Raw genomic sequence first — 1,153,433 nt, 5'->3', positions numbered from 1 at the left:
GACCTAGTTTTGTCCAATGGGACCTAAGGTAAGTCCAGTGGAAGTTTCCAGAGAAGGCTTTCCCTCCCTGACAAGAGAGTGAGGCGTGTAGGGAGAGTTCCTGCAATCTTCCACCTCAGACACATGTGTATGAAGTGTGTCTTAAGCAGCCATTCTGAGATCTTGAGGGGAGACAGGGCTGACACAGTGAAGATGGTAGAAAGAGGCAAAGAGCTTGGGTCTTTGATGATATCACTGACCTGCTAAACCAACCCTGAGGCTGCCTCTCTAGACCTTTGTTGTTGTGAGATTATAAAACAGGCCTACTGTGGAATCTACTAATAAGCAAAGCTGGTACTTGCAACTGAAAGCATGCCCACTGAGTTAGCTGCCAAGATCCCTTCACCTCTGGTGATACATCTACACACACTGGCAATCCCCGTGGCTGATTTAGACTTTAGGGAAGGTGTCCACCCTTGTCTGGCTAATGACAGGTGAAAGGACACATCCTGAGGCCTCCTGGGGAAAGTATCTTTGCCTACATGTGATACTGGGACTGGTGACTGCTCTGGTCTGAGAAAAATGCCACCACCACCATGACCCCCCCCCCCCCGCCGCCGAGTCTAGCCACCGTGCCTGGACCCTGCTGGACCCCTAGACATCCTGGCATTGTGACAATAAATTTTCTGATTGTTAAAGCACATTTGAACTAGGTTTTCTGTCACCTATAATCAAAGCATCTTAGCTGAAAACGTGGGGAAACCTTTGTGTGGTCCCTTCTGAACCCCTGGGTTGAAAATTGTAAAGATGAAAAATTCCCACCTATCTAGAGCTTGCCCTGGGGTAGGCATCACTGAACACTGCATATTTGACACAGGGGTTAAAGCTACTAAAAAAAAAGGTTGACAGTTCGAACCTACCAGCTGCTCCATGGGAGAAAGATGTGGCAGTCTGCTTCTACAAAGATTTACAGCCTTGGAAACCCTATGGGACAATTCTCGGTCCTACAGGGTCACAGGTTGGAATCCACTGGACAGCAGAAGGCCATATTTGTTATCACTCATCTTTGCAACAGCCCTGTGAGGTCGGATGAATCAAGCCCACTTTTCAGCTGTGGACACTAAGATCAGGCAGGGTGAGTGACTTGCCTGGGGTCCCACAGTTGGTGAGTGGCTGACTCTAGAAGCCACACTCATAACCACAAGCCTTGCCCTTGGGGAGCTGCCAACCTTGCAAGAGAGACCAGGCCACATGGCAGGATGGAGGGGCTGGAGGAGGTGCCAGGGAGAAGGCAGGGGTGTGTCATAGCCCTGGACCCCAAGGCGACGGGCTTTCTACTGGCTTACTGTGTGACCTCACGCAGGGGGCAGTGCCTCTCTGCTAGAGGGTTTCCTGTTGGGTGCGATGGAGATAATGGTGCCTCCTGGGTAGGTAAGTCAGATGAGAAGCAGCAGGTAGAGGCAGTCTGCAAACTGTAGAACACTGTGTACAGGTTAGTAGGGCCTGCCATGAGAGCATAAGGGACCTAATTGTTGGGTGCAAAGAAGAAAGGGGGGGAAAAGGGAGGAGAATGCTAAGGAGAGATGTGGGTTCTTCTTAGTTTTGTCAATTTTCACAAGAGCTTAGCAACTCCACCCCCAGCTCAATTGGTTTTATTATCATCAATATTTTAAGCATTCCCCAAAGAAGAGAGAATTCTATAATGAACGCTCACACACTCGACTCCCGGGTCTACCAGAGGTCAGCCTTTGCCATAATTGTTTCAGATACACTTTTAAAGCAATAAAACGTTCTTATACAGATGGAGCCTGCTGGTTCCTCTTCCCCGACTCCGTTCCCTCCCTCCCGCCCTCCCCAGTGGTAACCAGTGCCCTGAAGTTACCATGTAAAGCCCCTTCCAGCTGTTTAGTACCTTCACTGGCTTGAGTGTAGCCATACAGGATTACAGCATAGTTTCACGTGCTTTAAAACTTTACGTAAAGGGTGTACCATTGTGATTATTTCATAATTGTATTCCCGTTCGTTACCTGTTTTTGCATGAAGCCGGGTTGATAAGCACAGGACGAGTTCATTCATTTTGACTGTCATATTGTGTTCTGTTAGCAGAACAAGCCACAATTCAGTTATCCTGTCACCTATTGAGGGACACGTGGCTTGTGTTCAATTTTTTCCGATGACAAACAAGCCCACGATGGAAACCCTTGTGCATGCTCCTTCAGGTACTAGGTCAAGTTCTCTAGAACCCAGTCCCTCCCTTTTGTAGGAAATGCTTGTCATGTCTCTTCTACTATCCTGAAACAAATGCCACACATGACTGACAGGGGCTACCTACACATAAACTGTTATGGGTTGACTTGTGTTCCCAAAAATCCATGTTGAAGTCCTAGCCCTGGGAATGCGTCAGGGTGAACTTGCTTGGAAATAGAGTCTCTGATGATGTTGTCAGTGAAGTTACTGTGAGGTCATTCTGGAGTACGCTGGGTCCTAATCCAATCTCAGTGATGTGCTTACAAAAGAGGAGGAGAGGCAGAGAAAGGACGGCTACGTGAGGTGGGCGGAGATGCGGACACCAGACACTGGAAGAGACAAGAAAGGATCTTCTCTGACACCCCAAATTCTGCCTCTTAGCCTCCAGAACCATGAGACAATAATTTTCTGTTCTTATAAGCCACCGGTCTGTAGTACTTTGTTATGGTAGTCCTAGAGAATGAATTAAAAAAACAACCAAACTAGTTGTTGTCAGTTGATTCCAACTCATGGAGACCCCACGTGTTTGAGCATAGAGCTACGTTCGTTCCACAGGGTTTTCAATGGCGTGATCTTTTGGAAGTAGATCACCAGGCTTTTCTTCCAAGGCACCTCTGGGTGGATCTGAACCACCAGCCTTTTGGTTAATAGCTGATGTTTAACCATTTGCGCCACCCAGGGACTCCAGGGAATTAATACAACATGGCCTTAGCAAAATACACGTACACCCAATGCTCTATTTGAAACATCAAAGAAAGTAACTTGTAATAAAATAATACACTTGTATAAGCAAACGCTCAATTACAATTATTCCCGAAGACACAACAGAGCAGTCAGATGTTGGTACCTGTATGTGGAATCACCATGAACACCACGGGTAAGCTCTGTGGTGTTGGGTACACGGGGATGTGATTTTCCGAAGAGGCACCCAGCTCTTGGTGCAGCTCTGAACACAACAGAGTGCACTATCCCCTTGATTCAAACACTTTCTATTCCTGGAAAATGCAGTGCACACCTAAAAAAAGGCTAAAAACACTTCGGTTTATTTGTATAAGAGTTAGATTTTAGATTCAGTCCATTATAAACAAGATTTTCACCCAAAAAAAATGACAAGCGAAGATGTGAAAACCAAGTAGGATTCGGGTCCATTCTTTAGGGGACCGCCCCAGAGCCACGGGAAGTTGCGCAGCCCTAGCGCCCATCCACTAAAACCTACAGTGCCCCCCCACCTAGTTATTGTGAAAGCCAAATGTCCCACAAATTTCCCACACGCCCACACTGAGGAAGGAGGCATGCACAGCCTAGAGTGTAATTGCTGACTTGTGGCTTGGAAGTCATTAAATCACCCAACTCTAGGCTTAAAGGGCAAAGACAAGGAGCTGCTCTTGCGGGTTGCGCCCTAGGATCCGTGATGCTCCTCCAGACCTGGAGGAAAGGACAGTGTCCATGACAATGGCCTTGGGCTCTGTCTTTCTCTAGAAACTCTACCATCCCACGAAACACCACACCCTCAGGGCGCTGGGTACCTGGACCCCATCTCACAGAGCAGAGCGGTTTTCAAGGGTCATCTGCTTGTGTATGGAGAACTGCCCTGTGAAATTCAAATGAGCTGGCAGAAGGGCACCTGTGGGAGTCTTTTTTTTTTTTAATAGAAGTGGCCTATGTACAGAAAAATGGACAACTCTTAGTCACAGCTTGATGAGTTTTTACATGTGTATATACCTGTGTGACGCAGCCTTCTCAATTATTTCATATGCATGCAAACCTGGACAATGAGAAAGGAAGACAGAAGAAGAACTGATGTGTTTGAACTGTGGTTCAAACTGTGAACTGTTGGCAAAGAAAACAGACTGCCAAAGAATAAACCAATTGGTCTTGGAGGGGAGTACAGCCAGAGTGCTCCTTAGAATCAAGTGAAGACAGTGAGACTTTGGCTCACTTAGTTTGGACACTTCAAGAAAAACCAGTTGCTAAAAGGGGATATCATGTTTGGTAAAGTAGAGGACCAACAAAGGCAAGGGAAACCTTCAATGAGATGGACTAACACAGTGGCCACAACAATGGACTCAAACATACTAACAATCATAAAGATGGCGCAGGACCTGACAACAGAGCAACTTTTTATTTCTCTCCAACCAACTTGGAGCAATGGCTCTCCAACTTGGGTGAACACCAGAGTCCTCTGGAAGGCCGTGAAATGCAGATTCCCAGGCCCCACCCCCCGGAGTATCTGATTCAGTGGGTCTGAGGTTGTTATTGTTGTTAGGTGCCATCAAGTCGGTTCCAACTCATAGCGACCCTATACACAACAGAACGAAACACTGCCAGGTCCTGTGCCATCCTCACAATTGTTGTTATGCTTAAGCCCATTGCTGCAGCCACTGTGTCAATCCATCTCATGGAGGGTCTTCCTCTTTCTCACTGACCCTCTACTTTACCAAGCAGGATGTCCTTCTCCAGGGACTGGTCCCTCCTGACAACACGTCCAAGGTATGTGAGATGTAGTCTCACCATCCTTGCCTCTAAGGAGCATTCAGGCTGTACTTCCAAGACAGATTTGTTCATTCTTTTGGCAGTCCGTGGTATAGTCAATATTCTTCTCCAATACCATAACTCAAAGGCGTCAATTCTTCATCGGTCTTCTTTATTCATCATCCAGCTTTCACAGGCATAGGGTCTGGGGTGGGGCTTGAGAATTTGCATTTCTAACAAGCTCCCAGGTGATGCTGAATCTGCTAGTCCAGGGACCAGGGCTTCAAACTGGTTCATTCAGGTTCAAAGCCCTGCTGAGAATTTGCCTTTCTAACAAGCTCCCAAGCGATGCTCATGCTGCTAGTTAGGGTCCAGTTCTGAGAACCTCTAGCAGCGCAGTGGGTCTCAAACTTTATTATACATAAGAATCACCTGGTGATCTTAGTAAAATACAGATTCTGAGTCAGTATATCCAGGGTGGAAATGCAAACTCTCAGCAGGGGTTCCAAACAGAATGAATGGTTTGAAGCCCTGCCAGGGACCCCACTCTGAGACCCATCAGTCTGTCATATAAAAATTAGCCTCAGGGGTCTCAGCCCTGACGGTATATTAGAATCACCGCGGGGGTGGGGTGTTACACATACTGGATGCTGCCTGGGCACCAGCCCCAAAGATTTTGATTCTGTGGTTTAGGGGTGAGGCCAGTTCCCCCAGGAGATTTTAATAAACAGCCAGGGTGAGAACCCCAGCATCAGCCTGAAGAAACCTCAAACTGTGTTTCTGGAATTCTTACGGGTCACATCTCTGAACCATTAGCAAAGAGAGCAAGCCAAGAAATGTCATCAGATTGAGTCCTCGTTCCAGGGGCTGTCTCTGCAGTCACAGGTGTTGGGTATACTTATAAAAAGCCTTTTGAAGATCACTTTATAAAGTAACAAAGTAAGTGGTTACTTGGTGAAGCTCATCAATAATATATGCCCCACCAAACAAATGAAACAACCAATGTCCTAATTTATGCAAAAGGATGTTTCTTACCTGGGATAAAATTTCCAGTGGCTGCGTCATAGGTAGGTTAAAAAAATGCCGTCTCTGGCATAAATGTGATACAAACCATAACTAACAATACCCAAACACCAGAAGATAAGCTAGATAACTGGAGTCTTCTAAAAATTAAACACGCTCATCAAAAGATTCACCAAAAGAGTCAAAAGAGAACCTACAGACTGGGAAAAAAATTTGAGCTTTGACAAATCCAACAAAGTTCTAATCTCTAAAATCTACAGAAAAATCCAACACCGATACAACAAAAAGACAAATAATCCAGGTAAAAAAATGGGCAAAGGATATCAACAGACACGCCACCCAAGAAGACATTCAGGCAGCTAACAGACTCATGAGGAAATGCTCGCAATCATGCAAATCAAAACCACAATGAGATGCCATCTCACCCCAACATTACTGGCACGAATTAAAAAAAAAAGAAAATAACAAATGTTGGAAAGGCTGCACGGAGATTGGAACTCTTGTGCACTGCTGATGGGAATGTAAAATGGTACAACTATTTTGGAAAATGATACGGTGCTTCCTTAGAAAGCTAGAAATAGTAACACCATATGATCCAGCAATTCCACTCCTAGGAATATATCCTGGAAAAATAAGAGTCGTCACACAAATAGACATATGCACACCCATGTTCTTTGCAGCATCGTTCACAAGAGCAAAAAATGGAAACAACCTAGGTGCGCATCAACTGATGAGTGGATAAACAAACTATGGTACACACACATGATGCAGTACTACGCAACAGTAAAGAACAATAATGACTCCGCGAAGCATCTCACAACATGGCTGAATCTGGAGGGCATTATGCTGAGTGAAATAAGTCAATCAAAAAAGGACAAATACTGTATGAGGCCACTGTAATAAAAACTCATGAGAAGGTTTACACACAGAGACAATCTTTGATGGTTACTAGGGAGGGTCACTATGAGTTGGAATTGACTCAAAGGCAATGAGCTTAAGGAGGGGAGGATGGGGTGGGAAAAACAGTTAATAGACAATAGATAAGTGGTCACTTTGGTGAAGGGTAAGACAGTACACAATGCTGGGGAAGCCAGCATGACTCGTACAAGGCAAGGTCATGGAAGCTTCATAGACACATCCAAACTCCCTGAGGGACCGAATTACTGGGCTGAGGGCTGGGGACCATGGTCTCAGGGGACATCTAGCTCAATTGGCATAACGTAATTTATAAAGAAAATGTTCTACATCCTACTTTTGCGAGTAGTATCTGGGGTCTTAAAAGCTTGTGAGTGGCTATCTTTGTCATCTAGTGCTGCTATAACAGAAATATCATGAGCAGATGGCTCTAACAAAGAGAAATTTATTCTCTCACAGTCTAGCAAGCTACAAGTCCATATTCAGAGTGTCAGCTCCAGGGGAAGGCTTTCTCTCTCTGTCAGTTCTGGAGGAAGGTCCTTGTCAACAATCTTCCCTGGGTCAAGGAGCTTCTCCGTGCAGGAAACTCAGGTCCAAAGGACACACTCTGCCCCCAGAGCTGCTTTCTTGGTGGTATGAAGTCCCCTTGTCTCTCTGCTCACTTCTCTCTTTTATATCTTAGGAGAGATTGGCTTAAAACAAAATCTAATCTTGAAGATTGAACCCTGCCTCATTAACATAATGACCACTAATTCCATCTCATTAACATCATAGAGATAGGATTTACAACACATAAGAAAATCACATCTGGTGACAAAATGGTGGACAATCACACAATACTGGGAATCATGGCCTAGCCAAACTGATGCACATATTTTTGGGGGACACAATTCTATTTGTAACAGTGGCCTCTAAGATACTCCATTGGTCTCAACCCGTCTGGGGCAAGGGAGAATGCAGAAAACCAAAGACCCACAGGAAAGATTAGTCCAAAGGACTAATGGACTATAACTACCACAGCCTCCACCAGACTGTGTCCAGCACAACCAGATGGTGCCCGGCTATCACCACTGACTGCTCTGACAGGGATCACAACAGAGGTTCCTGCACAGAGCTGGAGAAAAATGTAGAACAGCATTCTAACACACAAAAGAGGACCAGACTTACTGGTCTGACAGAGACTAGAGAAATCTCCAGAGTATGGCCCCCTGACACCCTTTTAACTCAGTACTGAAGTAACTCCTGAGGTTCACCCTTCAGCCAAAGATCAGAGAGGCCCATAAAACAAAATGAGACTAAATGGACACACCAGACCAGGGGCAAGGAGGAGAAGGCAGGAGGGGGCAGGAAAGCTGGTAATGGGGAACCCAAGGTCCAGAAGAAGAGAATGTTGACATGTCATGGGGATGGTAACCAATGTCGAAAATCAATATGTATATTAATTGTTTAATGAGAAACTACTCTGTAAACCTTCACCTAAAGTACAATACAAATGAAAAAAAAAAAAAATGCCATGTCTCCAAAGTTCTAGACATAAGAGAAACAGATGGGATCAACCCAACTCTGATGAGTCAAGACACGAATGTCAGAGATGGGGGTGTTGAGGGGAAGGAGAGTCTGAAGAGCATTATTTCATGAATGCAGGCATGGAACAAAAAGGAATACTTCTTAACAGACTATTACTTATGTAACATGTGACTTTAAATAGGCTTAAACAGGTCTAGGAGTCTCTGGGTGGCCTAGACGGTGAAGTGCTTGACTACCAACAGAAAGGTTGGTGTTCACACCCACCCAGAGGGACCTCGGAAGAAAGGCCTGGTGATCTGCTTCAGAACGGTCACAGCTATGAAAACCCTAGGGAGCACAGCTCTGCTCTGCAGCACATGGGATCACTATGAGTCAGAACCGACTTGGCAGCAACTGGTTAAACAGACACATAAAACTCTTACTGCTATCGGTGCACAAATAGGTAAACATCTATTTCATTTACACCCCCAAATTTTATATTTAAGTTTATCAGAAAGTAATTGGGGGAGGTACCTTCTTCTTGATAAAATGGGGAGTTGCCTTATATTTGGGCATATATTGCATTTTGGAAGCCAAGATCATATTAGAGGGAGAAACACAATAGACAAATAAGTATAACAGTATGGCAAGTGTTACCATGAAAAACAAAGCAATACGGAGGAGAAAGAACGACAGGCAGAGGTGCTACCACAATTAAACAGAGACCAGACTAAAGTGGGGGACTGAACCTTGTGAATATCTTGGGAAACTGAATAACCTGCATGGAAGCAGCAAGTGCAAAGGCCCTGGGGTGGGCACAAGTTTCTAATATTCAAGCAACAGCCAGGAAGCCCCTGGGGCCAGGGTATAGTGAGAGGGTGCAGGAGGTAAAGGCAGGTCAGGAGGGGCCCTGCAGATGGTAGAGGGAGATGGATTTTACGCAGCCTCACGAATGCAGGAGGGCCTGGCTCCTTTTGGGCTGGGCAGGAGGTGGCCTCTCATCATCCTAGACCTGGAATCTCTGTTCACAGCAGGTCTTCGACTGGCTCATTCAGGTTCAAACCCCTGCTGAGAATTTGCATTTCCACCCAGATACTACTGAAGCACAGTCTGGCTGTGTGTGGTTCCACTCTTCAGCCAAGGAGCAGACAGGTCTACAGGGCCAACAATAACACACATGAGGGACGTGCTTCATAGTTCAACCATGTACACGAGACCGATGGGCACACCAGTCCAAAATCAAAGATGAAAAGGCAGGAAGGGACAGGAAAACTGAACGAATGGAAATGGGGAACCCGGAGTGGAGAGGGAGAGAATGTTGACACATCGCAGGGTTGGCAACCATTGTCATAACACAATTTGTATATTAACTGTTAATGAGAAACTAATATGCTCTGTAAACTTTCACCTAAATCACAATTAAAAACAAAAAGAATCTACAGTTTACCAAGATGCACAGGTAATTCTTATGTACAATAAACTTTGAGAACCACTGCTCTACTAGTGGTTCCCAGAACTGGTCCCTAACCAGCAGTATTAGCATCGCCTGGGAACTTGTTAGAAATGCAAATTCTCAGCAACGGTTTGAGCCCAAAAAGGAACTGGTTGGCAGCCCTGGTTCACAGCTGGGTCCAGAATGTCCCTCCAGCGTTCTCAGGGCCTCAGGGATGAAAGAGCTCACGCTTCCTCCCCTCCTCCATCCCCTTCTCTGATGGAGCAGCAGCAAACCTCAGAGGGTGAGGATGGGCTGTGTCTCCTAGCTCAATCTGCATAATGCAACTCAACTCTGAAGATGAGCACTTATTAAGCACTTCTTGGGTGCAAGACACTGACCTCGGCTTGCACCAGACACAGCCAGGCACTCAGCAACACCTGCTTGTTGAGGCCAAAGCTACGAGCTGCCACAAAACACCCTTTCCTTTTTTTTTTATGGTTCTTGAGAGCTGCCCTTTGCTCTCATTCCAGGCCTGTGTCCCCTGGGAGACAGGAAGACAGAATTGAATCATACCCACCTGGCAGATTAGAAAAACGACAGGCCCTCAGTTTGCAGGGAGAGGGAAGAGGCCAAGGTCCCAAAATCCAGGTCTCCAGATTCCCGTTTGGTCTCTGGTCACTTGGGAGGTGCAAGAATACAGCCACATCTAGAGTATGGGCAGGGCTTTCTACTCCCTACTGTGAGCTCCTATGGTGAGCTCCTACAGTGTGCTCCCACTGTGAGCTCCCACTGTATGTTCCCACTGTGTGCTCTACTGTATGCTCCATTGTGTGCTTCCACTGTGAGTTCCCACTGTATGCTCTACTGTGAGCTCCACTATGCTCCACTGTGTGCTTCTACTGTGTGTTCCCACTGTGTGCTCCACTGTGTGCTCCCCCTGTGAGCTCCCACTATGCTCCACTGTGTGCACTCACTGTGAGCTCCCACTGCGTACTTCTCCTGAGTTCCCACTGCAAGTTCCTGTTCTGTTCTCCCACTGTATGCCCCTATTGGGCACTCCCACTTTGAGTCCCTACTGTGTGCTCCCGCTGTGCACTCCTGCCATACATAGGCCTGTTCAGAAGGGCAGCACATTTGGTTTAATGCTCTGTGGTCACCATCTTGAAATTCTTAATCATTTGGGCCCTATTTTCATTTCATAACCAGCCCTGGATGAGGACCCCACTGTGGGTGCATACACAGGGTCCCCAGCAGCCAGCAGGAATCTGAGATGTACCCTCAACTCAGGGACTCCTCTGGGTGAAATCTGTGCCTTGAACTGTTTTGCACAGATCACACAGCTTTGTAGTTGGTTATCCACGAGCATGCCCCCTCTCCAAGACAGGCTCTGCAGGGCAAGGTCCGTGCCTCATTCACTCATCCTTCCAGAAACCCGTTCCTGGGTGCCTCCTGTGTGCCTGTGCCTGGCACTGGCTGCTGCAGGGACACAGGCAACCTTCGGGTCCCTAACACTAGGGAAAAGGCCTGCCCTGGGCAGAGGTCCTCGAACTATTTGCTGAATCAGTGAATGAATACACGAACAAATGAAACTATAGCTTAGGCTTACTTTATACCTACTATGTGCCAGGAGTCCCTGGGTGGTACAAGCAGTTAAGTGCTCAGCTACTAACTAAAAGGTTGGGCAGTTCGAACTGACCCAGGGACACCTCAGAAGAAAGGCCTGGCGATCTACTTCTGAAAGATCACATCCATGAAAACTCTCTAGAGCTCAGTTCTACTTTCCAACCCATGGGGTCACCACGAATAGGAATTAACTCAACAGCAACTATTTATTATTACTGTTATTATTATTATGGGCGAGGCCCTGCTTTAATAGATTCACACACATTTCCTCATTTCACTCGCACAACAGCCCTGAGTTCCAAACCCGAAAACCAAACCCACTGTCACTGAGCCGAGTCCAGCTCACAGAGACCCGACAGGACAGAGTAGAACTGCCCCACAGGGTTTCCAAGGCTGCAAATCTTTACAGAAGATGGCGATGTCTTTCTCCCATGAAGTGGCTGGTGGCTTTGACCCACCAAACTTGTGGTTAGCAGCTGAGCACTTTAACCACTGTGCCACCAGGGCTCTTAACCCTGCGTTAGGTGCTACTATTATCCCCATTTTACAGAGGGGGAGATTGAGGCAGTCAGTAAAAACACCTTCCTTAGAGGGCTTACATTGTGGACATAGATACATACATACATGTGGACATATATAATGTACACACACACATACACGTGTCAGGAAGCTAAGAACTAGCAGGTTTGCAGGCAGGCAGAGTTTGGAGCCAAATTAGCAAAATATCTTGAAATAGTGTTTATTTCCTCTCTAGTTCTTGAGTTCTAATGACTGTTTATTCTTATAAACATCTAATTTGTGTGCTCAGCCTCCTAGTTAGAGAGCAGTGCCAAGTGGCTCGGGTGTTTGCTCTTTGGTGGGGTATCACCTCCTCTCCTGTTTTTTTTTTTTTCCTTAATTTTTATTGTGCTTTAAGTGAAAGTTTACAAAGCAAGTCAGTCTCATACAAAAACTTTTATACACCTTGATAGATACTCCTAGTTGCTCTCCCTCTAATGAGAGCACACTCCTTCCCTCCACTCTCTATTTTCGTGTCCATTCAGCCATTCCTGTTTTCTTTTTTAATAAAATAAGACTCCTCAGAGCCCGGGTATCTCGCTGGCATTTCACAGATGGGACACCTTGTCGTCTGCAGCTTCTGACACCTCATCAGGCCAGCCAGAGGCAGAGGGATGGCTGTTAGTGCTGCCTGCAAAGATGGCCACCAACAATTCCTCCCCTCCCTGCACGTGCCTGAGGCTCCTCCCACCAAGAGGCGGAGTCTGTTTCCCCGCCCCTTGACTGTGGGCGGGCTCCGTGAATGTTCTGACCCACTGAACGCAGCAGAAGGGATTCCAATGCCAGTTTGGACTAAGCCTTAAGAGACCTGGTAGGTTCTGCCTTCCTTCTCCTGGAACAGGCTGCCATTAAAAGCTCAGGCCAGATTCCAGAATGGTGAGAGACCACATGGGCAGAGGGCAGCCTGGGGAGATGACAGACTACAAATGGAGACAGAGGGGCCCGGTCAGTCCAGCTTACATTTGTTGAGCACACACTATGTGCCAGGCATGGTGGGTGGAGCCAGCCTGAATCATCCAGCCCCAGGTGAGCTGCCCCAGGTCACCCTGTGGAGTGGGGACAAGCCAACCTGCTGGGTCTGGCCCGAATTACAGAATCACGAGCCAATACATTTTGTTTTTAGTCTCAGAGTTTTGGGGTGGTTTGTTAGCAGCAATAGGGATGTGGCCAGGTAACCCCAGATGTCAGGACATGAGGTATGGGGACTGTCCTTGCTTCTGCCCTAGCCTTAAGTCAGCGATGTTGAGGAGGCTTGGGGGGATATGAAAACTCCCAGAGAAGCCTTGAAGCCACAGAGACGACCCTAACTGAGGTTAACTCAGGATCCCATAGGATACCAGTTAGAGCAGACATAGAAGTAGAGAAGATTCCCAACACCGAGCCCACGTGGACCTACACAATCTCCACTGCTGGGCCTCAGAGTTGGTGCTCAGTGTCCCGGCAGCCAGAGTAGAAGGGAGACGTGGTCCATGCTCACCCCCAGAGAGGAGGAAACATGCCGTCTGGGTGCAGGCCGGGGAGTTTAGGAAGGACAGCACCTTCAGAGTGTGAGGCTCCCTGCCTGCAGCATGTGAACGGAGCCATGGAGAAGGATCACTGGTAAACAGAAAAACTGGCCTTACTTGGCCGCCTTTTATGGGTCGAGTTCAGCTTCAAGTGGGAGGGGAAGGACATGGGAGCACTCTGGGGCATCAGCCCTACAAATGGCATCCCTGTGTACCTCACTCATCCTCACCCTCCTGGAAGCAGGCCTGCTGATTTTCGCAGCAGGTGTTAAAATAACGACCTTCGGGCTGAAGAGGAAGCTGTGTGCACACGTGATAAAAGGGTCTGGCTGATAAACCCGGAAGGAGGAGGGGGAGGAGGGGGAGGAGGGCAGGGGCAGAGGTGTGGAGAACCAAAAAACCAGTTGCCTGGAGTCAATTCAGAGGTGCAGTAGGGAGTTGGTAAATTTCTGGGGGGCCTTCAAATGGACTGGGGGGCAGAGCTTTCTCCCCCCTGCCCCAGAATTCCACCTCAGTCTTTTCTTCATGAGTAAGACTGGCAGGAAATGCGGGCCTGGGGCCATTAGTCTGCTCCTGCCACAGGGCCTTTGCACTTGTGGCTGTTCTCACTGCCTGGGATTGAGCTCTGGCCTAGTCACCTCCTAGTTCAACAACAGCTATCGTGGTGCCCTGGGTAACGCAAATGGTTAAGGTCTTAACTACTGGCTGAAAGGTTGACAGTTCAAATCCACCCTGTGGCATCTCGGGAGGCAGGCCTGGCAAACTGCTGCCAAAAGATTACAGCCTTGAAAACTCTGTGAAGCAATTCTACTCTGTACGCATGGTGTTGCCAGGAGTCAGAACTGACTCAACAGCAATGAACAACAAAGCTGAAACTAAAGAGACAAGAGCTGTTGCTCCTGTCTTCAAAATACGCCCCAAACCTGCCCCTTCCACCAGCTACACAGGGACTACCCTGGTCTGAGCCTCCACCTTCCGCTGCCTGGAATACTGCAGTCACTTTCTCATTGGGTTCCCAGTGTCCTTCTGCCCACCACCCCCACCACCTATAGGTATCTTTTTAAAACCTACATCAGGCCTGCCACCATCCCCGAAAGGTTTCCCATCTTGCTGTGAATGAAGTCATTCCTTTCTGTGAAGAAAGAATGCCCCCAGGATCTTGTCTCCACCAGTCCCCTCTTAGCCACTTCGTTTCAATCCGCTGTCCTTCTCAACGTTCCTCAAACACCAGAAACTCCCCACCCTGGGGCCTCTGCACATGCCACTCCCTCCGCCTGGAACCCTCTTCCCCACATAATCTAGATGTCTCTGGCTCTCTCTTTGCTCACATCTTTGTTCAAATGTCACCTCCCCAGAGAGGCTGCTCCTGGTTACCCTCAGTAAAGTGGCTAAGGCCCCCCACTCCCCATCCCCTCACACCATCTCTCTCTACCCCCCCTTTGGGAAGATCTCTTCCATGCAGAGTTTATATTAAAACCCAGACTCCCCATGCAGGCGCTCTGAAGCAACTGTCCCATGTCTAGGCAGTGGTTCTGTGGAGATGCCGGCACAGAGCCCAGAACATGTGTGGACAGGGACGTGCAGGTCCCGGCTGGGCTGCTCACGGGGAGGAACACCTGGAAACAACGAGGCCCACACTGTCACTAGGGGGCTGTCATGTCAGTTGCTTAGTGACTAGGGCTGCTCTAACAAAATGCCACAACCCAGGGGGCTTATTGTATTGTTGTCATTAGGTTCTGTGGAGTCGATTCTGACTCACAGCAACCCCGTATGACGGAGCATAACTGCTCCGCAGGGTTTTCTAGGTTGCAGTAGTTACGGGAGCAGATCATCAGGTCTTTCTCCCAAGCAGCCACTGGGTGGGTTCAAATTGCCAGGCGGTTTCACATCCGCCGTTGGCAGTTGGCCCTCAGCAGTGGCTGTAACTGAGTCGCCTTGGTGGGTGGAAGTCCATGTTGCTGGGCCTGTGCACAGCCTCCATCCCTGCCACCACGGCCACTTTGTTCATGAACCCACTGGGCAATGATGGGAGTAGCTGGGAAAGAGGATGAGTGGTTTCCACAGAGTGCGTCATCCTAGTCACTTGGTGGTTAAAATCCTCCTCTGCTGAGGTCACCCTTTGGTGAGCAATCACATGAGACACAAATATCTTCACCTCTTTGGCCCATTCAGAGAGGTCTATCCACATACCTCTTCCCCATACCTCCTTGTCTCCAATTTTCCAATCATGTTCCTTCCAAATCCCTGGCCATCCAGCCAAACCACTAGCCACAGCTCACGGATCCGTATACAGTCACACATCAGGCCACTTCTCCTTCCGAGTGAAGCGAACGACCAGGTGCAGTGCTCAAAGTTCTGCGCGTTGGGAGGATTTCCTTTCACTGCTGTCCTTCCGGGAGTCCCAGAAAGGGGCTGTAGTGCAGCCACCGTCCACTTTCGAGTGGTGCCTGCGTATTGTGCAGAACCATCTGTAAACCAGGCACGAGTTTTCTCTTCTTCAGTCAGCTGGTCATAAGGAACTCCCCATGAGGCCATCGGTGCAGGCTGAGATGGCAGGTAATGTGACAGGAGTGGAGACCATGGGCATTTGGGCCACTTCCTCATGTAATTTACTTGTGCCTTCAGGTCCTGCTCAGGCCCAGTCTTGCCTATACCACTTCCATATAATGATGGAGTACTACTGTGCATGTCTGACTTTATGGCTCTGTGGGCTAGACAACACCCAGTTCAGGATGGGCAGCTCAGGCCTCATGGTGACTTGCTGTCCCACAGTTAAGCATTCAGTCTCTGATAAGGCCCAGTAACAGGCCAAAAGCTGTTTCTCAAAAGGAGAGTAGTTATCTGCAGAGGATGGCAGGGCTTTGCTCCAAAATCCCAAGGGTCTGAGCTGCGATTCATCAACAGGGGCCTGCCAATCACACTCACATGAGGGCTATGTTCCCTCCAAAATCCAAAAGGGCCCACTGGGCGTTGTGCCTCCTTTTTTAGTTACGGGGCGGGGGGCAGATGTGTGACAGCTTTACTGGGGAGGGTGGCTTAGCACACAAAGGTGGAGTCATCTCTTCAGATGGGAGTGAGGGGGCTGGTTCTGTTGGCAGCGGGGATTCAACAGAATCTAGGGCTCAGCATCCCCAGCTTCCCGATTATCTGCCTATACGTCCCCATCCCAAGTTTCAGGATCCCATTTTTTCCCAATTGGTGCCCTCACTTTAACTTCAGACACCACTCGAGGTTGGAAATTGAGTTGGCATTGTAATTCAGCCATTCTGACAGTAAGACGCTGGGTTTGGCATTCGGCAGTATCAGCTCTGTTACTACAAGAAATAAAGTTTTCTTCCAAAGCACAAGTGGAAACTTCTAGGTCGTTTATGCAGCACTTGCGCTTTGACTTTGAAGTCCTGAACTCATCTCTTTCTTTCACCAGTTTGTCCAGCGGAAGTAGGACGAACCAATCAGCTTCCTTATACTTCTCATTATGACAAAATTGTAGAAAGGTATCACACACGCAGTCACCCAGAGCCTTGCCTTTCACCAATACCTAATCTGTTGGTGGTGATAGCTGGCATATTTCTATTGCAACCTCACACCATGGATTAGCAGTGGCCTCTTTAGTACTGGGAGCAGAGTCATTAGCGTCTTTAAGGCCAACCAGACTTGAGAACCAACTTAGAAAACTCATCCTTACAATTTTGTTTCTCTAGAACCACTCGTGGTACCAAATGTCTTAGGCTGGGTTCTTCAGACAAGCAAAACCAGTAAAGTGTATAAATATCTGTATATAGAGATTTATATCAAGGAAATGGCTCATGCGGTTGTAGAGACTAGAACAACCCAAGTCCATGGATCAGGCTGGAGGCTTCTCTTGATTCACATAGCCACAGGGGCTGGCGAATCCAAGATTGGCAGATCAGACAGCAGAGTTCTTACTCACAGGCTGCGAAAACCAACAAAATGCCAAGATCGGCGGGCAAGATGGCAGGTAAGCTGCTAGCTCAATTCCCAAGAACCGGAGGTCAGACAAACAGGAGCCAGCTGCAGGATTCAGCGTAAGCAAAAGCCCTCAAGCCTTGCCAGGAAGTCCACCTATACTGGATGCAGGCCACATCCCCGATGAAACTCCCTTTCAACTGATTGGCCACTCACAGCAGATCCCATCATGGAGGCGATCATATTATATCAAATCTCATCATAGACGTGATCACATCACCATACAACTGCCAAACTACGTCGTAACTGTCAAACCACTGAGAATGATGCCCCAGCCAAGGTGACACACAACCTTAATGATCACAGATGTCAACATATATTTTGGGGGGACACAGTTCAATCCAATCAGTTACCAAGTATCCAGACGATGGAATACTGCCCAGCAGTCACAAGGGATGAGGCTGCCCCACAGCAGGTACACAGCCGTCTCCAAGGTCTAGGTTTTGTGTGTCATGTCTGTTTCTGTCTTTCTTAACTGACGGATAACATATACAGTAAAAAGGGCATGAAGTTCGCTAAGCTGTCTTTGGTGTACAGCTCAATGGATTTTTAAAAAATATGTCCTTTTTTAAAAAAATTAACTTTATATTTTAGAACAGTTTTAGATTTACAGAAAAATTGAGAAGCCAGTACTGAGAGTTCCCATATACCCCACACCCAGTTTTTCGTTATTAACATCTTACGCTGTTGTAGTTGTTGTGTGCCATCCAGTCAATTTCCACTCATATGACCCCATGTGACAGAGTAGAACATCCCCATAGGATTTTCTGAGTTGTAATCTTTTTTTAAATTGTGCTTTAAGTGAAAGTTTACGGCTCAAGTTAATTTCTCATACAAAAATTTATACACATTGTTATGTGACCCTAGTTGCTATCCCTATGACAGCACACTCCTCCTTTCCACCCTGGATTTCCTATGTCCATTCAACCGGCTCCTGTCGCTTTCTGCCTTCTCATCTCACCTCCAGACAGGAGCTGCCCATTTAGTCTTGTGTATCTACTCAAACTAAGAAGCATACTCCTCACAAGTATCATTTTATGTCTTATAGTCCAGTCTAAACTCTATGGGGCAGTTCTACTCCGTCCTATAGGGTCGCTATGAGTCGGAATAGACTTGAGGGCACTGGGTTGGTGAGTTAGTCCAGTCTAATCTTTGTCTGAAGAGTTGGCTTTGGAAATGGTTTTAGTTCTGGGTTAATAGACAGTCTGGGGGCCATGTCTTCTGGGGTTCCTCCAGTCAAACCATTAAGCCTGGTCTTTTTACTAGAATTTGAGTTCTGCACCCCACTTTTCCCCTGCTCCGTCAGGGGCTCTCTGTTGTGTTCCCTCTCAGGGCAGTCATTGGTGGTAGCTGGAAACCATTTAGTTCTTCTGGTCCCCGGCTGATGGAGTCTCTGGTTTATGTGGCCCTTTCTGTCTCCTGGGCTAATATTTTCCTTGTGTCTTTGGTGTTCTTCATTTTCCTTTGCTCCAGGTGGGTTGGGACTAATTGATGCATCTTAGATGGCCATTCACAAGCTTTTAAGACCCCAGATGCCATTCACCAAAGTGGGACGCAGAATATTTTCTTAATAAGCTCTGTTATGCCAATTGACCTAGATGTCCCCTAAAACCATGGTCCCCAGGCCCCCACCCCTGCTACTCTGTCCCCTGAAGTGTTTGGTCGTATTCAGAAAACTTCTTAACTTTTGGTTTCTAAGCTGTAATCTTTATGGTAGCAGATCAACAGGTCTTTCTCCCACAAAGCTGCTGGGTGGATCTGAACCACCAACCTTTCAGTTAGCAGCCCAACACTTAATCGTTGTGCCACTAGGGCTTCTTACATCTGTGTGGTACATGTGTCACAATTAATGAACCAACATTGATATGTTATCCCTAACTAAAGTCCATCCTTTATCCCGATTCCCTCCGTTTTCTCCTGATGTCCTTTTTCTGTCCCAGGATCCCACGTGACAGTTAGTCATCATGCCTCCTTGGCTCCTCTTGGCTGTGTTGTGACAATTTCTCAGACTGTCCCTGTTTTTGATGGCCTGGACAGCTGGGGGGAGTAACTGGGCAGGCGTTTTATACGATGCCCCTCTGCTGGGATCTGTCTGCTGTTTTTCTCATGGTTGGACTAGAGTTCTGAACTCACCGAATTTGCTCCAGCTATATTGTCACGGGGAGAAAGCCGGGTGGGTGCAGGAGGACGGGGAGGGTTTGCTCCCCTGGCGTTTGAGGAACGTGTTTTTAGTTAAACACATACGTTTCTGCTTGTGTGTCTGCAGGCTGTCTCTGGAAGGACACACAGAGACTGGTGACTGCGGATACTTCCAGATGCTTCTGAGCATGAGCTGGGAGAGAAGCAGGCTTTTCACTGTGCAGCCTATTGGTACTATCCGGGCATTTTTTAAACCATGTGTATATACAACTAAAAAAAAACACGGTAAAATGAATAAAACAGAAGATGCTCAGGGCCTGGGCCCTCCTCTGCCACTTGACGGAGGTCCAGGGGGAAGCAAGATGCAGGAAACAGGTTGGCCCAGTCAGCTGGCTGCAACGTCAAAGGAGGAGAGGAGATGATAAGGGGCCACATGGGGGCCAAAGTCACCCCACCTCTGAGCTCCTTCAGTCCAGGTGTGTAGGTGTACGGGGAAGGGGAGGCATTGTCGGCCTAGGGGCAGCCTCAGGGTATCCGAGGAACAGGGATGTGTCAGGCACAGTCACTGTGAGTGCCTGGGCAAGTGGCTACACCTCTCTGTGCCTCGATTCACTCATCTGTGAACTGGGGATGTTGACAATGCTGAGTCCTAGGTCTGTTATGAGGACTGGGTGTGATTACAAACTCAAAGGCCCAGCTCATGGCTGGACTTACGATATGTGCTCTTCACAATGAGAATAAGAATCATATTCCCCTCCCCCTTACCTCCGAGGTCTGTCATGATCAGCCCTTGCCCACCTGTCAGACCCCCATCAGCCGCCCCCTGCCCTCACCCACCCAGCTCCAGCCACAGTGGCCTCTGAGCTGTTCCCACCTCAGGGCCTTTGCACTTGCTGTCATCTCCATCCGGAATATGTTTCCCCCAGATACCCACAAGGCTCCCTCTCACCAGGTGGGGTTCCCAGAGGTCCCCACTGCATAGCCCAGGCTTGAGGGGGTGGGGACTCTTTTATCTATAGGAGTTTCACAACCTGGGAGTATATCAGAATCTCCCAGAGAATTTTGTAGGATGCCCGAGCCCCATTCCCAGCAACTCTGATTCAGGGTGAGAACAGAAAGATAGTACCTCTTTTAAACCTCCCTCAAGGACTCTGATGAACATGCCCAGTTAAGAACCACTGCTCTGTCCTTACCCAGAAGGCACTAGCCCAAGGACAGAAAACCCACAGCAGTATCCACATTCTCTCTCCCCCTACTCATGGCAGACATCATTAATCAATCACGATCCTCCTTCCCACTGAACCTAGACCCAGTCTCAGAACCATTTCCAGATCAGGGCTCCAGGGAGCTGTTACCAGGGGCCTCCAGGGGGCCTGTAAGTGGAGGAGTTATCCTGTTACTGATCACTTAATGCACATTTATTTAACGAGACCTGGCAGGTTTGTGTCTTACTCATGAGCTTCCAACCCACATTCCTTGGCAAGCTCCCTGCCTTAGCTTTCTTAAAAAACCAAAACCGATAACGACAATATAGTAACAGCTGACATTTACTGCCTGGTTACTGTGTGCCAGGCACCAGGCCAAGCACTTCATACACACTGTATCATGTAACCCCCACAATAATTCTATGACAGAGTAAGCATATCTTGTCCTGAGTTTACAGACGAGGAAACTGAGGCACAGGGCGGTTAGAGAACTTGCCCCAGGTCGGCCTCCCAGTGAGCAGCAAAGCCAAGATTTGAACCCTCGGGTCCTTCCTGCAATTCCCACCCCCGTGGAGGGCCTGGGGGTCTTGTGACCCCTTCCCCGTCTGAGTCCCATAATCCTGATTCATCTGTACTCATGCTATCTGGAACTATCCAATCAGAACTTTCCATGCCCTTGGTCTCAGTGATTGGCTCAGAGATAAGCGTGTGACCCAATCTCAGCCAATGAGAGTCACCTGTGGGCTTTTGCTGGAAAAACGTGGATAAAGGAGCTCCCCACCTGTTAGGAGTGCTGATGTGGGAAAAAGTCAGCCAAGTGCTGCTGGTGGCCACCTTTATTGCCATAGAAGAGAAGCCACCTCAGAGGAAAGCCAAGCTGAGAGACAGAGAGAGGCTGAGTCTGACTACATCACTTGAGCCCCTGGATCCCACCATGCCTGAAGTCCCATGCCCTGGACATTTCACTTATGAGAGCTAATAAATCCTCTAGGCAAACTGGGGTTTCTGTTACTTGCAGCCAAGAGTCCTAACTAAAACACAGGTGACAGGTAGCACTAATTTTTACAAAGACAGAAATGCTGAAGCCTGGCAATAAATGTGTTTATCAGGACATAGAGGGGTAATCCGCCAATAAGTTGATGGTAGAAGTGAGCATGCTCAAAGGGGAGAGTGAGAGGACGGGCCTGTTGTTTTGTAGCTCCCTGGATTTTTGCTGAAACAGCTTTTCTGAATGGCTGCCTCCTTGCTATGCAGAGATGTCCTCGGCACAGCTAGAGGACTGCAGGTTAGAAGGTGGAAGTGGGTGCTGGGCTGGGGCAGAGGGGGACAGCAGCCTCCTGTTTCACAAATACAGTAAATGAGCCTCGAACAGGGGATGGAGGGGGAAGGGGGGGCTGTGACACACAGTAACCAAAAAAAAAAAAAACACCCAAACCCATTGCCTTGCCGTCAAGTTGATTCTGACTCATAGTGACCCTATAGGACAAGGTTTCCAAGGCTGTAATCTTTACGAAAGCAGGCTGCCACATCTTCCTCCTGCAGAGCCACTGGTGGGTTTGAATCATGGACCTTTCAGTTAGCCACCGTTTGCTTTAACTGCGGCGCCACCAGGGCGCCTTTGACACACAGCAGGTGCCCCATATTGGGTCACTCCCTTCCCCCACAACGTTCTTTTAGGTCTTCTCCCCACCGTGTGTTTGAAAGGTTGCTCCACAACACCGAAGGGCTGGGGGTTTGGCCAAGCTTAAGGCTGGACTTGGAGGAAGCAGAGGAAGCCTTTTCTCTGGAGTTGTATTCTGAATCAAGGGCCAGGGAGTACAGAAGGGGACAGGGCCACAGGGGCAGATCAACAGTAATGTAGCCCCTTACTGAGTGGCTGCGGAGTGCCTGGTGTTCCACAAAGGACGCATTCAAATGGTGAGCCGGGCTTGCCACCGCCTTGCTTAAATCGGTTGGGTGGGCTTCCCTTTAAACCTAGACTGCTCATTGCAGCCTTGAGGCCCTGTGTGATCAGCCTCTGCCCTCCTCTTGGGCCTCACTGCCTCCTCCCTCTCCCTCACACTCTATTCCTGAGGCAGCAGACTTCTTGGCCCTTGAACATGCTGAGCCCATTCCTGCCCTAGGGCCTTTGCACGTGCAGTTCCCCTGCCTGGAATGCCTGTTTCCCAGCTTCTCCTGTGACTTCCTCCACAGAAAGGCCTTCTCTGACCACGTCCTCTCCCCTCTCCCCGGCACTCCTTATCACATCGCCCTGGTTTCACAGCTGCCCACAGATGAGATGCTCCTGTCCATTCTTTTGTTGACAAGGAGGACAGGGACCTTGCCTCTGGTTCCCTGCTCTCACCCCAGGGCCTGACATTTAGTAGGGCTCATGAAGTCCGTGGGTGGCATGGGCGGTTAAGCGCTTGACTATTAGCCGAAAGGTTGGAGGTTCAAACCCACCCAGAGGCGCCTCAGAAGACAGGCCAGGTGATCTGCTTCTGAAGTCATAGCCTTGAAAACCCTGTGGAGTTCTACTCTGCACGCATACGGCCACCGTGAGTTGGAATCAACTGACGACAACTAACAACAAGTACTGCTGGTTGAATGGATAAGTAAACTGCTGAAACACAGTTCCAAGGGAGGTATTCACATCTACAGTTTTCTCAAATAAAGAAACTGAGGTTCAAGATCACATGCTTGTCAACAGAAGCACCAGGACTCAAAGCCATGTCAGCCTGCCCTGTCCTGTCCCCGGAGCTCCCCAGGGAACAGGGGGTATGCTCTGAAAGAGGCCTGGTGCGCCCCCACAATGCGCCCTTGGGAGAAGAGGCTAGCAGAAGGCGCCAGGCAGCTGGCCTCCCCGGGGGGCACAGAGCCTGCGGAATCTGGCTCACGCCAGCAGAATCAGTCTGCCCTTGGGCTGCGCTGGCTCCAGTCCCGGAGAGGTGGTGACTGTCACTCTCATACAAGAGGGCGCCTCTCGCCATGGCAACAGGGACGTCACCGGGGATGTGAGCACAAAAGTGGGTGTCAGGAAACACCCACACGCTGGCAGCAGGAACACAGTGCCATGGCCCTGTCCCCGCCTGGGGACAGTTGCTGGGAAGGGGCCGAGCCTCTCTGGGCAGCCAAGGCCTTGCCCAGCCCCTGTGCTCACCCTCCCAAAGTCTGCGGCTGTTTTTTATTCTTTCCTGCAGTGGGGAAGGAAGGACGCATCTGCTCTGTGCCCTGCACAGTACTCACCACTTTCATGTCCCTTGGAATCACACCCATTGCACAAATTGAGAAAACCGAGGCAAAGAGAGGCAAGGAGGTTTGCCTGAGACCTGGGAAGCCTCTTACGGTGTGGGGTTACCAGTGGCGCTTTGGAGGCAGGACTGGCCTGGGTTTGAATTCCTGTTTTCCCACTCAACCATCTCCATGTCTTCAGGCAAGTTGTTTTAGTCTCTGAGCCTCAGTGTTCTCATCTGTAAAATGGGGAGAGTAATAGTTTCTAGGGTAGCCACTCGCTTTTTTTTTTTTAACGTGTACAAGGTGGTTCGACCAGCACCCCTATCTGATTCCAGAACTTTTTAATCACCCCACACACACCATTAGTAGTTACTTTTTCCCTCCTTCCCCCAGCCCCTGGCAACCACCAATCTGCTTTGTGTATCTACAAATTTGACTTTTCTGGACATTTCATCTAAGTAGAATCATCCGATATGCGCCCTTTCGTAACTGGCCTCTTTCAGTTGTTTCCAAGGTCCACCCACGTTGCAGCATGGATCAGTACTTCACTTCTCTGTATGGCTGAATGTTCTTCTACTGCCTAGACATGGCTGTGAGGCAGAATCGGTTCGATGGCACTGGGCTTTTTTGGTTCAGGTGTGGATACATCATATTTTGTTTACTCATTCATCAGCTGATAGACATTTGGGTTGTTTCTACTCTTTGGTAATTATAAATATGCTGCTGTGAACATTTCGGTACCAGTTTTTGTGTGGATGATGTTTTCAGTTCCGTTGGGTCCGACACCTAGGAGTGGAATTTCTGGGTCACATGGCAACTCCAGGAGCCCCGGTGGTGCAGCAGTTAAGCACTCGGCTGCTAACCAACAAGTTGGCGGTTTGAGCCCACCAACAGCTCCTCGGGAGGAAAGACCTGATGATCTGCTCCTGTGAAGATTAAACCTGCAGCTATTGAGTCTATCTCACCTCATAGCAACTCTAGGAAACCCTGTGAGGCAGTTCTACTCTGTCATATAGGGTCGCTATGAGTCAGAATCGATTCGACTTCATACAACAACAACATGGTAACTCTGCGCTTAATTTCTGAGGAACCGCCGAACTGTTTTCTACAGCAGCTGTACCGTAAAGCATGAGAGCTCCAAGTTCTCCCCAGTGTTGCCAACACTTGTTATTTTCTGCTTGTTTGTTTTTAATTGCATCCATCCTAGTGGGGGTGAAGAGGTCCCTGGGTGGCGTAAACGGTTTGTGCTCAACTACTAACTGAAAGGTTGGCCGTTCAAACCCACCCAGTGGCACTGCTGAAGAAAGGCCTGGCCATTTGCTTCCATAAAAGATCACAGCCAAGAAAACCCTATGGAGCTCAGATCTACTCTGTAACATGTGGGGTCGCCATGAGTCGGAATTGGCTCAATGGCAATGGATAGTTGGGGTGAAGTGGTATCTCACTGTGGTTTTGATTTACAGTCAGAACTGACTCAAAGGCAACGGATTTGGTTTTTTTTTTCTTTTGATAATGACTAATGGGAGCCCTGGTGGTGCAGTGGTTAAGAGTTTGGCTGCTACCCAAAAAAGTCGGCGATTTGAATCCACCAGCCACTCCTTGAAAACCCTATGGGTCAATTCTATTCTGTCCTATAGGGTTGCTATGAGTCAACATTGGCTGGACAGCAACAGGTTTTTTTTTTTTCTTTTGGTAATGACTAATAATATTGAGCATTGATTTATAATTGAATCCTACAAGGTAGATGTTACTATTTGCCACCACCACTAGTTTTCCAGATGAGGAAACAGGCTCAGAGAGGTTACGTAATTTGCAAGGGCACACTGTCAGTAAGTGGTAGAGCTAGAATTTGAACGTGGGTGTGCTGACTCCTGAGAGTTTTCTTCTATCCCACCCTGCCCTCGGGGCTACTGGAGCTGGGAAGTGGTGCCGGGAGATGAAGCTGGTTCAAGAGTTATAGCGATGGTGCTGTGTGACCTGTGCCAGGTGACTAACCTCTCTGAACTTTGCTTTCCTCCCTGTATGTAAGTGAGGGTCATTGGAGGTTTATAAGCTGGGGTAGTGGCAGGGGGCAGACGTGTAGAGGAGGGGCGCCCAGACTCACAGCCACATAGTCCCTTGAGCAGACGCTTACTGGATGTTCCCTGTGGGGCCGCAGGGGAGTACCAGACACTCAACAAACACTAAGCCAGGGCCTTCTGCATGCCAGGCACTGTTCTAGGGCTGTAGGTATGGCATGAACGAGAGGCGGGCTTCCTGCCTTCAGGCTGCGGACATCCTAGCAGGGCAGACAGACAATAACCTGACAAACTGAATACATACATAACATCCTCTCCAGTGCTAGAGAGAGAAGAGCAGAGCAGTAGCTAAGCGTTAACCCCGATGGCACAGTGGTTAAGAGCTTGGCTGCTAACTGAAAGGTTGGCAGTTCTAACCCACCAGCCATTTGGCGGGAGAAAGATGTGTCAGTCTGCCTCCATAAAGATTACAGCCTTGGAAACCTTATGGAGCAGTTCTATTCTGTCCTACAGGGTCGCTATGGATTGGAACTGACTCAACGGCAATGGGTTTGGTTTGGTTTTCTGGTGCTGGAAGGAGGAGAGAGGGCTGGGCTAGAGTAAGGAGAGTGAGGCACTGGCCTGAGGCACAAAACTCAGTCACCAAGATAAGTGATATTTAAATATAAGATTTTAATGCACGCAAAATGAGACCAGAAGAACTAGATGGTGCCCAGCTACTGCTGATGATGACTCTGACAGGGAACACAATAGAGAACCCCTCCCTGAGGGAGCAGGAGAGCAGTGGGATGCAGGCCTTAAATTCTCGTAAAAAGACCAGACTTAATGGTCTGACTGAGACTAGAAGGGCCCCGGATGTCATGGTCCCCAAACCTTCTGTTAGCCCAAGATAGGTACCATTCCCAAAGCCAACTCTTCAGACAGGGATTGGACTGGACTATGGGATAGAAAATGATACTGGTGAAGAGTGAGCTTCTTGGATCAAGTAGACACGTGAGACTATGTGGGCAGCTCCTGTCTGGAGAAGAGATGACGGGGCAGAGGGGGTCAGAAGCTGACCAAATGAACACGAAAAATAGAGTGGAGGGAAGGAATGTGCTGTCTCATTAGAGGGAGAGCAACTAGGAGTATATAAAAATAGCAAGGTGTATATAAGTTTTTTGTATGAGAGACTGATTGGTTTGTAAACTTTCGCTTAAAGCTCAATAAAAATTTTTAAAAATGCATGCAAAATAAATGCATGGTGATGAAGATGTCAAGATCTTAAATAAACACAGATCCATGGATACAGCAGGGTGAGGGGAGGTAGGGTGTTAGAGGAAGGGGCTTATTTCAGACGGGGGTAAAGGAAGCTTTTCAGAGGAGGTAATGTCTAAGCAGAGACCTGAACACAGGGAGGCGAGGGCATTACGCTATCTGAAGGAGGAGCATTCCAGGCTGCGGGAGCAGCAGGTGCAAAGGCCCTGGGGCAGGAGTGGGCTTGGGCGATGAGATGACGAGCCAGGAGGCAAGAGCGGTAGACGGAGAGTGGAGGAAGATGTGGTCAGACTGTTCAGGGTCTCGTGGGCCAGGAAAGGGCTTGGCTCTTTCTGTGAATGAGATGGACGAAGGGGCCCTCTGAGCAGGGGAAGACCCCTCTGGTTGCTGTGATGAGAACCGGCTGGAGGAGGAACAGGGGTGGAAGCCAGGGATCCAGGCTGGCGGCTGCAGCCATGATGCCAGCAAGTACTGGCTGTGCATTAGAATGGGATGTTAGCGGAAGCCTGGGGTGAGTGTGGGGAGGGGTGATGACTAAAGAATACAGGGTTTCTTTTGGGAGTGGCAAAAATGTTCTAAAGTTGGCTGTGGCGATGGTTGCACAGCCTTGTGACTATACTAAAAAGCCCTGAATTGTACATTTCAAATGGATGAGTTGTATGATGTATGTGAACTACATCTCAACAAAGCTATTTAAAAGAAAGAAGAAGAAAGTATGGAGAACAGTAGTTGGATTCTGGGTAAAACCTGAATGGGGCTGTCTTAGTTATCTAGTGCTGCTATAACAGAAATACCACAAGCGGATGGCTTTAACGAATAGAAATTTATTCTCTCACACCATAGGAGTCTAAAGTCTGAATTCAGGGTGCCAGCTCCAGGGGAAGGCTTTCTGTCTGTCGGCTCTGGGGCAAGGTCCTTGTCCTCAATCTTCCTCTGGTCTAGGAGCTTCACAGCACAGGGACCTGGAGTCCAAAGGATGCACTCTGCTCATGGCTCTTCTTGCTTGGTGGTAATGAGGTCCTCTTTCCTCTGCTCGCTTCTCTATTTTATATCTCAAAGAGATTGACTCAAGATACAACTTAACCCTGTAGATTGAGTCCTGCCTTATTAACATAACTGCCTCTAATCCTACCTCATTAACATCATAGAGGTAAGATTTATGACACATAGAAAAATCACATCAGATCACAAAATGGTGGATAACTGCACAATACTGGGAATCATGGCCTAGCCAAGTTGATACACATTTTGGAGGGACACAATTCAGTCCATAACAGTGGTAATGAGGTCCCTTTCCTCTCTGCTCAGTTCTCTCTTATATCTCAAAAGAGACTGACTCAAAATACAACTTAATCTACAGATTGAGTCCTACCTCATCAACATAACTGCCTCTAATCCTGCCTCATTAGCATCACAGAGGTGTCAGGATTCATAACACACAGGACAATCACATCAGATCACAAAATGGAAGACAAGCATACGATACTGGAAATCCTGGCCTAGCCAAGTTGACACATGTTTTTGGGGGACACTATTCAATCCATGACCGGGGTGTTCCGCTATTTTCAAGTTGCTCATGGGCTGGTGAGCCAAGAGTAGCAGGTACAAACCTCACCCCCAAACGCAATATGCAAGAAACACAGCATCCTCTACTTTCTCCTCGAGTTAACTGGTTTTGGTTTTAAGCCCCCAGTCTACCATGTCAGAGGAACTAAATTCAATCCCTTGGGGCCTGGGGGAGCCTGGGGTGACCCTCTGACCCATTTCCCGCTGCTGAGATGTAACAGAAGTCTGCCGGAGGGTTCTGGGAGAGGCCTCACTAATAAAATGAGGAAGACACAGGCGGAGGGGCTGCTTCCCTTTTGTTCCCACCCCCACCTTGCTTCATGCCTTTGGATGTTGTGTGAGGATGTGATGTTTGCAGCTGCGGCAGCCATCTTGCCACCACAAGGGGAAGGCCAAGAAAAGTGCAAATCGTGGTATTGAGGAACTCCTGCACCCACCTAGGCACCGCCTACTTCCTGATGTCCTCCTAAGTTATCAATGAACGGTCTTATGACTGAAGACGTCATTGGCCCAGTTTTCTCTCACTTGCAGCCAAGTGCATTCCTAATTAATACAACATACTTCTGCTTCTACAGACCTCGTGATACAGGGTTTGGGACAAGAGGCTTTGTGTCCACTATACCTGGGCTTGTATCGCACCTCCACCCTGGCCAGCTGTGTGACCTCAGGTAAACTGCTCCACCTCTCTAGGCCTCAGGTTTTCCAGCTGCCCAGTGGAGATAAAAATGCTGTGTGCTTTGTAAGAAACATGGTGTGAGGCTGCATCGAAGGTGTCCACATGTGGCCTGGTCCTCAGTGGGGGATTAATCGGTGCTGTTCCAAGGGAAGTGGGATGAACCCTTCGCCCTGGGCACAACACACAATGGCCACCTGCAGGGCTTCACCTGAGTGGAGCAGGCTGTCCCTGGCCCAGCAGCTGAGACATCTTTTCTGGCTGACTGATCTGTGGAAGTTGCAGAGGCCATGGGCTGCTGTCGGGGGAAGAGACATTGATCTGATGTTGATTTGGGTTTTGCTTTCCCTGCCTCCTTAGTGAAAGCGCTGAGCATTTACTTAGAGCAAGCTCATAAATTTCCAGCCACTGTGCAGCCTTCCAACTGGAACTGAGTCATTAGCTCTTCTTTGCTGAGTTCAAGGTTGGCCCCTCTGCTCAGCAGGCGCTGGATCCCCTGGAATAAACTCAAGTGCAGCACTACAGAGGTGCCAAAGCTGGCAGGAGCCACGTTGGCCCTTCCAGAAGGGACTCGTGGAGGCTGGGAGATGGGCAAGGTCACCTGCAGAGGCCCCCAGGGCCCTGAGAAGCTTAAGATCACACAGATAAGAGAACCTTGCAAGTGGCCACTACCTAGGGTGGGGTGCCGCAGGTGATCCGGCTTAGTGCCTTCTATTTTATTAACAAGGCTGAGTTAACCTCCCGATCCACCACGACTGGAAGCTGGGTTACTAATCTTATGTCCATTCCCCAGATGCTTCAACTGAGGCCCAGGGAGGTCTTAGGGGTCCTTGGAGGCGGTGGCAGCAACCCAGGGAAGTGGAAGTTCCATGAAGCCGTAACAGGTCAGTGCAAGTTGGTCCCTGGTGAGACAGCAGCACGCCTGGGCTCACGTGCTGTGGTGCATCCCTTCATTCAGCCCTGTCTTGCTCAAGCTCCTCGGTCCCCCCTCCAGGCCATTCTGTGCTGTCCCCTCTTCTGACAAGCCTCTAAGCCCAGCTGCCCTTCTACCTCCACCCTCAAGGAAGTGATTCCATACTGGGGCGGGGGGTGCGGGGGGAAGCTTGTTGCTGCTTCTCCTTTTTAAAATTGCACTAAAAGTCATATCACATACAATTAACCATTTTAAATGAACAATTCAGCGGTATTTAGTGCACCACGGTGTTGTACAGCTACCACCTCTATCTAGTTCCAGAACATTCTTACCACCCCAGAAGCAAACCTCACACCCATTAGCAGTCACTCCCCATCCCCCACTCCCCAAGCCCCTGGAGACCACCAGTCTACTTTCTGTCTCTATGACTTTGTCTGTGACTTACTGCTTCTTGTTGAAAAACAATTAATTAGCTAAATAAAGTCAGCTCCTAATGCAGACAGACCCAAAGGCCTGGGGCTGCCACCTTGGATGAGGGGGAAACTGACCTGTAGCAAACAGTTAACGTACTTGGCTACTACCTGAAAGTTTGGGGGTTTGAGTCTACCCAGAGGCACCTCAAAAGAAAGGCCTGGAAATCCACGTCTAAAAAATCAGCCACTGAAAACCCTGGGGAGCACGGTTCTACGCTGACACAGATGGGGTCATCAGGAGTCGGAATCCAGGGCAACTGGTACTGGTAGGGGTGAGGACTCCACAAACGAGATCTGACCACAATGCACTGCCCTCAGGGGAAGGAAATGCTGAAATGCTCAGGCAGCTGCTGCTGACCTCCTGACCCCTCCAGGACCACCCCTGCTGCTTCCTCAACTCACCTGGCACCCCACACCTCTCAGCACTTCCCTCCTCTCTGCAGTACCTGCCTCGGATTCAAGCTCCAGCTCAAACGCTTCTGGGGGCAGCCCCCACACAGCGCTGTCCCACCCACCCCCACCGTGCCCAGCTGAATTAGTGTCTCCTTCTCATTATGTTGGAAACCGTGGTGGTGTAGTGCTACGGCTGCTAACCAAAGGGTCAACAGTTCGAATCCACCAGGCGCTCCTTGAAAACTCTATAGGGCAGTTCTGCTCTGACCTACAGGGTCACTATGAGTCGATTCCTACTCAACGGCACTGGGTTCTCATTATGTTGTTTCATTCACCCGATAAATATTGACAGTCCCTGCAAATGACTGACAGGCCCAGCTGCTAACAGAAGGATCGAAGGTTCGAGTCCACCCAGAGACACCTCAGAAGACAGTCCTAGCAATCTACTTCTGAAAACTCAACCATTGAAAACTCTATGGAGCACAGTTCTACTCTGACGCACACGGGGTCACCATGAGTCAGAATCGACTCTATGGCAATGGGTTTGGTTTGATTTTCTCCACCCATCAGGCAGAGAACAGTGAACTCCTGACTTCAGGAAGCCGAGTCTGGGGTTCCCATGATGTTTTTTAATAAAATACACTCATTTTTAAGTGTACAAGTTCAAAACTTTTGATGAATGTGTACTGTGGATGAATGGGCACCATCCCATCAACGTGCCAAAGTTTCCTTGTGTCCCCTCCCATTCCCCACCCAGGCAGGCACCGACCTGCTTTATGTCACTAGAGAGGGGTCTTTTCTAGAATCTAATAAAGGAGCCCTGGTGGTGCAATGGTTAAGCACTCCGCTGCTAACCCACCAGCAGCTCCAAGGGAGAAAGACCTGGTGATCTGCTCCTGTAAAGATTACAGCCTAGAAAACCCCACAGGGCAGTTCTACTATGTAACACATGGGGTTGCTATGAGTCAGAATTGACTCCACAGCACACAACGACAACAGAGTCTAATACAGGCATTGGTGGTTCAGTAGTAGCATTCTCGCCTTTCATGCAGGAGACCTGGGTTCAATTCCCAGCCAAGGCACCTCATGTGCAGTGACATCTAAGAGTTGGCGAACTACAGCTTGGAAGCCAAATCCAGTCCCTGCCTGTTTCGAGGACTATAGTTAAGAATGGTTTTTACATTTTTTAGGTCAAAAAAAATCAAAAGAAGAAGAAGATTTCAAAAAAGAACAGAATTTCATGACACAGGAGAATCATATGAAGTTCAAATTTCAGCGTCCCTAAATAAAGTTTTATTGGAACACGGTCATGCCCATTCCTTTCTTTACATGTTGTCTGTGGCTGCTTTCCCGCTACAACGGCACAGCTGAGTAGTTAGGGCAGAGACAGTGTATCCTGCAGAGCCAAAAATATTACTATCTGCCCCTTTACAGAAAAGTTTGCTGACCCCTGACTTAGCCTGGAGCCCTGGTGGTGCAGTGGTTAAGAGCTATGGCTGCTAACCAAAAGGTCAGCAGTTTGAACCCACCAGCTGCTTCTTGCAAGCCCTATGGGCCATTTCTATGCTGTCATATAGGGTCTCTATGAATTGGAATCAACTTGACGGCAACGGGTTTAGTTTTTGACTTAGCATAATGATTTTGAGACTCACTCACATCGTTGAGGACATCAAAAATTCATTCTTTTTTATTGCTGAGTAGTATTACATTGTATGGACAGACTACAATTCATTTATCCATTCACTAGGCGATGGACACTTGGCTTGTTTCCAGTTTGAGCTATTATCAGTAAAGCTGCTATGAACATTTGTGTACAAGCTATGCGGGGCATATACTTCCATTTCTCTCGGGTAAATACCTCGGAGCAGAAGTTCTGGGTCATAGTATATTACTTTGTAGTCTATCATATTTCCATGTTGCGGGGTAACATTGCTAACCAACGTCCTTTTTATCCCAGTAATTCCTTCTTTGCTCCTTGCCCTTCTGTCTTCATGCTAGACCAAGAGGGATTCATTGCTTCAGGGGAGGAAAAATAGAATGGAAAAGCATAAAAAAATTTTTTCAGTTTCAGAAGCCAAAGCTTTTGAATTGCAAAAGCAGGGCTTTTGAGCTTCAAAATCTCAGCCAAGAAGAGCTCCAGACACACACCAGACACAATAGATTTGGGGGGAAATGTTGTCGGTGGTGGTGGTGCCTTTGAGTAGTTTTCGACTCATGGTGACCCCGTGTGACACAGCAGAACCGCCCCACAGGGTTTTCTAGGCTGGGTGGTGTAGTGGTTAAGTGCTACGGCTGCTAACCAAAAGGTCAGCAGTTCAAATCTGCCAGGCGCTCCTTGGAGACTCTAGGGGCAGTTCTACTCTGTCCTATAGGGTCGCTATGAGTCGGAATCGACTCGACGGCACTGGGTGTGGTGTGTAATCTTTATGGAAGCAGATCAGTAGGTATTTCTCCCAAGGAGCCACTGGGCGGATTCAAACTGCACCTTGTGGTTAGCAAGCGCTTAACCATTGCACCACCAGAGCTCCTTGGGAAAAATATATGTACTGATGGGAAAAAAAAAACCCATGCCAGCAGCCCAGGAGGGGATGATAGCTTCCTGGGCTGGGAGCACAAGGTTAGAGGGTAGGCAGAGACCACAGGCTCCATTAGAATCCACAGTCAGACGGCATTTCCCAGCCTCCCTTGCAGTTAGCAGTGGTCACGTGACCGAGTTCTGGCCAAGGGAAGGCAAGTTAAGAGACGTGCCATCCTGACCCTGGAAACCTCCCCTGTAAGATCCTCAATAACTTTCTTTCTCCGCCACCTGGAACCTGATCCGTGATGAAGCTCTGGGACATGATGGAACCACGAGATGGAGGAAACTGAGTTGTGAGTGACTGTGAGGCAGGAGAGCCCCCTTCATCATATAAACGCCCACCCAGAACTGTTGTGTCTGGGAGAACTCTGTTGTGCTATGCCACTAGGGGCAGCCTTTCTAAATCAAAAGACCAAACCAAAAACCCATTGACATGGAGTCAATTCAGACTCGTAGCAACTCAGAGGACAGAGTAGAACTGCCCCATAGGGTTTCCAAGGCTGTAACCTTTACAGAAGCAGACTGCCACATCTTTCTGCCGCAGAGCGGCTGGTGGGTTCAAACTGCCAACCTTTTGGTTAGCAGCCAAGCGCTTAATGACTGTGCCACCAGGGCTCCTGATATCAAGAGAACCAAACCCATATGCTTACTGGGCCAGATGGGTAATGTAATCGAGAGAAGCACACTGGGTGTACGATAGGGAGTGGTGGGGACTGTGGCAAAATGTTGCCCACATCCAATCTGGAGGGGGCAGACACAATTTCACCTCCAAAAACTGCTGCAACATGGATCCAGTGGGGGCAGAACTTCCCCATTTTTCTAGAGAAGTTGGAAATTTAAATGTATGTAAAATGCCCTCATCACCAAATGGTGGCAACTCATTCAAGTTTTATAAAAAATATTGTGCTGGCTCGATTCAACATGGTTAGGGCTAGATTTGGCCTATCAGCCACCAGTATGCAACCTATGTCCATTCATTTAATTATTAAACATTTATTGAGCACCTGCTGTACACCAAGCACAATTTTAAGCCCTGGACAGAAAAGATAGGACAGAGCCTAGGAAAAGGGTGGCTGTTGTTGTTGTTAGCTGGGGTCGTCATGCCGACTCCCACTCATGGTGACCTTATGTGTAACGGTCCTGTACCAACTTCACGATCGTTGGTGTGCTTGAGTCCACTGTGGATACTGTGTCAATCCATCTCATAGACTGCTTCCCTCATTGTCACTGGCCCTCTACTTTACCAAATAGGATGTCCTTTTCTAGTGACTGGTCTTTCTCGATGATGTGTCTGGAGTGAGTCAAAGTCTCGCCATCCTCACTTCTAAGGAACATTCTGGCTGTATTTCTTCTAAGACTGATGTGTTCACTCCTCTATGGAGAGGAGGATAATTCCCCGGTAGAGGCCCAGAGGGATGGGGGCTGTGACGGCGGTCTGGGCTGTTGGGAGCCCAGAGTTGGGGCTGGCCTTCTGTCCTCACCCAGCCTGTCTGCACCATACAAAGCCCCCTCTCCTGGGACTGCGGGGCTGCAGGGGCGGACCAGCAGCCTCCAGGCCTTTCCAAAGGTCTACCAGGGAAAACTTGCCCTAGCTATTGCCCAGAATCATTAAACTCCCAGCCGGTTGCTAATTATTGTGCCCTTGAGCAAAAACGTTAACCTAAAACACATAAAATTATAATGACGTATTTGACATAATTGGAACAAACAAGAGGAGCAGACAGGCAGCAAGCAACAATGCCCCACATCAGCCCCCGCTTCACTGCCCAGGGCAGGCAAGGGCCCACCTGGGCAGGAGGTGGGTGTGGCAGGGCTGGTTGGGGCCGGGTGGGGCCCTGGTGGGGGAGATTTATGGGCCATGTGCCCTTCCTCTTGGGACTGGCTGAACCTGTCTTTTGGTTTTTGGCTTCTGGCTCCAACTGAGCACTCCTCTAAATCAGAATTCCCGTTGAATCCCTGCTTCCTGCTGGGTGTGAGACGATAGGGAGTGGTGGGGACTATGGCAAAATGTGTGTCCCGGAGGCAGTGCCTGCCCCTCTGTCACTCCTTTCCTCACCTGTGATCTGGGCTAGTAAGAGTGTCTGCCTCCCTCTTCCAGGCCGTGGTGGTTCAGTGGCAGAATTCTCATCTGCCACCTGGTAGACCCAGGTTCACATTCCTGGCCAATACGCCCCATGCATAGCCACCACCTGTCTGTTAATGGAAACATAAGTGTTGCTATGACGCTGAATAGGTTTTGGCAGAGCTTTCAGACTAAGACAAACTAGGAAAAATAGCCCAGTGATCTATTTCCAAGAATCAGCCAAGGAAAACCCTACGGATCACAACGGTCTGATCCGCAACCGATGATGGACGTGCAAGCGTTTCCTTGTTGTGCGTGGGGTCACCTTGAATCAGGGGCCAACTAATAACAATGTCACATGTTTGTAAATCCTGAGAACGGTGCTCAACACACAGCTAGCATTCAGAGAATTATTAGCGTTACCTTTTTTTTTTTTAACGTAAGGTCCCTGGATGGTGCAAACCTAAAGGGTGACGGTTCAAACCCACCCAGCAGCACCACGAAAGAAAAGCCTGGTGACCTGCTTCTATAATGATTACAGCCGAGAAAACCGTGTGGAGCAGTTTTACTCTGCGGCATGGGGTCACTGTAAGTCAGAATCGACTTGATGGCGACAGGTTTGGTTTTCCCTTTGACACGTGATGAAAGCTCCCTGCTGTGCCTAGGCTAGCACAAAGCCCTCACTTTATAAGTGGGGACACTGAGACCCAGTAACAGGAAGGATCCAGAATTTACATCTCCTGATGCCCAGTGTGGAGTCCCTGGGTGGTGAAAGTGGTTAACGTGCTCGGCTGCTAACCAAAAGTTTGGTAGTTCATGTCCACCCAGAGGTGCCTTGGAAGAAAGACCTGGTGATCTACTTCCAAAAAAGCAGCCACTGAAAAACCTCGAGAGCACAGTTCTACGCTGACACATGTGCGGTCGCCGTGAGCCGGAGTCAACTTGAAGGCAAGTGGTTTTTAAACTTCCAGTCTAGAGTCCACATTCCTCAAGGCCAAAGGGATAGCTGAGGAGCCCAAGCCAAAAAATCCAAAAAACCAAACCCACTGCCATCGAGTCGATTCCGACTCATAGCGACCCTGTAGGACAGAGTAGAACTGCCCCGTAGAGTTTCCAAGGAGCGCCTGGTGCATTCGAACTGCTGACCTTTTGCTTAGCAGCCGTAGCACTTAACCACCATGCCACCAGGGTGTCCAGCTGAGGAACAGAGCTCGCCAAATGTTCCTTCCAAGAATCACCGCAATCAAACCAACGAAGGCCAAAAGGAGTGAGTATGAGCTGCAATAGGTGAAAACTCAGCCGGGTGTGAGGGAAAAACTCGTGACACCAAGCGCTGCTAGACATTCAGAAACGTGGCTGAGGAAAAATTTCCAGAGCACCTTTCTCGGCAGAACTTCAAATAGTCCTGGAAAAAAAAAAAGGCCTGGTTAGGCACCCAGCTGCCTGGGGGGGGGCTCCTGTAGAGCGTGGGCGTGTTACCCATTTGTTGTCAGCAAGTGGCTGCTGGGCATCAACTATACACCAGGCAGAAATCCGTCCAGTGATCAACAAGCAAAAACAGCTAGCATCTGTATGTATATTTGTATCAGTTAGAGATCTTTGGCCACAAACAACAGAAACCAAGCTCAAAACTCAAGCACAAAGGGAGTCTGGGGAAGGCTACGGGGTGGCTCACAGGATTAGCAGAAGAGCTGGGGCGCCAGGCTCAGCAAGGGAGAACACAGGCACGGGCTGGCCTGGGCACCGCTGGCGTGAATCATCGCCCAGCGATTTCTGCGCTCCCCTGAAGACTGCAAGCCTGCAAGGAGAGAGGCTGGCTGGCTCGCTGGGTCATCTCCTGGGCAGGAGAAGGTGGGGCACTGTGAGTGCCAGTCTCTTTGTTTTGGCCTGGATTACTGGAAAACAGAGTCTGAGGCAAAGCAGACTTGCTTTAAGCCTATTCCACTGGGATGCCGCCTCAGGAGAGCAAGGAGGAGGAAAAGGGATGGGCAAGGTGATGGCCCGCTGAGCTGGCCATGGCTCCACAGGCAAACACAGCTGGCCGATCAGTCCTTTGTGAGTACCTGCCAGCCTCTATCCACCTCTGCCCCTTGTTGGTCAGAGCAGCTGGAAGGCTAGATCCTGCAGTCCCCGCACAGAGCTTCACCTAGCTGCCGACGTGCAGGCCAGGTCTCTACGGTCGGGTTGCGTCAGGCCTAGGAGCTAGAGATTTGTGACTCTCCAAGGCAGGTGTATTATCTACCGCTGCGTAACAAAATACCCTCAAACGTACTGGCTTAAAACAACAACAAATATTTACTATCTCACACAGTTTCTATGGGTCAGGGGTTTGGGAGCAGCTTAGCTCGGTGGTTCTGATTCCAGGTCTCTCGTGAGGTCGTATCTAACACACTGGCCCGGGCTGCCATCATCTGAAGGCTTGACTGAGGCTGGAGGATCCATGTCCAAGATGGCACAGTCAGAAGGCTGATGGCTGGAGGCCTCAGTTACCCGACATATGAGCTTCTCCACAGGGCTGCTTGAGTGTTCTCCCAACATGGCAGCTTGCTCCTTCCAGAGTGAGTGATCCCGCAACGAGAAAGGAGGGAGCCGCAGTGTCTTTTATGAGCTAACCTCAGGAGTCTCTGTCTGTCCTTTCCACAGTATCCTACTGGTTACACAGACCAGTTACGCAGATCAGGTCAGGGTGGGAGGGAACTAACTACACGTGGGTGTGAACACCAGCAGGCAGGATCCTCGGGGGCTATCTCAGAGGCCGGTCCCTGCAGCAGGATGATAGAGGCCAGGCCAGGGTGTGGCCCTCACCAAAGGGGAGACTGAGCAGCCAGTGGTGTTAGATGAGGTGATGGTGGCAGTGACCAGGGCTCTCCAATGAGCAATGGCTGTTCTGGAGCAGAAGGGTGGAGACACACAAATATGAGGTGTGTATCCACTGGGACTCATATCCACACCAAGACTGCACACCACGGGGGAGAGAGCTCCCCACAGAGAAAAGAGGAGATGAGGCAAAGGATGCTGGGTGGTCAGGCACAACTTTTACCCACTAGAATCAGAGAGCAGTTTATATTGTGCCCTCAAAGCCCCGTTCCTAACCAAAGAGTTCATAAAACTATGATTCAGAATCCATATTGGGCCCGCTAACATTGCTGGTGGGAATATAAGATGATTCGGCCAGTGGGAAACAGTGTGGTGGTTCCTCACAAAGTTAGACACAGAATTACCATAAGCGCCAACCCCAGTGCCATCGATTCAATTCTGACTCATAGCCTCCCTACAGGACAGATATATGACCCAGCAATTCCATCCTAGGTATATACCCAAAAAAACCAAAAATAGGTGTTCGAATACTTGTATATATATGTCCCCAGCAACACTATTCACGACAGCCAAAAGGTGGAAGCAATCCAAGTGTTCATCAGCTGATGAATGGAGAGACAAAATGTGGCATAGCCACACAGTGGAATATTAGGCTGCCATAAAAAGGAATGACGTACTGATACATGCTACAACATGGGTGAACACTGGAAACATGCTGAGTGAAAGAATCCAGACACAAAAGGTCACGTGCTATGTGACTGCATTTCTGTGACATCTACAGCACAGATGAATCCAGAAAGACAAAAAGTAGACTGGTGGGTGCCGGGCGGGGAGGGGGAGCCGAGAGTGACTGCTAATGGGCACAGGCCTTCCTTCTGGGCTGATGAAGGTGCTTTTGAACGAGACAGAGGTGATTACTGCAGAACACTGTGAATGTACTAAATGCTATTGAATTGTATGCTTCAAAAATGGTTAAAATGGTGAATTTTATGTTACGTGTATTTTATCACAATAATAATAATGATAAAGTATCCACCTCAGGGGCTCTGAGATCATGTCCTGGCTCTGCACTAACGTAGGTTGCTCTTGGGGAAGTTCCTTTCCCCCTCTGGCCTCCGTTTCTCTCCTTCCACCCTCTGGTCTCCTACTGCAGCCTCATGTTGGCCAGACCCACAGAGGTTGCCTCCCAGGGCAGGCGCAAGTGGAGACTGGCCACCTGCTCCCATGGAAGCACAGGTAGGGAGCCGGCGCCTTCCCAGGCTTGGACAAGCTTGTCTCAGTGTAAAGGGCTGTCCCTCCATCTTACTTCTAGGGCTGCCATGACAGAAGGACCACCAGTGGGTGGCTTTGAAGAACAGGAATTTCTTTTCTCAAAGCTCTGGAGGCTAAAACGTCCACATCAAGGTCTTGGCTGTGTCAGTTCCATCTGCAGGCCTCTCCCCTAGTTTCTGGTGGCTGCTGCAATCCTTGGCATTCCTTGGCTTGTACACAGGTCCTCACATGGTGTCTGTCTCCCCCCTACCACCACCCCCCGTGTGTGTCTGTGTGTCTGTTCTGCTCTTTTTGTAAGACACCACTCAGAAGTGATTAGGTTTAGGACCTACCTGACTCTGGTACAACCTCACTAACGTAACAAAAGAAAACCTAGAGCCCAGAGTCAGTCAGCAGTTCACTCACCAAACGCTCACACTCCAGTGTGCCCAAGAGCCAGGGGTGCCAAGGTGAAAGCAGGGAGGTCCCGTCTTTGAGGAGCTGCTGGTTCTGTGGGTGGAACAGACACGCAAACGCCCCATCCCAAGGCGGAGTGACGATAGCTACAGATAATTAGCGTCTGTAGTCCTTGCATACCCCTTGTGTTCAGCCACTGCACAAACTCTTTACACACACTCACTCACTTGGGAGAGGTGCTATTGTCACCCCCGTCTTATGGATGAGAAAACTGAGGCACAGAGAGGCTAAGTAACCTGCCCAAAGTCATATTACGAAGACATGGCAGCACCACAATCCAATGCTGCCACGGTGATTCCCAGTGAGGGGGGGAAACGCCCAGCAGGTTGGCAAAACATCAGAAAGTCTGACAACACCAAGTGCTGGCGACGATGTGGGGCAACGGAAGCCCTCGTTTACACGGGTTGTGCATAAACTGGTACCACCACTCTGGAAATCAGCGCAGTGTTAACCTCCAAACGGAAGCCATTCGTATCCCAGCAATCCTACTCCTTGGTGTATGTTCCCAAGAGAAATGAAAACACACGTCCACAGGGAAATGAATGCTCCTGACAGCTGTATTCCTAGTAGCCGGAAACAGGAGAAGGCAGACGTGGTCTCTGCCCTCATGGAGTGCACAGACAGGTGGGAGAGGCGGATGTTCTCAACACATAAGTAACCACGCCACGACTATAGTTCCATTACAGCAGCCCTAAGTCACTGTCATGGAGCCCTGATGGCACAGGGGTTAAGCACTCAGCTGCTAATCAAAAGGTTAGTGGTCTGAACCCACCAGCTACCCCACAGGAGAAAGATGTGTCAGTCTGCCTCCATACAGATTACAGCCTCAGAACCCTATGGGGCAGTTCTATTCTGTCCGATAGAGTCAGTATGAGTTGGAATCGGCTCAACGGCAATGGGTTAATGGTTTGAAGTCAATAAGAGAGAATGAGTCAGTTCTCATAATAGGGAGGCCTGTTTGAGGGGATCAAACTATAATAGTAGCCAACGCATATTTCTTAACCACTGTACCTAAGCATAGTTTTATGTGTTTTACTTAATTCCCTTATTCAATCTTTTCTAGACCCATTTCACAGATGATAAAACTGAGGCACAGAAAGTTTAAGCAGCTTACCCCAGGTTACCCAGTTCAAGTGGCAGGGCTGGAATTAGAACCCAGGTGGTCTGCCTCCAAAAGCCCTCCTGCCTGGCTCCGGGGGCCCCCCAGAGGAAGTGGCTTTTAGGGGAGGCTGGAAGATGAGTTTGGGTGGGAAGATTAGTAGGGATAAGCTAGGCCAGGAAAGCAAGGAACAGCATTTTCCAAAGGGCGTGGGAGGGGCCAAAGGAAGCAGAGTATGGCCGAGTGTAGACCGTGGGGCTGCCCTTGAACCCAGCTCCACCGCAGGTGATTTCCTCACTCTCTGCTGGATGTAATGAGTGCTGGGTGCTGCAAGGACTACCGGAATCATATTTACACCAAGTGCCTTACCCCTTCCCATCCCAGACCAAAGAGACAGCCTCCAACCATAGAGGCGCGAGAAACATTGCAATAATCTGACCAAAGAGGTCGGAGACGTCCCACCGCACAGAGACAGGTTAGATGCACCCAGCCCTTCCTGTTACATTGCACTTGGTGTTTCCACTGTCTCCAGAGCACGGACGCAGCCTCGCCAGGTCCCACAGAAGGTGCTGGAAACCTCATCACCAGGCCTGGCCCTGCTTCCTGGGAATTGGGGTCTCGGTCTGGCCCACAGCAGCTGCACTGCCTGCCTGTGCAGGGAGCAGCGAATTCCTGTTCACACTCAGAACCACATACGCCCTGATTAGACACTGAGTCTCCATGAGCACGCGGAGTGGTGGGCGCTGGTACTTGATCAGTGAAAGTGTCACTTCATCTCTCGCTCCCTCTGCTTCTGAAACTCGGGGTGGTGACAGAGATCGGAAAAAGAAGACGCCCACAGAAGCACATGCCTGGAGTGAGACGCTATGGGTGGGCGTGAGAAGCTGCAAGCGTGAGTACATGTGCACTCACACATACACACTCCAGAGACACACACACATACTCAGTCGCTCACAGACACTCACACTCCACACACACACAGAGACACACCCACACACTCACACACACAAAGACACACAGATACTCAGACACACTCATACACCACACACACACACTCACAGAGACACACACAGTCACTCACTCACAGACACTCATACACCACACATACGCACACAGACACACAGATACACTCACACAGACACAGATACTCAGTCACACTCACACATACTCACACACAGACACGCACACAGAGACACACACAAGCACATACACACAGTGACTCACACACAATCACATACACGCAGAGACACACACACTCCACTCACACAGACACACACACGCATACATGTGCACATGGGCCATGTACTCACATGGCTGGGCTCCCAACACAGACCTGCTCTGCCCCAGTATAGTGGTGGAGAGTTGGGGCTTGGAGCCGGATGGCCCTGGGTTCAAATCCTGGCTTTGCCCTTTGTTAGCCAAGTGTCCTGAAGCAAGAAACTTGACCCCTCTGAGCCTTCACTTCCTCAACCTTAAAATAGGGTTAATCACTTATAAACATCTCACTCTTTTCTGCCTTGCTCCGGATCCCCTCAGGCTGACTCTCTGGGGGTTGGGACTGGGGGGAGCACCAGCAGTGGAGCAGAGGGTGGATGAGAACAAGGCGGGGTATTCATCCCGCGGCTCCGCCCTGCAGGGTTGAGGGTCTGCGGGGTGCTGCCGCGTCCCCCTCCTGCAGGCCACAGCTCTGGTGGGCAGCCCTTTCCTAGCACTACCTGTGGCTGCCGCGTCCCCCTCCTGCAGGCCACAGCTCTGGTGGGCAGCCCTTTCCTAGCACTACCTGTGGCTGCCGCGTCCCCCTCCTGCAGGCCACAGCTCTGGTGGGCAGCCCTTTCCTAGCACTACCTGTGGCTGCCGCGTCCCCCTCCTGCAGGCCACAGCCCTGGTGGGCAGCCCTTTCCTAGCACTACCTGTGGCTGCCGCGTCCCCCTCCTGCAGGCCACAGCTCTGGTGGGCAGCCCTTTCCTAGCACTACCTGTGGCTGCCGCGTCCCCCTCCTGCAGGCCACAGCCCTGGTGGGCAGCCCTTTCCTAGCACTACCTGTGGCTGCCGCGTCCCCCTCCTGCAGGCCACAGCTCTGGTGGGCAGCCCTTTCCTAGCACTACCTGTGGCTGCCGCGTCCCCCTCCTGCAGGCCACAGCTCTGGTGGGCAGCCCTTTCCTAGCACTACCTGTGGCTGCCGCGTCCCCCTCCTGCAGGCCACAGCTCTGGTGGGCAGCCCTCTCCTAGCACTGTCTGTGGCTGCTGTAACAAATCACCACAATCTGGCTGCCCCAACAACAGAGTCACCCCCTTGCAGTTCTGGAGGCCAGAAGGTCCCCACAAGGTCCACTGGGCTAAAACCAAGGTGTGGGCAGGGCTGCTTCCCCTGGAGGCTCCAGGGGACTCTGTTCCTTGTCTTCTGCAGTTCCTGAGGCCCCCACGTTCATCCCTTGTCCTGTGACCCCTTTCCTGCATCACTCTGATGTCTGTCTCCCTTGTCACATCACCCACCTCCTCTTCTGTAGCCAAATCTCCCCCTGACTCTAACCCCCTTCTCCCTCATGATCACACGGGGCCCGCCCGGATAATCCAGGACAGTCTCCCCATCTCAAGAGCCTCAACTGAATCCCATGTCCACAGTGGCCTGTCAGGTCCCACTCACAGGTTCCAGGGATGAGGTCGCAAACATCCCATTACTCAGCCAATTGCACGCACACCTGCAGCCCTGCCTTGTGCCTTTCTGCCCTCCACGTTTGCTCTGTCTTCCTGAGCCCGCGCATGCGGACAGGATTTGCTCTTTTTAACCTGACAGGAACTTTCGCTCGACAGCCTGTGAAAGCAGAGGCCCAAGGTGTGTACAGGGTGATGAGTCTGAGCGCCGGCTGACCTCACACCATGTCGCCTGGAGCTGAGAGAGGAACTGGTGAGTCCCTGTTGCCCAGCAGATGCTGTGAACAAGCTCTGGAAAGGACAGCATACTTTCCAGGCCATAAACCTCCCCTGGGGCACCTCCAAGTCCCTGGGTCCCCCAGCCACAGACGTCTGGAACAATGTGTAAAATGACACCAGAGCTGGCATCTGGGGACAAAGGTGTCAGGGAAACGGAGGCCAGTCTGCACAGGGAAAAGGGAGTGACTGTCCTTATTTTCAGACCATGGCCATATATTGGCCTGCTGTGAAGTTAACTGTTGTCATTAGTGCCACTGAGTCGGCTCCAACTCAGGGAGTTACCACGTAGGACAGAACAAAACATTGCCCTGTCCTGTACCATCTTCACCATCGTTGGTACTCTCGACTCCACTGCTGTGGCCACGTGTAGGTGAGTGCCTTCAAACCTAGGAGGCTCATTTTTCAGCACTATAGCCGTTGCCATCAAGTTGATTCCGACTCACAGCGACCCTACAGGACAGAGTAGAACTGGCCCATAGAGTTTCCAAGGAGCACCTGGTGGATTCAAGCTGCTGACCTTTTGGTTAGCAGCCGTAGCTCTTAACCACTACACCACCAGGGTTTCCTTCAGCACTATATCAGACACTATTCTGCATGAGCCATAGGGTTTTCACTGCCTGATTTTCAAAAGCAGATCACCAGGCCTTCCTTCCTAGTCTTAGTCTGGAAGCTGAATGTCCTTAAGCGAGGAACTTGACCCCACTGAACCTCCACTTCCTCAACCGCAAAATAAGGTTGAGGAAAACTGCCTATCATGGGTGACCCTGCTGGTATTTGAAATACCAGTGGCATAGCTTCCAGCATCATAGCAACACACAAGCCACCACAGTATGACAAACTGACAGATGGGTGGAAAGACTCCATTAAAAAAACAAAAACCCATTGCCGTTAGTTGATTCTGACTCTTAGCAACCCTATAGGACAGAGTAGAACTGCCCCATAGGGTTCCCAAGTCTGCAGTCTTTACAAAAGCAGGCTGCCACATCTTTCTCTGGTAGAACAGCTTGTGGGTTTGAACCACCAAGCTTTCAATTAACAGCCAAAAGCCTAACCACTGCACCACCAGGCTCCAAGACTCCATTGCTAGTGCTAAATTGGACCTGGAAGCCGGGAGGAGGCCTAAGGGCTGCTGGCGACTCAGAAGATTGTTGGGTGGAAAATATATCTGAAAATCTTGGTACAGGCAGGTGCATAATAAGAGCTCAACCAACAGAAGTCTTATTGCCAATATTGCCTGGACCCAGGTTCCCCCGGTATATTCTGCAGAGCACAAGAAGCCTCTCAAAAAAAAAAAAAAAACGGATTCTAAGATCAACAGGATTGTGAAAGATCTCCTACAGACCCATGAGGAGTATCTGCACATTAAAGGCCCTGATAAGTCCTGCATGTTCTCATTTAATCTTACATTTCTCAAATTGATTTGGACACTGAGCCCCCTACTCACATTTCCCCAGAGACACTCCAGGAAACCCAGATCTAGCCCTGTTTATCCCATTGCCACTGAGTGGTAGTGACTCTATAGGACAGAGTAGAACTGCCCCACAGGGCTTCCAGGGAGCAGCTGGTGGATCTGTACTGCCGACCTCTGGCTAGCAGCCACAGCACTTAGCCACTGCACCACCTGGGCCCCTGATCTAGGCCAGCACTTACCAAACAGTACTGTGTATACAACTCACCTGGGGATTGTGGTAAAGGGCAAGTTTTGATCCAGCTGCTTTGGGGTGGGGCCTGATTCTGCCTTTCTAATAAGCTCACAGGTGAGCCTGATGCTGCTGGCCCTGGCACCCCACTTTCAGAAGCAAGGGACAATAAACTTTTTGATAGCAGGACTTCATTTTACTCACCTTCTCAGGTAGCACAGGTGTCACAGGGATGTGATGGGTATGAGCCTGGCCAAGTTGGTTCAAATTCTGGCCTCATCTCTTAGAGCTGTGGCACTCTGAGGAAGTCGCTTTTCCTCTCCGAGCCTCCGTTTTCACGTGGCAATGCTGAGGAGGATAGAACAACAGTGACAGAATGAGCCAAGTGTGGAGAGTGTCAGCTAAGCCCGCCCTTAGGTACAGGAGGAAGCAGGCCCAGAGAGGCTAGGCAACTTGCCCCAGGGCACACAGCCAGGAGGTGGCAGAGCCAGCTCAGATATGCTGCCTTGGTTTCTCAGCAGAGGGTTGTGTGTAATAAGGCCAGGATCCTGGGTTGGTGTTAGGAACTGGCACCCACTGTCGTTTTTCTGCCATCAGCCCCCCAGAGGGTCTTCTCCGCCTCCTTGGCTATGGATTGACCTCCAGTCTGAGGCCCAGTGCCCTACCTGCCCAGGTCACTGGGGTCACCGGTCACTGCTCTGTGTCTGGACAAGGCGTGAAATACCCTCTTCCTCCTGCAGCTGCGTTAGCCCAGGAAGGCCTCCTCCCCCTCTGCTGGTGAAGTCACCTCATGAGAAGCCTGGCCGAGAAATGAGGTCATTCTGGAGCGAGCCAGCCTGCCTGCCCCCGCGGCTGGCAGGATCCACACTTACCACACCGGACACAGGGCAGAGGGCTGGAGCCCAGGCACTGATGGCCACCTTCTGGGCTTTGTTCAGAATGGCCTGCCCCTCCCTGCCCCAGACCTGGAGAAGGGTGACTGTCCCAGGAACCCCTCCGTTCAGAGCAAACGGGGTGGCTGGCCTCCCTACATGGGTGCTGATTTTCTCCTCTGTTCCTCCTGCTTGGACAAGGCCTGTCCATGTCCTGCTGCTGGGGTGCTGTGAGGGGTGGAGTGGGAAACGGGTGTGCGCCTTGTTGCTGGGCGCCCTGGGCAGGCTGCTTAGCTCCCCAGCCTCAGGGGCTTCTCCTGCGGAGGGAGGGGTAAGGATGCTGCACAGGCAGCTGTGGGGAGGCCTGGAGGAGGCAGGCGCTGTATGGGCCTTAGCAATCTGCTGGAGTGCTTTTACAAATAATAACACACAAAGGAGACTTTGTTTACAGGGAAAGCGAGTCCTGGGAAACTTGTGCAAGCGGAGGAGGCCTGGAGGAATGGGGCAGTGGCTGCCAGCCTGCTGTCTCCAGCCAGTACGGAGATTATTACCCCCACTTTATAGAAGAGGAAACTGAGGCTCTGGGAGCAGCTAGAGAGGGGTAGATCCCTCCTCTCCCTTGGGAACAGCTCTCCTTTGCAAAAAAAAAAAAAAATCCTTTGCAGATAGGGAGCCCAAAGTGCAGGGGAAGGGACCCAGGTCTCTGACCCTCAGGCCTGGGCTCATCCAGAGCCCCCCAAGCCCTCAATGCTGGGGAGACAGGACTATCCCTATTCTGCCTGGTACTGCCCCAGCTCCAGTGGTGACCCCAGGCCCAGATGTCCTTACCAGTGACTCAACCTTGAGGGTGGCAGCCACAGTTTACTCCTTGTCATGGACCGAATTGTGTCCCCAAAAAATACATGTCAACCTGGCTAGACCACAATTCCCAGTATTGTGTGGTCATCCTCCATTTTGTGGTGTGTTGTAAAACCTAACCTCTGCCTGTGGTTAATGAGGCAGGATTAGGCTATGTTAAAGAAGATTAGTTTATGTTTGTTATGTTAATGAGGCAGGATTAGGGTGGGAAGTATCCTGAGTCACTGCCCTGTAAGAGAGAAGAAAGCAGACAAGAGGGACCTACTACCACTAAGATAGAAGAGACAGGACTGGAGTGCATCCTTTGAACCCAGGGTCCCTGCACTGAGAATCTCCTAGACCAGGAGAAGATTGCTGAGGACCTTCCCCCAGAACTGACAGAGAAAGCCTTCCCTCAAAGCCGGCACCCTGAATTCGGACTTACAGCCTCCTAAACTTTGAGAGAATAAAGTCATTTGTTAAATCCATCCACTTGTGGTATTTATGTTATAGCAGCACTAGGTAACTAAGGCAACCTCCATAAAATGGGGTAACTGGTTCCCTAGAGGCAATGAAGGGAAGTTTCAATGCCAGCCTACGGCACCTGCTGAGCCACCAGGCTCCACGGCAGCAGCAGGATCAGAGTCCTGATGGTTGCAGAGGCTCTGGGTACCGTAGGTGACTCCAGCTCTGTCCCACAGATGGCTACTGCTCCACTCACCCCACTCTGGGATGGGGCCTCCTCAATGCCCGGCAGCCCCCACTCTGCTCACAGCATCCTGGGTTACAAATGCCCACTCATCTGCCGGCCTGGCCCACTGGTCCCTGTCCCCAGCATGGCAGGGCTGGGCTGAAGCACCTGGCAGCTTCGGGCCTCAGCAGGCAAGCACAGGCCGCTGAACCAAAGAACCCTCACGTCCCACCCCCACTCTAGACCAGAGCCACAGCTGAGACTGTTGGTTCTCATAGCGTTGCCCCAGGACCCCTGGGGGTCTCCAAGACCTTTTTATGGAGGGGGGGTTCCGCAAGGTCCTCCCTTTTCAACCACCTTTCTGTACTTTAACCAAATCAGCACAACACCACAGTTTGAATGCAGAAGCAGGGTCGAGGGCCCGCCCTCTTCAAAGGAACCAGGCTTGAAACAGATTTGTAAAAACATAAAACAATGCTAGTCTCCTCATTAAATTATTTTTTGCTTTGCAAAATATAGCTATTTTTCATAAAAATGTTATTTACATTGGCATGTAATGAGCGTGCTACTGTCCCTCTTAAATGATTTAATACGCGTACATTTTTTAGTGGTCTCAGTTTTAATCTCTAGTGCACTAAATATCACTAGCTATAACCCACATAAACAAGAGCTTTTTGGGGTCCTCAATCATTTCTGAGTTACAAGAGTCCTGAGACCAAAAAGTTTGAGAACTGCTACCTTAAACCAATCCAGACCAAAGCAGTTCCTGCTGAGTCAACCTCGACTCACAGAGACACCAAGCATGTCAGAGCAGAACTGTGCTCTATAGGGTTTTTGACTGCTGATTTTCTGGCAGTAGATTGCCAGACCTTTTTTCCGAGGCACCTCTGGTGGACTTGAACCTCCAACCTTTCAGTTAGCAGCTAAGCACTTAACCATTTGCACCTTACACAGTAGTTCTTAAATTAGAGTGCCTAACAGTCACCTTGGATCAAAAGGCAATCATTCGAACAGAACAAAAGGATACCGAGTGGTTTAAAACGTGTACAGCAGGGTTCTATCCCCTCACTTTACTCATTCAATCTGTGTGCTGAACAGATAGTCCGAGAAGCTGGACTATAGAAAGATGAACGCAACAATAGGGTTGGAGGAAGACTCATGAATCTGCAATATGCAGATGACACAACCTCGCTTGCTGAAAGTGAAGAGGGCTTGAAGCACTTACTGATGAAGGTAAAAGACTACAGCCTTCGGTACAGATTACACCTCAACATAAAGAAAATGAAAATCCTTACAAGTGGACCAATAAACAACATCATGATAAATGGCAAAGAAATTGAAATTGTTAAGGATTTCATTCTTCTTGGATCAACAATCAATGCCCATGGAAGCAGCAGCCAAGAAATCAAACAATGTATTGCACTGGGCAAATCTCCTGCAAAAGATCTCTTTAAAGCATTAAAAAGCGAAGATGTCACCTTGATGTCTAAGGTGTGCCTGACCCAATCCATGGTATTTTCATTCGCCCCACATGCATGCAAAAACTGAACAATGAACAAGGCAGACCAAAGAAGAATTGATGCACTTGGATCACGGCGTTGGCAAAGAACACTGAATATACCATGGACTTCCAGAAGCACAAACAAATCTGTTTTGGAGAAAGTATAGCCAGAATGCTCCTTAGAAGCCAAGATGGTGAGACTTCGCCTCACTTACTTTAGACACCGTATCAGCAGGGCCCAATCCCTGGAGAAGGACATCATGCTTGGTAAAGTAGAGGGTCAGCAGAAAAAAGGGAGACCCTCCATGAGATGGACTGACACAGTGGCTGCAACAGTGGGCTCAAACATTGCAACAGTTGCGAGGATGCTGTAGGACCAGGCAACGTTTCATTCTGTTAATACGTCAGGTTGCTGTGAGTTGGAGCAGATGAGATGGCACCTAGTAACAACAGTTTTACCTAGCACTTTCTATGTGCCAGACATTTGTCTAAACATTTTGCATCGATGTTAACACAGATGTTCATTAAATTGCCCAACAACCCTCTGAGATGGGTCCTGTTTACCCCCCTTTCACAGATGGGGAAATTCAGGCTGTAATAGGTGATGGCACTTGTCCAAGTTGAGGGTCGGTCTGCGGTGGAGGGGATTGGAACCCAGGCAGCTGGAGCCTGAACCACTGGGCTCACTACCTCTGGGGAAGCTACACCCAAAGTTTGGGCTGGGAGAACCTGGGAATCAGGATCGAACCATCTGGGGTCGTCAAGAGTGGGGCCCTACTCTGGAAATTCCTGGGGTTCACTGGCTGGACTACCCGGATCCTGAGCAGAAATAGGGCTCCAGCTGGGGTAACCCACACCCCTGTGTGTCTAGGTTACCTGTCCCAAAGGAGGATGGTCACCGCTCACTCACTCCCTCCAGCCATGCTGGCCTTCCTGCCCCTCCTCAGATACCCCAAGTGGATGCCACCCTCAGGGCCTTTGCACTGGCTCTCCCTCCCACTGGAATGCCCGCCCTCCACCTCGGGGCCACTGTGTCTAATTCAGCAGTCTTTCCTGGCCCCTTCCAGCACACCTGCCAACCCCCATCTCTCTCCACGCTCTTTCCTGCTACAGGTTTCTTTGCGACGCTTATCACTAGCTGACATTCTATTATATGCCCACTGGGTTAGGGGTGTAGCCTCGGTCTCCCCTGCAAGAATCTAAACCCCGTGAAGGCCTGGGCACAGCACGAGGTCCCCACATGAATGCATGAACAATCAAAGGAATGACTGGAGCAGAAAGGCTGTGACAGTCTGAAGGGAAGGCCACCCGCCCCCTCCCCAGGTCTGCCAGACCTTAGGGTCACAGGCCTGACCCTAGGTCACAGGGCTGACCAGATCTTTCAATTTTCAAAAGAAGCTGAAAAATACAGATTTTTAGATAAAATTTCCTGCTCCTCATTTATCTTTAATCACTGGCAATTCAAACTAGCAAAAAGGAAAGAAACAACTCTGTGTGCCAAATCTTATAAACTAAGTCAAGGTTGGCAAAGTGGACGCCCCTTCTAAGGGGAGCAGACATTTGAACGAGGCCGGGATGCACTGATAGTGGAATGTCAGGCAGAGGCCAAGCAGTGGGGAGGGACCAGGGACGGTGCCAGGCAGGCGGGTTGGGGCGGGGGAACTTGAGCTGTCCCCACCCCTGAGCCCATCACCCTCCCCCATCGCTTCAGAAGCCCCCACCCACACACCTCCAGCTCCAGGATCCCAAGTGCCAGCTGGCAGTGGGCCAATACACTGGAAGCACATGCGAGGGGTGTTTTGAGAAACGGAACACACAATACACAGCAAAAAAGGCTGCTCCTCCGTCTGGCTCGGACGCCGCCCCACACTCCACCAGATGGTCCCCTTCCGCCTCCCCAGCTGAGGCTGGGTCTTTGTGCGGCTCCGCTCTGCGCTGGAGGCTGCCGTCAGGCCCGAGACAGGCACTGGGAAGCTCCCTCCCCGGCCGGCGGGGAGGCTTTTTCTTGGCCCACAGACAGGAAGGCTGATTCAGCTGGGAACCTTCTGGATTTATAACCCCCACTGCTCCGTCCCCCATGACCTGGAGCCCCAGCGTGCTGGCGTTTATTGCTAATTGTTTTCAGACAGATGGCGTGGCCCAGGTCTAATTCCCCAGGCTAGGGGGCGGGGGACACCAGGGCAGGAGCCATGACCTTGACCGCTAGCATTCTAGAGGAAGGTGTTCAGCCTAGGCTGGGTGTGCAGGGCGGTGGGCAGTGAGGATAGAGAGGGGTTTGCAAACTGGAAGCTTCAAGGCTTTGGGATGAGAACAGGAAGTGGGAGGAGGCTTTGAAATGGGGAAGCCAACCAGGAACCAGGGTGGGGGCTAAAAGCTGGGTGGAGAATGCCCAGGCAGACTGAAGCCTGTGAGGCAGGGAGAATTCCTCCTTCAGGGTTGCATTTGGGGATGGTGGGCTTAGGGGGCTGGTGGGGAGTGTGGGAGACCCACTTACAACCTACTAGGCAGCCCTCACTTGATAGTCTCAGTTCAAGATCATTCGATGGTGTACAGAGCCTCATCACTTCACGGGGTCCCCATGGGTCTTCTGACATGAATGAAGAACTCAAATTACAGATGAGAGGAAGGAGGTGGCCTCAGAGAGTAAGTGACTTGCCTGGGGTCATGCAGTCCGGCCCCAAGGATTAACTGAGCTCCTACTGTGTGCCCGCTGGGAACACAATACTCAGTCTAGAAGACCTACAAGGTCCCTGTCCTCACAGAGTTTGTAGGTTTGTGAGAGGAGGCCAACATTAATTTGAAAATAAATAAGCTCAAAAACAGTTAAGACAGAGCAATGGGACAGGCAGGGATCTCAGGGGTGGTCAGGGAGGAACTCTTGGAGGAGGTGACATTTGAGCTAGGCCTTGTAGATTGAGTAGGAAGCAGACATGCTAAGTTCTCAGTGGAGAATGTTCCAGACAGAGGGAACAACAACTGCAAAGGTCCTGAGGTAGAGATGAGCTGCGTGCAAGAAACTGAAAGAATCGCCAGTGTGGCCACAGAAGGGTAAAAGTCATAGGAGCTGAGGTATGGGACCTGAGGCCACTGTGGGTCTTATTCTGAGTGCTGAGATTAAGAAGCCCACTTCCCAACATTATCCCACCAAACGCCCCAGGGCTAGATGAAATCGGTGCACCTGCAGCCATTACTCTGTGTTCCAGATGATGAAACCTGGGTCCCCTCTGGGTGGGTGGGTGACTGTCCCAAGTTCACACAGCTGACCCGCAAGAGAACTGAGATTTGAAGCAAGTGGGAGAGTGTCTCCTAACTCCCACCCAGTACAGTGCTCTCAGTACTAAGCCTCAAGGCAGACTGTCAGCCTGGGATCTGTGGGAGGTTCTGCAAAGCCTCTGAAATGTGTATGACAGGTCAGATAATAGATGGAAATCCCTTGGACCAGTGTCAGGACTCTGGGTGACAAAGGACAGAAAAACACCCTGGTGGAAAGAGAGAATGGGACTGGGTCATGTAACAGGAAAGTTTCAGGAAGAGCCTGCCTTCAGGAATGGCTGGATCTAGGGGCTTGAGCGAAGCTGCCAGGAATCACTGTCTTCACATCTGCAAAGACCCTATTTCCAAACAAGGTCACGTTCACAGGTTCCCAGTTGGCATAAATTTTGAGAGATGGGACACTATTCAACCCAGGACACCATCTCACAGGGTTGTGGTGAGGATTAAATGAGATCATATGTGTCAGGGGCCTGGAGCACGGGCTCAGTGATGGGTGTTGATGCTGTTCTGCGGTTCTTTGTCTGCTGGGCACCCCTGCAAGACTAGAACTGGGGGAGGGAGCACCTCTGATACCCGCTGCTGCCCGGGGCTAGGAAGCTGGTCCAGAAAGGGGAACTGGATGGGCACATGCGGAATGGACAGGCCTTTCTAACTCTGAGCATTGTGGACCCTGCATCCCCGCCCACGTGGCCCCTCCTCTCCCCCTCTGCCTGCAGGGCCTCCACTCATCCCCTCTCCAGCCCTCCCCCACCTCCCCAAACCACCCACGTGCAATTAAGCCAAACTTTTGATTTAAGCTATTTACAAAGGTACTAAGAATGTCCTCTAATATCAGCTTATATATTTTTAATCCACCATTAAAATGATTTAGAGCTGGGCTCCGATGGAGGAGCGTGGTGAAAATTAAAAGTCTCCATCACCTCTGTGCTGGCTGCTGCAGCAAGGACGCGAGGCCACCTCCAATCCGCTGAGTCCTGGGGAAACGTGAACCCGCTGGGGCTCCTTCTCCAGGCTGGGCCTTGAGGGGATGGGACGGGGACGGGTGTGATCAAGTAGTGAGCGCCAAGGGCGGCAGCAATGAACCAGAGGCGGGCTAATGCTTGGTGACATCTTTCAACCTATAATGAGCGAGCCGCTCCACGCCGTGCTGGGCCACAGGTCCGTGTCCTCTGTGCTCACAGGAGGAAAGAAAGACAGCCAGTGGGGGAGGCCTGCAGACGTGCAGAACGGTTTCCCTGCCTCCTTTTAGAAGCCGGAGAACGGAGCCCCCGTGTCCTCTGACTCATTCCGCGCGTTTCCTGGTGGGCGGACGAGCTCCAAGCCTACTCTGCACTGCTCAACCTTTTCTTCTCTCTTCTCTCCTACCAGCAGCGGCCTCTTCACACAAACGTCTGAAATAAATGAAGGCAGCCCAGGCGGAGGGAGCTCCCTCCCGGCAGGATGAAAAGCCGTGAATCAGCACCGCTCCATCTCTTTGAGGTCATAAATTCACTCATCCATAAATGCATGCTGTCCCCACGCTGCGCTGACAAGGCGCTGCCCTGGAAGGGCACTCCGCGCACTGGGAGGCAGATGGAGAGGTTCTGAGATCTCCTGGGACAAGGGCCGCTTCCTCCACGGGCTTCATCTTTGGGAGACTGAATCTCCACATGTCACCTTGGAAGACAGGGTTTCAGTGAGCTGGGGGCTCGATGCCAAAAAAAGCTTTGAAAGATCTCAGGTTACAGGTGATTGGCAGGGTCACAGGCATTTATTTAGCACTTATTGTATGTGAGCATACAGTTCCTGGGTGACACAAATTGTTAACTGTTCATCTGCTAACCAAAAGGCTGGCAGTTCAAATGGACCCAGAGCCACCTGGGAAGGCAGGCCTGGTAAGAAACCCTATGGAGCACCACTCTGCTCTGACGCATGGGGCCACCACGAGTCAGAGTCAACTCAACAGCAGCTGGTACTGGCACTGGTATGTGGGCACACATATTCCAGGGAAGACAGAGTAGGAAGAAAGGCCTGGTTATCCACTTCCAAAAATCAGCCAATGAAAACCGATGGATCCCAGAATATTGTCTGAGCCTTCAACTTGGTTACTTTGGACATGTCATCAGGAAAGACTGACCTACTGTACAAGGACATCATGGTCGGTAAAGTGAAGAGTTAGTGAAGGTGGAAGAAACCCTCAGCGGGACAGAACGACACAATGACCGCAACAATGGACTCCCAAATACCGAAATCATGGCCATGGCTCAGGACCCAGCAACGTCTCATTCTGTTGTGCACGGGGCACCATGAGTCAGAGTCAACTAACAACAACAGTGTGTGCAGGCACCTGCATCGGCGGTCACGCCAATCTTAGGAGGAAGGTGCTATCCAGGAATCCTACTTTACAGAGAGGGTGAGGACTGTCCCCAGTAGCACACAGCAAGGAGGTGGGATTGAGATTCAAATCCTGGCAGTCTGGCACCAAGGTCGATAAACTTGGCCACTGTGCTGTACAGAGGGGAAGCTGATGCTTGGCCCGGGGTGGACTGTGTGAGGTCACGTGGCTAGCTCGGCACGAGCTGACTTGGGGACTGGAGCCACTTCTGCACCACCACACCGTAACGCCTTACTTCCTCATCCAGGGAAAGCTCCTGGAGCCCCTACAATGTGCCAGCCCCCTCACTGGGCACTGTGGCATAGGGCCAACAAGGCACAGTCTCTGTCCTGGAGTCCAGCCTGCCTGCTGGGGGAGCTAAGACTCCCAATGGCATGGGAAGGTGATTGTCAGCAGTGATTTTCCTCTCCCAGGGAGGCCCAGGACACTCCTAGCAAGCCCACTGCAAGTCAGTGGCTGAGCTGAGGCCAAAACACCAGTCTTAGGTCCTGTGATAAACAAGTTACCCCTGGGGCACCCAGAGCTCAGCCCTTCTGGGGAACCTGAGGCAGTGTAGACAGTCCTCAGAGCCATCCACCTGAGGGGGAGAGAGCTGGGCTATTTACCCACCCAGTCCCCATCTGTCATGGGTTGAGGGTATTTAACGCGCCAGCCACCTGGTTTTCCCTCCACAAGCTGGGTGAGCACCCTGTGCCTTCCTGTCTTGGATGCTTGAGAGCTGTGGTGGCCATCTTGCGACCACCAGAGAAAGGTAAGGAAACTGTTGAGGCCTGACGTGGAGGCCCAGTTGCTGAGCCAACCCCAGCAGCCACCACCTTCCACCAGCCTTCCTTTCAGAGGAAAAAAACAAATGCCTGTTTGTTCAAGCCACTGACAGCAGAGCTTTCTCTGACTTGCTGCCTGCAAGCATCCCTAACTGATACTAAGGAGTGATGGAATGACCGGAGAGAAGGAAGTGTGTGGGGCGGGGGGCTCCGGCTGCCCAAACAGCAGATGTCCCTGTGACTGGGATGCCGGCTCAGGGGACATTGTTCTTTTTAAGATTGAGAGCCTTGAGGGCATCCACTGCCAGCAAGAAGGGTCTAGTTGGGAAGGAAACTAAATTCCACTGTGTAGCATTTCTGAGAGGGGCCAAGGGCTGGCCTTTGGGATGTGTGAGGGCTTCCCGTCCAGAGTAGCCTCCTTCTCACGTGGTGGGCCTGGGGAACCAGAGGCCGCTGACATGCTCCGTGGCTGCACTGGATTCAACCCTCCCAGCTGGACTGGCCTCCTGCAGGCGGGCCTCGGTCTAAACAAGGCCCGAGTGTGTTTTTCTAGGAGCCTTTGGCTGCCTGAGAGCCCGGATCAGACAGGCACTCTTTGAAGGCAGGATGAATTGAGCTCTGTGTCTCCATCCAGCTGGGGTGGCTGGGCGGGAAGGAGCAAGATTCCAGAAAGCCCCTGAGAGTCCTTCTTTGCTTTGCACATAAACGGGTGCTTAAAGCACACAGGGTGAGTGAATGAGGAAGTCCATGCTGGAATCCAAATTCCTTACCAGGACTGACAGCCCAACAGGACTGGGCCGCCCACCTCACTGACTCCCTAAACCCTTAGGCTATTTCTGGGACAGGCCACGCCCACCCCAGCCTCAGGGCCTTAAAGCACACAGGGTGAGTGAATGAGGAAGTCCATGCTGGAATCCAAATTCCTTACCAGGACGGACAGCCCAACAGGACTGGGCTGCCCACCTCACTGACTGCCCCTCCACTGTCTCCCTAAACCCTTAGGCTATTTCTGGGACAGGCCACACCCACCCCAGCCTCAGGGCCTTTGCACTACTGTGCCCTTTGCTGGGATGCTGTTCCCCTAGATACTGCTTGGACTAAATGGGGGTCAGGAGGAGGGGTTTAGCCTTGGGGCCCACAGCAAGGCTGTGGGCGCCCTCAGGTAACAATCCAACAAGCCCGGCACTGATGACCGCCACCTTTGCCAAAGCGTGGCCCAAGCACCCCCAAAACGATCGGATGTGGTTCCTGGACACACATTTAAAATTTTTAATAATTAAAAAATAAAATAATGTACTTGAAATGCACACTGGATAGGATACGATTAGCACGTCCACCAGTGACTTCACAGCCATCGCTGCTAAGTACAAGGTGACACTAACTGAAGTTAAAAAGGGGGCTACTGGAAGCCACCCAAATGTCCATCAGCAGGTGAATGGATAAATAAACTGTGGTACATCCATGCCATGGAAACTGACACAGCAAGGAAAAAACCAGAACCCGAACTGACCCACATGGCCATGGATCTGCAGATATGATGTGTGGCTGGCGACAGACACCTGTTCTTGAGATGGAAGGAGGGAGAGTCCCAGCCTCTCCTGGCCCAGGGCCGCAGCACAGGGCTGCACTGAGGGCATTGCCTGGCCTGGCACCCAGGCAGCCCATACACAGAGCCGACTGTTCCAAAAATGTCCCCTCTCATGGTTCTGACGACATCACTGAGCCAGGCCAGAGAACTGCTTTCTGCTGGTATCGGTGGAGCTGAACTGCAGTGGGCTCCCCCATTTCTCAGCCCCATTTGGCCCTCATCCTTCTAGGTCAGGTCCCACGGCACTGCCTGGTTCCCACTGAGCCCAGCTACCCGTGGCAGGGGGCCTCCGAGTGCCAGGAGATGGTGCTGAATATGAGCTGTCCCCGGCTATGTCTACACAGATCAAAGATAACCCAGATGGTGGAATCCTTTGAAGTTGTGCAGTGAAACGCTCCACTCTGGACCCAAAACACCAGCTGTACCCACCCCTCCAGAGTCCCGGGTGGTGCAAGCGTTTAACGTGCTTGGCTTCTGAAATGTCGGACGTTCAAGTCCACCCAGAGGCGCCTTGGGAGAAAGGCCTGGTGATTTACTTCCAAAACATCAGCCACTGAAAGTCTTATGAAACTCAGTTCCACTCTGACACACGTGGGGTCACCACAGGTTGGAGGTGACTTGACGGCAACGGGTTGCGTACCCCTCGGGCATCCTGCCCATCCTCCCAGCACCTATACCACATGCTGGAACAGACTCTGCCCTGTCTGTGCCTGATCTACGATTTGCTCGATTCTTAAAAAACAACCACTTGCCATCTTTTTACGTGACTAAATTTGTGGGAAATTGACTTAAAAGGACAGTTTAAGGTGACCGTGCAAATAAACACTATGAAAACAAAAGGTATCGCCAACCCCTGGTTTAGGTCTTGCTGGCTGACTAACGTCTCATCTCTCATGGTGACTGAAATTTCTTCTGCTTTGTTATAAAGGAAGTCGAGCAGCCTTAGAGAGGTGTTGAAGCCATCAGCACCCCATGGAGACTTTCTCCTTGAAGTTGGCAGAAGGGTGGAAAGATACAAAGGAAGGGCTTCCTTGCTGTTCAGTATTATTTAACGCCGCATCTGTGTCTGCCCCCGGTCCTGCCAACCATTTGGAAATCATAGCAAATTATGGTGACGTACATGTCCACACGCACATGCACACAGATACACACAGCCATAAATACACACACATGTACACACATATACCAGAATAAGCCTAACAACAACAACAAACCCGCTGATGTCAATTCCAACTCAGGGCAACTACATATACACACACACATAAATACATGCATACACACATATCAACATGAGCACACTCATTCACGATCCACATACATGCACGTTCTCACAAACACATGCACATATATGCAAGTATAAGTAACACACGTGCACACACTTGCACATACGGAGAGTTCAGGCCTCACCGAGCTTGTTCCCCTGCACAGACCTATGCCAATGGCTGGCCTCACACACGCACATACTTAGAGGTGTGTGCACACACACGTGAAAACCACCACGGACGTGCCCCTGCAGAGACACCCGTAGCATAAAATCTACAAGATGCCACTGGGACAGCACACACAGGCACACGTGATCACCTGTGTGTGTATCCAGGTACCCAGATAAGGCCCTTAAGTCTGGTGAGGGTACTAGACCGCCTCACCTCGTCCTGGAGCCCCCACCTGGCCCCTCAACCAGCAAAGAAGGTAACAGCACAACGTGGGCTGGTGGGGGCGGGGGGTTGCCTGCCCATCCAGCCTCCGGCTCGGCTAGATGGCTAGCCATCTGCAGGCCCCCTCCCCGCCACCCGGTGTGGCCATGCCCAGCACTGGCGGAGGCTCTTGGGCTGGCGGAGCGTGTTGGAGCCATGTGCTGCCAGCAGCCACAACAGCGCCGGGCAGGCAGGAGGCCGGGAGCTGCTCTGCAGAGAGGGCACCAAGTGTATAGACAGCTGAACAGTGGGCCTGCCACACTGGGCTGCCGCGGCCCTCTGTACTCCCCACCTCTCCCCCATAACAACATGATGGCTCTGTTTTGGAAGATTCTGGGGCTTTGGGGAGAGGACAGCCCTCAACCATCCATTCATGCAGTAAACACTAAGTGCCTACTAAGTGTCTCTTTGGAGACACAGCAAAGAACAAAACGAATGTTGACTGAGCACCTACTAAGTGCCAAGGACTCTTGTTGGCACTGGGGACACAGCAGTGAACAAATATTTATTAGACACCTACTATGCTTCCAGCACTAGACTGATGACAACAGCAATCAAACAACTGTTTACTGAACACCTACTATGTGCCAAGAGCTACTCTAGGCATTGGGGATACAGCAGTGAGCAAACTAATTCTTTGTTGAGCATCTACTACATGCCAGACATATTTCTAGGTCCTTCCTCAACCTTCACCACTCAACTCAAAGGTCACCTCCTGCATGAAGCCTTCCTGGATTTCTACTTGGCCAGCTGATCTCCACTATCCCCTCCCACAGCCCCGAGGTCCTGCCTCCTAGTGGCTGGACCCCTTTGCCTGGCATCTGAGAAATGATACCCTAAGCCCATAAAAGCTCGTTTTGTCCTCACACTGGCCCTGGGAGCTGGAGCCTACTATTATCCCATTTCTCAGATGAGAAAACTGAGGTCTGCATCTTGTGGGCATTTCTGAGAGGAGGCGCAGGAGGCAGACCCCCTTACCCCGCCCATAAGGGATTTCTGAGGGGCCACCAGGGCTGGCCGCATGCCCACTTATCTCTGACTTGTGATGAGCTCTGAAGGCAGTGTCCCCAGCCGACCCCTGTGCTGGTGCTTCGAAGCTGTCAGCCTTGATTCCCCACGGGCTTTAGTCACCCCATACAAGTGACATTTATTTATTCCCTCACACGGGAGCGTGGAGAGAATTAATTATTTAGCATCGAGGAAGCACTTTGAACATGAAAAGTGCTGAGGACTACCGTGACATTACTGAGAAAAACATTCCCTCCCTGTGCCCCAGCGCCTGCAGCTCCAGAGGGGGGTGCAAGCCCTCAGGTGGGGGAAGAGATGCTTTAGACTTAGAGTCGGTTTTCTGTAAAAGAAGGAGAGAAAAGAGGGAAGGAGTGAAGGGACAGGAAGGGAGGGAGGGAGGGAGGAAGGAGTGAGGGGAGGAAGGAAGAAAAGGGAGAGGGAGGGAGGGAGAAAGAGGGAGGGTGGGAAGAAAAGGGAGAGCGGGAGGGAGGGAGGGAGGAAAGAAGGAAGGAAGGAGCCCTACAAGGCATGTGTTGCTTGATCCGTTATTTTGTAAGATAAGGAAGCTGAGCCCCAGAGAGGTGAAGGCCCTCACTCAAGGCCCCCTGGGCAGAGAATGACTGAGCCAGGATTCAGACCTGTCCCCCACACCGGCCTCCCAACAGCCATATGGCTCAGAAAGGAGGGTGGGCGTTCCCTGGTGGGCGCTGGCCTTGGGGATGCCTCAGAATGTGGGAGCCTGGCCAGTGCCCCAGGCCTCGGGTAGCCCTGAGGTCCCCTGGCTTGCTGCCCTCACAGATCTTAACTAAGCTGTGGTGCTCTGAGCCAGAAGACTGCAGGTTGTAAATTCAGAGGCCGCCCTTGGCATGAGAACGCCGTGGCCACCTCGACTGCCCTCAGAAAGGGACGTGGGTGGAGGCCCCTACAGCTTCATGGACAGCTGAGAAGCGCCGGAGGCTGCTGCCATGGCAACAGGACCAGCTGCCCTGGACTCTGCGTGGGCCACATCCTGCCTCTCCCAAGCCCTGAGTGGGCTGCGGCTCAGCAGCAGCTTTTCCTTCCTCCTCCCCCAGAGGTCATCTGTGGGTCCCCAGAGCTCCCTGCTCACCCCCAAGCCCAGCAGGGCAAAGCCAGCTTGAAGATTTAAGCTCTCTTCATAATAACTTGAACAACTGACGTGCAGTGAACGCTTAGTCCTTTACGAGTATCAGCTTGCTTAGTTCTCATGATGGCCCATTCGGCAGATGAAGAGACTGAGGCCCAGAGGAGCAAAATTGCTTGCCAAGGGTCACACGACCAGTAAAGGGCAAAGCAAGGACTAGCCCCAGAGCTCACATTCCCCATTGCCCAGTAGGACATGGAGTCTGGAGCTGGACTAGCTGTGTGATCCTGGGCAAGCTACTCAACCTCTCTGGGCTTCAGTTTGCTCTTCTGCAAAACCAGATTATGGTACCCGCTTCATAGAGGACCTGTGAGGATTAAGTCCGCTAATAACATGTGCAAAGCACTTAGAAAGGAGCCCTGGTGGTGCAGGGGTTAAGCACTCAGGTGCTAATTGAAAGGTCAGGGGTTCGAACTCACCTAGTGGCTCCAAGGGAGAAAGACCTAGCGATCTGCTTCTGTAAAGATTACAGACAACAAAACCCTGTGGGGCAGTTCTGCTGTCACACAGGTGTGCTGCGAGTTGGAATCGACCTGACAGCACCCAACAACGACAACAAAGCACTAAAAACAAGAGCTGGCACAGAGTCAGTGAGGGTCTTCGCCTAGGTTTCCCCCAGCAGCAGATCCTGAGAGGAAGATTCTGGACAAGTGCTCAAGAGGGTTGGCACGGGAAACAAGGCTGGGGAGGAGAGGAAGCCAAGCATAGGTATGACTCCAGGTGCAGTCCCAGCCTCAGCCTGAGCCGCGCAGGGCTCGGGAGCATGACATACACCTGGGAGCTGCCCTGCTTCCACACGGTGGGCTGGCTCTCGCACTGTCAGGGGTGGTCGCAGGGCAGCCCAGGGAGATGAAGACCCTCAGGCAGCACAGGCCAAGGCAGTTCTAATAGCCGAGGAGTAGTCAGGGAGCGAGGCAAAAGCCTGGGCAGTTAGAAGCAGAGCGCACAGTCAGAGGGCGGTGCACAGAATGTTCAGAGAGATCCAGGGCTGTGGGCAGAGCCCTGGCCGGTTCCCCATGCCATACAGGGAGCTACTATGGTTCTAGAGTTTGCCTGCTACTCTGTGTAGGAGGGCACAGTCTGGTCCTCAGGAAGCTCAAACAGGTCTGACCAGTAGAGCTACCCTCACGTCACAAATGCAAAGTCAGAGAGGCTAGCGGTTTGGCCAAAGTCACACAGATTTAGGGCAGGAAGTCAATTCAGTGGCTTTTCACTGCATTATGTGGGCTGGCAGGAGGCGTGTGTTCATTTGGGCAGGGGAGGCTAGCGGCTCCAGGACCTGGGGTACCTGAAGGAGGTTGGATCAGTCAGGATACCTTAGACAGCAGATAAATGTCCCAATTCAAGCAGCTTTACCAATGAGGAAGATGCATTCTTCTCCACAGTAAGAAGTCCTGAGGTGAGGACACTCCGGGCCTGATTCAGCAGCTCCTGTTGCCATCAGGACCAGTTCTTTCCATCTCTCTCTTCTGCCCCCTTCAGCGTTGGGCACTCCCTCATGGTCCCAGGATGGCTGCAGGAGATCCGGTCATCACATCCCAACAGGATAGAGTATAACAGAAAATGAGGTAGCCATCTTGTCCTCGTGCTTTTCTCTCTCTGTTTTTTTCTTAAAAGTAAACATTCCCCAGAAATCCCCCAGCAGAGCTCCCCCCAGATCTCATTGCTAGAGCTGGGTCACATGAATACCTGGTAAGGGGAATGGGGTGACCATGATTGATTTGGACCAGGGGTCAGGAGACATAATCGGCCACAGTCCAAATCTGGCCCCCAGCTTGTTTTTGTAAATAAAGATTTATTGGAACACAGCCACATCCATTTGTTTACATATTGTCTGTGGCTACTTTCATACTATGATGGGAGAGTTGAGCAGTTGTGACTGAGACTGTATGTCCCACAAGGGCTAAAATAATTACTGTTTGGCCCTTTACAGAAGAAAAGCATGCTGACCCCTAGCTAGATTAATAGGGATTATCCTGAAATGGACTGAGCCATCTTCCCTGAGGGATGAACACTGAACAAAATCATAGTCTGTTGGCAAGCACAAGTGGGGGTGGTGGCTGAGTTGGGTAGCCCAGAGTTGTCCCCCAAATCTTGGCTACTCAGAGTGTGGTCCGGGGACCAGTGGCATTTGCTTCATGTGGGAGCTGGTTACAGTGCAGAGTCTCAGGCCCACCCCAGACCCACCAAACCAGAACCTGCATTTTAACGAGATTCCCAGGTGACTTGTGTGCACGTGAAGCCATAACAGCGCTGGCCCTGCAGAAGGCCTGCCAGCAAAAGCTGAGAGAGCCCGGGGTGGGAGGGAATGGGGCTGCACTGGATTTGCACCAAGGCTGGCATGAGTTCCAGTCCTGACTCTAACCCTGTCCAGCTGTATGGTGTGGGCACGTCGTTGCAGCCCTCAGGGACTGCAGGTGGCACCCCCACAGAGCACACATGGGTGACGGGTAACAAGGAGTGCAGGCAGTGAGACCTACATGTTCGCATTCGGGGGAGGCCAGGACTGCTGGAGAGGCGGCTACCAGCTAGCTGTGCTGATTTCTCAGACCCCTGAGCTGCCCTCCTGTGAAACAGCCTACTAGAAGCTTCCAGAATTTAGCTAGTCCCAGGTCGACTCAAACCCCTCAACCCCTGCCAGACTCGAGCTGCTTCCAGGGCCTACTGGGTCAGTGGTTACCAGACCCCTGAGAGTCCTCAGTGGGTCAGGGACTAGGGTGAGGCGAGTGAGGCACTCTGGCACATGTTTTAAGGAGGTGCCCACTCTCGGGCATAGCCTGTGCACTCGCACGGCCCTGAGAGTGAGCACCTCCTCAAATTTTGCATTGGTGCCTCCTTTGCCTTGTCTGTCTTACCACCAAGTCCAGCCCTGGCCTTCAATCCCGCCTCTCACCACCCAACCACCCCCGGGGGACATTGACAACACCCTGTGAGTGCGCCCTGGGCTCACAGCTGGTGCTTATGAGCGTAACAAGTGTGCTGAGTGAATGAGGAAGTCAATTCTGGAGACCAAACTCCTTACCCAGGGTCAAGGCCCAGCAGTGACTTGGCCCCATCCACCTCACTGACCTCAGCTGCCCCATGTCCCCCTAAACCATTAGGTTCCATGCACTGACTTCCTTGCTATTTTGAGAACATGCCATACCCACCCCAGCCTCAGGGCCTTTGCACTGGCTGTGCCCCCTACTAAAATGTTGTTCCCCCACATACACCCCAGGTTGGTTTCCTTATTTTATTCAGATTTCTGTGCAAACGTCACTTCCTCATAGGTGACCACACAATCAAAAGTGCCCCTCCCACCCAGTCACCCTTTAACCCATAAACTAATTTATCATCTTAAAAAAAAAAAAGAAAAGAAAAAAATCCCATTGCCTTCTAGTTGATTCCAGCCCATAGCGACAGAGTAGAGCTGCCCTATAGGACTTCCGACGAGTGGCTGGTGGATTTGAACTGCCGATCTTTTGGTTAGCAGCTGTGGCTCTTAACCACTGCGCCACCAGGGCCCCGTCGTCTTCAGAGAACACCCTGCACCAAAACCAAAGCGCACCAGTTGCCCTGGAGTCGATCCCGGCTCTTGGCGAGCCCGTGAGTCAGCACAGAGCTCCCCGGGGGGTTTTCCTGGCTGTGATCTTTATGGGAGCGGGACACCAGGACCTCCTTCTGCAGGGCCACGGGGTGGGTTCAAAGCACCGAACGCTTGTTTAGCAGCTGAACGCAAACCATTTGCGCCATCCGGGGACCTTCACGGAACGCCCAAGGGCCTGGAACGGTGGGACTCCTTTATCTGTGTGCCCCGTCCTCAGGGCGCACAGCAGGGCGGCACGGAGTAGCCTGCAGGAAGCACGTGTTGCCGGACTGAAGGAGCCCCCGCCCTGCCCAGCTCTTAGTGAACCCTTGGGAGTCCTGTCTCCTGCACCGTGTGCCAGGCACACCCCACCCTGCCACGGAATTTTCCTGGTGAAGCTGTTCCTTTGAGCGTCAACAGAGCGTTTAATCTCAGCTCACCGTGTGCTGGGCAGGAAGAAGCCTGCTGTGCTAAAGGCCTTCTCTCCCAGGGCCACAGGGAACACAAGACGGGCCCTCTCAGGAGGAGAGCCCATTTCCCCACTCCAGTAATGTCCTGCGGCCCCTTCTACCTTCTTGGGGTGGTCTGCCTGCCCACAGCCTGAAAGGGAGAGAGTCTGCACAGGCCTGAGCTGCCTGCCTGCTTTCGCACCCCAACCCACCCACCCCTCAAACTACATGATGGCCCCTGAGCGGGGTGTCAGTAGTCAAGGGTTCTTAAAAACTTCCTGCACGCTAACACTTTAAAAGGAGCCCTGGTGGCGTAGTGGTTAACAGGTTGGCTGATAAGCAAAAGATCAGCAGTTCAAATCCACCAGTCACTCCTCGGAAACCCTATGGGGCAGTTCTAACTGTGTCCTGTAGGATCTCTGTGAGTTAGAATCGACTCGATGGCACCTAACAACAACACTTTAAAAACAGCATTATGAATTTTCATTTTCTTCTTGTAAAAAATTTGCACAGGTAGCCAGCAATTCCACCCCTAAGTGCAGACCCCAAAGAACTAAAGGCAGGGGCTCAAACAGATACTTATACATCATTGTTCACTGCAATGACAGCCAATAACAGCAACAGCCAAAAGGTGGAAACAACCCAAATGTCCGTTAACAGATGAACTGGATAAACAAAATGTGGTCTATCCATGCCACGGATATTACTCGGCCACAAAGAGAAATGAAGTCCTGATACACGCCACAACATGGATGAAGCTTGAAAACGTTTGCTGAGCGAAGTAAGCCAATCACGAAAAGACAAACACTGTGCGGTCCCACTTAGGTGAATTACCCAGAACAGGTAGATACACAGAGACAGAAAGCAGATGAAGGTTATCACGGGTTGGGGGCAAGGAGAATGGGGCGTTCAGGCCTCATGGATACAGAGCGGCTGACTGGGGTGACAAAAACGTTTTAGAAATAAATAACGGTGACGGTTGCAAAAAATAGTAACAATAAAGACCAGAATTCTTTTAAAAACAATACACATGTAGTCCACAGATGCCGGTTGTGAAGTATTCCAAGAAGTCTAGAAGCAATGGAAGGAGGTCCTGGCCCTCCTGATTCCAGCCCCACCCGAGAGGTGACCACAGTTCACAGCGGTGGCTCCTTCTATGAGCTGTTATTTAACACATTCTTGAGTAGGACCCAAGGAGCTCTGGGGGCTCAGCGGTTAAGCACGTGGCTGCTAATCGAAAGGTTGGCGGTTGAACCCACCAAGCTGCTCCGCAGGAAGAAGATGTGGCAGTCTGCTTCCATAAAGATTTCAGCCTCGAAACCCTATGGGGTAGTTCTACTCTGTCCTGTAGGGTCATTATAAGTCAGAATTGACTCGATGGCAATGGGTTTGTATAAGACCCACAGCAACCCTCTGAGGGTCAGGACTTCAGAGGGTTATTCCCACTTTACAGACAGGAACACTGAGGCTCAGAGAGGAACAGAGGGAACAAATGGTGGACCAGGTTCAAACCAAACTCTGGCTCCTGATCCACCCCTTTGACCACTACGGCACACTGCTACTTAGCAGAACAGTTCTTGGTTTTGTTTTTAACGTATTTTTAAAACCTGTTTTCTGTGATTTGCTTTTGTCATTTAACATTCCATATCTGGGACATTATTCCAGCCAAGGACGCATCGGTCCACCTCATTCTCTTTAATGTCTGTGTGGTGTGCCAGCCCCTGACACACGGCACAGAGCTGTTATGATTGTTTGTGTCAAAACTGTCCATTTCCGAGCATCTTAAATTCTCAGGACGTAATTCATCCGACTGTGCGCTGCAGTTTATGTATGAGGCAGGGAGCACTTCGGGGGAAAATCAGCAAGGCCTGGGCTGGCTGGGCAGGAGAAAGTCCAGGGTGCCCTGTAACCCACAGACCCACGACTGAGTCTGAGATGATGTTGCTGGAGAAGGTAAATTCAGGTCCCAGCACAGGTCCAGAATGCTCCAGCGCCAGAGAGGCCACGAGGGGGACACATCCCTTTTGCCGGTCAGCTAGCTATATATCTAAGGACTCCAGAATGTCAGACCTTCAGAGCACTGTGACTCATTGCACAGTGCCTGGTAATTCACAAAGCAACCCTCAGCACCCCCCAGCTTGCCCAAATCTCCAAAGCAAGTCCCACTCAGAGTCCCCCCTCCTCCTCTGGGTCGGATCAGGAGAAACTGGAGGGAGGGGAGTGAGGAGGGCAAGGTGTGAGCTGCCACAAAGTCAAAATGAAACTGCCAAGAACACAGCTTTCCTTCTCCCAAGAGTGACTCACCCGGTGAAAACCAGAATGTTGTTTTGAGTGTCAGAATCTGCAGAACAGCCTCCAGGATTTGGGTTGTGTCCAGTTAAATGAGCCAAAACATTCCAGCACCTTCCTGAGGTAGCTGGAAAGGCATCTGTGAGTGGTGTAAGTCCCCTCCCCTTAGCCTTTGTTTTTGGAAGCTCAGAGAGGAGAGGAGGAGGTCAGAGACGGCAGCCCCGGCGTTTCCTTCCCTCAGACAGCGTGCCCACGGCTTCTAACTGCCTCTTGTTCTCCCCTCGGCCATGACCAAACCCACACTGGCGGCCCCTGGCCGCTCCAGGGCAGAGAGAACCAGGACCCTGGTGAGAGGCCGAGATCTCCTCCTTTGGAGAACCATCCACCCACTCGCACTGATAGGGCCAGGCAGGAAGGGTTCATCATTAGGAGCGAGTTAACTTCCAACAGGGGAGAGAAGCTTTGAGGGTAATTCTATTACCACTGGACTCCAGAATGCCTTTTACATTCTGTTCAGTCATTTTCTGTGGCTGACCCTCCATCAAGGAGGGAAACTGACTGGCTCGTAGATGAGCAAGCGGCTGAACCGGCTCTGTCTCTGGGCTTCATTTATGTGAGGGAATTTGCAAGGTCATCCTGGAACCCTACAGTTTGTCCTGGAATTGGCCTGGTCTCCATCAGTCATCCTACTGGGTATATCCTCAGGGCACATGCTTACTCACAATCAATCATATAAAAACCAGGACCGTTGAGCTAGGGAAGTTTTCAGCCGTTATGGGGACTGAGGGGGGACAGCAGAAATAAGAGCAGCAGCTAATGGCACTTTTTTTTAAATACCACCTATGGAGTCCCCGAGTGGTACAAACGGTTAACACACTCGACTGCTAACCAAAGGTTGCAAGTTTGAGTCTACCCTGAGGTGCCTTGGAAGAAAGGCCTGGCAATCTACTTCTAAAAAATTGGTCATTGAAACCCTATGGAGCACAGTTCCACTCTGACACACATGGGGTCACTCTGAGTCATAATCAACTTGATGGAAACTGCTTTTTTTTTTTTTAAATTGCACTTTCTCTGGGCTGGACACTATCCTAAGCACTTCGCATGTGTCAACACTTAACTTAGACAATGACCCAATGAGGTAGGTACCAATATGATCACCATTTTACACATAGGGAGACTGAGGTACAGACAGGTGGAGTCATCTATCCAAAATCACACAGCTAGAAAGTGGCTAAGCCAGAATTTGAACCCAGGTGGCCCAGCTCCACAGCTCACATTTTTAACTACTGCTCTCTATTGAGCACTGTGTGCTTGTACCAACTCCAAAGAAATTGGCCATGGGCAGGCTCTCTGTGGCAGACACTGTGGCTGACCTGGAGCCCATTTCCAGCTCTTCTGCTGTGCCTGTGTCCACCACCAGGTCCAGAGAAGCTAACTATTTACTACCTGTGGTGTCCATCTTGTCTGCCAGCCTGAAGATGAAGACAACAGAGAAGAAAGCAGGGGCAAGAGATGGAGAGATCAAATGTCGATGACATCGTATGAGTCCCTGGATCCAGCCATGCCTGAAGCTACCCCTAGAATTTTCCATTACAAAGCCAATTTACTCCTGAGCTACATTTGTGTTGGGTTTCTGGTAAATCTTTTTCCCTCCAGCTGAAGGTAAAGTGTGTCATGGGTCTGCAGGCACCAAACTCTTGTTTTTCTGACAGATGGTTCCCATCTCAAATGTCACTTCCTCCAAGAGGCCTTCTGTGATAATCTTCAGTAAAGTGCACCCTCCCAACCTGTGCCGGTCACTTTCTGTCCTGTGTGCCGCCACCCCCCCCCCCCCCGCCTCTGCAGCACTTGTCCCTGCCTGAGATGCAGCTGTTTACTTCCTGGTCATTACCCCTCTGCCCCCCAACTAGAATATACACTCCATGAAGGTCTGGGTTTTTGTCTATCTTGTCCACTACTCGATTTCGCAGTACCTGTGCAGTACCTGGCACACAGTAGGTGCTCAGTTAAACATATGTAAATATTGAATGACTAGATGAATGAGTGAATGGATGGATATTTGGCAATCCTGGAAATGGTCTAGGACATGAGGGAATTCTGAAGAACTAAGATACAGGCTGACCGTTCTCTCTCTAACACACATTCCTCCTCCAACTGCCTGCATCCAGGTTGTCCTCACTAAATCTTACTTGTGAAGACGCCAGACTGGGCCCTCTCTGGTTTGCTTCTCAAAGGGGCTTCTCTACCCCCATGCATGCCTCCTCCATCCTGTCCCTACCAGCTCCGTGAGGCCACCTGCTTAACAAAAATTACATGGAGTCACACACACCTGTCCAGATTCAGTACATATTTCCCAACTGTATGACCTTGGATGGGTCATTTCTCCATTCTGAGCCACAGTTTCCTCATCTGTAAAATGGGGCAAAGTGAGACCACCATATATAAAGAGCATGCCACCTCTACACACATGAGTATGGGGTTACTTTGGGTGTGGAGGGGCATTGGGCTTGCCTGGAATAAACTCCCCCTCTCAGCAGCCCACAGCAGCTCAAACACCCTTGAGTGTGACCCAGTGGTGGCCCTTCCTCCCCGTAGCTGCTCCTTGGAGAGTGTGAATGCTTGAACGCCAACACTTCCCTCCTGCTCAGCACAAAGGCTGATCATTGCAGGGCAGCCAGGAAGGGCTGTTAGCTTGACTGGGTTCTTCCGTCATCTCTACATCAGCTGTGGAGCAGCTCAGCTTATGGGAGAGGCGGCTTCTTCAATACCCGTGCTAGAGCGGGGCCTGGTGGAGTGTTAGCACGGATGTGGCCCCACTGCATACCACCTAGATAGGAAACTCGAAACACATCTCCTCCTGCTCAAAGACCAGTCAGAGACTCTCACTGCCGCCCCAGACAGTGAGTCCGAAGTGCTCCCTCCTCCATGCTGAAGGGTTTCCCCAACATGGCCCCACCCTCTCTCCTTCCAGGGCGCCATCTTCCATTCGGGTTGGAGAAGTTTTGTTCAAAGTCCTCCAGGTATGCTGGGGGTAGGGGAATGGTGTTAGCTACTTCTGCTTTCTAAGGGAGGTGGCATATTCATTTCATTGAGGATATAAATTCCTAGGGCATCCCCCTCTTAGTAGCAATAAATGTAATAATCCCCCCTTCATAGTAATAAATAATAAATACAAGCCAGGCATGGTTCTGAGTGTTTTCCATAAAGTCACTCAATTAATCCTCACTACAACCCTAAGAAAAAGGCATCATCCTTATTCTCATTTTAGATACCAAGGCACAGAGTGGTCAAGCAGCCTGCCCAAGGCCATACAGCTGGTGAATGGAGGGGCTGGAATTTGAACTTAGACCTTCTGGTACTCTTAGACTTTTCACAAAGAGCAAGGAAGAGGTGGACAGTGAAAAGCCAGTTCTTCTGTGAGGCCAAGGTGGGGGGACAGAGTGGATGGTCTCTCCTTAGCAGGACACAATGATGAGGGTTTGAAGATGTGGCAGGAATCCAAGCTTGGTATGGAGCCTCGGAAAGTTTGAGAAATAGAGTTTGCAGGGGCGTCTGAGAAATGAGAGGCTGGAAAGCATGAAAGACGGGAATCTTCAGTTAAAAAAAAAAAAGGAGGCTGGGCAGCTTGGTGCTGAAAAATCCCTTCACTGTCCCCAAAACTCAGCAAAGTCTGCTGCAGCCGGGGATGTGCTGGGCTGAAGAGTGGGAGGGTACAAGGGGAACCACAGAAGCAGGGCTGTGTTAGTCAGGACAACTGAGTAGGCAGAGACAGAAACCCAACTCTCAGAATGCATTGTTTCATGTAACTGAAGGGTCCAAGGGATTGAGTTCTGGCATGGCTGGATTCAGGGACTCAAATACTATCATCAGTCTCTCCGTATCTCTTAGTGCTACTTTTCTCGGGTTGAATTTTTTCTCAGGCAGGTTCAGTTACATCCTACCAGCTTAGCAACTCAGCGGAAGGAGAAAGTTTCTTTCCCAGTGGTTCCAGCGTAAGTCCCTGGGAAGGTTCTCATTGGCCCAGCTTCGGTGACCTGATTATTCCTGAACCAATCATTATGGTAATGGGACAGGCTCTGTTCCACCCAAATCACAAGGGTGAAGAAGAAGGGAGGGGTGATTCCCCTGTGGGACACAGGATGGGGGCAGATTTCCTCCCAGAAAGAGACAGCCTGGATAGACGGGTCCACAGACATCCAATGTGGGGTCCAAGCTCCCTGTCTGGGGCCATGAGTTGAGAAGAAGGGAGGAAAAAAAGTCATAGGACAGAATTTACCAGTGACCTTGGAAGGTTACAAGCCAGTGGGTACCCAGAGGGCAGCTAGGTATTCACAGGCACCCAAAAGGACTCAGCCTCTGGTGGAGCAGCCAACCTGAGGCAAACTAGAGAAGGAGCCGGGGAATAAACACCTCCACTTCTTTCTCCACCCACTGCTAATCTCCAGCTGGTGCCTCCCATTGGCTAAATTCATTTGAACACCAGAGGATCAAGGTGCCCAGGTGATGCAGCCCATACAAGTCAGCCTAGAGGGGGTAGAGTGGAGAGTAGACCTGGAGAGACCAACGGAAGATGTCCAGCAGAGACACAGCAAATATCGTGACATACAGGAGCAAAACTGAGTTTGGCAAACAGCAGTTTAAAGTAGGCAACTCACCCAGTTCATTCATTCCTTCAATTATTCATTGAACACCGACTGTGCACCAGGCACTGTACCAGGTGCCAGGGATTTAGAGCTGAATTAAGCATGATCCCTGCCCAGGGAGGATGCTGTGTGCTGGGGGCCAAGGCACTCTGGTGGGGGCCCCCCTCCCCACCAATCCCAGCCAGTCTCACTGTGCCTTCCACAGAGCTCATCTGCTTGTCACCCGTGAGAATTCTGCCGTGATTTAAGCTTTCATTAAAGTTTAACTACATTAAAGACTGCAGGAGAAATCACCTGCTCCGTCACAAATCACAATGTTATTATGTTCTGAAATAAGGGATGCGGGGCTGTGCTGGGGAGATTTGGCTGGGATTAAGGACAAAATGAATTTAAATCACAGGTGCCCGCATGCCCCCATGGCAATACCCTGTAAACCTTTATGCATATGGATTTACACTGGCGAACTGTTGATTATGGTTTCTTCCGGGCTGCAAACAAAACCCCAGCCTTCCCCTGGCTGCCACCTCAGCGTTACATAAAATGTCTGTCTCCACGCTCAATCGCCAATAACAAAAATGATGAAGAATCTGATGCAGACGCAGATAATTGCTCTGGCTTCCTCCTGTGAATTTAAATAGCTTTCTTGAATTACTGCTTTTGACGCGATCAATAAAATTGAGCTATTGCTGTATCAGGCCTTTCGGCAAATATACAGAGAGCTCGGCTCCCGGGACTGACAGTTTACCAGTGGCCTCAGCTCTCCTGGCAGGCAGGGCTAGGGGCTCCCGGACGGGGGCTGGGGAGAGGGCAGACGTGGGGTGAATCAGCCAACAAGCCAAAACAGAAAGAGCAGATGAACTTCAAGACTCTGCCTGCTGATGCAGAGAAACTGGGACCCTTACCCACTGCTGGTGGGAACGTAACCTGCTGCAGCCTCTGTGAAAAGCAGCTTGGTGGTTGAAGAAGTTAAACACAGCATGAGCCAGCAGTTCTGCTCCTGGATATACATATATATGTCTAAGAGAATTAAAAGCAGGAACACAAACAGATACTTGTACACCAATGTTCATTATGGCGTTATTCACAATCACTGAGGGATGAAACCAATCCAACGTCTATCAGCAGACGAATGGATCAACAAAATGTGGTGTATCCACACAACAGATTATTATCCAGCCATAAAAAGGAACGCAGTCCTGATCCTTGCCACAACGTGGCTGAACCCTGAAACGTTATGCTGAGTGAAATAACCTAGACACAAAAGGACAAATAAGCCCACTTATACGAAATACTCAGAACAGGTAAATGTGTGGAGACCAAAGTTTATTCGTGGCTACCACGGGAGGGGAGAAAGCGGTACTGAGCTTGTTGTTGTTAGCTGCCACTGAGTTGGCCCGGCAAACTCATGGTGACCCCGTGCACAACAGGATTGGGCCATTGTGATCCAATGGTTCTCACTGGCTGATTTTCAGAAGCAGATCACCAGGCCTTTCTTCCTAGTCTGTCTTAGTCTGGAAGCGCCACTGAAACCTGTTCAGCATCATAGCAACACACAAGCGTCCACTGACAGACAGCTGGTGGCTGCATACGAGGTGCCCTGGCCAAGAATCAAACCCTGACCTCCTGCACCGAAGGCGAGCATTCTGCCTCTGAACCACCAGCGCCCTCAAAAACAGCTCTGTTGTTATGTGCTGTCAAGTGGATTCTGATTCATAGTGACCCCATGGAGTTTTCTTGGCTGCAGTCTTTACGGGAACAGATTGTCAGTCTTTTCTCCTGCAGAGCTGCTAGTGATTGCAAACCGCTGACCTTTCCGTTAGCAGCTGAGTGCTTAACCATTGCACCACAGTTCTAGACATTTGCAATGTTTTGCTCATTTCAACCGGATCACACGGCAGCGGAAGAGTCAAGGAGAAGCTGGGATGATGCTACAGTCCACATTTTTAAGAGCAGTTTGGGTGCCCCTCTGGTGAGCTGGTGGAGAGGTAGCGGGAGAGTTGGGAACTCTGGAGAGGACAGATGCAACGAAGCTGCAGTGCCAAGGCATTTCCAGACCATGGAAGACGATTCCTACATCTTTCTTAGTCTGTAGTTTACACGATCGTTCAGGCTGAGGTGTTCCATGCAGCCAGGGCAGGTAACCACGTCCTTTGGCCCAGCTCCACCGTACATGCGTGCCAGGTGCAATCACTGCCCACATTCCCTTGGAAGTCTCCCGTTGCATAAATGTTATTGGAAATCTGGTCTCTGGCCGAGGGAGACACCAGTCTGAGCCACACAAGAGGCCCGAAAGCTCTCAGAAGACGGCTGGCTTGAATTTCTGAAGCCAAACCAAACACTGGCTCCAACGCGTTTTCTTCTTATCTCACTCCCCGACTATGAAACAATCACCCTGTTGAGGAGTCAGGAGTCCGACCAAGTTTTAAATTCAACCTCCTGAGTTTTCCCTCCGAGAGCAGATAAAATCTTTCCAGCTTATACTCTGAGGCAGGAATTTAGGGTGTGTGTGCATGTGCGTGTGTGTGTACATTTTTTCCCTAAAACTCATTTTCTTTTGTTGGGTTCCTTGAAGCGCTGTGCTAACATTTTACTTGGCGACATAATTATGGTACATTTGATAAATGTTGAAACATCCTTCCAGAAGGCACTGCTCCATGGCAGCCTCAGTTTGAGGCCCTTCTGAGGGAAAAGTGAGTCCCCTTTCCAAGAAGCCTGTCTCCCAGGAATGGCCCAGCAGGACTTAGCGGACATTCTTACAAGAGGTCTTCGTTTCCCTACCCAACTATTTACTCACTGGATGTCAGCCGCAGGCTCCCAAAACCTCCGTGTAAAAAGGCTCACGTTGCTGCTGGAAAGGAGAGAGGGAAAAGAGGGTTTGGTTCCTTGGCTGGTGCCAGAAAGGCCCAGGTTCTGCCCCAGGCCCCGCCCTGGGTGGCTGTGCAAACACTGGCCAACCCCTGCCTCTCTCAGCATCTCAGATTGCTCACCCCAGAGGAGGGAGCTCCTGCGGTGGAATTCCCATCAGCAAACCCATGGGAAGATGCTATTACTACACTGTCATTTAGTCATTCATCAAACATTTCCCAAGCACCTACTCTGTGCCAGATTCTGTTCTAGGCCCTGGAGGGACAGCAAGGAACAAGACAGGCAATATCCCTGCCCTCATGGAGCTGACGTGCTAGAAGATGGGAGACCCATCTCTTTCAGGCCCTAGGAGTAATTTCTGGTTTCATTTTGGAAGCTACACAGGGCTTCGCATGGTGCCTGGTACGTAGTAAGTGGTTCTAACAGGTTGAATTGTGTCCTAAGCCCCTGCACCTGTGACCGACCGTGACCGTATCTGGAACCTGGGTCTCTGCAGATGTCATCAGTTAAGTTAAAGATGACGCCACACCAGAGCAGCTGTTGTTAGTTGCCTTTGAGTCAATTCTGACGCCTGGGGATCCCACGTGTGCAGAGCAGAACTGCGCCACGTGGTTTTCAGGGGTGTGGTCTTTTGGAAGCTGATGGCCAGGCCTGTTTTCCGAGGTGCATCTGGGTGGATGGGTGAGCCCTAAATCCAGTGACTGGTGTCCTCACAAGAGGCCATGAGAGAGACACAGACACACACAGGGGCGACAGCCATGTGACGACAGGGGCAGAGACTAGTGTGACGCAGCTGCAAGCCCAGGATTGCCAGTAAGCACCAGAAGCTGGAAGAGACAAGGAAGGCTCCTCCCCTAGACCCTCCAGAGGGAACATGGCCCCCTGACACCCTAATTTGGACTTCTGGCCTCCAGAGATGTGAGAGAATACATGTCTGCTGTTTTAAGCCCCCCAGTTAGTGGGACTGTCTCACAGCAGCCCCAGGACACAAACAGTGGTAACTAATCTAGTTTTTAAATCAATGGGTGAATAACCAGAACCAAAGCGAAGAGCCTAGAGATAGTCTGGGCAGGTGGGTAGTCGGGGATCTGGATGCTGGAGGCTGTGGCACCTACGCCTCCTGGGTCCCATTAATACCCCCTTAAAGGGCCCTCAGTCCAGCTGACAGGGCTCTGACCACCCGCCCCGAGTCCAGTGAGCAAAGAGCCCCTCCTCCCAGGCATACCCTGAGCTCCTGCGGCCAGAGATGGAGCCAAGCTTAAAAGTCAAGGGCACACCCTGACAACATGGGGCGGGGAGGCTCAGCTGCTGACGTGCTCTATGTGGCCACTGAGGGCTTTTAGTATACCCTGGAATTTGTGGCCAACGCTTAAAGACAGGGCTGTTTCACACACAAATCCAGATGTCTGGCTTCTCTTGAGACATCAGGAGTTCCGCCATACTAGGCCGCCTGTCTGCCTGCCACGCTGGGCCAGGGACGAGCAGACTCAGACTATGCTCACCAGGTTCCCCGCTCCCCCAACCCCATCCTCTTGTTTATGTAACAGGTGGCCCCATAGGCAGCTGAGTTTTCAATTCTGCGTTAAATGGAGCAAGCGGGAGTTCTGACGAGGACTTCGGTGGAATTTTAAGAGGCTTCCTCTGCCCTGGTTGGTGCCAGCGTGGGTTGGTATGGAGGGAGTCCAGGTTCGAGAGCCAGGTAGGTGGTGGTTCAAATCCCGGCTCTGCCACTCACTGGCTGTGTGATCTGGGGAAGTGTACTTAGCCTCTCTGAACCTCAGTTTTCTCATCTTGAGAATGGAAAGATGTGTCCTCACAGGTTGTTGTAAGGACTGACTAAATGTAAAGGGCCTACTATGTTCCAGGGACACAAAGAAGGACAGACAAGGGCTTGAACATTCATATCCCTACAGGGATCAGGCAGGAAACACCAACAGGTGAAGGGGCCCAGGCGTGCCTCAATAGGGACTGGTGAGGAGTGGGGCAAAGTCAATTAGAGTGCTCCCACTCTGCTTAAAAGCCAATTTCAGCCAACTATTGTCAGGTAGGAATGAGGCCCCATTCTGACTTCCTCGAGACCACAAACCCGAATTTTTAATATGAAATCTCCTAAGCTTAAAATGATGGCAATTTTTTTTTTAATTGAAACTCTATGCAAGCTCAACTGAACACATTTGGGGGCCACCGGTGAACAACCTGTGGGTTAGACACACGGATCCCCGGCTCTCACAGACTCTGCAGTCTAGGGGAGCTGGGTGCTAGGAAGTCATTCCACAATTCTAGAGTCACCTGCGCGATGGAGTCTACAAAGGGGTCTGAGAGCTGGGAGAGCACACTCCAAGGAAGTGGGGAGGTTTCCCCAAAGGAGAGATGCTCCCTGTGAGACCTGAAGGCCAAGCTTGTGGGGTGAAAGGAACGGGAGAAGGCAGGAAGGGCATGCCAGCAGCGGGAAGGGCATATGCAAAGGCTTTGCCGTGGGACCGCCCTCTGCCCATCTGTGGCTCTGAAAGGCACTCATGCTGGCACAAACTTTGCCAATATGAGGGGTGATCATTACACCACTCACCCAGGTGTAAAATATGGGCAGCATCCTCTAGCTATCTCTGCTCTGTGCCCAGGAATCACCAACCAAAACGCTGGTGAGGGGAGGGTTAATCAGGCTGCTCAGGCTACCTCCTCCCCACCCCCACCCCAGACTGGCTGGAAATTGGGGTTGGGGGACCCCATGGGGCCTCTCTGTGCCTGACATCCTCCAACCCCCATCTGAGCATCCAGGCTCTGTCCCAACCCACTCTTTCCTGAAAGGGGGAACCTGGAAACACACTTCAGATTCCTCTGTGATTATGTGCTGTTTGGGGCGAGGCCTGGAACATTCCGGAACAAATGGAGTTAGCAGGCAGGGGCAGTGTAACCTCAGGAGGGAGGATGGGAAGGGGACATGAAACCTGCCTGCCTGTGTGACCCCTGCTCCCTCTCTTTTTCTCAGCCTGTTCCAGTCGCCATGAAACACTGGTTGCTGTTGTCACTTGCTGTCCAGTTAATTCTGACTCATGTGACTACATGTGTGCAAAGGAGAACTGCGCTCCGTAGGGTTTTCAAGGCTCTGACCTTTCAAAAACAGATCTTCTGAGGCACCTCTGAGTGGGTTCGAACCGCCAACCTTTCAGCTAGAAGTCGAGCACTTAACCATTTGCGCCACCAGGCCCTGTATGGGGTACTGGAGACGTGCTGTCTGTCAGCAGGAGATTCTTCAGGCTCAAACTCAGGGTCAAACTGATTTGCATTTGAATGCCTCTGTATGCCTGGCACCAACGACCAAGACAGCAAAGGGTCCACTGTGACTGGAGGTGAGTCCCTTTTCAGGCCAAGTGTGAGACGACCTTCAGTGTTCCCAAATATCTCCTCACAACAGCTGTCACAAAGAACCCCAGAACCCCTTCCACACACAGACTTTCCAGCAAGAATGTTAATATCCCTAAGACAGAACCAGAGCCAGGGCCAGAGAACCTGTCAACCCTTCCTGCCACTGACACTTGGTGCCAACTGGCCACCCAAGGTCACTTTATTTGGGGTTTGGCAGCTGCTTGTTGCCTGAGAGGATTGAGTGGAGAACATCCTAACCCTATCCTATCAAGAGAGCACAAAGGAAATGAGATGGTTGCCTGGCTCATTGGGAACTAGGTGGAGAGCAGTGGAAAAGGAAGCTGAGAGCAGAAAAGCCAACAGAGCGCACCAAGATGGGCATGTGGGTCCTAGGGTGTCCCTGGGGGTTCACCCACAATGGACTTGCCAAAACTCTTAGAGCCTGGAATAGGAAACTCCAGGAGGGCCCAAGCCTTCGCCTCAAAGAAATCAACTCACAGTGGTGGGTCCTGCAGACACCACAGGGTTGCTTGGTGACAATGCTGTGTGCAGCCCCTAGGCTGGGCTGGACCAGGACAAAGGAGATAGAAGGCACCATTCCCCCCATACTTTCAAACGACAGGTCCTCCAGGAAGCCCTCTAGGCTAGCTGGACCTCCCTCCTGTGATAGTATTGGCAGGCCTCTACTTCATGCCCTGCCCATTGCCTGGCAGCCCTCTTCCTATTCAGTCTGCTGGCTTTCTTTGCCAGCATCTATGACTTCTCTGGTGTAGGAGCGTGGGGAGTGGTCATCCCATGGGAGGGGGCTTGATGAAAAAACATGCCCTGGGGGTGTGGGGCAACTCTGAGACATTCCTACAGAGTCTTCCAGAGGCCCCAGCAGAAGTGAGCCCAGTTGCCCACAGTGGTGGCCTGCTTGCTAACATGCTGGTGTATCTTCCCTCCCTCGCCAGTCTCATTCTCCCACCCCTAGCTGCTTCCTGGGACATCTTCCCGAATACAGGGAAACCTGTGAGAGCTGGATCTCAACGCGACTGCCTTATTTTTCCAGTCTCATAAGTTTTCCGCCTTTGACGGGGGCATTCTTTCCACTATTCTACCACTCTCTATTAGTGGAAAATATTTGAGCTTTCATTCAAAGACAGGTTTCCATCTTATAAAGTTTCCAGCTTTCGCAAGCGTGAATGTACAAGTCTTGCAGGGTTTGTTCTCAGGGAACCCAAGCTAAGACACACTTCTCAACTCCTTGGTCATCGTTGCTCTGTTTCATCCCCCACAAGGTCGCAAATTCCTTATGGCAGACGGCGTGTCTTACTCATCCAGTGTCTTCAGTACTTAGCACAGGGCTGGGGCATACAGTTGGTGTTCAATAAATGCACACCAAAAGGAGGATTACATGAAGAGGGACAGAATGAGTCTGCTTTCTGAGATCACGCTCCCAGCCCCTCATAGCACATGGAACCTGTGGACTCTAAGCCAATCTATCTCCAAAGACTACTGGGAAGGAAAAATATTAATATGCTCAACCCTAATCAAATCTGGATAATTTCACTAGAAACCTTTCCATAATTTCATCAGCGTTAAAAGATTACAATAGCAACAAATTAAACCAACAGGCATGAATTTAGTTGCTCAAGAGGAAAATGTAGCTCGATTTAGAAACGGATGTTACAGTTTATTAACCAATCTAAATTAATTTGATTTTGAGCCACTGTTAAATATACATTAGCATGTATCACCCAATAGCATAGCTGGCAGGGGAGAGGAAAAAGAAAGAAGAGCAAGTGAGACAGACTTGAGCTCGGTGCCCACACACAAAATAGTGCATTAATTCTGGGGTACTGGGCTGGTGGTTCAAAATTGGAGAAGAGAGTACTAGTCAAGACTCCTGGTAGCAAGAACTACAAACTCAATTCAGTGTTTGATGAGTACCCACTCAAACGGGGATTTATAATCTCAGAATACGAAGAGTTTAGGACATAAACCAGCTTCAGGTATGGCTGGATCCAGGTGCTCAAGGTCATCAGGAGTTGGTCTCTCTATGTCTTAACTTGTTTTCTTCTGTGTAGACTTCACTCTCAAGCAGAGTCTTCTGACCTGGTGGCAAGTTTTTACTTTGTTGGCTTAGAAACCTTTTTACCACTGGGCCCACTCCAAATCCAAGTACAGTTCTCATTGCCTAGCCAAGATGCTGAACCCTACTGATGGGTAGGCACCTTTGTGCAGTGCACAACCTGTATTTTGTGCATGGCAGGGCTGCTACAGACCCCTCAGGGATACCAAAGACCCCTTGGCTGAAAGGGGGTTTTGGAGGGAACACTAGTGTAGTGCAGGCCATGAAGTTTCATCTCAGCACTTGGAGGCCAAGAGAAGCCCAGGTGCTCACCCTGCAAGGAGATACAGTCTGCCTTTACCCTCTGGGCTGTGTCCACATTGGCATCACGATATCTGAACGGAGACCTTATCCTCAGCAAACACCACTCTGCTTGGCCTGCAGTGGGTTTTCCAGAACATCGAATCAGTAAAGGATGTCCCTTACAAATGTGGATTTTAGCTTCTCTTGAAAACTCAGTTGGCCTGGCCTGGTCACGCAGGGCCTGTGTCCCCCATGTGGGCACAATCCAGTCACTCTCTCTGGACAAGCCTTGAGCATCCCAGTGTGCTACCATCTCCACCTGGCCCACCTCACTCCTCACCTGCTGGGCCCTGTTGGGCGCTGTTCCTGGGTGTCCCAGGTACTCGCTGTGTGACCCTGGCCCAGCCCCTGCCCCTCTCTGAGCCCTGTCCCGTTCCAGAAACCTCTCACGTTCGAGAACCCTCCAGGCTCTGAAGCTCTTCTGACAGCACTTTGGGAAGAAGGAGAGGAAGACAAAGAGTTCTGCTGATTAAGCTCTCCTTGCTGGGGAGCCAGGACTGGAGCAGCCTCCTCTGTTTCACTGCCTGCCTGCCCCTCCCCAGGCCAAGATCCCACAGCTGAATGCAGATGTGGGGGGGTCCTGGGTAGGGTACCAAGGGGACTGGAGAAGGATCCCTGGGAAGGGGGCAGGGTTGGGGCTAAGCCTCAGCACTCTGAGGTTCACTACACTTCGTAGCTGCACAGTCAGGGTTTCATTTGGCTTCATGTAACAGGTCCCTCAAAACAGCTGCTTAAACAAGAGGGGTTTCTGTTTCTCCAGTGTATTCATGGTAGAAGTGAATGCCCTGTAACGCTTGCCCTGTGCGAGGTCTACTCTAAGCATGTCACATGCTGGACACATAGTAACCCTGAGGTAGTGTATTTGTCACCTAGTGCCGCTGTAATGGCAGTACCATGAGTGCGCGGCCTTAACAGAAATTTATTTTCTCACAATTTAGGAGTCTGAATTCAGGGCGCTGGCTCTAGGGGAATGCTTTCTCTTGGCACTGGGGAAGGTCCTTGTCTCTTTTCAGTTTCTGTTCCTTGGCCAGCAACCCTGGTGGAGTAGTGGTTAAGAGCTACGGCTGCTAACCAAAAGGTCAGCAGTTCAAATCCACCAGGCACCCCTTGGAAACTCCATGGGGCAGTTCTACTCTGTCCTATAGGGTCGCTATGAGTCGGAATCGACTCGACGGGAACCAGTTTTAGGTTTGGTTTTGGTTTATTCCTTGGCTCTTTGGTGATATTCACGGAGAATGGCATCAATCTCCCCCATTTCTGCTTGCTTAATCTGCTCCTTCTATACCTCAAGAGATTGGCTCAAGACACACCCTACATTAACACTGTCTCATTAACAAAGAAAACCCATTTCCAAACGGGATTACAGCCACAGATACACGGTTTAGGGTTTAAGACCCATTATTTTTGGGGAACACAATTCAATCTATAACAGGTAGTTACTGTGATTATCCCCAATTTACAGATGGGAAAACTGAGGCACAGAGAGGGTAAATAAGAAGTGGGCAGTTGCACAGCTGATAAATGGCAGAGCTAGGATGTGAACCCAGGCCATTGGCTCCACCTCTGTGGCTTCCTGAGAGAGGGACCCATGTGTGCAGGGGAACACACCCTGTGAGAATAGACAGCCCAGGGGTTCCACACAGTCATCCATGGGGTGCCATGGCGGGAGTGGAAGCCATGGTGTGAGACAGAGAATCTGACATGAGTTCACATGAAAGTGCCTGTAAAGACATTACAAACGGGCCCGGGAAAACGTCTCCCTCGTAATCGCATTACCCAGCCCAGTTGGAGGAATAACCCGAGTTGATGGATGAGACGCTGGTGCCTGGGTCGGAGGAGACTCAGCAGGCCGGAGCCTTCCCCGATTGGATAATCCCCGACCAGCTTCACGTGGGAGGCCGGGCACAGGGGACATGTCCAGGTGATCAATCAGCATGGGCGATGGACAGATTTCAAACATGGAGTTGCAGGCCAAGAGCTGGGGCTTTTCTCTGCTTTCAGGGCCCTCTGAAACCAGCTCCACTGCCGCCCAGAGCCATCTAGGCCTTGATTTGCTCATCTGTGAAATGAGGCTCCCCTTCTTGCCCCTCTGCCCCTACCTCACAGGGCACTTGCTGTGGGCCAGGTCTTCAGGGCATCACCAAGTGTTTCAAAATTTCATCATCGACCCAGCAAGTCCACTCCTCGGCACAGACTCCAAAGGGCTGAAAACAGGGACTCCAGTAGGTGTCTACATGTGCTCAAGACAGCACCACTCACGGTGCCCAGGTGGAGATAGCCCAAGTTCCCTCAACAAAACGTGCTCTATCCATAGGACGGAGTATTATTCAGCCACAAACACAGATGAGGTTCTGATAACATGTCACAGTGTGCATCAGCCTGGAAAACGGCATGCTGAGTGAAAACACACACACACACACAAACGGAAGAGCACTTATCGCTTGATCCCACTTACATAAAATATCCGGAGTAGCAAATGCATAGAGAGAAAGTAGGCTGGTGGTCGCCAGGGGCTGGGTGAGCGAGGGATGGGGAATGACTGCTAATGGGTGTGGGGTTTCCTTTTGGGCTGATGAGAATGTTCTGGAACTAGATAAAGGTGGTGGATGGCCAACATTGCGATGCACCGAATGACACTGAATTATTCATTTAAAAATACTTAGTTTTGTGTTATGTGAATTTTACCTCAATAAGAGAAAAATCTAATTACCACATATTATCAGCATCTGCACTGGACATTCTCTGCCCCTGCGTCCATTCTCTGCCTAGCTCTGTGCACCAGGAGGCTGGTCCTACAAACTGCATCTCCCGGGCCCGCTCTGGCAAATCAAAACCACAGTGAGACACCACTTTACCCCCAGTAGGGTAGCCATAATTTTTAAAAAACAAAAACAAGTGTTGCAAGGATGTAGAGAAAGTGGAACCCTCGAACACGGCTAATGGCAATGTAAAATGACACAGTCACTGTGGGAAACAGTTTGGCAGTTTCTCCACCAATTCAGCATAGAATTACCACAGGACTCAGCAATTCCACTCCTAGGGATACACCATAAAGAACTGGAAACAAAGACTCAAACAGATACCTGTACACCAGTGCTCCAAGTGCCATTATTTACAATAGCTGGTGGACACAACCCAAGGGTCCGTCAATGAACGAACGAATAAAAAGTAGTCTATGCACACAAACTGCTAACCAAGGGGTCGGCAGTTCGAATCCGCCAGGCGCTCCTTGGAAACTCTATGGGGCAGTTCTACTCTGTCCTACAGGGTCGCTATGAGTCAGAGTCGACTCGACGGCACTGGGTTCTGGGATGCGTACAGTGAAACATCACTCATCCATAAAGAGAAATGAAATTCTGAAACATGTTACAACATAGCTGACTTCGAAAACATGAAGCTACGTGAAAGAAGCCAGTCACCAAAGGTCAAATACTGCATGGTTCCAATTATGTGCAATATCTAATGGGCACATTTGTGGAGACACGAGTAGGCCAGAACTACCAGGGGTCGGGGCTGGGGGCTGGGGGGTTATTGCTGAAGGCACACACAGTTTCTCTCTGGGGTGATGAGAATGTTCTGGAACTAGATAGTGGTGATGGTTATACAACATAGTGAGTGTCATTAATGCCGCTGAATTGTACAAAAATTTTAATCAATTTTATTGATGAAATTTGGGTTGTTTCCACCTTTGGCTAGAGGTGGTGGTTGCTCTTAAAAATGGTTAAAATGGCAAATTTCCTGTTATAGGTATTTTACCACAATAAAAAAAAAAGGGAGAAAAACAAATAGGAAGGGAGAAGGGGGGATGGGTGGGGAGGTGCAGTGGGTGTTCTTGGTGCCCACCAGGCACCTCAACTGCTGAGAGTGTCGGCTGTGGGTGACCAGAGGACCTGTCTTGGTCCAAACAGGCAGTGCCCCACTTGGGATGTGAGGGGCCAGCCATGCAATGAATGACTAACGAGGGGCCCAACCCCACTTGGCCTAAGATGGACCTAACCGTGGTACTGGTATCGCTCCAGAGCCGCCATGGGACCAGGTTCTACAAGATAAAGACCTGGAGATCTGCTCCCGTAAAGATTACAGCCTTGGAAACTCTGCAGGGCAATTCTACCCTGTCCTATAGGTTCCCTAGAGTTGGAATTGGTTCCAGGACAAGGTTTTTTGTTTTGTTTTTTGCCTGCTTCCCTCTTTTGCCCTCTACAAGCTGGCTTTCAGGCTCTCCTTCTGAGGAACTTGATTTCAAGTCAAGAGGGCTGCAGTGTAAAGTAAGTTCAGCTGAAACCTGAACACAAGTCCTGGTTATCGTTAGCTGCCACTGACCCAGCCTGTGACTCACGGTGACCTCATGAACAACAGAACGGAACACCGCCCGCCCGACTTTCAGAAGTAGATCTCCAGGCCTTTCTTCCTCGTCCATCTTGGTCTGGAAGATTCACTGAAATCTCTTCAGCATCACAGCAACACCCAAGCCTCCACTGACAAACAAGTGGTGGCTGCCCATGAGGTGCACTGGCCGGGAATTGAACCCGTGTCTCTCACATGGAAGGTAGGAATTCTACCCCGGGACACCACTGCCCCCTATGAGCTGAAGGCATCAGCAGTGTTGGAATCACTTGTTTCAAAGATGGACTGAGAGGCAGAGAAGTGACGTGCCTTGGCTGAAGTTATGCAGGCGAGGGCGCGAGGGCCATACGGGGACACAGGCGTGAGGGCCTGCCTCCTGTGCCTTTCTTTCTGCACGGCAGGCCTGACCTGGGGTTTAAGTGAAGAGGTGGCACATCGTTCCTTGCCCCCAGGCTGCCAAAAGTTCTTCGGGAGCCAGTGGAAAATCCAGTTTGAGAACTAATGGCCAGGAACCACCCGGAATAGCAGGCCCCAGAGACATTCCTGCCCCTCGCCTCTGCCCTGTGGGCCTCACTGCCCTGCAGTGAACCGTGTCTCATTGACTAGATCAGTCCTGCCTGCCTGGGGACTCTGGCCTCACGGAGCCGGCCACTTCGACCTTGGCCGGCACGCAGCCAGGGCCTACTGCCTGGAGGCCCCTGGGCGTGGGGCGCACAGGGGAGATGAGAGGGAATTAGAGGGCCAGCTTGGGGTGCGGCGTGGCGAGTGAGCAGAGGTGTGTCAGACACACACACCTCCAGGCTGAATGTTCCACCTGCTTCGCTGAAATAATCACTGTGTACAAACATGAAATATTGGCTCCCCAGACACTGCTAATTGTGTCTCCTTTCCAAAGGACTGGTGACAGGGATGCTGAGTTGAAATAATTATGGCTTTTGCATGTGGAAAGGGGTAGGAAGGGAGGAGGAAGATCTTATTTGATTATTTATAGTAAATAACAGGAGCTGAGCAGGATGAAGAGAAAAATCCAGTCTTTTTACAGCAGCGAAAGGCAGGCACCCTTGGCTGGTGCAGAGTGGCTTCACTGTCGGACCCAGGGTTCCTCATCACCTGCAGACAGAGTTCTCTGTCGGAGCAGAACGGGAGAGAGATCCTCAGGTCCCGCTGACCGAGGGCTGGCTGGTGGGTTTGGGGGTGCCTGTGGGCGGGCTGAAGGTTTTGACCGAGGACTGGCTGGTGGGTTTGGGGGTGCCTGTGGGCGGGCTGAAGGTTTTGACCGAGGACTGGCTGGTGGGTTTGGGGGTGCCTGTGGGCGGGCTGAAGGCTGCCGTTACTGTTCTTAGTTGCCGCCGAGCTGGTTCTGGCTCCTGGCGACCCCGTGTGCGCAGAGCAGAACTCATCCCTAGGGTTTTCGGGCTGTGACCTCTCAGAAGCAGATTGCCAGGACTTACTCCCAAGGTGCCTCTGGATGAGTTTGAGCAGCCAATCTTGGGCTAGCAGCAGATCACAGACTGCCTGGGTCACCCGGCTCCTCTGCTGTCATTCTCGTTACTGATGTTAGGTACCCTCGAGCTGGTTCTGACTCACAGCGACCCTCTGCACAACAGAATGAAACGCTGCCCGGTCCTGCGCCGTCTTCACAGTCCTTGCTACGTTTGAGTCCGTCGGTGCAGCCACTGTGTCAATTCATCTCACTGAGGGTCTTTCCTCTTTTTTGCTGACCCTCTACTTTACCAAGGATGATGTCCTTCTCCAGGGACTGGTCCCTCCTGATAACATGTCCAAAGGAAGTGAGGTTGCCATGAGTCAGAGCCAAAAGAGAAAGTCTAATGTCATTATATGGATGCAAATAATTGTGTAAAACAATTTGGTTAGTGGTCCAGCGCCTAACCATCTGCGGCACCCAGGGACTCCTGAAAGTTGCTACCCATTACCCTCAAGTGGATTCCAACACATAAAGTTGTTAAGAAGTCCCAGATACTGGCCTCTCTGACCTACTGCTACTGTGGTTGAGAGAGGAAGTGGGGAGAGGGACCACCTGTATACTGAGAACCTACAACATGCCAGGCACAGTGCTGGGTGCATTTGGGTGCCGTCTGGTTGTATGTTCAAATATTCAACAAATATGCCAACACCTGCTCTAACAAACCACCACAGAACCTCAGTGGCATAAAGCAGTGAGCATTCAGTTAGCTCAGGGGTCTGAGGGTTGGCCTGGGGTGGGCTGGTCTGGGCCGGCTTGCCTAGTGGACTCTGCTGACCTCAGGTGGACTCACCTGTGTAACTGCAGGTCGGCTGACGGGTCAGGCTCGGCCGGAGGCACTCAGTGAGGGCAGCTCGGCGCAGCGCACCTCTCCTCCTCATTCTGGGAGCAGTGGGCTACTCGGCATGTTGTTCACACAGTGATGGCACAGGAGCAAAGGAACAAGCAAAATCAAACAAGGTCCCTTGAGGCCTAACCTCAGAGCTGCCGCACGGTCACCTCTGCCTCATGCTATCGGCTTAAGCAAAAGTCAAGTAGCAGGGAAGTAAACGCCACCTCTTCAGCAGAAGGAACTAGAAAGGCTGTGTAAACAGAGAAGGGTGAAGAATGGAAGCTGATACTGTAACACAGCACACCCACCATTTGTAACTGGTTACTTCCAACCACCGGTTGCTGTTGAGTTGACTCTGACTCACGGAGGCCCCGTGTGGGTCAGGGCACAACTGTGCTCCGCAGGGAAGTCAACGGCTGAGATGTTCTGGAAGGTCACCAGGCCCTTCTTCTGAGGAGCCTCTGGGTGAACTCAAACCTCCAACCTTTCAGTGAACATCCAAGAGCGTTAACCATTTACGTCACCCAGGGACTCCATTGGCTTTCAGCAGCTGTCACTGATCAGACACCAAGTGTGGGCCCGTGGGTCACACACTCTACAAATACTACTGAGCACCTGCCCGTGCTGTGGGCCCAGTGCTGGAGAAAGGACTATGAACAAAGCCAGACACATCACCATCCTCGTGGACCTCACAGCTGGGCAGCGGGGGAAGGAGATGCAGCAACACATCACGCACATGAGTGTCACCCGTAGCAAGTGCGCTGAACAAAAAGTGCTTGCGCTAGGGGCACCCATGACTGGGGATCTTACCTAGTCTTGGGGCGTGGGGGACAGCTTCTCCCAGGAGATGATGACAGACCTGAAGTCTGAAAGATGCATGATTATGTTCTCCTGAAGAACAAAGGGAAAAGCATTCTGGGCAGAGGGCTCAGCAGGTACAAAGGCCCTTGTCTTAGGCTGGATTCTCTAGAGAAGCAAAAGCAGTAAAACATATATACATATGGAAACCCTGGTGGTGTACTGGTTAAGTGCTATGACTGCTAACCAAAAGGCCAGCAGTTCAAATCCACCAGGCGCTTCTTGGAAACTCTATGGGGCAGTTCTACTCTGTCCTATAAGGTTGCTATGAGTTGGCAACGGGTTTGGTTTTTTGGTATTATATGGGGAGAGAGAAAGATTTAACTCAAGGAAATGGCTCAGTGGCTCACATGGCTATAGAGGCTGGCAAGTCCCAAGTCCATGGGTCAGGCCTCAGGCTGAAGGCTTCTCCTGACTCACGTAGCTGCAGGGGCTGACGAACCCAACATTGGCAAGTCAGATGGCAGGCTGCTGGCTTACAGGCTGCAGAGGCTGACGAATCCTAAGATAGGCAGGCAATATGGCAGGTCACTGGCTCAAGGCAAGTCCTAAGAACTGGAGGTCAGATGATGACAAGCTGTATCAAAACTGAGCCAAAGCCAGAGAGCTCTGCCAGGACGTCCATATATATATTTGAGGCAGGTCACATCCTCAAGGAAACTCCCCTTACAACTGCTTGGCTGATTACATCAGATCACATCATGGAGGCGACTGTATCACAAAATGGAGAATAACCACATCATTACATAACCGCCAAACAACATCACTACATAACTGCCAAATTACATCATAACTGCCAAACCACTGAGAATCGTGGCCTAGCCAAGTTGACACACGACCTTAACCATTACAGCCCTGAAATGGGAGATGTGTGGAGGGAAAGAAGCTGTGAGACTGGGACTTCGAGAGCAAGAGGAGACCAGGCTGGGGAGACCCTGGTGTAGGTGAGATGCTGTGAGCACCAACCCCCAGGTCTTTGTAGCCGCCGACCCTATGGGCACAGCAATCAGAGACCTCCAGTGAGAGGGCTTGTGACAGTGTCTGAGACCTTAAACAGAGAATACATCATCTGCAAAATAGAAGACAATAAATGGCAAAGTTAAACTAATAGGTGTTGACTTGGATATTGAAAGAACCTAACACTACATCAACTAGTCAATTGTAATACACAGCAACTCTTAGATGTATTTGCTTTTAAAACAACAACGGCGGGACCTCAGCTTCTGGAAAGGTGTGGCAGAGGCACTTTTCCCTACTCCTCCTGATAAACCCAATTAAAATACATAACAATGGCAAACCCAGCAGCTCCTTGGGAGAAAGACCTGGCAATCTGCTCCCATAAAGAGTACAGCCTAGAAGACCTTATGAGGCTGTTCTACTCTGTCACACAGGGTTGCTGTGAGTCGGAATCAACTCAAAAGCACCCCCTGACAACGCTTACCTAGCCGTTGCCATGTACAGGCATAGCCGTAAGTGTTCTACAGAGCCCCATTGTATTAACCCTCACAGCAATCCCTCAGAGCAGGAAAATACCATGGCCATCCCATTCTACAGATGAGTAAACTGAGGCTCAGAAAGTCTGGGCAACTTGCCCAGCATCACACAGGTCTGTTATTGGGTGTGGGGCCAGGACCTGGACTCACCCTGGAGCCCAAGCTCTGAGCCCCTCTTCAGGCCCTCTCTCTGGCTCTTTGATTCCAGCCCTAGTCACATGAAGTCATAATGCTGTTGGCCTGTCTGCCTTCTTCCGACTCCATCATCAGACTGTACCTCAGGCTTGCTTTCTGCTGTGACCCCAGAGGCCTCACAGTGCCTGGCACACCATAAGAACACCAGTTGCCATCAAGTCGATTCCAACTCATGGCGAGCTCATGTGTGTCAGAGTAGAACTGTGCTCCATAGCGTTTTCAATGGCTGATTTTTTGGAAGTTTATCACCCGGCCTTTCTTCCAAGGTGCCTCTGGGTGGACTCAAACCTCCAATTTTTTGGTTAGCAGCTGAGCACATTAAGTTTGCATTACTCAGGGACTGGCACACAGTAGGTGCTTAACTCATGTTTGAATGCATGTATCTAGGAAATATTTAGCAAGCACCTACCATGTGCCAAGCACTGGGGATACAGCCGGAAACAAAACAGACAGAATGCCTGCCCACAAGGAAACCGGCATTTAGGTAGAAATACATACACCATGTCAGATACCGGTAAGCACTGAGGATGGAAGGTGAAACAGAGCAGAGCAGCGGACGCTGGGGGTGGGACTGTAAATAGTAACGCAGAAGAGACTTTGCAGAGAGGACACCATGTCACCTGGAAGAGGTAAGGGAGTGAGCGTGCAGTACTGGGCGAAGAGGGAACGGCCAGCGCAAAGGTCTGGAGGCTGGAACGTGCTGGCAAATGAGGAACAAGGAGGCCAGTGTGGCCAATGCTGTGAGCGAAGGGGTCCATGGTGAGAGATGAAGGCAGACAGGGGATGGGGGCCAGAACACCTGGGGCTTCAGGGCACAGTGAAAACTTTGGTTTTTATTCTGAGGAAGTTGGGAGCCATGGGAGCCTCTAAGCAGAGGAGGGACCTCCTTTGACTTGGGTTTTAGCAGGACTCCTTGGGCAGCTGTGTGGAGAGCAGGTGGAGCAGGGTGGAAGCTGGGAGACCAGGTGCGTGGTGATGGTGCTGGGATCTGGGGGCACTGTGGAGAGGGCAAAGACCCGTCAGATTCTGGATCTATTCTAAAGATTTAAAGCAAGAGAATTTTCTAATGCGTCGGGTGCAGGGCACCAGACAAAGCGGAGTCGGGGTGACCCGGAGGTTTCTGGCCTGCAGACTGGAAGGTGAGGCTGCCATTACAGAGAGGGAGACCGCGCACACGGGAGGAGCAGGTCTGAGGTCAACTGTAAATGCTTCAGGTCAAGATGCCCGGGAGCCATCATGGCCCAGCCAGCCTCCCCTCCGAGGATCCGCCAGCAGAAAATAAACTGCACTGTCTGCTTGGAGCTCAGCAAATCTTCCCTCCTCAGGCACGCTCTCCTCTGGGGACAAAGCAAACCAACCAGAGCCTTCTCTGCCGTCTCTCCTGAGCAGGGCGAGCCTCCAACTGGGTCGGCCTCAATTCGCAGGGAGGCTGGTGCCATCAATCACCCAGTAGTGATACCAAGGGCTCGAGGACATCTCCCAGTAGAGGCTCAGACAACAGAGGGATTCGGGTGAGCTCACACAGTGGTGGGCACATTACATTTGCCATAAATTATTACAAGGTAACAGGAAGTCACAGTGATCTCAGCGTAGCCACAGAAGGTACAAGGGGAGGACGATGGGGCCTCACAGCCTACACGTTCCAAACCATCACCCCACTGTGTGGCTGAGGTGGGGGGTGAGTGTGCATGAAACTGTGAGTATATGAGTGTGTGTGTGCATGTGTGTATGTGTGCGTTTGAACATGTATGTATATGTACGAGTGAGTGTGTTTGTGTGTATATGTGTTTACGTGTGTGCATGTGTGAGCGTATGTATGCATGACTTGCATGTCTGAGTGCCTAAGTTGTGTGTATGAGTGTGAGTGTAAATGTGTGTGTCTGTGCATGTGAGTATATATATGCGTGTGAGTGTGACAGTGTGCATGCATCCCAGAGTAGACTACAAAACACACCTGGCATGAATTAGAAATGGGAAGGTTGTAAGGCTATAGGGTGACTGCTTTGCTTAGCTGCTTAAAAGCTGTATGTCTTTGAGCAAGTCAGCTAACCTCTCTGGGCCTTGTTTTTCTTATCTGAAAAATGTGGGCAGTGATCATCCCTGCTTCATCACAGATCTGGTGATGGTGACAGTCGGGGATGTTGTTTCCCTGAACCTGATCGCTTCCCGATTCTCTTCCCCAGCACAGGTAGGACTGCAGCCCCCTCCCACAGAATTCAGGTGTGGCTGAGGAAATGCAGGTGGAAGCAATGTGTGCTGTGTGTTCCTTTCAGAGCGTGCGACTCACCTGCTTCCTTCCATTCACTTCACTTCAGGTGACAGCTGCTCTGAGCCAGAAACACATGACACCCCCTCCAGGCCTACTCACAACAGATAAGATGTGAACCGATGAGGGGTTGTTATTGCAGCAAAACCTAACCTCTCCTGACTGATGTAGGGTTAGTGAGTTGGGGTTGATTGTTATTGCAGCAAAGCCTAACCTAACCTCTCCTGACTGATGTAGGGTTAGTGAGTTGATGCACACGAAGTCCTCAGAACACTGCCTGGCACAAAGTAAGCCCCACAGAAGTGCTGACTTTATTACTTAGACAACCCCTGTTATGAGTATTTCTGCTTTGTATATGTGCATCAAATATTTTTGTTTTCTTCACTTATAAAATATAAGATGTAAACAGGGCTAGTGTGTTTTCGGTTGTACACATTAGTTTTATCATGTTAGGCACAAGTATCTTTGTAATTGTCTTTATTCAGAGATTATGTATGTTTTGGGGAGATGTGTACAGGTGCCAAGTTGACAGGAGGCAGACTATGATGGTCAAGATTGTTTGTCAACTTGGCTGGACCATGATTCTCAGTGTTTATATGTGATCGCACCCATGATGGGATCTACTGTGAGTAGCCAATCAGCTGCAAGGGAGTTTTCTGGGCATGTGGCCTATATCCGAATGTAAGTGGACATTCTGGCTTTTGTCTGCTTTCGATCCTACAGCTGCCTCCTGTTTGTCTGACCTCTGCTTCTTGCGACTTGAGCTAGCAGCTTACGTGCTGATCTTGGGATTTTTCAATCTTCACAGCCTGTGAGCAAGAGCCCTGCTCTCCGACCTGCCCATCTTGGGTTCACCAGCCCCTGCAGCTACATGAATCAGGGGAAGCCTTGTGGTCTTGCCTGCTCATCTTGGGATTTGTTGATCTTCACAGCCTGTGAACAAGAGCCCTGCTCTCTAATGTGCTGATCTTGGGTTTGCCAGCCCCTGCGGCTACGTGAATCACAAGAAGCCTCTGTCCTGATCCAAGGACTTCAGACATTCCATCCTCTACAATCATGTGAGCCATTTCCTTGATATAAATCTCTCTCCCTATATATGTTTATATGCTTTACTGGTTTTGCTTCTCTAGAAAACCCAGCCTAAGACAACCCCTAAAAGTAACTAAGCACACTGAGGGGCAGGCAGACTCCAGGGTGGCCCCAGGATCCCCACCTCCCTGTATCCACGCCCTGTGACACCCCTTCCCCCTTAAGGGCTCAGCAGGCAGTTTTCCTCTGAGCTGTTACTCAGGTACCCATCTTCACACGTGGCTCCCAGAGCCACCTTGGGGGTCATCTCCATTCCAGCTCATCAGCAGGGGAACAGCACAGAGGGTCACAGGAGAAGGCTTCAGGGTAGGAAACCTTTTTTGTGAAGGGCCACCACCCACCCACTGCCGTTGAGTCTATTCCAACTTACAGCAAGCAACCCTACAGGTCAGAGAACAGCCCCATAGGATTTCCAAGGCTGTATTTTTTTTTTTTAATAATATTTTATTGTGTTTTAGGTGAAAGTTTACACAGCAAATTAGGTTCACCTTTAACAATTTTTATACAGATTGTTCCATGCCTTTGGTTATAATTTTTACAATGTGTCATTCTCATTTCCATTGTTTGTTCTGTTTCCATTTATCAAGCTTCCCTTCTCCTCCTTGCCTCCTCATCTTTGCCTTTGGGTAACTGTTGACCATTTGGTCTCATACAGTTAATTGTTTAAGGGAGCACATTACTTACAGGTGATACTGTTTATTTTATAAGCCGATTTATTACTTGGCTGAAAGGCGATCTGCAGAAACAGCTTCGATTCCAAGTTCAAAGGCTATTGAGCTTGGAATTGAAGCTATTTAGTCTCAGGGGTTCCTCTAGTCTCTATCAGTCCAGCAGTTTTGGCCTTTTTTAGGAATCTGAATTTTGTTCTACATCTTTCTCCCACTCTACCCAGGACCTTCTATGGTGTCCCTGGTCAGAATGGTTGTTAGTGGTAGCTGGGCACCATCTAGTTCTTCCAGTCTCAGGTTAGAAGAGGAGGTTGTGGTTCGTGTGGGCTGATACCATGGACTAGTTTCTTCTTCGAGCCTTTGGTGTCCTTCATTCTCTTTTGCTCCCTATGAGTAGAAACCAGTAGTTGTATCTTAGATGGCTGCTCACAAGCTTTTAAGGCCTCAGATGCTGCTCACCAAACTCGGATGTAGAACATTATCTTTGTGAACTATGTAATGCCAGTTGACTAAGTTGTCCCCTGAAACAAGACTGCAATCTTTACAGAAGCAGACTCCCACATCTTTCTCCCTTGGAGTAGCTGGTAGGTTCAAACTACTGACCTTTCAGTCAGCAGCTAAGCACTTAACTACTGCGCCACCGGGGCTCCTTTGTAAAGGTCCAGATAGTTAATATTTTAGGCTTCTCAGGTCATACGGTTTCCGTCCTAAGTACTCAACTCTGCCGTTGCAACTGGAAAGCAGCCATAGGCAGTATGTAAACAAACGAGAATGTCCGTGTGCCAGTACAACTATATTTAAAAAAGCAGGTGGTGACAAATTTGACCTGCCGACTGTCATTTGCCAATCCCTGGCAAAGGCAATCACAGTGAGAAGGCTTGTTGTTGTTGCTAGTTGTCATCAAGTTGATTCTGACTCACGGCAACCCCGTGTGCGCAGAGTAGAACTACTCCATAGGGTCTTCAAGGCTGTGACCTTTCAGGAGCAGACCACCAGGCCATCTTCCAAGGCATCTCTGGGTGGGTTCAAACCACTAACCTTTTGGTTAGTAATCCCGCAGTAAACGATTCACGCCACCCAGGGGCTCCTAGGACCTGAAAATGGTGAGCAGACCATGAAAGTGACTCGTATCGGCAGGGGCTCGGAGGTTTTCCAAGATGCGCAGCCTCAGAGCTAATGCTGGCAAGAGGCAAACCTGGACGAGCTGGTCACCCTCACTCTGTCTCACATTCCGTTGGCTGGAGCTGGGTTGAATAGCCATATCTAAGAGCCAAGGAGGCTGGGAAAGGTGGCATATCTGTAAGATTGGAAGGAAGAGGAAATGAGATTTGGCGAACTTATAGAAAGAGGGACTATCTTGAGATTTTAGAGAGAATTGCCTATAGTATGAGTGAGGAAAATGCTGCCAACAGTAACACTGTCTTTGGGTAATAATAGAGGCCAGGGAATACCATGAGCCTGGCGCTGTTCTAAGTGGTTTGTCCAGATGCAATCGTTTAGTCACCATGACAAACCTAGAGGGAAGAAATGTTATCATTCCCATTTTCCAGATGACAAAACTGAGGCACAGAGAAGTGAAGTAGTACACCCAAAGTTAAACAGCTAAGAAGCGTCAGCACCAGAATTGACGCCCAGAGCCTTGTGCTCTTAGCCCCTACACTCCACTGCCTCTCTGAGGCTCGCCACAAGCCAGACGCTATGTATTATCTCCTTTCTTTCCCACCTGAGCCCCTTTTGCAGATGCAGAAACTGAGGCATGGGCAAAGTGATGCAGGTAACCCAGGATCATACAGCTAACAAGAAGCAGAGGTGATGTCCGTCTGACTCCAGAGCCAGGGTTCTAACCACCAGGCTCCCTGCCTCTTCCCCTGGGGTGTCTGACACCAGGCCAGAGGCAAACAATATTCATCTTCACTGTGCCACATCCACCACCTGCTGGAATGGGCACTAGGCAGTCCCGCCCTTCCCTGGCACTTCGTCTTGGCTCTGCAGAGAGAATGCTGACCCAAAGGATCAGAGGCAGAAGCTGGTTCGGTGCTCTCCCGTCTGCTGCTGGCTCAGCATTCTCGCTGAACTTTTAAAAATCCCTGAGAATGCCAGAAACAGAGCTGTAGCTTGCTTAAAATGAAAGAAAAAAAAAAGAAGAAGAAATGATAATGTCAGTAATCTTTCTTGCAAGCCAGTGCAAATCAAACTGGCTGAAGCAAAGAAGGACATCTACTGGCCCAGGTAACTAAAATTCCAGGAATCGGTTCAGCTTCAGGCATAGCTGGATCCAGGCCTTAAGACGACATCATCGGGCCTGGTTCCCTCTTCCTCTCTGTGCTCTGCCATCTTCTCCGTGCTGACTTCATTCACAGATGCCACATGGAGTTTCATGCTATATCCCTTAGGCCCAAGTCCAGCATGAAGGTGGCACCTCTTCAGGGTCCCACAGCAAAGGCTCCAGGATCCGCCCTGACAGCCCACCCTGAGCCAGTCACAGGGGCCCCGGGGCACGGTATGCTGATTGGCTTCAACCCAGATCACTGTCCCTGGAGTTGGGGTGTAAAAAAAAAAGAAAAAAGAAAAAAAAAATTTTTTTTTTTTTTACCTTTAGACTAGAGAGTCCTTGGTTGGTGCAAACAGTTGGTTGGAGGTTCAAGTCCACCCAGAAAAGCTACAGAAGAAAGGCCTGGTGACCTCCTTTGAAAAACCAGCCGCAGAAAACCCTAGGAAGCTCAGGTTTACTCTGACACACGTGTGGTTTCCATGAGTCAGAGTCCATTCGACAGCAGTTGATTTGGTTTGGTTTTGGGTTTAATTTTGGACTGAAAGTGGAGGGCTGGAGGCCCTGATGAAAATCAGGGCTGTTGTCAGAAGAGGAAACAAATGTTGTGAAGGCAGACACAGTGTTCACTACGTCAAGAAGCAAATCAGACCCCCATGTGCTGGTTGAAAACCCTGGTGGCATGGTGGTGAAGAGCTTGGCTGCTCACCAGAAGGTCAGCAGTTCAAATCTACCAGGCGCTCCTTGGGAGCCCTGTGGAGCAGTTCTGTTCTGTCCTATAGGGTTGCTATGAGTCAGAATCAACTGGACAGCGACGGATTTGGGTTTTTTTTTTGGGGGGGGGGGATGTGCTGGTAAAGGAGCCCTGGTGGCACAATGGTTAAGCACTTGGCTGCTAATCAAAAGGTCAGCAGTTTGAACCCACCCAGCGGCTCCACAAGCGAAAAGACCTGGCAATCTGCTCCATAAAGATTACACCAGGAGAAGCCCTAGGGGACAGTTCTACTCTGTCCCATGGGGTCACCAAGTTGAAATCAATTCCACATCACACAGCAACAGTGTGCACAGATATCTTCTCTTTGCCACAGACTAGTCTCTTCCCTCCTCCCCTGGCTCTCTGCCCAGGAGGCTGACGCACCTTGACCACATCAACAACCCGCTGCTCTCTGCCTCCCAGATGGTTTTGGACCATGGGAGCTCCTGGAGGAGAGTGAGGGCAAAGGCTCCATCAAGGGTTTCCTTCCACTGGAGGCACCTTCCTCGCTAGGCACCTGTATCCTCGCTCCTGCTGGGTTTCTGAACCCATCCTTCCCCCTGCCTTCCAGCCTAGGGGTGATAACAGGTCCTTCATCTCTAGTTCTGGGTTCCCTCATCCCTGCCCAACCTTGTAAACAGTCTCTTTATTAAGCCATCCTGCAATTATCCCTATGGAATTGCCTCCGTTTCCCAAAGTCTTGCTCCCAGGGAGATGCCACGGGAGAAACCCAGTTCATTCTGGAAGCCTGGCTTCTCCCCAACCCTCCAGCTCCACTCCCTGCCCTTCAGTGAGTCTTAAAAGCCAGCGACCCATCAACAGATGCTGGATAAACAAAATGTGGTACATCCATACAATGGAGCATTCATCAGCCCTAAAGAGAAACCAAGTTCTGAGACACGCTACGACTTGGATAAACCATGAAAACATTATGCTAAGTGAAATGAGTCAGATGCAAAAGGAGAGATACTGTATGATCTCACTTGCATGAAATATCTACAATAAGCAAGTGTATAGAGACCAAAGGAGATTCCCGGTTACCGGGGGCTGGGGGAATAAGGAGTTACTGCTGAAGGGGTACTCAGTTTCTGTTTTGGGCGATTAAAAAATTGCTGAAAATAGACAGTGGCAATGGTTACACAACACGGTGAATAAAATTAATGTCAAAAATAATCTTTTTTAAGGAGAGGGGTTTTCACTAATTAGTAGATAAGAGCTATTTTAGGTGAAGGGAAAGACTACACACAATACAGGGGAGGTCAGCACAACTGGACTAAACCAAAAGCAAAGAAGTTTCCTGAATAAACTGAACATTTCGAAGGCCAGCATAGCAGAGGCGGGGGTTTGGGGACCATGGTTTCAGGGGGCATCTAAGTCAATTGGCATAATAAAATCCATTAAGAAAACATTCTGCATCCCACTTTGGAGAGTGGCGTCTGGGGTCTTAAACGCTAGTAAGCAGCCATCTAAGATGCATCAATTGGTCTCAACCCACCTGGTGCAAAGGAGAATGAAGAACACCAAAAACACAAGGTAATTATGAGCCAGAGAGACAGAAAGGGCCACATAAACCAGAGACTATATCAGCCTGAGACCAGAAGAACTAGATGGTGCCTGGCTACAACCAATGACTGCTCCGACAGGGAACACAATAGAGAACCCGTGAGGGAGCAGGAGAGCAGTGGGATGCAGACCTCAAATTCTCATAAAAAGACCAGACTTAATGGTCTGACTGAGACTAGAAGGACTCCAGAGGTCATGGTCCCCAGACCTTCTGTTAGCCCAAGACAGGAACCATTCCCAAAGCCAACTCTTCAGACGGGGATTGGACTGGACCATGGGATAGAAAATGCTGAGGAATGAAAGTCCTGGATCAAGTAGACACATGAGACTATGTGGACAGCTCCTGTCTGGAGGGGAGAGGGGAGGGCAGAGGCGGTCAGAAGCTGGCCAAAGGGACATGGGGAATACAGGGTGGAGAGAAGGGGTGGGCTGTCTCTTTAGTGGGAGAGCAACTAGGAGTATATACCACTAACCACTGCCGTTGAGTCGATTCCGACTCAAAGCAGGGTATACATAAATTTTTGTATGAGAGACTGACTTGATTTGTAAACTTTCACTTAAAGCAAAATAAAAAATTTTTTAAATAATAATAATCTTTTTTTTTTTTTGAAACCCAGCGAGCGCAGGCCCTCCTGCAGTGGCGGCCCACTTCTGGTCGCTCCAACAACCCGGCCACACAGATTCCTGCTTGGAGGTCCTTGGTAAGAAGAGGTTCCCGTCCCAGTCAATGTCCCACAGATTCATTTTTCACGTGGAGAACAAGGACACAGACTGATTTCCTTCCGGTGGGTCTGAACTTCCGACGCCCAGGGCCTCGGGCTCAGAAATGAGGGAAACCATCTGGGCAGGGAGGAGGGCCTGGTCCCAGCCACAGCCCAGGGATCGTGCCTGGGGGCAGGGAGGGCAGGGTCCGGGACACCCAGTTCCTCTTTTCAACACAGGAGCTGAGTCACCCTGACACGCTGTGCCAAGAGCTTTGGCTCCAGCAGCTGGCGAGGCCCTGGTTTTGAGGTTGGGTACCCAGACTCTGCAAGTCGAGGGTGCTTCTGCCACTGGGAGAAACTGGGACAGAGGGCACATAGTACACCAGGTTCTGGAGGCTGAGGACAAAGACAGATGCCAAGCATATCAGGTGCCTGCCCTCGTGGTTGTAGCCAGGGGAATACATCACGAGCCACACATGGCACTTAAAATTTCTTAGCAGTCACATTAAAAAAAAAAAAAAAGAACGAAATGGAATTAATTTTAATAATTTAACCCAACTGCTCTGAAATATCATTTTAACATTTAATCAGCATAAAACAATCCATGAGATGTTGACATCCTTTTTTTTTACATGAAGGCTTTGAAATCCTCTGTGTATTTTGTACTTACGGTCCATCCCAATTCAGACACAAAATTAGCACCAGAAATGCGTGAGCTGTATTTAGAGTTCACAGAACCGACAGTTGAGAAGGTAGATTCACCTACCCAAGGGAGATTCACCTACCCAAGCTGTTCCACAAAAACTTGAATGTTTCCCAATAACTGAGTTGACTCTCAATCAATTTCCTTTCCTATTTGTATCCACATGGTGACAATCACTTCAGTTTTAGATTTTAAAACTTAAAATTAAATGAAGTTTCTAATTTAGTTCCTGAAACTCACTAGCCACATTTCAAGTGCTCGACACCTACATGTGACTAGTGGCTATTATTCTGCACAATGCAGGTCTGAGAGATAATTTAAAAATACATATAAATGGGATCACACAGCAGGTGCCAGTTTTCTTGTCTAGCTTCTTTTGCTCGGCATAATTATTCTGAGATTCGTCCACGTTGTTGTGTGTATCAACAGTTCACTCCTTTTTATTGCTGAAAAGTGTTTCATTGTGGAAGGAGCCTTGGTGGCACAACGGTTAAGCACTTGGCTGCTGATCAAAAGGTTGGCAGTTCAAACACACCCAGCAACTCCATGGGAGAAAGACCAGGTGATACGCTCCCATAAAGATAACAGCCTAGAAAACTCTATAGGGCAGTTCTGTCACATGGGGTCATTATGAGTTGGAACCGACTCAAGGGCACTTAACAGCATCTACTATGCGTACGTACATTGTCTATGCGTACACCTGTTAGTGGACAGTTGGTTCTTTTCCAGTTTTGGGCTATCACAAAGAAAGCTGCTATGAATATTGGTATACAAATTTTTATGTGGATACCAGCTTTCATTTCTCTTATGTAAATACCTAGCGACGCAACTATTGGGTCATACGGAAGATGTATGATTAACTTCTTAAGAAACTTCCAAACTCTCTTCCAAAGTGGATGCGCCATTTTACATCCCCACGGCTACGCTTGAGAGTTCTGGTGCCTCCACATCCTCACCAACACTTGATGCTGTCCGTCTCTTATCTTCAGCTGTTCTCCTTGGAATGCGGCGGTAGCTCATTGTGATTTTGGACTATGAGATCTTTGAGGTCTGGAATATTCATTCACGTGTTCAAACATTCACTGTGCACCCACAAAATGCCAGGCACAGCTATGAGCAAAAATAATTCATGGCTTCCCTTGTGGAGCATTCAGTTTTGTGTGTGAGACCGACATCTATCAGCTGTTGAACTACAGCGGAAAGGCCTGTGACGCTAGCAGGCCGTGAAGCAGGGAAGCATGATCCAGTTTGAGGCGGATGGAATCAGGGCAGGCTTCTCTGAGGAAGAAACTTTAAGCTGAGCTTTAAATAATGAGAACTAACTTGTTGTGGGGGAAGGAGGCAGAGAAGAGAAGTAAGAGGGAGGGGTTGTTCACATACAAATGTCTATGAATGATTTGGGATGCTTTTGGCTGCAAATAACAACTACGAGAAAATTTAATTATCCCAAATAACAGGAAGTCTGGAGAGGGGCAGTTTTAGGGTAATTCCAGCCCCACAACATCATAAAAAACCTAGCAGCTTCCTGACTTTCTGCTCCACCATCCTCAGTGGGTCAGCATGTTTTGTCTCATAGTCATAAAATGATTGCTGTGGCTCCAGGCAACACACCGTCACAAAACAGTGAACCAAGCAGGTAGGAAGGCTGAGACAACAAGAGGAGCTTTCTTCTCATGTGCCTCTCCTATTAAGGGGAAAATCTGACCCCAGCAGAGTTCTCCTAGTATTTTGTTGGCTAGAACTGGGTCTCATGCCTACCTCGGACCAGTGAAAAACTGGATTTCCTTAGCTTTCCCATGATTAATTCCCCGAGACAGGGTGGTTCACCACCAAATAACCCCCAGGCTCTGTTAGAAAGGTAGAAAGAGGAATCGTTGGTAACCACTAGGGCCTGGCTGGTTGGCAGATTAACTGAATTAGCAGCCCTTTTAGGAATGTCTAGGTTGCTAGCGTGAGAGAATTCACTTGAGGTGACATGGCAAAAGCTGAGGGACAGGCCAGGTGGCCTCCTCTCAAACACATTTGATATTTAGTTCTCAAATGTCCTTTCATTTTGATAAACGAAAGAAGCCAGACTCAAGCCAAGAGGGCCCAGTGGGGGCCACGGCTGAGAGAATGGGGAAGTTACATGAGCACTGTCTCCCCCCGCCCCAGGGTCCTGGGCCTCCTCTCCCCACACCCCACTGAGACATCTGGAGCTGAGCTGGGGGCTGAGTGGCAGCTCAAGTCCTCCTTGGCACCGGCCCCTGCTCAGGCGGCCTCTGGCATTAGTTCTCTCTCTCTCTTGCAAAACTCTTTGTTTTTTTCACTTCCCTGTGGGAAACATCTCAGCAATTCCAGGACATAGCTCTAAAGAGGAAGGTCAGCTTGCAACAGGAATAAGTGAAGGACAGCCCTACCCCTACCCCATCCCCTTGGCCCTCCAGGAAGAGCAGAGATAGGCTTGTGTGTGAGGGACGCTCTGTGTCTGCAGGTGAAGCGTGTGTTTGTGACTGCGCACTTGTGAGCATGGAGAGTGTGTGGGAGGCGTGTGCTGTGTAATCACCAAAGCTGACCAAGGGCTGACAATGTGCCTGGTGCTTCTCTGAGGTCCAAGAAAATAGCAGGGGGCAAGCTCCCCGCACTCATGGGACTTACATTCTCTTAGGAGAAGACAGGCAATAAGAAAACAAACAAACGGGTAGCTTTAGATAATGCTCAACTATGAGGAAAATAAAGCCCCAAGGCGTGTTTGATTCCTCTACCCAGGAGGCCAGAGGGGGCCCTTCTGTGTAACTGACTTTGGAGATGAAAACTGGGTAAGAAGGAGCCGGCTATATAGAAATCTTGGGGGAGGTGATTCAGGTAGCAGGAACTGCATGTGCAAAGGCCCTGAGGTGGGAAGGAGCCAGGCGGCTTCGAGGAACAGAAAGCAGGCTGTGTGGGCGCCCCTGCTGGGGTGTGCAAGCCGGAGTGGAGGGCTGAGTGGGCTCAGCTGTGTGTGTGTGTGGGGTTCAGTGGAGTCAGATCAGGAGGCATTGTCAGCAAATTCTGACTTCATCTGGAGGGCAACGGGAACCACGGGGGGGGTCTGGAGCAGAATGAGATGGCACGACCAGCTTTCATCTAAGAAGCATGCCACCAGCTGCTCTGTGGAGGATGGATTTTTCTGGAAGCCTGGAGGCAGGTAGAGCTCTGCAGTCTCGTTGAAGTATCAGAACCCTGTTTTATTTTGGGGTGGCAATGTGTGCAGCTGAAGGACTCCATTTCCTCAAGCCCCTTGCACAGGGAGGTGCCCAGTGAGTGACAAGCAATAACAAGCTGTGAGGCAAGGTTCCTTGGAAAGCATTCTTCTTAAAATCAGGTTTATGGAAGTATCATTTATATACTACAGTATTCAATAGTGTTCCCACCAAGTGCAAAATTTTCAGGAATTGTGTGAGCTGTTGGCATCTTAAAATTGGCTACAGTGGGAGTATTTGCATCATGGAACCCAGCAAACACTACAAAGCAGGACTTCCCCTGCTCCAGCCATTTAGAAGCATGCAATGGATACATTTTACCCTTTTAAGTGAACAGTTCTAGGACTCTTGACAAGTCAGAGCTGTGTGTCTACCACCACAATCAAGACACAGAATCGCTCTGTCACCCTGAAAAATTCCTCCATGGCCCTTTGTAGCCAGCCTCTCCCCCACTGACCGCTCACCTGTCTCCTGTCCCTGTAGCTTTGCCTTTCCAGAGTGTCACGTGAACAAAATCATACAGTACGTAGCCTTCTGAGGCTGGCTTCTTTCATTTAGCAAAACGCATTTGAGATTCATCAATGTCTAGTTTTGCCTTTCCCAGAATGTCATATAAATGGAATCATACAGTATAGCCTTTTCAGTCTGGCTTCTTTCACTTTGCAAAATGCATGAGACTTACCCACGGTATTCTGTGCACCTGTAGTTCATTCCTGTTTATTGATGAGTATTATTTCACCGAATGGATGTACCACAGTTTATGATTGATCCATTTACTCACTGAAGAATATCTGAGTTACTTCCCTTGGAAAGCCTTTCAAGGAGTCACTCTCAAGTGGAAAATGACTTTCTGCCCTTTCCCCTCCTTCCTGCCTGCATGCAGACATTATGGCTGGAGCTATAGCCACCATCTTGTAACCATGAGGCAAACTTAGAAGCCACACTAAGAACGGTAATGCAAAATGACAGGAGGGGCCTAGATTCCTGAAGACTGCTGCCCTCAGATGCCCACCTGCCTTCTGCCCTCAGATGCCCACCTGCCTTCTTATAGTAAGAGAAAAATAATTATTTAATCAGCTCTTAAATGAGCTCTTGCTCACAGACAAATCTAACCCTAACCGATACACAGAACAAACCATGGACTTCTTTCCTCTTCCCGTGGATTTCACCAGAAGCGAGGGGAGCCACTTTAGACAAAAAAGACCAGAGAGGAGCGGAGTTAGGATTAGATTTGGTTGTACATAAAGAAACTCTATTTAACGAGAAGAGCGGGAGACCTGCAGGGAATCCCTAGTGGCTGCCGCCTGTAAACAGAAGACACAGTCGCCCACAGAAAGCGATCTCAGTTTTGTAAATTAAGAAGCTTAAGTGCTCAGAGAGGTGAAATGACTTATTTAGGGTCACACAGCTAGTAAATGGCAGAGCCGGGGTTTGAACCACTTGATCTGATTTTCCGCCACTTGCAACCAATACAAAAAAAAAAAAAAAAATCCGTTGCCGTCACGTTGATTTCGACTCTTAGAGATGCTATAGGACAGAGCAGAACTGCCCCACGGGGTTTCCAAGGTTGTAATCTTCACGGAAGCAGGCTACCACGTTTCTCCCAAGGAGCAGGTGATGTGTTTTACCAGGCGACCTTTTGGTTAGCAGCCAAGCGCTTAGCAACTGTGCCACCAGGGATCCCCATAGGTCCTGAGTAATGTGCCCATCGACGCTCCCTGGCACCAGGCAGCAAGTCGCTCAAACTTCCGTGTACCTGTGTGTGTGCGCTGGGTGACAACACAAAACATATTTCTTACTGACTTGCGAAAGCAGTGCTCTAAGCCACTTGCAAGTCCAAGTGTGGTCTGTGGATCAGCAGTGTCAGGTGACCCCAGTGTCTGATGGATGAGCAGCCTGCGGGCCCCAACCCAGACCTACTGACCAGAATCTGCATGTGAGCTAGATCTCAGGTGAGTCCTTGTACGTGCTGTTTTTAAAACCCAGACCCAGGTAGATACCTAACAATACCCACAGCGCCTAGGCTCTCCAGAGGACCCTGGAGCCCCCCATCCCTCAATAATCGCTGGGGCTCCAGAGTGGAGACAGGGTATTAACTGCCTGGGGCCTTCACACCCCCCTTTGCTCTTTAACTCTTCCAGAGTCTGAGGCCCGCCCCTACCCAACGGGCCTCCCAAGACCATCACGAGGCGGGGCTTTCCAAAGTGGAAAACCCACTGCTGTTGAGTGGATTCCAACTCAAAGAGACCCTATAGGACAGAGTAGAACTGCCCCATAGGGTTTCCAAGGAGCGCCTGGCAAATTCGAACTGCCAACCTCTTGGTTAGCAGCCGTAACACTTAAGGAGGCGTGACTTAATTTAAAGAAACAGACCACGGAAAGGGTGGTGCCCAGCTCCTGCCCTCTCTGCAGTGATAGCGGCCACTGGAAGAGCTATGGCTGAACCCGAGGGGTGGAAGTTAGATGGCAGAGGGATACCAGGAGACACGCGCTGTGCACTGAGGCCCGCCGTACCGTTCTGACTCCTCTCTAACCCCGATCAAACTCGTTGGAGTCAAGTTGATTCTGACCCTATAAGGCACAGTAGATTTGCCCCACAGCGTTCCTAAGGAGTGGCTGGTGGATTCTAACTGCTGATCTTCTAGTTAACAGCCAAGCTCTTAACCACTGCACCACCAGGGCTCCGACCCATCTCTACCTAGCCCCAAAGCGACCACAGGCTCCTTGAGAATATCCAGTCCAGCCCAGTCCAGTCCAGTCCAGTCCAGTCCAGTCCAATCCAATCCATCCACCCACCCAGCACCAAAGGTGTGCTGAGGCCCTACTGAGTGTCTGGGAGTTATTCCAGGGGGTGGAGATGTAACAGTGAACACACATTCCATCACTAACCCACAGGGTGACATAGGAAGTCACCACGACTGCCTTGGGTCTCAGCTTCCCAACTGGTAAAATGTGGGTGTTACACAAGAGGCCTCCGAGGTCCCTCCTCGTTTTAATCTTTTCTTCCGATACAACAGCAGTAAGGCTGTCTGGCACACAGTAGGTGCTCAATGAATGCCTGGAATATGGAAGAATGCATGGAGGGAGGGAAGGCATGGTGTGGCCAACACTGCTGGCCATTCCCCTTCAGCTTTTATACAGGCAGCCTGAGTCAGACTCAACTTCATGGCTACCAGCAAGGGCACGTGCAACGCCAGGTCGGGTACCAGTCATGGCAATTCAGTCCCCCTCTGCCAGTGATTGGAGCTCCAGTGGCACAGTAGTTAAGAGCTAGAGCTACTAACCAAAAGGTTGGCAGTTCGAATTCACCAGTCTCCTTCCAAGCCCTATAGGGCAGCCCTACTCTGTATAGGGTCACCGTGGGTTGGAATCTACGCGACAGCAACAGGTTTGGTTTTGGTTGCCAGTGATTGGCCTAGATGTGGTCATGTGACCCACGTCTGGCCAATGAAACACAAAAAACAGCCTGTCGGGACCTCAGGGCAAGACTCCATGGCAGAAGAGAAGCACACAAAGATGATCTTCGCCCCTCCACCAGCCCCCTTCCTCCTGCTTGAGAAGTTGTTGTAAAGAAGTGATGCCTGGAGCAACTGCATTCATACTGGGAGCCTGAGGCAGGAAAGAAGGCAGAGCAGAGAGAATCAAATAGCCTAGTCTCCAATGACATCAGTGAGCTGCTGAGCACACCTGGAGCCCCCTACCTCTGGACTTCTTATTAATTAAATGGCTTTATCCCTTAAGCCACGGTTACTTGGGTTTTCTGTTATCCGAAGCTGATGCGTACCAACCAATCCAATTCGCCTCTTTAAAGTTCTTACCCATCTTCCAGGGCTCAGCTCAAATGGCTCTTTCCTGACCACCCCCCACCCGACACTCTCATATCCACAATTTTTCCTTCAGCACATTTACCACAATTGCGATTTAATTGCTAGGAGAGCTGGGGACAAATTCCTAACCTCTGAGTAAGACCACATGGAAGAAAATCACATCTTTCCGGCGCCCTCTTCTGAGTCAGAACCCAGGCTGGAGAAAGGCTGGGATCAGTGGTGCGTGTCCACGCTACTAATGACAGATTCCTGGCCACCTCAAGGTCAACAGTGACACCCCAGGAAACCAAATTGCATCACAGTTAGTAGCTAAGGCCACAGAGCCAGACAAGCCTTGTGTGTGAAATCCTTTGAGGGCCGGGAGAAGACCTTTTTTAATTTTGTATCAATACCTGGCACAGTGCCTGGCACACAGGAGGAGCGAGCAAATGTTTGTTGACTGAATAACAATTTGCCAATTGAACAACTGAAGAAACAGCCCGTTCCTTCCCTCACCAGTCATCACTGGAACAAAAGGGCAGAGGAAGGCTCAAAGTAATGTTTCAGACGCAAATCGCAGGCTGGTACATCCCCTCCGGGGTGGCAGCTTCCTCCGAGACGCCCTGAGAGTGACCCAGACAGAAGGCGCATGAAGGGCTGACCTTCGTGGGCAGCCGTGTCCTGAGCCGGCACTTCCAAATTAATCCCCGGTGGCAGCTGCAGCCTCCACTGGCTGATTTATCTGAGTCACTTCTGGGCAGGAAGCGCCTCACTCCTGGAGCATACTCACTGCACACCCAGAGAAGGCAGACTCCTCCTTACCCACCATGGCCCTGCGGGGAGGTTTTTCACAGGATGAGGGGAGAAGCTGGAGAGGGAAAAATCTTCCAGGAGGACCTACATGTCAGGTGCCTAGACCTGAGCTATCATTTTAATCAACAAAGTCCCTTGGTATGTGCTCCCATGACATGGCTGAGAAATGAGGTCCAAGGGGGCTTCCTCCCCCTGAGCTGCACCCACCTCCACCTGGACACAGCTGCCCGTTCCTTTCCTACTTCCCACTGAAGAGGCTGATTTATCCTGCGAACATCAAAGGGCAGGGCTTAGCTTTGCCAGATCCGTGAGGAGCCCTGCTCTCGGCTCTTCATGTGTTCAGGTGTAGCAAGAGTGCAGTCCTTTGCACATGCCGTTCCTTCTACCTGGAACACTGCTCCCTGCACCCCCTTAACTTTCTGTCTTCCACTGATGCTCAAAGACTGGGCTGAAACTCAGTAATAATTATACTTTATAATAATTTATGAAATTATTAATAAAAATAATAAGACTTATCCAGTTCTCAGAACATACCAGACTCTGTTCTGTTAACTACTGTAGGTATATATAATCTTACTTAATCTTCAACCAAAAACTACACGGTGGGGAAACCATGGCACAGCTAGTAAGTGGCAGAGTCAGGATTTGGAGCTGGACAGAGCAGTCTCTAGCAGCTGGGTGCTTAACCACTGAGTTATATACCAAGCTAGGGCTGGGGCTGGGGGTGGACCTGGTCCCTGCTACCCAAGGACTATGTTCTCGGGAAAGACTTTCCTGGACCCCTGACCTTTAGCCCAGCACTCCTGCTGTGCCTTCCAGCCCCATCAGACCCTGTGCTCCATGAGGATGGGAGCTGCCTCGCTCACCTGACCCTGGCCCCAGCCCAGTGCTCCAGGCATCCCTGCATGGACGTGTAAATGCATAAATAAATGAGTGTGCCACCCAGCCATGTGACCTTGGACACTTACCCTTTTTGTGCCTCAGTTTCTCATTTGTGAAATGGGGATAATAATGGTACCTACTTTGACAAGGGCATATCTGAGGCCCTCCTCTTGATGGGGACACTGATGAGGAATCTAAGAGCTGGTGGCGCGGGGGGAGGTGGTGAGGGGGGAGGGTCTCAAGCACATCTGCATGTCAGGAATCAGGGTCATGCTGCCACAGAGGCCCAGGCAGAGGTGACAACCCTGGGCAACCGTCCATCAGAACAAAAACTGGTCACAAAGCTCAGGACAGCGGTCCTGGTGGGAAACCAGGTAAGTATGGCCCCTGGCACCTGCTGGGGGCACAGCTCTGCCACCTGGTGCTCTGGGCCTCTGACAAGCCCACACCTGCTACTGTGGAAGGGCCAGGGTGACCCGCAGGAGCAGGAATGGTGCCCAAGGCGAGTGAGTCACGGGACCATCTGCAGATTACAGGGAGGGCAGCCAAACCTGGAGAAGACGGGGGAGGGAACACCTGCCACTCCCCAAACTCACAGAGGACCCTGATACCTGCCTGGCCCTTACCCAGCTGGTTTTGGCTCCTGGAGCTTGGGGTCTCCCCCTGGTGGGGCAGCACGTGAATGGACGGCTGGGGTTATTTAGAAGTCCAGGCTGCTGGAATGCTCCAAGCCTGGGGTTCCCCAGAGAGCTGGGCTCCTGACGAACTTCAGAGCACACATTTCTCTGCCTCTGCTTGACAAGTGTAAGCAAGATCCCAGGGTGGCTCCTGGCAGCTCTCTAATCCTAATGAGGCCAAATAAGGATCTCAGCAAATATCAGCTGGGGGTTCTCAGCAGGCCAGGGAGCAGTGTGCTTCTTTTGGTGGAGAAAAGACTTGCCTTTTGGGGGCAGGAAGCCTATCTACAAGCTGGCCCGGCAGGGAGCTGGTCCGGCTTACATGTCTCCAAGGATGGGGAGCTTACTCCTTATCAAGGGTGCTTGCCCCATGGCAAAGAGGCTCAGAGACATGGATTGAGATTGCCTACGCAGAGGGAACTCCGGCCATCCAGCCACCAGCTCTGCCTGCACAGCTGCAAGTCCAGCACCTCTGCCCTTTGTCAAGTTCACCGCAGATTCATGCCCTGCCCTGCAGCTGCTGAAATCAGCTCCCAAATGCCAGGAGACCCAGTCCCCGGACTTCCCCAGGGCCTTTCCCTTCATGGCGCTTATATTCTAGAGTGAGGACACAGATACCAAAACTAATAAAATGATCAATAATCTACCATTACATGCGGTAAATGCCCTGCAGAGAAATGTCAAGCAAAAGAGGCAGGGGCCACGTTTGAGTGTAAATCTTGTCACCAAAATATTATAATTTCTAGGGTATTTCCTGGGTGTGGGGGAATGAGGGTTTTGTTCCAGGAAAGAGGGACAGAGGGGAAGAGAGAAAATAAGAGAGAGAGGGAGAGAAAAACGGAAAGGAATGGAAAAATAAAGAATAAGGGGTATTTACACAGGAATGCAAGATCCTAACAGGAGAAACAGTGAGGAGAAGGAAGGGTGTATGTATGGGAAGCCTCTGTATGTTCTGCACAGTTTTCTATAAACTTAGAAGTGCTCCAAAAAAATAAGGTCTATTAAAAAAAAAAAAAAAAAGGAATGCTTAGTTTCCCTTACTATAATCTTCCAGGGGTCAGCAAACTGCGGTCCTGAGTCATATCCAGCCTGTGGCCTGTTTTAGGGAAGGCTGTGAGGTAAGAAGAATGCTTTTTACATTTTTAAAAGATTGGGGAGAAAACAATAAAGTTCATACATGACCGAGACCTTATGGCCCATAGCCTAAAACATTTACTACCTTGCTCTTCACCAAAAAAGTCTGCTGCCTCTGACTTCCACCAGTTTACCTCCCCAACTCTGTCCCCAGCCCAGCGCCAGCTGTGAGACGCAGAAAGAAAGGACAGAGTAGATAGAATTTTCCATTTCTGCCCACGAAGCCAAGCTCTGTCCATCATAAATCTGTAATCACGGAGGCCCAGAAGGTTAAGTGATTTTTGCTCCGGCTCAGTGAGGCGAGGTCAGGGCAGGCAAGACAATGAATGTCCCCACAGACCCAAGAGAAAGGAGTCATCGTGCACCCTCTCCGCTGATCCATTTCTCATCAGCCTTTTAGAAGGCAGGGGGATTAATTTTCCCTGTTCCACATGTGGGAGAGCAGGATTTCTGTTTCATGAAATGAGGGGCAAGGAAAGGTCTATTTATCAATCAGGGCTCTTGGGCTCTTGGTTACAAGTGATAAAAATCCCAATTTAAAGTGGGTGAAGCAACTAAGAAAATTTATCTGCTTATGTTTCTGAAAGATCTAGGAATTGGACCAGCTTCAGGAATAGCTGGATCCAGGGGCTCAAAAATGGCACCATAAGGACTCATCCTCTCCATTTCTTCTGCGCTGGTTTCATTCTCAGGCAGGCTGTCCCTCATGTGGTAAGACGGCCCCAGCAGCACAGGACCACATTTGTCTACTTAACAACCCCAGCAGAAAGAGGTTCTCTCTCTAATGGTTCCAATGAAACCCCCACTACATTTCATGGAACCCTGCCTGGACCACGTGCCCCACTCTAAACTAATGGCTGTGGCCAGAGGATGGGATTATCTGATTGGCCAGGCCTTGGTCATGTGCTCCCCTGGGAGCAGGGTAGGAGGGGTCAGCCCCATGTGAACCTTACCTGCTGAGAGAATTGTTTCCCCCGACAAGAAATCAGGGGGCAATTACCAGGAGAAGCAGATGCTGAGTGATCAAAAGTAACAGCTGTCCCCTACAGAGGCAAACTGATACTTCTCAGACCCCTTTTTCTAAGTATCACTACTACTCATTTTACAGCTGAGAAGACTGAGGTTGCTGGAAGTTAAGTCAGTCTCTCAAATTGCAAACTTAGTTCATGATGGAGGCTGCATTCCAATCTTAACCTGGGTCTGATTCATAATAACCCTGCTCCCCACACTGAGCAACATGCATCTCTCATCCTGTCCTCCAAGAGCCCAGGAACCCTGCATACAGTTGGTGTGCCATAAATGCCCATCAAATTGAGTTGTTGTTAAGGGTCTGCTCCCCACTCCTCATGTGGCAGAGGCCATGTATGTCTTGTTCACTATGCCTAACACACAGTAGGTGCTCCACAAACACGTGCTGAATGAGCACATCCTCAGTGCATAGTAGGTGCTCCACAAACCCTTGGTGAATGAATGAGCACATCCTCAGCGCATAGTAGGTGCTGCACAAACCCTTGGTGAATGAATGAGCACATCCTCAGCGCATAGTAGGTGCTGCACAAACACTTGGTGAATGAATGAGCACATCCTCAGCGCATAGTAGGTGCTGCACAAACACTTGGTGAATGAATGAGCACATCCTCAGCGCATAGTAGGTGCTGCACAAACACTTGGTGAATGAATGAGCACATCCTCAGCGCATAGTAGGTGCTGCACAAACACTTGGTGAATGAATGAGCACATCCTCAGCGCATAGTAGGTGCTGCACAAACACTTGGTGAATGAATGAGCACATCCTCAGCGCATAGTAGGTGCTGCACAAACCCTTGGTGAATGAATGAGCACATCCTCAGCGCAGAGTAGGTGCTGCACAAACCCTTGGTGAATGAATGAGCACATCCTCAGCGCATAGTAGGTGCTGCACAAACCCTTGGTGAATGAATGAGCACATCCTCAGCGCAGAGTAGGTGCTGCACAAACCCTTGGTGAATGAATGAGCACATCCTCAGCGCATAGTAGGTGCTGCACAAACCCTTGGTGAATGAATGAGCACATCCTCAGCGCATAGTAGGTGCTGCACAAACACTTGGTGAATGAATGAACACATCCTCAGCGCATAGTAGGTGCTGCACAAACCCTTGGTGAATGAATGAGCACATCCTCAGTGCATAGTAGGTGCTGCACAAACACTTGGTGAATGAATGAACATAGTCCTAGCACCTAGTGCATAGTAGGTACTCTGCAAATAGTTGGTAAACTAACAAACATATCCTCAGTGCGTACACATAGTATGTGCTCAACAAATACGTGGTGAATTAATGAATGGATCTCAATGGAAGCCAAACTGCCTGGCTGCTTGAACATCTCCAAATTGTCAACAATAAAGAGAGAGAGATACAGAGATAGAGGAACAGGTGGATGAATGAAGAACAGGGCCTGGAGCCTCAGAGCAGGATCCACAATTCTGGTGAAAGGTCTGAGCCTGTGGGAGCTTGGAGAGCAGAGACCTGTTCTGGCCCTTGAGAGCTGGGGAGGGGCTGGCCGCAGAGGCGGAGGCAGCCGGTCAGCCAGCCCGTGGAGGGCCACACAGCGGGAGCACTGTGCCCGCCCTGACCTTGCTCCTTGCACAACAGCACATCCATTGTAAGTGGGTAATTGGGTTCCGGTGCATCGTTTCCCGGCTGGGGGTGGAAGCACAGGGAAACACAATCTGTTTTCTATTTGTCATGGCTGCCAAGAATGCCACTCCCTCCCCCAACCCATCCCCAGCCCGCTGAGCCACAGACGCTGTGACATTCCTTGGCCTGGGCTGAACATGGATTGGAGCTGCTCGGCCAAGCTGGCTAAGCCGGGAGAGAGGACATTACAAGAAGCTAAAGACAGCCTAGCGGGGCCAACTCGCCTGGGTCCACATTCTCACTTATCCCAAAACCAAACCCACTGCCGTCGAGTCGATTCCGACTCATAGCAACCCTACAGGACAGAGTAGAACTGCCCCATAGAGTTTCCAAGGAGCGCCTGGTGGATTCGAACTGCCAACCCTTTGGTTAGCAGCCGTAGCACTTACCCACTACGCCACCAGGGTTTCCATTCTCACTTATTAAAAAAAAAAAATTTTTTTTTTTTTTTTTATAGAGGGCCATAAATACAGCCCTAGTTGGAGCCTCTCAACCCAATGGAGGGCTTCACCTTTTGGCTCCATCTCCTTTTAGCTCTATGACCTTGGGGCATTCAAGTGAACTCTCTGTGCCTCAGTTTCCTCACCTGTAAAATCGGTGTGATAATCCTAAGTGAGGTCATGGGGTTGTCTTGAATACTAGGGGTGCTGAGTACAGGGCAGTGTCTGGTAACTGCCAGCTGTCATTCCACGCATTGTTTTAGAGAGTTAGAGCTTCAGGTTTTAGAAGAGTTGGGCGCCTCTGCCCAGAAGACTTTGAGGCGGGGAGAAAAGGGTAGGTGCCGAGAGGGGTCCTCTGCGTGAGGGGCCGTCCCTTGGCTCTGCCCATTCACATCCAGGGGGTCTGCTGGCACCTCGTGCTGATCAGCGAGAGACAGGGAGATGCAACCAGGAAACCAGACCCATTGCTGTCAGGTCGAATTCTGACTCACAGCCACCCTACGGGACAGAGAACTGTCCCATAGTTTTCAAGGCCATAAATCTTCATGGAAGCACACTGCCACATGTTTCTCCCACGGAGTGCCTGGTGGGTTCAAACCGCTGACCTTTCAGCTAGCAGCCGGGCCTAACCACAGTGCCACCAAGGCTCCCCAGGGAGCTGAGGGGGGAACACAAAAAGAAGTGAAAGGTTTGGGCTCGGCTGGCAGAGGCTGACAGCCAGCGTGCTGAGACAGAAGGCAAACGGCCTGGTTCTGTAGGAGCTGAGGAGGGCTTCGTGGAGGAGGTGAGCCAGGTTTGAACCCTGTCTCTGCCGTGGATCATCACCTCTTTGGGCCAGAGTGAGGACATGCAGGGCAGAGCCCCCAGCCGACCCGCAGTGCACATAAGTGAGACCTGAACGTTGATTGTTTTCAGCCACTGAGATTTGGAGGTGTTTGTTACTGCAGCATAACAGCCTGTGCTGACAGACACATCTCCAGGTCACAGACGAGGGAACAAAGTCTCAGAGAGGTCACGTAGCTTGCCCAAAGCAAACACACAGCAGAGGTGCAGGCAAGACTCAAAGCCAGGTCTGCTCATTGCTGAGACCTCTCCAGGGGTGGGGGTGTCTTCCATTCTGAGCAAACCCAGCCAAGCCCCTCACTGCTAACCCCTTCAATTAAAGCCCATTTCAAGGTCTCCTGGTTTCTAAATGAACAACCCTGATCATGTTCGTCAAAGGCCCTGTCTGCTCAGGCTGCTCGTTTTATCAGGACCCGCCAACAAGATGAATGGCCCTGTAACTTATTGCTCCTCTGCAAAGCACCTCGCGGCGAGTGGCAGCACAGACGCCAGGAATAAATCACGTCCAATCTTCCGAGAGCCAGACAGAGCACCCACGGGAAACATCGGAGTAGGGGGAGGCCTGGAGCAGCCGTGGGCCCCCAGGGACCTCACCCAGGATCAAAGAGCTGTTGAAGGGTCTTCCTCAGGACCCCAGAGGCCAGGACTAAACATTGGCTGTCCTGTCTGCCCAGCACCTATTATCCCTTAAGGTTTGCTGTTGTTAGCTAATGTCAAGCTGGTCCCAACTCATGGTGGCCCCACGCACAACGGAACAGAACGCTGCCCGATCCTGCAGCATCCCTGTGATGGGTTGCACACTGGACCACTGTGATCCACAGGGTTCAACCGGCTGGTTTTTGGTAGCAGATCGCCAGGCCTTTCTTCCTAGGCTGTCTTCACCTGGAAGACTGGGGTTCAATTCCTGGCCAATACGCCTCACACAAAGCCACTGCCCATCTGACAGTGGAGGCTTGCGTATTGCTATGATGCTGAACAGGTTTCAGTAGAGCTTCCAGATAAAGATGAACTAGGAAGAAAAGCCTGGCAACCTACTTCCGAAAATCAGCCAGTGAAAACCCTATGGCTCACAACAGTCCAATCTGCAAAGGATCATGGGGATGGCACAGGACCAGGCAGTGTTCTGTTCCATTGTGCTTGGGGTCCCCATGAGTCAGGGGCCAACTGGACAGCAGCTAACAATAACCCTGGCCCTCAGACCTCCAGGGTAGGTGAAGGCTCATCTCTGTCCCCCTGATATAGAGCAGAGCCCAGCGTCGGGTCTGTGGATGAGAGTCATCATACCTGGGGGCCAGAACACCTGGCCTTGGTCCTCCCTCACATCCCAGTCAATTGGTCCTGGGGAGGCCCCCGACGAGGCAGCTCAGACCCACCCCCTGGGCTCAGGAAGTTGCAGGTGCGACTCCACAAGAGGCCCAGATCCCTCTGGGCAAGAAGGAAGTAGCCCAAAAGGCTGGTGCTGTTGGCCCCAGGGGCCTCAGCCCCTCCTCTCTGTGTGGTCTTTCTGGCGGCCTCCTTCCTGCCTCTTGAAACCAGCAAAGTCACGGAGCCCCCTGCACCCCCCTCTTCCCTGAGGGAGCTGCCCCTCCCCTCCTCGTCCATGTGGACGCAGCAGAGCAATTCCTCCCAGGGGCTGAGCTCTGCTGCCCAGGACACAGGAAACCTCTAGGGTCTGCCCCAGCTGCACACTTCAGCACAAAAATCTTCCGCTCTCCAGGCCCGGCCCCAAAGAACCAAACGTTCTTCTATCACGCAAGCTCGTTTCTCTCTTCCTGCAGGGAGGTAAGAGAGGCGGCGGCCTGGCGGGACAGCCCCTCAGTCAGGAGCTGAACATCCGTGCAGGAAGCCTTGCTCCACCGCCTGCGCTGAACACTGCCTTGCCACCCGGCCACCAGAGCGGGTGCTGCACCTCAGCTGGGCCGCGAACACTACCCCGACGGCCCCTGGGCTGTGCCCGACCGGGGATGCACTCTGGGAACACACGGTCAGAGATGGACAAACGTCCCTTCTAGTCACCAGTCTTAGTGCCCTAGGTGCCATAACAACACCACAAGAGGGTGGCTCTGAAGGACAGAAACGTATTGTCTCACAGATCTGGGGGCTAAGAGTCCAACTGCAGGGTGTCGGCAAGGCCAGGCTCCCTCCAAGGGCTCTAGGGGAAGACCCTTCCTTGTCCCTCCAGCTTCTGGCAGCCCCAGGCGTCTGGTGGCATTCCTTGCCTTGTAGCTGCATCTTCATGTGGTGTCTGCCTCGCCCCTGTGTCTGTGTGTCTGTACTCCTCTTTCATAAGCCCACTGAGGAGGGACTAGGACTCACCCTGCTCCCATATGACCTCATTTAACATTTGCCAAGGGAAAACCTATTTCCACATAAGGTAACATTCACAGGTATAAAGGTCAGGACTTCAACATACCTTTCTAGGGGACACAGTGAAACCCACAGCATCATCTTTTAGCCACAACATGCTCCCTCTTAGTGAAGTGGGGCAGTGTCAAAGGCACAGACCCTCGGACAAGCCCTCCGTGTAAAACAACACATGGCTCCTATTAAGCGAGTGCTTAGTACATGCCAGACCCTGTCTAAAAACCTTACTCATGTAAGCCTTATATTCTGTGAATAGATACTACTATTATTCCCTTTTTACAGAGAAGAAAACCAAGGCTCAGAGAGGGCAACTCAATGGAGAATACACAATTAGAAAGCAGCAGAGCTGGGATTCAAACCAAGCAGCCTGCCCCCAGAGCTTGCCCAGTTAACTGCTGCTCCATCGGATAGGTCCCTGCTGAGCTAAGCTAGACCATCATCTTCCCGTCACCATCACAGAACAGCTACACCGACAGCACTTTTCTGATGCTCAGTGGACTGGTGTAAGGACTGGATAACGGCTCATTAAACTCCCTGATAGGATGCAAAGATGGTCCCAAGTCTATACCCCACTCTGTGACCCCACACCTTTTGCTATATGACTTTGCAATCCTTCTCACTAAGGAGAAGTGTACTTCCCAACCCCTTGCATCTTAACTGGCTAATAAAATGCAACAGAAGTGACCATGTGCTAGTTCGGAGCCCCGGCCTTAAGAGGCCTCGCGTGTTTCTGCTTATCATATCGTCCGTCTGCCATCAGTACAGCTCCTGCCCAGGCGTGTCTGCTGGAGGGCCATGTGAGCAAAGCACAGTTGGCCCAGCAATCCCACATCAGCTAACAGCCAGCCACCCCACAGACACACCAGCAAGCCCAAGGGAGACAGAAGAGCCGCCCAGCCAACCACAGCCTGCATCACTGACCTACAGACTCATGGGCCAAATAAATGCTTGCCGTTTTAGGGTTACTGACGCTTGGGTTGATTTGTTACCTGGCCTCATTTTGCCAATACATAACTGATAACAAATGCAGATAAAAGGCCACCCTCCATTCACTCATTTACTCAACTGTTCACACATACACTTAGCGAGCATCTAGTGCGTGTCCAGGGAGAGAACTGCCGGCAAAGCCCTCATGGAGCCCACAGTCCAGGGGGGAGACACACAGGGATCTGCATGCTTACAAGTGTGGTAAGTACTGTAAAAGGCCTGCATGCACAGGCCATGGGAGAACCTGGGAAGGGTACCTACCCAAGGCTTAGGAGGTCAGGGAAGGCTGGGGTGTGTGTAGGCAGGAGCAAAGGAGGGTGCCAGATGGAAAGAACAAGTGAAAAGGGCCCGGCTGCTTCACTGAGCTCAAGGAGACTGAGAAAGTTCTCCTGAAGTCTAGTCCTGCAGAGCCCAGCATACCGTTTCAGAGCTGGGACTGTATCTTACGGCCTGGGGATTTCAGCCTAGAGTGCTCAGAGCGCACTTGGGAAAGATCACTCCGGGGCTGCATGCAGTTAAGCCGGGCGGGAAGGCTGCCTGGTGCAGAGGGGCCTGGGCCAGCCTGCAGTGCGGGCGGTCCCATCACTGGGAGCCATGGGGCTGGCTGTCCGAGCTGCCCTTGCGGATGCTGCAGCCTCCTGGGCAGCGAAGTGGAAATCCAGGTTGTCCAAGGGTACACCAGTCCATCATTAGCGTGGCTCCCCTGGGTCGGGAGCAGCAGCAGAAAGCAGGCCCTCTGCCAAACGTCTGCCCTCTTCCCACCTAATTGGAGGGGCCGCTGGTGGCTGCAGAAATCTCCCCACCCAATCGGAGGCCAGGACACCCTACGGGCCACCTTCAGCACATCAGTAGAGAGTCAGTGTGTGGATCTGGAGCCACTGCCCAGGGCGGCTGGCAGCCTCCTGCCAACCCCATCAAAGTGTCACCACCTGGCTGGGCAGCTGGCACCTGGACCCAGCTCGACCCCCTCCAGCGAGACCCGAAGTCCATCGGACGGAGCCGTCCTTGACACCTGTCACTGGGGGGGAGGTGGGGAGAAGAGGGATAAGACATTGCTGCGTCGTTGTGCCGGGATTGATGTCCCCGCTGTGAAAACAAACGTCGTGTCTTCCCGCCAACATTTATTTTTGATAAATGCTGTGACTTTGCCTTGACATTTCAGAAGCAGCAGGAGACCATTACCCGGTGACAATGTTCTATTCCACTGACATTATCTCTTAATTATAATACGCAAGTAATGCTGAAAAAAAAAAAAAAGGGCCCATAAATAGCTTGCTTGGCGCTGCCACATTCTGCCCTGTTGGGGAAGCGAGGCTGATTTCATTCAGCACTTGCAAACGAGGGGAGGCTAACAGCTCCGTGGGGGCCTGCGTGTGTCCTGCCTCCTCAATGACAAAGCTCCGTGGGGCAGGGAGGGGCAGGGAGGCCAGGACTGTGGGACACCAGCCGGGCTCCCGCCCCTTCGCCAGGCCCCCCACCTGCATCCCCGCCCCCAAAATCAGAGGCCTTATCACCCCATCACCTATTAACAGCCTGCCAGCTCAAGTCCTGCAAAATGGTTTAGTATTGAGTGCAGAGGGGACGGCTATTGATTTTTCTTTTTCAGGAAATTAATTCCGTTAAGGGGTAGGAAGGTCAAGTAAAATGCCGTCTGGAGGAAATTCCATTTTGCAACTCCCTGGAGTCCCTGGGTGGCACAAACCGTGAATATGCTCAGCTGCTAACTGAAAGGTTGGAGGTTCAAGTGCCACCCAGAGGCACCTTGGAAGAAAGGCCTGGAGACCTATTTCCAAAAGAATCAGCCATTGAAAACCTTACGGAGCACAGCTCTGCTCTGACACACGTGGGGCCGCCAGGGTTTGGGGTAGACTCGAAGGCACCTGGTTACTGGGCCCTTAAGAGTAGAAGCGAACTTTGACAACAACAAAAAGACAACCCAATCATAAAACAGGCAAAGGACCTGAACAGATATTTCACCAAAGAAGACATTCAAATGACCACCAAACACATGAAAAGATGCTCATTCAGCGTCATTAGCCATCCGAGAGATGGAAATCAAAACCACAATATCATTTTATTCCCACCAATGTGGCTAAGATTAGAAAAACAGAAAACAAGAAATGTTGGCAAGGATGTGGGGAAATGGAACCCTTATCCACTGCTGGTGGGAATCCAAAATGGTGCAGCCATTGTGGAAAACGGTCTGGCAGTTCCTCAAAAAACTAAAAATAGAACTACCATATGACCCAGTAATCATACTTTTTCATTCAGCACAATGCCCTACAGACTCACCCGTGTTGTGAGATGTTTCTCAGATTCATCATCGTCCTCTGTCGTTGCATGGTATCCCATCGTGTGTACGTACCACAGTTTGTTTATCCACCCATTTGCTGTCCATCGTGTGTATGTGCCAGTTTGTTTATCTGCCCATTTGCTGTCCATCGTGTGTATGTGCCAGTTTGTTTATCCGCCCATTTGCTGTCCATCGTGTGTACATGCCAGTTCATTTATCCACTCATTCACTGTCCATCGTGTGTACGTACCATAGTTTGTTTATCCACTCATTCGCTGCCCATTGTGTGTGTGTACCACAGTTTGTTTATCCATTCATCTGTTGATGGGCATCTAGATTGTTTCCATCTTTTTGCTATCATGAACAATGCTGCAATGAACATGGGTGTGCATATGTCTATTTATGTGACAGCTCTTATGTCTCTGGGATATATTCCCAGGAGTGGGATAGCTGGGTTATACGGTATTTCTATTTCCAGCTTTTTAAGGAAGTGCCATATCATTTTCCAAACTAGTTGTACCATTTGCATTCCACCAGCAGTGCCTAAGAGTTCCAAGCTCCCTGCAGCCTCTCAAACATTAGTCACTTTGTTTTTTTGATTCGTGCCAGTAATGTTGGGGTAAGATGGTACCTCGTTGTAGTTTTGATTTGCATTTCTCTAATGCCTAGTGATCTTGACTATTTCCTCACGTGTCTGTTAGCCACCTGAATGTCTTCTTTGGTGAAGTGCCTGTTGATATCCTTTGCCAATTTTTTTTTTTAATTGTGCTTTAGGTACAAGTTCCCTTTGCCCATTTTTTTAACTGGATTATTTGTCTTTTTGTTGTAGAGGTATTGGGATTTTCCTATAGATTTCAGAGATTAGACCTTTGTTGGATTTGTCATAGCCAAAAACTTTTTCCCAGTCTGTAGGTTCTGTTTTTACTCTTTTGGTGAAGTCTTTTATGAGCGTGTTTAATTTTTAAAAGATCCCAGTTATCTAGCTCATCTTCTGGTGTTTATGTGCTGTTAATTATGGCTTGTATGCTATTTATGCCATGTATTAGAGCCTCTAGCGTTGACCCTCTTTTTAATTCTATGATCTTTACAGTTTTTGGTTTTATAATTAGGGCTTTGATCCATTTTGAATTAGTTTCTGTGTATGGTGTGAGGTATGGGTCCTATTTTATTTTTTTACAGAGGGACATCCAGTTTTGCCAGCACCATTTGTTAAAAAGACTGTCTTCTCCCCATTTAATGGACTTTGGGCCTTTGCTGAAGATCAGGGGAAACACCTAATTTTTAAACACTGGCCACTAACTCAGCTATAGCAGCAGAACGCTGCCTGATACAGTGCCAGGAAACGAGCCCCCAGGTTGGAAGGCCCTCCCTCAAAATACAACTGAGAAAGAGCTGCCTCCTCAAAGTAGAGTCGAACTTAATGACAGGGATGGAGTAAAGCTTTTGGGACCTTCCTTTGCTGATGTGGCACGACTCAAAATGAGAAGAAACAGCTGCAAACATCCATTAATAATCAGAACATGGAGTGTACAAAATATGAATCTAGGAAAATTGGAAGTCATCAAAAATGAAATAGAACGCATAAAGATCGATATCCCAGGCCATCAGTGAGCTAAAATGGACTGGTATTGGCCATTTTGAATTTGATAATCATATGGTCTGCTATGCCAGTAATGTCAAATTAAAGAGGAATTACGTCACATTCATCGTCAAAAGGAACATTTCAAGACCTATCCTGAAGTACAGTGCTGTCAGTGATAGGATAATATCTACATGCCCACAAGGAAGACCAGTTAATACCACTACTATTCAAATTTACACACCAACCATTAATGCAAAAGACCAAGAAAGTGAAGATTTTTACCAACTTCTGCAGTCTGAAATTGATCACACATGCAATCAAGACGCATTGATAATTATTGGTGACTGGAATGTAAAAGCTGGAAACAGAAGGCTTGGTAGTTGGAAAATATGGCATTGGTGAGAGTTGGAAAATGACACTGGAGATGGCATAATAGAATTTTACAAGAACAAAGATTTATTTATTAGAAACACCTTTTTTCAGCAACATAAATGGCAACTATACACACGGACCTTGCCAGATGGAATACACGGGAATCAAATCGACTACGTCTGTGGAAAGAGAGGACGGAAAGGCTCAATATTACCGGTCAGAACAAGGCAACGGGCCAACTTTGGAACAGACCATCAATTGCTCATATACAAGTTCATGCAGAAACTGAAGAAAATTAAAATGAGTCCATGAGAGCCAAAGTATGGCCCTGAGTATATCCCACCCGAATTTACAGATAATCTCAAGAATAGATTTGACGCACTGAACACTAATGACGAAGGCCAGACGAGTTGTGGAATGACATCAAGGACATCGTACACGAAGAAATCAAAAGATCATTTAAAAGACAGGAAAGGAAGAAAAAGAAGAAAAACAGATGTCAGAAGAAGCTCTCAAACTTGCTCTTTAATGTAGAGCAGCTAAAGCAAATGGAAGAAATAATGAAGCAAAAGAGCTGAACAGAAGATTTCAAAGGGCAGCTTAAGAAGTATTACAACGAAACGCGCAAAGACCTGGAGTTAGAAAACCAACAGGGAAGAACACACTCAGCATTTCTCAAGCTGAAAGAACTGAAGGAAAAATTCAAGCCTTGAGTTGCAATACTGAAGGATTCTAGGGGCAAAATACGGTATGACGCACAAAGCATCAAAAGAAGACGGGAGGAATACAGAGTCACTGTATCAAAAGGAATTGGTTGACATTCAGCCATTTCAGGAGGCAGCATAAGATCAAGAACCAATGGTGCTGAAGGCAGAAGTCCAAGCAGCACTGAAGGCTCGGACGGAAAACAAGGCTCCAGGAACTGACAGGACACCAACCGAGACGTTTCAACCAACGGATGCAGCTCGGGAAGCACTCGCTAGTCCACGCCAAGAAATCTGGAAGACAGCTCCCTGCCAACCACTGGAAGAGATCCGTATTTGTGCCCATTCCAAAGAAAGGTGATGCAAAAGAATGTGGACATTATCAAACAATACCATTAATATCACATGCAAGTAAAATTTTGCTGAAGATAATTACAAACCAGTTGCACCACTACATCGATAGGAAACTGCCGGAAATTCAAGCTGGATTCAGAAGAGGACGAGAACAAGGGATATCACTGCTGATGTCAGATGGATCTTGGCTGAAAGCAGAAAATACCAAAAAGATGTTTAACACTGTGAAAAATGGGAATTCCAGAACTCTTAATTGTGCTTGTGAGGAGTCTGTACATGGATCAAGAGGCAGTCATTCAAACAGAACAAGGGGATCCTGCATGGTTTAAAGTCAGAAAAGGTGTGTGTCAAGGTTGGATCATTTTACCATATTTTTTTTTTTATTCAATCTGTATGCTGAGCAAATAATCTGAGAAACTGGACTATATGAAAAAGAATGGGGCATTAGGATTGGAGGAAGACTCATTAAAAACCTTCGATATGGAGATGACACAACCCTGCTTGATAAAAGTGAAGAGGACCTGAAGCACTTACTAATGAAGATCAAAGACTACAGTCTTCAGTACAGATTACACCTCAACATAAATCTAAACCCACTGCCATCAAGTTGATTCTGATCCATAGCGGCCCTATAGGACAGAGTAGAACTGTCCCCATAGGGTTTCCAAGGAGCGGCTGGTGGATTCGAACTGCGACAGACCTCCTTAAAGTGTTAAAAAGTAAAGACGTCACTCAAGTGCACCTGACCCAAGCCATGGTATTTTCAATTGCCTCATATGCAATGCAAAAGCTGGACAATGAATAAAGAAGACAGAAGAAGAACTGATGCCTTTGAATTGTGGTGTTGGCGAAGAATATTGCATATACCATGGACTGACCAAAAGAAGGAACACATGTCTTGGAAGACATACAGCCAGAATGTTTCTTCAAAGTGAGGACGGCGAGACTCCATCTCACATACTCTGGACATGTTATCAGGAAGGACCAGTCCCTGGAAAAGGATGTCATGCTTGGTAAACTAGAGGGTCAGCAAAAGAGAGGAAGACCCTCAGCAAGACGGACTGACACAGAGACTGCTCAGAAACAATGGGCTCAAACATAACAAAGATTGTGAGAACGACACAGGACTGACCTGTGTTTTGTTCTGTTGTATACAGGGTTGCTCTGAGTCAGAACCACCTCGAGGGCACCTAACAATAATTCAGATTTTTTTTTTTCTTTAAACACTGTGTGAGCCAAAGAAAATGCATTTGTAGGCCACTAGCTTGCACCCTCTGGCCTGGTCTGAGGCCATTTTTAATCCTGGGGGATGACCCCACAAAAGCCTGCATGACTCAAGTATACCCTGCTATGGGCTTATGGCCAAAGACACAGCATGGCGGCGCCCTGCCAACTGGCTCAAGGGAAAGGAGGGTCAGGGCACACTGACTCTTTACCTGCTCTGCCACCCTTTTTTGGTCCTACGGCTAAGCACCAAGTCAGTTTCACAAAGCTGGCCCACACCAGCTGGCCACCTGGCTATGTCACCACCTCTCTGAGCCTCTGTGGCTCATCTGTAAAATGGAGATAAGGATAGCAACCGCTTGTAGGGGTCACCGTAAGCAGGAAATGAGGCAGCACAGGTAGAGCACTTAGCCGGGCCTGCAGACAGTGAGCAGGTTCTCGGCAAACAGAGCAAAATAACCCAAACCACAGAGAAAAAATATTGTTTAGGCTGGGGTCTCCGCAGACTTGAGTGAGAAGGGAAAATGCCCAGAACTAAATCACTAACTTCTCTATATTTTTTCTCTTGGTCACCAGGATATCATGAGATCAACGCAGGGGACATACTCAAGATCTGGTGGCAGGTGACTTGGGTTTGAATCCCAGCTGCCTCACTACCTAGCTGTGCAGCCTTCAACAGCTCACTCAACTCCTCTGAGCCTCAGTTTCCTCATCGGTCAAGCGGGGCTAATTCCTCTTTGCAGAATTTTTGTAGGGATTGAAATACATACAGTAAGGCATAAAAAAAAGGTACTTGAAAAATGTCAGGCCCCTTCTAGAAATTCCCAGCGCACTCTTTTACCACAGTTCCTAGCTTCTGCATCAAGGTAGGTGGTGTCTGAACGAGAAACTTGCCACCTATTTACAGGTGTGTGGTGACTTCCTCCCCCACCTTCATGTAGATGTGTCTGGTACCAACTCCCTTCAAAAGACTCCGCAGGCAAGGTCGATATGGTCTCTGCCCAATATTCAGCTCAATTATTGATGGGCAGCCTGGGTTCACCTGGCCTGAGACGTTCATGATCCCACAATCCCCTGCAGAAGTGCCACCCTGCCATGTGCCCAGAGGTGAAAGTTACACAGCACTGATGACTAGGACATTGGTATTTATATTATCCCCATTGTCACAGAAGAGGAGGTGGAAGCTCAGAGAGGTTAAGTGACTTGGCCAAGGTCACACAGCTAGTAAATAGCAGAGCTGGAATTCATACCCAGTTCTGTCTGACTCTAAAGGCCTTAACCATTACCATATATAAACCCCAACGTGTAATCTGTTTAAAGGTCCCTGGGTGGAGCGTACAGTTGGTGCTAGGCTACGAACCTAGAGGTTGGTGGTTTGAACCCACCCAGTCGCACCACGGAGGAAAGGCCTGGTGATCTGCTTCCATAATGATTACAGCCAAGAAAATCCCATAGAACAATCCTACTCTGTCTAACACATGGGTTTGCCGTGAGTCAGACATGACCCAACAGCAACAGGTGACCAGTTTTACCCATTTGCACATAAGATAAACACATTCAGTGAGTTAGACTGATGAAGGACACCCACCCACACACGCCCGGAAAGGCGGGGGTTGATGTAGTCACAGACATGTGCACGATTTTAAATTATACAATCAGCAAGCAAAGGCAGACACTGCTCAAAACCCCGCAGACCAAGTCCTGTCCAAGACGTGTTTCGTTTGGCCCAGATAGTGTATTTTTAATTGGAATTCACTGCCAATAATTAAAACTCAAGAGGTTTCACGTTTTTTAAAAAAGACTGATTCCCATCTTTTCTCAAAAAAAAAATTGGAAGATGTGGCAGCACCAGCATGCACCACCCCCAGGCAGCAGTCAGCTGAGACCTTAAGCGCCAGGTGGGTTCTAAGACAAAGTAAAGGCCTGGACTGGAGGACGGAGGGGGTGACAATGGCAGAGAACCCAACACACAGGCCCAACTGTCTCACCGTAAAGCTTAAGGGTTATTATCACCACAGTCTTAACAATGCTGTCAATAGCGTGCCTTTAAAAAGGCTGAGAAGGTGCGCTTTGGGGAGGTGGAGCATCAGCTCCCCCAACCCCATTTGCTCTCTAGCCAGGCTTTACAGCAGGACAGACCCCTTCAACCCTGTGGCTTGTCACTCAAGCTACCCTTCCACTCGGTGAACAAACACTGGTCTGCTGGGCCTATTTACATTGCTTGCCTGGCTCTGTAGGCACTGAACTTGCCTCTGCTGATCCCACGTATTCCTCCTTTGAAGAAGCTAGTTTTTGGCAACATCAGGCTATCCATACAGTGACTCACACGTGTGAGAATGCCCATGCTGTGTTTGACAGCGGCACCTTCTGGTGACATATGGTATTACAAGTTAGCTTGATGTGGGCCATGGAGTTGACTCCAACACCAACTCATAGCGACCCTACAACTCCATAGGGTTTCCAAGGCTGTAATCTTTACGGAAGCAGACTGCCAGTCTTTCTTCTGCAGAGCAGCTGGTGAGTTTGGTTAGTAGCTGAGCACTTAACTACTGCACCACCAGACCTTGTAAATATTTAGATAAACTGAGTCCTGGATGTGAGGGTTTGTTACAAGAGTCCTTAATGAGACACTGGAAAGTATTTTCAAACTATTTTCAGCCTGAAGTGTATAAAATGTCTGTCTTCACAACCCTCATGAGGGCCCTGTGAAATAGATAGGCAGGGCAGAAGTCCTTTTGGACAGAGGTGGGCACAGGCACAGAGGGGTCAAACGACTTGCCTGAAGCGACACAGTAAATCCAGGCCTCTTCAGCACACAGCCCTAGCTACTAAACCCTGCTGCAGGCCTAGTCTCCAAGGCTGATAGCACGGGGGAAAAATGTCCTCCCTTCAAACAGCTGCTGCTGCCACAGCCAGAGAGACCACAGGGCTGAGCACATCATGCCGGAGGACCAGAGACGCTAACATCTAGTCTGGGAATTCCCACCCCGTGAGATGGAAGACATTCCTGCGGTGGTAGAGCAGATGGGGCGGGTCAGAAAAGCTGGGGGAAGATCTCAGAGACCAGAAGGGTGTTGTACAGTTCTGAGAAATTGCCACAGGCCTGGCCACCGATTTAATGCCTTCCACACCACGGCGTTCACATCCATCTGCTGGGATGTTTTCCCAGGGAACTGGAAGTCCCATTTTGTAACGCAAGTTGAGGAGGTAATGAGATCCAGTACGCAGAAATGCGCATCACGGCCAGTGTGGCTCAAACATCAGTTCCTTAGAGCAGAAAACAAACAGTTCCATCTCAAAGGCCCCCCTTCTGACGCAGCCCAAGACTTCTGAATGCTATCAGATTCACTGCGGCCGAGGCTTCATGACAAATGTGACAGGAAATCAGGAAATGCTCATGACTCCAGACTCCAAAGATACTGCCATCTGGCTGGGAGTCTCATCAACAGGAAAGACACCCTGGACCTGGCACCCAAGACCAAGGAGAGGAAAGTCAGGGAAGAGCCCCTAGGAAGCAGCGGGCTACATTCTTAACTCTGCCAAAGCTCCTGGGTGCTTCCTCCCAGCTCCCCAGCTCTCTCTTCTGGTTTTGTTGTGGGGTTTGAAGAGCCAAGCACTATTTTTAGAAATGTTTACTTTTATTCATCTCCTTCCCTCCCATTCTCGACCTCTCTGGAATGAGCCTGAATGTGTCCCCCTCCCGCCCCCCCCGCCGGGGGCCTTTCCGGAGCTGTGGGGCACAACATGCCTGGCATGCCTTAGCCACTGGCCAGGTGGAGCTAGGGTTTAGGTCTGGGAGAAATGAGCCTTGCAAGCTCCCTTCCTCTCCCAGGCTTCTCAGATTCTCCAGCATCAGGACCCATCTGTGCCGACTGGAAATGATGCCCCTTCACACTGGCTCCTAAGTGTGATTTCAGAAGGGATACGCAAAGGCAGGAGTCTGGCTGACAGCGACAGCAACGAGCGTGGTTAACTGAACAACTCGAAGACGTGCAGAGTAGTGGTTAAGTGTGCATGCCCCCGACCAGGTGGTCAAGGTTCAAATCCAGACTCTGACACCTACCAGCCATAAGACATCAGACAACTACTGCCCCTCTCTGTGCCTCTGTTTCCTCATCTGTAAAAGGAGGATGATGAGAACAACAGCACTTAACTGGGTTATCGTGAGGATGAAATGAGCACATGCCAAGGGTTTAATACAGTGTCTGGCACACAGAAAATGCTCAGCAGACATTAACAACAGTTCAAGAAAATGCCTTACAAGAGGGAGCCGCTGCCCTGGAGTGATGGACCCACAGTGCCCCCTGGTGGCCAAGGCCTGAGCTCCCGGCCTTTGGCAGGCCCTGGGCTGGGCTCTTAGACCTGAACCCAGGGGACACGACTTGGGGGTGCAAGGAGCAGCTGGACCTAGTTCTCTCCTTCTGCAAATCACACTCCCCACCCTGATCACTCCCAGAGCTTTCCTTCCTTTAGTCAACATAAATGTATGTGCAGACACATTAGGAGTGTGTGCCTGCCCCTAAGCTATTCTCCACACAGCAGAAATAAAGGTGCTTTTTTAAAGGATGTAGATCCCACCCACAAACACCCTCCTGAGGTTTCCCATAGTGCTTCAAATCCAAACTCCAGGCCTAGGAGGCCCTGTCTAACTCTCCAACCCCATCTCCTGCCCATCTCCTCGCCTCCCCCAGCTTACTATGCTCCACTCCACACTCAACTTCTGTTCTACATGTTGCAACCTCAGGGCCTTTGCACGTGCTGCTCCCTGTTCAGGAAAGGCTCTTTTCCTGGCTCTTTCAAATCCTTCAGGAATCAGTATAAATGGCACCTATTCAGGAAACTTCTAGAAATACTCTCATTTAAGTAGCGCCCCTCCCCCCCAGTCTCCTCGCCATCATGTCCCTTTGCTTTCTTTCCTGGCACCTGTCTCTGTGGAATAATCTCACTTATTCATTGTTCACTGTCTCTCCCTGCCTCCCCATGAGGGTAGGGACCTCTCCTGCAGTGTCCAGTGTATTTCTGAAGCAGGTAGTGTCGTGCTTTGCCCTGCCCCCAGATCCCAATCAATCTTTTTTTACTGGTTTTGCCTACCCCCCCCCCAACAAACTTGTCTGATTTCACACCCAGAGCCCAGCCCCTGCAGGCCTTCCTTAGACAGCTGTCCTGGGGCTGGCTGCTGGAGCCCAGCCTCCCTCCTGGGACAGCCCTCAGCCATCTGGTTGGGTGTGGGAGAGCCAACACCTTGGGTTCTGCTTGTGGGAGGAACATAGATTTTGGGGGGCCAAAGGGTAGAATGTTACGGATTGAATTGTGTCCCCAAAATGTGTTGTAAATCCTAGCCCCTGTAGTGGTTGGGGCAGTTCTACTCTGTCCTATAGGGTCGCTATGAGTCGGAATCGACTCGACAGCACTGGGCTTGGTTTGGTTTTTTGGCTGCAGTGGTTATGAAAACCCTGATAGCACAGTGGTTAAGAGTTTGGCTGCTAACCAAAAGGTTGACAGTTTGAACCCACCAGGTGCTCCCTGGAATCCCTATGGGTCAGTTCTACTCCATCCTATAGGGTTGCTATGAGTTGAAATCAACTGGATGGCAATGGGTTTGGTTTTCTGGTTTGGGTAGTGGTTATAATCCCATTTGGGAATGGGTTTTCATTGTTATGTTAATGAGACAGGATTAGCGTAAAATGTGATCTGAGTCAATCTCTTTTTAGAGAAGATTAAGCAAGGAAGAAAAGGAGCACAGTGGGGGGAAGAGAGATGAAGATCGTCAAGGAGCCAAGGAATGTAGGGCCTACAGATGCTGAAAAGAGACAAGGGCCTTTCCCCAGAGCCAATGGAGACAGACAGCCTTCTCCTAGAGCCAGCACCCTGAATTCGGACTTCTAGCCTCCCAGACCATGAGAGAATAAATTTGTTAAGTCACCCATTTGTGGTATTTCTGTTATAGCAGCACTAGATAATTAAGATAGGTGGCCAGTTTACACTGCAGTGTCCCCTGTGGGTCCGGTCAGGCCCGATCACCCCCCATTCCTCCTGGGAGCGCTTCCTTGAGAATCGCCGGCATAACCCAGGACAACTCCCAACAGACCTGCAGAGCCTGACACATGCCGGGCTAGCGGGCTCCCAACACTACCGGCTGAATGAATCAATGAATCAATGCGTGCATGCATCCACACAGCCATCTCAGAGGAGACTCCCTGTCAGTGTCCAGCAAGGGCTCTGCATACAGCAGGTATCTAAGGCACGCCTGCAGCAGCTGAGATCTTCAGAGAGGTCCCAGACTCCACAGGGAATGCCCACACACCCATTCTGCCTCAACATCACGGGGGTTCCTGGGGATTCGGGGACCAGGGATCTCGCTCCCACCTCATGGCAGGGAAACGTGGTTCCGGAACTATCCAAGGCCACCCCCCGACAGGAGCAGCATACGGATCAGCATGCAGGCAGCTTGCCCCCAAGGCCTGAGCCCGCGAAGGAAGAGCGAGGCTTGCAGGGGTTTTGTTTTGACTTGAATCCCCTCTACAGGGACTTGGAAAGGGTCACGGACCCCTGTGAAAGTCTGACGGCAATGTTTCCCAGAAACATAACGCCCAGACACACACATAAAAGACAACTTCTCGGGTTTACAGGTTCCCGAAGCCAAGAGGTGGAAGCCTGGTAACAGCCCCCAATTTAAAATCCATTCACAGAACAATGGGGTGATCCGGCAGCACCTCTTTGAACCCAGACTTCTCTGAACAATCGCATGCACAGCTCGCCCCCCACTGGCCGCTTCCGGAACTGCAGTCGGAGGAGGGGAGGGATTTTCCCAGCAGCCTTGGACAGGGGAGGGAGAGGCGCTTCATCCCTAGTTGAGCAAGAGCTGGACCTTGTGATAGATGTACATCTCAGGCCCTGCGTGGAGAATGGTCTGCACGGGCACGCGTGGGAGCTGGGAGACCACGGCTCAGTGTGTGACGTGGATAGCTCCAGGGCAGTGGGCTTGATCCTGGGGCACCCTCCCTGGAGCATGTCGCATGGAGCCACCAACCCTGCTGAGCTCCTGGTGACCCCGTAAGGCAGGTGTTAGATTGTTCCCATCTTTTCAAATGAGGAATACTGCCCTGGCAACCGTATTAACAATGAGCTTCAGACATCTCTTGCAGATACAACGTCCCAGAAATAGGTTTTAGTTCTCTGTGGAGGAGAAGGGGGAAGCTGGGGCTCAGGAGAGGCTACTGACTTGCCCTAGGTTCTGTGACTCATCCAGGGTCCCACAGCTGGTAAGTGGTGAACCGTAAAGCTGCCTGAGAGGACGGGCCAGATCTGTCTGGTCCACCCTTCTATCCCCAGTGCTGACTGAAAGAATGAAGATCTCAGTGAGCCAACGCAAGTAAGTAAACTTCTTGGTTGTGTTTATTCCAGCACTGGGGTTATGTTACATGCCCTTGGGGTTTCAGGCTGTAGCCAACTGGAGTTAGGACTTCTAGTATTCTAGAACATTCTAGGATCAACTGGGGTTCAGACATAGTGCTCCAGGAGTTCCAAGAGGAAGGAAAGCTGAACAAGCAGGAGTGATCAGGAGGGCTTCCTGGGGGAGGGGGCATGGCTGGAATCAAGCCTTTTGCCGACACCAGTGCTGAGGGAGACAGAGAAGGAAAGGCTGCCATGCAGGGGTGGCACTTATTCCACAGGGTCGGGGGAAGAGTGGGAGTGGCACACACAGCCGGACAGGGCAGAGCCCCCCGGGGTGCAGGGCAGTACTCATGGTACCTGGACGAACAGCTTTATTTTGGTATGTGTTTATTTTGATATTGCAAATGTATAACTTGTTCTTTGGACCCATAATTTCACAGACACAGCTCCTTCCTTTCAAAGCAAAATTCTTTAAGTAAAAAAGTGAGTCGATTTAAAGAAAAATACTAAGTAGCAGAGACACACTGCAGAGGGGTTAGGGTCTAAAGTGAGGGCATGAGAATAAGGTCTCACGGAGTCAAAGATACTCCTGAAAATTCCTCAGGATGAGGCCACGGTGGAGAGGGACGAGGCATCCCCCAGGGTGTTCACACAACCCTTCCATCCACATGGGGCAGATGGCAGATTTCTCCGGGAGCCGCAGATGAAGGAGTTGCCTGGGTTTAGGGACCAAGGTTGTATCAAAAAACAAATCGACTAAACTCTTAGAAGGATGCTCAGAGCAAGATGTTCACAGATGGGCCAAGTGGAGGGCAAAGCTCTCCGGTCTCCAGCTCCCCTGGGCCACACAGAATGGAACGCTCTATGGAGATGGTCTCTTTTCTTTTTTAAGAGCAAGTAGAGCAAGTAGAGCTGAAGGCAAAAGGTGACAGTGATGTGGCTCATACACTCGTTAAGTCAAACACCCTTGCCAAAACCCACTGCCATCAAGTCCAGCTCATAGCAACCCTATAGAAGAGTGTAGAACTAACCCATAGAGTTTCCAAGCCTGTGATCTTTATGGAGGAGCCCTCGTGGCACAGTGGTTAAGTGTTTGACTGTTAACCAAACGGTCAGCAGTTTGAATCCACCAGCAGCTCCTTGGAAACCCTATGGGGCAGTTCTAGTTTGTCCTATATGAGTCTGAACTGACTCGACAGCAACAGACTCAATTTGGTTTTAATGTTTATGGAAGCAGACTGCCACATCGTTCCCCCTCAGAGTGTCTGGTGGGTTCGAACCACTGACTTTTTGGTTAGCAGCCAATCACTTAACTACTGTGCCATCCATGCAGTAGTTATTAAGTAACTAAAGTTGGGGACCACTGGGCTCATCTTTCCAAGGGGAACAGGTACTGGGGGTATTAAGGGAACCATTTTCCAGGCCTCTGACTCAGGCAGGAGCATTTGGCCTTGGCATCTCCCCAAGAGGAGGCCCAAGTTGGAGGGGCTGCTTCCCCAGCCCCTTCATGAGGCCCTTCACCCACCCCGCAGCAGGCAGGCAAACCCCTCCACTCCCCCCAGCACCCACCAGAGAGAAATTCCCAAATATTGGTTTTGAGAACAAATCGAAAGACTGGGTAATAAGTACTTTTGCAAGTCAGGTAATTTATACTTCATTGTTTTCTAAGAATTTGAGGGCAGGTCAAATGGAGTTGTCAGCCGAGAGAGCATTAAAATACTTCTTGCTGACAGCTCACTGTGTGATTTCTGTCCATTACTCAGAAGGAGTTTAAAGAACTGAAGGACATTGCATCAGAGTATTCCTTCTACTCCCAGCTACTTACTTATGTCAACAAGGCTGCTCTGGGTTTATAGCTACGAAATAAGAATAGAATCGATGATTCTAGCAAAAAGTGACAGTCACCCATGGACACCTGGGGGTGGAAGGAAAGTCCCAGGCATCTCATTAAGAGATGCATTTCCATGCAAATTAAAACCACAGTGAGATACCACTATGTATCTTTCAGAATGACTAAAATTTTTTTTTAAAACTAAAAATACCAAGAAGCTGGCGAGTATGCAAAGCAAGTGAAACTCTCAAACACTGCCAGAGGAAAGCCAGAATGGTACAGCTTTGAAAAGAGTCTGGCAATTCCTCCAGAAAAGAAACATGGAGTTACCATGTGAATAAGCCATCCCACTCCTAGATACCTACCCAAGAGAAATGAAGCCTTATGTTCACAAAAACCTGCACATAGCTGTTGACAGCACCATTATTCATAACAGCCAAAGAGCGGAAACAATCCACATGCCCGCTGAACGATGGATAAAAAAGCCAAACCAAACCTACTGCCGTCAAGTCGATTCCAACTCACTGTGACTCTAGAAGACGGAGTGGAACTGTTCAATAAGGGATCCAAGGCTGTAAATCTTTACTAAAGCAGACTACCAGGTCTGTTCTCCCACGGAGCAGCTGGTAGGTTCAAATGACAGATCTTTGGGTTAGCAGTCAACCACTTAACCACTGCACCACCAGGGCTCGTTTTGAATGGGTGGCTAATCCAAATGTGATATATTCATGTAGTGGAATATTATTCGGTCATAAAAAGGAATGAAGTACCGATACACGCTATGACATGGATGAATCTCAAAGACACGATGAGTGAAAAGAAGCCAGTCTCAAAAGCTACATACAGTATGATTCCCTTTACATGCCATTCTAGAAAGGCAGAACTACAGGGAGCACGGACTGATTGATGGTTGCCAGAGGTGAGGTGTTGGGGGAGGCTTTCACTAGGAAGAGGAAGCATGAGGAAATTTGGGGGGATGATGGAAACTGCTCTGTATCCTGACTGTGGTGATGAGTGCTTGAACCTATATATGGGGTCAAACTCATATAACTGAACGTGCATGTAGGCACAGACATACAATCCCATTTTACTCCACGAAAATTAAAACATATATAAAAAATACATACAAAAAGGTGATGCATCCTAAGAAAAATTTGTTTCATACACACACACAAAAAACAAAACACTGATGTTTTCATCAATTAGATATCTATAGCTGAATGGTGATCCTCACCCCCCAAAATTTTAAACATGTACAGTCACAAGAAATAATAAAAATGTCTGCTTTGGCTTATATACATATTTATGTTGTAGATTACTACAATACGGTGATTAATACAAGACTTTAAAACATAACATGTATAACATTTAGATAAAATTCAAAGGAAGACGGAAATACAAGTTTAAGAGGGACAAAAGGCATAAGATATCTTATTATAGAGGCTGATCATGTATGTGGGTTTTTTTTTTTTTTTTTTAATGGAGAACGGTGGGTATCATCTCACCGTTTTATTTAGATCCCACTGGGTACATTTTAAGACGCTGGTGACACTTTTACTTTAAAACATCAACCGTGACAATAAGCGGGAAGTTTCGTCTCTAACAACTGCGCACTTGACCTCAGGATAAGTCGCTGCTGAGGACGCCACCTGCTGCGGGCGGGCAGGTGCGCGGCTTGGCGGCCCCTCGGGAGCAGGAGCAGCCGGCCGCGAAGGCGGGAAGGGCTCGCCGGTGAGGCGGCGGGAGCCCTGGACCCGCTGCCGGCCCGGCGGACCCGGAGCCCGCGCCTCGGCGCCCGGCGGAAACCAGCAGGCCCGCCCGGGCTGAGCGTTCCCGTCATCACGAGCCTCTTACCTCACCTCGGCGCCTCCTACGTCATCGCGGCGCCTCCAGGCCGTCCCCGCACCTCGAGGAACCACGGCGCCCCTAGGTTCTCAGCGCCTTTCTTGCGTCATCGCGGCGCCTCTGACGTCACCACGGCGCCTCTGACGTTGCCACGGCGCCTCGTGTGTCATCACGGCGCCTCTGACGTTACCACGGCGCCTGGTGTGTCATCACGGCGCCCCTGTCGTTACCACGGCGCCTCTGACGTTACCACGGCGCCTGGTGTGTCATCACGGCGCCCCTGACGATACCACGGCGCCTCGTGTGTCATCACGGCGCCTCTGACGTTACCATGGCGCCTGGTGTGTCACCACGGCGCCTCTGACGTTACCACGGCGCCTGGTGTGTCATCACGGCGCCCCTGACGTTACCACGGCGCCTCTGACGTTACCACGGTGCCTCGTGTGTCATCAAGGTGCCTCTGACGTTACCACGGCGCCTGTGACGTTACCACGACGCCTCGTGTGTCATCACGGCGCCTGTGACGTTACCACGGCGCCTCGTGTGTCATCACGGCGCCTCTGACGTCATCATGGCGCCTCGTGTGTCATCACAGCGTCTCTGAGCAGGGCCTTTTGGACCGCTCAGAAAATCCAATTTGAGCTCCTCCCCCGGAAAAGTGTGTTTTGCACCAAATTCCACAAGGCTAAGAACAGAGTCGTAAAGCGGGTGGAAGCGCCCAGAGGGAGTCTGGGCTCAGGCTGGGTCTCACGTGCCCCATAAGCCCACAGGCCGGGGCCATATCATATGTGATATTTACACAGCTGCATTCGTGTACACGTTGTATACAAAAACATTTTCTTTGACCTAAAAGTTCATTTTTTTCCCCTCTGATTTTAAAGCGTTTTTGTGGGTCCCTGAAAAGTATTATGGGGCCTGGGCTCTGTGGATAACTGGCCCTGGTTTAGACACACACACGCACACACACACGCGGGTGTGAGCACCGCCTCTACACATACACACGCAGCAAGCCGGAAAGCTGCACATGAGAACCTCAGGATGCCTGGGGAGGCAGCGTTTGGCAGTGTCCGTTAGGGCTGCAATAACCCGCACACCCAATGACCTAGTAATTCGCCCTCCCTTACCTTTCTCTAGGGAGAGAAACTCACCCTAGAAGGCCAGAGCAGGGAGGGTTAGGTCACCGCCATATCCCAGCCCCTGGAGCAGGGTCTGCACAGCGCAGGTGCTGGGCACTGCCCCAGGGGCTCAATATCCAGCGAATGAAGGAGGGAATGTTGGCTAAAGCTGTGTTTGCCATGGGGGAAAAGTCCAAGCAACTTGGGTGTCCACCAATAGGGGGCAGTGTAAATAAAGTGTGGTAAGTCCCAGTCCTCAGAATACTACGCAGCCGCTAGTTAAAAAGGGGTGGCTCACTAAATATGAACAGGGAACAATGTCCAAGACAACTTAGGTGGAAAAAAATCTAGTTGTGGGATGGTGAATCATTAACAATGATAGCGACAATACTAATGATGGCAAACATACAGCCTGTTCCATGGGCCAACTGCGTTGTGAGAGCATTTTGTGCACAAACTCATTGACTCCTCACAGTACCACGCTGAGAGGTCAGTACTAGGATCTTGATTTTAGAAGTGGTGAAACTGAGGCACAGAGTAGGCATGTGACTTGCACAAGTTCACAGAACTAATAAGAAGCAGAGCCCGGATGCAAACCCAGGCCAGCTGGCTCCAATCCATTCTCCTAACCGAGTCTCTCTTCTGTCAGTTGTGTAACAAGAAAAAAGAAAAAGCCCAGGCTGATGCTGTGTACCTCTGCCAGGAAGCAGATGTATACACAAACGCACAGAAAAAAGTCTGGCAGTTCCATACCAAAATGGCAACGGTACTTACCACGGCACCCAGAGATTGTGAGCAGTGGTCACAAAGGACCTGGGCCTACTCTTTGGAAACAAGCAGTGTCTTCATGCACGATTTACAAAAATGTTTCAATATATACACAGTTTGAAATTTATAACAAAAGAACAGCAAATCTGCAGCCTAGCCCTGTGAGAGACACTCGTGGCAGCCACCAGAAAGGAACTATTGACAAAAACAAAAAAAAGAACTTAAAACTTTCCCGGAAGCCCCTCACCGCCTACTCCACCAGCAAATAAGTTGTCACAGACTCGAGTGTTAGCTTTTTAAAAAGGTTTATTGTTTCAACCGTGATTTATTTTTAAAAGACAATAAAATTCATTTCTCTTCCAGTAGAAAAGAGACAGTGGCTTGCCCCAGAGATGAGAAGCACCAGGCGGAGGGGTCTCCCACCCTGTGGAGGCCCCCCAGGCCTCTCCACCTTTGCCCTGGCACCCAAAAGCCAAGGGACCCCGTGGCTAGGCATCTCAGGACAGAGCCTGCTGCTGCTCCGGCCTGGGTACAGCTGGCACAACATCCAGGATGGCATTAGTTTAGACTGGTGGAAAAGGGCCCCAGACACCAAAAACTGTGCCTGAGTCAACTTCGGGGAGATGAAAATTCCTGCTCGGGGGTAAGGAGACAATGGGACCAGGAGCGTGTGTTCAGTGTTTCAGTCCTGTGTTCAGTGTTTCCTGAGGCCTGTATGCAGGTTCTTCGCCCAGGTGGGCCTATAAACAGATACTCTTGACCCAGCGTGAGTGATGAGCCCACGGCCCTCTACCCACCCGTCCTTGACACAGGAACTCTGCACTCCCAGCCCCTGGATGTGAAGCTCCTGCAAGGCTGAGATCCCACGCAGGTGCTGCAGTGTTTCCTGCCTCAAGGGGAGGGGGTCTCGGGAAGGGTGGCGTGCGTCACCAGGAGTTGGGGCCCAATGGATGGATGGAACCTCCCAGGCTCACCCAAGGGAGGGCCGCAATCCCCACAGCAAGTGGTGACCACGGTCCGGGGGACAGAGGCCTGTAAGTCACTTGGAGAGAAGGTTCTGGAACAGTGCTGGTTGAGTCCCCTCTGCAGCAGCTCCATCCCTGAGTGTCTGCACACACCTGTGTATGTGTGTGTGCAGGTGTGTGCACACATGTGTGGAAACTAAGGTGCTCAGGCTTTGTGGCTGGTGAGCTGTCCGCTTCAAGACTCCTTTAGAAGTGGGGTGCAGGGGCTGGGGAGCTGGTCTGGCTGAGCCGCCAGGCTGGGCTGGCTCGTGGCATCTTTGCGGCCCTGTGGAGAAAGGGGACGCTGGGCCTCCGGACCGGCTCTCCAAGGCCCACCCTCATGCCTGGCCCACCCTGGTCCCTGCACCCACATCCACCCAGAGTGGAAACCTCCCCTTTCCCTCAATGTCAGCCAGAACCCATCTGTCAAGCTCAAGATGGCACAGGAAAGGCTGGAGTGACCTACAGACTCCTGGAAGATACATGTGGAAAAGGCCACCTTATCTTGGCAAACTGTACCTTGCCCTGGCCACCACCCCATTTTAGAGATGAGGAAACTGAGGCCCAGAGAGGCTTGCCTAATACAGGCAAGAGACAGAACAAGGAGTCCAGGGCTTATGTGCGATACCATTAACAGAAAAACTGGAAGCAGCCTGTCTGGCAATGGGAGACTGTATTTCAAAAATGTAGTCACGGAGTGCTATTTAATGTGGCACTTCTCACAAACAAACGAAGAGGGGCAGCCAGCTACAGAGTATGACCCCACTTAGATAAGAAAATTTTTAAGTTATCTATTGTTCATAGTCACATATATACAGATTTAGAAAAGAAGAAGAAAAAAAAAACACACACACCAAGTTCATGACTATGGTTCCTCTAGGGGGTGAGGAGGGGAAGGGGAGGGGGAGAGGAAGAGGGACCTAAGGAAGAAGGTGAGACAGGTATGGCAGGTATAATTAATTACTGGTTCTGGGTGAAGGAGAAGAATGCAGACATAACTTATCTAAAATTACATTTTTTTAAGCTCTCAAACTAAAATACAGTTAACAACAATCATAACGCTAGGGTACCTATTCATCCCCTCTAAGTCCTGTGTCCCTGCCCCCAAAGGAAAAGGGGCCTCCTTGCCCAGTGGCTCTAGTTGGAAAACCCCCAAAAGCTCCAGTCTTGTTCCCCACCCCCAGCAACCTGCTTCACTCTCTGGGCTCGGGGTACGGGCAGGCCAGCTCCTCTCTGTCTTTCCGGGATACACCCAAAGCCTCCTGGACTGAGCCAGATTCAAGCCCCGGTCCTCCCTACATATACCACTACACTGAGGCAGCTCGGGGCACCCAGGTGTGGCTGGAATGTCGGCAATTTGGCCCCAAGTCGCCATGAGTGAGGAAGTCTCACTCTATCACTCTAAAGTAAAAAGGCTGAGGAAGGACTCCTGGTCTCCCCAAGAATGTAATGTTTAACAAGCCCCAGGGAGCAAGAACAAAGAATCGGCTCTTCCTCTTCCTTTCCACTTCCCTTCCACTGAGGAAAGAGCACTTAGAATGGGAGAGAGATGAAATGAAAGGAGAGAAAGGCCCTGGGCAGTTCCTGGAAGGAAGGGCTGCCACGTACAGTTGTCCGGGCTGCTCACTGCACAAGGGTGCCCAGCAGAGGGGGCTGAAAACCAGTTGGCACCTTGTTTGCCAAATCTTCTGCCCTAGAGCAGGCCAGGTCTGCCCAGATGGGCCATCTTTTCTTATTCACATAAAAATACACTTCGGGGCTAGTGGAGACCTGTTTGATGACTTTTCTCAAGCAAGGCACCCTCTCTGGCCCAGGTGCCTCTGGACCACCCCCAGGTGCAGGGCAAGGTATAGGGATTCCCCCAGGGACCCAGGCCTGAGACTTAAAAGAATCTGACTCAGCTAGGTGGAGGCAGCCTGACGTGACCAACGGCCACTTCCCAGGGGCCTGGTCCCCAAGGACATTGCCTCCCCCAAAGACAGACAGCTGGGGCCGGGCAGGGGTGGGGGCCAAGCCGCTTCACAGAAGGCAGGAGAGGTGGGGGTGGGGGGATACTCCTTAAGTCAAATACTTCCCTAATAAGTTGAAAATTGGAGTCTGTTGGCAAAATAAAGAGGAACTCCCCTTTGAGCTTATTGGGAGGGGGTTGGCAGGACATCCTGGTTACGTCCTGAGAGGTGCACCTCCAGCTCTATCTGTGCTAAAAGCAACTCTGGCTTTTCTCAACTCCCCCCTTCCGCCCCATCTAACAGCTGAACAGATGAGGGATTCCCTGTTCTATGCCCAAAACCTCCCACCACTGTACCCCAAGAGTGCCAAGCAAGTGTCTGCCGAAGGGACTCATGGCTGGAAGGGAACGTGGTGCTCATGGGGCCAGATGGCGCACAAGGATATGGCACCCGGAGGAATTCTTGGGAGGCAGGAAGGAGGACACATCTCCAGCCAGGACACCCTGCTGCTGAAATGGGGCCACGTTCCCTTAGTGCTCAGCCCCCACGTGATGAGCCCCTGCCCCTCCCTCCCCGGTGTCTCCCCAGAGCCTGGTTGGGGAGCGGCTGCCCCCCTCCTGGTGGTGCCTGTCAATGCAAACACACCTCAGCCCACTACTTCTCATTTTCTTTTTGATTTCCCCTCCTGCCCTGGCAGTTGAAGCAAGCTGGCGGCAGCCAACTGGCCCTAAAATGCATGGCTGTTGCCTCACACCCGAACTCCACGGCTCCCAAGAAAACTGTTTACACCCAAGGTAGGCCTGGCTCATCAGGGCAGCACATTTTTCGGAAACCAAGATAACAGCTATTATTAGAGGCACAGTGGTAAAACGCCTCTCCCCAGCCCAAACCCAAATTGTAGGGCCTGTGGCTCTGCCTGTCACCTCCCCTGGGAGGACACTGCCCTGGCTGAGGCTCTCCTAAGACTTCAGATCTAAAGAAATGTGGGGGGCGGGGAAGGGAGCATCCCCAGCATCACCAGCCCTGGCACCAGCCCTGGCACCTACTTCTCCCTCAGGGAGGTTTGCCAGAGAAAACCAGGGCAACCAGTTAAATTCCAATTTCAGATAAACAAGGAATAACTTTTTAGTATAAGTATGTCCCATGCAATATTTGAAACATACTTATACTATAAATATGTATGGAATATACTTACTAATAAAAAATTATTTGTTGTAGCAGCCAAAAAAAAAAAAAAAAGGCTGCACTTGTTGATACTACTTAGGTAAAAAAAAAAAAAGAAGACAATTCACAGGAGTCCTGCCAGTGCAATGGTTAAGGGCTTGGCTGCTAGCTAAAAGGTCTTGGGTTTGAACCCAGCAGCTGTTCTTCGGGAGAAAAGACCTGGCAATCTGCTCCTATAAAGAATACAGTCTTGGAAACCCTATGGGCACTTCTACTTTGTCATATAGGGTCACTATGAGTTGGAATCGACTTGATGGCACTCAACAACAAATACTTCATGGGATTAGTTTTTTCAGTTCAAAGGTTTGGAGTCATGGCTTTGTGGGCCTAATGTTGTTTTTAAGAGTTTCTGTTCAACCTCCTAATTCAATGAGTAGCACTTGGGGTTTTAAAAGATTGCAAGCAGCCACCCAAGATACAATAACTGGTTTCCATTCGCCTGGAATAGCAGAGAAAGAAGGAGACTCAGGAATGGGAGAAGGAAATGGACTGCAGTTTTAATTGCCTCCATGAACTACTGCCTCCTCTGCCAAGAGACCAGAAGACATGGATGGTGCCCAGCAACCAGTACTGAATGTTTTGAGCAAGGATCCAACAGATGAGTCCTGAACAAAAGAGGAAAAGCATGGAACAGAACTTCAAACTCATATGGAAACCAGACTTACTGGATCCATTGAGACTGTGGACACCCCTGAATGTATTGCCTGGAAATAATCTTTAAACCTTGAACCAAAACTATTCCATGAACCCATCACTAAAGTAAACAACAGTTTAGCTCAATTAATTCAGAATGTTGCCTTGAGCATTCTGCTTTTATAAAGGGTTATCTATCTAAGTGCAAACTGCCAACAGTTAATCTAATGCACAGATGAGAATTTTAAAGGGCAGAGAGTCTAAATTAATGGTGATGAAACAATATGGGTAGAGATGGAAAGGTGACAAAATGTGAAGTATATAACCAATGTCACTGAACTGTTCATATAGAAATTGCAAACAGATGTATGTTTGGTTTTGTATATTGCCACCAAAAATAAACTTAAAAAAATTATCTGGTGTTTTGTCAAATTCAAATTTAATTCCGCATCCTTGTTTTTTGCTGTTTTTATTTTTTAACCAAATCTGGCAGCCTTACCCTCAGGCCAAGTCTTGGGTACACAGTTGGTGCCCAACTGATGTCTAAATTACTTTTTATTGGTCAGGTATCCCAGATTTAGACCAATGTTTCTCAAAAAGGGGGTCCCTGGGCTATCTACATTAGAATCCTCGAGGAGGTCCATTAAAATACAGATTCCTGGGCCCCAGCCACGATTCTATTCCAGGACTTCTAGAAGCCTGTCCAGGGATCTATATTTTTAGTAAACTTCCCCCAGAAGTCAATTGTATGAGAGGTTTGAGAAGCAGCTGGTCTAAACCCTACACATTGCCTTTCTAATATCTGCCGCTGTTGAGTTGATTTTGACTCATAGAGAGCCTATAGGACAGAATAAAACTGTCCCATAGGGTTTCCAAGGCTGTAATCTGTATGGAAGCAGACTGCCACATCTTTCTTCTGTGGTGCAGCTGATAGGTTCGAACCACCAACCTTTCGGTTAGCAGCCCAGCACTTAACTACTGCGCCATCAGGGCTCCTTCACCTTTCCAATCAAACCAAAAAAAACTCAAACCATTGCCAACAAGTCGATTTTGACTCATAGTGACCCTACAGGACACAGTAGAACTGCCCCACAGAGTTTCCAAAGAGCGCCTGGTAGATTCGAACTGCCAACCTTTTGGTTAGCAGCTGTAGCTCTTAACCACTAGGCCACCAGGGTTTCCAATTTTTCTAATACAACCCTGAGAAAAAGACACCAGCTGGCAGAACAGGGACCACCCTCCATCTCCTACCATGCCTGGGGTAAAATTCACTGACTATAAGAAGAGTAGTTTCTCCAAACGTAAAATAAACAAACGTGTGTTTTCAGTCTGTAGACACTCCAGGTAAAGTTGAGGCTGAAGAAATGTGTAGGATCCAAGGTGTTGCAAGTTGTCAGGGTTCTACCCACTACAGGAGAGGTGCGCCATTACCTGGTACCCACCTACAGCCTTGCTTCTTGCAGCACAGTCCCCTTGGGAGGTGAGGTCATCAGAGTTTCGGAATAGGCCTGAATGGCCTCCTTATCCTTTGAGCCCTTTTTACTACTACTCCAAAATAAATAGCATTTCTCCTAGAAGATAACCAAGCTAATTTATAGTTGAAGTTTTTACGCGGTTCTTCAATTTTCAAAGAGGAAAGGGAAGACCGGCAGGGCGTGGAATTTCAGAGTCCAGTGACTGATAGTGATTGGAGTCAGCTGAGATTTGGGGGTTTGCTACCCATCACCACCACACACGGAAATAAAGGTGCCTTCGGAAAACATGCTCAGAGAGATGGTCAAGTCAAGCTTAAAAGGGTCTGTCTGCCTGTAAAGGTAGGCTGTAGACAGGAGGTGAGGTGGGGAGCTGGACTATGCTGGGCAGGCGACAGGACGTGAGGTGGGGAGCTGGACTGTGCTGGGCGGGCTGGGCACTGAGCAGGTGGTGTTTTACATCGACCAGAAACAGAGATTTCTCTCTTAAAATATTTTTGATTTTTTTTTTTTTTTTAAGAATGGCTTGACTGGAAGAGAAATGAAAATATATGATGGAATTTATACGTGTGTGATTGTTTTTTCTTTTTAAATCAGGACAAATTAAAAAAAAAAAAAAAAACCACCAAGGGTTAACCCTATTAAGCCAAAGAACCTAGTGGGATAAATTTCCGTCATTTGGCCTCAGTGAAACTTGCAGGAAGGGGAGTGTCAACCACATTGTCAGTGGAAATAATAGTGTTCTGACTGGATTCAGGGTGGGACACTGATTTGGGGATGAGGCAGGAGAAGAGGACCCAAGCCAGGGTTCTCAGATTGTTTCCCCATGCTCCTTCCCTCCCCCGCCGAGGCTTTCTCTTGCTCTTGATGGAAGATTAAGAAAGAGACAGAGGCGGCCAGAGGACAAGGCTGTCTTGCCTCCCCCTATTCTGGCCCAGCCCCTGGACAGCCAGTCCCCAGAGGGCCCCTGTGGGTAGATGTGTGCATCTTCACCAGCGGAAACCCATGTTGATGCTATGCTCAGGGAGGCCCTTCCCTTCTGCCCTCCCACAGAATCCAGCCAAGAACTACAGGGAGCTCCCTCATGCCCACCAGCTCCACCCAGCTCTGTCCTGGCTCTCACTGGGGCAGCAGCAGAAGTGAGGTGTCCAGCCAGGTGGGTGGGCTGAACCTTCACGGAGCGGTGTGGGGGGAGGGGGCTCAAACACTAGAGCCAGCAACGTGACCAGAGCTATGGCTGGTGGGGCCCTGGCAACCTCACCTATTGGAAACTTCTCCCCCCAAAGAATGGGGGAATAAGAAGGGAAGTCTAGTTCAGGTTCTAGAAGTAGAGGTTAAAAGTCTAGAAAGGTTTGTTATTGCCCTAGCAAGCAAGCAAGCAAGCGAGTAAGCTTCTCCAAGAAAGAGCGAAAAGAGAAGAGGCTGGTCTGGCAAAGCTAAGCAAGAAAGAAGGTTTGAAGTTGGCCTGAAAACAAGCAGAGACCTGGCCAGCACTAAGGCCACCCCAGAAGGCATCGCCTGCTGCTCCAGGACATGCCGGTGGGGCCCTGCAATCACTTTCTGGTTCTTGCATTCGAAATCACCCTTCCCTGACTCCTGCCCCTGAGTGGCCATCCCCTGCCTAGTATGGTAGCCCCTGATCACAGCCTTTGTCATCGTGTGACTACAGTCATTTGCTTAAAGATCTATCTGCCCACTGGTCTCCAGACTTCATGTTCTAGTTACTTCTGTATCCCCAAAATTTTGCACAGTGCCTCACAAAAAATAAGCTGCCTGGTGAGCATTTGTCAGTGAATACCATGCATGAATGACCGCAAATCAAGAAGGGGGATTCGTTGTCTGCCCCTCTTGTTCCTGTCTCTGAGGGCTGGATGTCCTCCGGATCCATCGTCAGAGTTCTTCTCAAGCTACACCCCTCCCAACCCTGGACCTATTCTACACACAGCAGTCTAATCAGCCACTCTTCTCCTGAAAAGCTTCTAGTCACTCCTAGAACCAATTTCAAGCTCCTCACCCTGCATTACAGGACCTGGGGGGCCTTTCCCTCTCCCCTCTCAGACACCACCTCCTACCTCTCTCTCCCTTGTGCTCACTGCTCTCATGCCACTCTGGTTCTCTGTCTCATTCTCCAGTGTGCCACACCCACCCCTACCTCAGGGCCTTTGCACAGCCATACCCACTGCCTGGAGAATGCTTTTCCGTGGCTTCTGTCCTGAAGGTCTTCTTAGCAGTCACATCTAAGCTTAAACTTTACCTTTTCAGAGAAGCCTTTCCTGACACCCCTACTTGCCCCAATCCACTTGGCCACTGTGCTGTCCAGTACCATTGCTAAGGGTCCCATGTGGCTACTGAGCCCTTGGGACTGGGCTGGTCAGGACTGAGACACGTTGTAAGTGTAAAATACACACCAGATTTCAAAAACTTAATACCAAAATATGCAAAATGTCTCATTTATGCTTCTTATATTGATTCCATGTTGAAATGGCAATATTTTTGGATATATTGAATAAGATATGTGATTAGAATTGGGGCCCTAGTGGTGCACTGGTTAAGAGCTCAGCTGCTAACCAAAAGGTCAGCAATTCGAATCCACCAGCGGCTCCTTGGAAACGCTATGGGGCAGTTCTACTCTGTCCTAAAGGGTCGCTATGAGTCCGAATCGACTCGACGGCAAGGGGCTTGGTTTTTTACTTCGTTTAGTGTGGCTACCGGGAAACTCAAAATCACACAAGTGGCTCAGGTTCTACTTCTGTGGACAGCCCCGCTCTAGCCCACCATTATTGGTGAACTAATTGTTTCCGTTTACTTGTTTTTCGTCTTGACTCCCCACTAGCATGCCCCTACCCCCAGCAGGGACTTGTTCACAGGGACTGACATCCAGGAGATGCTGACTCCACGGACAAATGAGACAAGTACCAGGTGTCATTCCCCCAAACCTGCCTGCAGCCCCTCCAAGCGAGAGTCCCCAGGCCACCCAGAACAGGCAGAGAAGAGGCCATGCAAGATGCCAGAGAAGGCTTCCCGCCCCAAGCAGAGGCCGAGGGGCTGGAGCGCCCGGGGCTCTGCCGGCAGCCCCAGGGGGCTCCAGGCTGAGGGTGCCGAGCGCAGGAAGGCAGAGAAAGAAGGGGCGGCTGGGAGATCGAGTCCAGGCCCCTCCCCAGCAGGCAAGCTAAGGCGCCGGCCCAGGCCGCGCTCCAGCACCACCTACCTGGCTCCGGATCAGGTGGACGACCGGGATGAGCAGCAGGGCGCAGCCCAGGGCGAGGAGCACGTACTGGGCGTAGTGCAGCACTGCAGGCAGCAGCACCAGCTGCGTGTAGAAGGTTTGCAGGGCCTGGCCCTCCATCGTGCCGCTCTGGGGAGGTGGGATGGCCGACAGGTGGACTGGGGCCACGGGCTGGGGGCCACCCCTCCACCGGCCTCGGCCCCGCCCTCAGACCTTCCCCATCTCAAGTTCACGGGCAAAGCTGACGTTGGAGCCTGCCCGAGCCACCTTTGCCTCCAGGACAACCTGAGAGACTACATTTCCCAGATGCCCTTGCAGTGGGGTAGGGCCATGTGATCGCGCTCTGGCCAATGGGGTTTTAGCAGTGACACGTAAGCCCTCCAAGCCTGGCCCATGAAACCTTCCATCTGAGTGCAGATTGCGGGGCAGGGAGGGAGGGAACCTGAGGACCTCGCGGGTGGGGTCACAAGATGAGAAGGGCTTTGTGATGGGCGGGGCCTGCACCTCCCTGAATGACTGCATGGAGCAGAGCTCCGCCTCCCCACCAACCTACATCAGACTGTGATGCAAGCAGTAAGTAAATCTGAGATTTGGAAAGTCTGACCCTTTTCTCACCCCGACTTAAAAGGAGCTAGGCCAGGACGAAAACCCGAAAAGCTGGTAGAGAAGAAAGTTCAGACGAAAAGCTGACACCCTGAAAGCCAGCTCTCCTTCTCTCAGCAGAAGTGGTCACTGGCATTGACAAAACTACCTTATGCCCTGGGCCAGAGACTTCACCTTTTCATACATTCATGCAGCTCCTGTCTGCCCCAAACCGAGTGATCTTTTCAACTCAGTGGAACAACGGACAAAGTGCCGGGACAGTGTGAAAAGTTTCTAATATATTGCTCGATGTCACATTCCTGTCCGGCCTCATAATCCCCACTGGCTCCTCCACAGGTACCCAACACCTGCCCAAAGGTACCTGGTGAAGCAAGTAGGGAACGCCTTACCTCTCCAAACCAAAGCAGGGGCAGGACCACAGGACTGATGCTCCCCGTTTGTCTGGAAATAAGCAAGACAACAGACACTGAAGGTGAGAAGTCTCTTCACCATGTTCTAAGCCGGATAGCTTTGGATGTGTGCTTGTAATGGGGGTGGATTAACCAGTAAGCCAGGTACACACGGGCTTAATTGTATTTACTTAGTGATCTGTAGTGCACAATTTCACGTGGGTTTCACCGCATCTTTGTCTCCATCTCCTGGGTAAGCTCTGGGATCAGGCAGGGTTTGATTTTGCAGCTGCTTGATTGGTGAGGGCTTGGTAGGAGTCTCCCTTTGCAGGGAGCATTTCGACAGTGGGACAATATCTTTTTAAATCGAAGCTCACATCTTCTATATGGCAGAGACTGCCTACCTGCCTATATCCATTCTTCTCTTTTAGGAACAGAGCCCCGTTCTATGCAGGATGGCAATGCACCCAGTTAAAATACCATTTCTCAGCCTCCTTGCAGCAAGGGAAGGCTGTGCCATCAAGTTCTTAGTGACACATTTGCAGACATGTTCTGTAGGGCATCTGGGAAGGCTGCTTAACAGTGAGCTGGCACAGTGCGGAGGTGAAGTCATGTTCTTGAGTCTGCTTAAAGGATGGCTCAGCTGTGCATTGGGAAATGGAACTCACTTGGGGGCCAAATCGCGCTATCACGATTCTCTCCAGAATCTCTCAAGCACACACTGACAGAAATGAATTCACACAGCACCGCCTACAGGTGATAAAGGTTCAGAAGCGCCGTGGAAGGTGTCATTTACTTGGGCCTCTTTTCTCTGAAAGAGTTTGTAAGGACTGATGTAAATTAAATGCAAGCTTCAATGCAGCTCCCACTGTCTTTGCCTGGTGAGTAACACAGTACAAAAGTTCCTCTGAGGATCACAGTTCAACAGCTCCTGCTTCCAGATGGCTGTGCCTCTAGAGCTCTCCCACGCCATCCCTCATCACCCCAAGCCTGGGCCCTGGGAATGGCAATGCACGCCTGCTGTTGAGACCACCGCCCTTGAGACCACCAGAGGCCCACAGAGGCAAAAGTAGCAGCCCACAGAGGCAAAAGTAGCAGCCCACAGACACCAGGTTCACAAACAGGCAGAATCCAGCCATCCGTGTGAACTGTAGGCTTGCAAAGTGTTTATCAAGAATTTGAATTAGTGAGCAAGAGGCAGAATTAGTAGGGCCAAGATGGCAGAATAGTCAGATGCTTCCTGTGGTCCCTCTTACAACAAAGACCTGAAAAACAAGTGAATCAATTATATATGACAATCTAGGAGCCCTGAACATCAAAGACAAAGTTGAGGAGTCAGACCGTATGGCAGGGGGAGGGAGAGACAGTTCAGAAGCAGCAAGGGTTTGCCAGGCCTGGCCTGGTCAGCACCCTGCAGGCTGGATCAGCTGGCACGCACAGGCTGAGGCAAGCAGTAGCACTTGGGATGCGTTTTCCACATCAGGAGATACTGAGCGATGGAGAGTCTGCACAAGCCTCCGGAATCAAGGGAAAGTGGCGCTGGATCTGCGAAAGTTAAGTGTAAGGGTCTAACCTACCACTTGGGATCAAAATAATCCTTCCCCCTCTGGGAAGTACCTCTCTCCTCTTCACCCACACCCTCCCCACTCTGCTCTGGGCCTAGTCCAGATGCAGTAATTGCTGCACCCCCTGGGCTGGAAATGGACCCGTCAAATGCCCCAAGCCATTCTCCTGGCTTTGGAGAGGGAACAAATTAACAAACAAATAATAAACAGGAAAAAATAATATGCCAGCTTCCCTAAGCCAGGATCTCAGGGCAGGCACAGCCCCTTTGCTTAAGCACAGGCATAAGGGGTCCATGGACTTTGAATACCTTTCACTCCTGCCTAGACCTGTGTGGGCCCATCTCAACAGTGTAGGCCCTCATTAGCATGGTACAGCAGGGTATATACCTGAAGCCTGTTTTCAACTGCAACAGCTAAGAGAGAGCGGCAGATGCATGACATCTGACACCACCCTGTCCATTACACAGAGTCCTCACCTACCTACATCAGGGGCCTGAGGACTGGTGGCTCCACCCACTCCACCTAGCCACCCACGACAGGGGTCCAACAATAAGTGGTACCCCCCAGTCCTTAAAGCCAAGAACATTGGGTGCCCAAAGTCCAGCTGCAAAATCCACCCACCTACATGCTCTAGGGAGCAGTGACATGCCTTCCACACAGGCACTCAGAAACAGCTGTCAGCCCCCTACCCTGCTCAGCACATAACCCCCTACTGTGCCTGCTCCAATCACCACTACGTAACCCTACCCATCTAGGACTTAGGTGAGAGCCTGCACCACATACTCGGTGACTGATGACCTGGATACTTGAGCTGAATCCACACAAGAAAAGTAAACAGACTCCTGGGCTCACATACCTAGTAGCAGCTCTAACCACCTGGTGACAGGTCGTGAGAGCTTCAAAAATGCCAATAATTAAAGTAGCTCACATGACCACCCTATTTAGGCATATTAAAACAAAACAAAACAAGAAGCTAGGACACAGTAAGCAAACATAAAATAATAAATATGATAACTTTGTTGATGGCTCAGTGACAATATTCAATATTAAATCACACAGAGAGGCAGGCCACGATGGCTTCAGCAAGCAACCAAAACAAAGAACCAGTAAACTTCCCAGAGGAAGATAAATTCTTGGAATTACCAGAAGTAGAATACAAAAGATTTAATATACAGAGCTCTTCAAGAGATCAGGCAAAATTCAGACCAAGCCAAGGAACACAGAGACAAAGCAATAGAGGACTTTAAGAAGGTTATACAAGGGCAAAATGACCAATTTAACAGGCTGCAAAAATCCATACAAAGACAGCAAATAGATATCCAAAAGATTAACAATAAAATTTCAGAATTAGACAACTCAAGAGAAAGTCATAGAACAGAATTGAGGGAATGGAAGTCAGAATTAGTGAGACTGAAGATAAAGCACTTGACACCAGTTTATTTGAGGAAAAATCAGATAAAAGATTTTTTTTAAATGAAGAAACTCTAAGAATTATGTGGGACTCTATCAAGAGGAATAACCTCTGAGCGATTGGAATACCAGAACGGGGGGATAACAGAAAATACAGAGAGTTGTTGAAGATTCGTTGACAGAAAACGTCCCTGATATTGTGAAAGACAAGAGGTTATCTATCCAAGAAGCTCATCAAACCCCACACAGGGTAGATCCCAAAAGAAAGTCACTAAGACATATTATAATCAAACTTGCCAAAACCAAAGATAAAGAGAATTTTAAGAGCAGCTAGGGATAAATGGAAAGTCATCTACAAAGAAGTCAATAAGACTAAGCTCTGACTACTCAACAGAAACCACACAGGCAAGAAGGCAATGGACGACACATGTAAAGCCTTGAGGGAAAAAAATTGCCGGCCAAGAATCACATATCCAGCAAAACTGTCTCTCAAATATGATGGTGAATTTAGGGCATTTCCAGATAAACGGAAGTAAAGGGAATTTGTAAAAACCAAACCAAAATTACAAGAAATACTAAAGGGAATCCTCCAGTTAGAGAATCAATAATATCAGATAACAACACAAGACTAGAACACCTAGGTATCAACCCAGATAGGGAAGTCACAAAAAATAAGTGAAACCTAAAACACTGAAAATAGGGAAACAGAGACATCACTATGTAAAAGATGACAACATTAAAACAAGAAGAAGGACTAAATAATGTAGTCATAGAACTTCTATGTGGAGAGGAAATCAAGGCGATATCAAAAAATAAAAGATTGGTTTAAACTTAGAAAAATAGAGGTAAATTTTAAGGTAACCACAAAGGAAACTAACAATCCTACACATCAAAATAAAAAACAAGAAAAACATAAAGATTCAGCCAATACAAAAATCAACAACAATGAAAAAGATGAGAAGAAAATACATAAAGAAAAATGACTCAGCACAGAAAATTAAGTGGAACAAAGAAACTGTCAACAACACACACACAAAAATACATCAAAAGGACAGCACTAAACTCATATCTATCAATAATTACACTGAACGTAAATGGACTAAATGCACCAATAAGGAGACAGAGAGTGGCAGAATGGATTAAAAAAAACACGATCTCTCTATATGCTCCCTACAAGAGACACACCTTAGACTTAAAGACACAAACAAAAACTCAAAGGATGGAAAAAAATATATCAAGCAAACAACACTCCAAAAAGAGCAGGAGTGGCAATATTAATCTCTGACAAAATAGACTTTAAACAAAACCCACCACAAAGGATAAGGAAGAATACTATGTAAAGATTAAAGGGTCACTACGCCAGGAGGACATAACCATAATAAATATTTACGCACTCAATGACAGAGCTCCAAAATACATAAAACAAACTCTAACAGCATCGAAAAGAAAAATAAATAGTTCCACAATAATAGTAGGAGACTTTAACACACCACTTTCAGTAAAGGACAGAACTTCCAGAAAGAAGCTCAGTAAAGACACAGAAGATCTATATGCCACAATCAACCAGCTTGATCTCATAGACATATACAGAACACTTTACCCAAAAGCAGTCAAGAATACTTTCTTTTCCAATGCACATGGAACATTCTCCAGAATAGACCACATATTAGGCCTCAAAGCAAGCCTTAACAGAATCCAAAACATCGAAATATTACACAGCATCTTTTCTGACCATAAAGCCATAAAAGCAGAAATCAATAACAGAAAAAGTAAGGAAAAAAAAAAATCAACTACATGGAAATTGAACAACACCTTGCTCAAAAACTACTGGGTTATAGAAGAAATCAAGCATGGAATAAAGAAATTCATGGAATCAAATGAAAATAAAAACACATGCTACCAGATCCTTTGGGACACAGCAAAATCAGTGCTCAGAGGTCAATTGATGGCAATAAATGCATACATACAAAATAAAAAAAGGGCCAAAATCAAAACATTAACCCTACAACTCAAACAAATAGAAAGAGAGCAGCAAAAGAAGGCCTTAGGCACCAGAAGAAAGGAAATTATAAAAATCAGAGCAAAAATAAATGAAATAGAGAACAGAAAAACAATTGAAAGAGTTAACAAGACCAAAAGCTGTTCTCTGAAAAGATCAGAATCGATAAGCCACTGGCCAAACTGACAAAAGGAAAACAGGAGAGGAAGCAAATAACCTGAATAAGAAATGAGATGGGTGATATCACAACAGTCCCAACTGAAATTAAAATAATCATAACAGAATACTATGAAAAATTGTACTGCAACAAATTTGAAAACCTAGAGGAAATGTACACATTTCTAGAAACATACCACCTACCTAAACTAATACAAACTGAGGTAGAAAAACTAAATAAACCTATAACAAAAGAAGAGATTGAAGAAGTAATTTTAAAACTTCCGACAAAAAAAAAGTCCTGGCCCTAACGGCTTCACTGGAGAATTCTACCAAACTTTCAGAAAAGAGTTAACAGCAGTACTACTAAAGGTATTTCAGAACACAATGAAGGATGGAATACTCCGAAACTCATTCTATGAAGCCAGCATAACCCTTATACCAAAATCAGGTAAAGACACCAAAAAAAAAAAAAAAAAAGAAAATTACAGACGAATATCCCTCATGAACACAGATGCAAAAATCTTCAACAAAATTCTAGCCAATAGAATTCAACAACACAACAACATATCAAAAAAATAAGTCATCATGACCAAGCAAGATTCATACCAGTTATCCAGGGATGGTTCAACATTAGAAAAACAATCAATGTAACTCATCACACAAATAAAACAAAAGATAAGAACCATATAATCTTATTGATTGATGCAGAAAAGGCATTTAACAAAGTCCAATACCCATCCATGATAAGAACTCTCAGCAAAATAGGAATAGAAGGGAAACTCCTCAACACAATAAAGGGCATTTATACAAAGCCAATAGCCAATATCGTCCTAAATGGAGAAAGTCTGAAAGCATTCCCCTTTAGAACAGAAACCGACAAGGATGCCGTTTATCACCGCTCTTACTCAACATTGTGCTGAAGGTCCTAGCCAGAGCAATTGGGCTAGAAAAAAAATAAAGGGCATCCAAATCAATAAGGAAGAAGTAGAAGTATCTCTATGTATAGATGATATGATCTTATACACAGAAAACCCCAAAGAATCCACAAAAAAACTACTGGAACTAATAGAAGATGTCAGCCAAGTATCAAGTTACAAGATAAATATACAAAAATCAGTTGGATTCTCTACACCAACAAAGAAACCTTCAAAGAGGAAATCACCAAATCAATACCATTTACAATAGCACCCAAGAAGATAAAATACTTAGGAATAAATGTAACTAGAGATGTAAAAGACAAAGAAAACTACAGGCACTACTCTAAGAAACCAAAAGAGACCTACAAATGTGGAAAAACATACCTTGCTCATGAATAGGAAGACTCAACACCGTGAAAATGTCAATTCTACCCAAAGCAATCTACAGATACAGTGCAATCCTGATCCAAATTCCAATGGCATTTTTTAATGAGATGGAGAAACAAATCACCAACTTCATATGGAAAGGGAAGAAGCCCTTGATAAGTAAAAAATTGCCGAAGAAAAATAACAAAGTAGGAGGCCTCACACTACCTGATTTTAGAAACTATTATACTGCCATGGTTGCCAAAACTGCCTGGTACTGGTACAACGGATACACAGACCAATGAAACAGAATTGAGAATCCAGATGTAAATTTATCCACCTATGAGCAGCTGGCCTTTGACAAAGGCCCTAAGTCCATTAAACGAGAAAAAGGAAGTTTCTTTAACAAATGGTGCTGGCATAACTGGATATCTACATGCAAAAAAAATGAAACAAGACCCATACCTCATACCATGTACAAAAACTAACTCAAAATGGATCAAAGATCTAAATATAAAATCTAAAACTATAAAGATCATGGAAGAAAAAATAGGGACAACTTTAGGAGACATGACATAAACAGAATACAAACCATAACTAACAATGCAAAAACACCAGAAGAAAAACTAGATAACTGGGAGCTCCTAAAAATCAAACACTTATGCTCATCAAAAGACTTCACCAAAAGAGTAAAAAGACAACCTGCAGACTGGGGAAAATTTTTTGGCTACAATATATTTGATCAGGATCTAATCCCTAAAATCCACAAGGTACTGTAAAACCGCAATGACAAAAAGACAACCCAATTAAAAAATGGGCAAAGGATATGAACAGACACTTCAACAAAGAAGACATTCAGGCGGCTAACAGATACACGAGGAAATGGCCACTATCAGTAGCCATTAGAGAAATGCAAATCAAAACTATAATGAGATACCATCTCAGCCCAAAAAGGCTAGCACTAATCCAAAAAACACAAAATAATAAATGTTGGAGAGGTTGTGGAAAGACTGGAACACTTATTCACTGCTGGTGGGAATGTAAAATGGTACAACCACTTTGGAAATCGATTTGGCGCTTCCTTAAAAAGCTAGAAATAGAAGTACCATGTGATCCAGCAATCCCACTCCTTGGAATATATCCTAGAGAAATAAGCCATCACAGGCATAGATATATGCATACCCATGTTCATTGCAGCACTGTTCACAATAGCACAAAGATGGCAAATTAGATGCCCATCAGCAGATAAATGGATAAACAAATTATGGTATGTTCACACAATGGAATGCCATGCAATGATAAAGAACAATGATGAATTCCCAAAACATCTCACAACATGGATGAATCTGGAAGCCATTATGCTGAGTGAAATTAGCCAGTTACAGAAGGACAAATATTGTATGAGACCACTATTATAAGAACTCAAGAAAAGGTTTGAACACAGAAGAAAGCATTCTTTGATGGTTACAAAGGTGGGGAGAGAGGATGAAGGGAATTCACTAACTAGATAGTAGGTAAGAATTATCTTAGGTGAAGGGAAGGACAACACACAATACAGGGGAAGTCAGCACAACTGTACTAAACCAAAAGCTAAGAAGTTTCCTGAATACAACCAAACACTTCAAGGGACAGAGTAGCAGAGCCTGGGGCCTGGGGACCATGGTTTCAGGGGACATCTAAGTCAATTGGCATAACAAAGTTTATTAAGAAAATGTTCTGCATCCCACTTTGGTGAGTGGTGTCTGGGGTCTTAAAGGATTGCAAGCGGCCATCTAAGATACATCAATTAGTCCCAACCCACCTGGAGCAAAGGAAAATGAAGAACACCAAAGACACAGGAAAATATTAGCCCAAAAGACAAAAGGTCCACATAAATCAGACTCTGTCACCCTGAGACCAGAAGAACTAGATGGTGTCCAGCTACCACCAATGACCGCCCTGACAGGGAACACAACAGAGTCCCTGACGGAGCAGAAGAAAAGTGGGGTGCAGAACTCAAATTCTAGTAAAAAGACCAAACTTAATGGTCTGACTGAGACTAGAGGAACCCCAGAAGACATGGCCCCCGGACTTTCTGTTAACCCAGAATTAAAACCATTCAGACAAAGATTAAAATGGGCTATATAAAACATAAAATAATACTCATGAGGAGTGTGCCTCTTAGTTCAAGTAGATAAAAAACTAAATGGGCAGCTCCTGTCCGGAGGTGGGATAAGAAGGCAGAAAGGAACAGGAGCTGGTTGGATGGACACGGGAAATACAGGGTGGAGAGGAGGAGTGTGCTGTCACTTTATAGGGATTGCAGCTAGTGTCCCATAACAATGTGTGTATACATTTTGTGTGACAAACTGACTTGAGCTGTGAACTTTCACCTAAAGCACAACAACAACAACAACAACAAAGATACCACACAGCTAGTGAGTGGTGGCAGAGTTGGGGTTCAGAATGAAGTCTGTCTGATTATAAAACCCTACACTGGACTAACGGATTATAATTCACATAAGGGCTAAACAAAAAAAAAATTGAATTAGTGAGTTTATATAAACGGGAGGAACAACTCAGAGAAGGAGGGTGAGAATGGTTGGACAGCTGGAAGAATGTAATCAATGTCACTGAATTGTATGCGTAGGAACTGTTGAATTGGTGTATATTTTGCTGTTTATATTCTCAACAACAACAAAATAAATAATTTTTTTTTTTTTAATTTGAGTAGGCACCCCACAGAGAAGCAGGGGGACAGCTCATGTGAGCATCCAGGCTCCCAGCTCCTTTTGATAAACGCAGAGCACATGGCTACTCTGGGATGGTATTCCCACATGGCCACCGCTGGCAGATGCTGGGGAGGGTCAGCACCGTTGGCCTCATCCCCCAGCCCACCTGGTTCCCTTTCCTAAGTTACGTGACTTGCCCAGGTGGCATCTGAGTTGGCAGACCAGGTGCCAAGTGACCATGGGCACCAGAGTGAGAGCCTGGGCTGCAAACCCCTAGTCCCGCCTGGCGCCCTTCACTGCTCACTGATCCCTACTCCCTGGAACAGCCTCAAATGTAAAACAAAAGGCTCCGGTGGGAGGGAGGGAAAGAAGTTTGCAGTTCTCATCCCAGCCATTCTCTGACAAAAGCCGTATTCTTTCCAGCTGAGAGGCGTTATACAAAGCTGGGTAGACGCTCACATTCCTGCAGCCTGGGCATCTGTCTAGGGGAAGTGTTGTTTTTTTTAATGATAGTATTTCAAATAAGCTAACGAGTACAGATACTGACAACAAAGCAGTGTACCTCGACCTGCTCTATTAAAATACAATGCTATAACAAGTACTGGAGAAGATGTGGAGATGCTGGAACCCTCGTGCATTGCTGGTGGGAATGCAAAACGGTGCGTGCACTGTGGAAGACAGTCTGGAAGTTCCTCAAAAAGTTAAATGTGGAGTTACCACATGACCCGAAATTCCACTCCTAGGTACATACCCAAGAGAAATAAAAACAGATACTCAAACAAAAAGTTGTAGATGAATGTTCATGGCAGCACTATTCGCAATAGCCAAAAGGTGCAAACACCCCAAATGTCCATCGACTGATGAATGGATAGACAAAGTGTGGTCTGTCCGTACAAGGGAATATAATTCAGCCATGAAAAGGAATGAAGTCCTGATACATGCTACAACGTGGATGAACGCTGAAAATAAATGAAAGAAAATAAAGGGAGCTCATCACAAAAGGACACCTATTATAGGATTTCATTTATTAAAAATGTTCGGAATAGGAAAATCCAGAGAGACAGGAAGTAGATAAGTGGTTGCCAGGTGCTGGGGGCAGAGAGAATGAGGAGTGGCTGCTGACTGGCACAGAGTTTCTGTTGGGGGTGATGAGAATGTTCTGGAACTAGAGACTGGTGCTGGTGGTACAACATAGTCAATGTACTGAAAAACACTGAATTTTATAGTATATTAATTATATCTCAATTAAGCTCGGTTTTTTTATGATTTTTGTTGTGCTTTAAGTGAAAGTTCACAAATCAAGTCAGTCTCTCACACAAAAACCCATATACACCTTGCTACACACTCCCAATTACTCTCCCCTTAATGAGACAGCCTGCTCTCTCCCTCCACTCTCTTTTCACCAGCTTCTAACCCCCTCCACCCTCCCATCTCCCCTCCAGGCAGGAGATGCCAACCTAGTCTCAAGTGTCCATCTGATCCAAGAAGCTCACTCCTCACCAGCATCCCTCTCCAACCCATTGTCCAGTCCCTTCCATGTCTGAAGAGTTGGCTTCAGGAATGGTTCCTGTCCTGGGCCAACAGAAGGTCTGGGGGCCATGACCACCGGGGTCCTTCTAGTCTCAGTCAGACCATTAAGTCTGGTCTTACGAGAATTTGGGGTCTGCATCCCACTGATCTCCTGCTCCCTCAGGGGTTCTCTGTTGTGTTCCCTGCAGGGCAGTCATCGGTTGTAGCCAGGCACCATCTAGTTCTCCTGGTCTCAGGATGGTTCATGTGGCCCTTTCTGTCTCTTGGGCCTTGTGTCTAAGCTGGTTTTTTTTTAATGTTTTAATTAGTGCTTTAAAAATTACTCTTGTTAAGTGAAAAGCCACACTTAAGGATGCTGTTTGGTAAGATTCCATTTTCAAACACTTGGTTTGGTCAGACTTTAATTTTTGCTGCTCTGTTGAGTGGGGGACAGTTTGGGTTGAAGATTTTGGCTAGTTCTACGGAAATGTCAAGAGAGAAAAGGGGGTTCTGGGGCAGGGCCCTGAGGTAAGACACCCACTGGGGGAGCTGGGCAGGGTCCGGATTCATATCCACCTGACGGTATCCCCCATACGCTCATTCTTGGGGATCACGGAGTCTTGACTGTGAGAAGTTGCGAGTCCCTGAACTCTAAATGAGCACCACAGCCCCAGCTCCAAGATGCCACTCACCCGATGCCCTTGACGGCCTTGATGTAGAGGCTCAGCTGCAGCTTCACGGAGCAGTTCATGGGGATCCCAGTGACCTGCGGCAAAAGGCGGATGCAGTAAGGGATCTGGCCTTAGAGGTTCCCGCCGTTCCCTAAGTGGTAAGAGCACTCCCTGTGCCTAGACTGTGCAAACAATGTGGCTGGTGCTGGACACCTGCTTTCCTTCAGGTGGTCTGGAATTTGAGTACATGCCAGGCAGAAGGTGCCTATGTGACCAGCCCCAATAAATTCCTGGGTGCTGAGCCTCTAATGGGCTTCCCTGGTAGACAACATCTCACAAGTGTTATCATGTTCGTTGCTGGGGGACTTAAGGGTCTCCTGTGTGACTCCATGGACAGAGGACCCTGGAATCTTGCACCTGGTTTCCTCTGGACTTCCCATATGGCTTTTCCCTTTGCTGACTGTGCTTTGCGGCCTTTCTCTGTAATGAATCACAGCTGTGAGTATGACTCTATGCTGAGTCCTGGTGATTCATTGAGCCTGGGGGTGGCTCTTGGGGACTTCGACTCACACAGTAAGCAGTCAGTAAATGCCAGCTAGTAGTATGATTCCCAACTGCACAGGACAGAGGCCTTGCCGTTGGACTCTTTGCCTGGTTTCCCTGCACCTTGCCCCATCTGCTTTTTCCCTTTGCTGACTTTGCTGGGTGTCCTTTCTCTGTAACAAATCACAGCTGTGAGTATGCCTCTACACTGAGTCCAGGGAGTTCTCCCAGCAAATTGTCAATCCTGGGGGTGCTCTTGGGGACCCTATACAACCTGCTGCCCCTCCCCATCTCAAGAGCAGCACTGCCTGTTCTGGGGTCTTGGGCCACTTCCTTCCCCAGAAAGTTTGCTTCAGTCTCTCTCTGGCTCATTCCTCTAGCTGTCCTCAGGCCCCGCTTGGTGGACACAGCCCCACCTGTTCCACACGCTGCAGAGAACCAACCAAAAAAACCTGTTGCTGTCGAGTCAATTCCAACTCATAGTGACCCCATAGGGAAGAGTAGAACTGTCCCTATAGGGTTTCCAAGGAGCAGCTGGAGGATTCGAACTCCTGACCTTTTGGTTTGCAGCTATAGCCCTTAACTACTGTGCCATGTGACTCACCAACCTGTTGCCATAGAGTCCATTCTGACTCACAGCAACCCTACAGGATAGAGTAAAACTGCCCCATAGGCTTTCCAAGGAGCAGCTGGTGGATTCGAACTGCCGACCTTTTGATTAACAGCCAAGCTCTTAACCACTGCACCACTAGGGCTCCCCTCTCTGTCACCCTCCCCAGCTTCAGGTGCAGAAAAGCAGCCACCACACAGAAGCCGCTTCCAGCAGGCATTCCATTCTCACAGGTAGTGCCTGCCAGGTAGCCACTTGCTCCATAAAATCATCCTCCCCAAGCGCCCACATCCACAATAGAAAAACACCCATTTCCTCTCCCTGCCTGCGTGGAGCTGGCTTGAGAGCAGAGATGCAGGGGCGCCTGCTGATGATGCAGCCGCTAAGCAGCTGTCTGCATCCCTCCAGCCTCCAAAACAGAACAGTCTCCCGGCACCCGGGGACCAGGGAAAACCCATGCACTGGCCTAAGTCTCCAGTAAGAGCAGGGAGAAGACTGTGTTCCTGGTGGAATTCTCCAGGAGCCAGCAGAAAGTAGGTAAAAGAAATTAACTCAAAGGACAGAAGGTGGAGTGCTGGGTGCCGGGGGAGGGGAGGTCTGATCAATGCTAAGAAAGTCTGGGAGGACAAAGAGAATGGTGTGGGACAGCGTCAGGCTTTGGAACAGAATTGCTGGGCAGCCCAAGAGAGTCCACTTACCCAAAACAACCCCCTGCCGTCGAGTCGTTTCCAACTCATAGCAACCCTACAGGACAGAGTAGAACTGCCCCCATAGAGTTTCCAGTGAGTGCCTGGTGGATTCGAACTGCCGACCTTTTGGCTAGCAGCCATAGCTCTTAACCACTACGCCACCAGGGTTTCCTGAGAGTCCACTTAGAGAACAGAAACCCACGGAATATCTGACCAATGGTAGAACCCATGGAGTCAGACTGTCTGTTTCTACAGACAGGGAACATAGGTGTAGAGAGAAGAGGGGACTGGCCCAGGTCTGACCCCCTTGGTCCCTGCATGGAGATAGAACTTCACACAGGACAAATTCCCTTGAACAGATTTATCTACAGGACGCACTGGGCGCCAACTGATCTCTGAAGATCTTTCTGGTATCTTGGCACGGCCAGAAGGCTGTCCCTGGGTAATTAACAAGAGACACGCCAGGCTGATATTGTAATTCCTAATTGATTTACTGCCTTGTTGCCCTTTTATAGAGCCAATTCCCTTATAAAGCAATAATAAAACCCTTGAACTATGGAGTCAGGCTAAAGTAGGCACACTTAAGGGCTCAATGTTCTAGAAGCTACAATGTCAAAGAGAACTGGGCTTCCCACCACCCAGCCCTGGACTGGCTCTGTGCCTGGAGGAGAGGAGGGATCGGTGTGGGATAATCAGAAACCCCCCAACTCAGCGCCTGCCCAGCTGCAGGCCAGCACTCACCGGGTGAATGTCCAGGAACAAGGAATGCTCTTGGTGGTTAGGGTGGAGGCCGAGCACTGCCTCAGCCAAGACTGGGTCCGCGTTGTAGAAGTGAGGATGGGAGAGAAACAGGGGTGCACCTGGAAGCAGAGGAGCAAGAGAGGACATCAGACGGGGAGAGGGCATCGGCATGTTCAGAGGGGAGGCCCAGACAGTGAAACAGGGCCACTGGCTACACCAACAGCAAACACCAACAACACCAGCAGCCAAAACGGGGTAAGCCCCTTCCTCCATTCAGTAAAAATTTGCCGAGCATCCACAAGTCACCAATGCTGGGGACATGGCCGGGGCCAGGTTGGTGTTGTAGGAACAGTGAGGCAAGAGTCACTGGTTCTGGGAGCAGGTCAAGAAGATGGACTCTAAAGGCCCAGCAGAGGCGGTTAGGGGCAGTGTTCCAGGTAGAAGGGACGGCAGAAGCAAAGGCCGGGACGTGGGAAAAAGCACGCTGCAGATGGAGCAGAAGGGGCAGAAAGGATGAATTACAGGGGCTGGGGGAGGAAAGGTAAGCAGAGGCCGGATCTGAATGGGAAGGTGCAGGTGGCATCTTGAGCACCATGCCCAGCAGCCCGACGACGCAGCAAAACGAGATGCTTAGGTGTGTGCACCTGCGGGCAGGAGGGAACTGGACACACCTGCCTGGCTCCTTCTCACCCAGCAGCTGGATGCCAGCGTGTGGTCAGGAACTGACACCGGACCCTCTGAGTGAGAAATCTACCCGCAGAAATGTGAGGCTGAACCATCTCCATCATCCGGCCAAACAAAGCAAGGCCACGTCACCCTTGAGTGCTCAGGAACAGAGAATGACTGGCCCGAGCGCTGAGTTAGTGAGGAAGAGAAAGCCTGTCTCCAAAATCCCCCGAGGATGCGGAATACACAAGCCCACGGAGATAGAGCTCAGACTGGTGGTTGTCGGGGGCCGGGGGAGAAGGGAGTTTGGGGAACGACTGCTCATGGGTATGAGGTCTCCTTTTGGGGTGAAGAGTATGATCTGGGATTAGGTAATGAAGACGGTTGCACAACTCTGTGAATGTACTAATGTCCCTTAATTGTTCACTGAAACGTCGTTCATTTTATGTTAGGTGAATTTCACTTCAATTAAAAAAAAAGAACTATTGCCCTGAGCTACTCTTTAAACTTTGAATCAAAACTAGCCCCTGAGGTCACCTTTTAGCTGAACAACAGATTGGCTCACAAAATAAAGAAGATCGCTCATTCATACTGTGCTCCTTTAAAAAAAAAACAAAACAGGAAACCCTTGTGACATAGTGATTAAAAGCTACGGCTGCTAACCAAAAGGTCGACAGTTCAAATCCACCAGGCGCTCCTTGGAAATTCTATGGGGGCAGTTCTGCTCCGTCGTATGACTCTCTGTGAGTTGGCGTCAACTCGACGGCAACAGGTTTGGTTTTTTTTTTATATGAGACCAAATGGTCAACAATTACTTTAAAACGAACACAAGAAATAGAGGGGCCGGAAAACTAGATTAATGGGAATGGAACAACCAGAATGGACATGATGAGAACGTTCACCCACTGAAAGAACGTAACCGATGTCGCTGGACAATTGGTATAGAAATTGTTGAATGGAAACCTAAATTGCTGTGTAAACCTTCACCAAAAAATAAAGTATTATTAAAAGTAAAAAATGAACAAAAAACTCAAGAGGTCCCCTTCCGTTCCATCATGAGCCCCTCTTTGCTGCCAGCCAGGTGACAGACATTCACATTGACAGGCATCTGACAGCCTCAAGTGTCTGGATAGTTTTTCTGCTTTTCTTAGCCGAGCCAAGCATCGATTTGAAGGACAAGCTGGGATTTTATTGATATCTATTTCTCTCAGCATCCTTTTACACCCATCACCCTACTGTTTCTCAAATATCATTTATTTCCTCTTCAATTGGACCTCTTCAAAGTGGCCACATCTGAATACCCCCTGCACTATTATATAAAGTTCTTCTTTAAATCAACTCCATTGCTTTACTTAAATAACTCTATTTTAAAATGGACCTTTATATCACTGGAGTCCCTGGGTGGTGAAAACGGTTAACATGCTCAGCTGCTAACCAAAAGGCTGGTGGTTCGAGTCCACCCAGAGGTACCTCAGAAGAAAGGCCTGGCAATCTCCTGAAAAATCAGCCACTGAAAACCCTACGGGGCACAGTTCTACTCACGAGTTGGAGTTCACGCAACAGCAACCGGTTGGTTGATTATATCACTACCATAAGTGCAAACACTCGCCACAATTAGGAAGTAACCACGTGAATAAATATAATGAAAAGCAAAGAGCATTTTAAATTCTAGGTAGATACTGTTACTATGGGCCTGTCCAAGGCTCTGGCCCTGAGACCTGCTCCTCTCTGTTCAAAAAGGGAGACTGCCAAGTGTTAGAAAGGCATTCTGGCCTTCTCAGCAACAGTGGAGACTTTCTCCCGGAGATTGTCTGTATGGAAAGAGGCAGGAAAGGGAAGTTCTCGCTCTGCGTAAGGCAATGTGCTTTAAAGCCACATCCTAGGTCCCTCTGAGGTCATCCTTGGCACGTTCTGGAGGCAACATCCCACATCCTGGAAAACCCCGTGTCCCACCCTCCCACCTCCACTGTGAAAAGATACGACCAGGACAAGTGCAAGGGCCCCATTTTTACAAGTGACAGAATTCTGGAGAACCTCAGTAAAGGAAGCAGCCACCAAGCCAGGCTCCTGAAGGTGGAGAATCTCAAACAAGCCCCGCTGCGCCTCCAACCGCCAGAGCAGGATGAAGTGGGCCGGACCCGTTGGCCAACACCTGGCTTACTTCAGACGTTGAGCCTGCTTGGTGGTTTTTAACTGCACGCACATGTGCACGTGCCGCTTCTATTTTATTTTCAAACGGGCTGATAGAGACCTGCCCAGGCAATAAGCGGTAATTAGTTTATAGCCTTATGGCACGTCTAACCACAGATAGTTGCCGAGGATCACCACAAATTAGGATTGAGAGACTCTGTTGGGCAAGTCTGAGGTCGCCACGGAGCAGGGAAGTTTGATATGAGAAGGTTCTCTGGCCCAAGGAACTTTCAAGGCCCAGGAGGGGAAAGGTGTGGGTATTTCTTAACTTCAGATAAAACGCCACAGAAATGCAGGTGTATGTGCACCGAAAGACACGTACGAGGGTGTTCCTGTGACCCAGCGATTCCACTCCTAGGTACAGACCCAAGAATTCAAAGCAGGACTCCAACAGATGCACCAGGATTGACAGCAGCACTATTTGCAAGAGCCAAAAGGCGCAAACGGGCCAAGGTCCCATCAAGCCACGAATGGGTACACAAAATATGGTCTATCCACACAATGGAGTCTTGTTCATCCATAAAAAGGAACAAAGTCCAGACACATGCTACGACATGGGTGGACCCTGAAAACACGCTGAGTGAAAAAAGCAGGCACAAAAGGACCAAACTGTATGATCCCACTTATATGAAATATCTAGAACAGATAAATGCATAAAGACCAAAGTAGATTAGTGGTTGCCAGGGGTTGGGGAAGGGGGAGGTAAGCAGTTATTGCGGGGTGGGGGGATGTTCCCAGGAACACGAGGAAAATGGTCAAACACCGGAAACTCAGATGCCCATGAAGAATAGGTGGGGTGAGTAAACTGGTGTGTATTCACGGAATGGGATCTAGACACAACGAAGGGAACAAAGCACAACCGCCCCCAACAACACAATCTCACAAACATTAAGTAAAAGAAGCCAGAAAAGAAGGAAGATGTATGTACAATTTCATTCACATAAAGACCAAAAGCAGGCAAAGCTTTCTCTGTGGTGTTAGAAGTCAGGATCGTGGCTGGGAGGGGACATGAGGGGCTTGTCATGTTCTGTTTCTTGATCTGGGCACTGGTTACATTTTCACTTTGTGGAAATTCAAACTGCACATACAATTTGGGAACTTCTCTCTACATATGTGGTCTTAGTCACCTAGTGCTGCTATAACAGAAATATCACAAGTGGATGGCTTTAACAAACAGACATTTATTCTCTAACAGTCTAGGAGGCTAGAAGTCCGAATTCAGGGCACCAGCTCCACGGGAAGGCTCTCTCTCTGTCTGCTCTGGGGAAGATTCTTGTCACCAATCTTCCCTGGTCTAGGAGTTTCTCAGCTCAAGGACCCCAGGTCCAAAGGACACACTCCACTCCTAGCACTTCTTTCTTAGTGGTATGAGGTCCCACTCTTCTCTGCTCACTTCTCTCTTTTATATCTCAAAATGGATTGGTTTAAAACATAACCTAATCTTGTAGATTGAATCCTGCCTCATTAACATGACTGCCTCTAGTCCTGCCTCATTAACATCATAGAGGTTAGGATTTATAACACCTAGGATAATTACATCAGAGCACAAATGGTGGACAAAACCACAAAATACTGGGAATCCTGGCCTAGCCAAGTGGACACACATTTTTGGGGGACACAATTCAATCCATAACATATATTTACTTCAATTAAAAAAAAACTTCATTTGAATAAGTAATTTTAAAATCCCTTGCAAAGACTTTTGAAATTCATTTGTCAGCTATGCTAACCTAAGGAGGTGCAAACCTCCTCAAGTCCTCTGCAGTAGATGGACGTGTGTTGTTTCTATCTGCCCAGCCACCATCCCGCCCCCTTCTTTTGGTACCTACACTCTGATTTTGACCCTCTCTGACTCTCAGCCATGTGCTTTGGGTAGGGCTGGCCCCATCCATGGATCCAGGAGTTGAGCATGTAAAACAGCCTGGCCAATCTGCATACTCCATCCTCAGCTACAGTGATTGGTTCACAGTTGGGCATGTGATGCAAGGCAGACCAATCAGGGCAAGTCCTGGGACTTTTGCTGGCGTGAAGGGGATGGAGGTGAGCTGGACTCAGACTGTAAGGAGGTGAGCCTGGAGCCGCTCAGGAAGAGCTTGACTAACAGCAAAGCCAGCCGTGAGGAAAACTGAGCTGGCTATGGAAAAACTTCCAATGTCTGAGCTCTGATTCCAAGCATGATACAAATATCTACCCTGCACTTTTTAGTTACACAAACCAAAAAGGGCCTTTTGTAGGCCTAAAATCAAGTTGTGTGACATCGGCCACTTGCCACGGAAGTGGATCTAACACACGCCTACCAGGCTTCAGCACTGATCAGCCTCCCTGCAAGGAAAAATTCCTGTAGATGCCAGTGAAGGAAGACGAAATGATAGAGGACAACACGCAGGTGGGCAGAACCAGGTCCATCTTCAAAACCCCCCACCACAGAGTGCCTGTTCCACCTGAAACTGAGGAAGCTGTCCAGTCTGCTGACGTCCTTCCTCCCAACCCCATCCTACCAAATTGCCATCTCCAGCTAGAAGACGTGGCTTCAACCAAAGCAGCTTCCGAAAGGCAAACGGAGAGAGAGCAGACCCTTAATGGAAAGCCAGTCAGGTAGAAGGCCGGCTTCTGGTCCCACCAATGTGTGACCTCATTACGTCCCAGCTTGGGGCCTTGGTTCCTAAATACAGAACACTTCACACACCCATGTATTCAAATATTTGATGAGGCCCACAAAATGATGGGTCTAGCTCTAGAAGCTGAGGAGACAGCAAAGAAAAAGAGAAGGTAGTCCTGCCTTACTGAGTTACTGTCTAGTGGAGGGACCAAACGACAAACAAGTAAAATAAAATACACAGTGATCTCAGGCAGCGATGAGTGCCAAGAAGACTATGAAAAGATGATGTGAGAGAGAACAGCTGAGAGATAGTGGGGTCATTTTAGAAGGGAAAATCAGAGAAGTCTTCTTGGAGGAGGTAACATTTGAGCTGAGACCAAAAGAAGGTGAGGGGATGACCCACGTGGATCTCTGGGGAAAGAGATCTCCTGGCAGCGGGAACAGCTGGTACAAAGGGACCAAATTTGTTATATTCTAGAAACGGGTGACTCCTGCAATAGTGAAGAACAGTGAGTGGGGGAAGCATGCAACATGATGGTGTGGAGAGCAGCTGGCAGGCCTTGAGTCCAGGCTAAGAGGTTTGGGCTTCACCATAAACGTGGAGGATGTTGTTGGGTGCTGTCGAGTCAATTCTGACTCCTAGCCACCCTGTGGGACAGAGTAGAACTGCCCCATAGGGTTTCCAAGGAGCAGCTGGTGGATTCGAACTGCTGACCTTTTGGTTAGCTGCTGTAGCTCTTAACCACTTCACCACCAGGGCTCCAAACATGGAGGAAGTCATTAGAAATTTTAAGTCAAGGAGGGGGTGATAGTCTGCACTTTTGAGAGCTCCCTGGCCTACTGTCTGGAGCAGCATTGTCCAAGAGAACTTTCTGCAATGATGGAAATACTCCATATCTGTGCTCTCCAATTCGGGAACCACTAGGCGCCCATGGCTCTTGATCACTTAAAGTGTAGTCAGTGCAGCTGAGGAACTGCATTTTAAATTTACTTCATGAAGTCCAGTCCAGTGAAAGTAGCCACATGAGGCTAGTGGGAACCAAACTGGACAGTCCGGGGAAGGGGTTGTAGGGCAGCAACAATGCCACATGGAGGCCACCTGAGAAGGGACTAGAGTCACTGAGTAAGAGATGGTGGTGCCTTGGACCACGAGGCGGGAGTGAGGACAGGAGAGAGGAAGGATTCGGGGCTTATTCTGGAAGTAGAGCCCACTGGGCTTGCTGACATCCTGGATAAGGGGGCAGGGGCAAGGGAAGGGGAATCGAGCTGACACCCAAGTCTCCAAATGGAGCAGCTGCAGTGGGGCTGTCTTGGGAACCGGCACAACCAAAGCCCATCAAAGATGCCAGAGGAAGTTCTGCTGGTGGCATCTATGTCACGCCCAACGGTGACAAGTTCATACCACCAACCAAGAGGATTTATGTGACAATCTGACCATCATCAATTTCTTCTGTCCCCGGAAAGGGGAAAGACCCTCCACCTCAAGCCTCACCTCACTCTGGAGCACATATCAAGTTGTGGTCAGCAGAAGAATGGCCCCCGAAAGTTGACCTCGTCCTAACCCCCGGAACCCGTGAATATATTACCTTTCATGGCAAGTGGAGGGGGGATTAAGTAGCATATGGAATTAAGGTTCTAACCAGCTGACCTTAGAACAAGGCGAGTACCCAGGTGGGCCCAAAGTAATTACATGGGTTCTTAAAACTGGAAGAAGGAGGCAGGAATCAGAGAGATGCAAACTCACTGGCTTTCAAGATGGAGGAAGGGACCACAAGCCAAGGAACGTGGGGGCCTCTAGAAGCTGGAAAAGGCCAAGAAGCCCTTCGGAAGGAATACAGCCCTGCTGACACCTTGATTTTAACCCGGTGAGACCCATAGTGGACTTCTGACCTCCAGAACCATGAGATAATAAATTTGTGTTGTTTTAAGCCACCGTTTGTGGTAATTTATTGCCGCAGGCACTAATACACACAGCATTTTTTTTCTCTAATTATCTTTCTGCTGTTCTCCTTATCTCCAGCCTAATGGGATTATCAAGAGTTCAGAGGCCAGAGATGCAGCCGACAGGGACAGGCAGATAAGCCCTCACCATGACGGCCCTCTGCCCTCTGCCCTCTGCCCTCCGCTCTCCGCCCTCCGTGGGGTGGTACATACCAAAGCGGCAGGTGCTGACGTTCTGGATCCCAGACTCCAGGCATGGGCAGAAACCCTCATTGGGCGGGTAGACGGACCCGTTGGCAAATAAGGTAGGGGGGGCCACGAAGCGGTAGATGGGGATGCCTTCAAACACCCCCGCCTCCTGGTAGACCAGCTTCATGGACCTGTGGGGGGCAGAAAATGGGGGGTGACCCCCAGAACCAGGTGGCTGGAACCGCATCCTGTTTAATGCAGTCCCCATCCGTCCATTCCTCCCCACCTTCACGGCCACCTCCCAGGACACCCACCGTCACCTCTTGCCCTGGAAACTGTCTCCCTGCCTCAGCTCTGCCCCTCACCCCACCAATCAACTCCCCACATCAGCCAGGTCTTTTAGATAAGAAGACATCACGTCCCTGCTTAAACCTGCAATCACCTGCACTTGAGCTGGCGATAAGCTCCAGCACACTCACCACGGCCCACGAGGTCCTACGAGGTCTAGTCCCTGCCTCTCATGTCCTCGCCCACTTTCCTGCACCCCACAGGCCTCCTTGCTCTTCCTCAGACATGCTCATCTCTGCCTCAGGGACTTTGCACCTGCCGTTCCCTCTGCCTAGAATGTTCTTGCCTTGAATCCTCACATGTCAGACTTTGCTTTTTCAATAGGGTCTTAGTCCAGTTCTCACCTGCACAGGTAGCAGTATCACCTCAGCTCTTGCACTCGCCCTATTCATCCTCCGTCCATTCTCCCTGCTGTACTTTCTCAAAAGCACTCCCCAGTTTGAATATGGACTGTGGATTAGACCTGCGCTGTCGGATACAGTGACACATGTACCTAGCCCTTGAAATGGGGCTTGTCCAAATTGAGATGGGCTGTCAGTATATAAACCACCAGTAAAACCAGCTGCTGTCGAGTCAACTCTGAGTTTAGGCGACCACATGCGTGTCAGAGCAGAACTGTGCTCCACAGGGTTTTGGTGGCTGATTTTTTGGAAGTAGATTGCCAGGCCTTTCTTCCAAGGCACCTCTGGGTGGACTCAAACCGTCAAACATTCAGTTAGTAGCCGAGCGCGTTAACTCTTCGCACCACTCAGGGACTCCGTAAGTGTAAAGGACACTTCAAATTTCTAAGGCCCTTTGATAGTGTTTTGTATGGGTTACATGTAGAAATGAGAATATTTGGGACATACTAGGTCCAATAAACTATATTATTAAAACGATTTCCACCTGTTTCTTTTTACTTTTTGTTTTAATGTGGCTACTAGAAGATTTTTAAATTACACATGCAACTTGTACTATACTTTCATTGGTCACCACCTGATTAGACAGCCGTGTTCTATCAACCTTGAATTCCCCGATGTCAATAACTGTAATGCCGTTATGTTAGAAAGGTCCTGGTTGTTAGAGAACACACGCCCAAGTATTTAGGTGTAAGGGGACACAGTGTTTCCAGCTTACTCTCAAATGGCTCAAGAAAAAGGTACACAAAGTGGGGGGTATTCAGAGAGCAGAGAGGCAAACAAACAGTGGGTAGTTCTGGGTGAAGGGTATAGGGGAGGTGCTCGTGTTTTCAGGGAACTTCTAAGTCTGCAATTACATTGAAAACCTAGAACACACACAGAGCAGAAGCACTTCTGGTTTTTGACACCCTCTTGTTCACATATTTGCTGACCGCCCGATGGGACGTCAGGCCCCAGAGAACAGGGACTTTGCCCATCTTGTCCCTGCTGCATGCCCAGCACAGGGGAAAAACTCAGCTAGTTGAGGAAGGCAGACAAGCCAAGGTTCACGTTAGTTAATTCCCAGGTAAAGGATTTCCCCAGAAAGGAAGACAGGACACAGCAGCACCCAGAGGAGTGCTCCAGGGGACCCTCTCTGCTCTCAGTCCACAGGCTGTGACCACAGGGATTGTTCACCCCTCAAAGCACAACTGTTAACCCTTCAAGGCGTGAGAGCTGGAGACTGATGGGCTGCAGGATGGTTGAGCTGGATGTCTCAGCCCCAAAATGGTAATCAGGGCAGCCGGCCAGACGGTGTAGGAAGGGAGCCCCTCACGCCTTCATTGCTCAGCCCCTGATGCCTCGATCCTTTCCTGTCCCCTGCTCCACACACACCCCTGGCAGCAGCCGCTGTTTGGGCTTCTCGCAGAAGCTTCAGCGGTTGGAGCTTGGCTCTCCAAGGTGCAGCAAAAGAGAATTCAAGATGGCGCCAGAGGGCTGGTGAGCAACAAGCCCAACGCTCTTCAAACCAAAACCCACTGCCATCGAGTCAATTCCGACTCATAGCAACCCTATAGGACAGTAGAACTGCCCCATAGAGTTTCCAAGGAGCGGCTGGCAGATTTGAACTGCCGACCTCTTAGTTAGCAGCCATAGTACTTAACCTCTGAGCCACCAGGGTTTCCAAAGCTCTCCAAGTGCTACGAAAAAGGAGCTTTGGTGGCACAAACAGTTATGCTCTCAGCTCCTAGCTCTATTAGAAGGCGTGACGGTTCAAACCTACCTAGTGACTCCGCAGGAAAGCCACCTGGTGATCTGCTTCCATAAAGTCTACAGCCAAGAAAACCCTATGGGGAAGTTCTACTCTGTCGCGGAGTCACTATGAGTTGGGATTGACTCAATGGCACCCAACAACCACTTTTTAAGATCAAGTACTGCCGATCAGAAGTCACCTGCCAAGTGCCATGAAAACCAGGTGCTGTTGAGTCAGCTCTGACCCATGGCAACCCCACGTGAGTCAGAGTAGAACTGAGCTCCAGAGGGTTTTCAATGGCCACTTTTTTGGAAGTAGATTGCCAGGCCTTTCTTCCAAGGCACATGTGAGTGGACTCGAACCCCCAACCTTAACTGTTAACGTTTGTACCACCCAGGGCCTCCCCAAGTGCTATTCGCCATCCAGGGAGCAGATTCCTGCTGTAGGGGAGACCCAGAATGCTCAGGTTTGAGTGATTACCGGCAGGCATCAGGGCTGTAGAATTCCAGCGAGGATTCAGGAGTCATGAAGGGTGCCCACATTTGTCCAGAAGTTCCATTAATCATGTTGCACTGGTCAGAATGCCAGAAGCTGACCTGGGGGGAAGCATTGAGACGTGGCCCGTCAGGACAGCCACGGCCTCTGTGGCTCTCAAGTGTCCAACTCTTGATTTGGCGCTATGGCATCGCACACCACAGACCCTGGTGTGGACATTGCCTTCTCATTCCCAACACTGTCCTTCGACAGAAGCCAGTGCACTCGGGGACAAGGCCTGGCAGAGCGGGCGCAGAGCAGCTGTGTGGCCAGATAGACAGACACGGGGAGCGTCTGCTGCAGCTTCTCACTCCCTTCCCAACTTTGCTGGGACTCAGTTACTTCATCTGTAAAATGGGCGTATCCCCCACATCTCCAGACTGAACAGAGCAAGAACACAGCGGGCAGGTGAGGTGGGAGGTGGACCAGGGACATCCTCACCCTCCACAAAGGAAGTCAACCGGCACTCCTAAAAACAGATGAAGTTAAGAAATGGAGCAATAATAAGTAACACAAAATTATAATGGTGGCCGCCAGGAAAGCTCAAAACAGAGCCCATCCGAGTAGTTCCTTCAGGGCGAGACCTGGGCAGAACAAATCAGATTTTTCAGTTTTGATCCTTCGTACTGTTGTTAGGAGCCCTGGTGACACAGTGGTTAAAGTGCTCAGCTGCTAACTAAAAGGTCATCGGTTGGAACCCATTGGCCGCTCAGCGGGAGAAAGGTGTGGCAGTCTTCTTCTGTAAAGATTACAGCCTTGATGGAACAATTTGTATAAAAATTGTTAAATGGGAACCTAATCTGCTGTGTAAACTTTCACCTAAAACAATTAAAAAAAAAAAGATTACAGCTTTGGAAATCCTATGGGGCAGTTCTACTCTGAATTGGAATTGACTCAACAGCAGTGGCTTTGGTACTGCTATTGTGTGCCATTAAGTCAATCCCGACTCGTGGCGACCCCATGTGTTACAGAGTAGAACTGCCCTGTAGGGTTTTCTAGGCTGTAGTCATCACAGATGCAGGTCACCGGGCCTTTCTTCTGTGGACCCACCGGTGGGTTCGAACCGCTGACCTTTCCGTTAGCAGCCGAGCATTTAACCGTTTCCACCACCAGGGCTCCTTCCTTCTGCGCTACTGGGTTTTTTAAATCATGGACAGGTACATTCCTGTAGGCACCTCAACAACTTCTATATGCACAATGCAGTGGCACTTACTACGTTTTTCATGGTGTACAACCATTCCCGCTATCCTTTTCCAAATTATTCCACCACTGTTAACATAAACTCAATGCCCCCTAAGCAAAAAATTCCCCCCACCCCCAACCCCGGTACCCACCAATAATCTTTGGTTTCTATGAATTTGCTCATTTCCTTTAAGTGGGGTCATACAGCATTTGTCCTTTTCAGGCACACTTTTATATTTAAAAAATGAGCCAGAAAGAATGTGAACGGTAGTCATGAAGAATGGCTATTTCGGCTGCAGGTAGCGGCCTTGCCACTCTGGGGTCTTTGCAGACCTGAGCTGTGATTATCAAGGCCCATGTTTCATAGGCGGGAACACTGCCAGTCCCGGTCTTTTTCAAGCATGTTGAGGAAAGCCCACTAGGGTGGGAAAAGCTCGCTGCAAAATAACACAGTATGATCTGTTCAAAGAAGAAGAAAAAACCCCACATATTTCTATGTGCACATAAACGTGTGTGAGTGGATAAAAACAGACAAGAAAAACATACCCCAAACTGATCATTGGGAGTTTCCTCTGTGGTTGGGGTGGGGGTGTGGAGGAGGAGTGTGAGCTGGTATCAAGTGTGCTTTATATCTCTCTGCCTTGTTTCTTTTTTAATGTGAATGTCTTTCTGTGTTTCTAGCAGAACATTTTTAAAACATTTTTATAAATTCAGAACCAAAGGAAGAAAGAACTCAGTTCCTGGCACATACTGGGAGCTCAGTAAGCAGATACTGTTCTGTACCCAACCCACCCCTCAACAAAGATCAGCACTGAGGGGCCCTGGAAACCAAGGACTCATGGAGCTTTTAAAAAACAAAACCAGTTGTCGTTGAGTTGACTGCAACTCCCAGTGTGCCCATGTGTGCTCTGTGGGGTTTTCAGTGGCTGATTTTTCCAAAGTACATAGCCAAGCCTTTCTTCCACAGTGCCTCTGGGTGGACTCGAACCTTCAGCCTTTTAGTTAGCAGCTGAGGACTTAATCATTTGTGTCCCCCACAGGTAAAATCCTGAACTCCAGGAGTGTTCTTCCCCAAAGCCCCTGCTGCAGGGCAGATTTCACCCACCTTCCTGAGTTTTAGGAGAAAGCCAGAGTGAGGAGCAGCCAGCCCAGAGGCCCCTGCTTACCCCAGGTTCCTGTTCCACCCAGCCCTCTCCCTCACCTTGCTGAGCCCATTCCACTTGTTCACCAGGTGGATCCTGCTGAAGTCCTTGACCCCTGTGAACACGGTGAAGAGCCCAGAATGGGTGTTGTTGAGCTGTAGACAACAGCAGAGAACAGCATCGTTAAGGCCTCGGGGCCGGAAGCAAAGGGCCCAGGGCTGCCCTCCAGCCTGCCTGTTCAGTCCCAGGCTGTGCCTCCCCTCCTCTAGGGGGACAGGGACCTCGTCATCCTGTCCACTGCTGCAGCCCAGCACCCAGGCATCAAGAGAAAGAGGGCTTGGAGCTCCCTGGGAGTACCCCACCTTCCCTCCCAATTCAAGGAGAGTCAGGCTCTCCTCCCCGGTATACGGTAGGACCAACCTCCCCACCCCACCCCAACCTAAACCAAAGCTCAGCCATAGGACCTCGGTCAGCCAGCCTAGCAGCCACCTTGGACCACGAGGTCACCTCGAGTGTGGAAACCATCCCCTAAGGATGGCAGGGCAGAGCAGTAGGAGGGCCCTTCATCGTCATTGTTAGTTGCCGTCGAGTTAATTCTGACTCACGGCAACCCTGTGTGTGTCAGAGAACTGAGCTGCAAAGGTTTTCAAGTCTGTGGCCTTTCAGAAGATCGCCAGGTCTATCTTCCAAGGCACCTCTGGGCGAGTTCGAGCCTCTACACTTCTAGCTAGGAGTTGAGCCCTTAACCATGTGCACCACTCAGGGACTCTACGAAAGGAGGATTCTAGGTCCCTGAAGATGTGAAGTCACCACCAGCACTGAACGGCCTCCCTCTAGATGGTTATTCCGGGATTTCCAGCAGACGCAGTCAAACACAGACTGTGTTCCTGTGTGGTGCAAACACTTAAGCACTTGGCTGCTAACCAAAAGGTTGGAGGTTCGAGTTCTCCCAGAGGTGCCTTAGAAGAAAGTCCTGGCAATCTATGTCCAAAAAATCAGCCATTGAAAACCCTATGGAGCCCAGTTCTACTCTGACACATGAGGTCATCGTGAGTCAGAATCAGCTTGATGGCAACTGGTCTGTTTTTTTTTTTCTTTCTTTATGCTAGTGACTGGTGGCACAGTGGTTAAGAGCTTGGCTGGTAACCAAAAGGTCAGCAGTTTGAATCCACCAACCACTCCTCAGAAGCCCTCTGGGGCAGTTCTACTCTGTCCTATCGGGTTGCTATGAGCCGGAATCAACCCAATGGCAATGGGTTTGGTTTCCTGGCTTGGTTAGTGACTGTAATAACTTTCATTTGCAAAGCGCTTCAAAGTTTACAAAGTGCTTTCACAGAATCACATCACTTATCCCAAACTTGACAATTTACCTACAGACTCAGAACCTGTCGTCCTGGTCAAAAATGTTTTGAATTGCAGCTGCCCCCCACCACCCACCAACACTCTACACCAGATCAGCAGAGCTCAAAGAGAGGGTTGAGGCTGGAGCAACACAAAAGGCTCAGTAAAACCTGTGGTTGATGAAGTAGAACAAAGTCAAGGGTAAGAGGTCACGGATTAGACTACATGGCTCAGGAGCCTAATCACTGACCCTACCAGGTTACCAGGGGTCTGATCAGGGCAGGAATTTGTGACCTGCCTCCCCAGCCTCCATTTCCCCTTCTAGAAACAGCTTCCAATTTTCTAAGCCAAACCTATATCACATCAGCTGAGTGCTGGATCGAGCTGTACCTGAATCCATCCCTAGTTTTCAGTTCCCTATTTCGCTTGAGCCCATTTGGGTTAGGTTTTCTGCTATTCAGAATTCATAGCTGATGGATTCCTACCAACAGCCAGCTCCAAAGCAAGGTGGTAACCAGCTTGGCACGTTGAGTCAACAGTGAACAAGACATGGGCCGTACACGTACCTCCGAAAATAACCCGAACTTGCCATTGAAGGGGAGCAAGTTTGGAAAGTACTTATTGATGAAGTCCATGAGGGGGTCTTCGTAGCCCCACATGATCTCCCCAACAGTGCGGTTCATGAAGGCACGCTCCCCAAGGGTGCTGAATGCCAAGGACATGAGCACCTTCAGGCTCAAGGGCTGGTTCTCCACCAACATGGCGGCAGTCTGCAGAAGGAGGCCGACACACAGAGCAAGAAGTCAGGAAATGCCAGCTGTTCCTATGATTCTCGGCCCACACCCTGCCCCAAAAGCTGCAGGCCATGACATGGGCGTGCCGATCCAGCCCCCCATGTGGTGCCTTCCTTTTGGAGATTTCAGGTTTGTAGGTTGGAAAGGAAAAGAAAATGACATTGGCTAGTACTTCTGAAAGAGAGACAGGTGCGCCCACCAAGGAAACTCAGAATTCATGGGGTAGTGGACATAGCCTGGACAGAGATCCAACTCCTGAGAGCCACCCATTGGGCCTAAGGGCTGCCACATTCTGCCATCCAGGGGACTGTCCTGTGCCAGGAGCAGGCAAGAAGAGGCTGAGGGTGGGGATGTGGAGTGGCACGGCTGTGGGGGAGCCTCACCAGGACCAGGATGTTGGGCATGACGATGTAGTCACTCTCCAGGCCATAGGACTTGGCGGGCTGGAACTGGAAGGTCCGGTACTCCAGGAAGGACACTGTGTCATTGTCGTTGAAGGTGATGTTGCTCTTATGCCTGAACTCCCTGGGGGTGGGAGGCAGTGGTGGGTGGGCTGGTGTGCCGTGGGACCAACATCAGACTTCTGGGTAGAGCCCTTGAGTGTTGAGGACATCTCCACCCCAACACAGCCAAAGTGGGACTTGGCTGCCTCCCCCAGGTCTGCCTCTCCACTGCCCACCCAGCTGCTGCTGCTCTCCCCCACCCCCCACGTCCCTCTGTCCGGCTTAGAGCCCCCCAAAAGCATACGCTCCCTCTTCTCTACCCCAGCCATGTCAAGACCATCTGTCGCCGAGCTGGGGTGACTCCACCCGCCTCCTACCACATGTCGCTACTTTTTCACAGGGAGGAAGCGTAGTACAGTGGTTAGGACATGCACTCCAGAGCTGGAAGTCAGATGGCTGGGGGCTCAGGGCATGTCTCCAACACCATCTCTTATGAATTATATCCCCCCAAAAGAGAGTCCCAGGTCCCAGTTCCTGTGAACGTGACCTTGTTTGGACATAGGGTCTTTGCAGATGTAATTACCTCAGATGAGGTCATTAGGCTGGGCCCTGGCCTCTTCATGACAGGTATCCTTATAAGGGAGGAAGGGTGGCACAGATAGACGCACGGGGAGGACACCGCGTGAAGGCAAGGGAGGGACTGTAGTGATGCTGTCAAAAGCCGAGAAAAGCCAGGGGTCACCAGAAACTGGAAGCAGTCCCCCCTAGAGCCTTCCGAGGGAGCATGGCCCTACTGACATCTCGATTCCAGACTTCTGGCCTCCAGGACTGTGAGAGAGTACATTTCTGTGGCTTTTAGCCACCCAGTTTGTAGTACTGTTACAGGAGCCACAGGAAACTAATATACTCACTGTGCCTCAGTTTTCCCATCTGTAAAATGGGAGTAACAACAAGCCCTGCTTCGTGGGGCTGCTTTGAGGATTAAATGAGTTAATGCACATAAAGCAATTAAAACAGTTGCCCTATGCACAGAAAACACTATGTGAACATTAGCTGTTATTATTTCTTGCCTCTTCAATCCATTCTCCACAAAACATCCAGAAGAATTCTTTGAAAAATGGAAATCAGATCATGTCATTCTCTCACCCAAAATCCTTTGCATATAGGATATCAAACTCCTACATGTCCTCCAAGGCCCTCACCATCCGCCCCCCCGCCCCCCCCCCGCAACTGTCAGGCCTCATCTCTCCACTCTCCCCCTCTTGATATTACACTGGCAGTAATGGCCCCAGTGCCAGGGCTCTGTGCCCAAGGGGGATCTTAGCCTAGGCTGATGTCATGGATTGAACTGTGTCCCCCAAAAATATGTGTCACTGGTTCATCATTGCAGTTTTATTTCTCTTGAACACGTACGTTTGTTCTGGCCCTGCACCCTCAGTAGACAGCATGTCTGTCCACCCTCACATCCCTAATGCTTGGCACACAGCTGGCATCAAAAAATACTGACCTGACACAACAAAGTGCTCCTCCAAGACCACCTGTCCTCATTCCAGGCTCCTTCAGCCCCCCAGAGTGCTGCCCTTCATGAAGGGGCCCCGCCCATCTCCACCCTCATCCCCTGCCCTCTCCACCCAGCTCATCCCATCCAATCACGCTGGCCTCCCTGGTGCTCCACAAACACACCCGGCTCTTTCCAACCTCAGGCCCTTTGCATGTGCCGTGCCCTTTGCCTGGGACACCTTCCCCCATGACTCCTACCCTCGCACAAAAGGCCAAGGAGCCTTGCCAGACCACTCCACTAACTACAATGGACACATATGCAGACGCACTCATACGCACACACGAAGACGTAGACACACACATGCAAAGCTACGCCCTTACCCTGCTGGATTTCTCTCCCGAACACTTAATACTCACTACCTGACAAAGTGTCATCTGTGTATTTTCTGAGTTATCACCCGAATGTCAGCTCTGTGAGGCAGTGACCTTTGTCTGTCTTGTTCACTCACGTCTCCCTGCTGCCCAGAACAGTGGTTGGCACATAGCCACTGCTTATCTAGCACATTGAATAAATGAACGAATGACCAAGGCAGAGCTCAAAGACCAGACAAGAGTTGGGAGGAGGTTCAGCTTGCCTAGAGACCAGCCCTGGTTGTGTGTGTATATGTGTGTGTGTGTGTCTCTCTCTCTAACACACACCCGCCACCCAGAGCCACATCACTGCTGCCTCCCTGCTCCATAAAGGCCCCCTCCAGCCCTGCTGCTTTCCCTGCTGTGCCTGGCTGCTTCTGGAACAAACTCTGGGGCTCAGCCCAGCTGTACCACCTTCAGTCCTTGCCAGGGCTATCCACCTGGATTCCAGGCCCTGGTCTCAGCCAGCTTCACCTGTACACGTCCTCACCTGTACACGTAGGGCCCACGCTCCTGCACCTGCGGCTTCTCGCCCTTCAGGACGTTGTCGGGGTTGACCACGTGGAAGAAGTAGACAGAGAGGTAGAACGGGACAGGGATCTCCTTCCACATGTTGAAGGACAGGCTACTGGGGTCGATGCGCACATTCTGCAGGGACGACACAAGCAGCTCCATGGTGCACTGTGGGCGCCTGCCCCTCGCCGACCCACCACACACTCCCAGGCGGGTGCCGTGGGGACGGGAGCTGGAGCAATAGCCCTTCCCACGCGCTGCCCTGGTACACGGTTTCTATCATTAAAAGTAAAGTTAATAGGTAATGCGTTCACTCTGTTATTTTTTAAAATGCATTTTAACAATGACAGCTAACGCTGATCGGGGGACGTGGCAAATAAGGCAGGGCCCATGCCCCAACTAAAGGGGGTGACTGCTGAGCGGCTGCGGGAAGGCGGGCTCCTTGCAGCCAAACGTAGTCACTCACTCACTCACCCATTCATTCACTAATTCCTCCACTCACTCACTCGTTCTTTCACTTATTTGCTCATTCTTTCATTCGTTCACTTACTCAATCTTTGATTCACTCACTCAGTCATTCTTTCATTCACTCACTCATTCGCTCTTTCATTTGTTCACTCATTCACTCACTAACTCACTCACTCATTCACTCACTCAGTCAACAACTATTCACTCACTCAGTCAACAAGCACTTGTTGAGCACCTACTACCTGCCAGGCTCTGCTCCAAGAGCTGCAGGTAGGACAGTGAACAAACAGACCCGAATCCCCACTCTGTGGGGAGAAAGACAGACATCAAACAATGAAGGCAACAGCAGTGCGTGCTCTGTGACACAGGGTGGGAAAACAAAGCAGGAGAGGGAAGAGGACTTGGATTTTAAATAGGGTAGTCAGCTAGGTGAAAGGTGAGAAAATAAACAGCAACAAAATGAAACAGAAACTAAAGAGGGGAAGGGAGAGAACGACAGGGATTCCAGGAGAGGTGAGTCTCACGCAGCAGGAGTGGCCAGTGCAGAGGTCCTGGGCCAGGGGCTGCTTGAAGAAAGCTGGAGGGGCAGTGAGGAGGCCAGTATTGCTGGGCAGAGCATGTGGGGGTGTGCAGGAGAAGATGCAAAAACGGCAGTTTTCCACAAAGAGCCAGAAATAGGCATTTATGTGAAAGCTCCCGATTTATAAAGCTTGGCAATGACTTAATTTTCTTAAATGGCTGGCAGCCCACTCAGCCAGCATACCCATCAGAGACATCTGCATCTAATCTCAGCTTAGCTTTGCTCCTTGCAGTGCAATGCATCGCTTTTATATGACTGGGTGGGACTATGCAAATGAGGTGCTTGTGGCTCACCAAGGGGACTGGATAGCTTGCTACTAATGCAAATCAGGTCCATGGCACCCTTGTGGGGGTGAGACCATGCAAATAAGGTGTATAGAAGCTTAGTGAGGGATTGGTCAGTTTTGCCATTCCACTAGGCTTAAAATGAGCCATCCCAGAAACAGGAAGTGGGGGAACTCACTGCCACCAAGAAGAAGAGACAGGAGCAGAGCACATCCTTTGGACCTGTCATCCCAGTACTAAGAACCTCCTAGGCCCAGGAAACAGAGACAGTGCAAGGTGGCAAGAAGCGGTGGCAACAGAACCAGGAGACAGGCTCAAGAATGCAAGGTGGGCTTCCCGGCCAACAGAGCAAGGCGGTTACAGTGGGCGTGTGGACCCATGGAGTGAGAGAGCTGAGCACCTTCGGGCAGGAGGCTTCCTCATGGAGTGGGAAGACTCCAGGGACTTGTCAGGGGAGCTACACTTGCTGACCCACAAGACAGAGTTCAGCACCTTTGGGCAGAGGCTTACTGGCAGAGTGGGGTGCCCCCCTGGGCACTTATTGGCAGAACTAAAGAGCTTTGTAACACTTGCCCTAGCAGGGCAGAGGCCGGGCAAAAGGGCCAGAGGCGCTGAGGACTGAGGGACCGAGGGCCAGAGAGGGGCCTGCTGGCAGGCACGGCTGAGAAGAGGCTGCCCTGATGTAAGAACTGTCTCCTGAGTCATTCCTGATCCTGAGTTGTAACCTGTTACTTCCCTAACAAACTCCATAACTGTAATATGACCTGTGAGCTCTGTGTGGCTATTCCAAGGAATTACCAAACCCAGCAGAGGAGTGGAGAGTATGTCCGATCCACCTCATAGAAATCAGCTTTGAGCTGAGGCTGATGGAGATTCTCTCTCTCCCTCGTGAAGTTAGAGGAAGTCAGAGGCCCCCACCGTTCTGTTTATACACACCCCCGGCTTTGCCGTCCCTGTCCAGGGTCACAACAGCATCCTCCGCCCTGGCTCAGCTGCTTCACCAGCCCCCACTGCATTCACAGCCCCTTCTTTGCCCAGGCCGAGCCCCGGCCCCCAGCCCATCAGATAAATGCACGCAGGCTGATGTCACAAAGCGTCACCTTCCACCTTCTTTTGAACATGGCCTTCCAGGACAAGGACAGCCACCACCACTGTCCTCAAACAGCCAGAACCAACAGGCAGAGGCTTGGGAGGAAGCAGGGTTCAGGGCTGGCCAGGCAGGCCCAGCCCCCTGTCCCTGAGCAGATTTGGAGACTGCTGGACCCTGAGCATCCCCCACTGGGCCACTCGGGTCAGTAGTCAACTCTCTGAGCCTCACTTTCCCCATCTGTACAATGGGGAGAGTGACTCTGTACCGCACCTGTGTCTGGTTTGACCTACACGGCACTGAAATGAAGAAAAGCTGCAGTCATTATCGAGAACTAAAACTTGGGAGGTTTAATATAAAATGCAGACTTCAGGGTTCTCATGAACAAAATCAGGAGATCATAATTCTCGATTTCCATTCTGGAGACCGGGTTTGATTCCTGGCCGACGCTCATCTGTCAGTGCTGGTTTGCACATTGCTGTGATGCTGAATAGATTTTAGCAGAGTTTCCAGACTAAGACAGACTAGAAAGAAAGGCCCACTGACCTACTTCCAAAAATCAGACAAAGAAAACCCTATGGATCGCAACCATCTGATCCACAACAAATCGCGAGGACAAAGTAGAATTGGACAGCACTTCATTCCCTTGAGCCCGGGGTCACTATGAGCCAGGGACCCAATCAATGGCAGCTACCAACAACAACACGTAAAGCCAGAATCTGCACAAGACAGGATGCAGGAGCACAGTGCACCTCGTGGCTCAACAGCGAATAACGTATACCCAGAACAATAATATACTACACTTGTGCGCCGATTTAACTATTTTGAAAGGAAACGGTAAGAAGAAGTAATAGGTAGAGGATAGATAAACCCTCAAGTAACATAACAGAAAATCAATAGGAAGTATCTAACATTCACAAATCAAGAGACAGCAATTATAAGTCTATTACTTAGAAATATAGAGGTAAATACCAAAATAAACAGCAAAAAGCGTTGGAAAAAAAAGAAATCAGGAGACCAGAGACCTGACCCTTGGCCCCACAGGACACCTTCTCGGGGCTCCTCCAAGGTGAGGGGGCAGGGTGGAGTCAGCCCCACCCCGACTTGTGCAGAGGACAGCCATGGTCCTGTGCTCCTGGTCTTCCCAGCTGGGGAAACTGAGGCCCTTCGGGTGGAAGACTGCCCCAAGGCTCAGCACACAAACAGAATCCTCCTTCTAACAGCAGCTGACACTTACGTGGCACTGACCACGTGCCAGGCATGGATCTAAATGTTCACACAGGCTAGCTCATTCCACCCTCACAAAAAGGAGGTAAGTCCGTTGTTAGCCCCGTTTTGCAGATGGTGGAACTGAGCCACAAAAGGCTTATAAGTTGCCTGAAGTCACACAGCCAGTGAGTAGGGTTGCTGGGACTTGAACCCAGAAGACGAGCTCAGAGTCCATACTCTGAACCGTGAACTGTCCTACTGGCCACCAGGGTCTGGAGACCACACCCTTCCTGGCTCCTGTTCCTCCCCTGGGCAGGGAAGGACCTATCTGTCTTTTCTCCCCTGGCACCTGCACCATCATCATGACAGCGGGTGGGGTGCCCAAGGTTCGGGGGCCAGGCAGGTGGGGTGAGAGGAGGTCAGCGGAGAGCTGAAGAGGTCATGTTCCCACAAAGGCAGCAGCTATCACGGCTCTCTGGCCACCGGTGTCCTGAGGTTCTGTGGGTTGAGTTGTTCCGGACCCTTCCATGCTTCAAACGCTACCAGAAATCCGGATCTCTCTACACATCTCCTAATTGTTTAAACATTGGCAACTCGTTTTTCAAAATCTAACACACGCTGAAGCCAAGTCATATCATTGGCTACGGCCGCCGCTTTGCAGGATCTGCTGGAGCCCCTTAACAGCACCAGTGCATGGAAGGAGGGGGCTACAGGGAAGAAACTGAGGCCGGGCAAGGTGACTGGCTCCTTCCAGGCCCCTCCAGCTGGACTGACACCAGGAGTGAGACCGTCAGGCTCCGCAGGGCTGGGCCACCAGGAGCCAGACCTCATCCGAGGCTGCCAGGAGAGAAATCTTCGAAGTCTTTCACCCGCTGCAACACAGACAGGCCCATAGAAAGGAGGCTGGGAAGTGGCGACCCACCCTTCCCGCCAGCCTTTCACTGACAGAGAGACTCCGGAACGAGGCTCCCGCCCTTTGCTGGCGAAAACTCAGCATCAAAACCCAGGGTCCCCACATCTACCACAGCCTCTACCAGACTGAGTCCAGTATAACTAGACAGTGCCCGGCTACCACCACTGACTGCTTTGACAGAGATCACAGTAGAGGGTCCTGGACAGAGCTGGAGAAAAATGTAGAACAAAATTCTAACTCAAAAAGAAAGATCAGACTTGCTGGCCTGACCGAGACTGGGGAAACCCTGAGAGTATGGCCCCCGGACACCCTTTCAGCTCAGTAATGAGGTCACTCCTGAGGTTCACCCTTCAGCCAAATATTGAGCAGGCCCATGGAACAAAACAAAACTAAAGGGGCACACCAGCACTGGGGCAGGGACTGGAAGCCAGGAGGAAACAGGAAAGCCGGTAATAGGCAACCCAGGGTTGAGAAGGGAGAGTGTTGACATGTGGTGGGGTTGTTAACTAAGGTCATACAACAATGTTGTGTACTAACTGATGAGAAACTAGTTTGTTCTGTAAACATTCATCTAAAGTTCAATTAAAAAACCCCAAAAAAACAGTGTTCCGTCAGCAGAGGATGGATAAACAGATTGTAGTCCACCCGCACAATGGAATACTACTCAGCCATAAAGAGAAACGAAGCACAACACAGATGAACCTTTAAAGCGTGATGCTGAGGGGAAGAAGGGAGACACGAAGGGGCAAATATTGCATGAACACACTTCTCTGAAATACCCAGAATAGGCAAATGTACAGAGACCAAAGCTTATTAGTTGGTTACCGGGGGCTGGGGTGAGGCAATGGGGTGCCAAGCTTCCGTCAAGGGTGATGAAAGAATCATGGTGGTGCTGGCTGCACAGCACGGGGACTGTAGTTACTGCCACTGAATTGTACATGTAAACACGGTCGAGATGGCAGATGTTTTCTTCTATATATTTCAGCACAACAGAAAAATAAAAATGAAACCTGTTTCCCTTCCTGCTTCTCCCCGAGGCTGCGCTTCTCCGCAAAGACAGCTGGGCCGGGGAGGCCTCTGGAATCCCGGTGTGCCTTCCTCGCCCAATGTCCTGCTCACCCAGCTGCTGTGGAGAAGCTGTGGCCACACCAGCAAGTCACTGGATACAGCCACATGTCCATCTGTCCTCCCAACAGAAGGGGCCTCGGGGATCTGGGGTTCCCCTCACCTATTTAGCACTCCTAACCCACAGGGAATCTTTAGAGACCCAGCTCTGTGCCTTTCATCTGAGTGACTGTGGATGAGTTGCTAACCCTCTCTGGGCTTCAGTTTCCTCATCTATGAAATGGGTATAATGACAGCCCCCAACTTGTAGGGCCGTTGCGAGGTTTAAATGAGTCCATAGAGGTGAAGTGCTTAGAACAGGGCTGGGCAGATCCCGGGGCATCCAGAAGATCAGCTGGGCATGGAATGAGCCCTCCTCCTCCCCTGTCAGCCACCCCACTCCCACCCCTGGCTGGGGTGGGGGGGTGGACTTTGCACTGGTTTTGATCAGCAGGATAAGTTCCTTTCAGTCACGCTGGGCCAGAGGCATCTGGATCAGGCAGCTGATTAGATAACTGCAGTGGGCTAGCCAAGCTCACCGCCTTTTGTTTAACATGGCTGATTCTCCCCCCACTTCCCAAGGCCAAAGAACATGACCCTGGAACACAAAGATTGTGTGAGAGGGCCGAGGTGATCTCTTTCTGGACACCACTCCCTCTCATCCAGCCAAGCAGACCCTTCGAATCCATTCCTGCAGCAGTCAGGAAGGCTGCCTGGAAGAGGGGACATTTGAAGCTGTGTATTGAAAACAGAGAAAATATTGAAGTTGTCAGAGATTTCATTTTACTCAGATCCACAACCAACGCCCATGGAGGCAGCAGTCAGGAAATCAAACGATGTATTGCATTGGGCAAATCTGCTGCATGGTGTTTTCAATCACTTCCTATGCCTGCAAAAGCTAAACAATGAATAAGGAAGACCAAAGAAGAATTGATGCCTTCGAATTACAGTGTTGGCAAAGAATATTGAATATACAATGGGCTGCCAGAAGAAAAAAACAAATCTGTCTTGGAAGAAGTCCATCCAGAATGCACCTTAGAAGCAAGGATGGTGAGACTTCTCACATACTTTAGACATGATATCAGGAGAGACCAGTCCCTGGAGAAAGAGATCACACTTGGTAAAGCAGAGGGTCAGGTAGAAAGAGGAAGAACCTCAACAAGATAGATTGACACAGTGGCTGCAACAGTGGGCTCAAGCATAACAACGATTGTGAGGATGGTGCAGGACCGGGCAGTGTTTTGCTCTGCTGTACACAGATAAGGTCGTCGTGAGTCAGAACCATCTCGACGGTGCCTAACAACATTGAAAACTGAGCTGAGCTTTGCCGGGAAAAGAAGATGGGGAGGGCATTCCTGGCAGAGGCCACAGCCTGTTCAAACGTGAAGGGCCTTGAAGAGTACAACTCAACTAGATGCCCATCAAAAACTCTTTTTTTTTTTTTAAATAATGACATGGAAACAACCCAAATGTCAGACAAACTGCCCACACAGCGGCTCTACTACTTCCACCCACCCACGTGCTCTCCCCACTCCCAGAATGCCCCGACCTCCAAGTCTACAACCTCACTCAGCCAAGCCACCTCCTCCAGGAAGCCTTCAGGAACTACCTCGTCCCCAAATAAGCCTGCTCTGACCTCCTGTTAGGATTCCAGCTCATTCATTGGACCCTCTCACACCCTGTTCGAGAAGCTATGCTAGGAATTTAAAGATGCAAAGATGAACAAGACGGGGTCCCTGCACCAAGAAGCTTGGGGAGGGAGGAGCAGAATCATATCGCTCATCTATATACACCACTGCTCAGCCTACCAAACACTTCTACCTACTTCACCTCATTCAGTTCTCAACACACCCATGTCACAGATTGTGGACCCTGAGGTTTGGAGGCTGAGCACGGCTTCCGTATCCACATCTAGGCCCGTGTCCCCACACTTCTCTCCACCCTCCCCACTGTGATCAGGGCACACAGGAGCTTCACAAACAAATCACTGACTGACCAGGGCCTCGGATTGCAAAACCCAGCTCCTCCCCCGGGAATAACAGGAAATGGGTCAAGGAACCGTCTCTGACCAGATGAGCCAAGAGGTCAGCCGCTGCTCTAGGCCCAGCTCCCTGGGCAGGACAGGTCCTACCCACTCAGGACTGGGAGCAGTCACTCAGTACACCCTGAACCCTAGGGCTCTGGTGGCATCCGGGCACAGGAAGGAGAGTCGGCTAGCCCGCTCTGGGAATCTGGAACCCTGGAACCATGTCCTTGACTAATGTCTCAATTTTACTTTAAATGGCCAAGGTAAGAAGAGTAAAAGAAAGTCTTTCACAGGAAACCCAAGCATGTTGCCAAGCCAATGGTGTGTCATTTACACTAAGAAGTAGAGTCATTCTTAACCCCTCCATTTCCCTCCCACTAACACCCACCCAGATTTACAGCCTTGGAAACCCTATGGTGCATTTCTACTCTGTCCCATAGGGTCACCATGAGTTGGAATTGACTTGACGGCACACAATAACAACAACAGCACCCACCCAAGGAGCCCTGGTGGTGCAGTGGCTAAGCACTCAGCTTGAACCCACCAGCAGCTCCACGGGAGAAAGACCAGGCCACCTGCTTCAGCAAGGATCACAGCCTAGAAAACCCTACTCTGTCACATGTGGTTGCCATGAGTCAAATCGACTGGAGGACACCCAACAATAACACCCACCCACCGACAAATCTTGGTTGCTCTCCTTCCAAAACACTCCCCAGGTCCATCCACATCTCTCCGGCACCATGCTGGGGCCGCCATTGCACACCTGGACTGGAGCAGTAGCCTCCTTGCTGATTTCCCTACTTCTGCTCTTGCCCACTGGTCTATTCTCCCCAGGGGTTTGAGTCAGATCATGTCACCTCCTTGCTCAAAACCCTCCCATGGCTCCCTATTACCTTGGAATAAAATCCAAACTCCTAGCAGTGACGACATGGCTCCTTGGAGCCACTCCAATCCCATCTCCCTCTACGACCCACCTCTCTCCCTCTGTTTCAACCACACTGGCCTTGCTGTTCCTGAGCCTGGCAGGCAACTTTCTGCCACAGGGCCTTTGCAATGACCATTTGCTCCTCCTGGGGCACCCTCCCGCTGCCCAACGCCCACATAGGTGGCCCCTCTCTTTTCAGGTCTAAAGCTACCTGAACATTCTTCATTCCATCAGCAGTATTTACTGAGCATCCATCACATGCCAGGCTCTGTCTGAGGGCTGAGGACACAACAGTGAACAAAACGGACATAACGACCACCTTTTCTGGACCTGGCCTTCCCCCTCACATTCTATCACCACCCTGTACTATCTTCCTGCTATTACTGATATCTGAAATTTCCACATATGCGTTTAAAAGTCCCCCGGCCTGGCGACCATTTGGGTGTCCACCCAGCACACAAGCTGGAGCAGATTAGACACGGGGGGTCCAGGATGCCCTGGGAGGCCCAGCTGCTCTCTTTAACATCAGCCCTCAGGCCCAGGATGGCTCGGCCTACTCCCTGGTTTGAACAGGCTTCTATTTGCAGCCTGATCAGCCGTAAGAGATACGTGTCACAGGTGGCCCTGTATGAGGCAGGACACGCTCAGGGCAGAGCCTTTCAAGTGACCCAGCAGGGGGTCCTTTGTTCTACAACTGAGGGCCGGAAGGCAGGCCCCTCCTGGCTGTAAACACGCCTCGGATGTCTCCTGACCAGTTACACCAAAGAGAAACGTGGTTTGCCGCTTCATTCTCAGCCACAAAAGAAGGAAATGCCAGGAGCTTCCTGCGGAACTACACGCTCCTTGGAGATCTGAGGGCCCCGCGGGGGGCCATCTCCGTCTCCCCAGAGCATCAGAACTGGGTCTTACCAAAAGCAGGCATCAAAGCCCAGCAGGATCCTTGGATACCAGTGTTCACAGCAGCACTGTTCACAACAGCCAAAAGGCAGAACATTCCAAGTGTCCATCAACAGACGAATGGATAAACCAAATAAATCAGAAAAAAAGAAAAAACCAAACTCATTGCCGTCAAGTCAGTTCCAACTCATAGCGACCCTATAGGACAGAGTAGAGCTGCCCCATAGAGTTTCCAAGGAGCAGCTGGTGGATTTGAACTGCTGACCTTTCGGTTTCCAGCCAAGCTCTTAACCACTGAGTCACCTCCATAAAATGGAGTATTCCTCGCCTATACACAGACACGAAGTTCTGATCCATATTACAACATCGGCGAATCTTGAAAACATTATGCTGAGTGAAAGAAGCCAGTCAAGAAGGGCAAACACGGTGATCCCGCTTATATGAAATATCTAGAACAGAAAAATGCACAGAGACAAGAAGTAGATTAGGGGTTCCCAGGGACTAGGGAGAGCAGGGAGGAGGGAAGGAAGGACTTAGTGCTTACTGGATACAGGCCTTCTGTCTGGAGTGATGAAAAAGCTCTGCAAACAGTGGTGACAGCTGACAACATCGTGAGTGTAATTAATGTCACCAAATTGCATACTTAAAATGGCTAAAATGGCAAATTTCTTGCTATATATATATTCTACCACCAAAAAAAGAACACATAAAGCCAGTAGCTTCCCACAGGCAGACAGAAGAAAGTGGAGGCACCCAGGGGTCAGAGCAACTCAAGGACCCTAGGGTTCCTGAGAAGCATCCAGACTGAGGCAGGGCCAGGAAACAGACGTGCTGGTGCCTTTGCACTAACCATTTAGCTACAATCCCTCAGCCTCCCCAAAGGGACCTAACAGCAAGGGGCTGAGGGCCCAGACAGAAGCTTCCTGGGTGGTGGCTGTCGTTGGCTGCTGTTGAATCTATTTCAACTCATCCAAAACCAAAACCAAACCCATTACCAATTCTGACTCATAGTGAGCCCATGGGACAGAGTAGAACTGCCCCACAGGGTTTCCAAGGAGCGCCTGGTGGGTTCACACTGCCGACCTTTTGGTTAGCTGCCATAACTCTTTTTTTTTTATAATTTTTATTGTGCTTTAAGTGAAAGTTCACAAATCAAGTCAGTCTCTCACACAAAAACCCATATACACCTTGCTACACCCTCCCAATTACTCTCCCCCTAAAAAAAAAAAAAAATTTTTTTTTTTAATGAGACGGCCCTCTCTCTCCCTCCACTCTCTCTTTTTGTGTCCATTTCGCCAGCTTCTAACCCCCTCCACCCTCCCATCTCCCCTCCAGGCAGGAGACGCCAACATAGTCTCAAGTGTCCATCTGATCCAAGAAGCTCACTCCTCACCAGCATCCCTCTCCAACCCACTGTCCAGTCCAATCCCTGTCTGAAGAGTTGGCTTCGGGAATGATTCCTGTCCTGGGCCAACAGAAGGCCTGGGGGCCATGACCACCGGGGTCCTTCTAGTCTCAGTCAGACCATTAAGTCTGGTCTTATGAGAATTTGGGGTCTGCATCCCACTGCTCTCCTGCTCCCTCAGGGGTTCTCTGTTGTGTCCCCTGTCAGGGCAGTCATCGGTTGTAGCCAGGCACCATCCAGTTCTTCTGATCTCAGGATGATGTAGTCGCTGGTTCATGGGGCCCTTTCTGTCTCTTGGGCTTGTAATCACCTTGTGTCCTTGGTGTTCTTCATTCTCCTTTGATCCAGGTGGGTTAAGACCAATTGATGCATCTTATTTGGCTGCTTGCTAGCTTTTAAGACTCCAGGCGCCACTCCTCAAAGTGGGATGCAGAATGTTTTCTTAATAGATTTTGTTTTGCGAATTGACTTAGATGTCCCCTGAAACCATGGTCCCCAGACCCCTGCCCCTGCTACGCTGGCCTTCGAAGCATTCAGTTTATTCAGGAAACTTCTTTGCTTTTGGTTTAGTCCAGTTGTGCTGACCTCCCCTGTACTGTGTGCTGTCTTTCCCTTCACCTAAAGTAGTTGTTATCTACTATCTAATTAGTGAATGCCCCCTCCCACCCTCCCTCCCTCCCCCATCTCGTAACCACAAAAGAATGTTTTCTTCTCAGTTTAAACTATTTCTCAAGTTCTTAGAATAGTGGTCTTATACAATATTTGTCCTTTTGCAACTGACTAATTTCACTCAGCATAATGCCTTCCCGACTCTGGGGTGGCTCATCTTAAGCCTAGCGGGATGGCAAAACTGACCAATCCCCTAGTTAGGGTTCCATACACGTTATTTGCATGGCTTCACCCCCGCAGGGGTACCATGTGCCTTATTTGCATTATTAGCAAGCTGTCCAATCCCCTTGGTGGCCCCAAGCACCTTATTTGCATAGTCCCACCCAATCGCTTGGTGGTTGTTACAAGACCCTGGTGAGGAAGGCCATATAAAAGCAATCCATCTCACCGCACCAACTCCACACACTGTCAGCCCAGGGGTCAGATGTGGCTGGTGGATCCGTCTTAGATCATCTGGTATTTCCGAAAGGTTTGAATTTGCTGACAATACATTAAATTCCAGATTTCTGGCTTCTTTTGAAAAACTGGGAGGTGTGCCTGCACTGGGCCTGCATTCCCACACAGGCATAGCCTGCTGGAGCTGGGCAGCAGCTGCCCTCCTAGATGGGGTGCGCCCTCCAGCTTCCTCAAGCCCCACCGCTTCCTATCGCTCACCACAGGCTGCTTCGCTCATTTATGGTGCCTGCAAGGCTCTTATGGGCACCTGAGTTTGCAATCCCTGTCCTAGAGTAACACAGGATGAGAGTACAGCATTCATTCATTCATTCATTCCAACACTTCCTGAGCGTCTAATAAGCTCAAGGCTGGTGCTAAGTGCCGTGAGAGGCAAAATCAGTCAGATAGGACTCCTGCCCTCAGGGTGCTGACTGTGCAGTGGGGAAGAGGGCATGTTGTTTACAGTAACTCAGCTACACAACAGGAAGAGATCAGGGAGATCAGCTTTTATTGACATGCATTGGCAAGCAACCAACCACTCACACCCAGCTGGTGGGAGTGTCATCTGGCACAGCCACACTGGTAGACGGGACATATACACGCTCCGCAACCCAGTGATGCCATCCCTAGGTGTTACCCAAGAGAGGTAAAAACACATCCACACAAAGACTTGCACACAAATGTTCTTGGACCCTAATAGCCCCAGACAGGAAACAATGAGAAAGAACCAACACCTGCACACTGCAGTGAGCCAGAACAATCTACACCTGTACACAGCAGTGAGCCAGAACAACCTACACCTGTACACAGCAGTGAGCCAGAACGACCTACGCCTGTACACAGCAGTGAGCAAGAACAACCTATGCCTGTACACAGCAGTGAGCCAGAACAACCGACGCCTGTATACGGCAGTGAGCCAGAACAACCTACGCCTGTACACAGCAGTGAGCAAGAACAACCTACGCCTGTACACGGCAGTGAGCAAGAACAACCTACACCTGTACGCAGCAGTGAGCAAGAAGCTACACCTGTACATAGCAGTGAGCAAGAACAACCTACGCCTGTACACAGCGTGGATGACTCTCAAATGCTGAGTGAGAGAAGCCAGATACGAGGGTACCTGTGGTGGAATTCCATGTCTATAAAGTACAAAAACAGGTAAAACTATGTTACAATCTCTGTTGTAAGAAGTCAAGGTGATGATTAGCCTTGGGTGTAGTGACTGCCAGGACTCTGGGGAACTGTTGGTTCTTGATCTGGGTACTGGTTGCCAGGTCGGTTCTGTGCATCTGATAAGCAGTAGCCTAATGGCTGTGACGTCAGCATTTAGTGTGTGCTGACTGTTTGCCAGGCTGTACACTAAATAAGCATTTGACACACATGCGGCAGACACTGATGCCCACCCAAAAGCCATCTCTATTCTTCTGCCTCCCTGTCTCATCCCCCTACCCCCTCCACACTGCAGACAGAACCCTGACTTGGTTCTAGTATTGGACAGAAAGCCTTAAATCTCAGCAAAGGTGGCCATAGACTCTAGTCCAGCAGTAGGTCCATGACCCTGTTCTGGCCAGTGAGAAGGAAGGGGAAGTCTGTTGCAGGCTTCTGGGGAAAATTTCTCTTCCAATAAAAGAGGACAACTTGGGCAGATTCCTCCCATCGTTCCACCCCTCTCTTCTGGCTTTGAATGATGCTTTGTGACAGTACGGTGTCTAGTGCTTTGGCAGCCATCTTTCGGCCATGAGGGCAAGGCCAAGAGCATCACAGAGACATTAACCCAAAGCTCTGATGGTGCTGAACAAATCTAGAATCACCTGCTTCCTTCAGTCTCTTATTTAAGAGTAATAATAAACATTCGTAGCATAGAAGCCACTCTGAGGTAGTGTGATGGCTAATTTTGTGTGTCCACTTGGCTAGGCTATACCAAAAAATCCGTTGCCGTCAAGTCGATTCCAACACACAGTGATCCAATCGGACAGATGGTGCCCAGTTATTTGGTCAACGGGTGTGTTTTGGATCATGTAGTATTTTCAGAAGATTTGAATGTGTGGACAATATGTTAAAACCAGATGATAAATTCTGGATTTCTGGCTCCTTCTGAAGAACTAGGAGATATGGATGGTGTGGATGTTGCTATGAAGGTATTTACATGTGATTAACATTTATAGGCGCCCTGGTGGTGAAGCGGGGATTAACGTTTAACATTCAGTTGACTTTAAATAAAGCTGACTAGTCGGAATCAACTCGAGGGCACTGGGGTTTTTTTTTGGGTTTTACCCTCCACGATGTGGGTGGGTCTCACTCAATAGGTTGAAGGGTTTAAGAGCAAAAACTGAGGTTTCCCAAACCTTCCCACAGAAGGTTTCTACGTGACAGCCTCAAGACTGTAACACAGAAACCCTGCTGAGTTTCCAGCTTGCTGGCCTGCCCTACAAAGTCCACACTCAAGAGTACAATGTCACCTCTTATCTGAATTTCCAGACTGCTGGTCTGACTCGACGGCAATGGGTTTTGGGTCTGCCTTACAGATTTCAGACTTGCTGGCCCCTACAATGGCATGAGCCAATTCCAAAGAAGGGAGGGAGGGAAGAAGGAAATTGAGAGAGAGAAGGAAGAAAATTGAGAAAGAGAAGAGAGAGAGAGAAAGAAAGGAAGGAAGGAAGACAGAAATATATATCTATGTATACGTATATATATGTACATATATACACACACACACATATATTCTTTGTTTTGTTTCTCTGGAAAGCCCTGACTGATACAGGTAGGTTTTTTGTTACTTGCAGCCCAAAGCATTGCACCTGAAATTATGCTTTTTTTCATTTAAACCTGACAATTAATTGGTGAGGTAGGTCCTATTTTTAGCTCTGTTTTTCAGGTAAGGAAACTGAGGCCCAGATGATTAAACCACTTGCCCAAAGGCAAAAACCATGCAGTGGCAGAAGGCCTGGAGCTCGGATCTGACCCCAAAGCCCATCTTAGACCATTCTGAAGTTCAGAAAGAGCTGTCCCCTGCATGACACCCTGGTGCGTGGGGCCAGATCATGGCCATTAGGGGACGCTGCAAGGGCGCTCAAAAGGGCCAGACCCTCCGACCGTCTTTTTAACAAATGGTGCTGGCAAAACTGGATATCCATCTGTAAAAAAATGAAATAGAACCCATACCTCATACCATACACAGAAACTAATTCAAAATGGATCAAAGACCTAAATATAAAACCAAAAAATAAAAAGATCATGGAAGAAAAAGTAAGGTCAATGCTAGAGGCCCTAATAAAAAAAAACTAATAGACGGCATAAATAGGATACAAACTAAAACTAACAATACACAAACACCAGAAGATAAGCTAGATAACTAGGATCTTCTAAGAATTAAATACTTATGCTCATCAAAGACTTCACCAAAAGCGTAAAAGAAGAACCTACAGACTGGGAAAAAATTTCTGGCTATGACAAATCCAACAAAGGTCTAATCTCTAAAATTTATAAAAAATCCAACACTTCTACCACAAAAAGACAAACAATCCAATTAAAAAATGGGTAAAGGATATGAACAGACACTCCACCCAAGAAGACATTCAGGCAGCTAACAGACACATGAGGAAATGCTCACAATCACTAGCCATTAGAGAAAGGCAAATCAAAACTAAATGAGATACCATCTCACCCCGACATTACTGGCACTAATGGGAAAAAAGAAAATAACGAATGTTGGAGAAGCCAAGGGGAGGTTGAAACTCTTAGGCACTGCTGGTGGGAATGCAAAATGGTACCACTATTTTGGAAAATGATATGGTCCTTCCTTAAAAAGTTAAAAATAGAAATAGCATATGACCCAGCAATCCCACTCCTAGGAATATATCCTAGAGAAATAAGAGCCGTCACATAAATAGACATATGCACACCCATGTTCACTGCAGCATTGTCCACAATACCAAAAGACGGAAACAACCTAGATGCCCATCAACAGATGAGTGGATAAACAAACTATGGTACACACACACGACGGAGTACAATGCAGCGGTAAAGAACAGTGATGAATCTGCGAAGCATCTCACAACACAGATGAATCTGGACGGCACTATGCTGAGTGAAATAAGACAATCACAAAAGGACAAATATTGTATGCGATCACTATTATAAAAACTCATGAAAAGGTTTGCACACAGAAAGAAACAATCTTTGATGGTAACGAGGGAGGGGAGGGCTGGGGAGGGAAAACCACTAACTAGACAATAGAGAAGTGGTAACTTTGGTGAAGGGTAAGACAGTACACAATACTCTGGACGCCAGCACAACTTGTCCAAAGCAAGGTCATGGAAGCTCCATAGACACAATCAAAGTCCCTGAGGAACCAAATTACCGGGCTGAGGGCTGTGGGGACCATGGCCTCAGGGGACATCTAGCTCAATTGGCGTAACAGAGTTTATAATGAAAATGTTCTATATTCTACTTTAATAAGGAGCATCTGGGATCTTAAAAGCCTGTGAGCAGCCATCTAAGATCCTCCACTGGCCTCAGCCCTTCGGGAGGAAGGAAGAATGAAGATACAAGGGAAAGATTAGTTCAAAGGATTAATGCACCACATCTACCGAAACCTCCACCAGACTGACTCCAGCACAGCTAGATGGTGCCCAGCTACCACGACCGGCTGCTCTGACAGGGAATCACAACAGAGGGTCCCAGGCAGAGCGGGAGAAAAATGTAGAACAAAATTCTAACTCACAAAAAAAGACCAGACTTACTGGTCTGACGGAGACTAGAGAAACCCCAAGAGTACGGCCCCCAGACACCCTTTTAACTCAGGACCGAAGTCACTCCTGAGGTTCACCCTCAGCCAAAGATTAGACAGGCCGCTAAAACAAATAATAATGCACATAATTTAACCACGTATACAAGACTAAGCGGGCACACCAGCCCAGGGGAAGGGACGAGGAGGCAGGAGGAGACGGGAAAGCTGTTAACGGGGAACCCAAGGTAGAGAAGGGAGAGTGTTGACACATTGTGAGGTTGGCAGCCAATGTCATAAAACCATGTGTGTATTAATTGCTTCATGAGAACCCAAGCTGCCCTGTAAACCTTCACCTAAAGCACAATTAAAAAAAAAAATTTTTTTTTAATTTTAAATGGAAAAAATAAGTGCCAGAACCCCGGATTCTGCTCTCCCTTCCTCAGCTGCACCCCATCTCAGTCTCGCCATCTGCCAGAGGGACGCAGGAATACCTCCCGCTCCCACTCCCGCTCCCGCCCCCACCCGTGGCTGCGCAGAGAGAATCAGAGTCTAGAACAAGGCTGTTCTGAAGAAGGTTCCTGAGTGTGAACGAGTGGCAGAGGAGGACTGCTAAAGGAGCTGTCCTCCACTCCCACAGGCACAAGTTCCAGCTCACAGGCTGGAGCCTGCCAAGGTCTTGTCAAATGAGGCACCAGGGGTCAGGCCAAGGCTGAGTCTCCCCCAAAAGGCTCAGTGTGTGGTAACTACACCTCAGCCCCGGGGACTGGGGACCTTGCTGTCGTCCACAAATCAGCAGCCCAACCTGTGCCACCAGGAGGGGCCCTGACCCTCCTCACCATGACCTTGAGAACTGACCTGAGTCTCATCCCCTCCAGCTGCCCCCGGCGGCCTTCTCTCAACCTCTCCATCTTGCAAAAGTGTTCCAGGAACAGCCACCCACAACCAGCTCTCTCAGATCCCCCCTTTCCCACCTGCCTCACCCCCCAAGTCCACAGGCCCACAAGATCATGAGTCCATCCACCTCTCTGCATTTTGCTGCCCCACCCTGGTCTGAGCCATCATCCTCTCTTCCCTGGATGACTGTCCCCTGAGTCTCCCTGCCTCCAGCCTGGCCCCCAAAAACCCTTCCTCCCCACAGCAGCCAGAGGGTCCTTTAAGACCAAATCATGTCATGGCTTTCCCAGGAACTGAAAATGCAATCTAAACTCCTCACTGTGTTCCACAAACCCCACCCCTTCACCTCAAGCCACCCTCCCCAACCTCCCTCCCCAGACACTGTGCTTCTCCCAACTGCTTCCTCTTCCACGAAACAGCCAGCTCCTCCCTCCTCAGCCAGCTCCTCCCTCCTCACCTCCAGGCCTCAGCCTAGAATGCTGTTCCCATGCCTGACTCCTCCTTCCGTCAAATGACCCCTCCACGGAGAGGCCTTCCCCACAGCACCATCCAAAGAAGCTCTAACGGCCTCCATGAACTGACTCTGGACTTATACAAAAAAGGCTGGCATTAACAGCAACGATGTCCGTCCGACACAGGTCACCTCACCACCAGGCCACACCCATGCCACTCGTATCCACCAACAGCTCTGTGAGGCAAGGGCTGTTAGTGCTCTCATTCTAAACCAAAAACCAAATCTGTTCCCATCGAATCAATTCTGACTCATGGCGACCCCACGTATGTCACAGCGGAACTGTTTCTTGGCTGTAATCTTTATGGAAAAAGATTGCCAGGTCCTTCTTCCGTGGCACCACTGGGTGGGTTGGAACTGCCAATTTTTCTGTTCATCACCCAGGCCTGGAAACCCTTACAGCCATCATGATAAGCATGGATAAATTATGATGTCTTTGTGGAATATTACGCAGCCATGAAAATGAGGTCCAGCTTACTGCAACAACACGGATGAATTTCACAAGCAATGCAAAGCGAAAGCAGTAAGAGAGTTCCCTCAAAAAATGAAACAGAGTTAGCATGCAGCCAAGTAATTCTACTCCTAAATATATGCCCAAGAGACTTGAAAACAGGCTCCTAAACACCCATGTTCACAGACGCACTATTTACAATAAGCAAAATGTAGAAACAACCCAAGTGTCCGTCCACTGATGAATGGATATACGAAACATGCTGCGTCCACACAATGGAAGCCATGTAAAGCGATGAAGTCCTGCTACAGTGCATAGTCCTTACTATGACATGGATGCACCTTGAAAACATTATACTGAGTGAAATGAGCCAGGTGCAGAAGGACAAATACAGCGGGATCCCACTTACATGAAATACCTGCACAGGCAAATGCACGAAGACCAAAGTTTATTAATGGTTACCAGGGGCGGGTGAAGGGGCAAGGGGGAGTTACAGCTTACCAGGCACAGAGCTTCTGTTTGGGGTGATAAAACATTTTTGGAAATAGATAATGGGGATGGCTTCACAACACGGTGAATGTACTTAGTGTCACTGAACTGTACGCTTAAAAATGGCTAAAACGGCAAATTTTATATTTTTATAAAATGTATCTATATTTTATATATATTTTACCATAGTTAAAAAAATTGCTTAATGTAGCAAGACAGATAAACACAGTGTATGAGTACATTCAAGTAAAGTTCAAAAACAGACAAAACTAAGCCTCAGTGTTTAGGGATATATGTTGTTGTTAGGTGCAGTCGAGTCGGCTTGGACTCACAGCAACCCTGTGCACAACAGAATGAAACACTGCCCGCTCCTGTGCCATCCTCACAATCGTTGTTATTATGCTTGAGCCCATCGTTGCAGCCACTGTGTCAATCCATCTTGTTGAGGGTCTTCCTCTCTTTTATTGACCCTCTACTTTATCAAGTATATATATAAAAAAAAACACACACACAGTAAAACCTACGAAATCTGGAACCTGTGTAAAGTGGAAACCTGTCAGAGGAAGAAAACTCAAATATTTCCCACTGACAGAGAGCAAGAGAAAAATGGTAAGACTGCACCCTGTCAAAGGAGGAAAACTTGCGAGACTAGGAAAACACGGAAGTTCTGACTCTCACAGGTTTCACATCTACAATACATACTGTAAAAAGCAAGGCAAACTGGGAGCCTGGCATCCTCAGCTGAGGCTCCTGGGGGTGGGCGAGGTTCTGTTTCTTGATCCGGGTGATGGTCACAGGGCGGGGGTTCATGTCCTTGAAGTGTGTGGTATTTCGTAATAAAAAGACACGAAAGCTCTGAGCTCTGTGCCCCGTGAGGTGAGACTGCAGCAGGTGTAGCCCCAGGAGCCTGGAACCAGGCAGGAAAAGGAGATTCTCCTGAGGAGTGGGGGATCCCAAAGCGGCCCCAGCTGAGAGCCCAGTAAAACCGGCCTGACTTCCACGGCCCACAGGGCAGATGGGGCCATGTAGACCTGGCGTGGACTGACTGCAGGACCGGCGGGGGGGACCCAAAGAGAGCACCCCCACCTGCCACTCCTGAGTCCTGTCTCCTCCAGACAGGCCCCAGCACCTCAGTGTCCCAGAGGTCTCGGTAGAATGGGATCACAGACCCAGCACTGCAGTAATCCCAAGATGGGGCGGGGGGGCGCCCATGGTAGACAGAGGCTAGCCCAGAGCCCTGGACAGATCAGCAGGGTAGGGGCCCAGAGCCAGGAAATTAGGTGAAAGAGTGGCTTTGGGAGGCCACCAGAGGGACCTCCACTTCCTTCAGCCTGAGGCCCTGGCCCACTGTGCGTTGGGGGCTGCCACATTGGGGGGGTAGGGGGGTCTGAGGCCCATTCTGGCTCAGCCTGGACAGCACTCCTCTCCTCTGATAGCACAAGGAGGCTTTTGTGTCAGGGTCTGTCAAAAGAAAACATGAAATCACGAGGAAACCATTAGGCAAATCCAAATTGGGGGGCATTCTGCCAAACGACAGGCTCAGCCACGTCTCAAGTGCCAGCACTGCGAAAGACCCAATTAAGTAAGACAAAAGGCCGGAGAACAGGTCTAGATAAAGGCAGAGAAAGAGACAAGACAGCCAAACGCCGTATCTGATCCCAGATTTTAAAAACAAAACAAATATCGTGCAATCTCACTTATATGAAACATCTAAAATAAGCAAGTGTACAGAGACCAAAGATGATGAGCGGCTACCAGGCGAGGGCGGGAGGGAAGGAGAAAGCCTGACTCATTGCTTAGGGGACGCTAAGCTTCTGTTAAGGGTGATGGCAAAACCTGGAAATGGATAGTGGTGACGGTTGAACAACATGGTGGATGTAAATAATGTCACTGAATTAAACACGTAAAAAATGTTGAGACGTCAAATATTTTGTTATATATGTATTTATCACAATGAATTTGCTTAAAAAGAAAAATAAAGCTGCTACAAAGGGCTACATAGGGACACTGAGGGGTTGTGAATATAGACGGGGTGTTAGATCAAAGAACTGAAGCACCGCGAACTTCCCTGCATGGCCTTGGTCTGTTTACGGAGCAGAAGGTCCTTGTTCTTAGGACGTGCATGCTGAGCTATTCAGGGGTGAGATGTCAGGAAGCTGGGAAGTCACTGTCAAATGGCTCAGCAGCAAGAGAGAGAATGAGAGAGAGCGAGAGAAAGCAAATGCAGCAAGCTGTAAACAACGGGTGCACCCAGGTAAAGGCACATTGTTGTTGCATGTCATCAAGTCGATCCGGACTCACAGCGATGCCATGTGACAGAGCAGTACTGCCCCATAGGGTTTCCTAGGCTGTAATCTTTATGAAGGAGCCCTGGTGGTGCAGTGGTTAAGAGCTTAGCTGCTAACCAAAAGGTCACCAGTTCGAATCCACCAGCCACTCCTTGGAGACCCTATGAGGCAGTTCTACTCTGTCCTACAGGGACGCTCGACGGCAACAGGTTTTGGTTCACATTTATGGAAGCAGATCACCAGGTCTTTTCTCCTGCACAGTCTCTGGTGGGTTCAAAGCCTGACCTTTCGGATAGCAGCCAAGCACTTAACGAGTGCGCCACCAGGGCTCCTTGGTAGAGGTACGCAGGAGTTGGCTGTGCTGCTCTCACCATTTTTGCAAAACAAATTTTTTTCTAAATAAAAATGCAGAGTGAGAAAGAACTCCCTGGGCTGCCTTACAGATGGTTTTACAAGTGTGAAAGCTCCCTCATGGGAACTATGACCCCACTGAGGGGCATCCACACCTTCAGGTACTCACACCTCTTATTTAATCAGTTGGAGCTCCCAGGACACTGGGGAGGATTTTGACAAGAGCTGACAGAGTGAGGAAAGCAAGAGGAAGGGCAGTGTGCAGTGTGGTTACATTTGATAAAACGATTACAAAATAATCCTTGTCAATGTATCTATCCAAAGATTACACTAATAACCCCACCAAACACTTATGTAACACATTGGCCAAGCTGTCCTGAGCGTTTTACATACACCAGCTTCCCACATTCACAACTGCCCAAATAGGACATATTTTTAAAACCCTGTTTTACAAATGAGGAAATAAGGCACAGACAGGTTGAGTAATTTGCTATCATGGATTGAACTGTGTCCCCCAAAAATGTATATCAACTTGGCTGGACCACGATTCCCAGTATTGTGTGAGTGTCCACCATTTTTCATCTGATGTGATTTTCTTATGTGTCGTAAATCCTATTTCTATGCTGTTGATGAGATGGGATTAGTGGCAGTTATGTTACTGAGGCAGGACTCAATCTACAAGATTAGGTTGTGTCTTAAATCAATCTCTTTTGAGATATAAAACAGAGATGCAAGGGGAGGGAGGGAGGGTGGGTTTTTACTGATTAATTAGTAGATAAGAACTGCTTTAGGTGAAGGGAAGGACAATACTCAATACATGGAAGGTCAGCTCAACTGGACTGGACCAAAAGCAAAGAAGTTTCCAGAATAAACTGAATGCTTCAAAGGTCAGCGGAGCAAGGGTGGGGGTTTGGGGACCATGGTTTAAGGGGACTTCTAAGTCAATTGGGAAAATAATTCTATTATGAAAACATTCTGCATCCCACTTTGAAATGTGGTGTCTGGGGTCTTAAATGCTAACAAGCGGCCATCTAAGATGCATCAATTAGTCTCAACCCACCTGGATCAAAGGAGAATGAAGAACACCAAGGTCACACCACAACTAAGAGCCCAAGAGACAGAAAGAGCCACATGAACCAGAGACCTACATCATCCTGAGACCAGAAGAACTAGTTGGTGCCCGGCCACAATTGATGACTGCCCTGACAGGGAGCACAACAGAGAACCCCTGAGGGAGTAGGAGATCAGTGGGATGCAGACCCCAAATTCTCACAAAAAGACCATACTTAATGGTCTGACTGAGACTAGAGGAATCCTGGCGGTCATGGTCCCCAAACCTTCTGTTGGCCCAGGACAGGAACCATTCCCGAAGACAACTCATCAGACATGGAAGGGACTGGACAGTGGGTAGGAGAGAGATGCTGATGAAGAGTGAGCTAATTAGATCAGGTGGACACTTGAGAATGTGTTGGCATCTCCTGTCTGGAGGGGGGATGGGAGGATAGAGAGAGTTGGAAGCCGGCAAAATTGTCAGGAAAGGAGAGACTGGAAGGGCTGACTCATTAGGGGGAGAGCAAATGGGAGTACGGAGTAAGGTGTATATAAACTTATATGTGACAGTCTGACTTGATTTGTAAACGTTCACTTGAAGCTCAATAAAAGTTAATAAAAAAAAAAAAGAGAGAGATGCAAGCAAAGAGACATGAGGACCTCATATCATCAAGAAACAGGAGCTAGGAGAATAGGATGTCCTTTGGACCCACGGTCCCTGTGCTGAGAAGCTCCTTGACCGGGGAAGATTGATGACAAGGACCTTCCCCCAGAGCCGACAGAGAAAGCCTTCCCCTGGAGCACCCTGAATTAGGACTTGTAACCTCCTAGACTGTGAGAGAATAAATTTCTCTTTGCTAAAGCCATCTACTTTTGGTATTTCTGTTATAGCAGTGCTAGATGACTAAGACACAACACTAGATAACTAAGACACTTGCCCAAAGGCACACAGCTGGTAAGTGGCAGAGGCAGGATTCAAGCTGGGGCTGTATGCTCCAAAATCCATGAGCTTGGGTCCACTCAAGCTCTAGAAGCCAGGATTCTGCCAAGGTGCAGAGAGAAGCCTGGGAACTTGAACACTCAGGCCTGGCCTTTGATGGTGACACCCAGAGCCACACTTTTTGGCACCACCATCCAGGACCCCACAGCCTCTCACCCAGGTGGCAGGTGCCCACATGGGCACCAGGGCACTCTCTCAGCCAGACAGAGGTGCTCCCAGAGGGTTGTCCTGGCATGCCTGTCTCGGAGAGCGCCTCCCCACACACCTGGGGCAGGGGCTACAGCCTTCACATTGTTCCAGGTGAACAAGAGTTTGCCCTGGGCTGGGTGGCAAGAGCCAGAAGGATAGCAATGTTTTGTCCAGGGACTTGCTGAGATTCGTGCTGGGACACATTGCAGAATATACCTTCTGGCCATGATCCAGATGCACTCCTCTGCCTCCATGGTCTGACAGGGTCCAACTCACCCCTCCTGCCCCTGCCCGCCCAGCACACACCCGCAGAGCCTCCACCTGGGATGGACAAGGCCTGAACTGTGGCATACCCCAGCTGTGATACCTCCTCCCAGTCCTGCTGCCAGGACATGGGCAGGCAGGGGTGCACACAGGTCCCTGGGGACCTTCTGCCTGAAGGATACTAGTTAAGAGCTTCCCCTACACCTTCCCAGGCCCCTTCCAAGCTCTGCTCCCCATCCCTTCTGGCCTCTTCTGCCCACATCCCACTTCCCGAGGTAACCTGGAATAGTCTGTTCTGCCAACACTAACCAGCTCTAGCGCCTTGAGTAAATTCCGAACACCTCTAGCTTTTGATTTCCCCCAAAGAAAAATAAAACATGGAACTGAGTGATACTCAAGTTCTGGGTCTAATGTCAGAGGGCTTATGAAACCTTCTCTGATAAACACAATTAGCTGAAAAGGTACTACCTCCTCAAGAATCCTTGGCAACGTATCCAAACAAAATAATCTCTAATTCTGTAACAGAGTGAGAGGTGATGTGCGGATCAAGTGGGGAAGCTAGTTTAGGGCAAAGGGGCCTATCACTGTTTGGCTGCTTGTCACCCTTTCCTCCCTCTGCTAACAGCCTCTCAGCTTCCCTTTAGGTTGCCACCCCACCCCACCTTAGCCCTGGTAGTTTAGGGGGGAAAAGCCTCCCTCCTCAGCTTCAAGGATGGGCATGTGACCCAAGCCTGACCAATCAGAGGAGTCCATTTCTGGAGCTATAGTGATTAGCTCAGGGATGGGCATGTGACCCAAGCCCAGCCAATCAGAGCCAAGGATTGGTCCCCCCTAATTACCCTTAACTCCGGAAGAGCACTCAGCTCACCTCGCTCTCCTTGCAGGCCCATAGGAGGAGGCTGCGGTCCCAGGACACTCCCTGCCCTCTCCCACCCACCTCGACCACCTGGACCTGTGAACATCGCTGCCGTTTTGCTTTTATTAAGTGCGTGCAGGTAGGTAGGTGACTTTGCGTGAATTAAGTGCCCCGTCCTCTGCGCTGTCCTGAGTAAGATCACCAACAGGACGGACCTCCATCTCCCGACTCCAGCTTCACACGGCCTCCGCTGGTGACGACATGAAAATGAAGCACAAACGGTTGAACTTCACATGCCTGATGGAGGCCTAAATGCAGTAGGGGGCAAAGCCCCTCGCCCCATGCAGGGCCCCCAGCTAGGACTGAGACGCTGGCCTTAGGCTGCATCCCGAGGCAGAGGGAGGGGCCCAGACCCGGCCTTCGCACCCTCATCCCCACCCTGGGACAGGGCTGCTTGCTTTGCCCACAGGCAGCCCAGTGACATCTTTCTAAGCAGCCTCTCTCCCGACCACTTCACCTGCCTGCTGGGGCAGGGAGGGCCAGTCAGAAAGCGCCAACGCTCAGCTTGGGGAATCGCCCAGTACCGGAATCAGACAAGTCCCTGGAATCTACAATAGGGCTTATTAAGACTCAGGCCCTGAACCCATGAGCTAGGAAGTCAGATGCTCCTGTGGAACCCCAGAGGCCCAGACTCCTTCACGCTGTCTTGCATCAGGCACTGTACTGAGCGCTTTACACGTAAGACCTCATTTAACCCTCATTACCCCCATGGGAAACCCTGGTAGTATAGTGGTTAAGAGCTATTTCTGCTAACCAAAAGGTTGGCAGTTCAAATCTACCAGGCGCTCCTTGGAAATCCAATGGGGTAGCTCTACTCTGTCTTATAGGGTCACTATGAGTCAAAATCAACTCTACTGCAACGAGTTTGTTTCTTGTTTTTTTTTTTTTCTACTGTCCTATGAGGTCGGCAGGTCATCATCCCCATTTTACAAATGAGGAAACTTGCCCACATCATACAGACAAGGAGTAGAAGAGCCACTGCTTGAACCCAGGGAGTCTGACTCCAAAGTGGATGCTTTTGAAGACGCCCACTGGGATCCTCTCCCTGCCTCAGCCCAAGGTCCTACCCAAGCCAGGGCCTGGACGAGGGTCCCAAATATGGGAAACAGTCATGAAGAACATAGACAAGACACTTGTCCTTGTGGACAGCACAGTGAACAACAAGCAAGTAAACAAGGTCGTTGTGGTCAGGGGATAGCTTCTTCAAGAGGTCACATTTGGGCAGAAAAGTAAAAGCAGAACCAGGCATGAGAAGAGCCAGGGGAGAAAAGGCAGAAGGAACAGCACGTGCAAAGGCCCTGAGGCAGGAAAGAGCCCGGCACATAGGAGGAAAAGGAAGAACCATGAGCCTGGAGCAGGTGAGTGTGCTGAGAGTTAACAGAGGCATGGCTGATGGACAAAGGCCCTTACAGGCCAAGGCGCAGAGGGTTTTATGCTAAATACAGGAAGGTTTTAATCAGGTCTGTGAAATGATCCGATTTACATTTCTAAAGAGCATTCTGGTGTGGCACAGAGAGCTGACTGCAGAGTGGAACAAACAGACAGGAGCAGGGAGAGAAATTCCTGAAGCCGCTTAGGGAGAGACGGCAGTGGCCCGGCTGGGTGGATGGGAGCAGGCCTCCTTTGCATGCTCCAGGGCCACAACCTGCCGGTGGTCACAAACCACCCTGTGAAACAACCCGTCTTTTAAATATCCATTCAGTAAATACTCGAGAACCTACGATTGTGTGCTAGGGGTCGTTCAAGATGTCTGGGACGTTCCCTTTGGGAGAAACAGAAAAGGAACATGAAACGTGAAACATACGTCCACACAAAAATGTGTATGTGGATGTTCACAGCCTTTATTCCACCGAAAGGTAGAAAACAACCCAAATGTCCATCAAGGATGAATGGATAAACAAAATGTGATCTATACACACAATAAAAAAAAAAAAGCCAGACTCATTGCTGTCAAGTTGATCCTAACTCACAGCGACCCTATAGGACAATGTAGAACTACCCTATAGGGTTTCCAAGGAGCAGCTGGTGGATTCAGACTGCCGACCTTCTGATTAGTAGATGAACTCTTAATCACTACACCACCAGGGCTCCAGTGGAATAATATTTGGCCATAAAGAGGAATGAACCTTGAAAACATTATGTTGAGTGAAAGAAGCCCGTCACAAAAAACACATGTCCTATGATTCCCTTTATATGAAATGTCCAGAATGGGCAAATCTATAGAGACAGAAAGTAGATTGGTGGTTGCCAGGGGCTGGGGGCCGGGGGCAGCAGAGATGGGGAGTGACCACTGCTGGGTATGGGGTTTCTTTCTGAGGTGATGAAAATGTTCTACAATTGATTATGGTGATGGCTGCATACCCAGTGAATGTGCTCAAAACCACTGAACTGTATACCTTAAATGGGTCAGCTGTATGATATGTGAATGTCTCAATAAAGCTCTTACCAAAAAACAATAAACATGGTACACAAGTAAATTACATGGTATCTTAGAGGGTGAAAGGGCTACAGAAAAAACAGAGCAGGGTCAGGAGGGCTGGGAGCCTGGCAGGTGAAGAGGGTAGAGGCCATATTAAGAAGAGTGGACAGGGTGGGCCCCCTAAGCAGGTGAGATTTGAACAGAGCCCTGAAGGAAGAGGGAGGGTACCTTGCGCATGCATGTATCCAGGAGGAAAAGAGTTCTGGGCAGAGGGAACAGCTAACCTGGAATGGGCCTGGTATGCTTGCGGCATCTGGGAGGCCAGCGTGCAAGGTGGAGAGGGGATGAGGCCAGAAAGGCATCGGGGTGGGTGGTGCAGGCCTCACAGGCCAGGGTGAGGACTTGGCTGTAATGCTCAGGACAGGACTTTGAGCAAAGGAGACCATGCTTAGACTGCAGTGTTAATAGGATCTTCCCTTTGGAGGCTGTGGGAGCAGGCATGGAGGCAGGGGGCCGAAGAGGAGCTGGTGAGAGCTGAGGGCACCTGGACCAAGATGGTGGCAGCAGGCATGGCCAGGAGTGGTTGGATTCTGGGTGCATGCTGAACAAGAGGCCATATAGTCTCCTGATGGGTTCGATGGGGGATGGAGAGACAGAGAGGAGGAGCAAGTACGGCACCTGGGCCATGGGTGGATGGAGTGGCCACTGGCTGAGATGGGAAAATTTGGGGAGGAACAGGGAAATGTTGGCCAGGTTAAGTGGAACGGGTCTGAGAGCCTTCCAAACTGAGATACAGAGTTGGTCATTGGATGCTGAAAGCTGGAGTTCAGGAGAAAGATCTGGGCCTGGCACGCCAGCGTGGGAGTAGCCAGAACAAAGATGGCAGTGCTGGAAGCGTGATGGAATGCAATCACCCAGGGAGTGAGTGAGCTTGGAAACTAGATCCAAGGTCCGCGCCCTAGGACACTCCAACAGTAACAGGTCAGGGGGGTAAGGCGGGCCCAACAGATGGGGCCCAGTGCCGCCGCCAGTGAGGAGGGAGGAAAACCAAGAGACCAGACACTCAAGTAGTCTACAGGTCCCTTCTCAAGGCTCCCAGGGAAGGTGGAAGGAACTTCTTCCAAATGCCAGGAAGTGAACAAGGGTCAGGCCAAATGCCAGAAAGTGAACAAGGGTCAGGCCACTCCTGTTCCTTCCCTGGCCCAGCAGGAGGCAACCAGTGGACAAGACGAATCTCAGCGGATGAAAGGAGGTGGAAGGAGATGAGAAAATGCAGACAGCTATGCCTCTGGCCATGAGGTTCTGAGCAGACTGGCCTCAAATCTCACTCCAGGGATTATGATCGTCAACACCCCACCCCACCCCATCCCCCGCCCCGCAAGCGCACGTGCGCACACACATACGCCCAGTAAATCGTCAGTTCCTGGGCCCTGTAAGGATCCAAAGCAAGAATGAGCTTTTTTGTGTTGTTTTTGTTCCTTTTTGCATTTCAGCTTCAGCCAGTGGCGGCCAAGGTCACGTTTGATTGCAGGGGAGGGAAATGCGGTAAATAAGAGGGCTTCTCTCTCTCTGTCTTTGATTTTTGGCCAAGCCAGACCTTTCATTTCTCTGCAGAATAGCGGTGAGCATGGTGCTGAAACCATGAGACCCTCGTGAACAAGAAGGCTCAGGCGAAATGCTCCCTAACTAAATTGTCTCCTTAGCACATTGGGAACAGAAAACCCTTCCCACGGCACTCCCTGTGGCCGAAGCCTCTCTGGAACAACCCCAACCACCCCCAGCCTTGGGGGCAGGAGCTCATAACCCTAGGCTTTTCTCTCTTGTGGACCACGGACACTAATGATCCAAGCCCAGGACCCACAGACACCAAGAGCCAATGTGGACGCCTGTGCCAAATCTCCGCTGAGAGCAGGACTTGTCCAAGAAAGAAAGCCCTTTTATTCAGCAAGCCCTCCAGGCCACACAGCTGGATCTCCTGCCTAGAAACTGAAGACCAGGCTAAAGATTCCGGGTAGCTGAGCATGTCTGCTGAACCACGTTCCAGCTGATCCGGATTGGATCACAGCGTGGAGGCACAGCGAGTACTCGGTGTTCCGGAAGGGACGGTTCATGGAATGGGAAGAGCCCAGGGCCTTGGGGGAGCCAGGTGGTGGTGGGAACACGACACACACGTGTGCACATGCACGCACAAGCACACACACGTATGCACATTCATGAAGCCAGAAGCAGATCCACCCGGAGCAAAGAAGGAAACAAAAATCAACTAGACTCAGGGAAATTAAAAATAGACGCATGTTTTTAGCTGTCACCAAGGCATAAGTTGAAGTGGATCTTCTCACATGGCCAAAGGAATAGGAAGTGGGAAGGCAAGAAAGAGGAAGAAGGACAACACACCTGTGACATCCCCTGTCCCCCACGCTCTGAGAAGGGAGCCTCCCTCCCCCAGTCCCAGCCACTGACAAGGTCTGTGCCTGGTCCTGGGGCCCAGACTTGGAGGCTCTGGCGGGAAAAGCCAGGGGTCTGGTGTCAAGAGCTGGTCATTCCTTGAGGCTGGGACGCCCTCCAAGATTTGGCCCTGGGGCTTTCTTGATCCCCAGCATCAGGGGTCTTTCCAGGGCACAAGGCTGGCTGAGCAGACCCTGTAGGACAGGTGGGGAGCCCAGCCCCAGGGGTCACTGCGGCCCCCAGAAGAAGACCACCTACCCCAAGCATGGCAAGGCATCTGACTTTAGAACATGCCCCTGGGCCTATCAAAGGGCCCCAGAAAGGGAGGCATAGGAGGAAACGCTGCCAGCAATTTCTTGGGAGGTTATTATGAGAAGAAAGGCCACTGGCTATGTAGAGAAAAGGAAAGGCTATGCAAGTAGAGAATTTGGGAGCAGCCCCTGCCCTGCCTCCAAATACCAAGTACAGAGGCTCAGAAATGCCTTGAGCAGGAAGATATGGTCTCCAGTGGAGCCCAGCACAGCAGTCAAGAGCTGTGGAATCTGACTCCCTGGGTTGAAATCCTGGATCTGCCACTTCTGAGCTGTGTGACCTGGTGCAAGTTACTTAACCTCTCTGTGCTTGCCTTTCCCTCTGTAAAACAGAGGCACCAGTAGTGACTTAGATACTGAATTAAATGAGTTGATGTTTGTACCACACCTAGAACAGGGTCCGGCACATAATAATGCTCCTTAAACTGTCAACTATCATCAACCCCCACCTGTAACTCTTTAGCAAGGGATGGTACATACATATGTGTTTCTGCTACGTTTTCCGCCCCTGGAGGGTTACTGGCAGCATTTGAGCCACTTTAGTACGTTCTGGTGTCATGGCAGATATGGGTGCAACTGCCTGAAAAACAAGGAAGTTGGTCTGCACCACATTTGAGTGTTGAGAGTGATTCGTATGAGGGGATGCTTCCCAGAGGAGTGACTGTGTGAAACTTTTGTGTCTTTTGGCTTTTGTACATTGAGATAAGGCTTGCAAGTATGTTTACTATTTCCTCTGGGTTACTGGGAAGGTACAGTTACTGACATTCGGTAATATGCAAGTAAATGAGTTATTTTTGAGTGATAACAGCTTGTGATGCACTTCCTGGGCCACGGGACCGATATGTACTGCGTGTGTGATGTGCGTCATGGAACAGGGGACCGATATGGCCTACCTGCATTGGTCACCTCCCAGATGACATCTTTTATAAAGTGCTCGCCTCCCTGAAAACAGTTTGTGATGTACTTCCTGGGCCAAGGAACAGATACCTACAGTGTCTGTGATGTGCTTCACGGAACAGGGGACCGACATGCCCTGCTTGTAGCTGGCGCCCCTTTGTTTCAAATAATAATTTTAAAAAACTACCAACAAACAATGATTCAGCATCTATTCCATTAGTGAAAAAACATGTTATCACCAACAAAATAAAAAAAAAAAATTCACCCATGAAAGGGTTAACTGCCAGGTAAAGGAGACCTGCCAAGGGACACAGAGCAACTCAGAGAAGGGTGTGAAGTACCCAGGGACTAGGAGGCTCAGGTGAGGTGTTGGGGGGCGGGGGAAGCGTAAAGAAACAACCTGGTCTCAAAGTACTAACTGCCCAGTTCATTCCAGCAGATGAAAAAATATAACAAAAAATTGCCATTCTGACCTTTTTTTACATGTACAATTCAGTGACATTAATGACATTCATTGTGTTGTGCAACCATCATTATTCATTATTAATTATCAATTAAACACTGAATACATGAATACATTCCCATTGTTTAAAAAAAAAACAGAAGTGTGTCTTCTTGGCCCACACCCCTAGTCCCTCCCCTAGAGTGTGTTCTGCCTCCAGACTATAAATAGATATTTTAACAGAATTCCTTTATTCTTCCCTCTTCTTATCGCGTGACCTACTGATTTTGGGACACAAGACTGTAGAAATCTTCAGCCTCTTGACTGACCTATGGATTTTGAACTTGTCAGCCCCCCACAATTGCCTTAGCCAATTCCTTAAAAATGTATATATATTTTACTGGGTCTGTTTCTCTAGAGAACCCTGACTAAGACAGGCAGGGTTTGTCAAACCCCATCTTCAGTGGGTCATGAAATCAATTTAGAGGGTCTGCTTCTCAAATAGAAGTCCCTCCAAGGAGTGTTAAAAGCTTGTGAGTGGCCATCTAATATACTCCACTGGTCTCACCTACTCGAGAGCAAGGGAGAATGAAGAAAACTAAAGATACAAGAGAAAGATTAGTCCAAAGGACTAAAGAACCACAATTACCACAGTCTCCATCAGACTGAGTCCAGTACAACTAGATGGTGCATGGCTACTACCACTGACATCTCTGACAGGGACCACAATAGTGGGTCCTGGACAGAGCTGGAGAAAATTCTAGAACAAAATTCTAACTCACAAAAAAAGACCAGACTTACTGGTCTGACAGAGACTGGAGAAACCCCAAGAGTATGGCCCCTGGGACAACCTTTTAGCTCAGTAATGAAGTCACTCCTGAGCTTCACCCTTCAGCTGAAGATTAGATAGGCCCATTTAAAAAAATGAGACTAAAGGGGCACAGCAGCCCAGAGGCAAGGATGAGAAGGCAGGAGGGGACAGGAAAGCTGGTACTAAGGAACCCAAGGCTGAGAAGGGAGAGTGTTGACATGTTGTAGAGTTGGTAGCCAATATCACAAAACAGTATGTGTACTAACCATTTAATAAGACGCTAGCTTGTTCTGTAAATCTTCATCTAAAGTACAATAATACAAAATATTAACAATAATTTTTAAAAAACTAAGGTCTAGAGAGGGAGAGTGAATTACCTAAAATACACACACACACACACACACAAATCCCTCCAAGGATCTCCTTGGCCTACAGATAACCTTGCTGATCCCTGAGGTGAAGAAGAGGAGTTGCCCACCTAAAGCCTCAGCAACTTGTTTTGGTTTTTGTCTTTTGAAGACAGCTTTATTTAGATATAATCCATTGCCATACAACTCCCCCATTAATGTGTACAATTCAGTGGGTTTCAGTACATACAGAGTTGTGTAACCATCCCCACAAGCAATTTCAAAATATCTTCATCACCTCAAACAGAAACATGAAACTGTCCACATGAAAAAAATGTTGAACTGGCACGTGTTGTTTTATATATATATATATTACACACACAAAAGAAACACCATATGATGGTCTGACTGAGACTAGAAAGACCCCGGAGGTCATAGTCCCCAGACCTTCTGTTAGCCCAAGACTGGAACCATTTCCAAAGCCAGCTCTTCAGACGCGGCTTGGAGTGGACTATGAGATAATGATACTGGTGAGGAGTGGGCTTCTTGGATCAAGTAGACACATGAGACTGTGGGCAGCTCCTGTCTGGAGGGGAGATGACGAGGCAAGGGGGGACAGAAGCTGGCTGAATGGACATAGGGAATGCGGGGTAGAGAGAGGGGGTGTGCTCTCTCATTGGAGCAAGAGCAACTAGGAGTATACAGCAGGGCATGTATAAGTTTTTGTACGAGAGACTGACTTGATTTGTAAACTTTCACTTAAAGCACAATTTAAAAAAAAAAATGAAACACCATATCCTTCAGCTATCGTCCCTTTTTGCCCTTGCTTCCCCAGCCCCTGGTAACCGCTAATCTATTTTTTGTCACGACAGATTTTCCAATTCTGGACATTTCATATGAATAGAATCATATAATATGTGATCTTTTGTGACTGGTGTCTTTTACCCAGCATAATGTTTTCAAGGTCCCTTTATGTTGTAGCAGGTATCAGTACTTCATTCCTCTTGACCCTCTCCTTTACCAAGCATGATGTCCTTCTCCGGAGCCTGATCTTTCCTGACAACATGTCTGAAGTATGTAAGACACAGTCTCACCGTCCTTGCTTCTAAGGCGCATCCAACATCCTAGTGGGTGTGGTGTCTCACAGTGGTTTTGATTTGCATTTCCCTGATCCTGAATGACACTGAGCATCTTTTCCTGTGCTTGCTGGCCATTTGCATTTCTTCCTTGGAGAAACACCTTGTCTTAGTCATCTAGTGCTGCTATAACAGAAATACCACAAGTGGGTGGTTTTAACAAAGAGAAATTTTTTCTCACAGTCTAGGAGGCTAAAAGTCTGAATTCAGGGTGCTGGCTCCAGGGGAAGGTTTTTTCTCTCTGTCAGCTCTGGAGGAAGGTCTTTGTCATCAATCTTTCCCAGTTGAGGGGCATCTCAGCGCAGGGACCCCGGGTCCAGAGGATGCACTCTGCTCCCAGCGTGCCTTTCTTGGTGGTGTGAGCTCTCCCTGTCTCTCTGCTCCCTTCTCTCTTTTATATCTCCAAAGAGATTGATTTAAGACACAATCTAATCTTGTAGATTGAGTCCTGCCTCATGAATATAACTGCCACTCTTCTATTCAGATCCTTTGCCCATTTTAAAATTAGGTTATTTCCCTTATCAGACACATGGTTTGCATGTACTTTCTCCAATCCTGTGGGTTGTCGTTCACTTTCTTGATGGTGGCAACTAGTTTTATTTTTAGTGATGCCTCCCCCTAGCACATGTACCCTGGCCTAGCCCAAGGCCAGGGGAAAGAAGGAAAAAGAAGGAGAGGACCTCAACTGGGAAACTTCCCACTCCGCCTCCATGGAAGTAAGACCAAAAGCTTGAAAACACACACACACACACACAACGAGCACACGTGACGTCTTCTCTTTGCTGCTGCTCAGTTTGGCGGGCTGTGCTCAGAGAATAACCAGTACCGGTTGCTCCTTAGCTGACTCCAACTCACGGCGACCCCACGGGTGTCACTCACGGCGACCCCACGGGTGTCGCTCACGGCGACCCCACAGGTGTCAGAGTAGAGCTGTGCTCCACAGTGTTTCCAATGACTGCGTTTTCAGAAGGGCACTGCCAGGTCTTTCTTCTGAGGGGCCTCTGGGTGGACTTGAACCTCCAACCTTTCCGTTACCAGCTGAGCTCATTAACGATTTGCACCACCCAGGGACCCCGCTCAGAGAGTAAGAACAGCAGTTCCAGATGCAGGCTGCAAGCTCACGCTGGCCTCGCCACTGCCTCCCTGTGAGGCTTGAGGCCAGTGGTTCCACTTCCCCCTACTCTGGTTGTGAAAAGGGGGGTAACGATTTTAGCAGTGACCTTGTGGAGTGAGGGGAAAATCGGGGCAAAGTAACCCACTCAGTAGCCATCTTTTGTTGTTGTTGTTATTCTCGAGCAGATATATTGGGAAAGGAAGGCAAGCCAAGAGCCAGTGATCGGGATGCTTGCCCAGCACTGCCACAAACTGTGCCAATCTGGGCAAGTCTCTGACCTTTGCTATGCCTCAGTTTCCTTATCTGTAGGAATGAAAAATACTACCCCCTCACCTGTTTCACACAGCTGCTATCAGATTCAAATGAGAACCCAGGCTCACTCAGGATATTTCAAAATCCATGTCACCTCCTTTGTATCTCATCATCTCTCCAGGTGGCAGGCCAGATCTGACCCCCAGGCTGGAGCTGAAGAAAGAATCCCAGCTTGGAGAGGTGAAGTAGCTGGCCTGAGGTCCCAGCTACCCAACAGCACAGCCAGCCTAGAACCCTAATCTCCCAGACACTAACACAGGTTTCCAGATGTAGCGTGTCCTACTCGACCTCACCAGCAACCCGAGAAATGTAAATCAAACCCATCAGATTAACAAAAGAATAATAATTTTAAATCAACAATCCCCAGTGATGGCAAAGAAGCGAGGAAAATGGGTCCTTTCACACCCTGTTGGTGGAAGGATGAATGGTAGAGTTTTCAGAAGGGCAATTTGGCAGTATCTGTTAAAACATTTTCAATACCCTTGGCATAATACCCACTTTTTCTGCCTCTCAGGTTTCTTGGGACTCCGTGTGTCCCACTAAAAATATCTGCTGCTCTCCAGTGGGGGCTTGTGAAAAGCAAAAGAAACATTCATTGAAGCAAAATAGCTGAAGTATTAGGGCAAAAGTAGCAGTGCCCCGTATACTCAAATGGAAGGTGCCCTGCAATAAAGCCTCCACCCATGACTGGTGGGCCAGGTGGGCACCTCCAAATCAGGTACTTCCACATAATATTTCTCAAAATTCACATTACCAACCAAAAAATTAAACACGCTCAATAGCTCAGCATGCTTCCATAAATGAAAACAAATGGTATCAAACAAAACAATTCAAAGCAGAAAATAATAGGTCTTGAAAGAACTAAAATTCATTCTACTTGTATCAACAATCAACACCCATAGCAGCAGCGGTCAAGAGATCAAACGACATACTGAACTGGGCAAATCTGCTGCAAAAGACCTCTTCAATGTTTTAAAAAGCAAAGATGCCGCTTCGATGACAGAGATGTGCCTGACCCAAGCCGTGGTCTTTTCAATCACCTCACCACGAGAAAGCTGGACAAGGAAAAAGGAAGAGAGGAGAACTGATGCATTTGAATTATGCTGTTGGCGAGGGATACTGAATATACCATGACTGCCAGGAGAACAAACAAATCATTCTTAGGAGAAATACAAACAGAATGCTCCTTAGAAGGGAAGATGGGGAGGCTCTGGCTTGCTTACTTTGTACACGTCATCAGGAAAGACCAACTGGTAGAAAAGGACATCATGTTCAGTAAGGTCAGTGAAGAAGAGGGAAACCCTCCACGAGACGGGCTAACACAATAGCCGCAACAATGAACTGAGACACACCCGTGACTGGGAAGGCGGTGCAGGCCCGGGCAGCTTTTCGTTCTGTTACACAGAACGTTGGCTCACCAACAACTTACACCTGCAACGTTAAAATTCAAACTGAGAACAGGCCAATCTACAGAGGCAGAAGTCCAGTAGTGGTTGCCTAGGGCTTCAGGGTCGGGGATTGGAGAGCTGGGAGTGACAGCCAGAGGGTATGGGGTTTCTTTTTGGGGTGATGAAAATGTTCTAAAATTGATTGTGGTGGTGGTTGCATAACTCCGTGAATATATTAAAAAAAACACTGAAGGATGCACTTTAAATCAGTGAATGATATAGTATGTGATTTATGTCTCAATAAATTTGAGAGTACATTTCGATCTAGAGATTCCACTTCTAGAAATCTGCCCTATGGAACTATACACACATGCACACAGAGAGACATGTATCGGGATATCCCCTCACTGTTGTTTGTGACAAAAAATCATCCATCAATAGATAAATGAACAAGCATACATTTATCGCCAGGAATACCATACAGCTGTGAAAAAAAAAAGTGGAAGGTTCATATGTTTTGACACGGAAAAATTTTCAACCTCTATGGAGCCCTGGTGGTGCAGTGGTTAAGAGCTCGGCTCCTTAGAAACTTCATGGGACAGTTCTACTCTGTCCTACAGGGTTGCTCTGAGTCTGAATCAACTTGATGGCAACTTTTTTTTTTTATGACTGAATTGAAATGCACACTAAACGATATTAATACGTAGCAGAGTTCAATTTATGTAGCAATGTATATCAATGTGTATACGCAAGTGCTCATGATGTATAAAGAAAGAGCAAGAACTGTACACACACCAGACGCAAGGGAGAATGAAGAAAACTAAAGACACGAGGGAAAGATCAGTCCAAGGGACTAAGGGACCACAACTACCACAGCCTCCACCAGACTGAGCCCGGGACAACTAGATGGTGCCCCGGTACCACCACTGACTGCGCTGACAAGGATCACAACGGAGGGTCCTGGACGGAGTTGGAGAAAAATGCAGAACAAAATTCTAACTCACAAGAAAAGACCAGACTTGCTGGCCTGACAGAGACTGGAGAAACCCCGAGAGGTACTGAAGTCACTCCTGAGGTTCACCCTTCAGCCAGAGATTAGACAGGACCATAAGACAAAATGAGACTAAAGGGACACACCAGCCCAGGGGCAAGGACGAGAAGGCAGGAGGGGACAGGAAAGATGGTAACAGGGAACCCAAGATCACGAAGGGGAGAGTGTTGACATGTCGTGGGGTTGGTAACCAATGCCACAAAACAATGTGTATACTAACTGTTTAATGAAAAGCTAGTCCTGTAACTCTTGAACTGAAGTACAACAATAAAGAAAAAGAAGAACAATACACACTGATAGTGGTAACCACTGAGGAGGGGAATAAAATGGATAAAATGGGGGAATTTTCTCTTTTTATCCTCTATTTGAATTTTTTTTTAACAGTATTTGTGTCTTTTATATACAGACTTTTTTTAATTAAAAAAAAAAAAAAAGACAGCGCTAGAAAACAAAAATAAAATACAAGGCTGCCCATTCAAGTTGCCCATGGACATGTGCAGCCAAAAAAAACACGGGCAGGCATCCCCGCCTGGCCAGCGTCCCACCCAGCTCCGTGCCCTGAACACAGGCCGCCTTCTTACACGGGAAGGCACTTGGCCGAAGCTCCATCCTGGGCTGCCTGAGGAGCTACTGGCTGGGGCTGGGCTGTCTTGCCGCCCTCACACCACTTGGTCCCAAACCTAGCCACTTCTAGGGTATGAACCAAAGCTGCAAGGAGGTTCTTACTCAACCTCATACCCAGAGATCCTAGCTCCAGGACAACCGAGGACAATGTGGCTTTCCTCTTTGGAAGTGGCAGAGATTAAGCACCCTCCACACATACCCCCCCACCCCCCCATCCTTAACCTGATCAGCAGCCTTAGAAACAAAACACCCTAAAATACGCCCCAGAATTACTGGGCTGACAAGATTCTTCATCTAGTATAAACCCCACTCACTCCCATACCCCCAAAGCAAGAGGCAAGTAGGTCTTTGTACAGAGTCATAGCTAGCCATGCTTACACCCCCGAGTGACAGTCCCAGAGACAGCCTCCGGGGTGGGGTGAGAGGGTGTGCCAGCTGCGTGCACACAGCATGGTCTAGGCATCACAGAAACCACTGAGCCACAGGGAGTTCAGGAAAGATTTTCACTGACGCCAAGCTGTCGCCATTGTGGCTTCGAAAAGTGCCTCTGAGGGTTCCCCACACACGTGTCTGCAGCCATCATCAGAGAGGAAAACAAAACACCAAACTGCCAAGAGGGACACAGTGTGACCATCGATAAGCAGGCCCTGGCCTCCTGGCATCAGATTATAGGACTTAACGGGACAGAATTTGAAAAACCAGAGTCGAAGGAAGATACCATGAGGCCAAGATGACTCAGACAGCTGCTCCCCCAAAGACCTTGGAAAAGGCCAGATGTTTCCCCATCTTTAATGCCAGCCAGGTGCCAGGAAGTGGCAGCCGGGTCTAAGCGGAGGCACCCTTCAGTCATCCACTCACTTTTCACTCCCCAAGCCCCACTTGTGCCAAGCTCTCTGTCCGGCATGAGGACGGAGACATGAAATGCAGACAGTCCCTGCTCTTAAGAAACTCGGCCCAGTAGAGGGTCTAGGGGAAAAGCCAGCTTGCGTGACTATGTCCACATCTCCACTCCAGTTCTGTGGCTGTCCTGATAGGATCTTGGACACAGCCTAGCCTCAGTTTCCCCTCAAGGACACTGTGGTTGCTGGCTGGGTAGCCTCTGAAAGCTTTGAAAAAGCTCTGAAAAAGCTTTGAAAAGCTCTGAAAGACTTTTAGCTGCAGGATTTCTCTTTGCAATCTCCTTGTCCTTAAGTTACTCAAGGCTCCTTCCAGCAGGTCACCCAGCCCCATGGCAGTCTGCGAGCCTGAAGTCCAGCTGACAGCCTTAGTTTGTCTCCCTGGTTGAAAGGGCAGTGGAGAGCAAGGTTAGGCTCAGAGGAGATTCCTGAGCTACGTGCGCTCCCAGGGCCCTGCTGGCAGCCCTGAGAGCTGGAGCTCGCCTTGGAGGGAATCCGGGGGAGAAAAGCGGCTTATCAAATCCAGTCAACATCAGTGGGGGGAGGGGGGTGCAGGCAGAGAGCAGGTTCTGCCTCTGAGAGGGGTTTCTAAGGGAGATTCCAGCGGTGAAGGACGCTCTGCTGAGCACCTGCGTCTCGGTGCCAGGCGTCTACCTCGGTGCCCCCACCTCAGTGCCGGGCACCCGCGTGAGCCTCACGCATGAATGAGAGGTTCCTGCCCTCGACCGGACCCCAGCAAGCAATTTTACCGGCTTGGCTACAGGGCAAGCTCGCGCCTGGGCTCCTGGGCCAGCACTGCCGGGCACAGTGGCCACACTCCGGGCCCGTCCTGGGCCCAGACCCCTCACCAGTTGTGGAGGGCTCAGGCCCTGGGTGGTCCCTCACTCAGGCTTCCCCAACTCTGGTCCCCCGCAAAGCACCTGGGTGTCTCCGAGGCCCCCAGCCTCCGCGTGGCCCGGGAGGGTACTGGGGCGGTGGGAGCTGCCCCCGGCACCGTGCCCACCTTGAGGACCTGCTGCTCGATGAACGAGGGCACCAGGACGATCATGACAGCGCCCAGCACGACGCACAGCAGCCCGACGACACCCAGCGCCACGGCCGCCCGGCGCGCTCCGGTGCAGCTGCCCATATCTGCGCACACGGCGCCCGCCGGGCTCGGCGGCTCGGAGGACACAGGCGACGGCGGCGGCAAAGGCGGGGACTCCGGGCGGCGTGGAGAGCTCGGACGCAGGCGGCCACAGGAGCCGGCCGGCATGTGGCCAGCGGCTTTATGCGGCCTGGCCCGGCGTCCGCACCGCCCCCGGGGCCGCCTGGGCGCCTGGATTCGAGCCTGCGACGGGGGCGGGCCGGGGCGGAGCGCCGATCAGCCGGGCCCGGGGCGGGTGCAGCCGCCAGGACACGCCCCGGGCTCCGCCCCTTGCCCTGCGCCCTTCGCTCTCTGCGCCTGGATCCGGGCCCGGCCGTGGCTCCCTCCTTTCCTGGGGTTCGGCCCTGCCTCCTCCCCTGCCCTCCGCCCCTCCCCGCGCCTCCCCCTCCGTCTCCCCAGCTTTTTCTCCCTTTCCCCTCTGGTCCTCCTTCCTCCGCCTCCCCACCTCCTGGGTGCTGACGTGACTTTTAGGAGCTTCCCAGCTCATTCAGGAAAGCCAAGACCCTTAAGATGGACTAGTACCGCCCCACCCCTCTCCGCCTTAGCTCGTACACATACACACGTGCACACGCAATACACATACATGCACGTGCGTACACACACATACTCTCACCCACATGCACAAAATATATACACGTATACATATACACTCACCCACATACACACACATGCACACAGTATATACACGTATACATATACACTCACCCACATGCACACAATATATACATGTATACATATACACTCACCTACATACACACATACACACACCCATATGCGTACGTGCACACACAGTACACACACACATGCACACGCACACACACACGCATATGCACACGTGCACACACGATACACACACGTGCATACATACACACGCACATGCACATGCATACAGCCATATGCACACACGCACACACAGTATACACATATACACTCACCCACATACAGACATGTACACACAGTCATGCACCTACACACACACACACACACACACACACACACCCCTAGCAGGCTGTACCTCAGGTCTTTGAAGCCCTCCACTTGGAATTCCCTTTCCCGTCTCTGCCCTGCTCATACCTTCATGCTCTGTCCCAGCGTCTCCTTATCAGAAAGGCCCCCCCCAAGCCAACCTCTGTAAAACACTGCCCCATGCCCCCTATGCAGCCCTTATCTCAGCACCACCTGCCGTGTGACATACACTCTTGCTGGTCTGCTTTCTGTCCGTTTCCCCTGCCCACCAGGATGTCAGCCTCATGAGGCAGGCTCTGTCTCTCCTGCTGCCTGCACGTCCCAAGGCTAGAACATGGCCCAGCAGGTAATGCTTGCCTGGCAGTAAAACATTCTTAAATGAGTGAATGAGGATCTTCTACAAGCTGGGGCCTGTGCTAAGTGCTTTGCACATTATGGCTCCATTTTACAGTTAAGGAAACTGAGGCATAGAGCAGTTAAGTCAACAAAACTGCTTTCTCATGGAGAAGAAGACAGACAATGAGCAAATGAGCGAATCAACAGTGGAGTAATTGCAGAGAATAAATGCTCCAAGAAAACAAAGCGGGGTTCAGAACAGTGGGCTGGCACTGAGGGGCTTTGCCCTCTGATGCCACGTGCTCCCTGCAGCTCTCCGCAGCCCCCACCTGGCCTGCCTGACCCCAGACATCTGAGTTTGGGATCCCTGCTTTAGGCTACTCTCCTCATTTTTTAGATGGAGTTACTGAGAGAGCAAGGGACTCATCCTGGGTGACTCATCTAGGTCTTTCCATGGCTGACTCCTTCTCCTTTAGGTCTCAGCTCAAAGACCTTCCTCAGAGAAACCCTCACTATTCAGTCTGCAGAAACTGGTGTCCCCACCTGTTATGGATGGAATTTTGTCCCCAGAAAATATGTGTCAACTTGACTAGGCCAGGATTTTCAGTATTATGTCCTCCATTTCGTGATCTGATGTAATTATCCTGTGTGTTGTAAATCCTAAACTCTATAATGTTAATGAGGTAGGATTACAGGCAGTTATGTTGAGGGGGGAGACAATCCAAAGGATTAGGTTGTATCTTGAGCCAATCTCTTTTGAGATATAAAAGAGAGAAGCAAGCAGAGATGGAAGGGACCTCATACCACCAAGAAAGAAGAGCTGGGAGTGGAGTGCATCCTTTGGACCTGGGGTCCCTGCTCTGAGACGCTCCTAGACCATGGGAATATTGATGACAAGGACCTTCCCCCAGAGCTGCCAGAGAAAGAAAGCCTTCCCCTGAAGCAGCCACCCTGAATTTGAACTTCTAGCCTCCTAGACTGTGAAAGAATAAATTTCTGTTTGTTCAAGCCACCCACTTGTGGTATTTCTTTTACACCGGCACTAGATAGCTAAGACACTACCCACCAAGCACTCTCTATCAGATCATTGCTCCGTTTCATCTGAAGTTGTCTTATTCAGCCATCTGTTCACATGTTTGTCTCCCCAACTCCTGTGAGAGAGAAGCTCGTCTGTCTTTGCAAATCAATGCCTCCCCAGCACTTGAAACAATGCCTAGCTCCCAGCAGGTACTCCATAAAGACTATAAGTAAACAGCTAATAATTCATTCATAACTGTCAATCAACTCACCGATTAATTAACTAGTCAATTAATTTATAAAATCTCACTGAGCTCCTTGAGGCTTCCAACAGCCTTCAGCTATGGAGGTTATTTTATTTTCACTGACTTTTGTAGTTCTTGGAAATGAGCCTATTAACTGAGAACTGGGGTTGGCCCTGGCCTTGACGTCCGTCCTCTCTCCTCGAGGCCGCATTTACCTTGACTATCTCACCCGATCTAACTTTTATTCACTACCCAGTCTTCAAGGTCCAAGTATGCGTGGTATTTACCCAAGAAGCCCCAAGGCCGTGGCAGAGTGCCCTTGTGCCGCTCTACATTGTTACCTGACAAGAGAGAAAGGCGGAGATGAAAGGATGTCCCACGCATGTGCCCGACCTCGCTGAGCAGTCTTTCCGGGTGGCAAGGAGGATGACCTCCAAAGGGGGAGAAAGATTTCGTCACAGTACAGAGAGAGGCCTTGTCGGGGTGAGGAATGACAAAGGAGCAGAAGGAGAAAATGGTGAGCGATAACGAAGGGTCATCAGCCTGGGCATCAGGGCTCCTGAAAAAGCCACTTGGATCGTGTCCCCTCTCCATTCAGGCTCTCCCATGATCAAAACAAGCGGTCGTGAGGGTGTGGGACAATCGGAACCTCACCCATTGTTGGTGGAATGTAGAGGTACAGCTGCTTTCGAAAACACTCTGGCGTTGCCTCAAAAGGTAAGTGTAGAGTCACCATGTGCCCAGCAATTTACTCCTAGGAGGTGTGGTTTATACCAGCCCCACTCTTTTGGGTACCCAAAAGAATGGAAATGGAAAGCAGGTCCCCAGACAAAAGCTTGTACCAGCATGTTCACAACAATGCTATCCACCATAGCTAGAAGTTGAAGCCACCTAAATGTCCCTCAGCAGATGAATGGATAAGCAAAGTGTGGTCTACCCATACGATGAAATACTACTTGGCGTAAAAAAGAAACAACGTTCTGATACATGCTACGACATGGATGAACCTTGAAAACAATGCTAAGTGAAAGAAGCCAGACACAACAGTCCATGTCTTATGGGATTCCCGTTACATGAAACACCCAGAAGAGGCAAAACCACGGAGATGGACAGCAGATTAGTCATTTCCTAGAGCCAGGGAAGGGGGAGAAGGGAGAATGGGGAGCAACGGGTTCAGGGTTTCTTTTTGGGGTGAGGAAATGTTCTAAAATTCCTTGTGGTGTGAATATACTGAAAGCCGTTGAATTAGACACTGTTCAGTGGGTGAATCATATGGTGTGTGAATTATATCTCAATTGTTGGTTGCCTTCAAGTCAGTTCAGATTCATAGAGACCCCATGTTGCTAGAGTAGAACTGCTCTTTAGGGTTTTCAAGGCTGTGACCTTTTGGAGCAGATCACCAGGCCTGTCTTCCGAGGTGCCTATGGGAGAGTTCAAATCACCAACCTTTCAGCTAATAGTTGGTGGGTTAACTGTGTGCGCCACCGTAAAGCTGTTTTAAACAAGCAAACAAACCTCCCATAGCTTCCACCTTACCTGTAGTAAAAGTCAAAGTCCTCGCTGTGGCCCCCAAGTCCCCCATCATCCCCCTGACCTTATCTCCCCCTCTGCCCCTCTTGTCTGCTCTCTAGCCACACCTACCTCCTGGCTGTTCATCCAAAGTGCCCACCTTTTCTTAGCCTCAGGGCCTTTGCACTTACTGGTCTTCTTCTTGGAACTTCTGTTCCCAGACATCCGTGGGGCTCGGCCTCACTTCCTCCAAGTACTTACTCAAACCCTGTCTCCTCAGTGAGGGCTTCCTTCCTCCCCTCTTTGTAGACGACAAACTGTACCCCACAACATGCTCCCATCTCCCTTCCTGGCTTCATTTTTCTCCAAAGACTTATCACCATCCACCATACCACATCACGCATGTATTTGTGTGTTTTATTGCCTCCCTTCCCCTCTAGAATGAAACAGCTCACAGGGGCAGGAATCGTGGCCTGTTTTGTCCATTGCTGCATCCCCAGCTCCTAGGACAGCCCCGGCACACAGTCATCCTCGATCGGTATGTGCTGAGGTTGCACGAACAGCAGCTATCAGAGCCCAGCAGCCAGGCCACCCAGCTGCCCAGGGGGCAAGTTGCTTAACCCCTCTGTTCCCAGGCTCCTTTATTTGAATAGGGGTGGTATGAAGAGTACCTACCATGTAGGGCCGTCATGGAGATTAAAAGAGCTGATCATTGTTACATGCTTAGCAAGGCGTCTGGAGTAGGGTTAGATGCTCAGTAAATGTCCAGTGTGACCACCACTATATGCGGGCGGCCCAGGTACCCCAATCCAGGAGGTTGGAATTATGAGTGCCCTGAGATGTCATGGCATCCAAGCCAACAATTTGATTAAAGAGCTACAGCTAATTAGTGGCGGGGCAGGGACTTGAAACCAAGGCCACTTGGCTGCAGAGCCTGACCATGAATCACTGTTCTCTTTGCTGGGGAAAAGTAGAGGATGGGAAAGGAGGAAGAAAATGGAGAGGAGGAAAGAGAAGGCTGAGAGAAAGGACCAGGAGCAAAAGGAAAAGCCAAGGAGGAAGAGGTCACAACATCCTTTTGGCCACATCTGCCACCTGCGTGGTAGGGAAGGAGCCAGAGAGCACACTGGGCTTGCTTTATTTCTTCAACCAGCGCTGACTGAGTGCCTACTGTGTGCCAGGCACCGTGCTGGTGCTGGGGCCCAGCTGTGAAAGTACAAGTCCTGGCGGTCAGAGGAACCAAGGAAAGCCATGGTTGCTGGGGCACAGAAATGGGGAAGTCGGGTGGCGGTGGGAGAAGAGTACAGGAGGGGCGGGCAGGGGCCGCTGCTATGGGACCTGGTAGGTCAAGCTGAGGAGTTTGAATTTCATTGCCAGGATCCCCGCCATAACCTCTCTGACTGTGGGTATCCTATGCTGTTAACCCAGGTGGTGGCTGGAGCCAGGTGGGCCACCAATGCCTAATTCAATCAACTCCACTGCACAACTGTGTGTCCACCACCTGTACATGCCAGACACAACGCTGGGCATCGGGGGTCCAGCAGCTGACATCATGAAGATGCCTGCCCTTGTGGGTGTTGCATCCCAGTAGACAAACAATAGCAGTCAATAATAAACATGACCGCTGGTGAATTACGTGTCAGAGCTGAGCTGTGAGGGATAGTGGCCAACCAGCCGCGTGAGGCTGTCGAGCCCTTGAAATGGGGCTGGTCTTAACTGAGATGGGCTTTCGGTGTAAAATATGCGCTGGATTTCAAAGGCTTAAATACCTCGTAATCACTTTTCATATTGATTACATGTTGAAACAGTGATATTTTGGATCCAATGGGTTAAATAAAACGTATTATTAAAATCTCACCTGTTTCTTTTTATTTTTTTAAGTGTGGCCACTAGAAAATTTAACCGCTACTAGAAATGTGGCTTCCCTTGTGTTTCCGTTTGGCAGCGCTGTGTTAGGGGATTATGGTTAAGAGCTAAGGCTGCTAACCAAAAGGTTAGCAGTCCGAATCCACCAGTCAAACCTTGGAAACCCTGTGGGACAGTTCTACTCTGTCCTATAGTCACTATGAGTTGGGATCAACCGGAGAGCAATGGGTTGGATTAGGGACAAAAATCAGAAGAGAATAAGTAGCACCAGTGAGGAGGCAGACTGGATGAGCTGGTGGGGAAGCCCCTCGGAGAACTAAAGGAGGCACAGGAAGGAGCCATGCAGATATCCAGGGAAGGGCATTCCAGGTAGAGGGAAGAGCCAGGGCAGAGGCCCTGAGGCAGGAGTGTGCCTAGCTTGATTTTAATTAAGCTGCTGATTTCTTACGTTGATACAAATGACGCCTTTGAAGTTATTTTTCTTCAGTAAGTTAAAAATGCCCCTTCGATATTGTGGCTGTTAGGGGCGGTCCCAGAGCCCCCCAATGTCCCCAGTGGTGATCCTGCCCCGGCCCTTAGACGCCAGTCTCAGCCCCTGAGCCCCTGCAAACCTGACTTCCTGCAAGGCCATCTCCCGCCTTGCAAATTCCTGAAGTTCTGACTTTCCTCCAGGACCTTCCCTCTCTGACTCACGGCTGGCAATCACTGTCACCTTTGCCTCTGGCCCTTGGGACTTGAGCTATCACGTCTTTGTCAAGGACTAGCCCTTTGAACAGGAAAGCCTTCCAGGACAAAGGTACAAATGCTCCGTCTGCTCCTGTGGTGGAAACAGCTGGAGACATAAGGACTGTCCTGTCCCAGGACCCAGAAAGCTCCTCGGAGGTCACTTGGCCCTGCCCCGCCTGCCCAGGGAAGGGACGCGCACATTCATTGATTCATTGGTGTGGCAAACACGTGCTGAGTGTCCACTGTGTGCCAGGCCTACTGTGTGCTGGGTGCTGATGAGATGATGACTGAGGCAGACAGGCCCCCTATGTCCTGGCCTTATTTCTAGGGGGAGGAAGAGATTTTTTTTAATGCATAAGCTAATAATAAATAAGGATTTCAAATGATTCTTTGTGCCCATGAGGGGAACCAACAAAGTGATGTCACAGAGAGATGAAGGGGCAGGGGTGAGACCTGAAGGATGAGAACTGGGGGAAAGGCACTCCCAACAAAACAGCAGCAGATACAAAGTCCCTGTGGCTGGGAGTGGTCGGTTGTTCAGGGGTCAAATAAGCAGGGGGCACGAGCGGTTTGTAATTGGCAGCTAAGCAAAAGTTTGGCGGTTCAAACCCACCAAGCAGCTCTATGGAAGAAAAGGCCTGACAGTCTGCCTCCGTAAAGATTACAGGCAAGAAAACCCTATGGAGCAATTCTACTCTGTAACACATGGGACCGTCATGAGTTGGGGGTTGACTTCACCACACCTACCAACAAAGATGGACCCCTTAGATAGGACGGCCACCTCGGTGTATGCCTGTCGCCACGAGGTAATCATTCACAGCACCTCCTTGGCACTCCTGGTTTGGACATCCTTTTCTTAACCCATGATGAAGAATTCTGATTTTAGCCACGGAGGGCTTGAAGGACAGGAGTAACCTGGTCTGATTGAGGTTTGCCAAATATCTTTCAACTCTTGCAAGTTTTTTAAGAGGTGATAACAGCATTCATGGTTGTGCAAGGCAATGTCCATGTTTTTGGAGGTGAATACTGAAAACTGTAGGGAAGAAAGGCCACCATGACTGAAATTCGCTTCGAAATAATTCACTAAAACAGAAAGAGAGAAAAGGATGGATGAAGCAAGTATGGGGAAAAAAAAAAAAACCTGATAACTGTTGAATCTGGAAAACGGATTATCTGGTGGTTCATGGTTACTATGAAGTCCTGCGTGTTTCAGGCTTTTGTAGAATGAAAACACGACTCTCTGGCCACTGGGTAGGAGGAAAGAGCAAAAGCCAAGGCTCAGTAAGGATGAATTGTCGTGTTTGTCCTGGGCGACTGGGTTGTAGCGACTTGGGTTAGGAGGAACCAGGGAGAGCTGAGCGGATTTGAGATGTATTTTGGAAGCAGAACGTACATCCCTAGCAGATGGACTGGATCAGCAGGGTAAAGGGGAGAGGAAACTCAGGTTGGGTCATAGCAGGAAGGACTCACTCATTCAATATTTATGGAGCACCCAGGTGCTGTGCTGGGCACTGGGAATCCAATGGTGGGCAAAGCAGACATGGTCCCTGTCCTCTTGAGGATTATGCTCTAGAAGGAGAGACTGGCCATAAACAATCACAGAGGACTATAATTACAAATTGTACAAAGAAAAAAAAAAAGGAGTTCTAGAAGAGCACCCCCCCACACACCCCCGCCAAGAACTTTCCTCTACTCTCCACTCTATCCTCTGCCCCAGGAAGGTGGCCCTCAGGAATCATGTCCACAGGCTCCCTTGCCCTCTGGTTTCCAGTTGGATTTGGCCAATGGGAGATAGGAGATCCAAGGAAGACAAGAACGGGGAAATAAAATGTTTATTCCCCAGCCTCCTCCCTGTGGTATTTCCTTAGTGTGATAGATTAGACATGGCTGGTAATCCTTTGCCGTTTCTCCCATTGAGAGTATATTTCCCACTTCCTTTGAATCTGGGCTGACCTTGTGACCTGTTTCAGCCAATAGGATATGGCAGAAGTAACACTGTGTAGCATCCAAGAACAGACCTTAAGAGATCAGCGGCTTCTGCCTTTGCCTCTTAGAACACTCCTTCTTGAATTCAGCTGACATGTTGTGAGGAAGCCCAGGCAGCTGTGTGGAATGCCCACATGAAGGGGAGCCAAGCCCTCAGCCCAGCTGGGCTTCCACCTGGCAATCAGCACCATGAATGAAGTCATTTGGGACCCCTCAGACACCTCAGGGAGCCCCTGGGTGTTGTAGTAAGCACTCTCAGCTGCTAACTAAAGGGTTGGCAGTTCGAGACCATCCAGAGGCACCTCAAAAGAAAACCCTGGCGATCAACTTCAGAAAAATCAGCCACTGAAAACCCTATGGAGCACCGTTCTACCCTGACACACATGGGGTCACCATGAATTGGAGACAACATGTCGGCAACCGGTAGCCATCTCAGCATCCCAGCCACCACCACGTGAAACAGAAAAACTTGTTCAACCCACAAAATACTCAATTCTGAGAAAACTGGTGTTGTTTTAAGTCACTAAGTTTTGGGGTGGTTTGTAATACAGCAACAGATAACTGAAACGCAGTTCTAGGCAAGGCAGCCTGTCTATACACCTGTCTCCTTCCCAGCTCCAATCATAACTCCTTCCCCTCTTTCCTGGGTCCTAGGCATGGGAAAAGCTCCACTCTTTTGTTTTCCCTACACCTTTGTGTCCTCTATGAAACCCTCTTCAGCTTCTCCTATTTTCAGTGTTCTGCTTCCTGCTGAGATTCTGATGGATACAGGAACGGTTCTGTGATGGAGTGGGATGCAGGAGCCCCTAAAGGTAGGAAAGGAACTCATTAGAGAAGAGGAAGGGAGCCTTGGAGACAATGTTCCAGGTGAAAGGTGTAGCCAGGGCAAAGGCCTTTAGGTAATAAAGAGTAGTCGCTAAAAACACAAAACCTGGAGCCAGACAATGTGGGTTCAAGACCCAGCTCTCCCTTGGGCACATTACTTAACCTCTCTGTCATGGATTAAATTGTGTCCCCCAGAAATGTGTGTTGATTTGGCTAGGCCGTGATTCCCAGTATTGTGTGATTATCCATTTTGACATCTGACGTGATTTTCCTGTGTGTTGTAAATCTTATCTCTATGATGTTAATGAGGCAGGATTAGAGGGAGTTTTGTTAATGAGACAGGGCTTAATCTACAAGATTAGGTTGTGTCTTAGTCAATCTGTCTTGAGATATAAAAGAGAGAAGCAAGCAGAAAGACAGCGGACCTCATACCACCAAGAAAGCAATGCCAGGAGCAGGGCATGTTCTTTGGACCAGAGGTTCCTGCATTGAGGAGCTCCTAGACCAGGGGAAGACTGATGACAAGGACCTTTTCCCAGAGCCGACAGAGAGGAAAAGCCTTCCCATGGAGCTGGTGCTCTGAATTCTTAATTCTAGCCTCCTAGACTGTATGAGAATAAATTTCTGTTTGTTAAAGCCATCCACTTGTGGTATTTCTGTTATAGCAGCACTAGATGACTAAGACACTCTCTGTGCCTCCATTTCCCAATCTATAAAATGGGGCTAATAATACCTATTCAGAGGGTTGTGGGATGGATTAAACGAGTTCATCTCTATGTAGCTCTGAGATCAAGAACAAGGAAACAGAACAATAACAGGCTGGTAGGGGTCTGAGGAGAGGGAGATGGTGGGAACTGGGTACTCCCTGAGCTGGAGGGGGCTCTCAGGAGCTGCAGCAGAGTCAAGAGGTCAACTTCGGTCACTCTAGCCCTTGTCACAAGCCCTTTCTCCAAGCACAACTCTCTCACTCTTCAGGTTTCATACATCCCTGAAGCGTAATAAAGTACCAAAAAGCAGCTACAAATCCACAAAAGGACAAACACTGTGTTATCCCACTTACATGAAATATCTAGAAAAGGCAAACGTACCGTGGCCAAAGTAGGTTAGTGGTTACCAGGGCTGGGGGAAAGGGCAACAGGGAGATATTGTTTACGGGGTGCCGAGTTTTTGTTTGGGATGATGAGAACATCTCGGAAGCACATAGTGGTGATGGTTGCACAAGCAAGAACAATATTTACTGAGCACTTCCTATCTGCCAGGTGGGTTCTAAGGGCTTTGGATGTGCTGACCCACAGAATCCTCACGAGGCCCAGAGCGGTGTGCGTTTTGTCGTCGGCTCCATTCTACAGAGGGGAAAGCTGGCAGATACCCAGAGAAAAGCAGCCACGTCCTCAGGTGTAAGACCAGACCCTCACTCACTGTTGGGCTCTCAGCAGTAGAGACACCAAATACGGGAGGAGTGTTAGGAGCCCTGGCTTCAAAGGCCCGGGCCAGATGGAAGGATAGAAGAGGGGTCTCCACAAAGTGCACACTGCCCAGCGCTTCGAGGATCCTCTCAGGAGACGTGAGGGAAACCGGGCTATGAGGAAGCAAACTTGAGAGTCGGTCTTTGGACAAGAACTGGAGAGGCAGCAGATAAGAAGTGGGTGGGGAAGGCCTAGGGAGGAAAAGCAGGCCCAGGTCCCAAAGGGCCTTCTGAAGAGGGAAGGAAGGGGCCAGGAGACCTTGATGGAGGCCTGTGGGCCTACAAACTGTCCCCAAGCCCACCCTGGGACTTCCTCCCTCCCTGCCCCGGCCTAGGTTAGAGGGATAGCTGCTGGCAGGTGTGACTGGAGGAGCCCTTGTCAGGCCCCTTGAACAACACAGACTCAGACACCATCTGTCCCTGAGGGAGGCAGCCCTACACAGGGAGGCAGGAAGAAGAGAGGAAGTGAGCCATGCCAATGTCCAGGGCAGCCAGAGAAGGAGCCAGGGAGTCACCAAAGGACAAAAATTCTGGATTTCTCAGTAAGCTGCTGAACTCTGAGCCCTGGGTGTCTCTTCTGAGCAGCTCCAGGTGCCCCCCGCCCCCGAGCCCGAAGTGTCTCCCTAAGCCCCGGGTGTCCTCTCTGAGCCCCGGGTGTCCTCTCTAAGTGCTGGGTACCCTCTCCAAGTTCTGGGTACCCCCTTCAAGTCCCGGGTGCCCTTTTTTTTTTTAATTTCTCATTCAAAAATTTATACACATATTGTTTTGTGGCATTGGTTCCAATCCCCACAATGTGACAGTACACTCCCCCCTTCTACCCTGGGTTCCCAGTGTCCATGTGTCCAGTTCCAGACGCCATTCTGTGAACTGGGAATCAGAGAGGTGCCAAAGGCAGACTAATAGGAGTTGACCACTCATTGCAGGCAATAATGGGTGCTTGGTCTGTAGATTTTTAAACAATAATAAACCGAGTAAAAGTCAAGCTGCATTTTATTTTACCATGTGCCAGTAACTCTAAAAATGTCAGTGATAAAATACTTCCTCTGGCCATGGTCTTGGGGGACATCTAGTTCAATTGGCATAACATAGTTTATAAAGAAAACGTTCTACATTCTACTTTGGCGAGTAGCGTCTGGGGTCTTAGAAGCTTGTGAGCAGTCATCTAAAGATGCCTCACTGGTCCCATCCCATCTGGAGCAAGGAAGAAAGAAGAAAACCAGACACAAGGGAAAGATTAGTCCGAAGGACTAATGGACCACAACTACCACAGCCTCCACCAGAGTGAGTCTGGCATAACTAGATTGTACCCAAATACCACCACTAACTGCTCTGACATGGGTCACAACAGAGAGCCCCGGACACAGCTGGAGAAAGACAGAACAAAATTCTAAATCATAAAAAAAAAACAGACTCACTGGTCTGACAGAGACCGGAGAAACCCCGAGAGTATGGCCCCCAGACACTCTCATAGCTCAATACTGAAGTCACTCCTGAGGTTCTACCTTCATTCAAAGATTTGAAAGGCCCATAAGACAAAATGAGACTAAATGGGCATACCAGCCCGGGGGCAAGGACGAGAAGGCAGGAGGGGACAGAAAAGCTGGTAATGGGGAGCCCAAGGTCAAGAAAGAGAGGTGTTGACATGTTGTGGGGTTGGCAACCAACGTCACAAAACGGTATGTGTAGTAGCTGTTTAATGAGAAACTGATTTGCTCTGTAAACCTTTATCTAAAGTACAATTAAATAAAGGAAAAAAAATAATAAATAAAAAAATATAATAAAATACTCCCTCTGAAACAATCTTTCACTGGTCTAAGTACTAAACCAGGAGTTAGCAAACTACAGCCCACAGGTCAAATGTGGCCCACCACCTGTTTTTGTAAATAAAATGTCACGGGACACAGGCATGCCCACGGCTGCCTTTGCTACAAGAGCAGAGGTGGGTCATCGCCAGAGTCGTCTGTCCTGCAAAGCCTAAAATATTTGCTCTCTGGCCCTTTACAGAAAAACTGCACTATCCCCTGTCTAAACAATTTCTGGGATGGCTGCTGAGTTTTAACAGCACATACGTAAGCTTCAAACAAGCATATTTTTGTCTCGTATATTTTAATAACTATTGTATTCTACATAGAATTTGGTATGGAGAACGGCAGATCCACTTACACACAGACTCAGCCGCACACGTGAAATATTTTACTGAATTTGAATATCTTTAAAATAGAAATTTATTTCTCTTTTTTGTTTAAAATTAAAAAAGGAATCAAGAAAATAATTATTAGTTTTTTTTATTGGCTTAGGCGGAGCTCTGGTGGCCCAGTGGTTAAAGTGCTTGGCTGCTAACTGCAAGGTCAGCAGTTTGAACCCACCAGCCGCTCCGTGGGACAAAGATGTGCCAGTCTGCTTCCTTAAAGATTACAGCCTTGGAAACTATGCAGCTGTCCTCTGTCCTATAGGGTTGCTGTGTGTTGGAATCAACTCAGTGGCAGTGGGTTTTTTTTTTATTATTATTATTGGATTAGGCTGGGCTCTCTAGAGAAGCAAAACCAACCCCAGAAAACCAATAAAGCATATAAATATATATATAGAGAGATTTATATCAAGAAAATGGCTCATGCGGTTGTAGAGGCTGGAACGTCCCAAATCTGTGGGTCACGATAGAGGGCTCTCCTGATTCACATAGCCACAGGGGCTGATGAACCCAAGATCGGCAGGTCAGACTGCAGGGCTCTTTCTTACAAGGCTGCAAAGACTGACAAGTCCCAAGATCAGGAGGCAAGACCACAGGTAAACTGCTAGCTCGAGTCCCAAGAACCGGAGGTTAGACGAACAGGAGCCAGCTGCAGGATACAGAGCGAGGAAAAGCCCCCAAGCCTTACTAGAAAGTCTACTTATATTGGATCCAGGCCACACCCCCAAGGAAACTTCCACTGAACTGATTGGATACTCCCAGCAGATCCCATCATGGAGGTGATGACATTATACCCAATCTCATTATGGAAGTGTTCGCATCCTAATACGACTGCCAAACTACATCATAACTGACAACCCACTGAGGACCCGGCCCAGCCAAGCTGACACACAACGTTAAGGATCAAACCTATTATCACAATTATGAATGAAAATAATTGTTTACTGTGTTTTTAAAATTGCATTGAAAAAATTCTCCACCTGGGGGTCAAATACTAGCTACACTGCTGATGGGAACAGGTGATACTGCAAACGGTTTTTGTGAGGATGAAATTAAATAATGTGTGTGATGATGGACACCTCTGGTTACCTTCCCAAAAGTTTATTCTCTCTCACTCCCTTTGTGCTCCACAGTAGATTGTTTGCTTCCCTCCAGGAAGCCAAAAACTCTCAGAAAAAGGGCCTCTGTCACTCATCAGGAATAAATCCTGATTACCAGTCCTCTCACTGTGATTGGTTTAGGGGTTGTCATGTGACCAAATTGTGGCCAGTAAAACGTTAGGGGCAGTGTGCTGGAGGATATCTGGGAAAGGTGTCCTCACTGTCAAAAAGGGACATGAGGTGTGTCTTAGTCATTTAGTGCTGTTACAACAGAAATACCACAAGTGGATGGCTTTAACAAACAGAACCATATTCTCTCATAGTTTAGGAGGCTAGAAGTCCAAATTCAGGGTGCCAGCTCCAGGGGAAGGCTTTCTCTCTCTGTAGGCTCTGGGGAACGTCCTTGTCATGAATCTTCCTCAGTCAAGGAGCTTCTCAGCACAGGGACCCTGGGTCCAAAGGAGGCACTATTCTCCTGGGTCTTGTTTCTTGGTGGTATGAGGTCACCCTTGTCCTTCTGCTGGCTTCTCTCTTTTATATCTCAAAAGAGATTGATTTAAGGCATAACCTAATCTTGTAGATTGAATCCTGCCTCATTAACATAGCTGCCTCTAATCCTGCCTCATTAACATCATGGAGGCAGGGTTTACAACACACAGGAAAATCACATCAGATGACAAAATAGTGGACAGTCATATAATACTGGGAATCGTGGCTGAGCCAAGTTGACACATATGTTTTGGGGATACAGTTCAATCCATAACAAGCTGCTCCCTCCAGCTAACTTCTTCTGTTGAACATTGTCCCGTCTGGGTGAGACGCCTGGGTTGACAGTGGCCATCTTGCAATGTGGGAAGTGCTGGAACAGAGAACTGGAAAAAACCTGGGCCTTCAGTAATGTCCTTGACCACTGAAGCTAAGAACCCTGAAGCTGCCCCATCTAGGACTCCCCCAGCTGTGGAAATAATGTCTTCATTGTTAAAGCTCGGGTTGGCGCTTTATAGCAACTTCAGCCAAAAGCATCTCAATGGATTCAGATATGGAACCCACACCCCCGGCAAGTAGCCAGCAGCCACAATCAACAGCTTTATTGGTTTGTTCATTCAGTGAAGAGTTGCTGAGAGCCTTCTCTGTGTCAGGACAGTCTGGGCACCAGAGATCATGAGAGAGGTCCTTCTGTCGTAGAGGTAACTTCCAGGAGGCGGAGACAGGCACAAAGACATGTCCATGAATAAACAAACAAAACCATTTCAGATAACATTAAATGATGAGAAAGAAATAAAGTAGTGATTTGATAGAGACTGACTGAGGTGAATGGAGCCCGGTGGCACAGTGGTTAAGAGCTCAGCTGCCAACCAAAAGGTTGGCAGCCTGAATCCACCAGCTTCTCCTTGGAAACCCTATGGGTAGCTCTACTCTGTCCTACAGGGTCGCTATGAGTCGGAATCGACTCTACAGCAATGGGTTTGGGTTTTTTCTTGATGGAGGTGAGGCTTCTCTGGAAGGTGGCATTAGAGCAGAGAACTGAACAAAGAAGAGGCAGCCCTATCCAGGCAGAGAGAACAAACAGCAAGTGCAAAGGCCCTGAGGCACAAGTGAACTCTGTGTGTTGGAGGAATTTAAACGTGGAATGTGAGGGTGGTGTCATTATGGAAGCAGCGTTCAGGAGAACATCTGACAGTACACAAAAGGCCCACAGTCTGGATTTTTCTCCTCCCTCCCTCTCTCCGTCTTTCTTTCTTAGGGCTTTTGTTCCCAGGCCCAAAGTTTATAGGCTCTGGTTTGTGGGAATCTGGGCCGAGTTTCCAGGCCTCCCTTCCTAACTTCAGGGAATCACTTCACCTCTAACCGTGAGTTGGCCTGAAGCAAACAGAACTTTAAATGAGAGCCAAGGTTCCATACCTGAGCGTAAGTAAATAGCTCTATTCATAGCGAGCCCCTTCGGCTTTGTTATTTCACTTCCAGAGCAGCGTTTTCCATTCTGCCCAGAAAACTGCAGCTCTTATCACCAAACCCTCCTCCCTGAAGCCCCCATCCTCTGCCCAGGGCTGGTGGAGACCTGGGGACACCTTCAACAGGCTCACAGCACCGGGACACCGCTGCCCAGCCGGGCAGAAGGGACATTCTTTTTTTTTTTTTAATTGTGCTTTAAGTGAAAGTTACAAATCAAGTCAGTCTCTCATACAAAAACTTATATACACCTTGCTATATACTCCTAGTTGCTCTCCCTCTAATGAGACAGCATACTCCTTCCTTCCGCTCTCTATTTTCGTGTCCATTTGGCCAGTTTCTGGCCCCCTCTGCCCTCTCATCTCTTCTCCAGGCAGGAGCTGCCCACATAAGTCTCATGTGTCTACTTGATCCAAGAAGCTCACTCTTCACCAGTATCATTTTCTATCCCATAGTCCAGTCCAATGCCTGTCTGAAGAGTTGGCTTTGGGAATGGCTCTTGTCTTGGGCTAACAGAAGGTCTGGGGACCATGACTCCCGGGGTCCTTCTAGCCTCAGTCAGACCATTAAGTCTGGTCTTTTTACAAGAATTTGAGGTCTGCATCCCACTGCTCTCCTGCTCCCTCAGGGGCAGAAGAGACATTCTTGAGGCCAATGTGGGTACAAAGAACCCCTTAGATTAGGAAATGCTCTTGCCTCCTTTAAAGCTTTGCCCAACTGTACAACCACAAAGTTGCTGACTTCCCTCCTGAGGGAAAATCTGTTCCTGGACTCCAGGCCGAGGGGTGTGCCAGAAGTGGTTGGAGCCCAGGAAGAGGTGGGTTCCAAAAAAGATTCTTTGGAAAGGGATTGATGACAACACCTTCCTGGCCACAGCTGCCGGTGGCAGAAGCTTCTATTTGGGCAGGGATGGGGGGGAGAGGTGGGTCAAGGTATACAAGAAGGGGGACACAGGAGGAGGGAGGAGGACAGGAGGGAGTGGGGACACTGGACATTCACTCATCGAGAGTCGCTTGTTCAGTGGACATTTACTGAGCTTTCCTATGGGCAAGGGGGACACGGGGGTGCACTGTACGCAGCCCCACGCAGGCCATGGACCAGCAGCCTCACACAACAAGCCTACAACTACACCTGGGAAATACGCTCTCAGGGAAAGGAATAAGCTTCGGTGATGGTGTATTACAGAGGTCACAGAGTGGACCTTTTTCAAAGCAAACGGGATCATGTTACCCTCTGCTTAAACCTTCCCCTGGCCCCCATTTCACAGGTAAAAGGTCCAGGCGCCTCATGGTGCCCACAGACCCTGCGGATCTGACCCAGCCCACCTCTCCTAGGTCTCCCCTGGTCCCTGAGGTCCAGACACCCCAACCTGCTGTGGGTCTCCCAAGGCGTCACAGTGCACCCACCACAGGGCCTGGGCATGTGCCCTGCTCATAGCTCTACACTCTTCCCCAGGCCTTCAAGGTGTGGCTGCAAAGCTCCCTCCTCAGCCTTCTCTGACCAGCCCACCCAGGGGAGTGCTCTCTCGCACGTGGTCTTGTTTTAGTTCCGTGGCTGACCAGCCCACCTAGGGGAGTGCTCTCTCGCATGTGGTCCTGTTTTAGTTCCACGGCACCCTGACATCCTCCAGCGTGGCTGTTGTTATGAGCTGATTGTGTCCCCCAAAACAATGTGGTAAAGTCCTAACTCCCGGCAGCCCTCCAGCTCCTGCTCCTGGTGACAGGCCCTTGGGTGTCCTTGACACCATGCCTCCCCTGAAGGCCCCTGGGATCTGGAGCAGCTTCAGAGCTCTGGGTTCTTGGACCCTGAGTGGATTTTGGCTTTAGCTGGAGTGAGTGCGGTCCATTGCTCGCTGGACAGAGGGGAGGAGGGGCCCTTCTCCCCATACTCCTGCCTTCCCTCCCCAAAGCTGCCCCACAGGGAAGGGAAAAGGCAGCCAGCTGGGAAGGACACTATTTCAGAGGTGTGATTACCACTCCCAAAATATTAGGATAAAGTTCCTGAAATACTATCCTCAGGAACGCATTCAGAGTGGAAAAAGACACCAGTGCTACTCTGAGCTCTGTTATTTAAGCAATAGCTGGGCACTTGAGTTATTTTCCCCTGTATTCTACCTCCCCTCCCTCTCCCCTTCCCCATCTCATCATACGCTTCCCCTTGCTTTGACATTTCTAGAATCCCATCCCTCCTCTCCATCTCCGCCACCTTGGTTTGGCCCGGGGTTCTCAAACGGGAGCAAGCATCAGAAGCCCCTGGAGGCCTGGTGAGAACACAGGTTCCCAGGACCCACCTCCAGTGTCTGACTCCGTGGGTCCAGGGTGGAGCCCGAGAATCTGCATTTCTAATACATTCCCTGGGGGACTCTGATGCCGCTGGTCTGGGGAACCCCACTTTGGTCACCACTATCTCTTGGCTGGAAGGGAACCCCAAACTCCCAATAGTCTAAACCCTCTTCTCCTCTCCTCCGCCCCGCAGGCAGGTGGAGCTTTCTAAAACCACTGCTGAAACGGTCACTCCCAGTTTTAAAACCTGCAGTGGCTTCTACTTGTCACAGAGTGAAGTCCAAACCACTTCACCAGCTGACCACCTGGTCTCAGCTCTGGGCAGTCCACATGTACACCCCCATGCCGTGCCAAGTGATTCACAAATACAGGAAAAAAGGAGGAAAGAGAGCAAGAAATGTTTTCAAGAATTGTTTGCTGTCATTTACTTTTGAATAGATATTGATCATTGTCATGGATTGAATTGTGTCCCTCCAAAACATCTGTCAGTTGGCTAGGTCATGATTCCCTTGTATGACGGTCTACCATTTTATCATCGGCTGTGATTTCCCTGTGTTGTAAACCCTGTCACTATGATGTAACAAGATGGAGTAGCAGCAATTATATTGATGAGATCTATAAGATTAGGGTCGGCAGTTCAAATCCGCCAGGCGCTTCTGGGAAATTCTCTGGGGCAGTTCTACTCTGTCCTATAGGGTCGCTATGAGTCGGAATCGACTCGACGGCACAGGGTTTCGGGGTCATAAGATTAGACAGTGTCTTAAGCCAATCTCTTTTGAGATATAAAAGAAAAGTGAGCAGAGAGACAGGAAGACCTCATACCATCAAGAAAGCAACACTGGGAGCAGAGCGCATCCTTTGGACCAGAGGTTCCTGCACTGAGATGCTCCCAGACCAAGGGAAGACTGATGACAAGGACCTTCCTCCAGAGCCAACAGAGAGACAAAGCCTTCCCCTGGAGCCGGTGCCCTGAATTCGGACTTCTAGCCTACTGGACTCTGAGAGAATAAACTTCTCTTTGTTAAAGCCGCCCACTTGTGTTATTTCTGTTATAGCAGCACTAGATGACTAACACAATCATAAAAATAGTTAATATTTATAAAGCCCTGAATTAGTGCCAAAGAGCTCTGGGGGCACAACGATTAAGTGCTCAGCTGGTAACTGAAAGGTTGGTGGTTCGAACCCATTCAGTGACTCTGTGGGAGAAAGACCTGGATATCTGCTTCTGAAAAGATAACAGCCTAGGAAATTCTATGGGGAGTTCTACTGTCATATGGGGCCTCTGTGAGTCAGAATCGACTCAACACCACCAAACAACAACAAATTATTATCTAGTCTGTCTTAGTTTGGAAACTCCATTAAAACCTATCCACCATGGGTGACCTTGTTGGTATGTGAAATACCTGTGGCATAGCTTCCAGCAACACAGCAACATGCTAGTCGCCGCAGTACGACAAAGTGATAGATGGGTGGTGACTAAGACAGACTTAATACGGACAAGGTAGGAAGGTCTGGCGAGCTATTTCCCAAAACCAGTCAATGAGAATCCTAGGGATCATAGAGTATTGTCTGAGACTTCCACTTGCTTTTTTGGAGGGACTAATCACTGAGGACGGTGGGGTCACTAGGGTTGGTGTCACTCAGTGTGGTAACTCACAGTGTCACCCCCCACCATGGACCTTCACCCGTACGAGACCATACAGAACGCCTACTAATGTTTTTGTAGTGACGTTACTCATAAATCGTAATTCCCGTATATCACTCCTTCTTTTCCTTTAATTACTACATTCTCCAAAAAGTGATTGTGATAGGTTCGCTAATGCCAGTGACCACAGCGTTGTAGCTGAAACACCAGAAAATTTGACAAAATCGGCGACTGTATAAGCGCCATCAGGACCAAAACGACAGCGTGCTTGTGGCGCTTGCAGACGAGGCCACGGGATTCTAAGCGTCCCTGTAATTGGGTAACGATGGCAGCTCTGAGCAGCGCATTAGAGGGTTCAAAAAGTAAATTAGCATAGAGTTTTAGCCACGTAGATCTATTGATGCAGGTAAGCCGGGCTTACGAAAAATGTTTTTGTTGTTATAACTACAGGGTTTTTTCTAGACAGTAATTTGAGTGTCATCCCCCTCTGAGAGTGTCACCTGCATCCTCCTAGTGACACCACTGGCTGGAGAAGGACATCATGTTTGATAAAGTGGAGGGCCAGCAAAGGCAAGGAAAACCCTCACTGAGGTAGATTGACACAATGGCCGTAACGAAGGACTCAAACATACCAACCATCACGCAGATGGCGCAGGACCGGGCAATGTTTCCTTCTCATATATATAAAGTCGTCATGAGTCGGAGCCAACTCAAGGGCAACTAACAGCAACGAGTGAGTGCCAGGCACCAGTCTTAGCTCACTGAATCCTCACACCTGCCCTCTGAAGTCAGAACTAACCTTACTTTTCAGGTGAGGGAACGGAAGCACAGAGATGTGAAGTGGCTTGTCCAAGGTCACACAGCTAGGGAGTGAGGAGGACTGGATTTGAACTGGGTTCAGTTCCAGAGCCTGAGATCTACAAAATTCAGAGGGATATTTGGTGAAAAGTCAGTCCCCTTTCTCGCCTGTCCTCCCGGTCACCGGGTCCGCTCACGTGAGTTTTAGAGTGGACTTGGTATTTAATGTTCTAAAGCCGCATCCACGCAGTCGGCATGACATCATCAGTACACTTTACCTACGTCACCGCGTAGCTGTGGTGGCATTTTAAAGTTCAGAGAAAGCACCCTAATTTTTCAGACCTTAAAGTCTCTAAGGAAACCCTGGTGGCGTAGTGGTTAAGGGCTACAGCTGCTAACCGAGAGGTCAGCAGTTTGAATCTGCCAGGGGCTCTTTGGAAACTCTATGAGGCAGTTCTACTCTGTCCTATAGGGTCGCTATGAGTCGGAATTGACTTGAGGGCAGTGGGTTTGGTTTTTTGGTTTTAAAGTCTCTAAAAGCTCCACTCCAGACTTGCCTCTGGCAGCAGAGGCTCATCCAATAGACATCCTCTGCTCCCATCTTTTGGGCTCAGAGAATCCTGATTTTGTCTAGCCACCCGGTGTTTATACCAGGTAAAGCCAGACCCATTGCCAGGCCTCAGACCGGTACCCTTAAGATATCATAATGCCTTACAACAGATAACCATTATAATGTAAAGTTAAAAACAACTCAAGTAAAATATCTATTTTATGAATTGATAGAGATGTAACCAAACAATGTATATTAAAAAAAAAATTTAGGAGGACAGTGGGCTCAGGTGGGGAAAAAAGGGATGGGTGGTGGGGGATCCCAGCATCCTACCCAGGTCGTAAACAAAGCCTTAGTGTTTGCTTTGGGTGATGGGTTGTTGAAAAATGACCACGTGCTACAATGTGGATGAACTTCAAAAACATTACGCTGAGTGAAATAAGTCTGTCACAAAAGGACAGATACTGTGTGATTTCATTTATATGAAATAGACAAATCTATAGAGATGAAGGTTTATTAGGGGTTAGCACGGGTGCGAGGAAGGGGGGAAGGGGGAGTCTTTGCTCAGGGGGCACTGAGTTTCTGGTAATGGTGATGGGATAACTTGGAAATGGATAGTGGTAATGGTCCTACAGCGTGATGAACGTGATCAGTGTCACTGAAATGTGCACATAAAAACACTGAATTGGCGAATGTTTTATATATATATATATATACACACACACATATATGTGTCTACAAAACCACCATAAAACAATTAAAAAACAAATTTTTTAAGTAAGAACTTTGTTGGGGTATAATTCACATATCTTAAAATTCATGCTTTGAACATGACAACTAAGAGCCCAGGAGACAGAAAGGGCCACATGAACCAGAGACCTACATCATCCTGAGACCAGAAGAACTAGTTGGTGCCCGGCCACAATTGATGACTGCCCTGACAGGGAGCACAGCAGAGGACCCCTGAGGGAGCAGGAGATCAGTGGGATACAGACCCCAAATTCGCATAAAAAGACCATACTTAATGGTCTGACTGAGACTAGAGGAATCCTGGCGGTCACGGTCCCCAAACCTTCTGTTGGCCCAGGACAGGAACCATTCCCGAAGACAACTCATCATACATGGAAGGGACTGGACAGTGGGTAGGAGAGAGATGCTGATGAAGAGTGAGCTAATTAGATCAGGTGGACACTTGAGACTGTGTTGGCATCTCCTGTCTGGAGGGGGGATGGGAGGATAGAGAGAGTTGGAAGCTGGCAAAATTGTCACGAAAAGAGAGACTGGAAGGGCTGACTCATTAGGGGGAGAGCAAGTGGGAGTACGGAGTAAGGTGTATATAAACTCATATTTGACAGTCTGACTTGATTTGTAAACGTTCACTTGAGGCTCAATAAAAGTTAATAAAAAAAAAAGTTCATGCTTTCAAAGTATATGATTCCGTGGTTCACTGGTATATTACAAGGCTTTGCCACGACCACATCTGTCTAATTCCAGAATATTTTTATCACTCCACCCAAATGGAAACTCCATACCCATTAGCCATCACCCCCCATCCCGTCTCCCCCCTGCCCTGGTAAACTCCGGTCTGTTTTCTGTCTCTAGTGGGTAGTGGGTATGGCTTTCCTTATTCTGGACATTTCATATAAGTGGGATTCAATTAACTCTTAAAGCAATAAATACAAGTGAATCATGTATGGACCAAGTGATGAGATCAAGGTATGACCAAGGATTATGGTTAATTTGATTCTGTGCCCTGAGAACCAAAAGAAAAAAACAAAACTTGGATCCTTATGGTGAGGTCCAGAGGTTAAATAAACCCACGCTGGAGTAGCCCTGTGTTATCGGTTGAATTTTGTCCCTAAGAAACGTGTTGTAAATCCTAACGCCTATACCTGTGGATGTAATCCCATATGGGAACAGGGTTTTCTTCGTGACGTTAATGAGGCTGTATCAGTGTAGAGTGTGTCCTGAATCCAATCACTTCTGAGTGATGAAGACCAGCCTAGATGCAGAAGCCAGCAGGGACAAATGGGGGAAGACAGATGCCATGTGGAGATCTCCCAGCAACATTGAGAAGAAGGCTAGAGAAGGTGAAACCAGGATTCTTCCCCCAAGCAAACAGAGGGAGCCTTCCCTAGAGCTGGTGCCCTGAATTTGAACTTCTAGTCTCCTAAACTCTGAGAAATAGATTTCTGTTTGTTAAAGCCATCCACTTGCGGTGTTTCTGTTATAGCAGCACTAAGAAACAAGGCATCCTATTTCTGGCTCCTGAGTTTCTTCCTCACTGGACCGCTTGGGTTACACACCCATCCCTGGGAATGGAAGGTGCTGACCGCTGAAATCAAGCACGACCTGCTCTGGGCCTGGCTGGGGTTGGGGAAGATGCCCGAAGCACCCTGTAGTAGTTGAATATTGGCCCCCAAAAAGTGTGTTCAAGTCCTAGCCCCCTAAACCTATGACCTTATTTGAAAAAAGGGTCTTTGCAGATGTGATCAGGTTAAAGCTCTCGAGATGAGATCACCCTGAATTTTGGGTCGGCTCTAAGTCCAATTCTTAAATTTCTGGCAGTTCCCTGTCAGTGTACTGCTGCAACTGTTTTTGAATGATCTTCAGCAAAATTTCACTTGCACGTGATACAGATATTGTTCGATACTTTCCTCATTCCCTTGGATCACCTTTCTTTGGAATAGGCACAAATATGGATTTCTTCCAGTCAGTTGGCCAGGTAGCTCTCTTCCAAATTTCTTGGCATAGACTAGTGAGCACCTCCAGCACTGTATTCATTTGTTGAAACATCTTAATTGCTATTCCGTTAGTTCCTGAAGGCTTGTTTTTCACCAATGCCTTCAGTGCAGCTTGGGCTTCTTCCTTCAGTACCATCGGTTCTTGATCATACGCAACCTGCCAGAAATTCAAGCCAGATTCAGAAGAGGACGTGGAACGAGAGATATCACTGCTGATGTTAGATGGCTCTTGGCTGAAAGCACAGAATAACAGAAAGATATTTACCTGTGTTTTGATGACTATGCTAAGGCATTCAACTGTGTGAATCACAAAAAATGGAAAACATTGCAAAGAATGGGAATTTCAGAACACTTAATTGTGCTCATGCGGAACCTGTACAAAGACCAAGAGGCAGTCATCCAAAAAGAACAATGGAATACTGTGTGGTTTAAAATCAGGAAAGTTGTGTGTCAGAGTTTTATTCTTTCACCTTACTTATTCAGTCTATATGCCGAGCAAATAATCTGAGAAGCTGGACTATACAAAGAATAACATGACATCAGGATTGGGGAAAGACTCCTTAACAACGTGTGATATGCAGATGACACAACCTTGCTTGCCGAAAGTGAAGAGGAGTTGAAGCATTAACTGATGAAGATCAAAGACCACAGCTTTCAGGATGAATTACACTTCAACATAAAACAAAAATCCTCACAACTGGACCAGTAAGCAACGTCATGATTTCATTTTACTTGGATCCACAATCAACAGCCATGGAAGCAGTAGTCAAGAAATCAAACGACATCGCATTGGGCAAATGTGCTGCAAAAGATGGCTTTATAGTATTGAAAAGCAAAGATGTCACCTTGAAGACTAAGGTGCGCCTGACCCAAACTATGATATTTTCAATCGCCTCATAGGCATGGTAAAGCTAGACTATGAATAAAGAAGACCAAAGAAGAATTGGCACCTTTGAATTATGATGTTGGTGAAGAATATTGAATATGCTATAGACTGCCAGGAGAACGAATAAGTCTGTCTTGGAAGAAGTGCAGCCAGAATGCTCCTTGGAAGCTAGAATGGCAAGACTTCGTCTCATGTACTTTGGACATGTTATTAGGAGGGACCAGCCCCTGGAGAAGGACACCAACATAGAGGGTCAGCAAAAAAGAGGAAGACCCTCAATAAGATGGACTGACACAGTGACTGCAACAACAGGCTAAGCATAGCAATGATTCTGAGGATGGCACAGGACCGGGCAGTATTCTATTGTACATGGGGTTGCTGTGGGTCGGAGCCAACTGGACAGCACCTAACAACAACTAAATCCAATAACCAGTGTTCTCACAAGAAGAAGAGGACACACAGAGACAGAAAAGAAGCCATGTAAAGATGCAGGAAGAGACTGGAGTAAGAGGTCACAAACCAGGAACCCCTGGAATCACCAGACCACCAGGAGCTGGCAGACACAAGGAAGGATTCTCCCCCAGAGCCTTCAGAGGGAGTGTGGCCCAGCAGACACCTTGATTTTAGAATTCCAGCCTCCAGAACGGTGAGAGAATAAATTTCTATTGTAAGTTTGATGTTTTATCCTTTAAATATTTTATCATTATGATTGCTATTGTAAAGTGGATCTCTTGTTCCATTATAAGTGAAGCTGTATATTTAAAGCTGGGTCCAAAGCTTGATTCAGTAGGTTTGGGTTAAAACAACAACAACAAAAAAAACCAAACCCATTGCCATTGAGTCAATTCTGACTCATAGCGACCCTACTAAAACCCCAAGAAATCTGCATTGTCAATCCATGATCCAGCTAATTGTAGTGCACACTGAAGTCTGAGTACTGTTTTCATTCAACTGCTACTTGGGGGTAGGCACTGGAATATAATGGTGAATAACCAGGCACAGTTCTTGTTCTCATGGAATTCGTATTTCTGTAAAAACTGCTGTTGAAAAAAGTAAAAAATTGAGATTGCATAAGAAGGGGAAAGTCACCTATGTGAGTATCTAAATTAAGCTGCTGTAACAAAGAGACCCCAAAATACAGTGGCTCTAACAAGTTGGAGATTCATTTATCTCTCCCCTAACAGTAGGAGATTTGGCTCCACATGGTCATCCAGGGACCCAGCCTTCTGCTGTCTTGCTGCTCAGTCACCCCCAGGGTCAGAGCAGGGCCACCAGTACCATGTCTACATTCTAGCCCAACAGAAGCAGGGAAGAGAGAAAGGAGGACAGCTAGCCTAGGAGTGGCTCCCATCACTTACCCCTGTATCTTATAAGCCTCACATAACCTTGAGGTCACACCCAGCTTCAGTGGAGGCTGAAAGACATCTGGGCAGCCATATGCCCCTCTGAAACTCTAACCCATTACTGTGGGGTTGATTCCGACTCATAGCGACCCTGTAGGACAGAGTAGAATTGCCCCATAGCATTTCCAAGGAGTGGCCGGTGGATTCAAAATGCCGACCTTTTGGTTAGCAGCCTGAGCTCTTAACTACTGTGCCACCAGGGCTCTGCTAAAACTCTAGACATTCTTAAATTAAAATGAGGAACAATAACTAGGGAACAAGTAGGACTCTTCCCCATGCCATCCCACCTAGGCCTCACCTTCACCAAAAACTGAAAGCCCACGGGCAAGAATTTCAGATCAAATAAGAATCTTATGACAGGCAGCACTTGTGTGTTCTTTCTGTTGCCGTGTTTCACTTTCTCTTGAATTTCTGAGAAATAAAGAACTGAGATTAGTTTTTTCCAGCATATAGCCAACAAGAGGAAGCTGAGCTCTCAGTGGAATAAGTGAGGACTCTTGTAATCCTCTAGAACAGCAACCTAGACCCTGTTCACCGCACACTGCTCTCTCCTTTAAGAAGTAGCCGTTTAAGTCGTGTCAGAACCTCCAAAAACCAGTTTAAAAGGAGGCCGGTACTCATGTCCCCAGGAGTGCCTGGGAAAGTCCCGGTCCCCAGCATGTGGCCTGTGTCCATCTATGACAGAGCTGGACAGTAGGATCCTTAGGAATTATTCACTCCAACTCCCTTAGGTTACAAACAGGGAGGCTGAGACCCTGAGAGACCTGAGACAGCCAAGATCCATTTCTCGGTTCACTTTGCATAAGTAGTGACAAGCTCTGCACAATTTCTATGGAAACTTTACATCAGAAGGCCTCGTAGGAAACCTCTGGAAGGCTACACAAGCAACTGGTAACTGGGTTGCCTCTGGGGAGGGCAGTCAAAGTGGAGTGAGACTGACTTTTTGCCGGAAACTCTTTTATGCGTGCAGTGGCTGTAAAACATATCCGTGAATTCTTTGACATGTCTCCCACCAAAAGGTGGAGCCTAATTCTCTTGCTGCCCCATCATCCCCAGGGCCACAGCTATGGTGCCAGCACCATGCCCACATTCCAGACCAAAGGAAGTGAGAAAGTGAGTGAAAACTGAATGATTGAGAAGGAGCCCACTATGTAAATATCTGAGAGCAGAGTGTTTGGGGCAAGGTAGCAGCAGGCACAAAGGCATGGTGAGGTGTCATCCATTCTAGTTTGCTCAGGCTGCAGTAAGTGAGGTGAGGAAACATGATGAAGAAACAAAATCGGGGTCACATGTCTATTGACAGTGACCACATGGGAGAAACAGTGGATGGGAAAACCCTGAAGCCTCTTTGAGGAAATGACTGACGTGGACCTGAACGGCTGCAGGGGGAAGTGGGAGGTGAGGTTGGAAGGACAGGCATGGCTGATCCTACAGGGCCTTGTAGGCTATGGTAAAGAAGTCCTGGAGGGGTTTACATGGGGAAGGGCCAAGAATCCCTCATACGTTTTAAAGGAATCACTGGCTGTTTGTGGAGAGTGGGGGGTTTCAAATAAGAGCTGAAATCTTTTTAAGTTGAGAAGTTTTGCTCATCAAAATCAAAACAGAAGGAGGAGAAAACAGAGAAACAAAGTTACCACATGACCTAGCCAATTACATTCCCAGGTATGAGCCCAAAAGGACTGAAAACAGGGACTCAGACAAAAAGGTGTGCTCAAATGCTCAGAGCAGCGCTATTCACAAGAGCCAAAAGGTGGAAACAACCTAAATGTCCATCAACTGATGAATGCAGAAGATATGTGGTGTAACCATACAATGCAATATTATTAACCCAAAAAAGGAACGAAGTTCTGATATGTGTTACAACAAGGGTAAAGCTCAAAAACATTACGCTAAGTGAAAAAAGCCAGACACAGAAGGACACACATTACAGGACTGGATTTACATGAAACATCCAGAATAGACAAACGTTATAGAGACAGAAAGTAGCTTAGTGGTTGCCAGGGACGGGGGCCAAGGAGGGCAAATGGAGAGGGACTGCTAATAGGTACATTGTTTCTGTTGGGGGTTGTCATGTACTGAATTGTGTCCCCCCAAAATGAGTATCAACTTTGCTAGGCCATGATTCCCAGTATTGTGTGGTCCTCCTCCATTTTGTGATCTGATGTGATTATCCTGTGTTGTAAATCGTACCTCTATGATGTTAATGAGGCAGGGTTAGAGGAAGTAATGTTAATGGATCAGGACTCAATACACAGGGTTAGGTTATATCTTGAGTCAATCTTTTCTGAGATATAACAGAAAGAAGACAGCAGAGAGGAGAGGGACCTCACGCCACCAAGAAAGAAGCTCCAGGAGTAGAATACATCCTTTGGACCGAGGGTTTCTTTGCTGAGAAGCTCCTAGACCAGGGGAAGATTGATGACAAGGACCGTCCCCGTAGCTGACAGAGAAAGCTTTCCCCAGGAGCTGGCGCCATGAATTCCAACTTCTAGCCTACTAGGCTGTGAGGGGATAAATTTCTGTTTGTTAAAGCCATCCACTTATGGTATTTCTGTTATAGCAGCACTAGGTGACTAAGGCAGGAGTGATGAAAAAGTTTTGCAAGTAGACAGAGATGGTGAGTGCAGAGCTTTGTGAATGTAGTAAATTGCAACGAATTGTCACCTTAAAATGGTTAAAACATTACATTTTATGTTACGTATATTTTACCACAAAAAAAAAAAAAAGGAAGGAAGGAGGGGAAGGTGGGAGAGAGAAAGAGCGGAATGAAGTCTAATGGACCACAACTACCACGGGCTCCACCGGACTGAGTCCAGTACAACTACATGGTGCCTGGCTACCACCACTGACTGCTTTGACAGAGAACACAACAGAGGGTCCCCGAAAAAGCTGCAGAAAATGTGGAACAAAATTCTAACTCAGAAAGAAAGACCGGACTTGCAACTGGAGAAACCCTGAGAGTATGGCCCCCGGACACCCTTTCAGCTCAGTAACGAGGTCACTCCTGAGATTTACCATTCAGCCAAAGATTCAACAAGGCCAGGGAACAAAACAAGACTAAAGGGGCGCACCAGCCCTGGGGTAGGGACTGGAAGGCAGGAGGGAGCAGGAAAGCCGGTAATAGGGAAGCCAGGGTTGAGAAGGGAGAGTGTCGACATGTCTTAGGGTTGTTAACCAATGTCATACAAGAATGTTAGTACACACATAACTGGTGAGAAACTAGTTTGTTCTGTAAACCTTTATATAAAGTTCAATAAAAAGAAAAAAGAGAGAGAGAAAGAGAGGAATGAAGGGACAAAAAGGAGGCGTGGGCCCGTGAGTAAGCCTTGCTCTCCCGCACTTCTTTCCTGTGGTGATTTCAGATGGGTGTTTTGGGTTTAGTAGTGAACTGTCTCATCTCTGCCCCTTGTGGCTGGTGAAGTTTCCACAGCAGCCTTGGAGAGAAGTACGGTGCCAAGACACCCACGGGAGCGCAGCTCACAGATCAATGAAGTTTTCAAGTTAGGCTTTATAACTTTTCATCAGACCCCCTGTACAGTCCCCAACTCACTGTCCCATCCTGGAGCTCGTGGACACATATCTTCCTGACACTGTGGTCTGTCTTTTGGGCAACATTTAAAACACTTCCCAAACGGGAGACTCTACAAGTGTCTGTCGCCCACCCGCATCTCCCAAACACTTAGCCACGTCTCGCTACTGCGCACATTTTTTTTAATGCGGCATTTTATTTTTTTAATTGTGGTAGAAATATTATATAAGAAAACATTTCCAGATTCAACGATTTTTACAAGTGAAATTCAGTCACATTGATTACGTTCATTACGTGATGCAGCCATCACCACTATCCTCTTCTAAATTACCCACCACCACTAACAGAAACCTGGTGCCCCTGAGCAACCCCTCCCCGCTGCTCCTCCTCCCAGCCCTGGTAACCACGCATCAGCTTTGGTCTCTATACATTTTCCTATCTCATGCATGTGCCAAGCCAACGGTCCTCTGTCTCTGCTGCTCCATAAAGCTTGGAGTCCAAGAACTAATCGGTCAGTCACTGAGGGTGAAGGGGCAGGTAAATGAACAAGCTGTACTACCACTTGACAACTATCGAAGTGATCACTGGGAAACAACCTAAATTTTTTTAAAGAGGCAGCAGCCAGTCAGACATAAGGTTCGTCACAGCTTTTGGCATTTAATATCCAATTTTGCCTTTCGCTCTGGATGCAGCATAGGTAATAATTAGCAACGCCACAGTCCAAGTGACAGATGAGGCAATCCGTATCGACAACTAGATGCCCTTGTGGAGGGCAAAGTCCCCAGCCGGGATACAAAGGGGCTCCAGGAAAGTTCTTCATACTGGAGGTGATTTTCTCAAGTGGAACAATTACTGCGGTCCTTACTGTGTTTGGGGAAATTTAAAATAATTTTTTAAATTAAAACCATCCTGAGACATGGTTACCATTCCCTGTCAGATCAGCAAAGATTAAAGTGTGAGAATCCCCTGTGTGGGCTAGGCTGTGGGGAAACAGGCATCGTTGACTACTCTTGACAGGATTGTAAATTTGTATAACCTCTTTGGAGGGGAATTTGGCAACACCTGTCTAAATTTAAATGCATGCGCCCTTTGACCCAGCAAGTTCACTTCTAGAAACTCATCTTTCAGATATACACATATACGTGGGCAAAGATCTATGTGTAAGAATCGTCTTTGTTGTGCTGATTATAGTAGCAAAACATTGGAAGCTACCTAAATGTCCAATGGCTGGGCATAGCTCAACTAAATTATGGTCCATCTACACCGGTGCCATCCAAAAGAACTTTCTGCAACGATGGACAAGTTCTGTATTTGTGCTGTCCGGTACAGTAGCCCCTTGCCACATGTTTCTATTGAGCATATGAAATGTGGCTACTGAAACTGAGGAACTAATTTTAGTTAATTTACTTAAAAAAAAATTTTACTTAGCCACATGCAATTAGTGGATATGGTGTTGTACAGTGCGGATCTACACAACAGAATACTTTGCAACTGGGAACAAGAATAAGACAGATCTATACTTGCCTGGAGACCTGGTGGCATTGTGGTTAAGCGTTTGGCTGCTAATCAAAAGTTTGGCAGTTCAAATCCACCAGCCACTCCTTGGTAGCCGTATAGGGCAGTTCTACTCTGTCCTATAGGGTCACTATGAGTTGGAATCGACTTGATGGCAGTGAGTTTTTTTTATACATATTGATTATTCTCAAATTATAATCTTAAACAAGTAAGGCAGAAAGCATGTGTACAGTCTGCTGTCTTTCATGTATGGAAAAAGGACGTGTAAATAGTCTTCCAAATGTGCAGGATATCAGAAAGGACATGCGAGAAACCGGTCACCGTGGGGGAAAAGATCTGGGGGCTGGGGGTAAAAGGAAAATTTATTTTTTATTCTCTTCTATTTTTTATTTTTTACATGTATTACTTTCTAAAAATAGTTGCCTTAATTCTAATAACAGGAATTCTTTTAGTTGGGTTCAGCAAAGCACTGGCAGACTTTAGAAACAGTGTATGCTTAATAAACATTTTATCAGCCTTAGAAGACATACAACCAGGCTGCTCTTCAGAAGTGAGGATGCCAAGGCCTTGGCTCACTTACTTTGGACATGTCATCAGGAAAAACGAGTCTCTGGAAAAGGACATCATTGTTGTTAGAGGGTCAAGGAAAACGAGGGAAACCCTCAATGAGAAAGATTGACTCAATAGCCACAACAATGGGCCCAAACATACCAATGATCGTAAAGGTGGCGCAGGACCAGGTAACGCTTTGTCGTGTTATATCTTTTATATGAGGTTGCTCTGAGCCAGAATTGACTTGACGGCAATAGGTTGGGTTTGGTTATGACTTGGCAGCACCTAACAACAAAAAACATTTTCTACGTGCTTCCAACAACACTCACCACCTCCCAGACAAAACTATTTCTGTTAGTTGTCCCTAGACTCACTGGCCCAACCCAGAACTCACCTGTGCAGCTTGACAATGAACAGGCCACATGAAATGCTACTCACATGTGCCAGCTTGCTGGGGTCAGCTTGTATCCCCCACAGGCAGCTGTGTAAGGGCCCAGAGGCTCACAAAAAAAAGGAAAAAAGCTGCAGCTAACAGGCTCATCCCAGCCTCTGCTTCTTCCAGAATGCTTGTTGGCCGGCAACATTGTGTTCCCAGGAGAGGTTTGCTGTTGGCTTCTACAAATCAAACACCTGCCTGACCAAGCCAGTGATGCTCTGTAAAGCATCTAACCTTTTTGGAGTAAACTTTAACTAAAAAAAACAAAAAACAAAAAACCAAACCCGTTGCTGTCGAGTTGATTCTGAATCATAGTGACCCTATAGGACAGAGTAGAACTGCCCCGTAGAGTTTCCAAGGAGCACTCGGTGGGTTCGAACTGCTGGCCTTTTGGTCAGAAGCTGTAGCTCTTAACCACTACGCCAAAAGGGTTTCCAAACTTTAACTCAGGCACCCCACTGTACACAAAATCTTGGAAATACAGAAGCTGAGTTTGAAACACCGAAGACACAGTTTTTGGGAGAAAGATCAAATGTGCCCTGTCCACCACAGGAAGAAGCACACTGCTGGCCAATGTCCTATGAATAATTTCAAGAAATACCTCACCAACTGACTTCTAGGGAAGCTATACTATGATTCATTGGTGTATATTTTCTGCCACGATGGAAGTGTTTTCAATCCATGCTCTCCTGGACTGTAGCCCCTAGCCACGTGTTTCTCTTGAGCACTTGAAATATGGCCAGTGCAACTGAGGAATGAATTTTATTTAACTTTAATTACTTTTAATTTAAATAGCCCCATGTGGCTGGCTTCTTAGAGTCAAGCTTTGAGGCTGTGACCGACGACTTGGCCTCATCTTTCATTTTTCACACCTATCAAGTAGACCTAAGAATTCCCTGAGGCAGTGTGTGCTGCTTCTCCTAAATGTGGTATTTGGAAAACTATTCCTGATGCCTCTGGCTTGCTAAAATGAAATGGAACAAGGAGATAAAATGGTACTTCTTGGAGTTGGAGCCTGATTCAGACATTTTAGAGGCTCTGAGAGCTGAAGCTACAGTTGTAGCAGCGAAACCCACAACAAAAGAAGACCCAGTTCTCGTGGTGCTTAGTGGAGATCTGAGAGCACGAGGGTTAAGAGTATGGCTCTGGAGTTAATAGCCAGTGTGGCCTTGGGCAAGTCACTTTACCTCTCTTTGCCTCAGTTTCCACATAAATAAGAACTGAATGAGAACTGTGCCTTCGTCATAGAGTTATAAAGTTTCAAACTAAAGTGGTTAGAGCAGTACCTGGTCTGTTGTGAGTGCGAGATCGATGTTGGCTAATTATTCTAATGGATGGGAGAACTAACAATGTGCATGAATGCAACTTGTGAGAAAATTCCAGACAGTAATGAGTGCTATAAGGACATGTTGTCAGGTGCCGTGGAGTCAGTTCCGACTCATAGCGACCCTATGTACAACAGAATGAAACACTGCCTGGTCCTGTGCCATCCTCACAATCGTTTTGCTTAGGCCCATTGTTGCAGCCACTGTGTCAATCCATCTCGTTGAGGGTCTTCCTGTTTTTCCCTAACCCTGTACTTTACCAAGCACGATGTCCTTCTCCAGGGACTGGTCCTTCCTGATAACATGTCCAAAGTACATGAGATGAAGTCTTGCCATCCTTGCTTCTAAGGAGCACTCTGGCTGTACTTCTTCCAAGACAGATTTGTTCGTTCTTCTGGCAGTCTATGGTATATTCAGTATTCTTTGCCAACACCACAATTCAAAACATCATTTCTTCAGTCTTTGTTATTCATTGTCTAGGTTTCGCATGCATATGAGGCAACTGAAAATACCATGGCATGGGTCAGGCGCACCTTAGTCCTCAAAGTAACGTCTTTGCTTGTAAGAACATGAACCTGGATAATGGGATAAGACAGTGACTGCTGGGGGGTTAGATGGACTAGTTTAAAATGGTGACCAGGGAAAGGAGGTTTGAGCTGAAACCTGGAAGAGGAGAAGGAGTCTATGGTTTTGTGGATTAATTTGTGTCCCCCAAAAAGATATGTTGAATCTTAATCCCCGGTACCTGTCAATGTGACCTTATTTGGAAATAAGGTCTTTGCAGATGTTACCAGTTAACATGAGGTCATCCTGGAGTAGTGTGGGACCTAATCTAATATGACCAGTATCCTTATAAGAAGAGGAAACACAGACACATAAGGGAGAGTGCCATGTGAAGATGGAGGCAGAGACTGGAGTGAGGTGCCTACAAGCCAAGGAACGCCAAGGACTGCTGGCAGCCGCCAGAAGCTAGGAGAGAGGCAAGGAACAGATTCTCCCTCAGAGCCTCCAGAGAGAACCAACCTAGCCAACACCTTGAATTTGGACCTGTGGCCTCCAGAACTATGAATGAATCAATGTCTGTTGTTTCAAGCTACCCACTGTGGTGGCCCTAGTGAACGAATGCATGTAGGAAGATCTGGGTGGAGGGGAGGCATTCCAGGCAGAGGGAAATGCAAAGACAACGGCTCCAAGGCAGGAAAAAGCTTGGCATGTTCACGGAGCAGAACGAAACACAGTGTGGCTAAGGGAGTGAATTGGGGGGTGGATAGAATGGCAGGAGAAGAGCCCTGTTGGCCAAGGCCAAGGGCTGGGACTTTAAGTGGGGTGGTGGCTTCCGGGAAGCTTTAAGCAGGGGAGGGCTTCGTGTTTCCAGTAGCTAACTCAGAACTGGCAGAACAGCAAGCAGTGGAAGACTTAAGTGACATGTGGGCTGGTGGTGAGTGTGCCGGCAAACGGTTCCCCTCTGGTGGTCCCTCGGCTCAGCCCCTTATCTAGACCTTTCAGATCCCATGTACTTTGCTCTCCTGGTTGTTGTATTTGCAGAAAAAGGGAGTTGGGAAGGAAGAATGAGGGGTGTGGGCAGTCTAGAAATCTGCGTGTTCCCAGACAGCTGAGAGAAGAATGGACTGCCTAGAGCCCTGCTGGGAGCAGAGAGGGAAGTGAGGAGGTTAGTGTGGACAGTCAGCGAGAGAAAATGATGGCTCGGATGAGGGTGTTGGCAGGGGAAACTGAGAGGGATGAAGCTGGGTAAGTTTTGGGGGCAGTGTGGATGGAATTTGCTGGTGAACTGGACCAGAGAAGGGAGAGGAGCAGAGAGGTCAGGACTTTTGGCCTAAACATGAAAACATGGCAGAGATATTACCTGAGTGGGAAAAGACAAAGGGAGGGACAGGTGGAGAAGGGAGTGCAAATCAAGAGAAGATAAGCGCTTTCTACTGTATGTTATACCTTTCAAACTGACACACACCCACGAGGAAACAAGCAGAGAAATCCAGAATGTGGCATATTTCTTAAGGCAGCTGGTCTAGATCCTTCAAAACGCCAATGTCACGGGAAATAAAAAAGGCAGGGGATTACTCTAGATTAAGAGACAAAAGTGATAGAATAACTCAGACAAAGCATCAATCTTTATTGGATCCTGGCTCAAAAGATAAACCACCTACAACAGACATGCTTTAGATAAAATTATGGGATGAACTTTTATTAAATGTGGTAATAGCATTGTGGTGATACAAGATAATGTCCTTCTTAGGAGAGCCAAGCCGAAGTATTTAGGGGTAAAAACATTACTTATTACTATTAATTTACTATTCATGTAAAAGCCTCTTTACTATTCATTCAAAGCCTTGGATCATAAAACCCAGCCATTTTACTAATTGCCCCGACAGATGCAGAGTACCCATCGCAGGGTAGAACACAGTGTTTTGCTTCCGTCTTCTAGTTCTAGGCCTAATAGAAGAACACGGCTCTTAATCTAGCTTTGTTTTTTTTTTTTTCAAGCAAATTAGGAGGCTCAGTAGGAATCATTTAAAGATCCTACAGGGTTGCTATGAGTCAGAATCAACTCGACAGTAACGGGCTTTTTTTTTTTTTTTTTTCTTTTATAACTATCTTGTCTTGAGGACTACTAATGACAAGCCCATACAGGCTATATCCCACACTTAATAAATGCGGCTATGTGCCAGGGAAACAGCAGTGTCTCAAGTGATCTGTTGTCTAGTAATTCTTTTTCATCCCTTCCATCCAGAATTATCATGTGGATGCCACAGACAATTTATTCCCAAAAGTTTCAGATTTCTCTTTTGGCCAGAAAACGTTTGAAGAAAAAATTCCAATCTGTTTTAAAATACACTTTAAAAAGGAAAAAAAAAAAAGCAAGAGCAGGGCCATTTTAAGCCCTTTGTGGGCCCCAGACGTTCTTGCTTTGGCTGCCACAGCCAAATATTAAACCTTTCATATTATGTCATGTGGTAAAATGTATCCACCTTAAATATAATTCCCGAAATCAGAGTTGAGTTGGGTAGCACTTGACGAGTTACATTTTTATAAATTTTTAAATAGTTAAATTTAAGTCAATAATTTTCATGTATTGGGTAAAAAAAAATTTTAAGGTCTCAAACAAGAATTTTTTTTTAAACAAAAGCAGTTAACTTTGATTTAAAAAGTTATAACGTCTGTTTGAAAGTAGATGCTAAAAGACCAAGACAACGTGAGAGTGTCTTCATTGATTTTGGACAGGATCAAATAATAATAATATGTCAGGAGCTCAATGCAGGTTTGGTGCCCACCATCCAAAATGACAGCAACATTCCCACCTCCTGATAGTCACATAGTCGTGTGGTCTCTCCCACACTGAGCTGGGCTGGCCTGTGTAAGCAAATGGATAATGCAGAAATGTAGGTAAGTGACTTTCAAGGCTGGTCGTAAAAAACATAGCGTCTTCCACCTTGTGCTTGCTTAAATTACTCACTCTGGGCAAGCGAGCTGCCGTGTCTTGAGGTCACTCAAGCAGCACCATTGAGAGGTACCAACAGTCAGCATCATCTTGCCAGTCATGCAGGGGAGCCATCTTGGCAGCAGATCCTCCGGCCCCAGTCAAGCCTTCAGGTGAGACTGCAAGAGACCCAAGCCCAATCCACCCAGTTAAGCCACACTTGAATTCCAGACCCTCAAAATCTTTGTGCGTAAGGTGCTAAGTTTTGAGGTAATTTATTACACAGCATTATATAGCTAACACAACAGGTACTCACAGTAGGTAATAGCGAGCACAGGTGTAGGAGACACGGCTGGCTACCTACTCAGCAACTGTTCCACCTGTCCTCTCTTTCTTGAAGATTCTCAATTCTGCTTAACAATTCTCCTCATGTCTCTTTGACTCAGGGACGCTGATCCCACCCGCAAAAGACAAAACAGGTAGCCTTGGTCACTCATGGGTCCTCTCATTCCATCACGGGCAGATGGTTTAAAAATAAGCGTTTGCTGCTTGTCCGGAAGCTGTTATTTGAAAGCTTTCAGCCTTTTTTCTAACTTGTCACTGACGAAAGACAACTCTTCTTTGGGGAAAATACTTCAGTGAGTGTTTCGGCCCAAAGGAAAAGCCAAAATTGTATCCTGGAATGAAATGTGAAGTCCAAGAAGCTAACATTCCTGCAAACTCATGTCAGCTTTGTCTTCATTGTGGGTGGAATTCCGTGTCTGAGAGGGTATGATGCTGTCGTCTGGGTATGAGATCATTTTTTTCTTTACACTGGGACCCAGAGAAAGGCATGGGGTTTGACTCCGGCTGTGGAGGAGGTAGCCCAAAGTCCACCAGAGACAAGGAAGGATGCCAGGTCAGGGCCAGGGAGAGAAAGCCCACCAGGGTCTCCCAGGGAAGAAGCATTAACACCTGCAGCAACCTCTCTACGCTGCAATTTCCCTGGAGGACCCCTGTGCCTGGCTGAAAAAAAACCTCACAGCCTGGACTTGGCTGCAATTTGGGGAGCTGAGGAAAGAGCCTGGGCACCTGAGGCAACACAGAGAGAGTAGCAGCAGCCCAGGGAAGCCATGCACAGGACGGCAAGAGGTCCCTGGCAGAATCTCCTGGGGCAGGAGTGACAAGTGACTACTTGCACAGATTTGTGGGCGGTGAGAGCATTCCTCTGAAGCCCCCAACAATGCCGGGAGGGGAAACAGGTGAAAGGGTGGACTTCCTACAGGTATCACACCCAAGGCAGGACACTTGCTTGTGAGATGGGCTTTAATGGAAATGCTGACCTTTACACACTGGCCAACACAGATGCCCGAGCCGCGCCTCCCTGCACCCTCCTGCCCACATTCAAACTGGTCATTCCCCTGCCGCAGTCTATCCTAACCAGCTTCACCCTTTACTCCCTGGAGTTCGGGGTTTTCTACACATTTTAAGATCAATCTGACGGTTTATAAATATGTCCTGTTTTTCTATGACCATCTCTGAGGAAGAGAGGTGTGTGTCTGAATCTGTTCCCTGTCCTAAAACTTGTATTCTAAATACAAGAGGAAAAATAGCACTAAAAAAAAAGCTTATACAATTTCAACAACAAAAAATGGGCATGTGACCCAATTCTGGACAATGAAGACAAGTCTGCTCAAGGGGACTCCTGGGAAAGATTTTCTTGCTCCTAGTAAGAGTCACAGAGTCCCTGGGTGACACAAAAGGTAAAGTGTATGGCTACTAACTGAAAGGCTGGAGGTTTGAGTCCACCTAGAGGCAGCTCAGAAGAAATGCCTGGCCATCTACGTCCCAAAGATCTTAGCCATTGAAAACCCTATGGAGCACAGTTCTACTCTAAAACACATGGGGTCACCATGAGTTGGGATCAACTGGACAGCAGTTGGTTTGGTTTGGTTAATAAGAGTCACAAGAAAGAGATGTTACCTTTCATTTCCGTGGAACATGTGATGGCTGGAACTGCTGAGTTACCTTGCCTTCAACCTGAGAAAAAAAGGCCACACACCCAGAGAAGGTCAGAAATTAGGGAATCACAGAAAAGTGAAGGCAGAACCTGACCTAGCACTCGTTACCAAGAGAATCTATTTCCCTATTGCTTAGGCCAGTTGGGTTAAGTTTTCTTACTGAAGCTGGAAGCACCCTAACTGATATAGCAGGGATTCAGTAAAGCTTTAATTAAATGGGTAACTACACTTGCTAAAAATAAGATCCCAAATGGTAGCTGGTAGTGGTTAAATTTACTATTTTTTAATGTGTTTGAAGCAGGGCTTCGAACCGGTTCGTTCTGGTTTGAACTCTTGCTGAGAATTTGCATTTCCAACAAGTTCCCAGGCGAAGCTAATGCTGCTGGTTAGGGACCAATTCTGAGAACCACCAGTAGAGCAGTGGTTCTCAAAATTCCTCAAACATAAGAATTACCTGGGGATCTTGTTCAAATGTAGATTCTGATTCAGTATATCTGGGGTGGAAATGCAAATTCTCAGCAAGGGTTCTAACCAGGACGAAGTGGACCTGATTTAAACTGTGGTGGCGCAGCGGTTAAGAGCTACAGCTGTTAACCAAAAGGTCAGCAGTTCAAATCCACCACGCACATCTTGGAAACTCTATAGGGCAGTTTTACTCTTTTTTTTTTTTTTATAGGTCACTATCATTTTTTTTTTTTTTTTTGAGTTGGAATAGACTCAATGCCAGTGGGTTTGTTTTTTTGGTATTCCTTAGGACTATTCTTAGGCACTGGTTCATTTAAAAAGCATTTCACCCATTTAGTGACAATAACTCTGTAATAAAAACAGTGGTTTCCAATGCTGGTGGCAAATTAGATTCAGCAGAATTTTTTTTTAACGCTGATGCCTGGGCCCTACTCCAGACCAAGCATTCAGTATTTGCCGTAAGCCTTCCAGCCCCATCTCCCAGCCTGCTTACTACAATTTAGGCCATGCTGGTCTCCTTTCTCTCAAGTATGCCAAACTCTTTCCCAGGACCAGGGCTCCTGCACTATTTTCTGCTGCCCCACCTTTTCCAAAGCTACCTCCAGCTCACCTTTCAGGACTCGGCTTAAATAATCTCTCCTCAGAAAGGCCTCTCTTGACCATCTGATCACAAGTCGGGTCTCAAACCTCTCCCATTCAACCTGACAGTCTCAAATAGCTCCTGCTGAGGTGTGTAATTAGGGGTTATTGTGAAATAAAGGAACAGAGCTAAGTCATTCGAATAAAGAGCTTCAATACAAAATAGAAAGAGCTATGAGATTTCAGGGAAGACATGTATCTAGTTGGGATGGTTGTGGAAGGCTTTGTGGAATTTTTGAATTAGGTCCTGACCTCAGGTAGGACTTGATTTGTTGAGATGGGGGTGGTGGCATTTTAGAAAGCGGGAACAGCTTGAGTGAAGGAAGGAGGTGGCAAATGCCAGGGAGAACATGGGAAAAAGAAAGTGTTTGACCAGCAGCTGAGGAAAGCAGGGAAGAAAGCATTTGAAGGAGTATGACAAGATGAGGGTCTTCACTGAACAATTGTTACTTACAATAGGTTTTATGGAGTAATTCCAGCTGGGATGGAGAGAGGGCTGCCAGACTAGAAGAGCAGCTCATTCTACGCAAAAAAAGGAAGTAAAGGCGTTTGGGGGGACAGTAAACAACTTTTACTGATGAGTAAACCAGCCTTTAGAAGCAGAGATAAAAGCACGCTACAACCGCTTGGGGGCGCTGCAGGCTTCACGACTAAAACCAAAGTCTGTCCCGGTAGCCCCCTCTTCCTGCAGGTGGAAGCACTGCAGGCTAAGTTGGCTGGCCCACTCACTAATTGAAAGACGCCTGCCAATTTCTGAATAACATACCTGTGGAAGTTGCGTATTTATAATAGCTTTTTTTTTTTTTTTTGGTGAGGATTTTGTTGTGCCTTCAGAAAGAAAAATACGTAAAAGGAACACTGCTTTAAATAAATACAACGCACTTTTCTTCAGATTTATTTGACTCACACGACCACGCCTATGTTACTGAATCCTTACTTAGCACTCAAGTGTGAAACCAAACTTGGAGATGCCTTCAGATTTACCAACCACTCAGTGAGACTTAAAAAGTCCAGCATCTCTGTCCTCTGACTAGACCTTGATGGCAGAAACATGTTCTCACTCATCATCACATCACTATAGCGCCTGACACGTATTTACTGCTTGGGGGGGCCCCTAAATGTTCACTAGGAACTCTGTTGCCCTGATAGTTTTCTTTATCCTTGAGAAAATGACACAAAAGACCTTCTCCCTTTATACAAAATGAAAGGATGTTAAAGAACTGTTAAAACTATAGAAGATATAAAGTGAAGAAAGGAAGGCACAGGACAGACTGAACACACCAGTACCCTACTTTTGTGTGAAGGGTGTTAACATATATTAATATTGCTTGTATATGCATAGAGAAACTCTGAAAGTAAATACAAGCATGGGGAAACTGGGTAGGTGGGGGACAGAGATGGGCCACTTTTCATTATACACTGTTTAAAAAAACTTTTAAATGTTTGTAAATGAGTGAAAAGTATTACCTATTCAAAAAATTTAATTAGAAGAGACATGGAACAATAATCGTGAATTACAAAAATATTTTCTAAAATTGGCCGTTTTTAATTATCCCCAAATCTCATTGAAGAAAACCCTTGTATTTATGCTATCCTTTAAAAATCATTAAAGTATGTTCTTAAAAGGATTTTATAAAAAGATTTTGCATTTATTGTCAAGTTCCCCTTTAAAAACCCCACATTTTGCATTTTTAAAAGTCCAAATAAAACAGTATGATAGTGTGACTCCTGTAACTCAGCAGTTACAATTTTAGTAACCTACCCCTCAGAGTGTGGCTAGAAGAGTGTGCATGTAGTAGTATACAAAAAGTCGTATTAGTACGCAAAAGACAGTTGTATAAGTACTTTGCGGTAGTACTGTAATACCAAAAACCTGGAAACAAATGTTTGGTGGACAGGCTAAACTACTCGCACCATGCATACAACAGAATACTAGCAAGAATATTAAAGAAAAAAGACTGAAATAGGTCTATATGAACCGACATGCAAAGATGTCCATAACTGCCTGTCAGAAACAAAAAGCATGTTGAAAATGGCCCTATTTTTGCATGCGTTTATCGCACAGGGTAAAAGTCTGAAAGAATACAACCAATCTGTCAAAAGCAGTTCTCTCTTTTCTGGAAAGGGGAAACATGCAATTGGTTAGGAACTTCGGTGGATTACTATTACTTTTTGACTTTATAAACTTCTATGTATAATGATTAGGAACATTTAAGAGGTAAATACACTCCTATTTTTTCCTGTCAGTGAACTTGGAATTTTAACTTCCTGTATCAATACATGTATTAATGTGCTCGTATAGCCCCTATAATTGCTTCCCAGAAAATTTGTAGTTTGCAATAGCCAAGGGATGATCTTCAGTTTCCAGTAAGCATCCCCACCTGCAAACCCTACATCGCAGTCGGTAAGACTGATGCCCAGATGCTCCAGTACCAGGCTCAGCTCTCAGCAAGCATGGAAGATCCATATCATCTACGACGCACCCAGTTGGAACACTGAGATGACCCAGCATTACGAGGCACTGAAGCGCTTTACTCGATTTCTGGGTCTAATTTTGAACCCTTTTCAAGAGATACTCGCTAATCAGCACTTAGAAACTTGCAATACCTATACACTTAAAAGGCCTAGATTGAATGTTTTCTACCCTATGACAGTTTACATACTCCCCACAGAACAAGTCCCTACTGTAGCAATAGGGATTGATCACAGGTGGTGGAGCTCCTAGGGTTCTGGTCATGTTTCTTGCAATGTGCTGACTGCACAGGGTTCTTACAGAAATTCAGTGAGTAACTTTTGTCAAAAGTGATAAACTGCCACTTGTCAACACACATAGGATTAACGCATTTCACAAATGGCGCCCATTTTCCTGTAAACTGAGGCACAGGGTTTAGTATTTTCTTAGAATTCAACAGCACAAAATTCCCTATACCACAGAGATTATGGAGAGGGTGTGCTTTTTGTCAAAAACTTCCTTCAGGTCCTTCAACAGGCCTCTGGATGATTTTTGGAGTGCCCACTGCCTGGTGCCAGCTCTTTACTAAGCCAGCTTCCCTACAACTCTCAACTCCAGTTCTCAGTATGATAGACAGCTAATTCCTTACAAGCACCATCCCATGTTCAAATGTTGACTTGGTGGGGCAGATACCACTACCGTACATTTGCGCAGCCCAAAACCTAACTCCTTCACCCACCACCTTGTAATATTCCTAAATTATCAAAATAGTTAGACCCTTCACATGTAGTCTTCACACCATATCCTAAGTTCCATCTTGACGAGTTTATCCCAGCAGTAATTTAACTGAAAGTTTTCATTCTCGAATTACCCAATTCCTCTGAACTTTCTAACATGTTTAATCAGTATACTTTGTTGAATACACCCCACTTTAAATCTGACCAAATCATGACTTTTACAGCTCAGTGTGAATTTATGTAGAGCTGCCTTATGTATCAAAGCTGATTTTCTGTAGCTCCTTCCCACCACCATTCCTAGCCCATTTAAATACCTCTTTTTTGATCTTCCCATAACTTTCCCCATTCTCAGGTTCCCTGCATCACCCCCACACCACTGTTTTTTAAAGTCAACAGCTTGTAAGTAAATCTCCATGTTAGTGTACATATGGAAAAACCTCCCAATACACTAGTTTTTATTTCTAGCCATCCACTTAATTTATGTATTGAGGTCATGTTTCAAGGCCAACATCTCACCTCCTCAAGGTTCCCACTTGAACACTTCAAAAACCGTAAACCTTAATTCCCCAACCAAGCCCCAAAGGAACGTGACTTAGCACTAAAAATAAAGAACAGTATTTTGGAATGCAACAACTTTATTCAAAGAAAAGTGCAATGAAATTTCTTGAAAGCTTAAGAGAAAAGGGGGAACAACTTAAACACCTCCCCTCAAGCGCAGGACCAGATGCAGAGTGGACTCTTTCTGGATGTTGTAGTCAGACAGAGTACGTCCATCTTCCAGCTGTTTCCCGGCAAAGATCAACCTCTGCTGGTCAGGAGGGATGCCTTCCTTGTCTTGGATCTTTGCCTTGACATTCTCGATGGTGTCGCTGGGCTCTACCTCAAGGGTAATGGTCTTCCCAGTCAAGGTCTTCACGAAGATCTGCATTCCCCCTCTCAGACGGAGGACCAGGTGCAGAGTGGACTCTTTCTGGATGTTGTAGTCAGACAGAGTACGTCCATCTTCCAGCTGTTTCCCGGCAAAGATCAACCTCTGCTGGTCAGGAGGGATGCCTTCCTTGTCTTGGATCTTTGCCTTGACATTCTCAATGGTGTCGCTGGGCTCTACTTCAAGGGTGATTGTCTTACCAGTCAAGGTCTTCACAAAGATCTGCATTCCACCTCTGAGCCGAAGTACCAAGTGCAGAGTGGATTCCTTCTGGATGTTGTAGTCTGACAGGGTACGTCCATCTTCCAGCTGTTTCCCAGCAAAGATCAATCTCTGCTGGTCAGGAGGGATGCCTTCCTTGTCTTGGATCTTTGCCTTGACATTCTCAATGGTGTCGCTGGGCTCTACCTCAAGGGTGATGGTCTTCCCAGTCAAGGTCTTCACGAAGATCTGCATTCCCCCTCTCAGACGGAGGACCAGGTGCAGAGTGGACTCTTTCTGGATGTTGTAGTCAGACAGGGTACGTCCGTCTTCCAACTGTTTCCCGGCAAAGATCAGCCTCTGCTGGTCAGGAGGGATGCCTTCCTTGTCTTGGATCTTTGCCTTGACATTCTCGATGGTGTCACTGGGCTCTACCTCAAGGGTGATGGTCTTACCGGTCAAGGTCTTCACGAAGATCTGCATTCCCCCTCTCAGACGGAGAACCAGGTGCAGAGTAGACTCTTTCTGGATGTTGTAGTCAGACAAAGTACGTCCATCTTCCAGCTGTTTCCCAGCAAAAATCAGCCTCTGCTGGTCAGGAGGGATGCCTTCCTTGTCTTGGATCTTTGCCTTGACATTCTCAATGGTGTCGCTGGGCTCTACCTCAAGGGTGATGGTCTTCCCAGTCAAGGTCTTCACGAAGATCTGCATTCCCCCTCTCAGACGAAGGACCAGGTGCAGAGTGGACTCCTTCTGGATGTTGTAGTCAGACAGGGTACGTCCATCTTCCAGCTGTTTCCCGGCAAAGATCAACCTCTGCTGGTCAGGAGGGATGCCTTCCTTGTCTTGGATCTTTGCCTTGACATTCTCAATGGTGTCGCTGGGCTCTACTTCAAGGGTGATGGTCTTACCGGTCAAGGTCTTCACGAAGATCTGCATTCCCCCTCTCAGACGGAGAACCAGGTGCAGAGTGGACTCCTTCTGGATGTTGTAGTCAGACAGGGTACGTCCGTCTTCCAGCTGTTTCCCGGCAAAGATCAACCTCTGCTGGTCAGGAGGGATGCCTTCCTTGTCTTGGATCTTTGCCTTGACATTCTCAATGGTGTCGCTGGGCTCTACTTCAAGGGTGATGGTCTTACCGGTCAAGGTCTTCACGAAGATCTGCATTCCCCCTCTCAGACGGAGAACCAGGTGCAGAGTGGACTCCTTCTGGATGTTGTAGTCAGACAAAGTACGTCCATCTTCCAGCTGTTTCCCGGCAAAGATCAGCCTCTGCTGGTCAGGAGGAATGCCCTCCTTGTCTTGGATCTTTGCCTTGACATTCTCAATGGTGTCGCTGGGCTCTACTTCAAGGGTAATGGTCTTACCGGTCAAGGTCTTCACGAAGATCTGCATTCCCCCTCTCAGACGGAGAACCAGGTGCAGAGTGGACTCCTTCTGGATGTTGTAGTCAGACAGGGTACGTCCGTCTTCCAGCTGTTTCCCGGCAAAGATCAGCCTCTGCTGGTCAGGAGGGATGCCTTCCTTGTCTTGGATCTTTGCCTTGACATTCTCGATGGTGTCACTGGGCTCTACCTCAAGGGTGATGGTTTTACCCGTTAAGGTTTTCACAAAGATCTGCATTGTCTGACAACAGAAAGAAACAAAGAACCCAAAACTTTAGCAGGTAATTCAAACGTCACTACGTTCCTAACCCAAAAAACTAATAACGATTTTTTACTAGACCAAAAAAAACAAAACAATTCTCTCCCAAAAAACTTCACGATATAACCAGTGACAAGCCTAACAGATATGACAAATCACCTGAAACCCCAGATTTTAGCCCCTCACGAAGGCAGGCTGGCAGGCACCCTGACCGTAGAAACTCGGCAGCCTCCCCCGCCAGAACGTCTGTCCCCCGTCGATTCAGCAGGGGCTCCCCCAGGCCCACACTCTGCGTCGCCCCGTGACTGCCACAAAGCTCCCCCACACATTTACGGGCACGCGGCCCCACCCCAGACTGTGCGCCGAACAGAGCGGGTGACGTCACGCTCCAGCGCTGCGGCCGCGGGCTCCCTCTCCGGCGGGGGCCGAGGTGCAGAGCCGGCCACGGCGGCGCGCCTCACGGCGGCCGGCAACCCGGCTTTTACTCCCAGTCACTCCCCAAAACTCAGACGCCAACGTCAGGTTCCCCTGCCCAAGCCCGCCCGACAGAAGCCTAAGCTCACGCCCACCTGAGCTTCGCTCTCCCTCCGCTGAGCCCTGGGGGCGGCCTGGCGCTTCTCTCCCCTCACAATCTTCCCTCCCTCAGTTTCCTCTCTCCGACCTTTCAGTCAGAAGCGACCGCCATTTTGCGGCGTTCGTCCCCCTCACGGCCACCCTGCTGCAGGACCCAGGAGACTAAAAGCCCCGGCTGCCCTTCGCCCGCAACGAGCAGCACTGTCTGTCCCCCACCCCTCGCAGCCGGACGGCCCCGAGGCTCCCGGGCCAGCGTAGCAGGATCCTACTCACCAAGCGGCTGTGGAAACAGAGAACGCAAACAGAAAGGGAAACGAACACCGATCTCGACGGACGTCCCTGCACCACACCCGGCGCTTCTTTATATAGTCATAGCAGGCCTCCGCCCCAGGGAGATTCCTCCGCAGAAACGCCGAGAAGGAACTATTTTACCCAGCCCCTTTGGCAACCTAGAAAGAAAACTAGACCCCAAACTCATCCAAGTCCCCTCATAAAATGCTCTCCTGTCAAGACTGGGGCTTTCGGGCTGAGTCGGGTGGGCAGCGGATCACCGTCCCGAGGGGCCTGGCGGAGGAATCAGCGCGTACACAGTGCGCTGCGACCGAACGTGACCGCATCACGCCTTGGGGGAAGGGAGAGGGAGCGGGTGCCGGGTGGGGGCGGCTCGCGGCGGCGCGAAAACCCGGCGCGGAGCCGCCTGGGTGTCCGGAGCGGGTGGGCCTCCGTGGCCCGTAGCCCGACCCCGACGCCCCCCCTCCCCACAGCAACCGTCCCCGCCGTTGGCGACACCAGCTCTTGGCGGGCGACAGGTTCGGGCCGAGCGCCTCAGTCTGGGTCCGCCTCCCCTCTGGCGCGCCCCGCCCCCATCCGAAGCCAGGGGTCGTTATTTTGGTTCACATTTGAAATAATTATAGTGTTTGTTTCACTGTGTCCCCCCACCACCAAGGCCTGTCGTGAGGGTCCCCTGGGTTCCCAGCACCCCTGCTGAGGCGGCCCTGCCCACCCCCCACGGAGCTGGCACGGGGACAAGGCGAATGACTCGACAAATCTCAGATTTGCGGCCCAGCCTCTGGGCCAGGACAAAGGCCAAGGCCTAAATCCAGGCCTCAACTAAAGTCTGGTCCTAAGGACAGGAAATCTTCAAAAACAAACGAAACAGTTTTCCAATGGAGAAATGAATGTGCGTGCCTGGATTGAATTAGGAAAAAGAAAGGAAATCCCACAGTTTTTTTTTAATTATTTGCGCTGGAATTGAAAGCTGACACACAGAAATTTCTAGGCTGTTCTTTAGCTTCCTGTTTATTCGCTGGGGCCTTGGGTTTTTGTAAAGGTTGCACTTCACTGTAAACAAGAGGCGTTCGAAATTTCACTTCTGTTGATGTTCAGTTCAGCTCAGAAATCGAACGCAGTTAGGACTCATTTTAAAATTTGACACCAATTGAGTCTCAGCCTTGTATATTTTTGGGAAAAAAAATTTAAATATCCAGAGTATGAAATTTACTTCCACAGGCAAATTCCATTTTTATACAAGAGAAGAAAAACGATCACCAGCCCAGATTTTTATTTTTATGATCTCTATGTCACTTCTTCAGCTTATTTTTTAAGTGTTTTAAAATATATTAACACGGTGAGAATTCAGAACAGGTTTTTAGAAGTTCACAGTGAAATCTACCTCTTTCCCCTCAATTCTCTGGCCACCGTTCCATCTGGATTCTTCTAGAAATACTCCCTGCATCTACAAATGTGTGTATTTTAATTTCTAACCTTAAAAAAGTCAAGAAACAGAAGAGCCAGCTGACTGAAAAAATTTTTCTGCTATCAGGAATAGAATACATTCCTGTTTTAAGTTACAGACGTTATTTTTAAACACACTTAAAATTTTAATCAAACCAAAACAAATGCTATATATATTTTTTATGGTTGCCTGTATATGTATTTATGAAAACACAAAAGATCTGAGTGCTGTTCAAAATAGATTTTAACCTCTGTAATTTTAAGCATTTTTCCAAGACAATGAAGTAATGTGTTACTGGAAAATTAAAAATGAGTTATAAAGAATGGAATGCCATTTTCAATGCCTTCCAATACAGAGTTCTGTGAAGGTTATTTCTCTCTAAATTTCTGGAAAGAGACGTTAAAGAAACAAAAAGTTGAGGTTCGCTATGAGGTTATTTCTCTTTAAATTTCGGTTAAAGGAACGAAAAACAGATTCTTTCTAAGGTGACCAGGCCTTGCTTCAAACCACACCCTGTTTGCTTTTGGCTGTTGCAAGTCTTGTAATTCTTGTTGCTTAAAGGCTGAGTCACGAGCTATGTGACATGGTTATCTTCAGAGTCAAAAGGTACAGAGAAAAACATCCCTGATTTCAGAGGCAGGGGAGAGAGAAGAGGAGGAAGAGAAGGCAAAGAGGAAAAAAGAAAGAGGAGGAAAGGATTAGGCCAAGGGTTACCTCCACAAAGAAAATAAAGTTCCTGTTAGTTGGGAGGGTACTTATTGTCTCCAGCAGAAAAAATCTCTGAAACACCCCCGTATTCCCTAACTTTAAGTCCGAGAGTGGGTTATCGTTGAAACAAACAAGAAGTAAACATTTCCCTGAGGACCCTGAAGTTGGGGAGAAGGAGCTTAGGGGACAGCAATGGCCTCCCTAAAGAGGTGGGTGGTTTCCTAGAGCAGTAGGCCTCAGCCAGGAGCAATATTGTCCCCCACGGGGCATTTGACAATGTCTAGAGACATTTTTGATTGTCACAATTGTGGGTTATGGAATGCTACCAGCATCTAGTGGGGAGAGGCCAGGGATGTTGCTAAACATTCTAAAATGGACAGCCTCCCACAACATATAATTATCCAGCCCAAAATGTCAACAGGGCTGAGACTGACAATCGCTGCTCTACAGAAGGATTTGTTGTTACAACTGCTTTTCTACTTGCTGAGAAGGCCACCAAGGCCCAAAGTCTGAATGTCCCCCTTGGACTCTGGAGTCAGGTATCAAGTCACGTTCCTAAAACCTAAAACCCCTGACCTACAATGCAATGTACTAGAATGTGCGAGAAGCAGGATTAGTCATTGGATCTGTTTCCAGTTCTTTCCACCCACAGATCCATCCTTTGCAAGCATCCCAGAATAGATTGCTTCAGAGCTGGCACCAATGGAAAAGTGACAGGAGCCCAGCAACAGGGCAGGATTGGCTAGCAGATGTGCGCACGTGATGGGCTGAGCTCACAAAGGGCCAGGGTGTTTGGCTGCACCTGAAGGTGGGGGTGGGGAGCGGGCAGTTGGATTGGTGCCCGTTTGTCTGCTTTTCTTCCTTTCCCCCAAAGGTTTCAGATCCCCTGAAGGTCACAGCCCTGTATGTGACTTGATTCAACATCCTAAAACTGTCTGAGAACGCAACAGTCAGCAAACATTTTTCCCCCAAGAGAGAGGAGGAAATGTGAGAGCTAGATGGAGAAAGTTTGCCTTGCTTTGTCATTGGTTATATAACCAAAAAAGGTTGTCAAGGAGATCTGCAGGTTAGAACACTTGCAAAAAAATAAAATAAAGCCCATGGGATTTTGTCATTTTCCTGTTTACACAGGTACATTTGAATTGTGTGGCAGGCCACAAACTCTTTCAACTTAAAAATGACCAATTTTATCTCCCGCCCGTCAGAAAATCAGACTGAAATTTTAGTCTCCAAATTTGTCAAATAGTACCTTATGAACTTCAGGAAGTTATTGAACCTATTTGGGCTTTGCTTTTTAAAATGTAAGATAATATTTAACAGTTGAATAACTTCTTTTTCCTCAACGATTCAATAACTCTTCTAGAAAACTCCATTTCCTAACAAAACTTTACCACCACCAACTTCTTAGGGTATTTTTTTTTCCCCTTTCAGTTAACTATTAGAAACAGTTACGTACAAGATACAAAGTGAACCAGAAGCATATGATTAGTTTTGTGTTAGGCTTGATCGCCTTAGGAATCACCTCAATGTTTTGTTCCTTCAGAACTTTGACATTTAGGGAGAAATAACCTTTACTGAAGCTTGTTAGACACAAGCTGTCACCAATGCGCCACCACCTAACTGGTGAGTCATTTCATGAATTTCAGTTTCCTTATCTCAAAAATGAAGGCTTTGGGCTCAGGAACCTTCCAGATCTAAGTTTTGACATTTTTATGATTAACACTATGAGGTCAAGTCAAATTAGAGAATGGATGTGAAGAGGGGAGAAATTCATTATTACAGCAAAGAACTATTCCCATAGAATCCTTTCTTTCAATAAAAGTAACTCTTTTAATTTTAGTGCTAAAATATACCAGGTTTCAGATAGTGTACAAATATAAACAGTTTTTGCACTAAACCCACTAATTCATAATTTTCTCCCTCTGTTATGAATTGAATTGTGTCCCCCAAAAATGTGTGTCAACTTGGCTAGGCCATGATTCCCTGTATTGTGTGGTCGTCCTCCATTTTGTGATCTGACGTGATTATCCTGTATGAGTCAGAATCTCAAAGGCAGTGGATTTGGTTTTGCTTTTCGGTATGATGTTAATAAGGTAGGATTAGAGGCAGGTATGTTAATGAGACAAAACTCGGTCTATGGGGTTAGGCTGTATCTTCAGTCAATCTCTTTTGAGATATAAAAGAGAGAAGCACGTAGAGAGGAGGGGAACCTCGTGCTATGAAGAAAGAAGCACTGAGAGGGGCTCGCATCCTTTGGACCCAGGATTCCTGCTCTGAGAAGCTCCTCGACCAGAGAAAGATTGATGACAAGGACCTTACCCCAGGGTCAACAGAGAGAGAAAGCCTTCCTCAGGAGCTGGCACCCTGAACTCAGACTTCTAGCCTCCTAGATTGTGAGAGAATAAATTTGTGTTGGTTAAAGCCATCCACTTGTGGTATTTCTGTTACAGCAATACTAGATAACTAACCTATCCTCCAAAAACGGCTATTACTGAAAACACAAAAGGATATGGTCGGCAAAAAGGCTCAGACCTTGAAATGGCTTCCATGTTCGCACTCTGATGGCCAGAAATGAGTCAAGAGGACTTTTACAGCTGTCACAATGCCAGGAAACGTTTAGTAAAGTCCCCAGCTGATCATTCCACTCATTTTTGCGGTGCTTTCAACCATCAAATTACGTTATTGCCTTTTTTTTTTTTTTTGCCAACTACTCCTCTTTGCCTGCCTGTTCCAACTAATATACATTTGGAGTGTTAAAGATTTCGAAGTGGGAAAGTAATTTATGATAATGACGTCCATGGTGTTTTCAAGTTGAACTTCTGATAGAAAACCACAGATGGAAATAAAAGAAAAACCGCTGCAGATGCCGGGGATCGAACCCGGGGCCTCCTACATGCAAAGCATGCGCTCTACCACTGAGCTACACCCCCACCCACAACTACGGTTTTCTTGAAAATCTTTGCTATGCTCTCTTCTTGACCTGTTTTGTTTTTACCCCTGAATTAAATTTTTGTATATTTAATTGGATGTTGTTATTATTAGCTGCCGTTAAGACAAAAGCAAACCAAATTATATCATTTTATGTTTCCCAAACAAGTCAGTTCTTCATAGCCTTGCAGCTAAAATGCTGGTCAATACCAGAACCAAGGAGCAAACAAAACCAACCCATTCTTAAATTTGCACCTCCCATGACAGAAAAGGGGGAAAGGATAATGAGTTTCTTTCCAATAAATTGACTTTGCCCGGTTGCACTACCGCTTATAAATTTCTGGTTTCTCTTCCTTTAAAACCATTCAACTTTCAGGGACCTTGACGTTTGTACACCTGCTTGAAGACTTTTTCCCCGAAAGAAATGCTGCTAAATATAAGAATGGGCAAATTAAAAAGAAATAGATCCAATCTCCAGAACCATGGCTTAAATTCAGAGGAAGGAGGCGGTATTCTACCGAAAAAAGTCGTTATGAATTAGCATCTCCGCTTTTCAGAGGGAAACCCTGGTGGCCTTGTGGTTGGCTGCTGTTAGATTAGAGCTCGGCAGTTCGAATCCACCAGGCACTTCTTGGAGCCCTATGGGGCAGTTCTACTCTGTCCTATAGGGTTGCTATGCGTTGGAATGGCTGGACGGCAATGGGTTTGGGTACTTTGGCTTCCTCAAGAGAGCTTATTAAGCACACTAGAGAAGAGAGCAGAGAAGCCACAAGGTTTAGTGCCCTTCAAATCATCAAGGGGCCATTCAGAGGTGAAGGAGTGGATTAGAGACCTGGAGAGAGCAGAAAACAGAGTCTGCACCTCTTTTCACCAGGGCTGGAGATTTCCTGGCGGCACTGACTCCGTACAGGGCAGCTACGGTTCTGTTACTACTTAACTTTCCAGGCCTCAGTTTCCTCATCTGTAAAATGGAGTCATACGGTCCTTGTAAGAATTCAGTAAGTTAAAGATAAAACATTTAGAACAGTGCTTTGATACGTGAGTTATTATTATAATAAATATTGTTTGGTGGCGAAGCGGTTAAGCGCTAGGCTGCTAACCCGTAAAGGTCGGCAGTTGGAATTCACTACCCACTCGGTGGGAGAAAGACGTGGTGGTCTGCTTTTGTAAACATTATAGCTTTGGAGTCCCTCTGGGGCAGCTCTACCCTGTCCTATAGGATCGCTGTGAGTTGGGATCTACTCAACAGCAACAGTTTTTTTTTTTTTAAATTTATTTTTATGAAAGGGTGCTGCTACTCATATTCACCCCAGGGGTTAACTGATGCTTTGCTGACCCTATTCTGGTGAGCGGAATGCGGCTCCTGTGGAAGGCACCCTCTGTCCACTTCCTCCAAAAGAAGTTGGAGACCATGCGAAGGGTATCCTTCCCCACTCCCAGCGAAACAGAAGGATGGCGCCATAGGTGGTGTTATTATGAATATGACTTACGAGGAACCCAAGGGATGGCTCAGCAGGTGCCTCTGCTTCCTCTCTCTGCCCACCTGCACAGCAGCCAGAGTGATCTGCTTAAAACTCACCTGATTATGCATAAAACTCTTAGAATAAAATCCGCCCTCCTTACCGTGGTTTACAAGGCCCCCACGTGGCTGGCGCTGCTGACTTCTCCCACTTCCTCTCCTACCCCTCTCCCTTAGGGCATTCCAGAACCTACGGCCTCCTGGCCACGTTCCTCCCACCTAGGGCCTTTGCACTTGCTGTTCCCGCTGCTTGGGATGCTGCTCCTGAGATCTTCCTCTTCTCGTTGTCAAAGTACTGGCACAAATATCACCTCCTCAGAAAAACCTTCCTGGCCACCTCTCTGTGGGGGCCTACGAATCCCACTCTTTCCCTGTCAAACCCTCTGTTGTTGATTTTCTTCATAGCATTTATCACACAGTAAACCTACCTTTATACTACTTGCTTGTTTACTGCCTGTGTCCCTCACTAGATGCAAGCTCAGCAGGGCAAGGCCTTGTCTGTCTTGTCCCCTGCTATATTCTCAATGCCTACAACACGCCTGCCACATAATCCAGACAAACCCCAGAAAATATTTGTGGAATGAATGTGAAGAAATAAATGAACAAACAAAGGAAAGAATAGGAGCCTGGGAAGGATCATAGCTGTATTCAGGAAGTTGAGTCCGAAACTGAATTAAAGACAAGAAAACTTTTCAGCTTGGAGCCACCTCACCTCACCATCTCAAACCCATAAACATTTTCTGAGAGCCAGCATTGGGGCTAGACCAAAACATAAGATAAAACATTTGCAGCAGACTGATCAGTCCCTGACCTTAGAAGCTGACTATTTTATTCTGGGAAACCATTACAGAAACCAAAAAATTTATGGCAGAGCTGTGGGGTTACAAGGAATGGAAAAAAAACGCTTAAATGTGAGAATTTTGTCTTTTTTTTTTTTAACCGTGTAGCTAACCGTTGAGAAACTAGAGCGTGACTGAGACATGCAGAAAGTCAATAGAAAATCGCAAGACCGAATTTCGCTTGGTTGCTGGGTTTATTCTTCCAAGGAAAAATGATGAGTTTCTTTCTTTAAAAGTTAAGAAAATTAGTAAAACGCATCCCGCGGTCTCCCCGTCGGGGAATCGAACCCCGGTCTCCCGCGTGACAGGCGGGGATACTCACCACTATACTAACGAGGACGTGCCACGTCAAGAAGCTCTCAAGCCTTCCTTTTAAGGTATACATGTGGCCCAGACACATAACTATTGTACAAAACAACTAAAACACCGACTTAATATTATCTTAAGGCTTTTTTTTTTTTTTTTTTTTTAAGGAGTCAGTTTCCTGCTCAGCTCTTGATTTAGCCGTGAGAGTTTAGAGAACAGAAACTAATAAACGCAAAGCAAAAATTAATGAAGAATGTATGAAATAAAAGGAGCCAAGAAAAACTTGTCTTTGTTAAATTTTCCCCAAATGAGGAGTTGGGGAAAGTTTCCATCCTCTCTGGTTTCCCATGGATACTACTCGGGACTTTTTAAAATAAAATTAAATCCCTTTGTTAGTTGGAAAGAAACAGTTTCGTATATTTAAAGAAAAAAAAAAAAAGATTTTCTCTCGCGCAAAGGAAGGGGCAAGGAGGGGAAAGAAAAAGAAAAGGCAACCGCTTGCCGAAACCCGGGATCGAACCAGGGACCTTTAGATCTTCAGTCTAACGCTCTCCCAACTGAGCTATTTCGGCGACCGAGATCACTGTTGTCTTTTTTCTTCCTCCTCGTCGTTCCCGCGGCCCTTGCTATTGAGCCGGTTTGGGCTTGATATTGGTAGTCTGGAATGTGTCATCTACGTGCGACGGCCCTTCCTGCGAGAAACGTTCCCTGATCACGCCTCCCGACACGGTCAGAACCACTAATTATATATTGTTAGCTTATTTCCGGATTTCTTCGTCCATTATCTGCCTCCGCAGCTGGAATGACAGCCCCAAGAGAAGCAAGGAAATCGCCTGCTTTGGTCACTAGTGTATCCCTCAGTGCCTAGCACAGTGCCTGACCCATAGTAGGTGCTCAATAAATATCTGTTGAGTAAACGAACGACAAACGAATGACTGAATCGTTCCTGGCTCAGAGCTCACCTTCTCAAGCTTGCTTCTCTGCGCAAAAGAATAAGGTCACCTTTGGGTGCAGCTGCCGGAACAGCCTAAGGTGTGACAGGGATGCTGACCACACCAAGGCCTGTGGGAGGACACACCGACCAGAATGTGGCTTTCCTTGGGGCGCTAAGTGACTCACATCCGGCCTCCAAACATGGCCTCCACGCCTTTGGGCTCCTGCTCAGCTTTGAGGTATTAAGAAATCAACCAAAACAAAAACCAAACCCATTGCCATCGAGTCGATTCCAACTCAAAGCGACCCTACAGGACGGTCAATATCCGGCCTTGGCTCTCTGCTTCCCTTCCCTTTGGGAAGTAGGTGGCTGGATGCGGTGTTGTCTGGGACAGGATGAGGGAGTGGGAGGAGGGAGGTCCTTCCTTATTTGAAGTTATTCAATAAATACTTGCTGAGCACCTAACGACCGTCTGGCCATCAACAAATACCTTCACAAGATAGTGTGGTACAATAGCAAATGGTAAGAAGATAAATACATCGTGGTAATGAGATGGAATATCTGGGGTGGGGAAACAGTAAAAGGGGAGACCTGAGAAGTTCCTGTTAAGATGTGGAGGAAGGGCATTTTGGGCAGGGCGAACAGTTAGTGGAAAGACCCTGAGGCTGAAACAAGCTTGGCTTGTTGGAGGAACAGAAAGAAAATGAGGTTGGAAGAGGTACAGAGAGGGTGGAGGAGCAAGGGCAGCGAGGTGAGCAGTTTGCCTTCGCTTTGGAATATATGTTATGGATTGAACTATGTCTCCCAAAGTTGCGTGTCAACTTGGTTAGGCCATGATTCCCAGTATTGTGTGATTTTCCACCATTTTGTCAGCTGATGTGATTTTCTGATGTGTTGTAAATCCTGAGTCTATGATGTTAATGAGGCGGGATTAGCGGCAGTTATTTTAATGAGGCAGCACTCAATCTAAAAGATTCAGCTGTGTTTTTAAGTCTATCTCCTTTGAGATATAAAAGAGAGAAGGGAGCAGAGACATGGGGACCTCATACCACCAAGAAAGAAGTACCGGGGGCACAGCAAGTCCTTTCGACGCGGAGTCCCTGTGCTGAGAATCTCCTTGACTGGGGTTGATTGATGACAAGGACCTTCTCCTAGAGTCCACAGAGACAGGAAACCTTCCCCTGGAGTTGGTGCCCTGAATTCTGACTTCTAGCGTCCTAGACTGTGAGAGAATAAATTTTCCTTTGTGGAAGCCATCCATTTGTGGGATTTGTGTTATGGCAGCACTAGATAACCGAGACAATATATATACATTTTTAATCCACCCATAAATTATTTTCGCATACGGGAGATGAGCATCTAATTTTTTTTTTTTTTTTATGTAAAAGGAGAAAGGGCATTCCTTAACCCACCAGAGCCACAACACTGAGCTCCCACCTAGGTTTTTTCACTCATGAAACATGTTTGTTCCAGGCAAGGGGCAACGCCCTAATCTACTGTTAGAATAACAGCTGCGAGGTGTACATATTCTCCTATTTATTTATCGACGAGCCAGACACCTGCATTTTCGTTTGGACTGTCACACAAAATGTGCACTGGCCTCCCCGTCGGGGAATCGAACCCCGGTCTCCCGCGTGACAGGCGGGGATACTCACCACTATACTAACGAGGACTACCGTACCTGCTGCTGTGCAGATGGTCCCATATAGCGACTTTACGCTTGGGCTATCATTCAAGATCAGGCTCCTCACAAGGGCGGTGTCTCTGACAGTGGGCCGCCTCCCGGACCGCGGACATGCCCCCCCTGAGGGGGTGGAGGCGCAGAACATTCAGGAACGAGGAAATGTGCTTGGAACATACGTAAGCAGCGCGAAGGCCTGATTTCCTGTATCACCATTCATGGAAAGGGGTATTAGCGTCTGGGGATGTAGCTCAGTGGTAGAGCGCATGCTTTGCATGTATGAGGCCCCGGGTTCAATCCCCGGCATCTCCACTGCTTTTTTTTTTTTTTTTTTTCCCCCATCTTCACTTTCTCTTTAAACTGCAGCTCCGCGACAGGGAAGCAGGGAACCGGATCCGAGAGCCCCCATCAGCCGCCCTGTGCACGGGATACGGGAATAAGGAGCTGCGCTAGCAAACGCCCCTGGTCTTAATTACAGACGCCCGGGTCCCTCTCCTGGAGGTTTGGATCTAATGTTTGGCGGCAAGCCGGGAAATCTACATTTCTAAGACAAACACTCCGAGTTATTCTTATCAGGCAGATAAACGCCGGATTTCCAATGAGTGTTTTGGAATTGTCCATTCATTAAATAACTCCTGAGGGCTTAATGCCAGGTATTGTGCTTGCATCGAGCACCTACTGTGTGCCTAGGTAGAGTGTCAAGGACCCTAATAACCCTGCATAAGACAAGCGAGGTTTCTCAGCACTCATGGCATTTACTTTCTGGGCCAGATGAGTAGCAATAAGCAAGTAGGGGTAAGTTTTATAAAAACAACAAAAGTGAGGAGGTAGAGGCTGAAAAGGGGTCGGGGCTTGCTTTAGGTAAACTGTCAGGGGAGGCCTCTCTGAGATGACATTTCTAGTGTGCGGAAAGGACAGGGCAGACGAAAATGCAAGTGCCAGGGCCCTGGGGTTGAGGGGAGGGGAGAGACTGTATGTTGCTGGGACGGAAAGAAAGCCCTGAGCGTGGAGCTTAGGGGGTGAGAGTAGGAGAAGGGTTGAATTTGGTCTTCAAAGACTCTGGAAGCTTGAGGCAGCTTGAGGCTTGGTTCGATTTCGGTTTCAAAAGGCTCCCTCTGGCTGCCATGTGAAGAATAGACTTCGGGAAGGCAAGGGCCCCTGGAGGCTACAGCCATGACCCAGTGGGAGTTGGTGGAAGCTTGTCCTGGTTGGGGCAGTAGATGAGAGGATTCTGGATAAACTGTGGACATAGTACCAGCAGGACCTGCACGTGGCTTGGATGTGGGAAATGGGAGAGAGAGGGCTTGGGGAGGCTTCCTATTCTGGGGGCACCCTGGGGCTGGTGGAGGCAGGGCTGTGGGGAAAGTGAATCGCTTTGGGAATATTCTAACATGTCTTTGTTTCACTTATGCACTTATAGAATTTATGTGTTTATGTTATGGCACCAGCAGGAATTTAGGAGAAATACATAAGCAAGAGTGAGGGAAAACCAATATCCTATGCAACCTCACGGTGACGATCATTAACACTTTCGTGGGCATCTGACCAGACTAGTTTCCATACTTGTGTCTGAGCGGGTCTGTATCTGGAGGTCCCTATGTCTGGAGATTTGTTAGGACTCAGCAAGTAGCTGCACTCATGGTCACACAGCCAGATCAAAAGGGACAAACACCCAGGCAGGTCCGGAGGGGCCCACGGGAGGCTCCCTTCTGTTCTCCTTCCAGGAGGGTCACACCCAGCACACTCTCCCCCAGCACATGAGCAGCGCTTCTGCCCAGGGAAGCCCGCTAGAGACTTAGCAGTCAGCACTAGCCCCTAATTAGGTAGGTGATTTGAAAATATTTTCTCCCATTCTGTGAGCTATCTTTTCACTTTTTATACTGTCCTTTGAAGCACAAGTGTTAATTATGGTATAAACGTATCGCACAATACTTTGCATGCCTACCACGCTCCAACATTTCAGCTTGCTGGAAGTAAAGCAGGTGTTCAGGAACTGGTTTGCACTGAGCCACTCTAATCAGGAGTCAGAGGGAACCCTCCCTAAATCCAAGTTCCCAGCCCCCAGCCCCGGGCTCACCGTGCAAGCAGGCCTTTCTGGGAAAGCAGTCTCAGCCTGTTCTGTGCACTCTCTCCTGTATGGCATGTAACTATGCAGGACCATGCTGCTCAGTTTTGCCATGTGATTTCTCTTCACTAAGTGTACACGTCCTGAACACTCCTTCACGTTAACAATCGTGATCACGGTGGATGGCTGCAAAGCATTTTGGATATGCTTTGTATTAGTGTCCAGAATATGGACTCGCGGGCAATGGGTTTGGTTTTGGCTTATCCAGAATATATAAAGAACTCTTACAACTCAACACTAAAAAGACAAATAATCCAATTTTTAAAAAATGGGTAAAGGATTTGAATAGATATTTCTCCAGAGAAGACACACAAATGGCCAACAAGCACATGAGGATGCTGGTCATTAGGCACCAGGAAAATGCAAGTCGAAATGAGATACTGCCTCACACCCACTGAACCCAACCCTGTGCAGTGGAGTCGATTCTGACTCATAGCGACCCTACAGGACAGAGTAGAACTGCCCCATAGAGTTTCCAAGGAGCGCCTGGTGGATTCAAACTGCAGACACTTTGGTTAGCAGCCGTAGCACTTAACCACTACGCCACCAGGGTTTCCTCACACCCACTAGGATGGCTATTACCAAAAGGACAAATATAAGTGTTGGCAAGGATGTGGAGAACTGGGACGGCCCTCATACACTGCTAGTGGGAACGTAAAATAGTGGAGCTGCTGGAGAAACGTTTGGCAGTTCCTCAAAACGTTAAACATGGAGTTACCATATGACCAGCAATTCCACTCATAGGTATATACCCAAGAGAGCTGAAAAGTATGCTCACGCAAAAACTTGTACACAAATTTTCATAGCAGCACTACTTAACCAAAAAGTGGAAACAACCTAAATGTCTATCAACTGATGAACAGATAAACAAAACATGGTATATGCACACAGTGGAATATTATTCAGTCATAAAAGGCATGAAGTACTGATACATGCTACAACATGGATGCAAGTTCAATGAAAAACACACACAAAAGACCACATACTGCATGATCCCATTTATTTGAAATATTCACAATAGGCAAATCCATAGCAACAGAACATAGGTTAGTAGTTGCCTAGGGCTGGGGAAAAATAAGGGGGTGACTGCTAATGGGCACAGGTTTTCTTTTGGGGAATGATGAAAACATTCTGGAATTAAATAGTGATGATGTTTACACAACTCCAAAGACTCCAAAAAATCTCTTAATAAAAAAATAGTTCCCTGATCATATTTTCTTCCTTTGCCGTGGCGGCTGAGTGAAGGACAGGAGAAGCAGGGCAGGGAAGTCAGCTAGGAGGCTGCTTCGGTACCCAAGAGAGAAGGTGGTTGAGAGAATGGCTTCCACATATACTTTAGTGCGTGGTTGGAATTTTCTAGAAAAGCTGGCGATCAGGATTTTTGAGTGGGAAATAACCCAATTCTGGATGTTAGCAAGGAATTAAAGCTTTCCTCAATCACGGTGTGAGTGAAACAAAATGAGCCTGCAGGCTGCCCTGGGCTGTGGGCACCGCCTCTGAGGTAGCAGTAGCTGAGCTCCAGGGAGGGATGTGGTGTGAGAAGGCCTGGGTTGTGGGGGGAATGAGACCTGAGCACCTTGTCTAAGGGCAGGAGGGGAAGAGAGACCCTGCCAAGGACTCTGGGAGCCACCTAGGACGTAAGAAGCCCCGACAGCAAGTGTTGTGAGGCTGCCAGGCTGGCAGACAAGTTGAGCTCAGGGAGATGGCAAAGTGTCCACCTGGGTTTTTTCTGAGTCTGCTGGACAAAACCATCTGGGTGGAAGGAACATTGTCATGTCATAATTCTTTCTTCACCAAAGCTCCGCACCTATGGTGAGATGCTGACCTGGCGCTGGGCCCATCCTGGGTAGGAGCTGCATTCTGGGTGGGCCAGCCAGGCTCTCACCACGGAGGACTGGGGCCTTCTTATTCCTCATTCTCCCCCAGGGACCTCCTCTGCCCTCCACCTTCCTTCTCTGCCACCAGGGAAGGAAGCTCGGGCGGGAGCCTTTCTTTAGGCCCACAGAGCAGCTGCCATGCGTGGGCACCTACCCGGTACAAGCCCTGCCCTTGGCACATGGCCGAAGTGAACAAGGATGTACTGCATCAGGAAGAAGTGAACACGGACGTACCACGTGAGGAGCTGGCCATCTGGTCAGGGAGGACAGATGCCCCAGTCCTTGTGGCCACAGCACAGGAAAGGTCCAGTGGCCACTTGGCTGTTTTCACAGAAGGGTGTGGAGACTGGGGGAGGCCCTTGGCCAGGTCCCCAAGGTCAGAACAGAGCTATCCACTTGCCTCAGGCCAGTGCCAGGCACTGGGGTGACCCCCCCCCTCCCCACTGTGGGGACGGTGGCCCCACCTTCAGGGAAGAAACGCAGCCAGGATGCCGTGAACAGCACCTCTGGACAAGGGACAGACACTCTGCTGCTTCTGAACTTCCAGCCCTGTGACTAATGTGGTCTGAGAGCATTTAAACACGGTAACCAGCAGGTGAGATAAAACGGCTCATTGCATAACAAACAGTTACAAAGATGTCCCAGTTGGGGCAGTCTGCCTGGACACAGCAGGCTTTGTCCAGAAACCGGCTGAGATGAACAAGCATCTCCAGTGGCCTGACCTGCCTCCTGGGAGCAGGCTGGGGGCTGGAGTCACCATACTGGACACTGCCTCCTGCCAGCCCTCTGGTCTCCTGACCAGTCCTCGGTCCACAGCCAGGTGCCGATCAGCGGTCAGAGGTGGGAGGCCAGGCTTTCTCTACGTCGGGGTGCATGGCCTGAGGGAGCCACTCGCAGTACTCAGCCAGCAGGTCTGCGGGGTGAGGGGAGGACAGCGTGTTAGAGGTAGCTCTGAACTCAAGGGCCTTCCAGAGAAGGGTGGCAGAGGAGGCCAGCTGTCCACTGCAAGAGCCCAGGCCACAGCCGGATGTGGCAGTTCCTCCCACCAGCCCCAGCTGTCTCTGCACAGGGTACAGCCCCCTTCCTCAGAGGGCCCCGCCCGGTCCATCCCGCCCCCTTGGCATGGGGCACCCTTGGTCCAACGCACATTTGGGGTTTTTCTTCCAAGCTGCCAGCAAGGCGTCGCGGCAGTCTGCTTTCTCGGCAACCAGAGCTTTCAGGAGACTCTCTGTCCTGGGCTGCAGCCTGCCAAGCGGGGAGCAGGGTATGGGCCATCACTGCCAGGTAGAAGCCGGAAGCAGGGGCATGAGAGCAGGGTGGCAGCCCCACCGAACCAACTGTGCCAGGAGAGGAGTGAACCCTGCGGGTGGTCCAGGAGGGGCCCCATTCTCGGTTGTGCTGGGGGGGGGAATAGTCTAGACTTCCCCTTCTCCTGCCACCCCTCTTAGTCTCCTAGTGCTGCTTTAACAGAAAGACCACAGGTGGGTAGCTTAACAGAAATTTCTCACAGTTTAGGAGACTGGGAGTCTGAATTCAGGAGAAGGCTCTCTCTGTCTGCTCCAGGGAAAATCCTTGTCTCAGCTTCTCTAGTGTTCCTTGGAGATCTCCATGTGGCATCTATCTTGTCCCCACTCCTGCTTGCTGGCTTTTGCCCAGTCTGCTCATTTTATATCTCAAAAGGGATCGGCTTAAAACACACCCTACACGGATATACCCTCACTAACATAACAAAGAGAATCCTGTTCCCAAGTGGGATCACATCCACAGGTTACCAAAAACCCTTGCTGTCGTCGATTCCAACTCACAGCTACCCTACAGGACAGAGTAGAACTGCCCCATAAGTTTTCAATGAGCGGCTGGTGAACTTGAGCTGCCGACCTTTTGGTTAGCAGCCAAGCTCTCAATCACTGCACCACCAGGGCTCCCATATCCACAGGTTAGGGGTTAGGATTTACAACACAGACTTTTGGGGGATGCAATTCAATCCATAAAACACTTCTTTGTGCCCTCTGATCCAGCCATACTGCCCTTCCTTCAGGCGAGCAGGACACCTCCTGCTAACACTTGGTAGCTCTGTGGTAGGTTGGGTAGCATTTACGTCCACCAGGAACCTTGGAATGTGACCTGACTTGGAAATAAGCTCTTTGTAGATGTAATTAATTTAAGATGAAATCATACTGGAGTAGGGTAGGTCCTAAATCCAATGACTAGTGTTCTTCTAAGAGAAAAGAGGGAGGTTTCAGGGACACAGAAAAGAGACAGCCACGTGAAGACAGAGGCAGAGACTGGAGTGATGCCACCAAAAGTCAGCAGAAGCCAGAAGAGATAAGGAAGGATCCCCCCCCAGAGCCTTCGCGGAGGGAGCGTGGCCCTGCCGACACACTGACTTCAGACCCACAGCTTCCAGGACGGTGAGAGAATACGCGGCTGTTCTGTGAGCTGCCCACCCCGTGGTGACTTGTTATGGCAGCCCCTGGACACCCGTAAGCTCCCTCCCCACCCTGCCACCATGGTGCGCTCACAACTGGCTGTACCTGGCCCATGTTTTTAGCATCGTGCTGGGGCGGGACAGCAGACAGCCGTGGTACGAGGCCAGCTTGCAGAAGACCTAGAGAGACCATGGGAAGGGGTGGGAGACCGTTTATCTCCTGCCCACAGAACCTAAGAAAATGGCCGAAGGAAGCCACCTGGCCGCCTACCTGCCCTTCCAGTAGAAACCGGGCAAAGTGTTTGTAGCGGTCGATGCCCTCAGGAAAGTCCACCTGGACCTTGGGGAGCGGCCAGCCAACCCGATCTGCATGGCAGGAGCTGGTGAGCACAAGCCCAGGGAGGAACACCCCACCCGCCCCTTGACCGCCCTCTCAGTGCTGGCCCTAAACACCAGGCCCTGCCCATCAGAGGGAGGAGGCCTGGGGTGACCCTTCTGCAATGCACACCTCCTGGGGGCAGGGTGTGGGACAATGACCCCAGAGGCCCAGCTGGCAGTAAGGCCGTGCACTCAGGAAGGGGCCCACTCACAGAACACGCTGCCACGGTGGCACAGCACGCGCCCCATCTCAGGGCAGAACGCGGGGGGCGGCTCCTCTGCAGGTGGCCCGAACTGGCAGTAGGGAGGCAGGAGTACGGGGATCCACTGCACCTCCACGGCCGAGACACCTGGAGCACAGAGGGAGCCTGGGGTCACAGCAGGCCCACTGCCGGGGGACAAGAGCCTGGTCCTCCTCAGGGCCCACCAGGCGCCTTCCTGGCTGGGGGCCCGTGGACACCGCATGTATGAGCCCCGGGAAAGGCAGGCCAGGCCGGCCACGGCTTCGCACCTTTCATGTACATCTTGGTGGTTTCCACGATTTCCTGGTAGACCACAAACTCGGGGAGCTCTCTGAAGAGGACAGAACTGGGGTGGATGAAGACAGGGTCGTCGAGGAGGGGGGTCTGCGGACAGAGAGAGCGAGTGTGCAAGGGTCCGGGAGAAAGGCAATCGCTGGTGCCCTCCCTATGTGCTTCCTCCACATGAAGATTCAATCATACGCTCTCGGCCAAAAAAGCGAGTGTTATCAAAAAAAGTCGGGGGACAGGGAACACACAGAGAATCCCTGATGGAGCGGGAGAAAAGTGGCATGCAGACCTCAATTTCTAGTAAAAAGACCAGACCTGATGGTCTGACTGAGACTGGAGGGACCCCAGAGGTCATAGCCCTCTGACTCTCTGTTAGTCCAGAACTAAAGCCATTCCCAAAGCCAACTCTTCAGACAAAGATTAGACTGGACTATAAGATATAAATGATACTGGTGAGGAGTGTGCTTCTTAGCCCAAATAGACACATGAAACTATGTGGGCAGCTCCTGTCTGGAGGCAAGATGAGAAGGCAGGGAGGGACAGGAGCTGGTTGAATGGACACGGGAAATCCAGGGTGGAGAGAAGGTGTGTGCTGTCACATTGTAGGCAGAGCAACTAGGGTCACATAACAATGTATGTATAAGTTTTTGTATGGGAAACTGGAATTGTAAGCTTTCACTTAAAGCACAATTAAAAAGAAAAAAAAAAAGGTCGGGGGAAAAGAACCTAACTTGCAGAAGAATATGTGACTGGGCCAGGTGTGCCTAGATGCCAGGACTCAGACACAATCCTTGTCTCCCCCATCCCCGTGGGAATTTTCCCAGAGGCTGCAGGACAAGCGACTGAGGACACGCCCACCCAGGCCCCCAAGGGTCCCGTCAGCCTGCCCCTGGTTATGTGCTCAGAGCCACGTGTCCGGAGTACCCAGGCTGGCAGGACAACGGGCAGGGGTGGAGGGACAGCCCCAGGGCTCAGTGGCTGCCCCACTGTCCCCACCCCACCCCAAGTGGGTGCCCACCTTATAGGCATTCCTCCACTTGTCATCCAGCAGCTCCTCGCTCTGGACCCTGCGTGCCAGGTGGTCACCCAGGCCGGCTGTCACAATCTGTCGCAGGTAGGTTACCTGGCTCTCAGAGGGTGGCTGCATCTTGGGGTCCATGAAGAGCTGGGCCTCCGGGCACACGGCATTGACTGGGGGCGACCAGGCAGAGGTAAGGAGCAGCTGCATCGGCAGAGGCCTAGGGCCTGGGCCAGCTCTGCCGTGGACCTTTCAGAACCTCCCATGCCACAACTTGTGGTGACCCCACGTGCTACAGAGTAAACTGCTCCATAGGGTTTTTCTTAGCTGTCATCTTTATGGAAGCAGATTTCCAGGCCTTTCTTCCATGGTGTGGGTTCGAACCACCAACCTTTAGATTAGTATTCAAGCACAAACCATCTGTGCCACCTAAGGACGTAAATCCCTTAGCCCCAGTGAAAGCAACAGACCTGCTGAGCAGAGACCCAAGATACAGAGTCTCCTCTACAAGCAGGTGTGATGAGGGGAGAACGTTCCTTCCTCATGCCTTCCCGTGGGTGCTGCTGGTAGGGAAGTCATGTGTTGATGAGCCAGGTACAGAATCTGGGACAAGGGGCTTAGATAGAGGGAAGCGGCTCTGCCTGAGAGAAGGGAGAGAAACCTAAGTTTGGGGGGACATCCTGGAGGAAGGGAAGTGAGGCAGTGCTTTGGGGCCCTGCTGCTTCAAGGCAGAAGTGGCAGAAAGAAGAACGATGGGAGCAAGACCAAGGAGGGAGGTGGGTCAGAAATGGATTTGTTTTATACTGAGGTATGCAATGAAAATCCCTTCCTGCCTCCCCTACAAAACTGTTGGTAAGTTTTTTTTTTTCCCCCATTGGTAAATTTTTTAAAGAGACAGAAAAGCAAAGAATTGGGAAGCAAGCAAGCACATGCTAGGGATAGGACATGAACACAGAAGGCCTCAGGGACTCAGCCACCTGAGACCCAGCTCCCGACACATGCTGGAAGCTTCCAGCCCACACCACAGCCCAACATAGCTACAGACAGGTCCAGACACCCCCCTCTCATGCCAGGGACAAGCTCTGAAGGGATGCAAAGCCAGCTGCTCTCCAACTCTGACGATGAGCTAGCCCTCTGCATGGCTGGCCGTGGTACAGGAGGACAGGAGGGAAGCAAACCAGGCTGGGACCCACTTGGGATGCCCTACCTGCGGTGGTCAGCTGGCCTCGAAGGCGCCGGATCTCCATCATGGCCTTATACCGTAGCCCGTTGGCTTCACAGAACTGGGGTGAGCCACCAGCGAACTCCCAGGCTCCCACGGCAGCTGTAGGGTGATTGGGGAGCTGAGGGGTGCTTGTTTACAGCCTCCACCAGTCCTTCGCCCCTCTGCACACCTGACTAGCTACCCCCATCCCAGCCCCACCACCTGCACCCCCCACTGGCCACCCCTACTCCAGCCCCTCTGTCTACTCTCACCCCCCACCTGCCCCTCACCCACTGGCCACCCTCACCCTAACCCCTCCGCCTCCCTCCGCTGGCTACGCTGACCCCAACCCCTCCGTCCACCCTCACCCTCCATCTGCCCCGACTGGCCACCCCCATCCCAGTCCCTCACTCCTCCACCTGCCTCCCACCCTGGCCAGGCACGCACCCAGGAGCACCATGAGGTCTCCCAACAGCAGAGAGGCCCCCTGCCCCGCCCAGGTCCTCCTCATCTGGGCCACACGGGCCCGCTTGCCCCTCAGTGTTGCGAGCTCCTCGTCGCTGGAGGCTGGTCTGCAAACACATACACCACCGGGTTACCGCCTGGCCACCCTCAGGGCTCAGGGGCAGGAGACACACTCACCAACCTGGACGGGTCATAGAGAGGCCACAGCCCGATGGGTCCTTGATTAACACAAGTGAATTCTTAAGCTCAGCTCAAAATTCACCGCCACTGAGACAAGAAATGAGGACGTCATGGCATTCTCACATGGCACGTGTGGCTCAAGAGGCAGAGCTCTGTCCACGACGCCAAGTGCCCTCTCCAGGGGTGTTTGTAAGACATTCACGACATACAAGGGCCCGTCTTGGAGGAGTTGGAGGTGCCTTCAGAAGTGCTGGCAGAAAGGAACTTTTGTATGATCAAGCCGCAAAAGGCAAGCACACAAAGGAGGGTGTCTCTCGAAGCCATTGCGCCATTTCATTAGGAAAACATTAATACTTGCTCACTCTAGGAGCTAGCATGTAACCATAACTAACTATAATCTGAATCTCACTGTATCTACAAGACACTAAGTACATTTTTATAATTTTTGATACCATCCTTTCAACAGCAGTGTCTTTCCCTGGTGGCTGTTTTAAGTGGATTCACCGCAAGTGGCCTTTTTCTGACATCAAAGACTCTCCAGTTTTCAGGGACTCCCTGTGGCCTTTTTCTGACATCAAAGACTCTCCAGTTTTCAGGGACTCCCTGAGACCCAAGTCTCACCATCTCACTCAGTGTGAGATGGGGTTACCATCCCATTGTGAGGCTTAGTGCAGGGCTCAGAGAGGACGGAAGGCCTGCCCGAGGTACCCCTGTATTCTCATTAGGCCCGAACACGGCCCTCCACACTTCCCAGGCCCAGCCTCACACCTGTCCAGCTCCTCGAACAGCTCGCGCACCGTCATGGCGGCCACAATAGCGATGGCATAGGGCAGGCAGCCGTGCTGCTGGCTCAGCGCCAGCATCTTAGCATAGCGGGGTGCCACAGGAAACGTGGCCATGGTCCTGCCCAGCAGGGTGATGGGGCAGCTCACCCGGGACCTCTGCAGCTGCTTCACCCTGGAGGATGGAAGTGTGCAAGGGATTAGGCTCCCAGAGGAGATTCTAGAACCAGAGCCAAGAGGCCCTGGTGCTCAGTCAGCTCAGGTGTGTGTGTGCGTGCACGCATGTGGGCTGTGCGTGTGCGTGCACAGGCGCGAGTGGAGTGTGCGTGCGTGTGCGTGCGTGTGGAGTGCATGTGCGTTTGGAGGGGCCAAGGACAGGTAGAAACTGGGCCCCCACCCTGCCCACCCAGCCCCTACCTCTCTGTTTTCGGGGGCGTCTGCAGGGCCCCCAGTGAGATCAGCAGCTCCTCAGCGGCAATGAGGGCCTCTACAGAGGGAGGGGTCGGGAAGGGGAAGTTGATGACCTGGGGACATAGGAGACAGCAGGAGACAGGACTGAGGGCAGGGACACACGCCTGGGGACCGCCTCCCACGGGCCTCTGTGAAGGTGAGGTCACGCAGGGAGGGATCATGCAGCACCTCAGAGCCCAAAAAGCACTCTGCATCTTGCTCAAGAGGAAGGGAGGCCACTGAAGACAGTTCAGCAGAGAAGTCACCGGTATCACTTACTAAAAACCCAACCCACTGCTGCAGAGTCGGTTCTGATGCGTATCGACCCTGCGGGACAAGGTAGAACCGATCCACAGGGTTTCCAAGGCTCTCATCTATACAGCGGCAGACTGTCACATCTTCCTCCCTCGGAGCAGCTGGAGGGCTTGAGCTGCCAACCTTTTGGTAAGCAGCCAAGCACTTTAACCACTGTGGCACCAGGGCTCCTTAGGGAAAGGCATTAGAAATGGCTGCCTGTAAGACACAACTATTGGTCTCTATTCATCTGTAGCAAAGGAGAAAGGAGAAAACCAAAGACTCAAAGGAGAAACTAGCCTGTAGGACTAATAGTCTACATGAACCACAGCCTCATCTACGCTGAGATCAGAGGAACTAGATGGTGCCCAGCTACCGCTACTGACCGTTCTCATCAGGGCTACAATAGATGGACCCTGATAGAATGAGAGAAGAATGTGGAACAGAACCACAAATTCCTAAAAACAATACAAAAACAAAAAACCAGGCTTACTGGACTGGTTGAGACTGGAGGACTTGCTGAGACTATTGCCCTGAGATACTCTTTAAACCTTAAACAAAAACTATGCCTTGAGATCATCTTTTAGCTACATAACCGATTGGCTCACAAAAAAAGAGTATCATCTGTCAGTTCTGTGCTCCTACAAAAAATTATCTATGAAACTAAAAGGTCAACAATTATTTTAAAACAAAGATGAAAATGTAAGGGAGCAGGGAAACTAGGTTAATGGAAGCAGAACTACCAGGATGGAAATACTGAGAATGTTCACACATTGCGAAGAACGTAACCGGTATCACTGAACGATGTGTACAGAACTCGTTGAATGGGAACCTAAAACGCTGTGTAAACCTTTACTGAAAATGCGATAAAATACTGTGAAAGAAAAAAAAGGCTGCTCAGAGACAGACTGTCTGAGTTCAAACCCCTGCCCTGACACTTTCTAGCCCCATGACCCACAGCCAGCTACGTCTCAATGCCTCAGTTTCCCTGTCTGTATAATGGGGGCGGAAATACTAGTAACCAACAGCTCCTAGGGTAACATGGGGGAGTCCCTGGGTGGCACCAATGGTTAAGTGCTGAAGTATTAGCTGTAAGGTTGGCAGTTCAAACCCCCTACAGGTGTCCTGAAGGGCAGGCCTGGCGATCTTCTTCCAAAAGGTCATAGCCTTGAAAACTCTGTGGAGCACAGGTCTACTTTGCACACGTGGGGTCATCACGAGTCAAAATTGAGTCACCAGCAGGTAACAACAGCAGGATAACACAGAGGGGTGGTGAGCACATACTTGGCACCCGATACATCACGGCTGCTCCTACTTGTAGTAAGTGGAAAAAAAACAAGCCCAACAAAGCACGCAGAGCACCCCGATACTCAGAAAGCTGCAGCAGTAACGATGCACTAACTGTGGGGAATGCCACTGGGGAGATGGGCCGCAAATGGGGACAGCGGTTATCTCCAGGATGGGCTTCACCTTCTCTGTGCTGAAGTACCGAACAGCTGTGCCTTTGTAAGCATTACGTTTGCAATTGGAAAAACCAGTGAGCGTATGCTTTTCCTAAAAACAAGACAATTCCTGGTTCTGTCACTTGTTGGGTGTGTGTTCCTGGCACTTGTCTGCTAAATGGCGATCCAGGTGTCTACCTCATGGGGGGTGGGCCTGATCGAGATGCTGTGGGCAGCCCCCAGCAGGGCACAGGACACTCCCTAGAGCAGGAAGAGGGGGCAGCTCCTGGCTGGTGGGTATGCTAGGACATCCCTCTGTCCAGAGGAATGGGGCAGAGGGCTGCAACAGGTGATCCTGTGATCCCCAGGACATGGACAGACACTACGAGCAGGCACGGGACCTCACATCCCAAGTGGCCTAGCTCCAGGTGCTCAAGGGCGACGCAGCTCACAGGAGGTGGGAGGCCACAGGAGCATCCGCTGATGCAACGTCCTGCAAGAGGCTGCCCCCACTGGGTAAGCACTGCCAGGCTCAGCTCCTGGACTCCCTGTGCCATGGGGAGGCGGGAGCAGACCCACAGCACAGGGAACACCACGTGGACCGTACCGCTATGGGGGGCTGGGCCACCCTAGAGACCAGACTCGAAAACAGCAGCCTCTCCCAGCAGTGGGAAAGCCAGATGCAGCAGGGCGGTGGCAGGACCTGGGCCTTTGGCTGACCTTCTCAATGTTGAGAGCTTTCATCTGAAGGATCAAGTCTTCAACGGGCCTCCGGGTGATTTCAGGAGGAGGGAACTGCTCAAAGTCACCGAAAACAGCGGAGGAATACAACCTGTGGGACAGAGCACGGCCAGTAAGTGCAGCCTGAGAGCTCAGGTTGACACCAACGCTCAGTGCAGCATCATGGGTGGGAACAGTCTGAGTTATCCATGGCTGAATGGATAAACAAAATCTGGTTTACCCACACAACAGTGTATTACTGGGCCTTAAAAAGTAATGAAGTTCTGATTCATGCTACAACGTGGATGAACCTTGAAAACATTATGTTGAGTGAAAGAAGCCAGACACAGAAGACTGTGTTACAGGATTCCATTCATATGACAGGTCCAGAGTCGGAAAATATACAGAGACAGAAAATAGCTTAGTGGTTGCCAGGGGTTGGGGATTAAGGGAAACGGGGAGTGACCGCGGATGGGTATGAGGTTTCCCTTTGGGGTGATGGAAAGGTTCTAAAATCACAGTGGTAGTGGCACAGTGCTGTGAATATCCTAAAAATCACTGAACTGTGCCTCTAAAAGGGTGAATTGTGTGGTATGTGGATTTCCTCTCGATAAAGCCAGAAACAAAACAAGGAAACAGCAGCCAAGAAGGAGGCCTGACTTCCATAGCAGGATAAGGAAATAATGCAAGTATTTGTGAGCCAACAGGAAAAGGGCTTGTGGAGCCTCCCAAGGGCACAAGTCTCCAGAGGAATACAGGACTCCCTGCTGAGGGGAGGGGCAGAGAGTGGTAGGAACAGCTGGGATGTGCTCCCAAAGGCCCACCCTTCCTTGCTCCCCAGTGGACGGCATTTCAGGGACCAAGTCTGGGACAGAAGTCCCAGGTGCACACCTGTAGCAGTGGCCAGGCTCTGTTCGCCCGGCCCGGCCTGCCCGCTGATCAGCCGATGCCTGGGAGACCCATGTGACGCGGAAGGAGGACACGCTGGTGACACGGTCATAGTAACGCTTCTTGACCTTCCCGCAGTCCACCACGTACTTGATGCCGGGGATGGTAAGGGATGTCTCGGCCACATTGGTGGCCACAACACACAGCCGTGTCCCCTCTGGGGGTGGTGTGAAGACCTGGGATTGGGGAGGGGTGGCAAGAAGACAGCAGAATCAGGAAAGCATCCACAGGAGGGAGGCAGTAGTGGCTGAGGGGCGAAGCCAGGAATCTCTCTTCATCAGAGTGAGGTTAGTGAGGCTGGGTGAGGCCGGGGAGGGCACAGATCAACAAGTCTCCCCACTGGCCACAAGGACCCTGAGGCTAAAAACAAGGGAAGCTTTTGTAGTCTCCAAGGAGGAGATCTCAACACACATTCAGAAACCTGAGCTTAAAGTTTAAAAAGAACATTGCCCATGGGCATTTGCAAGAAAAGTGTGTCACTGTAAGTTGCAGTGCTCAAGAATCCCGAGATGTCCGGACAGACAGGTGACACACGCGGGGGGAGCTGGGGTCACGGGGAGCATGGCGTGTGGGTCACCCACCTGCCCAGCCTGGCCCAGCGCTGTTAGAGGGGCATGGGGCCACCGGAGCCAGATCTTTCCATTTCTCCCAAGAAAAACAAGAGATCGAGAATTTTACCGCAAGTCTCCTAATTCTCAAACGTTAGCAATGGGTCCAATTAAAAAAAAATACTTTGCGGATCCAACAAAAACTCCAGCTGAGGGTCACGATGTCCCACACAGCATCTGTGCTTAAAGGGCACCACAAACACGGGTCTCTCATGCTTTCGTACCATGAGTCGGGACTGACTTGTAGCGAGGTTTTTTTTTTTTTTAATATGTTTATACTAGTTACGCGTTTACACTAACAAGTCTGGAAGACTATGGTGATTTCCGGGTGAAACAGAGGTGTCTTTTACCTTGTAGTTTATATCTGCTGAGTGTTTTATAACAAGCACCAAAACCAGAAAAACAAAAAGTTAAGTGCACGGAAACTTCTGGGGAACTTAAATGTTGCCAAGCCAATACATAACGATGATAGCAAGGACAACGATAATGATGACAGCAGCTAACTAAGCTCCAGGCAGGATCACTAACCTCATTTCACAGAGTGTAAACTGAGGCATAGACAAGGATGGAACATGCCCGAGGGCACACAGCTAGGAGGAGGCAGAGCCTGGGGTGTGGCTCCAGAGCCCCTGCTCCTAACCGCCCCACCACGGCCCTGCCCCACCTCAATGCCCCTGAGAGCCGCCCCAGACCAGGTGAACACGCCCTGCCTGCCACGCCCAATGGGTCACCTGTGCTTGTTTCTCAGGGGCCAGCAGAGAGTACAGCGGGAGCACGTGGAGCGGGAGGGAGGCGTCCGGCTGCTCACCTGGGGAGAGAGTAGAGGCCTGCTGGGCACCACCCCCCGCCCACACTTCAGGCTGCCCTGCACTCCCAGCCCACTCCGCATAGGCCCATGCATCAGCCTCCATTCCCAGGAGCCCACCCCTTGGGACCAGCTCAGAGAGTGGGCAAAGCCACAGCAGACAGCTGCTGCTGAGAGGTGCTGGGAAGCTCTCCTTGTCCCACTGCCCCACACCCTGCTCCAGAATCTTCTCCACACACAGTAACTCAACCAACGGCCACTCTATAGCTTGCCTTGGCACTGCTCAGCCTGGGGCTCGACCCGGCCCCTGTATCCAGGCGGCTCTGCAGTGCACGCGTGGACTTAGTGTGCACTGGGTACCATACAGCAGTACGTACCGTGGCACCGCTCGAGCCCAGGGCAGCCACACACTGAGAGCAGGGCAGAGGTGCCCTGGGGCTGGCCCACATGGCCAGGCTAGACGTGGCAAGGAGCTGGCCCATCTACGTGAACACAGCCCCAGTGAGCACCTCAAGGGGGCAGTCCACCCAACTACCCCAGGGCCCATGTTACCCACGAAAGGGAGCCATGGGTGGCAGCCCCATTGCAAACAACACAACAAATACATGAGGGCTTACTCTGCACCAACGGGTACCTGAGTGGAGCAACAGTTAATATGCTTAGCTGCTAATCAAAAGGTTGGAGGTTTGAGAGGTGGAGCACCTTGGAAGAAAGGCCTGGCCATCTACTTCCAAAAAATTAGCAACTGAAAATCCTGTGGAGTAGAGTTCTACTCTGACACACGTGGGGCTGCCGGGAGTCAGAGCTGACTCGACAACTGGTACACTGCACGCCGGGCAGTGTTTCAGGAGCTCGGGAACCACCAGGTGACAAAGCAGACAGGAAGCTCAGCTCTCTCGGGGCTCAAAGGCTTGTAGGAACACAGGTGATCTCAACCTGACTATGATCTCTGTGAGGCAAGGTGGTCAGTTGTCACGGCTGTCTCCCCGGGGCCCAGGACAGGGTCTAGCACACTGAGGGGCTCAGCAAACCTTGCTGGTGAGTGAAGTGAGTGACCTGAAGACAGGAAGCTCTGCTGAGGTCTCACCTTCATCTGTCCCCTCGTCCCCCAAGTCCAGATCCAGGTCGGAGCCCAGGGCCTCCTCATCATCGTCCATCTCTGCCTCCCTGTCCTCATCACCTTCACCCGCTGGCAACACTGAGTAGTGATCCAAGTTAATCTGGGGCAACGCCTACAGTAAAAAAAGATACCAACGCCAAGGCTGCAGGTGACCCTGGGTGGAAACGTGTCACAGGCAGGGAAAATCAAATCCAGTTAAGTACAAAGCCCAGCTCCACTACTCACACGCCCTTAGGTGGGTGACTTAACTTCCTTCTGCCTCTGTTTCCTCATCTCAGAATTGGGGATAATCACAGAACTCTTCTCATAGGGAGGAGTCTATTAGTTTACACACGTAAAGAACTCAGAACACTGCCTGGCACATAGTAAGCACTACAGGAGGATAAGGAGCCCTGGTGGCACTGCAGTTAAGTGTTTAGCTGCTAACCAAAAGGCTGGCAGTTCAAATTCAGCACCTGCTCCTTGGAAACCCTACGGGCAGTTCTAATCTGTCCTATTGGGTCGCTATGAGTCGGAACTGATTTGATGGCAATGGGTTTGGTTTGGTTTTTTTATAGGAGGGTAAAGGAGTCCCTGGGTGGGGCAGACGGTTAAGCAGTTGACCACTAGTCAAAAGGTTGGCAGTTCGAACCCATTCAGAGGCACCTCGGAAGACAGGCCTGGCCATCTGCTTCCAGAAGGCCACAACCTTGAAAATCCGATGCAGCACACTTTTGTTCTGCACACATGGGGTCGCATGAGTTGAAATAGACTCCATGGCAACTAACAACATAGGAAAGTGAGTGACTTCCTAAGTAGTTTCAGTACCGTAAACGGATCCACGAGAACATCACATACAGATGGCCTGGGTGTGCGCACCCGTCACAGCCCAGCCTCCTCTCCTTCCGGAAATGGATGCCTCACCTCTGACGCTTCCATTTCAAGCACCTAGGGGTCCCCTGCTCTGCCTGCCCTCCCAGGCCCTACTCAGGCAACCAGGTCTTGGCCTTCCAGAAGCTTCCTCCCAGTCCACGGCACAGGGAACCTTGAATGTGTTTCAAACCACAGGCCGCCGTGCGGCCTCTACAGCGGTGCGGTCCAACAGAACTCTCTTCCACGACAGCAAGGTTCTGACGTGTGCTGGCCAATATGGCTGCCACCAGCCTCCTGTGGCCACAGACCACATAAAACGTGCCTAGTGCAACTGAGGAACTGAGTTTTTAATTTCACTTAAGTTTTAAAATTTTTTATTTTTAAAAAGAATTTTATTGTGGTAAAATACATGTAATAAAAAAAAAATGGCCATTTTAACCATTCTCAAGCGCACAACTCAGTGGCACTAACACGTTCATAACGTTGTGTAACCATCACCACCGTCTCGCTCTGAAACGTTTTCCATCACCCCAGACAGGAATGCTGTGCCCTTCAGCAATAGCGCCCCCTTCCCATTTCCCGTGGTAACCTTTAATCTACTTTCTATGCCTTTGCCTATTCTAGAAACTTCTAATTTATTTCATTTTAACTTATTTAAAATTAAATCTAAATAGCTACATGTGGCAACTGAGCACCTGAAATATGTCCAGTGTGACTGAAGAAATAAATTTTATTCAAACTTAAATCAAAATAGCCTCATGAGGCCAGTGGCCATGCCATTAGACGGTAGCAATCTCGAGTCTCAAGCAGCCCCAACAAATGCTCTACTTACCACGGCCTGAGCCTTCTTCGCCCTCGCCCGTGACTTCTTAAACTTCCGCATTTCTTCCACCGAATCTTTCTGTTCTTCCTTTTCTGGGGAAAGATGTGTGGATGAGGGAAAAAGACATCTTGTGGCCAGGTTACCAGGGACTTTGCTCTTCCTTGTCCAGAGCAAGGCCATCACTGCAATGACCATTTATTCCAGGCAGGGGGAGCAGGCAAAGGCTGTCACAGACTGATACAGGGCAGGCTCTGAGGCTGACGGTTGACTGCCACTCCCGCCAGGCATGGATGCTGTCCAGCGCGCCGCTCAGGGCTGAGGTCTCTGTCAGAGGTGGGGCTGCCAGGCTTACCTTGCGGTCCACGTCTGGTGCGGGGGAAGGTCTTCCTGAGTCTGTGGCACAGTGCATGCACCTCTGCCTGGCCCGTTAAGAACACCAGGATGCCACCTAAGGGGAGAATGGGGTGTTGTGGCTCCTCACACTCAGCCCACCAAGACCCACCCTGAGAGCAAGCAGGAGTGCCATATCCAGCCGGACAGCAGAGTGCTGTGGTGGGAGGATGACCTGTGACCATAAGGAGGGGGCCTCTAGCGGAACGTGAAGAAGGAGTGGGAACTAGCTGGGGCTGAGCAGAGGGCAGGGAGTGCTCCGACCAGAATGAACAGCAAGTGAAAGCCCTAGAAGTGAATCAAAGCAAGAGTATCCCTGGGAAACTGACTATGGCAACTCGAAAGGTTAGATGGGAACCTTAGAGAGCAATGAGTTTATGTTAATGGTGGAGGAACAACTCAGAAAAGGAGGGTGAGAATGGTTGCACAACTCAAAGGATGTAATCAATGTCACTGAATTGTACATGTAGACACTGCCCTGTCCCCATCATGACTTGGACAGGGGAAGGAAGCTTGGCTGTTCACCTGGCCGGGGCCTCACCTGCAGGCAGCATCCGGTGGATCTTGCAGACCTTCCGGAAGCACTCACTGGTGTAGTCTTCCAGTGGCGTCCGCTTGTTAAAATGCACTGTCACCGGGAACTGCCTGGATTCAACCTAGGAAAGACAACCGAGAAGCGGGGGGGCGGGTAGACGGAGGTGACAAGAGGTGTCGCCAGTCCAGGATCAGTCCCTTCCCTTTTCCTGATCTTCCTGGGTCAAGGCGAACACCTCAGTTTGGTGCTAATGGGTCTTTAATGCCTCTCTAACACTTTGCTGGCTTACCATAAGACAGAGCTACCGGGGGTCCTTGATCTGGCAAGGCGACAGAGCAGGCCATGCTTTAGTGGCCGCCTGGACTCTGGCCTGAGCCTCACCTTGATGACCGGGGGCGGCTTGGCGAAGAGCCGCTGGTTCTGGGTGAAGTCCTCCACCCGCAGCGTGGCCGACATGATGAGCAGCTTCAGTGGCAGGTGCTTCTGTGGATGGGAGATGCTTGGTGACCCACAACCGCCCAGTGGCCTGGCTAGGTTTGGAGGAAAACTGGGGGGGGTGGGCGGAGGTGCTTCTTCTGCCTTCCTGGAACCCCTCAAATCACCGCTTCGAACTACTTCTGATACAAAAGACCTCTTGGATAAAGTGAGCCAGTAGCAGTGGCTCTCCCAGACTGGTGGCTTGTTAAAGGGATGAAGCGTTAATGGTAGAATGTAAGGTAGGAGGGCTGAGAGCAGGGTCCAACAAATCCAAAGTGGTCACGGCTGCCGCTGGCTCTCACCCAACTCCTCTCCCCTCATGCTAGTTGTTTGCCCCCGAGGTTCAGGAAGGTACTGCCTGCATTCTCTGGGGTGGGATGGCGTGGGTACTCCCTGGTTACCAGCCCCCACGGCAGCACCTGATGGCCTCAGTAGGTGCTTCACAGTAAGTTCCCAAGCCTGCAGAACCAGCTGTCTTCGGTGGTAAACCCCAAACCCAAGAGCTACAGGATGCTCAGTGTCTTTGGTAAAAACAAAGCTAAGGTCAGAGACACAGCACAGGTCCAAGGCCCCCACCACACTCCCCATAATAGCCTCAGTCTGGACCCACCCACCCCCTATACCTCTCTGACCCCATCTCCTGGCTCTCCCCACCTCACTCCCTTTACTCCAGCCACTCTGGGCTCCGTGACACTCCTCATATGATGCCAGGCACACATCAAAACCACAATGAGATACCACTTTGCACCCACTAGGGCGGCTAGAATAAAAAAGACAGACAATAACAAGTGTTGGCGAGGATGCGGAGAAGTGGGAACCTTCGTGCACTGCTGGTGGGGATGTAAAATGGTGCCGCTGAAGTTCCTCCACACGCTAAACATAGTTACTTATGACCAGCTATTCCACTCCTAGGTATGCACCCAAGAGAACTGAAAACATGTTTTCACAGCAAAACTTGCCCATAACTGTTCACAAGAGCAATATTCATGATAGCCTAAAAGTAGAAACAAGTCAAATCCCCATCAACCAAGAAACCGATAAACAAAATTGTGGTGAATCCAGACAACAGAATACTATCCATCCATAAAAAGGCAAATCTATAGAGACAAAAACTAGATGAGTGGTTGCCTAGTGCTGGGGGTTGACAGCTAAAGGGAGCAGGATTTCATTCTGGAATGACGTAAACGTTCTACAATTGATGTGTGATGGCTGGACAACCCTGAGCACATGAAAGCCCACTGAACTGTACACTCTAAATGGGTGGATTATGTGGTATGTGAGCTGTATCTCAAAAAAACTATTAGAAAAGACATCAAAAAGTAATGAACATTGAGAGAGAGTAAAGGGGAGTATGTAGTAAGGTGTATATAAGCTTACATGTGACAGACTGACTTGATTTGTAAACTTTCACTTAAAGCACAATAAAAATTATTTAAAAAAAAAAAAAAGTAATGAATATCACCCATAACTGCTGTACTCCTTTTAAAAGATTATCTATATGAGACCAAATGGTCAGCAATTACTTTAAAACAAAAATAAGAAAGTAAAGGGGCAGGGAAACTGGATTAATGGAAGTGGACAACCAGAACGGAAACGAGACTGTTCACACACTGTGAAGAATGTAACCAATGTCACTGAACAACCTGTGTAGAAACTGCTGAAAAGAAACAAGTTGCTGTGTAAACCTTCACTGGAAACTCAATAAAATATTATTAAAAAAAAAAAAAGACCATGTGGACTCCTGCCTCATGGCCTTTGCACCTATTGTTTCTGCTGCTTGGAACTTCCTTCCCTGCTTGCTGCCTCACCTCCTTCAGCCCTCCGCTCAAATGCTGCCTTCTCAGTGAGGTCTGCCCTCGCCCCCCAGCCCTCTACCTTCTCCCTAGCAATCTCCCTCCCCTCCCAGCTCCATCCATCACCAGCTCACAGTGTTTGCTTATTGCCTGCTGCTCTCATTGAATAAGAAGCTCCACGATGGCAGGGACTGTTCGTCTTGTTCACTGGTGTTATTTCCAGTGCATGGACCAGGCCCCGGACCCAGCAGGTACCCAGTTGACATCTGTATGATGAATATTCTGCATTTGTCACCTTCTCAGCGAGCCTCAGGAGGGCCAGAACAATCCCAACCCTGGAGCTGCATCCCCTGACCCAGCTAGGCTCAGAGGCCTGCTTCTGCCTGTTTGAGGGGCGGGATGGGAGGGTGAAGGGAGGACATAGCCCTCCTGCTGCCAGCTCAGAGGAGGGTGAAGCTGGCATGGAGTCAGGCACCAGGCAGGCATCTCAGAGCTGGCCAGCAGCCCCGTACGTCATATGGATTCCTAAGACCCAGCGGTATTTTAAAGCTAGACTCCAGAGGGCTTGGCTGCAGCATTAGCTACTTGCCTGGTCCTCTCGTTTCGAATGGAGAAGAGGACAACTAGTTTATGAGGCTGGACCCAGGGGCCCAGGGGGAGCAGTGTGCAGAATCGCACAGCCATTTACACAGAGAGTCTCAGCCCTGGCATTGGGGGGGCCCATGTCCTTGGGGAACCCTCACACCAGCAGCCTGGGGAATGAATATGCATAGGCCAAGGGAGCCCAGGTGCCTGAAAGCAGTGGGAGTCCTGGCCTGGGGACTCCAGCTACCCGCCCCCAAGTCACCTTTGCCCGGAGGGTCACGATGCGGGACAGGAGGCCAATGAGGATGTCGGTGTACACGCTCCTCTCGTGGGCCTCATCGATGATCACCACCTTGTATTTCCGCAGCAAGAAGTCCTGGGAAGGAACCAGGGGGTCATCTCCTGCTAGAGCCCCCCAAGGAAGGTCAGCCCTGAACCTCCAGCTCCAGGAGCCACTTTGATGTCAATGGGAGCCCAGAGCCACTCAGCCAGGGGCCAGCCACTTCCTGCCCCTGTGACTTCAGGCAAGTTAGCCTACTACCCTGTGCCTCAGTCTCCTTATCTGTGAAATGAGATTAACATGCCCCACCTCACCAGGTCACGGTGAGAATTTGATGACAGCTGGTGGTACAGTGGTTAAGAGCTCGGCTGCTAACCAAAAGGTCGGCAGTTCAAATCCACCAGCCACTCCTTGGGAACCTTATTGGGCAGCTCTACTCTGTCCTATAGGCTCACTATGAATCAGAATTGACTCAACGACAACGGGTTTTATTTTTTCTAATACCTGTGAAGTACTTAGCAAGGACTTGGCGTGGAGTCTACAAAACAGCAAACTAGTATTCCTAAGGGTTGAGCTGACAAATGCAGGTGTCTGGGGTGTGAGGAAGGGGGAAAGAACAGAAATGAGTGGAACATGGAGTGGGGGTCTGGGCAAAGGACAGCACATGCCTTACACCCCATATTATGTTCATAGCCACCCTTTGGGTGCCCCAGCCAGCCCTGGAGGCAGAGGACCCAGGAGTCCCCACTGTCCACCTCAGCCCCGAGGGGACATCACCCAGCAGGAGGAGCTGCCCTCCAAGTCTTGTATGCACTTGGGAGACACTCACGCCACCCCTGTGGAACTGACTAGCCTAGGTTCCAGAATGTTCCAACTCCCTAGGAACCTCCCTGAGGCAGGCCAGAGCGCCTGGAGGAGGCAGCAGCTGTGTGTGCTGTTTCATGTACTGAATGCCCTTTGAACCCAGGTGTCCATGGTGGAGGAATGTACAAATCTACCACTGCTCAGGACCCGGAACCAGGGCTTCCTCCCTGATACGGCTGAACAGGGCTGAGCACCCATTCCCAACCTGGTGCTGCCCTTCACTGGACTGTATTCCCCCCACGGGACCAGGAAGTCCACAGAGGCAGAGCCGCCCTGTGTCTTAGTCCACCGCTCCGTCCAACACAAGGCAGCACCTACAGAGTGTTACAGCGTATGCGTTCGTACACATATGGCGGACGTACGAACTCTGAAACCCAGATCATAATACAAACACGGGCTCCCATTGGATGAGCATCTATTTGATGCTAGGCACTGTACAAAGCTGTCCTCAGGCTTCACACAATCTCTGCTTCAAAATGATTCCAGGAGAAAGGGCCAGCTTATAGGTCAAAAAACAGAGGCTCAGAGAGGTTATGTAACTTGCCCGAGGTCACACAGTGGCAGAGTGGCACTTAACATTTGCCAATAGTTGGCACAGTGCCTGCTCGTACCAGGGGTGATGTCCTCCCTGCTGGGCCCCATACTCTCTGGCCTGGCTTTAGAGACAACACGAGTAACCAACCTTCTGGATTTCTTTAAGCAGCACACCATCCGTCATGAACTTGATTCTCGTCTCTTCAGTCACGTTGCCTTCGTACCGGATCTGGTAGGAGACGACTCTGCGTGGACAGGCTCTGGCTCAGTGCATGCTGTTCCACAGAGCAGGGAGACCCATGTAGCCCCGTGACCACTTCAGGCGGTAGCAGAGGAGTCCTGCCCCACACTGGGCTGGCAGGGCTAAGGGCAGGGCCCACCAGCTTCCCTAACAAGGCCCGGCAGCCCCAGCCCTCTCTCCCACTCCAGAGCCCTGGTCTCCAATACGAAGGGGGAGGGGAGCCATTTAGGTGGCAAAGGACTTAAGGGCAGGTCAGCCAAACATGAGTGTAGACCTTGGTTACAGCCAGGTCTGTGACAATGAGCACATATGAACAGGGACCAAAGAGAATCGAGGAGTTATTATATGTTTGGTAGGTATGACAAAGGAGTTCCTGGTAACGCAAACAGTTAACGAGCTTGGCTACTGAACAAAAGGCTGGAGGTTTGAGTCCACCCAGAGGTGCCTTGGAAGAAAGGCTTAGCAATCCACTTCTAAAAAATCAGCCATTAAAAACCCCATGGAGCACAGTTCTACCCTGACACCCAAGGGGGCGCCATGAGTCGGACCTGACTCAATGACAAAACTTGTTTTTTACATGTTAATTAACAATTGAGTATTAATTACAAGACTTCCTGAGTTTGGCCACCTGCAGCTCTGCAATGCCCTCCTGTCCCTGTAAGGGCCATCCTGCATGCTGCAAGCCTGAGGGTGTGGCTGGTCCTCCGGTTCCACAACCCCCAGGATGGTCTAGCTGTCCCAGTGCAGGACGCCCCTGCAGGAAGGCCCTCGTACAAGGAAGCCATGCAGAGCTGACATGCAGCACTCTCCCCCAGGACCTCGGATGGACCAGGACCTGCCACACTGCCCACCTCCGTGCCTGCCACATGACCACCCTGCCCACCCCAGAAGGAGGAGCCCTCACCGTTGTGACAAGTTCATCTCCTTGGCCACTCGCTGGGACATGGTGATGGCGGCCACTCGGCGTGGCTCTGTGACCCCGATGATGCTGTCGTCACTGGGGGAGGGGAAGAAGACAAATACCAGATCAGCCTGCCCCATCCGTGGTGTCTGTCCCCAGGCACGTGGTGTGCACCCAGCCGACTCACACTCCCTCGGGGGCACCGTGGCACCCACACCGGGCTGTGCCCAGTAGCACTGCTTGCAACAGGAAAATGGAGCAGCCTGTGTGTCGATGCTGGAGACAGCAGGTGGTTTGGGAGTCGTGGCTCAATGGAGTACTGGCTGCTGATTTGGACAGGACCTGGGGGAGCCTGGCCTGACTCAGCCCAGTGCAAGACACAAGAACCCACCAAGGTGGATGGGCTGCTGGGCTCGAGACTGCACAGGGAAGAGTTAACTGAGCAGGTCTGAGACTGCCATCCCTGGAAAGACTTGCTTACAATGAATTTGGATAGGGAGGGTTCCCTGGTGGTGCAGTGGTTAGGTGCTCGGCTGCTAACTGAAAGGTCAGTGGTTCAAACCCACCAGCTGCTCTATAGGAAGAAGATGTGGCAGTCTGCTTCCGTAAATATTATAGCCCTGGAAACCCTACAGGCCAGTTCTACTCTGTCCTCTAGCGTTGCTATGAGTCAGAGTCAACTCGACAGCCACAGGTTTGGTTTTGGGTTTTTCCCCCCACAATCGTGATAAGTGTGGCTTACTGTGCCTAGACTGTTTGTACAAACCATGTGGCTTATACTGAACATCCTGGGAGTCTGGAATTCCGGTACATGCTAGTAAGAGGTGGGAGTCCCTGGTTGCTGCAAATGGTTAAGCGCTTGGCTGTTAACCAAAAGGTTGGCGGTTTGAACCCACCCAGAGGCACCTTGGAAGACAAGTCTGGTGATCTGCTTCTGAAAGGTCATGGCCTCGAAAACCCTATGGAGCAGTTCTACTCTGCACACATGCGGTTACCCTGAGTCAGAAATGACTCCATGGCAACTGGTCTGTGACTCCATGGAGAAAGGACTCTGGAAGCTTACACCTGGCTTCCCCAGACTTTGCCCCACTCGCCTTTCCTCTTTTGATGTTGCTTTGTGTCTTTTCGCTGTAATAAATACTGTATTTTTACGCAAATAACACGTGCCTTCTACATTTGTTTGCGGTGACACTAACAAAAATTGTGGGCGGGGGAGGGAGCGGTTGGCAAACAAACGTAGAAGGCACGCGTTATTTGCGTGGGAAAGCCTGAGTACAGCTACATGCTAAGTCCTGCTAGCGAGTCACTGAACCTGGGGGTGGTCTTGAGACCCTGGACACAGGGACCAAATGTACCAACGGGAGGCAACACGACAATGCTAGTCAACACACCGCGCTCTGTGCCAGGTACTGCTCCGAGCATTTTATATGAACTCACTCGTTTAATCCATATCTGTGAATTAGATGCTATCGTGAAGCGTATTTTACAGCTGAGGAAACTGAGGTACAGCGAGGTCAAGTAGCTTGCCCCAGGCCACACAGCATGTAAATGGCAGAGCCAGGGCTCCATCCTGGAAGTCTATGCTCTTAACGACTTTGGGGGATCACTTTCCAGTCACCCGAGGGACCTGTCTCCTTGCACCCTGGGTGGGGATGACTCCCCAGAACCCCAGGCCAGCCCTACCTGCTGTAGCCAGCTTCGTAGAGGAACTGGGGCACCTGCGTGGTCTTGCCGCTGCCGGTCTCGCCGCACACGATGATGATGGGGTTCTCAGCCACAGCCTCCATGATCACTTGCTCCTCGGCGAGAATTGGGAGCTTCAGCCGCTCTTCCTGGAGGGAGAGAGGAAATCAGTGCTCAGGGCACAGGGGAGGGTTCTCTGCAGAAAGGCGGAGGAGATAATCCCAGGGGACCGTCTCAGAAAAAGAAAGGCCGCATAGGGTGACGTCCACAACGTCACCAAAAACTCACGCCTACCCTGAGATGACACAGCCCGTGGCTGCTCCACCGAGGTTTCCCTGCATCAACCATAGGCTGCATACCTTACGCCCAAATCCTCTCACTGCCACGATAACCTACGGACACCCTCACTACCAGATAAGGAGACTGGGCAAGGAGTAGTGGAGCACCTTATATAGACTGAATGCCCCCATCTTACAGGCAAAGAAAACAAGGCTCTGGAACTGAGCTACAAAGTGGTGAAACCAGGTCTTGACTTCAGGTTAGCTGAGTCCACGGCCCAAACTCTTATCTGGATTAGACCTGGGCTAGGACCATAGTCAGGAGCTGGAGGTGATGATGACACACACTGCTATCAGGAGCCCTGATGATGAGCCTGGATCATTCTAAACCATCCTCACATGTATTTGCTCATCAGTCTCTAAACAGCCAGGTAGTACGCCTGGAGAAACCTAGTACTAGAGATGTAGAGTAAAACCTGTGAAAGCCGGAACCTGGGTAAGGTGGAAACCTGTCAGGGAAGAAAAACACAAATATTTTCCACTAAATAGAGAGCAACAGAAAAGTGATGACTGCACCCTGTTAAAGGCAGAACACTTGTGAGACCTGGAAAAACCAGGCAGTCCTGCCAAGTTCTCGCTCTCACAGGCTTCACTGTATGATTAGGTACAAGGAGGCAGGTATGGTCATTCTCTTCCAAGTAAGGAGAGAGAGACAGAGAGGGCCTGTAACCTCCCCCAAACCACCAGGCTGCCTCTCTCCACACCACCAGCCCCTCCCTCACCAGGAGACCCGGCCTTTAATCACAACCACTGGAGCAGCGAACCTGCATCTCAGGGGTGCGGTTCACAGGGACGAAGACGGCGGGCTTCGCCAGGGGCCTGGCTGGGGTCGGGGCAGCTGCTGGAGGGGCAGGAGCCTTGGCGGGAGTCCCAGCTGAAGTGGGCTGACAGCTGGGCACTGGGCTCTGGCCCCGGGCCTCTGGAGGGGCTGGTGGCAGACACACTGCGGCTGTTCCTGCACCAGCCTCCACCTGCCCAGCAGCCAGAGCCTCATCAGCCTCAGACGCCTCGGAGGACTCAGACTCCTCTTCTGACTGCCGGCGGCGGCGCTTCCGGTGGGCCCCACTGAGGCTGTTGATCTTCTCTGGGCCCTGGGGGGCTACCTCATCAGGTTTCCTGCAGGGAGAGGACAGCATCAGGCACTGAGGTCCTAGTGCTCACCAGGTGACATCTGAGGCAGCTCTGGTGACCACACGCTGATCTAAGGTCAGGACTCAAATGCCAAGGCCCTTCCCACCCCAGGGCCTTTGCATCTGCTACTCCCTGTGTGAAACACCCTTCTTGCAGGTAATTCTTCCCACTTCGCTCCAGTCTCTGCTCAAACGCCACCTTATCAAGGAGACCTTCCTAGACCAGGCAGTCTGCAACACCTACCCCCTCCCTCCTTCCTCCTTTCCCTTCTTCTGGGTACTTCTCAGCATAGATACACTACATATCTGAGTCATTACTACCCATCTCCCCACCACCAGAATTTAAGCTCCTTAAGGAAGAGACGTTTTTATGTGCACTGTTCTGTCTCCACAGCTCTGAGCAGTGCCTGGGACAGAGTTTGCACTCAGTAAGAGTCCATCACGTGAATGATGCTTACAGGGAGCAGGTCAGTGATACCATGAATGAACAAAGCAGGCCAAGTGTGGGACAGCAGAGAAGGGTGGGGGCTAGGCTGGAAGGAGCACCCAGGTTCCCTCTAAACGCTAGGAGCCCTCAGCTCCAGCCACCTGCCAACCTGCAGGACTGCGAGCCTGGGGTGGCCAGACCACCCGACTGCCCAAGGCCAGCTGGAAACCTGATTTGAAGTGAAATCTCCTAGTACTTATAAGTTGCCTGTGCTGGTTGAATAGTGTCTCCTCATCCCCCAAATCTATGTCCACTGGAACCTCAGAATGTGACTTTATTTGAAAATACGGTTTTTTGCAGATGTAATTTCTTAAAATGAGGTGATACTAGATTAGGGCTAAATCCATAGACTGTGTCCTTACAAAAAGGGAAAACAGAAACACAGACGCAGGGAGAAGGCTGAGTGATGACAGAGCAGAGACTGAGAAAACCACAGAGACAGAGACACAAGGAGAAGGCTGTGTGACGACGGAGCAGAGGCTGAGATAAAACAAGAGACACAGACACAGGGAGAAGGCTGTGTAATGATGGAGGCAGAGACTAAGAGAAAACCCAGACACGAACTCAGGGAAAAGGCCGCGTGACGACAGAGGCAGAGACTGGAGTGACGCTGCCACAAGCCAAGCAACCCCAAAGTCTGCCAGCAACGATCAGAAGCTACGAGAGGCTTGTGATAAATTTCTCCTCAGATACTCCAGAAGGAACCAACCCTGCTGACATCTTGATTTCAGATTTCTGGCTTCCAGAACTGTGAGAAAATAACTTCATTTTGTTTTGAGCCACGCTGTTTGTGGTCTTTTCTCCCAGTAGCCCCAGGAAACGAATCTGCTGGCAAACAATCCAAAAGCCTTAATAACACCACAGAAGCCCAACAAAACCTGATAACAGGCCAAATCGACCCTTGATCACGTGATGGCGGTTTCTGGCCTCATCACCATGTCAGAGCCCGGAGAACCTGAAAAGCAGGACTCAGTGTTGCAGGAAAACACAGAAATCACCAGAGAGCGTGAAACTCTGCTGCCCTGTGCACTATAGGGAGTTTAGGAGCACCTGCAGACTTTACCCTTGAGAGGCTCTTTAGCTCTAACGACCATCAACCCAAATGTATTTTCAATGTCAACCCATGTTGTGTGCTGTCCAGTCGATTCTGACTCAGGGTGATCTCATGTGACAAAGTAGAACTGCCTCATAGGGTTTTCTAGGCTATAATATTTACGGAAGCAGATCGCCAGGTCTTTCTCCCGCGAAATGGCTAGTAGGTTTGAATCTCCAATCTTCTATTAGCAGCTGAGCGCTTAACCATTGTGCCACCAGGGCTCCCTGTCAACCCATACACCAAAACCAAACGCACTGCTGTTTAGTCAATTTCGACTCATAAAGACCCCATGTGACAGAACAGTCCCATAGGCTTTCCAAGGCTGTAATCTTTACAGGGGCAAACTGCCATGTCCTTCTCCCACAGAGCAGCTGGCAGGTTTGAACCACTGACCTTGCAGTTAGCAGCTGAGCACTAACCAGAGCTCCTTTTCAACCCACAGGAGAGCCTGTGTCTTGTGAGCCCTTCCCCTGGGGACCCGGGCAGGAAGAAGGGCTCCAGAAAAGGACAGACAGACTCACTCTTTGGTGTGGTACATGCGGTCTCCCATGCCCAGCTTGGATGTGGTATAAAAGAGCTTCATCTCGGCGTCCGAAACCTGGACGTCACTCAATTTCTTCAGCATCTCTGCTCGCTGGGGGGGGAGGGGGGACGAGTACATTCAACTTTTCACATCATGACCTTCTCTTCAAAAAGGTGGTGAGGCTCTAAAAATAAGTGCAGTATCGCTAACACCTGAAGTCTTTTTAAATCAACGGTCAGGTTACAACTGCACTGCTGCACGTTGTTAACAGATGCAAGCTTTGGGTGGCTGGTCCAGTAGTGATGGTAACAGAACACCATGAATACACTAGAACCCACTGAACTGTACACGTTGAAGGGTGAAAATGTTGGATTTTATATTAAAGGACTGTTACTGTGAGTAAAATAAGGAAAGCAGTTCGAAATTCTCTAAAATTAAAAAATAAATAACACAAAATGACCTAAAAATAGTTTAACCCAGTGCCTAAAAAGTTTAAAAACAAAATAGCTTAGTTTAATTAAGAAAGAATGTCTGAGCATTGTGCTCTTTAAGAACCGCCGTGGGATCAAACTGACAACAGCCAATTCAAAAGACGAGAAGGGAACCTAAGGGGTCAGTGAGTTTATGTTCATAGGGGAGGAACAAGTTGGAAAAGGAGTGTGAGAACCGTGGTACAACCGAAGAGTATAATCAATGTCACTGAATTGTACATGTAGAAATCGTTGAATTGGTTTATGTTCTGCTGTGTATATTCTCAACAAGAATAACAAAAATTAAAAAAAAAAAAAAAGAGAGAGAGCATTGATCTACGTACTCCCCAGCTAACAAACTAACATCAGGGCCTCAGCGTACCTGGACACATGCTAGATTGACTGAGACCCAAGGAGCTCCCTGCCGGAAGAGTTTGAACACTCTAGAACTGTGTGTCCAGTACAGTAACTGCGGCCACATATAGCTATCCGAATTTAAATTTATTAAAATTAAATAAAATAAAAAATTTCAATTTCTCAGTCACACTGGCCACATTTCAAATACTCAGTAGCCACATGCAGCTACCTATGTGGCAGACATAGAACATTTCCTTTATTCTAGAATGTTCTACTGGATGGCACTGTGGGATGCAGACCCCACATCTCTCCCCACTCTCCAGCCCTAAGAGAGTGGGGCGTACCTGGCTCTTTTTTTCCTTCTGTTCTAAGATTTTCTGCAGCATTTTCTTCTCTTTCTTGGTCAGAGGTTTCTTCTCCTTCTTCGATAGGGGAGGGGCTTTGGTTTTCTTCTTCTTCTTCCCCAGAAGAACGAGTGCATTGCTTGCATCAATGCCTTTCAACGTCCCCTTATCTGAAAAGATATGCTTGGCTCATCCACAGCCCCGGAGGCCAGACACTTATGATGCACACATACCATGGTGTCACTGCCAGCTGCCCTCCTGCCCCATCTGTAAACCCCTGTACACACAGAACCAACAGGTGTAGGCCTGGGGCAGGAGGAAGCTCAGTGTGTCTCAGTTAACAGCAAGGATGCTGGTATAAGTGCAACAGACAGAAAGGGCGGGGGGGGAATAGGAATAGGAAAAACCAAAACCAGTTGCCACAGAGTTGACTCCAACTCATGGTGACCTCTCGTGTGTCAGAGTAGAACTGAGCTCCATAGGGTTTTCAGTGGCTGGTTTTTCAGAAGGAGATCACCAGGCCTTTCTTCCAAGGCACCTCTGGGTGGACTCGAACTGCCAACCTTTTAATTACTGGCCGAGCACTTAACCACTGCACCACCCCGGGGCTCCACGGGGACAGAGAAGGTCAAAGTGGAGCGGGGGCAGCAGGATCACATAGGGCTGGAGGCAGGATTTTATCCTATATGTGCAGAAATTCATTAGAAGGTTTTAAGCAGGAGTGCAATCTGACTTATGTTGCTGAAAGATCCCACTGGCCTTTGAGGAAGGCGAGGATAAACACAGATGTCTCATTTTGATGTTAGAAACAACTTCTCCCAAATCTTTTGAGTACAAGAGGCCTTAGCCCCTCTGCTCTGATCACCCAGTTAAAAATGTCACCCCGGTGTCTTCTGTCTTCTTGGTGGGACCCTCTCATGCTCTGAGCTGTTGCTGCTCCTACAGTGGTTGATGTCCGTCATGGGACATGCCACACCTCCACCTTCTTCCTTCACTTTTCAAAGCATTCTTACTTCAGCCATAAACATGTTTCCCCAGAATTCCAAAACTCTAAGAACAGGTAGGACAGCTATTACCATTGGTCATGTTTTACAGATAAAGAAACACAGGCACAGAGAGTCAATCGGCTTCAACTCCCAGCCGATCCGCGCCACTTCCAAGAAGGGAATTCAGGCCACTGGAATCCCACCCTGCTGTCTTTCTGGCGCCCTTGCTGCCACCCAGGTTGAACCAGAATGTGGAGCAGAGCACACACTGGTGGATTGAGGACAACAGGCTTCTCCAGCAGCCCTGGCTCCCCTTCCCTCCCTCCGTCTCCAGAATCTGGGCCCATTCTTTCCTAATGCCTAACCTGCCAGGAGGAGCCCTGGTGGTGCAGTGGTTAAAGCTCTTGGCTGCTAACCAAATGGTCAGCAGTTCAAACCCACCAGCTGCTCTGAGGCAGCCTGCTTCCATAAAGATTACATCCTTGGAAACCCTATGGGGCAATTGTACTCTGTCCTACAGGGTTGCTACAGAGATAACTCAATGGCAGCGGGTTACTCTGCCAGGCCCTTCAGGAGCTTACATTTAAGCTGCTAGATGAGTTCAATTTAGTACACGTGCAGTTTCAGGAGCCTGCAAGACGTCCTTGTCCTTGAACCCACTCCATCTAGCTTTGCCTCAACTCTCCTCTGAAACTGCTCCTGTCGAGGTCACCCCCCTGCCAAGTGATAAACCTTACGGTCCTTCTCTCCCTCCCTGACTCTGAGGGTGAGTCTCCTCCCTGGTCCCCAGGGCCACCAGGCTCTCCACCCTCCTCACAGGTGCTCCATCTCTGTTGCAGACTCTTCCTGTCCTCCAGTCCTGACAGCCCCAGGCCTCAAGTCAGTTGACCTCTTCCCTGCTTGGTCCACACTCACTCCCTGAGTGAGCCATCCCATCTTCCGACTTTAGATAGTACCTTCTAGATGAGGATGACTCCCAAACCGCTGTCTCTGCCTGGACCTGGCTCTCCTGAGCATCCGAATCACCAGCTGCCTGCCTGGATATCTAACGGGCATGCCAACCACTCACATACACAGCCATTCCCAGGCTACCCCCACCCCCAGCGTCCTCCAGAGACTGAGCCCAAGGCCTGGGAATCATTCCTAACTCCTCCTCTGTTCTCATACAGGCACCGAGTCAGTCGGAAAATCCTGTCAACTCCACCTTCAAAATACATCCTGAACCCAACCACTTCTCACCTCCTCCACCACTGACTCCTGTTCTGAATTAACGTGATAAACAGCTTCCTTGCCGATCACCCTTTTGTCCCCAAGGATTTCCCTCAACACAGCAACCCAAGGGATGCCGTTAAAACCTAAGTCTAACTTGATTTGTAAATTTCACTTAAAGCACAATAAAAATTAACAAAAAAAACCTAAGTCCAGGTTGTGTCCCTCATCTGCTCTAGACCCTCCCATGGCTCCCAGCTCCCTCAGAGTGAAAGCCAAAGTCTTCAGGATCCTACACGATCCGGCCGGTTCTTTCTGCCACTCTGTCTGGCCTCCTTCAGGTTTGACGCAAATAACACTTTCTGGGTGAGGCCTTACCCCCCTACCCCGCCTGGTCACCCTATGGAACACTGTAGCCCACCCCCACCCACCTCCTCTGTTTATATCCTTAGTATAGCCAGTTTTTTTTTTTTTTTTTTTTTTATAGCCAGGTAACATTTTATACAGCTTAGCGTTTATCTTTGCCTCTCTCCTCCCAGAAGCATGTAAACTCAGGAAAGCAGGATTCTTTAAAATCTGTTTTCTGCTATGTCTCCAGGCGAATCTACTAGAAAGGAGGCGTCCGACCAGAAATGTCGAGGTCCTGAAGCTGAGCTGACAGGTCTGAAAGTTAAGGGTCGCTGGCACGGAGATTATAATCGAAGGCGCCGGAATGGATGAAATTATCTCGTTTTCTTGCCCGAATTCTCATGCTTTTATACAGGGTCGGACCCTATGCGAGAGAAATCCAGGCAAGGCCCGCATTCACTGTTAAATCTAGGCTGTACTGCCCTCCTGCCTTAGGGTCATCTGAAATGGGGGCTCCTCTCTAGGACCCCGCCCCAGAGTAGGGAAGGTAGGGCACAGTCCGGAGGGTCCCTGGCTCCGGGTCCTGGCGGCGTTGCCCTAGGCGACCCATCTTGTGGCTCCCAGCCCTCTGTCCCGAGATCCCTTACCCTCGAGTTCCAGCTGCACTGGAGGCGGCTCGGGGGGTCCCTTCGAGGGGCCAGGGCCCGCCTGCTGGCGCCCCTTGATGTTGTACCGCCGGCGCAGCTTCCCCATGGCGCTCGGATTCCGTGGGCCGACTCGCAACACTGTCCGAAGCCCAACCCACGTGGGTTGCCAGACCACCCGTCTACCTCGTGAGACTTCCGGGTTGAGCTCTCGCGAGAACTACGACGGCCTGGGTCACTGAGGGGTGGGGCTGGAGGCGGGATTGTGCGGAAAGGGGCGGGCAGAGGGGTGGGGCCAGGTGCAGGGAGGGCGGAGCCAGAGGCAGAAGAAGGTATCTATTTAAAACAGGACAAAAAAAAAACCCTTAACGGGCCAGTCTATTCGAACTCACAGCGACCCTACTACAGGACAAAACGGAACTGCCCCACAAGGTTTCCAAGGCTGTAAATCCTTACGGAAGCAGACTGCCACATCTTTCTCCCCAAAGCGGCATCACCAGCGCTCCTCCAGGCACCTGTTAGAAACCTTTAAACTCTCTCATTACCACATTATACTGTAGTGTGCTCAGAAATAGTGTATTTTCTGAATCCTATAATTATTTTAGGAATAGGACAGTTACATCGTACTGTCTTTTTTTTTTTTAATAAGCATTATTTCGTTAAGGGCAAACATTTAAATTGACACACTCAAAAAGGTGAAGGCACTAGAAGTTATTTTAGAATTTTAGAAAGGATAAAGTTATCTTTTTTTAACTGCCCCAAGAAAAACACCTGCAGAACCTAGAACAACCTCTGGCTGCAGAGTAAAAAAAAAAAAAAAAAAAATTTAGGTAAGCAATAAATATTTGCTGAATGAAGGAATTAATGAGTGAAGAGTGTGATTGAATTTGGATAAGCTCCCTAAATCCTGCAAAGAAAAAAAAATCACAATAAACCAAAATCTACAAATAGTGCACCAGAGGATTTAGGTAGTCTACATATGAACATTTTTTAGTTATATTATAATTTCAATTGATTTTTGCAAAAAAAAGTTATAGAGATCTACCGTTTCTTCTTTAAATAGATTTACTTAAGTAAATAAAAAGTGCATCCATTCAAAAAACATTAAAAAAAAAATTAAGTAGGTAATAATATATTTTCCTGTATTTCTAAAATATTATTTACCAAAGAATTAGCCTCCAGAAGACGTAAAGAACATCCTATAAATCAAGAAGAAAAAAAGACATATACACAACATGGATGAATCTCATAAATATGATGTTGAACAAAAGAAGCTCCGTTTACATAAAGTTCAAAAACAAGCAAAATGAATCTCCTAAATTTGGGAGAGGGGGGACACAGTAAACGGGAAGGGATAAAGGGGGCTTTTCTGGGGCTGCTCACGCCCCCTTTCTGTATTTGAGCATTGGTTACCCTGTGTTCAGTTTGTGAAAATGCATTGTATTATGTATGTATGTAACATCTCAATAAAAAAGTTTACTTAGAAAAAAAGAAGGCAAATATTTAAAAAAAAAATGCTGTAAGGATATGAACAGAAACCTGGTGGTATAGTGGTTATGAGCTCGGCTGCAAACCAAAAGGTCGGCTAGCCGCTCCTCGGAAATCCTATGGGGGCAGCTCTACTCTGTCCTATAGGGTCGCTGTGAGTCGGAATTATGGCAATGGGTTTTGGTTGTCTGGGTTTTTTTCAAGGATACGAACAGCCAGTTCACATAGGAGCAAATCAAATGGCCAATACATTTAGGAAAACCTCATCGGGAACCCAGAAAACGTACATTCAAACATAAGACACGTTTTATTCTCAGGTTGGCAAAAATTAAGTTTCATTTCCCTAGCTGTCTCAAAAAAACCTCTTATTGGACTTGGTTTGCTTGATTTAGGATGGAAACCAGGTTTTCAAAATGCATTTGATTATTAGGTTCTTAACTCTACTAGGAGCCCTGGGAGCACAGTGGTTTTGAAATCAATACTCCTCTCCCTTTTGGGGCCATTTATTTGTAGAAGAAATGAGTCACTTGTCCTACAGATGCCACACATTTCGGACTTGGGTGATTGCTTCTGCTGCTTCGCATTTGTTCTCTGTCCCCCGTTTCCTGTAAACTGTCAGTTAGACCTAGAGGCCTCATCAGGTCGAGTCCATCACAGGTGGCCCCCGCTACCTCCTGACACTGCCATTGATGGGGGGCTCGGGTCAGGGCGAGCTGGTCGCTCCACTTTCACCCCCTCATCTTAGTCCCTTTCCGTGACCGTCGCCTGGATCCGTCGTTTCGTGAAGGGGTGTAGGACGATTTTCCAATTCTCACGTTCCCTCCTCATTTATTAGCTGATCTTTTCTAACCAGAACTTTTCCTCCTCAACTGTTTGGTGACCCCGACGTACAGTTCGTTCACGAAGGGCAGGAGAGACGTTTGAGACTTTTCCTTTTCTTTACAATTTTCAAAATGAAGAGCTGGTACCCTTGCCTTGAGCAATGGCGGCCGATTCTGGGGTGCCGTCACCAACGCAGGGATTTATTTCATGCTTCCAGTCAACTGCAGTCGTTATCCTTGTGGAGGCTGTTGCGAGTTTTACAGACACGGGCTGCTTTGTACTTTAAAGTTAAAAATTATTTTTTAAAAAAGCTGCAAATACTCCACCAGGTCAGAGAAGGGCGGTGGGGGCGGGGAGACAAAGAACTTGACCGTTGACCGCGCTCTCGGCGGGCGGGTCTGCGGTCCCCGGGCCCCGCGTTGAGGAACGAGGTGCCAATCTGGCTTTTGCGCGTGCGCGGCGGGGCGGGGCGGTGGGCGGGACCGTCGAGCCCTTGCGAGGCGGGGCGGGGTGGTGGGCGGGGCGGTTTGCGGTGGGCGGGGCCGTCGAGCCTTGAGCGCGGGGCGGGGCCGGGCGGCTGGAGCAACGCGGCGGCGGCGGCGGCGGCGGCGGGCGCGGGCAGAGCGCGGCACGCGGCCCTCGGAGCGCGCCGGCGTGGTCCCTGCCGGAGCTCGCGGTCCCTGCCTGCGGCCCGCACCCGGCACCTGACTCCCCGCGCCCCGCACCCCGCTGGCCGAGGATGGGCGCGCGCGCTTCCGGCGGGCCCCGGGCCCGGGCCGCGCTCACCGCGCAGAGGCTGCTGCTGCTCCTGCTGCTCGGGCAGCTGACCCCCGGCGCGCAGGCTGCGCGGGGCCGCAGCGGCGCCGAGAAGAACAGCTACCGCCGCACGGGGAACACCTTCTCGCAGAGCGTCAGCAGCCTGTTCGGCGAGGACAACGTGCGCGTCGCGCAGAAGGTGGGCGCCGGGCCCGCGCCCGCGGTCACCTTGTCCCGGCCGCCGCGCACCTGGCGCTCGGGGCGGCCTGGGCCTGGCGCGGCCTCCGGGGCGTGGGGAGGGATGCCAGGTCAGGCCCGGGAAGGTTGGGTCTGGGTGGCCAGTTATGGCGCGGGACCGGGGCCCAGGGCCTCGGGGCGCCCTCTGCTCGGCGCGGGACTTCTCCTTGGACCTTGTCCCTTGGGGCGACGCGGCCGGGCCTCTCCCGGGCGGCGCTGCCCTGACACCAGCGCGCCTCCCATTCATCCATTCATTCATTCATTCACGCGTTTGCTGCGTACCTACTATGAGCCAGGCACAGTGCCCGCGCCCGGGGACCTGCATGACCGCGCCCCCTCCCCACGCTGCTGCACCCTAACCAGTCAGCCCCTGTTCCTTTTAGCCTCGCCCCTCGACCCACTTCCCTGAGTATCTTAGGGCCTCCTCCTTCTGCTTTCAAGATATTTGGGCTAATTTTTCCTTCACAGGAACGGAAAGGAGCAAGCGGGCTGCTCTGTTGCTATGACAACCTGGCAGAGTAGCCCTTCTGAGTGCCGGGCCTTTTGCACAGAGCGCCTCGTTGACTTTGTGACTGACGCTCTGGATATGGTGCTAGGAGGGAGTTCTCCCGCTCGGTCCCGGTCCCGTAGAGCTGGGTGGGACAGGTGCGCCGTTCTCGGCCAAAGTTTGCCGAGTCGCTCCCCAGAAAGGGAAAGTAGCTGGGGTAATGCGGTTCCCTGCGAACAGCCCTTTCTAGTCCTTCTATTAATTCCTTTGTTCCACCCTAGCCCTCGGGTTTTGGAGTCGATGGAAGTTTAAGTTCGAGTCCTGGCCCTGTCATTTACAAGCTGGATTGCTTTAGGCAAGAGGCTTCAGTTCTTTGAGCCTGTTTCCGTATCTGTTCAATGGGATAGTTATTCTCCATTATGAAGTTATAATAATGAGTCATTAGTATATTGCTAATTATATTGTTTTAATTAACAATTATTATTGCTAATGTTATTTTCTGGCCACCAGGCTTCATTGCTTAGTCCAGCTGGCATGCTTTCAGGGTTAAAAAAAAAAGTGCTGGTCTCTGAGATGACGATGGGGCAGGTGGGAAGAAGGGGAAAGAACATTAAAACCACATTAGTTTGGTCGGTTATTCTTAGCAGATGAAACGGAAGATAGATTGGTTAGGGAAACTGCAGCTTCCAATGACTGATGTCCCTCTCCTATGAGTGGGCATGTAGGCGCCTCTCACGGAGGTTGTGGGTCTGCACCTTCATATTTGTAGGACAGAACTGTTCTTGGAGGGAGAACTCTGTAGGTGGCCAGGTGGGGAGGAAGGAGCATGGCTGAACTCCTGAATGCAAAACGGTTGCCCTCAAGTCCTTGGTGGTGTCAAGGGGGTGAGATCCTTTCTTATGCTGCCATTGTCCAAGCCATTTGGAGGCAGGAATAACTTACTTTAGAGCTTCATGAGGGGCAAGCGTAAGGAACCCCTTGTCTCAACTGAGAACATAAGTGAACCTTCAAAAGGTCGGTGGAGACAAAATACAGAAGGGAGGTTTAAGGGCTTAATTTTGGGGTTGGTATCAAGAAGAGATTTACATTCTGGCAAAGAATCTGAGAAACGGGGTCAGAACTCTTTCTGGGGTAAACCAGGGTTTTTGCCTGTCAGTAGAGATGATGATAGTATTTGCCTAAAATATGGTAAGTGCTTTTATAGATCTCGTAACTTGTGTAATCCTTACAACAACTCTTTGAGATAGGTATTGTTATTTCCATTTTACAGATGAGGAAACTGAGGCACAGAGAAGTAGAACCCAGGCTCATAACCCACACTTCCTACCTCATAGCACGTTGTTGTTGTGTGCCATCAAGTCAATTTCAGCTCATAGCAACCCTATATGACAGAGTAGAACTGCCCCAGGTTTCCTGGGCTGTAATTTTTATGGGACCGGATCACCAGGTCATTTCTTCCGTGGAACCACTGGTGGGTTCGAAACGGCCAAGCATCTCGTGTGAGGTTGCTTCAGTTTATTTCCTGCCAAATAGGCAGACTACCAGCGTTGGGGTAGATTATTTTGTTAATTTTAATGAAAGCAAAACCAGGTCTGGTAGCGGCTGTAAATTTCAGCACCTTTGAGTTTATTGTGATTAGGGCCAGACCTGCTCTGTGGCTTGAGGGTGCTTAAAGAAACAACCCATATCCTAATCTAGGATTGTCTAAAATAAACCCATGACCTTCTGGTTTGGAGCCTGGGCCTTGGTGTCCCACAGATATGGGTCTGATTTCCAGCTCTGCTTCTCACTAGCTTTGTGACCTTGGATCAGTTGCTTTCTCTCTGTGTGCCGCATTTGTACAACGGACATCATTGGAGGGATGAAGTACCGTTGGTTGGATTGCACAATACTGGGCACTGACTAAGCATTTGATAAGTGGTAGAAGACACGTGTAGAAGAACAGGACTAGTCTGGTAGGAGAACGATATACTCATTCATTCATTCAAAGGTTATTAATCGACTTGTACCCCAGTGTTCATAGTGGCACTATTCACAGTACTCAAAAGGTAGAAACAACCTAAATGCCCGTGGCTTGGTAAATGGGTAAACAAATTGTGGTCTATCTGTACAGTGGAATATTGGCCATAGAAAGAATGAACCTTTAAAACCTGATCAATGAAAGGAGCCGGTCACAAAAGACCCACACGCCCACTCATAAGGCTTGTATGATTCCATTTCTATGAAATGTCCAGAACAGGCAAATCGTAGAGACAGAAAGTAGGTCAGTTGTTGCCAGGGGCTGTGGGGAGGGGGAATAGGGAGCGATTGTTAATGGGCATGAGTTTTCTGTTTGGGCTGATGAAAAGCCTCTGGAATGGTTGTACAACACTGTGAATGTACTCCATGCCACTGAATTGTACACTGTATAATGGTTAAAATGGTAAAGTTTATGTTATAGGTATTTTACCACAATTAAAAAAACATGTAGCATGTACTATGTGAGGAGCAAGGAGCCCCGGTGGTGCAGTCATTAAGCGCTCAGCTGCTAACTGAAAGATTAGCAGTTTGAACCCACCAGTGGCTATGTGGGGGAAGAAACCCTGGCTCTCTGCTTCTGTAAAGACTTCAGCCTTGGACACCCTGTGGGACCATTCTACTCTGCCCTATAGGGTCACTGTGAGTCGGAACAGACTCAACAGCAGTGGGTTTGGATTTTATATGAGAAGCACCAGCCGGACAAAAATGTTCCCCCAGGGAGCTTTCAGGGTGGGGGAGGGGACTGACAATAAATAAGTAAAAAAAAATAAATGAAACAAGATTATTTCAGAGTGATAAGTGCTGTTAAGGAAGTAAAATAGGGATGTAATGACAGTAGTGGATAATTTTGCTTAAGTTTATTACATGCCTGCTTCTGTTCTAAGAGAGAGGTCCTTTTATTATCATCGCCGTTGTACAGATGAGGAAACTGAGGCCTAGAACCTCTTGCCCGCAGTTCAGCTAATTAGTGGTAGGGAGGTGGGAGCTCCCACGCTCATAACTTCTGTAGAATTGAAAATACCAGGGATAGAGTGGCCATGGAAGTGAGCTAGCCTGGAATGACAGCTGGAGCCAGCCGAGGGGACAGCATTCTAGGCAGAAGGAACAGAAAGAGCAAAGGCTCTGTGGTGGGAATGGGCTTGGTGTGCTTGACGGCAAAGAGAGGGTGGGGCTGAGGCTGGGCAGGGAGCGAAGGAGAGAGAGATGGCCAGATGTGGATATAACAGAATACATGATGACACAAGAAAGTCATTGCAGAGAACCACAAGACATGGGGCTGGAGGAAGAAAAGGAAGGGGTCCAGGTGTACTGCTTAGAGGAATTGGGGTGGGGGCATGGAGGAAGGGGCAGGAGTTGGGTCCAAGAAGATGGGTGAACAGGGAGGGAGAGAAGGGTTGGGTATTGGGGCGAGGTTTAGATGGGGCTGCATTGCAGTGTATCTGAACCTTGGGGGGAGTATCGGTGCACAGGGAAAGAAAAGCTGGCTTTTTTTTTTCCTTGCTCATTTCCTTTTAGCTTTTTTTTAATAGGTATTTTGTAATAAGGTTATGTTTGCATGGACTATAACTTCAAGTAGTCCAAAAGGTTAAAAAATAAGTCCACTTCCCATCCCTCATTTCTCTTCCCAAACCAAGCAGAGATTCTGGGTGTATGTAAGCATAAAGCTAGAATCTGTCCCTCCCTTCCTTGTTGATTTTTTGTTTGTTTTGCATTATACACGCTCCTGTATACTTTTCTTTTTTAAAATTAATGAGTTTTGGAGATTAGACCTTATCAGTGATAAAGCTTTGCTTCATTTTTGGGGAGGGCTGTGCAAAGCAGGGGAATGTAAAGATGCCTTATAATCTGTTCAACCCTTCCCTGACGGCTGAAAGACCAGTTGTTAGAAAGGGACATCATAATTGGTAAAGTAGGGGGTCAGCGAAAATTAGGCAAACCCTCCATGAGATGGATTGACACACCAGCCAAAACAATGGGCTCGAACATACCTGCAGTCATGAGGATGGCACGGAACCGGGCAGCCTTTCGTTCTGTGGTCTGTGAGGTCTCTGAGTCGGGGTCAACGCCATAGCACCTAACAACAGGTGCGGCTGGCGCTTTGTTAGCCTCCCGTCTTTTGCTGCTCCAAACACGGCTGCAATAAAGGTCTTCCTATACATGTGTTTTTGTGTACGTGCATGCGGACAAGTTCATGTAAATTCTTAAATGAAATTGCAAAGTCAAAGGGTCTGTTTTCTTTTGATTGTGATAAAAAATATATATCACCCAAAAATGGCTGTTTAAGCCTCTCGTAAGTGTACAATTCAGTGACGTTAATGACTTTGACGTGTCGCGCAACTGTCACCGCTGTCCGTCCCTAGGAGTTCTTTGTCCCCCACCCCTGAACAGAAACCCAGTGCCCGATAAGCAGGAACTTTCACTTCTCCTCTTCCCCCAGCCCCTGGTGACCACTGATAAAGTCTTGCTTCTGTGCACGTCCTGTCCTGGGTCGTTCACGTAAGTGGAATCACCCAGTGTTTGTCCTTTTGTGTCTGACTGACTTCGCTCGGCATATTTTCAAGGTTCGTCCATATTGTAGGACTTGGACCAGGACCTCACTCCCTTTACGGTTGAACGATAGATATTCTGTTGTATAGGCATGCCGCATTTTGTTGATCCACGCTCCCGTTCGTGGTCTGGGCATTTTTAGAATTTCTACTTGGACTATAAATTGTGCCCTTTCTGCATGTATATGTGCCAGCGTATTGGGGCACCTAGGTGTGCTCAGAGTTCACTTACGCTATCAGATTTTAGTTCCAGGAGACATTCTAACACCATGTCACTAGCATCAGGTCCAGAAATGGATCCTCCCAGCCCCCAGAAGCCCCTTAGAGTCCCTCATGCTCACTAATGTCCCCTTGCTTTCTTTGGAGGTGGGGAGGGGCGTTTATAAGTTATGACATGGACATTTTTTAAGAATTCAAGACCATTTGTCTCCCCCCGCACCCTTTTGGTAACAGCTTTGTTGAGATAAGTCACATACTATACAATTCACACATTTAAAGTGTATATATAATTCAGTGATTTTAGTATAATTAGAGAGTTGTGCAGACATCACCACGGTCAATTTTAGAACATTCGTCACTTCAAGAGTAAACTCCGTACTCATCAGCAGTCACTCTCCACCCCCACTTCCCCAGACCCTGGCAACCACTAATCTGCTTTCTGTCTCTATGGATTTGCCTATTCTGGACATGTCATATAAATGGAATCGTAAAATAGGTGGCCTTTGTGTCTGCTTCTTCCATTAGCACGATGCCTTCAAGGTTCACTCATGTTGTAGCATGTCTCGGGACTTCATTCCTTTTTATGGCTACATAACATTCCGTTGTGTGGATGTACCACATTGTGTTATCCACTCATCCACTGATGTCTACCTGGTCTTCAGATAGACAAGTTCCCTTAGTGCTTATAGCTCTGCAGTTTCCTTAGTCTAAAGGGATGCTGACCTCGCAGGGTCTTGGGGGTCAATGCTTCTGTTAGAGTATCAGGGTCAGTAGGGGTTTTGAACACTGGCCATGTGCTCAAAATGAAGGAGCATTTCATGTGAATTTGAAGATGTCACCTCGGAGACTAAGGTGCGCCTGATGAGAGCCATGGTGTTTTCAGTCGCTCATGTGCACGCGAAAGCTGGACAACGAATAAGGAAAGGCCAAGGAAGAATGGATGCATTTGAACTGTGGTGTTGGGAAAGAGTATTGGATATACCATGGACTGCCAGAAGAGTGAACAAATCTGTCTTAGAAGAAATACAACCAGAATGCTCCTTAGAAGCAAGGATGGTGCAACTATGTCTCACATACTTTGGACATGTCATCAGGAGGGACCACTCCCTGGAGAAGGACATCATGCCTGGTAAAGTCGGGGGTCAGCAAAAAAGAGGAAGAACCTCGACGAGATGGGATGACAGTGGCGCAACAATGAGCTCAAACACAGCAACAATTGTGAGGATGGCGCAGGACTAGGCAGTGTTATGTTGTACGTAGGGTCACTATGAGTCAGAACCAACTTGACTGCACCAACAACAACAACAAAGTGCTCACAACAACCACATGAGGTAGGTACCATTTTCCCCCGTTAGTTAGCTGAAGAAATAGAGCCCCCGGAGAGCTTGTTAGGTGCCATTGAGACATCTCCAACTCATAGCACCCTCTGTACAACAGAGTGAAACACTGCCTGGTCCTGTGCCATCCTTACAGTCGTTGTTATGCTTAAGCCCATTATTGCAGCTACTGCGTCAGTCCGGCTCGTTGAGAGTCTTCCTCTTTTGCACTGACCCTCTACCAAGCATGATGTCTTTCTCTGGCAATTGGTCTCTCCTGATGACATGTCCAAAGCAAGCGAGTTGAAGTCTTGCCATCCTCGCTTTTAAGGAGCTTTCTCTCTGTATTTCCTTCAAGACTGATTTATTTGTTCTTCTGGCTGTCCATGGTATATTCAGTATTCTTTGACAACACCACAATTAAGAATATAAAATGCCCAAGGCTGCCCAGCTAGTACGTGGCAGAGTTGGGATTTGAACCCAGGCAGTTGCACTCCTGGTCTTGCCCTTTCTAGCCAGTGCCAGCACAGCTGTTTTTGGCATCCCCTCGGCTCCTAGTTGCTGATTAAACTCTGCTCGTCCTTTCTCCTCTGTCCTGGAGGAACCATCTAGCCAGGATATCCCATTTAAGGTGGTGCCGCCCGTTCACCTCCAGGACCCTCCCCCATCCATAGCCAAATGGCAAGCTCAGGGATTTCCTTGCAGCGCTGGCCATAATAGCAAAAAAAAAAAAAAAAAAAAAAATCCGTTACTGTTTATTCGATTCTGACTCGTACCAACCCTATAGGACAGAGTAGGACTGCCCCATAGAGTTTCCAAGGCAGTAATCTTTATAGAAGCAGACTGTTACATCTTTCTCCCAAGGAGTGGCTGGTGGGCTCAAACTGCCAACTTTTCGGTTAGCAGCCAAGCACTTAGCCACTGCGTCACTCGGGCTCCTTGGGCTGTAACAGCAGAGTGTTGGAAACAACCTCCTTGCCCATCGGGAGGGGATTGACTAAAGAGCTGCAGGTACACCACCACTGTAGAATGAGGCAGGTCTGTACGGTCTCAGGTTCAGCCATCTCCCAGACAGCGTTAAATGGGGGAAGCCCCAGAACTGTACACATACACTGCCATTTGTGGGAAAAAACACGTAGGTGCCGCTTATGTGCACGGTGCATCTGAGGGGGGATACACCAGAGGGGGTTGCCCCCGGGAAGGGATGTGGTGGCTAGGGAATGAGCTGGGAAGCTCACTGAATACCCATTTGTGGCTTTTCAATTTTATACGGTGTTGTATTCGTTTCCTAGAGCTACCCTAACAAAGTACTACAAACTGGGTGGCTTATAAGAACAAATTTATTGTCTCACGGTTCTGTGAGCCAGGAGTCCAAATTCAGGGTGTTGGCAGGGCCTCTAAGGCTCTAGGAGAAGATCCTTTCTCTCCAGGCTTACGGCAGCAGTATTCCAGTCTCTACCAATATCATGATAGGGCTCTCTTCCCGTGTCTCTCTTATAAGGACACCACTCATATAGGATTGGGACCCACCCTACTCCAAAATGAACACACGTTAACCTAATTGCGAACACCTACAGAGACCCTGTTCCTAAACAAGGTCATGTTCACAGGTTAGGATGTCAACGTGTTTTTTTCAGGACACATGTTCGTATCATATCCAAAGAAATAAGATAAAATGAGGCTGTGCCGTGTATTTCCCTAGCACCGATCTACAAACCAATAGCCATAGAGTTGACTCCGACTCATGGTGACCCCGTGTGTCAGAGGAGATCTATGCTCCATATGGTTTTCAGTGGCTGGTTTTCCGGAAGTAGATTGCCAGGTCTTCCTTCTGAGGCTCCTCTGGGTGGATTAGAACCTCCATCGTTTTTACCAGTAGCCAAGTGCTTAACTGTTCTCACCACCAGGGGCTTTTTTCTCTAACACCGTGGTTCCCAAACTTTGCTGTGTCTCAGAATCACCTAGAGGGCTAATAGAGACCTCAGGAGCCAGTTTGTTAAAGCCGGCCACGGTGTTCCCAAGTTCCCGGGAGATCCTGATACTGCCTGTGTTTGTGAGATCCGCTGTTCTAACACTTCTGAGCTGTTCTCTTGTGAAGGCCGACCTCTAGGTGAAATAGGCTGGGGGCGGGAACTCCTACTCTTTCAAAAACAAGAAACTTGAAAGAGGAAAGCAGAGCACTCACAGAGCAGAAGGACCACAGGAGAGCCTGGAACTGGAACGAAGCAGCTCAGCAGGGAGCTGCCATCGCCCGCAGATACGAGGCCTGCAGGAGGGAGAATTCGTTTTAACAAATTTCTCTCCGTTCTCAGCCCAACATTAAGTAGTGCGCAGTGCAAGCCAGTCCCTTGTGCTGCCAGACCACTCCTGTATGGCATTCATCCTTGGCTTTTTTTTTTTTTTTTTGAGCAGTTTTAGGTTTACAGAACAATTGCAAAGAAAGTATAGAGTACCCACATACTCCCTTGCCCCCTGCACACAGTTTTTCCTGTTATTAACTAGTGGCTGTCAAGTTGATTCTGACTCATGCTGTCCACATCCATGTGTGCTAGAGTAGAACTGTGCTCTGTTGGGTTTTTGGTGGCTGATTTTTTGGAAGTAGACTGCCAGGCCTTTCTTCCGAGGTGCCTCTTGGTGGGCTCAAACTTGCGACATTTCATTTGGTAGCTGAGCACGTTAACCATTTATACTCCCCAGGGACACCTGTATACTCCCCAGGGACACCTGCCCCTATAGTTAATATCATGCCCTTGTGGGGTCCATTTGTTACAATTGATGCACCAACATTGATGCATTACTAACTGAAGTCCATAGTTTACGTTAGGGTTCACTGTTTACAGTCCCGATAGTTCTGACAAGTGCGCAGTGTTATGTGTCCACCATGACAAGCATCATGCAGAACAGTTTCACCGCCCTGAGTATGCCCTATGTGCCACCACCTCGGCTCCCTATTTTTTCCTGCTGAAGCATAAACTAAGGAGCCCGCGTCTCTGTGCCTGACTGTTCTAGGAGGACGGTGGATGCTGGCCCATCTGACAGTGACCATTTTCTTGTCTCTGCAGTTCTTGACCAGGCTGACCGAGAGGTTCGTGTTGGGAGTGGATATGTTTGTGGAAGCACTGTGGAAAGTTTGGACGGAGGTTTTGGATGTTCTTGGACTTGACGGTAGGTCTGTGGGGCATTCATGTAAGGTACTGTTTAAACAGTTGTTCTTAAAAGTATAGAAACTGCTTGTGGTGGGGGATACGGGAGGAGATTTAGAGGGGCAGTGAGTATACAGTGCGTATCTTTTGTTTTAATGGTTGCGTATAGAAATGGCATATCAAAGCTGAGATTTCACAGGTACTGTTTAGGATAAATGGAGCCCTCCTGGTGCAGTAGTTAAGCTCTCTACAGTTCGAACCTACCAGCTGCAGGAATAAGATAAAAAAAAAAAACCCACAAAACCCTACCGAGGCAGTTCTGTCCTGTGGGATCACTATGAGTTGGAATCAACTTGGCGGCAGTGAGGTTTTTTTTCCCCCAAACATAAATCCCTCATTTAAATTTTTATTTATTTTTTTAATTTTTATTATACTTTAGATGGTTTACAGAGCACATTAATTCCTCATTAAACAATTAATACACATATTGTTTTGTGACATTGGTCGCTAACCTCATGACATGTCGACACTCTCCCCTTTCTCAACCTTGGATTCCTCATTACCAGCTTTCCTCCTGCCTTCCTTTCCTTGCCCCCGGGCTGGTGTGCCCATTTAGTCTGGTTTTGTTTTATGGGCCTATCTAATCTGTGGCTGAAGGGTGGAGCTTTTTGGTTTTTTTTTTCTTAGGATAGGAAACCCTGGTGGTGCAGTGGTTAAGAGTTAAGAGCTAAAGCTGCTAACCAAAAGGTCAGCAGTTCAAATCCACCAGCTGCTCCTTGGAAACCCTATGGGGCAGTTCTACTCTGTTTGATAGGATCGCTACAAGTCGGATTCAACTTGACAGCAGTGAGTTTGGTTGGTTTTTATTTAGGATAAGGTGAAAGTAGGTACTGCTGACTTGTCTGTCCCAAGGCAAACCACATGGACCTGGTTTATTGGGATCCACTCTGGTTATTTAAGCAGAAAGGGATTTAATTCAGGGAAATAGACTCTCCCAGATTTTATCTAACAGACTGTCTTATGGTGTGCTGGAGCAGGCAGGACCCCCCACATCCTGGCCCCTCTACTCACTTCCATTATTGGGGTCAATACCACTCTACCCGCTTGGCCCCTTGCAGAATAAATCCCCAGGTGGTTACTCTGTTCCATGTCCACCACTTGGTCCAGGCTGCCGCCCCTCTTGCCAAGAAGTCTGCAGGAGTCCCAAGGTCACGCTCAGGTTCCATGACTCACTAGGACTCCCAGGGCTCAGCACCTGGTTATACTCACAGCTGTGATTTACAGTGAAAGGACACAAAACCAAATCAGCTGAGGGAAAAGCACTTGGGGGAGGTCTGGGGAAACCAAGCTCTCCTGGAAGTGTGTCACATGGGACACACTTAATTCCTGCAGCAACGAGTGTGACGACACGTGAAGGTTGTCTGCCAGGGAAGCCCATTCGAGACTCAGCACCCAGGGTTTTATTGGGGCTCGTCACGTAGGTACCCTCTGCCTGGCACGTACCAGCATTCCAGACTCCCTGAAGGAAGGGAGGTATCCAGCACCAACCACATTGTTTGCACAAAAAGTCTAGGCAGGGAAGCCACTCTTACCATTTAGGGGGTGGTGGAAACCCTCCCGAAATGCACATTCATAGACCTGGCCCAGGGCGCACCTCGGAAGCAGACGTTTCTGAGGATAGTCTCTTGACTACTGTGTTAACTCCTTCCTGCACAGCCCCAGCTGGGTTTCCTCTCTTGTCCCCAGCAGTCCCTTCTCAACAAATCAGCCAGAGTAATTTTTTAAAAACGTAGTATCGGTCATGTCATTCTCCTGTTCCAGTGACTTCCTGTTGCACTGGGAATGAATGCAGGGTCCACGCTGTAGATCATGAAGCCCTGAGGACGTGCCCCAGCTTCCCACCCTGACCTTGTCTCCCACTCTCCCCCACATCTCGCCAGCCCCCTGGGAAACAAGCTTAATCCACAGCATTGGCTAAGATGGTCCTGACCTCCTGTGTCAAGCTCCCTGTTCATCCTCACCCACCCTGTCGTTCTTTGCCTTTATGGCGCTTGTCATCAGCTGTGACGTCCCATTTGTTTCCTTTTTTGCCTCCCCTCTGGCTGGTCAGCTCCCTGCATGGGGGCCTTGCCTGTCTTCTCCAGACTGTGTCCTTGGCCCCAGCTCCAGACCAGGCACAAGAGGCCGTTTTTAAGTAAGAGTGGGACAACTGCTGGCTCCTCTGCATAGCCTCTGTTGTGGGTTAAAACTGCTTACCAAAAAGCTACGTCAACATCCCAACTCTGGTACCTGGGAACGTGACTTTATTTGGAAACAGGATCTTTGCAGATGTGATCTAGTTAAGATGACGGCACGCTGAGTAGTCAGGTACTGTCGGAATTGACTCCATGGCCATGTATGACACTAGAGCTACCCCACACGGTTTTCTACGCTGTAATCTTTATGGGAGCAGATTGCCAGGTCTTTGTCCCGCAGGGCAGCTGAGCGAGTTTGAACCACCAATCTTTCAGTTAGCAGCCGAGCACTCAACTGTTGTGCCACCAAGGCCCCTTCGCTGGAGTTGAGTGGGCCCTGAATCCAGTGACTGGTGTCTTTCTGAGAGGGAAATGTGGACACAGACACAAAGAGACACAGAGGACAAGGCCATGTGAAGATCGAGCAGAGAGTGGAGGGACGAAGCCACCAGCCAGAGAATGCCTGGAGCCACCAGGCACTGGAAGAGGCAAGGAAAGATTTCCCCTCGAGGCTTCAGAGGGAACACAGCCGTGCCAACATCTTGATTTTGGGCTCTGGCCTCTAGACGTGTGAGAGAAAGATGTCCGTTGTTTGAAGCCACCCAGTTAGTGGTGATTTAAGCAGTGGCCTCCCAACGTGCACAGTGCACTTCATTGCAGTAGCTCTCGGAATCCTGTCATTGTCCCTGTGACTTTAGCAGATTGAAGACCAGGACTCTGAGGCTGAGTTGCTCACCTCAGACCACATAGGCAGGGCACACGGATGCAGGCCTTCTGTTGACCACTTTGCTGCTCAGAACCTGTCTCCTGCCTAGAATCACGAAGTTCAACCTTCAAGAGGCTTTAGGCCAACTCTCGGGGCACCTCTGTGCTCAAGCGAATACGTGAGGCTGCAGCGAGGCTCTTGGAGCGAGGCTGTGTGGCCCGCCGTCTCCCAGGGACGCTGACAGTGCCCCTGGGACTCGCTGAGTCAATGCATAATCCAGACACAGCAATTTCATGCAATCTGCTCAGAATCTCTGTTTGCCGCCTACCCAGAGTATCCGTCTTAGTATTTCCATTCCTGACCAGCAAGCTTCGAAGGAACAAGCTGATTGCAGGAGGTTGGACGCAGCTTAGAGTGAAACACTAGGATGTGGGCGCAGCCCCCTAATCATACAGACAAGTGTGGGAATAGAGCTTTCGCTTAGCAGAGCTGGAGCCTGTGAATGCTCACACCCACCACGAGAACAGCTGGCACGACTGAGCCTGTAAGCACTCACACTCACCACGAGAACAGCTGGAACGTCTGAGCCTGTAAGTGCTCACACTCACCACGAGAACACCTGGAACGTCTGAGCCTGTGAGTGCTCACACCCACCACAAGAACAGCTGGCATGACTGAGCCCGTGAATGCTCACACTCACCACGAGAACAGCTGGCACGACTGAGCCTGTGAATGCTCACACCCACCACGAGAACAGCTGGAACCTCTGAGCCTGTGAATGCTCACACTCACCACAAGGAGAGCTGGCACCTCGGAGCCTGTGAATGCTCACACTCACCACGAGAACAGCTGGCACCTCTGAGCCTGTAAGTGCTCACACCCACCACAAGAACAGCTGGAACGACTGAGCCTGTGAATGCTCACACCCACCACGAGAACAGCTGGCACGACAGTCTGTGAATGCTCACACTCACCAAGAGAACAGCTGGAACATCTGAGCCTGTAAGTGCTCACACTCACCATGAGAAGAGCTGGCACGACTGAGCCTGTGAATGCTCACACCCACCACGAGAACAGCTGGCACGTCTGAGCCTGTGGATGCTCACACCCACCACGAGAACAGCTGGCACGTCTGAGCCTGTGAATGCTCACACCCACCACGAGAACAGCTGGAACCTCTGAGCCTGTGAATGCTCACACTCACTATGAGGAGAGCTGGCACCTCTGAGCCTGTGAATGCTCACACTCACCAAGAGAACAGCTGGCACCTCTGAGCCTGTAAGTGCTCACACCCACCACAAGAACAGCTGGAACGACTGAGCCTGTGAATGCTCACACCCACCACGAGAACAGCTGGCACGACAGTCTGTGAATGCTCACACTCACCACGAGAACAGCTGGAACATCTGAGCCTGTAAGTGCTCACACTCACCATGAGAAGAGCTGGCACGACTGAGCCTGTGAATGCTCACACCCATCACGAGAACAGCTGGCACGTCTGAGCCTGTGAATGCTCACACCCACCACGAGAACAGCTGGAACCTCTGAGCCTGTGAATGCTCACACTCACCACGAGAACAGCTGGCACGACTGAGCCTGTGAATGCTCACACCCATCACGAGAACAGCTGGCACGTCTGAGCCTGTGAATGCTCACACTCACCATGAGGAGAGCTGGCACCTCTGAGCCTGTGAATGCTCACACCCACCACGAGAACAGCTGGCACGACTGAGCCTGTGAATGCTCACACCCACCATGAGAACAGCTGGCATGTCTGAGCCTGTGAATGCACACACTCACCGCGAGAACAGCTGGCACGTCTGAGCCTGTGAATGCACACACCCACCACGAGAACAGCTGGCACGTCTGAGCCTGTGAATGCTCACACCCACCACGAGAACAGCTGGCACGACTGAGCCTGTGAATGCTCACACCCACCACGAGAACAGCTGGCACGACTGAGCCTGTGAATGCTCACACCCACCACGAGAACAGCTGGAACCTCTGAGCCTGTGAATGCTCACACTCACCATGAGGAGAGCTGGCACCTCTGAGCCTGTGAATGCTCACACCCACCACGAGAACAGCTGGCACGACTGAGCCTGTGAATGCTCACACCCACCACGAGAACAGCTGGCACAACTGAGCCTGTGAATGCTCACACCCACCACGAGAACAGCTGGAACCTCTGAGCCTGTGAATGCTCACACTCACCATGAGAAGAGCTGGCACGACTGAGCCTGTGAATGCTCACACCCACCACGAGAACAGCTGGCACGTCTGAGCCTGTGAATGCTCACACCCACCACGAGAACAGCTGGAACCTCTGAGCCTGTGAATGCTCACACTCACCATGAGGAGAGCTGGCACCTCTGAGCCTGTGAATGCTCACACCCACCACGAGAACAGCTGGCACGACTGAGCCTGTGAATGCTCACACCCACCACGAGAACAGCTGGCACGACTGAGCCTGTGAATGCTCACACCCACCACGAGAACAGCTGGCACGTCTGAGCCTGTGAATGCTCACACCCACCACGAGAACAGCTGGAACCTCTGAGCCTGTGAATGCTCACACTCACCATGAGGAGAGCTGGCACCTCTGAGCCTGTGAATGCTCACACCCACCACGAGAACAGCTGGAACCTCTGAGCCTGTGAATGCTCACACTCACCATGAGGAGAGCTGGCACCTCTGAGCCTGTGAATGCTCACACCCACCACGAGAACAGCTGGCACGACTGAGCCTGTGAATGCTCACACCCACCACGAGAACAGCTGGCACGTCTGAGCCTGTGAATGCTCACACCCACCACGAGAACAGCTGGCACGTCTGAGCCTGTGAATGCTCACACCCACCACGAGAACAGCTGGCACGTCTGAGCCTGTGAATGCTCACACCCACCACGAGAACAGCTGGCACGTCTGAGCCTGTGAATGCTCACACCCACCACGAGAACAGCTGGCACGTCTGAGCCTGTGAATGCTCACACCCACCATGAGAACCGCTGGCATGTCTGGAGGTGTAAAGAACTCACTTCCAGGTTGTGGCATTTCCCATTTTGTTTGATGCCATAGGTGTCAAAGTATCCAAAGACCTTTGGAATTTTCTTCTTATACTTAGAAGTTCTCGTGCGCAAAATACTTTTCAAGAAACTGCCTGCCAAAGTCGGGTATTCTGGTGTAAAATGTTTCTGTGAGCATGATCCTTGGATTTTCTTCAGAATTTTTCAGGGGGCTGTCATAATAGAGACTCTTCAGCCCAGTGCAGTCCACTAGAAATGCACTGTGAGCCACATAGCTCATTTAAAGGTTTCTAGTACCCGTCAGTTTGTCACACTGTGATGGCTTCCATGTTGATGTGGTACTGGAAGCTATGCCACCAGGGCCACCCAGTGGTGGACAGGTTTCGGCAGAGCTTCCAAACTAAGACAGACTAGAAAGAAAGGCCCAGCGATCTATATTCCAAAATTAAAAAGCAAAAAAACCAAACCGATTGCCATTGAGTTGATTCCGACTCATAGCAACCCTGTGGGACAGAGTGGAACTGCCCCATAGGGTTTCCAAGGAGTGCGCCTGGTGGATTTAAACTGCCAACCTTTGTCTGGTTAGCAGCCGTAGCTCTGAACCGCTATGCCACCAGGGTTTCCCTGTAGGGTTGCTGTGAGTCAGAATCGACTCAACGGCAAAGAATTCCAAAATTAGCCAATGAAAATCTTATGAATCACAACAGAACGTCTGACTCGCTTGCTTTGGACACACCATCAGGAGGAGGACATTATGTTTGGTGAAGTAGAGGGCCAGCGAGGGCAGGGGACACACTGGTGAACGTGTTCGAGTATGTTGGCAACTGTGAGGATGACCCAGGCCCGGGCAGCATTTCATTCTGTTGTACGTGACATTGCCATGAGTTGGGGTGGACTCCGTGCCAGTTATCTGCCTCTCTCTAGCAGCCACATTTTTAAAAGTAAAAAGCAACAGGTGAAATTAATTTTGATAATGTATTTTATTTATCCCAATTTATTCAAAATATTATCATCTCATCACGCAATCCATGTAAAAAATTAATGTGATAGGCTTCTCTTCTTTGGCTGGTAAGTCTTTGAAAGCTGGTGTGTTGTTTACACCAGTAGTGCCTTTCGCCGTGTTTCGAGTGCTTAGTAGCTCGTGGCTGCTGTATTAGAGTGACCTTAGCCCCACTCTAGAGCTCCTGAATCTGAAACGCTCTTCTGGGAAACAGAGCACTTGTCCAGGAGTCAGAGGCTGGAGTTCAGTCTTTGAACTTGATCAAGGTGCTTACTTTCCCTGAGGCCACATCTGACAAAGTGGGGCAGTGCGAGTCCTGTTGAACCAGTGCCCGTAGGGGTAGGCCCCTAACTGAGCAGAGGGGACTGGAATCCCAGCTCTGCCTTGTCCTGGTTATGGGGCCCTGGGCCTGCCACTCACCCTATCTGTGCCTCAGTGACCTCATCTGGGCAGTGCGTGGGGACTGAATGATAATGCCTGCGAAGTGCTCAGAGCAGCGCCTGGCCCACGGTCCATAATAAACTCTTGATGTCACATGAAGAGGTTCTACTCCAGAAAATAAATCATTGTTGCAATTCTGGGGCCTGTTTGATCTTGATTCTCTCCCCTAGAGGGCCACCTATGGCCAGCTGAGTCCAGAGCCAGCTTCCGCTACTCCGCCTGGGAGGACTTTACGAGACATGCAGTGACATAGATACTGTCCCGTGTGGAGAAGCAAGCTGGCTGGCAGTACACTGGCTTGGCTTGCTTCTTTTGCCTTTTTGTTGTTGTTAACTGCTATTTTTATTTGAGTGAAATTCAGATAACATAAAAGGGACTGTTTTAAAGCATACAATTTATTGGTATTAAGTACATTGACCATTGTGCAGCCATCACCTCTGTCTAGCTCCAGAACTTTCTCATCACCCCAGCGCCGTTCTTGGAAACCCTGGTGGCGCAGTGGTTAAGAGCTACTGCTGCTAACGGAAAGGTCGGTAGTTCAAATCCACCAGGCACTCATTGGAAACCAAAAGGGGTCACTATGAGCCAGAATTGACTCGATGGCAACAAGTTTGGCTTTGGTTTGGTTTAACGCTGTATCCATTAAGCAGTGCCTCCTGGTTCCGCTTTCCTTCCAGCCCCTGGCAACCACCAGTCTGCTTTCTGCCTCTATGGATTTGCCTGTTTTGGACATGGCTTCTTCTGTGTATTATGATGTTTTGGCGTCTTCTGTTTAGCATAATGTTTTTGAGGTTCATCCATGTTACAGCATATGTCAATAGTTCATTCCTTTTTTTTTGAAATTGTGGTAAAATATAACAAAACTTGTCATTTAGCCATTTTTAAGTGTACAATTTAATGACGTTAATTACACTCACTATGTGGTATGAACAACACCACTATTTCCAAAACTTTATCATCGCCCCAAACAGAAGCTCAGTGCCCATTAAGCAGAGACTCCCCACTCCCTCCTCCTCTAGCCCCTGGTAACCCCTAATAAGCTGTGGTCTCTGTGCCTTTGCCTGTTCTGTGTATTTCATACACATGGGATCATACAGTATTTGTCCTTTGTGTCTGACATATTTCACTCAGAAAAACGTTCTCAAGGTTCATCCACGTTGTAGCACACAGCAGACTTCATTCCTCTTTATGCTAAGTCATCGCGTTCATCCATTTACTCACAGGGGGACGCTGGGGCTAGTCCCACCTTTTGGCTATTGTGAACAGTGCCACGGCGAACACTGGTGTGCAGCTGAATTCCCTTTTATGGAGTTTTATTTAATGGCCATAAAAGGGAACGACATGCTAACATACATTTCAGTGGAGATGGACCTGCAAAGAAAGGTCTTTTACGCCCAGTGAGTAAGCTGAGTCTCCCGACTCCAGGGTGTGGACAGACCCCTGACCCGAGTAACCCGTCCCTGTTTCTCTTTCCCACCTGCAGTCTCAAACCTGTCGCAGTACTTCAGCCCCTCCTCGGTGGCCAGCAGCCCAGCCCGTGCCCTCCTGCTGGTCGGTGTCGTCCTCCTGGCCTACTGGTTCCTGTCCCTGACCCTGGGCTTCACCTTCAGCGTCCTGCACCTGCTGTTTGGCCGCTTCTTCTGGGCCGTGCGGGTGGTGCTGTTCTCCATGTCGTGCGTGTACGTCCTGCACAGGTACGAGGGCGAGCCAGAGAGCGCCGTGCTGCCCCTGTGCTTCGTGGTGGCCGTGTACTTCATGACTGGGCCCATGGGCTTTTACTGGCGCAGCAGCCCCAGCAACCCCAGTGTGGAGGAGAAGCTGGAGCACCTGGAGAGCCAGGTCAGACTGCTCAACATTCGCCTCAACAGGGTGCTGGAGAGCCTCGACCGCTCCAATGACAAATGACGGTTCCCCGGCGGCCGGCCGGGCCCCCTGTCACCAGCGCGCGCTCTTGGAAAAAGACAAAGAAGAAAGAAAGGAAAAAAGGACCCCAAACAATCTCAATAAACATTACCGAGCAACAGAGCGGCACTTTGTGAGGGTGTTTCCGACCTTGTGCCCGCTCCTGGGACACGTCCCGAGAAGCGTTAACAGATGATCTATGTAGAACTGCGCACCAAGTGTCATTAGCGGAGAGAGTATTTTTTAAACAAAAGATATAGTAACCATACTAGCTGTACAGCAAGAGAAGTTTATCTGTGCATAGAGCATAAAGTTAATTTTTTCAAGCATTTAAATACATCTTTTGTAAGGTTTTTTAATAAAGGCAGATGGAGTCAAGTTTATTAAAACTTTAAATCGAGGGGAAGGATACGCTGATAGGACATTTTAGGGAAGTGGAAATGCAAGCGTTTGATTTTGCAGCTTAGGGATCGGTGGGTGAGACCTGTGTGTGATCCCCCCCGTTCCAAAACTCTGAGTGTGGTTTTATTTTAGTTTGGTTTGTGTCAACTTAGTGAATGAGTGTAGTGACTTCTAACTGTGAATAGTCAAACTTGATGAAATTAAATCTCTTTTTGATCCCAGGGACTCCAGCAAAGCCCCCGTTGGTGAGAATTCCAAATGAAGAAATCACTCCGTATAGAAAACATGAGGTTTTTTTTCCCCTCTGTACTGAGTCGGGATTGACTCGATGGCAACAGGTTTGATTTGGTTTTGCTACTTTGCTGTATTTCTCCCCTCAACGTTTTATAAAGAGAAAATGCCAGGACTAGGCAAAGAGATGTCTTTGGGGCTTGATGACCAGGACACTGAAGATCTCCAGAATCTCCTTGATTCCCCAGTTTGACTAACTGAGCCGGCTGGGCCTATGTAGGAAGGAAGTACCGTTGCAGTGTTTTGTTTTGTTTTGTTTTGTTTAATTCATTTTGATTTTGGTTGACTCAGGACCGTAGAAGGAAAACAAACAGTCGCAGCTGATCGCATTTTTAAGTCTATCGTTGCTTTATAAAGCATTCTCAGGAACAGTAAGCAGAAATAAAAAAGCCCTCCAAAAGATCTGCATCTTTTCCCCTGAAGTTTTTACAGGGCACTCGGTAGGTGCTTTTGGTCTGAAGCCTGTTGCATCTTCCTTGCGGCTGGCCTCTCGGGGTAGGATGTGGACCATGCAAGGTGGGCAGCTGCGGGTTCCTGGGAAAGGAAGCTATGCAAGGCTTGGGTCGGGGGCTGATGGAAACCCCCAGCTCCCTCAGACCCCTGATTCCCCCTGGTCAGCGCCAGCAAAATACAGGGCAAGGAGAGGGAGTCTTGGCCTTGGCAGAAAGTGCCGAAGACTGTGATGGTCTCCGTGGTCCTTTTCTACCCACCCGAGTACCCTGGCAGTCCCCTCGTGGAGCATCTGCTCACACATCTGCAGAGACCCCCATCAGATCTGGTAGAGGCAGGACCTGGTCCAAGCGCCACTTTGGAGAAACTTAGATGCCTACCAACTGTCATGAGGCGTTTCTGTGACATTTGAATTGTGGTTGCAGATATCTGGAAAACAGAAGCAGATGTTTTTGAGGATTTGTGAAACTTCTTTTTCTAAGGTGCACATAATGGGATCCAAACTCCCCTGCATTTGTTTCGCTCGCTGAAACGCGTGTTCTCTCAGGTCTGCTGAGGCAGATCTTTACCTGCAGGCATTTCAGACGCGTGGTGTCTGGATGGCAACCGTCGGTTTTGTCATTTAGATCCGTGGAGACTCATCTATATTAGCACAGGGTATAAGTAATGCCGGGGGTGGAGAGGGAATAGTTATCTTTGTTCTCCTTTTTTTTTTAATTCTTATTTATTTTTTGTCCTTCTTTTTTATGACATGTTTGAATTGAAACCAGTTGCTGTTGAGCGGCTTCCGACTCGTGGTGCGACCCCATGTGCGTCAGAGCAGAGCTGTGCTCTATAGGGTTTTCAGTGGCTGATTTTTCCTTTCTTCCGAGGTACCTCTGGGTAGACTTGAACCTTCAGCTTTTCAGTTAGCCGAGCGTGTTAACGGTTTGCAGCACCCAGGGACTCCATACCATGTTGACAGGCGACACTGAGTTGATTCCGACTCATGTTGACCCCACGTGATAGAGTAGAACTGCTCCATACCATTTTCTTGGCTGTAATCTTTACAGGGGCAGATCGCCAGGTCTTTCTAGGTTCCCAAAACCCACTTTGCTTCCGTTGGCCAGGGCGAGAGTGGTATTCTCTGCTCAAAGCCAGCGGTTCTGGTCTCGGCCTTCTCTTGCCTTCTCTCCTGTGCATGACTGTCTGTGAGATGCCCATGTTTTAAGTCTTAAGTTGTCACTGGACTGAGTGTTATACCCACTTTATTCCTCCTCCCACCCCCATACATGAAACTCACAGGGCCCCGTGTAGTACTGAGATCTAGATAGGAAAACCGTTTAACTTCTAGTAAATTTGGGGGAAGCCCATGGATCTAAGCACTTACATGCTGGTGGATCAAAACCACAAACACCAGCTAAAATTTGCTGTCGAGAATATGCACCATGTGTTCCAAACTGGATAAATACAGGCGCTGACACCAGTTCTGTAGTTTGATATGCTCAAGTGCAAAGATGTCTTTATTTTTCATGAAAGAACGTACGCTTCATTGCGAGCATTGCCTCAGGGTAGACGATGATGATTACTTGAAATTTCAGAGAGAAATCCTAGATATTAGGCCTGATGGCATCTTGGTTTTTAATGCATACACTTGACTTTTGTTTTGGCCTATTCTTAACCCCAAATAGTTTGGGATTTTTTTCCTTTCTCCATTCCATGGAAGTTTGTAGGGTATTTGGCCTTTCCTTCACACCTATTTTTTGTTTTGTATGTGGAAAAATTGTATTTTTATACCATGTCTCATACCTTGAAGAGAAATCTTTTTTATATCTTCAGGTCTATAGAATATATTAGTGAGCGCTTCATTAAATGTGATGTGAGAACAATGAAGCAAACTACTGTGGATCTGTTCTAAGTCAGACTTCGGTTTTTAAAACGTCATCCTAAAGTCACTCAGTGTTAATTTCCCAGTGCTTCAGTATCACAGTGAATATTCTCTTTACAAAGAATAAATAACAACTGTCCACCAAAGGAGAAGAACCAGCTATCTCTAAATTGCTGAATTTGTGTGGATGTTTTGAGGTTGGTGCTTAGTTTTTTTCTTCCTTTGATACGCCAGCAGTAGCCACACAATGTTTTCTTCAGGCGTAAACCTTTCATAAGTATGCTTTCCCATGCCCCTCAGCAGCAACTGCCTTTGGGTTGGTTTTTTCCTTATTCGTTTCATTTCCACACTCCCTGCTACTTAAGATGCTCTTGACAAATGACACCTGCCTTACTGGTTGACACCTGATCACTTCTCCCTAATGGGTTTGGAATTGGCTGACTTAACCAAAATCCAGCTCTCTTCATCCCAACCAATTGCCATTGAGTTGACTCTGACTCATGGCAAAGCCATATGTGTCAGAGTAGAGCTGTGGTCCATTGGTCTGATCTTTCAGAAGTAGATTGCCAGGCCTTTCTTCCAAGGCACCTCTGAGTAGATTCTAACCACCATCCTTTGGTCAGTAACCAAGTGCTTGACTGTTTGCACCACCCTGGGTCTAACCTCTGGTCATCCAGTTAGTGTAAAAAGGAATTCCTAAAGCTCCTAAGGTGTCAACCTCCCCCAACACATTTTTTTTTTTTATTATATATCACCAATCTGTAGAGTTCTTGCTTCTGGCCATTTGAGTAGTTGGACTTTTGCCCCTCACTTGTGAATAATAGAATCGTATCTTTTTTCTGCAGGATGTGACATAGTACTCTTAAAATTAGTATTGGACAGCCATCAATAGGATGTACAGTGCTGGTATAAGCAAACTTTGTTCAGCACATTGAATTCTGTGTTTTGCTGTTCAGTGATTCCTCGTTCTATGGGAGATACCTCATACTAGTTCTCATCTTGTGGTGGCACAAAAACCTGGTTGTCATTTGCATCATCTACTGAAAACTTGCGGTAGCTAATGTCATTATTGACCATACGTTCTAATGTGTCCTCACAGACCTAAAGGTTTTACTGTGCTGTCAATATCTGCATGTGCGTTAAATCCCTGAATACCGTGTAATTAAACTGATTTCTTGCAATGGTGACGGTGATGACCTAACACTTAAAATCCAGCAGAGCAGTTATTTCCCTCGTAACTGGAAACCACATCTATCAGCTCTGGTACCCATTTTCAACACAGTTTTCATGATTCCATTCATAATTTGTGTATCTGGTTATAAATTTTATATAGCATTGAAGTTGACACGAGGCAGATCCAGTTGATTTGAACATAGTGCTGTGTGTGTGTGTGCCGTGTGTGTGTGCCATGTGTGTGCACCTTAATCCTGTGAGCCTTGGGAAACTGATTGTACAAATACCACATAATAGACATAAATGTATAAGACTTTTTTTTTTGGCAAAACAATATATACACTCCTTTAATTTATTAAATCAATGGCTTTGGTGTTATGTAGAGTTATTTGTAGACTGATTTCAGAAGAGAATTAAAATACTGTGAAAATTACAGCTTAATAAATGTTTATTGTAATTTTGTTGTATGGATTTCCTAAATATATTTCATCACTTCTGGTCAACTATTTGTGGAGTTTTCCCAATGTTGATATGTAACAGTGATTTTATTCCACAACCTGGGAAGTCATAATATCTTGAATTTAAAACGTGTTCAGATGCAGAGGCAGAGCCAAGATGGCGGAATAGACAGACGCTTCCGGCGAGCCCTCTTTATAACAAAGACCCAAAAAAACAAGTGAAATGAGTATATTTGTGACAAGCCGGGAGCCCTGAGCTTCAAAGAAAGCTTAGAAAATGAACCGAGGCGCAGGGGGGAGGGAGAGACTGTTCAGAAGCGGAGAGGAGTTACCGGACCTGAGTTGCGGGGAGCCCTCAGGCACCATTCCCGAGCGGCAGCGACGGGCTGGTACTACCGTTTGGCTGCAGTTTCCTCGGGAAGAAGCCCAGTCACACGGCCCACTGACACCTCTGGAACCTGACGAGAACAGCGCTCACGGCAAAAGCTGAGTACTTGTGTATATTTTAACGTGCTCCCCCACCCACAAACCGGCTTCAGCAGCTGAATTCCCTGAGCCTGAGATAGGCACTGTTGAGCACCTAGAGCCATCCTCCCAGCCTTGGGGAAGGAAATTTGCATTTGTGGGAAAAGATAATTTGCAAGCTCCACTAACCGGGGAGCTCAGGACAGAAGCAGCTGCTGTCCAGGCATAAACCGTCTGTGGAATTTGAGCACCTTCCCTTCTGCACGGACCTGTGTGGGCCTATTTCAGGAGAATAGGCCCTTGTTGGCAGACTCCAACCATTTCAGCTGTGCGGTGGAGAGGTGGGGGTTTGACGTTTGACATTGCTTTGCCTATTAAACAAGGTCCTCACCTACCCACATCAGGGACCTAAGGTCTGGTAGCTCCACTCAGGTCACCCAGCCACCAGGGACAGGGGTCCAAAGATAACTGGTACCTCCCAGTCCTTAACAACCAAAAACTTTGGGTGCCCATGTTCCGTCTGCAGAACCCACCCTCCTGCACGCTCTAGGGAACAGGGACACGCTTCCCTCAGAGACACTCAGGGGTCAGTTCTTAGCCCCCTGCCTTGTTCAGAGCATGACCCTCTGCTGCAATCAGATATCTGTATATACGCCAATCACCCCTGCCCCTCTAAGACTGTAGGACAGAGCCTGTACCACACACTTGATGATTAGCTACCTGGAAACCTGAGCTGAATTCATATAAGAAAAGTGAATGGACTCCTAGTCTGATATACCTGATAACAGCTCTAGCCATCTGGGGACAGGACGTCAGAGCTCCTAAGGCAAAAATAATCAAGCTAGCTCACTCAAGCAACCCATAGGGGTATACCAAAACAAAACAAAGCAAGCAGCTACGACACAGTAAGCAAGCATAAACTAATACAATAACTTATAGATGGCTCAGAGACAACAGTCAATATCAGGTCACATAAAGAAACAGGCCATGATGACCTCAACAGGCTCTCAAAACAAAGAATCCAGGGACCTTCTAAATGAAAGTGCACTCCTGGAATTACCAGATGCAGAATACAAAAGTTTAATATACAGAACCCTTCAAGACATCAGGAAGGAAATGCGGCAATACACAAAACAAGCCAAGTAACACACAGATAAAGCAACTGAAGAAATTAGAAAGGTTATTCAGGAACATAATGAAAAGTTTAATAAGCTGGAAAAATCCATAGACAGCAATCAGAAATTCAGAAGATTAACAATAAAATTACAGAATTAGATAATAGAAAGTAAGAGGAGCAGAATTGAGCAAGTAGAACCCAGAATTTCTGAACTTGAAGATAAATCACTTGGCACTAATATATTTGAAGAAAAATCAGATAAAACAATTTTTAAAAATGAAGAAACCTTAAGAATCATATGGGACTCTATCAAGAGAAATAACCTACCAATAATTGGAGTACCAGAACAAGGAGGGGTAACAGAAAATATAGACAGAATTGTTGAAGATTTGTTGGCAGAAAACTCCCCTGATACTGTGAAAGATGAGAAGATATCTATCCAAGATGCTTATTGAACTCCACATAAGGTAGATCTTAAAGTCACCAAGACATAATCAAACTTGCCAAAACCAAAGATAAAGAGAGAATTATAAGAGCAGCGAGGGATAAACGAAAAGTCACCTACAAAGGAGAGCCAATAAGAATAAGCTCAGACTACTCGGCAGAAACCATGCAGGCAAGAAGGCAATGGGATGACATCTTTAAAAAATGGAAGGAAAAAAATTGCCTGCCAAGAATCATATCCAGCAAAACTATCTTAAATATGAAGGTTAAAATAAGACATTTCCGGATAAACACAAGTTTAGGGAATTTGTAAAAACCAAACCAAAACTACAAGAAATACTAAAGGGAGTTCTTTGGTTAGAAAATCAATAATATCAGGTATCAACCCAAGACTAGAATACCAGGCAGAGCAACCAAAAGTCAACCCAGACAGGGAAATAAAAAAAAAAAAAGCAAGATTATAAAAAAAAAAAAAAAAAGCTCAAAACGGGTTAACAGTGATGTTATTATACAAGAAAAGACAACATTAGAATAATAAAGAGGGACTAAGAAATGTAATCATACACCTTCCATATGGAGAGGAAGATATGGCGATACACAGAAATAAAAGTTAGGTATAAATTTAGAAAAATAGGGGTAAATAATAAGGTAACCACAAAGGAGACAAACTATCCTACTCATCAAAATAAAATACGAGAAAAAAATAGAGACTCAGCAGAAGCAAAATCAAGAACAACAAATATGAGGAAAGGACAATATATAAAGATATCTACTCAGCACATAAAATTAAGTGGGAAAAAGAAACTCTCAACACACAAAAAAAGACATCAAAATGATAGCACTAAATTCGTACCTATCCATAATTACCCTGAATTTAAATGGACTAAATGCACCAATAGAGTGGCAGAATGGATTAAAAAACAAGATCTGTCTATACGCTGCCTACAAGAGACAAATCTTAGAGACACAAACAAACTAAAACTCAAAGGATGGAAAAAAACATCAACCAAACAACCAGCAATGGGTTTTTTCGTTTTAACAGGTAAGATGCCCTATGGGGCAGTTCTACTGTGTTACATGGGGTCGGTATGAGTCTGAATTGACTCCATAGCATCTAGCAACGACAGCTGGATTTATGGGAAGTGCAGGTGGAGAGGAGAGCCCTCGAGAGTGAGAGTGTTTGGGACCAAGAGACCTACAGGTTTACTACAAAGGTAGTGGCCAAGGGACGGCGGCTTATGCCCCTGTAAGGGACAATGGCAACGTTTGCAAACTAAGGGCCTTCTGTGTGTCTACCTCTACCCTCTTGCCAGGCTGTTGGGGGTACAGTCACTGCTAAGAAGGATTATCTCTGTAATACAAAGGAGAAAACCCAGGCTCACAGAAATTGAGAAACATGGCTCTAGGGCAAATGGTAAGTCCTCAGGGAACGTGGACCGGAGCCCTTGAGTTCACGCCTCCTCCCTTGAGACAGATACTCCTACACCCTTTAGTATCTTCCTCCTGAAGTTGTAGCTGTTGTTTTTTTGATCCTGTATAAAGGGAGGTATTAATTGGTGGCCCCGATGAAACAATGACAATGAAAAAGCTCGAATAACCACAGTCTTTTCAGAGGATGATGCCGCAGAGGGGTGGCTGGGAATAATGAAGAGGAGTATTTGTTGTTTTAGAGTTAACTAATTTTTGTTTCCCCATTTAATCCTGACAACAAGTTCCTGTTTTGTAGATGGGGCTCAGAGAGGTTGAGGGACTTGTATAAAGCGGCCCAGCTAATAAAGTATGGGTGTGGTAGCTAGGATTAAAACCCAGCAACTCCGACTCTAAATCCTATGTCTGCTGCAAGCTGAGGGGTACAGTGAAAAGTCTAGAGGGGTCCTTTGTATCATCAAAGAAAATTTACAAATAATTATCTTGTCTCCTAGCAGTTTGAGAATTTTAAAATCCATGTACAGTATCTGGTCATTTTCATCAGTTAAGCCAACCCTCAGGCATGCCGGGTAAACAAGAGCTCAATAGATGTGACCATTTTAGACCTCAGCTCGGATTGATCTTTTCTGGATGTTTTATTTTTGTCTTTCAGAGTCTCAGGTTGCCTGTTCAAAGAGGCTGTGCTTGAATTGTATTTAGGGTCTTGTAACAGCTAGGAAGAGCCCCGGTGGTGCAGTGGTTAAGCACTCAGCTGCAAACCAAAAGTTCGGGGGTTCGAACCCCCCAACCACTCTTTGGGAGAAAGATGTGGCAGTCTGCTTCCGTAAAGATTACAGCCTTGGAAACCCTATGGGGCAGTTCTACTCTGTCCTATATAGGGTGGCTATGCATCAGAATTAACTCAGTGGCAATGGATTTGTTTGTCTTGGTCAACAGGTATGATGAAATTGTTCTTGCTTATCACCTTGGGAATTAGGCAAAACCAGGGTACAAAGTGTACTGTCCTCAGCTTAGATCAACAAAAGATTATGCAAAATTCAACAGAGAACCCCTGAGGGAGCAGAAGAGTAGTGGGATGCAGGCCTCAAATTCTCATTAAAAAAAACAGACTTAATGGTCTGACTGAGACTCGAAAGACCCTGGAGGTCATGGTCCCCAGACCTCCTGTTAGTCCAAGACTGGAACCATTCCCAAAGCCAACTCTTCAGACAGGGATTGGACTGGACTATGGGAAAGAGAATGATACTGGTGAGGAGTGAGCTTCTTGGATCAAATAGACACATGAGACTATGTTGGCAGCTCCTGTCTGGAGTGGAGATGAGAAGGCAGAGGGGCTCAGAAGCTGGCTGAATGGACACGAAAATAGAGGGTGGAGAGAAGGAGTGTGCTGTCTAGGGGGAGAGCAACTAGGAGTATGTAGCAATGAAAAAACCAAAAAAACCAAAGCCATTGCCATCGAGTCCATTCCAACTCATAGCGACCCTATAGGACAGGGTAGAACTGCCCCATAGAGTTTCCAAGGAGCGCCTGGTGGATTGGAACTGCCGACCCTTTGGTTAGCAGCTGTAGCACTTAACCACTACGCCACCAGGGTTTCCACCTTTGTATATACCTGTATAAAAATATAAATATCTGTATAAAGCAGTAGCCAAATCCGTTGCCATTGAGTAGACTATGAATCATGGCAACCCCGTGTGCGTCAGAACTGTGCTCCATAAGGTTTTTCAATGGCTGTGATCTTCCAGAAGCAGATTGCCAGGCCTTTCTTCCCAGGCACCTCTGAGTGGGTTCAGATCACCAACCTTTCATTTTGTAGTCGAATGTTTAGCCATTTATATCACCCAGGGACTCCTAAATACGTATGTAAAACCAAAAAAACCAAGCCTGTTGCCGACGAGTCGATTACGGCTCATAGCGACACTATAGGACAGAGTAGAACTGCCCCATAGGGTTTCCTGGTGGATTCAAACTGCTGACCTTTTGATTAGCAGCCAAGCTCTTAACCACTGCACCACCAGGGATCCAAATATGTATACAGACATAGATATTTTGGAAAGTAGAACCAATAGGATATGCTACTGGGTTGGATGAGCAGTACTCAGAGTCCTAACTAAATGCAAAGAAATTCTAGCTTAATATTGATTTTTACCCAAGTCATAACCAAAAGAGAGTGGGACTAACATGAAAGGAGAGGAGTAGAATGGGCGAGACGCTGACATATTCCCTTTACAGCAGCTACAAACAGAGCAGACTCTATCACTCCACTCCAGAGGAAAGGTGGGGTTCCAAGCCAAGGCTCAGCCAAGTCCCAGAGTTCATCAGGCCAGAGAGTTACCTGAGCGTTGCTTTTTCTGGTCGCCATGGTTTGATTCCATCTACGCTCTGCATATGCCAAGGGGCTTTAGAAATCAGGGGGATGCTAGTTACCCAGGGCCAAATGTGCCTGAGTTGATGTCTCAGAGTTCAACCACACACCTCCACACCAACACTGCATGGGAAGCAGAGGAGAAAATGCATCCTCACAACCAAATGTCCCCAACGGGTAGTATAAACCAAAAAACCCAAGCCTATTGCCATTGAGTTGATTCCAACTCATAGTGACCCTATAGGACAGAATAGAACTGCCCCATAGGGTTTCCAAGGAGCGGCTGGTGGGTTCAAACTGCCAGCCTTTTGGTTAGCCACTGGGCTCTTAACCACCACGCCACCAGGGCTCCCCAACAGGAATAAACCCACCCAAACCAAACCCACTGCGTCGAGTCGATTCGGTCCCATTGCGACCCTATAGGACAGAGTAGAACTGCCCCATAGAGTTTCCAAGGAGCGCCTGGCAGATTTGAACTGCTGACCTCTTGGTTAGCAGCCGTAGCACTTAACCACTATGCCACCAGAGTTTCCTCCCAACAGGAATAGGGATAAATAAATGGTGGGATAGTCATCCCATGGAGACTACCAGTTGCCTTCAAGTTGAATCTGACTCGTGGTGCCCCAGGTACGTCAGAGTAGAACTGCCCTCCATAGGGTTTTCAGTGGGTGATTTTTCCAATGTGAATCACCAGGCCTTTCTTCGGAGATGCTTTGGGTGGACACAAACCTCCAAGCTTTCCAGTAGTATCCAAGCACTTAACTGTTCATGCCACCCAGGGACTCAATGGAATGTTGTTGTTGTTGTCGTTAGGTGCCGAGTGATTAAAATGAATGTCCTGTAGGTGTGCCAGCATGAGAAATCTCAAAAACATAATGTTGAGCAAAAAAAAGGAAGCCACAGAACTGTGTAAGCTGTGTTTCCTTTTACAAAAAGGCCCAAGGCAGGCAAAACTAAACATCTTATTTAGGAATACGTGTATGTTAGAAAAACGTAAAGAAAAGCACTGAAATGTTTAACAACGTTCAGGGCACTGGTTTCTGCTACAGGAAGTAAAGAAGCTGAACTTAGGCAGCTGTTTCCGAGAAACTGGTCATGTCCTACCAAGCTGGGTGGCAAGTACATGGTGTGGATTTTATATTCTTTAAACTGTGCATATACATTATATCCAGTCTTTTTATATGCTTCATACATTTTACAAGTTAAATTTAAATTAAAAAACTAAATGTAGGGCCCAAGCCTCAGTAGACCTGAAGACTAACAGTTTTACATCACTGTCTTAGTCATCTAGAGCTGCTATGACAGAAATACCACAAGTGGTTGGCTTTAACAAAGAGAAATTTATTTCTTCACAGTAAAGTAGGATAAAAGTCCAAATTCAGGGCTTCAGCTCCAGGGGGAGGCTTTCTCTCTCCATAGGCTTTCTCGTCACTCTTCCCCCAGACTAGGAGCTTCTCCACGTAGGGACCCTGGGTCCAAAGGACACGCTCTGCTGCTGGCACTGCTTTCTTGGTGGTATGAGGTCCCCCCGCTCTCTGCTTGCTTCCCTTTCCTTTTATCTCTGTGAGATAAAGCTGGTGCAGGCCACACCCCAGGGAAACTCCTTTTACATTGGATCAGGGTTGTGACCTTAGGAAGGATGATAGGATCCCATCCTAATCCTCTTTAACATAAAATTACAATCACAGAATGGAGGACAGCCACACAATACTGTCATACCTGGCCCAGCCAAATCGAAACACACATTTTGGGGGGGAATATAATTCAATCCATGACAATCACCAAGCCTGGGGTGAAAACTTGGAAGCAAACTAAAAAGTCCATCGGCCGGAGCCTGGCGAATAAAATGTGGTATACTTCTTACTGAGTGCTGCTACGTGCATCTGTTAAAAATAGTGAGATTGACATATAAATGTCATAGTTCTCAAAGACATGATTGAGAAGATAAAGCAAGGTGCGGAATGATATGTACAGGTGCAGAAAAAGACAGACAAGACCCATTTGTATTTAAAAAGTATTTTTTCTTTGGAGATTTATATGATATATATTTTCTACGTAACATAAACCAAAAAACCAAACCCGTTGCCGTGGAATCCACACAACCATAGGGTTTTGTAGCCTGTAACCTTTATGAAAGCAGATCGGCCGGACTTTCTTTCGTGGCACTGCTGGGTGAGTTCAAACCACCAGCCTCTATGTTAGTAGCAGAGCGCAAGCCATTTGCGTCACCCAGGGACCTCTACATGATAACATGTACGCTAACGGTGATTACCTCTGGGGAGGGAAAATGAGATCAGAATTGGGAGGTGGTCAAAGACCCTTGACTTTTGTCTGCTGTGCTTCAGTTTTTTATAAGGATAATGTATTCAGTTACTCCTTGTGTATTTAAAACATAATCTCTTTGTTTACCCGTTTATCATCAACTGTCCCTTAGAACGTCAGCTCCATATGAGCAGGGGTCTTTGTGTTGTTCCGCAAGACCCAAACAAGAACAGAACAGGACCAGTTCTCTGGCCCCCACCCCATCTCTCCTTATGCCTTCTTTCCTGGAGCCTGGAAAGAAAGACCTCAATGGCTCAATTCTGACATGGAACCTGTTCATCCAACAAATTGATTTTGACTGAGAATGGGTCAGGGGCTGTGAGAGTGAACAAGACAGGCACAGTCCACCCCCCATCACTACTAGAGCTTACAAACCAGGGACAGAGTATAAGGACATAAGAGCCAAATGACACTCAGGGTCCCCTGGCTGGATATTCCTGAATACACAGGATAAAAATGTCTTCATGAAGCATATTATAGTCAGGGAGGAAAATCACAAGTCTGTATTCTTTTTCAATGACTCTAATTCAAGAAGATTAAGCCATAAAAGAGATATCTGGTAAATTGGTTAAATGTGGCCGATCCTGCAAATTCTGTAAATCGATCGTTTGACAAATTGATTTTCGATGAATTGGACAAGTTCTGGTGGGACCACCTTACACAGACGTCTGTCATTCGTTCAGATGTCAGTGCCTTGATGAGGCCTTCCCCAGTCAGCCAACTATTTAAACATTCCTCCTATCGCTCTCCCCAGCGTTCTCTGCACCATCTCATTTTATTTCCTTCGCAGGGCAAGGTTAAATCATCCTGATTTTCTGTTTGTTTCCTTTTTTATTTTCTGTCTCCCCGCTTTAGACTGAAGCTCCATGAGAGCAGGGTCCTTTCTTCTTGTGTTAGCACATTGCAGGGACACAATAAGTATTTGTTACATGAATGCATTGTACCCTACAATTCACAGATAGCAGCCACTGTAGGCTCACCACAAATACTCAGAGGTCCCGGGAGACATTTTTTGTATACTTTCTCTGTATGATACCCAGCAAGTCAACATCACCAACAATTAGGTAGTAAACTATAAAAACCATTTAGGCATCCTAACCCTTAAGAGTTTAGTGCTAAGAGTGAAACAAACAGGTACCCTGCAAACAGAGGCCCCATTTAATCCTAAAGAGATTTAGATCAGTGGACAAACTGTCTGAAGCCTCCTGTGGCTTGCAACCATTTCCTCTTTTGCTTGTTTATAACAAGACAAGAACAGCTGACCAGAGGAGGTAACTGTTTATCCTCTGGCTTGATATGGCTTCTTTCTCCTCTTATGCAAGGTTCAAGTTCTGTCTTCAAGAGCCAGGCTTACAGAGAAAAAGATCATGAAAAATGCAGTTTCCCGTGTATTCAGTGGGCACATATGGTGAGGGAAGGGGATGGCGTAATAAGATGCAAAGAAACCTCTCTTTCTCTCTCCCATTTCTTTTTCTTTCTTTCTTTTTTTAAACTATCTCCTGTGCAAACAGTAAAAGGCCTCAAGAAGGTTTCCCTGTTTGGAAACCTTCCCCACTCCTTGTCACAGCGTTTGATTATAATTCAAAGTAGCTCCCAGATGCTCCAGCCATCACCCTTTTACCCATATGGCTTGTTACCACCTGAAATTAAGTGTTTCATGTGCCTCAACAGCAGGAGTTTCTATCTGGTATCTGATTGCCTTTTGCCCAGCACCTAGAACCAGGTCAGGCACAGAATAACAGTAAATGCTATGAGTGAGAATCGACTAGGTGGGACTGGGTGTACTGGGTATCTAAGGTCCTGAGGGCTAGTAAGAGCAATCTGGGTGTTTTTTTGGGGGGAGGGACATTTTGGGCAAAGTAAGTTTTTCTTTTATTTTTATTGTTGTCCTTACCTGTGGAGTCGATTCCAACTCACAGTGACGCTGTAGGACAGAGTAGAACTGCCCATAGTGTTTCCAAAGCTGTAATCTTTACAGAAACAGACTGCCACATCTTTCTCCCCCAGAGCGGCTGGTGGGTTCTGACCTGTCGGTTAGCAGCTGAGCACTTTGCCACTGCACCACCGGGGCTCCTTGTTGTTGTTCTTAGTGCCCGTCAAGTCAATTTCGACTCATGACCACCTCATGGAGTAGAACTGTGCCCTAGAGTTTTCTTGGGCATAATCTTTAGAGGCAGATCCCCAGGCCTTATCTTTTGCAGCACTTCAGTTGGGTTTGGCCTGTCAACCTTTTGGTTGGTAAAAAACCCAAGAAAACAAACCCATTGTCATTGAATTGATACCGACTCATTTTTTTCATAGCAACCCTGAAGGACAGAGCTGCCCCATAGGATTTCCAAGGCTGTAAATCTTTCAGGAAGCAGATTGCCACACCTTTCTTCACCAGAGCCGGTTGGTGGGTTCAAAGGGACGACCCTTCGTTAGCAGCCTAGCGCTTAACCACTGCGCAACCAGGGTCGCTATGGGTTGGAATTGACTCCATGGTGTGGGTTTGGAGGGTATTTGGTTGGTAACCCAGCGCAAACCCTTTGCACCACCCAGGGACTTTTTTATTTTCATTAGTGTTCTTTTATTTTATTTGCATTCATAATTCTTTTTGGTGTAGGTCTTTTTATTTTTTTATTTTTAATTTATTCTTTAAAATGTCACGCAAGTCTGAATTTGCTAGGGGACTCCAGCAGAAAGGAAACCCCCTCTGGGCAAAGCCACCCAGCTTTGCTTGTTTTGGTCAACTTTGCTCCACAAGCGCCCAGTCAGGCTCCTCCAAGCCCTCCCACCAACCTCGCCATTTTCCAACCCCGACCCCGGACAACCCGCCCGCTCTACCCGGCGATCCCCGCGGCGGCGGCGGGATCCCGCGCTCGCCCACGCGCCACAACCAGCTCGCGCGCTGATTGGCTGCCGAGTCTCTGGCTCCACATCAGCCGAGGGGCGCAGCGTATGGGGGGGAGGTGGCCTGAGCGCCAACCAATCCCAAGGCGTTCTGGTGAGGCCGCATTTCTTAACCAATCCGAAGGGGATCCCGAAGAAGGTGTGCCCAATCGGAGCTGGAAGGGGGCGGGGTCACCCTTGACCGAGAAGGACGGGCGCTGTCACCTTGACAACCCGGCGGGTCTGGGGTAGTCCAGATTCACCCGCGGATCCCCCCCAATCCCCAAATAGTTACCCTTGACCCCCAGTAGAGTCACGACCTAGAGCCTGATTCTTTGGGTGCAAAAGGGGAGATTTGCGTCTGAAGCGTATGGAGAATATTTATTGTTTCACTTATTTGTCGTTATTAGGTGATTCATGGCGACCACATGTGACAGAGTAGAGCTGCCCCATAGGGTTTCCTCGGCTGTAATCTTTTCAGATGTAGATCTCCAGGGCCTTCTCCCGCTGACCGGCTGTTGGGTTCCTACCAACGACCTTTCAGTTAGCTGGCCAGCGCTTAGGCACTGCTCCACCAGGGCTCCTTAAATAGTATACGGATATGATAAATAAACATAAAAGATAAAAATAAGACTGAATGGACTAACGTAGAATGAAGGAGGAAAAAACTGCCGATCATATAATTCTGCAAATAGAAAAGGTAATCTAACCTGTGCCTCTAGCTTCCACCTTTGTGTGGCTGCAAACTGACCCATTCCCAATTCTGTTATTTTTCTCCAGTTCTTCCTTTTAAACATTTTCTAAACACACAGATATGTGTATAATATTTATGTATAACTTACAAACGAATTTTCAGCTTTCTAAAATCTTTTCTTTTTTAATACTGGCATGATTTTCTAATCAATCCTGTAAATCAAAAACAAACCAACCCACTGCCATTGAGTCAATTCCAACTCATGGTGACCCTAGAGGACAGTAACTGCCCCACTGGATTTCCAAGGCACTGGGTACTGGGTAAATCTTTGCAGAAGCAGACTGCCACATCTTTCTCCCGTGGAGCAGCTGGTGGGTTCAAACCACCGACCTTGTGGTGACAGTGCTGGACTGCTTTAATTACGGAGCCACCAGGGCTCCTCGACCTTGTAAACAGAGACTTGCAAAAACATTCAACCGTTCAAAGGTTTGAAGAATTTTGACACAGAAAAAAATATATAAGAGGTAAGAATTTACTGTCATAGGAAGGGCAAATTGTAAACAATATTTATTCACAGGTGCTATTTTACCCCTAAGTCTGACAGGACTCAAACAGGGTGGGGAGGCAGTGAGGGAGAGAAAAGATGATCTTAGCATTGTCTGTGGTCTCTCTGCCCTGTCCCTAGACTTGGAATGGGTGTGATCATTGCATCTTTGCGTAAGGCTCCATTTCTTCCTCCAAAAGATGCTGACCTCACACTCTTTTATGAAATAACCTCCCTTTTGCTAATGATGTTAATTTTCAATTCCATGGACTATAATTTATATTTTTCCAATGCTTGTGTTTTATGACTCAAGCAACATCCAATTAGCAGCAGCCTTCTATTCGATGGCAGTGAGTTTTGGGTTCTTCTAACTCTGAAGTGGAGTATAGATTTAAGCATGAGAAAAAATTTAAATTCAGATTGGAAGCAATTAGCACTCTCTCTTTTTTTTTTTTTTTAGTGTCCGCAGTGGGGGTGGATGTCACAGCTGCCTAAGGGTGAGTGTTTTGAATATCAAACACGGGCAGTTGAGCAGACTTTTAAACTATATGATCTCTAATCCAAACGTGATCGATTCGTGTTCAGGATTTGCAGCTTTGACTGTTGCGAGGAAATAATCTTAAGAAAACATTTAGAGCCCTCAGTTATGGCTGAAACTGCCCAGTGTTCTGTAGGACAGGAAAATAGAGCCTTGGATTCTTTATATTTTTAATTGTGGTGAAATACAGATAACAAAACGTTTGCTGTTTCAGTCTTTTTACTTGTACAATTCACTGACATCCATTATGTTCAGCATGTTGTGTGAGCATCGCTACTCTCCGTTTCCAAGTGTTTCCATCACCCTGAACAGAAGCTCAGTGCCCCCTAAGCAATCACTCTCTTTCCTTCGCCCACACCCCCCTGGTAACTGCTAATAAACTTTGGTCTCTATACATTTGCCTATTCTAGATATTTCCTGTAAGTGAGATCATACATTATTTGTCCTTTTGTGTTTGGCTTTATTTCACTCAGCAGAATGCCTTCAAGGTTCATCCACGCCGTATGTAGCATGTGTCAAATTTTCATTCTTTTTTACGGCTGTATAATATTCCATTGTGTGGGAGACTACATTTTGCTTATCCATTCCTCTGATGGTGAACATTTGGGTTGTTCCCACCTTTTGGCTATTGTGAATAATGCTGCAGTGAACGCTGGTGTACAAGTATCTATTTGAGTCCGTGCTTTCAAGCCTTTTGAATATGAAACGTAGGAGTGGAATTGTGGGGTTATGTGATAATTCTATGGAAGGCCTGAATTCTTAACATACCTTTGAGATTCTGGAATAGACACTGAGCTGTGGATGTAGCTGCAGAGGCTCTGCCAGCATGTACACAGGCCTGAACGGCTCCGTACTGCAGAACACACAAAATCTTACCACCGTGAGCTTCACTCACCAATAGCCCCAATCCCCAGGCCTGAAGGCAGCAAAGCTTGCCTTAAAGACCCCTGGGGTTGAATACTATTGCTCATTCTTATTTCATTCTGGTATCTTCACTGCGTCACCACTGTCAAGCTAGACAGATGGAGTAAGTGAAGTGTTTAAAAAAAAAACCAGGCTCATCCAGTAGACTACTAAGGTAAACGCACGTTTGCATTCCATCGTCATAAAATCGGTTTCCAATTCTCCGCACTGATGGAAAGAGGGGTAAAATGAAATTAGCAGCCTAGTCCCTAAAAGACCAGAGGCAAAACTGAATGCTTATTAACGTTATATTGGCACTGAGAGGTCCAAATTAGACTTTACAAGTTACGTGATAATAATCGTGGAAACACAGTGGGAGCTTAAGGTAGAGAAGCCAACTCAGGAAGTGCAACTATTGATTTAAAAATATTCATAACAAATTTACCAACTTCCTTAACGTCCACCAACAAGGGAATGTTTAAATAAGTGATGACGGATCCATAAGATGGGAAACTGGGAAGCCATTCAAAGAATGGGGTGGCTGACTCTCTAAAATGTACATAAGAGACAAATAAAAAAGTCCAGGAAAGTGTATATGCGGTTATTTTAGAAGTATATATATGTGCTGCTTGCATGTGAAAGCCGGACAATGAATAAGGAAGACCAAAGAAGAGTTGACGCCTTTGAATTGTGGTGTTGGTGAAGAATATTGAATATACCATGGACTGCCAAAAGAACGAACAAATCTGTCTTAGAAGAAGTACAACCAGAATGCTCCTTAGAGGCAAGGATGGCGAGACTGCGTCTTACGTACTTTGGACGTGTTGTCAGGAGGGATCAGTCCCTGGAGAAGGACATCATGCTTGGCAGAGTACAGGGTCAGCGGGAAAGAGGAAGACCCTCAACGAGGTGGACTGACACAGTGGCTGCAACAATGGGCTCAAGCATAACAACAATTGTAAGGATGGCTCAGGACCGGGCAGTGTTTCGTTCTGTTGTGCATAGGGTCGCTATGAGTCGGAACCGACTGGATGGCACCTAACAACAACAACATATATGCTGCTACTTGAAAGTCTATAAAATATGTTGTTCTTTTCTAAAGATGGGTATGCTTGCGCGGTCACTGAATATTCCTGGCAGGGTTCCCAAGACCCTGAGAACAGGGTTGCCTTAGAGACAGAGAACATGGTGGTTGGGGGACTGGGCAGGAACGAGACTCAGTGTTCACTGAGCACCGTTCTGTATTTTGAATTGTGTACCATGTGATGAAGGTGCTCTGGTGGTGCAAGGGTTAAGCACTCTGCTGCTAACAGAAAGGTTGGGGGTTCAAACCCACCGCCTATTCTGCAGGTGCAAAGATTTGGCAACCTGCTTCTGAAAAGGTTACAGCCAAGAAAACTCTATGGGGTAGGTCTAGTCTGTCTGGTGGAGTCACTGTGAGTCAGAATCGATGGCACCTAACAACACCATGTGATGAATTGCCTTTGCTAGGGTACCTCAAACTTTTTGGGTTCCAGGTCTTCTGAGCACCCCAAAGAGCTTTTTTAAATTTCTCTCCTGTGGGTTATATCTACTGTCGCCTACCAAATTCAAAATAAAAACTAAGAAAACAAAAAAAAAGTTATTCTTTTAAAATAACAATGATAAATCCATGGCATGTTCCCATAAACCACATTTTTTTTTTAATCAATTTTTATTGTGCTTTAAGTGAAAGTTTACAAATCAGATCAGTCTCTCATACAAAAATTTATATACACCTTGCTATACACTCCTAATTGCTCTCCCTTTAATGAGATAGCACAGTACTTCCCTCCACTCTCTCTCCTCCTGTCCATTCGGGTAGCTTCTGGCCCCCTCTGCCCTCTCATCTCTGCTCTAGACAGGAGATGCGAACATAGTGTCATGTGTGTACTTGACCCAAGAAGCTCATTCTTTACCAGTATCATTTTCCATCCCATATTCCAGACCAATCCCTGTCTGCAGAGTTGGCTAAACCACATTTTTTATGAAAAGTAACTATATTTTGCAAAAACAAAATATTTCGATCAATCGAATACAGCTGGATTCTCACATCGGCTTCTGCCTTTAGTCTGTTACACTGTCACACACATTGCAGCTCTGGAAAACCCTACTGTACGTTCGTGAGAGACCAAGAGCAAAAAGGGAAGTGATTAATAATATTTTATGTAAGAAGGACCCCAGACTACACTTATATTCATTCATTCATTGCCTACTCAAAGGAATGAATGAATAAGCCTTTTAAAAAGTTGTAATGTATTTATGAGTAAATATTTCTAACCCTCCAAAGAATTCTCCATGAAGGGGAAAAAACCTGTGGGAATAACACTCAAAAAGATCTTATGCAGTTCACAAACGGTGTTGTAGGCAGTATCAAGAAAGGATCTTAAAACTAAGGGAGGCAATTTTGCATCATTTTTTTTTTTTTTTTTTGCTTTTGAACATACATTCTTTTTTTTTTAATTTTTATTGTGCTTTAAGTGAATGTTCACAAATCAAGTTGGTCTCTTATACAAAAATTTATATACACCTTGCTATATACCCCAGTGATGTAGTGGTTAAGAGCTAGGGCTACTAACCAAAAGGTCAACAGTTCAGATCCACCACGCGCTCCTTGGAAACTCTACGGGCCAGTTCTACCCTGTCCTACAGGGTCGCTATGAGTCGGAATCGGCTCGACGGCACTGGGCTTGTTTTTTTTTTGGTTTATACATCGTGCTTCGCTGCTAGCCGGAAGTTCTGCTTGCATAAAGATTACAGCCTTGGAAACCTGTGGGGCAGTTCTACTCGTCATTGTGAGTCAGAATCGACTCGATGGCAATGGGTTTTGGGTGGAGTTTACATACGTATGTGGAGTCCCTGGATAGTGCAAATGGTTAACGTGCTTGGCTGCTAGTCAAAATGTTGTTGGTTTAATTCCACCCGGAGATGCCTCAGAAGAAAGTTCTGGCAATGTACTTCAAAAAATCAGCCACTGAAAACCCTCGGAAGCACAGTTCTACCCTGACATACGTGGGGCTGCCGTGAGTTGGGAGCGACTCAGTGGCACAGACCTGCGGATAGACAGATGGTGGTCCTTCCGCTTGCACGTGGAAAGAGTCTACTTATCATCTCTACCTTTCCACTCCAAGCCGCCATGATACTCCACGTGAACTTCGCAATATCCCTCTAACAGCCCTCCCGGCTTGCTCTCCATCCCATCCCCAGATCCACCCCTACCCTATGGCCACAGAGCAGGCAGAACAGTCCTTTCAAAATATAAATCACCTCGCTCCTGTACTCAAAGCCTTTGGAACAGCTTGTCATCACACTCTGAATAAAATCCAAAGTCCTTAATCAAGTGGCTTCCTAAGGCTCTCTATAACCGTCACTGTTCTGACTGCGCCAAAGATGCCTCAGGGCCTTTACACATCCCTGTCCCTCTGCCTGGAAGGCTTTTCCCAAAGACGTGCATGGGGCTCAATGCTTCCCTTCACTGAGCTGTCAGCTCATATGTCACCTCATGGGAGAGGCCTTCCCTGGCCATATTCTAAAATGCCTGCCCCATGCTCTTGGCACACTCTCTCCCCTTACCTTTCTTTCTTTTTTAAGCGGAAATTTTATTATATCTATCTGTTGATTGAATTGGAATCCACTCGATGGCACTGGGTTTGGTGTTTTTTTTGGTTTTATCTGTTGATCGCCTGTCTCTCCACTTTAATGTAAACTTCATAAGAGCAAGAAATTTGCCACTGCGAGCCCTCGTGGCACAGTGGTTAAGAGCTCAGCTGCTAACCAGAAAGTTGGCAGCTCAAATCCACCAGCCACTCCTTGGAAACCCTATGGGCTACTCTGTCCTATACGGTCGCTATTAGTCAAAATCGACTTGATGTCAGTGGGTTCAGGTTTTTTGGGGGTTTTACACTTGAAGTACTAGAGCAGTGCCTGGCACATAGCTGGCACTCAATAAATAAATGTGTGTCGAACAAATGAATGAACCTATACTATAGTTGGCTTGAGACTTATGGAGGCTGAATTCGTGGGAAAACATGACAAAGAGTTTCCTTTTCACCGTCTCTCACTGTTTTAATTGAAACACATCTAATAAAATGTTAAGTGATGAAGCAACAAGGAGGGACTCTTGCCTGGGCTCCAGGACTGTCCAGGACATCCTCGCCTCTTCATTCAACTGGTGTGTGAAGTAACTCTCTAGTTGAGATTGTCTGTCACGCGCAAATTAGGCTCCTAAACCTGGTAACTCGTATGAAGACAGATTGAAAAGGAGTGTCAGGAAATGTCTAGCAGACATGTGGACTTGATGGGGATGGGGCCAAATGAAGGCTGCATCCTGGTTTCTAAGGAGTGGAAGCCACTTTTGAGCTCCAGACAATTGTTGCCATGTGGAAAAAGTTGCCTGATGTTGCCAGAACTTCTGAGTTTCCAAACAAAGCCAGAAGTCCAGATTTTAGAGTGAAATCTAATTTTTAAACATTAAGTCAGCATGCCATTAATTTTTTTTTTTTAAACAACGAGTGCCAAAGGAAACACCCTTGAGGCAGTAGTATCCACTGTCTTGTGAGCTTTAATATAAATGGCTACATTTTTAAATTTCTGGTTCCTGTTCATTTCCTCTCTCACCACTTGGCTTTGGGTGGTGGAGAAGCTTCTGTTCTTGACCTCAGTGTGCTTGGGGAAACCTGAGGCATAGGAGCTGTGATGGAGGGCCTGGCACACGGGTCTGACCCTGGAGAGTTATTACTGTTGGCTTCCTGTCTTCAGACAGGCTGCCTAGGCCATCCTACCCTCGTGATGGGTACCACAGTAAATAGAAGGACATCAGGGGATAGAAGGACATCAGGGGAAAAGGCACAGAGAACCGGCCTGTGTCGACTGCTTCTGGCAGCCAGTTATGACAACTCAACTCCCAGGGGTTTCAGAGATAAGGAGTTATTGTTTGTGGTCGGTGGTCACAGGCTTGCTCTGGTACACCCAGGACCCGGGCCTTTTCACCCTTCTTTGGGCTTTTTCAACCTCACTCACCAGGGAGGAAAATCTGTTTTCTAGGAGATTCTATTGCACTCCCTTTTGTTTCACTGTGAATCCCTGGGTTGTGCAAATGGTTAAGTGATCGGCTGCTAACCAAAAGGTTGGAAATTCAAGTCCACCCAGAGGCACCTCTGGAGAAAGACCTGGGGTCTACTTCCAAGAAATCAGCCATTGGAAATCGCCCATAGGACAAAGCAGTCTCCATGAGCCTGCGTCTACTCCGCCGCAACTGGTTTTGTTTCATTGGTCAGAACTTGGTCACATGCTCACCACCTGGCCAATCACCGGCAAAGAAGAAAAAAGAGCGTTCTGATTGGCTTAGATGGGGCTGGGGGGTCTTCAAATTGGCGTGCACACGCCTGAGGGGAACGCGAGGAGTTTCCTAGGAACTAGGGTGGACGGCTTTTTTTAATGGAGATATTTTACATATTGTCATTTTCACATGTACGTGTTTATAAAACTGCCAGAAAAAGTATCCATGTTCACAGTCGCCGTTCGTCCACTTATCAAGAGAAAATTTTACCCCAGAACTCATCCCAGGTCCCTGGTGCATCGCCCTGAGGTGTAAAAAAGTAACCCAAAACCTCTTTTAATGAGTAATCCAGCCTTTCTCTCATCTTTGTCTGTCAGACACTTCTCCTAAGGGTGCCATTTGGCTCCTGTTGAAGTGTTTTGATTTTACGACAACCAAAGCATTGAAATTTACTGACGCTGATTCTTTTAACTGTAACTGCAGCCTTTTCTGATATTTCTAAACTTCTCAAGATACATTGAATAATATCCCCCAAATTATTTTTTATGTTATTTCTTTCAGATCTGTTGTGCGTTACTTAAAAAGGTAGATGGAAATCTATTTTATTCAATCATGTCAGAGCATAGTTTTTCCAATTACAGCCAATCCTCATAATATTTCAGGTTATAAAATGTTCAATAATTTTTTAAGTCCACTTAAGCGGATGTTGGATATTCCTACAAGTCAAAGTTAGGATCCATCCCTTGAGTTCGGGCACAGTCCTCTTAACGAAATTGCAGAGTTGGGATTTCTGCTATCTATCGGGTGATTTTCTTTCTGGATATTTCCCTAAAAGCCCCCCAAAACCAAACCCGTTGCTGTGGAGCCGATTCCAACTCACAGAGACCTGGTAGGACAGAGTAGAACTGCCCCATAGGTTTACCAAGGAGCCGCTAGACAATTCAAACTGCCAGCCTTTTGGTTAGCAGCCGAGCTCTTAACCACTGTGCCTCCAGGGCTCTGGATATTCCTCTAAGACAGACATTTTAGGGTTTACCAGCTGCTTCTCAGCAGCATGGCTTTTGCTTCTAAATGCGCAAAGAAATATCATGCTTTGAGAACAGAGGGAAAAATGAGATTCACCTCTGGAGCACACGTCAACTGTGGGTGTGATCCCTCTTTCAAACCATCCAGTTTGGGCCTTTTTTTTTTTTTAAAAAAAAACTCTATGCTATTTCCAAATATCCATGCCTTTCACACGAAACTCCTTTCAACATACCCTGGAGAAATGAATATGCTTACATAATACACCGTATTGGTTATTAGGATCCTATGAAGAATAAGTCAAGGACTGTGCTCTTGTGGAATTAGCATTGCAGTGTTAAAGGAATTAACATAAATTTACAGGGCTCTCTCAAAGATGAATCCGGGTTGGAAGAGAGTCATCCATTCACAAAGAAGATAATTTGGAAACAAAAAGCTAGAGGTGGCTCCAGAATTTGGAGGTCAGGGGAGGAGGCTAGCCTGGGTCACATTTATATACCAAACAACCTGTTTTAAGTCAGAATCTATGTTTATCTGTGGTTACTGGGAGATGGACAGGAGCCCTGGTGGTACAGTGGTTAAGAATTTGGCAGCTAACTGAAGGGTCGATGGTTCAAACTCATCAGCCCTTAGAGGGAGAAAGATGCGGCAGTCTGTTTCCATAAAGACTACAGCCTTCGACACCCTATGGATCAGTTCTGCTCTGTCCTAGAGGGTTGCTCTGAGTTGGAATCAACTTAATGGTAGTGGGTGTGGCTTTTGGTTTTTGGGAGATGGACGCTGTTCAAAATTGAGTGGCGAGGTGGGAAGCTGCTTCATAAAACTCCAGCCCTGTAAAAAACTCTTGTTGGGGGAAGCTGATTGGGCTGCTGTGAGATAAATTAAGACAACGGATATGGGATTAAGTCAACTTCCAAATACATCCCAATCCCATTTCTCCTCTCCATTTCTATAAGTACCACCCTGATCCAGCCACTGTTATGTCTTGCAACATCATTGTCACATCTCTTGTTGCATCTCTTCCAACATCACCAAGACTAGTCTCCTGGCTTCTGCCTCTGCCCCCTGAAGACAATTCTCAACTTAGCAGGCAGAGGGATCCTAGTGCAAAGGCAGTCAAATCACATCCCTCTTCTGCTCAAAACTTTCCAGTGGTTCCATCTCCCCTACGGTAAAAGCCAAAGTCTTCAGATAGCCTACAGGACCTGTCTGAGATGCCACCCCTTTTCTTTCGCTGCCTTCATCTTCTTGTACCCCACCTCTCTCCAGTCCAAGACGTTGGCCTCCTTACAATGCTGTCTGACCATGTCTAACCCTCTCCTGCCTCAGGGCCTTAGCACTGGCTGGTGCCTCCACCTGGAACACTCTTCCCCAGATACTTCATCACCTCCTTCAAGCCATTAGACATCATCTCAAACGAGGCCTTGCCTGATAAAGCCCTATTTAAAACCCTCCTCCCATGCAAAGCTCCCTGCTTACTTTCCATAGCACTTACACCTTTTATTAGACAAATAATATTATATGTATTTAATACTATTTATCCTAAACATCATAATGGATAATGTTATACATAATGTAATATATAGCATAGTATACAATATGTCATATATAAATGATATTTGTATTACCGTATTTTCTATATTATTGGTGTACTAGGTGTATTACAGAATGTATTATACTATATATAACATTATTATATGGATACAATGTATTTATTTGTTACTTGTCAGTCTCCCCCGTGTTGTTGTTTTTAGGTGCCATCCAGTCAGTTCAGACTCCTAGCGGACCCAAGTACAACAGAACAAAACACTGCCCGTGTCTGTGCCATCCTCACAATCGTTGCTATGTCTGAGCCCATTGACGCCTTTGAATTATAGTGTCGGCGGAGAATACTGAATATAGTAGACCGCCAGAGGAGGGAACAAATCTGTCTCGGAAGCAGTACAGCCAGAATGCTCGAGACTTCTTGTCACATACTTTGGGCATGCTATCAGGAGGGGCAGTCCCTGGAAAAGGACATCATGCTTGGTAAAGTAGAGGGTCTGCGAAAAAGAGGAAGACCTCGATGAGATGGACTGACCCAGTGGCTGCACCAATGGGCCCCTCACGTAGACCTCGCTTTTTATTTCCTATGGACAGGAGGGCAAGAATTTTGCTGTTTTCGCTAAGCCCCACACGGTGCCTAGTACACAGCGGTCGCTCAGTAAAAAAATACCTGCAGGAAGAACAAACGCACAGGAAACGAGCGAATAAATAAACGAGCCGGGCTGCCGGCCTGTTTTGGCCCCTCGGAGCCCCCGTGGCGTCATGGAGCGCGGGCTAAACGCGCATGCGCACGGCGCCCCTCCCAGGCATGTGGGTCCGAGTGCGGCGGCCGCACTCCATTGGGAGGCGCGCTCTTGGCGGAGGGTTAACGCAGGCTGGGCGGGGCACCAGAGTAGGTGGGGCTCCGGTGGGCGGGGCTCCGATGGGCGGGGCCCGGGGCGGGCGCGGGAATGTCCCCGGGGCGGCGGCAGCCTCAGTCCGCGCCGGTCCTCCGCCCGGCGTCCTTGGCCCGCCGTCCCCGCCGCCGCGCCCGCTCCCCGGCCTCGCTCCCGCAGCGCCCCGCGGCGTCCGCGTGCCCTGAGGCGCAGCCATGTCCAAGGAGCGGCGCGGCCGGCGGGGGGAGATTATGGAGTGCCAGGTGATGTGGGAGCCGGACGGCAAGAAGGACACGCAGATGGACCGCTTCCGGGCGGCCGTGGGCGCCTCCTGCGGCCTGGCGCTGGGTGAGCGGCCGGGCCGAGGGGCCCTCCTGCCAGCCTCCGGGGTCTGGGGTCGCCCCGTCTGCGGGGCCCACCTCCTTTGCCTTCAGGGTGCGGGGCTCCCTCCTGACCCCGGTGTCTTCGCCAGCATGCGGGGCCGCCCTCTCCTGGGAGGGTTAGGCCGTGGGACCCGCGCCCCGTTGACCGAGTGAGCTCTGCCCTTTGCCTTCCTTGGGAGGTGCCTCCCTCCTTCCTGTGTCTTGGCCTCCAGTCTGCAGGGGCTTCCTCCTGTAGACAGGCCTTTTCTGACCCGTGGCTCTTCCCGTTTGTGGGGGTCACTTGCCAACCCACAGAACCTTGTGCTGTCCCCTCTGGCCCCCAGGCCCATCTCTGTAGGAGCTGAGCCAGATTTTCTTACACTTAGAAGGATGGTCAGGTAGGAGCCCTCCTTCGGGGCTGGGGTAGAGACCCTTCGATATGTATAAACTCCCGGCTCCAAACACAGCCTAGTGGAGGACCCTCCTTCAGCCCCCACCTTGGCCTTCAGAAACCAGGGGTTGGGTGTGGGTGGGCAGAGGAGGCCCCTTTGCTGGGCAGAAGCACCCCTAGGCGCTCCTTTCCAAGCTCTGTTTGGGCTGTCTCACTGCCTGCTGGACTCACCCTCCATATGGGTGTCCTCAGGGATTTTAAACTCCTTATGCTCTCTTCCCTTCTCACCACTGCAGGGACCCCCTTATTTCTCTTGGTGGCATCACCGTCTTTAGTCAGCCACTGGAAATGGAGACCTTAGTCATCAGGCTTGTCTGGGGTGTCCCCCGGTGTGATCGCTTCTTCCTATCCCCTGTTCCCTGCACACTGGTCTAGTCTTGTAACGGGATTTTCTGCTTCCAGCTTTCCTCCCTCTCCCTTTAGTGCATCCTGCTTGTCTTGCCATAGTAATCTCGAAGCACAGGTCTGACCTTGTCACTCCCTGGCTCAGAAGCTCTCAGTGGCTCCTTACTGACCACGGGGTTGCAAACAGTGCCACGTGGCAGCTTCCGAGGCCCTCCAGGGACTGGCAGGCATCGGAGCTTCACAGACATCCCACTCCTTTCCTCTCTCTCGCTAGAGTGTGAACACCTTGGGACAGGTTCTATGTCTTGTTACTCTTGGGAGCTCTTTAGTCCCTTGCCCAGGACCTTCCAGGTGGTAGCTGGGAAAGAAAACAATAAGTGTTTTGCATTTGGGGAGAACAGGCTTGAACCTCGGAAGAGTGAGGAGGCTGTGGAGTGGGGCTACCTTCTTCTGTGTTCTTGCTGCAGTCCCTTCTTGGTTTTCTCTGCCAGTGGTGACACTGATGTTTTGGTGCCCATCTAGCTGTGATGAAATGATTTCACTGAAGGGCAGCCCTTTGAGGCAGGTGACTCCTCCTTAGCCATGGGTGGTGGCCAAGAACAAGGGAGGTGTAACCTGACTACCTGGAATTTGAATATAGCTGCTAGGGCACAGGTTGAGAGGGCAGAGGTTGAGAGCCTGCTTCCTGCCCTCTCCTCCCCTCCCCCTCCCCCTCCCAGTTGGTCATACCCACCTGCTTCTGTCCTTTCCACATGCCTGGCCCCTGAGATGTTTGGACTCACATTCTTGCTTTAAAATCCTGCTCAAACCCTGCCCTCTCTTTCAATGTTTCCCTCTTTTTCCCCCAGGTGAATGAATGTCTCCTCTGCTCTCTGAGTGCATGTAATTTGGACTTTTCGTTTCTTTGTAAAGATTCTTTTTGCTTAAAAACAATGTCTGTGAACTTGTACCCTCTTACCCTAATGGTAGTTTGCACAGAGCATGTGTACAGTAATGGGCATCACTGTTGGCTGGATGTGGACATAGGGCAAGGCACGCATTGGCCTTGGGCCTTGCTCAGCCTGGAAGGAGGCGTGGAGACAGTGGCCTGCCCCAGCCTGGCCCTGTTCCCCAGGCCGCCTGGACGGGAGTTTCAGGAGGTGCAGGCAGGGCCTTGGTGGAGTTACATACTCTGTTTTCTACCAGCAGAGCTGTAGGCTGGTCTGTTCGTCTCATTGCTCCCGTCAGAACTAACCTGAGGACTCCCCGTGCACCCCGGGCCAGGGCTCTTCAGGATGCAGCCTTCCTCAGGTCCAGCGCCCAGCCCCCGTGCATGATTTTGGTTGACTTGAGGTCTCGTTCTTTCAGAAGGCTCTAGGGGAAATGCTGCAGGAACCAGCATCTGTCATTGGGGCGGGGAAGGGACTCCAGCTTCAAATGACGTGCCTTTTTTGAGGACTGTGCCAAGTGTCTTTATGTAAACCTCAAGCTGCAAGTCACCTGTAGGTGCACGCAGCAGGACGGAGTTTGCCAGTGGACCGAAGTCCAGTCCCTGTCCTCGAGTCACTAAGTGTAGGTCGGGGAGGAAGCCTGTGCAGAGATAGCAAGCGCCCCGAGTTAGCAAATGCTGTGCCAACCGCGTGGGGCAGGGAAGGGCTGGCATCCTGAGGACGTCACTGTGCGTTGGCCTTCTCTGGGGATGCGGTTTAAAGGGGCTGACGGCACCTTTAGCTGAGATTTGAAGGTGGTGGTGGGGTGGTAATTGCCTCGAACTCACGGAGGCCCCACGTACAACAGGCCGAAACGTTGTCTGGGCGCACAATCCCCGTGCTTGTCGGTATGTTTGAGTCCGTCGTTGTGTCACTTCTCCTGAAGAATATCTGTGCTCTTCTACTTAACCAAACACGACGCTGTTTTCCAAGCCAGTGATCTTTCCTGAGGACGTGTCCAAAGTAAGCTAGCCAAAATCTCGTCCTTCTCGCCTTTAAGGAACATTCTGGTTTTATTTCTTCTATGACTTTTTTGTTCTCCTGGCAGTCCACGGGATAGTCAATATTCAGGCTGGTCAAAATTCTCATAGATGCAGGCAAGAACAGTGCGCAAACCCAGAAACCTACAGGGACCAGGCAGGTGCCATAAATATTTGTAATAGTTAATATTTACGGAGAGCTTTCTTTGTACCAGGCCCCACTCTGGCACTTTACATGTGTTAACTCATTTAACCCTTAAAACAATTTTACAAAGTGGGTGCTAATTTTGTTCCCATTTCCCAGCTGAGGAGAGTGAGGCTCAAAGCCTCAGGTAAGGCTTCACAGCCGTAAGTGCGGAGCTGTAGCCTGGCTGCAGAGTCCATACGCTTAATGTCTATTTCTGTTGCCTCTTGCATTAGGATGAAGGGGCCAGGTGCGGCAGCGGTTTCCTGGCTTTAGCTGATTGTTGTCATGTGGCTTGGACAGCGCATTAGTTACCTCTTGCTGTGTAACAAATCACCCCAAAACATAGCTATCTCACAGTGGGTCAGGAATCTGGGAGTGGCTCAGCAGGGTGGTGTATGGCACTGGGTCTCTGATGACATTGCAGTCAAGCTGTCGGCTGGAGTGGCAGTCATCTGAAGGCTTGCCTGGGGCTGGAAGACCACTTCCAAGATGGCACACTCATGTGGCTGGTAAGTTAGTGCTGGTTTTGGGCAGGAGGCCTCACCTTCATGCCACACGGGACTGCTTGAGTGTCCTTACAACGTGGCCACTGGCACCCCTAGAACAGGTGAACCCAGAGCCGGGTAGAACCTGCAGCGTCTTTTTTATCGTGGTGAAAATATACACACCAAAACATTCGCCAACTAACAACTTCCACATTTACAATTCAGTGACATCGATTACAGTTTTCATGCCCTGGTGGCGCAATGGTTAAGTGCTCGGCTGCTAACTGAAAGGTCAGTGCTGTGAACCCATCAGCAGCTCTGTGGAGGAGAGATGTGGCAGCCTGCTTCTGTAAAGATTAAACCAAACCAAATCCAGTGCCGTCGAGTTGATGCCGACTCATGGTGACCCTATTGGATAGGACAGAACTGCCTTATAGGGTTTCTAAGGCTATAAATCTTTATGGCAACAAACTGCCACGTCTTCCTTCCACGGAACGGCTGTTGGATTCGAATCGCTGACCTTTTGATGAGCAGCGGAGTGCTTAACCACTGTACCAAAGATTACAGCCTTGGAAACTCTATGAGGCAGCTCTGCTCTATCCTGTAGGGTCGCTAGGAGTTGGAATTGACTCAGTGACAGTGCATTTGGTTTGGTTTTTTGCTACCAAAATACTCCACCACCACTAACATGAACTCAGTGCCCCGCAAAAGAAAAACGCCTCCTTTCCCCTCCTTCCCACCCCCGGTAACCATTAATAATCTTTGGTTTCTGTATACTTGCTTCTTTTATATATGCGAGATCATACAGTATTTGTCCTTTAGTGGCTTATTTCACTCAGCTTAATGTTTTCAAGGTTTATTCATGTTGTAGTGTGTATCAGAACTTCATTTCTCTTTATGGCTATATAATACTCCATTGTATGGGTGTACCACGTTTTGTTTATCCATTCATCTGTTGATGGACACCTGGGTTGTTTTCAACTTTTGGCTATTGTGAATAGCGTTGCAGGTTTCTGTTTGCATTCCTGCCTTCACTTCTTCTAGGTACATAGGATTGGGATTGCTGAGTCATATGGTTTAATGGATTGAATTGTGTCCCTTCTGCCCCCCTGCCACAAATATGTGTTGTAAATTCTAACCTGTGTGCCTGTGATTATAATCCCCTCTGGGAATGGGTTGTCTTTGTTATGTTAACGAGGCAAGACTAGTGTAGGGTATGTTTTGAGTTAATCTTTTAAGTCATAAAGGAGATTAAACAAGGAAGCGAAAGAAGCAGAGACGAGGGAAGAGAAATGTGAAGTCACGTGAAGATTGCTCAGGAGCAGAAGCTCAAAGAGACAAGGACCTTCCCCCAGAGCCAACAGAGAACACCTTCCCCTAAGGTCAGCACCCAGGATTTGGACTTCCAGCTTCCTAAACTGTGAGAAAATAAATTTCTGTTTGTGAAAGCCACCAATTTGTAGTATTTTCTGCTATATAACAGCACTAGGTAACTAAGACATATGGTATCTTATGTTCAAATTATGAGAAGCACTGCAGTATTTTTTAAGACCTGGCCTTGGAAATTACAGTCATTTCCATGGTATTTTATTGGTGACACAGATCATCTTTGCTCAGTGTGGGGAGGTCTGACCAGTGGTGTGAATGCCAGGAGGTGAGAATCACTGAGGACAGAGGAGGTGGACTATCGTGGAAGCTGGTGACCACAGCCAGATACTATGTTTTCTCAGGAAAGGCCAGAAATCCAGAATTTCATTTGAGAACAGTGTATTTTTGATATGGGCACCTAGTTCAGGTCCTTTATAAACATCATGCAGGCTGAACTAAACTTGCCTGTGGTCTTCAGGGCTTCTGGATTGCCACCTCTGGGTAGAGACCCCCTCGTGCCTAAAGGATCATCCCAGGTGGCCCTGCCAAGTTGTTGTCCACAGGGTGTTGCCCTCTAGAGCCCTTGAGCTGATAAGATGCTGCTGTAATGCCATTGCCCCAGATTCTAGGCCTGGTTCCGTCCACCCTCTCAACTGCTCTCTTGGTGAGCATGGTTCTGGGATGGGCTTTTGGGACCTGGATGTGAGACCTCTAGTTTATTTCATAACTCTATGGGGGTAGCTCTACTGCAGTTTGTGAGGACAAGGTGATTACAACAAAACAAGACAAACCTACGGTGGGAGAGTGGAGCAGTGGGGCCTGTCTGGCCAGTGTTGGCTCCCAGGAGCATATCTGAGCCTCCTCCCAGGGAACTGCCCTGAGGCTGTACTACTTCCTCCCTTAGTGAGATCCTGGCCCTTCCTGGTTGTTAACACTTCATGTACCTGTCTATGCATAATAGCTCAGCCTATACTATCAGGTGGCCCACGCTGCATGCTGTTCCTGCAAAGCAGATAGGGTGGTGATGACAGCTAACTCCTCTGAGCACTTTCTCTGTGCTGCACACTGTTCTCAGCACTGTATGTGTTTTTACTTATTCAGTCCTTACAGGAGGTCCCTGGGTGGCACATACAGTTTGTGGTTGGCTGCTAACCAAAAGGTTGGCAGTGTGAACCCACCTAGCAGGGCTGCACAAGAAAGGCCTGGCAGTCTGCTTCTGTAATGATTACAGTCAAGAAAACCCTAGGGAGCAGGTCTACTCCATAACACATGGGGTTGCCGTGAGTCAGAATCGACTTGATGATGACAGGTTTGGATTTTTTGGTCATCTTCACAGGGCTTCATTATCCAGGGAGAAATCTTGACTCTGCCCGTCACAAGCTGAGTATTCTCGGACAAGTCATTTTTCTTCTCTGTGCCAGTTAGTGAGGGGCAGACTCAGGATTGGGCCCAGCCGGTCGGACTCCCTAGCCCACGCTCCTTAAACGATATGCTGTGTTCGTCCTCGTAGCAACCTTCACAGGCGTCACTGTCATCACACCCAGTTTAGAGATGAGGATGTTGAGGCTCAGCTTGCCCATCATACTCTAAAAAGTGGTAAAAGCTGCAATTCCTATTGAGGCCATTCAGCGTGGCCCTGGAGCCTGGGGTTAACTACCCCAGTGTTGTGGGAGAAACTGCCATTGCGTTCAAGTGGGTGTGAAGGGTAATTGCCCATCTGAGGGAGTCTGGTTTTGGTTTGTATTTCTTCTGTACGTTTTTGCTGCTCTTGTGGTGTTTAAAACTACAGCTGTGCCTAGTTTGTTAGCAGAAAACTAGAAGTCGCCTAAATACCCTCAAACAGCATTCTGGTTAAATAAACTGTGTGTTTATGCAGTGGAGTACTATGGGGTTGTTAGGAAAGAATGAGGCAGCTTTTTACACACTGATGGGAAAGATTTCTAGTGAAAGAAGCAGGTTGTAGAATAGTGGGTGTGGTACGATGGATTTCTTTTATATGGCCTTCCTCTCCATGTTCTTTTAATTCCCATCAAATGATTGGGTGGGACTATGCAAATAATGTGCTTGTAGCCCATCAAGGGGATTGGACGGCTTGCTAATAATGCAAATAAGGTCCATGACAGCCTTGGGATGCAACCATGCAAATAAGGTGTATGGAATTCTAGTCAGGGTTGGTCAGTTTTGCCATCCAGCTAGGCTTAAAATGAGCCATCCCAGAGGTGGAAACGGAGGGGAGACCTCACTACGACCAAGAAAGAAGAGTCAGGAGTGGTTTGCATCCTTTGAACCCAGGGTCCCTGCTCTGAGAACCTCCCAGACCCAGGAGACAGACAGACAGCTGCAGTGCTGGACGTGGTGCAAGATAGCAAGAAGCGGTGGCAGAGAAACAGCGGCAGTAAAACCAGGAGACCGCTGCCATGAGCTGGAGCAGGGTGGCTGCAGTGGGCATGCTGAACCACTGAGCCAGAGAGCTGAGGGCCTTTGGTCAGGAAGCTCACTGGCTGCCAGTGGGGTGTCTCCAGGCACTTATTGGTGGCCAGGCCAAGGGCCAAGAGAGGAGTCCGTCCTGAGGGGGCGAGAGAGGAGTCTGTCCTGAGGGGGCGAGAGAGGAGCCTGGCCTGAGGGGGCGAGAGAGGACTCTGTCCTGAGGGGGCCGAGAGAGGAGCCTGCCCTGAGGGGGCCGAGAGAGGAGCCTGCCCTGAGGGGGCCGAGAGAGGACTCTGTTGTGAGGGGGCCGAGAGAGGAGCCTGCCCTGCGGGGGCTGAGAGAGGACTGTTGTGAGGGGGCCGAGAGAGGAGCCTGTCCTGAGGGGGCTGAGAGAGGACTGTTGTGAGGGGACCGAGAGAGGAGCCTGTCCTGAGGGGCCGAGAGGGGTCTGTCCTGAGGAGGCCAAGACAGGACTCTGTCTTTGGGGGGGCCAAGGGGGGCGTGCCCTTAAGGGGGCTGAGAGAGCTGTCTTGCACTGAAGGGAGACCACTTACCTGCTTCCTGTTCCTGATCCCGCGTTATAACCTGGTGTACAACCTGGTACTTCCCTAATAAACCCCATAATCATGGGTACAGTATTGTCTGTGAGTTCTGTGTAGCCATTGCAACAGATTACCAAACCCAGCAAAGAGGTCGAGTGCCATGAGAGGGACGGCATAGTGTCAGAATTGGTGAAAAGATTGGAGGGTAGAGGTAAGTTTGACCTCTACCTCATAGGAATCATTGGCCTTGGGCTGATGCTAATGAACGTGATTCTCCTCCCTGAAGTTAGAGGACCTCTGATGCCATCATGCCATTTTTTACAGTGGGTAAAGTAGGCTATTATTTGTGTAAAAAAGAAGAAAAACCCCCCAAAAGCAAAAAACCCTTTCTCCCTGAATATTTCCCTCTCTGGGAGAAGAGAAATAGCAACATTGAGTTGTTTCAGGGGAACCCAGTAGCTGGGGGACAGGTTGGTGGGGGGTTTTGCTAAAGAGCCTCCTGCCTCCTTTGAATTTGCATATGCATAAGGACTAAGGTGCACCTGACCCAAGCTATGGTGTTTTCAGTGGTCTCATATGCGTGCGAAAACTGGACGATGAGGAAGACTGAAGAAGAATTGACGCCTTTGAATTACGGTGTTGGCAAAGAATATTGACTATACCATGGACTGCCAGAAGAACAAACAAATGTGTCTTGGAGGAAGTACAGCTGGAACGCTCCTTAGAAGCGAGGATGCTGAGACTTTGTCTCACATACTTTGGACATGTTGTCAGGAGGGGCCAGTCCTTGGAGAAGGACGTCATACTTGGTAAAATAGAGGGTTAGCAAAAAAGAGGAAGACCCTTAACGAGATGGACTGACACAGTGACTGCAACAATGGGCTGAAACATAGCGATGATTATGAGAATGGCACAGGACTGAGCAGCGTTTTGTTCCACTGTGCATGGGGTTGCCATGAGTCGGGCCGACTCCGCAGCACCTAACAACAAGTTTTGTACCACGCTAATGTATTGGTTATTGAAGAATCAAACAAACAATCCCCAAAACACCATAACATTCGGCTGCCATGAGAAATACATCAGAAAGCTACCACTTTTGAACTTCTGGGTTTTTGAATCTATTGAATATAGGTTCCCTAGGTTTGGATGATATAATAATAACAAACTCTTAATATAAGACTGATTACGTACAAGGCTCTGTTCTAAGCACTTTGTACATGTGCTTGTTTAAATCCTAACAACAGCCCTGTCTTAGTTATCTAGTGCTGCTGTAACAGAAATACCACAAGTGGATGGCTTTAACAAAGAGAAATTCATTTCCTCACAGTCTAGTAGGGTGGAAGTCTGAATTCAGGGCATCAGCTCCAGGGGAAGGCTTTCTGTCTCTGTTGGTTCTGGGGGAAAGTTCTTGTCATCAATCTTCCCCGGTCTAGGAGTTTCTCAGTGCAGGGACCCAGGGTCCAAAGGGCACGTTCTTCTCCTGGCTCTTCTTTCTTGGTGGTAACAAGGGCCTTCTCCTCTCTGCTGACTTTTCTCTTTTATATTCCAAAAGAGATTGACTGAAAATACAGCCTAATCCTGTGGATTAGGCTCATTAACATAACTGTCTCTATTTCTGCCTCATTATCATAACCTGTTGCCATTGAGTCGATTCTCATAGTGACCCTATAGGACACAGTAGAACTGCCCCATAGGGTTTCCAAGGAGCACCTGGTAGATTTGAATGGCTGACCATTTCATTAGCAGCCAAGCACTTAACTACCTTGCCACCAGGGCCCCATCATAAAAAACCAAACCCATTGCTGTGATTCCGACTCATAATGACCCTGTAGAACAGAGTAGAACTGCCCCATAGAGTTTCCAAGGAGTGGCTGGTGGATTCGAACTGCCGACATTTTGGTTAGCAGCTATAACACTTAACCACTATGCCACCGGGGTTTCTGGGCCCCATCACAGAGGTTAGGATTTACAACAAAGGATAATCACATCAGATCACAAAATGGAGAACAACCACACAATACTGGGAATCATGGCTCAGCCAAATTGATACATGGTTTTGGGGGACACGATTCAATCCATAACAAGCCCTATGAAGAGGGTACTATTAACTATCCCCATTTTACAGATACGGGAACTGAGACACAGTGAGCTTAAGTAACTCACCTGAGGTTGCACAGTTAATAAATGGCTGAGCTGGATTTGAACCCAGACATGCTGGCTCCAGAGTCCATGTTCTTAGGCAGGGTGGCTAAGGGAAATCACTGCCTCGAGGCTTTTGTTCTTTTTGGGGAGTAGTGCTGATGGGTTTGCTTCAGTACAAGTTAGGTTAATCCCCTCCTTCTGAGACTACTTCTCACCCCTGGTCTTTGAACCACTCAGACACACCTGCAATTCCTTAGATGGGCTAACTTACTACCGAATGGCTAAAACTTGCCTTTTAAGGTTTATCTAGAGAGTCCTGGTGGAACAGTGGCTAAGCATTTGACTGCTAACTGGAAGGTTGGTGGTTTGAACCTACCCAGCAGCTCTGCAGGAGAAAGACCTGGCAATCTGCCCTCATAAAAATTATAGCCAAGAAGCAGGGAACCCAAGGTCGAGAAGGGGAGAGCGTTGACATGTTGTGGGGCTGGCAACCAGTGTCACAAAACAATATGTGTATTGATTGTTGAATGAGAAATGGATTTGCTCTGTAAACCTTTATCTAAAGTACAATTAAAAAAAACCTTCAAAAAAATGGAAGAAAAAAATAATTACAGCCAGGAAAACCCAATGGGGCAGTTCTCCTCTGTCACATGGGGTTGCTGTGAGTTGGAATCTACTTAACAGCACCCCGAAACAACAACAAAGGTTTATCTAAGCTCTGTGCCATTTCTTTTTTTTTTTTTTAATTTTTAGAAAATTACGGTGACTTGTATCATTGGTCAGTGAAGTCATATTCAGACTTCTGGGCAGAGTTCTGGAAATTTAGTGGAATTGTCTTCTCACGGATGTATGACGAGGTAAGTAGAAACTTTGCTAATGCGTCACCTTTTTAATGGTGTGTTTCAAAATAAAATGTTAATTTTTGGGAATCTTGAATCATATCTGCTTTAAAATCCTTACATCAGTAGGAAAAAAATCATTGCCCTAGAGAATTGGCATTAAACTGTGTTAGGGTCGGAAACCCTGTTACACACTCTATAATCTGTGGGCCTCTGATATGTGTGGACCCCAGGCCCAGTGCTAAGAACTGGACTATCCCTCAATAGTAGGTCATCGTTTTTGAAACTATAAGTAGTTTCACTTTTTTAACATGGATTTTAGAGAATTTTACAATTCCTTACACTAACAATCGTCAAGTATCTAGGGGAAGAAGAGTCCCTGGGTGACATGAACAGTTTAGTGCTTGGCTACTAACAGGAAGCCTGGAGATTTGAGTCCACCTAGAGGCGCCTCGGAAGAAGGATCTGGCATTGTGCATTCAAAAAATCAGCCATGAAAACCCAGTGGAGCACAGTTCCACTTGGGCACACATGAGGTCCTCATGAGTCACAATCAACTTGATGGCACATGTTTTTTTGTTTTGTTTTAATCTGGGGAAAGGAAATCCTGTTAATCAGAGTACTATTTATCTCACGTGTGCGATCTGGTTATGGGGTGACCATCTGAAAGTTTCACCTGTAGACGCTTTAAGAAGAAAATCAAGGCTCCAGAACCCTGAAGAAGTAGACTAAGAATCAAGCAGAAAATCATGATGGGAGGGGTGGGTACTGTCCGTCCTACAGCTGGCCATTCATCTGCATCTCCTAATTCTTCAGTCTCTTTGTCAGAGCCTTCGACACTGGACAGGAGCCACGTCTGCTTTATTTACTTTTATTTCTAGCATCTCTCATGGAGCAGGTGCTTAATAAACATTTGCCGAAAGGAAGTTAATGGTGATGATTGTCTTCTCTTGGCATGAACTTCTATCCCCAGTTCAAGCCATTGGGCTATTGTCAGAAATCAGTCTCTTGAACTAATGATTCAGTACTCTGTTGGGCCGATGAATTAGCTAGTTTTCTGGGAAGTGGCAGTGGTTATTTCTTTGTGACTTAGCCCTTGTGTTTGTGTCTTGGTTTGTGTTTCTTCATGACTTAGCCTTTGTGTGTGTGTCTTGGTTTGCTGTCCTTCTCTGCAGGTTGTGGACACTTCGAAAGGAATCACGGACGTGCCCGAGTGGTTCAGAGGCAGCCGTCTAAACTATGCGGAAAACCTCCTGCGGCACAAAGACAACGACCACGTCGCCCTGTACGTTGCAAGTGAGTCTTGACAACAATGCGGGTCTTCCGCTCGGGTTCTGGGTGCCTGTCACATGCAGTGCCACATGTTTGCGGAGGGCTGGGAGCACTCAGAGACTTCACTGTGTGGTATTCAGACAAGGTCTCGGCACGTTTCTGTTGTAATTAAGAGATTCACTGACTTAAAAAAAAAAAAAATGAGCGAACTTTCTCTTCCTGGCAGGAGACCCAGGATAGATTCCTGGCCACTGCACCTCATGCGTAACCACCACCTGTCTGTCAGTAGAGGCTTGTGTGTTCCTGTGACAGTGAGCAGGTTTCAGTGGGGCTTCCAGGCTAAGACAGGCTAGGAGGGAAGGCCTGGCAATCTACTTCTGACAACCAGCCAGTGAAAACCCTGTGGATCGCAATGGTCTGATCCCATTGTGCCTGGGATCCCCATGAGTCGGGGGCTGCCTCAGTGGCAGCCAACAACCACCACAATTTTTAGAGCAGTTTTAGGCTTACAGAAAAATGTAACAAGCAGGTATAGGGAGTTGCCATATACTTCCTCTCCCCAACCAACGGTTTTTCCCGTTATTAACATCTTGCATTGATGTGGTACATTTTCTAAATTGGTGAACCATTATCGATGCGTTATGGTTAAAGTTCATTTTTTACGTTAGGGGTCTCTCTTTGTGTTGTTCAGCCATATAAATGTTAAACACACGTCGTCAAGTCTACTACGACTCACAGCGACCCTATAGGACAGAGTAGAACTGCCCTGTAGAGTTTCCAAGGAGCGCCTGGTGGATTCAAACGGCCGACCTTTTGGTTAGCAGCCGTAGCACTTAACCACTATGCCACCAGGGAGGGTTTCTTCACACATTATAATCTTGTCATTTCGAGAATGTTTAATAAATGGAGTCGTATAGTACAGTAATAATAGTCATATACTATATGGCTCCATTTATTAAACATCCTTGAAATGACAAGGTTATAGAGCTGGAGAACAGGTCAGTGCTTCCCAGGGGATAGGGATGTTGGGGCAGTGGGCGTGAAGGGGTAGCAGGAGGAAGATCTTTGTGGTGGCAGCAGTGTTCTGTATGAACATGTTGTACCAGTGTCAATGTTCAGGCTTTTTTTTCCCAGTGTCCCGGCTTGGATATTGTATTAAGTTATGTAAGACATAACCAAGGAGCCCTGGTGGCACAACGGTTGAGTGCTTGGGTGCTAACTGAAAGGTCTGCCTTTCAAACCCACCAGGGGCTCCGTGGGAGAAAGACCTGGTGATCTGCTCCCGTAAAGATTACAGCCCAGGAAACCCTATGGGACGGTTCTGCTCTGTCACATGGGGTCACTGTAAGTCCAAGTCTGCTCGCAGGCACCCAACAATAAGATGTAACCACTGGGGTAAACTGGATGAAGGGTACAAGGGACCTCTCTGTACTATCTTTGCAACTTCCTGTGAATCTGTAATGATTTAAAAATAAGAAGTTCAAAATAGAAAAAGACAACAAAAAGCTATAGGATTCTTCACTTGGTACAAGCGTCCCTAATAGAAAGTATTTAAATGGTGAATTCTCTGAGTGCATTTCACCCAGCCTCTCTCTTTCATAAAATTGTCTTGTGTTCCCTGCGTTGGTATAATGTTTCCCCAGGCTTGTATTTCTCACCTGCATTTAAACAGGTGTGATTTTTTAGCCCAGTGTCTATGACTCTAGACCTTTCTTTGTCCTAACGGTCAAGAGTATGATCTGCCCTTTTTCTCTTCCCAGGGGAAGGCAGAGAGGAAATTGTGAAGGTGACCTTTAAAGAGTTGAGGCAGCAAGTGGCTTTGTTTGCAGCAGCAATGAGGAAAATGGGGGTAAAAGTGGGAGACCGTGTTGTTGGTAAGTAGTTTTGATGGTTGTGATGGCTCCAGGGGAAGGGGACCGAGGCAGAATGGCTTGGAAGATTGAGTCGACTTTTTGAATGAGATAGAATTGCATTATATTACATATAATCTCAGCGAAAAATAACCTAGAACATGGTTGAAGGAGGGCAGCCCATCAGGTGTTGATATGGTTGAGGAGCATGGACTTGGACAGTGAGCAGCCTGTCCTCTCTCTGCGTGTTACTAATTGGGGAAGCTGTTGAGCTGATAACTGCTGTACTGCTGTTAACGACAGTCCACCGCTCACGTTAGGGCTCAGTGCCTGTGCCCACTGTGACAGTATCAAGCAGCATAGTCTCCGTGCCCTAGAGATGCCCTGTGCTCCACCTGTTCATCCCACCCCCTCTCCGGGCTGATCTTTTCACTTAGCCATGTGTTTTTTATAAAACAGGTCCTTAAGCACAGCCAGATAGTTTATCTGGTGCTTGATTAAAGTAATGGTGATCCCTTCCAATGCTGGAGGGGGTGGGGTGGGGTGGGGTGAGGTGGGACCAGCCACAGGACTTCCTGAGAGGTGGTCCATCTGCTTCCAACTCGGCGCTTTCTGAGGGCATTTCCAAAGGTAAATTTCACTCTATAATTTTTTCCGTTTGTGCTGATACTATTTCAGTTTCCAATACTGAAAACCTAGGAGGGGAGTTTAATTAGCAGAGGGACTCACTTGGCCAATTTCCTGTTCCTCAAGGACCCCTGAGGACTAGAGCCCTGAGGAGCCTTAAAAGTCACCAGCCCCTTTGGTTCGCAGATGGGAGACCGAGGGCTACAGAGAAAAGTAAATTAGCCATTGAATTTTTTTTTTTTTTTTTTTACTTTTAAAAGGATTTCATTTAAAAGGAGTATTGATTTTGAAAACATCAACAATAAATGTGTTAATTGAAAATTTGTCTATATGGAAACACCCAGCTTCTGAAAATAATAATTAAAAAGTGCTACTTTTTAGCGAGGGATGAAATCTCATACCCAAAACACCTCATCACAAATTCACTAAGCAAAATGGATTCTTAGTGTTCATTGTTACAACAGTGACGTAACAGAAGTACCTGACGACGTTTTCTCAGCCGGCCAGCCACTGAGCCAGGACTAAGGCGCAGGTTCCCAGGCTCTCTGTCCAGGGCCTTCTCTGCCACATCACCTCTTTGAGATCACCACCACTTGTCCATCCTCGTATGCGTTTGTTTAGCAGTGATTGAGAGGTTGCAAGCTATAGGTGCAGCAGGGCCAGGCTTTACGTGTCATGAGACCTGATTCCAAACTCGATGCTGCCACCGACCAGCTCTGTGAGTTTGGACAAGTAACTTCCCCTCTCTGGGCAGCAAGCATCTTCATCTTAAACAGGGCAGGAGAGAGAGGCTGCGTGTCCAGATTCTTCTGGGCCCTACTCTCTGCTCTGCCGAGTTGTGTTTATCACTCAGCACCTGGAGCTCAGGGTGAAAATCAGGGCTCAGGCCTTCCCAAGTATGCGGGGCTGCCTCGGGGCAGAGAATGGTGTTTGTCTGCTCTGTCTGGCTGCATCCCCAGGCACCCAGAGCAGGGCCTCCACCTGGCCAGTGATGCTGGTGGTGATGGCACTGAATAGACAGTTTCCCGTCCCGGCCATGCTGATGTTGAGTGTGATTGTCATTTTCTCTCTGTTTTTTGCTGTTCTGCTGAGGTAGAGTTTAAACCATTTATCCCTGGGCTGAGAAATCAGATTTTACTCTTAAACTTAAGGATAGGGCTCTTGTCTTCTTTGGCCACTCAGTTTCACTCATGGACCAATAGCACTGGCGTAAGATTATGTCCGTCCCCTGCTTGGAAGCCATCAGTCACTTCTCGTCACTCCCCGGTGGAGATCTGAGTCCAGAACCACATGGAAAACCCTGTGCAATCCTTGCTCACTTTCTCACCTCCTCTCCCATCTCTCTTCTTGCTCTTACTTTCACTCCTCACTCCTTCCCTCTGAAGCGTCTCCAGGGCTGGTCCCTCTCTCTGCAGTGCCCCTTGGCCTTGGTGACCCCTCCTTATCACTTAGGTGAGGAGTTGCCAGGAACTTGTCAGAGGCCCCATTAGGGGTGGCTCTGGATGGAGCCGGGGTAGGAGTTTTCAGACAGGGAGTGGAAGGCTTGGCTCCCTCTACTTCCCTGACCCCACCCCCCTCAGCTCCCCTGGGCCCTGAGTCATGATGTCCTACTAAGATCCGCTGAGGTGGTTTTCTTGCAGCTTTCCCTTCACCTTGACTTCTGGAAAAGATTTCAAGGGTTGTAAATAGGCCTCTTCTTTGTCCCAAGGGAACTTAATTTATAAGTGGGCAGATGTGTACACAGGGATAAGCCAGTAAAGATAAAGTTAATTTATCTTTCATTGTGACCCTGGTGGTAAGAGCTCTTGACCTCCATCCTAGGTGCCACCTCCTGTGGTAATGAGGTGAGGCCACAAGACAGTGTTGGTTGCAGGAGAATCTTCTGGGCTTTGGAACCTTGGTGTTTGGCATGGGTGCGCCCCTCCTAAGGAACCTTATTACAAGTGTGTGCTTTCCGTGTGTTTGCAAAGCGGGAATGATTGCCAAGCTGAGGCACTGGGAAGGACCTTGTGTCTTCCTCTCAGATAACAGAACTGGCTGTGGAGTTAGTGCTTGTAAAAATGGTGTGGGGGCAGTATCTGACCTCTTTTAACTTCACAAGGGGAAGGAAACTCAAGATCAACTGTCCAAGGCTGATTTCTATGAGGCACAGGTCAGACATGTTTCCTCTCTTTGCCATCTTTACCAGTTCCGACACCAGCCATCCCTCCCGTGATACTCTACTTCTCTACTGGCTTCGATAATTCATTGGAATGGCCACACAGAACCCATAGACCATAATCACGACTACGGGGTTTATTAGGGAAGCAACAAGTTACAACTCAGGCTCAAGGATATAGTTTTTCCATCAGGACAGCTTCTTCCCAGCCGTGCCTGGATCTAGGGCTCTGCCCAAAGGCACTCAGCTCTCTCTCTTCATGGGCTGGGAAGCCCACTGTGCTGTCTCCTGCTGCCTGGTCTCTGTTGCTGATCTCTCCTTCCTTGGTGGTGGTGGGCTCTTCTCTTTCCGGTCTCTGGGGTGCCTTGTTTCAAACCCAGTGGGATGGCAAAACTGACCAATCCCTTTTGTAGGCCACAATTACCATATATGCACAGTCCTGCCCAGTCACCTGGGTGGGAGTTACAAGACCATGGCGAGAAAGGCCACACAGAAGCGGTCCATTGCACTGCAGTGCTCAACACATGTCTGTTGGTCAGAAACAAATCAAATAGAAAGGAACATGCCAAGTCTACCTCTTAGAATGTTCTCCCTGTACATGTACATGGGGTCCATGCTCTGGCCCATCAAGGCCTCTGCTCAGTGTCACAGGCTGGAGGCCTTTCCTTGTTAGGCAGTGGAAAGTTTTATCCCTCACCTGTCATCACTTTCTCTCTACCCTGCCTTATTTTTCTTTGTAGTGCTTATCACTCTCCTGAAATTTAACGATTGTGTGTTTGTGTATCTCTGCCAGTGCTAGAGGCTGGGACTTGGTCTTCTGTTCACTGCCGTGTCTCAGTATGTGAACAGTGCCTGGCACGTAGTAGGCATAGACTAAATATGCCCTGAAGGAGTGACTGGAGTTGGACTGATTATCAAAGCAGGTACTTTTTTTTTTCCAATATACACTTTTTTTTCAAAAATAATTTTTATTGTGCTTTAAGTGAAAGTTTACAGATCAAGTCAGTCTCTCACATATAAACTTATATACACTTTACTATATACTCCCATTTACTCTCCCCCTAATGAGTCAGCCCGCTCCCTCCTTCCAGCCTCTCCTTTCATGACCGTTTTGCCAGTTTCTAACCCCCTCTACCCTCCCATCTCCCCTCCAGACAGGAGATGCCAACACAGTCTCAAGTGTCCACCTGATACAAGTAGTTTCCTCCTCATCAGCATCTCTCTGCAACCCATTGTCCAGTCCCTTCCATGTCTGATGAGTTGGCTTCGGGAATGGTTCCTCTCCTGGGCCAACAGAAGGTTTGGGGACCATGACCGCTGGGATTCTTCTAGTCTCAGTCAGACCATTAAGTCTGGTCTTTTTATGAGAATTTGGGGTCTGCATCCCACTGTTCCCCTGCTCCCTCAGGGGTTCTCTGTTGTGTTCCCTGTCAGGGCAGTCATTGATTGTGGCCGGGCACCATCTAGTTCTTCTGGTCTCAGGATGATGTAGTCTCTAGTTCATGTGGCCCTTTCTGTCTCTTGGGCTCATAATTACCTTGTGACCTTGGTGTTCTTCATTCTCCTTTGATCCAGGTGTGTTGAGACCAATTGATGCATCTTAGATGGCCGCTCGTTAGTGTTTAAGACCTCAGACGCCACATTTCAAAGTGGGATGCAGAATGTTTTCTTAATAGAATTTATTTTGCCAGTTGACTTAGAAGTCCCCTGAAGCCATAGTCCCCAAACCCCCACCCTTGCTCTGCTGACCTTCGAAGTATTCAGTTTGTTCAGGAAACTTCTTTGCTTTTGGTCCAGTCCAGTTGTGCTGACCTCCCCTGTATTGAGTGTTGTCCTTCCCTTCACCTAAAGTAGTTCTTATCTACTATCTAATCAGTAAATAACCATCTCCCACCCTCCCTCCCTCTCCCCTCTCGTAACCACAAAAGAATACGTTCTTCTCAGTTTAAACTGTTTCTCAAGATCTTGTAATAGTGGTCTTATACAATATTTGTCCTTTTACGTCTGACTAATTTCGCTCAGCATAATGCCTTCCAGGTTCCTCCATGTTATGAAATGTTTCACAGATTCCTCACTGTTCTTTATTGATGCGTAGTATTCCATTGTGTGAATATACCACAATTTATTTATCCATTCATCTGTTGATGGACACCTTGGTTGCTTCCAGCTTTTTGCTATTGTAAACAGTGCTCAAAGCAGGTATTTTTGTGGCTGAAACCTCACTTTTCTTGGGTCCTTCTTGGTCCAGTTTAATCAGTACTCTTTTAGGGCCTAGAAAAGTAACGCAAAAATTTTTTTTGTGCTGTCCAATTTTTTTCTTCCTTCCCATTTAAATTTTTTAAAATTTCCTTTCGAAGCAAACTTTCCTGAGAGAAGGAGAAATCGCGAGTAGAGTATGTTGGGGAAACATGGCTGAGATTGCTTCTGACTGTGCTTTCTTTGGAGAGACTCTTGGCTTCGATGCCCCAGATTCTTCAAAATCAGGCTGATGCATTGTGACCCACCCTGTTCATGTGTTTAAGCTTGGCCCGGCCATCGTTATTAGGTCCAGGACTATGTGTTTTCCAGACGAGAACACCAGGGAATGAGTCCAGGGGAGGATTAAATGGGTAGATGCTGTGAGGGCTTCAAAAGCTGGAGTTAACTGTTCATGGCTTAGTTTCCTGTTGTCTGCAAAGTGGTCCCCAAGGTTGCCGTCTAATCTGCGTTGGGGGAAGGGCTGGCTCCAGGCCATTTCTCAGTCACCAGAAAGCCAGCTGCATCCCGAAGCCTCCCAGGGCTGTGACTCCTGCTCTGCCCATGGGTAGTGGCCCTGTGGAGAGTCTTCTGTTTATGCTCGCAGCCAGGGTTCATCCCCTTAGCTGACTCATTCAGCAAACATCCATGGGCCTGCCATATGCCAGGTGCTGGGCAGAACACGCGGGCTGAGCAGAAAACACAAGACCCGCCCCTTGGGGTGCTCTGGCCTGGTAGGGAGATGGATGTGAGCCCAAAGACACAAAGCACCAATTGCTGTGGTCCAGGCAGACATTTCAGAGGTAGGGCAGAGGGACAGAGCTGTCCAGGGAGCCTCGAGGGGCTTTGCGGTCACCTGGGGGCCACGTCATTGCTCGGGGGAAGCGCTGACCGTGTCCTCTGCTCCCTGGTGTCACTTGCCTGAGCCCTATCCTCTGATCATTTAGGAAGATGTTAAATTGATCAAAGTCTCTCTGGTGATAGAGATTATCTGCCTCTACTGGCATTAAAAGCCCTTCTTCCCATTAAATGGAGGGCCTGACTACCTCCTCTGCCCTGTATGGGTTTATAGATGCCTCTTGAATGTCCTCCTTATATTCTTCATCCCCTCTCCCTCCTATCTACCCACCCACCCACCCCTCTGTCCACCCACCCACCCCTCTGTCCACCCACCCACCCATCCATATGCCAGCCAGTACCTAAGGGCTTGAATGCACAGGGCATGGTAGAGCAGAGAATCAAACAGGCAAAGTCCCTGCCCTCACCTGAGAACCAGGTATTAAGCAGGTCATTACACAGGTGATTATATTTTTGCAGTTATGGTAAATTCTGTGAGGGAGAAATGCAGTGTGCTTTGAGGGTGAATAGCTGGTGGACCTGAGTTTGGGTGATAAGGGGGCAGGACGGCCTCAGAGAAGGCCTCTCGCAGGAAGTCTTGTTTGAGTTGAGAATTGATGGATGAGCCGCGCTGGCTGGGGAAGGCAGGTGTGCGTGGAAGGACGTTCAGCCAGTACAGACAACTTGTGCAGAGGCCTAAGGCCCTAAGGTAGGAGGAGCTCAGAGCAACCCAACAGCTGACCAGAGCCCAAGAGCGAGGGAGAGTGGAGGGAAGAAAGGCCAGTGAGGAGGGCAGGGCCGTGGAGGTCGCTCTGAGTGGGTTCTAGAGATGGTTAGAGGGGCGGAGTGGGAGTGGATAGGCCGGCGGAGGGCAACAAGGGATGTGAGGGCAGCTTGGATGGGTCAGGCTGGCTGTGCCCCTTGGGGCAGCTCAGGGCCAGTCCCCCTCCCCACTCCTGCCCTGGCTTTAACTCAGCCTGAACCACAGGCCTTCTACCTGTGTCCCTCCTGCAGGTTATTTACCCAATGGTGAGCACGCCGTGGAGGCAATGCTGGCGGCCGCGAGCATCGGTGCCATCTGGAGTTCCACGTCCCCAGACTTTGGTGTGAACGTAAGTGAGTGTACCCACTCTGCCCTGAGGGCCTGGGATGTTGTGATCTCTGCAGGGGAACCACCACCGGGAGTAGTCATGGCCCCCAGAGCTGGAATTCAGCCCCTGACTGAAGACTTATTAGACAGCAGAGTTCCTGTACTTGGTCTCAGGGGCTCAGGGACCTGCAGCCACAGGGTGGAGGGAGAGGATGGGACCATGGTGGATGTCTAGGTCACCCTTTCATACCTGGCATTGACATCCACAGGAGCGCCACTGACCCTAAGCCTGCTCCTCACGGCTGCTTCCGTCCAGTCTTGCTGGGTGTTCCAGGTCGCCACAGAAGCCACTCCTGGTAGACTTGAGTCCATCTGGATTTTGTGTGCCCCGAGCGCAGGGTGGGGTGTTCCTGGCTCCAGAGCGGTCCAGCCCTTTCTGGCGTCACAGCTGCTGAGGGAGCTGCTCTGGCTGGGGAAGTGCTCATGAGAGCTGTCACTAGATGGCAGTGTGGCTCCGGCCCCCTCTGCGCTAACCAGCTCTGGGCAGAGAGGCTGCGGGTGCTGGGTGCTGTGTCCACGTCCATAGAGGAGCTTTCCACTTGCTGCTCAGAAAAGACAGGGCCAAGCACCTTCCTACCAAGACGCTTCACTCTTCCTGTCTATCCCAGAAACGCTCCTCATTTTCTTGTGTCGTGGTACGGTGTAGTGACCCCTCTTCGTCCTGCAGGACAGCCTGGCACATGTGTGGTTGGCTGTGGTCATGGTTGAAGTGAGCTGAGCCAGTGGACAGCTGATTTGTCAGTGTGTGGAAGTGCAGGGTCCATGCAGGCCTGGGCGTGGCAGCAGGCTTGTCAGGTGCCTGGGGACCGGGCGGGTGAGATGGCCTGTTCATTCTGGTTTGAACTCCTGTTGAGAGTTTGAATTTCTAACAAGTTCCCTGCTGAGAATTTGCATTTCTAACAAGTTCCCCCAGAAGTTATACATAAAAATACCTGGGGATCTTGTTAAAATGTAGATTCTGATTCAGTATATCTGGGAGTGGAAATGCAAATTCTCAGCAGGGCTTCCAACCTGAGGGAACCACTTCAAAGCCCTGCTCTAACGATCTGAACCTGAGGATGGCTGGGAGGGGAACTGAAATAGAAGATCTGTCTCAGAACTTAAATCTGTTACCCTGGGGATGCTGCTCAGGCCCTACTAAGTGTGTTAAGAGGCTGCACTTGTCAGCTCACAGAAGTCTCAGGAACAAGGTAAATCTACCTGCATTGGAGATGTTCCTTCGTCTAGGAAAGGTGTGTGCTTGGCAGGAGGACCACATGCATGTGTGGGAGGCTGCTTCGAAGACAATGGTTTACTAGTGTGTACATTTGTAGGGTGATGCAATTGGTTGGCAAAAATGTACTGTTTGGAGGATTCAGGCTCTTCTTTAATTCAGGATTAAAAGGGAACTAAAGCATGGGGTCGAGCTGCGGAGTGTGAGTTGCCTTACTTTATACATGCCAGAGGAGCCGTGTCAAAAGGAGCCTTCAGTGAGTCTTTCTGCAGAGTAGGACGTCTTTTAGGTAACACAGTCACCCTATACTTTTCCTATTTCATAAACTTGGACTTTCCTGTTTTGGATATGTCTGTAAGTACTTCTGGTGTTTCTGTCACTGCTTTCCTTGGAATGGTGGTAACTTCTCAGATGCAAGTAACGTTTTGATTGACTGTCTTTATTGGCCACTGGTGGTGGGGACGTGGAAATGTGGCTCATGTGCTGGTAACGCATGTTTTTCTTTCCCTTGACATGAAGCAGTCCTGTTAACGGCTAAAGGCTTTTGCCTTTTGGTGATCTGTGTTGCCGTTTTCCTTCTGCTTCCAGGGTGTTCTGGACCGGTTTTCTCAAATCCAGCCAAAGCTCATTTTCTCCGTGGAGGCCGTTGTGTACAATGGCAAAGAGCACAACCACATGGACAAACTGCAGCAGGTCGTTAAAGGTGCGGGGCTCTTCCCTGGCTTTGGGGCGGCATGGGCGGACACGGGAGTGGTGTAGAGCTCAGGGGCCTTTCCAGGGGCATAGAAGGTCACTTGGTAGCTGCAAGCACTGCAGCAACCCTGAGTAACCTTGTCCCTGCAGTCGCTGGGTAGTGGAGACGGTTAATGTGCTCGGTTGCTAACCAGAAGGTTGGAGGTTTGAGTCTACCCAGAGGCACCTCAGAAGAAAGGCCTGGCGATCTACGTCTGAAAAGTCGACCATTGAAAATCCTGTGGAGCACAGTTTACTCTGACACACATGGGGTTGCCATGGGTTGGAGTTAACTCTGGCATCTGGTTTGATTTTTTGGTTTTGGGTTATATTACATTTTATAGTCTGCAATTAAGTACCTGGTGAGTGTGAGCCTGTGTTTGTTCCCCTTCTCTGTTCAGGACTGCCAGATTTGAAAAAAGTGGTGGTGATACCTTATGTTGCCCCCAGAGAGAAGGTAGATATTTCGAAGATTCCAAACAGGTAGGTCAGCCCTGTTGTACTCCCTGGGTTCCAAGTAGAACCCACTTGGAATCCCTCAGGAAGTTGACCCCCGTGAACCTTCAACTTGGATTTTTAGAGGTAGAGGGGGTTCAGTTACAATCATCATTTTGTAGATGGGGCACTTGAGGCTCCCAGAGTCATTCCTCCAATAATTCCTCTAAATTATTGGCAGAACAAGACAGGTCCCAGGAGTCCTTACTCTTCTAGTCAGGGCTCCTTTTTTTTAAAAAAAGTTTTATTGTGCTTTAAGTGAAAGTTTACAAATCGAGTCAGTCTATCATAAAAAAATTTATATACACCTTGCTATGCGCTCCTAATTGCTCTTCCCCTAATAAGACAGCACACTCCTTCCCTCCACTCTCTATTTTCATGTCCATTCGGCCAGCTTCTGACCCCCTCTGCCCTCTCATCTCCCGTCCAGACAGGAGATGCCAACATAGTTTCCTGTGTCTACTTGATCCAAGAAGCTCAGTCTTCAGCAGTATCATTTTCTATCCCATATTCTAGTCCAATCCCTGTCTGAAGAGTTGGCTTTGAGAAAATTTTTTGTCTTGGAGTAACAGAAGTTCTGGGGACCATGACCTCTGGGGTCCTTCTAGTCTCAGTCAGACCATTAAGCCTGGTCTTTTTATGAGCATTTGAGGTCTGCATCCCACTGCTCTCCTGCCCCCTCAGGGGTTCTCTGTTGCGTTCCCTGTCAGAGCAGTCATCAGTTGTGGCCGGGTACCATCTAGTTCTTCTGGTCTCACGCTGATATAGTCTCTGTTTTATGTGGTCCTTTCTGTCTCTTGGGCTCATAATTACTTTGTGTCTTTGGTGTTCTTCATTCTTCTTTGCTCCCGGTGAGTTGAGGCCCATTGATGCCTCTTAGATGGCTGCTTTCTAGCATTTAAGACCCCAGAAGTAGTCAGGGCTCCTTATGAGTAGTAGGTGTGGTGGGGGCCAGGCCCAGCTCTGGCATTGGCCACAGGGCTTCTTCATTGGCACTTATACGTGTATTTATGTGTGTGCGTGTGTGTGTGCGTGTGTGCTTATATGTATGTGTATATATAGTGTGTATAGTGTGTGCATGCGTGTGTATTAATGTGTCTATATATATATTTCTTATATTCTATTTTTTGTCCCCAGTACTAATGGCATCTTCCTTTGTTTTTCTGACATTTATAACCTGATAAGCTACATGATTAAGTACCAGGTACAATCGTGGTGCCTTCGTTTTAAATAGGAATTAAGGAAATGAATTACAATTTGGTCCAAACTGAGCCAGTCACAAAGTTCCTGGAGTTCTCTGCCTTCAGTGTTGCCTGAAGTTGGTTGTGGGGGAGAGCCCATGGCCAGGTGTGCTTCCCCTGGCACTCAAACCTTTATCTTCTACTTTCCCAACTTTAACATGTGATGATAACAGCACCCTTCTCCCGGGTGGCTGGGAGGATTACTAAGCTAGTGCTTAGCTAAGTGCACGCAGTAGCTCTTGATAAATCTTGCCTATTATGAGTGGGCTGGCGCTGCAGGCACATGGGCACTGTCCCTTGAAACCATTGGGTGGGCAGCAGGGGTTGGGATGGCAGGTCCTTAGAGGCAAGCCCAAGAGCTTGGACCTGCTCCTGTGGACGATGGAAACCCTGCTGACCTTGATGAATTACTGGCAGATGACGGAACCCTTGTAACATTTCATGTCACCGAGTACTACGCCCCTGTTTTCTTTGATGGGGACAGTGATTTAGAGGCTAGAAGAAAACCAGATGGGGCTGCCAGCCCCCCAGTGGCCTAGCTTTGGTTTTTGTAAATATGTTTATCAGTAATTAATATAGAGTGCAAGCATCCGGGAGACTCATGTTAGCCACTTCATTTGGCTTCATACAATGTCCAAGATTCCCTTCATCAAACCGTGAGAGTCAGGCTCCCATTGCTCTTCATCCTTGGTGGCTGGGCACGGGAGATAAACCAAGAACACAGACGGCCATGTGCCAAGGCCTGGAAGAGGGGGGATCGCCTTTTGGGCTTTCCGTTTTTAGGACAGCATCAAAAGTAATTGTTATTTACTGAGATTCATAGGCCCTTTGAAAGAAAAGGTGTTTCTCTGTGTGAAGTATCCACTTAGATTGGGCACTTCACCTAAATGGGACTGTATAGAAGGCGGAGGTAGAATGGGCGTTCACGGGCCATCAAGTTCCACAGCGAGTCATTTTCCTGACACTTGGAGCAGACTGTTTAGGTGGTTTACCGCTCAGAGCAGAATTCTTTTGTATGCCCTTTCTAAGCCACCACATTTCTCCCAGAGACATCGTCATCCTTAAGGAAGTCTTCACGTGCAACGCTGTCAAATGCTTCATTTTCAGATGTATGGCCTTGTGTCCCAGAGTGATCATCCTTGGCAAATTGCTGAAGGCTGAGTTTGACGGATTTTTACTCATGGGGCTGCCATGAGTCAGAATTGACTTGATGGCAACTTTTTTGTTAGAAAGGAAGTAGGGGCATTGGTGGTTCAGTGGCGGAACTCTCACCTTCCATGCGGGGGACCCAGGTTCGATTCCCAGCCAGTGTACCTCACGTGCAGCCACCACCTGTCAGCAGAGGCTCGTGTGTTGCTCTGACGCTGAACAGGTTTCAGCATGGCTCCCAGACTAAGATGACTCAGGAAGGCCTAGTCCTCTTACTTCTGAAAATCAGCCAATGAAAACCCTATGGATCCCAATGGTGTTATCTGTAACCAATCAGGGGATGCCGCAGGACCGGGTAATGTTCGTTCATTGGTATGTTGAGTTGCCGTGAGTCAGCCTCCAACTGACTTGAAGTTAGCTAACAACAATAAGGAAAAGTTGCATTTGTCCCATAACAGTAATTTTTCTTTTTCTGACCTCTTTTAAACTGGTGGAAGAATAGGGCTAGTGTTCTGGGACTGTTGTTTTTGCTGATACCAGAACAGAAAAACATGCCCCCAAAGTGGCTTTGGGCATCTCCTGCCTTGTTGCCAGCTCAGAAAATAAACCTCCTGTTCAGGTTGCCTCTTTTGGTGGTGTTTTAGCCACACAGAGGCTTTATATTGGCTTCAGGGGTAAGGCTGGGGGAGATTTCTTCTGTGAGAGTTAATGGTTGGGATTCATGCTGTTGGTTCTTGGACAGGTATTTGTACCTTGCTGTCACAAACCCCAGGGTGTAGAAAGTTAGTCATAACACATGGTACTGGCCTAAACCCAGTGCTGTCGAGTCGACTCCGACTCATAGCGACCCTATAGGACAGAGTGGAACTGCCCCGTAGAGTTTCCAGGGAGCGCCTGGCAGATTTGAACTGCCGGCCCTTGGGTTAGCAGCTGTAGCGCTTAACCACTACACCACCGGGGTTTCCGTGGTACTGGCCTAGCTACGGGTTTTTCTATTGTGAACTTGTGGCTCACATATATAACCCCACCTTCCTAGTGTGAGCTCCGTGAAGCTGGAAGAGCTCACTAACCCAGAACCTCCTTCCTTTCTTCACCTCACGGCGAAAGCATACTTCTGACCCATTTGGCTAACACTTCCCTTTGGGCAGCTGTTGGAAACAAGGTGTTTGCTAATCGAGGAAAAGTAGAATGGGTTCCCTCTCGATGTCACTATTTTGGAAACCTGCTCGGGCAGTGTTTGCATACAAACAGCAGATGTGCTAATTGTAAATGACCCGGCTTCACAGCCTTTATTAAAGCACTTAGCATCTCTTAAGAGATAGCCCTTGGCCCTGTCAGCAGTGTTAAAGCAACTTGAAATTTTCACTCTTTCAATTTGTTTTCCTTCCCTTAGTGTGAATTCCCGAGATGTGACTCCCCCCTCCCTCTCGAGAGGCTTCCACACAGGTTCAGTTTCCCCCAGAAATCCAGGCTCTCTGGTGGTAGAAGACGGGGGAGGTGAGCAGGCCCAGTCTAGGATGGAAGTGTCTTAGTGCTGCTGAAACGGAGATCTCCCAGGTGGGGGCTTTAAAGAACAGAACCATACTGTCTCACGGTTTAGGGGAGTTGAAGTCCGAATTCAGGGCGTGGCTGGAGGGGAAGGTCATTCCTCGTCTAGGTAAGCTTCTAGCAGCTGCTGGCAATCCCTGGTTCCTTAGCGGCTTTCGTCCCCCATGCGTCTCCCTATCTGTTGTGCTCTTTCTCTGAGTCACCACTCCAGTATGACCCTCTCACATAGATTCAGACAGAGGCATGGTCATAGGTACAGGGGTCAGGGGAACAGGATTCAGTCCATAAAGGGTGGCCCCCTGGGCCTGTGGCGTCCTTTGGTCAGCTCTAGCATAGAAGGGTTGGATGCTCACGTCTGTTCCCTGATCTCTGCCCACAGCGTGTTCCTAGATGACTTTCTTGCCACCGGGAAAGGAGAGCAGGCGCCGCAGCTGGAGTTTGAGCAGCTGCCCTTCAGCCATCCTCTCTTCATCATGTTCTCGTCGGGCACAACTGGCTCCCCCAAGTGCATGGTGCACTCAGCCGGGGTAGGTCTCCCAGTCAGGGCGCAGCGGCCCGTCCGTCTTTGTTCGTGTTCTGTGACGGGGCCTCCCAGGGGGTGTCAGTGGTGTCTGCATCATCAAAACACCCCCATCCCGGGGGTGCTGTTGCAGGACACGACTCCCCAGCTTGGGACCAAGTCCTGTATAGGTTCTTGGCTCCTACTGACCAGGAATGACCAGGAGAGGCTCAGAGGTTCCACATGAGTGAAAGTTTATTTGTGACAGAGGGAGGGACGGAGAGGGGCTTCTGCCTACGCTAGCCTCCAGTCTCTCCCTGAATGGAGGTTTTCTTGGAGTTTATAATGGGTTTTAGGCTGGAAGGATCTTATGTTTTATTCATTGCTTTCTGGGGAAAAAGGCGGGGCTTTCGGAGAAATAGAGGGGCTAAGAAATCAGGTGTGTGGGCATCTGGAACCCAGGGTGGAGTCAGTTTGGACAGTGTCACGTCAGCACTGCACAGTCTCAGTGGCCACTTGACAAGACTGTAAGGTCGCACCCATTCTCACTGCGCGTGTCCTGGGGATCGGCTGATTCTGCTCATCTTTGGAAAGCAGCTTGTAGGGAAGATAGGTGGAACTTAATGCATCAGAGTCCGGGATGTGGGTTATCTTGTAACACCACCCCTTATGGCAGGGTCCTGAAAAACAACTTGAGAGCGATATGTAAGACTTTGTGCATCACGGGCTGCATGTGTGGGTTGTCTTGTAACATCTCCCATGGGACAGAGTCCCAGATCAATGGGCCTATTATTCTGGCCTTGAGGCTCTCCAGTCTTCTGTCCTTGTCTCAGTTCCAGCGTGCAGCCCCCCATAAAGTAGAGGGCCGGAGTGGGGATCTCTAACTTAGGGCCACAGAGGGTGGCTGTGCCGAGGGCTGTGTGGCACCTGCCATCATTTGGGCAGGCTTAGAGGCTCCATTTCCATGGAGCCCAGAATCCACACATAGCCTGCAGTTCTGCCAGCGGCCAGGCGTGTGCTGGGAAGGCCAGGGATTTCCACACTGTGGGTGGGACACCTCAGTGGACTCAACGTATGGGGCTCGACCAGAGTGAGGTAGAACAGGCAAGACTAGAAAATATCAGCGTGTCTCAGTTTATAAGGGATGTGGCTATTGTTTCAGGAAACTTTGGTTATGTAAGTATATATATGGGTGTACGTGTGTTCTGGGTGGCATTGCGATGTACATCTGTGGGTTGTCGTCAGAAATTTGAAAGCCATTAGGTTCTGTTATAAAGTGTGATTGATTGAGGAAAAGCTTACTGTGCCTTCCACTCACCTTCTGATTTCGTCAAAAGCCTAACTTTACTAGAACACCTAAAATAATATTTTACTACTAAGCATTAAGTTTTATATTCATACAGGTAGGTCGGAAACTTTTAACTTTTCATTTTGGAAAACTTTCAAACCTCGAGAAAAGTGGCAAGAATAACACGCAGAGCCCCGTGATACCATTGGGCTAGATTCATCCACTGTCAGCGTTCTGCCACTGGGCTTTGTCTTCCTTCATGTACAATTACTATGTTCTGTTTTGCTGAGCCGTTGAGAGTGAGTTGCAGGTGTCATGACCCTTCTCCCCTCAGTGCTTGAGCAGGTATCTCCCGAGAACAAGCACGTTCTCTTACTTCACCTTAAAAATCATCAAACTCGGGAAAGTTAACATAGAAACAATATCATCACCTAACATACAGTCCATATTCAAATTTGGCCAGTTCCCCAATAACGTCCTTTGTGGCATTCAGGCTGGACTGTATTCAGCTGTCACGTATCTTCAGCATCCTATAATCCAGAAGGCTCCTCAGCCCTTCTTTGTCTTGCATGGTTTGGACAGTATTGAAGCACCCAGGCCAGGCGCTTTGCAGAAGGGCTCTTGGGTTTGTGTGATGCTTCCTCATGGTGAGATCCAGACCCGTGTCATCCTCGGTGCATCCTGTCAGGAGGCACACCGTGCCAGTTTACCTCATCTCTGAGACTTAACCAGGTCACCCTTCTGGCGGATCCTGCTCCGCCGCTGGTCTTGGCAAGATGCTTTTTTCTGACTCGTGAAGTGCTTACTTGGACTGGACCTCTCCTGGGCTGATCTGCGGGAACCACGAGCCTCGCAGGGTTCCGCATCTGTGGCTCTCGATCTCAGATTGCCACGGGCCCTCCAGCTCTCTCCGTATCTGACTTCCCGTTTCCTCTCAGTTGGCTTAGCAGGAGACAGGAAGTTTCCATGGGGATGAGAGGAATTGGAGTGCCTCAGTCATCCTGCTGTCACCTTTTCTCCGTCCATGCAGTAGAAGGGAATTATCCAAGTGGAGGAAGCCCATGTTCTCAGTCAGCTTCCCAGCTATTTCCTGATAAGATGGTGGGATCTGACAGTGAAACAGAGAATTTCTCTTATTCTGGCTCGTTTAGCTTTTACAGTCATTCTCTGTACTTAGAAGCAGTTTGAATCCTGCCCATCAAAAGGACACATTTCCTTGTGAATTATTTTGAAGGCTTACACAGCTTTCACAGAGTGTTCTCATCAGAGCAAAGAAAGGAGGAGTCTGGACGGCTTCATTATCACCTGGATTTGGATTCACGGAGGGTTGACGAAGGCTATAAAATATATCCGTAGAGTACAACACACCTGCTGAAACCCAGCAGTGTGGGGGCAGAAGAGACAAATCTCTGTGCAGAAAAATTCCAAATCATTTTTGTAGATACTCTGCCTGAAGGCAGGTGGAGCCTAACTCCCCACTCCTTATCTGTGAGCTTCCATGGTAACTTCCTCCCACGGAGCCACAGTCTGGGAAGGGCAGAGAATAACTTATAATAGAAAACCCTGATAGACATACCTCAGCCAGATAATCAAGGTCACGTGGGAAGTTTGCACCCATGATATCATGTGATGACAATGGCACTTGACCTCTGTGGTCTTCCTCCCGATAACCCATGACCCCAGCCTAATCATGAGAAAAACGTCAGACAGATCCCAACAGAGGGGCATCCTACCGTGCCTGCCCAGTACTCCCCACAACTGTCCAGGCCACCAGGAACAAGGACAGTCTGAGAACTGTCACAACACAGCCAAGGGAAGTCTAAGGAGACACGACAACTATATGTAGCGCAGGATTCTGCATGGGATCCTGGGATAGAAGGAGAGCATTAGGTAAAAACTAAGGAAATGTGAATAAAGTATGGACTTGAGGTGCTAAGGACGTATCAATGTCAGTCCATTAATTGTAACACATGTCCCATACTGTCTTAGTCACCTGGGGCTGCTGTAACAGAAATACCACAAGTGATTGGCTTTGGGGAAGAGAAACTTATTTCCTCACAGGAAAGTAGGCTAAAAGTCCAAATTCAGGGTGTCAGCTCCAGGGGAAGGCTTTCTCCCTCTCTCAGCTCCGGAGGAAGGTCCTTGTCCTCAATCTTTCGGGAGTTGAGGAGCTTCTAAGGCACAGGGGCCCAGGGTCCAAAGGACACAGTCTGCTACCGAGCTGCTTGCTTGCCTTCCCTTTTATCTCTTGAAGGATAAAAGCTGGTGCAGGCCACACCCCAGGGAAACTCCTTTTATCTTGGATCAGGAATGTGACCTGGGTAAGGGTGTTACAATCCCACCCTAATCCTCTTTAACATAAAATTACAATCACGAAATGGAGGACAACCACATAATACTGGCAATCCTGGCCCAGCCAAATTGATATACACATTTTTGGGGGGACATAATTCAATCCACAGCACATATTAGTGTCCAAACCCAAACAAAACCAAACCTGTTGGCGTCAAGTTGCTTCTGACTCATAGTGACCCTATAGGACAGAGTAGAACTGCCCTGTAGGGTTTCCAAGGAGTGGCTGGTGGATTTCAACTGCTGACTTTTTTGGTTAGCAGCCTAGCTCTTAACCACTGCGCCACCAGGGCTCCATACTAATGTCAGGTGTTCGTAAGTAATAGGGAAAACGGATTGTGGGGTATATGGGAACACTGTATGCTATTGTCCCAACTTTTCTGTAAATCTAAACCTGTTCTAAAAAATAAAGTTTACTTGGACACAACCACAAAGTTGGTGACTTCTGAACAAACTAGGATGGGAGCAGGGGGGTCCAAAGGCTTTATCCCTGCCTTGGAAGTAACACTGGCTAAAATCTAAGTTGCTTTTCTGTAGGAGTGAGATGTCCTTGTTGTCCACACCACCCCATTTTATTAAATCACGTCAGGGTGTGTTGATAGTCAAAGGTGCAATTCACTTCGGTGTTGCAACCCTCTTGTCCCTGGTGAGGGTCGGCCCTGGGCTGCCTTGCCAAAGGCCTGTTAACAAACCATAGAGATGAGAATTTTCAGAAACCTTGACAAGGGGAGGGGCTGGCAAACACAAGAGACATTTTAGGAAAAGCTGAAATGTATAACTGTTACTTTTATTTTTAGTGCTTTTTGCATAGTGAATGCCACTTTTTTTTTTTTTTTAGGAGAGGAGCATAAAAATGTATTAAACATTGTTTGCTCATAAAATCGTGCTGGTATATTTAGGGTGTGGAAAATTCCGGAAAGCATGTATTCTGTCTTCAGTGGGCTATAGCATTCCCCTTTTTCAAGAGTTAATCTTGACAGCAAGCTTGAAAACACAGAAGTGATGCCAGGCCAGAGAGGTCAGACTGTTTAAAATGTCTGTGGTTTATTGGGTGGGCTGTGTTCCTGGTTTGTTGATTTGTGGTTTCTAATATATGACCGGAAACCCTGGTGGCATAGTAGTTAAGTGCTAGGGCTGCTAACCAAAGAGTCGGCAGTTCAAATCCACCAGGCGCTCCTTGGAAACTCTATGGGGCAGTTCTACTCTGTCCTATAGGGTCGCTATGAGTCAAATCAACTCGATGGCACTGGTTTGGGTAATCTATGACCAGCCTCAGAAGTTTTTTTTTTTTTTTTTATGTTTAAAAAAAATCTCCTTGCCAGAGACACAGAACACTGTCCTGCTTCTACCTTCTTCCCTCAAGGATGGCATTCAGACTCAGCCATGAATATTTAAGAATTAAGTGAAAAACCATTGATGTGAATTGTCAAGAATCACACGGATAAATTCGTGAGAGAGAGGCAAAGCTCTGTTGCAAAGCCCCGTTTGTTTTACGCTATCGGAGAGCATGCGAATATTGAACTAATGAATGAAGGGGGTTTTTAGACACACCAGGCTCAAAGCTGACTGGGTGGATGAAGATACAGATTTAAATAAAATAGGAATTTTAAATAAAAAAGAAAACGGGAAGGGGGATTTGCCACAGGTTCCTATAACCAGAAAGCTTAGTTGAGAATTCACTTTGTAAATATTTAGCATTCGTTGAAAGAGGTCCTGAAGAGTTTATGCCCAAATGATTGCACACTCACTCCTAGTGAGAACTGTGCGTGTTCTGGGACGTCCATGGAAGCTTGTGACTGTGGGCTAAGGCCAGGCCGTCCCTCCCTCTGAACAATGTATTCTTGTTAAATTCAACCCTGGGGGCTCGGCTGTAATGGGCTGAAGGCAGCCCGATTGCGCAGTGGGCATTCTGTGAGCCCCCCACGTGTCTGGCGTTGGTTTTAGCTGCAAGCAGAGCCTGTGATATCCCCCCTCGGTATTGGGGCCCTGAGCTGGGATCCCAACCTGAGGATGACGAGCCGTGGGTGGCACCGCTTTGCTGTGTCCAGTGATTTGCTTGCTCTGCCACCTGCTGTCCTCCACTGGGATGGGCGCAGGTGGGTCTAACCCTTGTTCTAGAAGTATGTGTGGTCGCTTTGAGCCAGTTCTCTTGCCCCATCTCTGGTTTGGCCTCTCAGTAATTTCATTTCTCGTCTGCCTGTAGTGGGTGGCTTCCCTGGGCTGCCCTCCATCACCCAGGCACTGAAGGCTTGCAGACAGAGGGCAGAGCAGGGCAGAGCGTCCCTCTTGTTACCTGATTAGGGTCCGGGCCCTGGAGCAGTCGAGCCAATGAAACATACTCCAAGTCGGAAAGAGTGAGAACGTTTATTAAGGAGATGTATACATCACTGGGGACCCAGCAGCAACATAGGCTGTCTCTATAGGGTCCCAAAGAGCAATTTTACACAGTCCCCTGCCAGACACTTCTTTATTAGGCTAAAGATACTCACATCAGATACCTGGGCTCTGATTTTCCTGTGGGGGTTGTAAGCCACAGGTAGTCGGACAGAACAAAAGGTCACTTGCATCAGTTTAAAACAAAGAACAAAGTCATTGAGGCAGACAGGAAGGAGAAGAACTTATAGGTTCATCATGGCTTTAGCTATGTCAAGCTCTCAGTCACCCATTTTGAAAAAGGGGAAAACATGCTGGGGAGTATTGGGGTCACGCTCTCGAGGCTGCAGTGAGTCTCGGCTGTCTGGTGGCAGAGTGACTGGCAGCCTTGCCCGTCGGGGCCAGAGGGCTCGACGAGGTGAACCCCTCCAGGAAGGAGACAGGAGGTTCACTTCCTCTTCTCGCTCTGGCAGTGTGGGGAGGGACTGTCTGACACGTGTCCCCACCCCGCAGGGTACCCTCATCCAGCACCTGAAGGAACACATTCTGCACGGCAACATGGGCAGCAGCGACATCATCCTGTACTACACCACGGTAAGGGCGGGGCCGGGGCTGCGTGCGTGCGTCTCCATGGCGGCGGGGGCGGGGCCGGGGAATGCGTGCGTTGTTCTCCATGGCGGCGGGGGCGGGGCCGGGGCTGCGTGCGGTCGTCTTCATGGCGGCAAGGGCGGGGCAGGGGCTGCGTGAGTGCGTGCGTGCGTCTCCATGGTGGTAAGGGCGGGGCCGGGGTAGGGGCGGGGCCGGGGCAGCGTGAGTCTCTACGCTGGTAGGGGCGGGGCCGGGGCGGGGAAGGGGCGGGGCCGGGGCAGCGCGAGTCTCCACGGCGGTAGGGGCGGGGCCGGGGCAGCGTGAGTCTCCACGCTGGTAGGGGCGGGGCCGGGGCGGGGAAGGGGCGGGGCCGGGGCAGCGTGAGTCTCCACGCTGGTAGGGGCGGGGGCGGGGCGGGGCGGGGCGGGGCCGGGGCAGCGTGAGTCTCCACGCTGGTAGGGGCGGGGCCGGGGTTCCTTAGTCTCTTTGGCCATAAGGGCCGCGCCAGGGCTGCGTGCTCGCTAGTGGCACCGCTGTCCGTGCTATTACTCGTGTGTTTCAGTGCCGAAGCCTGTGTTTGTGTAGCAGCACAGCCACCCAGAAATGCTCCCTTTGGAGACGCGAATTGTCACCGTTGGTGGGTGTGTGCCTGCCTTTTTGGATTAAAAAAAAAAGCTCTACTTGTCTAGTATCTCAAGCAGCGCAAATAGGTTACAGGGTGAGAGGCTGGAGTCTTCCAGGGTCCATAGGTGACCTCATTAGCTCCCTTTTATACACATTCTGCAGGACAAGCCCATGCCTTTGCATGTCTTTGGGGGGGGTTGTGGTTTCACATATCCACCCTTTTTCCACAATAGGGCACACCACACGCTCTGCTGTGCTTGTTGTGCCACTTAACAGTGTCTTAGAGATTCTTTTTCATGGCTCCCCAGTGGCTAACTTGGAAGTGCTTGCTAGGTGTCAGATTCTGTTGTAAATGTTTTATGTGGGTCAGCTCATTAAGTGTGTAGTGCTCCATGGTATGTTTGCACGGCGTTCGGCCTAATCCTTCCCACGTTGATGGCATCGAATTGTTTTCAGTCTTTTGTTGTCACTACCGATGCGGCTGTAAAGCTCTTCCTTCACCGTGTCGTTGCACACACACACTGCAGGACAAATTCCTAGACGTGGCATTGCTACTTCCGAGCATCGAGCATTTGAAGCAGACAGCTGTTGCCAAATTTGGGCTCAGTTACAGGCGGTTTTCTAGGGGAATGCGAGGCCGAGCGATAGACTGCGCGGAGTGGCGGCCGTGCTCCCGATTTACACCGTGGCCCTTTCACTCATTGCAGGTCGGCTGGATGATGTGGAACTGGATGGTGTCCGCCCTGGCCACAGGCGCGTCCCTGGTCTTGTACGACGGCTCCCCGTTGTTCCCGACGCCCAACGTGCTCTGGGACCTGGTGGACAGGATAGGGTAGGTAACTAGGAGACCAAGGTGGCATCATCCAAAGTTCCTTTATGATCAGACACGAAAACCACAGCTCCCTCCAGCCTCCACCATGTGAAATCACAGTGCTGTCTTTGGGACGCTTTCCTGTTATGGCAATCCTGTCTAGGGGTGGGAGTGTGTGTGGCAGGGGCCGCGGGCAGATGTTGAAGTTGTCATGGGAAATGGGAACGGGGCGGGCACTGATAGGGACTGACTGAGAGACGAGGACTCTTCCACACAGAGCAATGAGGCAGCCCTGCAGGGTGAGCTCAGGAATCAGTAAGGCCTCAGAAAGGGAATGTGAAGTTATTTCTGGAAAGGAAGAACTGCCGGAGAAGTGCTAAAGGAGGAAAATTAAAAAAAAAAATTGTGTGTGATTGGTTTTCTTTTTTAAAGAGTTTTTTTGTTTTTGTTGTTGAAAATATACACAGCAGAATATATACCAATTCAACAATTTGTACATGTGCAGTTTAGTGACATTGATTATTCAAGTTGTGCAGTCATTCTCATCTTTTCCAAATTGTTCCTCCCCAGCTAACATGAGCTCATTGCAAAGTTTCTTCTCTAACCTTTCGAGTTACTCTTGTCAGTTTGATCCCATATAGATAGTTCTCTAAAAAAGCACAGGGCTCAAGGCAGACATTCATTACTAGTTAAACTAAACTATTGCTTGGTTTACAGAAGACTTCAGGGAATATTTTTGATTTAAGGTTTGAAGATTATCTTAGGACAATAGTTTCAGGGGTTCCTCCAGCCCCTATGGCTCCAGAAAGTCTGGATTCCATGAAAATTTGAAATCCTGTTTTTCCCGAGTAGTTTCTACGTGTACTGTTTAGTGACACTGATTACATTCTTTGAGTTGTAGAACTACTTTCATTCTCCTTTTCTGAGTTGTTCCTTCCCCATTAACACAGATTTCCTGTTCCCTAAAGTTCCTATCTAGTCTTTCGAGTTGCTCTTGTCACTGATGCTCTTAAATGAGCATAATGCTCAAGAAAAAAACCCCTGCCATCGAGTCGATCTGACTTAATTGTGACCCTATAGGACAGAGTAGAACTGTCCCATAGAGTTTCCAAGGAGTGCCTGGTGGATTTGAACTTACAACCTTTTGATTAGCAGCCATAGCTCTGAACCACTACGCCACATTTTTTACTAGTTACTAAGCTAAACTACTGTTCTGTTTTAAGAAGACTTTAGGGGGTATTTTTGGTTTAAGGTTTAAAGATCATCTCAGGGCAGTAGTTTCAGGGGTTCATCCAACCTTCATGGCTCCTGAAAGCTTACAGTCTGAGAATTTTAAACTCTGTTCTGCATTTTCCCACTTTTGCTCAGAGATTCTTCTATAGAATCTTTAATTGAAATGTTCAGTAGTGGTAGCCAGGTACCATTCAGTTCTTCTGGCCTCATGGCAAAGGAGGCAGTTGTTTATCTTCCAGAGAATGTTTAATCAAAATGTTCCATAATGATAGTCAGGCACCATCCAGTTCTTCTGGTCTCATGGCAAATGGAGGCAATTAGTCACACATTACATTTCTAAAAGGAGAAAAATTGAGGACCGGTGAAAGTACTATTCACACAGGGCTGATAAACTCAAGACCTAAAATAAAGGCTGAGCAAACAAGCGTCCTCAGGGAGCAGTGAGTGTGAGTTCATAAAGGGCTAGTGCGGAGTCCACCCCTAGGGAGGATTAGAAGCGCTTGGAGCATGAGGGCAAGGTCAGCCCCCAGCCGCCTTCAGCTGTTCCTGGTGATGAGTCTCACTGGCACTAATCAGGAAGGGACTTCTGAATGCATTCTGTGGCTTCCAAAGAAATCACCGCGTCCCTACAGCCTGCTGACTGTTCGTTCCTCGGCTGAACAGCAAGTGGGAGTTCCAGCTTGCAGGGGCAGAAGTCCGTGACCGGCACCGGGAGGAGGATCACGTGGGCCCAGTCACCCCTCCCCCCGTTGTTAGAAAATGCCAGAAGCATCTCCGTTAGGGCTTTCTTTACTGATGAGTTAATGACAGGGCCTTGGGGTTTGATCGCTGTGGTTGGTGAATCCTGGTCCCTGCAGTTCTTGGGTGCCCTTGGGTACCCTTGGCCTAGTAAGGGCTTTCGGAACTGAGAGTGTAGACGCCAGCGGAGATCCAGGAGCCTGAAGTCGACAGGCTCTGAAATGTCTAATGGCTTCACATTCGAATCTGCCCATGGTGGGGAAACAGAAGAAACCATGAATGTTTTTAAATCCCTGGCCATTAACATTTTAAATACAACTTTGCCTGGCCGGTGTCATATTTAAATCCTGACATTTGGCTCACGATATTTGATATTAGAAGGGAAGATTATTTCCTAATGAGATTGTCTCCAGGGAAAGGTCAATAAAATCCCTGAGAACTGAAATGGCTTGAAGAACTTTACCCTTAAATTCATTAAGCCAGCTCCAGGTGGAGACATGCTCTTTCTTTTTGTGGGGGAGCAGAGAAGACGGGCGGGGAGGAAAATGTACATCACTGGGACTTGGGTTAGTAAGGCTGAAGGACGAAGGGTCCCAGGGAAACCCAGCTGTGTGTGTATGTGTGAGGGTGCGTGTCTATGTTAGGGTGCTTTAGTGAGTATGTATCTGTGGTGGTGTATGTGTGAGGGTACATGTACATGCATGTGTGAGTGTGAGAGTGTGTGTATGCACACATGATAACCTATAAGTGTATGTGTGGTTGAATGTGTGTGAGTATGTGTGATTGTGTGTGTGAGTACATGTGTTCACAGCTCTGTGGTCAGGCTCCATGTAGGAAGCGTCTGAGTACCTGCTGTCCCTTGGGCTCTGGGCTGTTCTGTGCCAGAGGACCCGACTGCCATGTGGTCTGTGGCGCTGACAGTGAGGTCTGGGCTGGGGGGGGTCGGTGGTGGGACATCACAGCGCAGGCAGGGGCTCATGGGGAGGATCCTTAGATTGCAAGGCTCAAGTCCTTGCTGTGGCTGCCCAGGAAAATCGAAGGCATCAGTGGGTGCGGGCTCCCCATGCTGTGCCCGCTTTCAGAGTTAACCGAAATAAAGTAAATGCGGTCTCTGCAGTCCTGTGTCTGTGGCAAGAAGAGCGACCTCAGATCAGGGCAGGCAGAGTCCTCACAATACTACCTCTGTGCTTCTGATACTTAGAGGAGTGCTGGTCGATCTAGGAATGTAATTTTTATCATTATAGTATCAGCTCACGGATCTCTGAACACACTTGATAACTGAGCCTTTGATTCTTTGAAAAGACTCTTTTTCTCCTACTTTGAGGGTGGGTCACGGGCTCCAGGGGCCTGGCCAGGGAAATACTGTGGTGAGAGCTGGGCCTAGAACTCTGGGGCCTTTTCTCCAGGTTTAGCGTGTAGCTAGGAAGTGTCTGCATTGTCTTGTGTTCCACGTGGGCGTGTTGTAGTTGGATGGTTCTAGGTAGCAGGCTTCTGATGGGTGAGCAGACAGAAAGAGAATTGGGTGAAGAAAAATCAAGGAGGGAAATGGCATAATTAGATAATGCTCTCCCCTTGAAAACACAACAATTTGTATTTAGCACAGCATTCTCTGAGTGCAAATGCAGGGATAAGCGACTTAATTCTGAACGTTTGAAAAGAACCACAGTTTTCTAAGTTTCATTAAATGTGAGCTTATTTAAGAAGAGGAACTGGGCCGAGAAGTCGATGTTGAGCACCTACTTTTTTGTTTTTTAAAGAACAACCATTTTATTCTGCTCATAGATTTTGTAGGTCAGGAATTTGGGCAGGGCTTGGCTGGGCAGTCCCTTTGTTCCCTGTGGCTTTGACTGAGGTTGCTCAGTGGTACTCAGTTGGCTGGAAGGCTGGTCTGGAAGATCCAAGACAGTTTCCCTTGTGTGTCTGGAGCCTGGAATGGGATGACTCAGAGATCAGTACTGCCGACCAGTGCACCTACATGTGGCCTTTCCATGTGGCTTGGCCTTCTCTCAGCATAGCAGCTTCAGGGTGGTTAGGTGTCTTACATGGTGGCTCAGCGCTCCAAGCAGGAATGTTCCATTGGTCAAGGAAGAAACTACTTGACCTTTCATGATCTACTCTCAGAAGTCTCACAGCATCATTGCGGCCAAACTCTATTGGGTTTTGAGGCAGGCGAGTGTGGTAGTGGTGGGCCAAGACGAGACACGGTCACCAGGTCACCACAGGCAAGGAATGTTCTCCTTGGCCTGGGCTCAGCTCAGGAGCCCGAGCACCTGTTTATTAAAGACTCTACTTAATTGGAAAGTGGGCGCATGAGGTCAGAATGTGAGGGGCCTTACGTTTTTTAGAGCCTCCTTTGGGCCCCAAGATAAAATATTTGGTAGGTGGGAAGGCAGTTTCAGTAGAACGAGATGTTCAGGAGAGCCAGGCCCCGTGGAGTGGGAAGGAATGGAAGCCCTGCCACCATTGTTTCCCAGCGTCAGCGTGGCCCCGTGACTGGCTAGCAAGTCAATATGAAGTAGTAGTACTAATTCATCCCAGAAAACGAGGTGTCTTGGTTTTTGCAAAGTTGTCAGAAATAAATCACTAACTTTGGAAAGCTTTGGTGTGTCACCTGCAAGAGCCCTGTAAAGTTCTGGTTCTTTCCTTCCTGCCTGTGCCTTTGTGACCCTTAGCATCACCATCCTCGGAACCAGTGCCAAGTGGCTGTCTGTGCTCGAAGAGAAACACATGAAACCAGGTAAATATGCCCCCTTAAAGTACTTGTTGCTTGACTTGCAAGCCAAGGGAATGCAACCCATCGTGTTACGCATTTCCTGCGTGCAGTGGGGCTTAAGGCGTTGGATTTGGTTTTAATCCTTGGGCGATTCCGCCTTCCAGCGGAGACCCACAGTCTCCAGACGCTTCACATGATCCTATCCACCGGCTCCCCGCTGAAACCCCAGAGCTACGAGTACGTCTACAGGTGCGTCAAGAGCAGCGTGCTCCTCGGCTCCATCTCAGGTACGCCCAGCTCCGGGGGCTCACATGGTGGGAGGGGTTTTCCATGGAGACACATATGCTCCCCTTCACCATGTCTGCTGAAGCCGGGCTGGCACCCCTGAGCCCGGTCACCCACTGACTGGCAAGTCCACTCGCTTGAATTTATCCTAAGAAAACAGCCTGCAGGGGTGCAGGTATGTGGATAAGGACAGTTGACTGCAACATTGTTGATATCAGTGAAAAGCTGGGAACTAACCCCTGTGCCCAGCAGAAGGGGATGAATTGAATACCTTATAGTACATCCTTAATTCATGCAGACGTGAAAAATGACGTGATGGGGACATTTGATTAGATAGAAATCTATTTCTTGACATTGGAAGATGGTCATGATACACTGAGTGGGAAAAGCAGATTGCAAAAATGTAAGGCATGATTGTTTTATAAACGGGAAAAGGGACGCACGGGTGTGTGTGTGTACACACTCCTGTGGTGGTGTTTCCCAGCTGGCATTTCTGTCATACTCTTGGCTGTCCTCTTGCCGGCTGCCCGTTTGCCTGGCTCTGGCTCTGGCTCTGGCTTTGAGCAGCACAAGCTGCACCTCTGTCGTGGCCTGGCCTCCCTTATGTCTTGTGGGGGCTGTGTGCTGTCTTGGGGTCCGGGAACCGGGTGCCCTCCGAAGCTGGTTGGACCTTGGGGTTGCTGAGATGAATATGATTTTCTCAGCTTCCCAGCACTTACCAGGCTGTGACTTGAGGCAACGGGGGAAACTTTCCTGCCTCCCGAAGACAGGAAGGACATCACCTTTTGATTCTCTGCCTGAGAGAAGAAATAGAGTTGCCTTAGAGTTGAGGCCAAAATAAACTCTCTGGTTTTTGGAAGCATGGTCCTGTCCCAGTTAACATACACAGAGCATGAGTCAAGAAGAAACATTCTAAGTGATGACTCTAGTCTGTCAGGTACAAAATAGCACGGAGGGTGCTGCAGACACCAGTGTTCCAGTCACGGGGTGTAAGACGTGAAACGTTGCTCCTCGACGGTTAACTCCCTGGTGCCCCTCCCAGATGACGTCCCCTCTGCTTTGCTTCACATAGGGCCACCCGCCTACATGGGTGTTTACCATTTCTACACAAAGTGTGTTCAGGCCAGTCTTGTTTGCGTGTGTGTGTCTGTGTGGTATATGCCTGTGTGTGCATCCAGTGTGTGTGTGGTGTATGTGGTGTGTGTGTGTGTCTGGTATATGTCTTTGTTGGTATATGTGTGTGTGGTGTGTGTGTGGTGTGTGATGTATCTGTGCATATGCGTCTGATGTGTGTGTGGTGTATATGTGTGTATATATGTCTGGTGTGTATGTACACCTTTCTCTCTGAACCTTCACACGTGTGAGTCTGTGCTCAGAGAACGCATTACTATGTGATCATGTCTGCTTCTCACCTACAGAGGGTATCTGAGTGGGGACCATTGCTGGCAGCAGTGGCTTAGGCTCGGGGTTAATGCTGTCCCCTGCTTGGTGGCCTTGGAGCCTGACTCCGTTTCAAGCTCCTTCCTGAAATACAAGTGTTGCCCCCTGGCACATTCTCTCCTGTGAGACTGGGAGGGTTCCTGGTTTTCCAGTGGTGGTGTGAACGTCACCAAAGTGAATGAGCCTCCCGGGGGGCCTGCCCGGCAGTGCCTCGTGGCTGATACCGTGGCATCCATTTTCCACGACACCGCATCTTGAATTGCAGTGGGGCCGTGAGAGCTTTTTGGTTTCTCTTCTAGCTGGGAGACTCGATCAAAAAACAAATCACCCAGGCCCGAAGGGTCTTTGCCGTTCTTAAATCCCCTCCCCATTCTCCCTGAAAAGAAGCTCCAGCTGTTAGGGAATTTCCCTTGATCTGGAGGAAGGTTAGTAGGCCTTTCTCCTTTGTTTACTAAGAAAAAACATGCACTTGGTCTCAGCTGTCTGAGTTTTGAGTTTCATTTCTCTGCTATTGGCAGGTGGCACGGACATCATCTCCTGCTTCATGGGCCAGAATGCCTCTATCCCTGTGTATAAAGGCGAGATCCAGGCCCGGAACCTGGGCATGGCGGTGGAGGCCTGGGACGAGGAAGGTGATGGCTTCAGCACCATTTTGTTTTCTGACTCAGTGGGGTGACTGGGAAGTGCTTGGAATGTATAACCTTACTTAGTCACAATTCTCCAGAACTGTTGGAGAGGGGTGTCCCTCCACTTGCAGAGCAGTGCCCTGGGCTCCCTGCCTCCCCTCACCGTAGTCTGCTCCCCTGAGAAGTGGGGGGCATGGGCTGGAGCTCACGGGAGATTGTGTGCTCAGGAGGGGCAGGTGGGTGATTCCCTTGCGGTAGCCACACTGCCCTCCAGCCCCGTGCCCCAGCCTCGGCAAGGACCCTTTAGGGTTGGCTCCCTGCTGGTCTCCGCAGCCTACAGTGACCCTTCGCTATATGTCTGCTGAGCCTATGTGTGTTCCCAGCACCAAACGGCCTGGCTTCGTATGTCACTGTGTTTAAGTTCATGGACTTGAGCAGCCTGAGCTGCAGCCACCATTATCCCAGGCTTGGTGACTGGTGGTGCTTAGCTTTTTTCCTGTTCCTTCCACACCAGGAAAGGCAGTCTGGGGGGAGAGTGGGGAACTGGTGTGCACCAAGCCCATGCCCTGCCAGCCCACGCACTTCTGGAACGACGAGAACGGGAGCAAGTACAGGAAGGCGTATTTCTCCAAATTCCCAGGTAGGTTGGGGAAATGTGGCCGCAGCTGGCGGAATCCCGCCTTGGCTGAGCTTCATGTCTAACTCTATATGTTCCCATATCCTGCCCGCCGCCCTGCCCCAGCCCTGGCCTCTGCCCCCACCTGGCGGAGCTGCTCAGATCTCATTCTGCTGCTGGCAGCTGATAACGAGTTATGATCACTCCCTTGGTGTTTGAAGCTTGACGCTGTCACTGAAAACTGTAATCTGGGTTTAGTTTATTTCTATCCCCCTACTGTGCCAGGAGCCCCCTGGCCCTGAGCTCTGCTACTGGGAGCTGGCTTGACCCCGGTGTGTCCGCGCAGGGGCAGAGGCGCATTTCTGCCTGCTCATAGAGCGGCGTGGTGGCCGGAGGAGGGACTGGCTTGCGCACCGTTACCTGGTCATTACAGTGGTACGGGTGGAAGAGTGCTTTGCTGTGAAGTGATTTACAGCTGGGCACGCCACTCTTTCAGACTGACACCTTGCCCGTCCTCTGAGCGGGGCCCTGCCCCAGCGCAGGGAAGTCTGTATTTAAAGCTCAGGTTCCTGCCTCCTTTTTCTCTTATTTCATCAGCAACCTCAAGTCATCACTGCTCTGTAATTCATAATTTAGCAAGCCTTCTGTTCCGAGTTATTTATACTAAGTGCTTGCTTCCTGCAGTCTCTAGAAAGGTGATTTGATTTTATATCCACCACACGCAGAGGAGGGGGATGTTGAGAGTGCCTCTGGGTGGGCAGGGCTTTTCACAGTCACCCTGCTCTGCTCCCACCCTGGACGCCTGGATGACGGGCATGTACCACCTCCCTGGCCTTGTGCCTTCCCTGCAGGAGTGGCTGGAGGACCCCCGATGAGGGTGGGCCTCCCTGGGGTACCTGCTGCTCTGGGCCCTGCCAGTGTGTAGCTGTCAGGACAGACCCAGGCAGGATGGTGACAGAGACACAGAGCAGTGTCCCCATTAGAAGCTCAGAGGGAGGACCCTTCTAAGAAATGACATCTCTGTCTTCTGCGATACTGCTCTTGGAACACCTTGTCTCCTATACAGGTGTTCATGTGACAAACGTCTCCCAGTCTAGCCCCATGCTGCCGGCCACTACGTGGGTCTCCCTCAGGCATAGCCAGCTTAGGGCGGCGTGGCATCAGTGTCAGCTGGTTCTCTCCTCTTCCTCCGCCCTCCACATCCCTGGGCTTAGCTTGCCAGTTAGCTCTCTGCCCTGTGCTGTTCCTCAGTTCAGGCCGTGTTACTGGGACTGTTGCGGTAGCCTTCGGTCTCCTCCAGTCTCTCCTTTCCAGGACCTGGCCCAGCCCCTCCTCCGAGACCTGTCTCCACTCACAGCCTCCCCTACTCTCCCGCAGTAGCCCTCACGTCATCCCCTCCAGGGCTGGCTTTACCCACTCTGGTCCCCCATGTGTGCTGGTGCACATCAGAACTGGGTGTGCAATCCTCGCAGGTGGCGTGCCTCTCGGGGCGGGGGCCGTCTCATTTCCAGCACCTCTTTCCGCTAGCCCTCAGTCCCATACCGTACACGTTGCTGTCATCATGCCTGCCATATCTGTCCATCTGCCCAGGTGGCTGGCAGGAATGTCCCCATGGTGACTATGCCCCTCTGCCCCCTGCAGATGTCTGGGCGCACGGTGATTACTGCAGCATCAATCCCAAGACCGGGGGCATCGTCATGCTGGGCCGGAGGTGAGGAGGCTGCACGAGTGTGTGTGTGCTTTTGGCGTGAGCGTAGCCTTGCCCAAGCACCTGCCCTGCTCGGGGTTGGGTCCCTACCACCCCAGTGAAGCTGGGCTCTTTCTGGAGTCCAGACCCTTCCTTCCTCCCTCTTATCTTGTCCCCTGAGCTGACTGGCCCCTGTGCTTGCGTGCCCCCAGTCTTCCTACCCTGGGCCTCCGCAGGAGCCTGTTTATGACTGAGACCCTCTGAGGCAGTGCTCCCTGTCCCTGTTTGTTTGTCGTGTGGGCTGACCCCTTGGGCCCATCCTGTCACCTCTGGAGTGGGACGTCCCTGTGTACAGCTTCCTGGGGGTGGATCTTGCCCAATCCACATTGCTGTGCCTGCCATGGGGGTGGGGAAGGGGCGTTGAGCAAAGATGCGGCCAGTGCCCGTGGGCAGCCTTGCAGCCCTGCCAGGCCTGGGGACTAGGGTCCGGTGGTGGGAAAATGTGCATGGCCCAGCACATGGCCTCATACTGGGAGTGAGGGACATAGGTCAGGTGGAAGGGACAGTGAGGGGGCTGGCCTTCTCACAGGGGGGCCCCCTTGGTGTCTAGCTTTAAGTTTGGAGAGAGAAAGAAGGGGAATAGTAGGGAGGGGAGGAGCAGAGGGAAGGGACAGGTACCGGCCAGATGTGGAAGGGGGTGAATGCTCTAACATGGCCCCTCTGCTGGGTGATGGCAACCTCATCTCTTCCAGCGATGGCACACTCAACCCCAACGGAGTGCGGTTTGGCAGCTCAGAAATCTACAACATTGGTACGCCTTTTCCCTTTCTCCCAAATTATTCTTAGGTTATCCAGAAATGAAGGATGTCCCAGAGGCCTGATTTCCCAAGAGCCCCCTTTTGAGATAACTCGGGCTCATCTGTCCAAGGAGGGAGAGTGGACTTGAGTGAGCATCTTCTTTCCAGAACATCCCTTGTACACCCTTGCCACGGTTCACAAACCTCAGGACGGGACGGGGCTCTCAGGGTCACTTGGTGTGAACCCTTCCTCACAGTGAGCTCGGTTGATGGGTTCATGGTGTCCGCCTTTCATAGGTGAAGAAACAGAAGTACAGAGAGGTTGCATGATAGCAAAGGCCACACAGCCATACACACAGTGTAGCCCCCCAGGTACAGCTCAGACCAGGCCTCTCTGTGGAGGCGGGCACACCTTTGAGGCTAAGTGGGTGTCCCCAGGTAGCTCTGGTGTCAGCCAGGCTTGAGATTCCCCAATCAGCCTCTGTTCGTTCCACTGGTGGGGGCCCCGCCGTAGGGACTTGCTTCTTTTTTTATTATCAATTTGAAATTAAGTAAGTAACGCACACATGGGACCTCCTGGTAAAACAGGAAAAGGCCCCAGATAAAGATGATGGATGTGTTTCCCCCATTTGTTAAGTGGCTCTCTTGGAGTAGGTCTCTCTTCCTGGGTGGGCTGGGAGGAGAAGGGTCATCTATTGGACGGGCTGGGTGGCCAGCATTGTCCCCCACTCAGCCGGCTGCAGTGGTACCCGCTGTGACCATGCCCCTTCATCTGTCCCTGCAGTGGAGGCCTTTGAGGAGGTGATGGACAGCCTGTGTGTCCCCCAGTACAACCAGGACGGGGAGGAGCGGGTGATCCTCTTCCTGAAGATGGTTTCCGGGCACACCTTCAGGCCCGACTTGGTGCAGAGGATCCGTAACGCCATCCGCCTTGGCCTGTCTGCGCGGCACGTCCCCAGCCTCATCCTGGAGACCAAGGGGATCCCGGTATGGCAGCTGATGTTGGGCAGCGTCTCCTGCCACCTGGCAGTGAGACCACCGTCACCTCCTCACGGCCCGTGCGCCTTAGGAGACCTTGGCACGGGAGGCTTGCTCAGCTTTATATATAGTGGTCCAGGTTGCCTAGCGACTCCATCCTTCCTCCCTGCTGTCTCTTTCTGCCCTTCCTCCAACTGTGTTTAAAGCAACTTCCTAAATACCTCTGCTCAGAAGCTGAGCAGGCCCAGCACTGTGGCCCCCACCAGCTCTCTCAAATGCAGTTCTGGTGTGTTCTCAAATACCAAAAATGAGAAAATTAACTTTTTAAAGCGCTACCAAGATGCCGTTGCTCTTGCCTTTTAAGTTCTGTCTGTGGGAACAAGATGTGAATCTATTTAGAGGCACATCTTCAGGGAGCTCTTCCCTCCCTCATACTTTGTTTAGCTTCTAAGTGCGGGGCGGGTGCGGGGAGCTTCACCCAGATAGGAGCCCAGCTTTAACTCACATTGCTCACCAAGCGGGTGCTGCTGTGAGCCGAGAGAGTAAACTGCTGTGTGTGTGTGTGCACGTGTGTGTGTGTGTATACACAGAGCACTAGACACACACTCAGCAGCCTGCACTTTGAGCACGCTCGGGAGAAGGCTGCAGAAAACACTGACTGGGTTAGCAGGGGAAGCTGCCTACTGGGGCTGCCCAGTGGAGTCAGAGACAGGTTTTAGTCCAGGAAGTGCAGCTTCCTAGAAAATACTGACATAGGTTATGCTGTTGACTTTGAATCCCCAGAGCACACTTGAGATTGCTCTCTCTTGCCTTAAAAATTCTTTCAACATCTTCAGAGCTATTTATTCAGGAGTGGTGGGTAGTGCTTAACGGTGTGCCTACTGTGTGCAGGTGCCTGTGTGTGCTTGCTCTTTGCGGTGCCTGATCATCCCCGGAGGGTTGGTTTTTCACCCAGCCTCTGTTTCGTCTACTTTTTCCCACTACTTGGGACGCCAGCTTCTCTTCTCCCAGCCTGTGTCAGTTTCTCCCTTTTTTTTAGTGTCCGTACATTTCTTTTTCCTTGTGGTTGTGCGCGGGAAGAGCCTCAGAGCTCAGGAGTTCCCGGCTCTCTGCCTGCCTTGTTTGGGCGACTGGCTGGCTGTGGAGACATTGGCTCTCTCGGATCAGTGGCCCTTACCATCCTCCCCTTTCCTAAGAATGCTTCCGTTCTGTCTGCATCTGCATCGTTTTCGGGAACTAGAGTTAGATTTTGTTCTCTTTACTTTATTTTTTTAAGAAAGAACCTGCACCCTTTGCTGCCAAAAATGATTCTTCCCAGACTGTGTGTGATCATGAGAACAGAGGAGTGTTTATTAGATAGAGGAAGATACTCTTGTTTCTTTCTGTTCCCATCACACTCCCATTGGCTCACTGCTAGGGAACCGGCCCAGTGCCATGCTCCTTTCTCCCCAGATAGTGTCCTCTCCTGCATCTGACTGGTCTGTGAAGTCACTCAGAGGGTTACTTGGGGTTTCTCACGTCCCCTTATGTTTCAGACCCCCATGGTCCAATTACTGAGGTGCCAGGAGGAGGCATCACCCACACAGAGAGGGGAGCATGGCCTGCCCAGCCCAGTGTGGCTGTAACAAGCCCACCTCGTTGGGAACCAGACCTCCCTTAGCAATGCAGAAGGGAAAAGTGACAAGGACCTTCGCTGATGGCAGGAGGGCCCTCTGCAGTTGTGACCCCTTCCCTTGGTGTTTGCGTGGAGTGGACCAGCCCACTGTCCACCTTTACAGGGTCTGAGCTAAGATGCCCTCGCCAGCGTGACGAGTGCTGGTTGACATAGGGAGGCAGCCCGTCTCTGGGTGAGGGACAACCCCCTCTCTCACCTGGGGACCAGCCTATACTTACAGGCCTTGGGGAAGAGTCCTTGAGGCCCTAGGGAGTGTGCACAGGGAACGTGGGAACATGTCCAGCCCTGCCCCTTGGATCTGAACCAGATTCCTCCACTTCTGGGAAACAAGACAAGGTGTCCACCACCTGCCAGCCGCCGAGGACACAGTGAGGCTCAGCTGGGGAGAGAGGGCCGTTTAGAACAGGGAGGCTCTGGGCTGAGGCATGGCTGGCCTTCCCGTGGCAGCCCCTAAGGGTCTTCACGCACAGGACTCTCTCTCTCTGTGTCATGGTTCCCCTCTCGCTTGGGGGTGTGACCACGGGCAGCTAACTGAGCATCTCTGGGCCCCATTTCCTCATCTCAGAGATGGGGCTGGTAGCAGCACCCGTGTGGGGAGTGACGGTCACATGGCGCCGGGAACACACCCTAATGCTTTTGCCCCTATGCTGCCCCTGGAAATCAGCTTGTGTTCTGCAGTCTGTACAACGCACAAAGCCCTTTGCCCTCTGCTCACACGTCACCTCCTCCAACAGGGTTTCCCTGAACTTCCTGTTTAAAACAGGATCCTCTTGTATCTTCCTCTTGTCCCTTACTCTGCCTTATTTTCTTGGCAGCATTTGTCACTGACTGATGTTGAGCTGCTGTTTCATGTCTGCCTAGATGGTTAGCTCCTGGAGGGCAGGAACCTCGTGTGGGTGGCCCTTCCTCCCCAGAGCTCAGCCTGCTGCCTGGCAAACAGCAGGTGCTCACACATGTCTGGTGAACGATTTGTGAGTGAACAAATGAGTGAGCGAGCGGTTCCTCCTGATACCTGCTGAGGTGGGACGAGCCTGTCTGTTTTATTCCCATCTTACCGATAAGGAAACCTGAGAGGCAAGGGCTCCTGCCCAGGGAAAGGAGAAGTGGTAGCTTGAATGGGTTCCGCGTGAGTAAAGCCTTCCGGGCTCTGGGTTGGTCATGGCCGAGGGGAATGGGCTTTGGGCACTGGAGTGACCCCAGCCGACTCCAGAAGATCCCTGTCCCCAGTCAGACTGTCGGGATGTCCTGCCCCACTCCTGGCCAGCCCACATCTCCCCGAGGGATGGCAGGCACAGCAATGGAGGACACGGTGGCTTTTCCCTCCCACCAAGGGAAGTAGCCACAGGATTCCTTTTAAAACGATGCCTTGTTTATTTTGTCAGTCAACAGAAGATAGAAAAACCATTAGCTCCTGTGAGCTGCATTTGAAGCTTTTGTGTAAAGCTCAGAAGCTTGTACAGCACACGAGACGTTTGCATTTAAAGGCAAGAGAGGCCGATGGTGCCAAGTGAAATGACAGGTGGCCCCTTGGAAGCCTCCACTTAGATCCTTAATTAGCACACTCCTCACCTGAAGTTTTCAAGTGAATGAATTTTAATTACATCTCAGGTTTAAAAAAAAAAAGAGGCTAGTGCGAAGAGATCAGGGATCCAGCAGCTGTATTCGACTCTGTTCTAGAAATTTCCTAGCGCATAAGCACACCAATACCACCGACAGCCCGTATGGATAAAAGATGAAACACACATACCGTGCATTTTAGGAGGGGGCCTTGAAAGCCTGGAAAGAGTTGGGCTACCAGAAAAATGGAGGTGCCACTGCACTCGGGTGAGTGGTTCTGAGGAAGAATTTTGTGAGGATCGGAAGGCACTTGGATGAGGCTTGCTTTCCGAGTGCAGATCGGTGGCCACAGGATGCCGCTTCCTGTGAGATAACAGTAACAGCTGCTCTTATATCGACACGCACTTTAGAAAGCTTTGTGAGCGTTAACTTCCCTACCCACAGCCCCCTGGACAGGTGCTGTCACCCCCATACGCTTGAGGAAACAAACTCAGGTCGAGTAACTTGCCCAGAGCCACCCGGGGTGGTGGCAGGAATCACACCCACTCACCTCCACGGAACTGCCTTCCATAGGGTGCCTGTGGGACTTAGGGGGGAACTAGGGGGTTTCACCCAGGCCAGAAGGCCCAGACCTCTGGGAAGAGGAAACTTCACCGTCTTCCAGTTCAGGGAGGCCTCACGAGAGGCCGCATGGGAATAACTTGTGCAGGTGGGGGATTCCTCGGCCGGTAGAACGCGTTGCGTTAGAAACGTTAACGTGCCCAAGCTGGCGTCAGAGCAGCCATGAAATGGCAAGCTCTCTAGACGGCCATGCCAGGGGCAGCGTGGGAAGGTGAGGGAGAGGGTTAAGAGTCGGCTTTAAGTGCCGGACCTCGAAATTGCTTTTCAGCAGTGCCAGTTTCCTCCCAAATGGGGCGGGGACAGTTGTCTGTCAGGCACTTCAGCACGTTTTCAGACAAACTGGGAGTCGGCCGGGCTTGTCTCTGAGCAAAGAATCGTTTGCTTTCAGCACTGCAGTCAGGGTTGGTCCTTCGTGGGTTTGGATGTGCCTGACGTCAGAGCCGGGGATGTTTCCTTCTCGTTGAAGTGCCTTGGTTTTTCGCTCTTCCCTTGCAGTACACGCTTAATGGCAAGAAGGTGGAAGTGGCCGTGAAGCAGGTAATTGCGGGGAAGCCAGTGGAGCACCGCGGGGCTTTCTCCAACCCCGAGACCTTGGATCTGTACCGGAACATTCCTGAGCTCCAGGACTTCTGAGCGGACGGGCCCGCGGCTGCATGCGTCTGTGGCTTCTGTACGTCTGAGACATCACTTAGAACCTCTGGCTCTTTTCAAGGAAGTTTACAGCCAGGGCTCTGTGGGCTGGGGAAGAATGGCTTGTCTCCTAGGTATGTCTAGCAGGTGCCGGGTGTTCACTCGGGTGCGGCCTTGACCTGCAGAGGTACAGAGGGCATGTGGGCTATTTGGGTAGCACCGCTTTGTGGTGTGGGTGCTGCCTGGGTGGGCAGTCATGGCTCATGCCTGGCCAAGGGTGCGGCTGGTGGGTGCTCTGTGGAGGGGTCTGACTTTGAGCTTCGAGGTCCAGTCGTCGTTCCATTTTTACGTGTTCAGCTGCACATCTCTTTCTTTCCTCTACACTTTGGGCTGCCTGTTCCCTCGGAGCCCAGCCACCTATTGTTGAGCATAACTGTTAAAAGGACACAGTCCTACAACTGGTGGTTGGGATGCCGTGGGCTGCCCACCATGTTAAGTACACACAACAGTCGGAAGTCCCTTCCGCTAGACCCGTGTCACTCTTCCACTCAACAGTGTCTCACAAGCCAGCAGAAAGAACCAGTGGGGCTCCCTATTTAATAGGATCTTGTTATTTCTGGCTTTGGATGGTTTTTAAATTTTTGTTCGTGTTAATTAAATGCCTGGTCTGTGTAGGTGTTCTCAGAACTGGGTGTCCATCCTGGGGGCCGTGTTTCCTTGGGAATGGTGGGTGAGTGCGCCCTCAAACCGTGCACCCCCAAGCTGTGCGTCCGGCCAGCCCTCCCTTCAGGTCCTTCCCCAAGAGATGCCACGACAGCCCTACTGTCCCGTGTGTGCTGGTTCTTAGGGTGTTAACGGGAAGATTGTGTTATGAGTGTTCGTAAATCGAGCCCCGCATCTTGATGGGCGGTTTGTGTGTCCTTTTCAGTTCTGTATATTAACCAAGTTCTGGAACCCTAATGTTCATTTTTGTATTTTTTTAAAATGGAGTGCAACGAAATACTATTTTGAATCCTCTTTGTTCTGGGTTATAAAAATATAGGGGAAAAGTGCTCTGAGGAGTTTAATAAATGAACATACATACGTGTGTATGTGCACACACCTGTTCACATGCGTGTGCGTGTGTTTTCTGAGGCTTCATAGGCACAGAGGTGGCTGCACTGACTTGTCAGCTAAGAGCTGAGAACTTGCCCTGGAGGAGTTGTTGGTCTAATTGTTGGGGCCTTCCCTAGGTTCCTGGTCATGACAGCAGTTCCTGGGGACGGCTGGACAAAGCCTGCGCCGGCTCTGTCCCCACCGGCCTGTGACCCCCCTGGGTCTGCCCAGGCTCGTAGCTGTGGATTCTGGACTGTACCCTTTACCTCGTCATTGCAAGAGCTGTGTCTGGCCACACGTCCCAGAATCTAGGCTTACCCCAGCCTCAGGTTATTTTTCACATGTAACAGGAAGTAGAGAAGGCAGTGACTCCTCGATGCCCCGGCTCCTTTGTCTTCCTGTGCTCTGACATCCTCAGTGTGTGGCTTTTATCTTCTTGGCCACTGAGTGGTTGCCTGACCTCTAGCCTTTCACGCGTGTTCAGGCAGGAAGAAGGAGGAAGTGGCCAGAGGGCTGGAGAAAGCCAAACAGCTTGTGCCTCCTGAGTCCCTTCCTTTTTTAGCAAGGAAACAATGGCTGTCCTGTAAGCCCACCCAGTTCACATCTGCCTGTCTCATTGGCTAGATTAGATTACATGGCCACCCTGACTGCAAGGGAGTCTGGGGCTCTGAGTATGTTTTTTTTCCTCTGAAATTTCCTTTGGCTCTTGTAACCAATGACCATACACTTAGTAGCTTAAAACAGCACAAATTAATTAACTCTTGAGTTCTGGAGGTTAGCAGTCCTGAAATAGGTCTCACTGGGTTAAAGTCAAGGTGTCAGCACGGCTGGTTCCTTCTGGAGACTCCAGGGGAAAATCTGTTCCCTTATCTTTCCCTGCTTCTAAAGGCCACCTGCATTCCTTGGCTTGCAGCCCCACCCTCCATCTTCAAAGGCTGCAATGGCTGGTTGAGTCCTTCTTATATCACACCACGCTGACCATCCGGCCTACCTCTTTCACTTATGATGATTTTTGTGATTACACTGGGCCGTCCCAGATAATCCAGGACAATCTTACCATCTCAAGATCCTTAATTTAATCCCATCTGCAAGGTCCCTTTAGCCATGTGAGGGAACATACAGTTTCTGGGGATTATCCTGTGGACCACACTTTGGAAACAGTTGGAGTTCTGTTGGTGAGGATGAGGGGAGAATGGTTCCTGGGAAGGCAGCCAGCACTGAGCGCCGAGTGGGAAGACCTGAGCAGTCCGGGGGCCTTACTGTCCACTGCCCTGGGCTGGGCTCCTCCCCAGCCGCCACTGTGGGCCTGCCCTGCCTGGGTCCTGCTTCCCTCGCGCAGCCCAGGTCAGGCCAGGCACCTGCAAGACACTCCCTCCCCTCCACCGGGAGCTCGAAGACTGACTTCATACTGACTGCGATTGAGGAGTCATTGCAGCTTAATCACTGTGTCCTTTAGTTCCGCCAAGATGTCCCTAGCTGGCTTCCTTATTAATGAGCCACGCTGGGCCACTTTATTAACGAGCAGCAGATGGTCCGGAACAGCAGAAGCAGACACTGGCGCACACAGCATGGGTCGTGCTCGCCGGGCCTTGGCTGAGCATCATGCTTCACACCCACCACCCGCTGGCCACCACCATTGCTGGGGCAACCAACCACAAGTTGCTACTCTGCACCAGCTCTCCTGTCCTGCAGGTTCTCACGGCTCCCACCAAGCGCGCCCTGTTAGCAGGATCTGATGCTTGGCTTGGTGGCGGCTGCCAGGACTCTGGGCTCCTGCTTAGCTCCCACGGCAAGTCAGGCTCAGGCCCTTTCCTCCCACCTCCAAGAACCTTCTCGTACTGGGGCTTGGGGCCACCCTCACCGTGTTCACCCTGCCTGTGCAGCCTATTGCCTGGGTCACTGGATCCTTGGCCACCCTCCTGGCCCTCTTCTGTGTACCTGCTCTCTGCACTGCCTTGGTTTCTGTCACCCTCGCTGCATCCACAGCCTGAGGGCAGGGCCCAGGATCGCTCACTTCTCTGTGCCCCGAGCACCCACAAGATTGCCTGGGCTGTATCTCCACGTCACTTCCATAAAGACACCAGTCACTGGGGTTAGGGCCCACCCTTGTCCAACATGCCCTCATCTTAACTTGAGCACCTCTGCAAAGACCCTATTTCCAAATAAAGTCCCCTCACAGGTTCCAGGAGTTGGGACTTTAACATATCTTTTTGGAGGACACAAATCAACCCACAACAGAGGGCAAGGATCATGGGGAACAAAACTCCTTTTGAGGACCAAGCCTCGTTCCCCAAGCCTTCAGAGGTAACGTCACACAGATTTATGGGGGTAAATTTTAATCACTATGTATAGGCTAGGCTGCTACAACAGAAACCCCCATATCCAGCAGTTCAATCAGAAAGAAGTGGCCTTCTCTGCTGCAACAGCCCCGAGGTGAAGGGGCAGACTACAGTGGTAGGTGGCTTTGCTTTGCAAGGTCATCCAAAGACTCAGGTTTCTTCCGTCTGGTTGTTTCAACATCTCCTGGCATGGCGGCAGTGCCATGTGGCTGAGGATGGATTATCATATTCACATTCCAGCCCTGTGGGAAAGGGGCCCAGAGGAAGTGGCCCTTCCATCTGCTCATGTCCCATGGGCCAGAACTTCGTGGCATGGGAGGCTGGGAGACATCCTCTCCAGCTGGCTGGCTGTGCGGGTGGAGATGGGTCTGCTTCAAGGAAGAAGTGGAGCATGGAGATTGGGAGACCATTCATCCCTATTGGGGGTACAGAAGTCCCTGGGTAGCACAAACAGTTAAGCGCTTGGCTGCTAACCGAAAGGCTGGTGGTTGAAACCCACCCAGTGTCACAGGAATCAGGCCACCTCTTGTGACCAGGCCCACCTCCCCACCAAGCACCAACTGACGGGGCAGCCTTTCCTTCACACAAGTTTGGCTTGCTGGTTCCTGTTGGCCTGTGGTGGAGAACTGGCCTAGGACAGAGGGAGTGAGTGCATTAGAAGGTGATACTTGTATCTCTACATTTTGAAGGATGAACTGTGAGACAAACTCATTTTTTACAACACTTTGGCCTTGTGTGTGTGTGTTTCCTTAAAGTGGGAATTATATGCCTGTCAGACTTGGAAGAATGGAGCTTTGCACATGTCAGAACTGTTTTTGGTTTTACCCCAGGGTGAACAGTGAAAGCACAGAGCCCCCCACAGGCAGCTCAGCTGGGTTATTTCCCTGGCTTTGCAGAACCCTATCCAACAGTAGCTGCTCACGGCTACCATGACCTTAGCCTGCACCCCAGACAGTTTCTAGTGGCTGGGGACAATTCTTTCTGTGTCCACACCAAGTGTTCTGTAGAGCCAGGGGATCAGGTTCTGATTCATTGAACTGATACACCCTGCGTTTGTCACCGGGACCGGAGGTCACCAAGGCAGGTAAATCCTTGTCCTGTGCTGTGTAGTCTGGTTCAAGAGATGGTCAACAAGGACACAAGAGAACGTATGATGGAGAAGTGTTTTTTGCAGGATATAAGACAACGATGCTCCTTAGATGGAGTTATGTAGAAGGTCAGTGAAAACGAGGGAAACCCTCAATGAGATAGACTGACACGTTAGCCTCAACAATGGACAAAAACACACCAACAATCATGAAGACGGTGCAGGACCAGGCAACGTTTTGTTATACATAAGGTCGCTATGAGGGAGAGTTGACTTGATGGTGGCTAACAACAACTGGGTTTTGTTGAACTGTCCCCAAAAAGATATGTTGAAGTTGTAACCTGTGACTGGGACCTCATCTGGAAATAGATGAAGTTAGTTAACATATGGCATACCTGGTAGAAGGGGCCCTAATCCAGTATGACTGGTGTCTTTATGAGAAGAAAGAGACACAGAAACACACACAGAGGGAAAATGGCCATGTAAAGACGGAGGCAGAGGTTGGAGTGATGCCACCATAAGCCAAGAAAAGACGAAGAGGTAAGGAAAAACCCTCCCCTAGATCTTGCAGAGATAGTGGGCCCTGTTGACACCATGCTTTCAGACTTCTGGTCTCCAGAACTGTGAGATGATACGTTTCTGTTGTAAGCAGCCCAGTTCGTGGGACTTTGTCACAGCAGCCACAGGAAACAAATACAGATGGAGTGATCAGGAACGCCTCCCTTAGGCGGTGACCCTGAAGCCACAGCCACTCGAAGATGGGGAGGACAACCAGCCAGGCAGAGGAAAGAGCCTGAGCAAAGGTACTGGGAAAGGAAGGAGCTAACTTGGAGAGCAGACAGTAGTAGTAAGCACGGGGTTCTTTTCTGGGGATTGTATTCTAAGGGCTGCATTTAACGGTTGCCTTTTTTCTGTAGGGGCAGCCGGGATGGGACTGGGATCAGTGCTGGGTGGGTGGACGATGCCATGGATGTCAGCCTACCAGCTTTCTCCTTCCCGTCTCTCTCCTCTCACCATAACCCTGAGCACTGTTTGTATAGAAAATAGGAAGATAGTTCGAGTTCATCAAGCAAATAGGTGTTGAACACACAGCAAAGAGAATTCGGAGGCCTTCTGCTGGACTTGGGGTCCCTTCTTTCCGAGCCACGATGGCGTTTTACATTAGCACAAACTGGTCCTAAAAGCCTCTGCCACTTCATCCCCAAACTTCAAGACTGCCATAAGCAAATACTGGCCTGTTAAGAAGATATTTGGAATACGTCACGTGCTAAGGACGGGCTCCGTTGTCATGGTTTATCACGTCGGAGACCACTCTTGGCCATCCAACGGCAAATAGACGGTCTAATCGCTTCATTAGATGACAATCGGGAGAAACAGTTGTTAGTCAATTATGCTCTCAATCTCCAAACTTTTTCATCTTGGGCCTCCCTCCCCATTCTTACTCCTGCTTCTTTATTTCTCTGTCTCGAAGAGCTAAATCTCAAGTCAGGCTGGGTTGTCTGAGAAGGGAAAGGGGGTGGCTGTCCAGGGGCCCCCGCTTTGGAGCTGGGCAACCACAGTGGACTTGAACCCAGTTTACTTTCTCCAGAGTTCATGTTTATCAGCCTCACCCCTCCTGCTCACCACTTATCTGCTGGATGTGGCCTAATTCTGTCTGGCATCCATTTTTTCTCTTCAGACCAGGGCTTCACACCGGTTCCAAACCCTGCTGAGAATTTACATTTTCACCCCCAGATACACTGAAGCAGAATCTACAATTGAACAAGGTCCCCAGGTGATTCTTATGCATAATACATTTTGAGAACCACTGCTCTACTAGTGAAGGAGCCCTGGTGGTGCAGTGGTTAAGTGCTCGGCTGCTAACCGAAAGGTCAGTGGTTCAAAACCACCAGTCTCTCCGCAGGAGAAAGATGTGGCAATCAGCTCCCGTAAAGATTACAGCCTTGGAAACCCTATGGGGCAGTTTTACTCCGTCCTCTAAGGTCGGAACGGATTCAAGTGACAATGGGTTTGCTTTGGTTTGGCTTTGCTAGTGGTTCTCAGAATCGCTCCTAACCAGCAGCATTCGCACTACCCGGGAACTTGTTAGCAATACAAACTATCAGCAGGGGCTCCAGCCATAACAAACGGATTTGAAGCCCTGCTTCAGTCCTGACTTTTCTATCTGAGGTTGCTCCTGGGTCCCACAGCTCAGCACCCCTAGCAAAGAAACATGACTTGGCCCCTGAGTTCAGGTAAAAGGCCCGAGAGGAGTCATGTGTCCATCTCTGAGCCAATCATCGTGACCGGGGGGGAAAGGAAGGTCCTGATTGGCCGCCCTGGGTCGTGTGGCCCCCCCCCCGCTGTGGGAGCAAGGTGTCTGCAGACCCGGGGGTGGGAAGGTCCCTCTGAGGAGACTTGGGGTGCTGATGCTGACGGGGGGACACAGATGCCAGACAGGCAGAAGCAGCCTCACCGGCACAGTTCCTGAAAGGGACTAAATTCTAGGTCAGGAAAATCTACTGTGGCTGCATTTTTGAGCCCAGGTTACCGCCACCTCCTCAGCTTAACGTCCCATCCCTAACGAAGGCGAAGGGGACACAAATTTCTCAGAGAAGACCTTGTTTCAGGGCGACAGGAATTAAAGAACCACCCGGGTCTTGACTGGAAGAGCTCCCAAATAGGATTTTGGAGGGAAAAAAGTAAAGTTTTTCTGCTTCTGAATGTTCGCCATTAATGAAGTCAAAGGACACTTATATGTACAGGCAGCAAACCTAACAGTTGGATTTTGAGGACCGACCAGATTTAAATCGAGGTGGGCCACCTATTGAGGAGAAGCAGCCCCATGTGGCATGGTTCCTTCTTATAAAATTGTGGGTACTCTTGAGGGCTAGCATTTCCGCCGTGAGGTCGTACCTGGGGTGTGACAGTTAAAAAAAATGGCACCAAGTTTTTTGACCCTTATGGACGTGTGTCTATACCTCTTCCCCCCTTGAATCTGAGTGGCCTGGGGACTGGTTTGACCTGCGGAGTATGGCAGAGATGACGCCGTGTGACACACAAGGCTGAACCAGAAAAACTCTGCGGCTTGGAGACGTCTTGGGGATGCCACTCTGGGGAAGACAGCCACCATTTAAGAAATCTGACTACCAAGTGTAGAGACTCTGGTCACCAGTCCCAGCACAGCCCAAGCTTCCTGCCATCCCTGCTAAGGCTGGGTGTATGAGCCAAGCCATCTCTGACCCTCCAGACCAGCCACCTGCCTGGTGTCATTGAGTAACCTCGCTGGACACCACATGCAGCAGAAGAACCACCCAGTGGAGGCCTGACCCACAGAACCCATAAGATATAATCAATGATTTTCACTCTGTGTGACTGAGTGTGGGGGTTATGCATCAATAGTAGTTAGAATGAGGCTTTTTAAAACAGAACCAAGCTGGTGATGGAGATACAAGAAGGTCGAGCGTGCCCACAGGAAAACAGGGGCCTGCAGGGGACTGCTTGGTCTCAAGGCGGTCAGTGGCCATCCGTGGGAGGCACTGACTCCAGAAGGCTGGCTCTGGAGCCGACAGTCTGGGTTCAAGTCCTGGTTCAACCAGCTGGGTCACATTGGGCAAGTTTGTCAACCACTTGGGGCCTCACTTTTCCCATCTGTGAAGTGGGACTAACTATGAATTGGAAACTGTGCGATACGGCACAGAAGAATAAAACTGGTGGCTTGGGGTTCAAGTCCAGCCTGCGGGAGTATCATGCTCACCCCTTCAAGTTGTTTTATGATTCGGATCAGATGCTAATTTAGAAATGGGGAGATTTCACAGCTTCTCTTGAAAAAAAAAATTGGAAGATCAGGCAAGGCTGGGCCCCCATTCCTTGGGGCACTGATTACCTGGTCATTTTGGCTAGTATAGGATGACTGGATGACAACTGTCTGCCACAGGCTGGACCCTGGTCCAAGGGCTTTGTGTGCCTCGGGTCATCCGACCTCAGCTAGCCCTAAGAGGTCTGTGTCATCGTTATTCCAGGTCCTGATGTAAGTGACCTCTCTCGATGGATGACTGAGGACCAGAGTGTGGTGAAGCCACGTCCCCGTGGGTAGTCACGATGAGAGCATGTTCCCTCTGCCCCCTGCCTGGTTTTAGCCACCACCCTAGGGGAAGCCCTACGGGGCAGTTCTTGTCCTGTAGGGTCTCTATGAGTCGGAATCGACTCGACGCAAAGGGTTTTAAAGGGCTCTAGGTGTAGACAGGAAGCCCCACACTGCTGAGATTAACTTCGGCTACTTAGGAGAGTGGGGTTCGTAGAAGAAATTAATTTTGGTTGTAGAAAAACGTGAGTGTGTGAGGTGAGCTTGTAGAAGAAGCCCCTCAATGAGCCAAAACTCTTGAAGCTGTCAGAGCTCTGAAAACATCAACCCATTTAATGCCCACAGCTCTCCCATCAAGGAGAGGCTGTTGTTCTGTCGGTACTTACAGAATGGAAACCAGGGGCAGAAAAGTTAATTTGCCCGAGGTCATCGAACAAATGGCGGTACACTTGGGACTGGACCCCAGGCAGTCTGCTCGCTGGTTTCCACGCAGAATACAATACTGCCTATATAGCCTCACCAGCAGCCCTTTGCTGGCAGAATTCCCAGGGAAGCAGGGATGGTGCTTCTCTGTGGCTGTCCATGGTCCGGGGGGAAGGAAGCCCCAGGTGGCCTGCCACAAGCAATGCTGGGTGACTGCTGGAGGGAACTGGAAGGCAGGAAAGACGCTTGCAGGAGGGAGGCAGATGGTTGCCCATCTCCCATCCAGGCTGGGCTGCAGGAGCTGATGTTTGTCACCTGCATCACGCAGACAGGGGGCCTGCAGTTTTGGTAATGACTGCCCGGTCGCCTTGGTGCACTTACAGCAGAAGCCAGGTGCCTGTTGCCGAGGGCGACAGGCTTGTTTTCTGTGTCTTGTCTGTCCTGGTGGCCAAGGGCTGTGGCTCCCACTGGGTGGCCTGTCAAGCTGTCCTCTAACTGACAGCAGCTGGGACCACTGGCTTCAGGGGCTAGAGCTACATTGTTTGGGCCCTGGATTGGCTTCTGTCTCTCCTTCAGGGCTTAGCCGCATAGCACTAATAGTAGTTGTTGTTATGTGCCATCGAATTAAATCCAACTCATAGTGACCCTATAGGACAGACTAGAACTGCCCCAGGAGTTTCCTAGGCCGTAATCTTTACAGGGGGAGCCCTGGTGGTGCAGTAGTTAAGAGCTCAGCTGGTAACTAAAATGTTGGTAGTTCGAATCCACCAGCCGCTCCTTGGAAACCTTATGGGGAAGTTCTGTTCTGTCCCATAGGGTCGCTACAAGTTGGAATTGACTTGATGGCAACTTTTTTTTTTTACATCTTACTCGCACAGAGCTGCTGGTGGGTTCAAACTGTCCATCTTTGATTTAGCGGCAGAGTGCTTAACCACCGCGCCACCACCAAAAAAACCCATTACCATCAAGTCGATTCTGACTCGTAGCACACCTACAGGATAGAGTAGAACTGCCCCATAGAGTTTTCAAGGAACGGCTGGTGGATTTGAACTGCTGACCTTTTGGTTAGCAGCTGAGCTCTTAACCACTGCACCACCAGGGCTCCGCTGTGCCACCGGTGCTCATTAAGTAATAGCTAGCATTGCTATAAAACAAACGAAACAGTTGCTGTGGAATGGACTCTGACTCGCAGTGACCCTGTCTGTGTCAAAGCAGAGCTGGAATCCATAGAGTTTTCAGTGGCTGATTTTCTGGTAGGAGATCACCAGGCCTTTCTTCTGAGGCTCTGGGTGGACTCGAACCTCCAGCATTGATTAGCAGCCCAGTGCGTTAACTTTGCACTGTTCAGGGACTCCAAAATTGCTCCTGATACCCGTTGCTGTCGAGTAGGTTCCAACCCATAGTGACCCTATAGGACATAGTAGAACTGTCCCACAGGGTTTCCAAGGAGTGGCTGGCGTATTCGAACTGTCGACCTCTTGGTTAGCGGCCTTGCTCTTAACCACTGTGCCACCAGGGCTCCAGCACTTACTGTATGCTGGGCACTGATCTAAGTGTTCGATTATCACTACAGCCTTGGACAATTGTATGGTTGTTATTTTCATTTTGCAGATGGGGAAATTCAGGGAAATTGCCTGAGGTCACACAGCTGGATGGCTGGCTCCAGACTCTGGCCTCGACTTCTTACTGAACCTTTTGGGAAGAGCTCCCAAGAAGAGTGGAGAGAATTCCTCTTTGGCTAAATCTTGCTTTGTGGTCCTTTTTGGGTGGTTCCTAAATGTCTAGATTGATGGGGGGAAAAAAAAATCACACTCCAGTGAAAAAGATCAATTGCCGTGTAAGGTTTCCAAGGCACACTGATGCTGTCACAATCCCTCTCATTTGCTGGAGCCTCTAATTAGGTTTGGAGTGAGAATCAATTCATGTGTCATGAAATTTTAAAAGACAGCGTTCCATGAATGGTACTTCCCATTATTCTAGCTTGATTAAATTCGCGGGTTTTTTTTTTTTTTTTAAAGCTGCTATTTATACTCTTTAAAACAATAGAGCTTTCAAAAGGATTCTGACTCTTAAGTCTTCATATATGATTTCTAAGGAAGTGGAAATTTTCAAATTTTCATAATGAATGTGTTTTCGTGGCTTTCTTTTCTTTCTTTTTTTTAAAATAATCTCAGTCGGCAGTGTCTCTTTCCCCCTTGATGAGAACCTCAAGTTCTTGCCAAGGTATGTATCACATAATTGCTTTCATGTTCAGACTCGGTAAGACTGCTTTGTAAATGGCTGGGACACAGATGTGACAATTCTGTTAGGCCCAGGTTCTTGCACAGTTGACCTTGCAAATTGAATTTGGAGAGGTCAGCACTTCTGCCTGGCTGCTAGATTTCATGTTCACGATTTGGGGAGAGGCCAGGGGAAGTGTGGGCTGGGATCTCTGTGCATGGGTGAGGATAGCAGGGCAGCCTCCCGCATACCCCGTACTGCACTCCACCTGCTGGCATCTTCCTCAGCTCCAGACAGAATGCCGGCAGCCCATGATGGATGGGTTCCTGCCTGCCATGGTGTTATTAGCCACTCTGCCGAGGTGACAATGTGATTTTTAATATTTCATCTTCAGACCTGAGGTTTATTTTTAGGTTGGGAGTTATCCAGTCTTCCCCAAGATAGAACCACGAAAGGTCAGGGCATGATTCTCGACCCTGGCTGCAAGGCGGAACACCTGGGGAACTTTCAGCATACCCATGAGGGAACATTTTCAGGTGTGGGAAGTGTCACAGATTTTGATCCACACGTTGGTTACTTGAGTTTATATGTGTCTGAAAAATAGTTGTGCTGCACACATAATGTTAAGAAGCCCTGGTGGTGCGATGGCTAAGTGGTCAGCTGCTAACCAAAAGGTTGGTTTGAACCTACCCAGCGGCTCCACAGGAGAAAGACCTGGCTATCTGTTTCTGTAAAGATTACAGTCAAGAAAACCCTATGGGGCATTTCTACTCTGCACCCATGGGGTTGCTATGAATCGAAAATGACTCGATGACACTGAACAACGACAACACGTGAGATTTGTGCACTGGACTATATGTGTGTTGGACGTCAGTGGTAAAATTCTGATTTCCAGGCCCTAACCCTGAAGTTTTGAGTCTGAGGATGTAGAGGAAAGCCTGAGGGTTGGTATTTTTTTAAAACTTGCCATGGAGAAATCATGGTTTTGGGCATAGAGGCACAATTCAGGCATGGGAAACCCTCAAGAGTAAGATAGAACTGCAGAATCAAGGGTAAAGTCTGTAGAGAGGATAGTGTGTTGTGAGGCAGAATGACGTATATCATTTCAGGCTGGAGCATTTCAGTGCTTCTTTGGAGGTGTAAGACCCTCCAAAGCTCTGTCTTCCCTTTGGGGTTGTTTGAGAGCCTGGCCCTGAGTGATTAGGATGGACAGAGCCCCCTCCTTCCAACTTGCCATGGACATGTAGTGGGAGTGAGAAGTAAGCCTTGGTTGTTTGCTATGTATTTGTTACTGCAGCAGAACCTGACTGATACTTGTTCTTGCCTTGGGCCTTGAATAAAACTGTTGCCGTCGAGTTCATTCCAACTCATATCAACCCTATAGGACAGAGTAGAACTGCCCCATAGGGTTTCCAGGGAGTGGCTGATGATTTGAACTGCTGACCTTTTTGGTTAGCAGCTGAGCTCTTAACCACTGTGCCAATGATGCATAGAATTTCCGCCACCAGAGGAGGAGTGGTGGAAGCCGACTGGACAAAGGCTGGGAGATAGAAATGTGCATGGTATATACTGGAGACACAGAGAGCTTAGTCAGGTAGGGTCATGGAGTGGAGGATGACACTGGTTAGAGAGGAAATGACCTCAATACTTCAGGAAAGATTGTTGGGTGCTGGGATGATATTAGTGGTTAAATTAAGTGATTTTTTCCCCTTCATTTGTTTCCCTGTGTCTGCTTGGCTCTTCCCCTCTATCAGGCAGCTGGGCTGCTCTGTATACATTGCACCAGGGAAGATTTATGAGAACAGAAAAAAAAAGAGAGAGAAAGGAACTGTTTCATAGCGTTTCCTCTTAACAGCCTAGGCTTTTGGGGAACTGAAAGGACACAGAGCACAAACAACCTTGGGAAAAAAACATGATGAAGAGCAGGTGTCTCTGCACTGCTCCTTCTCGAGAGCGGACTAGAAGAAGATTCTGGAGACTGGGCAGAGGGAGAAGCAGACTTGGAGGAGAAGCCACGAGAGAGAAGACATTAGTGAGTCTGAGCAAGGGGTCCCAGTCCCTGGGCTGAGCCCCTGTAGGCAGCAAAGCCCTGGATTCCTTCTTGGATCTAAGAGCAAAGGGGCCCTGTTTTTTTTTTTTTTTGGTGGGGGTTAGGCCTAGGCAGGTAGCAAGTCATAGGAATGCTTTGGCTACAAGTAACAGTACCCAAATAGTAGAAAGTTAAAGAGTTCATAAGTAGGCTAACAACATCAGGCCTGTAGGGCACCATCTTTGTGAGTTTCTTGGCCTTATCCCCGTGGTCACAAGATGGCTGCTGCAGCTACGCCGTCACATCCTCACACATCTGTGTCAGTGGTGGGGTGTGTGTGTGTGTGTGTGCTGGGTGGGGGTCGGGGGAGCCAGTGCATTAGAAGTCTCTTTGTGGTCCTTATTTTACCAGGGAGCAGTGTTTACCCCAAAAGGATCTTCAGCAGCTTTCCCCTCCAGTTCATTGTCCGCAGCTGTCTCATGGCCACCCATAGCTACCAAGCGAAGCTGAGAAGCAGGTGTCTAGATTCTTTAAAAAAATTTTGTTTCTTTTGACATAATTTCAGACTTAAAGTTGCAAGAATAGCACAAAGAATTCCCAGATATCCTTCACCTGAATATTAACATTATGCGTTTGCTTTATCCTTTTCTCTCTGCATGCGTATGCGCGTACACACATACACGTACATGTATCTGTTAATATATATTTGTTCTTGTTAAAGCGTCAGTTGCTGATATGTCCATTTATCCCTAAATCCCTCATTGTGTATTTTCTGAAAACATGGACATTCACTTACATAACCACACAACAATTACCAAAATCCAGAATTTAACACTGAAACAATACAGTTATGCAATCTACCAACCTTTTTCAGATTTTGCCAATTGTCCCAGTAAAGTCCTTTATCGCAAAATAAAACCCGAGATCAGACGTTGCTTTCAGGCATCCCATCTCTTTAGTTTCCTTTAACCTGGAGCTCTTTCTGAGTCTTTCTTTGTCTTCGGTGACATTGGTATTTTAGAGAGGACAGGCCAGCTTTTTTGCAGCCTGCTCCATACTTTGGGTTTGTGTGTTGGTTCCTTTGTTCAGATTCAGTTAGGACCTTTGGGCAGGTCCACACGGAGGTGATGGGAGTCATTTTTCTGGTGCATGATATCGGGAGCCACATGCTGTTTATTAGTTACCATTACTGGTGATGCTAATTTTGATCACAGGGAGAAGGCGGTGTCTGCAGAGTTCTCCACCGTTAAAGTTATTATTTGTCATTGTTTTGTGCCATAAAGACAATTCTTACTCATTGCAACCCTATAGGACAGAGTAGAACTGCCCCATAGGGTTTCCAAGGCTGTAATCTTAATGGCAGCCGATCTCCAGGTCTTTTCTCCCGTGGAGCCGCTTGCTGGATTCGAACCGCCAACGTTTCTATTAGCAGCTGGAAGTTACCGTTTAGGTATTGGGATTGTTCACCATGGAAGTAAGAAGGCTTTTGGGTCCTGGCCCACAGAGTCCACCACAGCCTGGCACATCTGCGTTTGAGGGACTGTGGTTCTTGTCTCTCCACTTGTCATTAATTCTGAACTGAGGAGGAAGAAGGTCTTCGGGAAGAAACAGATTCAGTTCTCTTCTTTAGCTACACTTTCGAAGGACCTACTGTGTGCCAGGCCCCTGGGCAAGGTCTCATAGAATACACAGAATAAGGAATGAATGAATGCATCCCACCCTTGCTGAGCTTCCTGCCCAATGGGAGAGACCAACTGTCTTAGTTATCTAGTGCTGCTATAACAAACACACATGTGGATGGCTTTAACAAAGAGAAATTTATTTTCCCAGTTTAGGACTCTGGAAGTCTGAATTCAGGGCGCCAGCTGTAAGGGAACACTTTCTCTCTCTGTTGGCTGTAGGGGAAGGTCCTCGTCATCAATCTTCCCCTGGGTCTAGGAATTTCTCAGCAGAAGGACCATGGGTCAAAAGGATGCACCCCACTCCCGGCTCTTCATTCTTGGTGGTAGGAGGTCCCCCTCTCTCTTTGCTTGCTTCTCTCTTTTATATCTCAAAAGAGATTGACTCAAAATACAACCTAATCTTGTAGATTGACTCTAGCCTCATTAACATAACTGCCTCTAATCCAGCCTCATTAACGTCATAGGGGTTAGGATTTATAGCACATAGGATAATTACATCAGATCAAAAAATGGTGGACAAGCACTCAATGCTGGGAATCATAGCCTAGCCAAGCTGATGCACATTTTTGGGGGGCACAGTTCAATCCATAACACCAACCAAACCAAACCAATTGAGGTCAAGTAGACCCTGACTTATGGTGACCCATTGTGTGTCAGAGGAGAACTGTGTTCCATATGGTTTTCAGTGGCTGATTTTTCTGAAGTAGATCTCCAGGCTTTTCTTCTGAGATGTTCCAGGTGGACTCAAACCTCCAACCTCTCAGTTAGCAGCTGAGCGTGTTAATCTTTGCACCACCCAGGAATTCTGATAGGAGGGAAGAGAACTAATACTTCTTGTTCACCTACTTTGTGCCAGGCCTCAAGTTAGGCACTTCACATCCAGGATCTCACTCAACTCAGTAATCAGCCCTGTGATGTCAGAGCGGTCACTTGGATAATGATTTTGAGGGGACTTTGCTCATTTTGAACCAGAGAAACAACTCATAGCTTTCTCCAGCTTCTGAATCTGCCTAACCTCACTTGAGTACAGTTTTTTAAAAAGCATCTGAAATATCTTCCATATCAAGTATTTCAAGGACCTAATTATGAACTTCATTATAATTGGTCATTAGTTATATTTTGTTCAATTACTTTAACAAGTTGCCAAATGGAACACAAAGCCAGCAATTAGCATTATGTAACAAGAGACTCAAATTGGGCTATGGAATGTTGTCTCTGCTGGCGTATTTTTCTTTTGGAAGAAGACAAACTGAAGGTGGTAGCTGGCCCCTTGGTCAGCTCCCTGGCTCCACCTAAGGCACAGTGTCATGGACTGAATTATGTCCCCCCAGAAATGTGTGTATCAGTTTGGGTGGGCCATGATTCCTGGTATTGTGTGATTTTCCTGTATTTTGTAAATCCTGCCTCTATGATGTTAATGAGGGAGGATGCGTGGCAGTTGTGTTAGTGAGGCAGGACTCAATCTACAAAGTTGGAACGTGTCTTTAGGCAATCTCTTGGTATAGAAAGAAGTGAGCAGAGAGGAGTGGCGGGCCTCATACCAGCAAGAAAGCAGTGCCCGGAGCAGAGTGTGTCTTTTGGACCCGGAGTCCCTCCGCGGAGAAGCTCCTAGTCTAGGGGAAGATTGATGAGAAGGCTGACAGAGAGAGAAAGCCTTCCCCTGGAGTTGATGCCCTATAAATTTCTCTTTGTTAAAGCCATCCACTTGTGGTATTTCTGTTATAGCAGTACTAAATACACATGGAAAGCAGGCTTTTCTTTCCCACAAAGGTTCTTAGGAAAAATGGAAATATTTGAGGACTGTGCTAAAAATATTCTAGATAGTGAACATAGCTAACAGTTATACGTGGCAGGCACTGTTCTAGGCACAACAGCTCATTTGCTCTTTACATCAGCTCCCCGAGGTGGGAGCTATTACTTCCCCTTGTTTACAGATCAAGACACAAGGTTTGGGTGACTTGCCCCAGGTCACACAGCTAGGAAGCACTGGAGCCGGGCTCAAACCCAGGCGGGTTGACTCCAGAATCCATATTCCTGACTTAAATCACGCTGATTTATTGAGTCTCAGAGGAAAGATGTATTTAAAAAAAGACAAATATAATTACAGTACTCATTTTATCCAACAGGAGGCTATCGTTGAGGTAAACATGGCCTTGCTTTTGACGCATTTAATTGTTAATATCTGAATGTATCTTTTTTATTGTTGTAAATATGTAACAACAAAACTTTTGCCAATTCAGAAGTCTTGTACACTTCAGTGTCCATCATCTCCACTTAATTTTGTTGTTCCATCATCTCCATTCTTGAATTTTTCAATCGCCCTTAACAGAACTCAGTGTCTGATATCTGAATGTATTTTTTTTTAAAAAGTCAGTTGCCACCGACTTGGCTCATGGTGACCCCATGTGTGTCAGTAAGTAGAACTGCTCCACAGGGTTTTCAATAGCTGTGATCTTTTAGAGGTAGATTGACAGGCCTTTCTTCCAAGGTACCTCTGAGTGGATTTAAACCACAAGCCTTTTGGTTAGTAGTCAAGCACTTAATTGTTCGCACCACCCAGGGACTCCTGACTGTATTTTAGAGGCAGGAATATGAAGGCAACTTTCTAAAAGCTGACCTGGAACTAGATCACAGTGCTTTCTCGTGTGGCTGTCATCAACCCAGCCACGATGGCTGAGGGGATGAAGCACCCTGGGGACAGGCTGAGGTCCCCTGTCCAGAATATCTGATCTGTGGCACTGTTTTGACAGGATTCCATCAACTAAAATGTTCATTTGTGGAGCCCAAAGAGGCTGGCTTGACAAAGGATGTTAGTCAGCTTCTCTGGAGTGTAAGTGACAGAAACCTAACTTACCTGGCCTTAAGGAAAACAAAAGACTTTATTGGTGAAAGCATCTGGAAAGTCCAAGAGTGGATCTCTAACATGGATCCGGGACCTCACACAATGTCTTTAGTGCTCTCCTCCATCTCGCCGAGGGTTCTGCTTTCCTCTGTTTTGGCATCACCTTCTGGCCAGCTCTCCTCACACGTGGCAAGATGGCCGCTCCCATGGAGGTGGCTGCTTGGCTCTCCCTTCAAGGGAGAATTTGCCATTCCTCAGAGAGAGGAACCAGCCGAGGCCTCTCTGTGAAGCTCCTGCCTGTGTGTCCTCACATTTTCTGTCTCTCTGCTTCCCCATGCCTCGGGTCTCCCTGACTGTGTCCCTCTCTGCTTATCTTTTTCAGTCTCTGCCTTTATTTTCCTCTCACTCACTTTCTGTATCTCTGTCTCTTTCTTTCTTTCTCTCTTTCTTTCTGTCTCTCACTCTGTCTCTTTCAAGTATGTCTCTGTTTATCTCTGTCTCCCCCTCTCTATCTCTTTCTCTATGTCCTTTCTCTGTCTCTCTGCCTTTCTGTCTCACAGTCTTTGTCTCTCTCTTTCCCCCATTATCTTGCTATCTCTCTGTCTCTCTGTTTCATTTTTTCATTCATTCTGTTTGTCTCTCACCCTGTCTGTCTGTCTCTGGGTCTGTCTGTCTCTCTGTCTCTCCATATCTCCGTCTCTGTTTCTACTTTTCACTCATTCTGTCTTTCTCTCTCTTACTGCCTCTCTTGTTTCTCTTTTTTAATTCATTCATTATTTCTGTCTGTCTCACGCTGTCTGTCTGTCTCTCCCTCCAGCTCATCCCCACTCCCAGCTCTCCTCACAGCATCCATCTGGGCTCTGTGCTGTCAGTGTGAGCCCCTTCCAGATGGTGTGATGGATTTGGGTTGACAGCCTGGTGTGCTAATGACACAGAGCTGATTCTTAATAATGATGAAATGTGATAAAACTTCATTTGGAGCAGATTGAGGTACCTGGTCACAGCCACACGATCTGCCTGCAGTCCTGGCACCCGGACAGATGGGTTTATCTGGATCCCTCTATCTCTGAGAGGGATGCAGCAAAGGCCGGTGCCCTCTCAAAGCAGCTCAGGGCCCAAGGGGGCTTATAGTAAGTGCACCATTCCAGAGCTCAGCCTACAGACCCAGTGTGCGTCAAACAGGGTTGTGTTGTGTGCTGTCAAGTTGATTCCAACTCATAGTGACCCTGTATGACAGGGTAGAGCTGCCGCATAAGGTTTCCTAGGCTGTGATCTTTATGGGAGCAGATCTGGTCTTTTCTTCCACAAAGCAGCTGGTAGATTTGAACCTCCGATCTTTCGGTTAACAGCTGAGCTCTTAACCATTGCACAACTGGACAGAGCTGTCAGGGTACCTTTACGTGAGCAAAAAAGGATTGGCTCCAGATGATTTAAGCTGAAGTTGTTGTTGTAGTTGTTAGGTGCTGTTGAGTCGCTTCCAACTCATAGCGACCCCGTATACTAGAGAACAAAACACTGCCCGGTCCTGCGCCATGCTCACAATCATTCTAAGCTTGAGCCCATTGTTGCAGCCACTGTGTCAATCCATCTCGTTGAGGGTCTTCCTCTTTTCCACTGACCCTGTACTTTACCAAGCATGATGTCCTTCTGCAGGGACTGATCCTTCTTGATAACATGTCCGAAGTCTGTAAGATGTAGTCTCAGCATTCTTGCTTCTAAGGAGCGTTCTGGTGGTACTTCTTCTAAGACAGATTCGTTTGTTCTTTTGGCAGTCCATGGTATATTCGATATTCTTCGCCAGCACCACAATTCAAAGGCGTCGGTTCTTCTTCGGTCTTCCTTATTCATTGTCCAGCTTTCACATGCATAGGAGGAGATTGAAGATACCACGGCTTGGGGCAGGCGCCCCTTGGTCCTTTGCAGCAGATTTGCCCAGTCCAACACGTCTTTTGATTTCTTGACTGCTGCTTCCATGGGTGTTGATTGTGGATCCAAGTAAAATGAAATTCTTGACAACCTCAGTCTTTTCTCTCATTCTTCATGGTTGTTGCTTATTGGTCCAGTTGTCAGGATTTTTGTTTTCTTTATGTTGAGGTGTACTCCATACTGAAGGCTGTAGTCTTTGATCTTCATCAGTAAGTGCTTCAAGCCCTCTTCATTTTCAGCAAGGAAGGTTGTGTCATCTGCATAAGGCAGGTCGTTAATGAGTCTTCCTCCAATCCTGATGCCCCGTCCTTCTTCATACGGTCCAGCTTCTCGGATTATTTGCTTAGATACAGATTGAATAGGTATGGTGAGAGGATACAACCCTGATGCACACCTTTCCTAACTTTAAACCATGTAGTCTCCTTTCCCCTTGTTCTGTTTGATCTATGTACATGTTCCTCATGAGCACAGTTAAGTGTTCCAGAATTACCATTGTTCGCAATGTTATCCATAATTTGTTAGGATCCACACAGTCGAATACCTTTGCATAGTCAATAAAACACAGGTAAACATCTTTCTGATATTCTCTGCTTTCAGCCAGGATCCATCTGACATCAGTAATGATATCTCTGGTTCCATGTCCTATTCTGAATCCAGCCTGAATTTCTGGAAGTTCCCTGTTGATATACTGTTGCAGCCGCTTTTGAATGATCTTCAGCAAAATTTTACTTGCATGTGATGTTAATGGTATTGTTCAATAATTTCCACATTCAGTTGGATCACCTTTCTTGGGAATAGGTATAGATATGTATCTCTTCCAGTTAGTTGGCCAGGTACCTGATTTCTTGGCATAGGCAAGTGAGCACTTTCAGCGCTGCATCTGTTTGTTGAAACATCTCAATTGATATTCTGTCAATTTCTGGAGTCTTGTTTTTCACCAATGCCTTCAGTGCAGCTTGGACTTCTTCCTTCAGTACCATCGGTTCCTGATCATATGCTACCTCTTGGAATGGTTGAATGTGGATCAATTCTTTTTGGTATAATGACTGTGTATTCCTTCCATCTTCTTTTGATGCTTCCTGTGTTGTCTGGTATTTTCCCCATAGAATCCTTCAGTATTGCAACTTGAGGCTTGCATTTTTTCTTCAGTTCTTTCAACTTGAGAAATGCCAAGCATGTTCTTCCCTTTTGGTTTTCTATCTCCAGCTCTTTGCACATGTCATTATAATACTTTACATTGTCTTCTCGAGCTGCCCTTTGAAATCTTCTCTTCAGTTCTTTTACTTCATCATTTCTTCCTTTTGCTGTAGCTACTCCATGTTCTACAGCAAGTTTGAGTCTCTTCTGATATTCATTTTAGGCTTTTTCTTTTTTTCCTGTCTTTTTAATGACCTCTTGCTTTCTTCATGTATAATGTGCTTGATGTCATTCCACAACTCGTCTGGTCTTCAGTCATTAGTGTTCAACGTGTCAGATCTATTCTTGAGATGGTCTCTAAATTCAGGTGGGATATTCACAAGGCTGTATTTTGGCTCTTGTTCACTTGTTCTAATTTTCTTCAGTTTCAACTTGAACTTGCGTATAAGCAATTGATAGTCTGTTTTGCAGTCGGCCCCTGGCCTTGTTCTGACCGATGATATTGACCTTTTCCATCGTCTCTTTGCATAGAGGTAGTTGATTTGATTTCTGTGTATTCCATCTGGTGAGATCCATGTGTACAATCGCTGTTTAACTTGATGAAAAAAGATATTTGCAATGAAGAAGTCATTGGTCTTGCAAAATTCTATCATATGATCTCCGGCATTGTTTCTATCACCAGGCTGAAAGGGATTTGTTAAAACAATGCTGGGGAGCTTGAAGAGTTGCTGAGAAGCTGCAAAAATATATTAGAGAAATGGTTAAATGAGGATATCCAGACAGAGGGAATCTCAGCCAAAATCATGAAGTTGTCGCCGCCGCTGCTGCTGACCATGAACCCTGGTGGGCATCAGAGCCAAACGTCCCACTGCCCTGCTCCCCAGATGCTGCTGCTAGCATAGCTTCTCCCCGTCCCTGCGTCTTCAGGCCAGGAGCTCCCAATTCAGAGTCAGGAGGCACTGCTGACTGGCCCAGCTCTGTCCCATGATCACGCTCTCGTTGGAGGGCAGGTGGCTTAGTCTCCTAGGGCTGCTGTAACAAAGTACCACAAAGTTGTTGTTGTTAGGTGTCATCGAGTTGGTTCTGACTCACAGCAACCCTGTGCACAAAAGAATGAAACACTGCTGAGTCCTGTGCCATCCTCACGATCACTGTTACGCTTGAGCCCATTGTTGCAGCCATTGTGTCAATCCGTCTCATTGGGGGTCTTCCTCTTTTTCGCTGACCGTCTGCTTTACCAAGCATGATAGCCTTCTCCAGGGAATGGTCTTTCCTGATAACATGTACAAAGTACATGAGATGAAGTCACACCATCCTCACTTCTAAGGAGCATTCCATCCTGGCTGTACGTCTTCCAAGACAGATTTGTTCAGTTCTTTTGGCAGTCCATGGTATATTCGCCATTCTTCGCCAACATCATAACTCAAAGGCGTCAATTCTTCTTTGGTCTTCCTTATTCGTTGCTCAGCTTTATGCATTTGAGGCAATTGAAAACACCTTGGTTTGGATCAAGTGCACCTTAGTCCTTAAAGTGACATCTTTGCTCTTCAACACTTTAAAGAGGTCTTTTGTAATAGATTTGCCCCAGTGCAAAGCGTCATCTGATTTCATGACTGCTGCTTCCATGGGTGTTGATTGTGGATCCAAGTAAAATGGAATCCTTGGCAACTTCAAACTTTTCTCCATTTATCATGACGTGGCTTATGGGTCCAGTTGTGAGGATTTTTACTTTCTTTATGTTGAGGTGTAATCCCTGCTGAAGGCGGTGGTCTTTGATCATCATCAGTAAGTGCTTCAAGTCCTCTTCACTTTCAGCAAGCGAGGTTGTGTCTTCCTCTAATGAGTCTTCCTCTAATCCTTATGCCACATTCATTCTTCTTCATATAGCCCAGCTTCTGAGATTATTTGCTCAGCATACAGATTGAATAAATATATCGAAAGGATGCAACCCTGACGCACACATTGTTCTGTTCAAACAAGTGCTTCTTGATCTATGTACATATGCAAAGTTAAGTATTTTGGATTTCCCATTTTTTGCAATGTTATCTGTAATTTGTTAGGATCCACACAGTCAAATGCCTTAGCATAGTTCATAAAACACAGGTAAACACCTATCTGGTATTCTCTGTTTTCAGCCAGGCTCCGTCTGACATCAGCAATGATATCCCTGGTTCCACGTGTTCTTCTGATCATTCTTCTTGATCGTATGCTACCTCCTGAAATGACTGAACGTCAACCAATTCTTTTTGGTACAATGACTATATTTCTTCTATCTTTTTTCGATGCTTCCTGCATCATTCAGTATTTTGCCCATGGAATACTTCAATATTGCAACGTGAGGGTTGGATTTTTTCTTCAGTTTTTTCAGCTTGAGAAATGCTGAGCGTGTTCTTCTGTTTTGGTTTTCTAACTCCAGGTCTTTGCACATGCCATTATAATACTTCACTTTGTCTGCTCGAGCAGCCCTTTGAAATTTTCTGTTCAGCTCTTTTACAAAGTGAGCGGTCTTAAAGAAGAGAAATTTATTGTCTTTCGGCTCTGGAGGCCAGAAGTCAGAATTCAGGGTGTCAGCAGACATGCCCTCTCTGTCTGTGCTCAGGGAAGATCCTTCCTTGGAGTTTCTTGGCTTGTAGACAGATGCTCACGTGTTGTCTTCCCCCGTGGGTGATTTTTCTGCGTCTGTTCTCTCCTTTTATAAGACACCACTCAGTAGGGATTAGGATTAGGACTCACCTTAACCGATGCCAGAAGAAAAAATCGTATTTCCAAACAAGGTCACATTCACAGGTACAGGCATTAGAACTTCCTCGTATCTTTTGGGGGGGCACAATTCAACCCCTAAGAGGAGGCAAGGACTTTGAAGCCAGACTGCCTGGGTTCAAACCCAGGCTCTGCCATGTATTATTTGTGTGACCTTGGGCAATTTACCTAATTTCAGTTTACTCACCTGTAAAATGGGGTTAGTAATTGTGCCTGAAGGAGCTTTGGTGGTGCAGTGGTTAAGTGCTCAACTGCTAACTGAAAGGTTGGGAGTTTGAATCCACCAGCCGCTCCATGGAAGAAAGGTGTAGCAATCTGCTTCTGTAAAGATTACAACCTTGGAAACCCCATGGGGCAGTTCTACTCTGTCTTATAGGGTTGCTATGAGTTGGAATCGACTCGATGGCAACGAGTTTTTTTTTTTTAAATTGTGCCTGTGTGCTGCCTAGGGTTGTTGTGTGAATTATATGACGATATTTTTACAGGCGAAGCACGTCGCAGAGTGTTTGTAACTGAGTACGTGCATTCTAAGTTTTAGCTATCACTATTATCACTTTTAAGTAATCACTTGGCATCTCTTAGGGGAGCAGGTGCTATTTCTTATGAAGACCCATACAGTGGGGAATTCCCAGAATATAGGCAGGGTGGGGGGCTCACGGGACAGGTGTCTACCGCAGTAATGCCCTTGCCTTCTCTACCACTCAAATGGATTTTATTTTGAGCCCCTATCTCCCTGTGAAACTGCAGTCAACCTGGGGACACTTTGACCTGTGGCCCAGGATTGTATTAGGATTCCAGGGGGCTATGTGGAAGCCAGACGTCTGGAGCTTCTTGGACACTGAGTCCCCATCCACACAGGTATCACTGGTCCCGGGTTCCCAGGCCTTGTAGGTCCCATGGAGGCATGTCTCACTCCTAGCTTCTCGGGCCCCTCCAAGCCCAGAGACCCCCATGGCTACCTCTGGCCATTCCATGGGAGTGTGGAATACAGCGGTACTCTACCATTTTTCTGCCATAAAGGACCCTGGGAGTCTCTGCGAGGCAAGCTAGGGGATCTGTTGTGCCTGAAAGTTTCACATTAGATTCCATCTGGGGGTCCTGATGCCTTTCCAGAGCTCTGCCTAGCAAGCCGGCACAGAAGCCTCTCTTTGGGTCCCCCAGACTCATTTGGGGTTTGCCATCTGCCTTGACTCTGGTTAGATGGTTAACTTCCTATAGGGGTAAAAGAGGACCCTAAGGGGTCCAGAAGCAGCAGGTACAAAAAGTAGCTGGTGTCTCTGGGCTGCGGGAGAGTGGACAAGAACTACAGACCTGGAAGAGCCCCCACTGTGCCCCAAGGCTGAGATTCAGACTTTTTTTTTGAAGTGGGCAGAGCAACTGCACGAGCATGCAGCCCCAGCCCCTGGTAGTGAAGAAACTTGTTGCAGGTGAGGGCTGCTGGCTGCTGTTGCTGGAGGGGCTGAGGCCCAGAGCTGCTCTCTAGGCCTGGCGGCCTGATGTGCAACCAGAGCTGGCCTGTAAAGCTGCTGGCTGGGAGGGGAGAGCAGCCTGAGGGTGTGGCTGGAGGGACTGTATAAGTGGCCGCTGTGTGGGGAGAGTGTTGGAGGGTAGCCTGAGGTAGCGGCCAGAGTTATTCTGGAAATGGCTGTGAGTAGGGGGAGCGTGGCCTGAGAGTGTTGCCAGACTCCTGCTCTGGGTGAAAAAGGAGAACTGAACCCCAGGAGGGAAGCATTTTCCTGCCTCTGTAGCTGTGTGCTGTCAATCCAGTGCCCTCTGTTGTCAAAGCTGGCAAAGGAGCAGCATTTATAGGGTCCGGCTCCGGTATCACAAGCGTGGCAAAGAAGCATGGATTTGGAGCTGTCAATCAATTGACAATAGAGCAGGAAGAAAGGCATGGCAGACTGGGAGGAGAGATCTGGGAGAGTTTGGAGAAATGAGAGGAGATGTGATGTGTGAAGCAAGTGGATTGTGGAAGAAAGGAGAATTTTCAGAAATATTTCTGTGGAACGTGCATCTCCTTTTTTGTGTTCAAGGAATGTAAATAAGGGCTCTGAGTTACTCTGGAATTCCTTCTGGTTGACAGATAGCATTACTGTAACCACACGCTATTTTGACACTAGACCACTTGGCTCCAGGGATTCTAAATGGGTTTCAACAGTTGTCTCTTGGCCTGAAGCTATATATAAGGCAGGGGTTTACTCTGAAGGTTTTCTTTTTAGGTTCCACAGGGATCTTATTTTATATTATGGATCCTTGTCTTTCTATGCATTGGACCTGGAATTTGGAAGTCCAGGTTTTAGTTCTGAGTCTAAAGCTTCATCACAGCTGTGTGGTGCTTGGCAAATCACTTCCCTTTTCTGAGTCCCAGTCTTTTTATCTGACAAAGTGAGAATCAAAAGCATGCCCGTCCAAGCTCTCAGGAGGGTTTTGATGGCAGAGTGAGGTCATGGGTGTAAAACTGCTGTGGCAAAAGACAAACTTGTGTTCACTTATGTGGAGCTGTCTGGACCCACACAGCTGGTTTATCAATAAGAATTTTATTTTTTCTTGTAAATAACAGAAAATCTCGCTATCATGGCTTAATAAGGATTTATTTCTTTCATATATCAATAATTCTAGAGTTTGTTATCTATGGGTGATGGTAAAGCTGCTCAATGATGTAAAGCCCAAAATAAAATCTCTGTGATTTTTTTGGCCTTCTCTTGGTTACAGGATGACTGCTGCGACTCCAGCCATCACAACCACATCTCAAGCTGGAAGAAGGTATAGGGGCTGTTCCTTTTTTAGGTAGGCAAAGGCATTCCCAGATTGTCTCCCTCTTCCACATCATTGTATTGGCCTTCAGGAGAGCCTGGGAAAATGAGTATTCACTTTCCTGCCCCTTATAAAGTGAGGAGGCAAGGGAGAAAGAAGTTGGGAGTGGGTGTTGGATTAGAGAGCAAATAGTGCCTGGAATAACTGGCAAGTTCCAACTGGCAGAAATGGAGATTGTTCTGTGATGGAGGGGAAGCAGCCCCTGGAGGGTTTTGATTTCCACCCTTCTGACTGCAGCTTCGCGTTTATTTGAGCCCTTTCATGGGGCCTGGCTACATTTGAATAGTTAACACTTCACTTTGGAGGTGGAATTATATTAAAAATCAGATGCTTGTTATTATGCAAATGGCTGTCTTGCTTTGGCTTAGGATTTTTATTTTTCTGTGAATTATTCCTTTTTCACTGCCTTTTTTCCATCCTTGGAAGAAATAAAAACAACCGCTGACTGATCAGAGGAATTTTCCAATCATTCAGTCAACGGTTATTTATGAAGCGTCTACCACGTGCCAGGCTGCCACAGTACTGGAGCTTATAGTCTGGTGGAGGGGAGAAGCCACCAACAAGGAGATTAATACATCAAGTAATTTATGAGAATGATGCATGCTACAAAGTGACTAAAACGCAGTGGATAAACGGACAAACGTGTGGGAAGAGCTTCTTTGGATGGGTGGGAGCAAAGGTTTCTCTAAGGAGGTGACGTATGAGGAAAAACCTGAGAGATGAGAAGAAGCCGGCTTGTGACCATCTGGGGAAGGGCGTACAAGGCACAGGGAATAGCCAGTGCAAAGGCCCTGTGGTGGGAACAAACTGTGTTCGAGGAAGAGAAGGAAGACCAGGTGGCTACAGCGCAAGGAGTGAGAGAGACGGTGGTAGGAGATGAGGTCAGAAGGGGGCCAGACCAAATCACATGGGGCTTTGGAAGGTCATTTGGCTAGAAGTTCTGCCCATTGGGGTTGGTTTGCTGGCTTGGGCCTTGCTGGCTGGAGAAGTGGCCATCACAGCTCAGTCTGTGGTCCTGGCTGGCTCCTGGGGCCCGTCCTTCAGGGATCAGCATTACCTTTATCTGCTGTTACCTCGGTAATTTTTGTTTCGGTGACTGTTGTCTTTTCCCCTACATAAGCTGTATAGAGTCAGGGACCTTATTTGTCCTGCCTGTGGCTGTGACTCTTGCACCTAACAGGCCTAGCACATAGTAGGTACTCAACAGTATTTAATGAACATGTCTCAGTTTTCCATTGCTGCGTAACACATTCCCCCACACTTAAACAAACAAACAAAAAACCAAACCATTTGCCATCGAGTCGATTCCAACTCATAGCAACCCTATAGAACAGAGTAGAACTGCCCCATAGGGTTTCCAAGGAGAGGCTGGTGGATTCAAACTGCTGACCTTTCGGTTAGCAGCCATAGCTCTTAACCACTGCACCAACAGGTGTCTGGCCCACATAGAGGCTTAAAACGGCCCCCATTTGTTAGCTAACGGTTCTGTAGGTCGGAAGCTCAGCACGGCGGGGTTGGGTTCCCTGCTCAGGGTCTGACAAGGCCAAAATCAAGGCCAGGCTGCCTTCGCACCTAGAGCCCAGGGTCCTCTTTCAAGCTGTTGTCGTTGTGGCAGTACCCAGTTTCTGGGGAGGTGGGACTGACACCCCTGTTTCCTTTCTGGCTATCAGCCAGGGGCCACTCTTAGCTCCCAGAGGCCAACCACATTCCTTCTCATGCGACCTCCACCCCCAAAGCCAGCAATGAAGTATCTCTTGTTGAATCCTTCGTGTTTCGAATCTCACTTCAGAAAGAGCTCCTTCTCTTTTAAGGGCTTACAAACCCACTTTCATCAAGTTGATTCCGGTTCATAGCGACCCTATGGAACAGAGTAGAACTGCCCTATAGGGTTTCCAAGGCTGTAAATATTTATGGAAGCAGACTGCCACGTCTTTCTCCCACAGAGTGGCTGGTGGGTTTGAACTGCCTGTCTTTTGGTTAGCAGATAAGTGCTTTAACACAGCACCACCAGGGCTCCTATTAAGGGCTTGCCTAGGATAATCTCCATTAAGGTCCACTCTGCCCTATAACAGAACCTGATCACAGGCATGAAAGCCGTCATATCACAGCCCCATTCACACCAGGGGGTGTGAATCTTGTGGCCGTGTTGGACTTCTGCCTACCAAAGAATGAATGAATGAATGAATGAATCGTCTCTCATCCCATCCCTCACTCTTTTCCCCCATCAGAAGCTGTTTTCCTACCCCTGCCAGCCCAACCACATCTATTTGTTGGAAGCTACAGCTTTTGTTTTCTGGTTGCTGGGCCCTATCTTCTTCTGGCCACAGTGGCTGCAAACACCTGGCTCTGGGTCTCTGTGTGTGCCTTTTTAATGGTGGCAGGGTCCCACTTCAGGGCTTATACTTTCTGTTACACTGCCTGAAGGGTTTATTCTTCACCATGTTTAAGTCTTTGCTCAAATGTTACCTCTTCGGTGAAGGCTTTCTTGGGTCCCTCCCTTGTTAAAACATCCCCTTCCAGTCTAAAACACTTTCTTTGCTTGTTTTACTTCTTTTCTTTGCACTTATTTTCATCTGACCTGCCATATATATTTTCTCAGCTTTTAAAAATATTTTATTATGGTTTTATATAAATATATATAACAAAATTTTTTCTATTTTAACCGTTTTTTTTATTGTGCTTTAAGTGAAAGTTTACAAATCAAGTCAGTCTCTCATACAAAAATTTACATACGGCTTGCTATGTACTCCTTTTTTTTTATGTACCCCTAGTTGCTCTCCCCCTAACGAGACGGCACACTCCTTCTCTCCACTCTCTATTTTTGTGTCCATTCAGCCAGCTTCTGACCCCCTCTGCCCTCTCATGTCCCATCCAGACGAGAGCTGCCCACATAGTCTCATGTGTCTACTTGAGCCGAGAAGCTCACTCCTCACCACTATCATTTTCTATCCCATAGTCCAGGCCAATCCCTGTCTGAAGAGTTGGCTTTCGGAATGGTTCTTGTCTTGGGCTAACAGAAGGTCTGGGGACCTCCAGGGTCCTTCTAGTCTCAGTCAGACCATTAAGTCTGGTCTTTTTAGGAGAATTTGAGGTCTGCATCCCACTGCTCTCCTGTCCCCTCAGGGGTTCTCTGTTGTGTTCCCTGTCAGGGCAGTCATTGGTTGTAGCCGGGCACCATCTAGTTCTTCTGGTCTCAGGCTGATGTAGTCTCTGGTTTATGTGGCCCTTTCTGCCTGTTGGGCTCATAATTACCTTGTGTCTTTGATGTTCTTCATTCTCCTTTGCTCCCGGTGGGTTGGGACCAATTGATGCATCTTAGATGGCTGCTTGCTAGCATTTAAGACCCCAGATGCCACTCTCCAAAGTGGGATGCAGAATGTTTTCTTAATGGATTTTATTATGCCAATTGACTTAGATGTCCCCTGAAACCATGGTCCCCAGACCCCTGCCCCTGCTATGCTGGCCTTTGAAGTGTTCAGTTTATTCAGGAAACTTCTTTGCTTTTGGTTTAGTCCAGTTGAGTTTTAACCACTTTTAAGGGAACAACTCAGTAGCGGTAATTACATTCACCGTATCTTGCAACCGTCACCGCTACCCATCTCTGAAAGTTTCTCAACACCCCAAACTGACCTGCTGTACAGTTTACTTATTTTCTTTTGTTTATTGTGTATCTGCCCCACGAGCATGGCAGCTTCACCAGGGCAGAGAGCTTGTCTGTTGGATTCTTTGTCACATCCCGGTGACTACAACAGTGCCTGGCTCACAGTAGGGGCTCAGTAATAATCTGTCCAAGGAGTGAATGAATAGAATCGGAAGAGGACAGTGTTAACTTTCTTTATCCGTTTTTCATTTTTCTCATTTTTTTTTTTTGGAAAAACCTGAACAGGCACAAGTCTTCCGTCCCCAGGCAGCCTGGTTGTATAATCAGGACCTGCGTTCTGCAAGGAGCTGACAGCACCGCTTCAAGCGGTTATATTTAGTGTTTACAGCCTCTCCTTTTAGCTACATGAGCTTTCTCAAAGAGCCCTGGAAATTAGGCCTCGCTTCAACAGGGAGAGGGCTTCTAGCTCAGTCCAGGGTGGCCCCAGGGGATGGTGGGGCTCTTGTGGGTAGCAGTGGCCAAGGAGCTCTGACCTCAGGGTCAGCCCACGGCCAGCATTGTGCTAAACACCCACAGCTAGGGGTGTGTCTTAGTTATCTAACCCTATATAACTAAATACCACAAATGGGTGGCTTTGACAAACAGAAATGTATTCCCTCATAGTCCAGGAGGCTAGAAGTCCAGCTCCAGGGGAAGGCTCTCTCTCTGTTGGCTCTGGGGGAAGGCCCTTATGTCTTTAGCTTCTGCTTCCCGATTCCTTGGAGATCTCCACGTGTCTTGGCATCTCTCTTATTCCATCTCTCCTTCTGCTGGCTTGTTTAATCTCTTTTGAAACCCTGGTGGCATAGTGGTTAAGTGCTACGGCTGCTAACCAAAGGGTCGGCAGTTCAAATCCGCTAGGCCCTCCTTGGAAGCTCTATGGGGCAGTTCTACTCTGTCCTACAGGGTTGCTATGAGTCAGAATTGACTTGACAGCACTGGGTTTTGTTCTGTTTTTGGTATATCTCAAAAGAGATTGACTCAAGACACGGTCTACACTAATCCTGCCCCATTAACATAACAAAGGCAACCCATTCCCAAATGGGATTATAACCACAGATCTACCCCACTGCCGTCCAGTCAATTCCGACACATAGCGACCCTGTAGGATAGAGTAGAACTGCCTGATAGAGTTTCCAAGGAGCTCCTGGTGGATTCAAACTGCTGACCTCTTGGTTAGCAGCCGTAGTACTTAACCACTATGCCACCAGGGTTTCCAACCACAGGTCTAGAGGTTAGGATTTACAACACGTATTTTGGGGGGACATAATTCAATCCATAACAGGCTGGAAGGTGAGTTTTGTTCTGTCCATCCTAGTTAGGGGGAGCCTTTCTAGTTGGGAGTGGAAAGAGAGTGAGTGGAGTTTGAATCCTGACTCTGTCACATGTGAGCTGTGTGATCTCAAGCCAGTTACTTAACCTCTCTGGGCCTCCTTTTCCTCATTTGCAGAGTGGGGTGGGTCAGGCATACCTCCCTCATAGGTAGGACTAGGTGAAGTAATTCATAGGCAGCGCCTTGCACACGGTAGGGACTTCACAAAATGATGGTCATTTCAGTTATTTTCTAAGAGGCGCCTCGCTCATTCCTGGGGAATTGCATGTCCTTGAGTGCCCCCAAGTATCCCGATGTCTCTTGGGGATTCAGGGCACACAGGCATGTCCAACTCAGAGACTCACTGGTGTTCCTGGAATCTGCGTCAGACACAGTCTTGGTTGGAGGTCTCAACATGCCTTGGCAGCTCACGCATGAAGAGGGACAACCACTGGCCTCTCTGGGAGCCATCTTAGCCCTTGGCCTGGTCCTCAAATCCCAAAGAGTTACGTGTGTGAAGGCTCCTGCCGTAGCCAGTTTATTTGAGGTCTCCAAACTCAACCTTGTTTGTTTTATTTGTTCATTTTTCACATACACGCTCTGATTTATGCAATTAATAAAAGATTCCCACTTCAGGTTAGTTCATTATACATTATGAATTTGTAAATGTCAAGAAGATGATAGTAATGAAATTTAGATGGTGTGGTTCCAAGGATCCTATACCTAGGGGGACTTTAACTGCTGCATTTCATAAACTCGGTGCCCCCCTCCCCCGCCCCAGAACAGGTGTTAGGGCCACCCAGGGGCTGTCACAGAGCTCAACACTTTAGCATCTTTAACACACATGAATTTTCATGACGGCAATTCGAGTGCGTTCAGTGGCCCCTGTTTTCCCAGGCAATCAGATTCTGTGTCTGCAGTTCCAGGGCTGGTCCTAAGGTGGTGTTACGTCCTGTTCAAGTTCAATAAGGTGGAAGAAGTTAAACAGTTCCCGGTAGTTAACTATGGTATATCCACACCAGGGAGGCAGCTGGTTTGAGGGCAGAACTTTTTTTTTTAGTGAAAAAAAATTTTTTTTGTACTTTAGATGAAGATTTACAGAGCAAACTAGTTTCTCATTAAACAATTAGTACACATACTGTTTTATGACATTGGTTACCAACCCCATGACACATCAACAGTGTCCCTTCTCAGCCTTGGGTTCCCGATTACCAGCTTTCCTGTCCCCTCCTGCCTTCTAGTCCTTGCCCCTGGGCTGGTGTGCCCATTTAGTCTTGTTTTGTTTTTTGGGCCTGTCTAATCTTTGGCTGAAGGGTGAACCTCAGGAGTGACTTCATTACTGAGCTAAAAGGGTGTCCGGGGGCCATACTCTCAGGGTTTCTCCAGTCTCTGTCAGGCCAGTAAGTCTGGTCTTTTTTTGTGAGTTAGAATTTTGTTCTACGTTTTTCTCTAGCTCTGTCTGGGACCCTCTATTGTGATCCCTGTAAGAGCAGTCAGTGGTGGTAGCCAGACACTATCTACTTGTGCTGGACTCAAGTCTGGTGGAGGCTGTGGTAGTTGTGATCCATTAGTCCTTTGGACTAACTTTTCTGAGGGCAACTCTTGAGAGGTGGATGTGACAGAGGGAATGAGAGTGAGAGTGAGAGAGTTCTGTCCTTCTGGTAGGCAACTCTGGTCTTGACATCAGGAAGGGCTCTCTGAACAGATGGAGGATGAACGCTGTGGTGACTGAGAGGGGACTTGGGGGCAGCTAGGTCTCGGTTCACATTCCAACTCTGCCATTTGAATGACTTGGCCTCAACTGATTTAACCCCTCAGCCCAGTTTCCTCATCTGAAAAATTGGGGACAAAAACACCCCGCCCAATTTCACTGCAATGATTAAGTGGGTTGTCACATTGGAAGAGCTTAATAAACAGGAAGATGAGGATGGTCACATGCAATTTGTCAGATTGGAGCATCCACAGTTGGGGTGCTGGCTAATAGAATAATGGCTGGGTTTCCTCCTTTAGGAGTCTCTGGGTGGTGCAAATGACTGATGTGCTTGGTTGCTGAGAGGTTGGCGTTTCAGAAGAAAGGCTCGGCTGTCTACTTCCGAAAAATCAGCCCCTGAAAACTCTGGAGCACAGTTGTCCTCTGGCACACATGGGGCTGCCACGAGTCAGAGTCAGCTTGAAGGCAACAGGTTGGTTCTTCCTTGAAGGCAGGGAATCTTAGTGAGGACACTTGGAGCCGCCGAAAGAACCGATGGGCAGATTCATTACCGAATTTGCTTCGGTTTGTGCTTATCTCCAGCACTGCTGCTTGTGCGTTTAATCATAATCTCCTGCCTTTCTCAGAGGTGTCGACTGTGAAAAATGGGGGTAACCCATCTCTGGGGTCCTAGGTGCAGGACTTGCTCAATGTAGTCAAACTTAAGGCAATGCAACCACAGTTATTATTTTTTTAAAAAACAAAAGCGTAAGCATCACCTAGCTTCTGCACGCTGAATGAATTGGGAATGGGAGAGTTAGGAGGAAGTTCCCTTATCAGTGGAGCAGAGTTCTTCCCAGGTTTTCACATGGAGTCTGCATGTAGTGGGTGGACATCTGCCGCTTTTGATCCCCTGACCTTTATGTACCCATCTTCTGAAAACAACATCTTCATTCTCTTCAGGGGATCGACCCCTCTCCATTCTCAGGCCACCTGGTTTGGTTAGGGCTGACCCTCACCAGCTCCAGGGTTGGACACGTGACCCAGGTCTGACCAATCAGCATATTCAATCCTCTTGGCACAATGATTGGCCCGGGATCGGTCCATGTGACCTCACTCTGGCCAATGATATTCATTTCCTGCCATTCTGCTGTGATTGAGCCCCTAGAACCAGCCAAACCTGAAGCAGTGGTCACTTTGATTAAGTGAGCCAGTACATTTCTTTTATCCCTTAAGCCAATCAGACTTAGGTTTCTGTCATTATAAAATATAACACTGTTCTGAACCCCATGTCTCCAGGCAAGAAGAACAATCTCAGCCTTTTGTAGGCTAAATGTAGTGATTTGACATGTCAGTCAGCTCCATCTTGGGTCCCCCAAGAGAGGAATGTGTAGAACTATATCCACCAAGCCCTGGTCTCATTTCTCCATTGACATTTCCGTAATTCTGCTTGTTTGTGTTGTGTACGGAAGGGATCATTTCCTATACCTCCACGGAGCTGCAGTGCTTTGCAAGCTCTGAGAAGCTAATTAACATTAATTCTGGTGTGATAGTAGATACTCTTTAATTTTCCCACAGGAAGCTCCCCTAAACAAAGACTGAAGAATAAATATAATTTGAGAGAGAAATAAATATTTCAACACGTGTATAGGCATAAGTGGTCCAGTTGGGTGAAGCTCACCCACTTTCCCGGTAAACAGTTCAGTTCTGATCCCTCACATCTGGGCACACGTGCAGATTTAACAAAGGGGAGTGGGTTAAAAAAGCTCTGGTAACTAGCGAGGATAAAGAGGTGAGCAAATGGGACGTCCATACGCTCATAGGCATTTGACTCAGTCCAACTTTTCTGTAGGCATTCCATGTGAAAATCCCTAAACTGACGATTCATGTTTTAAGAATTTACCCCGAAGAACGAATGGTGCGTGTGTATCAAATACGGGAACAAGACTCTGGCTCTTTAATGGTGGCCTCCGTGCCCAGTGGTTAAGTGCTACGGCTGCTAACCAAAGAGCTGGCAGTTCGAATCTGCCGGGTGCTCCTTGGAAACTCTGTGGGGCAGTTCTACTCTGTCCTATAGGGTCGCTGTGAGTGGGAATCGACTCGACGGCACTGGGTTTGGTTTTTTTTTTTTGAGGTTTCCATGCTCAGCAATGGGAAAGTGGTTAAATAAATCACAGCGTTTCCAACGATAGGCTTCTACGCATCATTAGAATGGTGACAAAGACAAATATTTAAATGACATGGAGAGAAGTTTATAATACATAATTAAGTGAAAAGAGCAAGTGAAAACAGTACAGGACGTGAGTTTTTTTTTTTTTTTTTTTTAATGTTGGGTGTTTTTGTTCTCATTTGGGTTTCTTTAAAAAGTAATTTTTTTTTATTGTGGTAAATAAGGAGTCCTGGCACACAATAGTTAAGCGTTCGGCTGCTAACTGAAAGGTTGCTGGTGCAAACCCACCATCGGCTGCACGAGAGACACACCTGGCAGTAACGATTAAAGCCTAGAAAACCACATGGGGCTGTTCTCCTTTGTCACATGGGGTCGCTATGACTCAATTGACTTTATGGTACCTAACAACAATTGTGGTAAATATAAAAAAAACCCAAACCCATTGCCATTGAGTCGATTCCGATTCATAGCAACCCTCAAGGACAGAGTAGAACTGCCCCATAGGGTTTCCAAGGAGCACGTGGTGGCTTCAAACTGCTGACCTTTTGGTTCGCAGCCATAGCTCTTAACCACTACGCCACCAGGGTTTCCTGTGGTAAATGTAGACGTAACAAAACATTTGCCACTCTGCCAGTCTTCACATGTCCAGTTCAGTGACATTATGTTCATCATATTGTCCAACCATTGTCATTCCCTGTTCCCAGATTTTCCCATCACCCCTAACAGAAGCTCAGTGACCCCCTAAGCAGTGAGCCCCCCTCCCCGTCCCTGCCACCCTGATAACCACTAACAAGCTTTGGCCTCTACACACTTGCCCATTCTAGATATTTCATGTAAGTGGGAACATACAATATTTGTTCTTTTATAACTAATTCCACTCTGCATGTTTTTAAAGGGTAAACTCATTTTTAATAAATTGGCAACCTTATGTATAACAAAAAACATTGCCTGGTCCTGCACCATAACTATATTCAATAAATTATATATGTGTGTGTATATTTGTGTATATATATGTATATGTATACCCATCTATATATTTGTATGTATACAGAAGGGACTGGAAAATATTAGAAGTGGTCATCTCTGGGGGTGGGCTCAGACTTTTTCATTATTTGTGACTTTTCAGTTTCTACCAAGAACATATTTTGAAAAATAATTTAACACCCCCAAACTCAGTATAAAAGAAATCCTATTTTTGTACCACTTGACTTGGTTCTTTTTCTGAGCTGTTGTTTTGTTGTGTGTCAATGGGTGTCACAGTGTGTGTCTCCCAGAACCTAGCTTTTTCAGTGAGGCTGCATTTGGCTGTAAGTAATGGACGCCCAGGTGTTGATGTTGTTAGATTCTGACTCATAGCAGTGCTTAAACAAGACAGAGTTTACCATCTCAGAGAATAGAGAGTCTGGAGGCAGCACTTCTGGGGTTGTTGCAGGATGTTGCCATGAATTCTGTCCTTCCATTGCCACCTGTAACTGGTAGGTGTGTGGTCCCTCATGGTCGCAAGAAACTCCTCCTGCTCTTCACATCACATCCTCACCTGACAGGACATTGAGAAGGGCCCTTTGCTCTTTCCTGGTATCAGGAACCATGGTCCCAGACTTAATGGTCTGACTGAGACTAGACGGACCCTGGAGGTCATGGTCCCCAGACCTTCTGTTAGCCCAAGGCAGGAACCATTCCCAAAGCCAACTTCTCACACAGGGATTAGACTGGACTATGGGATAGAAGAAGAACGGGGCATCAGGATTGGAGGAAGACTCATTGACAACCTGCGTTATGCAGATGACACAACCTTGCTTGCTGAAAGTGAAGAGGACTTGAAGCACCTACTAATGAAGATCAAAGACCACAGCCTTCAGTATGGACTGCACCTCAACATAAAGAAAACAAAAATCCTCACAACTGGACCAACGAGCAACGTCATGATAAACGAAGAAAAGATTGAAGTTGTCAAGGATTTCATTTTACTTGGGTCCACAATCAACAGCCATGGAAGCAGCAGTCAAGAAATCAAAAGACGCATTGCACTGGGTAAATCTGCTGCAAAGGACCTCTTCAAAGTGTTGAAGAGCAAAGATGTCACCCTGAAGACTAAGGTGCGCCTGACCCAAGCCATGGTATTTTCAATCGCATCATATGCATGTGAAAGCTGGACAATGAATAAGGAAGACTGAAGAAGAGTTGACGCCTTTGAGTTGTGGTGTTGGCGAAGAATGTTGAATATACCATGGACTGCCAAAAGAACAAACAAATCTGTCTTAGAAGAAGTACAACCAGAATGCTCCTTAGAGGCAAGGATAGTGAGACTGCGTCTTACATACTCTGGACATGTTGTCAGGAGGGATGAGTCCCTGGAGAAGGACATCATGCTTGGCAGAGTACAGGGTCAGTGGAAAAGAGGAAGACCCTCAATGAGGTGGATTGACACAGTGGCTGCAACAATGAGCTCAAGCATAACAACGATTGTGAGGATGGCTCAGGACCGGGCAGTGTTCCGTTCTGTTGTGCATAGGGTCACTATGAGTCGGAACCAACTCAATGGCACCTAAGAACAACAACAACAACATGGGATACAAAATGATACTGGTGAGGAGTGAGCTTCTTGGATCAAGTAGACACATAAGACTATGTGGGCAGCTCCTGTCAGGAGAAGAGATGAGAGGGCAGAGGGGGCAGGAGCTGGCTGAATGGACATGAAAATAGAGAATGGAGGGAAGAAGTGTGCTGTCTCATTAGGGGGAGAGCAATTAGGAGTATATAGCAAGGTGTATATAAGTTTTTGTATGAGAGACTGACTTGATTTGTAAACTTTCACTTAAAGCACAATAAAAATTAAAAAAAAAAAGAACCATGGTCCCCCCCAAACTTCCCTTGCATCTCATTGGACAGAACTGGGCCCCCCCCCCAGGACAGTCCCTGCATGGGGAGTGGAAACAGCTTAGATCCATCAGAATATCCCCTCCTGCCTCAGCACCGTGAACGCTGCCACTCAAACCCTTTGGAAATTTGTTGGGATGGATCTAGTTTCTGGGGGTCTTGGGTGTGCTGAGGTGGGGAGGGAGGCATCACCATCCATGTGGGGGCTAACGACACAGAGCCTGCAGCCAGACCACTTGGGGTCAAGTCCCATCCTGCCGCTGGTTGGCTGGCAGTGTGACTGGGGCAGGGAGGGGGCACGGTGCTGAACCTCTCTGTGCCTCAGTTTCCTCATCCATAAAATGAATGAATGGTTGTGAGGATTTAATGAATTAAAACTTATAAGCCCCAAAGAACTAAAAACAGGTGCTCAATCAAAAACCTGTATGCCAATGTTCACAGCAGAGTACTACCACAACAGTCAAAGATGGAAACGACCCACATGTCCATCAGTGGATGAACGGATCCACAAAACGTGATCTGTCCACACAGTGGACTATTGCTCAGTCATAAAAAGGAATGAAGTTCTGATGCGTGCTACAACGTGGATGACCCCCCAAAACGTTATGCTGCGTTCTGCATCCCACTTTGAAGAGTGGCGTCTGGGGTCTTAAATGCTAGCAAGTGGCCATCTAAGATGCATCAATTGGTCTCAACCCACCTGGATCAAAGGAGAATGAAGAACACCAAGGACACAAGGTGATTACAAGCCCAAGAGACAAAAAGAGCCACGTGAACCAGCGACTACATCATCCTGAGACCAGAAGAACTAGATGGTGCCCGGCTACAACTGATGACTGCCCTGACGGGGAACACAACAGAGAACCCCTGAGGGAACAGGAGAGCAGTGGGATGCAGACCCCAAATTCTCATAAGACCAGGCTTAATGGTCTGACTGAGACTGGAAAGACCCCGGTAGTCATGGCCCCCAGACCTTCTGTTGCCCCAGGACGGGAAACATTCCCGAAGCCAACTCTTCAGACATGGATTGGACTGGACAATGGGTTGGAGAGGGATGCTGGTGAGGAATAAGCTTCTTGAATCAGGTGCACGCTTGAGACTATGTTGGCATCTCCTGCCTGGAGGGGAGATGAGAGGGTGGAGGGGGTTAGAAGCTGGTGAAATGGACAAGAAAAGTGAGAGTGGAAGGAGAGAGCAGGCTGTCTCATTAGGGGGGGAGTAATTGGGAGTGTGTAGCAAGGTGTATATGGGTTTTTGTGTGAGAGACTGACTTGATTTGTAAACTTTCACTTAAAGCACAATAAAAATTATTAAAAAAAAACATGTTATGCTGCGTTATCAAAGGCCACTATGATTCCATTCATATGAAATGTCCAAAATAGGCAAGTCCAGAGACAGAAAGCAAATTGGTGGTTGCCAGGGGCTGGGGGGAGTGGGGAGGGGGATCGGGAGTGACTGCTCAGTGGGCACCGGTTTCCCTTTGAAGCGAGGAGAATGCTCTGGAACTAGATAGTGGCGATGGTTGTATAATATGTGGGATGTACTAAATGGCTCAGAATTGTACACTCTAAAATGTTTAAACTGGTAAATTTTATCTTACGTGTATTTTACCAGGCGCGCACACACACACAAACGTGTAAGGCACTTAGAACAGTACCCCCCCCCCCCAAAAAAAAGTACCCGGCATGTATTAAAGGCTATGGGATTGCTCATTACTCGTCCGTGTTCTGCTCTAGCACATTTTAAACTTGTTCCCAAGGGCCCTGACCCCTTCACCCTGGCTGCTTTCTCCCGTCCCTCCCACCCCCACCCTCACCCCCTGCCACTCTTGGACACGAAGAAACATTCTGTTGAAGGTGTTTTCTGCGCAGAACCTCAGGCAGCCATTTATTCCCTGGGGTCTCCCCTCATTGGGGCGCTACCTGGAAAATGGACTCAAGTCCCTTCTGTCCTCAATTCTCACGGATTTATCAGGGCACCAGCCACTTCCCCAGGGCACAGCCCTGAATCTGTTGCCCAGCCCCAGGTTGATGCCATACATTCATTGAACCGATATTTGCTGGGTATTTCCCTTGCACCAAGCACTGGTCTTGCCACCAGCTATTTAGGGAACGAGACAGGAGCTGACTTTTAAGTCTCTCTCTCTGTATGTGATGCCAGGTAGCAACACACGCTTTGAAGAAAAATAAAGCAAGGGAAGGGGGCAGAGAGCGATATGGACCTGTTTGAGGTCCTGGGTCCCCAGGAAGGTGGCCAGAAAGGCCCCCCTTCCCTATGGTTTTTGTTATACCTTCCTGCCATCACTGGGTGTGTATCACTATTGATTTTATATAAGAGCGAGCGCGACTTCTATTTTGAGAAGCTCCCCTCCCCCTCCGTTTACCGGGTGGTGGAAATGTGATCTGAGTTCTGCGTTCCCTGGTAATACTGCGCGCTATGTTTCAGCTAAACATCAGTATTTACACTGGAAAACCGAGAGTCCCAGCCTTTGCAGAGTATATCTAATCTGGTGCGTCACGACGGGGGCCGCCGCCTGCGTGTTGGAAATTTGGCAGTAGGAGGCCTAAAGGGGTCTTTTAAAGGCGCTGCGGGTTGGGGGAGGCGGGGAGAGCTCTCTGCCTGGCCCTCTACGCGCCCTGCGCGCCCGCCCCGGCAGCAGGCGTCCTTTTGCAGCTCGGGCTAGGCGCGCAGTGCCGGCGACAGCCACGAGATGGCACTCTTGCTCTTCGCCCGCTACGCGGCGGCGCGTGGGCAGCACGGTAGTCGAGCGGGGGCGGGGAAGGGCGCGGGAGGGACGCGCGCTGCGGACAGCTGCTTGGGTGGGGGTGCGGGGGCGGCGCCGGGGGAGCCCAGCGCCCAGGAGAGAGCCTTGGGCTGGGGGCCCGGCCTGCCTTGGCGGATCAGCCTCCCTGTACCTACAGAGCCTGGGGCAGGACCATTCCTGGCCTCGGTTTCCCCGTCTGTACAGAGAAGTTGGGTCCCTTAATCCTTATGATCCTGCCCCAGGCTATGAGACCAACAGGCTGGGGGTGAGAGTCTGGGTTTGCCGGGTGCGGGGTGTGTGCGTGCGTGTGTGTGCGCGCGCTGAGGGAGGGAACGGGACGGGAATGAGAGGAGGGCCCTCCCCCCTCCCCCTCGGTCTTAGGTTACTGTGTCCAGTCCCTTCTGCCTTCCCTGACCCTTTCAGGTTCCTGCTTTTGTCCTGCTCAACATGCTGCCTGAAATACCCCCCACTGGAGATGTACACTGAGGGGCTTGGTTAACAGACAGAAATCCTCACCCCAGCTGTGAGGTCAGACCGAGGCAGAGCCGGGATGCCGGTCAGAGAGGGTTAGTGACTTGTCCAGAGTCACACGGCTGGGGTGTGGGAACACCACTCTCAAAAACAGATCCCTCTCCTCTGCCTCTGCTCAACCGCTACGCGCATTGCTCAGTCCCACAGGGAGCCTGTCATCTTGACCCGTGTAACCTGGATACTCAGTAGTCACACAGTGCCGGGGGGACGAGGGGTGTGTGTGAGGTCGTGGTCCTGGAAGGCTTCTCTGAGGAGGTGACAATGGAGCTGAGCTATGAAGGGGCAGGAGGCAGCTATGGGGAGGCCCGGGAAGGCGTGCAAGGCACAGGAAACGACAGGTGCAGAGGTGTCAGAGGTGCAGAGGGGTGGGGAGATGCGGGGCTGGGAGGCACAGCCAGGGCCCTGTGGTCCGAGTGCAGGGAGCAACGGAGCCAGGTGGGAGCTGAGGGTGCAGAGGAGGGCGACTGGCAGGTGAGTCTTTAATGAGGACTTCTGATGCCCATGGCCCCAGGCCCAACTCTTCCCTGGAGTAGTGGGGTGGCTGGGGTGTGTATGTGCTGGGTAGTCTGCTGTCACATGTGGCACTGTGTGACTCCCAGCTTGGGGACACTGTCAGGCTGGCAACATGTGTTTGTGTCCCTTTCCTTTTGTTATTTTCTGGACCCATCTCATTCCCCACCTACCATGTGCCCCACCAAGCCACAGGATGCTTTCTCATCCCATAAAATGGCTTCTTAGCCTTGGTCCCAGGCCCCCAGCCCTCACTGGCCTGCTTCCTGGTCAGCCACGTGGGTCACCTTGGTGTAGATGCCCCGGGGTCATTGCCTGATGAGTAGCTGTGCACCCACTTTCCTCCTTGGTGAGATGGAGGAGTCCCCAGGGGCCACACACCCTGCACAGGCCGGGCACACACTAGGTGCTCAGCTCAGCAAATAATAGTGAGTGAGTGAGCGGAAGAGCTGAGGTGCTGGGTGGCCAGGCAGGGAGCATCCCCAGAAAGGCCGGGCAGGTCATCCTCCCACCTGGGGACACTGTCACAGAAGGGACTGGGGGGCCTCTCACAAGCTCACCCCAGGCCCAAGAAGATCTGCACCCCATTGTCCAGCCAGTCCTGTGGCTCTCCATGTATGGCTTGGCCTGGGTGTGGGCCCCTTCAGAAGGTGCCCGTTAGCTACATGGGGTAAAATCCCTTTATGTCTCATAATTAACCTGGGCTACACGCTCACCACCTGCCCCCAGCTCTTTCTTCCTCCTTTTATCTGAGCAGAGCCGAGTGCTGCCTTTGCTAATGAGCTTGTCTGTACTAATGAAGCAGGTGCCCTCTCATCCCGCTTTGCCAGCCAGGAGGGGTGGAGGATTGTTCTGATGTGAGCTCTGGGTCCAGGGAGGAAAATCGGATCCAAAACAATAATGGCCGTAATGATGAGAATGGTAATGTGGATGGCGGGTGCCTTGAGCTGAGCTCTTCTTTATAGGTCAGAGGCTTTATGTGTGCTGGCTGGACACCAGGTTGGTACTGCAAGGGCTCCCATGTCCCAGATGGGGAAGCTGAGACTAGCCCCAGGTTGCACAGCCAGGGAGGGAGAGAGCTGGGGTGCTCAACCCAGACTCAGTGTCTCCAGAGTGTCCTCAGAATCTGCCTTTTTGTCACCCTGTGGCTTATTGACTGTTTCCAGAGTTTGACCCACTTTTTCATGGAAGACTGAGATGCTGGAGGTAGGCAGCTGGTACCAAGGGGTTTGGGGTGGAGCAAGGACCCCAACTTGGGTGGGTGAGCCACCCCCAACCCCCCTTCTTCCAGCTGGGTGGGGGGAACCCTTCAAGGCATATGAGGGCTGTGGGAGGTGCCCCCCACATGGGCGTGCATGATTCATTCCTTCTGCTGTGTCGCCGTTGCCCAGGGAGGGGATGGGGCACCCAAGAGGATCAGTGGTTTCTGGGTAACGGGTGTTGGGGTGTCACACCTGTGATCCTCCCTGTCCACTCTGGCTGAGGACCCATCCCTTGGCTGGAGGAATCTGACCACCCAGTACCTCCCTCTGCTATGCCCCTGCACGGCCACATCTGACCCTGCCTTGGGAACCTGTCCAGGGACAGCTCAGTGATCTGCCCTCTTTGGAAGACAGAAACCCTGACCTGCCGCCTCCGTGGGCTCCCAAGGCCTGGGAGCAATGGGGAGGCACGCCTTCCTGCTTGGGTAATTAAGAGCCCCCAGGTTGGCTCCACCCTTTAAACTGAGGACCCCTTAGGCCCTCCACCAGGTACCCCAGTGACAGTCCGACGGATACTCACCTTTTCCCAGAGACGCCCTCCACCGCTCTGGGAAACCCCGTAACCCTCCAGGCCCCCGCGCCCCTCCATCTCTTTGCGCCCCGGGACTTCTTGAGTTGGCCCTGTCTCTAACCGCGTAGACATCCTAAGACCCTTTGGTGTGTTTCAGGATCCCTGACCGCCAGCCCGCGCACCTCCTTCTCCGGTCCTAAGGCTTGGTAGACACTCCTCCTGTAGCCCTCGAACTCCGGGAGACCATCCCTGACCTTCCCTCCCCACGCAGGCCCTCTCGAGCTCTGTCCAATTTATCTCAACCCTCCCCAGACGTCGCTGCCCCAATCCAAGGACCCTCCCGTATTATTCTCCCTCACCCCCCGACCTTGGGAACCCCACCACTAAGCCCCTAAGACATCCCGATCAATCTGGGGACCCCTTCTGTGGACCCTGCCCGGCAGGTCACCCCTCCAGCAGTCTCCATGCCAGCAAACGCCCGCTCCCTCCCGCTCCCGTGGGTCTCCCCAGGCCTCCGCGACCAGGCGCCCTCCCCCGGGGACGCCAGGGAGTGGCACGTCCCACCGCCTGGCCGCTGGGCGGCCGCCTGGTGCCCTGCTCCCCGGCGGCGCCCCTCCCCCGGCCTCGCGGCCCCTCCCTCCCTCCCTCCGCCTCCCTCCCTCCTCCCTGCGCCGGCTCTCTCGCGCTCACTCGCTAGCTGGCTGGAGGGGCGGCCGGCAGCTGGCGCGGGCAGTGGCGACGGCGGCAGCGGCAGCGGCAGCGGCGGCGCGACCGGGATGGGACGGGCGCTGGGGCGCAGGAGCCGCGGCGGCGGCGGGGGCAGCGCAACTCGGGCCAAGTGCGGGGCAGCCGGAGAGGGCGCGGGGTGTTGATCCCCCGCGGCCCCCAGCTCCCCAGCCGCGCACGGCCGAGACCGGGAGGGCGCACAGAGGCGCAGCCGAGGAAGCGCCGGGCGCCTGCGTCTGGGAGGAGCGGCGCGCCGGGAGCGAGCCATGCCTGGCGGCCGGGCGTAGGCGCCGGGGGCTGCCCGGGAGCCGCGGGCCCGGCCCGGCGCGCGAGAGAAGCAGCCCCGCGCCGCGCCCACCGCGCGCCGAGGACCATGCCGCCCCCGGGCCGGGCGCCGCCGCTCGGGCTCCTGCTGGCGCTGACTGCGCTCCGGTGCCCAGGTAATGCGTCCCCGGACCCCAGCCCCCCGGCCGCCGCGCACAAAGTTGGCTCCCGCACGGGGCGGCCACCTCCTTCTCAAGTCCCTGGCATCTAGTCTCTCTCGGACTTGGACAGATCTGGGGAGACCCCGGAAGCCTAGGGACCCCTACCATATACCCCTTTGCCCAGCGCGAGCGCTGCCTGCCTTTCTCCTCAACGCCCCAGCACCCCCAGCCTCCCCTGCGGACCCTTTCAGGATGCACGGGGGCAACAGACCGGGTGCGCTCAGCGTCTCTGGGCGGGTGGGGCGCGCCTCCGGATCCTAACCCCTTCTTCTCTCCCACTTGGGGCAGCATCCTTCCATGTCCTGGTTCCTAAGGGGTTTCGCTGTGGGAGGGCGTTGGTAGATCTCTAATCCAGGTCCCCGGTTCCCCGCGGACGGACAGTTGTGCGCTCCCAGGACACTTGCGGGGGCCCCAGCCTTGAGGTCGTTTCCGCCGGCGCTGTCTGCCTTGTCCGCAGCCCCTCCCTACGCCCCGCGGCGTCCCCTTGCTTTTACATCCTTCCCCTAAGGCCTCCCCGCCTCAAAGTGGTCTCCTCCTGGCCAAGGCGCAGCCCCTCGCTCGCCTCCTGCAAACACCGGCAGCCCCAGCGCCCTGACCCCTAAGGCGGGCGGGAGAAGGTAGCAGCGGCCAATTTGCCTGGGCGCGCAGCGCTGCTTGGAACATGCTGATGCCCAGAGCCATTGCCTGGGTACCAGGGAGCCAGGCTCCCTGCCGACACCGGCACATCTGTCGCCAAAAAACCGGTGAGTGGGGAAGGCAAAACAGTTAGGTATTTTCTGCCTCAGCTGGAGTTTGGAGCTCTTTGAACCACCTAGATGTGGCTACATGTTGGCTCCGGAGGAAGCTTGTCCTGAAACGCCAATTCCCACCCCTCCCCCCAAGCAATGGAGAACATCCTAAAGGCTCAGATGAAAGGAGAACAGTCTCCAGCAACATTCATGTGCATTTGGAGAGCGCAGTTCTCCAAACCTTTTAAAACCAGGACCCAGGATTTGGGAGCAAGTGGCTTTCACTTTAGAAAATTTCTTGCCATTCCTTTAACAAACAGACCACAAAGGCATGCAACATGCAGTAGAAAAATACTACTCGAACTTTTTCAGCTCTAACTGTCTTGGTGAGGTTGCCAAACCTGGTACGTCAACTTGCTGTGTGATGTGTTTGCATGGAAAAAGTACATATTGTCTTCCTTTGAGATGCCCTTAAGTGACCCAAAATACTTAATAAAACCATCAACTGGGGCAAACCTTCTATGGGAGGTAGCATCGGTGTTGGGCTATGTACGGCTCAGTCTAGCTGAGGGTGGCGTCAGGCTCAATGTGGAGGAGCCTTCAATCTGCTCGGCCAATAAGCAGCTCTGGGAGCTGTTTTGCTTTGGCATTTCTCTTCAGTGCTTCAGAGGGGCTGCTGCTGGGGTCGAGGCTGTTTCCTCTAAGTGGAAGCCTTGGCACCTGTTTCCAAAAGTGCACAGTCCCTTGGACTTGAAAATTGCAGTTCTGTCTCTATTTTGCTTCTCTATGGGGGTCCGAGCTTGCCTGGATGTGCTTGCAAGTGAATATCGGCAATCTCTCTGAGAAGCTGCCTGCCTAATGTTTTGTAGGAGAACGTGGTGATCTGCACTCCCCGCTTCTCTCCCCCAGCTAGCGAAGGAGGGGAGCAGGTGCCTGGCTCTGGCAGGCCCGGGTTCTGGGAGAGAGACGTGCTGCCCTGAAACTTGCTGCTAGCCTGGATCTCCTGAATCTCGGTGGGGCTGCTTGTTAGCACAAATGCCATTAGGGCAGAGTCCCTGGTACCATCGCCGGGTCCTTGGAAGCACATTTAAACCTTTCACCAGTCCCCACCAGGGACATAAAGAAACGACAGTTTGATAACTCTATATTTAGCACCAGTTAGGAGAGCTGGAAAAACACAAGCTGAATTGCCTGAAAGAGACTTAGCTGCCTGTGCTTGGTTAAAAGGGTCCGAGGTTACGTTAGCCAGGGTGTCCTTCGGAGTTGGTTGGATTTCTGGATCACCTTGGGCATTATTTACCAACCACATTTGGCGGGGGCTCCGGGAGAGGGGTGGCAGAGTTCAGAGGTGAGGCGGGTCCTCGCTCTCCCGTTGCAGAGGGACTGCCTGCTTGGTGCCCCCCCCCGCGTGGGTAGCTGCCATGGTAGGGAGCGTGGTGGGTGTACTTTCAGCCTGGCAAGCACTTAAACATATGGAACCGCACTTGCTAAGAGTTGGCACAAATCCCCCAGCTTATCGGCTCAGGGGCCCCCATTATTCAAGCCACTTTTGTGCAGACTGTGGCTTTGCAAATCAGCAGCGCAGTTACAGCGCTGGCTGGGGAAAATGGATGGGCCTTGCTTCTTTGACCCATTGTGCTTGGGGTCTATTAAACCGGGGGTGGGTGGAGCGTGCCTGACAGAGAGGCTGTGTGAACGGCAGGGCCTGTGAGTTGGGGGCTTTGGTTTTCTAGGAGGGGGTCCCCGAGGCCCGCCTGGCACCCTGGCCTGGCATGTGGCATATTTCTTTCTCATTACAATAGTTATCTTGGGGGGAGGGGTTGCCTGTGTGTGGTGCTGCTTTTTAGACGGGTGGCATGGGGAAGTGACGGGTGAGCAGTATGCAAATGCCGTAGCTCCCCTGAGTGATTTAATGGTGGTACAGTGGAGATTCCCAGGGTAAATCATTTCCTCTCCCCATGGATGCCTAGAGCCCTGAGGTGTGGGCCTTCTGCATGAGCTGCCATGCTTCGAGGCAACAATGAGCTTGGAGGTTGCCACAATCCAAGGCAGGGAAGGAAACCCCTTGGCTGTTGGCATGGAGGCTGGGCGGGTGGTCTCTGGGCCAGCAAGGCCATTCTAGGGGGCTTGTTTCTGGGTGAGCCCCTGGGCTGTACATGGCTGGGTGGCTCCTTTCTTCTGTCCTGGATGTGCAGTTGAATGGATACAGAGAGGGCACATTTCCTTTGGAACTTTGGGACTTGGCAAATGTCTGGACTTCCATTCACCCTGGTGCCGTGGGTGGTGTTGTGGGTGACGGTGGTACCGCCACCCCTTCATTAGAGTCCACAACGAGCAAGGTTTTGACTTAGAACATTTCCTGCAGCAGCCTCTCTGCAGCTGGAGAAAGGGGACTGGGCCGTGAAGTGACTTGCCCAGGGCCACACAGGGGATTGGTGTCAGATCAGGGCTGGAGGCTAACACATACTTTTGCTCTCTCTTCCTCTGTCTAAACTCCTCACCTATGGCAGAGGCGCTTCCTTGGCGGAGTTCTACTGCATGATCCTTTGGGGGACTGCAATTCCATTTAAGGAGACCAAAGGCTGTTGCCCAAGGTCATGAAAATGACAGCTGCTGGGCATGGCCAGAGTAGCACATGTCAGCTCAGAAAGATGGGAGGAGAGTCATAGTAACGATAATCCCAAACCATAATGATAGTGGGGGGCAATGACAGAAGCCAGGGCTCTGGTGATTTGGTTTGCTGGAGGCACCATCCCTTCGCTTGTCTGGTCATGATTTAGTACTCATAACCCTGACAGGTGGGCACTCTGATGAGTACACATGAGGTTCAGAGATGTCAAGAAAGGTGCCTGAGGTCACACAGGGTTAGGGTTTCCACCCAGGCTCAGTCGGAGCCTTGCCCACCACTGTATACAGCCAGGCTCCTCCCTGGAGCCTCTCACAGGATGGCATGGACGGGCTCCTGGTCAAGGTGGAGGACTTTGTTGAGCTCCTTCGATGTCCCTTTGCTGGGGACTTTCACTTTCTTCTGCTTTCTCTCTGTGCAACAAATGAATCTGTTAATGCCAGCTGAGGTGTTAGAGCTGCAGGGCAAGCAGGAACACTTTAGAATTCTGGGCCCTCGGTGGATGGCTCGGTTAAAGGGCAAGACTTTGGTCTCATCCCCAGGTTCTGACATTCTACTTGGTGCGCCCCAGAATTAGTGGTCACACGGCAACCAGTCCTGGTCTAGAGCTCACGATGTCTTCTCAGCCCTTTGCAGATTTTATCTCATGGCTCCTCAACAGCCCTAACGGGGTAGGGACTTGTATTTGCCCCACTTTACAGATGAGGAAACTGAGGCCCAGAGAGTGCATGTGACTTGTGCATACAAAGTGGTGGAGCCACAAAGCCCCTAGAGCTTGGAGTGAACTCACAGTGTGTCTGTCTGAATCCAGGCTCTTAGCCTCTAGGTTCTCTGTTGATGAGCACTGAGCTACGTGGGGGAATTGATTGTGTTTCAAGATTAATTTCGGTCATGGGGGTTCAGGGATGTGTCTTGAGCTGAGGGCTGAGTTGAGTCTTTTGTGAGAAACCTGTTTTGGGAAGTTTTGTCCTCTCTAATGTTTTAATGTTAGCCTCCTCAGCTGAGAGCCCTGGCTTGCATTGTCAGGGAGGGCCTTGGCCTTTGAGAAATTGAGTGGACGTGGAAGGCCAGTGAGGGCTGGGTCTCCTCCCCAGATTCCTCTTGTTAAGTTGTCCTCATGTATAAGGCAGGAGAGGTCATATCACAACCCAGGCTTCTGGTCTTCTCCAGAAACTGGGAGATTTGGCAGCACTGGCCTAGCTTCTTGACCCCTCTGAGACTCAGTTTCCCCATCTGTGAAATGGGCCCTGAACTCCCCTCCCCTGGCGATCTCATCACAAGGCTGGGGACTCCAACAAGAAAGAGGTTTGTACCCCCGAGACTATGGCCTCCGGACACCCTGCTAACTCAGAACTGAAGCCACTCCTAAAGTCCACCTTTCAGCCCAAGACTAGACAGGCCTATAAAACAAACAGTAACACACGTGAGGAACGTGCTTCTTAGTTCGATCAAGTCTACCAGACCAAATGGGTGACACCTATCCAAAAGCGAAGATGAGAAGGCAGGAAGGGGTAGGAAAACTGGATGAAGGGACACAGGGAACCTGTGGGGTAGAAACGGGGAGAGTGCTGGCATATTGCGGGGATTGCAACCAATGTCAGGGAAACAATTTGTATATGATTTTTTAATGCAAAACTAATTTGCACTGTAAACTTTCACCTAAAACAAAACAAAACAAAACAAAACAAAACAAAACATAAGAAAGAGGTTTGTAAACCACAGCTGTGTGCAGATGGTGGGCGGGGCTGCTGGCATGGGCTGAGGGTCCCCTGGGCAGGAGAAGGGGCAAGAAGAGAGGGGCTGGCCGTGTGCTTTCCTGCAATCATCAGAGCCTTTAACAGAAGGGTCACAAAGCCTCCCTGTCTACCAAGCAGATTCCCACTTCAGGATTTCACTGGATTCTTGGGTGTCTGTGCATGGATAGGGGGTAGTTTGTGTCCCCAGATGGGAATACCAAGGCACAGAGGAACCCAGGGACCTGCTCAAGATAGTCCAGCCTGTGAATGGCCAGGGTGGCGTCTCCTCCCCAGGCCTCATGGCTCCTGTCTCTCCTGCCCCAGTGGTGCTTTGTCATGAAGTTTTGTTTCAGTTTCCCTGCCATTGGGCTTAACTGCCTGTGATCTGAGGGGCTTGTATTCTGGGGCGGACTGAAGGCAGACAAGAAGCCAACAGATATACAAGCAGGAAAATTCCAGGCAGTAACTTATGCTCCCTGTATTCAAATCCTGGAAGACTTCTTGGAGGCAGCAGCCATTTTCTGAGATGTAAATGACCAGAAAGAGCCAACCTGGAGAAGGGTATTTCCGGCAGAAGAAATGCTAGTCCCCACAAAGTCCTTTGCACAGTACCTGGGGCACAGCAAGTGCTCAAGAAATGCACACTTATTCATTCATCCGTTCATTTGTTCATTTGACAGACATATATTAATCAATGCTGAGTACTGGGGAAACAGCAGGGAACAAAGCAGACAAACCTCCTGCCCTCAAGGAGCTGTCATTCTGGTGGGGCAGTAGACAAAGACCTAACTTAATGTCAGGTGGTGGTGCAGTCGTTAAGAGCTTGGCTGCTAACTGAAAAGTCAGCAGTTGGAATCCACCAGCTGCTCCTTGGAAACCCTATGAGGCAGTTCTACTCTGTCCTATAGGGTCGCTATGAGTCGGAATCAACTTGACAGCAATGACTTTGTTTTTTTTTTGTCTGGTGGTAGGCATCATGGGAAGAAATACGCAGGGGCCTGGCTGTCATTTTTACCTTCCATCCGTGTGCCTAATTTTGCATTTTCCTTGTCAGGGCAGGGTGGGCGCCCAGTGTCCACTCTCTGCCAGGGAAGGAGAGGAAGAAATTCAGGCACTTTGGAGTGGACTTCCGGCACCTTCTCTTGTCCACGCTTCATGGTTCTGCAGTCAGGGCTGTTTGAACTCCATCCCAGGCACCTGACTCCTTGACTGATCAATGCCACCTCCTTATGTTTTGGCCCCAAAATAGTTACATAAAAAAAAAATCAATAGAGTCCAATGTGGTTTGCCATCTTTTATGACTGACAGTGATAGCGTGTCCAGAACAGCCCCGTGCTTCTAAGCGCGGCTGTCCTGCTGTTAACCTGGATTAACTCCTTGCTGGCCTAACTCATCGCAGCTGCACTTCGGAGGCCATTCAGTACCTAGAAAGGATGACTCCGTGTCAGCTTTATATTCCAAATGTCTCCCGCCAGACTCTTAAGGTTTCAGAGTAAATGGACACATAAAAATACTGCTGTGACTGCAGCCGCCTGGGCCGACTTCAACTTCTAAAGGGCCCAGCTTTGTCTCCAGAACTGGGGAGTGGCAGGCTGGCCCTCCCTGTCTCGCCTCTTGGAATCTGGACTCTTTGCCGGGACGTGTTTATATCTTCCACCAGTGATTGTCCCTCTGTAGTTGTGCCATCTGCTGCTGCAGGTGCTGGCTCCCTGGGGATGGGGTCTGTGGGGCACCTGGGCAGAGAGTAGGGGCTGTGGGGGGGTACCTGGGCAGAGGGGTGGGGAAGTTTGTTGTGACTGAAGGAGATGGGGGCGGTTGGCGGGTTTAAGCAGAGGAGAATGAGGCTGATCATGGGAGCAGAGTGGGAGACCCTGAGGAGGCTACTGCAGCACTCCAGGTGAGCGACGCTGGCGATGGCGATGGCGATGGCGGCTGGGAGCAGGCGGTGACTGTCAGGAGGGAGAAGTGTTTAGGTTCCGGTGCGTGTTGAAGGCGGAGCCACAGGATTGGATTCCCTGATGGATTGGATTCGATCAGTTCATATCTATCAGGTGCCTACTGTATGCCTGTCACCGTGCTTGGAATGGGGGCCTGTCATGGATTGAATTATGTCCCCCCAAAAATGTGTGTATCAGTGGGGCTGGGCCATGATTCCTGGTATTGTGTGATTTTTCTATATGTTGTAAACCCTGCCCCTTTGATGCTAATGAGGGAGGATGGGCAGTAGTTGTGTTGCTGAGGCAGGACTCAACCTACAAGATTGGATTGTGTCTTGAGGCCATCTCTTGAGATAGAAAAGAAAGAAGCGAGCAGAGAGACAGGGGACCTCACACCACCAAGAAAGCACTGCCAGGAGCAGAGTGTGTCTTTTGGACTCGGGGTCCCTGTGCGAAGAAGCTCTTAGTCCGGGGAACATCGATGAGAAGGCCAACAGAGAAAGAAAGCCTTCCTCTGGAGCTGACACCCTGAGTTTGGACTTTTAACCTACTTTACTGTGAGGAGATAAATTTCTCTTTGTTAAAGCCATCCACTTGTGGTATTTCTGTTAGAGCAACACTGGATAACCAAGACAGGTTAACCAAGACAATGTTTGTTAGTGATGAAATTAATACACAGAACTTATGTCTGTGAGCTGGGCATTTCATCTTTTGCACCATCTTCCCTGCAGCCCTGGGGAGAAGGGGGGCAGATGAGCCTGAATTTCTGCACCCATAATGTGGAGATGATAATACTTCACTGAGATTAGCATTAAAAGATGATAGATGCAGGGTGCTTAGCACAGTGCCTTACGTGTATAATAAATCCTTAGTAAACTTTGGCAATTATTCATGATGTTGTGACAGGCAAGGAAACAGAGGCTCCGTTACGCTGTGTGCCCCAGGGAACGGTTGGTAAGAGGTAGAGGCAGGATTTGAACCCTGGCCTACCCAACTCAGGTGGGTGCTTTTTTCCCCCTTGTGGATCCGCTGATATTAAAAGAAAACAAATCCCTGCTGTGTTCATGATGTGATAACTCTGGCAGAATTTATTGTTTCCAGCACAGGTGTACCAGCTTTATTCAGGAGGTGTGTAGGTGAAAAGTGGTGTGTCAATCAAATTCTGTTTTCTCCATCAACTTCCTTGACATTTTCCCACTGCCGTTGAGTCGATTCTGACTCATAATGACCCTATAGGACAGAGTTGAACTGCTCTGTAGGGTTTCCAGGGCTGTAAATCTTTACGGCTGATGGATTTGAACCACTGACCTTTTGGTTAGCTGCCGACTGCTTTAACCACTGTCCCACCGGGGCCCCTTCGATAACATTTTAGAGATGTACAAATTGCATCTGACTGTGTAATGGCTTTGGGTCTTGGCATATTGCCTTTTGTTTTCTGCACCCCTAAACCAGGGATTGGCAAACTATGGCCTAGGGGCCCAATGTGGCACTCCGCCTGCTTTTGTAAGTAAAGTTTTATTGGTACACAGCCACGCCTGTTTGTTTAAGTATTGTCTGTGGCTGCTTTCACCCAAAAATGGCAGAGTTGAGTATATGCGAAAGAGATCATATGATCTGCAAAGCCTAAACTACTTACTTTGTGGCCCTTTTACAGAAGAGATTTGCCTTAGGTGGTCAAGCTGGGAGTGTTCTATAAATGTATGTTTACGGCACTCTGGCTGTGGTCAAGAAAAAACCCATTGCTGTCAAGACACAGCTACCCTATAGAACAGAGTAGAACTGCCCCATAGGGTTTCCAAGGCTGTAATCTTTATAGAAGCAGACTGCCACACCTTTCTCTGGCGGAGCAGCTGGTGGGTTCGAACTGCAAACCTTTCGGTTAGCAGCTGAGTGCTTTAACTACTGCGCCAGCAGGGCTCCTTGGTCAAGAACAAGGACCCCTTTTTAATGTCTAAAAAATTATCTAGTTCATCTAAATGAGAAGAATTGTGGGTTTGGTATCTGTTGGTTGAAAAAGAAAAACATACTGATCACAAGTTGCCGTCAATTCAGTAAAGCTTTTGAATGAGCGGGTTTGGTAATTACGGTAGCATTTATGTAACATTTTAAAAATAGTAGCACATGTGTGTGCAAGATATTTTTCTCTCTGCAGGCAAAGCTCCATGGGCTCACAGTTATCAGAAGGCCCCTAGTTGGGAACTAGTATTAGAGGAGCCCACTGGTTAGTTATTTTAGACTCGGAAGGGCTCCAGTCAGTGCATCTTTTTGATGACCTTGTGTTTTTTATCGAGTTGTTTTAACAGTGAACATAGCCCCTCTGCGTCTGTTTGTGATGCCAGGTGATATTTTATGTTTCCAATGCTGAGTTTTTTGTTGTACTCGTGAAGGTGATGTACCAAAAGCAACGGTCTGCCACCGTATTAGTCTAGATTCTCTTGGTTTCAAGGGACAAAAATGGAAATTTACTGAGCCCTGGAGCTGGGAAGTTCAAGGCTGAAATGGCTTCAGGCATGGCTGAATCCAGGGGCTTAACACCGTCCTAATGAGGGCTTCTGCTCTTTTCCCCTGTGTGGACCTAATTCTCAGACAGGCTCTTACCACCTGATGGCAGAGATGGCCACAGTCAGCCCCAGGCTTTCCTCCGATCACCAAAAATCAGTCACCTCTTTTCTAATTGTTCTAGCAAGAGTCCCAGGACTGAGCTTTAAAGGAAATTTGTGGTAAAAATATATGTAGCAAAACATTTGCCATTTCAACATTTTTTTTATGTGTATAACGCCGTGCCCTTATTATGTTTACCATGTGTGTGACCATTATCACTCTGTGTTTCCAAATTTCTCGTATCACCTTTACGAGAAACTCAGTGCCCATTAAGCAATAACTCCCCATTTCCTCCTTCTACCTGTCCTGGGCAGCCGCTAACAAATTTTAGTCTGTATACATTTGCTTTTTTTTTTTGGATAAAAAATGTAAGACAAAAGATGTAAGTGGGATCATATAGTATTTGTCCTTTTATGTCCGGCTTATTTCACTCAGCGTGTTTACCAGGTTTATCCATGTTGTAGCACGTACCAGAACTTTGTTTGTCTTTATGACTGAATGATATTTCTTCATACGACTAGACCACATTTTGTTTAACCAGTCATCTGTTGACAGACACTTGGGTTGTTTCCACCTTCTGGCTATTGTGAATAGTTTTGAAATGAACATTTGCACACACGTATTGTACCAGGCCTGACTTTTATGGGACTGACTTGGTTCGTGTACTGGTCCCTCAACCAGAGACTGTGGCTGTGGGGATGGAATACTATCTACTGATTGGCCAGGACTCAGTCAGAAGCTCAATGGAACCTGAACCACCTTGAGAATAGGCTGGGAGTGATTGCCCAGGTGAAAATCTGGGTGCTTTTACCAGGGAGAAATCAGTTACCACTACAACCCACCAGTGAGGTGGGAAGGACTCCCCTGGGCCAGGAGGGCACTCAGATGTGGATGGATGGCTCTGACACCGCCAACACGCCAGACAATACTTCCCCTTCCACCCCAGCAAGTGCCCCTTTGGGCTGCTGCCCACAGCCCTAGGGCTTCTTCAGTGTGTGGGCCTTCTGAAAACTCCAGCCTGGTGATTTCACATGTTTATTTTGTTTTGGTTGAGAACGTGAAATATTTGGGATGCCGTCTGCCAATATCTGCTAACATAGCACCTGACTTTTGACCCGGCAATCTTGCTGCTGGGAAACCCGTATTGTCTAGCAATAAAAGAGCCACTATAAGGCTATGTGTTCGAGGATGTTTATAGCAGCATCTTTGGTGGAGGCAAAAGGCAAACAACCTGAGTGGCCATCTGTAAGGTAGAGTGCTTGGCTAAACTGCTATGTCCATGCTGTAGACTGTCATGTGACTAAAAAGAGAACTGTTTGTATCCATGTCCGTTGTCCTGGAGGAATGTCCATGACTTAATTGCCAAGTGAGAAAAGCAAGCTGCAGGGTAATTTTTATTTTGTTGTGCAATGCCATTTAAAAAACAAACACCAACCAAAAAGTTTCCTATGTGTATATAATAGCTCACATTTATATACCACTTACTGTGTGCCACTTATTGCTCCAAGTGCTTTATGTATATCAACTACCGTAATCCTTACAACAACCCCAGGAGGGGGTGGGCATTATTATTATCCTATTATCCTCATTTTAAAAGGAGGAAGTTGAGACATAGAGAAGTGGGGACTTAGGAAAGGTAGTTTTCCTTGGTGCTAGGAGGAAAATGAAAAACATTTGGTAAATGCGTAACGGTATGTCTGTCACAAATTTTAAAATGGTTTAAAAAATACTACAGATAGGACTGAAGTTCCTTTCGACTAATTTCCTATCTTCCCAGGATGTAATCACCATTACCAGCTCAGTGTATATCTTTTCCTATAGAAAATGCATAACAATGTTGTTTTATGTTTATTTTTATTCATACACATACTGTCTCTTCCCCAGTATTAATTTCCCCCATATTTCATGTACATATTGAATGACCTTATCCTTGTGAATTGCTGTGTAGCGTTCCATGGCATGAATATATCAAGATGTATTTAGTGATTTCTTTTGCCTCATAAGGTGGGAGATTCCCCAAACATGGAAAGGGGGTTCAGAAAGGTTTGCGTATCTGACCCCCCAGGAACACTGTGCAGAGGTCAGCACCATATCAGGACCTCCAGATGTTTGAGGAAAGCTGGGGTGTGACTAAATGATAGCAGATGGAAGAACTGACACCTGAGGAAGCAGAGTTAATAGAGAAATGTAGAGCCTGGTGCAGCTGGGAGGCGGGGAAAAGGGGATGATGGTGTCTTGTTCTTAGACTGGTGCCTCCTGCCTGAGAGTCGTAGCTCCTGAGGGCAGGAACCTTCCACTGCTCCTCAGTGTTCCCTGCCCAGGGGTTCTGGCTGTGAATGATTCCCAAAAGACTTGGAAGATCAGTCCCTCTACTCATGGCATGAATCCAGATTCTTGGAGCTCCAGTCTTGGAAAAGGAACACCTCTCCCTTCTATCCCATTCTGTGTATCTGCAGCACTTAACACAAACACATTGGTTTCTGATGGCAGAGGCTTTCTAGAAAGCACCATGAATTTATGATAGAATTCATATTTCCTTATGATTTTTTTTCTCCTTTCACCCACCACCCACACACCCATTTTAAGTGTTTTTCTCTTAAATTTATGGGCCGAGCTTTTAAGAGGGTCTGGGTATTTTGGGAGGAAAAGTGTTGGGGGAGGGAGGTGCCAGCCCCGCTGTTTGCACCGGCTTCATTTACCCAAGCTCTCAAGCGGCCCCATCTTCCTGCTTGATCAATTTTCCTGTCATTCGGATCATTTTAGAAGGCTGACTAAATTCCACTTCTCTCTCATGGAAATGCAGAGGACAGTAGGAAGGGGGAAGATGCTGGAATTTCTTCTTCACCTCTTCCCACCCTTCAGGGTTCCCTCACTCCTCTTGTTCCCTGTCTATCTCTGAGAAGTTTGTAATAGGTGTTTGAGAGAAGGAACGAACGTCTAGAGTGCTTGTTATCTCTCTCTGCTTAATTATATGCTGTTTGCTCATCTCTGGGGAACTTCCTCTTGCTAATTGTTTTGAGTACATCACTGAGGTTAAGGGCATGAACTCAGGTACCATACAGCCCTGGTTCGAACCTCAGCTTCGCCATCGGCTAGCCCTCTAACTTTGGATGAATTACTTAACCTCTCTGTCTCTTAGCACCCTCATCTGTAAAATGCGGAGAATAGTGGCAGTGGTTAAGAGCTTGGCTGCTAACTAATATGTCAGCAGTTCAAATCCATCAGCTGTTCCCTGGAAACTCTATGGAGCAGCTCTACTCTGTCGTATAAGGCCACTATGAATTAGGACATTTTGAACATTAAGGGGAATATTGTGTGTGGAGAGCTCAGCACAGTCGTTGAATTCACATGTGTGTTTAATATGTGTTAGCAAGCACTTTAATCCAGTGTTTAAGGAGCACGTACTCTGTGTCCCAGTGCTCACTTCTGTGGTTTTCTCATCTCTTCTCCCACGTTATTTCATGTCCAAATCCTGTCACTTGATAGTGGTTGTCCACTATTTTTGCCTTCTTCTGAGAATAACACCCTGATTGTCTTTTGGAGAACCACTTCTCCACGCTCTGAGGTCATATGGTTGAGCATTGCTAACCTTCTTCCCACTCCTGCAGTGGGTGGGCTCATGACTGGCATCTGGGCAATCAGGGCATCTCATCCTCCAGGCCTCAAGTGTTGGACCAGGGTTGGACGCATGACCAAAACTGGGCCAGTGAGGACCAGCCCTGGGATGTTTGTTGAAAGCACTGGGGAAGAGGCCTTCATTTTCTGTTGCATTTGATAAACTGGTAGAATGTGAGCCTGAATGTATTGGTAATGCTGTGTAACAACTTCCCACAAACTTACTGGCTTAAAACGATATACATCTATCATCTCATAGTTTCTGTGGTTCAGGGATTAGGGCATGGCTTAGCTGTGTCCTCTGCCTCAGAAGGCTGTGATCAAGGTGTTTGTTAGGGCTGGGGTCTCATCTGAAAGCCTGACTGTGGAAGGGTACAATTCTGAGCTCACCCGGTTATTGGCAGAGGTCCATTTTTGTGGGCTCTTGGACCAAGGACCTCAGTTTCTTGCTGGCTGTTAGCTGGAGGCCACCCTCAGTTACTCACCACATGGCCCCCTCCACCCAGCACGTTGTTTCCTCAAAGTTAGCAAGTTACAATCTCTCGTAACCTAATCACAGAAGTGATATCTCTTCAATGTTGAGGTATTATATTGGTTAGAAGGGAGTGACTCAAGGAGGGAAGATCACACAAGGCGGGGATCACTGGAGATTATCTTGGAAGCTGCCTGGGAATGAAACAACACGGTGGAAAACAAAGCCTAGTGATAGAGTGGGGGAGGGTTTCCTGGTGACCATATTTGAGTACCTGATACTAGCTTTTTCTGATGTGACCTTGATCTTGAACTTCCCCATCACATGAGCCAATACTTTTTTTTTTTTTTTGAATTAAGCCATTGTGAGTTGGGTTTCTGTCACTTGCAACCAGGAGAGTCCTGATGGAGTCCTGTGAAGGTTTCTCAGATCCCTTTGCCTGGCAGTGACCTCTCTCTTCTTCATTGCCTTAGGCATTCTGCGTGCTTCACTAAAATGTAGGCTGGAAAATGTGCACATGCCTCATCTCCTCTAGCCTGAGTTCATTGAGGGCGAAGTTGTATGTATATTTTTTATCCTGCCCCCTCCTTTACCTCACTGCGTGGAATGCTGTCAGACCCAGAGCAGATGCCATCTGCCAGTAATTGCGGTAGAAGAGGCATCTCCTTCTCCTCTACCTCTCCCCCTGCCAATCAAAAATGTTTCAAAAATTATCTCTGTCTACAGCACCTGGCTTATGGCTGGAAAGCCAAATGTCAAAGACAAAAATATTGTGGATCCCACCCCCTAGAGGCTGTGTCCAGCTGCACACAAAAATCCCAGTGAAGGTGCAAATTTTATAGTTTAGGTGGGTCATTTTAACAAATTACAAGTCACAGATGACAGGTGATCAGAGGTAGTAGCACTTGTCTAATTCCCTTAACATTTTAGATTTTAATTATTACTTCTGTGATGACCCTAGGAGCCTGGTGGTGCAATGGTTAAGTGCCCAGCTGCTAATTAAAAGATTGGCAGCTCTGAGGGAGAAAGACCTGGCAATCTGCTCCTGTAAAGATTGTTGTTGTTGTTAGGTGCCGTCTCCTTGGTTCCGACGCATGGCAACCCCATGTACAACAGAACGAAACACTGCCCGGTCCTGCACCATCCTCGCGATTGTTAGCCTGAGCCCACTGTTGCAGCCTCTGTGTCAGTCCATCTCATGGAGGGTCTTCCTCTTTTTCACTAACCTTGTACTTTACCAAGCATGATGTCCTTCTTTAGGGACAGATCCCTCCTGATAACATGTCCGAAGTATGTGAGATGAAGTCTCACCATCCTCACCTCTAAGGAGCATTCTGGCTGTACTTCTTCCAAGACAGATTTGTTTGTTCTTTTGGCAGTCCATGGTATAGTCAATATTCTTCACCAACACCACATAATTCAGAGGCGTCAGTTCTTAGGTCTTCCTTATTCATTGCCCAGCATTCGCATGCGTATCAAGCAATTGAAAACATCATAGCTTGGGTCAGGTGCTCCTTAGTCCTTAAAGTGACATCTTTGCTTTTGAACACTTTAACGAGATCTTTTGCAGCAGATTGCCCAATGCAATGCATCTTTTGATTTCTTGACTCCTGCTTCCACGGATGTTGATTGTGGATCCAAGTAAAATGAAATCCTTGACAACTTCGACCTTTTCTCCGTTTATCATGATGTTGCCCATTGGTCCAGTTGTGAGGATTTTTGTTTTCTTTGTGTTGAGGTATAGTCCATACTGAAGGCTGTAGTCTTAGATCTTCATCAGTAAGTGCTTCAAGTCCTGTTCACTGTCAGCAAGTAACGTCATCTGTATAACACAAGCTGTTCATGAGTCTTCCTCCAGTCCTGATGCCCCATTCTTCTTCATATAGTCCAGCTTCTCGGATTATTTGCTCAGCATACAGACTGAATAGGTATAGTGAAAGGACACAACCCTGACTCAGACCTTTCCTGACTTTAAACCATGCAGTATCCCCTTGTTCTGTTTTTAACGACTGCCTTTTGATCTATATAAAGGTTCCTCATGACCACAATTAACCAAAACCAAAACCAAACCCAGTGCTGTTGAGTCGATTCCGACTCATAGCGACCCTACGGGACAGGGTAGAGCTGCCCCATAGAGTTTCCGAGGAGCGCCTGGCGGATTCAAACTGCCGACCCTTTGGTTAGCAGCCATGGCACTTTAACCACTATGCCACCGTGGTTTCTGAGCACAGTCAAGTGTTCTGGAATTCCCATTCTTTGAGGTAGTACCCATAAATTGTTATGCTTCACATGGTCGAATGCCTTGTTGTTGTTAGGTGCCATCAAGTCGATTCTGACTGCTAGATACCCCGTGTGACAGAGTAGAACTGCCTCATAGGGCTTTCTAGGCTGTAATCCTTACAGAGGCAGGTCTGCAGGTCTTTCTCTCACGTAGCCATTTTGTGGGTTCGAACCGCCAACCTTTTGGTTTTGTAGCTGCCTTTTATCGAGGGCTCCGTATGCCAGGCCGTATGCTCAGCCCCTTGTGTGTAGTGTGTCACTTGATCCTCTCACCAGCCCTGTGAAGGAGGAGCTCCAAGCTTGGAGAAGGAGTGGCGTGGCCCATGTGGCTGGGGGAATGGCTGGGCTCCTCTGCGCCCCTCTCTAGCTCTGTGGGGTCTCTCGGCATGGCGGCTTCAGAGTGGCTGCCCTTCTTACTCAGGCCTAGGGTGTGTGTCTCAACGGAGAGAGCAGTCTGTAAACTGTGTCACCTTTTGTGACGTAGCTTCCCAAGTCACTCAGGGTCACTTGCCTCACATTTCATTCATTTAGTATTATTGGCTGCAGTCGAGTTGGCCCCCGACTGGTGGTGACCCCAAGCACAAAAAATGAAACACAGTTCAGCCCTGTGCCATCCCCATGATCATCATTGCTGGTTTGTGCAAGTAGATAACCAGGCCTTTCTTCCTCGTCCATCTTGGTCTGGAAGCTCCGCCGAAACCTGTTCAGTGTCATAGTAACACGCAAGCCTCCACTGACAGCCATGTGGGGGCTGCACGTGGGGTGCATGGCCGGGAATTGGACCCAGGCCCCCTGCATGAAGGCAAGAATTCTAGTACTGAACCACCACTGGTGAGCCCAGCCCCTAACCAAGGGGAAGGGAGTCTGACTCCGTCTTTTGATCAGGGGAGTGCCGAAGAATTTGCCGACAACTGAGAACTATCAGAAGTGCTTTGGAAAAAGATTTCTATGGGCAGGCCTCCTGGCAAGGGTTAGCTGTGGAATCACCTTAGAGACCTCTGACAATGGTAAACCTGGTCCAGGCAGTGATGGGAGGGAGGAGGGAGAAGAGATGATTGGCCCCTGGGTTCACCTGGAAGTTGTGGGTGGTGTGGTGGGAGGTGGGGGGTGGGCATGGGACGTGGTCCCACAGACCGGCTTCATTTTCCCCATTATGATGATATTCCTGTCATCTTCCTCAGAGGCACCAGGTGTCCCCAGAGGCCTTTTCTGTTGTGTGGCTTGGGACTATGACTTAAACTCGGGTCCTCACACTCTCTGGCCTGGCTCCAGGAGAGTAGACTTGGTCTAGGATTTAGGCCTCCACCACACGGCATCTTCCACTCTGCTGTTTAGGGGCCGCTAGCCACCAACTTGTCCTGGTGGTGCCTTTAAAAACCAACTGCTGTGGAGTTGACTCCAACTCATCGCAACCCCACGTGTGCCAGAGTAGAACTGTGCTCTGTTTTGTTTTCAGTGGCTGCCTTTTTGGAAGCGGATTGCCAGGCCTTTCTTCCGAGGTTCCTCTGGGTAAACTCGAACCGCCAACGTTTCCGTTAGCAACGGAGTGTGTTAACCATTTGCAGTACCCATTTTCCCTCCCTCCGGCCAGCCACCTCCACTCCCCACCAGGCATTACTCATTCGCGCTGCTCCTTTACAAGGGATTCATTGCGAGCTGTTAGCATTCCAGGACTGTGGCAGCCTGGCTGCTTCATCAATGCCAGAAACTTGAATTAGAATATTAATTTTACCTGGGGCTTGGGCGCATTGTTTCTGTGCAGAGCACCCGTTTAAAAGGGGAAGGATGTAATTGGCTCCTTCCTCCCGTGCTTCTTTCCTGTGGCTCCTGGGAAAGGTGAGCAGCAGGTTTCACGGTCTGTGACCCGCCTGTTTCTGGGAGCCAGGCCCTGCCAGCCCCTGCCTCCAAGTCAGGAACCTTTGCAGCCTTCTACTCCAGCAGTGTACACTAGCAGCGCATGGCCAGATACAGCCCATAGGCTCAGCTGTTTGCCAGCCCAGTGCTTTAGTCATTTTGGGGCCAGTATTTTTTTTTATTTAAGAACCGGAAGGTTTAATATTAAGATCCTGATTTTCAGCTTCTCTTTGAAAAGGAGACGGGCCAGTGATGGGTCACCCTTCCCGTAGCACGGCCCCTTCAGTCAGACACGTTCTCCAACTCGAGCACCTACTATGTATATGGAAACCCTGGTGGCGTAGTGGTTAAGAGCTATGGCTGCTAACCAAAAGGTTGGCAGTTCGAATCCATCAGGTGCTCCCTGGAAACCCTATGGGGCAGTTCTACTCAGAATTTACTTGACAGCAACAGGTTTACTATGTAGGTGGAGCCCTGGTGGCGCAGGGGTTAAGAGCTTGGCTGCTAACCAAAACGTCGGAAGTTCGAATCCACCAGCTGCTCCTGGAAACTCCATGGGGCATTTCTACCCTGTCCTATAGTGTTGCTATGAGTCAGAATCAACTCAACAGCAATGGGTTTGGCTATTTTTTTTTCTTTTTTTGGTGTGCCATGTATGTTCCAGACATTGGTGGTGCAGAGGTTAAGCACTTGGCTGCTAACTAAAAGGTTGGCGGTTCGAAACCACCCAGCGGCACCATGGGAGACAGACCTGGCGATCTGCTCCTGTAGTGATTACAGCCTGGGAAGTCCTGGGGGGCGGCTCTGCTCTGTCACACGGGGTCTCTATGAGTCGGAATAGACTCAACAGCAATGACTGTATGCCAGGCACTGTCGTAGGCGCTGGGAATGCGGCTCCTGCTGTGAAGGAGCGTACATTCCCCTTAGAATGTTACCTTCCTCTTGCCCCTCAGAGCCTGCCAGAGCAGCACCGTTTGGTAGAATTTTCTGCCACGAGGGAAGCTCTATGCTTGCACTATCTTATACAGTCACCACCAGCCATGTTACTGAAACGCTAGTGAAACGTGAGCACTTTCTCGTGTTAGTGAAATGTTACCACTGGAAACATGGCTAGTGTGACTGAGGAGCTCGATTTTAAATTTCATTTAATTTAAACTATTTTTAATACATATTTAAATTTAAGTGAATTTAAATAGCCTCATGAGGCTGACGGCTAACGCATTGTACGGTATAGCTCTAGACATTTGAATTTGCTTCCCCTGGCCCTCAGCTGATCCAACTCCCTCGTTTGACAGTTGGAGAAACTGAGGATTGTGCAGAGTCAGGGTGTGGGCCAGGTGTCCCTGATAGCTCACCTGGAATGTCCAGTGCAACCAAAGCCAGGTAAGCAGTGATTGGGCAGAGCATGGCGTTAGGTGGGGCTGGGGTGTGGGCTGGGCTTGGGTTATATGGGGCCTTGTAGACCATGGGAGAGAATTCGGATTAAGCAAAAACTAATTTGTTGAGGTGAAATTCATATAACACAAAATGAACCATGTTAAAGTGGACAGTTGAGTGGCATTTCTGTATGTTCACAGTGTTGAGTGACCGCCACCTCTGTCTGGTCCCACAACACTTTCATAACTCCAAGTAAACCCCTTACCATCCCCTCCTCCCCCAGCCGGAAGCAGTCACTCATCTTCATTCTACCCCTATGGATTTGCTGTTCTGGACATTTTATATACCTGGAATCATGTAGTATCTGTCCATCGTTGGCCGGCTCCTTTCTCAGCATAATGTTTTTGAGGCTCGCCCATGTTGCAGCGTGTATCAGAACTTCATTCCTTTTTAGGGCTGAGTAGTATTCCCTTGTGTGGATAAGGAGTTTGGTTTTCGCCAAAGAGCAATGGGGAGCCCCTTAGGGGTCTTTGGAGGGCAGTGCTTTCTTTCTGCAGCCACAGTATTGCTGGTAGGAGGTCCCGTCTCAGAGCCCAGCCTTAAACAGGGTTTCCTCTCCTGATTAGACGAAGACCGTTTCCAGCTTTGTCTCTTGTCTGAGGGGCCTGGCCGTTCCAGCTGCTGTACCTGGTCCTCAAATGCCCCTTCACACTAACACCACAAGCACCCCAGGACCTGCCTCTGAATCAGTGCGGGTGGGGCCCCTCTGCTGGCAATTTACACACGGCAAACCATGTTGGGAGAATTGATTTGCACTCTAAGGGGCTCTTCAGCTGGAGGGAAGGGTACATTTGTACTTGGATGTGGCTTGTGCCCGCCTGGGAAGTACGGGCCAGTGGGTGGTGGCAAGAGGCTGGGGATTAAAGAGAGAAAAAAGGAAAGTTAAAGCCTCATCCAGTTGGAGGCCTGAATAAGAATGAGGGGTGTCCATCTCTCTATAAACGAAGGCTGGAAGCCAGTGTGGCTGTCTGGGGTCCCAGCGAGCGCAGTGTCTGTAAATGGGGCACCAGGCTCATGGATAGAGGCCCCAGGGTGGCACAGTGGGTTTTCTGGGGCTCCTTTGTCCTGGCCTTGGGGAGTGGCCGGTCACTGGAACAGCTCTCTCTTGGAGGCAGCAATGGCCCTGCATGTCCCTGTCCCCATTGCTGTGGACCTGGGGAGGAGGCACTGGCTCCCTTTGCTTTGTTCTGCTCTGGGGTCTGCAGCAGGGCAGGGGGAAGGGGCCGCCCTGTTCCCTCTCGGTGTCCTTCTTCTCCTGGCTCGCGTCTGCAGGCCACTACAGGCTGGTTGTGCTCGGAGCGTGGAGACACTCCGTTCCTTGTTTCTGAACCGCGTCGTGTTGGCCCGGACCACAGACCCCTTTTGGCAGAGCGCAAAGTCTCAGCATGCAGACAAGCCCCCTTTTTGTGTGGTGGCTCTCCTCTGTCCCTTTCTTTTCCTTCTTTCTGTCTTTCTGTACTATGGGATGCAAGTGTTGCTGGTTTAATTTTTTAAAAATGTAGTGACAAAAGTTGTACGTATATATTCTCTCCTTGTAGAAAATGACAACATTCCCCCATCCTGATCTCTTTTCCCTTTCCCTGGAGGTAACTACTCTTAGAATTGGATGAGTGTCTTTGTAGATCTTGTCCCATGCAGTCTCATACGTACTTGCTCACCTGTCTGGTTATTCATCCATTCAGCAAAGGTCTACTTATTGAATATCTACACTGCGCCAGGCACTGTTGTGGGCACCGGGGATGTATCAGTGAACAAAGCAGGCAAAAATCCAGGCTTTTCTGGGGTGGATATTCTAGTGTGGAGGCAGGTGATAAGCATGAGCAGGAAGAAAAGCATGTGGCATGTCCAAAGGGGGTGCTGTGGAGAAAATAAAGCAGGGAGGGGGGCTGGGGTGTCCTGGGGGGCAGCCATTGTAGACAAGGTGGTTGGGGAGACCTGGCAATACTTGAGCAATGATCCCAGGAAGATGAGGGCGCAAATCCCATGGCTACCTGGGAGAAATGTGCTCCAGGAAGAGGGAGCGTCCAGTGCAAAGGCCCTGTGGCCAGAGCAGTGTGGGTCAGGTTGGTGGTGAGACTGGCCAGATCACATAGGGCTCTGGGGTCATTGTTGGTTCAGGAATTTACCCTGAGTAAAATGGGAGACCACTGGTGGATTTGAGCAGAGGAGTGACCTGACTGATTCCAGTTTTAAAAGGATCAGTCCAGCTGCTGTGTAGGAGGACTGACTGATGGTTGGGGCTGGGGGTGGGGTGGGTGGGAGATAGGGAAGAGGCTACTGCAGTTGTCCAGTGAGTGATGATGGGGGCCTGGACCAGGGGTGGCAGTGGAGATGGGTATCTCAGTCACCTTGTGCTGCTATAACAGGAATACCACAAGTGGATGACTTTAACAAAGAGGAATTTATTCCCTCACAGTCTAGGAGGCTACAAGTCCAAATTCAGGGTGCCAGCTCCAGGGGAAAGCTTTGGTTCTCTACTGGCTCTGGGGGAAGGTCCTTGTCATCAGTCTTTCCTTGGTCTAGGAGTTTCTCAGCACAGGGACCCCAGGTCCAAAGGATGCGCTCCATTCCCAGTACTTCTTTTTTGTTGGCATGAGGTCCTCTCTCCTCTCTGCTCCCTTCTCTCTTTTATATCTCAAAAGAGATTGACTCAAAACACAACCAATCCTGTAGATGGAGTCCTGTCTTATTAACATAACTGCCTCTAGGCCTCATTAACAACATAGAGGTTAGGATTTACAACACGTAGTATAATCACATCAGCTCACAAAATGGTGGACAGCCATACAATACCGGGAGTCCTGGCCTAACCAAGTTGACACACTTTTTGGGGACACAGTTCATTTTATAACGGTGGGAGAAGTGGTCAGATTCTAGCCATATTTTGAAAGTAGAGGCAACAAGATTATTTTTCCATGGATTGGATTTGGGGTACAAAAGAAAGAGGGGTCAGGGGCGTCTTCTAGAAGGATGTCTCTAGAAGAGAGGTGTTGGGGCATCTTCTGGAAAGATGTGTCTAGAAGAGAGAGGTCAGGGGCATCTTCTAGAAGATGTCTGTAGAAGAGAGGTTTCAGGGGTGTATTCTAGAAGGATGTTCCTGGAAGAGAGGGGTTAGGGGGTCTTCTAGAAGGATGTCTCCAGAAGATAGGTCGGGGTGTTTTCTGGAAGGGTGCCTCTAGAAGAGAGGGGTCAGGAGCATCTTCTAGAAGGATGTCTTTAGAAGAGAGGCCAGGAGCATCTTCTAGAAGGATGTCTCTAGAAGATAGACATCAGAGATGTCTCCTTGATGGATGTCTCTAGAAGAGGGGGGTCAGAGACATCTATAAGGTTTTTGTCCTGAGCTCCTTGAAGAATAAATAGAGTTGCCACCAACACAGCTGGGGAAAGCCGTGGGTGGAATGGGCTTGAGGATACTAGAAATCCCAGATCGGGAATCTTTGGTTTGAGATGCTTCCGAGGACGTAGTTGGTTATATGGGTCTGAGTTGAGAATGTGAGTGTCCTTCTGCTTCAGACGGGGTCTGTCCTCCAGCAATCTCTCCACCACGTTGTCTTCCTCTCCCCTCCCACCAGCACCCCAACGTCAGCCTCCAACTCTGCAGACTGCTCAGAGCCCAGCGATCCGAAGAGCGAGGTGCTCCAGGACGCTGCCCCCTTTGCCTGTTTTCTGGCTGTCCTTAGGGCACAGCGAATCAGCATGGTGGCCTAGAGACTGAGTCCTGGCGAGATAACTCGGTTAGGAGTAGGATGGGAAACCAACAAATAAAAATAAAATAGAGTGCAGGAAAGTGCATACTTCAGGAGCCCTCATGCCACCATCTGCCTTCCTTCCACCCCCAGCACATCGTCTGTCGTCTTAGTGCTGAGCCTGGCTTCCCCGTCACCAAATGTAAGACGTGTCTTGTTTTCCCAGCTCCTTGCTGATAAGGGTGGGGGTGAGGGATGCCCTGTCTCCTTCTGGGTCAGCCCCCTGACCCTTCATTTAACCATCTTGTCCAGGAAACTGACCAAGCTGAGTTCCCCATGGGCAAACAAGCTCGGGGACTGTGAATACCCCGTGACATGCAGACTCCACTTCCTTTACTCCATAACGAAGGCCCGAGTGAACCTGCACATCACTGGCTGTTTGACCAGGAAACTGCTGCACTCCTGCATGTGGCTGCCATTCTCCTCTCTTGAGCTAGCTCCTCCCTTAGGTGGTGTTCTTAAATCCCACCACTGACAAACAAGGGCCTGGATGGTCAGAGTGCTGGTCCTGATTTATTCTCTTACGATTCTGGAGGCCAGAAGCCCAGATCAGTCTCACTGGGCTAATGTCATGGTGTTGGCAGGCTGCATTCTTCCGGGAGGCTCCAGGGGAGAATCCGTTGTCTTTTCCAGCTTCCTGAGGCCGCCTGCGTTCCTTGGCTCGTGGCCCCTTCCATCATCTTCAGAGTCAGCAGTGTGGTATCTCCTCCCCTTTCTGATCTCTGCTTCCTTTTCTGACCCTGCTCCTCCTGCCTCTGTCTTATAAGGCCCTTAGGGTTACATGGGGCTCACCTGCGTAATCTGGGACACTCTTCTCAGCCCAGAATCCTTAACTTTGTCATACTTGCAATGTCCCTTTTGCCTGGTAAGGTCACGTATTCATAGGTGCTGGAGGTTAGCATGTGGACATCTTTGGGTGTCCCTCATCTGCCCCTTCATGAGAACCTCTGCTCCTTGACCTTGAACCTGGGCGTCCCTGGAAGCCTGGATGCCATCTGCCGACTTCCTCGGAACATGTTCTCCAGCCTCTCAGCCTCAGAGGCCTCCTCTGTGTCTTTGCCGAGAAAACAGGAGCTGCGATTCCTTTTCAGCCTGGCGTTGCCCCTGGAATTACTCCATTATCTTGCCTGATTCGCTCTGTCCTGTGAATGTGGGCAGAATTGACAGGATATTAAAGGATGTTACAGAAAAGGTCACCGATAACAAGCCTTTGATGAGTTCCTGAGAAAAGGAGTCTGTGATTCCTTTCTGGGCTGGAGCGGGCAGGCGCAGTGGCCTTCGGATGCTTGGAGCTTCCCCTCCTGCCCGAGGCGCTGCAGATGTTGGGACAGACGGGGCCCTGACCCCGTTGCTCCCTGGTGGCGAGCTTGCCGGAGGCACTGCACACCTCCTCCATCGTCCTCGTGCCCCTGGGCTGCTCTGCAGGGCCGTGGCCGGGCACCTGCCGGCGTGATCTTGGTGTTTCACAAACCGGAGCAGTCCCGCCCCGGCCGCTGACCCCAGCAGGTGCCCTTCTGGTATGCACTGGCGTGTAATTAAAACACAACTTGCCACTCTGATTAGATTGAGCAGTTAGGTTCATCTGGAAGGGTTTTCATCTGCATTGTGTAATTAGCAACATATGATGCTTGTATTAGCACAATTAAAAGTTATGGTGATTAATATGGGCATCAAGGCTGAGCCATAAATCCACGGATTGGGGGCTCTGGGAGTTCACGGGCAGGAGGTGGGAGCCAGCGTGACGCTGCCCCGGCGGACTGTGATTTTTTAAAAAATTGAGATGCAGCCTGTCTAGGTGGCTGTGTGGTAAAGAGGGCAGGGTCAGGCAGACGGGTTGGGCCACTCTCATTGACCTCTGAGCCTCACTTTACCCATTGGAAAAATGGGGGTAGCAGCGTGTACTTCTCAGGTCGTTTTGAGCTTTAGAGCCTGGGGCATGTTTTGTATACAGATAGTCCCCAATTTAATGACAAGATTCAGTTCCTACCACCCCATCCTAAGTCGGTTCTGACATAAGTTGAATACCTTTTTTTGTTGTAGTTGTTGTTGTTATTGCCTGTTGTCATCAGTATCTTTATAAATCCTATTTTTGCACGTCTGCGAGTGAACGTCTGAGAATGGTAAAGTCGGCAGACCACCCGCGGCAACACTGTATGCAGTGTGTGTTACTAACGATAAGATGTACAAAAAAAACTAAAACAGATGGTCGTAAGTGCATTTCGGCATAACTCGAGTGTGTCGTCAGTTGGGGACTGCCTGTATAGAAAGAGTTCTTTTCCCTACAGACCGGTCGTCTCCTTCCCTCAGTGTGGCGGATTCTAAAGTGCGCCAGTGGGCCTTATGTACCAAAATTACAACTGGACGTGCCTTCCACCCAGCAATTCCACCCTGAGGGATTTACTGGGCAGTATGCTTGTGTGTGCAAAAGGCCCAAACCCAAACCAAACCAAACCCTGTGCTGGCTCATGGCAACCCCACGTGTTATAGAGTAGAACTGTGCTCCATAGGGTTCTCTGGGCTATAATCTTTACGGAAGCAGTTTGCCAGACCTTTCTTCTGAGGAACTGCTGGGTGGATATGAACCACCAACCTTTGGGGTTAGCACTTGATTGCAAACAGCTTGTGCCTGCCGGGGTCCTGCAAAAGGTACAACATGTCCTAATACTGACTGCAGCGATTGCTCATCATAGGAGAGACTAGGGAAGAACCTAAACTGATTAAATAAAATGTGGTACGTCCATGCAATGAAATATTTTGTAGCTGGTAAAACAGTGAGGCAGGTATGTCTAGAGTGATGTGGAACTGATGCTAAGATGTACTGTGAATGGAAAAAGCAAGATGGAGAACAGTGGGCATAGCGTACTGCCGTGTGTGGACAAAAGACAAATACGTACGCATGTGTTTGTAAATGTTGGAGTAGCTTGTTAAGGGTTTCCATGAAATTGGACACATTGGTTACCTGCTGGAGCGGGTCAGCGTGACCAGGGAACAAGGATGGGAGGCAACTGAATTTTCACAGTGTACTCATTTATACCTTGTGAATTTTGTGCCATGCACATTTATTATTTGTTTAAGTGAATTAATTTAATAGTATTTGGAAAAAAAAAATTAAAGGCAACCTCTCAACTCTGCCTCCTTGAAAAACAGAGAAGAAAAGGGCCTGTTCTAGGTCCTGTGCACAGATTCTCTCATTTGGTCTCGTTATGACAGTGGTAGCACCTTCTCAGACAGCTGTTGAAGCTATTTTTCTTCGCTGTGGAATTGTGACGTTTTGTACCTGGTTCCTGGGTTTCTAGTGCAGATGTGAGATCTACAGTACCCACAACATGGCATCCTAGGGTGGGTGAGAAGAAGTCCTCGCCCGGATCCAGTTCCTCATTGTCAGCCATTTGGTGGTGAACAGAGGCTGTGACTACAAAAAGGTCAACATCAGCTTTTCCCAGCATCCCCTGCAGCTTTCCCAGCAGCCCCTGCAGCTGGGCCACCAGGGACTTCACGGTGAAGCTGGACACCAATATGCTTTCTAATCTTCGTGAGAGGAGCTCATGGTGGAATGGATAGGAGGAGGGATATCATTCTTCTTGAAGCCAGATTTTTAAAAAAGCTAGAGTGACCCAACAATTCCACTCCTAGGTATATGCCCTGAAGAATTAGAAACAGGTGTTCAAACAAAAACTTGTATGCCCATGTTCATGGCAGCATTATTTACGATGGCCAAAATGTGGAAACAACCCAAGAGTCCGTCGGCTGCTGAATGGATAAAGAAATTGTGATACATACATATAACGGAATATTATTTGATCATAAAAAGGAATGAAGTTCTGATACATGCTACGACTTGGATGAACCTTGAAAATATTTTGCCGAGTGAAATGCGTCAGACACAAAAGGACAAGTATTGTATGATCCCACTTATATGAAATATCTAAGCCCTGAAAATCAAACCAAACCCCTTGCCTTCGAGCTGATTCTGACTCATTGCGACCCTGTAGGACAGAGTAGAACTGCCCTGTAGTGTTTCCAAGGCTGTCACCTGTACGGAAGCAGACTGCCATGTCTTTCTCCTTCCAAGTGGCTGGTGGGCCTGAACTGCCGACCTTTCGGTTAGCAGCTGAACGCTTCACTACTGTACCAGTAGGGCAAATGCATAGAGACGGACAGTTGGTTAGTGCTTGTCAGGGATAAGGATGAGGGCGGAAGGGAGAGTGATCGATTAGTGGGCACGGGACCTCCTCGTGGGGTGAAGAAAAGCTCTGGAACTAAATAGAGGTAGTGGTTGGATAATGTCGTAAAAGTACTAAATGCTCCTGAGTTGTACTTTAAAATAGTTAACTTTATGTTATGTGAATTTTGAAAACAGAGCTACCTGTGTTGAGAGGTCCTTGACTCCAGACATTGCTCAAGAGATTCTGTTAGAATGCTGCGAGAAATTGTGCTTTTTTTTTTTTTTTCTAAGTAGCCTGGAAGGTAAGTTTCAGGCAGCATCTGAGGGTCATGTGGTTGAGGTGAGAGAGGCAGTCCTGGGGTTAGACAGATACCCCAGGTGAGGCCCACAGCATGCGACAGCCTTCCCTCGGCTGTGGTAGCACGTTATATTTTCTGGAGCACTAGGAGAGACAGCTGGTGACCTAGTGAACTATGACTAGGAAATCGAACCTCAATTATATTTTTTCTTACTAATCAGAAGGGTGTTTAATTACTTGAAAAACCAACTGATGTCCTGTGTCACTGTTGTGGGCAGCTGTTCTTTGTGCCCCTCCAGCACCTGTTCCTCCTCCTTGGTTTTCTTGGAGTCCCTCCCCCACTGCATGACAGATGTCCTGAAGAGGCTGCCCCGTACCCTGCCCCCCGGCCCCACAGCTGCCCTGAGCCTCCCCAAGGTCTGGTTCACAGTCCATCCCCTGCATCCATTGTGTCTTCTCCTTAGCTCAGTTGGGTGAGTATGTTCCAGTTTCAAGCAATTCAGAGAAGACCAGTCGAGAGGGATCAGTGATGAAAGATGATTGGGGACATATGTCCTGATTTTCCCCAGCCAGCCCTCATTTATGTCTGTCATCCTGGAGTAATTATCATTTAAAATTTTTTATGTAACAAAACATCTGCCACTTAAACATTTTTCGTGTATACGATTCAATGCCATGAATTACATTCACCATGTTGTGCCCCCATTGCCGCAGTCCATTTCCAGTTTTTTCATCACCCCTTAACAGAAACTCTGTACCCCTTAATCAATGACTCCCCATTCCCTCCTCCTCCAGCCCCTGGTAACCGTGAATAAACTGTGGTCTCTCTGCATTTGCCTGTTGTGGGCATTTCATGTAAGCCGGACCATCCAGTGTTTGTCCTTTTGTGTTTGAACTGTTTCACTCAGCGTGCTTTTGAGGTTCATTCATGTTGTAGCATGTATCAGAAATTCGTTTCTCTTTATGGTTGAATAATATCCTGTGAGTGGCGTAATTATTATTTTTCTGAATAATGTTTTACTGTCTTATGTTTTCGGTGCAGGTCGACACAGTTTAGGTTTCCATTCAACAGTTTCCGCACAAACTGTTCAGTGACACTGGTTACGGTCTTCACGATACATAAGCTTGCTCATTATTTCCATTCTGGTTGTTCTGTTTCCTTTAGTCTAGTTCCCTTTACGCCTTACATTCTCATTTTTGTTTTAAAGCAGTTGTTGACCTTTTGGTCTCATATAGATGATTTTTTAAAGGAGAACAGTACTTATGGGTGCTAATTCTTTATTTTGCGAGCCAATCTGTTATTTAGCTGCGAGGTGACCCAGGGGCTAGTTTTGGTTCGACGTTGGAAGAGTGTCTCAGGGCAGTAGTCTTGGGGAGTCCTCCAGTCTCAACCAGTCCAGCAGGTCTGGTTTACTTATTTATTTAGGGATTTCAAGTTCTGTTCCACGTTTTTCTCCCATTCTATCAGGATCCATCTCTTGTGGTATAATTATGAATAGCAATCCCTTTCATGGCCCTCAGCGCCCCAGTCTGGACGATCAGTCTCTGGGCACACTAGGATTTGGGTGTGGAGGAGTCACAGTGCTCCCCAGAGCTCCACATGCTGTCTGCCCCTGCGAGTCCCCTGCTGAGGGACCCCTCTTACTTCTCATCAGTAATGACCACCTGCCGTATGCCAGGTCCTTTAGAAGTATTTCACATGTATGAACGCATTGGTTCCTATGACAACTGTATGAAGTAGGCACCTAACCACTTCTTCCCTGTGTCCCTCAGCCCCTACAAGGCAACCTTAAAAAAAATTAGTTTCTGTATATCATCCCAGAGTTTCTTTATGCAAGTAAAAGTAACTATGAATATGTATTTTTATTTTCTCTACTTTCTGCATTGTTCCGCATCATACTTAACAATAAGGAGCCCTGGTGGCACAGTGGTTAAGCACTCAGTTGCTAACTGAAAGGTTGGTGGTTCAAACCTGCCAGCGGTTCCATGGGAGAAAGACCTGGCCATCTCCTTCCATAAAGATCATGTCTCATGTGGGGACCATAGTCTCAGGGAACGTCTAGCTCAATTGGCATAACGTAGTTTATAAAGACAATGTTCTACATTCTACTTTGGTGAGTAGTGTCTGAGGTCTTAAAAGCCTGTGAGTGGCCATCTAAGATACTCTACTGGTCTCACCCCTTTGGGAGCAAGGGAGAAAGAAGAAAACTAAAGACACAAGGAAAAGTTAGTCCAAAGGCCTAATGGATCACAACTACCACAGCCTCCACTAGGCTGAGTTCAGCACAACTAGATGGTGCCTGACTACCACCACTGACTGCTCTGACAGAGATCACAATAGAGGGTCCCGGACAGAGCTAGAGAAAAATGTAGAACAAAATTCTAATTCACAAAAAAAAGACCAGACTTACTGGCCTGACAGACTGGAGAAACCCGAGAGTATGGCCCCTGAACACCCTTTTAGCTCAGTAATGAAGTCACTCTTGAGGTTCACCTTTCAGCCAAAGATTAGACAGGCCCATAAAACAAAATGAGACTAAAGGGGCACACCAGCCCAGGGCAAGGACGAGAAGGCAGAAGGTGACAGGAAAGCTGGTAATGGGGAACACAAGGTTGAGAAGGGAGAGTGTTGACATGTCGTGGGGTTGTTAACCAATGTCATAAAACAATATTTGTACTGAACGTTAATGAGAAGCTAGTCTGTTCTGTAAACCTTCATCTAAAGTACAATAAAAAAAAAATATTGCAGACTGATATTTCAAAAAAAAAAAAAAAAGATCATAGCCCAGGAAACCCTCTGGGCAGTTCTGTTCTGTCACATGGGGTCACCATGAATTGGAATTGACTTGATGGCATCAAACACTGCCACCATACTTAATATATCTTGGCCAAGGGAGATATTTTCATCCAGGTTGGGGAAGGGGCTTCCTTCCTTCCACAGACCGCTTCTTGTCTGAGCTGAGGCCATTCTTGCTTTCACCCGCATCCACGCGAGAACCAGGGGCAACCCGGCCTCACTGCCTGGAGATAGGGAAAGATGGCCACAGGTTTTGTTCTGTCGCAGACCTTAACGAGCCTACCAGATGATGCTATTTTTTGGAGGCCCAGCCGTTGCTTAATCAAGTGCAGATGAAATCCCTGTGTGTTCTGCTTCGATTCAGTCTGGGCGTCCTGCCAGCCTCACAGAGAGAAGGTGGTGATTCAGATCCTTCTCTCCCGGGGTCTCAGAGAGGTCTGGAGGGACGAGGCTGACCCTGGCTGGAGTTTTCTAATAGTGGGTGGCAGCACCATTGGGCTCCTGGCTGTGGCATTTTCTCCGTCTGGCCACCTCTGAGCATGTCCTGGAGGCTGCAGTAGCCTCCTTTCTAATGCATCTCCCTGCCTCTCCCCGGTGTCTGTTTTTCAGGCCGTAGCCAGAGTGAGCCTTTGAAGATGTTAAATCAGCTTATGTCCCTCCTCTGCTCCAAACCCTGCCATGGCTCCCAGCTCACTCAGAGTCAGAGCCAAAGTCCTGAGCAGGGCCTGCAAGGCCCCTTCCCTCTAGCGTGCGCTTCTCCAGCCACTGGCCTCCTCGCTGGCCCTGAAGAAGCCAAATATGTTCCTACTGCAGGGCCTTTGCAAGTGCTGTTCCATTTGTCAGAATGCCTTCCCTGATGTTTGCGTGGTTCAGGTCACCACCACTCCAGTCATATGTTATCATATCCGAGGAGCTTTCCCTGACCACCTGCCTAAAATAGCACCCAACACTTGCTTCCTCCCTTTGCTTTGTTTCTCTTCCTAGGATTTGTAGCCACCTACCTTGGAAACTCTGTGGGGCAGTTCCACTCTGTCCTGTAGGTTCGCTATGAGTCGGAATCGACTAGACGGCACTGGGTTTTTATAGCATATAAGAGGGCCCTGGTGGTGCAGTGGTTAAGCAGTCAGCTGCTAACCAAAAGGTTGGCAGTTTGAATCCACCGGGCGTTCCTTGGAAACCCTTTGGGGCAGTTTTACTCTGTCCTGTAGGGTTGCTATAAGTTGGAATTGACTTGGCGGCAATGGGTTTGTTTTTTTTTTCTTTTTGGGTTTGTGTAGCATATAATGGAAACCCTGGTGGCGCAGTGGTTAAGAACTCGACTGTTAACCAAAAGGTCAGCAGTTTGGATCCACCAGGCATTCCTTGGGAACCATATGGGGCAGTTCTGCTCTGTTCTGTAGGGTCACTATGAGTTGGAATCAACTTGACGGCAACGGGTTTACAGCATCTAATGGTCTGCTTATCTAAATTGCACTACAGAGTCAGCTTTACGAGAGCGGCAGCCTCATCTGTCTGGTTCACACCCGTATACCCAGGACCTAGAGCAAAGCCTGACACACAGTAGGTGCTCAATGAATACTAGGTGGGTGAATGTCTAATGAGCATGTATTTTGTTCTGTACCAGGCACGTGAGGATTCAGAGAGAATAAGATGTGCCCCTTGTCTTCAAGGAGATGAGCGGGATTACTCTGTCCGTTAGCTTGTAGGCTTGGTGCCCAGGGCTCACGGGTATTGCCAGGATCCTCAAAAATGGTTGAGACTTGAAAAAGGGATTCGTTCCGAAATGCAAAAAAAAAGGTAGTATCAAAATTATGTTCAAGCAACCACAAAACATAATGTTGACCAGTGAACCACAACTTGCCTCAAAACTATAAAATTAAAATGATAACATTTCAAATCGAATCAAAATGATAAATGTTTCAAGATTATAAAATGATTCTATGTAATTGGGCTGCAGGAGCATTTAAATATGCGTAGTACAACGTGAGAGTCCCCTGGTGGTACAAAGGACTAAACCGCTCGTCTGCTAACTGACAGGTTGGAGGTTCGAATCCACCCAGGGGCAAGCCTGGCGATCTACTCCTGAAAAATCAGCCACTGAAACCTCTGTGGAGCACAGTTGTGTTGCCAGGAGTCTGACTTAATGGCAGCAGGTACTGACGGTAAAATGTGGGGCCTCTCAGAGGAAGAATGCCTGGGACCCCCGAAGGTCTCCAAACAGCCCTGGAGATAACTGGCCTGCCTCTAACGAAGTGATTAAATCGAAGGTGTAATTAATCCCTATAGAAACAGTAGAAATTCAGAGAGGAAGAGGGAGATGTGAGGAATCCAAGGAAGGCTTCCCAGAGGAGGTGTGACTTCAGTGGGGCCTTGAAGGTCTGGTGGAACTTGCAGAACTTGTGGTGGGAGGGGAGGCAGAAAGGAGGACTAGGTTTCCGGTATTCATGGGAACAGTTGCTGTTCAGTCGACCTCCAACTCACGGCAGCCTCGTGTGAGAGTAGAACTGAGAGCAGGTTGCCAAGCCTTTCTTCCGAGGCACCTCTGGGTGGACGTGAACCTCAGTTAGCAGCCAAGCGCGTTAACTGTATGCACCATCTGTCTCACTAGTGAGGGTGGTGCAATGGCGCCCCCTTGTGGAGGGGCCCTGGAGGCCAGGTAGTGCAGCTCAGACTTAAGGGGCCACCGCAGTCTTTTGAGGTGAGTGAAATGGGTTTGGCATGGACCCGTGTAAAATCTTCCCTCACTCAACATTTGCATAAGAAAAACTGGATTGCTGCCAAGGCCTCATGCTATGATTCCATAACTAGGCACACGCTATTTCAGGAAGAGGGGGAGAGAACAACCCCGCACAACCCTTCTCTGGGAAGGGAGTGAAGGGAGCAAGTGAGTATTTGTGATTCTGAGGGGGTAATATGTGTCTCTGCCCTATTTAGCTGTAAAGATTGTACTGCATGTTTTAATGTTGCTTATTTTTCCTGTCTTTCTTCCAGCAAGGGTTTGAGGCAGTGTCCAGAAATCAATCAATACATTATGAGTAAAACAATTAGGGCAAAAGGAAAATAAGGGAGAGATGAATAGTTGGTGGAATGCTGGGGTGGGTCAGTGGATGTCAATACATGGATGCCGAGAGATTGACTGTAAATTTGGCCTGGGCACCCTGGCAGCCAGAGCAAAGAAGGAAAGAGTTGCCATGCTTTCCATAAATACAGGGGCTCAATATAGCAACACAGGGATTCCTTACTATCTGAATATTAATGACTGGAATTGCTGCACTTATGCAGTTGCCTAGGTATTCAAAAGTGTCATGATATAAAAATACTTACCAATGAACTGACCATTTATAAATTTAGTTCCCGCTCGACATCCCTGTAGGGTAAATGTTATGGATGGACTTGTGTCCCCCAGAAATGTGTGTCAGCTTGGCTAGGCCATGATTCTCAGTGCTGTGTGACTGTCTACCATTTTGTCATCCGATGTGATTATCCTATATGTTGTAAATCCTACCTCTATGACGTTAATAAGGCAGGGTTAGAGGCAGTGAATGAGGCAGGACTCAACCTACAAGATTAGGCTGTATCTTTAGTCAGTCTCTTTTGAGGTATAAAAGAGAGAAGCGAGCTGAGAGACAGGGTATAAAAACAGCATGGGGAGCAGTGTCTGACCCTCTCCAACCTCACAAGGGGGAAGGAGAACCAAGATCAGCAGTGCAAGACTGACTCCCATAAGGTAGAGGCCAGACAAGGCTCCTCTCTCCACCATCTTTACCAACTCTGACACCAACTGTCCCTCCCATAGCCTTCTCTACTGGGTTCAATAATTCATTGCAGTGGCCACATGGAACTCACTGACCGTACTCAAGATTATGGGGCTTATTAGGGAAGTAATGGTTACAATCCAGGCTCAGGAACACTCGAGGATACAGTTCTTCCAAAAGGACAGCCTCTTCCCAGCTGTGCTCACGGACATACCTCTCCCTGGCCCTAGATCTCTGCCCAAAGGCACTCAGCTTTCTCTCTTGGAGGGGAGCTGTCTTCTGCTGCTGGGTCTCTGCTGCCGAGGTCTCTCCTTCCTTGGTGGGGGTGGGCTCTTCCTCCCTGCTCTGGAATTGGCTCTCTTTTAAGGCAAAACTGGCCAGTTCCCTTGGTGGGCCACAACTACCCTATCACACAGCCTTGCCCAATCACCTGGGTGGGAGTTACAAGACCACGGCTAGAAAGGCCACACACAAAAGTAATCAATCGCACTGCACAGGGGGACCTCATTACCACCAAGCAAGAAGAGCCAGGAGGACGCGTGTCCTTTGGGTCTGGGGTCCCCCTGCTGAGAAGCTCCTAGACTAGGATGATGACAAGGACCTTCCTCCAGAGCCAACAGAGAGAGAAGCCTTCTCTAGGAGCTGGTGCCCTGAATTTGGACTTCTAGCCTCCTAGAGGGTGAGAGAATAAACTTCTGTTTGTTAAAGCCATCTGCGTGTGGTATTTCTGCTATAGCTAAGCCTCTAGGTCTATCCACTAGGTGCCAGTAGAACCCCCTCCCCTGCACAGAAGATGTCTCCAGACAGTGTCAGGTGCCTTCTGGAGGGCAAGACTGTCCCCGGTTGAGAACCCCTGCTCTAGGGTAAAAGGCAGTGTCTGCCCCTGTCCCTTCCATTTTATCAATATCTTTATTTGAAGGATGGGGCAGGAACTACAGATTCAATAAATTCTAATGAGCTGTAAGTTCAGTGCTGATCACGAAGTGAAATTGCAAGTCTTGCAGGAAATGCAGAATTTCAGGAAGTCGATGAAAGTGATGCTGGCAAATTGCCAAAACCACAGCAAAGCCATTGACCAGTGAGGAGCCCTCAGCGTCAGAGCAGCCGGTACTTGTAGCAAAGGAAATCGACAAAACCGCTGATTTAACGGGTGGTTCAAAATAGAATGCTTTGAATATCAAAGGATTAGGAGATGACCTTGGGGAAATTGGTGATGCCCTGAAATATCGTAGCAAAAACACACGTCTTTATGATCACGTCCCAGAAGTCAAATGAGAAGGATGGTGCAGCACAGCCCGCTTTAAATGATTTTGTCGGGCGAATTAAGTGATTACCCTCGATGTTTTAGTCACGGCTGAGTCTAAGAACGTATAGTTGCATTACAGTTTACATTTTGAAAATATGAGGGAACAGTCTTCTTTGCAAGATTTTTGTCTGATTTTTCAAGATAAGTCAAAGTCATGCTTTTCTTTTTTTTTTAAATTTTGCTAAATATCCGTCTTTAAGTGGGTCCATTGTAAGTTGACTCTTCAGGTATCAGTTATTCTGTGATATTTAGGACCTCTGTCTGGGAGACAGCTGCTTGGGAGACACGGGCCTTTTCCTGACCACTGTGTTATGTTGAAGCATCAACCCTATTGCTCTTTGGTGGGTGACTGTCTTGTCACAGGCTGGACCCCTCATACCTCCTGAGGGACTGGAGGCCCTGCATACAGACCACCTGCCCAGCTTGGATTGGAAAAGTGGAAGGGGGCTTCCTTTGGAATCAGGGATAGGCATGGGTTCTAATCCGGGCACTCTTGGGTCCACTTGGATAGGTCACTGAATATCTCTGAGCCCCATCTTTCTCATCTGTAAAATGGGTGTGAGATCTACCGATCAATATTTATTGCATAGGTCATTCCTCTGTTTATTCATTGAGCCAGAGCTGCGCCAGGGGCTGGGGACTTATGGAGAATTGTTCCTACAAGGTCCAGGCTCCCACGGAGCCCACGCTCTAGAAGGAGAGTCCACTAGAACGAGAGATAATGCCATTTAATGCCTGGCAGTACCCAGCGCTTTGTAGGCCCTTGAGGACTGGTCGTCATTATCATAATGGATAATTACGTGTGTCATAAACTGTTAAGTGCCATACCAGTGTTAAGCAGAAATGATATTGAACCTTGTTCTGCCTCTTGGAGAGACAGTGTTCGCAACATGCGAAGCAGTGATAAGGGAGAGTATGGGGAGACCCAGGTTCCTTGGGACTTCATACTAGCTACATTATTGAGAGCTGACTTTGTGTCATGTTCTTGTTGTTAAGTGCTATTGAGTTGGTTCTGACTCACAGTGGCCCTACGTACGACAGAAGGAAACACTGCCTGGTCCTGTGCCATCCTCACAGTCATTGTTAGGCTTGAGCTCATTGCTGCAGCCGCTGTGTTAGTCCACCTCCCTGAGGGTCTTCCTCTTTTTCGCTGACCCTCTCTTTTACCAAGCATGATGTCCTTCTCCAGGAACTGGTCCCTCCTGATAACATGTCCAAAGCATGTGAGACGTAGCCCTGCCATCCTTGCTTCTAAGGAACATTCTGGTTGTACTTCCAAGACAGATTTGTGCGTTTTTCTGGCAGTCCATGGTATATTCAATGTTCTTCGCGAACACTGTAATTCAAAGGCATTAATTCTCCTTTGGTCTTCCTTATTCAGCTTTCCCATGCATATGACTTTGTGTCATGTTGTTGTTAAGTGCTGTTGAGTTGGTTCCAACTCATAGTGACCCTGTGTACATCAGTCCTGCCCAGTCCTGTGCCATCCCCACAATCGTTGTTATGTTTATGCCCGTTTTTGCTCTTTTAATCTTGTAGAACCCCATGAGGAAGGTGCTGTCATTATCCCCACTTCAAAGATGAGGAAGCTGAGTCACAGAGATGTTAAGCAACTTGTTCAAGGGCACAGCAGTCTGGAGCAGCATTGCTGCCTTAGACCCGGGTGATCTGGCTCTGGAGTGGCTTGAATCACTGTGCCGTGTGGGGGCTCCCATGACCAGATCTGGAGGACTGGGGCAGGGTCAGAGATACCTGCCAGGTGGTGAGGAGCAGACTCCTCTGACGCCAGGAGGGCTGGGGTCGCAGGTGCTGTAGGGACCCGCTTGGGGCCGTTTCCTCTTGATCCCAGCACCACTCCTCACAGGATCGTGCAGAACCCGCAGCTCAGGGACAAAGGCAGATTCGGCAAGTGTAGAAGAGGCTATCAGTCCCTGCTCTCATCCCCTCGTCGCTCCTGTCCTGGCCCAACATCCGCCTGTTGATACCTGAGATTCTTAACCTGCAGGTTCCCTCTGGCCATCAGAGCCCTTTCTGCCTGTGTGCAGGGCTGCCTGGTTTATGACTTTCAGGAGTGGGTGTGTAAGGCCTCCAGCTCCCTTGAGTGGGACAACTCTGAGGCTTGTGTTGTACATTGTCTCCTTGGGTTCACCAGCAGGGTTGAGCCTCAGTTGCTCACAGTGGTCTCTGGCTTGATAATATAGTGTGTTGACTTCTTTTCCTTCTCTGCCTCACCTTTCCCCTCCCCTCCTAATGTTTTCTGGGATCACCTCCCAAATCAAGATTCTTGTCTCAGGCCTGCTTTGAGGGGATCCCAAACAAAGACAGCGAGCATAGCTGGAACCTGCCATCCTTCAGCTCTGGGGTTTGGCCTCCCTGGAGCCAGTGGCACAGGAAGCCCATCTCTCCTCTCTCCTTGATTTCTGAGCCTCAGAACTTGGACTGGGGCTCTTGGTTGAGGTTAGACTGGGAGGAATTTCCTTGACCTCTCATTCCCCAGGCCGCTGCCTTCATTAGCACCTCAGCAGCTCCCAGGACCAGAACACATGCCTGTGAAAAACTGCAGATGGTGGGCGTGTGTGTGTGTGTGTGTGTGTGTGTGGCGGGGAGGGGGGGGATTTGGCACCAGGATCTTGATTAATGGAGGGTTTCGGAGGTCAGCATCGCTGGGGTGGGAAGGCCTCAGCAGCCCTCTCTGCAGATGACCCTGAAAAGGTTGGGGGACAAGCCAAGCGGTTTGGGCCTTGATGCTGGCCTGTGCACAGCATTCCTGACCTTCAGTTTCCACCACACTGGGAGTCAGAGGGGCATGGAGAACAGCCGTTTGCAACAGGGCGGTGGGCAGGGCTGAGCCTACCCAAGCTGGGAAGGACTGGCTGTGAGGTTGGAACTTTGTGGTGGGTCTGTGGTGCATGGAGGGATGGGCAGAATGCTTTCACAGCAGACATCCCTGGCTGTCCACCCAGTAGCCACCGCGTCTTCTTTTTGGGGACAGCACAATGGTTTGTTTAGCAGGTGAGGGGGCCCAGCTTCAGAGATGAATCCTGATTGGTCTAAGCCGATTGTGCCAGTCACGCTTTCTTTGCCAGTGATTGGTTTAGATGTGGCCATGTGACCAGGTTCTAGCCAATGAGATAGGAGACCAAGTGTGCTGGGGGCCGGGCTTGCGTATTGCTGTGATGCTGACAGTTTTCACTGGAGATTCCAGACTAAGACGGACTAAGAACAAAGGCCTGGTGATCTATTTCTGAAAACCAGTCCTTGACAACCCTCTGGATCACAGCAGTTCCATCTGCAACAGATCATGGGGATGGTGTGAGACCGGGCAGCGTTTCCTTCCATTGTGAATGGGCCACCATGAGTCAGAGGCGGACTCGAGGGCAGCCAGCAACAACATAGGCAGAGAATCTTCCTCTCCCACCAGCCCCTCTTTCCCGCTTGGGATGCAGTGGTGTGAGGACGTGTGACTGGCCCTGTGGTAGTCATGATGCTGTGGTGAGGGCCCTTGGCAGCCAGTGTGCTGAGGAAGGCAGAGCAGAGAGCTGGAGGAAAGCCTGGTCCCTGATGATGCACCGAGCTCGGAGGCAGCCCCACCGCCCACCTCTGAATTTCTCCTTAAGTAAATAGCACATGTCCTTCCAGCTTAGGCCACTCATAGATGGGTTTTATGCTACTTCAGTCACATCCATCCTCATGGAGAAGGTCACTGTTTTTGAGAAGTCTTTCTGGGGAATTCTTTAATATTTTAACACTTGATCCAGGGCTTGTTTTGGAACTCTCGGCACTTTACTGTAATTTAATATAATTTAGTACATTCTAACTGAATGGACTTACATTTTGCTCCTGTGATGTCTAAAAGGGTGCTTGATGTTGGTTGGCTCATCCTGTTTCCTGGACAGTTTTGTATTCTAGGTATTAGTAAGGATCTGTATTAGTCAGGACTCTTGTCGGTTATGATTACAAGAAACCCAGCTCAAACTGACTTTATCTTTGTCTATGTTGTTAGCTACCCTTGAGTTGCCTCTGACTCATGGTGACCCCATGTAGAACAGAACAAAACATTGCCCGATCCTGTGCCATCTTCATGATCATTGGTGTGCTCGAGTCCGTTTTTGTGGCTACTGTGTATTTTGAGTGCTTTCCAACCCGGGGGGCTCATCTGTCAGCACTGTATCAAACAATATTCTGTTGTGCTCCATAAGGTTTCCATTTAATTTTTGGAAGTAGGTCCCCAGACCTTTCTTCCTAGTCTGTCTTAGTCTTGGAGCTCTGCTGAAACCTGGTCACCGTGGGTGAGCTTGCTGGTGTTTGAAATACTAGTGGCATTGTTTCCAGCATCACAGCAACACACAAGTCACCACACTAGGACAAACCGACAGGCAGGTGGCGGGTCTATATCTGTATCGCCTATAACTGTGTTATACATATTATGTTATATATTATTAGACATGTTATATATACTTAAGAAGAGAGAGAAAGAGAATGAATGAGAATTTATTGCTTTACGCAACAGAAAAATGAAGGCACCGACACTTCAGGTATAGCTGTACCCAGGAGCTCGGGCAATATCGTTGGGAATTTCCTGTCCCGACTGTGCTGTCTTCTGTTTCTTTGTTCTCGGGCAAGTTTTCTTCCTAAGACATCACAATGGCCACTGATTCTCCGAGCCTCCTACTGGCTATGTACCCACAGTGGAAAGAGAGCCTGCTTTTCTCCTCGTTTCATCATCCCTCCCAGAATTTCATCCAAGGGGCTCGCCTAGGGTCACGTGCCCATCGTGGAACGAGTGACCGTGCTCAGGGGGATAGAACATGCTGCCTGGCCAGCAACCCTGGTCACAGCTGGGTGGCTGCGATCTGCCTGAACCGTGTGGGTTGGGAGTGGAAGGGGAAGGGCTCCCCAAAGGAGAGCTGGGAGAGATTCGCAGAAAAGGGGGGGATGGGACCGGGCCAGCAAAAACAACAGATGTCTCCTGCAGTCTAAGGTATTTTGGGAGGAGAGGAGACACTGCTGATCTCCTCCGGTTTCTTTTTTTAATTTCGAGTTGTAGAACCTTTGTTGAAAACACCTTCCAGGGGAGGCCAACATGTAAGGGGGGAGATAGGGCTTCTCGGGTGAGGCTACGGGGAGGGCGCCTGTGTGAAGCCATAGAGTAGGGCTTCTTCAGAGGTGGCCCCTGGACCCGTAGCTTCAGCACCTAGAAAACTGTTAGAAATGCAGATTCTCGGCCCCCACTCCAGACCCACTGATGTGGATTGAATTGTGTCCCCTCAGAAGATATGTTGAGCCTAACCCCAGTGTTGGTGGATGTGAGTTTATTTGGAAATAGGGTCTTTGAAGATATAGTCAAGTTACGATAAGGTTGTACTGGATTAGGGTGGGCCCTGAGTACAATGATGGGTGTCCTTATTAGAAGAGGGCCCACAGAGACACGCAGAGAGGACAGCCATGTGACAGTGGAAGCAGAGATTGGAGGAATATGTCTACAAGCCAAGGGATGCCGGCAACCACCAAGTGCTGGAAGAGGAAAGGAAGGATTCTCCCCCAGAGCTTCTGAGGGAGCAAGGCTCTGTCAACACCTTGATTTTGGACCTCTGGCCTCCAGAACTATGAGGAAATAGATTTCTGTTGTCTTAAGCCCCCCAGTTTATGGTACTTTGTTAGGGCAGCCCCAGGAAACAGCCGTTCACCCAGAAATCTGGGGCAGGGCCCAGCAGTCTGCATTTGAACGAGACCTCCAGGTGATTCTGAGCACACTCAAATTTGAGAACCACTTCACTAGAGAATAGGAAAGATGGAAACCTCACTTGGTTTGGCTGCTGGTTCATGGCAAGTCCACTGCTGTTTTACCTCTCGCTTCCTTTCTTTGGGTCAGCTGCAGTGTTCCGGAGATGTGGCGTTTTAGACAACGTCCATCCCTGAGAGCTGATGAACAGAAACTTTGGTGCACGCAGGAAACTTGGCCACATTCTTCTCAAAAGTGATACGCATCATCTCACACACACCACCCTGTCCCCCGGCTTTTGAAATGTATTATTTAGCGGTGCAACTCTTTCCTTCCCCCGGAGATACTGTGCAGGATATGAAATATAGCTGCTCTGATTGGATTTGAGTTAGAAGCTCCGCTGACCTGTTACCGTCAAGACATATTTTCAAAATTCAAGGAATCCACAGAACGGTGTTAAAAGTAATTGCTGATACATTTTTCCTTAAAAAAAAAAGATAAAAACTCTTATAACTCACCTACCAATCCCTCTGAATGCTTTGAAAAACCCATGCACTTGCTAAAAAAAAAAAAAAAGAGAAAGCTCAGAAAGTTGCAGAATGAAACTTCCTTTGTGCTCTGCACCAGGCCATTCAGTTCTAAATATAACACTTGTCTATCCTTCCAGAAAAATGTTACATGCACTTACCTGTTGTATCTTTTTTTGTCTCTGTGAAGAAAAACATACTATGCACACTCTTCTGCACTATGATTTTCAAAGATGATTTTATGTTGTAGAGCTCTTTCCACATACACACATCCGAATCTGTCTTATCCTTTGCAATACCTGTATAATATCACACTGTCTGCATTGCACGTGTCTGTCAGTTTGTCGTACTGTGGGGGCTTGTGTGTTGCTGTGATGCTGGAAGCTATGCCACCGCTATTCAGATACCAGGAGGGTCACCCATGGAGGACAGGTTTCAGCTGAGCTTCCAGACTAAGACAGACTAGGAAGAAGGACCCGGCAGTCTACTTCTGAAAAGCATTAGCCAGTGAAAGCCTTATGAATAGCAGCGGAACATTGTCTGATATAGTGCTGGAAATTGAGCCCCCCAGGTTGGAAGGCACTCAAAAGATGACTGGGGAAGAGCTGCCTACTCAAAGTAGAGTTGACCTTAATGACGTGGGTGGAGTAAAGCTTTCGGGACCTTCATTTGCTGATGTGGCACGACTCCAAATGAGAAGAAACAGCTGCAAACATCCATTAATAATTGGAATCTGGAATGTACGAAGTATGAATCTAGGAAAATTGGAAATTGTCAAAAATGGAATGCATAAACATCAATATCCTATGCATTAGTGAGCTGAAATGGACTGGTATTGGCCATTTTCAATCGGACAATCATGTAGTCTACTATGCTGGGAATGACAACTCGAAGAGGAATGGTGTTGCATTCATCGTCAAAAAGAGCATGTCAAGATCTATCCTAAAGTACAACGCTGTCAGTGATAGGATAATATCCATATGCCTATAAGGAAGACCAGTTAATACGGCTATTATTCAAATTTACGCACCAACCACTAGGGCCAAAGATGAAGAAATAAAGATTTTTATCAGCTGCTACAGTCTGAAATTGATCGAACATGCAATCAAGATGCATTGATAATTACTGGCGATTGGAATGTGAAAGTTGGAAACAGAGGAAGAAGGACCAGTAGTTGGAAAATATGACCTTGGTGATAGAAACAATGCTGGAGATCGAATGATAGAATTTTACAAGACCAACGACTTCTTCATTGCAAATACCTTCTTTCACCAATATAAACGGCGACTATACACAATTTTTTTTTAAATACACGTGGACCTCGCCAAATGGAACACACAGAAATCAAATTGACTACATCTATGGAAAGAGACGATGGAAAAGCTCAATATCATCAGTCAGAACAAGGCCAGGGGCTGACTGTGGAACAGACCATCAACTGCTCATATGCAAGTTCAAGCTGAAACTGAAGAAAATCAGAGCAAGTCCACGAGCGCCAAAATATGAACTTGAGTATATCCCACCTGAATTTAGAGATCATCTGAAGAATAAATTTGATGCATTGAACGCTGGTGACCGCAGACCAGAGGAGTTGTGGAATGACATCAAGGACATCATCCGTGAAGAAAGCAAGAGGTCATTGAAAAGGCAGGAAAGAAAGAAAAGACCAAGATGGATGTCAGAGGAGACTCTGAAACTTGCTCTTGAGCGTCAAGCAGCTAAAGCAAAAGGAAGAATTCATGAAGTAAAAGAACTGAACAGAAGATTTCAAAGGGCCTCTCGAGAAGACAAAGGAAAGTATTATAATGACATGTGCAAAGAGCTGGAGATGGAAAACCAAAAGGGAAGAACACGGTCGGTGTTTCTCAAGCTGAAAGAACTGAAGAAAAAATTCAAACCTTGAGTTGCAATAGTGAGGATTCTATAGGGAAAATATTAGACGATGCAGGAAGCATCAAAAGAAGATGGAAGGAATACACAGTGTCATTATAACAAAAAGAATTAGTCAATATCCAACCATTCCAAGAGGTGGCATATGATCAGGAACCGATGGTACTGAAGGAAGAAGTCCAAGCTGCTCTGAAGGCATTGGTGAAAAACAAGGCTCCAGGAACTGATGGAATATCAATTGAGATGTTTCAACAATCAGATGCAGTGCTGGAGGTGCTCACTCATCTACGCCAAGAAATATGGAAGACAGCTTCCTGGCCAACTGACTGGAAGAGATCCATACCTATGCCTATTCCCAAGAAAGGTGATCCAACTGAATGTGGAAATTATAGAATATCATTAATATCACATGCAAGCAAAATTTTGCTGAAGATCATTCAAAAGCGGCTGCAGCAGTATATCGACAGGGAACTGCCAGAAATTCAGGCCTGTTTCAGAAGAGGACGTGGAACCAGGGATATCATTGCTGATGTCAGATGGATCCTGGCTGAAAGCAGAGAATACCAGAAGGATGTTTACCTGTGTTTTATTGACTATGCAAAGGCATTTGACTGTGTGGATCATAACAAAGTATGGATAACACTGCGAAGAACGGGAATTCCCGAACACTTAATTGTGCTCGTGAGGAACCTTTACATAGATCAAGAGGCAGTTGTTCGGACAGAATAAGGGCATACTGATTGGTATAAAGTTAGGAAAGGTGTGGGTCAGGGCTGTATTCTTTCACCATACCTATTTAATCTGTATGCTGAACAAATAATCTGAGAAGCTGGACTATATGAAGAAGAACGGGGCATCAGGATTGGAGGAAGGCTCATCAACAACCTGCATTATGCAGATGACACAACCTTGCTTGCTGAAAGTGAAAAGGACTTGAAGCACTTACTAATGAAGACCAAAGACTACAGCCTTCAGTATGGATTACACCTCAACATAAAGAAAACAAAAACCCTCACAAATGGACCAATGAGCAACATCATGATAAACGGAGAAAAGATTGAAGTTGTCAAGGATTTCATTTCATTTGGATCCACAATCAACAGCCATGGAAGCAGCAGTCAAGAAATCAAAAGATGCATTGCATCGGGCAAATCTGCTGCCAAGGACCTCTTCAAAGTGTTGAAGAGCAAAGATGTCACTTGAAGACTAAGGTGCACCTGACCCAAGCCATGGTATTTTCAATTGCATCATATGCACGTGAAAGCTGGACAATGAATAAGGAAGACCGAAGAAGAGTTGACGGCTTTGAATTGTGTTGTTGGTGAAGAATACCGAATATACCACGGACTGCCAAAAGAACGAACAAATCTGTCTTGGAAGAAGTGTGGCCAGAATGCTCTTTAGAGGCAAGGATGGTGAGACTGCGTCTTACATACTTCGGATGTGTTGTCAGGATGGATCAGTCCCTGGAGAAGGACATCATGCTTGGCCGAGTACAGGGTCAGTGGAAAAGAGGAAGACCCTCAACAAAATGGATTGACACGGTGGCTGCAACAATGAGCTCAAGCATAACAACGATTGTAAGGATGGCTCAGGACCGGGGGGGCAGTGCTTGGTTCTGTTGTGCATAGGGTCAGTATGAGTCAGAACTGACTGGACGGCACCTGACAACAACAACAAGAAGCATATATTGTTGTTGTTGTTAGGTGCCACCAAGTTGGTTCTGACTCTTAGTGTCCGTATGTGCAACAGAGTGAAAAATTGCCCGGTCCTAGGCCATCCTCACAATCATGCTCGACCCCATTGTTGCAGCCACTGTGTCAGTCCATCTCGCAAAAAAACTCTTTGTTGATGGGAACTTCTGTTGTTTCCAAGTTTTTTGTTTTGGTGTTATAAACCATGCTGATATAAGCATCTTTGTCTTTGTCTTGCATTCCTGCCATCTCAGAGTCCCTTTACTGGTTCTTGTCCTACTTCTTTTTGGAACTATTCCTATAGGATGTTTTCCATTGGAACGAGATGAAAGCTTGAAAGCAAAGTGGTAGTCCCACATTACGGGCAGCTGATTTCTTCAGTTTCCTCTTCCAACAACACCTTCTTTAAAAAAAAAAAAAAAAAAAAACTACTTCTTGACTCTCTGACTTTTTATCTACTTTTTTCCTTGACAAATGCCTGCAATAGATAACTCCTGGTCATGGAATTTTCCTGACGAATTCCCAGCCAAGAAACATCTCCTGATTAGTTGAATTATAAATTGGCATGAGGAGAAAGTTTTAGGCACAGATATAGAATTGACACCTGGTCGCCAAGACAGACAGGATTGTGCTGTAAACACTGGAACGGGGTTAAATGTGCAAAGTCACATTATGCATTTTTTCCCTCTCATAAATACATAAATAGCTCCAATGTTGTTCCTAAGGACCCAAGCTTGGCTTCTTTGGGCAATTAATTAATTGAAGTGTTCGGAGAAATTGTTTTGTTGTTCTTTTCCATTTTTAGGTCTAGTGAAGACGTTATTATGGAATCCTCTAGTTTATGAGCAGATCTTTACAATGAGAGTACTTTGGTAAAGTGCTAGCCTGGAGAAGTTGGGAAAATCATTTTGTCACTAAGAAGCTCACCTTCCTAATCTGCAGAATGGGTTGGTTGGACCAGGTAGTCTTCAAGTCCTTTTAAATTCAGCGATTCCGTAGTGCTTTGATGGTCAGACTGTCTTGTGTAGGTGTTTGTAGTTTTACTGGCTTTGGATGGTTTTTGCTTTAGGCAGGTTAATGTGTTAATTTTGGGAAGGGAACCTTATCCAGGTAAGGAACATGAATCTAAGTAACCTATGTATCTGGTAAAAAGTGGTTACTAAGCCCTCAGTGGTCATGTAGGGTTAGGTTCAACAGTATATAGCAGAGAAAACCAAGATAATAAGGGCTTAAACAACATAGAAATTGCTTTTCATTTCCCTGCTGGTATGTGCTGACTCCATCATGTCAAAAAGTCACAGGCTCTTCCTACCTTCTGCTTCCCTTGGCTTGTGCCTTCAAACCTCATGGCCCAAGATGGCTTCCAGAGCACCAGCTATCACCTCCACCTTCCAGGCAACAGCAGGAGGAAGCAGGAGAGAGAAAGTTGGGTGTTCTGCCAGCTGTGTCAGTTCTCTTTAAATACTCTTCTCAGGCTTTTGCTTTCAGTCAATACTTTTACTTTCATTCTGTTGGCCAGAACGTTTTTACATGGCAATACGTAGCTGCAAAGGAAGCCAGAAAGTGGATTTTTAGCTGCCTTAAATAAACTTGGGCTCTCTTCCTAAGAAGGAAGAGAAGGATTGGTGTTGGGTAGGTAATTAGCAGTATCTTCTAGAATATGAATTAAAACTCACTTTCTAGCTGGAAATAAGAATGAGGGCTTCCAACTCTTCAGACAGGGATTGGCCTGGACTATAAGATAGAAAATGATACTGGTGAGGAATGAGTGTCTTGGCTTAGTAGACACATGAGACTATGTGGGCAGCTCCTGTCTGGAGGGGAGATGAGAGGACAGAGGGGGACAGAAGCTGGCTGAATGGACATGGGGAATACAGGGTAGAGAGGAGTGAGCTGTCTCATTGAGGGGAGAGCAACTAGGAGTACATAGCAAGGAGTATATAAATTTTTGTACGAGAGATTTACTTGATTTTTAAACTTTCACTTAAACCACAATAAAAAAAGAAAAAAAAAAAAGAATGAGGGCTTCCCCATTTGGTCCAGTTCAGGTCACTACTGAGCTGGTCAAGTTTTATGCTAAGGACCATTTTCATGGCAACATAAGCATACCCCTCCAGGTGAGGGGACCCTCTTACACAACTGCCTCCCTCCAGAACCTGGCACCATGCTAGGCCAGAGCTGCCATTTAGCTCTTTGATTTGGTAATTGAGTTTTCTGCTAATTTTATAGTGGATAGGAATTTTTTACTGACATTTCTTTTATTGACTTAGGTATAAGCGTCTGTCCCTCCCATTTGAGAACAAAGTCAGGGATGTGGGTATTTCCCCTGGGAAATCCATAGCACAGCTCCTGGCACATAGTCAGTCCTTTACAAATGGCTACTGGATTGGATTAGACTCTGTTTTGGGGAGAGTGATTGTGGCCAGGGATGGTGCTGGGCCACATGTGAGGCAGTGAAGTCTGCCTCTGCGACTCCTCTCCCCCACCTCCAGACCGTTTGCTTTTCCTGACCACACAGTTCTTGTTGCTCTAGCTGAAAGGCCCCATCCTCTGCCTTTGTTTCAAAGAGCCTGACACTGTTTCCCTTTGTGCTGTCTCACCTGCCCGCCCCACTGATAGTCCCTGTGACTGGGGGAAGTCGAAATCTCTTTGACCCCTTCCAGCTGAGTCCAACTCATGATAGGGTGTTGAGCAGTGATTGTCAAAGTGGGGTCCTTGACCTGCAGCATCAGCACCGCCTGTTAGGAATGAAAGTTCTCAGGCTCCGCCCCAGACCTGCTGAATCAGACACTCTGGAGGCGGGACCCTCCAGGTGATTGCCATGTGTGTTCATATGTGGGAACCAGTGGGGAAGCAGACAGAGCCCTGGGTACCTTCAAGCTGCAACCTGGGCTGGGTAATGCTGGGCAAGGCTCTTCAGGTCCACTCCGGGAGCCTGAGCAGGGGAATGTGAAGTGAGGGCTGGTGAACTATTTAGAACACCCAGTCAGACTTGGTGGCTAGTGCTTAAGAGCTACGTCTGCTAACCAAAACGTAGGCAGTTTGAATCCACTAGGCACTCCTTGCAAACTCTATGGGGCAGTTCTTCTGTGTTCTACAGGGTTGCTACGAGCCAGAATCAACTCGACAGCAATGGGTTTTAATCAGACTTGGAGGGCTCAGGTCAGCAGATTAAAAAAAAATCGTGGTAAAATACATATCACAAAACATTAACTATTTTTCAGTGTACAATTCAATGACCTTAATTACATTCATGATGTTGTGCAATCATGATCACCGTCCACTTCCAAAAGTTTTTCATCACCCCAAACAGAAACTCGGCACCCCTTGAACATCAGCTCCCCGCTTCTCCCTCCCAGCAGCCCTCAGTCACCACTGATCAGCTTTGGTCTCTATGCATTGTTCTAGTCTAGATATTTCATGTACGTAGGATCATACAGTATTTGTCCTTTTGTGTCTGACTCACTCAGCATGTTCTCGAGGTTCATCTACCTTGTAGTGTGTATCAGGACTTCATTTCTCTACAGCTGAGTTCTAATCTTCTGCAGTACAGATGGACCACGCTCTGCTTGTCTGTTCATCTGTTGATGGACACTTGGGTGGTCTATTGTGGTCAGTGCTGCCGTGAACATGGACGTACTCAGCCGATTGTTTTTAAACCAGTGCTGCTCAGTGCTCCCGTTCCTGCGTACCCCAGAATATGAGCCTTCATTATTCTGTAACATCTATGACTGCGCCACAGTACTTCTCCCCGTTTGACTCAGGACCGGGATTATTGTCATCTTTCCCCTATTAAACATGTAGGATTTACGTACTTTAGGGTCTTGTCTTATCTGCTGATGTGGACATTGGAGAGGACCCATGCAATCTAAGCCCATTGCTCTCAAACCAGTGTGTAACATCATCTCTAGGTACCTGTTAAAAATGCAGATCCCTGGGATTACTTCCAACGAGTCAGATTCAGAAGAGCTAGGCTGGTGCCCAGGAATCTGTATTTTCAGCAAGCAGTGCAGTTGATTCTAAGGCAAGGGGTCCAGGGGCCACGATTTGGGGAACACTAGTCCATGTGATATCCTTGGCCCTAAATGTTGGGATCGCACAGATCCATTACAGTGTTCATGAGAAGGCTCCATGGGTCGCCACATGCCAGGATGCACCGAGAACGTAAGGTCTCCTCTCTCTGGGAGAGAAGGTTGCCTTGCAAGCTCCTCCAGCTCGCCTCTTGATGTTCTCTTGCTTTATCACAGGGGGTGGGTTGTTATGGTGATGTACGGGGGAGGGAGGAGACCTGAGCAGAGCGGAGCTTGTGAATGATGCTGTGATGAAAGAACGGGATCTAATTTACGCACATCTCTGTAAAATGTTCTCTGGCGGCTGATCTTGATGTGTCCCTGTGCCTGCTCCCGTGAGCCTGCAGGCATCGTGAGGTTGATTAATTTCACTAAAGTCCACAAGCCAGATCGATCTCTTTGCTGTGATCTCCCAACCCCCAGGGGGTGGCAGCTGCTAATCGGTGGTGGTGATGTTGGTGGGCGGTGGGTGGAGTGGTTACATTTGTGTGTCTCATCTAGGGGCTAACGGGAAGTTCAGCTCAGGTCAGGTGGCAAACAGTCTGTCCACTAACTCTCACGTCATGTTCTGCCAAAGCACGGGCCAACTGGGAGTGTCGGGCCAACTGGGAGTGTCGGGAGAATCATAATTTGGCGTCTCCAAAAAATATCTCAAATGGTCCACTTTTTTCCATCTCTGCTGGCGCCACATCATCCAAGTCACCTCCACTCTCTCCTGGAGGATGGCTGTCACCTCCCTGCGTCTCGCTGCTTCCACCCAACCCCGTCTCCACCTATGAGCTGGCAGGCTCTTTTTTTTTTTTTTTAAATTGAGGTGAAATTCGCATAACGTCAAATTAACCATTTTAAAGTGAAGAATTTAGGTGGCATTTAGTCCATTCACCTCTTTTATGGTTCCAAAACATTTTATCACCGTAAAGGAAAATCCTATCCCTGTTAAGTAGCCACTCATTGTTCCGCTCTTCCAGCCCGTGGTAACCTCTCATCTCTGTTCTGTCTGTGGATTGCCTGTTCTGGACATTTAATGTAAGCAGGATAATACAACGTGTGACCCTTTGGGTCTGGTTGCTGCCACTCAGCATAATGGCTACAAGGTTCATCCATGTTGTAGTACGTATCAGGGATTCATTCCTTCCATTGTATGGATGGTCCACACTTTGTTTCTCCATTTGTCCACTGATGGACGTCTGGGACCAGTGGAGTCTTTCAGAGAGATAGTTGGATCGTGCCTCTCACTGCCTACGTCACTAGTTTAAGTCTTCCCATCCATTGTCTTTGGAATGGTGTTCTGATCCCGCATGCTGTCTTGCAGAGGCCTTTGGTAGCCTGGCCCCAGTGGACCTACCTATCACTACCTCATGCCATCCATCTGACCCCTCCCTGTCCAGCCAGCCTGACCTTCCTTTCCTTTGACAAGACAAGCTCTCTGCCCTCAGTGCCTTCAGACGTGCCATTCCCTCTTCCTCTAATCTCTTCATGGCTATCTTGACTTGGGTCTCCCTTAAAACAGACCTCGAGACAAAGATGGGTACAGACTTCCCTTTGACTATGTTAGGGCTCACCAAAATTCATTTCCACCAAAGTTGGAGCTCCTTGGAGAACGTGGACAATGCTATCTGTTGCTGACCTTGATGGGGCTTAGGGGTATGAGGGTCACAAAGAGCTGGCTACCGGCTTCTTTCTCCAGGCTTTGGAGTGGGTCCTGCCATAAACCAGTTTGAGGCATCAGGACTCAGCTTTGAGATGAACTACTGCTGTAGAACCTTTGGCCTATGTGGATATAACCAATAAAAAAATTTGAAGAGAAAAAAAAGAAGATTTGGGTGCAGACAGTTGGTTGGAGATTGAAGGAAGTACAGAGAGGGAGTGGGGAACTGGGACAGGGAAGCAAGTCACTGCTGTGGGCAGGTGGGTTGGATCCCACTGAGCGATTGGGTAGGACATCCCTCTGAGTTGTCCTGTGCAGGTGGAAGAAGGTGGGGCATTTATCCTTCTACTCTCGACCTTTCTTGGATGCGTGTTAGTTTTGAAGGCCTTAACTCCTCGGTGCCCTGGCATTGGATTGAATGTTCTCCTTTGTTCGGAGAGACCCCTAGACAGAGAGAGTGGTGCTCCAGGTAGGAAGTTGTCAGTCCAGGAGCCTTCCGCCAATGCACAAAGTGGCCTCCAGGGGGCGCTGAGGGGCGTGGCGTGGCTGCTGCGGTGGCCAATGCTGGACCCTTCAGGTCTTACTGTGATATCCCCACTGCAGATGGGCCTTTTCAGATGGCCCAGACCCAAGAAGGGCTTCCCCTGGTGTTCTGGCTCCTGGCATCACCCGGTTCATCTCCTTCATAGACGTCTTCTCCTCTTGTTACCCTCAGTTTACATGCTGATTCGAATTGGATTGGCTTCCTAGAAGGTGCACCTCGTTGCCTCAGCACCTCCTGTTTGCACATCGCTGCATCCCCAGGGCTGAGCACCATGGGTGGTGGACAGCGGATGCCCAGTAGATAGCGTTGAATGAATGACCTGCGACTCCCACCACCGTCCTGGCCTCCTCCAGGGGGCCCCTAGCTCACAGAGCAGGGTTTGCCACGAGGATGGAACCTTTTGCACTTTTCACCTGAGAATTTAACGAAAGCCTGAGAAGCAGGGAGCAGAGCACAGCTGCTCGTATTTATTTTTCAGAACCAGACTTGATTGCATTTGGACCTTGTGCTGGCTTCTGAGAGTAAAGGCGTTGGGGAATTTCTGAGAGGTTCTTACATATCTTCTCTCACGTGGCAGCCTCCGTTTGTCAAAACAATCTCAAATTTGGGCTTTGTTTTATCGGCTTCGTGCAGTTCTGTTTTTCTCTCCCTGCTCCGCTCCTTCAAGCTGTGGGCTGTTCTGCTGAAGTTGATTCCTGGGGGCATTAGGTGTGGATTTTGTATTTGTTCGTTTATTATGGTGTATTCACATAGCTATTTTCATGAGTCTGGCGGTTCTGTTTTCTGGGCATGATTTTTGAGAAAGATTTTGTTTGGAAAGCTCTGAAAGTCAGAGAAAAGGTGTTGAAAAAAAAGACGAGGAAAGATTACTGAGCTGGCTAAGATAAGCGGAGAGGTCGGGTGGCCAGCACACCTGTTCACCCACATGGGAATCTTAGGGACCAACATTGATTTGTTTCCTCTCAGAACCCTGGCTATTTGCATTTAAAAGTGTTGAGAATAAGTAGAAAGAAGGGAATCAGAGAGTTGATAAGTAAAGGGAGGTGAAGCAGATGGTAGACCAGAAGGAGGTGCATTTGTTCCTTGGTTAAGGAAATACCAACAGACCCCACACTGTTCTAGTCTCTGATGCAGTGTGGGGATTGGAGGGAAAGACACAGTCCCTTGCCCTCATGATACTTAAATTTTATGGAGGGGGCAGAGAGCTTCCATTTCTGTCACTAATACTTCACTATTGTGGTGGTAGTGTGCAAAAAGAGAGTATGGGAGGGCAAGATTGAGACACCTGGTATGGGATGGTCAGGGAAGGCTCCCTGGAGGAGGTGGTAAATGGAGAATTCAGTCTTGGAATGGAGAGAGAGGAATCTCAGGCTTAGAAACTGTAAGGGAGAAGGAGTGTGAGATTGATAAATGTTGACGTAATAGGCTAGGGGTTCTGCAGTGCTCTGATTTGCTCTGGCTCGAATTTCTAAGGATAAAGCTAAGGCTCTCTTACCTCGTGGGCTGGACTAGAGTCAAGATTCTTCGGTTGTAGGAAACAGAAACTCAAGTCAAATGGCTTGAAGCAAAAAAAAAAAAAAAAAAAAAAAAAAAACAACAAAAAAAACCCCAAACATACGAACAAACAGACTGCCTTCAGGGATGGTTCCATCCAGGAACTTAGGAGTTCCATCACAACATAGTCTGTTTCTTTTCAGCTATTGGCTCTGCTTTTCTCTGTGTTGCCACCATTCTCAGACAGGTGCTTTTTTCAGAGTAGAAAGATAGCAGCCAATAGTTTTAGGCCTATACACTTGCCTCTCCACAGCCCGCACAGAATAGCATGAGTTTTCCCTGATAATGCCAATCAAAGTCCTAGAACTGAAGAGGAGCTGACCCAGGTGAACTCAGGGTAAGGTTTGGAGGGTGGAAGCGAGGCAGAGCCACCCTTCTGCTCTTTCTCCAGGCAAGCGCTGTCTTGGAGTTGTCTGGTTCTTTGGTGCCAGGGTTAGCAGAGGTAGTGGCAGCCTTTAGGTTGTGGCTTTTTCTTGATAGCTGTGGTTTCTTGCACATTCGGTTTCCTGATTGTGGTGGCTTCCAGATAGTGGCAGTGGTGGCATGATCCTGGAGCTGGTAGCCGTGGTGGCAACTCCTGAGTTCAGCCGGTGCCTTCCTGATCAGTCAGGAGGCAAGAGCTCGCCTGGTGCCCTGCTTCTGCCTTGTGTCTTGGAGGGTCCTGTCATCTACCTTCCCAAAATCCTATAAGCCTTTGCCTTCCTAGAAGCTATCCCTCTCTGCCTCAGCTAGCTGGAGTGGACTCTGTTCCCTGCAACAAAGCCCTGACCAACACATTTAGCATCCCTGGTCCCTGGCTCCGGCACTGGGGCAGAGGGTGTAACTCAGAGCTGGTTTGGGAGTGAGCCCCTCTCATTTCCACAGCATCAGTGGTAGAACAAGTTTCACAGAAGTGCCGTCCTGCTTGATGGCATGTTTCCCAGCTGCCTGCTTTCTCTTGACAGGGTCTGTTATTAGAGCCAATGTCTGACCAGGGCTCAGTAGTGGATTTTACTGGCCCTGCTAAACTACTACCTTGCAAGCAAGTCCTTGTCTGTGGACAGTTAGAGGAAACCTACAGAAGGGAAACTTCTTTCTCTCTCTCTCTCTCTCTTTTTTTTAAATTGTACTTTAGATGAAGGTTTACAGAACAAACTAGTTTCTCATTAAACAGTACACGTATTGTGTTATGACATTGGTAGCAACCCCACGACATGTCAACACTCTCCCTTCTCAACCTTGGGTTCCCTGTTACCAGCTTTCCTGTCCCCTCCTGCCCAGTCATTCTTGCCCCAGGGCTGGTGTGCCCCTCTAGTCTCGTTTTGTTTTATGGGCCTGTCTAATCTTTGGTTGAAGGGTAAACCCCAGGAGTGACTTCATTACTGAGCTGAAAGGATGTCCAGGGGCCATACTCTCAGGATTTCTCCAGTCTCTGTCAGGCCAGCAAGTCTGGTCTTTCTTTTTGAGTTAAAATTTTGTTCTACATTTTACAGGAGGGAAACTTCTGGGCCCGCACCCTTGATGCGCTAGAGTTGGCCCCTTAGGCCCAAGTAGAACTTTTTAAAAAAGAACGTGCATCTTCCTTTGTGTAAAGGTGTGTTCCTGTCAATGCAGTTATTTCAACCCGAAAGCTCCTTCCTGGACCAGCAATCCACCTCCTGGGCCCGGGCCAGGGCCCACGTTTTATAATCTCTCTTTGCTCCTGTTCTCTCTCTTCCTGGTGCTCAGTGCAGTTTGTAATTAGAGATTGTGTGGTGTGGTTACTTGTCTGCTACACCTGCCAGGCTGGAAGCCCTGACCTTGTCCCATGCCTGATACAGAAAAAAAGACACCCCCAAGTCAAACCAATTGCTGTTGAATCTGTTTCAACTCATGACAACTTCATTGGGTTTTCTTGGCTGTAATCATTATGGAAGTAGATTGCCAGGCCTTTCTTCCACGGCACCGGAGTGAGTTCAAACCATCAACCTTTAAGTTAGTACAGGTAGTCCCTGACTTACGACAGGGTTCTGTTCCAACAACTCTGACTTAAGTCAAATATCTCATTTTTTAAAAAAATATTTCTCATTATTACCTTTTATTATCAGTATCTTTATAAATCCAATCTTTGTCTTTGAGGATTGGAAACATTAAATGTAAACTTACAGGTATATTTTAATACGTACATACATAAAAAAATACAGAAATCACAGGAAAGGGATGGTCGTAAGTGTGGCTTGTCGTAACTTGAGTACATCAAAGCCGAGACTACCTGTAGGTGAGTGCAAACCATTTGTACCATCCAGAGGCCTGCATGGTGCAGGGCAAGTACTCAAATGCTTGTGTGCTAAATGAGTGATCACGTGAATGAATGGATGGTGTCTTACACCCTCGTGCTGCTGTAACACAGGTACCACAGGTGGGCGGCTTTAAGGAACAGAAATTTGTTTTCTCAGAGTTCTGGAGGCTGAAAGTCCAAATCTGGGTCTCGACTGTGCCGATTCCTTCCTAGTTGGTAGCCCTGGGTCTTCCTCGGTTCTTGGCGATCCCCACTCGGCATCTGTCTTCCCTGGTATGTGCTCACCTCTGTGTTTAATCGGCTCTTCTTGTCACTCGGAGGTGATTAGGTTTAGGGCACACTGCCACAGTGACATGACCTCATTCACATAACAAAGAAAACCCTATTTCCAAACGGGATCACGTTTACAGGACTAGAGGTTAGGGTTCCAAATACATATTTTTGGGGACATGATGCAATCTGTAAGAGATGGATTTCAGTCTCCAGGGACCCTGAAGTGGGTGAGAGGTGGGTGGGCTGGGGTGGGGTGAATGCCTCATTTACGGCAGTGATTTTTAACCCATTTTGTGCCATGAGTACCTCTGGCAGTTAGGTTAAGCCTTCTCAAAAAAACAAAAACAAAAAAACTCTTTAACTGCATGAAATAAAATATATAAGATTACAAAGTAAACCAATTATATTGAAATCCATATGTCAAAATACAAAGAAAAGGAAATTTATGATGTGATAATTTAGTTGTTTTTTTTTTGACATATTAAATAACAAGATATAGCGGTGAGTCTAATAACTACTGTATTAGCTTCCTAAGGCTGCTGTAACAAGTGACTACAAACTGGGTGGTGACTTAAAACAACAGCAACTTATTGTCTTATAGCTCTGGAGGCCAGAAGTCTGAAATCAGGTGTCAGCAGGGCCGTCTTCCCTCCAAAGGCTCTAGGAAAGAATCCTTCCTTGTCCTTTCGGCTTCCGGTGGCTCCTGGTGTTCCTTAGCATTCCTTGGCTTGTGGCAACATCACCCCATTCTCTGCCCGTGTCTTCACATGGCCTCTCCCTGTGTCTCTTCTCGTGGTCACGAGGACAGTGATGGTACAGGTCAGTGAGGTGCTCTTGCCACGTAAGCCCCATTGGGGACACAGGCCTGGCCTGGCTCAGCGTGGGAGACTCAGGTTCCTGGGCTGCTCCTTTCTGGTGCAGCTTTGTCATCTTCGTCAGATGCATGTCAATGAAGCAGCTTCAGTTGACCCGCCTTGTGGTAAAGAGACCTCTTCTCATCCCCCCAAAAAGATCAATTCTGGAACCATTCGTGTCCCAAGACCCCTCGAAGAAAACCTTCAAAGCCACGTGAAGGGGTGATGGCTTTTCCTCCCCGAAGCACTCGCTGCAGGATGGCTTGAGAATGAAACTCCCCCGTGGACAGGAGAGCTGGTTGTAGACCGTTCACCGCGTGAGGAGTCACGGGGGAGTCAGGGAGCACCCAGCGGGAGACTTTAACCACCACCCACCCGTAATGTCTGAATGAAGTCATTTCCCTCTCTGGGCTCCTCCCTCAGTTTCCCCATTTGTACACTGAGGAGAAGGAACCGGATTCATGTTTCCCCAGCAGCAGTCAACCACAGGCGTCTCTACTGCTTTTTGACTTAAATATATCTGCTTACCAACCCCCCCAAAACAAACAAAAAATACAAAACAGACAACAACAACAAAAAACCCAAATCCTGGATACCGCTAGCATTCATGGAAAACTGGGTCGCTTGAAGTAATTAGAAGGCGATAACAGAAGTACTTTTACTGGTTTCCTTTCATTTTATTGGTTTTCTTTCAGAATCCTTCTATAAAGGAGCAAAGTTAGATACCAAGACCCTGGCAAGGTGGGCGAGGACACTCCCTTCTTCATGACAGTCCCCTACTTTTTCTTGCCTATATTCCCAGCCCTGCCACCGCTGCAGTTCCTGGGGGTGCAGGGCTTGCTACTGTCACCCGCATCATGCCGGCCAAGTGAAAGACCCCCTACTGAGCAGCCTCTGCCCTGTCCCCCTGATCCCTGCCCCCGGCATTTTGTTCGTGGTTACAGGAGGCCGTGGTAATAACCATTGGGATCTGACAGAGCTCTGCCCCCAGAAGGCCATGTCCAGGGCACAGTCTGTGAAGACTGCGCCATCCTCCAGCTCAGAGCCCCCAAGGAATGCTGCTGGGCCGGCCACATATTCTTGGGACAGGCAGGACCTGAGGTCCGGCAGGGCCTTAGCTGGGAGCTGGTGCAGGTCCACGCAGCCACACGTGCAGGGGCAGTGCCATCTCCTCGCGGAGAACCAGCATGGAAGTTCCTGATGACTTGTTCCTTCTCAGCCTCCTCACTCACCCAGGATTCGTGGGGACAAGGCACTGGGGACAGGCCTTGGTGATGCTGTTCTCCTTCCAGGTGTGCAGACAGGTGAGAGCAGGTGAGTGAATGCTGTGGACTCGCTCAGCCTCTGGCTCATCCTCACCATGTCTCTGCAGGCGCCACCCACCATGTCCCCTCACCCTACTCCCCTACCCCCGCTGCCTCTCCAGACCAGGTTCTGAAGTGGGGCTTCGAGTTCCCTGGCAAGGTCTGCCTCGGGGGGTCTGAGGTGACTCACCCAGACCTCTCTGCAGGCTGATGTCAGCTGGGTAGCAATAATAACAATAATTACCATGATTATGCAAAATATAATGCTGTGTGTTTCTCCCACGGGGCAGGCAGGCGTAGCCACGCCGCTGACCACAAGCAATTGTATTGACCAGTTGGGGACACTGGCCCCAGCACTGACTGGTGGAGCCTTTCATATGATCCTGTCAGCTCTCTGCTTTGTGACAAGTGATAGCTCGCACTGACTGGGGATAGCTCTGTGCTGAATGGCTCATCAATCCTGTTAGGTCATAAAACCTGCATGCTGTCACTGTGAACTCGGCCAGTGCCCCACCTCTCTCCCACCTTCCCCCTCTGAGTTAAATGAGAGCCATTTTGGGTCAGGGACCAAGCTGATCAATGTAACCGGGAGCACACAATTATGAATATGAACAGAATGCTAGACCCACGAGGAAGTCAGCTTCCTGGGCTGTATCTCCCGGCCTGTTTATTAACATGCCATCCCAGCTTAGATGCCGTGTTTTGAGACAGCGTGCCAGTGTTATGATTGTGATTACTGTTATTATTTGTGCGGTGGCATTTAGAAGCCCTTATTAAGTGATTCCCATTTGCTTGGGCATGAATGCACAATGTGCTAGGCTTCGGGACAAGTTCAGGTCTCTTGCACACATGGTGCCGTTTTAAGTGGGAACCTTAGCTCCCAATGCTGGCTGCGGTGCGCTAACAAATACTCATTTTTCCATTTCGGGCCCTTTTGTGAAACGTTAAAGTGCTTCGATTCTTAAATCACTTTAGGGTGCATCTCGTCTCGCCCTTTTTGCCTGGGGACAGAAACGGTGGATTTTGTAGTCTGGAGGAATCTGTCATTTTGGCTCCATCTGCTTGTTAGGCGTTTTCCAGCAGCTCTGACGTGACACTTTGGAGTTTCAGCATTTCATCGCGTCTCCCACGAGAAGAGCCCAGCGTGGGTGATTGGGGGAGGGGGTGGTGGCAGGATTCTGCACTAGTTATAAGTTATTACTATCCAGAGCTTGCCCTGGGGATTTGAGGAGAAAGGAATCTGAGAGGTGCCCTCCCCCTAACACAGGCATCTTCCTTCTACATATTGCTTGACTGCCTCTAGGGACAAGGCTGTCACTACCCAAAAAGGTAACCATGCCTCAAAGCTTGGGTTGATTGCTACAAAGTGTTTTTTCTTTTTTCTTTTCTTCTTCTTTCTGTCCATAATTATCCACCTCTTTGAGCTCCTGGAGTTGTTCAGAAGAAGTCTAACCCGGCTTATCTATTGGGGGAACAAATATCACATCTTCTCTTTCTTTTGCTCTTAGTTTGATGACAACCTGTCCTGGACGGTTTTATACAAAAGGCTGCATCTAGCCCTCATAGGAGATAGGTTCTAGGGGAACCCTGGGGGTCCCCAAGATTCTGCCTTGTTACGGGCAATGGAATTATGAGCTCATCTTTCATGCTGGAAGACATTCCTTGAAGATCTTGCCATGTGTATGGTTCCCAGTGCTGATACCCATGCCCCTCTCCAATTATTGTATTTAGTTCAGAGGCTGCTGACATACCTTCAACTTCTGAGCAGAGAAAGCTTTGCTCCTGGCCAATCAGAGCATAGCATCCTTCCTGGCCAATCAGAGCATAGCATCCCTCCTGGTCAATCACAGCACAGTACCCACCCTTCAGCCAATCAGAGGATAGCATTCCCCCTGGTCCATGACAGCACAGTGCCCACCCTCCAGCCAATCAGAGGGTAGCATCCCCCCTGGCCAATCAGAGCATAGCATCCCGCCTGGCAGCTGTGATTGGCTCTGGGACGAGTCCGTCCCCTTAGATCTAATCTCAGAATTTTTGCTGGGAAGATGTGGGCACGCTCTTCCCTCACCTAGGCAGGGCAATGAGGAAAGGCTTCCTCCGCTTCGTTTCCATCAGCCAATTAACTCCTTTTTCCAACTAAGCCAGTTCTCGTTGGGTTTCTATGATTTGCAGCTGCAAATGCCCTGTTTGAGACACTTGGTGCCTTAGGGCACATAATCAGCGCTACTTGGGATTTGCACGAAGGTTCTGTGCATCGGAAGACTTGAAATGAAATCCCAACCAGCAGGATTTTTATTCCCGGAAGCAAACCTTGGAGAGGTGACGAGGAAAAACAGTCTGATAAGAAGGAGTGTAACTCTCACCCACGGGCGTGCTGATACCCTCATCTAGTAGTTTAGGGAACAGTCTGCCTATGGGGTCCCTGTCTTAGAGCCCTGGTGGTGCAGTGGTTAAGAACGCGGCTGTTAACCAAAAGGTTGGCAGTTCAAATGCACCAGCCACTCCTTGCAAACCCTATGGGGCAGTTCTACTCTGTCCTGTAGGGTAGCTATGAGTCGGAATTGCCTTGACAGCAGGGGTTTGGTTTGGTTTGGTCTTGTCTTCCTTAAAGGAAAAATTAGAAGCTGGTGGAAGAGACATCCAAGGACCCAGAACCTTAGAAACACCTGAAGAAGTGTGTTTATGAGCGTAAACCAGATTAATTCAATCTTAACCTCATTTAAATGTTTTAAAGCCCAGAACAGTTTTATCTCAGAGGAGAAAAAAAGAATGAAATCTCCGTTTGGAGGCTTGAGTTATTGTAATATTTTAGGTAGGCTTCCAGGGGCATCAATTATTATATTGCCATCAGTCTTTGACTACACTACTTTATTACCTTTATCTGGATTTATATAGCATTTGATAGACTTTATATCGCCAGGTTCATGAAAAAACATTTGAATGTGCCCATGGCTTTGTATCTGAGTGTGCTTCATGGAAGGCCTCATAAATTATAAAGCAATCTATCCATTCCACTTAAAGGTATAAACCCAGTGGATTCAGGCTGTTTATTTATGTGTTGGCTTACCCTTCAGGCTGATATTTCCTGGAGGGAAGGAGCCTCAAGCCTCAAGGTGGGCGGCGGAGGCCTGGGGAAGGGTGGGGGGACCTCTGCCCAGAAGTTACTGTAATCAGTGTTAGGTCTGCACCTAGACTTGACTTCTCCCTCTGCCCGAACCTGTTCCCCTTCCCCCCCTCCCACAGGGGTTGATCCTGAGGTTAAAAAAAACAAAAACCAAACCCACTGCTATGGAGTTGATTCTGACTCATAGCAACCCTATAGGACAGATTAGAACTGCCCCATAGGGTTTCCTAGGCTGCAGTCTTTATGGAAGCAGGCTGCCACATCTTTCTCCAGTGGAGCGGCTGGTGGGTTCAAAGTGCCAACCTTTAGCAGCAGAGCGCTTAACCACAACACCAGCCAGGCTCCTTGATCCCAAGGGCTGTTGCATTTAAACGTCCTGCTCTCTAACCTCAGTCTGAGAGTCACCTTCCCCAGGAACCTAGCCTGTGGCTCCTCCCCTTATTAACTACCTGCCTGGGCCCCAGACTGGTAACCCCTAGTTTAAGGCAAAGATGAAGTCTAGGTGCCACTGAGTCCCTTGTTAGCTCAGTGGCCTAGGGGGTGTGGGTGGTGGAGGGCATGATACAGAACTTCTCTAGGCTTGTTTTTCTAACGGTGACACAGGGATCAGAAATACCTGTCCCACCCTTCCCATCCTCAGACCAAAGATCTGAGAGGGTCTTCCAGACAAGTGACGTCAGGGAGGCTTAAAAAACAACAAAAAAAAACAAACCCGTTGCCGTTGAGTTGATTCGGATTCATAGTGACCGCATAGGACAGAGGAGAACTGCCCCATAGGGTTTCCAAGGAGTGTCTGGTGGATCTGAACTGCCAACCTTTCTGGTTTAGCCACTGAGCTGTCAAGCACTGTGTCCCCACGGCTCCGGAGTTACCCCGCGGTTCTCAAACTTGAGCATTGCATCCGCGTCGTCTGGATGGCTTGTTGAAGCACAGATGATTCAGCGTGTCTGGGGCAGGGTCGCAAATTTGTATTTCTAGCAAGTTCCTAGGGGTTACTGATGATTGCTGCTGGTCCAGGTAGTATACTCTAAGAACTGTTGAGTTAACCAAAAGGAGAAACCACCCAAGGGCAGGAGCTGTTAGGCCTGTATTTGAGCTATGTGACTGAGGAATTGTCTAGAAAGCTTACCTACTGAGCAGTTGGCTGGAGTGGGGCATTGGTAATCTGCTGTCCCGTGTAACCACCAAGCAGAAGCCACGTTAAGGTAATTTTCCTGTGAGATGAAGAAGATGGCAATGTAGTCATTGTTACTATGTCACCCAGACTTGCTCTTGGAAATGCAAGTGTCCCTGAGAGGAGCTCCACACAATGAAATATATACCAGAGTGTTACTGGCACTGTTGGTCAGGGCTCCTGACAATTTGAATGGATTTGACGGCTATTGTCAAGCTGAGATGGGGCCCTGGTGGCATAGTGGTTAAGAGCTCAGACTTCTAACCAGAAGGTCAGCACTTCGAATCTGCTGGGCGCTCCTTGGAAGTCCTATGGGGCAGTTCCACTCTGACCTATATTGTTGCTATGAGTCGGAATTGACTTGACATCAGTGGGTTTGGTTTTTGTTTATCAAGCTGAATGATTGGATTAGGGTTCTGGAAGACCCTTTTGGATCCTGTGGTCTGAGGGTGGGAAGAGTGGGACAGATATTGCTGACCCCCGTGTCACGGTTTGGAAAACAAGTCCAGAGAGGCTATGTGACTTCTCCTGCCCCAAGGCCACACAGCTAATAAGGAACTTAGGGGCACCTAGACTTCACCTTTGCCCTAAACCAAGGGTCACCAGTCTGGGTCCTGGGCAGGTGGTCAATAAGATGTGGTGTCTGAGATGGAGGTTAGGGTGCGGGACCTTTATTTGTGAGTGCCCTGGGGACAACCCCTGCTTCGGGAGGGGAGGGCAGCAGGAGTGGGCAAAGGGAGATGCTGAGTCCTGATACAGACCCCACAGCAGCTTGGCCGACCCCACGGGGAGCTCTGGAGCAAGACCGGCCAGTCAGAGGTGTCCCCATTGGGCTGAGATGGCTGGGCCTTTACGCCCCCACCCTCTGTGTCCATCAGTCATTGGCTGTGGCACTTTGGCAAGGTGGCTGACCTTGAGGGAAACAGGGCGCTCACTGGGGAGTCCAGGCAGGCCCTCCATGCCCTCCACAGGAGGGAGGGGCTGTGGGAGTAGTGCTGAGGTCACTAGGATTAGAGGCCGGCTGGAAGCAGACTCATTTACCTGCGGGGAGTCCCCACTGCATAAAGCAAATGTCAGTCACTTTGCTTGTGGAAACACAGTTACCTCCACGTGCTTGCTGTCTGTGCTCATCAGGCCTTCTCTGGACCCTTCGACACCCTAGTCCCTGAGGCGCTCACGTCTGCGGTGCCCTTGTCCTGGGCCTGGCTGACCTCTCGCCCTCATCACCCATTCTTCCCCCTCTAGTCCCCCCAGCTTGGGGAACCTCTGCAGCCTCCTGGTGGAAGCTTCAGAAGCTTCCCTCTTGCTCATTACCTATTCTGGGAAATCTTTTGTCTAGACACAGGAGGACTTGCTGCGCCCCAAGAGGCGCAGGCTTTTGAAACTCAGAAGGCAAGCGTCTCCTCCTCTTCCCGCTGCTCTGTCGGGGTCACCCCTTCCCCGAGGCAGTGAGCACAGAACGCCCTGCTGACTGTACAGGAGAGGGTCTGAGAGTGCTCCAGGGAGCACGGTGATGGATAGTTCCAACTGTTATTCTCCACACTCCTCACCCTGCGGGCCCACCTGGGGTCTGCAGGGAGAAGAGCCGGGGCTGTCTTCATCCTTTATATCCTGGGAGTCTGGGTCCCTGGCCAGTCCCTTGAAAAGCCCAGCACAACCCGCCAACAACTCCCAAGGTGACCTCTCAGCGTTTCTGCTGCTTTAATGTCTCCATCTCCTTATTTGATTTTGTGCTAGCATTTAATGAGTCTGTCTGTCTAGAAAGACAAGATTATTCCCAACTCTTGCTGATGTTTAGGACTAAGCCCAGCTGTCATGCTGGGCAGTGAGTGCTGCCCCTGGGATTTCTTTATTTCCAAACTGCCAGATTCAACAGGTCTTATCAGGGCAAAGGTGTCTTCCTGGGCTGGCCTGAGACTTTGAGGATTGAATGGCTTGGAGGAGGGGCTTCCTTCTTAACGCTTTGGTGACTCCCACTTTTTATGCCTCTGGAGTTCTTTGTGAGTGTGATAAATGCTCATTGCTGTCCAGTTGATTCCAACTCCTACCAACCCTATAGGACAGAGTAGAATTGCCCCGAAGGGTTTCCAGAGAGTGGCTGGTGGTGTCAAACTGCAGACCTTTTGGTTCGCAGCTGAGCTCTTAACCACTGAGCCACCAGGGCTCCTCAAAGAGAGGTAGTCCTGTTTTAACACATTGAGCCTTTTGAAATGCATGAAACTCAAGAACCCTGAGTTGGAGCCTCACTGTTGTGTAGAATGAGCATTGCGTTAGGTGATGTCCCCTGGGTGTGTGAATTCTGTAAACTTTTGACAGGTTTCCTTTATTTCTGTGAGATAAGCTCCTCACTGTGTTTCCCAGCTCCTATGCTGTCCTGAGAATGTACTCACCACACGGATAAGCTGTTCCAGTGATCTTCATTCAGTCATAGCGGCTATTTCTCCCTGACGCCATCCACTGTTTCCAGGTGTTACTGGCTCCCTGCTTTGCTTCGAGTCTTTGCTCTGCAATCTTTCAAGACTGCTTTTCCAGCTTCTGAACAGTCTGTAATACCTTTGCAAAAAGGCATAATGCATCGCAGTGGTACTTTTCAAGAGGCTCAAACTCCGATAAGTTATTCTTAACCCACATTCACCCTTAGAGCCCAGTCATTGCCTCCACGTGTAGCAGGTGGAATGCACAGCTGTGAGCAGGTCTGCGACATTCCAGGGCAGCTGTTTCTGCTTCTTAGCTGTTAGTACTGCTTTTGTTATAATGCAGAGTACACAGTATTGGCAATTTTCCTGAGATTCGGGTTCCTTTAGTTTTATTTATTTGGGCCGTAAGTACTGCTTTTGCAGTAACGAAGAACGCATTGTAGTGGTAATTTTCCCGAGATTAAAAAATCTCTTGGCTTTATTTATATGAGCTGTAAGTACTGTGTTTTTGCAGTAAGGAAGAATGCATTGTACCGTGTTTGAAAATTTCATGAAAAATAATAAAAAGGCTAAGAAGAAGGAGACTAGAATAAAATGTATGTGGAGTCATTGCCAGGCACCTTCATGTTTTACCTCAAGTTTTGCAAATTTTCAAGAATAAAAAACAAACAGGCAAACAAACAAATGAAAAAAAAAACCGATTTTATCGTTGACTCTTATTGGTAGGATTTACTATGTCTGCTGGGACATATGGGATCCCAGATAATGGGTATCAAAGTCCATAACTCCTAATAAAAATTCTGAATTGGTCTTTTAATCAGCATGCCTTCCATTAGTGAGAACACATGGTGTCAACAAAAACTTCAAAGGAAAAAATAATTGGGTCACCAATTAAGATGTGGTACCTCTGAAACACGGAAATGTGTTTGGCTTAGGAAGTGAGTTTAATTTTGAAACTGTCAAAAAGTATCATTAATTTGGGCTGAATGAAACTAGTTATTATTCAATGTTGTTTTGTTGTTGTTAGCTGCCATCAAGTTGGCCCTGACTCATGGCGACCCCATGTACATGGAACAAAACACTGCCCGCCCCTCTGCCATCCCCATGATCAGCTGGTTGGACCTCTGTGATCCACAGGGTTTTCATTAGTTGATTTTTGGAAGTAGTCTGCCAGGCCTTTCTTCCTGGTCCGTCTTAGTCTGGAAGCTCCACTGAAATCTATTTGGCATCATAGCAACACGCGAATCTCCACTAACGGATGGGTGGTGGTTGTACGTGAGGTGCACTGGCTGGGAATTGAACCCTAGTCCCCCGTGTGCAGGGTGAACATTCTGTCACTGAACCACCACGGCCCAGCCCTGTATTCAATATCGTATACACTTCAAATAAAATTTTAGAAAAATAACTGGATGGAAATTTATTCGTGTGACTTGAGATTTTTAATCAAAGATGGGCCTAAAGATGTAGTCATACCCAGGTACCTTGCTGACAAGTAGTTATATGAGCCCTTAAACCAAGTATTGCACATTCAGATCTCTGCAGGGCCCAGGCTGGTAAAGGATGGGAAGGAAGGCTGGTGGTAGAAGTTCATCGCTCTCTGTCTTTCTTCTTTTGATAGGGTCTTGGATACAGAGAAATATTTCTCTACTATAGGAAATACAACATAAGGTCAGTGAAGCAATTGATGCCCAGACTCAGGGTTGATGGGACAATAGGGAATGGAGGGGATTGTGGCAAACTGGAGAATACATGCCCTAGATGAAGGGGACACCCACAGCTCAGCTCCAGCTGATCACCTCCATTCAGGAATGCAGGTCCTATGTTGTCAGAGCTGATTTGTCCAGAGAATGCATACATTCAGATTTTCATGTGAAATCTTCTGATTTCATAATATTAATAGCTAATTAAAAAGTTTAAAAATAGCAGATGGGGGAAAAAAAAACAACAAATCCAGTGCTGTCAATTCTGACTCATAGCGACCCTATAGGACAGAGTAGAACTGCCCCATAGGGTTTCCAAGGAGTGTCTGGTGGATTTGAACTGCCGACCCTTTGGTTAGCAGCCGTAGCACTTAACCACTACACCACCAGGGTTTCCATGGGAAAAAAACAAAATGGAATAAAAGAACAACAGTGGCAACTCAGAACACATCTATGTGCCAGACATGGCCTAACGGCCTTTATGTGTGACCTTAACGTTTCTAGAGTTTGGAGCTGGAAGGCTAGAGGACATGTTGAATTCAACCACCTACCTAATTTGTTGTTGGCTGTTTCCAGGTCAGCCCCCGACTCATGGTGACCCCATGCAAAACGAGATTAGACTGTTGTGATCCACAGGATTGTCATTGGTTGACTTTTGGAAGAGATTGCCAGGCCTTTCTTCCTAGTCTTAGTTTAGAAGCTGTGCTGAAATCTGTCCAGCGTCATAGCAACACATAAGCCTCTACTGACAGACAGGTGGTGGCTGTGCGTGAGGTGCATCGGCTGGGAATCGGACCCAGGTCTCTGGCATGGAAGGCGAGAATTCTGTCATTGAACCTAGGAGAGTTATATATGCAGGCTTCTTACTTGGTAGACTCTCTGTTGTTGTTGGGTGCCATCAAGTCAATTCCAAATCATATAGTGACCCCATGTGACAGAGTAGAACTGCTCCATAGGATTTTCTTGGCTGTAATCTTTATGGGAGCAGATCTAAAAGCCTTTCTCCTGCAGAGCCACTGGGTGGGTTTGAACAGCCAACCTTCGAGTTAGCAACTGAGGCCTTAACCACTGAGCAACCAGAGCACCTAACTACTTAAAAAAAAAAACCCATTGTCATGGAGTCAATTCTGTCTCATAACAACCCTACAAGACAGAGTAGAACTGCCCCATAGGGTTTCCAAGGAGCAGCTGGTGGATTCAAACTGCCAACATTTGGTTAACAGCTGTAGCTCCTAACTACTGTGCCACCAGGACTCCATTAAGTACCTAATGAGGTGGAATTCCCACTGCTGACTGGCCAGAGTTATAAGGAATTCTCTTGGGTGGTAAAGAACAGAAACCGAGGGAAGGCAAAGTGCATGTCTCCTGACACTTCAGGGCAGAATGCAGCCAGCCGGGCCTCAGGAGAGGCCTGGAGCCTGGAAAAGAATTCCATCTCTCATTTCCACTTCTCTCTGCACACCTGTTTCCCCCCTTCCTTCAATGGCTTTCTCCAATTCTCCAGCCCCCATGGCAGAATACGGTTGCCTCATAGCTTCCTTGGGGGCGTGTGTTTCAGCCACACCCACTGTCTCAGGCTCTCAGGAGAGAGAATTTAGTTGGCTCACCTTGAGTCAGGTGTCCACCCCTGGTCCAATCAGCTACAGCCAGGGGGTGTGGCCTTACAGAACAAAGACGGCTTCTGAACAGACCTGGCCAACAGTGCGGGTGGAAGAGGTTGTTCTCAGAGAAGACGGGGAGTAGTGGCTCCTGGAATGGCCAGGGTCCCCAGAAGGTGTCCCTAGTGATTCTATTGAGCTGAGCTTCGTTTCACAGTGACCTTCTATCCAAGGACCCCAATCCTGTCACCCACAGAAACACACAGACAAACCCAGTACCTTTTTCTCATGACGGACATACACCTCCCCTGAGTTTTCTGCTGGCTTCATGTCCGCGGTTTTTTCCACCCATTTCCAAGGCGATGAGGCTCCAAAGCCCTCGTCCAACCTGGCACTCCCTCAGGAAACGCTCTAATTGGCCACAGTTTTCTTGAAACGTGGTGTCTGATCTTACCCCAGCCCTCTGGGACAGTTATAGAAATAGTGACATTCTTAAGACTGCAGTGGGGTTGACCGTAGAGCAAAAGGAGCTGAAAAACAACCTGCTAACTCTGTGTCTGAAGCCCTGTGGAGCTAGGAGGGAGCAGCCTGCCTCCCCCGTAAGATGCTGAGATGGGCAAGTGAGCTGTCTGATTGTGAAAAATCCATCTGTCTTCGCGGAGGAGCTTGGCGGAGGAGAGGACCCCTTGTGGAGACCGCCTCTGACCCCTTCTCCCAGGGCAGAATTAAGCACTTGGGCTTCTGGGCTTCTGTAGCCCTTGATCTATCTTGTTGTGTTAGCTGTGTGCCTGCTGTTGCATTGCCACAAATAACAAAAATAAAAATAGTTCATACTTATGGAGCATTCACCATGTGCCAGGCATGGATGAAGTCCTTATCAAGGAGAATCTAGTTAGTTGTGTGTCTGAGATATGCTAATCAACTATTAACAGCAATTGTTTTCGTTAGTTCCTCTTGAGTCGGCTCATAGTGACGCTATGTACAATATAACAAAACATCGACGGGTCCTGTGCCATCTTCATGATCTTGGGTATGCTCAAGCCCATTGTTGTGACCCTGTGTATTTTGAGTGCCTTCCATCCTAGGGGGCTCATCTTCCAGCACTCTATTGGACAGGATTCTGTTGTGATCCATAAGGTTTGCATTGGCTAATTTTCAGAAGTAGTTTGCCAGGCCTTTCTTCCTAGTCTTCCTTAGCCTGGAAGCTCTGTTGAAACCTGTCCACCTTGGGTGGCCCTGCTGGTACTTGAAATACTGGTGGTATAGCTTCCAGCATCACAGCAACATGCAAGCCACTACAGTATGACACACTGACAGATGGGTGGATCAATAGCAATAATGACTATTTATTGAGTGCTTACAACATGCTAAACACAGCTCATACCTCACCTCATTTTCTGTCCTTGTAATAACCTCATGTACCCATACTTGCACCCGTTACCGTTGAGTTGATTCCAACTCATAGTGACCTTATGAGGCAGAGTAGAATTGCCCCATAGGGTTTCCAAGGAGCACCTCGTGGATTGGAACTGCCGACCTTTTGGTTAGCAGCCGTAGCTCTTAACCACTACGCCATCAGGGTTTCTATAACCTCATGAGGTTGTACTACTATTATCTACAGAGAGAAAGTAATGTCACCCAGCTGACATGTTCTGGAACCAGGATTCGAATGCAGGCCTGGCTTGGGGATCTGCATGTGGAGTTGCTCTGTCCCTCAACTTTGTATGGGTCGTGGTCTCCACGGAATTCAGCTCTCAGAAGGAGCTTGAAATAAATGGGCAAATGAGAGGAGGAGCAAGAAAGCAAAAGTAACTTGGGGAAGACAGGCAAAAGCAAAAGCTTGCAGACAAGACCTGGGGGACTTTGGCTTGGAGCCCTCGTTAAGTGAGCCTGAACCAGGGTTAGAACTGAGGCTCTCGCAGGAGACAAGTTTCCTGGAGCTTTTGCTTCTAAGTTTGTTTGTTCTGCTTGCCGGCAACGCAAGCTGACAGCTCTACCTGGGGACCTCCTTCTCTGTCCTCTACACCAGGTCCTGCCTCCGCCCTGCAGGGCTGTTTGGAGGACCAGGTGGAGATGTCCCTTTATCTCTCTGAGAGGCCCTCACTCATGCGCCTTCCCCTCTCCTGGGGCTTCGGCATGTGCCTACGAGCCTCTTCCCACTTTTAATCGATGGAGACTGTGACAAGGAGAATGACGGGGACCGCCATCCTCTGTGATTGGATAGAACGCTCAGGAGTGTGGGGAGCAAGTGGGAGCATTGCTTTATGGTTCATGGGGTGTGCAGAATTCTGCGTGGTGCACCCGCGCCTTTGCCGCCCTCCACCCCTGCTCAGAACCACGGTGGGGGTGGAGGGAGAGAGCCAGCAGCTTGCGGAGCAACCTGAGCGAGCGCTACGCTGGGGAGTGTGCTGTCAAGCCACAGTTGCCCACGGGGGCGGCGTGGCTGTGCTGTACGCTGTAGGCAATTATCAGCTCTCTCTCTAATTCCGTTCAAGGTAACTGTCAGAAATCCACAGAAGCCTCTCCTAATGAAATGGAAAAGTGTGCAAATGTATCCTCCTGCACGCAGATGCCTTTTCTTTTCATCCCCTAGTAATCGCTCCCTCAGGTTCAGCTCCGTGATGTTAAAACACCTTTTTCTTGTTCTACAATTAGTCACAACAGTCCACCTTGCATGACAACTGGAGTCTGCTCTTTGGAGACCTTGGAGCGAGGTCTCTACCTTTTCCTTTGGACTTTATCATTATTTTTTTTATACTACAGGGGTGTTTGGAATGCAGGTGAAACTGGGTGTTCTTGAGAGTGGATGGTGTCTGAGGGAAAATGACTTCTTTCAACAAGGAAAGATGAAAAGGTGGTTCTTGACGGCCACGCTCTGGTTGAAGTTGTCACAGCCACTGGTGATCGGTTTGTTGAGACCAGTTTGTAATGCTGTGGAACAGTTAGTCAGCTCACTTGGGTCCTGTGTTATGCTTCTGTTGTCAACCCTAGTCACCAGGTTTTAAGCCACCTGGATTTGTTTCTGTAAAAACCCAGGTTTGGATTTTTCATCTCTTGGATCTCGCAGGTGCAATTCTGGGTCAGTCAGCGCATCACATCTTGGCACCTGTCACCAGACACCGAAGATCTCGTTGAAGCCGGGAAATGATGAGCTTCTGCTGGGAGGAGAGGCGGCCACCTCCAGAGATCTGCTGCTCCTTCTTCTTTGACAGCCCGAAAGAAAACGGGGAGGCCATTTGGAAATCGTAGTCGAGGCTTTCAGAAAGGGAGCACGTTAATTTACAAGGTTCATATGTTTTTGGTACAGCCTCATTGAGGGAAACAGAAGAGCATTGGCTATGCTTTAAGGAAGGCTGGGCACGTGGGAGGTGCTTCAAAACCTGCTCTCAGGTTTTATTGGCAGATGTGCTGGAAGGCAAACTAGGAGAGGTAAGCCAAATCTGGCCCCCAGCCTGTTTGTATAAATAAAGTTTTATTGGGACATGTCACACTCATTCATTTACATATTATCTACAGCTGCTTTTCTGCTACAACGGCAGAGCTGAGTACTTGTGAAAGAGACCATAAGGCCTGCAAAGATTAAATAAAATATTTCTTCCCTGGCCCTTTACAGAAACAGTTTGCCCCTTCTCTGATAGAGGATGATATTGGTTAGGTGCTTGACTACTAATCTAGAGGTTGGCAGTTCGAGTCCACCCAAAGGTGTCTCAGAAGACCGGGCTGGTGATCTACTTTGAAAAGATCACAGCCATTGAAAAACAGAAATAAACAAAAAACTTGAAAATGATGATTAAGGCAGCTAGGTCATTCACTCGGTTCGTGGTTACTGAGGACTGTTCACTTACCGAGCCCTTTGTTTCACCTCTTCTGGGTACATGTTCACTCACCTAAGGGACAGAGAGCAGGAGAGAAAATGGGGGAGACCATGGAAGGGTTTTTGCTTCTTGGCAGCATGTCCAACAAGAAGGCTTTTGAGGCAGATGTTGGAGATCCTTGTCATCATCAGATGTGTGCTTACTAACCGTGAGAAATAGTCAAATAAAATGGTCACAGAGCAGCAATTTCAAACACCCCCACCCTATACTTCTGTATTTTGTACCTAGAGGCTCCCAGGTTTTGCCAAAGGTCAGTAGAGGGAGAATAGACCATCAAGTTGGCCTTTCCTTGTGCTGTTTAATCTCTGTTCTGACTTCGTAAACACTCAGGGTTTCTGAGCTTCTGGCTCTAGCACCTGCCTCCAGGTGTGGTGCTGCTGAACCCCATGGTGGAAGCTGTGTATGTGTGTGACACTCCAGGTGGGCTGCTGGGGTGTTTTCTTGTATGGTGTGGGAGGATAACTCCCTCCCCACTCCCCAGGATGTCTACATCCTAATCCCTGGAACCTATGACTGTTACCTTAATGACAAAGACTTTGTAGGCTAAGGATTTTGAGATGGGAGGTGATCCTGGATTATCTGTGAGGGCCATAAATGTAATCACAAGTGTCCTCATGAAAGGAGGCAGAGCTGGATTTGACACAGAAGAGAAGACCATGTGAACACAGAGGCAAAGACTGGAGTGATGAGGCCACAAGCCAAGGAATGCCAGCAGCCACCAGAAGATGGAAGAGACAAGGAATGGAATCTCCCCTAGAGTCTTCGGAGGGAGTGTGGCCCTGTTGATGCCTTGATTTCAGCTCAGTGAAACTGACCTCTGGCCTTTATAACTGTAAGAGAATAAATGCATGTTGTTTTAAGCCATCAAATTTGTGGTAATTTCTTAGAGCAGCAACAGGAAACCAATACAGAAGCTTTTCAAACTTGCAACTTTTTGCCACAGTTTCCCTCTTTAGTCCTTCAAGTGTTGGTGAATAATATTGAATATACTGTGGACTGCCAGAAGAATGAGCAAATATGTCTTGGAAGAAGTACAGCCAGAATGCTTATTATAAGTGAAGATGTTTCACGTACTTTGGGCATGTTATCAGGAGGGAGCAGTCCCCGGAGGACATCGTGCTTGGTAAAGTAGAGGGGTCAGCGAAAAAGAAGAAGACCCTCAATGAGATGGATTGACACAGTGGCTGCAACAGTGGGCTCAAACATAGCAATGATTACGAGGATGGTGTTTCGTTCTGTTGTACATGGGGTCACTGTGAGTCAGAACTGACTCGACGGCACCTGACAACAACAACAGTTCTTCAGGAAATACTTATAGAGAGCCTACTGTGTGCTGGGCACTGTTCAAGGGTCTGGGTACAGAACAGGTGTAGCTCCTGCCTCGTGGACTCTCGAGCCTTGTGAGCAAGGCAGACAACCCACAAGTAAAGGAGTTGATTGCATGTGGTGGTAAGTGCCGTGTTCTGGGTACTACTACTGCATAAGAAATCACCCCCAAACTTTATACATTACGAAAACCATTTTGTCATGTTTCCAGATTCTGTGGGTTGAGGATCTGGACAGAGCACAGTGAGGATGGCTTGTCTCTGCTCCACAATGTTCGGATCCTCAGCTGGGAAGGATCGAAGGTTGGGAGTGACTCGGAGTCTGGGGCTCCTTCACTCACATGTTTGGCTCCTGGGCTGGGATGACTTGAAGACTAGGCCTGCTGGCTGGAGCATCTTCAAGTGGTCTCTGCATGTAGTTGGGCTTCCTCACAACATGGCTGCCGCAGGGCTCCAAGTATGAGGCCAACTGCATAGCCTTTTCTGACCCAGCCTCCAAAGTCACACAGCATCACTTGTTTTGTACTCTATTGGTTGAAGCAGTGACAAGCCCACCTAGTCTGAAAGAGAGGGGACATAGATCCCACCTCTTGTGGGAAGGAATGACAAAATTACATTTCGAAGAGCATGTGGGATGGGAGATGGTGTTTCTGCCATCTTGGAAAAATACAATCTTCCATGTGTTGTGAAGATGATAAAACAGGATCATGGGATATACAGAGAGGCTGGAATGTGGGGACTGCTTTAGGTGAAAGCCTCTCTGAAAGGTAACATTTAACCTGAATTCTGAATGAGTTGGAGCCAGGCTTGGGAAAATCGGGGAAAAGTGGTCCAGGCTGGGGGTGGGGGGGTGTATATGCATACTCAACAGAGGCATGGTACAGGGATTGGCCAGATCAGCAGAACTCCTTGGCCAATGAGGGTGGACGCCGACTGTGAGCTCGGAAGAGGACTGAGCCCATAACGTACAGGAGGAGGAAAGCTGAAGGGCAAAGTCCCTTGTGTGGTGATGAGCTTAGCTTCTCCCATCTCCCTGCCTTATCACCCGTGTCACCCTCTTCTATTATCTTCTTAGCATATATGCACTTTATAATTATCTTATTTGTCCACTTGCTGATGGTTTGTCTCCTCCTAGATGGTAAGCTCCACGAGACTGGATTCTTAGTGTGTAATGGAGCACCTGGCATACACCTGGCATACACCTGGCATACAGTAGATATTTAATGAATTTGTTGAGTCCCTGGGTGGTACAAATGGCTAATGCTCTCGGCTGCTGACTGAAAGGTCAGCAGTTCGAGTTCACCCAGAGGCACCTCAGAAGAAAGGCCTGGTGGCCTACTTCCGAAAAATCACATTGAAAACCCTGTGGTGCATAGTTCTACCCTGACACACGCGGGGTCGCCAAGAGTCGGAATCAACTCGATGACAACCGGTTATTAGTAAATCTGTTGAACAGTGCGGTTTGGGGTGGGCCCACCTCCCATCTGCTGGGCTGCCCCACCTTAGAGTTCCTCCTTGGTTTTGATGTGTGCAGTTCCAGTGGTTGTCAGAAGATGAGGGTAATTAGAGAAAAGCCCCAGAATGTCATCAGCCTTCTGGACGCTTGAGATTTGTCACCGGGCCAAGTTTGAATTCAGTAATGATGCTACTCATACGGGCCATTGGTCTTTTAAATGGAATTCCCTCTCTGTGGTGTGAAAAATGCTCAGAGATAGGAAGGGAACCATGTCTGAGGAACCCCTCGTAAATGGTTTCTGTAATTAATCCCCCGGGACTCGTCGGCGGTGGCATGGCGTCCATTACTTACACACGGGAATAAAGATGGATGGGCCTGGGTACTAACCCTGGGAAGGTGTAAATCTTCTTGTTTATGGAGGAAGGCAGCGCACCAGGACATGACGCTGTGGTTAGGGTTCTGTTTGATTTATGAGAACACGCATGTGGCTAGGAACAAAGGTGACAAAGGAGGTGGGGTGTGTACGGCCGTCCTTGCGACTCAGGCCATGCTCACTGCAGAGTCTTCCGGTGAGCTCACAGTGAGTCCTGTTGACCCGGAGGGTCCTCTCACCCAGTTGGAGAGTCAACGGCTGCTGCCCCTTCTCATAACCACAGAAATCACATTTTGCTTTTTGAGCAAGCCTGTGGCTGCAGGCTCGCTTGACAGAAGACCTGTATAGACGCTGCTGATGTCTGCAGGAAGGACTGTGCAAACCAGCCAGTCTCTATGACAGAGAGATCAAAGCCAGTGCTAGTGTCTGGGGACGTGCTGTGTTTGGTCATTTTGCTGTCATTCATTTATACATGTGGCCAACGTTTATCAAGTTCCTGCCACACGCAAGCCTTTCAGTAGGTGCTGCGGTTTGGGCACAGTGAGGCTGGTCTCTGGGATGCTCAGTGCTTGACTTAATTCAGTTGTTTCTCAAAAAACAAACAAGCCAAACCCATTGCCATTGAGTTGATTCCGACTGATAGCAACTGTATAGGATAGAGTAGAACTGCCCCTTAAGGTTTCCAAGGAGCGGCTGGTGGATTTGAACTGCTGACCTTTTTGGTTCGCAGTCATAGCTCTTAAGCACCGCGCCACCAGGTGTTTCTCAGCAGCTGTTATTTCCTAACTTGTAACCGTGCACTGACTCTACTATGATTTATTAATATTTACCTTTAAACTGATGCACTTACACAATTTTTATTGTGGTAGTAAAAAAACAAACAAAAACCAGAAAAACAAAACCCGTTGCCGTTGAGTTGATTCCAGCTCATAGCGACCCTATAGGACAGAGTAGAACTGCCCCATAGGGTTTCCAAGGAGGGGCTGGTGGATTCAAACTGCCCATCTTTTGGTTAGCAGCCATAGGTCTTAACTATTGCGCCACCAGGTTGCCATATATATATAAATAGAAGTTTGCTCTTTCATTCATTTTTAAATATAAGATTCAGTGACATTAGTTAAATTCATCGTATTGTACAACGTTCACCACCGTTTCCAAAAGCTGTTCATCACCCCAAACAGAAGCTTGGTGCTCCCTAAGCAATGACTCCCCCCGACCTGCTCCTTCCTGCACCTGGTAACTATGGATACAGTTTTGTCTCTATGCATTTGCCTATTCTAGGTATTTCATCTAAGTGGGGTCACTTATTTCACTCAGTGTACCACATTTTGTTTATCTGTTCGTCAGCTGGTGGACACTCGGGTTGTTCCCACCTGTTGGCTGTTGTGAATAGTGCTGCAGTAAACACTGCTGTACAGGTCGAGTCCCTGCTTTCATGTCTCTTGGTCTCTACCTAGGAGTGGAATTGCTGGGTTTGACCCACTTGTTTTTAAACTCCAGTAACAATTTGAGCCTTGTCCTAAGCTGTAGATTTTACTGGTTCATCCTAGTTTGATGTACCAGTTATATATGTGTTCAAAACATTTCACTTGCTGATCACCCAAAATACTGTAGTGTCCCACCCCCGTCATTTCCATCCACCAGTGGTTTGTGCACCTCACTTTGAGAAACACTGCTTTGGCTGAATGTCTTACTTAAGTTGGCAGCTCTGTGGAACTGGAAGTGTCTACCTATCTGTCTCCGCAGTGAGAAGTTTCAGGCCCCGGTGTTTTACGGCAAGGGTAGATCCTGTCTTCAAATTCTGTGACTGGTTTTATTGCCTTTTATTGCAAAAAGAGGTCAGGACATATATAGGGAAGACTTTCTCAGATCACTGTTCACTGACTCCCAGAAAAAAAAAAAATTGAGGTGAAATTCACAAAACATAAAATAAACACATGTAAAGTGAACAACTCAGTGGCATTTAGTACATTCACAATGGTGTGCAACCACTGCTTCTATCTAGCATCACAACAGCTCACCACCCATAAAGGGAACCCTGCACCCATTAGGAGGCACCCCCCATCCTCCCTCACCCAACCCTTGGCAACCAGGAATCTACTTTCTGTCTCCATGGATTTGCCTGTTCTGGACATTTCATAGAGATGGACTCATACGCTCTGTGACCTTTGTGTCTGGCTTTGTTCACTTAGCATCATGTCTTCAAGGTTCATCCAGGCTGTAGCATGGATCAGAATTTTGTTTCTTTTTATGGCTGAAGAATATTCTGTTGTATGAATAGACCACATTGTGCTTATCCATTCATCCGTTGATGGACATTTGGGTTGTTCCCACCTTTTGCTATTGTGAATAGTGCTGCATGACTGGTCACTTGTTATGGACCTGAAATAGACTATTTTATTCCTCTTGCTTCTACTCAGGTGCCTAGAGTGGGATCGTGTCCCAGGTGGTCTCAGGTACTCTAATATCAGAGTCTGATTTAAAGATCTGATGGAGTGGACTTTGCTCAAAGACAGAGACATACTGCTTCTAGGTGATATTCGGCAGAGAAGTGAGGTCATACATATCATTAGCTTATTTCCTATACCCCAACTCAGGACGTATTACCTGAATTTGCTAATACACAATGCCCCACAAATGTAGGAAAACCAAATCGCTGTTAGCTATGCAGTTAACCAATTGATTTTACTGAAAGAATTGAATTACATGAAATAGAAATGGTTTTGGAATATATGAAATGTATGAGGGCTGAGTGGAGGATCTCTCAAACCAGAGGAAGGCCAGGAAGTGGGGTTATTTCTGCTTATGGATGCTGACATTTGCTTCCAGAATTCATGGCTCTAATTTCCTCTAAGCAAAATGATGCCCTCTGTGCTGAATCTGACTGACAGATGTATTTTGTTTTGCTTATGAAGTGTCTGGAAAAAAAAAATGGAGGCCAACATAAAAAAAAAATCGAGCTGTTGCTCATAAATATCTGGCTTTTTCTGTCTCTCTTGACTGTGCTCAGCTACTAACCCAAAGGTCGGCAGTTCAAACCCACCAGCTGCTCTGGAGAAGACAGATGTGGCGGTCTGCTTCAGTAAAGATTACAGCCTTGGAAACCCTGTAGGGCAGTTCTTCTCTGTCCTGTAGGGTTGCTACAAGTTGGAATCGACTCAACGGCAATGGGCTTGGTTTTTTTTTTTTTTTTTTTTGACACGTAGCAAGCTGTGGCAGTGTTGGCTCTGCATTCCCATTTAGAAACAGACTCATAGGATGGAGCTGACTAGTGCATGTCCCTTTAGACAAGGTGTGGCCTCGCTGCTTTGCCACAGTTCCTACCACCCGCTCTTGTCTCCCCCACAGGGAAGCTGTCATTACCATTTAGAATCATCCTTGAATTAAAGTTTTTCTTATGGCAGAGAAATATTTCTCTGTTCCCCTGACTCTGTCAAAAAACTCTATTTCCACAGGTTGTGCGTTTTGAGAACAGGAAGAGAGAACATCTTAGTAGAAGCCAGACTCATTCCTTGTATTTAATATGCAAGCAAAGTGTGTTGGCTGCCTCTGTCATTTACCGGTGCTGTCTGGGCCCTGTAGGCATTTGACTTTCTGACCCCTGAATCCAGCTAACAGGTCAGGGAGGGGCCCTGAGAGGCAGACAGTCTATTGGGAAGCCCCTTGCAGAGCCTGGTGCCCCCAGATGCAATAAACCGGCCCCCTGGGAGTCTTTGGAATGGAGTGGATTGGAGTCTGTTTCATCCTTAATGAATGAATTGAATAGCTCACAGCAGGGGAAGCTTTTACCCAGCAGTTTTCCACTTAGACCTACTCTTTCCCTCTCTCCTCAACTAAACAACCAAATTTGCTGTTGTGTATTACCCTGTGGCATTGGGGGTGGCGGTGTTCCATCTGTGAGGACGCTGACCTCTCCAGTCTGAGGTCAGGTTTTTCTTATATAATGTCTTGGTACCCTCCACATCACTTAACACGGGACGCAGCCCAGACAGGACGTAAACTTCATGTGAGCAGGGTCCTTTTCTGCTAGATGCTGTAGAGAGGTAGATAAAGCATTGTGTTTAGAGCCTGGCTGCCTGGGTTTGAGTCCTAGCTCCACGGGAATTGTACAAGTCAACCTTCCTGGGTCTCAGTTCCTCATTTGCAGAATAGGCATAATAATATCATTTATCCTCGTTAGGTTGCTGGGATCACTGATAAGCTCTTGAGTGTGAAGTGCTTAGCCCTGGCACTCATCAGGGACCAAGTGTTTTTGTTCATGGTGATATTGCTAGCACCCAGAACAGTGTGGTCATACAAGGTCCTCAGGGATACTGTATTTAGTTGCCTGATGTCTCTTCAGCACCTAGAACAGCTCCTGGCCCTTAGGTGGTGATCAATAAATAAATGTCATGAAGAAGAATGAATGAATGCTTTCAAGGTAGTTTTTGAAGTCAGTGTGCATCTGAGATATGGGTACAAAGAGCATCTTCTCCAGATCAGAAGTCAGATATGTTGTGTGACCAAGGATTTTGGAATCCCTCACCACCTGTCTATCAGTGGAGGCTTGCAGGTTGCTGTGATGCTGAACAGGTTTCAGCGGGGCTTCCAAATGAGATGGACTAGGATGAAAGACCTGGTGATCTACTTCCAAAAATCAGCCAGTGAAAATCCTATGGGTCACAACAGTCCGACCCACAACTGATCGTGGGGATGGTGCAGGACCCGGGAGCGTTTCGTTCTGTTGTGTATGGAGTCATCATGAATTGGGTCAACTCAATGGCAGCTAGGAACATCTACAAACCATGCAAGCGGTGCCCTGGGAGATACAGTTTGGAAGTGAAACACAGATGTTTGTGGGGTGTGGTAATGGTTTATGGGGAGATGGGACCAGACTTAAAAAGTCACAACCATCTCCTGGAATTGTAGAGACTGGATGCCCCAGACGTGGCCCTGGGTGCTTGGGAATGCCCAGGCTTTTGTATTAGGTCCCTGCTGCTGCTGTAACAAATTACCACCAACTTAGTACTTTACATACATTCCTTCCCTTATAGTTCTGGAGGTCAGAAGTCTGAAATGAGTATTTAGGGCTAAAATTAAAGTGTTGCCCAGCTGAATTCCTCCTGAAGGCTCAATGGAAGAATCTGTTCCCTTGCCTTTTCCAACTTCTGGAGGCCGCCTGCATTCCTTGGCTTGTGGCCCCTTCTTCCATCTTCCAACCTCTGCTTCCATCATCATATTTCCTTCTCTGACTCTGACCCTCTTGCATCCCTCTTATAAGGATGCTGTGGTTACATTGAGGCCACAGGGAGACTCTAGGATCCTCTCTCCATGTCACATCTTGGGCTTGGTTTAGGCCTTCCTCCATTGTAAAAATTGTCCAAAAAAAAAAAATCCAGGTTTCCTTCTATTACTTTATGATTTCATTTTAAAGTATTTGATTCATTTGGAAGTGATTTTAGGGTTAGGAACAGCTAGGAGTCCATATCCAGATTCCAACAGCTCATTGGTTGTCTCAACTCGAGTAATCAAGTAATACAGCTTTCCCCGACTGTTTTGAAGTGAAGTGCGTTGAATCTGAAATGGCACTTGGGAGTGGGCTATCTAGTCCTTCCCACGCTGAGGATGAAGTCACTGTTTTAGCTCTAGGGATGGTGTCTTAGCTATCTAGTGCTGCTATAACAGAAATACCACAAGTGGATGGCTTTAACAACGAGAAGTTTATTCTCTCACGGTCTAGTAGGCTAGAAGTCCAAATTCAGAGTGCCGGCTTTAGGCGAAGGCCTTCTCTCTCTGTCAGCTCTGGAGGAAGGTCCCTGTCACCAGTCATCCCTTGGTCTGGGAGCATCTCAGCTCAGGGACCTCTGGTCCAAAGGACGTGCTCTGCTCCCAGCACTGCTTTCTTGGTGGTATGAGGTTCCCATGTCTCTCTGCTTGCTTCTGTCTTTTATATCTCAAAGAAATTGGCTTAAGACACTACCTAATCTTATATATCTCATTAATATAATTGCCACTAATCCATCTCCTTTCATCACAGTGATAGGATTTACAACATATAGGGAAATCACATAAAATGGTGGACAATCACACAGTACTGGGACTCATGGCCCAGCTAAGTTGATGGATATTTTGGGGGGACATAATTCAATCCATGACAGGTGGAGACTGTGAGCCTGCCCTGCTGGAAGCCTCACCATCTCAGGGGCCAACAGGAACCAGTCAGGCAACATGAATGAATGAAGCAGGCTGGGTGTCTGCTTGTTAAACACTTAGGGAAATTCTCCCCTTTCACAAAACCACTTGCTTCCAAGTCAGCTCCAACTCATGGTCACCCCATGAGTGTCAGAGTAGACCTGCGCTCTGTAGAGTGTTCAACAGCTGATTTTTCAGAATTAGATCACCAGGCCTTTCTTCCGAGGTGCCCCTGGGTAGATTCAAACCTCCAACCTTTCAGTTAGCAGGCTTGCATGTTTGCACCACCCAGGGATTCGTGTTTTCTCTCCATCTTTGGCAACGGGGAAAGCTGCTGTATCCAGAAGGTCCCGGAGTGCAGTGGCCCAAACAGGACAGAATTTTTTCCTTCTCGTTTAGCCATCTTAAGCTAGGCAGATGTCCCAGGCAGGCAGTTGCTCTGATCTATGAGGTCATCCTGGGATCCAGGGGTTTTCTGTCGTTTTGATTGTTGCCCACAGGGTGACGTCTGCAGCTGCTTGGCCGAGGTTGTCTTACCCCTCTAGGCACATTCCACGCTGGGAGGGGAAAGGGAGAGGATGTGGAGGGCAGGAGTCTCCTTTTGAAAGGGTGTTGCACACATCGCTTCTGCTCACGGCCCGGAGCCTGGAACTGAGTCACGTGGGCACATTTAGCTGCAAGGGACACCAGTGAATGTCTTCTCTGGCCTTGTGCGTGGCTCGAGCTTGGAGTTTCTATTCCTACCCGGAAGGAGTGGATAAAGCTGAGACCAGCCGTTCTCTGCCATATCATCTCCCTGTTTTGTTTGACTTCTGATAGGTACCTGGTTATAGAAGAATGTATCTTTACTCTAAGGGTATAGCTGCAGGTGAGATGACAAGACCAAAAATCAAACCAAACCCGTTGCCATTGAGTCTATTCTGACTCATATCAAGCCCGTAGGACAGGCTCCAAGGTTTCCAAGGAGTGCTTGGTGGAGTTGAACTGCTGGCCTTTTGGTTAACAGCCAAATGCTTAAACCACTGCACTAGCAGGGCTCCGAGATGATAAGAGGTAAGTAAAACTTACGGTCAGGATTGGGGATACAATAGGGAGTGGTGGGGACTGCGGCTCCTTGGACAGCTTGTGCATGGGGGTGGCCATGATCAGTGACTGCTTTTTGTTGCCCTGCAGGAATATGAGCTTAGAGTTAACAGATTTGATTTTTCAAGAGAAGCCAGAAATCTGGAGTTTGTAAAATGACAAGTTTCTTAATTTTTAAATCTTGGGTCAATTTAAGACATGCTGTGTGCTGTGCAAGTCACATTTGGCCCGTGGAGCTTCAGTTTATTATCTCAACTCTAAAGGCCACTGTGCCACGCTGAGACAGCTTTATCCTCTGACTGCAGAGATCAGGGCCACCTGAGGGTCTGTCAGCTTCATAAGTGGGGAGATCGAGACTCAACTTTTATATGTTGATGATGGCAGTGTTGGTTCACCTTCTCTGGAGGGCAATTTCACGTATCGGTCAAAGTTACAAATACCATATTCTCTGACTGTGAATTCCACTCCTGGGAACTTATCTCAGAGAGATTTCACATGTGCAAAAAAGCGTATGTATGAGGTTATTCATTTCAACCCTGTAGTAGCAAAAGGCTGGAAGCAACCTGAATGTCCGTCAGGAGGGGACTAGTTGAATAAATTTTGGTGCATTCATACAGCAGAGTGATATACATCCATAAGAAAGGACGTGTACTAGGTATAACCATCTCTGTAAGAAATTGCTAAAAACAAAGCAAACAAAAAACCAATAAAAAACCCAACAATTAAGATGTAGAACAGAGGGCATAGTATGCAACTAAAACCAGTTATTGTTGAGTTGACTCAGATGTGTGTCAGAGTAAAACCGTGTTCCATGGGGCTTTCAGTGAGTGGTTTTAGGGAACTAGATTGCCAGGCCTTTCTTCCGAGGTACTCTGGGTAGACTCAAACCTCCAGCCTTTCGGTTAGCAGATGAGCACATTAATCATTTCGACCACCCAGGGACTTCTAGATGCAACTATTTATGCTAAAAAAGAAAAGAAAGAAAGAAAAAAGAATATGGGTATGTGCTTTTATATACATACAGTATTTCTGGAAGTTTCATAAGAAACTGAAAACATGGGTTGCTTCTGGGAATTTGAATGGCTCAAGACAGTAGTGGAAAGGAGGTATTTTATTCTGGAATCTTGCAGCATTTGTATTTTGAACGATGTAAAAGGAGCCCTGGTGGCACAATGGTTAAGCGCTTGACTGCTAACCGAAAGGTCAGCCGTTTGAACTCAGCAGCAGCTCCATAGGAGAGAGCCCTGGAGATCTGCTTGCGTAAGGATTACAACCTAGGAAACCCTGTGAGGCAGTTATACTCTGTCACCAAGTAACAACAACAAACGCTTCACTAATTAAGATAAAAAAAAAGAGCAGTGAGGCTCAGAGAGGGTGAGGGTTTTGTGGGTGCCACGCAGCAGTTCGGAGCCAGGATCAGCACCCAGTTCTCCGCCTCCCAGCATTGCACCTTGTTTCCCAGCGGCCCTCTCTGCTGGGCTGCTGGAGGTCCTGCTCTTGGAGGCTGTGCAGAAGAACCTGTACCTTATTAACCGGCAAGTTGGAATCCATTTTCCCAGTTGATGTGATTAATTTGGTTCTTGTCTGGAGCTGCTGTTCTCCTCTGCCTCAGTGATAGCAGCCCTGGGGGCAAGTCTCTTCCTGAGGCTCTTGGGCTCCCAGTACACCTCTGATTCTATTTACAGCTACTCTGCTGTTCCTTGAGCAGACCTAGGCCAGGCCCCTTGCATTCGCTCTATCACCTGAGCGTTTGTAACACTGGCAGCTGACTCAGCGACCAGGGGCTGCTCTGAGGGTTGTTGGAATTCCAGTAAGTCGGAGGGTCCCCTTGCCACCTCAGTCCGCTCCAGTGGCCCCAGGAAAAATAACGCCTTCTTGGCTGCAGAAAGCAGGGAGGGAAACATGGGGGCTTTGCAGAGCGAGGCGACAGCCTTTCAGGCTCCCTGGCAGAGTTACTGTTTAAATGTCATTTTTCTCAGAGATTAGAGAGATGTGGAAGCTGCATTGGGACTGGAGCCTGGTAATTAGCCCTTTACCTGTGTCCTGAGGATTCTCGGCACAGTGGCTTGTCAAGGGAGCTGGGGAGAGGGTAGACTGTGTTCTAACTCAAGATGAATTAGAACCGCCTCCCTGTTTAAACAAATTCAGGCGTTCAGGGATGGCACTGTCGTCTTACATTTCCCTAGTGCAGTAGCATCTGGCATGGGGCATGACTGATCACTTACACTGTGTGCGTTAGGTACAATGTAGGTCTGGCTGCAGGTAACTGAGATCTTAAATAACAATGCTTTAAACAAGATAGAAGTGTATGCTTCTCTCCTATGAAAGGGGAGCTTAAGCCTCCAGAGCTGATACAGCAGCTCCGCTCAGTGACGTCCTCAAGGTTTCAGGTTCCTTCCCGCTCCTTCCTGAGGTGTGGGTGTCTCTTTGTGGTCTGAGATAGAGCACCAGCCCTCCCTCCCTCACTGCAGGCAGCAGGAAAAGGAAGGGGCTTTTGCTGCTGTTGTTAGTTGCCATCAAGTCAGTTCCAACTTGTGGCGACCCCATGTGTGCACAGTAGATCTGTTCTCTAGGGTTTTCAAGGCTGTGACCCTTGAGAAGCAGATCACCAGGCCTATCTTCCATGGCTCCTCCAGGTGAATTCCAACCACCAACCTTTTGTTTAGTAGTCAAGCACTTAACCACTTGCTCCAACCCAAGGGGAAGAAAGTGCATGCCTTCACTCTTTAAAAAAAAAATTGTGGTATGTGCATATATGTATATATGGAGCCCTGGTGGCACAGTGATTAAGAGCTTGGCTGCTAACCAGAAGGTTCCCAGTTCTAATCCACCAGCTGCTTCTTGGAACGCCCCCCTCTTTGGAAACACTATGGGGCAGCTCTACTTTGTCTGATAGGGTCTCTCTGTCCTTGAAGGTAATGGGTTTGGTGTCTTTTTTTTTTTGGTGGTGGTGCAGCAGTTAAGAGCTCAGTTGCTGACTCAAAGATTGGCAGTTCGAATCCATCAGCTGCTCCTTGGAAACCCTGTGGGGCAGCTCTACACTGTCCTATAAGATCCCTATGAGTCAGAATCTGCTTGATGGTAACAAGTTTGGTTTGGTTTACATATATGTATGTATATATACCTCAATTAAAAAATATAATATTTATAATATTTATGGTAGTTTGGTTCTATACAAGTCCCCGTGAACACTGATTAAGCAAATACTGAAGCAGCCTTCTCCGACCTTGGCTGGGAGTGTCTGTGAAGGACTGCAGGAGCACCGACTATTGATTTTGGAGCTCCAAATAAATTTTAACAAGTAGGAGAATTACCAAGTACAGAATCTGTTAAGAATGAGGGTTGACGTACCTTTCTATCTGAGCAGTTATCTGGTTTTTCACTGATGTTGAGTGCCATGGATTTTCTTGGATCTCTGATGATTCGTTATAAATTCTTAGGAGTGAAATTCCTGGTTAAGGGTCTGAATAATTTTCAGTCTTTCGATTCATGTTTCCAAATTAATTTTTAGGAAGATGATCTGTGGACATCCACACCAACTCGAAGTGGCACTGCCTCCTCCTTTAAACAGACTAGAAATACAGGTGTTTGGGGGATCGTATTTTCAGCACCTAGAACAGCTCCTGGCCCTTAGTTGTTAGGTGCCAGTTGTTGATTTCCATTCACAGTGACCCCCATGTGACGTGGTAGAACTGCCCCATAGGGTTTTCTACGCTGTAATATATTTTTTAATATTTACAGGAGCAGATCACCAGGTCTTTCTCCTGTGGTGGGGTACTTTTTTTTAAAAACTGCATCTTCAGTAATGGTGATTATTATAATTTACAAAATGTCAATTTGATAGTCTCCAAATTACCTTCTAAACGTCAATGACTGGACAGACCGTTATGTACTGATGTGTGAATAAGGCAGCGTTCCTGAATTTATCAAAGTGTTTATATGTCACCTCTTTCCAAAAAAGGATTTGCCGTTGCCCACAACAAAAATACAACTATAACACAACAGTTAAAAATAGCTGTTTTCACTTTACATTTTATTAAAACATCTTCATGTATTAGTAGCACTCACATATGTGTTGATGTTATGGTTGATTTCTGAGTTCTTGATAGGCTTTCACTGTAATGTATATTTCTGCTGAGAATGCTCATATAAATTACATTTTTCCCCATGTGAGATTTATTTTCTAAGGATATAAGGAGCCCTGGTGGCACAATGGTTAAGCATTCGGCTGGTGACTGAAGGGTTGGCAGTTCAAACCCACCCAGCAGCTCCGAGGGAGGAAGACCTGGCGGTCTGCTTCCATAAAGCCTATAGCCTAGGAAACCCTGTGATCTTCTCCTCTTTTGTAAGGACACCAGTTATCTAGGATTAGGACCCATCTTACTCCAGTATGACCTCATGTTAACCTGGAAATAGCTGATAACACCTTCAAAGGCTGTATTTCCAAACAGGATCACATTCAAAGGTGCAGAGGTTAGAACGTCAACGTATCTTTGAGGGGAACAAAATTCAATCCATAACAGCCACGTAACAAATGATCCCAAACTTAGTGGCACAGAACAATAACCATTCTGTCACACGGGGTTGCTATGAGTCTGAATCAAGTCAACGGTACCCAGCAACAACAGCAATGTGCAATAACTGAGTCTGAGGAGGTTTTAAATCATGACCTCAAATTCTTTGACACCATTTCCATTGAGAGGTGGAATCTTTGTTCCCCTGCCCTTGAATCAGGGTAGCCATCCTGGTGGTGCAGTGGTTAAGAGCAATGACTACTGGCCAAAAGGTCTTCAGTTCAAATCCACCAGTTACTCCTTGGAAACCCTATGGGGCAGTTCTGCTCTGTCCTATAGGGTTTTTGTGATTTAAAATCAACTTGATGGCAATGGGTTTCTTTATTTTTATTTTATTTTGTGACTTTCTCAGCTGGTACAGAACACCGGAAACAACGCCATGTGACTTCTGAGGCTGGGTCATAAAAGGCACGGGGCTTTTCCTTTGTTTGCTGAGCACTGGACTACCATGTAAGAAGCCTAACAGTCTGGAGGTCTTGTGTAGGGCTCTGGCTGAGTCCGAGCTGAGATCAGCCTTCTGGCTACCCCTGCCAAAGTGACAGACAGGTAAATGAAGAACCTATTTTGGATATGAGTTCTCCAGTCCTAACTATTCCAGTTCTCACCCTTTGAGTCACCCCTAGCCTCTGAGTCTTCCCTGAGACTCCAGATGTCATGGAGCAGAGACAAGTCATCCCTACTGTGTCCCTGCTCTAATTCTTGATTCACAGATCCATGAGCGTAATAAAATGGTTATTGTTCTGTGCCACTAAGTTTGGGATCATTTGTTACGTGCCTGTTATGGATTGAATTTTGTTCCCCTCAAAGATATGTTGACGTTCTAACCCCTGCACCTTTGAATGTGATCCTGTTTGGAAATACAGCCTTTGAAGGTGTTATCAGTTATTTCCAGGTTAATATGAGGTCATACTGGAGTAAGATGGGTCTTAATCCTAGATGACTGGTGTCCTTACAAAAGAGGAGAAGATCACAGAGACAGGGAGACAGAGGAAGGACACTGTGTGATGCTACAGCTGCACCTAGGAACGCATGGGGACACCAGGAGTTAGGAGAGAGGTACTGAACACGTTCTCCCTCAGCGCTTCGGAAGGAATCAGCACGGCCAACATCCTGATCTTGGACTCCCAGCCTCCAGAACTGACACAATAAATTTTGTGGTCTTATAAGCCACCCTGTTTGTAGCATTTTGTCACAGCAGCCTTAGGAAGCTGAGACAGTAGCCGTAGTAGCTCCAGGAAGGTTAAAGGGTGTGGGTAGTCTCAGAGCTTTTGTAACGAGGTTTTAGATTGCTTGCCAAAAAAACTGACCGACCGACCGACTGACCGACCACCTCTTATAATAATTTATTCAATATAGAGTAGATGGAGCTGGGGCTCTTGATTCCTTACGATTGGCAGAAAAAAACACCTCAGTATGTTGCAACTGCTAGTAGGTTGCCTATGACATTAAGAGAAGAAGTCTGAGACCATTGCTTAGTTTTGCCAACCTGACTTTTTTATTCAGGCACAGAGCTGGCAGTGGCTAAGCCTGGTATTTGAGACCTGATCGAATTTCCCAGACTCCTTCCCCAGTGTATCTAAGGTTGATGGAATCTCTTTTCAGGGATCTCCAAAAGATTTTGTTCTGCCTGCCTTATTACATTCGATGGGTGTTAGTGTTGTGAGAAAGAACTCCATGATTGATTGGCGATGTCTGCCAGGGGTGTGGCTATGGAGAAGTGGGTGGGTTTGTGCCGAAAGTCTGTTGTCCCAGACCTTGGTGGTTTGCAGACACTTACAGTTCACCCAGGCTTGACTGAAAAAAGTTCTAAAAAAATTGGTCAGAGTGAAGTGGTAAGAGACCTCTCTGGAAGACGGCACTCAGCTTATCCTGAGGTTTTCTGCTGTCTCTGGCCCTTCTTTCTTTATATTTTCAGCAGTCTTGAATTGCAGACCTGTTATACGGGCAGCTAGCATGATATGCAGAAATGGGCAGACAGAACAGCAAGGAGGGCAGTGTTTCCCAAACTTCAGCCCTTCATGTATTACCTGCATGATTTCTTTTGGCCCCATCTAGGGTATTCCCATGCTATTTGTTATTTAATATTTATTTAAAAAAATTGATTCTCTATTTTTTGTTTTCTTATTTAAATATGTTTGTTTTAAAAGCAGACTCTATCACTACCACAAATGGAAAGCCAGTATTAGATGCCATAAATAGGTGGAATCCTTCCAAATAAAGACAATGAATACAAAACAATGGTTTTGCATTCTAGCTAGATACTGTTGCTTGCCAAAAGCCCTCAGAGACCTGCTGTCCTTGGTGAACAAGGGAGATGAGCCAAATGTTAGAGGCTCATTAGCACAAAACTGAGACTTCTTTTCTTTATGAGAAAGGATCGGAGGAGAATTAAGAAGGGCGTAACTTTCTAACCGTGTGAGTGGAAGTTACTGAAAAGGCTTTTGTAAGTGGTCTTCCACATTGAGGGAGGGGAGCTGGGGAAAGGCTGGTGAGGGCAGATCTGGGAGGGCTTCGAATGCCGAGCCAAAGAAACTGATGCATCGGTGGGGAGTGTCCTTGGATTCTTTCGGGCACCAGAGTAGCTCCTTTCTGTAGCAGAACGTATTGATGAAAGGGCATCCCTTTACCCGCCATGGAATATTCCCAAGGGTGCACATGACCACCCCTTGGACCAGTGATTGGTGAGGGGCATGCCCCAGGCCTGACTTTGAACAGGCCCAGGTGGTGTTGATTTCTCAGGAGGCATCCTGTGTGGCTGAGCTCCTGCGAGCGCTCCGAACAGGAAGAAAACCACAACAACAACCGAGTTGGCACCACATTCAAGCGGCATGCGGTGCGGGCCTGTGCAGTTGGATTATTTTTATTTATGATAGCTGATTCACAATCGTCTCCATGGCGATGAGGGAGCTGAAGGCGGAGGAAAGAAGTGAGTCGCTGCGTTATTAAGTGACCCAACGAAAGGGAAAACAAAAGCCCTCCAACACATTAAGGATTAATTTAACGTCGTGGCCTTGCCTGGCGGGTCATTACCCGTTTCAGCTACAGATGCTGCTGTTTCCACTTCCAGTGTGTTCTGAGCAGAGGGTGGCTCATCTGTCTGCCTCTGAATGTCACGCTTAGCTCAGAGGCAGCCAGACGCCGACGGTCAGCAGGGCGGCCGGCGACCTCATCGGGAGGCGCTCTCTGCCACAGTTAGGGAGGTGCCGCTCACGGTGCCCTTCTGCCCGGACAGGTTTGTGTTAGGTTGTATTTTTGTATTTTTTACTGACTTGAATAGATCAAAACGATTTGTATAAAACATAGATAAGAAACACGACTATACTATGAATGCCCATGTATCTACCACCTAGTTAAAGAAAAAAAAAAAAAAGCATTTCTTTTACATAGAACAAAAGGGTGACACACATAGGATGACATTATGTCTTGATTTCCCCAGACACTACTAATGCTCTCTTGTGGTCTTGCTCAAGTTTCTAACAACAACCCTTTCCATTCTCAAAATCGTGTTCAGGTTTGGAGGATCAATTGTGGCTTTACCCTACATTTGGAGCCCCTGGCTGGTGCGGTTAACGTACCCAGCTGCTAACTGAAAGGCTGTAGCTTCAAGTCCACCCAGAAGCACTTCAGAGAAAGGCCTGCTGACCTACTTCTGAAAAACTCAGTTATCGAAAACCCTATGGAGCATCGTGCTACTCTGACACACAGGGGGTCGCCGTGAGTTGGCGTCAACTCATTGGCAACTGGTTCGACTGGTACCCTGCTTTTAAGCCACCTTTCTGCCCCTCCCCAATCCCGTTCCCTCTCCCCTTAGGAAGACCCTGTGTCCTGAATTTTGTGTTATTATTCCTTTGCTGCTCTGTGTTGGCGTCCCCAGGTAACTTGTTTTGTCTCTTCATGGGCTGTGCGTAAGTGGAATTGTACTCTGGCTATTCTTTTCAGTCCCCATTCACTAAACACTGTGTTTGGGAGACTCATGCACATTGTTATTTATGGCAGTAATTCACCCATTTTTTATTTAATTCACCCATTTTTATAGCTGTACACTATTCCATTGTGGGAAGGTGCCACAATTTATCCCTTTTACTGCTGACTGACAGTGAGTCTTTCCCATTTTTTGCTCTGATAAACAATGCTGCTGCAAACATCTTTGTGCGTGTATCCTGACGCCTGTGTGTGTGATTTTCTCTAGGGCTGTGTCTAGAATTGCTAGGTCATATGTTCAGTGCATCTTCAACTTTGCTACGTGATGCCAAACTGTTTTCCAGAGTGGTTGTACTGCCACGCTGGCTCTGCTTCCTTGCTGACACGTGTTGCCAGCCTCTTCTGCTTTACCAACCCGTTGAATGCTAAATGGTATCTCACTGTATAGTTAGATCTTCAGTGCTGCCAGGCACTGTCACTAAGGCTGCCAGGCTCTGGGGTCAGTATTAGGAAGGCTGCCTTCCTGGAAACGGAATAGACCATACTCTCCAATATTACCTTTACAGTAATAAAGGTGATACAGTGATCTCCATCTGCCTTACTCTTTTGCCCATTTCTGAAGTGGTTGAGAACTTGGATGGGAAGAAGGGATCCATTTAATGGAGCAGGAAGACCAATCACTGGAAAAGGACATCGTGTTCAGCAGAGGATCAGCAAAGACAAGGGAAACCCTCCACGAGATGGATTGACGTAATAGCCGCAACAATAGACTCAAACATATCAGTGGTCATGAAGATGGCGCAGGGCCAGGGAGCATTTTGTTCTCTTATGTGTAAGGTTGCCATGAGTCAGAGCCGACTTGACAGTAACTAACAACAACAACAACAAAGACCACCATACATGACAACTAGCAGTGCTGTCTCTCATAACTTATATTTTCATCTGCCTCGAATTCAACTGTCCCAAACTCAGCTAGCCCGTAGCTTTAGCTGGAGTTTTCCCTCCCTCCACAGAGCTAACCCCGACCACCCCACCTCACAGAGCTTACTCTGTACTCTGAGTTCTGGGACCTGTTTGTAGATTCAGCCTTTTTCCTATTTAATCATATTCTATTAGCCCTTTGTGGGGTATAAGTCTTACCTACTTAATTTTAGATCTTCTCGAGGTTTCTTCATCTTTATAAACACCGCAGGGACCAGCGCAGTGTTTTTCCCAAGCTCATCCTTACAGTAAATGTTAAGCAGAGAACATAACGTACTAGGCCTGATGCCAGTGGCTGAGAAGCCACCTTTCCTTTGCCCTCGAGGGGACATGCTTCCCAGGAGAAATCAAAGGAATAACTGAAAATGATGGGATGAGATGTTGGCAGGAGGAATATACAAACTACTAAGGAGACTTACCTGGAGAAGGTGAATAAAGTTTCCCAGCAGAAAGGTAACTCTGAGGTGGGTTTTGAAGGATGAGTAGAAGTTGAACAGATGGCAAGATACCTGTCAGGAATCTGAACCGAAAAGCTAACCGTGTCCAGCTTTCCTAGCTTTGGGTATTATTATAATTCTGTTATTTTGCATTCTTGGAACCCTTTGGCTAAAAACAAAAAAGGTGTATATTAATGAAGATTGAACAAATGTCCTTTCAGTATCTGTGGGGGGTTTGAACCTGGCCTTTAAAGAATTGAAAATGAGGTAAGAAAACTGGCATCAGTGGTGACTTTTATTCCTTCCTTCTTTTATTTGCGCATATTGTTTTCATCTGTTGAAGGTTTGAATGAAAGAGAGAGGGAGATGGAGCGAGCTCCACTCTTAGAACCCCGGCTGCCACTGGCTTCTGTTTTGACCTCGCCAGCGTCAGGCAAGTCCAGCTGGTGGCAGCAGCTGTCACCTCGGAGGTGTGACATCAGAGCATTTTCCAGCTGTTTAGATCCGTCTGTGGGCCTGATCGCTGTGGCTGAAACTGCAGAGAGTCATTTTGGGGATTTGGCTAATTAGGACGAAGCCATCAGGTGAAATGGACTGTCCATCCTAGACACCATTCTAATCATCATTAGGCAGGACATCTGACGAGCTGCCATGGCTGTGCTTGGCCCTGACATCGCAAGGCTGCCTGGGGGCGTGAGTCAAGGTTGAATAGCTGGGCTGGGGTTGGCAAAGAGAGGATATATATATTTTTTTCTCAGTGGGGAAACCTTGAGAGAGTGTATGAGTCTAAGTACTGCATGCCTTTTGGGGCTGCCTGTCTGTTAAGAAATGTTTGCCTCTGCCCTTGGCCTTGACCTGACCCTTGTTTGTGCGACTGTCAGTCACGTCAACAGAGACGCTAGTGTCTCCCTTGACAGCTGGTGCTGCAGCGACTGTCAGAGTGGTACTGAAGTCAGCTTGCCTTTCAAAAGGCCTGTGTGATGTTTTAATCTGGAAAGAGGGGCTGATGGAGGGATTGGTGAAAAGCAGAGCAGGGATGCAGGTCACTCCGGCAACCCAATTTGAGCATAGCTTTGGATTCTAACAAAGTGGTCTTCCATCACCCTGGCTCATCAGATTGGATTTTAATGCAGAGGTTGCAAACTGGAGGCCCATGGGCTGGATTTATGGGCGAAAAACTGTATTAACCGATAGCATTTAAAAATGATTTCACATAAAAATCTGGACTCCGGCATCTCTAGAAACATCAGAAGATTTGGCCACATGGGGCCAACATTCTCAGATGGGAATAGTCTGGGACTTTCTATTTTGCCCCAGTCACCACCATTCTCAGTTGTCTTACCACCAGCCTGCTTCTCCCAGTTGTACTTCCTTTCTAGCCCCTCTGGGTATTTGTGGCCCATGCTTTCATGGTAGGTCTGTGAAGGAAGGGTTAAGAAAGTGCTCTTCTCAGGCTTTCTGGCTTTTAGAGAAGGGGTTGGCAAACTATAGTCCTTGGGTGAAATCTGGCCCGCTGTTTTTGTAAATAAAGTTTTATTGGAAGACACCACACCCATTCATTTATGTATGGTCTACTGTACTTCAACAGCAGATTTGAATAGCTGCAACAGAGACTATTTGGCCTGCAAGGCAGAAAATATTTACTCTCTCTTTCTTTTTACAGAAAGAGTTTGCTGACCCCTGTTCTAGAGAATAGAGAAGCCCAGATTTTTCATGTGAACGCGTCTTATTTTTTAATGAGGGCAACTAATTCATACTAGTTGTTAATTTTAAAACTTTACTGTCAATCAAGGGCATATTTCCATGTCAATAAATTTGACTGTCCATAGTTTTTTAAAAAATATGGACTGTTGTTATTGTTGGTAGGTGTTGTCCAGTCGGTTCCGACTCAGTGACTGTACGTACAACGGAAGGAAACACTGCCCGGATCTGCCCATCCTCACAATCGTTGTTATGCTTGAGCCCATTGTTGCAGCCACTGTGTCAGTCTATCTCGTTGAGAGTCTTCCTCTTTTTTGTTGACCCTCTACTTTACCAAGCATGATGTCATTCTCCAGGGACTGGTCCCTCCTGATAACATGTCCAAGGTATGTGAGATGTAGTCTTGCCATCCTTGCATCTAAGGAACATTCTGGCTATACTTCTTCCAAGAGCGATTTGTTCCTTCTTTTGGCAGTCCGTGGTATATTTGTTATTCCTCATTAACACCATAATTCAGAGGTGTCAATTCTTCTTTGGCTTTCCATATTCATTGTCCAGCTTTTGCATGCATACGAGGTGATTGAAAACACCATGGCTTCGGTAGGGTGCACCTTAGTCTTCAAGGTGACCTCTTTGTTTTTACACTTTAAAAAGGTCTTTTGCAACAGATTTGCCTAATGCAATGTGTCATTTGATTTCTTGACTGCTGCTTCCATGGGTGTTGATTGTGGATCCGAGTAAAATGAAATCCTTGACAACTTCAATGTTTTCTGCATTTAAAATATGTACTACTATGGTTTATTTAACTTGTCTTTTTACTTAGGTAGTTATGTTTTAAATTTATGTAAAGGAATGAGGACTAGCCAAGGAACCCCACATTTGAGCATTGAGCTTCTTTTGGGGATGTGAAGGACAGTGAGTGGTTGGGGTTAACCCCAAGTGGAGAAAGCTAGTAGACTATACCTTACTCTTGTCAAATGTTCACATCTGACACTGGCTCTTCCTGCCTACAGAAGACTCCAGAAGAGAAAATGGAGTTAATAGCAGAAAAGAATTGTATTGGGTATAGGGAGGAAGTTTTTGTTGTCCAAGGTGGTAAACCCTGAAAAGAATGGCTAAGAGAACTTTTTTTAAAAAAAATAATTTATTTTATTTTCGTTGTTGTTGAGAATATACACAGCAGAACATACACCAATTCAACAGTTCCTACATGTGTAATTCAGTGACACTGATTGTATTCTTTGAGTTGTGCAACCATGCTCACCCTCCTTTACTGAGTGGTTCCTTCCCTATTGAGGTAAACTCACCACCCTCTAAGGTTCCTATCTAATCTTTCAATTAGCCGTCAGTTTGATCCTGTATAGATAGATCTTAAAAGAGCAAGCTCAAGGCAGACATTCTTTACCAGTTAAGCTAAACTATTGTCTGGTTTTAAGAAGCCTTCAGGGGATATTTTCTGTTTAGGGTTTAGGGTTTAAGGATGATAGAAACTCTTGAGTCTTCTTCTCAAAGACCTTTTAAGAAGTGACAGCTCTGCCCAGGTTGGCTATAAACCAGGGAGGGCAGACCTGGTTGGTCACTTCTGTTCTAGCAATAATGGCTACCTCTAGCCCGGCTACCTCTAGCCCGGCAATAAGAAGACTTCTGTGTCCTGTGTTGTCTGGCAGGAGGGAGTGCCACGCAGGGTAACGATAGGGGTCACTGGCGGTGGGGTTATTTGGGTATGCAAATGCACTTTTGCCATCCCTGGATTAGAAGGCAGGGGCCGGGCCAGCCGATCCCATATCTTTTTGAGCTCCAGTGTCCTCATCTATCATTGGCTGGCTGTGTCTATGTGCAAGGCCATTGCCAGTTAGGCCTACTCCAGACTGTGGGACTGTTAGAAAGGTGTGAATGTGTGCAGCAGAGTTAACACAGCAGACCTGTGATTGCTGTCTTTAGAAAGGTCTGCTTGCAGAGTTGTCCCTTGGCTGGCGTCTGGGAACTTGGCACTTGAACTGTTCCCTAAATGATATGGGTGGTTCACTGTGCCTAGACAATTTGTACAAACAATGTGATTTATAGTAAATGCCTGCTTTCCTTCTGGGAATCCGCAATTTGGGTATGTGCTAGGCAAAGGGTGCCTATCTGACCAAACCCAACAAAAATCTTGGGCACTGAGTCTCTAGTAGGCTTCCCTGGGCAGAGACATCACATACAGGTTACTGCATTTCTCGTTGCTGGAGAAGGGCACATGCTCAATTGTGTCCCTTCATGGGAAGGACAGAGCAAAAGGAAACCTGTGTACGGATTTCTCCAGGCTCTGTCTGTGTCCTTTTCCCTTGCTGATCCTGTTATGTATCCTTTCAATGTAATATACTTTAGCCATGAGTACAACTATATGTTGAGTTCCATGTATGAAGTGAATGTGTGGGTGGTCTTGGGGAACCCTGAAAGGGGGTGGTTCATTGTAGACTCAATTTCAGCACTAAAAAAAAAAAAAATTCAGCACACGTGACTCCATCATGATGATGATATGATAGAAGTATCAGTGATTATAAGAGTAACCTACACTTGTATACCCCCACGTGTCTGTCAGTTTGTCGTACATGGGGGCTTGTGTGTTGCTGTGATGCTGGAAGCTATGCCACCGCTATTCAGATACCAGCAGGGTCACCCATGGAGGACAGGTTTCAGCTAAGCTTCCAGACTAAGACAGACTAGGAAGAAGGACCCAGCAGTCTACTTCTGAAAAGCATTAGCCAGTGAAAGCCTTATGAATGGCAGTGGAACATTGTCTGACATAGTGCTGGAAGATGAGCCCCCGGTTGGAAGGCACTCAAAGGATGACTGGGGACACGCTGCCGCCTCAAAGTAGAGTCGACCTTAATGACGTGGATGGAGTAAAGCTTTTGGGACCTTCATTTGCTGATGTGACACGACTCCAAATGAGAAGAAACAGCTGCAAACATCCATTAATAATCGGGACCTGGAATGTACGAAGTATGAATCTAGGAAAATTGGAAATTGTCAAAAATGAAATGGAATGCATAAACATCGATATCCTAGGCATTAGTGAGCTGAAATGGACTGGTATTGGCCATTTTGAATCAGACAATCATATAGTCTACTATGCTGGGAATGACAACTTGAAGAGGAATGGTGTTGCATTCATCGTCAAAAAGAAAGTTTCAAGATCTAGCCTGAAGTACAACACTGTCAGTGATAGGATAATATCCATATTCCTACAAGGAAGACCAGTTAATATGACTATTATTCAAATTTACGCACCAACCACTAGGGCCAAAGATGAAGAAATAGAAGATTTTTTATCAGCTGCTACAGTCTGAAATTGATCGAACATGCAATCAAGATGCATTGATAATTACTGGCGATTGGAATGTGAAAGTTGGAAACAAAGGAAGAAGGACCAGTAGTTGGAAAATATGGCCTTGGTGATAGAAACAATGCTGGAGATCGAATGATAGAATTTTACAAGACCAACGACTTCTTCATTGCAAATACCTTCTTTCACCAACATAAACGGCGACTATACACATGGACCTCACCAGATGGAACACTCAGAAATCAAATTGACTACATCTGTGGAAAGAGATGATGGAAAAGCTCAATATCATCAGTCAGAACAAGGCCAGGGGCCGATTGTGGAACAGACCATCAATTGTTCATATACAAGTTCAAGCTGAAACTGAAGAAAATCAGAGCAAGTCCACGAGAGCCAAAATATGACCTTGAGTCTATCCCACCTGAATTTAGAGATCATCTGAAGAATAGATTTGACTCATTGAACACTAGTGACCGAAAACCAGATGAATTGTGGAATGACATCAAGGACATCATCCGTGAAGAAAGCAAGAGGTCACTGAAAAGACAGGAAAGAAAGAAAAGACCAAGGTGGATGTCAGAGGAGACTCTGAAACTTGCTCTTGAGCGTCAAGCAGCTAAAACAAAAGGAAAAATTGATGAAGTAAAAGAGCTGAAGAGAAGATTTCAAAGGGCCTCTCGAGAAGACAAAGGAAAGTATTATAATGACATGTGCAAAGAGCTGGAGATGGAAAACGGAAAGGGAAGAACGCTCTCGGTGTTTCTCAAGCTGAAAGAACTGAAGAAAAAATTCAAGCCTTGAGTTCCAATAGTGAAGGATTCCATGGGAGAAAATTTTAAATGATGCAGGAAGCATCAAAAGAAGATGGAAGGAATAGACAGTCATTATACCAAAAAGAATTAGTCGATATTCAACCATTTCAAGAGGTGGCATATGATCAGGAACCAATGGTACTGAAGGAAGAAGTCCAAGCTGCTCTGAAGGCATTGGTGAAAAACAAGGCTCCAGGAATTGATGGAATATCAATTGAGATGTTTCAACAAACAGATGCTGCGCTGGAGGTGCTCACTCGTCTATGCCAAGAAATATGGAAGACAGCTTCCTGGCCAACTGATTGGAAGAGATCCATATTTATGCCTATTTCCAAGAAAGGTGATCCAACCAAATGTGGAAATTATAGAACAATATCATTAATATCACACGCAAGCAAAATTTTGCTGAAGATCATTCAAAAACGGCTGCAGCAGTATATCGACAGGGAACTGCCAGAAATTCAGGCCTGTTTCAGAAGAGGACGTGGAACCAGGGATATCATTGCTGATGTCAGATGGATCCTGGCTGAAAGCAGAGAATACCAGAAGGATGTTTACCTGTGTTTTATTGATTATGCAAAGGCATTTGACTGTGTGGATCATAACAAATTATGGATAACACTGCGAAGAATGGGAATTCCAGAACACTTGATTGTGTTCATGAGGAACCTTTACATAGATCAAGAGGCAGTTGTTTGGACAGAATAAGGGCATACTGATTTGCTTAAAGTCAGGAAAGGTGTGCGTCAGGGTTGTATCCTTTCACCATACCTATTTAATCTGTATGCTGAACAAATAATCAGAAGCTGGACTATATGAAGAAGAATGGGGCATCAGGATTGGAGGAAGACTCATTAACAACCTGCGTTATGCAGATGACACAACCTTGCTTGCTGAAAGTGAAGAGGACTTGAAGCACTTACTAATGAAGATCAAAGACCACACCCTTCAGTATGGATTGTGCCTCAACATAAAGAAAACAAAAATCCTCACAACTGGACCAATGAGCAACACCATGATAAAAGGAGGAAAGACTGAAGTTGTCAAGGATTTCATTTTACTTGGATCCACAATCAACAGCCATGGAAGCAGCAGTCAAGAAATCAAAAGACGCATTGCACTGGGCAAATCTGCTGCAAAGGACCTCTTGCAAAGTGTTGAAGAGCAAAGATGTCACCCTGAAGACTAAGGTGCGCCTGACCCAGGCCATGGTATTTCCAATCGCATCATATGCATGTGAAAGCTGGACAATGAATAAGGAAGACCAAAGAAGAGTTAACACCTTTGAATTGTGGTGTTGGCGAAGAGTATTGAATATACTATGGACTGCCAAAGGAATGAATGCATCTGTCTTAGAAGAAGTACAACCAGGATGCTCCTTAGAGGCAAAGTTGGTGAGACTGCATCTTACATACTTTGGACATGTTGTCAGGAGGGATCAGTCCCTGGAGAAGGACATCATGCTTGGCAAAGTACAGGGTCAGCAGAAAAGAGGAAGACCCTCAATGAGGTGGTTTGACACAGTGGGTGCAACAGTGAGCTCAAGCATAACAACGATTGTAAGGATGGCACAGGACTGGGCAGTGTTTCGTTCTGTTGTGCACAGGGTCGCTATGAGTTGGTACCTAACAACAAGAACAACATACTTGTATAACGTTCATGGTGGGCTGGGGCTGTTCTAGCCACTCTGCATAGATAAACTAGTTTTATCCTCATAACCATCCATCCTTGTTGTTGGTGGTGGTGCCATTGAGGCAGTTTTTAACTCATAGCAGCCCCCATGTGACAGAGTAGAACTGCCCCATAGGGTAATCTATGCAGTAATCTTTACGGGAGCAGGTTGTTAGGTCTTTCTCCTATGGAGCCACTGGTGGGTTTGAACTGCCAAACTTTCAGTTAGCATACATCCATGCTCTTTAACCATTATGCCACCAGGGCACGTACTTCTTTTAGCCCCATTTTACAGATGAAGAAACTGAGGCAGAGAGAACTGACCTGAGAATGAGGCACCCAGACAGCATAGGACCCTCCTTGGGATGGTGACTGGGGCCAGTGACCTCTCCAAAACTTATCTTTAGTGTCGAGTGGTTAAATAGAAATCTTCACCTTTTTTTCATGGAGGGTGTATCAGTGAGGATAAGCCAGTATAACAAATAACCTCAAAATCTCAGTGGCCTAAAATAGCAAGGTTAATTTCTTGCTCACGCTACGTTTCCATCCCAGGCTGTCTGGGGACTCTGGTCCACGTCTCCTCACTCAGGGCCCCAGGCCACTGGGGCAGCCTCCGTCTTCGCTTGCTGCTGAGCCGCTCATCAGAGGGAGGGTCTCCCAGGGGCACTCTGATGCTCCAACCTGGTGGGGACTGCTCATCTCTCATTGGCCAGAGTAGTCACATGACTCCACCCATGCACTCCAGAGCCAGGAAGTGAATCCCACCTTGAGTCCAGAAGGCAGAGTAGACCCTCGTGTGACCAGTACTTACAATGCCCCAGCAAGGATGAGAAAAAGGACTTCTAGCTTCCCCGAATCCAGGCTTGGGGGAAGAATGCTCTTTGAAGGAAGACCCAGAGTTATGAGCAGTGGGGTGGGAGGGAGCGGGTTATTGTCAAAGGCAGAAGTGAGAAAACAGGGGGGCCGAGTAGTTAAGTCCTTTCAGAGCAAAGGAAAGTGATTTCCATGACAACAATTCAATTAGAGAGCTACACGAAGTTCTCCTGTGAGGGAACGCTGAGGAATTATCGCCACAGTGCACTCGGGGTTCGGGGCTGGGGGTGGAGAGGGAGAGAATGTGCCCCAGCGGGGTTCGCCCCGACCGCCCTCCGGTTGGGAGGCTCCCCCCTTCCCGGGGAGCCTAGATGGGGAGTTTGCCTGCAATAAGCAAACTCAGAGTGGGAGTGAGCGGGAGTGAGCGGGAAGACAGAGAAGGGCAGGAAGTGGAGGTGGGTGATTAAAGGGGCACCCGGAGTTTCACTTTGGAGGTGGAGCGGCTGGTAGGGCTGCAGAATGGGTGTCGGAATGTTTCCCCACCAGGGTTAAAATTCAGATTTGGGGGGAAGGGGGGATGAGGGTGTAGTAGAAAGAAATCAGATGTTCAAAGCACACACGTGGTTTTGAATCAGGTTTTGCCCTTTTATTTCTGTGCTTGAATTTAAGCTCCCAGAGCCTCAATTTCCTCAACTGTAAAACAGGGCGAAATATGCCTCTGAGCAGGGTGATGATGAGAATTGCATAATGTAGCCTTGGTCCTGTCACACAGTGGGCCCTCTCTATCGTGCCTGTATTCCCTTTCTTTGATTCGGGATGGTGGTAATCGGGTGTCAGTTCTGCGCCCTCAGTAATTGCTCCTTGGATCACTGTGTTAAGAAAGATTCTGAAGCTCAGTGGGCCAGCGCTGCAATTGATTATGGATGTCTGTCACGCACATGGGAGGTGGCGCTTCGTTCGCCACATGTTTGCCACCCATGATTTAACCTGTCTTTCCATCTGAGCCTAATTGCTTTTTTAATTTTGGTGAAAATATACATAGAAGAACATACACCCGTTCATCAGTTTCTACATGTACGATTCAACAGCATTGGTGACATTCTTCACATCGTACCTCCATTCGTGCTGTCTCTGCCCACAGGGTTTCGCCACCCTTGACTTAGACTCACTGTCCCCTAAACCTCTCATCTGTGCTTTAGAGTCACCGTTGACAATTAGATCTCACGTAGATAATGTTCGTGGAGAACATTCTTTACTGACTTAGCTAAACAGTGTTTTGAAGATGACTTCAGGGGACAGTTTCGACTTGAGCCTTATTTCTTCCCATGGCCTTCGTGTATCCCTTGCACCACTCAGACTGGACAGTGGCCATTCCCTGTGCCTTGACTAGGCTGGGTGCTGCCCACTGTCTCTGTGCCCATGGGCACGTGCCGTCTCCTGCCTGGGGCACCCTCCCTCGCCCCTCTGCTGATCCAGACTTGTCCTGTCCTTCCTGGATCAATTCAGACCTCTCTTCAGGGACCCTCCCTCAGCCTGCCCCTGGCCACCCAGGACCAAAGGATGCCATCTCTTTCTGAACTCCCATCACATCCCTGTGGCCTCCACACATGGATTAATGGCATTTCCTGTAGGCATTGCTGCCCTGGCCCTGTGCTCACTGGCTCACCTTCTCTTGACTGTGAGCTCCCCAAGGGTAGCCCTGTTCTCTCTACTCCCTTGCTACCCCCGTACACATGGACGCAACCTCCACACCCCTTTTCTTGTGCAGGAAAGGTGAGTTCAGTGTTTTCATTGGCTGAGTATGAAGTGTACTCCGTAGCAGCATGGAGAGCCCCAGCTCTGCCACATAGGGCTCTGTGACCTTAGACAAGTCCCTTGACCTCTCTGAGCCTCCTCTTTCTCTTCCATATTGTAGCAATGGAAATAGTTCCTAACTGAGAGAGTAATTGAGAGCCAGAATAAGATAAAGTGTGTGCAGTACTTTCTTAGTTCTGGGCACATTAAAAAAAAAAAAATTTGCTGTTGAGTCAACTCCAACTAATGGTGACCCCATGTGTGTCACAGTAGAAGAGTGCTCCATTGGTTCTCAGTGGCTGATTTCCTGAAAGTAGATCACCAGCCCTTTCTTCCAAGGTGCCTCTGGGTAGACTCAAACCTTCAACCTTTATGTTAGTAGCCAAGCATGTTAGTCATTTGTGCCACCCAAGGACCCCTCTGGGCATGTTGCTGGTTGCTGTTGGATCAGTTCCAACTCATGGGACTCCATTTGTTATGGAGTAGAACTGCTGCATAAGTTTTTCTTGGATGTATTCTTTTTTCTTCTTCTAGGAAATCGAGAACCATTTCATTTTATTGAAAAAAAATTTTTTTTATTGTACTTTAGATGAACAAACTAGTTTCTCATTGAACAATTAATACACATATTGTTTTGTGACACTGGTTACCAACCCCACGACATGTCAACAGTCTCCCCTTCTCGACCTTGGGTTCCTCATTACCAGCTTTCCTGTCCCCTCCTGCCTTCTCCTCCTTGCCCCTGGGCTGGTGTGCACCTTTGGTCTCGTTTTGTTTTATGGCCTGTCTAATCTTTGGCTGAAGGGTCAGCCTTAGGAGTGTCTTCAGTACTGAGCTAAAAGGGTGTCCGGGGGCCATACTCTCAGGGCTTCTCTAGTCTCTGTAAAGCCAGTAACTGTGGTCTTTTTTTATGTGTTAGAATTTTGTTCTACATTTTTCTCCAGCTCCGTCCAGGACCCTCTGTTGTGATCCCTGTCAGAGCAGCTGGTGGTGGTAGCCGGGCATCACTCTGTTGTGCTGGACTCAGTCTGGTGGAGGCTGTGGTAGTTGTGGTCCATTAGCTCTTTGGACTAGTCTTTCCCTTGTGTCTTTGGTTTTCTTCATTCTTACTTGCTCCAGACAGGGTGAGACCAGTGGAATATCTTAGATGGCCGCTCACAAGCTTTTAAGACTGCACATGCTACTCGCCAAAGTAAATGTAGAACATTTTCTTTATAAACTATGTTGTGCCGATTGAGCTAAATACTCCCGAGACCATGGTCCCCATAGCCCTAAGCCCAGTAATTCGGTCCATCAGGGAGTTTGGATATGTCTATGGAGCTTCCATGACCTTGCCTTCTACAGGTTGTCCTGACTTCCCCGGAATTGTGCACTTTCTCACCCTTCACCAAAGTTACCACTTACCTATTGTCTAGTTAGTGTTTTTCCATCCCCACCCCTCCCCTCGCTCATCACATCAAAGATTGTTTCTTTTTGTGTGTGAACCTTTTCATGAGTTTTTACAGTAGTGGTCTCATACAATATTTGTCCTTTTGTGATTGACTTATTTCACTCAGCATAATTCCCTCCAGATTCATCCATGTCGTGAGATGCTTTGCAGATTCATCATTGTGTAGCATTCCATTGTGTGTATGTACCATAGTTTGTTTATCCATTCATCCTTTGATGGGCACTGGGGTTGTTTCCATCTCTTTGGTATTGTGAACAATGCTGCAGTGAACATGGGTGTGCATATGTCTATTTGTGTGATGACTTGTATTTCTCTAGGGTATATTCCCAGGAGTGGAACTGCTGGATCATATGGTGTTTCTATTTCTAGCTTTCTAAGGAAGTGCCATATTGTTTTCCACAGTGGTTGTACCATTTCGCGTTCCCACCAGCAGTGCATAAGGGTCCCAGTCTCTCCACAGCCTCCCAACGTTTGTTATTTCCTTTCTTTTTGATTTGTGCCAGTAAAGTTGGGGTGAGATGGTGTCTCATTGTGGTTTGGATTTACCTTTCTCTAATGGCCAGTGATCGCGAGCATTTCCTCATGTGTCTCTTAGCTCCTTAAGAGTCTTCTTTGGCGAAGGGTCTGTTCATACCCTTTTGCCCATTTTCTAACTGGATTGTCTTTTTTGTTGTAGAGGTGTTTAGATTTTAGAGATTAGAACTTTATTGGATTTGTCATAGCCAAAAAATTTTTTTCTCAGTCTGTAGGTTCTCTTTTTACTCTTTTGGTGAAGTCTTTTGATGAGCGTTAAGTGTTTAATTTTTAGAAGATCCCAGTTATCTAGCTTATCTTCTGGTTGTTTGTGTATTGTTAGTTATGGTTTTATCTTGTTCATGCCATGTATTAGGGCCTCTAGCATCTTGGCTGTATTCTTAATGGAAGCGGATTGCCAGCCCTTTTCTTCCGCAGTACTGCTCTTGCTGTTGTTGTTGTTGTTAGGTGCCGTCAAGTCAGTTCCGGCTCATAGCGACCCTATGCACAACAGAATGAAACACAGCCCAGTCCTGCGCCATCCTTACAATCGTTGTTATGCTTGAGCTCATTGTTGCAGCCACTGTGTCAATCCACCTCGTTGAGGGTCTTTCTCTTTTCTGCTGACCCTGTACTTTGCCAAGCATGATGTCCTTCTCCAGGGACTGATCCCTCCTGACAACATGTCCAAAGTATGTAAGACGCAATCTCGCCATCCTCGCTTCTAAGGAGCATTCTGGTTGTACTTCTTCTAAAACAGATTTGTTCGTTCTTTTGGCAGTCCATGGTATATTCAATATTCTTCGCCAACACCACAATTCAAAGGCATCAAATCTTCTTCCGTCTTCCTTATTCATTGTCCAGCTTTCACATGCATATGACGCAATTGAAAATACCATGGCTTGGGTCAGGCGCACCGTAGTCTTCAGGGTGACATCTTTGCTCTTCAACACTTTGAAGAGGTCCTTTGCAGCAGATTTGTCCAATGCAATGCATCTTTTGATTTCTTGACTGCTGCTTCCATGGCTGTTGATTGTGGATCCAAGTAAAATGAAATCCTTGACAACTTCAATCTTTCCTCCTTTTATCATGGCGTTGCTCATTGGTCCAGTTGTGAGGATTTTTGTTTTCTTTATGTTGAGGCGTAATCCATGCTGAAGGGTGTGGTCTTTGATCTTCATTAGTAAGTGCTTCAAGTCCTCTTCACTTTCAGCAAGCAAAGTTGTGTCATCTGCATAACACAGGTTGTTAATGAGTCTTCCTCCAATCCTGATGCCCCATTCTTCTTCATATAGTCCAGCTTCTGATTATTTGTTCAGCATACAGATTAAATAGGTATGGTGAAAGAATACAGCCCTGACGCACACCTTTCCTGACTTTAAGCAAATCAGTATGCCCTTATTCTGTCTGAACAACTGCCTCTTGATCTATGTAAAGGTTCCTCATGAGCACAATTAAGTATTCTGGAATTCCCATTCTTTGCAGTGTTATCCATAGTTTGTTATGATCCACACAGTCAAATGCCTTTGCATAATCAATAAAACACAGGTAAACATCCTTCTGGTATTCTCTGCTTTCAGCCAGGATCCATCTGACATCAGCAATGATATCCCTGGTTCCACGTCCTCTTCTGAAACCTGCCTGAATTTCTGACAGTTCCCTGTCAATATACCGCTGTAGTCATTTTTGAATGATCTTCAGCGGAATTTTGCTTGCGTGTGATATTAATGATATTGTTCCCCCACGTGTCTGTCAGTTTGTCCTAATCTGGGGGCTTGTGTGTTGCTGTGATGCTGGAAGCTATGCCACCGCTATACCAGCAGGGTCACCCATGGAGGACAGGTTTCAGCTGAGCTTCCAGACTAAGACAAACTAGGAAGAAGGACCCAGCAGTCTGCTTCTGAAAAGCATTTGCCAGCGAAAACCTTATGAATAGCAGTACTGCTAGGTAGATTCAAACCACCAGTGTTAGGTTAGCAGTTTAGCACAAACCATTTGCACCATGTAGGGACCTTCCTCTGGGTATAAACAAAACAAAACAAAACAAAACAAAACAAAACAAAACAAAACAAAACAAAAAACAAACCTTTTGCCATTGAGTGGATTCCAGCTCCTAGCAGCCCTCTAGGCAGAGTGGAACTTCCTCACAGACTTCCTAGGCTGTAATCTTTATGGAAGCAGGTTGCCAGGCCTTTCTCTCGTGGAGCCGCTGGTGGGTTGGAGCTACCGACCTTTCAGTTAGCAGCTGAGAGCTTTACTTAATAGATGGCAGTGGCTGTTGCTATTTGCTCTCCTTCTCTCTCTGCCCTTTTCCCTCTTTCCTTCCTCCTCCTGTTTTTGACAACCATTCCAGTGGTTTTTTTTTTTTTTCATCTTTCCTTGGGCTGGTCCTATAAGCATTGGGCGTCACGGGGAGATCAGTTGGCGTAGGCTGGATGCTGTGGAGGGCTTGGTGCAGGAGAAAGAGGGTACTTGTCCATTTGTGGAAGTGGCTAAAGTCCAGGGGACCCCACCCCTCTGCCAGCTTTGGACAGGAGCTTAGTTCCTTAGTTCAGTTTGATTGGCTCTATCACGAGCCCCTTTTAGAAGGCCCAGGGGATTTGCCAGTTAATAACCTGTTTTGACAAATCCTTTTGTGAAATGCAGAGTCACCAAATTGTTCTGCTTTGTGATCTCGGATCCCTATATATTAAAAAAAATTAGGATTCCTTAAAGCAGGTGCTGTTTGCGAGGTGAAACCTCCTTATATTCCAGCTACATTTTTCAGCTTCAGCAGTCAAAATTGGTATTTATTTCTGCTTATTAAATATGTATTATATTCTAGAGATATTTTTCCACCTCGTGGAAATTAACTGAGAAAGCCAGAGTAACGAGGGTTTGTCTGTCTCTGCCTGACTCTCGCTGCGGCGTTACCGGCAGATGCTCGGCTGCCCTTGATAATGGAACCGGAATGGTCAAAAGCAGGGAGACACGGAGAATGAAGGATCTGGTCTAGGAAACAGGCAATCACCCTGCGTGTCAGTCTCTGTAATGAAACGTTGATGTGGCCGAATCTGGAGCATACATTACCAGGAAGGGGCGAGGTGATATGTTGAGTGTAACAGTTTAGCCTCTGCATAGCTGGCGGCAGTTGTCCTGTAATGCGGTTTGTCTGATGCAGACCAGGACAGATGCTCCAACGTGGAGCATCCCATTGCAAAGCGGGGTCAGTGCAGGGTGACCCCAGCAATGGCCCTGGCTGCTGCGTCTGCCTGTCTTTCCCTCCTGGAGAAATGGGATGATAATACCTGCCTCTGTCATAGAATCCTAGCTGTTTAGGACAGACCTTAGGGTCACTGTCCAACCCTCTCATTTTACAGATAAGGAAACTGAGGCCCAAGATTGTTAGCTGCTGCGAGTTGGCCCTGACTCATGCACAAAGCAACAATATGCTGCCCTGTCTTGCACTATCCCCGTGATCAGTTGCAGGTTGGACCATTGCGATCCCCAGGGTTTTCATTGGCTAATTCTTGGAAGTAGATTGCCAGGCCTTTCTTCCTACTCTGACTTAGCTGGAAGCTCCCCTGACACCTGTTCAGCATCATAGCAACATACAAGCCTCCACTGACATTGGCCAGGAATCAAACTCAGGTCTACTGCATGGAAGGTGAGAATTCTAACGCTGAACAACATATACCTTGCCTCCAAGTGAGCCTGTAGCCATGGCTGGTCCTCGAACCTCTGTGTCCTGACTTTGCTTTGTCCACACCACCCTGCACTGTTTCACATTCCTCCTGAGGACATAGAACAGAGACCAGGTTTGACTCATAACCTGTTTCCTAGGGGAATCGACAGCAGTGGGTTTTGGGTTTGGTCCAGGTCTGGGGAGAAACAAGAAGTTTTTTTTTTCTGTCTATGAATTTTTTTTATGAATAGATGACATTTTATTTTGTTATTTATTGAGTTAATGTTTTCAATGGCTGATTTTTTTGGAAGTAGATTTCCAGGCGTTCTTCTTCGGTGTCTGTGAGTGGATTTGAACAACTAACCTTTCGGTTAGCAGCCTAGCTCATTAAATGTTTGCACCACCCGAGGGCTCTATACTCATAGTTCTGCGCTTTTATTAAACCTTTACTTTATATCTTTGAAAGTCTTCCACAGCACTTCATATAAAGTTGCGTCTTTCTTTCTAACGATGGTGTAGCATTTCATTGTGTGGCTATACTATAATTTATTTAGACAGGACCTGATTGATAGACATTTCAATGCCTTCTGATTTTTGTTGTTGGTGCTATTTTAAGCAGTTCTGCAATGTCTGTGTATATGTGTTTCCTTTTGCACATATGGGACTACATCTAGTAGTTTTATCAGCCGATGTGGCTAAAATGTCCCTGGGGTGGCAGGTTGGGTTGTATCCAGGTGAAAATCGTATTGTTTAGAACTGATCTCTCAGTCCTGCTTTCCTCTATGTTGGGTCATTCTCAGAAATGAGAAACTTTATTAAAGGCTTATCCACTAAGTATGAATTGCACGCCTAGGATGTGCCAGGCCTTGTCCTAAGAGCTAGGGAATGTAGCAGGAAACAAACCACACCTAAATCCATACCCTCCTGGAACTGACAGCCCCAAGACACAACATCTTCAGCAAAAGTTTGAAGTCTTGTAGGTTGACTAAGGGGGAAAAGGAAAACCACTTTTCTGCCAATAGCAGCAAGTCTCAGGATTGCATCTCATTGGACCAACTTGTTCCATGTGACAGTCCCTGAGCCAATCATTTTGGCCAGGGACAGGATGCAGTAAGATGGTTGGCTAAGCCTGCACCCTGGGAACTAGGGGGTGGAGTTAATGCCCCAGAAACCACCAGGCTGAGGATGGCTGGGGTTGTCCCCAGAGGAAGTCAGGGTTCTGGTGTCAGACGAAGGGTGGAGGCTGCCGGGCAGGCACCAGTACAATGGCAGACGGGTGAAGGCAGAGGTGGGGCGGAGGAACCTAGGTGGGAGGAGAAGAGTGGGGGCAGGTGGTAGGCGCCGGCTGGCCCAGCAAAGCATCACTTTGCTGGGCTCTGGGAATCCATCCATCTTGGATTCAGCTCACAAGAGAGGGCATTCACACGTTCAGAACCTGGGGTAGAGGTTTCAAACGACCTCGTGGCGAAGGTTTGCCCCCCAAAGTGAATCTGACTCCTGAGTTCCCAGGTGAGGCTGCCTGGGCCTGGATGGCCCCACGGGAGGTCTCTATTCCCCGGGGGCTGCTCCCAGCTCACCCAGCAGGGTGGCTGGTGCCCCCAGATCCGTGCAGCCTGCTTCAGGGAGCACCTCGAGGTAACCCAGGTCTGGGTGCCACCCCTTCACTCCCCAAGACCATGCCTGGGGCTTCCCCAAGTGGGCAGTGGTGATGCCGTTACCCCGTCCCTGGCGGGGCCTGAGGAGCCAGAAGAGGTGGGGGGGGGGTGAGAGTAATTTCACATTGTGTTGTTAGGTGCGCCGGAGTGGGTTCCGACTCATAGTGACCTTATCTATAACAGAAGGGAACACTGCTGGGTCCTGCACCATCCTCACAGTCGTTACGTTTGAGCCCATTGTTGCAGCCACTGTGTCAGTCCATCTCATCGAGGGTCTTCCTCTCTTTTGCTGACCCTCCACCTTACCAAGCATGATGTCCTTCTTCAGGGACTGATGCTTCCTGGCAACACGTCCAAAGTATGTAAGACGCAGTCTCCCCATCCTTGCCTTTAAGGAGCATTCTGGTTGTACTTCTTTCAAGACAGATTTGTTTGTTCTTTTGGCAGTCCGTGGTATATTCAATATTCTTTGTCTCTACCACAATGCAAAGGCATCAATTCTTCCTTGGTCTTCCTTGTTCATTGTCCAGCTTTCACATGGATATGAGGCGATTAAAAACACCATGGATTGGGTCAGGTGCATCTTAGTCTTCGAGGTGACATCTTTGCTTTTTAACACTTTAAAGACATCTTTTGCAGCAGATTTGCCCAATGCAATGTGCCATTTGATTTCTTTACTACTGCTTCCATGGCTGTTGATTGTGGATCCAAGTAAAATGAAATACTTGACAACCTCAATCTTTGGTCTGATGTTGCTTATTTGTGAGGGTTTTTGTTTTCTTGTGTTGGGGTGTAATCCATACTGAAGGCTGTGGTCTTTGATCTTCATCAGTAAGTGCTTCAAGTCCTCTTCACTTTCAGCAAGCAAGGTTGTGTCATCTGCATATCACAGGTCTAATCCTTTACATTAGAGAAGATAAACCATTCTTGAAAGGGGGCTTTTGGGGTGCTTAGTGCTTCTGGAAACCCTGTGCTTGTAGCAAAAGCATTCTACTCAGAACCTGTTTACTGAGTATCAGCCGTGGGAGAAAACCATGCTAAACCCTATAACCCAAACCCAAGAACTGCCCCATAGAGTTTCCAAGGAGCGCCTGGAGGATTCGAACTGCCAACCCGTTGGTTAGCAGCCGTAGCACTTAACCACTACGCCACCATGGTTTCTGTACTAAACCCTATTAAAAAAAAAAACCCTGTACTAACCCCAAAATTAGCAATACCAGTAGTAATGGTAATACATATTCATTGAGTCCTATCTACTGCCGGGTACTTTACATGTATTAAATAAATTCATTCTCACAGTGACCTTCTAAGGTAGGCATTGTTATGACTCTCAATTGACGGATGAGGAAAGAGAGGCACAGAGAGGTTAATTAAGTTGTCCAAGGTCACGCAGCCAGTAAGGGGCAGAGCCAGTATTTGAACTCAGCAGTCTGGCTCCAGAAGCTGTGCTCTTTAGCACAACCCATCTTCCCATCTCTCTCTGACCTTTGCATCTGTGGTCACTTCTTCTCTGACTCTGATCTTCCTGCCTCCCTCTTATAAGGACCCTTGTGATTCCACTGGGCCCACCTGGATAATCCAGGCTTATCCCTATATCTCAAGTTCCTTAACGTAATCACACCCGCAAAGTCCCTTTTACCATATAAGGTGAGATATTCACAGGTTCTGGAGATTAGGGAGTGGACATCCTGGGGGGAGGGGGGAGGGGGGCTGTTATTTTGTCTACCACGGTACATGCAAGGTAATTTAAATTATTTTATTATATAGCATCTGTGTATGTAAATGTACCATTTTTCAGGCTTTTAAAAACACATATCAATAGAAGCTAAGAAGAAAATAAACAAACAAAAAAATGGGCTATAATCTCCTTGCTGAGATAATCCCAAGGGATTTTTCCTGTTTTGACATTTAAACAGAAAATGCAAGTAATATTAGTTGAAGGATAAAAAAAATGCAAGCCTCAGAATGTGCCAAAATGAGAAGCTAAAGCTGCCGTCCCCTCCCCTCTTACATTCTCCCCAAAGGTAACCACTCTACAGTTTACAAGATTCATCCCAGAAGAAAATCAGGCACAAACCAGCATATACATATCTATTTTTACCTTCTGTTATGGGCTGAATTGTGACCCCCAAAAAGGTGTGTCAACTTGGCTAGGCCATAATTCCCAGTATCGTGTGGCTGTCCTCCATTCTGTGATCTGATGTAATTACCTATGTGTTATAAATCCTAACCTGTATGATGTTAATGAGGCAGGATTAGAGGCAGTTATGTTAATAAGGCAGGATTCGATCCACAAAATTAGGTTGTATCTTGAATCAATCTCTTTTGAGATAGAGAGAAGGGAACAGAGAGGAGGGGGACCTCCCATCACCAAGAATGAAGAACCAGGAGGGGAGCAAATCCATTGGACCTGGGGTTCCTGTGCTGAGAAGCTCCTTGACAGGGGAAGATTGGTGAGAAGGACCTTCCCCAGAGCTGACAGACAGAGAGCCTTCCCCTGGGGCTGGCACCCTGAATTCGGACTTCTAGCCTCTTAGACTGTGAGAGAATAAATTTCTGTTTGTTAAAGCCATTTACTTGTGGTATTTCTGTTATAGCAGTACTGCATAAATAAGACAATTCCCCTTTAAAAAATACTGGGGATCATATTATTCACACCATTATGCATCTTGCTCCCCCACCCCACATTATTATATACCTTTTAGATCTTTTTTCCACCAGCACATGAAGACTTTTCTCTTTTTAAAATGTTTTAAATTGGTGAAATATATGTAACAAAACATTTGCCATTTCAACAATTTTTACGTGTTCAATTCAGCAACTTTAATTACGTTCATTGTGTGCAACCATCGCCGCTGTTCCCCAATGTTTTCATCACCCTTCACAGAGACTCAGTGCCCCCTAAGCAATGACTCGCCCATTCCCCCCTCACTGGACCCTGGTGGCCGCTAATAAACTCTGGTCTCTATGCGTTTGCCCGTTCTGAATATTTAAGTGGGATCATACAATCTTTGTGCTTTCTGTCCGGCTTCCTTCACTCAGTGAAGTGTTTTTGAGGTTCACCCGTGTCGTAGCCTGATTCAGAGCTTCATTTCTCTTTATGGCTGAATAGTATTCACTATAGGGCCGTGTTTCCTTACAAGGACCCTTAGACAGCTGATGACAATAGCTGACGTTTATCACCTGTCTGCCACATGCCAGACCAGGTTCCAGGTGCTTTACACATGTCAACACACTCAGTCCTTCCTGCAGCCCCTGTGACACAGGGAGGTACTTTTGTCACCCACCTTTTGCAGACGGAGAGTCTGAGGCACAGAGTGATCAAGTAACTTGACCAAGGTCACACAGCTCAGAAGTGGCCACACACAGATCGGCGCATGGGCAGTCCGGCTCCAGAGTGCACGGCTCACGTTAGGTTGTACCACCTGTGGACAAATGAAAGTTGGGCTTCTGGAGCCACAGGAGCCCTGGCTGTGTCACCTTGGGAATATCCACAAGGCTCTTGGAGAATCTATCCCCTAATCATGCTGTTAAGGAGCCCTGGTGGCCCTGGTGGCTCGGTGTTTAAGTGCTAGGCTACTAACCCAAAGGTCGGCTGTTCAAACCCACCAATCGCCCTGTGGGAGAACGATGCGGCACTCTGCTTCTGTAAAGATTCGCAGCCTTGGAAACCCTATGGGGCAGTTCCACTCTATCCTATAGGGTCATTATCAGTTGGAATCAATTTGATGGCAACAGGGTTTTAGTCATACTGTTGGCATATCTGTGAGCTCTTGAATCCCCCAAGTATAATCCATCATGCATTATGTCTCCCTTTAAATTGAAGATACACCCCGCATCAGTGAGAGGAAGCCTAGGTGTGCAACGTGCACTTTCCCAGCTGGTGATTGTTTCCTCATTAAAACCCACAAAGTCGGAACGTTTTGAGCATCTAAACCTGAGACAAAATGAAAGCCTTGCGAGAATCTGGGTAATGACAAACTGCAATCCATTCAAGCAGCTCATTACGCATTAGAATTACGCAACTGGTGGAGCTTTGGAGCAGCAGGCAAATCTAGAGTTTCCATTTCAACTTTCTTTTTTCATTGATTTATGAAAGCTTACTACCTTGGAAAATTATGAAATATCCCAGGAAACAAAGAGGCATAGAGAGTATTTTAGCGAACACCCGGGTACCCACCACCCAGCTGAAGACATAAAATATGACAGTTACAACGGATGCCTCCGAACCCTCCTCTCCGATCTCATTTCCTCCTCTCTTTCCCTGGAGGTCGCCACTGCCCGAATGTACCATTTTTTCCCCCTCAGTGTGTTATGCATATATATGATCATAAACTACATAAATCACTGTGCATGTTTCCAAACTTGATATAAATGGCATCATATTACACGTCGCTCTGCAACTTGTTTCTCTTGCTACCTAAGTGGGGGTCATCTGTGCTGATACATGTCACTGTAATTCATTTCCACTGTTGTCTAGTATTTCACTGCAGCAGTATGTCACAATTTATTCATCTGTTCTCCTGTTGAGGGCCATTTCCCGCTATGACAAACAGTGCTGCAGCGACAACTGCTGTGTAGAAGCACAAGAATCCCACCAGAGCCTACACTTAAGACTGGAGTTGCTTGGGTTTAGGGTATGTTGAAGGAGCCCTGGTGGCGCAGTTGTTAAGGCTTAGGTTCCTAACCCAGAGGTCTGCGTGTGAATCCACCAGCTGCTCCTTGGAAACCCTGTGGGGCAGTTATACTATGTCCTGTAGGGTTGTTATGAGTTGGAATTTACTTGACGGCCATGGGCTTTTACAAGTTTTGGTGGCGCAGCGGTTGAACGCATGGTTGCTAACCGAAAGATTGGTGGTTTGAACCTACCAGCCGCTCTGAGGGAGAAGGATTTGGCAGTCTGCTTCTGTAAAGATTTACAGCCTTGGAAACCCTATGGGGCAGTTCTACTCTGTCCTATAGTGTCCCTGTGTGTTGGAATCGACTCAGTGGCACACAACAGCAAACGACAGGGTATGTGTAGTAGACAGAATTCAAAGATGGCCCCTGACATTCACCGCTCCCTGATATACATGCCCTTTGAGATCCCCCGGACTGTGAATATGATGGGCTATCACTCTTGAGATGAGCTTAGGTTGTATGGCACCATCAACTTTAAGAAAGGTATATTATCCTGGTGAGCCTGACCTACTCACAGGAATCCTTTAAACCTGAGCCTAGAGGTCAGAGACTGGGAAGTTGGAGAATTTCGAAGTGTGAGAGAGATTTGACATGGGGGAGATTCTCCATTGCTACCTTTAAAGATGGAGGGGCAAGGAGCCCTGGTGATACAATGGATAAGCACTCAGCTACTAACCAAAAGGTTGGCAGTTTGAACCCACCAGCCATTCTGTGGGAGAAAAGACCTGGCGATCTGCTCCCGTAAAGATTATAGCCTAGGAAGCCCTATGGGGCAGTTCTGTAGGGTTGCTATAAGTTGGAATCAACTGGATGGCACACAACAGTGAGAAGGAGTGTGGTTGGCCTGTAACAGATGAGAGTGCCCCCTTCTGGTATCCAGCAAGGAAACAGAGTTCTCAGTCCTACAGTGGAGAGGAACTTGATTCTTCCAACAACCTGAATGAGCTGGGTATAGGACCCTGAACTCCAAATAAGAGAGCAACCTGAGTAACACCTTGTTTCTTTGTGATCACCTGAGCAGAGAACCCAGCCACACCATACCTGGACTTCTACAGAAACTAAGATGATAAATTTGTGTTGTTTTGAGCTGCTACGTTTGTGGTAATTCATAAACGGCAACAGAAAACTAACACAGGCCCCAAAACCATGATTTTAAAAAAGAGAAATCATTGTACTGGAGTCGTTTCACTCATTTACCTATGCTGAGTGTCACTATTCAAGGGTTTCCAGGATACATTTATTGCCAACGTATCAGAGGGGATTTAAAATAGCTCAACCTTTGTTTCATTCTCCTTTGGAGATTTCCTGCAGGTAGCAACTTCAGGAAGAAATGGAATTAGTTTCTAACTAGATTAAACCTTCTAATTCTCTTTCCCCTATCTCGTGACGTATATAATTTGTTGCTTAGGAACAATTTTATTCCCCACTTTATTTTTTAAATTGCAGTGACAGAATGGATGGGTGGAAGATATCAGGTGTTAGCTTGAAAGGTTTTACGAGCTGGAACAAATGTGAAATATTTGTCTTTCTGTGTTTTGGAACTGGTGGCCTGCAGCCAGGGATAATTTAAGTATTTTTTTTGTGTTTTGGTCTGCACTGGCTAATGCTGGATATGAGAGCAGGGGTCAGGAAGTGACTCTGATGAGACAGTCAGTGTATTAGCTAGGAATCTTCCATTTGAAAGTGACAGAAACTCAACTCAAAACTGGCTTGAGCCAGCAAGGTAATTGGCTCACAAAACTGAAATATCCAGGGATAACAGCTTCAGGCACGGCTGGATCTAGGGGCTCAAATGAGGTCATCAGGACTTGACTTGTGTTGGCCTCTTTCTCAGGTTGCCCCTTCAAAGAGTGGCTTGTGGCAACCCAGGTTCATGTCTTCCTTACAGCTGGTTATGGACAGAGGGCTTCTCTTCCCAGTAGTTTCAGCAGATGTCAGAGGGAGGATTTAGACTCACTGAGTATCACTGGGTCATCTAGCATTGAACGCATCATTGTGGCCAGAAGTTTATACGATGCTGATTGGCCAGGTCTGGGTCACATGCTCAAACAATCCATATAGACAGAGCTAGATTCCTCAAGGAAAATTGAGGTATTATTGACCAATGTGTGGAGACTGGAGGCTGGACATGCAAAGACAACAGATATTTACTCCATCCCAGGACTTTTACAGCCCAGGTGATGGGTCTGATCCTTTTGAGAGTTGGGGAGTTCTGTGCTCTGGCCTTTAGTTGGACTCCTGGCCAGGCCAACCGTCTCATGAACACCAGCCATTGATACAATGGAGACAAAGAGATAAAGTGATGGTGAGGGGTTCAGTTCACACTGTCCCTCACCATTTGCAAAACCTGCCAGGCTCCCTGTTCACTCACCATTGCTCTTTATAGGTAGGAGGGTGTACTGCTTTTGCATTACTTTATTTAGCCAACTCTTAGGAAGAGATACTGAGCAGTTTTAAAAACAAGTCATGATTTTTTGATACTCCCCCCATTGAGAAGTATGGGGTCTTTGTCCCCTCTGGGCTGGCTGTGACTGCTTTGAACTCTAGAGGACGGTGGTAGTGATCCTGCGTGACTTCTAAGGCTGGGTCATTAAAGGCCATCTGGTTTGATTCTCTTGGAAAATTCCTTCTTGAGATACCTTTCCTCTTTGAGCCCATCTGCCATGCTGTGAGGAAGCTCAAGCCATGTGAAGAGGCCACATGCGGGCTCTCTGGTTGACAGCTGAGCCCAGGCATCCATCCATCCATCCAAACCCAGGCACAGACATGCAAGTAAACAAGCTTCCAGATGAATTAGCCCCAACTCTAGGAAACCCTGGTGGTGTAGTGGTTAAGTGCTACAGCTGCTAACCAAAAGATCGGCAGTTCAGATCCACCAGCTGCTCCTTGGAAACTCTACGGGGCAGTTCTACTCTGACTTATAGGGCCGCTATAGTCGGAATCGACTCGACAGCAATGGTTTTTTTTTTTTTTCCTTAGTCAACCGTTCAAGTCCCCCCACCCCCCCACCACGGAGACCTCAGTCGTCATGGAAACAGCCCAGCCCTCTGTGTCTGGCCTGAATTCCTGATCCTTAGAATCCGTGAGATATAATAAAATGGTTGTTGTTTTACACCACTGATTTGGGGCGGGGGGAGTGGCTTTTGTTATGCAACAAATAACTGGAGCAAGCAAAGCTTGCATTGCTGACAACATCGGTTAGATAAAGCAAGCCAGGAATGGCAGAGATTTAAATATTATCCATGTACTGTTTGACCCAGTAATCCCACTACTGGAAATCTATCAAAAGGAAATTCTCTCAAATGTGAAATGTGGACCAAACATCATGTACAGAAATGTTCATTGCAGTGTTATTTATAAAGGCAAGAAATTTAAAACACCCTGGTTTTGCAGTGATGGGGATGTGGGCCAAGGGCTGTGCTATATTGTCTTATAGTCCTCCCAGTACCTTTTGAAGAAGGACTTGTGACCCCAGTACTCCCACCGTACTAATGTGGAAATGTACAAAGTTTGTCACTTGCTCAAGGTAGCAAGTAGCAAGTCAGCTCGCTCTAAAGCCATGGTGTTCAGTGTATGCACAGTGTTGAATTAAGGCAGGAGAGTAACTTAGAAACACTGTGGTAGGGCCATTCAATGGCATGGTAGGTAGCCTTTTTAAAACGATGTAGATGAAGAATTTTTAATAATAGGAGAAAATGTTTGTGCCAAGTTAAGTGGGAGGAAAATGCAGAATGAAAGCTGGATGTATTTAATAAGATACCAATTTATTAAAAATATGATAGGAAAAAAGCAGGAGATACGCCGAACGGTTAACAGTGCTCATCCCTGGGCAGTGGGATTCGGAACTTTGTCCTGCTGCTCTTCTGCACGTCAGACTTGTCTACGATAAGCAAATGCTACGGAGGAGAAAAAGCACAGAAAAGACGTGAACAAAAGTTAACAATAGTCAAGCATAATTAAACACTGAAATGAAAAAAAGAGCTAAAGTTGCTTGTTAGTTAAAAGAAAACCCCATTACTGTGACAATTCTCTTGAACTTCCGTTCCATGAGAAGCCGCCTGGGAGAATGCTTTGCAGCCTGGTGGGGGCTGAGGCCACAAGGCTCTGGGCAGGCCACTTCCTCCAGCCATGGGGCTGGGAGACATCTGAGGAGCAGGCTGTTAACATCTCCAGCAGCGGTCTGTGTGGGATCCAGCCCACATGGGGAAGAGCTGGAAGGAAACATGGAGATGAAACCATGGAACAGAAACCCGCAATACGGGCTGCTTGGAGGAGACGCTCTGGAAGGTGTCAGTCACGTGGGCTGGCTGTCTCCTCTGTGAGCCTCGTGTGTGTGTGCATGTGTGTGCATGTGTGTGTGTGTGAGGGAGGCAAGGACACAGAAAGAGAAAGGAGGAGAGACAGAGAGATTGAGACAGAGACAGCAGCAGAGAGAGAGACAGCCATAGACAGACACACAGGTACAGAGAGAGATACATAGGAGAGAGAAAGATTTCAAAAAATTGGCTCATGTTGGGAGTCTAGGACAGGCTGTGCTGGGATGGTGTCCTGTGTCTCCGTAGGCCCCTCCTTTGAATTAACTCATAAAAATCAAACCCATTGCTGTCAAGTGGATTTTGACTCATAGCAACCCTGTAGTACAGAGTAGAACTGCCCCATAAGGTTTTCAAGGAGCGGCTGGTGGATTTGAACTTCTGACATTTAGGTTAGCAGCCAAGCTCTTAACCACTACTCCACCAGGGCTCCTAACTCCTAATTACCCGACCTGATGCCGTCAAGTGGATTCCAATGCATAACGACTGTATAGTACAGAGTAGAACTGCCCCATTGGGGTTCCAAGGAGCGGCTGGTGGATTTGAACTGCCAACCTTTTGGTTAGCAGCCGAGCTCTTAACCACTGCACCACCAGGGCCCCTAACTTCTAATAGTATGTGCAAAATTTGCTGATGTTGCCCGAAGCATAGGAGGCAGGACCCTGTAGTGTTTAAGGCATGGATTTGAGTTTGAGACTTGACTCCACCATGAATCAGCAGCTTGGTAGTGGGCAAGACAGAATCTTCATTTTGCCTTCTGTGAAATGGGAACAAGAATGGTCCCTCGTTTGCAGGTTCACCACCGGGATTGAAGGAGACGAAGCAGTGCAAGAACGGTCACGTTTAGTACTGTTGTTCAGCAGCGTTGCTGATAGACCAGCACCAGGAGAGACAGCATGACCTGTGGTCGTTGTCGGCAGCGGTGGCTCAGCGGCGGGATCTCACAGAGGTGGCCGGAGAGATGTAACGGGAGCCGTGCTCTAACGTACAGCTGTCTAGTTCTTGTCGTTTGTTGTGCGCTGTTGGGCGGATTCCGACTCCCCCGGAGGATTTCCTAGGCTGTATTTTAATCTTTACAGGAGCAGATCGCCAGGCTTTTCTCCTGCAGAGGGTGCTGGTGGGTCTGAGCCACCTACCTTTGGGTTAGCAGCTGAGTGCTTTAACCGTTGTACCACCTGGGCCCCTTACAGTTTTCTAGTAGCCATATTAAAAAAGCAAAAAGAGACGGGAGAAATTATTTTTTTTATAAGGTATTTCATTTAACCCAACATATCCAACATGTTATTATTTCAACATGTAACCAACAGAGACATGTTCTTAAGGAGACATTTTACTTTCTTTTTTTGCACTAAGCCTTTGACGTTGGATGTTTTATGCTGAAAGCACATCTCTGTTTGGATGCTCACTTTTCATCGGAAATGCTTGATTTCTATTTGGATTTCATAAAATGTACAGCTGAAAATGTAGATTCATGTATCTAGGCTGTTCCAGTAACTGAACAGAACATCCACTGTCAAATTTAAATTGATAAAAATGGAATAAAATTAAATGTTCAGTTCCTCAGTTGCAGTGGCCACATTTCAACCTCAGTAGCCACGTGTGGCCAGCAGTGACCATAGGGGACAGCGCAGGGCTGAAGATTATTCCTGGGGGCTCCAAAACCAGCCTACCTGGGTCCAGATCTTTACCACTTCCCAGCTGTGTGGACTTGACTAAGTTACTTAACATCTCTGAGCCTCTGTTTCCTCATCTGTAAATTGGGGATAATAACAATAACAGTATCTACCTGCTAGGGTTGTTGGGAGAGTTACTAACAGGGTGCCAGACACACGGTACAATTGGTAAATGTTGGCTGTGAGTAAGAACTGCCCCCTAGTATTTTGCAAAATATGTGTTGAACTGGATTACAGCTTTGACTTAATTTTTAAGTACTGGTTGCTATGAGTCAGAACTGACTTGACAGCACCTAAAAACAACAATGAGATGCTGGGGGATATCAGAGCCAAGGCTAATAGATCTACAAACAGCGTCAATGTCCAAGAGGCAGTGTAGCCTGGTGGCCGAGAGGACAGACTGGGTTCAAACCCCAGCTCTCCTACTTGCGAGCGGAGTGACCTTGGCAAGGTAAACTCTGTCCCTTGATCTTTTATTTCTCATTTGTCGAGTGGAACTGACACGTGTGACCTGCATGAGGTTGTTGTGAGATTTAAATAAACGGTTAGGTGCTCCACTACTGGCTGAAAACTTGGCAGCTTGAATCTACCCAGAGGTGTCTTGAAAGACAGGCTTGATGGTCTGCTTCTGAAGGTCAGCCCTGAAAACGGGATGGAGCGCAGCTCTGCTCTGCACACATGTGGCCGCCCTGAGTCGGGATCCACTTGGCGGCAACTAACACCAACAACAACATATATAAAAGTGAGGGTGCCCTACGCTCCGCTACCACCCAGTGGGTTGGCAGTTGGAACCTGTCCCGTGGCTCTGCAGGAGGAAAGACCTGGCCATCTGCTGAGCAAATAATCCGAGAAGCTGGACTATATGAAGAAGAACGGGGCATCAGGATTGGAGGAAGACGCATTAACAACCTGCGTTATGCAGATGACACAGCCTTGCTTGCCGAAAGTGAAGAAGACTTGAAGCACTTACTGATGAAGATCAAAGACCACAGGCTTCAGTATGGATTACACCTCAGCATAAAGAAAACAAAAACCCTCACAAATGGACCAATGAGCAACATCATGATAAACGGAGAAAAGATTGAAGTTGTCAAGGACTTCATTTTATTTGGATCCACAATCAACAGCCATGGAAGCAGCAGTCAAGAAATCAAGTGATGCATTGCACTGGGTAAATCTGCTGCCAAAGACCTCTTTAAAATGTCGAAAAGCAAAGATGTCACCTTGAAGACTAAGGTGTGCCTGATCTAATTAGGGGATTATTTTCAATTACCTAATATGCTTGTGAAAGCTGGACAGTGAGTAAGGAAGACTGAAGAAGAATTGATGCCTTTGAATTGTGGTGTTGGCAAAGAATATCGAATATACCATGGACTGCCAAAAGAACAAACAAATCTGTCTTGGAAGAAGTAAAACCAGAATGCTCTTTAGAAGCAAGGATGGTGAGACTGCGTCTTACATACTTTGGACATGTTGTCAGGAAGGATCAGTCCCTGGAGAAGGACATCATGCTTGGCAGAGTACAGGGTCAGCGGAAAAGAGGAGGACCTTCAAAGAGATGGACTGACACAGTGGCTGCAACAGTGGGGTCAAGTATAACAACGATTGTGAGCGTGGCGCAGGACTGGGTAGTGTTCCGTTCTGTTGTACATGGGGTCGCTACGAGTTGGAATGGACTCCATAGCCCCTAACAATGATCTGCTCCTGTAAAGATTGCAGCCTGGGGAACCCTATGGGGAAGTTCTACTGTGTCACTTGGGGTCGCTATGAATCAGAATAGACGTGGCAGCACCCAACAACAACCAAGTAGGTGTTAAGTACTGTACCGTTGTTCTATTTTCTATGCTATCTGTTGATAACTGTCTAAAGTTATTCCTTCAACCTGTCAATGTTTGCTAATTCAGATGTAAAACATTTCACTTGTTGCCATCAAGTCGATTCCAACTTATAGCGACCGTATAGGACAGAGCAGAACTGCCCCACAGGGTTTCCAAGGAGTGGCTGGCAGTATCTCTTAACCTCCGCACCACCAGGGCTCTGTAAAACGCTTTAGAACCATACAGATCTTTAGAACAGCAATTTGCCTCATCCTGCCTGTGGATGCATTTTTTTTTTTTTTTTTTGACTTGCTCAAGTGTTTGGCCTCAAAGAATTAAAACAAAACAAAAAGTTCGTTGCCAAACTTTTAAAATGGAGAGGTTTCAGATAAAAATCCAGATTTTCCTCTTCGCTTGAGACCTCATGAGGTGGAGCCTGCCTGGGACTGTCTGCCCGCTTGGCAACAATGGACTGCAGCTGTAGAGCTGCCCCACCTTGGATGGGGGTGAGTGCTGCAGTTTGCCACAGTCCCCACCACTCCCTTTTGTATTACCCCTGGCCTCCTTCACCCATTTACCTCACCTGCTTGGCCCCGGGTGACATTCGAGTTTAGGAGCCCTGCCTTAGGACCAAGGGTCTGAGTCCTTGGATGGATCTGCAGGCAGTTGCCAAAGCCAATGTAAAAATCTAACCCCCCCGCCCCCGCAAAAAAAGGCACATGCATTTTCACACCTGGCTTTTGCGGGAGTCCCTTGGAGCTTTTGGAGTGAATCCATGGGCCTGGCGTGTGTGGAAGCCCACAGGATGGCCAGGGACAGGCAGGCTCCTCCTCGATCCTCTCATCTCAGGTGATGCTGAGTCCATCCTTCTAGGTGCTCAAGTCAAAAACTCTGGAGCCACCCTGACTTCTCTTCATCTCTTGTCCCACATCCTCTTGAATGTGCCTTCAAAAATTATCTAAACCTGTTTATGTCTCCCACCCCACTACCCCCACCTTGGTCCCAGCTGCCATCTTGTCTCTCCTGGACTCTGTAGTCACCTCCTGTCTCCTGGCTTCCTCTCTTGCTCCCACAGTCTATTCCCAACTGTATCAGTCTCCTAGGGCTGCTGTAACAAAGTACATAAAGTGGGTGGCTTACGGCAACAGAAATTTGTTCTCTCACAGTTCTGGAGTCTGGAGTTCAAGATGAGGGTGTTGGCAGGGCCATGTTTGAAGGACTAGGGGAAGATCCTTTCTTGTCTCTTCCAGCTTCTTAGCAATCCTTGGCGTTGCCTGGCTTGTGAGATGCACCACTCTAATCTCTGCCTGGCTTCCCCCTGGGTCTCTCTCTCTGTCTCTTCTCTTTCTATAAGGACCTCTGTGATAAAGGATTAGGACCCACCCTCCTCCAGTTTGACCTCATGTGAATGTAACTGATAACATCTTCAAAGACCCTATTTCCAAACAAGGTCATGTTCACAGGTACAGGGGTTAGGACTTCAACACATCTTTGTGGGTAAACAATTCAATCCATAGTACCAACACAGTAGCTGGAGGGACCCTGTTTGGCAACAAATATGGATGATGGTTGTATAACATGATTGATATAATTAATGTTGCTCAACTATACATGTACAAACTGTTGAATTGGCAAATGTTGTGTTATATATATATATTTTACCACAATAAAGACAAAACAACCTAAGTCAGATCTCATCCCTCCGCTGCTCAAAACCTACAAGCCCGCCTCACCTTGCTCAGATAAAAGCCGGTCCTCCCTGCAGCCTCCAGGGCCCAGCACCATGTGGTCCTAGGCCTCTTAGTGCTTCCTTTCTCCTGTCGCCACCCCGCTCACTCTGCTCCATCTACACTGGCCTCCTTGCTTTTCTTCAGACACACCTCCCGCCTCCCAGATATCCATTTGGCCCACTCCCTCACCTCCTTTCAGCCTTTGCTCAGACCCTCCGCCCTCACGGGCCTCCCCTGACCTCTCCCCTTCACACCGCAACCTGCCCCACCCTGGTCCTCTCACCCTGCCCTTTGTCCATTGCTCTCATCACCTTCTGACAAACTGTGTCACTTTCCCTGTTGATGGTTTGTTGTCTGTCTTCTTACGGGAATGTCCACCCCATGAGGGCAGGACCACTGTCTAGCTCTCTGCTGCACCCCAAGCACCTGGGACAGGGCCCGACACAGCAGGTGCTCTGTAAACACCTGTTGGGTGAGTGACACAGGTGAGTGCTGGCTGCTGTGTCTTCCCAGAGGACTTCTCTAGCCTTGTGCCAAGTATCACAGGATCAGGACTCGGCTGGGTGGAGGGCACTGAGGCTGACCAGGCTTCTGGGGCCAAGTCAGGAATCAAAACAAAAGGAGGCGGGAAACCTGGGAAGCTGGCATCCAGGCTGGGTAATCTCCTAACCATGAACGGGAGACTGTGGACTACCAGCTACGATGGGAGATGAGAGCTGGCCCCTAACTGGTCTGTGTCAGTGGCCTGTCTGTTCACAGCTCATCTCAGGGAGCAAGGTCTTCTCTATTCTCCAGGCAGAGGAATTGGTGGGGAAAGGATGGTGGGACTGGAAGGCACTGCACTGGAGATGGGTTGGAACACTCTGGTCCCCTCCCCAGCTGCCTGGGTCCTGGGTCACGTTGGATGACTTTTCTCACCCAGTGGGTTGAGCATCCCCATAGGACAGGGTGGACAGAGGAGGAGGAGGGAGCCTGCCTTCCCTCTGGAGGGGATTAGCTCATATCTCTAGGCAGGTGCACAGGCCTTCTTGCTGCTAGTGGAGACCCGAGATGTGACCAGGTGATCATGGGGTCCCTCCTCAGCTACCTTCTTTGGCCCTCTGTAACCAGATGGTCTTCTCCTGGGGTCCTGGTGTGGAGAGCCTGCTGGGGAAGAGCCTGCTGGGGAAGAGCCTACTGGGGAAGAGCCTGCCTTCTGGTTTTCTGTCCCCAACATCGTCCATCCCTACATCTTAGACAGCAGAGCAGGAATCTCCAATAGCTGCCAAATGCTATTCATTCATTCCACCAGCATGCATTGAGCACCTACTGTGCACCATTGAAAATCTACCGTGTGCCATTTTTCATATATATATATATATATATATATATACTTTTAGTGTTCTTTAAGTGAAAGTTTACAATTCAAGTCAGTTTCTCATGCAAAAACTTATACACACATTGTTATATGACCCTAGTTGCCCTCCCTACCCTGTATTTTCTCTCTCCATTCAACCAGCTCCTGCCGCCCTCTGCGTGCTCATCTTGCCTCTGGACAGGAGCTGCCCACATGGCCTCATGTGTCTGTTTGAGCCGAGAAGCTCACTCCTCACCAGCATCATCTGATGTCTTATAATCCAGTCTAATTTTCGTCTGAAGAGCTGGCTTCGAGAATGGTCTTAGTTTTGGGTTAACAGAGAGTCTGGGGGCTATGACCTCTGGGGTCCCTTCAGTCTCAGTCAGAGCATTAAGTCTGGTCTTTTTACAAGAATTTGAGGTCTGCATCTCACTTGTCTTCTGCTCCATCAGGGATTCTCTGTTGTGTTCTCTGTCAGGGCAGTCATTGGTGGTAGCTGGGCACCATTTAGTTCTTCCCATCTACTGTGTGCCATTGAGCACCTACTGTGTGCAGCTGGACACAGGCTATGCACCATGCATTGTGTTTGGCACTGGGTTTACAAGATGGAGCAGTTGTAGTTCTCTCCTCACCTGCAACCAGGTAAGTGGAATCGAGAATTGAGATGCTCAGGTTAATAAAAAATATTTAGTATTTAGGTTAGCACAGGCACCAGCCCATCAGAATACTGGCTGTTTTAACCTCCCCCCTCCCCCCCCACCCCAGTGTGATCAGAGGAACAGGATCCCTGGAAAGGTCAGTGGTGGGATATCCCAGGGATTGGTGGGCACAAGAACGGAGAGAGAGGTCAGGAGAGGCTGAGTGCTGGGCCCCTTTCCCTCCCACCTGCTCAGCCACTCTGCTCCTAAGGTTCTGTCTTTTGCATCATCAATTACCGCTCTCCATGGGACCATCCCCATCAGCAACAATGCACTAGGAGCACCCGTCTTAAAAAATACCCTGGAGCCCCCCATTCCTTCCCCCACTCACAGCTGCTGCATAGTGTCTCTATAGGAAAATTCCTCAGAGGGCTGCCTCTGCTCACTATCTTCATGCCTTTGGTCTCATTCTCTCCTGGAACCTACTTCAGTCAAGCTTTGTCCCCCTCCCCCACTACTCTGCATGAACCTCTCTTGCCAAGGTGACGCCTGGCCCACACAGCCACCTGGAACCTCACCTAGCCATCTCTCTAGCCTTTGACGAAGCTGCTCCCTCCATCTGGGGTCATGTTCTTTCCTGGGCTCTGAGACTCCATGCTCTCCTCACCGGCTGCTCCTTCCCAGGCTCCTGTTCATCTCCTGACCCCTGGGATTTGAAGCGACCCTGAACCTGGTCCTCCAGGCTTCTCCCTGTCTGTACTCTCTTCCCATGTGGTTTCCCCCAGCATGTGGTCTTAAAGACCAAAGCTGTGTGATGAGGCGCACACTTCTCTGTAGTCCTGGCCCCTCCCTGAACTGCAGGCCTGGATCTCCAGCTGCCTGCTTGGTAACTCCTCGTGACTTCTAGAACCGCCTCTAAGCTCACAACCTGCTTCTCTTTGGTCTTCCCATCTTAGAAAATGGTGCCTCAACTCACTTTTTTAAAAAATATACATTTTCTCCATCCTAAAAGCAATCAGGAGCCCTGCCGGTGCAGTGGTTTAGAGCTAGAACTGCTAACCAAAAGGTCAGCAGTTTGAATCCATCAGACGCTCCTTGGAAACCCTGTGGGGCAGTTCTATAGAGTCCTGTAGAGTCTCTATGGGTTGGAATCAACTCGACGGCAACAGGTTTGTTTTTTTTTTTTTTTTTTTCTGAAAAGCAATCATGTCTGTGAAATCTTGGGTTTAGATAAATGATAAGTTGCCTGGAATCAGAGAGACCCCAAATATCCCTACTGTTATGGTGCCTTAGATATATAGAGACATCTACTTCTCTCTTAAATAAGAGTCTAGATGGAAGCAGTGCAGGGCTGGTGTGGAGTCAAAGACCTATACTTCTTCACCATCCTTAGGGTGATGCCTGTAACCACAGTGTCTAAGATGGCCCACCTCCAGGTCCACATTTCAGACAATACTGCACTGCGATCGAGTTGATTGCAACTCATAGCGACCCTATAGGACAGAGTAGAACTGGCCCATCAAGTTTCCAAGGAGCACCTGGTGGATTCGAATTGCCGATCTCTTGGTTAGCAGCTGTGTCACTTAACCACTACGCCACCAGGGTTTTCAGACAATAGGAAGGTAAAAAGAGCACACGGAGGGCACACTCCCTTTTTTCCATCACATCTGCTCCAATTCCGTTGGCCAGAACCTAGTGACACAGCCACACCTAGCTTCAAGGGAAGCTGGGATATATAGTTTCTTCTGGGAGGCCATATGCCCACCCATAATTCTGGATTTCTGTTTATGTAAAAGAAGGAGAGAGACGTAGATATTGAGGGATAGCTGATAGTTTCCACCGCAATATGCTAGTTATGTATATTTTTAATGCACGTCAAAATAAACATTGCTAGAATTCTAAAAATGTTCATTCATGTGCCGTCTGAAATCATCTGGCGTGCGTGCTGCACTTGGGAAAGAAGTACATGTCACCGCCACTGTGATGGAGCCCTGGTGGAGGCACAGCCTACCTGGAAGGGGACTCACGCTTTGCTGTGTCAGGATGCTGGACTTGGTTTTTATTAGCTGCCCCGGGGCAATTGGCCGCTCCTCTTCATGTGTCGGGGAGCTCCCCCAGCTGATCCCATATGTCCGTAGCTTCTGAGTCCTTACTGTACCGATCCTCAGCTTTTCAGTCCACCCTCCAACTTTCCCCAGGAGCTGCCCGTCGTGGTGATTGGCTGTGGCCATTTCCCCTTCAGCCCCAAGAGTCCTGCCTGGATGAATACTGCCGACACCTTTGAGGTGCAAACCTCGGCATGCCCTGTTAGTGCCGGGGATCTGCCTTTTGTGTGGGCACAGCTGGTGGAGCCCACAACTAAAGTTCTGATGGGAAACAGGAGTCCGATTTTAATGACTTATCTCGAAGTGTGTGATTGCAGCCGCATGTCCCAAGGCTGGGGACAGGCGAGGAGGGGCATCTGTCTGTTAGAAGTTAATGGTCTAAGAAGTCCTGACATAAAGCAAATCTTTGAGTAAGATTCCATGGTGTCTGGGACAGTTAATTCTTTATTAGGTTTTCCAAAGACTGAGATAAAAAGCATTTTATCTGTTTCAAGGTTTATGTTAACATGTCATTGCACTTTATAGATACATGGATCTTCATTTGGGTAATCCTGGGGCAGATGATGGAATCTGTGCCCCGTGGTGTGGCAAAGACAACTCCATCACACCTTGCTGACCTGGGGTTTTTATTTCCATGGGATTTCTACCTTTAAAAGGCGAGACAATCTCATTTTAGCCGAATGAGAGCCAGATGGACTTGTTTGTGTTTACTCATGTTGGCTGGTGTTGAGTTTCCGTCTTTGTTGCCGTGTATGTTTAACAACTTCATAGTCCACTGAAGTTAGAGACGGTGCTAGGTTGTGTTGTCTGCAAGATCTTTAGAATGAGCCTTTTGGATAGAGAAGGAGAAAAAGTAAAAAGGTCCGGATTTCACTAGCTTTGTGCGTTTCTGGGTGTCTGGTGCCAGGAGTGTAAGGGGAGGAGGAGTCACGTTGGTCAGCTGACCAGTCCATGGGGCAGGCACCGCTCATTTCCACATGGGAATGAGAGCCCAGAGTTGCCAGAGATTCCATCTTTACAACAGAGGCTGGAAACCTGGACTTATGTGAGAAATGTAGGAAATAGGTTTAAATTTAAGAAATACTATGTGGGTCCGACAAAAGACACTCACAGGCTGCATTTAACTCTTGGAACCCAGTTTTCAGCCTGTCGTCTAACCAGAAACAACCAAACCCGTTGTTGTCAAGTTGATTCCAACTCATAGCGACCCTATAGGACAGAGTAGAGCTGCCCCATAGGGTTTCCAAGGAGCAGCTGGTGGATTTGAACTGCTGACCTTTTGGTTAGCAGGTGAGCTCTTAACCACTATGTCTAACAGGTAGTAAAAACCAAAACCAAACTTCTTGCGGTCGAGTTGATTCTGACTCATGGTGATTCTGTGTGTGTCAGAGCAGAACTGTGCTCCATGGGGTTTTCAATGGCTGATTCGTCTGAAGTAGATCGCCAGACCTTCATCCTCTGGGTGGACTTGAACCTCCAATCTTTCAGTTAGTAGTAGAGTACTTAACCATTATGGCCACCCAGGCACTCCTCTAGCAGACAGTGTTGTTGTTAGGTGCCATCAAATCGATTCTGGCTCACAGTGACCCCATGTGAAGACTAGAACTGCCCCACAGGGTATGGGAGCAGATTGCCAGATCTTTCTCCCTTTTTGCTGCTGGGTGGATTTGAAGGGCTGACCTTTCAGTTAGCAGCTGAGTGCTTTAACCACTGTGCCACCAGGGCTCCTTCTAGCAGGTAGTACCCATTGCCGTCCAGTCAATTCCAACTCCTAGTGACCCCATAGGACAGAGTAGAACTGCCCTGTAGGGCTTCCAAGGAGCAGCTGATGGATTCAAAGTGCCGACCTTTTGTTTAGCAGCCAAAGGCTTAACCGCTGCACCAGCAGGGCTCCAGCAGATAGTAGACGAGGCTTATTTGTTCTCTCTCCAGCCTGCACTTCTCTGCTGAGCTCTAGACGCCTCTCTCCGACTGTAGACTGTCTCCACCTAGTGCATGTTGGTGTCTCACACTTACCTGGCCCTAAACCCACCTGTCTGTCCCCTGCTCCTGTTCCTCCCACAGCCTTCTCTGTCTCTGCAGATGGCATCCTTCCAGCTGCTCAGGTCAAAACCTTAGAGTCATCTTTGCATCTTCCTCTATCACATCCAGTCTGTCAGCAAATCTTGCCTCTCTACCTTCAAAGTATATCCAGGATCTGACCCCTTCTCTCCTCCTCCCCTGTCACCGCTCCCCCCTCCCCACCATCACTGCCCACCTGGACTATTGCAGTAGCCTCCTCGCTGGTATCCCTCTTGTCCCTCAACATTCCATCTTTCCACAGCAGTCAGAACAGCGTGTTAAATGTAAATCGGACCATGTCCCTCCTCTGCTCAGAATGCGCCATTGGCTCCCATCTCATTCCAAGTAAAAACCAACAACCTTAAAATGGACCAGAAAGTCCTCTCCAGGCCTCCTGCCCTTTCACTTCCACCACTCTGGTCACACCCACCTCCCGGCTGTCCCTGGACCTCTCCAGACTTGCTCCTGCCTCAGGGCCTTTGGACCTGCTGCTCCTCTTCCCGGAACCTCTTCCCTTTTTGTCCTTCACCTTCTCAGGTCCTCACGCCAGTGGCCCTTGCTCAGAGAAGGTTCCTTGGCCTTCTGTCAAATGTTGCCACTGCCCCACTCCACTCTTGCTCATGTTCTGTATTCCCTTCCCTTCTTTACTTTTCTCTGTGGCACTTGTCTAACGTACTGTGTATTTCAGTTGTCCACTCTGTTGGCAGTCTTTCTTTCTCCCACTGAAATGGCAGCTCCATGAGGGCAGGGATTCCTGCCTGGCACATCGAGAGGGCCCTCTCTTTTTTTTATTGCACTTTAGATGAAGGTTTACAGAACAAACTAGTTTCTCATCAAACAGTTAGTACACACATTGTTCGATGACATTGATTAACAACCCCATAACATGTCAACACTCTCCCTTCTCAACCCTGGGTTCTGTATGACCAGCTTTCCTGTTCGAGAGGGCTCATTTTGAATGAGTGAATGAATTAGGTAGACTCAGGAAGGTTTTGTGCAGTATCACTATGAATTCATGGATTTGCATATAGTTGATGTGTTTCAATCTGTTGTACTTATTACTTTTTTTGATTTAGGTAAGTTTCTAAGCCTCTCTGGGCCTTCGGATCCTAGTTTTAAATGAGGATAATAATAGCACTCAATGTCCTAGAACTGTTGGATTAAATCAATTAACATATGCAAAGCCCTTAGAGCAATGCCTGGTCATGAGGAAGCACTATCGTTATTATTCCCTTGGTGGCACAGTTGGGTAACTGAAAGTTTGGAGGTTTGAGTCAACCCAGAGGTGCCTAGGAAGAAAGGCCTGGCCACCTACTGCTGAAAAATCAGCCACTGAAAGCTCTATAGTTGTACATTAAAGTTCATTGTAGCACTATTCACCGTAGCCAAAAGGGAAACAACCTAAGTGCCCAGTAACAGATGAATGGATAGATAAAATGTGGTACATACATACAATGGAATACTACTCAGCTAGCAGGAGAAAGGAAGCCTCGATATGTGCTACAGTATGGGTGGGGCTTGAAGACATTATGCTGAGTAAAACAAGTCAGTTACAGAAGGACAAATATTGTATGCTCTCACTCTATAAAAAGAAAAGGCAGATGTATAGAGACTGTCTTAGTCACCTGGTGCTGCTATAACAGAAGTGCCACAAGTGGATGGCTTTAACAAAGAGAAATTTATTCTTTCACAGTCTAGTAGGCTACAAGTCCAAGTTCAGGGCATCTGTTCCAGGGGAAAGCTTTCTCTCACTTTCGCTCTGAAGGAAGGTCCTTGTCATCACTCTCCCATTGGTCTGGGAGCATCTCAGCGTAGGAACCTCAGATCCAAAGGACGTGCTCTGCTCCTGGCACTGCTTTCTTGTGGCATGACGTCCCCATGTCTGTCTGCTTGCTTCTCTCTTTTATATCTCAGAAGAGATTGGCTTAAGACACTACCTAATCCTGTAGACCTCAGCAATGTAACTGCTGCTAATCCGTCATATTACATCATAATGATAGGATTTACAACACATAGGGAAATCACATAAAATGGTGGACAGTCACACAATACTGAGAATCACGGCCCAGCTAAGTTGACAGGTATTTTTGGGGGACACAGTTCAATCCATGACAGAGACCCAAGTTTATTTGTGGTTACCAGGAGTGCAAGAGAGGGGGGAAGAAGGGTTAACAGTGATGGAAAAAGTCACATTGATTAAGGGTAGGGTGGCACAACCAATTATTGTAATTGTTGTCAATAAGCTGTACACCTGTAAAAAGTTGAATTGGCAAAAGTTGTATGACAGCTATATTTACAACAACGACCAAAAACAAAAAACTAAAGAACAAAAACAAAAAACAACCAAAAACCTCACAGGCTTTGGTTTCATAGTTTGGAGGTTTAGGTTCATGGTTTCATGGGACATCCCAGTTAGTTGGCCTAATAACATGTTTAGTGCTTCTGTTCTATCTCCTAGCTTGTTGCATGGTGCTTGGAGTCTTAAAAACTTGCAAATGGCCATCCAAGGCACAGCAATTGGTCTTTATTTGCCTGGAGCAACAGAGAAAGGAGAGTCAGAAATAGGAGGAGGATACTGGCTAATTGCCTCCATGAACAGCTGCCTCCTTCGCCATGAGACCAGAAGAACTGAATGGTGCCTGGCTACCATTACTTGAACATCTTGATCAAAGATTCTGTAGAAGAATCCTGCTTAAAAGGGGGGAAATGCAGAAGCGAATTTCAAACTCTTATGGACTCCAAACTTTCTGGAACCACGGAGGCTGGATGAATCCCTGAAACTATTACCCTGAGGTAATCTTTAAACCTTAAACCAAAAATATCCCCTGAAGTCTTCTTAAAACCAAACAATAGTCTAGCTTAACCAGTAAAAATGTCTACCTTGAGCATTATGCTCATTTAAGAACTTTCTATATGGGATCAAAGTGACAGCAGTAACTCTAAGGACTGGATAGGAACCTGAGGGGGCAGTGAATTTATGTTAATGGGGGAGGAACAACTCAGAAAAGGAAAGAGAGAATGGTTGCCTAACTCAAAGAATGTGATCAATGTCACTGAATTGTACATGAAGAAACCGTTGAATTGGTGTATGTTTTGTTGTGTATATTCTCAACAACAACAACAATGAAAAGACCTATGGAGCACAGTTCTACTCCGACACACATGGGGTCACTATGGGGTCAGTGGCAACTAGTTTTTACTATCATCATCATCATCATCTATCCATGAGAAAATTAAAACATGACAAATAAGGCCCGAGAACATTGTGGTCACCATCCCGAGCCCACTTCTCTCTCCATTTCCTCCACAGAGGGTAAGCACAGCTCTTAGACTTTATTTCTTGATTTTGGACCTTTTCTGTGCATTTAAGTATAAATTGATACACCTGCAGAAAAATACAGTACTTAAATAAATGCTGTAATTGACATAATTTTTTTGCAACTTGCTCTTTTATTTTTGCTCAACAATACATCTTGGACATGGTTTCATACCAATTCAGAGATGTAGACTTCATTCTTGGTCACTGCAGCACACTGTCCCAGAGTGTGGGGTATAGCAGGTTATGTAGCTCTTCCCCACTGGTGGGCATGATGACCGTTTCCCACTTTCTCTTACTGCAAGCAGTGGTTGGTTAATGTCCTGACATCTGTCCCGTGAGCGCTTACGCCTTTCTCCAGGGTAGATCTACTAAGGCATGAGATGGCTGGGTGCAAAGGTTTACCCATGTGCCATTTTAATACATGAGATGGCTGGGTGCAAAGGTTTACCCATGTGCCATTTTAATACATGAGATGGCTGGGTGCAAAGGTTTACCCATGTGCCATTTTAATACATGAGATGGCTGGGTGCAAAGGTTTACCCATGTGCCATTTTAATACATGAGATGGCTGGGTGCAAAGGTTTACCCATGTGCCATTTTAATACATGAGATGGCTGGGTGCAAAGGTTTGCCCATGCTCCATTTTAATAAATACTGTACAGTGCCCTCCAAAGTTGGCACTACTAGTTACAGTCTCACCAGCAAACTATGAAAGCCTTTTCTTTTTTTAATTGTAATTTTTATTTTGAGAAATGTAAAAACCAATGTGGAAAGTACAAAGAGTAATGTAACCAATACCAGTACACCCAGCACCTAGAAATGGCAGCTGTTCACTTTTTGTCACCGTGCAACAAGTCTTTCTTTCCCTTTTGCTAAAAATATCCAAACAGTGCAGAAAAAGCTGAAGTTCTCTTTTTGCACCATCCTTAATTCCATTCTCTAACCCCCCCGCCACCCGAGGCAACCACAATTATGAATTTAGTGTGCATCCTTAAAAAAAGCATTTTATACTTTTACTTATATGTAGAACCATGTATGATGTTATTATTGTGTGTTTTAAATTTTATTTAAATGTCATGCTGTCCACAGTTTTCTGTAACTTGTGTTTTTTTCAGCCCACAATGTGTTTTAGAGACCTGTCCATGTTAGCAAATTTAAACCTACTTCATTCTGGGTTCATTCCTTTTAGATTTTGTATAATATTCCATTGTGCCATGATTTTTTAAGCTCTTCTGTAAATGGTGGGAATTTAGGATGACCTCAAACCTTATGCATAGTAGTGGAACATCATATGGTACAGTGCCAGAAGATGGGCCCCCCCAGGTTAGAAGGCACTCAAAATATGACTGGGGAAGAGCTGCCTCTCCAAAGTGGAGTCAACCTTAATGATGTGGGTGAAGTCAAGCTTTCAGAACCTTCATTTGCTGAGGTGGCATGACTCAAAATGAGAAGAAACAGCTGCAAACATCCATTAGTAATCAGAACATGAAATGTACAATGTATGAATTTAGGAAGATTGGAAATCTTCTGAAGTGAAATGGACCACATAAAGATTGATATCCTGGGCATAAGTGAGCTGAAATACACTGGTGTTAGCTATTTTGAATTAGGCTACCACATGGTCTACTATGCCAGGAATGACAGACTGAAAAAGAATGGCTTCACATCCATTGTCAAAAAGAATGTTTCAAGATCTATCCTGAAATCCAGTGCTGTCAATGATAGGGTAATATCCATAGGCCTACAAGTTAATATAAGTATTATTCAGATTTATACACCAAACACTAAAGCAAAGATGAGGAAATTGAAGATTTTTACCAACTTGCAATCTGAAATTGATCAAACCTGAAATGAAGATGCATTGATAATTACTGGTGATTGGAATTCATGAGCTGGAAACAAAGAAGGATCAGTAGTTGGAAATATGGCCTTGGCGATTGAAACAACACCAGAGATCGCATGATAGAATTTTGTGAGACCAATGAACTTCTTCACTGCAAATATCTTTTTTCACCAACATAAACAGTGACTATACATGTGGACCTCCCCAGGTGGAATACACAGGCATCAAATCGACTACATCTGTGGAAAGAGACGATAGAGAAGCTCAGTATCATCAGTCAGAACAAGGCCAGGGGCTGACTGTGGATCTGATCATCAATTACTCATATGCAACTTCAAGTTGAAGCTGAAGAAAATTAGAACAAGTCCACGAGAGCCAAAGTACGACTTGAGTATATCCCCCTTGAATTTAAAGACCATCTCAAGAACAAGTTTGATGCATTGAACACTAATTGAACGGAGACCAGAGGAGTTGTGGAATAACATCAAGGCCATCATACATTAAGGAAGCCAAAGGTCATTAAAAAGACAGGAAAGAAAGAAAAGACCAAAATGGATGTCAGAAGAGACCAGAAACTTGCTCTTCAATGTCAAGTAGCTAAAGTGAGTGGAAGAAATGATGAAGTGAAAAGAATTGAACAGAAGATTTCAAAGAGCAGCTTGAGAAGACAAAGTATTATAATGAAATGTGCAAACACCTGGAGTTAGAAAACCAAAAGGGAAGAATACGCTTTGCATTTCTCAAGCTTAAAGAATTGAAGAAAAAACTCAAGCCTCAAGTTACAATATTTTGAAGAATTCTACGGGGGAAAATATTGAATGACGCAGGAAGCATCAAAAGAAAATGGAAGGAATATACCGTCACTGCACCAAAAAGAATTGGTCAACATTCAGCCATTTTAGGAGGTAGCATATGATCAAAAACTGATGGTACTGAAGGAAGAATTCCTGGCTGCACTGAAGGGAATGTCGAAAAACAAGGGTCCAGAGATTGATGGAATACCAATTGAAATGTTTCAACACATGGATGCAGCACTGGAGGTGTTCACTTGTCTAAGAAATTGGGAAGACACCTTCCTGGCCAACCAACTGGAAGAGATCCATATTTGTGCCCATTCCAAAGAAAGGTGATCTAACAGAATGCAGAAATTGTTGAACAATATCAATAAAATCACACACAAGTAAAGTTTTGTGGAAGGTCATTCAAAAGTGGCTGTAGCAGTACATTTACAGAGAACTGCCAAAAGTTCAGGCTGGATTCAGAAGAGGACGTGGAACCAGGAATATCACTGCTGTTGTCACACGGAAGCAGGCTGAAAGCAGAGAATACCAGAAAGATGTTTACCTGTTTTTTTATTGACTATGCAAAGGCATTCAGCTGTGTGGATCATAACAAATTATGGATAAAGTTTTGAAGAACGGGAATTCCAGAACACTTAATTCTGCTCATGAGGAACCTGTGCACAGACCAAGAGGCTGTCATTCGAACAGAACAAGGGGATACTGCCTGGTTTAAAGTCAGGAAAGATATGCATCAGGGTTGTATCCTTTCACCATACCTATTCAGCCTGCATGCCAAGCAAGTAATCCAAGAAGCTGGACTATATGAAGAAGAACTCGGCATCATAATCGGGGGAAGACTTATTAACAATCTGTATTATACAGGTGTCATAACCTTGCTTGCTGAAAGGGAAGAGGACTTGAAGCACTTACTGATAAAGATCAAAGGCTATAACCTTCAGTATGGATTGCACCTCAGCATAAAGGAAACAAAAATCCTCACAACTGGACCAATGAGCCACATCATGATAAACAGAGAAAAAACTGGAGTTGTCCAGGATTTTGTTTTACTTGGATCCAGCAGTCCAGAAATCAAATGACACATTGTATTGGGCAAATTTGCTACAAAAGACCTCTTTTAAGTGTTGAAAAGCAAAGATGTCACATTGAGGACAAAGGCACCTGACCCAAGCCGTGGTATTTTTAATTACCTCATATTCATGAGAAAGCTGGATAGTGAATAAGGAAGACTGAAGAAGAATTGACGCCTCTGAATTATGGTGTTGGCGAAGAATATTGAATATACCCTGGACTGCCAGAAGAACGAACAAATCTGTCTTGGGAGAAGTACGGCCAGAATGCTCCTTAGAAGTGAGGATGGCGAGATTTCATCTCACATACTTTGGACATGTCATCAGGATGGACCAGTCCCTGGAGAGGGACATCATGCTTGGCAAGGTGGATGGTCAGTGAAAAAGAGGAAGACCCTCAGAGAGATGGATGGACACAGTGGCTGCAACAATGGGCTCAAACATAGCAATGATTGTAAGGATGACACAGGACTGGGCAGTGTTTCATTTTGTTGTATACAGGGCCACTATGAGTCGGAAATGACTTTGTGACACCTAACAACAACAACAACTGAACAAGATGCTTTTTATTTTCTCATACACACAGAAACAATCTTGAAAAGAACGGTATCGTTTATCCGTGTTTCTCTACTGGCCAGATGTTTGTTCTTCCAAGTGTGAAAGACTGGGTATCTGTGGCTTGCTTTTATTATCTTGGTTATCGTAGTTACTAGAGCATATCAGGTGGAAGATGCCGGTGCTCTAGGATGTTAATTATTTGGTCGTTTTTGTATCAGATGTTCTCGTGCCTTCCACCAGAATTTGCTGAGCACCTGTTACGTGCCAGGCTCTGTTTCAGGCACTGAAGATGCAGCAGGTGAAAGCTGACGTGTGGTCCTTGTCCTCACGCGATATTCATCCTAGTGAGGAAAATGGACAGGACAGCGGGCCCAAGTCAGCACCTTCTCTTCCCTCCCGAAGCCCCTCACTGAAGGGCTCAGAGAGATGGTCTCTGGCCGATTTTGTCCTCTAGTTGAGCTTGCAAACGAGTTTTAGCGAGCAGCTCGAGTGGGCCGTGAAGTAAAAAGGTCCAAGGGTTGTGTTGTGATTTTCTGTTGCTGTACAACAAATCACTTCACAAACTCAGGGGCTTAAAACAATGACCCCACCCACCCACTGCTGTTGGGTTGATTCCAACTCACAGTGACCCTACAGGACAGAGTAGAACTGCCCTGTAGAGTTTCCGAGGCTGTAATCTTTATGGAAACAGACTGTCGCATCCTTCTCCCATGGAGCAGCTGCAGGGTTTGAATTGTCGACCTTTTGATCAGCAGCTGAGCGCTTGACCACTGTACCACCAAAAAACCTAAAAAGGGCTCCCTAAAACAATGACAGGATTTATTTAGCTCATTAGTCTGTAATTTGGGCAGAGTTTGGCAGGGACAGCTCGTCTCTGCTTCACTTGGCATCACCTGGGCCAGCTGGAGGGGCAGCTGAGGGCTGGAATAGCTTGCTCACTCATGGGCCTGTCAACTGGGATTACCTGGGGCTGTGCCCTCAGTGCCTCTATGAGGGCTTTCCATGTGACTGCTTGTCTTCCTTACAACACGGTGGCCGAGTACCAAGGGCGAGTGTCCCAAGAGGACCAGGCAGTTACCACGTTGTCTTTTATGACTTAGCCTCCGAAGTCACATGGAGTCACTTCTGCTGTTGTCTCAGGTTTACCCAGACTCAAAGGGAGGGGACATAGACCCCTCTTTTCCAGGGAGGTGGGACCATGTCCACTGTGAGAAGGGCATATGGGGTGAATGTATTCATGTGACCGTCTTTGGAAAATACCAGTGCAGTTCTCAGTCCTGTCCGTGTTTAGCCAGATCTTCTGCTGGGCAGATCTCCTGCCTGGAGTGGCTGGATGAAGATGGCTGTGTGGACCGTGGCTGGGAATTGTAACAGTATCATTAAGGTCCATTATGTGCTGGACACATTGTATCCTTAACTCCCCACGACCGCCATTGTTCCTCCCATTTTACAGATGAGGAAACTGAGGCTCAGAGTCCTTGAATAAGATCCAGGGTCCACACGGTTCATAATCAAGGCAGCCTATATTCTAACCCAAGCATGCAGGTGAGGCCAAACCGAAACCAAACCAGCTGCTGTGAAGTCCATTCTAGCTCATGACGCCCCTGTGTGTTTCTCAGAGTAGAACTGCTCCATAGGGTTTTTCAGTGGCTGTAATCTTTTGGAAGTAGATTGCCAGGTCCTTCTTCTGAGTGCCTCTGGGTGGATTCTAACTGTCAACCGTTTGGTTAGTAGCTGAGTGCTTAACTGTTTGCACCAGCCAGGGACTCCTGTGTACGTTAGACTTCCCTCCTCAACATACCCGCCCCCCCCGAGGTGGCTCTGAAAACTCCCAGCCATGGGACTCCCCGAAGGGCTGTCTCTCAGTGGCCGTTTTGTCTAGTAGGCCCCTTGTTACCATGGCGATGGTACCCAGTCATGCAGAGTGACACTTTTGACCTTTCTTCCCACCCCTCCCACCGTGGTTCTGGGTCTTATTGAATGTCGAGAGGCATAATCCATTTAGAAACCTCGGAAGGATACCTTCCAACCATCTGCTAATGGGCTTGCCGATTTGAGCAATGGTCTTTTTCTTTGGATGTCGCCATGACTGTGGGCATGAGCTGAGCAATTATAAAAGTGAAATATGATGTCACTTCAGCTGGCCCATCACCTGTGTTCTGATTGGTGGCTGAGACTGTTCAGGTACACACACCTGTTTCCAGGGCCTCCACACTGTTCAGTACGAGACTTGTCGGAGTGGAATTTCTCTTGCTTGCTCCTCTGGGCTATTTTGAGAAGATGGGATAAGACGCTGCTCACATATTCTTAGACATAACTGAGCATGACGAAAGGTGGTGTGTGTTGGTGTTTGCAGAAGAATTCTGTAGCAAGCGGCCCTTTAGCAGGCCGAGGAGGGAAATTCTTGCTTAAGGATATTCCTGGCTCTTGAGCGCTCACCCGTTTGGCATCCCTGCAAATTACTCATGGGGGATCTGGGTCACCGCTTGAAGGGGGCATTGTCTCGATTCTGGGTTACGAGGGGAGGCAGCTGCCACTTGGAAATGGTGATTTAAAATCTACATTAACTGGGATCTAAATTTAAATAGACACAAACATTTCATATTCACAAACCACACACTGCAGCCAATGGAGATCCCATTTTTCCCGTTGCCAAGGTGGAAAGCCTTGGAGGCATCCTGGCTCCTCTCACCTTCTCCCCCAGCCCACATCCAATCCACCAGCAAGCCATGTCACTGCTAGCGTCAAATGCCCAGAGTCTGACCACTTCTTACCCCATCACTACTCCATTCTCATTCCAGCCCCGTTATCTCATGCCTGGATTCTGCCATGGCCCCGGTGGTGGGTGGAATAGTGTCCCCTCAAATTCATGTCCACCTGGAACCTCAGAATGTGACCTTATTTGGAAATAGGGTCTTTGCAGATGTAGCAAGTTGAGGTCATACTGGGTTAGACCAAACCCAAACCCACTGCCATCTAGTCAATTCCGACTCATAGCGACCCTATAGGACAGAGTAGAACTGTCTCATAGGGTTTCCTAGGCTGTAATCTTTACGAACCAGACCGCCACATCTTTCTTCCACAGAGCAGCTGGTGGGTTTGAACTGCCGACCTTTTGGGGAGCAGCCGAGTGCTTAACCACTGTGCCACCAGGGCTCCTTACTGGAGTAGATGGGCCCTAAATCCAATGACTGGTGTCCTTCTAGGAAGAGCAGAAGAAGCCATGTGATGACAGGAGCAGAGATTGGAGTGATGTCTCCATAAGCCAAGAACACCAAGGATGTGGACGTTAAGTTTCTGGCAACCATGAGAAGCTACGAGCAAGGAGCTGGGTCTCCCTCAGAACCTCCAGAAGGAACCAACCCTGCTGACATCTTGATTTTGGACTTCTGGCCTCCAGGACTGTGAGAGGATAAATTCCTGTTGTTTCAAGCCACCTGGCTTGCGGTAATTTGTTACAGCAGCTACAAGACACTTATACCCCCCTTATCAGGTCTTCCTGATTTTATGCTTGGCCCCATGTGGTCTCTTCTCATCAAAAGAGCTGGAATGATCCTGTGTAAATGTAAATGGTACCATGCCCTCTGCTCAAAATTCCAACTGACAAGGAAGATGGGGGGGGGGTAAGTCAGAGGGTGGGTGGCAAGGGCAGAGAGGTCAGATGAAGAATATCCCTATCTGTTTTCAGTAGTTTGATGTTTCTTTCCTTGTGGGGCTGTAAGAAGCAGCTTGGAGAAGCTGGTTGTCAGATCTGACTTCTAAGAATGGCTAGGGGAGGGGCGTGCCAGGTCAGCAGGGCATTAGGTGGAAGGACCAGAGGCACGTGTAAAGGACTGAAGCAGATGGTTAGATGGGAGCCAGAGGGCACCTGGCAGTCTCTCCAGGTCAGTAATAGGGAGTGGTGGGGACTGTGGCAAAGTGAAGACCATGAGCCCTGCCTACAGGAGGCAGTCACTACTCCGCTGCAGCCAACTGTTATCATATGAGAGTGCAGGTTTGATGCTGCTGGGTCCTCCAGCTTTCCAAGAGCAGCCAGAAGCCTGGCCTTGTGGAGTCCTTGTTTTTTTTTTTTTTTTGAGTATCATTGTGAACTCATGATTTTAGCGTATGTAACGTGTTTCAGCCTATTGAGTCCTTCTTTGTTTGGATGCTCTAAATCGTCCCATTCTTGGCCAGTAAGAGCTCCATGCTGGCTTGTGTGTCCTTGGGACATGTCCCCATCATTTTTGGAGCACTTCCTTACTTCCTGCCTCGACATTCCAGGCTCATCTGGTACATTTCCTGCTCCAGACGTGCAGCCAGCCATTTCTTCAAGAAGCCTGCTTTAATGGTTGGCCGTGAATTCAAGTGCATAATGAAAAGCACGGCTATAGCTGGGTCTCTTCCTGGGGTGGCCCTCGGCGATGGTGTTTGCAGGGTCCAGGCTGAACGCCGTCACCTCTGGGGGGTTGGCCTCTGCCGCCGGGCCCGCTGGGTTGATGAGTGGTGCAGCTAATGCATCCAGACGCTTGCCTTCCACTCAGGGCAGACGCCCAGGAATTGTCTCAAATCAACTTTCCTCAGAGCTGTTCTCATGGGTCTCATCTCACAGGAACCCGTCAAGACGCAGGTGTGGATTCACAGGTGGCACCGGGGCTCTGTCTGCTGTGTTGATTTCCTCATCCCACTGTCTTGTCCGTCCTCGGAGAGCTCTGGGTGACTCCTGAGGGGAGTCACCGAACCCTGATGGTGTAACGGCTAAGCATGTGGCTGCTAATCGAAAGTCTGGCAGTTTGAACCTACCAGCTGCTCTGCGGGAGAAAGACCTGGCAGCCTGCTTCTGTAAAGATTATAGCCTAGGAAACACTATGGACAGTTCTACTCTGTCACGTGGGGTCACTATGAGTTGGAGCCCACTGACAGCACCTAACAACAGAAACAATGGAGAACAGTCAGCACTTACCTCCAGGCAGCTGCTCCCCTACAGAAATGTGGGCCCAGTGTTCCCCTACAGAAATGTGGGCCCAGTGTTCCCCTACAGAAACGCGGGCCGAGTGCTCCCCTACAGACACGCGGGCCGAGTGCTCCCCTACAGACACGCGGGCCCAGTGCTCCCCTACAGAAACGCGGGCCCAGCGTTTGCCGACCTCCCACACCCGGCGTCTGCCGGCGGCCGCGCCCTGGGCCTGCCCTGTGGACCGCTCATGCTGTTTTTGCTTATTTCGGTGCCTGCTTAGCCCCATTGAAACCCGTTGCCTTTGAGTCGGTTCCAACCCCATGGAAGGCTGTAAAATGCTGAAAACCAAACCAAGCCAGCTGCCATGGAGTTAACTCCAACTCATGGTGACCCCGTGTGTGTCCGAGTAGAACTGTGCTCCCTAGAATTTTCAATGCCCGTAGTCTTTTGTAAGTAGATTTCCAGGCTTTTCTTCCCAGGTGCCTCTGGGTAGATTCAAACTGCCAACTTTTTGGGTCGTAGCGAAATGCTTAACCATGTGTATCACCCAGGGACTCCTGTAACTGATAAGGGTGTGGACTGTTTGTGCGGTTTTTATTTGACTCCTCTAGTGCAAGCTGGAGGGGTCCTGGTGGCACAGTGGTTAAGTGCTCAACTGCCAACCAAAAGGTCGGTGGTTCGAATCCACCTAGCAGCTCCTTGGGGGGAATACCTGGTGATCTGCTTCCATAAAGATTATAGCCTAAGAAACCCTATGGGGCAGTTCTGCTGTGCCCTATAGGGTCACTGTGAGTTGAATTCGACTTGACGGCAATGGGTTTTTGGTATAGGAACTGGGAATCAGATTGGCTGGGTTTGAATCCTGGCTTGGCTCTGTGCCAGATTTGGAGTCTGATAAGCTGCCGAAGCTTCCTTGCCTCAGTTTCCTCACCTTACAATGTGGACAGCAGAACTAGCTACCTCAGAGGGTCGCAATGAAGGGTAAATGGGTTAGTATGTGTAAGGCCCTTAGCACAGCTGCTAGCACACAGCGAGGTTCAGTCAGCGCTGGCTTTGGTGATTATTCAGGGACCTGGTGGCCCAGTGGTTAAGAACTCGGCTGCTAACCAAAAAAAGTCGGCAGTTTGAATCCACCAGCCACTCCTTGGAAACCCTATTGGGCAGTTCTACTCTGTTCTATAGGGTTGCTATGGGTTGGAACCAACTGGGTGACAATGGGTTTGGTTTTATTTTTTGGTTTGGTGATTATTCAAATCTGTGCATCTTGTGCATCAGTCAGGTATAAATGATCCCTAGAGTGTTAGCTACATGATATAGTACATTTGTTCTTCTTTCCCCTTTCCTTCGCTTTTCCTGTGGACAAGGCCAATGGTCTTCGCTTTGCCACAGTCCCCACCACTCCCTATTACTGACCTGGAGAGAGTGCCAGGTGCCCTCTGGCTTCCCTCTAGGCACGTGCTTCACTCCTGTACACTCTGTACACTCTTCCCTTCCCTCTCATTTCCTCTCCTCCCTCCTCTTTTCTCCCTTCCTCTGGTTAGAATTATTTTTCTGCCACATGCGTCCTGGCCATGTCGTGGGCGGACACCGTGTGCGTCTCCCAGGGCCCCGTGCTCAGAAGGGACCCCGTGCTGTTGCCATCCTGGAACTCATCATAAAATTTGAACAAGGGGCCTGCATTTTCATTTTGCACCAGACCCCACGTGTTATTTAGCCGGCCTGCGTGCCCCCAAAGCAGCTCTGTTAGCCCGCCTCTAGTTTCTCTGTCCTGGTGTGTGGTCGGCTTTCCGGGACTATCAGTTCAGTTGAGTCACTGTCCACTGGGATCAGTGAGTCTTCTCCATCTCGGCGCTGTGCCTTCACCCCACGCCGGGGCAGTGAGCGAGCATGTGTAGAGTCATGTGCTGAGTGTATGAGGCCGATCCAATTCCATTCTATCTCCCTGAAAGCTCTTGTTGCAATTTGCGGTCTAGCTCGCTGCTTCCCGGCCGCCTGTCAACTGTGAACCAGCCTCCATGTGCTGTGTATCTGAGGCAGTAACGAGGTTTCCTTTCTTAGGACACCCGTATTTTGACCAGAACCAGTGGAGGCGGCACCTCCCTGGTAATTTGAGTTTTTGTCAAAACGTGGCATCAGCTCTGGACGGCAGGGGGCAGATCCTTCCTTCCTCCCCTCCTCAGAAGTCATGTTCTGGTTCCAAGGGGAAGACGGGGACAAGTGACATCTGTGGACCCCAGAGTGGTGGTCCCTGGGGTGGTGGTCCCCGGGGTGGCAGTACCTGGGTGGCAGTCCACATGGATATCTTGCTCTGCATTCAGGGAGCGCCTGTGACACATGGTTCACACTAAGCCCTGCCACGTCTTTCTGGAAGAGACTGAACCAGCAAGGCTTGAAACAGGGCAATTTTTCTAAGCTGGGAACGAGAGAGAGGTCATGGACCCTTTGAGGAAGGCACAAAGATCTTTTCTTACAGCCCAAATTAGCAAAATTGCCAGAAGCTGTTGTGGTCTTTCTGCTAAGTCTGAGGGGTTAGGAGTTGGGATGAGAAATTTCTTTCTTCGGTGCTAATGAATATCTAGGTTGCCTGGTCTGTTCTTTCATAGATTAGAATGAAAATTAACCGAGAAATGCCCTCTTTGTGGGAAGTGACGCTTGTAGGCATGGCTGCTCCTTTGGAGGCCTACACATGCTCGGAGAATCATGAACCCCGACACTGGGGTGAACCCCGACACTGGGGTGAACCCCGACACTGGGGTGAACCCCGACACTGGGGCTGCAGGGGAGCATCCAGTGGCCAGGACTGTGCTTGTAGGTGGGAAGGGGGTGGGGCTTGGGCTGGATGTCTGGGTCCGATTTATTTGGTGCCCTGGCCTGGTTTCTGCCCTCCTGTGTCCTCTGCATAGGCCCAAGGAGGTGTCCTCCTGGGACTCCAAACTCAGCTCCTCCCAGGGACCCAGCAGTCAATGTATACAAAGGATGTAGGTTGGGGATTATAGAAACCACAGCACAGCCACACCGACAAGGCCCAGCTGATACTCTGCCCAGGTAAGGTCGTGTAAGATGAAAATCGATAACACCAGAGAGGGTGGTGGTGTTCAGTGGTAGAATTCCCACCTTCCACACGGGCGACCCAGGTTCGATTTCTGGCCAGTGCACCTCACGCGCAGCCACCACCCGTCTGTCAGTGAGGGTTGGGTGTTGCTATGATGCTGAATGGGCTTTAGCAGAGCTTCCAGACTAAGACAGACTAGGAAGAAAGGGCTGGCAATCTACTTCTAAAAGTCAGCCAGTGAAAACCCTGTGGATCGCACTGGTCAGGTCCCCAGATGATCACGGGAATGGTGCAGGACCGGGCAGTGTTTCAGTCTGTTGCGCGTGGGGTCACCGTGAGTCGGGGGCAGTTCAGGGGCAGCTAACACCACCACCATCATGACTTGCTAGCTGCTGGGCTGAACACTTTGTGCATCTCAACTCATTTCATCTTCATAACGGTCCTTTGCGGTGGGTACTATCATTATTCCTATTTTACAGAGGAGGAAATGGAGGCACAGAGAGGTCAAGTAACTTGCTCATGATCACACAGCTCGTAAGCAGGAGAGCTGGGATCTGAACCACCAATTTCAGCCCCAGCATCATGCTGAGTGCTTCTTGGTGGTTAAGGGGTGATGGGGCTGGAGCAAACCGGAGCCCCCTTCCCCTTCAGGAAGCAGGCCACTTTCTACTTGGCTGACTGTCGCCACGTAGGAGGAAGTCTCAGTACTGCCAGCTCTAGCTTTTCAGGAGAACTAAGAAATCTGGATTCTCTTTTTAAATGTAAAGTTTTTCAATTTTAAGCCTTGGGAGCCAACCTAACTAATTCCACGTGGGCCGGCCCTCTGTGGACAACACTGTATGTCCGCTTGTCAGCTGTGGCCGTGGGCTGGGGGTTTGCAACCCTTGGGGTGTGCCCTGCAGTGGCTCCCTGTGGGTTTGATAATGCCCCAAGGGCAGTTATGATGGGAAGGGGTGCCCAGGGCAACAGAGAGCGGGCTCCTGTCTCCACTTCAAGAGGGAGGGTCTTAGTGAAGCGGGAGATCAGCCAAGCCTGGCCGGCTTTTCTGATTCCTGGTGTGGCCGAGAGAGGGCTGGTGACACACGGGGCCATGCCAGCAGGAGCAGCAGGGCCGGCGCTCCATCAAAGGATAGTCCCAGCCACCAAGTGACAGGCGCCCTTCTCACCCGCTCCTCCAGTGCAGCCGGTGGAGACTCCCACATGCTGACACCAGCTAGCTGGTCCCGGCCCTCCAGAGCCACCACTTCTGCCTTTAGAGGGGCCATAAGCAGGAGCCCGTTAGGCAAATTTGCCCAGAGATGCATTTTGTTTGGCTTGCCCGGTGTATGAGAAGATTCAAATGAGTGGCCAAGAGGTTTCCCAGAAAAAGCTGGACTTCTGACATCAAAAGTCTGTCGAAAGGTCAGAAGGTCTGGCCACACTGGGCCCCCACTCTTGGGTATAGCTCTGCTCCATGGGTCACCAGGGTCTCCACTGAGCCCTTCTTTTTTTACACCTGCTCACACCTGTGGGCCCAGGTTGCGTTTGTGTCAGAGACCCCTGCTTCCCAGCTAGCCTTGCTGCCTTTTGTTCAAGGTGGTTTTGAACCCACATCATATAGAGGCCAGTAGAGTGCAGGGGTGGAGAGTGTGGACCTGTAGCCAGAGGGCCTGGGCTCCAATTCTGGCTTCACTGCTTCTAGCTATGTGACCTTGAGCAAGTTACTTAACCTCTCTGTGCCTCTGCTTCCTCATAAAATCAAGCCAGTAGTAGTGCCCAGGGGGTTGTTGGGAGGATTATTGTTGGGCGCCGGTCGAGTCAATTTCGACGCATAGTGACCCCATGTGACAGCAGAGCTGCCCCATAGGGTTTCCTAGGCTGTAAATCTTTATGGGAGCAGATTGCTAGGTCTTTCTCCCATGGAGCCACTGGGTGGGTTTGAACTACCAACCTTTCTGTTAGCAGTTGAGTGCTTAACCGTTGCACCACAGTTAAGAATGAGTCAATACATGTAAAATGCTTGGAAGGGCACCTGGCACTAAAATACTGGATATCCTTGTTAAATTCATCTGGAACTGTCCCTGGTCTCAACTGCGTAAAAGGAGGCTCCCTGCCTCCATCGCCCTGAGCAGGTGATGGGCACAGCTCCACGCAGTGCATATTCAGTGGGCTGGCCAGATGGGCCAAGCCAGGACGTGGGCGGTGTTCTCCTTCAGCATCTTTTCCCCACCTTTTCTTCGGCTGGGAGTGGGAAATTGGGTTTTGGTCCTGGCCCTTCATTTCTGTGCTGGTGGCCACTGGCAAGTTACCTCCCCTGCTGGGCTTCCACCGGGAGCCTGAAAATTCTGGGACTGCCAAGAGAGATGGGCGGGCATTACCCTGAGAGACTCCAGACCACCCCTCTGCTGCCCCCGGAGAACTCTTGATGTTTCTTTCTATTGGCCTTTCCGGTAAGGGTGTTTTATTTTCTGAAACAACTCAGAAACTTCACTCTTAAGCAAGTGTAAATGCAAACGTAAACAAGGAGACGCTCACAAGAATAGTTTCTTCAAACAATGTATATAATCACAGAAATTGGAACCAACTTCAATATACAACAGGAGAACGGCTACATATGGTATTTTCCTATAACGGGATACTATGTAACAACGGCGGGAGTGGGTTACAGCAACATGTATCAGTAGATAGGAATTTCACAAATAAAACATTGAGTGGAAAATGTAAGTTGCTGAAAAATAGAGTAGGTATAATGGTGTTTATATGAAGTCTAAAAATATAGAAACCACACAACATATGGCAGTACGAGGATACATTATATACTGTAATACAATGAAAATACATAACCACGATGAACTCCAAGTTCAGGGTTACCTCTGGGACTAGAAGGGGATGTGGTCAGGGAGGGACACGAGTGACTTCAGCTGTATTCACGATGATTTATTTCTTAAGTTGGATGGCTGGTGCGTGTGTTTCTGCTGTATTACATTACGCCCTTGTGTAAAACTTAAATGTCTCATAATATTAATATCTATAATAAATCCATAGCCATATAAATTTAAAAAGATTTTGTTTGCAAAAAGTTTATATAGCTACAAAAGCTAAGTCTGAAAGTTACTGGGCTGCATAAGTCTGGCTTACCATTTTAGCCCTAACCCTCAAGAAGTCTGTGATTTCTCTGTGCCCAGAAGTCATGAGGGTAAGCCTGGGCAGGACTCTGCAGTGATCAGAGAATCAGACAGATGAGGGTCATGTCCTGGTGATCTCAGATAAGAGCCTTCCTTCTTGGGGTGTCAGACTCCTCCTTTGTGAAATGGGGAAATCCGTAGTCCCTATAATTATACCGCAAAGGGTTGATGCAGGGATTCGCTGAGCTGATGGTGTGTGCAGAGGGTTTAGCCCAGAGCTGGGTATGAGGCGGATGTGCCTTATGTATTTGATGCCTATTAGTGATGATAAACCAACACCCAAACCCGTGGCTGTTGAGTCAATTCTGACTCATGGTGACCCCATGTGTTAGAGAGTAGAACTGAGCTCTGTAGGGTTTTCAATGATTGTAATCTTTTTTTTTAATCTTTACAGCCCAGTGAAACACAGTCAGACACCCCCTTTACTATCATAGAGGGGCCCAGTGTAGTGATGGAGTCACTTTTAGGCAAATACCTAGGGGTGGGATTGCGGGATCATAAGGTAGGTAGGTATATGTTTAATGTTTAAAGACACTGTGAAGCTGGAATTGTGAGAAATGATTTTACCAGGAAGGACACTTTTGGCTGCAAGAGACAGAAAACATTAAACAGGGAAAATGGGAAATGCATTGGCTCACATAACTGAAAAACAGATGAAAGAAGCTTCAGGTGTGGCTTGATCCAGGGGTTCAAATAGTTTTAACCCCCATTGCCATTGAGTTGATTCAGACTAGGACCTAATCTCCTTGTTTTGGTTGTCCCCTGAGGTTTTGCCTTCATTCTCTGGACCCATATGGAGAAAAGCCCAGAGGGAATAAAGAATTCTTAACCCAACTTTTCAGACAGAAATACCACGCCTCATTATTATGGGCCTGCATTGGGTTACGCACCCATTCTTGGAACTGGGAATGGACTTAAATCTACCTGATACATGGAGGGAGAGAGGAGGCAGTTCCCAAAGGAAAACTGGGGTACAGTTATCAGAAGGGGAATGAGCGCTGAATGATTAAGTAGCCACATGCATTCTCAGTGACTCAGATAGGGGACCCACTGGTCTTTGGGGACACCAAAACTCATTCTTTCTAACAAGGACTCAGTATCCCTTCCCTGGAATCTTTTACAGTGTCTCAAGTACTGAGCTAATCCTTCAGGCTTTGGGACATTGGCTTGGAGCCTGGCCTTCCTGCTGGAGCTACTGAGTGTAACTGTATCAACCACGGCACAGCTGGCAAGGGAGTCTAATCCCAACAGCCTCATTCAAACAGGCACCGGAGAGAAAATAGGAGCAAATAAATTGCTGGCCTACGTTAAATTCAGATTTATTCTGTTGGAGCTAATTGTAATCTTTATTTGGTCCCAAGTGAGGCATTCTTATCGTTCTTATTATAGCTGAGAAAATTAATTTTTATTCCACCATAAAGGTGGCTGTAATAATCTGGGTTCAGGGAGGGGGATTACTTTAATAAGATTTGCCAGTAGTCTTTGAAACAGTCAGCTTTTATTAGTGTGTGGAACCGGCCGGTTGTGTTGGAGAGGATGTCAGAGGGGGTCCCAGTGGGCTCGCCAGGGTGAGCTGAGCTCGGAAAAAGGACAGGTTTGTTTGCTCTGCAAAGACTTCGAGCGTATTTTCATTCCTGTCTTTAAGAACAGGGAAGGCTCTAAGAGGGCCGTAGAGCGGCTCTCAGCGTCTTTGGTGGATTTAAACGGAAACAAATGCCCTTAAAGGAATCACGAGTCTGTTAGTACAACACCATGTGCCATGGTGTGACAAGTGAATGTGGCCTCAAGGGCCACGAAAGTGGGGACTTGGTGATTTGGGAAACGCCAAAACAAGCTAATCACTTGCCCTCGAGTTGACTCCGACGGACAGTTGACTCCATGTACGTCAGAGTGAAGCTGTGCTCCGTAGGGTTTTCAGTTGCTGATTTTTCAGAAGCAGATCACCAGACATTTCTTCCAAGGGACCCCTGGGTGGACTCGAACATCCACCCTGTTGGCGAGTAAAACCAAACCAAACCAAACCAGAACACCATCACCATCCCCATCCCCATCCCCATCAAGTTGATAGAGTAGAACTACTCCGTAGGGTTTTCTCAGCTGTGATTCTTATGGAAGCAGATCCCCAGGCCTTTCTTTCAAGATACTGCTGGGTGGATTTGAACCACCAATTTTTAGGTGGTTGTTGCTGTTCGGTGTTGTTGAGTCAATTCCAGCTCATAACGACCCTACGTACAACACAACAAAACACAGCCTGGTCCTGGGCCATCGTTACGCTTGAGCCCATTGTTGCAGCCGCTGTGTCAGCCTGTCTCCTTGAGGGTCTCCCTCTTTTTCGCTGACCCTCTACTTTACCAAGCATGGTGTTCTCTAGGGACTGGTCCTTCCTGATAAGGTGTCCAAAGTATGTGAGACGTAGTCTCGCTCTCCTTGCTTCTAAGGAGCATTCTGGCTGTACTTCTTCAAAGACAGATTTGTCCGTTCTTCTGGCGGTCCACAGTATAGTCAATATTCTTTGCCAACACAATAATTCAAAGGCATCAATTCTTCTCCGGTCTTCCTTATCCGTCGCCCAGCTTTCGCGTGCATATGAGGTGACTGAAAACACCACGGCTTGGGTCAGGCATGATTTAGTCTTCAAAGTGACATCTTTGCTTTTTTAACTCTTTAAAGAGGTCTTTTGCAGCAAAAGTAACCAAAAACAAAACAAACAAAAAACCAAAACCTACTGCCATCAAGTCCGTTCTGACTCATAGTGACCCTATAGTTCAGGTTAGAACTGCCCCATAGGGTTTCCGAGGCTGCGAATCTTTACAGAAGCAGACTGCCACGTCTTTCTCCCATGGAGCAGCTGGTGGATTTAAACCACTGACCTTTTGGTTAGCAGCCTGGCACTTTAACCACTGTGCCACCAAGTCTCCTCTTCAGGTTAGTAGTCAAGTGCAAACTATTTGTGCCACCTAGCCAGCCCCTTTGGTCAGCAGCTGAACACATTAACTGTTTGCACCGCGCAGGGGGACTACACGCCCTCCTTCATGGGAGGAGTTGTTCTAGATCTGTACTTTCTTACCTGCAATGCCAGATCCCAGAATGCTTTTGGTAAGTTTGTAGCAGATTCATTTGGTGGCAGAACCTTACCTGAACTCATGGCAGGCTATTTAGAGTTTTTATATACTCTCTTTGGGATGAATGGTCATGTCTTGGGCTGCAGAGCTATTGACATGTTTGATTACTGGGTGCTGCCCTGGGCCCCACTGAAGGTGTTACTGAGACTCAGCATATACTTTCCCTTACCTTTCTAAAGCAGAAAAATTAGGAATCAGGAGTTTTGGAAATGGGATAGTGGACCCTTATACATGGAAAAACCAAAAACCAAACTCATTGCTGTCTAGTCGATTCTGACTCATAGAGACCCCCTAGGACAAAGTAGAACTGCCCCATAGGGTTTCGAAGGAGTGACTGGTGGATTTGAACTACCGATCTTTTGATTGGCTGCCAAAGGCTTAACCACTGTGCAACCAAGGCTCCTTATACATGGAATGTAGAACCAGTGTTGCCAGATGTGGGTTTGGACAGAAAGAAACCAGAGGTCCTGATTCTTATGTGAAATCTCTCAATTTTTATATATTAGTTACTAATTCAAACATTTAATTTAATTTTTGCAGACAGAAAAGATGATCAATATCACTACTTGTTAGAAAAATACAAAGTTAAACCATAATGAGATTCCATTGTACAACCAATAAACCAGTCATCATAAGTTGATTCTGACTCATGGACACCTCTTGTGTGTCAGAGTAGAGCAGTGCTGATTTTTTGGAAGTAGATTGCCAGGCCTTTCTTCTGAGGCCCCCTGGATAGACCGGAACTGCCACCTTTTGGTTAGCAGCCCAGCTCTTAACCGTTTGTGCCACCCAGGGACTCTGTACAGCCAATAGAATAGCTAAAATAAAAAGGACTGATGATATCAAGGGTTGGCAAGGATGTGGAGAAACTGGAATGCGGACACATTGCTGATGGGAATGTGTCTTCGTTTCCTAGTGCAGCTGAAACAGAAATACCACAAGTGGATGGCTGTAAAGAACAGAAATTTGCTTTCTCTCTGTTCTGGAGGCTAAAAGTCCAAATCAGGGTCTCAGCCATGTCGGTTCCTTCCTTGTTGATAGCCCCAGGTGTTCTTTGCCTGGTAGATGATCCTCTCATGACATCTGTCTTCTCCTGTGTGGGTGTCTCTGTGTCTGTTCTGCTCTTTTTATAACTCAGAAGTGATTAGGTTTGGGATCCACCCTACACTGGTGTGACCTCAAGTGACTGATTTTTCACATTACATTAGATTGCATTGTGGAAACTGATTATGTTACATTACACTACATTACATTACATCCACAGGTATAGGGATTTGCATTCCGACACGTATTTTGGGGGGACAGTCAATCCGTAACAGAAGGTATAATGGTACAGTTGCTTTGGAAAACAGTTTGGCAGTTTTTTTAAAAGTTAAACATAACCCCAAAGGCGAACCCATTGCTGCCAAGTCCATTCCAACTCATAGAGACCCTATAGTGACCCTATACCTGCCATAAAAAACAAAACAAAACAAAAAAACAGTGCCATATGGCCGAGCACTTCCACTCTTAGATATTTACCTGGAAGAAATGAAAACCTATGTTTATACAAAGGCTTGCTTGTGGATGTTCATACCGGCTTTAGTCCTCGTTGCTCCACACTGGAAATGACCCAAATGCCCGTCGCCTGGTGAATGCACACACACCCCGCGGTAACCCACCACCGCTCGGAAGTTAAAAGGAACCAGCTACTGACACACGCAACAACAGGAGCGACTCAAGTAATTATGTCGAGTGAAAGAAGCCAGAAACAAAATCAACATATTGTATGATCACATATTTGTATGAATGTCTAGAAAAGGCAAAACTGTAGAGACAGAAAGCAGATCAACAGTTGCCTGGGGCCGCGGGTGCAAACCGGGATGAGCTGTGAATCAGCACAGGGACCTTTTTGGAAGGATGAAAGTGTTCTAAAACTGGGTGCTGGTGGCGGTAGCACAATTGTGTTAAATTGACTGAGTGCATCGAACTGTACACTTAAAATGGTGCATTTTACCGTATGGAAACGGTATTTCAGGAAAGCTGTTAAAATATCTGAAGATGATACATTCACATGGCTCAAATTTCAGAAAGCATGAAAGTCATTATAATGAAAAAGCTTCTTCCCATCCTCTCCCTCAACTATCCACTTGCCTTTTGCACAGGCAACCGATACTATGAACTTCCTTCTCTATGACTTCAGAGGTATTCCGTGCACAGAAAAGCATGGAGATACAGCTTTTCTATGCACAAAATATGAAGAGATAAATAAACAGATACATGGTATACTATATATAGTTCGCTTTTCCCTCACAAATAGTAGCAAACTATGAATTCTGTTCTGCACCTTGTTTTTTTTCCATTTAACACACAATATGTCTTGGAGATCTTTCCCTAAAATAAAGAGCTTCATTTTTAAAAAATGCACTTTAATTTTTAGAGCAGTTTTAGGTTTATAGAAAAACTGCACAGAAGGTACAGAGAGCTCCCATATACCCCCTGCCTCCCACAGTTTTTTCTATTATTAACATCTCGCATCAGTATGGTATGCTTGTTACAACTGGCGAACCAATAGTGATACAGTGTTAGTAACCGAAGTCCCTGGTTTACACGAGGGTTCACTCTTTGTCTTGTACAGTCCTGTGGGTTCTGACAAATGCCTAATGTCATGTGTCTGCCATGACAGTATCATGCAAAATATTTTCACCCCCCTTAAAATATCCTGTGCCCCACATGTTCATCCCATCTTCCTCTTGATCCCTTGGTAACCATGGATTTTTTCACCATCTCTATGAATGTCGTATCGCTGGAATCACACAGTATGTAGATTTTTCAGACTGTCTTCTTTCACTTAGCTACATGCCTTTAAGATCCCTCCATGCGTTTTTGTAGCTTGATAGCTCGTTTCTTTTTGTCACTGAATTACACTGCCTTTTTGTATGGATATGCTATGGTGTATCTATCCACCTGTGCAGGCCATCTTGGCCCTTCCGTAGCTCTGTGTTTTAGGTGCAGTTGTTTCATGGTCCTTCATTTGGACTTAGCTTTGTAGCTCACATAGCTCTTCCTCTGGCAGTGGACACTTGGCTTGGGTCCAGTCTTTGGCCAATACAACAAAGCTTGGGCAAATTACTTACCCTGCCTGTGCCTCTCAGCTTCCTCATCTTTGGGCGGAGCTAGCGGTAGACCTACTTTGTGTACTTGTTGTGAGGACAGAATAAGGTGATGTATATAAAGCACATAGAACAGTGCTTGGCCCACAGTTAACTCTGTGTAAGTGTTGCTGTTGGTGCTGTTGGTTGCCATTGAGTCCGTTCCGACTCATGGCGACCTGACACCTCATGGCGACCCGACTCATGGCGACCTGACACCTCATGGCGACCCGACTCATGGCGACCTGACTCATGGCGACCTTACGTGTAACAGAGTGAAGCATCATCCGGTCCTGAGCCATCTTCATCTTCCAGCGCTATATCAGACAATATTCTGTTGTGATTCATTGGCTGATTTTCAGCAGCAGATTGCCAGGCCTTTCTTCCTAGCCTGTCTGGAAGCTCTGCTGAAGCCTGTCCACCATGGGTGATCCTGCTGGTATTTGAAATACTGGTGGCACGGCTTCCAGCATCACGGTAACGTGCAAGGCACCACATTCTGACAGACTGACAGATGGGGGGTGGATCTAAGTGTTAACCAGCATCATCGTTGTTAATACTTCCAGGAAGAACCGTGTACCTGTCATTTCACGTGTGTGCAGGCACCTTAGTAGGGTAAGATCTGAGAAGACCGAACGGCGTATGCGGTTTAACTTTGGGTGGATTTTGCCAAGTTATCTATTTCGCTCCCTCCAGCAATGAGTGGGAAACCCTGGTGACGTAGTGGTTAAGTGCTATGGCTGCTAACCAAAGGGTCGGCAGTTCGAATCCACCAGGTGCTCCTTGGAAACCCTATGGGACAGTTCTACTCTGTCCTATAGGGTTGCTATGAGTCGGACTCGACTCGACAGCAACACGTACGGGTACGTACCCATGAGTGAGGCTGTTTCCCGTAGCCGAACTAACTTGGCTTAAGATCAGACTTTTGAATCTTACTGGAGTGGTGAGACTGGGATTTCCTAGTTTTGAACGAAAAAACAAAACGAAAACAACAACTTCGGTGTGGGCTGAACAAAGCTCTTTGGGGCCGGTTCCTGCTGGGCCTGTGGCGTAGACTTGCCTGCTGGAGATGAAAACGGAGAAAGCTTCTGGGGTCAGGTCCTTTGAAATATCTGGTCCAAGGGGAGGCTGTTATAGCCTAAGGCACCAATTCCATCAGGCTGGCAGTTTTTGCAAAATGAATAAGTAATGCAAACGATTTCTTAGGACACCTCTGCCAGTTGCTTACAGTCTTCATGTCCTAGGAACATATGGGTAAGGTAAAAACACAAACACATGAAACCCAGAGAAAAGCACAACATCCTGGCGACAAGAAGCCTTTGAGTGCTCATCAAAACGTTCGTGTTTTGATGCATGTGAGTAGCACCACGGGCTATATGGCCGTGTGAGAAGAGTTCCCCAACGAGGCAGGAGGAGAATGACATTAAAACACCTGCCCAGTGGAAAGTGGTGTTTCAGGGGTACAATTCTCCCCCTCCATGCAGGAGACCTGGGTTCGCTTCCCAGCCAACGTACCTCAGGTGCAGCCACCTCCTGTCCTCAGCGGAGGCTTGCACGTCGCTCTGATGCCGAACATGTCTCAGTGGAGCTTCCAGAGTAAGAGAAACTAGGGAGAAAGGCCTGTTGATCTACTTCCAACCTTATGGATCACAATGGTCCCATCCCGTTGTGCATGGGGTCACCATGAGTTGGGGGTGACTCGACCAGAGTGAACAACAACAACAACAATGAAAAGTGAAGAGAGTTTCCATTATGGACAGTCTCGTTTTAGATCTGTTTGGAAGAAGTGACAACACTGGAGAAATAATGAGAAATTAACCTGTTTGTCAGTGTATTTATTTACCAGGCATACAAAGAGTTATTATTTGAATGTATGGATTATGGCATTTGAAAGTTATTGATCAGAGATTTGACATTTTTGCAAAATTCCAGAAAAAGTGTGTAAAAATGGTGGTGTGGTGTCAGACCTTGTCTAGCTTCAGTAGGAGGGAGGAGAGAGAATCAAGATCAACTTTAGCCCAAGGCTGATTCTTGTGAGGTGGAGGTCAAACGTATACCTCCACCCACCAACATTTTTATTGATTCTGACACCGACTGTCCCTCCCACAGCACTAATTCTCTGCTGGGTTAAATAGTTCATTGCAGTGGCCACACAGAATTCATGACTATGGGATTCATTAGAAAAGTAACAGGCTACAATTCAGGATCAGGACTGACTCAGGATACAGTTCTCTGATGAGGACAGCTTCTTAGCCATGCCCACAGGCAGGCTCCTCTCTGGCCCTTGGCCTCTTGGCCTCACCTCTGCCCTGCTCAGGCAAATGTTGCAAAGCTCTTTAGCTCCACCAAGTGCCTGGAGGCACCCCACTCCACTAGCAAGCCTTCTGCGTGAAGGTGCTCCGCTCTCTCGCACTGTGGGTCAGCACACCCACTGTCGCCCCCTCCCTCCGTGGGCCGGGAAGCCCACTGCACTGTCTCACGCGTCTCATGGTTGTGCCACTGCTGTTTCTCTGCCACTGCTTCTTGCTGTCTCGGGCCATCTCTGGTGTTACAGCTCTCTGTCTCCTGGGTCTAGTAGATTCTCAGCACAGGGACCCTGGGTCCAACGGATGTGCTTCACTCCTGGCTCTTCTTTCTTGATGGTAATGAGGCCCCCCACCCCGTCCTGGGATTGGCTCTCTTTTTAAGCCTAGTGGGATGGCAAAACTGACCGATCCTCTTACAAGGGTTCCATACACCTTATTTTCATGGTCCCACTCCCATAAGGGTCCCATGCACCTATCTGCATTAGCAGCAAGCTGTCCAGTCCCCTTGGTAGGGCACGAACACCTTATTTGCATAGTCCCACCCAATCATTGTATGGGAGTCACAAAGACTGCATGGCTAGAAGGGCCATATTAAGTAATTCACTGCACAGCATGAGGCCTCCACTACCCGACCTGAAGCTGGACCATTTAAAAAAAAAATTGTGATTTAGGTGAAAGCTAGGCTGTTCTGTTTTTATGATGGAACAGCATGTTGGCCTTTTGTATCCTTCCCTTTGCCTCCTCTGTGTTTTTAAGGATTTGGAACCCTGGCTAACCCATACTGTCTTCTGGTAGGAGTTTCTCTTCTCTACACACAAGCCGTGGGACCTAAGAGGATGCTGTGGAGTCTTTTTCCATGTGTCTCGTACAGTGGGTTGTGTGGATGCAAGGATACCTGATTGAAGGTACTGGCTTGACCCAGGAGCAACTCAGACTCTATCTCCAAGGACCTGGTTTCTCTGACTTCCTGTTTTGGTTTCCATGGCATTGGCTTTGGCTTCCTTCTTGGGCTCCACCCAATGCCCCCTGCAGCTCTCAGTTCCTGACTTGTCCTAGTAACATCCTTATGCAGTGCCGGAATCTCTTACCTGCACACCATGCTGTTGGTGGGAAAAGGAAAGGTCCCTTCTCGTAGCCCCTGCAGAGGTCCTGAGAACCACATTCACCATTAATGCCCTGAATGGGGTCATGTGCCCATCTGTGACCAAACCCCCATGGCTGTCTGCAAATGGAGAGAAGAGAAATAGATACGGAGGTGGCAACTAACCAATGCCCAATGATAAGAAAGATTCCAGCAGGAGTCAATGGGTGGTGCAAAGGGTTAATCGCTGGCTACTGAAAGGTTGGAGGTTTGAGTCCACCCAGAGGTGCCTCAGAAGAAAGGCCTCGTGGTCTACTTCTGAAAAGCCACAGCTGTTGGAAGCTCCGTGGAGCACATGGGTTCACCATGAGTTGGAATCGGCTGAACTGGTTCTAAGATTTCAGCACGTGGCCCATCATTGTGCCTTTGAACTTCAGAAGCATCGATGTATGATCTGGTTACTGCTGTCAAGGAGAAGTGCTGTGGAGGAGAAGTGACAGGTCTTGGACTCAACAACGTCTATTTCAGCTTCTGCTGAAAAAGCTAACTGCCCTCCTAATTGACCTGTTTTCAGGAAAGGTGGTGTGAGCTCAAAATGGAGCCCACTTTCATATTGTGTTGTCATAGCAACCCTGGAAACAGAGAATACCAGAAAGATGTTTACCTGAGTTTTATTGACTATGCAAAGGCATTTGACTGTGTGGATCATAGCAAATTATGGGTAACGTTGAAAAGAATGGGAATTCTACAATAATTAATTGTGCTCCTGAAGAACCTGTACATAGACCAAGAGGCAGTTGTTCAAACAGAACAAGGGGATACTGTGTGGTTTAAAGTCAGCTGGACTATATGATTGCTATGAATCAGAACGGACTCAACAGCCATCTGAAGAAGAATGTGGCATCAGGATTGGAGGAAGTCTTATTAACAACCTGTGATATGCAGATGATACAACCTTGCTTTCTGAACACAAAGAGGACTTGAAGTACTTCATGATAATCCAGCCTTCGGTATGGATTACACCTCAACATAAAGAAAACAAAAATCCTCACAAATGGACCAATGAGCAACATCGTGATAAACAGAGAAAATATCGAAGTTGTCAAGGATCTTATTTTACTTGGATACACAATCAAAGCCGATGGAAGCAGCAGTCAAGAAATCAAACGATGTATTACACTGGGGAAATCCGTTGCAAAAGACTTTCTCTTTTAAGTGTTGAAAAGCAGAGATGTCGCCTTGAAGACTAAGGTGCACCTAACCCAAGCCATGGTATTTTCAGTCACCTCACACGCATGCAAAAGCTGGACAATGAATAAGGAAGACCGAAGAAGAATTGATGCCTTTGAATTATGGTATTGGCAAAGAATATTGAATGTACCATGAACTGCCGAAAGAATGGACAAATCTGTCTTAGAAGCGAGAATGGCGAGACTTTGTCTCATGTTATCAGGAGGGGCCGGTCCCTGGAGAAGGACATCATTCTTGATAAAGTAGAGGGTCAGAGAAAAAGAGGAAGACCCTCAACAAGATGGATTGACACAGTGGCTGCAATGATGGGCTCAAACATAGCAACAATTGTGAGGATGATACAGGACCAGGCGGTGTTTCCTTGTGTTGTACATATGGTGGCTATGAGTTGGAACTGACTTGATCGTACCAACAACGACAGCAACCTGTGTGGCAAACATCAGTGCGATGCTGTTTGATGGGGGATGCAGGAATTGGGAATGAGGGGATTTGTCTCAGCCTCAGACTCTACAAGGAATGTTCAGTGAAGGTCCAGGAGGTACACCACTCTGTCTCCACCAGGGGACATCTGAAGGAACTGAGTGAGCTGGTGCTACCATACTCAGGAGTCCTTTGGTGGAGCAAATGGTCAAGTGCTCAGCTGCTAGCCAAAAGGTCACCCAGCAGCACCTTGGAAGAAAGGCCTGGTGACCTGCTTCTGAAAAATCAGCCATTTAAAACCCTATGGAGCAGAATTCTATTCTGACACTCATGGGATCACCAGGAGTTGGAGTCAACTTCGTGAAATTGCTTTACCAGAATCAATGGGGAGGGCTTTGTGAGTCCAACTCCATTCCTCTCTACAGCCTACTTCTTGAAAGAGACATCTGTTCTTTTTTTTTTAAATTGTGCTTTAAGTGAAAGTTTACAAAAATTTATAGGTACACCTTGCTATACACTCCTAGTTGCGCTGCCCCCATGAGACAGCACACTCCTTCCCTCCACTCTCTATTTTCGTGTCCATTCGGCCAGCTTCTGTCCCCCTCTGCCTTCTTATCTCCCCTCCAGACAGGAGCTGCCCACATAGTCTCATATGTCTGCTTGAGCCAAGAAGCTCACTCCTCACCAATATCATTTTCTGTGTTATAATCCTGCCCAATCCCTATCTGAAGAATTGGCTTTGGGAATGGTTCCAGTCTTGGGCTCACAGAAGGTCTGGGGACCATGACCTCCGGGGTCTCTCTAGTCTCAGTCAGACCATTAAGTCTGGTCTTCTTACGAGAATTTGAGGTCTGCATCCCATTGTTCTCCCGCTCCATCAGGGATTCTCTGTTGTGTTCCCTATCAGGGCAGTCATCAGTTGTAGCTGGGCGCCATCTAGTTCTGTTATCAGGCTGATGTAGTCTCTGATTTGTGTGACCCTCTCTGCCTCTTGGGCTCATAATTACCTTGTGTCATTGGTGTTCTTCATTCTCCTTTGCTCCAGGTGGGTTGAGACCAATTGGAGACATCTGTTCTTGGTGTGTCACTCCCCGGGTTCTGCTCACTCCTCACTGCTGTTGTTGTGCTTCTTGCCACCACCCAAAAAGACAAAAACCCAAAGCCATTGCTGTTGAGTCATTTCTGACAGTAGCAACCTTATAGGGCAGAGTAGAACTGGCCCATAGTGTTTCCAAGCAGCAGCTGGTGGATTTGAACTGCCGACCTCTTGGTTAGCAGCTGAGCTCTTAACCACTGCACCACCGGGGCTCCCTGAAACTGCTCACCATGGTCAAGTTTACGTGCAAGGGCTGCTTCTCAGGGCTCGGCTTTCTTGACTTCTTAGCGGTATTTGGTAGCTCCCGTGCTCCTGGCCTCTCCTCCCCACAGCCCCTCTGAGAGTTCTCTGCAGGCTCCTTGTCATCCTCAGGGCCACTTCTCTCAGGTCCCTTCCGTTCCCACTCTGCTGGTGTCCCTCTGGGTCATTTATTCCAATCGCCTCAATCCCCAGCTCCATTCTGACAGCGTTTCTAGCATTTCTCTCTAGCTCAGAGCTCCCAGCTCACGACCTAGTGGACTTGGCTACTTGGCCATCCCACAGGCGCCTCGGAGTCAATATGTCCCAAACAGCACTTCTCAACGTCCTCCGCTTCCTTGCCGTGATGCCTGGCTGCCCTTTGCCCAAGCCTGAGCCAGACGAAACTCTGAATTCTTCCTTCGTTCGCTCAATGCCCTTCCCCCTCCCGCCATATCTTAGCAGCAGCCAAGCCCTTTCACCCTGTCTTACATCTTCTCTCCCTCTTGGTGGCCATTTTTTCAGTTCAGGTCACCGTCACCTCTGGCCTGGACCACTGCATCTGCATCTCTGTCCTGACCTTTCCTCTCTCCATCACTCCAGAGAGATGTTGCGCTCAGCTAAATTCGATGGTGCCATGTTTCCCTGGCTTAGACCCCTCCAGAGGATTCTTCCCATTGCCCTTTGGATATTTAAGTCCAAGCCTCATAAAGTGGCTCCACTCGCCTTGTGTGACCTGACTGTTCCTCCCACTCCTGCCTGGTCTGTGGCCCTTGCTCCTCCTGCACTTGCTGACCTAGCCACACCCAGCCTCACGGCCCTCTGCAGAGCTGTGTGTTCTCCTTCACTCTATTACCCTCTGCCTGACCACTCTTCTCTACCCCTTGCCTTGTGTTAGTTCCATTTGTCCTTTGGCTTCTATATTGGTTTCCCGGGGCTGCCATAACCCATTATTGTAAACTGAGTAGTTTAAAACAACAGGATTTATTTATTCTATCACCTGGTGGTGTAGTGGTTAAGTGCTACAGCTGCTAACCAAGAGGTCGGCAGTTCGAAATCTACCAGGCATTCCTTGGAAACTCTGTGTTGCCTGTCTACTCTGTCCTATAGGGTCATTATGAGTTGGAATTGACTCCACGGCAGGGGGTTTGTTTGTTTTGTTTATCACGGCTCTGGAGGCCAGAGTCCAAATTCAAGGTGTTGCCGGGGTCGGCTCCTTCTGGAGGCTCTGAAAGGGAAGCCAGCCCCGTGCTTCCCTCCTAGCTTTTGGTAGTTGCTGGCAATTCTTCACATTCCTTGGCTTGTGGCACCATCACTCCAGTCTCTGCCTCTGTTGTCCCAGGGCCTTCTTCTCTGCGTCTCTGGGTCTGAATCTCCCTCTCCTTTCTCTTATAAAGTCAACAGTCATAGGATTTAGGGGCCACCCTAATCCAGTGTGACTTCTTGTCAACTTAAGTAATTACATTTGCAAAGACCCTATTTCCAAACAAGGTCACATTCTGAGGTTTCTGGTGGACATGAGTTTCTGGGGGACACTGTTCAACCCAGGAGCCCTGGTGGTACAGTGGTTAAGAGCTCAGCGGCTAACCAAAAGGTCAGTGGCTCGAATCTGCCAGCTGTTCCTTGGAAACCCTATGGGGCAATTCTACGCTGTCCTATAGGATTGCTATGAGTCAGAATTGACTTGGTCACAACGGGTTTGGTCCAGGGAACCCTGGTGGCACAGTGGTTAAGAGCTATGGCTGTTAACTAAAAGGTCGGCAGTTTGAATCCACCATCTGCTCCTTGGAAACCCTAGGGAGCAGTTCTACTTTGTTCTACAGGGCCGCTATGAGTTGAAATAGACTCAATGGCAATGGGTTTTACTCAACCCAGTACAGGTACTGTCTTCTTTGGCCCCATTAAGACTGCGTTATGGCCCCCTCTGTACATCCTTTGTCATGGCTCGTGCGTTTCTTTATTGGAATTGCTTGTTTGTGTTCATACCCTAAACTAGACTGTAAGCTCTGTGAGGGCAGGGATGCGTCTTGCTCCATTCTCCACTGCCATTGACCCATAACAGATGCCCAATAAACACTTCATGGATGATTGGTGGGGGGGGGGTGGTGTGCCTGATCCATCCCATCTAAGACCAGAGAACCCAAGAAAATATATAATATTCCTTTCTCCCCTGTGGAGCCCTGTTGGTGCAGTGGCTAACAGCTCCTTGGAGGTATTCAACCCAGGGAGCCCTGGTGATATAGTGGTTAAGGGCTGTGGCTGTTAACCAAAAGTTGGCAGTTTGAAGCCACTAGCCACTCCTTGGAAACCCTACAGGGCAGTTCTAGTCTGTCCTGTAGGGTTGCTACAAGTCAGAATTGACTTGAAGGCAATTTTTTTTTTGGGGGGGGTCTCCCTTGTACCGATGTTCCTGTAATGCGCTCACTGTAGGTGACCCGGAAGTCAAGGGCCAGGGTGATTTTCCGAATCTTCCAGCTTCACAGCCCAAGCTCCTCCCCACACCCTCAGGTTTGGGGGACTTAAGGAGCAATTGATGCAGTATCATGGACAGGGCTAAGGGACCTCTGGGCCTGGACTGGGAGGAGGGAATGGGCTGGTTACTCCCTGGCTGCATTTCCCTAATGCCATCAAAGCTGTTGTGACTCTGTCCCCATGTCACTCCTTGTCACTGACACAGGCTGTGTTCCTCCCTGTTGGGATCAGCGTTTTAAAGTCTTCTCCCATGCCCAACCCCATGCAAGGAAAGAACGGGAACAGTTTTAGAGTCTAGGGCTGGAGATACTCCCCCCGCCATGGAGTGAATACATCTGAAAAAAAAAAAAAGAAGAAAAGCTCATTCCTAAAACTACCAGAATTTTACTGGCAGGAATGTGACAGACACAGGCAAAAATAAGCTTCTCTCCATTTTGTAATCTCTCAGGGTAAAACCAGAGGACAAAGGGAAGTGGGGAGAAAAGGATTTCAAATACAACCACACAGTCAGCCGCCTGTGCTTGCAGATGGGCAGCCCTGTAGTTAACTGTTCAATGCATTGTGTCTGACAGAGAGCCGCTGGAGCCTGTTTGCCTTCTTATAGAAAGCCCAAATGTTTCTCAGGGATGTGGAGTGTGTGGGGTATGGGTAGAATTTCAGGTTCTTCCAGAGCATGGAGAACCCACCTTGTGTGGGCTGCTTTCCCTCCACGCGCCTTGTGGTCCGTGTCTCTTTTGCCCATGAGAGCCCGCCTTGTGTGGGCTGCTTTCCCTTCATGTGCCTTGTGGTCCGTGTCTCTTTTGCCCATGAGAGCCCACCTTGTGTGGGCTGCTTTCCCTTCATGTGCCTTGTGGTCCGTGTCTCTTTTGCCCATGAGAGCCCACCTTGTGTGGGCTGCTTTCCCTCCATGTGTCTTGTGGTCCGTGTCTCTCTTTAGCCCCACGAGAACCCGCCTTGTGTGGGCTGCTTTCCGTCCATGTGTCTTGTGGTCCGTGTCTCTCTTTTGCCCCATGAGCACCATCTGGGTGGCATAAACCAGCTGCATTGAAGTTGACTCCGACTTTTGGCGACCCCCTGTGTGTCGAAGTAGAACTGTGCTCAGTAGGGTTTTTAGTGGCTAATATTTTGTAAGTAGGTTGCCAGGTCTTTCTTCCAAGGCACTTCTGGGTGAACTTGAACAATCACCCGTTTGGTTAGCAGCCGGGGCGTTCACCATTTTCACAACCCAGGGACTGTGTGGCAGTAATTCCCTTTCTGGCTTAAGCCCACCGACATTGGGAATTCTGTCACTTTTGCAAACAGGAGTTGGGTCACATAGAGACACTATGCATTGGTTTAATTGTATGCAGTGAGAAAGCAGCAGTGGGGCCGCCGCCAAAGTCTCCAAATAGCCCTAAAGCTGGTTTCATCGTCTGGAAAGTGGGGGGAATAGAGCGAACACCTGCTTCTCCGCCCAGTGCGGTACCCTCGGCCACTAGGTGGCAGTGTTGCTGCGCGCAGGCCGGGCTCCTGAGCCGCCCGGGAGCTGGAGCCGGGTGTGGGGGTCCCCGCGCTTGGAGGGGCTTGACTGCCCTGGGGTCCAGGTGCACCCAGCGTCCCCGGGTCGGCCTCCTCTCCCAGCTCGTCTGTCCTCTGACGGTCACATCCCTGGGCTGACTTCACGGGACTCAGAATAAGCTCTCAATTGAGGGTGGAGAGTGATGGGCTGCGGTTCCCCCCTCCTTCACCAAGATCTTTCAGGGCTCTTGTTGAGAACTGATGTTACCTATGACGAAGGTCCCTGGCTTAGCCCCTCGGGACAGACCGGTGGGGAAGCTTCTTTTTCCTTCCCTGAGTTCCTCCTGCGTTTTATAACACACTTCTAGCTTCCATTAGCAGCCAAAAGCCATGTCTGAGACTTACTTTGTTTTGGGTGAAACAAGGCTGCTGGGGGACGCAGAGGAAGAAGTTGCCAGAATCTGTGATCTCAGCAGCCATCCAACCCAACAGAAGACAAGGAGCACAAGCATTAGCAGGGTACAGCAAAAGATAGTGGTTTAAAAAAATCCAGCGCCCAGTCCTGGCTGCACCACTTACTTGCTGGGTGACTTTAGGCAAGTTACTTGCCATCTCTGTGCTTCCATTTTAAAATCTCTAAAATATACATGATACTATAGAATTATTCTTGCAATAATGATATTAATAATATAACAGTATGTTAATAATACCCTTTTGCACAGAACTGGGCAAGGAATAAGTCAGCTGATACACGAACAGCAGTTGGAACAGTGAGTGAGACATAACAAGCCCTAGCTGTTATGACTATCATTATTTCTATCAAAGCCTCACCTGCTGGACCCTACTAATGAGAAACTTGTGGTCATTCCCAACCGATGGTGAGCTCTTCTTTTTCTGTAATTTGGCAGCTCTTTTAACTTATATTGGGCACGTTAGAAGTACATCTTTTACTTTTATTGTTCATCAAATTGTTTTTTTCTTCTCTTTCCAATTCAATTTTAAGTTCCCTAAAGTCAGACCCGGGTCCTCCACTTTTCTTCTTTCTCCCCATCTCTGCACTTCCTGCGCCATAGGGGACATTATAGGATTGTTCTGAGAAACGAATTCAGGTGGAGACCAGGCTTGGGTTTGTTTCTCATGCTGTAGGTGAAAACGGTTTTAAGCAATAAGATGGTCAACAGGGTTGTGGGAGAGATGTTTCCGGCACCCAGGGTCATGCCGTGTGAGCTCTCAGCCCTTGAAAACAGCCTTGAAGATCAATTAAAACAGGTTCTCCAGGGACCAGCCACAGACACTGGGGAACATTTGCTCTCCTTTCCTCCAGTTACTTCTTTAAGGTGTTCAGAAGCGAAATGTCACCTTGAGGACTCAGGTGCCCCAACCCAAGCCATGGTGTTTTCAGTGGCCTCATAATGCATGAGAAAGCTGGACAATGAATAAGGAAGACCAAAGAAGAATTGGTACCTTCGAATTATGGTGTTGATGAAGAGTATTGAATATACCATGGACTGCCAGGAGAATGAACGTATTTGTCTTGAAAGAAGTACAACCAGAATGGTTCTTAGAAGCAAGGATGTTGAGACTTTGCCTCACGTACTTTGGACATGTGGTCAGGAAGGATCAGTCCCTGGAGAAGGACATCATAGTTAGTAGGGGATCAGCAAAAAAGAGGAAAACTGTCAGTGAGATGGACTGACACAGTGGCTGCAACAATGGGCTCAAACACAACCATGACTGTGAGGCTGCCGCAGGACCGGGCAGTGTTTTGTTCTGCCGCACACGGGGTCGCTCTGAGTCAGAACTGACTCAACAGCACCCAACAACGCACTATTTACTCCATAAGGAGCCCTTGTGACTCAACAGTTAAGCACTCGGCTGCTAACTGAAAGGTGAGCAGTTGGAACCCACCAGCCACTCCGCGGAAGAAGAGACCTGGCCATCTGCTCCTATAAAGATTACAGCCTAGGAAACCCTATGGGGCAATTTTACTTTGTCGTAAAGGGTCGCTATGAGTCAGAATCCACAACACAGCACACGGCAACAGTTACTTCATGGGCTTGAAAATAGTGAACTGCACTCAAAATTAAGAAAGGGGACAAAAGATATCTCCCGCACGATTTTGGATTCCACAAGCTGATTAACCTGGGTCAACGGTGTTTTGTCCCTGGGTAGCGCAGACGGTTAAGCGCTTGACTACTAGCTGAAAGTTTGGCAGTTCTAACACGCCCAGAGGCTCTCGGAAGTCAGGCCTGGCAATCTGCTTCTGAAAGGTCTGTGTAGCACAGTTCCGCTCTGCACTCATGGGGTTGCCACGAGCTGGAATCGACTCCATGACAATTAACAACAATAACGGCAACGATATTCCATTGTTTCTAAGGTGTTTTAGTTTCCCAGAGCCACACAACAAATGATCACAAACGTGTTGACTTAAAACAACAGAAATTTAGTCTCTCACAGCGTGGAGGCCACGAGTCAGAAATTCAGGGTGTTGGCCGGGTCGTGCTCTCTCTGAAGGCTCTAGGAGACGAGCCTTCCTTGCCTTTTCCAGCTTCTGGTGGCTCCTGGCATTCCTTGGCTTGTGGTGGCATCACTCCAGTCTCTGCCTTCATCTTCACATGGCTTTTGCCTGAGTCTCTCTGTGTCTCAAACCTCCCTTTCCTTTCTCTTATGAGAATACCAGTTATTTGATTTAGGGGCTACTCTAAATCCAGGGTAATCTCATTTTGAGATCCTTAGTTACATCTTTGATGACTTTTTTTCAAAACGAGGTCACATTTACAGGTACCAGGGCTAAAAAAAAAAATGTCTGTCTGGGGCTGTAAACCCCCCTGGGGTTCTGTCTCCATCTCCGAGCTCTGCTGTCCTCAGCATTGGCCTCCCTCTCGGGCAGTGGGGCAGAAGAGCCAGGCAGAGGGTGTGAGTGAGTGGACAGGCTGGAGTGGGCTGACAGGGAGTGGGGGGGACTATGGCAAGCCTTAGGATGCAGGTGCCATCCAAAGACAGCCCTGACCAGGCTCATAAGCTGATTAACTGGGTAGGAAAGAGTGCCTAGCCTAGTCAAAGCCTTTTATTTTATTTTTAAAGAAAAGCCAGGAACCTGAATTTTTATGTGACTGATCCAATATTTATAAAACCACTAAGTCAAATAAAATACATCTGTGACCCAGATAGAGCCCCAGGAAGCTTTTAACCTCTGGCGGAAGTGTTGGGGGAAAGTGGGAAATTGTGGCAGAACTGTGTTTCTGGTAGGTTAACTCATGTGGACTCAGAGCCGGCTACATAATTCATGGTGCCCAGTGCAAAGTGAAAATGCAGGGCTCATTGTTCAAAAAGCAGAGAGGAAGTGCCATGAAACATGTTAAAATACAGTTTTTTCCTTTCCTCTCTCTCAACTTGTCACAATGTTTTTATTTGTTATTTGAGGTAGTTTTAAAGAAAATAAAATCTTAAGTTAGTAGCATGAATTTTACCGTTTGTTTTTTGTTGTTGTTGTGCAATACAAGTTTTCAATGCAAATATAAGCGCATTTTACTTGTATGTACAATTACCAAAATTACACCATTCGTATTTTGCAGCTGGTATGTGCATAGGTATTTCACTCTTACCAGACCGGGGGAAACATTGCACAGAACTAACTCAGCTGTTTTTATTTCACTTCTTGATATGCGCACATCCAACCAGTGTTCTTTATCTAAAGTTACTGGTGACGTTATTGGGGAGATCAGTCCCTGGAGAAGGACATCATGTTTGGTAAAGTAGAGAGAGGGTCAGCAAAAAAGAGGAAGACCCTCTATGAGATGGATGGACACAGTGGCTGCAGCAGCGGGCTCAAGTGCAGCAACGATTGTGAGGACGGCGCAGGACCGGTTAGTGTTTCGTTCTGTTGTACGTGGGGCTGCTGGGAGTTGGAATGGACTCAACGGCACTTAACGGGAAGGAGTCCTGGCGGTGCAGTGGTCAAGCACTGGGCTGCTAACCAAAAGATTGGCAGTTCAAATCCACCAGCCACTCCTTGGAGACCCTATGGGGCAGTTTTACTGTGTCCTATAGGGTCACTGTGAATTGACCTAATGGCAACAAGTTTTTTTTTTTTTTTGGTGTTTTTAAAAAAGGACTAAGGAGACCAGTGGTGCGGTGGTCAAGCACTGGGCTGCTAACTGAAAGGTCAGCAGTTTGAACCTACCCAGTGGCTCCGAAGGAGAAAAGACCTGGCAGTTTGCTCTTGTAAAGATTATAGCCAAGAAAACCCTATGGGGCAGGTCTACTGTGTTTTGTAGAGTCGCTGTGAGTTGGACTGAACTCGATGGCGCACATCAACAACAACAAAGGAAGGACTGATGGGAAAAGGAACTTTGGCTTGCCATATCTTTCCCTTTCCTTCTGTGTCACCATCTTCAGTGTTAATGGTTGGCCGGCACAGGGAAGAGAGGCCATGAGAGGGTTCCTTGGCCAGCCGTGCTTCTTAGAACGTCACTACCTTCTCTCTGTGTCTCAAGCAAGCTCTGGCTGGAACAGAAAACATGGCCTCGTGGAGCTCAGCACTCACGTTGAATCTTACTAAGTGCCCCCTCACAGTGGGCCCACTGGAATTACATACCCACTCCCATCACAACATGATAAGGGGATGGGGTACCAGGCATAGCAGACATACGCTGCATGAGGCTCCTCTGCTCACATGCACACCCTGTCGTCCCACTGGGCTTCGCTGACAGAGTGCACATTCAAGGATAGGATGATTATTCAGGGGTGTAGACGGCCATTCGGCTGGTGCTGTGACATTGACTCAAGGTGACCCCACATGTATCAGAGGAGAGCTCTGCTCCTTGGGCTTTTCAATGGCTGATTTTTTGGAAGGAGATTGCCAGGCCTTTCTTCCAACATGCCTCTAGGGGGACTCGAACCACCAACCTTTCGGTTAGCAGCAGAGTGTGTTAACTCTTTCCATCATCCAGGGACTCCAAAGACAGCAATTGTTGTTGTTAGGTGCCATTGAGTTGTTTTCAACTCAGCGACTCCATGTCACAGAGCACAGCTGCCCAACAGGGCTTTCTTGGCTGAAATCTTTACGGAAGTAGATCACCAGGTCTTTTTCCCTCAGAGCTGCTCTGTGGATTTGAACCACTGACCTTTCGGTTAGGAGGCCAAGCTTAACTGTTCATGCCACCAGGGCTCTTAGAAGATGGTGATGCAGAGTGTTAAAGCAAATGCAGGGGCCTGGCGCGATGGCACCAGTGGCACGTCCTTGCAGCCGACCCATTACACATGGGCTTTGTCACTGTCTGTTTTGTTTTACTTGGATCCACAGTCACACCCATGGAAGCAGCAGTGAAGAATTCAAAAGACGCATTGCACTGGGTAAATCTGCTGCAAAGGACCTCTTTAAAGTGTTGAAAAGCAAAGATGTCACCTTGAAGACTAAGGTGCGCCTGACCCAAGCCATGGTATTTTCAGTCGCATCATATGCATGTGAGAGCTGGACAATGAATGAGGAAGACCGAAGAAGAATTGACGCCTTTGAATTGTGGTGTTGACGAAGAATATTGAATATACCGTGGACTGCCAAAAGAACGAATAAATCTGTATTGAAAGAAGTACAACCAGAATGTTCCTTAGAGGCAAGGATGGCGAGACTGCGTCTCACATACTTTGGACATGTTGTCAGGAAGGATCAGTCCCTGGAGAAGGACATCATGCTTGGTAAAGTACAGGGTCAGCAGAAAAGAGGAAGACCCTCAACGGGAAGAACTGATACAGTGGCTGCAACAATGGGCTCAAGCATAGCAACAATTGTGAGGATGGCGCAGGACCGGGCAGAGTTTCGTTCTATTGTGTATAGGGTCTCTGTGAGTTGGAATTGACTCGACGGCACCTAACAACAACAACAGTGTCGATGTTCACTGAGGTCGCTTTTGAAGACTTTATATCCTAAAGTAAACATACCAGCCCTTCAGTGGGTGTTGGTTTTTTTGGGCTCTGGGTTCAGATTCTCCAACTTGTGATTTGAATGTAGGACATCAAACTCCAAAGGTAATACATTTCTGCAGGGTAATTGCTAAAATATCTGGTTCGTGAGCCCAGATGTACTCCTGATTTTTCTTTTTTCACCATCAACTTTGTCGAGAATAGTATTGGCAGCGAAGAGGTCAACCTTGACTTAGTGTGGATCGTTTCATTTGGGTAACAGAATGGATTTTTTTTGCCTTTTCCCCCTATTCGGCACCTTTTTGCTCTTCCTGTCAAAATGGTACCCTGATGATGCTTTGGGGGAACCCCCTCCCCATACTTCCACGAAAACTGACTCTATCTCCAGGCTACTGGGGCAGCACATGACCTAAGGCTGAGCCAATCAGAACAGGCAATTCCTCTGGCTGTAGTGATTGGTTCAGGCATGGCCACATGACCCACAGAGCCAGTGAGATAGACTGAGATTTCTTTTTTCTGGAAACTTCTGGGGAGGAGACCCTCACTAGTTTTTGTTGGATCTGAGGGAAGGTGCTGGTCTCTTTGTGACGTGGAGATTGAGAATGAAGCCAGCTCCATGAACCACAGCTGAGTGATGGATGAAAATTCCTCTTTTAAAAAAATCATTTCGAAATTTAGTTTGGGTAAAATGCACTCTTTCGGGTGTATCGTTCTATGAGTAACCACCACCACAGTAGGGATGCAGAAGAGTTCCAGCACCCCCCACCCCCAAATTCCTTTGCTTTGACTTTGTGTAGTCAAACCCTCCCTAGCCTCTGCAACCACATTTTTTTTTTTTTAGCTTTTTTCCTGAATGTCACATAAATGGAATTGTATGATATGTAGTCTTTTCTGTTGGCTTCTTTCACTCAGTGCCATGCATTTGATATTTATTCATCTTGTTGTTATATGTATCAATCCGATGTCCTTCTTTTTGTTAAGTAGTATTCCATTCTGTGGTGCACCACAGTTTGTCTATCCATTCACCAGTTGAGGACATTTGTGAAAATGTGTCTTGAGGACATTGTTGGAATGCTGAATCCAGCCGTACCTGAAGGTAGCCTAACTCTAGACTCTCTAGCTATGATTGCCGTTAAACTCCATTTTGGTTTAGGCTCGCATGGTTTGGATTTTCTGTGAACTGAAAGAATCATTATTGTTAGAAGTAATGACTGGATGAAGGGAAGAAAGAATCCTTATTGATGTAAGTAGTGATTTGATGAACTGAAGACCTGACTGAGTGAGTGAGAAGTCCAAGGCAAATGAACTCTGCATGTGATATTGCTGTAAACACAGTGCACAAGAAGTCATACTAATGAGTTCCTCATGGTGTGTCTCTCATGGGCGGATAGGAGGTGGTACCCCATTTGACATAAAAGAAAATTGAATCTCAGAGGGATGACGTGACTGTCTCGGTACATAAAGTGAGCCAATGGCAGACCGGTGGCTTCTGGCCAGGTACCTCCCTGGCTCCTGTAAGCCTCAGCTGCCCCCCAACCTGGCAGTGACGGTGCTGTCAGGATGGCTTAGTGAATTTTTCTCTTGTTTAAACAATCTCCAAGGTGTCTGATTTAGAATAAATATAAATGGAAATTAGAACAAGGTCATCAAAATTCCCTACTGTTTAACAGCTGATGGTGCCTATAGGAGGTCAAAATTACTGTCTCTGAGATCTGTATAATCCATTTAAGAATACTAGTCATACATCTGGTGCCCCACGGGAACCTCTCACATTGGCTTAAAGCTCTTCACTTTGGTTTCTCTATGAGCCTCTTTATCTCTTCCTTACTAGTAAAAGCACAGTTTACATTCAGGAAGAGCGATGCAATTCATTTCAACTGTTTAGCAGGGGCAGGACCACAGCTGTCAAATTGTAAACCTATACGATGTGTTAGTTAGGCATCACTAGCTGCTATAACAACTAAGCCTCAAGCAGTGGCTTAACATGGTAGAAGATGATGTCTTGCTGTGTAGTGATCCAGCAATGGTGTTGAGGTTTGGCAGGTGGCTCTCTTCCATGTGGAGATTCAGAAGCCCAGCAACCTCCACTTTATGTCTGTGCCACGGACTAGAGCCTTAGAGTCTCTCCTTCTTGCTGGTGTGAAGTAAAGGATATCACTTTTGGCTGCAAAGTGATATGTAACACTTCTGCTTATGTTTCATTGGCCAGAAGTAGTCACATGGCCACACCTAGCTGCAAGAGAGTCTAGTAATTACCCTGCCTGAGTAGCAATAGGAGACCTTGGGTGATGCGAATGGTTAAGCATGTGGCTGCTAACCACACGTTTGGTAGTTCGAGTCTACCCAGAGGCATCTTGGAAGAAAGTCCTGATGATCTACTTCCAAAAGGTCACAGTCATGGAAAACCCTGTGGAGCACAGTTCTACTCTGACACACATGGGGCTGTCATGAGCTGGAAGTGGCTTGATGGCTACTAGTTTTTTTTTAGCAGCCCTATACCTTACTATGGATGGAAGGTGTTTGGTTTTTTCCTTTGGACAGGAAGCCCCCCTTCCTACAGACATGGTGCCTCACTGTCTAGATTATAGACATACACACCCCCAACCCAATCCCTGGCCAAATTGCCCACATTCTGTTCAATGCTGGCCTCCCCTGATGGGCTAGCTTTGGGTTCATGCAGACATAGCCTACTCACCATCAAAGTCATGCATGTGTGTGGTGAAAATAAAATGGTACAGGATGACCTCCAAAGAAAGGTGATAGCCTTCCATCTTTTTCTATCCTTGATCTCCTTCCCAGAGCAGCCAAGTCTAACAGTGTCTGCTTTTAGTTCTTCTGGTGATAACATCTGTAACTCTTCACACTAAGCTATCACCTCTACTTCTTGAGTTAACAAATTTAGAAAGCAGCATTCTTTATATGAAAGATGAAGATATAGCTGATTTATGCCTCTCCCTATTTTCCTTATTTATCAGATAGGATTGTGTTTGGCTGCGAGTAACAGGAGCCCTGGCCATGGTGGCTTAGCCAAGTGGGGGTATTTTCTTTTACTTTGTTTTATTTTATTTGGTTTTATTTTATTCTACTTTATTTTGTTTTATTTATCATTTTACTTCATGTTGTTGCGGTTGGCTCCTTCTGTCTTCCTCCACTGCTGTCCTCAGCATTTACTTGTGTCCTTGTGGCTGCGTGATGACTGTTCCACCTCCATCGTCTGCCAGGATGTGGTACCAACACCCACACTTCCAAGCCTGACATTTCTCTCGAGGGCTGATTAGAGTTCCTCAGAGAACAGCCCTCTGATTGATGAGTGGGGATCAATACTGAGCATTTTGCCTTGTACTCAGGGTGGAGACATTGAGAGGAGGTCTGCCTCGAGTGGGTGTCCCATCACAGAATTTGTCCCTCCTTTTTGATGAGTGGTATTCCATTCTATGGTGCACCACAGTTTGTTTATTCATTCAGCAGTTGAAGAACATTTGTGAAAGTGCGTCTCGATGACATTGTTTGAATGCTGAATCCAGCCATACCTGAAGCCAGCCTACTCCTATATTTTCTAGGTATGACTGCCATTACTCTTCATTTTTTTTTGTTTAGGCTCACATGGTTTGTGTGTAGACACACACACACGTACATTGCCTCCAGGCCCACCTTCCACTCCTGTCTTCCACTGTAGGTGCCAACATTGAGTCCCAGCCTCTCTGGAGGTCCCCGTGAGCAGAGTGGCCCCACACTTTCTTAGCACAGACATACAGTCCCAGCTCAGGATTCCTCTGTTCTCTTTTGCCCTCCAGCACATTTCAATCTACTTACTATCTTTTATAAAAATCCAGTTGCTGTTGAGTTGACTCCAACTTATGGTGACTCCATGTGTGTCAGAGTAGAACTGGGCTCCATAGGAGTCCCAGGGGCTGATTTTTCAGAAGTACGTTGCCAGGCTTTTCTTCCAAGGCACCTCTGGGTGGACTCAAACCTCTAGCCTTTTGGTTAGTGGCTGAGTGCTTAACTGTTTGTACCACCTGGGACTCCTTATCTTCCATAGATTTGTTAAATCACTCAACTATGGATGACCTTCCTCCATTTCTCTTGATAACAGGTTTATTCCTTTTTGCACTCCTGTGGGGCTTTTGTGGACAGGCGAAGGAATGAGTGTGTGCTTAGTTTGCCATTTAAAATCAAATTCCATGTCTTTCTTCTTAAAGGAAAAAAGTCATATTTCTTTTAGATTGACTAAGTAATACATGCTCACTCTAGAAACTTTGAAAATACACAGAACGATCTAGCAGATAGTTAAAAGGCAGCCATCATCCCACAGCATAGACCCTCACCTCCTGCCAGTTGCCCAGGTTGTTTCTGGCATGACAACTTTACACAAGGATTCTCAGGCTAATCCGGAAGAAAAAAATAGGCAAGAGTAGCTAATAATACTGACAAAACAGTTATTATTGTTGTCGTTAGGTGCCACGAGTCGGTACTAGCTCATAGTAACCCTACAGTACAACAGAACGAAACACTGCCTGGTCCGACGTCATCCTCACAATCTTTGCTATACTTGAGCTCATTGTTGCAGCCACTGTGTCAGGCCACCGTGTTGAGGGTCTTCCTCTTTTTTGCTGATCCCACAGTTTTGAAGTTAAAGCTGAAGAAAATTAGGGCAAGTCCACAAGAGCCAAAATATGACCTTGAGTATATCCCACCTGAATATAGAGGCAATCTCAAGAGTTGACTTGATGCATTGAACACTAATGACCAAAGACCAGAGTTGTGGAATAACATCAAGGACGTCATACATGAAGAAAGCAAGAGGTCATTAAAAGGCAGAAAAGAAAGAAAAAACCAAAATGGATACCAGAACAGACTCTGAAACTTGCTCTTGAACGCAGAGAAAAAACAGTAAACCATCCCGTATAACAGATGGTACTGTAAATCCATGTTAACTTAAGCTACGATGAATTGGCCTGAGTGTAGACCGAGAGCCAAGGCACAGAATAAAGGGTTCACAGGCAGACCGTGGTGTGCACCAGGACATCAACATAATTAGACAAAAAGCACCAGACATCACTGGGAGAGGGATAAATTATAGGAACAAGGTTTGGAGAAACTGGATAGCTATTTGGGAAACCAGCCTCTCAGATCAGGGCTGAGGCAAGTGCCAGAAATGAGTTGAAAGAAGTGGGTTTATGTGAAATGGTGATGGTGATGATGATGATAACATGTAAACAGTGCTGAGTGAAGTTGTGGAGATACATGAGAAAACTCTGGGTGGAAGAGAGTGTGAGGGGGTCTTCTAGTCCATCCCACTGCCCTCAGACCTGACACCCACTGCACTGTCCTGAGCTGATACACATGCCTACAAAGGCCCCTTCCTGGCTCCCGGCCTCCAAGCACGAGGTATCAGTGAGGGCTGTAGTTATTCCATGGTGACCAGGTGGCCGTGCTTTGACAGATCACTGAGGAGTTTCTCTTGCCGCTACTTTGAAAGGCTTGGCTCCCTGACCCATCCGAGAAAGAGCCTTCCAAGCCAGACTGCCTTTACCTGAGTTGTGTTGTATGAGTTGGAGAAAGAAACTCAGGTGTAGAAATGTTGTGGGTCTTTAGCCTCAGGTGGTAACCAGTCGTCATAGACTGATAATTAGCTTTCCTGATAAACCAAAGCAAAAACCAGCTGCCATCAAGTTGATTCTGACTCATGGTGACCCCATGTGTGTCAGAGTAGAACTACGCTCCATAGGGTTTTCAATGGCTGATTTTTGGGGAGTAGATCACCAGGCCATTCTTCCGAGGTGCCTCTGGGTAGACTCAAACCTCCAACCTTTTGGTTAGTAGCCAAGTGCTTAACCATTTGTGCTAGCCAAGGCCACTAGCTTCCTAGGTGGGGTTGAAATATTAGTGAAAGAACTGATTCCTGAGTCATATGGTTCCACTTGGGGGCTGGGGTCTACAAGTCCCCCCAGTTGTGACCAAGGTGGCACATGTCCAGGGATACTACTTGTGTGCTAATCACAGTCATGATGTCCATCCACACGCTTTGGGCCCCGGGTCCCTGCCAGGGCCCTGTGAGTTGCTTCATTCTAGGGGGTCACTAGTACTCCCAGCACCCCCTTCCCTCAGGTTGTTCTGGGGCATTCCTGGAGCCACCTCCTCCTGGCAGTGCCGAGCAGAGGATCCTTTAGCCTGGAGCGTCTGTCTGTCCACTTGTGGTCTCTGAACCTGAACTTGACATGCTTCCCGGCTGCTAGGGAGGGCAGTAATGAGAGGCCCCTTTCAGCTGGGCCTCATTAAGGCGTTCTCATTTTGTGGTCTCAGGATCCACCTCATTCAGCTGGTGGTAAAATGCCCTCTCAGAAACTGGTGGACTGAATGAGACCTAATTCCTATTCAGAGCGTGGGCCAAATGGTCTACCTGCCAATGGGCAAGAGAATGGTGCCACTATTTTCCATTTTAGGACAAGAGGGAGGGTAGGGTGTTGGCTTCCAGGCCATGGTGTGTTTCTCAGGACACAGCCCTACAGTGTCATGAAATGCTCCTAAATTCAGACGTCATATTTTGTCGAGGTTTAGTTCGAGGCCAGAATGAGGCCCTGGCAGTGTCGTTTATGGTTCTCCATATAAGCTTTCAGACAATGTTTGTATGGCCTTTTGCTTGAGTTATGGTGGGACAGGCGTGTAAACCTCACTCTGCTATTTCAGATAATATGGAGGCTTTGGCCACAATAAAGAAGCGTGAAGACGCCCCTTTAACTTCCTTATAAATCAAGTGTTTTGAGAGGAGTCAAATGCCCACATAAAAGATACAGAAAAAAGCCATCTACCACACACACAAAAAGCATGTTACTCTTTGCATTTATTTGAACATCCTTTCCACGTCTGGGAGTCAATCGGGTTTTAAACCTTTCCTTGGGCTTCCCTGAAACCTCATGAGGAGGTAATATTTGGACCTCTCACCTCCAAATCTGGTCGGCTCAGCACCCGCGTAGCCCAGCTGGAGGGAATCGTCACGCCGTACCAGGTGGATTTCCTGGCTGACCGTGGTCCCTGTGCTCAATGAATTCATGGACAAGTTCACCTGGAATTGAACTTCCTGGTTTGGAAAGGGAAATAAACCAACAAAAAACTAATTTAAATTTCATCCAGGATGGTGCTTCTGCATTGCTTGGCATTGTCAAAATATACACTGCCCCTTGGTGGCGGCCGCAGCTCAAACTCTCCTGTAGGTGATGCTCGTTCGTCAAAGGCGTTGCCCTGTCCCGTCTTTGATCCAAATCCTGAGCGTCTGTACGGGCACATTTAGGAGGAAACCTGGGTCTATATTATGAAAGTGAATGTATCATGTGTATGCATGTTTACATAGATGTGTGTGTGTGTAGACTGGCATAGATAGATCTCAGATATGGGGTCATTTAAACAAAGTCTTGACGTCTGCTTTTTCACTTACCATGTTTTAAGCGTTTTCCCATGGCGCTACATGTTTGCTGAAATGATGGTTTTGATGGCAGTTCAATATCATGTGCGCGTTGTTGTTAGCTGCTGTTAAGTTGGCTCCGACTCATAGTAACCGCGTGTACAACGGAATGAAACGTTGCCTGGCCTTTCGCCATCTTCACGACCGTTGGTGTGCTTGAGACCATTATTGTAGCCACTGTGTATTTTGAGCACTTTCCAACCTAAAGGTCTCGTTTTCTAGCACTTTATCTGTTGTGATCCATTGGGTTTTCACTGGGTAATTTTTGGAAGTAGATAGCCAGGCCTTTCTTCCTGGTCTGTCTTAGTCTGGAAAGTCCACTGAAACCTGTCTATCATGGATGGTCCTGCTGGTATTTGGAATATTGGTGGCACAGCTCCCAGCATCATTGCAACATATGCAAGCCACCACAGTACGACAGACTGACAGATGGGTGGTGGACCACATACATAGATGGGCTCTAATAATTTATTGAAGCATTTCCCTAATGATGAATTTTCAGGTTGCTTCCAGCCTGTTTCTGTTTTAATTCATGCTTGTGATGAACATGCTTGGACATTAACGTCCTTCCCAATCTCTTGATTATTTCCTTAGAACAATTTTCTAGATGGACAGTTTCTGGGATGGGCATTTTTTAGGGCCTTGATGCTCAGTCTCCTAATTGCTTTGTGTGTGTTAGCCATGTCCTCTTCCAAAGCTTGCCAACTCTTTGGGGCAGAAACCATGTCTGTCTTGACCCTGTGGTATCCCTACACAACACTTGATGAAAACATAATAAATGAGTTTTTTATATGTATATAGTTAAATAAACTATTGGAAAGATGTGTAAGCGATTACTCTCCTTCCTAAGCAATAAACCCAACATGGGACCAGCCATGTTGATGGCACTTTCTAAACACCTTCTTGAAAGAAAGGTTGCATCAGCCCCTACGTGGTTGTGTATTTTTTGCAGTCTCTCAATTAGAATTTTGTCACCCTCTGCAAATGGAAAGCTCACCAAGGACAGCCTTGAGAAGGCCATAAAATTTTGAAATCAATAAAAAGCCATATTTTGCAGAATTTGTAACGGGCTGCAGAAAAAAAGTTACCAGGAGTCAGGATGGTGGAGGGGTGGTGATTTGTCTTCCGTCTTCTTGCGATGCTACGTTTTAAACACCAGAGTCAGGCTTCTTCTCTTCCTGAGTTGGTGGGAAAGTCTGACCAGGGTGAAGGTTGATTTGGGGGCAGCTTCCTGGCCTGATTTGCCTGCCTCTGGCTCCTGGTGGGCTGTCTGCAGTTTGAAAAACTTATTGGGTCTTTGTTCTTTGTGCCCTTTGGGGAGAAACACATTAAAAATATGTATTTTTTAAATGAATAAAATAATACCTGTCTGTTCTAACTTAAAAAAAAAAAAGAAGCATAGATGGTAAAAAGTAAATCTTTCTTTTGGGTTTTGTAACCACACACAGTTAAATATATACACATTTACATACATGCCTGTAAAAAATGCCTATAGAATTCTTAAAATTTACCCAAATAAGATCGTATATGGCACATTTATACTTTGTTTTATACTTTGCAATGTGCCTAATAACATATTGTGGACATCTTTTCAAGTAGGTACATGTAGTGCTATCTCATTTTTTTTTAATAACAGCCTGTAATTCTACTGTAAACATGTACAGCTTATCTAGTCTCCTACTGATGAAAGTTTAGTACAAATTAAAATAAATAATAATAGTAAGTGTTGTTGTTAATAGCAGGTAAATAAAGATTGCGCCGTTCTACGTGCTAGGCACTGTTGAAGCAACTTAATATTTATTAACTTATTAATCCTTATGAATCCAATGAGGTACAATTTATTATTATCCTGCATTGTATATGACGGTGGGAGAAAGATGTGACAGTCTGCTTCCGTAAAGATTACAGCCTTGGAAACCCTAAGGGGCAGGTGTACTCTGTCCTATGAGGTCACTATGAGTAGGAATTGGAAACCCTAAGGGGCAGGTCTACTCTGTCCTGTAGGGTCACTATGAGTAGGAATTGGAAACCCTAAGGGGCAGGTCTACTCTGTCCTATAGGGTCACTATGAGTAGGAATTGGAAACCCTAGGGGGCAGGTCTACTCTGTCCTATAGGGTCACTATGAGTAGGAATTGGAAACCCTAAGGGGCAGGTCTACTCTGTCCTATAGGGTCACTATGAGTAGGAATTGGAAACCCTAAGGGGCAGGTCTACTCTGTCCTATAGGGTCACTATGAGTAGGAATTGACTCTACAGCAATGGGTTTGTGTATGAGGACGTTTGAGCAGAGAGAGGCTGAGTAACTTACTTAAGGTTCCTTAATTCAGAAGCAGCAGAGCCAGAATCAAGTCCAGGCATCTGACTGTATTACCTGTGCTCCTCTGACTGTGTTACGTGTGCTCCTCTGACTGTAGTGCCTGTGCTCCTCTGACTGTATTACCTGTGCTTCTCTGACTGTATTACCTGTGCTCCTCTGACTGTGTTACCTGTGCTCCTCTGACTGTGTTACCTGTGCTCCTCTGACTGTGTTACCTGTGCTCCTCTGACTGTAGTGCCTGTGCCCCTCTGACTGTATTACCTGTGCTCCTCTGACTGTAGTACCTGTGCTCCTCTGACTGTATTACCTGTGCTCCTCTGACTGTAGTGCCTGTGCCCCTCTGACTGTAGCACCTGTGCCCCTCTGACTGTAGCGCCTGTGCTCCTCTGACTGTATTACCTGTGCTCCTCTGACTGTAGTGCCTGTGCTCCTCTGACTGTAGTGCCTGTGCCCCTCTGACTGTAGCGCCCGTGCCCCTCTGACTGTATTACCTGTGCTCCTCTGACTGTATTGCCTGTGCTCCTCTGACTGTGTTACCTGTGCTCCTCTGACTGTAGTGCCTGTGCTCCTCTGACTGTATTACCTGTGCTCCTCTGACTGTATTACCTGTGCTCCTCTGACTGTATTACCTGTGCTCATCTGACTGTGTTACCTGTGCTCCTCTGACTGTAGTGCCTGTGCTCCTCTGACTGTAGTGCCTGTGCCCCTCTGACTGTATTACCTGTGCTCCTCTGACTGTAGTGTCTGTGCTCCTCTGACTGTGTTACCTGTGCTCCTCTGACTGTATTACCTGTGCTCCTCTGACTGTAGTGCCTGTGCCCCTCTGACTGTATTACCTGTGCTCCTCTGACTGTAGTGCCTGTGCTCCTCTGACTGTAGTGCCTGTGCCCCTCTGACTGTATTACCTGTGCTCCTCTGACTGTAGTGCCTGTGCCCCTCTGACTGTAGTGCCTGTGCTCCTCTGACTGTATTACCTGTGCTCCTCTGACTGTATTACCTGTGCTCCTCTGACTGTAGTACCTGTGCTCCTCTGACTGTATTACCTGTGCTCCTCTGACTGTAGTGCCTGTGCCCCTCTGACTGTAGCGCCTGTGCCCCTCTGACTGTATTACCTGTGCTCCTCTGACTGTATTACCTGTGCTCCTCTGACTGTATTACCTGTGCTCCTCTGACTGTAGTGCCTGTGCCCCTCTGACTGTAGCACCTGTGCCCCTCTGACTGTATTACCTGTGCTCCTCTGACTGTATTACCTGTGCTCCTCTGACTGTATTACCTGTGCTCCTCTGACTGTAGTACCTGTGCTCCTCTGACTGTATTACCTGTGCTCCTCTGACTGTAGCGCCTGTGCTCCTCTGACTGTAGTGCCTGTGCCCCTCTGACTGTAGCGCCTGTGCCCCTCTGACTGTATTACCTGTGCCCCTCTGACTGTATTACCTGTGCTCATCTGAATATACACCGGTGCTCTTTTTAATTTAAACAGATTTTGAAATCATTTTATTTTGTTGTTGTTGGGAACATACAAAGCCAAACATACACCAGTTGGACCATTTCTGCAGGTACAGTTCAGTGACATTGACTACACTCTTCAAGTTGTACAACCATTCTCACCCCCCTTTTCTGAGTTGTTCCTCGCCATTAACACACTGCCCCCCAAGCTTCCTATCTGCACTTCCGAGTTGCTGTTGTCAGTTTGATCCCATATAGCGGCACCTCTGCTCTTAAAGTGTGTTTGCTCGCAACTCAAGCTGAGGCTGCATTGAGCATCCCTGCAGATCAATGTTCGTGCATCTTCACTAGCGTCTCTCAAGGGGGGAGATATTCCTAGAATTGAAATGCTAGTCCATAGCCTCACCCTCATTTCAGTAAGAACTACTGCGATGTCGAAATGTCCCCTGTGAATAATCTTCCTAAGTATCTGGCACGGATACACGTGATGGAAATAAGCACACATATTAAAGTAATAAAGCACTGATCTTGTGTTGTTGGGTGCTGTTGAGTCCATTCTGATTTACGGAAACCTTATATGACAGAGTAGAACTGCCCCATATGGTTTCACAGACTGTAAAATTTATGGGAGAAGATTGCCAGGTCTTTCCCCCTGTGGAGCAGCTGGGTGAGTTTGAACCACCAACCTTTAGGTTAGTAGTCTAGTGCTTAACCATTGTGCCACCAAACTAAAAAACCCATTGCTATAGGGTAGATCCTGACTCATAGTGACCCAGTATGACAGATTAGAACTGTCCCACAGGGTTTCCGAGGCTGTGGTCTTTATGGAAGCAGCCTGCCACGTCTTTCTCCTGCAGAGCGGCTGGTGAGTTTGAACTGCCAACCTTTTGGTTAGCAGCCAAATGCTTAACCGCTGCCCCACCAGGGCTCCTTAGCAAAGCTTTAACAATCCGTCTAGGAAGGTGCAATGTCTGGGTGGTGGGTGTGGCTGTGTGTGCAACCTGCTCTCTGCAGGGTGGTTAACAACAGAGGTGACCATGGTCGTCTGGGCTTGGGCTTTTTAAGACCAGGAGGAGGCAGTGTTTTCCCTCCAGGGTGGTACCTGTTCATCCCTGGGCCCCTCTGATCAGTGGTAGACACGACTTCTTCCCTCTCTGCGTTGTTTCTTTGGGAAGACCTGAAGAACGCCCTCTGTAATTACACGACTCTCACTGTGACGAGCCTGGGGCGGGATGGTGTGGCCAGTGGGCGGTTTGTTGGGGCGGTGGCTGGAGGCTGCATTTGCGTTTATTTCACTGCATATCAGAGCTTGGCTTTGATTCTCCCTTTGCTTTCCTCTCCCGTGCAGTGACGCAGAGCCGAGGAGTCATGGAGAGCCTGCAGAGGTTTTCCTCGCTCCCCGCTTATCTCCCCGCCAGCTTCCACATTGAGAGTGCACAGGAGTTCTTCTTCCTGAAAGAGGCCAACCAGGACCTCACCAGGAACTCCAGTCTGCAGGCCCGGGCCGAGCCCTTCTTCATCTACCGCACCAGGAGGCCCCCTCTTGTCAACGCCAGCTACGGCCCCTTTGCAGTGGAGAAGACGATCCCCCAGGAGCTCATGTTGACGGCCACACCCTTTGGAAACTTGGAGAACTTTCCCTTCAACTGGAAGCTGAAATCTCACATCCTTGACAGCTCCATCTACTCCAACAGACCCAAAGTGCAGACCCTGTTTTACATCGCCGGGATGGACTGGGAGGCCAGCGACCTTGCTGGTGGCCTGCCCTGCGTCAAGATGTTTGCTTTTCCCGAGGCCAGGGAAGTGGCGGCCAGCTGCCGGCTGCAGGGGGCCCCAGGGCTCTGCGTGGCCGAGCTGGAGCTGCTGCCCGAGTGGTTCAGCTCTGGTCTGGACCTGGAGCCGGAGGAGGAGATCCCGGCCCTGCTGGGTGGCACCGCCATGGAGCTTTTCTTCACACTCTACCCGGCTGATGAGGATGGGGACTGCCCCCTGGAGGAGGATGGCAAATGGGAGAACAACATCCACTCGGGCCAGGGGGGCCCCCAGCTGCCACTCCCCACCCGGGAGAGGATTGGGAGCGTCGTGGTCTACCCAACCCAAGACGACCTGCGGTGGTCACTGGTGAACCTGGACGAAAATGTAGTCATCTCGGTGCCTCTGAACCTCATCCGCGAAGGGGACACGGCCACCTTCCTGGTCTCTCTGACCAGTGGCTCTGTGGCAGACCACTTCACTCTCAGGTGAGAGACGCTGTCGGGTGGGTGGGTTAGAAGTCATCTCTTGGCAATCAATGAATTGTCAATGAATAAGATGGGCCTTGGTGGATTGTTGAGTATCTAGTGTACTTAAGAGACTTATAATTGTGAAATGGAGACCAGGGGTCAGAAAATTTCTGGAAAGGGCCAGGTGATGAAGAGGCATTGTGGGCCAGATGACCTCTGTTGTGACTACTCAGCTCTGTGGTTGTAGCCTGAAAGCCGCCACAAACAATGGGTAAACAAATGGGTGTGCCTGGGTGCCAATAAAACTTTATTTACAAAAACAGGCAGAGGGCTGAATTTGGCCCTCAGACTGTACCTCCTGCAATAGATTGTCAAATTCAAGCAGAGTAGTAGAGACCCTAATGGCTTGGGGATGAGAGCTGTGGGCTTTGGGATGGGCAGCGTGTTTTCATCTTGAACTGGGTATTGAAGGGTGAGTGGAATTGGAATCAGTGGGGAAGGAGAAAGGAAAGATTTGAAGCTGGGGGAACAGAGGCCATTCCAGGGACAGGAGCCACACCAGGTAGGTTAAGAGCAAGACCTTAAAATAAAAAATGATTAACTAGGTATATAATAAAGGGTTAACTAGGTGATTGAAAAGGCAAGAAGACAAGACTGAGGTTTTGGGGGAAATAGCAATTGCAGGAAGCCACTATTACACCCTCCTTCAGGGGCTGGGAGAATGGAGGGAAGAGGTTAAAAATGACAAAAACTTGAAGCCTGGAGCAGGGGCTGCAACTCAGACCTCTGAGAAGGGGGCAGTGCTGGCGCTGGTGTCTCTGGGGCTGGAGGTGCAGGCACAATAAAGCTGGCTCTGCAACAGTTGGCAAAACAGCAACCTGGATTTACCAGGCCACAGAACTGCGGCTGCTGGGGTGATGCAGCAAGGCAGGGGTGCTGCGGATGCAACAAGAAACAAATAGGAAGCCTACAGGAAGGGGCGCGTCCACCCGGCTCCTGCCTGCTGAGCTCCCAGTGGGGCCCCTTGCTGGCAGAACAAAGCAGGGATCCTGCTGGCAAAGGAGAGACCCGGAGTCCCAGCCCCACATCACTGAGCTCCAGGGTGGGTCTGACGGCGGGGGGCAATAAATGTCACAGCCTGAAAGAAAGGAAGAGTAAAGAATAAACATGACCCATGGGGACAGGGAGGGCGGCAGTGCAGCTGAAATTGAGGTCTTTCGTGTGGAGGGGCCGGCTGGAATCTAAGGGAGGTCCCATCACGAACGATGCATGAATTATTCACGGGAACAAGACTAAAGGAACCCAAATAAAGTGAATGTTTCCTTCCAAATCCTGATGCTTCCCCTGGAATTAATGGGGTTTTTCTCTTAAATAATTTTTGTGAATACCCTTCTAGATATTTTATTTTGTGTTTACATGTCTATGTGACTATAAATGAGCCCTGGTGGTGCAATGGTTAAATGCTGAGCTGCTAACCAAAAGAGTGGCTTGAACCCACCCAGCTGCTCCTTGGGAGGAAGATCTGGTGAACTGCTCCTGTAAAGATTACAACCCAGGAAACCCTATGAGGCAGCTCTACTCCGTCACACGGGGTCACTATGAGTCAGAATCAACCTGATGGCACTGAATAATAACAACATATGATCATAAAGAAATACAGAGTTGATTTTTGTTTGACATAAATGATATTTTTTTTATTGTGCTTTAAGTGAAAGTTTACAAATCAAGTCAGTCTCTCATACAAAAACTTATATACACCTTGCTATGTACTCGACGGCAGTGGGTTACGTACTCCTAGTTGCTCTCCCCCGAGGAGACGGCACACTCCTCTCCACCCTGTATTCCCTGTGTCCATTCAGCCAGCTTCTGTCCCCCTCTGCCTTCTCATGTTGCCTCCAGACAGGAGCTGCCCACATAGCCTCATGTGTCTGCTTGAGCCAAGAAGCTCACTCCTCACCAGCATCATATGCTATCCAATAGTCCAGTCCAATCCCTGTCTGAAGAGTTGGCTTTGGGAATGGTTCCAGACTTGGGCCAACAGAAAGTGTGGGGATCATGACCTCCGGGGTCCCTCCAGTCTCAGACAGACCATTAAGTCTGGTCTTTTTACGAGAGTTTGAGTCCTGCATCTGACTACTCTCCTGCTCCATCAGGGGTTCTCTGTTTTGTTCCCTGTCAGGGCAGTCATCGGTTGTAGCCTGGCACCATCTAGTTCTTCTGGTCTTGGGCCAATGCAGTCTCTGGTTTATGTGGCCCTTTCTGTCTCTTGGGCTCATAATTACCTTGTGTCTTTGGTGTTCTTCATTCTCCTTTGCGCCACATGGGTTGATGCATCTTAGATGGCCACTTGTTAGTGTTGAAGATCCCAAACGCCACTCACCAAAGTGGGATGCAGAATGTTTTCTTAATAGATTTTATTATGCCAATTGACCTAGATGTTCCCTGAAACCATGGTCCCCAGACCCCTGCCCATGCTACTCTGGCCTTCGAAGTGTTCAGTTTATTCAGGAAACTTCTTTGCTTTTGATTTAGTCCAGTTGTGCTGATCTCTCCTGTATTGGGTGTTGTCTTTCCCTTCACCTAAAATAGTTCTTGTCTACTATTTAATTAGTGAATATGCCTCTCCCTCCCTCCCTCCCGACCCTCGTAACCATCAAAGAATATTTTCTTCTCTGTTTAAACTATTTCTTGAGTTCTCATAATAGTGGTCTCATATAATATATGTCCTTTTGCAACTGACTAATTTAACTCAGCATAATGCCTTCCAGATTCCTCCATGTTATGAAATGTTCAGGGATTCATCATTGTTCTTTATCGATGTGTAGTATTCCATTGTGTGAATATACCATAATTTACTTATCCACTCATCTGTTGATGGGCACTTTGCTTGCTTCCGTCTTTTTGCTATTGTAAACAGTGGTGCAGTGAATGTGGGTGTGCATGTATCTGTTCATTTTAAGGTTCTTATTTCTCTAAAAAAAAAAAAAAGTTTTTTTTTTTTTTTAAATTTCTCTAGGATATATTCCAAGGAGTGGGATTGCTGGATCTTATGGTAGTTGTATTTCTAGCTTTTTAAGGAAGCACCAAATTGATTTCCAAAGTGGTTGTACCATTTTACATTCCCACCAGCAGTGTATAAGTGGTCCAGTCCCTCCACAACCTCTCCAACATTTATTATTTTGTGTTTTTTGTATTAATGCCAGCCTTGTTGGAGTGAGATGGAATCTCATTGTAGCTTTGATTTGCATTTCTCTAATGGCTAATGATCGTGAGCATTTCCTCATGTATCTGTTAGCTGCCTGAATGCCTTCTTTGGTGAAGTGCCTGTTCATATCCTTTGCCCATTTTTTAAATTGGGTTATTTGTCTTTTTGTAGTTGACTTTTTGCAGTACCACGTAGATTTTAAGAGATCAGATGCTGATTGGAAATGTCATAGCTAGAAAGTTTTTCTCAGCCTGTAGGTAATCTTTTTACTGTTTTGGTGAAGTCTTTAGATGAGCATATGTGTTTGATTTTTAGGAGCTCCCAGTTATCTAGTTTCTCTTCTGCATTGTTAATTATGTTTTGTATACTATTTATGCCATGTGTTAGGGCTCCTGGTGTTGTCCCTATTTTTTCTTCCATGATCTTTATTGCTTTAGATCTTATATTTAGGTTTTTGATCCATTTTGAGTTAGTTTTTGTGCATGGTGTGAGGTATGCATCTTGTGTCATTTTTTTGCAGATGGATATCCAGTTATGCCAGCACCGCTTGTTAAACAGACTACCTTTTTCCCATTTAACTGACTTTGGGCCTTTGTCAAATATCAGCTGCTCATATGTGGATGGATTTATGTCTGGATTCTCAATCCTGTTCCATTGGTCCATGTATCTGTTGTTGCACCAGCACCAGGCTGTTTTGACTACTGTGGTGGTATAATATGTTCTAAAATCAGGTAGTGTGAGGCCTCCCACTTTGTTCTTCTTTTTCAGTAATGCCTTATTTATCTGGGGCCTCTTTCTCTTCCATATGAAGTTGGTGATTTGTTTCTCCATCTCATTAAAGAATGTCGTCGGGGTTTGGATCAGAATTGCATTAAATGTATAGATTGCTTTTGGTAGAATAGACATTTTTATAATGTTAAGTCTTCCTATCCATGAGCAAGGTATGTTCTTCCACTTATGTGAGTCTCTTTTGGTTTCTTGCAGAAGTGTACTGTAGTTTTCTTTGTATCAGGCTTTTACATCTCTGGTAAGATTTATTCCTAAGTATTTTATCTTCTTGTGGGCTACTGTAAATGGCATTGATTTGGTGACTTCCTCTTTGATGTTCTTTTTGTTGGTGTAGAGGAATCCAACTGATTTTTTTTTTTAACTTGTATCCCGATACTCTGCTGAACTCTTCTATTAGTTTCAGTAGTTCTCTGGAGGATTCTTTAGGGTTTTCTGTGTATAAGATCATGTCATCTGCAAATAGAGATACTTTTGCTTCTTCCTTGCCAATCTGAATGCCCTTTATTTCTTTATCTAGGACTTCCAGCACAATGTCGAATAAGAGCGGTGGTAAAGGGCGCCCTTGTCTGGTTCCTGATCTCAATGGGAATGCTTTCAGGCTCTCTCCATGTAGGGTGATGTTGGATGCTGGTTTTGTATAAATGCCCTTTATTATATTGAGGAATTTTACTTCTCTTCCTCTTTTGCTGAGAGTTATCTTGAATGGGTGTTGAGCTTTGTCAAATGCCTTTTCTGCATTAGTTGATAAAGATCATGTAGTTCTTGTCTTTTGTTTTATTTATGTGGTGGATTACATTGATTGTTTTTCTAATATTGAACCATCCCTGCATACCTGGTATGAATCCCATGTGGTCATGGTGAATTATTTTTTTGATATGTTGTTGAATTCTATTGGCTAGAATTTTGTTGAGGATTTTTGCACCTAAGTTCATGAAGGATATAAGTCTGTAATTTTCTTTTCTTGTGGTGTCTTTACCTGGTTTTGGTATCAGAGTTATGCTGGCTTCATAGAATGAGTTTGGGAGCATTCCATCCTTTTCTATGCTCTGAAGTACCGTTAGTAGTAGTGGTGTTAACTCTTCTTTGAAAGTTTGGTAGAACTCTGCAGTGAAGCTGTCAGGGCCATAAATGATATATATATATATATATATATATAAATAATTTTTATTGTGCTTTAAGTGAAAGTTTACAAATCAAGTCAGTCTGTCACATATAAGCTTATATACACCTTACTACATACTCCCGCTTACTCTCCCCCTAATGAGTCAGCCTGCTCCCTCCTTCCAGCCTCTCCTTTCGTGACGAATTTGCCAGTTTCTAACCCTCTCTACCTTCCTATCTCCCCTCCAGACAGGAGATGCCAACACAGTCTCAAGTGTCCACCTGATACAAGTAGCTCACCCTTCGTCAGCATCTCTCTCCAACCCATTGTCCAGTCCCTTCCATGTCTGATGAGTTGTCTTCAGGAATGGTTCCTGTCCTGGGCCAACAGAAGGTTTGGGGACCATGACCGCTGGGATTCCTCTAGTCTCAGTCAGACCATTAAGTATGGTCTTTTTGTGAGAATTTGGGGTCTGCATCCCACTGACCTCCTGCTCCCTCAGGGGTTCTCTGTTGTGCTCCCTGTCAGGGCAGTCATCAGTTGTGGCCAGGCACCATCTAGTTCTTCTGGTCTCACGATGATGTAAGTCTCTGGTTCCTGTGGCCCTTTCTGTCTCTTGGGCTCAGTTATCGTGTGACCTTGGTGTTCTTCATTCTCCTTTGATCCAGGTGGGTTGAGACCAACTGATGCATCTTAGATGGCCGCTTGTTAGCATTTAAGACCCCAGATGCTACATTTCAAAGTGGGATGCAGAAGGTTTTCATAACAGAGTTTATTATGCCAACTGACTTAGAAGTCCCCTTAAGCCATAGTCCCCAAACCCCGCCCTTGCTCTGCTGACCTTCCTAGCATTCAGTTTATCCCGGAAACTTCTTTGCTTTTGGTCCAGTCTGTTGAGCTGACCTTCCGTGTATTGAGTATTGTCCTTCCCTTCACCTAAAGTAGTTCTTATCTACTAACTAATCAGTAAATAACCCTCTCCCACACGCCCTCCCTCCCCCCTCGTAACCACAAAAGTATGTGTTCTTCTCAGTTTATGCTATTTCTCAAGATCTTATAATAGTGGTCTTATACAATATTTGTCCTTTTGCCTCTGACTAATTTCACTCAGCATAATGCCTTCCAGGTTCCTCCATGTTATGAAATGTTTCACAGATTCGTCACTGTTCTTTATTGATGCGTAGTATTCCATTGTGTGAATATACCATAATTTATTTAACCATTCATCCGTTGATGGACACCTTGGTTGCTTCCAGCTTTTTGCTATTGTAAACAGAGCTGCAATAAACATGGGTGTGCATATATCTGTTTGTGTGAAGGCTCTTATTTCTCTAGGGTATATTCCGAGGAGTGGGTTTTCTGGGTTGTGTGGTAGTTCTATTTCTAGCTTTTTAAGAAAATGCCAGATAGATTTCCAAAGTGGTTGTACCATTTTACATTCCCACCAGCAGTGTATAAGAGTTCCAATCTCTCTGCAGCCTCTCCAACATTTATTATTTTGTGTTTTTTGGATTAATGCCAGCCTTGTTGGAGTGAGATGGAATCTTATTGTAGTTTTAATTTGCATTTCTCTAATGGCTAATGATCGGGAGCATTTTCTCAAGTATCTGTCAGCTGCCTGAATGTCTTCTTTAGTGAAGTGCGTATTCATATCCTTTGCCCACTTCTTGATTGGGTTGTTTGTCTTTTTGTGGTTGAGTTTTAACAGAATCATATAGATTTTAGAGATCAGGCGCGGGTTGGAGATGTCATAGCTGAAAATTTTTTCCCAATCTGTAGGTGGTCTTTTTACTCTTTTGGTGAAGTCTTTAGATGACATAGGTGTTTGATTTTTAGGAGCTCCCAGTTGTCTGGTTTGTCTTCGTCATTTTTGGTAATGTTTTGTATTCTGTTTATGCCTTGTATTAGGGCTCCTAGGGTTGTCCCTATTTTTTCTTCCATGATCTTTATCGTTTTATTCTTTATGTTTAGGTCTTTGATCCACTTGGAGTTAGTTGTTGTGCATGGTGTGAGGTATGGGTCCTATTTCATTTTTTTGCAAATGGATATTCAGTTATGCCAGCACCATTTATTAAAAAGACTATCTTTTCCCCAATTAACTGACACTGGGCATTTGTCAAATATTAGCTGCTAATATGTGGATGGATTTATATCTGGGTTCTCAATTCTGTTCCATTGGTCTATGTGCCTGTTGTTGTACCAGTACCGGGCTGTTTTGACTACTGTGGCTGTATAATATGTTCTAAAATCAGGTAGAGTGAGGCCTCCCACTTTGTTCTTGTTTTTCAGTAATGCTTTACTTATCCGGGGCTTCTTTCTCTTCCATATGAAGTTGGTGATTTGTTTCTCCATCACATTAAAAAATGTCATTGGAATTTGGATCGGAAGTGCATTGTAGGTGTAGATGGCTTTGGTAGAATAGACATTTTTACTATGTTAAGTCTTCCTATCCATGAGCAAGGTATGTTTTTCCACTTATGTAGGTCCTTTTTAGTTTCTTGCACTAGTACTTTGTAGTGTTCTTTGCATAGGCCTTTTACATCTTTGGTGAGGTTTATTCCTAAGTATTTTATCTTCTTGGGGGCTACTGTGAATGGTATTGATTTGGTGATTTCCTCTTTGATGTTCTTTTTGTTGATGTAGAGGAATCCAAGTGATTTTTGTATGTTTATCTTATAACCTGAGACTCTGCCAAACTCTTCTACTAGTTTCAGTAGCTTTCTGGGGGATTCCTTAGGGTTTTCTGTGTATAAGATCATGTCATCTGCAAATAGAGATAATTTTACTTCCTCCTTGCCAGTCCGGATGCCCTTTATTTCTTTGTCTAGCCTAATTGCTCTGGCTAGGACCTCTAGCACAATGCTGCATATTGGAGGGACCAGTGTGAACCGAAGCTGAATTTGTTATTCTCTAATACCGAGTTGGGACCATAGTGGTGCAGTGGTTAAGAGCTTGGCTGCTGACCAAAAGGTCGGCAGTTCGAATCCACCAGGTGCTCCTTGGAAACCCTATAAGGCCAGTTCTACTCTGTTCTTTAGGGTCGCTAGGAACTGGAACCGACTCAGTGACACCTAACACCAAAAACAATACAGAGATAGATCCCACTGAACATCAGCATCAAGATCTGTGTATAGAAAAGCCTTCTAGCAAAACGCTGTCACGGTGATCTGGAAGTTTGGGTGCTTGTGGCTGGGCAGCACTGGGCTGCAGTCAGGCTAGGTCTTTGTTACAGCTCCAGGAAAGTATGAAGTATGATTTTTTTTTCCTACTCCAAATATGGTATGTCAGAGACTGAGAGAGACCCAGGGGGCTGGACTGCTTGGATTTGGATCCTGGCTCTACTACATACCAGCTGTGTGACCCCAGACAGTGAATTAACCTCTCTGTGCCACAATTTCCCTATCTGTAAAGGGGGAACTTGGTGCTCAGCCAGACACCTCCTCCCGTTTCAGTTGGTAGCAACTTCATCCTCCTGGTTCCTCAGGCCAAACACTATTCTCTGGTTAAAAAACAAAAAAAACCAAACTAAACCGTTGTTGTGGAGTTGATTCTGACTCATAGCAACTTTGTAGGACTGAGTAGAATTGCCCCATAGGGCTTCCAAGGAGCAGCTAGTGGATCGGAACTGCTGACCTTTTGGTTAGCAGCCGAGCTCTTAACCACTGTGCCGCCAGGGCTCCATTCTCTGATACCCCCAGTGAAAAAAATAAAAAAACTAATTACTGCCAAGTTGACGCTGACTCATGGCCACCCCATGCACAACAGGAGTGGGCCCTTGTGATCCATAGGGCTTTCATTGGCTGAATGTCAGAAGTAGATCACAGGTCCCCCGTAAGGTCCATGTATAAGGCCAGTGCTGTCTCCTGTCACCCTCATGGGAAGTCTGTGAGTTTCCTCTGTTTACAGATGGAGGAAGAGACCCAGAGCTTGGCACTAAGCCACCTGCGCGAGGGTCATGCAGCTAGAAAGCTGCAGAGCCAGGACCCAGGCCCGAGTTGGCCCGTCTTCAAAACCCAAGCCTTTCTCACGCCCCTCGCCCCGTCATGTGGGGAACATTAGTAATCTCAGTGCTTAGTTTTCATGCTTCAAAAAACCCCAAGAAACAACCTGGTTGGTGAACATTCCACAAGGGGCACCGACAATCCAGGCTTTATTAATTTATTTTTTCCAGACTAAAACTCACATTTCCCTGAGGAAACTGCACTCACCCAGGTCCTCTGGAATCTGTGGTCTCAGCGCCCAGGTCCCGTCCAAGCTTTGGGCTCCCACGCCGGCAGAGCTCAGAGGTGAAGACGGCTGATTAGCTCCTGCAAAACCGTCACCTGCATAGCGTGTTTGGCTCGTTCCAGATGTGGTCCACTGCGCTTAGCGAGCGTTTTCCCATTGATCAGGAGACGGTGCTCACCCCAATTCTGTCTGGGTTCCTTCCCAGATGCAGTAGGGTCTGTGACTTCAGTGGGCGTGGTGGGGATTGAGTGTGAGATGCCCCAGGTTTCTGTCTACACGAGGGGTTTGGATCTGCACTTACAGCTTGATGTCAACTTTGGAAAACCGGAGTCTACCTTGATCATGACCTGGCTGATGAATCAGTGCCAAGCACTGTGCTTCATACTTGAGATGCGTTATCGCTTGGACCCTTGCAGCCATGCCAGGCCGTGGGAAGGACGGTCTTTAAGACCGTTTAACAGATGAAGAGTCATCAGCATCAGGGCCTGTGAGCCACCTGCGGTTCTGGATATTACCCTGCCTGAGGGTACAGGGGAGCCCCTCGGTGGTGCAAATGGCCAAGCACCTGGCTGCTAACGGAAAGGCTGGAGGTTGGAGTCGCAGAGGCACCTTGGGTGAAAGGTCTGCCAACTACATTTGAAAAATCAGTCATTGAAAACTCTGTAGACTAACACACGTGTTGGAGTCAACTCAACGGCAACTGGTTTTACCGGTGGGCACAGGGGGGACGGCCATGGTTACAGCATTAGCAGCGGCCACTCCTGTGCCAGACGTGTGGAAGGGCTGCTCCTCTGTGAGGTGGCTGTCACACGGCCTTTCCAGCCTCTCTGCGCTCCGTGTTGCTCTGTCGCCTGGCAGTGTCTCCCTGACGGAACCGCTCGCCCCACGCATGAAGCCGAGCTCCCATCCCTCAGCTCTGCGTCCCTGTGCCTGTGATCTCTTGTGTGGAGTTCATTTTAAGGCACGCAAGTCATGCTGTGACTGTTCTCTTTGCACACACACACACGCACGCACACACACACACACACACACACACAAATCTAAAACAGTGCAGACGACGCCTGTGTCCACATTGATGACCCTTCCTAGCCCCTGGCTGCTCCTGGAGGTAGCCGACCATTTACAGTTTAGTGCTTACCCTTACAGAGCTCCTTCTGAGTCTGGTTGTGCGTAGATATGTTCTTGTGTGTCCCGCTGTAAGTAGCCCTGCTTGTTACCCCAGCAATATGACTTGGAGAACTTTCCATGTCAGTACACCCCAGCATACCCCATTTTTTAAAACTGCTAGTGGGCTGTGTTGTAGGTTATCTAATCATTCTCTGGGCTGTGGGCATTAGGTTGTGTATCGAGTTGAATATTGTTGCACCCTCCAAATTCATGTCCACCTGGAACCTCAGGGTGTGACCTTATTTGGAAATAGGGCCTTTGCAAATGTAATTAGGGGTCAAACTGGATTAGGGTGAGCCATGGATTCAGTGACTGGTGTCCTTAAAAGAAGATGGAGAGACAGAGAGGCGTGCAGAGAGAAGGCTGTGTGGTGATGGAGGCCGAGATTGGAGTGACGCAGCCGCAAGCCAAGGACCGCCAGCTAACACACGGAGCCACCAGAAGCTAGGCGAGGCAAGGGAGGTTTCTTCCTTAGAGCCTTCAGAGGGGGCACCACCCTGCTGACACCCTGATTTCAGACTTCTAGCCACTAGAACGGTGAGTGAATAAATATCTGTTGATTTCAGCCCCCCAGTTTGTGGTACTTTTTTATGGCGTCCCCCAGAAAACTCATACAGGTTACTTTCAGCTGTTCAGGTGTCTCAAGCAACAGAGAATGGATGCTGGGTAGGCAATTAGCGTGTTTGCCACTCATGATTTGATGGGTATAGTGAGGGCAGTGCTCCCAACATTTCCCCAATGTTTGGCTGGGAGGGGGAGAGGAAGAGGGTGAGTCTCCTGGGAGCCCAGGTGTGAGGAGAGTTTTCTCCCCTGAAGCTGAGAGAAACCTGTGCTTATCTGAATGCAGACGCGAAGCTCAGAGTCTTGGCGGCAATGCGGGAGCTGTGTTCTGGGGGTCTAAGAGAGTTCCTCTGTGTACCTATGGATTTCCAAGACACAACTGGGCAGCCAGCTTACTTCTACAGCTTACTTTAGGGAGTTCTATTTAAAAGAAAAATAAGTACTTGTGAGCCCAGTGGACCTGCTGTGTGTAATTAGTTTATGTGCTGCTAGTTCAGTTTGCCTTTTTGACATCTCGTAGTTGCCCACCAGTGGCCTGTGCAGTAAGGAAAAATACCTGTTGCCATCAAGTCAATTCCGATGCGTGGTGACTCCATGCGTTACGGAGTAGAGCTGCTCCATAGGGTTTTCTTGGCTTTAATCTTTATGGGAGCAGATTTCCAGGTTTTCTTCCACCGTGCTGCCAGGTGGGTTCCAACTGCCGACCTTTAGGTTCATAGTCTAGTGCAAACCCTTTGTGCCACCCAGGGTCTTTGTAAAGTAAGTAATTCTAAAGAAATTCAAAGGGGCACCACTGATCAGAGATGCAAGCTTCGCTGTGGCCTTTTCCTCCTGACTGTGGAGCACTGTTTGATAAAACCATAGCATACCTTCATCTCTCCATTCGTTCCATTAAAAAACTGTCACTTAGAGAAATTCAGAGAAAGTGGCTTTACGCCAAGAAGGAAGAATACAATGAACTGTGTGTGCCATGGTGTAAGCTATAATCTTTAGGTTAGATGTAATTTTTAATTGTGCAAAATTGCATTTCTTTCCATCTGGGTGGTCTAAATTCAGAAAACTTTTTGCAAAGAATTAAGCAGGCCCCTTTCTTTGTTCTCAGAATGCTTTATGAACACTTCTGGGATACTGTTTGTCCCAGCATATTGCAATTAACTGAATTCGTGTCAGTCTCTTTGATTCTGAGCTTCTTGCAGACAGGGATTGCTGACTTGGCAATATCTGTGTCCCCAGTGCAGGACTGGTACCCATCAGAGCTCGTGAAGTAGCTGTTGGGCTAAATTCAGCCTGAAATCCAGAATTAGAAAGCTTGCCACTTACCAGCAGGGTCCCAAGTAATGATTTTTCTTCGCCTACAGCAGTACAGTTGCACCTGCTACTTAATAAGTACACTGTTGGCTTCCCTCTAAACGGGAAATCAAAGCCTTTTCCAGGACTCGTGCCCTCCTGGGCTCCGCTGAAGGAGCTTTCTGCCTATCCTTGGGGTTGGGACATTAGAGATCAACGCTAGGAGCTGCTTTTCGAGAGGGAAGAAGTAGAAATAAAGATGCCCGTTTTGGATTGGTTGAGGTTACAGTTAGTGACAGTTTATACACAGTACTTGAAATTCTGATTGCAGGTGGAAGGCAAAAAGGCACCTTTCCTGCTGCAAATTTGCAGTGGTCTTGATTGTCCCTGGGTGGTGCCAACAGTAAACGCACTCAGCTGCTAACCAAAGGGCTGGAAGTTTGAGTCCACTTGTAGGCTCCTCCCAAGAAAGCCCTGGCAATCTACTTCCAAAGAATCAGCCATTGAAAATTCTGTGGAGCACAGTTCTGCCCTGACACTCATGGGATCGCCATGAGTTGGAGCTGATGCAACAGCACCTGGTTACTTGTTTTGGTTTTGACTTAAGGTAGCAGGGCAAATTATGAGTCAAGTGCCAGCCAAGTGTTCATAAAACTCTGGCCAACCTCTCCAACCACACTCACGCTTGCCCAGTCACGTTCTAGCGGCACATTCCTCTGCTGAGTCCTGGAACCCATCGTGTTTATTCCAAACCCAGGGCGTCATCTTTGTTCTCTCTGCTCTAAATGCTCTCCCTCAGCGATCTGCAGGGCTGGCCTCTCCTTGCCATTCACATCTCAGCTCGAATGTCCCCTCTTCAGAGAGGCCTGCCCTGGCCTCCCCTACACTGGTCACTCTTCTGTCACCCAGTCCATTCCCTTAATAGAGCCTAATCACACCTGAAACAGACTGAGTCATGTTTGTTCACTTTCTTATTGTCTGTTTCCCCAACACTGAGTGTCAGCTCCATGCAGGCAGGGACCAGAATTAGATCCCCTTGTCCCCACACCCACCCCCCGGGATCCCTGGTGGCACAGTGGTTAAGAGTTTGCCTGCTAACCAAAAGGTCAGCAGTTCAAATCCACCAGCCGCTCCTTGGAAGCCCAGTGGGGTAGTTCTACTCTGTCCTATACGGTTGCTATGAGTTGGAATCGACTCGATGGCAAAGGGTTTCGTTTTTGTTTTTCTTTTTTCTGTGTGTGTGTCCCCAATGCCAAGAATCCCGTAAAAGGGGAATAAAAACGCCTTTATATCCTGGATACGGCTTAACTCATGTGGGCTGGTGTCTTACTATGGAAAGCAATGAAATAGCTTTCAACGCAATTACCTGTTCGTTAGAGTTCCTGGGTGGCACAAATGGTTACAACGCTCAGTCGTTAACTGAAAGTTTGGAGGTTTGACTCCACCCGGAAGTGCCTCAGAAGAAAGATCTGGCAATTTACTTCTGAAGAATCAGACGTTGGAAACCCTGTGGAGCGCAGTTCTACTCTGATGCACGTGGGTTCTCCGTGAATTGGGCTTGACTCCGTGGCAAGTAGTTTTTGGTTATCTGTTAATTCTGAAGTTCTCCAGGTCAAAATCCCTGATCCTAGTCCCCATTCTCCCTCATCAGACATTTGAAACTTCCAGGAGCACAGATTTTTGTCTATGGGTGGGTTGATTTGTTCATGTCACGGCTTGACAGATGTGATACAATAAGGCCCCGGCTCTGGACTTTGCATTTCCTCGTCAGGAATTTTTTTTGAGATTGCAGGTCTGGAGGAAATTCATAGCACAGATGCAAAAGGAAAGGTGTTCCCAAGACCTTCTTACTCCTTGAGGTCCTCTCTCTGGAGCCCCTCCCCGTTCTTAGATGTGAGATGGCTTTGCTGTCTAGGGCACAGGAGCTTCTTCAGTGTCTGAATTCTCGTGAGACTTTGTGTGTCGCAGACCTCAGCTCAGCTCACCTGCAACGTGTCTCCTTGCCTGGGTGTAGAAGGTGGATGGTTTTAACTAGTTACTAGTCAGCCCCCTGAGTCCTCGGCTCCCACCAGGGTGAACTTGAACAAGGAGATGTGTAGAAGGTTTCTCTACGGGCTTCTCCGATGTCTCAGTTAAGGCCTCTTAGTTTCACACGGCTGCCATAACAAAATACCATAAATTGAGTAGCTGTCAAGAACAGAAGTCCCTGAGTGGTGCCGACGGTTAATACACTTGACTGCTAACCAAGTCCACTCAGAGACACAGTGGAAGAAAGGCCTGGTCATCTAATTCTGGAAAATGACCCACTGAGAACCCTGTGGAACACAGCTCTAGTCTGACACACACGGGCTCAGCCTGAGTTGGAATCGACTCAATGGCAACTGATTTTTTTTAATCCACCACTCGTCCGTCAGTTCAAAACAGGCTGCTCAGCTGTATCTTGAACAGAACCTGTGCCATTTTTCCTTTCCTAGCCTGTCTCTGTCTCCCAGTATGATTTTGCTGTCTGCTCCTCTAAAAGTTAAAAGTTAACCAGTGTTTCCCCTAGGACTGTGGAAACACAAGCGATAACAATCTAAGTCTTTCACACAGGATGAAGGATGGTGCCAGCCACCCCCTGGGCTGATGGGATAATGGCAGGAAAAGATCAACATGTTTGAAATATGACCACCGAAACCAAACAGAAAGAGAATGGACATTCCACAAGTTCCTGAAACCCATGTCCTACTTTCCCTATAAAACCCCAGCTGGACTGCAGTTCCTGGAGACAGACAGCTTTAGGAGGAGATCATTCCCCTCGGTCTCCACATACCGGTATATATAATAAAGCTCTTGCTACCCACCTCACACACCTGTCTCAAGAATTGGCTGTTTGCGGCAGGAGGCTCTAACTTGCGAAGTTGCTGTAACAAGTTTATCGTCCTGTGGTGGCTTGCGTGTTGCTGTGATGCTGGAATCTATGCCACCAGTATTTTAAATACCAGCAGGGTCACCCATGGTGGACAGGTTTTAGCTCAGCTTCCAGACTAAGACAGACTAGGAAGAAGGACCTGGTGTCTACTTCTGAAAAAATGGGCCAGTGAAAACCGTATGAATAGCAGCAGAACATTGTCTGATACGGTGTTGGAAGATGAGCCCCTCAGGTTGGAAGGCACTCAAAATACAACTGGGGAAGAGCTGCCTCATCAAGTAGAGTCAACCTTAATGACGTGGACGGAGTAAAGCTTTCAAGATCTTCATTTGCTGATGTGGCACGACTCAAAATGAGAAGAAACAGCCGCAAACGTCCTTTAATAATCAGAATACAAAATGTACTAAGTATGAATATAGGTAAATTAAAAGTCATCACAAATGAAATGGAACTCATAAAAATTGATATCCTAGGTAGTAGTGAGCTGCAATGGATTAATAATATTGGCCATTTTGAGTCCGAGAGTCGCATGGTCTCCTATGCTGGGAACGACAAATCGAAGAGGAATGGCATCACATTCATCATTAAAAAGAACATTTCAATATCTATCCTGAGGTCAGTGATAGGATAATATCCATACGCCTACAAGGAAGACCAGTTAATATGACTATTATTCACATTTATACACCAACCACTAACGCCAAAGGTGAATAAATTAAAGATTTTTTTTTTACCAACTTCTGCAGTCTGAAATTGATCAAACATACCATCAAGATGCATTGATAATTGCTGGTAATTGAAATGCGAAAGTTGGAAACAAAGAAGGATAAGTAGTTGGAAAATATTTCCTTGATAATAGAAACAATGCCAGAGATGGCATGACAGAATTTTACAAGACCAGTGACTTCTTCATTGCAAATACCTTTTCTTCAACAACATAAACGGCGACTGTACACGTGGACCTTGCTCGATGGAATACACAGGAATCGGATCAACTACATCTGTGGAAAGAGACGATGGAGAAGCGCAATATCATCAGTCAGAACAAGGCCAGGGGCTGACTGTGGAACAGACCATCAGTTCCTCATATGCAAGTTCTAGTTGAAGCTGAAGAAAATTAGAACAAGTTTATGAGAACAAAAGTAGAAACTTGAGTATATTCCACCTGAAATTAGGGACTTTCTCAAGAATAGATTGGCTGCATCGAACATTAATGACCAAAGACTAGACGAGTTGTGGGATGATATCAAGAACATCGTACATGAAAAAATCAAAAGATCACTTAAAAGACAGAAAAGAAAGGAAAGACCAAAATGGGTGTCAGAAGAGACTCTGAAACTTATTCTTGAACGTGAAGTAGCTAAAGCAAATGGAAGAAATGATGAAGTAAAGAGCCTAATGGAGGATTTTGAAGGACAGCTTGAGAAGACAAAGTATTAAAATGAAAAGAGCAAAGACTTAGAGTTAGAAAACCAAAAGGGAAGAACACCCTCTGCGTTTCTCAAGCTGAAAGAACTGAATAAAAAATTCAAGCCTTGAGTAGCAATATTGAAGGGTTCTATTTTTTTTTTATGGGCCAGATACTGAACCATGCAGGAAGCATCAAGGGAAGATGGAAGGAACACACAGAGTCAGTGTACCAAAAACAACTGGCCAATGTTCAGCTATTTCAGGAGGTAGTATATGATCAAGAACTGATGGTACTGAAGGAAGAAATCCAAGCTGCATTGAAGGTATTGGCAAAAAACAAGGCTCCAGGAATAGACAGAATACCAATCGAGATGTTTCAACAAATGGATGCAGTGCTGGAGGTGCTCACTTGTCTATGCCAAGAAATTTGGAGGAAATCTACCGGGTCAAGCGAATAGAAGAGATCCATATTTGTGCCCATTCCAAAGAAGGGTGATCCAACAGAACGCGGAAATTTTCAAACAATATAATTAATATCACAAGGCAAGTAAAATTTTGCTGAAGGTAATTAAAAAACAGTTGCAGCAGTATATTGACAGGGAACTGCTAGAAAGTCAAGCTGGGTTCAGAAGAGGACGTGGAACAAGGAACATCATTGCTGATGTCAGATGGATCCTGGCTGAAAGCAGAGAATACCAGAAAGATGTTTACCTGTATTTTATTGGCTATGCAAAGGCATTTGTTATCCATAACAAATTATGGATAACATTGCAAAGAATGGGAATTTCAGAACACTTGATCGTGCTCAGGTGGAACCTGTACATAGACTGAGAGGCAATCATTGGAACAGAGCAAGGGTACACTACCTGGTTTAAAACCAGGAAAGGCGCAAGTCAGGGTTGTGTTCTTTCACCATACTTATTCAATCTGTATTCTGAGCAAATAATCCGAGAAACCGGACTGTATGAAGAAGAACATGGCATCAGGATTGGAGAAGACTCATTAACAACCTGTAATACCAGATGACACAGCTTTGCTTGGTGAAAGCCAACAGGACTTGAAGCAGTTACTGATGAAGATCAAAGACTTACAGCCTTCAGTATGGATTACACCTCAACATAAAGCAAAAATCCTCCCAACTGGACCAATAAGTAACATCATGATAAATGGAGAAAGTATTGAGGTTCTCAAGGATTTCATTTTGCTTGCATCCACCATCAACACCCATGGAAGCAGCAGTAAAGAAATCAAGTGATGTATTTATCACACTGTTCAAACCTGCTGCAAAAGACTTTATCTTTTAAGTGTTGAAAAGCAAAGATGTCACCTTGAGGACTAAGGTGCACCTGACCCAAGACATGATATTTTCAATCACCTCACATGCATGCAAAAGCTGGACAATGAATAAGGAAGACCAAAGAATTGATGCCTTTGAATTATGATGTTGACAAAGAATATTGAATATGCCATTGACTACCAGAAGAACCAACAAGTCTCTCTTGAAAGTACAGCCAGAGTGTTCTTTGGAAGTAAGGATGGCGAGACTTTGTCTCATGTTGTTTAGACATGTTATTAGGAGGGACTAGTCCCTGGAGACATCATACTTGGTAATGGAGAGGGTCATTGAAAAAAAGGAAGACACTCGACAAGATGGATTGACACAGTGGCTGCAAGAATGGGTTTAAACACAGCAAAGATTGTGATGATGGCGCAGAACTGGGCAGTGTTTTGTCCTGTTGGAACTGACTTGACAGCACGTAACAACAACAACAATTTTTTAAAATAGTATGTTATTGTGTTTTTGGTGAAGGTTTACATAGAAGTTTAGGTTCCAATTCAATAATTTGTACACAAGTTGTTCATTGACATTGGTTACATTCTTCACAATGTGTGAACATTCTTATTATGTCTGTTCTGGTTGTTCTGTTTCCATTAATCTAGTGTCCCTGCCCCCTTACATTCTCATCTTTCTTTTAAAATAAATGTTGACCATTTGGTCTTATATAGATGATTTTTTTAAGGAGAATAGTTCTTATTGGTGATATTCTTTATTTTGTGAGCCAGTGTTATTTAGCTAAAATGTGACGTCAGGGTCTAGTTTTGATTCAAGGTTTAAAGAGTATCTCAGGACAATGGTTTCATGGAGTCCTCCAGTCTCAACTGGCCCATTAAGTCTGTTTTTTTGTTTTTTTTTTTAAAGAATTTGCGATTCTGTTTCACGTTTGTATTCGTTTCTATGAGGATCCATCTATCGTGGACATAACCAGAATGGTTGGCAGTGGTAGCCGGGTACCATATAGTTCCAGGGCAACCGGTTTTTAAAGAATAGAAATTTGTTGTCTCGTAATTCTGGATGCTAGAAGTCCAAATCAGGTTATGTTGATTCTTTCTGAGGGCCCTAAGAGAGGAATGATTCCATGCCTCTCTCCTAGCTTTTGGTGGCCCCTGGCAATCTTTGGTGTGCCTTGGCATTTTTGTCATCACATGACCCTTCCTCTATCTCCCTGTCTCTGTGTCTCTTTTCTTTTTTTAGGACAGCAGTCATATTGTACTAGGACCCACCCTATTCCAGTATGGCTTCTCATTAACCTAACTTTGGTGAAATGAGTTCCTTTATGTAGCCTTTTGCCTTGGTTCTTTGGAAAAACAGCTTGAAGGGTTTTCCCCAAGCCCTGAGGGGTTACCTTTGCTCTAGTTTTCTACTCCAGGGGATTTGTTACTTCTGCCAAGGTTGATTGGCATTTCATGGGTAAGCTGTAAACAATTTGTGGTTTGTTACCATTTGTCTGGTCCTGGGCTGTGGTTGGTATGCACCTTGCAGAGATTGGTCAATATAATACGCAAATGAAGTGACTATAGACCTTGCAAATTAAGTTACTATAGCCTACTATGCAAATGAAGTATCTGTGTCCTACTGAGAGGGGATTGGTCAGTTTGTGGCCCTGGTGGGAGGGCCAGGCCTTGAAATTGACGAGGAGTTTGTGTATATATGCAGCCAACTCCACAGAGATTTTTCAGACAGGAAGCGGAATGAAGCAGAAAGTAGAAAAGACAAGAGAGGAGAGAGAAGGAGCAGAGAAAAAGGAAGCAAGGAACCTTCTAAAAGAGCTGTAATGCAGGTCAAGGGCTGTAATGCTGAAAGCAGCAATAGGCCTGGGAGGGGCTCAGCAACAGAGCCCGTGGTGACAGGCCCAGAAGCATCCCTGCAGCAAAGTTGGTGGTGACAGCCAGCAGGGCCAAGAGGAGCCTATCGTTAGGGGGCCGAGTGGAGGCCTTTCCTGAGGGGCCTAAGAGGAGACATGCATGGTCAAGAGGGGGCGTGCATGGCAGAGAGAAAGACCTCCTTGCTTGCAAGGCCAACAGGAGTTGAGAGACCCATCCTGCACTGAAGAAGGGAGACTTTGCCTAAATGCTTCCTGATCCTGATCCCAAGTTGTACCTTGTTGACCCTGATCCCGAGTTGTACCCTGTTATTTCCTTAATGAACCACTTAACTGTAAGTACAATCTGTGAGTTCTGTGTGGCCACTGCAACAGTTTATCTAATCAAGCAGAGATGTAGAGTGACGTGGGAGGTACGGCTGGTGTCAGAACTGGTAAAATGGTTGGAGAGTAGGGGTATGTCTGACCTCCACCTCATAGGTATCAGCCTTGGGCTGATCTTGATTACGCCCCCTGCAGTTAGACAGGTTCTCACTCAATTACTACTACTCTTTTACACTAACTGATGATGTTTGCAACTGATCCTATTTCCACACAAGACCATGTTCACAGGTACAGGGGGCTGGGACTTCAACATATCTTTTTGGGGGGATAACGCAACAGCTTCCTAATGTGCCTTTCATCACAGTGATCCCCTCCTTCTATCCCTTTCCCACCTAGACTGACTTCTGCTTGGGAACCTTGTATGTTTGTGCTGGTCAGCTCATGCCGTTTGGTACTCGCTACCTAATCGCAAGTATGTGCTGTTAAAGAAAATGGAGGGAAAAAAAAAGTGACTATTTGTGGTTGGAATGGGAAATGAGAAGGAGTAGATACTTCCATTGCTGCCTACAGAAGAAACTCAATTTCGGTGGCTTCACGCTGCAGAAAAATGTTGGGAGTTAAATTTCATTTTGCAGCAGGGCCGGATTGCACAGTGGAAATCCATAAGATCAGATATAACATTTCCATCGCTGAGCAAGTTAATAAAGCCCCTAATAGGATTTGCTGACCATGAGAACCACAGATCAAGCCACAGCAAGGTTTTATTTATTTGCCATCTGTATGTAAATTTTGCTGTTATGGAAATTGTGTCACAAATTGTATTGCAACTCGATAGCGCACAATGTACTGTAATATTTGAGCTGTAATACACACAAAAAAGCAGTGTGTGTATGTGTGTGTGTGTATGTATGAATCATCTGGCTCATTATTGCTTTCTTTTCTGTAAGAAACTCAATCTCAGAATCTAACCTGTGATCACAGTGGACACACTCATTTAAATATGCAACCATCACCCAGAGACCAGGCGATGGGGCTGAGCTTTCAAGGGAAAAGAAGTGTCCGTGTCTCTCTGCATTCTTAGCTCTCAGGTTGTGTGCCAGTCCACCATTCCTTCGTGACTCCCCAGGTGACTCTAAAGAGGTGCCTTCTGTTCCTAAAGGACATGTATTTTTAGAGTTAATTATAGCTGGTCATGGGATACAGGAACATCCTTCTTGGCTTTTTATCCTGAAAGAAACTGAACTGATTGAAGACAGGATTCAGGCACAAGGTTGTCAATTCTGTTACATAATCAATATCTTGGGCTTGGGGAGTGGCTTATCGGGCAGCCAATGCTGCTGATTGTCTTGAAGGAGAAAACGTCACACTCTAACACAGGGTAGGAAGTGGGACCTGCCAGAAAGTTTGACCTTTGGCTTTAAATCATCTTAGATACCAACTGAAATTAGTCTGTTTCTCACAGTCTAAGAACCCCCACTGAAGGGGAAAAATGATTTCAGGTGGTACCCAGGGTGACTACAGTACTCAGGTACCAATTATAGGTGTGTGCAGGTAACTGGTGAAGGACAAAGGCTACAGCCTGCAGTATGAATTACAACCGAACACGAAGAAAATGACAATCTTCACAATGGACCGATAAACATAAGGATAAATGGAGAAACTGAAGCCGTCAATGATTTCAGTCTGCTTGGATCAACAATTAACCTCCACAAAAACAGCAGTCAAGAAGTCAAATGATGCGTTGGGCAAATTGGCTGCAAATAGTATTAAAAAGTAAAGATGTCACTTTGACGACTGACGTGCACATGACCCGAGCCACGATCTTTCCGGTCGTCTCATGTGCATCCCAAAGCTGGACAATGAGAAAAGAGACAGAAGAATTGATGCATTTAAAGTGTGGTGCTGGCGAAGAATATTGACTATCCTGTGGACCGCCAAAAGAAGGAACAAATCAGCCTTAGAAGAAACACGACGAGAATGTTCCTTAGGAATGAAGATGGTGAAACTTCAACTCATTTAGTTTGGACATGTCATCAGGAAAGACCATCGTGTTTGATAAAGTAGAGGGTTAGCAAAATGAAGGAAGCCCTTCATGTGATGGAGTGACACCATAGCCTCAACAGTGGACTCAAACATACCAATGACCATGAAGATGGCACAGGGCCAGGCAACGCTTTGCTATGTTATAGCTAAGATGGCCATGAGCCTGAGTTGACTTTATGGCAACTAACCGCAACAACAACAGGTAACTCTGAACCACCTTGTGAGCGTTGATTCCTGGTGCGTCCTCTTTCGATCATGGTTAAATGGAGGAGACCTCCTGTTTGCTGCTCCAGTGTCTTGGACACCCCCAATCACTTATCTCTTTACTGTTGACTTATTTTTGTTTTATACAATGAGCGCCCACGCCCCAGGCTAGGAGCCTTTGGTGGGCAGCAGCATCTGGCTAGAATTCAGTAATAACATTATTTTGTTTTCATTGTACTTATTTTAGGATTTCCTTCTCTTTATTGAACGCAATATTTCTTTTTTTTCATTTAAAATGCTGATATGTAGATTCCTTCCCAGATAAATTTAAATAAACCAATCCAGCAGATTTAAAAGAAAATATTAAGTAAAAAATCATACTCATGGTACCCAGGATAAAGAAAAACATCATGGAATGGTGCGGGGATGCCTGCAGATGGGGAGGGTTGGCCTACACACACATGGCCCCTCGAACTAGGCACACGAGCAGCCCAATTTGAGCTGCCTTGGGCTTGTTTCTTTGGGAACAGCAGGGTGGTTTGCTCCAAGCAGTCTCCCAGCTCTCACTCATCAGCTTTTACCAGGCAGTTGGCTGGGTTAGGGGTGGTTTAAACTCTTTGGTCTCAGTTTTCTCACCTCTAAATCAGGGACAATTTCACCTCTTAAATGGATAAGTGGTGAGTTTAAGGGAGTTACCTACAGGTGAAGCACCCAGCATGAAGAAGGTGCTCAATATGAGTTTCTTTCTTCACAACTCATTGTTCCTCCTCCTCTTCCCATTCTGAGGGCTGAGGCTGCCGGCCATCTAATGGGGTGAGGCTGGCTGTCCCGCAGGGTTGCAGGATTGCCTTGACGTAGCCTCCAGCAAGTATGGCTCACCGCCTGCAGGCACATCTGTGCTTCATGTGCATGTGTCAAAATGATCTGAAAGCAAAACATGTAAAATAGATGCCCATGGAGTGACAGGCTTTCTGAGTCATCCAAATCCTCTCTTCCCTGCTGTTTCTTCGAGTGCCGTCCTGGGACCACTGGCCTGGTGTGTGGGCTGGGTGGGGCTGTTAAAATGTACATCCTGGACCCCAACCAGACCGCTGGATGTGATGGCTGAGGGTTGGGGCCAGCTCAGGTATGCAAGAGGGACCATGTTGGTTGTTCTCCTTGAAGGCTTGTCTTCTGTGCCTCAGTTTCCCTTTCTATAAAACAGAATAATGGAATACCTAGCTCAGGGGAGTGTTGTGTGGAATACATGGTTAATATATGTAAATAGCTTAAGACAGGGCCTGACACCGAGCTCTAAATATTATTAATATTATCCTGATGATGACGATGATGATAATATTGAGGATGATGGTATTTTAATGATGATGGTAATGATCTTGATGGTGATGGTCACGATGGTAGTGATTTTGATGATGACGATGTTGATGTCGATGATGATGATTTTGATGATGATGATCTTGATGATGATGGTGATTTTGATGATGATGATGGTGATGATTTTGATGATGAGGATGGTGATGATGGTGATGATTTTGCTGATGATGCTGATTTTGACGATGATGGTGGTGATTTTGATGATGATGATGGTGGTGATTTTGATGATGATGGTGGTGGTGATTTTGATGATGATAGTTATTTTGATGATGATGATGCTGATGTTGATAATGATGGTGATGATTTTGATGATGTTGATGATGTTGATAATGCTGATGGTGATTACATTGATGTTGATAATGATGATGGTGATGATTTTGATGATGATGATCTTGATGATGATGATGATGATTTTGATGATGATGATGTTGATAGTGATGATGATTATATTGATGTTGATCATGATGATGGTGGTGATGATGATGATGTTGATGTTGATAACGATGTGATGATGATGATTCTGATAATGATGTGATGATGATGATTTTGATGATGATGATGGTGATGATGATGATGGTGATGATGATGATGATCTTGATGATGATGGTGATTTTGATGATGATGTTGATAATGATGGTTATATTGATGTTGGTGATGATGGTGGTTTCGATGACAATGATGATTCCACTTATGTAGGCCCCAGTGTATCTCAGGGGCATCTGAATGCTCTTAACGGGTCCTCCCTGAGTTGGGCTGACTCCTTAGGGAAGTGGAGTAAATCATTTCCATTAAAGAGCGTCTCTTCAAAACATGCCTGTAACTCCTGCTTCTTGCCACGGGGTTCCGTTCACAACCTTTCAATAAGCACAGATTCTGCCAATGTCTTACAGGATACCAAGAAGTCTTGGCTACCGTCCGTCCATCAGTTTATCTCCCTCTGGTAGAACGTTGGATGTCTTACATCCCACACATTACGTTCCAACCTGCTGGGCATCCACGCCCCCTCTGCCTTGCTAGGAAGGATTACAAGGACCCAGACAGTGCACAGTGGACAGATGCGTGTAAGATGTGCACGTTGACCCAAAGCAGACCCTGAGATTAGGGGTTGGGTGGGGTGCAGGTAACTTACCTGGGAGGTGATGCCAGAAACCATAAGTGAGCAGGTAGAGAAAGTGAGGAAGGAAGAGAACCTGATGAAGCATGGGTGGACAAACTCTTGGACTTCTTTCCACTGGGGACCCTATCCCCCCAAATCGTGTAGATAGAAGGTGCCTCAGGATTGTCCCAGGGGAGGAGGGGGAGGTTGGAAAGTTTATATACTGACTTCCACCCTCACTGGGTGAAGGTGCCCTGGACGGGGGTGATGTGGAGGAAATGGAGCAGAGGAGCCAAGAGCACTTGGTGAAGGTCACGGGCAGTGGTGCCTGGAACTGTGCAGCACAGCTATGGGCTGAGGGGCCATAGTGCAGAGCTTCACCGTGTCTGCTGCTGTGTGTACGTGAGTGCACGTGTGTGCATGCAGGTGCACATGTATACTTGCACATGTGTACATGTGCATGTCTGTGTGTGCATGCATGTATGCGCATGTATGTGCAAGTGTGTGTGTGTGCGCACGCATGTGCATGTGTCTTTGTGTTCACATGAGCGGGTCAGGCAGGGACTGAGTTAGGCAGAGACCTGGGTCCTCTTGCTGGATGGTCCACAGGTGATGCATAGCTGATACTGACTGAAATACCGCCTGGATACCAATGGGAAGTGCAGTTCCTATGGCTATGGCCCTAGGCTCCGGGGGTGTTTGCTGACAGCTGGAGTGAGAGCTGGGGTGTGGGGCTTGGGGCTTCCGATCAGGTCTCTCTATGGGGGTCCTGCCAAGTACACGCTCTGGGGCTGCTCTGGATGTTGGCTCATTTCTAGGCTTGGGTGTCCAGCCTTCCCCCCATTCTCTCTGCTGCCTGATAGCTCTCCTACAAATCTCTTTCTCGTACGCTGACCAGAATAGGTTTCTGTTGCTTGCAAGCAAAGAACTCTAACTTATATCATCCCTTGCCTGTTTGACATTTTAAGTGGTTACTGTCTCATGATTTTATATTAAATGTAAATAATTTTCATGGTATACCCAACATCTTTAGACTCCTGAAACAGACAAAAGTAAGGATACGATTCTTCTTTTCTTCTAAGGCAAATGTGGTCACTTGGTGCAGACAGTTTAAATGTCTCTATTATTTTAGTTGAGATCACTTGGCTGTCCCTCTTTTATTCCAAGAGACGGTACCAGGATAAGCCAAGAACCAAAGCACTTGCTGTTGAGTCTATTCCAACTCTTGATGCCCCCACATGTTTCGGGGCTAGAACCATGTTCCATAGCGTTTTTAGTGGCTGATTTTTCAGATGTAGACCGCCAGGCCTGTCTTCCAGCACGCCCCTGAGTGGATTGAAATGGCCAACTTTTCGGTAAATAACTGAGCACTTAACTGCACCAACCAGGAACTCCAGATCCCAGGACTTGTGGTGGTTGTTATGTGCTGTCAAGTCAATTCCAACTCATGGCGACTTCCTGTGACAGGGCAGTAATCTTTACAGAAGCAGCTTGCCGGGTCTTTTCTCCTGTTGAGTGGCTGGGTGGGTTCAAACCTCCAACCTATCAGTTAGCAGCGAAGCGCTTAAACCATTTGCACCCCCCAGGGTAACACTGAACAGGATGTTTGGTGCAAGAACACAAAGAAGGCGCATTCTTACTGGCTTCCTAATGAGCTGTGGCACAAGACGGTAGAAAGGGAAGAGACCCAGGAGCGGGTCGTCCTGAATTCTGGTCCTTGGGGACCCTGCTCAGGCCGTTTCACCTCTCCAGGCTTCAGTTCTTTATCTGTTAAAAATGGTGATAAAACCCTTAGGTCAGTCGAGATGTAAACAAGTGTAGAAGCCTTTGAAAGAAAGTTTAAATGGCTATGAAAGATGGGTGGTTTAATGTAATTTTCTGATGCCAGGCAATTACATTAAACTCAGTTCGATGCCGTTGTTCTTGAAATGTGTTTTAGGGTCGAAGCACTCGTTCAGTTATTCCAGATCAGTCTAAATTTGGGGAAGTTGTAGGAGTTTTGCTTTTTAAAGATCTGTTTCCCTTGCCTTCTTTTTGCTTGAAAATCTTTTCTGTTTGTGGCTTCCCACTCTTGGCTACTCCTTGACTTGTTAGTGTCAGAGGCAGAGAGATACAGACAGGTGAAGGCAGGGGCCCTGTGCTCTACAGTGAAGAGTTCTTGACAGCTGAAGAGGAACTCCGGGTTCCTGTTTAGCAGCTTGATGCCTCCTCCAGATGTGTTTCCTTCTTTCATCTGAGCTGTTGAGCAAACCCAGCCTGGGGTGGGATTCTCAGACTGTGGGACCAGCCGCTGTCATCAGAGCTCAGCTGAGCTGGACAAGGAGACCAACTCTTGTTGCTGGGAGTTGCCTCTTTGGTTTGCAGCTCACAGATGCTGGGGTGCAGCTGCAGGGGTGCCGTGGAGAGAGAAGCCAAATGTGAAAGCTAGTAACAGTCCTGGCCACCCCTGAAAGTGGCGTTTCCCAGAGCTCATTTAGGGACCACCCCTATGGTTTTTGCCCATAACCACACACCACCTCAACTCCTTGTCTCTTACTGTTCTCATTTAAATTGATATACTTTCTTTCATTGTGGTGAATATGTAGGGAACAAAACATTTGCCTTTTCAAGAATTTTCACGTGCACACTTCAGTGACCTTACTTTTGTTTATCCTGTTGTTCAGCCATCACCCTTTTCCGCTTCTAGTTTTTTCTACCACGTTTAACAGAAGCTCAGTGTCCCCTAAGACAATTGATATGCATTTTTTTGCAATAAATTCATCTTAAATGAAAATTTTTTATCACTCCTGTCTTAGTTACCTAGTGCTGCTGTAACAAAAATTCTACAAGTGGGTGGCTTTAAAGAACAGAAATTTATTGTCTCACAGTTTTGGAGGCTAGCAGTCCAAATCAGGGTATCGGCTCTAGGGGAGGGTCCTTCCCTTTTGGTAGCCCTGGGCGTTCCTTGACTTGTAGACAGATTCTCCTTTGTGCGTATTTCTCCATTTTATAAGACTCCACTCAGAAGGGATTAGGTTTAAGACCCACTCTATTCCAGTATGACCTCTTTCACAGAACAAAAGAAAAACCCTATATCCAAACAGAGTCACATTCGTAGGTACAGGGGTTAGGACTTAATGTATCTTTTATATGGGACACAATTCAATCCTAACAACTCCCATAAAGAGAAAAATCATAATCTCTTGATTTTTTCTACTTACTACACATTAAAATAAACATGTCGCTATCACAGTAAAAAGCAGTATCTGTGGGTTTATCACTTAAACTGATCTTACTTTGGGAAATTCTATCCTTGGGGACCGAATGGTTGGTGCTCTCTCTTTACCATCAAATTCCACGTTTTTTTCCTGTATGTGCAAATTGGCGGTACCAAAAAAAAAAAAAAAAAAAAACAACTTGTTGAATCGAATGAATTCTAACTCATAGTGACCCTATAGGACAGAGTAGAACTGCCCACAGGGTTTCCAGGCAGCGGCCAGTGGATTTGAACTGCCAGCCTTTTGGTTGGCAGCCAAATGCTTAACCGCTGTGCCACCAGGGCTCCATCAGCAGTACTCCTGTTCAATTAATATTTTTAAGTCAACTCATATTTTTAGTGAAGTGAGTTTACCTGAAACAGAAACTGTATATCACTTCTGATGCCCATCATCACATGCCTAAACAGAAGGTAACTGTAATAATAATTGTAAATGAAACAAGTGTTATTAAATTCAAGCTAGAGAGTTGAAGGCCCTCAAAAGCCTTGATTCTGAAGCCTTTAGTTCTCTTTGTTAAAAGGGGAGATTTGCAAGTGTTAAATGAAAACCAAACCAGGTACGAAACAGTCAACAATTACTTTAAATCAAAGATGAGAATATAAGGGGCAGGGGGAGCTAGATAATAGAAACAGCACAACCAGAACGGAAATAACAAGAATGTTCACGCATTGAGAAGAAGGTAACCAATGTCACTGAACAACTTGTGTAGAAATTGTTGAATAGGATCCTAAACTGCTGTGTAAACCTTCACCCAAAACACAATAAGATATCATTTTAAAAACAAGCAAACAAACAAAACCAGGTACGTTGAGTCTGCTCTGACTCATGGCAACTCCAGGTATGTCAGAGTAGAACTGTGCTCCATAGGGTTTTCTTTCTTTTTAATAATTTTATTATTTATTTATTTTTGTTATTGAGAATATACACAGAAAAAATACACCAATTCAAGTTTCTACATGTAGAATTCAGTGACATTGATGACAATCTTTGAGTTGTGCAACCATTCTCATCCTCCTTTTCTGGGGTGTTCCTCCCCTAATGACGTAAACTCACTGTCCCCTAAGGTTCCTATGAGTTGCTGTTGTTAATTTGATCCCATATAGAACAAAAACCCAAACCCATTGTGTTGATTCCAACTCACAGCAACCCTATAGGACAGAGTAGAACTGCCCCATAGGGTTTCCAAGGAGCGCTGGTGGATTCAAACTGCTGACCTTTTGGTTAGCAGCCATGGCACTTAACCACTATGCCACCAGGGTTTCCGTATAAATTGATCTTAAAAGAGTGCAATGCTCAAGGCAGACAGCCTTTCTAGTTAAGTTAAGCTAAACTATTGTTTGGTTTTAAGAAGACTTCAGGGGATATTTTTGGTTTAACTTCAGGGGATATTTTTGTTTTAAGGTTTAACAGAGGGTTTTCAGTGGCTGGTTTGTTGGAGCAGATTACCAGGCTTTTCTTCTGAGATGCCTGTAGGTGGGGTCAAACCATCAACCTTTTGGTTAGTAGTAGAGTGCTTAACCATTGCTTCACCCAGGGATTAGAGAGGGTTAGTCATCAACACCCAACTGCACCTTTCCACTTGATTTAAAAGGGTTGAAAAAGATGAGAAACGTTTTCTTTCTTAAGTTAAATTTTCCCCCTTTTTGTTTTTATTGTGCTTTAAGTGAAAATTTACAATTCAAGTCAGTTTCTCATACAAAAACTTATACACACATTGTTATGTGACCCTAGTTGCTCTCCCTACAATGTGACAGCACTCTCCCTTTCTCCACCTTGTATTCCCTGTGTCTATTCAACCAGCTCCTGTCCCCCTCTGCCTTCTCATCTCGCCTCCAGACCAGGAACTGCCCACATAGTCTCATGTGTCTACTTGAGCTAAGAAGCACACTCCTCACCAGTATCATTTTATATCTTATAGTCCAGTCTAGTCTTTGTCTGAAGAGTTGGCTTCGGGAATGGCTTTAGTTTTGGGCTAACAGAGAGTCCGGAGGCCATGGCTTCTGGGGTGCCTCCAGTCTCGGTCAGACCATTAAGTCTGGTCTTTTTAGTAGAATTTGAGGTTTGCATCCCACTTTTCTCCTGCTCCATCAGGGATCCTCTGTTGTGTTCCTTGTCAGGGCAGTCATTGGTGGTAGCTGGGCACCGTCTAGTTCTACCAGTCTCAGGCTGATGGAGTCTCTGGCTTATGTGGCCCTTTCTGTAGAAACGTTTTCTTTTTATGAATTAGTATTATTTAATGCTATGCCAATCACATCACACTGTCTTCTCATGGACCCCCAGGAATAGATGTATCTGTCCCACATCCTGGGAACATTGCTGTCTTGCAGGTTAGGTTTTAAATAAAAAAAAAATTTTAACTTTGGCCATTTAAAAATTGGAATTATTTGTGCCAGCATCTAAAAATTAGGTGTCACGAAAGCTTGGTCCTTTGTTTATCTCTGTGCTTTCTAAACAACATCTGATGGGATAAAAATTTTGCAGCCTCTTGAGAGTTTGATATCCGTGGTGGAAGGGACCTGTCCTCCAGCCCTTCCCTTCCCATCTCTGGACTTGCAGGGGAAGCCCCAGCAGAGCCTCCACATGGCTGTCTGCTTCACATCATGTCAAAGGAGTTGGCAGCTACAGGCTGCCCTATGGACCCTTTTGTTGGAGGCAGTTGATACCCTTTGGGCTTTCTGACCAGAGAGACAGGGAACCAAAGCGTTCTGGGTCACATGAGAACCGATGCTGATAAAAATTGTGCTGGAAACAGACCTAATGTAACTCTCAGGCTACGATTTCCCAGGGAAGAATGGCTTTATTATTGTGGCTTCCCTGAAATTTATAGTAGGTTTGGCAACTAAAAGATAGATGTCCAACTGATCTAAATGAGGTTCCAGTGAATCTCAGGGTCTTAATACAATATTTTTTTATTTAACCCATGGGAGGTGGAACAGTGTCATATAGTATTTTCTTTGTGGGACATTTATTATTTCAACAAATATTTGAGTGTCTTCCATTTGCCAGAATTTTTGTTACACTGACTATATAGTGGGGAAGAATGAAATTCTCTGATCTTATGAAGCTTATGCTCTAGTGAAGGAGACACAGAGAAATACTTAGTGTTTTGGTGTTTATGGTGCCCATATTTTCTGAACCTAGCGAGTACTGGAGTACTTGTTGATTTTCAGTGGAGCAGAGAGCCCAGATGGAACCACAGTGGGAGGGAGGTAAGGTCAGCTGGATGGTGAGGAGAAAGAATGCCTGGCCAGGCATTATCTGAACCTGAGACAGCATTAGGGCCATTAGTGATTTTTGATGTTGAAAATGCCCGTCACGGATGAAAAAATTACTAGATTCTTCTTGCTTTTGTATTTTTGTTCTCTACTTAATGATTTGTTTGTTGCAATTTCAAATTCCTGCAGGAGCAAGACAAGGTAAATGAGTGAAAAGGCTGAATAACCTGAGACAGGTATTAAACAAAACCAAAATCACTGTGGGAGAAATAGAGATGGAACAGCAAGTGCAAAGGCTGTGAGGTAGGGATAATCTTAGCTTATAGGAGAAGCAGAAAGGAGATAGTTCTTTCCTGTATCCAGTGATACCTGAGTTTCTGGGTCTGCAAGGAAAAGAACATTTCACCAAATGACTGCAGCTTTGTGTTACACAGAGACGTGCAGTCATTTGGCTATATCAGACAGAGAACCATTAAGAACATTAAAATAAACTTCCAGCTGTGACTGAGTCTAGACCTCTAGGACCTAGGGCTTCTTTGACTACTATTCCTCTGGGTATGTCCTGTTTACTGTCTGTGTCTGAAGGCTCTATTTTCAAGGTGACAACACAGATAAAGAGTCTGAGGTACAGGGGAGATGTTGGCTAAGAAAAATAGCCTTCACTGTCCCTGGCTCCATTATCCATGGCCTTTAATGTCCCAGAGTGGTTTCTTTGTAAGTATTTTCCTCTGTTTTTTTCGTTGGCGACCAATTGCACACTCTTCTGGAAGCAAAGTGAAGAAATTCTTTTGCTCCTCCATTTCCAAGTCTCTGTTTATAACTTTGGAGCTTTTTCTATAAACACAGCTAGAAGTACTGAATACTGAGCCGTCGGACACAAGTACCCAAATGAGTACTCATTAAAGAACAGACAGGCCTCTGGTCTGTGTGCAGAGGACAGAATTTGCCCCTGTAGAAGGGCAAAGCAAGACAGTGCCTGCTGAAGCTTGGTCTCCTCAGCCTTTTGTGTGTCCTTATGCAGACCAGAACCCAGCCCACGGTGTCACTGATCTGTCAGTCAGTGGAGTGTGTCTCCTCCTATCTTAGGCTGGGTTCTCTAGAGAGCAGCACCAGTAAAGCACATATATGTGTATATATATATATATATATATATATATATATTTGTTGTTGTTGTTAGGTGTCTTCGAGTCAGTTCCGACTCATAGTGACCCTGTGCACAACAGAAAGAAACACTGCTCGGTCCTGTGCCATCCTTACGATCGTTGTTATGCTTGAGCCCATTGTTGCAGGCACTGTGTCAATCCACCTCGTTCAGGGTCTTCCTCTTTTCCACTGACCCTGTACTTTGCCGAGCATGATATCCTTCTCCAGAGACTGATCCGTCCTGACAACATATCCAAAGTATGTAAGACGCAATCTCGCCATCCTTGCCTCTAAGGAGCATTCTGATTGTACTTCTTCCAAGACAGATTTGTTCATTCTTCTGGCAGTGCATGGTATATTTAATATTCTTCGCCAACACCACAATTCAAAGGCATCAATTCTTTTTCAGTCTTCCTTATTCATTGTTCAGCTTTCACATGCATATGATGTGATTGAAAATACCATGGCTTGGGTCAGGCGCACCTTAGTCTTCAAGGTGACATCTTTGCTCTTCAACACTTTAAAGAGGTCCTTTGCAGCAGATTTACCCAATGCAACGCATCTTTTGATTTCTTGACTACTGCTTCCATGGCTGTTGATAGTGGGTCCAAGTAAAATGAAATACTTGACAACTTCAATCTTTTCTCCATTTATCGTGATGTTGCTCATTGGTCCAGTTGTGAGGATTTTTGTTTTCTTTATGTTGAGGTGCAATCCATACTGAAGGCTGTGGTCTTTGATCTTCATCAGTAAGTGATTCAAGTCCTCTTCACTTTCAGCAAGCAAGGTTGTGTCATCTGCATAACGCAGGTTGTTAATGGCTCTTCCTCCAGTCCCGATGCCCTGGTTCTTCTTCATATAATCCAGCTTCTCGGATTATTTGCCCACCATACAGATTGAATAGGTATGGTAAAAGAATACAACCCTGACGCACACCTTTCCTGACTTTAAACCATGCAGTCTCCCGTTTTTCTGTCCAAACAACTGCCTCTTGATCTATGTAAGGTTCCTCATGAACACAATTAAGTGTTCTGGAATTCCCATTCTTTGCAATGTTATCCATAATTTGTTATGATCCACACAGTCAAATGCCTTTGCATAGTCAATAAAACACAGGTAAACATCCTTCTGGTAATCTCTGCTTTCAGCCAGGATCCATCTGACATCAGCAATGATATCACTGGTTCCATGTCCTCTCCTGAAACCGGTGTGAATTTCTGGCAGTTCCGTGTCGACACACTGCTGCAGCCGTTTTTGAATGATCTTCAGCAAGATTTTGCTTGCATGTGATATTAATGATCTTGTTCTATAATTTCCACGTTCGGTTGGATCACCTTTCTTGCGAGTAGGCATAAATATGGATCTCTTCCAGTCAGTTGGCCAGGAAGCTGTCTTCCATATTTCTTGGCATAGACGAGTGAGCACCTCCAGTGCTGCATCTGTTTGTTGAAACAGCTCAATTGATATTCCATCAATTCCTGGAGCCTTGTTTTTCGCCAATGCCTTCAGAGCAGCTTGGACTTCTTCCTTCAGTACCATCAGCTCTGATCATATGCTACCTCTTGAAATGGTTGAACATCGACTAATTCTTTCTGGTATAATGACTCTGTGTATTCCTTCCATCTTCTTTTGATGCTTCCTGGGTCATTTAATATTTTCCCCATGGAATCCTTCACTATTGCAACTTGAGGCTTGAATTTTTTCTTTAGTTCTTTCAGCTTCAGAAACACCAAGCGTGTTCTTCTCTTTTGGTTTTCCATTTCTAGCTCTTTGCACATATCGTTATAATACTTTGTCTTCTTGAGAGGCCCTTTGAAATCTTCTGTTCAGTTCTTTTACTTCATCATTTCTTCCTTTTGCTTTAGCTGCTCGACGTTCGAGAGCAAGTTTCAGAGTCTCCTCTGACATCCACCTTGGTCTTTTCTTTCTTTTCTGTCTTTTCAATGACCTCTTGCTTTCTTCATGTATGATGTTTTTGATGTCATTCCACAACCCCTCCGGTCTTTGGTCGCCAGTGTTTGATGCATCAAATCTGTTCTTCAGATGGCCTCTAAATTCAGGTGGGATAGACTAAAGGTCATATTTTGGCTCCCATGGACTTGCTCTGATTTTATTCAGTTTCAGCTTGAACTTGCATATGAGCAATTGATGGTCTGTTCCACAGTCGGCCCCTGGCCTTGTTCTGACTGATGATATTGAGCTTTTCCATTGTCTCTTTCCACAGATGTAGTCAATTTGATTTCTGTGTGTTTCATCTGGCGAGGTCCATGTGTATAGTCGCCGTTTATGTTGGTGAAAGAAGGTATTTGCAATGAAGAAGTCATTGGTCTTGTAAAATTCTATCATTTGATCTCCGGCATTGTTTCTATCACCAAGGCCATATTTTCCAACTACTGATCCTTCTTCTTTGTTTCCAACTTTCACATTAAAATCAGCAGTAATTATCAATGTATCTTGATTGCATGTTTGATCAATTTCAGACTGCAGTAGCTGATGAAAATCTTCCATTTCTTCATCTTTGGCCCTAGTGGTTGGTGTGTAAATTTGAATAATAGTTGTATTAACTGGTCTTCCTTGTAGGCGTATGGATATTATCCTATCACTGACAGTGTTGTACTTCAGGCTAGGTCTTGAAATGTTCTTTTTCACGATGAATGCAACACCGTTCCTCTTCAAGTTGTCATTCCCAGCATAGTAGACTATATGATTGTCTGATTCAAAATGGCCAATACCAGTCCATTTCAGCTCACTAATGCCTAGGATATCGATGTTTATGCATTCCATTTCATTTTTGACTATTTCTAATTTTCCTAGATTCATACTTCATACATTCCAGGTCCCGATTATTAATGGATGTTTGCAGCTGTTTCTTCTCATTTTGAGCCATACATCAGCAAATGAAGATCCCGAAAGCTTTACTCCATCCATGTCGTTAAGGTCGACTCTACTTTGAGGAGGCAGTTCTTCCCCAGTCATCTTTTGAGTGCCTTCCAACCTGGGCGGCTCATCTTCTAGCACTATATCAGACAATGTTCCACTGCTATTCTTAAGGTTTTCACTGGCTAACGCTTTTCAGAAGTAGACGGCCAGGCCCTTCTTCCTAGTCTATCTTAGTCTGGAAGCTCAGCTGAAACCTGTCCTCCATGGGAGACCCTCCTGGTATCTGAATACCGGTGGCATAGCTTCCAGCATCCCAGCAACACGAAGTCCCCACGGTACGACAAACTGAGAGACACGTGGGGGATATATATATATACACACAGAGAGAGAAATTTATGTCAAAGAAACAGCTCACGGGATTGTAGAGGTTGGAACATCCCAAGTCCATGAATCAGGATAGAGGCTTCTCCTGATTCACATAACCATAGGGGCTGGAGAGCCCAAGATCAGCAGGTCAGAGAGTAGTACTCTTGCTCACAGGGTGTAAGATCAACGAATTCCAAGATCGGCAGGTAAGCTGCTAGCTCAATTCCCAAGAACCAGAGGTCAGACAAACAGGAGGCAACTGCAGGATCCAGAGAGTACAAAAGCCAGAATGTCCAGTTATATTTGGATGCAGGCCACATGCCCAAGGAAACTTGCTTTCAACTGACTGGCTACTCACAGCAGATCCCCTCATGGGGGTGGATCACATATAAACACTGAGAATCATGGCCCAGCCAAGCTGATAATCTTTTTTTTTTTTAAATTGCCCTTTAAGTGAAAGTTTACAGTTTGTATTAGTTTCTCATACAAAAATTCATACACACATTGTTACTTGACCCTAGTTGCTCTCCCTATAATGTGACAGTAGACACATAATCTTAACCACCACTCCCTGAAGGTTGAAAAGCTACCTTGGGTGCCTTTTATGTCTGCAGCGTTAGGCACAGTTTTTGAGATTTGTAAGCCTAGTGTGTAAGTCTTATCAACATTGTCATAGGAGTCTTCCATGGAGTCACTGCTATATGAGTTCCAAGCAGGAGGTCCAAAATAAAAAATGACAGCAACTTGTAAGAGGCTGATAACTGAGCTGGGGAAACAGTATGTTAGCCTGTCCATCTGTCCTTCTGCTCATCAATCCATTGATCCATTATCCATTCATCCATCCACCCACCTGCCCGCTCACCCATTAAATGAATAATTTCTTTTCTAAGGATCAGCACAAAGCTGGTTCCTAAGAGGCGGAGGTTAAAGACGTCCCAAATGTCCAGCTTTTCCAAGCTGCTGTCCCAATCCACCATCTGTAACATCAGCTACTCCTTCTGCCCCAAGATCCTCTCTCCTGTCTTTGGGTTACCTAATTCACTGCAGCATCTCATAGAACTCATGGACCATATAAAGGAAATGGCTCACGAGGTTTTGAAGTCTGGCAAGTCCCAAATTCATGGGTCAGGTGCAGACTTCTCCCTAGCCTTCGGTCTCTGCCCAAAGGCACTAAGCTTTCTCACTCCGTGGGCCAGGAATCCCACCGTGCCGTCTCCGGCGGGTCTCTGTTGCTGGTTTCTGCTGTGAGTCTCTCCTTCTTTGGTGGTAGTGGGCTCTCCTCTTTGCTCTGGAAGAGGCTTAAGGCAAAACTGACTGATCCTCTTGGTAGGCCACAATTACCGTAACCCACAGTCACCTTGGTGGGAGTTACAAGACCATGGCTGTAAAGGCCACAGACAAAAGTAATTAATCTACCACATCCATCCATCCACCTATCCGTCCATCCATCTGTCCATCTGTCCATCCATCCCTCCGTCCCTCCGTCCATCCCTCCATCCATCCCTCCGTCCATCCATCCATCCATCCTTCACTAACAGCATAAGGCACTGTATGATGGAATTCTGGATATTGAGAGTAACATAGTGAACTGCTTTTGAACACGATGGGAGTTCAAAATCAGGAAAGGTCTTGGTGGGTCAGGACTTCTGTGGAATGATCAGAGTCTGTGAGTAGAAAGGGGGCTCCCTCCACAACCAGCCATTCTGACTACTGGTTAGATCTGTGAAAGGCTTGTGGTATGGTACAGATAATAATTACACACAAAGCATTGAGGGGTGCAGAACACAAAATTTGATCACAGGGGAGGTTGTTAAATCTCCTTTTCCAGAGGCATTTTGAAATAGAGACCTCATGTGGTTTAGTTGTCAGTTTCCTTGGACATGGGGCATGATTTTGTTTGACTGCTCCTGTCTAGAGAATTGTCAAAAGTCTCCCCCAGGAAGTCCTCTGAGCCAGGGATGACAAATATATGGCACAACACTGGCAACGCCCACACCCTGCCCACGGCACACGTAACTAATCACTCACAGCATTCTCTCCTGCTCCGCCTAAGGTGGCCTCAAATTCTCCGAAACAACACTCTAGGCACCCACAATATTTGACTGGAGTAGACAGAAGGTGAGCTCTGGGTGCTGCCCTTGCCCCAGACTTTTCTCCTGCCCAGGCAAACTACCACCAACACCCGGAAATGGTTTCTGGATCTCAGAATTTCTGCAGCATCTTCTGAGTTTATTCATATTTTATAGTTCCTTGAACATTCTCTTCATGCTATAAAAGCAGTCCCTGTTGGTTGCAATGAGGAAAACAACACAGAATTGTACCAAGGAAAAGCCAACCATCTCTTCCATCTCTTCCATTCCGGCCTCCATCTTCCTGTGCCCCCTTTCTCATCCCCTGCTGTCTGCAGAATCTTCTTCCATATTTTCTCCACATGAAAACACACATTTACATTGATACATCTAGTTTTTTTTTTGGGGGGGTGTTGAAGATACAGTAATGAACAAGACAGATAAAATTCTTCAGGGAGCTTATATTCTACCTGGGAGACAATAAATAAGTAAGCAGATACGCGTGGATTGAACTGGAGATCAGTTTTGGACATGCCAAGTTTGGTTTTCCTTTGAGACATCTAAGAGGGGATTTCAAGTATGCATTTGACCATGAACCTGGGACTTAGAAGAAACTTCTGTGTAGTAAAAATAATTCCGAGGGCCATCATAATATAGATGGTAAATGAAGTTGTGAAATGGATTTTATGTGTGTGTGTTTCTTGGTAGGTGTGAGTACCCAGGCTACTGACAAAACTTCATAGACAGGGACTATCCAGGACATCAGGGTGACTGCGTGGTTGTATCTGGTGTGTGTGTGTATGAGGTGGGGTGGTGGTGATGGTGGGGGGAATTGAAAAAAAAAATCATTGTGGCTTATAAAATGCTTTAAATTACTATGACAAAATTATTCTTTATTAGTCATTTGAAAACTTATATTACCAAGAATTCTACAAATGGCAAGTTTGATGAAAATTAGTTTCATTCCATAAAAGGTCAGATTATTTTTGAGTAATGAACTGCATTTTTATAACTCAGCTCTGTTAACTAATATTACTGAAGTAACGAATGTGATGAAGAGAGAGGACCTCTGATTGTTTCCATACCCATTGCCGTCCAGTCAGTTCCGACCCATAGTGACTCTAAAGGACAGAGCAGAACTGCCCCATAGTGTTTCCAAGAAGTTGATGGTGGATTTGAACTACCAGCCTTTTGGTTAGCAGCCATAGCACTTAACCACTGTGCCACCAGGGCTCTGACTGTTGCTATAGATTCCCTTAGTTTAATCTTTGCTCTTGGTACTTGAAAGGACTGCTGAAATACTGAAAAGTAAAAGGGTGGGGCATCCTTCCTCCTTCTGTTCCCTTGTCCTTGGGTTATAGAAGGTCACTTTATGTGTGTATATTCTTTGCACTTTGGGAGGATTTTTTAATCTGGTCTCTCAGCAGTTGAAATGTCAGAGCCTGACTATTTTCGTCAGTGCACTTTCAACAGCAAATAGAAGAAATCCAACTTGAAGTGCTTAAAAGGAATTTACTGGCTCATGTAACTGAACAGGTCGTCATTAGGAAAAGTCCAGTCTCAGGGCTGGCTGGATCCAGAGGCTTTGACAGGATGCCAGGAAACTACCTCTTCACACTTATTGTCTCTGTTTTCCTCTGTTGGCTTCATTTGCAGGTGAACTCTTGCAGGCCTTCCTGAAAAGACAGCTGGGCTCAACTTTCCCTGACCAATCCTGGGCCATGTGTCTACCTGTGAGCCAATCAACAGAGACCAGGGAATGGAATATTTTGATTGGCTTGGCTGGGTCATATGGCTCCTCCTTTGGACCAATCACTGTGCCCAGGAGGACAGAGGGCTTTGATTGGCCACACACATACCAATGCCTGAAGTGGGGGGTGAGTTGAGTCAGTGGAATGGGAGCTACCTGGACTGAGCTTAGGTGATTTCCCAAAGGGAAATCTGGTGTTGAGGGCATTGATGCTGGACAGCCTCCACCCGTCTTCCTGGTCTATGTGGTCTGTCTGAGCTTGTTGGGCGCTCTCACAATAGCTTGTCTCTGGTTCTCTGTTCATCTCTGAGGAATTTTAGCACCACGGGTTGATTACTCAGAATGTCAACACTTAGGGCTGGACTGTTTTATGGAGGGGATGGGGCCTGGACACCCCTGTCACCATCACCATCATATCAAACCAAACCCATTGTGATCAAGTCAGTTATGACTCATATTGACCCTGTAGGACAGAGTAGAAATGTCCCATATGGTTTCCTAGGCTGTAATCTTTACAGAAGCAGATTACCAGGTCTTTTCTCCCACGGAGCCACTGGAGGGTTTGAACTGCTGACCTTTTAGTTATCAGCTGACCACTTAACCACTGTACCACCAGGGCTTCATCACCATCATTGTTGTTAGGTGCCATCAAGTTGGTTCTGACTCATAAGGACCCTATGTATAACAGAATGAGACACTGCCCGGTCCTGTGCCATCCTCACAATCATTGTTATGCTGAAGCCCATTGTTGTAGCCGCTGTTAATCCATCTCATCACCATAATAGCTAACACTGTATACCACCCACACACACAAAAACCCCCAAACCAGAAAACAAACCCATTGCTGTCAAGTCTACTTCAACTCATAATGATCCTATAGGACAGAGTAGAACTGCCCCATAGGATTTCCAAGGAGCGCCTGGTGGATTTGAACTGCTGACCTTTTGGTTAACAGCCATAGCTCTTAACCAGTGGGGTTTCCATGCCACAGTGTATAAAAATCCTTACTAAATGCCAGGCTCTGTATACAAAGACAAAAACAAAAACAAACCCATTGCCGTTGAGTTGATTCCAACTCATAGCAACCCTATAGGGCAGAGTAGGACTGCCCCATAGAGTTTCCAAGGAGCTCTGTATAATACTTACTAAATGCCAGGCTCTGTTCTGAGCATTTTGTATATATAGTCTCCATTCAATCCTTGCAACAATTCTGCGAGGTAGGTACTGTTATTAAGATTCTTCATTTAACATATGAGGAAACTGAGGCGCAAAGAGGTCACGTGACTTTTCCAAGGTCGCATAGCTAGAGCCCAGATTTCAAGACAGGCATGCACCTTCAAAGTCTGTGGTCTTAACGCCTACATTACTCTTCTGTCTGTCTGTCTCCTAAGACTGTATCTTTCTCTTAAACACCAAAAACCAGCTGTCATTGAGTTGATTCTGACTGATGGCAACCCCAAGTATGTCAGAGCAGCACTGTACCCTGCAGGTTTTCAATGGCTGATTTTTAGAAAGTAGATTGCCAGGCCTTTCTTCTGAGGTGCCATTATGGTGTAGCATCACCAAAGGTGACTTTCCATCACTTTTACCATATTCTACTGGTCAGAAGCAAATCATGGTCCCTTCCACACTCAAGGGGTGGTGACTACACACAGGAATGGTCTCCAGAAAGTGACGAGCTAGAATTTTCCACCACCTGGTGTGGACCATCAGTCAGTAAGTGGCCAAATAAGGCAAGCTCTAGGCTGAGTCCATTCATTCGTTGCTAGTTTTGTATACCTGGTGCCAGGAGTTGGCCTTCCTTGCCTTAGCACTGTGAGAAGAGAGACAGAGAGCGAGAAGAGAGGGAGGTTGGGGTTGAGGATGAGTTGGGGGATGGGCTGTAGGAGCCTTGTCCTGGATTCCTGCGGACCGTTCTCGCTGCTTCTGTTAAAATGAAATCAATAAAAGACAGCATTGCTCATGCATTAGAGGTCGTGCATGTTTCAGGGTATCACCAATCACCGTCCTTAAAATACACTCAATTTAATCACGGTACAGCAGACTTTTAAATTCCTTCCAAGAAATGGAGGACAATCAATTTCTTATTCAAATTTCCCTTTTTTGGCTGAACCTCAGGGACAAACACATCTGCCCCTAAAAAGGCTCATTTATTGTGATGCATTGAGCCTAGAACTCCCGGATGTGTTTTGTGTCCATTTGTTTGTGGGTTGCTCATCTCTCCAAGCGAGAAGGGAGCCCCAGGGAAGAGGGGTGCTGCTTGCCGCTGTATTTCCTGCATCCAGAAGAGGGCGGAATGCACAGTAGGTGCTCTGTAGAGATTTGTCAAAGCTAAGCCCTGGTTGCGCAGTGGTTAAGAGCTTGGCTGCTAACCAAAAGATCTGGCTTTCGAATCCTCCAGCCACTCCTTAGAAACCCTATGGGGCGGTTCTACTCTGTCCTATAGGGTCGCTATGAGCTGGAATCCACTCGATGGCAATGGGTTTGGTTTGGATATGTGTTATTTGCTTAGCGTTTGGCTTGCATGAATGCAAGATTAAATTGAGCAATGAATCAAGAGAGGGAAAATAGCCTCCTGGAAGTTGGCATGTGTTGCTCTGGGAAAGTTCTCTCTTGCATAAAGACCCATCTTGGTGTATCCTGTTCTCAGAGCTAAATTCGAGCTTTTCAGCACCTCTCTCAGGTGGGTGCGTTGTTCCAACACCCCTTGTTTATCTGTTCTTCTCACCTTGACTCAGGGGCCAAAATTCTATATCCTTCAGGTCCAGATTTCCCGCCACTCAGAGAGGAGGCAGCCCTTATCTTACGAATTGAATTGTGCCCCTCCAAAATACGTGTTCGAAGCCGAAGCTCTACACCTGTGGATGTGCTCCTGTGCCTGTGGGAATAGGGTTTTCTTTGTTACGTTAATGAGGCCATAGCATGTAGGGTGTGTCCAAACCTAATCCCTTCTGAGTTATGTTGTTGGTGAGTGGATTTCCAACTCTCAAAGTGAACCCATATGCAGAGCAGAACTGCCCCGTAGGGTTTCCCAGCCAAGACCTTCCTGGAGCAGATCACTAGGCTTCCTTCTCAGGAGCCTCTGGATGGGTTCAAACTGCCAACCTTTCTGTTAGCAGTTGAGCACTTAAATATTGCACCACCAAGGCTCCTTTTCTGAGTTCTAAGACGCAGCCTAGACACAGAGACAAGCAAACACAAATGGGGGTGGAAGATGAATGCCAAGGCGCCCAGGAACGCTGGGGATGCAGAAACTGAAGGAGACAGACAGCCTTCCCCTCGAGCTGGCGCCTTGAATTCAGACTGTTGGCCCCCTTCACGGTGGGAAAATAAATTTCTGTTCTTTAAAGCCACCCACTTGTGGTACTGGTGTTACAGCAGCACTAGGAAACTAAGATGCCTTGACAGAGAGCACGAGCGAGGCCGCCTCTGCTCGGCAGTGGTCTCGGCTCCTCTCCGCACCTGCTTCCCCGGACTCTCTTTTGCCTTGTAATCACGTCGTTTAAATCATGCTTTGAAACAAGTTCTCAGCAGAACTCGGCTTCGCCAGCCTCTCCGCACGTGGTGGGAGGTGCACGCATCTCTTTCCGGGCTTAATTTATCACGGAGAAAGTGGTTTGCTGGGAGAATTCAAATGAAAAGCATCTTTGCAGTTTTCCTTAATCACATGCTGAGAGTGCTCGGGGCCCGCCGGGCTGGGCTCGTCTCGGAAGGTGTGCGGGGCCCCAGATGCTCCCGTGCGCGACTCCCCTGGGCAGAATGCGATAGTGTGAAGTGGGTCCCAGACGGTGTTGCCCAGGGAGTGTCCTGGAGACCCCCGCATCAGAGCAGGGGTTTACAAAGGCAGCTGTGCTGGGCCCCACCCCAGACCCACACAGTCAGATCCCCCAGAGGCCGGGTCCAAACCAAGACAAAAACCAAGCCTGGCTCGGGGCAACCCCGCACGCGCTCCACGGGGTTTTCAGTGGATGAATTTTGGGAAGTAGATTGCCAGGCCTTTCTTCCGAGGCACCTCTGAGCGGACTTGAACTGCCAACCTTTTGGTTAGCAACCAGGCACTTAAAATATAATTATAGCTGCACTGGTGATTCTGATGTGCTTCAAAATTTGAGAACTTTGGGGGATTGGTGGCACAGTGGTTAAAGGGCTCAGCTGCTGACCAGAAGGTCAGTGGTTTGAACCCACCAGCTGCTCCATGGGAGAAAGATGTGGTAGTCTGCTTGCGTTAAGATTTCAGCCTTGGAAACCCCCTGGCGCAGTTCTGATCTGTCCTATAGGGTTGCTATGAGTCATGATCTACCTGATGGCAGCGGGTTTGGTTTTTTTGGTTTGGGTCTATAGGGTCCCAATGCCTTCGCTCTTCCCCTTGCGCTTGGTAGGGCTTGGTGATGTCTCTTCCTGGGCATCTTTGTCCTTCAACGTCTCATATCCATGGAGCATCCAGAAGTAAGTGACTTCTTAGAGCAAGACCTTTCATCCTACAAATATTTACTCAGCGCCTCCCATTTGCCAGCCATGGTTCTCAGCACCATAGAAAGACGAGGAAGCAAAACACCAAAATCCCTTCTCTCTGGTGCTTACAACCAGTGGAGGAGACAGACAATAAAATAAAGTAAAAGGTGTAGGGTGTTAGTATTAAGTGCCAAGAAAAGAAAGCAGGGAACCTGGATAGAAAGGTCCTCCACATTAGATAGGGTGGCCTGGGAAGCCATATCGAGAAGGTGACATTTGCCCAACGAACTGAAGGAGATGAGGGGGTGATGAGTCATATGGATGTCTGGGAAAGAGCATTCTAGGCAGAGGGAATAGCCTGTGCAAAGGCCCTGAGGCAGGAAGGAATGTGCCTTCCAGGAGCCACAAGGCAGCCAGTGTTCTACTCCCCACCAACAGAGAAGGTTTAGGTATTTTCACAAAGCTAAACTATGCTTTTTTATGAGCCTTGCCATTTGAAGCTATGAGGGCGTTGTGGGGAGTTTTTCCTTAATCCTAGAATAATAGGCCAGTTAAGATTAATCCACTGCAAATTAGAAACCAAAATTTTATAGAAAATAGAGCAAAAGGAAAACAAACAAACTTGATTGGTTTTTTTTCTTCCTTGAGAAATGAAATAAATGCTATGACGATATTTATTTTATCTTATATTAAACAAAATGTGGCTTGAATAGCTGCCACTCTGTGCCCCTTAGAACAAGGAGTGAATCACATATTGATAATTTGTTATTTTTTGTACAGTTTTCTATAACGGCGCAATACTGGTCTGCCATTTCACACTGGACATTCCATAAAAAGGATCAACGGAGCAGATATTTTTGAGGGCTTCCCCAGTTTTCCCAAGAGCTTCACTGTATTTTGCAATTCAAATTGCTCTCTTTTGAAGCACTTAGCATCCTTGTTGATTTTCTCTTCCTTGCTTGTTAATTGTCAGTAAATACCTGTTGAAGGGTGATCGGTAGACCTCGGCTGGATTCTCTCTGTCGGTAGTTTTTCTGGCGCGTGGCCATCCTCCACTATGACGAGATTCGCAGTTGCACTTTGCCGTTGATTTGCATTGTGTTTACAGCCAACAAAAAGCAGAGCCTGACCAACCAAGATGGCAGGGCTGCTGAAGTGGTGGGTAAGGGTACCTAAGGGCCGGGTATGGGTGGGATCTGACCTCCTGAGGGGTCAGTTCATTGATGAATATTTTCTTATTCTGTGAATTTACCTTCTCTGTGTAATACCACAATGGGGCAAGGATTCAGATAACAAATATAGCACCACGGAGACCCTAAAAACCCTAAGACCTTAAAAGCAGTCATTGTGGAGTCAGTTCTGACTCATGGTGATCCCATGTGTGCAGAGTAGAACTGCATTCCGTAGCATTTTCATGGCTGTGACTTTCCAGAAGCAGATTGCCAGGCCTTTCTTCTGAGGCACCCCCTGTGTAGGTTCAAACCGTCAACCTTTCAGTTAGTAGCGGGGCGCCTTAACCGTGTCTTAGCAAAGCACCAGTTTACGCTCTGTTAGTAGTGAAAACAAAAAGATCAATGGAGGAATTAGATTCGTGGACCACACCACAGCACCCAGGCAGGGTCCAGTAGTGTTCCGGATGGTGGGAGAACAGTGAGGTCTTTATCAGGTGGAGTAAACAAAGGACTGCGTGCTCACAGGCACAAAGCGGGTACATGGCAAAAAGCTACAGGGGGGTCATTAAGCTACAAATCTTTTTTTTTTTTTTTTTAAACTGTGCTTTTTTTTTTTTAGGTAAAAGTTTCCAGAGCAAATTCCTTTCTCACTAAACAGTTACTACACACATTGCTTTGTGACACTGGTTGCCAACCATGTGATGTGTCAACACTCTCCCCTTCTCCACCCTGGATTCTCTGTTGCCATTTGTCCAGTTTTCCTGTCCCTTCCTGCCTGCTCATCTTTGCTTTTGGGCTGGTGGGCCCATTAGTCTCGTATGTACGATTGAACTACAAAAATCATTCCTCAGTTGCGTAATTGTTGACCCTAGAGACCTGTCTAATCTTTGGCTGAAGGGCGAACCTTAGGAGTAACTTCAGTACTGAGTTGAGAGGGTGTCCGGGGGCCATACTCTTGGGGTTTCTCCAGTCTGTCAAACCAGTGAGGCTGGTCTTTGTGTGTGTATGAATTCGAATTTTGTTCTACATTTTTCTGCCACTTTGTCTGGGACCCTCTATTGTGATACCTGCCAGAGCAGCCAGTGGTGGCAACTGGGCTCAGTCTGGTGGAGGTTGTGGTAGTTGTAGTCCATTAGTCCTTTGGACGAATCTTTTCCTTGTTCTTTGGTCATCGTAATTCTCCTTTGCTCTAGCCAGGATGGAACCGGTAGATGTATCTGTGATGGCCACTGGCAGGCTTTTAAGACCCCAGTCCGTACTCACCAGAGTCAGATGTAGAACATTTTCTTTATAGACTATGTTGTGCCATTTGAGCTAGATGTCCCCGGAGACCATATGACCAGTCTTCAGCCTAGTAACTCAGTCCCTCAGGGAGTTGGGATGCGTCTAGGAATCTTCTGTGACTTTACCTTGGTCTAGTTTTGCTGACTTCCCCAGTATTGTGTACTGTCTTACCCTTCCCCAAAGTTATCACTTATCTATTGTCTAGTTAGTGTTTTTCCCTCCCCACTCTCCCCTCCCTTGTAACCATCAAAGATTGTGTCTTTCTGTGTGGGAACATTTCCATGTGTTTTTATAATAGCAGTCTCATACAGTATTTGTCCTTTTGTAATTGACTTATTCACTCGGCATAATGCCCTCCAGGTTCATCAATGTTGTGACATGTTTTGAAAATTCATCATTGTCCTTTATCATTGTGTAGTATTCCACTGTGACTGTGTACCATAGTTTGTTTATCCATTCATCTGTTGATGGGCGCTTAGGTTGACTTCATCTTTTTGTTATTACGAATAATACTGCACTGAACATGGGTGTACATTTGTTCATTCCTGTGACGGCTCTTATTTCACTTGGATATATTCCTAGGAGTGGGATTGGTGGACTGTATGGTATTTCTATTTCTAGCTTTTTAAGAAAGTGCCATAGGGCTTTTGAAAACGGTTGTACCATTTTGCATTCCCAGAACAGTACATAAGAGTTCCAATCTTCTCTCAACTCCTCCAACATTTGTTATTCTGTTATTTCTGATTCCTGCCAGTGATGTTGGGGTGAGATGGTATCTCATTGTAGTTTTGACTTGCATTTCCCTAATGGCTAGTGATCACAAGCATTTCCTCACGTGTCTGTTAGCTGCCTGAACGTCTTCTTTGGTGTTCATTTCCTTTGCCCATTTTTTATTTGGATTATTTGTCTTTTTATTGTAGAGGTGCTGGATTTTCCTACAGATTTTAGAGATTAGACCTTTGTCAGATATGTCGTGTCATAGCCAAATTTTTTTCCCCAGTCTGTAGGTTCTCTTTTACTCTCTTGGTGAAGTCTTTTGATGAGTGTAAGGGTTCAATTTTTTAAAGATCTCAGTTATCTAGTTTATCTTCTAGTGTTGGTGTATTGTTAATTATGGTTTGTATCCTGTTTATGCTGTATATGAGGGCCTTAAGTATTGACCCTATTTTTTCTTCCATGATTTTTATAGTTTTTGGTTTTATATTTAGGTCTTTGATACATTTTGAATTAGTTTTTGTGTATGGTGTGAGATATGGGTCCTGTTTCATTTTTTTGCAGATGGACATCCATTTTTGCCAGTATCGTTTGTTAAAAAGGCTATCTTTTTCCCATTTAATGGGCTTGGGGCCTTTGTCAAAGATCAGGTGGCCACAGGTAGATGGATTTACATCTGGGTTCTTGATTCTGTTTCATTGGTAAACATGTCTGTCTTTGTACCGGTACCAGGCTGTTTTGACTACCATAGCTGTATAGTAGGTTCTAAGGTCAGGTAGTGCAAGGCTTCCTACTTGTTCTCTTCTTCAGTAATGCTTTACTTATCTGGATCCTCTTACCTTTCCATATAAAGTAATGATAAGGTTTTCCATTTTGTTAAAGAATGCTGCTGGTATTTGGATTGGGATTGCATTGTATTTATAGATTGCTTTGGGTAGAATTGACGTTTTCACAATGTTGAGTCTACTTATCCATGAGCATGGTATGTTTTTCCATTTATGTAGCTCTCTTGGTTCTTCACGCTAGTGCTTTTGTAGTGTTCTTTGATTAGGTTTTTTTATGTTCCTGTCTGGGTCTATTCCTAAGTATTTTATTTTTTCAGGGGCTGTTATAAATGGTCTTGCTTTCCTGATTTCCTTTTCATAATTCGTTTTATTGGTGAATAGAAATCCAGCTGATTTTTGTATATTTATCTTGTGTCGTGCAACTGTGCTGAATCTATTAGTTCCAGTAGTTTTCGTGTGGGGTCTTTAGGGTTCTGTATGTATAGTGTATCATCTGCGAGTAGGGATAGTTCTACTTCTTCCTTACCATTTTGAATGCCCTTTGTTTCTTTTCCTTGGTGTATTGCTCTAGCTGGCACTTCCAGCTATGTTAAATAGGAGTGGTGATAAAGGGGATCCTTGTCTTGTTCCTATTCTCAGGGAATGTTTTCCACCTCTCTCCACTGAAAATGATGTTGGCTGTTGGTTTTGTATAAACCAAACCTGTTGTTGTTGAGTCAATTCTGACTCATAGATGCCTTTTCTTAAGTTGAAGTATTTCCCTTCTAGTCCTATCCTATTGAGAGTTTTTGTCAGGAAAGGGTGTTGGACTTTATCAAATGCCTTTTTCTGGGTCAAGTGAGATGATCATGTGGTTCTTTTGTTTTATTTATGTGGTGGATTACACTGATTGTTCTTCTAATGTTGAATCATCCTTGTATACCTGGTATGAATCCTGTTTGGTTATGGTGTATTTTTTTTTTTTTTGATGTGATGCTGAATTCTATTGGCTACAATTTTGTTGAGAATTTTTGCATCTATATTCATGAGAAATCTTGGTCTGTAATTTTATTTTTTTTGTGGTGTCTTTGCCTAGTTTTAGCATCAGATTTGTGCTGGTTTCATAGAATGAATTCGTAAGTATCACTTCCTTTTCTGTGTTCTGAAATAGTGTGAGTAGTACTGATGCAACCTCTTCTCCAATGAAGCCACCTGGGCCAGGACTTCTTTTGTTGGGAGTTTTCTTTATTGCCATTTTAATCTCTTCTCTTGTTATGAGTCTGTTCAGATATTCTACCTCAGTTTATGTTAGTTTGGGTTGGTAGTGTGTTTCTAGAAATTTGTCCATCTCCTCTAGGTTTTCAAATTTGTTGGAGTACAGTTTTTTTTTTTTATAATAGTCTGTTATGTTCCCTTTTGTTTCTGCTGGGTCTGTTGTAATGTCCCCTATTTCATTTCTTATTTGTGTTATTCGCTTTCTTTCCTGTTTTCTTTTGTCAGTTTGGCCAGTGGTTTGTTGATTTTGTTGATCCTTTCAAAGAACCAACTTTTGACTTTGTTGATTGTTCCTATTGTTGTTCTAATCTCTATTTAATTTATTTCTGCTCTGATCTTTGTTATTTTTTTTCTTCTGGTGGCTGTGTATATCTTTTGCTGTTCTCTTTCTATATGTTTGAGTTGTAGGGCTAAAGTTTTGATTTTTCCCTGTCTTCTTTTTTGATGCATGCACCTATTGCTATAAATTGGACTCTGAGCCCTGCCTTTGCTGCGTCCCAAAGATTTTGGTATGATATGTTGTCATGCTCATTTGTTTCTAGAAAATTTTTATCCCATTTTTGATTTCTTCCGTTACCCAGTAGCTTTTAAGCAAGGTGTTATTCAGTTTCCATGTATTTGTTTTTTTTTTTTCCTTGCTCTTCCTATTATTAATTTTTACCTTTACGGCATTGTGATTAGAGAAGATGCTTTGTATTATCTCAGTGTTTTGGATTTTGTTGAGGATTGTTTTGTGGCCTAAGATGTAGTCCGTTCTGGAGAATGCATTGGAAAATAATGTGTACTTTGCTGCTGTTGGGTGGAGTGTCCTATATGTTTATGAGGTCAAGATGGTTGATTGTGGCCTTGAGGTCTTCTGTATCTTTGCTGAATTTCTTTCCAGATGCTCTGCTCTTTACTGAGAGTGGTGTGTTGAAGTCTACTATTATTTTGGAACTGTCAGTTTCTCCTTTCAGTGCTGTTAGAGTTTGTTTTATGTATTTTGAAGCCCTGAGGTTGGGTGCATAGGTATTTATTATGATCATATCATCAACATGAATTGTCCTTTTAATTGTTATATAATGTTCTTCCTTGTCTTTTATGGTGGATTCTGCCTTAAAGTCTATATTATCTGAGATTAATAATGCCACCCCTGCTCTATTTTGGTTGCTGTTTGCTTGATGTATTTTTTTTCCATTCTTTGATTTTTAATATATTTATGTCTTCGTGTCTAAGGTGTGTCTCTTATAGACAGCATATCCTTGAGTCATTTCTTTTTTTTTTATCCATTCTGTCACTTTCTGTCTCTTTACGGGTAGATTTAAGCCATTTACCTTCAGTAACATTGAATGTCATTGCTGTCATCTTGTAGTTCTTTTTTTGTGTGGTGTTGACATTTTCTTTGTTTCTCTTACTCTCCTGTGCTGAGCTCCTTTTGTTTGTGAAATTTCTTTTTGTTTCTTTCATTATTGTGAATTTTGTGTTTATTGAGACTTTACGTTTTTCTTCTTTATTTTGATGAGTACCTGCAACCTGCTGCCGTTGAGTCGATTCCGACTCATAGCAACCTTATAGGACAGAGTAGAACTGCCCCATATGGTTAGATTTGCTAATTTTCTTTGTGTTTGTCTCAAAATTTACCCCATCTTCCTAAGTTTGAATCAGTCTTTTATTACTTGATATTGCTTTGACTTCCTCTCTATTTGAAAGTTCTATACCTACACCATGTATTCACCCTTCTGTTGTTCTGACATTGTTATCATTTACAGATTGACATCTCTAGTTCCCTGTTCCGAATTTTTTAGTTTTGTTTTATCCTTGCGAGTTCATTGCCTAGATTCAGTACTTCCAATCTAATACTTTATCCCTTCATTTAAGTTTCAGGATTCCAGGATTGACGTCTGTATCTGTTTTACTTGTTTTTTTTGGGTCTCTTTCCAGCAGGATGGCTTAGTGCATGTGACTAGTCTGCCATCCTGACTCTGCTCTCAAGCTACAAATCATCCTAACATTATCAATTCTATTTCCTAACCTCCTGGAACATATTGATGAAGGCATTCTTCTTGGGTCAAGCTGCATAAGCATTCTTGATAAACATCATTCATCAAGCCTTTCTTGCCTAAACTACAGTCTTGAACCTTGCTCTTTCAGTGTTATAAGCAGCAATTCAAACTTTTACAAGAAGCTGAATTGTCCTTTAGAGATATCAGAAAAAGAGAGCTTAGGCCAAGCTGCAGTTTTTACTCAAAATGGAGTTTCAATGTAGCCCTGAGGTTAGCCATCTTAGTCTTGTCAAGCACCTCGGATTTTGGGGTCTGCATACAAAACCATTTGTGGCACTCAGGGACTTCCTGTGGAAATATAAATGTAAGTCAACATATGTATGTCAGAAGTGGTGAGACCATTAATCTTATTCATATGGCTTTAGACATTGTAGTTTAAAATTAACGAGTGCTGAGAATATTGCAAAGCCTAAAAATATTTCTCTAAAACAAACTTAGTGAATATTCAAGACATGGATCTTCTGGGCTTAAATTTTTCTAACAAATATAATCTAAAATTAGGAAGGAATTGGACTAAGAACCGGAATTTAGGAACAGTGTTATGATTTGTATTTAAGAGAGAGACAAAACCTCAATCATTTGGCTTTGGACTTGTCTTTTTGACACCCAGCATTCATTTCTTCTGCTGTAAATTGAATTTTCTCTTAGGATCTGCTCCTTTTGAACCCCTCCCATGTGATTCAAGTGAGATTAACTTCACATTTAGTGACTGACTTAAGCTAAGGAGCACTGTCTACCCCTACCCCGCCCCCCAGGCCACACTTGTTAGTCCATGGATGAATACTTAATCTAATTCAACCAATGAAACCTTGGCCCTAGGATTTTTGCCTTTGGGGAGAAAATCTTTTTTTTTTTTTTTTCCTTCGGTGGATAAGTATGTGAGAAACAGAGGTGCTGCAGCCAACCTGTGACCATGAGAAGCAACTCTGTTGGAGGGCAAAGCCCACATGGGGGGAGAGCCGGATAGGGTCAAGTGCCTGAGGGAACTGAGGGCGTTGTTGAGCCTCTGCAGCAAGCCACACCTGAAGCCAGCCCTATCTCTGGACACTTTAACAGATGTGTTCCAGAAATGTATTATTATTATTGTTTTTGTCAGTTGCAACCACCAGAAAATTTATGAGGCTTTCTCAGGCATACACTGATGTCCTTTGGGCTGAAAGGGTTGAGGATTGAATATTCTCTAGAGCAGCCTTTAAGAAGAAGTGGTTTTACTAGAGCAGATGGGGATGTTTGCCCTGCCTTGAGGTGTGAGAGGAATCAGATCTGAAGGGGAGGTAGTTGGGACCAAGGCTGAGACTTAGAGCAGTTCCTAAAGACACGTCACAGAGAGGGGGTGTAGACCTTGAGTGTGTAATTTTGGGGGAGGAAATGGCAGCTCATTTTTAAAACTATCACTAACAATGGTCAGCTTCTTTGTCTCAGGTGGTCTTCCAAACACTTCATATACATTTCTTGTTGTTGTCAGGTGCTGTCAAGTTGATTCGAACTCATAGTGACCCCATGTGACAGAGTAGAACTGCACCATAGGGTTTTCCAGTCTGTAATATTTTTGGGAGCAGATCACAATGGAGCCACTGGGTGGGTTCGAACCTCTGACCTTTCTGTTAGCAGCTAAATGCTTAACCATTGCATCACAGATTAATTTAATCTTTATTGTAACATCACTGTAGTTAGATGTTATAATCATCCAGAGTTTACAGGCAAGCAAACTGAGTCACAGAAGTTCAGTGACTTCTCCCAGGTCTCATGGCTCGTCACTGGTGTAGCTGGAACTGAAACTCAGGAGTCTTGCTCATGATCCTTCTTCTTCCACCACTAACTCACCACGTCCCTGACCTTCATTTATGGAGTATCCAGCTCTCCTGTGGAGGTAGGAATGCCCAGGGATTCACAGCACTCCAAAAGCAAAGGTCGTTTGAAATTTCCCTTTATTTTGTAAGTTGATGCTATTTATATGTAAATCATTGTTCCCCCAGATAGATTGAATGTCTTGATGCCTTCATTTGTGTGTAGATAGCACCATAGTGTGTAATAATGAACATGTATGTAGCACTTTCTCTGTACCAACACTTTACATTGAATTGTCTCACAATAGCCTTATATGATGGCCACTGTCTTAGTTTCCTGTGGCCATCACCACAAACTACTACCAATGTGATGGTTTGAAACAACAGAAATTTGTCCTGGAGGCCTCACGTCTAAAATCAAGGTGTTGGCAGGGTTGGTTCCTTCTGGAGGCTCTGAGGCAGACTCCGTTCCACACCTCCCTTCTAGCTTTTGGTGGCTCCCAGCAACCCTTGGTGTTCCTTGGCTTGGAGGTGCATCACATCAGTCTTTGCCTCCATCATCACATGGCCTTCTTCTCTGTGTCCCTGTGTCTTCTCCTTTTCTTTCTCTCATAAGGACACCAGTCGTTGGATTTAGAGCCCATCTAAACCCAACATGATCTCATCTCAGAATCCTTAAACAATTATGTCTGCAAAGATGGCACATTCTGAGGTCCCGGGTGGGCATGGACTTTTGGGGAACACTATTCAACCCTCTAAAGACATCATCATTTTCCCTCTTTTGAAAGATGAGGAGTGTCAGCATTACAACACTAACCCAAACCAAACCCAGTGCCATCGAGTTGATTCTGACCCAGAGTGACCCTATAGGACAGAGTAGAACTGCCCCATAGAGTTTCTAAGGAGCGCCTGGTAGATTCAAACTGCCGACCCTTTGGTTAGCAGCCGTAGCACTTAACCACTACATCACCAGGGTTTTCATTACAACACTAGTAGGTGGTAAAGCTGGGCTCTGAGCCCAGGCAGCCTGGTGTAAGCACTGTCCTCACCTTCTGGGTGCCGTGGTCACAAGGGGAGGCCCAGAAATGGGAACCCCTGGACTCCAATCCTGACTCCACAGTGACCTTGCCTTATGCTTTTGGTCCAGTTAATCTCTTTGGGCCACAGAGTTCTCATTTGTAAAACTGGGATAACAGTTCCCACTCATAGTGCTGTTAAGAGGATTAAATGTGTTTATACTAAAACATGAGATAATTTATGTAAAGCTCTTGGAAAGGTGTGTGGCCCACGGTAGTGGCTCTCAGTAGATCTTGGCTCTTGTAATTGCAAATATTATTGAGCACCTGTGATATTCCAGGCAGTGCTATGGTGCATACTATTTCTGGTGCCAGGCAACTATCTGTGTGTGGACAGGACAATTTATTATCAGGGTGTCAACAGTATTGTCTTGAGATGGTTGTGACTTTAAGTTGTAGCTGTCCTTGCTTGTGGGTGATCATTAGTTTAGTTTCCTTCCAATCCCTTTCCTTGTTTTGGGTTCTTTGATTTACTCTAACATATAAACATCTTTATCTAAATATTTTGGTGAATAAATTTCCAATCACTGGACTATAAGTATCTTTTGCTGCCCAAGCATGAATCTTTTTTATCTCTTACAGCTACAACAGAACATAAAATCCCCCACCTTGGCCACCTTCACACAATTTGCTTGTTTAATGACACTTCATCCAGTTTCCTTAGGTGGAAAATGGGAACAGAGATAATACCTACCCCCACGGGGTTGTGTGAGAATCAAGTGCATGAATATATGTAAGACATCAGTGTTTACACATAGAAGATGCCCAAGAAATTTTAGCATTTGTTAATAAGTTCTTTTTCTACCCTAAATAGGGTACTGGGAGGGGGTGAACCATGGTCTTGGTCTGTGGTCAAAACCATTTGAGACTCGCTGGTCTAGACTGAGTTGTGTTCCTCTGTATATTTCCAAGTGCCTCATAGACAGAGCCTACCACTCAAGAAATTTCTCCTTAAATGTTAGTAGACTGGATGAGTAATATGTGGTAGAAAAGAATCCCACAGTATTGACAATTTTAGTGTTCTGAGTGCATACTTCATCCCCCAGCCCCTCCCCAAGGCAGACGGTGAATGAGCTGACTCACCCATTGCAAAGTTCTGGGGTCCCCAAGACCACGCTCACTTTTAACACTGACTGCAAGGTCGGGAGCACCCAAGACCAAACCTCAGGTTCAGTAATTTACTAGAAGGACTCACAGGACTCAGAAAAGCTGTTGTATTCATGATGGTGAAAAAATACAGCTTAAAATCAGCTACAGGAAGAGGCTTATGGGACAGGGTCCAGGAGATCCCAGGCATGACCTTCCAGTTGTCCTCTCCTAGTGGAGTCATGGATGGTGCTAATTCCCCTAGCAACGTGGAATATTGCCTACCAGGGAAGCTCACCTGAGCCATGGCATCCAGAATATATACTTGGAGTTGGTCATATAGACCTCGCTAATCACCACATGGTTGACTTCAGTCTCCAGCCCCTCCAGAGGTTGAGCTGATACTGCGGGTCCCAAAGCCTCCTCCATAAATGACATTGTTAGCATGGACTATCTGGCGTGGCGCAAGGCCTCCAGCTAAACAAAGACGCTTTTCAGGCAGGACGTTCCAAGGGCTGCGAAGCCACCTCCCAGGAAAATGGCATCTGAATCCCTGGAGGGAGTCGCCCACACTGTCAAGGACTTCTCAGGAGGCGCCATGTGCAGGAGCTGTGTGAACGTCTTCATCAGCCTGTGTAAAGGCCCACAAACAAAACCCAAACCAGCTGCCACTGAGTGTGCCCCACCTCACGGCCACTCCATGTGTGTCAGAGTAGAACTGTGCTCCAGAGCGTTCTCAATGGTTGATTTTTCAGAAGTAGATCACGCTTTTCTCCCGGAATGCCTCTGGGTGTACTCGAACCTCCAACCTTTTGGTTAGCATCTGAGCACATTAACCGTCTGCGCTACCCAGGAGCTCCATAAAGATCTATGAGGGAAAAAGGAGGCAGGAATGTTTCTTTTTCTTTTTTTTTTCTAATTTATTTTATTTTTTGTTGTCGTTGAGAATATACACAGCAAAACATACACCAATTTAACAGTTCCTACGTGTACAATTCAGTGACATTGATTATCTTCTTTGAGTTATACAAGCATTCTCACCTTTTCTTTTTTATTTAATTAAATATGCAGGCTTTTGAATCCCCTGACTCCACCCAAGGGTCCCTGTGGTAGGTGGCAAAATCTGGGGGCTTCCGGAAAACCCTCCATGTGCAACTCCTCCCACTGTTTGAAATGTTACCACTTGAGGTTTCCCTTTGGGTCTTAAAGGTGTTTTGATTTTGATAAATCCTTCTTTTTAAAGTTTCCGCCTCCCCTGGGAGGGCTCATTCACCTATTTCTAACTGGCCTTGACGACCCTGTAGTCACATGTGGATTCCGTTATTTAATCTCTTCGAGGGCATCTTTGTGTCCCAGTCCTGGCTGTGTCGTCCTGTCTGTCTCCGCTGGCTCTTTGCCGACAGGTCTCTAATTCCTGCACGGGCTGTTTTCTGAACTTGGCAGTCCTCTTTTGTCCTGTGAGAAGAGTGTCCAGAGCCTCACTGGGCACTGACCCTTGCCCCACAGGCCTGGGGGGTCAGCGACCCTACAGCTGAGCACCACCAACACTGCAGGGTGAGTCCTCTCAAGCCAGAGCCTCCCTCTGGGTATTAGGTACATTTATTTAAGGCCCACATGTAGTGGGGCAGCTCCATGGTGGTGCAGTCATCCTGGCTGTTCTCCGACATGTCCACAGCATTTCCGGGGGATCCCAAGCCCGCTCTGGAGGACTTGACCTGCCCTGGCGTCCTGGCTGTTAGGGGGGCCAGTTCTGGCTTAGCAGCAGTGGCGGGGTCATTGTAGGATCAGGAGAGATTGATGATACCCAGACCTGACCTCTCCTGGCCTTTCTCAGTGTCCAGAGCATCTCACACCTCGATTCTTCCTTGTGGACTGGGTTCTGGGAACATGTCGCTGGGTGGCTTCTGCTGCTCCATCTGGCCCGAGTGCTGTGCCTGCTGTCTCTCCAGGCTGTGCCAGCCCAGGACCTTTCCCAGCCTCTCTGCCCATGGGTCACCATGTCTCTGAGTGCAGCAGGTCTGCAGATCCATCGCTCCTGCACATACCTGTCTCATACCTGTCTCGCTGATGTCATGCTGGGCTCCCTGGACCAGAATGCAGTCTGCTCCAATGTTTAGATGGAAAATTGATGCATGCAGCAGAATGCTGGGGCTGGTGTTTAAACCGCTTGTGTAAGTAAAGGGCTTACAAAACAACTGACTGCCACCCTCCCCACGCCCCCAGAGGAACGAGGAGGTGCTCTGATGGTTTTTCCCAGGTGATCTGCTCGCACTCTGTATTTTATTACCTCTGTAGCACTAAAATGGCCTTGCATATTTTTTCTTTCCACCCAACAGAATTAAGGCTGCAGCAGGAGTGAAGATAACAGCGGTGAGAGTCAGCAGTGAGGACCAGTGGGCCGTCCAGGAGGACATAGAAAACAGCAGTGAACAGACCACGGCCACCCTCACCTGCGTGGGCCACCACTCGGACACGCAGAGCAGGTGAGCGGCAGATCCTCAAGGCACCTTGGCAGTGACGGGGTGAGCGGTGGCTGCAAGAGCAGATAGCGAAATAATGAGCTATTTTGCTTTTAAGGCACGAGGCTGCTCCATTGAACAGTAATGTGTTCTGGTTGGCTCATTGGCACGGCTCAGACACACACCTTCCAGCGGCCTCGTTAGTGGGATGTGCCACGTATGAAGCTTTTATCCATGGCGCTCTTTATACGCAAATGACCCAATTAAGTTGACAGTTTCAAAAATTACCTAAACTCACATTTGCCGCAGTGTGGGGTTTGATAACAGTATTTTAAAATTTTATTATTGTTATTGTTTGCAATGAGGAGTTGAAGACTGAAGTGGGGAAAATAGAATTTAAGAGGCAAGGAGAAAATGTACTTTTTTATGAGCAAAGTGAAGGTGGCTAGAGCTATTGGGTGATTGTCCTTTACTGCGTAAATGTAGTCGTTTTGTAGATATCACACCTGGGAATTGGTGCATGGCTTAGACTTCGGAACGCTAAGCCAGGTGAACTTGATGTTGCTGGCAGGCAGCCATCTGCTTCAGCTTAGATGCTGGCCTTGGGGCTCGTAGGGTTGAAGTCACCTGGGACGGCGCTGAGACAGCTCATTGCTCATGATCTTGTATCAGGACGCCCAACAGGTAGAAAGAGGTCTCACTACTGTTGCAACAGACTCCGCTACGCACAATCTCTGTCTTTAAAAATATATATAATAAGAAGTTTGCCATTTCAGCCATTTTTAAGTATATAATCCAGTGACACTAATTCCATTCACCATGGTATGCAACCATCACTGCCATGTCCAAATGTTTTTCAGCACCTGAAATGGAAACTCAGAGCCCCTGAGTGGTGCAGCCCCTGAGTGGTTAAGAGCTTGGCTGCTAACCAAAAGGCTGGCAGTTCAAGTCCACCCAGGGGCACCTCGGAAGAAAGGCCTGGCACTCTGCTTCTGAAAGATCACAGCCATCGACAACCCTATGGGGCACAGTTCTACTCGGAGCAAATGGGGTTGTCATGAGTTGGAATCGACTCAATGGCAACTGGTTTGATTTTTTTTTTTTTTTACTAAACAGAAACTCAGTACCCCTCAAGGAATAGCTTCCTGTGTCCTTGTCCCCCTAGCCCCGGTAACCACTAATAAGCACTGGTCTCTGTGCATTTGCCTATTCTGGGTATTTCATGTCAGTGGGATCCTGCAATACTTGCTCTTTCGGGCTGGATGTGTCTCACTCAGGATTAAGTTTTCAAGGTCCACCCATGTCGTAGTGTGCATTGGGGCTTCATTTCCCTTTATGGCTGAATTACTCTGCAGTCTCTCGGTCCCCACCCTCTTCCCCTTTATTGGGCCGCCATCTGTCTGAGAGGAGCCCTGGTGGCCCAACAGTTAAACACTCGTCTGCCAACGAAAAGGTTGGTGGTTTGAACCCACCCAGTGCCTCCGCAGAAGAAAGGCCTGGTGATCAGTGAAGGTTGTGTTGTTGTTGTCAGGTGCCGTTGAGTTGAGTCCAAATCGTAGCAGCCCCGTGTGACAGAACAGAACTGCCCCACAGGTTTTTCTTGGCTGTAATTTTTACAAGAGCAGATCACTAGGTCTTTTTCCAGTGCAACAACGGCTAGGAGTATTTCAATCACCAGCCTTTCGGTTAGCAGCTGAGTGCTTAACCATTGTGCCACCAGGGCTCCTTCTGTAAAGATTACAGCCTAAAAAACCCTATGGGGCAGTTCTACTCTGTCACATGGGGTCAAAATGAGTTGAAATCGACTCAGTGGCACCCAACCACACTAAACATCTATATGGGACTGTGTCTTAGTTATCTCGTGCTCCTATAACAGAAATGCCACAAGTGGATGGCTTTAACGAAGAGAAGTTTACCCTCTCGAAGTCTAGGAGGCTAGAAGTCCGAATTCAGGGTGCCAGCTCCAGGGGAAGGCTTTCTCTCTCTGTCGGCTCTGGGGGAAGGTCCTTGTCATCAATCTTCCCCTGGTCGAGGAGCTTCTCAGGCGCAGGAACCCTAGGTCCAAAGGATACGCTCTGCTCCTGGTGCTACTTGCTTGGTGGTATGAGGTCCCCATGTCTCTCTGCTCGCTTCTCTCTTTTATATTTCAGAAGAGATTGGCTTAAGACACAATCTAATCTTGTAGATTGAGTCCTACCTCATTAACATAATTGCTGCTAATCCCACATCATTAACATCATAGAGGTAGGATTTACAATACACGGGAAAATCACATCAGATGACAAAATGGTGGACAATCACACAATACTGGGAATCATGAACTAGCCAAGTCGACATATATTTTTGGGGGACACAGTTCAGTCCATGACAGATGGCTTAAGTGGTCTGGCTGGTATGCCACTCGGGAAAACAGCCCCCCTGTTTAAAGCCATCCTTGGTTCACACTCATCCAGGATGAGGCTCAAAGTCCTCGGCTTGGTACCTAACACTGTCTTTTGCCACAACTGTTTCTCGTTTCCTCCTTTTTGAGTCTGTGAGCTCTTTAGGGCCCACAGTGTTAGGCACAGAGGAGGCATTCCCTGAGTGGAAGAGAGAGTGGAGGAGGGGAGCCTGAGAAATAGGGTGATCGAATTGAGTCTGCCCTTTCCAGTGGAGTCACATGGTGAGACTTGCCTGTTCTTGAGTGATCCCATCCAACCCCAGCTGGAACTCTGCTCTGCCTGGCTTTGAAGGTCTCTTTCAAAAGGAGAGAAGTGACTCAGGTTGAGCAGTTAAAAGCCTCTATTAGACAATCATTTGATCTAGTGACTTGGATGCCTCTTGTCTGAACTCAACGTTCTGGCTGTCGTTCTTTACATCCATTGAAAGAATGTCCAACTCTGTACCTCACTTGACCCAGTTTTCATGGAAATCTGTATCTGCCAGCTGAACAATCATCTATGGAGAGAAGCTAGAATTTTTATGTGTGTTCAGGTGCTTTTGTTTGCAAGTGGTCAAATACCCACGTAAAAATGGCTGCAACAGTACCCAAAAACAAAATCCGTTGCCGTTGTGTTGAACCCAACTCATGATGACCCCATGTGTTACAGACTAGAACCGTGCTCCATGGCGTTTTCTTGTCTTTCTTCTCTATTATACCTGGTCTGCTGGCTGTCATCTTCCAGCTTGTTTCCTCATGGTCACAAGATGGCTGCAGCCGTTCCAGACATCACAAACTCACCCAGCCATATCTGAAGGCTGGAAGACCAGGGGACTTCTCCTCATACATCTCTTTTTGTCAGGGGAGAAAACCTACCCAACAGTACCCCTGAAAGTCTTCTCTTTAGATCTCACTGGTAAGCAGTGGGTTCCATGCCTTTGTCCAGGAAGCAGGGAGTCTGGGAAAGTGTGTGTTGGGATTATTTTCAGGCTTTGTGGAGGAAGGCAGGCACCCTGTTGACCCAGTGGTTAAGCGCTTGGCTGCTAACCAAAAAGTTGGCAGTTTGGACCACCAGCTACTCTGTAGGAGAAAGATCTGGCAGTTTGCTTCGGTGAAGACTACATCCTTGGAAACCCTGTGGGGCAGTTCTACCCAGTCCTATAGGGTCACTGTGAGTTGGAATTGACTTGATGGCAACGGATTTGGCTTTTTGGGTTTGGTAGTTGAGGGTGGTCTCTGCTGCTCAGGGAGAAGGATAGGAGAATGGCTGCTGGGAGGTCAGCCAGCAGTGCCTGCCACACGCTTCAAAGGTGGCGTCTCTCAGGGTTATAGCTTGAGTCTCTGTGTGCACAAGAGCCCTATGTGTTTGCGACCCTGGTGGAAGGCTTCCTCTTGGTTGCTGAGGTGACGTCAGGTGGGCTTTGTCCAATGGCGCCATTAGGCACTGTGCTAAAGAAGCCCAAGCAAAAAGGGACTTAAGACTCTCATGGAAAAGTCCAGGGTGGACTAGTGCAGGGTTGCCTGCATTCAGCTGCTCAACCAGTGTCCTCAGTGACCCGTCCCCTTGGCTTTGCTTTGGGTGGACTTTTTCTCAGGTAGGCTATTCTCTCCTGGGGGCGAGATGGCACCAGCTGCTACCATGTCTGTTCCGCTGACTCAGCCACTTGAGGAATAAGTTTCTCTCCCCAGACAGGCCCCCACAAGTCCTGTGGCTGGTTGTTGTTGTCTCACCTTGGGGTAACTCGGACCATGTGTCCACCCTGAACCCATCACTGTAGCCAGCCCTGGAAGCAGGGGTAGGTGGAACCCACCTGAACCACATGGGCTGAGCATGAGGGAGGAGCTTTGGGAGGACTGAATGCTGGAAGGGAGAGACTTCAGGTGGCCCTGCAAGTACAGGTCTTGCTGACCCACGTGCTGTGCAAGAGGAGTCTGGATAGGGTTTTCTGACTGTACACCCTCAGAAATACATGCTTATGTGTATATATATGTTGTTGTATGCCATCGAGTTGATTCTGACTCATAGCAACCCTATAGGGCAGAGTAGAACTGCCCCATAGTTTTTCCTTGGCTATAATCTTTATGGAAGCAAGCTGCCACATCTTTCTCCCGTGGAGCGACTGGTAGGTTTGAACTGCTGGCCTTTCAGTTAGCAGCTGAGAACTTAACTGCTGCACCACTAGGGCTCTCTCTGTATTTATATATATCTGTATGATTCTCGGGTAGTGCAGTTAACATGCTCTCTGCTAACTGAGAGACTGGTGGCTCAAGTCCTTCCAGAGGTACCTTGGAAGAAAGACCTGCCAATCTACCTCCAAAAGGTCACAGCCATTGAAAATCCTATGGAGCACAGTTCTACTCTGACACACGTGGGTCCCCATGAGTCAGAATCAACTCAGTGGTAACTGGCAACTGGTGTTACATATGCATTTGTGTGAACGTGCGTATATATGTGTGTGTGTACACATATATATATATATACATGCATACATGCGTGTGTGTGTATGTATGGTATCCATGGTCTATGCATAGAAAATTAATTTTGTTGAAATATTTGACTGATCAAATGGTGATATCTTAAACGGAAAAGACAACGCAGGCTGTGGTTATCACTTGGTTTTCTGAGAATCAATTCTGCATTCGTTTCAGAAGAGATAAAAAAAGATTACATGAGGAAAAAAAATAGTTATATAACCAGAGTTACATAATTCTGAGACACCCTGACATCTGAGTGTCCTCTCTCTCCATCTCTCTTCACACTCAGGCTCTGGCCTCCCTTGGGCTGGAAGAAGGGCAGGTATATTGCTTTGGCATGACAGTCTATGCCTATCCAATAGCCCTCTAAAAGCCATCCATAATCTACATGAATAATTGGTTCTTTTTATACCTTTTTGTTGAATTGTGATATCAAATGAGGTGTGAAATGCAGGCTCACGGGCCCTGTTTGCCAGCTAACAAAGTGAATATATGAATACATCCCTAGCAAAACAGGCTGCAGAAAGCTGTAATCTCTGAAATGTGACAACCTTTGGTGGAATAGAGTTTTTAATAGAATATAATGTACAAACTGCCTGAGCCACTGCGATAAGAATTAAAAATGTGTTGTATGGAAAGACCCATTGCACTCTGTGAGAAAGGCAGGAAAGGTCTTAATTTAAAATATTTTAATGAACACCCATTGTGAAGAAATGTGAGTGATGAAGATGAAAACCACAAGATAAAGAGTCATGTTGCCAAAAGAGGAGAGAAGAGATTAGAAAAAATAAGCAAATTTGAAAGTGTTCAGGCAGATAACACGGATCCGAAGGAAATGAAAGCGAGAAGATGGACTATTTGCATGGAAGCCACGTGTAACCCGATAGCTTGAGGTGAGGTCGTTCCTTGCAAGATTTGTTTGGCTGCTGGGGTCCACACCTCAGGGAAAATGAGCTGTAACTTTTTCTGTGTCTAGAAACCGTAATGCAGAATTCGTTCTTATCTAAAAGTCACAGTTGTTGTTAGTTGCCGTCGATTTGCCTTTGACTCGTGGTGACCGTGTGTATAACGGACGAAAACGTCGCCTGGTCCTTCATCAACTTTGTGACCCTCTGTATGCTCAAGTCCGTTGCTGGGGCTGTAGTGTCAGACCACCTCGCTGAGGGCCTCCTTTGTTTTTGCTGACCCTCTACCAAGCGTGATGTTCTTTTCTAGGAATTGGTTAGAGTAGAGACAGGGAAAAGCTCGGTGGTCCGTCACAGAGGATTGTGCTGCTCCATAGGGTAGAAGAACAAAGGCATGAAATAGACAGTATCAAAAAAATGAACACACCCTGCTTTGTTTTAACCCCGACTCAAGATAAAAGCCAAATGTTGACTGCGAGGTGCTACCATACTTGAAAATACGTAGCTGACCTTTTAGGAGTTTTTACTTGCATACTTTAATCCAGAAAATATTATAACCGATTGAGCACAGGAAGGGATCATCATTTTTATAGACTTGACTAACCCATTTGCTGCATTTGTGAAATGTAACATTAAACATTTGTGACAGTTGAACGTTAAACAAAAAACAGTGTTAACATTAAGAAGGTTATTATGTCAAGTGTCATTGTATAGATTTATGAATCATGAACCAGGGTAAATCTTTTGTTGTGTTCAACAATTCAAATCTTTTGCTGTGTTTAACAGTTCTTACTTAAAAAAAAAAAAAAAAAAAAAGAACAGAGATAGTTAAGTGATATAACAACTGCTTCTGTTTTTGAGAAGCACAAGTCATTTTTCCTCCCTGACTCAGCTCTGTGTTGGTTTCTTTCCTTCTGTAAAAGGTTGTAATGAGAGGGAAGGGACAGAATACTTGGAACCTTGTAATGTCCACAAGGAAAATTTGTGTGGTCCTCGTATCCATTTACTGCTGTTCATAAGATTTTCACTGGCCAATATTTTTAGAAGTAGATCTCCAGGTCCTTCTTCCTAGTCTGTCTTAGCTGAAACCAGTCCACTACGGATTACTTTGCTGGTATTTGAAATACTGGTTGCATAGCTTCCAGCATCACAACAAGAGGCCAGCCACCACAGTATGACAAAGTGACAGATGAGTGGTGGACTGTGAAGAGGACTTGAAGCCCTTATTAATGAAGAGCAAAGACCACAGCCTTCAGTGTGGATTACACCTCAACATAAAGAAAAGACAAATTGTCACAACTGGACTAATAAGCAACACCATGATAAATGGAGAAAAGATTGAAGTCATCAAGGACTTCATTTTCCTTGAATCCACGATCAATGCCTATGGAAGCAGCAGTCAAGAAATCAAAGAATGTATTGCTTTTGAATAGTTTATTTTTTTCAAAAGACTTAAAATAGTCTCTGGTACCTAAAAAAAAAGACCTCTTTAAGGTGTTAAAAAGCAAAGATGTCACTGAGGACTGAGGTGCCCCTGACCCAAGCCACGGTATTTTTAGTTGCCTCATATACATGCGAAAGCTGGACAATGAATAAGGAAGAATGAAGAAGAATTGATGCCTCCGAATTGTGGCGTTGGTGAAGAATATTGAATATACCGTTGACTACCAGAAGAACTAACTAGCCTGTCTTGGAAGAAGTACAGCCAGAGTGCTCCTTAGAAGCGAGGATGGTGAGACTTCATCTCACGTACTTTGGACATGTTATCAGGAGGGATCAGTCCCTGGAGAAGGACATCATCCTTGGTAAGGTAGAAGGTCAGCAAAAAAGAGGAAGGCCCTCGAAGAGATAGATTGGCATAGTGGCTGCAACAGTGGGCTGCAACATAGGAACAATTGTGAGGATGGCACAGGACCTGGCAGTGTTTTGTTATGCAGTACATCCGGTAGCTATGAGTTGGAACGGACTTGATGGCACCTACAACAACAGTTGTTTATCCTTATTTTACTTTAAAAAATGTATAGAGAAACCATACATGCTTGTTTAGTCGCCAGAAACTATTTTAAGTCTTTTGAGGGGAAAAAAAAAAAACAACACTGTTCAATGTCAGAAATAAGAATCTTTTGAGGCTGATAACTGTTATGATTCCCATTTAACAGACATGTAAATTGAGGCACAGGCAGTTTAAATGCTTTCTAAGGTCTCAGAGTTAGTAAGTAGCCAATGCAATCTGACTTTAGAGTCCACTTTTTTTTTTTTTTGGTGAAAATATACTCAATCATACACTCAGTAATTTCTATCTGTACCATTCGGTGACATTGATTACATTCTTCAAGTTGTGCAAATATTCTCGCCATCCTCCAAATTTTTCTACCAGCATTGACTTAGATTCACAGCCCCCTAAGCTTCTCATTACCTCTTGAAATGGTTGAACATTGGCTAATTCTTTTTGGTATAATGACTCTGGGTATTCCTTCCGTCTTCTTTTGTTGCTTCCTGTGTCATTTAATATTTTCCCCATAGAATCCTTTACCTACTGCAACTCAAGGCTTGAATTTTTTCTTCAGTTCTTTCAGCTTGAGAAACGCCAAGTGTGTTCTCCCCTTTTGGTTTTCCATCTCCAGCTCTTTGCACATGTCATTATAATACTTTGTCTTTTCAAGCTGCGTTTTGAAATCTGTGTTCAGTTCTTTTACTTCATCAATTCTTCCTTTAGCTTTAGCTGCTCAACACTCAAGAGCAAGTTTCAGAGTATCCTCTGACATCCATCTTGATCTTTTCTTTCTTTCCTGTCTTTTCTTTCCTCATGGATGATGTCCTTGATGTCATTCCACAACTCGTCTGGTCTTTGGTCTCTAGTGTTCAATGCATCAAATCTATTCTTCAGGTGGTCTCTAAATTCAGGTGGGATATACTCAAGGTCATATTTTGGCTCTTGTGGACTTGCTCTGATTTTCTTGAGTTTCAGCTTGAACTTGCATATGAGCAATTGATGGTCTATTCCACAGTCGGCCCCTGGCCTTGTTTTGACTGACGATATCAAGCTTTTCCATCGTCTCTTTCCACAGATGTAGTCAATTTGTTTTCTGTGTGTTCCATCCGGCGAGGTCCATGTGTATAGTCGCCGTTTATGGTGGTGAAAGAAGGTATTTGCAATGAAGAAGTCGTTGGTCTTGCAAAATTCTATCATTCGATCTCCAGCATTATTTCTATCACCAAGGCCATATTTTCCAACTACTGATCCTTCTCTGTTTCCTACTTCCACATTCCAGTCACCAGTAATTATCAATGCATCTTGATTGCGTGTTTGATCAATTTCAGACTGCAGCATCTGATAAAAACTTCTATTTCTTTATCTTTGGCCCTAGTGGTTGGTGTGTAAATTTGAATAATACTTGTATTAACTAGCCTTTCTTTGTAGGCGTATGGATGTTATCCTATCACTGACAGCGTTGTACTTCAGGCTAGATCTTGAAATGTTCTTTTTGACGATGAATGCAACACCATTCCTCTTTGAGTTGTCATTCCCAGCATAGTAGACTATATGATTGCCTGATTCAAAATGGCCAATATCAGTCCACTTCAGCTCACTAATGCCTAGGATATCGATGTTTATGCATTCCATTTCATTTTTGACGACTTCCAGGAAGCATCAAAAGAAGATGGGAGGAATACACAGAGTCATTATACCGAAAAGAATTAGTCAATGTTCAACTATTTCAAGAGGTAGCATATGATCAGGAACCAATGGTACTGAAGGAAGAAGTCCAAGCTGCCCTGAGGGCATTGGAGAAAAACAATGATCCAGGAATTGATGGAATATCAATTGAGATGTTTCAACAAATGGATGCAGCGTTGGAGGTGCTTACTCGTCTATGCCAAGAAATATGACTGGAAGAGATCCATATTTATGCCTATTTCCAAGAACGGTGATCCAACCAAATGTGGAAATCATAGAACAATATCATTAATATCATACGCAAGCAAAATTTTGCTGAAGATGATTCAAAAACGGCTGCAGCAGTATATTGACAGGGAACTGCCAGAAATTCAGGCCTGTTTCAGAAGAGGACGTGGAACCGGAGATATCATTGCTGATGTCAGATGGATCCTGGCTGAAAGCAGAGAATACCAGAAGGATGTTTACCTGTGTTTTATTGACTCTGCAAAGGCATTCGGCTGTGTGGATCATATAACAAACTATGGATAACATTGCAAAGAATGGGAATTCCAGAACACTTAATTGTGCTCATGAGGAAATTGTACATAGATCAAGAGGCAGTTGTTCGGACAGAACAAGGGGATACTGATGGGTTTAAAGTCAGGAAGGGTGTGTGTGAGGGTTGTATCCTTTCACTATACCTATTCAATCTGTATGCTGAACAAATAATCCGAGAAGCTGGACTATATGAAGAAGAACGGGGCATCAGGATTGGAGGAAGACTCATTAACAAAGTGCGTTTGCAGATGACACAACCTTGCTTGCTGAAAGTGAAGAGGACTTGAAGCACTTACTAATGAAGATCAAAGACCACAGCCTTCAGTATGGATTGTACCTCAGCATAAAGAAAACAAAAATCCTCACAACTGGACCAATGAGCAACACCATGATAAACGGAGAAAAGATTGAAGTTGTCAAGGATTTCATTTTACTTGGATCCACAATCAACAGCCATGGAAGCAGCAGTCAAGAAATCAAAAGACGCATTGCATTGGGTAAATCTGCTGCAAAGGACCTCTTTATAGTGTTGAAGAGCAAAGATGTCAGCCTGAAGACTAAGGTGCACCTGACCCAAGCCATGGTATCTTCAATCACATCATATGCATGTGAAAGCTGGACAATGAATAAGGAAGACCGAAGAAGAATTGATGCCTTTGAATTGTGGTGTTGGCAAATAATGTTGAATGTACCATGGACTGCCAAAAGAATGAACAAATCTGTCTTAGAAGAAGTACAGCCAGAATGCTCCTTAGAGCAAGAATGGCGAGACTGCATCTTACATACTTTGGAGATGTCGTCAGGAGGAATCAGTCCCTGGAGAGGACATCTTGCTTGGCAAAGTACAGGGTCAGCAGAAGAGGAAGACCCTCAACAAGGTGGATTGACACAGTGGCTGCAGCAATGAGCTCAAGCATAACAGTGATTGTAAGGATGGCGCAGGACCGGGCAGTGTTTTGTTCTGTTGTGCATAGGGTTGCTATGAGTCGGAACTGACTCGACGGTACCTAACAACAACAACAAGCTTCTCATTTAACCTTTCAAGCTGCTGTTGTCAATTTGATCTCACATAGATAATTCTTTACAAGAATACAATGCTCAAGTTTATTCAGATAAATTATTTTTCTTTTTTAAGAAGACTTCAGGGGATGGTTTTGGTTTAAGGTGTAAAGTTTAAGAATTATTTTATAGCAATAGTTTTGGGGATTTAACCAGCCTCAATGGCTGCAGAAAGTCTGGCTTCCATTGAGAATTTTAAATTATGTTCCATAGTCTTCCCCCTTTTGATCAGGATTCTTCTGAACAATCTTTGATCTAATTGTTCAGTAATGGTAGCCAGGCACCATCCAGTTTTAGTCTCATGGCAAAGGAGGCAGTTGTTCATAGAGGTAGCCAGATGTGCAACCTGGCTCCTTCTCCAATTCCTGTAGAGTCCTCCCTTTTGACTGCTGCCAGAGGCTGTATGAGATGGAGCTGTTGATAAGGCATGACACAGGGCCCTGCTGTCCCATGGCATCCTTCTGCCCTTCCCTGTCTTGCCTCCACTAGACTGACAACATGGTAAAAGTAGCATTCACAGCAGCAGACCATCTGTGTGTGGAAATAGGGGCTGTGCTGGGTAGAGTGGTGGTTGCCCAAAAGATACGTCCACATCCTGATCCTTGGAACCTGGGACTGTGACCTTGTTTGGAAGAAAGGGCTTTGCATATGTGATGAAGTTAAGGATTTTGAGATTGAGAGATCATCTTGGGTTACCCAGATGGACTCTAAATCCAATGAGAAGTGTCCTTACAAGATAGACGCACAGAGGCGAGCTACCCAGTGAAGATGGGGGCAGAGACTGAGTGACGTGGACACGAGCTAAGGAAACTGACGACCACCAGGAGCTGCGAGAGACAAGGAAGGATCTCCCCCTACAGCCTTCAGAGGAAACGTGGCCCTATCAAATTTCTGGCCTCCAGGACTGTGCTAGAATACATTTCTATTGTTTTAATGCACCCAGTCTGTGGTCATTTGTGATGGCAGCCCTAGGAAATGGGTATAGGCCTTAATGAATACTTGAGGAATGAAGAAATCAGGGCTTCTCGGTTCCGGCTGTGCGTCAGGATCAGTTGGGAACATGTAAAGAATACAGTGCCTTAGACCTTAGCCCCAGGGCTTTGAATGGATTCCTTCCGGTTCAAACCCCTGCTGAGAGTTTGCATTTCCACCCCAGATATACTGAATCAGGATCTACATTCTATCAGTATCCTCAGGTGATTCTTATGTATAACTTCCTGGGAACTTGTTAGAAATGAACATTCTCAGCAGCGTGTTCAAACCGGAAGGAACTGACTCAAAGCCCTGCTTAGTCCCCATCTCTACCCCCCACCAGTCATTGGCATTAGGAAAGAAAAAGAAAAAACAACCCACTCCTCTGGTGATTTTAATGTCCGGGTAGGGTTGAGAATTACTGGGATACATGAATGAGTGAAATATTAGCAGAGTAGATATCATAAAAAGTTAACGATATTTTAGAAACACACAATTCTTGGATTTGCGGTAGTGTTGACCATTGAACATGTGGGGCTCTCTGAGCAGCAGCCAGCACAATGGTTCAAAGCCAGGATTTGATAAATAGAAACACACTGGATCCTCTGTAGGATAGAGGCAGCCCTGTGGGCTGGGTGGGTTGGTTTCACTTCACGTTGGAGAACGGCAACAGACTTCTCCCGTAGGAAATGAAGGACTCCTTCCCCCAACCCACACCCCTCAAAAGTATCAGGCCAGCAGAAGAAAAGGAAAAAAAAAATTTAAAAATCACTCCACCTCATTTTCTATCCTGTGAGAAGCTCCTTGTGAATTTACACAGCTGGGCACTTTCAGGTAAGTATAATATAAGGCTTCTTACTTGAAACTAATAGACGTTCAGTTGTAGAAAGTTTAGAAAATACAGCTGAGTAAAATGGAGAAGATAAAAAGGCACCCTTAAAAGAAGGAAACTGTCTTAGTCATCTAGTGCTGCTATAACGGAAATACCACAAGTGGATGGCTTTAACAAACAGAAGTTTGTTTTCTCACAGTAACGTAGGCTAAAAGTCCAAATTCAGGGTGTCACCTCCAGGGGAAGGCTTTCTCTCTCTATCGGCCTTCTTATCAGGCTTCCCCCAGAGTAGGAACTTCTCTGCACTGGGACCCCGGGTCCAAAGGATGCTCTGTGCTCCCAGTACTGCTTTCTTGGTGATATGAGGTCCCTGTGTCTGCTCCCACCCCTTTCCTTTTTATCTCTTGAGAGATAAAAAGTGGCGCAGGCCACACCCCAGGGAACCTCCCTTTACATTGGATCAGGGATGTGACCTGGGTAAGGGTGTGTTAAAATCCCACCCTAATCCTCTTTAACATAAAATTACAATCACAAAATGGAGGACAACCACACAATATGGGGAATCGTGGTCTAACTAAGTCAACACATATTTTTGGGGGACACAACTCAATGCATGACAGAAACCAAAGACTCAGAGAAGAAATTAGTCTACAGGATTAATAGTGTACACAAACTACCTCCTCACCTACCCTGAGGCCAGAATTAGATGGTACCCAAACAAAACAAAACAAAAAAACACAAAAAACAAACCATTGCCGTCCAGTCGATTCCACCTCATAGCAACCGTATATGGTGCCTGGCTACCCCTAAGGACTGATCTGATCAGGGCTACAATAGATGATAGTGAGGGGAGAAAGATGCAGAACAGAACCCAAATTCTCAACAAGTCCAGACTGACTAGACCAACCGAGACTAGAGACACCTCGAGACTGTTGCCCTGAGATACTCCATAAACCTTGAGCCGAAACTACCCCGAGGTCACCTTTTAGCTAAATAACGGATTGGCTTATAAAATAAAGAATATTACCTGTGAGTACTGCACACCTTTGAAAAAGCATCCATATGAGACCAAATGGTCAACAGTGACTCTAAAGCAAAGATGAATAGGTAAGGGGACAGGGAAGTCAGATCAGTGGAAATGAAACATCCAGAACGGAGTTAATGAGATGTTGGCACACTGTGAAAAATGGAACCAGTGTCACTGAGCAGTATGTGTAGCGATTGCTAAATGGGAACCTAAACAACTGTGTAAACTTTCACCGAAAATACAATAAAATGTTAAAAAAAAAAAGAAACATCCCTAAACCTATGATTCGAAAGTTACCATTGTTAATATTTCACTGTGTCTGTTTACACGTGTGTGTTCACATGTATATACATGTACACAAGTGTGTTATTTTTGTTAATACTGGAATCGCATGTCTAGCTTTGAAAACTTGTTTTCTGTAGAAATGTAGGATAAATGTATGGTAACTCAATCTTCATGTCGTTAAATATTTAATTCTAATGGTACTTATGATCCCCTTTGAAAAACTGGTAAACGTTGTGGGCCTTCCCCCCCGGAAATCACATTATAACCAGATAGTAGACAGGCCTATAAAGTAAACAGTAACCCCAGTGAGGAACGCACACTTGGGAACAACTAACTGTGTGAGACCTAAAGGGCAGCATTTGCCCAAAAGCAAAGTTCAGAAGGACAGTAGGGGCACGAAAGCTGGGCGAATGGGCACGGGGAGCCCTGGGAGGCGGGGGGAGTGTGGACACATTCAGAATTTGCAACCAATGTCACGAAACAAGCTGTGTGTAAATCATTGACTGGGAAACTAACATGCTCTGTAAACTTTCACCTAAACAACAATAAAATGTTAAAACAGCAACAACAACAAAAGTTGTGGGCCCTCTTCTTAGAAAAACACAAATATACACACACAAACAACTTTGCCAACAATTTCAGGATTTGTGGGTTCCTTCCCTGAACCTCAGTTCGACCCCTGCGGTTCTACAATAGGACTTTTAATGGCTGTGTGCTATTCTGTTGATGTATTCTACTGACATGTCTGAAGCAATCAAGTCAAACAGTGTTCTCCTGTGATCCATAAGGTTTTCTTTGGCTAATTATTGAAAGTAGATTGCCAGGCCTTTCCTCCTATTTTGTCTTAGTCCAGACGTTCTGCTGAAACCTGTCCACCTTGGGTGACCCTACTGGTACATGAAATACTGGTGGTAGGATTTCCAGCATCACAGCAACACACAAGCTACCTCAGCACGACAAACTGACAGATAGGTGGTGGTTTTCAACATTACTGCCGGGCATTTGCGGAGCCCTGGTGGAGCAGTGGTTAAGTGCTCAGCTGCTCACCAAAGGTCAGTGCTCCGAACCCACCGTTCACTCCATGGGGAAAGATGTGGTAGGCTGCTGCCATAACGATTACAGCCTTGGAAACTTCACGGGGCAGCTCTACTCTGTCTTCCGGGATTGCTATGAGTTGGACTTGACTCGACAGCAGTGGGTTTGGTTCGGTTTACTGGCTGGTTATGATGTTTACTATTATTATTTTTTTCTTAATGTTCCTTTTAAATATTTTAATTATTATTTTTACTTTTTTAAAACATAAAATGTCTGTTGAATATTCTTGTTGGTACATTTTTAGGAGAGAATGTTAGGAGTAAATCGGTAGGTCAGAAGACATGTCTATTTTTCAAGTTCTGATGCTTTTATGAAAGAGTCTTCCAGAAAATTCCTGTCTTGGCGCTCCTCTGGCTCTGTGTGAGAGGGTTCCATTGTAGTTCAAATGGCTGCCTTCTTGTAGACTTAATTTCTGGGGACATGTAACCATTTTTGTGATGTTTCCTTGGCATTATAAATACTGCAATTGTTTTCCTCTACTTTGCTGTCTTTAGTTTCTTATTATTACATGATCACCTTAGCGGTGCTTTAGGGTTTTGTGCTGTCAAATCTCGTCCTCATTGCCTTAAACTCGAGGACTCTCACCTGGAGGAGGGCTGGAGCGGGCCCATCAGGGTGCCCGGGCAGGCTTTGTCACACTCTGGCCACGAGCCTGAGTGACTGCGTGGAGCAGGCCTGGTTGCAGACCTGCCGTGGACAAACAGCGTAAGTTAGAACTAAACCTTTGTTGTTTTAAGCTGTTGAGGTTTCACAGTCGTTTGTTGGGTGAGCAGTTGATGAGAGTGGGAATGACCCTTCAGTTGGCTTTTATGTTGGTATTTGCCTGTCAGGAACCCTGGCCTCTCCATTAAGTCAGTTATCATTATGCCTGCTTACCCAGCACCAAGCTGTTGACCAGACTGACTGTTCAAACCTTCCTCAGATCTGGTGCACGTCTTTGGGGGTGGCGGGGAAAGGGAGTGAACCTCTCCCTCCAGCCCCCACCTGGCCCCCACCATCCTTCTTCACAGCTCCCTGGGGGAATATTCTCTATGATTCAACAGTATCCATTGAACTCAGCCTGCCCCCACCAAGCACGAATTCATGCGCTGTGCCTTTAAACCCGGATAAAAGGCTAGTGTGTCCAGATACTGTTTTTTTTGGGGGGGGGAGGGGGAGGTGAGAAGAAACCTGTCTTTTGCGAAAGGACATTTTATTTGATTGTATCCAGTCATATGGTTAGCACCCTGCCTTGCTTTTCACAGGTGCAGGCACGATAAAAACAAACGAAAACAAAATCAAAACATTGTTGTTGGGTCAGCCCTGACTTAGGGTGACCCCTTGTGTTACGGAGTAGAACTGCCCCATAGGGCTTTCTTGACTGTAATCTTTACGAAAGCAGTTTGCCAGGCCTTTCTTCTGTCGCACCACTGGGTGGGTTCAAACCGTTAACCTTTAGGTTAGTAGCCAAATGCAAACTGTTTGTGCCACCTGGGGACCTAGGTACAGGATACTGCTCCATATTATATTGACTATGAGGCCTGGTGGTGCAAAAAGTTGAGCGCTCGGCTGCAAACTGAAAGGTTGGCCGTTTGAGCCCACTCAATGACACCATGGGAGAAGACCGGGTGATCTGCTTATGTAAAGATTACAGCCTAGAAAACCCTATGGGGCAGTTCTAACTCTGTCACATGGGTTGCTGTGAGTTGAAAATCAACTCAATAGCACCCAACAACAACAATGAAAATTTACTGAATGAATGAATGAATGAAGACAGATGATGCAGGTCAGGATGCCCGACCTCTGAGGACTTCCCTCCCACCCCTGAGCATATAGTATGGTGGCTACAGCATTTGTGTTGGGGTGAGCCCATGCGCCAGGCCCACTGGCACGCTGGCCTTCTGATTTCCCAGCCGTTGATAAGCTTTTCATTAGTGCTCGGACCTGGATTGCAGAGTTTACCGTCAGGTGGTATGAAGGTGCTCAGGTGGAGGTGGGGTTTTGCGTGGAGCCACTTGTAAACTACGTTTGTAGAAGGCCTGCTGGCTGCTATGTGGAGAAGCCACTGTCAGGAGCAGGGATGGGCACTGGGGAGCAGGTAGAGGCCACAGTCCAGGGAGTAATTTAAACGGGACGTGCCTCATTGCTGTTGCCTTGGTAATGGGGATCCCTTCACGTTAATAGATAATAATAATAGCCATAAATAAAGGTCCCTGGGTGGTGCAAATGGTTAACTACTCAACTACCAGCCAAAAAGTTGGTGGTTTGAATCCACCCAGAGGCTCCTTGGAAGACAGGCCTGGTGATCTGCTTCTAAAAGGTAACGGCCTTGAAAACCTTATGGAACAATTCTGCTCTGCACGTTGCCATGAGTCGGAATCAAGTCGTTGGCAGCTAACAACAGCCACACGCAAAAACAAATGACCTGGTCTCAGTAATAATCCACAGACCAATGAAATAAACGGTAACCAGGCAGGGAAGCAAACGGGCTGGTGGAAAGACTGGGAAGGGTTTCTGGACAGCTTTGAGCAGGGGGCAGAAGGTGAGAGGCTCAGGAGAGTCTGGGTAAAAAACCAAAGGTTGCACTGAGCCTGTGTGCGTGGGAGTGCCTCGCTTCCTGTGAGGTCCTCAGGACAGACAAATGAGGTGCGCTCCTCTGCCCCCCGACTCCGCTGTCAAGGACGGGAAAGCTCGGGATGGGGAGAAGGCAGTGTTCATACTGGAGGGTGGTGGCTTTGGGAGCTGGTAGTGGTGACAGGCCAGCTGCTTTTGTGCCACCAGGTGTGCAGACAGGGCTGTGCTGTTTAAGCAGGGGGTCAGTGGTTGGAGTGATGAAGTCGGGCGGTGGGGTGGTGGCTTGAGATACAAGCTGTGACCCGGGTGGCTCTGGTGGGCAGACAGCCACCATCATGGGATTCTCAGGGTTTGCAGTCTGAATCCTTGAGGCCCCAAGACCTGGATCCTGTTCCTGATACCTCTAGTGATTTCAGTGTGTTGTCACAGAGAGGTCACTTCACTTCCTCAGCCTTTACCATTCGGAGGCCTTTAAATCCCCTAACCATGTTAAAAAAAAAAAAAAAGCTCGGATCCTGTGACGTGGATAATGGATTCTTTACTCTTGTGCTGCCTGGGATGTTGGGGTTGTGTAATAGAGGGTCGGTGCTTGGGGAGTTAGTTTTGTAAATCTTCTAAAGTGAGAGCAAGCTGCCAGCCCCATGGTAAGCTACGGACCTAATGACTCTGATTGCACAGGCTCGGGAGAGGTTGGAGCTGGAGAAAACTTTCTATTGTTAAAAGACAGCAGGTGGACGGGCCAAGGGAATTCCTGGAATGTTTTCCCTCATGTATATCGTTAAATGGCTGCAACAGTGGATTGTGAGGGTGGCGCAGGGCCGGGCAGTGTTTTGTTCTATTTTACACAGCGTTGCTATGAGTCGGAATCAACTCAACGGCACCTAACGACATGTCACTAGAACGTGGCTGATGATGTCCCATGCTTCTGCCTTGTCGTGGGATGCTATGGCTGGGCCCCGCTGGCTCATGGGCTCCATCTTTGCAGCTGGAACCCATTGCCGTCGAGTCGATTCTGACATAAATAACAACCCTATAGGACAGAGTAGAACTGCCTCATAGGGTTTCCAAGGAGCAGCCGGTGGATTCGAACTGCTGACCTTTTGGTTTGCAGGCGTAGCTCGCGGTAGCTCTTAACCACTGCACCACCAGGGCTCCGTTGCAGCTGGGAGCTAGAGCCTATTTTGGAAGCTTCATTTCCAGTGTGTCAACGTGCTTCCTTAGCCACCAATGGATTCAGAGCACAGAATCTCACAAGTCGTAGCTCTGGTCTCCAGCAATGGCCCCATCCCCTTTGCCCAGCAGGCTGCGGTGGGACGTGGTGCTGGTGGGATCTGTGGGTGAGACACTCTGCAGCTCCTGGGGGCTGGGCGCGTTGCTCACGTCTCAGCTCTGACTTTGCTCAGATCAGTTTTCACATTAGTTGGGAGTTGTTCCCTCTCCTCATATGCTCTGGTTCCACAAACCGATTTTATAGTTTACACATTTGGTTAAGAAGGAGTTGACAAAAACAATTTGAAACAAAAGGCCGATTTGTTCAAGAAAGTGGGAACTAGAAGGAGCCGTTTCCTTGAGCGCTTGCATCTTATTTTAAGCAAGAGATGGGGCAGATGCTGTATTTTTTCAAAGAATAACATAGCCCCCACCCTGTTTTGGCCCGTCCTGCCCAGCAACCTCTGTTGAAACAGAATCTTTGGAGCGTGCTTATTTTTTATTTTTAATAATTGCAGCTTTACAGATTTAGTCCCAGCCAGGAAAACGACCACTTCCTTCATTAGTTTTAAATGCTCAGCTGAGTGAGCCTTCCCCCAGATGCTGGTAAAAGTATTTGCCATGAAGTATTGCAGCCATCAAGACAACGCTGGGAACCTTGACTGAGGAGGTTTCCCCCAAACTGAGCTTAAATGGTTTTGTTCAGCAATGACCCTCTGTCATCCCGTCTTTCTAATGCTCTCTGGTTCATCTGGGATTTTTAGACTTCAGTCATACCTGACCGTTCTCACCTGGAATTGCACCCTGGGGCTGGATAAGGAAGTAGATGTGATATTTAGTATTTTCGATCTTCTGCTCATGTTGGAGCTAGATTTTTACCTGAAGTTCCTGGGGGGAAGCGCCATGTAATTATCTTTTTCCTGTTAGAAGTATTATCGTGCCTTGTGGGGGTACTGTCCAAGTTAAATAGGAGATATTTGTTGGTGTACTAGTTGCCTATTGTAACAAAGTGCCATAAATTTAGTGGCTTAAGAGAACGAAAATTTATTCTTTTACAGTCTGGAGATCACAGGTCCGAAATCAGTCTCTCTAGGCTAAAATCAAGGTGTTTGCAGGGCTGCATTCTTTCTGGAGGCTCCAGGGGAGAAGCTGTTCTTTGTCTTTTCCTGCTTCTGGGGGCTGCCCACATTCCTTGGCTCGTGGCCCCTTCCTCCATCTTCAAAGCCAGCAGTGCCTCACCTTCTCTCTTCTTGGACCTCTGCTTTTGTTCTTTTATCTTTTCTTTGACTCTTGCCCTCCTGACTCCCTCTTATAAGGATTCTGCTATTACATTGGGGCCCCTGCCCCCACTGGTCACCAAGGAACACTTGCCATCCGTCAGACCCCACACTTCCAGAGCCGTGTACTCCCAGTGAGGACTATAGCATCGTCCAAAGAGCCAGGCACCGTCACAGGTGCTGGGTTTACGGTCTTGAACTAAACAGCTCAACATCTCTCCCTCGGAGAGGTTATTTTCTATGCAAGGACACAGCCAAAAAGTAAATGTTTACTGTGGGATGAAGAAGAATAAATCAGGAATCAGAGCAGAGCGCCTTGGTGGGAGGAGGTGGCCAGCCATGAGCTCACTGTAGGAGGCCCTTGGACTGAAGACCTGAGAGACGGGAGGGAGCAGTGTAGTTGGACACCTGGGGGTAGGTAGGGCTGGGAGAGGCAGCAGCCAGGGCAAAGTCGGGGGCATCTGTAGTGGCTGGGGGCGCAGGGGCCGTGGGGTGGGACTCAGCGGAACAGAGGAGATGGAGCGGGGTGAGTCGGGGTGAGGGTACAGATATGCGTCTCTCCTGCCTCCTCCCCATGACAATCCCCCAGGGACACTGAAGGCTACCATCCTCACCTGTCTCCCATTTCAAGGCAAAGCTTCCTGGTTCTGCATCACAGTCTGTGCTTCTTCCCACCTGCCACTGTGCTCTGGTCATGGCCCAGCACAAAAGTGGAAGGATTAGCCCGGGAGCCTGCTTGCCCAGTTCTCAGCTATGCCTCCTACCAGGCATGCGAGCATGCCCAAGCGAGTTAAGGCAGAAGGTCAGAGGCTGCCATATCAGAAGCTCTCCGTTCACCTTGGTCTCCTTTTTTCCTCCCCCTTTCGCCCTTCGCCCACCTCCCAGGAATACAGACTCAAGGTTGAACTGTTGATAGTCCAATGGCTGGCATGCTTCCAGCCCGAGTTCTCCTCCAAGTCTCAAAATGATCCACCTCAGAGGAGGACAGTCCATTCTGCCATCTCAAGAGCGCTTTCGACCCCAGGGGGGCCTTTGACTGCCCAAGCCCAGGTGTGTCCATTTCTATCATTCTGGTGGGTACCTACGCAGGGGAGATACACACACACATGTAGCTAATAGATACTTGATTGTGAGCTCTTTGTGAGAGACTCAAATAGCAACTTAGGTGTGATGGAGATACTGCCCGCTGCACACTCAGGAGTGTCACTCTGGAGGGGGTATGGGTGGGAGGGTGGCCTGTACCTCCCCAGTTTGGAGTCAGTATCCCTGGACCGCTCACGGTGTGCGCATCCCACACCCTAACGGTGATTCTGGTGCTTACAGGTCTGTGCTGTTAATGTAAGGTGATCCTCACCTAGGACAGCTACTCAACATGAAAGGGACGGAGGTGTGGGGTGTTTCCACCTTTTGTCTATTGGGAATAATTCTGTTCTGAACATTCGTGTAAAAGATTTTGTGTGGACACCTATTGTCAAACATTTTGGGTGTATACCCAGGAGTGGAATTGCTGGGTCATATGGTCATTTTTGTTTTCCACAGTGGTTATACTATTTTATATGCCCACTAGCAATGAACGAGGGTCCCAATGTCTCCACATCCTCAAGTGGATAAACAAAATGAGGTCTATCCATGCAATGGGATATTATCCAGCCATAAAACGGATACATGCCACAACTTGGAAAATCCATGAAAATATTATACTAAGTGAAAAAAGCCGGGCACAAAAACCCACATACTGTATGACCCCATTTATATGAAAGGTCCAGAATTGGAAAATCTGTAGAGATAGACAGCATATTTGAGACACCAGACAGTCAGGGGCTGTGAGGAAGAGGAAATGGGAATGACTGCTTAGTGGGTGTGGGGTGTCCTTTGGGGGTGTTGGAAGTTCTGGACTAGATAGTGCTGACGGTTACACGACCCTGTGAGTGTACTTAATGCTGATGGATCACTTTATAACGGTAAATTTTATGTTACACGTATTTCACCACAATAAATGGTGAAGAACGTTGAATATACCATGAACTGCCAGAAGAAGGAACAAATCTGTTTGGAAGAACTGAAACCAGAATGCTCCTTAGAAGTGACGATGGCAAGACTCCTCTTGCTTATTTTGGGCACCTTATCAGGAGAGACCAGTCCCTAGAGAAGGACATCATGCTTGATAAAGTAGAAGATCAGAAAAAAAGAAGACTCTCAATGAGACAGACTGACACAGTGGCTGCAACGATGGGCTTAAACACAGCAGCGATAGTGAAGATGGCGCAGGACCGAGCAACGTGTTGTTCTGTTATACGTGGGGTTGCTATGAATTAGAGCCGGCTCAACAGTACCTAACACCACCACAATAAAACAACATAAAAAAAAAAAGGAAAAGGAGTTTTCTCAGCAAAAGTCACATATAATATGCTTTACGGCCGGTTGAAGACTACTTCTGTTATGTAATTTTTACTTTCCATGCAGTCTTTCAAACTGAACCCCTACATAAGAATCTACTCCACTCCACCCTCTTTGCTGAGATGTTCCAAGATTTAGATGTAGTTTTCAAAATTCAAGAGGCTGATGTGTGCAGCAGAAGCTCACAAAGAGTATCAGAACTGACATTTCCACGGCAGGAGGTTATCCTACTAGGAGGGGCTGACCCTAACAAAGTTTGGTCAAGGTTGACACCTGGCTCCAGGTGCAGTCCCACCCGTTGCCGTCGAGTTGATTCCAACTCATAGCAACCCTATAGGACAGAGTAGAATTGCCCCTTAGGGTCTCCAAGGAGTGGTTGGTGAATTCCCACTGCTGGCCTTTTGTTTAGCAGCCAAGCTCTTAACCACTGTGCCACCAGGGCTCTGGTGCAGTCCCCAAGAGGGGTAACTCTTAAAGACCAAAGAGGAAAAGCAAAACCACACACTGCAAAGAAGCAAAGCGAAACTAGAAACTTTTGCCCGCTGTCTGCTGGCTCTGTATGGAGGGTACGGTGGGGCCTTGATCAGCAAAGAAGCGGATTGCCTTCTTCTCTCCAAGTGGACAAATTTTTTTCTCTTGTTTTAAAATCATAAACTATTTCAAACATACTTACAGATATAGAGGACACTGTAACAAACACCCATCTATCTACACATTACTTTGTCAGTTTAACATTTTGCCAAGTTTGCTACAGAGCTTTTAAAAAAATTATTATTATTTTTTAATTTTGATGAAAATATACACAGCAGAACATACACCCGTCCATCAGTTTCTACATGTACGATTCAGCAGCATTGGTGACGTTCTTCACTTCACGTTGTGTCTCCATTCTCCCCACGTTGTTTCACCTCCATAGGCTTAGACTCACCGCCCCCTTAACTGCTCATCTGTGCTTTAGAGTCAGCTATGAGTCCGAATCGACTCGACGGCACTGGGTTCTGGGTTGACAACTTGATTTCATATTGATAATTCTTTAAAAGAGTGCAATGTTCATGGTGAACATTCTTTACTAATTTAGCTAAACTGCTCAGAGATTTAAAAAACAAAAACAAAAATTATGTGATCACATCCCCCTTCCTTTCTCCTGAGAGAGATCTACCATCTTGAATTGTGTGTTTATCACTCTTAAGAATATTTTTATAATTTTACTACATAGGGACCTTTCCATTGGCACATTTTCAAACGTTATATGAATGGTATCTTGCTGTAAGAATCATTCTGCAACTTGTCGTTTTCTGCTCAAATGCAGTGTTTTCCAAATTAAGCCCCGTTGGTACACGTAGCTCCAGTTATTTTATCCCTCCCAGTGTATGATATTCCGTAATATAGATATCCCATAATTTATTTACTCATTCTTCTGTCGATGGATGAATATTATGTAAAAAGTGCCCATTCTTGTACGTGTAATCTTGAGTATGTAAGCTAGTTTTTCAGGGACAGTGGTTTTTAAATAGGGAATCGCAACCCACGAAGAAGCCATGACAAGCGTAAAAAGAGAGAAATTGAAAAATTAGCAGAGAATAGAAAATATCAGCACCCACAACATGCAATAGGAAGGGGATTGTCTTAGATACCTAGGGCTACCCTCACAGAAATAGCGCAAGTGGGAGTCTTTAACGAACAGACATCTATTTTCTCACAGTTCTGGAGGCTAAAAATCCTAATTCCTGGCATAGCTCTAGGGAGAGGTCCTTCTTTGTATATTTCTGTCTGTTTTTGTCTAGATCTGGTGATCTGCTTCTGAAAGACCACAGCCTTGAAACCCCAATGGAGCAGTTCTACTCTGCACACATGGGGTCGCCATGAGTTGGAAGTGGCCCGACAACAACTAACAGCAACAGTAGCTGCAGGCAGTCCTTGGTGTGCCTAGATACTTCTGTCTCTGCTCTCTGCCTTCCTCTTCCTCCTTTGTGTCTCTGTGTCTAATCTGCTTTTTTATAACTGAGACGTTATAGTTTAGGACCCACCTGCTCTAATATGACCTCATTAACGTAACAGAAGAAACCCCTATTTCCCAACTGGGTCCCATCCACAGGTACAGAGGTTAGGATTTCAAGACCCAATTCAATCCATACGAAGTATTGTTCTGTGAAACTTTAGTGCCTTTATGTCTGTGTGTCCTCTGACTTGCCACGCAAAATCTACTTTTTACTGTAGGTTGGAGTGAAAAAAAAAAAGTGACGCCAAAGCTGTAAGTTGTATCCCCAGCAGCGGAATTCGACGTCCTTGGGAATTCGTGTCTTCACCTTTCGATGTGTCTCCAAACTGCTCCCCAGAATGGCGGTACCAATTGGCCAGTTCCGTTTCAGGTTGGAAGGTTTCTTAACTTACTGAAATGAGGAGTCTCCCAGGAGTTACTCCTCGTACATCTTATTTTGGGTTGATGTTCTCCTGCCCGGATTTTATGGATCTGCTGTTGGTGTTTTGTTTTGTTGGAGAAACACTCATGCTAATGGCGCGCCATTTAATCTCCATGCTGTCAAGAAACAGAATTAAGTTATTCCTCTTTTTGCAAAGAATGAGTTAAGTAGGAAATAAGGAATGCAAAATGCTGTAGTTAAAAATCAGTGGAGAAGCTGATGGATCGGCTGTCACTCCTGTCTGGCCATAAAGGAAAAGAAAGTGGTATTTAATCATTTTCAAAAACCATGAACGGTGATGATGAATTTGGTGTGTTTTGATGCTGAGTGACTCATTAGGGCAAATGGTTATTTTCTAGCTAATAAAGGAGCCAGTACCTTGCATCTCCCCTTGGACCAAACAATGCAAAGCAAAGAAGCCTTTGTCTTTGAGAGCACATCGGGTCTTCTGAACTGTTTGAACATACGAACTGTTACCACTTAGCACGGCCTCCATTGGAACCACCTATGTCTAGGTGGCAAACCAGTGACTGAGTCGCAGACGTCTTCTGCTTGGCTTGCCCAGTGGGTTTTTTTTTCTCCTTCCATTTGGGCCAAAATTAAAACAAACGAACAAATTTGACATAAAAATATACATTTCAGGCATCTCTAGAAACTGGAAGATGTGGCAGTACTAGGTCAGCATTGTAAATGGCCACTGCTGGGTGAATCTGATTTGTGGCTGGTTGGAGTAGAAGGGGCCTATGATCTCCTGCTTACCACAGTCCTCTCCACTCCCTACTGCCCGCCCAGAACTAGGGTTGGGTGTTAGTTGCCATTTATCATTCAGCATGCAGTGGTGCTTTTCTTATTAGTTGTGGTCAAGGCAGTTTTGACTTATGGTGACCCCACGGACAACAGAATGAAACATTACCTGGTCCTGTGCTGTCTTTTTTTTTTTTTTTAATTCTTATTGAGCTTCAAGTGAACGTTTACAAATCAAGTCAGTCTGTCACATATAAGTTTATATACACCTTACTCCATACTCCCACTTGCTCTCCCCCAATGAGTCAGCCCTTCCAGTCTCTCCTTTTGTGACAATTTTGCCAGCTTCCAACCCTCTCTACCCTCCCATCCCCCCTCCAGACAGGAGATGCCAACACAGTCTCAAGTGTCCACCTGATACAAATAGCTCACTCTTCATCAGCATCTCTCACCTACCCACTGTCCAGTCCCTTCCATGTCTGATGAGTTGTCTTGGGGTATGGTTCCTGTCCTGGGCCAACAGAAGGTTTGGGGACCATGACCACTGGGATTCCTCTAGTCGCAGTCAGACCATTAAGTATGGTCTTTTTATGAGAATTTGGGGTCTGCATCCCCCTGATCTCCTGCTCCCTCAGGGGTTCTCTGCTGTGCTCCCTGTCAGGGCAGTCATCGATTGTGGCCGGGCACCAACTAGTTCTTCTGGTCTCAGGATGATGTAAGTCTCTGCTTCATGTGGCCCTTTCTGTCTCTTGGGCTCATAGTTATTGTGTGACCTTGGTGTTCTTCATTCTCCTTTGATCCAGGTGTGTTGAGACCAATTGATGCATCTTAGATGGCCGTTCATTAGCATTTGAGACCCCAGACTCCACGTTTCAAAGTGGGATGCGGAATGTTTTCATAATAGAATGATTTTGCCAATTGACTTAGAAGTCCCCTTAAACCATGGTCCCCAAACCCCCACCCTTGCTCTGCTGACCTTCGAGACATTCATTTTATCCCGGAAACTTCTTTGCTTTTGTCCAGTCCAGTTGAGCTGACCTTCCATGCATTGAGTATTGTCCTTCCCTTCACCTAAAGTAGTTCTTATCTACTAACTAATCAGTAAAAAACCCTCTCCCACCCTCCCTCCCTACCCCCCTCGTAACCACAAAGTATGTGTTCTTCTCAGTTTATACTATTTCTCAAGATCTTATAATAGTGGTCTTATACAATATTTGTCCTTTTGCCTCTGACTAATTTCGCTCAGCATAATGCCTTCCAGGTTCCTCCATGTTATGAAATGTTTCACAGATTCGTCACTGTTCTTTATCGATGCGTAGTATTCCATTGTGTGAATATACCACAATTTATTTAGCCATTCATCCGTTGATGGACACCTTGGTTGCTTCCAACTTTTTGCTATTGTAAACAGAGCTGCAATAAACATGGGTGTGCATATATCTGTTCGTGTGAAGGCTCTTATTTCTCTAGGGTATATTCCGAGGAGTGGGATTTCTGGGTTGTATGGTAGTTCTATTTCTAACTGTTTAAGATAACGCCAGATAGATTTCTAAAGTGGTTGTACCATTTTACATTCCCACCAGCAGTGTATGAGAGTTCCAATCTCTCCGCAGCCTCTTCAACATTTATTATTTTGTGTTTTTTGGATTAATGCCAGCCTTGTTGGAGTAAGATGGAATCTCATCGTAGTTTTAATTTGCATTTCTCTAATGGCTAATGATCGAGCTGTGCTGTCTTCTTGATCATTGGTGTGCTCGAGTCCGTTGCTGTGGCCACTGTGTATTCTGAGTGCCTTCCATCCAAGGGCACTCACCTAGCACGGTACTGGGCAGTGTTTGTCTTAGTCATCTAGTGCTGCTATAACAGAAATACCGCAGGTGGATGGCTTTAACAGGCAGAAATTTATTGTCTCATAGTCTAGTAGGCTAGAAGTCCAAACTCAGGGCATCGACTCCAGGGGAAGGCTTTTTCTCTCTGTTGGCTCTGGAGCAAGGTCCTTCTCGTCAATCTTCCCCTGGACTAGGAGCTTCTCTGCCCAGGAACCCTGTGTCCAAAGGATGCAATCTGTTCCCGGTGCTTCTTTCTTGGTGGTATGAGGCCCCCCTCGCCGCCACCCCCGCTCCCTTCCCTTTCCTTTTATCTCTTGTAAGACAAAAGGTGGTACAGGCCATACTCTAGGGAAACCCCCTTTACATTGGATCAGGGATGTGACCTTAGTAAGGGTGTTACAATCCCACTCTAATCCTCTTTAACATAAAATTACAATCACAGAATGGAGGACAACCACGTGATACCAGGGATCATGGCCTAACCAAGTCAACACATATTTTTGGGGGACACAATTCAATCCATGACAGTGTTCTGTTGTGATCTATAGGGTTTTCATTGGGTAATTTTCAGAAGTAGATCGCCAGCCCTTTCTTTCCAGTCTGTCTTAGTTGGGAAGCTATGCTGAGGCCTCTCCACCATGGCTGACCCTGCTGGTATTTGAAATACCAGTGGCATAGCTTCCAGCATCACAGGAACATGTCAGCCACCAGAATACGACAAACTGACAGGTGGGTGGTGGGTTTTTCTTATAGGACAGAAGTATTTCTTGATATCACCACTTATTAGCTATGAGATTTCAAACAAGTTACTTACATCTTTGTGCCTCACTTTCTTCATTTTTAAAATCAGGAAAATAACAGCACTTCCCTAATAGGACCGTTGTGAAGATTAATGATGTTTATATATGTAAAACATGCCAACATTTTCTACTAAGTGACCTGTAAGCGTTACGCTAGAGCCCTGGTATCACAGTGGTTAAGAGCTTGACTGCTAACCAAAAGTATTACATTATGTTATTAGCCATGTCATCACCAAGTGGGAAACATAGACATAGGGTGTTTCAAGATAAATGAGGAAGCATATTTCTGTGTAAAAATAAAGAATATTCTTATATGTTCGATATGCAAACAGAAGTTTTCTGTATTGAAAGAAACAAGATGCCTGTGAGAAACGACCTAAGTACATAGTGTGGCATAAACACAGAAAAGACGTTCGATGAAAACTTAATGAACCAATAAAAGGGTTTAGGTTTCAAGAGGGTTTCTTTCTAAATGCAAAGAAGATGTCTGTTGCTTCTGTGAAATGCAGTTGTGTGTTATACCTGCCACGGGTCTTGCTCACCGAGAGTGGCTGCTGGCTTCTTCAGGCACTGGGGTCCCCCCATCCCACCACTGGCTGTGACAGAAGCAGCCCAGTGTGATCTGAGAAGAACTGACTCAGACCCAGGGAAAGGGGGCTTTGAGAGGCAGGAGTAGCCGGAGTTGGAAGGCAGAGAGCTGTGGAGGAGGCTCCATGTCTTATCAGCTGTGTGAATTCAGTCACATGGCAGACTCTTCGTCAGTCTCTTCATAGAATGGGAATTTCCTGTGTGACCTTAGACGGGTCTGCAGCCCTTGGTGCCTCAGTTTCTCACCCACGTGACCCAGGGAAAAGAGCAGTACTTGCTCCGAGGTGTGCTGTGGGGATTAAAGGAGGTAATTCATGTACGGTGTTTAGTACAGCACCTGGGACAGATCAAGCCCCAGTAAAAGATCTCAGAAAGGTAAAGGAAGTTCTGTTTAAGAGTGAGGACCCAACATCCAATCGTGGACTCCATCCCACCTGCACTGAGACCTTGGGAGGCGGGGTGCTTCTCTAAGGCACCTTTCATTCATCATGTATGAAATCATAGTCTGTCCCGGAAGCTAGCGGAGTTTCAGACAAATAGAAATACATATCTTTGTACGGCCTGTCCGGATACTAATTTAAGCTCGACGGATGCTGAGTGGGTCTGAAAGAAGCAGATCTGGGCGTCAGGGTGGACCTCTGCCTCAGTCAGCAACTCTTAGACACTGGCCGATCCCTCCATGTTGTGAGCAGGAAGGTCAAGTGACAGAAGCAGCTCTCTGATTTCTCCTTATTCCGGGACACATTCAGATCTTTGTTTACACTTATGGTCCTCTTACTTACCAGTTAGCACCTCAGACTTTGGAGATGCTTGTTGCTGAGAGTCCCGTTGAGAACAGGGGGCCCTTGAGCAGCGTTTAGGAAGCTGTGTCTGCCGTGGGGGTGCTGCCCGAGGGCCCTCTATTATTTCTCTTCTCCAAGGTAGACGTGGGCTCCTCTGCTGGCTGACCTTTGCTTAGCCATCATAGGAGGCCCAGGTGCGTGGTGGGGGCTGCTTCCAGAGGAGACCACTGTTGCCGCGCTCTGGCAGGAGAAGGCGCTGGCTGTGGCTTCCAGGTCTGTGAGAGAAACCACAGGAGCCCTTCCCAGGGCTGCGGACTTTCTTCACTTGGTGCAGGGAGGCTGCAGGATGATCCTGTCCCCTGTGAACTCCAGGGGAGCCAGTGACCTTGGAGAGGAAGGAAGTGCATACCGACTGGGTCTCCTCTGTGATGGCCTGTCAGCCCCAGGAGACTGAAGTGCCGCTGCGGAACCCTGCGGGGAAGAGCCCACTGGATCCTTAGATGTGAGGGGTTTAGGGAGCTGGGTGGTGACCACCGCAGTGGGTTTGCTTTCAGTCTGCTTTCTTGGTAACAGTTCTTTCCTAAGACAGGAAAGCGCATTTATTTTAAATTGAAATGGAAACTGCATTTACAACCAAAGCATATTTATAGCTAAGGTGGTTGCATTTTTCATTGTGAACAGATGTCATTGAAGCTAAATAACTCACTGAAATTGCAAGAAAAATGTTTTTTCTTTTTAAAAAATATCTGTTCACACTGGTCGTCTTTGTTCTGTTTGTTTTCCCCAGTGCCTCAGTGGCAATACGATAGAAGGTGGCCACGCACCGCGAAATCGAGCTGAACTGGGACGGGCACCGGCTGTGAAGAGTGTGTTTTCTTTTTCCCCTGTAACACTTCATTACAGTTGCCTTCGTTTGAGTTGGGAAACGTTTTACCTGTTTTGGGCGTTTGCTGGGTCAAGGTGCCATTTCTTCACTAGCCGTTTTCTTTTTTCCCTTCAAAATGAGTTTGATCATAGCTCTCATTTGCATACAAGACCTGGGATTTGGAACTGAATAAAAACAATCCTAATTACTGGAACAGCACCTCACTTTTATGCATGCTTTGTACCTCGCCTGGAACATTCTTCCTCTTTATTTCACTTTGTCTAATTTTAAAAGTAATTCAAGTCGTTGTTGAAAAATTGGAAAACAGAAAGTGTAAAGAACTGCTGTTAATGTTTTTTTCTAGTTCCACTTGGTGCTTTCATTCTCAGAATTTATTACATACACAACAAACAGTTTTCTCTCCTGCCTTTTTTTTTGGCTTAATATTTTATCAGAGGCGTGTCAATGTCATTGCAAACTTTTTGTAAATTTTTTGATAGCTCCTCACTGTGTTCTCATGTGAAAGTAGCATAATGTACTCAATAATCTCCCTAGTGAGGCCAGTTAGATTGGTGCTAAATCGTTTACTGTTCTAAATAAGGCTTGAATCCTTGTCTTTTGTATCGTTTCCCAAGGTCCTTCCCAGAGATAACGGTACTGTACGTTGATATATTTTTGTTGTTGTTGTTAGTTGCTGCCGCTTCGATTCTGACTCATAGCGACCCCATGGGACAGAGTAGAACTGCCCCACAAGGTTTTCTAAGCTGCGATTTTTATGGGAACAGGTCACCAGGTCTTTTCTCCTGGAGCCACTGGATGGATTTGAACCGCCAACGGTTCAGTTAGTAGCAGAGTGCTTAACTGTTGCGCCATCAGGGCTGTTTTTTAGGGCTTGTTATATGCTTTTCAGTTAGTACTTGTGATGGTCGTTTGTGTGTCATCTTGACGAGGTAATGTTGTTGTTCTTAGGTGCTGTCACCTCACAGGGACCTCAACTCATGGTGACCTCCCGCACAACGAAAAGAAACACTGCACCATCCCCACGATCAGTTGCAGATCAGACCGTTTGTGTTGTAATCTATAGTCTTACTAAATGTTTTCTGTCTCCTCCCTGCTCTATATTCCTTCCTTGCTTTCTTTTAGACCAACTGAGGGAATCTCAAAACAAAACAAAAAAACAACCTGTTGCTTTCAAGTTGACCCTGACTCGCAGCGACCCTATAGGACAGAGTAGAACTGCTCCATATGGTTTCCAAGGAGCCGCTGGTGGATTCGAACTGCTGACCTTTTGGTTAGCAGCCAAGCTCTTAATCACTGTACCGCCAGGGTTCCAAATTGAGGGAAAGCATGGAATAATAAGAAAACCAATTACCCTGGAAGTTTTATATTCTTTTGTTGCTGTTTTATTGGTTACTCTGGGGAAATCAACATGTCTTTTTTATTTTTCAAAGCCTAATGTTATCTGGTAACTTTACTTTCTTCCCAGACAATTCCTTGTAATAGTTCAATTCCATTTCTCATGCTCCCTAGCCCTGGTGTTACAATGGTTAAGTGTTTGGCTGTTGACCAGAAGGTTGGGAGTTTGAACCCACGCAGCGACTCTGCAGAGACAGACCTGGCGATCTGCGCTCGTGAAGATTACAGCCTAGAAACCCCGACGGGCAGTTCTACTCTGTTCTGTAGAGTTGCTATGAGTCAGAAATGACTTAAAAGCTACGCGTCACATGGGGTCACTGTGAGTAGGAATCGACTCAGAGCATCTAACAACGACAACGTGAGTCATAATTGACTCGACAGCACACAACAATTTATATGCCAACTGTTTTGTGTATTTTAATTCTCTATAAAAGACATTTTCAGAGTTGTTTTATATGGTCCATATTCACTTATACCGCCCATATATTTGCCATTTTCTTTCCCCTTTTTCTGTTCCGTATCCCGAGTCTTCCCTCTGAAATCACTTTTCTTCTGCCTTCTTTTGCATTTTGTTTAGTAGTGTCTCTGCTGTAGATAAATGTTATCAGTTTTTTCTCTTCTGAAGATGTCTTTATTTCATTTTTTATTTTTTTCCCTGGTAATAGAAATCTACGTTGGCAGCTATATTCTTTCTTCACTTTGAATATATCATTATTTTGTCTCCTGGCAAACATTGTTTCTCCTGAGAAGTTACTGTCAGTCTAACTATTTTTACTTTCAAGGCAGTCTTTCTTTCTGTGACTGATTTTTTAAAAAATATCTATATAAAAAATTGAGGTATAGTTTGAATACAATAAAGTACACCCAATGTGAATGTGTATTTGGACGGGTTTTGACACATTTGCTCACCGGGGTAACCACCACCACAATCAAGATGCAGACTGTTGCCATGAAACCTGAAGGTTCCCTTATGCCCTATCCCACCTCTGCTGCCAGGCAATCGCTTTCCATCTCTGTAGATTGTGTGTGTACGTGGTGTGTATGTGTATGCTTGTGGGTTTGCATGTTTGCGTATGTGTTATAGGTCCCCGGGTGGTGCAGAGGTGAGCTGCCAACTGAAAGGTTGGCGGTTTGAACACACCCAGTGGCTCTGCAGAGCTGGTGATCTGCTCCCACCATAAAGATTACAGCTTAGAAAACCCTATGGGGCAGTTCTACTCTGTCCGATAGGGTCACTGTGAGTCAAAATTGACTCTACGGCACCCAACAACAACAACGCAAACTGGAAGGTTGGGGATTGGAACCCACACAGCGGCACTGCAGAAGAAAAGCCTGGAGATCTGTTCCCCGTAAAGATTACAGCCAAGAAAGCCCTATGGGCCAGTTCTACTCTGTAACACACGGTGTCACCGTGAGTCAGAATCGACAGCATCAGGTTTGGGTTTTTTTTTTTTTTTTTTTGTATGTATTACACATACGTGTATTTTCTAGCTCCGTCCACTGAAAGGGCTGAGAAGCAAAAGCATTTCAGCAGCTGCTAGGATACCTTGCAGCTAGGTTTTACTCTTAATATCCTTCTTCTCTAAACGGAAGAGGAAGAATGGCTGATTCCATGTCTGGACGGGTGGGCCCAAGACGAGTCTGGCCATCTTGAGGAAGAACTAAAACAAATGATGGGGACCTGTTTCAAGGATGCAGAAACAAGTTCAAGGAGATTCTCACTGGCTAAATATGGTATAGTTTAAACACCAAATAAAGCACAGTAATAACCTATAAACCAATGGAAACCATAGGTTTTCACAAGCCCAGATGGTTGGTGTTGTTGGGTGAGACTGTCTCACATACTTTGGACGTGTTATCAGGAGAGACCAGACCCTGGAGAAGGACATCATGCTTGGTAAAGCAGAAGGTCAGTGAAAAAGGGGAAGACCCTCAACGAGATGTACTGACACAGTGGCTGCAACAACGGGCTCGAGCCTAACGATTGTGAGGATGGCGCAGGACCAGGCAGTGTCTTGTTCTGTTGTATGAGTCAGAACCAACTTGACAGCACCACCAACAACAAAAACAGCAACAGTCATACTTGTATATGTCTCCTTGTAAACATGTGTGTATTAATTTCCTAGGGCTGTGGTGACAAGGACCACAAACTTGGTGGCTTAAAACAACAGATGTTTATTCTCTCACGGTTGTGGAGGCCAGAAGGCCAAAATTAAGGTGTCGGCAGGGCCGTGCCTCTCTGAAGGCTCTAGGGGAGAATTCTTCCTTGCCTCTCCTAGCTTCTGGTGGTTGCCAGCAATCCTTGGCATTCCTTGCTTGTGGCTGCGTCACTCCAACCTCTACCTTCATTTTCAAGTGACCGTCTTCCCTTGGGAAACCCTGGTGGCGTAGTGGTTAAGTGCTGTGGCTGCTAACCAAAGGGTCGGCAGTTCGAATCCTCCAGGCGGTCCTTGGAAACTCGATGGGGCAGTTCTACTCTGTCCTATAGGGTCGCTATGAGTCAGAATCGACTCGATGGCACTGGGTTTGGTTTTTCGGTTTTGGTGTGTCTGTTTTCTCCTCCTGTGAGGACACAGTCATTGGATTAAGGCCCAGTCTATCCAGCGTGGCCTCATGTGGCTTAGTTGTTACATCTGCAAAGACCCTGTTTGCAAATAAGGTCTCACTCTGAGGTTCCACACTCTGGACGTGAGTTTTTGGGGTACACAGTTAACCTAGTACACTATGTAAGTACTTTTCTAGAAAAGGCACCGGGGGATGGAAATGCTAGGTCATAGGGTTTGCGTGTTTTGAAACATGATGCGAACAAGCAAATGGTTTTCCAGAATGACTGCAGTAATCTCTACCAGCCAGCAGTGAGTACGAGCGCTCATTTCCACCCTCTCCTCTGTGCCTGGTACCATCAGCTCTTTTAAATGGAGCCAGTTTGATGAGTGACCAATATCTCCTTACTTTTCTGATTTTCATTTCAGGGACTGGGAACATCATCCCATCTGTCTATTGAAATTCCTTTTCAGATCATTTGCCTATTAGTTGATTTTTTTCTATATTGACGTATTTTTTAAAAACTGCAAAACCAAACCTGTTGCCATCGAGTTGAATCCGACTCCTAGCGACCCTATAGGACAGAGTAGAACTGCCCCGTGGGGTTTCCAAGGAGCGGCTGGTGGATCCCAACTGCAGACCTTTATGGTTAGCAGCCGAGATGCTTAGTATATATTTTATGTATGAGTCCTGCTTTGTTTATGTATCAAACTCCTCACATATTTTAGCTATTAATTCCACTTTATTTAGGTATCAAATATTGTGTTTAGTTTTTCATTCACCCTCACTTTTTATGGAGTCTTTTGTCTTACACGTGTTTACAATTTTTTGGAAGTCCAATTATTAATCTTACATATTCTATGACCTTGTACTTTTAACTCTGACACCAAAGTCTTAAACCTTGTCAACGACAATTTTCCTAAGAACTGTTTATGTTTTGCACATCAGTGATTTCCATATATATAAAATCCAACACTGAATTTTTTTCTTTTTTTTACTCACCGATCATGGGCCTTTGCTGCTTGCATTTTACATTTTACTTTTAAATCTCATGGAATGAATTTTACAGGGGAGCACTTGGTAACCTTTCTGTAGACTGCAAAAGGAGTTGTCTTTTCCCATCATATCGTTTGTCTCTTCTTTCTATTTTTTCTTTCCTCCGAGGATGACAAGAAGCCTGAGTGAAGTGGTGATGGAGCCCTGGGTCAGACATCATGGAGGAAGGATTGGCATCTCGGGTCCCCCCACCCCACCGCCCCCGCAACTTGCTGTGTTTCTGTCCACATACAAACATTTTGTCTCTTTAGATTTCAATTTCCTCAAATTCAAAATGAGAGCGTCCATCTACGCCCTTTTAATTCCCTCCTAGCTCTCATACTTTTGTAATTCCATCACCAAACCAAAAACCAAACCCGTTTCCGTCGAGTCAATTCTGACTCATAATGACCCTATAAGACAGAGTAGAACTGTCCCATAGGATTTTCAAGGAGCAGCTGGTGAATTTTAACTGCTGACCCACCTGAGTTCTTAACCGCTGAACCACCAGGGTCCCAATTCTATCCCGATGAAATTTAATCTTGTAAAAGATTTGTGTCAGTGTTGTTTAAGATCTTCGACTTGAAAGTAAATTATATGTTGAAAACCAGGAGCAAAAAAAGTCAGTGAAAACTTTCTCTGGCACAGTCATTCCCCAAAACAGTACATTATTCTGTTTAGGGACAGTCCGTGAACCACGACCACCAACAAAAAGGTTGGCTGGTCAAATGAATTGGGGAATAGGTCCTGTTGCATTCTCTATTTCTAGTCTAGGAGCCCCTGGGTGGAGCAGATGGCTAAGCGCTCGGTATTAACTGAAAGGTTGGCAGTTCGAGTCTACCTAGAGGGGCCTCAGAAGAAAGTCCTGGCCACCTGCCTCCAAGAGATCACAGCTTTTGGAAACCCTTTGGGGTGCAGTTCTACTCTGAAACACATGGGATCGCTAGGAGTTGGAATCGACTCAACGGCAACCGGTTTGGTTTTTATGGTTTATCCATATTCTACTCTTGGAGAGTCCAAATGCACGTTAGTCTATTAAAACTGTGCTGTTTTGTGGGGGCAGGCGACTGTACCCAAACCCCAGAGAGTGACGGGATTCTAAACCTGGTGTATGTGTAGGCCCCACTTGTCCCGGTGCCACGGCCATTCACACTGCCATTTTGGGCTGTCCCTGCCTTGTTAATTACTGTTTGGGCAGTTCGTCCTAATCCCCTGCCCCAGGAACAGGGCCAGACCCAACAGAAGACAGCTCCTGTCCTGGCCGCAGTGACTGTTGCTGTGCTGCCCACATGGCTCGGGAGAGCTGAGTGGGGCTTCAGGCAGGGCCCATCTCGGCAGAGAGTCTTCAGCTCCGCTCAGGCCCACCTATGCAGACTATGCCCTGTTGAGATGCAGTTTCTGCTTCTAGAAACAAGCAGCAAAGTCGCCATTATAACTTTACAGTAAAAAAAAGCACTGTAGCCTCAATTTGATCTGGCATCTCATATAAATATTAAAATTACATTAAATTTATAAAAAGTATAAAATAAGGAGTTTGAAAAAACAGTTACTGTTGAGTCAATCCAACTCATGGCACCCCCATGCGTGTCAGAGTGGAACTGTGCTCCATAGGGTTTTCACCAGCTGATTTTTGGATGTAGATTGCCAGGCCTTTCTTCTGAGGCACCTCTGAGGGAATACTAACCTCAAACCTTTTGTTTGGAGCCAAACATGTTAACTGTTTGCAACACTCAGGGATGCTGGCATTGAGTTCTTTGTGCCTCTTCTTCCTCAACTTGATTTTATGCAGAAAGACGGCACAAGGAAGTTCCTGCATAAACTCAGACCGTGTGTGTGTGTGTGTGTGTGTGTGTGTGTCTGACTTCTGAATAGTCCCAGTACCCCGCTGCATCTGTGAAGGTCTGGGGAATGATCAATCCTTCTGTATTGAAGCAAAATCGCAGCAGTTAGCCTGGCCTTGTCAGTAATTTAAAGTCCTTCATACAGACTTTTGCAAAGATCGAGCTGTGATAGAAAACATCTTGCTTAAAGCTTAAGAGAGAAAACATTTCTAGCATCCAGAAATCTGCAGATTTGTTTCTTAGGGCAGCGTTTATAGTTTTAATGAGGCAGAAACCATCCCTTTCCAGGGGATCCTGTTCAACTTCTTGGTTTGTTTACTTTGCACTTGGGTGCTTCCCTGTTTCATTTCCTGTATTTCTCTTTAACAAGTGGCTGTCTTGTTTGATTTTGATGCTTATTTTTAATCACGATAGAAAGTACAAAGTACCTCTGGGTTGGGAAGGGAAAATTTAATGCTGTGTGCCGATACGTTTTTTTCTCCATGAAGCTAATAAGGGGACTTTAAGGAACGAACTTAAAATGAGTCTACTCTGAATTGGACTCATTAAAAACTTGAAATCCACCTCACCGTCCAAGGCCCTTAAGCGATTTGAACAGAAGGTGCTCTCTGTGTTAAAAGCAGAAATAAGCCATTTGAGTTTAATAGAAGGCAACAAGCAACCATTGATGATTCAAGGGAAGTCTGGACTGATTCATAATTGGGGGTGTCTGGAGCACTGGGGAAGCAATGGGACATTTGAAGAGTGGGAACAACAGGAGTAGGAGGACATTGAAGGGGTGGAAGGAGCAAGGAGAAAGCCCTGACGAGGAAGAGAGAAGGCGAAAAGAGGAGAAAAAAAGCCCAAAGTTGAGAATCATAAAATAAAAGTGATAAACGCTGTCTTGGGAATGGAAGGTTTAGTTCACAGGCAAGGACAAAGTGCTGACAAGGAGAAAGCCTGTCACTTAGGGGCATTTGTGGGAATATGGGCTTGTACTTAGTGATGAAAGTAAATCAAGTTTGAAATCCTGCCCAGCCCTGGAAGGCACACAGGACTCGACTAAGGGGGTGGCGGGGGGTGGGGAGGATGAGAAGCATTCACAAGGATATGTGGGTCCCTGGAGGTTTGAATAAGATTATTCTTTGAATGATGAAAGGGGGTGTGTATGAGTGTTTGATTGTGTTTGTGTGTGTGCATTTGTGTGTGTGTGTGGGGTTCCTTATTCTTTCCTTACTATTATCTATGCTTGTGTGGCACAAACGACTTGTTTGAATCCACCCAAAGGCACCTCGGAAGAAAGACCTGGAGATTTGCTTCCAAAAGATCGTAACCATTGAAAACTCTCTGGAGCGCAGTTGTACTCTGACACACATGGGTTGCCATGAGTCGGAATCAACTCAGCGGTAACTGGTAAGTTTCTAGAAGAGGCCATTGCACCCGATGACTTCCATACATGGTCCTTCTGGAATAGGTCATCTTCTAGGATTTGCCGGATTCTTTAGAAAAGAAGAAGTCAGAAAGCGTGGGCATCGCTAATGTCACGCATCAACAATTGCTTTGCACTTCCAGCCCCTGTGTTGGGTGGAGCCATGTGCATGTCTCTGCCCAGTGAGTTCTGAGTAGAAATGATGCGTGTCACTTTCCTCCCAGAGCGTTTGCTTACTGGTATGGAACTTTTTGGAACTCTTTCCCTATGGTGATTGGTCCTGTAGTGAAAAGACACGGAGTGATCAGGGTCAGCAGACTTTCTCACTGAAGGACCAGATAGTAAATATTTTCGGCTTTGCAGGCTATGTGGTCTCTGCTGTAAATATGCTTCTCTACCCTTATGGCGCCACAGCAGTAAATGGATGTGCCCGACTGCGTTCCTAACACATTTCAGTTCCGAAATAGGTGGCAGGCTGTTAGGCTGCTGGGCCGAAGTTTGCCAGCCCTTCAAGGAAAGGCCCTGGCTGATCCACACTGGATATGTAGCATGAGTGAGAAATAAACCTTTGCTGTTTTAAGCCACTTTGAGTTTTGGGCTTGTCTGTTACCTCAGCATAACCTGGCCTCATTGACTGACACAAGGTGAGAAGGGACCCATGTGCTTGTGGTTGGAAAGATGAGATCGCTTTCCTGGGAAGACAGCTAGGTTGACCCCACAGATGACTTCAGTTAAACCTGCATTTACGGGGCGCCAGCTTGTGTACTCGAAACCGGGCTCTTTTGTGACAGTCCTAAAACTGTTCCCGGACACAGTCTACACATGTCTCCTGCAGGAAGAATCAGGGGTCCTAAGGGGCAGTAGGAATGCTGAAAAACCAATCAACAAACAAAAACCAAACTTGTTGCCCTCGAGCCGATTCTAACGCATGGCAGCCCCATGTGTTACAGCACAGAACTGCCCCCTAGGGTTTTCGGGGCTGTAATCTTTACGGAAGCAGATCACCAGGCCCTTCTTCCGCAGTGCCACTTGGTGAGTTCAAACGGTCAACCTTTAGGTTAGTAGTCGAGCACAAACCCGAGACCAGGTGTTATTGTCTGGGGACCTTGTCTCTGGTTGATCCGTGTCGTCCAGTGGTTGATTCCCCCAGGGCTTTTCCTGCTGTGGAACCTTCAGCTCTGAGGGGAGGATGGGGGTAACTATTCTAAGATCACCTTGTTTGCCCTGTCTTCCCTGTGCGCCTCCCTTGTCTCGTGCCTGTCTCGGCCACACCACCGATCACACGGCATCAGGCTTTCTTCATTCTTGGTCTCTCCCTACAATTACTCTTCGCTCCTTGAAGGAAAGAACCGTGTGGTGCATCTGTGTATCCCCAGGGGTTGACACGGAGCTGATGCTTCAGAAACCTCTGTGGACAACAAACCGCAGAGAGGGGCTCTCAGCTGCAAGGGGGCAGAGATTTTAAATAGAGATCGGGGGAGAAAGAAAGCCACAGAAATTATAAATAACATTATGTTATATTATAAATAACATTATGTTATTATAATTTATAATTTCTGTGGCTTTCTTTCTCCTCCAATTTCTATTTAAAATCTCTGTCCCCTTGCAGCTGAGAGCCCCTCTCTGAAGCTCGCCCCCTTCCATTGCCTTCGGGGGTGTCTTTTTTCTCAGCCCTGGAGGCACATACACCATCTGCGTCTGGGATTGGGGCTCCCCTGTTCCCCCCCAGAGGGAGGTATAGATAGGGACAGTCCCTTGGTTGCCCCTCTGCCTCTTTTTGCAGCACGCCCTTGTGCCCACCTTGTGTCTCAGAGGCTCTGATAATGCCGCTGCAGGTACAGCCAGTGATAAGACTCGGATAGTTGGAGGAAGGCAAGGACGTGGCCTCAGCTCACACCTGCCCCCTCCACGCTCTTCTTGGGGACTCAACAGTTGCAGACTGACTTTTTCTTTCTGATTTTACTTCGCTTGGATGTTTGCTTTCAAGGCCCTGTTTGCTGTTTTAACACTACCATCTCAGGTTCTGAGTGGGGTGGAGGATGAATGGGTCTCCTGTGCCCAGAGTGGGACAGGGCTGTAGCCAGGGCCCCTGCGTTGCTTTGTTGACCACGGCTGGCTCTAACAGCTAACCAGGCATGATTCTCTTCAGCCAGGATCACATGAGCATTTGGTTTGAGTGGGACCCATGCAAGGGCCTGGGGACACAGCAAGAATAAAATGCAATTCCTGCCACTCAAGTGAGGAGCCCAGATGGTGCGATGGCTAAGCACTCGACTGCTGAGAGGTTGGCGATTCAGTCTCTCCAGTGGCTTCTCAGGAGAAAGACCTGGCAATCAGCTCCCGTAAAGATTAAACCAAACCCAACCCATTGCCGATGAGTTGATTCCAACTCATAGCGACCCTATAGGACACAGTTGAGTTGTCCCCATAGGGTTTCCAAGGAACGGCTGGTGGATTCAAATTGCTCACCTTTTGGTTAGTAGTCGTAGCTCTTAAGCACCGCACCTACAGCCTAGGAAATCCTATGGGGGCAGATCTACTCTGTCACGTGGGGTCACTATGAGTTGAAAATTGACTTGTTGGCAGCTAACAACAGCCACCCAAGTGCTTACAATGCTGTCCAGAGAGGCAGCTGCCCAGAGAGGTGTGAGCGGGAGGAGGGAGGGCCAGGGAGAGGGGGGGAGCGGTCATTTGACTTCAAGATGATGGTACAGGCCGCAGCGCAGCTGCCTAGGCAAGGAGGAGGCTGTCCAAAGAGGGGTTGGACGGGAGCTTCCCGGGGCAGAGAAAACTCGAAGGCCCCCAGGTGTGCACGTTCCAGGTGAGCTGACAGAAGCAGGAGCAGGGTCTGGACGAGCAGGGGAGGGGATCTGAGGCCACACCGCTGGGGACAACCTCTCTCTGTGCCCAGAGCTGTGGCAGGATAGGGCATGTCCCAGGAGAGTCCTTCGATGGGGTAGAGAATGGGCGGGGCAGACTGTGAGGTGATTTCAGGAAGATTTGCCCCATGGGTGGGAGACGAGGGCAGGGATCCCAGGATGAGGGTGGCCAGCCCAGAAGGACAGGGAACAGATTTTACATGGGCGACAGGAATGAAGTAGGAGGGAAAGATGTCTCTGAGGCTAAAAATAGGGGCATCCCCTGGAATTCAAACTTTGTAAGGACAAGAATTGTTGTAGGGCGTGTTCTGGCAGTGTGTCCTCAGTGCCTCAAACAGCACCTCTTGCCTGGTCGGCGTCCAGCAAATACCTGTTGGCGGAATGAATGAACGAATTGCATTATTTAACTCTTACAAAGTACCTGGGCAATGTCGGCTCGTGAGTGCTTAGATTATTTGTAGAACCCAGGGCCACAGCAGTGAATGCCACCACAGGTGATTAATTGTAGAGCTCAAGGCTCCTTTATGTAACACCAGTGTCTTCTGGTGTGTCATGGATTGAATTGTGGCCCCCAAAATTATCTGTCAACTTGGCTAGGACTTGATTCCCAGTATTGTATGATTGTTTACCGTTTTGTCATCTGATGAGATTTTCCTATGTGTTATAAATCCCATCTCTATGATGTTGATGAGATGGGATTAGTGGCAGTTGTGTTAATGAGGCAAGACTCAATCTACAAGATTAGGTTGTGTCTTGAGTCAATCTCTTTTGAGATATAAAAGAGAGAAGCCAGCAAAGAGACGTGGGGACCTCATGCCGCCAAGAAACCAGCACCGGGAGCAGAGCTCGTCCCTTGGACCTGAGGTTCCTGTGCAGAGGAGCTCCTAGACCAGGGGAAGGTTGATGCCAAGGACCTTTCTGTAGAACTGACAGAGAGGAAACCTTCCCCTGGAGCTGGCACCCTGGATTTGGAATTGTAGGCTCTTAGACTGTGAGAGAATGAACTTGTTTGTTGAAGTCATCCACTTGTGGTATTTCTGTTACAGCAGCACTAGATGACTAAGACATGGTGACTTCCTCCTGTGTCCACTGCTCAGCCCTTCCCGAACACCCTTCACTCTGAGCAGAGCCACTGAGTCCTTACAGGTGGCCGTCCAGAGGTGGTTTTGTGGGCACAACAGGGATGGGGCTTGGAACCGGGGCCACTGGAAAAGCTGCCCTGTAGTTCAGGTAGAGTGGACCCATCTTCCACACTTGGTAAAATGCCGGCTGTGTTCTTGGCTGAAATCCCTCTGGAGGTCATAGGCGTGTAAAACCTGTGCAGCCTCCTATTTGCCATTATTTCTGCTTTTCTAAGGTTTGCTGACCAAGACACATCTTTCTTTCCTTTTTTTTTTAGTTTAATTTTTTTTGTTTTTGTTGAAAGTATACACAACAGGCCATACGCCCATACACAATTTCTACATGTACAATTCAGTGACATTGATCACATTCTTGAAGTTGTGCAGCCATTTTTATCCTCCTATGCAGAGTTGTTCCTACCCCATTAACATAAACTCACTGCCCCCTTGGCTTCCTATCTAATCTTTGGCGTTACTGTCGTCAACTTGGTCCCACATGTTGTTGTTGTTAGGTGCCATCCGGTCAGTTCCGACTCATGGCAACCCCATGCACAACAGAACAAAACACTGCCTGGTCCTGCACCATCCTCACAATTGTTGCTATGCTCGAGCCCATTGTTGCAACTGCTGTGTCAGTCCATCTCGTTGAAGGTCTTCCTTTTTTGCTGATCCTCTATTTTGCAAAGCATGATGCCCTTCTCTAGGGACTGATCCCTGCTGATAACATGTTCGAAGTATGTGAGACGTAGTCTCGCCATCCTTGTTTCCAAGGAGCACCCTGGCTGTACTTCCTCCAAGACAGACTTGTTCGTTCTTTTGGCAGTCCATGGTACCTTTGATATTCTTCGTCAACACCACAATTCAGAGGCATCAATTCTTCTTCGGTCTTCCTTATTCATTGTTCAGTTTTCACATGCGTGTGATGAGATTGAAAATACCATGGTTGGGCCAGGAGCACCTTAGTTCTTAAAGTGACATCTTTGCTTTTCCACACTTTAAAGAGGTCCTTTGTAGCTGATTTACCCAATGCAGTGCATCTTTCGATTTCTTGACTGTTGCTTCCATGGGTGTTGATTTCGGATCCAAGTAAAACGAAATCCTTGACAACCTCAATCTTTTCTCCATTTATCAGGATGTTGCGTATTGGTTCAGTTGTGAACCAATTTATCAGTTGTGAACATCATTTATCATGATGTTGCTTATTGGTCCAGTTGTGAGGACTTTTGTTTCTTTATGTTGAGGTATAACCCATACTGAAGGCTGTGGTCTTTGATCTTCATCAGTAAGTGCTTCAAGTCCTCTTCACTTTCAGTAAGCAAGGTTGTGTGATCTGCATATTGCAGGTTGTTCATGAGTCTTCCTCCAATCCTGATGCCCCATTCTTCTTCATGTAGTCCAGCTTCTCATATTATATGCTCAGCACACAGATTGAATAGGCATGGTGAAAGGATACAACTCTGAGACACACTTTTCCTGACTTTAAACCATGCGGTATCCCCTTGTTCTGTTCGAATGACTGCATCTTGATCCATGTACAGGTTCCTCATGAGCACAGTTAAGTGTTCTGGATTTCCCATTCTCCACAATGTTATCCATAATTTGTTATGATGCCCATAGTCGAATGCCTTTGGATAGTCGATAAAACACAGGTAAACATCTTTCTGATATTCTCTGCCTTCAGCCAGAATTCATCTGACATCAGCAACGTTATCCCTGGTTCCACATCCTCTTCTAAACCTGGGTTGAATTTCTGGCAGTTCCCTGTCGATATACTGCTGCAGCCGTTTTTGAATGATCTTCAGCAAAATTTTGCTTGCGTGTGATATTAATGATATTGTTCTATAATTTCCACATTTGGTTGGATCACCTTTCTTGGGAATAGACATAAATATGGATCTCTTCCAGTCAGTTGGCCAGGAGGCTGTCTTCCATATTTCTTGGCGTAGACAAGTGAGCACCTCCAGCACTGCATCTGTTTGTTGAAACATCTCAATTGATATTCTGTTAATTCCCGGAGCCTTGTTTTTCACCAATGTCTTCAGTGCAGCTTGGACTTCTCCCTTCAGTACCATCGGTTCCTGATCATACGTTACCTCCTGAAATGGTTGAATGTCAACCAATTCTTTTTGTTGTAGTGACTCTGTGTATTCCTTCCATCTTCTTTTGATGCTTCCTGTGTCGTTTAATATTTTCCCCACAAAATTCTTCAGTATTGCAACTCAAGGCTTGGATTTTTTCTTCAGTTCTTTCAGCTTGAGAAATGCCGAGGGTGTTTTTCCTTTTTGGTTTTCTCGCTCCAGGTCTCTGCACATGTCATCATAATACTTGACATTGTCTTCTCTGTTCGCCCTTTGAAATCTTCTGTTCACCTCTTTTACTTCATCATTTCTTCCTTTGGCTTTAGCTACTCAATGTTTAAGAGCGAGTTTCAGTGTCTTCTGACATCCATTTAGGCCTTTTCTTTCTCTCCTGCCTCTTCAATGACCTCTTGCTTTCTTCTTGTATGATGCAAGACCAAAGACTTCTTCATTGCAAATATCTTTTTTTATCAACATAAACAGTGACTGTACACAGGGACTTCACCGGATGGAATACACAGGGTGATATCATTCCACGACTTGCCTGGTCTGTGATCATTAGTGTACAGTGTGTCAAATCTATCCTTGAGACGGCCTCTAAGTTCAGGTGGGATATACTTGAGGTTATACTTTGGCTCTCGTGGACTTGTTCTAATTTTCTTCAGTTTCAACTTGAACTTGGATATGAGTAACTGATGGCCTGATCCACAGCCAGCCCCTGGCCTCGTTCTGACTGATGATATTGAGCTTTCCCATTGTCTCTTTCTACAAATGTAGTTGATTTAATTCCTGTGTATTCTATCTGGTGAAGTCCCTGTGTATAGTCGCTGTTTATGTTCTTAAAAAAAGGTATTAGCAGTGAAGACGTCTTTGGTCTTGCAAAATTCTATTATGCTATCTCTGGCATTGTTTCTATGACTAAGACCATATTCTCCAACAACCGATTCTTCCTCTTTGTTTCCAGCTTTTGCATTCCAATCTCCAGTAATTATCAGTGTATCCCGATTGCATGTTTGATCAATTTCAGGCTGTAGAAGTTAGTAAAAATCTTCAATTTCTCCATCTTTGGCCTTTAGTGGTTGGTGCATAAATTTAAATAATACCCAAAACCAAACCAAACCCAGTACCTTCAAGTCGATTCCGACTCATAGCGACCCTATAGGACAGAGTAGAACTGCCCCATAGAGTTTCCATGGAGCACCTGGCGGATTCAAACTGCCAACCGTTTGGTTAGTAGCTGTAACACTTAACCACTATGCCACCAGGGTTTCCAAATTTAAATAGTAGTTGGATTAATTGGTCTTCCTTGTAGGCATATGGATATTATCCTATCACTGATGGCATTGTACTTCAGGATAGATTTTGAAATGTTCTTTTTGATGATGAATGCAACACCATTCCTCTTCAAGTTGTCACTCCTGGCACAGTAGACTATATGATTGTCTGATTCAAAATGACCAATACCAGTCCGTTTCCGCTCACTAATGCCTAGGATATGGATCTTTATGTGTTCCATTTCATTTTGGATGATTTCCAATTTTCCTCGATTCATACTTCGTACATTCCAGGTTCCGATTATTAATGGATGTTTGTAGCTATTTCTTCTCATTTTGAGTCATGCCGCATCGGAAATGAAGGTCCTGAAAGCTTTACTCCATCCATGTCATTAAGGTTGACTCTACTTTGAGGAGGCAGCTTTTCTCCAGTTGTACTTTGAGTGACTTCCAACCTAAGGGGTTCATCTTCTGGCACTGTATCAGGCAATGTTCCGTCGCTATTCATAAGGTTTTCACTGGCTAATTCTTTTCAGAAGTAGACTGCCAGGTCCTTCTTCCTAGTCTGTCTTAGTCTGGAAGCTTAGTTGAAACCTGTCCACTCTGAGTGACTCTGCTCGTATTTGAATACCGGTGGCATAGCTTCCAGCATCACAGCAACCCACAAGCCCTGACAGTATGACAAACTGACAGACGTGTGGAGGTGATCCCATATAAAAAATAGTTCTTAAAAGAGTGTGAAGCTCAAGGCAGACATTCTTTATTAATTAAGATAACATATTTGGTTTAGAGTCCTGGTAGTGCAGTGGTTAAGCACTCTGCTGCTAACCAAAAGGTCAGCAGTTTGAACCCCCCAGCCACTCTGCGGGAGAAAGATGTGGCAGTCTGCTTCCGTGAAGGTTACAGCCTTGGAAACCCTATGGGGCATTTCTACTCTGTCCTGTAGGGTCACTCTGAGTTGGAATTGACTTAACGGGAATGGGTTTGGTTATTATTTGGTTTAAAGAAGACTTCAGGGGATATTTTTGGTTTAAGGCTTAAAGATTATCTCAGGACAATAGTTTCAGGGGTTTATCGAGCCTCCATGGCTCCAGAAACAAGACACAGATTTTTAAAGCTTTTTGTCACTAAACCAAATACATCATTCCTCCCCCAGTTCAATCCGTTTCACTCTTGAACTATGTTGCTGAACCATTTGAGTGGGTTGTGAAGCGTATCTCTCTTTTTGAACGCAAGACCTTCCTACTCTTTTTAGTCCATAGTTCAGAGTCACAGGAAGGAGGTAAAATAGATGATTTCAGATTTTGGGGCCAGTATTATTGGTGGATGTCATGGGTGCTGGGGCTGGAGGGAAACCATTTCTTTTGAGGACCAGCCTCCGGCTGCTCAACCTCAAGGTATTCACCAAGGAGCTGGAAAGTTAGTCTCACAAAATCTAATCTTGGCCATTCTGTGCAAACTTTTAATTCTGCCTTTTTTTAAAGACCATGAAATATAATGTTTGCTGTTTTCATTTTGAAAGTTTTTTTAAAAGCTTATGAAAACTCTGACGCTGCAGAAAGTTATTTTTGTCTTCCTGTTTTCCCACATCTCCTGTACTTATTAATGAAACCTTGGGAAGGGGCGTGGTTCTCTCCCCAGTGGAGTGATCTGAGTTATGAATCTTTTATTGAAAAGGTTTCTTTATGCATTTGAATAATAAAGGCAGATCAGGAAGGTGATCTTGTGAGCAGTAATTTCAAAGTTAGATCAGAATATCCACCAGGGGAGGTGCTGGCAGCACCCTCTATAGCTGAGGCTGAGAGGCACAGTGACCTTTTGGGAGTGCATCCGCAGGTTCCCCCTGAATTCAGAGAGACCTGTTGGGAGCCTATGAGCCTGGTAGCAGGAGAAGACAGAGGAGATTCCTTGCTGTCGGGGGCCGAGGATGGAGTTTTCCTCTAGAAAGCGATAACTGGTCCCCTTGGTGATTGAAACTTCCAACCATGTTCTTGTGCCCATCATGTTCCCGCTGCCCTGAAAGCCGCAGGGTAGGGATTTAGCTCCCAGGTATCAGGAAGGACACAAGGCCATTGAACTGCTCCTTCTGAGCTGGAAAAAAAAAAAAAGCTTCCACTTAATAGCACTCCCATCCTCTCCTGACCCAGACTACTTAACTCAGTTCCTCCTTGGGTGGCAAATGGGTTTTCATTAGTGGAGGGGTGGTTTTAAGGTGCAGTATTCATAGTCGCCGGTCAGCTAGGTGGGGACGCAGGTTGTGGTCCGAGCCGCTGCGTGCTTCAGTGCCGCACTCGGATTGGAGGGCACGAAGTGTGCTCAGAGTGAGAGGTGCACTTCACAGACTTCTCCCTTTTCCGAGATAAGCTCTCTGTTAGTTGTTGATAGGTTTCCCCCACTTTGTGCTGAGGACTTTTCACGTTTCTGATTTATGAAATCAGTCTTCTTCCTGTTGTGTTTTCTCTGTTTACAATTGTGATTGCCTGGACTCATTGTCTCTGCAGACCCTTGACTGCGCATTTGCAGGGAAGGTAACAAGAGCAGTGTCCGGGCCTCGAAACTTCAACTCTCACTGGTTTCAGAGGAAGCTCCGGAGGCAGGACCTGCCTAAGCTTCTCTTTGCTGGGAGGAGGGGAATTAGGGGATGGTAAAAAAAAAAAAAAAAATTTTTTTTTTTTAATGGGGATAGCTCGTTCCTCTCCTCCTTGGTCCAGGAAAGGCACTGTCACCACCCAGCCATTTGAAAGGTTGAGCCGAGGCTGATGGTTAATAATACTCATGTGAAACCAGCTGAACTCCTTCTGAGCCGGGGGTCTGCTCTGCTGGGGTCCAGGCTTCCTGTGAGCCTCGAGCAGCTGAGAGACAAACTGACCGTTCGTTCCAACTCTGTGGGCCTTTCTTTGACTGGGTCCAGAATGTCAAATGTCTGCTTGGTGCCACACCATTTTCCTCTTTAGCTTTTGGGTTGGGGGAGGGGCAGAAACTCACCCTGGCTTCCCCTGGTGTACCCATACCTGGTTTACACAATTGATGGAGTGGGACTCTGAGGCCCTCATTGATACGGTTCCGTGCCTTATAAGCCGTTACATTGTCCCTGTGCTGGGTTGATTTTGTGCTTCCCAGAAAGTGGCCTCTTGTGGGCTTGTGAGCTCCTCAGGGTCAGGGACTGGGTCGCCCTGTGTCTCCAGCATCTGCATAGGCCTGGCATATAGCAGGTGCTCGTGACTGTGTGTGGAGGTGGTAACTCCTGCTTTCCGTAATTAGAGACAGTCTCAGTACGTATGGCTGTCTTAGCCATCTAGTGCTGCTATAACAGAAATATCACAAGTGGATGGCTTTAACTAAGAAATTTATTTCCTCAAGTAAAGTAGGCTAAAAGTCCAAATTCAGGGCAGCAGCTCCAGGGGAAGGCTTTCTTTGTTGGCTCTGGAGGAAGGTCCTTGTCGTCAGTCTTTCCCTGGTCTAGGAACTTCTCCGCACAGGAACCCCAGGTCCAAAGGACATGCTCTACTCCTGGCACTGCTTTCTTGGTGGTATGAGGTCCTCATGTCTCTCTGCTCGCTTCTCTCTTTTATATCTCAAAAGACATTGGCTTAAGACACCATCTAATCTTGTAGGTCTCATCAATATAACTGCTGCTAATCCACCTCATTAACATCATAGCGATAGGATTTACAACACATAGGGAAATCACATCAGATGACAAAACGGTAGACAATCATACAATACTGGGAATCATTACCTAGCCAAATTGACAGATATTTTTGAGGGGCACAATTCAACCCATGACATCAGCCATTGTTTGAGTGTGGCCTGCGGGATGCAGCACATCCTTGCTGTTACACTTTGTGTAAGTTACTCATTTGCCCTGAGCTGGGTTTTAGAATCAATTTCCAGACCAGACTGCAAGAGTATTAGCCTGATGCTCAAATTAGCAATAAGCCTCGAGGGCACAGGGTCATTATTTATTTTGCTGAGTAACTCAGACCCAAACCAAGCTTATTTCTGTTGAGTTGATTCTGAGACCCACTCTGGCTGAATTACAGTGGTTTTCTTGAGAGAAAGAATGGTGGGTTTCCATGTCAGCGTGTCTCATCGGTGAGATGTTGCTCACCTTTATCAGCAATGCTTGGCAGTGCCCTTTTGTTTGAAATAATTTTCTAATTTGCTGATGTCATTTATGAAAGAGAAACATTTCTAAACTATGTTTTGGATGTGAAATAATTGGGTTTCAGAAATGTCTCAGTGCTAATCTCTTCCTGGGTTTGAAGACTAGACCATGTGAAACACATCCTCTTAGCTATCTTGTGGGCGCCCAATTCATTAGCACTTGGGGGAATTCCAGGACCACTAATCCCAAGTGTCGGGAGTCTTCCCAGGTGTCCAAAAGGCTGAACCGCTGTTAGACAGGGCCCCATGTTTGAGTCCCAGCTCTGCTAGGTAGCTGGGTGGCCTGGGGGAAGTTATTTAATGTTTCTGGGCCTCATTTACTCATCTCTAAAAGAAGTGGGTTCGTTCTCTTATTGAACTATTGCATGAGTGCCTGGTCTATGCCAGGGACTGTTGTAGGCACTAGGAATCCAGCAGTGAATAGGATTAGACATGATTCCTAATCACCTAGAGTTCCTAGTCTAGTGGAAAACGCAGACAGCATGCATCTAAGTGAGTAAATATGAGATAATTCAAGGGAGTGATAGCACTATGGCACAAGTACAAATATGATTGAGACTCTTTGGGGGTCTTCCTGAGGAAGAAGCATCAGGGAAGGCTGTCTGAGGATGATTGGTGACATTTGGGTGGAAAATTGAATGATGAGAAGGAGAAAGAGCTTTGAGGGCAGATGGAAGAGCAAACACAAAGCCCTGTGGTGGGCACTCCTTGGCCCCTTAAGGTGCTGTCAGCTGTAGAATGCAGAGATGTGTGTGTCAGGTGCTTCAAACCAGGCCTAACAGTGCCATCCGGATGTCCAGTGCAGAGATGTGTGTGTCAGGAGACTCAAACCAGGTCCCACAGTACCATCCGGCTGTATAGTGCAGAGATGTGTGTGTCAGGAGACTCACATCAGGTCCCACAGTGCCATCCAGCTGTACAGTGCAGAGATGTGTATGTCAGGAGACTCAAACCAGGTCCCACAGTGCCATCCGGCTGTACAGTGCAGAGATGTGTATGTCAGGCACCTCAAACTGGCTTCCATGATTGTTCCAGGGCAGCTGGTGTCTTGTCAGGTCATGCACTGTCACGGGTCTGATTGTAGTGACCTTACAGAGGCTTGGCTTTTGTTCTTACCACCTCTGCAAACATTGAGTATAGCCCCTGGACCCCCTGTGGCTTCACGCACTACATTTCCTACTCCACGGCCAGTGGACACGAATGTGGTAGAGGAACAAGGTTCCTTCTGCTGAGACCTTCCTGTAGATTCCCACTTCATACTACCCTCTCAATGATCAGAAACTGCCTAGAGAATGTAGGCCATTTCAGGTTATGATTTATCTATTATTTTCAGCAATACCTGGTGATGAAAAGTACTGGCAGGCCTATGGGTGTTCATGTAATTGTAATTGATGAAGTCAATTAGGAGAACAAGGTAGCTACTAAATAATTAATACCTTGAGCAGGCGAAGCACTAATTCTTTGTGTGTCTACTTGGTATCTAGAAATGGATTACTCGGTGATAATGTCCTCTCCAACTCAATCCCCTGCTAAAGAAGTAACAGGAAAATATCTTTTTTTTTTTTTTTGCCAGAAACACAAGCTCATTTGTTTTTAATTTTTTTTTTAAGTGAAAGTTTACAAACCAAGTCAGTCTCTCATACAAAAACTTATATACACCTTACTGTATACTCCTAGTTGCTCTCCCTGTAATGAGACAGCACATTCCTTCTCTCAACTCTCTGTTTTTGTGTCCATTCGGCCAGCTTCTGACCCCTTCTGCCCTCTCATCTCCCATCCAGACAGGAGCTGCCTGCACAGCCTCATGTGTCTACTTGATCCCAGAAGCTCACTCCTCAGCAGTATCATTTTCTATCCCATAGTTTAGTCCAATCCCTGTCTGAAGAGTCAGCTTTGGGAATGGTTCCAGTCTTGGGCTAACAGAAGGTCTGGGGACCATGACCTCTAGGGTCTTTCTAGTCTAGTCAGACCATTAAGTCTGGTCTTTTTACGAGAATTTGAGGTCTGCATCCCACTGCTGTCCTACTCCTTCAGGGGTTCTCTGTTGTGTTCCTTGTCAGGGCAGTCATCGGTTGTAGCCGGGCACCATCTAGTTCTTCTGGTCTCATGTTGATGTAGTCTCTGGTTTATGTGGCTCTTTCTGCCTCTTGGCTTCATAATTACCTTGTGTCTTTGGTGTTTTTCATTCTCCTTTGATCCAGGTGTGTTGAGACCAATTGATGCATCTTAGATGGCCGCTTGCTAGAGCTTAAGACCCCAGAAGCCACTCTCCAAAGTGGGATGCAGAATGTTTTCTTAATAGATTTGTTTATGCCTATTGACTTAGATGTCCCCTGAAACCATGGTCCCCAAACCTCTGCCCCTGTTATGCTAGCCTTCTAAGCATTCAGTTTACTCAGGCAACTTCTTAGCTTTTCGTTTAGTCCAGTTGTGCTGACCTCCCCTGTATTGTGTGTCTTTCCCTTCACCTAAAATAGTTCTTATCTACTATCTAGTTAGTGAAAACCCCTCTCCCTCGCTCCCTCCCCACTCTCGTAACCATCAAAGAATATTTTCTTCTCTGTTTAAACTATTTTTCGAGTTCTTATAATAGTGGTGTCGTACAATATTTGTCCTTTTGAAACTAATTTCACTCAGTATAATGCCGTCCAGATTCCTCCATGTATGAAATGATTCATGGATTCATTGTTGTTATTTATCGATGTGTAGTATTCCATTGTGTGAATATACCATAATTTATTTATCCATCATCGTTGGTGGGCACCTTGGTTGCTTCCATCTTTTTGCTATTGTAAACAGTGCTGCACTGAACATGGGTGTGCATATATCTGTTCTTGTAAAGGCTCTTATTTCTCCAGGATATATTCCAAAGAGTGGGATTGCTGGATTGTATGGTAGTTCTATTTCCAGCTTTTTAAGGAAGTGCAAAATTGATTTCCAAAGTGGTTGTACCATTTTACATTCCCACCAGCAGTGTATAAGTGTTCCAGTCTCTCCACAACCCTCTCCAACACTTACTATTTTGTGTTTTTTTGATTAATGCCAGCCTTGTTGGAGTGAGATGGAATCTTATTGTAGTTTTGATTTGCATTTCTGTAATGGCTAATGATCGTGAGCATTTCCTCATGTATCTGTTAGCTACGTGAATGTCTTCTTTAGTGAAGTGTCTGTTCATATCCTTTGCCCAATTTTTAATTGGGTTATTTGTCTTTTTGTAGTTGAGTTTTTGCAGTATCATGTAGATTTTAGAGATCGGACTCTGATCGGAAATGTCATAGCTAAAAACTTTTTCCCAGTCTGTAGGTAATCTTTTTACTGTTTTGGTGAAGTCTTTTCTTTAGATGAGCATAGGTGTTTGATTTTTAGGAGCTCCCAGGTATCTAGTTTCTCTTCTGCATTGTTAGTAATGTTTTGTATTCTGTTGATACCATGTGTTAGGGCTCCGAGCATTGTTCCTATTTTTCTTCCATGATTTTTATCATTCTAGATTTTATATTTAGCTCTTTGATCCATTTTGTGTTTGTTTTTATACATGGTGTGAAGCATGGGTCTTTTTTTGCAGATGGATATCCAGTTATGCCAGCAGCATTTGTTAAAGAGACTGCCTTTTCCTCATTTACTGACTTTGGGCCTTTGTCAAATATCAGCTGCTCATATGTGGATGGATTTATGTCTAGATTCTCAATTCTATTCCATTGGTTCTTGTATCTGTTGTTGTACCAGTACCAGGCTGTTTTGACTATTATGGCTGTATAATAGGTTCTGAAATCAGGTAAAGTAAGGCCTCCCACTTTGTTCTTCTTTTTCAGTAATGCCTTATTTATCCGGGGCCTCTTTCCCCTCCATATGAAGTTGGTGATTTGTTTCTTCATCTCGTTAAAAACTATCGTTGGAATTTGGATTGGAATTGCATTGTATCCATAGGTGGCTTTTGGTAGAATAGACATTTTTACAATGTTAAGTCTTCCTATCCATGAGCAAGCTATGTTTTTCCACTTATGTAGGTCTCTTTTGGTTTCTTGCAGTAGCGTCTTGCAGTTTCTTTGTATAGGTCTTTTACATCTCTGGTAGGATTTATTCCTAAGTATTTTATCTTCTTGGGGGCTACTGTAAATGTCATTGATTTGGTAATTTCCTCTTCGATGTTCTTTTTGTTGGTGTAGAGGAATCCAACTGATTTTTGTATGTTTATCTTGTATCCTGATACTCTGCTGAACTCTTCTATTAGTTTCAGTAGTTTTCTCAAGGATTCTTTAGTGTTTTCTGTGTATAAGATCATGTCATCTGCAAATAGAGATTCTTTTACTTCTTCCTTACCAATCTGGATGTGCTTTATTTCTTTATCTAGCCTAATTGCTCTGGCTAGGACCTCCAGCACAATGTTGAATAAGAGCGGTGATAAAGGGCATCCTTGTCTAGTTCCCATTCTGAGACTCTCTCCACTTAGGATGATGTTGGCTGTTGGCTTTGCGTAAATGTCCTTTATTATGTTGAGGAATTTTCCTTCCATTCTTATTTTGCTGAAAGTTTTTATCGTGAATGAGTGTTGAGCTTTGTCAAATGGCCTTTTCTTCATCAATTGATGAAATCATGTGGTTCTTGTCTTTTATTTATAAGATGGATTTCATTAATTGTTTTTCTAATGTTGAACCATCCCTGCATACCTGGTATGAATCCCACTTGGTCATGGTGAATTATTTTTTTGATATGTTGTTCAATTGGCTAGAATTTTGTTGAAGATTTTTGCATCTGCATTTATGAGGGATATAGGTCTGTAATTTTCTTTTTTTGTGATGTCTTTTCCTGGTTTTGGTATCAGGGATATGCTGGCTTCATAGAATGAGTTTGGGAGTATTCTGTCCTTTTCTATACTCTGAAATACCTTTAGTAGTAGTGGTGTTAGCTCTTCTCTGACAGTTTGGTAGAACTCTGCAGTGAAGTCATCCAGTCCATGGCCTTTTTTTTATTGGGAGTTTTTTGATTACCTTTTTAGTCTCTTCTTTTGTTATGGGTTTATTTAGTTGTTCTACCTCAGTTTGTGTAGTTTAGGTAGGTAATGTGTTTCTAGGGATTCATCCATTTCTTCTAGGTTTTCGAATTTGTTAGAGTACAATTTTTCATAGTAATCTGATATGATTCTTTGAATTTCAGTTGTGTCTGTTGTAATATTGCCCATCTCATTTCTTATTCAGGTTATTTGCTTCCTCTCCTGTTTTTCTTTTGTAGGTTTGGCCAGTGGTTTATCAATTTTGTTAATTTTTTCAGAGAGACAGCTTTTGGTCTTGTTAACTCTTTTGATTATTTTTCTGTTCTCTATTTCATTTAATTCTGCTCTAATTTTTATTAGTTGCATTCTTCTGGTGCCTGAGGGTTTCTTTTGTTGCTCTCTTTCTATTTGTTTGAGTTGTAGGGATAATTCTTTGAATTTGGCCCTTTCTTTTTGTATGCGTGGATTTATTGATATAAATTGACCTCTGAGCACTGCTTTCACTGTGTCCCAAGGGTTCTGATAAGAAATGTTTTCATTCTTATTGGATTTTATGAATTTCTTTATGCCATTCTTGATGTCTTCTATGACCCAGTTTTTTTTGAGCAGGGTATTGTTCAGTTTCCAAGTGTTTGATTTCTTTTCCCTGCTTTTTCTTTTATTGACTTCTATTTTCATGGCTTTGTGGTCAGAGAAGATGCTTTGTAATATTTCAATGTTTTGGATTCTACTAAGGCTTGCTTTATGACCTAATGTGTGGTCTATTCTAGAGAATGTTCCATATGCACTATAAAAGAAAGTATACTTTGTTGCTGTTCGGTAGAGTGTTCTGTGTATGTCTATGAGGTCAAGTTGGTCGATTGTGGCATTTAGATCTTTCGTGTCTTTATTGAGCTTCTTTGTGGATGTTCTGTCCTTCACCGAAGGTGGTGTGTTGAAGTCTCCTACTATAATTGTGGAGCTGTCTATCTCACTTTTCAATGCTGTTAGTTTGTTTTATGTGTCTTGCAGCCCTGTCATTGGGTGCATGAATATTTAATATAGTTATATCCTCCTGGTATATTGTCCCTTTAATCATTATATAGCGTCTTTCCTTATCCTTTGTGGTGGACTTAACTTTAAAGTCTATTTTGTCAGAAATTAATATTGCCACTCCTGCTCTTTTTTGATTGTTGTTTGCTTGATATGTTTTTTTCCATCCTTTGAGTTTTAGTTTGTCTGTGTCTCTAAGCCTAAAGTGTGTCTCTTGTAGGCAGCATACAGATGGATCGTGTTTTTTTTAATCCATTCTGCCACTCTCTGTCTCTTTATTGGTGCATTTAGTATATTTACATTCAGCGTAATTATGGATAGGTATGAGTTTAGTGTTGTCATTTTGATATCTTTTTTTGTGTGGTGTTGACAGTTTCTTTTTCCCACTTAATTTTTTGTGCTGAGTAGTTTATATATTGTCTTTTCCTCTTATTCGTTGTTGTTGATTTTGTTTCTGCTGAGTCTCTATTTTTTTTCTTGTATTTTATTTTTATAAGTAGGATTGTTGGTCTCTTTTGTGGTTACCTTAATATTTACCCCTATTTTTCTAAGTTTAAACCTAACTTTTATTTCTTTATATCACATTGTCTTCCTCTCCATATGAAAGATCTATGACTACATTTCTTAGTCCGTCTTCATTGTTTTAATGTTGGCTTCTTTTACATAATGACATCACTGTTTCCCTGTTCTGAGGCTTTTTTAAAAATCTTGATTTATTTTTGTGATTTCCCTATCTGAGTTGACATCTGATTGCTCTGTCCAGTGTTCTAGTCTTGGGTTGATATCTGATATTATTGATTTTTCTATCCGGAGAACTCCCTTTAGTATTTCTTATAGTTTTGGTTTGGTTTTTATGAATTCCCTAAACTTCTGTTTATCTGGAAATGTCCTAATTTTACCTTCATATTTGAGAGATAGTTTTGCTGGATATATGATTCTTGGGTGGCAATTTTTTTTCCTTCAGTGCTTTTATAGGTCATCCCATTGTTTTCTTGCTTGCATGGTTTCTGCCCAGTAGTCCAAGCTTATTCTTATTGACTTTTCTTTGTAGGTGATATGTTCTCATCTTTCATGATATCAGGGAAGTTTTCTACCAACAAATCTTCAACAATTATCTCTGTATTTTCTGGTATCCCTCCCTGTTCCAGTATTCCAATCGCTCTAGGGTATTTCTCTTGATAGAGTCCCACATGATTCTTAGGGTTTCTTCATTTTTAAAAAATTCTTTTATCTGATTTTTCTTCAAATATATTGGTGCCAAGTGCTTTATCTTCAATCCCACCTCAGGTCTGCTCCTCTGACTTTCTATGGAGTGGTCTAATTCTGTAATTTTATTGTTTATCCTCTGAATTTCTGATTGCTGTCTCTCTATGGATTCTTGCAGCTTATTAAATTTTTCATTATGTTCTTGAATAACCTTTTTAGTTTCTTCATCTTCTTTATCTGTGTGTTCCTTGGCTTGTTCTGTGTATTGCCTGGTCTCCTTCCTGATGTCTTGAAGAGTTCTGTATATTAATCTTTTGTGTTCTGCATCTGGTAATTCCAGGAATGCACCTTCATCCAGAAATCCCTTGAGTCTTTGTTTTGAGAGCTTGTTGAAGCGATCATGCCCTGCTTCTTTATGTGATTTGATATTGACTGTTGTCTCCAAGCCATCTTATTGTATTTGTTTATTTTATGTTTGCTTACTGTATCCTGGCTTCTTGCTTTGTTTGTTTTGATATGGTTGCTTGAGTGAGCTAGCTTGATTATTTTCACCTTTGAAGCTCTAACGTCCTGTCACCACATGACTAGAGCTGTTATCAGGTATGTGAGCCTAGGAGTCCATTTGGTTTTCTTGTGTGGATTCAGCTCAGGTGTCTAAGTAGTTGGTCATCAAATGTGTGGTACAGGCTCTGTCCTACAGTTTTAGAGGGGAGGGGTGATTGGTGTAGGTACGGGTATCTGGTTGCAGCAGGGGGTCACGCTCTGAACAAGGCAGGGGCTGACAACCACCCCCGAGTGACTGTGAGGAAAGTGCACCCGTGTTCCCTAGAGTGCACAGGTGGGTGGGTTCTGCAGACGGACTGTGAAAACCCAATGCTTTTGGCTGTAAGGACTGGGAGGTGCCAGTTATCCTTGCACCCCTGTCGCTGGTGCCTGGGTGACTGAAGTGGAGCCAGCAGTCCTTAGGCCCCTGATGTGGATAGGTGAGCACCCTGTTGAACAGGCAAAGCGGTGTCAAACATCAAATACCCACCTCTCCACCACACAGCTGAAACAGTTGCAGTCTGCCAACAAGGGAACAGAACCCAGTGCCCTCGAGTCGGTTCCGACTCATAGAGACCCTATAGGACAGAGTAGAACTGCCCCATAGAGTTTCCAAGGAGCGCCTGGCGGATTTTGAAATAGGCCCACACAAGTCCATGAGGGGGGAAAGGTATTCAAAGTCCACGTACCATTTATGCCTGGACAGGAGTCACTTCTTTCCTGAGCTCCCCAGGTTAGTGGAACTGGCAGATTATGTTTTCCCCAGTTGTGAATTTATTCCTTCTCCAGGGCTGGGAGGATGGCTCAGAGTGCGCAGTAGGACCTATCTCAGGCCCAAGGAAATCGACGGTCACTGAAACTGGCTTGGGAGCTGGGGACACGGTAAAATGTATGCAAGTACTTAGCTTTTGCTGAAAGTGCTGTTCTTCTCTGGTTCCAGAGGTGTGAGTAGGCTGTGCGGCTGGCTGTTTCTCCCTGAGGAAACTGTGGCCAAATGCTACCACCAGCCCACCACAGGCTGAGGGTTCCCAGAGATTCGGGTCTGTCAACTCCTCTCCACTTCTGAACCATCTCTCCCTCTCCCTGCCACTCAGTCCATTTTCTAACTTCGCCTTTGATGTTCAGGGATCCTAGCTTGTCATAAACAGAATCTTTTCACTTGTTTTTTCAGGTCTTTGTTGTAAGAGGGTTCACTGGAAGTGTCTTACTACTCTGCCATCTTGGCCCTGCCTCCACAAACTCAATGTTTTAATAGATTCTAAAGGAGAAAAATGGAAAATGTAAATATTTCAGTAAATATCCATGACTCATCTAAAAGAACCAACTTTAGCATTCATAGTCCTCCAGTCAAGATGTCTGCAGTACTCCCTCAGCCTCAGCAGGTACTGATGCCCCCGGTAGTTGGGTATCTCCTAGAGGACCCAGCTTCCCTCCAGCACGTTGAGGGAATGTGTCTCACTAAGGTGGAAGCAGTCCTGAAGAGATCTGTGATTTCTGACATTTTTACTTTGAAGCCATCTCTCTGGTATACTTCAACCTGTAAATGCCAGAGTGTCCTCCCCCTTCTCTTCTCTGTGGTAATCACCAATGAACATTGGTCTCACTGTATTTATGTGTTCTTGTCTTATTATGAAAGAAAGATTTATGCAATATTTGTCCTTATATGCTTGACTTATTTCACTTAGCATTATGCCCTCCAGGTCCATCCATGTTATGCTTCTTGGACTTATCATTGTTCTTTGTGTACATGTACCACAATTTGCTTATCCATTCATACACTAATAGGCACTTCCATTGTTTTGATTGTTTTGCTATTGTGAATAAAGGTGAAAGGAATGTTGGAGTGCATAAAACTGGTCATGTCCGTAGTTTTAGGTCTAGGAGTGGATTGTTGGATTGTAAAGTAGCTCTATTTGTAGTTTTTTGAGGAAGTGCCAAAGCATTTTCCATGGTGATGGTACCATTTCACAGTGCCACCAGCCACGAGTAAGGGCTCCAATCTCCCCACATCCTCACCAACATTTGTTGTTTTCTGTTTTTTTTTTTTTAACCATTGCCATTTTAATAGGAGCGAGATGGTATCTCATTGTAGTTTTGATTTGAGTCTCTCTAATGATCGTGACCATCTTTTCAGGTGTTTGTTGGCTGCTTGGATGTGCTCTTTGGTGAAGTTTCTATTCATGTCCTTTGCCCATTTTATAAATGGTTTGTTTGTCTTTTTGTTGTTGAGGTGTTGAAGTTTTCTGTAACTTTTGTAGACTAGACCCTTATGTGGTATGTCTTTTCTGAAAAGTTTTTCCCGGTTTATAGGTTCTGTTCTTACACTTGTTATAATGTCTTTCGAGGAGCATAAGTTTTTAATTTTTAAGAGGTTCCATTTATCTATTTTGTCTTCTTCTATTCATGATTTGTTGTAATGCTCCTTATTCTATTTTTATTAGAAGATGAGGCCCCATAGTTTTCCCCCAGGAATTTTACGGTTTAAGGGTTGAATTTTAGGTCTTTGATCGATTTTGAATTAGTTTTTGTGTTTGTTGGGAGGTATGTGGGTCCTATTTCTGCAGGTGGATATCCAGTTTTGCCAGCACCATTTATTAAAGAGACTGTCTCTGCCCTACTGGATGGACTTTGACCCCTTGTCATCCATAGATGTTTTCATTTAGTTTTGTGTTCTTAATTCTATTCCACTGATCTATGTCTCTTGTTGAACCAATACCAGGCTGCTTTGATTACAGTGGCTGTATAGTATGTTTTGATATCAGGGAGTGTGAGGCCTCCTGGTTTGTTCTTTTTCTTTAATATTGCTTTGGCTATTTGGGGTTTCTTTCCTTTCCCTATGAAGTTGGTCTTTAGTTTTTTCATTTTAGTAAAGAATGTTGCTGGGTTTGTATCAGGATTCCATTGAATCTGTAGATGATCGCTTTAGGTAGTATTAACATTTTCAGTATTTTAAGCCTCAGGAAAGGATCTTAGAGTGGTTCACATCATTCCAGGTAGGCCCAGAACTAGCTTCTCTGCTGTCCTAAGGCCCATTGGTCCAGGCAGACCCACCTGGGTGGATGGATGCTGGCTCTTAGCCTCTCCCCCTATTTACAATGAGTGTTAACCCACATACATTATTATAATGCCCTAACAGATACCTAGGAGCCCTGGTGGCATAGTGGTTAAGAGCTTGTCTGCTAACCAACAGGTCTTCAGTTTGAGTCCACAAAGCCTCCTTGGAAACCTTAGGGGGCAGTTCTACTCTGTCCTGTACGGTCACTATGAGTCAGAACTGACTTGATGGCAACGGGTAACAGATATCTTAATGCTTAGGCCTGAAAGTCAGCTGGGACACAGTCTCCCAGGAAATAGCTCTATGTAAATGGGAGAACAGAAAGGAATCTGAGATTCATTCTCATTGTTGAGGCACAATGGTGAGGAATGATTTCCAGGGAACACTGTACAGTCTCATCTCCCCTCTACCGAAATATGTAGCTGTTGGTGGATGGCAGCTTAGTCTTCTTGAGAAGAAGATGCCTGGAGACTTACAATTGGGCTCAGGAAAGCCTTCCTGCCGTTGGGTTTAATACCATCTCCATTAGACCCAGGCTCTCATCAACCCCGTGACAAACAGCAATTTACATCTTAATTGCCCCAAACCTTCACTGCTCACCAGGCTTTGACTCAAACCCGGATGTATATCCCTTTTTTAGAGCACGGTATATTTCACTTTCACTTAGAGGTGTCTGAATGGAATATGAAAAGATTCAAACTCAAAACTGATCTTATCGTTTTAAAAAATTTATTGGGAGAAAACTGAGCCATGCAGTGAAGTAATGCAATTATTCTGATACGGTGCATTTTCTCTCTGTTTCGCTCAGTCCAGCCCTTCTCTTACGAGAGAGAATTCTCAAGGGTCTTTTAGCTAAGATAGTTAACTCTTTCTTTGCTTGGTTTTCCCTTCTCAATAAATTGTTTTCCAAGAAACTGATTCCCCCCCGCCCCAAAGAAAAATTGATTTATTTTTGACGTTGGAATTCTCACATTATTGAGACTTTAGTTAATATTGATCAGCTGTGAAGGCCTTTGGTATAGCTGGAACATTCTTATCTGAACATTTTGGATTCTTTAAAACTTGTGCCTTTTAAAATATAGATTAAAACATTTTGGTTTTGTCAATTGGTTGTTTTTGGCAAAGGGAAACACCAGGTTACTTAGTATCTGGCTCCCTGTTAGCCGAGGTCTGGGTGAATTTTTTGTTTCAAACTAGATAGAGACTGTTGCTTTAAGAGTAGAAATCCAAGCATGAGCCAAAACAAAATTTATTGGAACGATGCTGGATTAGCTCATGAAATACAGGTTCCATTGAATAACTGGGCCTTAGGAAGGTCAAGACCGAGAGTATTTTCCAACCTCAGAGGAAGGAATTTCTGGAAACTCCCTTTATAGTTATGCCCTCAATATTGACTTACCTCTCGATCTCACAATGTGTTTTTAAGTTCAGTTTATCAAAAGAAAGTCTGATTGGCTATTTGCCAGCTGGTGGATTGGTTTCCATGGCTCATGAATGAGTTTTGGCTAGGTGGGGGCAGGATGGGAGGGGTAGGATTATATCACACAAACATAGTCGTCTGAGTCCAAACCTATGGGCGATCTTTGTCAAAGCAGTGAGATGTGAGCTGAGCAGATGCCCTACAAGGTATCCTCTTATACACTAACCTTCCTACTGGGTAACATCTTTTTTTTTTTTAATCTGTATATAATGTAATTTTTTCTACTTTCTGTGTGCACAGACAGTGTGATGAGGACATTGTTGGTTCCGGATCACTGGTCAATCTGGTATCTTTTTCTTCTAATAGCAACTCCCTGATATCCTTCTGGGTGCTTCCTCTCCATTCTCATGGGCATTGTGGGTGGGGCTATAAATTAAAGTGCCCCACTATGAACTGACTAAGGGGCGGGGATGGGACCAATGGCCAGCCAATCAGATGCTTTCTCCGGGGGCTTTGACTATTGAGTAGGTTAATGCCGGGTTGGAAAAGACAGTCTGAGCTCATCTGATTTCATTTGTGGAACTGATGAGGCTGTTGGCTTGTTATGCTACCCAGGTGCCCAGAGTTACCCCGGCCTCTGTTGTTTCTTGGACCTAGTTTTTCTTAGATTGGTGAGCTACCTGGTGTCCTTCAACAAATCCATTTTCTGCTCGAGTTATCTAGTCAGTGTCCGTTGCTTACAACCAAATATCCCTAACTCGTTCACTGTTGAAACTCAGCATAGAGGCTCTGAAACCTTGGTAGGTCTTTGGTCAATATCAGTTGACATTACTGGACTGCACTTTCTAAGGCCAGAAGATACGTAGTGTCAGGGCATTGTCCAGAATTGGTTTTTAAAAAGAGGAAACAAAAAGCTTCTTCTTTGGTTCCCATTTAATCAGAAAATCAACCTGGTTCTCTCTAGCTTAAGCTCTCTGATTAATTGAGTTGCTAAAAAATTGTCTTCTATTTTACTTGCACGGTCACATTTTTGACTTTTGCAAAGTGGGGAGGTAAAATGAGCAATCTTGCATGTTGTTTCATCCTTCCTTCTCCCCTTGTGACAAAGTTCTCTCTCATTTTGCTTCCACAACCACCCGCCACTGTATGCATTGCTCAGTTTTCTGTGCTACCTATATGTTATTACTACTATTAGAAATATCGTTGTTAGGTGCTGTTGAGTAGGTTCTGACTCATAGCCATCCTATGCACAACAGAACGAAACACTGCCCGGTCCTGCACCATTCTCAAAATCATTGTTATGCTTGAGCCCGTTGTTGTAGCCACTGTGTCATTCCGTCTCCTTGAGGGTCTTCTTCTTTCTCGCTGACCCTCCACTTTCTCAAGCACAATGTCCTTCTCCAGGGATTGGTCCCTCCTGATAACATGTCCAAAGTATGTGAGACGAAGTCTTGCTGTCCTTGCTTCTAATGAGCATTCTGGCTGTGTTCTTCCAAGATAGATTTGTTCGTTCTTCTAGCCGTCGATGGAGTATTCAATATTCTTCGCCAGCATCATAATTCAAAGGCATCAGTTCTTCTTTGGTCTTCCTTATTCATTGTCCAGGTTTTGCATGCATATGAGGCAACTGAAAACACCATGGCTTGGGTCAGGTGCACCTTAGTCCTTAAAGTGACATCTTTGCTTTTTAACAGCTTAAAAAAGGTCTTTTGCAGCATATTTGCCCAGTGCAATGCATCTTTTGGTTTCTTGACTGTTGCTTCCATGGGCATTGATTTTGGATCCAAGTAAAATGAAATCCTTGACAACTTCAATCTTTTCTCCATTTATCATGATGTTGCTTTGTGGTCCAGTTGTGAGGATTTTTGTTTTCTTTATGTTGAGGTGTAACCCATACTGAAGGCTGTAGTTTTTGGTCTTCATCAGTAAGTGCTTCAAGTCCTCACTTTCAGCAAGCAAGGTTGTGTCATCTGCATATCACGGGTTGCAGCAGTACCTTGGAAATATTAGCACACTATAATATGGTTAGCTGGGACAAATCCCCTTCCCTTCTTTGTGGATTTCAGGGTGCTGAAACTAGATCTGGTTCATCTTCTTGCCTATTATACTGAACCCAGGACTCGGCATTTGTTGTCATTGTTCACTGCTGCCGAGTCAGCCTACAGCTCGTGGTGAGCCCATGCATAACGAAACACTGCCTGATCCTGCACCCTTCCCTTGATGGGTTGTGGATCAGATTGTTGTGATCCATAGGTTTCCTGTGCGTTGGCAAAAAATCGAACCTGGGTCTCCCACTTGGCAGGTGAGAATTCTACCGCTGAACCAAGCACCAATGCCTCATACTTGGCATTTTAGTGATACTCAAGAAATAACTGTGAAATTGAACTGTGTTATTATTCTTTTACCCACAATTGTATCTATGCCACATTTTAGAGTTCTTGGAAGCTACTGTAGTTCCATTTATTGAGAGACTCAGTAGCCCTGGTTCTAGTCCCTGCAAGAGCTTTGCAATCTGAATTTTAAGAGTTAAATATGGTAAAATTAGGCAGATGGGCTGCAGTTAAAACACCCCACAGCTACCTTGTTGCTTCTTGACTCATCCCACTCACTGCAAATGGATGTTGGCAAGAGTATTAGAAATTTCAAGGATGGGAGAGGAATAGTGCATGTGCAAGTGTGTGTGCATGTCCAGGTGTGTGTGCTTGCAAGGGTGTGTGTGCATGCAGGTATGCGTGCATGTTTTGGACAGGCGTGGGCGGAGTGGAGGTGGTACAGGGAGCCATAAAATTGCCCCTGGAAGGGACATCATCTACGGCTAGGTCATGCTGCTTTCCTCTAAGTCCTCATACCTGTCTGGGTTTAAAAAAAAAACAGTGTTTGAGCAATGAGAAGCTGGTGAAGAGACAGCTAGAATGATTTCTCGGTGAAGAGGTCATGGTTGTAAACTCGGGCTTGATCTCTGCTTTATTCTACTGCATTATTGCATGGTCTAGATTATTAGTGTACTGTTGTACTGTGTCATGGTGTGCAGCGCTAGAGTGAGGTCTGTGGTGTTAAACTCCCTAGGATCAAATCTTGGCCCTGCCATGCGCAGGCCGCGTGACCCTGGGCAAGTCAGATGGGTCTGACCAAGAAGCATCGTTTTGCGATTTTACTAGAACAGGGTGGTTAGTCTCACACCACTCTGCTGCAGATGTGAAAGGTGCTGGGCCTGCTGGTACGTGGTCCCTCAATGCATTGAATTTTTACTGTTTGAAGGCTTTGAGAATTGATATCAGAGGCCAGAAGGGCTGTGACGATGACTCTTGAAACTCCAGCGGAACATTATTTTGCTATCGAGCAGTCTTGTCTTCTAAACATAGAGCTTTCAGGTGCTGTAAGAACCCTCTGAGCCGGGGGCCACTGTAAAATTTCTCTTTCCCAGATCAATGCGTGTGACTTCTGGCTGTCCCAGTTTTCTTTCTGACTTAATATCTTCCCTGGATTTAGTGACGATCTTCCTTTGTGATGGGGTCAGTCTTGATGGATCTAAACTTGTTTTAATGTCCTGGCTGAAGTTAAGGGAACTGAGAGGGAGCCAAAAAATCTGAAGACCTCAAAGATGGTGTGGGGTCCTGACAGCACTGTGGCGCTGTTCTAGCTCCCCTTGTGGTCTGTGGCCAGGTTTTTTAATTTTTAATTTGTGTAGGAACCTTGTTGTTGTTAGCTGTTGTCAAGCTGACCACAACTCATGGCGACCCCATGCACAAAGGAACAAGTGCTGCCTGATTTTTGTGCCGGTCCCGTGACGGAATGGGGATCAGACAGTGTTCTCTTCTGATTCACAGGGTTTTCACTGGCTGATCTTCAGAAGTAGATTGCCAAGCCTTTCTTCCTAGTCCATCTTTGTTTGCAAGCTCTGCTGAGACCTGTTCAGCGTCATAGTAACACACAAGCGCATGAGGTGCGTTGACTGGGAATCAAACCCGGGTCTCCCGCGTGAAAGTCAAGAACTCTACTGCTGATCCACCACCGCCTCATTGAAATCTAAGGAAGCCTGAATTCTGTTACCTCTTGCTGCTGAAGCTCTGTCTGCTTGGGAACAGAAAGACTCAGTCTGTTCTCCACCCTTTACTTTGAAATGCTATTTAGTACATTCTTAATGACCCCATTACTCAACAGCCTTGGTGGATGTATGATTATTCTAGCAGGTGCATCATTGTTCACAGAAAATACAATAAGGCTTTCTCTTCCTCAGCTCCAACAATGCAGGCTGGCTTTGAAAATGGGAAGTAGAAGGCCAGAATTGTAGACTAGTGGTTATAGCACAGAGCGGCTGGTTCCTGAGGAATTTGCTGGGACATTGAAGCCTTTGAACTGTACTTACTATGTATTTATATATATGTGTGTGTGTGTGTGTGTATCAAACAACAAAAACAGTTTGCCAGCAGGTCGAGTCTCTCATGGCGACCTCATGTGCATCACAGGGTTTTCAGTGGCTGATTTTTTGGAAGTAGATTGCCAGGCCTTTCTTTCAAGGTGTGTGTGGGTGGACTTGAACCACTGACCTTTTGGTTAGCAGCCAAGCATGTTAACTGCATCACGCTGCTATAGCTCCTTGTATTAGCTGGAGTAATTAATGTTAGCTGCTGTCATAAATCCCACTATATCTCAGTGGCTTCACACAGACCGGTGAGGCTTGGGTGGGGTTTCTGAGCAGCTCTTCTCTAAGACACTGAGTCCAGGTAGTGCTTCTGTCCTGTACTCATGCCATCTGGAAGCCATGCCTGTTGTCATCTAGCTTGGAAGTTTCCATGGAAATCCTGGAAGATCTCACAGGATGCTTTCAAAGTTCAGGCCAGGAAGTGGCTTATCTCTAACCACATTTCATTGGCTGGTATGCAGACACATGGCTTCAAGGGAGACCAGGCGATACAGCTTTCCCCTGTGCCTGGGGAGAAGAAATGGTTGAGGTGAACATAGGTAGTGCCCGATACACTTATCAAGCAGGTGTTACCATTTTGTACCCTTATGCTCTGTCTTTGTCCCTTGCTAAGCTTTTGCCTAAACGCTTGTTTCTAGTCTCCTGTTTTATCTTTAAAGCCCAGCTCAGATTCTTCTCTGAACTTCTGTTGAACTGAGTTTATACCTTTTGTATTCATCATTTGATCTTATGTTGCCATGTATTATCATTTAAGCGCTTCCTTTGTCTCGGTCTAGCCTGTTCCATTGTAAGCTACTGAACATGTTCCCAGGGTGTTCTGCTTGAAGCTTTTCATTTGTCTGGAAAAGGCTGCTCAGTGCTTAAGGAATGGGGACAGTGTCTATTTTAGTTCTTAACGTATTCAAAACTCAGCAAAGTAGGAAAAGAGAGAAACTTTCTTAACTTGATAGACAATGTGTTCCAGAATTCTAAAATAAACATTAAACATAATAGAAAATCAAAGTTGGGGAAGAGACAAGGAAACCCATTAGTATCACTGCTCTGATGTTGTACTCAATGTCCAGCCAAGGCAAAAAGAAATGAATTACAAAAATTATGTATCAGTTAGTTTTTACCACGTAACAGATCAACCCAAAGCAAGGTTGTCTATGATAACAACCATCTATGTGGCAGATTATTATCTGAGTGAGCAATTTGGGCTGGGCTCGCAGGCAGTGCTTTTCTGAATGTGGTTGGGGCCACTCACGTGCATACAGTCAGCTGCTGATAGCCACTCCGTTTTGGGATGGCCTGCTACATAGAAGAACCTAACTGACACAGATTAGAAGTGGTTATTGTCGCCGTCAATTCTGACCCATAGCAATCCTACAGGACGCTGTAGAACTGCCCCATAGGGTTTCCTCGGTTATGAGTTGGAATCGACTTGACAGCAATGGGTTTTTTTTTTTTTTTTGGTTAATCTTTATGGGAGCAGATTGCCAGGTCTTTTCCCCCGCAGAGCAGCTGGTGGGTTCAAACCACCAACCTTTCAGTTAGCAGCTGAGCACTTTAGCCATTGTGCTACCAAGGCTCCTTCTAGGTTAGGAGAGAAGCGACAAAACTGTCATTATCTGCAGATGATACTCCAGTTACTAAGAAAATCTTTGCCTTAGGAATATGGCTGAATTGAAGACATGTGTTTTATCACATTTAAGCAGGTGTATTTATTTATACCAAGCTGTGTTTTTTCCCCCATGTGTTGGTCCTGAGAGGTTTTTGCCCTAAAGTGATACATTTGTGACTCGTGGTACTATTTGCATATGTGACCATCCCTTTAATTGTCTCTGCGTTTGCCTCCGTGAACTTCCTTATCATCCAGTCTCAGGTATAAGGAGCACATAAGCTCGGACAGTCAGAGATGGAGTTTGACAGAACATGGGAAATCATGTATTCAGTACTCTCGTTTGTGACTGAGAAAACTGTGGCTAAGAGATGCTGAGTGACTTGTCCAAGGTCACACAGCTAGCATAGAGCAAAAGCATATGTTATTACTATAAGTATGATATTAGAAGCTGGAATTTTTGATGCCAGCTTGAATGCTCCTAGAGGGAAGAGGGCTGAGCTGTAGCCCTCAACTTGTTCTGACACCTTTTGGACGCAGAATCTGCCTATAAACTTTTCTGAATTTTGGAACATTTGTTGGGTCATAGTGCAACTCAGAATGCCTTGATGACACCAGTGGCCTTATTTTACCTTATTATTTATGGGACATGGTTCAAAATTTACTGGTTATGAATTAAAAAAAAAATTACCTATTGTTTAGCTATATAAATTATAAATATATTGTTTATGTATACAAATTCTACCTGTGGAGTACATAAGTGATTGATGTCAACAGTTAAGTGCTCACTGCTAACTGAAAGGTTGGAGGTTTGAGCCCACCCAGAGGCACCTCGGAAGAAAGGCCTGGTGATCTACTTCTGAAAAATCAACCACTGAAAAATCCTACGGAGCACAGTTCTAGTCTGACCCATGTGAGGTAGCCATGAGTTGGAATTGACTCGATGGCAACGGGTATGGTGTTTCTGTTACGTTGGGTGGGTTACACTAAAGATTAACTGTGCAAAGAATGCTAAATGTTTTCCCTATACTCTTACTAGTAATTAAAATACTAACCGTGAATTGAATTCTTACTGTGTGCCATACGTTATCTCATTAAATCCTCACGATACCTAGGTGATGTGGGTATTGTTATCCTAATTTACAGATGATGAAACTGAGGTGCGAGGAGGTTAAACGCAAAGTCAAGCAGCAACTGAATGAAGGAATGGGCATTCAAACCCAAGAGTGTCCAATTCTAAAGTTCCTTACTGATGTTTGCTCAGTAGGCCTGTGGTCGTTTTAAAACAGACACAAATTATTTTGATATTTCTCCCTTCAAGAAGAGGAGCTTATTAATTCCTCTCCCCTTGAGTGTGGGCTGGATTTAGCCACTCGCTTCTGATGAATACAATACGGTAAAAGCGATGTTGTGAGAACTCAGAGACAAGGTTGTAAAAGGCCTTGTGGCTTCCTTCTTGCTCTCTTTTGAATCTTGTGGAGGAAGCTGGCTGCCATGTTGTGAGAACACTCAAGCAGCACTGTGGAGAGACCCATGTGGTGAGGAACTGAGGCCTCCTGCCGACAGCCATGTGAGGAAGCCATCTTGGATCCTCTAGCCCCAGTCAAGCCTTTGGATGTCATCCCCAACTGACACCTCGACTGTAACCTTATGAGGGACCCTGCTTCAGAACCACTCAGCTAAGGCTTCTCCACATTTCTGACCCACAGAAACAGTGGGATAATAAATGTTAATTGTTTTAATCTGCTAAAATTAGGTATAATTTTTAATGCAGGAAAAAATGGCTAATAGAAGGCCCTTCCAAGGTAAAGATGAACCCAGGCAGGCTGTCTGAACCATCACAGACCCTGAGCTCGCAGGGCCTGCATCAGCCAAACTCCCCTCAAGGCCATGCCTTACCAAGGATGGTCTGGCTCGGCCTCGTCATTGTAGTGTCCACCACAGATGTGGACGGCGCTGTCTGTGTGCCACTGGCCTGCATCTAAACCTACTACCCTTCCTCCTCCCTGGTATGGTTGCTTTTATGCCTGAGAATCCTGGTGGGGAGAGATATGTGGCTGTGGTTGGCCACTGGCCCGTGTGAAGCCATGGATCTCAGTCCCATTAGTCAGGTGCCGTGCAGCCCATTGGATTGGTGGATCAATTGGCATTTGCTTGTTGAATACAACCACGCAGCCTGGTGCTGGACGGAGATGCAGACAGTCTTCTCTGTGAGTCAACAACTGCGGGTTTTCTTCTTTGGTTTGATCTGAGGCCACTTTGCATGATAAACCAACCAACCAGTTGCTGTCAAGTCATTTCTGACTCATGGTGACCCTGTGTGTGTCAGAGTAGAACTGTTCTCCATAAGGTTTTCAGTGATCGATTTTCCAGATGTTAATTGCCAGGCCCTTCCTCTGAGGCACCTCTGGGTGTACTTCAACCTCTAGCCGTTCCTTTATAAGCTGAGAGCATTAACTGTTTGCATGGACTCCATAGGTGTTATAAACACAAGACTTAAAGTAGACCACCTTTAATGAGCAGCAATTGAAAGGCCAATATCTTTCTCTGGGAATCAGGGATGACAGGGAACCTGCAAAGCCAGCAGTCTGAACGGTCATTAAGCCAAAGTAGTAAGCTGGATTTTCGAGATGTTACCTGGTGGCGCAATGGTTAAGCTCTTGGCTGCTAAGTGAAAGGTTGGCATTTTGAACCCACCAGCAGCTCCATGGGATAAAAGACCTGACAATCTGCTCCTGTAAAGATTACAGCCTAGGAAGCTCTGGGGGTCAGTTCTACTCTGTCTCATGGGGTCACTATGAATCAGAATAGGACTTGAAGGCACCCAACAACAACTACAGGAAGAGGAAACATTTTAATCAAGGGGCACTGATAATCCTCTGAAGTGAAGGTGGCCCGTGGTTGCAGGTCTCTGGGTTCGGTGGACTTTGCCTTCCTCCTCCCCATCGTCTCCGGCCTGGAGAGCAACGTGGGTCTTTATGACGCATTTGGGCAATCCAGGATCCTGTCGGTTAACGATGACAGCTCATCTTCCTCTGTCTCCTGACAACTGTCCAGCGGCATCGGGTTAGATTTTGTTAGCAGGCTCCAAACACTGCTTCATGCCCTTTGGACAGCTACTCAGCTACATCTGATGTCTGGCAGCACAAGGGTGGACTTGTCCTGGACACCGAGGTGAAGGGGGAGGCAGGTGTGGCCTGCGGCTTTGCTGGGACACTATCCCCTGATCTTGGTCCTTCAGACCCAGGGGTGTAACAGCTTTCTGCTGTTGCTAGTGTCTGCATTTCTCAACGTCCCTTCTTAGTTCTCTTATCCCGTCTCGAGCCTCTGTAAATGTGCCTTCATTAAGCTTTTTCCTACTAAACCACTGTGAATGTAATCCACTTCCCTGCTGGGCCATGCTGGTTCATCCTTAGACTTCATTCTGCCAGTGGTGAGCAGAAACGCCTGTGCTTGGCCATCTCTTCTCGGCACGAGGCCACTGGGTGAACGGATAGACCAGCCACTAGGATATCACATGTGTACAGGGCTAGGACACTCGGAATGATGCTGGGCCTGGAAGGACATCGAGTGTTCTTTTGGTGGCAGTTTATGGTCTTTTACTTTAAAGGCCTTTTAAAAATTTTAATTCCTTACTGCCATGGCTTCCAGGAACTCCTGTGAACACTCAGTGTGCAGGACGGTTGAGCGGCGGCTAAGGGAGCTTAATTCACTTAAGTTGTAACACAACCCAGTGCCCGTGTCCTCCTGAAGTCACATTCTTTTTAACTCTGTGTTTCTTCACGTGGTTGAACTATGGTGGATGTCAGCCACTTAGCTCCAGTTTTTGAAAAAGAAAAAAAAAAAAGCGAAAATAGCCTTCCTGGATTTAAAACACGAGCTTGGACAATGGGGTTGGGAGGTGTGTAATGATAAGTGTGTGTAATTTGGCCATTTCAGGGAGGTTTTGTTTTGGCATTGGATCAATTTTCTGGAAGACCTGGCTGCCCATGGGAGAGAGGTTTCAAGAAAGGAGGTTCCCTGGCACTTGATTCTGATCGATGGTTCTGTTTGGTTCTCCCCATATATCGACTGAAACATGGTTAAATGCCAGGGTAAGTCAGCACAGCTGAAATTACGAGACAAGTAAAATAATGCCACTGGTGCATTGTAAAATACCATGCCTCTGCCTCCTGATAGACCTTATTGGTGTCATATCAGTATATCCGCTTTTCAGTTGCAAGCTGTAGAAGCTTAAATCAGCTCCCAGCACATCAGTGCGAACGCTTTGGCTCATGGACCAGGCCGTTCAGTGCTGGATCTGGCTAGTTGGCAGGATCAGGGATGTCATCTGATGTGATCCTTCCCCTCGTCCCTGTCCCCATCACTTGGCTCTGTTCTCTGCTTGCCTTTACTCTCTCGGAGTCCCCTCTGCAAAGAGGTCAAGTTGTCATATTCAAAGGCCCACAGAAGAAACCAAGAGCCTGTTTCAACTGGCAGGTTCCACAGGAGACACTGCCGTGTTTATCTTTCTCCACCTTGCAACGCACAAAATACTCTCTAGCCCTTCTAGGTGGTAGTACGTTTCCCTACACACACGTGCACTTATGTTCATGCACACATGAACACACACAAGCACTCACGCACCCATGTGCACAAACATGCTTACAGGACCTGTTACATGCACACATGCATGTGTGCACACACAATGCACTCATCTACACCTAAGCATTCACACACATGTACACACATGCACGCAGGCACACACAGTACCCACACTCATGCACACGCTCTCACATGCACATGCAAATAGCTGCACAGGCTCACTGAGGACTGATGAGCAGGGGCAAAAGGTGGACAGGCGGCCTTGCCATAACCCACCTGCAGCCACTTCCGCAGGCTGCTTTTCCAGTGCAGAGAGCCAGTGAGGAGAGAGACAGGCCCTTTGTATAAAAATTCACACCATCCCAGCCAGGGGCAGGCCGCACACGTGACCCTCTGGCTTCAGAGACCCAACCCCATCTGATTGGCTGTTAGTGTATATTAAAAGAAAACAAACAAAGAAACAAAAATCCAACCACCTCAAGGCCTTTTCCTTGCTGTTCCCCTTGTCTGCAACACTGATCCTTGTCCCCCATCACTGAGCTCTCCAGCGTCACTTCCTCAGAGTCCTCCTTGTACTGCTTTACCTATAACTTCCTCTCCCCATTGCTTCACCTTGTTTTATCCTCATCTCTGCCTGGCTCTGTATCAGCCTGTTCATGCTGCGGTAACAAACGACCCTGAATCACTGTGATTTAAAACAGCGAAGGATTACTTCTCACAGTATGAGCCCGTCGAGGCGCAGCTGGGAGACTCCGATCACCATCGTCTCTCAGGTGACCAGTGGGGTAGCCCGTCTTAGATGTTGCTGGTAGCTGTGGCATGGGGAAAGGTGCCTCACACTAGGACTTAAATACTCTTGCCCAGAAGCGAGACACAAAACTTCTGTTTAGAATGTGTTGGTAGGAACTAATCACCTGGCTCCATCCACCCTTACCTAGGTCACAGTGCAATCCCCTCCTGTGCTAGAAGTATTGAAGGAGCGCTGGGGTGCAGTTGTTAAGTGCTTGGCTGCTAACCGAAAGGTCAGCTGTTCAAACCCACCCAGCAGCTCTGCAGGAGAGAGACCTGGCGATCTGCTTCCATACAGATACAGCCTAGGAAACTCTATGGGGTACTTCTACTATGCCTTATAGGGTTGTTATGACTTGGAACTAACTTGACAGCACACAACAACAACCAGTGACAACTATGCTCTTGGTTTAATAATTGCTGTATTCATTTTTCATTTGCTTGTTACTTGATTCCTTCCACTAGGATATAAACTCCAGGAGAGCTAGACCCTCCTCTCTCTTGCTCACAGCTGTATCCCAGTGCTAAGAAGAGCGTTTAGCACATAGTAAACTAGTTGCCGTTGAGTCAATTCTGACTCATGGAGACCCCGTGTGTTTCAGAGAAGAACTGTGCTCCAGAGGGTTTTCAGTGGCTGCAACCCTTTGGAAGCAGACCACCAGGCCTATCTCCTAGGTGCCTCTGGGTGGATCCGAACCACCAACCTCTCAGTTAGTAGCTGAGTGCTTAATGGTTTGCACCACCCTTGGATTCCTGGTGGTAGTAAGTTTTCCTAGACACACATGCACTTATGTTCACGTACACATGCACACACAAGTACTGAAGCTCCCATGTGCGCACACACGCACACAGCACTTCGTGTGTACACGTATGCATTTATGCACACACATGCACTCATGCATGTAAGTAGCTGCTTAAACATATTTTATGGAATATTTGAACAAGTGAGTTATAATCCAGAACTTGTAGACCCAGCCAGAGAGTGTACATTTGTTGGAACACTGGCAGAATTGGAGCCTGGGTATAGACAACTGTCTGTCTCCAGCCTCTTTTTATGTCTCCCTAGGTGTGCTGACCTCAAAGTTTTGGGACAGTCTTAACTTCAAATATTCTGCCCCTCGGACCCCATGTTCCAATTCTGAGCTCCCTGCCTCCCAGCGTCTCTCGTTAGGGCGAGCGAGCCTGCCGGCCTGGGTCAGAGACAGGGCACACCTTACCGCCCGAAGACTGAACGGCATTTTCAAAGAAACTGGCTTTGCAGGCGTTGACCCTGAGGTTTCTGAGCTGAAGTAGGAATTTGCTCTTTGCTTGGATGTCAGGCCCGAGACCGAAATCGCTCTCAATCTGGGCCGTGTGTTCCCAGCACGCTCTTGACCCTCTCCAGTGGTGCAGGGGACATACACATGATGTCAAAGATCAGCTGGTGGAAAGGCCACCTCACGGCCACACAGCCCCTCATTAGTGCAGCCGGCTCAGCCATCAGAGCAGGTGCCACCTCTCATTCTATTGTTTGAGGCCAATTAGTGGTCTTCATCCTCCCAGAGCCTGACCTGGCGTTCAGATCTCATCATTACCTGGAGCCATTTTCATTCCAGGAGAACATGCACCAGTGGGCCCGTTTGTGAACCTGAGGTGAGGTGAGCACTGGCCAAGTTCATTGCTGGTGCCTGAATCCTGTGTGAACTCAGTGTCCCCTTCCCTGGAGCCTGGAGAAACCGTCACTCAAGTAACGTACGCAGAGCCTTTCCCTGTCCTGGGCCATCTTTGCTTCAAGTCACTGGGTGTATGAACAGCCTTGTGAGACGAAAGAAAAACTTGCAGCCTTTTACCACTGTTTCTCATTATTTCATGCATGAGCCTGGTTTGTACTTGCTCCTCCAGACCAAATTGTTCGTCTCTCCCAATCAATATATGGAAACCCTGGGGGCATAGTGGTTAAGAGCTACAGCTGCTAACCAAAAGGTTGGCAGTTCAGATCCACTGGGTGCTCTTTGGAAACCCTATAGGGCAGTTCTACTCTGTCCTGTAGGGTTACTATGAGTTGGATTCGACTCTATGGCAACGGGTTTTTTTTTGTTGTTGTTTGAATCAATATATGGCAGGTATAAGTAAGGGAGGAATCTCTGGGTGGTGCGAATGGCTAACAAACCTGGGTGCTAACTGAAAGATTGGAGGTTCGAGTCCACCCAGAGGCACCTGGGGAGAAAGGCCTGGCAGCCTACTTCTAAAAAATCAGCCATTGGAAACTCTACGGAGCGAGTTCTATTCTGACACACGTGGAGATGCCGTGAGTCGGAGTCACGAATCAGTTCAAGAGCGACTGGTTGGTGGTGGTTGGTTGGCTAAGTTTGGGGCAATTCCACGTAAAGACTCTCAGGAGGGCTTGAATAGAAATAGACACAATCTGCAAGGAAGAAGTTAGAGAAGTCAAGTGTGTGCAATCCTTTCTAACTGTGGTTGACTTAAGACCTAATTACTTTAGAGGAATTGGCCTATAAGAAAGATTTTCAGGCTGTTGTAATTAATACAATGGGCCAAGCAGGAGATGTGATGGAATCGTCCCGTTTTAATTAATTGCAGACGGGAGAATTCCTGTTTCCTGAAGGGGAGCTCCTCACTTAGGGAGATTTACGTGCCTCGGGATTACAAGAGCCTGCAAACCCCTTTCATTGAATTTCTGCCCAGCTGACATTTATTGAAGAGCTGCCAGGTAAATTGAAGGTTACAAGAATTCTAATTTGATTTTTGACCCAAATGCCATTAGCGTGTCAATCTATTTGTGGACTTTTCTTAACTCTGCTAAATTGCAAGGTTAATGAGGTTACAGATTCAGTATGGGCTTGTCTCTGAATACTTCAGAGTGTCTATCTGGTCTCTCTGTCTGTCTCTCATTCTTACTTATCTTTTTCTCGGCTCTTGTGGCTTCAGATAATGAGTGGTGATTCTGAGATGTCGTGAGCTTTGGGAGTGATCAAAACAGAGGTGGATGCTCTACCCCCTTAGAAAAAGCTAGTTATCACCATTATTTGTGATACTCCTTAGAAAAGCTGCCTTCCTTGTCCTTACTTATGATCCAGCCCATGAACAGTACCCGCCTTCAAAACATGAGCATTGATGCTTCCGCTTCTGGTAATGGCTAAGGAGCTCATATCGTGCTCACACTCTCAGGGAAAACAACTGTAAACTCTGGAGAAAATACAAAAAAAAATTACACAAAGGATGTAGAGAGTGACCGTAAGAAGCAGACACTTGGAAACAGAGGATAACACTATGTGAGTTTCCCATTTTAATGACTTACAGGCTGATGGAAGAATATAGCATTCACCATGCAGGGAAGCTGAAACTCAGAAAATCCAGTCTTAATGGCTTGAAGAACCAGAGGGCAGAGTTTGGGGCAACCACAACCACTGGAAAGTGAGGAGAGAATCCTGGAAAAGAAAGATCCAGAGGAGAACCTCTAAATTTCTTTATATAAACTCTTCCTATATCTCTGAGTGACCCGTCAAGCACACATACATTGTGTAGACCCCAAGAAACCCAAATTAACTGCTTGCTTAATCAAAAAACAAAGCAAAACAACATTCTTCAAGATACATAACAGAATCTAGAATTTCTACAATGTATCATTCACAGTGTCCAGGATATGATCCAGAATCACTTGACATAAGAAGAAATAAGCAAATGAGACTCATACTGATGAGAAAAAATAATCACTGGAGACTGACTCAAAGATGACCCAGATGATGGCATTAGCATGGTAGGATTATAAAGCAGCAATTTTAATTATGCTTCTAGACATTAAGGAAAATATGCTCACAATAAAAGAAAAGATAGGAAATATCGGGAGAGTAATGTTGTTACTGTTGTTAGGTGCGGCCGAGTCAGTTTTGACTCATAGCAGCCCTATGTACAGCAGAACAAAGCACTGCCCAGTCCTGCGCCATCCTCACAATCGTTGTTATGCCTGAGCCCGTTGCAGCCAGTGCCCGTCCATCGCTGACCTCTGCTTTACCAGGTGTCATCCCTCCCGATAACATGTCCAAAGTATGTGAGATGTAATCTGCCTTCTTTGCTTCTAAAGAGTATTCTGGTTGTACTTCTTCCAAGACAGATTTTTTCGTTCTTTTGGCAGTCTGTGGTATATTCGATATTCTTTGCCAACATCACAATTCAAAGGCATCGATTCTTCTTCTGTCTTTTTTACTCATCATCCAGGTTTCTCATGCATATGAGGCAATTTGAAAACACCATGGCTTGGGTCGGGGGCACCTTAGTCTTCAAGGTGACACTTTTGTTGTTTTTAACACTTTAAAAAGATCTTTTGTGGCAGATTTGTCCAATGGGAATAAAGTTGAAATTGTAGAACTGAAACATAATATCTGAAATAGAAAATTTCACTACATGGGCTTACTTGCAGATGGAAGACAGAAAGAACAGTTAGTGAATTTGGAGATAGATCAATGGAAATTATCCAATCTGAAGGACAGGAAAAAAAAAAACAAAACTATAAATAGAGCCTCAGGGTCCTGTGTGGCAATAGCAAGTCATCTAACCTATGTGGAACTGGAGTCCAAGGAGAGGAGACAGAAAAGGGGACAGAAAAAGTATTTGAAGAAATAATGGCTGTAAAAGTTTGCAATTTATTACAAGACATATACTTGCAATATAATCTAGTAAACCCACTCCTAGGTATTTGGCTAAAGGAAATGAAAACATACCCACATGAAGTACAAATGTTCAGAGCAGTCCTTTTAAGCATAGTCAAAAGCAATAAACAACCCAAATGTCCATAAACTGGTAAGTGGATCAGTTGTGGTGTATCCATACGATGGAATGCTACCCAGTCATAAAAAGCCATCTGCTACCTACGGAATATTGAATATAATGTGGACTGCCAGGAGAATGAATAAATCAGTCTTAGAAGAAGTGAAACCAGAATGCTCTCAAGTGAGGATGAAGAGACTTCAGCTTGCTTACTCTGGACATGTCATGGGGAAAGACCAATTGCTAGAAAAGGACATCATGTCTGGTAAAGTAGAGGATCAGCAAAAATGAGGTAAAGCCTCCATGAGATGAACTGACACAGTATCTGCAACGATGGACTCAAGCATACCGAAAGTCATGAAGATGGTGCAGAACTGGGCAATGTTCCGTTCTGTCACACACAAGGTCACCGCGTGCTGAAGCCAACTCAGCAGCAACAAACAACAACTGAAAGATGGAAAATGTGGACGAGTCCCCAAAGCTGTATGATAAGTGAAAGATGCCAGATAGAGACAAGGACATGCTATGTGATCCCATTTATATGAAATTCTTGAAACGGCAAAGGTGGAGTGAGAGAAAGCAGATCAGTGGTTGCCAGAACGTGGGGTTGTGGCAAGGGGATTGCAAAAGGAAAAAGGGGCATGAGGGACTCTTCAGGGTGATGGAAATGTTCTATTTCTTGATTTTGGTGGTGGTTGCTTGACTGTGTGCATGTCAACACTCATCACATTGTGTTTTAAAATAGGTGAATTTTATTGCATGTAACTATATCTCAATGGGACTTATGATTCTTGTCATGTTAACTCCCTTATGTGAACTACTGCAGCTTTTGGAATAGAAAAAACTTTTTTCAAACACTAATCAGCTCAATACACTACTAGGGATTCAGAGATAAACTGGGAGCTGTCTCTGCCTTTGACATGATGGACCTGGCGTTGCAGTAGACTTCCCAGGTCTCATGCCAACCTGAACCTCATAAACTAAAGTTACATCTTTCCAAGCCAGGACCTGGGCCTTACACCTCTCCTGTAGCATCAATCGCTAGAAAAGGGCATGTTTGGTGAAGTGGAGGGTCAGCGAAAAAGAGGGAACCCCTCGATGAGATGGATTGACACAATAGCCTGAACAATGGGCTCAAACATGCCAACAATCATGGAGATGGCTCAGGACTGAGCAACGTTTCATTCCGTTACACAAAGGTCGCCATGAGTTGGAGCCAACTTGGCAACTAACAACAGAAACAGCACTATTGAGTACTTTAACGTGCTAAGTAAAGAGAAGACTATTGCCCCAGGAGTGTCGAATGCTGATTAAATTAGGAACAAATCCTACGTTTGGCTTTTTGAGTTGCCAGCATATCATAGCTTTGCTGTTCCAACCATTTCCTGGGCATAGGGAAACTCTTTTGCAGGAAGATCTCCAAATAAATATTTCCCCAGATGTTACAGAAGGTGATACAGATACCCCAAACACGAACATCTAAATCAGAAGAGAGTGAGGAATGAGTTGTGCATGGATAGGCCTAGCCAGGATCGAAATGTTAAGCTCAGAAGAAGGGGAAGAGGTGTAGGCTGTAATGAAGTGTCTTTACTCTGATGTTCACAGCTGCTTCACGCACTCATTCACTCGCTCACTCGTTTATTCATTTACTCATGTATTTATTGAGTGCCCACTATGTACCTCCTAGGTACTCTTATGGAGGTATTCCAGTGAACACAACAGACAAAATCCCTGTCCTCATTGAGCTTACAATGTAGTGGACAGAAACATAAAAAAGGTGAATACATATCATATGTGAGATGGTGCTAAGTTCTACGGAGAAAGAGCAGGGAAGGTGATGGGGATCACCAACGAAGGAGATGAGTCTTTGGCAGGGTCATTAAAGAAGATCTCACTTAGCAGGCAGCATTTGAGCAAAGTCCTGAAGGTGCAGAAGTGAGTGGTACAGATATCATAGGGAAGGAGGGGTCCAGGTGTGTGTCCAGGTGAGCACGGGAAAAGACCCTGAGGCAGAGCGTGCCTGGTGCTGGGGGAACTGCTAGGGGACCTCATGGCTCAAGTAGAATGAGCAGGGAAGAGTGGTAGCAAATGTGATCAGGGAGGTCACGGGCCAGGGGACAAAGGAAGCCAGGCTGGGTGGGCCTCATAGATCGTTGTAGGACTTTGGCATCCTGGTGAATGAGATGAGTATTCAGCAAAGGTTCTGAGCAGGGAATGAAAATCTCTGACTTAGGTTTTCACAGGAGGGAGCAGTCTGGCTACTGTGTAGAGAAAATATGGTCTCAGGGTAGTGACAAGGGTAGAGCAGAGAGATCATATAGGCTGTTGCCATAATCCAGGCAAAGGGTGATGGTGACTTGGGCCAGGGTGCAAACAGCAGACAATCTGAGAAGTGATGGTGTTTTCAAAATAAACTTCCCAGGTACAACTGACATGCCTTCTGCACAGAGTGGATGTGAACTGTTCAGGAGAGAGGAGGGTCAGGGATGACTGAGGCTTTACCTGAGTGGCTGGAAGGATGGATGGAGAAGGGGGAGACTTCAGGAAGAGCACGTGGCTGGGTGGTGTTGGGACGTGTGGAAGTTCACTGTTGACTTTGAGATGCCTATTAGACACCTCAGTGGAGATGTTGAATAGGGAGTTGGGGAGAAGAGTCTGGAATCCAGGAGAAAAGTCCAGGCTGCAGGAATCAGCTTCATGGTCCTTACACCTTCTAACTTCCTCCCTTTGTCTGAGAGCGGTGGATTCCCCTGGACGTCTGTGACCTTCTCACACTTTGCTGTAGACGAATCTGTGTGTTCCTCTGACTAGTATTCTGCAGACAGCCCGTCTTGAGCCTCCTGTTTGCTAGGACAGCTGCGAGCAAAGCCCTGGCCATCTAACTATTACAGTCCCCCTGATGGAAAGCAATCCTTTGGGCATTCCGTCGCTGCTGATATCTCGGCAGGGAAAATAACAGCTCTGGGAATAAATTGCCTGTGAGTGCAGCTGCAGCTGGCCCCCTGGGCGCAGAACTTACAGGTGCCCTCCATGGACACCAGGGAGAACTCAGCTGAGCAGCATGCACAGGGTGTGACCAGGAGCTCTGGTGTTGGCAAAGAACACTGAATATACCATGGACTGAGACCATCAGCATCTGGTCTCAGTTGGAGGAGCCAACTAGCCTGTTGGGCTTGAGAAACTTCCCCACTTCATAAGGCTCTTCCCAGCACAGGTGCAGAGTAATCTTGCAGCGCACGGCAGGAGGAAGGTTTCTCTCAGAAGCTGACTCTTGGAAAAGTAACTAGAGAGCTCTCTGGGTGTGCCTTTGCTCTTCCCTTTCCCCAAGGAATATGGACCTGGGCCTGGCACGGGGTTGTTGTTTGTTGTCGTTAGGTGCCATCCGACTCATAGCAACTAGAACGAAGCACTGCCCAGTCCTGCGCCATTCTCACAATCATTGTTACACTTAAGCCCATTGTGGCAGCCACTGTGTCAATCCATCACCGACCCTCTACTTTACCAAGCATGATGTACCTTCTTCAGGGACTGATCCCTCCTGACAACATGTCCAAAGTAGGTAAGACGTAGTCTCACCATCCTCAATCCCAAGGAGCATTCTGGCTGTCGTTCTTCCAAGACAGATTTGTTCATCCTTTTGGCAGTCCATGGTATATTCAGCGTTCTTTGCCAACACCACAATTCAAAGGCATCAATTCTTCTTCGGTCTTCCGTATTCATTGTCTAGCTTTCGCATGCATATGAGGCGGTTGAAAACACCATGGCTTGGGTCAGGCACACCTTGGTCTTTAAAGTGACATCTTTGCTTTTTAACACTTTCAAGAGGTCTTTTGCAGTAGATTTGACCAATGCAATGCATTTTTTTATTTCTTGACTGCTGCTTCTGTGGGTATTGATTGTGGATCCAAGTAAAATGAAATCCTTGATAACTTCAATCTTTTCTCCATGTATCATGATGCTGCTTATTGGTCTGGTTGTCGCACAGAGCTGGGACATAGTAAAAAAAAAAAAAAGCCCATTGCCGTTGAGTCGATTCTGACTCATAGTGACCCTATAGGACAGAGTAGAACTGCCCCACGGTTTCCAAGTAGTGACTGGTGGACTCAAACTGCCGACCTTTTGGTTAACAGCCAACCTCGTAACCACTGAGCCACCAGGAAGTAAGCTCTTATTCAGCGTGCATGCATGAATAAATGAAGGAGGGTTATATGTAGTCTCCACTCAGCATGGACACTGGAATCAGGCAGGTGAGGATCCTGGCTGCTCCACTTGGTACCTGCGTGACTTGCCTGAGTCAGGGTTTCCTCACGTTGTAGCCATGAGCATTGTTCACTTACCTTTCATGCAAGAGGATTGTCCTTGCTGGATCTGTGGTCAGATGGGGCTGCGTGATTGGTTCTGTGGTCGTTTCTAGGCCAGAACACTGCACTGTCAGTGAGACGAATGACCAGAGACCGCATGTTCTAGTTGTAGAGCAGAATGTATAGTATGTACCATTTGCATATAAACGAGGAAAAGATCACGCGTGTTTGTACATGTGGATGCATGGAATATCTTTCCCGCCCCATCCCAGTTGCTGTGGAGTCGACCCCAACGCGTGGTGACCCCGTGTGCATCAGAGTAGAGCTGTGCCCCATAGGGTTTTCAATGGCTGATTTTTTTGAAATAGATTACCATGCCTTTCTTTCGAGGTGCCCCTGGGTGGACTTGAACCTCCAACCTTTCAGTTAGCAGCCAAGGATGTTAACTATTTGCACCACCCAGGTTCTCCAGAATATATTTAGAGACATAGTAAGAAAACCTACAATAACTTTGGTTGGTTGGCGGGAAGAGGAATTGGGAGTCCAAGAGATAGCAACGGAAGGAAGATTTTCTATGGCCTCCTTCCTTTATACTTTTTGAATCCTGAGAATGTTTTATTCAAAAATCAGCACGTGACATACCAACATGCAAGTTCCCAGCTGCACTCTCTGGCCAAGCCACGAATGTCCACCCCAGGGACCTTGGAGAGAGTTAACAAGATCTGATGCCCCATCCACCGTGTCTGTGCCCAGAGCCTGACATGGTGTTTCTTTTGTCAGCATGGGTTTGCCTCTCTTCCTTAAGGACACCTAAATAGAAATGGGTTTCATACGTTCCATACGTCTTGTTTTACCACAGAAGTTTTCGTCAAGGTTGGGAATAGGAAGAAACAGAGAGAGGGGCCACTACAAGTTGTATTTTGGGAGTCAGTGTAAGATGATTTCTGAGCTGTCATTTCCTGGAAGAGTTTTGGGATGTTGTCAGAAAGATAGAGGCAGAGGGGAAGAAAAATAATTGTGGCGATTGTCTTCGCTGTCTCCGGGCTTGTCACTGTGATGCTGATAAAATCAACGAAGCTGGAAGTGAGGGCGAGTTGTTAGCGTGAGAAATAGTCGTGGTTTTGGCAGCTGGGAAAGCGGAGGTTCCTCAAGTGTTTGCTCATTACCACGATTTATTGTTCACAGCCCCGGAAGGTGTTGGCTAAGCAAAAATAAGGTCACTCCTACCAGTCTGCGAAGTACTTCTAAAAACCTTACAACAGGATAAGAAGGAAAATAGAGGATCATTTTCCCGTGGTGGGGAAGTAAGGCGATGGGCTGGCTTACTTATTATGAGCCCATTTAGGAGCCAGATGGAGAGTTTCTTGGAGTATTTATACCCCCAAAATATGTCTTCAAGACTTAAACAAGAGCAGAATTCACTGGACATGAAAGAGTTGGGAATGGTAGCTTTCTATTTTTAAATCAAATATTTTCCGATTAAGGAAAAGTTTAGGAAATAGTGTGTTGTCGTTAGCTGACGTCTAGTTGGCTCCTGACTCATGGTGACCCCGTGCACAGCGGATCTGACCATTGTGCTCCATAGGGTGTTCGTTGGCTGATTTTTCGGAGGCAGATCACCAAGCCTTTCTTCCTAGTCTATCTTAGTAAGGAAGCTCCTCTCAAACCTGTTCGGCATCAAGGCAACACGCAAGCCTCCAGTGACAGTTGGGTAGTGGCCACACTTGAGGTGCATGGCTGGGAATTGAGCCCGGGTCTCCCACATGGAAGGTGAGAATTCTACCAGCGAACAGCCAGGGCTCCCCTGTTGCACAGTAGGTCCTCAGTAAGTGTTACTGGAAAAGGTACTATACTGTGAAGTACTGCAGTAAGGTACTGTGGTAAGTCCTGGGAGTGACCGATGTCATTGCAGGTTTGGTCTTTGAAGAACTGACATTCTAGTCGTGGAGACAGATGTGTCAGTATACTTTCCAGCAGGCATGAGAACATGGCTCAAGACTCAAGACTGGTGCCCCTTGTCTCCCAGAATGCAAATGACATCCTTAGAATTTCACAGGGTGCCCTGCTGGGTCTTTTGAGTATGGTCAATGAGTTAAACAAATACCGGTTGAATTCCTACAATTTGCCAGGCCCCATGCCAGCCACTACAGAGCAGGGAACAATACAGGCGTGTCTTTGTCCTCTCGAGTAAGTCATCTGGGGCGGGGGGTCAGAAGTTCAGTTTCACACTGTGTTTACTGTGACTAGTCAGCAAATCCTGCTCTGGGGACCTTTGTCCAGCATAGGCGTCATTCCGTATTTACCTTGCTTTTCAGTCATCTTTTAAGTTAGTGTCCGGAAAAAAAGGCGCTTAAGAAAAAACAGAGGCCCAGAGACCAGGGGCAGCCCCCCTTGCCCTATTCCCAGGAAAACCCATATGGGGGAAGCATCACTGTTTCAGCCTGGTAGCTCGGGACCATCTAGAAGTTCGTGGGGTGAAAAATAATCTGTGTAAGTGACACGACTTGCTGGAGAACTGGGGAAGCTTTTAGACTCTCTCTCCATTCCCTCCACAAAACAACAAATTATTGTCAGTGCGAGTGACATGCTGAGAAATGGCCGAGTCTATTCCCTGGGGCAAGGGCCGGGGTCCCCAGCCTCTCCTTATTGCTCCTCCTTCCTGTTGCCTCGTCTGAGCAGCAGCCACACAGGGCACACAGAGGTTGTCTCAGCCCCACTCACGGGCCAGGGAAGGAGGCTCAGCTTTTCTCAAAGGTGAGGTTTTCATGGGAAACGGGTGTCTGGGAAGCAGGTCATTTTGGAAGGAGGCTGTGTGCTCCAGCTTGAGGGGAGAAATAGCTGCAGGGTGTGGCTGCTTCATGTCTCATCCCTCCCCCTCTACACGCACACATACACACACACACACATACACACACACACACAGTCACATACACACTCCACACACACTCACACATACACACACTCCACACACACACTCTTACACACACACCACACACTCACATACACACTCACACACACACTCACACATACAGTCCACACCACATACACTCAAATGTACACTCACGATACACACTCCACACACACTCACAATACATGCTCCACACACATACTCACACATACACACTCGCACACACTTACACACTCACACTCCACAACTCACACACACACTCCACACACACTCACACATATACACATACACACTCCACACACTCTCCACACGCACACACTCCACACACCCACACAGAGACACACACACTCACACATACACATATACAGACTCCACACACACAGACACACTCCACACACGCTCACACACATGCCACACACACTCCACACACACAGACACTCCACACACGCTCACACACATGCCACACACACTCTGCACACTCACACAGACACACCCATTCACAATACACACACTTCACACAGACATCACACACACGCTCACACACTCCACACACACTCACACACTCCACACACACTCACACACATGCCCCATGCACACTTAGACACTAACACACTTACACATTCATAATCACATATATACTCACAATCCACACACACTCCTACCCACTCCTACTCCCACACACTCATACTCACACTCACACATACTCATACACTCACACACAACACACTCCACACACACTCATGTACAGACACATACATACACACACACATTCACATCCACACATACACTCAGAATCCACACACACTGCTTCCCACTCCCACACTTACTCACAATTCACACTTATACACACTCATGCACACTTGCACATACACACTTATACATACCCACACTCATATACACACTCACACATGCTCACACACAGACTCACACGCTCACACATACACATGCTCACACATACACACTCACACACACTCACACACTCACACTCACACACCTCTAACTCAGAGAAAATGTCTCATGAATACCTCTGGCTGAAACACCGACCCCGAGTCCTCAAAGGCAGTTGGTAATTACTAAATTGAGAGAGTCATGATGCACTTTTCTAAATCTGAAAAGCTTATCAAGAATAGATCAGGGGCAGGCAAAATTAATAGTTATGGGCCCATTTCAACAGAAACGGGCTTATTAGCCAGATTGCCAGCTGCCTGGAGGTACAAGACCTCCTTCCTCTGGCTCGAGGGAAATGCCTTTCTAAAAACGCTTACGCAGGAAGGTGACGCTGACTTGGTGGTTCTTCCATTAGTAGCTGGACGGTGTTGGGTTCCTGCGGATGGTGAGCTCATGGGCTGGGGAGTCAGAGAGGAGAGGGGAGCCACAGGGAGGGGGCACACCCTCTCACCAGACCCCACCCACTTTGACCAAAGACTGGCCCCCGGACCCAAGTGTGGGCTTAGCAGCATGAAATGGCCACCGGATAACGGTGTCACGCTTCATTTGTTCTCTGACTGGACTTTCGCTTTCTCGGTGTGAGCCTCTGCAAGTCCTACTGGGGGCCCAGCAGGCGTTAGAAGCAACTTTGTCCTGGTAACAAAGCACAATGCAGCCCCAAGAGGAGACCTGAGCTGGCAGCTTGGAGCATCTCGGTGGGATGAGACTTACAAATGGACAGGTGGACACTCCTGACCAGGAAGAGGCTGCAGACTGCAGTGTGGGGCTGGGAAATGAGTGACTGAAGCCAAAAACGAAGTTCCTGAAGTCCCTTCAGCAGTTCAAAACTCAGCCCTCAATGTCTCGTTTATTTGCCTTTTCACTGAAGATGCCCCGGTAAACAGGAGTTCCTTGGTGAGAGGAGGGAGTCCCTGGATGATGCAAACAGTTAAACACTCGGCTGCTGGCTGAAAGATTGGTGGCTCAAGTCCACCCAGAGGTGCCGTGGAAGAAAGGCCTGGCAATCTCCTTTCAGAAGTCATAGCTATTGAAACCCAGAGCATAGTTCTACTTTGACACACATGGTGTTGCCATAGTCGGAATTGGCTCCACAGCAGCTGGTTTTTGGTGGGGTGGGGGTGTCCCATATGTGCCCACCTCCAGTGCTCTCATGAGGCCAGGGACCCATAGTCAATACACACTGTCTGCTGCATGAGTGACAACTTGTACAAAGAAACACCTGAGGGTTCATAGCTCCCACATGCCCACACCCTGCCGAGGCTCAGCCAGGACCAACTGGTGGTTTGCCCGTGGAGTCCCTGGAGTCTTCTACAGTTGTGCGCCTGGTGATTCTGGAGCGGTCACTGTATACGCGTGCAGTACTGGGCACGTCCGTGGGCGCAGTCCAGCCTCGTTAGTCTACTGACAGGCACACAGGCATTGTTATCTCCCCTTTTTCAGGTGAGGACACAGGGACTGGAAGGGCTGGGATGACTTCCCCAGGGATGAAGCAAGTCAGCAGTTCTCTGTCTGTGCCATCCGATATGGTGGCCACTAGCCACATGCGGCTCCTGAGCACTTGAAATGAGGCTAGTGCACCTGAGGAATGGAATTTTTAGTTTTATTTAATTCTAGTAAATTTACATTTCAATTTAAAGGGCCACATGTGGCTAGTGGCCACCTATCTTAGTTATCTACTGCTGCTATAACAGAAATGCCACAAGTGGATGGCTTTAACAAACAGAAGTTTATTTCCTCACAGTGAAGTAGGCTGAAAGTCCAAATTCAGGGTGTCAGCTCCAGGTGAAGCCTTTCTCTCTCTGTCGGCCTTCTCTTCAGTCTTCCCCTAGACTAGGAGCTTCTCTGCACAGGGACCCCAGGTCCAACGGACATACTCTGCTCCCAGCACTCCTTTCTTGGTGGTATAAGGTCCCCCTTTCTTTCTGCTGGCTTCTCTCTTTTATATCTCAAGAGATTGCCTCAAGACACAATCCAGTCTTGTAGGTTGAGTCCTGCCTCACTAACACAACTGCTGCTCATCCTCCCTCATTAACATCATAGAGGCAGGATTTACAACATGTAGGAAAATCACACAATACCAGGAATCATGGCCCAGCCCAATAGATACACACATTTTTGGGGGGACATAACTCAATCCATGACTCTGCCTTATGGGACGGTGCAGTATCTGAGAGTTTCTTCAAACCTGTTATGTGGGAAGAACGTTGGACATGATCAATGACAAGTTCTATAAGAAGTCAAACATAGTTCTGCTCTGGGTAGAGTTTCATGTCAGGCGGGTCCATGCACTTCGGTTTTGTCAATTCCATTGCTGGAGCTGAATGCTGCCTCTGGGACCTCTTAGCATATATAAGGCAAAGGATCCAGTTGTGGGTTTCCCCCTTATTCTTGGGTGCTGTTGAGTTGATTTCAACTCATAGTGACCCTGTAGGATGGAGAACTGCCCATAGGGCTTCCAAGGAGCAGCTGGTGGATTTGAACTGCTGATCTTTTGGTTGGCAGCTGAGCTCTTAACCACTGCACCACCAGAGCTCTACGCCTGTTCATAGAGAAGTCTTAAGGACAGTAAACGGGAGCTGTCCATGGTAGAAGAATTCTGTTGGACCAGCAGCAGGCAGCGAGTTCTGCTTCAGAACATTTCCCTCAGAGGCTGCATGTTGGGGTCTGACTGCAGACAGTACTCAGGTCCCAGGGAGGCAGAGAGAGGCTCCCCACCCCATCTTGGTCCAGACAGGCCCATTGTCAGCAAAAGCACAGGCTGGGTTATGTGACTCAGGTCTCATGGAGCTTGTGAGTCTGTCTCCGCTGACACATTCCTTGGATCTGGGGACAGCTGGTCTTGGGGTTATGCAGACAGGCTTACAGAGCTGGAGTCGTTCGCAAATCAATACTGGATGATTTTTAAACTCTCTGTCCAGTAACTTCCCCTGTCAATGCAATAGTCAACCCACAATTTACAAATCCATCTCAATGGCGAGAGCCTCCCCATATATGAAAATATTGACAGTTATACCTTTTTCACTTATTTGTGCCCCACCCACCTTCCCCAAACGCACACTCGGCCTCGTCACTCTGTGAATGCACACAGGTGGGCTTTTCTTAGATTCCATGCTGAAATGAAAGTCAACTCTACCACCTCATTATGTCTCTCATGGCAGCTCCTGAAGCCCCCTCCCATCCTCAATCAAGCCCATGAAGTCACCACTCTTCCCCCCAAATTCTAAATCTCAGTGTGAACCACTGGTGTGCACACACCCAGCTAAGTAGAAGCAGAAACAGCCAGAATCCTCAGGACTGGAGTCACGGTGAAGCAGATGGGATGGTTTGGGGACATTCCCAGGGTGGGGGGCTTGGACTGTGGCGTGTGTACTTGTGGGCTGGGAGGGGAGAGCTGTGGATGGTGGGCCCAGAGATGAGATTCTGCCTCATCCCATGGAGAGCAATCTGCTGTCACAGAGCCCTGGAGACGGCCTGCCAGCCCACTCCAAGGTGTGGTCCACGGTGAGCAGCTGTAAATGAGGCTTCATCAACGTTGCCATGTGCCTTGTTGAACTCAGCAGTAATTCCTCTGGTTGTCAAAGAGGAAAGTGGCGATTGATATCAGTCTTGACATTCTGCCGAGCTTTGGGTTTTAAATTGCGCTTTGACGTGTGTTTGTTTTCCAGGGCCAATGGCTCCTTCTATGAGATCTTGCAAGTGGACTTCGGAGTTGCCAACAGCAGTGGCCTGGCTGGGGCCCAGCAGATCACCTGGCAGGTGGAGTACCCGGTGGAGGACTCCACAAGTGAGCTGGTTGTCTCTGAAATCTTCATCAGCCAGACCACCTTTGTGGGCATTGTCCCGCTCGCAATGGTAAGAAGTTGGGACTTCACAGAGAGTTTTGCCAAGAAGTTGTCTTTACACACTCTTAAAATGCAAAGAAAAAACAAAACAAAAAAACCATACAGAGCATTTTATAATCTATTGTTTCTCATACAGCTGACACACATCGTTCAAACAAGGAAAATGTACTTAACTTGCATTTTATGTGCCTGCTGTCCATAATGGCTCCTTGGGAGCTACTTAGGGTCTGCTATGTAAACCCCTTTTCATTTGTGGATATGGCTGAACTGTTTCCTGGGGAGCCCTTATTCTTTATTGCCTTAATCTACATGCGTATCAGGAGCAAGGCTACACCAAGTGAAGGTGGTATCATGAGATATATTTGGGGTAGTTGGTGGGAACAGCGACTCTGTGACCTAGTGATGAATCCCTTGTCAATCAGCTTCACCTTGAGGTTCCCAGGTAGCTGGGAGGTAGCAAACTCTGAACGCAGATGCAAGGAGAGAGCCTTGTTGGGAGCTGGCAGCTGAACCTGGATAGAGTCCCAAGAGTCCATAAACGGCTTTGTTTTTCTGTCTCATTGGCCTGGAGGTACTCTGATATCTTTTCTGAGGTTGGCTAAACCTCCATTCATGACCAGGCTCAGAGGCCATGCCTGTGAAAGGGTTATAGACGAGGTTCCAGAGCCTGAAAATGAAGGTGCTGCTGGGTCACAGGTCTCATAAACCCGTGGGAACTGTCACATTCTTAATTCCCTTTGTCACACCCAGGAAATGCACAGATATGTTCTGCTCTGGTTTGACCTTCCTGTCTGAGACCAAAGTGTGGGGTCCACACCCAAATACTCCACCACTCAGGTTGGACATCGGAGTTCAGACCCTTGCAAATGAGAACCCAACGCCCTACAATAAACTCTGCATCCCAGGTCCTTGTGGTTGGCCATTCTCTTTGCCTGAAATGCAATTCTTTACATCTCTCACGTCTGCCTCCTCCTCTTCTGTCAGGATTTAGCTTGGCTGTTCCATGGACTTCTCTCATCTCTTTGATTGAAATGGGCCTTCTGCCCTCTCCTTGTCCATCACTCTATCTACCTTATTCTCCTGTTTTGTGTTCTTCAGAGATCTTATCACTGTTGGAAACTCATCCTGTCTTCCTCCCTAGGATCTGCCATCAGTGAGGGCAGGGATCTCGCTGGTTATGTTCATATCTCTGTACTAGGACCAAGAACAATGCCTGGAACAGTTAATATTTGTTGACTGAATGAACAAACCTCATACTTTAATCCAAGCTACCAGGGTCATAAAGGCCCTGGGTGGTGCAAACAGTCAACTTGCTTAGCTACTAACCAAAAGGCCGGAGGTTTGAGTCTACCCAGAGGCACCTCGGAAGAAAGTCCTGGTGATCTGCTTCTGAAAAATCAGCCGTTGAAAACCCTGTGGAGCACAGTTTTCATCTGACACGTGTGGGGTCACCATGAGTCAGGATCAGCTCAATGGCAATTGTACTGAGGTCATATAGTTCTTGAAGGTTGGATTTATGGAGGTTGTCCCTTTCAGCAGCAATCTGCATTTTACTTTATGGGGAGCCACACCCAGTGGGAAAGGACCCTGCAGACGGATGTGACTTCCAGGACAGAAGGACATTGTCCTGCATTCCTTTCCCTACGAGCTCTTCCAGATCAGCCCAGGTCAGCTTGATGCTGGGTGATCTCCACTCCACGTCCTTGTTCTCTGCCTAACCTGTGACACTCAGTTCAGCGTGGGCTCTGAAGCCTCCTGAAGCCTGTGAGGGTGGGATTGGGAAGGAGAGCACCGAGCCCTCCTGATGGGCAGGCACCAGTCCCCAGGGGAGCAGAGAAGAGATGCATGTTTATCTGCCAGAGCCGGGGACCAGAATATGAGTGTAGACCAGGGGTTGGGAAAGTGCAACCCCACGGGCCACATCCAGCCTAGTGCCTATTTTTGTAAATAAAGTTTTATTGGGTCACAACCATGTTCATGGGTTATGAGCTGTCTATGGCTGCTTGAATGTTGTCACAGCTGAGATAAGTAGTTGTGACAGGTTTCTTTATCATTGTATCAAGGACAGAATCATCCTGATGTCACAAACAAGGTGGCTCCTTGTCCCTTCAGTGCTCACCACCAGGTTCCTCAGGTGAAATCAGCCATCATATCTCAAGCCGTGATGACAAAAGTTGTATTGAGCAGCATGTTGTCGACCAAATGAGGAACCTTGGACAAGAGACTCTGGCTAAGAGCACATGGCAGTGCCCTTCTTGTGACAAAGACTGGGATAAAGATTTATGGGAACAGATCAGCACCCTATTTGTCTGGGGCACAGCCAACTACTGTGGCAACAACAGCCCTGCAAGCAACATAGTTATAGAACATAAGAGTAACCTGGCTTCAGGCATGCGTGTTCGCAAGTCTCTGCTATATGTTCTGCCCTGGAAAAACAATGGAAATGCACAGTAACTGAACATCTATCTCATCAAATGCCAGACTCGAGAAGACTCTTGCTTCTTCCTGCTACCAGTGGGTTCCTCATTTTTCTCCGAATCCAATTATAGAAAAGATAAACTGTGACTTTCAAACTGACAAGTACCTTTTTTCTCCCTCATTTGAGCCTTCGTTCACTTGATGCAAGAATCCTTATACTTAGAAGAACTGTTGCAAATAAACTACCAACTTAGCTTAAAAAAAAAAAATCCCTGGCCCGAGCTTCAGTTTTAGCATCCTGTAGTAAGTAAGTCATTAGTACCACACGCAAGCAAAGTTTTGCTGAAGATACTTCAGAAATGGCTATGGCCGTATACTGACAGGGAACTGCAGAGATTTGAACCAGATCCAGAAGAAGACACGGAATGAAGAATGTCATTGCTGATGTCAGATGGATCCTGGCTGAAAGCAGAGAATACCAGAAGGGTGTTTACCTGTGTTTTCTTGACTATGCAAAAGCATTTGACTGTGTAGATCTTAACAAATTATGGATAATGTTGCGAGGAATGGCAATTCCAGAAAACTTTATTGTGCTTATCAGGAACCTGTACATAGACCAAGAGGCAGTCATTCGAACAGAACAAGGGGATACTCTGCGGTTTAAAATTGAAAAGGTGTGAGTCAGGGTTTTATTCTTTCACTGTACTTATTCAGTCTGTATACTGAGCAGATAATCTGAGAAGCTGGACTATATGAAGAGGAATGCAGCATCAGGATTGGAGGAAGACGCATTAACAACCTACAATATGCAGATGACACAGCCTTGCTGCTGAAAGTGAGGAAGACTTGAAGCACTTACTTCATCAGTAAAGACTACATCAAAGACTACAGCCTTTAATATGGATTACACTTCAAAATAAAGAAAACAAAAATCCTCGCAACTGGACCAACAAGCAACGTCATGATAAATGGAGAAAGTATCAAAGTTGTCAAGGATTTCATTCTACTGGGATCCCCATTCGATGCCCATGGAAGTAGCAGTCAAGAAATCAAACAATGTATTACATTGGGTAGAGCCCTCATGGCACAGTGGTTAAGAGCTTGGCTGCTAACCCAAGGGTAGGTAGCTCAAATCTACCATCTGGTCCTTGGAAGCCCTGTGGGGCAGTTTTCCTGTGTCCTATAGGGTTCCTATGATTTGGAATTGACTTGAAGGCAATGTTTTGTTTGTTTGTTTCTTTATTGCATTGGGCAAATCTGCTGCAAAAGACCTCTTTAAATTTTTGAAAAGCACGGATATCACTTTAATTATTAAAGTGTACCTGACCTAAGCCATGGTATTTTCGATCACCTCATATGCATGCAAAAGCTGGACAACGAACAAGGAAGACCGAAGAAGAATTGATGCACCTGAATTATGGTGTTGGCGAAGAATATTCAATATACCATGGACTGTCCGAAGAACCAACAAATCTGTCTTGGGAGATGTACAGCCAGAATGCTCCTTAGAAGCGAGGATGGCAAGACTTCGTCTCATTTACTTTGGACGTGTTATCAGGACATATTATCCCTGGAGAAGGAAACCATGCTTAATGAAGTAAAGGGTCAGTGAAAAAGGGGAAGACCCTCAGTGAGATGAACTGACACAGTGGCTTCAACAATGGGTTCAAACATACCTACTGTAGTGAGGATGGTGCAAGACCCAGGAACACTTCCTTCTGTTATACATGGTGTTGCTATGAGTCAGAACTGACTTACATGTACAACATATACTCACATATACAACAGGTATATAAAGAGAGGTTCTGTGAATGGGAGCTATTATTTTGTTGTTACTGGGCTTTTGGGGGGCATTGTTCTTGTCTCCTGGGGTAACCATTTTGGCAAGACCTTTTTCATACACTGTGTCCTGTATTCATCACTTTTTGGTGAATGGAAAGGGAGAAGAACGTGGAACTGATGGAAAATTTGGGGTTGATATCACCGGGCCTTGGCTGTCATTTGGGTCTAATATTTCTATTTCTAATAGAGCAGCACTGATGGTTACAAACTTCAAATATTGAGTCTCCAAAAGAGCAGTTTCAAAGGGTAGGTGTGCAGCCCTGGATAATAGTGCTGTCCACGTCATCTTTATAATCTCTACCAGCCTTTTTGCTTCCCTCTCCATGGTCGGCAAGTGCTAACTAATATGGCCGTTTCTTTATTTTCCCTTCTTCTTCTTTCTCTCTCTTTTTTCCCCTTGAAAGCACAAGTTTCCATTTTTATTTCCACAATGCCCCTTCTTTCCCTTTCACTTCTCTTCAGTTTTACGTCCAATTACTGAACCCTGAGCTTAGAGATTTATTTCCGTGGGTGGCACGGAATTTACGGCTAGAGCCTGCCATTCAACTGCAGTTCTTAAAACTAAAAAGCCCAGCTCTGCCCATGCAGATAAAAAACACGTTACCTTTCAAAAAGGTTGGAATAACAAAAATGAACACACTCGGTGAGTTTCTAAGCAACTAGGAACACGGCTTCAGCATAGGCCAGAGCATGCAGATAACCATTGGCCTTTTCAGCCATTTTTGCCTGGAAACCTTACAGCAAGACCTGGTGCGAATACTTTTTTTTTAATTTCAGGCAATATTTGCATGAGTACTGTGGGCCAGACACTGTTCTTCTGATTGTGACAATGGGGGTGTGTAACAAACAGGGTCCCAGCTCTCATGGTGCAGCAGTCTAGAGGAGGACGCTGACAAACCCAGTGAACAAATCATACACTCAGTTGTTTCAGGTGATGGCGGGTACTGTGGAGGAACCACACAGAGTAACTAAGGAGGTGGCAGTGTCAGGAAGGCCTTTTCTAAGGAGCTGGCGTTTGCTCTGAGGACTAGATGAGAAGGGAGAGCAAGCTATAGAAGCTCCGGAGAAAGAGCATTCCAGGCAGAGCGAAGAGTATGTGTCTTCAAGGAGAAGTCAGCTTGGTGTGCTTGAGGCAGGAAGAAGCCCAGGGCACTGGGATGTAGAGAGCAAGGGGAGAGGGTAAGAGACAGAGAGGACTGGTGAGGAAGGCAGGGGTAGTTTCAGCAGTCCTTGGTCATAGCAGAAATGTTTAGTGGGTTTCTAGTGCCAGCCACCACTCTCAGTGTCTATGAGCTTCTAGCGGCTGCTGTAACAAACCATAACCAGCTTAGTGGTCTAAATCAACACAAACTTGCTATCCTACAGTCCTGGGGGCGAGGAGTCAAAAATGGGTCTTCAAACCCAAACCCATTGCCGTCGAGTCAATTCCAACTCATAGCGACTCTATAGGACAGAGTAGAAGTGCCCCATAGGGTTTCCACGGAGTGGCTGGTGGATTCCAACTGCCAACCTTTTGGTTTGCAGCTGAGCTCTTACCCACTGCACCACCAGGGCTCCCAGTGGTGCCTGAGCCAATCAAAAATTGGGTCTTATGGTGCTAAAATCCAAGTGTCTGCAGGGCTTGTTCCTTCTGGAGACTCCAGGGGAGTCTTTTCCAGCTTCTTGAGGCCCCCACATTTTTTGGCTTGTGGCCCACTTCTAGTAATCACATCACTCCAACCTCTGCTTCCGTCGTCATGTCTCCTTCTCTGACTCTGACCCTCCTGCCTCCTTCTTATAAGGACTCTTGTGATTCCATTGGGCTCACCTGGATAATCCAGGCTCATCTCCCGTCTCAAAATCCTTAACTGAATCCCATCAGCAAAGTCTCTATTGCCATGTAATGCAACATATTAACAGGTCCTTATTTTTTTTAGGGATTAGGAGGAAACCCTGGTGGTGTAGTGGATAAGAGCTACGATTGCTAACCAAAGAAACTGAGGAATAGAGAAAATATATAACTTGCCCAAAGTTATTTCATCCCTACTTAAGAGACAGGTTCAAGCCCAGGCATCCTGGCACCAATGTCCATCTGCAAAACAGTACAGCGGGCTCTTACTTCTTTGTGTCTGGTGGCCTCTGTCAGTCGGTGTTACTTAAATGCATAAAATTGAAAAAATTAAAATGAAAAACGATTATATTGATATTAAAAAAAACCAAAAAACAAAAAACATTGGCATTGAGTTGATTCTGACCCATAGCTACCATATAGGACAGAGTAGAACAGCCCCACAGGGTTTTCAAGGAGCAGCTGGTGGATTTGAACTGCCGACTTTTTTTTTTTTTTCAATTGTGCTTTAGGTGGAAGTTTACAGCTAAAGTTAGTTTCTCACACAAAAATTTATACACACATTGTTGTGTGACCCTAGTTGTTCTCCCTATAATGTGACAGCACACTCCTCCTTTCCACCCCAGATTTCCCGTGTCCGTTCAACAAGCTCCTGTCCCTTTCTGCCTTCTCACTCACCTCCAGACAGGAGCTGCCCATTTAGTCTCATGTATCTACTTGATCTAAGAAGCACACTCCTCACCAGTGTCATTTTATGTCTTATAGTCCAGTCTATTCCTTGTCTGAAGAGTTGGCTCCTGGAATGGTTTCAGTTCTGGGATAACAGAGAGTCCAGGGTCCGTGTCTTCTGGGGTTCTTCCAGCCTCAGTCAGACCATTAAGTCTGGTCTTTTTATGAGAATTTGAGTCCTCCACCCCACTTCTCTCCTGCTCCATCAGGGACTCTCTGCTGTGTTCCCTGTCAGTGCGGTCATTGGTGGTAGCCCGGTACCATCTAGTTCTTCTGGTCTCAGGCTGATGGAGTCTTTGGTGTATGTGGCCCCTTTTGCCTCTTGGACTAATATTTTCCTTGTGTCTTTGGTATTTCTCATTCTCCTTTGCTCCACGTGGGTTGGGACCAATTGATGCTAGGTTTTAAGACCCCAGATGCCACTCACCAAAGTGGGATGCAGGACATTTTCTTAATAAACTTTGCTACCCCAATTGACCTAGATGTCTCCTGACACCATGGTCCCCAGATCCTCCGCCCCTGCTGCACTGTCCCTCGAAGTGTTTGGTTGTCAAACTGCCAGCCTTTTGGTTCACAGCCACAGCTCTTATTCTGATGTGTAGGGCTGTTAGTTTCCTTTGTGGTTACCTAAATATTTATCTCTATTTTTCTAAGTTTAAACTATTATTTTATTTCTTTATGTCACCCTGACTTTCTCTCCATATGAAAGATCTGTGACTACATTATTTAGTCCCTCTTTTTTTTTAATGTTGTCAACTTTTACATATTGACTTCTGTTTCCCTATTTTCAGTGTTTTAGCCTTGATTTATTTGTGACTTCTTTATCTGGGTTGATATCTGGTTGTTCTGTCCTGTGTTCTAGTCTTTGATTATTATCTGTTGTTACTGATTTTCTAACTGGAAGACTCCCTTTAGTATTTCTTGTAATTTTGGTCTGGTTTTTACAAATTCTGTACACTTCTGTTTATCTGGAAATGCCCTAATTTTGCCATCATATTTGAGAGAGAGTTTTGCTGGATATATAATTCTCGGTTGGCAATTTTTTCCCCATTGCCTTCTTCCCTGCATGGTTTCTGCCAAGTAGTCTGAGCTTAGTCTTATGGACTCTCCTTTGCAGCTGACTTCATTTATCCCTAGCAGCTCTTAAAATTCTCTCTTTATCTTTGGTTTTGGTAAGTTTGATTACAATATGTCTTGGTGACTTTCTTTTGCGATCTACCTTGTGTGGGGTTCGATGAGCTTCTTGGATAGATACCTTCTCATCTTTCATGATATCAGGGAAGTTTTCTGCAAGCAAATCTTCAACAATTCTGTCTGTATTTGCTGTTATTTCCCGCCCCCCCACCCCCCGTTCTGGTATTCCAATCACTCGGAAGTTATTCCTTTTGATAGAGTCCCATACAATTCTTAGGGTTTCTTCATTAAAAAAAATTCTTTTACCTGGTTTTTCCTCAAATAAGTTGGTGTCAAGTGCTTTATCTTCAATCTCACTAATTCTGACGTTCGTTGCCTCAGTTCTGCTCCTATGACTTTCTAGTGAGTTGCCTAATCCTGAAATTTTATTGGTAATCTTTTGGATTTCTGTTTGCTGTCTATCTGTGGATTCTTGAAGCCTGTTAAATTGGTCATTATGCTCTTGTATAACCTTCTTAAGTTCCTGTATTGCTTTGTCCACATGTTCCTCGGCTTGTCCTGTGTTTTGCTTGATCTCCTTCCTGATCTCTTGAAGAGCTCTGTATATTAATCTTTTGAATTCTACCTCCAGTAATTCCAAGAAATTTTCTTCCTCTGGAAGGCTTTTTGGTTCTTTGTTTCGGCTGCTTGCTGAAGTCGTCGTAGTCTTTCTCTTTATGTGATTCCGTATTGACTGTTGTCGCTGAGCCATCAGTAAGTTACTATATTTATTTATTTTATGTTTGCTTACTATGTCCTAGCTTCTTGTTTTGTTTTGTTTCGATATGCCCAAATAGGCTGGTTGTGTGAGCTAGTTTGATTATTGGCATCTTTGAAGCTCTCACATCCTGTCACCAGATGGTCAGAGCTGTTACTAGGTATGTGAGCTCAAGAGTCTGTTTACTTTTCTTGTATGGATTCAGCTCAAGTGTCCAGGTAGTCAGTCACGAAGTGTGTGGTGCAGGCTCTCACCTACAGTCCTAGACAGGCAGGGGTGATTGGAGTAGGCACAGGTATCTGGTAGCAGCCATAGCTACCATTGTGCCACCAGGGCTCCATATTGATATATAGCTATCAAAATATTTATAAAAGCAAATTCGTGATAGAGTAACATATGTACTATTTTATCTTTGCATTGCAAAACAAGGCCTAGTGGTAGGAATAATAACTACTGGAACATCAAAGTGGTGATTGAGCATAAATGCCATTTCGATATACCTATAACAACCGTACTGTGATATGAAAATATCTGTACTTTCTGTTGGTGGGAAAAGGCTGGTACTGTGTCTCTCCACATCAATCATTGAAGGAAATGTTAGGTTTCAGTTAGAGGTGAATGAAAACAAAGATGTGTGTGTGTATAAGATCCTGTGTATGTGTGTGGACGTGTGTGTGCATGTGTTTATGTGTGCATGTATGTGTGTCTGTGTGTGTATGTTTATGCATTTTTCCCATCCCTCTTCTGATTTCGCAAGCAGCAGAGGGTTTCAAGTTGACTTGGGTGATTGCAAATGTAAGTACACGAGAGCCAGTCAGTACAAGGCTGGGCAGAGGTGAGCACCCAGTGTGTGGAGCTCAACACCTGAGCCATATGACCTTGGGCGAGTCACTTAACGCTTCTGTTTTTCCGTCTCCCCGTTTGTGAAATTGGTCCAGTAATCCCAGGCCCACAAGTCTGTGGCGATTAGAGGCCACCATGTGAACTGGCAAGAATTAATCTGGCTGTCGACAATTGTAGCGGTCACTATTAGTTTAAAGCATTAGGAGACACAGGAGAGAATAGGGTAGCCTTTCTGGCTCACAGGATGGACAAGGCACAGGGCCGATGTGTAGTGATAGTCGTCCTAGTAGATGCCCACCGAACACAGGTGGACCATAAAGGGTGGCGGGTGCTCAGGATGCTATACTTTCTGACTCCAGCTTGTGGCTGGGGGTCAGTCCCCGGGTAATGCGGATGGTTAACATGCTCAGCTGCTGAGGAAGAGGTTGGAGGTTCACGTGCATCCAGAGGCACCCTGGAAGAAAGGCCTGGCCATCTACTTCTGAGCGATCAGCCCTTAGAAACCCTGTGGGGCACAGTTCGACTCTGACACCCACAGAGTCCGCCGAATGGTGACTGGTTTGTAAGGTGTTCTGGAAACAGCTGTTGCCTCAGTTATATACACATGGTTTCCCTGGGCTGGTCTGTCTGCTCAGAGCTAGAAGGAGCAATTGTAAATTGTCAAGGAGAGTGTGTGTCCACTGGGTACACTTTGCAAATGACCAGAAATAACCATCTTTGCTGGATGAGACCAGGGCCATGCATTTTCTAAATGCTCTTTTATGCGGTCACTGTGGAGCGGGCGGCCACCCTTCTAACATGCTCAATTCAACTGCCCACAGCTGAGTGTCATCATAGCACTGTGAACCGGCGAACGTATTCCATAAACCTATCGCAGCAGCCGTCCCATAACTGGGTTTAGATGTTATACCATTTCCTAATGCTCATTCAAAAACATAATGATAAAAGAATTGCTCCAGGAGTGTGAACTGGAGTCAGCTAAATGGAAAAGAAGGAAAAAAGCCCCATTAAGACCTTTGGTTCATTTGACCTGTGTCCTCTTGGGAAAACCTTTGCTGATGTATAATTTCTGAAGGTGAAAGGGAAAAACAGACCCAGCTAAACACGTTCTGGAAAGAAACTGGTGGTTGTCAGGTGGAGGAACAAAGTGTTAGAATTCCAGGGACTTCTGTGGCAGGAATGTGACATGAGGGATTTTTAAAGACTCTGTCAATACCATGAATATTTATGGCGTCTCTCACAGAAGCAGTTGTCACGTGGCACATTCATCAAAGACTTCTCCGCTGGAATTTGCTGCCTTGTTGGGTGATGAGCCCTGAATGTCAAAATAGAGAGCGGATACGCGAAGGGTTTTATGCCCCTGTTTTCACTTCCTTAAAGGTGGTAAAAATGATCAGGAGGCTGTATTCCGAGATAATAATTTTCTTTAAAAAAAAAAAAAAAAAAGGATCTCCTTTATTGTTGACAGATGATCTCAATTATTTATCACAACTTGGAGTTGAGAATATGCAAGTTGTCTGCAGACGCTGAGACTTCGTGTTGCCTCCTCCAAGCCTGAGATTCCTGTTTGGAAATGCCAGCCAGGATCAGAGCCTATAGGACGATTTTCCCAAGCGTGTGTACTGGCCAGTAAGACAAGCACTGTTCTCCATAGCAGGGAACATGGGCATGTGTGTGCTTAGGAAAGTTCAAGCTGTCTCCCTCCAAGTTCTGTTTCACCGTTTATTTAGGCCGTGTGACCTTCCTCAAGGTCACACAAGGTCACACTTTCAAAGCCTTGGTTATCTGAGAAAGGGGTAATGTAATTCTTACTAGAATAACCTTATCGAGTTACCGTGAGGATTAAATGAGGCAAATATGCACGGTTTGGCACATAATAAGTATATAAGTGTTAATTTTTTTTTTTTTTAACTGGATGTCAGCGAGTTTGAAAAAGAGACGCTCAAGAGTAATGGTGAAATGCAAAATGTTTAATAGCGGGGTGGCGTGGACAAGAGATGCAGCTTAAAAACACTCATTACAGCCTTTCCTGCCTTCCCATCCCTGACAGGCGCACCCGCTGTGTATCAGTCAGCCCTGCCGAAGAGAAATGGGGGAAAAATTCTAACACATCTTCTCTGGCGTAGCTTATTTCAGCTTCACCAAACCTTATTTTTCTAAGTGGTTTTAATTTTACAAACTGTCAAGATGGCGTTTTTGATCGCCTTTAACTTCCTTTTTCCTGGGGTAAGTGATCATGGGGGAGCGTCCCCAGGGCTCCCACTAGATGGCGCTGACAGACCAGGTTGTGGACAAAATTCGGGTGCGCCTCCCCGTCCCCGGGGTAATGCTCCACAAACACCCACCCCTCTACCCTTCTTCCCTGCAATTAACCAACTGATTAGTCAGGCTCATTGCTTCCCTGGGGGTCCCCATTCCCCCTGAGTGTAAAGGCAGGCTGCCTTCTGCAGCCACACTTGGCTCTTAGCACAGTACCTGAAACAGGGCACCAGGCAGGTTAGAAAGGTGTTGCCACCGTCAGCCAGCACCACTGCCAGCCCCGCACCTACATGGATGCCTGTGAATGTGGGTTTATCTTGCACTGGTTTATTGTTTGTATTTAAAATGATGGATGCTCATTATAAAAATTCAAATCAAACAACAACAACAAAAAAAATTCAAACAGCGTAGAAAAAAAAGTTATCCCAAATTCCAGCACTTCAAGATGGCTATCAGTAATGTTAGAGAACCATCATTCCAGACATCTAGACTATGTCCACATATACACTGAGGGACGGATGGATGGATGGATCGGTGGGTGGATGGGTGGGTGGGTGGATGGATGGACGGACGGATGTATGGATAAATAGATAGCTGATGGATACTGAACTTTGTAAAAATGAAATCATACTCTGTATGCTATTTTTTAAGTGTTGGATCCTTCTTTTTACTTTAAGAATAAACAATCCATCGTGAAATTTCTGAGCTTCAGAGAACATTAGTTTTGTCTTTCTCTGCCTCTCTTTCCCTTTCTTTTTCTCATATAGACTCACACACATGCAAGCTTAGGAAACAAGAAATAGGCAGGTTCTATTTTTTTTCTTTTTAAGTTAACTATAAGAGATACTGGTTTTTAAAATACCCTGTGTTAAGGGGAGAAAAAAGCTTACAGTTAAAACAAGTCAATGATTGGAGCTGTTACGTGATTATTACCGCTATCACCGCTGCTACTTCTGCACCTCGAGATACCACAATTCTCGTATAGAATCTGTACTGTCCAATATGGTAGCCACCAGCCACACGAGGCTGTTTAAGTCGAGATTCATGGATATTAAAAACCATCATAAATTCAGTTGCTCAGTTGCACTAGCCGTACTTCAAATGCTCCGTAGCCAGCCACGTGTGGCTAGTGGCTATCGTGTTAGAAGCACAGATCTAGAACATTCATCAGTGAAGCAAGTTATGTTAAATAGGGCTGGTATTGACTGACTCTTAGACTTCTCCATACTCCCCCATCTTCCAGATATTTATTAGTTTTATATATATTTCTTTTACATTATCGAAATTTATTACATTTATATTTGGTTGTATAATCCCTCCGCTTGTTTAATATTAATTCTTTATTCAAGTTCTCTATTAAGGAGCCCAGGTCACTCAATGGTTAAGGACTTGGCTGCTAACTGAAGGTTGGCTGTTCGAACCCAGCTACTCCTTGGGAGAGAGATGTGGTAGTCTGCTTCCGTAAATATTTATAGCCTGGGAAACCCTATGGGGCAATTCCACTCTGTCCTATGGGGTTGCCACAAGTCGGAATCGACTTGACAGCAACAGGTATTACACGTACCTCACTTGCTTCGTCAGTTCCCACCATTGTTCCAGAAAGGGCTGGTATCTTTTAGCACTGAGGGCACCTTTTTGTTGAGGACTTGACACTTTTTTAATCCTTAATTTTTTTTTTTACTGAGCTCTCTAAGGGAAAAATGAGATTGACCCAGTGCTAAGGCAATGGCTAAGTGCTTGGCTGCTAACCACAATGTTGATGGTTCTAACCCACCCAGCAGCTCTGCCAGAGAAAGACCTTGCAATCTGCTCTCGTAAAGATTACAGCCTAGAAAACCCGATGGGGGCAGACAGTACCTAATAACAACAAGTGCACTATAGTCCCAGCATTCTTATCAAACTGTAAAATGCTGTCTAGATGTAAGGTACTTTTTGTCAGTCATTGCTTCCACAAACCTTGACTGGGAACCAGGGCTGGGTGATGGAAACCCAGTTCTTGCCATCTGTGAGAAAATTAAGGGCCCAGGGAAGTGTTTTCTGCTCAGGAGCACAATTCTACTTTTGTGTGAAATTTCTTTAATGAAGGAGGGAGGATTCTATCTCACAATTAAAGACTAAGCTTAAGACTCTGACACCCTTGGGAGGAAGTGTTTAAACTCAGTTGGAGAAACTGCTGGATTCTTTTCTGAGAATAGAAAAGGAGCAGGAAAATCAGAAAGACCAAGGGAAAGGTGGCTGCAGCTCTCAGGGCAGACTTGGCCACCCTCCTCGTTTCCCCAGAATTCCTCTGCCCTGGACAGTGTCCCACCTTGGCTGGCAATGGCTACAAGGCCTTGCTCTCTTCACTGGGTAGGGGACCTTGTGGATGGAGGAGTAAATAGCAGGAAGAGCTGTCCAGGTAGCAGATACAGAATGGGATGGAGCGCGGTCTACTTCCTGGGGAAGCTGCGCACCCCTTCCCTGAGACTTACAACCAGGGCTTCAAACTGGTTCTTCCCGATTCAGTCATGGCCTAGGAAGTGAAAATGTAACAGACCCAAATTTTTTTAAATTGGATAAACTGGAATGATAACCAGAACAGGAAAATTATGGGTTGAAGTCCTGCTAGAAACCTTACCTCCCTCTTAGAAAACAAGGGCAGCGGGTATGCATTGCATAGTACCCAGATCTCTTGCCTGTTGAATTCCGAGCAGAGTCGTAAAGAGTGGTGCCCTGCTCAAACATGGCGGCCGACCACGCCACTTTGGATGTGTTCGCTGTCCAGTAATCCAGTCTCATGCATCAGGCTCCTGAAAGGGCTCCCAATGCCACTTCTGAGTCTGCCATCCAAGGTGACCCATAATTATTCCCCGTTACAACCACATCAGGTTTCTGTGAGTCCCCCTTGAGGCTGTGTCAACGCATCTTAGGGGTGAGCCAGCTGAGATGTGGAGAGACCAAAGCCTGATTCAACAATGTGGCAATATCTGTAAACTTTTTAAAGCACATACCCTTGGACCCAGAGTTTCTTCTAGAAATTTCGTCTTCAGATACTCTTAACAAACGTGCACACACGCATTTGTACAAGCATTGTTTGCAGTAGCAAAAGACCGAAAGCCACTTGAATGTGTATTTGTAGGAACTTTTTTAGATGGTGTGGAGCAGCCATTTGTAAGAGAAAATTCAAAATAGTTGTTAAGAATGAATGAACTGAGGACAGACCCATAAAATGTACGGAGACTAAATGGGCACACCAGCCCAGGGGCAAAGGCGAGAAGGCAGGAGGGGACAGGAAAGCTGGTAATGGGGAACCCGAGGTCAAGAAGGGGAGAGTGTTGACACCTCATGGGGCTGGCAACCAAAGTCACAAAACAATTTGTGTATTAATTGTTTAATGAGAAACTATTTTGCTCTGTAAACCTTCATCTAAAGCACAATAATAATAATCATAATAAAGAATGAATCAGCTAGATATGGTAAAATAAAGAAGCAAGGTGTGGGCCACTGTATACAATTGGACGCCATTTGTGTAGACAAGGTAGCCCTGGTGACACAGTGATTAAGAGCTACAGCTGCTGACCAAAAGGTCGGCAGTTCAAATCCACCAGCTGCTCCTTGGAAACCTTACTGGGGCAGTTCTACTCTGTCCTATAGAGTCGTTATGAGTTGGAATTGATTTGATGGCAACGGGTTTGTTTTTTTTTGGTTTTGGTTTAAAAAGAGCTGTGTATCTGTGTGTCTGTGTGTGTGTGCTTGCAATTGTAGAAGGAAACTAGAAAACTGGGCTCAAGAGTGGCAGAGAGACTTAAAAACTGACATTTCATGCAGACATAGAAAAAAAAACTGAAAAAATAGCAATAAAATCAATATGTGTATCCTTAAAATCTAGCTTAAGAAATAGAACACTACCCATATGAGACTTATTCTTTATTATCTTTAAGTTTTTCGGCACGTGCATGTATTACCTTTCAAAAAATGTTCAGAATTTTTAAAAATCTCCAGAAGGGTACTGTAATAGGATAAGTTTCTACAAGCGCAACAAACCACACACCAGATACAAATGTTTTGCAAGGCTCCAAGTGGCAGAAAGGTGAACTGAAGTTGGGTTCTCTGGTACCACTCCTGCTCTATCTCTCCTGTTCCGGGGTTGTACGAGTGTGAGCTTCTGGAGCAAACAAAAATACAAACTCGGGTTTCCTTCCTGAGATCCTCGAGTACCTTTGTGTTGGCCTGTGGCCTTCCAGGCCACCTGGGTGAACACCCTTCTTTTAAGATTGGCCCCTGGGATGGGTGTCATCTTTGGGAGAAGAGAGAGGAAGGGGAGGAGTGAGAGGAAGGGAGGAGAGAGAGACACAGAGAGACGGAGACTGTGAGGATGAGACAGAAATCTCATTGCTGGCTGTTTTCCTGTGACAAGGGCAGAGGAGGGAAGCTACGTGTACTTCTTCCTTCATGGAGGTGTCTTGTTGGCTTGGCCATGTTGAGCACGTTAGGTTGGAAAGGTGCGTCTGTCAGAGACAGTGAATAGCAAAGCACAGTGGTTAGTGACATTTGGAGATGGAATCGGGCAAACCTGGCTTCAAATCCTTGCTTTACAACTTTCTACCAGTGTGATCTGGGGGCAAGTCCCTTAACATTCCTGAGACTCGATGTCCCCATCTGCCAGGCTGCTGGGAGGCCAAAACTAGTCTGGCTGGAGTCCACACGCTCAACCACAAACCCAGTTCTCTAGTTCTCCACACTGTCCTCCCCACCCCACAACCAGGCCTGCTTCAACCTATCTGGCTCTTGGTGACATTAGAACTTTTATCCCTGCCTCAATCAGTTTTATTACAATGGCTTAAAGTTCACAGACTGTATCCGATTTGAGTGGCATTGTTGGAGATCATCTAATAAGTTCAACCTCTGGGGGAAACTGAGGTAGGGAGGGTGGCTTTTTCTAGGCCATTTATCTTGCTCTTCCCTTGGTTTAGAGACAATTTGCTCATGATATTCAGGTGTGCACGGGTTGAAGTGACCTAAAAGCCCACAACTCCTGAGTCCCAGCTCTTTTTTGTGAAGTATTTGCCCCTCTGTGATGAGGGTCACGACTTCTGTTGGGCGGTCATCACTGTTTTTGGTGACACAGGTGTTGGATGTCACCACCTCATGCAGGACACACTGCCCTTCGTTAGCAGCAGACCAGCAAGTACATCTCAAGTGATGGACTTAGAGGGTCATTTGGGTAGAGGCCTATTGTTGTTCGTACCAGGAGCTCATTCTCCTTCCATTGTCGATTGATTGATCACCCTCAAGCCGATGATTTGGTGACCCTGAGGTGAATCCAGTTTAAATTGTGTCATGGGTGACTCTAGAACAAGCCTCTCACAGAGTGAAATTCCAGTAGCGTTTGTTTCTGGAAACCTAACTTGGAAATTGTTTGCTAAGCTTTTGGTAATTCCAGGGTTCGGGAGGTTCCTCAAGTCCTCATTCTTTGTGTTGACAGATGGAATTTTCCCACCAGTCTTCCTTCTCTCAGCAAGTGACACTGCCATCCACCTAATTTCTAGGAGCCTTCCATGATGCCTCTCTGTTTTTAACTGTCATATATGTTCTATCAGTAAGTCCTAGTGGCCCTATCCTCCAAAATATATCCAGAATCCAACCACTGGCTCCCTCTGCACTGCCAGCACCCTGGCCCAGCAGCTGTCTTCTCTTGCCAGGATGCCTGTAGTGGCCACCTGGCTCGTCTCCCTTCTTCTCTCCTGCCTTATTCTGGTCCATTCCCCGTGCTGCAGCTAGAGTCTCTTTTTAATTCATTTAAATATTGTAAGGGTCCCCTGATTAAAATTGTCCATTGGCTTCTCACTGCATTTGGAATTAAACCCAAGTTTCTCATGTGACCTAGACAGCTGTATGCTTTTTCTTCTCTCCACCCCTCTTCCCCATTTCTCAGCATTCTCTACCCTCCAGACGTTCCTGGAATGGGCCAGGCTGGCTCCCACCTTAGAGCCTCGGCGCATGCTGTGTTCTCTGCCGGGCACACTTTGACCCCAGAGAGTGGCTCCATCTCATCATTCAGATCTTTGGTCAAACCATTAACTGTCATCTTAAGTAGCCCTCCATCCCTCATTCACCCACTATTACATCCATTTATTCTCTTTCCTTTATAGCACATTAAAAAAAAAAAAAAAAAAACAGAAACCAGTTGCCATGGTGTTGGTTCTGACTCACGATGACCCCGTGTGTGTCAGAGTAGAACTGTGCTCTATAGAGTTTTCAATGGCTGATTTTTCAGAAGTAGATTGCCAGGCCTTTCTTCCGAGGCACCTCTGGGTGGACTCAAACCTCCAATTGTAGGTTAGTAGCCAGGTGCTTAACCATTTGCCCCACCCGGGGGCTCCTCATAGCACTTAGCACTCTCCAAAATGAGCTTGTTACACTTACGCGTTTGCTAACATATCTTTCTTTTCATGGGAATGTAAGCTCCATGAGGACAGGGTTTGTCTTTATACTTCTTTGATAAATATTTGGGCATTCAGGTTATCTATTTCGTCTTGAGTAAATTTGGACAGTTTTGAGTCTTTCAAGGAATCAGTCCATTTCATCTAAGTTGTTGCATTTCCTGGAATGGACCAAGCTTGAATTTATTGCCATAGAGTCATTCGTAATGTTTCCTTATGCTTTTACTATCTGTAGGATCTGTGATGATGTCACCTCCCCTGTCATTGGTGATTTGCATCTTCTTTCTTTTGTTCCTTATCAGCCTGGCTAGAAGTTTATCAATTTTATTAATCATCTCAAAGAATCGGCTTTTGTTTTGAAAGATTTTTCTCTATTTTTTGTTTGTTTCTTGTTTCATTTATTTCTGCTCTGATATATATTAATCTAATTATTTTGGATTTAATTTGCTCATCGTTTTCTAGTTGCTTTAAGGTGAAACCTGAGGTCAATGATTTAGGCTTTTTCTTCTCTTCATAATAGTCATTTAGTGCAATAAAATTATCTGTAAATTCTGATATGCTGTGTTTTCATTTTCACTCAGTTCACCATAATTTCTAATCTCACTTTTTATTTTTTCTTTGACCCATAGGTTATTTAGAAGTCTATTACATATTTTTCAATATTTGGGGAATTTTCTTTGTGTTACTGATTTCTGTTTTTCATTCCATCATGGTCAGAGAACATATTTGATATGGCTCGATTCCTTTTAAATTTATTTAAACTGGCTTGTTTTATGGTCTGAAAGTTTCTCTTGGTAAATGTTCCATGCACCCTGAGAAGTGTATTCTACTGTTGTTAGGTGGAGTGTTTTATAAATGTCAATCCAGTCAAGTTGGTTGATAGTCTTGTCCAAACCTACAAAATCCTTGCTAATTTTCTGTCCACTGTTCTATTGAGAGAGGGTCTTAAAATATCCTACTACCATAGTAGATTAGTGTCTTTTTTCATTGTAGTGCTATCAGTTTTGGGTTCATATATTTTGAAGCTCTGTTATTAGATGTATAAAAATTTGAAATTATTATCTCCTCTTGATTAACGACCCTTTAATCATTATGAAACAAACTTCTTTATCCATGTTAATACTCTTTGCTATGAAATCTAATTTGTCTGATGTTAATATAACCATGCCAGCTTTCGTTTGACTAGTATTAGCATGATATATATTTTCAACCTTTTTACTTTTAACCTACTTGTGCCTTTGTATTTAAGGTTGTTGTAGGCAGTATTTTTTAAATCCAACCTGACCATCTCTTTTAATTGGAGTGTTTAGACCATATACGTTTAATGAGATTATTTATATGATCAGGTTTGAGTTCACTATTTTGCTCTTTGCTATTTATTTGTCCTTCTGTTCTTTGTTTTCATTTTCCTCTTATTCTTACTTTTGGGTTAATCAAGTATTTTTTATGATTCTACTTAATCTCTTTTACAGCTGTAACTTTTGTTTGGTTATTTTGGTGGTCAGTTTAAGGTTTATAGTAAATACCTTTAACTTATGATAGTCTACCTTCAAGTAATATTACACAACTTCACATGTAAGTATAAGAATCTTACAGTGAGGTACCAGCATTTCTATCCTCCTCATCTTTGTACTAATGTTGTATGCATTTTACTCTTACATATGTTATAAACACACTATATTTTTATTATTTTTGTTTAAAGAGTGAATGATAATTTAAAATACTTAAATAATAAGGTAAAAAACTCTTATTTACCCAGGTAATTACCGTTGCCTTTGCTCTTCATTCCTTTGTGTAAATCCATTTTCCATCTGGTATTGTTTTTGATTTTGTGTTTTTCTTTTTCTGACTTCCTTTAACAATACTGGTATTGTGAGTCTGCTGGTTGTGAATTCTTTTGGCTTTCATATGTTTTAAAGTCTTTGTTTTGCCTTTTTTGTTGAAAGATGTTTTCACTGGATATAGAATTTTACTTTGACATATTTTAATTTTCATAACTTTAAAGATGTTGGTCCGCTGTCTTCTCATTTGAATTGCTTCTGACAATAAACCTGCCATCATCCTTATCTTTGTTTCTCTGGATCTTTTTAAGATTTGCTCCTTATAAACTGGTTTTGAGCAATTTGATTGTGATGTTTCTTAGTGTAGTTTTCTTCATTATTTTTCTTCTTGGGATTTGTTGAGCTTATTGGATTTGGGTTTTACAATTTTCATCTAATTTGGAAAAACTCAGCTGTTATTTCTTTGAATATTTTTTTGTCTGTACTTGCCCCTTCTTTGGAGACTCCAATTACACATATTTTAGGCTCTTTGAAGTTACCCTACAGCTCGCTGATGTTCTGCTCATTTTTTAAAAATTCTTTTTCCTCTTTGTTTTTTTATTTTGTCCATTTCTGAAATTTTGGTGTTTATCTTTTGGATTTCTAGTTGCTGTTTAGGTATGATTTCTAATTGTTTATTTATTTTCACGGTTTGTTCTTGTATTATTTTCCTGAATTCTTCTATTGTTTTGTCTGTGTTTTCCTTGATTTTGGCTATGTTTTTGTTGATTTTATCTGCATTTTCCTTGATGTCTTTCATAATCTCTTGGTGAGCCATAATTATTAGTCTTTTAAATTCCGTATCAGGTAATTCCACTGCCTTTTCTTCTACCGGAACATCATTTGACTCTTTATTTTGGTCATTTGCTGGAGCCATCTTGTCCTGTTTTTTAATGTTTTGATATTATCTGCTGTCTCCAATACACTAAGGTATTATTTTCCTTGTCTATTGATTGTGGGAAACCCTGGTTGCATAGTGGTTAAGCGCTACTGCTAACCAAAGGGTCGGCAGTTCGAATCCACCAGGCGCTCCTTGGAAACTCTATGGGGCAGTTCTACTCTGTCCTATAAGGTTGCTATGAGTCGGAATCAACTCAACGGCACTGGGTTTTTTTTTTTTTTTTTTGGTATTGATTGTGTTCATTTGTTTCGTCTTTCTTCTTTTTTTTCTTTTTTTGCTGATATGTCAGGATGGGTGGACCAGGTGTGCTTTGCTGCCTGCTCATCTGTGGGCATGATAGCTCTCACCACCTTGTCCAGGTGGGCAGAGCAGCGGCAGGCAAGGTGAGCCCACTTGGCTGCACACTGGTTTGGTGAGGTGGCCGAGGGTGGACTGCGCAGATGCTGTCTGCCTCCGGATGTTGGTCCAACAGTGAGGGAGTGTTCACAGCCCCTCTGTTTAGCAGCTGATGAGTGTCGGGAGGGGAGGGGCAGTGTGGGCCCTGTGTGGTGACACGCCTGAGCTGAGAACACTGTAGCTGAGGAGGCACGGCAAGAGCTGGTAGGAAGGGGTGTGGTGTATGGGGCTAGATGGGGGGAACAAAGAAAAGAAAAGAGAGAGAAATAAAACAAGGGTAGCTAGCGGTTTGGGGTGGGGTGGACCTGGGGGCTGGAAGGAAGGGAATGAGGTGGTATATTAGGCTAGATGTGAAGTAGAAAGTGGTGGGCTGGTGGCTGCCTAGCTGCGGTGGTGTGGTGTGACCCAGCAGGAAGGGGTGAGGGTGGTATATGGAGAGAGTTGAGATGGAAAAGGAAAAGGAAGAAAGGGGGGAAAAAGTAAGATAAAAAATGTCACGGTGGCAGCTGGTAGGTGGGGGCAGGTAGGGCCTGGGGTGACAGTGGGCTGGTAGCTCTCCAGCCAAGCAGTGTGGTGTGGCCCGTGGGAAAGGGGTGAGGATGGCATATGGACCAGGTGGGAGGGAGAAAGAAAAGGAAGAAAGAGAAAATAAAAAATGGAGTGTCAGGAGCTGGCAGGTGGGGGCAAGGCAGACCCAGGGTGATGGTGAGCCAGTAGCTCTCTAGCTGAGCAGCTGGGCATGGCCTGTAGGGAAGGGGTGAGGATGGAGTATGGTAGTAGGTGAGTGGGATAAAGAAAGGGGAGAAAATGGCCCAGCAGGAGCTGGTGGGTACAGGTGGGGCAGACTTGGCCTGATGGAGGGCCAATAGCTCTCTAGCTGAGTGGCACGCATGGCCCATTGGGAAGTGGTGGGAGTGGCCTACTGGGCAGAAGGCTGAGGGGTGGGAAAGTGTGTTTCTCTGGTTAATGGGTGCTCTGTCTCCTGTTGGGAACTCCATGAAGTTGCCTTCCCATTCTCCTCGTCTGAGGTCATTTTTGACTGTGCTCCAAGATGGCGATGCTGCATTGTGTTAGTTGGCAGGGGACCTCCACTCTGTATCTCTCCACATCCTCTATTTTCCTTCAGTTTCTTTTTCTCTTCGGTGTTTGATCTAGTTCTTTAAGCCTTTATTTGATTCTTAGGGTTCCAGATCGACATTTGTATCAGTTTTACTTAGTTTTTGAGGTCTTTGCTGCAGAGGGACGTCATGATGTGTCTGTGTATGGCAGTACGCTGGCTCTGCCTTCAGTATTTTTTCTCCAGTGCTTAATCTGCTCATATCCCATCCAGTGTATTATTCGTATCATCCATTGTCGTTTCGTCTCTTCATATTCACTATGTCTTTTTTCAATGCCTTTCCTGTCTTTACCTAATTTTTAAAAAAATGACCGTTTTATTTTAGGTAATTGCATTTTCACATGAGGTTTTTAGAAATAATGCAGATAGATCCCATGTCCTCCTCACCCAGTTTCCCTTAGTGGTAACATCTTATTAGGCTACAGTACAAAATCCCAACCAGTAAATTAACATTGATACATTCCACTGATCTTATTCAGATCTCACCAGCTTTACATGCCCTTATTTGTGTGTGTGTTTAGTTCTGTGCACTTTTATCACATGTGTGTATTTGTGTAATCACCACACTCAAATACAGAATGGTAACAGGGTCCCACGCAGCCCCTTGGGGGCTAGGAAGTAGGATCCTATCCCGTGTCTGGTCAGGGTGGAGATACAGAAATACTTGATTGCTAACAACTGATATTAATGATATAGTGAAAACCTCAACTCTGTTCTTTTTTAAAAATAATCTGTTATTAAAAAAATGATTGTTGGGGCCCCCTAAGTTGATTTAATGACCTGTTCATAGATTGTGACCCACAGTTTGAAAAACATGCTCTGTGAGAAAGTGACCTTTATGCTAAGAATTGAAGGATGAGAAAACAGTTTCTGTGGTAGGAAAAGTGTGCGTGAGAGCCTAGAGACAGGAAAGACTTGGAGTGTCCCGGAAATCGATAAAAGGCTAGAAGGAAGAAATATAGTTAGCCCAGGGCAAGAAGGTACCAGATGAGGTCAGGAGCTGCCATCTTTTAAGGCCAAGGGAAGAGCTTGTATTTTCTTGTATAAACAATGTGGGGTCACTCAAGGGTTTAAGTAGAGGAGTACTGTGATCTGATTTATGTTCTAAAAATAATCTGAAAATCTCTGTACTGTGTGGAAATAGATTGAAGGATTGCAAGATTAGGAAGTTATTGCAAAGGTTCAGGCAACATGTGATGGTGGCTTAGGCTAGGAAAGAGGGAGTGGACTTATTAAAAAGTAGAAGCGGAGATGCCCCTTTTGATGGGGAGCCCTGAGCTAGTTCCTGCGTTGCCCTGTAAGGAAATCATTTGGAGGATTCTGTATTACATCATGAATTAGAAATAAAGCATTGATGATCAATGATATTTATGGTCAACAGAGACCACCTTTAAAGTTACCTTTGGGCGATAGGAAATGGTTAGCTCCAAGAAGGTTTCTAAGAATAAGTCGTTTTATATCAACTATATTAGAAAAGGTCACTTCCTAAGACTGAGTTTGCAGCTATGGTGATAAAGTATTTATCCCTGTGGAGATAGCTTACCCTTGTTGTAATAAGAAGGAGTATGTTGAAACAGGTGCCAAACACGTATCAGGTTAATCTCCATAGTAATGAAGGCTGATGGTTCTCACCAAGTCTGTCTCCCTGACCCTGTTGGACCTACCCACACTCGGAGGTCTCAGCAAATAGGCCTACCCTCCTGATCGTCCTGTGTGAGTTAAGGGCTCTTTGAGAAGTTGCGAATTCATGACATTGTAGGTGAGACAAATTGTGCCTTGTTCCTGCTCTATTAAGGAGAGAACATGGAAAACCACGCAAGCAGTTCCCTCTGTAATGACTTTCAGCTCTCTCTGCACCATGGGAATTCAGTGCAAAGCCTTTTAGAATCTTTCAGACACACCTGATCACTCTATTATCTTGATCTTAAAGACCCGTGGGAAACACAGATAGGAGGTAAGGTTTTAAGCACTAGCCTTGGAGACAAATTTTATTTTTCAGTTTATTCCTAGTTGGCTCTGCAATGTTAACCACATTCCTTAACTTCTGTGTTTTTGTTTTCTCCCCCACCCCATTCAGATTCTGCTAAAATCTACAATTGTAACAGTTCAGCAAGCCTTTTCAAATATGTTAGTTATTTGTTCATCATAGATTTAGAACACCCAGAGTAGGGAGAGGAAATTAACACCATAAATATTGTTGCTGGGGAGAGAAGGAGAATTCTAAATACACTTTTTCTTGAACCTTCAACATTTAAGAAGTGCTGGCCTGTTGTCAGTTTATCATCTCTCAGCTCCAACTGTATCCTTTTTTGCCTGTTCTGTGATATTATAGCTGGACCCTGTAAATAGTTCTCTTTTGCCAGCTGGTACAGTACTGGGCTTTACCGGTAGGGGGGCTTGAGGGACACTTTATGGCATAGTAGAAAACAAACCAAAAAACAGACCTGTTGCCCTTGAATCAGTTCCGACTCATAGTGACCCTATAGGACAAAGTAGAACTGCCCCATAGGGTTTCCAAGGAGCGCCTGGTGGATTTGAACTGCTGACCTTTTGGTTAGCAGCCGTAGCTCTCAACCACTACACCACCAGGGTTTCCAGAGGAAGGGCTTTTTTCCTGACTTCAGCAGGTTTTCCTTCTTGTTCCTGTGGCACAGCTCTCAGCAGCATGCAAGAGACCCTGTGGTGCTCACTGCCTAGTGAATGTCAGTGGCCCCCCAGTGGGTGACTTCTTGCACACTTGCTGCAGACCAGCTCTGGCTTACAGCCCCCAGCATACTCCTCCACCAACCGTGGGCACCAGACACACCCAGCAGTGAGGGCTGCATTCTGGAGCTCATTCTGTGGAGGGTCATGGTCTTCTAAGCTTGCCCCTCCCTTGGATGCTCTCCTTCATCCCTAGGGGTAGTAGCTGCCCCTGTGTTTGCTATTTCTGTATTCTTGAGAATTTTTTTTTTTTTTTTAACACTTTCAGTAGTCAAACACCTTTTATTAGTTAGTAATTCTTTATCTTAGATTTTTTCTGATCAAATTACTGGACTGGTTCTTGCCTCCTGACTGGATTCTGGTGGATACATACACGTATTAACGTACCCCTAAAATGATATTTATTTTCCCATTACAAATTCTTCTTATTTACGTGTTGTATTTGAACACGTTTACCAAGGCCATTTTCAGACTACCTTTTTATTGAAAGAAAGAATAGTCTTTAAGCTGATCAGAGGTCTTGAAACTATCTAAAAGTACACACCATTTCTTTTTAAAACTTTTTTTTTTTGTGCTTTAAGTGAAAGTTCACAGCTTAAGTTAGTTTCTCATGCAAAAATTTATATATGTACTGTTATGCGACCCTAGTGGCTTATCCCTACAATGTGACAACCACACTCCTCCTTTCCACCTCAGATTTCCTGTGTCCATTCAACCGCTCCTGTCTCTGCCTTCTCATCTCGCCTCTGGACAGGAGCTGCCCATTTAGTCTCATGCATCTGACTGAACTAAGAAGCACAGTCTTCACGAGTATCATTTTATGTCTTATAGTCCAGCCTAATCTCTTTGTCTGAAGAGTCGACTTGGGGAATGGTTTCAGTTCTGGTTTAACAGAGAGTCCAGGGGCTATGTCTTCTGGGGTTCCTCCAGTCTCAGTCAGACCATTAAGTCTGATCTTTTTACTAGAATTTGCGTTCTGCACCCCACTTTTCTCCTATTCCATCAGGGACTCTCTGTTACGTTCCCTGATAGGGTATTCATTGGTGGAAGCTGGGCACCATCTAGTTCTTCTGGTCTCAGACTGATGGAGTCTCTGGTTTATGTGGCCCTTTTTGTCTCTTGGGCTAATTTTTACCTTGTGTCTTTGGTGTTCTTTATTTTCCTTTGCTCCAGGTGGGTTGGGACCAATTGATGCATCTTTGATGGCCACTCGCTAGCTTTCTTTTTAAAACTTTTGGTAATTTAGACCAGTGGTTCTTATTCTTTAGTGAGCTTCAGAGTCATGTGGGAAGGAAGTTTAAAATGTGGATTCTTGGGCCTCACTCCAAGATGCTGAGATGTGCTTACATTTATCATTAAATGGCCTTTCTGTATACATTTTTTCTACTTAATCCTTACAGCAACTCTGCTAGGTGACTTAACCTCATTTTTCTGTTCTGTACCTCAGAGAATTATCTTGTAGGTGGATTCGGAGTGGGATGGGGACAGGAACCAAGGCTTTTCATTCGTGATCTCATTTCCTTTCCACTAAGCACCAATCTTTCCTAACATATTTTAGAACCTCTTTTCTGTTTCCTTCATATACACGATGAGGAAATTGAGTCAGGCAAATAATTTCATTTTTCAAAATATTTTTTTCTCGTTGTAGAAAAACATGTTACACATGGAAAATTATAAAGAAGAAAATAAAGATAATCTTTCCTCCCACTGCCTAGAGACATGTTTTGACACATTTATTTCTAGTTTCTTCTCTCTGCATTTATCTTGTTTTTAACAAGATGGTGATCGTATTGAACATTTTACTTTTTAACCTGTAGCTTTTTTATATGTTATAGTTGTATTGGCTTGCTACTGTTGCATAGTAAAGTACCCCAGAATTCAGTGGCTTTCAACACCATCATTTATTATCACTTGTGCAGCAGCTGGTCAGCTGGGGGCAGGCAGCTGATCAAGGCAGGTTCATTGAGGTGGCTCTACTGGGGCACCTCTGTGCCACATGTCTCTCATCCTTCTCTTGGGACTAGGGGTTTAACCTGGGTGTTACGGATTGAGTGGTGTCCCCCCAAAAATGTGTGTTAAATTGGCTAGTCCATGATTCCCAGTATTGTGTGATTGTCCACCATTTTGTCATCTGATGTGATTTTCCTATGGGTTGTAAATCCTGTCACTATGATGTTAATGAAGTGGGATTAGCAGCAGTTTTGTTAAAGAGGCAGGACTCAAGCTACAGGATTAGGTTGTGTTTTAAGTCAACCTCCTTTGAGATATAAAAGAGAGAAGTGGGCAGAGAGACGGGGATCTCACACCATCAAGAAAATAGTGCTAGGAGCAGAGCACGTCCTTTGGACGTAGGTTTCTGCATGAGGGAGCTCTGAAACCAAGGTAAGATTGATGACAGGTACCTTCCTCCAGAGCCGACAGAGAAAGAAAGACTTCCGCTGGAGCTGGTGTCTTGAATTTGGACTTCTAGCCTACTAGATTGTGAGAGAATAAATTTCTTTTTGTTAAAGCCCTCCACTTGTGGTATTTCTGTTACAGCAGCCCTAAATAACTAAGACAGCAGTCTTGTTCTTTTTCTTTGTTTTCACCGTGGTGAAAATATACACAACAAATCTTCACCAATTCATCAGCTTTTCACGTACAGTTCAGTGACATTCTGTCCTTCACGCTGTGCAGCCTTATCACTATCCTTTTCCAGATCATTCCACTACCATTAGCATAAAATCGTGCCCCCAAGCATAAACTCCCCTCGCTCTCTCCTTCCCTCCCGCCCCTGGAAACCACTAATAATGTTTGGTTTCTGTATATTTGCTTATTTCATGTAATTGAGATGGTACAGTATTTGTCCTTTTGTGACTTACTTATTTCACTCAGCATGATGTTTTTGAGGTTTATCCATGTTGTATGTAGCATGTGTCAGGACTTCATTTCTCTTTACGGCTGAGTACTATTCCATTGTGTGTATAGACCACATTTTGTTTATCCGTTCCTGTGCTGATGGACATTTAGGTTGTTTCCACCTTTTGGCTGTTGTGAAAAGTGCTGCAATGAACGTTGTGTAGGTGGGCATGTTGTTTCCACGGTCAGTTCTACTCTGTTCTGTAGGGTTGCTATGGGTCAGAAGGGACTTGACAGCAATGGGTATGGGTAGAAACGCAAGAGGGCATGTGGAAATATGTGTGGTCCCTCATGGCCTACACTGAGAACAAGGTCACTATCTCTTCTGCCCACCTGCCACAGGAGGACAAATGGCTTCTTTTTGTGGCTCTTTACCCCAGCCTCCTCCATGCGAAGAAGGAATAAGTTCTCAGTTTCTCTGGAATTCCTCTCAGCAATAGCTCCTGCCACTTTGCATTATACGTGAATACCTGAGCTCATTTAAAACACCATCTGACAAAATAACCTGTATAATTTTCTTCATAGGTAAATATAGGGAACAATAATCATAGCAAGATTAGCTCACGGCACAGATTTGGAGCTGGCTCCAGCTCCTGGTGGAAATGTTGAATAGCTCTAGCTTCCCACAGAAAGATGAATGAAGAAAAGAACACAGCTGACATAGTTTACTTGGTCTCTGGGGGCTCACAGGTCACTGTGGGTGACTGGATCGTTTCTCAGGGACATGGAGGGCGGTCTGAGGTGTCGGTGAGAGTATAGGTGGCTCTGTCCTCTGCCTTACCCCGTTTGTTAACCACTTCAAGGTGGCAGCACTATTTGGAGCTGTGGTCTTGACAAAACGGTGTCCCTGCCTGATTCCCAGAAAGTTATTCTGTGACGGAACCTTATTGGGGGGGGGGACCCCCACAAGTCTCCCATCCAAGCCCACCACATCTGTTCCCCGTCCCTCCCCACATCCTGGAGACCCCAGGAGAAGGGCCCCTCCCTGGTCTCAGCTTACTTTTCCCAGAATGTTGCTCTTCTATCTCTGCACAAGCCTTGCCGTGTGTCTGCTTTTTGGATAATGGTTTCACCTTACAATGTGGATGAACTTCTAGATCAGTATCGTCCCTGCTGTATTTTATTTGGCGTGATGAGTTTGCACAGTGCACAGACACCGTAGTAAAGAAAACTGAATCAATCTTCCTGATTAGATTAAGGACAGAATCTCATGTGGAAGCTACTAGACCTTTAACAACTCTCTGACATTTGCCAGTCTCTCTTTTTAACAGAAATAGCAGCCCTTCTGCCCAGCAGGGACAGCAGAGACCTGTCACTTGCCTAGAATCAAGATGACAAAGTTAGTTCTTTCAGCCACTCTGTGACGGTAGGGGAGTCCTTGAGTAATTCAAACGGCCAAAGTGCTCGGCTGCTAACCGAAAAGTCAGAGATTCAAGTCCACCCAGAAGTGCCTTGGAAGAAAGACCTGGTGATCTATTTCTAAAAAACTAGCCATTGAAAACCCTATGGAGCACAGTCCTCCTCTGACACACATGGGGTCACTATGAGTTGGAGTCAACTAGACAGCAACTTTTTTTTTTTTTTAAATAAAGACTGAATGGACCCCCACCCAGAATTTCATTCTGATGTTGACACTGATGATTGCATATACATACACCAAGACTACTCATCCTGTGAGGCTCTCTGGGGAAGCAGGTAAGGCTCCCAGGCAGGCCCATAAATGGCTTGAGAGCAGGAAGAATGACTGGTTGGGTGTGATGGTCGTTGGGGGTGGGCTGGGCTGAGGGTTCCCTGTACAGCAATTGGGGCTTGCATGGTTTGAGCTTCCCACCTGTCCCAAGGGAGGGAGCATGCAGCTTTCTTATCGTCTTATCCAGATGTGGGGCCAGGGGTGGGAAGAGCGAGAGGTGGGGCTTGGTGTCAGCAGTTGGACATCAAACATGGAGCCAGACCCTTTATTTTACTAGGACTAGTTTGCCTGAGTAGAAACAAGAATTCTTTGGGTAAGACCCTTTAACCACCCAGACGATAATATCTATGCTTCCCATGAACGCCTCCCATGGCGTTTCCAAGTCCTGGTGCCTCAGCTCAGTCTGGGAACCACAGAATGCAGGCTGCTCACGGCTGTGGTTCCTCATGACCAAATCTGGCCCAGAGCCTGGAGCTGCCTCTTTGTAAGGGAGCCAGCTGCAGTCCTGGCTTTGAAATTCATTTCCCTGATCACAGGGAGCAGCAGGGGTGGCAGGATTAGAGCAGGAGGCCTGGCAGCACATCAGATGGTGAACATCAATGCCCCCCAGCAGATGTGAGAGTATGGACAGAGCCCTGAATGACCAGACGAGGTGACAGTCCTGGGATGCACTAGTCACAGCTGTTCTAGCTGCAGGGCAAGGCGGTCCTGGCCTACTTCAGTGTCCCAAGGAGCCCCCGAGAGCCTCTTTCAGAACAAAGGCTGGCCTCTGCAGGAGGGAGCCCTCAGGTTGCTCTAGGGTTACGTGCTGAGATGGAGCTCAGTGTGGAGAGTCCTGTCTGCTTCTCAAGTACAGGTGGAGCGGCCCTCAGACACAGCGTTCTGTGGTGAACAGGAACCATTCCACATATGTGGGTCCCTGCATATTTTGCCAGGATAAAATCTAAGAAGAAGGAGTAAAAAAAAAAAAAAGGAAAACAGTAGATTCTGACTCATGGCACCTCCATACACGTCAGGGTAAAACTGTGCTCCGTGGATTATCACTGGGTGGTTTTTTGCAAGTTGGCTCTGGGTGAACTTGAACCTCCAGTCTTTCGGTTAACACCCAAGCGCGTTAACCTTTTGCACCACCCAGGGACTATTATGTTTATTATCAACAACTTGCCACTGGTTGAGCACGTGCTGCATACCAGACACTGTGCTAAGCAATTCCTCCCATCATGGCGTTTGTTTCTGAATTCACACTTTCAACCAACACTTGCTGTGTGCTACCATGAGCCAGACACTTCTGTGAGCAGGGGGCTACAGTGGTGGATGAGGGGGAGGTGGCCCTGCCCTCATGGAGCTGACATTCCAGTCGGGGAGACGGACAGGCAGGCAGACACATCAGTGTGGTGAGATGGTGATGATGTTGAGAAGGAGAGCCCTAGAGGTAACTGGGTAGAGAGAGGGCCCCATGTGGGCTGGGAGGATGGCTTTAGAGAAGACAACAGGGGAGGCCTGTCTGAGGAAGTGGTGTCCGAGCTGAGGCCTGTATGGTGAGGAGCCCAGCTTGCCGAGGTCTGGAGGAAGAGCGTTCCGGGAAGGGGGAACAGTGAACTTAAAGGCTCAGAGTGGGGCAAGAATGACGTGTTTGTGCACCTTATGCTGATTTTCGCATTCAGTTCTCACAATAATACAAAATATAAGTAGAATGAGCCCTGTTTTCAGATGATAAAGTTGTGTCTTGCTCAATTAGCAGAAGACCCAGAATTTCAGGCCAAGAATGACCCCAAAGCCTGTTCCCTTCTCTGCAGTGCTGTCTGCAGGCAGGAGCAGTGTTTGAAAACAACGTACATTTAATCCCTTATTAAGAGAAAAACGACGACAGGAGAAATCTTATTCGAGAAGACCGGAGACGTAGCTTCTTGTTGGGGCGATGTTGGTCACCCTCTGTGACCTTGGACAAGCCCAGTGCCCTCTCTGGGTCTCAACTTCCCCTTCACGTGATGGGAACGATCACACCTTCCCGCGCACCCCCGGGATGTTGGGACACTCTGGACGTGCAGGTGGTGTGGACAGCGTGGCGGCGGGGACGGGAAGTCACACTGCTGTCAGTAAGGGAGGAGAGAGGTGGGCAGAAGTGGAGGGAAAACAGGATCGAGGTGTGGTGGCAGGGGCTTTGTCGCTAATTGAGCCTGGCATTCTCACTGCAGAGTCCCCTTTAAATCAGGCAGTGACTGGTCTGACCCAGCGCTTACTAAGACTGTTTCTGAGTCTACCTGCAAACTGGATGGGGGCTGGGGCGCTTGGTTGGCTGACGTGTGAGGAGCCGGTGAGACGGCTGGGAGGCAGCCAGGCCTCAGGTGGAGCTCCAGCCCCCAGGCGGCTCGGGCTTCAGCTCCTCAGCTGCGACTCGAGGGTGGCACACCTGAGTCACAGCCAGGTGCCAGGACCAGACACCTGGTCTCCGGAAGGGCGTCCGGGACAGAATGCCCACTCTGATTGGGCCAGCTGGGGTCATGTGCCAGGCCTTGACCCAGTCACTGAGGCCGGAGGAATACCAGGCACTGGTTGGCTGCACTTCAGTGGGGGTGGGGTCAGCTCCAGCCAGAAGCACGTGGTCTGGGTGGGGCCGAGCGTGGGTGGCCGGGGCTGAAGGGACCCAGAGGACATCCTGGGTCAGGTTCCTCTGAGCTGAGGTATCTGAGTATGGCTAGTGTCTCTCTTCCTGAAATTGAAAGTCACTGTGTCCTCTTCCTCTTTGGGGCTTTTAGGACCCTTCAGAAATCCTTTCCGAAATCCATCATAACGTGTAAATATAGAAATGAGGTTAACTCTGAGTGTCAGTGAACATTTGTTGTTGTTAGGTGCCATTGAGTCGGCTCTGACTCATAAGAACTCTGTGTACTACAGAAAAAAACACTGCCGGGTCCTGTGCCATCCTCTCAATGGTTTCTATTTGGAGCCGGTAGTTGCAGCCACTGTGTCAATCCATCATTGAGCGTTTTCCTCTTTTTTGCTCTCTACCAAGCATGATGTCCTTCTCCAAGAACTGGTGCCTCCTGACATGTCCCCAGTAAATGAGTCAAGTTATTCCTGCGGAGTGTTAACACTCCTCTTCTCTCATGGAAATCGCCAAGCATTGTTTTCTGGGTCCATTCTTTGAAAGCAAATATGAAACCTTCGTGATCTTCCAGGGTTTATAGATTACTAAATATCATAATTCCCATTTAGAGGTAAGAAGGTACAGATAATAGGCAATTTCTTGTTTCACAAATTAAGTGTATTATGAAAATGGGAAAATAATTACTGATTTCCCCAAAGTAGTGAGGTGTTTATTTGTTAGAGGAAGAGAAACATTGAGCTCTTCTCTCAATACAGGTGAGGGCCAGAATTTGTTGTTGTCGTTGTTATTGTTGCTCATGTTCTGTTGGACTTTATGCAGTTCTGAGAAACAAGCCCACTTACGTGCTTAAGGACTCAGGCAAAGAAGGGTTGTAGTGGGACTTGGTGTGGACAACTGTGAAGACAATAATAGATCTGTAGCCAGCAGTGTCATTAATTTGTGTTCTGAAATATTATTCACAAATGCTGGGACATCCTAGCTGAGTTCCTTTGAATTATAATAATAGAGCAAGTTGTTTATTTTATGTATCAATCTCAATACTTATGCATATTAAAGAAAAGATGGTGAATAACTTAAACGGATTGGAAGAAGGGATTCTATCCCAACATCACACCTTTCCTCTTGGCAGGTTCAATGTGGAAGAAATAGAGAAAATGTAATTTTCATTGAGTTCTGCTTTTTGCTGCCTTCTTACAGCCTTTTCTCAAGATGGAAACCCTAAAATGCTTTGAGGGGGGAAAGTTTCACTTTCACTCAGGCTTGCCTGTAAGGATATGTGGCCTTCTTGTCTTACAGGAAACGTTTTCCTGAAAGTGTCTTTGTTAGACAAGCTGATCTGAGATGAGTTCTACTTCTTGGGGAGAACTTGGCTGGCCCAGGATTAAAGGGGGGGGGGTCCAGGGGAATCACTGAGATTTTGTCTTTCCGAGGAATTTGTTTTCCCATCAAGTCATCTATACTTCATGCCATCCAGTGTAGACTATGTGCTCTGTCTAGTATATTGGTGTTTGTAATTTGTTCAGACATCCTTAGTGTTTTCAGGTCTGTGCTAGACTCTGGGCATTAAAAATTACCCACCAAAGCACAGCCAAGAGACAGCCATGTGAACGATGGCACTCTGGAGGAGGCATTTATAAAGTGCTCTGGGAAACAATAAATGTTGGAGAGGTTGTGGAGAGACTGGAGGACTTATACACTGCTGATGGGAATGTAAAATGGTACAGCCACTTTGGAAATCAATTTGGTGCTTCCTTAAAAAGCTAGAAATAGAACTACCATATGACCCAGCAATTCCACTCCTTGGAATATACCCTAAAGAAATAAGAGCCTTCACACGAACAGATATATGCACACCCATGTTCACTGCAGCACTGTTTACAATAGCAAAAAGTTAGAAGCAAACAAGGTGTCCATCAACGGATGAATGGGTAAATAAATTATGGTATATTCACACAATGGAATACTACGCAACGATTAAGAACAACAATGAATCCGTGAAACATTTCATAACATGGAGGAACCTGGAAGGCATTATGCTGAGTGAAATTAGTCAGTTGCAAAACGACAAATATTGTTTGAGACCACTATTATAAGAACTCCAGATAAAGTTTAAACACAGAAGAAAATATTCTCTGATGGTTACAAGGGCGGGGAGGGAGGGAAAGGAATATTCACTAACTAGATAGTAGACAAAAAAATTTTTATGTGAAGGGCAGGGCAACACATAACACAGGGATAGTCAGTATGACTGGACTAAGCCAAAAGCAAAGAAATTTCCTTAATACAACCAAAAGTTTCAAAGGCCAGAGTAGCAGGGACAAGGGCCTGGGGACCATGGTTTCAGGGGCCATCTAGGTCAATTGACATAACAAAATGTATTAAGAAAATGATCTGCATTCCACTTTGGTGAGATGCCTCTGGGGCCTTAAAAGCTAGCAAGCGGCCATCTAAGATGCATCAGTTGGTCTCAACCCACCTGGAGCAAAGGAGAATGAAGAACACCAAAGACACAAGGTAAATATGAGCCCAAGAGACAGAAAGGGCCACATAAACCAGAGACTCCATCAGCCTGAGACCCAAAGAACTAGATGGTGCCCGGCTACCACAGATGACTGCCCTGACAGGGAACACAACAGAGAATCCCTGATGGAGCAGGAGAGCAGTGGGATGCAGATCTTAAATTCTTGTAAAAAGACCAGGCTTAATGGTCTGACTGAGACCATTTGATAGCCCAAGATCAGAACCATTCTCGAAACCAACTCTACAGACAGGGATTGGCCTTGACTATAAGATAGACAATGATGCTGGTGAGGTGTGAACTTCGTGGCTCAAGTAGAACCATGAGACTATGTGGATGACTCCTGTCTGGTGGCGAGAGGTGAAGGAAGAGGGGTACAGGGGCTGGTTGAATGGACACGGGGAATACAGGGTGGAGAGGAGGAATGTGCTGTCTCATTAAGGGGAGAGCAACTGGGAGTGCACGGCAGGGTGTGCATAGCTTTTTGTATAAGAGACTGACTTGATTTGTAAACTTTCACCAAAAGCACAGTAAAAAAATTAAAAAAGTGCTCTGGGACCATATTTAAGGGTGGCACAAATGGTTAATTGTTCAGCTATTGACCAAAAGGTTGACAGTCAAAATCCACCCAGAGATGCTTCGGAGGAGAGACGTGGCAATCTATTTCTGGTCTGTGGAGCACAGTTCTACTCTGACACACATGAGGTCACCATGAGTTGGAGTTGACTCAGTGGAAAGTTGTCTCGATGGCAACAGGTTTTATGGAACTACATTTGAGGAAGAAGCTAATTCTGACTGGGGGATCATGTTGTCTGGGAAGGCTTTCCGTAGGAGGCAACGTTTTAGTAACGTCTTAAAGATAAGTGGGATTTTCCATGAAGAAAAACTGAGGTGGAAGTAACAGAATCAATAACTAACATTTATTGAACACCTACTGTGTACGAGGCAGAGTTCCAAGTGGTTTAAATGCATTACCGCGATGAATACCCATGAATACTTTATGGGGTATAGTTATACTTATTGACCACTTTTTACAGATAACGAAGCTGAGTCAGAGTGAGTTTAAATTTCTTGCTCAAGATCACACAGCTGTCTCTGTTTAGGGTAGTAATACTCAGTTTCTTTGTCTCTCTGCCCCTTTCTCTGTCCCTCTTTCCCTCTCTTTCTCTCTTCCATCCATCCATAGATGGGGGCTGTCCAAAGATTGAGAATCAGCCTGAGACTCAAGCCAAGGCTCTCACTGCTCACTGGAACTACCGAGACAGCCTCCAGTATACGGTACAGGAGGGTTTATTCATATTAAAATAAAGTTAATATTGTGGCTTTCATGCACATGAAAGGTGGGCAGTGAGTAAGGAAGACCAAAGAAGAATTGACGCCTTTGAATTATGGTGTTGGCAAAGAACATTGAATATACAATGGACTGGCAAAAGAATGAACAAATCCGTCTTGGAAGAGGTATAGACAGAATGCCCCTTAGAAGCAAGGATGGCAAGATTTCATCTCACATACTTTGGACATGTTATCAGGAGGGAGAAGTCCCTGGAGGAGAACATCATGCTTGGTAAAGTAGAGGGTCAGCTAAAAAGAGGAATACCCTCAACGAGGTGGACTGACACACTGGCTGCAACAATGGGCTCAGGCATAACAACGATTGTGAGGATGGGGCAGGACCAGGCAGTGTTTCATTCTGTTGTGCATGGGGTCTCTATGAGTTGGAACGGAGTTGACGGCACCTAATTACAACAGCAAGACTTTGCTCGGGAGCATGTCTCTTAGTAATGCCATCTAACCGAGTTTACATTTGAATTGAACAGATGCCATTTGCTTGCTGGTTCTGTGGTAATCAGAAGTTGTGCTAAATTTCAATTTAACTCAAGCTGGATGAGAAGACAGGTTTTTTTTTTTTTTCCCTCAGACAACAAAAAAACATGATTAACAGGTTACAGGTGTAATTAAGCAGAGCTTTGCTAAAGTGCTAATACTGTAGTCAGGTCCGTGGAAGGAATTAGAGAAGACACGTACATAATTATTATTTGATGTCAGGACTGGGATGTGTGAATGAGCAGGGCCCCTGAATTGGTGGAAGCAAAGGGAACAAGAACGCAGAGGAGCCAGACCAAACTGTAAACTCACATGCATCTGTGCGTCTCTCCCTCTGACCTTTCTGGTGGCAAGTGACAGAAACCCAAGGGGGCTGGTGCAAGCACCAGGGCATTTATTACAAGGACACACGTCTCGTGGAATCCACAAGGAATGATTGGAAACCAGTGCAGGGGATCCACAGGAAGCTCAGTCTACCTCAGGTCTCTGCTTCTCTCTGCAACCCTGGTGCGTCACACTGCCATACACCAGCTTTCTCTGCTTGCCAGGCTACTGCCAGAAGATGGCCAATACCTGCTTCCCTTCCTTTCTGGAGAGGAGTCAGAGAGTCAGATAGAAACTGGAATTTCTTAATCCTCATCCTGAACTCTTCAGAGAATAGGCTTACTGGCTCAGTGTGGGCCACTGCCCACATCTGGACCAATCCGTGGTGACTGGGGGCAAGGCCATTTTGTATAATATGGGGACCAGGAGCCTGGTCACAGTCACTGTGGCAGAGGTGAGGAAAGCACTTCACCTTCAACATTTGTGATCTTTTATAACTCAGGCCGTGTGTGAGGCAGTGGAAAAAGAAACATGGTCCCTGTCCCCATGGAGTTGACAGTCTCATGACTTTTTCTTGGTTTCTAAACCCTGCAGGAGAACCTCCATGCACACAGAGACGTCTAGGGTCTCACCTGTTTATATAGTGTTGTGCCAATATTGGAGATGAACTTGACCATGAGGCCCGCTGGACAACCATCTTCCCTGTCAGTGACCCCCTGATTGTGTCAGTTGGGTGGTATTTCCTGCCTTGCTATTCTTTGTTCCTAGTGTCACTCAACTTGCCCTGTGCCCTGGGGAAAGGCTATAGAAAGTAGCTCCTTCCAAACAGTTTCCCCTCTTCCCTCTTTAGCTACTGCCTAGAGACATTAGCACATTGCTTTAACAGAGCTACAATTTTATTGACCCTCTGAGTGCTACTCTATTTGAAATAGCTTTCTTCTTGTTATTCAAGGACTGATAAAGAGCTGCATTTTGAAACCACGGACTGCCTTGGAGCTAATAAATTATCAGAGTCCAAAAATAGCCATTAAGTGGGGGGACTGGGCTGATTTGACAGTTACGTAACGCACAATGGTGAAATTGAAAATCCTTATTTAAATTGTAGCCAATATCCTTGCCTTTCTCTGAGAGACGTCTACGTCTGACTTGCAGCTTTGGAAATCAGAAGTCTAAATGTCTGAGAGCAAAATGCAGTCAGAATTAGACTCCTCCTCAGAGGCAGACATTCCCGGGTGAGGGACTGGAGGATGTGGGCTGCCGGGCCTCAGGACTGCTGTCCCGAGCCACACAGGCTGGGGAGAGGCTGGAATGGAATACGCTGGAAGCCACATGTGGTCATGACTTTGGGCTTTGAGGCTACTGGGCTGTTTCTACTAAAAATTAAGATTCTTGTTGGTAGAGCATCTGTTTAAAAATTGCGATACAAATATATATAACAAAACATTTGCCATTTCACTGTTTTTTACACGCGCGACTCAGAGACATTAACTGCGTTCACCATGTTGTATACCCATCACCACTGTTGGTCTCTAATTTTTCCATCATCCTTGACAGAAACTGAGTGCCACTTAAGCAGTAGCTTTTCCTACCCCCCAGACTGTTCCCCTTCTCAGGTTTGGTTTTTGTTGTTTATTGGAGTATTTGTTTTTTGTCTGTTTAGTGGCTTTCTGAACTAATTCTGTAAAGTCTGTATTCTTTGTTGTGTGTGGTCCCTGAAGTCTCTGCTCAGTTAGCTTGGTGTTCAGCTAATGATTACCCAAAGATTTCCTTAAACGCCTGGAATCAATAAGTCTCCCAGTCTTTATTGAGGTGCTCTGTCTGGGTTTTGGTGGGATGCCTTTAGCACTTGGCCAGGAATTTGACCTTCACTTCACTAAGGCTTTTCCTCAGCTTTCACTTGCTGCTTTCCTGGAGCCTCAAGATCAGCCAGAGGTAAGAGCCTAGGGCCTTCTCAGGTCTTTCTTGAACATGTGTCCAACCCTACACATTGGTATGGCCTTCAGGACACCCAGGAATATATCAGAGCCTCTTTGGACATGCCATTTTTGCCTTTCAAGCTTTTTGATTAGCCTACTGTTTGCCCCTTAGAAGTGAGGATGGCGAGACTTCGTCTCACTTACTTTGGACATGTTATTAGGAGGGGCCAGTCTCTGAGAAGGGCACCACACACTTGGTAAAGTAGAGGGTCAGCGAAAAAGAGGAAGACCCTCAATGAGATGGATTGACACAGTGGCTTCAACCATGGGTTCGAACATAGCAACGGTTGTGAGGATGGTGCAGGACTGGGCAGTGTTTCGTTCTGTTGTAGGTAGGGTTGCTATGAGTTGGAACTGACTCAACAGTACCTAAGAACAACAATTGTGTGCCCCAACTGTGATCCACTGCCTCAGATGGCCTTGAAGTCAAACAGGAAGTTAATTGCCTGCAATTGCTTTGGACAAATGCCCCCAAGCAAAAGGCCCAGATTCAGGTCAAATGTTAACAGCCTCTCAAATGTGGTCTTCTGGGGAACCACCAGACAGGTCAGATAATGACAGTTCCTTGGGAATGAGGCTTGGAAAGGACTCCAGCCCTGATCTGTTTCCTCCAGTGGCTGCCAGGCTGCTGCTTGTCACTGAGAAAGTGGGCTGTCAGGTTTTGAAGCTGTTGCGGAGTTGGAGAGTTGGGGATGGATGTAGGTCAAGTTAAAATGCCAGAAAGCTCTCTGTTCTTACCAAGATTCACCCATTTTTCTTGAATAGATGCTCCCTGGGTTAATACAAGCCTTTGGTTAATTTCCAGAGTTCCAAAAAAGTTGATATAAAAATGACATGTCAGGGCTGTTGTCTGACCTCCTCTAACTTCACAAGGGGGAAGGAGAATCAAGATCAACAGCCCAAGGCTGGTCCTATTAGGCAAGCAGAGGTCACATATGCCTCCTCTCTCTGCCATCTTTACCAATTCTGACACTAAACATCCCTCCCACAGCACTATCTACTTCTCTGCTGAGTTGGATAATTCATTGCGATGGCCACACAGAACTCACAGATCATACGTACAGTTATGGGGTTTATTAGGGAAGTAAGAGGTTACAGTTTAGGTTCAGGAATGCTCAGGATATAGTTCGTCCCTCAGGACAGCCTCTTCTCAGCCATCACCACAGTCACACCTCTCTCTGGCCCCTTGGCCTCTGCCCTACTCTGGCATGTGTTACAAAGTTCTATTAGCTCTGCTGATAAGTGCCCCGAGACACCCCACTCTACCAGTAAGCCCCGACCTGAAGGTGTTCAGCTCCAGCTCCATGGGCCAGCAAACCTAGCTCCACCAAGTGCCTGGAGGCTCCCCACTCTGCCAGCAAGACTCCTTCCCAAAGGCACTCAGCTTTCTCATTCCGTGGGCCTGGGAAGCCCACTGTGCCATCTCCTGCGTTTGGTGCCGCTAATTCTCTGCTGTTGCTTCTCGCTGCTTCTGGTGTTACAGATCTCTCTCTCTTTCTCCTGGTTCCGGGAGCTTCTCAGCACAAGGACCCCAGATCCAAAGGGTGCATTCCACTCCTCGCTCTTCTTTCTTGGTGGTGATGAGATCCTCTTGTCCCGCCTCTGGGATGGCTCATTTTAAGTCTAGATTGATGGCAGAACTGACCAATCCCTTTCTTAGTGTTCTATAGACCTTATTTGCATGGTCCCACCTAATGACTTGGGTGGGAGTTATAAGGCCATGGTGAGAAAGGCCATATAAAAGTGACCCATTGCACCACAGTTGACAGTGACCTTTTTAAAAATTTTTTTCCCAGCTTTCTTGTTTTTATGGAGGAGAGGACTTTTGGATGTCCTTTGCCATTCTCACTAACATCACTCTAACATGCAGCATTAATGGAAATTGATCCCCATAAAGGACTATAAATACATGTCCAAGGCATAAAACCTACAGCTTGCACAAATAGGAGCAGAATAAAGGCTTATCTTTAGAGGCTGTGGATGGACCCTGGAAAAAAATAATGGGTGCAGACATCTCAGAAACCATGAAAAAAACTGAAGGAGAAAATCCAATTGCAAAGATATTTGTGAGAAAAGCGTAAGGTGGGACCAGTTATGATTTGTTGTTATGAAAAATAAAGTTACTGCGCCTTGAAACTCACTTTGAGAAAATTATTGTAGAGAAGGCTGTGAAGCTCTATAACTACTGTGGTTAGGTAGTGTTGAGTTGGTTACACTCGTAGTGACCCTGTGTACAACAGAACGAAACACTGTCCGGCTTTTCCTTGTTACTACCGGAGTTCTGTTATTACTTTGATGGCTGTGAGCTTCTAGTGGGAAAGGATTGATGTTTAGTCTTTTTTCTTAGTGCCTAGCATGGTCCTGGGCTCGCATGTATTAGTCAAGGCTCTTTCAGTTGCAAGTGACAGAAAAGCCAATCCAAAATGTCTCAAGTAAAGCAGTTTATTTTAGTAGATACATTTCCAAAGATAACAGGCTTCAGGTGTAGCTTGATTCAGGAACCCTAACAACTTTTCCAGGAATTAGTCTCTCCCCTACTCTTGTCTCTGGTTTCTTTCTTTGGGCTTAATGGAAGTCAGTCTTTTTGGGCAAGGGGATGGACCACCTTTATGGGCCAGGTTTGGCCCATTGCTCATCTGTGAGCCTGATTGGGTGGCCTGGGGTCAGCACCACCCAGGCCACATTCACTGGCAGCGGAAGTGGGGTGATAGCCAAAAGAAAAATGAGCCATTGTCATTAGATGGGGGTGGGGGAAGAGATGGATGCTTGGCAGGCTAAATTAACCCCTGCACGTGTTGATTTTTAAAATTGCATTACTGAGTTGAATTTAGCCATTCGTTGTAGAACCGTGGTAACAATCCCTGTTCTTTGTACCCCCTGAGATTATTCCCACATCCACACCATCATCCCACCGTTGGTGAGTTCCCCTCATCTCAACTTGGACAGTGCTTCCTGTCCTGATTCTACACCTTAAATGTAAAGGGGAGAAAAACCCCAAACCACACTTGTTGCTGTCAGGTTGATTCAGACTCCTAGTGACCCTCTTAGACATAGTAGAACTGCCCCATAGGGTTTCCAAAGAGTGGCTGGTGGACCTTTCAGTTAGTGGTCATAGTTCTTAACCCCTGTGCTACCAGGGCTCCAGAGGGAAATGGAAATAGGGAAGAGGCAATGCTGACCCTGCATCGGGTCGGGAAGAGGGTTCTGCTGTCAGGCTTGGTCTTCTCAGCCTGGGACCAAGTGCCATCGGCTGGTCAGAATTTTCCATTCTGTGTGCTCCTGATGTTTGTCCGTGCAGATAGTTAACTCAACTTGCAGACCAAGAGTTAAGGTAGTAAGTGCTGTGATCTGTACGCCCTGCCCTCACTGGGTGGCATGTTCACTGACCCATGCCCTCTCCTCTCTGTTCTAGGACACGGAGGTTTTGAACACGGCAATTCTCACTGGAAAGGCAGTGTCAGTTCCTGTCAGAGTCGTGGGTGTTCAAGAGGATGGTTCTGTGGTCGACGTGTCGGACTCTGTGGAATGCAAGTCGGCTGACGAAGATGTCGTCAAGGTAAAACAGGGCTTCATCTTTTTCCTCTCTCTCTCTCTCTCCATCCCTCATAGGACAATATAATCCTACCTTTGGCAATCCACATACTATCTTCTCAGTTTTTTCCAGTTCCTCGTGGCACATATTATTTACTCAATGTATTTTCTTTAAATGCCCCGCTTTTTAAAGTTTGAAAATATATTTAGCCTTATTAGAAGATAAAAAGGAGCCCTGGTGGTGCAGTGCTTAAGGGTTTGGCTGCCAACCTAAAGGTCAGCGGTTAAAACCCACCAGCTGCTCCACGGGAGAAAGATGTGGCGGCCTGCTTCTGTAAACATTACAGCCTTGGAAACCCAATGGGGCAGTTCTCTCTGTCCTATAGGGTGGCTATGAGTCGGAATTGACTCAACGGCAATGTGCTTTGGTTATAAGACGAAAAATCCACCAGCTTGATGTACTAAGCTTGTTCTTAATACACATTAAAATATAAAAAACAACGTTCTTCTGTGTGCCACCTGGCGTAACTGGATAATCACCAGTGGGATACAGCCCCTAGTTTGTGATATTCAGTCACAGGGCATGTCTGCTGGCTTCTTCATCCTATTTAGCTGGATTTGTGAGTCCACATTCAGCCAGGAACCAGCCCATGGTTTTCTCACATTCTTCGCAGGGGTCTCTTTGAACCACGAGATTCAGTGTTTCTGTTTTTTCCTAACACACTGGTTGGCCATTTCCGTTTGCAGCAGAGACTTCAGGGAGAAAGGATTTAAATTTCCAAAACCACTCCTCCTTCTTGAAGTTGCTGAGAGAGCCCCAGCTCCAATGCACTCATTTATTTTAGGAAAATGCTGTAATGCAGAGTTCTGTCCTTCCTGGCATTTTGCTGGCTCCTGTTTAGAGGTTAAAGGAAACTTGGTCTCAAGAATTTCCTGGTAGAGAGACAAGCCTTTAGGGTTTTCTATGGTGGGAAAGATCTGGGAGGGCTGATTTCTTCTTTCTGTGGCGTATCGGGTTGTGCCAGAGATGGATTTGATAAAGAAGAAATGATGTGTCTGTAAGTCCTAATTAAGAGGCAATTAATCTTTAGGAAACCCACATTTGGCAGAGCCTGTTCCCTGGACTTAGATCTTCACCCTCCCTTGAGGCAGAGGTGGGCTAGCTGAAAGCCCTGTATTTCTACAATCCCTGTACTCTGTCAGCAGGGCTTAATTAAACAAAGCCAAGACCTGAAGCCTTCAGAGTGTAGAAAGAGCTGATCCAAATGACACAAGCTTATCTGCACAGAAATGAAACATATTTTTTTGACTGATAATCATTTTATTAATATATTTAATCTCTATCTCATTTCAAGGTGATTCATTTGACTTGCTATGTAAAATCGTGTCCAATAAACATAAATATGGAAATAAATACAGTTAGCAAAAATACATTTCATAGTAAGTGAGAAATGAAAAACACTGATGGTACATCGCCCTTGGTTACCCTTATGGTATACATTATTTGTGTCCTCATGTCATTGTCACAGAAAGGAAATGTTGAGGATGGCATTTGGAGGTGGTGTCTGCGTGCTTACGCTATCATGGGCCCACACGCGTTGCTCCCCTGTTCAGTCCTTAAGCCTTCCGTTCCCTCCAGAGAGCCTGGTGTCAGGTCTTGCAGGTTGGTGTCCTCAGGCTCCTGCGCTGGAGAACTTGATCTGAGAGAAAGGGGCAAACCATAGCCCATGGAGCTTAGATCCCATCATTGGCTTATCTTGGGCTGCTTCCCCTTCACAGGAATGTACTAAAATACCCACCACCTGACCCAATAAATAGATAAACTGCTTTGGAAAACAACAGCTTTTTGCTCAACTGTCACTTTCGTAGCTGCATGAAGGTGGGGCTTTCTTCCCATGAAATCATGGACCTGTTTTCAGAGGGGCAAAGCAGACTGCAGATCGCCAAGCTCAGAGCTGCCTCACGCCTTTTCTGTGCCCATTGGGGGTCGTTAATGAACTGACTCTAATGCGTTTGCCATGGCTTTAGTGTCGATGTTTGTAATACACCTGCCACAACTCCAGGATGAGTGACGTCACCCAGGGCTCTGCCTCATCAGCGCCCCCTATGTGCCTCCAAAGGTGTGGCACATTCATAGTGCCCCACGGAGAGACCCCTCCATGTGTGGAGCCACCACTAGGTCACTCCAAGAAGGTGCAGAGAGCACTGTGAGACCCCTAGGGAGATCTTGTGGGGCTCACCAGAGATCTTCTGGAAATCCTGGGCAGTGAGACCGTGATGCAGATGAGGGGGTAACCATGAATTTAGGATGACGCAGATTGTGGTAACGTACAAATAAATTAGCCTCGTGGACCTGGGATTGTATGACTTCTGGGGGACAGAATCTGAGGACATAAATGATTTTGAAAGGCTAAAACGTTGCCCTGACCTGGACAGATTTGTTTTGTTGTTCACTGTTGTTCATCATTGTTGTTATTAGTTGTTCGTTGTTGTTGTGATTCATTGTTGTTGCTCTTTGTTGTGAGTCATTGCTGTTGCTAGTTGTTGTTGTAAGTCATTGTTGCTAGCTGTTGTTGTGAGTCATTGTTGCTAGTTGTTGTGAGTCACTGTTGTTGCTAGTTACTGTTTTTTGTTGTTGTTTTTGTTGTCAGTCATCGTTGTTGTTACTAACCTTCAAGTCAGACGAGGAAGAAATGCCAAAATGCCAAGTCCTACTTTTTTAAGTTAAAAAAAAAAAAAAACCTTCATAAGTAGAGGATGCAGCCTAATAGTTCTGTGTGTGTGTGTGTGTGTGTGTGTGTGTGCACGCGTAGGAAGTCCTGGCGTTTTTATTAGTAACAAAATCTGGTAAGTCACCTTCGAAGAGGCCGCCATGAGGTTCATGTGATTCTCATTGGTATTAAGCAGGGCACAGTCCCAGAGCAGAGATCACACATAGGTTGACTGCAGGCCAGATCTGGCCCAGATGTGTGTGTGTGTGTGTGTGTGCATTTTTTTTTTAAATTATTGAATTTGTTACCATCATGTAAAAACTGGCACATTCACAATTCACCTGGAAGTGTGGATTTCTAGCTTCTTGTGATAAAACATAAGGTCGTGTAGCACTGGGCCCACATCCCTTCCTGTGTACTTCATTAGTAGCTGAAGAGAGGACGCCACTGGTTCCATAAGACCTGGGCTCTACCATTCACCGCAGTCCCCGCCACTCCCTCTCGCTCCCCACCGAGGCTGAGGGGCATTTGTCATTTCTGTTACTCTGGTGCTGCTGGCTTTCTCATAGCAGAGTCAGAGGAAGCAGGGTATTTCCTGCATTCTTGTCTCTACGTGACAGGCCTCCCTCTGTCCCTCTGACCAAGAGTTCTGTGTCTGTCAGGCCCTAAGAGGAGACTCACAAATCGGACTGTGTTCTGCCAGAGAGTGTCTGGGAGCTGAGGGCCCTTGAAATGAAATCACAGCAGAGATGACTGAAGGAAGAAGAAGTGATTAGCTGGTAAGGAGAAGAAAAGGCCCGGGTGAGGGCAGAGGGAGACGGACAGCTCTTTTTAAGTCTCTCGAGGGCCTTCGTGTGGAAGATGGAGTCAATTTGTCCTTTTTTGAGTCCAACAGTGGAAGTTAAAGGGGGATCGTTTTTAGCTCAGTATAAAGGAAAAGAATGCAGAGGTGGTGAGCTCTGCAGTTAAGCTTTCAGGCAGATGATGTTGGTTCAGATTTTGGCTCCGCCTTCCTTGCTGGTTGACCTTGGGCAAATTACTTCATTTCTCTGGGCCCCGCTTTCTTGTCTGTAAAATGGGGATGATGATAGTACAGTGGAAAGGCCCCTTCTGCAGAGGTTTGTTCTCAAGTCGGTGGATAAGGTAGATCCACCAGTAATCAAAGTGATGCTTGACAACCTTTTAAAGAATGCCTGGGCTTTTAGAAGTTCAAGAGACAGGTGGTTTTTTGTTTTTTCAATGTATCTGCATTTGAGCTGCAGTCAAATTTCCTGGGGTAGCACAGTGTGAGGTCTAGTTTTAAGGAGGATGTTGGTGGAGTCTAGATGATTTGTTGCGGGGGAGGATCCAGAGATAAATTTCTCACTCTTTTACCCTCTATGTCTTCTGATACATTCCCAGATGATAAAAGTATTCTGAGCATGTATGACGAATCATCGTGTGTGTGTTACAGTCCCAACGTGATTAAATAAGACTGTGTATATAAAAGGAGTCACAGAATGCTTGACCTATAATACAGCAATAAATGTGTCTATATATATATCTCTGCATATCTATATCCATATCTAGGTATATAAACCTCTACTTGATTGTAAGGTCCACAAGTGTCTACGACTGTGTCTGTTTTACTAACCGTTCTGTCCCCATTCTTAAGCATAGTGCCTTTAGCACAGAAGGAGTTCACTAACTATTTGTTGAATACTATGAATGAATGAATGCTAGAGCTACTCGGAGATGGAACAGGCTACCAGGCAAGTGTGGTAGCCTGGTCTTTACTGGAACATCTCCAGGGGATTTTCTGCTACTGGAAATCTTCAAAGAGAAATTGAAGCTCCTCTGTGCTCAAAGTGCCTTGGCATTGAGTGGAGACTTGGATGGGATCCTATGATCCAAGTCTCGTTTGGTTCTCATGGGAATGCTTTTATTCTGCAAATACATATTGAAACCTACTTGTGAAGGGTGACTCTAAAGAGCTTTGGGAGCTGCGGAGGTGGAATGCATACGAACTGTGTCCTTTGGTGCTTACAGTCCAGCTAATGAGTATGAGTAGCCGACATTTATTGTACACTTAGTAAGTGCCAAGTATTATTATAGCGAGGGTGTTAGAAGTATTGACGTATTTTATTTTCACCAAAAGCCTCTGGGGTAGGTAATACTAGGATTCCCAGTTTGCGGAGTAGGAGATGGAGGCATGGAAGAGTTAAGTACAGTAACTCTCTCAGGCCGGTGAGGGTAGGGGCCGGAGTTTCCTCCAGGCACACAGGGCTCCTGCTCCAGAGACTGTGCTCTCAGTGCGTCTTCAATCGTTGTCATTCTCTAAGGTTGTACAAGGAGCCTTGGTGGTGTAACGGTTAAGCGCTTGGCTACAAACTGAAAGGCTGGTGGTTCAAATCCACCCAGCGGCTCCGTGGGAGAAAAACCTGTCAGATTGTAAAGATTATAGCCTAGGAAACCCTACAGGGCAGTTCTATTCAGTCACATGGAGTCACTATGAGTCAGAACCTACTCAACAGCACCCAACAGCAAGTTTGTTTAAGTGGAGAGTGGGGATATTCTTATGAGCTAGTAGAAAAATATCATTCCTACAGCTTCCTCACCAAGGAGTCAGTTGATAATTTTTTTCCCTGCATTTTAAAAAGCTTTTATTTCCCTCTACATCACCTGGAAAGTGTATTAGTTTTTTATTGTGGCTGTAACAAATGACCACAAATTTAGTGGTTTCAAACCACACACATTTATTATCTTACAGTTGTGGAGGCCAGAAGTCTAAAAGGGGTTGGCAGGGCTGCATTCTTTCTGGAGCCTGAGGGAAGAACCCAGGCCCCTGCCTTTTCCAGCTTCTAGAGGCCACCTGCGTTCCTTGGCTCACAGGCCCTTCTCCGTCTTCAGAGCCAGCATCATCATCTTCAAATCTCTTTCTCTGTCTGACCTGGGGTTCTAGCATCACATCTCTTCTGTAACTCCGACTCTCCGGCCTCCCTCTTTCCCTTATAACCAACCAGTTGCTGTCAAGTCGATTCCAACTTATGTTGACCCCACGTTTGTCATTGTAGAACGGTGCCCATAGGGTTTTCAGTGACTGATTTTTCAGAAGGAGATCACCAGGCCTTTCTTTCAAGGCACCTCTGGGTGGACTCGACCCTCTAACCTTTAGGTTAGCAGCTGAGTGTGTTAACTGGTTTGTACTACCCAGGGACTCCTTCCTTTATAAAGACCCTTATGATCATATTGGGGCCACCCAGATAATTCAGGATAATCTCCCCATCTTTTAAATCATTCACTTCATCACACACGTGAAGTTCCTTTGCATTGTAAGTGACACATTCTCAGGGACTGAGGATGAGGAAATGGACAGCTTTGTTGTGTGTGTGTGTGGCGGGGCGTTATTCTGTCCACCACAGCGTGATTTCTTTTCTTTGCTAAGTTTCTTTAAAGTCTTCAGAGGACAGAAGGAAAATGCAGTTTCCATACAGTAGTTATGTTTTAATCTCTGAGTGTCGCTCTTTCCGGCCTCTTGTCTCTATGCATTTGTGGTTATCTTTTAGTCAATGCACTGTGGTGTCCAGAAGCCCGTGGAGCACCGTCAGCAGCGGGAGCTCCCCTTTTTTCACACTTGCAGAGCAATAAATATCACCTCATACTGATCTTGAAAGTGGTGCTCTCCAAATTATCTCTGTGATAATTAAGTTTCCAAGCTCCGATGGCAGCTGGACCAGCAGTAATGAGACGCTAAAGGGCTAATGAACGAGCATTCACGTTTTGAGCCTTCCCTGCCCCGGGGGAGAGTCTTGTTTCCAGACATGGTCTGTGAGGGGGAGGTGGAGGCAGTGTGTCTTCTGCTGGACATGCCATCAGAGGGAACCTAAAGTTTCCTGCTGTTTGGCTGGAAATGCGTGGGGAGCTGGTCACTAAGCAGAGAAACCCAGTCGCTTTGAAGGAGCAGTGCCTGGCACTATTCTCTTTGATCCAGTGCAGCACCCACTCAGTGGACACAACACCCCACCTGGGAAAGCACACAGTGATACTGTGCCCCCACTGTTCTGCTTGTTCTCAGTGCAGCACCCACTCAGGGCACACAGCACCCCCCAAGGCAGGTACAGTTAGCATCCCCATTTCACAGCTCAGGAAACCGAGGCACAGGGAAGCATAGCTATCTGGTACTCAGCGGGCTTTGAATGAACACTAGTTACCGCGTATCCACGTGTGCAGAACTGAAAATGGACAAACTGTTCATTTCCTCTCTCACTTAAAGACAGATTTACAGACAGAGCTGGGAGTGTATATTTTATATAAGATTGTTTGTGCTTAGATGTCCGTGAGTCACTCCGTTGAAAAGCAAACAGGAGAGAGGTCTGTGAACAGGTCCTCCCGGGGCTGCCAGTCTGTCCTGTGCACGTGGTGTCTGTAGGGGTGGTGGGAGACGGGGGAGGTACGATGGGGCTGCGGCTGTTGCTGAGGACCCAGCGAGGTGTGGAGGACGGGGGACAGGGTTTCCTAGCAGCCTCTTTGAGGTGATTTATCTTGAAAGAGCCCCTGTCTGCTGTGGGCTAGAAGGAGCTTCCCAAGAAGCCCTCAGGCTGCCTCTCATTTTCCTTAGCAGGAGAGCTGAGAAACCAGAAGGGATTTAGGGCTGTTCTGTTCTCCCCTGGCACAGCCTGCAGACATTCCCACCCAGAGCACCGCTGCTCTATTTCTGAGCTGGCACTTCCTTCCCTGTGCCCATCGCCAGGAGCCAGGCAGCTAAGAATAAGCTGTCAGGCAGTATGGATGCTGTTGTCTAATGTTGTCCTTCTTTATGCCAGCAATTTGGACTTTTTTGTTCCCTTCTAGTTGGAGATGCGCCACATACTTCCTGTTGGCCAGAGGACAGACGCCGCTGCGTTCTCAACCTTTTGTTCTTCGCTTTCACTGTGGTTTCGTACTAATTAGATCGTCCGTTTGTCTCTGCCATTGGCATCTCTAACTAAGAACCACATTCTGGCACGGTTTCTGTGTGACGCAGAGCAATCCTGGAGTGAGGCAGGGTAACCTGCAAGCCCCCGGCTTCCTCCTCACCCAGGAAACCTCCCCGGGGGCTTCCTTCTCTCCTTTCCCTCAGCCTGTTCTCTGCTCTTCCCCTCCAGGGGGCTCAGCTCCAAGGTTGGTGACTCGCTGAGACTGGCCTGTGGACGTGTCTTGGACACTAGGCCCTGGTGAATGGTGGCCCCTAGAGCCTCATGTCTCTTAGAGATGTGTTTATTTTGTGCTCAGTAGGCGGGCAGGGACCTCTGTTGACGTTTGGCTTCCTATTTAAACTCCTGTTACGCAGCTTTGATGGTGGGCAGAGGGCATCCATTTCATATTCAGGCACATGGGTTTCCTGAAGGAATTCCAGTCATTTCAACAATACTGGGAGTTAACTGGATGGCAGACTGAAAGACTGCGACATGATCGGTATGAATGGATTTAGGCGCACAGACAATGTGTCCCCCTCTGCCTTTTTTTTTCTTTAATTTTTAAAAGTTTTACTAGACATGTAATTGATATATAATAAACTGCACATATTTAAAGTATACAATTTGAGGAGTTTTGACATGTATACACCTGTCAAACCATCACCAGAATCAAGCAAGTAAACATATCCATAACCCCAAAAGTGTTTTCCTGCCTCTCTGTAATCCTTCCCTTCTGCCTATCTCCACCTATCCCTCGGGAAACATCAATCTACTCTCTGTCACTAAAGATGAATTTTCATTTTCTAGAGTTTTATATAAATGGAATCATACAGGACATTCTCTGTCTCTCTCTTTCTCGGGCTTCTGTCACTCAACGTCATTAACTTGAGATTCACCTATGCTGTTACATGCATTGATGGTACCTCAGCTTGTTTATCCATCTCTCGATGGACATTTGGGTTGTTCCCAGTTTGGGGCTATTACAGCTAAGCCTGCTGTAAACATTTGTATACGTCTTCGTCTGGACATAAACTTCCATTTTTCTTGGGCAAAATACCTAGGAGTAGAAGAGCTGTCGCCTATGGTAGATGCATGTTAAATTTTTAAGAACTACTAAACTTTTTTCCACAGTCGTTGTGCCATTTTACATTCCCAACAGCAAGATATGAGCACTCCAGTACCTCCATACCGTCACTAATACTTGGTATGGTCGGTTGTCTTAATTTTAGCCATGCTAATATTAAAAAAAAAAAAAAAATTTTTTTTTTTTTTTTTTTTTGGTAGAGGTATGGCTTTTTCTGTTTTGTCTTGATTTGCATTTCCTGAATGACTAATGCCACCACTTGTCTGTCAGTTTGTGGTACTGTGGTGGCTTGTGTGTTGCTGGGATGCCGGAAGCTATGCCACCAGTATTTTAAATAACAAGAGGGTGACCCAAGATGGGCAGGTTTCAGTGAAGCTTCTAGACTAAGACAGAATAGGAAGAAGGACTGGTGGTCTACTTCTGAAAAAACTGGCCAATGAAAATCCTACAAATAGCAGGAGAACACTGTCTGATATAGGGGCAGAAGATGAGCCCCTCAGGTTGGAAGGCACACTACTTGCGACTGGAGAAGAGCTTTTGGGACCTTCATTTGCTGATGTGGCTTGACTGCAAATGAAAAGAAACAGCTAAAAACATTCATTAATAATCAGAACGTGGAATGTACAAAGTATGAATTTAGGAAAACTGGAAACCCAAAAACCAAACCTACTGCTGTCAAGTCGATTCTGACTCGTAGTGACCTCATAGGGTTTCCAAGGCTGTAAATCTCTGTGGAAGCGGACTGCCACATCTTTCTCCCGTGAAGCTCCTGGTGGTTTCAAACCACTGACCTTCTGGTTAACAGTCGATTGCATTAACCATTGCGTAGCCAGGAAAATTAGAAGTCATCAGAAATGAAATGCAACACATAAAGATCAAAATCCTAGGCATTAGTGAGCTGAAATGGATTCAGGAAGCAAAATGGACTGAAATGGACTACTATTGGCATTTTGAATCAGATAATCATATGATCTATGCCAGAAATGACAAATTAAAGAGGAATAGTGTTGCATTCATAGTCAAAAAGAACATTTCAAGATCTATCCTGAAGTACAGTGCTGTCAGTGATAGGATAATATCTATATGCCTACAAGGAAGACCAGTTAATACACTGTTATTCAAATTTACACCCTAACCATTAAGGCAAAAGATGAAGAAATTGAAGATTTTTACTAACTTCTACAGTCTGAAATTGATCAAATATGCAATCAAGATTCATTGGTAATTACTGGTGATTGGAATGTGAAAGTTGGAAACAAAAGAGGAAGGCTTGGTAGTTTGAAAACATAGCCTTGGTGATAGGAACTATGCTGGAGACCAAATGATGGAATTTTGCAAGACCAATGTCTTCTTCATTGCAAATACCTTTTTTCAATAACATAAATAGCAACTACACACATGCACCTCGCCAGATGGAATACACAGTATTCAAATCGACTACATCCAAGTGAAATGAAATCCTTGACAACTTCAATATTTTCTTCATTTATCATGATGTTGCTTATTGGTCCCGTTGAATTTCCAAAGCATGTAAGACACAATCTTGCCATCCTAGGATACGACATTAATGCATACTGGAACAAGTACACAAGAGCCAGAGTATGACCATGAGTATATCCCACCTGAATTTAGAAACCACCTCAAGAATAGATTTGATGCACTGAACATTAATGACTGTAGACCACACGAGTTGTGGGATGACATCAAGGATGTCATACATGAAGCAAGGAAAAGCTCATTAAACAGACAGGAAAGAAAGAAAAGACCAAAATGGATGTCAGAAGAGACTCTGAAACTTGTTCTTGAACGTAGCACAGCTAAAGCAAATAGAAGAAATGATTAAGTAAAAGAGCTGAACAGATGCTTTCAAAGGAAAGCTTGAGAAGACAAAGTGTTATAATGAAATGTGCAAAGACTTGGAGTTAGAAAACCAAAAGGGAAGGACACACTCGGCATTTCTCAAGCTGAAAGAACTGAAGAAAAATTCAAGCCTTGAGTTGCAATATTATTCTATAGGGAAAATATTAAACGATGCAGGAAACATCAAAAAGAAGATGGGAAGAATACACAGAGTCTCTGTACCAAAAAGAATTGGTCAACATTCCACCATTTGAGGAGGTAGCCTATGATCAAGAACCAATGGAACTGAAGGAAGAAGGCCAAGCTGCGCTAAAGGTATTGGCAAAAAACAAGGCTCCAGGAATTGACAGGATATCAATTAGATGTTTCAACAAACGGATGCAACTCTGAAAGTGCTTACTAGCCTATGCCAAGAAATTTGGAAGACAGCAGCCTGGCCAACTGACTGGAAGAGATCCATATATCTGCCCATTCCAAAGAAAGGGGATCCAACAGAAATTACTGAACAATATCGTTAATGTCACACACAAGTAAGACTTTGCTGACGAGAATTCAGAAGCACTGGCACCAGTGCACTGACAGAGAACTGCCAGTCAGCAGGGGACGTGGAGTGAGGACTATCACTGCTGATGTCAGATGGATCCTGGCTGAAAGCAGAGAATACCAGAAAGATGCTTACCTGCTTTTTTTTAAATTGACTGCAAAGGCATTCGACCGTGTGGATGATAACAAACTATGGATAACACTGCAAAGAATGGGAATTCCAGAACACTTAATTGTGCTCATGAGGAACCTGTACATAGATCAAGAGGCAGTACTTTGAACAGAACAAGGGGATACTGCGTGGTTTAAAATCAGAAAAAAGTGTGTGTCAGGGTTGTAGCCTTTGAATCTGTTTATTCAATCTGTATGCTGAGCAAATAATCCAAGAAGGTGGACTATATGAAGAAGAACATGGCATCAGGGTTAGAAGAAGACTCATTTACAACCTTCGATATGCAGATGACACAACCTTGCTTGCTGAGAGTGAAGAGGACTTGAAACATGTAGTGATGAAGGTAAAAGACTACAGCCTTTGGTATGGATTACACCTCAATGTAGAGAAAGCAAAAATCCTCACTACTGGACCAATAAGCAACATCATGATAAAGGGAGAAAATATTGAAATTGTCAAGAATTTCACTTTACTTGAATCCACAATCAACGCCTACGGAAGCAGCAGTCAAGAAATAAAGAAATCGAAGGATGTATTGCATTGGGCAAATCTGCTAGAAAAGACCTCTTTAAAGTGTTCAAAAGGAAAGATGTCACCTTGAGGTGCGCCTGATCCAAGCCATGGTATTTTCAATTGCCTTATATGCATGCAAATGCTGGACAGTGAATAAGGAAGATCAAAGAAGAATTGACACCTTTGAACTATGGTGCTGTCGAAGAATATTGAATATACCATGGACTGCCAGAAGAACGAATAAATCTGTCTTGAAAGAAATATAGTGAGGATGCTCCTTAGAAGCTAGGATGGTGAGACTTTGTCTCATGTACTTTGGACACATTATCAGATGGGACCAGTTCCTGGAGAAGGGCGTCAGGCTTGGTAAAGTAGAGGGTCAGGGAAAAAGAGGAAGACCTTTGTTGAGATGGATTGACACAGTGGCTGCAACAATGGGCTCAGGCATAACAACGGGCTTAGGATGGTGTAGGACCAGGCAGCATTTCATTCTGTTGTACCTAGGGTTACTTTCAGTCAGAACTGACTCAATGGCACCTAACAACAATAAACTGTGAGAGAATACATTTTCATTTGTTAAATCTATCAACTTGTATTTCTGTTATAGCAGCAGTAGATAGCTAAGACACAGGCTTTTCTTCCTAGGTGCCTCTGGATGGAGTTGAACCTGGAACCTTTTGGTTAGCAGCTGAGTGCATTAGGCGTTTGCACCACCCAGAGGCCCCAGCACACAAAGCAGACCCTCAGTAAATATTTGTTGGGTGCATGAACTTCAAAATCTCTAAAAAATAACAAAACCCAATCTGCCATTACCTCCTTGGGCCTCCTGTTTGCTGGAGAGCATAAGAAACCTTGAGACTCTGAGTGGTGCAGCCGATCTCACATTGAGACTTTCAGCAGTGCTGTGTCAATGTGAGCACTGCCCTTCAGCAGTTGAGGCCACTGTTGCAGCTTCCAGTTGTTTGAGATTGAATTTACTTCCACTCTTCCAGAGCTGCTGTTCTTGAGCTGTTCTTAGGGGCTCTAGGGCAGCAGCCATTGTGACTTTCAGTTTTATGGTTTCTCTTGCGCAGCCTAAGTGAGGGTGAACTTGCATTGTCTTCGGTTATTTTATAGCAACATGATCAAAAACAAATTGTCCATCCTGAGGTTATGTGAGTGACAAGTGAGCTCCCCGACGGCATGGTCCTGTCCGATTCATCTCCCATGCCAGCACCTCCTACAGCGTTTGGTGGGCTGTCCGTTCCCAGCAAATGTCAACCAGCTCAAGACATGAATGGAATCCACGGGCAGAGTGAAAGCCGCGGCACTCAGTGAAGATCAGCCCTTCCTTAGATTCTCCTCTTCCCAGTCAGAGCTCTCCCACATGCATCCACTGAGCAAGTGCTACTGCACTGTTTTCCATGCCGTGGAGGATTTGTTATCACGGATTTGTTGGCTGGCTCATCTGTCTTTGCCCTGACACTGGCAGCTCCATTATGACAGGGACCTTGTCAGTCTTGCTTACCAGAGCACGCTTGTCACTTAACACCGTACCTGGCACTGTGTCAGTGCTCCACGAACAGTCATTGATGGTATCCAAGTAGGAGAGCTTATTGGGGCCAGAAGGTGACACCACCACTCATGGAGAGAGGGATCTGGTGGTCCCTTGTACCATTATCCCATACCCTTAATAGCCATTCCCATGCATATTCCTTAGGTTTCTGTTTGTATATATTAGAAAAATCAAGCAGTTCTTCTGGAGTGTAGTGTACCTCCTCATGGGTCACACTTTGTACTTCACCTCTTGGGGTTCACTGGGACTTAAGTCCAGTTATAGGTCTAGAAGCAAAAGTGAGTGATGGGGGTGTGTCTTGGTTTTCTAGTGCTGCTATAACAGAAATACCACAAGTGGATAGCTTTTACAAAGCTAAATTTATTCTCTCACAGCTTAGTAGGGTGGAAGTCCAAATTCAGGGCATTAGCTCCAGGGGAAGGCTTTCTCTGTCAGCTCTGGAGGAAGGTCCTTGCATCTGCCTTAGGCAATAACCCAATCAGTACCTCAGGTGCCATCCCAGGTGATATCTCAAAGGCTCTTCAGACACAGCTGGGCTAAACTCATTAGATGGGGTGGAGAGGATAATGGTTTTACATGGGATGATGACTTAGCAGACAAAGATGGGTGAATAATCTCTTCAGGTGGGAGTAAGAGAGCTGGCTCTGTTGGCAGGAGTGATTCAATGGAATTTCGGGGATCAGTGTTCCCAGATTTTTGATTATCTGTCCATATGCCACCATCTGTCTTAGTTATGCTGTGCTGCTGTAACAGATACACCACAAGTGCATGGCTTTAACAAAGACATTTATTCTCCTCCAGTCTAAGAGGATAGAAGTCCAAATTCAGGTGCCAGCTCCAGGGGAAGGCTTTCTCTCTCTATCAGCTCTGGGAGAAGGTCCTTATCATCAGTCTTCCCTGGCTGAGGAATTTCTTAGTGCAGAGACCCCAGGTCCAAAGGACACACTATTTTCCTGACTCTTGTTTCTTGGTGGTATAAAGTCTCCCTGTCTCTCTGCATGCTTCTCACTTTTGCATCTCAAAAGAGATTGGCTGCTCACATCAGATCACAAAATAGAGGATGATTACGTTATATTTTCCAAACCACTGAGAATTACGGCCTAGCTAAGTTGACACATAACTGTAACCATCACAAGAATTTACCCAAGATCACCCAGCTGGCAGGGCTGGGATTTGAGCTGAGGCACCTTCTGATGGTTAAGGTTGTGTGTCAACTTGGCTGGGCCATGATTCTCAATCCTTCTGCAGTTATGATGTTGTTTGGCGGCTATGGAATAATGTAATCACCTCCATAATGAAATCTTATGAGCAGCCAATTGGTTGAAAGGGAATTTTCTTGGGGGTGTGGCCTACATTCAATATGGGTAGACTTCCTGGCAAGGTTCACTGGCTTTGACTTTCTTTGGATCCTGCAGCTAGCTCCTGCTCATCTGGCCTCCAGTTCTTGGGACTTGAGCTAGCAACCTAGCTGCCAATCTTGAAATTCGTCAGCCTCCACAGCTTGTGAGCCAGCAGCCTGCCATCTCACCTGCTGATCTTGTTATTAGTTGGCCCCCGCAGCCTGTGAGCCAGAGGCCTGCTATCTGACCTGCTGATCTTGGGTTCGCCAGCCCATGCAGCTACGTGAGTCAGAAGAAGCCTCCAACCTGGCCCACAGACTTGGGACTTTCCAGCTTCTACAACTGCATGAGCCATTTCCTTGATATAAATCTCTCTCTGTATATATTTATACACTTCGCTGGTTTTGCTTATCTGGAGAACCCAGCCTAAGATACACCTTTGAGCCCAACCCCCTGCTCTTGACCGCTAAGCTGCACCTAAAAGAGCTCCATAGTTCCACGGTGAACATAACCCTGTTGGCTGGTTAAACTACTTACTTCAGGGCCAGGCGTTTCCCCCTCTACTCTGGAATTGTCTACAAATTGACTTGTTTTAAGAATATCCTGAGAGGTTAATACCATCATCTGTTTCAGATGAAAACAAGTCCTCTTTCTTTTAAACATTACGAATGTCTGGAGAGAAATTCACTTGTGTTTGGAACTGGGGGACATAAAACTCCAGAAATTACTAGAACTCCTTCTCCAGCCAAGAGTTATTTGTACCAATCAATAGACACATAATGGGCTTAGATGAGAGAAGTCTTCTGAGAATCTAACACTTTCTTCCCAAATACGCAGGGAATTTAGCCTGGGCAATTTATTAGCATTTTATTGGTGTATATCCCTAGGCTGATACAGACTTCCAGAAAGTAATACTGCCTTTCCCGGCTAGTAGAAATATAAATTCCATCTCAGCCGAAAACATTAGAACATGATTTCTCAGAGTGGACGGTGTAGATTACTCAGCTCCCCTATTAAACAAACGGGAACTTCTCTCTTCCCCTCTTTTATCAACGGGGCTAGTCTTCTGGCAGTAAAAGATCATTTTTATTCATATACTTAATTTATTCTTTTTTTATGGATGTCTTCCAAACTGCTGTTGAATTTATTTTTCCATCAAAACAGCACCATCATTTAAGGTTTAACTTAAAGCGCTGAGAGAGTCTCAGATTTCAAAGCACTTCTTTTGATCTTCTGTTCCTTCCTACAGGGTTGAGTTAACTTGTGTAAAGAGCGCCTCCTCAAAATGTTCCTGGATATACTTTTAAATTTTATTAGGCTGAAAATATACATAAAACAGATACTGTCTCAGCAATTTCTATGTGTACAATTCAGTGACATTGACTACATTCTTCAAGTTGTACAACTATTCTCACTGTCTTTTTCCAAATCATTTCACCACCACGAACACAAAGTCAATGCCCTCTAAGCACAAACTACCTCTATCCCTCGCCCTCCCACCTCTGGTAACCACTAATAATCTTTGGCTTCTATATATTTGCTTATTTCATATACGTGAGATCATACAATATTTGTCCTTTTGTGACTGACTTATTTCATTCAACATGATGTTTTCAAGGTTCATCCATATGGTGGCATGCATCAGCACGTCATTTCCCTTTATGGTTGACCAATATTCCATATGTATGTGTGTATATATATATATATTACCAATTCTGAAGCCCAGTTTAACATGTTCTCTTTTAACGTTAAGGACCTCAGCTGCCAAGTGATTGCTTACTAGTGTTATCATTTAATGCTTTGGACTGCTAAGAGCTGTTCTTGTCATCAGGGGTTTCAAACGTGTCATTTCCCACAGTATATGTTCCTGAGCACAGAAAAACAAACAAACCAAAAAGACAGCTGCTGTTGAGTTGATTCCAGCTCATGGCAACCCTATGTGCGTCAGAGTAGAACTGTGCTCCATAGTTTTCAATGGCTGATTTTCAGATCATATAAATAATATAGAATAAATAAAACTATATTTAAAACACCTGGTAGACTGCAAATGTAAAATGGTGCAGCTGCTGTGGCAGTTCCTCAGGATTAAACACAGGAGCGCTATAAACCAAACCCAAACCAAACCCGTTGCCGTTGAGTGAATTCCGACTCATAGCGACCCTATAGGACCGAGTAGAACTGTCCTATAGGGTTTCCAAGGAGTGCCTGGTGGATTCGAATTGCCAACCTTTTGGTTAACAGCCATAACTCTTAACCACTACGCCACCAGCGTTTCCATATGACCCAGCAATTCCATTCCTAGGTAAATGCCCAAAAGAATGAAAGCAGGGAATCACACTGATTTTTGTACACCAATATTCATTTTCAGCATTATTCACGACAGTCAAAAGGTGGAAACAACCCAAGTGTCTATCAACAGATGAATGGATAAACAAAATGTGGTACGTTCATAGAATGGAATATTATTCAGCCCAAAAGAGAAATGAAGTTCTGATACATGCTACAACATGGATGAGACTTGAAAACATTATGCTGAGTAAAAAAAGTCTGACACAAAAGGGCAAATATTGTATGATACCACTTTTATGAAATATCCAGAATAGGCAAATGCATGCAGACAAAAAGTAGATTAGTGTTTACCAAGGGTTTGGGGGAGAGGGGAATGAGGAGCTATCGTTAAATGGGTGTAGAGTTTCTGTTTGGGGTGATGAGCATTTTGGGAAATAAACACTTGTAATGTGTTTTATTGACTATGCCTGTACATAGACCAAGAGGGAGTCATTAGAACAGAACAAGGGGATACCGCATGGTTTAAGTCAAGAAAGGTGTGCATCAGGGTTGTATCCTTTCCCCATACTTATTCAATCTGTATGTTGAGCAAATAAGCTGAGAAGCTGGACTATATGAAGAATGTGGCATCAGGATTGGAGGAAGACTCATTAACAACCTTTGACATACAGAGGATACAACCTTCCTTGCTGAGAATGAAGAGGACTTGAAGCACTTACTGAAGAAGGTCAAAGACCACAGCCTTCAGTGTGGATTACACCTCAACATAAAGAAAACAAAAATCCTCACAACTGGACCAGTGAGCAACATCATGATAAGTGGAGAAAAGATTGAAGTTGTCAAGGATTTCACAATCAACGCCCATGGAAGCAGCAATCAGGAAATCAAACGATATATTGCATTGGGCAGATCTGCTGCAAAAGACCTCTTTAAAGTGTTAAAAAGCAAAGATGTCACTTTAAGGACTAAGGTGCACCTGACCCAAGCCATGGTGTTTTCAGTCACTGCACGTGCATTCGAAAGCTGGACAATGAATAAGGAAGACCAGAGAAGAATTGATGCCTTTAAATCATGGTATTGGTGAAGGATATTGAATATACCATGGACTGCCAGAAGAACGAATAGAACTGTCTTGGAAGAAGTACAGCCAGAATTTTCCTTGGAAGCAAGGATGGTGAGACTTTATCTCACATACTTGGGACATGTTATCAGGAGGGACCGGTCCCTGGAGAAGGACATCATGGTTGGTAGAGTAGAGGGCCAGTGAAAAAGAGAAAGACCCTCAACAAGATGAACTGACACAGTGGCCGCAACAATGGGCTCAAGCGTAACAATGATTGTGAGGATGGCACAGGAACAGGCAGTGTCTCACTCTGTGGTACGGAGAGTCACTATGAGTTGGAACCAACTTGATGGCACCTGACAACAACAACAATGGTTGCAAAACAAGAAAAGCAAACAAACAAAGAAAACATCTGGTAGAATGTCTGGTATGCCATATGCCTAACTCCTCCCAACCAAAGGAAAAGAACTGTTCCAGAAATTTCTGCTGTGAATAGGCAGGAGAACTCAGCAGTGCCACGGGCAGGTTTTGCTCTAAAAAATCACGGTCATTTAAGTTCTTGTACGTGTGTTGCCATGTTCTGTGAGAGGTGTGGTGACAGATGACCCAGAGAGACTCAAGCCATCAAATGCCTTTTAGTCCCCAGGGGAAGAGAGCTTGTACACAGAATTGTTTGAGGGGAGAGAAGAGGTGGTCATTATCTCAAGTGAAAAAAGGAGAATTTGGACAAAGTAGAGCTCAATGACTGCTAACTGACACTTGAGAAAATACTGCTTGAGTGATTCATGGCTCACATCAATGTGGTTAAAACAACAATCATTACTATGGAGAAAGCAGCCTGCTTGAAAACCTTGTTTTCTTAATTATATCTTCACAGTAGACACCTTTTGGGCTATCTTCCCAGCCTGAGATAATTACTTTTCTTGTCCTCCTTTTTTCTTTTCTGGGAATTACTTCCCAGCCCCTCTCCTCAAACATGAGTTGGCTGCTAGGGGCCATGTTAATACTATATGGCCTATCCCTTTGGGACTAACTGATCAAACAGTTAACAATCAGAATCTCCTAGGACTTGAAATGAGCTAGTCTTTCATTGTGGTTGCAATTGTAATGCATATCATCCCTCTACTGTATCTGCCATGTTTCTGGAAGAGCAGAGCTAATCATTCTACAGAGCAAGGAGAGGGAAGCAAAGAGGAGCAGAGCTGAGAGGCAGAGAGTCAGGCTTGGTGGCCTTCCATTTCCTGGTTCCAGTCCTTGGTGAGGCCCTATCGCTTTCTAGCTGATGAATTTCCCAAAACTAAACCAAAACCCTTGCTGTGAAGTCAATTCCGACTCACAGTGACCCCATGTGTGTCAGAGTAGAACAGCAACATAGGGTTTTCAATGGCTGAAATCTTATGGAAGCGCATTGCCAGGCCTTTCTTCCATGGCACCACTGGGTGGATTTGCACTGCCAAACTTTCGTTTAGTACCTGAATGCAAACCATTTGCTCCACCCAGGGACTGTCTGTAAATTTACCAGAACCCTCTATATTAGAATGGAAAATCCCAATTAATCTTCAGTGGGGTTCTTTAGTGTACTTTGTAACTAAAGAGTCCCAACTCACATGGTCAAAATAATAGTTAATAGTTATTAAGCCTTCCTAAATGCCAGGCACTATCCTAAGTAATTGTTGTGCAAGACAAGCTTATGATCTCCATTTCAAAGATTAAGAAAGCGAGGCAAAGAGATCAAGGACTTTGGCCTGTGGTCCTCCAGTTAGTTACTGATGGTTCCAGGTTTCAGACCCCAGCAGGCTGACTGAAGAAGATGAGAGAGCAAATTTTTCAATATTGGGATACTGTAATAAAAAGATTGGAAGTATTAACTTTAACTACAGTGGTGCAGTGGTTAAGAGCTCGGCTGCTAACCAAAATGTGGGCAGTTTGAGTCCACTAGTTGCTCCTTGGAAATCCTATGAGGCAGTTCTAGTCTGTCCTATAGGGTCACTATGAGTCAGAATCGACTGGATGGCAATGGGTTTTTTGGTTCATGGGCACAAAATCTATGTATGATACATTATGAAAGCTTGCATCAGAAATAAGAAAGGGTAAAAAACCAAAACCAAACCCAGTGCCGTTGAGTCGATTCCAACTCATAGCGACCCTATGGGACGGAGTAGAACTGCCCCATAGAGTTTCCAAGGAGTGCCTGGCGGATTCGAACTGCCGACCCTATGGTTAGCAGCCGTAGCTCTTAACCACTACGCCACCAGGGTTTCCAGAGGGTAAAAGAGACGGTAACATTTTGATGGAAACAGATAAACCTGTGAGAGAGAATTTGAACACTGAGGGGATGAGATAAAAAAATTAATCCAAGAGAAGAAGGCATTGCCTATTTTATGTTTTCTGAAATATGTCTGAAGGGAAGAAAGTGGGTGGCGTGGGCAGGGCTGGTGACCCCAGAAAGGTTGTGCTTGCTGTAGAATCTACCATATAGAGAAAATCCGAACAATTCCAGCCAAGTCCTGATTATTAGGGCTTGGTCAAAGGCAAACACAGTTCTCGGGGGTTAAAATGCCAGTGATGAGAAAAAAGGAGGACTCTCTGTTTTCAGACGAAGGAGTTCAGCTGCAATCAGCAGAGGGAGGACGGATTTTTTTCCTACATGTTTTAGCTCATGCAACAGGGAAAGACGTCGATGATCTACGCCGCAGTCATGAAGCACGTTTGGGTCTAGGGGCCTAACCCAGGTTGTCTGATAGCTCACCCTCCCCATCTCCCCACCGGAAGCGGGGTTCTCTGTGGTCCTCCACCTCCTCCTCAGGCGGCTTCCAACAGGTCGGCGCAAAGGCAGTGGCCGCCCACGGCCCCGGTCCACACCACCCCGGGCCACAGGGCAGAGCATCCCTGAAGGCAGCTCCAGAGGAGGGACCTTCCTTCCTGGATCCAAAACCCTCTGCCCTCAGAGTGGATTCTGACTCAGAGCAACCGTGTGGGGTTTCTAAGGCCGTAAATCTCCACAGAAGTAAGCAGACCGCCACATCTTTCTCTGACAGAGCCGCTAGCACCCACTTCTCAGTTAATAGGCATTGCTTTCACCACTGCACCACCAGGCCTCCTTTTCTTCCTGGAAGTCCTCAATAAATTTCTCCTCGCTGTTATTGGCCTGCAGCGAATCACCTGACTACCCCTGAGCCAATCACTGTGGGCAGGAGAATGGGGCATGCTGATTGGCCAGTCAAGGCCCAGCTGAGTCAGCTTCCTGGAAGTCCAGGGTGGACCTTGAGTGATGGTGGTGCTTGTTGCTAGGACGACGGGGTGGGCTCCCGCGGTGCCAAGCTGCGAAAGCTCGTTCCTCATCTACTGCAGGGTGAGCACTGGCACAGTGAGCCGTCGTCATGCCCTGCTCTAACACATTAAAGGGCTGTGGGGGGTCCAGAGACAGGCTGCAGTGTTCCCCTCAATGCAGTAACTCCACTTTTGGAACGTGCACAGATGAATATAGTAAAATACCCTTGTATGTGTTTTAGTATGTAATGATTTAAAACTAGCACATAAAACATGCACTTTCATCAGTGAGTATTTTTAACATGAGGCTAGTGAAGAATCAAAGTAATGTCAATTATTAAATATAAAACTTAGGTGGTATGTAGTTATGGCAGAAATCTTAGAAGCACCAAATTACTGTATATGAAATTGCTCTGAAAAGTGTCAAGTTGTACCGTGTTAGATGTTTCCCTTTTATTTTTATTATGGTGATTTTTAGCTTGGGGAGTTGTGAGTCTAGCGTCAGGCACCAGCAGGCTTCATAGGCTGACTGTAGGGATTTGGTAGGGCTGGGGTACCGGACTGAGGTACTCAGTGCAAAGGTGTGGAGTGACAGTGTGTCCTGGGTGAGTTTTCTCTGACTGTTTTTAAAAGATCAGGTCTGGTCCTGCCGGGTAAAAGGAGTAGCAGCCAGACTGGCACACAGAATCCCCGTGCAGAGAAATCCAGGCAAAGGACAGCGCCTGGCTTCTTGAGGAAGCTCTGGCTGTGTATGCTTTGCAGATGGTTCTGGGCCTTTGAAGGAGCTCAACCCACCTGCCTGCTGTGGCATGCCAGGGGCTGCCAGACAAGTATCCATATGTTGAAAGACATATATTGTGATTTTACGTTGCTGTACCTTGCTGCACAACAGGGATGAGCCAGGTGACTGATTTCACGGGGAGGGGAAAGGACTGCTACTGCAGGCGGTAGTGTTTCCAAACAAGCACTCCACAGAGGGAGGTGCCAGCTGGTGTTCAGGGAGAATTGTGCATCAGACTTTCCCCTGACTTATGGTGCTAATAGTGGACGAGTAGGAGATGCTGTCTTTCTGGCACTTCTTTTTTTTTTTAGTAATTTTTTTTAATACTTTTTATTGTGCGTTAAGTGAAAGTTCACAAATCAAGTCAGTCTCTCACACAAAAACCCATATACACCTTGCTACACACTCCCAATTACTCTCCCCCTAATGAGACAGCCCGCTCTCTCCCTCCACTCTCACTTTTCGTGTCCTTTTCGCCAGCTTCTAACCCCCTCCACCCTCTCATCTCCCCTCCAGGCAGGAGACGCCAACATAGTCTCAAGTGTGCACCTGATCCAAGAAGCTCACTCCTCACCAGCATCCCTCTCCAACCCATTGTCCAGTCCAATCCCAGTCTAAAGAGTTGGCTTCAGAAATGGTTCCTGTCCTGGGGCAACAGAAGGTCTGGGGGCCATGACCGCCGGGGTCCTTCCAGTGTCAGTCAGACCATTAAGTCTGGTCTTTTTATGAGAATTTGGGGTGTGCATCCCACTGCTCTCCCGCTCCCTCAGGGGTTCTCTGTTGTGTTCCCTGTCAGGGCAGTCATCAGTTGTAGCTGGGCACCATCTAGTTCTTCTGGTCGCAGGATGATGTAGTCCCTGGTTCATGTGGCCCTTTCTGTCTCTTGGGCTCGTAATCGCCTTGTGTCCTTGGTGTTCTTCATTCTCCTTTGATCCAGGTGGGCTGAGACCAATTGATGCATCTTAGGTGGCTGCTTGCTAGCCTTTAAGACCCCAGATGCCACTCTTCAAAGTGGGATGCAGAATGTTTTCTTAATAGATTTTATTATGCCAGTTGACTTAGATGTCCCCTGAAACCATGGTCCCCAGACCCCTGCCCCTGCTATGCTGGCCTTCGAAGCATTCAGTTTATTCAGGAAACTGCTTTTGGTTTAGTCCAGTTGTGCTGACCTCCCCTGTATTGCCTGCTGTCTTTCCCTTCACCTAGTTGTTATCTACTATCTAATTAGTGAATGCCCCTCTCCCACCCTCCCTCCCTCCCCCCTCTCGTAACCACGAAAGAATGTTTTCTTCTCAGTTTAAACTATTTCTCAAGTTCTTATAATAGTGGTCTTATACAATATTCGTCCTTTTGCAACTAATTTCACTCAGCATAATGCCTTCCAGATTCCTCCATGTTATGAAATGTCTCACAGATTCGTCACTGTTCTTTATCGATGCGTAGTATTCCATTGTGTGAATATACCATAATTTATTTATCCATTCATCCGTTGATGGACACCTTGGTTGCTTCCATGTTTTTGCTATTGTAAATAGTGCTGCAATAAACATGGGTGTGCATGTATCTGTTCATGTAAAGGCTCTTATTTCTCTAGGGTATATTCCAAGGAGTGGGGTTGCTGGATCGTATGGTAGTTCTATTTCTAGCTTTTTAAACCCTAAGGAAGCGCCAAATTGATTTCCAAAGTGTTTGTACCATTTTACATTCCCACCAGCAGTGTATAAGTGTTCTAATCTCTTCACAGCCTCTCCAACATTTATTATTTTGTGTTTGTGGATTAATGGCAGCCTTGTTGGAGATGAAATCTCATTATAGTTTTGATCTGCATTTCTGTAATGACTAATGATCATAAATATTTCCTCATGTATCTGTTAGCTACCTGAATGTCTTCTTTAGTGAAGTGTCTATTCATTATCTTTTGCCCATTTTTTAATTGGGTTATTTGTCTTTCTGTAGTTGAGTTTCTGCAGTATCATGTAGATTTTAGAGATCAGGCGCTGATCAGAAATGTCATAGCTAAAACCTTTTTCCCAGTCTGTAGGTGGTCTTTTTACTCTTTTGGTGAAGTCTTTGGATGAGCATAGGTGTTTGATTTTTAGGAGCTCCCAGTTATCTAGTTTTTCTTCTGCATTCTTAATATTGTTTTGTATACTGTTTATGCCATGTATTAGGGCTCCTAACATTGTGCCTATTTTTTCTTCCATGATCTTTATCGTTTTAGATTTTATATTTAGGTCTTGGATCCATTTTGAGCTTGTTTTTGTGTGTGGAGTGAGGTATGGGTCTTGTTTCATTTTTTTGCAGATGGATATCCAGTTATGCCAGCACCATTTGTTAAAAAGACTGTCTTTTCCCCATTTAACTATTTTGGGGCCTTTGTCAAATATCAACTGCTCACATCTGGAAAAAAAAAAAAAATTTTTTTTTTTTTTTCCGTATATGGATGGATTCATGTCTGAATTCTCAATTCTGTTCCATTGGTCTTTGTATCTGTTGTTGTACCAGTACCAGGCTGTTTTGACTACTGTGGCTGTGTAATATGTTCTAAAATCAGGTAGAGTGAGGCCTCCCACTTTCTTCTTCTTTTTCAGTAATGCTTTACTTATCCGGGGCTTCTTTCCCTTCCATATGAAGTTGCTGATTTGTTTCTCCATCTCATTAAAGAATGTCGTTGGGACTTGGATCGGAATTGCATTAAATATACAGATCGCTTTTGGTAGAATAGATTTTTTTATAATGTTAAGTCTTCCTATCCACAAGCTAGGTGTGTTTTTCCACTTAAGTAAGTCTCTTTTGGTTTCCTGCAGAAGTGTACTGTAGTTTTCTTGGTATCAGCCTTTTACATCTCTGGTAAGATTTATTCCTAAGTATTTTATCTTCTTGGGGGCTACTGTAAATGGCATTGATTTGGTGATTTCCTCTTCGATGTTCTTTTTGTTGGTGTAGAGGAATCCAACTGATTTTTGTATGTTTATCTTATATCCGGATACTCTGCTGAACTCTTCTATTAGTTTCAGAAGTTTTCTGGAGGATTCCTTAGGGTTTTCTGTGTATAAGATCATTTCATCTGCAAATAGAGATACTTTTACTTCTTCCTTGCCAATCTGGATGCCCTTTCTTTCTTTATCTAGCCTAACTGCTCTGGCTAGGACCTCCAACACAATGTTGAATAAGAGTGGTGATAAAGGCATCCTTGTCTGGTTCCTGATCTCAGGGGGAATGCTTTCAGGCTCTCTCCATGTAGGGTGATGCTGGCTGTTGGCTTTGTATAAATGCCCTTTATTATGTTGAGGAATTTTATTTCTATTCCTATTTTGCTGAGAGTTTTTATCATGAATGGGTGTTGAATTTTGTCAAATGCCTTTTCTGCATCAATTGATAAAGTCATGTGATTCTTGTCTTTTGTTTTATTTGTGTGGTGGATTACATTAATTGTTTTTCTAATGTTGAACCATCCCATCATACCTGATATGAATCCCACTTGGTCATAGTGAATTTTTTTTTTAATATGTTGTTGAATTCTATTGGCTAGAATTTTGTTGAGGATTTTTGCATCTACGTTCATGAGGGATAGAAGTCTATAATCTTCTTGTGGTGTCTTTACCTGGTTTTAGTATCAGGGATATGGTGGCTTCATAGAATGAGTTTGGTAGTATTCTGTCCTTTTCTATAGTGTCGTTACTATATGTAGTGGTGTTAACTCTTCTCTGAAAGTTTGGTAGAACTCCGCAGTGAAGTTGTCCGGACCAGAGTTTTTTTTTGGGGGGGGAGTTTTTGATTACCTTTTCAATCTCTTCTTTTGTTATGGGTCTATTTAGTTGTTCTACCTCTGTGTTAGTTTAGGTAGGTAGTGTGTTTCTAGGAATTCATCCATTTCTTCTAGGTTTTCAAATTTTTTTGAGTATAATTTTTCATAGTAATCTGATATGATTCTTTTAATTTCAGTTGGGTCTGTTGTAATATCGCCCATCTCATTTCTTATTCAGGTTATTTGCTTCCTCTCCTGTTTTTCTTTTGTCAGTTTGGCCAGTGGTTTATCAATTTTGTTGATTTTTTATAAAAACCAGCTTTTGGTCTTGTTAATTCTTTCAGTTGTGTTTTCTATTTCATTTAGTTCAGCTCTAATTTTTATAATTTGTTTGCTTCTGGTCCCTGTGGGTTTCTTTTGTTGCTCTCTTTCTATTTGTTCAAGTTGTAGGGATAATTCTTTGATTTTGGCCCTTTCTTCTTTTTGTATGTGTGCATTTATCGATATAAATTGGCCTCTGAGCACCGCTTTTGCTGTGTCCCAAAGGTTCTGATAGGAAGTGTTTTCATTCTCATTGGATTCTATGAATTTCTTTATTCCATCCTTAATGTCTTCTATAATCCACTCTTTTTTGAGCAGGGTATTATTCAGTTTTCAAGTGTTTGATTTCTCTTCCCTGCTTTTCCTGTTATTGATTCCCACTTTTATGGCCTTATGGTCAGAGAAGATGCTTTGTAATATTTCAATGTTCTGGATTCTGCTAAGGCTTGCTTTATGACCTAATGTGTGGTCTATTCTAGAGAATGTTCCATGTGCACTAGAAAAGAAAGTATACTTGGTTGCTGTTGGGTGGAGTGCTCTGTATATGTCTGTGAGGACAAGTTGGTTGATTGGGGCATTTAGATCTTCCGTGTCTTTATTGAGCTTCTTTCTGGATGTCCTGTCCTTCACCGAAGGTGGTGTATTGAAGTCTCCTACTATTATTGCGGAGCTGTCTATCTCACTTTTCAATGCTGATAGAGTTTGTTTTATGTATTTTGCAGCCCTGTCATTAGGTGCATAAATATTTAATATGGTTATATCTTCTTGGTGTATTGTCCCTTTAATCGTTATATAGTATCCTTCCTTATCCTTTATGATGGATTTAACTTTAAAGTCTATTTTGTCAGAAATTAATATTGCCACTCCTGCTCTTTTGATAGTTGTTTGCTTGATATATTTTTTTCCATCCTTTGAGTTTTAGTTTGTTTGTGTCTGTAAGTCTAAGGTGTATCTCTTGTAGGCAGCATATAGACGGATCTTGTTTTTTAATCCATTCTGCCACTCTCTGTCTCTTTTTTGGTGCATTTAGTCCATTTACATTCAGGGTAATTATGGATAGGTATGAATTTTAGTGCTATCATTTTGATGTCTTTTTTGCGTGTTGTTGACAGTTTCTTTTTCCCACTTAATTTTATGTGCTGAGTAGATTATCTTTATATATTGTCCTTTCCTCATATTTGTTGTTGTTGATTTTGTTTCTGCTGAGTTTCTATTTTTTTCTTGAATTTTATTTTGATGAGTAGGATAGTTTTCTCCTCTGTGGTTACCTTATTATTTACTCCTATTTTTCTAAATTTAAACCTAACTTTTATTTCTTTGTATCGCCGTATCTTCCTCTCCATATGGAAGGTGTGTGATTACATTTCTTAGTCCCTCTTTATTATTCTAATGTTGTCTTCTTTTATATAATAACATCACTGTTACCCTGTTTTGAGCTTTTTTTCTTTAATAAGCTTGCTTTGTTTTTTTGGATTTCCCTGTCTGGGTTGACTTCTGGTTGCTCTGCCCAGTTTTCGAGTCTTGGGTTGATACCTGATATTATTGATTTTCTAACCAAAGAACTCTCTTTAGTATTTTTTGTAGTTTGGTTTAGTTTTTACAAATTTCCAAAACTTGTGTTTATCTGGAAGTGTCTTAATTTTAACTTCATATTTAAGAGACAGTTTTGCTGGATACGTGATTCTTGGCAGACAGTTTTGTTCCTTCAATTTTTTAAATATGTCATCCCGTTGCCTTCTTGTCTGCATGGTTTCTGCTGAGTAGCCTGAGCTTATTCTTATTGGCTCTCCTTTGTAGGTGACTTTTTGTTTATCCCTCGCTGCTCTTATAATTCTCTCTTTATCTTTGGTTTTGGCAAGTTTGATTATAATATGTCTTGGCAACTTTCTTTTAAGATCTACCTTTTGTGGAGTTCGATGAGCATCTTGGATAGATATGTTTTCATCTTTCACGATATCAGGGAAGTTTTCTGCCAACAAATCTTCAACAATTTTCTCTGTATTTTCTGTTATCCCTCCCTGTTCTGGTACTCCAATCACTCGTAGGTTATTTCTCTTGATAGAGTCCCACATGATTCGTAAGGTTTCTTCATTTTTTAAAATTCTTTTATCTGATTTTTCTTCAAATATATTAGTGCCAAGTGATTTATCTTCGAGTTCAGAAATTCTAGCTTATCCTTGCTCAGTTCTGCTCCTCTGACTTTCTATTGGGTTGCCTACTTCTGCAATTTTATTGTTAATCTTCTGAATTTCTGATTGCTGCCTGTCTATGGATTTATCCAGCTTATTAAACTTTTCATTATGTTCTTGGGTAATCTTTCTAATTTCTTCAGTTGCTTTATCTGTGTGTTTCTTGGCTTGTTCTGCGTATTGTCTCATTTCCTTCCTGATGTCTTGAAGGGTTCTATATGTTAAACTTTTGTATCCTGCATCTGGTAATTCCAGGAATGCACTTCCATCTAGAAGATCCCTGGATTCTTTGTTTGGAGAGCCTGTTGAGGTGATCATGGTCTGTTTCTTTATGTGACTTGATATTGACTGTTGTCTCCGAGCCATCAATAAGTTATTGTATTAGTTTATGCTTGCTTACTGTGCCGTAGCTTCTTGCTTTGTTTTGTTTTGGTATACCCCTATGGGTTGCTTGAGTCAGCTAGCTTGATTATTTTTGCCTTTGGAGCTCTGATGTCCTGTCCCCAGATGGCTAGAGTTGTTATCAGGTGTATCAGTCTAGGAGTCCATTCAGTTTTCTTGTATGAATTCAGCTCAGGTTTCCAGGTAGCTGATCATCAAGTGTGTGGTACAGGCTCTGTCCTCAGTCTTAGAGGGGCAGAGGTGATTGACGTATATACCGGTATCTGATTGCAGCAGGCGGTCACACTCTGAACAAGGCAGGGGGCTGAGAACTGACCCTGGAGAGTCTCTGAGGAAAGCGCGTCCCTGTTCCCTAGAGCATGCAGGTGGGTGGGTTCTGCAGATGGACCATGGGCACCCAAAGTTTTTGGTTTTAAGTACTGGGAGGTACCAGTTATCTTTGGACCCATGTCGCGCGTGGCTGGGTGACCAGAGTGGAGCTACCAGTCCTTAGGTCCCTGATGTGGGTAGGTGAGGACATTGTTTAACAGGCAAAGCAATGTCAAACATCAAACACCCACCTCTCCTCCGCACAGCTGAAATGGTTGGAGTCTGCCAACAAGGGCCTATTCTCCCGAAATAGGCTCACACAGGTCCATGCAGAAGGGAAAGGTGCTCAAAGTCCACAGACGGTTTATGCCTGGACAGGAGCTGCTTCCGTCCTGAGCTCCCCCAGTTAGCGGAGCTAGCAAATTATCTTTTCCCCCAAATGCAAATTTTTTCCTTCCCCAAGGCCAGGAGGATGGCTCTAGGGGCTCAAGAGGGCCTATCTCAGGCCCAGGGATCCAGCCACTGAAGCCAGCTAGGGGGTGGGGGATGCGGTAAAATATACACAAGTACTTAGCTTTTGCCGAGAGAGCCATTCTCCTCAGGTTCCAGAGGTGTGAGTGGGCTGTGTGGCTGGCTGCTTCTTCCTGAGGAGACTGTGGCCGAATGCTAGTACCAGCCCACCGCCACTGCCCTTCCGGGAATGGTGCCTGAGGGCTCTCCACGATTGAGGTCCGGTAACTCCTCTCCACTTCTGAACGGTCTCTTCTTCCCCCTGCCCCTCAGTTGGTTTTCTAAGTTTGCCTTTGATGCTTAGGGCTCCCAGCTTCTCACAAATATACTCATTTCACTTGTTTTTTTGGGTCTTTGTTGTAAAAAGGGCTCACTGGAAGCGTCTTGTCTATTCTGCCATCTTGGCTCCGCGTTTTGGCACTTCTTTTTAACCACCCATAAGATGGGTATCTTAATGGCACCTTCAAAGAGATTATAAATCATATGTGTGATGTGTCAGTGGATCCCTTCAGCTTGGCACCAGGTGCATTCAGACAGGCAGAGAGCTCAGGCGTGCAGAAGAGCAGGGGTATAAGTGCAGGGTGGAGGGAAGGAATGATGAGTCTCCCTGTAGTGGGAGAGGGCGTGTCATGGATTAAATTGTGTTCCCCCCCAAAATGTGTGTATTGACTTGGTTAGGCCATCATTCCCAGTATTCTGTGGTTGTCTTCCATTTTGTGATTGTAATTTTATGTTAAAGAGGATTAGGGTGGGATTCTAACACCTCTTACCAGGTAACATCTCTGATCCAATGTAAAGGAGTTTCCATGGAGTGTGGCCTGTACCACCTTTTATCTTACAAGAGATGAAATGGAAGCAAGCAGAGAGCTGGGGACCTCACTGCACCAAGAAAGCAGCACCAGGAGCAGACCACGTCCTTTGGACCTGGGGTCCCTGTGCCTGAGAAGCTCCTCGGCCAGGGGAAGGTTGATGATGAGGAACCTTCCTCCAGAGCTGACAGAGAAAGAAAGCCTTTCCCTGGAGCAGACACCCTGAATTTGGACTTGTAAGCTGCTAGAATGTGAGAGAATAAATTTCTCTTTGTTAAAGCCACCCACTTGTGGTATTTCTGTTATAGTAGCACTAGATGACCAAGGCAGGGGGGCTCTGTGTTTGGTCCATGTTGATGGAAGGACAGGGGCAATAGATGAGGCCAGAGAGGGAAACTGGGATTTAAAGACCTTCCAAACTCTGCTAAGAAATGTGGACTGAATTTACAAGCCAGGATGGTACAGACAATATGTACATGCCACCACTTCCCAGTATGTGCCATGGTAGACATCACCAATCAATCCCTGCACTCCATCCTGCTGGAGCCCACATGTCTTCTCGAGGCAGAGCTCCCCAAGCAGCCACTGTAAATTGATTTGCACTGCCAAGTCAGATGAACTTACTTTCTGTTCCTGGTTGAGTCTGTGGGGAGTCAGCAAACATTTTTTAACAAGGATTGGAGCATGATGCTAATGAAGCAAAGATACGTGGAGGAAAAAAAACCCAGTTCCTTTCCATCCAATGTCATATCATATGTATCAGGCCGACCTTAGGCAGTGTTATAAAATGACAGACTTTAGGGAAAATACAGCCACAAGACCTACTCTTTCTGGCCAGCACAGTACTTTAGAAATGTGTAGTTAGAAGCCAATATTGAAAAATTAGGCACTTTCACCAAAACTCTGGACTTAGCATTCGTCTTGAGAGGTCAGAAGCTCTCTGAACACTGACTGCCCTAGCACGTCCACATGGCAGCGAGGGGCTCAGCTGACTGGCAGCTGCCCCCTTTGAATGGGGCTGAAGGTGTGTGCCCTTGAGGATGACACAGTCCCCATGTCCCCTGTCACTCACAGCAGACCCTCCTTCCTGAACTGTGTCCACACTTTGGTCCCTAGGGATTTGGCTGTTGAGTCAACAGGGGCACCTCCTGAAGCTCCACCTCAGACCAGGGGTGCTGAGGAATTGCGGGTAGTCATGTGTGTCAACTGAATTCTGTTATAAAGATGTTATATAAGATTAGATGCATTCAATAGGACACACTAGAAAGATGTATTGAATACAAAAAAAAAAAAAAATTGCCGTGAGGTTGATTCCGATTCATAGGGACCCTACAGGACAGAGTAGAACTGTCCCATAGGGTTTCCAAGGCTGAAGTCTTTACCGAAGCAGACTGATGGGTTCGAACTGCCCACCTTCTGGTTAGTAGCCAAGTGCTTAACCACCGTGCCACCAGATCTCTTTCTCTTCCCTCTGAGAATATGCTTATCCTGCCAAAATGCTTTTCTTTTATGTCACTAATTTATATGCAAACCCTGAACTCCTAAGCTGGTGGCTCCAGCTTCCTTGCCAATGGTACCTCATTAACAGGCTTGTCTCCAACAGGTTCTGTGTTCGCAGTTAGAGCCAGTGCGGGGAGTTGGACAGCACCATATGCTGGGCTTTCACCAGATAAACAGCCCTAATCCCTTCTGGGGCAGCGCTCAATGAATGCAAAGTGCTTGGATCTTCTCCTAAGCTAATAAGTGTGGTGGTGCTTTTTTAATCTCCCAAGTCAGGGATAAAATGCTAAAATGAAAAAAAAAAAAAGTTTTTTTTTTAAGCATCCCACAAATATGTGTGTGCTGAACTTTGCACCGGTACCATATCAGACAGTGTGCTGCCGCTATTCATAAGGCTTTCACTGGCCAATTTTTTAAGAACTAGCCTACCAGATCCCTCCTAGTCTGTCTCGGTTTGAGAACTCCACTGAAACCTGTCCACCATGGGTGGCCCTGCTGGTATTTGAAATACCGGTGGCATAGCTTCCAGCATCACAGCAACACTCAAGCCACCACGTTATGACAGACTGACAGATGAGTGGGGGAACTGACACACAAGTGGAACGTTGTCTGATATAGCGCTGGAAGATGAGCTCCTTATGTTGGAAGGCACTCACATATGACTGGGGAAGCACTCCCTCCTCAAAGTAGAGTTGACCTTAATGATGTGGATAGAGTAAAGCTTTTGGGACCTTCATTCGCTGATGTGGCATGACTCCAAATGAAAAGAAACAGCTGCAAACATCCATTAATAATTGGAACGTGGGATATATGAAGTATGATTCTAGGAAACTTGGAAGTTGTCAGAAGTGAAATTGGACACGTAAAGATCAATATCCTAGGCATTAGTGACCTTAAATAGACTGGTATTGGCCATTTTGAATCGGACAGTCATATGGTGTACTATGCTAGTAGTGAGAAATTGAAGAGGAATGGTGTCACATTCATGATCAAAAAGAGCATTTCAAGATCTATCCTGAACTACAACACTGTGAAAGGATAATATCCATATGCCTATGAGGTAGACCAGTTGGTACGACTATTACTCAAACTTATGTACCAACCACTAATACTATAGATGAACAAATCAAAGATTTTTACCAACTTCTGTGGTTTGAAATTGATCAATATGCAGTCGAGATGCATTAATAATTACCGGTGATTGGAATGTGAAAGTTGGAAACGAAGGAGGATCAGAGTTAGAAAATACGGCCTTGGTGATAGAAACGATGCCAGAGATCACATGATTGAATTTTGCAAGACCAACAAATTATTCACTGCAAATGCTTTTTCTCAACAATCTAAATGGTGACTATACACATAGACCTCATCCGATGGAATACACAGGAATCAAATCAACTACATCTGTGGAAAGGGACAATGGAGAAGCTCAATATCATCAGTTAGAACAAGGCCAGCGGCTGACTGCAGAACAGACCATCAATTGCTCATATGCAAGTTCAAGCTGAAGCTGAAGTTAATTAAAACAAGTCCACAAGAGCCAAAGTATGATCTTGAGTGCATCCCACCTGAATTTAGAGACCATCTCAAGGAGAGTGTTGATGCATTGAACACTAATAACTGAAGACCAGATGAGTTGTAGAATGGCATCAAGGACATCATATACGAAGAAACCGAAAGGTCACGAAAAAGACAGGAAAGAAAGAAAAGACCAAAATGTATGTAGAAGAAACTCTGATGCTTTCTCTAGAATGTAGAGCAGCTAAAGCGAATGGAAGAAATGATGAAGTAAAAGAACTGAATTGTAAATTTCAAAAGGTGGCTTGAGAAGATAAAGGAAATGCCTGGAGTTAGAAAACCAAAAGAGAAGAACACTCTGGGCATTTCCTTAAGCTGAAAGAACTGAAGAAAAATTGAGGCCTGAAGTTGCAATGTTGAAGGATTCTATCTATAGGGAAAATATTCAATGGCTCAGGAATTATCCAAAGAAGATGGAAGGAATACACAAAGTCACTGTACCAAAAATAATTGGTTGATGCTCAACCATTTCAAGAGGTGGCATACGATCAAGAACTAATGGTACTGAAGGAAAAAGTCCAAGCTGCACTGAAGGCATTGGCGAAAAACAAGGCTGCAGGAACTGGTGGAATACTGATTGAGATGTGCTCATTCATCTATGCCAAGAAATGTGGAAGACAGCTACCTGGCCAATCATGTGGAAGAGATCCATATTTGTGCCCATTCCAAAGAAAGGTGACCCAACAGAATACAGAAATTACCAAACAATACTGGTAATATCACACGCAAATAAAATCTTACTGAAGATAATCCATCAGCATTTGCGGTAGTACATTGACAGGGAACTGCCGGAAATTCAAGCCAGATACAGAAGAGGACATGGAACAAGAGATTATCATTGCTCATGTCATATGAATCTTGACTGAAAGCAGAGAATACCAGAAATATTTTAGCCATGTTTTATTGACTATGCAAAGCCATTCGACTGTGTGGATCATAACAAATTGTGGATAATGTTGTGAAGAATGGAAATTTCAGAACATTTAATTGTGCTCATCTGGACCTGTACATAGACCAAGAGGCTGCTGTTTTAACAGAACAAAGGGACACCGGATGGTTTAAAATCAGGAAAGGGTGTGCATCAGGTTGTATCCGTTCATCATACTAATTCAGTCTGTATGCTGAGCAAATAATCTGAGAAGCTGGAGTGCGTGAAGAAGAATGTGGCATCAGAACTGGAGGAAGACCCATTAACAACCTGCGATACGCAGATGACACAGCCTTGCTTGCTGAAAGCAAAGAGGACATGAAACACTTACTGATCACCATCAAAGACTACAGCCTTCGGTATGGATTAAAACTCAACAAGAAGAAAACAAAAATCCTCACAATGGGCCCAGTAAGCAACATCAGGATAAACAGAGAAAATACTGAAGTTGTCAAGGAATACAATTTACTTGGATCAACAATTGATGCCCATGGAAGTAGCAGTCCAGAAATCAAATGATGTATTGCATTAGGCAAATCTGCTGCATAAGACTTCTTTAAAGGGTTAAAAAGCCAAGATGTCATTTTGAGGACTAAGGTGTGCTTGAGCAAGCCATGGTATTTTCAGGTTTTTTTTCATATGCATGCAAAAGCTGGACAATGAATAAGGAAGACCAAAGAAGAACGGATACCTTTGATTTATGGAGTTGGCGAAGAATATTGAATATACCGTGGACTTCCAGGAGAATGAACAAATTTGTCTTGGAAGAAGTACAGCCATAATACTCCTTAGAAGTGAGGATGGTGAGACTTCATCTCATGTACTTTGGACATGTTATCAGGAAGGACCAGTTCCTGGAGAAGGACATTATGCTTGGTAAAGTAGAGGTCAGCAAAAGAGAGGAAGACCCTCAACAAGATGGATTGACGCAGCAACTTCAGCAGTGAGCTGAAACATGGCAATGATTATGAGAATGGCTCAGGACCTGGCAGGTTTCACTCTGTGTATGTGAGTCAGAACCAACTCGTTGGCACCTAAGAGCAACAACAACCTTTGCACTGAGTCATAACCTTGGGCCCAGGCTGCTGGTTTACTCCTGATAAGGGAAAAAAATTTGTAGCACCTCTCTACAGATGCAGAATCAAACTGTGTTGAATATGATTTCGGCTTTTTCTCTCAGGGACATAGACCCAGAATTTCTTGTTTTCTGTAGTGATGGCTCAGCAAGCAGAGTCTACATCAACCGCCCGTGCTGCACAGGTGCCATCTGTGCAGGTGGAGGTCAGATGGAGGAGGTGCATGGGAGCTTTTTTGGAATGTTGTAGGTATCAGGAATCAGGGGGAGCAGCACCCCCTTCTGGATTTTGTCTGGCCTGTAGGCATTGGCGAGGCCTGGCTGCCTTATATGCACTTTTGTCCTGCCAGTCATTGGATACTGTAATGGTTTGTGTTCAAGTCTGTCACCTTCACTTAGCTGGGACTCTGATTCACTTTGTATCCTTGGTGTCTCTTAACATCGCTGGCCTGAGCTGGGCCTAGTGTTAACCTGAGACTTGCTGGGATCTCTCTGTGCTCTGAAGACAGGAATTCATTCTCTCTGGGCTGCACCCCTACAAGGTGGACACAGATCAAACAGGCTCAGGGTCTCCTTCAGCACCCAGAGTTGAAGGTTCTGTGATGAAGGCGTGAGGAAGAGATGGGAGGGAAGGAAGTGCAGTGGTCTTCATCCTGTCCATGGAGGTTCTAAAGTCCATACTTGCTGTGAAGTCCAATAAAATTGCTAAACACCCCTGGCCTTGTATCTGCTCCGCCTGTGGTGTGCATACCTGCCTCAGGAGAACAAGGTTCCAATGAGAATGCTGCAGTGGATGAACTGGGGGGTTCTGCCCACACCTTTCTGGCTCAGGTGATTGCCGCCTACTGCCAGGCCTTTCCCACAGTACACACCTCAACTCTCCTGCATTTGTACAAAATTCTAATTATTTTTTGCCTGCTTCTGCCCTTCCCAGTCTCACATCAAATCACTCTGAATCACGTTCATCCCACCATCAGAAACACCTAGCCTTGGAAGTCTTGAGGCCCTTTCTGTGCATCAGAAATGAAATCTCAATTCAGAGACACTCTGAATTCTTTCAGAGGACGTGGGGGCTTAGAGCTTTTTCCATCTTTCAGGAATGGAGGCATAACCCACATGGAAAAAAATGTAAGAAGGTGCGAGACGTTGGCGATTCAGTCTATTGAATATTATTTGAGGTTTTTTCTCCTAAGAGATATATATAATGTTTAAAAAAAAGAAGTGTGTTTCTTTCACCAAACCAGTCATTATCATCCCATTCCCCTCACCACTGATTGGCTTAGGGAGGTCATGTGACACTTCTGGCCAATGAAGTGTCAGGAGTCCTCTGGGGGATTCTTGGAAAAGTCTGGTTGCTTTAAAAGAGACACAGGAAGTGGTGTCCCCCATCTCACAATGGATGTTGTCACATTGGATATGACACTTTGTCTCTTCTGCACATGAAGTGACCCTTGCTTTCTCCTCCTCTCCACCCAGACACACATATGACATTTCACTGATGGTCCATGAGAGGAAGTCATCAACACCTGATCGGCTACTGGGAATATGTGGAAGGAAATGGGGGCTCAAATTGTCTAATTCTTCACCTGCTAATGCATGCGGCCGAGGTGCTGAGTCAGGAGACCAGAACGAAATGCTACGTCCTCACTTCCATTCTATAAAAGTAGAGTTTAATGGGGCAAAAATAATTACACCCATGTTTCCAGTGCATTTCATGAGCATTTTACCCACAGCTCTCTTGATTCCTCAAAAAGAATACTTTTTACGGCTTGAATAAAATGATTGTTTAGTAACATATTGCCACCTCTTGTGCATCTTCAAATATGGTGCAAGAAAAAAATACGATGCAGCTGGGGTTTGATTAGTAGAGGAATGCGTACATATAAAAGTAAGGTAAAGAAACACACACACACACACAAAGTAGGCAACGGAGGTTATGTAACTTCATTAAATTATGTTTATGGTTTTGCTTGTCAGTATTTTGTATTGTAAGTGGCTTTCCTAGAGTCCATTTATCAGTATTTGTCACTAATTAGTGCCTACAAATTACCTGGTGTGTAAGTCACGTTGTTCCGGCTGTCTCGGTGTCTAATAAATCAGGGCTGTCGCAGTTCATGAGCCCTCATCGCTGGGGGCTTTTTGCTTGTGTTTTTTCTGCTGATGCATCTCAAGATTCCACCTCTCCCCAAAGGTTTCCAACAACTGTGATTCCATTTTTGTGAATGGGAAGGAGATGAAGAGCAGAGTGGACACGATTGTGAACTTCACCCACCAGCACTTCACGTCCCAGTTAGAAGTCACTGTCTGGGTACCCAGGCTCCCTCTGCAGATTGAGATCTCAGACACGGAGCTGAGCCAGATCAAGGGCTGGAGGATCCCAGTGGCCCCCAACAGAAGGTGAGGAGCCAAGGGTGGGAGTGGCTCCCAGAGAGAGTACTGTGAATTGGGTGTTCTGTGGGCCCAGATCTTTGTGTAATGGTGATAATACTGGTTCTCAGGGTCGTAGAGCCTGATAGAGCAGCAGCCACAGTGGGTAACAATGGTCTGGTCCTGGGGTGGATCTGATGCTGCTACTTACTAGCGCTCTGACATGAGAAAATCATCATGTGAATAATAATAGTACTTTATAGGGTAGTTGTTAGGATTAAACAATAGAGAAAAGCACCTTACAGAAGGCCTGGAATTTAGGATACAATTATTTCTCATTACCCATTTCCCTATTGTTCATTCCTACATTATTCATTCTGAGTTTCCCTGCCTGTGAATGTCAGCCACCATCCAGGGAGTGGAGTGAAATGATTAAGAGTATAGACTCTGGAATAAGGCTGCCCAATATTTAACCTAGGCTTTGCCACTTATGGTTGCATGACCTTGGACAAGTTACTTAACCTCTCTATTCCTCACTTTCTTCATCTACAAATTGGAGATAAAAATATTACTGGATAGAGCTATCCCAAAAATTCAGCGAATGATATATATTGCTGTAAGCAGAATTCTAAAGATGGATCTCCAAGATTGTCATTTCTGGTTATTCAATCAAATACCATCTAATACAGCTGTGGAATGATTCTTTAGATATAATTAAAATCTGAAGTCAGTCAATTTTAATAAATGGAGATTATTCAGGTAGCCCTAACCCATGAGTTGAGCCTTTTAAAAGCAGAGAGTTTTCTCCAGGAGGTAGAAAGAGTGTAGGGTTAAAAAAAAATTTGCAAAAATAATAGATGTAAGCTTCCCACATTTGGTGAAAGGCATAAACCTACAGACTCAAAAAGTTGAGGGAATACAAAACAAGGACACTCCAAAAAGAAAAAAAAAAAAAAAAAAGGGCATGTCGAGAGACATCATACTTAAACTTTGGAAGACTAAAGGCAAAGAAAAAACCTTAAAGGCATCCAAAGAAATGACACCTGACTTACAGGGAAAATCACTTGAATAACGGTGGATTTCTCACCTGAGACTACAGAGGCCAGAAGGAAGTGGCACCACATTTGCAAGTCCTGAAAGAAAAGAACTGTGAACTGAAAATTCTATATCTGGCAAAAATATTCTTCAGGAATGAAGGGGGAGTAAGATATTTTCAGATGAAGAACAACTAAGAGAATGTGTTTCACGTAGACCCATCCTTAAATGGAACCCCTATGGAAGTACTGTAAACAAAGAGAAAATGAGCACAGGAGCAGGTTTGGGAACTTAGAATGGAAAGAAGGATGATGGATGGGTAAAGTAGAGATAAATCGATTCTCCTCACACATTTCTAATATTTGATGGCTGAGGCAAAAATTATAGCATCGTCTGATGTCATCCTTAAAGTACCTAGAGGAAGTACTTAAAACAATTATATATTAAAAGTATAAAGGGAACCAAATGGAAGCAAGGTATCAGCATTTCATTCAAAGTGGTGAAACACTGGTCTCAGTAGGCTGTGATAAGTTATGCATGTATATTATAATGCCTTGAGCAACCATTAGGAAAACTCTACAAGGAGATAGGCTAAAAAAAATACTATAAGTTTATGTAAATAGAACTCTAAAAAATGTTCAAGTAATTCACAGAAAGGCAATAAAAGAGAAACAGGAACAGAATACAGGCAGAACAAACGGAAGGTAATAAAATGGCAGATCAATGATTACTTTAAATGTGAATAGTCTAAATACACCAATTAAAAGACAGAGACTGGAAGAATGAATGAAAAACAGGACTCAGCTATATGCTGCCTATAAGAAACTACCTTCAATAACAACTTCAGTGTGTTGAAAGTCAAAGAATGGAACAAGATATAGCATGAAAACATTAAAAGAAAAAAAAGCAGGTATGTAAATAACAGATAAATTAGATTTCAGAGTAAAAAAAATTACTATGGACAAAGAGGGACATTACATAATGATAGAAGGATCAATCCACCAAGAAGACTTTGAGATCCTAAATGTTAATGCAGCAAATAACTGAACTTCAGAATACATGAAGGAGAAACTGATAGAGCTTATAGGAGACACAGGTCACATAGGTAGGTGTGGAAAGAGAACTCTAAGGCTGGGATCTCTAGAGAAGAAAACCAATGAAGCATATATATATATATATATAGAGAGAGAGAGAGAGAGAGAGAGAGAGATTTATCTCAAGGAAATGGCTCACATGGTTATAGAGACTGGCAGGTCCCAAGTCCATGGGTCAGGTGTCAGGCTGGAGGCTTCTTCTGACTCACATTGCTGCAGGGGCTGACAAACCCAAGATTGGCAGGTCACACTGCAGGCCACTGGCTCACAGGCTACGGAAGCCAACAAATCTCAAGATCAGCAGGTAAGATGGCAGGCTGCTCACTCACATGTTGTGGAGGCTGACGAATCCCAAGATCGGCAGGTAAGCTGCTAGTTCAAGTCCCAAGAACCAGAGGTCAGATGATGACAAGCCAGATGCAGGATCCAGAATAAGAGCCTTGCTGGAATATCCCTGTATATACTAGAGGCAGCCTACACTCCTAAGGAAGCTGTCTTTCAACTGACTGGCTGTTTGTAGTAGATCTCATTATGGACTTGATTACATCATTACATAACTGCCAAACTACATCATAACTGCTAAACCACTGAGAATCACGGCTCAGCCAAGTTGACACACAACTGTAAACATCACAGACTCTCAGCAGCTCTTCTGACCCAGAATCTCACACTTGTTCCACTAGACTCAAAATTCGGAATCAGTCCCATACGGGGAATGGTTTTGAAATGACAGCTTTCCAGAATGCAGAGGGCACAGACACAGCCTCTGCCTGTGTGGGGCCTGGATCTCCTACTGCACAGGGCCATGTTGGGAGGCAGGGGATGTCTTGTCTCCTGTGTCCAAGTTCATAGCAGCACTCGTGGTGCCCACTAATCACCAAAAGGAGTGTATTGACTGAAGGGACGTGGTGATGAGTTGATCTATGAGCAGATCTGCCAGGAGAAAAGCCAGTTTATTCCATCCTGCACAGTCGTATCACGTCTGAAAAATGGGCTACATGACTCTTAACAATGGTGATGCTTACTCTGTTCTGGGTGTTTGTGTTCCAGGCCCACCCGGGAGAGTGACGATGAAGAAGATGAGGAGAAGAAAGGCAGAGGGTGCTCCCTGCAGTACCAGCACGCCATGGCCCGGGTCCTGACCCAGTTTGTGGCAGAGTTGCCGGAGTTGGGTCAGCTGACCTATATGCTGGGCCCTGACTGGCAGTTTGACATCACAGACCTTGTGACTGATTTCATGAAGGTGGAAGAGCCGAAAATTGCAAAGTTACAGGATGGTAGGACCCTGGTTGGTCGGGAGCCAGGAATAACCACTGTGCAGGTACGATCAACTCACCCCTTGCCACTTGCCCTGTTGCTGTTAGGTGCTCTTAGGTGCCACCGAGTTGGTTCCGACTCATAGCAACCCTGTGTACCACACTGCCTGTCCTGTGCCATCCTCATGATTCTTGGTATGCTTGAGCCCATTGTTGCAGCCACTGTGTCAGTCTATCTCGTTGAGGTTCTTCCTCTTTTTTGCTGACCCTCTACTTTACCAAGCATTATGTACTTCTCCAGGGACTGATCCTTCCTGATAATATGTCCAAGGTATATGAGATGAAGTCTCACCATCCTTCTAAGGAGCATTCTGGTCGTACTTCTTTGAAGACAGATTTGTTCCTTCTTTTGGCAGTCCATGGTATATTCAACAATCTTCCCCAACACAAGAATTCAAAGGTGTCAATTCTTCTTTGATCTTCCTTATTCAGTGTCCACCTTTCACATGCATACGAGGCCATTAAAAACACCGTGACTTGGGTCAGGTGCACCTTAGTCCTTAAAGTAACATCTTTGCTTTTGCATACTTTAAAGAGGTCTTTTGCAGCAGATTTGCCCAATGCGATGTGTAGTTTGATTTCTTGACTGCTGCTTCCATGGGTATTGATTGTGGATCCAAGTAAAATGAAATCCTTGACAACTTCAGTCTTTTCTCCATTTATCGTGATGTTGCTTACTGGTCCAGTTGTGAGGATTTTTCTTTTCTTTATGTTGAGTTGTAATGCATACTGAAGGCCCTAGTCATTGATCTTTATCTGCAAGTGCTTCAGGTCCTCTCCATTTTCACCAAGCAAGGTTGTGTCATCTGCATAATGCAGGTTGTTAATGAGTCTTCCTCCAATCCTGATGCCATGTTCTTATTCGTATAGTCTAGCCTCTCGGATTGTTTGCCGAGCATACAGATTGAATAAATGTGGTGAAGGATACAGCCCTGATGCACACCTTTGCTCACTTTAAACCACGCAGTATCTCCTTGTTCTGTTCTGCTCTACCTTAATATTAGTCTGTATTCATGAGCATGCAGGTAGATGTTTCTATGTAGAACTGTGTGTGTGTGTACGCGTGTGTGTACGCACACTTCTGTGTGTGTCTGTGTGTACGTGTATTGTGAGTGTGTGTGCAAATGTGTGTGTATGTGTGGCCCAGGTGGACTCTCACCTGTGGGCTTTGGGGAAGACTTTGCTTCTAAGCTTGTCCAGGACGCTGGCAGAATGCAGTTCCCTACATTTGCAAGACTGAGGTCTCTAATTCCTTACTAGCTCTCAGCTGGGGTCCACTCTGTGCCCTAAAGGCCACCTACGTTCCTTCTCATGGGTCCCCTCCATCCCCACTGAGTTTAAACTCAAGCATCACACCCTTCTCATCAAGACTTCCCCTCTGCCACTCGTCAGAGAAAGCTCTCCACTTTTTAGGGCCTGTGTGATCACCCACCTGGATGATCCAAGGTTGTCACTGTGTATTAAGGCCAACTCTGCCACCATGTAGCATAATCATGGAAATGATTTCTCATTGTACTTACAAGTACCGGGACATCTTTGGGGGGTGGCATTCCGGAAATTCTGCCTGCACATATTCCTCTCCAGGCTTTGGTCACCTTAGTTGTAGATTACATAAATTAGGAAGGATGGATCCTTAAGACATTAAGATTCTCTTTCCCACTCTATTAAACTGGTTTATCCAAAGACGGCACAGCAGCCCACACGATGATCAATATTGTCCCCTAATGAACATCTCATTGCCCACGGGAAGGAATATGAGCAGGAGGAGATGGGTGAGCGCCATTCCTTTAAACAGTTTTAAACCCAGTTCTGCTATTTTTGAGGCATAAATATTAGTTGTTGGGAAAATGTTACTCTTTTCATGCCCGGTGCCAAAACGGACAATTTTAAGTTACTGTCCCTACATTAAATCAAACTCTTCTCATAAAATACACTGCTAATAACATCCTATGAATCAAAGGAAAGAAAATGCATCAGGGTGATCTTTGTAAAATTCCTCATTCGACTGGCAAGTGTAATTGAACAGTGGCCTGGCACTTTGCTGAACCTTCTCTATAAGTGCGTTCATTTAGCAGAGAATTGGAGAACGCTTTGGTGGAAACATCAATTAAGGAGTTTAAAATGGTTATATGGAGCAGAGACCAGAGCTTTCTCATTACCTTTGAAGGTCCTCTCGCCTCTCTCTGACTCCATCCTGGCTGAGAAGACAGTGATTGTCCTGGATGACCGTGTCACCATCGCGGACCTGGGCGTGCAGCTGGTGGCTGGCCTTTCTCTCTCCCTGCAGCCTCACAGAGCAGACAGAAGAGCCATCGTCTCAACAGTGGCTGCCCAGGATGTTCTTCAAGCCCCACAGCAGGTAAGATTTGCAGGGGCCCCTGTGTCTATGGTCAGTTGAAACGCCTTCTCTCTCATATCAGGTACAGCAAGGAGATCAGTAGAGCATTGCAGCTGGGACTGTGGCTCTAGAAGCTTCTTCCTGCTTCTTGTCCAGTCTGTCTTGTCTGAGATAAAGTTTCCTCTTATGTATGGACAGACCACGTGTCCAGGGGCCATTTGCTTTCCAGGGGGGTTATGTGTGCCAGGCACAGTCTGCCGCTAGACCATGACTGAAGGATGGTCACGTGTGTCCACTTTTGCCAAAGCAGGTGGCTTTTGATACTTGAAAATTCAATTTTAGTCACTTGAACAAGCATGGCTAATAGGCACCAAACTGTTTACTGCAAGTATTGTCGGCTCTAAAACTCTCCTCCATCTGTAAACTTTGAGCAAATCGTTTTTACAGATACCGGGGTTGCGGTGTCTTTCAAGCAAGCCAGCCTCCTAATGCATCTTCCCCAAGTGCTTCCTTCCACCATCCATGTTTTGCTTCATCAGCACTGGCTTCCTAATAAAGAATGTTCAAAGTGATATTATCTTGAGCAGCCACCTGATTAGTTGCACCTGAAATTGATTCAGATAAATTGCCTGGTCTTTCAAATGTTTTTGGAAAGGCCAAAGTCAAATTCTGTTGTGTGGCATGCAGTAAATTAATTCATTAAAGTATATTATTTGTTCCTTACATGAATGGAGCTATAGTGTATTATTGTTGCTGGTTCAAGTCATGGCAGAAACTGTTCGAGATTATAAAACATAGGAGGTTATTCTTCCTAGTCTGTATTTTTAAAGAATAGTATCTAGGAAATCATATTTATGTGTGCAAATTTGATGGAACCTGATTATAACATAATGCTTTGGTTTCGTTTTTCTTAGGAAGCAATAGTCAGTTCTTGGATTTTATTCAGTGATGGTTCGGTGACACCTTTAGACATTTATGATTCCAAGGATTTTTCAGTTACTGTCTCATCATTGGATGAAATGGTGGTGTCTGTCCAGCCAACCCTTCAGTCCAAATGGCCAGTTGTAGTTGCAGAGGGTGAAGGCCAAGGGCCCTTGATTAAGTTAGAAATGATGATAAGTGAACCTTGTCAGAAGACCAAGAGAAAGAGTGTTCTCGCCGTGGGTAAAGGAAATGTCAAGGTCAAATTTGAACCAAATATTGATGAACACCAAGGAGGCACCAATGATATTGAGGGCATAAATCGGGAATATAAAGGCCATCTCAGTAATTCCATAGAGCGTGAAGGAAACCAGGAGAGAGCAGTTCAGGAGTGGTTCCAACATGGTGCATCTGTTGGCCAAGAGGAAGGCACCAACAAGAGCACAACCCCACAGTCTCCCGTGGGTGGAAAGGATAAGTTACGCAAGAGTGGTGGTCTAGATGCCTTCACCAGCTTCCCCACTCAGGGGAAGTTACCAGAACCCAACAATCCCAGTGACCTTACAGTGACCTCAAGGGGGCTAACTGACCTGGAGATTGGCATGTACGCCCTGCTCTGTGTCTTCTGTCTGGCCATTTTGGTCTTCTTAATCAACTGTGTGGCGTTTGCTTGGAAATACAGACACAAAAGGTTTGCTGTGAGCGAGCAAGGCAACATCCCCCACTCCCACGACTGGGTCTGGCTTGGGAATGAAGTAGAACTTTTGGAGAACCCCGTTGACATCACACTCCCATCGGAGGAGTGCACGACCATGATAGACAGGGGGCTGCAGTTCGAGGAGAGGAACTTCCTTCTGAACGGCAGTTCCCAGAAGACTTTCCATAGCCAACTACTCAGACCTTCTGACTATGTGTATGAGAAGGAAATGAAAAATGAAACTCTCAATCCTTCGGGCCCAAAGAGGAAGAGAGTCAAGTTTACTTCCTACACCACCATTCTCCCGGAGGATGGCGGCCCGTACACCAACTCCATCCTTTTTGACAGTGATGACAACATTAAGTGGGTCTGCCAAGATATGGGGCTGGGGGACTCCCAGGACTTTAGAGACTACATGGAAAGACTGCAAGACCAGATGTAAACTCCTTTCTTATGTTTGTATTCACCTTTATGCCTTCTGTTTCCTGAGTGGTGGAGCAGTGAATGTCATCAGCAATAGGGGATGATTTAACAAAGCTTCATTTGTGGCGGTCTGGTGAGGTCAGGAGAGCTAACACATCTGGGTTATAAGTTGGGAAATGCCTGTAAAAGAGCCCACCTGTAGGTACTGGGGAAATTCTAAGACAGCTGTTTTCTATCCTGCCTGGTACTAGCTAAGTGCAAATATAATAATAAACCTGACCCCACAGACAAACAGACATTGTTAGTCATCTCATGACAAACAGCCGTTTAGAATTAGAAAAGATTTGGGTGTTGATTTTTCTATTCCTAGACCTTTTAAAGCACAGTGGACATTTCTTGCCCTTGGCCTGAGATTAGACCTTTGTGAAAGATAACTGAATGTAGCTCTCCTTATTTGTTATGAGCACTGCTCGTTATTTTTATATACATTTGCGCCTGCACCTGGTTCCTTTGACCTATGGAATCTTTTGAAACATGAAGAGAAGAAATTTCAGTGTTTCCTTTGAGATCTGTTTGATTTACCTCTGAGTTGTATTCACTGGGATTCGCCATGTCATGTTACTTCCTGGGTGTTCAGACAGAATGTTAGCTTTTCTCCAGTTGTTCACAATTCACTGTGCGGTGTACAGTAGCTACAGAGCTGATCCTCACTCTGTCATTTCTTCTTTTCCTGGTTGAACTTTCTCGTATCAGACTTGGACAAGGGGTTTTTCTTAAAATGTTAATGTACTGCGAGACAGGGCCATCTCTTTACAATTGTCTACATGAAGCTTGAAAATTTCCGAGAAAAGCTGTGAATCACAAACAGTTTTATTTTTATCCTCTGCTTGTTGGAAATTCCTGGGGAACTCCTGGAGTGTCATTTCTGAGGGCAAAAAGCCTCAAAATAGCTGTATTTATACAAGTGCTTTGTAGCTAACACAATTTATTATCCAAACTTGAATCTAAGAGTCGAGTTGATATACACAGAAAGGAAATTGTCTAGGAAAATAGCTGCAGATTAAACTTTCCGTTTTACCAGAACAAAAATAAAAAGAATAAGTAGAATGATGTTTCAACTCAACAGCATATAGAAACCCATCTATACAATGACCAAAAAACAAAAAAATTCCTCCATCACGATTCTGGCAGAGATAAAACCTTCACGGGGTGTCCCCTGATGGCCAAAAGCAATGGGTTTCTTTAAAAAAAAACATAAAAAGAAAGAGCTGTTCCAGAGCACAAGAAGCAGTTGTCATGAAAGATGCCAATGACTGGAAAACCAAAGTGGCAAGAGAGAGAAAAAACAAAAACAAAACAAAACAAACCATTCCTGCATAATTTTCAAATAGAAAATGTTATTTATTTAAAGAACACTGTGAATGGTCTCAAGCAAAGCAAGAACTGCAGATCAGGAAGTATGACAAAACTTTTATTTATTAAGATGGGATAGCTAGAAAAGTAGAAAGTGGACCAAAATTCCTCCTGGTCAGCTTGGTTGAGCTATTTGCATCTCTAAGACACAGGATTTTAAGGACTAAGAGTAGGAAGGACCTACAGGAAGCAGCTTCATGACCTCAAATGACTCATGACTGAGCTATTCAAAAGCAAGAAACCCTGGTGGCATAGTGGTTAAGAGCTTCAGCTGCTAACCAAAGCTCCAGGGGCTTCTTGGAAACCCTATGGGGCAGTTCTGCTCTGTCCTGTAGGGTTGCTGTGCGTCAAAATTAACTTGACAGCAATGGGTTTGGTTTACTGGGTTTATTCAAAAGCAGGAGTTCAACTGCCCTCTCATTACAGGCTCCCATAAGTGGGACAGCACAGCCCAGCCCCGCTCTGGTGTTCTGTTGCATTGGCAGCCCCACAGTTCTTTCTTTGTAGATCTCCTGCCCATAGGACCATACTGTGTTTGTCAACAGTGCACACATTACAGGTGAAGTGGGACTGACCTCCAGGGGCAGGCATTGAGATGGTTCTGCAAGTGTTAGAATGGGGGCTAGGAACTCAAGTTGATAAAGTTCCAAAAATCTTTCTATGTGTCTAGGGAATGAAACCAAGAGACCCAAGGTATTGGCTGCAAAGGATTTTTTTTTTGGCAAAAGGCATTTGTAGACAGATGACCAACACCTTTTGGGAAGAGCTTCCTAGGTGGTCAAAGGTAACCCCAGTGATTTTTAAAAGGTTTGGTGAGAAGTAGCTCAAATCCAAGTGTGTAGGGCCACAGGGATGTCGATGTGCAAATGAGAACATAGCTAGCCAAGGGAGTCCTGCTCTTGCTGTGAGACATTTTCAGTTCGTTCTCCATTTGTATCCTCAACATCTCAGACATAATGGAGACTCATTTCTGAAACGGAAGAAGTATCTCAACTAAAATGACGGTGAGTCTTACACAGCAGGCTGCCTCCTATGGGTAACATGAGACTTTGTGTCGGGTGTCATTTTGTGGGGGAGGCAAAAGAGCATTATTAAGGCAGCAGATGAGAGCATTTTCTGTGAAGTGGGTGGGTGACCTGGTGCATGGAGCAAGTTGGGAGTGTTAGAATGTGGCCGTGGTTTCTGTGCAGAGCTGGAGACCACTGCCCTAAAGGTGCCTCCGGTCCATATATTAGGGTCGCCCAGAGTGACACCCGCTGTGCAGTCAGTCACCTGTGCTCACTTATGTTAAAACTCAGTCCATTCAAAATAAAAAGCAAATGGAAGGGCTGGGGGAAGGGCTCCCTTTTGCCATGGAGCCTGCACACATACTCACAGACATCCGTGTACATGTGCGTTTGTGTGTGTGAGCACTGAAGAGCCAGAGAATAAGATATTTAGTGGGAATCCACAGTGACTTTCAATTACTCTCAGATTTGTCATGGACGCTATTCAGTTTGATGGAATTCCACTGATGTTTGATCTGGTCTAAACATTTCCTGCTGATTAGACATCATGGGTTATATCACTTTGTCTTCCAACTAGTGACTTTAAACTAATAGGCACCATGCCCCAAAATATCTAAACTAAAATGTAGGAAAAAATACACTATTTAGCCTTGAAATCCAGTTCCTTGATGGACATGCATTTGCCCGAATTTTCCAGGGTTTTGTGGCCGAGGTATCCAAATTATTGGTCTGAGTAAATAGTCTGAACTAAAGCACATTTATGAAGTCCCTTCCTTTTCCATAAGAACAGAACATCTAGACTCTTCCAGAGGCAACACCGGCCTCTTGAGAGGACGCCAGGCTGTCAGCTGTGGTCTCATGGTGAGAGGTTCAGACGTGACATGGGGACCACACTACCTGAGCCACTTGAGATGTGAGATGATGGCTCCCAAGGTCCTTATATTCTGCTTTAAAGGCCAGAACAGAGGGATGGAGAAGCAACTGGCACATGAGAAAACCAGAGCTTAAACACACAGGTGTGTGGCATTTGAGAGAAAGCAAACAGAAGACGGTCGAAGTTTCCCCCAGAAGAATGCCACCTAGCAAGCACCAGAAAACTGTGTACTGAGAAGAGAAAACTGATTTCCCAGCTGTTTTATACTGCACACTGACCAGGGTAAGTTCCAGAAAGTTTCTTTTTGAAAGCACCAATGCAGGTGAAAAGACGGATTATTTTGTTGGCCCATCTGTACCTTGATAATTTCTAAGCTTTGGAAAGGCTGCCTTGGTGCATTTTGATCAGCACCCTGGCTTAACTCTTAGAAAGGCGTCTTCCCAAGTTGGAATGCTGGGACCACAGTAAGGCTGTGTCCAACAGGGGAGAACCACTCAGTCCAGCAGCAACCACCAGAGGGCAGTTTTCACTTGAACCCTACATAACATTGGGACCGTTGTGTTTTCTACTCTAATCATCTAAAAAACGGCCCCAGGTCTCCACTTCAGTCTCTGTATTGACACAACAAAGGGTTTATAAACTCGACAACCATCCCCTCCATTAAAAGTATACATGCATAACGGAATGCCTATCATCTGGTACGTACAGGGACAGAGTGGACGGTGGAAAAGTGATGCTAAAATATGGATAGCAGATATTTTTGTATGTAATATAGGAAATATACTGAGATACTGAAAGATGTATTGGAATAAGTACATTTTAAAATTAAAGCATGCAAAGCTGTAGCTTTTAAGTGTACAGACATCCCACTCACGAATATCTTCAGCGATGGGAAAACCATCGCGACGTAACATCGTGAAATGCACTGATTTTGGAACTCTGACCTGGGAAGGACATGGCTCGTGTTGGAATTGTTGCTGGAACTGCCAAGACATTCTGATCATCTTATTCTTCATGACTTTTGGATGGTCCCTTTTCTTTTTTGGAAAATAGTTCAGAAATAAAGTGACTTCCTTTTTGCAGCATAAAGGCATATTCTAACCACAGGGTAACATCATTTTTAACATGAAAATAAACATTTCAACATGCTTCAATTGTTTCATTATTTTATCCACACAATTCCTTTTTAATTTCAGCATCTGCATGATTTGACTATTTTTACGTATTTTTTCTTTTCAGCCAGAGATTTTAACACTTTCCTTCAGTAATAAACGGAATTAATAAATGGAAGCCAAAAGAAAAAGTTGACTTAAAGCTGCCAGGAACTTTTCCCTGTAAAAGCCTTCTCATTTGTCCCCCTAGGAGGCTGGGTAAAACTTCTTTCTGATGTCTCAGGACGAGGGTCTCGTGTTCCTCAGTGCCCTGCCCAGGGCCAAACTGTCTCAAAACTCAGAGCTGAATGCATGATGTAGTGGCTCTTGACAGCCCTCGACCTCCCCCCTCTTTTGGTCTTTCCTTGTTCATGGCTTGGTTACATGCACCTGTGTAGGGGCATGGCTTGTATGGGGTCAATGGCTCAGGAGACTGAGGACCCAAGACAGGCAGAGCTCCAGAAACATAAGAAAAATTCAAGACAGTTGGGATTCAGCTTGGGTCTTGGAAGGCAGCTGTAGACCTTTCAGTTGGAAGGCTGATGAGTGTATTACTTAGTAACGTCTTCGCGGATGCTCAGTTGGTTCTTCGTGAACTGCCAGCATCATCTGTGGCATTTTGGCAAATGCCACCCCTTGCTTTTAGGATGAAAAGAGATGCCTCTTTGGCAGTAGCTTGACATGTATTAAATGCCAAGCCTGGTCTTTCTTCAAGCCCTACAGACATCCTTTAAGTAACCAGGTTAAATATAGAAATTGGCTTCGTGAATCAAGGCTGCAAAGCAGCAGACTTTCCTGCCTCTGAACCGTTGGCAGCAAATGAGCCAAAATGCTCTCCCAGCTGTACAAACCCATCAGCATTGTTTCTTAGCACTTTAGGTAATTGTCTCATCCTCTCCTTTTTTCCCTTGGAATGTCAGAGGTCTGAGCCTCAGTTGTTCCCAGATATCAGTATGCATGTTGTTCAGTAACAGTTGGTCTGAAAAGGGGGAGAAAATTTGAGATGAGATTTGCAAAAGAATGAACCCTTTATATTTAGTTTTTTTTTGTGTGTGTATGCAAACAAACGCTGCATTTCAATATTTTTTGGCATTGAAATTCTTAGTGCCTATTAGTTTCTTTGTGTTTTTATACATTAAATAGGTTATGGTAGGTTTTGTTAATTTTTAGAAATTTGACAAAACACACAAAAGTGTAGAAAACTTTCTGACTTGCACTTCAGTACTTCTATTCTGTGACTGTGGACACTGTCACTTTCCAGATGGGAAATTACAATTTAAGGGCCTTGAAGTCCATTAGGGAAATCGTCCTCCCAGCCCAAGGAAGCAATAATGTCAGTTCACAAAATTTTACAATCCTCATGTTCTGTGAGAGGCCTTCAAAATTTTCTTTGGCTTTCATTGTTGCTCTGGGGCAGTTGTTCAGATGAAACATTTTTATTATGTTTTAAGGTTTGCTGTCTCGTTAGGTGCTGCAGAAGCTGAGAGGACGGATGGCCTTTTCATGTGTCGACACTGCCCACTGGAATAAAGCACTTTACAAACAGAGAGATGGATGGGTGTTCCCCGGGAACTCAGGGTTTGTGTGACACTGGATTTTCTACCGATTTAAATCACTTTTGCCCTGACACCTCTCTTCTTTTGACCAAAGAACATGTGTAATTTTCTATTTCCCATTATAAGGCTGGAGCTGAAATAATCTGTTACTTTATTGTTACTTCCTTTGTAATTCATTCTGACTCACTGACTGCAATAACACACGATGCCAGTGTAGACACTGCCCAGAAGGGGCCCTAGTGGCCCAGTGGTTAAGTGCTCGACTGTTAACCAAAAGGTTGGTGGTTCAAACCCACTAGCTGCTCCGCTGAAGAAAGATGTGGCAGTCTGCTTCCATAAAGATTTGCAGCCTAGGAAATCCTATTGGGCAGTTCTACTCCATCCTATAGGGCCACTATAGTTGGAATCTACTCTACAACAATGGATTACGCATTGCCCATACTATGTAGTTACTTCGCTTTGTGTGTGTTTTCTCTCCCCATCGTAATTTTAGGTTCTCTATTTTATCCATGTGTATTCCCACACCAAAAAAACCAAAACCAAACCCAGTGCCGTCGAGTCGATGCCGACTCATAGGGACCCTATAGGACAGGGTAGAACTGCCCCATAGAATTTCCAAGGAGCGCCTGGCAGATTCAAACTGCCGACCCTTTGGTTAGCAGCCGTAGCACTTAACCACTACACCACACAGTGCAAGCATCTTCCATTCCTGTAAATGTTGTAGGCTGACAAGGGGGAAACACGTCAGACCTGGATAAGCACGCCCTCCAGGTACTCAGCACTTCGGTTTCTCTGTTGCTTATCGATGCCAGTCTCCACTTGGCACATCTGGAAATTTGCATCAGCCCTACTACCACTGTAGTTGCACCAGTCCAGTGGGTTCCACAGCAGCCAGCTCACATGACAAAAGATGCCAGCACTGGCAAATGGCGGGGCCACAGTGTGTCCTCTTAGCACAGACCACCAAGTGACTCCCTTTCTGTAGGTGTCCTCTACTGGGAGCCTAAACTTGGACTTCTAGCAAGGATACCAACTTGTACTTTGTGGATTCCAGGAACAAATTCTCTGCCCAACACCCATTGCAGGTGGTGTTCTAAGCATGCCCCATACATCAATGTGGGCTGCAGAAAACTCCCAAACTATGAAAAAAGGCAGGAGCTGAGGATGGAAATTAAGTACTAAATAAATGATCAAACCCAAGGGGAAAGACACTCACTTGCACATACTAAGTATCGTCCAGCAGGTCTGTGGTCCTCAATAGCAAAGGATTTTTTATAAAGTCGCTTATCTATAATGTGTGTCTAAAGAGCATGCTATTTTCCTATAATTTAAATTTATATCCCAGCCATTATTAGCCCCTGGCTCCAGACCCTTCTCAGACAGGTGAATCAGATCTTGGCTGCAGATCATGTACCATGTTCAGCCAAGACCACACAGCCCAGCCACTCTGCATTCTTTGGTGGTTTCATGGCAACAAACATGGTGGGAACAAATGTTGTCTGGCATTTGATAAAAAAGCGTGGTCCCCTACTTTCCATTTTGCCGAATCGAAGTCTTGTTCCCTGGTAAACACCAGACATTATAAACAGAGCATGTTGTTATAACATTGTGCTTCTCTATACTTTTTTGGTTGTATAATGTATCTATCTCATTATATTACCCATGGTTTTCAGTATGAGCTGTTGTATATGTTCCACAGTATATTGAATACATCTGTAAAGGCACTTCCAAAAATTTTGAAAATGAAGAAATAAAACATGTTGGATGATTCATTGTTATAGTAAAACAATTAATTGGTAGGGTCCAGGAAGTTATCTCTTCTTAAAATAGGTGTTCAAGGGAGGAGATTAAGAAACCCCTTAGGTCCAGGCTACAGGTAAGCTATGTCTTTAGGTCTTGATGCTGGTTCTTAGCTGATACCTTGAGAATAAGAGAAAAAAAAAATTTTTTTTTTTTGAATGGCTTATTTAAGTGTGAGGGCAAGATTCCAGGGTACAGTGGCTTACTAATGTGCCATGGTGGGAAGACAGTGGTGGCCAATGAGTTACTATAGTTAAGGGATGCAAGTTCAAATATTGGAGAAAACCTGGAGTCCATTTTTCTTTAAAACTTACAAAGTTGCATTTTAATGAGACAAAAACTTTACTCATGGACTTTTCCCTGCCAGCCGGGGGAAGTCAATTCACGTTATGAAATTTGAGTCCCAGGAAAGCTAACTTAAGCACCGAAAATCCCAGTTCATATTCATAGTCTTGGGAGGTGTTATATTTAACTCCAGAATAACTGAAACATTTAAATATGTTGTCTCCACTGCGCTGCAAATTTTAACCAGGAGGAGGACCCCCACCACACGTTTGCTCTTTATAGATAGTTGTTCCAATGGCCATGTTGCCTGAATTAGATATGATGACTGACTGTGTCAAAATTCACCTTCAGAAAAGCACTCGCCTTTCCCAAACAGCGTCAGGTTGGCTGTCTCAGGCAGCCATGGCAGCCTTGAGCCAATGACCCTGCTGCCTAGTTCACTGTGATAGTTAACAGAACGCCATGTCAGCTTCTCAACCAGTGCTGTGACCAGGGCTACTCTAGACATAAAAAGGTGTTTACAAAACGCCCACCCCTTCATGCAAAGGATAATAACCGCAATGACTGAGGACAGCTGGACTGTGAACACATGCTCTGTGCCTTGACTCTCCTTTAAACAATGAGGTGAAACAATTCAGGAGGGCAGCCATCTCCAAGACGTTTGAAGCCACTTTGGAGCAAGATTAATCTACGTGAAGAAACACAAGGTGAGTGTCCACAGTGATCTGGACTCAAACATGGCCTGAGAGGAACTGGACGGAGAAACCTGCTTGGAGCCACAATCCAATACGGCTCAATACTGTTGAAAATGGATGTTTTGGTCTTCCAAATTTTTTTTAATGATACTTGCCTTAAAAATAGTTCAGATGAATTTGTGTATTGTGCCTACAGATATTCTTGTTTTAGGCCTGCAAGATTAATTAACGGACACGATTGACATTTATACTCCTAAGTGTATTGGTTATTTTTCATAAAATGCAGGGGGGAACTTGTATTTCCAAGTATTCCCATTTTATTTTCCAAACTATCCACACCATTTATGACCTAGGAGCTTTCCAATGCCTCCTTCATCAGGAATTGGGATGTATATTTGGATGTTTACAGGTAATGGTGTCTGCTACCTGGGTGAGTAACGTCCCTTTCTGTGTGAATTGGGACAGTGATCTGAGATGCTAGGGGAGAAAAGATGGAGAGAGATGAAAAGTGAGAGTCAATGCAGGGAACATACTTCTGTGCTCAGTGTCACACCACGTGGGCCCTATCTCCCCTTGGGAGAGACTCCTTCCTGCTTAGCTGGAAATGCTAGCCCTTAAAGCACCTTGGGAAAGAAAAAACAAGCATAAATAACTGCTCCAAGCCTAAAGGTGCTGCACCTGGGAGAATCTTTAGGGCAAAGAGGACTTTGGTTCTAATTTTTCACTTCTCTGAACTTCCTGTCCTTCCTTCATTGATCTGAAATGTGGGTCGGATGTGTGGAGACCTTCACCAGCCCTATGGCAAGCCGAATTAACCTCCTACCCAGGAAGGGCCATTCTATCTTTAGACTCCAGTATGAGAAGAGGGAACTAGAAAACCCAGCATGACTACAGATTTATTTAAATCCTTGCAAGGCTTAACATTATGCCAACGTCATTCACTGTTAAACTTGGAACCCATAAAAATTTCTTGACCTTTGAAAATAATTCATGGTGAAATTTTCTAACTTTGCAAGAATTTCTCAATGTGTACAACGATCACTAAGAAATTGTAAGCAATTGTAGGTAATAATGAGTTACTAGGAAACCCTGGTGGTGTAGCGGTTAAGTGCTATAGCTGCTAACTTAAAGGCCAGCAGTTTGAATCCACCAGGCACTCCTTGGAAATTCTATTGGTCAGTTCTGCCCTGTCCTATAGGGCCGCTAGAGTCGGAATCAACTTGATGGCAATGGGTTTTTTTTTTTTGTTTTAAAGCCAGACAATTTTAGAAACAAAATAATAATTTTACTCAAAAATTACATTCCATATTTACATATGGTTGTATTATAAATGTTTGATGTGCTTGGAGTGGAACCTCCAAATGGAAAGGTGTTTGGGATTTACCAGAGGTCTTGAGAGAGCCCTGGTTCCAGCGACCATTTGAATTCCCAAATCAGTGCCTCCCAGAAAACGCATGACGGGAGGCCTTGATAACGGTGTGAGCAAAGAGATTCTGGAGTCGCCCATCTGGTGATAAAGTGTGTGTTCAGACAAGGCCCAAACACAAAGAGACCTATTAGTAAATTATGGAACAGAGGATACTGTTCAATTCTGACTATTAAAAGTACTGTTCTAACTATTTGTAATAATGAATGTGGTTGAAAGATTAAATACTCTTTAACATTTTCGCGTTACCTTGGGCTACAATATTCTAGGTATTAAAACCCCAGTGTGATTTATTGAATGTTAACATTAAAAAAAAGAACAAAGAAGGAAAATTCCAGATTGTTTTTCATGTTGAGAAGAGTATTTCCATGTGTATGAAATGCCAAATAATGAGCCAAAACATCCACAGCCTTGACCGATGGGACAGTAGAGGACAATACTAACCTTGATACTGGGCTCATGGATCTGGGAAAACTAAAGGTGTAGAAGGCAGTAAGACAACAGAAAATAAAACTGGCTTAAGAGGCTCCTCTGACCTGGCTGGTGGGACAGCTACAATGCTGGGTGCTCTGCACTCACTCTCCCTCCAGCGTCTACTCAGCAGTGTGACTTCAGTCGAGACAATATTGCCAAGAAATGGAGGAGATGTGAAATTCACCAAGTATATGGACTAGGTTAAAGAGAGAAGGCTGGGAACTTTAAAATATACTTAAAATTAATGTCATCTCCTATGGCTATATTTTTCCTAGGCGTGATACAGGTGCTACTGCTGGTGTCCAGAATGACTTTAGTTGGTATGTGATGAAAATACGCGTGCACAGTTGTAGTTGTTGTCAAGTTGGTTCCGACTCATAGCGACCCCATGTACAGTAGAACAAAACGCTACCTGGTCCTGCGCATTCTCACAATTGTTGTTAACCTCGAGCCCATTGTTCCAGCCACTGTGTCAATCCATCTTGTTGAGGGTCTTTTTCTCACTGACCCTCCACTTTACCAAGCATGATGTCCTTCTCCAGGGACTGATCAATTTTAGAAGGTATATATTTATTTTAGTGTGTACTAGAATACACTCAGTTCTGCTATAATGTAACATACACATCCCTAAAAATCACCATTACACAAAATCCCGCAATCAAAACCACAAGGATTATAGAAGAAAAAAGGTTGGGGCCTAACACCCCAAAAACAGGAAGTGCCTGGTGGTGGTGATGGGAGCTGAAAAGGGAGCGATCAGCAGAGGACCACTGCTGAGCTGCCTGGTGAGCATGGACCTAAACAAAGTGAGTTAGTAAGCCATGGGAATTCTCTCTTTCTGGGTGATGAGGACAGGTGTTATGGATTGAATTGTGTCCCCCAAAATATATGTTGAAGTTCTAACTCTTGGCACCTGTGAGTATGACCTTGTTTGGAAATAGGATCTTCGTAGAGGTAATCAGTCAGCATGGGGTCATACTGGAGCAGTGTGGGTTCTAATCCAATGACTGGTGTCCTTATACGAAGAAGAACAAAAAGACACAGGGACAAAGGGGAGAATGTCATGTCATGATGCAGGCAGAGATTGGAGTGCACGCCAAGGAACACCAAGGATTGCTGGGAGCCACCAGAAGCTGGGAAGAGGTGAGGAAGGATTCTTTCCCTCAGCCTTCAGAGAGAGCATGGACTTGGATTTCCAGACTCCAGAACTGTGAGAGAATACATTTCTGTTCTTATAAGCCACGCAGTTGGTAGGACTTTGTTATGGGAGCTCTAGGATCCTGAAGAGTTTGGAAATCATGGTGGCTTGGACCATGCTGGAAGGGGTAGGATGACACACCTGGTTGTGATTTTTGCCTGCCCACCACGGATTTCCCTTCCTTACACTGCATGTCACCTCTGCTCACAACTCAGTAAAAACAACCAAACCTCTTGCCATCAAGTTGATTCCGACTCATAGTGACCCTATACGACTGAGGAGAACTGCCCTGTAGGGTTTCCAAGGAGCAGCTGGTGGATTCGAACTGCCGACCTTTTGGTTGGCAGCCGAGCTCTTAACCACTGAATCACCAGGGCTCCATCACAACTCAATGGCTGGGTCTAATCACATGGCCCCACTCACACTGAGCAGGCGGAGAGCTATAAGCCCACCACGTTTCTGGAAATATTTGGTGAGCAGGACTACCAGCTACCCTAATCATTACTACCTTATGGATGCATATACAAACACTTTTACTGACGGAAGTGCACAAATGAAAACATTTGGAGACAACCGCCCTAGAGAAATACTCTAGCAATTCAGCTGGAGAGTTTTGCAGTCGGGTAATAATCTCTGGCCCGGCATTCCTGCTGTGATTGGTGTCGAACTTTGGGGAATTCTGAAGCGGCTTTTCATCTGTTGACTAACTTGGCAGCAGAAAGGGTAAATGTCTTTAAACCCACCCCCAGATTAAGGATGCATCACAAGTGACGCCTGTGACCTTCCCACCCTTCCTGGCTGCCCTTTGGTCCTCTGTGCTGTGTATCTCTCAAAGGCTGAGCTGGCTTTGAAGCAGAAACACATTATTTCATCCCCTTCCCCGTATCTTGGTGCCCAGGTTCAGAAGTCAAATCAACAGCCATTTTTGCCACACAGAAACAATACAGATGAGCTCCCTACATATGCAAATATATTCTGAGCAGTACTTTAGCCTTATAATTACAAGATGCTGGAAAGATAATGAGTTTAATATTTAATAAGTACTGTGCCCTGTTTAAATGACAGTGAAGCTTTGGCTGGATCAGGAATCAGCATATTGTTCCACTCTGTTGGGCAAACACCCCTCAGGCTGTGATGACATACTGTAATTATTTACGGCTGGGGGAAAACGAGATTCCTTTGCTACCCGGAGCTTCAGCTTATGTCATCCTGAAGGCCAACTCAGAGAACTCAGCTGCAGCAGGTGGCCCTTTACCGCCAGGTAGGTTGTTGGAGCAGCTGAAAATGGCTTTCCTTAGCTTGGGTTAGAGGTCTACTTCTAGACCTGGATAATTGGATCAACAGCCAGATCTAATTATGAACAAATAATGGAATAAGGTTCAGGCTGATTAGCTGTGCAAAGTCATTTCATTTAATGGAAAGGGCACGTTTCTCTTCATGATCAGAATTTGCTCACAGAGCTGTGTGTGGGCACTCTGTGTGTGTGTGTGTTTTGTATAGGTGTGGGTTCTCTGTGTGTCTCTGGGTGCTGTGTGTGTGTGGGTGCTCTGTGTGGGGGGGTGGCGTGTATGTGGGCACTCTGTGTATGTGTCTGTGTGGGTGCTGTGTGTGTGGGCACTCTGTGGGGGGCACTCTGTGTGTGTGTGGGTGCTGTGTGTGTGTGTGAGTGCTGTGTGTGTAGGTGTGGGTGCTGTGTGCTACCTGCAGGTGCAGCGTCTTATTTAATCCTCACCCCTACCTTATGACTGAGGCCTGCTCATTACCCACTTTTTACGGGTAAAGGGAACTGAGATTCATAGAGGGGACTTTCCTTGTCCGAGGTGGCACAGTGAAGAGAAGAGCTCAGATTGAAATTCTGGGATTCCTGCCTCCAAGACATCTTGAGATGTTTTTGCAAAAACCACTGGACTATTTGCAACCTTCCCTCCTCACAAAGCAAAAGGCGCCCTCAGGATTTGTGAGCCATGGGTCCTTTCCCACCGTTGCACAGAGAAAACCCCTCTAGTCCCTGCACACCAACTCCAGGACCCCAGATGTCTCGCTCTGCCCCCGACAGGTTCTGTCTCCCACAGGTTCTGCTCCCTCCCGTCCCTACCGATAACGCCTCCCCTGTGTGTGTTTGCGGGTGCGGGGCAGTGAGTGGTTCTGTGCCCCCAGCACTGGAAGCTTCCTGATGTAACAACAGCAGCCGGTGCCTTGGGGAGCACTGTGTACACTGGATGGGCACTCCCAGCAGCCCTCCGAAGAGGGCTCTCTGCCTGATTCCCCTTCTTGGAGGAAGGGAGTGAAGCACACACAGTTGCTTCCCTCCAAATCTGTGTTGAAATCCTAACCCCTGTACCTGTAAATAGGACCTGTTTGGAAATAGGGGTTTTCTTCCGGGCCAACTGACAAGGAAGGATCTCCCCCTAGAGCCATGGCCTGAACTATGAGAAAATAATTTTCTGTTCTTTAAAGCCCCCAGCTTGTGGTATTTGCGTTACAGCAGCACTAGCAAACCAAGGCAGGGAGTGAGGACTTGAACCAGGGATGTCTGAGTCAGGAGTAGCCACTGGGCTGTATGGATTCTGCATGAGGAGTACCGAGGAACACAAGGAATAGGACTGAGGAATTAACTGGCTAAACACTGGGGACAACAGAAAGCCCGTCAAGGGACAGATTCCCTGGTCTAGAGCCCAGATGCTGGCAGCCCCTACATGAGGACTGCTGTCCTGAGAAATGCCTCTGTCTACTCCCACTTTCCCAGGATGTCCGTGTCCTGTAGGACTAGCTGAAACCCTGAACTAAATTATTATCTCCATTTTCCAGCGAGAGGAAACAGAGGCACGGGAAGCTGGAATGACTGACTGAAAGACGTGCAGACAAGTGGGGCCAGCCCTAGATGCAAGCGTCCTTTCTCCCAGCTTCCTTTGCTGGCGGTGTCATTGGTGAAGCCATCTGTCTTGTTAACACTCACAGCCTAGTACTGATGACCGGGCGTTTTCCTCTGTTGTTATTATTCTAACATAATCACTATGGGAAACATCTACTGTTGAACACGGTGCTGTGGGCATAATCTGGCCTGATTGGTTTCTATTAATTCCATTCATAAATCACGCATTAAAGTAGACACCCAAGTAGAGAGAAATGTGGCTGGAACTGGGGGGCGATGTATATTCTAGCTAACAATGAAGGAGCAATTGCAGTTTCCCTCATAGGTTGTGGGAAGCCTGTCCATCCCCCTGTTCCTTCCTCGCCCCCTTTAGTGCATTTTCCTCTTGGATCCTCAATTGTTAAAAGTCACAGAGAATGATTCATCCACCGGGTATATTTCTCCAACCATCACTGCCTAGGTCCCTCTTCCAAATGCTGTGTCCTGAGCTCCGAGGGGTGAGACCCTCCTTGTACTGACCATTCTCTGTGCTGCGAATGTCACATTCAGTATCTCAGTTCATCCTTGTGACCCTGCTGGCAGGGCAACAGTCAGCCCCACAGAAAGGGCTTCAGACATTTCCATCTTAGTGGTTGGAGATTGTCCCAAATCTGTCTGGGACAATGACAACCTTCTGCCCTGTCCTGATGGGAGTTGGGACATTGATTTGAAGTGAGAGGTGTTTATCACTGTTCAGTGTTTCACCCATATCTTTTCATTTGCTATCTTCAAGACCCTTGGAGGCAGGTGTCATCACCTTTACAGGTGGGGACTTCAAACAGGTAGAACTGGCACAACAGCACTGTGAGCTGATGGAAGGTTTGGGGTCAGGACTCAGTCTTCTGACTCCAAAGTCACCGTTCAGTGACCCCAAGGTGATGACCATTCACTGCCCTTGGTGCAGAACGAGGCTACCACACACAGAATTAAAGGCAGCGGATAATTCAGCAGCGCTGGCTATGCATTCATGAAATTCGTTGGCGAGAGTAAGGGCTGGGGTTGTTTTCAAGTATGCAAACTAAAGAAAACCCCAAAGCCAGTCCCTATAGTTAAGACTCTTCTGTGCAGTTCCCAAAGCTCATGCGAACACCACAAACGTCACCCCCCAACAAGGAAGGAGGGAGAAGGGGCACTGGGGTGAGGATGGGGCCTGAGATATTTCAGCATGAAGGACTCAAACCCACAGAGTCAGACCGCAGCCCAGCATTAAGGTATCTGCATTTGTCAGCATTTTGGATGCGGTCCCTTTGATGTGACATGACAAGCTGGAGGGAGAAGAGCCCAGAGTTCATTATCCTGAGCCATCTTGGAAAGTCTGGGAACAAGTTCTGAATTAATTAAAATGTCATTTGACTAATGTGCACATGGTATTTATTTTATTGTGGAGCTGCTCCAAGGTAAGCAACGTGGCGGAAGGCCCTGTGGCGGCGGGCCTGCCCAAAGTCACTATTCGGAGAAGTGAGGGTTATTTGTAACTTCCCATTATTGGAGGAAACACACACATCTAGGACATTGTGGGATGGCTGTCAGCGGCTCTGATGAGAAATGGCCTGGGGTCGCCATGTATCGTTTTCCATGGGTTTTGACCCTGCTCATTGCTGTAAACAATACAGGCATCTAAAATCCAGCCCGTTTAATCTCCCTAAATGATATCCTCTTGGGATGTAAATGGAGCCATTGTCTAGTGAGATCTCTACTTTTATCAGACAGTGAAACCCAGACGGAGGCATCCTGATGGGCACATCAGCCTTGGTGGGTGCAGCAGGGGACTCAGCCGGGGGGAGGGGGTTCTGACTCAGAAAATGTCTGGGGACCTTGATGTTGGCCTGGGTTTGAGAAAGGATGGATATTTCTGAACTAGAAAACAATGGTTTGTATTGACATTTGGCTACGGGAACTTAGAGCTTTTTCAGAGCCATTTATCAGGCTGAGAAAAGGAAGTTTCACATGTTTATTTTCCATATGAGCTCCCCACAAGATGGTGGTGTAGGGCAATTGCACCTCTCATGTAAGATAAGAATCAGCCAGACTCCTGAACACATGAGGACCGTGGATTCTGTTCATAATACAATGAACTCAGAAATCAATAACTGAAAGATGCTGCTTAGGGTCCACAAGTTAAAACATCTCTAAATAACCCATAAGTCCAATTACAACTCATGACAAGAAGCAGACACGGCAGTGAAAATACTGCTTATCTAAACTTTTGTGATGTAAGTCAAGGGGTGCTTAGAGTGATACATAAGCTTTAATTATTACATGTTAATTCGGTGCTGCACTTTTAGTATAAAACACTCACTGATAAAGGCAATCGCAAAATCGCAGCCTTTGTAAGGTCTCTCTCAGTATGACTTAGAGGTGAGTTGTTCTGAAGTCTCTCCCACATTGGTTCAAGTAAGTAGGGTTTCTCTCCAGTGTGAGTTCTAAGATGAGGAATGAGGTGTTAAGGCTTTCCTATGCTATTTCATTCTTAAGAGTTTCTGCCCAGTATGTTTTCACTAGGGACCCTGGTGGCGAAGTGCTTACAGAGTTTGGCTGCTAACGGAAAGGTTGGCAGTTCAAACCCACCAGCAGGAGAAAGAAGTGGCAGTCTGGTTCTGCAAAGATTTACAACCTCGGAAACTCTATGGGGTAGTTCTACCCTGTCCAACAGTGTCGCTATGAGTCAGAATGGACTCAACGGCATCGGGTTTGGATTTATGGCTCCACTTGTCCACTGTAGGGTCAGTGCTGGTGCTGATGGCTTTCCACAGGGAATGCCCTTCATAGGGCTTGTCTGCAGGGTGGGTTTTCACATGCCCCTTCCCCCCCACCTCCCAGACAAGAGGAATCTCTGAAGGCTTTTTCCACAGTCCCTGTGTTCATAGGGTTTCCCTCCAGTGCTGTTGTGTATTTCTGAGTGGATAAAGGCAAGGTGAAGGTTTTCCCACGTTCATGGTGACAGGGTTTCTCTCCAGTGTGAGATCTCACGTGTTTCTTAAGGGAGGCCTGAAAATGAAGGCTTTCCACAGTCAATATTTTCACTGGGCTTGTATTCTGGGAGGAGCCTTGATGGTACAGTGGTTAAGCACTGGGTTATTTCAACCAACCAGCAGCTCCTCAGAAGAAAGACTTGACAATCTGCTCCCTTAAAGACTGCAGTCTAGGAAACCCCAGGGGACAGTTCTACTCTGTCATGGGAGTCGCCGTGAGTTCTACTACGTCACATCGGATGCCATGAGCTCTACCCTGTCCCTTGGGGGTCACCCTGAGTTCTACTCTGTCACATGGGATCACCCTGAGTTCTGTTCTGTCATATGGGGTGGCTATAAGTCGGACTCCTCCGGACAGCACACACAACAACGTACTGGGGAGGCAGCGTCCGGACGGCCGTGGGGTCCCGGGCCCCTCACTCCCCCACACCCGCCCTCCGGCCTGGCACGCGGGCACTTCCGGTCTGCCAGGCGCCCCGGCTCGCAGCTCCTCCGCGGTGGGAACCGGCGAGGCGCTGGTCGTGCGCGGGTCGCCCGGCCGCTGAGGGGAAGCTTCCCGCGCCCAGAGCGGCCCTGGCGTCGCCTGCGGCCGCCCCGCCGAGGCTGTACGCGCTGTGAGGCCCGCGCTCCCGCCGGCCGACTCCGCACCTCTGAGGTGGGTCCTTAGCGCCTCGCTCGTCCATGAGGGGACGAAGTGTGGGGAGCAGCCACTTACCTCGCCCCCGCGGAGGGCCTCGGGCCTGGCCGGCGCCCCTTGGCCTCCGTGGCCTCCCGAGGGGCCTGGCGCGGGGACAGGACGGAACGCGGGCGGCTCGGGGCGACGGAGTCGGGCCCCGCACCTCCGGGGGGAAGATGGCGGCGGGCAGGCGGCGCGGCCTCGTGCCCTGCGGTGGCGCCGCCCTGGGGCGCCTGTCAGGAAGTGGGGTCCCAGGGAGCCGCCTCGGGCTTCGTGGGGACCCGTGGGGACCGGAGGAGAGCAGAAGTCTCAGCATGGCGCCGGGGCGGCCGGGGGGCTCAGGGATGGCGGCGCGAGCTGCCTGGTGTCTCTTAACACACAGTGGAGAAAGCTCCCTTTCTGTCATTTTCTGTCAGCGTAGAATTCGACCGAAGCGGTTAAGAGATACGGGGAGCCATGGCTGTAACCGAAAGGTCGGCGGTTCGAAGCCACCAGCCGCTCCGCGGGAGGAAGCTGTGGCAGTCTGCTTCCATGAAGGTTACAGCCTAGGAAACCCTATGGGCAGATCTTCTCTGCCTGTAGGGTCGCTATGAGTCGGCATCGATTCGGGGGCAATGGGTATGGTTTCGGTATTTATTAATTTAATTTTTTTTTTTTACAATTGGAGTAGTCTCAGTATTCCCTAAATTGAGATTGGAGAGTTTTGATGTATTTCTAATCTGAGTACTCAGCCAAGTTTTCTTTGAAAAAGAGAAAGTAAATATTCCCTGCCCGCCCCCCTCCCCCCCAAAAAGGAGATTGGAACTTAGCTTTCACTAGTTGGTATCCCCCACACCCTGCTTTCCTGGGACCTGTCAGCTCTTCCAGAAGAACACATTCTCTTCTTTTGCTTAATTAAACCCTTCAGCCTACGATTGGGAAAATCCTAACGAGAAAGTTGCCAGGACTTAAGAAATGAAGACTGGTCATGTAGCCTGTCTTGGCTACAAAAAATGAGCACTCTTGTTTTGCTTAAGGTCCTTAATTTTTGATGCATTTTGCAAGTTCTTTCACTCTCAGTTCCATGTGAGCTACCCGGAAAGCCCTGAGGACCAAGGAAATTCTCCAGCTGGGATGAATTTGGTGGGTTTTTCTGTGGAGACAAGAATGGGCAAGGCAGATACCAAGGGTCCCTCGCACGTCTCTCCTCGGCCCTGGATTCTGCTCCGGCGGGGTCTTGGCCCCTGCGCGGGTTGCCCTGGCATGCCTGACGGCTCAGCCTTTACCAGGTGCCGGTCGTTCAGGTGACTTAGTCCTGGCGTTTTTACATCCACTCACCACTGCATGCCATCTCCTACCACCTTTGCACAAGGTTGCATTTTTCTTTAACTCAATTTACTGCTTTGCTTTAAAAACATCATTTAAAGGTAAATCCCAGGTCGCTGCCGTAAATGAATCAGCTCGTGGCTTCCCGCTTTAGTCTGTTCTCAGAAACAGTGTCATCACGGCGGCGCCAGTGAGAAACGGCAGCGTGGCGGTCAGTCGGTGCTGAAACAACGCGGTTCCTGCTCGTACGTAAATCCACCACCACCGGGAATTTGTTCTGGGTTTATTCGGAGTGGCAAGATGGCCTCAGAAGGAAGAAAGACCTGACATACAGCTTAGATTTTGGTTGATTTTGCCTTAAATTAATATAGATGCAGTTTTCCCTAATAGGCCTTTGGTTGTCCTGAAGACTGATAAGTTCCCAAACTCGCTCTCCGACTATTCTTCACAGAGTTTCCCAGTTTTCAGTCTTTTGTGAAACACCTTTATGATTTATATTTGCCATATAATTTGTGCTGTTACTTACCTACTGTTTTTTTTAGTTGTGCTTTAAGTGAAAGTTTACAATTCAAGTCAGTTTCTCATACAAAAACTTACACACACATTGTTATGTGACCCTAGCCGCTCTCCCTGTAATGTGACAGTATGCTTCTCATTGCCACCCCGTATTTCCTGTGTCCATTCAATCAGCTTCTGTCCCCCTCTGCCCTCTCATCTTGCCTCTGGATAGGAGCTGCCCGTTTGTTCTCATGTATCTACTTGGGCCAAGGAGCACACTCCTCACTTTATAGTCCAGCCTAATCTTTGTCTGAAGAGTTCGCTTCGGGAATGGTTTCAGTTTTGGGCTAACAGAGAGTCCGGGGCAATGCATTCTGGGGTCCCTCCAGTTTCAGTCAGACCATTAAGTCTGGTCTTTTTACTAGAATTTGAGATCTGCATCCCACTTTGCTCCTGCTCCATCAGGGACTCTCTGTTGTGTTCCCTCTTAGGGCAGTCGTTAGTGGTAGATGGGCACCATCTTGTTCTTCTGGTCTGAGCCGACGGAGTCTCTAGTTTATGTGGCCTTTTCTGTCCCTTGGGCTCATATTTTCCTTGTGTCTTTGGTGTTCTTCATTCTCCTTTGCTCCAGGTGGGTTGGGACCAATTGATGAATCTTAGATGGCTGCTTGCTAGACCCCAGACACTGCTCACCAAAGTGGGATGCAGAACATTTTCTTAATAAACTTGTTATGCCAGTTGACCTAGATGTTCCCTGAAACCGTGGTCCCCAGACCCCAGCCCCTGCTACTGTGTTCCTTGAAGTGTTTGGTTGTATTCAGGAAACTTCTTAGCTTTTGGTTTAGTCCAGTTGTGCTGACTTCTCCTGTGTTGTGTGTTGTCCTTCCCTTCACCTAAAATACTTACTATTTTTATTTGAACATAATTTACTTAAAAAAAATGTATTTAAAATTGAAATGACATCAACAATAGAAATGGAAACTGTAATCACTTGCCATAAATAGGAGATAATTATGAAAATAAATACAATGAGAGCAAAACATTATGTGCCTGATGCCTGCTTCCTGTTTGCCAAGAAGGGAGATTAGTATGCATTAGAGAGGAGTTAAAGATACTAGCAGCAAACGGAGACTTTCCGTGAAGTAATTAGAATGTCCCCAAGAGAACAGTAAAGGGAACTGCTTTTTCACTGCACTATTTAATTTTGTTTAAGCTCCGGTTAAATAATATTGAAAACCATCTGGCTTGTCACCTAAAATCATCTCCTCTACCACCAATAGTATGTGCCCCACACTTTGTGGCTGATGTTGTTGGATTCCCGACCAACAGCCATCTCCAGAATGGTTTTTGTTCAGACAGTAGGTGGCAACATTTTTTCCCCCTCCACTAGTCCAGGGCACGGAGCATGCTCGCTCCAATCATACTTCCATTCCCCTGTGCCAGTCGTTGATGTTGAGATGAGTCATGTGACCCACTGAGAGCTAAATAGAATTCTTCTGGGAAACATTTTCCTTCCTGATAAAGGTAGAGGCAATGCAAGAAGGCCCCTCTTTGTCTCCTGGCCTACCATCCTGTTTTGGGGGCTGTATTATGAGGATGTGATACCTGGATATATGGCAGCCATCTTGCCTTAAGGTACAAACGTATACACAAAAGCCAGTATGCCATGGGTGGTGGTTCAGAAGTTATAGGAAGAGCCCGGGACCTAGTGTCATTGCTGAGTTGTTCAGCCAGTGCTCCATGCACAGCAAGGCTTTTGGCTAATAAGAAATATACTTACTTCTCACTTATTGACTATCTTGTTGTCTGACGTTTCACATTATGACAATAGTAAAAAACCTATCATCTGACTGTTTTGCACTTTAACGACGTACGTCTGGCAGTAACGAATGCCAAGTTATGAAGCAAGAGTAACGCTGGCTGTCATAGCTAATGTGTCAACTTGGCTGGGCCATGATTCTCAGTGGTTTGGCAGTATGTAATGAAGTAATTTGCCAGTTGTGCAATGATGTACTTTGGCAGTTATGTAACGACGTGATTTGGCCCTTACGTATTGATGTGATTTGGCAGTTATATAATGATGTCATCATCCACCTTTCTGTGACCTGATGTGGTCCTCCTCCATTTTTGCATAGCGCTGATTTTCGCATAATGACCTGGTCTTTGGAACCTAACCATGTTGATAAATGAGGAGTGGGTGTAACTTTACGGTTTAAGAAATTGTTGACTGAGTTCTGTTACTTGTAGCTGAACACATTCCTACAGATGCATTTCTCTTATTAACTTCTTAGGCTGTAGTTATCCCCAGCACTCACCTTTTGTTCCTCTAGTTCCTGTAATTATATGTTCTTCCTATCCTTCACCTATAAATATCTCAGCCATTTTTCTAGAACCTACTCAATATTTAGCTCTAGGATCCTGGAGTTAGGGTAGATTTCTAAAGTTTGCAATCTTCTTGGACATGGCTCTGATAAAATAAAATAAAAAAAAATTAACAATAAATAAGAAAATTATTATTTTTTTTATGTACCAAGGGAAGAGGGAAAACAAAATAAAATTTAAATGACTTTTCCTTTCTTTCTTTACTTTTTTCATTCATTTGTTAAATACTTAATAATGAACTATTAAATACCAGGCACTTTCCAGCACCAGAAATATAATAGCAGGTAAGACAGACATGATCCTTTTTTGCTATTATTGTTGTTTTGTTAGTCTCGCTGCTTAAGGGAATCTTTTGTTTAGGACTAAAAAGCACAGACTTTGTGAAGCCACCTTATACTGTTCAAATGCAAAACACAGTCTGACTTTGAGTTGAATAAGGGCTTGGAGTGAGCAGAATAATGGAAAGTAAGAACATGAAAATGCTTTTCTTATTTTCTGTAGTTCAGTTTATGATCTGTTACCTCTTTCCTAGAAATTTGACTTCAGTGACACCAATTTCTTCCTTAGATCAGGAAGCCTCACCAGGATAGTGCCAGGAGTAGGTGGTTTGCAGCCTTTTGGTGGTGATTAAATGTCATAAAAATTGAAGGAGTGCCATTGGTGGTGATTAAATGTCATAAAAATTGAAGGAGTGCCATTCTATCGGAAATTCTCCCTTTCATTTTGGATGCCACTTTGCGCTGCCAGTTAGCACAGCGACCCCAGAACACTAGCCACGTGGAGAGAGCTTGGGGCAGGTGCTTGGATGGTTGTTTTCCAGGAGCAAATGCAGTGTCAGTCTGGGTTTCAGTTCTAGATTAGGTTATAGCCCAGAATGATGGTTTCCCCACTCCTTTCAAGATGGAAAGCAGCAGGGAGACCAAGGCACTTCTCCAGGTGCTAGTGGAGGAGGAAGGTGAGTACCACTCTTGGGCCAATTTCTGTGGTGATTTCACGGTTCCAGTTTACTGATTCCTGCTGCAAAGATCTGCAGACTTAAACCACGTGAGCAGCCAGCTGTTCCCATAGACCATAGTGCAAATGGAGGTGTGAACCCAGTGAATTTTTGATTCTTAAAGACTTTTGCTTTAAAAGATTCGTCATACACAGAATTGGAGGGAAAACAATGTAGGAGAGCACATCCTGAATGAAAGCGGTCAGGAATGAGCAGCTCCTGTTATTTGTTGAATTCACTGTAGAACTTACCTGCAGTATTTATTTTGCACTGGGCTGTAACTGGTGAGATGTAATGGTGAAATGTCATAGTCTCTCCTCTTGTTCCAACTTCTGGAAGTGCTGAGAGCGTTCTGTCAATAAAGCTAGAAATTAACACCACCGGTATATTATAAGGGAAACACAGGTTAACACTGTCAGGTGGAGATGTTTGGTCTCAGAACAATAACTGCATTGATTGAGTTAAATGCATCTTACTCACAACTCCCAGCTTAAGATGGGAGTACGTGCAATATCCGAATTCTAGAGAAAGAAGATGAGCGACTCCAGGCACGTATGCAGCCTTATCTGGTTGTTTGCCTCATTTATATTTCCCCAGGGATCCCTTCGTGGGATTGGCTAATCTGCTAAATTATTAGTAACATACCCTTTTTTCTTTAAAATGTGTCAACTTTTTCTTGTTAGTTGCCATCCAGTTGATTCTGACTCATGGTATGTGCAGAGTAGAGCTGCTCAATAGGGCTTTCGAGGTGTGACCTTTCAGAAGCGGATTGCCAGGCCTGTCTTCTGAGGTGCCTTTGGGTGGGTTCAAACCACCAGCCTTTTGGCTAGTCGAGTACTTAAGCATCTGAGCCACCTAAAATAAATTCATTTAAAAGTATACTGTATGTCGAAGATGGCTGACTAGGTAGACGCTACCTCGGATCCCTCTTGCAACAAAGACTTAGAAAAACAAGTGAATCGATCACATACATGACAATCTACGAACCCTGACCATCAAACACAGATCTGAAGAGTAGACCTGAGTGACAGAGACTGAGAACTAACAACCAAGGGGAAGCAGCGACTGTTTTCAGAGCCTGGAGCCAGCATCCCAGTCAGGAAACCTTGGCGCCGGGCTTTGGACTGGGCACAGGGGAGCTGAGCACGGCACCCTGAGATGGTGCAAAAACGGGGCGCAGCCCTAGGCCCCTGAACTGACCTCGGGGGAAGCCCAGCCAGTGCACGCAGTCACCACAGTGACGCGGCTGACAGGAGGAGAAGTCACCGGGAGGCAGCGACTGGTTTTGGAGCCAGGAGTGCAGCGTCTCAGCCGGGGAACCTTGGCGCTGGGCTTTGGACTGGGAGCGGAGGAACTAACCGCGGCTCTGAGACAGCGCAAGCACAGGACGTGGGCCTGACCATCGGGGACAATCTCTACCCACCCAGCGCACACAGTCGACGCGCCCCTCGGGAATCTCAGATAAAACAGTCATCCCAAGCAAGATAAGTAACTTTGTCTATATTCTGGGGTGCTACTCTCTCCTGTTTATCTGAACCCTCCCCTCCCCTTCCCAGGCAGTGTCATTAACATTGGAATTTCCTGAGCCAGAGGGAGAACTGCTCTGTGGTTTTTCTTTTTTTTTTTTTGGTCTTTTCCTAACCCATTCTTCTGGCCTGAGAGAAGCAACCACAAAAAACCCGGGACCAAAAATCCTTCCCTAATTGGACTAAAAACACAGAACCAGCTCCAGCCAAGCATATGTGATCCACAGTCTCGGGCTTTCATCCCTACAGGGAACAAGGTGGCTATTATAATGCAAAGACATTTCTGATAGGGATCTGACTGCAATTGTTTTAGCGGATTTACTGGAAAGACAAGTTTCCCAGGTCTGATATCTGTGCGTATTCAACAGAGCCCTCGCTGACCCACAACAGGGAACTGAGGGCTGAAGCTCCCCCAAGACCACCTAGCCTCCTGCCTTAGGGGTCTAAGGAGGGTGACATCTACCAATTTGTAGAGGTACTTGCATTGGGGGCCTAAGGTCTGATGCACACAACTATCACCACTACTTCACTAGGTGGACCCAAAATCAGATTCTACTCAAGAATAGTGAATGGACTCAGGCTTATATATCTGGTAACAGCCCAAACCAGCTGGCAATAGGACATAAGTGAGTCAAGGCCTACAACAATCAAGACAGTTCAATCTAGTAGCCCATCTACGTATATTGAAAGAAAACAAAACAAGATAAGACTCAGTGAGCAAATATAGAATAAATCACTACAATATCTTAGTGATGGCTCGGAGACAGCAGTCAATATCAAACCACATAAAGAAGCAGACCATGACTGCTTCTACAACTCCCCAAACTAAAGAATCAAAATCTTTCCCAAATGAAGGTACAATCCTGGAATTGCCAGATACAGAATATATAACACTAATTTACAGAATGCTTCAAGACATCAGGGGTGACCTCAGAAATGAAATAAGGCAATCTACAGAAAAAGCCAAGGAACACACTGATAAAGCAGTTGAAGAACTCAAAAATATTATTCAAGAACATAGTGGAAAAATTAATAAGTTGCAAGAATCCATAGAGAGACAGCGTTCAGAAATCCAAAAGATTAAGAATAAAATTACAGAATTAGACAACGCAACAGAAAGTCAGAGGAGCAGATTCGAGCAATTAGAATGCAGACCGGGAGATCTGGAGGACCAGGGAGTTAACACCAATATAGCTGAAAAAAAATCAGATAAAAGAATTAAAAAAAATGAAGAAACCCTAAGAATCATGTGGGACTCTATCAAGAAGAATAACTTACATGTGATTGGAGTCCCAGAACAGGGAGGGACAACAGAAAACACAGAGAGAATAGTTGAAGATCTGTTGGCAGAAAATTTCCCTGACATCATGAAAGACAAAAGGATATCTATCCAAAGATGCTCATCGAACCCCATTTAAGATTGATCCAAAAAGAAAATCACCAAGACATATTATCATCAAACTTGCCAAAACCAAAGATAAAGAGAAAATTTTAAAAGCAGCCAGGGATAAAAGAAAGGTCTCCTACAATGGAGAATCAATAAGAATAAGTTCAGACTACTCAGCAGAAACCATGCAGGCGAGGAGGCAATGGGATGACATATACAGAGCACTGAAGGAGAAAAACTGCCAGCCAAGGATCATATATCCAGCAAAACTCTCTCTGAAATATGAAGGTGAAATTAAGACATTTACAGATAAACACAAGCTTAGAGAATTTACAAAAACCAAACCAAAGCTACAAGGAATACTAAAGGAAATTGTTTGGTCAGAAAATCAGTAATATCAGATACCAACACAACACAAGGTCACAGAACAGAACATCCTGATATCAACTCAAATAGGGAAATCACAAAAACAAATTAAGATTAATTAAAAAAAAAAAAAAAACGCTCAAAGCAGGGAATCATTGAAGTCAATATGTAAAAGATGACAGTAATCAAAAAGAGGGACTAAATACAGGTGGCACAGAACTGCCATATGGAGAGGGATACAAGGCGATATAGGACAATACAAGTTAGGTTTTTACTTAGAAAAATAGGGGTAAATATTAAGGTAACCACAAAAAGGTATAACAACTCCAGAACTCAAAATAAAAACCAAGAAAAACGTAATGACTCAGCAAACGTAAAGTCAAATACCATGAAAATGAGGAACACACAATTTACAAAGAAAAACGTCTCAGCACAAAAAAAGTACATGGAAAAAAGAAATTGTCAACAACACACATAAAAAGGCATCAAAATGACAGCACTAAACACATACTTATCTATAATTACACTGAATGTAAATGGACTATACGCACCAATAAAGAGACAGAGAGTCTCAGACTGGATAAAGAAACACGATCCGACTATATGCTGTCTACGAGAGACACACCTTAGACTTAGAGACACAAACTAAAACTCAAAGGATGGAAAAAAATATATCAAGCAAACAATAAGCAAAAAAGAGCAGGAGTAGCAATATTAATTTCTGACAAAATAGACTTTAAAGTTAAATCCACTGCAAAGGATAAAGAAGGACACTACATAATGATAAAAGGGACAATTGACCAGGAAGATATAACCATATTAAATATTTATGCACCCAATGACAAGGCTGCAAGATACATAAAACAAATTTTAACAGAACTGAAAAGTGAGATAGACACCTCCACAATTATAGTAGGAGACTTCAACACACCACTTTCAGAGAAGGACAGGACATCCAGTAAGAAGCTCAATAGAGACACGGAAGACCTAATTACTACAATCAACCAACTTGACCTCATTGACTTATACAGAACTCTCCACCCAACTGCTACAAAGTATACTTTTTTTTCTAGTGCACATGGAACATTCTCTAGAATAGACCACATATTAGGTCATAAAACAAACCTTTGCAGAATCCAAAACATCGAAATATTACAAAGCATCTTCTCAGACCACAAGGCCATAAAAGTGGAAATCAAAAACAGAAAAATTCGGGAAAAGAAATCAAATACTTGGAAACTGAACAATACCCTGCTGAAAAAAAGACTGGGTTATACAAGACATGAAGGAAGGAATAAAGAAATTCATAGAATGCAATGAGAATGAAAATACTTCCTATCAAAACCTCTGGGACACAGCAAAAGCAGTGCTCAGAGGCCAATTTATATCAATAAATACACACATACAAAAGGAAGAAAGAGCCAAAATCAGAGAACTGTCCCTACAACTTGAACAAATAGAAAGTGAGCAACAAAAGAATCCATCAGGCACCAGAAGAAAACAAATAATAAAAATTAGAGCTGAACTAAATGAATTAGAGAACAGAAAAACAATTGAAAGAATTAACAAAGCCAAAAGCTGGTTCTTCGAAAAAATTAACAAAATTGATAAACCATTGGCCAGACTGACTAAAGAAATACAGGAAAGGAAACAAATAACCTGAATAAGAAACGAGAAGGGCCACATCACAACAGACCCAACTGAAATGAAAAGAATCATATCAGATTATTACGAAAAATTGTACTCTAACAAATTTGCAAACCTAGAAGAAATGGATGAATTCCTGGAAAAACACTACCTACCTAAACTAACACAATCAGACGTAGAACAACTAAATAGACCCATAACAAAAAAGAGATTGAAACGGTAATCAAAATACTCCCAACAAAAAAAAGCCCTGGCCCAGATGGCTTCACTGCAGAGTTCTACCAAACTTTCAGAGAAGAGTTAACACCACTACTACTGAAGGTATTTCAAAGCATAGAAAATGACGGAATACTGCCTAACTCATTCTGTGAAGCCACCGTATCCCTGATACCAAAACCAGGTAAAGACATCACCAAAAAAGAACATTACAGACCTATATCCCTCATGAGCATGGATGCAAAAATCCTCAACAAAATTCTAGCCAACAGAATTCAACAACATATCAAAAAAATAATTCACCACGACCAAGTGGGATTTATACCAGGTAGGCAGTTAGGCAAGGCTGGTTTAATATTAGAAAAACCATTAATGTAATCCACCACATAAACAAAAGACCAAAACCACATGATCTTATCAATTGATGCAGAAAAGGCATTTGACAAAGTCCAACACCCATTTATGATAAAAACTCTTACCAAAATAGGAATTGAAGGAAAATTCCTCAACATAAAAAAGGGCATTTTTTTATACAAAGCCAACAGCCAACATCACTGTAAATGGAGAGAGCCTGAAAGCATTTCCCTTGAGAACGGGAACCAGACAAGGATGCCCTTTATCACCGCTCTTATTCAACATTGTGCTAGAGGTCCTAGCCAGAGCAATTAGGCTAGACAAAGAAATAAAGGGCATCTGGATTGGCAAGGAGGAAGTAAAATTATCTTTATTTGCAGATGACATGATCTTATACACAGAAAACCCTCAGGAATCCTCCAGAAAACTACTGAAACTAACAGAAGAGTTTGGCAGAGTCTCAGGTTATAAGATAAACGTACAAAAATCACTTGGATTCCTCTACATCAACAAAAAGAACATCGAAGAGGAAATAACCAAATCAATACCATTCACAGTAGCCCTCAAGAAGATAAAATACTTAGGAATAAATCTTACCAAAGATGTAAAAGACCTATATAAAGAAAACTACAAAGTACTACTACAAGAAACTAAAAAGGACCTACTTAAGTGGAAAAACATACCTTGCTCATGGATAGGAAGACAACATAGTAAAAATGTCTATTCTACCAAAAGCCGTCTATACATACAATGCACTTCCGATCCAAATCCAATGACTTTTTTTAATGTGATGGAGAAACAAATCACCAACTTCATATGGAAGGGAAGGAAGCCTTGGATAAGTAAAGCATTACTGAAAAAGAAGAAGAAAGTGGGAGGCCTCACTTTACCTGATTTTAGAGCCTATTATACAGCCACAGTAGTCAAAACAGCCTGGTACTGGTACAACAACAGACACATAGACCAATGGAACAGAATTGAGAACCCAGATATAAATCCATCCACATATGAGCAGCTGATATTTGACAAAGGCCCAGTGTCAGTTAATTGGGGAAAGATAGTCTTTTTAACAAATAGTGCTGGCGTAAGTGGATATCCATTTGCAAAAAAATGAAACAGGACCCATACCTCACACCATGCACAAAAACTAACTCCAAGTGGATCAAAGACCTAAACATAAAGACTAAAACGATGAAGATCATGGAAGAAAAAATAGGGACAACGTTAGGAACCCTAATAGAAGGCATAAACAGAATACAAAACATTACCAAAAATGACAAAGACAAACCAGATAACTGGGTGCTCCTAAAAATCAAACACCTATGCTCACCTAAAGACTTCACCAAAAGAGTAAAAAGACCACCTACAGATTGGGAAAGAATTTTTGTCTATGACATATCTGACCAGCGCCTGATCTCTAAAATCTATAGGATTTTGTTAAAACTCAACCACAAAAAGACAAACAACCCAATTAAGAAGTTGCCAAAGGATATGAACACACATTTCACTAAAGAAGATATTCAGGCAGCTAACAGATACATGAGAAAATGCTCTCGATCATTAGCCATTAGAGAAATGCAAATTAAAACTACGATGAGACTCCATCTCACTCCAACAAGGCTGGCATTAATCCAAAAAACACAAAATAATAAATGTTGGAGAGGCTGCGGAGAGATTGGAACTCTTATACACTGCTAGTGGGAATGTAAAATGGTACAACCACTTTGGAAATCTATCTGGCGTTTTCTTAAAAAGTTAGAAATAGAACTACCATACAACCCAGAAATCCCACTCCTTGGAATATACCCTAGAGAAATAAGAGCCTTTACACGAACAGATATATGCACACGCATGTTGATTGCAGCTCTGTTTACAATAGCAAAAAGCTGGAAGCAACCAAGGTGTCCATCAACGGATGAATGGGTAAATAAATTGTGGTATATTCACACAATGGAATACTACGCGTCGATAAAGAACAGTGACGAATCTGTGAAACATTTCATAACATGGAGGAACCTGGAAGGCATTATGGTGAGTGATATTAGTCAGATGCAAAAGGACAAATATTGTATAAGACCACTATTACAAGATCTTGAGAAATAGTATAAACTGAGAAGAACACGTACTTCTGTGGTTATGAGGGGGGGGAGGGAGGGAGGGTGGGAGAGGGTTATTTACTGATTAGTTAGTAGATAAGAACTACCTTAGGTGAAGGGAAGGACAATACTTAATACATGGAAGGTCAGCTCAACTGGACTGGAGCAAAAGCAAAGAAGTTTCCGGGATAAACTGAATGCTTCAAAGGTTAGTGGAGAAGGGCGGGGATTTGGGGACTAAGGCTTAAGGGGACTTCTAAGTCAATTGGCAAAATAATTCTGTTATGAAAACATTCTGCATCCCACTTTGAAATGTGGCGTCTGGGGTCCTAAGTGCTAACAAGTGGCCATCTAAGATGCATCAATTGGTCTCAACCCACCTGGATCAAAGGAAAATGAAGAACACCAAGGTCACATGATAACTGTGAGCCCAAGAGACAGAAAGGGCCACGTGAACCAGAGACTTACATCATCCTGAGACCAGAAGAACTAGATGGCCACAATCGATGACTGCCCTGACAGGGAGCACAACAGAGAACCCCTGAGGGAGCAGGAGATCAGTGGGATGCAGACCCCAAATTCTCATGAAAAGACCAGACTTAATGGTCTGACTGAGACTATAGGAATCCCGGCGGTCATGGTCCCCAAACCTTCTGTTGGCCCAGGACAGGAACCATTCCCGAAGACAACTCATCAGACATGGAAGGGACTGGACAATGGGTAGGAGAGAGATGATGATGAAGAGTGAGCTACTTGTATCAGGTGGACAGTTGAGACTGTGTTGGCATCTCCTGTCTGGAGGGGAGATGGGAGGGTAGAGAGGGTTAGAAACTGGGAAAATTGTCATGAAAGGAGAGACTGGAAGGGCTGACTCTTTAGGGGGAGAGTAAGTGGGAGTAAGGAGTAAGCTTATATGTGAGAGACTTGATTTATAAACTTTCACTTAAAGCTCAATAAAAATTATTATAAAAATAAATAAAAGTATACTGTATGTCACTTCTGTAAATGGAAAACCAGTATTACCAGCCACAAATAATAGGCAGCCCAAATAGATAAATAGATATATAGATATAAATAGATAAACAAACAAACAAAAAAGGTGATTCTAGCCAGATTCGGTTTCCTGCCTGGGGCCCTGAGCTTGAGACCAGCTTTCTCGTTGATAAAAGGAAGGCGTTCAAATGTTGGAGAGACTTATCAGCACAAAACTAAGACATTTTCTTTAGTAGAGGGAAATGAAGCACGGAGGGGTAAGGTAGGAAATGGCAGGTGCTATGAATTACAGGCAAGCATGAGGTGACAGCGAATGAAGGGTAGTACAGGGCCAAGGAATGTAGTTGGCCTTTAGAAGCTTGAAAAGTCAAGGAAATAGATTTTCCCCCTAGAGCTTTTAGAAGGAACACAGCTCTGTAACCATCAAAGCTGGTTTTGGACACAGGTTGGTTGATGGGCGGGGAGGAAGGAACTGCTGAGCCTTGAGTGGATTTCAGACTCCATCTCAGAACCAGTTAGAAGCCAGCGTCTTCACCTGGGTGCTTCGGAGGGCTTCGAGGAGCATGGGTGATGAAATCTTCATCCCACTTATGCCTTTGTCAACAGTGAGTAAACAGAAGCTGGACTAAGAGGGACAGATATTTCCCGAAAACTGGAAGAGTACATTTCCCCGTGAAAGTCAAAAGTGTTCCTCTGTGTTTACTAGGCCAGACAGTGTGGCTGTGAGGAAATGAACAGTGTGTTTCACTCATTCGTAACCCGGCATGGACCCTGGCAGCGCTTGAGTTGGAGACCCCTTGATTTACATCTTCTTAGTCTGCAGAGCAAGAGAGCTGATGATGTGTTCTCCAGCTCCTAGTGAAACAGAGGCCTCTCCATCTTTCCCTGATCACAGCAGTTAGGGCACAGATGTGATGGTGGCCACAAGGTCAGATCAAGGTCAATGATTTTTATCTTTTTGTTGTTGCTGGGTGCTGTTGAGTCAATTTCAACTCAGTGACCCCAGGTGACAAAGTAGAACTGCCACATAGCGTTTTTTAGGCTGTAATCTTTATAGAAGCAGATTGCCAGGTCTTTCTCCTGCAGAGCTGCCGGGTGGGTTCAAATTGCGAATCTTTTAGCAGCTGAGCGCTTTACCGTTGGACCACTAGGGCTCCTTTTCTTATCCTTAGTACTCTCGTAAGCCTGGGTGAGCCATAGGGTTATTTTGGGATAACATTTTCTTTGAATAAAATGTCAGAAGCTCATTTTTCCCAGAACAAATTGGAAGTGGCAGCTGGGGTGTGCTCCGTCTAAACGCTGCCGAGTTTCCCGAGCGGGAACGAGTGAAATTGCATTGTCTGTATGAAGTCTTTATTCTGTAGGGTTTATTGGTGAGCAGTAAACAGGAAAATAAAATTAAAGTGGTGTGAAAGATTAAAGGCATCTTGTACTAAGGAGAGACATCTGTTTATTCCTTTCTTTATAATTGCATTCACCCAATAGTCAGAAGAAATAATAATGATAATAAAAGAGCTAGAAATAAAAGTAAAAAAGACATTAAAAAAATAAAAAAGAAGTAGGTTGCTGGGATTTTGGCAAAATTGATAGAATCAAGGCCAAATGTAGTTAGAAAAGCTGTGTTTAGAGAAAGGATGTGCTGCGTTCCTTCACAGTTTCTGGTACATGTGCCTGTGTTTCAGTCTTGCAAGGGCTCAGTGTCATACTCATACACTCTGTCCTGTGTTGTCTGCCTGACAAGTACATCCTGAGCATCTTCCATAGTGGGAGTGTGCTGGAAAACAAACCCCTCGGGGTCCCTGCGCTTTGGTGTGTTGTGCTCCAGAGATGCAGAGACAGGTTTGAATCGGTAACACTTACTGGGTAGTAGTCACCTTGCCTTTATGATGTGAAGGGGCACTTTTCTAAGTGCACTTCACATATATTAACTGATAATCCTAAGAGGTAGCTACTCCCATTATTTATGTCCCTGTAAAATGGATGAGGGAGATGAGGCATGGAGGGGTAAGGTAACCATCCCAATGTCAGACGGTTTCAGGAAATGGCAGGTGCTATTTTTTTTTTTATGAATTATAGAGCAAGCATGAGGTGACAGCGACTGAAGGGTGGTACAGAGCCAAGGAATGTAGTTGGCCTTTAGAAGCTTGAAAAGTCAAGGAAATAGATTTTCCCCCTAGAGCTTTCAGAAGGAACACAGCTCTGCAAACGTCAAAGCTGGTTTTGGACATAGGTTGGTTGATGGGCGGGGAGGAAGAACAGCTGAGCCTTGAGTGGATTTCAGACTCCATCTCAGAACCAGTTAGGAGCCAGCGTCTTCACCTGGGCGCTGAGGGTGGTCCAAGCTTAGGAAAAGTGGAAAGAACAATGCCAGCAGCACTACTGAGTGCCGCTGTGTGCAGGGTTCTGTTGTGCCTGTCACCTCCTTGAACCGTTAAGACAGCCCGGGAGGGAGAGCTGTCGTCATCGCACACATGAGGGCACTGAGCCTCGGCAGAGCTCAGCATTTGGCCCAGGGTTGCTCCAAAGTACTGTCAACTGTATGGGATGATGATGACACTTAAATGAGCTGAGGTATGTAAATTGCACAGAGCAGTGCTTGGTAATGTACTCATGCTCTGTAGATGTCTGCTATTATTATTACCGGTATGATTTGTGTGGACACATGCGATTATATATTTTTCTTGTGTACGTGTAGATGCATAGAAAGAAGTCTAGATACACACAAATGCTAATTTTTTTTTAATTGTTTTGTATTTACCCATAAATAAGGTTGGGAGTGATAATTGGAGGGGACATGACCCTTATTCATAAGATTCCCTCTTTCCTTTGCTTTCCTTTTATATATAGCAAAGAGAATGAGTTCACGATGCTTTATATTATGTTGTAATTAAATTTAAAGTGTAATTAAAAATTTTAAATGCATTTTAAAATTTGATTTGTACATAATACCACATTAGTAAAAAATATTGATTTTGGAGTGTCTTCAAACCATTTAGATATTAGGCTATGTTATTATTTTTAGGTGGTGGCACAGTGGTTGAAGTGCTCAGCTGCTAACCTCACAGTTGGCGGTTCGAACCCGTCAGCTGCTTCGTGGGAGAAGGATGTAGCAGTCTGCTTCCATAAAGATTTACAGCTTTGGAAACCCTATGGGGCAGTTCTACTCTGTCCTGTAGGGTTGCTGTGAGTCGGAATTGACTCGATGGCTGTGGGTTTGGTTTTTCGTTTATTGTTTTTGTGACTTAATTTTCAAATGAAATTTAGAAACTATTGGAGATGGTGAGTGAATCAAACATCCAATCAGAGATTGTTAGATACTCAACTCTTTCTTCTGCTTGGAAGTATTCCTCAAGCTACTTAGAATCACCATGGTCTGTGGCAGAGGAATCTTTCATGTTGCAGATTGAACAGAGCCACTTGGAAAATGCCGTTTGGAAAAGAAATCACCTTTGCAAATGTTTAATTTAGGTTTGAAGGGGAGTGGATGCAAGTTTATACACATGAGAACGAGGCCTTAGACTGTTTACCCCAGCCAGTGCGGTTGAGCAAATACAGCAGTAAGGCGAAGAGGCTTCCTTCTGGAGGTGTGACTAGGGTACTTCTTGGCCTCCTGAGCGCCCCCATGTGGTCCCCCCAGGGTGAAGCCAAGTTGCTTAATGCAGTGGTCATCATTCCTTCCTTTCTTCTGTGCCCCTCAGGGAGAGACATGGCTCATTACCCAGTTAGAGTCTTGAGGGTGCAGCTGTTCATGTAGGATGCAGAGTTTTAAGAGAGGAAACTGAATGCGTTGGAGGTGAGGCGAGGGGTTGTGGAATATTAAGCAGTCAAATCACACTGGGCAGCTTCTATCTATTTTCTTTCGATCTTGGTCTTTAGGTTTTTGTTTGTTTGTTTTTTCCCATGTGTAATTTGATTTGTTTCTGCTTGTTTTCATTCTATTCAGTTCTCTTGGAAGCAATAATGAGCATCTACCTACCTTATACCTGGCTTTGTTCTGGGTGCTGGGAACAGTGATGTGGCCCTTCCATGGGTTGAATTATGTCCCTCAAAGAAGATATGTTGAAGTCACTAGGCTAAGAATCTCAACTTGAGGCCATTTTATATTTCCTGGGGGTCACAGATAGGTGAGATGAAAGCCCTCATAAATTAGCCAGCCTCGATGTGACCAGCCTTCCCCACGTCACAGGCAGCTGCCAACCGGGGCACCTAGTACCAGCTTTTCCTGGTCATTGTCACTGCTCACAGTTAATTATAGGTTTTTCACTCAAGGGATCTACTTTAAGAAAAAGTAAAATAGAGATAAGCCTTTCATGTTGTGTTCTGTGTTTACTGTGCGTTTTTGTTCCCTCCCTTCTCTTGGCTTATTGTCTGCAGAGAACTCAGTGTGTATCTTTACATGCAGAGTTCTAATTATTGTTCCCAGGATCAGCGAGCCTGTCTTTGCCTTTGTACCTTGTTGGAAGTGTCATTTCTTGTGTGTCGTCTATTATTTCAGCATAAAAAAGACAGCTTTTGGCATGGGCAGCATGTTAATTATCACCTGACAGTTTGCTGAGCTGCTTACAGGGTCAGTTAGAGGGTTGTTGGATTTTGAAGTGTAAAAGTGCACACACAAAAGAACAAAAAGTAACCAGTTTTGAATCTTGGAGATGAAAGACAGCTGACATTGTGGAACAGCTCTTCACGCCGGGTGATTTCTGTTTAGGGTTCTGGAAAAGTCTGGGCCTACTTTGCACTGTGGTTTGGTCTGAACGTAGACGAGTTGGAATCCACTCGAGGGCACCCAGCAACAACAGAAGAGTCCTGAGCAGACGGGAAGGCTCTTTAAAGGCTCAGTGGTGAGTCCTTGGGGGAGAACTAGTATGTAGGTTAAAATAAAACCCAAACTGCTTGTTTTTAAAAGCGTTGATGGTAAAAGCTTCTAGTTTTGATTCTTCTCCCCATGGGAGAGTTGGAAAGGTTACTTTTCCTCTCTGAGCCACCTACTTCTTCTGCAAACGGGAGGGCTGGCCGAGGCCCCAGTTCCTCACGGTTTGGCGTGGAACGGTCCCGAGGAGATGCTCTGGGAAAACAAAAGCTGTTCTATAGTCAGATAATCCCGGGAAACCGTGAAATTTGTGTGTGTGTATGTAGTTAGCAAATCACAAGACAAAAGAGACTTTAGGGATTGCAGTGTCCAGCCATAGAGAAGCACGCTTAAATTTGCCAAGTTCTTAGCGAATTCTCTCACGGTTTGTCCATGTCTTCTCAGATACTTCCTAGGACTGTGAGTAAGAAGGAGCGTAAGATGATTCGGTGCCTGCAGCATAGTTATTTAAATACACTCATGTATTTACCACTGTTTCCAGGTGCCTTCTGGATCCCTCCGTTTGGTGGTTCTCTTCCCCATTCCCACTCTAGTCGTGTGGGAGGGGGTGGCGAGGCGGGTGTGTATGGGAGGTGGGAGCGTGCGGGGGCATTGGTGTGTACGTGTGGGCTGGTGCCAGGCGTCCTGGCCTGTACTAGGTGCCCAGCTTTGATTTTCATGTATTATTACAGATGTGAGCTAAGCGGCTTCTGATACCGGAAAGAGACGTTGAGTAGGAACATGTGTCATCACAGGCTGATTGAAAGGAACCACTTTTGCTGCCACTTAGAAAAATGCTGTTTGGGAGAGAAATTGATACTGGTACAACGGACATAATCGTATGATCGTTTAGAGATAGTTACCCAGACTCAAAAAACTCACTGCCATTGAGTCGATTCCTACTCATCTCGAGCTTATAGGACAGAGTAGAAATGCCCCATAGGGTTTTTAAGGATGTAATCGTTACAGAAGCAGACTGCCACATCTTTCTCCTGCGGAGCTGCTGGAGGATTTGAGCCACTGACCTTTCGGTTAGCTGCTGAGCCCTTTAACTAGTGTGCCACCAGAGCCCTTTAGAGACGGTCACAAAGGCTCTCCAATTCAAAGTTCGATTACCTCCCAGTGAGGCGGAGAGGAGAATGTGCTATTGAAGGTGGAAGAGAAAGAGAGCAGGAAGGAGGGAGGGGAGGGAGAGAGGGCTTCTGGAAATATGTTAAGATGAAATCTAGGGAGATACTAATGATGCCCTGAGAAGGGTCTGGTTTCTAGCAGGTTGTCTGCATAGCTCAGGAACTGGAGGAAAGACGTCGCTGCACACATTTCTGAGCATCCACTGAGGGAGTTGTCAGCCTGTGACCCACCGCAGTAGTGGCCTTAAGCCTCTTTCAGGGTGTTGGATGTTCTGGGGAATCCCAGGGTAAGGGAGCTTTGAGAATGCTATAGGCAGGGTGGTTCTTGCTTAATCAGAAGCCAGGGACACCCCTCTGGATTCCACCACCGTCTCTTAGTCATGTGCAGGAGCAGGAAAACCCTTTCTCCTTTCTCTTGGGGCTTGGCTTTCTCATGTGGGGTCACCCGACCCTGCTCCTGGGAGACAGCAATATGCCACTGTCATAGTGTCAGAGAGATAAACCTGCTCCCGGACAAGCTGGTGGGCAGAAACATGTTTCTGTAGGCCCTGAAATACAGATACATATCCGAACTTGTGGGTGCTTATTGAACGGAATCATACTGACAGCCCACTGGGGCATAATCTATTGCCACATCTGACTTTATAAAGCTGAGACCGTTATCTTTCTGGCCTGGGGTTCAAATAATGGCTGTGCAGTGATTTTTGTTACTGCATTGCACTGGGGGAGAGAAACTTTTCAGCAGATATCATTAAAAGGCTTTTAATCCATGCATGCTTACCCATCTAAAGTAGATTGGAAGCAGCATCGCTTCTTTCCGGAGGATACATAAGGCATCTTTATCTAATAACCAACATTTGCTACAATAAAGATTTTGGATCAAGGCTGAAGAGTCAAAAAAAAAAATTTTTTTTTTTTTTAATCTGTTTCTACCAGTAGCTCTAGACACTCATAACCTGTGTTATTGCTTTTTCCTCCTTTGAGAACTGAAGGAAGAGACAGTCTATTACGTCCAGAGTCCCCACAGCATCTGAACCGAATTCTCTTTTCTGCCTCCATATCTGAGATATTCTTAGGCTAATCCCATAGGTATGGTTTAGAGGTCTGTGCGTAACAGAAAAACTTGACTCTGAGCTCCATTGTCTATTCAGAGGGAATTGCTCCAAGGGAAGCGGGCTTTTCACATGAGACGTTTTCTTATCATGTATCTTCAGGAAATAATATCAAACAATTTTGCACCCATTTCTGTTTCAAAAGGAGCACTTTCCTCCCATTCCCGGTTCTCTGGCCTTAGAGGAAGGAGATCATATGAAAGTTCTTGAAATAATTACCTGGTTATAGTAGTATTGATAAAAATAGCACATGAGTACTGGGCATCTGAATGTGTGCCAGGATTTTGCAGATATTTTCAGATCTAATTCACACATCTAATTCTAATATAAAAATTGCCGTGTTGTTAGCCATCAAGTTGGCTCTGACTCGTGCAACCTTATGCTACCTGAATGAAATGCCGCCCAGTCCTGGGACATCTTCATGGTCTTTGGTATGTTTGAGTCTGTTGTTGAGGCCGTTGTGGCACACTATGTCATTGAAGGTTTTCCTCATTGTTGTTGACCCTCCACTTTACCAAATGTGATGTCCTTCTCTAGCAACTGGTCTTTCCTGATAATGTCTCTTCATCCTTGCTTCTAAGGAGGATTCCGGTTGTATTTCTTCTAAGACAGACGTTTTTGTTCTTCTGGTAGTCCATGGTATATTCAGTATTCTTTGCCAGCACCACAATTCAAATGCTTCAATTCTTCCATCTTCCTCTTTCATTGTCCAGCTTTTGCACGCATATGAGACAGTTGAAGACCATGGCTTGGATCCAGTGCACCTTAGTCATCAAAATGACATCTTTGTTTTTTAGGACTTTGAAGAAGTCTTTTGCAGCAGATTTGTCCAAAGCAATATGTCATTTGCTTTCTTGACTGCTGCTTCCATGGATGTTGATTTTTGATCCAAGTAAAATGAAATCCTTGACAACCTCAACTTTTCTTGAATAAAAATGTTGCTGTTGTTAGGTACCGTTGAGTCACTGCCGGCTCATAGTGACCCTGTGTACAACAGAACGAAACACTGCCTGGTCCTGCGCTATCCTTATAGTTGTTGTTATACCCGAGCTCATTGTTGCAGCCACTGTGTCAACCCACCTCGTTGAGGGTCTTCGTCTTTTCCACTGATCTGTATTCTGCCAAGCATGATGTCCTTCTCCAGGGACTGATCCCTCCTGACAACATGTCCAGAGTATGTAAAGACGTAATCTCGCCATCCTTGCTTCTAAGGAGCATTCTGGCTGCACTTCTTCCAAGACAGATTTGTTCGTTCTTTTGGCAGTCCATGGTATATTCAATATTCTTCACCAACACCGCAATTCAAAGGTGTCAACTCTTCTTCGGTCTTCCTTATTCATTGTCCAGCTTTCACATGTGTATGATGTGACTGAAAATACCATGGCTTGGGTCAGGTGCACCTTAGTCTTCAAGGTGACATCTTTGCTCTTCAACACTTTGAAGAGGTTCTTTGCAGCAGATTTACCCAATGCAATGTGTCTTTTGGTTTTTTGACTGCTGCTTCCATGGCTGTTGATTGTGGATCCAAGTAAAATGAAATCCTTGACAACTTCAGTCGTTTCTCCGTATACCATGATGTTGCTCATTGGTCCAGTTGTGAGGATTTTTGTTTTCTTTATGTTGAGGTGTAATCCATACTGAAGGCTGTGGCCTTTGATCTTCATTAGTAAGTGCTTCAAGTCCTCTTCACTTTCAGCAAGCAAGGTTGTGTCATCTGCATAATGCAGGTTGTTAATGAGTCTTCCTCCAATCCTGATGCCCCGTTCTTCTTCATATAGTCCAGCTTTTCGGATTATTTGTTCAGCATAAAGATTAAATAGGTATGGTGAAAGAATACAACCCTGACCCACACCTTTCCTGACTTTAAACCAATCAGTATCCCACTGTTCTGGCCGAACAACTACCTCTCGAACTATGTAAAGGTTCCTCATGAGCACAAATAAGTGTTCTGGAATTCCCATCCTTTGCAGTGTTATCCATAGTTTGTTATGATCCACACAGTTGAATGCCTTTGCATAGTCAATAAAACACAGGTAAACGTCCTTCTGGTATTCTCTGCTTTCAGCCAGGATCCATCTGACATCAGCAGTGATATCCCTGGTTCCATATCCTCTTCTGAAACAGGCCTGAATTTCTGGCAGTTGCCTGTCGGTATACTGCTGTAGCTCTTTTTGAATGATCTTCAGCAAAATTTTGCTTGCATGTGATATTAATGATATTGTTCTATAATTTCCACCTTCACTTGGATCACCTTTCTTGGGAATAGGCATAAATATGGATCTCTCCCAGTCAGTTGGCCAGGAAGCTGTCTTCCATATTTCTTGGAATAGATGAGTGAGCACCTCCAGCACTGCATCTGTTTGTTGAAACATCTCAATTGATATTCCGTCAATTCCTGGAGCCTTGTTTTTCGCCAGTGCCTTCAAAGCAGCTTGGACTTCTTCCTTCAGTACCATCAGTTCCTGATCATATGCCACTTCTTGAAATGGTTGAATATTGACTAATTCTTTTTGGTATAATGACTCTGTGTATTCCTTCCATCTCCTTTTGATGCTTCCTGCGTCGTTTAACATTTTCCCCCTTGGAATCCTTCACTATTGCAACTCGGGGCTTGAATTTTTTCTTCAGTTCTTTCAGCTTGAGAAACGCCGAGCGTGTTCTTCCCTTTTGGTTTTCCATCTCCATCTCTTTGCACATGTCATTATAATACTTTACTTTGCCTTCTCGAGAGGCCCTTTGAAATCTTCTCTTCATTTCTTTTACTTCATCAATTCTTCCTTTTGCTTTAGCTGCTTGACGCTCAAGAGCAAGTTTCAGAGTCTCCTCTGACATCCATCTTGGTCTTTTCTTTCTTTCCTGTCTTTTCAGTGACCTCTTGCTTTCTTCATGGATGATGTCCTTGATGTCATTCCACAACTCCTCCGGTCTTCAGTCACTAGTGTTCAATGTGTCAAATCTATTCTTGAGATGGTCTGTAAATTCAGGTGGGGTATACTCAAGGTCATATTTTGGCGCTCATGGACTTGCTCTGATTTTCTTCAGTTTCATCATGAACTTGCATATGAGCAATTGATGGTGTCTTCCACAGTCGGCCCCTGGCCTTGTTCTGACTGATGATATTGAGCTTTTCCATCGTCTCTTTCCACAGATGTAGTCAATTTGATTTCTGTGTGTTCCATGTGGTGAGGTCCATGTGTATAGTCGCCGTTTATGTTGGTGAAAGAAGGTATTTGCAATGAAGAAGTCGTCAGTCTTGCAAAATTCTATCATTCGATCTCCAGCATTGTTTCTATCACCAAGGCCATATTTTCCAACTACTGGTCCTTCTTCTTTGTTTCCAACTTTTGCATTCCAATCGCCAGTAATTATCAATGCATCTTGATTGCATGTTTGATCAATTTCAGACTGTAGCAGCTGATAAAAATCTTCTATTTCTTCATCTTTGGCTCTAGTGGTTGGTGCGTAAATTTGAATAATAGTCGTATCAACTGGTCTTCCTTGTAGTCGTATGCATATTATCCTATCACTGACAGCGTCGTACTTCAGGATAGATCTTGAAACGTTCTTTTTGACGATGAATGCAACACTATTCCTCTTCAAGTTGTCATTCCCAGCATAGTAGACTATATGATTGTCTGATTCAAAATGGCCAATACCAGTCCATTTCAGCTCACTAATGTCTAGGATATCGATGTTAATGCATTCCATTTCATTTTTGACAATTTCCAATTTTCCTAGATTCATACTTCGTACATTCCAGGTGCCGATTATTAATGGATGTTTGCAGCTGTTTCTTCTCATTTTGAGTTGTGCCACGTCAGCAAATGAAGGTCCCAAAAGCTTTACTCCATCCACGTCATTAAGGTTGACTCTACTTTGAGGAGGCAGCTCTTCCCCAGTCATCTCTTGAGTGCCTTCCAACCGGGGGGACTCATCTTCCAGCACTATATCAGACAGTGTTTTGCTGCTATTTGTAAGGTTTTCACTGGCTAATGCTTTTCAGAAGTAGACTGCCGGGTCCTTCTTCCTAATCTGTCTTAGTCTGGAAGCTCAGCTGAAACCTGTCCTCCATGGGTGACCCTGCTGCTATCTGAATACCAGTGGCATAGCTTCCAGCATCACAGCGACACACAAGCCCCCACAGTACGACAAACTGACAGACATGTGGGGGTGAATAAAAATAGATAATATTTATTAAACCAGGGGCTAATCACAGAGCTAGGTGCATCGCTTGCATTGCCGTCTTTAATCACGTCAGTAACTTTACGGCATTGTTAATGTTAATATGGCAGAGACTGGCTATTTGGTTATCAAACATTGCCTTTCTTCCTGAACTCCCAGTGTAGTAACATTTTCCAGCATCCACAGACTGAGTTCCAGCCAGTGGAATGTATGTACACATTCCCAGGATCTATCCATGTAACCTCTTGCTTAGTCCTTTAGGCCCTCTTTCCTCAGCTCTTGGCCAGACAGATGGGATCCAGCTGTAGTCTCTGAGGTCCCAGGGTCTGACACAACTGTGAGATGGAAGGAGCCTGGGACTCTGAGTGACTGCGTGGATCCACCTTAAGAATATGAAGGTGGACACCCAGCCTGTTAATCCAGTGTGGCCCAGTGTGGGTAATGACTCTTCTGGATATTAACAGAGAACAGTCATATAGGACAGAAATAGATTACCCAATTTACGAGGAGTAGATTATGACTCATCCAATTGTCATCTGTTTTGTTTTCATTAAAAATGTGCTAAATTATCTAAGTATTTGAACCTTCGGTATAAAATATATATATGGCTACGCTTAGTATTTAGCAGAGCCCTGGTTGGAAGGGGTGAGAGAAAACAGATGAGGTTTGTATTGTCGAATCAGACTCTTGAGAACCACTGACCTTACCCAGAAGCAAGCTTTCCTAACAATCTGAAGGACACAAGTGATCACGAGGCACAGGTGAGGGAGGTGGAGGCCTAGGGCTCCCAGCCCAGCTCCCCAGGCCCTTTCCTGATGCTCTAGAACATGCTCTGGCTGAGATTTAGCACATGACGCCTCCAAGCGATGCATTTTGTGTCAGCTTGGAAAAAAAGGATTAAACATGCGGGAGATTTATCGGGAAAAATGCCTGAAAAGAATAATGGGGAATGTTACGGATTGAATTGTGTCCCCCAAAAAAGATGTGTTGATGTTTAACCCCCAGTACCTGAGAACGTGACCTTGTATGGAACTAGGGTCTGTGCATATGTAAGTAGTTAACACGAGGTCATACCGGCTTTGGGTGGGCCCTAACCCGCTATGTCTGGGGTCCTTTAAAAAGAGAGGAAGAGACACCAGGACTGGCAGACACAGGGAGAGCTCCATGAAGATGGAGACAGAGTGGAGTGATGCTGCCACAAGTCAAAGAACACCTGGAGCCACCAGAAGCCGGAAGAGGCAAGGAAGGATCCCCCACCCCCCACCCACCTCAGAGCCTTCAGAGAAAGCTTGGCCCCTCTGACACCTTGAATTCAGACGCCTGGTTTCCAGGCTGTGAGAGAATACTTTTCTGTTGTTTTAAGGCACCCAGTTGTGGCCATCTGCTATGGCAGCCTGAGGAAACTCATACAGGGAGGAAGAGGGAGAAGGCAGGCGAAAGCCTCAGGCTGGGAAGCAGGACTGACAGCTGTGAAAGAAAGGGAAGGAAGGGCTGGGTACGCAGAGACTCAGGCCGCAGTGCAGTTCTGAGGACGTCCTGACCAGGCCAGTGGACACCTCTGAGGGAAAGGGCCTGCTAGAACATGTGTGGGAAGGCACTCTTTGGGCAGAAATAAAATAGAAGATACACGCAAGCCGCTGGCATATGACGTAGTATATCTCCATACAACGAGCATTGTGATCCCCTTGGGCTCACACCATACACTATTTTTTTTTTTTTAAACAAGACTCTTTCCTTTTTCATTTCACTTTTTATTATTCCTTCTCTTTCTGCAGTAAGAGTGTTCAAAGGTCAGAGCACTGTGTAATGTGTTCACAGAAAATGCATGATATATTATTCAGTGAGGCCTGAGGCCATTCATTGAAGAGTCTAAATCAGAAAGGCCGAGTACTGTTCCACGTGGATCTACATAGGTTAGGATACTTTTGGTTGCATATAACGTAAATACTTTCTCATTCTGACTTAAATAGAGGGAATTTGTTGGTTTATGTAAATGAAAAAGAACAATAGTAGGGTGGCCTTCAGGATTCCCTGGGTGGTGCAAATGGGTAAGAACTTGATTACTAACCAAAAGATTGGTTCAAACCCACCCAGAGGTGTCTTGGAAGAAAGGCCTAGAGATCTGCTTCTAAACGGTCATGGCCGTTGAAAGCTCTATGGAGCAGTTCTATTCTGCATAAATGTGATTGCCATGAGTTGGAATCTGCTTTGGTTCAGGGTAGCCTTCAGGTGAGGTTTGATCAGGGCTCAATTTCTTTCTCTGCTTGGAGTTTTCACTCAGCTTAGCCTTCCTCATGTTGCCTTCATCCTCACAGCTTCTGCAGCTGTACTGAAACAAACTCCCTGAGAATATAGAGCAAGTCAGAGGTGGAGCCTGGATTTGTACTGAAGCCATCAAAACCAGAACCTGAGCTCATAACCAGTATGCTGTATCCAGGCTGGTTATCATATGCGGTATGCTTAAACTGCCACGTCCCTCAACACAAAACAGCAGAAAATTACATGTAGTGTTTTTCTAGTTTACATAGGATCCCCTTTCCTATAAATGTTAATATTAATTGCATGGGTGACTTTGGCCAGTTTTTCATCTTTTCAATACATTTATTTTGGTTACTGAAATGTGGTAGGAGATTAATAACTGAATTATAATGAATGCAACTGAATTAGAAATTTAATCCACAGGGCAGGTTAATTATAAAGCTATTTTAGCAATCTTTCCTGGAGTCTGTAGGAGAGAAACACTTTAGCTTGTGGTTATAGGAAAAAATATATTTGAGACTCATGCATATTTATGTTAAATCACATATTAGAATAAATGTCAGATCAATTTTTCTCTTGTTGGCTTAACATACAATAAAATAAATGGCCCATAAAGAAGAAAGAAAAGGTTTTCTCAAACAAGAAAGGGTTTAAATATGCAAATATTTTGATAGCTAATAGGGCAGTAATAAAACGGGTTTGATATATTTTTCTTGCTATAGGTTTTGCTAGGTTTTTATAAGAACTTTGGTTAGTGCCTGTGTTCAATATTTTGTTCTTTTATGTTCTGGCACCTGTTTATTTGGTGATTCCTACTATATTAGCATTAACATTTAAAAAATAGGTAACAGAGAGTATTGTGATTAAGACTGAACACCAGAAACTTTAAAACCCTTGATGATTAGAAGTTCAAGATAATGGAATTATCATTTTAATGATGTCTGGAGCTTTTTTTTTTGGAGGTAGACATTTAATTCTGTGTTGAAGGCTTTCTGTCTCAGCAGAGGATATCTATTTATTATTCAAGGCTCCCTGTAATAATTACAATAATGCTACCTTCGCAACATATAACCTGCAAATCTTAGTTACTAAACCAAGAGAAGTTTATTTTTTGTAAAGTTTATTTCTCACTGGAATTAAGTGCAGTTCCTTGTCGGGGCTGGGGTGGGGACCCAGGCCCCTTCTGTCTTGTGGCTCTGCCCTCTCCTTTGGCTCAGGGTCCTCAGCCATCTGGACAGCCGATGGGGGAAGAGCACCAGCAGAGGGTGTGAGGTAGGCTTTCATGGCTCAGGCCTGAAAGTGGCACCCTCGATTTCCATTCCTTTGTTCAGACCCCAGTCATGAGGCCGTACCCCACTGCAGTGAGGCCAGGAAATGAGCTAGCTGTGTGCCCAAGAGGAAGGGAAGTGACATTTGTTGTGCACCTAGCAGTCTCTGCTCCTCAACCACTGTACGTTTTGATGGTCTCCTATGTTGTGAATCCACCCTTCTAGCATAGAACCCAAAGGACTTTATTTCCAAAACTCATGGAGACTATGATGTGGACACAGGCCACGTAAGAAAGCAGACAGGCAGAATTCAGAGATGTGGGCTTCATAACAGCATGTTCTAGGGTCTTCCTGGTGGCGGTGGCTTACTAGTAATCTAACAAATAGCTGTCAAATGTCTGTTCTTTCCAGACTCTTGGTTATAAGTTACTAGGTATGATTATAGGGTCACTGTGAGTGGAAATGGACTCGATAGCACACAGCAACAACAGCATGGAGTTCTTGGGTGGTACCAACAGTTAAGCAGCTTGGCCTCTTACTGAAAGGTTGGCAGTTCAAGTCCGCCTAGAGGGTGCCTTGGAAGAAAGGCCTGATGATCTACTTTAGAAAATTCAGCCATTGAAAATCCTATGGAGCACAGTTCCATACTGATACACATATGGTCACGATGAGTTGGAGTCAACTCACCAGCAACTGTTTTATTTTTTTATTGTGGGTGGTAAATGCATGTATACAGATTAATTAAGCTACAAACGGATGATCTAGGGGGAAGATCAAATGTCTCAGTGTTATAAGGAAGTTTTATATTTCATATAAAGAATATGTATATTTTGAAGAAAAACTGGAAAAAATACCAGTACCTTTCTTTGTATTTTTTAAAAAACTTTGAGATGATCGTTAGACTTATATAGGATAGTTCCAAAAATAGTACAGAGTGAAGAGATCAATATTTGTACCCGTTTGAAAGAAAGGTGATCCAACAGAATGCGGAAATTATCCAACAATATCATTAATATCACACACAAGTAAAATTTTGCTGGAGATCATTCAAAAGTGGTTGTAGCAGTACATCGACAGGGAACTGCCAGAAATTCAAGCCGTATTCAGAAGAAGATGTAGAACGAGGGATATCACTGCTGATGTCAGGTGGATCCTGGCTGAAAGCAGACAATATCGGAAAGACGTTCACCCGTGTTTTATTGACTGTGACTGTGTGGATCATAACAAATTATGGATAACGTGGTGAAGAATGGGAATTCCAGAACACATAATTGTGCCCATGAGGAACCTGTATTTAGACCAAGAGGCATTTGTTCAAACAGAACAAGGGGCTACTGCGTGGCTTAAAGTCAAGAAAGGAGTGTGTAAGGGTTGTATCTTTTCACCATATTTATTCACTCTGCACGCTGAGCAAATAATCCGAGAACCTGGACCGTATGAAGAACACAGCATAAGGATTGGAGGAAGACTCACTAACAATTCACAATATGTAGATGACACAATCTTGCTTGCTGAAAGTGAAGAGGACTTGAAGCACTTACTGATGAAGATCAGAGACCACAGCCTTCACTATGGATTACGCCTCAGCATAAAGAAAACAAAAATCCCCACAACTGCACCAGTAAGCAGCATCATGATAAACGGAGAAAATGTTGAAGTTGTCGAGGATTTCATTTTATGAGGCTCCACAATCAATGCCCATGGAAGCACAAGTTAGGAAATCAAACAACACATTTCATTGGGCAAATCTGCTGCAAAAGATCTCTTTAAAGTGTTAAAAAGCAAAGATGTCACTTTAATGACTAAAGTGCCCCTGACTCTAGCCGAGATGTTTTCAATCGCCTCATATGCATGTGAGAGCTGGGCAGTGAATAAGGACGACTGAAGAAGAATTGGTGCCTGTAGTGTTAGTGAGGAACATTGAATATACCGTGACTGCCGGAAGAATGAACAAATCTGCCTTGGAAGAAGTATAGGCAGAATGCTCACTAGAAGCCAGCATGGAGAGACTTCGTCTCACATGCTTTGGACATGTTATCAGGAGGACTAGCGCCTGGAGAAGGACATCATGTTTGGTAGAGTAGAAGGTCAGGGAAAAAGAGGAAGACCCTCAATGAGATGGATTAACACAGTGGCTGTAGCAATGGGTTCAAGCATAGCAACAGTTGCGAGAATGGCACAGGACTAGGCAGTGTTTTGTTCTGTTGTACATAGGGTCGCTATGAATTGGAACCAACTCAGTGGCACCTAACAACAACAGTGTTTGCAGACACCCTACACTGGACTTCCTTATGTTAGTATCTTACATAACCTTAGAGCAGTTATAAAAACTAAGAGATTAATCTTGGTGCATTAATATTAATGAAACAAAGTTGTTTGGATTTCTCCAGTTTTCCCACCAAGGACCTTTTTATGTTTCCGGGTCCAGGCCGCACTATATTAAATTGTAAAGTCTCCTGTAGTATATTATAGTTCCTTAGTCTTTTCTGACCTGGACGCTTTTGAAGATTACTGGTTAGTCATTTTGTAGATGGTCTTTCAAATTGGGGTTGTCTGGTATTTTCACATGGTTTGATTGAAGACAGGCATTTTTGGGAAGGACACCCAGATGTGATAAGCCCTTCTCAATAACACATCGTATCCTGATTCAGCATCCAGAATCCCAGGCCGTGGCCTCTTCTGCTCTATTCTTTGTCGTGGTGGGTTTGTATCGTTCAAGGTTCTTGTAGTGCTGCCTTGGGAAGGAATGAAAGTAATTGCTTGTGTCAGTTTGTGGTGGTTAACAGATAAAAAATTGGATTCATTTAATTCTGAAGTGTTTGTTTGAATGATTTAATTTAATGTAGACAATATCTGGTATAAAATTCAAACATTTGAATACCAGTTAGTTCAATTTAGAGTCATGTTTAGCCCCTTATAATTATTTTTGACTTTTAGCACCTTCTGGCCGGCAAAGAAAAAGACAAAAAAAAAAAAACATGGATTTATGATTGCAATGTGTTTTATTTTTTCCTTTTTTTGTTCTAGTAGGTTTGAGTGAAAGCTAATGATTTCGTGGAATTAGAGAAAGATGGAAAAAGGCAATCAAGAATGTAAAGACCTGTCAGCTAAATTTTTGTTTGAGACTTATTGTTTCCTTTTGCCAGTCAATATTTCAGATTTAAAAATCTAGATCAGAGTGCCCACATAAAACTGCTCCTTGCAGTGCCATGGAGCACAGGCGAAAGGCTGTAACGTATTCATACCTTAAATCTTCCCTTCTGAAGCTCCGTTTATTGCATCAGTGGATTTCTGTGCCAGATATCGATGAGCCATCCCTAGGTCTAAGCTCAGTGACACTCATGATTGATGATCCTGTAGTCAAGAGGTATTATTTGCATATTTTCCCTACAGAATCAACTAAGTGGGGAAACAATAGTGTCTGATATTTAGCTTGGCCAGTTAATAAAATAATCTTTTTACATTGACAGTTCAAATTATTACGGTATCCCTGAATTCTCTTTGCGTTTTATTGTTACTGTTACCATCATGTTAGCTGTCATTCACCTCATGGGAAATGATATAGTCTCTGCAAAGTATAAGATTTTGGGTTTGATTTGTAAGTTAAAGAGTAAATGAATTAATCTTAAAGCATTGCATCCTTTCTTTTAAGATTAAAATTAAAATATTACAGGAAATGTTTATATCATGTGCTTACTTGAACGTACACTTCAGTATTTGCTTTTTTATATAATAAAGGAAAAAGAGGGAGGGAGAAAGAAAAGGAGAGAAACCAAAGTACATGCCGTTGATCTCTTGTTGTTGTTAGGTGCCATTGAGTTGGTTCTGACTCATAGTGACTCTGTGTACGACAGAACAAGACACTGCCAGGCCCTGCCCCATCCTCACAGTCATTGCTATGTATAAGTCCATTGTTGCAGCCACTGTGTCATCCCATCTCATTGAGGGCCTTCCTCTTTTTCTCTGACCATCTACTTTACCAAGCATGATGTCCTTCTCTGGGACTGGTCCCTCTTGATAACATGTCCAAAATATGTAAGATAAAGTCTCTCCATCCTCCTTCTAAGTAGCATTCTGGCTGCACCTCCTCCAAGACAGATTACACCATTAGATATGGTTAATTTACCCTCAGGAATCATAGGCTAGCCATTAGCTTTAATTTTACATTCAACATTTGAATTCCTTAAAGTCACACAATGTTTCACTTCATCTCCTTTACCCTTTTCTTAAAGCTAATAATCTTAATTTTATTTTCTTAAATTCATTTTTTATATTTTATTGAAAAGTCAAAACTTTTCTTACTTTTACAATGATTACTGATAAAGGAATGAAGAGAAATCCTGGATGACTTAGAAGTGGTGATGAAGTCACGTACCAAGAAGACAATTGCCACCATGCTGGAGAAGGTGGTGAAGTCTGTGATGACCCCCCTTACCCCCCAGGATGCAGGGGCACTCCATGCAGTGAGATCTGCCAGGTCAAATGCCTCCTGTCTGTTAGCATCCTCAGCCCTGGGGTTCCTGAAATGTAGACCAGCCGTGTGGACGTTTGGCTGAAATGTGCTGTTTTTACATGAATATTTAAGTGTGTTCCAGAGGCAGCCTTCATCCCTGCTCACTTTTATGGTTTCTAAAAGCAGCAAGAAGTGTTTCAGAAATTTAAACAATACTTTTCAAATTGCAGTGGTGGGCCTCATTCTACCCTGTAGTTGTCTGTGGTGTTTGATTTCAAAACTCCTTTGTAGATGGCGACTTTGGTATTTAACTCGCCCAGGCTAGAAGTTTCTTTCCAAAGATTCCATGGAGTAAAGTAATGCTTCCATTCTTAGAAAACAGTCTAGTGACTTCAGCTTCTGGAGGGGTCTTTCTCCCACAGACTGCTAGTAAAGTTCCCAGTTTCTCTCCACTGAACATCTGTTACTGGAAATGAGTGCTCAGTTCCCAGATTTTTGTTCTATATATAAACTTGCTCTGAAATGTCATTACCTTCAGAGCCATCTGTACGTTTAGGGAGAGGATCCTTCCCTATGCATCTTCCTCTGGTCTCAAAAGAGGCTGGGGCAGCCCCACTGCCTGGATGGATGGGTCAGAAAGGGCGGCTCCACCAGCCCAGGGTATGGCTGTAAGCCTCTCAGCTCCCTGGGTTTGTGGGCTGGGCTGGGGGTGCAGCCTTGGCCACTCTGCCTTGCACATGCGTGTGTGTGCATACACATTCATATGTTTATTCCCGTGTGTGTGTGCGTGCATATGTGTTTGCATTTCTCTGTGTATACGGATGTGTAGGTGTCTGAACACGTGTGTATGCATGTGACAGACAGTGCTCACTGTGAATGCTGGTCACTGTTGACTTTGCTGTGGCCGTTGTTGGACACAGCAGGGCCTCAGGAGCTGCTTCTCTAAATCTGCGACTTCACACTGATGAGGGTTTGTATCCTTCTCTCTGGTTTTTATAGTTTCCTTCATCCTTCTTTCTGCCATTTGCTCCCACTTCCCACAGCTCTTAGTGTTCTCTTGTGTAGTGGGTCCCAAGCTTTCAAATTTAATTCTTGTGTGTGTGTGGCGGGGGAAACTGGGCATGAAAAAGCTTGCTGGACCTCAGTCTCACGCCTGTAACCTTGTGCTGTCCAGTATGATAGCCGCTAGCCATCTGTGGCCATTTTAATTTAAATTAATGAAACGTAAAAGAAATTGACAGTTCATTTCCTTTCGCCACCTTTCCAGTGCTCAGTAGTCACCCATAGCTCTTGGCCACCATACTGGCCAGTGCAGGCATGCAGGCCATGTCAGCTTCTCAGGGAGTTCTGCTGGGCAGAGATGAGCGTCTTGAGTGTGGGCTCCGTGAAGGAGCCTTCTCATTCATTTTTCTCACCTACCACCTAGGAACACTGCAGGGCCGTGGTAGACATTCATTAATCGTGTAGAGTGAACAACCAAGCTGTTTTCAGTTTTGCATACGTAGGAGAAAATTAGCTCTGAGAACTCAAAAGGCTTTTTCTTCTGTCCTAGAGTATATAAGCTTACATTCCCTGGTTCACCAGGTGTGTACTGGTTTCTCAGAGGCTTGAAAAATTTTCCCTCAGTTCCTGCCTGTTTCAGGGATGACTGTGTTTCCCGTGCTATTACTCTGTGTCAGGGACGCTTGCATTGCTGTTCCACCTGTCCTGGCTACGTCTGAGCCATCTTACGTTCTCCTTCTACAGCTGTGTGGTTGCAGCAGTGTCTAGGTTTTTACTTTGGGGGATCCCTGTTCAGACACTTCTCTTGGGTTTTGCTGTGTGGCCAGACTGAGGAGAAACCCTTCAGAATACGTGATCACAGTACCTCCTTCATAGGGTTTTCTTGCCTTTTCTTTCTTCTCTTGAAATTCTTTGAGTGTAATCCTGCTTTATTGTCAGCTGTTCATATCCGTTTAATGTGTTCACATTAGCAAAGCCCACTTGCTTTGTTCCTGGTGTTACTGTGTGTGGTGTTTGTTGTTCAAAGAACTCATGGAAGTACAGGCATTCCCTCCTGTCTACCCTGAGCATCCTTTTTTTTTTCTTTAAAGCCACATCATGGGATGCAGTTGACAGGCAGTTCTAGTAATTCTATTCATTTTATTGGAAAAATCCACCTTTTATGTTGTTAATATTGTGATGGGAGTGGCCAAAACCAAACTCGTTGGCATCAAGTTGACTCCAAGTCGTAATTCACACCCTGCCTGTGACAACATAACACTGTACTACTTTTATTGCTAAGAGGTAGGCTACCTTAGAATATTTTTTACCTAATCCAAACCTAATGATTTTTTTTTGTTCAATGTAATTTTGCAACTTCAGAAATCTCCTTAAACTAATAATGGGCCGAGGATTCCCCAAATGGCTCCTCGACCTTCACAGATCTCTTTGTTCTTTTGAAAATGTGGAGTGAGCATTATCATCAAATGATAAACTTCCACAGAGGGATTCTACCTTTGTCCTTTCCCATCAGAATTTCATTTCTTGAGACTGGAAATATCAAGCCCTGCATAAGAATCTTAGGGTTTAAAAAATATTATCTCCTTATAAATTCTGATTTCAAAACTGGGATTTATTGAGAGAAATTAAAATAATATTGCATTGGAATTTAGATTATGCATTTACTTTATGATTTAAGATTTTTCTTTGAGATGAGATGCAAGTATCCAGTGTAGAAGCAGTTATTTAAAATATTTTTCCTCTGCATGTCAGTTTTTGTACATTGAGATTTCTAAGAATGGAAAAAAGGTAGGATGGGAATAATTATGCAGACGCTGTAGACACACCTCATAGAAGAAGGAGGGGAGAGAGGTATGTATTGTGAGTAAGGTTATCAGATTTAGTGAATGAAAATAGTAGACCCCCAGTTAAATTTGAATTTCAGCTAAACAATGAAAAATATTTAATATAAGTATATCCCAAGCAATATTTGGGATATATTTATATTTAAAAAATTCATTGGTCATCTATTCTGCATCCCACTTTGCTGAGTGGTGTCTGGGGTCTTAAATGCTATCAAGTGGCCACCTAAGATGCATCAATTGGTCTCAGCCTACCTGGAGCAAAGAAGAATGAAGAACACCAAAAACACATGGTAATTATGAGCCCAAGAGACAGAAAGGCCCATGTAAACCAGAGACTACATCAGCCTGAGACCAGAAGAACTAGATGGTACCTGGCTACAACCAATGACTGCCCGCCCTGATGGAATACAACAGAGAATCCCTGTTGGAGCAGGAGAACAGTGGGATGCAGACCTCAATTTTTGTAAAAAAGACCAGACTTTATGGTCTGACTGAGACTGGAAGGACCCCAGAGGTCATGGCCCCCAGGCCTTCTATTGGCCCAAGACTGGAACCATTCCCAAAACCAACTCTTCAGACAGGGATTAGACTGGACTATAGGATATAAAATGATACTAGTGAGGAGTGAGCTTCTTGGATCAAGTAGACACGTGAGACTAGTGGGCAGCTCCTGTCTGGAGGGGAGATGGGAGGGCAGAGGGGGTCAGAAGTTGGCTGAATGGATGCAGGGAATACAGGGTGGAGAGAAGGAGTGTGCTGTCTCATTTAGGGGGAGAGCAACTAGGAGTACATAGCAAGGTGTATATAAGTTTTTGTATGAGAGACTGACTTGATTTGTAAACTTGCACTTAAAGCACAGTAAAAAAAAAATTATTGGTTATCTGAAATTCAGATTGACTGGGTGTTTTATATTTCATTTGGCAACCCTAGTTGTGAGGGGCGCGATGGTGAGGAAGATGTAGGGAGAGGAAAAGGATGGCTTGCTGTATCTCACATCTGTAGGGAACTAGGTGGTGTTCAGGAGTATAAGTGAAAATGAGCATTTTTTAAATCAAGACTAAGAAAAGAAGAGACAATGTCACAGGATGATGATTGCATTTTATTATCATTTAACATTCTCCTTTCCTTTGTCTGTGGTTAGAGAGCCTTACGTGATGCATATAAGCATGTAGTGACCGTCTTTCCTGTGATACCTCTTGGGAGGAAACTGTGGTAGAAAGACCATTAAATTCAGACTCAGGAACTCTGGACTTCAGTCTAGTCTTAGCACTGTAATGGCCAGGTGCCCTTTGGCAACTCTCTGGGCCTCAGTCTCATGACTGGAACTAAAAGAATGACCCTTGTCTTACCTACTTTCCAGGGATATTATGAGAAATAAATGACTTGACTGATGTGAGCAATAACTGTCAGGGAGTTTTTCTACTTAGTTATATCTTTTAAACTTCTTAATTAATTTTTATCTTCTAAACTTCTAGCACTTTTAAAGTTCTAGAAGATCTGTCTTGTTTGCCCTTATTATCTATTGCTGCTACTAAGTACATAGCACACAGTCTGATTTCAGTCAATATCTGTCGAGGGATGGGTGTATATAAGTGTCTATCTAGATTATCTGTCTGTCTGTCTGACCTGCCTATCTAATCTGTTAAATTTAACCAGCCAGATAGTGTACAGAAATGTCCACTGTGCGTGTATATTTGTGTGTGCGTTACATGATGTAATGCTAGCTTCTGTAGCAAATCCCAAAATACCTGAAGGCTCAAGCATAATCACCATATTTTACACAAATAATGTGCATCTTCTATGTCTGCCAGCGGTGCCCTCCCCTTGCGAGGTATTACCATAAGTGCTGCTATGCCAATTTTTTTTACACGTTGCTGTAAAAAAATAAGCATAGTGTGCTTAAGAAAATACCTTGTTAGGGAGGGTGCATTTGGCATGCCTTCTCTGCTTAGGAGTAGAGTAAACTTTATTTCTCAGTCCAGCAGAACCCAAAATGCTTGTTCCGATTGTTGTGTGGTTCTTGCCTAAGCAGTGGTTAGGGACTCTGTTTTATGGCTTTGCCATCTTCACCACGTGGCTTCCACGGTGGAAGTGACAGTCCCTGACAAGATGGTAAGAAAAGGAAAGAACAAGTGGAGAAGACACACCTGCACCCTCAGCTCCTTGGCGCTATCCTAACCTGTTACTTCTGCTCACATCCCATCGGCAGGATCTGTTGACATGCGGCCAGGGCGTCTGAGAGACGTCAACTTAGGCTGGGCAGCTGGTTTCCAGCAAGAACTCCAGACTTCGGGCCGGGGAGCACCACTCTGATGGACAGATGGCAATGCCTGCCCTAGTGTGCGTATTCATTTATCCAGCACAGTATGGCAGGCAGCTTCTGACGTGGCTCCCAGTGACCCCTGCCTCTGGTGTTCATGCCTTTGTGTAACTTGTTCTCTTTGAATGGAGACTGGACCTAATTAGTGGCTTTAACAAATAGAATATGGCAAAAGTAATGGGGTGTTACTTTCTGACTGGTTACTAAAGACTGTGGTATCTGTCTTGCTGGCCTTCTTTCCCTGGCCCTTCCTGAATATATGCTCGGATGGAAAAGACCATCTTGTAAGGAACTGAGGGCAACCAATAGCCATCAAAGAAGTGAAGCCCTTAGTCCAAGAGACTGGGAGTAACTCAGTGGAGTCACTGGAGCTGGTGTCACCCAGTGCAGTAACTCGTGGTGTCACCCACACCCCCCACCACAGACCTCCTCCAGTACTAGACCATGCAGAATTCTTAGGAGTGCTTTTTGTACTGTTGTTACTCATGAATTGTAACTCCCATATATCACTCCTTCTTTTCCTTTAATTACTACTTCATTCTCAAAAAAGTTATTGGTATAGGTTCACAAATACTTACTGTCACAATATTGTAGCTAAAACACCAGAAAATTTGACAAAATTAGTGACTATAAAAATGCCAGCAGGAACAAAACAACAGCACATCCTTGTAGCATGTGCCCACAAAACCACATGATTCAGAGCGTCACTGTAATTGGGTAATAATGACAGCTCTGACCAGAGTGCATTAGGAGGTTCAAAAAGTAAATTAGCGTAGCATTTTAGTTTTGTAGGTATACTGATACCTGTAAGCTGGCTTATGAAAAATATTTTTGTTGTTATCACTAACTGCAGGGGTATTTTTATAAAAAATAATAAATCTCTGCTGACACACCGTACAAAGATTTTATAAATAGTCATTTTGGTGCCACCCCTCTGACAGCGTCACCCCGTGTGGTCCGCACCCCCCGCACCCCCTTGGTGATGCCACTAGAGTGACTGCGTCCTTTGCCAGCGACCCCTGAGTGAACCTGGAAGCAGATCCTTCCCCAGTGAAGCCTTGAGGTGACTGTGGTCCTGGCCGTCATCTTTTGGAGCCTCATGAGAGACCTGGGGTGATGCCTTGATTGCAGCTTAAAGAGAAACGAAGAAGCAGAGGGACCTGCCTGAGCCGCACCTGGATTCCTGAGCCTCAAACTGTGAAATAATAACTGTAAGTTGTTTTCCGTCACTAAGCTTTTGAGCAATTTTTAATTCAGCAGTAGATAGTTAATATACTTAGAGTCTCTGGCTCAGGAATGGGCTGAGCAAGACAGCCAGGAAGAGAGGAAGTGGGTACCTCATCAGCACTGCCTTAGCATGAAGGACCTCAAAATCAAACAGCTTCCTGGATGGTGAAGAACTGGAGTGATCGTTAGTTTCTTTGTCCCAGTACTCAAGAGGGAGTGTCTCATTGGTCTAGCTTGGGTCATGTGACCACCCCTCAAACTAGAAAACGGCGTGTTCTTCCACAGACTGCCCAATGGATAAAAAGTAATCTAATGAAGGAAATAGGGGTGGTATTAGGAAAGAGGAACTGAAAAAAATACATAACAAACCAAACAGGGAATGCCCACCTTGTTTAGTATAAAAAAAAAAAAAAAAAACCCATTGCGATCAAGTGATTCTGATTTATAGTGACCCTATAGGGCAGGGTAGAACTGCCATAATAGGGTTTCCAAAGCAGCGATCTCTGCGGAAGCAGACTGCCACCTTTTTGTCCCATGGAGTAGCTGGTGGATTTGAACCGCAGATCTTTGAATTAGTAGCTGAGCCCTTAACCACTGCACCACGAGGGGTCCTTGTCACTTGGTAGTACATGTTTGTATTCCCACCTCTCCTCTCTCACTGGGGAGCATTATTTGCCCAAAACTCCAGTCAGTCACCAACCCAGCACAACCCAAAGGAATTTTAACCTGTTTTTGCTAACCATATTTATACAACTCGATGATAGTTCCAAGCATGAAACAGTTAATTCCTCGTCACCACTGGGGTGCAATTAGTTGCTATTCATCGTGGGCTGAAATAGCAGCCAACAAGATGAAGCCAGTTTTTGGCAGGAGATAAAGATTTCTTTCCCATTTAATAAAAAAAGTGATAGATTTGAACCTAATAAAAGCCTAAAAACCTGAAATAAGCCTTTATTTTTCATTCTTTCAGCATTTCCCATTTTCGGCATGAATATTCTCGGCTACAAACAAGAACATTGAGATGGGGGGAGAGGTGCAAGCCTAGTCATCACCCATAAATAGAACCAGTGTTTCTTCTGCTCGTTAGATGAAGGTCTTAGCTGGGAAAAGAAATCGTTTTGTTTAGTAGGCTTTGCAAATAAAGAAAAAAGGCCAGAATATGCCCACCTTTTCCTTCTCCTTTTAGGGTCATTGTCCCCTGCATCAGCATTCTTACCCAAATAACAAGCCCCCTTGCAGTTTACTCCAGTTGTCACAAGGTAACTACCAGGTTGTTAAAGCCGTTTATAACTCTCGCCATTGTCTCCTCTTTGTTTCTCCTGCACTCACTGCGTGCTCAGGAGACTGCTGGGTTTGTAAGAACTTCCAAGCTCTGTGCTCCTGGATGTCACCTTGGTACCTGAAAGTGGCCATGCTGACAGGACTCACACCAGGGAAACTGGCAGATGCTGCAGATCAGGGCCTTTCTTTCAGATGTTAGGTCTTTATGAGCGTAGCACTGGACAAGACGCTCATCTGGACAGGTGTTTCCTGATCCAGGGAAACAAACATATTATTCTTTAAGAAATTGAAAAACATATAAAACCTACAGAAAAGTATAGGGAATAAGGTAAACACTGTGTGCCCACCAGCCAACTTTTTCAAATTCTTGTTTTGCCAAATTTGCTTCAGAATGGAGTGGAAAGGGAGAGTGAAAATACAGAAGTATTAGTTCAGTTTGGGGTGGAAATATGCTTAAAAGTTTGTATATATTTTGATTAGGTACTTATAAGAATGTTTTTGTGCCAGCTACTTTAAAGGCGTAATGAAGGTATAAACATATTTGTTCCCTAAGCCCGGGTTCCCAATCCTTGCTAAGCCCCATCTGTGTGAGTAATTTTGGTTAGGGCCATGACTGAAGCAAAAGTCAACCATGATCTTCAGATATTCACAGCAAAATTGCAGAAAAAGACTTATCTTTAATAATAGCTATTACTGCTTAAATAATTCTGATACTACCATTTTATAATTAATGGTAATAGCTATTACTGTTTAAATAATTTTAATGCTACCATTTTATAATTAATGGTAATAGCTGTTACCAGCTGAGCAGTATATAATTAGGTGGCAGGAGTGGTGGTAATTACCTTACATCTGGTATCTCCTGTCTTCTTCCCAACAATCCAGTGAACCAGGTCTTTTATTTTTCCCATTTTATAGAGGAGAAAATTGGACCTGCCTATAAGCTGACGTTCATACCCATTAAGTATCAGAGTCAGGAGTGACAGCCAAGTCCATGCTTTCCGTCTCTGAAGGCAGATGAACTCATGGGGTCTAGTCATGGGATGAGGGGCGTGGTGAATGCCAGGGGGCCATTTGTCGGGCCCCTCACTCTGCGAGGGCCGCAAATGTAGCCCCTTAGCCTTGCCCACAGGGGAGTCTGAGGCACCCCAATAGCCACCCTGATACAAATCTGCTGTTGCTGTAAATTAACATTTTTGTAAATGCTGTAATTATCTTTCGACTATACAATTATGTGACAGTATTTTGCATGTGTTGACAGTGTTTGTTTAGAAAATGTCAATATTTAAAATACTCCACAGTTTCTGTCAACTCGTGTTGACATTTCTTGTTTTAAAAAATGGAATTAGCTAGGCTTCTCTTATCTTTTGAAGGGCCCTGATCTTGTGAGTAAGTTGCTACTGGCATGAAAGAAACTGAGTGTATAAAGGAGGGCCGTCCTTGAGCAGAGAAGTTCATCATACAGTGGCGTGAATATGATCCTGTGATCACGGTCGGTGCTTGTTCATCCGAATGTAATTTTGTCTTTGTAACCAGACAAACACACAAATCCAGGAGAATGAGCAAACACATTGCTAAAGTCCCAGCCAGCCTCATCCCCTCTGGGACATACGCTTCCTTCTCTCTCACAAGGCAGCACTGACTTCAGGTGAGGAAGAAAAGCCTCCCTCTCCTTGATTAGAGAGGATGATGGGAAAGGAGGGTGGCACACCTGTCGGCTCCGGTGAATGAGCAGCACAGGGTGCGGTGGTCGGATGAGCACAGAGAGCAGCCAGAGCCTCTACTCTGCGGTCCTGCAGCCACAGCCCAGGCAGGACCTACTGCTGCGGCAGGTGAGGACACAGCTGCCTGACCGGCTCTTGGGGATGTCAGGCTCAGCGACACCTGCTGAACTCTTGCCTAAGGGCATATCTCACTACCGATTCCTGCTCCGTATTCTGTCGAACCTTTCCGTGTCTCTCACTGAAGGAATCGATACGTTTTCTGAGCTCTGTTTTAGTGAAAGGTCCACCTGTCTGTCCGTGTGTCACATTGTGGAGGCTTGCATGTTGTTGTGAAGCTAGAAGCCATGCCACCAGTATTTCAAATACTAGCAGGGTTGCCCATGGTGAAAAGGTGTTAGGGGAGCTTCGAGGCTAAGACTAGGAGGAAAGGCCTAGTGATCTGCTTTCGAAAATCAGCCAACGAAAACCCCGTGGATCACAGAATATTCCAAGACTTCAACTTGCTTACTTTGGACGCATCATCAGGAGGGACTAGTAGCTGGAGAAGAACATCATGTTTGGTAAAGTGGAGGGTCAGCAAAGGCGAGGGGAACACTCATTGAGGTGGATTGATACAATGGTTACAATAATGAACTTGCACATACTAATGATTGTGAAGATGGCACAGGACTGGGCAACTTTTCCTTCTGTTATACACGGGAGCACCATGAATTTGAGCCGATTTGATGGCAGCTAACAACAACATGGAGCCCTGGTGACACAGTGGTTAAGAGCTTGGCTGCTAACCAAAAGGTGGGCAGTTCGAATCCACCAGCCGTTCCTTGGAAACACGGGGGGAGCTCTACTGTGTCCTATCGGGTCTCTGGACTGGACAGCAATGGGTAGCAACAATGTATTTGTTAGGGCAGTGATCACTACTTCAATGTAAATTATTGCTAGAATATGTTTCAAGTGTACAGGTTTAGCCTGAATAAAGGAGAGCTTGTTGAAAATTTGACTGCTTAGTGGTATTATGACTTCTATATTATTTCCTAATTATAAGTAAAGAAATTAATTTTCTAGATTGTCCAATAGCTTCCAAATATGGACAGTATTTAAAAAAGTAGAGTGTTGTTGATTCTGGTATTTTTGAGGTGAAACATTTTCTGTCTGGGACTATATTGCTCTCAGTTAATAAGAATGTTTTTCTGAACAAAATATCCTAGCAGTCCCAATTTTTATTCCAAAGGGAAACATTGGTTGTGGCCTCAGATGTTTTCCAAAGGAAATGCTTGTTACATCCTCCGTGGTTTAAATGAGCTGAAACGGCACCCGGATACTTCTAGATTTTTCCGTTTACCTTCAGGGAAGTGCAGCGCCCCCTGGTGGGTAACCCCTACAACCTGCACCAGCACCAGAGGCATCTCATGTCCCTCCTGCCCTGCAGGGGCCTGAGGAGTTGTCTTCCAGTAAAGGAAGTGTTCCAAGCCCTCGCATCCTGTTTCTTCCAAAGTCACCTCCAGAAATTTACGGCGTCAAAACAGACGCCAGACCTTCCAACATACCTGCCTGAATACCTAAAATAAACTTAAATTCTCCCCAATGTGTTTTGATTGCTTGAGTCACTCTCTGCCACAGTCAGGGAACTCAGACTAAGGCCTTTTTACTGAATTAGGCATCCTCAGTCCTCTCGGCAGCTTTCTGTGTTTGCAGCCCACGTTCGGGTTATTTTGCTGACTCTGTTGGAAACCCTGCTGGTGCGGAGGTTAAGTGCTAAGGTTGCTGACCAAAAGGTTCACAGTTGGAATTCACCAGGCGCTCTTTGGAAACTCTATGGGACTGTTCTACTCTGTCCCATAGGGTCGCTATGAGTCAGAATCGACTTGCCAGCAATAGTTTTTTTTTTTTTTTTGGATTCTTTCCCTTAAAGTATCTTCAGCTCCTTTACCACATTAAAAGTGTTGCTACCAATGCCGAGGCACTAGAGAACAGCACTCTGAAATTAACTTTATCAAACCTGTACTTAAAGGGGAATGAGTCTTTTTTCACTGAAACAAACCTTGCTCTTGACAGAATTAAACGCCTTGTTGCATTTAGGTCAATGATAATCAGGAGTTAGGGATCATTTGCAAGGAGCAGAGCAAAATTACCTGCTGGGCCTGTTTCCAGGGTTGGAGTAAATTTATGACAGATTTGATATTGACCAATAATTTTTAAAAGTCTGTTAAATTTGTCATCACTGCTGGTTTCAAGGAATTTTATTAGACCAAATACTGTAAAATGTAATGAAATAGATTAGGTCTGTTTTTGAAGCATTTGTAGACAATAAATTTCGTAGCTGCAAGTGTAAAACCTCTCCGTTGTGTATATTCCTATTTCAAATTTTGTATGGTGCTTTGAAAGTTTTCATGCCGACAAGTACACCAAAATGCAAACTTAAAAGAATAGCCCCTAAGTAGTAGTTGTTATGGAGGGAACACAGTTCAGGGTTTTGTAATTTAGGGATTTTGTAAGTTTTACTTCAATTTTCTGCCTGTATTGTGTTTCATACCTGCAACAGAATCTTGTATGCTATTCTTTTTGCCTCAATAAAATAATGAGGGTCTTTGATGCCTCCTTTCCCCAGTGAGGCGCTAGACCACCATGTTGAAGGGTGTATGTGGCAGAGAAAGGGATGAAGGAGAGCCGTGAGCGGTTGAGGGTAAGATACCCAAGAGCAGGAGTTCACGGAGGCTGGAATGTGGGCACAGAGGTATAATGAGAATGGGAGTCCATTAAGGTTTTGTGGACTTTGTAGGGTAGAAATTGGACTTCCTGTAGTCTATGGGATAGGGAAAGTCCAGTCAATAATTTATTTTTAATCACGAAGGACGGAATGATAGCAGGTGATATTAGAATTGCACACATATCAGACTTTCTATAGTATAATTTACGTAAACCAGTAGCTGTTGAGTTGACCCTGACTCTAGGTGACTCCGTGTGGGTCAGAGTAGAACTGGGCTTCATAGTGTTTTTGACGGCTGATTCTTTGAAAGTCGATCACCAGACTTTTCTTCCAAGGCACCACTGGGTGAACTCGAACCTTCAACCTTTTGGTCAGCAGCCAAGCACATTAATCATTTGCGCCACCCAGGGACTCCATAATTTATGTACTAGACTATAAATGCCCTGGGGGCAGGGTGAGGTTTCCGTTGCTCTCTGGTATATCGTTATTATTCAGCACAGTGTCTGGAACACACTAAGTGCTCCGTAAATATGTGAAATAGTGAGTTTATCATGTTATGTTGTATAAGTCAGGGTCTACTCAAGCAAAGAGAAAACACATGCATTGCAAGCAGGGCGTTTAATTCGGGGAATTAGTTACACAGGTGATGGATGAGCTGAGTAGCTTCCCAGTAAAAAGGTGCTACAACCTCCAAGACTGAAGGTTTAAGGGAGGAGGTGATGTTCCTGAAGCCCAGGATCTCCCTTTGGCAGCTGGAACCACAGCAGACCTGGCACTAATCAAATCACACCTGCTTCGATCTGGCAGCACTTAGGAGACTCGGCAGCTACTGGAGACACCACCCAAGGTGAGCTCTGAATTCTCCCTACAGCCTCCTCTGTACTTTCCCACCGTGTCACCCATTGGTCACACACAGCTAGAAGCCAGTGGCGTAGTCTGAAAAATGTAGCTCTCTTGGTAGAGAGCAGAGCAGGGGAAGTCTGGGAAATCAGTCCGAGAGCAAGTAGACATATTACCGTCCTGAGTGTCCTCTTAACACTCGTATGTGTCAGATGGCATGAGGGAAGAGCAAATGAGCAGCTTATAGTGTCTCTGACTGTGGTTTGGCACCAGTCTTTCAGGAGCAATGTTTCTGTGGCCTTAGCTAGACCAGGATCCCAGAAAAGTTAAAGCTTTTCTGGTTTGGCATTGTTTGAAACGTTTCTCTGTTTTAGAGTTTTTGCATAATTACAAGCCTTATTACAACAGAAAAAAAAGAAATTTAAAAAAGCTATTCATAGTTAAATCTCTCATGTTAATCACAGTTTTCAAAATTGACACGTCACTTTTATAGTCTGTTTACTATCAGAAAAGATTTGAGACATTGCCATCTGGAAATTTTGCGAAGTTCAAACAGAAATAAAACATGGTGTTCCCAACACTGAACCAAGTTGAAAATACTGTTTTTATTATAAGACAACTGACTTAGGTCACAGTGAGATCCAACAAGTCTTTTAAATTCTCCTGAGGTGTTTGCTCATCTTCGAACTAGTTCTTTAGACAGTTAAATCTGTATGTGGATTTTTCTATGAAAAAAAAAAAAAACTATCGTACTATTGAACTGGGCAGAAAACTTGTAGGCCTTGCAGTGGTTAACAAATTGAAACTCCTTCAAGTCAATATTTTAAAAATATAATTCAACATTTATTTAGAGAAAAAGGAGAGTAGGTGAAGAAAAGCAAGGACAAGGATAAACGTTGCGATAAGCAACTCAGCTATGGCCCCAGATTTGCGTAGCCCACTCAACAACAGCAAAAACAGCCAACGTGTTCTTAGGTTAGTCAGAAACAACCTCCGTAGAAGCTCTGTCAGGGTCTTTCCTCCTACTCTACACAGGAGATTCAGCAGAGATCTTTGTGTCTCCCTCCTCAAGAACCCCCTGTTGGCCTGTGACGGATTGTCCAGCTCGACCATATCTTAACCTGGTTCTGATGTTATGACCTGGAAAGAGCTGGTTTCCTGTGGAAAGGTAAAGGAAGGTGAGTCTGATGGGAGCAGAACGTGGACTTAGGATAGACTCAGAGTCACCATTCTAAATGTAGTTTGCATATGGCTTGAGGTAGGGATCTAAGCAAATGTTTTTGTATATGAAGGTCAACATATTTCATTAAATTTTCATCCTGATTTGTATTGTCAACTCCGTCACATTGCAGCGGCAGGCATGCTTACCATGTTGTAGTTGTTAGGGGCCATCCAGTCAGTTCCAACTCATAGCAACCCCACGTGTAACAGAACAAAGTACTGTGGGTCCTGCACCATCAGCACAGTTGTTGCTATGTTTGAGCCCGTTGTTGCAACCACTGTGTCAACCTCCTTGAGGCTCTTCCTCTTTTTTGCCAGCTCTCTACCAAGCATGATATTCTTCTTTAGGGATGGGTCCTTCCTGACAATATGTCCAAAGTACCTGAGATGAAGTCTCGCCATCCTTTCTTCTAAGGAGCATTCTGGCTGTACTTCTTCCCAGAAAGATTTGTTCATTCTTCTGGCAGTCCATGGTATGTTCAGTACTACTCACCAACACTATAATTCAAAGGCATCAGTTCTTCTTTGGTCTTCCTTATTCATCGTCACATGCGTGTGAGGTGATTGAAAACACCATGGCTTGGGTCAGGTGCACCTTAGTCCCAAGGTGACATCTTTGCTTTGTAACACATTAAAGAGGTCTTTTGCAGCAGATTTGCTTAATGTAATATGACATTTGATTTCTTGACTGCTGCTTCCATGGGGATTGATTGTGGATCCAAGGAAAATAAAATCCTTGACAACTTCAGTATTTTCTCTGTTTATCATGATGTTGCTTATTGGTCCAGTCATGAGGATTTTTGTTTTCTTTATGTTGAGATGTAATCCATACTAAAGGGTCTGGTCTTAGATGTTCATTGGTAAGTGCTTCAAGAATGCCTACCATATACGTGTTATATGGTCAATAGGTGTTCACATTCTTGCCTAACTCTCTTTTATTCCCTTCCCTAGCGCTCTTTCGGCTGTTCAAATATATGGTATGAATAGGGAAAAGGTATAAGAATATGTCGCTGCTATTGGAGAAAATTATTTTAAAAAATTTTCTAATGCTTATCTTTCTGAAGTGTCAATCAGTCACACATGTTGGGTAGGATATTTAAGGCAAGTATTGTTCAAATAGTATTGAGCAAAGTACTGAACAAAGTGTTGGACATGGAGATTGAGAACAAGTTAGTGCGTTGCACTGTTCTGCATGAGTGAAAATCAACAAGGAACGCAGACAAAATATAAAGGCTCTTTCCTTCCATAATGTTCCCTTTATTTCATTCCACCAAGGCACTTTTTACAAAAATCTATCTGAATTAAGCATCTGTTGTTACTGATTCTGACACCAGTTCAAATTAGGAGTGAAAAAAAATATATGCTACAAATAGGGAACTTTCTATTTCTAAAAATGTTTCTGCTTCATTCTGTAACTGAGACTCCATTTTAATGCTTCAGAAGGTCCAGGAGTGTTGAATAAAGCTGAAAGAGGAAAAATACCTAAGTCGGAACTGACTGCATGGCTTGGTGGTGAGGAAGGGAGACGTGGCTGACGACGGATATGTGATACTGCATGCATTTAAGTCGGTCTCAGTCACGCAAATGCCTGTGTCGGTGTGGAAACACAGACAAGGTGATAGAATGGAGAATGCTTGCGAAGTAAATATTTTGAAAGGGTTGTGCAAACGCCTACATATGTGCAAATATCCATTTCACACTAACTGCATATGTTCTGTGTACATAAACAAGACTGAATATCTTGTATATATGTAAACATTCGTATCACACTAACTGTATGTATTCTGTATGTATGTCAACAAGATTGTACAACTTGTATATATGCAAATATCCATACCACACTAACTTCATATAACATAAGCACACATAAGCAAGGTTGTACATTTATACCACTCTGTATCAAGCAGACCCCACAGCTGAAAGAATAAATGCAACTGATTTGAAACTGGTTGGGGAGAATTTATACCCTGAGGTGAAGCCCAAATGCTTCCTCTAGAATTGCTGTCTTCTCTGTCATGTACAGTCTGAGTTTAAGACATGAATTGATTATCAGACCAGTTAGCCAATGACTGAATGTGATAGTTATTGAACCGCCTGATCGTGCGTACATCTTCTGTATTTTATGTACAGAGCCCTGGTTAAGTGTTTGGCTGCTAACCAAAAGTTTGGCAGTTTGAATCCACCAGCCACTCTTTGGAGACCCTATAGGGCAGTTCTACTCTGTCCTGTAGGGTCACTGTGAGTCGGAATCAGCTCAACAGCAATGGGTTTGATTATTTATTTATTTATTTATAACAACAACTGCAAATTAGCTTCTAACTTGACTTTTGAAGATTGAAACTCCCATCCATGCCCTCAGACCAGCACTGTTTTGTAAACTGCTAAGTATAGATATTCTTTAAATAGGAGTATTTCTAAAGTGAGGTGAAACAGTAAGTTATGGGTAAAAATTGGCCCATATTATGAAAAATATTTCTAAGATGTAATCTTTTTTGTTTGTGTGTTTCCGCTTCTTTTTTTAAAATAATTTTTACTGTGTTTTAAGTGAAAGTTTACAAATCAAGTTAGTCTCTCACATAAAAACTTATATACATCTTGCTACACACTCCCAATTACTCTCCCCCCAATGAGACAGTCTGCTCTCTCCCTCCACTCTCACTTTTTGTGTCCATTTCATCACCTTCTAACCCCCTCCACCCTCCCATGTCCCCTCCAGGCAGGAGGTGCCAACATAGTCTCAAGTGTGTGCCTGATCCAAGTAGCTCACTCCTCACTGGCATCCTTCTCCTACCCATTGTCCAGTCCAATCCATGTCTGAAGAGTTGGCTTCTGGAATGGTTCCTGTCCTGGGTCAACAGAAAGTCTGGGGACCATGACCACTGGGGTCCTTCTAGTCTCAGTCAGACCAGTAAGTCTGGTCTTTTTAAGAGAATTTGGGGTCTGCATCCCACTGCACTCCTGCTCCCTCAGGGGTTCTCTGTTGTGTTCCCTGTCAGGGCAGTCATTGGTTGTGGCCGGGCACCATCTAGATCTTCTGGTTTCAGGGTAATATAGTCTCTGGTTCATGTAACCCTTTCTGTCTCTTGGGCCCTTTATTACCTTGTGTCTTTGGTGTTCTTCATTCTCCTTTGATCCAGGTGGGTTGAGACCAATTGATGCATCTTAGATGGCTGCTTGCTAGCATTTATGACCCCAGATGCCACTCTTCAAAGTGGGATGCAGAATGTTTTCTTAATAGACTTTATTATGCCAGTTGACTTAGTTGTCTCCTGAAACCATGGTTCCCAAACCCCTGCCCCTGCTTCGCCAACCTTCGAAGCATTCAGTTTATTCAGGAAACTTCTTTGCTTTTGGTTTAGTCCAGTTGTGCTGACCTCTGCTGTATTGAGTGTTGTCCTTCCCTTCACCTAAAGTAACTCTTATCTACTATCTAATCAGTAAATATCCCTCTCCCACCCTCCCTCCTTCCCCTCTCTCGTAACCACAAAAGAATGTGTTCTTCTCAGTTTAAACTATTTCTCAAGATCTTGTAATAGTGGTCTTATACTTCTCCTTTTGCAGCTGACTAATTTCACTCAGCATAATGTCTTCCAGGTTCCTCCATGTTATGAAACGTTTCACAGATTCATCACTGTTCTTTACTGATGCGGGAATACACCATAATTTATTTATCCATTCATTCATTGATGGGCACCTTGGTTGCTTCCATAAGATGTAATCTTTTTAATACACTGTTTGAAAATGAATTTCTTGAATGAAGAGGGAAGATTGAGATCATAAAATATAGGAAATCTTAATTCCTTGAGTCTTTGTCTTAACAGAGCTGCTTATTTGAGAATATATCCACCCGTGAAAGTAGAGAGGTAGAGGGTACTTAGAACCTTCTGCTCAGAAATGATGAGGAAAACTATTTTATTTATGTGACATGTGGGTTTGTTTCTGTGCAAGGTCTTTTTTTGTTGTTAAAAGCAATTTGCTGAGAAATTATTCTCACCTTTCTTTAAGATCAGGGGTCAAAGGCCAAATATCCAAAGATGGAACCTCTTTCTCTGCAAGTCAGTGGTGGTCTGGGTTTTCTCCATTGTATTTAATATTTTAGCCATTTCCGTGCCCTGTAGGCAGACATTCATTACTAGACTGGGAATGGTTGCAGAAATCATCTCATGAAGGACCAGCTGAGACAGCTGGCCATTAGTATCACCATCTGAGGCCCCAGGGCATTATGCTAAGTGACCCACTTCACCTCTTTTTCTAACTGTCTCCTAAATATGGAGTTATAGGAGGAACCTCTGTCAGCATGAACAATCAAATCCTGTTAGAAACTCCAGCTATATTATTATTATCTAGGTTCCTTCCCAGACATCCACATTTTAATGGCCATCATTAGCCATTAGAATAGGTTTAAAGATATGTTTGCAGCCAATATGTGAGATTTTGTCTCTATTCATCTGACTCTGTGTACCTGGGCCCACAACCTGGAAAGCTGCAAACCTTAGTTGGTCTAGAAATCTCCCTCTTGCTCACCTTTTAAAATGTTTTCCTTCAGGTCAGCTCCCAGTAGACAAAATGTTTAATGAAGAGCGCCATGCTGTGGAGACATTGGAAAGTGATGGTGCTCTCAAAGTGGCAGAAAATGTTTTTTCTCAGCGGCTTGCTTGTAAAAGGAAACCCTGGTGGAGCAGTGGTTAAGAGCTATAGCTTCTAACCAAGAGGTCAGCAGTTGGAATCCACTCTTCCCTCTGTTACCTGCATCCTGGGCAAGCTGTTGTCCCCTCTCTGGGCCTTAGTACTTCCAGCTGCACGAGGAGCACAATAATGCTACTAGTGCCTGTGATGAGGCATTGTAAGGATGGAGGGGAGAAGGGAGGTGCTTGATTGACAGTGCCATTGTTTGACCCTGAGCTCCCTGTTGTCTGCTCAGTGGTTCAAGGGTCCTTCCACACTGATGTAGGGCCCAGTCATCTTCAGATCAGGTCTTTTGCTAGTGAGAATGAGACCCTGGTTTTCCCATAATTTTATCTTTTATTTCCAACATGTCTCTCTGGGGTACCACCGTGTTGATAGCCAGTGCAGCCAGCAGCTCCTTAGCCATTATCAAGCAAGACCTGCTTCTTCTATCCATTATCAAGCAAGACCTTAAGTGATACACAACACTGTGTGTATGGGTCAGTTAGCAGCTGCTCAGCCATTATCAAATAAAACCTGCCCCTTCCTGTCCATTGTTCTCAAAGACCCTGGCTGTGTGTGTCTCAGTTTATGCCTTAAACCAGTCAAACTCAGTTTACTAGCCTCAAGAGCATCCTAAAGTAACTTAAGCCTCATTAAGACCTTATTGAATATTAAAATCTCCATCCAGGGGGGGACTTATCTGCCATTTTCTTTACATGGCAAAGGAAAAAAATGCAATTTGTCTCACTGTGCCTGCAGGCCATGATAACTTATGTAGTCCATAATGTTTGTATGTACTTTCTTGTGAGGGATGGTATAAAAGGTTCTGCTTCCCTTTGTTCAGAGAGCTTTATTTGAGTGTACACCTCCTGGCTCCCTGCCTGCATGCTTGCAATAAACACTCTTCCTCCCTCCTCACCTTGGTGTGTCTTTAGTGACGAGAAGTTACACTGGGCAGGACCTGCTTAAGGTAACAGTATCAAGTCCTGGCTGAAGAATGTGAGCTCTAATATTAATGTTACCATTGGCTTGCCGTATGGCTCAGGAATCACTGATTTATAGACTCTGCACTTTTCACATATAATTATTAACATGTGCTTTGTGGAGTGTGGAAATAGATAACCCATTATTGTTTCCTTGATCCCTGAAACTTTAAGCTCATTAAGAAATGAGCTTATGAAGGCATTTGAAAATCAAAAGTACTACAAATGTGGAGGAGTTGTCTCTAATTTTCTTTTCTTTCTTTTTCCCAAAAAGAAGTCAGTGTCCCAGAGAACGCAAATGCCGGCCCTGATTGAGTGCTGACATTTTGTCATTCTTGTTTGTGAAAGGCTGGTCTAATCAACCACAACACTCTCCCATCCCTAACCATCTGGTAACTTTTGTGACCATGGGATTCTTTCCATCACAGTTTTTTTTGGGAACCAATCAGGGTTGGTCTGTGAATCAAGTTTACTGCAATCCTTGCTGTATGGGAGGTGAATAAGAGCATGGACCTGGAGTCAGAGAGAATTGGATCTGAACTCTAGGCTCTACGTACTGTTGTGTGACTCAGGGGAAATAAATTGTCATCCCTAAGCCCCAATTTCCTCAATTGTAAAATGGAGATAATAGACCCTACCACATAGGGTTGTTGTGAGAATTCAGTGAAATAATGCCAACAAGCACTTTAGCAGAGGGTCTGTTACATAACATGGCTCAATAAAAATTAGCTGTTAATATAATATTTGAAACTTCTTGAGGTCTGGAATAGTATCTTCTTTTTTTCTCCACCACTACTCTGTTTGATTCATTAGGACACTGGATTATTTGCCTCTCAAGTAAAATGCTCAGTTGATTCTGCATTTGCCATGAATCATCAGTTATGTGACCTAATTAATCCCAAGTCATCAGGGACCCAGGCTCTTCCTGCTTTGCTGCTTAGCCACCCATGGGGTGTTGTTATCATTCAGTTTGGTCCAACACAGCTTGCCACCACTTCCCAGTACAACCAGAGGGAAGACGGAAACAGGGACATGCCCCAGGAGAGGCTATGTCATTTTACTTCACATCCCATCAGCCAGAACTGCGTAATATGACTATAGCTAGCTGCAAGGCTTACTAGCAAATTAGCCTTGGTCCTGAGCATAGATTGGTCCTGAGCAGCCAGTGAAAAATGAGTGTTCTGTTACTAGTTGAGAGAAGAGGAGATAGACATCTGTGAGCAACTGGCTGTCTCCATCCCAACCATATGGGAGCACATAGATGGTGGTCTGGTCAATAAATATATGAGGGGTGCGTTTTATTTCTTCCTATTATTGTGGTTAATATCTGACACTGGCAGAAAGCTTGTCTTAAACAAATAGATAAAGATTTCCATACCATCAGCTAAAGATTGCCTAGGACCATAATATTTTTATTAAAGTGATCATTTTGCATAAGAATTTATTTTAAAAATATAGGGGCATTCCCCTACTGCAGCTAGATACCTGTGCCTGTTGCAAACATCCCTGTGCAGCCCTGCCCATCTAGGACTGTAGGTGAAAGTCTATACCACACATTTGGTAGCTGACAACCTGGACACCTGTGTTGCATCCACACAAAAAAGTAAATAGACTCCTGGGTTCACACATGTAGTAGTTGCTCTAACTGCCTGGAGACTGGACGTGGGAGCTTCAGAGATGCTGGTAACCAAAGTAGCTCACAGGCCTAGCATATCAAAACAAAACAAAAAAAAAGGACACAGTAAAACAAACATACAATAAGTATAATAACTTACTGATATCTTGGAGACAAAAGCCAATATCAGTCATATAAAGAAGCAGATCAAGGTGGCTCCAGCAAGCGAAAAAAATAAAGAACCAGGAAGACTTCCAGAGGAAGATAAGATAATAGAACTAGCTGAGAGAGAATTCAAAAGACTAATATACAGAACTCTCCAAGAGATCAGGAAGGAGATCAGGCAAAACTCATGGCAAGCCAAGGGGCAGGCACACAGACAAAGCAATAGAGAGGTTCAGGAAAACGATACAAGAACAAAAAACAAAATTAACAGGCTGATAGAGTCCACACAGAGACAGCAACTAAAAATCCAAAAGATTAACAATAATATTTTAGAATTAGACAGTTCAATAGCAGGTCATTGGAGCAGAATTGAGGCAGTGGAAGTCAGAATTAGTGAGGGTGAAGGCAAATCCCTTGACACCAATTTATCTGACGAAAACTCAGAAAAAAGAATTCTAAAAAAATGAAGAAAACCTAAGAATTAATGGAACACTATCAAAAGGAAAAACCTACAAGTAATTGGAGTACTAGAACAAGGGTGAATAACAGAAAACACAGAGAGAATTGTTAAAGATTTGCTGGCAGAAAAGGTCCCTGATATCATGAAAGTGAGATGATATCTATCCAAGAAGCTCAACAAACCCCATATGGGGTAGGTTGCAAAAGAAAGACACCAAGACATATCATAATGAAACTTGCCAAAGACAAAGACAAAGATAGAATCTTAAGAATGGCTAGGGATAAACGAAGTCACCTACAAAGGAGAACCAATAAGACTAAGCTCTGACTACTTAGCAGAAACCATGCAGGCAAGAAGGCAATGCGATGACATATATAAAGGCTTGAAGGAAAAACACTGCCAGTCAAGAATTATATATCCTGCAAAACTGTCTCTCAAATATGATGGCAAAATTAGGTCGTTTCCAGATAAACAGAAGTTAAGGCAATTTGTAAAAACCAAACCAGAATTACAAGAAATATTAAAGGGAGTATTCTGATTAGAAAAAAAAAAAAAATTAGAGAACGAACAATATTAGACAGCAATTCAAGACTGGAACACAGGACAGGTCAACCAGTTATAAACCTAGATAGGGAAGTCACAAAAACAAGTCAAAGTTAAAAGACTGAAAAGAGGTAACCAGAGGCGTCAATATGTAAACGATGACAATGTCGAAACAAAAAAGAGGGAATAAACAGTGTAGTTTAGAACTTCCAAATGGAGAGGAATTTAAGGTGGTATTAAGAAATAAAAGATTGGTTTAAACTTAGAAAAATAAAAGTAAATTTTAAGGTAACCACAAAGGAAGCTGACAAACTTAACTATCAAAATAAAAAAGAAGAAAAACATGAAGACTCAGCAAACACAAAGTCGAAGTAATGAAAAAGATGAAAAGAAAATACAAAAGAAAAATGACTAAGCACAGAAAATTTAGTGGAACAGAGAAACTGTCAACACCACACACACACACACACAACAAAATAACAGTGGTAAACTCATCCCTATCAATAATTACACTGAATGTAAATAGACTAAATAGATCAGTAAACAGAAAGTGGCAAAATGGATTAAAAAAACATGATCTGTTTATTGTATGCTGTCTATAAGAGATATACCTTAGACTCAAAGACACAAGCAAACTAAAACTCAAAGGATGGAAAAAAATATATCTAGCAAACAACAACCAAAAAAGAGCAGGAGTGGCAGTATTTATCTCTGACAAAATAGACTTTAAAGTAAAATCCACCACAAAGGATAAGGAAGGGCACTAGATAATGATTAAAAGGTAAGTACACCAGGAGGACATAACTATGATAAATATATATGCACCCAGTGACAGGGCTCCAAAATCATAAAACAAACTAACCACATCAGAAAGAGAAATAGACCGCTCCACAATAACAGTGGGAGACTTTAACACATCACTTTTGGTGAAGGACAACATCTAGAAAGAAACTCAGTAAAGACAACGGAAGATCTAAATGCCGCAGTCAATCAACTTGACCCCGTAGACATATACAGAACACTCCACCCAACGATAGCCAAGTGTAGATTCTTTTCCAACGCACATGGAACGTTTTCAGGAATAGACCACATTTTAGGCCACAAGGAAGCCTTAACAGAATCCAAATTATCGAAATATTACAAAGTATCTTTTCTGACCATAAAGCCATAAAAGTAGAAATCAGTAACAGAAACAGCAAGAAAAAAAAAAAAAATCAAATACATGGAAACTGAACAGCACCTTACTCATAAACTACTTGGTTTATAGAAGAAATCAAGGACAGAATAAAGTAATTCATAGAATGAAATAAGAATGAAAATGCATCTTACCAGAACCTTTGGGACACAGAAAAAGCATTGCTTAGAGATCAGTTTATCACAATAAATGCACGTATCCAAAAAAAAGGGCCAAAATCAAAACATTAACCCTACAATTTGAACAAATAGAGCAGCAAAAGAAGCCCTTGGGCACCAGAAGAAAGGAAATAATAAAGATTAGAGCAGAAATAAATAAAATAGATAATAGAAAAAAAATTGAAAGAGTAAACAAGACCAAAAGTTGGTTCTTTGAAAATAACAAAATCGGCAAACCATTGGCCAAACTGACAAAAGAAAAACAGGAGAGGAAGCAAATAAATAAGAAACGAGATAGGCGATATCACAACAGACTCAACTGAAATAAAAAGAGTCAGAATACTATAAAAATTGTACCCCAACAAATTTGAAAACCTGGAGGAAATGGACAAATTTCTAGAAACACGCTACCTACCTAAACTAACATAAACTGAGGTGGAAAAACTAAATAAACCCATAACAAAAGAAGAGATTGAAGAGGTAATAATAATAATAAAAGCTTCCAACGACAACAAAAAAGCCCTTGCCTGGAAGACTTTACTGGAGAATTCTACCAAACTTTCAGAGAAGAGTTAACGCCAGAACCACTAAAGGCATTTCAGAGCATAGAAAAGGAAGGAATACTCCTGAACTCATTCTGCGAAGCCATCATAACCTTGATAACCAAAGCCAGGCAAACACACTACATGAAAAGAAAATTACAGACCGATATCCCTTATGAACATAGACACAAAAATCCTCAATAAAATTCTAGCCAATAGAAGCAACAACATACCAAAAAAATAATTCACCATGCCGAGTGGGATTCATACTGGGAATGCAGGGAAGGTTCAACATTAGAAAAACAATCAGTGTAATCCATCACATAAAATAAAAGACAAGAACCACATGATCTTATCAATTGATGCAGAGAAGGCATTTGACAAAGTCCAACACCATTCATTATGAAAGCTCCCAGTGAAACAGGAATAGAAGGGAAATTCCTCAACATAATAAAGGGCATTTATACAAAGCCAACAGCCAACATCATCCTAAATGGAGGAGTCTGAAAGCATTCCCTTTGAGAACCTAAACCAGACAAGGATGCCCTTCGTCAGCACTCTTATTCAATGTTGTGCTGGAGGTCCTAGCCAGTTTTCTAGCAATTAGTCTAGAAAAAGAAATAAAGGGCATCCAAATTGGTAAGGAAGAAGTAAAAGTATCTCTATTTGCAGATGATATGATCTTATACACAGAAAACCCCAAAGGACCCACAGGAAAACTACTGGAACTAATAGAAGATTTCAGCAAGTATCAGAATACAAGATAAACATACAAAAATCAGTTGGATTCCTCTACACCAACAAAGAGAATCTTGAAGAGGAAAAATCGCCAAATTGATGCCATTTACAATAGCCCTCAAGAAGATAGTGTACTTAGGAATAAATCTAACCAGAGACATAAAAGACCTGTACAAAGAAAACACTATGCAAGACACTATGCAAGAAACCAAAAGAGACCTACATAAGTTGAAAAGCGTACCTTGCTCATGAATGGGAAGACTCAACATTGTGAAATATCAAAGCGGTCTGTAGATAGAATGCAATCCCCAACCAAATTCCAATGACATTTCTTAATGAGATGGAGAAACAAAGCACCAACTTCATATGAAAAGGGAGGAGGCCCCAGATAAGTAAAGCATTACTGATAAAGAAGAACAAAGCCAGAGGCCTCATACTACCTGATTTAGAACCTATTATACTGCCACAGTAGCCAAAACAGCATGGTACTGGTACAACAGGTACACAGACCAGTGAAACAGAAATGAGAACCCAGACATAAATCCGTCCACCTATGAGCAGCTGATATTTGACAAAGGCCCAAAGTTCATTAAATGGGGAAAAGATAGTCTCTTTAACAATGGTGCTGGCATAACTGGATATCCATCTGCAAAAAAATGAAATAGGACCCATACCTCATACGGTAGTACATAAAAACTAACTCAAAATGGATCAAAGACCTAAATATAAAACCTAAAATGATAAAGATCATGGAAGAAAAAATAGGGACAATGCTAGAAGCCCTAATACATGGCATGAGTAGTATACAAACCATAACTAACAACGCACAAACACCAGAAGAGAAACTAGATAGCTGGGAACTCCTAAAAATCAAACACTTATGCTTATCAAAAGCCTTCACCAAAAGAGTAAAAAGAGAACCTACAGACTGGGAAAAATTTTTTGGTTATGACATATCTGATAAGGGTCTAATCTCTAAAATCTACAAGATACTGTAACACCTCAACAACAAAAAGACAAATAATCCAGTTAAAAAATGGGCAAAGGATGTGAACAGACACTTCACCGAAAGAGACATTCAGATGGCTAACAAACACATGAGGAAATGCTGAGGCTCATTAGCCATTAGAGAAGTGCAAAGCAAAACATCTTACCCCAACAAGGCTGGCACTAATCCAGAAAACACAAAATAACAAATGTCGGAGAGGTTGTAGAGAGATTGGAACTCTGACGCATTGCTGGTAGGAATATAAAATGGTATGATTTTACATTGTAAAATGGTATAACCACCTTGAAAAATGATACAGCGTTTCCTTAAAAAACTAGAAATAGAAATACCTTATGATCTAGCAGTTCCACTCCTAGGAATATGTCCTAGAGAAATAAGACCCGTCACACAAATAGACATATGCACACCATGTTCATTGCAGCGCTATTCACAATAACAAGAAGATGGAAACAACCTAAATGCCCATCAGCAGACAAATGGATAAACACATTATGGTACAAACACACAATGGAATAATATGCAATGATAAAGAACGATGAATCCCTGCGACATCTCACAACACGAATGAATCTGGAGGGCATTATGCTGAGTGAAATTAGTCACAAAAGGACAAATATTATAGGAGATCATTATAAGAATTCAGGAAAAGTTTTAAACACAGAAAAAAGCATTCTTTGATGGTTATGAGGGTGGGGAGGGAGGGGGAAGGAAAATTACTAACTAACTAGATAGTAGACAGGGATCAACTTTGCTAAAGGGAAGGACAATACATAGTACAGGGGAATTTAGAACAGCTGGGCCAAAGCAGAAGCTATAAAGTTTCCTGGACACATCCAAACACTTTAAGGGACAGAGTAGCTGGGGCTGGGGACTGGGGACCATAGTTCTTGGGACTTCTAGGTCAATTGGCATAATAAAGTTCATTAAGAAAATGTTCTACGTCCCACTTTGGTGAGGGGTGTGTGGGGTCTTAAACGCTTGTGAGCAGTGATCTACGATACAGCCATTGGTCCCATCCCACGTGGAGCAAAGGAGAATGAAGAAGACCAAAGACACAAGGAAAATATTAGCCCAAAGGACTAAATGACCACATGAACCAGAGATTCCACCAACCTGAGACCAGAAGAACTAGATGATGCCCAGCTACCACCAGTGCCCGCTCTGACAGGGAACACAACAGAGAGTCCCAGACAGAGCAGGAGAGAAATGTAAAACAGAACTCAAAATCATATGAAAAGATCAGACTTAATGGTCTGACAGAGACTGGAGGAATCTCCAAATTTATGACCACTGGAGACAGTTATCCAGAACTGAAACCCTTTGCCAAAGCCCACCCTTCAGACAAAGATTAACCCATTGCCGTTGAGTTCATTTTGACTCAGACATAGATTAGACAGGACTATCAAATAAAAAATAATACACATGAGGAGTGTGCTTCATAGTTCAATCAGATACATGAGACCAAAGGGGCAGCTCCTGTCCAAAAGCAGGATAAGAAGGCAGGAATGGACAGAAACTGCTCGAATGGACACAGGGAACCCGGGGTAGAAAGAGGGAGCGTGCTGTCACAATGTGGGGATTGCAGCTAATGTCACAAAACAATATGTGTATAGATTTTAGTATGAGAAATTAACTTGAACCGTAAACTTTCAGCACAATAAAAAGAATGTATGTGTGTATATATATATTTTTATATATATGTATAAAAAAATTTTTTATATATATGTATATAGGCATTAATACCCCTGGTTCCTAGATGGTTGTGCCATGATCTCTAGTGCTAGGGAATTAGTTGAGCTATGAGATACCCTCCTGTCCCAGTTATCTAGTGCTGCTGTAACAGAAATACCACAAGTGGGGGGCTTTAAAGAACAGAAATTAATTTTCTCACAGTTCAGGGGGTTAGAAATCCGAAACCAGGGCTCCAGCTATGGAGGAGGACTCAGTCGGCTCTGGGGGAAGATCTCTGTCTGCTTCAGCTTCTGTAGCCTTCTCAGCCTTCCTTGCTTCCTGGGTGACCTTCCTGTGGCATCTCCCTTCCCACATTTGTACTTACTTGTCTCTGTGTCTTTGGTACTCTTTACAGCTTGGAAGTGATAAGGTTTAGGACACACCCTATACTAATGTGGCCTCTTTCACACAACAAAGAAAACCCCATTCCCAGACTTGATTATATCTATAGGTATGTTGTTGCTAAGTGCCATCAAGTGGACTTTCAACTCATAGTGACTGTCAGTGACAGGAGAACCGCCCCTTAGGGCTTTCTAAGCTATAACCTTTAAGAGAGCAGATTGTCAGGACTTTGTCCCACAGAGCTGCTGGGTGGGTTTGAACTGCCAACCTTCCAGTTAGCAGCTGAGAACTGAACCGTTGTGCTACCAGGGCTCCCTTCCCACAAGTATAGAGGTTAGGATTCCAACACTTATTTTGGAAGGACACAGTTCAATCCATAACACCCTCCAAGTCGTGATCCAGCAGAAGAAGACAGGAAACTTAGGAATGAGTTAAGGCTAAGCCTCCTCTCGTTACCCAGCCACTCTCACATGCTTCTGGCTGCCACTGTGCTATGCTCTGTCATTTCAAAATGGTGACATTTAAGGAGCCAGCTGGGTACTACTAACCCGCTTATTGGAAATGCTTTTCCCAGTCTGTAAAAATTGCAAGACAGGAGAAAGTGAAATACGAGGGAAGACACACAAGAGAACAGGGGGTGCCGCCTGAGCTCACCTTCCGTGTGACTCTGCTGCCAACTCTGCTTTCTTAAACAGACCAAAAAAAAAAAAAAAAGAAAAACTTTGTGAAAAAAGATATGTTCTATAAGTAAGCCTATGTTCCTATGTGACAACTAGTACTTTTTATTTTTATTATCAGTGCAAAACCTGATTTGTATACTGAATTATTAATGGTTTTCTCTGTATTCAGGAAGGTGTTTTAATTTTAAAGATGATACACCACTATTTAAACGGGGGAAAATAAATTACTGGATACAAAAACATCTATAACCAGGTAAGTGAATTGCTTATCTGCCAAAGACACATGTCAGAAACAAGAAAAATGTATCAAAATAACTACTTTATTTAAACTAATTCACTTGTCGGATTAATATTTTTGATAGACTGCTTTTTGCTTCAGGGAAAAATAAGAAATATTTGGGTGATTTTTAGCTTTGGGCTGATTTGGTGAATTTGATTTCCCATTTTGTTGCTTAGAAACGTGATTTTCCTGTATGAATAATTGCGTAGTTACATTTTAAATTGCCTCTAGAGTTACCAGCAGTTACAGAACAACAACCACAAAAAAGAGCTAAAGCAGCCCGTAGTAGCAGAGATGGGGAAGGAAGGAAAAAAGCCCTTGTTTCTCTGATGGTAGGTCAAGGGTGTGTGAACCTAGGGAGCCCATTACAACAGAAGAATCCCTGGGTTGTGTAAATGGTTCACACGCTCAGCTGCTAACTCAAAGGTTGGCGGTTCAAATGCACCCAGAGGTGTCTTAGAAACCCTGTGGAGCGCAGTCGCCTGCTGACACACGTGGAGTTGCCATGAGTTGGAGGTGGCTCCGTGGCAACTGGTTTGGTATTACAACAGAGCCCACGGTAGGAATGCCGGCCTGGGGCACTTAGATGGGGGCAGCAGGTCGGGCCGGAAGACAGAGCCCACGGTAGGAATGCCGGCCTGGGGCACTTAGATGGGGGCAGCAGGTCGGGCCGGAAGACAGAGCCCACGGTAGGAATGCCGGCCTGGGGCACTTAGATGGGGGCAGCAGGTCGGGCCGGAAGACAGCTGCTGAGCCTTCATATTTCCGGGCTGTCTTCCTGTTGTCTGTCAGCTCACAGACGCTCAGTAAAGGTTGAATGACTCTGCAGCTGGATACACACATCTGTCTGAGCCGTTCCTGTTGCTTGTTGCCTCAGCATAGGGTGCAGGGTCAAATGAAGAAGGGCAAGGCGGACGGCGCTCACCATCCAGGTCTCCGATGGCTGGTGAAGCCCAGTGGCCGGGAAATGGCCAAGATAGAGGCTGTTCTGGATGTCACGAGTCATCGGGGGCCCTGCCAAGTGCTCCTAAGAGCTTGAATCAGGTCGTTGATTGAACACCTCCACCTGACGCAGCACCTCCTTTGCCATGAGTGCCATTAAGCACTTCTTCCTGCGTCCTGGGACTTGGATTTGCAGTCAGGCCTCCTTACACTGAATTCTGTATCGTGGGTTGGGGAGGGGATGGGAGGAAGCGAATGGCCCATGAAGGAAGTCCCCTCCCAGTGTTCACAACTGTTTGCTGGCTGAGGAGCAGCGCCACGTCACCTGTGGGGGCAGGTGCTTACTGCCTGGCATCCTGATAAAGCAGGAAAATGGACGTCAGCGTGAAGGAGGATGCATCCTTCACTTCCCATCCTTGCCGCTCAGTCAGCATCAAGGCCGGCACCAAGACTGATGAGTCCCCAGAAAGGTCATGGCTGGTTGGCTGTCTCTGCTATGCTCGCTGACAGCTGCCACCACAGCCCACCTGGACCCAGGTGTGCTTCCTGAAATGCCTAAATAGGCGTCTCCACTAATTTTGCTTTCTACCCAAAGTTGCTCAACAGCGCCAATCGGTCATTAGCCTCTGGTTGCTTAATTAGCTTTTTAGGCCTTATTACATGAGGGTGACTGTCAAGAATTGAATTGTGTCCTCCAAAAATAGGTGTCAGCTTGGTTAGGCCATGATTCCAGTATTGTATGGTTGTCCTCCATTTTTATGATTTTCCTGTGGTTAAAGAGGGTTAGGGTGGAATGTAACACCCTTGCTCAGGTCACATCCCTGGTCCAATGTAAAGGGAGTTTCCCTGGGGTGCAGCCTGTACCACCTTTTATCTTACAAGAGGTCAAAGGAAAGGGAAGCAAGCAGAGCGTTGGGGATCTCAGACCACCAAGAAAGCAGTGCTGGGAGCAGAGTGCATCCTTGGGACCCAGGGTTCCTGCGCAGAGAAGCTCCTAGTCCAGGGGAAGACCGATGACAAGGACCTTCCTCCAGAGCCAACAGAGAGAGAAAGCCTTCCCCTGGAGCTGACACTCTGAATTTGGATTTCTAGCCTCCTAGACTGTGAGAGAATAAACTTCTGTTTGTTAAAGCCATCTGCTTGTGGCATTTCTGTTAACAGCAGCACTGGGTGACTAAGACAGTGGCCAAAAGCAAAATTCCCTTTCTTGAAAGATAGGCGCAGCTCTGCATCGTTGATATCCCAGTGAGTGGTGCACAGCGAGGAGGGAGGGCACACGGGATGACGGTGTGGGCACACAGGAACTGTTGACCACTCTTGGGATTCTTTACATAAAAGTTTTATCCTGAATGCAATGGTGTGCTGTTGAAGGCTTTTAAGAGGGAGAGTGGAGTGGTCAGATTTTCTATTTCAGACATTTGTTTGGGCAGAGGCATGGGTGGTGCCAGGGAGACAGATGAGGGGCCCTCGTAATTGTCAGATATGAAGGGACGGTGATATGGATAGGGGAGACGGTAGGGAGCTGGTGACTGAGTCTGCAGGAAGCTTTCATAGCTGTGGGGTCTGTCCCAGCTGCTGCTCATGGGGTTGCCGATCCACTGGGTGGCAGGAATGGGGGAATTTTGGGGTTGAATTTTTTGGGGGAGTTCTCGGTAACTATTTGGGCTCTGGCAAGTTAATGCCAAATAGGCCTTGCTGAGCAGTGCTCCTGGGCACATCTTACAACAGTGGCTTCTGCTGATGACCACAATCCTATCCATTATCAAGTGCTGAGGGCTGGAAAACCACAGTGGGGATAAGCTGCGGTCACCGTGAGTGGGAATCGACACAGCAGCGGCTGTAAACAGCGAGGAGGCAACGATCCTACTGCACCAGCACTCCCAAACTGTCTTTCCTAAAAGAGTCAAAAGGTGGCTATGAGAAAACGTCTGATAATAGTCGTGGTCCACATTTATAGCTTGGTGTTTCCAGGGTGGAAAAGGGGCTATTGTCATTGGATAATGCAACATCCCTCATCTGACTCCCTTTTCCTTGATCACCTTTCAGTTGCAGTGGCCAAATTCTAGCCAATGAGTAGAAGGAGAGCTCTGTTGTGGGGTTCTGGAGAGTATTTGCTTTTCTGACTATCACCCCATCTTCAGTCTTCCTCCTTCTTCTTGCCTTAAACACAGCCGTGATGGCTAGAGCTGCAGCAACCATCTTGAGACCATGAATCAAAGGGCCGGAAAATGAAAGCATTGGCCCAGACACCACTGAGTCCCGGAGACAGCGATAAAATCAAATAGCCCTCAGCAAATTCAAGCCTTTGCTCAAATGTCAACTTCTCAATTAGGTTTATCTCCACCCTGTTACTTAAATCCCTACTGCTCTCAACCCCCATTGCCTGCTCTGCTGCCTGTATTTTACAGCACGTGTCACTGTTTGATAGCCCTCATAATTTGCTTACTTATTCATTATTTCCCCTGGCCAGGATGTAAACTTCACAGAAAAGGGATTGTCACCTGTCTGTTAACTAGCGCTTTCATGTGAATTAACGTCGTCAGCAGCAGCCCGGTTTGTGTCCATGACTACACAAAGTTTTTCATAAAAACCGTTCCATTTATTCTCTCAGAGTAATTGGATCCCAAAATAGATTAAGTAATGCATGCCTAGATCATGGAACAGTGCTGTGCCCAGCATGTGGTTAGTGCTAAGTAAAGGTTATTATTACTGTCATTGGTGATTCAGTGGTAGAATTCTCACCTTCCGTGCCAGAGACCCCGGTTTGATTCCTGGCAATGCATCTTATGCACAGCCACCTGTCTGTCAGTGGAGGCGTGTGTGTTGCTGTGATGCTGGACAGGTTTAAGCAGAGCTTCCAGGCTAAGACGGACTAGGAAGAAATGCCTGATGATCTGCTTCCAAGAATCAACCAGCAAAAGTCTTATGGATCACAATGGTCTGATCCCAACCAATCCTGGAAGTGGCCCAGCACGAGGCAGTTTTTCATTCCATTGTGCATGGGGTTGCCATGAGTCAGGGGCCAACTTGATGGCAGCTAACAACAACATTATTAGTATATTATTATAAAATTGGTCTTCTGTCCCCAAACAAACAAAAAACCCAAGCCCGTTGCCATTGAGTGGGTTCCGAATCATAGCCACAAATAGAGAAACAAAAATCCAGTCCACTGTCTAGGCAGGAAGTAGACACCATGTGATCTCTTCACTGTCGTCGTTTGACCCTCCGCCTCCCTGCTACATCCAGCCAGTTGCAAAACCAGACCCGTAGCGTGCTGGTGGTGCTTCCTGCTGCAGCTGTGTGTGCAAGCTTGCAGGCAAGGTCACCTGCACCTGCCCTAGTGGAAGTGAGCTTTCGAGGAGGATATTGTTCCAGCTTTATTCTTTATAGTATTATGTAAAAACCATTTTACTGCAGCTATTAAAACAATCTGTGTAAACGTAACTTTTATGAGTGTATGGATTCTAACATATGGCTGCAGCATCATTGACTTATCTCACTTTTGTTGGATATGTGGGATGTTTCTTGTTTTTCGCTATTATGAGCAGGGCAATGATACTCTTCTTTGAACATAAAAAGGAAACTCGCCTTGAGGGGAACCGTGATGATGGCATAAAAAACACTAAACTCAGCTGTGGCCATCTGGAGAAGAATGATTCCCCGCAGCTGAGACAAAAGACACCTTTGTGGGGCAGGGGCTTCACCAGCCTTGGGAACAGTGTCCACATCTCTCATAGCCTCGTGTGACCTGCACCCAGGTCCATGGTAAAAGGTGTCAATAAAGGGATTAGCTCTTAGGTGTGTCCACAGAGGTTTATCACTAAGCATGAGACACCAGGAGGCATTCACTTATTTCTTCATTTGACACATACTCCTTGAGCACCTACTACGTGCCAGAGACGGTTTCAGCAGTGGTTCTCAAAGTGGGGTACCTAGACCAGCAACATCAGCATCACCTGGGAACTGCTAGAAGTGCAAATCCTTGGGTACCATCACAGCCCCACTGAGTCAGAAACTCTAGGGGCAGGGCCCAGTGGTCTCTGTTTTAAGGTGGCTTCCCGGGGGTCTAATATATGCTAACCTTTTAGGATCACACCTGTAAAATGGCTCAGGGTTATAGCAGTGAGTTAAATCCCTGCTCTCATGAGCTTACATTCTAATGAAGGGAGATTGTCAGTACACACATATGTAAGTACAGTATCCACCACCTGTTTGTCTTTCATACTGTGGTGGTTTGTGTGTTGCTCTGATGCTGGAAGCTGTGCTACCAGTATTCACATACCAGCAGGGTCACCCATGGTGGCCAGGTTTCAGCGGAGCTTCCAGACAAAGATGGACTCAGAAGAAAGGCCTGGAGATCTGCTTCCAAAAACCAGCCAATGAAAACCCTATAGACCACAACAGAATGTTGTTTGATGTAGTGCTGGAAGATGCAGACATACCAGCGATCATGAAGATGACACAGGACTGGGCAACGTTTTGTTTTCTTGTACATGGAGTTGCCATGAGTCTGAATTGAGTTGATGGCAACTAACAGCAAGTACAGCATAGTATATTAAGTGGTAAGTTTGGAGGAGGATAATAAAGCAGGGATATTAAAAAAAAAAAAAAAAAATTTTTTATTTTTTTTATTTGAGCAGACACCTGAAGGAGATGAAGGAGTGAGCCATCCAGATAGCTGATGGACAAACACCCCAGGCAGGGGGTACAGTGAGCATAAAGACTTACAAAGATGGCTTGGTTTGATTATAAAATTTGCTGTCTTTACAGGGTTTTGCTGGTTTTGGAAGGGGCTGAAGTAGAAGTTGGATGGGGGACCCAGAGATCAGGGAGCCATGGGTAGTGTAGGTAACAGACTGTTAGTTTCCTATTGCTGCTGTCACAAATTTCCATAAACTTAGTGCCTTAAAAACAATATGCATTTATTATCTTACAGTTCTGGAGGTCAGAAGTCCAAAATAGGTCTCATGGCCTAAAATCAAGGTATTGCCAAGGCTGGTTTCTTTTGGAGGTTCAAGGGGAGAATCCATTTTCTTGTCTTTTCCAGCTTCTTGAGGCCACCTGCCTTCCTTGGCTTGTGATCCCTTTCTCCATCTTCAAAGCCAGCAGTGTAGCATCTTCACATCTCTGACTCTGACCTCTTCTGCCTCCCCTCTTCCACTTTAATGGAACCTTGTAATTATGTTGTGTCCGTTCTGATAATGCAGTATACTCTCCTTAGCTGAAGGCCAACTGATCAGCAACCTTAATTCCATCTGGAGCCTTAATTTCCCTTTGCAGCATATTCACAGATTTGGGGGATTAGGATGTGGAAATATTTGGGGGGATATTATTCTGCCTACCACACAGAGGGAATAAGACACCAAATGGCTAAGTTTTGATGTAAGAAGGAATCAGAAGAAAGGCCCAAATGTTCTCAACTCATGTCTTTGCAAGGTGATAAAATTTTGCCTCCCTAGTAAAGTTTGGAAACCCTGGTGGTGTACTATGGCTGCTAACCAAAGGGTCAGCAGTTCGAATCTGCCAGGCGCTCCTTGTAAACTCTATGGGGCAGTTCTACTCTGTCCTGTAGGGTACCTATGAGTCAGAATTGACTAGACAGGAATGGGTTTTTTTTTTTTTTAAGTAAAGTTTTACTTTGATTAATATGCAAGTGTATGTTTCGAAGCAACATTTCAGGAATAATGCGAGACAGTCAAGTCCTTGGGGACATCATCCTGTGAATTCTTCATGAAGTGTTGGGTTCTGCTCTACAGTTGACTCTTAAAAGTGTCCGCACTTGGTGTGTGTGTGTGGAGGGGGGCTATCTATTGTGTTTCCACTTCAGACCATGTCTTACACAAAACACAGTACTAAGTAAGCACTGAATGATGAAATTAAATGCATAAAGATCGATATCCTAGGCATTAGTGAGCTGAAATGGACTGATATTGGTCATTTTGAATCAGACAATCCTATAGTCTACTATGCCAGGAATGACAACTTGAAGAGGAATGGCATTGCATTCATCGTCAAGAACATTTCAAGATCTACCTTGAAGTACAACGCTGTCAGTGATAGGATAATATCCATAGCCTAAAGAAGACTAGTTAATACAACTATTATTCAAATTTATGTACCAGCCACTAAGGCCAAAGATGAAGAAATTGAAGATATTTACCAGCTTCTACAGTCTGAAATTGATCGAACATGCAATCAGGATGCGCTGATAATTACTGGTGATTGGAATGAGAAAGTTGGACACAAAGAAGAAGGATCGGTAGTTGGAAAATATGGCCTTGATGATAGAAACAATGCCGGAGATCAGTTGCATTTTGCAAGACCAACGACTTCTTCATTGCAAATACCTTTTTTTCACCAACAAAAACAGTGACCATACACATGAACCTTGCCACATGGAATATGAAGGATTCAAATCGACTACATCTGTGGAAAGAGGCAATGGAAAAGCTCAATATCATCAGTCAGAACAAGGCTAGGAGCCAACTGTGGAACAGACCATCAATTGCTTATATGCAGGTTCAAGTTGAAACTGAAGAAAATTAGAACAAGTTCATGAGAGCCAAAGTTTGACCTTGAGTATATCCCACTTGAATTTAGAGACTATCTTGAAAACAGATTTGACGTGTCAGACACTAATGATAAAAGATCAGACAAATTGTGGAAGTACATCAAAGACATCATACATGAAGAAAGCAAGAGGTCGTTAAAAAGACAGGAGAGAAAGATAAGACCTAAATTGATGTCAGAAGAAACTGTGAAACTTGCTCTGGAACATCGAGTAGCTAAAGGCAAAAATGATGAAGTAAAAGAGCTGAACACTTCAGAGGGTGGCTCAAGAAGACAAAGTAAAGTATTATGATGACACGTGCAAAGACCTGGAGATAGAAAACCAAAAAGGAAGAACACGCTTAGCGTTTCTCAACTGAAAGAACTGAAGAAACAATTCAAGCTTTGAGTTGCAATACTGAAGGATTCTTTGGGGAAAATGTTAAACAATGCAGGAAGCATCAAAAGAAGATGGAAGGAATACACAGAGTCACTATACCAGAAAGAATTGGTCCATGTTTAACCGTTTCGGGAGGTAACAGATGATCAGGAACCGATGGTACTGAAGGAAGAAGTTGAAGCTGCACTGAAGGCCTTGGTGAAAAACAAGGCTCCCGGAATTGATGGAATATCAGTTGAGCTGTTTCAGCAAATGGATGCGGCACTGGCAATTTGGAAGACAGCTACCTGGCCAACTGACTGGAAGAGATCCATGTTTATGCCTATTCCTAAGAAGGGTGATTCAACCGAATGTACAAATTATCGACCAATGTCATTAATATCACATGCAAGCAAAATTTTGCTGAAGATCATTCAAAAGCAGCTGCAGCAGTGTATCGACAGGGAAGTGCAAGAAATTCAAACCTGATTTAGAAGAGGATATGGAGCCAGGGGTATCATAGTCGATGTCAGATGGATCCTGGCTAAAAGCAGAGAGTACCAGAAAGATGGTTACCTGCGTTTTATTAACTATGCAGGGGCATTTGACTGTGTGGTTCATAACAAATTATGGATAACATTGTGGAGAATGGGAATTCCAGAACACTTAATTGTGCTTATGAGGAATCTGTACATGGATCAAGAGGCAGTCGTTCAGACTGAAAAAGGGAATACTGCATGGTTTAAAGTCAGGAAGGGTGTGCGTCAGGGTTGTGTTCTTTCACCATACCTATTCAGTTTGTGTACTGAGCAGGTAATCTGAGAAGCTGGACTATATGAAGAAGAAGGGGGCATCAGGACTGGAGGAAGACTCACAACCTGCGATACGCAGCTGACACAACCCTGCTTGCTGAAAGTGAAGAGGACTTGAAGCACTTACTGATGAAGATCAAAGACCACAGCCTTCAGTATGGATTACACCTCAGCATAAAGAAAACAAAAATCCTTACAAGTAGACTAATAAGCAACATCATGATAAAAGGAGAAAAGATTGAAGTTGTCAAGTATTTCATTTTACTTGAATCCACAGTCAACACCCATGGAAGCAACAGTCAAGAAATCAAAAGACGAGTTGCCTTGGACAAGTCTGCTGCAAGAGATCTCCTTGAAGTGTTGAAAAGCAAAGATGTTACCTTGGGGACTAAGGTGCACTTGACCCTAGACATGGTGTTTTCAGTCGCCTCACTTGTATGTGAAAGCTGGACAATGAATAAGGAAGACAGGAGAATTGACGCCTTTGAATTGTGGTGTTGGTGAAGAATATCGAATATACCGTGGACTGCCAAAAGAAGGAACAAATCTGTCTTGGAAGGAGTATGGCCAGAATGGTCCTTGGAAGCAAGGATAGCGAGACTGTGTCTCACATACTTTGGACACGTTATAAGGAGGGATCAGACGCTGGAGGACACCATGCTTGGTAGAGGGTCAGCAAAAAAGAGGAAGACCCTCAACGAGGTGAATTGACATCGTGGCTGCAACAGTGGGCTCGAGCATAGCAACAATTGTGAGGATGACGCAGGACCGGGCAGTGTTTCGTTCTATCGTGCATAGGGTCGCTATGAGTCGGAACCAACTTGACGGCACCTAACAACAACAACAACAACAAGTAAGCACTTCATCTTGCAAACTTACAGTTAAAATTAGGCAGCAAAAATTGATATTTCAGTTTTCTATGTGGGAGGTCTCTGTGTTTAGTCATATCTTTATAGTTGGAAAAGGGAAAAGATAAATGTTGAATTTTGTCACTTACATGGGCCTAGGGCAAAATATCAAAAATACTATATGTCTCCCATGAAACATCTGGGAAACACTTTGCAGCAACTGTTAATATAAATAAGTCACTGTTAATTGATTCCGGGGCACTCCGGAGACCGGCACGCCAACTTGAATAATCCGGCGATGGTGTAATGGAAAATGACAATATTATGATTATTTGTTCCCATCCTACACCTGTGGGTTACAAGAAAGGGGAGGCTTAGGCTCTTTTTGATTAATCTGTGACTCCATCATGGTCTGGTATTTGAAGACACAATGTTCTGTGGCCTTTGCATTCTGGAGAAAGGCGCTGCAGTTTTAGTTTAACAATGATTTTTTTCTTTTAGATTCCGGTTTCATCCAGCGTTTTTGAAATAACATCTGCTAGGCCAAAGTGATGCAACCTGAGTTTGGATAAGCCACTCAAGTGTCCAGAGTTTATCATGGGGGTGGGAGAGCAGCAAGGTGGCGGACAGGATGTTTGGGCAGAGGTTTCAAACACAAAGAGGGTGGGTCCCACATGTAAATGTTTATCTCAAACAGCCATCATTATATTTGGGGGTATATATTAAAAAAACATTGATTTGTCCAATGTAAGCACTTAAAATATTATACAGATTTTGTTCACCTTCCTGAATTTAATAGACACAGAGACTTACAATAAGGACTTGGGCTCTATTTCTCAGCCTCTGAGAAGTGAGGCCTGATCCTGAGGACTCTCACCTCTCCCATTTCCCCTGCCCTCCAACTTCCACATTAGAGCCAGTTAACCAACAAGAGACTTCCTTTGACGTTATCCTTCTCAGAACTGACCTCAGTGATAATAGGTTCCTTATCTGGGTAACTTGTTTAATGCCTGTCTCTGCCCTTAGACTGTGAGCACATTCAGCTGGGGGACCCAACTGTCATTTTTAAAATCGTTGTGTCTCGGCATCTCCATTACAGGACTGGGATAACGTTTGCAAATAGATTCAGAAGATCAAAGCATAGTTACGTTAGAAAAATCTAGCATGATGTACCCTTGGAATCATGTGGGACTGAAAGAGGCAAAGGAGTTTGGAGGTAGGTTACGTCTAGATTTCCCTTTAAAGCTCCCTTCTCATTTACGTGCTTGTCAGAGTAGAGAGAATTTAGTTCACTGCCTGTACTGCAATGTCTTAAAATGAAAAACAAACAAACAAAAGGTCACGAATAAACTTTTATGTCTCAGGCCCTGGGCGGGTTTAACTTAAAGGTAAGTAAACCATGGATGGTCTATTTAATCTTTAGAATAAATTTCGGGCCTCACCGATGATATTTGGATCAACATATAGTGATGACACTTTGAAGGTCATCGAAGGCTAAGGGTTAGATACTCTCATCTTTGCCCTCCAGCAGTATTGAACTTAATTTTGCAGCCTTCTCTGTGACCATGCTTGTCAGAGTTTAACGGAGCTTCAGACAATCAGCTGGTGAAGAACATACCCTGAGCATCCCCTTTGCGCCGAGCACTGCACCAGGAGACCGTTTCTTAGTAAATGGTGTCGTGAGTGAGATTCCTCTCCTGGTGCCTGTTGGCTCCTCACTGGCAATGATTTGAGCTCTCCTGACACTGTGCACGTGGATGACCCTTCCTACCTAACCTTCTGTGGTGCAGATTATGATACAATTGAAGGCAAAAATAACGGGATGCTAATTCTAAGATTCTGACCCAGGTGGGGTTTCCTATGAGCTTATGTACTAGGTTGAAAAGTACAGACTGAATCCACATGGCTGTGCTTTTATGTGTCTTTTTGTTGTTCTTCTCCTGAGATTGACTACAGCAGACTCTGGCTTCTGTGGTCCAGCCACATGACCCCTTTCTTTCCCTCCTGCCTCAGGGCCTTTGAACCTGCTGCGATTCCGTCTCTGGAATGCTTTCCCCCTAGATGTTGGCATAGCTGAAACCTTGGCCTCAGGCCTTCCATCGGGTGTTTGACAGTCTCTAAGCAGCCTTCTGGAGCCCTAGTGGCTCAGTGGTTAAGAGCTGCTAACCAAAAGGTTAGCAGTTCGAATCTACCAGCCACTCCTTGAAAACCCTCTGAGGGCAGTGCTCTGTCCTGTAGGGTCACTATGAGAGGGAACCGACTCGACAGCAACAGGTTTGGTTTCAACAGACATTTTCTACCCCATCACTTTTTTTTTCATCGTGGTAAGTATGTAGGTAACAGATCGTTCGTGATTTCAACATACTTCACATGTACAATTCAGTGGCATTAGTTACGTTTATCCTGTTGTTCAGCCATTACTCATTTCCAGATTTTTCCATCACCCTTAACAGAAGCTCGGGGCCCTGGTGGTGCAGTGGCTAAGAACTACAGCTGCTAACCCAATGGTCAGCAGTTCGAATCCACCAGCAGCTCCTTGGAAAAGCTGTGGGGCAGCTCTGCTCTGTCCTCTAGGGTTGCTATGAGTTGGAATTGACTAGACAGCAATGGATTAATGGTTTTAACAGAAACTCAGTAGCCCCTAAGCAGTAAGTCACCCTTTTTGCCTCTCTCCCCCAGCCCCCTACTCTCTATGAACATGCACGTCTTAGGTCTTTCATAAAAGTGGATTATTACAATATTTGTCCTTATTTGACTGACTTATTTCATTCAGCATAATGTTTTTAAGGTTCATCCATGTCATAGCATGTATCAGGACTTCATTTCTCTTTATGGCTGAGTAATATTCCACTGTATATGTGTATCACTTTTTATTTATCCATTCATCTGTAAATGGACATTTTGGTTGTTTCCACCTTTTGGCTATTGTGAAAAGTGCTGCAGCGACCATTGGTGTACAGGTTTCTGTTTGCATTCCTACCTTCAGTTCTTTTGGGTATATACCTAGGAGTGGAATTGCTGGATCATGTGGTAATTTCTATGTTTAACTTTTTGTGGAACTGCCAAACTGTTTTCCACAGTGGTTATACAATTTTACTATCCCACCAGCACTGGGTGAAGGTTCGGTTTCTCCACATCTTCACCAACACCTGTCATTTTTTGTTTTTAAATCCTGGCCACTTTGGTGTGAAGTGACATCTCACTGTGGTTTTGATTTCCCTATCCCTAATGAGTAATGCCCTGGTGGCACAGTGGTTAAGAGCTTGGCTGCTGACAGAAAGGCTGGTAGTTCGAATCCACCAGTCACTCCTCGGAAACCCTATGGGGTAGTTAGGGTCACTGTGAGTCGGAATTGACTCCACGGTCACGGTACGGGTAATGGCTAATGAAGCTGAGCATTCGTTCATGTGCTTGTTGGCCATTCCAATTTCTTCTTTGATGAGATGTCTGTTTAAGTCCTTTGCCCAGTTTTTTGATTGAGTTGTTTGTCTTTTTTTTTTTTGTTAAGTTGTAGGAGTTTTAAAAAATACTTTGGATATTAAATCTTTGTCAGATATAATAGCTCCCCCAAACTTTCTCTGAATCTGTAGATTGTCTCTTCACTTTGTTGATAAAGCCCTTTGATGAACAAAGTCTACCATGTTACTTTTTAACCTCCTTCATAGTACTTATCGCCATGTGAAATTATTGCTAATTACTAATTCTTTGCTAATTGCTTATTGTATGTCCCTCCCACTTTGAAATATGCTTCGAGAGAGAAGGAATTACCTGTCTTGTTCAGTGTATTAACCCTGGCGACTGGAACTCCACCTGACTTGTAATAGGCCCTCAGTAATTATCTGTTAAATGAATGAATGAAACCAATGCTGCTACCCACATAAATATCACCATTTTTATGGAATGACTGCTGTTGGCTTTATGCAAACACCTGTCCCAGTGCATTTTCCTTCAGATGATGCAAATTCAGTCATTAGGGTGGTTATGCCACTTTGACTAATAAACAAATATACCCGCCGCTTTCTGTAGGATTAAGTTAGAACTATGCAAATTTTGAATTATTTGCTATTTTCAGGAATGGATTCTTCTAAGAAAATAGGACTGCTCTGTATTAAATGCATGCAACAGACACAAAAACCTTGGTATTTCCTGTTTGGATAAATGATCAGTGGTTGTCAGATAGCTCTGGCTCATTGCTAAAAATATAAAGAAATTTATAGATAGATAAAAACCAGAAAACCAAACCTGTGGCTGTGGAGTTGATTCCGACTCATAGTGACCCTATAGGACAGAGTAGAACTGCCCCATAGAGTTTCCAAGGAACACCTGGTAGATTAGAACTGGTGACCTTTTGGTTTGCAGCTGTAGCACTTAACCACTACACCACCAGGGTTTCCACAAATACGTGAGCTGTTTTAAAATCCTCATAATCGATTTTTCCTGAGCACTTACTGTGTGCTAGGAGTATGGTAAATGCTTTACAGGCATTACCTGATTTAACACAACAGTTCTAGAGCTGTGAGCTGTTAGCTCCCCATTTTACAGATGAGGCCACTGAGGCTTAGAGAGAGTAAGTAGTTTTCAATATTTACACTGGGATATATTCAAATATACCTCAAGTACAGACCTGTCCATTTCTTCCTATCACCCAAACACTAAGCCTGAATCCTCTGAGGGAGAGAAGTAGACTCAGTTACCCCCAGGGCACAGGTGTGTGGGGAAGAATCACAGAAAACACCCTGTACCCATGAGGGAAGGAGTGCATTCTGGGCAAAGAACATTTGACATCTCTACTCGTGAGGGAGAAAAAGAATGACTGAGAAGACCCCACCCTGAGACTTAGGAACAAAGGGCATGTCCAAATCTGAGACCGGACCAGAGCAACATGAATCTCACAAAGTCCATTCATAACAACAACTATTGGCAGCCCAGGAAGTAGGCTTAAAATAGTTTTCTTAACCTGATAAAAGGCATCTAACGTAGCCTACAGCGAACTTAAAGGTGAAGGGCCGAGTTTTGTTTCCCTAAGATCCAGAACAAGGCGAGGACATCTTCCTAGCCACAGTACTGAGCGCTATCCTGGAGGGCTTAGTGCAGGGAGCAGGAGGATAAATAAAGGAAAGGAAGAAAGAAACCTTGTCTGTTCACAGCATGAGCCCGTAAACCCCAAAGAATCTACAAAAAAAGCTACTAGAACTTGGATATGAGTTTAACATAGTCACGGTATACAAGGCCAATATACAAAACTCAAGTGTGTCTAATATAGCAGTGAACATTGGGCGTTGAAAACAAACAGTATCTTTTACTACAACACAAAAGCATGGAATTCTTAGGTACAAATTTAGAAAATATGAGCAGGTTCTCTATGCTGAAAACTACAAAAACGTTTATGGAAAAAGTAAAAAAAAACCTAAAAAATAGTTTTTTATATGTGTAAAACAGTCATATAAAACATGACATGTATAAATCAGTCACCAATTGTTAAGATGTCAGTTCTTCATTTCTCCCCAACGTAATCTATAGATTCACTGCAATCACAGTCACTATGCCAGCGGGACTTTTTTTCTTTGTAATCCACAAGGTGAATCTAAACTTTATATTTAAAAAGACAGAATATCTAAATAGTTTTTTAAAAGAACTAAACAAATAATTGCTTTTATAAGGATCAGCAGAAAGCTAGTTCCTACGAGGCGGAGGTTAAGGGTGTCCCAGCTGTCCAGCTTTTCCAAGCTGCTGTATCGTCCGTCATCTCTACCGTCACGACCCCGTCTCCCCTCAGCACTCTCCCTCCTGTCTTTGGTTCTGGGGTTTGCTGTAATGTCTCACAGAAGTCAGGAACCGTCCACTTGGGGCACTTCTGTTACGGCAGCACTGGGTGACTGAGCCAGCACAGAGTTGGAGGGCTCACCCTCTCTGATTTGGAGACTTGCAGTGAAGCTCTGATAGTGAAGACAGAGTGGCATTTGCAAAAGAAGAGGCGTGTAGGTCAGTGGAACGGAATAGAGCACTCAGAAATGACTCATCCGTGTACATGGCCAATTGATTTTTGACAAAACTGCAAAGGCAATTCAAACTACTGTATAAAGGCTTGCCTTTTCAGCAAATGTGTTTAGAACATTTAGACATTCATTTGCAATAAAAAGTATATTTTGATACATACTTTACATCATAGAAAAAGCTCAAAATGGATCATGAACCTACATGTAAAACCTAAAACTATAGAACTTCTAGAAGGAAAAATGAGGAAAAAAAAAAGTCTATGATCTTGGGTTGGTTTGGGCCAACATTTTTTTTCATATGACATCAAAACAACTATCCATAAAAAAGATAAAGTGGACTTCATTAAATGTTAAAGCTTCGGCTTGTCTTGAGGTCCTATCAAGGAGATAATATAAGAGACTGACCAGGAGAAAATATAAAACACGTATATGATAAAGAATGTGTAGTGAGAATATATACATAGCTCCCAACCAATAATAATAACCCGGTTTTAAAATGGGCAAAATATATGAATAAACGTTTCACTGAAAAAGACACGTTGGTTATACCAATGGCCAATAAGGCCGTGAAAAGGTGCTCAACATCGCTGGTCACTAGGGAAGTAAAAGATCATTTCACAGTGAGATGCAGCCGCATCCCTACCAGAAGGGCTAACATAAAAAAATGACAATAGCAAGTGCTGATGACAGGAAGCTCATGGAGGGGGGGGGCGGGTGCAAAGTGGCCCAGCCACTTAGGAAAGCAGTTTGGCTTACTCTCCATGGGACCCAGCACTTCCACTCCCTAGGTATTTACCTCCAAAGGAATAAAAACTTAGGTTCCCAGTAAGACCTACACATGAATGTTTATAGTGGTTTCATTCGGAATCACCAAAAATGGGAAACTCCACAAATGTTAGTGACTGGCTAAACACATAAAATGGAATTCCACTCAACACTAAAAAAAAACAATTACAGGCAACAACATAGATGAATCTCGAATGTGGTGTGCTAAGTCAAAGGAACCAGACTCAAAAGCTACCTAGTAATTCTGAAAAAGTGAAAACTACTGTGTAGGGTTAAAAATCAGCAGTTGTTATGGACTGGGTTGTGCGGAGAGGTTGTCTGTAAAAGGTATACGGGAAGTTTGAGGCCCTGAACCTGTTCAGTATCTTGAGTGTGGTGTTAGTGTTACAACTGTAAGCATTTTCAAATTCCATGTAACCGTACAATTAAAAAGGGCAGGTTTTTTTTTTATTGTGCTTTAAGTGAAAGTTTACAGTTCAAGTTAGTTTCTCATGCAAAAATCCATACATGCATTGTTGTATGACCTTAGTTGCTTTCCCTATAATATGATAGCACGCTCCTTTCCACCCTGTATTTCCATGTTCATTTATCCAGCTCCTGTCCCTTTCTGCCTTCTCATCTCACCTCCAGATAGATGCTGCCCGTTCAGTCTCATGTATCTACTTGAGCTAAGAAGCACACTCTTGACAAGTATCATTTTATGTCTTATAGTCCAATCTTTGTCTGAAGAGTTGGCTTCAGGAATGGTTTTAGTTTTGGGCTGTCAGAGAGTCTGGGGGCTATGTTTTCTGGGGTCCCTCTAGTCTTAGATGATTAAGTCTAGTCTTTTTACTAGAATTTGAGTTCTGCGTCTCACTTTATTCCTGCTCCATCAGGGACTCTCTGTTGTGTTCCCTGTCAGAGCAGTCATTGGTGGTAGCCAGGCACCATCTAGTTCTTCTGGTCTCAGGCTGATGGTGTCTCCGGTTTATGTAGTCCTTTCTTTCCCTTGGGCTCATATTTTCCTTGTGGCTTTGGTGTTCTTCATTCTCCTTTGCTCCAGGTGGGTTGGGACCAATTGATGCATCTTAGATGGCTGCTTGCTAGCTTTTAAGATTCCAGATGCCACTCACCAAAGTGGGATGGAGAACATTTTCTTAATAAACTTGTTATGCCAGTTGACCTTGATGTCCTCTGAAACCATGGTCCCCAGACCCCTGCCCCTGCTACTCTGTCCCATGAAGTGTTTGGTTGTAGTCAGGAAACTTCTTAGCTTTTGGTTTAGTCCAGTTGTCCTGATTTCCCCTGTATTGTGTGTTGTCCTTCCCTTCACCTAAGACAATTCTTGTCTACTATCTAGTTAGTGAAAACCCCTCTCCCTCCCTCCCCTCCTTCATAATGATCAAAGAATATTTTCTTCTGTGTTTAAACTTTTTCTTGAGTTCTTATAATAGTGATCTTATACAATATTTGTCCTTTTATGACTGACTAATTTCACTCAGCACAACACCTTCCAGATTCAGCCATGTTATGAGATGTTTCATGGATTCATCAGTATTCTTTATTGTTGCTTAGTATTCCATTGTGTGAATACACCATAATTTATGCATTCATTGATGGGTACCTTGGTTGCTTCCATCCTTTTGCTATTGTAAACAGTGCTGCAATGAACATGGGTGTGCATGTATCTGTTCGTGTAAAGGCTCTTATTTCTCAGTCTCACCCAAGGGGTGGGATTGCTGGATCGTATGGTAGTTCTATTTCCAGCTTTTTAAGGAAGCACCAAATTGATTTCCAAAGTGGCTGTACCATTTTACATTCCCACTAGCAGTGTGTAACTGTTCTAGTCTTTCTACAACCTCTCCAATATTTATTATTTTGTGTTTTTTTGAATTAATGCTAGCCTCGTTGGGGTGAGATGGTATCTCATTGTAGTTTTGATTTGTATTTCTCTAATGGCTAATGATCGTGAGCATTTCCTCATTTATCTATTAGCCACCTGAATGTCTTCTTTGGTGAAGTGTCTGTTCATATCTTTTGCCCATTTTTTAATTGGGTTGTCTTTTTGTTGTTGAGGTTTTGGAGTATTTTGTAGATTTTAGAGATTAGACACTGATCAGATTTGTCGTATCCAAATTTTTTTTCCCAGTCTCTAGGTTGTCTTTTTACTCTTTTGGTGAAGTCTTTGGATGAGCATAAGTGTTTGATTTTTAGGAGCTCCCAGTTATCTAGTTTCTCTTCTGGTGTTTGTACATTGTTAGTAATGTTTTGTATTCTGTTTATGCCATGCATTAGGGCACCTAATGTTGTCCCTATTTTTTCTTCCATGATCTTCATCGTTTTAGATTTTATATATAGGTCTTTGATTCATTTTCAGTTTGTTTTTTTGTGCATGGTGTAAAGTATGGGTCTTATTTCATTTTTTTGCAGATGTATATCCAGTTATGCCAGCACCACAGGTTAAAGAGACTGTCTTTTCCCCAATTAACAGACTCTGGGCCTTTGTCAAATATCAGCTGCTCATAAGTAGATGAATTTACATCTGGATTCTCAATTCTGTTCCATTGGTCTGTGTATCTGTTGTACCAGTACCAGGCTGCTTTGACTACTGTGGTAGTATAATAGGTTCTAAAATCAGGTAGTGTGAGGCCTCCCACTTTGTTCTTCTTATTAAAATGCTTTACTTATCTGGGGCCTCTTCCCTTGCCTTATGAAATTGGTGATTTGTTTGAATTTGGATCAGAATTGCATTGTATCTGTAGATTGCTTTGGGTAAAATTGATATTTTCACAATGTTGAGTCTTCCTGTCCATGAGCAAGGTATGTTTTTCCACGTACGTAGGTCTCTTTTGGTTTCTTGCAGTAGTGTCTTGTAGTTTTCTTTGTTTAGGCCTTTTACATCCCTGGTGAGATTTAGTCCTAAGTATTTTATCTTCCTGGGGGCTATTGTAAGTGGTGTTGATTCGGTGATCTCCTCTTTGAAGTTCTGTTTGTTGGTATAGAGGAATCCAACTGATTTTTATATGTTTTTCTTGTAACCAGAGACTTTGCTGAAATCTTCTATTAGTTCCAGTAGTTTTCTTATGGATTCTTTAACGTTTTCTGTGTATACGATCATATCATCTGCACATAGAGATACTTTTACTCTTTCCTTACCAATTTGGATGCCCTTTATTTCTTTTTCTAGCCTGATTGCTCTGGCTAGGACCTCCAACACAGTGTTGAATAAGAGTGCTGATAAAGGGCATGTCTGGTTCCCTTTCTCAAGGGGAATGCTTTCAGACTCTCTTTATTTTGGATGATGTTGGCTGTTGGCTTTGTATAAATGCCCCAAAAGGGTGAGTTTTACTGTATGTAAAATATTATTGTTGTTGTTAGCTGCTGTCGAGTATGCCTGACTCATGGCGACTTCACACACACTGGGATTGGACTGTTGTGCTCTATAGGGTTTTCATTGGCTGATTTTTGGAAGTAAATTGCCAAGCCTTTCTTCCTAGCCTGTCTTCGTCTGGAAATGTAAAGTATACTTCAATAAAAAAGGCATGGTGTGAATAGCTGCACTGTGTGTGTGTGTGTGTGTGTGTGTGTGTGTGTGCGTGTGTATGCATGTGTATGTGTCTGTGGCTGGTGCTTTTCATTACTTGCCTGCAGGAGAAGTTCAGTGTCTTTGCCTGGAGGAATGATCCTTTGACTTGCCTTGTAAAAACCTCTTCCCTGCATCTTCAGAAGGAATTCTGCCTGTGTGATTGCATGGCATCCTCTGAGAGGGAGGTTATTTTATTATTACTGTCTTAAAATTCACTTAGTCTCAGTTTTCCTTGGCAATGGGAGCCTGTGGACATCTGTTTACTTCCAAGGCAGAAACTAGTTCCTAGAGGCTATCCTTGGCTCTCGAATGCTGACATATACCACCCTAAAGAAGCCCGAACGGATTTGGTAAATCAGATATTGTTGGGTGGAGCAGAGAACAAGCAATGCAGTTTTCTAATCAGTGGCTCATGCTTGTCTGAAGTATTTATAGTTAGTTTCCAAGGTTATCCTTAACTCCCTCTGTTGTTGTTTACAAACTTCTTTCTGAAGTTGAAAGGTAAACATACCAGTTAGGCATCTAGATACTCTCCTGATGGGGAGAGCCTGGGAAGCTAGGTGTACACAGGTGCCCTGGGTCATTGACAGACACTCATGGACGTGTTCCTTCCTCATTGCAGTAGTTTTCTCCAGAGGTTTATACGTCCTAAACACTCTTGGACACGACGGGCTGAGGGGGCTACGTGTCCATATGCCTTGATGCGCCCTGCTATTTGACCTCTCAGTAGCATTTGGCACAGGTGACCACTTTTCCTCCTTGGAATTCTTTCTGTCACTTGGCTTCTGTGACGTTAATTCCTTTCTTTTCTGTCCTAACTCTTTGGCTTTTCACTGTCAGCCTCCATCAGTCATGCTTTACATCTCCATCTTTAGATGTTGGAATCCCCATAGATACACACTCGCACCTCCTTTTTGTTCATGTTCATCCTAGGTGAACTAATCCTGTCTCATGGCTCCAAACACCTGGTGTGTCCTAAATATTCTCATTTCTCTAATGAGGTAGAGACTGCCAAATGACATTGTGTCACTCCTCACCTGGTGAACAAGCATCTCAAGCACGTGTCTAGGACAATCTCTGAATTTACCCACTAAATCTGCTTCATCCTAACATTTCCAATCTCAGTAAACGTTGACTTCATTCTTTTAATAATCAGTAAAAACCGGTTGCCATTGAGTCAATCCCAACTCATGGTGAGCCCACGTGTGTCTGAGTAGAACTGTGCTCTATAGGGTTTTCAGTGGCTGGTTTTTCAGAAGTAAATCGCCAGGCCCTCCTTCCAAGGTACCTCTGGGTGGACTCGAACCACCAACTTTTCGCTTTGCCGCTGAGTGCTTAGCTATTTGTACCACCCAGGAGCCCCTGTATGGAGAGTTGCTGTTGTTGTTAGGTGCCTTCGAGTTGATTTCGCCTTAGAGCAACCTCATGTGACACAGCAAAACTGCCCCCTAGGGTTTTCTAAAGTGTAACATTTATAGGAGCAGATCGCCAGGTCCTTCTCCCATGCTGGGGTTTTCTAAACTGTAATGTCTCTAGGAACAGATCGCCAGGTCCTTCTCCCATGCTGGGGTTTTCTAAACTGTAATGTGCATAGGAGCAGATCGCCAGGTCCTTCTCCGATGCTGGGGTTTTCTAAACTGTAATGTCCATAGGAGCAGATCGCCAGGTCCTTCTCCGATGCTGGGGTTTTCTAAACTGTAATGTCCATAGGAGCAGATCGCCAGGTCCTTCTCCCATGGAGTCACTGAGTGGATTCCAACCACCAACCTTTTAGTTAGCAGTTGAGTGCTTAACCACTGTGCCACCAGGGCTCCTTGTATGGAGATAAGGAAGGTGATTTCCCCTAAAGAAATCACGTGTTACTAACAGAAGTGAGAATGGTTGCAGCAGGGTGAAGAATTAAATGTTCATTACAAGCAGGGGCTGGAAGATGAAATTGGAAAGTAATTTGAGGCCACCTTGTGATCCAAATTGAAAGCTGAGGGAATGCAAGCTCGAGAGAAGAAACAAGATGTCCAAGGGCTGGATAAATAGTTCCCTTTGTATTGTTTTGCTCTATTATGAAAATAAATAAAATGTTGAAGCAATTTAAGAAACAATTTCTTGTCCTTGGAGCAGAACTCAGTCTTGGCTCAGAAATACTGGCTTTATTGTCTGCCCACCGTTTGCAGCGCTGCAAGAGCAAGGGTATACAAGAGTGTTATTAAAACAAAATGAAAGTTTTTACTTTTCCTGTTGTTTGTAGATGGGGGAAGACTTTCGGTGTGAGGGACATGAGCACATACATAGTTTAAAAGAAAAAGAGAAATAAAAAGCAGACCCTCTTCTTCCTCCATAGATTCAAGCCTAGTTTCCTGAAGGAGCAAAGCAGTGGCTCCATTGAGGGGTGTGCTGCCTGTCAAACAGCCCCCATTAGTGCTGACAATGCGATGACAAAACAGCCCCCGTGTGTGTGTATGTGTTGTGTGTGTGTACGTGTTTGTGTATTGTGTGTGTGTATGTGTATCTGTGTGTATGTGTTGTGTGTGTGCATGTGTGTGTGTGCATGCATGCGTGTGTATGTGTATGTGTTTGTGAATCCTTAGCTAAGTCAGTCCTGGACTTGGTGCTTGGGTCAAGCTCTAAAAAAAAAAATTAGGAAAAGACAAGAAAGCAAGTCAGTGGGTCATTGACCTATCTCATCCTTTCGGCTCTGCGTGGGAAGGGAATGCAGAGACAGAGAGAGGAGGGGAAAGGAGGAAGATATAGAAACAGAGAAAGAGGGAGAGAGAGGGCATCGGGAGAAACGTCTCCAATAATTATTAAAAATAAAATCATTATTATTCTTTTGAATAGAACCCATAGGAGACCAGTGACTAATAGACAAAAACGTTCACATTTCTGCCTTCAGGAGCTGATGTTGATCTTTGCTGTCCAGTTGGCTCCAACTCACGGCCACCTTACGTACAACAGAACAAGACGCTGCCTGGTCCTGGGCCACCTTCCTGGTCATTGGTATGTTTGAGTCTGTTGTGGTGGCTGGTGTGTCAGCCACCTCATGGCGGGCTTCCCTCGTTTTCACGGACCCACTACTTTCCCAACCGTGGTGTCCTTTCCTAGCAGTCGGCCTTTGCAGATGATGTGTCCAAAGGGAGTGAACTGAAGTCTCACCATCATCGCTTCTAAGGAGCATTTTGGTTTTATTTCTTTGAAGACTTACTTGTTCGTTCTTCTGGCAGCCCATAGTATATTCACCAATCTTCACCAACACCACACTTCAAACATACCAGTTCTTTCTCTGTCTTCAGGAACCCCCACATTGTTGTTTTCTGAGGAGCACCATGAAACTGGAATTTCACCGCTCATCCCTGGCCCCAGCCTGCCTGGGGCTGCTGTTAAAATTGCAGCCGCTCATCCCGGTGGCGAGGACGATGTCCCATTCCACAAACACCAGCCCGCTCACCCTGTAGGGCCAGCCCCACGCTCGTTTTCACAGCTCTGCTAGACAGTGAAGCCGAGCAAACACACCCCAACGTTCTTTCTGCTGAGCTCAACGGATTGATATGTTTCAGGTGCTGTAAAATGAGAGTGTCATTTTTTCTCTTTGGAGCAGTAGAAACAGAGACAAATTTGAGCTATTTGAGGGGGATATTTACATTTATTTCACCCCATGGAGTGATTCCTTGCTCCTGTGAAAGTGCTTAGATCGATCTCTGAGAGGGAAGATGCAGCGGGCCCTTAATTTGGCTGTTTTCTCACCACTTAAGGCCCCTGCTCTCCGCCAGCAGTGCACAGGTGAGCCTACAGAGTGCCCTTCACCCCGTTGCATGCGATGTGCTAATAATGCAGGTGGGTGCAGGGCTGCCCTCTCTGAAATGCAGACCTCCTGGAGTTGTGAGGACCCCAACATGTGGACTCTGGGCAATTTGAGAGAGGGTACTAGAGCTTGTGTGTGTGTATGTGTGTTGTTACATAAATTAGCCAATTTATTATAGTTTAAGAGATGTCTCAAATGGTGGTGCTGCTGCTGGTCCTACTGGTGGCAGGCTTTGCCGTGGCTGCAGAGTGGTGGGGTAGGTCCAGGCAGTCCAACGGCATGCCCAGCTCCTGTTTTCACGCAGGAACCACAGTGCCAGATCCCTGTAGCTTGTTGTTTCATTTTGCTTTTGCCACAGAAGGAGCAAGTGTAGTTGGCGTGTTGGCTGATTTCAGTTTTCTTCACCATTTTCCTGAGGGAGGCACCATTACGGGTCCCGTGTTGACTGGTGATCCTGACCTTCTTGGTGCATTTTACTATGTCACTGCAAACTAGCTCCGAGCTCAGAGAGGGCCTTAGGGCTTTGACAGAGATTTTACAAAGCAGAGAGGCTGTAAAGATCGACACCCAGACACTGTGCATCTGCAGATTTCTTCTCCTCTTTCCGCTTCTCTTTTCATTGGTTTTCTTCAAGGGGTTTAATTCCCTGTAACCAAGCAGAGGGCATGAGGACAGAAGTTTGGGTGATGCAGAAATAGGATAGAAACGCAGAATAAAGTGATGAGGAGAGGATCCATCTGTCAGGCAGGATGGCCAGGACTTTGATCGAGAGGAAGCAGTGCAGAAAGAATGGGCAGAGTTTCCTCCTCTGGCCCACGCAGACCAATGGTGTCCAGGCTCCTCTGCAGTCAGGAAAGAGGGTTAGCTGTGATGCAGAGTATTTTACCAAGAACAGTGACTGCTGCGGTTCAACGTCAGGCAAAAAACCTTCAGTAATGAACACTCTTGGTGAGCTAACGTCAAGAGTGTGTTGAGATACAACCACTTTGGGGGTAGAACTATTTTTGTCAGTGTATATGAAAGTTAAACCTATGCTTCCACCACGGTCCAGCGATTATGCCCCTAGGTATGCACCCTAGAGAAACGAGTGCATAGTCCACCAAAGACGTGTCCATGAACACGGTTTATCCTTAAGAGTCCCGACTGGAAACACCACGAATGTGTGATCCTATGATGGAGCATTACACCGTGATTGAAAAAACAAAAACTCTCTTCTCTGGCTGATGTAGAATAAAAGGAACTGGATTAACTTTTCCACCTGAAACAACAACAGCAAAATAAAATAGACGAAAGTACAGGAAACTACATTTTTCTAGACATTGGACATCAGCCCCATCCACCCAGATGTTCCCCACCACCATCAGAGGAACTTCCGATTCCCTGGGCTTAAGGCATCAGTGTATTAGTGCGTTGGCAGTTCCACTCCCTGTAATTCCAGGAGCCCTTTGGGCCTCTCAGCTTGGAAGAGTCATATCAGCTCCAATGTAAAGCCACATTTTCCCACCTCTACTTCCCCTTTTGTTCGCATAACGTTATCGGGCACTTCCTATAAAGGGAGGAAAAGTTATACTGTTGAGAAATTGTATATTTTGTGTCTGCTCCTCGGAGCTTCCTTCCAGGGATATGTGCTGAAGTGACCCATAATGGGGAAAAACAGAAGCATTTTTTTTTTTTAACCATCTGGATCAGGTTTGAATTCTCAAAATATCCCTCTGATGGGTTTCCCAGCCTCCTGCCTACTTTCCCTACTTGCGCTCTTGTTGTTCCTACAAGAACGTACACACCCTGAGGGCAGAAACTTGGTTTTGTTCACTCACCTCTGTATCCGCATCTGACATGTGGCAGAAGCTCAAAAAATGTTTGATGAATGGATTATTAATCTTTTACATAGTGTACCACTTTAAAGTTTTTTCTTCAGAAATTGAGAAGAGTAAGATTGCTTTTTTATTGTTTATTTATTTATTTATTCATTCTGACATGTTGAGCTTCCATCGGCTGAGTTCCTAAGTACCAGAAGATTTGGAGTGCTGGTGGAGAGTAAACTCTGACAAAGGGACATTCAGGTGACTTATTGTCCAGAATCACAGACAGAGAAGCCTGAATTCAGGACATGCCCTAGCAAACGCTCTGCAATTGGACAGAAAGCTAGATCTTCCCAAGTTTTGTGTTGTCTCAAGGGATAGCAGGGGGTGAACAACCAAAAATACACGTGTTCCCTTGAAGGATGTTGCTGTCAGAAAACTGCTTCACACACAGGTGCCACCTCGTATTTTTAGCTCTGGGTTTTGGATGAGGGAAGCCACAAGAGATTTATTTGCCTGTCAGGCAGGCGCAAGAGAAAGCACCTTCTGGTGCCTCAGATCTTTTCCTTATATATATTTAGTTGTCTATTTTGTTCACAGTGCCGGTGATGCCTCCTTCTTTCAGACAGTCTTTTCACTCTGCTTTGATACGCATTAATTACTGGGAAACAGAGATGTCATTGCTATGGGCAAGACTTAAGAAAATTTACGAGCGAAGGAGAGCATCATTTTCGGTGGCGGGTACTTTCCCTGCCGGTACGGTCAGTTCCAGGGTGCAGCCTGCTCATGGCAGACACAGAAGCATGCTGTTAGGTGACGCTCCTGGGCACACACTCCGGCCCCTTCACGGCTGGACAGTTCAGGAGAAATCTGTGAAGAGCTGTTTGTTATCAGCTGTGCTCAGCGACTCAGTAACGGTCGCAGTGGGTGAGTATGGGGACCCCGAGTCTCTCAACAGCTCAGTGTTTGATCTGCATTGTGCCTGAGCTTCCAAGAGCTGTAAAAGGCTTCAGCACCCAGAGGAAAACCGGTCTGTGAATTTGTGTGTTTGCCGCTTTGCTAATTTATACAGTTGTCCCTCGGTATCTGGGTGGGATTGGTTCCAGGACCCCCGTGGATACCAAAACCCGGGGCTGTTGAAGTTCCTTATATACAGTGGCATAGCATTTGCATGTAACCCACACACATCCGCCCTTATACTCTAAATCATCTCTATTTACAATACCTGGTACAAGGTAAATGATGCGTAAATAATCGTTATACTGTATTGTTCAGGGAATAAGGACAAGAAAAAAAACCAGTCTGTACATGCTCAGTGCAGACGCAACCATCACAGGCCTAGTTATATAGTAGGCATCAGCAATAACGTAACTTTTTTTCTGAATATTTTTGATCCACAGTTGGTTGAATCTGCGGATGCAGACCCCACGGATTTGGGGGGCCCACCGTATTGTAACCATTTTAATAACCTAATTAAACTTGAGCGTTCGGTACCAGTGGGGCACCTCTACATAATTTAATACCAAACCATTCATAACATCTTGCAACTCTATTTGAAACATTGCACGAGGAAATTAAAAGCACATGGAAATAAATCATCTCAAGCCTGAGACCTGTAGATATCTGGGCTCTGAGTGTGGGCGCTCTGAAAAAGATCTGATGATTGAAAGAGCGAGGTCTGATCCACGATGCAAAACTTGATCAGTTGTATAGTAAACTCTTGAGTCCAGACCAGTATTCCCTCCCCCTCCCGCCCCTCACTTTCAAATAGAAAAAGGAAGCAAATGCTTGCCAAGTACAGGTATCCCCCGCTTTTTAAAAGTTCGCTTTACGCCCCTTTGCTCTTACGAAGGACCTACATTAGTAACAGTTTTTGCTAACCGAAAGAAATCTGAAGAGGATTTTATGGGAAAAGCGGAAATAGCATCCAGAGTTTGTTTTGCAGCGAGCCATTAAAAAGGCAGTGGCACCCTGAACAGCGAGAGTGTGCTCAGTAAGCTTGTTGCCCAAGAACTGTACTCCGCATGACTGCTCTCACTGTGGGTTAGTGTCGTCTTAGGTCTTATGTGTTATTTCATATGGTCTGGTAGGTTATCTTTAGGGTCTGAGAGTGCTCAAAAAACTTTCCCGTGTGAAATAATAGTAATTGCTTCTTCACTTTATGCCATTTCGGCTTACGAAATGCTTCGTAGAATCCTCTGCTTTCGAATAGTGGGGTAAAGCTGTATTAGGACACCATGGCAGGAGGAGCTTTTTCATAGGCTTTAGTGATACGTTTATAACCAGGGACTATAAGTTTTTGAATTAATATAAAATGAATGAATATTGGTATTTAAAGACTGGAGTTGTGTCCAAAATGTGCTAGTGGGTTAAACTGAAAATTGTGTTAGTCACAATCAAATGATTAAATTATTTGTATTCATAGGTATTCTTTGTTTAAAAACCCCAATGTAGATTGTTAAGAAAACTGCATCAGTATTTTTGTCGAGATAAGCAACATTCATTTGTTTTTAAGTGGCATACATTTTGTTTGCCATCATGAGGCTGTTTTCTAATGCTGTTGGTGCTTCTCTGGGTCAGAGGAAGGTGTGTTTATGTACCCAAAGGAATCCTTGGTCAGCGTGGATTCCAGAGCTAGGAGAGATGCCAGCCCTGTACCATTTCATGAACATCTTTCTCCAAGTTGAGTGTCACCATCCGTGTCCATGGAACAGGCTATCAGTGAGGTCCTTGACCCAGTGTCACTGTCCTGTTTTCAGAGCCAAGCCCAGAAGATGCTGTATACATTTTTGTTGAAAAATAAATAAGTGAACAGACAAGGCCTTTCCAGATATCACAAGTCAGAATTGTTTTATCTTTTTCTATCCTGTTTTAAAATCTTGAAGAGGAGGCATAAGATGAGGCCAGGTGGGTACTTTCATACTCCTCAGATTGTTTAAATTCCTGGGGTGTAAGAGAGACTTAAGTCCTTTGCTGTCTCCTCCTCATGGAGAATAAGAACAAAATCGACATACATTTCTAGGATTCACTGACCAGCGCCTCCCTCCATGTACATGGCCCCATCTTCAGATGACCTGGGGCAGCCATGCAGGAGGCTAAACAAGGTTATCAGAATTTCCGGGGCCTTCAGGTAACTGAAGCCCCATGGACGGATGTCAAGCTGAACTGGCCTTGTGTAGCATTTTGTGTCAGCCAAGGGCCTTTTAACACCCTTGCATGGTTAGAAATGTTGTGGGGAAGGTGTTGTGTATTTGTTGTTGTCAGGTGCCATTGGGTCGATTCTGACTCGTAGTAACCCCACGTGACAGAGTAGAATTGACCCGTAGGGTTTTCTTGGTTGTGATCTTTACGGGAGCAGATCACCAGGTCTTTCTCCCATGAAGCCACTGGGTGGCCTTAAACCACCAACTTTTCAGCTGGTAGCCTAGCGCTTAACCGTTTGCACCACCTAGGGACCATGCCAAGATCCTTAGATCTGAGAGTTGGACTCATCAGAACCTCTCTCCAGGGAATCTGGACTTGGTTTTTTTTCTGTTTAGTCTCTAGTGGACAGCTGAAAAGGAAATTGTGGGGAACTGAGGGTCAAGTTGGCCATGTTGAGTCACATGTGAGGGGACTGAGAAAGCTCATCTGCACAGGAGAAGCAGAGAAACACGATCGGGGTCTCCAGAGTGAGAGATGGAGAGAGGAGCTCTCTTGGTCTATAGTGAAATATCATTCTGATTCCAGGCCCCATGAGCTCCAGTTGCGCTTTTAATTTTAAGGTGCGTGATATACTCCTGTGTTCTTCCAGTAACCCCTCTATTTGCCTCAGCAAGCCTGAGCTGGCTCTGTCCCTTGCAAACAAAACAACACCCGGCCAAGCCAACTGAATTTCTAGACAAACCTCTGCTGCACACCTTCTTGCTGCTCAGTGGGCCTCATGGCACGCTCATCTCCACCCTCTCCTGGCTTCTGTCTGCAGCAGGCAGGCTCCAGGGTATCTGCTATCTGTCTGAAATATGGCTCCAGGGGACCCTGGCTTTATGAATCCTCCATCCAGGAGGATGGAGTGCTTTCTGTTTGGTTGATTGCTAATGGTAGGGCATTTTAATAAATATACCGATCGAACCACCAAGCAACCCATCTTCCTGCACATTCATCAATGAGGCATCCTTACAGGGAAGGAAGACGTATATTTATCAAAGCATATATGTCCTTATGATTAGGGCTCGATCATGTAGAAATTACATATAATAATAATGAACCAGAACCAGTTGCCGTGAGTCAGCTCTGACTCACAGCGCCCCCATGCGTGTTAGAGTAGAACTGTGCTCCATAGGGCTTTTAATGACTGATTTTTTGGAAGTAGATTACCAGGCCATTCTTCCAAGGCACCTCTGATGGACTCAAACCTCCAATCTTTTCGTTAGCAGCCAAGCGCTTTAACCTTTGCACCACCCACATGTGCCAATAAAATACTACCGTATCATACTGCTTTATTCATATTCGGTATTCATTTAAATAGTATTTGTGTCTCCATTTTATAGATGTGATTGTATAGCATATTTCACTGAGAGCATGGGTGCTAGAGCTGAACTGTGTGGGTTTGAATCCCAGCTCTGCCATTCACTAATCAGGTGACCTGGGCAAGGCAGTGCACTTAGCCTGTGTCTCCAAATCCTAATGTGTGTAATGGAGCAATAGCTCTGCCTCAAACGGTTTTTTGTTTGTTATTATTATTTTTTAATATTTAAATGAGTTATTATGTGTAAAGGAAACCCTGGTGGTGTAGTGGTTAAGAGCTATGGTTGGTAACCATATGGTTGGCAGTTCGAATCCACCAGGTGCTCCTTAGGGCAGTTCTGCTCTGTCCTATAGGGTTGCTATGAGTCAGAATCGACTGGATGGCAGTGGGTTTATTATGTGTAAAACACTCCAAGCAATGCCTAGAGCAGAGTCAGTGTTACATAAGTACTAGCTATTATTATTATTGTTTTTAGGTTAAGTGAAAGTTGTACAGTTAGTAACTAGCATATTCAAATAAACAGCTGACCTTTGGATATTTACTGTACTTTAGAGTTGCCTGAGCATCTCGTACTCATTAACTTCCACGCAGCCCCACAAACATCTTGTGACCTAGAGGTTAAGCCCCGTGTTACACTTAGAGAAATGGACATTCAGGGAAAGGAAAAGATTTGTTCAAAGCTGCAGGATAGTAAACAGCAAGCCTTTCAAGTTCTGCTTTTTAATCTCCTAGCGAAATGTTGAATCTATTTCCCCACGTGTGTGTATTAAAGGAATGTTGACTTTGTTTTTTAGTACAGCGTGTTAGAGGTGAGGGAACTCTGCTGTATCGACTTGGGCATTCCAGATTAATTGTGATTGACTGGATGCTCGGAGAAGGATGTGTTCCAATGAATCTAGAATTTCTTAGGCAGAATTCAGCATGAAGTAAGTTCTTTGTGTGGAGTCTGGCCTTTATAGCTTCTTGCTGAGCTCCTCTTTATGGGGTCGGGAGTGGTTCAGAGGTATGGAAAAGCAGACAGTGGATTTGTTCATTTCCTGAATAATTACTGCATCATCTCATTGTTCCAGCCTCCTGTAATGCCCACTACATGGTAATGATAATTCTCTCAACAAAAGCGTACGAAGAGTGTACTATGTTCCAGCTTAGTACAGTCCAGATCCAGCCTGACATCTGTCAATATTTGAGCTGTGAATGTGGGCACTCTGAAAAAGATGTCGTCATCTTTTACATAGGCTTCAGTGATATGTTTATAATCACTGACTACATGGGACGTCAGCTTTTGGCACAAATATTGGCATTTCAGGGTATGACTCCTACAGACTGAAGCTGTGTCCAGAGTACAAGATGCTGGAGTAGAGGAAGAGACTTGAAGCCTGAGAGCTGAAGGATGCACAGGAGATATAAGAGCAAAAGGAGGAAATAATTCCACTCAGGGATGTTTTCACTGGACCTGGGTGGGTGAGAGTGATATGATCCCACTGTTAGTGTGCCACCTGGTTTGAGTCTCAGTCGAGATTGGTGAGCTTGAACTTCTCTCCAGAGCTGGGTAAGGAGAAGAGAGCTAGGAGTATCTTGATATTGGGAGTGACCCATAAATTCCATGGCTGCAGAAAGTAAACTCTGAAGTCTTTTAGCCACAACCCTGCTGGAGGCATCACAACAACAGTATTTTTCTTTAGGTGCTTGATAGTGATGGCATATGCTAGTGCAATGAAGGAAATAAGTGGGTTCTTCATTTCTGCCCATTAATTTTTGTCCATTTGGGGATGCCAAATCTTTATGGCAGGTCAGTGACTGCAAAATCGTGCTTGAGCAGCCTTTTCCTGGTGCTGCCCCAAGATTTTGTACATATAGAGTCACTTTGTTTTCAAAATATCTTCAACTGTAGTATGAGAAGAAAGGCTTATATTTTTAAGTGAAGTTATTTGGTACTCAAATCGATTTTTTTTCTCTGCATTTTCTTGGCTAAAATGCAATGCACTGTTAGGAAAAATCAGGACACTTTGTGTTAAAAAAACATACAAAATATTCGGCTTAAATAGGGGAAAGTCATGTAAAAATTAAATGAGATAAATGAGACTGCTGGCCAGAGGGAGTCACTACACCAGGGGTAGGTTATCCAATAAGCAAGGTAAACGCAGTGCTCACCTCGCTTACCAGATCATCTGTAGTGAACAATTACACAGTTTTTCACCACATCAAGGATTCTGTTTCTAGTTATGACTGCCATCTGTCTCTCTCCCAGCCACATAGTTCTTTCCTACAGGTTCAAAACCTCTTTTCAAACTTACATACCCTGACAGGTGGATCACTCAGTAAGCAAAGTAAGCACGGACTTACTTGTGCTTACTTGCTAGTCTGTAGTGAACAGTTTCACCTGAGTTTCACCACATCTTAGAGATGACCTTCTGGAACCATCGCACCCATCCTACTGCACCTCTCTCGTATAGAGCACTGGCACGAGTTCTTTCTTTTTGCAGTGGGTTGAATATGCGCTCCCACAGAAGATATGTCCACCCAGCACCTGTGAATATGACCATATTTGAAAAAAGTGTCTTTGCAGATGTAATTAAGGATCTCAAAATTAGGGTGGGCCCTAAATCCAGTGACAAGCATTCTTGTAAGAGACAGAAAATGAGGTGACGCAGACACAGATGAGAATGCCACGTGATAACGGACACATAGATTGGAGTGATGTGTCTACAAGCCAAGAAATGCCAAGGATTGCCACCCCCCGCCCGAAGCTAGGAGAGAGGCACGGAACAGATTCCCCCTCAGAGCCCTCAGAAGGATCCAGCCCTGCTGACACCTTGACTTTACACTTCTGGCCTTCAGAACTGTGAGAGAATAAATATCTGTTGTTTGAAGCAAAAAAAAAAAAAAAAAGCTCTTTTAGATTTCTATTCTTATGTAAATATTTGATAAATGCAAAGGAATATGTGTAAAATATGTTTAAGTTGTTAAACCCAGTGCCGTCGAGTCGATTCTAACTCATAGCAACCCTATCGGACAGAGTATAACTGCCCCCATAGAGTTTCCAAGGAGTGCCTGGCGGATTTGAGCTGCCGACCCTTTGGTTAGCAGCCGTAGCATTTAACCACTATGCCACCAGGGTTTCAGAGATAATAAAATGGGCTTGAAGCTCTGCTGACCTCTCGCCTCATGCTGGGGCCCGGGCTGAGGATGAGCCCTCCTTTGGAACATAGCTGGTCATCGTGATAGAGAGAAGGTGGTGGGGCATCCACTGTCTCTGAAAGCTTCCACCCCTGACGGATTACTTGAGTTCACACATCTCATGGTAAAGCAAAGCACATGACCGTGCCTGTCTTCAAGTTGGTGAGCTTCTGGACATATGTCCACAGGGAAGGCAGAGTACGTGTGAATCTCTGAAGACTATCACAGTATTCCAAAATACCTGCACTAAGAATGGTGGGAAGATGCTTTCTATCTGACCCTTCACCTGTCTTGGAAGGTGAGCTGAAGACCAACAGCTCAGGATGCAGGAAATGCATGATAAAGCTGGAACCAGGGTGCCCATTTCCAGATTTTTTTCTCTAGGTTCCTAGACCCTGCCCTCCATGTAGCTGCAATTTGTACATATGATCACAGCAACCCTGTATCCAATACAAGATAATAAAATAGCTTCCTGAGCAGTGGTCCATGAACCCAGCAGCTGTTAGGTCAGAAGAAACGGCTGCCATGGAGCTCGGGTTGGAGATAGGGGTGAAGGCCCTCCCAGTGGAGAATGATGAACATAGTTTTGGGACTTTCACTGTGGTACTTGAATTACTAACTAGGGAGAGCAGCTGGCATCTGTGAATTACAGAGACAAACCTAGAGCTGCATTTGATGAACAAAGAGAGGAAATGCAGCATCAGCTAAACAGAACCACTGCTAATGAAGTGAGTGCAGATGTGGTATTATCCCCTTTCATCATCATCTGATGTCTTGCTAATCGTAATAAAAAGCTTCTGATGCATCGGGCCTGATGTTCTGCTCTAAAATTAAAAAAAAAAAAAGGGAAAGAAAAATAAATTGGGAACATGGTAATTTTGTCTGTGGCACCTTGGGAATAAAAGAGTATGCCGTCTTGCACCAAAATCATGCGTAGCCAATCGTGCCATTTGTGCTGCCTAGCAGACATCTCAAGCAGCTCTCCAGTGGAAGAGAATTGTGAATGACCAATGGGAAGTGCTAATTGCAGTTCTGCATTATCAAAAATCACTAATTCAAGTGACTATTTATTATTGAAGGCATCATAACTCTAAAAATACATGTTTATTGAAGAAAAATAAAGAAAAAAAACCCTCTAATCCCAATAATTACTATTTTGATATATTTATTCCTGGTCTTTATTTTAGGCATATATAAGAAAAAAAAAATATACATTCATAAACAATGTTCATGCACTTTGGAAAAATCGACTTTATTTTACTGCTTTAAAAAAAATTATACTCACTCTGCTTTTCAAATCCAGCATATTCTAAATATTCCCCAGTTATTGAACATTTTAGAGGATGTGACATTTTAAAATCATCTCAGTAGTGGAGATGGCCCAAGATGGTGGCTTAGTCACACACACCATGCCAGCACCTACAGCAAAGAACCAAGAAACCAAGTAAAACAGATACAGATGACAACCTGGGAACCCAAAACAGCAAATGGAAGGATGAAGAATTGGATCAAACACTGAATGGCAGGAGAAGCTGAATGAAAACAGTGAACTCGGAGACTTATGGACTATAGGTAACCTGCCAGTAGAATTGAATCAGTGGAAGAAAGAATCAGCAAAATAGAGGGCAAACCCCTTGACACTAATTTGTTAGAGGAACAATCAGAAAAAAAGCATGAAGAAAATGAAGAAAGCCTAAGAGTTACTTGAGACACTATAAAGAGGGATAATTTATAAAAAAAATTTATACATAATAGGAATTCTAGAAGAGGTGAAGAAAAAAAGTACAGAGGATTTTTGAAGATGTATTGGCAGAAACCTTCTTTAATAACATGAAAGATGAGAAGGTTTTCATCTAAGAACCTTAGTGAACCCCATACAGGCTAGACCCCAAAAGAAAGTCATGAAGACTAAGCACTGATTTCTTGGCAGAAACCGTGCAAGCAATGGTATGACATATATAAAACCCTAAAAGAAAATAATTGCCAACCAAGAATCACATAGCAAAATTGTCTTTCAAATACAATGGTGAAATTAGGACATTTCCATAAAAATAGAAATTAAGGGAATTTGTAAAAACCAGAAGAACCTTACAAGAAATATTAAAAGGAGTCCTAAGGACAGACACTATGAGTTGGAATCGACTTGATGGCAGTGGGTTAAGGACAGAGAACCAATGACATCAGACAGTAACCAGAGATTAAGACACGACAGCATCACTCAGATACCAACTCAGATAAAGAATATCTAAAAGAGAAATAAAGCTGCAAAACTGGTAACAAAGAATCAGAGCTCTCGATCTGTAAATGACAACAACTTCGAAACAAAATGAGAGAATAAATGCTGTAGTTATAGTACTGCCATATGGAGAGGAAGTCAAAGCAATACCAGGATATAACAGACGGTTTTAAACTTGGGAAGATAAAGGCAAATTTCAGAGTAATCACAAAGAAAATTAATAAACCTACTCACCAGGTAAAGAAGAAAATAAAAAAGACTCAGAAATACAAAGTCAACAACAAAGAATACAAAAAGAAAATCTATAAACAAGAATAACTCAGCACAGTAAATTAAACGGAACAAAGAAATTTAACACCACAACAAAAAGCATAATGGGATGGCAGCACTAAATTCATACCTATCGATAATTATGCTGAATGTAAATGGTTTAAAGTGCCAGTCAAGAGACAGAGTGGCAGAATGGATTAAAAAAAAAAAAAAGCCCCATCAATATGTTGCATATAAGAGACACACCTTAGACACAAAGACATAAGTAGGTTAAAAATCAAAGGATGGCAAAGAATATATCAAACCAACAGTAACCAAAATAGAGCAGAGGTGGAATTAATAATTTCTGATAAAATAGACTTTAAGTCTAAATCCATTATAAGAGACAAAGAAGGGCATTATATAATGACGTAAAAGGACGTAACTATAATAGACATTTATGCACCCAGTGACAGGGCTCCAAAATACATAAAACAAACTCTAACAGAATTTAACAGAGAAATAGTAAAAAAAAAAAAAAAAAGGAGACTTTAACACACCACCTTCGATGACAGACAGAGCTAATAGAAAGAAACTCAACAAAGATACAGAAGATCTAAATAATAGAACCAACCAACTCAGCCTCATAGACCTACACAGAACACACCACCTAACAGCAGCACAGTACACTTTCTTCTCCAATGCACGGGGATCATTCTCCAGAATAGACCATAGTTTAGGCTGCAAAGCAAGCCTCTATAAATTAAAAAACACTGAAATAATACAAAATAACTTCTCTGATCATAACTCTATAAAACTAGAAATCAGTAACAGAAAGAACAGGGAAAAATACATGGAAACTGAATAACACCTTACTTTAAAACTATTGGGTAATAGAAGAAATTTAAAATGAAATTTAAAACCTCTTCGAATCAAATGAGAATGAAAACACAACATACTAAATCCTTTGGGACTCGCCAAAAGCTGTCATCAGAGAAGAATTTATAGCAATAAATGCACACATCAAAAAAGGAGAAAAGGCCAAAATCAGCAGCTTAACCCTACAACTCGAACAGATAGAAAAGGAGCAGCAAAAGAAGTCCACAGTCAACAGAGGACAGGAAATAATAAAGATCAGAAAAGAAATAAAGAGAAAGCATAAAATCAGTAGAAATAATCAACAAGATCAGAAGTTGGTTCTTTGAGAGGATCAGTAAAATTAACAAGCCACTGGCCAACTCGACAAAGGAAAAAAATGGTAAGATGCCAGTAACCAAAATAAGAAATGAGGTGGGTGGGGGCGGGGCCAAGATGGCGGACTAGGTAGACGCTACCTCAGATCCCTCTTGCAACAAAGACTTGGAAAAACAAGTGAATCGATCACATACATAACAATCTACGAACCCAGAACAACAAACACAGATTTAGAGACAGAGAATGAACAAATACGGGGAAGCAATGATTGTTTTCGGAGCCTGGAGCCAGCGTCTCAGTCAGGTAACCTTGGCGCCGGGCTTAGGTCTGGGCCCAGGGGAGCTGATCACAAAATCTTGAGATGGCGCAAACAAGGGGCGCAGCCCTACCCCCCTGAACTGACCCCGGGAGGGGGCCCAGCCGGTCAGCGCGGGCTGTGTGGTGACGCGGCTGGTAGGAGAAGTCCCCAGGAGGCAGTGACTGGTTTTGGAGCCGGGAGTGCAGCGTCCCAGCTGGGGAACGTTGGCGCCGGGCTTTTGACTGGGCGCTGTCACGGCGCAAGCACAGGGCGCAGCCCCATTCCCCTGAACTAACCCCGGGAGGGGGCCCAGCTGGTCCACGGGGGCTGCGCGGTGACGCGGCTGGCGGGACGAGAAGTCCCCGGGAGGCAGCGACTGATTTTGGAGCCGGGAGTGCAGCGTCCCAACAGGGGAACCTTGACGCTGGGCTTTGGATTGGCAGCGGAGGATCTGACCGCGGCCTCAGTGGGCCAGACCCTCGGGGGCAATCTCCATACAGCCAGCACACATAGGCAACACGCCCCTCAGGAATCTCAGATAAAATAGTCATTCCAAGCAAGATAAGCAACTTTGGCTATATTCCGGGGTGCTACTCTCCTGTTTCTCTGAACCCTCCCCCACCCTTCCCAGGCGGCTTCGTTAACATTGGAATTTCCTGAGCCAGAGGGAGAACGGCTCCGGCTCTGCGGCGGCTGTGCTTTTCCCTTTTTTTTTTTTGGTCTTTTCCTAACCCATTCTTCTGGCCTGAGAGAAGGAACCACAAAAAACCCAGGGACCAAAAATCCATCCCTAATTGGACTAAAAACACAGAACCAGCTACAGCCAAGCATATATGATCCAAATCTCGGACTTTCATCCTTACAGGGAATAAGGTGGTGGTTATAATCCAAAGGCAGTTCTGACAGGGATCTGACTGCATTTTTTTTTTTAGCAGATTTTCTGGAAAAACAAGTTTCCCAGGTCTGATATCTCTGCTTATTCAACGGAGCCCTAACTGACCCACAACAGGGAACTGAGGGCTGAAGCTCCCCCCCCAGACCACCTAGCCTCTTGCCTTAGGGGTCTAAGGAGGGTGACACCTACCAATCAGTAGAGGTACTTGTGTTGGGGGCCTAAGGTACAGCTGCAGTGTCCTCCCACCAAGGTGCTATAGGAATAGAGACACACCTACCTCACTGACACTTGGGGGAAGCCTATCAGCATCCTGCCCCCCCTGGAGGGTGAACCCCAGCTGCTAATAGAATCTGGTGCACACAACTATCACCACTACTTCTCGAGGTGGATAGGTGTTAGGGTGCAGCACACACTTGATGACCCAAAATCAGATTCTACTCAAGAATAGTGAATAGACTCAGGCATATATATCTGGCAACAGCCCAAACCAGCTGGTAATAGGTCATAAGTAAGTCAAGGGCTACAACAAACAAGACAGCACATTCTAGTAGCCCATCCACGTATATTGAAAGAAAACAAAACAAGATAAGACTCAGTGAGCAATTACAGAATAAACCACTACTATTTTTTTTATATTTTAGTGTTGGCTCGGAGACAGCAGTCGATATCAAACCACATAAAGAAACAGACCATGACAGCTTCTACAACCCCCCCCCAAAAAGAATCAAAATCTTTCCCAAATGAAGATACAATCCTGGAATTATCAGATACAGAATATAAAAAAACTAATTTACAGAATGCTTCAAGACATCACGGATGACCTCAGAAATGAAATAAGGCAAACTGCACAAAAAGCCAAGGAACACACTGATAAAACAGTTGAAGAACTCAAAAAGATTATTTAAGAACATAGTGGAAAAATTAATAAGTTGCAAGAATCCACAGAGAGACAGCATGTAGAAATCCAAATGATTAACAATAAAATTACAGAATTAGACAACGCAATAGGAAGTCAGAGGAGCAGACTCGAGCAATTAGAATGCAGACTGGGACATCTGGAGGACCAGGGAATTAACACCAACATAGCTGAAAAAAATTCAGATAAAAGAATTAAAAAAAATGAAGAAACCCTAAGAATCATGTGGGACTCTATCAAGAAGGATAACTTGCGTGTGATTGGAGTCCCAGAACAGGGAGGGAGGACAGAAAACACAGAGAAAATAGTTGAACATCTGTTGACAGAAAACTTCCCTGACATGAAAGACGAAAGGATATCTATCCAAGATGCTCATCGAACCCCATTTAAGATTGATCCAAAAAGAAAAACACCAAGACACATTATCATCAAATTTGCCAAAACCAAAGATAAAGAGAAAATTTTAAAAGCAGCCAGGGAGAAAAGAAAGGTCTCCTTCAAGGGAGAATCAATAAGAATAAGTTCAGACTACTCAGCAGAAACCATGCAGGCAAGAACGCAATGGGATGACATATACAGAGTGCTGAAGGAGAAAAACTGCCAGCCGAGGATCGTATATCCAGCAAAACTCTCTCTGAAATATGAAGGCGAAATTAAGATATCTACAGATAAACACAAGCTTAGAGAATTTGCAAAAACCAAACCAAAGCTGCAAGAAATACTAAAGGAAATTGGTCAGAAAACCAATAATATCAGATACCAGCACAACACAAGGTCACAAAACAGAACATCCTGATATCAACTCAAATAGGGAAATCACAAAAACAAATTAAGATTAATTAAAAAAAAATGCTCATAACAGGGAATCATTGAAGTCAATATGTAAAAGATCACAATAATCAAAAAGAGGGACTAAATACAGGTGGCATAGAACTGCCAGATGGGGAGTGATACAAGGCGACATAGGACCATACAAGTTAGATTTTTACTTAGAAAAATAGGGGTAAATATTAAGGTAACCACAAAGAGGTATAACAACTCCATAACTCAAGATAAAAGCCAAGAAAAACATAACGACTCAACAAACATAAAGTCAAATACTGTGAAAATGAGGATCTCACAATTTACTAAGAAAAACGTCTCAGCACAAAAAAGTAAGTGGAAAAAATGAAATTGTCAACAACACACATAAAAAGGCATCAAAATGACAACACTAAACACTTATGTATCTATAATTACACTGAATGTAAATGGACTAAGTGCACCAATAAAGAGACAGAGAGTCTCGGACTGGATAAAGAAACACGATCCGTCTATATGCTGCCTACAAGAGACACACCTTAGACTTAGAGACACAAACAAACTAAAACTCAAAGGATGGAAAAAAATATATCAAGCAAAAAATAAGCAAAAAAGAAGAGGAGTAGCAATATTAATTTCTGACAAAATAGACTTTAGACTTAAATCCACCACAAAGGATAAAGAAGGACACTACATAATGATAAAAGGGACAATTGATCAGGAAGATATGACCATATTAAATATTTATGCACCCAATGACAAGGCTGCAAGATACATAAATTTTAACCGAACTGAAAAGTGAGATAGACACCTCCAAAATTATAGTAGGAGACTTCAACACACCACTTTCAGAGAAGGACAGGACATCCAGTAAGAAGCTCAATAGAGACAACAGAAGGCCTAATTACAACAATCAACCAACTTGACCTCATTGACTTATACAGAACTCTCCACCCAACTGCTGCAAAATATACTTTTTTTTCTAGTGCACATGGAACGTTCTCTAGAATAGACCACATATTAGGTCATAAAACAAACCTTTGCAGAATCCAAAACATCGAAATATTACAAAGCATTTTCTCAGACCACAAGGCAATAAAACTAGAAATCAATAACAGAAAAACTAGGGAAAAGAAATCAAATACTTGGAAACTGAACAATACCCTCCTGAAAAAAGACTGGGTTATAGAACACATGAAGGAGGGAATGAGGAAATTCATAGAATGCAACCAGAATGAAAATACTTCCTATCAAAACCTCTGGGACACAGCAAAAGCAGTGCTCAGAGGCCAATTTATATCAATAAATGCACACATACAAAAAGAAGAAAGAGCCAAAAGCAGAGAACTGTCCCTACAACTTGAACAGATAGAAAGTGAGCAACAAAAGAATCCATCAGGCACCAGAAGAAAACAAATAATAAAAATTAGAGCTGAACTAAATGAATTAGAGAACAGAAAAACAATTGAAAGAATTAACAAAGCCAAAAGCTGGTTCTTTGAAAAAATTAACAAAATTGATAAACCATTGGCTAGACTGACTAAAGAAAAACAGGAAAGGAAACAAATAACTCGAATAAGAAACGAGAAGGGCCACATCACAACAGACCCAACTGAAATGAAAAGAATCATATCAGATTATTATGAAAAATTGTACTCTAACAAATTTGTAAACCTAGAAGAAATGGATGAATTCCTAGAAAAACACTACCTACCTAAACTAACACATTCAGAAGTAGAACAACTAAATAGACCCATAACAGAAAAAGAGATTGAAACGGTAATCAAAAAACTCCCAAAACAAAAAAAAAAGCCCTGGCCCGGACAGCTTCACTGCAGAGTTCTACGAAACTTTCAGAGAAGAGTTAACACCACTACTACTAAAGGTACTTCAAAGCATAGAATGTGACGGAATACTACCCAACTCATTCTATGAAGCCACCATCTCCCTGATACCAAAACCAGGTAAAGACATTACAAAAAAAGAAAACTACAGACCTATATCCCTCATGAACATAGATGCAAAAATCCTCAACAAAATTCTAGCCAATAGAATTCGACAACATATCAAAAAAATAATTTCACCACGACCAAGTGGGATTTATACCAGGTATGCAAGGCTGGTTTAATATTAGAAAAACCATTAATGTAATCCACCACATAAATAAAACAAAAGACAAAAACCACATGATCTTATCAATTGATGCAGAAAAGGCATTTGACAAAGTCCAACACCCATTTATGATAAAAACTCTCACCAAAATAGGAATTGAAGGAAAATTCCTCAACATAATAAAGGGCATCTATGTTTGTTTTTTTATGCAAAGCCAACAGCCAACATCACTCTAAATGGAGAGAACCTGAAAGCATTTCCCTTGAGAACGGGAACCAGACAAGGATGCCCTTTATCACCGCTCTTATTCAACATTGTGCTAGAAGTCCTAGCCAGAGCAATTAGGCTAGACAAAGAAATAAAAGGCATCTGGATTGGCAAGGAGGAAGTAAAATTATCTCTATTTGCAGATGACATGATCTTATACACAGAAAACCCCAACGAATCCACCAGAAAACTAATGAAGAGTTTGGCAGAGTCTCAGGTTATAAGATAAACTTACAAAAATCGCTTGGATTCCTCTACATGAACAAAAAGAACATTGAAGAGGAAATAACCAAATCAATACCATTCACAGTAGCCCCCAAGAAGATAAAATACATAGGAATAAATCTTACCAAGGATGTAAAAGACCTATACAAAGAAAACTACAAAGCTCTGCTACAAGAAATTAAAAAGGACATACTTAAGTGGAAAAACATACCTTGCTCATGGATAGGAAGACTTAACATAGTAAAAGTGTCTATTCTACCAAAAGCCATCTATACATACAATGCACTTCCGATCCAAATTCCAATGTCATTTTTTAAGGTGATAGAGAAACAAATCACCAACTTCATATGGAAGGGAAAGAAGCCTCGGATAAGCAAAGCATTACTGAAAAAGAAGAAGAAAGTGGGAGGCCTCACTCTACCTGATTTCAGAACCTATTATACAGCCACAGTAGTCAAAACAGCCTGGTATTGGTACAACAACAGGCACATAGACCAGTGGAACAGAATTGAGAACCCAGATATAAATCCATCCACATATGAGCAGCTGATATTTGACAAAGTCTCAGAGTCAGTTAATTGGGGAAAAGATAGTCTTTTTAACAAATGGTGCTGGCATAACTGGATATCCATTTGCAAAAGAATGAAACAGGACCCATACCTCACACCAAGCACAAAACTAACTCCAAGTGGATCAAAGACCTAAACATAAAGACTAAAACGATAAAGATCATGGACGAAAAAATAGGGACAACCTTAGGAGCCCTAATACAAGGCATAAACAGAATACAAAACATTACCAAAAACGACGAAGAGAATCCAGATAACTGGGAGCTCCTAAAAATCAAACACCTATGCTCATCTAAAGACTTCACCAAAAGAGTAAAAAGACCACCTACAGACTGGGAAAGAATTTTCAGCTATGACATCTCAGACCAGCGCCTGATCTCTAAAATCTACATCATTCTGTCAAAACTCAACCACAAAAAGACAAACAACCCAATCAAGAAGTGGGCAAAGGATATGAACACACACTTCACTAAAGAAGATATTCAGGCAGCTAATTAACAGATACATGAGAAAATGCTTTCGATCATTAGCCATTAGAGAAATGCAAAATAAAACTACGATGAGATTCCTTCTCACTCCAACAAGGCTAGCATTAATCCAAAAAACACAAAATAATAAATGTTGGAGAGGGTGCTGAGAGATTGGAACTCTTATACACTGCTGGTGGGAATGTAAAATGGTACAGCCACTTTGGAAATCTATCTGGCGTTATCTTAAACAGTTAGAAATAGAACTAGCATACAACCCAGAAATCCCACTCCTCGGAATATACCCTAGAGAAACAAGAGCCTTCACACAAACAGATATATGCACACGCATGTTGATTGCAGCTCTGTTTACAATAGCAAAAAGCTGGAAGCAACCAAGGTGTCCGTCAACGGATGAATGGGTAAATAAATTGTGGTATATTCACACAATGGAATACTACGCATCGATAAAGATCAGTGACGAATCTGTGAAACATTTCATAACATGGAGGAACCTGAAAGGCATTATGCTGAGTGAAATTAGTCAGAGGCAAAAGGACAAATATTGTATAAGACCACTATTACAAGATCTTGAGAAATAGTATAAACTGAGAAGAACACATACTTTTGTGGTTACGAGGCGGGGGGAGGGAGGGAGAGGGTTTTTTACTGATCAATTAGTAGATAAGAACTGCTTTAGGTGAAGGGAAGGACAATACTCAATACATGGAAGGTCAGCTCAACTGGACTGGACCAAAAGCAAAGAAGTTTCTGGGATAAAATGAATGCTTCAAAGGTCAGCGGAGCAAGGGCGGGGGTTTGGGGACCATGGTTTAAGGGGACTTCTAAGTCAATTGGCAAAATCATTCTATTATGAAAACATTCTGCATCCCACTTTGAAATGTGGCGTCTGGGGTCTTAAATGCTAACAAGCAGCCATCTAAGATGCCTCAATTGGTCTCAACCCACCTGGAGCAAAGGAAAATGAAGAACACCAAGGCCACACGACAACTAAGAGCCCAAGAGACAGAAGGGGCCTCATGAACCAGAGACCTACATCATCCTGAGACCAGAAGAACTAGTTGGTGCCCGGCCACAATTGATGACTGCCCTGACAGGGAGCACAACAGAGAACTCCTGAGGGAGCAGGAGATCAGTGGGATGCAGACCCCAAATTCGCATAAAAAGACCATACTTAATGGTCTGACTGAGACTAGAGGAATCCCAGCGGTCATGGTCTCCAAACCTTCTGTTGGCCCAGGACAGGAACCATCCCCGAAGACAACTCATGAGACATGAAGGGGAGTAGACAGTGGGTAGGTGAGAGATGCTGATGAAGACTGAGCTAATTATATCAGGTGGTCACTTGAGACTGTGTTAGCATCACCTGTCTGGAGGGGGGATGGGAGGATAGAGAGAGTTGGAAGCTGGCAAAATTGTCACAAAAGGAGAGACTGGAAGGGTTGACTCATTAGGGGGAGAGCAAGTGGGAGTACGGAGTAAGGTGTGTATAAACTTATATGTGACAGTCTGACTTGATTTGTAAACGTTCACTTGAAGCACAATAAAAGTGAATAAAAAAAATGAGGTGGGTGACATTACAACAGAAGCAACTGAGATGATCAAAGTTATAATGATATTTTGGAAAAATTGTACCCCAAGAAATTTGAAAACCTAGAAGAAATAGACAAATTTCTAGTAATACACTAGCCACCTAAACTAACATAGAGGTAGAAAATTTGAACAGATTCCTAACAAAAGAAGAACTTAAAGATTTAATTAAAAAAAAACTAAAACTCTCCCCCTCCTCCCTCAGATGGCTTCACTGGAGAATTCGTTCTACCAAATATTTAGAGAAGAGTTAACACCAATTCTACTCAAACTATTCCAGAAAATAGGAAAGGAAGGGATACTTCCTAATTCTTTCTATGAAGGCAGCATAACCCTCATACCAAAGCCAGGCAAAGACACCACCAAGAAAGTAAATTACAGACCAATATCCCTCATGAATATAGATGCAAGAATTCTCAACAAAATTCTAGCCAACAAAATTCAACTGCATATCAAAAAAAAAAAAATAATATCTTGATCAAGTGGGATTCATACTAGGAGTGCAAGGATGGTTCAACATTAGAAAATCAATCAACATAATCTACCACATAAATAAGACTAAAAGGAAAAGACTCACATAACCATCTCAGTCGATGCAGAAAGGCATTTGATAAAATCGAACACCCTTTCCTGATAAAAACTCTCAGCAAAATAGGAATAGAAGGGAAATTCCTCTACATAATTAAGGGCATATATGCAAAACCAACAGCCAACATTATTCTCAATGGAGAAGGACTGAGAACATTTCCCTTGAGAGCTGGAACAAGAAAAAGATGCCCTTTATCATCACTCTTATTCAGTATTGTACTGGAAGTCCTAGCTAGAGCAGTAAGGCAAGGAAAAAAAAAAAAAAAAGAAATAAAGGATATCCACGTTGGAAAGGAAGCAGTAAAATTATCCGTATTCACAGATTACATGATCCTGTACATAGAAAATCTCAGAGACTCCACTAGAAAGTTACTGGAACTAATAGAAGGATTCAGCAAAGTGGCAGGATACAAGATCAACACACAAAAATCACTTCAGTTCCTCTACACTAACAAAGAGGATTCTGAAAAGGAAACGAAGAAAGCAGTACTATTTACAGTAGCCCACAAAAGGATAAAAAACGTAGGAATAAACAGGGACATAAAGACTGATACAAGGAAAACTGTAAAATACTACTGCAAGAAACTAAAAGAGATCTACATAAATGCAAAAACATTCCATGCTTATAGATTGGAAGACTTAATTAACATTGTGAAAAGGTCAATACTACCAAAAAAAAAAAAAAAACTTCCAAAAGCGATCTATAAATATAATGCAGTCCCCGTCTAAATCCCAACAACATTCTTTAATGAAATGGAGAAACTAATCTTCAACTTTATATGGAAAGGAAGGAAGCTATGAGTAGCTAAAGCAATATTGAAGAAGAGGAACAAAGTAGGAGGCCTCACACTTCCCAGCTGCAAAACTTACTATACAGCCACAGTAATCAAAACAGGCTGGTCCTGGTTCAATGACAGAGATGTAGACCAATAGAATGGAATTGACAACTCAGAAGTAAATCCCTCCATCTGTGGGCAGCTGATCTTTGACAAAGGGTCAAAGTCCATTCAATGGGGAAGAAACATTCTCTTTAAAAAATGGTGCTAGCAAACTGGATTTCCATATGCAGAAAAATGAATCAGGATTCATATCTTACACCATGCACAAAAACTAACTCAAGATGGATCAAATACCTAAATGTTAAAATTATAAAGTTCCTAGATGATAAAATAGGGTCAAAACTACAGGACCTAATTTTTGGCATAAACAGCCTATTAAAACTAAAAATGCCTGAACAACAGAAGATAAATTACATAACTGGGACCTCCTAAAAATTAAGTACTTATGCTTATCAAAAGACTTTACAAAGAGAATAAAAAAGAGAACCTACAGACTGGGTCAAAATCTTTGGCAATGACATATCTGATAATGGTCTAAAATACATAGAAAACTTTAACAACTCAACAACAGAAAGACAAACAGTCCAACTGAAAACTGGGCAAAGACACAGACACCTCACCAAAGAGGACATTCAGGCAGCCAACAAATACATGAAAAGATGCTCGCGATCATTAGCCATTAGAGAGATGAAAATCAAACCTACAATGAGATACCATCTCACCACTGCAAAAATGGCAATGATCAAAAAAATAAAAACCCCAGAAAACAACAAATGCTGGCGAGGTTGTGGGGGGATTGGAACTCTTACACACTGCTGGTGGGATTGTAAAATGGTACAACTATGGAAAATAGTATGGCGCTTCCTCAAAAAGCTAAAAATAGAAATACCTTGTGATCCAGCAATCCCACTCCTAGGTAGGTATCCTAGAGATATAAGAGCAGGGACTCGAATAGACACATGCACACCTATGTTCATTGCTGCATTATTCACAATAGCATAACAATGGAGGCAACCTAAGTGCCCATCAGCGGATGAATGGATAAACATATTGCACATACACACAGTGGAGTGCTATGCAACTATAAAGAATAATGAGGGGTCTGAGAAACATAGGTGTATCTGGAGGACATTATGCTGAGTGAAATAAGTCAATCACAGAAAGACAAATATTGTATGGATCCACTGCTATAAAAAGTCGAGAATGGCTACACACACAGAAAGCAAAGTTCTTTGATGGTTACCGGGGACGGGAAGGAGGGAGAGGAGGAATCACTTTCTAGATAGTAGATAGTTGATACTTTTGGTGATGGGAAGAGCAATCCCAAATATGGGTTAAGTCAGCACCATCTGACCAAGGTAAATAAAGACACTAAGAAGTGCATGAGAAAAAGGGACAATTTCGGTAAATGCTCTAACACACACAATTGTGCAACAACAGTAAAAACAACGAAAAAATGTGGTTGTGTAGGTAGGCATGGATGCATACGTGTGTACAGGAAGGCACATGTGAGTACATGCACTGCATGTATAGGTGTATGGGTAGGCTTGTGTGTATACACATTTGTGTGTGCTGCATGTGTATCCACATATATAAGAAACTACAAATGGGGCACAGTTATGGAGGCTTCCTAGACATATCCAAACAACTTGTGGGATTGGTTTGCTGGGTCAAAAGGCTTGAGACCATAGTCTCCGTGGACAGCTTAGTCAATTGGCATAACCTAGTTCACAAATATAATGTTCTACATCCTAGTTTGGTGAGTACCGTCTTGGGTCTTAAATGCTTGTGAGTGGCCATCTAAGATACAACCATTGGTCTGTACTCATATGCAGCAAAAGGGGATGAAGGAAATCAAAGGCTCAAAGAAGAAACTAACCCACCGGACTAATACCCCACACAAACTACAGCGTCTTCTAACCTGGGACCAGAAGAACTAGGTGGTGCTCGGCTGCCACTGCTGACCATTCTGACCAGGAACACAATAGAGGGTCCTTGATAGACTGGGAGAAAAATGTGGACTAAAGCTCAAATTCCTAAAAAAGGCCAGACCTACTGGATGGATGGATACTAGAGGAACCCTCAAGATTGTTGCCCTAAGACACCCTTTGAACTTGAAATGGAAGCGATTTCTGTAGGTCACCTTTCAGCCAGGTAATAGATTGGGTTATAAAACAAACAATATCACCCATTGGTACTGTGCTCCCTTAAATGACTGTCTGAGACCAAACAGTGAACGTGTACCCTAGAACAAAGAGGAGGGTGTAAGGCGGGGCAGGGAACAAGACGAGTGGAAACAGAACAAACATGGGGGAGATAGTGATCACGCTGACGACACATCGTGAAAAACGTAACCAATGTCATGGGACAATTGGTATAAAAATTGTTAAATGTTAACCCAATTTGCTGTGTAAACTGTCACCTAAAACACAATAAAATATTTAAAAAAACACACACAGACCAGAAAAAAGTTGCTTTCCATGGTTGATTTTTCAGAATGGATTGTCAGGACTTCCTTTCAAGGCACCTGTGGGTAGACTTGAACCTCCAACCTTTGGTTAGTAGCTGAGCGCATTAACCATTCACACCACCCAGGGATTCCTCAAGCTCCTCAACCACCACAATGAGCGCTATTTCCTTAATCCATGAGGAGCCCAGTGGAGCAGTTTCAGGTCTCTTTCAAGAAAGCCAGGCAAAGACGACTTGCGGGTGAGGAGAGATGGAGAAGAGAATGAGGAAACCTCCAGAAACGTCATCCCCAGGGCTCTGCCCAGATCTGCCCCATCAGAGCTCTCCTCACAAACCCCTGTGGGGTCTAGCGCTGGAGAGGCCCGCAGTGGGACAGTAGAATAGAGTCTGTCTTTTAATTATGGGAATTATTCCTAAAATGTCTTTGTTGTCAGCTGATGAGGCACAAAAGAAACACAGGCCTATTTGCAAGTAAGCAAGAATTAGCATAATTAGCAGCTGCAGCAGTACCCACGGACACAGAACCATGGAAATCGCTTCTTGTGAAACAAAGTTCGCAAAGGGGCCAAAATAGACTGATGAATTACTTACCACCTGCGAATGTCCAGCACGTCCCTGGGTGGTACACACCGTTAACTCAGGTGCTAACCAAATTGTTAACGCCCTCAGCTGCTAAGCAAAAGGTTGGAGGGTCAACCCAGAGGTGCCTCAGAAGAGAAGCATGGTGCTCTACTTCCAAAAAATCAGCCGTTGAAAGCCCTACGGGAGCCAGTTCCGTTCTGACACACATGGGGTCGCCATGAGTTGGAATTGACCCCTGGCAACGGTGAATGTCCAGCAAACCAAAGCCAAAAAGAGCCACTTGCTGCTGGCCTAAGCATTTTTTTTTTTTTTTTGATTTTGCAAAATAATTTACTTCGGGATTTCTGTGAACAGTACATCTCCTAAGCATTTTTAAAATAGGATTCTGTTAGCAACATTTTAAATCTATAAGCATCTCTTGGTGAACACACAAAATAGGGATTAAAATGAAGCATACAGTCTTTGATTTCTGCTAGATTTGATGGCGTTTCTGGGTGACAGAAATGGAAAGTATTCAAAGTTAAGTTTAAGCACCCAAAATTTGAAGCCTGACAATGCACATTGACAAAATCCTTTAAATGTTAATTAAAAGATACATTTTATGGTTTGATAGCCACTTATAGTGTCTTTTCTAGTAGGAACTTAGTAACTCTTATAAATACTGTTCCACCTTCCTAAGAATTGGTTTCTCGGAAAACTTCTTAGTCTTAAACTTTGAGCCTTGCCCTTACTATTTCCAGGAGTTGAGAACAGTAGTTCGCCAGATTGTTGCTACCGTGTCTGACCTGGAGCTAAAACCTGGGCTTACTGTGGTTTCATTTTTTTTTTTTTTAATTAATTTTTATTAAGCTTCAGGTGAACATTTACCATTCCAATCAGTCTGTCACGTGTAGGTTTACATACATCTTACTCCCTTCTCCCACTTGCTCTCCCCCTATTGAGTCAGCCCTTTCAGTCTCTCGTTTCGTGCCAATTTTGCCATCTTCCCTCTCTCTCTATCTTCCCATCCCCCCTCCAGTCAAGAGTTGCCAACACACTCTCCCGTGTCCACCTGATTTAATTAGCTCACTCTTCATCAGCATCTCTCTCCCCGCCACTGACCAGTCCTTTTCATGCCTGATGATTTGTCTTCGGGGATGGTTCCTGTCCTGTGCCATCAGAAGTTCTGGGGAGCATTGTCTCTGGGATTCCTCTAGTTGCAGTCATACCATCAGGTATGGTCTTTTTATGAGAATTTGGGGTCTGTATCCCATTGGTCTCCTGCTCCCTCAGGAGTTGTCTGTTGTGCTCCCTGACAGGGCAGACATCGATTGTGGCTGGGTACCAACTAGTTCTTCTGGTCTCAGGATAATGTAGGTCTCTGGTTCATGTGGCCCTTTCTGTCTCTTGGGTTCTTAGTTGTCGTGTGACCTTGGTGTTCTTCCTTTGCCTTTGCTCCAGGTGGGTTGAGACCAATTGATGTATCTTAGATGGCCGCTTGTTGGCATTTAGGACCCCAGGCACCACAATTCAAAGTGGGATGCAGAATGTTTTCATAATAGAATTATTTTGGCCATTGACTTAGAAGTCCCCTCAAACCAAGTTCCCCAGACCCCAGCCCCTGCTCCGCTAACCTTTGAAGCTTTCATTTTATCCCGGAAACCTCTTTGCTTTTAGTCCAGTCCAGTTAGGCTGACCTTCCTTGTATTGAGTGTTGTCTTTCCCTTCACCCAAAGCAGTTCTTATCTACTGATTGATCAATAAAAAGCCCTCTCCCTCCCTCCCTCCCTCCCCCCTTTGTAACCACAAAAGTATGTGTTCTTCTCCGTTTTTTCTATTTCTCAAGATCTTATAATAGTGGTCTTATAAAATATTTGTCCTTTTGCCTCTGACTCATTTCGCTCAGCATAATGCCTTCCAGATTCCTCCATGTTATGAAATGTTTCAGAGATTCGTCACTGTTCTTTATCGATGTGTAATATTCCATTGTGTGAATATACCACAATTTATTTACCCATTCATCCGTTGACGGACATCTTGGTTGCTTCCAGCTTTTTGCTATTGTAAACAGAGCTGCAGTAAACATGGGTGTGCATATATCTGTTTGTGTGAAGGCTCTTGTATCTCTAGGGTATATTCCAAGGAGTGGGATTTCTGGGTTGTATGGTAGTTCTATTTCTAACTGTTTAAGATAACGCCATATGGATTTCCAAAGTGGTTGTACCATTTTACAATCCCACCAGCAGTGTATGAGAGTTCCAATCTCTCCGCAACCTCTCCAACATTTATTATTTTGTGTTTTTTGGATTAATGCCAGTCTAGTTGGTGTGAGATGAAATCTCATCGTAGTTTTAATTTGCATTTCTCTAATGGCTAATGATCGGGAGCATTTTCTCATGTATCTGTTGGCTGCCTGAATATCTTCTTTAGTGAAATACGTGTTCATATCCTCTGCCCACTTCTTGATTGGGTTGTTTGTCTTTTTGTGGTTGAGTTTTGACAGAATCATGTAGATTTTAGAGATCAGGCGCTGGTCTGAGATGTCATAGCTGAAAATTCTTTCCCAGTGTGTAGGTGGTCTTTTTACTCTTTTGGTGAAGTCTTTAGATGAGCATAGGTGTTTGATTTTTAGGAGCTCCCAGTTATCTGGTTTCTCTTCATCATTTTTGGTAATGTTTTGTATTCTGTTTATGCCCTGTATTAGGGCTCCTAGGGTTGTCCCTATTTTTTCTTCCATGATCTTTATCGTTTTAGTCTTTATGTTTAGGTCTTTGATCCACTTGGAGTTAGTTTTTGTGCATGGTGTGAGGTATGGGTCCTGTTTCATTCTTTTGCAAATGGATATCCAGGTATGCCAGCACCATTTGTTAAAAAGACTATCATTTCCCCAATTGACTGACACTGGTCCTTTGTCAAATATCAGCTGCTCATACGTGGATGGATTTATATCTGGGTTCTCAATTCTGTTCCATTGGTCTATGTGCCTGTTGTTGTACCGGTACCAGGCTGTTTTGACTACTGTGGCTGTATAATAGGTTCTGAAATCAGGTAGAGTGAGGCCTCCCACTTTCTTCTTCTTTTTCAGTAATGCTTTCCTTATCCGGGGGTTCTTTCCCTTTCATATGAAATTAGTGATTTGTTTCTCTATCCCCTTAAAATATGACATTGGTATTTGGATTGGAAGTGCATTGTATGTATAAATGGCTTTTGGTAGAATAGACATTTTTACTATGTTAAGTCTTCCTATCCATGAGCAGGGTATGTTTTTCCACTTAAGTATGTCCTTTTGAATTTCTTGTAGCAGAGTTTTATAGTTTTCTTTGTATAGGTCTTTTACATCCTTGGTAAGATTTATTCCTAAGTATTTTATCTTCTTGGGGGCTACTGTGAATGGTATTGATTTGGTTATTTCCTCTTCGGTGTTCTTTTTGTTGATGTAGAGGAATCCAAGTGATTTTTGTATGTTTATTTTATAACCTGAGACTCTTCCAAACTCTTCTATTAGTTTCAGTAGTTTTCTGGAGGATTCCTTAGGGTTTTCCATGTATACGATCATGTCATCTGCAAATAGTGATAGCTTTACTTCCTCCTTGCCAATCTGGATACGCTTTATTTCTTTGTCTAGCCTAATTGCCCTGGCTAGGACTTCAAGTACGATGTCGAATAAGAGCGGTGATAAAGGGCATCCTTGTCTGGTTCCCGTTCTCAAGGGAAATGCTTTCAGGTTCTCTCCATTTAGAGTGATATTGGCTGTTGGCTTTGCATAGATGCCCTTTATTATGTTGAGGAATTTTCCTTCAATTCCTATTTTGGTGAGAGTTTTTATCATAAATGGGTGTTGGACTTTGTCAAATGCCTTTTCTGCATCTATTGATAAGATCATGTGGTTTTTATCTTTTGTTTTATTTATGTGATGGATTACATTAATGGTTTTTCTGATATTAAACCAGCCTTGCATACCTGGTGTAAATCCCACTTGATCAGGGTGAATTATTTTTTTGATGTGTTGTTGGATTGTATTGACTAGAATTTTGTTGAGGATTTTTGCATCTATGTTCATGAGGTATATAGGTCTAAAATTCTCTTTTTTTGTAATGTCTTTACCTGGTTTTGGTATCAGGGAGATGGTGGCTTCATAGAATGAGTTGGGTAGTATTCCTTCTTTTTCTATGCTTTGAAATACCTTCAGTAGTAATGGTGTTAAGTCTTCTCTGAAGGTTTGGTAGAACTCTGCAGTGAAGCCGTCTGGGCCAGGACTTTTTTTTGTTGGAAGTTTTTTTGATTACCGTTTCAATCTCTTTTTTCGTTATGGGTCTATTTAGTTGTTCTACTTCTGAATGTGTTAGTTTAGGTAGGTAGTATTTTTCCAAGAATTTGTCCATTTCTTCTAGGTTTTCAAATTTGTTAGAGTACAATTTTACGTAGTAATCTGAAATGATTCTTTTAATTTCATTTGGCTCTGTTGTGATGTGGTCCTTCTCGTTTCTTATTCGGGTTATTTGTTTCCTTTCCTGTTTTTCTTTAGTCAGTCTAGCCAATGGTTTATCAATTTTGTTAATTTTTTCAGAGAACCAGGTTTTGGCTTTGTTAATTCTTTCAATTGTTTTTCTGTTCTCTAATTCATTTAGTTCAGCTCTAATTTTTATTATTTGTTTTCTTCTGGTGCCTGATGGGTTCTTTTGTTGCTCACTTTCTATTTGTTCAAGTTGTCGGGACAGTTCTCTGCTTTTGGCTCTTTCTTCTTTTTGTATGTGTGCATTTATCGATATAAATTGGCCTCTGAGCACTGCTTTTGCTGTGTCCCAGAGGTTTTGATAGGAAGTATTTTCATTCTCGTTGCTTTCTAAGAATTTCCTTATTCCCTCCTTGATGTCTTCTATAACCCAGTCTTTTTTCAGGAGGGTATTGTTCAGTTTCCAAGTATTTGATTTCTTTTCCCTAGTTTTTCTGTTATTGATTTCTAGCTTCATTGCCTTGTGGTCTGAGAAGATGCTTTGTAATATTTCGATGTTTTGGATTCTGCAAAGATTTGTTTTATGACCTAATATGTGGTCTATTCTAGAGAATGTTCCATGTGCACTAGAAAAAAAAGTATATTTTGCAGCAGTTGGGTGGAGAGTTCTGTATAAGTCAATGAGGTCAAGTTGGTTGATTGTTGTAAGTAGGTCTTCCGTGTCTCTATTGAGCTTCTTACTGGATGTCGTGTCCTTCTCTGAAAGTGGTGTGTTGAAGTCTCCTACTATAAATGTGGGGGTGTCTATCTCACTTTTCAATTCTGTTAAAATTTGATTTACGTATCTTGCAGCCCTGTCATTGGGTGCGTAAATATTTAATATGGTTATGTCTTCCTGATCAATTGTCCCTTTTATCATTATATAGTGTCCTTCTTTATCCTTTGTGGTGGATTTAAGTCTAAAGCCTATTTTGTCAGAAATTAATATTGCTACTCCTCTTCTTTTTTGCTTATTATTTGCTTTATATATTTTTTTCCATCCTTTGAATTTTAGTTTGTTTGTGTCTCTAAGTCTAAGGTGTGTCTCTTGTAGGCAGCATATAGATGGATCGTGTTTCTTTATCCAGTCCGAGACTCTCTGTCTCTTTATTGGTGCATTTAGTCCATTTACATTCAGCGTAATTATAGATAAATAAGTTTTTAGTGCTGTCATTTTGATACCTTTTCATGTGTGTTGTTGGCCATTTCATTTTTCCACATGCTTTTTTGTGCTGAGACGTTTTTCTTCGTACCTTATGAGATCCTCATTTTCATAATGTTTAACTTTATGTTAGTTGAGTCGTTACGTTTTTCTTGGCTTTTTTCTTGAGTTATGAAATTGATATTCCTTTTTGTGGTTACCTTATTATTTACCCCTATTTCTCTAATTAAAAACCTAACTTGTATCGTTCTATATCGCCTTGTATCACCCTCCATCTGGCAGTTCAATGCCTCCTATATTTAGTCCCTCTTTTTGATTATTGTGATCGTTTATCTATTGATTTCCATATTTTCTTGTTATGTGAATTATTTTGTTTATTTATTTATTTTTTAGAATTAATCTTAATTTGTTTGTTTTTGTGCTTTCCCTTTTTGAGTTGCATTGATATCAGGACGGTCTGTTTTGTGACCTTGTATTGTGCTGGTATCTTGATATTATTGGTTTTCTGACCAAACAATATCCTTTAGTATTTCTTATAGCTTTGGTTTGGTTTTTGCAAATTCTCTAAACTTGTATTTATCTGTAAATATCTTAATTTCACCTTCATATTTCAGAGAGAGTTTTGCTGGATATATGATCCTTGGTTGGCAGTTTTTCTCCTTCAGTGCTCTGTATATGTCGTCCCATTCCCTTCTTGCCTGCATGGTTTCTGCTGAGTAGTCTGAACTTACTCTTATTGATTCTCCCTGAAGGAAACCTTTCTTTTCTCCCTGGCTGCTTTTAAAATTTTCTGTTTGTCTTTGGTTTTGGCAAGTTTGATGATAATATGTCTTGGTGTTTTTCTTTTTGGATCAATCTTAAATGGGGTTCGATGAGCATCTTGGATAGATATCCTTTCGTCTTTCATGATGTCAGGGAAGTTTTGTGTCAGGAGTTCTTCAGCTATTTTCTCTGTGTTTTCTGTCCTCCCTCCCTGTTCTGGGACTCCAATCACTCGCAAGTTATCCTTCTTGATAGAGTTCCACATGATTCTTAGGGTTTCTTCATTTTTTTTAATTCTTTTATCTGATTTTTTTTCAGCTATGTTGGAGTTGATTCCCTGGTCCTCCAGATGTCCCAGTCTACATTCTAATTGCTCCAGTCTGCTCCTCTGACTTTCTGTTGTGTTGTCTAATTCTGTAATTTTATTGTTAATCTTTTGGATTTCTACATGCTGTCTCTCTATGGATTCTTGCAACTTATTAATTTTTCCACTATGTTCTTGAATAATCTTTTTGAGTTCTTCAACAGTTTTATCAGTGTGTTCCTTGGCTTTTTCTGCAGTTATCCTAATTTCATTTGTGATATGTTTAAGCATTCTGTAAATTAGTTTTTTATATTCTGTATCTGATAATTCCAGGATTGTATCTTCATTTGGGAAAGATTTTGATTCTTTTGTTTGGGGGGTTGGAGAAGCTGTCATGGTCTGTTTCTTTATGTGGTTTGATATGGACTGCTGTCTCCGAGCCATCACTGGGAAACTAGATTTTCCAGGTAATCAGCTAAAAAAAAATGCAGTCAGTTCCCTATCTGAATTCTCCCTCTGGCTCAGGGTATTCGGATGTTAATGGAGCCGCCTGGGGAGAGTGGGGGAGGGATCAGAGAGCTAGGCGTGTAACACCACAGAATATAGAGCTGATCCCCGCGTTCACTCTCCGCCCCCGTCGGCCAAAATCCCGGCGGGACGGGTCCCTGGCTGGGACGCTACTCTCCCTGCTCCGAGACCAGTCACTTCCTCCTGGGGACTTGTCCCTCCAGTGCGGCGCACCGCTCGCGCGAACTGGGTGGGGGTCCCCCGCACGAATGTGTGGGCCCCGCCCCGGGGTCGCTTTAGGGAAATATAGCTGATCCCCCCCGCTCACGCCACGCCCGCTTCCCGCCAAACTCCCGGCGGGACGGCTCTCCGGCTGGGACGCTGCTCTCCCCGCTCCAAGATCAGTCACTGCCTCCCGGGTGCTTCTCCCACCGACTGCGCCGCTACACCACCTGCGCCAACCAGCTAGACTCCCTCCCTGGATGGGTTCGGGGGAGTAGGGCTGGGCCCTTTGTCTGTGCCGTCTGCCCCCCTGGGCTCTGCCCCAGATTGGGCTCCGAAGGTCACCTGCCTGGTACGCTGGCTCCTAGTTCTGAAAACGGTCGCTGTCTGCCCGTATTTGTTTGTTTTCCGTCTCTAAGTCTGTGTTTGTTGTTCAGAGTTCGTAGATTGTTATGTATGTGATTGATTCACTTGTTTTTCCGAGTCTTTGTTGCAGGAGGGATCCGCGGTAGCGTCCACCTAGTCTGCCATCTTGGCCCTGCCTCCCTGGCCTAAGCATTTTTGTGAGTTTATGTTTTTAATAAAAATGGAAACTAATCTTCTGATAAAAACATGGCACTGCAGTGATTAAAATAATTTTACGTTGTAGTTAAGAAATTAAAAATCGTTGCTTTTATTATTCGCTGTCCAAATTTAGCAGAAAATTTTCAGAGTTGTGTAAGAAAAGAGTTTATTAAAACTCGCCTTCATTTTTTCATCCCAGAGATTGATCAAAATACAAGACCAAACAAAGAATCTGAGAAAAAGATTGTGTCATATTTTCCCGTGGGGTGAACGCCAGCTGGTGTACCCGCTGAGACCATGTCTCCAAACCTGGAGGAAGTCAGTGTTGTGTCCGTCAGTGGAAATGGAACGTGCCACTGTATGACCATCACATTTTCTGCTCAGCCCAGCTTTTGCCTTCTGGTGCTTGAGTGGCTGAAAATGACATTGTTCGCACACTCAGGGAAAATGTGTTCGCTCCTCTCAGCAGAACTGGGAACAATTCTTATGAAAATAGCTTTTTATTGCTCAAAAATCTGTGATAGCAAATGGCATATGGAGGGCGGGGAGGTGACAATAAATCAATATCCTCTTTCTTTCCTTCAGAAACATCTTTTCCTGATGTATAAGCCATTGTGCCTTTTGGGCGCAGATTTCTGAGTTTTGCCGCCTATCATTAAGGTTCCACTCTATGTGAAATCCAATTTTTACTATATCATATTCCAAGAAAATAGAAAAGCTTCCGTAAAAATCTTCCTCTTCACTCATTTCCTTTTATGTAAATGGGCTGCAGTTTGTGGATTTCATGAAGCTTCCAGGGCTGTTGGGGTCAGAGTCCCAGAGGCCCAGCCTTTCTGGGTGTCCACGCAACCAGGGCTCTGCTGCCTTTCTCCCTGATTCTGCAGAGGCAGCTTGTCCTGATAGACTCTTTCCCACTTTAGTAATGGGAAGTCCTGAGAGGTGCTAATCCCAGGAAGTACTGGGTGTGTGCGTATACAGGCCTAAGTGTGGCTCTGGAGTAAGGAAGTGGAACAGGGGACAGGTTGTCGTGTGAGCTGGTGGCTTTGTTTCCAAGTCGCCTGCACTTCCCAGATGCAAGTGAAAGAAGACCCTCCTCCAAGTGGTCCATTACTTCTGCAGCAGAAGTAGAAGCAAAACCTGCCTGCCTTTTCAGGAGTGGTGGGAATCCCTTTTGCCTCTCAGGACAAAGGTTAAGAACCAGTGCTACTGGTGACAGCAGAAACAATGCCTCACCTGTGGAAGAGACACAGGAAGCTGTACTGGATTCAGGCTTTCACAGGAAATGCCCATCCAAGATCAGCCACAGACACAAGGCAGAGTTTGGCCGCCATATCAAAAGGGAAAGGGACTTTGAACCTCTTATGTGCCTGAAACCCAGGTACACGGGGCCTACCTAAGACTGAGTCTGAATTGGGAGAACAGGAACACCCCTGTCCAGACGGCAAGCTGAGGAGGAAGTAACAAGCAACAGCGGTCTAGCACTGGGAAGGTGGCATAAGCATGGGACAGACCCCCTCTGGGTTATAACTAATGGGGATGGCTGAAAACTGAAGGCGGATCAGGAACATGGAGAAAAACCCTCCAGTGAAAAAGGAAGACAAAAGAATTGATGTGTTCGAACTGTATAGTGTTGGTGAAGAATACTGAATATACTGTGGACTGCCAGAAGAAAAAATAAATCTGTCTTCGAAATACAACCACAGTGCCAGGAATGACTTCTTGAAGAGGAATGGCTTTGCGTTCATCATCAAAAAAGAACTTTTCAATATCTGTCCTGAAGTACAGCGCTGTCAATAATAGGATAATATCCATACACCTACAAGGAAGACCAGTTAATACGAATATTATTAAAATTCACACACCAATCACTAATGCCAAAGATGAAGAAATTGAAAATTTTTACCAACTTCTGCAATCTGAAATTGATCAAACATGCAATCAGGATGCATGGATAATTACTGGGGATTGGAATGTGAAAGTTGGAAACAAAGAAGAAGGATTGATAGTTGGAAAATATGGTCTTGGTGATAGAAATAATAACTCTGGAGATCGCATGATTGAATATTGCAAGACCAACAACTTCTTCATTGCAAATGCCTTTCTTCAACAATATAAACAGCAAGTATACACATGGACCTCACCAGGTGGAATACACAGGAATCAAATCAACTATGAGTGTGGAAAGAGACTATGGAAAAGTTCAGTGTCATCAGTCAAAACAAGGCCAAGGGCTAACTCTGGGACAGACCATCAGTTGTTCATATTGCAAGTTCAAATTGAAGTTGAAGAAAATTCAAATTAGAACAGTCCCACAAGAGCCAAAGTGGGACCTTGAGTATCTCCCACCTGAATTTAGGGGCCATCTCAAGGACAGATTTGATGCATTGAACACTAATGACTAGAAGAGTTTGGAAAGACATCGAAGACATCATACATGAAGAAAGCAAAAGGTCATTTATGATGACAGGAAATAAAGAAAAGACCAAAATTGATGTCAGAAGAAACTCTGAAAGTTGCTCTTGAACTTCAATTAGCTAAAGCAAACAGAAGAAATGAAGTGAAAGAGCTGAAGAGAAGGTTTCAGAGGGTATCACGAGAAGACAAAATATTGTAATGAAAGGTGCAAAAACAGAGATACAAAACCAAAAGGAAAGAACATGCTTGGGATTTCTCAAGCTGAAAGAACTGAAGAAAAAATTGAAGTCTCGAGTTGCAATATTGAAGGCTTCTATGGGAAAAATATTAAATGACGAAGGAAGCATCAAAAAAAGATGGAAGGAATACACAGAGTCACTATACAAAAAAGAATTGGTCGATATTCAGCCATTTCAGAAGGTATCATATGATCAAGAACCGATGGTACTGAAGGAAGAAGTCCAAGCTGCCCTGAAGGCATTGGCGAAAAACAAGGCTCTAGGAACTGACAGAACCAACTGGGATGTTTCAACAAACGGATGCAGTGCTGGAAGTGCTCACTCATCTATGCCAAGATGCCATGGCTAGGAAGACAGCTACCTAGCCAACTTTCTGGAAGAGATCAATACTTGTACCCATTCCAAAGAAGGGTGATTCAACAGAGTGCAGAAATTATCGAACAATATCATTAATATCACACACAAGTAAAATTTTGCTGATGATGATTCAAAAGTGGTTGCAGCAGTACATTGACAGGGAACTGCCAGAAATTCAAGTGGGATTCAGAAGAGGATGCGAAACAGGGGATATCGTTGCTGATGTCAGACGGATCCTGGCTGAAAGCAGAGAAAACCAGAAAGATGTTTATCTGTGTTCTAGTGACTATGCAAAGGCATTCGACTGTGTGGATCATAACAAATTATGGATAACATTGCGAAGATGGGAATTTCAGAACAGTTAATTCTGCTCATGAGGAACCTGTACTTAGACCAAGAGACAAAAAAGTCAGGTAAGTTGTATGTCGGGGTTGTATCTTTCACCATACCTATTCAACCCTGGTGGCGTAGTGGTTAAGAGCTATGGCTGCTAACCAAGAGGTCGGCAGTTCAAATTTACCAGGTGCTCCTTGGAAACTCAGTGGAGCAGTTCTGCTCTGTCCTGTAGGGTCGCTATGAGTTGGAATTGACTCGATGGCAGTGGGTCTGGTCTGGTATTCAATTTGTATGCTGAGCAAATAATCCGACAAGCTGGGCTCTATGAAGAGGAAAGGGGCATCAGGATTAGAGGAAGACTCATTAACAACCTGCAACACGCGGATGACGTAACCTTGCTTGCTGAAAGTGAAGAGGACTTGAAGCACTTACCGATGAAGATCAAAGACCACAGCCTTCAGTATGGATTACACCTCAGCCTAAAGAAAAAAATCCTCACAGCTGGACCAATAAGCAACATCATGGTAAACGGAAATTATCATGTAAAGGATTTCATTTTACTTGAATCCACCATCAATGGCTACAGAAGCTGCAGTCAAGAAATAAAATGACACATTGCATTGGGCAAACCTGCTGCGAAAGACCTCTTTAAAGTGTTAAAAAGCAAAGATGTCACTTTAAGGACTAAGGTGGGCCTGAGCCAAGGCATGTTGTTTTCAATCACGTCATATGCATGTGAAAGCTGGACAATGAATAAGGAAGACAGAAAAAGAATTGATGCCTTTGAATTATGTTGTCGGCCAAGAATATTGAATAATACCAAAGACTGCCAGAAGAACCAACAAATCTGTCTTGTGAGAAGTACAGCCAAAATGCTCCTTGGAGGTGAGGCTAGCGAGACTTCTCACATGCTCTGGACATGTTATCAGGAGGGACCTGTCCCTAGAGACAGACATCATGCTTGGTAAAATAGAGGGTCACTGAAAAAGAGGGAGCTCCTCAGTGAGATGGACTGACACAGTGGTGCAGCAATGGCTCAAGCGTAACAGCAATTGTGAGGATGGTGCAGGAATGGGCCGGGTCTTGGTCTACTGTACATAGGGGTCCCTATGAGTTGAAACCAACTCTACGGCACCTAACAACAACAACAACAACAACAGCAACAATCAGCAATCTGTGCCAAGTGCTTTGCAGGTGTCCAGCACATAGGATACTCGATGATGCAATTTAAGAATTGTTACTGTTCTGCCAACTCTCCTTCAAGAACCAAGGACAATCAGATTCTAACCCCTAGTTGGTAGTCAAAGCTCTAATGTCAGAGAATTCCTTGGTTAAAATCATGCTCTTTTGAAAATGCAGAGCAGAATTTCAGATTCTCATGGACTTCCTGGAGTCCTGGAGGCTGGATGAACCCCTGAAACTATTGCCCTGAGATAATCTTTAAGCCTTAAAGGAAAAGTACCCCCTGAAGTCTTCTTAAAACCAAACAACCATTTAACTGACTGGTAAAGGTTGCTGCTTTAAGATTATGCTCTTTTAAGATCTATCTCTACAGGATCAAGTTGACAATAACAACTCAAAGGATTAGATAGGAAGCTTAGGGGGCAGGGAGTTTATATTAATGGGGGAGGAACAACTCAGAAAAGGTGGGCGAGGATAGTTGCACGACTCAAAGAATGCAATCAATGTCACTGAAATGTGCATGTAGAAACTTGAATTGGTTTATGTTTTTGCTGTGTATATTCTCAACAACAATAAAATCAATGAAATTAAAAAACAAATCGTGCTCCCTTTTTATTGAGTTGCTATGTGAAGAAGCAGAATCTGGGGGAGTCCTGGGGCCTGCCGAGGACGTTTACTGATGGTCCAAGGATACAGCTGCCTATTGGGAGACACAGAATCTGTGATGGGAATGCGGAATCTGGTTTTCTGAGGAGACCCAGGTGGTGTTGAAGGGTATTCCTCTGACAGTGGGTTTGCAGCATGAGATGAAAACTTGGTAATGAAATACGTGATTAATTTGTTTAGGGAAGAAGGAAGCCCCTTGCGGATCACACAAGCCTGGAGCCTCCTCCTGTCCTCGCTTAGGAAGGGTCATTAACATTCAGGAGCAGAGGGGCTGCAGGGTGTGTGACGAATTGTGTACAAGCAGGAAAGTCCCAGCTCCACAGACGGGGCTAGAAGTTAGACCTTCCTTCCTCTCCTCCTCATCCTCCTCTTCTCTGTTCCTCTCCCTCCTCCTACTATTCATCCTTCTTGCTCTCTTTCTTTCAAAGTGAGGGGAAGGGATGTTAAATTCTTAGACAAAGTATAAAGCACAGAAGGGGGTTCTCATCATAAAATGTTACTTTTCCCAGCTCCTCAACAGATTAAAAAAGACAGCATAAAATTTTATGTCTACAAAGATTTTTCAAAACAGGAGGTAGTTCTAGGTTGAATGTCAGCAGTGCAGGCCGGAAACAGACCAGCTTCCTTACTCAGTGATCCCTCCCCGGCCGAGCAGAGCCAGGTCATCCAGGAGGTCCCCAGTCATTCCAGACATCAGCCCAGGGCTGAGTTTGGAACAGTAGGGACACAGGACCGTTCGGTAAAAGCTGAGACGTGGAGTTCATTTGGCTGATGAGTGTCCGTGGTGCAGATTTACTTCCTGAGTCACCAAGATTTCTCTCGTTGCTGCCAGCCAATTTTTTTTAACTTTTCTTTTTCTGTAGGAGATAATCTGGCATTTATTAAAAAAAAAAAAGGTGGTTCATTTTATCTGCAAGAACTTTGGCTACCTTTAGGTCTTCTCACGATACTTAGAGGGATGGCTACTATTTTTGTGTACTTTACAAGAGGTCTTCTTTAAGTGGAAACGCCCTTCCTGAGGTACGTTTTTGTGGAATCTTGCTAAGTGTTCCAAACTTAGTTCAGGCAGTATTTCACATTTCTGTGAAGCTTTTAATTTTTAATTCTTGCTTTCCGATTTTTCATCTTCTGACTGCAAAGATGTTTGCTCAATTTGGAGATTTTAATTTGAAATCAGAGTTCAGGTACATTGTTGTACAACTCTTGTTTTTCTTTCTCAGGTACATTTAAAGAAGCAGTTGACTTAGATGCAGGGTTCAGGTGCTTTCTGTTTTCTGATTCACTTTTCATGGCCAGTTCCAAGTCATTACCATCCACGTGGACTCTCTGAGGACAGCAGGCACCTGTGCTGTCTTCACAAGATTCCCGTCAGACGATTGAGTCAACTCCCCTTTGTAGTTTGGGACTTGCTCCATGTCTCTGCTAGTGACTCCGGGAATTGTTTTCCTGTCCATTCGTGTCCCTCACTCTTCCCATCTCTCCGTCGGCTTCTGGTGAAAGCTGTTTCAGACATCCGTGAACATCAGCATTTTCATTCAAGCTGTCTATTAGCTTAATTATGTTGTCCTACGTTCTTCTAAGATGGCCTTAAGGTAGTTTGGGCTTCAGAACTTGACATCTGAGGGCTTTTGGTTTGTATTCTAGTGATCCTATCTGTCTTTAAATATGAGCCAAAAACATACTTGAAATCAAAGTTCAGGGCCCCCTTTCTAGTTCTCCTTTGAGAAAATTTATTTTTACCCTCAAGTAACAGGATGGACATGTTCTGATTTTTAGTTCTTACTGCCAAACTTAAGAGCTTCTAACTTGTTCAAAGAGTTGGCCTCCATTGAAGGTAGCTCAAGGCTTCTGAGGGCTTTTGTATTCAGGCTAAACTCGTCATGAATTTTATAACATTCTCCCACTTGAGCAGAATGTTTTTCGGCTACTTCTTCTTCCCTCCTTAAACTAGGTCAGCCCTCTGCTATAGAACAGCCCTAGCAGCACTCATGTTGTCTCCCAAGGAAGCCCAACACAACCCAGGCCTTGTGATGAGTCTTCAGACACCACCACAGCCCTGCCCAGCTTTCTGGACAAGATGGGGGTGATAGGGTGGTGGTCAGCTTGGAAGGACACTGCAGACCTGCTCTGGTTGCCAGTCCCCTGCTGGGCACAACAAACCACACGGAACCCTATGGAGTGTTGCACAGAACAAACCAGTGCCTGGCAACCAGGGTGGATCATCAGTGGGGCCAGGGGAGGGGAGGCCAGGCTCAATGAAAACCTGCTGCCCAACCTGATTTGGTCAAGATAAACACAGACGATAACAGCAGTGTGGCATGTGGGGGTGTGTTATAGATATGAATATCTATCTGTTGAGCTTAGTACATCTATCATATCTGTCATCTATATCTATTGAGCTAAATCAATCAATCTATCATCTAGCTAGCTAGGTAGCTACATCTATTTTTCTGTTTATCTCTCTTCTCCCGCCTTCAGATTGAAAGAAGGCACTGGGGCTATGAAACCCTGTCTGATAAAATATAGAGCACCTTAGAAAGTAAGTAGAGGCAGTTTTGATGATCTTGTAGTGGTGGTTTTTGCTGTCTGATTAGCCCCTTTCGCTTTTGTTTCCTCTCACTGTCTTAGCTTTAGGACGAGTGGCTTTTATCCTCATCGTCTAGCTGAAATTCTTTGTTCACTGTAGGCACTCAAGCCACTCTTGTTCACACAGTATAATCCCATCCCCTGGCCACAGTGCTAGGGATGCAAATTGGTCCAAGAAGTGTGAGTTCCAGGACTTGGTGCAGGAATTACCAGATAAAGACACATATTTCCCTTCAGAGACTGATAATCTCATAGATAATAAGACCTAGAACCCTGAGTAGGACAGCATTGCAGAGGGCAGAGCTAATAGAAGAGAGAATACATACTGATGACCATGTTTGAATCTCTGAATCCAGTTGGAGTCAGATTCAAGGAAGGTCCACCCACCTATAGGGTAAATAAGAGTAAATATCTATTGTTGTTGGGTGCTGTTGAATTGATTCCAGCTCATACCGACCCTATAGAACAGGGCAGAACTGCTCCGCAGGGTTTCCTAGGCTGTAATCTCTATGGAAGTAGATCTCTAGGTCTTTCTCCTGTGGGGTGGCTAGTGGGTTGGAACTGCTGACCTTTTGGTTAGCAGCTGAACACTTGATCATTGCCCCACCAGGGCTCCTTGAGGAAGTATCTAGTAAAATCCTAAGGCTGATTAGATGTTTACTCTTTCAAGGATGAGTGACAGAACACACTCACACACACAGACACACATATACACACACACACAAACATAACATGCAGCTTATGAAAATTAGTATTTAGAGGGGGAAGAATGGATCCTGAGGAGGCAGAGAAGAGCCTATTTTTAATAAAGATTTACTAAAGGAGACAGACATAAATTTTAGACAGCACCTGCTGTGGTGGGCTGAAGCGAGACAGTCGTAATTCTTTTCGCTGAAGCGGTTATCCGGATTAGCTGTAAATATTGCCTTTGGCTGTCATCTGTCTTGAGAAACTGAAGGAATTAAGTACAGGAGGTGAGAGCGAGAAAGATGGACGAGCAAGCTAAGAGACTGTCCTCCAAGTCTTTGATCCCCAGACAGTGAAGATGGGGGTAACCGCTCACTGGGTCTGGCCCCCAAGGTGTACCTCCACCCCTCAGCAGCCCACTGTTCCACCAGCAAACAGCCTGCCTTACAGCCTTCATCTGCTCTACATGTTGATTTTCCAGTGATCATGCCTCTTACTGAGGCCAGTGGCCAGGCCCCCAGAAGCAGCCAGTTTGTCCACAAATCAGTAGATTCAGGGTACCCTCATGAGGAAGGGGTATGGAGTGCGCATGTCCAGGCTTGCTTCTGTGATGGGAGTCTGGGAACTTCATCGGTACCGAAATCTGCAGATAGTCTGGAGTCAGACAGGCAACTTGTCCTTTCCCACAATTGTACTTCTTATTCTAGAGAAGGAACCTAAGGCCAAGGAGTCCCTGGGTGGGCGCAAGCAGTTAACGTACTTGCTGCTAATTGAAAGGTTGCTGGTCTGAGTCTACCCAGTGGTACCTCATAAGAAAGGCCTGGCAATCTACTGAAACACCAGCCATTGAAAACCCTATGGAGCCTAGGTCTCCTGTGACACATGTGGGGTCAGCACGAGTCATAGTCAACTCAGGGGCAACTGGTTCCCAAAGTCAAAGTAGATTCAGTGTCTTAGCATCATTTTCTGCCATGTGATGTTGATGACAAAGAAAGATTTATTGATTAATGACCCTGTAAATATTTACTGTAGCAAAGCAGGGCACGGAAGAGGAGCCTTAAGCCAAAGCTGCATGGCTTCTAAGCTTTGCTTAGCTAGCTAGCGAACTTTGCTAGCGAGGTGGTTCATTTTGTCGTCTTGGAGTAATTAAACTTTTGAAATCAGCTATAAAATAAACTACATATCTGTATATATATATATATTTTACAAAAATTGGTAAAGATAACAGTATATAGCGTTTATATAGTATAACACTAATAATACATTGTTAATACAGTGTTATATACGTTGTTTTTGAAGGATTTTCAGCATAAATTTACTTCCCTGTGATTGTTCGATAATTTCCACATTCTGTTGGATCGCCTTTCCTTGGAGTGGGCACAGACATGACCCCTTCCAGTCGGCTGGCCAGGAGGCTGTCTTCCACATTTCTTGGCATAGACGAGTGAGCACCTCTAGCGCTGCAGCTGTTCCTTATATATAGTGTTAATGTAGCGTTAGAGCCCCTGGGTGGTGCCAGTGGTTAATGCCCCTGAAAGGTTGGAGGTTCAAGTCTACCCAGATGTGCCTCAGAAGAAGGGCCTGGTGATGTACTTCCGAAGAATCAGCCCCTGAAAACCCTGCGGAGCCCAGCTGTGCTCTGACACACGTGGGGGTGTGAGTCCGCGCCACGAGCCAACGCTACTAGCTGGTTAAGCAGTGTGGTGACACTTCATATAGTGTTAGTTTTATGTTATATATATGGTTGTATTATTTTTTGTGAAATAATAGTTTATATATATTTCCAAAAATAATGTAAAAATAGCATTATATACACATATGCATCTACGTATTGTATATCCAACATATATCACAAAAATTAATGGCCTCCAGAGGTTAGTTTCTGGTTATCCAGATGGCTTCTTCCTGCCCTTCCTGCCAAGTGCACCCCTCCTGTTCCGTTATCATTCCCATTGCTCTCTCTCTTCTCCCCAGATGCTGGCACAGAGCTCCATAGTAATTAGTAACCTGTCTGTCACGGTTATTATTATTTTTTTAATCCTTAGAAACGCAACCTCCTCTAACGGCTTTGAAGCCCTATTTTAATTTAGATACAAGCTCTTCCCATAGTCCTAATAGTCTAAAAAGAACCTCAGGCTGACTGTAATTACAGAGGGCTGGTGTTTTCCATCTGATTAGAATGCCATGTTCCTTACTCCTGCCAGACAGCACACATGAGCCTCACATTCACTTGGAATCTCCATCCCTTCCTCCCTCTCTCCTACCCCCACGGCACCTGCTCATCATGTAGGATTCCATGTATCACACTGGTGTATGTTTATTTAAGTGCCTGGGAACAACAGCACAAAAAACGGGAAGATATTGAAACAAATAAGTAAATATACATATACACATAGAGAGTATATGAAATATGTATATATATGTGTGTATATATATAGATATGAAATATATATACACACATGCTTAATATATGTCTAATGGGTTTATATATATATGTATAGATATATGTATTTTTTTATACATATAAAAAAATACATGTATGCGTATATATATATATATATATGTATATATAAAACCCCACGTGTCTGTCAGTTTGTCATACTATAGGGGCTTGTGTGTTGTGATGCTGGAAGCTATGCCACCGGTATTCAAACACCAGCAGGGTCACCCATGGTGGACAGGTTTCAGCTGAGCTTCCAGATTAAGACAGACTAGGAAGAAGGACCTCGCAGTCTACTTCTGAAAAGAATTGGCCAGTGAAAACCTTATGAATAGCCGTAGAACATTGTCTGATATAGTGCCAGAAGATGGGCCCCTCAGGTTGGGAGGCACTCAAAATACGACTGGGGAAGAGCTGCTTCCTCGAAGTAGATTTGACCTTAATGACATGGATAGAGTCAAGCTTTTGGGACCTTCATTTGCTAATGTGGTATGACTCAAAATGAGAAGAAAACAGCTGTAAACATCCATTAAAAATCAGAACTTGGAATGTATGAGGTATGAATCTAAGAAAATTGGAAATCATCTAAAATGCAATGGAAGGCATAAAGATCGATATCCTAGGCATTAGTGAGCTGAAATAGACTGGTATTGGTCATTTTAAATTGAACAATCATATGGTCTACTATGCCAGGAATGACAATTTGAAGAGGAATGACGTTGCATTCTTCATCAAAAAAAAAAAAAATTCAAGATCTATCCTGAAGTACAACGCTGTTAGTAATAGGATAATATCCATGCACCTACAAGGAAGACCAGTTAATACCACTGTTATTCAAATTTACGCACCAATCACTAAGGTCAAAGGTGAAGAAATTGAAGATTTTTACGAACTTCTGCAGTCTGAAATTGATCAAATATGCAATCAAGATGCACTGATAATTACTAGTGATTGGAGTGTGAAAGATGGAATTGAAGAAGGACCGGTAGTTGGAAAATATGGCCTTGGTGATAGAAACAATACCAGAAACCACGTGATTGAATTTTGCAAGACCGACGACTTCTTCATTGCAAGTATCTTTTTTCGCCAACATAAATGGGTTTTATACACATGGACCTCACCAAATGGAATATGCAGGAATCAAATCGACTACATCTGTGGAAAGAGATGATGGAAAAGCTCAATATCATTAGTCAGAACAAGGCCAGCGGCTAACTGCAGGTCAGACCATCAATTACTCATATGCAAGTTCAAATTAGAAGTGAAGAAAATTAGAGCAAGTAGAGAAGAGCCAAAGTATGACCTTGAGTATATCCCACTTGAATTTAAAGACCATCTCAAGAATAGATTTGATGCACTGAAAACTAATGATCGAAGACCAAAGGAGTTGTGGAATGACATCAAGGACGTCAAACATGAAGAAAGCAAGAGGTCATTACAAAGATAAGAGAGAAAGAAAAAACCAAAATGGATGTCAGAAGAGACTCTGCAACTTGCTCTTGAACATCAAGTAGCTAAAGGAAAAGGAGAAAATGATGAAGTAAAAGAGCTAAACTGAAGATTCCAAAGGGCAGCTTGAAAAGACAAAGTATTCTGATGACATGTGCAAAGAGCTGGAGATAGAAAACCAAAAAGGAAGAACATGGCGAGCATTTCTCAAGCTGAAAGAACTGAAGAAAAAATTCAAGCCTCCAGTTGCAATACTGAAGGATTCTACAGGGGAAAATATTAAACGATACAGGAAGCACCAAAAGAAGATGGAAGGAATAGATAGGGTCACCATTGCAGGAGGTAACACATGATCAGGAACCGATGGTATTAAAGGAAGAAGTCCAAGCTGCTTTGAAGGCAGTCGTGAAAAACAAGGCTCCGGGAATTGACGGAATACTAATTGAGATGTTTCAACAAACGGATGCGGTGCTGGAAGTGCTCACTCGTCTATGCCAAGAAGTTTGGAAGACAGCTACCTGGCCAACCAACTGGAAGAGATCCGTATTTATGCCTATTCCTGAGAAAGGTGATCCAATCGAATGCAGAAATTATCGAACAATATAATTAATATCACATGGAAGCAAAATTTTGCTTCAAATCATTCAAAAGTGGCTGTAGCAGTGTATCGACAGGGAACTGCCAGAAGTTCAAGCTGGAGATTGAAGAGGACGTGTAACCAGGGATATCATTGCTGATGTCAGATGGATCCTGGCTGATTTTTAATGGATGTTTACAGCTGTTTCTTCTCATTTTGAGTCATACCACATTAGCAAATGAAGGTCCCAAAAGCTTGACTCTATCCATGTCATTAAGGTCAAATCTACTTCGAGGAAGCAGCTCTTCCCCAGTCGTATTTTGAGTGCCTCCCAACCTGAGGGGCCCATCTTCTGGCACTATATCAGACAATGTTCTACGGCTATTCATAAGGTTTTCACTGGCCAATTCTTTTCAGAAGTAGACTGCGAGGTCCTTCTTCCTAGTCTGTCTTAATCTGGAAGCTCAGCTGAAACCTGTCCACCATGGGTGACCCTGCTGGTGTTTGAATACCGGTGGCATAGCTTCCAGCATCACAACACACGAGCTGAAAGCAGAGAGTACCTGAAGGATGTTTACCTGTGTTTTATTGACTCTGCAAAGGCATTCAACTGTGTGGATCATAACAAATTATGGATAACATTGTGAAGAATGGGAATTCCAGAACACTTAATTGTGCTCATGAGGAATCTGTACATGGATCAAGAGGCAGTCCTTTGAACAGAAAGAGGGGATACTGCATGGTTTAAAGTCAGGAAAGGTGTGCATCAGGGTTGTATCCTTTCACCATACCTATTCATGTGTACGCTGAGCAAGCAGTCTGAGAGGCTGGACTGTATGAAGAAGAATGAGGCATCAGGATTGGAGGAAGACTCATTAACAACCTGCAATATGTAGATGACACAACCTTGCTTGCTGAAAGTGAAGAGGACTGGAAGTACTTACTGATGAAGATCAAAGACCACAGCCTTCAGTATGGATTACACCTCAACATAAAGAAAACAAAAATCCTCACAACTGGACCCATAAGCAACATCATGGTAAACGGAGAAAAGACTGAAGTTGTCAAGGATGTCATTTTACTTGGATCCACAATCAACACTTATGGAAGCAGCAGTCAAGAAATCAAAAGACTCATGGCATTGGGCAAATCGGCTGCAAGAGAACTCTTTAAAGTATTAAAAACCAAGATGTCACTGTGAGGACTAAGGTATGCCTGACCCAAGCCATGGTGTTTTCCTTCGCCTCTTATGCATTCACAAGTTTTACAGTGAATAAGGAAGACCGAAGAAGAATTGACGCCTTTGAATTGTGGCGTTGGCAAAGAATGTTGAATATGCCATGGACTGCCAAAAGAACGAACAAATCTGTCTTGGAAGAAGTACAACCAGAATGCTCCTTGGAAGCTAGGATGACGAGACTTCTTCTCACATACTGTGGGCATATTGTCAGGCAGGATGAGTCCCTGGAGAAGGACACCATGCTTGGTACAGTAGAAGGTCAGCGAATAAGAGGAAGACCCTCAATGAGATGGATGGACACTGTGGCTGCAACAGTGGACTCAAGCATACCAACTGTGAAGATGGCTCAGGACTGGGCAGTTTTCTGTTCTTTTGTACATAGGATTGCTGTGAGTCAGAACTGACTTGATGGCACCTAACCACACCCATGGCAATGGTTGCCTACTTTCCGCCACAAAAAGGACATTAAAGTTATTCTGCGGAGACCAAAGAATATGCTCCAGACATATCCAAGGCACGATAATTTGTCTCTATTCCCATGGAGCAACAGAGGAAAACAGGAGAGTCAAGAACAGGAAGAGGATATGGAATGTGAGGTTAATTGCCTCCATAAACAACTGCCGCTCCATGAACAGTTGCCACAAGACCAGAACTGGCTGGTGCCTGGCTGCCATTACTGAACATTTTGACCAAAGATTCTATAGAAGAGTCCTGATCAAAAGAGGCAAAATACAGAATCTTAAAGTCTCATGGACTCCAGACTTTCTGGAGTCATGGAGCCTGGACGAACCCCTGAAACTATTGCCCTGAGATAATCTTTAAATCTTAAGCCAAAAATATTCCCTAAAGTCTTCTTAAAACCGAACAGTAGTTAAATTAACTAGTAAAGAATGTCTGCCTTGAGCATTGTGCTCTTTCAGGATCTATCTATATGGGATAGACAACAGCAACGTGAAAGATTAGGTAGGAAACTTAGGGACAGTGAGTTTATGTTAATGGGGGAGAAACAACTCAGGAAAGAATGGTGAGAATGGTTGCACAACTCAAAGAATGTGATCAATGTCACTGAATTGTACATGTAGAAACTGTTTAATAGGTATATGTTTTGGTGTGTATATTCTCAACAACAACAAAAAAAATTAAAACAGAACAAAACAAAACAAAAAAACCCTTTTGGGACATTGATATATACTGACTGGTACTTCATTCACTATGAATTTCCTTGGGAGTCAGGTAGTGGGATCAATTATCAGATGAGTTTTCCTTCAACCAAAGCAATTCTGGGGGCACATTAATAACCAGGCTCCTTTGGGAAGGATCTCAGTTGAAACATCCTGTTGCTGAACCCTTCTTCGTAGTCCGTAAAGTAAGAATACACTTTCTAGAGTTGAACTGGGGAGACGGTAAGGTAGTAGTTAAGCACACAGGCTCTGAAGGTGGACTTCTGTGTAGCTGTGGGTCCTTGGGCAGATAGCTTTGCTTTTCAGTGTTCTGGTGTCCTTAGCTGTACAGAGATGATAAAACCAAAAACTAAACCCAGTGCTGTGGAGTCGATTCCGACTCACAGTGATGATAACCAAACCAAACCAAACCCGTTTCTGTTGATTCGATTCCGACTCCTAGCGGTCCTACAGTGAGGGCAGTCAGGGGGGATTCATAGGATGACTGTGTGGATCACCTGAGCCAGTATGTGCAGAATTCTTACAGTGAGGGTTGATGCATTGCATGTGGTCAGTAAACGTTTCCTCTTACTAAATTATATGTACACGTGAAAAACAGACCTTTGTGGCCAGAGTATGAGGCGTGGTCTCCTCCCGATGCTGCTTGTTGAGAACTCACCGATCTAGACATGCGTGTGTTTCAAAGCAGGGTGCCAGCAATCATGGCGAAGTGAGCAGCGAGCTAGTGAACCACTTTCTTCCGATGAAGTGTTGGGAGTTGAGAAAAATGCTCTCCTCTTTTGAAAATCAAGTTGGGAGCTTATAATTTTAAAAAAATAGTCATTATATAAACTATTCTTTTTGAGCATTAGCTTTGGAATAATAATGCCTTGATTTTAAGAATTGTCAGTTTTCCATGCTGTTGACATAAGTCGCGTCCTTTGCTGTTAGGCAGGCAGTGTGACGCCGAGGTTAAAGCCTTGGCCTTGGGAGCTGGGAAGTTGCATTGGAAATTCACATCCACCACTTACGCGGAGAAATCACAGGCCGAATGTACACCCGCTCTCAGCCTGAGGTTCCTCACCTGTGACACGGGAACACAAATAGCACCTGCCTCACAGAGTGGTCCCCTCTTCCGCTCCACACACCCCAGCCCTCCCACAACGCAGTGCAGTCGATTCTGACTCATAGTGACCCTATAGGACAGAGGAGAACTGCCCCATAGAGTTTCCAAGGAGCGCCTGGTGGATTCGAACTGCTGACCCTTTGGTTAGCAGCCGTAGCACTTAACTACTACGCCACCGGGGTTTCCACCCCAGCCCTAGGCAACCGCTAATCTCTTTTTTGTCTCTATAGATTTTTTCTGTCTCTATGAATTTACCTATTGTAGACATTTCAGATAAATGGACTCGTACAATATGTGGCCTTCTGTGTCTGAATTCTTTCACTCAATATAATGTTTTCAAGGTTCAGCCATGTTGTAGCACGTGTCAAAACTTCGTTCCTTTTCGTGACTGGATAGCATTTCTTTGTATGAATAGACCACATCTTTTGTATCCATTCATCTGTTGTTGAACAGTGGGTTGTTTCCAGTTTTAGGCTATAATGAATAGTACCGCACTGAACATGTGTGCGCAAGGTTTGTGCACATCTGCTTTCATTTCTTTTGGGCACATACCCAGGAGTAGAAGGCTTTGTTAGATTTTATTTAAATTTACTTGGTCTGTTCAGAAAGCTTTTCTTTTTCTCCTTCTCCCAGAGAGGACCGCAGGGTCACAGGACATTCGTGTGGCCAGTTGTTTAAACGTGTGACCCAGGCCAGGCCCCTCTGACCCTTCTCTGGAACTTCACAGTGGCAGTAGGGGGAGAAGCAACCACACCTCTGCAGTCAGGGGGCTGGAAGGAGGGAGGTGGGCTCCTGGGGGTCAGGTACCCCATGGTGAAGGCCTTCCTGCTGTGGGAAAATCGGGACACACAGAACCAACCAGGGTTGGGCTTGGCCTGCAGAGAGAAGACAGCTGTGTTCTCCATTCCTATCCCCTGGGCGCTGGTCCCTGTAGCTCCTCCCCCAGCTAGAGAGAGTCCCTGGTTTCCTCTCAGAAATATTTGCTCAAAACCATCTCTTTGGCTCTTAGCTGGTTCTGGCTGTGTTTCTGTCACTTGCATCTGAAAAAATCCGGGCAGCAGAATGAAGTTCACCCAACATGTTCTGAGTGTCAGCAACTTTCAAGGAGGCGCGTAAACTGATTGTGATGGTCAGAAAATGGACAGACACAACCCGTACTCCAGGAGCCTCCAGTGTGCTGTCCACACCTTCAAAGCCTTTTCCTGACCCTTTCCGGGATGTGGAACTTGATGAAGCCCCTAACTCCACTGCTGGTAAGTGGTGGAACCAGGACCTGGCTCATTCTCCCTGCGGACATAATCCCCTAACCTGATGTCTTCAAAAGAAAACCAAAAACAAAAGGAGTCCTTGAGACAGAAGTGTAGTAAGACTCAGGAGATAATAACACATGGCTGGTGTTTGCATAAATTCAACACGTCTTAAGGAAAGTTTCCTACACATTCAGCCTAGAGGAAAACATTCTGTTCAAAGGAAAAATCAAAAAGAGTAAATGAGAGCATTTGTGAAAATGCTCTTACTTTAAAAGAAAGGTGTTAAGCAAGCTGAGGCGTATCACAATTGTATTCCCTGGATGGCGAGATCATACACTCATTTACAGATCTGCTATGAAGGGAGGAGTGAGGGAAGGAAGGAGGCTGTGTAGTAGTTCCGTGGTTGGAACAGCCTCTGGGACAGGATCCTACACACAGTGTGTCCCTCACTCCTCTGAGATGCATCCGTGGGGTCACCTCCCCTTCCCAGCTGATAACTTGAGCCAGTCCAGGGTTTTTCACTGCATTATTAAGTAAAAAAGAGTCCAGTGGTCCCATGTAAACGAAAACAGCCCATTGGAGCTCTTAATTAAAATTCTAAACATGATTGAGCGTCAACTGTGGTCCTGGTGAGGAGCTTGGATGTTATTCTGAGCATCACTGGAGGAGTTTGCAAGGGAGCGGCATGGTATGATTTATGCTTTATAAAGATTACTGTGGCTGCTCCATGGAGACCAGACTGTGGGATAAATGAGTGAGCAGGCTGACATCTTGAAAGCCTTGGGAGGCAGGTTAGAGACACGGTCTTAACTCAAGTCCTGAGGATGCATGAACTCTGCTTCCGCTCCCCTTCTGAAGCCAACCTCATAGGACCCTCCTGAGATGGATGTGATTAATCCCCACTACACGTAAACACACTAGTCAGTTCTGTAGGATTTAAGATCAGGCCTCTCGATAGGAAGAATTCCAGGACACATTTCCAATTCTGCAGCCATCAATTTCACAGCCAAGTCAAATTACTTTTTCGGGTGTGAAAGAACGATCTGGTCCAGAAGCTAATTTGTGAAACCATGAACTGTACCCACATGCAAGATTTGTATTGAAACTCATGTGAATGGTTCTTAATGTGCACCTGGAAAAAATCCACCACTCATTGACTAAAAAAGGGAGTATTTTTTAAATTGAAATCCAAAGAAATATATTTATTTTTATATTCTTTTGGATCTTGGTTGAAAGCAGAGAATACCAGAAAGATGTTTACCTGTGTTTTATTGACTATACAAAGGCATTCAACTGTGTGGATCATAACAAATTATGGATAACATTGTGAAGAATGGGAAATCCAGAACACTTAACTGTGCTCATGAGGAACCTGTGCATAGACCAAGAGGCAGTCTTTCCAACAGAACAAGGGGATACTGCCTAGTTTAAAATCAGGAAGAGTGTATGTCAGGGTTGTATCCTTTCACCATACCTATTCAATCTGTATGCTGAGCAAATAATCCGAGAAGCTGGACTATATGAAGAAGAACAGCGCATCCAGATTGGAGGAAGACTCATTAACAACCTGTGTTATGCAGATGACACAACCTTGCTTGCTGAAACTGAAGGGGACTTGAAGCACTTACTGATGAAGATCAAAGACCACAGCCTTCAGTATGGATTGCACCTCAGCATAAAGGAAACAAAAGTCCTCACAACTGGACCAATAAGCAACATCATAATAAACGGAGAAAAGATTGAAGTTGTCAACAATTTCATTTTATTTGGATCCGCCGTCAACACCCATGGCAGCAGCAGTTAAGAAATCAAAGACTTATTGTGTTGGGCAAATCAGCTGCAAAAGACCTCTTTAAAGTGTTGAAAAGCAAATATGTCACCTTGAAGGCTAAAGTGCGCCAGACCCAAGCTATGGTGTGTTCAATTGTCTGACATGCACGTGAAAGCTAGACAATGAATAAGGAAGATCAAGAAGAATTGATGCCTTTGAATTGTGATGTTGGCGAAGAATGTTGAATATACCATGGACTGCCAGAAGAATGAATAAATCTATCTTGGAAGGAAGTACAGCAAGAATGCTCCTTGGAAGCAAGGGTGATGAGACTATGTCTCACATACTTTGGACATGTTGTCAGGAGGGATCAGTCTCTGGAGAAGGACATCATGCTTGGTAAAGTAGACCGTCAGGGAAAAATATAGGGTCAGTGAAAAAGAGGAAGACCCTCAATGAGATGGATTGACACAGTGGCTGTGACAATGGGCTCAAGCTAACAACGATTGTGAGGATGGTGCAGGACCGGGCAGTGTTTTGTTCAGTTGTACATAGGGTCACTATGAGTCGGAACCAACTCTATGGCACCTAACAACGACAACATTATGTTAGCCAATAAGAAAAAAAAACAGCATTTATTTAGTAAATAGAGCTGACCCAGTGTAAGAAGCTGTGGTCAGTATTAAATCAGTCCTGCACTTTAGGTCTGACTAATCATCCTGGGACACCTCCCTACACACCGACCTTTTGTTACTACGGAGTCCCAAAGTAGCTCCCCAGGTGAACTTCCTAATCTCTGGACTTGATTCCCTCCTGGTTTCTGCATGTCTCATTAATTAATGAATCGGCTTTCAGAGAACTCTGCCTTTTTGAGCGCACACTCCTTGGACAAGCCCCCAGAGAGAGGAGCCTGCAGCCCTTTCCCAGTTTGGTGTTTGAATGTTCCTGGCATTTCACGTTATAGTCTTCTGTCAGCGTTTTCCTAAATGTGTTCTTCTAGGTGCAGGCAGTCGCCTGCTTAAATAGCTCAAAAGCTGCTACCAGAAAACACCTAATTCCGGCAGGTGCACAGTGCCGAGCCCGGCAGGGAAATGTTAGCACGGCAGAATCAGTTTATAGCCCGCTCGTACAAGGCTCTGCTGCTCGCTGGCAAATTGGCACTTGTAAGTGGATATTTAGAGCAAAACAAAAATATCTAATAACTAGGCAGTCTTCTAAATTTGCCTCATGGAATTATCACCTGGGGGCCATCAGATGTTTCTAAATTGGAATCAGGTAGCCTGACTGAATGAGGAGCCTTGGATTGAGGGGCTGCTAGTAGATCCCAGAGGACTATTTTCCTTGAACAAAAATAAGCCATAGGGAGAAGGCAAATATTTGAAGAAGTAGTATTGTAATCTAATTTAAAGAGTGTCTAAATATTTTAATGTGGATTTGGGTCAATATTTAGCTGGTTATATTTTAGTTTTTTTACTATTATAAGGTTTAAACATGTGAAATTGCGGGTATTTGACCATTTTAACCTATAAAATGGCACATGTCATATGGCTAAACAAAGTAAAAAAAACAAAGTAGATGGGTATAATTTATATTCTCCAGACTTCTTGGGGAGGAGACCTGGTGGCACAACAGTTAGAGCACTTGGCTGCCAACTAAAAGGCCAGCGGTTCAAAACCACTAGCCACTCTACTGGAGAAAAGACCTGGCGAACTGCTCACGTAAAGATTACAGCCTAGGAAACCTTACTGGACAGTCCTACTCTCTCCTTGTGGAGTCGCTCTGAGTCAGAATCAACTCGACAGCGTACAACCACAACAGACTTTTTAGGATGACTTATTAAGAAATGGCTATTGTTATAAATCTTGGATCATTTTCATAATAGTGCTTACAGTAAACTAGAGTAAGTTAAAGTACTTGAGCACCACGGTTTTACACAAATAACACATACCTTTTACATTTGTTTGCCAACTGTGCCCTCCCCAAGGAGATATTTTTGTAAGCGCCGTTATGCCAGTGTTTTGTTTTTACATATTGCATTGGCACAAGATAATTGAACATAATGGAGCAGATTTTGATTAAATAAATTTGTTTCATCACAATTTATAATGTTTTTACTTTTCCTTCAGAAAGCTGACATTTCATGTGGTACACCCTAATGTATTACAGCATTCATACTGGCACTCTACGAAGGTTCCGAATCTCCTCTGTGCAGACACAGTCACTCTATTGGGATGGATAGGACAGATACAAACCCTTTGCAAATCTCTAAAAGCGGGAAGGAGGGAGCCCTGGCAGCACAGTGGTTAAAAGTGCTTGACTGGTAACTGAAAGGTCAGCGATGCGAACACACTACGTGAAAGATGTGGCAGTCTTCTTCTGTAAAGGTTACCCATTGCCATCGCCATCGAGTCGATTCCGAGTCATAACGCCTATAGGACAGAGTAGAACTGCCCTGCAGTGTTTGCAAGGCTGTGATCTTTACGAAAGCAGACTGCCACATCTTTCTCCCAAGGAGCAGCTGGTGGGTTTGAACTGTTGATCTTTCCGTTAACAGCCGAGTGCTTAACCACTGCCCCACCAGGGCTCCTATGTAAAGGTTACAGCCTGGGAAAGCCTATGGGCAGTTCTCCTCTGTCCTATAGGGTTTCTGTGAGTCGGCAGTGATGGGTTTGGTTGATAAGGCAGGAGGCAGAGCTAGGTCTTCGGGAGGGTTATCACTAAGCACCAGGCGGAAGGGGGGAGCTCTGAGGCGTTTCTTTGATGCTGCCCCCTCCACTGGTACAGGCAGTTCTGTGAATACAGTTCTCTTTTGCCCCAAACCACTTTGTACTCCCGAAGAGTAACTGCATCCCCCAGGTCTCATGAGTGAGCCCCTCACCAACGACCATAGACCATTTCTTTAGAGACGAAAAAATGCTTTTTCTTCTCCCTAGATTACCTCTTTATTAATGCAAACAGAAACCACCCAGAAAACAAACACTCCCTCTAAATTAAACACGGGCATGCAGTACACATAGACTGAGCAAGGCATTAAAGCCTAGCATGTTGATCAAAGCAATCAAACATGCAAAATAGGAAATAAATACCCAGGAGCAGGTGCCATCATGAGAACAAATTCCCAGGTAGCAGCTGGGGCTGGTTGGAGAGAAACAGGAATCCCGCAGGGAGTAGCAGCAAGCTTGAGGGAGACTGTGGGCATTGGGCAAAATGCCCTTGCTCTGCTTTGAGGGTGGACTCTTAGCCTTGCAAAATGTATCTTTATAAATCATTTAAGGAACAGGCTTCTTAGAAATGCATCCTATTGGGGATAAATTGTTTGGCTGTTTTGTTTTTTTTTCCCCCTCAAACCAAAGGCAGAAGTCTGGTCTGATCTACGGTGATGTGAATACTTTTGTGTTTACCGCAGTCGTTGATAAGGACGGACCTACAGACCCTGAACCCAACTCTCAGCTGCAGCGGTGGACAAGCTGGGCCTGAAATCCACGGGCAGAGCTCTTGTGTCCTCCCCATGACCTCATCTGGGCTCCGTGGTCCTGCTCCGCAAGATAACATTTGAAGCATCTTTATTTGTAGTTTAGGTCACTGCTGTTATCACCTACCTCTGGCGTGTCAGACCCCAAGTGATGGCAGACCCACACACGAGGGGATCGGACCGTTGTGCCCACAGGGCTTGTGTTGGGTGATTTTCAGAAGGAAGCCGCCAGGCCTCTCTTCCCATGTGTTGGAATACTCACCCCTATATATGTGGAGGAAACCCTGGTGGCATGGTGGTTAAGTGCTACGGCTACTAACCAAACGGTCGGCAGTTCAGATCCACCAGGTGCTCCTTGGAAATTCTCGGGAGCAGTTCTACTCTGTTCTGTAGGGTTGCTATGAGTCAGAATTGACTCGATGGCAGTGGGTTGGCAATGGGTTTATATATGTGGATTGTAATTGTGGTCGGAAATAGACTTTTCTTAGTTATGTTCATGAAGTCCTATCAGTATAGGGTGTGTCCTAAATCTAATCACTCCCGAGTCATGTTAAGGAGCAGCACACACAGAAGCAAGCAAGCACAAACGGGGAAAGATAGATGCCACGTGGAGCTCGCCAAGGAACTGAGGAACCCAGGGGCTAGAGAAGCCGAGACAGGAAACTGCCCCAGAGCCAACAGAGAGGGTTCTCCTAGACCAGTTGCCTGAATTCAAACTTCTAGCCGCCTAAACTGTCAGAAAAGAATTTCTGTTCTTTAAAGCTACCCACTTGTGCTATTTCTAGAAAACTACAATAAATGTATTTCTGGTCCAGTAGTGTCACTGTTGGAGCCCTGGTAGCACAGTGGTTAAGAGCATGGCTGCTAATCAGAAGGTTGGTACTTCAAATCCACCAGGTGTTCCTTGGAAACCCTGTGGGGCAGTTCTGCTCTGTCTTATAGGGCCCCTATGAGTTGGAATCGACTCAATGGTGACAGGTTTGGTTTGGTTTCGTTTTTTTAAGTTCACTGCTAAGTACATATGCGACAGAAATAAGTGACTGTGTTCACCAAAAGCAGTGTGCCAGGATGCTCGTAGCTGCACTACTTATACTAATGAGAAACTGTGAACTGCTCAGTGCTCATCAAGAGTAGAGTGGATACTCAGTATGAAGTCACTCCTGAGGTTCAGCCTTCAACCAAAGATTAGACAGGCCCACAAAACAAAACGAGACCAAATGGGCACACCAGCCCGGGGGCGAGGACAAGAAGGCAGAAGGGGACAGGTAAGTAACAGGGAACCCAGCATCGAGAAGGGGAGCGTGTTGACCCGTCGCGGCATTGGCAACCAATGTCACAAAACAATGTGTGTATTGATTGTTTCATGAGAAACTAATTTGCCCTTTAAACCTTCATCTAGAGCACACACACACACACACACACACACACACACACACACACAAAGGAGTAGAATGGATAAACTATAATAAATCATGCTACACCTCAGTGGAAATGAACAACACGCAGCTACACTGTACAACAGAAATCATTCTCACACATAGAACTTTGAATGGCACAAGCCAGACACAAAGTGTACCTGCCGTGCGATCCCAGTTCCACAGTGCGTACAAACGGGCAGTGCTGACTGGGCAGGCGGCACTGAGCAGCGTGCGGCGAGAGGTGCCTGCCCTCGGGGAGGGAAGTGCCTGCGCTTGGGGAGGGAAGTGCCTGGGTGGGACACCACAGGGCTTGGGGGACGGGGAGGCGGTGGAATGGTGTTCTGTAGGGACGGGGCTGTGTTCGTTTAGGGAAACCTAGTATATGTGATTTTCCGTATCTGCATTGTTTCAGTGATAAGTTTTTTAAGTTTGATTTTCTCTTACCTCGGTAGTCCTGCCTTCCTCAAACTTTGTTTAGTATTTGTGTATGTATTTCTTCTTATTGTGGTAAAAAATATATATAACAGCGTTTGCCAAGTCGACATGTTTTACGTGCACAGTTCAGGGGCATCGGTTACACTCATCATGCTGTGTGACCGTCACCAGCTGTAGTTGTTGTCGCAGCTGCCGTGGAGTCTCCCCCTGACTCGTGGTGACCCCACACGTGACAGAACCAAACACTGTCTGGTCCTGCACCATCCCCGTGATCGGTTGTGAATCTGTCCATCGTGATCCGTAGGGTTTTCATTGGCCAATTTCAGAAGTAGATTGCCAGGCCTTTCTTCCTCATCACCAGTATCCATTGCCAAATTTTCCTTCACCATAAGCAGAAACTCACTGCTTCCTCAACAACGGCTCCTCATCTTCCCCTGCTTCCCCTCTCCCCACCCCATAACCACTAATAAACTTTGGTCTGTTTTTTTTTTTTTTTCTCTATACACTTGCGTATTCTAGATATTTTAGATAAGTGGGATCGTATAATATTTGTCCTTTTATGACTGACTTTTTTTTTTATTTCCCTTCTTGACAAGCCAGTGATGTCTAAAACAGTTGTTTTGTTAATTTTTAGTGTTCTTGGAAAGTGCCTTTTCCTGTTGTGATAAACTAGCATCTTCTTAGAGTCACTTATTGCCCTTTTGTTACAGTGAACACAAATGGGCCAAAGAAGAAAGAACTCTTCGGCCTGGAAGATGGAGGGGTTTTTCTCCTGTTGTCAGGCTGTCCTGGTGCTCTCGTGTCCGGAGTGAGGCTCCATCACCTGGCAGGAGCGCAGGGACCCGTGGCCTACAGGTGAGGACAGGCCCGACCATGACTCTGAGCCAGTGCCCAGCCAGCGCTCCTTCTTGAAGGGCCTTGGCTCCAGTCAGGCTTGGGGTCCCAGCCTGCCGAGTTTCAGGTGGTGCAGTCGGGGACAGAAACCTCAGCTGGGTCTGTGTGGGCGAGGAGGGCAGGGTAGGAAACTCCTGAGAGCGGGCGCATGCAGAGCTCCAGAGTTGGGCAAGTGGTAGAAACTTCCCATTACAAGCCTTACACATTCTGCAAAACTTTTGAGCCAGAAATTTTAGGAAACCATCCTAAAAAATAATTCGAAAAGTAATCAATTACAGTATGTAAAAAAAAAAAAAAAGGGCAAATGGTAGAAACTTCCCATTTTGCAAAACTTTTGAGCCAGAGATTTTAGGAAACTATCCTAAAAAATAATTAGAAAAGTAATCAATTACAGTATGTAGAAGGATATTTATCACACTAATATAATGGTGACATGTAGGAAACAACTTAAATGCCCAGTGACAGGAAGTAGTTAAATAGAATGCGGTCTGGCCACCCAACGGAATACAACGAGGACATTCAAAAGTCACGCTGCGAGAACATGCATGATGACCGGGGAAAATGGTGACTGCGTACAGTTGAAACTAAAGCAAGCTACGGTACAACATGAACAGCGTGCTCTTAAAGAAGATCTATAGCAAATTTAACATATTTTTTAATTAAATAGAAAATATGATTAATTGTTGCAATTATCAGTTGCCACTGAGTGGGCTCTGACTTGTGGCAACCCCACGCACGGCAGAACAAACCGCTGCTCCGTCGTGCACCACCTTCACAGTCATTGGTATGCTCGAGTCTATCGTTGTGGCCACTGTGTGTTTGAGTGCCTTCCAACCCAGGGGCTGATCTTCCACCATCTTCCAGCACTACACCGGACAATATTCCGTTGTGATCAGTAGGGTTTTTATTGTCTGATTTTTGGAAATTGATAACCAGGCCTTTCTTCCGTCGCCTTCTGTCAGTCTGTTGTACTGTGGTGGCTTGGGTGTTGCTGTGATGCTGGAAGCTAGGCCACTAGTATTTCAAATACCAGCAGGGTCACCCATAGTGGACAAGTTTCAGCAGAGCTTCCAAACTAAAACAGAGTAGGAAGAGTGTTCTTAATACATCACATTAATTCTTGCTTTAACCTTAAAATTTTACTGTTGTTGTTGTTGTTAGGTGCCATCTAGTCAGTTCCAACTCATAGTGACCCTATGCACAACAGTACGAAACACTGTCCGGTTCTGCGCCATCCTCACAATCGTTACGCTTGAGCCCATTGTTGCAGCCACAGCGTCAATCCATCTCGTTGAGGGTCTTCCTCTTTTTCACTGACCTTCTACTTCACCAAGCATGATGTACTTCTCGAAAGATTGATCCCTCCTGATACCATGTCCAAAGTATGTAAGATGCAGTCTCACCATCCTTGCTTCTAACGAATGTTCTGGCTGTACTTCTTCGAAGACAGATTTGTTCAGTCTTCTGGCAGTCCATGGTGTATTCAGCACTCTTTGCCAACACCACAGTTCAAAGGCATCAGTTCTTCTTCAGTCTTCCTTATCCACTGTCCATCTTTTGCATGCATATGAGGTGATTAAAAAGACCGTTGCCTGGGTCAGGTGCACCTTAGTCCTCAAGGTGACATCTTTGCTTTCTAACCATTTAAAGAGGTCTTTTGCAGCAGATTTGCCCAATGCAATGCGTCTTTTGATTTCTTGGCCACTGTTTCCATGGGTAGTGATTGTGGATGCAAGTAAAATGAAATCCTTGATAACTCCAGTCTTTTTTTCCATTTTTCATTGTCTTAGGCTCGGTTCTCTAGAGAAGCAAAACCAGTGAAGCGTATAAATATATACAGAGAGAGATTTATATTAAGGAAGTGGCTCACTCGATTGTAGAAGCTGGAATGTCCCAAGTCCATGGGTCAGGATAGAGGCTTCTCCTGATTCACGTAGATGCAGGGGCTGGCAAACCCACGATCAGCAGGTCAGAGACAGGGCTCTTGCTCACAGGCTGTGAATATCTACGAATCCCAAGATCGGCGGGTAAGCTGCTAGCTCAAGTCCCAAGAACTGGAGATCAGACAAACAGGAGGCAGCTGCAGGATGCAGAGCAGGCAAAAGCCAGAACGTCCACTTACCTTCAGATGCAGGCCACACACTCAGGGAAACTCCCTTTCAGCTGATTGGCTATTCACAGTAGATCCCATCATGGGGGTGATCACATATAAACCCTGAGAATCATGGCCCAACCAAGTTGACACACAGTCTTAAACATCACAATGGGGATGTTGCTTATTGGACCAGTTCTGAGGATTTTTGTTTTCTTCATAAAAAAAAAAAAAAAATTTTTTTTTTTTCATACTGAGGTGTAATCCATACTGAATGCTCTTGTCCTTGATCTTCATCAGTAAGTACTTCAGGTCCTCTTCACTTTCAGCAAGCAAGGTTGTATCATCTCTATAAACGCTGGTTGTTAATGAGTCTTCCTCCAATCCTGATGCCCCATTCTTCTTCATATAGTCCAGCTTCTCGGATTATTTGCTCAGCATACATATTGAATAAGTATGATGAAAGGATACAACCCTGATGCACACCTTTCCTGACTTTAAACCATGTGGTATCCCCTTTTTCATTTTGAATGACTGCATCTTGATCTATGTACATGTTCCTCATGAGCACAATTAACTGTTCTGGAATTACTGTTCTTCACAATGTTATTGATAATTTGTTATGATCCATACAGTCAAATGCCTTTGCATAGTCAATAAAACACAGGTAAACATCTTTCTGGTATTCTCTGCTTTCAGCCAGGATCCATCTGACATGAGCAGTGACATCCCTGGTTCCATGTCCTCTTCTGAATCCAGCTTGAATTTCTAACAATTTCCTGTTGATACGCTGCTGTAAAAAAAAACTTTTAAATGAACTTCAGCAAAATTTTACTTGTGTGTGATATTAAAGATATTGTTCAATAATTCCCACATTCAGTCACATCACCTTTCTTGGGAATAGGCATTCATATAGATCTCTTCCAGTCAGTTGGCCAGATAGCTCTCTTCCAAACTTTTTGGCATAGATGAGTGAGCACTTCTAGCACTGCATCCATTTGTTGAAACATCTCAAGTGTTATTCCATCAATTCCTGGAGCCTTGTTTTTTGCCAGAGCCTCAGGACAGCTTAGCCTTCTTCCTTCAGTAAGATTGGTTCCTGATTGTATGCTACCTCCTGAAATAGTTGAATGCCCACCAATTCTGTTTTGGTATAGTGACTCTGTATTCCTCCCATCTTCTTTTGATGGTTCCTGTGTTTTTTAATATTTTCCCAATAGAATCCTTCAGTATTGCAACTTGAGGCTTGAATTTTTTCCTCAGTTATTTTGGCTTGAGAAATGCTGAGTGTGTTCTTCCCCTTTGGTTTTCTATCTCCAACTCTTGGCACGTGTCGTTATCATACTTTACTTTGTCTTCTGAAGCCACCCTTTGAAATCTTCTGTTCAATTCTTTTACTTCATCATTTCTTCCTTTTGCTTTAGCTACTTGACATACAAGAGCAAGTTTCAGAGTCTCTTCAGACATCCGTTTTGGTCTTTTCTTTCTTTCCTATCTTTTTAATGACCTCTTGCTTTCGTCATGTATAATATCCTTAACATCATTCCACAACTCTTCTGGCCTTTGGTCGTTAGCGTTCAATGAGTGAAATCTGTCTTGAGATGGTCTCTAAATTCAGTGGAATATACTCAAGGTCATACTTCGGCTCTTGTCGACTTGTTCTAATTTTCTTCAATTTCAGCTGGAACCTGCATATGAGCAGTTGATCGTCTTTTCTGCAGTCAGTCCCTGTCCTTGTTCTGACTGATGATATTGAGCTTTTCCATTGTCTCTTTCCACAGATGTAGTCACTTTGATTCCTGTGTATTCCATTTGGTGAGGTCCATGTGTATAAAACCCATTTATGTTGGTGAAAAAGGTATTTGCAGTGGGGAAGCCGTTGGTCTTGCAAAATTCAATCATGCAATCTCTGGCATCATTTCTATCACCAAGGCCATATTTTCCAACTACCAATCCTTCTTTGTTTCTGACTTTCACATTTCAATCACTGGTAATTATTAATGCATCCTGATTGTATGTTCGATCAATGTCAGATTGCAACAGCTGATAAAAATCTTCAATATCTTCATCTTTGGCCTTAGTGGTTGGTGTGTAAATTTGAATAATAGTCATATTAACTGGTCTTCCTTGTAGGCATATGGATATTATCTTATCATTGACAGACTTGTACTTCAGGATTGATCTTGAAATGTTCTTTTTGACCGTGAATGCAATGCCATTCCTCTTCAAGAGGTCATTCCTGGCACAATAGATCATATGATTGTCCAATTCAAAATGGCCAATACCAGTCCATTTCAGCTCACTAATGCCTAGAATATTGATCTTTATGAGTCCCATTTCATTTTTGATGATTTCCAATTTTCTTAGATTCATACTTTGTACATTCCACATTCTGATTATTAATGGATGTTTGCAGCTGTTTCTTCTCATTTTGAGTTGTGCTACATCAGCAAATGAAGGACCTGAGAATCCACATACCTTACGCTAATTTTAACCCCCTATTTATTCCCTTTATGTGATGAAAAGGGACCTAATGTCACGAAAGAGGACCATACACTTTTAGGTGCTTCTGGTGAGTTTCCAGGCATGAATGAATGTTAGGGATTACAGTTGAGATACGCTATTGGGCACAGCTCAAGATAAGTTGCCTTTGTAAATGTATACTGACCCTGTTTTGCCATTGTGACACCCCACAATACTAGGATTGTGACAGCTCACATATTATCCTAATCAACTATTAGACTTTTATGTTATTTATAATCTGTAATATAAATTGGTTTTGGTGTCATGCTATTGCTTAACTGTGCCTCATTAGCACAGAATTCCATAGGCAACTTTTAGCACTCAGCTGCTAAGTGAAAGGTTGGCAGTTTGAACCCACCCAGTGGCTCCATGGGAGGAAAGGCCTGACACTCTCCTTCCCTAGAGTTGACCAAAAAACAAAACAAAATCCATTGCTGGCAAGTCTGTTCTGACTCACAACGAATATAGGACAAAGCAGAACTGCCCCATGGCATTTCTAAGGCTATAAATCTTTATGGAAGCAGACTGCCATGTATTTCTGCCACAGAGCAGCTGGTGGGTGCAAACCGCCAACCTTTTGGTTGGCAGCTGAGCACTTAACCACTGTGCCACCAGGGCTCCTTCCCTGAAGATTACAGCCTAAAAAACCCTATGGGGCAGTTGTACGCTGTGTAACTGTAGTACAGTATCAAAACCAGGAAAATCGTTTTTGCGAAAATGGCAGTTCTGCCACTTCTACCTGAGTGACCACGGACACCTGAATTATCGTCTTTTAACCCCACTTCCGCCGCCAGTACCAAAAGGGATTTTGACAGGATCTCCTTCTTAAAATTGCTGCAGTAAGTAAATTAGATAATATCATACCTGTAAAGCTCTTAGTATTGGTGATTGAAACAATTCCTGTAAGTGCTTAATAATGTTAATTCTTACAATTATTGACATTATAAGGTTTAGAGTGATACTTTGCTTGTGTTTTGAGACAGGCCATACTTGCAGATGGAGATGCTATCCGTTAGAACACAGACAGTTTTGTATATAGCTCACTGGCAATTTTGATCAAGAATATAGGCTACTACTTGTTGATGTCCGGCCTCTTGTCAGTTTGGTGGAAGCCATACTCACTGCTGTCAAGTCGATTTCCACTCATAGTGAGCGACCTGTAGGAGAAAGCAGAACTGTCCCGTAGAGTTCCCAAGGCTGTACTCTTTACAGAAACAGACTGCCACATCTTTCTCCCACAGAGCAGCTGGTGAGTTCCAGCTCCCAACCTTGTGGTTAGCAGCCGAGCTCTTAACCACTGCACTACCAGGGCTCTTGATGGAAGACGTAATGAATTGAAAACCATATTCAGTCCTGGCTGTTGAATCCTTGGTGTCTTGGAGCGATTGTTGAAGTTGGTCCTCAGTAGGAGTATTTCGTTTAGGGTTCTTGGTTGCAAAGATGCTGCCTAAGCATATGAAGGGGCTTCTTGGAAAATGTCCAGTGTGGACTTCTGCTTCTACCCAAAAGAGTTACAAGGACCAGATTTAGCCTGTCGGAAGCAATGAAAGGAAACAACAAGAAGAGAAGACAAAAGATCTGAAACAAGAATTTACAAGACACTAGAAATCAGGCAACAAAGGACAGTGATCCCTGAGAGATGAGAAACAAATGAGGGGAGGCCTGTGGTTGCTTGTTTCCCACCTCGCCAGAATTTCCCAACTGCTGGGCAGGGAGGGGGAACCCAGGCAGGGCCTGGCGCCTCCCTGAGTTGAAGAGATGCACCTAAGAGCTGGGAGTTTGGAGGATAAGGGAACAGAGGAAAGAGAGCTGTCCAGAAACAGAGAGCCCCAGAGATGTGCAGAGAGCCCCCACAAGTGCTCGGCTGAGTACTGATTAACATGTGTATGGGGAATCTATCTGAAGCCAGGGAAAGAACCACCAGAAAGAATTAGAGGTAACAGGACCTGGCACAGCAGTGCTGGGAAGAGGGCCCATTTCCACTAGCCAGACTAGAAAACCTCAAGATCCACAGTACCTTGGGTAGAGTACTCAGAAGGGTCTTCCCTCAGTCATGGGAAATAATTACCTCCAAACTCAGCACTGTTCCCCTTCAGCCTGACACATTTTAAAGGCACAGCCAAAAAGGATCAAGCTGTTTCTAAGTAACTTAACTGCATCCTAGAACAAAGCTCAAGAATATTTATGAGCATACAGAAATGTCCAGCAGCCAACAAGGTAGAATTTACCATGCCTGGCATACAATCAAAGATTCTTAGGCATGTAAAGAAGCGGGAACACATGACCCCTAGAGCGATCATTCAACCAAGCCAAGCAAGAATTGACATAGCTGTTGGAGTTAACAGGTAAGAATTTTATAATAGTTATTATGACTGTACTCCCTACATTCCAAAAGTTGACTGTCTTTTCATAATCGTGAAAAGTAGATTAATTAGTAGTATGAATAGATCATACTTTTTAATAGCACAAAATCCTGGGATGTTTGTTTTGTTGGGTGTGGCTTTATAAATACAAGCTTGAGCTGTCAAACTATGGCTCCCAGGCTCCCACGGTCTATCATTTCTTTCCCCCTAAAGCGGGTGATGTTTTTCTATTTTTAAATATTTTGGCTTTTCTGAACTTAGAGCTTTCCAAAAGAGTTTCCTGCTGATGTTAAATTCAGCTCTCTGCCCCGAAATAAATTACACTTCGCGGAAAATAACACCTGAAACAATTGATTCAAGCTGGTGTATCACCATGGAAAAATCAAAGGAGATCCAGGGTAAAAGTGAACTAAAGTAGCAAAGGCATTTGTATTAAAAATACTCAATTTTCCAAGTAATCCAGGAGTCAAAGACAGGAGCGGATAAAGCTTTCAGACAACCGAGGCTGCCTATGACAGCCGTTTCCGTCATCACTCTTGTTACATCCTCAAGGTTACTCTGATGAATCTACGTTAAAGTCTGAGGTTGTTTACAGTTATGACCATGTGCTCTATCAGCTAACTTATGGGAATGAAAAGAAATTACTCGAGGACGTATTTTTATTCTGGTTTGCCTGGTACTCTTTGTTGTAAATGCTAATGCAACTGTCCGAATTTCAGGACTGCAACTGATCAGATAAAATCCAGAAGATTTGGAAAATGCCAAACTTTAAAAATATTATAATGCCAGGGCTAATTCTATATTTCCACAGAATAGATACAGTACGTATTGTTTTTTTGATGTATTTCTGCACTCAGTCCAAGAGAATGCTAAATCAAATACAATTGTTTTGGGTTAGTTTCTATTTCAAATACTGTCAAAGTAAGAAATAGGTCTTACTGAATTTTATAGTCTTCCTTCACTCTTTGAACTTAAGGCTGTGTCCTAAGCCCAAGTAATTCTTGAATTAAATTGATTGAATATATTTGACCTACAAATAGGAAGGCAAAATGGTGAGACATCTTCGAGTTAATTCATTTCAGTAAATGGAGAGTCTGACTCTTTTACTTGGAGAGATTGAAATAATAAGCTCAGGTACTTCTGCGTGATGAATTAGCTTTTGTCAGACCAGTCCTCCCTTTGAAAGTGCATCATGGAGGATATGAACAAAGCAAACGAAGTTTTAGCCATCAGTACATCAAATCAAAGAGAGTTACACACAGATGGTGCTTATGGATATATATACGTATTTTTATGGATACTTTTTATTAGCACTTTTAAAATATTTGCTCTTTGCTGATAAATTCCCAAAGAAAACACATAATGTATTTCAAAAAAAGTCCCTTCTTACTTTATTTGGGGGAAAACAAGCAAATATATCAAGAAACCCATTTCAGTCTGTTTTCTCAGTAAGTTTCAAAAGGCTTCCACTTTTGATCTAAATGTTGTCACTTGTATTCTCCAAGCGCACAGATTGACAACCAACGACTTTCAAATCCTACCCAGTTAATACTAAAGACAGCCCGGCTGCTTCCACTGTCACGCTTGCCCCCATTACTTTATCCCGGGCACTGAATCATCTAGGTAAGAAAGCAAAATACAGTTTTCTTCTCCAGGAAATATTCACAGTGGAGCCAGAGGGCTATGTCTTGAGAACATTGTTAGCTAAATATATGACACAGCCCTCATGCTTCAAGTCAGTATTTTACCTGTTCATGTTTTTTCCTTGCTGACTAATAGGTCACACCAAGAATCCCTTAGCAGCTTCACTTCTGACCTTTCAAGGTGCTTCTTTCATCCCGAATAATCCCCTTGGCCATCTTCGAAGAACTTTTTAGTGCTGCCGGTCCTGGTCCCGTGGCATCCATTCTGTTTGGGGGTTTCACAGGGAAGCTCCCCAGGTGCTACTCTGACATTAAAGAAGCAAACTGCCATTTATGTGGAGGATATGTCAAAAACCTACCGTGGTTAAGATGGTTTTCATGGGAGCTGATAAACTAAATACCATTAGGGCAAAGTCAGCCCATGACCTTTGACATTATCCCTAGAGGGGCAAACATTTTTTTAGAATAAGCTTCTATTTTAGAATAAGTTTAGGTTTAGAGGAAAGTTATGAAGATAGAACACAGAAATCCCATATGCTCCATACACAGTTTCCCCTATTGCTAACATCTTGCGTTTCTGTGGTACGTTTGTCAAAATTAATGAACCCAGGTTGATGATGCGTCATTATTAACTAAAGTCCGTACTTTATTCTGATTTCCTTGGTTTTCACCTAACATCCTTTTTCTGTCCCCGACTCCTATCCAGGCTCCCAAATGACAATTAGTCGTCATGTATCCCTGGGCTCCTCTTGGCCGTGGCTGTTTCTCAGACTTTCCTTGTTTTTGATAACCTTGACAGTTTTAGGGGTACTGGTTGGGTATTTCATAGAATGTCTTTCAATTTGGTGTGTCTGCTCCTTTTCTCACGGTTACATATGGGCTATTGTTATTTTTTTGAATTTTTATTAAAATATTTATAGATTCACAGGCAGGCAGTCATGAGAAATACTAGAGAGAGATTCCTTGTTACCTTTGCCGAGTTTTCCACAATGGTAACTGAAAAGTTGGCAGTTTGAACCCACCAGCTGCTCTGAGGGAGAAAGATGTGGCAGTTTGCTTCTGTAAAGATTTACAGCCTTGGAAACCCTATGGGGCACTTCTACTCTGTCCTATAGGTTTGCTGTGAGTCAGGATGGACGCAATGGCAGTAGGTTTAGTTTTGGTACAGTGTAATAGACAACTGGGCTATTGATAGGAGTGCAATTGGGACAGCTTATTTAGATTTTACCAATTTTACATGCGTGTGCATATGTGTGTGTACGGGGTTCCGTACAGTTTTCTCACTTGCGTAGGTCCATGTATTCACCACCAGAGTCAAGATACTGGTGAGTTCTGACACCACAAGGATCCCTGCACTGTGCTTTAATGCACACACGTGCCTCCCTCCCACCTCCTCTCTCAGCTCCGTCCTAGCAAAACCCCTGGCAACCACTCTTTTTCTAAAATTTCCTCAGCTCGGAAACATCATATACGTCGAATCACACACTGTCTGACCTTTTGGGACTGGCTTTTCCCCAGTCAACATAATTCCCCGGAGATTCTTCCAAGTAGTGTGTATCAGCACCCCGTTCCTCTGTATCGCTGAGTACTATTCCACGGTATGGATGTTCTGCGATTTAACTGTTCACCCACTGAAGGACGTCTGAGCTAATCCCGTTGTTGTTAGTTGCTGGTGAGTTGGCTCCGACTCATGGTGGCCTCACATACAACACAGGGAAACGTTGCCCAGTCCTGCGCCATTTCCGTGATCGTTGGTATGTTTGAGTCCATTCTTGTGACGATTGTGTCTGTCTCATTGAGGGTTTCCCTCACATTCGCTGACCCTCCGTTTTACCAGCCATGATGGCTTTTTCCAGCGACTGATCTTTCCTGGTGATGTGTCCAAGGTACGCTAGCCAAAATGTCGCCATCCCAACTTCCAAGGAACATCCTGGAACTAATTCTATTTTTTGGCTATTACAAATAAAGGCTCTATGAACAAAAATTCACAATTTGTGAATACTTTCTTGGCTCCCTGCCCTGTGCTGTCAAGTCGATTCTGACTCATAGCGACCCTAAAGGACAGAGTAGAGCTGCCCCATAGAGTTTCCAAGGAGCGCCTGGCGGATTCGAACTGCTGAATCTTTGGTTAGCAGCCGTAGTGCTTAACCACTACACCACCAGGGTTTCCTGTTTTCTTGCTAGTAGTAAATAAATAAGTACATTTATTTTTTGAAAGCTCCAGAATGAACAAAACTTCTTTTCTATGATGAGTCATTTTCTTTTCAATTTTCAGAAATTAGGTAAGAAGTTTCTGACGAACACCAATTTTAGTTGAAAACCGTTACATCTTCTCCAAAACTACTCATTGCAAACTGTTGCTCCAATTTATTAAGTAATTTTTTAGAGATTGGGAACTTAGCAGCTGTTTCCCTTTTTCTTGAGAGCTGTTTATATTTACTCCATCACAAGCATAGCACTGTCAAAGGAAATGCAGGTGCCGTTCCTCACGTCTTCTGAAAACATGCAGCACGTGAAAGGAGGGAAAATCGATATGTGTGATTGCTCTCCTCCAACTACTATAACGGCACCGGGGGGACGTTATTCATCTCTGCTGGGGAAAAAATTGGTTTATAAGTGCTGGGGAAGCAGAAAGAGAATTTGGGGAGCAAAGTGTGTCCCTATCTTCATAACTGCTGAGGGGTTTTGAATCACTTAAGCCATAGCTTTAGAAAGTGGATATAATTTCAAGGTGGGGTGCTGTGTCTGTTGTTTCCGTGGGTTCATTTTTTTCTCAGTTCTCTCAATGTTTAATTAAAATAACATTATCTCACCACTCCCATCTATAAGGCTCTTCAGACTTAATATAAACTCCCGTAAGGTGAAACTTGAGATTAACGTTTGGAGAGATGCACTTTTCAGTAGTGGGTTGTCACCAGTTAAAATACAAAGAGCCAGCAGAGACACTTGTGACTTTGCCCAGCCCCACAGTTTCAGTCTGCTGTCTAAAGGTGTTCTTGGGCAGTGGTAGTTCAGTGGTAGAATTCTCGCCTTCCATTTAGGTGAGAACCCCAGGTTTGATTCCTGGCCAACGCACCTCGTGTGCAGCCACCACCCGTCTGTTAGCGGAGGCTTGCGTGTCGTTGATGCTCAGTGGGTTTCAGCAGAGTTCTAGGTGAAGACAGACTGGGAAGAAAGGCCAGCTGACCTACTTCTGAAAATCAGCCAATAAAAACCTATGGATTAAGACAGTCTGCTCCTCAGCCAATCATGGGGATGGCATAGGACCGGGCAATGTTTCATTCTGCTGTGCATGGGGTCGCAGTGAGTCAAGGGCCAACTCTGTGACAACAACAACAGAGACGAGTTAATCCCACGGCCCTCTTGTAAAGGAAAACAAACCAGCCTTGGAGACAAAGCTGTAGAACTGATAGTAGGGGCAGGGTGAGTTGGTAACCCAGGAAGACCTACAGACTGTGTCTATACTAACATTTGAATATATAAGTTAAAAAAAAAAAAAAAAGCAAACCCACTGCCATCGAGTCCATTCCGACTCATAGCGACCCTATAGGACAGAGCAGAACTGCCCCATAGGGTTTCCAAGGAGCGCCTTGGTGGATTCAAACTGCCGACCTCTTGGTTAGCAGCCGTAGCACTTAACCACTACGCCACCAGGGTTCATTTGAATATCGTGGCCAATAATTGCAAACTAGATGGCTGGGAGCTCTATGAGGGACAACCCAGCTTGATCAACACCCAGCATGGAGTATATAGCACTTGCCAGCCAGAAGGTTGGCAGTTTGAATCCACCAGGTCTCCTTGAAAACCATATGGGGTATCCACTCTGTTCTATAGGATCACTTTGAGTTGGAATTGACTTGAAAGCAACGTGTTTTACGGGTTTTTGGCATCCCCAACTCTATATTGTGTGTGTTAGATACTAGGGCAAGTCAGTAAAGAAAAAAATCCACTGGTTGCCACTTGAAGAGCTTGCAGTATTTGGGAAGATGAGACAACACACAGAAGTTATGGACAAGACGAAGGGGCTAGATTGCCTGGTGTAGACTGTGTGCATCATTGTACTTTGGGGCAGAAGGTGTGTGGATGTGCTGGGATTGACTGAGCCCTTTGAGAACGGGCATGTCTGAGCACTCAGAGGGCCACTTAAGGTGGAAGAAACAGCCGAGTGGAGGTGGTACAGGGATGCACAGGTGTGGAGGGAGGAGCCAGCAAGGCAGCTTCACTCAAGGAGGCAAGGTGTGCTGGGCATGGAGAGGGAGGATCGGGATCAGAGGGCACACGTAGCCCAGGTGGGTCAGGGAGACAGGGCTGCTCTGCATAGTGTGAGAAAGATGACCAACTTACAGTAACCGGCCTGTTACAGCTGTGCTTCCTCCTTTGCCATTTTTTATCTCAGTGATGCTCACAAGTAGATTATCGCGTTTCGCACTGGAGAACATTGAGGTTCAGAAGAACAGTGGCATTTCAAGGTCACCTGTGTGCTGTGTGGTCAAGGAGGACCTAGTGCTGGAGTGGTGAGCGAGCAATGAGACTCCAAAGCCAGACCACCAGGTCTGGTCTCAGCTCTGCCACCCGCCAGCCCAGGGACCCTGGTGGGATTTCAGCCTCTCTGTACCCGTTTCCTCATCTGCAACACAGGGATGATAATAGCTCCTTGAACAATACCTGACTCTCAGACCAGATGAGGTAAAACACCTAAATGTGTGTCCTAAAAATAATAATTTAAAACTTTAGGATGAAAGTGTGTTTAAGATGTCTGTAGATGTCAGTGGGCTGTTCTTCCTGTAAAGATGGCATTGAACGGTCCCTTCATTGTTGTTGTTGTTAGGTGCCATCGAGTCGGTTCTGACTCATAGCGACCCTATGCACAACAGAACAAAACACTGCTCGGTCCTGAGCCATCCTTACAATCGTTGTTATGCTTGAGCTCATTGTTGCAGCCACTGTGTTAATCCACCTCGTCGAGGGTCTTCCTCTTTTCCGCTGACCCTGTACTCTGCCAAGCATGATGTCCTTCTCCAGGGACTGATCCCTCCTGACAACATGCCCAAAGTATGTAAGATGCAGTCTCGCCATCCTTGCTTCCAAGGAGCACTCTGGTTGTACTTCTTCTAAGACAGATTTGTTCGTTCTTTTGGCAGTCCACAGAGTATTCGGTATTCTTCGCCAACACCACGATTCAAAGGTGTCAGTTCTTCTTTGGTCTTCCTTATTCATCGTCCAGCTTTCACATGCGTATGATGCGATCGAAAATACCATGGCTTGGGTCAGGTGCACCTTAGTCTTCAAGGTGACATCTTTGCCCTTCAACATTTTGAAGAGGTCCTTTGCAGCCGATTTACCCAGTGCAATGCATCTTTTGATTTCTTGACTGCTGCTTCCATGGGTATTGATTGTGGATCCAAGTAAAATGAAATCCTTGACCACTTCAATCTTTTCTCCATTTATCATGATGTTGCTCATTGGTCCAGTTGTGAGGATTTTTGTCTTCTTTATGTTGAGGTACAATCCATACTGAAGGCTGTGGTCTTTGATCTTCATTAGTAGGTGCTTCAAGTCCTCTTCACTTTCAGCAGGCAAGATTGTATCATCTGCATAATGCAGGTTGTTTCAGTCTTCCTCCAATCCTGATGCCCTGTTCTTCTTCATATAGTCCAGCTCCTCCTATTATTTGTTCAGTATACAGATTGAATAGGTATGGTGAAAGAATACAACCCTGACGCACACCTTTCCTGACCTTAAACCAATCAGTATCCCCTTGTTCTGTCAGAACAACTGCCTCTTGATCTATGGAACCAGGGATATCATTGCTGATGTCAGATGGATCCCGGCTGAAAGCAGAGAATACCAGAAGGATGTTTACCTCTGTTTTATTGACTATGCAAAGGCATTCGACTGTGTGGATCATAACAAATTATGGGTAACACTGGGAAGAATGGAAATTCCAGAACACTTAATTGTGCTCATGAGGAACAGTCCTTTAGATAATACCTAATAATCCCATTCTCCTTTCCTCCCACCTCTTCCCCCAAACACACACCGCATAGACATACACCCCTCCTTCTCTCTGCTGCTCCTTTAGGGAACACCTGATCCCCAGTGTCCCCTGTGGACATACTCCACATTACCTTGTGGTGAAGCATTCTCAGGATGGTGTCAGCTTTCTGTCTCTCTGCTGTTGCTGAAGAAGTGTTTGATTAAATGCGTTTTTGGTTTGCACGCAGACCTACAGTGTGGCAGCCCATAAGACTCAGTGCTAAGAGCAAAGACCGAGCTGCAATAAAGCAGGGCGTCGAACTGGCTCATTCTGGTTCGACCCCCTGCTGAGAGCTTTCTTTTCCACCCGGATATACTGAATCAATATTGAATTCTGATTCAGTATATCTGAGGTAGGAATGCAAATTCTCAGCAGGGGCGCGAACCAGAATGAGCCGGTTGGAAGCCCCGCAGTAAAGACAGGACGACGTCAGAGACAACTCCGAGACGTTTTAATTCGAGGACACAAATGCAGTGGTCACAGCGCTTGGTTTCGAAGGAAGGCTGGTATTCACTGAAAGCAGTACCCGCTGTGGCTTAGTGAGCTTAAGCAGCCCGGGCCTGTTGGTGAGGCATGAACCTGTGCGCTGGGGGAAGCTGCACTGGGCAGGGGCAGCAGTGGCTGCCACCCGGCCTTTGACAGCTGAGTCACGCCCAGGTGGCCACTAGCCTTCCGGGCCTGGGACATTCTGCGCAGATTAATTTTGTGGAAGAGCCATGTACCTCTAAACCTAGAGAGGCACCGGCATCTACCTAGCAGACAGCCTGTGTGGTTTCCTCGGATCTCACCGCTCACCATCCTGCAGTGACTCTGGACCTGGACAGCTGACGGCTCTGCTCCCTGCTAAGCCAGTGTCACCCCCGGCCACCGGTACTGCCAAACCAGTTCCATAATACAGAGAGCGAGGTGGGGACAGCCATGGGACCTCCACAGCAGTCGGCATCTGCCCCACTCCTCGCCAGCTGGTACTCGGGCTCCCTGACCAGCTCAGCAGGACATGTGGCTCTGGACCCCCAGGGCATGGTGCCCGAGGACCCCCTTCTGTAGAGTAGGGGTGTGGTTTCAGGGCGCCACCTCTCCACATGGGGCAGGAAGGACACCTGCCCCCTCTACAGTGGTGTGACTTTCACGGGATCCCCAGCTCCGATTTCCACAAAATGAAACATTTTTGAGATCTGAGAAGACTCTTCTTTGAAGCTCCCCACCTCGGTGGTGACTGGTGGAATGCTCAAGCCTCTGTTTCTTCTCATTGTGCCACGAATCTGGAACAAAGGAAGCCACGCATTTTGGGATAAAGGTCTTATTTCCGTTTGGAGCTCAGTCCCCTTCCCCCCATTGTGATGCCGTTTTCAAGATAGTCTTTAGTGGGTTGGCATGGCGAGCCTTTGAAGGGCTAAGGACAATTGCTGGAGATGACACAGCAGAGTTGGAACAGTCTGGGGTGAGGATCCTGGACGACCCAAGTCCTGTCCTTCGTGGGCGCATAGATGACTGAATGCGGGAGGCGGGAGCACGTGGCCTTAGCTGTGAGGGCTTGGGCTCAGTGTGGTGCCAGTTCCAAGCACTAAATCTGTCTCAGCCCTGTGCTCTGACTCGGACCCGGAGAACGAATCCAAGATGTGACTGACGTCATCAACAAAGGCAAGAGGGCATGTCATTTTGTATCACTTTTGAATAACTCCATCCTTGGATTACCTGATACCCCACCTGGGATGGTTTAAGTTTCTTTGGCCTACTGTTTGGTTAGAACTGTCCCCTTTTTAGAGTGCCCTTGGAAATCACAAAGCAAACGTTCTTCCAAGTTCTCTATGATTTCCAGCCAAAGATCCGCCTCCTCAAAGACAAATGACCAGAACTGCCTCTTGGTGGGGGTTGTGCTGGGGCTGGGGGACTCCGTAGAAGGCCCAGGTTGCCCTGCATGTCTTACTTATCCATGAGCACACAAGCGAGTGCCTCCTCCTGTGTACTGGATGCCTGTGGGTCCCTGGAGACACTGAGGTGGCCTAGGCAGTCAGGACCCTGGCCTCATGGTGTTCACATACAGTGGAGGATTTGGACCAAAACCAAACCAAACACAGTGCTGTCGAGTCAATTCTGACTCATAGCGACCCTATAGAACAGGGTAGAACTGCCTCATAGAGTTTCCAAGGAGCGCCTGGTGGATTCGAACTGCCGACCCTTTGGTTAGCAGCTGTAGCACCTAACCACTACGCCACCAGGGTTTCTGGGGATATGGACAGTGCATAAGAAAACAAACACACACCTTATATTTTAAAACCTGATTTTACTTCTCCCCACTAGTGCATCAATGTTCCACTAGAATGGTAACCTTCTAGGTGTTGGTAAATTCTACGAAGGTAACACTGGTGACTTGATAGAGAGAAACTAACTGAGGTGAACTTGGGCACGTGGCTGGACAGGGCCCTGGGGAGGTGGCACAAGGATACTGTCCTCAAAGGAGGGAGGACACAGAGGAGCCAAATGGGGGCAGGAGGCCCAGGTGGAGACTGCCAAGGATGGTGGCCCTGAGGCCAGGATGGGCTTGGCTTGTTTCAGACGCAGAAATGGGCCTGGGGGCTGGGTCAGGTACTGCCTGACTGACCATGTGTCTGCAGGGCTCTGTATAAGGCAGCTATTGAAGCAACTCATTCTAAATCAGCTAAGGAACATGGGCAGTCTTCTGGGATATTTCTCTCCCAACAGCCTTTCCCCTGGTCACAGCAGGGCGCGAGCTAGTTCACGTAAACAATTCATGTCCACTCACATCACCACGGCTTCTGGCGTGTCAGGGCAGGAGTCTGCTGAGAATCACCAAGCGCCAGAGTCTGGGTTTGGTTGCTGTGCCAGGACAGAATGGGACGTTCATACATGGAAGGCATGAGCCATTCATGTCTTCACATGGAAAACGTGGTCCCGTTCCATCTGGGGTTGTCCAGCATGGCCCTGAGAGTTCTGTAACAGAAAATAAACACAAACCCCAAAGCTGATTCTCAGTCATGGCGACTCCGTGTCTTACAGAGTAGATGTGCACCTTAGGGTTTTTTTTTTTTTGGTCTGTAACCTTTAAGGAAGCAGACCACCAGGCCCTTCTCCCGTGACACCACTGGGTGACTTTGAACCACCAGCCTTTAGGTTAGCAGCTGATCGCAAAGTACTTGCGCCGCCCAGGAACCAAGGAGGCCTATAGATTAAGAGAATCCTGCTGCTGACTGTTCTTCCCCCTGCAGTTGTGATTCTTAGCTTTGCTACGGTAGCTAGAAGTTGAATGTTCACTTGTATTATTTTAAAAGCTGATTTTACTTCTCCTGGCCAGAGCTGTAATTTTCCACTAGGATAGTAATGAAATTCAGGTTTTAGAACAAACTAAGCCTATTTTTGTCTGTTGAGCTGTATGGCTTAAAGCCCACGGGAAACCAAGCTCAGTGAGAAGCGTCAGCTGTGGACAGCTTGGCGAAGGTGAACCTAACCACAGGGTTAGCTGAGCTTCATGGAGGCAGAGTAGAATGTAAGGCTGACATGCTAATCTATAGAAATAAAACAGGAAGTCACACATGTTGTAACAGCGACTTAGAAACAGGCTCACGCATCTTGCAAGGTTTCAGTGCTGACTAGGTACTTGATGATATTAAGAAACTTGTTCATCATTTTAGGCTTGATATGTGTCTTAATTTCTTAGAGGTGCCATAACAATTTACCACGAAGTGGATGGTCTCAAAGAACAGAAATGTATTCTCACAGTTCCAGAGGTCAGAAGTCCAAATTCAGGGTGTCAGCAGGGCCATGCTGTCTCTCCGTTGGCTCTAGGGGAAGAACGTGGCCGTCTCTTTCATCTTCTGGCTTGTAAATGGATCTTCACACGGCACCTGTGTGTGACTTTATCTCCATGTCTGTTCTCCGCTGTTGTAAGACATCACTCAGAAGGGCTCAGGACGAGGACCCACCCTATTTCAGTATGACTCAACCGATGGTATCTTCAAAGAGAGAACTTACTCTCCCACACAAGGTCACAATCACAAGTACAGGGGTTAGGACTTTAACGTATCTTTTTGGGTACACAATTCAATCCATAACAATATGGTATTGTATTCATGCTTAAAAAACAGTTCTTATCATCCAGAGATATATAGTGCAATATTTACAAATTATATATAAAACTCAGACTCCAAAGCTTGCAAAAACCTGTGGTCACAGCTTATGGGCAAAGTTTTGCTTTCTCTGGGAAACCATATCCTGCCCTGATGGCCATGATGTATTTGGAGTTCAGCTGGATATTTCAACCCTATGGCCACACAGTCAGCCTACCGTTGCTATATATTGTCTTTACACTTCCTAGCTCCTGTTTCTGAGGTACTGACCTTCATCCACGGTTTTGCGTATGAATATGCAGTGATGAATCTTTTCTGAGCTGGTTCTAACTTCCGTGTACGACAGAAGCTTCCAAATGGACTTTGGCCATTGTGAGAAACCCTTATGGAAAAGCCCACTGAATGGAATAATTAAATAGACATAATTGCAAGGCTGCGTGCCATGCGAAATTATAAATAGCACTGAGAATGTAATTGACACTCATTTATGATACAGTAGTTCATGATGGCTTTGGTTTCCATCCTTTTCATTAACAAGCTCATCTGTTTCTCTGACCGGTGTCCCCTTTGTATGGCATGCAGCCCTTTGCCCAGAGAGATGCCTGAGTGAGTAGATGGGCAGTAAGAACTGGGCATGGTACCGCACTGATGGCAGGGCACATGGCACAGTGACACCCCAGAGGGTGTTTAACCCCATTTAAGCGAAGTGGGATGGTGGGACGCGTGGGCATCCTGAGAAGTGGTGACACAGGAAAGTGTGGCCGTGTTTGCAGGAAGCCAAAGAGCTGGTTTTGAGTCCATTGCCCAAGCTGTTTGTTCTTTGGTCCATCATCAAAGCGTATCACTCCAAGTTCTGCTTCCGTCATCACGTTGCCTTCTCCCCTTCTGTAATCAAATCTTTCTCTGCCTCTCTCTTACAGGACGTGTGTGATTCCATTTAGGGCCCACCAGGAGAATCCAGGAAAATCTCCCCATCTCAAGATCCTTAATTTAGTCATATTTGCAAAGTCCTTTTTGCCACGTATGTTAACAGTCTCAGGTTCCAGGGAGCAGCCCGCCCCCTCCAGACTCTAGGAAAGTGCTCTTGCTGATCCTGATTCAGAGGGTGTCAGGGACTGAAAAGACAACCAATGCCTGTTGCCTCAGTTCCTGTTGATTATTTGTGTGTTTTTCTTTCCTTTGGTGTGTGCCGTGCAGTCCAGTCCCCTCCACCAGGCCAGGCAAACACTTGTATCTTTCAAGAATCAGTCGAAGTGTTCCATCTTCTGTCATCTTCCATGGTGTTTTCAATTGCCTCATATGCATGCGAAAGCTGGGTGGTGAATAAGGAGGACCGAAGAATTGATGCCCTGAATTGTGGGGTTGGCAAAGAAATTGAATATACCGTGGACTGCCAGAAGAACAAACAAATCTGTTTTGGAAGAAGTACAGCCAGACATAATATACCACCAGAGTGCTCCTTAAAAACAAGGATGGCAAGACTGCGTCTCACATACTTTGGACATGTTATCAGAAGGGATCAGTCCCTGGAGAAGGAAGTCATGCTTGGTAGAATAGAGGGTCAGTGACAAAGAGGAAGACCCCTGACGAGATGGACTGACATAGTGGCTGCAACAATGAGCTCAAGCACAGCAATGACTGTGAGGATGGCGCAGACTAGGAGGTGTTTCATTCTGTGGTGTGAGTCGGAACCGACTCGATGGCACCCAACATCTTCTATTAAGCCTTTTCTGATCCCCCCACCCCATAAAACTAGCTGCTGCTCCTTTTTTGCAGGCTCCCCTGCCTAAATTCTTCGTTTCTGCCCATTCTTTCTCCACACAGCCCCCAGAGAAATCCATCTAAACCACCAGGTCATTCTCTGACTAAAGCCTTCATTGACTCCCACATAATATCACCTTAAAGCTAAAAATCTTTCTTTTTTTTTTTTTTTATTGTGCTTTAAGTGAAAGTTTACAATTCAAGTCAGTTACTCATACAAAAACTTATACACACATTGTTATGTGACCCTAGTTGCTCTCCCTACAATGTGACAGCACACTCCTTCTCTCCACCCTGTATTTCTCATGTCCATTCAGCCAGGTCCTGCCCCCCTCTGCCTTCTCATCTTGCCTCCAGACAGGAGCTGCCCACATAGTCTCATGTGTCTACCTGAGCCAAGAAGCTCACTCCTCACCTGTATTATTTTATGTCTTATAGTCCGAAGTGTTGGCTTCAAGAATGGTTTCAGTTTTGGGCTAACAGAGAGTCCAGAGGCCCTGACCTCTGGGGTCCCTCCAGTCTCAGACCATTAAGTCTGGTCTTTTTGCTAGAATTTGAGGTCTGGATCCTACTTTTCTCCTGCTCCGTCAGAGATTCTCTGTTGTGTTCCCTGTCAGGGCAGCCATTGGTGGTAGCCGGGCACCGTCTACTTCTTGGCTCAGCCTAATGGAGCCTCTGGTTTATGTGGCCCTTTCTTTCTCTTGGGCTGATATTTTCCTTGTATCTTTGGTGTTCTTCATTCTTTGCACCAGGTGGGTTGACACCAATAGATGCATCTTAGGTGGCTGCTTGCTAGCTTTTAAGACCCCAGACACCATCCCACCAAAGTAAGTTTTCTTGATACACTTTGTTATGCCAGTTGACCTAGATGTTCCCTGAAACCTTGGTTCCCAGACCTCCGTCCCTGCTACTCTGTCCCTCAAAGTGTTTGGTTGTATTCAGGAAACTTTTTAGTTAAAGCTAAAAAACTTCAGTTTAGCAAAGAGGTTATCCCTAAAACAAACACACATACTTATTATTTATTTTTACTATTTATTTAAAACACACAGATACTTATTAAATAAGTTATTATTTATTATTACTGTTTTTTACTTATTTCACTTTAAATTTATATAGCTTTAATTTTCTTTACTCTGTACTTATCTCTTATTATTTATATATATTTTATTATTTTAATTTTTATTTGTTTATAATTTACTGTTGCTTATCAGAATCAGGAAACCCTGGTGGTGAAGTGGTTAAGTGCTACGGCTGCTAACCAAAGGGTCGGCAGTTCAAATCCACCAGGCGCTCCTTGGAAACTCTATGGGGCAGTTGGGGGTTTTTTTTTTATCAGAATCAACTTGATGGCAATGGGTTTGGCTTTTTTATTGTTTATTTATTTTTTATTTTTGTTATTTATTTATGTATTATTTGTGATTCAGGTATTGTATGTTATCTATTTAATTTTCATCATTAATTTTATCCATTTTAATTATTAATTTTATCTATTTACTTAATTCTTTATTTTCAGTTGTTTTATTTATTATTATTAGTTGATTTACTCATTTATTACTTTATTTTTGTTTATTAATTTATACATGATTTGTTATCTATTTTATATTTATTTAACTATTTTAATTATTGTCATTTATTTTATTTATTTAATTTTAGTTTCTTACTATTTTATGTATTTATAGTTGTTATTTAAATTGAATTATTTTCTTATTGCTTCTGTGTTTTATCATTCATTATTTATTATCTATTTATCTCACATATTAATTTGTACTTTTATTTTTAGTTTTCTATTTTTATCATTATTACTTGATTTATTATTTGTTTATTAACTACATCTTTATTATTTATTAATTATTTTTATTATCCACTTATTTACCTATTTGATTTAATATTTATTTTGCTAACTTACTTTTAGTTAATTTTTTTATACATTTTATGTCTTTTACTATTTATAATTGATTTTTATTTGTTTATTAACTATTCTTTATATTTGTTTACCATTTTTATCATACTTTACTTATTTAAATCATTATTTCTCAGTGTTTTATTACTTTTCTTTATGATTACTTAGTCCTTGTTATTCATTAATAATTTATGTATTAGTTGTTTGCTGTTTATCATAATTATTTACTTTTATTATTTTTGATTACTTTTAGTTTATTTAATTTTATTTCAGTTATTTATTATTTTTCACGTCTTTATTATGTCATTTACTATTTGTTTACTCGTTCTTCCTTTAACTTCTTTGATTTTAATTTATTAAATATTATTTTTATTTAAATTAGGTATTATTCATTTGTGTATTAATTTATTATTAAGCACTAATTTTCAATATCTAATCTATCATTTATTATTGTTCAGTGGTCTATTTTATAATGAATTTTAATTTTAGCTGTAGTATTTGTTCATTGTTTATTATTTAATATTCTATATAAAGACAGTATTAAAAAAAACTGTTGCTGTCAAGTCGATTCCAACTCACAGCAACCCTATAGGACAGGGTAGAACTGCTGGGTAGGGTTTCCAAGGAGCAGCTGGTGGATTCAAACTGCCAACTTTTTGGTTAGCAGCCCAGCTCTAAACCACTGTATATGTAGATTTAAATATAATTAAATAATTTAATATAATTAAAACAAATTATAATGTGTAAATATAGTAACCCATTGTCATCAAGTCTCCGACTCATATTGACTGTATAGGCCAGAGTAGAGCTGCCCCATAGAGCTTTCAAGGAGCGCCTGTGGATTTGACCTGCCAACCTTTCGGTTAGTAGCTGTAGCTCTTAACTGCTATGCCACTAGGGTTTCCCTATAGATAGCCATACATACCCAGTGCCGTCGAGTCAATTCTGACTCATAGCGACCCTATAGGACAGAGTAGAACTGCCCCCATAGAGTTTCCAAGGAGTGCCTGGCGGATTCGAACTGCCGACCCTTTGGTTAGCAGCTGTAGCACTTAACCACTACGCCACCAGGGTTTCCTTTCCCTATAAATATAAGTATTTATTTTTATTTATTATTATTAGTTTATTTATTTTTCTTTCATGTTTACAAATTCAAGGAGCCCTGGGTGCACAGTGGTAAAGCTTTTGGCAGCTATCGGAAAAGTAGGCAGTTTGAACTCACCAGATGACTTTCTCTGAGGGAGAAAGATGTGGCAGTCTGCTTCTGTAAAGATTTACAGCCTTGGAAACCCTATGGGGCAGTTCTACTCTGTCCTATAAGGTCATTATGAGTCGGAACTGACTCAAGGGCAGTGGGTTTGGTTTGGCTTTATGGTTACATTTCAGTTTTTACTTATTTTTTTTATTAGACTCAAAATTTATATTTAGTTAGCTATTCGTTTGTATTTATTAATTAATATACATTTATTTTTTACCATTTTAGCTAATGCCACCACCATAATCCTTGCTGTGGCCTTTTTGCACACACGGAGAGCCATCACTATCCCATAAACATGTTTGCATGGTTTAGAAACAGTCTCTTGTGAGACGCATTCTGAGCTTGTCAGAAATTGTCATAGTACACTGATTGTATCAGACCAGGAGCCTTTTACTACCCTCTGTCCTGAAAAGGTTCAGAATAGGTTCGTGTGTCAATGCGAATGCCCCCCGGCCATAGAAATGGCACAGTTGTTCACTGTACAACCTGAACTGTTGTTCATGGGAGCTCTGCTCACTGGGCTTGAGTCACTAAAACATAGCACCACCAACATATAAGGGAATGTACATGTTGATTGCCAGAGAGATAGATAGATAATAGATAGATGAATGGATGATAGCTGCTGTCAAGACGACTCTAACTCATGGCGATCCCATGTACAAAAGAGAGAAATGTTGCCTGGTCCTGCACCATCCTCAGGGTTGCCAGCACGTCTGAGTCCGTCGTTGTGGCTAGAGTGCCAATCGATCTCACCAGGGTCTCCCTCACCCCTGCTGGCCCTCTGCTTCACCATACATGATGTCCTTCACCAGCAATTGATCCTTCCTGACGTCACGTCCAAACCAAGAGACCCGGACAGTGTTCTGTTTTGATCTGTAAAGCTTTTCATTGGCTAATTTTCAGAAGTAAATTGCCAGACCCTTCTTCCTAGTCTCTTTTAATCAATAGGCTCTGCTGAGACCTGGTCTCCATGGGTGAACCTGCTGGTATTTGAAATACTGGTGGCCTAGCTGCCAGCATCACAGCAACACACCAGCCACCACGGTGCAGCACACTGAGAGACAGGTGGTGGGTATGGACTTCTGCTCTTTGTTAAGTATGTTCAATTCGTCTTTTATGGATTCTCATTTTAGTCTTTGCCTATGTGTTAATAATGGTTAAACAAATAAGAAAGTAGGTTTTATTTTTAAAGGTTTTGCAAGAAACGATTTTATCTGACCAGGAGTTTCCTAGGATACTCCACATATCAATGGTGTTTTAAAAGAATAATTAGTTTTTTTTTTTTTTGTATCCCAGCCCAGTGTAAAAAAAATTATTTTTTAGAAGGAAAAAAATTGAAAGTAAAAGTATTGAACAAAATGTTTTAGTTTACATTGTAACAGAGAGAATAAACTTTTGGTCTTTTCCCCAGATTCACAAGTTTTCATAATACTCTTTTTTTTTTTCAAAAAAGTTTACACAAAGTATAAAGAAAACACAAATAATTTAGAAGATAAACTATAAAAATAGCTGGTGCCATAAACAGTCTTGAAATCATGAAATGCCAAAGGCTAAAGTTTATTGCACACATTCATGATTGATTTAGTTTGTGCGAAGTACTGAATACTCCCAGATTTCATTTCAAGACTCAAGTGTTTACCCAGCCACCTGGGACAGCGATTGTAGGAAAGTTTATAGAAGACAGGAGTTCAAAGATCTTATAACTCACGCTCCCTGTCTCCTTCTTTCCTTATTCTTTTTTCTCTTCCTCCTCTCCCATTTTCCAAGGACATTTTGACCTGGTAGTCACTGGTCCCCACCAAGTCACTGGAATATGGATTCATGCTGAGAATTCCCGTGCAGTAAGGGGCCTGATCGTGACTGTCGACAAGAAAGCCTTGCACCGACGCCTTACTCCACTAGGGGGAGTGAGAGGACAGAGGAGGTTTTGATCTCTGTTCTGGAGGCTTTAGGGGTCCCTGGGCAGTTCGAATCTACCAGCCACTCCTTGAAAACCCTGTGGGGCAGTTCTACTCTGTTCTGTAGCGTCGCTGTGAGTCGGAATTGACTCGACGGCATTGGGTTTGGTTTGGTTTGGGTAGTGCAAAAGGTTAATATGCTCGGCTGCTGAGTGAAAGGTTAGAGATGCAGGTCCACCGAGAGGTGCCTGGTGATCGACTTCTGAAAACCCTGTGGAGCACACTTTTACTCTGATACACGTGGGGGCACCATGAGTCAGGTAGCAGCTGGCTTTTGGTTATTGGAGGCTTTACATGAACTCTGTCTTGCTCCATTTCTAGGAGGGTTTCTCATTCTTTCTCTCTGTCTTTATCTTTCTGTCTTCCTCTCTTTCCTTCCCTCCCTCCCTCCCTCCATTCTTTTCTTACTCTCTTTCTTCCCATTTTTGTGAGGCAGATTGTGATGCGTGGTGGAATGACAGCAAACATTTGAAATACTTGTTCAATGGCTAATTAAATTTTATTGATCACATTGACATTGGTTCAAATGTTTTGACACATTTTTTCTAGTAAATTTTAGTAACTGTATAATCTCCTGTTTGCAACTTTGTGCTGTTCCGGTTGGGAACTGGTCTTTGTGGTCTGAATTACTAGTGAAAGAGAACCCAATGCGAAGGCTCTAGAATGCTAGCTTCCTCGAGGACATGTTTCTACAGAGACTTTGTGGTGTGATCCTCGAGGTATGGGAGAGAGCCTCGAGGTAGGTACCTACATCGTAGTAGTGGGTGTGCAGGACATGTGGCCAGGGCTGCACCTTGACCCCTGAGCCAGGAGGGTCTGCTCTCAGATGTGCCCAGAATGGGGCTAGTCATCGTACGTTAGTAGCATGAAATAAATGTTGGAACCCACGCTTAAAAAAAATTAAATAGGATATACTAAAACAGAATAGAATGGCAAACCTCAGAACCCACTGCAGGTAGTAATGATAAATACAAACTTGTGACATAGAGCGTACAGCCAGTCCCCAACTTACTGTGTATTCAAGTTACGTCAAATGGCACTTAAGTTTGGCAGTTACGCTGTTTTTTTTGTTTCTTTGTTTTGGTACATCTTACTGTTAGTAGTATGTAGTACATACGATGTTAAAATGTATCTGTAAGTTTATATGTAATGTTTCCAACCCCCAGAGACAAATAGAGATTGGATTTATAGGTACTAATAATAAAAGGCAGTAAAAATGAAATCTAAAAAAAAAAGATATTCAGCTTACGTCAGAACTGACTTACAACAGAACCATTGGAAATGATCCCCATTGTAAGTCGGAGACTACCTGTATTTCCAACTCTGAATTCTGATAAAAAAAAGTTTGGAAGTCACTCTTTAAAGCTGATACGATAAGCCTATATTTAATATTGGTTAATTAATTAGCTGATATTAAGTATTAATACTAAATATAAGCTTATGGCTTAAGCTTTGAAGGAGTGCATATTTATATTGAAAAACAGAAAGGCCATTAATTGGGTAATATTAATTTAATATTAATATTAATTTAGCAATAATTTAGATCCTTAGAGTCACTGAGTTGGAATCGACTTGACGGCACTGGGTTTTTAGTGTTCAATATCAAAATAAATGATAATAATAGTAGTAGTGGTAAAAAAAAAAAAAAACAAAAAAACCCGAACCCATTGCTGTTGAGTCGATTCTGACTCCTAGCAATCCTACAGGACAGAGTAGAACTGCCTCATAGGGTTTCCACAGAGCGGCTGGTGGATTTGAACTGCTGACCTTTAGGTTAGCAGCTGAGCTCTTAACCACTGAGCCACCAGGGCCCATAATAGTAGTAGTAGAAAATATTTATGTCACGTTACTCTGTGCTAGACCTAGTTTTTATTTTTAATTGTGCTTCAGATGAAGGTTTACAGAACAAACTAGTTTCTCATTAAATAGTATACGTATTGTTTTATGACATTGGTTAAAAACCCCACGACACGTCAGCACTCTCCCTTCTCAACCTTCAGCTCCCTAATTACCAGCTTTTCTGCCCTCTCCTGCCGTCTAGTCCTTGCCCCTGGGCTGCTGTGTCCCTTTAGTCTGGTTTTGTTTTATGGGCCTGTCTAATCTTAGGCTGAAGGTTAAACCTCAGGAGTGACTTCAGTACTGAGCCAAAGAGGTGGCCGGGGGCCGTACTCTCGGAGCTTCTTCGGTCTCTGTCAGACTAGTAAGTCTGGTCTTTTTATGTGAGTTAGAATTTTGCTCTACATTTTTCTTCAGCTCTGTCCAGGACCCTCTATTGTGTCTGCTGTCAGAGCAGTCAGTGGTGGTAGCCGGGCACCATCTAGTTGTGCTGGACTCAGTCAGGGGGAGGCAGTTGTGGTCCCTTAGTCCTTTGGACCAACCTTTCCCTTGTGTCTTCTGTTTTCTTCATTCTCCCTTGCTCCCAAAGGGGTGAGACCAGTGGAATATCTTAGATGGCCACTCACAAGCTTTTAAGACCCCAGACACTACTCACCAAAGTAGAATGTAGAACATTGTCTTTATAAACTATGTTATGTCAGTTGAGCTAGATGTTCCCCAAGACCACGGTCCCACAGCCCTTAGCCCAGCAGTTCAGTCTCTCAGGGAGTTTGGATGTGTCTATTTTTTCTTTATGGGGCTACCATGGCCTTGCATTAGGCAAGTTGTGCTGGCTTCCCCAGTATTGTGTACTGTCTTACCCTTCACCAAAGTTACTACTTATCTATTGTCTATTTAGTGTTTTTCCATCTCCACCCCTCCCTCATAACCATCAAAGATTGTTTCTTTTGTGTGTAAACCTTTTCGTGAGTTTTTACAGGAGTGGTCTCATACAATATTTGTCTTTTTGTGACTGACTTATTTCACTCAGCAGAATGCCCTCCAGATTCATCCGTGTCATGAGATGCTTTGCAGATTCATCATTGTTCTTCATCGTTGTGTAGTACTCCATTGTGTGTGTGTACCATCGTTTGTTTATCCATTCATCTGTTGATGGCCGTCTAGGTTGTTTCCATCTTCTTGCTATTGTGAACGGTGCTGCAGTGAACATGGGTGTACATATATCTATTCATGTGACGGCTTTTATTTCTCTAGAATATAGTCCTAGAAGTGGGATTGCTGGATCATATGGTATTTCTATTTCTAGCTTTCTAAGGAAGCGCCATATTGTTTTCCGAAATGGTTGTATCATTTTGCATTCTCACCAGCAGTGCACAAGTCCTCCGATCTCCGTGCAGCCTCTCCAACATTTGTTATTTCCTGTTTCATTAATTTATGCCAGTAATGCCGGGGTGAGATGATATCTCATTGTGGTTTTGATTTGCATTTCTCTAATGGGTAATGATTGCAAGCATTTCCTCCTGTGTGTCTGTTAGCTCCTTAAATGTCTTCTTTGGTGAAGTATCTGTTAATTTCCTTTCCCCATTTTTTAATTGGATTGTTTGTGTTTTTGTTGTCGAGGTGTTGATTTTCCTGTAGATTTTAGAGATTAGGCCTTTGTCCGATTTGTCATAGCCAAGTTTTTTGTCCCAGTCTGTAGGTTCTCTTTACTGTTTTGGTGAAGTCTTTTGATGAGCATAAGTGTTTAATTTTTAGAAGATCCCAGTTTTCTAGCTTGTCTTCTGGAGTTCGTGCATTGTTTGTTATGGTTTATATCCTGTTAATGCTGTGTATTAGGGCCTATAGTGTTGATCCTATTTTTTCTTCTATGATCTTTATAGCTTTTGATTTTATATTTAGGTCTTTGATCCATTTTATTAGTTTTTGTGTATGGTGTGAGGTATGGGTCCTGTTTCATTTTTTTTGCAGATGGACATCCAGTTTTGCCAGCACCATTTGTTAAAAAAAAAAACAAACCTGTCTTTTCCCCATCTGATGGACTTTGGGCCTTTGTTGAAGATCAGGTGACCGTAGGTGGGTGGATTTACATCTGGGGTCTCAATTCTATTCCATTGGTCAGCGTCTGTGGTTATACCAGTATCAGGCTGTTTTGACTACCATAGCTGTATAGTAGGTTGTACTTTGATGATGTTGTGATCAGAAAAGATACTTTGTAATATCTCAATGTTTTGTATTTTGTTGAGGGTTGCTTTGTGGGCTAAGATGTGATCTATTCTGGAGAATGTACCCTGTGCCCTGAAAAAGAATGTGTACTTTGCAGCTGTTGGGTGGAGTGTCCTATATATGTCTATGAGGTCAAGTTGGCTGATTGTGGCCTTTACATCTTCTGTATCTTTGTTGAATTTCTTTCTAGATGCTCTGTCCTTTACTGAAAGTGGTGTGTTGACATTTCCTACTATCATTGTGGAACTGTCCATTTCCATTTTCAGTGCTGTTAAGACTTCATTTTATGTATTTTGGAGCCCTGTCGTTGGGTGCCTGGAAGACCTAGTTCTTAGTATATTACATGTGTGAGCACGTTTAATTCTCACAAAAATCCTAGCAAACAGATACTATTAGTATTCTTGATTTACAGCTGGGAAAACTGAAGCACAAAGAAGCTAGCAAGTTATGGAATCAGGATTCCAGTGTATGCAGAGTGTTTGAATGGTTAACAAAGTATAAAAACAAAACATTAGAACTATTCGCCCTTGGCCTCTTGGCAAAGTTGCAAAGCTGATCTTATGAAAACTGATGGTGGGGCCACTTTGGAATGTAAGAACAGAGGGTAGGGATTAGTTTAGTAATCCTATCAGCATAATATTATCTGATCTTAAGATTCTGTCGTTTCCAGGCAGTGGACATCAGGGCATAGACCCGGGATGCAGAGTTTTCCCACTGTGTGGCGTCTTTGGTGCGTGGGCACAGGTAGCTGCGTGGAGGATGGCACTGAGGTGTGCCTGGCACTCATGTCCAGACCGAGCAGGGAAACGAACTGCTGCAAGTGATTAGCAAACCCTCCATGGTGACAAGAGCAGAAGAGAAGATTCCGGGTCCTTGCCATCTGTTCCTCCTTTTGCTGGTGTTGTTAGTTGCTCTTGAGTCAGCTTCAAGTCATGGCGACCCCATGTACAATAGAAAGAAGTGCTGCCTGGTCCTGCACCGTCTACACAGTCATTGGTATGTTCAAGTCCATTGTTGCAGCCACTATGTATTTTGAGGGCCTTCCAACTTAGGGAGCTTATCTTCCACCACCGTATCAGACATTGTTCTGTTATGATCCATGAGTTTTCATTGGCTAATTTTCAGAAATAGGTTGCCAGGCCTTTCTTCCTAGTCTTAGTCTGGAAGTAAGGTCCTCTGAAACCTGCTCAGCATTACAGTAACACGCAAGCCACCGTGGTATGACAGACTGACAGTTGGGTGGCAGATTTGTCTTTTTAGCAAATAGGAACTGAGGGTCTTGTTTGAGTCTACACTGTTCTGGGACTGGGGATTTTATGCTTCATGGAGTTTATGTCTGGGGTGAGGGGCCACTGTTTTAGATGGGGATGTCCTCTCGGTAGAGCAACATTGCAGTGAGATCTGGATGAACTGAGGGTGTGAGCTGAGCAGTGAAGCACATACCTGTTAACCATCGGTTTCCAGACTTACATGTGACCTTGGGTCTGGGAGGATGGACACTGCAGTCTGCCGGCAGTTATCTCAGGAAGAAGGGAAAAGGGGTGTGTTTTATTTTCTACACTGTACATTCCAACTAATTTTTTGTAGCCTCAGGTTCCCCACTGGCAAAATGAGTAGTAAGGGTGACACAGGTAATAAGTAGTAAGGGTAATAAGAGTATTAAGTTAAGGGTAAGAAAAGCAGTGAGTTCTGAGGGTAGAAAGAGCAACAAGTAGTTAGGGTAATAACAGTAACAGTAGTCAGGATAAGAAGAGTAATTAGTACTAAGGGTAATAAGGGTATTAATTAGCAAGGGTAATAAAAGCAATAAGCAACAAGGGCAATAAGAATAACAAGTAGTTAGGATAAGAAGAGTAGTAAGTACTAAGGGCAATAAAATTTGTAAGTACTAAGGGTGGCAAGAGTGGCCACCTCATGGGACTGTTGGGAGGATTAAAAGAACCCATCCGTGTGTTGTTCTTGGAGCCATCCCTGGTACATAGTAGGCAGTTGATAAAGTTAGCTGTTATCTTTTTTTATTGTGATGATAAGTTAATGAGATAATATACGTAAAGCCTTGCTTACTGTGGCTTACATGTGGACGTTGTTTACAAATCGTAGTTATAAGATGGTGGCGTTTACGTGTGACATGTAAGATCACAGGGGGCCTTGCAAAGACCAATCACGGGGCCCTCTGTCCTTGCTTCTTTGCTTTCGCAGAGGAGGGTTAATAGGGAAGGCTAATTCACTGAGAAGCAACTATGGCTGGGCTGAAATTTTGTGAAACATGAAGTGCTGTAATTCTCTTGGTGTTCCAGAGTTCATCTATTCAAGATGGAATAAAAAGAAGGGCAGATTTATCCTCATGTGGACTTGCCTGTCCTTGAGACATTTCCCCTGAAAGCTGCAGGTGCTTTGTCTTTCTGGAACATTTAAGTATATCTCCTTTGTATCAGTAATAGGTACATTAACGGAGGTGCTCTGGGCAGGCAGGGGGCAGGGTAAGTGACATGAGCTCTGGCCTTCTCAAATGGGTGTCACTCTATAAAAACAGAGAATAATTTGTTGAATGTCAGGTAGATTAATATATCAGACCTGGGAACATTTGCCTTGCAACATTGTAGCATTTAGATAATTGAATATTGTAATAGCCCTGCATCCTGCTTCAAGTTAAAATATCAGGATTTACATCATTCTTAGCCCGAGGACTATTTTTCAGCAGCTTTCAAATCCTCACAATAACTAGAATGCCTTATCCAGGCCCTTGTGCACACAATTCTTGAAGCAGACCTACTCCTTGTAACAGATGTATTTAGCCAGGATAATACGCACATTACCAAGCAAAGATGAATAGTTATTTAATGGAGCTTAAAATTGCTTCCATGTGTAAAGCTCGTGTGGCTCAGAAGCTTCCCCTGCCTGGCTGTATAGGTGTTGACTCCTCCACCCAGACTTTGGAGAAGTCTCAGGGGTCGGAGCCTGAGACTGGGTAAGAGCCCTCTGTTACATATAGAGTGCTGTTGAACTTTTCCTTTGTAATGCTGCTTATAGATGCACTCAGTTAGTTATTTGTGCAATCAATTTATTTCCAGAGTCACAATCCTAAATGCAGAAGCTGCAAGAGAGGTGACCTAGATGAAGGAATCATCAGTTGGGGACTGTGGCGATTGAAGGAGGTGAGCTCCAACTGAAGAGGACAGCCAGCACTCACCTCCGGGCAACTGCTCCCCTACAAAAATGTGGGCCCAGTGTTTACTAACCTTCCACGCTTTCAAAGGAAGAAGTGCATACCGTGTTTAGATTATACATGCAGATATTTAAATGTTGAGGATTAATTAAAAATGCACACTGTGACGAACATAGATTTGTCCCTCTGCTGCCATTTTGCAGAAGACAAATGTCTAGCTTAACATCTTCCTCCACGGTTGACCCTGGACCAAAAGGGAAGAGACCCTCCCCTTGCATCTGCAGGCACTACCATGCTGCCTGTGTGTAAAAGGGGCTCAATATATATTCATTAAACACATGAGTCTGACAAATTAGAAACCACCATGTAAACAGTTGGCATCCTTGGGCAAGGAATGGTATTTATTCCAGGCAAGAAGTGTGAAGAATGCTATTTATGTCTAGCCATGCATTACTTATAATTATTTCTAAGCTACTTGGGTTTGTTTGTTATTTCTTATTATGGAGCAAAATGAGACAAGTATGGATAGTCTGTGAGTGAGACAACATTACAGAAAAGATAACTCAGTTTTAAAAACCATGCTGGCGGAGATAGTGCCATTACGGAGTTCATTGTCAATCTCTGTGATTTCAAGGTTAAAGAAAAGGGATCATTGGCCTATTTTGGTTTCCATTAACTAAGACATTTTCCGAGAGCTTTTAAAAACAATCTTTTAACTTATGCCCCTGGGATGAGTGCAGCGTGAATTGAAATCTGCAGAAAGAATAATGTTGAACTAACAACAAGAATGTCATTAGTATCATTAGTCCTCTAACCCTCTGTAAATGTCAGTGCTTTAGCTCCACTAGACATCATTTATCCTTTGGAAAATGAGATCAAAAGGAGCGTAAGGAAAGACACTCAGAAGCACAGAATGTGGATATGAGCGCACTAATAATGATGTCCGTTAATGGCAATTCCCTGAGAGGCTCTGATGGGAGTCGCACCGAGGTGCCTTGCACTCTTTGCCCCATCTCCCCATCCCTGTACACACGTGTCTGCAGACCACTGCTCTGCCAGCCCCTCCCTGGAAGACTTCCCTTTGTCTCCCTGCAGACCCTGTGCCAGCAGAGACAGAGCTAGCCAGCCTGCTTATTCTTGCATCTTCTGTACCTTTGCCAACACACAAGTGATTGCCTTTTTCTACACGTGACTGGATTCTGTGGTGTTGCCTCTACTCTATCGTTCTTATCACCCCACTACTGTGGGTTCAGGCTTTCGCTCCTGAATTTTATCTCGAAGGGCCTGATCCTTCACAGATATGTGAATCAGAACTAGAGCTGGTGATGGCCAGCAAGGAAGATTAAGTGACTTCACCGTCCCTCCCTCCTTCAGGAAAATCCAGGTCCTGATATCCAATATCCAGGGCTCTAATTCTAACTTTTGCCCCAAAACCATGGGCAAGTAGCACTTCGGGTAACTGAGGGGGGTGGTGGTGTCCAGTATGGGAGTCGACAGCAGGAGAAAATGGATAGTAGAGGCAACGATTGGTCGTGCTGTAGTGGACTAAGGAAGGCATGAGAGGTAATGATTGGTCGTGCTGTAGTGGACTAAGGAAGGCATGAGAGGCAACGATTGGTCGTGCTGTAGTGGACTAAGGAAGGCATGAGAGGCAACGATTGGCCGTGCTGTCGTGGACTAAGGAAGGCATGAGAGGCACCGATGGGCCGTGTTGTAGTGGACTAAGGAAGGCATGAGAGGCAACGATGGGCCGTGCTGTAGTGGACTAAGGAAGGCATGAGAGGCAACGATTGGTCGTGCTGTAATGGACTAAGGAAGGCATGAGAGGCACCGATGGGCCGTGCTGTAGTGGACTAAGGAAGGCATAACAGAAGCAGACGAAGACGTGTCTGCTTTTGGACCAAACACAGAGCAATGGGGTGGCTGCGGTGCTTAGCTTCTTGGTATTAACCTTAGTGAACTTTACTAAGACTGATTTTTTAGTTTCTGAAATTTGCTCTTGAACTGGCAAAATTATTCTAGAACCAGTCTAATCTTAAACTCTGGTCATGTTGATCAGCAAAGACAGTCCTTCCCAGACTGTGGTGCTCTTGTCCTTAGTGTCACACAAAGTCCTTTTAGGTGGCTCAGGCCTTGAGTTGTGATATTCAGGAGCTCTATGGGGAAAATACTCAACGACTCAGGAAGCATCAAAAGAAGATTAAATAAGGGATCATTGACCTATTTTGGTTTCCATTGACTAAGACATTTCCTAAGAGCTTTTAAAAACAATCTTAAATTATGCTCCTGGGATGAGTGCAACATGAATTAAAGCCTGCACAAAGAATAATGTTGAACTAACAGCAAGAATGTCATTAATATCGCATTAGTATACCAAAAAGAACTGGTCAATGTTCAACCATTTCAGGAAGCACCGTATGAGCAGAAACCAATGGTAGGGAAGGAAGAAGTCCAAGCTGACTGAAGGTGTTGGCAAAAAACAAGGCTTCAGGAACTGACAGAATACCAACTGAGGTGTTTCCAGAAATGGACGAAGTGCTGGAAGGACTCACTCATCTATGGCAAGAAATTTGGAAGACAGCTGCCTGGCCAACCTACTGGAAGAGATCTATATTTATGCCTACTCCCAAGAACGGTGATCCAACCAAATGCAGAAATTATCAAACAATATCATCAATATCACACACGAGTAAAATTTTGCTGAAGATCATTCAAAAGCGGCTGCGGCAGTGTATCGACAGGGAACTGCCAGAAATTCAAGCCAGATTCAGAAGAGGACGCAGAACCAGGGATATCATTGCTGATGTCAGATGGATCCTGGCTGAAAGCAGAGAATACCAGAAAGATGTTTACTTGTGTTTTATTGACTGTGCAAAGACAATCGACTGTGTGGATCGTAACAAATTATGGATAACATTGCGAAGAATGGGAGTTCCAGAACACTTGATTGTGCTCTTGAGGAACCTGTATATAGGTCAAGAGGCATCAACAGAACAAGGTGATATTGTGTGGTTTACAGTCAGGAAAGGTGCATGTTGGGGTTGTATCCTTTCACCGTATTTATTCAGTCTGTATACTGAGGAAATAATTCGAGAAACTGGACTATATGAAGAAGAATGGGGGGCATCAGGGTTGGAGGAATACTCATTAACAACCTGCAATATGCAGATGACACAGCCTTGCTTGCTGAAAGTGAAGAGAACTTGAAGCACTTACTAATGAAGATCAAAGACCACAGCCTTCAGTATGGGTTATACCTCAACATAAAGAAAACAAAAATCTTCACAACTGGAGCAATAAGCAACATCGTGATAAACGGGGAAAAGATTGGGGTTGTCAAGGATTTCATTTTACTTGGATCCATAGTCAACACCCATGGAAGCAGCAGTCAAAAAATCAAAAGACACATTGCATTGGGCAAATCTGCTGCAAAGGACCTTTTTAAAGTGTTGAAAAGCAAAGATGTCACCTTGAAGACTAAGGTGCGCCTGACCCAAGCCATGGTGTTTTCAGTTACCTCCTATGCGTGTGAAAGCTGGATAATGAATGAAAGAAGAATTGACGCCTTTGAATTGTGGTGTTGGAGAAGAATATTGAATATACCATGGACTGCCAAAAGAAGGAACAAATCTCTCTTGGAAGAAATACAACCAGAATGTTCTTTAGAAACAAGGGTGGCAAGACTACTTCTCTCATACTTTGGACATATTGTCAGGAGGGATCCATTATTGGAAAAGGACATCATGCTTGGTAAAGTAGAGGGTCAGCGAAAAAGAGGAAGACCCTCAATGAGATGGATTGACACAGTGGCTGCAACAATGGGCTTAAGCATAACAACGATTGTAAGGATGGCACAGGACTGGGCAGTATTTCATTCTGTTGTGCATAGGGTGACAATGAGTCATTACCAACTTGATGGCACCTGAAAGCAACAACCAGAGATTTAAAAAAATAATAACCTTGATGGTGATATGTTTATTTTAAAATTTTTTAAAATGATCTCCGAATATTCCCAAACTAATATTTCATGGAATTACAGCTTAAACCAAAACCAAACCAGTTGCCGTTGAGTTGACTCCGACTTGTGGAGACCTCCTGTGTGTCCGAGTGGAACTGTGCTCCGTGTGGTTTTCAGGGGCCGATGTTTTGGAAGTAGATCACTGCACCTTTCTTCTGAGGCACCTCTGGGTGGGTTCAAACCACCAGCCTTTTGGTTAGTAGTTGAGTGCTTAAACATTTGTGCTACCCAGGGACTCTGGCTGAAGCTAAATTTAAAGAGTGAATTAATTGAATAAAAATATTAAATAAATAACAAAGCAGGTGAAACACAGATATCAAAAACACCACGAAGGTGAGCTGCAGATTATAGTGTTGGGAAACACTGAACAGGTCTTCATGGTATCCCAATTAGGCTCCTAAACATCAGGAGGTCTGTTGTTCTCGTGGCTTTGTCCGTGGCCCATTCGTCAACAAGTGACCGTCAGAGGAGTCCTGCCACCATGCATGTCCTGAGACCTTCTGAAGGCATCAGCCTTTCTGCAGTAAGAGCTCAGCAGAAGGAAGAAAACTTGGTGTTGGTTCGTAGTCTCTTTTCACATCTTCTGAAGCCCAAGGAAAACATATATCGAATGCAGCTGAGTGAGTTAACCGTGTACGCCACCCAGGGACCCCTCAGTAATGCCCAAACAGGAATAAAATGATGTCTTAGATATGTACAGGCAGATCTCTGTGACAGCTTTGCCGGGGGAACATGGCCTTCTGCTCCTCAGGGCAACCAGACTGCAGAAGAAACAGCACTGGTGGTCAGCCACCAGAAGGCAGCCACCTAGGAGCTGATGGAAAGAGCTAGAAGGAGACGTACATCATCATCAGGCAACAAGAACTCCCTGGGTGGTACAAACATTAACGGCTCGAGGCCGCCTGGAGGCAGCTCACAGGAAAGGTCTGGTGATCTCCTTCCAAAAAATCAGCCACCGAAGACCCTGTGGAGCACATGCTGCTCTGACCCACTGTGGTCGCCGTGAGTGGGAACTGGCTCGATGGCGCTTTACTAGGCAGCTGGACCAGACGCCAGAGTCCTGAACAGAGCAGTGTCCGCAGCCTGGTCGCTGGGGTCTGTGTTCTCTTTCACCGTGTCCAAAACCACAGACCCAATTTTTCTGTCTGTGGAAAGGGGTGCTGTTACTAAAGGTCAGGGTCAATTGCGGGAAAGCCTGTGAAAGCAATTTGGAAAACTGCACCCACGTAGGCTGTTGATCCGTGAACTCTGCTTTTGCTGCTGCTTCTCAGTAAACATTTACTTTGAGATTCTCTCTTGACATTTGGTGTAAGATCTCTTGTCTTCATAGAGTTCACCCTCCTTTTAACCCTCTAGACACTTTACTAACTTTTAATATTTCAAACATGAAGGTTAAGGTAAAACTCAAATCAGTGCTATTTGTCAGCTGTTCCAGTGGTTCAGTGACAGAAGGGTGTGAGGACATGGCTTGGCGATGGACAGGTCTCATTCCCGCCTGCTGACAGACACGGCTAAGAGTTATCTGCTAAGATGAGAACCGGTGCAGTTCACTTTGTAAACAGGCAGCGTTGTCAGGGTCCAGGAACTGAATGTCCAAAGCAGAGGACTGGCCAGTGTTTGGCTGTTTATATCCTTTCTATAATAAGCTTAGACTTGACATCAACGGGTTTGGTTTTTGGTTTGACCTCTCTTAAATGCAGCTTTCAGTTTTTTGAATTTAGATTAAAATGTCCACATATTTCATAGCTTCTCACCCTTGGAAGTACTGTAAACCAATTGTAAAACTGCATATTGTGAGACAGATATTCAGATAGGATACATTAGGGGAACCATTGTTTAGGAGAGGTATTGTGTACAACGACACCTAGTTTGATTTTTTGGGCGAAATCAGCTACTCTGTAGCTTATTTAGTGAGTGATTTACTTATTGATTGAGCGCCTGAACGAAAAAGAATGCCAATGACGGACTATTTACCGTAAGTGGCAGGGTGTATTTATGACTCGTAAATATTTGGTTGGTCAAAAAAGCACTCAGAAGGTGATTTAGCGTTGAGGTACTCATTTTCCTTTCTTCTATACCAACATTGTCGATCACTTAAGGTGTTCTTAACATCGGGCTACGGACAAATGAAAAAGAAAGGGGACCATTTAAGTTAGAAGGACATAAACCAGGATAGATGATGAGAGTGGCAAGGAGTGGCCAAAGTAAATGCAGTGATTGGTGTTTCAAAAATCAGATGTGTGATCTTTCACTTCACTCTAAAGTAGAGCTCTCTAAAGAGAAGACTCCCCACAGACCACAGAGCAGCGATGACGTCTTTCACGGCTCACTCTCACAGACACTGAGGGCTTTCATTCAGCAGACGCTTACTGTGATGGAGGTGTGCCTGGAACCATGGCAGGGCCTACGGAAGATGTGAAGAGCGATCATTCTCTGAGCTTGCCCCCAAAGGACGCAAAGTGAATACTGAGCAGCACAAATCCAAGTTAGAGTGTGGTGTATGTAGGTTAAAGAGCTGGAGATAATGCAAATTTGGTAGAAGAACACTCAGGGTGGTTACAACACAGGTCCTAGGGTCAGACCAACTTGGTCTCGAATCCCAGGGAAGCTGCCCAGGAATAGGGGGACCTCAGTTATCTCATGGAGAAGGGGGTGTCCAAGTCTCTCTTTCTATCTGTGCAATTGTCTGAAACTATATTCAGTTCTCGTAGGTCCCTGGGTAGCACAAACAGTTAAGCACTCAACTACTATCCAAAATGTTGGTGGTTTGAACCTACCTGAGGCAACTCAGAAGATAGGCCTGGTGTTCTGCTTCCGAAAGGCCATAGCCTTGAAAACCCTATGGAGCAGTTCTACTCTGCACACGTGGGGTCGCCAGGAGTTGGAATCGACTCCAAGACAACTCAGCAACATCTTTAGTTCTCAGCTTTGTTTCAGATATTTTACGGCTACATCGTTAGATGCATGCAGAGTCAGAACCGGCTGTCTCCTCTTCCGAACTGTTGCCTCCTTAGCACCTTGAGAATGCTGTCAACTTTGCTCTGCTTTTCAGCAGCTTTTTGCTTATGTTCATGGGGCTCTCCTCTGTGAAGTTTAAGCAATGGGCAAGGCACTTAGGTCTCAGCGCCTCTTTCTCTTCAGGATCGTGGCCCCTCAAGTCCTGGCTTTTCTGGTAGCCATGAACCCCAGTGTTGGCTCTTCCCAGCCACGTGGGTTTGATAAAAGCTCTCCTGGATGCTTAAGATATTTAATTCAAATACTCTTGAAACACATGCCTCACAGAGCCAAAGCCAGTTTTGCAGGTGCTTCTCCACTCCACGCAGGGATGCGGAAGAACACGGGCATTGCCGGTGTCAGGTAGTCCGAAGCAGCACAGGAGTCTCAGGTATATCCCTGTACGTGTAACAGTGAGCAGTTAGTGTCAGAGGGGCCATCTCCTCGTTGAACAATTAAACCTTCTTGCCAGAAGAAGTTGGGCATCTGTGTCTAGGTGATGAAAGCAGTCTTCACCGGTCAGGCAGACAGTTGTCTCGTGGGCGACTGGGAATGGTCTGATCAGAGCCCTGGGTGCTGAGATTTACGTGAACAAAGAAGATTGAGAATGTTCACCCTGCAAAAATCTGGGAGTGAGACTAAAACATGAGTGTAAAAAAGGATCTAGTTCAGTTATCCCCTATTGTCTGCTGTTGGATTGTCTCAAATAATCAACATGACACTCCCCGCTTCTGCATGATGACCTCTCTGTACACATCCGATGCCCTCAGGGCCTCTAATGTACCTTCTGGCCCAGCTGTCAGGGCAGCATCGGCATCTGCTGAATCAGACACCCCCTAAATGCCACAGTGAAGAGAGACTCACTTGTAGAGAGATTGACCTTTGCAAGCCAAGGAGCTACCATCATGTCCCCCAGCGTCTATGGTTGGTCTCAGCTATTTGGGGACTTAAATGGTTTCCTTATACAGTCTTGTTTTCTATAAGGGTGTGTGTGGCTGCCTTTGTGATGATCAGACATAAAAACTTACAAATTTTGAGAAAGAACTCATACACCTCTTTCCCCTGCCTGGATGTCTTGTTTTACAAGCCACCATGACTCTGGGCCTACCGCTGCTCTTCCCTTGGCATGTTAAACTTTGATACCCATGCTCAACTACTATTTTATTCGTCAGTAGCAGGCCCTTTGCTATCCAGAGTAGTTGTTGAAGAGATTGGAGCTGATGGACTTCATGGGAGTGGCCAGGCACGGAGCAAGGATGACTGATGCTGGCAGTCTGGTGGGGACGCTGACCATGCAGCAGACCAGCAGGTGGCTGAGTGTGAAGCTGACCTGCATAGCTGGGGAGGGAAGGTACGTGTCTAACTTCAAGTCTTGCCTCCATTGCTTAGGAGAAAATTGTGATCCTCACTGTGGCTCGGTTTCCTCGTCCATGAAATGCCCACTGCATAGGATTGTTGGGAGGATTGAATGAGATAGTGCCTGCGAAGCTCGGCGCTGGAGCGCTCCACACTGGCGTTTTCTTTCTAGTAAACACACCAAGCCAGGGGTCGTCTCTGGGCTTTTACAACATGCTGCTCCCTCCGCCTGGCTGTTCTTCCAAGTTTTTACATGTCTGTTGCCAAGTTTTGTTTTTGCAATACCATTTATCAGTGTCTATAGGGTCGCTGTGAGTTGGAATTGACTCGACAGCCGTGGTTTTTTTATAGTATTGCTTATTTATTAGTTTTCTTGTCTCCTCCCACTAGAATGCACCTCCCCGAGGGTGGGAACAGGTTCATCCTATTCACCTCAGCAACCTCAGTGTATTTATTAGTCCATAACAGCTTCTCAAATCAATAAGTGGGCAAGTGAGTGAGTGTGTGTGAGAGTGTGAGTGTGAGAGTGAGACTGTGTGAGTGAGAGTATGAGTGACAGTGAGTGTGAGTGAGAGTGTGAGTGAGTGACAGTGTGTGAGTGAGAGTTTGAGAGTGAGTGTGTGAGTGAGAGTGTGAGTGTGAGTGAGTGACTGAGAGTATGAGAGTATGAGTTAGAGTATGAGTGACAGAGTGTGAATGAGAGTGAGTGAGAGTGTGTGAGTGTGAGAATAAGTGAGTGAAAGTGAGAGAATGAGAGTGAGTGAGTGAATGAGTGAGAGTGTGTGAGTAAGAGTGAGAGAGTGAGAGTGAGTGAGCGAGTGGTTATTTTTATGAGGCCAACTATAGTGGGAGGCCTTTGCAGTAGGGCATAATGGTGCCAACAAGTATGGACATGAGAAAACCACACCCTGAGCTTCTTTTCCCTCTCCCACGCACTCTTGGGGAAGTCTCCTTCCAATAGATACCCTTCGACAGTTTTGAAGTTTTGGGGTATCCTTTTCTTTCAGGCCAGCCCCAGCTCATTGCACTAGTTCACAGGGCCATGTTCGGTCTGTATTTCCCTGCCAAGTCTTCACCCTGACTCCCTGGGAAGGTGTTCATCCCTCCAGTTTCCTTCACCTGGTGTGTGGGCCCATATGGTTAACAGAAGAGTCAGGGAAGGACCCCAGAGTGGCAGATGTAGGATGTGGTTCTCATCTGTGTGACAGGGTTTAATGAAGACTTAGAGAAGGGCTATTAGACAACTAAACAATTGCATCTCCATTCCTTAGAATTCAGGGACAGAAATAGGCTGTGTGCAACACGGTAGCACATGAAGAGCATGTGGACGCTCAGCAGAAGAACAGAACTTGTCCAAAATCGAAGATGAGTTTTTAAAATAGTGTTATTTCCTGCATTCAAATTATACTTAAAAATGGCCCAAAGGAACCACACAGATCATCAGTTCAGGGCACTGAGATTTTCACTTGAGATCAACAGTTTCCCTTACTGGGACATGAATAATATGTCCCCACTGATTTATATCTCCATCCCACTTTGAAATCTGCCTGGTGATTGTAACAGGACTCCTCAGTTTGCAAACAGAGGGAGAAAAAGCCCTTCTATCACCTCTGGTTTCCTTTAATTATTATCTCCTTGCTTTCACCATGTTTCTTTGGCCCTTCTCCCAGAAATCACAACAAATCCTTAAACCCTTTCAAGGGCGCTGGCACATGTATGTTTCTGCTATGTTTACCGCCCCTGGAGGTTTATTGGCAGGCATTTTATTCACTTCAATACGTTCCGGCATCATGATGGATACAGGTGCAACTGCCTAAAAAGCAAGGAAGTTGGTCTGTGCCACATTTGAGTGTTGAGAGCCATTCGTATGAGGGGATGTTTCCCAGAGGAGTGACTATGTGAAACTTTGGTGTCTTTTGGCTTCTGTATGGTGAGATAAGGCTTGCAAGTAAGTTTACTATTTCCGATATGTTAATGGGAAGGTACCGTTACCGACATTCGGAAACATTCTAGTAAATGAGTTATTTTGGGGGTGAAAATGGTTTGTAATGAACTTCCCAGGCCAGGGTACCGATATGTACCGCATGTTGTGATGTGCTTTGTGGAACAGGGGACCGATGTGGCTCACTTGCATTAGTCACCTCCCTGATGACACCTTTTAAGAAGTACTCACTGGAAAGTTGAATAAGATATTTTATGGCTCCAGTGTAACCACAGTGTGATGCACTTCCTGGGCCATGGTACCTGTTATGGATTAAATTCTGTCCCCCCAAAATATCTGCAAAAATATCTGTCAACTTGGCTAGGCCATGATTCCCAGTATTGTGTGATCATCTACCGTTTTGTCACCTGTGATTTTCCTTTGAGTTGTAAATCCTGCCTCTATGATGTTAAGGAGGCAGGATTAGAGGCAGTTATATTAATGAGCCAGGACTCAAGCTACAAAACTGTTGTTAGGTGCCCATGAGTCGGTTCTGATTCATAGTTACCCTATGAACAAGAGAATGAAACACTGCCTGGTCCTGCACCATCCTCACAATCGTTTATACTTGAGCCCATTGTTGGAGCCACTGTGTCAATCCATTTCATTGAGGTCTACAAGATTAGGTTGTGTCTTAAATCAATCTTTTTTGAGATATAAAAGACAGAAGCCAGCAGAGAGATGGGGGACCTCATACCACCAAGAAAGAAGCACCAGGAGTGAAGCGTGTCCCTTGGACACCCTTTGCCAGTGCTCTGTGCCCATCCCTTGCTTCCACGTCTGTTGCCATGATGCTCAGAGAGGTGACCTTCAGAGGATAGCTTTGGGCTACTAAGGCATCCTCACCTTAGGACAGTGCAAGTGCCTGGGCTTTGACATCTTCCTGGAGCAGTAACCCATGGATGACCCTCTTGGGGAGACAGATGGCTCCCGTTGTATGTGGGCATGACAGACTCTGAGGTACCGTTGAAGCTCTAGCACTTTGTGGGACCAAGCTGAGGCTGGGACTTTACCTTAAATCAAACCCTTCCTTTACTTCTTCCCCTTACTGTTTCTCCTGGGGTCACTTCCTTAATAAATTACATGGACTACAATCTTTGGCATAGGTTCAGCTTCTAAACCCAACCCCGAAGAGGAGCTCACCAGCAAACATGAAGGGATGGTCTTTTATTTAGGAACACAGGTGGTGCAGATCTTAACATCACTGGCTAAGTAGTCAGAGTGGCCTGGGCTGACAGTCTAATTGTGCCTCAGTGTCCATATCTGTAAAACAGGGATAATAGTCCCTGCTTCATAGGGTTGTTGTGATCATTCAATGAAATGTTACATGCGACCATCTTGGTACAAAGAAAACACTCTGTAAATGTTAACGTATTTTAGCATATCTCTATTATTCTCAGAATTGCGACAAAATGTTTTTTCAAATATGATTTGCTAAGTCTTTTATGATTTGGGAATCATTTGAAATGCCTCTAAAAATATTTTTATTCTGAAAGAGGAGTCGTTGTCCACTGTGGACACATCTTCTACACTGTTCCTTGGAACTGCAGAGCCTGTATTTACAGAAGTACATTTATTACAAGACTGGCGTTTTCGCTTTCCCCGGGAACCGCAGTAATGCTTTTGAAAAGATGGTAAATGAAGTTTATTCCAGTGTGCTGGGAGGCATTTTGGGCATGGATTATTTGACTGGGGTTACCGGGGGCAAGGCACTTCAGCCTACACTCGCGGATGCTGTTCACTCTAACCGGTAGATGGGGGAGGGTCAACTTAAACATTTTCTAAACCCTCGTGCCGTGTCCTGCCTCTCCCAGTCTGCTCCTGCTTGAGACAGTTGTCATCATTATTACTTTCACCAGATGAGGAGAAGACGCCTGGGATCCAGAGAGTCCTAACTGAAATGAATATGTAAGGAAGAATATTTTTGTTTCTGGGTGCTCAGAAGCAAAGCTCATAGTGAGTATGCAGTCATAGATTTAAATGAATAAAGAAATCTCAGTTTTGGAGATCTGACACGAAGCTCATAGTTATCATAGAGGTCAGGGTAAATCTGAAAACGGCATCAAAGCGAATGCTGGAAAAGTAGCCGACTAACTATTGACAGGAATGATGATTTGGGAACCCGCCATGTTTAAATCTGGGACTATTCATCTTCCAACGAGAAAGCCAAGGCCACAGTGGCAGTATGGCAGCCTTCACAGATACCCAGGAGCTGGGGGGGGGGGGGGGGGAGGTGGACTTATTTGCATATATAATAAGTTTGCAGAATATTTTAGCAAAAAAACCAAATAAATGGAGACAACTACAATATTTGCTGGCATTGTGCCTCCTTCTCTGGCAAACCTTCATAGAAACGGCCTGTTTTGTGGTTTTGAGCTTTTCAGCTGTGAAAATTGGCCTTTAGGCACCTGGGGAAGGGCCTGGAGACCGAGCACCTACAGTAGTTTATTTTTCTGAATTTTTTTAAATCTGAGATTAAGTGACTTTGTCTCATTAGTCCCTTATCCAAATCACTGCTGATTTTTTGGCACCTCCTATTTTCTGTATTCCAGAAAAGTCCCCAGGTTAGAATGGATAAAATCTATTGCTGTTGAAATTCAAGAAACTGGGAGGTCGAGGCATAATGTGACAGAATCCATAATCCCGTTTGCCTGTGAAGCCACTTAGGGAATGTCTGGTCCCTCTTCTTGTGTCAGCGAGCCTGGACTTAGGGTATGAAGAGGAGAGGCAAACAGCAGCAATGGGAGTCTCCTTGCCCACTCTCCCTAGACACCTGAGCTCCCTTCTTTACCTTCTCAGGGAAGTTCAAGAGTACCCTGAAGTGGCAGAAAGAGTTCTGAAGGGCTGCAGCTCCGGGGCCCACGGAGCAAGGTCAGGCCCACGAGGGAATATGGTTATCTCTAAGGTTCTTTCCCTCCAACCTGTGGGGTCATGTCTGAGCCCTGGGCATGGAAGAATGAACTTGCGTAATTGATTTTAAGATGCTGTACTCAAAGCCTCCCGGCACCTTGGGGTATTATCAGTCTAAGGCGGTAGGTGTCTTTCCACCCTCCACTAACATTCCAGCTCTGTGGGCAATTTTAATCTCAGCTTTGAATTACAAATGTAAGAGAGAAACCAATGGTAGGGGAAAGTAAGTATAAGCCATTCTCCAGAGGAAAGCTGGAAGTCACAACTCAGTAACAATGGAGGACGCAGTTCCCATTAAGCTAATGAGTTACACATGCAGATGGAGTCCACGGATGGACTAGTCCTGGGCTAAGAGATCACAGTCATTTTAATAATCCATACAATACCTTGTAATCCTTAATGGACTCATGAAATCTGTTTAGGAATACAATGAGAAGAAAATCAAGTTCTACCTGAAGGTACATTAATTTTCAATAGGCAGAAATGCAGCAGGTATAAGTCTTTCAGTATTTCACGGTACAAAATTGTCTGCCAGTTCCTAGTGCTGCCACCTTCAGAGAAGGAAAGGTCTCTGATCCACAGTGGAGGGACTGAGTCAAAGGTGCAGGGTCTTTTAAGTGGCTGAAAACTGTGAACCACCCCCACAAGGACCTTTCTCAATAGGGCACTGCATTTCTGTTGTATTTGAAGTGAGCTGTGTGCTTTTTCTTTACCAGGTAATTGGGTTTTTATGTCTGTATTTATTTATTGGTGTTGTTAAAAAGAATAATCAGCCCTTCACCTGTAAACTTTCTAAGGACAGGTACTGTATCTGTTGGTTTATTTGTGTCTACCTATTACCCTGCATAGGACTAGGCACGTAATTAGAACTCAGCCAAAGTTTGCTGCTTTACACTAGCAAACTTTTTGGCAAACTTTCTGTAATGGGTCAGACAGTAAATAGTTTCATCTTTCAAAACTACCCAGTTTCTCGTGCAATTACTCACCTCTGCCATTGTAGTGCAAGATAAGGCGTTGTTGTTATTGTGTACGATTGAATTGGTTCCAATCAATAGTGACCATGTACAACAGAACGAAACAATACCAGGTCCTGCGTCATCCTCGCAATCTTTGCTATGTTTGAACCCATTGTTGCAGCCACTGTGTCAATCCATCTTGTCTAGGGTCTTCCTCTTTTTCACTGACCCTCTACCTTACCAAGCATGATATCCCTCTCCAGGGACTGGTCACACCCAATAACATATTCAAAGTACTTGAGACGAAGTGTCGCCATCCTCGCTTCTGAGTACTCTGGCTGTACTTCTTCCAAGACAGACTTGTTCGTTCTTCTGACAGTCCATGGTATATTCAGTATTCTTCGCCAACACCATAATTCAAAGGTGTCAGTTCTTCTTTGATCTTCTTTATTCATAGTCCAGCTTTCGCATGTGTAATAGGCAATTGAAAATATCATAGCTTGGATCAGGTGCACCTTAGTCCTCAAAGTGACATCTTTGCTTTTCAGCACTTTAAAGAGGTCTTTTGCAGTGGATTTGTTCAATGCAATACATTATTTGATTTCTTGAATGCTGCTTAAGAGCTCCACTGCTAATCAAAAAGTAGGCAGTTCGAATCCGCCAGTCACTCCTTGGAAACCCTATGGGGCATTTCTACTCTGCCCTGTAGGGTTGCTATGAGTTGGAATCAACCTGATGGCAATGGGTTTAGTTTTTTTTTTTTGCCTCCATGGGCGTTGATTGTGGATCCAAGTAAAATGAAATCCTTTACAACTTCACCCTTTTCTCCATTTATTATGATGTTGCTTATTGGTCCAGTTGTGAGGATTTTTGTTTTCTTTATATTGAGGTGTAATCCATACCGAAGGCTATAGTCTTTGGTCTTCTTCAGTAAGTGCTTTAGGTCTTCTTCACTTTGAGCAAGCAAGGTGGTGTCATCTGCACATCACAGGTTGTTAATGAGTCTGCCTCCAATCCTGATACCCTGTTCTTCTTCGTGTAGTACAGCTTCTTGGATTATTTGCTCGGCATATAGACTAAACAAGTATGGCGAAAGGATACAAACCTGGCACACATCTTTCCTGATTTTAAACCACTCAGGATCCCCTTGTTCTATTAGAAAATGCCCATTATTCATATTGTTATCCATAATTTATTATGATCCACACAGTTGAATGCCTTTGCATAGTCAATAAAACATAGGTAAACATCTTTCTGGTATTCATTGTTTTTAGCTAAGATCCATCTGACATCAGCAGTGATATCCCTCATTCCACAACCTCTTCTGAATCTGGCTGAATTTTTGGCAGTTTCCTGTCAATGTAGTGCTACAACCATTTTTGAATTATCTTCAGTAAAACTTAACTTGTGTGTGATATTAATGATATTGTTCGATAATTTCTGCGTTCTGCTAAATCATCTTTCTTTGGAATAGGAACAAATATGGATCTCTTCCAGTTGATTGACCAGGTACGTATCTTCCAAATTTCTGGGCATAGATGAGTGAGCACCTCCAGTGCTGCATCCATTTGTTGAAACATCTCAGTTGGTATTCTGTCAATTCCTGGAGCCTTGGTTTTTACCAATGCCGTCAGTGAAGCTTGGACTTCTTCCTTCAGTACCATCGGTTTTTGATCATATGCTACCTCCTGAAATGGTTGAATGTCAACCAATTCTTGTTGGTACAGTGACTCTTTGTATTCCTTCCATCTTCTTTTGATGCTTCTGGCATCATTCAATATTTTGTCCATAAAATCCTCATTAACAACATGCTATATACAGATGACACAAGGTTGTTTGCTGAAAGTGAAGGGACTTGAAGCACTTACTTATGAAGATCAAAGACCACAGCCTTCAGCATGGATTACACCTTGACATAAAGAAAACAAAAATCCTCACAACTGGACCAGTAAGCAACATCATGATCAGTGGAGAAAAGACTGAAGACATCAAGGATTTCATTTTACTTGTATCTATAATCAAGACCCATGGAAGCAGCAGTCAAGAAATGAAACGATGCATTGCACTGGGCAAAGCCGCTTTGAAATACCTCTTTAAAGTATTAAGCAAAAATGTCACCTCGAAGAGGAAGGTATACCTGACCCAAGCCATGGTGTTCTCAATTGCCTCATATGCATATGAAAGCTAGACAATGAATAAGGAAGACCTAAGAAGAATTGACGCCTTTGAATTATGGTTTTGGTGAAGAATATTGACTATACCATGGACTGCCAAAAGAACGAAGAAATCTGTCTTGTAAGAGATACAGCCAGACTGCTCCTTAGAAGCAAGGATGGTGAGACTACGTCTCACATACTTTGGACATGTTATCAGGAGAGATCAGTCCCTGAAGAAGGACATCATGCTTGGTAGAGGGTCAACGAAAAAGAGGAAGACCCTCAATGAGATGGATTGACACATTGCCTGCAATAGCGGGCTCAAACATAGCAACGATTTTGAGAATGGAACAGGACTGGTCAGGGTTTTGTTCTCTTGTACATGGGGTCACTATGAGTTGAAACCAACTTGACAGCACCTACCAACAGGACAGACTAGAACTGGCCTGTAGGGTTTCCAAGGCTATAAATCTTTACAGAAGCCGACTGCCACATCTTTCTCCTGTGAAGCGGCTGTTGGGCTCAAACCACTGACCTTCGGGTTAGCAGCCGAGTACTTAACCATCGTGCCACGAGGGCTCCTCAGGTGAACAGGGTAACCCTGAAAACTGCAATAGTTTTCCAGCAGAAGTCTCTACCTGCTGTCAGTTAATGAGGAGAAAACTGTAAGGAGCATCTTCTGTCACTGAATGCTGAAGAAAAATGGCATACAAGTTGAAGGAATTTTCCCTTGACAAATTTGGCCACATTAGAATTGAACGACAGCAATCCAGGACTAAGGGGAAAACACTTTTTTTTTTTTTTTTTTAACTTTTATTGAGCTTCAAGTGAACGTTTACAAATCAAGTCAGACTGTCACATACAAGTTTATATACATCTTACTCCGTACTCCCACTTGCTCTCCCCCTGCTGAGTCAGCCCTTCCAGTCTCTCCTTTCGTGACAATTTTGCCAGCTTCCAACTCTCTCTATCCTCCCATCCCCCCTCCAGACAGGAGATGCCAACACACTCTCAAGTGTCGACCTGATATAATTAGCTCAGTCTTCATCAGCATCTCTCTCCTGCCCACTGTCCAGTCCCTTTCATGTCTGATGAGTTGTCTTCGGGGATGGTTCCTGTCCTGTGCCGACAGAAGGTTTGGGGACCATGACCGCCAGGATTCCTCTAGTCTCAGTCAGACCATTAAGTATGGTCTTTTTATGAGAATTTGGCGTCTGCATCCCACTGATCTCCTGCTCCCTCAGGGGTTCTGTGTTGTGCTCCCTGTCAGGGCAGTCATCGGTTGTGGCTGGGCACCAACTAGTTCTTCTGGTCTCAGAATGATGTAGGTCTCTGGTTCATGTGGCCCTTTCTGTCTCTTGGGCTCTTAGTTGTCGTGTGACCTTGGTGTTCTTCATTCTGCTTTGCTCCAGGTGGGTTGACACCAATTGATGCATCTTAGATGGCCACTTGTTAGCATTTAAGACCCCAGACGCCACATTTCAAAGTGGAATGCAGAATGTTTTCATAATAGAATTATTTTGCCAATTGACTTAGAAGTCCCCTTAAACCATGGTTCCCAGACCCCCGCCCTTGCTCCGCTGACCTTTGAAGCATTCATTTTATCCCGGAAACTTCTTTGCTTTTGGTCCAGTCCAATTGAGCTCACCTTCCATGTATTGAGTGTTGTCCTTCCCTTCACCTAAAGCAGTTCTTATCTACTAATTAATCAGTAAAAAACCCTCTCCTCCCCTCCCTCCCCCCCTCATAACCACAAAAGTATGTGTTCTTCTCAGTTTTTACTATTTCTCAAGATCTTATAATAGTGGTCTTATACAATATTTGTCCTTTTGCCTCTGACTCATTTCGCTCAGCATAATGCCTTCCAGGCTCCTCCGTGTTATGAAATGTTTCACAGATTCGTCACTGTTCTTTATCGATGCGTAGTATTCCATTGTGTGAATATACCACAATTTATTTACCCATTCATCCATTGACGGACACCTTGGTTGCTTCCAGCTTTTTGCTATTGTAAACAGAGCTGCAATCAACATGCGTGTGCATATATCTGTTTGTGTGAAGGCTCTTGTTTCTCTAGGGTATATTCCGAGGAGTGGGATTTCTGGGTTGTATGGTAGTTCTATTTCTAACTGTTTAAGATAACGCCAGATAGATTTCCAAAGTGGTTGTACCATTTTACATTCCCACTAGCAGTGTATAAGAGTTCCAATCTCTCCGCAGCCTCTCCAACATTTATTATTTTGTGTTTTTTGGATTAATGCCAGCCTTGTTGGAGTGAGATGGAATCTCATCGTAGTTTTAATTTGCATTTCTCTAATGGGTAATGATCGAGAGCATTTTCTCATGTATCTGTTAGCTGCCTGAATATCTTCTTTAGTGAAGGGTGTGTTCATATCCTTTGCCCACTTCTTGATTGGGTTGTTTGTCTTTTTGTGGTTGAGTTTTAACAGAATCATATAGAATTTAGAGATCAGGAGCTGGTCGGAAATGTCATAGCTGAAAATTCTTTCCCAGTCTGTAGGTGGTCTTTTTACTCTTTTGGTGAAGTCTTTAGATGAGCATAGGTGTTTGATTTTAGGAGCTCCCAGTTATCTGGTTTCTCTTCATCATTTTTGGTAATGTTTTCTATTCTGTTTATGCCTTGTATTAGGGCTCCTAAGGTTGTCCCTATTTTTTCTTCCATGATCTTTATCATTTTAGTCTTTATGTTTAGGTCTTTGATCCACGTGGAGTTAGTTTTTGTGCTTGGTGTGAGGTATGGGTCCTGTTTCATTTTTTTGCAAACGGATATCCAGTTATGCCAGCACCATTTGTTAAAAAGACTATCTTTTCCCGAATTAACTGACACTGGGACTTTGTCGAATATCAGCTGCTCATATGTGGATGGATTTATATCTGGGTTCTCAATTCCGTTCCACTGGTCTATGTGCCTGTTGTTGTACCAGTACCAGGCTGCTTTGACTACTGTGGCTGTATAATAGGTTCTGAAATCAGGTAGAGTGAGGCCTCCCACTTTCTTCTTCTTTTTCAGTAATGCTTTGCTTATCCGAGGCTTCTTTCCCTTCCATATGAAGTTGGTGATTTCTCTATCACCTTAAAAAATGACATTGGAATTTGGATCGGAACTGCATTGTATGTATAGATGGCTTTTGGTAGAATAGACACTTTTACTATGTTAAGTCTTCCTATCCATGAGCAAGGTATGTTTTTCCACTTAAGTATGTCCTTTTTAATTTCTTGTAGTAGTACTTTGTAGTTTTCTTTGTATAGGTCTTTTACATCCTTGGTAAGATTTATTCCTAAGTATTTTATCTTCTTGGGGGCTACTGTGAATGGTATTGATTTGGTTATTTCCTCTTCGATGTTCTTTTTGTTGATGTAGAGGAATCCAAGTGATTTTTGTATGTTTATCTTATAACCTGAGACTCTGCCAAACTCTTCTATTAGTTTCAGTAGTTTTCTGGAGGATTCCTTAGGGTTTTCTGTGTATAAGATCATGTCATCTGCAAATAGAGATAATTTTACTTCCTCCTTGCCAATCCGGATGCCTTTTATTTCTTTGTCTAGCCTAATTGCTCTGGCTAGGACTTCTAGCACAATGTTGAATAGGAGCAGTGATAAAGGGCATCCTTGTCTGGTTCCTGTTCTCGAGGGAAATGCTTTCAGGTTCTCTCCATTTAGAGTGATGTTGGCTGTTGGCTTTGCATAGATGCCCTTTATTATGTTGAGGAATTTTCCTTCAATTCCTATTTTGGTGAGAGTTTTTATCATAAATGGGTGTTGGACTTTGTCAAATGCCTTTTCTCCATCGATTGATAAGATCATGTGGTTTTTGTCTTTTGTTTTATTTATGTGGTGGATTATATTAATGGTTTTTCTAATATTAAACCAGCCTTGCATACCTGGTATAAATCCCACTTGGTCGGGGTGAATTATTATTTTGATATGTTGTTGAATTCTATTGGCTAGAATTTTGTTGAGGATTTTTGCATCTATGTTCATGAGGGATATAGTTCTGTAATTTTCTTTTTTTGTAATGTCTTTACCTGGTTTTGGTATCAGGGAGATAGTGGCTTCATAAAATGAGTTGGGTAGTATTCCGTCATTTTCTATGCTTTGAAATACCTTTAGCAGTAGTGGTGTTAACTCTTCTCTGAAGGTTTGGTAGAACTCTGCAGTGAAGCCTTCCGGGCCAGGGCTTTTTTTTTTGTTGGGAGTTTTTTGATTACCGTTTCAATCTCTTTTTTTGTTATGGGTCTATTTAGTTGTTCTACTTCTGAATGTGTTAGTTTAGGTAGGTAGTGTTTTTCCAGGAATTCATCCATTTCTTCTAGGTTTGCAAATTTCTTAGAGTACAATCTTTCGTAATAATCTGATATGATTCTTTTAATTTCAGTTGGGTCTGTTGTGATGTGGCCCTTCTCGTTTCTTATTCGGGTTATTTGTTTCCTTTCCTGTATTTCTTTAGTCAGTCTGGCCAGTGGTTTATCAATTTTGTTAATTTTTTCAAGGAACCAGCTTTTGGCTTTGTTAATTCTTTCAATTGTTTTTCTGTTCTCTAATTCATTTAGTTCAGCTCTAATTTTTATTATTTGTTTTCTTCTGGTGCCTGATGGATTCTTTTGTTGCTCACTTTCTATTTGTTCAAGTTGTAGGGACAGTTCTCTGATTTTGGCTCTTTCTTCTTTTTGTATGTGTGCATTTATCGATATAAATTGGCCTCTGAGCACTGCTTTTGCTGTGTCCCAGAGGTTTTGATAGGAAGTATTTTCATTCTCGTTGCATTCTATGAATTTCCTTATTCCCTTCTTGATGTCTTCTATAACGCAGTCTTTTTTCAGGAGGGTATTGTTCAGTTTCCAAGTATTTGATTTCTTTTCCCTAGTTTTTCTGTTACTGATTTCTAGTTTTATTGCCTTGAGGTCTGAGAAGATGCTTTGTAATATTTCGATGTTTTGGATTCTGCAAAGGTTTGCTTTATGACCTAATATGTGGTCTATTCTAGAGAATGTTCCATGTGCACTAGAAAAAAAAGTATATTTTGCAGCAGTTGGGTGGAGAGTTCTGTATAAGTCAATGAGGTCAAGTTGGTGGATTGTTGTAAGTAGGTCTTCCGTGTCTCTATTGAGTTTCTTACTGGATGTCCTGTCCTTCTCCGAAAGTGGTGTGTTGAAGTCTCCTACTATAATTGTGGAGGTGTCTATCTCACTTTTCAGTTCTGTTAAAATTTGATTTATGTATCTTGCAGCCCTGTCATTGGGTGCATAAATATTTAATATGGTTATGTCTTCCTGATCAATTGTCCCTTTTATCACTATATAGTGTCCTTGTTTATCCTTTGTGGTGGATTTAAGTCTAAAGTCTATTTTGTCAGAAATTAATATTGCTACTCCTCTTCTTTTTTTGCTTATTGTTTGCTTGATATATTTTTTTTCCATCCTTTGAGTTTTAGTTTGTTTGTGTCTCTAAGTCTAAGGTGTGTCTCTTGTAGGCAGCATATAGATGGATTGTGTTTCTTTATCCAGTCTGTGACTCTCTGTCTCTTTATTGGTGCATTTAGTCCATTTACATTCAGGGTAATTATAGATAAATAAGTGTTTAGTGTTGTAATTTTGATGCCTTTTTATGTGTGTTGTTGACAATTTCATTTTTCCACTTACTTTTTTGTGCTGAGACGTTTTTCTTAGTAAATTGTGAGATCCTCATTTTCGTAGTGTTCGATTTTATGTTTGTTGAGTCGTTATGTTTTTCTTGGCTTTTATCTTGAGTTCTGGAGTTATTATACCTCTTTGTGGTTACCTTAATATTTACCCCTATTTTTCTAAGTAAAAACCTAACTTGTATTGTCCTATGTCGCCTTGTATCACTCTCCATATGGCAGTTCTATGCCACCTGTATTTAGTCCCTCTTTTTTATTATTGTGATCTTTTACATATTGACTTCAATGATTCCCTGTTATGAGCATTTTTTTTTAATTAATCTTAATTCGTTTTTGTGATTTCCCTATTTGAGTTGATATCAGGATGCTCTGTTCTGTGACCTTGTGTTGTGCTGGTATCTGATATTATTGGTTTTCTGACCAAACAATATCCTTTAGTATTTCTTGTAGCTTTGGTTTGGTTTTTGTAAATTCTCTAAGCTTGTGTTTATCTGTAAATATCTTAATTTCACCTTCATATTTCAGGGAGCGTTTTGCTGGATATATGATCCTTGGCTGGCAGTTTTTCTCCTTCAGTGCTCTGTATATGTCATCCCATCACCTTCTTGCCTGCATGGTTTCTGCTGAGTAGTCTGAACTTACTCTTATTGATTTCCCCTTGAAGGAAACCTTTCTTTTCTCCCTGGCTGCTTTTAAAATTTTCTCTTTATCTTTGGTTTTGGCAAGTTTGATGATAATATGTCTTGGTGTTTTTCTTTTTGGATCAATCTTAAATGGGGTTCGATGAGCTTCTTGGATAGATATCGTTTCGTCTTTCATGATGTCAGGGAAGTTTTGTGTCAGGAGTTCTTCAACTATTTTCTCTGTGTTTTCTGTCCCCCCTCCCTGTTCTGGGACTCCAATCACTTGCAAGTTATTCTTCTTGATAGAGTCCCACATGATTCTTAGGGTTTCTTCATTTTTTTTAATTCTTTTATCTGATTTTTTTCAGCTATGTTGGAGTTGATTCCCTGGTCCTCCAGATTTCCCAGTCTGCATTCTAATTGCTTGAGTCTGCTCCTCTGACTTGCTATTGTGTTGTCTAATTCTGTAATTTTATTGTTAATCTTTTGGATTTCTGAATGCTTTCTCTGTATGGATTCTTGCAACTTATTCATTTTTCCACTATGTTCTTGAATAATCTTTTTGAGTTCTTCAACTGTTTTATCAGTGTGTTCCTTGGCTTTTTCTGCAGTTTGCCTTATTTCGTTTCTGATGTCTTGAAGCATTCTGTAAATTAGTTTTTTATATTCTGTATCTGATAATTCCAGGATTGTAACTTCATTTGGGATAGATTTTGATTCTTTTGTTTGGGGGGTTGGAGAAGCTGTCATGGTCTGCTTCTTTATGTGGTTTGATATCGACTGCTGTCTCCGAGCCAACACTAAGATATAAAAAAAGTAGTGGTTTATTCTATAATTGCTCACTGAGTCTTATCTTGTTTTGTTTTCTTTCAATATACGTGGATGGGCTACTAGAATGTGCTGTCTTGTTTGTTGTAGCCCTTGACTTACTTATGAGCTATTACCAGCTGGTTTGGGCTGTTGCCAGATATATATGCCTGAGTCTATTCACTATTCTTGAGTAGAATCTGATTTTGGGTCATCAAGTGTGTGCTGCACCCTAACACCTATCCACCTCGAGAAGTAGTGGTGATAGTTGTGTGCACCAGATTCTATTAGCAGCTGGGGTTCACCCTCCAGGGGGGGCAGGATGCTGATAGGCTTCCCCCAAGTGTCAGTGAGGTAGGTGTGTCTCTATTCCTATAGCATCTTGGTGGGAGGGCACTGCAGCTGTACCTTAGGCCCCCAGTGCAAGTACCTCTACTGATTGGTAGATGTCGCCCTCCTTAGACCCCTAAGGCAAGAGGCTAGGTGGTCTGGGGGGAGCTTCAGCCCTCAGTTCCCTGTTTTGGGTCAGTTAGGGCTCCGTTGAATAAGCAGAGATATCAGACCTGGGAAACTTGTTTTTCCAGAAAATCCGCTAAAAAAAAATGCAGTCAGATCCCTATCAGAACTGCCTTTGGATTATAACCGCCACCTTGTTCCCTGTAAGGATGAAAGTCCGAGATTTGGATCATATATGCTTGGCTGTAGCTGGTTCTGTGTTTTCAGTCCAATTAGGGATGGATTTTTGGTCCCTGGGTTTTTTGTGGTTCCTTCTCTCAGGCCAGAAGAATGGGTTAGGAAAAGACCAAAAAAAAAAGGGGGGGGAGGGGGGAAAACAAAGCCGCCGTGGAGCCGGAGCCGTTCTCCCTCTGGCTCAGGAAATTCCAATGTTAATGAAGCCACCTGGGAAGGGTGGGGGAGGGTTCAGAGAAATAGGAGAGTAGCACCTCGGAATATAGCCAAAGTTACTTATCTTGCTTGGAATGACTATTTTATCTGAGATTCTCGAGGGGCATGTCGCCTATGTGTGCTGGCTGTGTGGAGATTGCCCCTGAGGGTCTGGCCGGCTGAAGCCACGGTCAGATCCTCCGCTGCCAGTCCAAAGCCCAGCGTCAAGGTTCCCGTGCTGGGATGCTGCACTCCCGGCTCCAAAATCAGTCGCTGCCTCCCGGGGACTTCTCGTCCCGCCAGCCGCATCTCCGCACCGCCCCCGTGGACCAGCTGTGCCCCCTCCCGGGGTTAGTTCAGGGGAGTAGGGCTGCGCCCCGTGTTTGCGCCGTGAGAGGATGCCATGCTCAGCTCTCCCCTGCACCCAGTCCTAAGCCCGGCGCCAAGGTTCCCCAGCTGGGACACTGCACTCGCGGCTCCAAAACCAGTCACTGCCTCCTGGGGACTTCTCGTCCCGCCAGCCACGTCACCGCGCCGCTCCCGTAGACCAGCTGGGCCCCCTACTGGGGTTAGTTCAGGGGGGTAGGGCTGCGCCCCGTGCTTGTGCCGTGACAGCACCCAGTCAGATGTCCGGCGCCAAGGTTCCCCGGCTGGGACGCTGCACTCCCAGCTCCAAAATCTGTCGCTGCCTCCCGGGGACTTCTCCCACCAGCCGCGTCGCCACGCCGCCCGCGCGGAACGGCTGGGCCCCCTCCCGGGGTGAGTTCAGGGGGGTAGGGCTGCTCCCCTTGTTTGCGCTGTCGTGAGATTTTTGAGTTCAGCTCCCCTGGGCCCAGACCTAAGCCCGGCACCAAGGTTACCTGACTGGGACGCTGGCTCCAGGCTCCAGAAACAGTCGCTGCTTCCTCGTATTTGTTCGTTCTCCATCTCTAAATCTGTGTTTGTTGTTCAGGGTTGGTAGATTGTTATGTATGTGATCGATTCACTTGTTTTTCCGAGTCTTTGTTGCAAGAGGGATCTGAGGTAGCGTCTACCTAGTCCGCCATCTTGGCCCCGCCTCTGGAAAACACTTTTAAGATCAGGTTCATATGACTTGTCAGCTCTGCTTTAAGTCAACTTGTGGGGCATTCCCAGAAAAGAAAGATGTCATTATGAGAGGGAAATTTAGATCGCTCTTATCTACAAATACCTTACATTCTCCAAAGCTTACAGTCAGTGAAGTTAACAGTATTGACTTGTGTTCAAAAGGTCCAAAAGTTAGGTTTAAAAATCTGTTTTCTGGTTTACAAGCAGGGCTTGGTAATTGATAGCTGCATTTACAGTCCCTGAAATTGCAAATCAGTGTTCAGGCTAGGAAGTGAGGCCTGGTGATCTGCTTCCAAAAATCAGCCAGTGAAAACCCTGTGGATCACAAGGGTCCAATCCACAAGTGATTTTTTTTTTTTAACATAAATATATTAAAAAAAAAAAAAAAACTAAAATATTCATTGTATTGATATTAGTTTCAGGGACCTAAAAAGTAAAAACAATTAAAAATCATAAAATAACCACTTTCTGTCTTGCTCAAATATTAGTATTTCTTTAGCCATGAAGTACATTTTATGGAAACCATGTCAGTTCATAAAAATGATTGCAAGTGTTAATCAAGCTTCCACTTCTCACACACACAAACACACAGAGGTATTCCTTCTTTCTGGATTTCCATTACGGTGAGAAAATGAAAGAGAAAGGTCTGATTCAATTCTCTGTCACAGGTTGAATTTGCCATTGACACGTTTTGATCATTCATAGAATAAAAGTCATCATGGTGGACATCTGGTGACTGGAGCCTTCTAAAATGAGAGAAGGACAAAGAGGATTCTAACTTGAAATGACATATACACTGTCATCGTCAGCTGCTGTCAAGTCGGCACTGACTCATGGTGACCCTACGCACAATGTAACCAAACACTGCCCGGTCCTGCACCAAGCTCATGATCACTTGTGGATTGGACCCTTGTGATCCACAGGGTTTTCACTGGCTGATTTTTGGAAGCAGATCACCAGGCCTCACTTCCTAGCCTGTCTTTATCTGCAAGCTCTGCTGAAACCTGTTAAGCATCAGGGCAACACGCAAGCCTCCACTGACAAACTGGTGGTGGCTGTGCAATGAGGTGCATTGGCCAGGAATTGAACCTGGGTCTCCTGCATAGCAGGCAAGAATTCTACCACTGAAGCACCACTGTCCTGTATGGGGCATATACACTAGTGAAATCCAGTGGCAACCGGGACTAGGGAAAACAATGTGAAGTGTGCTGACTACAAGAAATGAGCAGAATCCTGGACAATTGTTTCCACATAGAAGTGTGAGCTCGGCAGTGTCGCCAGAAACAATGTGTGGGTCAGATAAGGCACATTTGTGACCCACATTCCACCCATGGATCAGGAGTCTTTGACCTCAGTCTGTAAGGACCAGTGACTGATCAGAGATGTCAGGGAAAAGAGACAGGATGTGGGTGGGAGTTAAAAAGAATTGGAATCCATTTTTCAATTTACCTTCCTTCTGAGAATTCAATCTAACAGCTGAAATGAGGGCCAGATTGAAGCTTAAGGAAAAAAAAGGATGAAGGATTAGGTGTTATCCTTTTCTCTAAAAAAAAATTCCATAAGCATGTACTGCAATTTTGTCTCATAGTGCCAGCCATTTTATATAAGAGTTTGAGTTCCGATTACCCTCCCTCTGTCCTCCAGTAGACTGGAGCCAAAAAAACCAAGTTCAACCCCTAGCTCTGCCATTTATAGGCTATGTTGTATTAGGCAAATATATTAGATTCTTTTTTATAAATGTGAGTCATGAAACCAATCTTTATATGTTTGAATGTTTGCAAATAAAGTAATGTTGTCTTAATTAAAACAGAAAGGAACGTTCTCTTGTCCTGTAACAGGAGATTGAGCCTATAGCAGGCTACAAAGTTGGTGATTCAGAAGCTCATTGGTGTCGTCAAGGTCCCAGGCTCTCCCTCTCCTGGGTCCACCATCCTGGGCATTTCCTTTATCCTCAAGCAGGTAGCAGGATGGCTGTAGCAATACCAGCTGTTACATCCACGTATAACAATGCCCACAGAAATAAGAGAAACCATTTCTTTCCAGTCTCTGGAATGAAGAAACATTTTTCCCCAACGACTTCCAAGCAAGCTTCTTTCACCCTGGCAAGTACAGAGGCACATGCTTATTTGTGAACCAGTCAATGCTGATGACCAATGGATTCAGCATTCCACTGAGAGGCCTAACTTTGGATGGAGTGGGGGTGAGATGCAATTCTGCCAGGGATCATGGCTCTGTGCAGTGGGCATAGATACCTGAACAAAATTAGGATTTTATTGGGCGCAAAAGGGGGTGATGGTTACTGGGCAGGCAACTAACAAAGTCCACCACCCAGTCCTACTGCTGTCACTGCGAAGTGCCCTGTGCCTGCATGTTGGGATGGTGACCACAGGTTTGGGATTCCATCCTCAAGAACACATTGTCCTGTCCTACTAGGCCATCCAGTCTACCGTGTTCAGTTCATCTGTGTTTCTGGTTCTGTTAAATCTGTTGTAACCTAGTAATTCAAATTTTCTTTTTTAGTATTTCGTTTGAACTCTTGGACCTTCCCCACATTTGGGTATCCAGACCCAGGCACAGTCATCGCTTCAGAGAAGGGATGTTATGTCAGAGAGAAGGCTTTCGAGACTCAAAAGTCTGGACCCTGACTCTGCTTCCAACCAAGATGAAGTAACAGGGATCATATTTACCCTCTAGAAACAACTAAAAACAATTACCACTACAAACAACGGAAAATCCAGAGAACATTCATGAGAGACGGGTTTCAAAATATTGGCAATCAGGCAATGAAAACAGTGGTCCATGAGGGGCAGGAAACAAATGAGGTGAGCCCCGCAATTGCTAGGGCTTACCATTTGCAGAGAGATTCCAGACCATGGTGTAGAGACGTAGAACCCAGGAGTTTTTGAGATGGAGCAGGAAGTTTGGGGTGGCCGTGGTAGCTACATTTGCAGTGCAGAGTTCTGGAGGGGAAGAGGCTTCCCAGAGAGAATGCTGGAGAGCCCCAGAGAGTCCCCTGAGAGGACAAAGCTGAGTACTGAGAAGCACATGTGTGTGGGGATGGAACATTCCTCACTCATGATATGAGCCCGGTTTTACTCCTGTAGCCCTCTGGGTGGCGCGACAGGTAAGTGCTCAACTACCAGCTGAAAGGCTGATGGTTCCAACCCACCCAGAGGGCCTCAGAAGACAGGCCTGATGATCTGCTTCTGAAAGGTCATAACCTTGAAAACCCTGTGGAGCTGTTCTACTCTGCACACGTGGGATCGCTAAGAGTCAGAATCGACTGGACGGCAACTAACCAGAACAGCATTACTCTGATACCAAAACATTACAAGAGCACTACCATCAAATATTCCTCATGGATATAAATGCAAAAATTTAGAAAGTATAGTCCAAGTATATGTAAAAAGGAAAGGGCATCATAACAAAGCAGGGTTTATGCCAGGAATGCAAGGTTGGTTTAACATACAGAAATTGATGTAATATAACAAATTAAACAGTTTTTAAAAAATAAGCTGAATGATCATCTCAATAGGTGCACAAAAAGCACTTGACAAAAATCCAACACCTTTCGTGATCAAAACTCTCAGCCCACTAGAAATTTCCTCAACTTGATAAGCAGCGTCTATGACAAGCTTACAGCTCATATCATACTAAGTGGTGAAAGAATCAATACTAAGACTGGATATCCACTTTATGTTTAACATTTTACTAGATGTTCTGGGCAGCACAAAAAGGTGAGAAAAAGAAATAAACAGCCCAAGTGGAAACTGATTTGTTTGAATATGACATAGTCATTTATGTAGAAAATCATTTGGAATCTACAAAAAAAGCTACTAGATCTATTAAGTGAGTTGAATAAGGTTTCAGAATACCAGATGAATAAGCACACACACACACACACAATGTATTTCTATATGGTAGCCTCCCTCAGAGGGTCTTTGACTTTTAAAAATTTGCCCAACTTCTCTTCAGAAAAATTCTAAATGGAGACCTTGGGGAAAAAAGTTTTTTCCTTCCCCTTCAGCTGAAATGTAGCTGAAGATGCTCAAATGGTTCTTCCTGTCACAAAGAACTCCTAGATACAAACTTAAAATGATGTTTTCTTTTAACTGAAACAGAAAAGTTGTGTTTCACCAGAGACATGGCTGCTCCTTCTCCAGAAAACCCGTCTGGCCACGACCCCTCAGAAACCGAGCAGGCTTCCGTGGGTCTCGTCTGTGGAATTCCAGGGGGGTGAGGGCAACGGCCCAGGGTCACTGTCCACTCTATGCCAAGTACAGGGACTGGGATGGAGCAGACACCCAGTCAAAGTTTACTGGGTTCATACGTGAATGAAAGAGGAACTGTGTAGAAAGGGAGAGCTCGTGCTGTTGATGGCTGGAAGAGCTAGTGGGCGTTATTATTCATAGTGGTAATTAACTCCATGGATAAATAAGTCTGTGCTTGATCTGCATCTTGGCATCATACAATTGGGTTGCAGGATAAGAGTTTTTACTAAGAAGGGCAAAGCGGTTCTCTGAATATTAGCGTGTGTTCTAATAGTGTCAGGATCTACTGATCTGTGACATCGTCGTGATCGTACGTGTTTGTGAGAGAAGTGTACACTTGTTAAGATATTTGCTGTAGAAGAGTGTGTTTGGTTGGGTATGGTGTAAACCAGGTGGCTGATAGTTGTGATTAACCTAGTATTTGTAGGTTTCCACCACTCATCTGTCAGTTTGTCACACTTGGTGGCTTGCATGTTGCTGTGATTCTAGAAGCTATGCCACCGGTATTTCAAATACTAGCAGGGTCGCCCACGGTGGAGAAGTTTCAGAGGAGCTTCCAGACTAAGGCAAACTAAGAAAAAAGGCCTGGTGATTTGCTTCTGAAAATCAGCCTATGGAAACCCTGTGGGCTACAACAGAACATTGTCCAATATAGTCCTGGAAGATGAGCCCTGTAGATTGGAAGGCACTCAACATACACAGTGTTTGCAACAATGGACAGAAGCATACCCACCATTGTGAAGATGGCACAGGACAGGGCAACGTTTCATTGTTATACTTGGGGTTGCCATGAGTCAGAGCCAACTCGGCAGCACCTACCAACAACATCTGTAGGCTTGATTTTGAAACTTCAACCAGAAATCGGCAGCCTCCTTTGTCCTAGGTTTTCTCCTCAGAGGCCCGGGTATAAACTCCTTGTGGCTCTGACAGATTCGTTTCTGAAGAGTAAGGCAGAGCACTCTCTACATAGAGAGAAACACCCTCCTTCATCTGCAAGCTTCAGTGTCACTGTCCCTTCACAAAGCCTGACAGGCACAGGGATGGGAGAATGTGAGGGAGAAATTTCCACATGAGGTCCCTGGGGAGAGGTGCCCAAGAGTGAAAGCCCTTGGCAAGCCTGTTGCACCATGTGTTACACTGGGAAGAATAAAGGCGGAGAGATGGAATTAACTGAAAATGATTTTTTAACAAGAGGGAAATTGAATATCATAGGATGGTTCCCTCGTCCCATCTATATGTATGCAGTGTATGTTGCGAGATGCCACAGATAAGCCACCTGCTTCCACGAGGGCTTTTACCCTCCCTAGATGATCTTTGCATGCCTCCTGTGGTTCTCCACCAGGACCCTCCCAGACCCTTCCTTCCGCCGAGTTCACCTGGAGTTGCTGGTGCAGGTGGGTGCCCGAGAGCCTTGCATCTGGACACGTGGCTACAGTGGTAAGAGCAACCTCACCAGCGTCCTTCAGAAGCCATTTCCCTTCACCCAAGTTATTTCTGCAGTGCCGAAGCTGTCATTTTTTTGTCAGTACAGACCAGGAAGTGACAAAGCTAGATCAGAGACTTCTGTGCATTCTGTCTTGAGGTGCCTCTGTGAGGGACATCTTCCTGGCCCCTCTCCCCCTCACTTTGGGAATGAGGAAGTTACCAGTGACCCAGTTGATAATATGTAAAGAGATGTAAAGATGCTTTTTGAAAGTACCTGGTGAGCATGTGGTGTTATTCCATTGTCAGAGATTCAATTCGTTGGGTGAACCCTGGAGCAAAACCCATTTTAATGAAATGCTTTGCAAATCAGAACCGCAGAGATGTCATCGGCGTTGCTCTTGAACAAACGGTTATGAATTTACTAAGCTGGGATTACATTTATTAAAAACTTTGCATAAATAAAAGGAATAAATATGATGAGTATTTGGAAGGGCAAGGACAGCTGAGTAAAAATGCTCCTCTTTTATTAATCGCATACATTTTGCATAAGGAGATTATTTTTTCTGGTTTGGGCTAACATCACACAATCATTGTACATAATTGTAGGAATCGTCAGCCTGTGACGATTTAATGGTAGTTTGCAAAACTCTGATTTTTCAAGCTGCTCATATCAGCCAACTTTCCTCAGTTGTTTTCTTAATCGAAACTCAGCTCCCAGGCCCACTGACACAGGCCGCAGTTGGCATGTGGCTGTCCAGTGTTGCTAGCTCCTATCTGGCAGTCTTATTCTGTCCAGTTTCCACTGAGCTGCTAAGGGGGAGGACAGTAAAGGCTATGCTGATGGGTGATGGTCACTTGGCTCACCCTTAGCCACTGGCCCTGGGAATCCGTTCATCCACGCCCAGGTTCACGTCTCAGCGGGTCACACAATGAAAGACTCGGATGCCTGCAGACGACAAGGACAGAGCCTCACACTTAGAGGACAAGGATTTTAATTTTGTTTGGTATCCACACTGAATGTGATTTCGGAGACAAAACCAACAGCCTACACAAAGGGGACAGACAGATGCTGCAGAAGAGACGTTCTCCTTTAACTGTGATTATCCTGCACAGTGTGGACAGCTGTGTATGGAGATAAAAATGTTGTCAGCTGCCCCGAGTTGGCTCCAACTCCTGGCAACCTTACGTACGACAGGAGGAAACGTTGCCCAGTCCTGTGCCGTCTTCACCATCGTTGGTATGTTTGAGGCCGTTGTTGTGGCTACTGTGTCAATCCATCTCATGAAAGGTTTCCCTTATTTTCACTGACCCTCCACTTTAGCAAATATGGTGTCCTTTTCTAGTAACTGGTCTTGTCTGATGGTGTGTGTCCAAAGTAAGCAAGTCAGAGTCTCACCATGCTCACTTCTAAGGAACATTTAGTTGTATTGCTTCCAAGGCTGATTTGTTCATTCTTCTGGCAGTGCATGGCATATTCAGTATTCTTTGCTGACAGCATAATATGAACACATCAACTCTTCTGTCTTCCTTTTTCACTGTCCAACTTTAGCATGCCTATGAGGGGACTGAAAAGACCATGGCTTGGGTCAGGTGCACCTTAATCATCAAAGCGGTATCTTTGCTTTGTAAAACTTTAAAGAGATCTTTTACAGCAGATTTGCCTCTAGTTTGTTTCTAAATCATAACTGCAGGTGAAAAGTTCCTTTAGCAATTTAAATGAAATTTTCCTCAAAGAGAGGTTTCTTTGCTTCAGGCATCTTAAAGTTTGAAGAGTAGAGAGAGACTTCCTAATCTTTGGCCTTCCCACCTCCTTTCCTATTTTCCCTTGACATCATCAGCATCACAATTCTCCTTTGAGGACACCTCTCTCCACCCCTCTCAGTCTTTGTGGTCTGGATGGGGGGAGCCAGGTATATGACCCCAACCAGTTGGAGTGCCAGCCTCACCAACCCAGGCATGGTGACAGATGCAGGACGGACAGGTCCTGGGACTGTTGGGAAGGAGGCGTTCTTTCTGCTGGGTGCTGACCTGGCAGGATGAATGCCTGCAGGGTGTGGAGTATGTCTGCCTCAGAGTAGACCCAACAGAGGGGAGTGGAGCTGAGTGATGGAGATGGACAGAGAGAACATTTTCTATTACTTGGGCCCAGAATCCAGTCACGCCTGAAGCAGTGGCTCTCCGTGAATTATCCCATTAACTCAGCATATGAGCCAATGCACACCTTTTTTGCTGGAGCTGGTTTGAGATGGGCTTGTCACTTGCCATGGAAGACCTGATTAGAACAAATAGTGTGGGATTCTTAGTGTAAATTGCAGCAAGACAAAGATGCACAAAACTTTTTTAAAAGCCCATTCCAGAAATGGTGTCTGTGTTAGAACAGCCTCTGAAACTTTAAAAAGAGTAAACATGCAGTAAATGCCCTAATATAAGATGGGTCCCTGCCACCCCCCAAATTACATCTCGCAGCTGACAAAGTCATTCTATATTTGAGTCCATGCAACTTTTCACATATTATGAAGGCATCTCTCAATTCCTGAATTTAAACAGCACTTTGAGGAAGACATAGCGGCCTAAACGGCCCTGTTTGGTTGCAAGCGTCTTTTGCATAAAGTTGTTCCATAAAACTTGAGAGGAAAAGGGCAATATCTCAAAATTACTATATTCTTTTATTTGATATGATTTGAATGTTGCTGTTGTTGTTAGGTACTGTGGAGTTGGTTCCGCCTCACAGTGACCCTGTGACCACAGAACGAAACACTGCCCCGTCCTGTACCATCCGTACAATTTTTGTTATACTTGAGCCCATTGTTGCAGCCACTGTGTCAGTACATCTTGTTGAGGGTCTTCCTCTCTTTCACTGACCGTCTACTTTACCAAGCATGATGTCCTTCTCCAGGACTGATCCTTCCTGCCAACATGTCCGAAATATGTAAGATGCAGTCTTGCTGTCCTTGCTTCTAAGGAGCGTTACGGTTATACTTCCAAGACAGATTTGTTTGTCCTTTTGGCAGTCCACAGTGTATTCAGTATTCTTCACCAACACCACAATTCAAAGGTGTCAGTTCTTCTTTGGTCTTCCTTATTCATTGTCCAGCTTTCACATGCATATGATGCGAATGAAAATATGATGGCTTGGGGTCAGGTGCACCTTAGTCTTCAAGGCGACATCTTTGCTTTTCAACACTTTGAACAGGTCCTTTGCAGCTGATTTCCCTGATACAATGTGTCTTTTGATTTCTTGACTGCTGCTTTTGTGGGTGTTGATTGTGGATCCAAGTAAAATGAAATCCTTGACAACTTCAATCTTTTCTCCATTTATCACGTTGTTGCTCATTGGTCCAGTTTTGAGGATTTTTGTTTTCGTTATGTTGAGGTATAATCCATACTGAAGGCCGTGGTCTTTGATCTTCATCAGTAAGTGCTTCAAGTCCTCTTCACTTTCAGCAAGCAAGGTTGTGTCGTCTGCATAACGCAGGTTGTTAATGAGTCTTCCTCCGATTCTGATGTCCCGTTCTTCTTCATATAGTCCGGCTTTTCGGATTATTTGCTCAGCATACAGACTGAATACATATGATGAAAGGATACAACCCTGACGCACACCTAAATCATGTAGTATCCCCTTGTTCTGTTTGAACGACTGCCTCTTGATCCATGTACAGATTCCTCATGAGCACAATTAAGTGTTCTGGAATTCCCATTCTCCACGATGGTATCCATAATTTATTGTGATCCACACAGTTGAATGCCTTTGCATAGTCAATAAAACACAGGCAAACATCTTTCTGGTATTCTCTGCTTTCAGCCAGGATCTATCTGTTGTCAGCAATGATATCCCTGGTTCCATGTCCTCTTCTACATCTGGCTTGAATTTCTGACAGTTTCCTGTCAATAAACTGCAGCAGCTGCTTTTGAATGATCTTCAGCAAAATTTTGCTTCCATGTGATATTAATTCTGTTGTTCAATAATTTCCGCATTCGGTTGGATCACTTTTCTTGAGAATATGCATAAATATGGATCTATTCCAGCCAGTTGGCCAGGTAGCTGTCTTCCAAATTTCTTGGCATAGATGAGTGAGTGCTTCCAGTGGAACATCCATTTGTTGAAACACCTCATTTTGTATTCCCTCAGTTCCTGGACCCTTGTTTTTCACCAATGCCTTCAGTGCAGCTCGGACTTCTTCTTCAGTACCATCAGCTCCTGAGCATATGCTCCCTCTTGAAATGGTTGCACGTCAACCAATTCTCTCTGGTATAGGGACTCTGTATATAGCAGTGGCATAGCTTCCAGCACCACGGCAACACTCAAGCCCTCATATCATGACAAAATGACAGACACGTGGGGATGATTTAAATACATGTGTGCAATTAGATTAATAAATTAATTGGCAACAGTAAGAAATTTTAATATTTCATTCAAAGTCCTAAAATTTCCATATTAAAGATGACTTCAAAACTGTTTTAAAATTCTTATTAGAAAAATGATGTTTAATCTAGTGAGTTCCCAAAATGTTTTCTGTGGGATGTTAATAGATGTCCTGGTAAAAGTGTTCAAATACATGTAGAAAACACTGGATTTAGCCAAGAAATATCTGTTTCTTTTTTCAATAGACTTTATTTTGTAGAACAGTTTTATATTGATAGTGCTGAACAGAATGCCCAGATACACGGATCATTCTTCCATACGTCCATGTAGTTTGGATTCTATATCTCAAGACCTAAGGATTTCTAAACGTCTTGGTGTTTGTAAAAACTGATGAGATATAGCAAAATTATCGTGAACTTAGAAGTTAGTGACCTGTGTCTAGTCCTTCCTCTGCCACAGCGCTTGGATAAGTCGTGTCCTCTGTCTATGCTCTAACATTTATCGGTAAAGCGAAGCCATCAGACCAGATCAGTCTTTCCCAAAGCAGAGGACATGCACCCTGGCAGCAGTGCAGGGCCATTTTAGGTGGCACCAGGTACAACATTAAGTCACACATGCCCATTTCAATTCTCCTTTAGTCCTTTTAGTTACATCGAGAGAGTCTATTTGATGCTGGTAGGTTTCTAATGGGAGGGCAGTGATGATTCAGTGGTAGAATTCTCACCTGCCGTGCAGGAGGCCTGGATTTGATTCCTGGTCAGTGTGTCTCATGCGCAGCCACCTCCAGTCTGTCAGTGGAGGCTTGTGTGTTGCTATGACGCTCAACATGTTTCAGCAGAGCTTCCAGACTAAGATGGATGAGGAGGAAAGGCCTGGAGACCTACTTCCAAAAATCAGGCAGTGGAAACCCTATGGGTCTCATGATCAAACCGAAACCATTCATGGAGATGGCAGCAGTGTTTTGTTCCATTCTGTATGGTGTCGCCGTGAGATGGGGGCTTGTTCAGTGGCGGCTAATAGTAACAACAACAGATTTTTAATACTTTCAAAGGGAGCCAAACTCAGGCTCAAAATCTTCAGCAGAAAATAGTAGCTGGGATTTCATAGCATTAATAACAATCATCGATTTTCTCATTTTATTTACTTTTTGTGGTTACCTCCTAATCGTGGCCAGTAATCCTGAGTTTCTATTCACAGTGACAGCATGAACCCAAATCCTTGTGAATCGAAATCCCAACCCCAAGGGACTTGTGGGCTTGTGAAGGTCGGTTCTTTCATCACCCTGCCCAACTTCCCTACGTGAATGTAAAAAAACCCGAGTCGATTCCGACTTATAGCAACCCTATAGTACAGAGTCCTCATGAGGAACCTGTACATAGAATAAGAGGTCGTTCAAACGGAACAAGAGGTAGTTTTAAATTCATAGAAAAATTGAGAAAATGGCCCAGAGAGTTCTCATACCTACACCCAGTTTTCTCTACTATTAACATCTTACATTAGGGTGATACATTTGTTACAGTTAATGAACTGATATTGATACATTACCAACTAATTGTTTTATTAACATTGTTAAGTAAATGCATTTATTAACCAAAGTCCATAGTTTATTCAGGTTCCCTTCGTTTTTCCCTGATGTCCTTTTTCTGTTCAAGGATGCCATCCAGGGTCCACACATTTAGTCGTCATGTCTCCTTAGGCTCCTCTTGGCTGTGACAGCTTATCAGATGTTGCATGTTTTTTGATGACTTCGAAAGTTTTGAGGAGTACTGGTCAGATATTTTGTAGGTGGCCCCCCCCATATTGGAACTTGTATGATGCTGTTATTATAAGAGACTGGGCTATGGGTTATTGGGAGGAAGACCGCGGAAGTAAAGTGCCGTTCTCATCGCTTCACATCAAGGCTGCATACTACTATCCACGTGACTTTTCTCTGTTGATATTGACCTTGATTGTTGGCTGAGGCTGCGTGTGTCAGGGTTCTTGTTATGGATTGAATTGTGCCCTCTATAAATGTGTGTCAACTTGGCTAGACCATGATTCCCATTATTATGTGGTTGTCCTCCATTTTTCGACCTGATGGTATTATCCTATGTGTTGTAAATACTACCTTCCATGACGTTAATGAGGCAGGATTAGAGGCAGTTATGTTAGTGAGGCAGGACTCAATTTACAGGACTAGGCTGTATCTTGAATTGATCTAAGCGAGCAGAGAGGAGAGGGATCTCATACCACCAAGAAAGAAGCACCAGGAGCAGAGCGCATCCTTTGGACCCGGGGTTCTTATAATGAGAAGCTTCTAGACCAGGGGAAGATTGATAACAGTGACCTTCCCCCAGAACTGATAAGAAGAGAAAGCCTTCCCTGGAACCTAGTGCCCTGAATTTGGACTTCTAGCCTCCTAGATTGTGAGGGAATAAATTTCTGTTTGTTAAAGCCATCCACATGTGATATTTCTGTTAAAGCAGCACTAGATGACTAAGACTGTTCTCCAATGTAAGGTAACTCTTCCCCCTTTCCTAGACTGTGCTCTTTGGAGGGAAGTCACCACGAGCAACCTTCACTCAAGGGGTGGGGAGTTATACTCCACCTTCTGGAGGGTGGAGTATCTTCATAAACTATTTGGAATTCTTCTGAATGAGTTAAATCGGTTTCTTTATTGCAGAAAATTTCCATCTGTTAATACTCAAATGCCAATTTTGAATCTACCTAAGGAAAAGACATTACCAAATTTAATTTGACTGTAGAGCATTTATAGGTGGGTGTCTTTGTGGGATTAGCATTTCATGTACATCCGGCTTCTTATCCCATCATATTGCTTACACACAGGCCCTACAAGAAGACACAGACTCCAAGGAAAGAAAATTTTAAACATTTAGATAGATAGATAGGAAATTTTAATGAATGAAGGGAAGGGAACAGAAATGTGCTAATGTACTGAGGGTTTCCTGTGTACCAGGCCCTTTAACTGTGTTGTTCCATTAATTTTCTTAACAGTCTTATTAGGAATGTATTACCCAACCACTTTTTTTGATAACTTAGCTGAGGCCCAGAAGAGTTTTAGTAAATTACTCAGGGCCAGGCAGCCAGTGTCAGCAGAGTCAGAACTCGAGCTGGGTCTGTCAGCTGCCCTCACCGCTCTGTGTACAGACCAGATGTGAGGAAGGAGAAGATTCCCAGGTAGGAGGAGGAGAAGTGGCATGTTAGGAACGGCTTTATGGAGTTCACATGGAAGACTCAGCCACAGGACATGGTTTCTCTATAGTGAAATGTTTATATCTGTGGGCTTTGTTTCCAGCTGCAGGTATCGGGAGTCCCTGCTACAGTGGTATGGACGTAGGCACAGTGGTTAAGCACTCGGCTGCTGACCAGAAGGTCGGCAGTTCAAATCCACCAACCACTCTGCAGGAGAAAGATGTGGCTGGCAGTCTGCTTCCATAAATATTTACAGCCTTGGAAACCCTGTGGGACAGTTCCACTCTGTCCTATAGGATCACTGTAGGGTTGTATGAGTCAGAGTTGACTCAACGGTAATGGGGAATGGGTAGTTTGCTGATGTAACAGTCCAGAGGCAGGGATTTATAGTTGGAGTGGAGTCTCAGTGCTGCTTCAGGCTCCTTCTCCTTTTAACATCCTCAACCTGTGGTTTTCCTTTTCCCAGTCACAAGATGGTTGCTCCATCTCCAGGAGAGAGGGAGGAATGCTAAAATCCTTTTCCTCACAAGTTGTGCCTTTTAATTTGAGAAGGGATACCTTCCACGTAAATCTCAGTGAGCCACCCCGACAGCAAGGAAAACTGCCAAGATGAGTGTCTTGCATTCCAGACTCTATTACAGAGGAAGAACAGCAGCAAGGGAGGTGCGCGTGGCTTTGGATTTGTTGTTAGTGCTGTCGTCCCCCAATTCACGGCAACGCCATGCACAATGGGGTCGGACTGTTACAGTCCACAGGGCCAAAGTGTCTGCCATAAAGTATTGCACCCTAAGTGAAAGAAGGCGCACTTCCAGCACCCTAAAGCAGTGAGCACAAATCCCAGACGGTACTTTGGGTGAAGCTGGTTTGGTCTAACATTTGCAGACTGTTCTGATCACTGACGTGAGCAGATGCTTCACGACAGTTTTCGCGAGCGGTTCAGAAGGGTGATTTACTCCAGGAGGCCTGTATCTTCTAGAATGGATAGAGGTGCGGGCCACACCGGAGGCGCGGGTGGAAAAAATGGTATGAGCCTGAGTACCTGCCCATGATGAGGAGCAGAGAGAAATGCTGTCAGCATCACTAAGGATTGGCACTTGAGCTCCATTCAACCCTAAGTGAAGAAGGCAGGGAGAGCTAATGAGTGCTAATGCCAACCAAGTCAACCGATTGTCTTACAATGGAAGCCCAATGCGTTGCAGCGTTCAAATGCAAATCTGATCTCTGAAAGCAGCTGTCATTCACCCAGCTTGTGTAAGTACTGCCTCTTACGTTGTTCGTCAGTGATCAGGGAGGCAGATGGCAGCAGAGACACCTGGTGACGATTTGAAGGAGAGCAGTGTCCCTTTTTTATTCTCCGCAGAGGTGTTACTCCCTACCCTGGACGAAAGTGAAGGTGGGACGTGCAGAAGGCTAGGAGTCCTGAGGCTCCGGAAGTGTCCCCGACGCTGTGCTGGCTTGTAAACAAGTTCCTTTGCTCAGCTTGTTGGGGACTCCAAGTTGCCAGGTGTGAAGCCAGAGCACGCATAATTTGAATGTTGACACATCAAGCTCTTCTTGAGGGCTTCCTTAGATGACTCTGCCAGTGAGTGTTGCCTTCGTCTCGTTATAGTCGAGATGAGAACTGGAGACTGAAAGGAGGAAGCATCTCCGAAAATTCAAGATTAAGAGAACGGATGCTGGTCACATACCGCTGAAGCCAAAGAAATCAGCTCATCCCCCATTTTCATCACAGCTTGTTTTGTGGGAGACACATGTCTTCTTTTCGGGAAGAGAGGGCCAAAAATACTGCGTGATTCCATTTGTACAAAGCTGCAGGTGGTGCAGAGCTAATCTATGATTGTGGAAATCAGAAAAGAGGTTACTTCTGAGGGCGTGGCAGTTTTCTGTAAGAGAGCATGAGGCCACCTTCTGGGGTGATGCAGGTGGTCTATATGCTGACCTGTGTAACGGGTACGCCGGCGTATGCACGGACCCAAGGGCAGCAACTGCGAGAGCTGCACTGAGAACGATTTTGAGGCCCAGCCCTGTCTCACCTGGGAAGAATAAGGTGATAAAATAACGGTGTCTGTCAGGGGGAGCTGGTGGGTGAAACTGGTGTCAGGCTCACAGGAAATACGCCCCCATCTGGAAGAGATGAGCTTCATTCATATAATTCCTTCCTCCAGTTGCCATGGGATCGATTCTGTCTCATGGTGACCCCATGTGTGTCAGAGTAGAACTGTGCTCCGTAGGGTTTTCAATGGCTGATTTTTTGGAAGTAGATTGTCAGGTCTCATCTCCTGAGGCGCCTCTGGGTGGACTTGAACTCCAGCCTTTCCGCTGGCAGCCAGTAGTACCGTTTGCACCACTCCAGAACTCCGTGTAATTCCTTATGTTTGCTCCATTCCAGTGACAGCTGCGTCATTCCTCATGTGACTGTAGAGCAGAGGAGCTTTCATTAAGTTCCATTTTTGTTTGTATTAATAATTACTAATATTGTAATATTTAATTATAGGGTCCCAGTGATATGGTGGCCTTGTATATGTCATACATTATCTCACTTAATTTATATCAGAACTTTGTAGTGATGAGGGAACAGAGGCCCAGTGAGTTAGAGAACCAGTTCAAGGTCCTACAACTAATAAGGTTTGGGCCACATATAAGCTCAGATCTTTCAGAGGGTCTTGGGTATAATACCCCCGACCCTGGGAAGAAAGAGCCACATGTGTCCTAGAAACCTCACATATGACCTACCTGAGCATCTGTTGGTCATGCGAAGGTAACCGGGCTCAGTGGAAGAGGGCTCCAAGGATCTCAGCCAAATGTCCTTCTGACCTTGAGTTTGCGTTTGTGAGAGAGAGGATATTCAGTGCACAGCTGCTTCAGGACAGCTTATGAATAATATATTGGAACAAACCACAGGCCATATTTTCTGTTGGTAAGAGCCCACATTTTATCCGTGTTAACTAAAGGTCTAACTTTCCTGACAAGAATCGCGGTGATGGGCTCCTGCTTCCTTAGGCACTGTGCACGGCTTCCTCCTCCCCTCAGCCTGCAGTCACCTCTGAGTCTGCTCTCTTCCACGCCCGCTGTCTTATTTTCCTCCCCACTACGTTGTACATGCCTTCATCTCCCTTTCTTTCCACTCAGTGAGGTGATGTGATCCCCGAGGTTTTGACAGTTCACAGAAAATGATCTTACATAAAAAGACCCCCTCCAAGCATGGATTCTGCTCACTGAGCAGCTGTGCCTCTGTGGCTTGATGTCCGCCTGTGTCTGGACTCTTATCACTGTGATGGACTGAACATGCAGCTCTCTGATAGTCACACCGGACCCTCTCCACTGCAGGTGACGTCTGCCACCCTCCTTGTTAGGAAAATAGATAGCCTACAGGAGTTACAAAGTGGAAAAGCTGTAGATAGTTGCATATTTATATTTATTTTTATATATTTATATGTGTTTAATATTTATAAACATATTCCTAAGATACATTTTATCTTTATATACTTAATATTTATCTATAGTTGTAAATATATATATTTATAAAACATTTTATATTCATGTATATTACATATATTTATATATGTATATTCATATACAGGGAAACCCTGGTGGTGTAGTGGTTAAGTGCTATGGCTGCTAACCCAGAGGTCGGCAGTTCGAATCTCCCAGGCGCTCCTTGGAAACTCTATGGAGCAGTTCTACTCTGTCCTATAGGGTCGCTATGAGTCAGAATCGACTCGACAGCAGTGGGTTTTTTTTTTGTTTGTTTGTTTACATATAATAGATATATTTATTTACTTATTGGTTCTTAGATTCTGGTTTTTGAGTATCTTAGAAGGGGATCTTAAAGCTTTTTAGAACATAGGAAGCTGTGTATAGTAAGGACATCAAAACACAGGTGCTTAAAGGCTACTCCTGGGCTTTCCACACTGTGTCATTTTGACAGTGGGCAAGCGTGTATACTCTCTGGTTCCATGTATGAAATGGGAATAATAACAGCACCTGTGTTCCGGGAGTGCTATGAAGATTACAGAGATGCAAAGACATAAAGTACTAGAAGAGTGGCCCCCCACACACAGACCAGCAGGCTGCTGCCACATTTGCAGTGTGGGAATGACCTCAGCACCTCCCTATACAGCTGAGCTCAGGCTGCAAAGTGAAAATCCCAGCATCTGCCATGTTATGATTGATCACGTAATGTTGTCAGCTGCTGTCAAGTTTGCCCGGACTCGTGGTGACCCCATGCAGAATGGGACAGAACACTGCTTGGTCCTGCATCACCCCGCGATCAGACCACTGTCATCCGTAGGGTTTGCACTGCCTCCTTTGTGGAACTTGATCATCAGGCCTGTCCTCCTAGCCCCCCTCAGGCTGGAAGCTGCGCTGAAGCCTGTTCAGCATCATGGTGGCACGGAAGCCTCCACTGGCAGATGGGCGGTGTGTGTGTGAGGAGCACTGGCTGGGAATCGAACCCGGGTCTCCCACATGGAGGGCAAGGACTCTACCACCAAACCACCACTGCCCCGGCCATATATTAGGATTCATTATTAATGCTATCCACATGATTATTCCATATCTATGTACACAGATATCAAGATGGCTCCTAGCTTCTGAGGGAAATCAGTTTTTAGTTGTCAAAAAGCTGTATAACAAGTGGTCCGCTGGCAAAGTGTGGGGTAGGGAAAGGGTGCCTTGCCCCAGGAAACAGTATTGACCCAAAGACGACCGTTTGTCCCCTAGCTGAAGCCATTCCACGTGGCAAAAAAGAGCATGACTTTTTTACAGCTTGGGAGCCACGGTGCAGTTTTATGAAGTGCATATTAGCAGCTTTTCCTGGTGTCATTGTCGGGAAATTGCTCGGCAGGGATTTAAGACGATCTTTGTGAGGCGGCCTTGAGATAAGTAGCCAGTGAAGAGCAGACCAGCCTCCGGTCTTGGTCAGAGACCAGGAGATAATGAGAGCTCTTTTATGTCTCCTGCTGCTATCCCAACCCTTGCGGTAAAGCAGGCTCAAGTGATTCGTGGAGAGCAATGACAGGACGGTTCTAACTCCACGAGCAAGCGTGGCAGGTCAGAGAAGAGCCAGGCAAGCAAATCACGCAGGGAGTAACATTTAAAGAGGCGCTCAGGCTCAGGCTCCTGTGAGTGCAGGGCAGGTACCTGCCAGGGAGCACCTCCTTCAGCTTTTGCACCTTGGATGCCTCACCTGCCTCACCCTAGCCCCGATCTGGAAGGTAGCCAGATTGTGTCAAAAGTTCAAGAAAATAAACTTGATGTCACTGCCTATGTTTCACTGACAAAACATCCTTAAACTGGCTCCTCCTTTTATGTCTAAGGAAACCCTGGTGGCATAGTGGTTAAGAGCTACGGCTGCTAACCAAAAGGTCAGCAGTTCCAGTCCACCCCGCAGTCCTTGGAAACTCTATGGAGCAGTTCTCCTCTGTCCTATAGGGTCACTATGAGTCAGAATCGGCTGGATGGCAATGGGTTTGGTTTTTATCTGTGTATAATCACAGATCTATTTCTCATCAATGCCAAGAAATATGGAAGACAGCTCCCTGGCCAATTGACTGGAAGAGATCCATATTTATGCCTATTCCCAAGAAAGGTGATCCAATCGAATGTGGAAATTACAGAACAATATCATTAATATCACATGCAAGCAAAATTTTGCCGAAGATTATTCAAAAACGGCTGCAGCAGTATATCAACAGGGAACTGCCAGAAATTCAGGCCGGTCTCAGAAGAGGACGTGGAACCAGGGATATCACTGCTGATGTCAGATGGACCCTGGCTGAAAGCAAAGAATACCAGAAGGATGTTTACCTGTGTTTTATTGACTATGCAAAGGCATTCGACTGTGTGGATCATAACAAACTACAGATAACGCTGCGAAGAATGGGAATTCCAGAACACTTAATTGTGCTCATGAGGAACCTTTACATAGATCAAGAGACAGTTGTTCGGACAGAACAAGGGCATCCTGATTGATTTAAAGTCAGGAAAGGTCTGGGTCAGGGTTGTATTCTTTCACCATACCTATTTAATCTGTATGCTGAGCAAATAATCCTAGAAGCTGGACTATATGAAGAAGAACGGGGCATCAGGATTGGAGGAAGACTCATTAACAGCCTGCGCTATGCAGATGACACAACCTTGCTTGCCGAAAGTGAAGAGGACTTGAAGCACTTACTAGTGAAGATCAAAGACCACAGCCTTCAGTATGGATTACACCTCAACATAAAAGAAAAATCCTCACAACTGGACCAATGAGCAACATCATGATAAACAGAGAAAAGATTGAAGTTGTTAAGGATTTCATTTTACTTGGATCCACAATCAATAGCCATGGGAGCAGCAGTCAAGAAATCAAAAGACTCACTGCATTGGGCAAATCTGCTGCCAAGGACCTCTTCAAAGTGTTGAAGAGCAAAGACGTCACCCTGAAGACTAAGGTGCGCCTGACCCAAGCCACGGTATTTTCAATCGCATCATATGCATGTGAAAGCTGGACAGTGAATAAGGAAGACCGAAGAAGAGTTGACGCCTTTGAATTGTGGTGTTGGTGAAGAATATTGAACATAGCATGGACTGCCAAAAGAACGAACAAATCTGTCTTGGAAGAAGTGCAGCCAGAATGCTCCTTAGAGGCAAGGATGGCGAGACTGCGTCTTACATACTTTGGACATGTTGTCAGGAGGGATTAGTCCCTGGAGAAGGACATCATGCTTGGCAGAGTAGAGGGTCAGTGGAAAAGACAAAGACCCTCAACGAGGTGGATTGACACAGTGGCCTCAACAGTGAGCTCAAGCATAACAATGATTGTAAGGATGGCGCAGGACCGGGCAGTGTTTCATTCTGTTGTGCACAGGGTCGCTATGAGTCGGAACCGGCTCGACGGCACCTAACAACAACAATCACAGATCTGCAGATTAATCCTTTACTATTTCCCCCCACCCCCCCAGCAGCCTGGCTAGTTTTGAGCTGAGAGGTCTCTGGTAGCTAAAGACAAGCTGACCCTTCAGCTGGATGGGAGTTTCAGGCAGAGTAAGGGGCACAAACAGAAAGTGGCATTTGAACCAAACATGGGGTCTTTGTCAGCTGTTGTTATATTTCACACTAAGACAACGACACTGATAATGTTGTTAAGAACATAGTTAATATTTGCTGCCACCACCCATCTGTCAGCATGTTGTACTGTGGTGGCTTACATATTGCTGTGATGCTTAGAATTACGTCACTGGCATTTCAATATCAGCAGGGTCCCCCATGACGGACAGGTTTCAGCAGAGATTCCAGGCTAGCATGGAGTAGGAAGAAAGGCCTGCAATCTGCTTCCAAAAAATAGCCAATGAGAACCCTATAGATCACAACAGAATATTGTCCAGCTTATCATATTTTTATGCAAATAACGTGTGCCTTCTACATTTGTTTGTCAACCGCACCCTCCCCCCACGAGGTATTTTCATAAGCGCGCTATGCTAATTTTTTATAGCAACATGCAAAAAAAAAAAATTGGCATAGCGATGTTTATGAAAATACCTTGAGGGAGGAGGGCACAGTTGGCAAACAAAAGTAGAAGAGACGTGTTATTTTTATAAAAATATAGCAGCGCTGGAAGATGAGCCCCCTAAGTTGGAAGGCACTCAAAATACACAGTGGCTTCAACAATGGACCGAAAAAAAGCAACGATCACGAGGATGGTGCAGGGCTGGGCAACGTTTGTCCTGTTGTGCGTGGGGTCACCATGAGTCAGAGCCAACCCAAAGGCAACAAACAACTGCTGGTGTAAACCGCACGTGGATGGTTCTTGCCAAGTGTAAGGAATGAAAGAAGCCAGGTGACAAAAGAACACATATCCATGTATAAGGAGTTCAGAACTGGTCTGTGGCTTTAGGATATGGTGACCTTGGGGAAGTGGCTGTGGTGGTGATCAGGAAGGGGCACCACCAGGGTTTGGGGGATGATCCTGATGTTTTATTTCTTCACCCCGTGAAGGTTGCACGTGTTTATTCACGTTGCGATAATTCATCAAGCTGTGCACTTGTGACTCAAATAATTTCCTGTAGGCCTGTTCAATAAAAAAAACAAAATTTTCAAAAATTGTATGCGGGGCATCCGCCCCATAATGTTTTATAAAAAGTAGAGAATATTGGACAAAAATTGCTGTTTACCCAGTGCTTCGTGTCTTGTGACCACTCCGCAAGTACTGATGAATCTGCCTTTGTTACCAGGAGTATCATTACTGTGAGTACTACTTTCTCAGAATGTGCACAAGGGGAAAGTCTCCGGTCAGATCTCAGAAGCTGCGGGCCACATTCCTTCTGGAGCGCCAGGGCAGGTGCTCTCTTGTCTGCGAAATGTGCTTCACGTTTCTCCCAGGCCCCCGTAAGACGCACGAGGGAAAGGATGGAATGTTTAAAATGTTGTGCACAAGCAGACGGCATTTGTAATTATGTGTGTGTGAATATATATATGATTACATATGTGATTATTTATCCTGTAGTTCATTTTCTCTGATGAAATTCAAATTTGCAAAGATGGGTTTGCTAAAGAACAAAGAGATTGATAGATGTCACATTTTGCTGTTAACCCTGAAAAATGTAGAAGCGTTGGGTTAAAATTAGGAATTGAATGTGCTGGTAGGGACTAAATATGCCTCACGTGTTCAGTATCTCAGCACACTTCATCTTTAACCTTAGCTCCATGTGACAAGGCTAGCAGGAGAGATGGGGCCTCGAAAGCTGATCTCCTGACTCAGGTCATTTATTCTGCATACATTGTATTTGTATTCCACAATATACACGTAAATATATACACACATACATATGTATGTGTGTTGTTGCTACTGTTGTTGGGTGCCATAGAGTCAATCCTGACTCCTAGCGACCCCAAGAGTCAGGGTAGAACTGCCCCATGGGGTTTCCTAGACTGTAATCTTGGCGGGAGCAGATCACCAGTTCTCTCTCCTGCGGAGGTGGTGGGTTGGTTTGAACTACCAACCTTTTAGTTAGTGCCACCAGCTGTGTATGTAGGGCTCTCTGGGTGGTGCAAATGGTTAAGTGCTCGGCTACTAACAAAGAAGTTGGAGGTTCGAGTCTACCCAGAGGCACCTTGGAAGAAAGTCCTGACATTCTACTTATGAAAAAAATCAGCCATTGAAGTCGCCATGGGGCACAGTTCTGCTCTGCTACGGTGGGATTGCTATGAGTTGGAATCAACTCCGTGGCAGCTGTCTTTTATTTGAATATATGTGTGTGTACATATATACGTATACCTATACTGACACATACACACACATATACATATAGTATGTTACACACACACATTGTTACCCTGAAACAAAAGCAAGCAGGCCTTCTCAATTCTTTGGTAGAAAAACAGCTTACTTTCTTGGGAGGAGGGAAGAAGAAAGAAGAAATTTATGGAGAAGACTGATCAGCATTAGAATAAAATATTGGCCTAATAGTCTGAGACTTCATTTTAGGAGAAAAGACTTTTTCATTAGCAAAAGCAGTACGTACATATCAGATTATCATCGAGGAGTTCACACACAGCTGTGAGACTCAGCCCCTGCTAAGGGTGAGCAGTACGGTGAACAGCAAACACGAGGTATGGAAATGATTACCCATTATAAATGTAGGTTATTTTCACCTACCATAAACTATGGAGATCATAATAAAATCATAAAAATGATTAACTGTAGTAGGAAGAAAAAGGTGGTGATCGGGGAGCTAAGGGTGGACGTTTAAGGTTAACTTTTATGTTTATCTTCTAAGTTCATGGTATTGTAGTTACAGACTTTGAATATTCTCATTTATTTCCCCAGACTGCACACAGTTTTCCTGGGCTAACACCAGCTTCAGGCAGCATAGTGGCTAATCCTGCTTCCTGGTCTCCTCCCCAGGTGGGCTTAGTACGGATGGTACTTCCAGTCACAAGTTGTGTGATAGATATATTTACAACAACAACAACAACAACAAGAGTAGCTGCTGAGGCTGCTTATGTACAACCAAAAACCTCATGGGATTTGGCTCCTCGATTTGGAGGTTTAGGGTGGTTTCATGGGACATCCCAGTTAATTGGTCTAATATCATGCTTAGTTCTTCTGTTCTACCTCCTAGTTCATAGCGTAGTGCCTGGGGTCTTAAAAGCTTGCAAGCAGCCATCCAAGGCACAACAGTTTGTCCCTATTCACCTGGAACAACGGAGGAACAAGGACAGTCAGGAATAGGAGGAGGATATGGAATGTGTGGCTAGTTGCCTCTGTGAACAACTGCCTTCTTTGACATGAGACGAGAAGAACTGGATGGTGCCCAGCAGCCATTACTGAACATTTGATCAAAGACTCTATAGAAGAATCCTGATTAAAAGGGGGAAAATCCAGCTGTAGGCTTTCTAGAGCCATAGAGGCTGGATGAACCACTGAAACTATTGCCCTGAGATAATTTTTAAACCTTAAACCAAAAATATCCCCTGAAATCTTCTTAAAACCAAACAGTAGTTTAATTGAATTAGTAAAGAATGTCTGCCTTGAGCATTATGCTCTTTTAAGAACTATCTGTATGGAATCAAATTGGTAAGAGCAACTGGAAAGGTAAGATAGGAACCTTAGGGGACAGTGAATTTATATTAATAGGGGGGGAACAACTCAGAAAAGGAGGGTGAGAATGGTCACACAACTCAAAGAATGTACTCAATGTCACTGAATTGTACGTGTAGAAACTGTTGAATTGGTGTTTGTTTTCCTGTCTACATTCTCAACAACAGCAAAAAAGAAATCCCCTTCCCCTGTCCTTGACCCTACCTGAAACTCACCGTCGCATCTCAGAGTGAACACTCCCCGTCTCACCTGCTACCCAGATCACTCCACACGCCTTCCCTCACCAGGGATGGAGCAGTGCCCACCCCTGTAGCCTTCAGCCTCACATGCTGACTATCCTTAGTTGGAGAAAGGCTGCCTTAAAAGGTGAGTGCTGTCTCTGCAGTCTTTACTCTGGGCCAGCACAGTCATGAACACCAGCACTACTGTGTACATCGTGGACACTGAAACAGGAAGGCATTACTTGGTTCTAAAGCATCAGGTAGACGTGGTACAGGTTGTTGTTCCTGTTTGTTGCCGCTGAGCCGGCTCCTACTCCTGGGGACCTCATGTACGACAGAAGAAACGTTGCCTGGTCCTGTGTCATCTTCCAATCGTTGGCATGTTTGGGTCCACTGTTGTGGCTGTTGTACCACTCTGTCTCATGGAGAGTTTCCCTTGTTCTTGCTGACTACCTACCAAGCATGATGTCCAGATTATGGTCTCAAAAACCATCTATCTGCAGTATTCTAGGGAAGCTGTTGGAGAATATTTTCCACCAAAATGGGAGAGTAAACCAAGAAAGAGGAAGACAGGGGTTGCCAGAAATGGGGCGGGGGTGGGGGGCTTCCATGCAGGCGAGGGCAGAGGGAACCCTGAGGGAATGGTGAAGGGAGATCCCAGTCCAGATGGGCACAGGTCAGCAGACTTGGGAGACAGCTACCATAAGATGACGGATATACCTGGTCAGTGTGTCTTCCTCTGTGAGATGGGGGTGATCTGATGGTTTCAGGCTGTTGTGAGGAGTGAACGCTTTGCATGTGATTATTTATCCCACCCCCCACTTTCCCTAAGAATCCCACTTTGTGCAGAAAAATTCCAATAGCGCGCTCTGACCCAAGAACAGAAAAATAGGAAATTAGTTTTTCTCCAACAGTGCGAGCTAATGAATGAGATACAATTCCTAAGCTGTTTTATCTTAGTAAAGTCAATCATAACTCAGATCTATGTTCTTAAAATAACTTCACCTGCTTGTAATTGGTCTAAATGTTAACATTTGTGTAAAGCGTGGTATCAGGGAGAGGTATTAAAAGGCAGGTGGCCCTCTGTCTCTTCATTAAAAGGCCAAGGCAGAAACGCATATTATCCCATTTCAAAAAGAAGCCTAGAAAATGTCATTCCTGTTGCCTCAGATGATTTAAAATTGATCTCCCATAGCTTGTCCTACTTTATACTCTTAGCCACAGATAAAATAGTTGCTCTCAGTTGTAAGGCAAAGCGCTCTGAGGGCTCGTGGTTCAGCCATGTCGCTATTCTCAGGGTTTACTCCTGGGGTTATCTTTCCTTTGTAATCCCATTACAGAGAGAAAAACATACCCCACAGCTGTTATTTAAACTCCATGCTATCTGCAAGCCTCAACTGTTGAAGCGATGAAACATATGTTCTGTAAGCAGAAGTATTTGGTGTGGCAGATATACCCACACACACACACATAGATTTAATTATATGACACAAAAAAGTCATAATTTTGAAGAGAAAGCGAAGAAGGGAGAGAAGGGGAGGGTGGGAGGGAGGACTGTGCAGATAATGGTTCTCATCTGGTATTTATTTGTAGCAAAATTTCTCTGAGTATTTATAGATAAACCCTTGCCAGGCAAAGGGGATTACAGATTAAGTTAGAGCGCTGCCCACGGGGTTCTCAAGTTGTAGGACGAGGACACGGCCCAGGGAGAAACAGCCACTGCCCTAGGTAGACACTGGTGAGGAGAAGGGTGAGGTGCAGTCCTAAGCCCACGGGCTCTCAGGGTGGGAACCTAAGGTTTCCCACAGGACAGGGGGGTCACCTGCATGTTTAGAGGAGGGGGAATTTGAGTTGGTCCTCGAAGGATGTTTGTGTCAAGTGGAAAGAGAGTCATTCCTGGCAACAGACTCGCAGTAGACAAAAGCACCACCTTGGAGAGATGACGTAGTTTCATCCTGGAGTGTTTAGAATCAGGAAGGGAGGGCGAGCTTGAATAAAAAAGCCCTTCAAAGATCTTGGTGACAAAGACAACAGGGAATGGTTACAAACTGAGGGCTCAATCTGACTCTAGGAGCTGAGTTTCACCTATAACTCTCCTTTGTTTGGGTTGTTGGGTGGCATCAAGTCAGTTCCGACTCAGCAACCCCGTGTGACAGAGTAGAACTGCTCCATGGGGTTTCCTAGGCTGTAATCTTTATGGGAGCAGGCTGCCTGGTTTTTCTCGTGCAGAACCGCTGGGCGGGTTCAAGCTGCCAACCTTTCAGTTAGCGGCTGAGTGCGTAACCCCCGTGGCACTAGGATTTACAAAATAACTTTTGAAGATAGCCTTTCAGATAATTATCAGTTTGGGTTCAAGTACAGGTGAGCAGCCTGAACATTTGTAGAGAAAAGTATGAACTGTATGGGTAGGTCAAAAGCAGCGTAAACAGGTGAGAGTGCACGGAGGCATAGATTTCCATGAAAGCGCCTCTTCACAAAATATCACAACATATATTACAAGGACGCTTGAGCTTTTCTGGACAAATGTTATACCGATGCCTCTGGGCAGAAAGGGAAGGGGTAGATTTGGAGGATGAAGGTGAAAATAAATAAAAAGAAATGGGTCTTCACAAACCTACGATTATAATGTGATAAGAATTGAGGAGTGTGGTCAACTCGGAAACCCTGGTGGCGTAGTGGTTAAGTGCTATGGCTGCTGACCAAGAGGTCAGCAGTTTGAATCCGCCAGATGCTCCTTGGAAACTCTATAGGGCAGTTCTACTCTGTCCTATAAGGTCGCTGTGAGTTAGAATCGACTCGACAGCAGTGGGTTTGGTTTGGTTTTTGGTGGTCAACTCAGAGCCCTGGTGACACGGTGGTTAAGAGCTACAGCTGCTAACCAAATGGTTGGCAGTTTGAATCTAGCAGCTCCTTGGAAGCCCTCTGGGGCAGTTCTACTCTGTCCTATAGGGTTCCTATGTGTCAGGATTTATTCATCAGCAACGGGGTGAACAGACGGATGGTCAAGTCAACTCTGAACCCTTAGTACAAGCAAAATTTTTAAGAGATAGAAAATAAAATGGTCTTTAAAGAAAACACAACAAACCAACAGGTGTAGACACGTAACTGCGTCTCTAATTAAATGAGTTATTTTGCAGGTAAAAGATTTTGAAGTGGTCTCAGAAGCCCATAGGTCCTGAGAGCTCAGGCCCTTTGGTACAGAAATAGAGTATGGAGAGCCCTGGAGACACAAAGCCACATGCTCACGGCAGCCAGGGGCAGGTGATCAGGCGAGGGAAGCTGATCCCATTCAGGGAATAGGGACTGGTGGGGACTGTGGTGAGCTGGTGAGCGCACGTCCCACCCTAACGGAGCAGTGTCTGCGTTCTCGCTTGCAGCTGGTCATGGCTGCGTATTCAGGACTCTTCTTAGGGATAACCTTTGGGGAACATCACTCTCACACTGGAAACTGACACACACGTGTGTCCTTACATCACAGCTGAGACACTGGCACCAAGCAAACCCTCATTTCCCTCTTGATACTCGCATGCTGGGATCGTGCTCCATGATTCCCTGGATCTTTGTCATTCCAGCACAGCTTAGGGGCAGACGGCTAAGCTTAGAAAATCCCCTCCAGCATCAGGGAAAGGCTTCTTGCTTCCTGGTGCCATATGGCCTTGAGTGGAAGTCCCTGAGACGATGTCACCAGAGCATGACTAATGGAGGGTGACCAGTGCTGTGCAGGCAGAAGGCACGTTCTGCTCCAGGGTCTGGGGGCATCTGAGCTTCCTGGGGCCTCTGCAGCTCCCCCACCCATTTGGCTTTTCCTTAAATACATGAAGGCCCAATGCCCCTCCTGACTCTCTGGTGTCCACAGGAGAAGACGGTGTTTCACTGTATCCTGTCTGTCCATTTCTGTCCTTTCCCACCTGCCTGGTAATTGGAAAACTGCCATCCCTATGACATTAATGAGGTGTGCACTCTTTGGCTTATGGGGACAGAAAGGCAGGTACAGAGAGTCCTTCCAAGGGAATGTTGGTGTAAGGTTTGTCTTAAATTATTAGGTGAAATGAAAGAAGAGCCAGTGTGCTTTCTCTGTCCTCTTCCCACATCTCCGGTATCATCTGCCACAGTACCTTGGTTCTGAAAGCTGCCAAGCAGGAGGCCTGCCTGTTGGACTTTGGCACTGCCTGCGTCTGCTTGGGCATATTCCTCCGTAGCGTGGCACTCAAGTGCTTGCTCCCTGGCAAAGCCCCGCTTGGAGTCTGTGTGGCCAGATGGTTCTCTCACGTTCATGTGCTCGGGGAGCTTTAAATAAAGAAATCCGGCACCGACACCACAGGGAGGGTCGCAGGGCTCAAGGATAATGATGAAGGTGATTTCCTCATGCAAAGACGAAAGCGGCATCCTCTGGAAATTGTAAAATTCCGTTCGAAGGGCAAAATAACGACCTCCTCTGGCCATCACGTCGACATGTCTGTAGGCAGGAGAACGGTCTTCCTGGCATTAGCTGCTCGAGCTGGAGCCGAACGCTGCATTAGCCACGGAGGCTTTTTCAAGGGCAGAGCTCCCCTGGATCAAAGCTCATTCCCCAGAGAAGGGAGTGCAAAGCCTGGTGGGCGCCTCCAGTAGGAATCAGAATGGGATTTCTCTCTTCTTAATGAACCGCTCACGTGGTGTAGTATCAGTGGGTCTGCAGGTGGAAGCAGGGCGGAGCCGGGACGTGGAATCTGAAGTGATTTTCCCAGTCCTGACTGATTCCAGAACGCGGCTGCCGCTGTCCTCCTGGCATTGATCTTGGAGGCCACGCACACCACCGGATCTTGCAGCACAAGGCGGTTTCATCGTTACTGCCTGCCCAGGGCGTTCAGCACTGACACTTTCTATTCATTTGTGGCCAGAGAAACCACTTAACCCAATTTCAAAAGGCAACAGCCAACTGATCAAATGCAAAGTTAAAAAGTGCCTCCCTATACGGAGGGAGGAGCCCTGGTGGTACAGTGCTTAAGAACTCAGCTATTAACCAAAAAGGTTAGCAGTTCGAATCTACCTGGTGCTCCTCGGAAACCCTATGGGGCAGTTCTACTCTGTCCTATAGGGTCACTATGAGTCAGAATCGGCTGGATGGCAATGGGTGTGGTTGGTCTGGATACAATGGGAGGAGTCCCTGGGTGCTGCAGATGGTTAATGTGCTCAGCTGCTAACCAAAGAGTTGGTGGTTCAAATCCACCCAGAGGCATCTCAGAAGAAAGGCCTCACAATCTATTTCCGAAGAATCCGCCATTGCAAACGCCATGGAGCACAGTTCTACTCTGACACACATGTGGTCGTCATGAGTCAGTCAACTCTATGGCATCTGGTTTGACTACACTGGGAAACAGCTCTGCCTGGAACGTGCCTCACAGTCGCGAACGGGCCACTCCACTCCAGCTACATCACTGGATCCTATTGTGCGTACATGCTCTGTAATTAGAGGGTAATTCACATTAGAGGCGTACAGGGGCATTATTTCATTTCGCCAAACGCTAGAAATCAAGCAATCGCTTCAGAGGCTCTAAGTTTTAGGATGATTGACAGCCCTCCGGCTCCCAGGGAAAGCAAGGAAAACACGAAATAGAAATGATTTCAAGGAATCTGTCCTAAGGCATCTGATGGGCCTTGTTCTGGATGCACCAAATCTGAAAATAATGAACATCGCTGATGTAAGTAAATTTGTGAAGCCAAGCTCAGTTGACAACCAGGTACTTGAAGAGGAGAGAGAAGGAACTGTGTCTTCTCCACTGGGGTACCCCTCACGCACAGCACAGACTGCACACTCAGTCCCTGTTGGCTGAAAAAATGGCTGCGCGCAGACATGGAGGCGTATATACAAAGTGGGTCAGATGATGGAAACATTGGGGCACATGAGAGAAAGCAGCAGAAGGCCCTGAGGCCGTGGGTTCTGACCCAGGCTCTCTGACTAGTTCTGTAACTTTATGAGGCTCTGGGGCAGGAAGGTTGATGGTTTTGAGCTGATGTTGTGACTCAAGCAATCTTGTTTGATACTTGTTTTCCCTCTTTTACTAAAAACCAGAGCTCACTTAGGTGTAGGCAATTTCTTCTCATAGAGCATTTAAGGAGGCATCTATTAAGCACCTACAGTGTACAATAGGACAGTGGAAAGCTGGCCCAGGCCTGAAGGGTGATAAGAGCAGCAGATTTGCCTGGGACAGTGTTATGGATTGAGTTGTGACCCCGCAAAATGTGTGTCAACTTGGCTAGGCTATGATTCCCAGTATTGTGTGGTTGTCCTCCATTTTGTGATTGATGTAATTTTCCTATGTGTTGTAAATCCTAATCCCTGCCTGTGGTTAATGAGGTAAATTTAGGTTATGTTAAAGAGGATTAGAGTGGGATATAACACCCTTACTCAGGTCACAGCCCTGACCTAATGTAAGAGGAGTTTCCCTGGGGTGTGGCCGAAATCACCTTTTATCTTAAAAGAGATAAAGGAAGAGCAAACTAACAGAGAAAAAGCCTTTCCTGGCAGCTGGCACACTGAATTCAGACTTCTAGCCTTCTAGACTGTGAGAGAATAAATTTCTGTTTGATAAAGCCACCAACTGGTGGTATTTCTGCTACGGCAGCACTAGATACTGGAGACAGATACTTCTAAGCGAGGTTGTTCCTGGAAAAGAGCAGCAGTAAAATTTCCACTCTTTCTCAATCAGCTTTTTCCTTAATTAAGGGTGGACTCACTTCCACTGAAAGTGCAGGGGTCGGGTGGGGGTAGATTCCATTATCACCCCCAGCTGACGAACCAGCTGATACAGTTTTACTAGACCCTATAGAGAACTTTTCCATATATTCAAAATTGAAAACTTACTGAAACGTCAGCTGTAGATACTGGATCCCATTATATGGCCAGAGGCAAGCGGCACTGAAGATATTACAGGGGTGCTGAAGTAGGCCCCAAGAAGCCTGCTCTGTCACCCTGGTCCGAGCTCAGTGGAAATGTATCTGAAAATAGACCAGAGCAGACTATTCCTCCAGCCGGGAAGTGAGAGGAACGTGCACACAAGGCAAAGGTGACAGGTGGTGTGACTTCAAAATAAGGAGGAGATGGGTTCCTTCTGACTCCATCATCCTAGCTGGACAATGAGCATCTTTGCTCCTGTTGTAGGCCATTTATCGTCATGCATTGGGCAAATCTGCTGCAAAAGACATCTTTCTAGTCTTAGAAGGCAAAGATGTCACTTTGATGACTAAGGTGCACCTGACCCAAGCCATGGTCTTTTCAATCCCCTCGTATGCATGGGAAAGCTGGACAATGAAAAGGAAGACGGAAGAAGAATCGATACATCTGAATTGTGGTATTGGTGAAGAATATTGAATATACCGTGGGCTGCCAGAAGGGAGAACAAATCGATCTTAGAAGAAATACAACCAGAATGCTCCTTAGAAGCGAGGATGGTGAGATTTTTGGCTCACTAACTTTGGACAAGAGACCAATCACCAGAAAAGGATACCATGGTTGGTAAAGTAGAAGGTCAGTGAAAGCAGGGGAGCCCTCAATGTGACGGACTGACACAGTAGTCAACACAGTGAACCCAAGTGTGCCAGCGACCGTGAAGACGGCACAGGACCGGCGGGCAACATTCCATTCTGTCATACGTGAGGTTGCCAGGAGTTGGAGCCATCTCAGAGCGCCTGTCCCCAAATTCATCCTATCCTGTCACTGGGCCCCTGACCCTGTATGACAGCAGGCAGCTGGGGCTTTAGATGCTGCACACTGCCCCCAGGTAGGAGAGCCCTCACCTGGAGCCCTTATGGAAATTCTTGGCCTGGCTCCTCCATGCATGTGAATTTGCGATCCCACGGGAAAGAGAAGGCATGAAATGGCCTGTTGCTGCCCTTTTGATTCCTAATTCTCAAAGCTGCTGTGACTCTCAGCCCCACTAGTGACCCGTGGCCTCAGCAGACCAGGGCCTGGCCGGGACATCAGTAAGCTGCAAGCGGCTTCTGTTGGATGTCCGATTTCATGAGTGCGCTCTGAGCGCCTTGCTACCCGTAACAGCCTGACGGATCGTCCGTCTTGTGGGAAACTTCTGCCTTGAGTTTTATCCCTTTCCTTGATAACTGCTTCCCTTTGGTTCTACTTGGGTGAGCCTGATAAAACTGCCCTGTACATCTGTAAAGTGAATCCGACAGCTTTTGCCTTGCATTTTGAACCAAACTAAAACCTATACGGTCATATGCCGCATAACATCTGTTTGGGCCTACCACATATACGTCTGTGGGCCTATAGGGTTTTTTAAAAAGAGAAAGCAGCTCTACTTTTGGTTATGATCTCTTCCTAATGATTTTAAAGACCCCAAACCCTCAGTAGTGGGGCACCAGGGTGCATCCCAATGCCTACAGAGCCTCCTCCTCCCCCCACCCTGCTTCAGCTGCCCAGCAGCCAACTCCCAGCGCAGGGTAGCACCTCGGGGGCTTCTCTGCTCCTGCCTTGGGCTGGCGGGGGCTCAGGCTGGTGGGAGTGTGGGCTGGCCTTGGGCCCTGCTGGGCTCCTGGCTCTGGGAGGCAGCTGCTCTAAAGGAAGGGGCAGCACCCACAGGGCGGCAGCAGCCAGGGCTGCCACCGCCAGGCCGCTCCGGACACCCACATGCTTGCCCCCCACCTGGTCCCACTGCCACCTCTCCATGCCCCCCTCCCCCTGTGTGCTTCCTGCCCTGCACCCTGACGAGCACAAAGTCCCAATCCGGTTGCCAGTGCAGTCCCCGTTGGCCCCCAGCTGCGCACCTGGCAAGGCTGGCAGCTGTGTGCAGTGGCCACAGCTCCCCGGCTTTGTCCGGCAGGCAGGTGGTGATGGGGCTGCCTGGGGTGAGCCGCTCCTGCACCTCAGGCAGGCAGAACTGCGGGCGGCGCTGGGTGATAACCCCGGAATTGCCTGTGTATAATACGCTGTTTGCATAGTGTCCAAATTGCATAACCTTCTCTTTCACAGAAGGTATCCTGGACGTTCAGTGACGTGTGACTCTACTAATCTTTAATTTACAGCAAGCCGGTGGTGTGTGAATTTCATTAAATCATGTGGGACTCAGAGACAGACTTTGGTTTTATCCCAAGATGTATTTGGTGAAAGCCACTTAAAACCATGTTAGTTCAGTGCATTGAATAAACTAGCTGCTCTGGTTGCTACTGGGAAGATTAAATAGATACTCAGCCTTTCAATCTGCGACTTCTTTCTAATTTTTAGATGGGAAAACTCCTCTGCACCCCCTACACCACCAGAAAAAAAGATTATCTACTGTAGTAATGTCTACATTACCGAAAGCAGGAGGATCAAAACTTGTTTTATTTTATTAAGCAATGACACACAGTTTACGTAATATAATGGTTCCATCCATACAACCAAGGGAAGGAAGAGTAATGGGCATGACAATATTATTGCAAAAGGTTAGTGTCTTATCAAGGAAAAACTCATTTCCCTAAAGATGACTCATTTTCTGCACAAGAAGTACCTTTAGATGGTGGATCACGGCAGGTTGAGGTTTAAGTGTTTGACTCAGAATACTCCGCTGCTGATACTTGGGGAAGAGGAATCCGAGGGGCGGTGAGTTTCTAACCCGTCAATTCTCTGCGAGGACAAATGGGTCTCTCCCATACTCCTCTGTGCACCCACTTACCTGGGGATGTCCACTCGTGTAGGATTCTTCTCTGCAACTGGCAGCAGGACAGCTGGCTAGCAGAGGAAGTCGACAATTTCTTAAATCCAAAATACTGTGCTCAGGAGACTCCTGTGTTTATAGGTCCAAGTCCAAGAAGCTGTCTAGTTCAGTGTATTGCATGCAACATGGTTGAATATCTAACTTTGAGGTCTTTGGTACCGTCCAGTCGGTTCCGACTCATAGTGACCCTATGTACAACAGAATGAAGCCCTGCCCAGTCCTTCTCCATCTTCACAGTCATTGTTACACTGAACCTCATTGTTGCAGACACTGTGACAATCCATCTAGTTGAGGGTCTTCCGCTTTTTCACTGACCCTCTACTTTACCAACCATGATATCCTTCTTTAGGGACTGATCCCTCCTGATAACACGTCCAAAGTATGTGAGATGTGGTCTCACCATCCATGCTTCTAATGAACATTCTGGCTGTACTTCTTCCAAGCAGATCTGTTTGTTCTTCTGGCAGTCCATGGGGTACTCCACATTCTCCACTACCACCATAATTCAAAAGTGTCAATTCTTCTTGGTCTTCCTTATTCATAGTCCACCTTTCATATGCATATGAGGCAGTTGAAAACACCAAGGCTTGGTTCAGGTGCACCTTGGTCCTTAAAGTCACATCTTTGCTTTTTAAAGTTTAAGGAGGTCCTTTGCAGCAGATTTGCCCAGTGCAATATGTTATTTGATTTCTTGACTGCTACTTCCATGGGTGTTGATTGTGGATCCAAGTAAGAGGAAATCTTTGACAACCTCAATCTTTTCTCCGTTTATCATAATGTTGCTTATTGGTCCAGTTGTGAGGATTTTTGTTTACTTTATGTTGAGGTGTAATCCATACTGAAGGCTGTGGTCTTTGACCTTCTTTAGTAAGTGCTTCAAGTCCTCTTCACTTTCAGCAAGCGAAGTTATGTCATCTGCATAATGCAGGTAGCTAATGAATTTTCCTCCAATCATGATGCCCTGTTCTTCTTTACAGAGTCCAGCTTCTGGGATTATTTGTTCAGCATACAGATTGAATAAGAAGTGTGAAAGGATACAACCCTGACGCACACCATTCTTGACTTCAAACAATATGGGATCCCTTTGTTCTGTTTGAGTGATTACTTCTTGGTCTAAGTGCAGGTTCCTCATGAGCAGAATTAAGTGTTCTGGAATTCCCATTCTTTGCAGTGTTATCCATAATTTGCTATGATCCACACAGTCGAATGCCTTTGCCAGGTCCTACTTCCTTGTCTGTCTTAGTCTCGAAGCTCCACTGAAACCTGTCCACTGAGGGTGACCCTGCTGGTATTTGAAATACCGGTGGCAAAGCTTCCGGGATCACAGCAACGAGCCGTCCACCCCAGTACAACAAAGTGACAGACAGGTGGTGGTGCTAAAACATGGAAAACACTTAATTCAGTGCCCAGGGCACGGTAAATACTCCGTAAAACAAAGCACAACTCCTGGAAAAACCAGCTAAGTGTTCGGTGGACACTGGGTACGTGCAGGCTTAGTTTAATGAGTGACCAAAATTGGATGCGAAGGAGAATTACTTGAAATTGCAGCGAAAGCTCACTTGAGGAACTGGTGCTCGGGCCAAGACACCATAACGTCCTTATCATTCCCAGCAGAGACGCCTGTTGAGTCTGATGTGTGTCTGCGGGAGACATGGCTGAAAAGCGTGTAGTGGTGGTTTACATATTCACGTGACTGACTGATTTTGGTGGAGTTACAGTTTGTCTTTTTTGTCCCGTGGAATATATGTAGCAACACATTTGCCGTTCCAGCTGTTTTTACGTGTACAATTCAGCGACATTATATATTCTCCATGTTGCACAACCATCTTGCTAATGTGCTTCAAATGCACACATGCCATATTGCACACTGGATCTCCTATCTTGTTGTCGGTTTGTTTGTTTCCATCCCACTCAGCATCAGACTTTGAAGGTCCTTCCATGCTGTTCTTGGCAGCTCTAGTTTGTCCGCCCTGATGATTTCAGTGAACGTGACTCTGTCTCCGTCTCCTCTTCCTGTTCCCATCCAGACTTCTCAGCGTGCTTTGTGTCCACTTGCTCCCAGTAACGTCTCAGTCCATGAGATTGAACTGAGTTGTTGTTGCCTTAAGGATAGCTTTAGAACAGAGAAAAGACTGTCTGTGCCTAAATGAGTAATCAGTATATTAAGGTAAAAAAAATCTAGAGTCCAAGTTTTTCTTGAAGCCTTTAAGTTCAATTCACAAATCCCCAAATTCCATTTACAAATTGAATAAATTTTACGTTATTTTAAGGAGGCTTTAAAAATATGTATTTTTTAATTAAAACCCTTTACATGTTTTAAGCTGTACTTATAAATTTAATATATTAACTTTTTAAATCAACTCGAATGTTTTTCAGCAAGCATGACTCTTATAGTTTTAAACAATCCTAGTAAATCTAATAAATGAACAAGTTATGTTTAACATTTCAATATTGTTTATATATTCAGATAAGCTTCTTATTTTCATCTTAAAACCACAAGCCAAAAATTAATTTGTAAATCGTATTTTAACTGAAGAAAAAGGTGACTCTATAACCTAACTTGGAAAATTATCCTAACTATTATCTTAAGTATAACACGCTATACTGAAGGACCCTACAGGGATTTTGATGCAGAAGGCATCAAAAGAAGATGGAAGGAATATGCAGAGTCACTGTACGAAAAAGAATTGGTCAATGTTCAACCCTTTCAGGAGGTAGCAAGCATTTGATCAAGAACCGATGGTACTGAAGGAAGAAGTCCAAGCTGCAGTGAAGGCATTGGTGAGGAACAAGGCTCCAGGAATTGACAGAGGACCAATTCAGATGTTTCAACAAACGGATACAGCGCTGGAAGCGCTCAGTCATCTATGCCAAAAAATAGGGAAGACAACTACATGGTCAACCGACTGCAAGAGATCCATATTTATACCTATTCCAAGGAAAGGTGATCCAAGAGAATGCAGAAATTATCTAACAATATCGTTAACACCTCACAAAGTACAATTTTGCCGAAGATCATTCAAAAGCGGCTGCAGTAGTGTATCAACAGGGAACTGCCAGAAATTCAAGCCAGATTCAGAAGAGGATATAGAACTAGGGATATAATTGTTGATGTCAGATGGATCCTGGCTGAAAGCAGAGAATACCAGAAAGATGTTTACTTGTGTTTTATTGACTATGTGAAGGCATTCAACTGTGTGGATCATAACAACTTATGGATAACGTGGAGAATAGGAATTCCAGAACACTTAATCGTGCTCACGAGAAACTTATCCATAGACCAAGAGGCAGTCCTTCCAATAGAACAAGGGGATACTTTAAAGGTAAGAAAGGTGTGTATCAGGGTTGTATCCTTTCTCCATATTTATTCAATCTGTATACTGAGCAACTAATCCTAGAAGCTGGACTATATGAAGAAGAACGGGGCATCAGGATTAGAGGAAGACTCATTAACAACTTGTGTTATGCAGATGACACAACCGTGCTTGCTGAAAGTGAAGAGGACTTGAAGCACTTACTGATGAAGATCAAAGACCACAGCCTTCAGTATGGACTGCACCTCAACATAAAGAAAACAAAAATCCTCACAACTGGACCAATAAGTAACATAGTGATAAACAGAGAAAAGATTGGCGTTGTCAAGGATTTCATTTTGCTTGGATCCACAGTCTGATTTTGATTGTTTGGAATTTGTATCTTACTAATTCCCTGCCCCATGGTGAAGCAGGAGATACACTTGGTCTATCTCCCCCATCTCTCCCTAATTCTCCAACTCTGAAATTAAAAAACAGGTTTTTCAAAAGTGCCTTGAAGCCTGTTGAAGTCAGCCAAACTTAAAATATGTCGCTTCCACACAACGCCGAGGACTTTATTTTGAGACATCATTATGAAAATGTGTCTGGGCTTGACAAGAGCTTAAAATGCACTTTTGGACACTTTTACACATTTCTGTGTGTGCATTGTTGAATGTTTAGTACATACGTCTGGGTTTGGTAAGGATTTTGTTGGTATTAGTTGCCGCCGCCTTGGACACAGCTCACAGGGCCCTGACGTACAACAGAACGAAATGGCCCTTCACCATCTGCACCGTCCCTGGTGTGTTTGAGTCCATGGCTGCAGCCGTTGTGTCAGCTCATCTCCCTGAGGTTTTCCTCGGCCCTCTCCCTGTCAGGTGGATTAAGCAGTAAGCAAGGTATGCATGGCCTTACTTGTGTTTACTGACTAATCTGTGGTACACAATTTTACGTGGGTTTCACCACATCTATGATGTGAAAAACACATGAAATTGTGCCCTGTAGATTAGTAAGGACATATAAGTAAGCCCGTGCATACCTTGATTGTTGGGTAATCCATCCCTGCCTTTCTCCAAGCGTGGTGTCTTTCTCCAGCAGCTGGTCTTTGCTGATGACGTGCCCAAAGTAAGTGGGCTGAAGTCTCCCCGTCCTCGCTTCTCAAGAGCACTCTGGCTGTACTTCCTCCAAGACTGCTTTGTTCATTCTTCTGGAGGCTGCCTGTTTCACAAAGGTAACAAATCAAGCCAGTTAGAACAGAGAGAAGCACGTTTGGTCAAGATCAGTCCACATCTGGCCATGATGGTAGAAATTGCTCTGTCACCGCAAGATTTGGGCAGCCCCAAGCAAGGTTAATATGGGCTTGCCACCTACTTCAAAACAATGATCCTCACGAAGTCTGCAATTAGCTGATTACTTTAGCCCAGGCAACGTGGGCTTTACCAACAGCCTTTCCTGCTGTGGGTCCAGATTCATGAACAGAAAACAGCAGTTGGTCAGGGACTGCCTCTCCTAGGGCCAGCAGATCCTCAGGTGGGGCTGTATGCTGGCTGTGGGGCAGTTTGTTAAGCAGGGGCTGTATGCTGGCTGTGGGGTTGTTAAGCAGAGGCTGTATGCTGGCTTAGCTGAGGGTGAGCCAAAGTTAAGGAGCCTGGAGGAAGGAGAGCTTACCTAAAGTTTGATCAAGTCAGAAATTTCGCCCAAATTAGTCAGTGAATACGAACAGTTCGGCTAAGCATTTATGAGAGAAAGAAAGGGAACTTTGAAAGGCTGTGTCTGGCCTGGGGAACCTGCAGGGTGCAAAAGGTTAACACACTCGGCTGCTAATGGAAAGGTTGGATGTTCAAGTCCACCCAAAGACACCTTGGTAGAAAGGGCTGGCAATCTGCTTCCAAAACATCATCCCCTGAAAACCTTATGGAGCAAAGTTCTACTCGGACACACACGGGGTCGCCGTGAGCAGGAATCGACTCGATGACAACTGGCTCTCGGGGTATCTGGCTTCGTCACAGGTAAACAAGGGGGCATCCGTGAGTCTTATCTGAGTCACAGGAGGAGGGGTGATTCTTTGCAGTAAGCCCTTCCCTGGCACACAAAAGAGTGGGAGGATTTGTTCCATTGCTGCTGTTTTCCCAAGCCCAGGGCTCATGTAAAGCTTGACATTGTCACCTGCCTGTCCAGTTGTGTCCAGAGTCCAGAACCTGAAATGATGTGCTGAGGCCTGATGGGTCAGTCCCTCTGGCCCGTGTTCCTCGGTCACCGGAGCTCTTGCTGCTTCCTTCATTTCATGGCTCTGCAGGTACAGCTCCTGGATACATTGGGGAGCCTGGGGTGTGTTGTCTACACGTTTTACCCTGTCTAGAACTCTCCATTCTGGTTGCCTGTTAGCATTTCCTAGGGGACAGCTACAAACTGCAGGTGCCAGAGTGTCTCAGCCCGTTGGAATCAGCACTTTTGGCATGGGGCCCAGGCGTGCAGCTGTCCTTCTGAAGGTGCTAACAGGCCACCTGCATGGGCGTATCCAGTCTTTGTGGGCCCTGAAGGCTGTACCATCTGGGGGATCCCCCTGTGAAAAAGCATATACAACTACAAATGTAAAAACTAGGCAGGAAAGGCAGTCATATCATAGCCTTTTGGAAAGCTAATAGATACTACGAACATCACAAACTCCAGAAAAATAATAAACGTGCTTTTATGACTGAGCCGTCTAACGTAACTCTCTAAATCGCTTACTGCAATCTCCCCTGCCTTGTCGCTTTGGCTGCACGCCCTTTGACCCTGGTTTTGTATGACATAGATTTTGTAATATCATTTCCCCTAAGGAGAAAATAAAACTCAGCCTTCAGCGTAGTTGATAAAAAATTGTTTTGTTTTTAGCTTTAGATTGTTGGAATGCATAAAATTGTGGCTTCCCAGATATACTTGCCTTTGGTTGTATTTTCAGCAGTTTTTTGGTAAATTCTGATAAAAGTATGATAAATTAACATAATTTGATTGAGAAGAAACATGTGTGTATTTGCATATTTGTAATCTATCCATCTATCATCTCTGTCTATCATGTTTATATAATGGCATTTGCCAGTATCTTGAGATGGGAGAATTTCTGTGTTGACTTAAGTGTTGATGAAAAATGAATTTTCCATTTGCGACTTTATGCCTCTGATGATTGAAGTGATTTTGTACAGATGAGGCTCTTGCTCCATCTACTTCCAATCTTATCTCTTTCACTACCCGTACTAGACCAGTTCTACCCCAAGTTCATGTTATGAGATGAGCCTGGGCCCAGCACCGTTGAGTGGGCTGGCACGATGGGACGGCAGTATTCCTGGAAGCCCTTCCTACATCAAGGTGGCTACCAATAACTTAATTACACAAGAAGTGAGTGCAAACCACACGAATATATCCCAGTACCACACCAGACCAGTTGCTGAGTTGATTCCAACTCATGGTGACCCTGTGTGTATCAGAGTACAGCTGTGCTCCATGGGGTTTTCAATGGCTGATTTTTCAAAAGTAAATCTCCAGGCCTTTCTTCCGAGGTACCTCTGGGTGGACTGAAACCTCCAACCTTTTGGTTAGCAGCCGACTGCTTCAACCATTTGCACTACCCAGGGACTTCCCTGTGCATCCTACCATGATGTAAACTTTAATGTGACAAGTTACACTGGTCTGTTTTTGCATCTGTGAAAAGAAGCAAGCAAATTTGCCCCGTCAACTACTTGAGGTGTTGGAAGGTTATGGGCAAATCTCTGAGGATTTCTTTCTTTCTCCTTTCCCTCCTTCCTTTTTCCCTTTTCCACTCCCTCCCTCCTTTCCTCCTTCCTTTCTTTCTTCTCTCCCTCTCTCTTTCTCTCTGTCTCTGCCATTATTCAATGTTTATCAAGAACCCTTTGTGCTTAAGATACTCTTTCCAATGTACAAAAATACATTCCTCCAAATGACTTTTTTGCTCCTGAGAGAAGATAGATTGCTTTTCTCCCCTCAGTGCAAATCAGAAATTGAAATAGATGAAGCAAGTCTTGAGAAGTGTCAGGGCCAAATGAGTCTGGCTTTCTTGTGGAGTGTCTGTCTCTGGACACGCTGGAGAGGTGGAGGGAGATGTGGTCACGGTCACAGCTGGAGGTGGGGCTGGGATCAGCGCTCCCCAAGTCTGAGGCGGATATAGGGCAGTCTCTCCTAATGGCATCCTAACTGCCCTGTGTGCTTTTTTATTGGTTTTTGCCCTTTCTTCCCCAAATAGTCAGTTTGTTCAGGGGGAAATAACGAGTCAGTTAACTGGATTGCCCATTTTCCCCCAAATAGTGTGTTCAGGGGTAAATAATGAGTCAATAAGTGGATTCAGGGAACCCCTACAGAGAATGTAAGGGGAAGGCCTCAACCTCACTGAAACCCACAAGCCAATATAATTGTCCTGCATGTTTACTGAAAATATTCGCATAACCGTAGGTGCTAATTCCATTTTTGTTGTGTGGAACAATATTGTGTGTCCAACAGGCACAGTGGGCCCAACACAAGTGGAAGTGACCATCCAAGAGAGCGCACAGCTAGATTAACCATACTGCCATTTTCTCCATTCTCAGCATCGCTAGGGTGGGATCCCAGAAATGTTCCCGGCAGCACAATGTCTATGGAGGAAGGATGGGCACAGCCGTTTCAATGATTCTTTGAAACCAATAAGTGAAGACCTGAGACACTTAATGTGCTGGCCAAAGAACTCCATGCCAATCAGTAACCTCAGTGGCTCTTCAGCCATTGAGCCATTCTCTTGTTGAGGGTAAAGCTAGATGCTATAACAAATAAGCCCAAGATGACTAATGACTAAAGTCTGAGAGAAGTTTATTTCTCGCTCCAAGAAAGTCCAGTCTGGTGTGTTGACAGGTGAGCAGATCCACCAGGCTGATTCAGGCACCCAGGCTACCCGCATCTGTGGCTTCTCCATCTTGAACATGGGCCTCAGAGGACATAGAGTGGTTCTGTGTAAAGCTGGAGTCAGGAGACAGAGCATGGGGATACCTCATGGGAGGCTTCATGGGCCAGGTCCGGAAATGGTACCTGTCACTCTTGCCCACGTCTTGGACTGGGACCCAGTCACACCTGCCAGGAACGCTGTGTGCTCAGGAAGTAGGCTTGCTGAGCAGCTGTTCAGCCTCTGTCAGTCTTTAAAAATCATGTGCAACATTTCCTAGCCCAGTTAGGGAATGGCCTTTGACTTTCAAAGAGGCAAAACAGAGGCACAAGTGACCACAGGCTTGCTTGTCTGGGGCGATGTTGTTGAGAACCACAGTGGAAAGAACTCTGTTCATCCTCAGGTCTTAGTAATGAGGCATTCTATCTAATAGGAAGAGTAGAAGTGCTACAGGGAAGAAAAAGGACACTTTCTTTTCCTAAGATTGGAGAGAAAACACACACACACACGTTGCATTTTTTAAAAAAGAGAGTTTCAGTTGATACATAAAATATCTTTCCTGCTATTGCATTTTCCTTATTCCACAGCCGTGGAAAGCAGCAGTCTTTACAAGAGGACAACCTCTACGCCCATCCATGGTGTAAGGGGACTGAAAATGGTCAACTGGCCAGCACTGGCCATGACGCCAAACAGCTGTGGAGGCACTTGCAAGCTCGTGTAATAAGGAATTGCTTATACAGTCACTAAAAAATGCTTACTGTATGCTGTGCACTGTGCCAAGTACTTCACCTGCTGTAACCCTACCCCCAAAAAACCAAACCCACTGCCATCGAGTTGATTCCAACTCATAGTGACCCTTTAGGACAGAGTAGAACTGCCCCGTAGAGTTTCCAAGGAGCACCTGGCGGATTTGAACTGCCGACCTTTTGGTAAGCAGCCGTAGCACTTAACCACTACACCACCAGGGTTTCCCTGTAACCCTAAAGATCCTAAAAACAACACTGTGAGTAAGGTGCTGTTACTGCCTCCATGCCGCAGTGCTCACACGCAGCCACCATCCGTCTGTCAGTGGAGGCTTTCGTGTTGCTGGGGTGCTGAACAGGTTTCAGCGGAGCTTCCAGACTAAGACAGACTAGGAAGAAAGGCCTGGTCATCTACTTCTGAAAATCAGCCAATGAGAACCCTATGAATCACAATGAAATATTGTCTGATATAGTGCTAGAAGATGAGCCTCCTAGGTTGGCAAAATACACGGTGACTGCAACAATGGACCTGAAACTACCAACGGTGTGAAAATGTTGCAGAACCAGGCAACATTTCACCCAGTTGTACATGGGGTCACCATGAGTCAGAGCCTACTTGACAGCAACTAAACAACAGCAATAAAAGACATCCGACTGCACGGGACACTTCTGCTTTCAATCTTTCCCATCTTTCCAGTGTCCTTCATTGACTCCATGTCACATTTGGAAACAACTTAAACACTTTAGTCTTCGGACTTTTGTGAATATCAGTTATAGCCAGATGGCCTCCCCACCTCCCATGATAAGCCGTGATCTCTCTGTGATTCTCCCCTCATAGCAAGGGGGGACCCATTTGGAATGGGAGCTCTTTACAAGGTGGGTCCACATGTCACATCCTCAGTGCCAGTCCAGCAGCAGGGGTTCCACAGACCCAACCCAACCCAGCCTTGTGGCTTCTCCTTCCCCCTCCCAAACCTTCTGTTTCCTAAACAAAACACCACACCTGCCACTCCTCCTGTGACTTGGCTTAAAGTGGCCTGACTCACATGAATCTGGGCTGAAGATACCCTGGTTTTGGCAAACTAGGTGAAAATGGAGATAGAGATTGGAGGGATGTAGCTACAAGCCAAGAATGCCAAAGATTGCTGGAAGCCATCTGAAGCTGGAAGAGGCAGGGAAGGATTCTTCCCTGGAGACTTCAGAGGGACATTGCCTTGCAGACAACTTGATTTTGGACTTCTGTACTCCAGAGCTGTGAGAGAATAAATTTTTGTTGTTTTAAACCACCCATTTTTTGGTACTTTGTTACAGCAGCAATAGGAAACTCATTTGCTCTTGAAGCTGAGGAGTATATTGAAGCTGAGGGCTGGAGTAGGCCTCCCTGGTCCTACGTACTGCCCATACCCCAGCCATACTGTCTGAGAAGAAGAACATCTGGTCACGAGTTTCTGACTGAGGAGTGTTTATTTAAATACTTTCCACTTTTGTGGCTTGGTCTCGTTAATGGGCACCTTTGAACAGAACAAAATTGGCATACTCTTATTAATATTCTTGCTCATATACTTTGGCCTTAAATAATATATGATCTTTAATGTCTCCCAGGCTGTTTTTATTTTGTATCATATATTTTACCTAGATTTCTTTGAATTATTTAGTTAGAATAAAAAAAGGGAGCAATCAAGCCATTTACCCCTTCCAGTTTTCCCACTCAGCAGGATCTTAAATTACTCCAAAATTTTGCATTCACAACAGAAATAAATAAAAGGTCGTATATAAAATTTAGGTCATGCCAAAATTTTCTGACCCAATAAAAGTGCTAGTTATCTAAAAACTGCTTCTGGGCAATTATAAATATGTCAAAATAATTTAAGAGTGTGGCATTTGTGATGGAATCCACAGTAATCATTTAAAAGCAGTTGTAAATGTATTATTTATGACTAAATTATGACTAAACATATGCTTAAATATACACACTTCTATGTACTGTTTAGAACGGACATAGCTGAAGTCCAATTATGAAAAATTCTTTAGAGGAGAGAAACATTATTTGCTAAGCATGGTTTTGAAGGAGATTGGCAAATTAAAAAAACAATAATAGTTTTGATAGTGTGAATTTGAGTTGCAGGACAAGATAGGGGAGAAGAGCCTGTGCTGGAATGGACCAGAAACGTGAAATTTCCCTCCAAAAATGGAGGGTGCTGAGAAACCAAAAAAAAAAAAAAGGCAGGCAAATCCAGGGTGGCAACAAAGTAGTTTATTAGGGAAACTTACATATGAGGCAAGTCCTGGGTGGCAGCAAAACCAAAACAGATCTCCGTACTCTGCAGCTGGAGGGCAGAGGTTTTATAGTGGTGGTGGACAATAGTGGCTACATGCCAGGGACTTACATAAGAATGATATTTTCCTTGCTTCAGAGAATAGATAAGAAGTTTAGCTTCCAAAGTCTGGGCTGTGAGAGGTGAGAGGCTGGGATTCTCAGAAAGGGAGACTTCTAGGTACTGCAGTTGAGGGGAGTGGCCCATTTAAAGGGCCTCCCAGGGAAGTGACCCACTTTGAAGGAAGATGGGGGAGTTGTGGTTAGGGTGGCAAGGGGTTTCCTGGGAAGCAGGACTTTCAGTGCTAAAACCAGGAGCATCCTGGGCAAACAGATTGTTGGTCTTCCCACTTGAGGGCAGCATACCGAAGGGCTATAACATCACATGTGGGCAGCTGGAGGCCTTCCCAGATGAGATGGAGAGCCATTCTCTGGTTCCCGCTTGGCTCAGAGGGCAGGAGCCACTGTTTCTGAACAGACCCTGCAGACCTAGGTCTGGGGCACCCAGGGACAGGAACCATCATGGACTGAGGACCAGAGGGATTCCCTAGTCCTGGACTGAGCAAGCACCAGCGTCATGGGGCGTTCCATGACAGTGGGGAAATAGCCCTGTGAAAACTACCAGGGTTGATTTTCTGCCAGATGAGATGGGCGGAGCTGGGCCAGACTGAATTGCACTAAGAAAAATAAAGAGATGTCATATGTGCACCTCAGTGCATGATACGCTCTTTTTCAAAGTTTTTTTTTTTCTTTTTTTACTCCTGCATTAGTCTAAATGGGGGAGGGCGAGTTGCCAGGCTCTCCTAAGACTACTCAGAGAATGAAATTGAAGGAAATAGGCCTAACCATCCTAATTCCTTCTCCTTGTCTTGAACAGTAAATAATCTTGGGGCCAAACATATGTTTTGGTCCTTATATTAAACAGTCTGAGGGCCAGGCACAAATAATTTAGTCACTTGTTCCAGGAAGCACCTGTTCCCGAAAGATAAGACTGAGCCAACTCAGCAGCCTACTTATCAAGACCAACAGCTTGCTCATGGAGACGGGCTTCAAGACTCTGCTGCCGTGCCCACCAATCCAAAGCTCTCTTTTCCAAGCAGCAGGAGTTCTCCCAGGACTCCCTCCAGGAGCCAGGCTCTAGCTTAAACTTGATTTTCAGCGGGGCCCAGGCTGGAGTTAGCAATGCATCTGCTTTCCTCTAACAAGCTCTCAAATGTCTCAACAGAACAAGACCCAGAATACAAATCCTCCAGTATCTCCCCTGCTAGGCTGAAAGGCCTCCGTGATGACCAGGGCTAATTTGTGTGTCTTCCTGGGGACAGATTTGCCACATGACATCCCTGCCGGTAGTTTAAATGCTCTGGGAGAAGAGTTCCTCTGGGGAGACCCCGCTCGGGAACAAAATGTCCTCTATGCTGCCTAGCAGTCAACAGCTCAAATCACATAACTAGGTCAACATCAGCCTTTAAAACGTTTCCGCCAACAAATCTAGCTCATCTCAGTTGTATGAAGACAACCACCAAAGCCCCTGTGGGCACGGTGAGCAGGCCGGTGGGTGCACGGGACACAAAGGATACTTGCTAGTGTGACGTGCCAGGTGAGAGTGCTGAGAGTGCAGGAAGGGTGCCCTGACTGCCGTAGGTGTGCTGGAAGACAGACCGAGCTCCGCATATCCACCTGAGCAAGATAGTTCATCTGAGCGGGGCCACTTGCGGTGTGAGGAAGGAAAACAAGAGCAGCCCTGACATCTGGAAGCCAGCCTGAAACTCACAGCCTTGTTGTGCCATTGTTGCTGTTGTTAGCTGCCCTTCAGTCAGCTCCAACCCATGGTGACCCCACATACAACAGAATGAAAGGTTGCCTGATCCTGCGCCATCTTCATGATCATTGTTATGCTCAAGTTCATTTTGTGGCTACTGTGTACTTTGAGTGCCTTCCAACCTGGGGGGCTCGTCTTCCAGCACTGTATCAGCCAATGTTCTATTGTGATCCATAGGGTTTTCATGGGCTAATTTCTAGAAGTAGATTGCCAGGTCTTTCTTCCTAGTCTGCCTTAATCTGGAAGCTCCTCTGAAACCTGTCCACTGTGGGTGACCCTGCTGAAATTTGAAATACCGGTGGCATAGCTTCCAGCATCACAGCAATGTGCAAGCCACCACGGTATGACAAACTGACAGACGGGTGGTGGATTTTCCTGTTAGACATAAACAATCCCACAGAATACTAACCTAGACAAGGTTACTCTGAGACCACGATAAAAGGAGACAAAACAGGGCCGCTTCATAATTTTGTCTAAGCACAGGCAAAAACAAGGTCACTGTGCCCCCCCACAAAATACCAAACACCCTCTCTCCTGCTAAATGAGTGACTGCTACTTTAGCCAGTCATAGATTTGTCTCAGCTTTTGGGCAGCTTCCAATCTAGAGCAAAGTCCTGCTTCCTTAGCCAAAAAAAAAAACCAAACCCAGTGCCGTCAAGTCGATTCCGACTCATAGCAACCCTATAGGACAGAGTAGAACTGCCCCATAGAGTTTCCAAGGAGGGCCTGGTGGATTCAAACTGCTGAGCCTTTGGTTAGCAGCCAGCCCACCTCAGATCACCCACTGAAACTTGCATCCTATAATAGGTTCCTTCTAACACCATCACACTGAGACACCCATGGTTCCCCACGGTCTCTGTGTTGGCCCTCACTGTAATAAGTCATAAACCCAAAGTGTTTAGCCACAGGTATGTCCCTAGTGGTCTTCAGTTGAAGGGTGTTGGCATCAGGTGGGCTAGATCCAAGCTTGGGCCCTTCCTCAGAGGCCAAACTTTGGACCAACATTTTTATCCTTTCTGACCCCAGTGATGGGGACTACGCAGTGGTTAGAAATGCCCTAAGGAATTACCCTTCATGAGGATCAGCTGTATCTTGTCTTGGGAAACCTCCGGAGCCAACTTCAGCCACTTGTTCTCAAGCGCTACATAGTACTACGGGAACCTCGTTACATCTGTGCTCCATCCACATGCCCGAGTCGGAGCCTGGATCCCATCAAACGCAGAATCCAATCCCGCCGCTCCTGCTCCAAGCCCCAGGCGGAAAGCCTCTGCCCAAAAGACACAGGGACCAAACATATCCATTCTCCGGCACCTATATCTCTGAAGTCCTGACAACTACAAGTCAGACACCTGCTCAGAAAGCCAACATTGCAGTGGCCTGTACCAGCACTGGAAGGAGACGCCAGGCTCGGGGTCCTTCCTGAGGGTCCCAGAGCAGTAGCAGGTGTCCCTGGACCCCACCCACTCCTGGGATCTGGTGCTGTGTGCCAGCAGAAGTGTACAAGCAGGCAAGGTGAGCACCTGATGGTGTGGAGTTGCCACCCAACCCAGACCGAAGCTAGAATGTTGACGTGAAGGCCAGTGCGTGTGCCGGGGAAGACTGGTTTGTATTGACTAAGAGAGCGGCCTCCTGTCAGGGCTCTGGGACTTTGCCCCAGCGTGGCTCTGGTCTGGGCCCATCTTTTCCATATCTGCCAAGCTGAGAGAGAGCTGCTGGAGGAGGGCCAGCGCTGGGACTTGGATGTGGACACGTGGAGTGCAGCTGGCACTGCTGGGCGGGAGCTGTAGTTGGGAGAGAAAGGGATGGGCGAAGTCTCTGCAAGACATGGACGTGTGTAGCTGCAGAACCAGCCTGTGTATCTGAAATGTGCTAAGCCTCCGTGACACGTTGGCCAGAAATATGCAAAGTTACTTCCCCCAGAAAATATCCAAGCGTGTCCCCAGAGAACCCCATTTCTCTGCAGGCAGGACTCCCAACGGGCCCATGACGGCCAGACATGTGGGACTCCAGCAAAGAGTGGGGAGAGACGCCTTTATCAGCACAGACTGATGCTGCCCTGTGATGTGGACACCCTTCTCACCCGAAGGGAACCTCCCCCTCAGCAGCACCCAGAAAGGGTGGGAGGCTCTAGGTTGTTATGTCTTATTATCAGTGAGGCAAACTCGCCTCAAAAGGCATGGCAAGGGACAGTGAAAACCTGGTGGCCAAGACCACCCAACTGCCTGTCCTTTGTTTCTGGCCAACGTTTCCTAAGCTTCCAGCTGAGTGGCAGCGGGTGGGGGTGGAGTGCACCCACTGTGCCCGCCTGACCCCAGTCAGGCCCTGCCTTACAACTTGCCTTGTGGTCACAAAGCCCAGGCTGTACCCTCTAAATTCCCATTGTGCTAGTCTATTAAGACCATGTAAATGATGTTCTCCGCATGGCATTGTCCAAAAGGCATAGCTCTGCTTAATCAACGTGGTCTTTAGGATGTGTTGGTGATGATAAACAAATATTTCTTGGCCTCTAAGCTGGTTAAGGAAACTCTGGTGACCTGCCAAAAGGTCAGCAGTTCAAATCCACCAGGACACTTTGAAACCCTATGGGGCAGTTCACCTCCATCCTATAGGGTCACTATGAGTCAGAATCAACTCGACAGCAGTGGGTTTGGTATTTTGTTTTTTTGAGCTGGTTAAATTCTTGAGGCGATGTGGATGTTAGGCCCCCAGAGATATTTAAAAAGAGCACAGATAACAGTTATCCTAAAAGAAGGAGACGGTTCCTGGGGTGCAAACAGTTAACATGCTCAGCTGCTAACCAAAAGGTTGGCGGTTCAAGTCCACCCAGAGGTGCCTCTGAAGGTCTGGCCATCTGCTTCCAAAAAATCAGCCATTGAGAACCCTGTGGAGCACAGTTCTGCTCTGACACCCATGGGGTCACCCTGAATTGGAGTCAACTGGATGGCAGCTAGTTTAAAGGAAGCAGAGGGAGCCTTGGTTTGACGTCTAGATTTCAATAGCGATGAGAGTGGAAGTGGAAGAATAGGTCAAACAAGTGAAATCAAATGAAGGGAAATAAATTTTCTGTTTGTTTGGCTGGAACTTGGGGGGAAAAAGAATTTCACTGGGTTTAACTGCATCATCTAATGTTTCTTGAAAATACCTGCTTCATTTTCCTTTTAAGACAAGTTACAAAAATTTACCTCCACGTTAAAATAACATGACAAGGACATTTGTAAAGGTATATTTATTGGGAATTTTATAGAAATGTGATACCATTTTTCTCCTAGTAGTCTGGGCCTGATTTCTTTCCTATTTATATGCAAATGTTAAGTCCCAGAACTTGTTTTATTTTATTTTTTTACAGTACTGAAATAGTATTTATTTCATAAAGTTTAGATTATTGATGTCCTGATACGATAGTGAGGCCATTCTGATACCAGGTTTAGAAAATGCATTGTTGAATCCAAATCAGCTTCTTTACTGGGTACAGAGCCAAAATTGTTCATTTTTGGATATAATAAATTATTCTATTTTTGCACATGCATATAATGACTTGTTGGTTTTTTAAACTCAGTGTTACAAGTTAAAAATAAGCATCTACCTCTTAGAAGCAAAGCCGGGGGCAGAAACACCAACTTTATCTTTAATCATATGCAACCTTCTGTGGGTGTAATGGTTTTGGTTGGGAGTCTGCTCTTACTCTGTGTTTCCCTGAGTTTTATCTGATTGTCTGCGTTTTAGCTGTACTTTAAGTCCTCTCTGGGAGGGCAGCATATAATTAAAAGTGTTG

The 1,153,433-nt window shown here is 46.3% G+C and overlaps 6 protein-coding genes, 2 long non-coding RNA genes and 6 other non-coding genes across 26 annotated transcripts; 4 read left to right on the top strand and 10 right to left on the bottom strand.

Moving 5' to 3' along the window:
• Positions 1 to 37,680: 37,680 nt before the first annotated feature.
• Positions 37,681 to 52,714, bottom strand: LOC111747738 (uncharacterized). The gene is made up of 3 exons (XR_010318546.1): positions 51,586 to 52,714; positions 46,160 to 46,303; positions 37,681 to 40,318 (listed from the first exon to the last, which is right to left on the bottom strand). It is a non-coding gene; the product is annotated as an uncharacterized LOC111747738 (long non-coding RNA).
• An 84,365-nt stretch (positions 52,715 to 137,079) lies between these two features.
• SCARB1 (scavenger receptor class B member 1) lies at positions 137,080 to 220,759 on the bottom strand. 2 transcript variants are annotated; one of them, XM_064272056.1, is made up of 13 exons: positions 220,499 to 220,759; positions 180,146 to 180,303; positions 177,685 to 177,826; positions 177,074 to 177,277; positions 175,226 to 175,321; positions 172,789 to 172,904; positions 169,855 to 170,021; positions 162,246 to 162,364; positions 159,684 to 159,757; positions 148,356 to 148,407; positions 147,346 to 147,492; positions 144,108 to 144,236; positions 137,080 to 139,145 (listed from the first exon to the last, which is right to left on the bottom strand). In XM_064272056.1, the coding sequence occupies exons 1-12, from the start codon at positions 220,748 to 220,750 to the stop codon at positions 144,108 to 144,110; spliced, it is 1,656 nt and encodes a 551-aa protein (XP_064128126.1). In that variant the 5' UTR covers positions 220,751 to 220,759; the 3' UTR covers positions 137,080 to 139,145. The 2 variants fall into 2 exon arrangements, with proteins under 2 accessions (XP_064128126.1, XP_010598103.2); XM_010599801.3 differs by lacking the exon at positions 144,108 to 144,236.
• Positions 220,760 to 256,938: 36,179 nt separating this feature from the next.
• Positions 256,939 to 278,537, bottom strand: LOC135228214 (uncharacterized). Its single transcript, XR_010318545.1, has 3 exons — positions 278,212 to 278,537; positions 277,597 to 277,752; positions 256,939 to 259,941 (listed from the first exon to the last, which is right to left on the bottom strand). It is a non-coding gene; the product is annotated as an uncharacterized LOC135228214 (long non-coding RNA).
• On the bottom strand, positions 264,833 to 267,967 carry UBC (ubiquitin C). The gene is made up of 2 exons (XM_003420277.4): positions 267,835 to 267,967; positions 264,833 to 266,970 (listed from the first exon to the last, which is right to left on the bottom strand). Exon 2 carries the CDS (start codon positions 266,965 to 266,967, stop codon positions 264,910 to 264,912), a length of 2,058 nt encoding a protein of 685 aa, XP_003420325.2. The 5' UTR covers positions 266,968 to 266,970; positions 267,835 to 267,967; the 3' UTR covers positions 264,833 to 264,909.
• TRNAA-UGC (transfer RNA alanine (anticodon UGC)) lies at positions 272,863 to 272,934 on the bottom strand. Its single transcript has one exon. It is a non-coding gene; the product is annotated as a tRNA-Ala (tRNA).
• On the bottom strand, positions 275,558 to 275,629 carry TRNAD-GUC (transfer RNA aspartic acid (anticodon GUC)). The gene has a single exon. It is a non-coding gene; the product is annotated as a tRNA-Asp (tRNA).
• Positions 276,096 to 276,168, bottom strand: TRNAF-GAA (transfer RNA phenylalanine (anticodon GAA)). The gene has a single exon. It is a non-coding gene; the product is annotated as a tRNA-Phe (tRNA).
• TRNAD-GUC (transfer RNA aspartic acid (anticodon GUC)) lies at positions 278,131 to 278,202 on the bottom strand. The gene has a single exon. It is a non-coding gene; the product is annotated as a tRNA-Asp (tRNA).
• Positions 278,452 to 278,523, top strand: TRNAA-UGC (transfer RNA alanine (anticodon UGC)). The gene has a single exon. It is a non-coding gene; the product is annotated as a tRNA-Ala (tRNA).
• Positions 278,538 to 281,296: 2,759 nt separating the features above from the next.
• On the bottom strand, positions 281,297 to 313,687 carry DHX37 (DEAH-box helicase 37). 4 transcript variants are annotated; one of them, XR_776024.3, is made up of 27 exons: positions 313,479 to 313,687; positions 310,289 to 310,458; positions 309,116 to 309,228; positions 306,646 to 306,997; positions 305,544 to 305,692; positions 303,864 to 303,956; positions 302,867 to 302,963; positions 301,303 to 301,416; positions 298,567 to 298,668; positions 298,192 to 298,306; positions 297,613 to 297,708; positions 297,270 to 297,352; positions 295,553 to 295,697; positions 294,392 to 294,468; positions 292,996 to 293,228; positions 292,105 to 292,216; positions 289,616 to 289,722; positions 289,185 to 289,373; positions 288,219 to 288,343; positions 287,775 to 287,891; positions 286,568 to 286,740; positions 285,531 to 285,645; positions 285,232 to 285,369; positions 284,913 to 285,007; positions 284,748 to 284,821; positions 283,361 to 283,490; positions 281,297 to 283,126 (listed from the first exon to the last, which is right to left on the bottom strand). XR_776024.3 is itself a non-coding variant. In XM_010599800.3 (27 exons), exons 1-27 carry the CDS (start codon positions 313,582 to 313,584, stop codon positions 283,041 to 283,043), a joined length of 3,474 nt encoding a protein of 1,157 aa, XP_010598102.1. In that variant the 5' UTR covers positions 313,585 to 313,686; the 3' UTR covers positions 281,297 to 283,040. The 4 variants fall into 4 exon arrangements, 3 of the variants coding, with proteins under 3 accessions (XP_010598102.1, XP_064128124.1, XP_023394973.1); XM_010599800.3 differs by having other exon boundaries at positions 283,361 to 283,458; positions 313,479 to 313,686; XM_064272054.1 differs by lacking the exons at positions 281,297 to 283,126; positions 283,361 to 283,490; positions 284,748 to 284,821; positions 286,568 to 286,740 and having other exon boundaries at positions 313,479 to 313,686.
• Positions 313,688 to 316,524: 2,837 nt separating this feature from the next.
• BRI3BP (BRI3 binding protein) lies at positions 316,525 to 340,432 on the top strand. The gene is made up of 3 exons (XM_064272053.1): positions 316,525 to 316,740; positions 326,428 to 326,530; positions 335,398 to 340,432. The coding sequence occupies exons 1-3, from the start codon at positions 316,525 to 316,527 to the stop codon at positions 335,817 to 335,819; spliced, it is 741 nt and encodes a 246-aa protein (XP_064128123.1). The 3' UTR covers positions 335,820 to 340,432.
• Positions 340,433 to 363,066: 22,634 nt separating this feature from the next.
• AACS (acetoacetyl-CoA synthetase) lies at positions 363,067 to 415,730 on the top strand. 6 transcript variants are annotated; one of them, XM_003420276.4, is made up of 18 exons: positions 363,069 to 363,235; positions 373,898 to 374,001; positions 375,159 to 375,279; positions 377,016 to 377,129; positions 383,977 to 384,074; positions 385,914 to 386,028; positions 386,459 to 386,540; positions 390,870 to 391,017; positions 397,516 to 397,596; positions 398,922 to 399,046; positions 403,669 to 403,733; positions 403,874 to 403,996; positions 405,953 to 406,066; positions 406,575 to 406,700; positions 408,318 to 408,387; positions 409,116 to 409,174; positions 409,945 to 410,147; positions 414,487 to 415,730. In XM_003420276.4, the coding sequence occupies exons 1-18, from the start codon at positions 363,103 to 363,105 to the stop codon at positions 414,622 to 414,624; spliced, it is 2,019 nt and encodes a 672-aa protein (XP_003420324.2). In that variant the 5' UTR covers positions 363,069 to 363,102; the 3' UTR covers positions 414,625 to 415,730. The 6 variants fall into 6 exon arrangements, with proteins under 6 accessions (XP_064128122.1, XP_003420324.2, XP_064128121.1 ...); XM_023539204.2 differs by lacking the exon at positions 363,069 to 363,235 and adding an exon at positions 363,272 to 366,689 and having other exon boundaries at positions 375,159 to 375,268; XM_023539201.2 differs by lacking the exon at positions 363,069 to 363,235 and adding an exon at positions 363,274 to 366,689.
• Positions 415,731 to 438,643: 22,913 nt separating this feature from the next.
• On the top strand, positions 438,644 to 885,499 carry LOC111747736 (transmembrane protein 132B). 4 transcript variants are annotated; one of them, XR_010318544.1, is made up of 11 exons: positions 438,644 to 441,011; positions 448,001 to 448,173; positions 643,019 to 643,910; positions 701,422 to 701,568; positions 792,285 to 792,471; positions 834,881 to 835,024; positions 872,675 to 872,880; positions 876,030 to 876,300; positions 878,463 to 878,654; positions 879,548 to 883,091; positions 883,885 to 885,499. XR_010318544.1 is itself a non-coding variant. In XM_064272049.1 (10 exons), exons 2-10 carry the CDS (start codon positions 448,134 to 448,136, stop codon positions 880,691 to 880,693), a joined length of 3,225 nt encoding a protein of 1,074 aa, XP_064128119.1. In that variant the 5' UTR covers positions 438,644 to 440,987; positions 448,001 to 448,133; the 3' UTR covers positions 880,694 to 885,499. The 4 variants fall into 4 exon arrangements, 3 of the variants coding, with proteins under 3 accessions (XP_064128119.1, XP_064128118.1, XP_064128120.1); XM_064272049.1 differs by having other exon boundaries at positions 438,644 to 440,987; positions 879,548 to 885,499; XM_064272048.1 differs by having other exon boundaries at positions 879,548 to 885,499.
• A 218,412-nt stretch (positions 885,500 to 1,103,911) lies between these two features.
• TRNAS-GCU (transfer RNA serine (anticodon GCU)) lies at positions 1,103,912 to 1,103,982 on the bottom strand. The gene has a single exon. It is a non-coding gene; the product is annotated as a tRNA-Ser (tRNA).
• Between the last annotated feature and the right edge of the window lie 49,451 nt (positions 1,103,983 to 1,153,433).

Source organism: Loxodonta africana, chromosome 19 (genome assembly GCF_030014295.1).
Source record: "Loxodonta africana isolate mLoxAfr1 chromosome 19, mLoxAfr1.hap2, whole genome shotgun sequence".
NCBI lineage: Eukaryota > Metazoa > Chordata > Mammalia > Proboscidea > Elephantidae > Loxodonta > Loxodonta africana.
Note: the sequence above shows the minus strand (reverse complement) of the source record. Positions and strands in the feature narration are given on the sequence as shown.

Excerpts from the sequence above, each read along its gene's own strand:
- SCARB1 (XM_064272056.1), bottom strand. The coding sequence starts at position 220,750 with ATGCCGGCCGGCTCCTGTGGCCGCCTGCGTCCGAGCTCTCCACGCCGC. Across the intron at positions 180,304-220,498 it reads TCGAGCAGCAGGTCCTCAAG|AATGTGCGCATCGACCCCAG; the intron begins GTGGGCACGGTG and ends TCGTCCCTGCAG. Across the intron at positions 175,322-177,073 it reads AGTTCGGGTTATTTTCGGAG|CTCAACAACACCCATTCTGG; the intron begins GTACGTGTACGG and ends TGTTGTCTACAG.
- UBC (XM_003420277.4), bottom strand. The coding sequence starts at position 266,967 with ATGCAGATCTTTGTGAAAACCTTAACGGGTAAAACCATCACCCTTGAG.
- DHX37 (XM_010599800.3), bottom strand. The coding sequence starts at position 313,584 with ATGGGGAAGCTGCGCCGGCGGTACAACATCAAGGGGCGCCAGCAGGCG. Across the intron at positions 298,669-301,302 it reads TCGTGACCCTCCGGGCAAAG|AAGCACCTGCCACTGAAGCT; the intron begins GTGACTTGGGGG and ends TCCCATCCACAG. Across the intron at positions 285,370-285,530 it reads CACCAAGATGTACATGAAAG|GTGTCTCGGCCGTGGAGGTG; the intron begins GTGCGAAGCCGT and ends TCTGTGCTCCAG.
- BRI3BP (XM_064272053.1), top strand. The coding sequence starts at position 316,525 with ATGGGCGCGCGCGCTTCCGGCGGGCCCCGGGCCCGGGCCGCGCTCACC. Across the intron at positions 316,741-326,427 it reads ACGTGCGCGTCGCGCAGAAG|TTCTTGACCAGGCTGACCGA; the intron begins GTGGGCGCCGGG and ends TTGTCTCTGCAG. Across the intron at positions 326,531-335,397 it reads GGATGTTCTTGGACTTGACG|TCTCAAACCTGTCGCAGTAC; the intron begins GTAGGTCTGTGG and ends TCCCACCTGCAG.
- LOC111747736 (XM_064272049.1), top strand. The coding sequence starts at position 448,134 with ATGGGGCTGCCACGAGTCAGAGTCAGCTTGAAGGCAACAG. Across the intron at positions 448,174-643,018 it reads AGTCAGCTTGAAGGCAACAG|TGACGCAGAGCCGAGGAGTC; the intron begins GTTGGTTCTTCC and ends TCTCCCGTGCAG. Across the intron at positions 643,911-701,421 it reads GCAGACCACTTCACTCTCAG|AATTAAGGCTGCAGCAGGAG; the intron begins GTGAGAGACGCT and ends TCCACCCAACAG.
- AACS (XM_003420276.4), top strand. The coding sequence starts at position 363,103 with ATGTCCAAGGAGCGGCGCGGCCGGCGGGGGGAGATTATGGAGTGCCAG. Across the intron at positions 386,541-390,869 it reads ATTTCGAAGATTCCAAACAG|CGTGTTCCTAGATGACTTTC; the intron begins GTAGGTCAGCCC and ends CTCTGCCCACAG. Across the intron at positions 391,018-397,515 it reads GCATGGTGCACTCAGCCGGG|GGTACCCTCATCCAGCACCT; the intron begins GTAGGTCTCCCA and ends CCCACCCCGCAG.